This window comes from Coturnix japonica, chromosome 2 (genome assembly GCF_054131305.1).
Source record: "Coturnix japonica strain WE chromosome 2, WE-NBRP24, whole genome shotgun sequence".
In the NCBI taxonomy this organism is placed as follows: Eukaryota; Metazoa; Chordata; class Aves; order Galliformes; family Phasianidae; genus Coturnix; species Coturnix japonica.
Window position 1 is genome coordinate 85,783,235 of NC_140664.1, and position 1,055,924 is coordinate 86,839,158.

The 1,055,924-nt window shown below is 37.8% G+C and overlaps 3 protein-coding genes and 4 long non-coding RNA genes across 31 annotated transcripts; 4 read left to right on the forward strand and 3 right to left on the reverse strand.

Moving 5' to 3' along the window:
- Positions 1-169,773: 169,773 nt before the first annotated feature.
- LOC146762009 (uncharacterized) lies at positions 169,774-179,533 on the forward strand. Its single transcript, XR_014942826.1, has 3 exons — positions 169,774-169,911; positions 170,426-170,468; positions 175,263-179,533. It is a non-coding gene; the product is annotated as an uncharacterized LOC146762009 (long non-coding RNA).
- A 16,804-nt stretch (positions 179,534-196,337) lies between these two features.
- LOC146762010 (uncharacterized) lies at positions 196,338-215,421 on the forward strand. The gene is made up of 2 exons (XR_014943720.1): positions 196,338-196,449; positions 215,215-215,421. It is a non-coding gene; the product is annotated as an uncharacterized LOC146762010 (long non-coding RNA).
- A 71,394-nt stretch (positions 215,422-286,815) lies between these two features.
- On the forward strand, positions 286,816-874,040 carry CTNND2 (catenin delta 2). 25 transcript variants are annotated; one of them, XM_085537861.1, is made up of 24 exons: positions 286,816-287,138; positions 392,513-392,646; positions 511,826-511,938; positions 591,901-591,935; positions 592,471-592,587; positions 614,446-614,618; positions 621,625-622,189; positions 641,800-641,994; positions 661,097-661,415; positions 722,869-723,001; positions 743,550-743,763; positions 758,041-758,224; positions 786,425-786,542; positions 789,937-790,122; positions 799,203-799,376; positions 808,909-809,059; positions 837,695-837,905; positions 840,807-840,891; positions 847,337-847,462; positions 859,989-860,115; positions 863,634-863,765; positions 867,714-867,791; positions 870,666-870,739; positions 872,811-874,040. In XM_085537861.1, the coding sequence occupies exons 2-24, from the start codon at positions 392,518-392,520 to the stop codon at positions 873,069-873,071; spliced, it is 3,900 nt and encodes a 1,299-aa protein (XP_085393987.1). In that variant the 5' UTR covers positions 286,816-287,138; positions 392,513-392,517; the 3' UTR covers positions 873,072-874,040. The 25 variants fall into 25 exon arrangements, with proteins under 25 accessions (XP_085393987.1, XP_085393998.1, XP_085393985.1 ...); XM_085537859.1 differs by lacking the exon at positions 286,816-287,138 and adding an exon at positions 287,733-287,896; XM_015854424.3 differs by lacking the exon at positions 286,816-287,138 and adding an exon at positions 287,733-287,896 and having other exon boundaries at positions 661,163-661,415.
- On the reverse strand, positions 615,937-622,214 carry LOC146762011 (uncharacterized). The gene is made up of 3 exons (XR_014942828.1): positions 622,081-622,214; positions 620,467-620,650; positions 615,937-617,936 (listed from the first exon to the last, which is right to left on the reverse strand). It is a non-coding gene; the product is annotated as an uncharacterized LOC146762011 (long non-coding RNA).
- Positions 619,648-620,138, reverse strand: LOC146762012 (uncharacterized). Its single transcript, XR_014942829.1, has 2 exons — positions 620,016-620,138; positions 619,648-619,683 (listed from the first exon to the last, which is right to left on the reverse strand). It is a non-coding gene; the product is annotated as an uncharacterized LOC146762012 (long non-coding RNA).
- A 75,377-nt stretch (positions 874,041-949,417) lies between the features above and the next one.
- On the forward strand, positions 949,418-987,962 carry DAP (death associated protein). The gene is made up of 4 exons (XM_015854433.3): positions 949,418-949,527; positions 955,656-955,752; positions 984,724-984,766; positions 985,697-987,962. The coding sequence occupies exons 1-4, from the start codon at positions 949,473-949,475 to the stop codon at positions 985,814-985,816; spliced, it is 315 nt and encodes a 104-aa protein (XP_015709919.1). The 5' UTR covers positions 949,418-949,472; the 3' UTR covers positions 985,817-987,962.
- A 10,607-nt stretch (positions 987,963-998,569) lies between these two features.
- Positions 998,570-1,031,321, reverse strand: ANKRD33B (ankyrin repeat domain 33B). The gene is made up of 4 exons (XM_015854451.2): positions 1,030,715-1,031,321; positions 1,009,412-1,009,541; positions 1,004,669-1,004,809; positions 998,570-1,000,370 (listed from the first exon to the last, which is right to left on the reverse strand). Exons 1-4 carry the CDS (start codon positions 1,031,141-1,031,143, stop codon positions 999,520-999,522), a joined length of 1,551 nt encoding a protein of 516 aa, XP_015709937.2. The 5' UTR covers positions 1,031,144-1,031,321; the 3' UTR covers positions 998,570-999,519.
- Positions 1,031,322-1,055,924: the final 24,603 nt, after the last annotated feature.

Below are 1,055,924 nucleotides of genomic sequence, written 5' to 3' on the forward strand. Positions count from 1 at the left end.
TTATTTGAGTGGCACAACCCCAAATATTTTTTTCAGAATAGTACAACTTTCAACAGCATGCATTCAGAATAATTTAAAAGTATTTTATCTTGAGGTAGCCTTAGAAACATCATCTTTAAAAACGTAGTTTATGTCCATATAACTATTGACATTTACAGTAGAAAATATAGAAATTATGAAATTATGCTCCCCTCCACTCTCACCCAACATCTTTTTTCAGCCTTGCTCAGTACTGATAGCAATCAAAATCTCATCAAGACAGTAAAAGATCACAGGTAAGCAGGAGGAAGTCAATTGAGCATGCACCTAAGCTATGACTATGAGCATATTAATGACAGCATTTTCCAAATGTATCTTTAATACTGACAGGAAAGGGGCATCAACCACCTCCCTAGGAAGCCTCTTCAGGTGTCCAGGCACCTTTACACTTGATACATTTTTTCCTAATTTCTAGTCTGATCCTCCTCTGGCGCAGCTTTGCTCTATTGCTGGTTACGAGGGAGAGCACATCAGTACCCACCTTTCCATTGCACCTCCTCAGGAAGTTGTAGAGAGAGATGAGATTGCCTCTTAGCCTCTTTTTTTTTTTTTTTTCCCTGAACTAGACACTACAACCATTCTCAGCTTCTACTCACAAGACATGCCCTCCAATCCCATTGTGCACTTTGTTGCTTTCTCTGGATGCTTTCAAGTACATTAATATACCTATATTTAATTTTGGAATCGAGTACTGAAAACAGTATTCAATGTGAGGCCACACCATGATGAAATACAGGAAAAGAATCACCAACTGGCTATGGCTTTCTTCTGTCAAGAAGCTGTGTTTCTTTTTTCACACAGAGATGACAAGAGTTTTCATGTTCTGCCCCACAACAAACAAATTTATTTTCTCCTTCCCCCTTTGATAAAATTTATCAACAGAAAGTTGTTTATTTGGAAGAAATCACAGAAACTCAGAATGAAAGATGATGGAATTAAACTCTAAAGATTATCTCACCCAGCCCACCCTCCTTATTCAAAGTGGCACTAACTACAAGAGATTGCTTAGGGCATTGCCCAGCTGGATTTTAAATATCTCCAGGGACAGAGAATCCTTAGACTCCTGATAAGCCAATTTCATTCCCTAACTATCTATACAGTAGGAGAAATAATGTTTTTTAAAATATCAGAAAAAAATTCTAGTAATACAGTATATAGCGATGTAATTCTCAGCTTCAAAGTTTGAAAAATCATGTTGTCTGAAAGAGCACATTTTAGAAATAGGGAAATCAGACATCCCACACAAATAAATATTCTGCTATTAAAATCAGAAATAGAATGAAGAATATACATCTTAAATTAAATATTAGTGTAATTCAATTTTAAGTGAAATGCAAAATCTTCATTAACTTTCTTTTTTGCTCTGTTTATTACATAATTTTTATCCTTTTTTAGTTCTCTGGAAAACAATTATAAAAACAATTTCAAGAATAACAGAATTTAAATTGAATTATTTGATTTTGATTTTAAATTTGCCATATTCATGATACATTTTTCTATTTGAAAATATTTAATAGGATTCAAGATGTATGCTAGTAAATTTTTCTAGATAAGATCCCTCTAGGTTTTGTCTAAAAGTGATCGTAGCCAGTGCAAATGTAAGGTTTCATATACATTTTAAGATTACTATCACTTGAATACACATCTGTCACAAAAGGATTAAATAGGAATTTATTTGAAAAGTAGTCCTGCTGGTATTGTTTTTTGTTATCTGCTTTTAGATAGCTTAACAAATAGTTCAATCTTATGGGAAATCTTATTATTTAGCATTTTTATCTATTACCCGTCTATCTATCTACCTAGTTATTTATTTTTTATAGGTGTTATTGTCTATATTTGTTCTAAAATAATTGGAAAATTTGAAAGATTATTTTTTGTGTCTTTGAGTTGCCCCATGAGAAAGCTGGACCTAGTACATTTTTTTACATTGTAGAAAGGAGTGGAGCTTTTTGTAAATGACATGTGAGAAATTCATCTCAGAAATTTTAAATTGATGATGATGTGTGATTGGATTTGTTTCTTTGTTTGTTTAATCAAAAGCCTCCTGGAAATCTGTTCTTATCCAGGAGAGAGAGCTGGAGTGAATAAAGTGATGTGCAACCTCAGTGGTAACAGAAGAATTAAAGTTACTACCTGTCCTCTTTTGATATCACTGCATTTAACCAAAAATCAGGTGAGCTGCAGATCACTTAGGTGGCATTGCTTATTGATATTTATTTTAACTACAGAAATACAAGTTCACAATGTCTATCTCCCTGAAATTCCTTAAAAATAATAAATTGATATATCAAAGACTTAGCATTTATCCACTATGTTAAAACCCAAAATTTCCAAATAAGATAGTCTCAAAGAATTAGTTTTAAGTAGATTGAATTATATTGGTGGGTATAGTTGTTTTTATTTTATTTTATTTTATTCTTTTATATGTATATATAATGTTGTAATATTTACTATATCAATCCATTCCATGTTAATACATGCTACGTAACTCAACATTGCAATTTGGAGAGGGAATATAAATATTTAATAAGGAAAACATCTCAATCGTAATGAATGTATTTTAAACGTTTGAGTATTTAAAGTAGTGAAAAATATTAGGATTATATGAACTGCCTCTGACTTCCTGAAGATAAATTGCCGCTCTGACTTCTGGATAGACTTGAATTCCCACACAGACTCTAGTTTAGAAGACATAGCGTTGATAGCAGTCATCACTATATTTCCAAATCTACTTTCTGAAACAAAAAAACTTTCCACTGTTACCTTTTAGATTATTCAGAATAACTGTCCAAATTTTCATGTTGCTATTGTTTTCTTTAATTTTTGTTTAGCTTTCTTTAGTTTGTTTGTTTGTTTAACTATGTTTATTTTCAGGGTCAATTGAAATACTTATTTTCCTATGTCCATTGACAGAAATAGGTTGCTCTTTTATGTTACTTAAGCAAAATGTGAACAAAAAACGCCGTGAATTTGACAAAGAAGGCAGATTTGAAAAATACATATGTAGATATATATTTTTTTTCCCCAGCATTTATAAACTGTACTAAAACACTTTTCACAGGCCAAGCCAGTGCAGATCACAATGAGCTGCAGCACTGTAATGAATGGTTTTTCTATTTTTGGCACTTCCCTTATTGAGTGGTTTTGCTCAGGAGGCAAATCCATTAGGTACTGAAGTAAAAATGTTTTCTTGTGATACTGTCATGGAGTCTCTATGGAGACAGTCAGCAGCAGCTTTGTCTTCTTCATGCATTTGGGAAGGCTGAGAGAAAAAAGAATGTGCTGCACATGAATTAAACAGTCTCTAGTTGCATATGCAGAAGTATGAACTGTTAGGCTTTTTTTATTATATCTTGTCATAAAACAAAACATTTAATGTGTTTGAATCAACTACTAAAAAATTCTGTAGCTAATATACTGAAAAGTCAGACCAGAAAAATGCCTCTTTATTTTTCTTAGTGTTAATAAAAATAAATTGAATATAATACTAGAATGAAAATAAACCCCAAAAGTTTACATGGACAATAAAGATAAATGGCAAACATGGTGTTAAATTAATAATACTTTGTACATAGGAATGATTTTAAAAGGGAGATTGTCTTTTTTGGGGATCTCTATGTATTTCTCTGTTTGCTTCTAAAAACTTGACCTTACTTTTAATATATATGCTTGTAGAAATAAATTAAAACCTGCAGTCTCATCATACCTGTATACTTTTAAGGCATATTTTAGGTATCAGCTTTTCAGGTGTGAGAACCAAAACCATCTTTGCTCTACAAATGAAATAGTCTGAGACAATCAGAGTTCTTTCTTTTTCTTTTTCTTTTCCTTTTCTTTTTCTTTTTCTTTTTCTTTTTCTTTTTCTTTTTCTTTTTCTTTTTCTTTTTCTTTTTCTTTTTCTTTTTCTTTCTCTTTTTCTTTTTCTTTTTCTTTTTCTTTTTCTTTTTCTTTTTCCTTTTCTTTTTTTTTTCTTTTTTCTTTCTTTCTTTTTTTTTTTTTTTTAACAAAAATACCTCCTTTAAGTTAATCGTATTAATTTAGGAATGCAGAGGTTACCTTCCTTCAAATCTATTCACTTCACCAACAGCAGTAAATATGTAACACTTGCCTTTGTGCCCATATTGTTAGGCAATAGACCTCGTGCCTTCTCAGGTTATAAATTCAGCATTCACAGTCAAAAAACACATCAAATTAATATTCGCCATGTAAGACATGTAATGTACACAAGCTCTGTAGAATGAGATACCAATGGAAGAGGACAGAATATTGCGTCAATGTTGTCTATGTGTGCCATGCCCTATTCCTTTACAACGAAACACAATTAAGGCTTTGGTAATCATGTGTCACAATACTAAGCTTTCATCTATATTTATACATACACACACATGCAGGGGCACACATTGTGTGTTCAGACTAAAAGACTTCATTAAATTTGGTTCTCTCACGCACTTCTAGCTGTACTTGACAATGCTACTATTATTGATGATGTATTTGTAAAAATGAAGAAGTAATATAACAGAAGCATGGGGAAACAATATACCCAGCAGAAAACAAGAAAGGACAAATTGAACTCTGGGATCTGTTGGGGTCGTCAATCTGACTCTACCTATCTAAACCGTTCAGGCTTTGTTCCAATGCTGTATTAATGTTCCTTGTTATGAGAGTGACTTCTGTTAGCTTATAAGGCTAACTCAACATCCCATTAAAAAAAAAAAAAAAAGAAAAAAAAAGTTTCTGTACTGGTTGCGTGATTTTTAATACATTATAACTTGTTTCATTCATTCTGCTATGTTTAAAAGCTTGGAATACAGTTCTGTGATTTCAGACATTAATACCTGTAAATAAAAAAGAATGATGCTAAGAAAAGAAAGAAAATAAGTTACACTCTAGGAGCTGGATACTGTAAGTTTAGAAGCTAAATATCTCGGAGCATGGACACTGTTATGAATCTGGAAAACAGTGATACTGAACATGAAAAATGAAAGAATAACTCAGTAGAAAGAAAGAAAAACAACATACACACACACACACACACACAAAAAAAAAAAAAAAAAAAAAAAAAAGGCCCCAGAATATACAGCCTTCAGTCACAGTCCTAGCTATTATAGAAGTTATTCCCTGTTGAGAAGAAAGCATGGTATAAATAACGAGGGAACAGAAAATGAATAAAACATGTAGCATTTTCTGTATTGGGAAAAAGGAAGAGAGGGATGACTACAGGAAAAAATGTTTTGATTTTCACAATGCCTCAGCTGGTGGGAGCTAAATGCATAAAACTAAATAAAGAAGCAGTGAGAACTTACTGAGAAAACTAAGCAAGCAAGCCCATATTTGCCATTTCCCACTGCATATACAAGAAAATCTGGTGCCAGCATAAACATTTGGGCTGCTATGAACAATAGACTTTCACATTCCTGGGGACTATGGAAATTATTGTATAAATCAGTCTTCATCTGTGCTTCAAGGAAACTCAATTGACTCTGGATTACTTAAATGCTACCTGGAGCAGATGACTCATTTGCTAACATTACTGCGATGGAATACTATGGAAATTCCTGTCAAAACAGATTAATACAAGATTAGTCTTGTATTAATGTAGATGCTAATCTGGTCTTTCATCCTGGTGTTGTTTTTTTTTTTTTGTTGGTGGTAGTGGTTTCTGTTTGTTTGTTTGTTGTTTTGTTTTATTTTTCCTCCATTTTTCAATATCTTTACTATATTTGTTAGAGGTAATCAGTTTTAAGAACTTTAAGTAGCTTAAATCTGTTCTATTAAAGTAGGGAGAAAGGCTGATAGATGGTAGGAGCCTGGATTACAAGCAGAGACAAATTCTGAAACACTAGATTCACAGAATCATAGAATCACCAAGGTTGGAAAAGACCTACAAGATCATCCAGTCCAACCATCTACCCATCACCAATAGCTCTCACTAAACCAAGTCCCTCAACGCAACATCCAAATGTTCCTTGAACAACTCCAGAGTCGATGACTCCACACCCTCCCTGGGCAGCCAATTCCACTGCCTGACCATTATTTCAGGGAAGTAGTTTTTCCTATTGTGTAGCCTAAATCTCCCCTGGCACAGCTTGAAGCCATTCCCTCTAATCCTATCACCAGTTACTCAAGAAAACAGGCCAGCTTTCAGCTCACTACATTCTCCCTTCAGGTAGTTATGGAGAGCAATAAGATTGACACTGGGCCTCCTCTTCTCCAGACTGAAAAATCTCATCTCCTTCAGTCGTTCTTCATAAGGCCTGTGTTCCAGACCCCTCACCAGCTTTGTTGCCCTTTTTTGAACATGCTCCAGGGCATCAATGTCTTTCTTGCAGTGAGGGGCCCAAAACTACACAGTACTTGAGGTGTGGCCCCACCAGAGCTGAGTACAGGGGACAGTCACTTCCCTGTTTCTTCTAGCAACACTGTTATGCAACCCAGGATGCCATTGGCTTTCATAGCCACCTGGGCACACTGCTGGCTCAACTTCAGCCAAACATCAATCAACACCCCCAGGTCTATTCCCTCTACACAGTCTTCCATACACTTTGCTCTGAGCTTGTAGCATTGCCTGGGGTGGTTTTGGCCAAAGTGCAGGACATGTGACATTTGATTTTGTAGAACCTCATCCCATTGGCTTCAGCCCAGCTATCCAGCCTGTGCAGATCTTTCTGTAGGGCCTCACTACCTCCAGGCAGATTGACACTTCCAGCCAAGTTGGTGTCATCTGCAAACTTACTGAGTGTGCACACAATCCCCTCATCCAGGTCATCAATAAAGATATTGAAGAGGACAGGCCCTAGCACCAAGCCCCAGGGACGCCACTTGTGACTGGTTGCCAGTTGGATTTAGCTCCATTCAGCACCATTCTCTGGGCCTGGCCCTTCAGCCAGTTCCTTACTCAGACAAGAGTGTGCCTGTCCAAGCCATGGGCTGCCAGCTTCTGCAGGAGAAGTTTGGGAGACAATGTCAAAGGCTTTGCTGATGTCTAGGTACACTACATCAGCAGCCTTTCCCTTGTCCAACAGACAAGTCACACGATCGTAGAAGGAGATTAGTTTGGTCAAGCAGGACCTGCCCTTCGCGAACCTATGCTGGTTAGACCTGATCCTCCAATTGCCCCGTACATGCCGCATGATCTCCCTCAAGACAGTCTTAATAGATTGAACTATCATCTCTGAGATTATTAGAGGTCAAACTGTGGCACATTCACCCATTTTGTTTATTCTGCTTTGTGAGTGGTCTCATTACAATAATCTTCATGCAACTCACCAACTGCTATGACTAAGTCAGTGAATAAGCAGTCTACCCTTGGGGGAATCAGTGACATAAACTAGTTCTATCCATGGAATGTGAACATTTACATTAACAAAACCAATTACGTTGGTGTAATATTCACTTATGATAAATACTTGTTATTTTAATAAGGCAATAAAACTAATTAACTGGACTTGCCCATCTTATTTAATGATTTGCCCGATCTCTAGACCCTTTGTCTTCCGGACCCAGATCAATGTTAGGAAACATCTCAATTTTTTTCCAAGCCCAGGTGACATGCATCTAACACAGATCAAACCAGGAAACATGGCATTCGTTCACAAATCATAGTACAGAAAAAATGTTGCTGTGATAATGAGTTCTTCTGTTATTGTTTTTTCCCTTGTGGTTTAAAAATAGAAAGATTGATATTCTAACTTTATAAGACATCTTTGTACATAAAAATACATTCTACTACCTAGAAAATCTGAATGATAATACTAAATTTTCACTTTTTTTTTTTTTCTAAAAAAATTAAACCTCATTTTTGCGCATGTTTTCTTTAACCAATAGAAAAAGAGATGCCTGACTTTATTCTCATGTGACTACATGTTCTTTTTCTACAAATATCCATGATGTAACCTCCTTTACAACATTTTGGTAGGTTCAGAAGATGTTTTGCCTATGAACAGCTGAACAGCTGTCACAAAAAATAAACATAATCCTCTAAGTGCAGCATTTTTGTGTTATCAGATCAATGTAAACATTCATTCAGCATTTATTTATTTTTTTTTTTTTAATAACATGGCATATGTCCAGTAAGTTTCAGAACCCAAGTATGCACTCCAGAATATATACCAGGTTGTAATGGAAATTTGTCTCTTTCTGGTATACTTTCTGCTCCATGTGGCTCACATAAAGTACCACAGTGTCTCCCTTTCAAAATCACAGGCAATATGATGAAGATTCTATAATGTGAAGTAAGATTTTCCAATTGTTTGACTGGACACATCATAGGCTTTGTTGTTACCCGTTATTTGCTTCAATGCACCTTCAACTAAGTTGTAGTAAGATGCAGTGGAATATTTTTTCATAACTTCATAAGTGGTGTTCACGCTTACTGGTATTTATAACAAACAAAGCTGAAATCAAAATTCTCATTCACTTCTTTATACATAAAAATCATCTCATTGTTATAGTAAGAACTGTCTTTATGTATGTCCAGTTGGTAGTTTTCTAGTCTCACTGAAGTTTAAAATGCCCTGTTATTTGTAACTTAACGAGATGCTTCAGTGCTATCACACTTTACAGCCTGTTTATCACAACCATAAAAAATACTTAGAAACAGGATGTCAACATATATTTTCTAGTAATTAATTGAGACCAGACAAGACATTTATTAGTCAGTTTCAGACACTGATACCCAAATTCTTTCTTCTATATCTAACAGTACAGGTAAATTTCCTCTCTTCAGTAGACAGAAGTATAAATTCACTTCTTTTTTCATGTATTTGCTGATACATAGCAAAGGAAGGATCCAAAAATTTCTAGTAAAAAGGTATATAGTTAACTATATTAGATTAAACCATGAAACCTAAATGTTTAGAGTCAAGCTCTTCGTTGATATTGAAAACAGGCTACTCTTTTAGCTTCAGCTTGCATGGGCTGCAGTTCTAGGGTGTGCATACTTGTCCATATTTCACCGTACTTTAATGCTTTCCAAGAACACCCAAGAAAGAGTATTTTCCAAAGTCTTGCTGTTGCTGCTCAAGTTACTTTATTTTCTGCGGTGTCTCCCAGTATGCCATCTTATGGTCTCAGAATGACTGGTTTAGAGAAACTCTGAAAGGTTTGCCTTTCAGGTCCTGGAGTTATTTTTCTCCTTCTTGCAAACCAAATTTTCTGTTAGCAGAATTCTCTCTCAGCAGGAAACTGTCAGCTCAAGTGTTTTTTGCTGCTGTGTTCTCTTACTGATATATTGCCATCGAACTTCATGATTCTCACTCTTTGGATATCTTGGCCTTTCAATGCCACTATACAGCAAATTGCCTTATGATAAATCTTTTTTCTTTATTCCTTTTCCCCTTTTTCACAGAAACTATAATATTACAGACATATAGAGTGACAGAAGCTTTGCAAGAGCTTCCTGTTCTTCACTCATTTTTACTGCAAAGAATTTGGAAGATTTTTTGTTGATTCTGTGTTTCACACACAATTTCTGTCTCTCACTTCATCATCAAACATATGGACTTGCATATTTCTCACAACTCTTTTAAAGAAAGAGAACTTCCTTCTAAAGTCTTGAATTAAAGAAATAAAATGTAAGCATTAGGAAGGATTTCAGTAGGCAGAAAATGAAAAACAAGTAACCAGATTGTAAGCTGTTATAGATATTGAATTACTGAAATGCCAAAGAGCTTTAAAATATGCTCTTGTCCAGTGTAATCTTGCCCTTTATACCTGGCTAAGTGACAACATATGAAGAAAAATCTTAGTCCTTTGTTCCACACAGCCAGGTCCTGCAGGGACTGAAATGTCATTTCAGTGGATATTCACGTGACAGAGAAGTGTCAGTATCAGGATTTCAGGTCCCAAGAAGAGTAATCAGTGTTTGTTACATCTATTTAAGACCCTGTTCCCTGCTGTAGCTGATCCCGAGTCTTGGGAATGCGCTGTTCCTGTCTGACTGCTAAAAACCTTGATTCTTTTTGCCACCTGTAGATTTTTCTACAGTGAGTTTGCCATCTCTAGACTTTCTGTAATGACAAAACGCAGTAGTCACTGGAAATGGAATCATCTGCTAAAGAGCTGATGTAGATATACCTTGCAGTTTAGTTGAAATAAAGTATTTCTAGAAAGTTTGCACTTTTTCCTTTTTGCAAGGAAGATGATTCAGCATGGAACACAGCTTCCCAGTATTCTGTTTGAAACAGCAGTTGTTGCTCCAAAACTGAACACTTTGTCAGCCAAATTTCCGTTCTGTTCCTAGTGATTCTGCATCTAGAAACTCCATCACTTATTCTCACAGAAAATCATGAAGTGTCACTATGAAAGTAAGTTATTTTTTACGTAATTTAGCAATCTTATCTGCAAAAGCTAGTTAAGATGTTCTTTGAACTTTCATCAGACAAGATTACTCAAAGAGACACAATTCTGATGAAATTCAAATTATTCAGATCTTAAGTAAACTTTGAGTAGAAACACTTAATAAGTGTTCTGATGAGCAGGTAGCAGAGGCTCCAAATACTGCCTTAGATCAAAAAGAGCATGAATCTGAACTAGAAAATCTTTTATTTCAGGTGAAGAGCTTAGTTCACTGAAGTATTACCTCATATTGAAAATAACAGCATTTTATTTTTACTACTCCTTTAGCATTGTGTCATACTTTATCAGCTTATGCATAAGCACATTACTCAACCCCCTGGAGTAGTAGTTTTCTCACTTCTGTTTACCTAATTAAGATTATTCTATTTTTTCTCTAACAAATAGAAAATCATGGAATACAGAGTTAGTGGATAAGAGAATAGCAACTGATATCATCTACCTAGACTTGTGCAAGGTATTTGATACTCTGCTGCATTATATCCTGGTAACCAAAGAGGAGAAAAATGGATCTGTTGGATAGACCACTTGCTGAATAAGGAATTGGCTGGATGCTTGCACCCAGAGTGTGGAGGTCAACAGTTCAATGTCTAAGTGTAAAACAGTGATGAGTGGCATTCCTCAGAGATTGGTGCTGGGACCAGTGCTATTTAACAACTTTGCAGGCAGCATGGACAGTGAGATCCAGTGTGTCCTCAGCAAGTTCACAGACGACACCAAGCTGAGTGCTGCAGTTGACTCGCTAGAGGGAAAGGATGTCATTCAGAGGGATCTGGACAGGCTTGAGAGGTGGTCCTGTGTCAACCTTGTGAAGTTCAAAAAGGCTAAGTGCATAATCCTGCACCTGCGTCAAGGCAAATCCAAGTACAAAAACAGGCTGGGCAGAGAATGGCTTGAGAGGAGTCCTGAGGAGAAAGATCTGGGAATGCTAGTTGATGAAAGACTCAAAATAAGCCAGCAATGTGCATTTGCATCCCAGAAGGCCAACAGTATTCTGGCTTAGATCAAGAGAATCATAACCAGAGAGGGCTGAGGGAGATTTTTCTGCCCCTTTACTCTGCTCTCATGAGACCACCACCTGTAGAACTGAGTCCAGTTGTGGGGTCCCCAGCACAAGAAGGACATCAGGCTGTTGGAGTGGGTCCAGAGGTGGGCCACAAAAATTATCAGAGGGCTGGAACACCTCCTCTGTGGGTACAGGCTAAGGAAGCTGGGGTTTCAAGGCCTGGAGAAGGCTCCAGCGTGTCCTGATAGCAGACTTTCAGTATTTTAACAGTGAAATACAGGAAAGAAAGGGTGCAATTCCTGAGCACGTTGTGTGGTGACAGAACAAGGCTAAATGGCTACAAGATCAAAGAGTGTAGGTTTAGGTTAGATTTAAGGAAAATATTTTTTTTTCTGTGATAACATAAAGTTATTAGAACATGAGGCTATTGATTCACTGACTCAAGTTTTCCTGTACTGACAAAGTATTATGTTTACAATTCTAGCTAGTGCAACTTGGATGTTATTAAAATGTTGAACATAATTCTAAAATATTTTCTACCTGTTATCACCATTTTATGCTGAAAACTAGTGTATTAACAACATTTAATATAATTTTATGCTGAAAACTAGTGTATTAACAACATTTAAAAAATTTTTGTCACGTTTTTTCATCTGGATAATTGCTAAATAATTTATTTGTCTTAAGAAGGCATTAGATTCAAGGCTATTCACTCTTTAGATGGAGCATCAGAAAATTTAATGTCTGTAATTTAGCAAATGAATTATTCTTTTGAGAACACTGTACCATATACTCTTATCCTTCTGAAACAGAAGTATAGCATTTGCAAAAGACCTTTGTAGAGAATTTTATACTTTCTCAGCTCTCTCCCATTTTTGCTTACACAAATCCACATTTCAAATACTCCAGAAAACCCTATTTGGCAACTTTCTTATTGAATAATTCTCAAGCATCAACTTCTCCAGAGAAGTGTCACCTGTCATCCCTGAGAACTGCTTTATTTCTAAACATATGGCACTGTCAAAACCACTTCTGTTAGCACCAAAGTCTGCCAAAACAGATAATATGGAGTGCTAGTGCCATTTCCTCAAGCATTTCCAACTATGTAGCTCATCATAGGCCTTTCTGTTTGTTTTTCTGAATCCTGTCAAAGTACATATACATGAGAATGCAGGTTTACCTTTGAGCTCACAAATTAATGAACAGTTCAATGCAAAGTAACATGAGTTTCATGTATTTGTTTAAAGACTCTTTTCTTTACCTGGAAGATCTCAATTTTTACAAATTTCCAACAGCAATGCTGACAACAAATTTGAGATCTTAGTGTTTGAACTTCAAGTTGAACATTCCTGTATTTGGTATGAAGAAGGTATATGGACATGGGAAGGACCTGATTCCAAAATCTATATAAGAAATCTAAATTATTTCTCTTGTTTTTTATCAGAGATCTTTAACAGAAAACAGAAACTTAAGTGCTGTTCAAACTATCATTTGAGACTACAGTAATTTTTTATTTCTTCTTACCCTTCTTCTTCCAAAGTAACAAAGAAGATCTTTTAGATCAGAATAACTATGAAATGTTGTAAGATACATGGATTGTATACATTACAGAAATGAAAATTTACATTATTTATTTATTTATTTATTTATTTTTCTGCAAAGAGGGATTTGTGGGACAATAAATAAACTGTGCTTATTAGTATTTTATAAATAAGACACTAATTGCAGATATACCTCTCAAATTCTGTTTTCTTTATCTGATGGATAAAAATTCTTTTTTACCAGTAACAGAGCAAAATAGCATTCTGCAACCACAAGAAGGTTATACTTCAAGAAACAACAACAAAAATGATTAAAAGTACAGCTCTTCAATACTGACCAAATGAGTATGCTTTTAGCCACCTACATATGCAAACAGTAGAAAACTTATCTAGTTTATTTCATCTCCTCTGGATTCACAGTTTTTCAAATAAGATGTGAGCTGCTTCTTTGGAAAAGTTGGCTTTCTCTTTCCTTGTAAGGTTAACATTAGACATCAAGTTATATCCTGGCAAGAAGTCATCATGTGAAACTGCAATGTATGGGAGAGGTGAAGACAGTACTCAACAGGGGAAATTTAGTAATCAGTGACAAATCAAATGTATGACAATGATCTGTTGGCATAAATTTATTTTCTGCCAGTTAATCTCTGTTTTCATCTTAGATGAACTTAACAGACCTTTAACAGTTAAGAAATGAAATAATAATAATAATAATAATAATAATAATAATAATAATAATAATAATAATAATAAAGCATAAATTATGTTTATAGTGAAATATGTAGGCTACAGTTCAGATACGTAATGACAGCTTTGAAATACGCATTCAGTTGGATACCCATCTGTCTTCTGTGCCTTAAGATAGGTTAAGAAAATTTATGAACAAAGTTTTAGTGAAAACCACATAAGTGTGTATAAAATATTCATAGAAATCAAAGTTTGAGATTAACATTAAAATGCAAGTAAGCACAATGATTGTAGGAAAGATTTACAATAGGAAATGAGAAACTTTTCATACACTGACATAGAATGTAACCATGTAAAATGGATCAGGACTGTGTGTACTGTTGACTTGGATAACAAGACAGAAGTTACAAATTTATACAGTGCATTTAATTTGATTCCTAACATTAAAATTCTTATTCCATATAATTGAGGTCATGCAAGTAGAGGTGACCTCTAGATGTGCTAGGCAGAAGGTCATGGAATTCATAACCAGCTCTTGATGCTCATCAAATATTAAAGTTTATGCTGACATGATATAAATGCAGATCATTTATTTTAACATTTATGAAAAATCCATTCTGTGAAGTGTTAATTACAAAAACACTGTTCTGAAATTAAATTATAGCTCTAGTGTTACCTATGATAAAAACTTTTAAAATTTAAATTCTATTATAAACTCTTTTATATATGCATTCAGTTTTGTTAAGTAAGTGGTCTCAAATCTGCTCTTCTCTTACAATGGGAAGGAGTTTGCTTCCCCAACTCTTGCGTAGAGGTTCAAAGACTTGAGAGGCATGGGAATCCTGATTTGCAGTGAAGACAGAGTCAAAGAACTTACTAAGTATCTCAGTCTTCATGTCCACTATTGCCGATTCTTCATTCTTATTCATCACGGGAGGTACATATCTTTGCTCCATCCTACAATTATGAAGACCAAAATTAATACTTGTAGTCCTAATTTTGCCCTCTTGCAGCAGACCACACATCCAATATGAGAAAGTATATTACTGATTTTTTTCCACGATGATTCTTCTTTCACAAAAACAATGCCATGGACTGCTAGTCAATGATTTTTGATATAGATGTGATGTCTGCATTCCTTACTGCCTATAAAATCATAAAATAGGTAATATAGCTTGAAACTCTTACACCACAACAATACTAATGTCCTACTAATGTTTGTAGGTTTTTGAAAATAGAATGTGCTTGAAAGTAGAATGGACTTACTTATTCTACTAGAGGAAACCTTTCCTGTTTTCCTAGTGTCGGGAAAGCTGAATGTGACTGTTCTCATGCCTTACAAGACTGTGCTCAGATAAAATTGAACTCTGTAAAAGTCGGTTTTTTTTTTGTTTGTTTTCCAAAGTAAGGTTTAACTGTAACTCATCAGTGGAAAGCAGTGAGCAAATGGGAAGCAGAAAGGCAAAGATGATTTGTCTCAGTAGAAACTGACTGATATGGCATACATCTTCTAGTTACTGAAATGTTATGTGCTTATACTTGTGCATTTCTACACCATTCTGTCAACTTTGCCACAAGAAATGAAAATAAGATATAATCCACATTGTTTAGTTCCACTAAACAATGGACAGTTTAGGCTGTCATATTTAGCCTCATGCTGAAGCATGATGAGGACACATAAGAAATACATTTTGATTCATAAAATGTTGAAGAAGAAAGCTATTTTTCAAAGTACTATGTACCACTAATTGGAAATCCTCAGGGCAGATATAGCAAACCAAACAAAGCAAAACGAAAGCAAAAACAAAGCAAAACAAAACAGGACTAAATAAATAAATAAATAAATAAAAAGCCACTCCAAAAATAAGAGGATCTTCTATCCCCAGTACATATGTATTATTAGTCTTAATATATTTTAAAGTAATTAACATTTATTTGCTGCAAAGCTGCTTCATTCAAGGCTATAGTCTTCAGGCTTGGAATATTGTATATTGTGACATCTATAATACTGGTAATTAATAAAATGTTAAGACATCCACATGTAGAGGTCACCAAAGGTGTTGTGCACAACTTCTGAACTTTTATTTCATTATTTATAAGGTAGCAAAAATGTCAATTTTTTTTTTTTACCTTTTATATTAAATAAGAATGAAAATTTTGCCAGCATTTTCTATTTGGCTTTCAGTTTGGATGTTGAGAAATGCTGTTGGAAATTATTATTTTTTACAACTTCCATTTTGGTTATTTTATTTTCAGTGTATTTTTTATGGAGTAGCAATACTGCCATTAATAAACTAAAGCTTGCTTTGTTTCCTCCATGAATTGTGTTATGCGCAGTGTTAGTTACCTTCCATCCCATGTTATCAATGAAGTACTAAAGCAAAAATCATAGGTGGAAACAGTCATACTGAAAATTGTGGTGAAAAAAAGTTCTTTGTCATTTGGAGTGATGTGATGGTACTAATCAAAATAGTACAGGGACTGCTTTATAGCTAATGATACAACCTTAATGTCTTGAGAGCAGGCCTGATGAGAAAATGGCTTGAGATCAGACCTGAAGAGAAGGATTTGGGGATGCTGGTTGATGAAAGACTCAAAATGAGCCAGCAGCGTGTCCTTGCAGCCCAGAAGGCCAACTGTATGCTGGGTTGTTTTAAGAGAAGTGTAGTCAGCAGGTTGAGGGAGGTGATTCTGCCCCTCTGCTCTGCTCTCATGACACCCCACTTGGAGTACTGTAGTAGATCCAGTTCAGGGATCCCGAACACAAGGACATCAAGCTGTTGGAAGGCCACAAAGATGATTAGATGGATGGAACATCTTCAGGGAGACATTATAGCTGCATTCCAGCACCTGAAGCAGGCCTACAGGAAAGCTGGAGACGGACTTTGTTTTTTACTTGTTTATTTGTTTCAGTTTTCATTGATTCTTCATGAAATTGTGCTCTTTTCTCACAAGTATTTAATCTAACATGCCTTCATCTTATTAATTAACTGTTGTTAGAGAAAACATTAATTTATTGGGGTCTACCATGGGCACTGTTGAGGATGGCGATTTCACTGAATATTGTTCTACATAAGTACAACTTTTTTTGTAAAAAACTCTCAGAGAGCTATTTTAAAATATAGCTACTGTGAAAAAAAATTACTTAAAAGTGTTTTGAATTGTGCTAATTTGAGGAGCAACCAGGGGTTCTTTATGAAAGTTACTATAGGACTGTATTGTCTGATTGCTGTTACTCAGCTAGACTTCTCAGTATCCTTTGCAAGTCCCATTGAAGAATGAAATTATGATTGCTTTAATGCTAATTTCATGCTTTTTCTTCTTTTTTTAGTAATAGTCAGGCATTTCACCTTAGAGATCTTAGTAGAGATATCAAGCTGCTATGTTTATTTACATAATGAAAGCAGGTAAATTGTGCACTTTTATCACCAATGAAATATATCTGTAGAAGTGCCAAAACAGATTTTATTTAAAATCAAGGACCAAAAAAACTATACTTTGTATCAAAACCTGTAACTTTTATATATGGTTTTAGTTTAAAACTGTCTGTAATAGTTTACATATTACATGAAGCGGCTTTATAAGATAAAAATTCTCCCTTTAACTGTTTTAAAAGGAAAACCTATCTGCTTAATGTGTCCGTCTACTGTTTACAGTATCACAGGTTTTTTGTTTATGTGTAATTTAGATGTATGCCCATCCACTTCCAGAGTACAATAAGCCAAAAAAAAACAAACATACAAAAAAGAAACAAAACAATAAACAAAAAACAAATAAACAAACAAAAAAGCGCAAGAATCACATAGCTTCACTTTGAAAGATGTACTTCTTGCAGTCTATTGATAGCCATGTGATTTATTTTTTCTAATCTTCCAGAAATTATACTGAAATGCAATGATAAAGAACTGTCACTGTTTAAGTAAATATATGCACATGTATATGGAGATACCTGTAGGTTGCTCTGAAAATAATGCCTCCCACTTATTTCCGTGGGAACAACAAGAGGTGAAAGAGAAAGGAACTGTACAATGTCTCATTTTGAAGGATTTTTTGAAGATTTGAGGTAAAATCTGAGACTGCAGACTTCACAGGAAAGTGTTAACTGTCTTAATAACGATTAAGTATAGGAGTTATATTTAAAAGCAATAAAAAAAAGCACTGATATATTTGATTAGGTTACTGAAAAGGGTCTTTTCCAGCTGAGTTCAAAACGTTTTAAATCCTTGAAATATACTTTAACCATGCATATTACCCTTACAGCAATATTCATTCCTAAGTTTTGAAAAACAAATGTATTGGTTTCCCAGAAAGAGAAGCTCTTTTGCCTTTCAAGTGGTATCTAGCTGGGATATATTACTTACTATCCATCTGTGTAATGTTACTTCTTACAGCATGATATCACAGGCATATTTCAGCAAATCATATCCAAGTAATTAGAAGTTTATAGCTAAAAGCTGAAGCTAATAGAATACAAAGTACCTATCTACTACATGAAGATGCTAACATGTGCAGAATGTTAAACTCTTGAAATGCGCCATCTTTTGATTTTACCAATTTCCCAGTAATAGTACAAATATAACCACCATATTAAAATATTAGATGCTACAGCAAAACTAGTAGCAGGAAAGTCATTGGATAGCCATTGGCAAAGGCATTGCACTGTCCCAGGTGCAGAACTCTGCATTTACCCTTGTTGAACTTCATGCCATTGCTAATTAATCAGTGATCCAATCAATCTAGACCCCTCTGCAAGGCTTCCCAACTCTCCAGGAAGTCAACAGTATCTCCCAGCTTAATGTCATCAGCAAACTGCCATTGTCCTATTGTGACAGTTCATCACCTAGCATAGCCTAGGTGAGCCTGTTTACCTTACAATTAATCCAGAAGGATTCTGGGAGGGACAGTATCAAGAGCCTTAACAAATCTAGAAAGATTACATCCTTCCCTCATCCACTAAATGGGCCATCTTCACATTGAAAGAAATTAAAATACTAACACAGGACTTCCCCCTGAACTTATGTTGACTATGCCTCTATGCCAGGTAATACATTATACAATTATACAGCTTTACTGTATAATGCCTTTCACTTTCACCCAAGTGTGTTGCTATTTAGGAGTCCTGATTCATTCTACAAAATGATCGAAAATACTTTGGCAACAAAATTATTGTTCATAAGATTTAGTTTAAAAGACATAACACAGAGATTTTAATCTTATTTACAGCTGTGTCCCTCTCCTACATCGGAAAAGAGTTTATTTCACCCAAGCTGTGACTTTGAAATCCAGAAAACAACATATTCATAGAATTGCGGGGATGACTAATGAAGGAGACAGCAGCTGGGCTTATTCAATTAGTACTGGCATGTTTCAGTCCTTCCTTCATAATTTTTTTCCATCAGAATTCCACTGCTTTATCTGTTTTCAAAATATCACTATTGTGAAATATTTGTAAGTTCTTAAATGTCTTGACCTTAGTGGAAGACTTGCTCCTGCTCTTCATGACACAAATGGAATTTAAGTTATACTTCCTTGTGAACAGAAGTATGCAATTGTCTCACTCCAATTTGTAGGAGGGAGGCAAGGTTCTTTGATATGTGTATATACCCGGCGTGAGATTAAGAAGCAATGGTTCAAATGTTGGTCCAACCAGTTTATTAAAGTCCTGGCCATTTTTAGGGAGATGGGGAAGGGAAGGTAGGTGATAGGAAAGGTAGGAAATATAAGCAAGGAGTCTGTGGGAAGCAAGAGGGAGATAGTCACCACCATGGATCCAGCGAGGTTTGTAGTTCAGTCATTGATCTTCATTAGTGGTGGGTCGTCAGGCATTGTTGTTTCACTGATGATGACAGTGATCATGATGATGAGTTCGACGACTAATTTCCAATTGTAACAACAACTTATTTATAAGTCCAAAGTGGTCGAGTCAGCGCTCCTTGGAGTAGAAAATTCTGGCTTTGGGATCTCCGCAGAAACTTCTTTGTTCCAGTCTTCCGGGCCTTGCCAGCAGATAAGAGGGAGCAGGGATGCCCATCTGCATCCTGTTTTTCACAGGACATGATGGCAGTATTCCCTAATTTTCTCATACCAAGCTGGAGCTATTTAGTCCCAGGCCAGGTCTTCCGCCCGTAAACATTCCTGAGCACTCTCTTCCGGAAGCAAACAGCTATGAAGGAAGGTGCTATCAGATGCCTACAGGATGATGCTGATTGTCACACAGTAGAACCCATCACTTGCCTCCTCCATAAATCAGTGAGAGTCTTATCACTAGAAAACACCTCAGGAAGCAAGCTTTGAGCCAGAAAACAAAGAACGGTTGTCACAGCAATTTGTGCATGTGTGTTCTATTCAGTACATACATGCCTTCTTTTCCTCTGAGTGTCATGTAGAACAGCGTTCACTTGCAAATAGAGAATTATGTCTTTTTTCTGCTGTTAATAATTGTATATTAACATAAATCTATCACAAAATAACACTGCGAACTATTATTTGCTTTCAAATCTTGCTTCTCTCCCCCTCCTCCCCCTTCAAAATCTCATTTATTTTATTCTTACAGATGATATGTATTAGAGCTGTCTGACTACTTCCCTTCTTCCTTTAAAATCAGAATCAGTAGGAGTGGAAGAATGAAGACCTTTATTATCTAGATTTCCCTCCATAGCCTTCTGTCTGATTACAGGTAATAGGAGTAAACATCCACTTAATTGCTAAGTACACTGCAACTAAAGCTGTTAAGTAACTATAGTTATCCACACATCCAGACAAGGGAAATAGGGGACCCCAAAATTACTAAAACAGTGGCAATGATCTGAGCAGAAGCAAACTCATTTTACTAAATATAGTATTGGAATGCAAGATAACACACTATAATGCAATTTAATTAGATTTGAAGCTAGTAAATCAAATATAATGAGAGTTTCTGAAAGCTGCAAGCCTTACAGTAATACTGAAGTGATACGTGCAGTCGGGATGGGCAGCAGCCAGGAGAGGCGAAGGAGAAGAATGAAGAAATGAGCTCAATCAGGAGTTTTATCTCCTCTTTGACTGCAAAGACCCCTGGGGAATGTATTTCTTCTTTTCCAGACAGGTACCCAGAACTGGAGCATTAACACTTTAACTCCTAGTGCACTACATGATGTTATGATGTGGAATACCAGTAACCAAAATTCATAAAACCATGACACCCTTTTGCAAACAAGAGATTGTCTAAACACAACAAAAGATTAAGTGTTGGGAAAGGGAAGAATGAGGACAACTTTGAGATGGTATTATAGTAATGAACAGTCAGTTTAAAGTATAAGGTAATTAACAAAGTGAAACACTGTGGCAATATTGTCCACAAAGATTATGTACAATCCAATTCCAGATGAAGTGTTTTTGAGGCAATGGATAACCATGAAGATAGAGTTGCACATATGTGCACATATCCCATTCCAGTCTGTGATGGGGCAGATCTTAGAAACCCTTACAGAAACACTGCACTGGTAGAAACCGAAACATTGCAGAGATGTCTGAAGATCTGTTTAGTAAGCACTTTATTTCTATTAAAGTGAAGTCTCATGTTTGAGGTGAACTATGAGCCTTTCCCCTTCAGCAATTACTCTGTAAGTTTTGATTAGCATTTCTAATCAAAATGCTATTCTACTGAAATCTGAACAGATGTTTTATCTTCTGTATCTACATGTGGCATATGTCAGATGATGATTTAAGAAGTTAAATGAAAATAAGAGGCAAAGAGTGGGAGTCAATACTAGAAAGTTTTAGCTTTTATTTTTTTAAAAAGAGTGGTAGATGTGTACTGGTATAAGCTCTTGTGAATAATTAAAAACCACTTTTTCCAATGAAGTTTTTTCCTGTAAATCCATTCTCTCTATATAATGTATTAACTCTTCATATATGCAACTTTCTTTTTAAATAATAGGAAAATAATTATTGATGGATGCTACTAAAAAAGGAATTAACTTTGTTGACTTGTAGCTCCCTCTCTCTATCAGAGAAGTAATCACTGAACTGATGTTCAGAATTTAGAAATATTGGAGACCTATTGCCTTAGACAGTAATTGTACCTGCTAACAGTAAAGATGGCTATTCACACAATAGTCAGAGAAAGTGGTAGAAAGGAGATGTGTCAGTTCTTAGCCATGGGAGGAAGTAGAAGCTCCAGTCATTATTTATATATATATATATATATATATATATATATATATAAAATATAACTTATATACATACATACATACATACATACATATATATATATATATATGCATATGCATAAAACAATCAGTTCATGGAGAATTATTCTTTATAGACATGTATTGTGAAGAAAATTTCTGATTGAGATTCCGGAGATGGAAAAAGCAAAAATAAAAACAAAAAAACACTTAGGTGGTAGTAGCAGATCTTAGTGATGTTATCTTCCATCTGTCCTGTAGCCAGTGTGGCTTCTCAGTACAACCTGTAGGTGACACTGCTTAGACACAGGAAACACTTCAAATATACAGAGGGTCTGTCAAGCAACAAGCAGTCTAAACATTGCCTGCCTAGTTTATGTGGGAGAGATCACAACAGTCTGTGTATTTTAATGTGAATAATCTCACTCAGTGAACAATGTACAGCCTCAATCTTGGATTACAAAGTGATGAAAGACTGCAGAATCATGCTCTGCTCCTGCAAACTTAAAAAGCATTAAAGCAGGCTAGGGTTATGTCAAGAGACCCAGGGAGTTCTCTTTGAAGACAGGCAGTTTGTTTACATGTGGACACCTTGCTTTTCCATCTGCAGTGTGCTAACTCCAGGTGGCTGATTCTTAGCAGCTTTACTCCTTGTTCATATCATGGGAAACAAGAACACAGGAGCTCAGTACTGAGCCTTACTCAATGTTCTGTACCACATACAAGATATGCAAAATTTCTGTACTGGTTAAGTTTTATTAGATCAGGTTTGCTTTCTGTAACATCTTGGAAATAATGTCTTACAAAATGAAAGATAATCAGCATGCAGCCATCTTGATGCACTGGCTGAACATTAATAATTCAGTTGTCATGACAACAACAACATATTTAAAATATGAATTTAACTGCAAAATGTGCAAAGCAAATACCTTTCAAAAGTAAAAAAGCAGCTGACAAAATTATCAGTAAGAAAACTTATTAGAAGTCTTTAATTAAATCCCTTACACTTGCTACCACACATATTTCTGCAAGTCCCCAGTAGCATGCTATAAAATACACACGAGCTTGAAAAGCTCCAGATACCACCCAAACCCAAGAAATTCTGTATTACTATCAGTGTAATGAAAGTGAGAGAACATCTGGTAAGTGGCCTTCAGTTTACCTCTGAAATATTGCAGTAATATTGAAAAGAAGATTTGTTAACATTGAATTATTTAACACTTATATTCTGTAATATGGTAGAAGTGTAAATGAAATGAGAAATGTAGATTCTCCCTATCACAATAAATGTCTTAACCATAAACCGTCACAAAACTGCCACTCAGTATTATTTTCAAGGACCTGAAATTTTCAGTTAAAGATCTGTATGGCCAAGACAAATGTGCTTTTTGATTCTTAACTAGTAATCATAGGAGTTTCCAACCAAAATCTTTTATAAGTGATTATGAAATATAATTTTCTTTCCCTGGAGAAATACGAGCTCCTTAAATTAATGTAATGAGATGTAGTGCATCCAACATAACTATCTGTCTAAGTGCTTAGATTAACATTCTATAGGTGTCAGGACCCAGTTATTGAATCCTGGATTCATTTACTTTAGTTGCATAAAAATATTTTTCCAATAAACCATTGCAGACAGCAGACTTAGTTTTGTTTTGATAAAGGATACACTTTTAGTAATATTCATTCTTCACTGAAACTTGACCTTTTTACCTTAAGAATCTAAAAACAGAAAGATAGAATAAAAGGGCTTGAAGGATTTTTTTTTTTAATTTTTTTAATTTTTTTTAATTTTTTTTTTTTTTTAATAATAAGTACATAACAAAATAAAAATCTTAAAGGAAACATTTACAGCATAGTAGAATAAACTTCAGGGAATCACTGTATTCTGTATCTTCTATGAATCAAAGCACTCAGTTTAAAAACTTTATATTTCTTAAAAATAAAGTACGAGATAACAATATTCATTTGTTTCCATTGCAGGAATATCACATGATGTAATAAATGGTAGATCTTATTAAATCTGAGACGGTAACAGCTGGATACTGTAATCAATCTTCAAGACATGTTAAGTAAAATAAGTAGTATATTGGTCTGACTAACAAGAAGGATAAGTAATTACTTCAAATATTTACCTGCAAAAATGTTCAAACTGTGACTGTACATATATTTTGATGTAAATCTGTTAGACTAAGCTTGTGGAACCTAGCTAGAAAGCAAAGAATACTGAACACAATAGTTTATCAGGTGAGGCAGTATCCTCAAACATATTTAGAGCTGTGCAGAAGGTTGGTCTCCAGGTGGTGCTGCCACATGTAGAGGTTGGTCCAAACACCTGGAAATGAGCATCTCAGACAGCTGCAGAGAGTGTCTTCCTCCAGTATGTCTGTGGTGTTGGTCATGGCTGGACAAAAGACCTTGTCTAATGTATATGAGTTCTGTACAACACGTACATGTGTGCGCATGCACACATGTTAAAGTACTATTCACCCAGTATATCCATCCTGTTCAGTAAATAATTCTTGTATGTTATGGAGAGGTATTGTTCTCTTCTTTACACTACCTCATCCTAAATTCTACCATGACATAAAGTTATTTAAGTACTTATTTAAGCCATCATACATCAGAAAATCATGGATGCTTGCTATGATCTGTTAGAATGTGATGTGGCGTTCACATTAGTAAAAGAAACAGATTAATGATATACATAATTGCATATAGCTTTGGCAAAAATCCAGGATGGAGGTTGCTTTTCTTTTTTTCAGACTTCTTTCAGAATTTTTAGACTTTAAAGATAAAGATCTCTTTAGTGTACATGTATTTTTAGCCAAACTCTATTTTTTTATTTTTATTTTTTGCAGTTTATGCTTGAAAACTTCAGTTATCAAAAACAAAAATAACACATAACAGATTTTTCTTGTGTCATATGAATCCCCTTATGTCATGATCAATCTGTTTTCTCTACAGATATCTGACAGGTTTCATAGCAGTATTGCATGTATTGACTTAAAATGTTTTCAAGGCAGATGTAGAAAGAAGAGAAAACAGTTGCTTTACAATGTGGTAATTGTTAGTCTCATGAGCTTTATTGGATTGTCTAAATCCATAAACTATAGCTTCTACTATCATTGCCACTAATAACATTATGAACCCAAACCTTTTTATCTTTCTTTCTGTTTGCTAAATTGCTCCTTAAAGGCTGATTCTTTTAATAATATAGCCTAAGTATTAGGCCAAAGGAAATCAACAGTAACAAAGTATTTCATCTATACAGAACGGGGGTAATAGAGATGAAAGAAAATAATGGTACAGAAATATTCTAATTCTGTGTAATATTTTCAGTGCCAACAGGAAAGTAGGGTTGTAGGCTGAAATAAAATGGCACAGTCCAAAATTAGATAAGTATCTCTAAATTAAAATTACATGAGGACAAGCAGTAGAGAAAAACATTAAATATGACCTATAGAGGCCTTGCAATATCAGTGAGAATAAAACAGCATAGTCAGAACAGGATTTCTACCCCTGCTCATGTGTTTCTAGCTGTGTCTTGCCACAATCTTTGAACAAGTAGAAACAGATAAAGGTAATATGCTGGGACAAAAGAAAAAAAAAAGGAAAAAAAAAAAAAAGTCCTAAATATTATCTTAAATATTATCTTAATTATACTATTATCTTGATTATTAATTATTATCTTATTATATCATCTTACTATATTACCTTAAAATGATTGGAATAATCAACTATGTTTAATTTTATTTTCTGTTGTAGTTGCTTCATGGATGTAGGGTGAGTTGTTATGTTTTACATGTTCTAGATGCCTAATCCAAACCAGTTTGCCTTCCATCTGAATGGTCACAGTGTCTTCACTACATGATGAAGATACTCTTCTGGCTTAGAAAGTCTTAACAGGTTAGTTAAAAATCTTCTACAAAGAGAAAGTAGCCCAGATCTAAAATTAAAATAATTTTCTTGCTTTTATTTTATTTTATTTTATTTTATTTTATTTTATTTTATTTTATTTTATTTTATTTTATTTTATTTTATTTTATTTTATTTTATTTTATTTTATTTTATTTTTATTTTTATTTTATTTTTATTTTTATTTTATCTGAATATTTTAGGTAGTCAGCTTGAACAGAACTCTGATTTGTCAAAAATATGTAAGCTAATCAGTGAGTATGTATTCTTTGTGTGATAGGTCACTAGGTGACTTCACTAAAGGGATGATTTGTACCAAAGTCAGAGTTCAGAACTGCAACAGCTGGCCTGAAAGTAATGCCTCCTGTTTCATTATGTTAGCCCACTATGCCAGAGGCAGATGTTGGTGGTATAGCAGTAGATTTTGAACCTTCCTACCAATATTCCATTCCATTTTGTTGTTGTGTGACTGATGGTAGCAGAGAGGTACTCTGACAGAATGGTGACTGGCACAAAAGTGTGTATGAAGCAAAGATGTGTCACTGAATTCCTCCATGCAGAAAAATGGCACCCTTTGACATCCATTGACGCATGCTGAACATTTATAGACACCAAACAGTAGATGTGAGCACACTGAGGTGGTAGGTGATTCATTTCAGCAGTGGTGACAGCAAACTGAAAAACAAAATCACATTTTGGATGATCATGCAGATTTATGAGTGCAACACGCAGGCTCTTGCTCATTGCTGGTGCAAGTGCAGCTAATGGTAGTTACTATATTGAAAACATTATGTTTATAGCTGAGAATTTGTTCTGTCAAATAGGGTTCTTACACTCTTTGTATCTGCTGTATTTCCATGGAAATAGATAGAAGGAGTGACATGCATACAAGAGATGAGAACTATATGACCTGGAATGACTTCTGCCTTGCTTTCTATTTATAGGTATTCCTACACTGCATTTTTCTTTCTCTCATCAAAGCTTTGATTACTCTTTTGAGCACCTCATTCTCAGTGTGGGTTAAATGTTATATCCAATGGTTTCAAGAACAGGTTTTAAAACTGAATGAACTCAAAATATCTGTAAGAGGCCATGCTTTTTACATTACTGTCTCAAAGTTTGCTGAAATGGACAAGTTCAGGCAAGTCCTGGCCAAGGTTCCAGGACTGCCTTTGTCTGAAATACACAGGAACCAAGGTTCGAGAAATCCCTTTCTTTAGGAGATGGACAAGTCTGGGAGCTACGAAAGGGAGATAAGATACTGATCAATGGCCCTTGAGTGGTCTTTTTGTGTTGGCCTATCTCAAGGAAGATGGCCATCCCTGAGGACTAATGGCCCTTAAGTGGTCTTTCATGTTGGCTCATCTCAAGGAAGATTGACATCTCTGAGGAAATCACAAGACTCTGACCCGAGCCGTCCCGAAATCTCTGGAAGGCTGGAAAGAAGGATAAAAAGGGCACGGACAAACCACGGTTTTGTGGGCATCTAGGTATCTGACCTCAGATTCCTCCACCGTTGTCCTACTGCTGCCTATTATCTCTTCTGGGATTGCTGCCCGAGACTCTGCTCCAAGGGACCTCGCTGCCCGAGACTCCACTTCCTGAGACCTCGCTACTCTGACCATCTTCTCTGCGTTTCATCGATCTGCGGCCTGCTACTTCGCTGCTGCTCTCCCTTACGCTTATTTTGCCCCGGACCAACGTTAACAACGTGCTACGGGACGCTGCTGCATCCAGGAGGTGGCTATTCCCCGCTTTAACGTAATTCTTGCTCTTTTCTACCTTTTTCTATCGCCTACTTTCCCTTCCCCATCACCCTAATTTTGGCATTCGTCGCTCTCCCTTCCCCATCCCCTCAGTTGTCTATCATTTCTAATAAACTGGTTGGATCAACATTTGAATGTTCTTCTTCTTAATCTCACGCCGGGCATAACATATCAAAAGAACCTTTGCCTCACTCCTAAATTGGAGCGAGACAATATCCATTAGCTTGATGATTAAGTAACTTTAAAGCAAGAAGTGGTCTATCTCAAATTGCTTTCTCAAATCAGGAAGAATATGGATTCTGAGTTGTCTTTTCTAATACCTGATAAATGTCCAATTTGTCAGAAAATTCAAAATGAATGACAGAATCAGTTTTCATCCTGTTTCAGAAAGCAGTTAAGGCTCTTTGTGAATCTGTTTTTTTGTGTGTGTGTGTAAATTCTTGTATTGATAGTTTTAATAGAGATCTGAAATTTACTGAGTGAAAGAAGAGTGATTATAGGTTTTGTGTTTATCCAAATAATAAACTTGTAAATAAGTATAAAACTAATTTACTAGACATAAGCATGCCCGATTTATTTTCTCTATTGAAAATGGATTTATTGCTTTTCTTTCTTTCTATTTTTTTTTTCCCCCAATAATTAGACTTGAGCTAATAATGATTCCTGTATTAAACTAAGGATTGAACTAACAATAACGTCTTGTCTATATATAAGATCATTTTCATTTTTACACTTTACAGGATTTTGAGAGTTACATCAGGTTTTTATATAACTTATTTTTTCTATTTCTATCCAGGAAAAAAAAATCTTAATATAAGGAATGTAGTGGAAATGTAGATAAGAGATGTTTTTATTCTTGTAAATTATTCCCAAAGCAGAAACTGCTTTTACTGGTGAAAGCAAACAGATTATTATCTTATTTGTTGCTGGTGCTTTTTACATTTTGTTTTGGTTTTAGAACTTCAGAACATTAGATTTTTAGAAGCATTAATTCTTGGTAGCATAAAATGTATCTCAGAAGTTAATTTAAAAGGCTACAGGCAAGAATTATGACCTCTTTTGTCTTGCCCGGCAAGATGCCTAGGGTGTTCCCAAAGCAATAGCATTTCTATTTTCATTGATCCTCTTTCACATCCTATTGAAGATTAAATGTGATTAGTGAATCTCAGGGGAATTACACAAATGAAGATCTACTTTATTCACCCTGATATTTTCTTACAAACATTTGTGCAACTGAGTGGTGACTGAGTCTAGCTGCATCAAAGCTATACTGAAGAAACTGAATTTCTGGAAAACAGAGTTGCATAGACTGGAATAAGTGGTAATTTTTTATTTGAAGAACATGGACCAAATGTGAACTATTTACCTAGGAACTTAGAAGGTTCCAGGTGAACAAAAAATATTTTCAATAAACATAATTAATCCAATGACTGGTATCAAGGCAAAAAGCAAAACATTAAACTGCTTTTGAGATATTTATTTTATGCAAAATATTAGTCTTGAAACACCTTTGTCATTCTTTCATTGTGAGAATACCCATGAAAATACACTAAAATCAGTTGGAGCCATACTGCTTTTAAGCATATGATCCAATTCCTCTGATGTCATGTCAGTGCTGTGGAGTGGCATAATAACGTATTTATTTCAGTAAACATAATCCCTAAGTATTTATATATGAGTATTTAAGAAAGTGGATTTAATGCATTCATACTCTCTCACTCACATAGAAGCATATATCTAAGATCACTTATGTACAAAATGAATGGCTTGCCACTGTCAAGTCTACATTAGTTCACTGCAGCTCTTTGCTGGAGATGACAATTGTCAGAACAGTTCTTTTGAACTCTTTAGAAGTGACAAGTTTTGATTGAGAATGTGACTGATTCCTGTTTCCATAAATCTTTGGTCAATTTATTAAATGTTAGATGTCTTTTTCTTATTTTGTGGATTTATGGTTGAAATATGTTTCCATATTCTCTGCTACTGATAAATGAATAGAAAAAAAGAAGGGTGCATTCTGTATGTGGCAACATAGTTGCCACCTTAGGATGAGAATTGAGGTGGGAACCCATCTGTGCTGTGTTCTTAAGAGTATAAATCTTTTTATCTGGACTTAAGCAACACAACCTTTGGTGCTACCCTTAAGAACAAAGCCTGGATGCCATTGTTTCTCAATTCTGGCCACCCTTTAAAACTTTTTTAAGCTGTTCCTTCCTTTCATTTACTGTGCATCCTACGAAGCTCACTCTTTCTAAGTATTATAAATCTGTGCAGCATGACTATGCAAGTATTTTGACTATCTGAGGATTTGTGATAGTAATATTTCAGAGAAAAATGGAATTTTGTTTCTACAGTTTTTATTAGACAGTATCTATTAGCCCATCTTAAGAGTTCATCAAATTTTGAATAATGAACAATAGGAAGAACACTGTTTAAAGTGATCATTTTTGTTAAGATCAAAAGTGTTCTCCAGCTTCAGGCTGCAGATAGAGCTTCTTTGAATTTTTTTCCATGCTTTCACAGCTCTGTGCCAATTAATCAGATTATTACTGTAAGGAAGGTGGTATAATGAGATTCCTTTCAAACAAAGTATGATGTCTTAAAAAAGAAACACAGCACACCTTGTGGTGGTGAAGTTCCATCTGTATCTTATATTTTTCTAAATCTTCTGCTGTTAGATTATTGTTTAAGGTAACATAACACAGGTTGTAGATAATACTGTGTAATGTAAGCATTTCAATTACTTATTCAGATTATGTTTTTCACGTATTCTATGTATCTCACACTGGTGAAATCATTATTACTATCTTTAGGATCAGGAAAATATGCTCTTACACTTTAATCTGGCAAAAGATGCTTTCTTAAAAGTTGATCGTTTACGCTCTATTTTCTTGGTTGTTCACAGGAGGCAAGTCATAGCAAGCCATGGGCCATCTCTTAAAAGGAAGTTTTATTTTTACTTTCTTCTTTATATTTATATGTGAGTGTATTGCAGTTCTTGACATTTCAACACAATCTAGCAATGACAGCAACATTTATCTTACAGAAAAACAGTGTAATTTCTGTAATGCCACATGTTGCTACTTCATATGTATGCATTCATAGGAAAATTTTAAGTATAACAACAGAGATCAGTGTTGCTGTGCTGATCCTCGAGTTGACAATTACAATTCACTATTCAAATAGTACCAAAATCTAAGTCATAATTACTGACAGATTTTTGAAAAAGATGTGGGTTGTTTTGATATGTGGTTTTGGCTGGTTTTTGCAAGGAAGTTTGTTTTACATAATGCCTGCTGAGTACCTTTCTTATTACCAAAAAGCAATTTGATTAGATTTTCTTCATAGTCAAATAACGTATCTGAAACATGAAAAGAGGAAGAAACTTGCTACATGAAGAGAGAGGCTTAGTTTTTCATTTAGACCATGTTTGTAGGCCTGGAGTAAGGTCTTGCAATGAATTTAGCCAATTTAACTATTTTGTTTGAAAAATCTCTGAGTAATTTTAGGTACAGAATCTTCTTAGAAACCACTTCTACCCAAAAACAACATACCAAGCCATTGGAAAACATCTTCAGACAGCAACATATGTGTGGACATCAGTATTCAAACATGTATGTTATGACTACAGGAAAATATAAGAAATGAAACAAAATAGGATATTATACCAGGTTTTTGAAGTACAATGGCCAAAACTCATCATTATAAACTAGACTTAATAGATTATAGTAGAATAGATGATAAAAGGAAAATTCATAATTAATAAATTATTTGTTGTGTTTGAACTGAATCATAGACAACCTACAGGGCAAATTTTCTTAAGGTTTTACAACAAATGGAACATGGCAGAAGTCTTTCTGAATGTAAATTTAGAGCAGAAATATACTTCAATAAACCATGCTCTCATAGGCCTTGAGGAGTCTTTCAAAACACTTTGTTTCAAACACCTGGATGTGGCTATCACTGCTGCATTCTATTTGTGGAAATTTAGAACACAAGTATTGTCATTAGGATCCTGCTGCTATTAAAAGTGTTTCTTTGCGGAGCAAGAAACAGATGCGCTGCTGGCTTACAAACAGATTCTCCTTGCTCACAAAGTTTCCCGGCTTGATATAAAAAACATTCTACAGTTTAGATCTGATATATGATGTTGAAAATTGGACATGTTTGGCTGAAGTCAGAAAAAATGATTGAGATCATGGCTAAAAGCATTGCAGTATGGAGAAAGTCCCTTGCAAGCAAAAGTGTACAGCTCCAGCAGCTACTAATTAAGCAGAGAGTTAGAATGGCTTAGAATGGACTACAGTAAAGACTTTGGGCAGACAGTTAATGGATATAACTTGGCAGAAAGTGACTTGGCAAGGAGCTAGGAGTTATAGCACTGTACTTTAAAGCCAGTACTGCAGAACCAATTTTTCAGGGGACTTTGCTCCGAGGGGAACATGAGAACTATTAGACTGCTTTGCCTTCTGAAAACTGAATTACTTGACAGTAAATTCATTAAGCTGTTCTGGGCCAGGGAAGAATCCACAGTAAATCAAGGGCTTACTAGACTTGTGATTACCACATCAGAGAGAATTAAGATGAAGAACTATGTACACTTCCTTGGAATTCTTTAGCTATAAATGACCAGAGGGTTTAAGTAAGGTGCACTCAGCGCAGGAACTTGCTGAGGGAGGGAAATATGAATAGACTTACAGTAGTGCCTGCATGACCTCCCAGTTCCCATCTCATCCTCCACATTTTATTCTCACATGCAATTGTGCTTTATATGCTCTTCTTCCATTCCCTTAAAATTATCTAGTCTTTCTGCTTCCTAAAAACAAAACCAACAACACATACACACACACACACACAAAACAAACAAACAAAAAAAAACAAAAAACACCAAAAACAAATAAACAAAACAAACAAAAACAAACAAACAAAAGCACCTTTTCCACTTTTTTGAAGAGTAGATGACCAACCTGAGGGAACTTTCTACTATTCTGCATCTGTAAATGGAAGAGCAGATGTGACTGGACCATTTTTGCATTATCTGCTAAAAATTGTAGCAAGAAAAACAAAACACAATTTTCTTTTCTTTCCTTCTTCTTCATCTTTTTTATTTCCAATCTTTTTTCTTTTGTTTGTTTGTTTGTTTGTTTGTTGTATAGTGTGTAACTATGTATACATAGTAAGAATCAGAAAGATCTTAACCTAACACCAATAAGCTAAATGGCAGCATTACCTAATTGGGATTAAATCTAGAAATCTCTTTTCAAAATATCACCCAGAATGCTATAGGTGTATTCTAGGTTACAAGCACACAGTATTTTAATCTTCCTTGAGCTGATTGTAGCTATATTAGCTATATATAATATAGGTAATATTGAACTAAGATTCTAGGATTTGGCATACACAGAACAAACTATTCATCTGAAGCTTCTTTTTCACCAGATACCTAATTCAATCTTAACATACTGCAAAGAAAGCATATAGTCTTTATTTGCTTAGCCAGTTAAATCTTACTTGAAATTTGTCCTATCTAAAATGCTTGAGTTATGAACGCAAGAAAAATAGTGTAAATACACAATTAATTTAAAAGATTTCAAGTGATTTATACCAAAGATACATCGAGTTCTACCACAGAAATGCTGCTAAACAGCAGCTTTGAAAGTCAGATGAGAACTGTTTTATTTACGTGCTCATCCTAAAACCATGATGCTTTATTTTCTACCTTCACTGCTATTTATAGCAGTTTCTAAGATTCCTTCAAATAGCTGAGTAACACTTTACAAATATAAGTTTAAGTATTTTAATAATTTAGTCATTCATTACTACTAAATAAAATTCTCTGTCCAGACAATTTCTGTGACACAGAACTAACCTTGTTAACTATTTTTTTCTACAGTTTGTAATTATGTATTGTAATTATGATTGTTCAAAATACTATCTCATCTTTTAAAAGGCTATACTGGAATGACCTAAGTTTTATATATATTTTATATATATTTTATATACACACACACACACACACACACACACACATACATAATATATGTATATAATTATATACATATAATATATATATATATTATATATATGTCCCTATCAACCAGATCATCTTTGTATATCTTAAGTCTACTCTTACAGACTTAAAATGTGTGATTTATTCCTATTTCATAAAGTTTCAGCGTAGTTTCATAACCTTCTGAGAAGGGTGTACTAATATGACACTCCTGGATATTTACCAAGAGTATGATATCACAAGTATTTCCCTAAGACTTGTGAGGATCTTTTGATTGAGATGATAATAACTGAAATTTGTTGCCATGCAAAGAACATTTTTTTAGCTTCCACAGAAAACCAGTGACGTAAATCATTTCTTGCTTGATTAAATCAAACATTTGCAAAGGATTATTTTTGGAATGGATAAAACATGTTGGTTTGTTATTCGTCTTGCAAGACAAGAATATGAAAAGAATAAGATTAAGAATATATTAAGAGTTGCATAATTTTACACTTCTTTCAGGTTTCTTATTTTTAATTTTTATATGTGATTATTTTCTCATGTCTTATTGTACCACACTTCATAGCAATGATAGGTAGAAAGCATGGAAAATGATTCTGTGTTTTCTGATGCTGAACTGGTGATACATAGAGCTCCAGCACCCTGGTTTTCACTTTTTGTTCTTTTTATAACAGTGAGAATTACTTCAGTAATAACCATTCCACAAGAATACTATTCTATGCTTACTTCCCCAAAGAGTTTGAAATATTGAATTAATGTTATTAACATTGCTCAAATCTGACATAATTTCCAAGCCCCTTGTGTCAGTTAATCTTCATCTTTATAGAGAGACAAAGAAATGCCAATGGATATTAATGACATAGTAGGGAAGAGAGAAGTTAGGAAAAAAGAAATCAAATAACATTTGGGGAGGTTTTTTTTAATTGATTTTTTTTTTTTTTCATTTTTTGTAAGGAAAATCAAATCTGATGAATTTGAATCTGATGAATGAAGACCAGCTGGCAGGATTTAAAAGAATAGCAAATACACAAAAGTCATAAGTTCTGTAATAGCTAAAAAATGAGAAGTCCATGTGACAGTCCCCCTCTGCCTTCATGAGGCCTCATCTGGAATACTGTACCTTCAGTACAAGAAAGATGTGGAGCTTTTGGAGCTAGTTTAGAAGAGGGTCACGTAGATGGTCAGAGAACTGGTGCACCTCTCCAAGGAAGACAGGACGAGGGAACATGCATGGCTACTTCAGCCAGGAGAAAAGAAAGCTCCGAAGAGACCTTATTGCAAACTCTTAGTACTCAGGGAACACTTATAAAGAATGTAAGAAGGGACTTTTTGCTAGGACATGTAGTGATAGCACACAAGTTAACCAACAGTTGTAAACTGAGAGGGCTGATGCAGATTAAATAGAGGGAAGATTTTCTTTATTGTGAAAATGGTAATTGACTAGAGTGTGTTGCTCTGAGAAGTTTTGGATACCCCATCCCTGGAAATCTTCAAGACCAGACTGCATGTGGCTTTGAGCAACCTAGTCTGGTGAAAGATGTATCTACCCATGATAGAGAGGTTGGAGCTAGGTGATCTCTAAGGTCCCTTCCAGCCCAAATCACAGTATAACTTTATAGTTCCATGATTCTATGTATTATTTCTAATGGTGGTATTTTATGAAATTTTATACTTATAGGTGAGTATTATGAAACACTATATCAACAGGCTTCTAAAACATTTAAATAAATATTACAAATGTGAACTGTAAGAGCACACTACTGCTGTAAACGTTTGCAAATTTGGTCAAGTCTGCAACTAAGTGTGAACAAAGAAAAAGACAGAGCCTCACTGGTTTCTCGATGCATTTGGATCACCAGAACAGCTACTGACATTTCAAATGAGAATTTAAAAAAAGAACAGAGCATGACCTCATTAACTATCCTGTGGCTATGTGCAAATGGAGAACCTGAAAAAAAAATGCAACAATTTAAATTTGTATAGGGTTGCTCTAAGAACTCAAGCTTAAACCAACTTCCATAATCTCATGAGTTAGCCTTCTTTGGGATTTATTCTAATTGCTTTTTATCAATACATTTTTCTTTCATCTCATTATTACTGTTATAATTCACAAAGGGTATCATTCTCATTAATGAGAATTAGTAAGACCTTATTGAGATCAGATGCCCTTTTCCCTTTTTGCCCTTTTGCTCAAGGGCAGCTATTACAGATCCTTCTGATATCCTGGTCAGGAGTTAACACAATTTATTTCATGGTGAATTATTCTTCAGTGCCAGAATTCCAGTGTCTCATGGGGCATCCAGTCACAATCCTATTCACAGTATTACCAAAAGCATTTAACAGTACTGTTTTATTCTTATCTTTCTCCTGAAGTTTGAAGCTGGAAGCAGCACCACAGCCTTTGTATGACATAGGAGGGATATCCCTGCACTCTGTGCTAAGGTCAACAAAATACAATCCTGAAGGATGTAAGTAACTAAAAGTGGATTTTGATTTTATGCTTACAATTTCTATTAAAACCAATAGATGCTATTTATGCATTACCAAGAGAAATATTTGAAATGTAGCTTAGTATGTAACATCTACATCTTTCAAATTGCAAGAAAGAAAATTCTGCCATTTTCATCCTAGCTAGACTTCACACATAATATAATAATGTGCATTACTATATACTTTACATATATGCGTATACATATGTGTAGTCCTTCTAGTGAATCTTCTGGTTACATGGTACCAGTCCACAATAACCTTCCAAAGATTTGAGTGCACTTGGGTTTTCTGCTATGTGCATGAACACATGCAAACTACATACAAGCCCAGAAAATTCATTCCACCCAAACTTTAATGTCACTCTTTAACACAGTTTGGGATATTTGCTTCACTTTTCTTGCATACTGACGCTAACAGTGTCACATTAATTAAGAACATTTTTAGTAAATGTACTCTGAAGATCTCTTTCATATACTTTTATCTTCCTATCATATTTTAGTTTGTCATTACACTATAGGATCATAGAATCACAAGGTTATAAAGAACCTACAAGATCATCTAGTCCAACTATCCTCCCATTACCATTGCTACCACAAGCCACTAAACCATATCTAGTAGCTCCTCATCCAGACACCTCTTGAACACTGCCAGTGGCAGTGACTCCACCACCTCCCTGGGCAGCCATTCCACTGCCAGACCACTCTCTGAGAGAAAAAGATTTTCCTTATGTCTATCCTAAACCTCCTCTGGTACAACTTGTGGCCATTTCCTTGGGTCCTGTTTGTTTCCTGAGAGAAGAGGCCATTACTCAATATAACATTATCTCAAACAAAGTTAGTTATCATTTTCTGCATTTTCAGGCACAGTTTTTTCTTCCATGAATCACTGAGTTCCATCTGTCACTGAGTTGTCAATAAATCACATATTGCTATTTTGATTGAAAATGACTTTCTGGTAAGACTTCATTTATAATATGCATTTATAATACACGTGCAGTTTTCATTAAATTAGACTGTCCTCACTGATGAGAGATCAGGTATGCATTACTAATCTATGCATGGCGGTCACCAAAAGACTAAAACATGGAAATCTGTGTTGAGGCTTTCAGGATTCCCATACAATTGGCTTTCTAATTATCAAAATTTTGTAAAAATAAGTTAAATAAATAGAACGCTAGGTGGAATTACTTTTATTCATGGTATGGAATATTCTGTACAATTATTAATGTCACATGAGAAATGTATTACAGCAAACACTTTCTTATCTGAAATATGGAATTCTTCGGAAAAAGTGAAGTAACCAGTTTTACTGTAAAAAATTTTACCTACCACACTAGGTCTAAATGCAGTGGGAGGCATATGGTTTCCAAGATGAACTGGAAAGATTATAACAATCACTGCTTGGGGAATCTTAATGTGTAAATTGCATGTTTAACTCTTTAAGGAACTTTTAGATTTAAAGGATTTCAAATAATTATCATACTCCTGAAGTTTTGTATTTCTTTTTTATTGTGATGGTGAAACTATACTTATGAAGTCTCACACTAGCTTTAATCTTTTAATACAGAAGGCACACAAGGAATGAAGGCATGATATAGAGAAATCATCTGTAGGCTCTGAAACAGTTTCTTGGTTTTTCTAATTGCACCTTATCTCCCTCTGCATCACACTTAGTTAAAATAGGTAGATAGAAAAAGATCAAAAAGGTAATACAGATGAGACACTGCTCCCTTAGAGGTTCAAGGATTTTTTAGTCCTTGAAAAGCAAGGAGAAGGAGTAAACAGTGCAGTCATGGCAAAAGAATATTTTATTAGATATTAATGAGATATTTTGAGTTACACTGAAAGATAAAGAAAGAAGGCTTTGTAGGTGTGTCATGTGTGAGGATGTAAACTTTTAAATATCACAGCTGTCCTGCTCATCTTTTCTCTTTTCAAGGAGAATTAAAAAGTCATTATCAGCCAAAAACTAAATGTTATTCTTTAATATCTCTAAATTTACAGGATTTTGTTTTTGTTGCAATATTATTTAAAATAATAATAATAATAAAATCTGTTATAAATTGACTGCCCTGGAGACATCACTTCACAACAAACATCTGAGAAGTCTAGACAGTCCTATGCAATTCCTATTGCTCTCTTCCAAACTCTCACCTAATGTCATAAAATACTCTCCTTTCTCTTCCAAAAAGAGTGTCCCCCAAAGCTGTTTGCTTTCTCCACTCCTAAAAATTATTTTCTCCTGTTTCATTAATTGAATGCTGATGAACTTGACATACGCCTTTGCAACTTACATCAGACTTCTGGTATCCAAGGATCATTCTCTAAATGCTATTACTCTGAGACATTAATTTTTTAGGAGGAAACTCAAATGATATTCCCACTGAAGTTATGTAAAACACAAGTGCAAGGTGAACTATAGGGGAACTACAGGCCAGTGAGCCTCACATTTGTGCCTCGGGATATCATGGATGAGTTCTTCTTTTAATCTCTGTTAAAGCAAGACCAGAATGTGATTCAAGACAGCCAGCAGCCAACATGGCTTCACCAAAAGCAAATCATGCCTAACCAATCTGGTGGCATTCTGCAATCAACTGACTGTGTGGTCAAAATGGGAGCAATTGATGTTGCTTACCTGGACCTCTGCAAAGCATTTTATATGTTCTCACGTTCTTATCTCAACATTGGAGAAATATGGATTTCAAGAGTTAACTATTTAGTGGAATTAGTATTGTTCAGATAGTTGTGGTAAATGGCTTAACTTCCAAGTCTCCAGAGGTCCTTCAAGTGTTCTTTAATAACTTTATCAACAACATAGGCAGTGGGATTGAGTGCACCCTCAGCAAGTCTGCACACTCTATGTAGCTGAGTGGTGTAATTGATATGACATAAGGAAGAAACATCACCCAAAAGGATCTGGAGAAGTTTGAAAAATTGGCCCAGGTGAACCTAATGAGGTTCAACAAGGCCAAGTTAAGGGTGTTGCTCTTATGTCAGTGTTATCCCAGACATGTGTAAGGAGCGGGAGAAGAAGTCATTGTGAGTAGCCTTGTGGAGAAGGACTGTGTGGATGTGTGCCAGCAGTGTGAGCTTGCGGACCAGAAGGTCAACTGTATTCTAGGCTGCATCAAAAGATGGGTGACAGTACAGAGGGATGTGAGTGTCCCTCTCTGCTTTGCCCTTGTGAAACCCCATCTGGAGTACTAAGCACAAGCCTGGGGTCCCTGGTATGAGAAAGATGTGAAGCTGTTGGAGCACGTCCAGAGGAGGGACACAAAGATGATCAGAGGGCTGGAGCACCTCTCTGATGAAGGAAGGTTGAGTGAACTGAGCTTATTCAGCCTGGAGGAGAGAAAGCTCTGAAGAGACCTCATTGTGGCCTTTCAGTTCTTACAAGGATGTTATAAATAGGGGAGAGATTGACTTTTTATATTGGCAGATACTGATAGAACAAGGGGGAAATACTTTTAACTTAAAGAGGGGAGATTTAAGTTAGATCTTAGGAGGAAATTCTTCACTCAGAGGGTGGTGAGGTACAGGAACAGGCTGCCCAGGGAAGGCATGAATGCCCCATCCCTGGAGGCATTCAACATCAGGTTGGATGGGGCCCTGGGCAGTCTGATCTAGTAGGTGGCAGTCCTGCCGACAGCAGAAAGTTGAAGCTGGATGAGCTTTAAGTTCCCTTCCAACATAATTCATCCCGTGATTCCATCATTCTAATAGTGTTTCTCAGCACATTATGTGTAGTAGCATTGAGCAAGTCAGGTTCTGTAGATCCCACCCTGTCAGCACAGTTGCCTTTTTTCCTGTAAGTTATTGAGTTGCCTAATAACACTCTGCCTGTAACTTGGAATGATCAAATATGTTGCTTTTAGGTTGGATCTGCCCTTTAATACTCATATCCAAACATTTGAATTATAGTCTTTGGTTTGGTTTGTGTTTTGTTTTGTTTTGTTTCAAGAGGGGAATATTACAACCTAGCCTGAATATTTCTTTTTTTTAACGACAATTTTATTTTATTTTATTTTTAGCATTACAGAATTCACTATCATTTCATGCCTGAAAATCCGTTTCCTTTAACTGAAATATTAATACATATGGGTTAATTTCTTGTTCTAGTATAAAGAAAAATAATTTATTTTGTTGTTACTTATTAGAGAAAATTCAGTCAGCTCTATCATGTGAAGTTACAAGTAGCAACGTATTATGCAGTGAAACATCCAGGGTTATGTCAGTTTTGAAATGTTTAAATTAAACAACTTCTTGTACGCTCTCTATACTATGAGACAAAATAAATCTTCAACATTCATAACAAGAAGTTATTCACTGGACACAGGACACTGAAATCTCTTTTCCTATCAGATAGAGGCTTTAAAAGTAGTGCATGAAGTGCAATAATGTAGTAAAATTACCTACTATATCTTCTGATCCAATACAGAGTTAGTAAGCATCAAATTAAGATAACAGACAGAAAGGTTAAATGTAAGACTTTTCTAAAATAATGTTAAAACTGTAGAATTGTGTCAGTGGGATGTTAGAGGTACTAAAGTAAGTGAGGAAAAGGAATATATCAAGCAGTACTGAATATAAAAACACTAGTTTTGCTACCTTCATGATAACAGAGTGCAGTGGGAGCTTTGCATTACTTCCCACATCTCTGTTTTGGACTGCCTGACAACAACAGAATCTGCAATTGCAGTGACATTGAAAGTGCTATTAATGATGTGCAACAAGACTTTTAAAATATTCTTAACCTTATAGGAATTGCTCTGCAATAGCCTCGAGTGTCATTTGCTTAAACTACTTCAGTTGTGTATCAGACGCAGCTAGGTCACAATGACAAAGCATCTAGGTTAACATGTTCCTCGCTATGAAGTTTAATTCAAACATTTTTAGCATAGTCATGGAAAATGAGGCTACAGAGGAGCTTCTTTGACTTTGTCAGTGGAAAGAAGGAGAAATCAGCATCATTTTCAGTATTTCCAATGAGAAGAGACACAATTTCAGTTCTCAGGATATGCTAACAAGCATCTGTCAGGCTTTGAGAATACCAGTTGTCACAGAGCAGCAAGGCATATGGTTCATAAGACAGTGTGTTGATGTGCTGAGAAGAGCTCTCTCTTGGGCACAGGAAGAAATGTCTCCCACCCTTACTTGGTGCTGCTGTTGATTGCAGTCATGGCTGAGAAGAAAGGGAACTGGCAGATAACCTCTGCTCAGCTGCTTTTTCTGAAGCTCACTGCAGTACTTTGGGACAATGTATAGATGGTGACGAATGTAATAATCTTACAAGAAAGGCAAAGAAGAAATGCTCTGGTATACTATATTGTGTACATTTTAGTGATCAAACCCATACAAGTTTCATTTGATAACAATTTCATGATTGTATGAAAAAGGTTTATGAGCTTCAAACAGTATAATAGGCAGTAGAAAGCAATACAATCAAAATAATTTTTCTGAAAAAAAAATCAAACTTTGTAGTTATGCCACCACTTAGTCTGTTGTTTTAGCAAAGCTTAGATGGCAATATGGATGTCTAACTTCCTTCTAAGTGAGTATTAGGGTAATTTATTCTAAATCTCTGATCCAAGCAGATTGCATTTTTACAGAAGCAAGTATTCCTGTGTTTGTTAATTTGTTAATCTTTGTGTAGCAGTATCTTCTGTATTGACACTGAAATGTAAAGTCAGCTGCAGCAGAGTTTTGGTTTTCTACCCACAGGATTTGTCTGGGCATGCTAAGAACTGATAAGATAAAATCTGATCTTCAGGTCTTCTTGGTTTTCTAATCTAGAAGTTTCTAACCCTAGATTTTTAAAGGTGAAGAATGTCGAATATTTACAATTAACCATACTAACAGCAAGACAGATTCTACAAGAAACCACAAATAGGCAAAACCACAACTTATGAATATAAACGTACCTCTCTTTACTGGCACTCCCTCAGTGAAAGCGTGTAAATTAACAGTAAGATTTGTTCTATTGCTAGTTTTAGACATCAAATACAGTCACTGTTGACTAAGCATGATACTGGTGTACATACCTACTCTAAAACAGGAAAGAAAATGCAAAATAACCTTTGGGTTTCTCCTTTCAAGAAATTAGTGATCATAATTATTTTTTTTATAACTTTATCTCAAACAACTTTGATTATTCACCTACAGGAGACTTTATAGTTTTCTGCCTACCTGATAAGCATAAAAATATGTTACTTATACATTTTATTGGGTAAGTGAATGAGAAAATAGAACTGATCACCTTTTAAATACTTATATATCAACCCTACTTATTTTAGATCTATAAAAGCAACATCTGATCTGTCCAGTACAATACTTCATAAAGTAAAGGGAACAAAGAATTCTTTATTACTCAGAGCTGTGAAAAATAAAAATATAAAAGAAAATAAATTTAGAAGATTGCAAACTATATGGAATTTTTTGCTCCAGAGATAAATCTGCTTTTTTTAGCTTGCCTGGAGAAACATTTCCATACAAAGGACTTATCTATGCATTTGCATTTTCACTTCTCTTCCTTACATGTATCAGCTTGGCACAAGAAGATTCCAAATATGTGACTAATAGATAGAGAATGATTTAAATACCCGAGTACTCTGTTTTTGTTATAGGGTTCTGCACGGTGTCTGCAGCAGAAGGAAAGATAGGTTAGTAGAGATTTATCAAATTCCTTTGAACAGATTGTTCTAGGAGTCAGTTATTCTTTATTCAGTTTCAGTTATTGGCTTCTGGTTTCGTACTGGTAATACTCTGTAAACTCTATGGTTTTGGATCTCCACTTCTGGTTGCCTTCTGATGTCTTGCAGCAGGTTCTGCCCACATTCCATAGTCATCTGTCTGAATCATCATTTCAAGTAATAAATTGATCAGAAGACACTGCCTATGTAATGTGCATTAAGAATGTTTTATTTAAAAAAAAAATCATATATTTGTTGAGGATGTTATAATCATTAAACTTATTAGCTACAATTTCAGTATTAATTCACTCTAACTAACAAACCTGTTAGTGATTTGAGTTTGACTTAACTTATTAATATTACTAAATGCTTTTAATATATTCTCTTTCTTAATGAGTTCCTTTCTTCTTACATAGACATGAATACTTCCAAGTCTCCAGTTAATCCATCTCCTCAAGACTCCTATTTTCTCTCTCTTTGGACTCCTCTTTCTCTTTGGAATAAGAAAAGAACAGCATAGTGTTTTCCGTGATCTTGCTCTCTTGGAATATTAGTCAGTGGCATTTTTGTTCTCAGAGAAATAGCTTAACTGAATTTACAATAAAAAGCAAATGCTGAGCTTACTTCAGAATTTAAAATCACATTGTTGACAGACTGCTCCTAGGGGGTCAATGGATTTTTCTCCAGCAATATTTTGTACACAGTAATATATATAATGTATATATGTAATATATATGTAATATATATGTAATATATGTAATAATATGAATGATCTCTTCAATATTCTAGCAGTACACAGTTTATAGCCAGCGGTGCCCTCTTAATTTCTGGCCTTCATGGTGGAATTGACTGTAAAATAGTTGTTTAGTTGCTTTATACATATACACCAAGTCAAAAAGTCATGTTTGCTGTGCTGAAGCAAGACTTTATTTCTGTTATGTTTAGCCTGACCATGCCTCACATGAAAGTCTTCCAACACTCTGAAGGCAGCTGGAGATTAGTAGCCGCCTGCAGAGTGTATAAATACTGAACTGAAAAAAAAAGAAAAAAAAGAGGAAAAAAACCCAACACATTAATAATCTAATATTAAATGTCATGGAAAACAGTGTTATTTGCATTCTTTACAGTTTTACAGCATTAAATAACTTTTGCTTTTCCATAGTGAAAACAGAAGTTCAGTCATTTCTGCAAACTGATTTAGTGTGAATCCTTTCAGTGTATTTTCTGTTTCTCTGTACTTTGGGTTTGCCAAACGTGAGTTTAAAATGCTTTCTCAGTGAGACTTACATCTCTTTGACAGAATGGATTTGCTTTATGAGCACTGTTAACAATATTTGGCTGCCCTTTTTTCACAGTTTGGTTGATTTCTAGAGCTGCTGATGCAGAGATGCTACTGTTGTCAGATGAAATATACAGGCGTATTACCTTGTCTGACAGAAACAGTAAGCATCAAGAATTTTATGAAAAGAAACATCAGTATTCAGCATTTAAAGTTTCCCAACACTACTAATTATATTATCTCCTTAACACCAGCTTCTAATAATAGATATTAATGTAATGTGTACCACTGTTCATCTTCTTTAAAGAGAATTCATCTGACAGACTGCACAGCTCTTTTATCTCAGCCATTGCATTGAACTGACTCAGAGCTGACTGACTATTCCAAATGAATCAATGGCAATAATCCAGCTTGTTTCAACTGAAGGAAGGTTAGAAACTCACTGGCAGAAAAATGCCCTTTTTTATAAGGTTCCAAATGTCCTTTCTTCTTTGCCCTGATGAAGCTGCATCTTATAACTTGGTCCAGTTCTGGGTTCTTCAGTTCAAGAAAGACAGGGAACTGCTGGAGAGAGCCCAGCAGAAGGCTAAAAAAGTGATGAGGGGCCTGGAGTATTTCCTACATGAGGAAAAGCTGAGAAACCTGGGATTTTTCAGCCTAGAGAAGAGGAGGCTGAGATGGGATCTTATCAATGCTTATAAATATCTTAAGTGAAGGAATCGAGTGGATGGGGTCAGGCTCTTTTCTGTGGTGCCAAGAGACTAAACAAGAGGCAATAGACACAAACTGAAAAGAGGAAGCTGAACATGAGGAAAAACTTCTTTATTTTCAATGGAGACAGAGTACTGGAAAAGGCTGCCCAGAGAGGTTGTGAAGTCTCCTCTCAAGATATTCAAAACCCACCTGGATGCTTTTTGGTGCAACCAACTCTAGGGAACTTGATTTAGCAGGGAGTTGGACTAGGTGATCTTCAGAGGAGCCTTCCAACCCCCATGATTCTGTCAAAAAAATAAATAAATAAATAAATAAATAAATAATAATAATAATAATAAAGTAAATAGCTATGCCTGTGTATAGCTAGAAACAACTGAACGTTTAAGAGGAGAATAGACTGGATATATCAAGGATGGGAGTTAGAATAGAATCTTATCTAACTCAAGCACGGCATGACAAGATGTTATGATCTGATCTGAACAGGTGGGACAGAGAAGAAAAAATGGAAATGAAATTTTGTGATCTTGCTAAAAAGAATATTGCAAACAGAATAAAAGCAGCACAAAAATTACTGGATAACAAAACCATGAAAGCCCGAGTAAGCAATGAGTGAGTAAATCATTTACAGTGTTTGAAAATACATCAGTGATCAAAGGGAGAGGAGAGCAAAGAGAACATCTTCAGGTATAGTCAGATTCATATTATTAGTGAACTCCAACAAATATGTATAGATAAATTTGAGAGATGAAAACAACAGACTATTTTACCTGATGTCAAGCACAATGAGAATGAAAAATGTGAACTGAGAGTTTGGATGGTGACTATTAAGCATAAACAAACTAGAAATGTATTCAGTTAGCAGACAGTGTTTGGAAAGCTCTTAAACTTTGAAATTCTGCACTGACTATTTTATTCATTATATACAAATCTTGTTAGACAATTGTCTCATGGTAACTTTAAACAGCTTAGCAAATATTAGTTTTTATGTTCTAATTCATTACAGTTCAAAAACTACACAATACTGTTATGTACAAACATACAAAATGCAAAAGTTGCAGTATGAATGTTTTTAATTCTTACAAAACCGCTCCCCAACATATCAAGAAAATTATCATCTTTTAGCATAACAATCAACTTACAGCTCTGCTGCCCTTAGTTCCCCATATTTACATCATTTCATAACAACGGAGAATTCACATCCTGTGGTATATCATGTGAATTTTCTTTACAAGTGTCTGAATCCTTCTTTGGTTTTGGCTGAAAGCTTGTTTTCTGAGGCATTTCTTGTGATAAGATTCTGACTTATCTAGGAGATTAGAGGTGGTGTAGCCATGTGGCAGTTGGTATCACTGTGTGGACAATTTTACATTTGAAAGCATTTCCTTGTGGCTGTTTGCCTTTGGATAAAAGTGTTCAGAATTGTTCATTGGCAGAAGATCTGACCTGAGACCAAATAACTCCAGCTTACTATGGGAGATTCGGGGATGATACCATTGTAAGTTGTGAAGGCAAGATACAAGCCAGTGTCTCCCCGCTCCCTCTTTATCTGCTGGCAAGGCCCAGAAGATGGGAACAAAAGGAGTTCCTGCTGAGATCCAAAAGCAAGAATCTGTCACTCCAAAAGGAGCTGACTCAACCACTTTTTGATTTATAAGTAAGTTTGAACTGCAGTTGGAAAAAAAGTTGCTCTCTGTTATCAACTGAACAACAACTCCTGACAACCCATCACTACTGAAGATGAACATCTGCACTACAAACAATGCTGGAACCATGGTGGTGACTATCTCTCTTGCTTTCTACAAGGACTCCTTGCTTTTATCACCTTTCTCTTTTCTATTGCTCACCTTCCCTTTCCAAACTCCCTGATTGATTAGGATTTGAAATAAACTGGTTTTGCCTACACTTGTTCAGTATCTTAAACAATGACTTGGATGAAGGATTAGAGTCCACCCTCAGCAAGTTTGCTGACATTACAAAGACAGGAGGAGAGCCTATCCAGACTTGGACAGACTAGAGAGCTGGGTGGAGAGGAACTTGATGGAGTTCAACAAGGGCAAGCAGAGAGCCCTACACCTGGAGATGTCTAACTGCATGCATCAGTACAGAGTAGGTGCTGACTTACTGCAAAGAAACTACAGGGAAGAACCCGAGTGTCCTGATGGACTACAGGTTCACAGAGCCAACAGTGTGTAATGCTATGCTAAGAAGGCCATTGGTATACTGGGGTGCATAAAGCATGGCCAGCAGGTCGAGGGAAGTTATCCTCTCCTTCTATTAAAAAAGACAGGGAACCTTGAGAGAGTCCAGTGGAGGGCAACAAAGATGATTAGAGGCTTGGAGCATCTTTTTTATGAGGAAAGGCTAAGACACCTGAGACTTTTCAGTTTTTCTGCTCAACTTACTCTCAAGATCTTGCTATGGCTGAGAGGTTGGACAAGAAGATCTGCTGAGTTCCCTTCCAACTCCTACAGTTCTACCATTTTATGATTCTGTGACTTTTTGCCATGTCCTCTCTGCCACATCTTCACCCTAGGTTAACAGAAAATTTCAAATGTAGGAGGGAGGAGCAACTACCTAGACAATAAATCGGGGGTATATCAAAGACTATCTAATTGCAAAGAAGTTACTGTAATTTGAATGAGATTGCCTGTTTTGAAAAGCCTAGTCATCTTCAGTATGATCTATTTCAAAGCAAAGAGCTCTGATGTTTCTTACTCTGAACTAGCAGTTTAAAATCTGTGATTGAATGACATGTATTTACAGCCTGTGACTGAATAGTAATAATATCCTTGCCAAGCCATGGTCAGTACAGCATCCATTAAACTGCACAACTGCAGCTAAAATCTGTGTCTAGGACACAGTATGCTCACAAGTTCAACATTACAGCAGACTTTTGTTGCCTAATGGATAAGCTACGTCAAATGACTGGGAAGCTCTAAGCCAAATTCTCATTTGAGAAATGCCTTAATCTAAAATGCAATAAAAATTGTCACTTACTCCTCTGCTGCCTGTTCTTGGAAACTGGTCATATCAAGGTTAAATTACATAGCTAAGTAGCAACGTTATTAATAGTGACTAACAGGCACTCACCATAATTATCATACCACTTGTGGTCCTGCAGTATCTGATTACAGCAGTACAGTATTCTTTCATAGCATTAAAATTCAGATTACACTGTATATAAATCCATGTCAAATGCATCTGTAGTGTCTGGTATATAGGGACTCTCTTTCATTTACTGTAGAAGCTGTGTATAAATTTATAGTTGAAACTATGATGAACTTTTGCTGAAAAGTTGTTGTTCAGTATTTGTGTGTAGCTAGAATTTAGAACTCTGTCTCTGATGGAAATGGCCCATAGGTTTTTTGTGAGTGTTTGAATGTCCTAAAGAGACTATATAATTGCTGCCAGTTCTTGGTAACGAATGATCAGTGTTGTGTGCTTTGTTATATACAACCTATTGATGGTTCTTTCCCTAGATCTGTAACGGGAGTCTTTCACAGAAGTGACTTTTTCTGTTTTGTCTTTGTTATATTGGTATGAATTGTCAGGAAGTCCTGAGATCATAACTCTGAGAAAAACTATTTAATTAAGAAGTCACAGCCCTCAGCATTTTTGTGTGTTACCTACGTGCAGTGGAAGAGATTTAAAACCACCCAGATTTTATGAACAACTTTAATTTTAAGTCCATTTTGGCTTTTTAAGGGATTTTACTTAATGGTATACGTAGTGTTAATTGTAAAGCATAATCAGATAGACTTCTTCTGTTGCATAATAATGATGTGGGAATGTTTATTGTAAAAATCTCATGGATAACTAACTGGTTTTTAGGGTTTTTTTACAGTTTGGGACTATGCTTACCAAATACAATATTTCGTTTCTTGTATGCATTATTAAAATTCTGAATTATAAAGGAGATTAATAACTTTTTATTCCTGAAGCTTGAATGTATAAAGTTAGTTATGTGCCACACTCAAATATTGGCTGTTGTATTAGGTGTGCACGAACACTCGGGATGTAACGCGATAGGCCCTCCCCTGCTTGGTTATGCATATGTAGAAGGAGTTATGCATATGTAGAAGGGGTGTAGACGAAGTAGATAGCGGCTTATTTAAACCGCTAACATGCATAATAAAATGCCATTTAGCTATTCACCATACTTGTGTGAACGTGTAGTTAAGTGGACCCCGGCTGGACCAGGTCGGATTCGCGGAGGCTTAACGCTTGAATCCTGACATGAAACGAACCACAGGTAACAATTGGCATCACATGAAATTATGAGAAAGCAATCAAGCTTCTGATTCTGATCCTGCTCTTCAGTTTCTAGTGTAAGTCAGTGTTTCAAAAAACTTTTACTCATTTAAGTAATTGTGTGTGTCTTGCTTACCACCAAAATTTTTCAAAGAAAATGCGCATGCTTATACATACATCTGATTCAGGTAGAGTGCTCTATTAAGAAAAAAAAATCATGATACCTGGAATTTGTTTTGACAGCACCATATGCTTTTACCCATCCCCTAACTTCGGAATATTTTAGTTTGCCATGTTACTATGAGTTCACTGTATACCTAAAAAAAAATATTTTTTCATTTGTTAGTGATATTTCAAATTTCTTCTCATTTAGTTTATTTAATAGTATTTAATAATTTAATTTGTAGTTTATTTAATCATTTCAAGAAACAAAATGATGATGTATAGTGTTCTTATTCAGTCTTATCACAATTTCTGTTATGCTTTTCCCAACCCATATGGAAGTGTTAAGAGACTGCTTTGCTTCACTGTACAGCTTAACAGGAGTCAACTAAGTACAGTGCTAAAAAAAATTTAAATGTCTTTCTGTAGTTGGCAGCTGTTCTTGTTTTGCAGAGGGTGATTTGGTCCAACAGATGGACATTTATGTTATCTCGCACTTGTGCTTTTTGATGTTCTGATCTATTACAGTAACTCACTGGAAATGCTGAAGTTAAACAAGCATATCACTGTAGTAACAGTGATGAATTCAGTATTTATTGTAGCTGTGCAGTGCAGTCCAAACAACTTCAGAGATTATAAACCATGTTCTTAGAATTTAGGAATTTATTTAAAAATTTTTCCTGTGAGCCTTAACATTTTTAATTTAACTGATTGGCTGGGTGTGCTGATGTTTTGGAGAGGTCACAAAATAATTTGGAATGTTGCCACAGCAATGGTAATGAGTAGACAAAATAGGTAGACAAAACACCCAGGTGTTTGAGAGAGAATGAACTATGTTACTTTTCCTACCTGTAGTCAGCTTTTAATTCTACAAAGAACAAACTTCCTACAAATAGTGAGAGACAGAGTTAATCTTGCACAAAATACTTAGTGCCAGGCTGAATCTGTACTCAGTGGCTTGCGTTTACATCTGTACAGCAAGCTAAAATTACAGTCTCTATATAGTACTATGCTGCTGCTGTAACTCAAATTTTCTTGGTAAAGTCAAGTCAGTACAGATTGCTTCAGTACGTCAAGCAGCATCACTGATGATCTGATAAAACTACTCAAATTTTAACTATGGTGAGTGCAATTCATGATATTAATTTTTAACTTAGTATTAGAAATAGAATTACCTGTGACGGGCTTATTATGGACTTAGTATATATGTCTTCCTTTTTGTGAAGAAGGAAGCACATATGGAAACATAGCTTACAAATCTGAAGAGAAGAAATACAAACTTCCCTTTAGTATCAGACATTCACATACAAAAATTACTTTTGGTTCTTCTTCTTTGTCCACCAATAAATATCCTTCATTTTCTACAGGAACTGGAAGGAAAAGATTAATATTAACATTTAATTCTTACATTCTTAATTACATTTAATTCTTTTTCACTTTCTGTTTTTATGCTCTGCCCTTCTATTCCTTTTTGCTTCATATAAGAGAGTAATTGTTTCTGTCTGGACGTGGAATATGAGATATTTTGCAGTTTCTTACATGGCTCTTATTAGGACCTGTTAGTAGAACTATTCTAATTCAAAAGCCTCATAATATATGGTGTTGATCTGGAGCTCTGCTTCCACTCATGACAGGTTTACATTTTATTTTTCTAACCATCTTGTTGTTCTTCCTAGTAATCCTTTGGATTTCACCTGGCTTTCTTTTTAAAACAAAGGCTTATGCAATTATGTTTTGTCTGTCTGCGTGCATGTGGCGTAATAAAAGACTGCTGACTCACAGCTAGCAGTTTTCTCTTTTTAGTGAACACAAAGTTATCATCTCACAAAACTCCAGATGTGTTAGTGCAAATCCCCTGGCACTGCCAGCGTCTTTCGTGTCACATAATAGTTTTCTTGGGTAACATTTTGTGAATTTGCCATACATCCCTTGCCTATGTAAATAAGAGCAATTAATGTTCTTTACACCTTAAATAGGAAATTAAGCAATCTTTCATTGTCCTCCACAAGAAAAATACTGTTACTCTATTTTCAACCTTATAAATAGCAGCAATTGTAGAATTTACTGTTGACTACTTTTTGTTTTGTTATGTTTTGTTTTGTTTTGCTTTATTTGCAGAAGAAATAGGAAGAAGAAGCCACTCTTTGATGGTGAATAGTTTTCAGTCTGCTTGCTGAATTGTTTTGTTGATTCACCATTTAATAAAAATCCTAAGTCCTACATGACATATACTTATTCTATCCACCTCATATCACATTTTCTATCAGTGTCTTAGGAATGATATGAATGATATATAAACATACAGTTTGAAAACATTTTCTGCTGATGAAGGAAAGAGTCAGTTCAGGACCTGTGGTAACTACATTTTTTCCCTCTGAACTTGCATTTCAAGCAATTTTCCTTTGTCTTTAGCATGAGGTCAGACTTATCTGACATCATTTCTGCTTTTTTACTTGCAGTAGACACAGAACTCCTAAGACATCAGTAAAAGTTCATTTTCTAAACTGAAGTAGGATTACCAAGCTGCTAACAATTACGCTACTTGCAGTCATCTTAACCACCACTGATGGCTATCACTTAAGAAGGGATGCAAGAAATAAAGGCTGCATTGGAGTCAGGTAGAATACACCATCATATCAGGTATGACACATTTTTCTGTACAAAAATATTTGTGAGGAAAAGGAAACAAATTCATACTATTCTCACTGGCTTTAGATTTTATTAGAGTCTTATCTACAATATATATTAAAATATATATATATAAGTACTCATACTTGCTTGCCACTAACTGTGGACAATTTATAAACGGATGAAAAAATCAACTTTGAAAATATTAGCATCATGGAGTAAATTTGAATAGATATGCTTGCATCTGATTTATGAATATTCCTAATCTATGAGTATTTCAACTGTACTACAGTAATGTGAATGTCACAGTGGGACTTCCACTGAAAGCAGCTTACAACACCCAGAAGAACTTCTCAACAATCTTTCTTTTTTCCTTCAGTGAAAAGTATTTGTATATGTAATGCCATAAATGAATCTTACTATTTCAGGATAACTATACAACCTATGCTAATGATAAGAAAATAATCCCTGAAGTTGATAGAAAAGGATCATTATCTAGAAAACTGTAACAAGTAAAAGAGCCTTCAGACTATTTTTGATGCTTTAGATCAGTCTATATTTTTTAATATGTTTTTATATTTAAAGAAGATAAAAGTGAGGAATTGTTACAATATTTTATGCAAAAGATTTCTTATTCTTTAGGAAGCTATCTTAAAAAACAAACTTAGTAATCTTGACATGTGATATCTACATCTATATATAAAATGCATTCAAAATTCAGTAAACACACTGAATGCACAAGATAAGAGTTGAAACTTTCAGTAGAAATGGGAATTATACACGGTATTGAGCATAATAAATCAAAAATATGGAAATTGTCCAGGGTAACAGTAAAATAATTCTCAAAAATGCTGAATGCAAGTAAGCTATATTGTTATGGTTTTTGCTGGGATAGAGTTAAATTTATTCATAGAAGCTTGTCTGATTCTCTGTTTTATATTTTTGGTGAAAACAGCAGTGATAAGAAATCAAGGTTTGTAGCTGTGTCAGAACAGTAACTACATGGACCCAAGGATTTTTCACCTCAAACACTGCCCTGCCAGCAAGGAGACTCAGGGAATACAAGAAGCTGGGAGTGGACACAGCCAAGACAGCTGATCTAAAGAGATATCCCATATCATATAATGTCATGCCCAGCAATAAAAACTGGGGTAAAAAACAATAACGGCGGAATACTTAGCACTCTAAATGTGTCTTCCCAAGAAATCACTACACATGATGATTCTTGCTTTCTTGAAAGTAAAGTAGTTGAACATTTCCCTGCTAATGGGAAGTAGCTAACAGACTACAATGTTTGCTTTTGTGTGAGCCTTTTCTTCCATTTAGTCCATTGTCTTTATCTCATCCAAAGAGTTCTCACACTTTCACCTTTCTGTGCTCTTCCCCTTCCTATCTGGGAGAGTTGGCTGTGTGATGCTAATCCACCTGCCGAGTTTAAACAAGAAAAATATAACACAGAGATAGCGGTATTGCATTGCAATCCAGAATAATAAATAAATAAATAAATATTGTGAATTCTTAAGGGTGATGCTATTCATTTCCCATTAGTGTTGAAAATGACAATGCATCTTGATTTCCAAGTACCAGATGCAAGTCACAGCAGCAGAATTTTCAATAATGTGGTAGAAAAGGAAAGCTCCCTTTTGTTTTTTAACTACTTTTTCTTCTTGAAAGAAAAGTCTTTCAAGACTTTCTATTCATAGCTGATAGAAGACAGAGAAAGTATAAGAAAGTATAAGAAATCTATGAAATCTGAAAATATGCCAAGCTGACTATTCTGTGGACTAAAGGCCTCAGAAGTCTAGAGGTGATGAAACAGCACAAACATACAGTAATCTGTCCTTAGGATTTTCCAGGCTGCAAACATTAAAGACTTGATGATTGCATGCATCAAAAATTATGCATTTGCTTTCACTTTCACTTATATAAGTAGTTCTCAGTTTTACAGTGCAGTCTTTTCACATAAATTTATCTCATTAATTATTGTATTAAAAACACCTTGCAGCAAAGTATTCCTTGGCTTAGTTACAATGTGCTTGGGAACCTATCTCAGTCTGTTTGTTTTGAATGTCACTTTCTGTCTTTAACTGATGTTGCCACTACCTGTACTGGAGAAAAGTGAATATGTTTCCTAATTATCTTTCCCATGCTGCTCAGGCATGTACAGCTCTCTCTCTTCTCCTTTCTGTCATTAAAACAAAACAAACAAACAAACAAGTAGAAAGAAAAAGAAACGAAGAGAACAGAAACCCTATATACAAAATAAGTGTTTGATATGGAAGTCATTTCAAGCATTTGGTTATCCTTGACAGTCTTTTCTGTGCATTTTTGATATCTGTATGTGTCTTTTTGTCATAACTGTGTTGAGGGATATGATTTAGCTGGGAAGTATTGGTAATGGTTGGACTAGATGATCTTCTAGGTCTTTTCCAACCTTGATAATTCTGTAATTCTGTGATAACTAAATATTTCAGTCCAGTTTTGGTCATGCCTATAATTCTATAACAAATCTATCTATAGAAGAGTCCTGTCTTGTTCTTGTACAAATTTCAATAAAATTGCTTTCAGATTTTAAGTTATATTTTTTTCTACTTACTGAGACTTTCTATAGGACTCCTAACCTAATAATCTGAAGGCAGCCTTACCTTTTGTATCGATGCATTATTTACAATTTAATAGTGCTGTAGTTTGTACACTGTAACAGATGGTGTGGCCTTTCTTGCCTAAAAGTTAACATTTGTTTAGGTCTGTTTTCAACAGTTTTATTACATTATTTCTGCAAGGCAGTGATCATTTTAGAATTTTTCCTTTAAAGCTAGAAGGGAAATCATTTTAAGCAGGAACACTTTCTATTGCATTCTCTTCATTTCAGCTGTTATGTCTCCTCCAAATCCTTTCTTTCTGCATTTTTCTTTTTCTTTTTCTTTTTCTTTTTCTTTTTCTTTTTCTTTTTCTTTTTCTTTTTCTTTTTCTTTTTCTTTTTCTTTTTCTTTTTCTTTTTCTTTTTCTTTTTCTTTTTCTTTTTCTTTTTCTTTTTCTTTTTCTTTTTCTTTTTCTTTTTCTTCTTCTTTTTCTTTTTCTTTTTCTTTTTCTTTTCCTTTTTTTTCCTCCCTGATTTTTACAGAAGTGGGACCTGCTCCCAAAGTCCCAGTCTATAGTCTTGCACATGTCCCATACCATTTGCTAGATTAGAAGTTTCAGATCTAGGCAGAAAACTTCAAACCTTTCCTGATGAATATAATGCAGTACAGGCTGATTCTGCTTGCTCTGTTATATAAAATCAGCCTCCTATTGGCTACTGCTTCAGATCACATGGGGTCGACTTGTTCCACTTGCAACAGATCAAGTGAATATTTTGAGCTCTTGTGGCACTGTTCCATTGGCAGCTTATTGATTCTTCCTTAGGGAAAATGATCTGCTATAGAATTGCTGGAGGATATTTTAGTCCTGTTACACTGCAGTATCTTTAGTTTCAACAATGCAGTAATACTTGACATTGACAAAAATTATATTATTTTTATCCTGTTTGAGTACCCTGAATATTTTTTCCCATTTTCTGATTTTATATAAAGATATCAGTTAAGAACCTGCTTGCTTAAAAACTTGGAAGACTTTTTGTTTGCTTGGCATGTACCTTTACACCAGTGTTGAACACTACCAAAAAATGCATCAGAAAAAAAACACATTGATATGATTCTGTTGAGTAACTACTATGTTTCTGCTTCAGGAGTGTACTGAGATATCTATATTTATGATTAACATATCAGCAATGATTAATGTAGGTTAAGTTGTTGTAAATTTATAGCATCCACCATGTAAATTCCTGTCGTCCTAGGATAGTAACTACTCAGAAGACAGGGCTTTGAGAAATAGTTTTGTGGTTACTGAGTATAAATAGTACAACTGTTATGTAAATTATTTCCCTTAGCAAATAAATGTTTAGAGATTTCCATAATTGAAACAGATCTGTAGTTATGGATCAGCAACTGACCAGGACGCTGTCAAAGTAACTAGATGAGATTAATATGCTGTAGTATAACCTGGAAGAAATTTGAGACTGTGCACCTCACCACTTTCTCTTACAATTTTGTAGTCAAAACTACTGATAAAATTTTTTGAGGAGAGACAGAGGAAAAAAAGGAAAACTCTTTTTGCTGTTGATTCAGAACATATCTTAGCTGTACTGTTTGATGTAACTAGCCTTTTTGATGGGCTTTGGACACTCAGTTGACCTTTCTCTCCTAATACCTCCCAGCATTCATGTACTTTAGAAATGATGACTTTCTGCTTGCTTTACCTATACTTGTTCTTATGAACACACTGTTTATTATAGTTCTCACTGTAATGTCAAATTGAAAGGCAAACATTCAGTGTGTTATTGCCATCTCCTTTCAATATATTAAAGGCTTAAACCATGAACTCTGTTTATGTTTAAGGCTCCTATGCATATAAAGTGTACTTGGATATTATTCTTTGTCAAGCTAATACCAGCCAGAAGGCAGAAAATAAGGTCACTTCAGGTAAGAATAGTATAGTGATCTTTCTTTATTGTTTTGTGTGGCCTCAGTAAGGGCACTGAGTGAAAGAAACAAAGCTGGGCAGTGGTGGATATAGCATGAAACAGGAAAAGTATTGTAGATCATGAATATAGCAATAATGTTTTTGTCTAGAAATGGAAATTCAATTCTCAGCCTACAGTTAATGAGACCATTAAAGTGTTCTCCATAGTTCTGAACACTTAGAGGCTGTTGTGCTGAATTCTAACTGATTTGTATCATTATGTTCTGTAAACGATGGAAATTAGCATAAATCACCTGAAATGTGCCATTTGAAATGCAGTGCACAATAATGGTGAGGATATTGTCTTTCCACTTTGCGAAGTATTAGTGTATAATTGCCTTTTTATCCCTTGTGCTTATATTCCATGTATGGAAATGTTGAATGTTGCCAACAAGAAGTATAAATTTGAAAAGTTTGTTTTTCATTATATTCATTCTGGTAATGAGGTATAAATTGTGTTGGGCAACAAAAATGATGCAGGTTAAAAAGGCACAGAGTGTATCAGTAGAAACCATTGCTCATATAATTACATATCACGTACAAAATGAGTGTAGGATTTTAACAGAAAGATGTCTTTGTAAGAAGTAAAGTTTGTGATGAAAAGGAATCAACCTCAACATTCTTTTCACAGGTTTTCAGTATAAGGCAGGAATTCCTAAGCTGGTACACAGGACTTTGTGCGCAGCTACTTGATTCTGAAGAATATCTTTGAGATAATTTGAAAAGTCTTTGGGGAGTGGAAAAATATCCACATATAGTACACCAAGGTCCACTTGCTTGTTTGCTTTAACCAGGTCAACAGTGAAAACAGTTTAGATTATTTTCACATATAATTAGGCAATTTTAGTAGATGAAATGAAAACTGAAGTGAGTTGAATGTCCTGAAGAACAGTGATAATGTTGTTATTGTTGCTTCATATAGTATTGATTTAGCTTTGACTAGTGCTGGATAAAGCACCAGTGAATCTTTTTGAATACTCCTCTGAAGTGTTAGGTTCATTTTCTTTAATCAACATGCAAAGATCCCCTTAAAAATATTCCATTGATCATGAAGACCTTTATTCTAAGATTCTTTCCCTTACTCTCCTAACCATCTCTTCTATTTTCTCAAAATCTGTTACAAGATATTGAAACTAATTTGTGAAATTTGTTAACACTGTAAAAAAAATTTACCTTATTAATACTACTGAAGAACCAATCCACAATTTCCTTAATTTCTCTTTACTTTCTTGAATTTTTGCTATAGTATAAAATTCTTTAATATAAATATAATTTACTTTAATATAAATTATGATTTACTTTAATATAAATATGATTCAAGTATTTGTGGCTTTAATTGTCTAAAGCTGCAATTCTCATTTAGTAAAAGATAACAACATTTTTCATGCACCGCTCCATATTAAAAAAGAGACACAAATTTATCTACAGAACATTTATGAAAAGTTTAGTCTCCTAATATCCATTTGTAAGCCACAATACAACTAAAAGTCTGTTTGTGATATCATTTATGCTGTTACTAACAGCGAGGAGATGTGTTCTTGTTCCTTGTAGGCTTAATTACATATATAGCAATTTTTCCTATTGTGGGTAGCACTTTTTAAGACAGGAGATGAATATTCTTGAATGCAGAATCAGAAATACACAGAAACATAAGCCCTCATGCCCTACTGCTAAAACTCCAGCTAGGAAGACAATGATTTGTTCTTTGATATATCAGAATGATAATACCCAATGTTCTGGAATCTCTCTTGTCCTCATCCGTGCTCTTGTAGGCTAGCAAATTTCAATATGCACTTCAGTGTTTGCATGTCCTGTTTGAGAATTAATGCACAAGCATGAGTACATATTAGATTCCATCCCTATTTCTTCACGATTCCAAATTAAACAGAAACTTAACTAAATGTGTGTGTAGTTTACCTATTTTGAAAAAACAGTTCACATGACATTTGAGCCAGCCCAGTCATGGATGCCTATCTAAGGAAATAAATAATATGCAGACATGTATATATATATGTATATATATATATATATATACAATTATGTCTGATATAAGGAAAAAGTGAGGATGGTGAGGCACTGAAACAACTTGCCCAGAGGTGGTGGAAACCCTGTCCCTGGAGATATTCAAGGTCAGGCTGGATGGGGCTCTTAGCACCCTGATCTAGGTGTAGATGTTTTTGTTCATTGCAAGAGAGTTAGACTAGATGACCTTTAATTGTCTCTTCCAACTCTAAGGATTTTATTATTCTATGATTCTATGATAGTAGCTAATGGTATCAGGAGTTACATATTAACTGAAAAGAGATTGTCAGCTGTGAACTACAATGGATGTCATTCCTGATTTGTTTTCTACTCTGTGCAAACAGAACTTGGTACATAATTAATCTGCAAGCAGAATTACCTTGAATTCACTTTCTACTTACCATTTCCTATTACTCACCTGTCCCCAGGTTTGAATTAAATAATAGGTCAAAATGAGTAATGTCCAATTCAACAATTCAGTAAAACAAACATACTTTATAGCTTTATCTGACTCTTCTTTTAAGGACTCAAGTGGATTTTTTTTTTTAATTTTTTATTTTTTGCCTTCTTTTTTAGAAGTGATTTTGAATATCATTACTAAAACATGGAGCTTGTAATGTGTACCTGAAAGCACTAATCAGTGCCTTTGAAACTTCTACTGAATGCCACTGAATGTTGCAAGAGGTCAGGTCTTCAATTTCTCCTGGCTCTTTATAAGATCTCGTCATCTTTATAGTATTCAAAAAGTGGTTTTACATAGCATGCTTTTAATATTCTATGAGACAGAGTTATAAAACTTTGCAATACAGCATTCACACAGCCGACCTCAGAATTAAGGATCTACTTCTATAAAGAGTTCTCATCTCACTACCATTAATATTCATGGAAGATATGGAGCATTTATGTTTCTCTAAATGTACTTGTACCTTCACATTATTATGTTTCAGAAGGACAGTGTTACAGTTCTTGCATGTTTTGAGTCTGTTACCAAGAGGATATTAATATAAAATTATTCTTATCTCTTCTGCAGTTTCAATAGCATTGTCAAACTGTCACCTCTCCCTCTTCCTTTCCGTCTCCTTTGTTAGTAAGGAGAGTAAAAGTTAAACTAAAAATGTATATTTTCCTCTTGTAAGGGAAATTTCATAATTGTATTTGCTTTTACTTTGAGCATATGGTGTATTTTCTTCTTATAATCTCTGCTTGTCTGCCAAAATATTAGTTGGGTTGGCTGAGCTCTGCTCTGATAACCCTGTCATGGTTTTAAAATGGAAGCCAAAAGCATGTGAACCATTTTTCCTTAAACCTTAAGCATACTAAAAAATAATTAAAAAAAAAGAAGTCAGATACATAAGTACTTTTTTACACTGGCAATATTAAAGTTAACCCATAAAATAACTCATTAGTACCTGAAATATCATAAATTTGAAAGGTCAGTTGTCTGATTAAGAATGTTTTTGTTCATTTTACTGCCATACAAAACAAATCCAACAAAAGCATTTGCTGTGGATCTATGACACATACAATTTCAGTTAGAAATGAAAGGTCAAACACTTTAGATCAATTGTGTCCAACCTGCAGCCCCCGGCCTGCATTTGGCCCCAGAAAATCACAACATTTTAACATTATTATGTGTTTTTTAGTGATAATTTTCTTGAGTTGATTGTGTATATCTGAAGAGTGGACTGTGTATGTGACAAGGGAACATTGCCTATTTATGTTACACATCACATGCTCTTGTGTCTCTTGGCAAGTGCAATGCTATAAAATGCAGTGATTGTTGATAATATTTAAACCCACCTCCATTTGTATGACTTTTAAGATATGCATTTTTTGCTGTTAAGCAGACATGCAAGTCTTCTCATTTAATTATTAAATTTGGAATTGTGTTATTTTGTAAAATAATTTAATATTTAATAATTTAATAAGTTAACAAGTTCAAAGCAGAAGAAATATCCAGCTGACAAATTTTGTAATTTCCAATATTCTGATACACTGGCTAAACATAGTCCAGTAAACAGCAAAAAACACACAGCCATGATTTCTTTTTTGATAAAACAATTTGAGAATAGGTTTCAAGGTTGTTGAAAAAAATATTCAATTATTCAGATATACATGTGACTTAATTTTTAGTTGAAATAAATATATCACCTATGATTTTTCACATGTAGTGTATAGAGTTGCAATCAGATATTCAGCTTAAAGAAAAAAATCTGATCATGTCTTTTTATCAGACTTTTGTAAGACCTTTCTTACCAGAGAAAAGTATCCTTTGCTTCACAGTCACACCTTTTTCATGTAATTGCATTTTGGAAGTTTCCAAGGATGAAGCAAAAGATTTATTTTAGATCAAAAGTCTCTGATGAGGAGCTTGAAAATTCACTAAGAATTGCAACCACTTCCATTGAATCAGACTGATGAAAAAACAAGATCAAATATCCCCGTATACATCAGAATAAATCTTGCATTCCTCATCTGTCATGCACATCATATCTATTACCTTGTATGTGTTTCCATCCCAGTGGTTTTACTTTTTACTCTTTTTAATTTTTTAATTAAATATATATGTGTATTTAAAAATAATAATAATAATAATAATAAAATGTTACTTATACACACCAATCCAATTACATATTTTATATGCAGCCCAGGACTATACCTCTTAACTTGATGCTGCTCAAGCAAGCCAAAATTTTGGTCACCCATCATACATCGATGCTGACGGGCTTTTTCCTGAGGGCCTTACTAATGTCAGCATCTTATCAACATGAAGCACTGTTTCCAATAAGTTTTACAAACTACTAGCCTGGTGACTGTGGTCAGGTTCTTTGGAAGCTGGTTAGTGTCACCAATCCTGTCTGATGATCACTTTTGTTTCCCCAAAGACAAAATGTCTTGACCTCATTAAAGCAATGAAAGAGAAACATGTCTTTTTAAGAAACAAAGTGGTAAGATAAACAGGAAGATTGTAGTTAATAATAGGACATGCAGCTTCTGTTGATCTTTATGCCATTGAAAAAGACTGGTTTCTCATGGCGTCTTTTCAAGCAGTGATCTGTTTTGTGAATAGGATGCTCCTTTGCACAGTGTAGGTCCACTTTTCATCCACTACAAAGAATTTGGCAAAAGAATAAAGAGTTTCAGAAAGAAAATGGCAGACCTTCATCAATTGCATAGGCATGTTTCAGAATGCAGCTATGCCTTAGATGAGATTATACTGCCCTACGTCTGTGAGAAAAGTAGTTTTCTTGATACACTGTCACCTTGTTGTTTTGGTTGGTTGGCTGGTGGTTTCTTTGTTTGTTTGTAACAGGAGTGCTTTTGAGCCATTGGAGAATTTTTCAGTGTTTCATTTGTTACAAGAATTCAACAAACATTTTAAAGAGAAATGAAATAAGCTAATTTGGTTAATCACGTCTATATTTTTGCTACAAATGAATACTGCATGGTTCTATCTCTCTGTGCTCAGATTCATAGAATCATATAAGATATTGGGCTGGAAGGGATCTTAAAGATCACCTGTTTCCTTCTCCCTACCATGTGCAGAGTATTTCCCCACCAGCACAGGCTGCCCAGGGAGACATCCAATCTGGTCTCGAATGCCTCCAGGGATGGGGCATCCACAGCTTCTATGGGTAATCTGTTCCAATGTCTCACCACCCTCTGAGTAAAAAAATTCCTCCTAATATCATATCTAAATCTGCCCTCTTTTAGCTTAAAGCTGTTACTGCTTGCCCTGTTACTACACGATCCTGTAGAAAGTCCACTTCAACTTTATTATAGCCCTCATTTAGATACTGGAAGGCTGCAATCCAGTCTCTGTGGAGACTTCACCAGATTGAACAACTCCAGCTTTCATTCTCTCTTCGTAACAGAGGTTCTCCAACCTTTGAATATACTCATGGCCTCCACTGTACTCGCTCCAACATATCCATGCCTTTTTTATGTTGGAGGGACGCTGGAGGTGAATCCAGTACTCTGGTTGTTCTTAAAAGGGTGGAGAAGAAAAGGAGAACCACCTCCCTCAAACTTCTGGTCATGCCAAATTCAGATACATTATGTTCTTTTATTTTAAACATTATTCACAGATTCTGTGCTTTACTAAGTCTGCTCTGTAGTTTCATATTTCTTGCTTAGCTATATTCTTTTACAAACATATGTTTAGAAAGCAAAGTCAAAATAACAACAGTAACGCAGAAAGAAAAATTCCACTGAAACATAGATTAACTTGTCAAGAATATTTATTAATTTATGTTCCATAAGCATAAGTTATTTTACTATGTAAATTGAGAAATAACTTATATTCTTATATATACCTTTGTTCTGTTTTCCACTTTCAGTGCTTTCAATTAAAAAACAATGTGATAAACAGGCACTGTTGCTTAGCAACTCTAAATATTTTGTTTTTTAAAAACTGCTTATGGTTTGAAACATTATGTAAACTCAGTGAGTATTATATGAGAAGTTACTGGAAAATAATTAGCTTTTTCCTTCTTGTACTTTTTTCTCAGGTATATTTTCATGGGTTAATTTACCTATTATTTTTCTAGAAAGTGTTTTTCTATAGTGCATACACATGTAAAGATTTTGATAAACAAATGGTTTATTATCCCACATATTAAGCCTTTTTTTTTTTTTTTTCTTTTCCAATAATTAACATTTAAGTAAAATTTGTTTTCCTTCATATGTACACAGCAGTCTTAAATCAGTAGATGTTTTCAGGGTGATTCAAGTTTATATCCTTTTTTCTATCTCATTTAGTGATACTCAGCAATGTAACGTCTGTTCTATGTAGTTACACTTTAAAGTTTTTAATATTTTTGTATCCAGAATGCTGTTGCTAGTGACTGGGTGACTGGTAAGGATATATAACAAGTAGGGATGTGTGAGTTTTTTGTTGTAGGTTTTTTTTTGTTTGTTTTTGTTTTTTTAGTAGTAGTAGTAGTAGTAGTAGTAGTAGTAGTAGTATCTTTCTTAATTAGAAGTGCCTGTTTTGAAATTGCTTCTTGCAAGAGAAAACTATACTCAGTTGAGTGTATATTTTCAAGAATTAGAAGCTTGTTTACTTAGAGTCATGCATATTTGGTAAAACTTTAAATTTCACCACGCATAATGCTTATTTTTAAATCTTTCATGAAAACAAATTTAGCTGGCAAAACACAAATCAGCAGAAGTGTACTCTTTCTCCTCACTAATAAATCGTCCTTAGAGCTAATGAAGTTATTTTGCAATCCATTTTAAAGGGAGAAGGGGCATTCTGCACTGTGATGAATTTACAAGAAATCATTGTGTTAGAACTGAAACTTTCAGTAGAAGAAATCTATGGAATACTAATATATTGTGATGAAAAAGTTTTCCTGCAAATTAAAAAGAAGGAAAGAAGAAATGAAATGCCTATTTAGATCTCATGTTAAAAAAAGATGTTGCCATATTATGGCACTGTATAACAATACATAACTTTAGTTATATCCCAATTACTATGTTTTGATTGCTTATAAATAAACCTATATATCTCAAATAGCAGGAAGTTGCAAACTATTTCTTCCAGTTATTATCAAGGGCCTTGAAAGACAATTCAGATAGATAAACTAAAAGATAATTTAGATAAATTAAATAGGCTTCTCTTTGCTGGATTTCTCTTAGAAAGAAATTAGACTATCAGTTAACCAGCTGGTAGCAGAGCAAGGTTTAGTACATGATTTTTGCTCAGCATTAATTAACCAATATATCATGGCACAAATCAGCCCAGAAATCCATATTCCTCAGTTTAGAATCACTAATATTTTCCTTAAATTTTATTTATCTTTCTATCCATTTATTAGTGAAGAGGAAGATACCTGTATGAATGTGATTTGATGATTTTAATCGTTATGCTTTAGCTTTCTTTTCCTTCTGATTTTAAAGTCTATAATAACTGGTAAATAAATAGATATACTAGAAGCAGAAATGTTGTTTTTTTAAATCAGAAACTTCAGAGCCACTTCTCATCGATCAAAGGTTTTATTGGGCATAAGACCCAATAAAAAACATTTGGTTTAATTTCAGTTTATTCCATGTAAGTATCAAGAATATGCAAATTTCAAATCACAGGTGTTATTTTTTGTTTTGTTTTGTTTTGTTTTGTTTTCTGAGTTGACTAACAGCTAGATTCAATCAAATATCAATAATTTAATAAAACCTTAATATCAGAGGTAACAGTTGGAATTATTGTTTCAAGAGCTTATGACAAATTATACAATCTTTCATGGAAAGAGTAGTTGATATCATAGAATCATAGAATCATTTGAGTTGGAAGGGACCTTTAGAAGTAATTTAATCCAAGTCCCCTGCAATGAACAAGGACACCTACAGCTAGATTAGTGTGCTCAGAATCCCATCCAGATTGGCCTGGGATGTCTTCAGGAACAGGACTTCTACCACATCTGTGCAACTTGGAGCTTTCTCTTCTTCAGGCTGAAGTGCTCTCCCTGCTCTCTTTCTGTCCTTATAGGAGATCTCCTCCATCTCTTGGATGGCGTGGCCAGCAGTATGCAGGAGGTGATTGTCCCACTCTCTACTCTTGAGGCTCCATCTGGAATACTGCGTTCTGCTTCTCAACTTCACACAACCTGAACTGGCCATTAGTTGGATCTTTGCACACATTTTTCACTAATTGGATGCATACTGCTTAGCTCAGATGTACTTTCTAGAACATCTTGTCTTCTGTCTTGAATTAAAAACAGTAGACAAAGAAATATTTCTGGGAAGGCTATTATTTTCGCAACACAAGCAAACATGAACTAGTATGCAGCTTACTTTATATAATCATTAAAATGTTTTTTACTCCAAGATTTTCTTAAAAATATAGCACTTTTTAATTTGTTATTTTTCTCTTTCTGTTGTTTTAAATGTACAACTAGTGAGAACTGTTTTCAGAGAAATTTGTTTGACAATCAGAGCTTGAATAATTTTTTAAAAAGAGATTTTTAAAAAGAGTTTAAAATATGTGCTTTTCTCATTGTTTTGAGTCTTTTTCTCCTCCCAGTTATCTGAAAGCTTATTTACCTCTTTCCATAAATGTATCGGTATCTTTTTTCTTCTTCTTCTTCTTCTTTTTTTTTTTTTTAGTTTAGTTTCCAGAGATGATAGCTTAATGCTGCAAAAAGAGACAAATTGTAAGAGAAGAAAAAAAGGTTTAGGGACTATCTGAAACAGATAGCTCCCAGAAAGGTAGCAGATACCAAAGCTGAATGATCATTTTTACTCACTAAGGTTGATCAGATGTTCGATAGATATTCACAGCCATATTGGAAAGGACTCAGTACTTACCTTGAGGCTGAAATCTCAAAATACTGTTGAATAATAAAAGACATAAATGCACTTGTCCCTTTTCATTGCAGGGGAGTTGGACTAGATGACCTTCAAAGTTCTCTTTCAGCTCTAAGGGTTCTATGACTCTATGATTCATGTAGGGATTTCTGGTGAATACAACAATTAACAGAAATAAGCGAACCTTTCTACACTAACAATTTGTGAAAGAGGAATTTCTGATAATGATTTAAGAAAGCTCTTGCTTTAAAACCAAACATATTTGTTTCTTTGAATGATTAAGTATTTTTAAAAATACTTATTAATACATATTCCCCCACAGCCATATTTTCTGCAAGCCTCCAAAGAAGCTTACCCTATAGTAAATAAGTTGTTCTCCATATTTCTATATATAGAACAATTTTCCAGCTAAAAAAGGTCTCCGAGAGTTAAAAAAAATATATGTAACTATTTCTTAATATATCAGTCTTTATTTTATCTTCCTTCCTCTAATTCTGCCCTTCTTTCTGCATATAGCTGTGTTCATGGATGTTTTTTTCATTCCCTCTCCTGCTTCTTTCATAATGTCACCAAAGTATCTATGAAACACACTGCATGTTGCATTCTTTTGAATTCTCCAAAGATAAAGCTGCAACTGCATTGCTTTCATTTTATATTTCATTTTCTCAAATGGTACTCCAACATAAGCAGTATTGATTGTCATAGCAGATAAGTTGAGTGTAAATATAATTTTTTAGTATATATTTATAAACTATATATATTTACATAATAAGTTTAGTATATAACATGTCCTTCAGACTCTGTTTTCATTGGGTCCTGCAGAAACATAAAGTTATTTCTTTCTGTTCATTTTATATTAGATCATAATTCAGATCAATCCAAACTCTACTCATACATCATATGTTTTATGAAGCAGTGACCTCTCTGAGTTTAGATCCATTTTATTGCAGCTGATGGGATAGCTGTTTACTCTGAACAATAAGGAAGTATAATGATGAAGTCTGTATGGAAAAATGAAATGTCTACTGGGAATTAGATGACATTCAGTATAAATGCATCTGAGAAGCTCTTGTGTCTGCTCCCAGGAGGCTGAAATCATCTCATTTGGATTCCTGGAGGTGCCAGACAAAATTATTTTTTTCTTAAGAGAATAATACCCATTAATGTGAAATTATTCAATATTGGACTTTACATACCCTCAGTAATAAATGCCAGAGTAATTCTCCCTGCAGGCTAACACATTATGTAAGTATTTCTAAATTGTTTCAAAGTGTGTGTGTGTATTTGTGGGACTTTGTAGGACTCGATGTGGTACATATAGAACAGAACCTACAATAAATTACAGGCTAACCATTTTTAAAGGCTGTTAGCTGTCATCTTTCCATAGGTTTTACTTACTGAAATATATGATCTAATGATAGAATCTTTAAGGTTGGAAAACACCTGTCACCACCATGTCCACTATCTCACATCCCTCAGTGCCACATCTATAAGTTTCTTGAACACTTCCAGAAATGGTGATTCCCTCAGCTCCCTAGCAGCTTGTTCCAATACTTCACCACTATTTCTGGGAATCAGTTTCATCTCATATCCAACACAAAGCTCCCTTGGTGTAATTTGAGGTTTAGAAGCACTTCAGTAATGTAACAGTCATAGTTCTTACCATGTGCTGGTCTTAGCCTCAAGATGATGATGATGATGATGATGATGATTGTTATTATTATTATTATTATTATTATTATTATTATTATTATTATTATTATTATTATTATTATTATTTATTATTATTATTATTATATTTGTCTGCCTTATCCACACAAACATAAGTACTGCTCTCTGTCTAGAATTTTCTAGAGTGAATCCAAATTCCTTTTGAGATCACATTCTTCTGTGTTTGGCAGACATTGTGTGGGCATTGTGTGTGTGAGAAGTTGTCAGTTTTCTAGAACTTGCATCTTTTGCCTCTAAAGTCTGATTCTTTCTCAGTTAAGCTTTCTATCTGAAGAGATGACCTGGGTGCAAAAGGATAAATTGCTACCTTGTAGTGAGGAAAGGAACACAGACGTATGCCACAGGGATTACTGACTTTTTCAGTCTGATGTCTTGCTCCCCAAAGAAAGGACTGTGATCTGAATCCGATTCCATTTCACGATGTTCTTGAAAATCTCTCAGCAAGGGGGATTATTTGCTTTGAGGGGAACCTTTCTTAATCTAATCATGAGTGAACCTTGTAAATACAGATACACTTCTCTCAAGTGCTGAAATGTTCTCTGAAGACTACAAGAGGACTGTATTGTACATACAGGTATGCTACCTTTTCAGTAAAAAAATTTCCTCAGTAAAAGAATTTCTGCTGGTTTTTTTTTTGTTTGTTTGTTTGTTTGTTTGTTTGTTTTCTTCCTGTCAGGAGCCCTTTTTCCATTTCTTCTTTCAGAGTAAAGATAGAGGTTTTTTTTATGTTGATTTTGTGTCTGGATGTGTTAGCTACTGTCATATATCAGTTCATAAGCTATAATTTTTTTCTTGCTTAGCTGAAGCATGCTATGCATTCTCAAATTGATTACAGATTGCTACTGTACTTAATACATTCATTCATACTAATCATTGATACTAATCATTCATACTAATCATGTGCCCTGGTGGCGCAAGTGGTAGGAATGCCGCGTTGCAACACTGGAATCCTCCCTGTGGCGCAATTGGTAGAAGTGCCGCTCTGCTACACAGAGGCTTGAATCCCGGGGGGTTGGACTCGATGATCTCTAAGGTCCCTTCCAACCTGCATGAGACTATGATACTATGATGATTTCAAGATATATTGGGATCATGGTCTGTTATTTGTTTATATCCACTGTGACTTGCTAATTATATTTTCTCTTAAACTATCTCTTTTGACTATCTACAAATCCAGTTAGGCTTGTGGGAACTGCAACTAGTACCTTTTAATTTTACATCACTGACAACATTATTTGCATTATTTGCATTTGTTCACCTCTGTGTCAATAAGTTGGACCTGAAGATGGTAAAGATGGATCACTTCAGATTCAACTGTGAGATTTTAATATTATAACTCATAGCTTGTTAAATTTGCAAGCATGAATTATTGTAAGAGATAAATGAATTACTGGGACATAAGGGTCCTGTCAAAGAATGAAAATGAGTTTGAACAAAAGATTAGACAGTTTTAAAGTAAGCAGTATTTGCAGCAGCAGCTATTTATCTTGTTTTGGTAGGGAGTTAACCTTGCAGTTATCTTGCTTTGCAGACAGTTGAGCTTGCTTGCAGGCAGGTGATCCACTTGAGCTCTGCATCATGTCGATGTGGCATGCAAATGGAAAACACTCTGCAGACTGGAGAGAATAAAAGCAGGAGGATGGTTTTAGTGGGTTTGAGAGGAAAAGTGCACTTTGAAGCAGGAGATGCCCTGCTGACACTACCTATTGAATTCACCATCGGCATGTTTCTTCTCCTTCTCAGTGTTTCTCAAGGGCTGGTAAGTAATATTGCACTTGCTTAAGGGAGCTTCTGTTTTATCTTACTAGTGTTCATATTCACTTGCTTAGGTAGTTTCTGCTTGCTATAGTTGTCTAAAATGATACCTGTGTGTGTGTCAAATAAAGCATATAGCAACTCTCCACGTTGCCGTAGATTCTTGCTTCTGCTCCTGAGACATCCTGTCTCTTGGATCCAAACCTGCTCTCAAACAATGGGTCAAAGGTGGTCCCCATGCATGGAAAAGGTTTTTTTCCCTGCTGTCTCAACACTCCAAGCTTCAGCTACTATCATCCATTGGATAAGTTTGGTGCTAGCTTGTTCAAAGCAGTCAGCAGGGTCATGATATTGTAGCATCTCACTCACCCTGAAGAGGGAGGACAGGTTGACGGGCAGCAATTCAAGACATCAGGCTTATCCAAGCTTCCTTATCAGTGTCAATTCCCAATAAATAAAGAAGAACAGAATTCAGTCTGCAGAATATACTTTCCTCCAATGGATGCAAGCCACCAATAAGTTTTGCAGTAAATCATATAATCATATAAATCATATAAATGTTAACTTAAACATGTAATTAAAATGTACTGAAAAAAAATTCAGAAGGCAACAACTGTCAGACTAAGCCTATTATGGTTAGCTCTTATTTATTTGCTTTCTAGGAAGCCTGTCTCATAACCAGGGAAAGTAGTTATTGTCAACAACAGAAAACTTCTAACAAGGTGAATACATTAAAGCAACAATCCAGCTACTGCTTCCCAGCAAAATAAAGGCATCTATACTCATGTCAAATCATTTAGTGAAGCTTTTGTAGTAAGTAGTACTTAAAAGACGACAGACAAATCTCAGATCTTACACTACTGTGAAATTTTCTGTGAAAGGAAAAAAAAAAAAAAAAAAAGCTTAGAAAATGTTTGTTTTACATGAAAATTATCTAAGAAAATAACCTTTGAATATTTTCTTTTTCTGATAAAGTATGCTCTATTAGAATGAAGTACAATAATCAAAATACACACACACACAAAAAGTAGTGGTTTTTTTTTTACCTACGTGTAATTTTGTCCTTGAAAAAGAAAAATGTATAAACAACTGTTCTGCTTTGAACTACCAGAGCGCAGACTCTAAATGTCAAAACAACTATCAAACCCTTACAGTCCAAAGCTGGAAATACTTTCTTGAAACATTGTCTTCCTCCACAAAGTCACTTTGCCCACAAAAACAATTATTTTATCCACAGCTAGACCCTAATTCAAGAATTAGGAAATTTTCCTGATTGTGTCTATGCTGTGTCTTATAATAATGACTGGAAGGTCCAATAGAGACCAAACTGAAATTCTTGTAAATGCAATAAAATAATAGTCATGAATCAAATCAAGATAACAGCTATTATTCTCAGTTTACTAGCTGAGAGGTGGTGGGGGACAAATGAAGTTTCTCTTGACTGTAAGTGATCATATCATGTTACTGCTTTGCTTCCAGTACAAAATCAAACAGATCACTAATAAAATATGACATAGGTAGACTCGTTTGTGTTTGTAAATAAAAAGTGTAGGATTATACTTGCCGCTGCTTAGAGATGGTACTGAATAATGGAAGGTATAACCACTCAATCTCAATGCAAAGTAGTCCTTCTGTTACTAATTTTTATTTGTTGTTAACGTTAATAGAAAAAAACTCTGCTTTACTGCAGGATGAGCATAGCTGCAACCAAGAGCTTGGTCTTGAGGTACACCTGGACAAGAAAATTAAGCCAGGAAGATAAACAAGTTACCAAGAAATCGTAGGAGGTTTTACTGGGACCACAGTAGAGCTAATATTGATAGATAAATCCCAGAGTTGAATCCTACAACAGCTGAACAAACATCACCCACAAGACATGAAGGGGTGCCCTTAAAGAAAGAAATTCATTATATTTTGTTTTCCTCTGTGCAGTATCAACATCCTAAGTGTGAATATGTGTCAGGCTTGTACAGTCACTTTACAGAAAGATGAAACTAATTATTTCACTTTTTTTACTCTTTGGAGAGATAAAAAGATAGCCTGACATGACAAATAAAAACTGTTAACATTCTTATTTTGAAAAATAAAATAAAATAATAATAATAATGCTATATATAAATATATTCTTCATTCCATCATTGCTTACGGCTTAAATGAGATTAGAGGAAAATCTTCCAGAAAATACACTTACTCAGACTGGTGGCATAAATTCTTTCCTTTTTGACTTCCTATAGCCTAAATACTACAGTCTTCCTTTAAAATTTCTTGTCATAAAAACTAAACTGAGTGCATTCCTAGATGTTTTTTTGTTCTGTTTTGTATTATTAGTAATACTTTTTTTTTTTTTTTTTTTTTTTTAACTTATTCAGAGTTGTTTTGTTCTGATAGAGGTGCTCAGCTACTCACAATTAAAACAGTCAGGTCCCATTTCTACTGGAGTACCATTAGTCTTTTTCAGGTCCAGTTTCAACCATAGGCTTGTTTTCCTGTTAAAAATAATGTTGAGGAACCTTTTTGATGTATTCTTTAAATTGTAGCAGACAGCAGATTGTGATTCACCTGTTGGCATTTCATATTCCTGATACACGGTCCTACTTACAGCTCACTTTATAAATTCTAAAAAGCACATCATCCTGTTAATACCTGAAAACTGCATTTTTAATTTAAGCAGTTGAAAAGAAATGTAAATTCTTTCAACTCTTTATAATCTGGAATCTATGCATGAAGTTCTTTCCTCAGCTACTCAAGGTCGTCATTTTGGCAAAGCTGAATATTCTTAACTAATCTTCAGTGTATCTTGTACCCCATCACCAACCGTCTTAGGTATCCTTTGACACTAATATTAAGCAACTATTAGCAGAACATCTGTTACTAATTTAAAATTACACACAACTCATACATTTTACCACAGTAAATTGGTTGCAACTAACAGAAATTAAGATAAGTTTTTGAAATAAATTAAGACTTTGAGCCCTACCCCAGGGAAAGAACTTTAAAGATTTTGATATAGTTCTCATGAGAAAACACTTTCTAAAACCAGTCAGATTTCAAAATTCTAAGAATATCTAATATTGAAGGTAGGGTCTCACCTGACTGCACATATCAACAAATACTAAGGTCCTGCAAGTCATGGCAGTTCTTTCTGGAGCTCTTATGGAAGAAAATACAATGCTACATAATAAAAACAGTGAATACATGTTCTTCATAATTAGCAAGGAGAACAGAATTCTATCCTACACACTGAGAAATGCACATAAAAATATTTTCTTGGCTTATAGAAAACAAACAAAAAATCAGTTCATTTGAATTAGAATGCCAAATTACAACAAAAGGTAGCTAAATAGGAAGGAGGGATTTGTTTTCTGTCCACCCTTCCCAGAAGAGATCAGCTTTATTTTGTGTTTTATTTAAATTGAGGAGAAAGGAAGCTGGGAGCTTACCTTTATCTTGAGCAGCAGCAGGAGGTTTTGGAATATGCACAAAATTATTGAGAATTATGAAAATTATATTAAAATATATAATGTACTTTGAAAGGAAAATGATTTCTCATCCTTTGAACAAAGCCAGAATTGTCTGTTCATAATAAATGCATATGTGCATACCCCACTTTTACATATTGAATCAATCTCTCATTATTTTTCTTAAATAGTGAGTGGCAACATATTATATTTATACACATAATGTATCTCAACAGCTGAAGATTTAATTGTGTTCTGTTCCTTTTCTTTTGCAATTCTCAAGCCAATCACTGTGAAAAATTCTGTAGAGATTTCTTTCCTTAGAATTTGCTATTTATACAGCTTATTCACTGAATGACTCCAACTTATAATAAACTCGTCTAACCTACATGGCAAAAGATGGTTCATTTAAATTTTGAACTATATGAAGATGTTATCCTTTAAACAACTAAATGTTCCAAGTCACATCCAAAATACAATATAATGAAGTAGATATGAATTGATCCCACACATCATTTCTCCAGTATCATTTCAGATACATGTAAGAAGACAGACATAAACACAGTTTCTGTTGTGTTATGTAACTAGTCTTAGGATTGTTTTACATTCATATCCAATAACCTTATTTCTGGAGTAGTCTTCCAACTTAGTTGCTTTTTAAAAATTATCTCTGGTATGTTATGTACTAAAAGTACTTCCTTGTTTTATAGGAACATTTCCTCTTTGATTTGCTACACAGAAACTATTTGTCTGGTGAAAAAGTATTCTTTAGGTTAGAAAGAGTCTGTTCGTTATTGTTTCTCTTCCAATTTAATCTTCTCTGAAAGCTTTTTAAAGATATAGTACTTTCTCAGTTGCAGCCCTTAACTTAATCTGAAAAACTGTTGTAACTGCTTTGGAGCTGACACTTTCTGAAAAAGGAGTCTTTTCAGTCAAAATTTTAGCAAAATTTGGACTGTTGTAACTGTATTATGCATAGTTAACACAAACACTGTGTGAAGTTGCTGTCAAGTCTTCCAGTGCCGTGATAAATGACATTTAGTATCTGCAAGTATCGGTGCCTCATTTCCTTCTGATTTCTCATAAAGATGTCAAAGGTTTTACATGCATTTTTTCAGGACTTATGTTGAAGTGTAATAAACATAATAACCACCTAAAACTTTTATCAGTGTTATGGTTGTATTGTAGCTGAATGGCTGGCAGCTAATTACCACGCAGCCTCTTGCTCGCTCACACACATTGGGATGGGGGAAGGAATTTGAAAAGTAGAACTGAGGAAACTCATGCGCTGACAAAAAGATAGTTTGTAGGTAAAGCACAAACTGCGTGCACAAGTCGAGAAAAAATTAGAAATTCATTCACTACTTCCCAACAACTGTTTTGACCTCTTTCAGGAAAGTAGGGTTCACAATGTTTTTTAGGAAAACAAATGTTATCACTCTGAACGTCCCCCCTTTCTCCTCCTTACCCCATTTTTCTTCCATCAAATTTAATGGGATATCTATAGGTTCGTCAGGGTCGCTCAAAGTCCACTGTCCTGGCTGTGTGCCCTCACAACTTCTTACGTTCCCTGGAAGGGCAGTGTAAAAAGTTAGAAAGACCTTAATGATATGCAAGCATAACTGTGTTCATAACACAGTTCTGATCACAGATTCAAAACCATATGATACACTGTGAAGAAAATTAACCAGCCAGACCCAATACAATCTTTTTTTGTGTGTTTAGAAAATGGAAGCAAAGCTGTCAGAGAAGTTAGCTCATGCCTTGCTCAAGAGGTACACACTCATAGAATCATAGAATCACAAAGTTGGTAAGGACCTACAAAGACTTACAAGATCATCTAGTCCAATTGTCCTCCCACACTGTTGCACAAAGCATTTTAAGAGAGGTTCAAATGCACAAGAATTTATTTGTAGGGTCTGTAGGAGAGAGCAAACAATCTGCTGTAATGACAAAAATTACTTTGGAGCCTAAAAAGAGATAAATAAGTGAGAAAAGAGAGACTGCTGACTTAGTCTACATTTTTCAAGAGATCCATGACAAAATAAATTACTTTTTCCAAGATCAGGGGGGTTTTTTTGTTTGTTTGTTTTTAAATAATTTTGCTTTTCCATACTTTTGTTTTCTTAAAATCCCAGTTGATTGCAGCCCTGAGGAGAAGGTCAAAGGACTTGGGTGTGTTGGTTGATGAGAAATTTGGCATGAATTGTCAGTGTACACTTGTACCCAGAAAACCAACTGTATCCTGGGTTGTATCAAAATATGCATGGCCAGGAAGTTGAGGGAGATAATTTTCACAGAATCACAGAATCACAGAATATTTTCCCCTTCTGCTTCTTCTTGTGAGACTTCAACTGGAGTACTGCATTTAGCTTTGGGGTCTTCAACATGAGAAGGTTGTGGACCTCTTGAAGTGAATCCAGAAGAGGCTTCAAAGATGATCAGAGGACTGGAACACCTCTCCCATGAAGACAATAAGAGAGCTGGGGTTGTTATATCAGGTGATACTTCTAATACTTAATTAACATTACTTTGTGTACTACATAGTGCTGAAGATTTGGAAAGGCTTTATAGGCTAGAAATTACACAGTCTGACTGTTGTAATCACTGGTTATCATCTTTAGATGGGTACAAGGAGTCGGTGACATAGCTTAGATTTAATGTCCTATTACTGTTAATTAGGTTCACTTCACTTGCATCAGTTTCTTTGGCATTCTTGTCCTATAACTTGTCATGTCCTTGATAGATGTAGGTGTCAAGAGATAAAATATAGTAATTGCCAGATATAATCATGCTTTCATCAGGCAAAAAAAAAAAATATTTTATAGCTCATTCTTTGCTTCCTCTGCTCTGCACCTTGGTTTACAAAAATGATAAAATATTGATAATATCTGTTAAGGTATAGCATGTAGTATATCAGCTCAGTAACTCCTCAACAATCAAATAATGCTTATCTAGGACCATAAAGACAGAGGTTTTATTTTCCTCTACAAATCTGTGATCTCTCAACCAATTATCTCAGGCTGAAGATCAGCCAGGCAGTATGAGAAACAGCATGAGACAATAGCTCAGTGCTAAAGAGAAGCCTAAACATCTCCCAAAAAAACAACAGGGTTCATCTTTGCAAGGCAGGGGGTCAGTATCATCAGTAACGGATGAATGGTTACCTACTGTGGGATAACCAGGATTTCAAAAGTATCCAAAGCTTTTCTGCTGTTCTGAGAGCTCACCACTGTTTAACAGCTGTCACAAGAATGCTGAAGACCACAGGGAATGCATCACATTTCCTGCTTCTGAGATAATAATGTATGCATCTATCATTCTATATATAGATAAACACATTCATTTGTGGTGTTTTTTTTCATGTCATTAATAGCAGTAATAAGAAAGGGAAAAAAAGAGACATAGCTCCAATTAGTACTATTTCTAAGAAAGGAGGAGATGCACAAGTTTGATGAATTAAAGACAATGAAAACTGCAACAAAGTCAAATTTAGAAAAGATTCTTAGAATATTGTCTATTGTTTAAAAAAAAAAACAAAACCAAGCTGTATGGAAACTGCTGAATCACATCCTAAACCTCTGATTAACCACCTGAGGAGACCAATAAGTCAGCCCTGAGATCACAGGTGAAGGCAATTCTCTTGTGCTACCAGAAGGGGTGGAGTCCATTTCCACCTCTCCAAGACCCCATTTAAGAGCTGACTATAACTAGGGAAGGATCACTTTTTGGAGACTGCTCCTTGTGGAGGCTTTCAGTGAGACCAGTATGAGGTTTATCTCCATTCATTCTTCTCTAAAACAACTTTTTTTTTAGTCTATGTCTTCTGATTATTTACTAGTTATAACATAGGTGTATTTATTGATTACACATGAACATAAAAGTGTGAAGGGTATTCGTGTTGTATAGGAAATTTTTTGGAAATTTTAGTGTTTGTTGTTTGTTTGGGTTTTTTTTTTTCCCTATTGTTTAGGCTCTTTCAGATGTGGGATACTTTGGCTGCTTCCTCTACATACAGTGCATTCATAATTGTTTTTTCTGGTTTTTTTGTTTTTTTTTTTTTTGGCTTTTTCCTGTGTTAATTGTTGGGGTGGGGAGGGGTTATGTTTAAGAAGACACTAAAGAGACCTGACCCTAAAATAGAAATCCAAGAAATACCATGAGTGACTGGTCACCAGTCTGATGTAAAGCCATTTATTACAAACCCTTAAGTCTTACCCATCATCCAGTTCTTCACTAATCATATTATATCTCCTTAGCTGCATGTTGGACATCTTTTGAAGAAGGATACTGTAGGAGAAAATAAAAAAGCTTGGCTGAAGTTCAAGATATTACATCAACTGCCTTCTTTGTTAATAGAGTGGACATCCTTGGAAGGGAGTAATAGAAATGATGCATGTCCCATATGTGGTTGAATTGCCATCCCTGGATGTGTTTAAGAGCTGTTTGGATGTGGTGCTCAGGGATATGATTTAGCAGAGGGTTGTTAGAGTTAGGGTACTATGGTTTAGGTTGTGGTTGGACTTCATGATCTTCAAGGTCTTTTCCAACCTGAGTGATTCTATGATTCCTTGGAGATCAGAATACAGCATCTTTAAACTTTGTTTTTCCACTGCAAGTTTCAAGGCATCAATTTGTGTCAATTCTATCTTTTTTTTTTTTTTTTCTTCCAGCGAAAAGCAAATCAAAACTTTCAGCTATGTTTCAAAGTTCTAATATCAGTTTAATTATTAGTGACTTACAGAGTAGTTAGCAGTATCACATCTCTAAATTTTGAAATAGTAGTGAAAGTCGTTCAAAGATTAATATACTTGATTTTACTGTAAAACTATATGAGTTATTGCAGAGGATGGGTAATAAGTAGCAGTTGACTAAAGCTGCTGGAGGAATAGTCCAATTGGTTCCAAATTTACCTTCTAATAGAAGATACTGTTATGATGTGTCGTGTGTGAAAGAAAGCAATGCAAAAGTAGACTACTTTTTCCTCAATATATTTTACTTCAGGCATCTCCTGACTACTTTAGACAATCAAAACAAGGGATAGAACCTGAAGGTAATAGAAACTCTTGCCACTCACTAAGCTTTGAATGTATTTCTGAACCATGGAGTAGTTTTGTAAAGGGAATTTTGCTTATGACAGTGTCTGAAGATGTGTCACCACCTACAAGCTCTTGGAGGGATAAGGATTTCTAAGGACTTTCGTTAAAATGCTAAGAGTCATATAAGCCTGCCTTCAGCAGCAAGCAGATTTTAAAATTTAGACTGAAGTGTACTTGTTGCTTCATTGTTTAGAAGGACAGAAGTTCTTTTGGCTTTATAACTGGAGTGACAAAACAACTGTAGATGAGACTGTTTATATCCAACGCAATAAAACAATCTATATTCTTTAAGAATCACAAGGGCCTGATCCTGAGGCATAGTTCAAGCAAATTAGTAACATTAAAGATGTTTAATCTGTTAATTTTGAGTTCAAACAGAACGTCATTACTCTTTTCCTTTTTTTTTTTTTTTTTTTTTTTTTTCCCATGTTTAAAGTTAAAACAACTGAAGAAAAAAAAACTATTACATAAAATATTCAGGACAGCAGCATATGTCTCAAGAGATAAGACTTTTGCTGTTAGTTTAATTAAGATATGAAAAAGTCAGCTTCAAGTGCTATTTACAGGTTCTTGACATATTCACTAATGAATCATGGGAGGTTGTAAAGGTTATTCTGCCTATTACAAAAGAAGTGCACAATAGTTGTTTTTTAACAAACATCTTTTCAAAGTTTTATTCCCTTTGTGATAGATCAGTGTGACTAAAACAAAAAACAAAGATTCTTCTTTATACTGTTTCATCTGTCTCCTTATTTGAGGTAGCACATAGTGGTACATTGTTGCACTTATTTCTTTATTAGTGGTTAAGTATAATATTAGCACAGTTTTTACCACTCCAGAACACTTAATTTATTTTTAGGAATATAAGAAATATTTGGTGCAGTGCCAGTACACCAGACATTGAAGGGCTCCCAAAATTCAATACATTATTTGCTCTAGTATAATCAACCTTTTTTCTTTCTGTTATGCTTATTTACTAACAAAATTAGGATTTTTTTACTTTTTTTTTTTTTTTTTTTCGCTCAGGAACAGACTCAAACATACTTTGTTCATAATTTGTTGCATTAGACACTAACTCAGCTAAAACAAAAAAACAATTCTTCCAAATGAGTGGTTTTATGATTGACAGAAATGATACTGCATCCTACCACTGATATAAGAGGTGCTAGACAATGGATAAAAGCATCTGCATTAGAATCATGTTGGAATTGAGATTAGAGCCTTCAGTGTGTCTTAGAATATCTTGCTCATCTTCTGTCTCCTATAGAACTGATATTTGCTTTCTTCAGCTGTGCCTTGCTAAAGGTGACAGATTTTCAGATAGTGTTTATAGTTCCACTTTTTATTTAGAGTGCTGCTTAAATTGAATAGTCTACATTGGAGAGCTATTGATTTGTCCTTATGAGAAAGAACACAAGTGCACCAGGTCAAAGATTCGTCATATTTCTGTTTGAAGCATCTTTTTGTTTCTCTGTCCCCACTACTTTCGTAAAGGGGAGAGAATAGATAATTATACAATAAATCATGTTTTAATGTTTCATTATTCATCATAAAAATTAAATATTTTTTCTCTTTATATGAACAAAAATTAGAAATTAGGGTTTAATAAGAAAAAAAGACTGATCATACTGTATCTAGAATGTAGAAATAGGAATGCAAGCTACATGCACTTGATAAAGCCAAAAAGCTAACATTCAAAACCTACTTTCAAGAGTGACTGTGATCAGCAAATTAGGTACAGTTTCTGGTAACATGTGGCTGGGGAAGGGCTGTTTCTCTTCCTGCTGAGGCCCTTAGATACATTTCTATGTCTGCTTCAGTATCACTGCAATTTGTGTATGGAATCAGATTTATCAGTCAACAGCAGCCTGCAAGGGTACAGAAAAGGAATTGATGAAAATCATATTTATGCCAGCAGCAGTTGTTTTCCTTCTGGCAAGAGATTTTCTGAGGACCTAAAACAGGCATTTTTAGCCATGTCATGTAAGCTGGGTTTAGTTTTGGAGCTGTAGAAACTGTATACCCAGTGTATCCAGGAGGAAAATCTGATCATCTAGGAGTTAAAGAAATGAATCTTATTTTCTTGTCATTAAACAACACTCTGTATTGGTAGAAAGTAGCAGTTATTCTCTGCCTTGGAGATAATTAGCACAATCGTTACTTAGTAAAAGTAGATTTTTATAGTAGAAGTTACCTCAAATGTAGTTAATCTGTGTGAAGAAAAAACTGCCAAAAACCCAAAGTTTGCCAGCTGTCTTGTTTCCTTAAGATATGAACGGGCCCAGATATTCAGTAGAATGAGAGCTATTGAGTTTATTGTTCAAAAAGTGTGTTTTTAATTTAATGTAGCATGAATACATTTTCCACAAGAATTTGTCATTATGTTTAAGGCAGATCACCAAAATAACGTCCTTTATCAAAGGATGTCCTAACAAAGAAACACTGAGGTAACACCAAGTATTTATTTGGGCATGTAATGCTGGGTAATGTCAATAATCTTAGAGGAATAGAGGTGAATGTTTTTAATTTGAAATGTTGCTACAGAAAAACCTTGCTGCTTTCGAAGTCATATTTTCTTGCAGATTTCTTTTATTATCAACTACAATGTTTTATGCTCGTAGAAGTTGGGTGTATTTGGATTTTGAATGGGTATCAAATCTTTTATTCTAGAATGCTGAAAACTGTATAAAACTTGTTTAGAAGTTGTATGTTGTATTCTTTAATAACAGAGAATAATTCTATTACATATACTTCTTTAATTCAGAAGTGTACATTTAGTAAGAAATAGGCAGCTAGGCACTGCCTCACTGCTGTCTTCCTCTTCTCAAAAGGGCAGCAGTAGAAAATATGATTAAAATAAATAAAAACACAGGAAGGAGCCATTAACTAAAGAAAAATAAAGGCCAAAGAAAAAAATAATACTCTCTACTTTCCAAGAACAAGTTATGTTCAGGTACTCCTTGGCAAGTAAGGAATCAGTACATACAATGGTTTCTCAGGAAGCTTGGTATCTTTCTAAATAAGAGTCCCCACGTCAGCCAACCTTTATTGCAGAGAGAAATCACACAGTATGGGATATAACTACAGTCAGTTTAGGACATCTGTCTTGGCTCTGTCCGTTTAAATGTTTTTATGAAGAGATTCTCTCCTATTCTGTTGTGAGTACAGTGAATTTAACAGCAAATAATTTGAACAGAGGTAGTTCACTCAAAATCCATTGAGCTTTTGTACAGTTGACAGGTAAACAGAGGTTGAAACTGATGTGTTGTATGAAAGATTATCGTGATAGAAAGATAATCAATTATAAATGGGAAATGCTCACCAATGTTGAAGGCTTGCTGTAAACTCCACGCAGGAGTGATCTCCAGAGAAAGAGATCCTGCCTTAATGGTAGTCAGCCCTTAAATGAGATCTGAGAGAGATGGAGCCAAGCTCCACCCCTTCTGGTAGCACACCCTCACCTGTGCTGCTGCAGCTGACTCACTGCTTGCCTCAGGTGTTTAATCAGAGGTTCAGGCTGTGATCAACAGTTTCCCATACAGCTTTGTGTGAGGAACTCATAGGGAAGTTAGAGCTCTTCTGCAGTTTTACCTTACCTTTTATCTGTACATACTGTGTACAACAGGATCCACGTTACAGTCTAAAAACGTTTTACAACAGTACTCAGAAAAATTACTTGGGAAAGTATTCCTGAAACCATTCCAATGGCTCTCGTCTTTCCAGGTGAGCTACAGATGTAGAAACAAAACTGTTTATTAAAAACAATATATTATTTAAAATAGCATAGACTTTACAGCTTATAATGAAAAAAAAAAAAAAAAAATCCTATAACTTGTAACTGAAAAACACTTTTCCTTTATTTCTTCATAAAATTTTCTTAATGTCTAATATGCTACAGAAGAACTGCTATAAATTCCAGCAGTAAGAGACAATTACTCTTATAGTAATTGAGAACCATTTATACCTTGGATATAATATGTAGCCTTAGCTTCCTTTTATACTTGTGCTTTTCCATCAAAGCTCTTCATTAAATTCATATCTTTTTATATATAAATATATATATATGCATTAGTACATTTGATTTCCACTCTTAATAGAGCAGTAGTCAGATCTGACAGTAAGCTAGTGAAGAGGTAGTAAGGGAAAGGTTACAGCATTTCTTAATATGAGGATAATGTGCTAAATACATGGTAAGGATTTTGTACCATATACCTTCTACTCTATTCATGAAGGCTGAGCCTCTTTCAGAACCAGTGAATGACGATGGGTTGCATAAGTGACACACTGAAAGCCACTGCTAGTTAACTTGCCTTAAGACACCTTATGTCTTGACATGTGCTATGGTGTTTACTTCTGCTGTATTCATTTGTTCTAAGAGCTTACCCTCCCTTGGGGTAATTTCTCTATTCTTATGGTAGTGGAAAACGGACAAGTAATGAAAAAAAGTATGTAAGCTGCCTAAAACTCTCAGTTAAATTCTCTTTAATTCTAAACTTTGTTTTTGTCAATACCAAAAGTTGTGATATAATGCACAACACAAATGCAGACTAATGCATGAAGATAAAAATTATGAAATGGGATTCTAGAATGTGAACTTTACAGCAGTTACATATTCCAGATAGAAATCCCTATGAAACATTGTATGTTATCCCTGCTGCTAGTAGTTTTTACAATGCAAGTGAAAGGATAACAGATTGCTCTTTAAAGGTGGCAGCACAGTGATTGAAATGAGCAATGTTCCTACATATATAAAGCCACAAGAGCCTTTCTTCTGTCTTTAGTGGTATATAAATCAATCAACCTGGTAGAGACAAATCCAGATATTTATTTTATTTTTTGCATGGTTAGGAGCATTTTTGTGGAAAAAAAAAAATCCTGTAAATATAAATTATATCAGGTTGACTACCATCTTAGCTCAGCCACTACAAATATTGCTTTCTTACCTGTTCTGAAATACTTAATTAAATACAAACTAGCCCCTTCCTAAATAAAAAAAACTAATACTTATTCAAGAATGTGAAATTGAAAAACAACTCAGTATATTAACCCTTAGATTAATGTCTAGAGACTCTACCACTGGGGAAGGAATTCAGAAAATTAACTGTTATTTTTTTTTCCTAGAAGAATAAGATTTAGTGGTCCCCAAACATTCTGAAACATTTCCTCATTTCCAAACATGGCCTGATGTAGTGAAATAGCTGCTAACAGAGACCAATTAGTAGACTATGATAATAAATGGAATCTATACATACATAGGCTCATTTTCCTCTCTCAGAAGCTATATTTGCAAAATGATATTCTCAAAAGTTAAAAATGTGTTTTATTGAAAGTGTTCTCCTGATCATTTTGGGTTTTTGTTGTTGTTTGTTTGGGTTCTTTTTGATGTTGTTTTTGTTTTTGTTTTTCTATTTAATTGCATGGAAAGAAAATACTTTTTTATTTCTGGTGGCAGAATGAGTTTTAATGGTCCAGTCTCCACATGAGCTGTCTCTGAAGGTTTTAATTCCAGGAAGAATCATTCAGTTTTGATGGGCATGTTGATAGCAGTGAGACAGAAACCATTTCATTGATTTATCAATGTAGGTTAGCAACCTGTCATTTTAAAAGATAAATTTTAGAAATGTAACCAGATAACTAGGTCCCACAAAGGACACAGCAAGACATGCCCAGTGAAACCTATTAAAAAATATCTGCCAGTACAAGAAGCTTCGCAATCATAAAGCCATTTTAATGAAAGGAGAAGAAAGAGGAGGAAATTTTAGAGGTGGAATCTGATGAATAAGACACTTTTCAGTATTAAAAAGAAAAGTGGTTATCTTAGATTAATTTCAGAGGGAAGTGATTATGAGGATTTTTAATAGCTTGCATTGGAGATCCTTCCTCTTTTTCAGACATAAAAATTTAAGATAAGTTTTGGGCAGCTTTGCTTGCGAACTGATACATCCACAGATTCTTGTTTATTTGTTTGTCTGTCATTTCTTGGAGCCCAATTGCAATGATAATGCAAAATTGTTTGATTTCTATTTAGACAGGTGCAATCCTGATGTATTCTTTCACAACATGTTCTTTCTTAACTGCTAGGTGCATGAGATTATCTTCTTTACTATTGTGTTAACTGATAAAAGAGTACCAGTAATAATAAAATGACATTCACGTTTCTACCTCAACCAATGATTCCTTTTTCATTGGATCATACACTTGGAGTCTTTCACGTATTTTCTTTAAGCATCAGCTTTAACACTTATCATTTACTTATAAGGTGCTATAAGAGAGCAGAAGGTCAAAGAGAAGAATACACAAAGATGAAAACTAGAAAAACAAGTTGTAAGGGTTAAGGAGAACCTTATCAGTGAATATGAGTTTCCCCTATAAAGCACAGATGATTTGTTTCCTAAATGCTTCATCCACTTACTTCTGTACCTTTGCTTTGACCCAAGCTTTCCTTTCTTTTTCCTATTGACTTCATTTAATCTTCTCATTTATCCATTAATCATTTGGCCATACCAATGTGCACTTCTGTCAGAAATATAAAATATTTCCTGTGTTTGCTATGATTCTTAGTCTTGTTGACAGCTGCAAAATAAAACCTCTTAAACTTTATATAGGTTGAAGAGTATAATGATGTTTCAACAACAGTGTGATCAAAAGTTTGAGCTTTGTCAGTTCAGATTGTAACTCAATGTTTCTCATTTTCCCATGAAAAGGTAAACAAGCAAAGCAAGCAAGACTGGGTATCTTCAACTGTTCATATCTCTTTCTTACAGCAAGAAAATGGCATGCACAGATTCATGAAGAATTGAAAGCATCATCTCTGTTTCACTTTCTATTAACGGCTCAATTGTATCTTGAAAAATGGGGACGAGAAACACAGCAGCAAAGTTCTTTAAGGAATAAGGCTTATTCTTCGTTTATGACAGGTCAGAGCATGGTGAGGCTGCAATTTCACCTTTGCTTCCTCTGCCTCTTCAGTATCCTAGAACAGATAGATGAATACACCATTCCAGTTACTTGGCAAACTAGATTAAATGTTCAAAAGGATTTAAGAAGTCACATATTTGATGCACAAAGAATAGTGTTTTTTTTTTTAAATATTATTATTGCAGTGAATATTGCACTCCTGAATGTATGCAGGATTCAGCTCTGAAAAAATTATGGTCTCTGAAAATTAGATGTTAGAAATCAGTGTATGATAATGGGTGCATGATAGATAAAACTCTGAATCAGTGAATTCAAGCATTCACAGAAATGTCAATGGTCATGAATTTGGCCAGAGTTAACTACCATGTTCCCCAGACAACTTCCTAACATTTTTTTGATAGTTAAAACATCACAGGACAAAAATAACAGAATCATTCATATCGGAAGATGTCATATAGAAATGCTATTTATTATAATTTAATCCAAGATAAATTTTTAAATGGTTTATTAGTTTGTTAATAACACAATTATCAGAGCTATACAAGCTGATGCATATAATTATAAGAACAAATAAAGCATATCACCAGACATTCAACAAACTTCATGAACCCATTCATATTTCTGATAACCTTCCTATAGCTGTTCCCAAAGAAATTTCATCACACAGCCATACAGTGTTGCATACACAGCATGCGTAGCTTGCAAGTGACAAGTGCTCTCAGAGCACAGGTTCCCTTGCTTGCACACATCTGCTATGAGTTCTCTCATTTCATGGGTGAGTGTAAAATCTCATGTGCACTCCTCAGCATTTCGTCTTGCAGTTTCTGAGTGGAAGCCCTGTCCTTTAACACACAGACAGTAAACAGTTTGCTGTACACCTGGGAAACGTTCCTGTTTGCTGCTTTATATGGTAACATGATAATTTAGTGTCCTCATTCTCCCACTGTCCTCCAGCAGTGTCATTATAGTAGGCGTGACAACTTCACACTTTCCTCCATTGTGTTAAAAAGCCACCAGAGAGCAGCAGATATCTGAGCCACAACCAATAAAGGATATGGTTCTTATGTAAGCTAAAAAAAAAAAAAAAAAAAAAAAAAAAAGTACTAAAAGTCAGCTAACTTGAACATAAACAGCAAAAGGAAGAACAACAAGACCTTCAGGAGATGGAGGGTTCCAAAGCACACTGGCAGAAACAGTAGGCTGCATGCTGGAGTACTGGAAGCTCAGCAGGGACTGCAACATGGAAATGAGTTGCTTCTTAAGAAGCAGAAGATGAGATGACAGTGGAGAATCATAGAACCACTTGGTTTGGAAGGAACCATGAAGACTGTCTAGTTGCAACCCCCCTACTACAGGCAAGGTTGCCAGTCACTAGATCAGACTGCCCAGGGCCCCATCCAGCCTGGCCTCTAACACTTCTAGGATATGGAACATCTATATCTTCTCTGGGCGATCTGTTCCCCTGCCTCACCGCCTTCTGAGGAAAAACTTCCTCCTAGCATCTGATTTAAATCTCCTCTCTCAGTCTGAAACCACTCCCCTTGTCTTCTAATTGTTAGATCATGTAAAAAGACCACCTCTCTCCCATTTATAAGCTCCTGTTAAATAATGGTAGGCTATAATGAGGTCTCCTTGGGGCCGTCTTTCCTCCAGACTGAACAAGCTCAGCTCTCTTTGAATTTTCTTCACAGAAGTGGTAATTCCAGCCCTCTGATCAAGAAGGACGTGGAGCATGCTCCAGCAGCTCCACGTCCTTCCTGTTATGAGGGCACCAGGATTGAACACAGTACTCCAGATGGGACCTCACTCAATAGATCTTACATGTTGGCTAGAAGAAACAGTGATTCACTTGTTTGCAGGAGTAATTAAGGTGTGTAACATTTCACAGCTGTTTTACAGATATGATAAACCAAAACTGAACTCCCATTTTGCTGTGTGAAATAACATAAATATTATTGGAATAAATCAATGTTGATACAGCTGCAAGTAGGGAACAATCTACATACATGAAGTGATAAAAAGAAGAGCACAGTGCATTGTTTAACTAATGAGAAAGAGAAAGTAAGTAAAATAAAGAAGTCATTGCTTAAATATAGTTAAATTATCCAGCTGTAATGAGAATGAGTGATATGAAGACAGGAAGAAAGCATAACTAAAGAAGAAAGGTAAAATTCTCTTAATACACTAATAATGCACAAGAAAAGAAAGCTGCAGGACACAATTCTAGTGTGGCTTTCACAGCCCTTGCTAGGACAAACGTGGAACAGGACCAAAAGAGCAAGTTTTGCAGCAGCAAACAGATAACGTATCAGTTTCTAGCATTTGCCAGCTTCCTAATTAAACAGATAACATTCTAGTTGTAATAAATACTAGCTGCATTATTTTTCCAACAACACCAAAATATTGTTTATTGATGTTCATTGCATCAACAAATTACAGTTTAGAATGAGAAGAAGAGGAAGAAATACTAGTTTCTGCCTACAAAATGAAGCTTCTGACAGGGAAAGGATGGTTTGAATCTCAGAAATTTTATCAAATACGAGTCAAAGAGGTGGTGAATTCAGTCATGGGATCACACCTTAACAAAACACGCGTGTCTTTCACTGTTTAGCAATATAAAAATGATTTACCAGAAGCCACAAATAGGAATAGTCTACAAGCAGTAGCTTGCTACCTGAGTTCACAAAAGAATACTATTATTCCAATATAAGCATCTAAGGAAAAATGCAGTAGACTTTAATTGTTGGTTTACCTACCCGCTTGTTGTATTCTACAGATAGAATATTCTAACAAGAATAACAACAACAAGCCAAAATGCTGAAATGCTGAGCTTCTAGTTCCGCTGCTGCTTTACTATGTGTTCTAAAATAGTCTCTCCTTATTCTTATAGAAAGCACCCAACAAAAACAGCACAACATGGAAAACCTAACTTCCTCCTTCTACATAACCCACATACCACACACACACACACACAAGACTTTACTCAGAAAAACACATTGAAACCTGGTTCAACAGCTGAGGCTAATTTCTCACCTATTCCATAAATAGTGGGCTGGCAAACAACCATTTCAACGATCTTATCCTTTTAGAGGTAAAAGTGCAGTCTTAGGGGTTCTAGTTTATGGGAAGTTTGTTTTCTTCTTGCTGGTTCGCCTTCTTTTGATGTAGCCTTGCATGCTGTTTCTCTGGGTTGCAACCACACACTGCTCTCTCATGTCCAGCTTTTGCTCCGTCAATAGTCTATACCTAGACTATTTTAAGTACTGTCAGAAACTAACAGCAGGGAATGTAAATTAGAGTTTTGTTTGTTTGTTTGTTTTCAAGCACTGGCAACTTCATACAAGTCCAGTGATCAAAAATTCCTGAGTGCAAGGAGTTTTTATTCTTTCTTTTTGGAAAAGCAAGAGAAAGAACAAGACATAAATCATCCACTCGTATTTTCTCTAGAGGTGTTTGGAGTGGCATTCCAGCAATCAGAGGTGATGAGCAGTGGATTTTCCACTTAGCAGAAATAGACAAAGTTTGGTATTTTACCTCTTTTTGAACTGGGAAGTAGAAGTGCATTTACATTTTTCAGTTTGTGAATTTTTAGGCAGCTCTAGTCCATGCTTCTGAACTTAAAGACTAGGGGGGTAATGGATTCCTAGAAAGGCTTAGTGAGGGAAATCACCTTTGACTGAAGAGCTCATTTCTCTGTGGCCAAGTTTCCAGTCAAAAGGACTAGTGGTTCCTTCCATGAGGGATGTGCTGCTATGCATTGTGTGGATGATAAGAAGTGCTGACTGAGACAACTTTTCTCAGAGATGTGACAGAGAAGATGAGCTGTAAGAAATGACACCATGAAGCAGTTTGCCCTAAGTGTTGCAAAGGTGGCCTTACAGCAAAAATGAGAATCTTTAATGCAGGAGCAGAAGACAAAAACTCTAGTTATTCCTTTTATTCCTCTCAAAACCAAATAGTGTAACTTTAGCACTAATGTGGGTTGTATAGCAATTCTTCCTGGAAGAAACAGAATCTAGAAGGCTTCTATTTGGCCTGAATCTCATTAGCTGCCCCTATGACTCTTAAGTAACATTCCTGACTATTGATCTTGAGGCTTTGTTGTTTTACTGTTATTATTTCATGTACTAATTAATATGGATGATATTTGAAGAGCTGAGTAAAAATAATAATAATAAAAGGGGGGTGGGGGTGGAAAGGGGATTTGCAGTAACCCTGTCTGCTAGTTAGTGAGGATTACAGCTGCACAGAAGCTATGACTATATTAATAACAAATTTGCTAGTGCCTTTGTCTGTGTGGAGGGAATATTCTACATTAATTTATTGTTTGTTATTTTATCTTAGTGAAAACACAGTGAGAATGAGATGTTAATAAGGCAAAGACAGAGCCAAATGTTGAAGTAATGTAGTTATTTCCAAAGAGGATCTGTTCATGCCTGCTGTCTCCCTCTTAAGACTTCCAACCAAGTCACAAAATCCTTTACATCATCCTTCTGTAGCCTACAATCTTTTCCATTAAGTTCTTTGTTACAGACAGATAAGACCAACCTTTTAGATATTGTTTGTGTAGTGACATCCCTGTAACAATAACTTGTGCTTTATCTGAGATGGTGAGTTTAACTGAATTTAGATAATGAAATGTATGAACTATTTCTGGGAATAAACTCACCTTCCTTCCTTCCTTAAAGGATAAGTAGTGAAGCTAATTCCCATTAAATGAAAAAAGAAGGTGCTGAAAACAAATGTAGGTTTTATGCTTTCCTCCACATTATGATTATTGATATCAGTGTGCAGATGATAAATAAGAGCAGGCAATGCACGTCTCAGTCCAGTGAGCCTTGTCATCAGAGGTCAGATAGAAGCCTGCAGCTGGGAAGGGTCAAGCTGGTGAATGAGAAGGGAAAGCTTGCTGAGACCATAATCCCTTCACTCATGTCAAAACAGATTTGATCTATTGTTCAGCCTGTGGAACCCCTATTACCTTTAAAAGCCATTCCTTTGAAAGCATTCAGAAGCCTGTGGATGGGAAACTTTAAATGAGCACTGTTTAAAGGAATTCACCTGTGTCAGTTCAAGGAGAGAACAGTCTGTGCCCTACACTTACGAACATAAAAGAGGGGCTTGGTGAAATTTACTTGTTTATGAGTTTTGGTGTTACAATCATGGGTTGTTTTGATTGATATTTCTAATTGTTATATTTGAACATATTAATAAATGATAATTACTTGGATTAACCTTGGAATGAGAGGTAAAGTTCCTTCAGTTATTGATGGAAGCAGTACTTCTAAATGAGATACAGGCTTCCAAGCATAACCATAATGCACAGCTGAAAAGCTTTGCTAAGTAGGACAAGAAACCCAGAAGAAAATTAGAATCCATTGCAGGACAAGTAAAGCCCACATAAAGAATTAGTATAAGTCAAAAGATTGGAAATTATCACTGTAGGCTGGAGAAAGCTCAAAAGCCACATGTAAGTAAGGAGTCTAGTACAGGAAATAGCTTCAAGGGCTGGCTGTATCTGAACTCATGACTTCCTGGAAGCTACATATTAACTCTTCAGGAAGAGAAAAAGGAGAGCAGAGGACAAAGGGATTTTAGAGCCCAAACAATGTTCTGTAGATTGAAGGTCAGTCAGTAAAGTCTAAGAGAGTTTTTTATGCTCTCTGAAAGAACTGTCATGTTGAGATAATATTAACTTTTAGTTAATTATTGGGAAGTACACGAGCATGGTCATAGTGCACATAGTGAAAGTAAAAAGATCCAAGCCCTAATTCTTAGATTGTAGAAACAAGCTTCTAGATGGAAGAAGAACTAAGGAAAAGAAGCTCTATTTCTTTAAATGGGAATGATCTTGGGAGGCATAGTCTCAAATCTGTCAATAGAGAAAGACAAAAACACAGTGTAAGGGCAAGTTATTGGTTTTGTTCTTAACTGCAATTGATTAATCACTGTTTTCAGTTTGCTTATGGGAAAATAAATAAATAAATAGGTTGAGATTTTGACTGTTATACTGCCTGGTTGACAAGAAATTTCTTTACTATCTACTTCTTTTACACTCTCTTCCTTTACGCTCCTTTTACCAACAACAACCACAGACAAAGAGAAAATAATGCAAGCTAAAAAACTGAAAAGCTAAGAGAAGGATCCACCATATCCTTCAGGGAACAAAATCACAGGAAGAGACTAAACTTGAAGATAGAAGTCAAATTGTAGTAAAAATATTAACCAAAAATAATCAGGCTTCAGTCATGCCAAAGCCCCCTGTGTTATTATAACAAACTGTTCTACATCTACTGTGTGTGCCCACCAGAGAAATTAAGGCATTTGAAGAGGTAATTCTTTGCAAGTTTTTTCTACCTGAAGCAAGTCTTCTTCCGAATAGACTGAGAAATTATTTTCTTCCTTTTTTTGTGTGTTTTGTTTTGTTTTGTTACAGCAGCCTTCTTTGTCACCCTGTGTTTTAAGCCAGTTGTTGCCTCATACTTTACATTCAATATGATTAATAACAAATAAAAGAAAAAGTGGCATTTTTTCTGCCCTCAAGTTACAACATTAAATTAATAAAAAATTTATTACGCAAGCTTTTTTTGTTGTTGTTGTTTGGAAAATCAACCACTGACAAGTAAAGAAACTGATAACCAAGTAGTGGACTTTAATAAAAGGAAAGATAATATATATTCTAGAAAACATGGTGGTTTAACTCTTTCCTCATTAAAGAATCTCAGCACCGTGTTAGGTTGTAGAACATTTATGGGCCTATACTGTAATTCATTCCCTTGAATTTAATAGGTGCATGAAAGAAGGAGATTGAACATTTATACCAAAAGCACAATATGCAGCAAAGTGGTAGTACTAGTGTTTTGTTGGTAATTGCCCCAGTTTCAGCCAAGACAGTGTTAACACTGATGTTTGGCTGTTGCTGAGTTGTGGGAGAGCACCCAAGGCTGGACTGGGCTGCTTGGCAGGGAAAAGGTACCACCACAATGGCACAGACAGCAGACTGACCCCATGTTAGATATGGGGTTATTCCATTCCATATGATATCATGCAGACAGCTATAAAGCACTGGGTACAGTTTCACTGCTCTAGTCTCTGTTCTAAGACATTTGCTATGGTACTTTTGTTAAAGGTGGTGAATTAACACATGGCTATAGAACTCCAACACTATATTTTCTATCAGTTTATTTTATTGTAGACAACTCTAAAACCCATTTGCTATGATAAGATGCCTCACAGAGGAATATTTGGCAAATGAACACTATCCAGACTTGAGCCGTTTAACTATACACTACTTTCTTCTGTACCTCATGCTGATGACTGTCATCTATTAGATAAAAATAGGGAAAACTGAGAGTGCTTTTTTATTTATCTGACAAAAATATATTTCTCTGATTGCATCACTTTAATTCTAGAAACATATTATTTTTCAGCCAAAAAGAATGACAGCATCCTTTTCCTAGTTTCATTCATCACTCTGAAGCTTTTTCATGGCCTTGTCATCTGTCTTGTGAAAGACAACTATATGTCTAATAGGAGTACAGAAGTGCAGCTTTATTGTTCAATTAACTCCCACAAGAGTAAGAAAGACTTAAATGTGATCTTTTAAGCACGTTCATTTTGAGTATGGAGTGAAGTGAAAGGGTGGTTTCTCTGTTAAGATTTTGAAACCTCTGAAGGTTTGTATTAGTAAGTATATGTCATTTTTCAGCACAGAAACAGAAGAATCACATCAGTTCAGATACTGCAAGACAGGATCCATGAGTATTTGGTACTCTCAGTTCTGTCACAAGAGTGGAGACCAGAAAAGCCTGTAGGAAAAATAATAATAATAAAAATAAGACTCCAGCACTGTAAAAGGAAACAGGGATTTATGCTGCACTCTCTGAAGCTAGCTGATGTCTGCTGGTAATAAGTCTGGAATTTGTAATTAGGGAAACAAAAAAGTATACCTGAACTACTCAATTTCTAGCTCTCTATTTTAGTGTTACTAGTAGTATTTTTTAGTGTATAGAAGGTCTGAAATGAACTTGGAAGAAAACTCATTAAACTCAACCTATATGATGGGGGTTTGGAAAAAGTCAAGCTACAGCTTGGAAGATTTTCTGGCATTTAAAGCAAAATAAGTGCACTCAAAGTTCATATGAGTTGGCTGCAGTAGGAGCATGATGATTGCAAAAGGAAATAAAGATAATCAACAATCCAAAAACATTTCTGTACTTGTTTCTGTTTCAGCTCATCAACACTACAATGCTTTCAGAGAATGCTGTCAATATAATAAAAGACTTTAGTGATGCATGTTGTAGTCATCTGTTTTGTCATTCGAGGACATTTTTGACCTCTTGCTGAAGCTGAAGAATGAATTTCTTAAACATGTTTAAGTCATGTAAATATTCAAACTGACATCCAAAGATAGCTGTCTTTCCAGTTCTCTATGACATCTGCCTTAATCATCCCGTAAATATACATATACATATCTGTCCTCTTGTCACAATAGCTGTGACTTCATCCTGGAGTTAGATGGGACTTTGCTCCTAACACTCAGGAGGAAACATACCAAAGTCTTCATTTTGATCCAGAGTGCATTTCTATTGTTAAGTTTAGCATGTATTCTTATCATTTGCCCTTGTCATTCACAAACCACCTAAGCCATAAAAATTAGACAAATATTTAACATAAAGGGAAACCTTTATTTCCTACTGTATGGGGGTTAAGATTGGAATGCAGGCATCGGAGCCCATTCCTGGACTGAGGCCACAACTGACATGCACTTACTTATTTCAAATGTGATTGATGCTTTTGCAAGATGGCATGATCTTGAAGCAAGAACAAGGAAACAAGCTTAGAAGAAGTAATGGGGAAACAAAGCAGGAAAGAAAAGTAGTTATTTTGAATCACTTTAAAGTATGCTACAGTGAAGGTTTTAAGCAAATTTTGAAGGTGTTAATAGAAAACAATGACCAAATCACAGCTTCAACATGATAGAAATGGTTTGAACAAGGCACTCAGTGAATGAGTCATTTCCCAGTCTTCTGTGGCCAGCTGGACACTTACAATGGCTAGAAAAAATTTCAGTCCTTGTCTTCTTTTATTTAGCTTTTCACTGTCTCTGCCCATTAAATGATCTATATAAACATCAATATAAAATAGAGATGCATGAACCATATTTATAGTATTCCAAAATAAGGTGGAACTATGAGGGTCACTTAAATATTTTATCAGTATTAGACACTGAAGCAGAAATCTAGAAAAGGATTCTCTTGACTATCATGAAAATTTTTAGTGGAGTCAAGAAATTAGGCATACATAAGACATATACACTAAAAAATAAGAGAAGTGTCTTTACCTAGTGATCTGCCTGGTTAGACAGACAATGACATGCTTTGTATAAGATAGCAGTACTATCACCACGCATCCAGAAATCATGTCAGTTGTCTCAAACATCAAGTCATAACATGAAAAATATTAAAAATATTCCTTTTTTTCAGAATAATAATGATGGGTTCAAAATCATTCTTGTTTTGAGTCTTCAAAATTCATATTTGAGCTACCCTTCCATGACTCTGAAATTTGCCTTGTTTTTATTTCACAGTAATTCACAACACACAGTGAATTATGTTACTGTCTGAATTTTGCAACATTACTTCTGGAGTATCATAGTGATAACTAATAGACTGTTAAAATGATCCTTCCAATTCAAATGACCATAATAGTTTCCATGGACAAAAGAAATTGACAAGAAAAACATTTTTGCAATGACCCAAGTAAATTTCCAGTGGCTACATAAGCAAAACACTGTGAATATTAATTATATTATTAATAATAAATAATAATTCTTGATAAGAATTAGTAATGTGACCAGCAATGTGCCATTGTTAGTAGTGCCATTTTAAAACACTAGTTTTAAAAGCCAAAATTGGTGACCATTATTTGGTCACCAAACAATGCTGAACTGACAGGTTCTGGTGGAGATGGAGAAAAATATTTAAAAGATCTTTTCTTTTATAGCATTTTTCTTGCACCTATTTAAGGTTGCTTTCTTTGCTAGTTCCCTTTTATTGCTTTCACTTTTAACATTTTGACTTAAGACAAGAAAGTGAATTATAAGCTCAGTTGGCTAAAATCACTGTAGTCATTACATCAGATACATTTAACAGCGGGGAACAAATAGTATTTCATTATAATTAGAATTTGTCAATATTACAAATACAAACAGTGCAGAATTTGATTGAAGTGCTGCTGTGTCTTGACCTCCTTGCAAGGTGACTCTAATTTTCAGTGTACACTGTTGGCTTTCTGTTATCTTTTTTGCTTTATAACTTTCTTCAGTCCATTAATGATAATGAGATCCAATTCTTTCATTTTATTTTGGTGAGGAGGTTGGAGGTGAACACCATGGAGAGATACTGAATTATTGTTACATGACAAAAAGAATCAAGAACATAGTACAGTAAGTTTCCTATGAGGCATCTGATTTTAATCTATGTGGATATCTGGAGCCAAATAAAAGTCTAATTTGATATTAATTTCTTTATTGTCAATGTTTCTTATCTTGTTTAATCTACATTCCAGTGCTTGCACTCAACTGTTTCTCTCCTACATCTCAGCAGTAGTTTTAGTAATGTCATTTACCAGATACGTTTATATATTTTGGGTTTGTTTTTCACTCTCTATAGATGCTTCATTTTCACGTAAAATTTTGCTTTAATTGCTTTTGAAAATGACAGAACAACAGATTTTGCAGGAACAGGAAACTGTTTCATGTCTTAAACAACAGAAAAATATTATATGCCATCTGCACACAAATAAATACATAAATAAATATAGACTATTTAAAACATTGAAAGTGGTGTTTTGGTTTTTTTTCCCAAATCATTTCAAAGCAGGGCCAGTTTCTACCCATTGTGGCTATGCATATTCCTGAAGTTGTAAAGTATTTAAAGTAAACCATTATGTCTGGATAGCTTAATAATTTTGGTGCCTGTGTTCACAAACCTTGATATTATGTTCTAGTGCATAAATTTATAGTTACAGCACCACAAAAGAAAGTTAAAGAAGGAAGAAGGCTGAAAGAATTTCCTACTTTCTAAACCCAGCCCACTTACAAATTGTGAGAATTATATGGAACATCCTATTCAGTTTATTTTGAGAATTCAACATTTGAAGTGAAGGGAATGGAAGCATACATGAGACAAATTCTAGAGAAATTTTGGGAAGAACTGAGTAATTAGAAAATATCATCAGCATTAAAGCTATTGAGGAAAAAATATCGGAAAAGTATTGTCAAAAGCTTTTAAGCTTTTGAAGAAAATGCCTCAAAATGTGTAATTAAATTACAACTAGTTTGATCACAAACACACACAAATATTTATTATTAAGATTATCCTAAAACTAAAATTTTATCTGTGTGAAATTAAGTTCGTGAGTGATCATTTCATTTCATACTTTTTTAAGAAACAGAAGGCAGATCCATTTCCTACACATAAAATCAGCATTTAACATGTATCTGTGTTTGCATCTTCCTATGTGGACATATAAATGAATGTAAGGCCACTTACATTGTGAAGAGCGAGAAGGGCAAATCAGTTCACTCTCAAATTTTCACTTGGGATGAAAGTAGTCCGCAATCTACTCTTTCTGGATCTTTCAAACTGGCTTTCACACATTTATAACTAGTGGAGAAATCTGTTTTTCAAAATATCAAGGGAGAAGAGTAATGCTGGGATGAGTTATGAAACTGAACATATGTATGGCGAAAAAATATACTTTTTATAATTAGTTGAATCTTATAAAACAAGAATAATATATTGGATTTCTTCTTTACTAACAGCTAAATAAAAAATGGAAGGAAATATGAGTAATGGAAGGAAAAATGAGGAAGTTATGCATGGCTTATATGCAGAAATAAGGAAGTAATTGTTTTACATGCACTCAGTATGTACTACACCCTGATAATTTGTTACAGTAAAGTGAAGGTGAAAAGGATGTTATTTTATAAAGTATGCATTTCAGAAGCATGGACAGTTTTAGAACTATATAATAAGCATAAGCATCAGGTGAAGAGGTTGTAATTTTCTCTCTCTCTCTCTTTTTTTTTTTTTTTTTTGGCTAAATATTTAGCTACACTCACACACACAAACACACCAACCCACTCACCAAAAATAAAATAAAATAAAATAAAATAAAATAATAAAGTAAAATAAAATAAATTGTAATGCAAGCCTATTATTCTACTGAGAACTCCATCCATACAATAAAAAGAGACTTGAAGCTGCTTTTGCGATACCTGGAAACTCAATTGACTTCTGTGTATGAAATCCTGGCCTCAATGAGTGAGGTCAAACTGCTGTTGAGTTCAGGGTTTCTTTTGCAGTGTCCAACTTCTGCATCTGCTTGCTGGAGATAAAATTAATTCTCTACATCAAAGGATGGTAAGAGGCTTAATTCGTTAATTGTTCTAAATTGCTTTGAGGTCTTCAAATGAATGCAGTAGAGCTGTTATTAATTTATTCAATTTGTGAAAGCCAATAGTAACTGTTCACATCAGGTATAGCACACTGTTGCAAAAAATGATGTTCCTAATTATCTATTAAATACATAGGTTTTTTCCCCTCTGAGATTTAGCTGCCTTTGCTCAAGGCCGTACCTAGTCTGATGCAACTGTGTAAACCATGGTGGGAACACTGCAAGAAGATCTCAGAGTGAAAGGACCATGAAAAATATTTTTGGCAACTTGCTCCTCTACATGAGGGCATACTTAGCTTTGTCTTTGCCAGAGCTATGTAACAGCTCTGCCTGTGGTCAAACATATCTTACTGGTTCTGACCTGTGTACCAGACTTTCCAGTTTGAACTTGGACCTGCCCTGTGGCTATAGGCTAAACTTGTGATCATGACTGTAAGATGAACTGATCATTTCATATGTCTCATGAGACTATGTCTGCACATCCTGTTTTGCTGTCACTCAGTTCCTGGCTTGCTTTCCCTTCTAGAACAACTAGATCCTGCTAATTCCTAACTTTACCTTCAGAAGGGTTCTAGCATATACATAGACTGCTCATCCTTACCTCTGAAAATAATCATAATATGATAAAATAATACCCTATTTGGTATGTCAGATAAAATAATCACACATTCATCTTGTAATCCACGTAAACGGGTGATACTTTTCTTTCTCATAATAACAAACTATATGATTTTGTGTATGTAAATTTCACTGGAACAACTGAAGACAAAGACATTAAAGTTTTTCATCAAAGATTTATCATATAGTAGCTCATGTTTGTGCTTCTCTGGGTGTACCACAGTCAAAGAAGGGATGTCTTGAAGCTTTTTCTATTGGCAATACCAACAGGATAATGTTAATGTGTTACTTATTTGTTTCACCAGTGATAGGAATCTCACTAAATCAAAACCACGTTTACAGATTATACTAATGAAATTGAATTTCTATCTGTTCTTTGAAGAGATAAATAAATTATGAACTACAGCCAGTATGTGTGCTTCCCACCTCTTAACGTGAACACTGCTAACCATGACATACCTTGATCAATTTGTTATTCCTCATGTATTTTTTTCTAGCAAGATTATACTATGGTTTGGTTCTCTTTACAAATATTAAGGTGGTTTTTTTTTTCTATCACAATCCTCATTAGTCAAACTGTATGAGGAACATTGCCATTCAAAGGTTGAGTCTTTATATTGTCCTCTTATTCCAGCTCTGCCCTGAAGACACAGAAGCAGATGTCAGCATCTGTAAGCTTCCTGTACAAAGTGGCAGAGAATCTTCTTAGTATGCTGATTAACTTGCTACAAAGGCGTAGTGTCTTAATGGCATAATTTAAAGGTCTCCATATGAATGCAAAGCACCTGAAATTTGTAGCTCATTTGATAAATGATCATAAGCACAAGAAATTATAGGTGATTAAATGCTTCAAGATGTTCTTCTTTAACTGAGAAATTACAGTACAATGATTATTTTAACAGAAAGTATGAGTAAATTCTATTTTTTTATTTGCCTTTAATTGTCGAATAGTTTTACAGGTTTTGACAGTAATCTCTGTGGGTGACAGTTGCCAGACTGTCAACATACACAGGAATTTACAGCTCACATATTTGTGCTTTAATACCACATGTATAATGAATTCAGAGGATGTATCTACCAGTTTTTATCCTTCTGACCACGCCAACCATTAGCCTTCTAGGCACTGAGCACGAGCTGAAGTTTCAAACATTTCTACCTTGTTTTTTGCTTTTTCTCCCAGACTTCCTAGAAAATGACACTTTGAAGAAGCAGTCCTTGTGTTTTCTTATACATCTGTCAGCAGCTAGATGTATGTGACCAGAACTCTCTTTCTTGAGGCATGCAAGCAAGAAACATTTATTTCTTGCTTTTATGCCAAAACATTATTTATTTATTTATCTTAGTAAGTTTTTTATTTTACAGTCTGGAACTTGTTTTAAACATATATATATATGTGTGTGTGTGTGTGTGTGTGTTTTTATTATATATATGTGTGTGTATATATGCACCAGTTTTCTGAATATTACAATAAATTGTGAAGAGTTGGGAATGTTTTGGAGATAATCCTTTTTTATTATCAGCTGAAGTAGCTGCGATTCCTGAAATGCTGACATGGAGCAACCTTTTGCAGCCACTCTGACTGGCAAAGATAAGCTGATAAAGTGATTATTTTGCTGCTTCAAATGCATATATCCAAGTCATGCTCTAACACCAGTCCTCGGTGCCAACTTCAAGGGCTGCCCTCTGCTACTCTGTTGGTCAGGCTTGTTAACTTTCCACACTGAAACAGTCATCTTATGACTGACACAGTGTAGACAGTTCCAATACTATTACAACTCTGCTTTTTCCACTAATTTTGGGGTAGAAGGAAAGGGTGTTTAAGTCAGTTGAATAGTAAGTTAATTAGTTAGTACTTTGTACAATTTGTAAAACTCTAATTTTAATGCCACATATTCATCTTTTTTGTTGATGATTTCACTGATGACATTTCACATGGAGCCTATGGGTGGATGATAAGGGTTTTTCTGAGTTGAACAAATAATGAGGAAGTATTCTGGCAAAAAATAAAAATAAAAAAAATAAAAATAAAAATCAACTACTTCATAATTCATTAGGAAAGACAGAAAAAAAAACGTAACTGTCAGCTTCATGTGCTTGCAACATACTTCTGAAAGTTCACAGATTATTGTTTCTCATTCAGAAATTTGAAAATGGAAGTACAGAGGGCACCCTTCCCACTCCTTAGTTATCGGTAATATAATTCAGTGGAATTATTTAAATGGCACATCATGTAGGAAAAAGAGTTGTTCCAATTAAGTAATTGTCAGTGTCATGAAGTTATATCCACAGACAATTGTTTTCATTAGATGAACTTCCAGAATAATACATGATAGAATTATCCAAAGTATTCAAATGTTCTGTAATAAAGCTGAGTATATGAAAGATTTATTATAAATAGGTCTGTGGGAGAACTGTAAGCTCCACAGAGGAATGAATGCACCATGATAGATAAATTCTCATCATTATGTTTCTCAGTCCATGTAAGAATAAGGTCAAATTCTTTTAATCTGCATAGCAGTAAACTTCATTTTTATAACTAACATACAAAGGCTTAGCAAAGAAACTGTATTATGCTAATAAAGAGGACTGATACTTTTATAAAAGAATTATGTTGTTACATTAGTTTATAGCACAGCTATAAGTAAAATACTGTTACCACATTTACTCTCATGGGTGGGGTGATTTCCCAAAATGCATTATTATTATTATGCTGAAGTCAGAGCTGAATGCTATTGCAGCAAATGCTTCTTAGCAATTGGTTGTCTTTCTGTGCATTTAGGGAGAGAATTTAACCCCCTCTCCTAGGCTTTGTGGTTTCCCACTTGGGAATCTGCAGTAGGTCTCAGCCTAGGAGAATATCTGTAATATTCTGTGAAAGGATAAGCTTATGTAATAGGTTTAATATAAAATAAATGTGAGCCTAGTGCTCATTTCAATCATTGAACTGAAAGATCTTTTCTTGGAAAGTATAACCATTAAAAGCTACAAGTAAACATTGGACTGCATTAAATCACACAAATGTATATATGAAAATGATAACCAATCGTGAAGAGACATATGGCTATGCATTAAATCGAGAAATAAAAGCTACATAAGTAAAACAAATATTTTTCAAGGCATATGCTCTTCTTTTTGTCCGGTACTTTCATAAATACACCTTGTACAACATTGACAGGATGTATATTCCCTGTGCTTTGGAAATAGGTCACTTTATTGGAAATGAAAAGCATAAGTTTTACAAATACTTTAGAATTGCATATGGTTGAAGTCTGCCACAGTACATTTCTATAACAGGCTGTATTTTTGATGTGTAGTGGAAATTTTATTATCAATTGAGTGATAAACACACAAAATCTAATATAACAGCCTACAGCTCTGAAGTAAAATGAAAGACATAGCTGGTCCATACTGTTAAGGAAGAAAGGAATAAAATCCTGAAGACTTACAGTGCCATAGTTTTTTTGTTTGTTTGTTTGTTTTTGGTTTTGTTTTGTTTTAACTAATAAATTTGCAATATGTTTTTATAAATAACTTTCATGTCATTATAAGAATGTCCACAGAGAATATAACATATCCCTATTTAGAGTCTCTAAACTGCTGTCCAGTGACTGTACTGTGAAAATGCTCCAGATTTTTGCAAAATTCACATATCTTATTAAATTATTTTATTGTCAATTATAGTACTAAAACAATCTTTAATCCATTTTTATCTCATTGTAAATTCTGCTTCTAAATGTTTATCTAGTATTGCACACATCTGATTTAATTGACTTAATTGACTTCATTGAACATTCTGAGGAATATCTAGAATTTCATATATACTTGAAAATCTGTAGCATAAACAGTTCAATTAATTATTATTTTGTCTAATTTTGAATCTACTAGAATTACTAGTAGATTCATTACTAGAATATGTAAAAACTTTTTTAGCTTTTCTTCCCTGAAATATGATTTTAACATTCTTGTTGTGGAACGCTGCAGATCATAAAGGTGTCCTGCCTGACATGAGTACCATTAGTGAAAGTGCCAAGAACAACATTCTGACTTTAGATTTCCTTTTTAAGGTTTGGAACTTCATGAAAGCATTCTTTCAGCACCTGTCCACAAACACATGATTCAGTGAAATACACACAAGCAATGGCTATTATTTTCTGTGCTGGTAGCAGCTTGAAATGGGAATCTTCCTCAGGCAGAGAAGATAGTTCTCTATTCTGACAATAATTTTACCTAAACAGTGGAAGGACCAAGCTAACAGAAACAGTGGCTACATTTCCATCTGCCTGCAGCACTGTAAGCACAGTGGATATTAAATGTGTACTTTTCCAAGAGATCCATATTTACCCAATGAGAAAGTACTCTATTAGAATGGAACTTTTATAAATAAATATATAAATAAATAACTATATATATATATATATTTATACTTTTTTTTTTTCTTTTTCTGTCTTCTAGAACATACTGGGATATATTTCTGTCTTCTAGAACATATTTCACTGGTAAAATATCTCTCCCAGTCAAAAGGTGTATTTGCCTTTTAAAGGAACAACGGAGAAGATTATCTGTAATTTTCTTTGTTTAGTTACCGAAGAAAGTGAGGATTTAACAAGCACAGAGAGAGTCACAGAAGAGGAGTTGTTATTCTGCAGATACGTCAGACTAGTACTTAAGTTGGCAGCAGCTCAGATGAAGTACATTCAGGTATACTGAGAGGATGTGTGTGGTTTGCATGCTATAGCATGATAACATGGGCCTATCTTAAAAAAAAGATTCTGACAGCAAGAAAAGGAATAAAAGAATACAGCTTGGAAGTGCTAAAACTGGAATACATTGAGATTATTCAATGATAGCTCTCTTGATATGTAAGATGAACTTAATTCCTGCCCATTTATTGCTTCTTACCAATGAAGCATCAAGTTCATATATTTAATTAGAAAAATATTTAATAGAGGACAAGGAAAGAACAGCAGTGAAGTTCAAGTAACAGAAATCACAGCACCTTAGCTACAGTTTGTGAAATAAAATTTTTATGTCCCCATTTCTGGAAAGGAAAAGTCTGAAGTGTATTAAGACTTGTAATTATAAATTCTTGTTTCAGCAACAATGGAGCAGACCAGTGAGGTCACTGGATCTGTACGTAGAATTTCATTCACTTCATGAGTTCAATCAAATTTAGGTTATATGTTTCTTTTCCAGTGGGGATTTGACAGTTTGGTAGTGCAACCTATCAGATGATATTGATCTCTTTCCCTAAGATTCAAGAGATTCTCCCATCATTGATAACATCATTGACTGAGTGCAGAATCATCCCTCTTCACCCTTATATCATCACTTTAATGTAGCAGTGCTCTGCTTCAATGAGTCTCTTCAGCGTAAGCATCTGAAAAGAAAGTGGCTACTGATATGGGAAGATGATCTGTAGGAAAGGAAGGGATCACTGTGGAACAGATGACTTGATAGATCTGCCTGTTGTAGAGGAATTGCATTGGCAATATCTTTTTTTGACAAGGAGAGTTGAAATTTAGAAAGACTAATAGAATGATTGTTAGGAAGAAGGCAAAATAAAACTCTGCAGTAGACTTGAAGATGAAAAAATACAGAAAAGCAGAAATATAGTAATGCTTTTGGTAACCACAATGAAGACCTCCAAGCTATAGAAGAGGAAAAGACAGAAGAAATCATGATGGGGAAAAATGGTCTTTTGGAAGAAGAGGCAAGGAGAATATTGCTGTGATCTCAGGTGTGATACTTGTTCTCCATGCTTCCTCTCAATTGTGAGCTGCTGGAAGACTGGATTGGAGGGAACATCCTGAAGGAAAGGAAGGGAAAAAGTTGGTTTTGTTCACTGAGAAAAAACATATAAAGTGTTTGAAGTGTGAAGGAAGGAATGAAGACAAGGATCTACCCTGCAGAAACAGCTAATAGCCTACTAGCCCTCAGAGATAAGAGAAACAGAAAATTAATAATGACCAAGCTGAAACATGGTGAGTTTACTAAAACATGGAGAATGATTTCAGTTGGATGTTAGGGGGAAGTTCTTCACTAGGAGAGTGGTTAGGCCCTGGAACAGGCTGCCCAGGGAGGTCATGGATGCCCCGTCCTTGGAGGTGTTCAAGACCAGGTTTGACTGTGCCCTGGTCTAGTAAATGTGTATGTTTGGTAGCCCTGCTAGGCAGGGGGGTTGGAACTACATGATCCTTGAGGTCCCTTCCAACCTGGGTCATCCTGTGATTATGTGATTCTGTGATACTGTGACTAAGATAACTAAAGCCACACCTGGAAGCAAAGACATGATGGGCAGGGTAAGCTACAAACTCTTCCATTCTTCCATACTGAACTCAGCTTTCTCTACATAAAAAGTTATTTCACCTTCTGTAGTAAAAGCTGACTTTTCCAAGTGTAACCTTTCAAGTCTTCAGTGGGCTTACTATAAGATATCTGCCTCAAAATTATGTGACTCAGTTCAGTATGTTCATGAAGCACTCTAAGTTTATGTCAATAAAGGCCAAATTTCTGTGGCACTTGGGAAAATGTAGTGGAACAGAAAAAGTATGGTATTTTGAAGAATCATTATCTCATCTGAAGAATCTACTTTAGAACATAGTGTCAGTGTACAGTGATTTTAATTATGCCTCAGTTGGACTATTCTGGATTTACATTATTTTAACCCAAGCTCATCTTGTTATTATCCTTAATTCACATGAACACAGATTCCCTACATTTGGATCAATCACATATAGTTGCCTAACACAAAGCTATTAATTTTGAACATAGGTGTCACTGGAAGTAATGCCTCCTATTTATTTTCATGGAAATTACAACAGGTACAAAGAACACAATAACACTATTTGATAGACAAAATTCTCAGCTACAAATAAGTATCCACTGGCAATGAGCAAGAGTCTGTATGTATGCTTGTATACATCTGCATCAGTGAGATGATTTACTATTGCTGTTACCACCGCTGAAACTCACCACTTACTACCTCACTATGCTCACATCCACTGTTAGGTTTCCATAAATGTTCAGCGAGCATCAGCGAATGTCAGTGGGTGCCATTTGTTTTTCAGAATGGAGGAATTCAATGGACAGTCATTATGAATTTTCTCTTCCTGCTATCTCTGAGCACTCCATCCTCGCTTCTGTGTCAGACACCATTTGCCAGACTGACCCTCTGCTGCCATCTGTCACACAGCAACAAAATTTAACAGAATATTCACGAAAAGTTCAACCTCTAATGCCAAAGCACGAACATCCACCTCTGATGTCATGGGCCAACATCATAAAATAGGAAGCATTACTTTTAAAGCAGCCCTTGTACACTGGGAATTGATCCCCTGTGTCATTTGCCCACATTATCCATTACTGATATAGCAGCAGATAGCTATATATCACAGTACCGTCTCAGCTTATTGCATCTCCTTGGTCTCAGGGCTGTTGTAACACTTCAAATAATTCTGTATGTGGAGCTTTGCTTTTAAAAAATGATGGTTATTACAACTCACAAACATTTATCCTAACATGTTTCCTCTGTTCTCATATTTGTTATAAGTAATGCAGCACAGAGTAAAATAATGTTTTTCTAACTATGGATTTATGAGCAAAAATCTTTACAGTATTAATGGAAAAGATGTGCATAAATTCCCTTGTGCACTGATGGCATTATATTTCCTAGAATGAATGTGCACTGCATGTTGTTTGGTGATCTGCTTGGCTAGAATCCTCCCAGCCATTTTGTCAATCCTCTGAAACCCAAGCTATTAAGGTACCATCACATGCATAGGGAGACATTTCTGGAAAACTTTCTCATGGTTACTGTTGCTAGGTAAATCACTCCCTTGACACTCATGTATTTAGATATGCTTCTCACTTTCTTTGTCTCAGAACTGAAACAGTGACATGACTTTGGGGCAGGGGTAAGGAGAGATGCAAGCAAGCCAAAGCAACTGCTAACCTGCAGGAATAAAAGAAATACTGTTAAGATTTATAGACAAATACACTGGGGAGACTAGGAAACAAGAAAGATAAAATAGTATTTGAAAAATTCTTGGATGGGAAATGAGAGAAGAAAACCTCTTTTTTATAAAGAGAATAATAGATTGAGCTGATTAATTTCAACAGTCTTCCAGAAATTCTTGACAGAGCTCTGGAATTAAACAGGCTTTCAGTAGCAAGTTGATTGTAACACTGAATTTCTCTACAGGAGTAAAATCCACCCTTTATGAATATTTGATGTACCTTTAACCATACTGATGATATTTTTAATGGAAAAATTACCATTCCCTGAAAGCAAGACTTATCTCACAATTTTTATGCATGTCCCTTAGTCTACCCACTTCAGAAAGTATATAGGAACACTGTGTGCCTCTTAATAACGTGACTGTTATGTAAAGAGCATGAAAAAATTTTCTGAAACTAATACATAGGTAAAGTTCTAGACCAACTGATAATTTAAATAAGCTTTTAATGAATATACTACAAGGCAGTTCATGTGATGTACACTTTCTTTCAAAGTCTTTCTGATTTTTTATCTGAACCATTCACTCAGCTTCTTCTCCTCCTGTAATCAAGAATATTAATTTCAGAAGCAAGATGTTGAGAATGTTGAGAAATTTGGGATGTTTTATTTTTTATTTGTTCAGAATTAGATTTGCAGAGTAAAAGGAAAAAAAAAAAAGAGTTATTATTAAATATGATTCTGTATGTCGCTGATTTCTTGCTTATTAAGCATTCGATTTCTCTTTGGTTAATATTCCATTTATCAATGTTTAAATTTTACTTGCAGCCATAATTGTGTGACTAGTAGAATATAACTGAGTGATTTCGTAATGCACACTTACACACATGCATACCCAGCCGTACGAATTAAAAATACTAATTAAAAGTAAGGACTACAATTTAGTATTTTTCTTCATGATCACTTATTTCTGAAGAATTAAAGCGCAGTTGTCTTTTTTCTGATTTCTTGGTGCGTAAATTCCATGTCATTAAATTCGTCAAGTTTTCGATACTGTTACTTGGATGTCTACTTTTACTCTGTGAAGTTTAGCTTCTCTGAAAGAAATAAGATGTCAATTTGGAGAAATAATTTTTCTTGCCTTTCAAATTAAAGATAATATAATATTTGCAATAGAACTCTCTTAATTTAGGGTTTTTATACACTACCAATAGAAAAGCTTAATTTAAACTTCAAGGAAATAAATGCAACTGAAAAAAGCCCATTAGTTTCAAAGTAATATGAAAAGTGCTACATACTAATTTATATGATACATAAAATATTTATTGAGGTTTAAAAATGGATAGAAGGAGAATATTCTCTAGAATTAACCCATCAGCATTTCCTGCAACACATAGTATCATATTACGAATAAGAAGGTTTTTGAATACATATTTTCCTTAAAATGCCACCCAAAGCCTGAAAATCTTTCTAGGATCACCCACAAACTAATCAGTAAAATCATGTGATCTCTTTCCTCTCCTCATCTGCTATCTTACCACTTTCTAAACCCTTTGTCTATATAATACTGATTTATAATCCTTTTAGTATTTGAATGGAGCTAGAAACAAGACTGTGATGATTTTATAAGTGTCTAGAGAGGAAACACCACTGGAAAGCTTCCATGGATGAGGGAAGGTAGGGCTTACAGCTGAGCAGCAGTATCTAGAAATAGACTACTGGGATATAGCTAACAGGGTGAAGTCAGTGATCATTCACCACGAGCACCAGAGCAACCTCAGCTATTAGTATGTCTAAGGCCTTCAGGAGTCAGTTATAAGCTCTACTATTCATACTGCTTGGATGTACACTTCTAATGAACAAGTAAAGCATGTAAGGTCCAGATATATTCTTCACTGACCAATGTCAATTGTAACTTAAGGTGATTTGAGAACACTGTATTACTCAAGGGTGTGACAAGAGTAAACCAATAAATGCTATCACTTGTTCCAACAAGGAAGAGTTTTGGCAAACATGATTCACAGAGATGTCTTCAGAATCTGAAAAAGTATGTTTTACTATTTTAACAGAAGTTTTAAAACCTTGAAAATAGTCCTCAATTTAGAAGAATGGATCTCAGAGTTTTTCATTTATTTGCTGAATAATTCCAGTTACTCTCAATTGCAGCAGGATGGAGAAAGAGATACAGTTGTATCATACAAGTTGTCCGCTTAGTATTTGTGGCTACTCAACAGACCTCATTAGGAGCACAAGAATTATATTTACTCTGCAGCAAGCACAATTCAGTTTACGAAATAGGATGTAGAATAGGAAACAGAATAGAACAGAAAATATAACCGTGTCTGCAAAGACTATGAATTCTCCATTATTCAAGACCACTGGGAAGAGGTTAGATAACAGTGGATAACAGTTAAATAACAGTAATTTTGTAGGCACATTTGATTCTGCCTTAGGGTAAGTAAATGAGCTACAGTAAATCATTTACACTGTGATTCAACAAGGAGTCATCTCTCAAGAGACAACAGACCAGAAACAAAACAAAAAGCTATAACTGGGTTAATTTGAATGACATATGCCAAGTAACAGAAGGTTATAGTACCTGACATTTAAAAGGTGTTGTAGTACTAATCCTTCTTAATGATTTTGAATTCATATAGCACCTTTCGTGTTGGTTTCACTGGACATTCTCGTAAGTTTGACCCGTGGCTATCCTGGGGCAGGGATAGCAGAAGTAACCACACACAAATGAAACTGTGATGCTCAACATGTTCTTCTTTTAAATTGCAACTTTAGAATCTTCCAACATGGAATGAGATAAAGAAATTCTACTTGTATAATGATGGTTGGAATGAAGGAAATGATTTACTATTTGATATTGCTGTAGGAATCATCATCACTAGTTTTTAGCAGCTATGCTCAGGCATTAAAAAAAAAATAAATGTATTTTTCTTTATACTAAACCATATGTAATTTAAGATAAAATCAGAAAACATAAAGTAACAAAGACATTCATGAATGCTCTAAAAATGAGCAATCTTGAGACACCAGCTGTGTACCTCTGTGGAATGCTTTTGTAGCAAAACTGAGACTTAAGAAGAGATTTCACTATGGATGAAAAAAAAAAAAAAAAAAAAGTTGCCACAGACCTCAGAACAGAATGTCAGCAAAAGCAAAGGTAATTCTTAAAAAAATAAATAAATAAATAAAATAAAAATAAAAAATTATCAGATTGGTAGCAGTGACTAAGAGTAGCTGAAACAGAAGAAAGAGAAAATATCCCAGTAGCGTGCTGTGAAAGACAGAACTGGTTTTCTTTTGTTGTCTTAAAGCTTGCTTTCGTGAGGCCTTTCTGATGATAAGACTCTGGCAGGTGACTGCTAACTATCCAGGAGGGTGAATGGTGGGTGTTATTGTACCATCCCTGCTTAGGACTGCAAAGATAAGCAGGAACAAGACAAGAAGTCTTTTCCAGGGGTGCTGGAAGGAGCAGACCACTGCAGAAGGCGATAAATCTTGTGTCTGGCAACAGAGACCACCAACCCTTGCTGGCTTATCTGCGGGACAGGAATGTCAGAAAAGTTAGTTTTAAATCATTTTTACAAAGAAGTGTTTTTTAAGAAGAAAGAACAACCCCACTGAAATGGGGGATAAAAGGCTCTCGCTAAACTGCGGACTTTGGAGACAAACTCCCAAAGACACCTCTGATGGAGAATTCCCTGAGGGGAAAACCTTTTCGGAAGGACCCCCGAGACCGGCTTGCTGCGGAGCTCCCTGGCTGTCTCCCATCCCCTGCGGTGATCAGACGAGTTCCTGAGATCAACAGACCTACTGTGTACCTCGCTGGACCCACGGTGGTGACTATATCTCTTTCGCTTTCTGCAAAGACTCCTTGCTTATATTTCCTACTTTTCCTATCACCTACCTTCCCTTCCCCATCTCCCTAAAAACGGCTAGGACTTTAATAAACTGGTTGGACCAACATTTGAACCGTTGCTTCTTAATCTCACGCTGGATATATACACATATCAAAGAACCTTGCCTCCCTCCTACAAATTGGAGCGAGACACGTGCACAAGAAATAATGGACAGAATATGCTGTGGAAAAATGCAGCAAGTCTGTTGGACACATTTAACATTACCAGTCCTTGTTATTTCTGCTTGAATAGGATAATTTTCATTTTATATAAAAGAGAATTTCCTAAGACTGGAAAAGGAAGATAGATATACAGAAAATACAAACAACAAAATCAAAATTTTGAATTTTAAATACATGTTAAGGAAAGTAATAGATAATATTGAATATATCATTCATGTAGTACATGATTTTGCTGCAATATATTCATTGATTTTTTACTTGATTTTTTCCTATAGGTTATTCATGGGATTATTTCGTTCAAATCTGTTACTATATGAAATCTGCTCTGTATATTTTTTTCTCTCCTTAGAGCTTTCAATTTGTTAACCTTGAGAAATTTCTTTCTGCTTTTTCAGTTTCAGTCTTAATTGAATTCTAGGCAAACATGAAACATGTCTACAGGAAAAAATAATTGTTCTTACCTTATCAAATATCTCCACCAATAGTCATGTGGAAGAAGAAACAAATATTCATGCAATACTTTATTTTCCCAACTTTGAAAAATTCTTCAAATTCTTTTATCCCTTCATCTTCATATTTGCCCAGTAAATACTGAAAAGTTATGTAGTTGCCTAGTGAAAGGGATCACTGTTTTAGGGTTTTGGGTTGTTTGTTTGTTTGTTGTTGTTGTGGATTTTAAGTGGTTTTGATTGGTTGGTTTCTTTGTTTTGTTTTGATTTTCAGGGGGAAAGAATAAATTACTGGGCAGTGTATTAAAATAAGCTTCTTTCATAGTTTTCTTTCAGATCATTCTGAAGTCAACTAATTGTTACCCTCACTTCTGTAGGATAAGCTATTATTGCAGCCTCAAAGAAACAAAGAGAAAAATGGATGCAATTACATTTTGTGTGTGTGTGTGTGTGTGTGTCCCTTTTTGTTCTTAAGTGCATAAGCAGCTATTCCAGTTCTCTTCTAAAGGCTTGCTTTTGTAGAACTGCATCTTGTTTAGGTTGAATGAAAGACCCGGGTTGACCTCTGTTGATTTTGTCATGAGACTGTGTGCATGAAGTAGAATCCAACATTTTTCTAATAGGGGCCTTTAGTGCTCTGTCTAAAATGGAATAGCAGAGATAATTGGAAAATCGGATTTGGGATTATGAATCTGTTTGTATAATCTTGGTTCCTAAAAAGGAATGAAAGTAGAACTTTTAGAAGGCATTTCAGAGGATTATTGTTGCACCTTTTCATCCAGGCTTCTGAGATGTTTACAAAGATGTCTCTGGCTATTTCTTCTTCTTCTTTAAATACAGAAGTTGTGTTGTTGTTTCATTTTTTATATTTTTTTAATTTAACCACAAAGATTACCTGCAAATTTTATCTATATATATAACCTTCATTAAAGTATGTGTATTTTAATTCATATTAATTAATATCCAGATATATGCACTTATGACCTAGATAAATTCCCAAACAGTATGTGGCTGTTCTTTTCTTGTAAATTCAACTAATTTCTTAAGATGTCTTTATTATTGTTATTGTTAGTCACCAGTCTTTTACATTTCTATCTCAGTATGCTTCCTATAAAAACTTCCTGCGTGCACTTGGAAATCTTGTAAACTTTTTAGTGTCGTGTGGTGCTCTATGTTAAAAACTGCCAATGAATGCTTGTCTACTGAATATTTAACAGGAATAATCATGGGAAAATGCTAGCTTTTCACTAATTGTTTTGGGTTTCAACTCTTTTTCTTGCTATGTATAATATGTATATTCCAGGTGACTCCTGAGATAGCTGAGCATTTTCCTGAAGAAGAATATTAAAAAAGCATATGACATGTCACATGACTATAATGAATGTCTTTATATTTATCAGATATTGCTTTTTTAAATGCCAAGTTCAAGTCAACTGGATATACTTCAATGATTATTAAAAATTGCAAAACTGTGAAAGCATTTTATTATTGTACATCCCCATCCTCTGATCGCTACTGTCTCGGATTAAAGACATGGGAATTTTGAGTGACCAAGTGTTTAGGGTTATGTAAACAAAATATTGAAAAGAGAAGAGTTTGTTCAGTGACACAAACACTTCAGTGAAAACTCTGCTATTGAGTTTTCTCTCAGCTGACTGTCAGACTTTTTTAAGTGTACATGAATTTGCAAAGACCAAAGACAGTTTATGATGTATGGACTCTCACGCATGAGTATGACCATGGTCAACTCAAAATGTTTCCTTCAGCAATGATCTGGTCTTCTCTGGGGATGGAGAAGCTAAGCCACTACCTCATCCCTATTGGGTAAGCAAGGAGGAAGACCTACATATGTTTCCGAGAGCCTATAATTTTAAGGTAAATTTTGTTAATTGCAAACTAAATCTAAGTAAACTTTCTGATGTATTTTTGCCTTATTGACTACTGACAGCTAATCTCAGTACAAACATTGCAGACCCAACCAGGAGAATCTGAATTAGTGCAAATGAATATTTACATAGAAAAACCTAGAACCAGGCTTGGCTTTAGAAGTTTCTAAAAAGCTGGCAATGTAATTCTTCACCAATGTCTTTTTTCAGCAATCCACCAAAATTGTCACCCTCATTTTACTGTGTATCTGAGGTTTTGATAAGAGGCAAGAGAGCAAAATTAATGCCCGACGTGAAGGTGATGCTTAGGTGTGGAAAACTGTTAGCAAATGCAGATAAAGATGTTGCTGTTCACTCTAGCCTTTTTCCATCCTGCAGCACAGATGATTTGCAGTTTGTAAAAGTCCTTTCTAGAAAGAAACTGAAACTGTAGTAGGCTACTTGATTACTCCCATCAAAATAACAGGGCAATTCATATTCTTTTCACAGGAAAAAACAAACAAACAAACAAAAACCTGCACAGTCCAAATGCCGGCATAAATTAAGTGCTTCTACTGTACACATCATTGTTACAGTTGAGAAGAATCTGATTCTAGAACATGGCTAAAGTTCGGTTAGTTTTAGCATTACTTAGCATTTAAAACAGAACAGTTTGACCACTCTCGTAAAGGCACAGCACTGCTGCTGAGTTAGTTATTGCTGTCTCATAAATTTTCTCTAAACTTCCATACATATATTCTCTACAATGGTCTTGTTACTGCCACAGTATAATTTTTTATTTAAGTTGAAGTATATTTTAAAAATTACGCTATTACATCTCATGCTACTGACAACACTTATTTTCCTCCCATTCTCTTGAATGCCTACCTTAATGTATGCCATGAGCAAACACAGACTGCTGTATCCAGATCTCAGGTATATTGAGCAGTTATGTGAACAGTCTGCAGGGTAGGAACTAATGATATTTTCCACTTTGAATTCAAATGCTTCAGTCAAGTGTTTTTGGACACTCTTCATTAGTGTGATCTATTAATGTGTTAACTAGATTATGATATTCTGTGATTTTCAAGATCATTTTGAATCACTTTTTTAGCAAGTGGGAAGTAAACAAAACTTTTGTATTAAACACTGACATATGCACTGCAAATCCCTCTCCGAAATAAAAGATTAAATATTCTCCCTAGATTGATAGAAATTCTCTCTGTTTAACTTTAATTTCTCATGAGGCTGTCTTAAGACTCCTAGCGATTAAGAAAATTAGCCAAAAAAAAAAGTCCTAAGAAATGTGTTTAGGAATTTTCTACTCTTTCATCTTTTTTCTACACTCCTTTTTTTTTTTTTTTTTTTTTTTTTTTTTTTTTTCCCTTTTTTTAATTATTTCTTTAAATGACTGACTTAATTTCAAATATTCAAACTATGAGATGCTTTACACCTGAATTTTATGCTTTAAAGATACTTCAGAGGAATCTGTGGAAGTGCTTTTGCCATTAGGATTGAATTACTGCCTGATAAGAAACCTTTTCTCTAATGGAAATCTCACTTGAGGTTTTCTTAATTTCATATGAAAAAAAAACTGGGACAAAGCTAACATATAATATTATCCTCCTGCAATACTGTGTGCTTTCATTGTAACATTTTGATGATTATCTGGACTTTTCCATGACTTTTTGCAGTGATCAATTTCATTTTAAAAATAAATACATAATTAAATACATTCACCACTGTGTTTTGGTTTTGGTTTTTTTGGTGTTTTTTTGGGGGGGGATTTTTTTCCAGATTTTTCTCAATTTGTTATTAATTTGCAAGTTGTTTTCAAAATAGTGCCAACTTTTATACTCAGATGTATTTATTGAAGTGTTGTGACTCTGATTACAAGGTAATTACTTCAATAGATCCATCAATAAGTGATACTATATCTGTAAAACTAGGTAGGTAACTAATCATACTAACACCCATTAGCCAGATAAGAAGATCTGAATTAACTTGGAAGACTTTCTGGACCCTCAAGAATATCCTCAAAGGCTATGAGGATGTCCCAGTACACAGTAAGATCGATACCAAGTTTAAGAATCACTAATATTTTTCTTGCTTTTTTGTTTGTGTTTGTTTGTTTTGGTTACAGCATTATTAGCTCTGTTTCCATACTGTCAGAAGTGCTTCAAGTTTTCTGTATTAACTTTTCTGTCACATAGACTCCAGTAGCATACCTGATGTCATCCTAGCAATTCTTCCTAACTACCAGTAACAAAGATATAATACGTCAAAAAAAATTAAAAGTGGGGGGGAAAAAAAAATATATATATATATATATATATATAAATATATTTTTTTTTAACCATCAGTGTTTCATGAAGCCTTTAACTTAGTTTTCGAAACTTCATGTTTGGTACACCTTTTCCGCTATATTAAAATTAAACAACCATTTATTGAACATATCAATAAATGAAAATGAAAGAATAAAAATACAGCTTTCAAGTTTAGAAAGCAAACAAATTTTGAGTTATTTCATATTACTCAAAATTAATTTTAGATCATTTCTAGAAACACTATATATTTACCAAATGCAGAGTCAGCATGCTAGTTCTATTTCTTTTTAATTGTCTTAGAAATACTAAGCCTTAGCACACCAAGCTGTCATTGGGAATGGTTGTTGCCACACTTGTCTCTAACCGTATTAATCCTTCTCTGACTAAGTTAATTTATGAAACCGACTTATTAATTTATTTGATGAATAATTAAAAATGCATGCATCAGCAAGACATACTCAATGTGAACTGTTTTCTATGTAATTGTGGATTTCTAACATATTGTATGAAATAAAGGCATATAGTAATTCCGGATTTATGTTGAACTGAGCAACTAAGGTATGTTAATTCTTTCTTTTTTTGGAGCTTTTTTTAAAAAATACACATCTTTTTAGCTTTAAAGAATGACCTTTAAAGAATGACCTTAGAAATAATCCCTTTGAGATCAATAATATGGAAGGGAAGATAAGAAGAAGAGAATTAATAAAATACACAGACATTGGTTATACTAAAATTAATTACATTAGTTAAATGTGTTTGCCATTTCTAACTGTTCCAAGGCATTTTTTTTAACACCTTTAGAGGTGTTTTGATCCAAAATGTGAATAAATGCATGAATATTTTCTGTCTTTCACAATGGATGTTATTTTCAGAGTTTTGTTCAGGGTATTTAAACATCCTAGCTTCAGTATTTTTAGTTTCCAGTACAGCTCATGAACATACAAATGAGAATTCCTACAATATCAGGTTAGGCTATTACATCTTTTCAAAGCTTTAATTATTTATTTCTCTAAATTTCTCAAAATCTCCAAAATATATAGGGATTCCCACTAATAAACCAGGCCCTAACAGACTACTTTAACTTGGTCACATTAGTTCAATAATGGTGTGTGGCAAGTCGTTTATTTGCTTGTTTATTTGTTTGGATTTTTCTTGTTTTTATGTTAATTTTTGATTTTGCTTTGAGCAAATCTTCCTCTGTAATTGACAATAGCAGTGGAAGTTGTCACAGATGGAGTGGGTGTAGAAGCAATATTTGTAGAAATAGTTTTACTTGACCTTATTTCATTTGTGGATGGTTGCTGAAATAGTGCCAGGCTTGCTTCAAAAGTAATGCTTCCTGTTTTATGACGCTGTCTCATGACATCAGAAGTGTTGGTGGTACAGCAGTAGAGGTTGAACCTTCTCACCCATATTCAGTTACATTTTGTTGGTGTGTGACAGATGGCAGTAGTGAGGCAGTCTGACAGAGTGGCATCCGACATGGAAATGCAGATGAAGCAAGTTGGGCTACTGAATTGCTCCATGAAGAAAAATCACATCCATTGACATTTGTCAACACTTACTGAATACTTATGGAGTTGATGTGAGCACAGTTGTGGCCATGGGTGGTGTGTTACAGCAGTGGCAACAGTGATGTGAGAGACAAGCCATGTTCTGGATGTCTATGCACAGCAGTCACGCCACAAAATGAAGAGCATCTTGATCAGCTCATCTAAGTGACAGATTGCATTGAGGAAACTGTGTATGGAGCTGAATATTGGCTTCCATGATATGGAAATGATGATGGCAATGTTGGACTATCACAACACTTGTGCCAGATGGGTCCCACAGATGCTCACACAGGAACCAAATGAATCCTGTATACAATCTTATCAGAACCTATTAAAGCATTAGGAGACTGAAGGGCAAGAGTTTCCTGGATCATATAATTACTGACAAGCTGTTTTGTCACTTCTGGAGCCAGAGTCAAAATGGCAGTCCACAGTGTGGAAATATGTGAATTCCTACTGAGTAAAAGTTCAAGATGCAGCCCTCTGTGGATCATGTGATGTGTACTATCATTTGGGATAGAAAAGGGTGATCCTTCCAGATTTCCTGGAACTGTCAGGCAGCTCTGACCACTACTAAACTGAAGGCTCAAACTTCTAGAGTCAGGCCAGAGGAGAAGACAAACTTTCTCTTGCAACATAAAAATGCCGGGCTTCATTCCAGTTTGAAAACTGAGGGGCACATTACCAGTCTTGGCTAACTGTCCTACCACATCCATTGTATAGACCAGATCTGGCATGTTCTGACTTAAACACACTATCTGGGGCCTGAGGTCCTTTCTCTATGCAGCTCTGCTTTGAGTACATAAAAAAATGTATGCGTACTGCACTGCATAAATATACTTGAAATGTCATTAGAAAATTCCTGTAGGTGATGCTATGCATCTATACAACTGCATACACTCATGCCTTGCCTTGATGGCACCAAACACATTTATTGCTGCCAAGCATTTCATACACTGGACTGTGCTCCTTCTTACACTCAGTTCCATGGTAACTCACCTAAGCATTCCCTGTGATGTCAGGTGACAGTTCTGAAGAAGCCACCAGCTCTAGTCTAAACAATGTAAACATTTCTGAATCTGTTTTAAACAACATATAGTGTTTATCACACAGTAATGGATTTTTAAGCTATGGCAGGGGAGGGTCAGGTTGGATGTCAGGTAAAAGTTCTTCACCAGAGTGGCTGAACACTGAAACAGGCTCCCTGGGGAAGTGGACTCTGTCTCGAGTTGTCAGAGCTGAAGGAGTGTTCAGATATTTCTCTTGGACATATGGTCTGATTTTTTGGGTGGTCCTGTGTAGACCTAGGAGTTAGACTTGATAATCTCTGTGGGTCCCTTCCAATTCAGGATACTCCATGATTCTACAATTTCTCAATGTTTACAATTTTATGAAGCTTCTTGTAAGTCAGAATGATTTATTCAGCTCTATCATAGGTGAATGTCAAGCTATTTTTGTATACTTTTATTTCTCTGTATTCAAATGGGACACTGACTTATTTGTTGTCATCTAAAAATTTCACCTTGATACTGTGTGTCTTGTTTCAGATGGCCCACTTGACAACCGAAGTGGAATTTCCTTCTAGTAAGTTGTCTTGCTCCAATTTATAGGAGAGAGGCAAGGTTCTTTGATATATGTATACCCAGCATGAGATTAAGAAACAACAATTCAAATGTTGATCTGACCAGTTTATTACAAATCTTAATCGGGGAGATGGGGAAGGGGAGGACAGACACTATTATGATGTAGGGTGATGGGGAAGGGAAGGCAGGAGATAGTAAATATAGGAAATGGAAGCAAGGAGTCTTTGTAGGAAGCAAGAGAGAGATAGTCACCACCATGGATCCAGCGAGGTTTGTAGTCCAGTCAGTGATCTCCATTAGTGGTGGGTTGTCAGGCATTGTTGTTCCATTGAGGATGACAGTGACCACGGTGACCATTTCCAGTGGCAATACAAACTTATAAATAAGTCCAAAGTGGTTGAGTCAGCTCTCTTTGGAGTGACAGCTCGAATCTAAAGTAGTTGAGTCAGTTCTCTTTGGAGTGGAAACTTCTGGCTCTGGGATCTCAGAAGAAAATCCTTTGCTCCCATCTTCCAGGCCTTGCCAGCAGATAAGAGAGAGCAGGGACACCTATCTGCATCTTGTTTTTCACAGGACATGATGTTATCATTCCCCAGTTTTCCCATACCAAGCTGGAGCTATTTAGTCCCAGGCCAGATCTTCTGCCAGTATTCCTGAGCACTCTCTTCCAGAGGCAAACAGCTCTGGAGGAAGGTGCTTTCAAATGCCCACAAAGTGATATTGATTGTCACATGGTAGCACCCATCACTTGCCACCTCCATAAATCAATGAGAGTCTTATCACAAAAAATACCTCAGGAAGCAATTTTTGAGCCAGAAAACAAAGAAGGGCTCTCAAATAAGTTTGCACCTTTGTGTTTCTTGATCTAACTACTAACCATCCAGTTAGCAGTTGTTCTTATACAGAACTACATGATGTTGCTTTCAGCTGTATTATGTCCTGTGTCAGATCTTCAGTTCCAGTAGTCTCACTTTATCACTTCAACTTGTGTCATTTCTGTCTCCATTTTTCTCCCCCAGCAGCACTGAAAATAAGGTCCACGTGTTCTTTGCTATCGTCACATTACAGATTACAGTTCTGCCTCAAGCTGGTTTATTTGTTGATGCCAGCACTTAACATTTAACACATAAGGCTATAAAAGAGGTTGAAGTCAATCACTGCTATTTGCAGCATTTAGTGCTTGAATGATTTATCTAATCCATCAGGAACAGTGTCTGCTCTTTTCTGTATTTTTAATTCCAGTATAAATAGAATTTCAGTTACCATAACAAGAAACTTAGTATTTATTCTATGCTCAGGAGCCAATGACAATGAAATCCCAAGTAATACTGTCAGGATTGCCCTGCCACAGAGTTAAAATCACCTTAATATTATTTATTACTGGGCATTTTTCTGTCTGAGAACATACTTTGTTCCCTAGGCAACTGTTAACATTTAAATGATGCATCATTTCTCTGTCTCACTTAATCACTGTATACACAATTAATATTCCTTGATTTACAGAGTTTTGATGTTGTACATGATTTTATGTTCTAGAGGAAATTTAAAGGACAGCATTGTTTCTACTTCAACCCTAATAAAATATTAGTCTGTTTCAGTCTGAAGCAAAGGGCATGAATACAACATAGTTAAATCAGATTTGACTGCCTGTGATATTCAGATGTTCCTGAATGATTCTGGCAGAGAACTAACTTAAGTAATTGTCTCACTCCAATTTATAGGAGAGAGAGGAGGTTCTTTGGCATACGTATACCTGGTGTAAGATTAAGAAACAATGGTTCAAATGTTGGTCCAACAAGTTTATTACAAATCTTAATCAGGGAGATGGGGAAGGGGAGGATGGACGATTTAGGGTGATGGGGTAGGGAAGGCAGGCGATAGAAAAGATAGAAAGAGGCAAGAATTTCATAAAGTGGGGATAGTCACCACCAGGATCCAGCAGTGGTCCTGTTGCATGATGTTCTGATGGTCTGAAGCAAAAGTGCAGGGGGGAGAGCAGCAGCAGCGTGGCTGGCCTTGGGCAGCAAGTGGGTAGCGGCAAGAAGCCACAGGGTAAGTCCTAGAGGGAGGCAGCGGGACTCAAGTAGCAGGCCCAAGGATGTCTGTCAGCAAGCAGGACTTCCATAGTGAGAGATCTGACTGCAGAAACATTCTTGTTCATCTTCAGCATGCAGGCACCACGTGGTGAAGAATCCAATGTCAGAAAACCTAACTTCATGGCTGATGATCCCTCCTTTATCCTCCTTTTTTCCTGCCTATGTGACATTCCTGAGTGCTTGGCTGAGAGTCATGCTCAGCACCCCCTGAGATGGCCATCTTCCTCGAGGTAAACCCACACAAAAGACTGCTTCCTGGCCATTAAACCTCAGCTTATCCCTCTCTCTCATTGCCCCTGGCCTTGTCCATCTGTGTTCCTCAAAGGATTTTTCAACCCTTGACCAAGACTTGCTTGGACTTGTTCATCTGTGTCCTTCAGCAAGCTTTGAGTCAATGGTATAAAATAAATATCTCTTACAGTAATAATAACTTTTCTTTTTTTTTTTTTTTAAGTGGTTAGTATCTATTCAGAAAAGTGCAGATGCCTGCACTTCAGCATGAGATTTCCTGTTACCTGATTTATTTTCTAACTTGTAGGACAACTTATGTTCCTTTATTGTATTCAATACACAGGTTGCCAATCTTCTGGTACAATCTTCCAGAATTTATTTTATTGTAAATTGCTCCTAACATGATTTAGCAGAGAACTATAAAGTTACCTCTGTTCTATCCCGTATTAAATAATTTTCTCATGATCTAGATAATGATGCACATGTATTAAAACAAAACAAAAGAAAAAATCTAAAATTCACTCTTTCTAACATGCATCATGGATTACCTTTTGCTATTATGTTAAGAGCTACTTCTTTGACATCAGGATATGCAATGCAACAAACTTGCCCTAGTAGTGTTAGACATAGTGTGGCATCTTTTCTGTTTCAATCCTATAATTGTTTTAAGTATTCAAATGTATATTACATTAGATGAATTGAATTTCAACTGTTGTAATCTTTTTATTAGCAGTTACAAGACACTGTTACTAATGACAAAGAATAGCATACACGTTAATTTTTCATATTTACTATTATAAAATGAAATTGTTATTTAGAAAGGAATATGTTGCCCAGAGCACAGATGCTTAGTGCTTTTGTTTAACTACCCATCTGCTCTTTGGCAATGAAGATATAAGCCATGCACAGGGCATTCTTAAAAGTGTGCTCTAAACAGAGTGCACTGAGAATTTTCTATGCAACTTGCTAAAGACTGAACTGGAAATCACATGGTCATTTTCCCTCACTAAAATGAAACTGTTCTCTCACATGAGGAAAGAAGTATTTTTGAAACTCAGACATGTTTGACTATGTGTCACTCTCTTTGAAAATTAGATTCAAAGGAAAGAAGACCCACCACATATTTTATTTCTACTATCATAAAATAAAAGTGCCATATTTCCCCCATACTCTTTCTAATTTTGGTGACCCCAATGAAATCTTACTGAAAACTGCATAAGCATGAATTGTCTTAGTGACTATTTTATTTTCCAGTAGCAATCTGTGTGATTGTAATGTCACTTGGGGTTCTGGATTGTTAGTCAGAGTAAAACAGTGTCAAAGAAAAAAAACATAGCTTAATTGTAAGAACAAAATTTTAGTCTTAGGTGAAAAGTACTGACTAACTTATTAAGTGAAAACAGGAAGAATGGTTTCCATTTAAACAATGAATTTTTAGGGTGAAGGAAAAACAGATTTCCAGAGTGTAAAAAATTGCCATGAAAAACAGAATGGAAATTCACTAGAACAAATAATTTTATCAAGAATATACAGAAAAGATCAAAGGCAGTAAATAGCTATGGAAAAGTGAATAAACATTAAAAGTGAGTTGTAACAGTAGGAGAAGAAGCTATAGGAGAAATGAAGTACAAATTGTGCAGATTACCATCAAATAAATGCTATTTTGGTATAAGGCTGAAGAGAAATCCCAAAAGCATTGGTTAGATGTCATAGCACTGAAGTTGTCGTGGTTTTATGATTTTTAGTTATTGTTATTCCACATCATAACATCATATGGTGCACTAGGAGTTAAACTGCTAATGCTCCAGCTCTGGGCACCTGTCTGAAAAAAGAACTACATACCCCATGGGGCTTTGCAGTCAAAGAGGAGATATAACCCCTGGTAAAGTCACCAGACATCCCTTTTCTCCTTCGGCTCTCCCCCTGCTGCTCATCCCAACCACATGCATTGCCTAAGCATTACTGTAAGGCCAACAGCTTTCTGATACTCTCTAATTATATTTGATTTATTAGCTTCAATTTTAATTATATTACATAATAGTGTACTATCTTGCATTCTGATACCATATTTAGTAAATCTGTTTGTTCTTGTTTCTCCTCAGATCATTGCTGCTGTTTTTAATTATTTTGGGGTCCCCTGTTTTCCCTTTTCTGGAGGCAAGTATTTTGCGAAATCTCTCCACCCCACTACTCACAGAATTGGGCCAAACCAGCCCCTTAACCATAGATAGAGGTGCAGAAACTCAGCTGCATAGACCAGGAGTATTATCTGAAGCCTGAATGACATGACATCCGGTGTTGACATATGTCAGTTATCTGTAAAAAAAGCAGCCAAGACATGCCAAGGAACAATGCCCTTTGTACAAGAAAAAAGGTTGAGTACTATCATCACTTCACTAGCTAGCTTCAAACAGTTGCATCTGACTTTTGCACAATTTAGCTATGTATTTATAGAAAATCTAGCACACTGAAGTACAGAAAAGTTATCTGAATTACATGAATTATTGACACTGGTCATTTTTTCCAATCTTCCAGCTATGAAAGAGGGTTTTATTATCTGTTCTGCACTGGATTAGAAATTTACCTGTATTCAAGAACATGAGAATATCTTCAGTGTGAATTTTGTTTCTGCTTTTATCTTATTACTTTGGGGTCCTGTTCTGGTTTGATTTTTCTAAAGCTTTTCAGTCATAGATGTTTAAGGGTAGTTAGGTGCTTAATTACTGTGGAAGATCTGTGAAATACTATTGTAATGGATATTAAATACAGCCTTTTTCAGTTCAGGATTTTTCAATGCAGTTTTCTCTGGAGGGAGGTGAGCAGTCTAGGTTAGGCTGGCTGACATATTGAAACTCAGCACATCAAAGAATGAAACTGCTAACTGAGGATGCAGAAATTCTTCTCTCTCTTATGACACTCTGGATCAAAAGAAATCTTATCAGCTTTTCTGCTCTTGCTTTCAGAAATGCAGCTGTAAAAGTTTAACTTGCCTTTGTTATTTAATGTCTATGCAAGATTTGTGATCATACAAGCATTGTATATTTTGAGAAAACAAAAGAACATTTTGGTTTCATATTCTGTTTCTTATGCTTGAAAATGGTGAATAGTCCCTTACTGACATCTGTCTTTGATTATCACTCATCCCAATGTGCAACCTGTTGGAATTGTGCATTAACAGTACAGCATGTACAGTAAGATGTCACTGGGGTTTTCACACATAATAAGCTTTTTAACATATCTGTCTGATTTGAGATACAAATCTGAAAAGATATTAATGACCTTGCTTCTAACCTAGAATAAAGTGAGACGTTCATTTATTGAAAATGGGTGCAGCTTCTTTGACTGTTTGACACTAGTCTGATTAACACAGAAAAAGAGCCTGGCTCAGTGAGAGTGAATGCATTTCCTGCTCCATTTTAGGAGTTTGTCCTTGTTTCATCACTAAACTTCTATTTGGATTACATGGAAAGGAACTACATAAATATTGTTCACACGACTTGGAGGTTTGTTTACCTTGGCTTTTAGATTCTCTTCTTTCCCTGGGGTGAATTGTAACTCCCATTGAATTTTAACTTCCATTAAAGTCTTTTTAAAGAAGGGCAGTATATTTTTCAGAATTTAGTTTGCAAATAAATGAGAGACTTGCTTTCTGTCAAAGGATTAAAACCTTAGCTAATTCTGAATAGATGCATTCTGTGTTAGATGGTATTATATAACCATATACCAAAAAGACTTTGATAGTCTTTTGCTGTTGTTGTTTAACCCAGCAGCCTGCTCAGTACCAAACAGCTGTTCTCTTACTCTTCCCTCCCAAAGGGGAAACAGAATCAGGGGAAAAAAAAAAAAAAAAAAAAAAGTAGGACTTGTGGGTTGAGATAAAAATAATAATAATAGTAATAATAATAATAATTTAAAAATTACTAGGACAGAAAAAAAAAAAGAAAAAAGAAATAATAATATTTTCTGTATACATGCACCACCCTTCAGGCACTGCTCCCCATGGCTCTTCACAGGCTTCAGCTCTGGCCAGGGTGGTGAGACCTTGGAACAGGTTGCCCAGTGAGGCTGTGGATGATCCCAGCTTGGAAGTAATCAAAGCCAGGTTGGATGGGGCTTTGAGCAGCTTGGTTTAGAGGGAGGTGTCTCTGCCTATAGCATGCGGGTTGGAACAAAATGATCTTAAATATCTCTTCCAACCCCAAGCATTCTCTGATTCTATGATTCTATTTTGTTATAGTAAGAACATTACTGTGCATTGTTATCATGAAAAGAGCTGGAACTTTTTCCTGTGAAGGATTCATTTCCAAAGCCTCCTACAATTCAGCTAAATACATGCAACAGTTAGCACTGAACTGTATCAATGGTGACATAGCCAATAGTTAAGTGTTACTCTGAGAATGGTCCAGAGACAAGTTGTTCTCTTCCACTGCTTGGGAGTGAGTTGCATTTAAGAGGGATTTAAATATATTTTCATACTATTGGAGTTTTGTACTTTGTGGGAGAAGAAGAGAGATGATTAGCAGTTTGTTTAAAATGACAGAGATTTAATATCTAGAGAAGGATGTGAGGAAAGACAGAAACATTTGTGAAGGTGATGCAACAGCTATGTCGGCTTGTATATTGGCAATTAAAGTGCCATTTTCTATTTTTTTTATTTTTTTTTTTAAATCTGTGTCAAGACAAAGAAAGAAGAAAATAGTATGGCCTAAAATATATCAAGAATGCCTGTTAAATCTAAAATGTGATAGAATGATCCAGGAGCTCCACAACAGTATTGATCTCCAGCCTGAAAATTTTCTGACTAAGTGAAAGAACAGGAATTCTATGAAGAAAAGGAAGTCAGTCTTTTCTTGGTGGAAGGTTCTCTCTTTACCACACCTCTGCTCCACAAATACTTTAATTCCTCCAACATTTGTCAAATGAAAAGTGAACTTACTCTTCTGAAATTGTGATATTCTACTGGAAATATTGTTGTCAGTCCTGTCCTGCTTCTCTTTCACACATGAACACCATGATGACATGACACACTGGGCAAAGCCATTTGCAAACTAGGCACACTATCATTAACTACTAAACAGTCAGAATTTTGCTCTGTAAAGTAAAATGCTAATGAAGTTCTTTCAGTATTGATTAGAGTCTCTGTAAGTTCTTGGAAGAATCCAAGGAATCAAGACCAGTGTTTGGTTGAAAATAGCACTTGTACTGTCCATTTTGTCTCTCAAAAGGGAAGGTTAGCAAGGTGTGACCCTAGTTATCTGGTACTGATGGTCTTCAGAAGTTTTTAGCCCAGCAGAGTCACAGATAGCGCTTTGGTGGTATGCAGCAAGTGATGCACCAGGCAGTCTCTACTGGGCAGCAATGAGGCCAGCTTCTTCCAAGGGGTTGGAAGCCAAGTGCAGTAATACAGCTGTCAGGACAGGATTCAGTCCTATGGCACCCAGGAGAGGCAACTAGGGCAGATCCGGAGATGGTAGGTTAAACCAAGAGGTCAGATTTTCATGCAAGTCCAAGGTGGTGAGGCATGCTCCTAGGTCAAATCAGGAAAATGAGTGAGCACTGGGCCCAGTGAGCATCATCTGGGTCAGACATGGATGAGTTCTATATTGTCCATGTCAGACTGCTGATCAGGACCTTGGGGATGGGGGTAGGCCATGATCAAAATTGTTCCTAGGGAGTATTAGCTGAACTAATGTAATCAGAGTTATACATTTGTGTGTAGGGATGAATGCATAAATCTATGTGAATCTTCCTCTGCTGGAACACTAAGTCTTGCCTTACTTAGTTCTGCATTGCAAAGTGTAATGCTAAGAGAGATTTATCATGGAAGTAAATGAAATAGCAACATAGTAGCAATTTCATTGTTTGTTTCTTCTCTATTTCTGTCTAGAAACCCCCCAGTATTGTAGAAGGTAGTTTTAATGAAAGAGAACATGAATTATGGGACTAGGACTAGAGCCCTCCAGATTCTCACTCAGCTGTCACATGATGAAGTCCTTTTATTCTCAGTAATTAAGGATTTGGTAATGTAATTAACAGATGAAATTCTACTTCCTGTAGGCTGCAGGTGGAGACCAGGTTAATCTGGATCACAAAGGGTGCTTCAAGGCTGTCGATTCAAGAACTCACTTTAATTTTTTAAAATATTGTCATGCTAAGTAATCAGAAAGAGTAAGAAGACTCTGTTACATCTCCAGAATGTCTGGCAATTTATGTTTATAGGTCATAGGATATGATTTGTCATGCTTACTGGATGTCAAAACAGATTCTAGTGGGAATACTGATTTTATGTTAGAGCATTTGTTTTGGAAAATGGAAAGGGAAGAGGTCACTTCTTTGATTTTATTTATTTGCAGCCACCCAGACAGACTAATCAAACTTGGGTCTGCTCTGTGGTAACTTTTACTGCTGTCTCCTTACAACATGACTCTGATTTAGCCTGCTTTACATGGGTCTCAGTAGATTCTTATCTTTTAAGAAAAGTCTGTAAAAAATTATATTTGAACATAGCAACAAGAACAAACAACTAACAAATCCAAACAAATAATAATTAAAAATGAAAACAAAAACACCAAAAGGCTAACCAGAATGATCAGGAACAGGAATAATTCTGTGCTCTTACAAGCCAGTTCCTCCAGGCTTGTTCTTAGTTGAGAAAATGTGTCTGTGATCTGGCTATGTCTTCTGCTCACTTCTCTCAGCACTCTCTTCTGTTCGAGACACACAGCTTGCTGAACACTCATACTTGGCACAAACCACCCAGCACTCAAGGAAGTATTTTTGGTCTTTTGTCTGAATGTTCCCAATTGCAAGAGAAGGCACCATCTCCCAAGGCAATCTGCACATTTCTCAGCCATTTATTCATCACTTTGCTAGTTCTCCTTTAACTAAGTGCTAGGAAGGCACAGTTCATATGCTTTTAATGGATTGGTAAGCCACATATTCTGAATACTCCTTAATTTTGTACTGTAGGTTAGAAACCTTCCTATTACCCTGACACTAGTTTTCATGTTAACATTGTATTAAAATACCATTTTCATTAAAATTATACTAGAAATACTAAACTGTATTTCCCAAGCTAGAAAGTAAGAAAGTTATGGCCAATGCCTTTGTTAGCACTCAGGCAAACTGATTTTTTCTCAACCTTCTGCATTCATGTTTGTTAACACCATTTTATTACTATAATGTAGTGTTTTGGAATGTTATGTATTTGAGATCAAATTTTGTAACCAAAGCAGATGATTATTCCATATACTGACTACATCTGTGTATAGCATGTAACTGTTCTTACATAATTATATATGAACACAGTGTGACTTCTAGTGAAACACTCCTTCAGAAATAGATCATTTTCACTGCACATAAAACAATTCACTGTTCTGGAAAAGGATAGATATTTCTATGTCTGTTCTGCATAGGGTTCTATTGAACACATGCCTCTTAAGACAGGAAAAGTCACAGAAGGTGGCCTAACAACCCATGTACATACTTTTTTTGTACAAATAAATCAAAGTGCATTTCAATGAACTTTTGTTTAAACAGACAGATGAGGGAATAGTAACGTAAAAATCAGCAGGGAAGCCATTAATACACAGGCAATGTTAAAAATTGATTCAGTTTTCTCTTTGATACTTCATCAAACACAGGACTCTGGAGTCAACAGCTAAACACTCACTACTGTTAAAATACAGTTATTTCTTCTGATTCTATATCAGCTTTTGAAAGAACTGATAGGCCTTTGTCTAGTGAAATGTAACCATCTTACAGGTGTTGATTATTAAGCTTTCTTACATTCTTACCTTGCAACAAAATTGAAGGTAGCTTGCACATGCAGATGTGAATGTGGACACTTCATTAGGTACACTAATGGTCCCATTTGCCAAGTAGAGTTTGGTACAATTGTAATATGCTTCCAATTGAATATGGGATAAATTAGCCATGAACCCATATGAAACACAGAGTGGGTTCAAACACAATTCATCTTATATACAGAACTAATTTCTACTTCCTCATCATTTGCTTTGCTCTCTTTAAAATGCAAACATCTAGAATTAAAAGCTATGGTTCCTAGCTGTTTCTTATTGCACACAAACTTTGCATTTTTCCTTTATTTGATTTACCTCAGCTTTCAGGCTGTCTTTAACTAGACCTGTGAGCAAGAACTACTGAGATCATCAAGGCCACAGTTGTTGATCCATTTAATTAGCACTTTGGCTGGAAGTTCCTTCTGCAGAGGGCTAGGGAGGAAGGGATTCACTTTGATATGGACCTACCCAGGAACCGAAGCCCACCAGGGAAACTGAAGTCAGATGTACAGTTCTGAATTTGTCTTTTGAAATTTTGATCACCCTTGTAGCAATCTCTGCAGCTTTCTCTTCACAAGGCAATTTCTTCTTGTGGCATCATCTTACTTGTACAGAACCTGAAAAGCCCCTTGTTATGCCAAACTAAAAGCCTTGATGTGGCTGTTGTATTTCTCTTGCCTGACACTTCCATATGGAAATTCCCATTTAGAAATATTTTTAGTATATTTTTCAAACAAGCACACACTTTCAGATCAGTGAGCATGATTCTTTTTAATTTGCATGGGAATTGCATTCAGATATACCTGTCAGAATCTCATTTTATTGGCCACTGTACAGACATACCATAAGAGACAATCTGTCCTGGCCTGTGTGTGTGTAAAATGTGAAAACACGGCATGGGCCGGCAAGAAGGAGGTATCAGTAAAAGCAAGTAAATTACCATACCATTTCTGAAGTCTCAGCTTACTTCGCTTCAGTGTTGTCAGTCTGCAGCACACTGTGTATCTACTACACTGAGAAGTTCATAAGTACGGCTATAAACTTTGCCTATTCTTAACTGGAATACACAGAAGGCTTTCCAGCCCTTTTCAGAAGGATTAAAGTTCAGTTTTAGCATAAGAACAAAAAGGAAAATAAGAAGTGTAGCTTCTGCAGGTTCATATTTTTCTGCTTGTTTTGAAACAAAATAGTTAAGAATTCTATTTTACATTAGAATCGGACTTGGCTCTTTAAAGTGTTTAAACAGTTCTAAATTAATCTAAAAAATAAAAGCATCCATACTCCCAGGGAAGCCCTGTCAGAGGCAACAGATGCTAGATTTACACATATTCTTAAAAAAGAATGTCTGCTTCCAAAAACCACTTCTAAGATCTCCTCTTATGACCAAACTATGCTATTTCCCCCTCACAGGAGCTCCTTAGAAGTTTTTATTCTTTCAAGTATTTTTTCAAGTAGAGTTTCTAGCTCTTCTACTCACAGAGATTAAAAATGCATTGTACTGATAACAGGTCTTCAGATTAAGTGTTTAGTCAAACTTGATCACTTAGTCTCTTTTGTGGGTAGTAACAATGATGAATGTTTGTAGTCTGTCAAGCTGCCAATGAAATTCATCCTTTTCACATGAAACAAAGAAAAAGAAAAAGGAAAAGAAAAAGAAAAAATAACGCTATCACCCCTCTGAGTAAATCCTTTACAGAGGTTTTGAATGAAATTTTTAGATTGAAAATTTTCCTTTTAAGTGTTTTGATGCCTTAGACCTATCCTGTCTAAAATATCCTCACAAAATATTTAGTGAGCAATGTTATAAAGGAGAAATTCAGCTGGAAATAGTGCAATGTCAGCTACTTTTGTTGTTGTTGTTGTTGTTGTTGTTGTTGTTGTTAAAACTCTTTTCCACTTAGAGATACTCATGTTATTTGTTCAATCAGATGAAACACTGGTACACTAGTGTGTTTACTAGTGCAGAGGAAACATCAGTATATATATTCCTCAGCACTGGAAAAAACACCTCTGCAATGGCATGAAATTTACAGTATGCTGACCAACAAACATCTCACTGAAGAAGAATCATCTTTGAGAAACAGTCTCAAGAATTTGTCTTTAAGGCACAGTTGTAACACATTTAATGCATAAAATTATCTTTGTAAGTATATTAAATCACATTGTACTGGATTCAAATCTCTATTGTCAACAAAGAATAACTCAGATTACTCCTAAGGCTAACCAGCCCAGATTAGTGATGAAGCCGTGCTTTCCATGGTGAAAAGTCTGGAAAAAAAAAAAAAAATAGATTTCTCTGTTTTTTGGCTTTTTTTCCTTTTCACACTGAATTCAGTTCTACATATATGCATTGAAATAGCTGTTATTTCCTCCCCCAAAATCATTACATAAAACTGAGTGCTTGAGGTCTTCTTGAACTTCTAGGAAGTTCCATTTGATAGCTGTCAATCTAATATTACGGTTAAAGACATGTTGTCAAAATCCAGCAGGATTCAATAAACATTGTTTGTAATGATTAGGAGCATCATACTTCAACTTAAAATTTAAGATCAGTTTGGGCCAAATATCAAGAACATGAAATGAGCTAATATAATAAATAAATAAGGCTCATCTTTTAAATTCTAGAAAAGCCCTCTGAAAATTTTAGGAGCTTTCTTATTGCTTCAGTGATCCAAACATTTTTACCTTTGCTAATGGAGGAGCAGGCCATTCCCCTGCAGCCCACACAGCCACTGAGAAGGATGAGGCTGATGGAGACACAGCCTATGGGTGTTGCCACAGGACCGGCCTGGTTCAGAGCTGCAGCCCATGGGGAGCAACCCATGGTAGGCAGGAGGCCTGAGGAAGCTGCCACATGGGGAACGATGGGGAGAAGTGCCTGAAAGTGAACACAGGTTTATGGAATGACTGCAGCCCCCATTGCCCGAGGACAGGAGGAGTGGAGAAAGTGATTTTAGTTTGCTTTTAGTTCTCACTGCTATACACTGTTATTCATTGGTAATCTTCCCCAAGCCAAGCCTATTTCACCTGTGACATTCTCAGGTGAGTGGTCTTAGTTACCATTCCCTTTTTCCATCTCTCTTTCACTTCCTGTTGAGGGCAGAATTAAGAGTAGCTGTGTGGGGCCCTGGTAGCCACCCAAGCCATAGAGTCGCATAATGATTTGTGTTGGAAAGGACCTTTAAAATCACCTAGTTTGAACCCCCCTGCTATAGGCAGGGACACCTCCCTCTAGACCAGGTTGCTCAAAATCCCATCCCGCCTGGCCTTGAGTGCTTACATGAATGGGGCATCCATAACATCACTGGGCAACCAGTTCCAGTGTCTCACCACCCTCACAGAAAAGAAAAAATTCTTCTTAGTAATTAGTCTAAGTCTACCTGCTTCTCATTTCTCAGTTCCTACATGGACTTACAAGAAGTCCCACTCCAGCACTCTTGTAGGCCCCTTTAGGCCTCCTTCAGGTACTGGAGGCTACTAGTAAGATCCATCCAGAGCCTTCTCCAGGCTGAAGAGTCCACGCCCTTTCAGCGTGTTCACATAGGGAGGTGCTTCAGCCCTCTGGTCATCTTCATGGCCCTCCTCTGGACTTGTTCCAACAAATCAATGTCCTAGTGTTGGGAGCCCCAGAACTGGATGCAGTACTCCAGGTGGTGTCTCATGAGAGCAGAGTAGAGAGGCAGAATCACCTCCCTCAATCTGCTGGCCATGCTTCTCCTCACATAACCCAGGATATGGTTGGCCTTCTGAGCTGCAAGCACACATTGCTGGCTCATGTTGAACCTTTCATCAACTGACACTTCCAAATCCTTCTCCTCAGAGCTGCTCTCAAGCCATTCTCCACCCAACATATATCTGTGCTTGGACTTCAACCCAGGTGAAGGACCTTGCACATGTCCCTGTTGAACTTCATGAGGTAGGCATGGTCCCATTTCTCAAGCCTGTTCATGTTCATCTGATTTTTTTAATCACTGTATTATTTTATGGAAAAAATGATCAACTAATTATGTTTTCTCTGCATGATATTATGGCCTGCCTATTTGAAATCCACTCCCTCTGTAATGCCAGCTCTGCTTTCCTCTTGAAGCTTAAGTCACAGAATCACCAAGGCTGGAAAAGACCTACAAGATCATCCAGTCCAACCGTCCACCCATCACCAATAGTTCTCACTAAACCATGTCCCTCAATGCAATGTCCAAAAATTCCTTGAACACCTCCAGGGTCAGTGTCTCCACCACCTGAGTGCCTGTTGTAAGACATGTACATTTTTTCTTTATTATTATAACTGATACATTCTGAAATTTGTGTGTTCCCATAATGACTAAATAGTATTTTAGTCATTTATATAAATACACCAGTGTGTTTTTAATCATCTTATGTTTTGTTCTATATTTACTTGCATTTTATTATTTTTTGCCATGACTTAACTACACACATCATAGGTTTTGTATTATAGGATAAGGTGTATAACTATTCTGATAATTAAAATAATGCTTACCCTAATTCAAGGAAATCTGTTTAGTGTCTGAAATAATAGAACTTCATCCTCCAAGGGAATATCTGAGTCTGAAGGCTATTCTTGCAGTTTGCATGTTAAGGTATAATTTTTTTTTATTATTATTTCATGGACTTGTGCTGTTTTTCTTTGTGACTCTCTTTTCATCAAAAATGTATCATTACTTTAATATGATTTTTCTGACCATACAAGAATGTGACATTAAACAGCAATGGTAAATGAAAAGTTTATCAAAAGCAATTTGTAGTAAAGTTTATATGGGAAATGAACTAGGAAATAGTAATCCCCTTGCACTTGATTTCTAGGCTCATTCACGTATTTTAGACTTACAGCAGAGCAGATTCTAGTACTCTGGTGAATTTGCTTCTGCGGTCATTCGTAAAGCTTTGTTTCTTGCATATCTTGGAGGTCAAAGAACTCATTTTTTTAGGAAGGTGTGAAATCATTGGAAGTCATTGAAAAGACTCAGTTCAATGAAGCTAAGAGCACTGAGCTCATCATTTGGACTGTAGTTGAGCTGTCATGCTAGCTGTCCCTCACAGTCTCATTAGCAGTATCTTTACTCCCCACATGCCTTCTTTTCTTGTTCTCTCTACACATAATGTATATCTCCTTCTGTAAAAGTGTAACATATTTTTTTCTTCCCTTTAGTAATGCTGTAGGCATTTCCAGTATTAATCAAATAAGTAAATAGTATTATCCTGGAGCAAAATCATAAAAGGGCTTACTCTTCCTTCAGCTATCTTGGATAGTTTGCTTTACAGATCGTCTTATTTCATGCTTTAGAGAAATGTCAAAGAAAACTGAATACACTCAACATAAATGCAATCCATGTGGAAAATTGTAAGATAACAATAAGACTGGTTTATTCACTTCAAATATCTGTACATACATTTTGTAGTTTTTCTTTTTTTTTTTCCTTTGCTTTTTCATTTGTTTGACACTGTGGATAGTTCAGTGTATATATTCAAACACATTTCTTCTTTCCAGAAATTGTTTGGTATCTCTTTGCCCTTGTAGCTTATCCCCCCTTGATTGCAGTGATGTAACTAAACATGGTCTGTTGCCATAGCAATGATCAGCCGTGTATAGCGTGAGCTGCTATGATTACAGGTCTGCGTTGCTAGACTGTTTTTTCCAGTCAGTTCACTGAGAGATCTTTTGTTTCATAGTATACTCCAAGTTGTGTTATTAACATGCTTAACCAATTTTCTGTCTATAAAAGTGCCTGCCACTGTAGAAAATACATTTTACAAGGGTTTTTGATTTACCCCTTATTCACATACAAACATACTAGTCTAGCCAGCATTTGTACCTTGGTGAAGCTTTGACTTATATATGTGGAGAAGAGCACAGAGAAGGCTGTATTTTTGACATGAGGCAGCCTTTAAACCAATTCCTTTTCCTAGATCTAGGTGCAAACAGACCCAAGCTGGAAGAATGGGGTAAGTTGTGAGGAGTGATTAAATGAGAGAGGAGAGTGCTTGTTGGAGGGCTTTCCCTTATAAACAACATAACCAAATTATTTTTTCCTTGTTTTCTCTTTACTTTTTCATTTTAAATACAAAGTTTATGATGCAAATTGCAACACGCATCCAGATTCTGAAAAGACAGAATTTACTGAGGACATCTCTGTCTGTGGAACAACTGTGATTCTGCTGCTAGTTCCACAGCAGTAGCTCAGCCTTTCTTGAACGATGTGTAGTAGTCATTTTTTTTCAGATTGTTTAGTTACAGTCTGCTGTTGTACATCTCACTCCAATAAGTAGCTCTGAGTTCTCATGAACAATTTATTAATATGAAATCAGCTCAACTAGCATTTATCTGCAGTTTTGCATTGGCTTAGCAAATTATTTTTCTGCTTGCCAAGTATTTACACAAATCTCCCTCTCCAAACTTTATGAATATGCTATTATATACATACTCTCTTTTGGGAAGTTGGGTGAAAAATAATTATACATTCTATGTCCTCCATTAAGCACAGAATTAAACTTCCCTGCCCATACACAGTACCCCACAAATGCGCCAGAAAACTACTGAAGAAAACCTGCATGGGTGAGAAACAAAACAGATGAGAGGAAGTATTCAGCTGTTTGATCTTTTGTACCGCGGTTTTTGGATAGCACTGGAATAACCCCAAACTATGCTTCATCGTGGTTTTTTTCCTTGATTTAGATACACCGTCTCGGGCACTTGATATATTATATCAGAGTGCTATGAGAGCAACTTAAAATATTTGAAAAAAAAGAAAAAATATGTTTAATGCTCCATAAAAACTTCTTACTTCAAATGTAAATTGAAGAAAATATTTTAAATTGGTATTTTACATTTGCTTCATAATTGACATTTTACATTTGCTTCATTGTTGACATTTTACATTCGCTTCATAATCAACATTTTACATTCAAAATGGGAGTACAAGAGAAAGAAACCTTTTAAAAAAGTCTTTTGTCTTTTTAAAAAAGAAAATCAGACAGACAGCTCCTCTTCATTTTTCTTCACCATTCAAAACACCTACAGGAAGTGGTCATTGGTATGTGATCAAGTCTGTCAATTACTGGATCATTTGTACACTGTTTTTAAAGGTCAGTGACAAAAGCAGGGATTAATTGCTTCTGTGCCAGAGTAAAAGATACTCTTTCCTTAACAGTGAACTTTCTTGACCTCTCTGAGAAAACAGTTTATTTTGAGATTAAAGAACACTTAAAGTAGATAATGAAATATGTAATTATAAATTACTTCTGATTTCACCACTCATTCTCACTCCCTTCCTTGGTTTCTGTTACTCAAGGGTATACAGTGGAACAACTCCTGGAAGTAAATGAAGTAAATTCATTTAGAAATAAATTTCTTGTATGCAAAGGACATGAACTTCTCAAGCACTGATTTCATTTTCTTTGGTAATGAAGGTGAACTGTGTTGTTTCCTTCCACTAATGTTCATGGGCAAGTGCAAATGCTGTCTTCTACTGGACTGCAGCCAAAGGTTACTCTAATTTGTTTCCATATTCTCAGTCATTTCTTTCTTAGTAGTAGCAATCAAGAACATCCTTCTATATCCTTTACTAAAGTATACTCTTTCTTCTGAATATCTGTTCTTCCTGAGTGTCAGCATTGCATATATTGTGTACTTGTATTTAAGGAGAGAGCAAGAGTACATGCACATAAATGTTAGTTGTGAATTCATTTGGGATTCTGTCATAAAATGGTAACTAATCAAATATCAAATAATTTATGCCCTAGTTTATTCATTAATTATACAGTAGAGTGAAATCATAGAAGCATTAATTATTACTTTCCTGTATAAATGTTTGTAATTTAATTCATGAAGTGAAGCTACACTAAAATCCAGACACTGATGTAAATTAGCTTTTTTTTTTTTTTTTTTTCAATGAATATGCTTTATTTTGGTTTGTGTTTCTGATTGCAATTTCCAGCACATGCATTGTGGAAGAATAATAGTTAGTAAATGTGTCATAGACTTTTGCAGTCCTCATCAGTTAAGAAACACTTGCAACTAATGAGCTTGCCAGCCAGCAATATTTAACTAACGAAGAAGTGAATTGCTAAAAATATACTTACAATATACTTATTAAGAGCAGACTTACCTTAAAGATTTCAATCAATGTTATGTACCATCCTGCTTGTCTGACACAATTTTGATGAAGTTGCATACCCAAGATAAATGTCCATGAATCCTGTAAGTGCCTCATCTGGGCAATGTTCCTTTCAACGGAGCCTGGCATTCTGCTTCTTTGTGTTGTCACCCCTTGTACAACCTGTCTACATTGCTTTCTCTTGCCACTGAAGAATCAAAATACTCCTACCCAACAGCTGCATTTCAATTGAACTAGCAGCAAGTGGTAGTTTCCAACCACTTAATAAAGAATCTGCTTTTCATGGAGGTTTTCATGTACATATAATTATGCAAGATCTCACAAGAGTGCAAAGACATTAAGGCTATGATCTTTTTCTTCATTCTCTTTATTTCATTTCAGTCAACTGATTATCCACTAGGTAATGAGCATGTAGGAAATGTTCCACGTATGTTGTAGTTATGATTATCTGTTGTGCGTTAGCATAGATTATTAGCATAATTACTACAAACAAAGCTAAACACATTTTTTGTATATTTAAATCAGCATTTCATCAAAAACGATAAATGAGCTAAGGTATATCTTCAGTTGGAATGGCACCTGCCTCAGTTATAACTGGGGCAAGGCAGCTTTGCTGTTTAGATTCTGATTAAGAAAGGACATTTATCAATATTGGTATCGAGAACTCATTAGAAAAATACCACAATGCTTAGTCCCTAAATTCTTCTTAAGATCTGATGAACTATATCATAGAAAAATTAAAGTTTCTAAGTGCCATTACTGTATCAACTAGTTGCTCTTGGGAGGTGGAGATGCTATGCTGATAGTCTAAAAGATTTTTCTTTCAGTGTTAGAACTAGCTGAATCCACAGGAGAGAAAGACTTGAAATGTATCATCAGTTCGTCTAATAATGATGCTTTATCTCTTTCAAAGGAGGAAAAAATGTTTAATTCAAATGACTGTCTAAATGAAAGATACTATTATACGGAACTCTTGGGATTTCCTCAGAGACAAGTATGCTATAACTGGGTGCCTCAGGTGATGTTAACTTTTTTACTAAAGTATTGAAATTTTCTCCCGAAGAACAAGGAGTACCTTTTCAGCACATTTGTATATTTTACTGCTTTTTGATATTTAATATGTCAAGCTCATCTTTGTAATGAATATTTTTTTCCTTGTTCTTTTTTGGGGTTCTTTTTCATGTTTTCTTTAACTTCTTTTTCCCCCTATTTACAAAGTCTGTCTTTCTCTCATGTAACTCAGGAAACTGACATCTGTTAATAAACGTTTCTGATCTAGGTTAAATTGACAGAGGTAGAATAAATGGAAACACATATAAATTTCTACTTTCAGATATTTTGACATCTAATTTTATTTCACAGAACTTCATCAGATAGATCTCAACAATCACAAAACTGAAGAAATATGGCAAATAAGACATGCACAGTCACAGTTGTCATACAACATAGGTAAACTTGATTGCCAAATAAAGATCTTCCATGTACACTTTCACTTCAAGGTCCCTTTCAGTTTATCATTATTGTTATTTGTTACATTAGTCACATTATTTCCAGTGAGTCTATCAAATTCATGGTACCATGAATTTTTAAACTGTAGAATGCATATTCTTATTTCTAAGATTTTATCTGGATATTCCACCACCATCTATTAAGCAGTCTTATATTCTAAAGCAAACAGAATTTAGCATTTAAGTTAGAAAGTCAACAGTTTTCTTGCATTTTTTGATAAAGCAGGCAATCAGCTCTAGTGAGTAAAGCAGAAATGTGAACCTAAGTAACTATGGTATTGCAGTCAGCTGGAATCTGCATGCATTTTTTCATTCTCATCATTATCAAGGAAATAATCAATTAAAATTCACATTCGAAATTTCTTGCTGGAAAGATTTCATAGGAATAATTCATATGTGCTGGTATGAAACATCTCTCTAATAAAAATAATGATTTTTTTAATTAAAGAAACTTTTAAATATTATATTTTGAGTTAATCACACATGAAAATGTTTTTTTGGGCAGGCTTGGAACACACCATCTTAAATTGATTTTACTTTTTTATCTCGACTTTTTCAACAGGGAAGTTATGAGCATTCAGATGTATTCTTTAGTCAGATCCTCATGTTTTACAAATATATGATTCTGGTGGTGAGGGACAGGCATTGGTACTGGGTTCTTGAAAGCCATCCCAGGATAGAAAGAATCTATTTAAACAATTACATGGCAATTCTGTAAATGGAGTGTTTTGTTTCAATACTGAAAATGTTGAAATGTTTAATTTATGTGGAAAAGATCTTTTTGCATGTCCTTTTAGAGCCACACTCTTAAATACATATTAAAAATTGAACCTCCCTGGTTATAGTCAGAACGAGAATTTCCAACCTCATTCCCAGACCAGCTAGGTATATCTGTGACATAAAGTGCATCAGGATTTATATTTTTTCTTGTCCTAACAGTAGAGGATATCAGGGAAGGCAAATTTTCTATTATCTAAATCAAATTTATATTGGCTGTTATCTTTTTTCAGCTTTTCACTCTTGTCAATGAATATCACTTATAATGAAAATTGACAATATATGGCAGAACCAAATCTATTAAAGCACTGACAACACAAAACAACAGCTGATTCAGCCTTATGAAGCTTGAACAAATAGAACAAAGCTGTGTAAGACATATATCAGATAAGGCCAAGAAATGTTTCAAGGGAAAACTTTTCATATCATAAAATGTGCCAGTTTCCACTAGCTTCATTTTCGGGATTGATTACAACTTTAAAGATAATTGTAAATGACTTGAAAAGGTGAGTTCTAATGAAACAGAGTTATAATGACTTAGCAAATGAAAAGTAGTAGGTGATAATTCAACAAAGGTAAACAAATAAATCTCTGAGCTGTAAAGGTGTCCAGGCATTTACATTCTAGCACTCTATAAACTGAATGCTGAAATAACAATACATGCTCTTAAAAAAAAAGAAAAGAAGGAATAAACAGTACCACAAATTGAGTTTCAGGAGGGAAAAAAGCAAAATTTTACTATGTTCAGGGATTTATTATCCAATTTTTAATGCATATGCTATATGGAGAGACATATGTGCTGTCGGATTTGTATGATTTCTACCATGTTACTATGTTACCTTTATTTGGACTTACTCTTGAGAAGAAGAGTTCTTATAAATGCAAACTTTCTTGCAGATTTTCTTTTCAAAGTTTGTTCATGTGAACAGAAGGCATATTTCATTACACAATAACAATGGAGATAATGTGCAATTTTTCTAAGTGTTAGATACTTTCAGTAATGTTCTGTCCTCAAGGAGTTGCCTACAGAAGCTAAGATAAAATATACGTGATAGTATACCACATCAAAAATCAACAAATTCAGAAATATATTTATTTGGTTTTTTTTGTTTTTTTTTATTATTTTTTTTGTGTGTGTTTTGTTTGTTTGTTTAAGTGTGGGATTAAAACTAGTCTCATTATCTACCTTATACCAATACCGTGTTTATCTCTTGATTCAGAGGGATTTTCTTCTTTTCAGTGCTTTGTGTAGTAGACTGTGCACCTCACAGCAAAGGGCTTATTGCTGAATTGTTCTGGCTTTACATATTATTTCTTGACTTTTTCTCAGGGTCATCCAGAGGTTCTATATATGAATTTGGTGCTTAGCCATCAAAATTTACTCCAACGCGCAGTAAAACATTCAATCATCTTCCCCTGTTAATATGTGCCAAAGTTTCACATCATATTTCTTTCAGCAGCAAAATTCCACATTCTCATAATCTTCTCCAGCCAGTTCCATGGCATTGTTTCTGATTTTTCCTGGCATCTGGTGGTTGAGACTGAATGCAGTAGATGTGTCCTTTTGAAAACAGAGTAGAACTGGAGAAGATTTGGACCCTTTTGCAAGGATTATCTTCAAGTTTTGGTGTAACATGGGTAGCTGTTCTCTCATACAATCTTTATGTTTGTCATGCTTTAATAATTTTGTAATTTTGCTATCGGTATTCCACATCATAACATCATATAAAGCATGAATAACTTTACTGAATCTGCAACTTACAGAAGAAGACTACTTCTCCCAGAGAACATCACGGTCAGAGATGGGTCACGGGACCTGGACACTATATTATCTCTCTGGCAGGCAGGACTGGCATCTTTCGAGTTCTGGCATTCAGGGGAGTGTGTGGGAGCCTTCACCGTTTCGCCTAGAGTTTACAGTAGGCCTCTCGGTTTTGGGACTCATTCTCTCTCCTATTTTGCTTGATTCGTTAGCTTAATTTCAATTATATTATATTATATTGTGTTATCCTGTATTTTGATATAGTATTTAGTAAATAAGTGTGCCTCCTTAGATCATTGCCTCTGTTTTCTTTTCCTAATTAACTTTTCCTTTCGGCCCAGGGCCCCTGCGGGGCCCATGGCCCCCCCGTCATGGACGCAGGTAGATTTTTGTTTAAACCATGACAATGTTGTGATTTTAAAATGTGGGGGCCTTTTGTGAATGAGATCAGGAGGCACTTTTTGGACTAAGTCTAACTGATAGCATGGCCAGAAAGGATTTTGTTCATTGCCTTAGCAAGCAGTCTGTGTTGTCTAACAGTGTTTACTAAAACTGTCTTCAGCTTTAACTTCTTATTCCTAGAGCTGAGTCTTTTTCATATTCATTGAACAATAAGGAGAGAACCACCTGATATTATTTTTTCTTTCGTGCTTTTTCTGTTGCCTAAATGAATCTGCAGCCTTATTTAGCAAGTAAAAGAAATGTCTGATATTGGTGAAGAGCTTAATTTGTAACTCCCTTGTGTCTAATTAGGTTGTAAATTTTGAGCTACTGCTGCAGTTCTTAACTGTGTGTTAAGGTGATAAGTAACTTGTATGCAGGTGGCATTATAATGTATTCCCATGAACTAGACTTCTACATAATTTTTCTCACTGTAGTTGAGAGTGGATTTGATAATCCAGTAATTTCATTCAATTTCTAAAGCTCTATGAACATAACTGAGGTTTGTAGTAGAAGTCCTGTGAGGAACAGTGGACAGAACCTTTCAGTTACACTAGTGGTTGATTTGGAGTTGAAATGCAGGGAATCATTTTTGCTGACTGTTGTGCATTTGCTTAGCGTTTACCCAGATTTATGTTGTACAGTACTACCAAACTGAAAGGAAATATTTGGAAGTAGTGTTCAGGATGTCTGCTAAGTATGGAGGTAATAGAAGGAGATGAGGAAAGGAAAAGGTTCACATTGCTTTAATTAGGACTGTGTATGTGTTCTGAAAAAGTGTGAGTAGAATAAATGTGTGATACATTATGTTACTTTATGTATTATGTCTTGCATTTATATTGGAACATATATATTTGTATTTACCTAGCTTTTCACCAATAAAGAGATTATATGAGAACATCAGAGCATAGAGGAACATTAAAAATGGAAGGCAGCTGTGCAGTGTGATCTATCAATATAATATTGCAGTGATAAATATAAACTCATTGACTCAGGATTATAAACTGTTCCTACTTATTTCAGCATAAGGGCTATGCACTTATTTAATCATTTATACTTCTGCTGGCTGCTTTGAAAAATAGAAAATTACAACCATAGCATCTACCTACTCCTCAATGTTAACTTTATAGTTGCCCAACAGCTGCAATAAAGCTGGAAAATTTGACTGTGAGGTAGAGGAATGGGAACCATATGTGAAAGAGTATGTTACAGGGAAAGTGTTGAATGGTGATGCATGGGCAGTATGACTGGACAAGCAGACAGGAGCAGCTTACATGTACTGTATGTGGAGAGAAGAGACATGAATTTGGCCTATGTTTATTTAAGTAGTAAGTCTGCAAGTGGAAATGTGTCATTAAGAAATAACATGAGGAACATCATTATGCAGCTGAACAGAACAGACTGTTCTAAGACTTCTGTTTCCTGATTTTCAGTACTATCTTTTGCTACCTCATACACATCCAAAAATCTGTAGAAAAGGAATGTGTCATTTGTTTCTGCTATAGTAGCAGTGAAAATAACATGCTTAGGAAGTCAAAGGAGCAATGAGAGTGAAGGATTTAATTTACCTTGGTACAGATGGGAGAAATGTGGCATTGAAGCATGATGCTAAGGTTGTTTTAGGTACCAATCATGACTATTTGATCTATACCAGCATAAGAGACTCACTCCACAATCTTAAAAGAACCATTTTGCAATAGTGACTGCAAGATGCTTGTATTCAACCTCCCTCAGGGGACAATAAAAATGTATTTACTATTGCTGTCCACAGTTTTCAAAAGGGGAACTATAAGAAAGTGAGAAAATCCAAAAAAGTTTTAAAAAGTATTTGAAAGCAGATTAGAAAATATATTGAAGGCATAGAGCAAAAGCATATCACCTGTCAGTAAAGACTTGAGAAATTATGGTAAGTAGTAGTAGCTAAAAAAATGGTGCAAAGGAAACTAATAAGTTAAGAAAGCATCTTGCAAAAACTGAAATTTGTGTCCAAGAAAATGTCATAAACTGCAGCAGGCAAAGTGTAAAGGCACAGTAATATGGATCAGCAGATAACAAAAAGCATCTGAAGAGAAACTTGGAATGGTGCAAAAACTCATACAACATTTTTTTTTTTTTCATGGAGAAGAGAAACAAGAAATTTTCCAGATAACCTGCAGACATTATAGAAGAGCAGAAGTACGGAAAGAATATTATAAGTAGATAAAACTTATAGCATTTTGTCATTTTGTAGTTTGTCTGGTTGGTTGGTTGCCTAATTTTGTTGTTTAGGTCTGTTGGGGATTTTTTGTGTGTGTTTTGTTGTTGTTGTTGCTTTGATGTGGGTTTTTGTTTGTTTGTTTGTTTGTTTTCTTTACATCCATGTTAACTACTGACAGAATTAATTACAGAGAAGAGTACAGATCATGAAGACTATATGAGCAGTAACGAATCATCAGGAGCATTTGGCTTCTGTCCCAGAATTCTAAGGAATTTGAGTGATAAACAGTCAAACAACAAACTGTGGTGTGTAGAACACTGACCCACTGTCAGAGGACTAGAAAGTGGTTACAACAATGCTCCAGGGGAACTATGGGTGAATAAATACTAGAATTAAAAGACATATGGCTAAATACAGGATGTCACAAAACTATTGGCATTCTTTGCAAGACTTTCAAGCATCTAGGTAAAGGAGATCTGACTACCATTTGAATTTGCAAAGTGTTTTCACTAATACTTCCCCCAAGGTTTTTAAGAATCTAAGTAATCAGGAAAAGTAAAAGTAAAGTAAAGGTTAATTGTAAAATAAATAAAAAAATAAGTGGGAAGCAGATGACAGGAGAAAATGAATAGCAGTTCTTGCAATGGAAGGCAGTTCAGAGAAGAATTTTCATAGAAATCTATGCTGGGTCCTTTGATGTTCAGCAAATGCACTTTAATCCTGAAAAAGGGATGTGAGTATAAAAATGACAGAAGTTGCTGATTCTGTTAAACTATTTGGAGTAGTAAAGATAATGTCCAAAGTGGGAAAAAATTGAGAAAGTGAATGACTAGAAGCAGAACTGACAGCTGAAAAGCAATTTATACGTATGTAATGCTGTATGATAGCCCGTTAAGTGTGATAAAACTCAGCTGTTGATACAACAGAACAATTTTCCATATAGAGATCTCTTAGTGTGAGTACATTTCATTTCTTAAACTTCAATTTCAACCAAGCTCTTTCATGGGCTGTTTGACTCAACATTCAGTTAAGCACACTTTGTTGTACACTGAAGAATGTTGAACAATTGCCATTCATGCTAAGTTGTCTGATTTTCATTACTTTTTAACATTCTTTTGATGGATATCAATACTGTAAATAAATCCGTTCTCATGCTCCAGTTTGTTCATGGTATAATTACAGTGTTAAACCCAATTGGCTATCAAAATGTGTCAGTTCATCTGAGGAGCAAATACACTGAATATTTCTGCCTTCTGTATTTTTTTGTCTTCACAGCCATATACAGTTAGCATACAGGCATACACTAACACTGACAGTTGTATATTTCAGTTTAGTGTTGTGATAACAGCAGTGGAATTTAAGTTACAAATAAGATTTAAAGAAAAGATGGAGTTTCATCCTGAGAATGAGATTAATAAAAGATATCAGGAAAAATATAAATTTGTTTTAGGAAACAAATTGGAGTAAATGAAAAAGGGAAGTGTGCAATGAACTGCAGGTCAAATGATTAAAAACAGAAAAAGCAAGGAACACAGAAGATGGCCTAAAACCCAGACACCTGATCACTGAAAAGAGGCAAGGGAGATGTTGAGTTAGATCAAAAACTTGTTGCATAGCCCACTGAAGATATATGAGTTTATATTGTTCAGCACTGTTGGCTACTCACATGCAACTCGAAATAGTTCCCAGTGTTATTTCAGATTCCTCTGTCACCAGTGTTCCTGTATTACCCATTGTGTTTGTTTGGCATTTAAATAAAACCGAATTTTTTCTCCTGATATTATAATATTATTAACAACAATTTTCCTCTAAAATCTGTGGAAACAAGGTTTGTTGTTTGGGATAGGGAGAAGAATGTTTTTTCACAGTGAACTTTAAGAAGAAGCATTGGTTTTTCAGCCTGTAGTTCTTTTTATCTTTTTTCATGTAGTTTACATTTAAATGACTTTTTCATCTTTCAGTTTTATTACAAGGATTCATTTAGCATATTATTCTTCTTTCACAGTCAGTGGAATTTTAATTGATTTTGATAGATAAGCATGTTTTTGAAATGTTACAATAGATCAATATTCTTTTTAACATTGTTATTATAATTAAAAATGTATATTTGATACTTACTTATTTATGTGCTTCCAAAGGATACACTCACCTTTTATTCTTACATTTCACTAATAATATTATTGATAAATAGAAAAATTCCCTTAGTTTTTCAGTATGTATGTTCTCAACTATCTAAAGTAATTTGCTATGTTTCTGATAACTGTACTTTATTGAGAGATGATGTATCCTATGTAATGGTTCAAAACAGACTCTGAATTGGTTACATAAAATTTGTTCTGTGCTTCATAAATGTTTTTCTTTAAACCACATTTGAATTTCATATATGGAGAATCATCATGTTAAATCTATTGGAGAACATAAAACTGTTAAACAGAAAAGTCTATTTTTATGACAAAAAGCTAGAATCTGATACATAATGAAGAAAAGATGTCTGTGAGAAATGTACTCTGTTTGTGCGTATACATAGAAACAGAGTGGGAATGAACTTATTTCAATGTCATTTTAATATAATTGTTCCTTCCAGTGAAATCATATTCCTCAATTAATGAGACGCATCTGTGAAAAAGGCAAATCCAATCCTAGGACGCTCCAGGCAAAACATTTCCAAAAGAAGTAGGGATATATCTATGATATTCTATAAGGGCCAAGTCAGAACACATCTGTAGAACTAGAAAGTTCTAATCCACCGTATCCTACCAGGATTCTGATAGAAAAGCATAGCTTGTTTCCATGTGTAAAATAAATGTTGAGAAGAGGTATGATTACTCTCTAAATTTAACATAAGGGAAGCTCTTAGAAAACAAAACTGTTAAAACTAATTCTCATTTTTGGTAAAAGCACAAATGTGAATAGACTGGCTGTAACTACATTTAGCTCAGATTTTACAAGGTCCCTCACCAAATAAAGGAATTATGAAAAAAAAAAATAATATATATATATGTATATATATATATACACACATATATATACACACACACACACACACACATATATATATATATATATATATACACATCTGATTAGAGGAAAGGAGGAAAAGATGTATTTTAAGAGGGCATTATATCAGTATTATCATTTAATCATAGAATTGTTTGAATTGGAAGGGACCCTTGGTGATCACCTAGTACAACTCTCATGCAATGAACAGGGACACCTACAGATAGATCAGGTGCTCAGAGCGCAGTCCAGCTTGATGTTGAACGTCTCCAGGGATTGGGCTTCCCCCACATCTCTGGGCAACCTGTTCCAGTGTTTCACTACCCATCTCATAAAAAAATTCTTTTTTTATATCAAATCTAAAAAAAAAAAAAAAAAAGAAGAAAAAAAAAAGAAAAAAAAAAGAAAAAAAAAAATCTCCTTTTTTATTTTTAACTCATTTTCCCATGTCGTGTCACAACAGAACCTGCTAAAGAGTCTGTCCCCTTCTTTCTTACTGCCCTCCAACGTTATATGATGAAGGGATGTAGCTGGGTATTTGTGATAGCAGGTTCTGAGTGAGTTGTCTAACTGCTAAATAAGGTACCACTGGGGCATAATATGGGGAAAAAAAAATGCCTGTCAGCTGTAAAATTTAAGTAATTCATTTTGAGCTACACTGATGTTGAATGATTCTCTTTTACTTACATGTAATTCACTTCATGCTGGTTTTGATTCTGAAGGAGCTTAAGAAAGCCTTTCACATTCTTTCATTTCTACTTCTTTTCCTGTGTATTGATGTTCAACACCAGCTATTGATGTTCAACATCACTGCGCTGTGATAAACATTATTCTTTGAACATTTTCTAGCTTTATTTTGTAAGACATTTTAGTTCACCAGAGCTGGATGCTGAAGATTTTTATTCCATTCTACCTATATGCTAAATTAAAGGGAAGAATATAACATTTTAGAACAGGTATGGAATTTTTTAAGGGACACACAGATTAAAATTTTTGAAGAAATTTACAATGCTCAGTCTAAATTTCAAATTAATTGCACATTAAAATCCAGAAGGTACATAGGTTTCTCTGAAAGTAATGTCTCCTCTTTCTTTTCCATCAAAACTACAATGGGTACAAAGAGTACAACAACATTATTTGATAGAGCAAATTCTCAGCTAGAAAAAAACTATTTTTCAACACAGTCACCACCATTAGCTATGCATTTTCACCAGTGTTGAACAAGAGCCTGCATGATGCACTCATCTGCACCAGTGGAGGTGACCCACTGCTGTCACCACCACTGAAACAAACCACCCTCTGCTTCACTGTACTCACACTCAATGTTTGATCCCCATTTATGTTTAGCAAAGTCCATGTCAATGGGGGCCATTTTTCCCTTATGAGGGAATTTAATGATACACCTTTATATCATCTACATTTACAAGTCAGCTGCTGTTTTGTCAGACTGTCTCTCAGCTGCCGTCTGTCAATAGAATTTAAGTGAGTATTGTTGGGAAGTTTTAATATCTTCTGCCATACAATCATCAGCCGCCCCTGAAAACTGAGCCGACATGATAAAATAGGAGGCATTATTTTTGGAGCAGGCCTTGCTCAGATCACCAAGCAAGAACCAGGAGACAGATTACTAAACAAACTAAGGCATTTCCAATATTGTCAGGTATGTGTCGTTTTATACTATAGGCAGGATTATTTTTTTATAGTGTAATTTTGCACCGAGTAGTTGTTTTTAAATTCTATGTACTGAAAGACAAGCACAAGATTTGGCACATGCATGCAAAGTTTCTTCTATCGACTATAGTTTTCCATTACATAATATTTTTTTAGTAAATTGACAATGATCCTTATGTAACAAATACTGTTAAGACTTTGATTTTGAATAATTGCCAGGACACTGTGTTCATTGACTAATATAAACTATTTCTGGAAGAGATGCACCACAGAATTCATTCAGTATTGAATATCTCAGTCTGCACTGTGTTGATCTTTAGAATTGTTACAAGAATTGTATTAATGAATACACCATGAGTAAAGTTTGAGTTCATTATAGTAGTCTTCCACATGTACATCTCCAGACAGAAACAAGTAGGTTGAGGTCAACTTTCTGTTGTCTTTTTATTCAGGATGTTGCAAAATAACAGGGAGAGGGTGCTTCCAGAGTCTAAACATACTGTTGATGTAGATATCAGATGTGGAAGCATTATTTGGCAGATATATTTTTCAGCTCTTCCATAGTGCTCAGTGTCTGAGTTCAGTCAAGTGTCTTAGGAATGCTTTGTTACGATCTTGTTTTTGAAAAATATTTGAGGCATGTTCTAAAACCTCAGCAGAGGAAAAGCAGAGAACTGGCTGAAATACAATACCATTAATATTTTCTGAGAATTGCAAAGGCACAGGCAAGGTAGAAGCCCATTTAAAGTTCCCTTAGCAAAAGAACACAATATAAATTCTTCCGAGAAATTGGATTTTGTCTGGTACCAGTCGCTCAGTTCTGATTAGAAAGCAGACAGTGAACTTCTGCCACTCAACAGAAATCTATTCCTCACAGCACTGCTGCCTACTATTATATTTTTCCCATACATTCTGAATGCCATTAAATTATATTTTAATTCAGAATGTTAGATATAAAATATTAAAGACTGAACCTCTAAGCATTTATTGTCCTTCCACAGTGCTGTGTCTTTCGACAGTATTGGCTAAATCTGTAGACTGGGTCCACAGGATTACTCCAGTATCTGCAGGCTTATTCCAGGTAGTTTATCTGTCAAAACTGAATGATTTTTGTCTGACCTACTGAAACACTTCCAATTCATGTCTATAAGACACCATCATTTAAAACTAAATCTTCTACTTCATATACAGCATAGACATTATAATACCTGTGTAAATAGTACTGAAATGCACTCAAAACACAGATGAAAAATACTGTATTTATTTTTAAGTTTTATACCTTCTAATAAAAAACGAACAAACAAAAAAAAAATACAAAAAAACAGGTAAGCAGAAATCAGGTGCCTGTTTCTCGTAGATCACAACTGAGTTTTAAGTATGCAATTAGAACTTATATCATTATAGCAATTATCAAGCATACTATCTGTAAACATAATAATACAGATATATTCATACTTGTGTTTCTATATCTGCATTTAAAATGTTGCTATTTTCAGGCAAAAATTGAAAACAACCCCCCAGAATGTAACTACTGTCTGGAGACACTCATCAATGAAAATGATGACTGTGGCTGGTAAAGCAGAGTCGTTTTCAGAGCATCAGCACGTTCTAAAATAGTGCAGCCTTTCATAAAAACACCAATGAATAATTGTGAACTGTTTTAGAGGAGGGCAAAAGCTTTACCAGTGAATTAAATAAAAAATTGTTTTCTTTCTTTGTCAAATATTTAGCAGCAGAAAAGTTTTGAATGGTTCATCAAAAATTTTTGAGCATTTGTTTACAGGAATGTAAAAATGGAAACAGTCTTCAACTCAAGGAATACATTTGTAGACTTAGGCATAAATTACACCACACCAGAGTCACTGCTCTGTTATCCCTGTGTTCATCCTCCACGTTAAGGTGCTTGCAAGCTTAGTTTCCTACCTGATATTTCATCTGATATTTCTCCAGTTCACATCTTGCTAATCAGTGCTGACAACTTTGCTTCATTTTCCCACATCAATCTTCCACAGATTACACTTTTATCTTTTTCAATGCATTTCTCTTTCACAGATTCCTTATCCTACTGATAACTGTTCTTTTTCTCCTAAGCACAGTATCTTGTTAATTTCTTTTCCCAGACTATCTTACTTTGTCTCCTTTATTTATGTTCTTAAACCAAAATAAATAAATTAAGGTTAAAGTTTTAAAATAAAATAAAATAAAATAAAATAAAATAAATAAAAATGTGTGTCTAAAAGCATAATTTATAAGCTGTATTTGTTCTCCAGACAGCTTAAAGAGCAATATAGATCTGTGCACACCCCAGTGAAATAATTTCATTTTTTCCTGTTAATCTATTTTCAATATTCTCAGTAGTGGTAATGTCCAAAAATAAGACAACATTTTTACATATGTACAGCATCAGCAGATAAAAGAAGAGCAACTGACGTCATCTCTACGGACTTGTGCAAAACAGTTGACAGTGTCCCATACAACATCCTGGTTATCAAACTGGAGAAAAATGATTTGATGGATGGGCCACTTGCTGTATAAGGAATTGGCTAGATGATCACACTAAGAGGGTTGTGGTCAGTGGGTCACTGTCCAAGTGGAGACTGGTTATGAGTGGTGTTCCTCAGGGATCAGTACTGCTATTTAACATCTTTGTACAGAACATGGAGAGTGGAATTGAGTGCAGGCTCAACAAGTTCACAGATAACACCAAGCTGAGCAGTGCAAGTGACACATTATAGAAAAGGTACGCTATCCAGATGAACCTGGACAGGTTTAGGAGGTTGGCCATGCCTACTTCATGAAGTTCAACAAGGCCAGGTGCAAGGTCCTGCACCTAGGTCAGAGAAATTCCAAACACAAAAACAGGCTGGGCAGAGAATGTCTTGAGAGCAGCTCTGAGGAGAAGGATTTGGGAGTGTCAGCTGATGAAAGACTCAATGGCAACATATGCTTGCAGCCCAGAAGGCCAACTATATCCTGGGTTACATCAGGAGAAGCGTGGCCAGCAGGTTGAGGGAGGTGATTCTGCCCCTTTGCTCTGCTATCATGAGACATCGCCTGGAGTAGCACATCAAGTTCTGGGGCCCCCAACACAAGTAGGACATTGATCTGTTGGAACAAGTCCAGAGGAGGGCCATAAAGATGATCAGAGGGCTGAAACACCTCCCCTAAGTGAACACGCTGAGAGAGCTGGGGAAGAGAAAGCTCTAGGGGACCCTTGTAGTAGCCTTCCAGTACCTGAAAAAGTCCTTCAGGGATACTGGAGAGGGACTTTTTATAAGGCCATGTAGGAACAGAGAACAGGAAATGGTTTAAAATTAAAAGAGGGTAGACTTCGATTAATTACTAAGAAGAAATGTGAGGGGGGTGAGACACTGGAACAGGTTGCCCAATGAGGTTGCAGATGCCCCCTCCCTGGAGGCATTCAAGGTATGGCTGGATGGGTCTTTGAGCAACCTGGTCTAGGGGTGAGTGTCCCTGCCTACAGCAGGAGGGTTGCAACCAGGTGATCTTAAAAGCCCCTTCCAACCCAAACCGTTCTACAATTCTGTGATTCTGTTATATATATATAATGGATATCTTTGGTGAGTTCTATTATTCAAGTGGTTACTTTAAATCAGATGAATTAAAATACTTGTTAGCCTCATGTAGAAAAACTGTAAAGAGAAATTGATTACAAATATGGAAAAAAATAAAAATAAAAATAAAAATATCTGGTAAAAGCTTTTAAAAAATGTATGATTAAAAATCACTTGAATCTTAATATTTTCAAAACTTTCATTCCATCCTCCTCACTGATAAAACAGCACAAATTTTCTATAATGTTATTTCTTTAGCCAGTTCTTTTAATCCTGACCTTTTCTTAAGAAAGATTTAAAGAATTTTATTGTTCACATACAAATGTAAGAGGATATGAGTCTAAAAGGTATCAAGAAGTTGTTTAATCCAGTTGTTTACATCACTGCTTCCAAGGAAGGTGTAAAAATTTCACGGCAGATTACTTCGCAATGACATTTCGTAGGGGGGAAAAAAAAAAAAAAAGAGAGAGAGAGAGAGAGAGGGAGAAAGAAAGAAAGAAAGAAAGAAAGAAAGAAAGAAAGAAAGAAAGAAAGAAAGAAAGAAAGAAAGAAAGAAAGAAAGAAAGAAAGAAAGAAAGAAAGAAAGAAAGAAAGAAAGAAAGAAAGAAAGAAAGAAAGAAAGAAAGAAAAGCACTTAGAGAATTGCTACCTTTTCTTCACTGAAGTCGTAAGCAAAATAGTGCTGAAAAATTTTGCATAGTTTTTTGCACTGAGATATACTACACAGATTGTTTCCCTACAAAATGCCAACTGATATTAAACACTTTTTTAATGTCATCCCGTGTCTCTGTTGACAAATGATCCCTAATGTGTGAACTTTTAGAAAACTGGACTTCTCCTTTAAGCTACATGTAAATGTCACTTCCCTCCTCTCAGCATGCTGGACAGATGTAGTGTAATGTGTAAATGAGATCTGGGCCTAAAAAAAAAAAAAAAAAAAAAAAAAAAAAAAGACAAAAAAAAATCTGTACCTATAGGATTCTTAAAAACTGAATACGTGGCAAATACCTTGATGACAAGCAGCACAGAAGGAGGTCTGTGAAACAAAATTTCAGCTAACACCTGAAAATTTTATAAAGGCAGTCTAAATTTGAAAGGCAAATGAGATGCAAGAAAGTATTTCTTTAATAAATATTTCTACATATTTTTTTGGAAATTATCTTCAAGCAAGTTAAATACCTACTAAAAATTTTCTTAATAGAGGATCCAAAATATCTTCTGTGACCCTATCTTAGAGATAAAAAATAACACATACAATAGTCAAAGGAAAATTTCTGTTCACTTTAAGGGAATCAGAACTATGATTTTTGCACCTGTTAATTACGGTTCATTGCGATATATTACAGATTTAGAACAAATCTCTATTTGCTACTTCTCAGACGAGAGATTTTTTCCTGATAATTAGAATTTTCTCTGAATGTGCCTGAAATTTGAATTTCTCTGAAATTTGCTTTTGAGATATAAGTTTATATTGAGATATTAGAATATATGAAGCACAATAGGTCTTTAAGAATGCAGATATCTTCAGTTTATTCAATATTAATATGCTTTTTCTGATACAAATTCCTCAGGACTATTCAGCCTGAAAACTGTACCCTCTGTTCTCACCATAACAGTTATGAACTGTTCTTCCTGTCACCTGCAAGTCAGTTACTTTATCTCCATGAGATTGCATTGTTCTTCAGTCTAAGTGTAAATGAAATTATGCTACATTGAAAATAAGACCCTATTATGATACTACACTTTTTCCATTTCTTTACTATAAAATCTAGGAAAATCATTTCTTGGCTATAATTTAATGCAACTATTTTATACAGTTTTCCAGTGCTTCCTTCATAGTAATCTTGCTATGTGAGAACAGCAGTACATCATGTTATTTACTGAAAACATTGAGCTAGCTGGTCAATTAGAGAAAAATGCCATTGATCTTTCAGTTTTTAAGAAACCGTTTTATTCAAGCCCAAATCTATAACACTCAAAATGCTACTAAGCCTTCCAGAATGTGCAGGAAGAAAAAACAGCAATAACAAAAAAATTTACAATTACAAGCAAATTCAATTTTCTCTAAGATTTTTTTTTTAAATTTATTTATTTTGGTAGGCATATTTTTTGAAATAGTTTTCTCTGAATATTCCCAAGATAAGCAAAGCTGTCCCTTTAAAACTGGTTTGATCATAAGGTTGATTCCTTTGACTTTTACACGTTTGGTTGGTTGGTTGGTTGCTTTTTTTTTTTACATTGCTTCCAGTATAAACTTAGCTATACACACTGCATGCTATATAAACAAAATCTGCTGCCCCCTTTGGGACCTGGATATTCCATTCTATACGGTCATGAAGACTTCTTGTGACCAAGACAAGCAATGGGCTGTACTTAAAAAATTGTGACTGATCTCTCAGATACATTATCACAGTCCATTTAAAGATCTCAAGCCAGATTCAGGTACTCTAAATTTGCTATTCCACTGATACACAAACTGAACTGTCAGAAGATTGACAGAGAAATTTGTGGTGACAGATGTGCTTCTGTAGTGCTTATTTATGATCAACACTACAATACCCAACTGCTTTAATTTTAGAGCGTAACTGTATTTGTCTTCATAAAGTGAAAAGGTGTAGAAAGGACTGTGACAAAAGCAGCAAAATGACATCTATTTGTAATAAAACCAAAGGCTTGAGGTTCACCATTCTAAAAGGAAATCAGTCTAGAGAGAATTTAAAGAGTGAGGTGAACATATGTCCACGAGATGCATTTACCATGAGAAGTATTTTGGTCTGTCAGTTTCTTTTTTTTTTTTTTTTGGATGCAAACCCTGTTTAGCTCTTTCTGGTGTAAAAAGTTACTGTTGTTTCTGCTGCTTCCACTACTGAGATGTATTATCACCGTCTAAGATTTGTTTCTGGAATTGCCTCAGGCTCTGTGATGAGTCCAACTTATTTTTTCCACTGTGTGGAAATTTTGTCACTCTGTAGGAAATGGCCTTCCCATAAATGGATAAGGATACAGCAAGAAGTCATGAACATTTCACTTTATGTAACTCTAGCTGGTACTACTAACAGTGGCACTCTGTTTCCACTCTCCCAAAGGATGGAGTCAAGTGCAAGTCAATAATGCTGGAGACAGCGCTTGTGCTCTGATGAGTGGCATGTCCCCTTGCTTTATCACTGAACTTGTGCTGTAATTACTTCACTGGGCCATAACATAGAGAATCCTGCAGGACTTGATACATTGATACACTGTACTGAAAAAGATTTCATTCTCCATGTACAAAATGTGCATGGAAGCTGCTGCAGCTTTATCTGTGGGAGTGAGCTCTGCTAAGCACAGCCTGTCTCCACTCACATCTGCCCATGGTTAGCAGTGCCAGACATCAAGCTCTATGAGGTCCTCTCAATCACTGTACTTGCTAAACTGTCCAACCACAGAAGTGAAAAAAAACAAACACAAAAACAAAAAACAAAGATCAGTGTGCTTTACTTCCTGCTTGTCCTTTCTTGTTTATAAAGTGTCAGACCATAAGTTGCTTCTTTCCCCCTACATCTAATCTTCTGGCCTAGAACATGTCTCATTTCAAACTAGTTTAGCCTTTTAAAAACATTTTACAGGGTCCCATTGTTTCCTAAACTTGGCTCACAATCTCAGGATGCACATTATACAGAGGCTAGGAGCCTAGAATAAATCATGAATTCCTATATTAACAACAAGAATCACTATCAATACTAATTTTCATTTAAAATTTCCTTTCACTTAATAAGCTGAGCTTGATGGAATATACATCAGTTATAGATTCTACTTATTTAGTAATGTTCTAAGGCACTGAAATGGGAAACTGTAGATGCCCTTTCCCTGAGAGTGCTCAGGGCCAGGTTCAAGGCATTTGAAGCAGGTTGGATGGGGCCCTGTGCGACCCTACACATGTCAAGCAGGGTGGAATTAGATGACGTTTAAGGTCCCTTCCAACCTGAGCCTTTCTATGATTGTTTTATCTGGAACCTGATAGAAAATTTAATGTGTAGTCAGACAATACTGCAGAATACTAATAAAATTTAAAAAATACCCAGATTTGACAACTTTTGGTACCTTTCACCTAACAATTGCTTGTGATCAAACTTTTTTTCTGAAAATTTCAGTACTTTCTAACTTCAAATGAGATAGAGTTAATAGGAAATCTTCAAATAAAATTTTCAATTCTAGTTAAAAATAAAAAACACTTGCAGGTGCTCATTTTTCATGATTTTTGTATTTTATTCTCCAAGTATACAGATGAATATAACTGTAACATCCTGGTTCATTATGGCTGACATTAGGGAACTGAAATGTAAAAAAAAGTCATTTGCACAATGGGCTTGTTTTCTAGTTGGTAAAGTAGGTAAGCTAACTACTTATACCATCACGTCACATTACATTGCTACGGCACCCGGGATTAAATGAGCAGCAACCTCTTCCAAATGCAGGTATCCAAAGGGCATTTTAACTTTCCCACTGAATTTCTGAGGGTGATTAACTCAGGTGAGTGACTAGTGGAATGCAATTTCAATAATCTTAGAGATTCCATGAGTGTATGTACTGCATAGTGTCATGTTTGTTTTTTACTTACAAAAGCACTTGAAACTGGATGAATTTTGATGAACAGTTCAGAAGCTTACTTTTATCATTCATGTCATCATACTGTCCTAAGGGTAACGTATGCAGTTTTTTTAATGTGCTACTAATACTGACACTATTTCTTCCCACGTAATTCAACAGTTTCTCTAAAGCACTTGAAATATCTTTAAACACATTTCATATACGTGTTTTGTTATGCTTGTTTCTGCCTGTAATTGGCTAGATACAGATGAATATATTTTGTTAACAAAAATATCTCTAGTGCTAGAAATGTATAGGATTTATTATGGAAAATAAAATCAAATCTGTGAGCTATTACCTAGACCAGAAAGAAGGAAACATATTTTAGAGTAAGAATGTTGAGTTTGTAGATGGCACTACTGGTCTGATACATAGAAAAGCCCCTGAAATCAATTATCTACTGTAAAACATCACTATGTTTCTTTATGCTTCTTTTTTTCCTTAGATAATTGGGTTTAAAGACATATTATCTGATCAGATATTTTTCAGATACCTAGATAGTTCCATGTAGTATTCTTCATGTAGTATTCTCCAGTTAATTTGACAGCTTGTTTTTAGAAATCTTCTTGTAAATAGCTCTTTAAGATTATTGAAATGTACTATTTGATTAGAAGCTTGAAAACCGTGGATACTCGCCGTGAGCCGAGTTACCATAAAGGTAGATCTTCATAGCATGATTCACCAAAGTATGAGATATTCTTATGGAGTTCAAATTATTCTACTGTAAATTTGAAATATTTCAAATTCAGGTTCCTATATTTCATATTATTTTTGCATTCATCATTCTTGCTAACTGTTTCCTCCAATTTTTTAAAAGCCCATCAATTTTTATAGTTACTGCGTTCTTCCATAAAGGTTATTAATATGGTAATTTTGCTATGGAGTCCAAAGGGTGTAACGAGGAACCTTAAAAGGGCTTTGGGAATTGACAGTGGGAATGGAAATTTTTTCTTTGCTAAAATAGTAATGTAAAATATGTGCAGCATAGTCAGGGAAATGTTTTGACCAAGAACTGTCCCAGATGTAAAATGTTCAGGAATTTGTGGAAAGTCTCATTTTCTTCAAAACAATTCTGTTTGAGCAAAGAACAAACATTATGTTTGTGATTAAATCCCTGGGATTAGAGAGGAAGGCAAAAAAAGAAGAAACACATTTTTTGAGTCCTTCACTGAATGGCACTCACTTAAACCAAGGCATGCAGCATAGCATTACTTGCAATAACATGATAAAGTAACAAGCCTATTAAGTAACTCAGAATATACTTCTATTACTATTTATTCATCCAAATGTGGAGCTTCTGCTGTATAAAGAGATTCTACAGTATGAACGGATTCTACTTGCAATTCTTTGATTCTACCTATAAAAGATATGTCACAATCTTCCAGGGTTTTCTTGGGATTTATAAACAGCCCTTAGGTTTTCTTTGAAGGAGGATTTCTGGAGTCTGTAGAGCTGATATTCAGAGAATGTCAGAGAGCAGGGTTATACTGACAGAGACAGCCTTGTAAGGAGGAGAATTGTTAAATCAAATCCTTTTCCTGCATACATTACAGTTCTGTGGCTGAGTATTTGAATGCATTTACTTCAGGTGGTTTTACTCAGTTAATACCAGTAGAGTATTTAATTCACATCTATTCATGTTTACATGTGCTTAAGTTCTGTATTTTAATTCTATTAATTGATTTTCATCGTTTGATGCTTAGACTTCTTCAGAGTTAAAGAAGAAGAGGAGAGAAGAGGAGAGGAGAGGAGAGGAGAGGAGAGGAGAGGAGAGGAGAGGAGAGGAGAGGAGAGGAGAGGAGAGGAGAGGAGAGGAGAGGAGAGGAGAGGAGAGGAGAGGAGAGGAGAGGAGAGGAGAGGAGAGGAGAGGAGAGGAGAGGAGAGGAGAGGAGAGGAGAGGAGAGGAGAGGAGAGGAGAGGAGAGGAGAGTAAAGAGAAGAGAAGAGAAGAGAAGAGAAGAGAAGAGAAGAGAAGAGAAGAGAAGAGAAGAGAAGAGAAGAGAAGAGAAGAGAAGAGAAGAGAAGAGAAGAGAAGAGAAGAGAAGAGAAGAGAAGAGAAGAGAAGAGAAGAGAAGAGAAGAGAAATTAGCAAAAAAAAAAGTTAATAAAAAGGTGTTTCACAAAAAAAAAAAAAATGCTTTACATTGCATATTTGAGCACTTTTTTCTAAGAAATAATTTGTGCTGGCTAGGAGCAAAGGTGGCTTCCCACAGGGATAATGATAGTGAGGATTTAGAAATAAATGGCTCAATTAAACTATTCATAAATTGTTGATAAACGATCTGGGTAACAACATAATAAAAGTTGCAGTGAAAAACAAAAATCTTGAAGTCCAGACTCAAACTGACTCTGAACAACTCCATCAGGATCTTATGAAAGGAACAACTAGATTAAGGAAACAACAGATGAAATTACGTATCAGCATATGTAAAATAAAACACAAGAACACGTGCAACTCCACATACAGATCATTATGATTCTAGATAGTTACTACTGCTTACAAAGAACTTAATAGCTCTAAATATCACCTCAGCTACTTACAAGTTGTTCAATATTATTACAGATAGCAAACAAGATAATAATAGCATACCACTGCACAAATTCACTGTTACCACATCATACAGTATGCAGTTCTCAATTGCTTTGCTCTCCACTGCATCTAACTACGAAACATATAATAAGGTCAGAAGTATAGAATACTTTCCACGGAAGAGAAGAAACTCATTTTAATGCTTGTATGTAAACAGTAGGAAACTGAGGGATGTCATAAAATCATGAACAGTACAAAGAATTATTAACTTTCTTCTCTGATGTTCTTTAACCTGCCAAATACCAGATTAAGTCATACCAGAAGGACAGCTGAGTTATACTCATATCCTTTTCTGAAATTCAGTAAAAAAGTGGATGTGTTGCTTGGATTTTTGGTGTAAGAATTACTTTACGTATATGCCAGATATATCAGATTATCAAAGATCAATTGTATTAAGTTGACTGCATCGTTTTTGTGGTGATTCTCAGTGCAAGAAACAAGTGGCCTTGTATATGACTGGGCTCCATATGGGCTAACTGACTCTGAAGCTCTCCACTGTGCACACTATATATTCCAATGAGGATGTCTGGCAGCAGCACATTTTTTCTCAGAGCTCAGTGATACACAGATTAAGGAGTGATGAAGCAAGACAGTAAAGCTTTGCTCTGCTATTCTTCCCTTGGAAAGAAAGAAGTATTTCCAGTCATATTTTGCAAATTGAGACAGTACTCTTCAACTGCTGTTTCCACTCTGTTCTCCGCTGTCGGAGCCCTCTATCTGGAGATAGAGTCCTGTCTCACTTTACTGAAATAATGATTATTCAGCAAATAATATCTTAAAAGTACAGCAACTACAAGCAGCTTCTAAATTTTCCTGACTTATATGCATATTGTCAACCCAGTACAGAATACCTTTTCTAACATTCATGTAAGTTCAGAACAAATTATACATACATTTTTATGAAACAATCTGATGAGTTCAGATTATTTAATAATTAATCTGTATGCAAAATAATTTCATAATAAATAAGCAGTCCTTCCTTATTTATTAAAAGGAGACAGTACTTGATCTGCTTTACCAGAGCAATACTGTAAGCAGTTACAGCTACTGTAACTGTAGCAATGTCAGCAGTTGCATCCTGACTGACCAAATGAGTGATAAATTTGAGTCACTTTTGTAAACAAACCTATAGATTGTTCAGTTATTGTGTGAGAAAAATGCAAATATTTGAATGACTGATTGTTTCAAATCATAGTTTCACCAGCATATCTTAATTGTGGACTGCTGTCTCAATGAGAATCTTTATCTAAAATATACAAAACTATGACTACAAACATCTCTGTGTTCAAGAAACATGGCAGTTGCCATATCACGTATAAATTTTTAAGTGAGAGAAGGATAAGGATAGGGCTTTATCTTGGAGAATGGCAGAAACATTGAAAGACCTTTCTGCCTGAAGATAGATCACTGGTGGAAGAGAATGAGGTCATGGAATACTTTAGAAAACTCAGCATATGTAAACCCATATGCCCTGATGTGATGCTACAAGAGCTAAGGGAGCTGCCTGTTGACACTGAGAGACCACTCTTGGTATTCTTTGAATGACTATGGCTACTGGGGGAAGTGTCTAGGGACTGGAGGAAAGCAAGTGTTCCTGTTGTCTTCAATAAGAGTATGCAGGAGGGTGCAAGGAAGTATAGGCCAGTCAGCCTCACCTCAGTCCCTGAGATGGTGATTGAAAAATTAATTCCAGAAAAAATTTCCAAACACAAGAAGGAGTTATCAGCAACTTATCAGGAGTAATTAGCATGTATTCAGCAATGCTTAACCAACTTGATGAGTGATGAAATGACTGACTTATCAGATGAGCGGTGGTTCTTATCTACCTAGACAGTTGTCTCCCATAAGATCCTAATAGAGAAGCTGATGAAGTAAGGGCTGAATGAGCAGATAGTGAAATGGAGTGAAAAGAGTCTGAATGGCCAGCTACAGCAGGTGATAATCAATGGTATGAAGTCTATCTGGAGGACACTGATTAGTGTTGTATCCCAGGGGACAATACAGATTCAGATCCTGTTCAATATTTTAAAATCTTTGAACTGGTATTGAAAAATTCCATCTAGCTTAATTTGCAGCTCTATATATAATTCCTCCAAATACTCCAGTTTAGGGCAAGCCCTAAAAAGCTTGATTGACTTAAAAAGTTGTATCTTGTCTTATAAAATAAAAATCTATATTGGTAATTGCAGTGCTCTGTTATCCTATCTGACAGATTTTAAAATTCTCTAGAGGCAGTTATGAGGTTCAACTAATGAAAATATGCTGTTGAGCAAAAGAGATACATTAGCTATAGCCATCAGAATGGATGGAATAAAGTTTATTTCTTTATTGCTTTATATTCTAATATATATATATAATAATATTTAAATGACATTCATGGAAATAATGCCTTTAATGTGTACATTATCAGAAGATTTCAACTCCACAGAGATAATTATTACAAGTTATGGGGTAAACTTCATCTTACTTTGAGTAAACGATTCTTAGAATAAACATCTGTTCATGCAATTATAAGTAAATGAGGTAAATGCTCAATACAGACCTTTTCATCCTTTTTCCCTGCTCAGATTTCAGACATCATAGCAATTAGCAGTTAGGATCTTCCTTGCGCTATTCCATTACTAACAGTAATATTCTGGATATACTAAAGAGAAATTGTGATTTCAAAATCAATTGAAAAATCAGCTTTACTTGACGACAAACTTTTTTGAAATTACCACATGACTTATGCTGTTTTAATGATACAAGACTATTTTATCCTATCAATTATAGCCCTGACAATTCCAGTAGTGTTCCAGTGGATGATAAAGATTAAAATTTTAAAGCTGCTTTACCTTTTCAGCGCTTGTCAATGAGCCACAGGGAACTGTTTTGTGTTTCTAAACCATTCCCAATCTATCGTGTCCTTAATTCTCAGAGACTCCTTACTTCCATTCTGGCTATGTCTCCAGACCCATGGAAACTCAGAGATGTAGAGATATCCCGTTGATACAAAGGATAGCAGAAGGAGGATTGGACATAATCAGTAGGATTTTATTCTGTAATATAGCAGTGATTAACAGAAAATATTAATTTCACAATGCAGTGTTAAAATTAGTAATAAATATTTTGTGAATACTCTCTTGGAAACACATTCTATCTTCCCATTCTACCCTCACAGTTTCTAAATGTCATGGTTTTGTTAACCATGGTTTTGTTAATCAAGTTAATGATGACAGCCACTGCAGTCACATGAAAGTCTCTCCATGTTGTTGTACAGTTGTGCAGTTATGTCTCTGCACCAGAAGCTAGAATGGAAAGTGGATATCCTGGAAACCTTATCTTACTGTGGCTGCAATGTCTTCTGAGAACATTTTGTCCATCACTTCTTATCTTATTGCTTCTGTTCTTGCTCCATGAACCATAACAGCTTCCTTTGAGAGAACACGTCTGGATATGAATATTTAGCTTCAATTATAACTCGAGGTCAAATGCTTACTGGTCTATGGAAATACTAACAAGGTGGGCAGCTGGTACTCCATACACAATACCGGATGGGTTGTGTGGCCTGTGGCTAAGATGAATCTCTGCATATTGAAATGGAAATTTTACACCTGTGAAATTAATTTTGGCTATTGCATTGCTCTCTGTAGCTTGAGGGAAAGGTGTGAAATGTCATTCTGACATGTCACTCCCTTTGGCACCGTTTTGCACTCCATCTGGCCTATTTCAGTTGTAGCACCACAAGATCTGCAAGATGACTGTGATGGTAAGAGTGTGGGGTTTGTGCATATATGGGTATATTTTAATATTTTTATATATTTATAGTTTGTGCATATATTGGGTAGAGATTTCTTCTAAGGGCCAATTTTTAGTTTATCCTTTCCAGAAGTAGTAATTGTTTGTTTGTTTGTTTGTTTGTGTGTTTTCTCTGAGTAAAAAAAATTTATACCTTAGGTATCTACAAAAAGTATGGCCAAATAGCCAGGAAAGGAAGGCATGAAAATTCAACACTCTGTCCCTGGAATATGACCCCTTATTCACTTTATTGTGTTAGACTCCATGTTGTAATTCTAGCCCAGAGTGCAGACTGTCTTCATATGTTTCAAAATAACCAGTGAATTGTGAACTATATGTCTTACAACGATTTTTTTTCAAATAAGATTGAGTCAGCTCATTACAGTACGAGTACTTCAGAAAATCTTCCTGGCCACTGGTTGTTTTCTGTGACCTTCGTTCAACCAGATTTCATCTTCTTGAAACAACACTATTCTGTGAATCTGTCAGAAGTTACTCAACCATGTACCTCCATGTGTTCCTACTGGGAAATTCTCCAGACAGCAACTCTTCTTCCAGCACAATCAGACCAGAAACTCAATTTATTCCAATCCCCAGGTTATCCTTCTGTGCTGCTAAGATTGGGATTAAACATCTTCTTTTTCTTGAGTAGCAGCTGAAAGAAGTATTAAAATGCACTCCAGGACCAAATGCTGAAATGGTTGTTTCCCAGCATTTGAGACCTGAGTTTTTATAGCTGTTTGAAGCTTTAAGATTGCTAGATTGCAACAAATGTTGTAAGAAGACATTACAGGAATTGAGGAGCCAAGGAAGATGGGAAGTTGCAGGCTGTTTGAATATAATCTCTGGAGAGTGATGTGTAAATCAGTGTATCCTCTTATAAATTATTTTTACTTTTTAGTGTGGTAAGAATGTGGGATTTTGTACAATTTTCCTTCCCTAACATGTGATGCGTACAATGTGAGTCATCAAATAATAAATACTCTAAGTAACTTAGGTGCCATTCCTCAGTACATTTTCAAGTGGGCAAGTAAAAATTGGGAAAAGCTAATCCAAATAACTATCATTGTAAAATCACACAAGAGATACAGGAGAATCAAAGAACTGAAACAAAATTATCATCAGTAAAACAGAGTATACTCCAGAGAAGATGGTTTTAATAAGCGAAGTTACATTTTTCAGCTACAGAAGCACAGAAATTTTAAATAGAACTATTGGGATTTCTCAGAATAAATAAATAAATAAATAAATAAATAAATAAAGGTGTTATTATTGCAGTAAAACTTGAAATTAAGCTGAAACTGATACCAAATGAGATAGTCCTACAGTTTACAATAAATTGTTCATTTCCCATACTATTCCTTTGTGTTAAAACATTACTGGGATTTCTATAAAATAGTAAAATAAGGAGACGTGATTGGTTAAATAGATCATCTAAACAAATACAGAGCAGCATTTACTAAGCTTTACACTAAAGAATTTACACATAGTTCCTGCTATTTGGTTGTCTATTTCAGAGAATGATTCATATTGCAGTCTGTGGAGACAGTATGGTGCTAGCCTTTCTTCTAGAAAAGAAATATCATTACAACTTGTCAGCGATAAAAGTAATAGGACAACACTATAGAGACAGTGATACATGGCCTGTGATGATTTTGACTAGATGATCTATGAGGTGACCAGAGACGGGTCCCAATGGAATGTCATGAAGGTATGTCGGGGCCGGGTCAAGTTGGGTGTTAGGAAAGAGGTTTTTCCCTGAAAGGCGCTAGAATAGGGATATTATCACAGTAGCAAGCCTGACTGAATTCGAGAAGCATTTGGACAACACTTCCAGACATGTAGTAACTTTTTAGGTTGTACTGTGTGAAGTCAAAAGTTGAACTCAATAGTTCTTGTGCATTCTTTCCATGTTAAGATATTTTATGATTCTATGATATGTGGTCTCCATGAGATCAAACATACAGCAAGTGTCTAGTGAGGTGATGCAAAACAATGCTCCTTGAAAAAGTTGAGAGTAGAGCATGTTTTGGGGCCTTCTACAACACATGACAGTAGCCAACTACTACAGAAAAAATAAAGAAATTAATCAAAGTAATCACATTTTTTTAAGTCAAAGTATTTCAAAATTGTTCAGAACATCAAAATATTGTAGTTGTTTTCAAATCTTGTTAAATGATGCAGAATACAGAGATGCACTGGAAATGCTACTACTGGCAAGAAGCTCTGGCAGTGACTTCAAGCAGATTTGGCACTACCTGTTTTGACAATGCTCAGCCTTCTGCATGCTTAATGTTTCCATGAACGTGTGAGAACACTTTCTAAGGAGTCACAGCTCCCTTGACTCAGTCATACTCCCTGAGCATTCCTATCTGAACTGTTTCATATCCATACAGCAGAAAGCAGCTTTATTCCAGATAAGAGCACAGAAAACATCTGAAATTCTGGAAAGGGGGCTCTTTCAGTCTGGTACAGATGCTATCCCAGCTGTCAAAAGAAAACAATGACAAACAATGTGGAATTTCAAAGACTTTTGATGCTCATCCAGAAATTGTGGCATCTGGGTTATCAGTAAGACACAGTAACAGAATTACTTTTTATGGTATTCCACTATACTTGATGTATGGTCTCACATATTTTTAATGAGACAAACTCAGTACTTTGCCTGTAGCAAATATCTGGTTTGAAGTTTCCGTAAAATACTTCATCTGACAATGGTTGGAAGTGGCTGTCTTATCTCATAATACCTGCAGTTAACACTAAAAGGATTGTAATTTCCAATTTTAGTGATGCTGTTTAGGGATATTCTAGGCGAAGGACAACTCTAAACTCCAGAAAACTTGTCTAACAGTAAAATTATGGTGAAAATAGAAGTACCTTAGCACTTAAGGGTTAAAGATTGAAACAAAATCCTCTAAGGTCTGTACTTCCATACCACAGAATAGGATAAAACTGATAGCGATACTAGGAAACCTTGTACATACACCTGTGTTAAAGCAAAAGAAAATTATCTTACACAGTTGTTTCTTTAGTTATAATTATTTCCTAATTTGAAGAAGGGAAGCAAATTTTCTTAAGTACCAGAAATGCATGATTTTACTCATGCCTTTTTAGACTTCATTCAAGCTAGCTTCTCCAGAATGAATGTAACTTTGTCTGAAGAACAACCACAAGACTTTCTACTGATTGAAGAATTTTCCTTAAAAATTTTCAAAGCTCTGCAATCCAATAAAGCCATTTGCATCATTACATGCGTAATCTGGACAGTCTTAAATTTTCTCATTTCAGCACTTGATATAGTAGACAGCATTATGCACTACTATGCATTTTTCAAACTAACTTGGCTGTAAGAAGCAGGGTCCATTGTAAGTGAATATCCAGTTCTGTCTGGGAACAACCTCACACATTCCACCACCCAAACAAATATATAAAGCATTATTTGAGAGTATTTACTGTTATGGTGAAGTTGCTTATCTTGCCTTTCTGTATAACTGAATCTTTATGTTTCATATTTACTGCAGTGACTAGTTATAAGAAGACTTTCAAGAGGGAAGAAGTATTAATTATGCTTTCAAAACACAAAAGTCAGTTTGAATGAAATATTTTTCTGTAGTAGCTCCCAGATATTAAAAGACGAGTTTGAATCTGTATGACCTTAAAAACATTCATTTTGTAGATTTTGAAAATATTTAGATCTCAGATAGTGGTGGCTATGATACAGAATAACCTGGTGATTTAAATTATGTAAAGTTTATAGATAGGAGTGTTACTTTTAAGTAGAGTAATCAGAAAAAAATTGCAAATATATGTATATTGGGGAAAAAAAAAATAAATCATTGCAAGTCTTTTATCCTCTGCAGCTCTATCTTTTTTTACAGTTGAATGCAAACAGATTTGCTGAGCAAAGTAGTACTTGTTCTTAGCTCACCTGATGCTAATGATAAAAACAGACATATATTGTTATGTTAACAGACACACCAGTGTTTTTCAGACATGATTGTAATTTTAATGAAGGGGAAGGAGTAGGAAAGTGGAATTACTGGGCAAGTGAGAGTTATGAAGAACTATTGGAAAAACTACAGGGACACATGAAGTTCATAAGATACAAAAAATCTTTAAAAATAAAGTAAAATGGGGCACCAATGTTTTCCTCAGTGTTGTTCAGAGATGATGCCTAACTAAATTCAGGCTTATTTCTGGAGACACTGTCTTTCCCAAGTTCATCTTTTTCACTACTTAATTCAGTTCACCTTTGAATTATGGAACTCGTAAACAAACTATCAAGTAAAGATGAGTACACATAGCATTGTGAATTTATTGATTCCAAAATACATAAGAAATACAAGGTCATGTTGTAAAATATTGAAGTTAGTTTTTTTAGAGAATTGAAGTATTTATAAAGTCCTGCTGAAGATTACTCGATGTATCAGATTAATTCAGATCAACCGAACTGCAAACCAAATGTAAAAAAAGTTCAAAAATGTTGAAACAACAAATTTAACATTAATTTGTCATGTTTCTAATCAATCTGTACCATCTCTTTCTGTGCTAAACGTAATAAAAAATATGATTTTGTATTTTATTATTATGTCAAATACAGTGGTCCAAAATCAAACAATAGAAAGAAAAAGAATATTGTCAATTTACTCTGTTCGTTTACACTATTAAAAAGAAGTAGGAAAAAAAAAAAGTCATTCAGATTTGCCAATGTGGAATGTATTTTTCCACTTGTATTTTTTACATCATTACTTCAGGACTACTGTTTAGATATTTCTTTTATAAGAAATTATGCATGCTTAGCTAAATAAAGAATAGCTGGAAAAAAAACAAAAAAACTATTTTAGCTGATCGAGTGAAACATAATAATGAGGAACGTACTTTATTTTTTTTCTTTTTAATGTCTCCATGTCTAATTTTTTGTGGTGAAGAGAATTGAAAGGATTTCTGAAACCAAAAGTATTATCAGAATATAAATACAAGACTTTCTTAAAGAAAGAATTTTATGCTACCAGAGCACTTATTTACTGAAAGTACTTAAAATGTGAACAGCTTCTCTGAAATATTATAAGTGTATGCTGAGATAAAAAATTGGAATAATTTGAATTACAAATTTTATTATATATTAATTTTATGTGCTGGTATACTAAATATACATGTATGGCTTGATTAATAAACTTACATTTAGCTAATGTTAACTTAAATTTTCAATATACAAGTTTCAAATACAAATTATGTCGTTATAATGGCTTAGAAAACAATAGTACTGAACAGCCTACTTTAGTTTTGGAAATATATTTAGAGAACACTCACAATACTGACATGAATATTTTAATTATGAACCACATTTAAATTTTCTCATACTTTTGTGTGATAGTTGTAAGATTAGAATGAATGTTCTACTATATTGAGTGAATTCCTCTAGCTTTGTTTTGAGAAACTGCAGGAAAGGAACACATATCCTGATTATGTCATCCATGACTTTTGTGACTGCAAGAACACTGAATGGAATCAATTCTGTGCTTTTATTTCTCAGAAAAAGTTTAAGCAAGCTTTCTTTGTAATTTTTAAGCTAGTTTATGTGCATTACCAAGAGAACAGATATTATTTCACAGCAGACAAAATATTATTCTCAGAAATGTATGAAAAAATTCTTGTCCTTTCTGCCGTGTGTTCAGGAGAAGGGTTGATTCAAGCCATCCAGCCAGAACTACCTCCAAAATGAAACCAATTTTTTTATGCATAGATAAAATAAAATTACTTTGCAACTTTGTCATTAAAACTTCTAGACTGTAGTGGAAGGAAGGGTAACACATGAGGAAGAAAGAGGAAAGACTGAGAGTGACACTGTGTTAATCTCTTCTCAGATTGCTGCAAAATGTCAGGCAGTTTTGCCTTGAGACTTAATATCTCAGCTTCTGAACAGATTCACATCTCCATGACATCTACAAGTTGGATCTTTAAAATATATGCTATAACCAATAATAATTCCTTGCCACATTTTTTAAAAGGGCCATTCATTTATTTTAAATAAATAAACCATATATCTTCTACTTCTCTCCCAGTAAAACAACTCAGGAAAAGAAAAAAAGAAAAAAGCTATTAGCTGTAGCTAGAGAGAAAGTGAAAAAGGCTGAGTCACTGAAGTCACTGAATTGTCACTGAAGGTTACAGTTCAGGTTGCTCAATCATTCTATGTGTTCTTTATGAACTGATTTGGCAGTGAAATGAAAGCAAATGGGATAAATGTCCTTTTAGGAATGTGTTAACATTTAAAAATTCCGTCATGATCAGTGAATTTTGACATTTTGAAAACTTAAGACTTAGTTTTCCAAGTTATTCAGAATAGTTACAAATTTAACTATCTACTACATTTTATCATAAATGCATATATTAAATTAAATAATCCTTCAGAGGTTTCGCAAAGTATTCCAGATCAACAACAACAACAACCAAAAAACAAAAAAAAAAAACAATGAAATAACCATTTTCTAAATTCTTTCTAATAAGAACAAATCCACATTTTTTAAAAAATATGCCACACATATCATAATAAAATTTTTATTTCCTCTTTTCACTGAACATTTTCTCTATTATTTAATTACAGTGCTCTGTGTAACAAGTTCAGCTGTGTCAATAATTCTCTTATTATCATTCAGAAAAGCAAAATATTCTGACCACGACATATATTTCTTAAAAGATCTATGTAAAATACAGCTACTAGTTGTGGAGAAATTCATAGTAATCTAAATTCACTAATGATTTTATAAACACACTGTAAGAAATTTAATTTTAGGAAGAATATTTTGTGACTTAATTCCAAGCTAAAATGCAAAACTCCTCTGATAACAGAGAAGTAAACACTCTCTTCCAGGAAATATTGATTATGTGTGACACTTTGTAGCACTTATATAAATATGCATGGAGACAAACAGAAAAACGGAATATCTTTAAAACCACCTTTTTCTATTACTATTTTTTTTAAGCCCCAGCAAGTGCCAGTGAACTCTGAATAAGGAGGATACTAGGTTATTTTTTAACTAAAGGGCTTAAATATATTGTAATAGCATACTGGAAGGCTTAGTTTGAACACCTGTAATAGAGAGCTGGAAAGGTTCCTTTGTTGGGTTTCTCCTTAAGAGTCTGTGCATACAATTTAGAAAATGTTCAGTTGAACTGAAGATGCTGTGTTAGTTTCTTCTCTTACAAAATGACATTGGAATTACACTTTTTACCAGTTTTTGTTCATAGTTTCCAAAAACACTGGGAAGCACATCAAAAGGATTTTCACAACGTAACTTGTCCTACATGTAAGTCCCTTGCTTTGGTCTTATGTAAATAATGAAAAGTTCAGTTCCCTGTGGTAGTTATATATTTTTTTTATATTAGGTGTTGTGTTTATTTCAGTAAGACTGCAAAAAGTGATAGGGAGAAATAGTTTTGTTTCACTTCAGTTGTGAAAAGATATCTCTGCAGTGATAAATGCACTGCAGAAAGTAAAGCTAGTCTTTGCACCAGATTTGCAAGCACTGCACAAAAATTTGTTGTCCTGTTCTATCACTTTTCTCTCTAGGAAAAATTATTTTCTGCCACTGATATGTCCTAAAAGAGGATCACAGGCTCCTAAGTTTTCTCTACATAACTCAAATCTTGGTCCTGTATTTTACTTCACAGTACTGACAGTAAGACACAGAATGTCTGAAAAAAATATCCTGAATTTTTGCTAAGTCTTAGATTTTTAACACTGTTATTCATTATAAGACTTGTACAGGTTCCCTGAGCTCTGCGGAAGGAAGTTCACATACCTACAGCTAATGAGGATGATCTCACTGTGGGCTATAGCTTTCTTCCCATTTTTCATATTTTACAATGCTCTAAGGGTGTAAGATGACCATTTCTAGGCCCTGGAAAAAATACTACCATCTTTTCTTTCTGTAACTAGTCACTTTGAGCATAAAATTATTTCTAAATAATGTTTCATTGCTAGAGCTCTCCAGAATAACCTAAGCTGTACAACATTGACAAATACTTGGAAAGAGGAAGCTCTGCTACTTATTAACCTTTCTCAGTTCAGCTTTCTCTTAATGTTTAAAGATTTCTTCTCTCATGCCAGCCATTTTCCATAGTACACAATGCCAATTTGTTGTGAAGCTGGACACAAGTGCTGGGAGATTATTCTAGTTCTTATCTCTGCTGGCTTAGGTTTTGTTGGTAACATAGTAGAAAGTGAAATTCCTGGATTTTTTTCAGTGTACCACTTTCTTTCAAAGAGGTAAGCATCGTTTTGTAATAATTACATGTATGTTTGTACCTTTGAGTTTTTGATCACTATCCAAAATACTATATTCTTTGAATTATTTCTGCAACTGTTACATTTCTACAGGTATCCAGATGGTCTGTACCGCCCGTTTGCTTCTCACTGCCACACAAACAAAAAGATTTTATTGCCACATGGAGGTCTTCTGATATTTACATTTAGTAATTCCCTTGGTTCTAAAGATCTCTCACAGTATGTGATTGGCTGTATGAGTGTTGAAAGATTAACTGTGAAAAACTTACATCTCAGGTTTAATTATCAAAGATACAGAAAGCACAGATACGAATACCTTTGTACATGTATCAGTGGAAGTAAAATACCACTTCTGTTGTCTTAGTTTTTATGCAGAAATGTTAAGGATTTAAATTGGATGTTATGGATATGGTTTGAGCAGGGAGGGAGGGATTCTGCTGCTTTATTTATTTATTTAGCTTTATTTATTTGTTTGTTTTTGTTTTGCCTTAACTAGGAAAGCTCTTCATCTCCAAATGGTTGAGAATATTTTTGTGCAGGTGAAATTCCCATTCATTCAAAATCTATGAGAATCTCCATATTTGGGAATCCTATGGATGGCTCTCTTTGTTTATATATTTCTTGAAATAGCTTGGAAGCCTCTGCTTTTCTGGAAAAGTTAATGTACATTTTCCATGAAATAAAATCCTGATTTCTCTTGCCATCCCAGCATGGGCTCTCTAATGAAGTGGGTTACTTGTCAAGCCCCATCTGGCTTCATGCATTAGTATAAAACATATTTATCTGAAATATTCATTTCAGGAAGCATTTTACTTGAATCTAATAGGAATTCTTTTGACCAAATATCCTTTAATAGACAAAAGTTAAGGATATTTTTCTTCCAAATCTCATTCTAGTAGTATTAGCCCACTAATCATTTTGATCTTTTAGTAATTCCATGTTAGCCTGTGCAAGCTTGCACCCTGCCAAACGATATATTTTTTTTAATTTAATAAATGATAATAATTTAATTAATAAAATAATTAGTGTATTCTTTCTCTGTGTTTTATACCTATATAAAGAAAGAGTCAAATACACTGAAAAAATGCAAGCCAGCTGTGTAATGACCGACTACACTGAGAGCCATACATAATGGATTTCAAATCTAAATTCGTATTATTTTATTGCAGTATAATAGAAATATTTATTTCCTTCAGATTAATATATCTGCGGTTTGATTTATTATTAATTCCTTCTATCTGTCCTGGAGCACAGGCAGGCAAACCAAGAAAAAGACCAATTCTAAAATGAGCAAGACATCTGAAAACTTTGGCAGACCACAGATTCTCTCTTTCCACCTGAACAATGCAACAAAAAGCAAAGGGAAGTGAATAAACATCTGCTGTCTCATTCTACAGGCAGCAATGGGTAAATGTCCAAGCTAGTTTCTAACTACTGAGAACAAAATATTTCTATTTCTAACTAATTTTAACTTAAAATTGTGGCGACAAAAATTTCTATCCTGGCTAATTCTCCACTATGATGCAGGCACACTCTTTAATCCATCATAAGAGGAAATGGGCTGGGTAGGAAATAAATTGTTGATGCATTTTGTTCACATTCGCTTGGTTTACTTTGCTATGCAGGGCTGGTTATTAAAATTACGTCCTCAGAGCCCCTCATTATTTCTCAGTGTAGAACTTCTGTTAAAGTAAAATAGATAAAATCCAACTTTGGGTTACCAATAAGTGTATATAATCTGCTGTTCTGCAATGACTTGTTTTTCAGTTGGTTTGTGTGCCATGGTCTGGGGAGCTGTGAGAAATCTACACTTGAATAACTGGGTAATATTTATGAAATTGATTTCCTTCCTGATTATCTCTGACTAACCACAAATAGATATCAAGCAAACTTTGATTTACTTCTCAGCAACTACTGAGACCTTGTTTAAGGTAAACTTCATGATTTAACAACTCAGAATATGTAATGAGGAAATACAGCTGGACCCAGAAATAACCAACTGCATTTCTTCCTTTCTGGTAGAAAAAACTCTATTTTGAAAAGTATGAAAGTAATGTTCCTATGGAGTGACAGTTAAGAAATAAATAGCTGAAGTAGGTCCAAGCAACTTTTGACAGGTAAATACAAATGATTCCCATTTTATACATTTTTAGTGCCTTAAGTACTTGGCAAGATGCTTATAAACTATAGCAGGCAACATTCCAGCTGCAAAATAAGAACTTGAAAGAGGCTTGTTTAATTTGTCTTTCAAAATAGTACTGTGTAATTATATTTTCTCTGTTGATTAAAGAAAGATGTAAACTACTTCATTACTAGAGGCTTTAATAATGTACATGCTGAGCCTGGTGGAAACTTAATACATCCTTCCATACTGATAGTGATACAATCACAAAGCAGATGGGAAATGGCATCTTCATTTTCAGGAATCATACCGTAACTAATGTCAGATGAGTCTGCTCCAAAGCTAAGCAGTTTTCTCATGGCCAGATCACTGGGTGAAAGAGGCTGAGTCACCTCTGCTGACAGTCAGAAAAAAGGAGTTCTCAATTTGTACATGCTTTCTCTTGCAAAAGATTATAACTAATTCAAAACAAATAAAGATATAAGATTTTAGCCAATGCAGAAGCCTGTGATACCAATAAATCTAATTGAAATAATCAGGGTACAATTAACATAAGCTATACTATAATCATTAAACAATTCAACTATTAAATACTACACTTCATAGCCTTATGTAATTACAACTCTATGATGACACAGGCACAATTTTTTTAAGTATGTGAATAACGATAACCAAAGAGGCAAAGTTATGTTTATTTGCATACAAAAGGCATCCAGATAATTAAAGTTTACACACAGAGCAAGACATAATCACATAGGACTGAAAATGGTCAAGATGTCTATTCAAATACACAAAACGGGTGGCTGGAAAAACAAAATGATATTCAGTATGGGAGTGCAGGAGGAATTTCCCAGTGCCCTTGGTGGGAGAAAATATTAGCATAAAAATATCAGGAGAATACAGAGAACTGAAGGAGCTGAAGGCAAGCAAGACTGCTTAATTCGTCTTCCCTTGCGATGCACTGTTAAATATGGTCACTGGAACCTACGATACTTAGAATCACATAGGACTGAATTTTCCAGTGCTAACCCTGTGGCATCTGCTCCATGGTGTAGTTACGCTTACAGTTAATTTAGAATACAGCTGCTAAAGTCAAACCTTTTTGCATGTGTATTGATGATAATTAATAATAAAGACTGACTGTTAGCAAGTGAAAATGATTAGGTAAGTATTTTAGTGTACAGTCAAGATCTAGCCTGATTTGCTGTTCTTTAAAAGTCATATGACAGCAATAGCAATTCAATAATGCATACATATATATATATTCATGGTATACGTACATGTATGTAATACATATGAACAAATACGTTCAGTAGCAACAACATCTTGTACCATGAAAGATAATTTATACACAAGCTACAGAACTATTTGGTATTATTTGGTACAAACAGAGCAGTAGTCACAAGGGACTTCCACATTCTTGATAGAGATGCAACACCTGATTTTTAAATCCTACTGTGGAATTTAAACACAACTGTATTACAGCTCATAGCCTGGAAAATGTAAATGAACAGATTTTTTTTCTCAAGGAGCACACAGAGAAGGCCTGATTGCCTTTGCCTATTCTTCATAACATTTTTTGAATGTTCCTTTCTGTACCACCCAGGATTCAAACGAGATATTTCATGTATCTCAGGAGCATTCCTTTAATTTACTTTCATTTTTATCCAGTAATTACTTAATGCAAATTGCAAAAGCAAGTTGCTTCATTATTAAATTACAGACAGAGACTCTTCTGATCATTCTTGTTCCTTCTGACACTATTAATCTTGAAAGTGTATTTCACAGAGCTTCCTCAGCAGTTGTGGAGGTACCATTCTGAAGCAGCTCAAAGGAACAACAGGAAATTTTTGGGGGAAATGTGAGCTCAAACCAGCTCAGCCTTATGTGAGCATAAGCCTGTGGCAAATGCAGTAGCCACTGTAAAATTTTCTACCAAAAGTTTTAAAGGGACTGTTCTAATCACATGTACTGTGACATCTGTATGTGAGTGTGCATCAAATCTTCTATGTTTCTGTTCTTGGTCCAGGGCCTCACTGGTTCTCCACTTCCCTTCATATGTGCTAAAGACAGGAAATTATGTTGCAACCCATCATATGCAGGCAATGTGTAGAATGAGAAAAACCAACACAGTAAACTTCTAAGTCAAGCAGAACTTCCATGTGATTTTGCATATGATATCTACACCAGGCACTAGTTTTGGGTTTCTTTAACTCCAAGGCATTTTTTTTTCAATTGCTTTCACTAAAGAGAAAGAGGCATGTGTGGTTTTGCCACAGAGTAAGCAATGATTTACACATACACATGCTTTATCAATCCTTGATCATGCAAATAGTTACACATGAGCCTACATGCTATTTATGTCAGTAAAATTTTTGGAAGTTAGACAAGAATAGAATCAGCTTGAAGTGAATGATATTATTTATAGAGTCAAAACCATCTGTTTGCGTTTATTTGTTTATTTACTTAGCATGTGACAGGAAAAAGCATAAACATGTTAAAATAGCTCTTTATTCAGAGAGTCATAAAACTGAACTTTGTCCTACACAGATGTCACAGTTTAAATGAAAAATCTACCTGTGTCCGTGACAGGGGGTCATGGGTCCTGCAGGGGCCCTAGGCCAAAAGGGAAAAGTTAATTAGGAAAAGAAAACAGCGGCAACAATCTAAGGAGGCACACTTATTTACTAAATACTAAATCGAAATACAGGATAACACAATATAATATAATTGAAATTAAGCCAACGAATCAAGCAAAATAGGAGAAAGAATGAGTCCCGAAACTGAGAGGCCTTCTGTTAACTCTAGGCGAAATGGTGAAGGCTCCCACACACTCCCCTGAATGCCAGAACTCATTCTTTATCTGGTTGAAGAGCTCTAGGTTTTCTGTATATGCTCTACTACCAAAGATATTTAGAGCTTCAGCTGAGATGTGCACATATCTCTATATCTTCTTGATGTGCTAAAGAAGGAGTTGGCCAGATAAATTTTAGCAGGTTATAAGTAGGAAATCAAATCTTTAGTGTTCTGTTAGGAATTTGTTGGAAAACTGCAGTGGATAATTAACACACTAATAAAAAAGTCTTCATGATCACTAGTAAGCACAGACTTGATTCAGAGCCATCTCAGCATTCCTTGGCAAGAGCTGGATATTATTATGACAGCAATTTCCTGTTGGTCTGTCATTTTCCCTGTATTTTCTTTGCACCAGGTTCACAACAAATAAGTGGGAGAGGAGTAACCACTGTGTGGATGAACTCTGATGCTAAGGAGGAAGAGATACACCAGTTCAACACTGCACAACTTATGGTGAAGAATTTGAGATGATGACTGCTCACTGTGTCTTACGCTCTCACTGTTTGAGGAAGGTGGTCACAATGTTAGTACCCACAAGGTCATTCCATGAGTGAGCATATAACCAAAGAAAATGCTAGTTGGAAATTTTCTCATTTCACAGTTTTAGGGATATCATTCTTAATAATAATGAGGCTTCACTCTATTAATTTGGATTATCTATTAGTAGTACTATAACTACTGTAATGATAAATAACTCTTTGATATGTTTTGATTACACTATCAAGATTTTAATTAGGTTTGCAATGAATCTTTGGCTTAATATATTTGGATTGTTCCCTCCTGGTTGTAACAGGATTTTTAGCACAGTGAAAATATTTCTGACCCTGCTACTGGCTATTGAATACCATACCCAAGAAAGCTAATGCTGAATATAATCAGAATTTTATGAACTAACCAACAGAAGAAGTTCAGGTAGGATGTGGAATCCTCAGTACAGGAGAGAAATAGGTCTATAGGAGTGCATCCAGAGGAGCACCACAGAAATAATCATTTCTGTAACATTTCTCCAACAAGGATAGGCTGTGAGCACTTAGGCTCTTCCACCTGGAGAAGAGAAGGTTTCAATAGCAACCTTTCAGTATCTAATGGGGTGCTACAGGTCTGTGGAGTTAGGACAAGGGGAATGTTTTCAAAATAAAACAGGAGAGATTTATGTTGTATATAAGGAAAAAGTCTATAACAGTGAGGGTGGTGAGGCACTGGGACAAGATGCCCAGAGATCTGATGGAAGCCCTGTCCCTGGAGACTTTCAAGGTCAGGCTGGATGGGGCTCTGAGCACCCTGATCTAGCTGTAGGTGTCCCTGTTCATTGACAGGGTATTGGACTAGATAATCTTTAAAGATCTCTTCCAATTCAAATAATTCTTTGATCCTATGATTGATATAATTAAAAAATATAAATTCACAGTTGGATTCTTTGAGCTATTGGATTGGGTCATTTCACTAAGAGGAGTGGTAAGATTCAGTGAATGGGCAGAAGGGAGAAAATAAGAAGTAGAGATCTGTTGACTTGAGAGTGCTATGGTGAAACTCTCAAGTGTATGAGAACTTGCCTCATAATCTCCACCATCTGCCATCCTAAAATACCATCTTTGAAAAGGAGGCTGACTTCTGAGTACAAAACTTCATGAATGGTAACTTGATCAGGACAGTTCTCCTAATGTTGCATCTCAGCACTAGTGACCATGCAGCCTCAAGAAGAATATATGGCTTATTCCATGACAGTGATCTTTTATTGAGGTTTAAGTATACTTTCTTCAGTTATCTATAAACCCAGAAGAGTCAGTTTGAACACATAGCTCAAATACAAATTGAAAAAAAGTACAGGAAATGAAGAGAAAGTATCAGAAATCTTGCTTTACAACCAAAAAACTTGGTTAATCATCATCACAGAGAACTGGTGAAAAAAGCCAATAGAACTGGAACAGTAGTAAAATAGAAATAGTTTATTCAGGAAGCATGAACAGAAAAAATAAAAAAAAATTAAAAAAAAAAAAAAGGAAGCCAATATTACACTGTAGATCAAGAACACTTTGAAGTTACTCTCTGAAGCTGAGCAAGAGGTGAGAGGAAAATTTGTTGCATTTCTCTGGGTGAAGATAAAAGGAGAAAGAACAAAAGAAATGTCCTTATCAGACAGAAGCTGTAGATGAATTTTTTTGATCACACAACAGCAGCAACCAAAGGATGACAGCAAGAAGAGTCTAAGTATCTAATTATTTATTGGAAAAGAGTATGTAGGGCACAGTCCTACAAAATGTATGGAGACTGACGACTTTGGGTAGGGTAAATCCATGAGATACCGTTGTGCAGAGTATGTTAAAATTCATTCTGGAGTACCTGAAAAAATTATCAAGAACTTATCTGAACCATTTCCAATTATATTTGGAGAAATACTTAAGGTATAAATTTTCAAGAACTTTACCCTCCAAAAAGAAACTTAATTGATGGGGAAAATAAAAAGAGTAGCTGATGAAACACAAATGTATTGCTTTAACTTCCTTTCTCAAATTGAATGAACAACTTATAAGCAACAGAATAACAACAGCAGGAAAGAACTTATTTGGTTTTTAGTCACTGTATTTGCTAATAACAACATAACTATCCTAGTAAATAAAAATAAAGCAGTACAAGCGATATATTTTAACCTTGCTAAGCTTTCTGTTGCTGTCCCATTAGGAAGATTGGTAAGCTTTCTTGGTAATGCTTCCCATTAGGAAGATCAGGTTTATACTATAATCATAAGCCAAATTCCTAACTCATCAAATAGATAGTAATGATACTAATTATAAATAATTGATTGAAAATATATTTCAGGTGAACACTTTCAGGGACCTTCCTTGGGCCAAGTTGTCTTAGCATAGCTTCCAGGGGGTTCTGTCCCATGGTTTTCCCCAGCAATTAGGTGAGGCTCATGGGTCAGTATTTCTCTGGGTCATCTTTTCTACTCTTCTTAAAAGTGTATGAGATACTGCCATTTTTCCAGCCACCGGGGAATTCACCTGACCACCATGACTTTTCAAATATCATCAAGGGAAGCATGGTGACTACGTCAAGCAATTCCCTCAAGAGTCTGGGATGCATCAAGTCAGGACCCATAGACTAATGGATATTTAGGTTCCTCAGGCAGTTGTGAATTTGATCTTCACTTAAAGTGGGAGGAGTATCACTCCTCTAGTTTACACCTTTTGAACCATCTCCTCAAGGGTTATGTGTAGAGCAGTTAACAGTGAAAACAGGCAAAAACTGATGAATACATCAGCCTTCTCTTTACTTAGCTAAGGATTCAAGTTACTGGTTAACCATGAATATTGTCGTGACCTCTCCTACACACATGCTTTTTTTCTTTTACTACAGTGTGTGATCTGCCCTGAAGAGAGAATAGTAATATAGTTTGTCTTCTGCGTCTTTGGGAGGAGACAATGAACATAACAAGCACAATTTCCCACAGTTGCAACAACTGTTACAGGGCATTTTCTCACCGAGAGATACTTCACTGTCAAAGAGAATTGTCAGTTTGGTTTAACAGTAGAGCTGGGTAATTGCAGATTTAATTGAGTTTTTCACTGTTAATGAGAACACAGCACCACAGTTTCCAGAGGAACTTTGTTATAAAATAGACCACAGTATCATGTTAGAACCTTTAAGTCTCAACTGCAATAGGTGGTCTCTGGACAGGCAAAGGGGAAGAACACTAGATCGCTGACATAGTATGCTTTATTGATACTTGTTAGCTCATATGACCTGCTGATTGGCACAGACCTGTGATTCCTGGTCTTGAAATCAAGGGTAAAAGCCCTAAATTCAGACATTTCCTTTTCCTGTTTTTCTTCCTCAATTTGTTACATAGCTATTCTCCCTGGATTATTAGATGTTTGTGAACTGTTTCCACTAATAAGAAACTACATTTTTTCACAGAATTTAAACTGATTACTCCTCCTATTTGGAAATTATTACTCTTCCTGTATATGAAAATAGCATGGGTTTTACTGTTGTTGTTTGTTTGTGTTTTTTGTTTGTTTGTTTGTTTGTGGTGATTTCTTCTGTGAGGAAGTAGGAGATTCACATGGTGTTAATCACTACCTCTTAGATTTTTTTTCTCTATGAATTAGATATCTCTCACAATTTACCACAGGTTCTATCTGAGGTGAAGAAACTGACTTGATACTAATCCAGATCTGACAATATCAGGGCATTAAACCTTTTTATCTTTTTCCCTAGTTTTACTAAACATAAGTGATTTTTGTTTTTCTGTATAGGCTCAATCTCCACTCTCACTGTAATAAATTTCTAACATGTCTTTTGAGAGCCTGATAGTGAAACTCTCGTGCAAAAATTGCACTTACATGAAATGAGAAAGCAACATAGACAATGTTTTTGTCAGAATAGAAATAGGTCACTGGGATTTTTCTCATAATTCTTGGACTGGGTGATTAGATTATAATTTGTGTCCAATTGTATATACTATGAATTTAGCAGATAGGGTCTACAAAGCAGAGCAAAGCTTGCTAAATAAGATCAATGCTTTTACCTAACATGAACAAAAATTTTTAAGTAAAAAGCACAAGCAAAACTGTAATAAAAGAATGTTATAGACAATAACCGAGAAGTAAGTTACAGTCTGCACAGGTCTCTTTTTTTTTTTTTTTTTTTTTTTTTCTTCAAAATAAACATCTGATTTAGAAAGCAGTTTGTGGTTTAGTCTTCCTTTGTCAGGAAAAGGTTAGTGCCTGATTACGGGTATTAGGTATCAAACAGGGATTACTTCCTACTGCTAAGGAGATGAGTGTTCTGAAAACCCCAGGGGCTCTTTGGGTCAATAGCTAGAAATCTCTGCACAAAGAGTAACTGCATCAGATGCCATGCTAAGGTACCTTATACTCGAGCACATCTTCCTTCACCAGTCAAGGTGATAAAAGTATAACCCATTGGGGCAAAAATTGCTGCAGGTGCCTTGAGTGATTTCTCCATTAATATCTTTTGCAAAGAATGCTCATTAAGAGAGAGAGAGAGAGAGAGAGAGAGAGAGAAAGAAGAAAGGTGTTTTTTGTTTTCTTTATTTGTTAAAGAAGAATCATAGAATCACAGAATCAATCATTAAGTCTGGAAAAGACCTCTAAGATCATCTAGATCAACTGTCAGCTCACCACCACCATGCCCACTAGCCCATGTCCCTCCCTGCACCATCTACACATTTATTGAACACTTCCCTGGGCAGCCTATTCAGTGCTTCACTGCTCTGAGTTTTTCCTAATATCTAACATGAACCTCCCCTGGTATAACTTGAGTCCATTCCCTTCCATTCTGTCACTGTTACCTGGGAGAAGAAGCTGACCTCCACCTCCCTACAACCTCCTTTCAACCTCCTTTCAGATTATTTTCCACATTCAAGGATATTTATAAAGAGGAATGAGAGTTTGCACAGGAAGTGTGTAAAATATTTATTTTGTTTTACATAAGACAGAGACATATTATTTCAGCATTCTTTCAGATTTCTCCTTTCAGCCTGCATGAAAACTCTGTGTTGTGCTGTAGTCAGATCATCATAGAGTAATTTGTATTATAGTCAGTTCTGGGGACATTTTAGTATGCAGGAGCATTCAGTTTGTAACACTGATAAGATAGGTTAAGAGATATTTTAAGATTGTTCATCAGGATAAAGAAATATTGCCAAACACGGGGTTTCTTTAGAATCTCTTAGTAGCATGCTGCGTATTTTCCCTGATTTACTATCCCCAAATCAGCAACTGTATAGATTCTTTCTGCATTTTATTATGAAGAAGATGGATTATTTTCATTTCCCTTTTTCAAAGTTGGTTTTCTTTATTCTCAATAGAATCAGCATGTTATTTCTTCTGAATAGATAGATATTTTATTTTCCTACATGAGGTCTAATGTCATGTCAAACATCTGTTTCAAACTGCAACCTCTGAAGTTAATTTTTGTTTCCAGAGAATCTTGTTAAGCTTCCTTTTAAACTGGAGAGTGAGTTGCAATGGCAATCACTTCTATTCTTTGTTGTTATTCTCTCAGTCTCCTAAATCACTGTGTCTATCACATTGTTATGGCTGGGATTAAAATATTTCTCTGTACAGGAGCCAAGCTGATGATAATTGCAATCATAACCGTAAACTTCATAAGCTTAAACCTCTAAAATTGTTAGAAATTTAACCTACTTATACAAAGAGCATTCCTTGCCATTTTCTACTGATTGTTTAGTTACAAATAACTACTTTATTTGAGGAGGAGAATTGCTCTGGGTATTATTGCTCTTTTCTACTGGAAAAAGCAGAATGAGAGTCTGGGAAGGAGGAAAAGCTGAACCATGCTTGAGGGATGTCATTAGCAGTGTCTTGCACACTCTCTTGTTATGGGCTACAGAACTTACCTGAACATCTCGCTTGGGGAATGAGAATAAGCTTCACACTAACTGAAAAAAAAACAGATCAGTGAAGTCATGCACAAATCATGGAAGACCTGTATGAGGCTTGCATACAACAAGCTCTATAAATCCATTCTCCTTGGTTAAAGGGAATTTCTCCTGAAGTGCTCTTAATCAGATAGTGAAGTCACTTCCAAACCTCAAAAGCTGCATGTATCGTCACACTTGTTTCTCAGTCTATACTCCTCACTTATGGAAGTATAGGATTGATTGAACTAAAGAGAAAGTTATAAGAACTTAGGATACCAGTCCTCCTGGGAGGAAACAATGGATAAAATGAAAAATAAGGAAACACGAGGATTTGTGGGCAATCTGATCTAGAACTTGGTCTCGTGGCTGGCAACCCTGCCTGGGGAAGGGGATTGGAACTTAATGATCCTTGAGGTCCTTTCCAACCCAAGCCATTCTATTATTGCATGATTTCTATGATCAGCCACCAAGTGACAAATAATTCTATTATGGATAGATATACATATTGTTATCATCACTCCTTTGTTTCCATTTTTCTCCTCTATCTTAGTGTACTGTTTTTACCTCTACCCACATATTATGCTTCCATTTTTTTTCCTTCATGCCACTTGGGGAGGAGGAGTGAGTGTCTGTGTGGTGCTGAGCTGCTGCTGGCTTGAAATGCAGCTGTAACCAAAGTTGCCTACTGATGCTATACACTGATAATCCATAGAGTATGTACAGATTTTTTAATATCTGGCTGGGTTTGCTGGTTATGAATTACAGTACAAATCTATATTTGAGAGTCTGGAAACTATTTCAAGGGTCTTTGCATCTCAGTGTTTTGAGACAGATTTGAGAAGGTATTGTGTTCAGGCAGATAAAGTCAATATCACCAAATTTTGAAAATATACTTATGGTTTCATAGAAATGAGGAAATAACAGAGAAAACGTTCTCCTAAATTCCCTAACTATCTAGTGATCTTTAAATGAGCCTCTGAATGATGACTTGTCTGGAATTTGTTTTGCGATTTTGCACAGAAAGATAGGCAAAAACAAAATAGTTATTTTTGTTTTTCATTAATGTATTGCAGACATCTCAGGAAGTCAACACTGAGTTATTAACAGATAAAGGCAGAGTGTTTAGCTTCATACAATTTTACTGTGGCAGTTCTTTTACTTTTTTGTCAAGTACTCTTAACGGAGTTTAAATTCTGTTCATTAAATAATCATATAGGAAACAGTCTATTCCTTTTTTTTTTTTTTTTTTTTGACAGCATATTAATGAGCAACTATCAGAAATATAACAATATTTCCATCGATTATGGCAACATGTAAAATATAATTTTCATTTAAGCCTTTGTTGTTCTTAAAAAAAAGATAGGTTAATACATTGTCCCACCAGAAGGTTGCATTCTAGCTGCAGGTAATTCCTCAATTATAATATAGTTTATTATTTTATTATCAGTTATTCATGATCTTGATTGATTTTTATGGTTTCCGATGCAACAGAGGAAAAAAAAAGAAAACAGTTGTAAGAAGCTGCACTGTATCTGGCTTGGTGACCCATGTTAGCATTCTGACAAGCAGTGGAAAAACTTCTTCCACATAAATGGTAGTAAGTCTTACTGTGGCAATTCTTACATATTCATAAAAATACCTCAGTTCACCCTTATATGATGATTACACAATCATATCATAGTGACATAGTGACAATCATATCATAGTGTGACACATAGTCACAAGAACTCACACTTCAGGCTCATGAACTGCTGACTCAGTGCCCCATAAAATGATTATTTACTTCACTATGGAGTGAACTCTTCTGTACTTCACCCTGTCTGAAATGAAAAAAATCTCTGAACAGTAAATTAATGAGTATGTATGACGTTGTCTTTGAGAATAAACCTATTCTTGAAATAAATTTTTTCTATAGTGATTGTGGAAAGTTTTTGTGCACAAACTGTGCAGTTTTTAAGGATAAAGAATGTCTAGATCCGTATTCTGATTTAAGATGAGGTGACTCATCTTCAGTATGCTTACATCCACTTCCAGACACTTAATAAAATTAGGCTATCTTCAACAGTACACTGAGTGGATAATTTTATCACTCCATTCCATGAACTCTTGGATTTATTCATTGTTGGGATTCACTGTATGTTAAACGGAAGGCAAGAAGTCATGACATTTAGCCATCAAATCCTTAATCTGAAGTAAAGCTACAGTTAGCAGCCTAATCATAATAATTATGGAGTAGCATATCTTTGAACTCCTCAAGATTTACTGTGACAGGCACCATTTCATCATATAATGAGTTCCTATAAAAGGAGCATCATGAAAATGGGAAGCAGTACTTCACAGTGTGAAGTGTTCTATGTTCTTTTCAATACAATGACAGTTTTTAAAAATCCTAGTACCTTACACACATGCACATGGAGACTATATCAGATTTTTCTACTATTCTAGATTAGTGCCTTAGACCTAAACTAGACCTATTCTAGATTAGACCTTCAAATGTCCCTTCCAACTCAATCTGTTCTGTGACTCTATGATTAAGTATACGATTTTCTGGGTGGAGATAGGCTGAGTTTTAAATTGGAGAAAAGTCAAAAACTAAATTCCATTCTGAGCACAGCTTATAGCAGTCTGAAAATCACAACAGTTGAAAATGTTTGTGTTTTAGTATAACCTAGCTACTAGCTCACACTTCACGTAATATGTGTAAGTTAGAATCCCTTTTGAAGTTCTGCCTTCATTATGTTCTTTGGAATATTTAGGAAATAAATAATTTAATAATGTAAAACAGTTTTATCACTACTAAGGATTCAGTACATCAAAACATGGACATGTACAAGAATAAGTCATCAAATTATCTCAACACAGAATACAACCATAAGAATGTGATTTTTACCTGTACAGTTCTTTATTTCTTTTCTAAAAAGCACGGGGCAGAGTCATAAACCCAGCTATCAGAAAGGGCTGATGAAAAGTTGGGATGTAGAAAAGGTGGTAAGTTCAAACATTAAATAGTCTTGATGTTTTCTTCATATATTTAAACAACTTCACCTATCATAGCTTAACTATTGGGATATTTACAGAGCTTTTCCTGATTTTCTAAAATTTACACTTCCATGTTCTGTATTTAGATCTGATATTTTTCTTTTAAGTTACTAGCATATTACTCCAACTTCTGACTTCAGCTCTCTGTGGCCAAAACAAGAAAAACTCTATGGTATCTTAGTATTCCACACATTCAAGGGTGCTACTGTCCCCTCCATTGTTCACAGCATAAAACCAATAAGCACAAAATCCACAAATAGGAAAACAGGGATGAAAACCTACCTGCACCTTGCATTGCATTTTATTAGTATTTTAAAAAGCACTCTAATATCAGAAATTAAATTCAACACGGCTTGTTTTCTTTAACAGAATTTCTTAAATAATGAAGTTTCAATGGCTGGTGAGTCTATGTTTCCACTAGCCTGAAACTTACATACTTAGTTAAAACTGAACAAATCAGGAGATCTCCTGAAGTGTATTTTTTTATATTATTATTTTTTTTTTCATATCTAGCACATTAACTTCACAAATTGACAACTATAAGAAAGCTATCACAAAACGGTGTTTAGCTATTGATAAAAAGCACATGATATATTTGAAAAGACAGATGAATCATCATGAATAACATCAGTATGGGTCAGTAATTCTGTTCTGTGCTGGCCTTTGAAAACATAAAGCAGTGAGTACTGGCAAGGCAAGCTTTGTACTCACCTTTGCAGGACTTAGTGCATTGTCTGCCCCTACAAATACAAGGCAGGTATACGAAAAAATCTAATTTTTTTAAACTTGAAACCTGATTAGTTGTGACAGGAAAGATATAATGCTGCACATAATAATGGAAATTCAGGCTTACAAGCTCCAATCTCACAAAATATTTCTGATTTTGTGAGCCAGCATACTAGCTGTATCTCCTTGTTCTTGCAACAGTCAGGATTTCTTGCAGCCATTAAGTGTTTTGCAAAGCAAAACCAAGAGCAAAACAAGTATGGAGTATAGATCTTTCTCCATTTCTGTGAATTCTACATGAGATCTACCAAAGGCTCTTAATGGCAGATTATCACTGGCTGCTGAAAGCAAGCTGTGAGAATATTGGAAGAAATATTACTTTTCAGTTTTGCTGTCTCAAGATTTCTCATCAGGTGCATTAAACCACAAGATTTAACTACTTCTACAAACAAAATGAGCTTCCAGTTAGGATTAATGCAGAGGAGAGCTAATAAGCTAATTCAATAGTGAGAACCTCCCACCTCTTTCTTTCCAAGGTCTCAGCTTTGGTCCCAAACAAAGAGAAGCAAGACCAGGCCTTAGAGGTGCTGACTGGTCAGGTCTTTTGTGCTGTCTCAGGCTTCTAAACCAGTCCTTCCTCCAGGCTGATTGCTGTCTGCCAGCCTGCTGTGCAAGCAGTGGTAAGGTGCCCCAACAGAGCCTGCATGCTCTGCTTGTCTTTCAGCACCCAAAATTGCCAGTAGCCTGGGAGCCACGGGGATCCAAGCAGATGGACCTGTTGGGCAGGGGGACAGATGCTCAGTAGCCGTGAGGGAAACCTTGTTATTTGGACAAGGGCCAGGGCAAGGTATCACAGAGAGACCTGCTGTGTGTATTCAGTTTTATTCCAGAAAAATCATTGGTATGGCTTTACCTGTCAAAATAAATAAATAAATAAATAAATAAAAATGTCCTTCAGATTGTCCCTTAAAAAAAAGACTTACAACTTTAGACATGAAACACTACTTCATAATAAGTATAAGACATATAAGTCAGCAGGCAGGATGAGAAACAGCATATTGTTAACCATTTATAAGCATCCGATACAATGTTTAAATTTCACATTCCTGCCTCAGAGCATCTAGATGTCTCTTAGTCTATTTGTCAAATGCATATCTTAAACTCTCTCCTTGAAGCATTTGAGGTTGAGAACATTCTCTATAAAAGAAATCAACAGAAGGAGGTAGAATGGTTTTTATAAATGATTGGTGTGAAAGTTAGGTGCCAGGACAGCTGCTGGGAGTTTCAGTAATGATGCTACGTGGAAGATGGTTATCCTTCCTAGTGTTCACCAGGGTTATGGATTGAGCCCACCTGGCAGTTGAACATCCACCCAGCTACCTGCTCACTCCCAACAGGACAGGGAGAGAAAGCTCATGAGGGAGACTGCTCACCAACTGCTACTGCAGACTCACTTTGAAGAAAATTGACTTATTGCTAAATAAATGAAATATCTAATTGCTTAATTTGGGTAGTGGGAAACAAAAAGACAAACATTAGAGCAATGTCTTTCAAGATCTGAGCTTCATAGTCTAAGAGAAAAGAAAATTAACAAATGAATTTGAAAAAATAGCAGGAATTCCCTTACTGGTCATTTTCATTTATGGCAGCGACACTGTAGCATCTGGGGAGTATGTCAGTACTGAAAGACAATGCTGAGGAAACATCACCAAGGATGTTCACAAACCATAACCACTTAAAGCTCCAGAACCCAAGTAGGCAACTTAACATTTAAAGTTGCAGAGTGTAAGCCAAACTGTTTTGGGGCTGCAAAAAAAACTTCCTTTCTGTTATGTTACCACAAACCAGAAGCCCCAACCTGCAAGCATACAGGGAACCATTTAGCTTCCCTTTCAACATTCACAGTGGCTCTGTGAATTCAAAAAGACTTTTCACCCAAATTATATCTGTGTCAGGGACATACATACAATAAAAACAGGATTTGGGTTTTCCTACCTATTGAATCAGAGTAGTCTTTATCTGAATTCCTTTTATCAGTAGCTATATCATTCTGCAGCTCCAATAGCACATTATTCTTGTCAGAGATAGACACTAGGAAGAAGATAAACTTAGACTGTTTTTCTGTTGTGCTGGCAATTTCCAGGCTCTGCTTAGGTGTCCCAAAAAATCCTATAGTACTTAGGGAAGGCACTGAAGGCCAAACAACATTCTTGGTCCTTCTTTATTTCACAATAAATCTTTTTCTGCGAAATGCTAATTGAGACTCTAAGGGATCTGTTTTATATACCTGTTACAAAACATCAGAGGGGCATTAGAGATGTCTGCCACACTCCCATTCTATAACTCTTTATAGGAACAGGAAGGCTAAAGTGTATATTAGCACTGTACTGAGTATCTCTTCATAATGTTGCATGCATGCTTAAGCAGAGTTAATTTTTATCCACACTTTTTTCCATTTAAAGCAGTCTATAAATTTTTCATTGCCTCTGGGCAGTTCTGTGGAGAGGCTTGCAAGCAGATGGATGTAAACAGCTAAATAAGTTGTGGGTCTCACTGAACCAAACAGTTGCAAAATATGTCTCTATAGTTTTTAATCCTCTATCCTTAAACTGTCACCTATGACAGTTTCTGGGTCTTTATGCACTGATCATTACGAGTGAATTCTGCGTGAAGTCACAAATATTTTACAGTTTATTTTTTAAAAAAACTTTGAATTATTTTAAAGGTAAATTGCTTGTTTTGTGTTCCAAAATTTGTACTGAACACTTAATTTTAGCTTAACTGGTTTGAGATATACATATATATGCTTCAGTATTGTGAAATGACTGTCTTTAAGGATCCTAAATGAAATGAATAACCTTCATGCTTAGTTTGTATGAATCAATATATTTTTATGGACTGTAATTTTCCGTTGACAGAGGATCTAGTGAAAACATTTATTTCACAAAGCAATACTTGTGAGGGATTAAAATACACAGATTTGCCCATACACATCAGCTTCTGAAAAAGGGAGCTACTTTCCCTCTGAGACTAGTTAGATGCATTTAGTTTATCTCTCTTTCAGATACCCTGCTTAAATTCTCTAATAACTAAATTCAACACATAACTAAGGCATGTATATTTAATTGGCACAACATGAACCCTAGGATAAGCTGACATAAATTCTGTTCTTAGGCATAACAAAAGGAGAGTCGGGGGTCACGTGGAAATCCTATTGTGTATACTACCTGCTCTTAAATATCAATCTTTTCCTTGGTCCAGCTTTTCTATTTGGAGATACCTCTCTATAGTTGGTAAATGACAAAAGTATTGTTTTGGAAGTGACATCTCCTTTACCTCACAAATGAAAATGTTTTATAAGAGGTTCGTAGCAACCAACACCTCTTTCTGACTAGGAAATTTCAGGAAGTTGATCATTGGCTGAAGGAATATTGATGGGATTCCATATTTGTAATATTTCTTTTTAAAGCAGGTTCTTGCCAACATTGCTGTTTTCCAATTAGAACTATCATGTCTTCTACTTCTCTCTTAGTTTTCCTGCATCAATTCCATTTCCTTTCCTTGCTTTTTCACTTTATGGCCTAACATCCTGCTGCTGAGCACTGCATTGTCCAAAGATTTATTTTACAAGCTGCAACACAAAAGATTATTGGAGAGGTGTAAATGTATAGTGTTTTTTTCTTTTTTTCCAGCAAATAGATGAGGACTGGAATGCTTATATTGATCATATGTAGAGCCCGAGTTTATAAAAACTCAACTGCACAACAGGACTGAATAAAATCAAACCAATTCTTGCTTCATCTTCAACACCACTCTTTACAGGATCACTTTTTTCCTGAATTTTTTGCACTGTCTTTCTCCTAAATATATGACCTTGTATGCAGTTTCTTCTCAAAATTCTTCTTAGCCTTATTCTTTATTTCTTGTGTTCTGCCCTATGCCATTTCCACTTCTGTCTAAATAATTTTCTTCCAAATTCAAAATTGAATCAGCTTGTTTTCTCATCTCATTCCAGACAATGAAATAATATTTCTTACTCACAAGTAGATACAGCCAAATAAATGAAAAGCTTTTGTTCTAGAGAATTTTATTTTCTAATGTTTCACTAGTAGTGATACCACTGGGTGGATCGCATGGATTCTTATTAATGTTTTGCCTACAGAGGGCAGTTTTAGCCCTCCCCTTTTTATGTAATAAAACCAAACAAGTGTATAACTATTTTTTTTTCCTTAGTGCAGTATAATTTATTTTTTTTTTTAAATTATTACTTGAGAATAATGTTTTGTGACTTTGTTTTGTTTTTAATGATTCATACACTTACATTGTTGATTGATTACTAGCCTTGGGAGCCTATGGTACTTCTGTGAAAAATATTTTGGATTTCTAACAGGACTGTTCTTCCCACAACTTTCCATATTTCTTTTTCTCAACTCATTCCGCCATAAAATACCGAATTTCATATAAATGTTAAAATTGGTTGCTAGACAACCTGTAGGAATCAATTCTAAAAATTTGCAAGTGGCTCTTTAGGGGGTTCCTAGACATAAAAAGGTTGTTCAGTTAGAAGATGAGGAAAGTAGCTTTGCATTATTTATGTCTGGTATTTTGTTACAACAGCTTCAATTGATGTACTAGTATTTAGTTTGGACCAGGCCCAGGTGAACTGACTTGTAAGACCACTCAGTACAACAAAAAGCTAATGCAATACAGTGTATATACAGAAAGATTTACTGTAATAGGAAAGTCTTTCTTTAGAAAGAAGTCCCTTGTGCCAACACAGTTACTAAAATTGCACATTTGAAACGCAGTTATATTGAAAAATACTACAAATTCTAAGAGTAAAAAGGAAAGAAATAATAGCATGGTTACTTACCAGTGTTATAGTGTATCAATACTGTGAATTACTACCACTGCTATGATTAAACAGCTCCATAATTTAGTAAAGCACGTAAGAAAAAATTTGCATGTCCTCAGGAATTTGAAAAAAAAAAAAATAATAAAAAAATGGAACTATCTAGAGGAAGCATTTAATTGAAATTTGAATACAAGGACTAGAATATCAGTTAAGGATTTATAAGGAGTTAATGCTCTGTTAGACAACACAAAATAATCAGGTAAATACTGTTGAGATCTGATTTGCCAGGCCCTCAAGCCTTAAAATTAAAGACATCGTTGATACTATAACATAGTCTATAACATAGCAAAACAGACTGCAATAGCAAAACTTAGCTACAACAGAGCAGTTAATATTTATTGGATAAAGTGTCTTTTAATCTACTGTTGCTTAGGTGTCCTGCGTCTACACTACTTATAGGGACCCCACCTGGCGAGAGGGTCATAGAATCATAGAACTGTATAATCAGCAAGATTGGAAAAAGCCTTCAAGATCATCTAGTCCAATCATCCACCTGCCACCAATATTTCCCTACTAAACCACATCCTTCAGTACAACATTTCCTGAACACCTCCAGGGGCAGTGACTTAACCACCTGTGCCCTGGGCAGCCCACTCCAGAATCTAACCAATCTTTTTTCTAATGTCCAACCTGAACAATCCCTGGTGCAACTTGAGGCCATACCCACTCATTCTATCAGAGGACGTTTTTCGTGGTAGGAGAATTTGCTTGCTTTTGAACGTAGTCAAACACTTCCTAACCTTCATAGCTGTGGCTGAAGTGCACAAGTTCAGAAATAAACAATAATAACAACCACAATAAAAAAAAAAGAACAACCTTAGTGATGTTTGTGAACTCATGTCAGACTAGCTTGTATAAAGGAGACTGAACCCTTGATTTGATGTGTTTGTTTGTGATATTGTTTTCTTAATGACTACATAAAGTACAGAACACTACTACATACAAAACTCATTCTCTTGTAAATTTGAGAGAATCAAACTAACCATGACACCTTTCCTTAGCACCCGTACTTGCTATAGTCCCAGGCTAGTCAGATGCAAACAATTTATACTTTTCAATCCAGGACTGCCCATTTTAGATATTTAAATTCCTCTTTTCTTTCCTGCTTGTCTGGCTAGATCTTTCTGTTTCAGTGGTTCCTTCTGGAGGGGTTAAGATTTGGACAATTAAACTTTAAAAGACTTTTCAATTGCATGATGTCTCCAAAAGGATGTGCTCTTACTGGCTCCCAACATTTTCCTTTAGAGAAGTATCATCTAGTTCAGCATCTTTCTTTTGAGGTTGCTGCTGATTGTATATCTGGCTTATACTGGTGTATCATTTATAACACTTAAACGGCAGTTTTATTACTCTATGATATACATTGGGTATTGATGATTCAGATTCAGGAAGATTAAAAAATTTATTCAGGTTTCTTTTAAGCTGTAACATCTCATTCTGTATTTAAATTATTTACCGGTTAAGAGAATTTCTGTATTGAAGTAGGCCATCCACCTCCTTTTAAAAGTTTCATTTCCCTAGCTTTTTTTGGTTAACTTTCTGAATTGCTCAGTTTATAAAGGAAATAATCCCTTCAAATTTATGAGAAAAACAGCATTTCTTGTATGAGTCATTTTTAAACTAGCATTTGTTTCTCTTCTGTATGTGGGATGGGAAGTTTTTTAGGCAATAAATATAAAAATGAGCTTAACCCAAAAAATTCTGTTGCCAAATGCTTATTCAGTGTTATTTCTGTACTGTGTTAATAAATTAAAATTGATAAAAAGAAGTACTGCATGCTACTGAGGATACCTAAAAGATTTAAAAATGACTCTGAGTTCAGCCACAGTAATGATGTGAGTGAGGTATTACACACTTAACATGAAAAAAATACATTGTGTTTTACTACATATTTGAACCAGATCCAAATAAATTGTTTTGTTTTGTTTTGTTTTGTTTTGTTTTGTTTTTTGTTTTGTTTTGTTTTCCCCTAAGTAATATGATTTATTTCAACATGTAATATGGAAATGATACCTAATTTTCACTTTATCATGTGGTTGGTTTTTTTTTTCATTTTTTTCTAGCAGCATTGCTGTGAACAATGTTATCATAAATTGAGCCACACACATAAGCTAATCTGAGCTTCAAAACAAACTTAAAATTAAACTTTGATTGCTATGTGAGTTTATTCCCAGTTTGAACTCTAATACAAAGAGTCCTATAAAGTTAAGTGAATATACAAGGGAGTTTTCACAGAATAATACCTGATGGTCTCTGTGACAAGATCAGCAATGCAAATAAATAATTGAACTATTGTAGCATACACTGTAGGCAATGGTTTCCCTGGGATAATTAATATTCAAACAGAAGCAAAAACAAATGCAAAACCAAGCAAGTGTATATGACGTAATTAAGATAGACTTTGCAATTGTTTTTGTCTTAGTGTTGATACTCCACTCTGTGGAACTGGGGAAACAGGTGGACAACAGGTTGGCCATAAGACAGCAGTGTGCCCTGGTGGCCAAGAAGGTCAATGGGATTCCGAGGTGCATTAAAAGGACCGTAGCAAGCAGGTCAAGGCTGGTGATCCTCCACCTCTACTCTGCTCAGGGCAAGCCTCAACTGGAGTACTGTTTTCAGTTCTGGGCTCCCTGGTACAAGAAACACAAGGATCTCCTAGAAAGAGTCCAGTAGAGGGCCAAAAAGATGATAAAGGGCCTGGAGCACCTCTCTTATGAGAAAAGGCTGAGCAACCTGGGTTTGCTTAGCCTTGGGAAAGAAGACTGGGAGATGATCTTACTAATGTTTATAAATATCATAACTGTGGGAGTCAAAGACACGTGGCCAACCTCTTTTCAGCAGTCTGTGGAGACAGGACAAGGGGAAACAGCCATAAACTGGATCACAGGAAGTTCCACACCATTATGCAATGGAGATTCTGCACAGTGAGGGTGATGGAGCACAGAAATAGACTGCCCTTCTCGTTCTGTGGAAATATTCAAGACCCACCTGGATATCTAAATGTGCAGCCTGCTGTAGGGAGCCTTCTTTACAGAGAGATTCAATGACCTCAGGAGGTTCCTTCCAATCCCTACAATTCTGTGATTCTGTGATATAAAGAAAAAGCTTAAGTAAAATGCAAGACTGCTAGGTAACAAGCCTGTCAACTACAGTAGCTTTCCAGAAGACCCCCAGCTCTCTAGTTTTTTACTGTTTGTTTGCTTGTTTTTTATTACTGTTTTTTGTTGTTGTTGTTGTTTTGTTTTTGTTTTTGTTTCCCCTTCCTTTAATAATATTGGATGAGATAAACCAGAATTAACAGCTGAGGAATCCATAGCTAATTCACCAACGTGTGGAATCATGCAAAGGAATTTAGCCAAGATGTTGTCTGATAAGGATTTGGGTTTTTTTTTTAATAATCTGATTAGAATTTTATTAATAGGCTTAGTTTGGAATCATTTTATTTTATGTCTCACCTAATGACTTCTTAGAAGAGTTTATACTAAAAATGAAATTGAAGAATAAAAGATTTATTATTGTAGATGCATCCCACAGCCCAATCCACTGTACAGATCATTATTTTAAGCAGCAGGACCAGTGATGGATCTGCACTGTGTTTTGTTTTGTTTTCTTTTCTTTTCTTTTCTTTTTTGTATGCTTGTTTTCTGTAATAAATAGATCAAATCAGTGCTACTGTACAAAATTATAGGAACTGCACAATAGACTTTCAACAGTGTAGGATTTGGTGTGTGAAGAATATCACTAGAGAATATTAGCAGAGGATGAGTCTCTCTTATGTTAGGAAAGAATTTAAGCATCCAAAATTGTTAATATACAAGTTCAAAGTTTTTATTTGTTTCAAAACCCTGTTGAATTGTTGTTAATCACAGAAAAAACTTTCATAGGTGTGTATCTGGATTTATCATTTATGTGTTCATTTGATTTGACAGTTCAGAAACTTTTTCATATGGTAGACTGCGTCATTAATGAACTTTACTGCATGTGTAATAAAACACCTGAGGCACATGTGGCTGAACAGTTCAGGATCTATATCATATTTAAGTATGAATGAATGACAAAGAGCAAAAGGATAAATACATGAAAGAAAAGTAGTTCCTCATGCAGAAAACAGTGTCTAAGTGAGTAAGACTTGGATTAATGATTTCTTTGTGTCTGATCTCAGAAGAAAAGACCTTGGATTACCTGCACAATGGCAAAGCTTTCATATGATTGCTGGAAAATAGCTCCAGAACACGAGAATCAGCGGAGCTGTATACTTAAAGTATATGTAGGAAAAAAGGTGTGTAGGCTTACATTCTCACTTAGAGAAAATAATTGAATCTTAGCAATATGCACCCACAAGAATGGCATAAGTAATATTTGATGGTATTAGAAATCAGTGAGACCTCTTTCATTCTTTGAACAAAATGATATGTGTGAGTCAACCGTAATGGTGCTCTAATCTCGTTTCTGATATTAGGTACTCCTGGAAGCTGCAGAATCCCAGCTGTTATTCCCCATCTGTATTTATATCAGTAATCTAAAGAGATCTAAGGAAAAAGCCTGAAGAATGATATAAAGTAACTTTTACCACTGAATTTCTAGATCATTCCCTGGCACAGTTTTGGCCCGTACCAGCTAGTACTAATCCAGTCCATGCACAGCGTAAGGGATGGTGTTGATCAAGAACTTTTCCCAGTAGACATTTAGCGTACCAAGGGAGTCTAGCAAGGTGGACCTATCACTGGCCATAAGACTGACTCTTGTCTGTTTTAAGCTCATTGTGTGAAATCTAAGCCTTAAAGTAAGCAGCTGACTGTTTCTTCTAGTCAATAATTGCATACCTAAATTTTTGGTGCTGCGTATACAGAGCTGCTTACTTACTGACAGAATTCATTGGCTACCAGTTATGTTATTCTATGATGCCTGAGACATGATACTCTCCATGAGCTAGAGGATGTTTCCTTAGCTTCTGAATAAGCTGCACAAGTGGAATCATTAAACTTCTTTCTCAGTAAATTTGTATGTCTATCAGTCAGTTCTTAAAATGATTCATATAGGTAGAATAAAAGCTAGGGATTTAATTTTCAAAAATTAGAACATCTTTTGATGAGAGGGAAAAGAAAAGGGAATGGAAGGAAGAAGGAAAGGGAAATGGCCATCTCTATATATACAAGGTGGCAAATGGAGGGCAAGCTGAATGCTTCTTTATTGCAATAATGAAAAGTTTATGCCTCTATAGTAAGTCTGCTTAATGTTTTGCTGCTAGCTCAGCAATATCAGTGAAATCAGATGAGGTCTTTCTATTCTCTTGGTTTTTGTGGTTGAATACATGCACATTATTTCCAACCACAATTCTCTGGCTACACCACGGACTTAGCTTATTAGATGCAAAGAGACTGATACCTGATGCGGAACACAGATGTGGGTGTGGGAGCTCTATTTTTTGTTATCTGTGTATCTCATTTCTTTAGGTATCTGTTTGCCTTCTTGAGAAAATGAGGTAAATTTAGCTTTCTGCTCTCTAGTTACATCTGTTTCTCTTTCATTCATTTGAGAGTAGAGCATTAAAGTACTGAATGGATTCATCATTTTATTTTTATGTAGAAGTATGAACACATACTACTACTGTATGTCCTGAATGCACTGTTCAATGAAATCTTCAAGTGCTGCATTTTTTATGTGACATGTAATTTTGTAAGATAAGAAGTAGTGTAAAGTGTTCCGAAGGTCTGCTTGCTTTCAAAGAGAATTGCAAATATTCCCAAGACCTTCCAGAACTGTGATTTATTACATTATCATGTTTACTAGGCAGTGTATATTTGAATTTATTAACAGAATTCCGAGGCAATGCAAATTCTTGCCTGTGACAGAAGGACTGTAAATACAGTGTTAGTGTTCTGTGACATGATGTAATGACAGCTTTCACTTCAGTGGATGTAAGTTTGTGTAAACATAATGTGACATCCTTACTTTGATGTCGGAGATTTTCCATTTGATAATCTCTCCAGTTTCCCTTGATGCTAGACAAACAGAATATTCTGATTTCTTAGGAAAGCAATAGGAAGTTACTGTTTCAGCTTGCTCTTTAAACACCTTACTTCTGTGCTGCTGACACCTATGGAAAACAAGCCAAAAATCAAAGTGGAGAACATAAAAAGCATCCAAAGAGTGTCCAGAGTAACCAACAAAAAACTGGCAATACTACTCCAAAAGTGACGGGAATGGAAGCTAATTTGGGTAGAGATTAATGGAATGTGAAATGGCTAGTCAGAAAAAGGGTCTAGCTGAGCTGAAAATGGCTGAGGAAATACAGGCTCTATACTGTTCTCAGTGCACTTTCCCTTTCTTCAGTACAAATCTTCAGAAGCAGAATGTTAAAAAGACAGCAGGAAAAACAGATTGCCTCAGGAATACCGTGGCCTAATTCTGGGTTACAAGGAAGAATTCACTGTGTTATTTCTGTTTGTGGTAAGTCACTTTCCAGGTGAATAGATTTCACTCCTAGTTCCTCTGGCATGTTTTCTTAAGCATTCCAGAAAAGTACAGTAGTATCTGTAAGTGAACCTTCTTGCAAAACTCTAAATTTTGCCTCTTTTAAGGTATTAATCAGTTAATTCATTTTTGGGAGAAGTAAGTGCTTGATACTTTAATGAGTATATATTTTGGGCCTCAGGAAGCCTTTCAAAAGATTGCTAAAAAAAAAGATGGAAATTACTTCTCATGCCAATTGGTTGCTAATAAGACATAACCTTTATTTATTTTTAGTCTTAACAACTTTTTCCTCTAACCTATGCTGTTGTTTTACCCAAGCAAAGGACATAAAATGATACTAAACTGTGAAATAATGCTGTCCCTGGGGACTTGGATGGGCCAAAGGCAAGAGGAAAGTTATACGGCAAATCTGGAAGGTCCATTGGCTCAAAGCACTCCCCAAGAAGACAAGATGGAAGGAGGCAGCTGTCAGTGGTGCTGCCTCTGAGCTGGCCTTGAGCCCTGGCTGCCAGACCCACAGGCAAGAGGATGTGCTCAGGGCCTTAACACTTATCACAATGCTACATAACATTATGGAAAAAGCTACAGGAGATGTGTCCAGATTCTCACTGCATTAAACAACATCATACTCCTACTGTTGCTGATAGTGCTGCCTCTCCTTTGGAAAAAGTGAACAACTTATTTTTGGTCATGGTTTTACAATCACTGGTATTCCACATAATCACATCATGTAGTGTACTGGGAATTAAAGTGTTAATGCCCCAGTTCTATACATCAAAGAGAAGAAACTACGTTCCCCAGAAGACTGTTCACTGTGCTGATATCATTCCTGCACAGAGGGGAACACATATAAGGTGGTGGCAGGTCGTCTGACACTCTCACTTTCCTTTGGCTTTTCTCTTCAACGCTCTTCTTCATCTCTCCTTGCTGCTGCTCATCTGGACTGCGCGCACTACTTCAGTATTACTGTAAGGCCTACAGCTTCAGATACTCTCTCATTGTATCTGATCTATTAGCTTCAAGTCTAATTATCTTGCATTCTGATACCATACTTAGTAAATTAGTTTGTTTCTCCTCAGATCATTGCCGCTGTTTTTTTTTTAAATTATTTTGGTGTCCCGTGTTTCCCTTCTCCAGAGGCATGGATTTTGTGAAATCCCTTTTCCCCACTAGTCACGGAACCAGGCCAAACCAGACTGTAAACCATCGACATTCTTGCTTTCAGGTTATGGCAAATTATTTTTCTTCTACTTATTTTTCACCCTTTTATTTTCAAAATCTGTTAACTTTCTCAAAATCTGTGTGTTTATTTAACTGCTTCTTTTTGTTTGCTACTCTTTGCAATGAACTTCTGAATTTGTATACGCAGCTTGTGTAATAGGCTAATGAGTGGCTTTTATTTCCTTGGAATATTTTCAGATGTTATTTTCTGCAAGCTTTAATGCTGAGATTAAGTGTTCCACAAAAATTTTCCAGGCTGAAAATCACTAGGTATCTAGGCTTGATATAATATTTTCACAGTCTCTATGGTCCTGATTCTGTTTAAAGGAGTGATTTTGAATGACAGAGGGTGAAGAAAGAATGCATGTTTTCCAGTTCTGTTGTAAAAGTCCTCTTACATCTGTCTGTGGTATTCTTTTCCATAATGGACTGTTTTCTTCACAGATCTTTTAACAAAATGTATATCTGTTTTCTGCCAAAGGAAATATAAAGTCATTACAACATGAAGAATGAGATTCTCCCACGTCACCATTAATATCACAGACTGAGTTGCAGCAATTATAAAAATTATGAAGTTCTATAACAAGCATAGGGATAATGAACCTCAAAATAAATTATGAGTTGTGATTCTGGTAACAGCAGTTTCATAATAAAACTGAGTTGTCCCCATGTGTCTTTGGCTGGTCTTGGTAACAAGACTGGTTCTTCAGAGGCTTGGAATGGCATTATTGTAAACAGGATACTCAACTGGGTCTAAATTAATTTATCTTTCAACATGAATTAGAGCTTTATTTGGTAACACAATGGCACCTAAAAGATCTACTAATACACTACTACGTTACAGAAATTCAGACACAATTAGAAAGATACCATATTTGCTCTATATGGAAATGTGTAAAAAGAAATGGGATAAATGTGCTATTTGTTGCATTTAGGCTTGTGTTACAATTATGCCATACTAAAGATGTGGCCTTCTATATCTTGTCTGTAACCAATGTGTTAAGGTAGCCATCAGTGGTTAATAGTGTGTATAATTAACTACTGAAAAGCGAATTTCTATTTCTATGCTATACCTTTTTTTTTTTTCCCTTATTTTTTGGTTGTTTTTTTTTTTTTTTTTTTTTTTTTTGCTTTGTCCTCTCTTTGTTGAATGTAAAAAGAAACAAAATGTTCTTTTTGTTGAACCCGTTAATCTTCTCTTGGACTGGACCACTTCCCTTAAGGCCAACACAGCTTTTTTACAGAAATTACAGACAAGCTTCTAAACCCAGTCTTTGGCTTTTATTTTAGCTTTTTCTTTTATCATTTAAAAACATTTCAATGAATTTAATTTCATATATATAGCTCTAGTGTCTTATTTCTTATTTACTTTTTTTTTTTTTTTACATCAATTTGCCAATCCCTTGGCTGAGAAATTGGTTTATTTATAAAGCTTCACTCCATCCCTACTTACAGATGAAAAGAGGCAGAGTTACTTACAAAGAACACCCACATCACAAGTGTCTTTGAAGACAGCTTAGAAAGAAGAGGAGGAGAAGGTGTGAGAGGGGATATAAATGTGCGTGTAGTTGTATAATTAAGAAGTCATAGGAGATTAGAAACTGATTAGGAAAAGCAAGGGAAAATACAGAGCAGTACAATTTGGATGAAACACAACGTCTATCCTCTCCTCTCCTCATTGGTATTCAATATAGGGAGGCCCAGTTAAAAGACTATCATCTCCCTGATGAGCTGTTAACAGTAGCCAATATTACCAATGAATAGATAATAACTTCCCTGTAACACTGGGTGTGATTTAAAATTTAGTATGTTAGATCATATGTGCAAATGTGTATATATGCAATACCATATATTATGATGTGCACTTGAAGCATACATGTGCATATATGTAATGAAGTAGACAAGGATGAAGTATAATTAGAAACATTATTTTGAATGCCTGGTATCATAGCTGCTGAGGACAGTACCTGTCTGAAAAACTTTTCTGACTGAAACTTTGCACACATTCTGCCTCTCGTACACCATGATCTTCTTGCTGAAATAGAAATGACCAACTTTAAATGCTGAAAGAGAAGGCAAACAACGTGCAATTATTCTTTTTCCTGAAGCACCATACGTTTTTTGCAGTGTTGGCTTAGAGATCTTCATTTTTCTAAGCTGATTTCTCCATCATACTCAAAGATGCATGCCAGCTAAAATAGAATTGAAATCATCCTTTCCCTTAATATTCAAGGTTGTTATATAAACATTATATACTCATTCTTCCTGAGCCAGCTGAAGTTTCTAGAAGACTTTTTAGGTTGATAATTACTGTTAAACTTTTAAAATGTGATTTCTTTTGAACACACAGTGGATTGGGAGCAGGAAAAGAGTGAATATACTACTCTTAACAAGCTTCCATGCCACATGTGCTATACATTAATTCTTTTCTAAGCACCAGTATAAATATTTATGAATTAAGAATAAATAAATAAATAAATAAATATAAAAAACAGAAATTGCACATTTCTTGCAGTCTATACTATGTGCTAGGGAAGTCTTTATCTTACTAAATTCTTTTCCTTTAGCCTGTTAACCACTAGCCTACTTCCCTTGAGGATCTTCCATAGCTTCTTAGAGAAACTTAGGAATCAGTGATGCAGACAAGAAAATCTCATGGAGAGATACATATGAGCCAATAATGTAAGAGAAGATATGACTATGTGGCCTTGTAAGAAGAAAAGGTAGAATTACATCCTGCCTCCTTTTGTCAAGCATTAACACCACAGGAATCTGGTTATAATTGAAAGAGCTTTAATATATCTGTGCACTTGTAGATAAAAAGGTAATGAACAACTCTTCTTTGGTGGGGAAGATTTGTAGCACCCATGTAGGCCGTAATTGCTGGAGGGAGGGTTTCACACTTCCATTGGAATAACAAAAGCTTTCCATTGGAATAACAAAAGCTGCCCACTACTTGCATGGAAAGCTCAGTGACTTAGACACAGCCCTGACTTCAAAGATAGAGACAAAATAACAAAAGACTCTTTGTCAATTAATACATATTTAAAAAATTTAGGCAGGATTTTCAAATTCAGTTTATCCTTTCATTCATTTTGAACTGGTACAGGTCTGTTATTTGCATAGCAGTGAATCGTATAATCGTGCAGGTAAAAGTATACAAGTGTGTGGGCCCGAGAAACGTATTAAAGGGATTTGGATAATAGATTTGAGGCTTTCAGAGACACGAACAGATTGTCATCCTGATTTCTCAGCTACTCTGTAACATACTAAGCAGAAGTAAGATTCCTTTGTTTTTGAGTTCATAAATGAAGTGAGTTCTAACTGTCTATAAATCCAAAATTACTTGCACAAAAGTTTTTGAGGAATAACGCTCTGGGGAACCATTAAAAAGGATCCTGGAATGTCACAGAAAAATCAAACATCACGATAGAGCATGCTGCAGTTTCTATTTTTCAGAAGAAAATACTTCCAACTGAATTTCCAGCATCAGTTCCTGACACATCCTGCACACTCTCTTAGATCTTTGGTTCAGTGAGTTTCCTCCAGTGCAGTCAGGCTGGGAAGGCTCAAGCTTGCATGATTATCATTATGTGGTTAAGTCAACTGAAGCAAGTAAAAGTTCGTGAAATTTCTGTATTGTTTAACAAGGCCTTAATTTCATGAAAGAGAACGATGGTCATGATTTGCAGGCAAAATTGGAAAGACGGAGAAAGAAGAAGAAGAAGACTGGATATAGGCTTAATTGTAATTGTCTAGCTTTGAAGACCTCACAAATTATCTACTTGTTCTGAACTTCAAGTGCTAATAAAGGATTTACAAATCTACTTATTTTAATTTAGGATTTATTGGGATGCTTTATAAATGAATCATAGGAATTACATATAGACGGTAGGATTTATGAGCCTAGAGGAGGGTTATAAATATGATGTAGGATTAGTTAAGTCTATTATATAGTACGTAAATATATTTCCAGATTTCTAAAGCTATTACATGTGTCAGCCAGATCATACATTTAAATTAATGATGCCTAAATCAAAACTGGGTAAAACACCATTTTTTAAGCTAGAGGCAATATAAGAAAAGTTGTTACTAAATTAAAAAAAAAAAAAAAAGAAAAAAAAAAAAAAGAATTATAAGAAACACAATTTGCAGAATGTAGACAATATGGAGTGCATTTTACAGGTAGAAATGTATGAGAGAAAGAAGAGGCTTTACCGAAATAGGGGCTTCCCAGAACTGTTTCCAACTTTCCAAACCCTGTCCAGACAGAGCAAAGCAGAAGTCTAAAACAGGTTTAAAAACTATTTAGTCTCCACACACATAAAGGTGAGAGAAAATGGAGAGAAGGGAACTGAATAATGAAAGCCAGGGAAGCACCCATACATTGTTTTGAATAAGAATAGTCAATTCTGGTGACATTGCAGTGTTTAAAAATAAAAGGCAAATAATATTGCTACTCTGAAAACAAGCCTGCCTTCCCCAACAGCTTTGGTTGGGATCTCTCCCTTTGTCTTACCTTCTCCTTCAATCTTAGAGCAAGGGAATATGGTCTTGGTGAGCAGTGGGTGCTGAGCCACTTAAGCCTGAAGAACTGATTTCAAAACAAATGGGTGAAATAACCTGTAATGATAGTGTGAACAATTTAAGATTTTTAGTAGCACAGCTATCTAGAACAAAAACCTTACATTAATACAAAAGTGGAGCCCTATGGTAACCTGCAATCATTCTGTATAAGGTACCACAACATAGCAGTTTCACTCAGACTTAAAATTCAAAAGAACAACTGGCAGCATTATCAGAACAATCTGAGTAATTCTCTTCTCACCATGAAAGTATCTGAAATCTTTCTTGGCTGGCACTCAGATTGCATTTGCCAACTTGCAGCAAGTTGCTCAGATTTTCTCTGTGTTTGTAAACACCCTGCAGAATTTATTTTTATTTCACTACAAAATATATTTTTATTCCATTTCTAAATAGCTGCAATGTACATGAAGGGAACAGAAGTCAAAGCAAAACTGAGGCAAAAAGATATTTAAAGGAGGAGGAAAGCAGATGAGAAGAAAGACCTTTCTCTTGTGGATAGATATCAGAAGACTGTAATTAAATGAAATGTATTTTCTATTTAGGCTCCTGCAGGAAAAAATAAGTAATCAAAATTTCTGCACAAAAAAAATTAGTCAAGTGCTCTACTCCATTCTTATTTCATTAATAATTCAGAAAAGAAATCTCAGGAGGAAGTGAAAATTTCTTTTATTTTAGTGATAACTATTGCACCGTTTCTAATATTTATAAATTGCTGTGTAGTTGTCTAAACAGACTGAGGTCACTATTTCACTCCTGTGTCCAAAACAGGACATGTTTTTAATATTCTTTGTTTCCTGCCAAATACTTACCTGCTGAAGTGCTAGCTTTGCCTCAAGAAGTTCTTCACTCACACTCAACCTTTACTGATTTATTCCCAGACGAGATGTTACTGTGTGCCAATCTTGTTTTAAACTTTTTTTCCTTGACTCTTGGGAGGTGGACTATTTGGCTAGACAGGGGACTGGGTCTGACCAGGGATAGCTATTCACATCTATTTTTTAAGATTCTTACTGTTGGCTGTTTGTTTACATTAGCCCTGACAAGTATTTTTCAACACTATAACACAGTGTGAATAACAATGCGTAAAATTAATGGCTAGATAGATTGACAGGTTTACCTCAGTGAGCTTCTATCTTTGAGGCTGAGTTACTCCTTCCTTGCATAAAGGGAACATCTGAATGAATTCGATCCCTTTGTAAATCAATTCAGTGGTCATAGAGTAAATGGAGGAACGGCTACTTCTTTAACTGGCAAGTTTAAAGAGTGAATGAAAGGTGAGACTTGATCTTGAGATTCCATAATGAATTTTCAGAGTAAAAGATAATGAAAAATGTCATTTCTTACTAACAAAAAAGTTCTAACTCTAGGTAATTGAAACCAAGAGCTTAAGAAGTCAATCTTGTAATTAGATTTCACGTGTAAAAAAAAAAAAAAAAAAAAAGAGTAAAGCATAAGCAAACAAACAAACAGACAAACAAAATTCTTGAAACTGAAAGACAAATAAAGATAACTTTTAAGCATAAACTAGGATTGAAAGGTAGAGCTGTGATTCCTGATGGTTGGTTACCTTCCCTCACTTTCCCACAGAGCTCTCCATGTAGTACAGCCATTTTTGAGAAGTATGTCACCACATCCCAATTGACTGGAATGTTAAATCCTGCTTCATATTGCAGGATATGCAGCCTGCAGTTTCAATATTTTCCTATAGCTGAAAATACTTTACATTCTTTCCATACATCCAGATGTAAAGTACATGAAACATGTAAAGTATAATGGAACAGATTGCCCAAGGAGGTTGTGGGTGCCCCATCCCTGGCCAGGCTGGATGTGTCTCTGGGCAGTCTGGCCTGGTGGTTGGCAACCCTGCACATCACAGGGGGGTTGAAATTAGATGATCTTTGAGGTCCTTTTCAACCAAGGCCATTCTGTGATTCTATGAATGTTGTTGGGTAACAACTCTCATCCCACAGTAAGTAGATCAAAACCCTAACTGCATTACAATCCACACAGCCTGTTGTTGATCTGTTGGACAAGCCTGCTTCTACTCAAAGCCTTTCCTCCTCAGTGACACAACTGGGAAGACCTCACCAATACCTATTTTTCACTTGCAAATCCAGAAGCGAAACAAGAACCAGAAGTCATAGATCACCAACTTTCTTCATCTTGGCAGTCTGCCTTCACAGCTTGTTTGAACATGGCCTTTGGATACCAATCCTATCTTGCCTTGTATGGCTCGGGCTTTTATCTCTGCCAATTTTCTACCCAGTCAATATCTCCTCTCCATCCTCCTTGATGGATTTCTGGGTCACAAGTCTCATGGGGAGCATGGTGATTGTTCAGTCTGGAGAAGAGAGCAGTCAAGGGAGACCTTATCACTCTACAACTCCCTGAAGTGAGGTTGTTGTGGGGTGGAGATTATCCTCTTCTCCAATGAAAATAGCAATGGGACTAGAGGGAATGGCCTCAAGTTGTACCAGGGGAAATTCAGGTTGGACATCAGGAAAAACTTCCTCTCCAAGAGTGGTGAGGCGTCAGAATGGGCTTCACAGGGAGGTGGTGGAGTCACTGCCCCTGGAGACATTCAATAAATGTTTAGATGTTGTGCTAAGGGTCATGGTGATATTGGTGGTAGGTGGAAGGTTAGACTGAGTGATCTTGAAGATTTTTTTCCATTTTTGGTGGTTATCTATTCTATGATGATGGCAGCTTATTCACTTTCACCTCTTCATTCACTGGATGACTCATTGACGCAGAACTCCTATGTCTCCTACAAGGGAGATTGCCAGCGTCAGGGAAAATTCTCTGAAATTCCCTGCAGCCCCCTTTGAGATCTATTGGGAGTGAGGCACCCAAGCACAAAGGTAAATCTAGGTAACCCGTGACAGGTACCTAAAAACTTTGTCACATATTGCAATAAGCATTACTGCTAATTTCATTAATTTAGCAGGTTTTCATTTGCTGTGAATAGACAGCTTAAAAATTCTTCATAATCCAAACTAGAACTGGCTAATTTGAATAGTCATTTAATTCTTATGCTCAGCGTTACTTCTGCCAACATTAACACTGAAAAGAGACTAAAGAATCTGAGGTTCCAGACCTTAATTACTCACAAATGTATTTGTATTGATTTATTGTGAGCTATCATCATAAGTCTTACACTGTTTGTGAACTTCTACCTTTTAACACGACATTTACAAAACAAACACTTATCTGGAAGTCAAGAAGGCATGTTTACATTACTGTTGCAACCTGACAAAGCATACTTTATATCCTCTTAACTGATAAACTGGACCAGTGATAGACCTTGGAAATAAAGCATGAAAGGGAAAAGACAGTTATTTGAAGTAATGTGAAACACGAAATGTAGGAATGAAAACCTAAAGAGAATGAAATATAGTGTATGAACATGTGTCAAACTTGCACAGCTTTGTGTTTGGATTAGCTATTCAATTTTTTCTAAGTAGGTACTTCAAAGATTGTAGAAATCTCTTTCTTACATGTCTTGTTTCTTGCTTCCTGAAAACGACAGTTCTTTCACCTGAACAATAGAGAAAAGCAGTCCAGCAGAACACTGGTAGTGAAACAATAAACCATAGGACATGAAGTGAAAATAAGAGGGTAAGATAAAAGATCTATGGAGAGGACAGCCATGTAACAGACGCCAATCAATCTTTCTCTTAACAATTCCTAATTCTTTCCCAATTGCACAGCTTTCTCAGAAAACTTACTGACTTGTTCGTACAATTAACATTTTTATGTCTAATAAAAATTCTACTTTCTCCTACAATTAAAAATTGATATTATTTTCTGTATTTTCTTTACAGTGAAATTGCAACACATTTTATGTCTTTCTTCTTTGTGGCAATATACATACATATTCAAAAAACATCACTGTGCAGAACTGGAGGAGAAAACAGAAAGAACTTCATGAAAATTAAAATTTTAGCTTTTATTTCCTTTGTTATTTTTAAAACAGTAAAACAAAGAACCTTATTCCATAGTATTTCTTCTGCAAGTCATTTTTGAAAATTTTGAGTTGAGAAACATTTTTCACTATGTTAACTTTATTTGCTTAATAGTTTCATAGAATCATAGAATCATTTATATCAGAACAGACCTCTCAGATCATCAGATTCAACCCTAAGCCTAGCACTGCCTTATCTACCGCTACACTGTGATTCTAAGCAACCCAACTGCACCCAGGGATGATGACTCACTACTTCCCTAGCAGCCTTTTCCAATGCTTCACAACCCTTTTAGTGAAGAATTTTTTCCTGTTATTAAACCTATACCTCCTGTAGTGCAATCTGAGCCCATTTTCTCTAATTGCTTGCTACCTGAGAGAAGAAAGTATATCCCCACCTCATTGCAATCTCCTTTCAGATAGTTGTAGAGAGAGATAAGGGCTCCTCCCTCAAGCTTCCTCTTTTCCAGACTAAATCATCAGCTGCTCCCTGTAAGGCTTGCGTTCCTGACCTTTCATCAGCTTCACTGACCTTCTTTGGAAACGTTCCAGCACCTCTATGTGTTTCTTGCATACGGGCCCAAAACCAAATTACAGAATTTTAAGTGTGGCCTCACCAGAGCCAAATACAGGAGGTAATCACTTTCCTAATCCTGCCGGCCACACTGTTTCTGTTACAAAGTTGTATGCCATTGCCTTCTTGGCCACTTGGTCCAATTCTCCCAGTTCCTTTTCCACCATGCAGATTTCCAGCCATTCTTTCCCCAGCCTATAACACTGCACTGGGGTTTTGTGACCCAAGTGCAGGACCCAGCATCTGGTCTTGCTGAACCTCAAACAGTTGCCTTGGCCCATCAATCCAGACTATTCAGATCACCATCTAGAGCCTTGGAGCAGATCAACACTATCAACTAAATGTGAGTTGTCTGCATATTTACTGAGGGTGCACTCAATCCCCTTGCCTTGATAGCTGATGAAAGCATTAAGGCGAACAATGCTGAGCCATCACTTGTGTCTAGTTCTTGAACTGGATTTTATTTCATTCACCACAACTATTTGGGCCCAGCCTCTCCACCAGTTCAGTTAGCCTTTTTTTCCTTCTTTAATAAAAAAGGTAGGCTATTTTGTTGTTTGTTTTTTATAGTGGTCTTTATCCTCAAAATTTTCTGTTGACTTTTCCCCTAAGTATTTACATTTTCATTAAGCTAAATTAATTACAAGTATCTTTAGAAACAGGCTGGTGGCTCAATATTTTATTTAATTTCTGGCCTCCTGCATTACAAATTATTGTTGAACATGATGGTACCCTTCCACTTACTTGCTCTTTTCACACATTTACTTCAAGTTCTTTTATGAACAATATGATGGATACTTTTGTTTTGAAAATTCATTTGAATTTGAATGAAACTCAAGGACTATCTGGAATATAGATCCTATGATTAGGATTTACATTATAGAATAAGAAAGCAGACTTAATTTAAGATCAGCAACAATAAATCATTGAAAAATGTCATTAATTAGCAACATACATTTGGCAGCCTGCTGTAGAAATTTGTCCATCAGGAACTAAGTTTCATAGTTTATTAAAGATCTGAAACCACAAATTCACTTTAAGTACTGGGTTTACAGTGTTTTTTCACCATTTTTCCCTCCCTCATTTCTCAACATTGCAAAGACTATAAACTACTCATCTCTCTCCTTCCTTTTAGAAATTGATACCTTATCAGCTCTCAGAAATGGGTTTCTGAGAAATAGAAGTCGCCTCCCAAGTTTCCTTTCCACTTCATTGGTACCAGCTGCCTTATCTCTCAGAAATAGTCTGACTGATACATACCTAACTAAATTTCAGTCACGTCTTCCAAATTTCCCTCTAGTTTTAGAGGTTGTTTCCTCTGTTCACTGACCTGAGGAAGGATTAGTGTGCCTGAAACTTTTTCTTTTGTGTACCTGAAACTTTGCTTGAGTTTCCCTAGGAGTGGCAGTGGATGTAATAAAAGAAGTGTTATTGCCACTTGCAAACTTTGTCTAGCTAGCATCCTTAGATTGTTATTGCTGTAGAAACACTACAATTATATGCAGGTTATCAGTTTAAATTTGTTCAGGTGGAAGAAAACTGGACTATCTTATTTCTACTTCTTTAGCACAAATATCACACATAGGATTACAGAAATTTCTTCTTGAGATCATTCTGGAAAAAATTTGAAAAAATTAATCTTTTTTATCTTCCCTTTATTTTTATACTGTTTTAGTGCTGTCATTAGGATTATGTTGTTATTTTACTTATTAAATCCATTCATTTAACAATTAATGTACAAAAATGGTTCCTAATATGCCCCTCCAATTAGAAGTTTATTTGCTATCACACTTTAATAGTATGCCATGACAAGAAATGTCAAAAAGACTAGAATTTGACACTGCCAAAGGTATATGCCACTTTCTATCTGGTAGTATGTGGTGATACTACTACCATCATCATTGCTATGATGTGCTTTGAGTTATGACCACAACTCAAAGCTTCCAAACTCCATTTTCTAGAAAAGCACTGAGTCACAGGTATGGATTATTAGCCATACCTTACACTGTAGTTCTCATATTTTCCACAAGATTAAGAAGAGAGTGGGAATATCTCTTACTCCCTTACATGACTTGAAGGTAAGGGATGGGGCTATTAATCTCTATATTCATTGATATTAATATTAATATATTATTCATATCAATTATATAAATATGTGTAGTATCAAATTACATTACTATAGTATATTAAAATTTATTTCTATTAATATTTATTTATTTATAAATTATTGTGCAATTATAAAATGCTTAATGTTGTTTTCACATATATTTTCCAATTAGCTATTCTTTTTAGGAATACACATTTTCTCTACATAAGTTACTTAGAACTTCATTTATATTTTAAAACTTTTGTAAGAAAGAGTAAAAATATTTTTACTGGAAAAAATATCAGCTATATACAATTCAATACTACATATATTTTCCCAAGTCAAATATAGTGGCTGCACATAGTAACACTGTCTGTCAGCTTTTGGAGCATAATCAGCTTCTTCTTGAGGTAAAAGAGGGATAGCATTAAAAAAAACCATAATTCTTCCTATATGTAAGATCTTTTTTCTAACGAGGAAGTGGGCATGAAGAGCATTTTTTTTTTTTTAATACACAGGTTTGTTGCATTTTTTTTATTTTATTCTGAGGCCAAGTATAACATCATAGAACCACAGAGTAGTTTGAGTTGGAAGGGACCTTTAAAAGCCATCTAATCTAGCCCCTCTGCAATGAATAGGGACAAATACAGAGAGATCAGGTTGCTCAGAGCCCTGCTGAGCCTGACTTTGAATGTTTCCAGGAGCAGGGCATCCGCCACCTCTCTGGGCATCCTGTTCCTGTGCCTGACCACCCTTACCAGAATAAACTTCTTGATAACCAACCTAAGTCTTCACTTTTTTTAGTTTGTAACCATTTCCACCTATCCTATTACTTCAGACCCTGCTTGAGAGTTGTCCCCTTTTTCTTACAGCCCCATTTAGATACTGAATGGCTGAATATGAATCCATATTGCCAAGCAATAGCTTCTCGCATGTTGAAGATTCACAGTTGAAGCAAATTTTCAAAAAGATCAGTAAAAATTTAAAAAAAAAAATTAAACAAAGTCATTTTTTGTAGTACTTAGCACCCATTAAGGCTGTCAGGTCAGATTTTTCACAATAATTTAAGCACATGACATATTAAACTGTTTGCCAGCTTGACCATTCATTTGAACAGCTATGTAGGATCTCAACTGTTTAAAAATTTGTTCCTTCAGCTTTGTAAGTTCTTTCTCTTGGGGTTGAGTACTAAAGATAGGCCTGACCTTGAATTTTACTGCAGTTTAGCAGAATTTTTCTGAATCAAAGGAACTCAACTCCAGCACTTTAGAGTTAACATCAGATTTTCATTCCATTCTCAGAGGCAGGACTAATCTTGTTCAGTTCCCCTGTCTCCTGAGCCATCAAGAGAGACTAATTTTAGCTGACATTGGATTCCTATTCATTTCTGACATTCTAGGAGAGTGTTAAGACATTATTGACTATGAAAAATTACTTGTCTGCACAGCATGCTGTGTACTGCAGCACTAACTACATACAAGTAATTTTGAGCAGTGACAATGATGACCTGAAATGTACAAGACCTCGGAATTATTGATGTCATATACAGAATATCATTTTATAAATGTGGTTCATCTTGTTACTCAATTTGTCAAATCTTTGCACAGAATTAAGAGTAGAATGTTTGTCATATTACCTATATCTCCACTGATATTTCTCAAATGACTTCACAAGCATAAAACGTTACAGGCAATGCTGACAAGTTTTAAATACCTGGCTAACTTGCCAATGTTCACATTAAATTCACTGAAACAGATATTACTTTGTCTTCCATACTTAAACAAGGTATTTACAAATCAAAAATCATAACTATGCCCCCATTTAAAAACATGATACAAAAGTTATCAGAAATGCGTAATTAGAATTCAACAATTCTAATTCAATTCTGTTTGATTACTATGTGTTTTCCTTGCATTTCTACTTGTTTGAGGATTTGTGGAAGGTGAGAAGCCTTGAAATATTAAAATGATTATGATCACAAACTTTCAACAACCTAACAGGGTATAAGATAAAAACTACTTGAAGCTCTTTATAGCCTGAGGGTTATGTTGATTCCTTTCTGCACTCATTTCTATATTATTAAATAATATTAAAAACCTATTATTGGCAGAGCTCTGGTAACTGCTTACATGTCTATTTATTCAACTCTGCAACTGTTTATGTTAGAATTATGGACTTGGTTTTCTATTCAGACAGTTTTCTTGCTAGCTGAGTCTTGAAGCTATTTTAGTTTGAATTATATTAGAGACTCGCATACAAAAGGATTCTTTGTTCTCTGCCTATCCAACCAAATAGAGAGGGCTTCAGAGGCACCCATAGCTCCAGGGCCCAGTAAATTAGGTCTTGACTAGAAAAATAAAAGGAATAAAAGTTGTTGTATGGAAGAGAGTGGATTCAATTTGCTGTGTTTCACTAAGAGCAAAGTAATAATGTTCTAAGCTGAAAGTGTTTTAATTTGCATACTTTTTTGGAAGCACATATTCTTAAATAAAGAATGTACACTAAGATTAAGAAAAAAGTCTGTTTTGTAGAGCATTTTTCTATGACAGAAAGGAGACAAGGAAGCCAGACTAGAAATATCCATGAAATGTACATTATCCTGGTGACTACCCATTTTTGTATCAGTCATGAAAGATGTTAAAGAGGGTGGCTCTAGAGAAACTAGATTTCACAAAGCCCTTAGCATTATTGATATTTGCTTACAGCTGTACAACAGTACAGTCAGAGAAGAGTATTTATTTCCATGGGCTGTTTCAGGATAGAATGGTTTTCCTCTGATCTTTCTCTGATTCTACTCTTTTTCAGAAGGCTGAAAATTAATTTTCAGTGAGCACATCTGTTAAATAAATCACCGAAAAATAACCTTAGATGGTCTGTGCCATGAAAACTCGGATATCATTAAAACGTCACTTTTTGACTATTCTTTTTCTACTGATCATATTATGAATTTTTTAATTATTACTTTTTTACAGAACAGAAAGCATTTTGTTTATTTCCTGTGGATGTCTTGTTAAGTACATCTTTTTCCCTCCTATTTATGTTTATGCAGCTGATAAATTAGATTCATGAACAATTTTTACAGTATTATTTACATGAAACATTGTTATCCTGTTTTAATACAAGCTGTATACAGTGGTTTGTGACCAATTAAGTGGATCAACCCTTAATATTACAGATAGACGTAGGATGTTATTTTAATCATGACCATGTATGGCTGTTTTCAAATTCTTCTATGCTATTTTTGAGACATCTCATTCAGAGTGGCATTTTTTCACTTGTTCAGAGTGAATTTGCAAGTAGGAAATTGTTCTTTAATTCCAGTTAATAATGCTTCAGTTTCTACTTTCTTCCATTCACTCTTCTGGGGGGTAAGAATCCTTTTATTTTTTTGTTATATTTCATAGATCATTACAAAGGTATCTTGCTTAGATCATTATGAAATTCTGTAAAAGTTCAGAACTTTGCATCTGATTTTATATATTAAAAAAAAAAAAATGCAGGCAGAATTATGTTTTGCTGGAAATATTAAAAAATTAAGAGTATACAGAAAATATATCAAATACTCTTTTAGGTTCATCTGCATTTTCTTCATGCATCTTTAAACCAGTGTAACTTATTTAAAATTTTATATACCTGTTGAATTCATTAATGTAGCAAGCTAAAAGCTTATACTTTAATGCTTCATGCAGTGTTCCTTCAAACCAGTAGGCAATTGTTTCTAATTTAAGAATCTATGTCAGAAGCTATCAGAATTATAGATAGCTTTTCATTAGAACAATGAGCTATTCCTTTCTTTTTCTACAATGACAAAGACCAGTGCTTTTTTCTAAAAATCTTAATGCCTTTTTTCTTCACTGTTCACATTTAGTATTTACGACCAAAAACTTCAAACAATCAGCAGTGAAAAGATAACAGAAACAATAACAAAACAGAGAAAAAATGTTAATAATTTGGATAAATCAAACATTGTCAGATTACAGGTTTTTAAGATTCCATCAAATAAATATTTCTGTTGTTTAACTTCAGAAATAACTGGAATGCAGATCTGATCTCAGATGTGGGTGTCTACAACACAGTACCAATATTTCAAACAGGGGAATTTAAAGTGCACATCTTAGACTACTGAGTTTGTATCTTGTAAGATACCAGCACTAATTAAATGGTTATGATATACATACGTAAAAATGTGTGTAAGAAACACAAAGAATGAATGTACTGAGGTTCAACTCCCTTCATTGCCAGAATAATTGTTCTACTGGATGGTAGGAATGACAACTATGATACTTCATTTAAACAACTTTTTGATTGGACTAAATATGGAAATATACTCTAGAAGAGTCTAATATGAAATATATGAGTTGTCAGTCACAAAAATTGCAAAGGAAGTCTCAAACATTCATTGTAGGTGTTTGGGCCATAGATATACACACCTACCTAATGATACCTGTCCATTTTAATCAAGTCCCTTTGAACGAAAAACATGAAACTTAATACAGTGTTTCAAAAATTTAGTATAGTTTTATGAAGAAAAATAACTTAGCTTCCCACCATTTTTCACTTTGGACAAGTCTTCTGAGATACACAGAAAGATGTCTCAAATTTAGTGCAAGAATTTTATTTTAAGCATATGAGTGGATAATGGCTTCTCTGCAAAACCCTAAACAGACAGTTTCAAAGTAAATTCAGTCTACTAAGAAACAGAAAACATCTTTCAGTGGTAAGCCAAGATGAAGTGTGGAAGCATCACAGATCTTTTGTGCTCATTCTTAAGGTACCTCTGGAGTAATGAACTTTATATTACTTTCTTAACACTATGAAAGCCCATACTGATGTGTTATAGTAAATTGTCAGTGTTGCAGTAAATAATATCTTAGAAATGAATTGATGATCTAGAAGCTGCTTATGACTATGACATTCTGCAGTTCCAGAAGTCACAACAAGAACTTGAAGTACATAGCAATCCAACTATATACATTGACTGTGGCAAGTTCATTTCTTTAATGCTTCTCTACCAATTTAATGAAGGCCAATACTGTGATCCCTTACTTCTTAGTATGCTTCTCCAGAATGTCAATGATTTGAAAGAAAAGAATTTAGAAAGAATATACTGTAGCATTTTCACATTCCTTCTGTATGTGGTGAAAGTCTGATCAAGCAAACAAACAAAAAATACTTGACAAGGCAATATTTGGGTTGTCTATGTTCTAAGTATGATCATCAAAATTTGTCCAATTCTATTACTGCTTCATATCATCAGACAGAAAAAAATGTCCTACCAAAGTATAATTTCCCAGTTTTTCTTTTCTCTTTTACATCTTTATCTATCTTATGTTTACATTTTGTGTGCATACACATTTAATTGAAAGTAAATAAAGATAACAAAAAAACAAAACAAAACAAAAAAACTGAAAATAAAAAATATATCAAACATACCCTTGTTGCCTTTTCAAAATGCATGGTCTTGCCTCATTTTTAAGAAAATAAAAATATTCAGAATATTTATATATATATATATATATATATATATTCTTTATAGTTTTTAAGAATACGTTTTACTAGGTTTGACTGTTACCAGATATTATTTTGCTTCTTTCCTTGTTTAAAACTTATTTCTCAAGAAAACAAAGTAATCTATGTAGAACTATCTAATCTATATTTCTACAGTCCTCCCCTAAGTATAGCAACAGAATTTCTTAAAACATAAAAGATCTAATGTACTTGAAAAGTGAACCTCAACAGATGAACTTTTGAATCTAAATATTTGTACTGTAGGCAATGTCTTGTGCTAGGAGCTGTAAGTTAACCCTTGGTACAGGAATGCCTCACAGTCCAATTTCTGAACCTTGTGAACATTCATCACTCCTTGCTTGAATTGCCATTTTGTACTATCAGAATAATTACATGGAAATAATCTTTTATTAAGCCTTCTGACATTTATTATTCTCAGAGCATCGTGCTCAAGCTGTGACTCTCTTTGTCACGGCAATGATGTATCTATTATGATTTACAGAGCACATACACTTATGAACATAATGTTTGGTGCCTTTTTATGTTATCATCTTTAAGTATCTGGAAAACTTTGATTAAACAAGATAGGTAAGTTTGACATGCTTGTCAGTGCCCAATGTATAACAGATATATATCTATATCAGATGTAATGAGCTAGACCTTTAGATTAATAACAAAGTTTTTTTAATCTAACTCTTCAGATGTTCTCTTCAGCAAACCTAGCTACTGTGACTGAGTGGATTGGCATCAGAACTATAATACTGAGAGGATAAGCGGAATTCTTCTGATTTTCTCTTTCAGATACTTCATTTGGAGACTTGGATGTATTTTATGAACGTGCAAAACTGAAGCCTCCAATTTTTTCTTCCTAAAGACAGTTACAACAGCTGCTATATCTACATTTTAATTGTTACATATCATGATTTGTGCAATATTTTCATATTTTATGTAAAAAATATTTCTATTCTACAGTATTTCTGTCCTTATTAAATGAGTTATTTAAAAATATTTGAAATTAAATATTTGAAGTTATATGAGTGCTGCTCAGAAAATGATCTCTCCTAGTTTATTATACTGGCCCACAACTTCAGAGTCCTCAAGTAAGAAACTCAGGAAGCAGGTAATGTACAATCTGTCCTGTGCTTAAGTACATATTTTCAAGATAAATAAAATCAATGCTGAAAACAATTTCAGGATACTTAAATGAGAAAAGTGGAAGCTGAACAATTTTCCCATGAAATATGTTCAATTGATAATTCTTCAGAATAATTAAAACACATAATTAAAGTCAGATAAGGCAGGATAGTTTTTAAGATGCCCAGAAAAGCATCTAGTTGAAGGACCATTAAATAATAGACAGAATAGAATACCATTACAAATTAATATATAATGACCCTGTTCCTTATGGTTAACATCTACTGTCTACATATTGCATAAATATTATGAAACAACACTGCTTTTGAGTGTTAAAAAGTTACTAGTCCTGCCAGAAGATTCCTATCAGAAATTATCTGGTATGTATAAACATTTGGAAAGATTTTTCATTATTTCGACAAACATAATTGAAATAAGCAAGTTTTGTTTCATTTCTAATACATTCATTTAACAATTAACAACAAGTTGACAATTTCTGCATTGAAATTGTATGACATAAAGTAAAGCAGCTGCTTTGGAAAACTGTACTGATATGTGCACACAGTGAAACTTCATAAAAATCATATATAAAAGAACATATTTTACAGAACCACAGACTGGTTGAGGATGGCAGGAGCCTCTGCAGACCCTCTTCAGGCTGCCCAGGACCATGTCCACAACTTTCAAAAATCTCCAGTGAGGAGACTCCATAAACTTTCTGGCAATCTGAAGCAGTGCTTCATCATCCTCACAGTAAATATGTTTTTCCTGGCATTTGGAAGGGATTTCTTGTGTTCAAGTTTGTGCCCAATGTCTCCTGCCCTGATACAGTGCACCACCAAAGAGAGTAGCTCCTTTCTGTTTCCTCCCTCCCTTTGAGTATTGATGTACATGTGTGAAATGTCCCCCAAGACTTCTCTTAATCAGACCAAGCAGTCCCAGGTGCCCCAGCCTCTTCTCACAGGAGTGAGAGTGCCAGTCAGTTCATCATACTTGCGACAGTCCATTGGACATTCTCCATTATGTCTATGTCTTCCTTTTATAAGAGGACTCACAAGTGGACACAGTACTCCAGGTGCAGCTTCATAAGTGTTGAATAGAGTAATAGTAACTACTTAAGTAATTAGTAATTATTTATTGATAAAACTATACACTTTCAAGTGCTCTTTTTATGATGCTATCATTTACTATTCTTTACTGCATTCCTGGCATACTGCATCAAATTTGAACTGTTCATTAAGTGTAATGTCAACATAATTATTATTTTCAATACAAAATGTCTAAGATAAGTACAAAGAAAATCAAATCCATCTATATATATATTTAGCTCACATCCAAGTTGTATATGCCTTTCAGAAGTACTAAGTAATTGCTGAGTTTCTTTTGAAAATCCAAATATATTTTCACATAACTCTTGCAGTGTTTAAAGCTTCCATGCTAGAAGCTCAAAAACATTTACCTTCATTAAGACACCCTTACTGAGGACTGGGTAATCTAATGCCTTTTGGCAAGAAGTCGAACATAATAATTTTTAAGAAAAAGTAAGACTTAAAGGAAACAGTAAAAAGATCATGCTATAAGTTTAAAAGAAAATGAATTGCAAGTTAAAAATCCTCACACAATTTTACTTCTGCTCCTTAGGGCACATACTGTCATTTCCACAGCATTGTTATATCTTTGTGCAGTCATCTACATGGATACAAAAGTGATGGAAAAGCTCATCATCCTGATGAGGTTATATTTTTTACTGCTGTGTTGACCAAGTTATTTTTATCTTCCTCTGCATCATCATGTGTCATCTGTTTCCCAGGCTCATCAAAGCATATTCACCTAAAAAAGTTATCTGCCATCCTACCGACGTGAGGATTACTGATACACTTGATTGTTCCTGCCCTCCTCCTCTTCTTGTGATCTTTTACACTAAAGATCTTAATTTCTAAGGCACTGAAGTGCTCTGTGACACAGTGCATGTCAGTGTGGCTTTTTCTAGATGATATATTTATTAAATGGCTCACTAAAATCACAGCTGAATGGATCTCATGGGTCAAAAGGTCTTTTTGAGCTGTACAGTCCTAAAAGTAAATGTGATTACATAAGGTGGGAAGTAGTAAAAGATATTTAATTACTAAATCACAGAGGTTATTATTCATGAGGCAGTGATGCATCATGAATAAGGCAAAGGCGCACACTGCTTTTATCCTCTCTTTCAAGTAAGCAAGGACATCTGCATCATTCCTCTGTAGGCTGTTTATGCCATCAGTAGGAATTGATCTTGTGAGTGGAGTACAAATTAGATTTTTGCTTTTTGGAGCAAGACTGGGATCTAAAATATATTGCCTTACTTGTTGTTGAAACAGGTATTTACATTTTTCTTAAGCATTTTATTTCTTAGAATGATATTTTATGTGTATTAAAAGTACAGTGTTCTGCCGGTTGTTTTTCATTTAGACTATTCCCACTTTGCTGGGGTTTCAGGCTAATAACTGCCTAGGACTTGGCTTGGAGTTATGATAGTTGAATTGGACATGGAAGACTACAGAACCTGAGAAACTCCTGGATGTAGCAGAGTGGATGTATGAGAAGTCAACAAAAGCTACAAAAGTGCCACAAAGGAAGGCTTTTATGGGTGATTCAGGTGTAAATATGTAAGAAACAGCCAAATTTCATGGATGGTGACTACAGGGGACCTTTGGGGAGTTGAATCTTGCATAGACCTAAGAAATCTAGAAAACCATGTAAGCAATACCATATACAACTGAAATCACCTGAATAGCACTATCATAAATAAAAATTAAGGCAAGGGTGTACCAAAACCAGGACTAATAGGGGAAAACTAATTGGGGGCAGGCTGGTTATTTGGTAAGGTGATTAATGGAGGAAAAAAAAAGAAGAAAAAAAAAAGCAGGAGGGTGGGCGAGCAGAGAGAAGAAAAAGTGAACAGAAAGCAGCAGAGGTCCTGATTGGAGCTATCTACATAGACCAGCCAGACTGTCTTGGTGCTTGATAACCACAGCAGAGAAGGATGGCAAAGCAGAATTGTTGTTCTCAGTGTTCTTAACTTGCACGTACCCTTAGGTGTACACAAGCGGTCCAACTGCCCTTACACGCTAGCAGAGGGATCTCTGGGATGGACAGACCAAGCCTCCTAGGACATTTTGCCAGTACTCCCTTTGGGCTGCATGAGACGAGTGCCTCACTCTAAGCTTCCCTGCACACTACCAGTCTGGCTGTAAGAGACATGTAGTTAAAAGCCTGGAACAAGATATAGGGGAGAGGTTTTATACTATGGCCTTCAAGCTTCCCTTCAGATGGGAACACTTTTGAAGGTAAGAAGATATTCACACTGAATATCTTCACAGTTCCTAGTAAGCCAGAATAGGAGGACAGAAAATTGACATGAAATTATGTATCAAAACCAGTTTTCTACATGCTTTTTGGTACTTTGCAGTTGAAGTACAATGAATAATTTTCTAGCTTCACAAAGAAGTTTCAAAAGCCCTCGACAGCATCAATGAGTTTCAGACTGTTTGGGCTGGGATAGTATGATACGAAAGTATTGTTGCAGTCTAGTTCTACCTTTATGCTCTTTCCAGTCCTACTCCACAGGACACTGCTCAGAAAGTCTACTGAGTCAGACTGTCATTTGGCCTGTTTCTGTAGAGGCAGTAGCAAATGCAAGGGAAGCCAGGCCTTCAGATTCACATGAAGCACTGGTATATTTTAGAGTAGTCTATGCATTGAGCAGATTCAGGGATTTGGAGATTAGCTCTTTTATTTCTTATTCCTTGCAGACTTCTCATTTTCTGCCTAATGATATATTGCAGAGAAAGCGTCATGAAGCATTTCTCCCTTGAAATCTGCTAAGGAATTATCCAAATGTCAAGCTGGTCTGGGTCACTACAGAAGATGTATGATAACAAACCAGAAAAATGACTTAACTTTGAGGGAAAAACTGTGTTAAAATTACTTAACCAAAAATTTGAAGATGAAGTTAAATAAGAACTAGTCTTATGGAAATGTGTTGAAAATACCAGCTTACGCATTTTGAAAATAATTAATGGCTTATTCCAGTAAACTACACCTGAGGCAAACACTTAGAAAAAAATTGCTCTCACTTGTCCACTAATGAAAGCCAATATCAAGGTAAATTAGATTTGTAAAACAGATTTGTGTGTGTGTTTTTCCAGTGTAATGACCAAATTCAGCTGTACTGCTTTTAATCTGACTGCTCTGAAACCCCTGCAGGTAACACAGTTAGATGTAAGCAGGACTGATATAGGTGGTGTCTTACCTTAGGTCAGTGGAGCGTGTCTGTCCTTCTCCAGGGCCAGATGTCAAAACAGAAAAACATTTTATGAACCAGTGAAGGTAAAACACAATAAACTGTTCACATATTAGCAGTATCAGGGACAGAGACATGAAATGATTTCTGAAGTGAGGAATATTTTTATGTAGAGATAATACCCTGCTTTTTAATGCTAACACCAAGTACCATTTCTGCAGTGTCCTTTATGGTTGCTTGAGTATGAAATGAATATATTCAGTTTTCAGCAGTCTCATTCAGGCTATGATGATCTGGATAACACACTACTGATTAATTAAGTTTAGAAATAAGGTATAATTCTCTGAGAAATTATTTACTTTCTGCCCACACAAACTAACTATAACTATAACTTCTGCATGTTTTCTTATAAAGATAGCTGTGCTTCAGATAAATGATATTCATGCATGCTCTGTATGGGTTTTTCATTTCCCTCCCCATATACTAAAATAGAGTTTAAATAATGCTGGATCTGTCTTCACAGAATACATCTGGCAGAACATGTGCATAAGTACATGTCATACACCTAGTACGAAGACAATTCTGTCAAATAAAAGTTGATGTCTTTGCTGCATGTTTTAGAGAAAAGGATTTCAATGATTCCATTAATACATGGAAACATTTCTTTTCAACTATTCTTTCACATTTAATTTTTCACCCATACACATTTACTTAAAATGTATGCAGTATATTTTAATAGGGTTTCTTTGGAAAAACAGGAAGTAATAGAACACACTGAAAACACCTGTACCACCTCAGCCATATACAGGAAGTGAAACTTTTACAAATGCTGATCTAACTGCATGACCAAGGGATATGGATATTTATGTATTTTCAGTATTCCTGCCTGAATTGGGAAGCAATCATTCTTAGTAGTAATTAGTCTGCTCCAGCACTTCCTCACATTTCTTCTTTAAAGCAACAATACCTTTTTGCTTGTTTGTTTGCTTAATAATGGGAGAAAAGATCATAAGAAAGTAAAATGCAAATTCCATCTCCTTCCTTTGCAAATACTTTCTTTACTTGGAACACAGGTACCAAATACCCACTTATCAGTCCTTGGAGACAGATAAAAAAGTCATTGATATTTATCATTTCTTGACTGGTTTTATTTCACTGCTTGTTAAGTAAAAGATTGTCTTTTACCTTTTTTTCTCCAGTCTGTTTTTAAGAAAATATTTATGTCATCTTTTCCAAGGACAAATTTATGTCATACACTCTTCAAGGGCTACAGCACCATCACTTCTATTTATGCTGGTTACTAAACAGAAATACATGTAAATTTACTTTTTTTTTTTTTTTTTTCAAGTGTTAGTTGGTTGCCTCAGTGAGTAAATTGAAAAATATCATTTTACCTTCCTCTTCTATGTCCATTCCTATTTATGTTGTCTTGTTTATCTATCTCTCAAATTGAGAAAATTCTGCAAGGCAATGCCAATTAATAAGGATTGTTATTATTATTATTATTATTATTGTTGTTGTTGTTGTTGTTGTTGTTATTGTTATTATTATTATATTCTTTCTTAAGGAGGATTCCTACAAGGAAACATAAAATATCAAGATTTACAGGAAGGCTAAAGAAGCTAATAATTTGCCATTCATTAAACTGAGTATAAAATAGTGTTTGGCTCCTCACTGGGGATTGTTTGCAGTTCAAAATGTAGAATATCAAGATTTTGTTGTTGTTGTTAAACATTTATTTTATACTTTCCTAGTAAGTAAATGGCTTCCAGAAAGTAGTCTTCCCTTGGGTTTAGTTTCTAATGAGGATGATTTAGAATTATCTAAAGCAACTACATACTCCTCTGGAGTCAGGAAATTAGCCCAAATGAACCTTTTCTTAAAGTTTCCTATCAGAATACTAAGGCAGGTCTTAGGACATCTAGGGAGATCTCTGTATCAAGTGGAATAATGAGTCAGAAAACAAGTTACTTTAAGGGGAAAAAAAAAAAACCAAAAAATAATTTGATGCCTCAACTCTTTCACATATAAAGCTATGTAGCAATTAGCATTCCAATTCTTTTCCACTATTGTCAACAGATTTTTCAAACCTATTGTCAGTAGGTTTTAAAATGCATGAGACAACTAGAAAAAAAACATTTTTTCAGCATGTACAAAATGAATTAACTTTTCAATTTTTTTTATAATTCATCTTTTCCAAACCATTTAATTATTTTGTCATCTCTTTGGAATTCTCCATTTATTGATGCAAAGATTTTGATGAGATATGTCATTCTGTACGTTTCTACAGCTTTCTCCTTCCTTTTGGATACAACACATGAATTCAGAGCAAATACGAAACCTCATCTCCTGAATGGTGACATTAACTAACATCTCAAAACTTAGAACACTTAAAGATCCCTTGTTTTGACATCAAAACTAACTGAGGAAGGAGAGGGCAGATGGATGAGCAGTAATTCTTTGAAATTGTTCTTTTATAAAAACCTTCCATTTTTCAAAAGAATTCAAGAAAGTTCATATATTTTTCTATCACTGTAGAAAATACAAAGAAAAATATAAGAAAATTTAATACTAACTGACTGTAATTCACAAGCTTTTATCTTGACTGCCCACAGGCATTTTTAAGGAAAAGGTTCCAGATAGTGCCAGAAAGTGCCAGATGCTTTAAAGAAATGTTTAAGTTTAAAACAAATAAAATTTTCTATAGAGAAGAGTACAACATTGATAATAAAAAATCTTCATTAGGTATATATTTCTTTATTTTTTATAAAAGTGGATACATGCAGAAATATATATTTAGAAATCATGGAGAAGAGGAACTTCAACAACATGGGAACAGATGTTTCAATTGACACAGAAAGATGGGGAACAATACACAAAACTGTCAATGTCATTTCTCTTGGCTGTATTTCTTTTAAAAGAGACCACAAATACAGTTCCCTAAATATTTTAACTAAGACAAGTTGAAAAGGACAACTAACAGAAAGGCTTGCACCCTAAAATTATATTAAGTCCCTGTGGTTTTAACAGATTTCTCCAGTCTAAGCCACTTGTATGCACAACTGAGGTAGAAAGCTAACAAAAACTGTGTATTAAAAATCTATATATTGATATTTATACTGTACATTAATACTGTTACTTAACATTATGGCTGATTATTCTCACATAGGATTCCAGTGGGATCTTGTTTTACTTCACATTCAAATATAGCAATTACGCTCTTACACTATTTCCCTGCTTTCTTTTAGTTGCCAAACTGAACAGTATTTGTATACCACGTTACAGTGTTCTGATCACTATGGTTACCAGGGCAACTTAGCTCAAGTTTTATCAATATGAACTCAAATAATTGAATTGAGCTCACAACACATTCTTATACTTCAAAGCAAGTAACGGGGCATTCCAGTACAGGACCTCAGGGTACACCCACTACACAGAAGTAAAGGCTACTGAGGCAGTGGCTGTGAATCTCAGTACATGCTGTCAGTAAAGTACTGTGATACTTTCTTTTGTGCACTGCACTTCACTGCAGGATGAATACAGTGCTTCTGAAGCCTGGCAACTGCTGTAGGGGCCCAGCTGTGGAGTTATCTGTTGTTCCATCCTTGCTCTTAAATGCAAGGTTGATTTAATGTAATTTTTGTGTGATCTAATTTACATAATTAGCTCTAATTATCTAATAACTAGGTGCATAAATTCAGTGTAGAAGAGAGAAAAGTATGGCTAAATATTTATAATATTTTCTATCTTTGGGAAGGTATGAATGAGTTTTCAAGGTAAAAGTAGAAGAATTCAGTGCAGTTAATTAATGAGTTAGAACTAAATGTATGCAGGTAAGAATCGTATCTCTAACAAATAAAAATGCTTTGGTCCTGCAATGGTAGAATATACAATAGAATATTTAGAATAGCATAGCTTAGCATAGCATAGCATAGCATAGAACAGAACAGAATAGAATAGAATACAAGGGGGAATGGTTTTAAACTGAGACGGGAGATTTAGTTTAGATATTAGGAGGAAGTTTTTCACACAGAGGGTGGTGGCACACTTGAACAGATTGCCCAAGGAGGTTGTGGATGCCCCATCCCTGGAGGCATTCAAGGCCAGGCTGGATGGGCTCTGGGCAGCCTTGTCTGGTAGTTGGTGACCCTGCACACAGCAGAGCGGTTGAAACTAGATGATCACTGTGGTCCTTCTCAGACCAGGACATTCTATGATTCTATGATTCTATGATTTTATGATTCTATGATTCTACGATTCTATGACTATGTTGTAAAGACTCTTGGAAACGCTGAAGACAAGAGATTGTGAAGTATTTGCCATGGGAAGATAATGTTTCCAGGTATGAAGAGACACGTACTTCAAGGCTTGGGTTACACTGGTTGTTCATACCCCTGAGTGCACACCCCTGTTTGGGAGCACCAATTCCAGAGAAAGAACTGTGTACCAGTTACATGGATCAGTTTCCCTACAGTGATAAGTTCTGGTCCTCTGAATTAAAATGGAACAACTTTATATGAGTCAGTAAATGTGATTCACTAGAAGCAGAGAAATTGCTTACATTCTTTTTCTGAAAATTGTCTCCTTTCTTTAATGAAGAATAAAAAATGTATAATACTTTGCAACAAAACAATGAATACTACAGAGAAGAAAAGGCAGAAAAGAGTCAATTCCTTTGTCATTTCTTTTCAAAAAGACTGTGTTTAATTTAGCACTACTGCATGTGATTCAGTGAAATAACTCCTTGTCACAAAATGCACTGGGATGAAGTTTTTAATAGAAATAGGAAGGGAATTTGGTGTTTTCATGCTTGGTGTGTATTTTTGTAGTAAAATTCTATGTATAGTTAAAAAGCTGAAATGTCTTCAGCACCAAAGATACTTTAATCATGCATTAATTTCTCCAGACTCTTTATTTTTCTGCATAATTTCACAAAAACAGTTTTACTATATTATGGTTGGTTGTAGAGTTAATTAATAATGGTTGACAACCACTCCTCTGATTTGTTAACATCTTTCTGATAATGCGAAATCATATAATTCCCTCCAACAATGGAATTGCACATTAATTTTTTCTACAACAACCACATGAAACAAATCTGTTCTAGTATTAATTTTTTATACTGTCCCAAATTCTGGAAGTATTTTTAACAAACCAGTATAATTTTTATTTCTAATCAAATCTGTCAGAAATGAGAATGAATTATTCACATTTTTAGAGGAATAAATGAATAACACTAAATTATGGTTTTGAAATAAATTTAAGAAGAGAAGTTCTGAAAAGAAATAAGCAAAGAAAATTCCATGAGATGTAATTGTTGAAAATACATATATACATATCTCACAGGAAAAACAATTAAACAAACAAAAAATCTTTAATTGCTGATTTGCCAATTTATTCAAATGTATGGAAGATGCAGATATAAAGATCATGCTAGAACCATGAAGCACAGCTGTGTCTAGGATAGTACCTTCTGGAAGTTTTCTTTTTCTTTTTGACAAATATCTGAGCAGCTATGGTCTAACCTTGTCCTTTAATATAAATTCAACCCCATGTACTGAAATTCAATTTCTATGAAATACAGATAATAATATGTAGCTGTTGCATAAAGATGCTGTGAGAAATAATTAGTGCATAAAAAGCTAATTGCAAAAATCAATACTTTTTTTTAAGAAATAATTTTAAATGAAAGAAAATACTGCTGAAAACTCATCAATAGGAACTGATGACACGGGAAAACAAAAGGAAGTCTAGGAAGTCTGCATTAGATTCTAGATCGAACACAGAGGAAGTAGGCTTCTTTGTGACCACCAAAAGCAGTACAATTAAGCCTTTTGATTTGTTTTGCTTTGTGTTTTGGGGGAGAGGACAAAGAGAAAATTTTTGTATATAAGTGTCAAATTGTTCTTCGTTCTGTATATTCTTTGGTTTGCATAAATACAATGTCACTCAAACAGAAAACGTAACCCTCGTGTTCAAAATGTGATCTTTCACTTAAGGGAACACTAATTAACACCTTCAACCTCTATACAATATTTTCATGAACTTTGTTGGGGCTTGGTAGCTTTGAGTCCTTGGCTAAACTTTCAGTTCTAGTCAAAGCACAAGAAGGTTTGAACCAAAGGGACCTTGAAGATCTTCTAGCACTGCTGTGGTGCTGGTGGTGGTGGGGAAAGGTTCTTTCTGCTAGACCAGGTTGCTCGATGTCTCATCTATTAAAATCTGACATCAAATTTGATGTTAAGGATCCTGACTGAGTGACTGACAGACAGATAACTGAACATGGACAGTTTTATGATGGCATAAAATCTTTCTTTTTAGGAAAGCAGGATAAAAATAAACTCACATTATTATAACACCCAGCAGACTTTCAGTATTACTCATTAGACAGCTGCCATAATTACAGTACTATACTCCTAAGGCTACTTGAAGGTATAATAATGGTTACCTGTCTACCTGTAAAACTTCTGTATGTCACTCATATCTAATAGCTGTTTAACAATTGTTATTATTGAATATGTGCTGTGAAATGACAGTAACTGGAGGAAAACAAGAGGCAAGACAAAGCAAGAACCTCAACATTCATTTAGGGCTATCTTCCATAAGATCTATTGGTACACAACTCTAGTTTATTCAGCTGGGAATATGACAAGCCCTTATAAGCTGTGTAGGTAAAGTTCAATCCAAAAGAATTGAACCTCTGCAGGAAAGCTGTCATAAGACAAGTCACTTGAAATTATTTCATGATATGGTCTTTTGAGAATCAAGTAGCTACTTGATTCTGAAGTACATGAGGAAAGCTGAGGCCTTTTTGTTATTCAATAGAATACAAAAAGTCATTAAAATAAACTACACTCCTCAAATGAATATTTATTCATATTCTGAAGTGGCTTACTTCAATGACTACAATTTTTAAAATTCATCTTTGCTGCATTCCAATTGCTATTTTCAGTAAACAGATTGGCACTTATCTAGAGGCAGAAGAACATTTACCTGTAAAAATAACCCATTCCGGTGATATTATGAAACCTATAATGTATGCAGCATTCAACAAGGGCAAATCACCTTTCCAGAAAATGCCAAACACTTAGCTTGATTCAATTATTTACTGTGTGAAAAGAAAGGTCTTTGACAACTCACACAAATGTGGGTTTGTCTAGTATTTTTGTCAAGGAACAGAAACCCCTGCTGGAAGTTCCAAACTAAACTGAGGTGATACATCGCTGTCATGAACATTACAGTTTGGGTTCCCTCAGACCAACTACAGAGATTATGTTAATGCAGCTTAGCCCTGAACTAATTTTTGATTAAATATTGAATAATGACAATTGAGTTTTCTCTCCGTTGTATCAAGTAGTGTGTCCATAAGCTGCAGAAGCACCAGGTCTTGTTCATTTCATTTATCAAGGTACTCTTACTGACATCAGTAGAAGGTGTTCAAGCCTGAGGTTGCTTTCTTTAGTCTTTTTATTGTCAGGAATGGCAAAGATGAGCTGGGAAGACTGTAGTGAAGAGAAATAAAAATATACATATATTTAGATAGGATTATTTCATTAATCAAGTTGTCAATTTAGCTAAAATAGTGCTGACCATTTGTACTTCATAATTTTATAGTGGATTATTTTTCATTCATTAGCATTGCAATTATACCCCAGAATAATGTAGGATTCAATGTCTGTATCATTTCTCTCATGTAACAGTCAGCAGGATGGAATATTAAGCAGTGTTATTTTACATCAGGGAAGAAGCCCTGTTGTACCATAACAAACCTCTCTGGGCAAAATCTACAAATGATGTAATACAGATCAGCTGACCTGACAGACAGGGTACAGACTCTTTAGCAGGTTCTGCTGTAGTACGACAAGAGGAAATGGTTTCAAACTGAAAGAGAGGAGATTTAGACTGGCCACCATATGATAAGGGAGGTGAGGCACTTGGTAGCCCAGAGAGGAGGTGGATGCCCCATCCCAGGAGACATTTAAGGTCAGGTTGTACGGGGCTCTGAACAACTTGATCTAGCTGTAGGCAATTCTTGTTCATTGAAGGGGAGCTGGGCTATGTGGCCTTTAAGGGTTCCTTCCAACCCAGGTGATTCCATGGCATCTGAAGCCAGCCATTGATATGTCATTACACTGGCTTGCCCAGTTATAGAGGCATTTTATGTATTCCTATTTCTTATAATAACTTAGTTCAGTTTCTAAACAGATCTTCTGTTGAGTGCAAAAACAAGATCCCAGACTCAAGAAATTTCATGACAACTTGTTTATTCTTTAAAAAACATATAAAATAATAATAATAATAATCTCCTGTGTGTATTTGTCATTTGCTCCCATGGCATCTTAACTTTCTGTTTCTCTTAAAAGATCTTGGAGGTGAGATTTTCTTTTTGATGAAGGGATGTTGGGAGCTTATAATTCTTATATCTTAAACCATCCCATGCTGAAAATATATACCCTTTGCATCACATGCCAGAAAGAAGACAATAAAACTGCCACAGCAGAATATACTGCAAGGTAAGTAACTGTTTTCTAGTTCTTTAAGACAACTTGTAAAAAGAAAATGGGCAGTTTTTTAAAAACACAGTTGAAAGACTTGATGTATTTATTTTATTTTGAAACCTTGTAGAATTTTTTATATCTGAGAGTACTGACCTATTGATCTGCTTTCCATCTGGTGACACCATTTACACTCGTACAGAGCACAATCAATGATATAGAAAAGCCATATTTTTTCCATATTACAGTGATACTTTAAGTGACAGTATAGTCAAGGGAGAAGACTTCAGTAATGATAAACATTTTAAACAAAAAATGTAATTTAGGGTTTTATTACTTTGCCAAATTGATTTTTACCAGGAATATCTGCTATATTTTACCATCAAAGGAGTTGCCATATCTGCAAATACTTTTCATTTTTTCAACTATTTTCAGTTGGATAAGCAAATAAGCTTATTTGCATTTAGTATGCTGTTCTGAATTACACTCCAGTATTTCCTATCCTAAGGTTCTGGCAACTTTCTTCCCCATGCCCTCTGGCTTTTTGATTTTAAACAAAGTGTTTTTCAAACACTTGAAAAATTCCCTGTTCTTTATCTAGTCTAAACAGTGTAGGCGATCATGTCTCACATAAAAGAATTTTCTAGAGGTTGTTTTAGTCCCAAATGTGTGTAAAGAATGGGGAAAAATAGGAAGGCATTTGTTTCTGATATTCCAGGAATGAGAGGAAGCATTCTGAGAAAGTTAGGGTAAGATGCTGGTCTTGGTCAACTTCTGCTCAGTGGAATATGAAAATAAACCCCAATATCTCCGCCAGTCTGAAGTGGAAGAAAAATCCCTCCTAATTGCAAAACCAGCAATTGACATTCCTCAGAGTATGTGTGTGGGGTAAAGCTTACCTGGAAAGATTGCTCAGATACATGAGATCTGGAATACATTTATATATGTATGTGTGTGTATATATATATATATAACTAGATTTATCTAGTATATATGTTGAAAAATCATAAAAGATAGATAAACTTCCATATTAATGTTTGCAGCTTCACACTCCTGCAACCTATTTGGGAACAGGTGAACACACACTGCAACAGAAATCCAGATAAAGACATGCTAATTGGTTTTCTTATGGAAAAGTTAAAAAACAAAACAAAACAAAACAAAAAACTGTTTCAGGCTACATGACTAGCAGCTTGACAAATCTAATTCAGAATGCAATAAATAAGGAAAACAGAGGTTCCCTAGGGAGGAGCTGTGGGGGGAAAGGAGAACTCAGGACACAGATACGTGAAAATACGAGACAGACTGTATAAGATGGAGATGCGACATGTTATTGACAAGGCAACAAGTTAGAATGGTGTCATGTTCCCCCAGACTGGTGCTGGTCGTGGCTAGACTGGGTAGCTTTGATCATTCTTTAATAAGAAGTCTGAGAGAGTTGTAGAGTAGAGATCTTGAAACAGAACTTATTACCTACCTACTAAAGCTTACTAATTGAAATTAATTAAAATTATGCCGCATCACTAAATGATACTGAATGTCATCTTAACACTGGTACTGTCTTTTCTGGGGTTCCCTGGCTCTGTAGATGGCCAAGATCTTTTGCTTCAGAGGAAGAGAGGAGGAAAACTAAAATTATTTTTAAAATATTTCCTATATCCACAGTGAATTTTTATTTTCACATAAACTTCCATCAAAATCTTGTGCGTTGTTCTCCTACAAAGTAGCTGTCCTTGTTATCAAATACCAAGAAATAATAACGAGCATTGAAAAGCCTGTAGAGATGACATGAAATATCAAATCTGCTTTATTCTTGTAATTATAAAGCAGTGAATACATATACTGTTAACCATTTGTTGGTAGAGTTTACAGCTCTCTGCTGGAGCATGGTGGATATATGAAACTCCAGAGAGGCTGTGTCTGCCAGTGCAGTCACCCATCTCAACTTCATTTTCTCCATTTAGGAGTAAGATCTGGGTCATGGAGCAAGTGGTGAAATAAGAAAAGAATACAATGCCAACTCAGGTACAAACTGTGTAACATAAAAGACAGAAAGAAGGAAAAAAGAAATCTAATAGGAAATCTGATGTTGTTCTAACAGTCACCCTTAGAGAGCTGTAAATTTTCTGTAAACTTCACAGAGAGAAGAACTGAAAGATTATTCATCTGAAACAAGCGAATGAATAAAAAACACAGCTGGAAGAATAAAAAAGAAGAGCATTCACTGTGCAACACCAATAAATTTATTAATGCTTGAAAAGGATTATAGCAGATGTTGTCAATACCATATTTGCACCTCACAAAGAAAATTAAGGGAGGTAGGGCTGCTGGAAGCTTTGCAGGCTCCTAAATTAGGAAAGAAAACTAGTTTTGTTCTAATGGAAGCCCAAGGCTTAAGACACTGCAGTAGTAAAACTACACAAAACCTGGACGCTACTTATTCCAAGGGTTTTGTTTAAATAACATTATTCTAGTCCTATTGCTACTGAAGAAGTTGAACTGACGTGTAATAGCAAAGAAAAGCAACAACGCTATTTTTTGCCCGAACAAAAGGAATTCTAAGAAATAAACAAAAACATTCAAAAGATAGTGGAAAAACTGTGATTTATCAAATATTTAAAATGTTTTAAATAAATGCACAATGCCTATCCATACACAGATCTACAAATGCTGTCTTGTGCATTAATTAATTGTTCAATAAGACACATTTTCACTGTTATGCATATGAATTTCAAAATATGTTTTAGGACTAACAAAATGAATGTAACTTCTTTGGGATTATAGTAAGTACTAACATGCAGGTCTGAACGATATTTTCCTAAAAAGATGAGTAGAAGAGTCTTCTAGCATTTGTATGTTAATCTCGCAGTCTGGAAAAAAACAACATGTAAGGGTTCTTGGAATACTTTGAAAATACCTGAAGAAGTCAGGCTGGACACTTGAAAAACAGAGTTATTTAAGTAAGAAAAAAGTAACAGGAAAATAATTTTAATTAAGAAAACTTGAAATGGTTATATAATAGTGTTTAATAGTCATGACTCACATTTTGGAAACATTCAAGTATATGTACTATGAAAGCAGAAAGATGTGAATTACAGAATCACAGAATGGTAGGCAGGGACCTCTGGATCCATCTGGTCCAACACTCTCAGCTCCAACATGGGCACCTTATGCATGTTGTCCAGGATGATGTTAAGACAACTTCTGAAGATCTCCAAGAAGGAGACTCTACAGTCTCTTTGAGCAACTTGTGCCAGTGCTGTCACCTGCACAGTACAGATGTACTTCCTGATGTTCAAAGGGAATCTATCTTTCAATTCATGTCCACTGCCTCTTGTCCTGTCATTAGGCACCACCAAAAAAAGCCTGAATCCAAACCATCTGCATTCTCTGCTCAGGTGTTTATACACACTGATTAGATCTTCAACAGGTTGAACAATCTGAGCTCTCAGACTCTTTTCAGAGGAGAGGTGCTCCTGTCACTTGTTCTTCTTGATGGCCCCCCTCTCTACTCTTTCTATTAGGTCCGCTATGCAAGTCACGAATTCAAAGATAAACTGGGAAGTGTTCTGCCACTGTAATCAATGTTTAGATCCTGGTGAATGTTAATAGAATATTGGATTTGAAGTAAGCCATGCTGCTCATTATAGAATCAAAGAATCATCGTTATGATTGGAAAAGCCCTCTATAGTTATGTAGTCCATCTGTGTCTGACCTTGGAGCTTCCCTGGGCCACACTGGGACTGAGGAGGAACTATAATAATTATAGAGCTAGCAATTTTTTTAAATTATTATTTTTATTTTTAATTTTTTTAAGTGCAGAAAAAGCATAAAACTAATAGGATATTTGCCCTCATTCTTTGAAACTAATGTATCAGTCTGGTTTGATGGAAGTGGTTGCAATTGCTAGCTAATTCTCAAGGTGTTCATTGGAGATTTTATATATAATTCCACTCCTTCTGTACTTTATCCCTTGAAAACTGTTGTTCACAAATGTATGTACTGCCAAAAGTGATTATGTTAATCAGACATGATAATAGATCTTATAAAAGTCTGGTACAGAGATGTGATCAGCTTTTCCTTTGAATTCAGTGTCTAACTAACTGCAGCTCTGTACACTGTTTGAAAATTCACAGGTGACTTGAATGACAATGAATGAAAATGAAGTCACCAATATTCCAAAATATTGATGATTTTTTCATAAATCTTAAAACTTATTGAAGATTCTGAAAAAGGCGGCGGCTCAGCAGAGATGGAGAAATGTCAAGTGGTGGTCTGGGTGAATATCATATCTGTGTCTAGATTAAATATCTAGACACCATGACTGAGGTTTGTCACAAACCAGTATGCTAAAATTTGTTCTGATGATATCATTAGGAGTCACCATGTCATGAATAAACATAAGACAAATTACAAAATCCTGAAGCTACCAAATCAAAAGGTCTGCTGATGATTGATTTTAAGGAAAGAAATCACATACATTAGAAAAGTTGTTAAAAAAAGGTTAAAGAGATTAATCATTCCCAGTAGGGAGTATTTAAACTATCATATGGCATCTCCAAGTATGCAGACTGTTAGGAAGGATTTGACAGAGTTCAATTGCCTTTTGTTAGAAAGGGAGATTCATTAAAAACCTTAAGCTGTGTTGAAATGTGAAAAATAGAGGAATGATAATCACTAATAGACCAGTTATATATAAAAACACAAAATGGCACGGCCAAAGAAAGAGTTGGAGAAACAAGGTACAGATATTAAAATAAACCAATTAATAAATCTATTTTCAAACATGAGAAATAAGCCTTCTGGGGTGACTGTAGCAAAAGGAAATGAATCAAGGCATGAAAAGAGCACAAGAGAAAAAGAGATAGAAAAGCTGTAAGTAAAATGAATAGTAGAATAAAATCTACAAGACTGATTGGTGATAACATTTTGGCTCCAGGGAAACTTGTAGATGAAACAGGTAAATCACAAACCTCTCCCTCAGACATAGTGTGAAGACAGAGGATTGATGCATGCCTAACATGGTACCAATTATTTTGGAGGGCTGTAGGGGAATCCTAGGGCTGACCAGTATCTCAACATCTGCAGCAAGTTAACTAGTTAAAACTGTCTGAAACATAGAATTTATGTACACCTAAAAGAGATGAAGACGACTGTAGAAAAGGGGACTAAAATGGGTAAAGACATTTCTGATTTAGAGTAAACAAGTTACGGAAATTGCTAGTTTGCAGGGTAGAGGAAGATTACTGGAAGAATCTCTCATCTCTCACGGGCTTGCACTTGACTTTGTGATTTTAACTTGATCATCAGCAATCTTGAAAAGAAGCTGAGCAGTGAGGTGAAAATACGTAAATACCTAGCAATATTACCAAGTCATTTGAGACAATGTATATGAGAAATGCCTTTTTAAAATGCAAAAGTACTTCATATTAATTACTGACAGGTGACAAAACGGTGGATGAATATACAGAAAGCATAAATCTATTATCTTTATGCTTTAATTCACTTTTTGATAAAGTATGGAACTTGAATACAAAATTAACATCATCAATCAGTTTCAGGAAAAAAAAAAAAAAAAAAAAAAGAAAGAAAAAGAAAGAAAAAAAAAAGAATAAAAAAACCAGAACCCTTACAAGCTCTCCAAATTACAGCTTCACTTCAGAATAAGTATCTGCCAATTGCACCTCTGCATCTACGGATATGCTTCCCTTGCAGGAGGTTTTCAGGTTTGGACCAAACAGACTAGATTGAAACATGATTTCTCTTCTATTAAATCAAATCTATCTATGTAAATTTCTAGCTATGATATTTTCTAGTTATACATGTGAATAATCCATCTGGATCTGCACCAGAAGTGGTATCAGCACAGAATCCAAGCTGCTGTCAGTCTCTCAGGCTCAGCTCCATCAAAAATAGGCATCACTGACTGAAAAAGAAAAAGGCGTGGGAGCAAAGTCTTAGAGGAAATCTTCAGACGAGAATGGGTGCCTCTTTTGTGATTTGTGATGCATCCTGGCCTCTGCAATGCCAGTGAGGGGAGCAGCTTCCTGATCTCAGCTCTCCCTAGCCCACCATGCAGCCTGGGGCTATGGATGTGACATTAGACTGTACCTGGCCCATCTGTGGGCGCAGCTTAAATGATGCAGACTACGTGACCCTCTGTCTCCATCAGCTTTGCTATGTCTGTCCACTGTGGAGGGCAAGGAAGAAACTGAACTGCCCCTACGCAGGGCGATGATCAGATACTTGGTGAGGTCAGCAGATGATTACTTGGAGTGTGCTGTCCCAGACATGCAGAACATATGGATAGCAGGCAGAGGATGACCATGGGGATCATCCTGCCACACTTTCAGAAAAAAGACACAAGACCTGACCTCCTTCATTCTGCACCCTCTGCCACACATCTCAAGGAGCAATAATCCTTTCCATCCTGTGTTGCTTAGCACAGGCTGCATGGAATGTAATGAAAGGGCAGTATAAAAAAAAGCAAGCTGTCAAATCAAATATATTGTCTCTATTTCAAAGAGGGAAAAAAAATATCATGTTTTTTCTTCTCATAATTTGCTTTGCTTTTGTTTGCTCCACACTCAAAACAATCCCTCCAATTTTAATGCCTATTTTCTAATAATAGGAATTATGAAATGCAACTATATCACTCTATCCCTTGAATTAGGAATAGAAAAAAAAAGGGGGGGAAGGGGGGAGAGCCCAGGGGGGAGGGGAAGAGAAAAAAGCTGGCCTATCTAGATATTAAAACTTCATATGGATTTCCCCCTCCTACTTTTCAGATGGCTCTGAGATCTCTCCCCAACCATGTTACCCTTAGAAGTTGACAGAAACAATCATTCAAACCATCCATCTATCCATCCATCCATCCATCCATCCATCCATCCATCCATCCATCCATCCACCCATTCATTCATTATTAATCCCTAATTTTCCAGCTTCCCTTTGACAATTGTTTCATTTCAATTTATGATACTCCCTGGTAAAACAAAACCAAATGTCTGGTGTAGAACAGAATACCTTAGGGAATTTTCCAAAATAATATTTATTATGTAAGATTTAGAATCATAGAATCATAGCATTGCTTGAGCCAGAACAGACCTCAAGGATCATCAAGATCCAAAGCCATTACCACAGGCAGCGCTATCAACCTGCAGATCTGGTACAAGACCAAACCCATTTTACTGGGTTACTTTTATTAAAAGGGTATAGGTAATATTCTTTACTAATTATTATAAACTTTACATACTCATTCTTAACAGTATGTAAAAAGAATGAGTAATGATATAGGATGTGTCAGTTGGCTGGACAGCTGCAGACAGACAGTTACAGTCAATAGTCCCATGTCCAGGTGGAGGCTGGTGATAATTGCTGTCCCTCAGGGGTCTGTCTTGGAATGGATGCTCTTCATTATCTTTTTCCATGACATAAACACTACACTCTGAGTGAGTTTGCAAATGACACCAAGCTGGGTGGTGCAGTTAATACTACAGAAGGAAGGGATGCTATTAGAAGAGCTGCTATCCAAAAGGACGTGAATAAGCTTAAAAAATGGGTCCACGTAAACCTTATGAGGTTCTACAAGGCCAAATGCAAGATACTGCGCTTGGGTTAGGACAGTCCCAGATGTATTACAGACTGGGAAGAGAAGTCATTGAGAGAAGCCCTACAGATAAGGATTTAAGGGTCCTGGTGGACAAAAAGCTGGACATGATCCAGGAGTGTGCTCTTGCAGTCTAGAAAGCCAACCATATCCTGGGATACATGTGCCCTTTGGAAGCCACTTATGGAATACTGTGTCCAGGCCTAGGACTCTCAGGATAAGAAAAAAGTGGTGCTGTTGGAGTGGGTCTAGAGAAGGGCCACCAGAGTAGTCAGAGGGATGAAGCACTTCTCTGAAGAAAGGCTGAGGGAGCTGCACTTATTCTGCCTGGAGAAGAGAAGGCTCTGGGGAACAATGATTGCAGTCTTCCAGTAATTAAAGGGAACTTATAAAAAAGGAGACAGATTATAATGACACTTTCTATCTATTATTATAGTGATAGTGATTATGATACAGATAGAATAAGGGAATTTTTTTTAAACTAAAGAAGGGAGACTTAAATTAAACGTTATGAGGAATTTTTTGACTCAGAGAGTGGACAGTCACCAAAACAGGTTGCACAGACGAGCTGTGCATGTCCCATCCTTGGAGGAATTCAAGGTTAGGGGATCAAGGGTAGCCTGATCTGGTGCACGACAAACTTATTCACTGAAGAGGAGGTGGAACTAGATGGTCTTAAAGATTCCTTCCAATCCAAGCCATATTTAGATTCTATGAAATTATAGATCCTTCATCTTTTTCTTCTAAATCCCATAGTTTTGTTTGTTAATTTTCAGTTTTACTTTTTCTATGAAAGTGCTCATATACTGCTACCCTCCTGCCTGTATCTGAATTGGAGTTTTTGGGTATTTTTGTATTCAGAAGGCAAGTCAAGAAGACAGATAAAGATATTGACAGAAAACCACCTTCAGAAGGCTTTCATTTCCCCTGGGTGTAACTTTCCTACTGTGCACATTCAACATTAAAGTTCTTTAACACATCATACATCTGTGTCTCAATAAAGAGCCTAACTCTTTCAGACAGGTTCCCAGGTGAGTTCAGATTGTGGCATCGTAGCATTATGCATGGCTTAAACTATCACAGATTTACCTCTCTGTGTATAATCTGCAGTATTCCTGGGATATATATTGCCTCACAGTAATTGGTGCCTAGGCAAGTAGTAAACCAGTGCAAGACACAACCACTCCTAACTCTAGTATCAGCAAATCTATCAGTGACTTAATAAGCATGTACTTCTGATGACCATCAAACTCTTTCTATTCTGATAGGCTGTCATTTTGGCATGGGCCATTCATGAAAACTGCTGAGCATTGTGGGATGGGAACATCTGTCTCATAGCTAGCTGAGAGTTCCACTGTAGGTTGGTGAGGGTGGAGTCCTTTGATCAACAGGAAAATTACATGTAAGACAGCATAAATTCTGACACCCACTGGAGAGCCTATGCTGGAGAACCTCCCCTATGAGAACAGGCTGAGGGAGCTGGGACTCTTCGGCCTGGAGAAGAGAAGGCTCCAGGGAGCCTTAAGAGTGTCAAAGAAGTGTGTTGCTACATGTACTACTACTACATGTACATGGAAAATGAGCCTAGGTTTCTGTGCTTTGCTACTTGAGATCAGAGATATACTGAGCTGGCTGCCATTGATAGTCACCTAGCCAAGCTGCTTTTCCTTCCTGAGCTACACAGCCATGGGTTTTCCTCAGTGCTGGGCAGAAAATGTGCAGGGATTATTAATGCTGCTTAGAGACTCTCCTTGCACACTGCGAGGTTTTAGTCTGAGATGTGCTGTACAAAGCTCATCTTTCTAATTCAGTCTCTTGTAATTCCTGCAGGTTAGCAAAAGCCTGACACAGCTGCAAGTACTCATTTCTGTAGTTTTGCAGAGATTGAAACAGAAATAGAGTTGCCATTTCTTCCCTTCCCCATTCCCCTGCCAAGTTCCACCAGCTTTAGCTTTAATTTGCCAAGAAAAGGAATAAGTTAATTTTCTGTTTGTGAAATACAGCTAAATACAGAACTGGCAAAACAACATGGAAAGATGTACTTTTTCTTTCATAAAACAATGATCACACCATTTTGAACATTCTTTTGATGCAGCATCTAAAGATGAGAAGACCAGAAGAAAAGGATGAAAAGATGCTCATTATAGCATCTGCCAGTTCATGAGAATACTGCACGTGAAAGGATGATGTGTGTTGGAATGTTGGAAGGTTTGGAGGGAAGCTGAATGGCTGCTAATTTTCAGAAGTATGTCTCCCAAGCAGCATTATGATATGAATTGTTTACTTAAAGAGGAAAATTCATAAACATTGCAGCCTGAAGAGTGTTTGTAGGATATAACAAACAAACAAAATTATTATTCTATGTCAAGTAAAATGCTGCTACCTGGTTACAGAAATTAGGTATGTTCTCTCCAGAAAGGTGTATTTGAGTTCTGAATACATTATGGAACAATTTTTTAGATCATGAGCAACCTGGTCTATGGGGAGGTGTCCCTGTCTATAGCAGGGGACTGAAACTGGATAATCTTATAGGTACTTTCCAACTGAATCTATTCTATTCTATTCTACTCTGGAAAGCTGCCTGTTGGAAAGGGACCTTGGTGTGCTGATGGACAGTCAGCTGAATATGAGCCAGCAGTGTGCCCAGGTGGCCAAGGCCAATGGCATCCTGGCTTGTATCAGGAATGGTGTGGTGAGCAGGACTAGGGAAGTCATCCTGCCCATCTACTCGTCATTGGTGAGGCCTCACCTTGAGTACTGTGTTCAGTTTTGGGCATCTCAGTACAAAAAGGACATGGAGGTACTGGAGCAGGTCCAGAGAAGGGCAACGAGGCTTGTGAAGGGCTTGGAAAATCAGCCCTATGAGAAGAGACTGAGGGAGCTCAGGCTGTTTAGTTTGGGGAAAAGGAGGCTGAGGGGAGATCTCATTACTCTCTTCCAGTATCTAAAAGGTGCTTACAGTGAGAGAGGGGCAGGTCTCTTCTCACTGGTGACAACTGACAGGACAAGGGGAAACGGCCTCAAGTTGTGCCAGGGCAAGTTTAGGTTGGACGTTAGGAAACACTTTATAGAAAGAGTAGTTAAACACTGAAATAGGCTCCCCAGGGAGGTGGTTGAGTCACCATCCCTGGATGTGTTTAAGAGCTGTTTGGATGTGATGCTCAGAGATATGATTTAGCAGAGGGTTGTTAGAGTTAGGGTACTATGGTTAGGCTGCAGTTGGACTCAATGATCTTTTCCAACCTGAGTAATTCTATGATTCTATAATTCTATGATTCTCTGATATTAGATATTGAAACAACAGTATAAGTAGAGAAAAGAGCATGGCTGGCAGTGTTATGGCAAGCTAACAAGCTCTTATGGACTTGATGTAGAGTTGATTGGATCACATTTCAAAAGTAACACTTGAAAATGATGTTAATTTTCAGCTTCCATTTGCTATTCACTTGGGTTGTGATCTAAAAAGTTTCCACAGTATGTCTTTGAATGATTTTATATGCTGTTATAACTAAATATTCTACGATATAGTTCTAAGATGGACTGATTTTCCATATCCTTGTCTAATTCTTATTTCTGTTTCCTGTTTAGAAACTTAACTCTTTGATTCAGAACATTTATTTAAATAAGTTAAAAAAAACCCAAACTTTTCCAGGGTAAGTTGTGATAGACACTTAAAATCAGTATTTGGAGACAATCCCTGGAAAATAATCGTTTGTTAAATATTTGTAAGGAATGATCATAGTGTGATGTAAGAAGGGTTCAATTATTATAAAAAACAATGCTTTGAAAGAACATTCAAAAAATGGGGAGAAGGCAGTTATCTCTTCCTGCCTTTACTACAGGAATATGAAACAAACCTTTGAAAAGTGATGTCTTTTCTCGAGACTGACAAGAAAATTCAGTCTCACAGACCTCATGGCTAATTTTTAAGTTACAGACTCTTCTTCATTGCATAACACTTCTCCCAAAAACCAATGGCCTTGATCTTCATAAAAATTATAATACATTATTCCTATTCATGTATTTTATGCTTAATGTATTAAAAGGGTATAATTAGTGCCTCTCATTAGACTAATTCCATATGATTATAAATCTGAAATTAATTCTGCTATTTTACTCAGTTTGGAAAAAAGCAAAATAATTGTGACTCTGCACATTACTGTTCAGCCTGTTACTATTGTTCTTTTTAGATATTACCCCTATTTGTTCTGGATGTGGATATAAGGTGGAGAAAAAATTCATTTGTGGAGAAAAACAGAGATGAATATACTGTGCAGTGATGGTGCTAATACCAAGAACAAACGGTCCTTCTGCTCGGGAATCTGTGATGCCATTATATTCTAAAAAAGTCTTAATGTGAGGAAAAGTATGTTGGAACAAGGCTCTCTGCTATGTCACATGGGCTTAGCTGCTTGACTTCTGACCTCTTCTATTTGAGATAGAAGATATCCTCATATAAAACTGAAACCCCAGAATGTGAATCTAGGGCTGTGAATCCCAAAGTTGAGTTTTAAAGTGAATCAAGAATTAGATGAAGTGTGATGGAATGCCAAACTTTGTGAAAACCTGGCAAATGAAGTTGTTGAAGTTGAAATTAGTTTTTTAGAGTACCACATTTGCTTTACAGTGAAAGGCCATGCATTATTTGTTTCATCTTAAAATGTGTATGTACAATCATAAAAAGTCTACTCAGTCTGTTATTCTTGTTTTTTTGTTTTTGTTTTTGTTTTTGTTTTTTCTACCAGAAGCAAAAACAACCCTGCATTTCCAACAGAGAGGATAAAAAGCAATTTCCCATCCAATGCATTTAAAGGCATGGGAATAAAAAAGAATAAAAAATACACCTGGTTACTCTGAAGTAATCAGACCAAAAAGAAATCATAGACAAAGGATCATAGAAGCTCTAATCTTCTGCAAAAAGAAAAAAGAAAGAAAAAAAAAAAAATAACCCCCCAAAAATATAACAACAGTAGCAAACACATAAAAGAATATCAGCTTCTAGAAACTAGAAACAACAAAAAATTTAGCATTTTCTTCTCATAACTTCTCAAATATAAGGATTACAGGACTCCTGGTTTATCAATAAATTATATATCAGCTTAGATTTTTTTTTTTATCTACTCCTTCCCAATTATTGTGGTTTATTTTTTATAATGTAAAAATGCATTTGCCATTTTTTTCCCATTATTTCTGCATTCTCTGTGCCTTTGCCTTATTTACACATTAAGGATCTACCTAAGTGGAAACACTGTTCATAGTTCTGCACTGATTTTACTAGGGCATCTTTCCTTCTGCCCCTACTTATCTGTTGTCTTTGTGTTTTATTGTTTTGTAAGTAGAATGTGTTTTGTCACATTCATGAATTGCAGATCAGTTTCTTATGAACTGGCAGGACTGATAGCAGTAGTTTTTCTTCTCAGCAGTCTATAATTCTACTTCTTTCTTATTGTTTGTCATTTATGTTTCTGCCTTATCTGTTTCTTTCTCCTGATAGCTAGGAAAGCTGCCTGGAATACTAGTTGGCAATTATATTCTGCAGATGATTTCTGTAAATTGGTATACTTTTCAAACACTTAAAAGCAAATTTATTTTACCTGAGTGGAGATCAACTTAAGAAAAGGAAGAAGAAAAGTATGCATCATCTACATAGCTGAATATACACACTCCAGGTTAGACAGCACAAATGCCATTTATACATACCAGCTAACATTCATTGGCTTTATTCCTGAGAAGTGTATTTTAACACTCATATTCTTTCAAAGAATATTTTTTCTAGCCAATCTATGTATGTTTTAAATCTGGTTGTTGCCTGCATTTTTGATACACATTTAGTAATCTTATTTTTCCTCTCTTTTAGTCTCAACATGATGATGTATGACAAGTAGGATTTTAAGCTTAAATTAGTCTGATAAATTTGAGAAAGGTTAGACAAAAGTGAGCGATTCAGAAAATCTCATTATTTATAATGCTGCTCTGTGTTTTATCCTAATAAAAGTTATTGTGTAACAAACTAGTACAATCATCACTTTATAAATCCCTGAAATGTAGCCACAGAAAAGGGAATACAATTAGGAGAAATAACTATAATCAACTGAAAACACTATAGTCAATTGAAATTATAGTGGTATTTCCAATAATCAACGTAACCAATACATATGTTGGATACTTTTGTATCTTTGGAAGGTAAAATAAAGAAGAATTCTGCTTTAAGTCCATTCAAAAGCTGGAAACCCATTGTAAGAGATGATTATTCTTTTATGCCATTGCCTCAAAGCTTGCTGATGGACAAGTCCAAGAAAGACTTGGGCAAGGGTTGAGAAATTCTTTGAGGGACACATGCTGTTGCTGCTCTCCCCCCCTGCACTTTTGTCTTGGACCATCAGATTTTCATGCAACAGGACCACTGCTGGATCCTGGTAGTGACTATCCCCACTTTACACAATTCTTGCCACTTTCTATCTTTTCTATCACCTGCCTTCCCTTCCCCATGAACCCAAATCGTTCATCCTCCCCTTCCCCATATCCCTGATTAAGATTTGTAGTAAACTGATCGGAACAAGATTTGAACCATTGTTTCTTAATTTCATGCCGGGTATACATATATCAAAGAACTTCCTCTCCCTCCTACAAATTGTAGCAAGACACTCATTAACACAGACCATTAAAGATCTACATTCTGTACTGTCTATATCTTTTGTCTTTAAAAATTGTTAGAACTTTTTATTGGATTTCCAAATGTTGACTTCGGAAGATTTCACAACAGTTTCAAGCTGTGAATGTCTCATTCTTTCATAACAAGATGTAGAAATGAGTTTCTTACCAAATCTAAATTAATTTCAAGTTCTTAAATATTGCAACATAGGAAGATAGTTGAGTTGTTTCCAAATAACTGTTATCTTGCCACATTGTCCAGATGTTTAATACTGTATCTAGTATATCTAGTATAAATTTTGATGCCTTAATACATATTCACAGATATTCTTTGTAATCATAACTTCAGGAAATTGATAACTACAAATTAATTATCTACTTTAAAGAATTATAGGCCAGTCAGCCTCACCTCTGTCTCAGGGAAGGTGATGGAACAGCTTGTGCTGGATGCCATCTCCAGACAACTGGGAGAAAAGGAGGTTACCAGGAGTACCCAGCATGGGTTCACCAAGGGGAGGTCGTGCTCAACCACCCTGGTGAACCCAGGCCTGGAGAAGAGAAGGCTCCAGGGAGACCTTGTAGTGGGCTTCCAGTACTTAAAAGGGCCCTGCAAGATAGCTGAGGAGGAACTTTTTATAAAGGCATGCAGTGGAAAGACAATAGGAAATGGTTTTAAACTGGAAGAGGGTAGATTTAGACTAGATATTTGGATTACATTCTTTTCTCTGATGGTGGTGATACACTGGAACAGGTTACCCAGTGAGTCTGTGGATACCTCCACCATGGAAGCATTCAAGGTGAATGGGGCTGTGAGCAACATGATAGAAAAGGAGGTGTTCCTGCCTATGAAAGTGAAGGTAGGACTAGGTGATCATAAAGATCCCTTCCAACCCCAAACATTCTATCATTCTTTCATCCTGTGATTCTATGAGTGTAAGAAAATACTGATTCATCAAAAAATATATTTATGCAATATTACAGAATCACAGAATTGTAGGGGTTGGAAGGGACCTCTAGAGATCATCGAGTCCAACCCCCCTGCCAAAGCAGGCTCCCTACACCACGTTGCACAGGTAGGCATCCAGGCAGGTCTTGAATATCTCCAGAGAAGGAGACTCCACCACCTCCCTGGGCAGCCTGTTCCAGTGCTCCATCACCCTCACTGTAAAGAAGTTCTTCCGCACATTCGTGCGGAACTTCCTATACTGTACTTTCATCTCATTACCCCTAGTCCTATCCCCACGCACTACTGAAAAGAGATCAGCCTCGCCACTATGGCTCCCACACCTCAGGTATTTATAAACCTGGATCAAGTCCCCTCTCAGCCTTCTTTTCTCAAGGCTAAACAGACCCAGTTCCCTAAGTCTCTCCTCATAGGGGAGATGCTCCAGGCCCTTCACCATCTTAGTGGCCCTCCGCTGGACTCTTTCCAAGAGATCTCTGTCTTTCTTGTACTGGGGAGCCCAGAACTGGACACAGTATTCCAGATGAGGCCTCACCAGGGCAGAGTAGAGGGGGAGGATCACCTCCCTCAACCTGCAGGACACACTCTTTTTAATACACCCCAGAATGCCATTGGCCTTTTTGGCTAAAAGGGCACACTGCTGGCTCGTGGTCAATCTGTCGTCCACCAGGACTCCCAGGTCCCTCTCAGCAGAGCTTCTCTCCAGCAGGTCTTCCCCCAGCCTGTACCAGTGCATGCAATTATTTCTTCCTAGGTGCAAGACTCTACACTTGCTTTTGTTAAACCTCATCCGGTTTCTTACTGCCCAGCTCTCCAGCCTGTCCAGGTCTCTCTGAATGGCAGCACAGCCTTCAGCGTGTCAGCCATTCAGCTTGCTGAGGGCGGTCACTATCCCCTCATCAAGGTCGTTGATGAAGATGTTGAACAAGACCGGACCCAGTACAGACCCCTGGGGGATGCCGCTAGTTACAGGCCTCCAGCCAGACACCACACCACCAACGACAACCCTCTGCACTCTGCTAGTCAGCCAATTCTCGACCCACTTCACTGTCCACTCATCTATCCCATACTTCCTCAGCTTTGTTATAAGGATGTCATGGGGGACAGTATCAAAAGCCTTACTGAAATAAAGATAGACTACATCTACTGCCCTCCCCCTGTCCACCCAGCTAGTGACATCTTCATAAAAGGCCACCAGGGTGGTTGAGCACGACCTCCCCTTGGTGAACCCATGCTGGGTACTCCTGGTAACCTCCTTTTCTCCCAGTTGTCTGGAGATGGCATCCAGCACAAGCTGTTCCATCACCTTCCCTGAGACAGAGGTGAGGCTGACTGGCCTATAATTCTTTAAAGTAGATAATTAATTTGTAGTTATCAATTTCCTGAAGTTATGATTACAAAGAATATCTGTGAATATGTATTAAGGCATCAAAATTTATACTAGATATACTAGATACAGTATTAAACATCTGGACAATGTGGCAAGATAACAGTTATTTGGAAACAACTCAACTATCTTCCTATGTTGCAATATTTAAGAACTTGAAATTAATTTAGATTTGGTAAGAAACTCATTTCTACATCTTGTTATGAAAGAATGAGACATTCACAGCTTGAAACTGTTGTGAAATCTTCCGAAGTCAACATTTGGAAATCCAATAAAAAGTTCTAACAATTTTTAAAGACAAAAGATATAGACAGTACAGAATGTAGATCTTTAATGGTCTGTGTTAATGAGTGTCTTGCTACAATTTGTAGGAGGGAGAGGAAGTTCTTTGATATATGTATACCCGGCATGAAATTAAGAAACAATGGTTCAAATCTTGTTCCGATCAGTTTACTACAAATCTTAATCAGGGATATGGGGAAGGGGAGGATGAACGATTTGGGTTCATGGGGAAGGGAAGGCAGGTGATAGAAAAGATAGAAAGTGGCAAGAATTGTGTAAAGTGGGGATAGTCACTACCAGGATCCAGCAGTGGTCCTGTTGCATGAAAATCTGATGGTCCAAGACAAAAGTGCAGGGGGGGAGAGCAGCAACAGCATGTGTCCCTCAAAGAATTTCTCAACCCTTGCCCAAGTCTTTCTTGGACTTGTCCATCAGCAAGCTTTGAGGCAATGGCATAAAAGAATAATCATCTCTTACAATGGGTTTCCAGCTTTTGAATGGACTTAAAGCAGAATTCTTCTTTATTTTACCTTCCAAAGATACAAAAGTATCCAACATATGTATTGGTTACGTTGATTATTGGAAATACCACTATAATTTCAATTGACTATAGTGTTTTCAGTTGATTATAGTTATTTCTCCTAATTGTATTCCCTTTTCTGTGGCTACATTTCAGGGATTTATAAAGTGATGATTGTACTAGTTTGTTACACAATAACTTTTATTAGGATAAAACACAGAGCAGCATTATAAATAATGAGATTTTCTGAATCGCTCACTTTTGTCTAACCTTTCTCAAATTTATCAGACTAATTTAAGCTTAAAATCCTACTTGTCATACATCATCATGTTGAGACTAAAAGAGAGGAAAAATAAGATTACTAAATGTGTATCAAAAATGCAGGCAACAACCAGATTTAAAACATACATAGATTGGCTAGAAAAAATATTCTTTGAAAGAATATGAGTGTTAAAATACACTTCTCAGGAATAAAGCCAATGAATGTTAGCTGGTATGTATAAATGGCATTTGTGCTGTCTAACCTGGAGTGTGTATATTCAGCTATGTAGATGATGCATACTTTTCTTCTTCCTTTTCTTAAGTTGATCTCCACTCAGGTAAAATAAATTTGCTTTTAAGTGTTTGAAAAGTATACCAATTTACAGAAATCATCTGCAGAATATAATTGCCAACTAGTATTCCAGGCAGCTTTCCTAGCTATCAGGAGAAAGAAACAGATAAGGCAGAAACATAAATGACAAACAATAAGAAAGAAGTAGAATTATAGACTGCTGAGAAGAAAAACTACTGCTATCAGTCCTGCCAGTTCATAAGAAACTGATCTGCAATTCATGAATGTGACAAAACACATTCTACTTACAAAACAATAAAACACAAAGACAACAGATAAGTAGGGGCAGAAGGAAAGATGCCCTAGTAAAATCAGTGCAGAACTATGAACAGTGTTTCCACTTAGGTAGATCCTTAATGTGTAAATAAGGCAAAGGCACAGAGAATGCAGAAATAATGGGAAAAAAATGGCAAATGCATTTTTACATTATAAAAAATAAACCACAATAATTGGGAAGGAGTAGATAAAAAAAAAAATCTAAGCTGATATATAATTTATTGATAAACCAGGAGTCCTGTAATCCTTATATTTGAGAAGTTATGAGAAGAAAATGCTAAATTTTTTGTTGTTTCTAGTTTCTAGAAGCTGATATTCTTTTATGTGTTTGCTACTGTTGTTATATTTTTGGGGGGTTATTTTTTTTTTTTTCTTTCTTTTTTCTTTTTGCAGAAGATTAGAGCTTCTATGATCCTTTGTCTATGATTTCTTTTTGGTCTGATTACTTCAGAGTAACCAGGTGTATTTTTTATTCTTTTTTATTCCCATGCCTTTAAATGCATTGGATGGGAAATTGCTTTTTATCCTCTCTGTTGGAAATGCAGGGTTGTTTTTGCTTCTGGTAGAAAAAACAAAAACAAAAACAAAAACAAAAAAACAAGAATAACAGACTGAGTAGACTTTTTATGATTGTACATACACATTTTAAGATGAAACAAATAATGCATGGCCTTTCACTGTAAAGCAAATGTGGTACTCTAAAAAACTAATTTCAACTTCAACAACTTCATTTGCCAGGTTTTCACAAAGTTTGGCATTCCATCACACTTCATCTAATTCTTGATTCACTTTAAAACTCAACTTTGGGATTCACAGCCCTAGATTCACATTCTGGGGTTTCAGTTTTATATGAGGATATCTTCTATCTCAAATAGAAGAGGTCAGAAGTCAAGCAGCTAAGCCCATGTGACATAGCAGAGAGCCTTGTTCCAACATACTTTTCCTCACATTAAGACTTTTTTAGAATATAATGGCATCACAGATTCCCGAGCAGAAGGACCGTTTGTTCTTGGTATTAGCACCATCACTGCACAGTATATTCATCTCTGTTTTTCTCCACAAATGAATTTTTTCTCCACCTTATATCCACATCCAGAACAAATAGGGGTAATATCTAAAAAGAACAATAGTAACAGGCTGAACAGTAATGTGCAGAGTCACAATTATTTTGCTTTTTTCCAAACTGAGTAAAATAGCAGAATTAATTTCAGATTTATAATCATATGGAATTAGTCTAATGAGAGGCACTAATTATACCCTTTTAATACATTAAGCATAAAATACATGAATAGGAATAATGTATTATAATTTTTATGAAGATCAAGGCCATTGGTTTTTGGGAGAAGTGTTATGCAATGAAGAAGAGTCTGTAACTTAAAAATTAGCCATGAGGTCTGTGAGACTGAATTTTCTTGTCAGTCTCGAGAAAAGACATCACTTTTCAAAGGTTTGTTTCATATTCCTGTAGTAAAGGCAGGAAGAGATAACTGCCTTCTCCCCATTTTTTGAATGTTCTTTCAAAGCATTGTTTTTTATAATAATTGAACCCTTCTTACATCACACTATGATCATTCCTTACAAATATTTAACAAACGATTATTTTCCAGGGATTGTCTCCAAATACTGATTTTAAGTGTCTATCACAACTTACCCTGGAAAAGTTTGGGTTTTTTTTAACTTATTTAAATAAATGTTCTGAATCAAAGAGTTAAGTTTCTAAACAGGAAACAGAAATAAGAATTAGACAAGGATATGGAAAATCAGTCCATCTTAGAACTATATCGTAGAATATTTAGTTATAACAGCATATAAAATCATTCAAAGACATACTGTGGAAACTTTTTAGATCACAACCCAAGTGAATAGCAAATGGAAGCTGAAAATTAACATCATTTTCAAGTGTTACTTTTGAAATGTGATCCAATCAACTCTACATCAAGTCCATAAGAGCTTGTTAGCTTGCCATAACACTGCCAGCCATGCTCTTTTCTCTACTTATACTGTTGTTTCAATATCTAATATCAGAGAATCATAGAATTATAGAATCATAGAATTACTCAGGTTGGAAAAGATCATTGAGTCCAACTGCAGCCTAACCATAGTACCCTAACTCTAACAACCCTCTGCTAAATCATATCTCTGAGCATCACATCCAAACAGCTCTTAAACACATCCAGGGATGGTGACTCAACCACCTCCCTGGGGAGCCTATTTCAGTGTTTAACTACTCTTTCTATAAAGTGTTTCCTAACGTCCAACCTAAACTTGCCCTGGCACAACTTGAGGCCGTTTCCCCTTGTCCTGTCAGTTGTCACCAGTGAGAAGAGACCTGCCCCTCTCTCACTGTAAGCACCTTTTAGATACTGGAAGAGAGTAATGAGATCTCCCCTCAGCCTCCTTTTCCCCAAACTAAACAGCCTGAGCTCCCTCAGTCTCTTCTCATAGGGCTGATTTTCCAAGCCCTTCACAAGCCTCGTTGCCCTTCTCTGGACCTGCTCCAGTACCTCCATGTCCTTTTTGTACTGAGATGCCCAAAACTGAACACAGTACTCAAGGTGAGGCCTCACCAATGACGAGTAGATGGGCAGGATGACTTCCCTAGTCCTGCTCACCACACCATTCCTGATACAAGCCAGGATGCCATTGGCCTTGGCCACCTGGGCACACTGCTGGCTCATATTCAGCTGACTGTCCATCAGCACACCAAGGTCCCTTTCCAACAGGCAGCTTTCCAGAGTAGAATAGAATAGAATAGATTCAGTTGGAAAGTACCTATAAGATTATCCAGTTTCAGTCCCCTGCTATAGACAGGGACACCTCCCCATAGACCAGGTTGCTCATGATCTAAAAAATTGTTCCATAATGTATTCAGAACTCAAATACACCTTTCTGGAGAGAACATACCTAATTTCTGTAACCAGGTAGCAGCATTTTACTTGACATAGAATAATAATTTTGTTTGTTTGTTATATCCTACAAACACTCTTCAGGCTGCAATGTTTATGAATTTTCCTCTTTAAGTAAACAATTCATATCATAATGCTGCTTGGGAGACATACTTCTGAAAATTAGCAGCCATTCAGCTTCCCTCCAAACCTTCCAACATTCCAACACACATCATCCTTTCACGTGCAGTATTCTCATGAACTGGCAGATGCTATAATGAGCATCTTTTCATCCTTTTCTTCTGGTCTTCTCATCTTTAGATGCTGCATCAAAAGAATGTTCAAAATGGTGTGATCATTGTTTTATGAAAGAAAAAGTACATCTTTCCATGTTGTTTTGCCAGTTCTGTATTTAGCTGTATTTCACAAACAGAAAATTAACTTATTCCTTTTCTTGGCAAATTAAAGCTAAAGCTGGTGGAACTTGGCAGGGGAATGGGGAAGGGAAGAAATGGCAACTCTATTTCTGTTTCAATCTCTGCAAAACTACAGAAATGAGTACTTGCAGCTGTGTCAGGCTTTTGCTAACCTGCAGGAATTACAAGAGACTGAATTAGAAAGATGAGCTTTGTACAGCACATCTCAGACTAAAACCTCGCAGTGTGCAAGGAGAGTCTCTAAGCAGCATTAATAATCCCTGCACATTTTCTGCCCAGCACTGAGGAAAACCCATGGCTGTGTAGCTCAGGAAGGAAAAGCAGCTTGGCTAGGTGACTATCAATGGCAGCCAGCTCAGTATATCTCTGATCTCAAGTAGCAAAGCACAGAAACCTAGGCTCATTTTCCATGTACATGTAGTAGTAGTACATGTAGCAACACACTTCTTTGACACTCTTAAGAGTGAGGCATGTGCCTGAGAGCATGGTTGAACTGATGCTTCTGGATTCATTCAAAGCCAAATAAGTAAATGTAAAATGTTGCATTAGCATTAATAAGCTTCAGAGACTATAATCCTATGATCTGTAGAGCATGAGCCTGATTTCACAGTAAATCGCTTCATTGCAGTTATAGAGTATAACTAATGTAATAAGATTAGAAGCCCCCTCTCATGGATGTTTCTTATTTCACAATATAAATGGATATGTATTACTTATAGATTTGTTCTACCTGTTTCTTTCCATCAACTTTTAATTCCATCATATGTGTATTCCTCTTCTCAGATAATGCTTTTAGATGGAAAAAAAAAAAAACTGTGACAGTTTTTTTGAGTCAGTACTTCCAAGAAAAAAATTGAAGAGACAGACATTTTTATTACTACTGCAAAGCAAACACAGTGATTAAACTGTAACATTCTGAATGAAGAAATTACAAAATGCCAGAAAGCAAGTGCTGACATGAAAAATTCTGCTGAATTATTTCATTGATCAGTGTCTTAGAAGCCAAATTTGGCAGTATCTATAAAATAAAGAGGCAGGGAGATTTGTAAAAATATACCTTCCTTTCTAAAAATGAAGAGATGATAGGGAGAAAGCAAAGCAGTTTTTTTCAAGTATGAAAATCTCATTAAGAAATGAAAGCTGGCAGCAAAAGAAAACCGTGGCTAGGTTGCTCATCTCATTCCATGTTGTGTTTTTAGTTAGACTAGAGGACTGGCTTGCTGTGAACAGCATGCCTAGAAGATCTTTGTGACATACACTGCATCAAGAGAGATTTACCCAGCAGAGGGAGAAATTTGTCCCACACTGCATAGTGTGGAAGAGGCTCAAGGGACAGCTCTCCATATGAGACAGATGAATTTTTTTAATTCTGTAAATCCTAAAGAATTCTTATATGAATGCTGAAACAGGAATGTTAGAAAGTACCCTAGAAAACTGAGAGCGGACAAGTTGAAGATTTCCCACTCCAGCTTATCTGCAGATACAACACTTGTAGATTATTTTGCACTAGCTGAGTATTGCAGAGGTATCCCACTGGAACAGTAAATCTAGCCCAGTATATTTCATTACAGAAGGAACTGCTGAGCCTGACATTTACATGACCTGTAAAGGATATTGGTCCTTCTTATTTCACAGTAGACTAACCATATTGGATGTCACCTCAGGGTGAAGTGCGTATACTTGCACATATATACAGTTTTGTGAAGGAACTGAAGTACTCATAGGTACGGCATGTAAGAGAAACCCTCTCATCAAAATCCCGATTCTTGACCTAAGTAAAATTAACACTGAATAAATCCACATTTTGTTTGACAAAGTATTGTGGGATGTAACAAATCATCAGGCAACTAAGTGCTTAAAGACTGCAAACATTCTATGCTTAAACATACTGTGCCCAGAAGTGTCTTAGAAATTGGAAACACAGGAACAAGCACAGGGCCTGTTTTTTTTTTCCTAATCAGCTAAATAGGATACCCTGTGTTAAAATGGCACAGAAACCTACATTCAGGTGCCTAAATAACTATTTTTTTATGATAAAATAGTAGGGAAAGAAATGAATTCAAGAAATCTAAATGCTGTCTGTGAGCACCAACACTGATCACATGCCAACTGATTATTTTGTACCTTTTAAAAGGAAGTGGTTCCTGCTCATTCTATTTATCACAGGGTGTGCATGCATCAAGGTGATGACTAGGATTCTGGCTTCCAAGATTCAACAAGAAATCTTTCATGGAGGGGACAGAAATTAGTTTGTGTGTGCTAACTTTGTCTAAGAGGGCAGTCTGTATTTAAACAGGTTAGCCACTGCTGTCACATCAGACTGGTGACAACCTGCATAAGATAACAGATTCTTTCTAAACTACTTGCAGGTTATTTATGACTGGTCATGCACAGAGATCAACCACAGCTTTCTCCTTTCTTTTTTTTTCCTCATCCTAGTCAATGATGGGTTCTTTTAAAACATAATTTTTCACCAATTTTGTCTGTGTTGCTCATTTTTCTCATTCTTCCTTCTACTTTCATTGTGCAGCAGGAATCCTTTTTCCTCTATGGAAATGCAAGAACAGAAGAATAAGTTGTTTAATTATTTAAATGTGCCCAATCTGTATGCACTCTAGGGACTAGTAGTGTGATGAGACAAGAGGTGACAGACACAGCAGGAAAGCAGTAGTCATAAGTTTCAGCATGCAGTGGCTTTTGCATTTATTGTGTGGGTATATTAGGGAAGGACTAGGAATGAATAGACAGAACAGAAGGCTTCAGATTTCTAGGTTCGGTGGCAAGGCTGGTATTTTTTTATTATGTAGATATTTTATCTTATGGATCTGATGAATGAGCACCCACAGGAACATATTTGTGATTTACAGCAATTGTAGCTGAAGGGTAGCAGAAATTATGCCAAGAATATATATATATGTATATATATATGGAGTCATAGAATCATAGATTCACCAAGGTTGGAAAAGACATCCAAGATCATTCAGTCCAACCATTCACCTATCACCAATATTTCCTACTAAACTATAATCCTTATTACAACATCTAAACGTTTTTTGAACACCTCCAGGGACAGTGATTCCACCACCTCCCTGGACAGTCCATTCCAGCGCCTCACCACTCTCTCTTGAAGAAGTTTTTCCTAATGTTCAATCTGAATCTCCCCCAGCACAACTTGAGGTCATTCTCCCTTGTCCTTTCACTAGTTATCTTGGAGGTCAATCCCCACCTCACCACAACCTCTCTTCAGGTAGTTGTAGAGAGAGATAAGGTCTCCCCTGAGCATCCTCTTCTTCAGAATAAACAATTCCAGTTCCTGCTCCTCATAAGACTTCTGCTTCAGATCCCTCACCAGCTTCATTACCCTTCTCTGAACGTGCTCCAGGACCTCAATGTCTTTTTTGTAGTGAGGGGCTCAAAACTGAACCTGTGTTCACCAGTGCTGTATACAGAGGGATGATCACTTCCTGCTCCTATTGGCTACACTGTTGCTAATACATGCCAGGATGCCATTGGCCTTCTTGTGCACCTGGGCACACTGCTGGCTCATCTTCAGACAAGCGCTGACACAATCTTCCACCCATTTTGTCCCAAGCTTATGGTTTTGGGGACCAAAGAGTAGGACCCAGCACTTGGTCTTGTTGAACTTCCATCCCATTGGCCTCAGCTCAGCTATCCAGCCTGTCCATATTCTTCTGTAGAGACAGGGTTATCAACACTTCCACCCAACTTAGCTCCATCTGGAAACTTACTGAGGGTGTAGTCAATGCCCTCATCCAGGTCATCAATAAAGATATTGAAGAGGACAGGCCCCAGTGTCAGGCTCTGCTACCTTTCCTGGCACCAAGTTCATGCTGACAGTCCTGTAGTTCTCTGGATCCTCTTTACATTCCTACTTGTAGATGGGAGTCAATATAGGAAGTCTCCAATCCTCTGGGAACTCTCCATTTGACCAGGAATGCTGATAGATGGTAGAAAGTAGCTTGGCTATCACCTCCACCAACTCCCTCAGCACCCTCTGGTGGATCTCATCTGGCCCAATGAACTTATGACAGTCTAGGTTGAATAGCAGGTCTCTAAACATTTCCACCTGAGTCAGGGTAAGTATATTTTTCTCCCCATCTGAGACTTCCAGGTCAGGGGAAGTACCCCAGTGATAATCAGTATGACTTTTAAAGACAGATGTAAAGAAGGCATTGAAAACCTCAGCCTTTTCCTTATCTTCAGTGGTCCCATTCCCAGCAAATCATCCAGAATATGATGGATATAATATTCGTAACATTATCAGTGAATATGAAGCTAGACACAAATAGAATAAAATTATTAATAGAGATGAGCATAGGCCTTGTTTTCCTCATGTGCATTGTATGAAGGTTGAGTATACAAAAACTTCTTTTTTTAATAACTGAAAATTCCAGTTGACAATTTAAGAAACTGAAAAACAAAACCCACAGTTCCTCATATTCCCAGTAAATTGAATGATTTACATTCTATCTAGCTCATCTCTTTTCTTTCTTTCTTTCTTTTTTTTTTTTTTTTTTCTGTCTGGCATAGACTTCCTTTAACAATAAAACAAATTTTATTTCAAGTTTTACATCAGATCAGCATTGTGTAAGATTATTTTAAGTCCCTGTTTTCCCTGTATGCTTTCTCTGTCCATTAGGTTTCACATACATTTTTCAGAACACAACATTTTTTAGTATATATATATAATGTATTCCTGTTGCATCTTTGTTTAGTCATGCACTTATTTATGAGTTATATAAATTCTAGTGATACATTTTTGTCAGTCTATCTGTCCATTAGAGGTAAAATCCTTCTTGTTAAGGAAGTATAAGGAAGTACATATAATTTCTTCTCCTATTTTGCAGTTCTGCTAAAATGTTTTTCAGTTTGCTGAATAATTAACTTTTACCCCTCCTTAGGTATAGTATGAAGCACTCAAGGACCTACAATATTAATGTGATATAGAATGTGCAACCTAAAGGAGAAAGGCATTAAAGTCCAGCCTCTCTCATTTTGAAAGTGTCAGTTCGAAAATTTCACTGATGTTAATACTGCTAGCTTTTTTAATTTGAAGAGTGGCAAAATAATGAAGTGTTCCTTCTCAGTGCTTTCAGATGTTTGCTGTGAGCACTAGATTCATGCTGTCTGAAAGCTGATGAATGCTGAAAGCTTGTGAGGGAAGAGCAAAATATGTTGGGATTACAGAGGACACCATGGAACAAAGCGGGGGTTACGTAAGCCAGTGGATTTATATGAGAATAAACAGCAGGTACAGATAGAATAGGAAAGCGGTAGAAGGGAAATTTTACGTGTGAAGCAATGGCAAAGGAGAAACGAATACAGGGAGAAAGAAACTTGAGTACAGTGTTAGGACAGATAGTTTAGATAGATAAATGACTGCATACTGAGCAGAATCACCTTAGCATAGTTCTCAATAGCTAAAATTATGTAGCTCTAGGCACTGCAAAACCAGGAATTTCTAAATATTTGAGACTGAGTTTTAATAAACATATAAACTCTCAACTAAGTTAAAATAAAAAATAAAAAAAAAAGGAGATCAAAATAAGGAAATAAAAATGCAATTTTTAATGATTTTAAAGCTTATTTTAGCTTAATATCAATAGTTGTTATGACAGATCTATTTCAAGCTCTTGTATCTTGCTATACTGTTCAATGATAGTCCTAAATAAATAGTGTTGACAAATTTTATACTTCTTCAACCCAAGACAGAACAAAGAATCAGAAAATCTGCATATCAGCATACTGGCATATTGGAAACATACCAATACAGAAACCTGTATTATGCAATTGATCTTGCCACCAATACAGTACGTGGGAGCATTTTGTGAGACATGGAAGTCTTCAGAAAATTAGATTAAAAGGATCCACTGGGATCTCAATGGAATGATTTTCCTCTCTAGAGAAGTAGGGTGGAGACACAGTAAGATTCTGAAGGCTATCAGATGAACCAAGAAGTGATACTGTCAAGATTTGAAAGTTTGACAACACAGAAGAAATCATACACTCATTTGTCTTGAGATATGGCCTAACCCAGATACAGATAATGGCATGGACAGAAAAACAAGCTTGAGACTAGAACACTGGATGAGAAAAATTAGTTATGCCTAGTCTCCATATGTGAGCGTTGATGGGAACAACATTCCAGTTTATAAGGATACAGCAAAACAAAAATGTCAACACCTTAGACTTGCAGAAGAAAGAATACATAAACAAAATGTTTTTTAGCTGGAGGCACTAATATGACTTTTTTTGAAATCTCACTCAGAAAAGACACAAGTCCAGGCAGTGAAATGAAAGAAAAAACTCCCATGCAAGATATGAAAGAGAATGTTACAGGAATAATAAGAGAGCAGTGGCACAAACCATAATTAAAATATAGGACATAGCTGTTCTGAAAAGGCATGAATGAAAGTAGAAGCAAAGGGGCATTTTAGTTTAATTGATGATTGTAAAGAATTTATGGCTTGAACAAAACAAGTCTTTTTGATTAAATAAAGTGTTGGAAACGTCCCAGAAGTTAAGGTATGAGATACCATAAAGAGGATAAAGTCTTGAAATGAATAGAATTATTTATAAGGTTATAAGACAAGTAATTAACAGTGAAAATTGAGGTATTATAGGCAATTTTAATACCTTAGTGCTAGACCTAGAAAAATGACCATGTTCATTGTTAAGATAAAAAACACCAAATCCTTTACAAAATAGCAAGGTTATAATAATAATTAAAAAATAATTCTAGTTTTATTTTTAGTGAGAGAAAATAATGCAAAAGCAATAGGAACCTTCACCTTAGTAAGATGGGGGTTTGATATAGTTAAAGTTTATAAAATTTTGAAAACTTTGAAAATGTTGAAAACTTTCAGAAATACTTGAAATTTTCTAACAGGGTTCCTGAGAATTTTGAGTTCAAGAATTTGAGCTTGAGGATGATGCAGAATCCCATTGTGTCCCAATTACTTACATCATTTTCTGCTTGCATCTCATGAAAATTACAAAAACATACAAAAACTGATGGGGCTACAGAAACCCTTTGATGATTAAACAGTCTTACAGAGATGAAAAGTAAGGACAGGGCATGGAAACAAGGAAAAATGGGATATACTAGAACTATATCTTGACAGTTCAAAAATGGAGGAAAGACTCACAATCTATTCTGGACTGATATATTTTTTCACCTCAACTCACAAAGTTAAGAAAATGGGTAAAAACTGTTCTGTAGAGTGGTGTGAAATTAAGAATAAAAATCATTAAGTAAGCTGAATATTAAAAGATGATTCAATAAAGTAATACAAGTGATTATAGCATGATGGAAACAAGTATATCTAGCATGGAAAATTATCTAAACTGTTAAGGATAGTAAAACAGGAAGCTGCAAGAACAGACATGTGATAATACAGGTATAAATATCTAAATACTACAGAATAGAAGAAAGAATGTTAAATCTCACTGCTTCTTTTCAAGGGACTTTACATTTACTTTAGTTGTTGTTACTGAAATTTTCCAGTGACTTAGCAATTTTTTTTCTCTGGTGTTATATTCTGTATTAGAGAAGTGATCCACATTGAACAATAAAAGTATTTCATATTCATATGATATCATAAAACTGTAGTACTAGAAATCTTCAGGGTATGAGACAAATAACTTTTCTTACAAGATACTGAAAATCCAATTAGAATAAATATTTCTAATAATTCCCCATTGTTACCAAAGAAAAGTGTATAACGTCACTAGTTCTTTTGCAGTTACAAAACAAAGCTGCGCAACTTCTGCAGTGTGACTTACAAACAACAACAAATCCATAATCTAAAATTCACGTTCAGCTAAGATAAAGAAGGCAACCACTTTTAATTTCACTTCTTAAGAGAGATACTCCTCTCCTTTTAATCAATCTAATAAACCACTGCCTGTCTGCAGATCAGATTTTTGCTTCCGTACAAAGGCTTGCCAAACCTGTATATGATATTCCTGATGAGGTCCTGACAATGCCTCAAAGAGCAATTCTGGTAATGGTCTATGTCCGTCAGAAAACTCTGTTCCTCTGCTTTGTCATTAGAATATCTTGTACATCTCTTATGCTGGCAGTTCAATAACCTCCAGATGACCATACTCAACTCAGACTTCCCCTCCTACATTTCCATTTGGATAACAAAGCAGACTGTAGCAGTTGCTTCAGCCTCCCTCAGGGCCTGACTTTTCATTGTTTAATATCATTCTGTTTCTGCTGCTCCCTGATTTCGTGACAAAACTCTCCAGCTTCCTGTTTTCCACAGTTAAATGAACACATGCCTACTCCTGGTAGCCAGTGCTGCATCTGTTAAGTCGGATTGGTTCCTATGATGTTGTTCAGAAACAATCCCTCTCCTTTCTCACTCTTTTTACAGTTTTTTAACAACTCCACAATTTGTTGACAATGTATAATCCTCACCTTGTTTTATAACTGTACAGGAGTAATGTATTAAATTTTTAACTTAAATCTAGATCAACGACATCCTCTGGATTAGACTTACTTAACACATTGATCTTATAGTCTATCTATCTTTACTAAAAACCTGTTGATGATTGGGAGAATTGTGTTTGCCTCTTTGTGCATAGTCACTATTCAAGTTTGCCTCTAAGACAATAGCCAGTGTTGAAGTGAATTATCATGGAAATTTTTGGTGAATAATTTGCTACATATTTTTGGAAAATAATAAATCATAGAATCATCTTTAAGTTTATCAAGTCCAACCACAACCTTACCATAGTACCCTAACAACCCTCCACTAAATCTTGTCCCCAAGTCCCACATCCAAATGGATTTTGAATGTATTCAGGGATGGTGATTCAACCACCTCCCTGGGGAGCCTATTCCAGCGCTTAACAACCTTTTCAGTAAATGTTTCCTAATATTCAACCTAAACTTACCCTGGTGCAACTTGAGGCCATTTCCCCTCATCCTGTCACCTGTCACCAGTGAGAAGAGACCAACCCTGTTCTTGCTCTAAGCACCTAAAGGTGTTTATCAGTTTGAGCAACAAGTTCTGAATTAGATAGATAGTTCTACCACAAGAAGGCAGACAGGCAGGCAGGCAGAAAGACAGGCAGACAGGCAAAGCAAGACAGAGATGAGTCTTTCTCTGAGTCATTTTACCCTCCATTGTTCAGTACATTCAGTGTGTTTTGCCCCTTTATTTTGAAAAGCCTTCACACTATACACACTATACTCATAGAATTATTACATCTTAATCGTTGCAGGGAATCTTGGTTCCCTGCTATTATTTGTCTTTGAAAATCTTCCTCTGTTCAACATCAGCTAAGCTAGATGTGTTCCAGCTTAGACTGAGAGATCAGAAACCAAGTAAGAGCATTAAAATTTACAGTCCTCATTTAACATGCGTTAAAGTTGGCAATGCAGATAGCAACAGGAAACTTGAAACAGGGAGATAGCTAACCATGTGATTTCCAAGTGGATAGATTGTTGTATGCAGCATACTGCAGATGCAGCTCTGATAGATGTATATGTGTTAGCGGAAAATGTGTAGCAGATATGATGAAAAGAGTTAAATGCCTTCTAAACAGTAATCTACTTTGAGGTAGGTTAAGTATTTTGCATAGCTAGAAGTGGTGATCAGGGAAGGACACAATAGTAGCCATCTCCTATCACTTTTTGTCTAGACCAGACCTAGCTGTTAATTTTTTTAATCCATGACATATTTAAAGAGAATCAATTTTGGATGGAGAAAATAAAGAGATACAAAAAAATTGAACATGAACTAACAGAGATTTGATTTTCCCCTGCTCACTGAGGTACCCATGCTGTATGACAATCATGTTTGTTGGTTTTTTTTTACAACTGTTACATTAGTGTATTTTTAGACACGTGCATTTGTACCCCATGGAACATTCATGCCAAAAACAAAAACAAAAACAAAAACAAAAACAAAAAACCACACACACACAAAAAAGGAATGCCTCCATGATACAAGGAAACAACTTTCTAAAGTCATCTTTTCTTCAGACCATTAACTTTTCCAAAACACACTGCAGGAAGATGCTTTAAGTAGTGTAAATGTCTAACATTTGAGTTTATTATGAGTGCATCTGAAATGAAAACTTGCACCCTGGGCTGGATCCCATCTGGAATGGACCCTGTCTGGAGAGAGACAGAGTCATGGCTGCCATCACAGAGCATTCGGCAAAGCAGTTCTTCATATCCCTGTTCCGTGGTTCTGCTTCAGATGCCTTGGCTGTTGTTATATCTTAGCAGTTCTTGCGCAATTACTCAGGCCCATCTCCCGGTTGACCTTGTTTCTAAAGACTACAAGTTGCCTTTAACTCTCAGAAGTGTGGGACAGATCTTCCTGATTCACTGTCTTAGTGAAATCCCAAAAGAACAGAACATTTAATCAACTCTCCGTTTTAATCTCTGAAAGATTCAGGTAGCTCTAGCATGAACAAGATTCCCTTTCTGAAATAAAAGAAATAAAAGTAAGCATTAAGTCATTGTGATGTAACCTTAGGCACAAGCATTCTGTTCCCAGTGAATACACATACACTAAACAGAGAACCCACTGAATTCCAAAACTGAAAGCAATTATTCTTGTGCTGAAGGTGAACCTACTGGTTGCACCAAAGCTTCATAATAATTACTGCTTTGTACAACAAGACTATTATGACCATTACATGTTTAAAAATGAATTTCTTGAAAAGATACATTTTATACACTAAAATCAATGGTAGAATCCATAAACTACTGTGCCTCACTGAAGTGAAAGAGGAGGTTTCGGAAAACTACCAAGAATTATTTTCAATCATTTACTCAGTGACATTATGACTTATAAGACATGCTATGGTCTTTAAATATAGCAATAAACCAAAACTGTAAAGCTACAAGGTGTGATTTATTTTTTCATTCATTTCTCTCCATCCTGGTCTTTTCAATTCTAAAATATGAGGTTACTTCAACCAAAAGGTGCTCTGGGGCCAGAAAGGCTGGAAAAAGCTGTGAGATTCAGCATTCCATGGCTATGAATAATCTGAATTCCCTCGGTCTATGGAAGCAGAAATCAGTAAAAATCTACATGTCTTCCTAACCCTGAAATCTATGGAAGCATAGGAGTACAATAGCTTTTCAATTTACATGTGGTAAATAATATGAGGTCCTTTCCTGAATTATAAAATTTTTATTTTGGACAAGGCCCATTTAAGTTTTTTACTCATAAGTGATTTGTCAGCATAAAGCTATCAGCACGTGCATAATTTCACTACTGTTGGCATTTTCAAATCCTTCATGATTTGTAACATAAAACTTGGAAGACATTCCAGAGAATCATCATTCAGAATGTTTTGCTTTTTACTGTCAATTTGATTCAAAATCAAAATTCAGCTTATTTTTACCAGTACCTTTTACTTAGTATTCTGTTTCCTACATTCTTACTTGTTATTTCTGACTGTACATTGTACTTAATAAGAGTTTTAAGCTGCGCTATAATTTATTCTTTTAGTTCTTAATATTTTTATATTTACAAGCAGTAGGTACCTTATAACTGAATAAAGTAGGGAGGGCTCAGAATTGGTATGAATTTGGCACAAAATGCACCATAGATTGTTGTGATTGTGAGAGAAAAAGAGATGACATTAAAATTATATACTGTTAACTAATCATGGCTAGCTGCTGCTGAGTACCTAGCTGTGCTTCACAGTATGCAAAAATCATAGAATCATAGAATGGCCTGGGTTGAAAAGGACCACAATGATCATCCAGTTTCAACCCCCCCACTATGTGCAGGGTCGCCAACCACCAGACCAGGCTGTCCAGAGCCACATCCAGTCTGGCCTTGAATGCCTCTGGGGATGGGGCATCTGCAACCTCCTTGGGCAACCTGTTCCAGTGTGTTACCACCCTCTGAGAGAAAACCTTCCTCATAATATCCAAACTAAACTTCCCTTGCTTTAGTTTAAAACCATTTCCCCTTGTCTTGTCACTGTCCACCCTTGTAAACAGCCATTCCTCCTCCTCTTTACATGTTCTATTCAAGTATTGGAAAGCCACAACAAGGTCTCCCTGGAGCCTTCTGTAAGCTAAACAAGCCCAGTTCCTTCAACCTTTACTCAAAGGACAGGTGCTCCATCTCTCCGATCTTTACTTTCGAAGATCCATAAAAATGTTTGCTGAGTCATTACGTTTTCAGAATCTTTATATATATGGGCAATTTTTTTTTCACTAAATGTATGAATTCCTTTAAAGTTACAAACAAGCAGTTAAATAAACAAAAAAAAAAAAAAAAAAGCAAAACAAAACAAAACAAAAAAAGAATTTGTAAGTAGTATCCCTGAGAGCCATGTAATATGAATATTTTAAGGGATATAGAAAATTGGAGTACCACCTGTTGGTGAAACATAGAAGTAACTTGTTTTCCTGCTGAATGGTAGATGCTATGTTGAAAAGCTGAAGTCAATCATGATTTCTGATAATTATCCAGAAAACACACATAATGTGAATCTGTCTTAGAAGAAATATCAGTTATTTTTGATTTAGCTGTTTCAGGTTGATAATATTTAGCATGGATTTGGCAAGCCACATTTTAAAGATTTTTGTAAAACTTATCTAATTTTTTTAATAAATATTTTGGATTATGCTTTTTGGAATTATTTATGCTATTCTTTGTTTTGGATAAATGTGTTAAATTAAACCCTAACATGCAACACAGTGAAAAACAGAAGCAATAGAAGGTAAAAAGATTTAATCCAGCACAGAGACCATTCTAATTTTATCAACTGTGGCTTTGTAAACTACATTATTGCAAGCCAGATTTAATCTTAAAGATACATCTGTGGATGTTGTACAGAGATGTTATTCAAGAAACAGAAAGATAGCCTTTACCCTAAAAAAAAAAAAAATGTGCATCATTGCTAGTTACCTAAATCAGAAAAGGATGGATTTGTAAATAAAATAAAATAAAATAAAATAAAATAAAATAAAATAAAATAAAATAAAATAAAATAAAATAATGACATGTTGGCACATATGTAAAAGTATAATTCAATTTTTTTTAATACATACCTTCTCAGTTCTTACCTAGACATTTTTAACTTGTCTTAATGTTATCTTTCAGTTTTCCAAAACTGCTAACCAGTTTTTGCTCTAGAAAAGTGGAGAGGGAAACGAAAGTCTCTCACAAAGAAATCAAGTGTATGCCCTTAAGTCTCTATTTAGTTACACTACTAAATCATATTCTGTTAGTCACTATTCACAGAAATATCTACTCTTTCTCTGAACAGTCTCTATTTCTTATGATACAAATTTAGTTTTCTTGAAAGTGGATAATTGCAATATATGTAGCATATGTAGTACTCAAGACAATTTTCTAGGGTCTAGCATTAATTCTTCTTACTCTCCTGCAAATTCTTCTGATATGTTTAATTGCATTTTCTTTCACTTTGTAACATCACACTGATAACTTAACCCATCTTTATGAACTCACATTTTTCTGCTCCACTGTCATTTCATTCTCATAAATCTTTCATTTTTAGAAGAATATTCTTTTATCAATCCTTACTAGCAAGAACTTCTTATTCTTGTATTTTAGATGAATTTCTATTTGCCTCCTTAGCCTTAATTACTTTTTTCTTTGCCGATGCATTCTAAGTTTTTGCTCACTACAAGGGTCAAAGTAATTTATCTGCAGCTGTCCAGATAATTTCCTCCTGAAAAGTCATTACTTGATGAACTATTTTCCATGCACACAACACTGAACTTTTAGTCAAAATAATCACCTCTAGATTTATTTGTGATTTCCTATACTTTTGTAGTCAGCAATATAAAAAATGGAGGCAATCCATCCCATCAGATAGTCCACTTACTAGTCTGCTAAGGAGATACCGATCACCTTGATTTTTCCCGTCATTTTAAGTGTGTTGGTTTATTCTTCCACGACGTTATTATCAGAGCTCTCATAATTCTTTTTTCTTAGAATCCTGTCTTAACTGCCTAGTCATTCAGACACATGTGGAGCCCTCTCCTATTTTTCTTATGGTTGTTTACAAAATCAAAATATGCTGTGCTTTTTTTCCTTACAGAACTTTTGATACACAGATATTTCTGTCTGACCTCCCTAAATTTCTTTACGTGCCTCAAATCAGTGATTTTGGTCTAGACAATGTTAGTTAGGAACTACTTGTTTATCCTTCGTATTAATTTGAGCCTTCTCAAGGTGTTTAATTGTGTATCTACTATTTACTTCTGGAAAAGCTTTATTTGTTCTCAGTATTTCATAATTTAATGGTATATCTCTCAGGTACCCCAAACAGAAATGACTGCACTATTCTGACTAGCATTTTTTCTGTCACGTATATGGAGGAAATTAAAAATACAGTAAATACACAAATACAAATACCTATAGTATTTATAATACAAAGAAGTATAGAAAAAAATTATTGGAATGTGCAGAATATTTCTAATACTGCATCAGTAGTGCTGATATTTTAATCTTTACCCAAAATTATTTTGACTAATATGTCTCTTTTTAATGTCTCCCTCAGTCATACTTCACTTCAGTGGGAACATTTATCCTTGATAATAACAATTAATACATTTTTCTTTGTTCCTGTCAGATTTTCTTTTTTCTTATTTCTACATGTTTTATTTTCTGTCTGGCAGGCAGTTCATTTTCCATTCTCCAGTTCTGCTCTCGCTTCAGGACTGTCAATTCATTAACAGCAGTCCCCACTAGGAAAACAGAGTTGTGATGTCTGTGAGCCTGCTATATATTTCCCAAGTATTCTGATTTCAGTTTTCTCTTTACTATCATTCACTTTATTTATTTTCATTTTTTTTACATTCTTGCCCCTGGCTGCCTCCATTTCTTCCTGCTAGAAAAAGCTTCTTTCTCCTTATCATATCATTTTCTACCTGCCTTTATTCTCAGCTCTCTACTACAACAAAACTTGTTCCTCAGGGAACTGATAGACTTGTACCTCGTAACCGTGGGGTTTGCCAGGAAAGAACCATGAGTTAATGATTTGGGTCTTCACTCAGCAGTGCAGAGGGAAACATGGGAAGTTTCATCCAGTGCGAAGTTACAACTGGACAGAGTCCTAAAAGCCTCCATGTTTCTGCTTAGCTTCAATAAGTACAACTTGGAATTAGCCCTCTTATTTAACTAACAATTCTGGGCCTAAATATGCAAGCCACTGTCAAGCCAGACTCCTGCTGAGTTCTTAAACTGACTTTTCTCCAACTTTTGCCTTTCTAGACTTCACGATGGGGCACTAGAGTTAAAAAAAGAAAGAAAGCTCTGACAACTCTGTTCCCCCTCTTTTTTTATTCCACACAACCCATTAAAAGCATTATTAAACAACCTGTTTGTAATCTGGCATCCTTACAGTATCAACATCAACTAAACAAAGTTCTTTTTCAAAGAGGAATGAAGCCATTATATGCTAACTTCTAATAAATTTATATTGTCAGGCATTACTTCAGAGTTTCCCTGAAGTCCTATTTCTAACTCAAGAGCTTAATCATTAACAAACATAAAGTTGAGATTCATGAGATATAATATTGTTTTATATTTATCCGATACCGTTAAGATAACCAACTACCTTCACTTTTTATGAGAAGCATCTTTTAGTTCAGATTTGACCCTTATTTGCCCCATGTAGTATTTCAGTCTCCTGTGTAATGTTATAATTTCCTGACTAAGCTTCCCAGAGTTTGGGCCCTTTAGCAACTGCGGAAATGACAAGGGAAACTCTAAGATTACTTAGAAATGTCAAGCCCAGAGATGTAGTGGAAAGCGCTTTCTTTTTTTTTTTTTTTTCCTTTAAAAAGAAAAACCAAAAAACTTTGTTAACTGTCATATTGAATCAGCTTTACACTGAGAAAATAACAGATCTATTTATGACAACTGTAATAACTGAGGCTGATGAGGTCTTATCCCAGTTGTAAGCTCAAGTTCTGCAAATTCAATGAAAGTTCATAGAATGTTCCCTATCTCCTAATAAAACGTACTGATAGGAGAAAGTTCACAAGACAGAGGCAAGAGAGAGAAAGTACCCAAAAGAATATTATACCAGACTGTGGACACCATAAAAAGACGGGCATGAAATAACTTCTGGTAATCAGCAAAGCAGAAATGAATGAACCAACTGGTGTACTGGAAACATAGTCCATTCAGTACCTGCCCTTAGCCACTTCCTTTCTTATGGTTTTTAAAAAGATACGCTGAGGCAAAGGACAGTAATGTTTTTTTCACCTTTCTATGGACATTATTGGATTAGCTAATTATAAAGCCAGGAAAGACCCCCTCATTATTAACGTGTCTTCCTTCTCTCTTATCGTCCCAGGATCCAGAGGAAAGACTTCTGATAAAAACTACTGTGACTGAGCTACAGACTTGGGTGCTAAAATGTACTCCAAAAAGTCACATTTCTCCTAACATTTTGATTTCATTATATTTCCATACTTTTTTTTTTTCACTTAGAAAATAGTGAAATGTCTGCCAAAATCTGAAAAGAAAAGGAATACCTTATTTCTGCATGACGCATGTACATATGACAACATATTAGATTTTAATTAATGACTTATTACGTTAAAAAAAAGATCTTGGTGGTTCTTTGACCATCATTTTCTCTTTTGAAATCAGATTTTACTCTTTTAGTGTTTTGTTGATAGTGTATTTTTAAGCTAACTATTTATTATATTAACCCATATTTCCTAGTTTCTGTGAAATGCTAAGTGGAGGTATCTCTACTTAAAACCATTTTAACATTACCATTACAAAAAATAATTGCATACAACATTAAAATGGAACAGTCAATATATGAATCTTGGTAATTCACTAGGCTCATTTGTCCTTTAATTCTAAAAGGTAGATTTACAGGAGCACATATATAACAGCTCCAGATCTGCTAAATCATTCCATTGAACTTCATGGGCTATGACAGAGATTTGGTTGAGAAATAGGACATCAGGCCACTTCACAGTGAAAAAGGTCAGTGTTCATACCACAGCAGCTGTCATCTGATTCACTTCTGCCAATTTCTGGAAAAGTTTTTTCTCTAGTTTTCCTTGCTAGAATACAGCTGTGGCTGGCTAATGAAAGCTGCTCAGAATAAACACTGTGTCACTGAACCACAGACACTAGGCTTCCCCTGTGGCAACTGATGGAGAATGTAACTGAAATATATTATCGTAAGTAACCCTGAAACAAGGTAAATTGAAAGATGGGAGATTTATGGAGTGGTATACACTGTGTATCTACATTTGTATGAGTAGTACAAAATACTGTGACTCTTTCCAATCATGTCTGAATAGTAGTTTCTATAGATTAAAGGAACTTTCAGCACAAAAGTTTACTGTGGTCTACGAAAAATGCCTCTTCCTGTAATATTTAGCAGAATTCTAGCACAAATAGCATAAAGTGAAATTTTTCTGAAACTAAATGATTATTTTAACACTTAGGTAATTTCTCCCTGAATTATTTAAAAAACTGTTCCTGATACAGGCTTCCCACTGCCTGTTAAATATATGATTCAGGTTATCTCACCTTGCTTTTACATTATCGTGGACTTCTGAGGACCATGTTTTTACACTTGTCCTTTACACAGTCTTATGTCATTTAACCATTTATTCATATATTTTCATCTTAGATAAAATTCATTGTGGAGCATATGATTCAACTTAAGTATTTGATTGTTTTCACAGGTACCTTTTAAGAGTATTGAGTCAGATGCATCACAGAGTATATGTCATGTTGTTCAGGTTTTTTCAAATATCACCCAGTGCAATATTCATATCAGTTTATATTAATATACTGATTTTATTACATATATTTTGTTTATTGACTGTACCATGTGTCTCCTCCTTAGAGGAAACTATTTAAAGTCTGCATTAATCAGAATCTAAGTAGGTAAACATATCTGATTTATGACAGCTTGTTTTGCTGTTGGATGGAGAGCAGTCAGCCAGTAGTTTAATCGTCATTCATCACAGTGAAACAGCATTGATATTTATTCATTATTGGACCTTAAACAAGCTGGATGCACAATATTTCCTTACCAGCTAACACTATGATATATTTAGTTGCTAGTATATTTTGTATTTTGAAACTTATGAGGCAATTCAGTATCATATTCCTGAAAGCATGTATTGTCGTAAAATGCAAGTAATAACTCACCATGAATCTTCCATTTCTTAGTGTTTTTCCATCATCATTAAAGTTGCCTAACTAAAAAGTCCAATTTTTTTCATCCCCTAATTTTCAAACTGTATGACATTTCTTAACAGCAAGAAACAAGCTGTAAGATGCCAACTCCTTATTCAGTGTTTTATGTTAGATCTAAGTTTATTATTTTTAAACTACTGTTCTTCTGTACCCGATACTTGCAAGTTATGATGGAGTTTAAATAATTAATGTAAACTAAAAATATGTGATATGTATTCCTTCTCTGCACTCACATGCCTTCTGTTTATCATCATTATTATCACCCCTATATAAATTCTTTAACTAGATTTTGGTTCCTAACAATGCATAGCCAATCTGAATTAATTTTTCATTATATTCTGAAATAAAATCTGTGCAAAGTAATCTCCAGTGAGCACTGAGGTTTACATAAATGTAAGACAAGGTGATATTTCAGTTCAAATTAAACATCATATTGATTTTCCACAAGAATTCTGGTCTTTTATTTAGGACTGCATTCTCATAATAGTGCTATAGGAATGCACTCATTCGTGGATGGGGATCTCCAGACTTTTAACATTTTGTCTGAAATGAATGTTATAATGGACCATTCAGAAAAAATAAATAAATAAATAAATAAATAAAAAGAAAAGATAAAGTATCAAACAACTGATTAAACAGAATGGATTCATGCAGTGTTTATAACCTTCAGAAAGAGAGTGCTAAGCTCATCTTAGCCTGGAAAACATAGAGGTAGCTGACAGAAACTATTCACCTAGAAAAACTGTACTGTGACAGCTACTGGTTTCACTCATTGCTTTAGTTTAAAAATAAGAAAGAAAAGTTTTGCAGTTAAGAAGAGGGGGGCTCCCTTGTTGCAGGCAAGGTTTCTCTACCAAAGGTAGAATTTGTACATAAAAAAAGTCTTCCTGTTTTCCCTACTTTCAAGAAGTTTGAAGTATTGTTGTTCCCATAAGAACAGAAACTGTCTTTTGTTTACACCTGCAATACACGGATATCTGCACGTGTGCACACATATGCACACACATCTGTTTATGTTTATCAGTCTGTGACAATTTCATATAAAGCAATACTCATATAACTAGTACTTAGACTATTCTTACATTCTAAACACTTTTGGGACTGGTAGTAAAAATGAGATCATCTGAGAAGCACTGAAATTAGAGATTGCAAGAAAATAAGAGGAAAGCAGATCTACACTTTGTTTAAAGAAGGCTAAGGAAAACATCTAGAATTGCCTTGTGTAATCTACTGGGGAAGGCCTGGAAGGAAGAATATAGGTACAGTACTGCTAAGGGTCATAGAAAATGAGACCTACAGAGACGAGAGGGAAAGAAATAATAATGAGTATTGGGAAGATAAAGCCCTCTAGTGAGCCCTATATTAAAGCATGATTGTGAAAGTGTCAAGGATGACAGAATGAGTGTCCCCCTGATGAGCTGTTACCTGCATTTACTCTCACTGAAGAGCCTGCAAAACAATGGAAAGGTTTTCTTTACCTCTTTTCATTAGTCAGGAATATCCATGCGGGTGATGCAGAAAAGCAATAGAGAGACAAAAGTACATAAGTGGTTTGGTTGCCTTTTGAAGAGATGATCTTTCTGCTATCAGAATTCCTTGTGGCTAAATACAGGTGCTAGAAGACATAAATCAAAAAGAAAATACTACAGTTTGATCATGCCTAGTTTATGCACAGAAAAGGGATGTTAGTTTCAATACCAAAATCCAGTCCAATAGTTTAGCATGTTTTCTCATCCTTGCATCTTATCTTCCCCCTAATAGGAGCCTACACTTTTTAATATCATAACCAAAATTGTGAAGAGAAGGAATGAAAATCACAATTTGAATAACATTTTTATCTGGTCTGTGAGAGCAAGTGGCTCCACCTTTTATTTCTTCTAACCATAAGTTTACTGTAAGAATTTTTTTTCTCGAGAGATATGGGAAAAATTATGTAAAATTAAAGTAAATTTAATGTAACGCAGTTTCTAAGATAGGACGGCTATTACCCACTTTTTTTTTTTTTTTTTTTTTTTTTTTTTTTCCTTCCCATCATTAAAGAATAAAAGTAGAAGAACATGGAAATTCAGTTTGACCTAGTAGGATATATGGAAGAAATCTGTATCTTGTGAACAAAAGAATTCTTAGAAGACTGATATATAAAAATAGAGACAAACTACTACACAAAAGAAAGAGTTGAAATACAAATGAAGGTTTTTGAATGGTTAGGCGGCACTGATTTCTTGAACTGCTGTTCACTCTTCTCTAGTTGAGGAGCAATCAGCCACACAAACCAAATCTGAACCAAGAGGCCCTTTTGGACTGTGCTAAAAGCACATAATGCTGCAGGCTCCTACAACGAGTTTTGATCCACAAAACCTCGTCACACTTATGGCTAGAGTTCTTACTGTAAATAAGCATTTTAAAAATCAGATAAAGATCACATAGATGTAGATATATTCAGTTAGGAAGGAACCTTTCAAGGCCACCTAGTCCCAACCTCATTCTCATACCAAGGTTAACATTCAGTATAGCTCACACTGCTCTGGGCTTTGTCCAACCAGGTCTTGGAAGCCTCCTTAGAACTAATTTTAGAGCTCTGTGAAATGAACACTAATAGAAGAAGTGATGTGAGAACTATTTGGATATTTCATTCTGAAATGGTTAAGAAAAGGTTACCTCAGAGCTATTTTAATAAGATTGTTCATTCCAGGGGATACTGTTGTAGCAGAACTGCAATGATACTTTTGCAACCTAGGACATTTAAATAGGCTGTCAGTCCTACTCTCTGTTTTTATGAACCTGTGTTGAAGACAATGGATTTGGCAAGGAGAAATAATATTCCGTTAGATATGATTTCTAGAGTTTTTAGCAGGGCTGGCTTATGAATTACATAAATACTCATAGCTTCTATTTTAGGAAAACATGCTTCCTACACTGACATGAACCTACAGTCTGTTGTGAAGTATTTTCTTAAGCTGCTTTCTTGGTTCAAATTTAGGCTACAGTTTTAGGGAAACAATTCTTAATTAAGGAAATTAACAAAAATTAAATTGCTTGATCTTCCTTCATAAAGAGCAGACAGATGCTTGTTTTAGTACTATTTAACTTTGATGCTCTTAAGAAGAACATTTATTCTGCAGATAGTTACTTTCTGGGAGTTACATTATCTGTTGTTAAAATACATTTCCTCTTGCTAAAAACTGTCATAAAAATCTATTTTAAAAATATTGTAAGAAAGCTTTCTTTGTGACACATATGTCAACACCTATAAGAGTAGAACTTAATGATTTAGGAGATTTTTCTTCTCTGTGGGAGATGAGATTACTTCACAAAGAAGAAAAATTTAACCAAGGCTAAATTGTTGTTTATAACATCATGTGAACCACTTCAGGTTACTGCTTTTTCATCTTGCCAAATACAAGATTAATGCTATTTTAAGCAAATGGAAAAAATAATGACATATATAAAGAAGAACTAATTTAAGAAAAGGGTAGAATTATTTTAAGAATTTCAGTTTCACATAGTGATTCTTGACGTGTGCTTAATTGTAGTGCCATTTCCTCATGTATCAAAATATATTGTTTTAATATTTTTTGCCTATGTGAGCTTAAATCTATTTCCTCTACATTAAACTCATTGAGAACACGAAACTGTAGCCTAAATCTTGTGCTTCCACAGAGCAATAAATGATGTGTGGAAAACAACCTAGGGTTAGAACTGAGGAAAATCTGATCATTTTCAACCTCTACATTTATATTGCCAGTTCTCTGTACATTCAATCTGGTAAATCTTGATTTTAGTTTTGAACTGGGGGACAATATAATCAGGAAATGTGGTTGCTAAATCAGGGATTTAAATACTAAGACAAAAAATAAGAATTTAGGAAATTCAATTTTCATAACTGTTGTTTTTAAACCTATGTTAAAGACGGCTACAAGTGTGAAGAGAGAATTTCTGTGCTATAGATGCTGAGATGGGCATTAACAAATTACGTCAAGAAAAGCTGCACTGATGTTTTATTCTTGTAGCAGTAAAAGGCAATGCTATTTTCACCACAAATGGAGCCTTGTAACTGGATATTCTATTCAAGAGCTCCTCAAACTTTTTTCCTGCTGCATCTCAGTATATGTAATCACACTTTCCACAGTTTTCTATGACCCTGAAGTCAACTTCTTGCAGCAACTCATCCTCAAATTCAGAAGTGCTCCAGAATATTTTCAGAATGTTTCCCAAAAACACAAAAGTGACACCCACGACCCCAGAAAAACACTGTTCTCTGCTCTGGTCATAGGACTAAGTGACTCATAAATTGATATTTTCTGGTCTACACACACACACGCACACACACACACAAAAAAAAAAAAAAAAAAAACCAAAAAAAAAAAAACAGGAAGACTAGATGATTTAGAATAAATGCTGAAATATTTCAAGATTTTATCTCCTAAGAAAGCAGAGGAAGAAGTGTGAAGATCAAACAGATGGAGATTGTCAAAAGCCTTTATTAATGTTTGATTTTATGTAGCACACTATATGAGGCATTGATACATTCAATCTTTTTACTGCTTCAGATATATACTAAATAGAATTTGTGTTGTCTGGAATAGTTGATAAACACAAAACACCTTTTGCAATCGCAAAACAAAACAAAACAAAAAAACAAACAACAACAACAAAAGTAATAAGAGTTATTACACATGAAGAAGATTTACAGTGGTGCCACAAGGCATACTAAAACAAATGAGAAAACAAATGAACATTAAAGGCCAGAAGATGATGACTTTATTGTTCTTCAAGGTCTGCCCTCACCATATGGTGCACCTAACAATTTATGATTGTTTCTACCTTTCCCAGTTTTTTATTGTCCTTTTTGTGTTGCACACATAATTGTTAGGAAAATTAACTACTGCCACATTCTGATAAAATGAGTTGCAAATATAAAATGAGAATCATTTCAGCATTTTTCCCTTTTAAAATACAACTAGCTTCATTTTTATCTAGATTTTAAGATCCTTATTTGTCTTCTAGAATCTTCAAAAACTTGTCCAAAACAGTTGTGTAACTGCATCTTACAACAGACAAGTGTCTGTTCCAGGGCATTCAGAAGCAAATACTGCCACGGCTTTGACAGTCAGGTAGGCAAGAGGAGATAGAACCTTTTCAGCAGAAATGACAGCAGCTGTTGTACAGGACACATACATTTCACTGTTTGACTATGTCCAGAGCACATATGGCCCATATTTTCTATCCCAGCACCTTTGCTGCCAATTCCTGGCTCATTTACCTTCTTCCAGTTGTAGTCATGTCCAGCCTTAGGAGCATCCACATGGCATGGTGGTCCAGGACTTTGAGGTATAGGAGACATCACTGTGTTCTTTAGGGTGCTAGACACTCCCTTGTCATTTTGGCAAGTTCTGTGTACTCCTTTTGAGCCCTGTTGGTCACAATTCTTCCTGCTTTTGTCTCTGGCTATAGCTATTCTCTACCAGTAGATGAGCCTGGGCAGCCCTGGCTCATCTACTGGTAGAGAATAGGAGAGGGTGTACTTTCCAGGAATTTGGAAGGTGGCATGTTTAGAAAATTTTCATCTGCTTAATGGAGGCACATTTCTGGAAATGCCACCTTCCTTCTCCTTTATTCAGATATGGGTTTCCAGACCTTTATCTCATCGTTCAAATAATGGGAGAACCTCATCACCAGTAGGACAGAAAAAGTTCCTGAAGTGCACAAATATCTGCTAAGCTGATGAACAATTTTTACCCTTCTCACAGCTCACCCTTTTCCTCCTTCCTGTGAAAACAAGGGGGATTCTCTTAGTTTTAACAGAGCAGAAAGAAGATTGACAGATAATGTGGCCAAAATGAAGAGCCTGGAGCACTACTTCAGCTAAATTTCCTGAAGGCAAACCGGTTACTAGCTAGTCGTTAGTTTTCCCTGCAGTCTTTGAAAGTATGACTAAAAGGCAATAGACATTAAACCTCGGCCATTTTACTCTTAGTTAACACCTCTGGAAGCTATGTAGAGCTAAGCTCTACATGTTTGAAACAGATATTCAGGCTCGAGTAATATAAGGGTTTTTATGTTCCTTTCAGCATAAAGAAAACTTTGTGAAGAAAATTCTATGGTCCAGTGGGGGTGCAGTTTTGTACAATGGCTTGTTCTCCTGAAATGGTAGGGAAGTTCTCCTCACAAGTACTTCTGAGTCAGGCATATCAGAGGCAGATCCAATAGGACAAAAATGATATAACAGATGTTGAGACTAAAGATACAGTGAAAAACTGTTGGCTCTAAGCAAATGGTATAGTGTTACTGAAAGTGAAGTTCAGGACGAGGAGGTGTGATGAGCTCTGACAAATACACAGAAAAGAAGCCTTATTTCTCAGATAAAATGTGGCAATACTTCATAGCCTGAGACATGTAGTATATTCCTTCCTTGATCATTCTTTGCACGTGTGATGACAAGAACTTGAGATCTTTTATTTTTCTTGTATACCATTTGCTAGATCTATTTTTGATGGAGAGAAATTTGCAACATTAATAGAGAAGATTATTAATTACCAAGAAACAAGATAGTGTACCTTGCCAAATGTCACTCACTATATAAAACCTGAGAGTATTTATGCTTTCAGCACCTGAGGACCCACCGTTTTTCAGCAAAAATGAATTCTGCACAGTTAATTATAATATTTTTTACAGGCCACAGTGACAGCTTCTAATAACAGCTGATCAGCTGTAGATGCATCAGTTGCCAGACTGAGTCAGCTTTCGAGCCATGATGAGCTGATGACTCCTTCTTGTTTGCTCTGTGTGTGGAAGAAATCAAAACAAAAACAGTCAGAAACACAAACTGAATTGTCAGCATTGTTCATAGCTGTAAATTCCTGTTCATGTAGTGATTCTTCATAATCTAGGTCTTGTTAAATGATAGCTAGTATGACTGACTAGTATTAGCACTGTTTGTAAAACAGAATTAATGATCTAGTTGTAGGGTTATAAAACAGACTTTCTGAAAACAACTGAGTGGAAAAAAAAGGCAATCTATCTCCTAAAAAACCCAAACATTTATTATATCAAAATATTTAATTGATAAATCCGAACAATTCTACTGAATCTGCGCACTAATTCAATGAGATGTATGGCTGATTTAAGAAAAATCCAGATAAGTCTGTATTTTATTTTGAGTATATTTTTTCTTCCACATCTACTTTGTTTAGCATTATCTTTTCCAAAATAATTTCAGGACTTTTAAGGCAGGACTGCATTTTCACAATCATACAGTGCAGTGAAGAGGAAGGATAAAAAGCAATTGATTTAACTAATGAATTCTTCAGTTACTCCAAACAAAAGAAGAATCCAGGAAGTGGAATCTGAATCACAGTGCTGAGTACAGAATAACATAGGAAAGCATGTGGAAACAAATGACCAAAGCATAAACCTCCTGAAAACAGAAAGACATATCACAGTAATAAATGCTTAGCATGCTAGCAGAATAGAAAATAATAGTAGCTCGTTATCCAGTAGGGAATAAAATTACCATCAGCTAGGAAAACCCAATATTTCTTATCTTTTTGAATCTTGCCTCCCACAGATTCCCCATCCATCACCATTTGGCTTTCACAATTGATCAGTTCACAAAAGTAGAATAAGATTTCAGCCTTGAACAAAGAGAAAACAGGTATGCATGCATTCAGGTAAGATAATTGCTTTGATATCAGTTGACTCCAATAAGTTTCATTCCAAATGGTTTATGGAACTGAAATAAACACTGTCTCTAGCACTTATTTTTGAAAATTCATATAGGAAAGAAGGAAATGGAAATGGTAACCCTGGAAATGGTAAAAGTCAAAAGCTGGAGGATTTAATGTGGATTTTTCATTTTTTTTCTTCATTGTTAAGCCTGAATAACCTTGATGCAAATAAATAAACCATTTGTGAGTAGAAAAGTTACTGAAAGATTACAATATGGATACCAGTTTACGTGGATTTGTAAAAAATTACGTGTCAAATTAATATAATTATATTCGTAGCAGGGTGGCAAGATTCAGGGGTAGAATTGAAGCACAGAAACAGTTAAGACGTACTTCATATCAAGACAATAATGTTAAGTATTAATGATGTCTCACATGATACTCTGGTAAACAGGTTAGGGAGATATGATCTACATGCGATTAATTACAAGAAAATCCAGATAAAACCTGCTACAGTGTGGGTGTAAATCTTGTTGGAAAACCATAATCAGGGGTAGCTATCAACAAATTACTGCCCACAGCAGAAGAGGTCTGATTGGAATTCATTTTTACTTAAACCTTGTCATTAATGAATTTGATACTGAAATAAAAAGCAACCTTACTAAAAGCTCAAATGATGGAAAGCCAGACGAAGCTGAAAGTGTGTTGAAACATAACATTAGAATTCAAAATGACTTTGATAAATTACAAAAATAACCTGACAAAACAAGAATGTTAGCAGTGAAAAATGCAGTGTGCAGTTGTGCAAGTAAAAGGTGAAAAGAAACCTGTTAGAAATTAGTCCTGTGGGAAGAGGTAAAGAATGTGAGTATGTAAAGGCTACTCTCAGAGGATTGTTTTTGAAAGACAGAGCACTTCTAAGCCATCTATGTAGCCCTACTGTGCACCTATTATCTAGTACTGTCCTACATATTCCAGGAAAGGATGGGAAAATACAGTACCAACTGAATGTGTACACTGAATAGCTAGGGCAATTAACTTAGCCAAGTTAAGTTCTAATTTTGAGTATTTACTTGAATCTAGATACACAGGGAAAAGTGTGAGTCCTACTCTACAGAAAATTGACCCCAGAAGATGCTAGAATATTTATTGGGAAAAGAATAATTGTAAGGATCTTGAAAATTTGTGAGGGAAGGAAGGAAGGAAGGAAGGAAGGAAGGAAGGAAGGAAGGAAGGAAGGAAGGAAGGAAGGAAGGAAGGAAGGAAGGAAGGAAGGAAGGAAGGAAGGAAGGAAGGAAGGAAGGAAGGAAGGAAGGAAGGAAGGAAGGAAGGAAGGAAGGAAGGAAGGAAGGAAGGAAGGAAGGAAGGAAGGAAGGAAGGAAGGAAGGAAGGAAGGAAGGAAGGAAGGAAGGAAGGAAGGAAGGAAGGAAGGAAGGAAGGAAGGAAGGAAGGAAGGAAGGAAGGAAGGAAGGAAGGAAGGAAGGAAGGAAGGAAGGAAGGAAGGAAGGAAGGAAGGAAGGAAGGAAGGAAGGAAGGAAGGAAGGAAGGAAGGAAGGAAGGAAGGAAGGAAGGAAGGAAGGAAGGAAGGAAGGAAGGAAGGAAGGAAGGAAGGAAGGAAGGAAGGAAGGAAGGAAGGAAGGAAGGAAGGAAGGAAGGAAGGAAGGAAGGAAGGAAGGAAGGAAGGAAGGAAGGAAGGAAGGAAGGAAGGAAGGAAGGAAGGAAGGAAGGAAGGAAGGAAGGAAGGAAGGAAGGAAGGAAGGAAGGAAGGAAGGAAGGAAGGAAGGGAGGAAGGAAGGAAGGAAGGAAGGAAGGAAGGGAGGAAGGAAGGGAGGAAGGAAGGAAGGGAGGAAGGAAGGAAGGAAGGAAGGAAGGAAGGAAGGAAGGAAGGAAAGGAGAGAGATGGAGAGAGATGGAGAGAGATGGAGAGAGATGGAGAGAGATGGAGAGAGATGGAGAGAGATGGAGAGATGGAGAGGAAAAAATTAAAAGATCTTTATTGAGTTTGGAGGGGAGTCATCTTAATACATAAACTCTAAAGAATTTACAATGAATAAAATCATCAAAAATTTCTTGGAAAATATGCTCTTTTGTATTGCACAATGAAAGGTGTGGTACCAGTCCTTTCTGCAGGAATTTTTCAGTTTTATAGGTTGTACAAGTCTAAGCCAATGAATTCTGAAGCTATTTATGATTCATCCATGCATTTTCCTACATATAGGAAAGCTTCTGCTTTTCTCATATAATCCTTGGAAAAGAAAAAATGACTGTAAATCCCACCTCCCTACTCTTTTGCTACAATAAGCTCTAGATCTAAGAAGTCCTCCAATTCAACAGTTCATTCAGAAATGTGATTGCTTCAAAGTGAGGGAACAGCTTTGGTTTGAGTCTCACAAAGATGGAAAGGGGAAGAGTAAGCTGTCTCTGGGGAGGGCTCAGGTCTATGGAATATCTGGACAGATAATGAACTGGCTTTCTAGAACAGACCTCTGTTGTTACCAAAGCTGTTTTTTAATTTTATTATCAGTGTATTTCTTCTGCCCGTAAAGTACCTGCAAAAATCAGTCTATTTCTGTAGTTGCATTCTTCTATCTGCAAAAGGCTATGTTTCTTAGAAGCTGAATGACGCTTTCCTCTGAATCTTTTTAATAAATATGCTTAAGTAACAGGCCTTGTCTTCTTATTTTAGATCCATTTTCTTAGGCAGGTGAGCTTTACCAGATCAAAGAATATAAATAAATACTGTAAGGATATGTAGAAAAAGTAAAAACTATGTGAATTGTAAAGGATATGTACATACTTGTAATGTAAGGACACTTCATAAATACATTTGGTAATAGCCACCCTGCATGAAAATAAAAGGAAGAGACGGGAAAAGTAAAAAACAAAACAAAACAAACAAACAAAAACAAAAACAAACAAAGAAAACAAAACTCACCAAGATTCACAGACACTAAGATATAACAGAGACAATAACAAGGATTAGATATTTCAGACTGCTTGTTAATGAAACACAACTGAATGAGTCACTCGAAGTCTTGGAAAGGTTAAACTAGCTTTTCCTAATTGATAACAAGAGCTGGGGTGAGAATTAAGAGTATTACAGACCTTACAAGAACAAGAAAACTTAGTCTGAGGGTCTACAAGGTGTTAATTACAGTGTGTTTAATCAACCCATGGAAGGGGCCAAAATTCTTGTCCACCTGAGCACTGCACCTGATTACTGCAGTCTATGCAGTATTCTTGGCCCTGCTACCTTTTCTGTGTGACTTTGCTCTCTCTGTGGAGGTAAGCAGAGGTGACTCACCAGTAAGCTTCAAGCTATACTAGGCAGCAAGTTGGAGGAGATCAGAATCAGGAAAAAATCAAATTTGGACATGGAGATGTGTTAAGCAGTGAATGAACTGGAGGATGACTCCTCTCATCTAGGGAACCTTGAATGCAGAAGCAACTACCGGTGAATAATAATGGTTTGCTAATAACTACTAGCAAACTGATCATCTGGAGAAGGAGAGCAGGGTGTTCAGCTGTGTTGCTCATTTCTACGCAAATGCTGTGGGTGCTTATGCAGGTGCAAATAAAGACACTGCACACTACATGGCCAGACATGTGTCCTATGTACCTCTACTGGGAATGCACACTAAACCTCACAACTGAATGATCTTAACAGGAGCAGATAATAGACTGGAATAGGAGAAATCTCTTCAGTCTTAAACTCCAGTGGGTTTGCCAAACCTCTGTACATACTCAGGAATTCTTCAAGTAATAGCTATGTTATAACTTCTGTTCAAGAATGATGAGGAGGAGGGGAAGAGAAAACAGTATTGTAGTCCCAGATGTATACTCTTCTTTCATTCTCACCTTGTAATTATATCTAGTTCCCATTAAGCCACTGAATATTAGGTATAGACAATGGATTGAATGATTGTCATGGGAAAAAAGAGAGACAAATCCAAATGTATTGCTTACTAAGCAGGCATAGTTTCCTACACCTGCTTAAGAAAAATAGGAATTTGGTAATGGACAGAGAAATATAACAGGGTCCCTAAGAGTAAATGTGAAAGCCACTGTAGTCTGTTAGGATGAAGGAGAATGTCTTACAGTCAGTAGGGTACTGTAAATGGAATTTGACCTAAAAGTAGCAACAGATCTGTACAGAGGTCAGTAGCACAGACAAGAAGAGTTTGAAGGATGGCTGTAATAGACAATAAGAGTGAAAAGAAATCAGATGATGATAGATCTGCAGAGACAAGAAGTTAAGAGCAAAGGAAGCACCTGTGATACAGTAAGTAAAAGAGCCTTCTCAGTTAGCCCTGGAAGGCAAATAAAGCTCCACTCATCTGAAAGTGTAGGCAGTACTGTTATAGTAACGGTCATGACTATGTCATTTTGGCCATTCTCCACAATAAAATACAGCAGTTTACATTATATGGTTGGCAGCCTTTTATTCCTGTAACATTCTTTGTGAGTCACTTACAAGAAAGAAAGCAGGGAACACCGGACAAACCAGTGGGAGAAGCCTGCCAAAAAGGCAACCATACTCTGTGCATCTACATTTCACTGTATGTACTATGTTGGGATGGCTCTTTGTTCTTGGCCACTCGAGTACACTGGCTACATTAAGAGATGTTTTTGTATTCTGCATACTTACATGGTTTCCCTTCTCCAGAGATCTCCATTTTATAATTGAAAACGTAGAAAACAGGCATACAGAAGTTATAATGAACTCTGTGAAGATCCATAACAGAGCATCTTGACCTTCAATCATCTGTTACAATGACTGCATCATACATGTATATATATATATATATGCAGTGCAACATACTGATAGTTCACTATTCCTACTACTACACATATCTTGAGATTGTTATTTGATATGTTAGAATTACAGGTCAGATTTCTTATAGCAGAATAAAACAATATTGTACCAAAAGAACAAATCACTAAACTGATGAAATAAGTATTTTTCTTCACTATAATGCAGTGGCCATTATTTCTGCATATAAACTCTAAGTGCAAGGTAAAATTTACACATTCTTCAGAATAACACTTGCCATTTTAAATACTTATAAGCATAAGCTGCATTGTTTAAAGAGACATTTTTTTTTCTTTTAAACTCAGTGTATGAAAACAAAAATCGCAGCTTTCCAAAACCTTATTTTAGATGACACCGCAAAGACAAGACAAAAAGATGAGATACATTACATTACAATCCTGTGACTTCTAGAGACCCACATCTACAAAGCAAAGATGTGGCAACCTAAACTTCAAATTCATTGCAATACATGAAGATCAGAGTTTATGCTGTGTCACAAAACTGCTAGAACCAGTATTAAACTGGCAACCATCATGTCAGTTGCTCACTGGAATAAAGAACAGAATAAAGAATCTGAAGCCTGATAGTTGCTTACTAACATTTATTCTGCAAAAGATGTTCAAACAACCAAAAGCACTGCACTATTCTCTGCTGCTTTATAACAGCTGAAAAATCTGCCAAGCATCACAAAGTAACATAAACATCACCAAAGGTCACTGAATCTAATATGATTTTCTGAACTGATGTCCTAGGCTGGGGAAAAAAAAAGAAAAAAAAAAAGTAAATTGCCATCTGAATTCTTCATGTGGCAAAGGTAACTTACTTAAGGGATACGATTGACATGGGAAATGTCAGAGATTTTTTGAACTTCAATTGAAAGGTTTAACCAGTTTAAAGTTCTTCTTACTGTTGAGTTTATCAGAGCTGTCACAGAATACTTTAAACTTGTCTCTAAACGGACTGATTCTGGTACTAACTGTGCTACTTTGAACATCTACAGCTGTTTTGTGGCATGCAGCCACAGAAGCTGTGGGAAATCCAAAATCCAGCCCCTAACACCAGCTAAATAGATCACATTTAATGCAGATAAATTTTTAATAAGATCTTGATTAAAAATAATAATAGTAAAAATCTTAATATTTGGAGTTGGCAACATCTTATTATTTCCTTCTTAGTACTATGTATTACATAATATTACTTTTTCTTTTTTTTTTTTTTCCTTCTTGCATGAAGGGTAAAAGCATCCTAAATTCAGTTATCTTTCCTTTTTTAATCAAAGCAGGTGGTACTGATGAAATACATATATCTATTTTCCATTAAGTTAAAAATAACACAATGTGGCCAGGTTTGCAGTAGTACAGAGATTTAAATAACAGGATTAGACCAAAATAAGCAGATACTTTTTCTGCTGAAAAAGCACAGGATAATAAACTCATATTTCTCTTTGTGTTACCCTGAAACTGAAAGAGCAGAAGCAGAACAGAAAGTTAGAAAAACATTCAGTCCTCATGTGTCCCACATATTTTCCCAATATAGTTTTCAGCACTAACTTTAGATATCTTTGATAAAGGTAAAACACTGGACAATTTATATTTGTTTGAATGTTTCAATCAAGTTTTTATTATTTCCATTTTTAGAAGATTATTGTAAAAAACTATTTTTCCAGGCAGAAAACCATGATGTTGAAAACTTGTAAGTATAATTCACTGTTTTACTTATCCTCCTTATAAGAAAGGAATCCCTTACTCATCCATCTCACTCTTGGTGAATGGTCTTTTAAACAGTAGCAAACAATTTTCCTTCCTTGTTAAAATTATTATTCTAAAAAATTCAGTTCATTGAAGTGAAATTGGGACTGAAGACTCTACAGAATGCTGACAAACATGACTCTCCAATACAAATTACATACAGGGCTACAGATACACAGTTACAGGAGAATCTCTAACAAGAAGAGTAAGACTGGGCAATCAGCAATAACCAGTTAATCTGATGCACTCTAACATTTGTCTTAGACAAATTCTGGGGACTGACTGAAGGAGTTATCGGGTCAGAGTGGGATACAATCATGCATGTGTTTCACAGCTATGAGGTAAAAAAGTGCACAGCTAAGAATGAGAGGAAATGGTGGAGTTTTGGTTCTTGATCCGCTTGGCTGAAATGTCTTTTCTTCCAACAAGAAACACTGACATTACTCACAGGTATAGTGCAAAGAAGCGGAAACTGGAGCTCATTTTTCTGAAATCTGTTAATATTACAGAACTCTATTTCATACTGCATCTATATCATCAACAAAATCCACAGTTGCTGCCAGGCCTCAGTGCATAAAGAGCATACTAGAGGACCTTGGATCTCTGTTGCAATTGGTGCACTCTATAATAGATTCCAGCTGTGATATCAGCCTTCCACAAGTGGGGCAACCACTTTGAAAGCACCAAGAGCGTAAAAAAGAAACTCCAATATATATGTGTAAGGAATATTGTAAAGAGCCTTCCTGTATACTAAATACTAATGTGCACATCATGTAAGAATACTAATGTGCATGATACATAAAAATTTATGTGAAACAGAGAAAATTTTGCAAGAAGTACTTGCTAACCTTCAGTGGTTCCACATTTCACAAAGGCTGCTAGTGTGATTACTAAATGAAACTGAGAGTGTGAGTCTGGATAGGCATCAGGTGAGATGGCAATCTCCTGTGCACTAGAAAGACAGATCAACTGTCTCTGAGAACAGAAAGCCATAGTGAATGGAAAAAAACAAAAGCATGTGACTTTTGGAGAATGTTACTCATAGTGTTAATAGGCCAATTTAGCTTCAGCTTTCCTGTTACTGACTGAATATGACAGAGAATAGTTTAAAAAAATACACTACATAAATTACAAGATATGCCAAGTCATTCTCTTCTTTTTCAGGGTAAGCAGTACCTCAACTTTCACTGAGGTCTAAATAGATGTTGAATCTCCTGGTTCTTTAAACTCTGACAGCCATTCACACCATAGAAAAATATGAGCTAAAACACATGTAATTGGATTAAATAAAAGGATAGTCCATGTAATGACATTTCACTAACTATTATTCAAATAATCCCTACCTGAATCTGTGGCAATATTTCTACTTGGTCTTTTGCCGGACTGCCTGTACAGCTGGGATGGACAAACTCAACACAAAGTATAAACAAGTACAGTAGAAAGGGAAAAAAAGAATCCAAAAAGCACAATGCCATTTTCTAAATGTTACACCTTAATCCTAAATGCTTTTTCAGCTTTAAGTGCACGAAGGAATACATTCTGAGAATAGCTTGGCATTTCAATTGACACTAATAGGGACAAACTTGTTTTGAACTATTAAAACTAGACTGTGATTTTCAGCTGAGTTGACGCCTTAGTGCTCATAAAACTGGTTCACAAGCAGATGGATTGAAATTAAATGGGATTAGGGTGCAGAAATTGTTTCTGAACATTCATGACTTTGTATAAACTGTGTACAATACATTAATTTCTAACAGCAAAGTTTATTTTTACCATGTTGGGAAGAAGAATTTTATTACACTGATTTTTGTTTGAACTTCTGGCCTTCCATCCTCTGCACAAGACACCAGAAAGCTTTAAAATTATATTTCAATTAAAAACAAAAAGAAAACAACCCAAATCTCATTTAATTCAGATGTGTGCAATTAATGGGAATAATTATTCATATTCTCTCTCTCTTCTTCTTAGAGCTACATGAAATTCCTACAGTCCCATTAACCAGGAAGTCTTAGATAAAGTTCTGTTATGAAATAATTGTTATTGAACAAGACTGCTGTTTATTTGTGACTGATGTGCTCGATTGAGTTTTTGACCTTTTTGTATCATTGTACATGAAAATCTGATATGCTGAAAATGTCAAAATGCTTAGGAGACAAATGGAAACTATTAGGTAATATTCATTTAATTTTAGATTAAATACAAACAAAAACAACAAGCCAACAAAAAACCTTCAGTCTATCTGTTTCATAGAGATTTTGTTTACACTCATAAATTTGATCATCCATGAACAAAGTTAGGAAGAAAATCCCAATCAGGGAACTGAGAGTTGTCTTCAGTACATACAATCCAACTTTCCCAGTGCAAATATACATTCATTTACAAAATCTGCAGGTACTACAAATTCAATTGTATCTTCCTTCTTCCAGCCAAGCTTAGCACTTAAACAGTAATGCTCATAACCAGACAGAGTCAAAGCCAGCTGTGTCTCAGAATTCAGAATACCATATACTTCTTTAAAAGACTGCTGCTAAAAAACCAATATTTTCATGGGATCACAAGCTTATGCAAATGCAATCATGCAAAACTTCTCGTGCTATTTTCTCTTTGTCTTAGAGAACACCATTCTCATTCTAGGATTTACATGTGCTTTACCGTTAAGTATGCACTTGCGTACATAATACATCATAACAACTTAGGAAAAAAATAACAGTAAATTAAAATATTATAATCCAATGTTGACCTAACTTATTAAGATAATATCATAGTCAAATGGGAGAGAAGAAATTTGAATCAGCTGTTTCAATATGCTCCTGCTTGGTTTTCATTAAGGCACCATACTGTGTGTCTCAAGAAATACACTCTTCCTATTGAAAACATTTATTTCTATGGATGTTGTCTATTTCTTTTTAATAATTCCACCTTTGAATGATTCTTAGAAAGTGATAAAACAGCAAAACAGTAACCTGTTTAGAGTATTATCCCAAATAAGAAATATTAGTTATGCTTAGCTGATTTTTCAGTTAATTAAAAAAGGAAAAAAAAATGTTCTACTGATTCCAGGATTGCTAAAGGTTGCCTGCAACAAGAATCTGTTTCTTAGACCTGGTTTGAATTCAGTTACATTCTTAGTATGCATAGCTCCCATTGACATCATCATGACAAAGAAGGGTTCTGCCTCCAGCAACCCCTAACAAAGGATTTCAGTAATCTTCAGATGAAATACACATTTAAACACTATCTGAAAGCAAGTAAATCCAGTGTTTTCCATTCTGCCCAGAAACACAAAAAAGAAACGCGCAAACCTTGTTCTGAGAAGGATTCATCCAAGTGTGAATGTTTTCATGTTGAGACACACAGATACCATTAGTGCTGGTGTCCATGTTACCCATGTTTTAGACGGATTGTCTAATTATAGGATAATGGAGATTTCCCTGTTCTCCTTAGTTAGATTTTTAGTTAACCTCAAGAAAAATAAAAACAAACAAAATTGCTGCCAACTAACAACAGTAATTCACAACCCCTGCATATAAATTTAAACAATTCATAGTTGTTACCGCTCAGACAGAAAACTATCTGGAAAAAACGTAGTACTGGATTTAAATCTACTCATGCTATGACTGCTTTTTTTAACCTAGGAATTTCACTTGCCCTTATCTTCAGCAAATAGAAACTTAAGGCCTCAAGGACATCTGAAGATATTACAGTTAAGTATAATGGACAAAGACTTTTTACAGCTTCTCTGTTTGAAAATCCTGGCCTTGATACAGTCATCATTTCCATATCTTTTTTTCCCCCCTTCTAATTAGAAAGGGAACATAGAAGTCGATGAAGTTAACCAAGGATTATGCTGGATACACCACTCCCCAGACACAGCTTAAATGAGCCTGGCATCACAGGCAGCCTACGGCTGAGAGGGCTGCAGGGACAGAGAAGGGAGCAGCCCACACCTGCCTGGGCTTCTGTCTCATCAGAAAGACGCTGAGTCATCGGGAAGGGGCACACAGGAGCTACGACAGGAGGAGCTACGACAGAAGGAGCTACTCTTCCAGGAGCTGCCCTTACTCCTTTGTACTTTCTCGTCTCCTTTTCTCTTCCTCTGCATTACAGAACAGGAGGAGAAAGGCACTCCTGGAGGGCCGGGTCGGCCCCCTGCTCCCACTGCTGCTTCTTCCTCATCCTTCAGGCCCCTCCACGGGCTGCAGGGCAGGGCAGGCACCTGCCGGAGGTTGCCGAGCATCCCCTGCTTAGCGGGGACCCGCTGAGCGAAAGGTGGCAGCAGCGAGTTGCTCTCAAACCTGGAGGCGGCGGTCCCTCTCACCGAATCAGCTCAGTCCGGTGACGGACATCCCTCCCGAATTCCCTGCTAGTCCATCACTCGCTCGCACTAACTCCACCGCGCTGCCCTGGGGGGCGGAGCAGCCCGTCTCAGCCCCCGCCCGAGCTCAGCCGCGCGGCTCCGGGCCCCGAGCGCAGGTGGTACCGCGCGGCGTGCGATGCCCCGACCGCCCCCGGAGCGTGGGTTGAGCGGAGTGCGCTTGAGATCGGAACCCGCTGTTCCACTGGGGCACGGCGCCGTAACGGCGCTTCAGCGGAGCGGTGGAATGGGAACTTTCGGGCGCGCGATGTCATTGCGTCGCACGCAAGTTTCTCGGTAAAGGGTTAAGCGCATACATAAGTAAATACGACTTCCATATTCCTCGCGCTCTTCGCTCGCGAAAAGACTTCTGCAAACACGGTAGGTTTCCCACCAAGGATGCAGAGAGAAAGCTACGGGATAACGAGCGTGGGCGTCACCCAGATCCCATGTCTTCGCTGCTTTCCCCGGCGAGGAGAGCTGCCGTGCGGGGATCCCCGCGTCCCCTCCCGCAGCTCCGCTCTCTCCCCGCTTCGAGGCCTCCGCGCGGCCCCGCCCGGCTCGGGCTGCTGCGGCGCCTCATCGGGCGCGGGGCCGCCCGCCCTTCTCCGTTCTCCCTCCTCCTCCTCCCCCAGCCAGCGCCGGCTGCTCGGCCGCGGCGGGCGCGCTCCTGCTGGGGAGGGGACGGGAGGGAGGGGCGGAGGCAGGGCGGGAGGCAGGCGGGCGGCGAGAGAGGCAGGCAGCGCGGCGGCGGCAGATGCTGCGGCGGCGGCCGCGTCTCCTCCGGCCACATCCCGAGCCCGCCTGGCGCGCAGCGCTACGGCGCGGCCGCGCAGCCCGGCTCCAGCCGCAGCCCCAGGCCCTCGGGGCGGTGGGTGCCGAGCGCGCCTCGCCCCGGCTGCCGGCCGTCCTGAGCGCTCCGGAGCGCACACGCACGGGCGCGCCCGGGGGGGGGGGACGACGAAGATGCTGCAGCTGGTGCTGGGCAAGGTCAGGACCTTGCGGTGAAGCCCGGGGCTGGCGCACCCCCCCCCCCCCTACCCCCCCGCCCCCTTTTCATCCTTGCCCACCGAAGTGAGGATTTGCCGCTGGGGTTTGGTGGATGCTCGGGAGGAAGCAGGCTGGAGCGGCGCTGATCGGTGAGTACGGCGGGCATCGTCATGGTGCCAGGTCCCCCGCCTCCCTCCCTCCCTTCCTCTCTCCCTTCGGCTTCTCGGTGCGGGCTCCTGCGTTGCTCCCCTCGGTGAGGCGGCCGGGAGCCACGTTTGTGCCTGCAGACGGGAGGTAACAAAGTGCCTCGTTCCTTCCTCCCGCCTCTCCTCCCCCCGTCTCTTTTTTCCTCCCTTTTTTCATACGCCGCCTATGTAGGGCACAGCGGCGGCTCCGTGCCGCCCGCCGCCCCGCGCCGATGCTCTCGTTACAGCGGTGAAGTCATGGGCCGGGGCGAGGAGGAGGAAGGCGCTCGGGCCCTGGGCTGCTCTGCGTGTCTGCACGGCTCTGAGGGGGTGTCCTTCCTTTGAAGTCCCCCCCGCAAAACGTTGAGCTTGGGGAGGGGGTGGGGAAGGGGCTGCGGAGCGCTCGCTGATCTATTTTTAATGGCTGAAAGGAAAGATGCTCTTCTTCCCTGTACCCTTTCCTTACTCTATTGCTGGTGTGTAATGTGCTCGCATCGATCGGGCAGCGCGGAGCCGCGGCTGGGTGAGGGCACGCGGAGGAGGTACAGCAGCACGAGTGGTGCTTGTAGTACACTAACCCATCTGGTCAGAGAGATCAGAGAGGAAAAAGAAAACCCCGAACTGAAATCATTTGGGGAACCATGTTAAATTTCCCCTGTAGGGACCGAAGGCACGGAAATGTGGAAGCTGAGAATATTTTGTTGTGCTCAGATGTTTTCTTTTTCACAGTTTAAGTGTTTGTGTGTGCTTTGTTCTGAGTCAGGGTGTCATGATTAACCTCCCATGTTACAGGAAAATAGCCTAAACTTAGATAAAAATACGAAGAAAGCAATAGGCCTCCATTAAACAGCCAGCTGTTAACTTTATTGGCTGTTGCAGAATATATCCGTGCACCTAAAACCACGTTTGCCTCTTTTATTGGTAATAACACGATGAAATAAAAACTTCATGTTGCGGGCTTTTTTTGTGGTCTGCACATAAAGTGGAAATCCTGAACCGTAGTTGGTAGTCAACTGTTCTGTGGGCTGTGCCACACTCACAGCTGCACCTCTGGGGAGTGAGGGCATACCCAGAGCCGTGCAGGGCTTACGTAAGTCTGGTATGGGCTTCTGCTCAATCAAGAGGAGGGAAATGATGTGTGTCAGCCTGTATCTCAGGATGTACTCCTCCTGTCTTGAGCTCGGGAAGTTACCCGGCTGGGCTGGGCTAATGTTGTCCAGGCATCTTGGCTAGCTGGTCAATGCAGAAGTGACGTGATGTTAGGGAGTCAGTGCAGGTCTGTAGGGAGGGCTTCTGTGTGCCCTAAGGTGGTCCTTAGGCCCACACAGTTTTGGAGACCCTGTCAGTTGGTTGGCACTGTGGGCATAGGGAGAAACCCCAAACCCAACCACCGGGGAAGAGTGCAGTAATTAAGCAGAACTTGTGCATTTTGTGGTGATCAAACATCCCTGTAAGACCAGTTCTGTGTGAAGCTGCCCCTCTCATTTGGAAATACCTTTCCCTTTAGGGAGCTGTGATGAAATATCATCAGTCTGCGTGCTGCAAAGCTGCACAGAACTTGCAATAGATCATTCTTATTAGTAAGAAGTTGATTAATGGCTTGAGGATATGTTGGATGAGATTCTATTGGGAGCTTCAGTACAGAAATGGGAGATTGCATCTTGGTCGCGGTGCTCAGAGACGGTTTTTGCAGCTTGTTATATAAGAGAGGCTTTGAAAAAAGAGGAGCGGGCTGTGCTGTGTGTACATACCAAAGGAAATACCTCCTAAAGCTTCTGGTAGGAAGCAAAGTGTTTTATTTCTGGATTCCAGTTGCGTGAGGGTTTGTGGGTTGTGAGAAGGATGCTGTGGGGAGGAAGCTCCAGCTACTGTGCTGAGTTCTGCTTGTCAGGTCTCTTAGCTGATGCCAAGCAGTGATAAATGGCTCATCAATGGCTCTAGCTTCTGATTTTCACTCTTTTTTTTTTTTTCTTTTTTTTTTTTTTTAAATAATGCTCCTAAAATTATTTCATCCTCACATAATGAACTCTGACAGACAGCTGCACAAAATAGAAATAGTATCAACTAAAAAAAAAAGTGTTTGCATAATTCTTGTTTGCATAATTTACCTTTGCTGATGGATGGTATCAATTTAATGACTGTGATCTGTTGTAATGTGTTTGTGTCTCGAAACGTGTAACACCAACTTACACTACAAAGGAAGGGATGGAGCAGCTTATTTTAAGGGTTTAAAGAAATCTGTTTTTAAGTAGGGCTGTGGATCGGCATGTAAATTGAGCAGATAACAAAATCAGCAGAACTCATGACTGTTAAATTTTGCACTAAATTTCAGATACATTTTCTATTTCATGGTTCAGCGTGATACGATTTTTAGAGCCTATCACTTGTGGCAGTTCTTGCATATCTTTGTTAGAATGCCAGACGTACATTTCAAGTATTCCTAGAAGCAACTTGTGTTCACGATTGCCAGTAAGATAAGGAAAACACATCATTAAGGCACTCTTTACTTAAATAAGAACCCATGGTCTTGATTCTTATTGATTGCACTTGTAAGTCATGAAGTTTGATATTTCCAGTTACAGCTTTATCTGTCAAAAATGAAATGGATTGTTTTTCTCCTTTTGAAGGTCTCAGTATGATCTTATTGCAGGATGAATTTTGGGTGATTATTTAACTGCACAGTGTTAAATTTAGTAGTATGCTTACATACAACAGAAGTAATACATTGCAATGGAGGCGGGATTTTTACATATATAATGCTTTTTTTTTTTTTTTTTAAATGAAAGAGTGACTCTTGAATAAGACTAAAATGTCTTTGCTTTTGAATAAGAGATTGATTTTTGACTTGCAAAGTCAGTACATCTACAGAAGCATTATTTTTTTCTGATTTTAAGGGGGAAACGTAGGACAGCTATGCAATATTGGAGATAAGAAAATAGGTTGCTCAGAGAGGTGGTGGATGTACTGTCCATAGAGGCATTCAAGGTCAGGTTGGACTGGCCTCTGATCAGTCTGATCTAGCTGTAGGTATCCATGTTCACTGCAGGAGAGTTGGACCACATGACCTTTAAGGATTCCTTCCAACTCTGCTCATGAACTGCAGAATCAATGCATTTGGTTTATAGTTGTTCTGTAGTTAGGGTACTTGGAAAGAAGTCTGGATGGAGTGGGACGGGCTGAAGTGTTTTCTTCTGTTCCATTGGGATGTGCTAATGTTGTTTCATGAATGGGCTATAAAAGCAGATTGTCTGACCAGATTCCCTAGCAGTATTCTGGTCATTATAAATGTAAATGAAATATGTTATCTGTTATATAGACACTGATAGCTATGCTAATAGGTTTTTTTTGTTTGCTTGTTTTTTGTTTTTGTTTTTTCCCCTCATATGAGATGCTTGTTTATTGTAAAACTAAGAAACAGGGAAACATCTCATTATCTCTGACAGCAAGCATTTAATGTTTAAGTTGTTCTTGGCATGCTAACTTCTGATGCATCCTACTGGCTCTTAATCTCCCTGTTCTGATTTCAAAAACTCAGTTAAAGGAATAAGCAGTTACTTCAGGAGACATGAAATATGGAGGAATATGTTTTATCTTGATCAAAAGGGCACTCTCTGTTTTGTTGAGGTGGGGGAAAAAAAAAAAAAAAAAAAAAGACCGCTAATGAAATTGTATTTCTCAAACCTACACAAAAACTGCAAACATTAAAAAAAACCTATGTATATAATGTCAATCTTTGGTGTTATACTTGATTGTTTTATTGCTTTAGCCATTCTAGCTCTATAATGTAACCACGTATTTCCACCTGTTTACATTCATTTTGAGAAGGCGGAAATATGCAGAGTTCACATTGAGTGCTAACATAAGTCAAGAGCATCTAAGAGCCAAGGGAGCTTTACATCAAAGGTTCTTTGGGGGAAGATTTTGGTTGTTTTTTGTTGTTGTTTTGTTCCATATCCCTTTTTTCTGTTCTTGCCAAGTTCATAGTTGATTTAATCACTCAAAATGTACACAGTCCAACTTTTGTGTCCCAGTGGCGCAAGTGGTAGAAGTGCCGCTCTGCTACACAGGAGGCTCAAATCCTGCGGGGTTGGACTCGATGATCTCTAAGGTCCCTTCCAACCCACACGAGACTATGATACTATGATACTTTTGATCAAGAAAACTTCTTTTGAAGCAGATCATAAAACTTAAATTTGATACCAAGCAGACAGTATTAGCATAAGAGAGTCACAGAATGGCCTGAGTTGAAAAGGACCACAATGATCATCCAGTTTCAACTCCCTGCCCAGAGCCACATCCAGCCTGGCCTTGAATTCCTCCAGGGATGGGGCATCCACAACCTCCTTGGGCAACTGGTTCCAGTGCATCACCACCCTCTGTGTGAGAAACTCTCTCCTAATATCCAATCTAAACCTCCCTTGCTTCAGTTTAAAACCATTTCTCCTTGTCCTATCACTGTCCACCCTCATAAACAGCCATTCCCTTTCCTGTTTATATGTTCCCTTCAAGTATTGGAAGGCTGCAATGAGTTCTCCCCAGAGCCTTCTCTTCTCTAAGCTAAACAAACCCAGTTTCCTCAACCTTTCTTCATAAATACCTTTCTTGATATATATTCCCCTTTCAGCCACAGGTATGTTTTTCTTTCCTAACACAGTAAATTATTGTTCAATTAAGCAATACCAAAATATACCTTTAAGGCTGAATTTTTCAACAGAGCCAAATGAAATTAGGCATGTAGCATAAATAAGAATTTTTTTATGAGCTTCTTAATTGTTTTAAACACACTGGATTAGACTTGACCTAAGATAAATTAGTATGTAAAAGTTAACTTATTTTAAATTACTAAAGTGTTTGGGGAAATAATTAGAAGTAAGTTTCAATGAGGTGTCTTCTGGTATTCTTGTCTTAATGTTATACCTCTCTGGGTAGTAAGCAGGTTTTGTTATTCTTGAACGTGCAGGTTCTACTCTTTTGCAGAAATTAAGGTTTTGTCCCAGTCCAGCTAGCATGCTTAAAAATAATCCTTCTCCCTGCCAAAGGTTTGACTGTTACCTTACTTGTTTGGTATGTGGAAAGGCAGAAACCTTTTTGTGCTCATTTTTTGTCATGGGTAATTGTATAATGTTGTATAATGTTGAATATGAAGGTGTCTGAAGACTAGACTGACCCAGAAGTCTGGGTCAGAGAGTGGTTATCTATGGAAACAATGGCTTGAATGTCTTCAGCAATGTAAAGGAGTCAAGGTTAGAGAATCCCAGGCAGAGGAAGCCTGCTTGGATAAGCCATGTTGTTGTCGTCATGTTTGCAAGTGTTTTCAGAAGCATTGAGCTCTTTAAATAAGCTAAGATCTGAAAGCATTTTTGAAATAATCTGTCTCATGTTTCTTATGAGAGCTCAACTCCACTACAGCTTTTGAGTATGTCCGATGGCAGCATCTCACTGTGGGATGGTTTGGAGCCTTTGACAGGGAGACTGTGTGATCTGGAAGCTGAACTCTCACAGAACATTTTCTTGGTTTTTGGGTTTTGGGCTTGGGTTCCAAAACACTGTTAATGCTTGAATGGGTCTTCCAGATAGATCATCTGGTGAGTTCTTACAGATCAAAGTCTGTAACCATTTTGACAAATTGACAAGAATGATGAATCATTTTGTTAAGCTGAGTATTTCTAATGAAGTACTTGTGTCCAGGGTAACTGGACTTTCAATTCTGTCTAACCTTGTCTGACCAGTTGTGCTTACAAATACAGTGAATGAGTGAAGAAGCTTTGGGTATTAAAAAACAAAAACAAAACAACAACCCTATCTTGTGCATTCATGAAGCAAATTGACAGTAATTGAAGAATCCTGTTATTCTTGATATTCTTACTGCTAATAATATTTTTGAAGCTTGAGTTATAAGAATCATGTAGCTTTGTATGTGGATTTCCACCATGGTGCTGAAGTCAGTCATCTAGTGTTGCATGGAAAAACTTAGAAATGTGAAAGCACGCCTTATCTTTGAAAGAGTCTTTAATATGGAAGGCCGAATGCATTCTCAGAATGATTACTATGAAGAGAATAATTGAAGATACTGGCATTTAGTTTCTTTATTTCTTGTTAAACCAAGTTTATGGTATTTAAGCCCAAGAGAAAGAAGGTTGAGTAACAAGACTGAAAGCCCTGCACAGGAATCACTCTATTAATTCTCACATACCTCTCTGCAGTGTTTCTGATTTCTTTTTTAGATGGTAAAGTTTGGTTCACTCTGGATAAAACAGGATATGTGATCTGGCACAGACCTCATTAATGACTGACTAGTACGTGTGCTTTAATTTTACCATTGGCATATAGAATCCTGTAATGAAATGTATATTAGATACATAACAATATTTCTTCTTTTTCACCTGTATGATAGTCTGCTGAAGATTTTTATAGGATCAGAAGTAGGTATTTTTGGTTACAAGTTTTTCTAAGAAGGTTGGCAGCTTCTTGTGCCTATTTGCCACTTCTGGCTTCTGTTGTCTTTACCAAGAACAAGTACAGTATCTGCACAAAGCCTCAAGGGTCTCAGTGGTCTCTGTCTTTAATCTCTTCAAAGAAGGATGGGTAAGTTGGATTTAATTAGAAATGTGCATGTCTAATGAAGGAGTAAGTTTAGAACTGAAGATTTATAAAAAATCTGACATTAGAAACAGTCATGGTACAAAGGAATCTTACATAAGAATATCAGGATTGAATGGAAGCCATCATGCATTTGAAAAGCTCAGTGCGCTATTCTACAAAAGAATTTTTTAATACGCTCAGGTAGATAAGTATTTAAAATGTGCCATTACATTTTGTGCATTAAAATCAAATACTGAGGCATGCATTCCTGGTCAAATTAGGGAAGTTTGTTAGCCTCTGTGTGCTTCCACTGGGATACTACACACTAAATTCTCAGTGCTGACTGTCATAATGAGCTATCAAAGGATGGATAATACTCCTCATTTCAAAAGGAAATAAACACTTCCTTATATTGTGTCACCTCATATAACCTAGCAGCAGTCGTGTTCAGTGGATGAAATGTGGAACTATGATATAAAACAACTTTGGCATCTCTTTGCTTCTCTGATGTGGAGTTTTGAGCAACTATTCTAAATGCTCCCTCTCTGTAAATACTTTTTAATTAGAAGTAGACATCTAATCAGCTTCATAATTGTTACTTTTCTGTCTGTCTAGGAGATACAGTGCATGTGTTAGTTTCTCTGCTTTTTTTTTTTTTTTTTTTTTTTTAATTATTATTCCTCCTTTATTTGAAGATGCATGATTTTTTGGTAGTGAAGAATAATTATTTCTTTTAGCTTGTATATATTAGGATGGAAAAATCTAAACTGAGCAGAGAAAACACCTTGCTTTCAGTGTTAAAAACCAAATTCTATATTCATGTTTTATGCCTTTGCTTTACTTCAGAATGGCCAACGCTTTGCATGGTTAGATTAGGGAATTTATTTTGATTTCCAGGGAAAGAATTCATTTTTATTATGTATTTTACATACATAAATACGTGTGTGTGTATGTATATGTGTGTGCAGCATTAGGGTTTGAGGGATATAGTACATCTGATGCTTAATTCCATCTAAATGCCAGATAATCCTGACCTGCATTGAGAACTTTGCGTTATCTCAGATTTTTAAGACCTAGCATCTCTGACCTCCTGATTATGCTGGTGTCATTGGAAAGAGTAGTAGGCAATGTCACTTCACACAGAACTTGATCTTCCCATTAGTGTGTGTATGCCTACCTGTATTTTTGTAGGTGCTGTTTGCTGTGTTGTGTCAGGGTGCAGACACCTGAAGGCAGGCTCTGGTTTGTCTCAGCAGAAGGGCACTACAAGCAGAGCCTTGTCTAAGCTAGCCTGCAAGGAGAAGGACTTTTCTTTACAGTGCTGCTCTAGAGTCTTCATGGCTGATGGATTGCTCTTTGAAGCTCCCTCAGCATGGTCTCTATTCTGCAAAAAAAACATCCCGTGAGGAGCTGCTTGGCTTTTGATTAGTGGTGATGACAATATTTCAGGTCTCCAAATGACAGATTGTTGGTGATCTATTGACAGAGCAGACTGGGAGCGGTGATGTTTGTCAAGGAGCCAAAGACTCTCGGCACTATAAATTGCTTTTGCATTTTTCACTGTGTCACAAAAAAAGGTGGAAGAGAGGCTGAAAGTCAGGATAGCTGTACTGTCAGCAAAATAAAAGGATGCTGATTCAATCCTTCAATAGGAAGTTGAGACAATCTGATTTCTAATGAATGTTTTCAGATATACATTTTCAGGAGTACTTTATTTGAAAAATTACACAAGTTGTAACAGGATACCTTGCACAGATTCAACCAATAAACCAGTCTGAGCATGCTTCTGAAATGCTTCCATGTATGCTATTTGAATCAGTGGTAGTTTGTTTAGCTAACTTTCTCTACAAAGAGTTCCTGTAAATAGCAGTGTTCCCCAGGGGTTCTTGTTCAACATCTTCATCAGCAACCTGGATGAAGTTACTGGAACAGGTCATCCAGGGAAGTTGTGGAGTCTCCTTCTCTGGAGATACTCAAGACTCTTCTAGATACCTACCTGTGTGACTTATTGTAGGATATTTTCTGTAGCAGGGGGTTGGACTTGATGATCTCTAGAGGTTCCTTCCAACCTCTGCAATTCTGTGATCCTTTCACACCCATAACAGTTAAGTACTGGATGCGTAAGGCTTGTTTAGCTCACACTGTTGTGTGCTTGTCAATAAGTGATATTACTTCCTAAGAAGTTGTTAAGACCTTTAGAATATGCAATTAAATTTATGAAAATGTGTTCTTTGAGGGAATTAAGCAATTATTTCCCCCCCACAAAATACAGTAAAATACCAGGAGGTCCTGACTGTGAAGGGTTTAATATTCTTATAATGTTTAAATATCCATTTTTTTTTTTCTTAAATAAATCTTTATTTAAACATGGTCCTTTAGTTTCTTTTTTTCAGTTTAATTACTAGAGTAATTGGCAGGTGGCCAAAAAAAAAAAAAAAAAAAAAGGTTGTTTTGTTGCATGGTTTTATTTAAGTGTGTAATTTGTATTGCTGTCTGAATTAGTCATATTTTTTACTTAACAAATGAGAATGGGTGGCTAGTATGAAAAAACTGAATTGCCTAGAAGGAATTATACAAATGAGAAAATTGAAGCTGTCCCTAAAACTGAAGTCAGGGAGAATGGGAAGGAATAGTGATTCCTCTTGAGATTACAAAGTAAGAGCATGTATCATTGTCAACTGTTGGTCCTCTCTGAAATGCATTAGTCCTACACTGTGGACTGTAAGGATCCAGGTGACTCCCTACTGTAGGCTCTTATGTTGCTCCTTTGGAGAAGCTTGTGTTGATTCTTTCCCTATGCACGTTCAAGGAGATTATATTCTTCTGGGTTCCATTCTTTCAAAGTTTGCTACCTAACCAGCAAATCTGTTCCATGCACTGGTAAACTTGTTGCACAGGTTAGAATGCTGTCACTTGGCAAATAAGTTGCATTGGGGTTGACAGTGAAAATAGGATTAATGAGTTTGTTTCACGTTTCAATTATGTGATTTATTATTCTAATCTGGGATAAGCTGTTGGACTTCAGGTTCAACTTTCTTCTGTTCATCTGAAAATAAGAGCACAAGCTTTGAATACTGAGAGTATGTTTGAATACTGAACACATGCTGCTGAATACATATTAATATGGGCTATTGCTTTTTTGAATAAAGCTTTTTTAAAAAAAAAAAAAAAGAGAGAGAGAGAATTTTAATCTATAGATTTCCATCTTCTCACTAGGAAGTATGGTAGCCATCTGAATCAGGCTAGTAAGACTTTTTGTCTATATAGAACATTAATTTTGCTATGATGTTTTTAAAAACATCTATGCTTCTCTGGTGGTTAGTTTAAATTTGGTTGGTTTTCTGACCCTTTTCACAGCTCGTTGTGTGAAATTCACAGAGCAAGATCAAAATCATAACAATATTTAGGCTGGATCTGTCTTTCTAGAAATCAGAGAAATCTGTGTCATGTAACAAACTAAAATAAATAACTAAATCTTTTTTCTCCTGAATCAGAACGTTTCCTGAAATGAATATTTTAGGAATCTTCATGAACATTATCAGCTTGCACTCAAGTTGAGCAAGTAGAATGAAAAGGTTATAAGTAAGCTTTTATTAAGAGTCTGTAGCTGTTTTTATTATCTGAGTGAGAACTGCAGATGTTTGTGAGGTTCTTGTCAGAGAATTAAGGTAGCTTTTGGTTTTTATATGAGTGAAGTTGTTTAGTTTTTTTTTGTTTGTTTGTCTGTTTGTTTTTCTCAGCAAAACTACTAGTTTTCCCACGGTGTAACAACTAAATAAGGCTAGAATGTTAACAGTTTTGACACAACTAAGTTAATTGGATGGACTAAGAGATAGGCAAAAGAAGAAAATCATATTTCATGATCTAGATCAAGGTGATGGGATATATGTAAAGGTAAAAATATGTACATTGAATTTTAGTATAGGCTTTCAGAGACTGCTCCAATTCAGAAGGGAAATCAACCTCAACAGTAATGGGTGGTTGCTAAAGCATTTCAGGCTGCCTGTGCAATACATCAAGACTCTTACCTGTTGAAATAGCATGAGTTGAGACTTTATTTTTTGTTTTGGATCAGTGAAAGGAGGCAATATCAGCACGATAAATCCTCTACTACCTCAATGGAATTTGACAATAGTGAGAATAATTTTAGTATTCTATTCTGTTCCCTTCAGTGTGCAATTTACAGTAGTTTATGTGGAAGGTTAGGGACTTGTGATTTATTTCTCAATACCGGGTTCTAGATATAAAGTATATTTCTGAATCATAGCTATATATCTGCATTTCACAAGAACCATCAGTGAAAGGAAAACCAGCACAAAGCTCTTTCTTCTGTGCAGATGAATCCCTTTATAGAAATTCTTCAAAAAACTGTGGCTTAAAAAACGCTCCTGAAGTTTTAATCTTTGCTTTTTGTCATAAATGTGTGGAGGAGAAAAACAAAAAGAGACTTGTAATTTAAGGTCTGACTATTTCTGTGTCCAAAACTTTTGAAGTTCAAATATTTTTCTGGTTTTATTTTTCTAAGAATATTTAGTAAAACTTAAATAAGACATTCAGAAATTACCCAAAGCATAAGAAACATATAAAGAAGTACGGCCTTTCTCAACTTCTTAGTTGTGTAGTTCTTTTTGTTTCAGACTTCCTCTTTTGTAAAGATTTTTTTTTTTTTTTTTAATGGTTGCCTTAAAACAGTCATTAAAGGCTTACATAGAGTATTATGGAAGATCTTGTTGCCTTTGTATTTTAAATATTTGGGACCTCGTTCTTTCACTTGTTCACAAATATGTGTTAAAAATGTGTTATAAATTAATAGTTCCTCATACTGTTTAATGGAAGTAAGGTTTATAGCTAAAATGCAACAGATGTTGCTAAGGGCCTTAGGCACCTTCCTTTAGATGTAGGCTAGCTTGTGGTAGAAACCCAAGAAAATTCCTTCAGACAATGTGTTTGTAGCCTGTTTAAAACGTTCTTTTTCCTTAACTATTCTGATGTGGAACCAAAGTTTTCAAAGTTTGAGTTGAATTGTATTTACCCATCACTACTAACTTTGCATTGAAACTGGACTGAGATAAGGATAGGTTACAAAAGGAGCTTAGAGCTAGTTGTGAATATCCCAGCATTTCACACCTTGAGCTACTGCGTGAAGTCAACACCTCTGAATTAATCCCAGACCTTTTATAATCCATAACAAACACAAGAAGCCCAATCAGAAATAAGATTCAGTGGTATCTTTGTACCCAAACATGTGACCAACTCCTTTCCAGCATGCTTGAAAAGTCATGCGCTGTAGATTCATTGATAGTTCCATATATAAAGACCCATATGCAAGAATAGATGAAGTAACAAACTGCATTGCTAATTTGTCACTCATCTAAACAATCAAACATAGCTGTGGCGTTTTATTTTGTATTACATCAATGTTTTGACAACTGAATTTAGAACACAGCCCTGCTGAACTGGTGCTGTCCAAAACATCTCACAGATGGTCCTGTGTTTAAGAGTTCAAAAACCTAGCTAATACAACTGCTGAATTGAAAACATGCATAGACGGGTTGAAAACAGGTCAGGTACAAGCATGAAAACAGGATCGTGGTTTCATATGTACTGTGCTTCCTAAAACATGCAGCTCTTTTAGTGTTGTTCAGGCAGTTTTTTCTTGTTATGCTGCTATCAGTGCACGGAGAGCATGAAACTTTTGCTTGACTTAATATGGACTTGGTAAACTTATTAATTCAATGGAAAAAAAATTAATTGTGGCTTTGGAGCTGATGGTGCTTTGGTTTTAAAAAAAATACCAAACAACAATAAAAGCAAATGAAGCAATAAAAAGAATAACAACTCAAAAGATTTTGCTTAGCAAAACATTTGTATTTTCAGTGACTATTTAACAGCTCTAATCTATTGATATACTTATGGTCAGCCTTGAAAGTATGGCCTCTTCTGAGTTTTAGAACATTTGAACTTTAATAATTCTAAATACCACTATTCTAATTGTATGCATCTAGGATGATTGCTCCTTATGCTCTTATAGCGTATATAATGTTTTATACATTTCTATTTTGTATATTGTTTTAAGGATATATATTTTTTTCTCTTACCCATTATTCCTCCAAATTGACAGATTACAGTCTGCAAAGTATGAGGTTAATGAACTGCATACATGACAAAAGAGTAAATAGAATTTGAATGACAATATTTCCTAAAGGCTTAATCTGAAAAGAAATTTCATTTCAAAAAATGACAGTTTCTAGGAGATAAATTGGCTTACTGGTAGGATATTGTAGAATATATTATCCCCTTAATTCAGGGTAGAGATATTAATTATTTTATATTCTCAGAAGGTAGATGGACTTCAATTATTTTTTTTATTCCTTTTTGCTTTATTTTTTTCTTCCAGAAAAGTGTTCCATAGCTCGGTACCCTTCCTTGACATCACTCAATCTCTTGTTCTCATAAGCTCTGCTCCAGGATTCATTACTTATATTTTTAGTTATTAACTAACTTGTTTTTGATTCTGCCTTTTGCTGTTGGATGTAGGCTGTTCTTAGTGACTGAGAACCCGAGTTCACTTGTCATGCCTGTAGCAGCATGAAATTCTTTGGCTTTGCATTAATGCTCTGGGACTATAAAGCTATCTCTGGAGGACTCCAGTAGGACTTCAACACAGTCCATACTGGAGAAAAGGAAACAGTGCAAGAATGTACCTGATCAAATGCTAATAAACAGTTGGTTTGTGTTTCAGAATTAGCTTATAGACAACAGTATATTTCTCCACTGCATGGAGGAGTCAGTATTTATGGATTTCATCACTGTATCTGACCATCACCTTCATTTAATTTTCTACTTTTCTACTAGTTGTAGGAGATTAAAGTCTCTAACAATTATCTTTGAAAGATCATGGCAGTCAGGGGGGGTTCCTGAAGACTTGGAAGGAAACAAACATCACTCATTCAAGAAAAGCCAGAAGGAAGATCTGGAGAGCTACAGCCCAGGCAGCCTCACGTCAGTTTCTGGGAAGGTGATGAAGCACATCTTCCTATAAATCATTTCCAAACATGTGAAGGACAAAGAAGGTGATTGGAAGTAATCAGCATTGGTTTGTGAAACAGATAACATGCTTGACCAAACTGATAGCCTTCTACAGTCAGAAGTCTGGTGGATGGAAGGAGAGCATTGACTGTTATTTATCTCAGCTTTAGTAGGGCTTTTGACAGTACCACATATCATCATGTTAGACAAGCTCTTGAAGTGTGTTAGATAAATGGATCGTAACATGGACTGAAAACTGGTTGGGCTCAGAGTTACAATCAGCAGTGTGAATTCTAGCAGGAGGCCAGCTGCTAATGATGTGCCTCAGTGTTGATATTGGATCCTGTATTGCTTAAAATAGTTGTTAGTGATCTGGGTTATCAGACATAGAGACTCTGTCATCAAGTTTGCAGAAGATACAAAACTGGGAGGAGTGATTTATATACCAGAGGACTGTGCTGCCATTCTGAGAGATGTTGACAGGGTGGAGAAATGGGCTGACAGGAACCTCATGAAGTTTAAGCAAAGGCAAAATGTCAAGCTCTGCACCTGGGTAGGAGTAACACCTCGTACCACTACATGCTGGGTGCCAGATGGCTGGGAAAAACAGCTTTGGTGAAGAAGAGCAATAGCCTCTTGGACTTTATTAGGGAAGCTGTCACCGGGACATGGAGGGAGGTGCTTCTACCACTTAAGTTTGATAAGGCCACTTGTGGAGAGCTGTGCCCAATTCTACTGGGTATATATAAATAACTTGTAACTGTTCTTTGATTTCTGACAAAACAAAAAAGAGATTTTATTGAGCTAGAACATCTGCTTAACTGTTACTTAATTTCTAATGACAAACAAAGCTCTAGACTGAGCAGGAGCCATTTGGGACAAGGGAAAAGGGTAAGGGCCTGGCATGCTCTTGATGACACTTGATTTCAGTGTAGCAGGTAACCCATTTCTCTGCAAACTTGAGTTTGTGTGTGGTGCTCGGATTCCACCCTAAATGTGTTCATCATCTCAAGGAGGTGATTTGTTTACTGTGGTTTGTCCTGCGTGGAGGAGAAATTTCTTTGCAGGCAGATGACAAATTAATGTTCTGATGCTACCTGAGAATTTGGATATAACAATTTGTAAAGGAACTCAGAGTTTTGCACAGTTTCTAGGGGGGCTCATATGCCTGTGATAGGGATGTCTGTGCAGTATCATTCAGCCTTAAGACCAGCTTTTCTACATTCATTAATTAGTTTCCTGAAATTCAAAATTCACAATAGCTAGAGCTGGATCCCTGAAAGAGGCATCATCAAGATATTTCAAGAGTCTCATTGTGGTTTTCTCTGAAGAAGATACCGTATGATTTTGTTAGTGATTGGTCTTCATTTGGTTTCACCAGTCACCAATAGGGCAGGCTGATGTCTTAGATTACTCTGACAGTGAAACTGGAAAAGTATATTGCATGCTCTCTTTTTTTTTTTTCTGTTGCTTTTGGGATACCCTTGGCACTCTAACCCGAGTTGTTTTGTTTTGCTTTTCTAACAAAAGCAAGAAGAGAGATTTGCAGCAAAGCATCTGTAGTCTCTGAGTTCCAAAGCTTTGGATTAATGGCCTGCAGTTTCAAACCATTCTAAAAATAAACACTTCACAGTTGGAATTTACATTTTTATGGTATCATTGATGACAGGAAATGCCTCTTAATATTGAGATTGTTAAATGCATTTTCCTTTTTTTCATTCATAATGAGGTATCTTAAATGAGCTATTGTTTTCTGCTTTGTTTTGAGGAAATTGCTCCAAATTGCATAACTGCTTGGAAGACCCTGTATTTTAGGGGATATAGGATGATTATAACAGAAAGTTAATGCTTAATGTTTGAGCTCATTTGTCCTGGACCTAGAGGGCATGATCCAACAAGATCCAAACAGATAATTTGTTGTTACATATTACTGAAAGTTGTATTCTAGCTCCAACTTAATCAAAAAGTCAGGAGGCATTTGGTGGGAAAAAAAAGGACTTTCATATTTGGTATGGATAGGTTTTGGGTTCTATTGTGTGGTGGAAACCAGGTTCCCTGATTTCCAGAAGGGAACTATTATTATTGATGTATTGTTTCTAATTGTTGATCCTATCTATAGACCCAGCAGTCTTGGGCCAATTGAATGGGACAGGCAGTTTGGTCACAGAGTGAATACAGTTGTACCTGTGATGGTTTGGATTTGCAGTCTGAAATGAACCTTTTCGTATAAGTCTGCATTGGTTTCATGTTGTAATTCTGCATCTTAAGTTCTCTCAAGTTGTACAGAAAGTTAGTTGTTTCTTCTGAACTGTTCCTCTGTGGGAGCAAAACCTCTAGAGGGTGCCAAGAAGCTGCTTTTGGGTTAAGGAAAGTGTTAGGTTTTCTCTCATTGGTGTCAAAAGTGCACAGGTGCATGTTAAGGTTCAGTTCCTGATAGGTCTTGCTGTTCTCAGTAATTCAGATGCCTTAAAAATTGACTTCTTCAATTTTGCTTCTGAAGTGTTTCTACTCAGCGATAAGTTAACTGTGAGTGTGTGTGTCTCTTTTTCTTTTGATACTAGGCACTATCTGTATGACTGATGGGTCTGGTTTTGGATTTTTTAAAATATTTAATCTTTATTCATAGCTTCTCCAAACTGGGAAAATGCACAGTGTTTCTAAAGTCACACAGAGAATACATTAAGATAAATACAGTTTCTTTTACCAAGGCTTCGTGTGACAGCTGAGGGTAGTTGACTAGAAGTTACCAATTCCTTTTAATCTTGCACAAGACTGGGCCATTTGTTGCCAAGTTAGTATAAAGCCTCAGGTAGATTTAACACACTAGACTATTAAGCAGTGTCACTGCCAGTCATCTGCAGGTAGTGGTGAAGAGGGCACCATCAAAAGCATATCTTTATAGAGGACTGCAAGGTTCATCCTGCACCTTGTCAGGGGCTGAAATTTGCATTTTTCATGCTTCTCTTAGATGTGTATCAAAAACATCTAGATATGTTCGCATATTCATAGTTTGAAATACTCCTAGGAATCCTACTCAACTGCAGCTTTTTGCACAGCTTCACCAGGCTTGATGTGGTTGTAAGCAGTAATGATGTGCATGTAAAAGTAAGATGGTGTACAGGAAATGTTAGATCATGGTCTAAACCAATGATTGAGCACCTGGTGAAGAGGTGTGACCAGCCCTGAGATTACAGGCACAAACAATTCACCTAGACTTATTTAAGGGTTGGCCGCTGAAGGATGTTGAAATGCTGGAGTGGGTCCAAAGAAGGGCAACAAGGCTTGTGAAGTGCTTGTAGAATATGCTCTATGAGGAGACTGAAGGATCTGGGACTGTTTAGTATGGGGAAAAGGAGGCTGAGGAGAGCCCTTACTGCTCTCTTCAAATACCTGAAAGGTGATTGCAGTGAGAGTAGGGTTTGTCTCTTCACTGGTAACAGGGGAAACGGCCTGAAGTTGTGCCAGGGTAAGTTTAGGTTGGATATCAGGAAAAACATCTTTACAGAAAGAGTTGTTAAGCACTGGAATAGGCTCCCCAGGGAGGTGGTTGAGTCACCATCCCTGGATGTGTTTAAAATCTGTTTTGATGTGATGCTCAGGGACATGATTTAGCAGAGGGTTGTTAGAGTTAGGGTACTATGGCTAGGTTACAGTTGGACTTGATGATCTTGAAGATATTTTCCAACCTGAGTGATGCTGTGATTCAGTGAATTTGGAGATTGCTTCCTTTGGGAGTTTCTGGTGAGCTCTGATCCTTGGAAAGGGGATTCCTTCTTTGTTGTTAGACTGTGACTGGTACTTTTCTTGAGTGACCTAGAAACTGGTCAAAGGAAATAATATCTGCTGCCTACCCTTCTAGATAGTGTATAAAGATGTAATCGTCGTCACATTAAAAACTGGGGAAAGAAGATTCTTATGGGTTCTGTAGGTATTTGGAAGCTTCTGCTGTGAGATCTAGTTGTTTCCTATATGACTCCCTGCCCTGTGTCAAGCTATAGGGAATCTTTGTATTCTCATCAACATAACCAAATCCTGTTCATATTTACTCTCAAAATTTGTTGACATCAGTTGGACTATTTACATGAGTAGAACCCACTGGGATTTGTCTTGAACTGTGTAATCTCCTAATGAATTTGTTCATTTATATGTATTAACAGAGCATTTATAGTGGTTCACAATCCAAATTCTTGTTTAGTCTACAGAAATTGTATTGCATGTAAAGCAATTACATGACTCCTTAAAGAGGACTTGAAGAACACACCAAAACTAACTGCCTGAGGAAAAAAAAAAAAAAAAAGAAAGAAAAAAAGAAAAAAAAGAACAAAAAACCTCATACAAAGAAAGGGGGGAAAAAAAGTCAATATAATGCTTGTTAATAATGCACATTTTGAATAGAATGCTGGGGAAACATTGTGAAAATAGTGAGAGAGGGATAGGTAGATAAATAATTGCCCCTGTTAAGTGCACAGACTTCTTAGTGTGGCAAGACTAATGGATACAGCATTAAACAAAATCAGCAGGGTTTACCAAAACATTAAGGTAGTGTTACGTGTGCTGCTGGTCTTAAGAATGATGAGATTTGATATACATTTGTCTTTCTAGGGAAGAAAAAAAAGGAATGTATGAGTTAGGGGGGGGAGAGGGGTTGGGGGTGGAGCTGAAGATGAATCTGTCCTATTGGATATGCATTGGAGTAAAATTAGTTGAATGGTCTAAAACAACCAGATTTGAGGATCCTTACCCTTTAGTGCAATTAGCTGAGACACTGCAATTGGAGTGAAAAGGGCCTTAAAGCTTTGAGTGACTGATGATCTAGGAAACACCTGGGGAAGATGAAGCTTAAGCATTAAGTGACTTCTGATGGAGCGCTTCTTGATTCTGTAGCAAATAAATCAGTGAGATATGGAAGTGGTGACTAAGAATAAACAGACTGATTTTGGAAATAGGTTTAGACTTTTCATACTAATTGTAGTTCATCATAGAAATAAAATTCTCAAATGACAGCATTTTTAATACATTTACTTGAGGACTATGTATATTTATATATTTAGTCAGATTGGTAAACGATTCTGTCATGGATATACAATTCAGCTGTGTATGATGGCTTTGTATTTATGAATTCTTTGTTTTACTGATGCACTTTTGAAGTTACTGTTTTGCTCTCAGTTGCTTACTAGTGTTCTGCATATTTTCTTCTATTCTAATCTACTAAGTGCGGCTTTTTTAGTAAGTATTTTGGTACTAGGTAATACCCTAATATCCAAATACAATAAAATGATGCTTTCTGCTTAGTTGCTTAATAATAATATAAACAAGGTCTAGGCTCTTTCACGCACCAATAAGGAGTAGGCTTGGCTAACTATACAGGGCACAGGTTATGAACAACCATATTGTGAGATGATATGGGGTTTTGCAATTTAAAAGTAAGCACTTCTTCTGCAACTACAACAGATTATCTAACTGGTACTTCTGATGCTTAATTAGGGAGTGCTAGTTAAACTTGACTAATTTTGAGCATCCTAAGCATGTTATAAAAGCTAGAGGGCTTTTCATTATCTTAAAGGATATGGGGGAGGGGGTGAGAGGTAATGGATTGATATTTCTAGTTCTTCTTTAAATACACTAAGAAATACAGATCACTTTATACAGTTGCAGTGAAAGCTATAAACCACTTGTAGAAAGTCCAGCTGTCAGGGGCTAGTGAGCTTTTGGTTTTGTAACAACCTGGTGAGACTGGATGTTAGACTTTCATTACTGGGTTTTAAGGCTTCACCTTTTCAAACCTTGATGTGTCTTTCATAATATACAGCTATTTTTATTATTATTATTATTTCCTCAGTTTAGATAAATATATTTATGGAGATTGATATCAATTTTAAAACATAGACAGAGATCTATTAGTCTCAGCAGGCTTGAACAGTGGGCCCATGTGATCTTAATGAGGTTTAACCAGGACACCTGGAAGGTGTTGCACTTGTGTCAAAGCAACCACAGAAATGAGGACAGGCTGTGAGAAGAACTCCTTGAGAGCAGCGGTCCTGTGGGAAAGGACTTGGGAGTTCTGATGGATGAAATACTGGACATGAGCTCGTAGTGCTCTTGCAGCCTAGAAGGCCAGCAGTATCCCGGGCTCCATCACAAGCTGGGTAGCAGCAGGGAGAGGAAGGCTGATTGTCCCCCTCTACTCTGCCCTTCTGAGGCCCCATCTCAAGTATTGCTTGTATTGGGAATGGTGTGGTGAGCAGGACTAGGGAAGTCATCCTGCCCCTGTACTTGGCATTGGTGAGGCCTCACCTAGTGTACTATGTTCAGTTTTGGGCACCTCAGTACAGGAAGGACATTGTGGTGCTGTAGCAGGTCCAAAGAAGGGCAACGAGGCTTGTGAAGGGCTTGGAGAACATGCTCTACAAAGAGCAACTGAGTGAACTGGGGCTGTCTAGTCTGGGGAAGAGAAGGCTGAGGGGAGACCTTATTGCTCTCTTCCAGTATCTAAAAGGTGCTTACAGCAAGAGTGGGGTTGGTCTCTTCTCACTGGTGACAGAACGAGGGGAAACGGCCTGAAGTTGTGCTGGGGGGGTTTAGGCTGGATGTCAGGAAACACTTCTTTACAGAAAGGGCTGTTAAGCACTGGAATAGGCTCCCCAGGGAGGTGGTTGAGTCACCATCCCTGGATGTATTTAAAATCTGTTTCGATGTGGTGCTCAGGGATGTGATGTAGCAGAGGGTTGTTAGTTAGGGTAGTATGGTTAGGTTGCAGTTGGACTTGATGGTCTTAAGGTCTTTTCCAACCTGAGTGATCTGAGCGATTCTATGATTATACACCAAATACTTTTTCTTTTTTTTTTTTTCTTTTTTTTTTTTTTCAGTAGAATTCAGAAGAGACCGTGACTGTGGTCTCCTCTGGTGAAGAGTGAAAGAGTGAAGTCTCAAAGTCCTGGAGCAATTTGCACAGCCTTCTGAAGGGCTCAGTACTGGCAGACCTACGAGTTGAGATGACAGGCTCTTGTTCTCTGTGCCTCTTGCACTGGTCTTTGAGTAAAGAGTCAACATTTCTCTCTTTGGTTGTGACTAAGTTGTGAAGTTTTTAAACAGTGTAGAGTTCTTGAGCCAGTTTGTGCTGTGCCAGGGAAGATATGGGATTTTTGCTGCTATTGGGCTGTGTGGTCTGGCAGAGCTGCATCCTCTGAAATGTGCAAGGACCGGCTTTGCACTACAGTTTGGGTCTAGAACTGTCATTCTGGAGGGGAAGCTGCTGTGTTGAAGATAAGGATTTCAGAAAGGGGAACTGAAGATGCTTTCCTGATTTATACAAATCATGCTTGAAAGAGCAATTGCAATGTCAGGTGAAATAAATAGCATTATATAAGGGGTCTTGAAACATCCCCAAGCTGAAGTAATCAGGACAAGATTCAGTCCAGTTTGCTGACAGTTTGCCTTCTGCATCATTCCTTATGGTAAATCTACTAAAATTAATGGGTGGGTGGTGGATGTAGTGGTTAAAAGCTTTAATACATCTAGTGAAATAATGCTCCAAACAATTATAACAAATAAAATATGCGTCTTTCAGAAATACACTCATACTTCAAAGACAATATGAAATGTTAGAATTTCTGTTTTCACTTACAGTGTTCTCTTCTGTGCGTGGACAGCCATTGACTTAAGGCATAAGCTTGATGGACAGAATCAGATCCACTAGCAGTAGAGTTCTTTTTCACTTAGCAAAAAAAAATACTGCCATCCAGATGTTACAAGCATGTTCACTGTCATTGTTTTGAACTTGGTTTTGATGTGGATAATTAAGAGATTCATCGCTTACTTAGCAAATAGGGTAGAGTAAATGTTTGTGTTTTTATTCTGTATGGCCAGATGTCACGTTACCACGCTGCATTATTTTTCTTTGAGATTAATTGTGCTTTGTCTGTCTCCCAGATGTATGCTGAACACCTGCCACTTTAATATCTGTCTAGGTCACGGTGAAAGGGAGTCTCTTCATTATGTGTATATATGCTGTGTGAACACCTCCTTTAAATGCCTGTTTTCCAGCTTGTGCTGCTTCTGTTTCGGAGACTAGAGGATACACACTGATCTCTGGAAGTGCAGGAGAAGCCTTCAGCTCGTCTTCTTCTCTCCTGGCAGTGTGAGGACTTTGTTTTCAAGCCAAATTTTATGGTGAATGTGAGAGCAGAGCTTTTTTCTGGTTGGCCAAAACTTCTGTGCTGGTGTAGACATCGTAATTGAGAGTAACAGCTCTGTCTTTCACCTGCTAGTCCTGTCAGAAGAACAGAGAGGTGCAAGGTTCCTTTGCTATTCCTTTACCTTCTGCACAATGTGTCTGGCATCCACTCAGCTCGTGAATAACGGCACCGCTATACTCTTTGCAGGCCCTTGCCAACAGCAGAGCTGCAAATGGAGTATGGTTCCTGCTAGGTGCCATAGCCTCCCCACTGGGCTCCCGGTGGCAGGGCTGAGCGATAACAACATGCTCCTTGTGTTTTCCCTCTGCCACTATTTAACAAGCCTGTGTGTAAGGGGAGAGATTAATGCAGCTTTCTGTCTGCTGACTTGGGATAGCATTACAGCACTTGGCATTAGGAAGCTTAGGTTTTCTTTTATATGATGTGGTGGGATTTAGTATTTTTAGAAATAATTTGGCACAGAAAAGCTGTCAGGCCTCTTAACTTGTTTTAGGAGACACTATCCCTTAGTAATTAGGAAAGTAAAATATAAATTTAAGAACCTTTGTGTGGTGCACTGTGATTAGTGTGTTTTGCCTAACTCTACCAGGAGAATGCCTGCTTGTATTGGTAGCATTGACAACAAGCCCTGCTTGGATAGGGATTTAGTCAGGATAAAGCTAGACCTATAAGTCAGCCTCATTTCCTTAACCTAAACATTCCTATGAATGGTTTTTGGTTTTGTGTTTTAAAGTAGTGAGGATGTACATGTTCTTACTGGTCCATAGGAAAAGAAAACTGATTGCTGCCTTCCTCAATTGTGACACTGAGAAAGGATGCAGACTTTTTGTCCCTCCTTGTAGGAAATCCAGCTGCTGTTTCTGAGACCCAGCTCTGTGCTCTTCTGCACAGGGTGACCTGTGCTGCTGAATTAGCTCCTGCTAAGGTTTCCAGATGTGTTGTGGCCATGTCTTCATCTTCTGTCCCTCTTGCAGCGTATTCCCCTCCTCAGTTGGAGAAAGGGTATGAAAGGAAGAAGTCTCTGCATGATTATTATTTTAGGATGTGGTCTGTTTTAGTAGCACTGCAGAAGATATATATATATATATATACACACACACACACACACACACACACATATATATATAAAATTTGTATATTATATTATTATTTATATATGATATAAAATGTTATATATTTTATATATATATACATATGTATATTAAATGAACCAGGACCCATTAAAACCAGTTTATCTCAAGTATGTGAGTATGTGAACTATAGATATCCAAGTCCTGAAACAAGGAAAGTCCTATGAAGAGGATTTTATTTCCCACTGCAGCCTGTGTTTTACTGTTTTAGTGCGGTTCTAACACTTCACTATTCTTGCTCCTGTTTTGAGGACTTGGTCAGTGTGCTCTCTTGTCATTAAAGCAGTAAATTATCCACTTGAGTATGAAGTTATGGAAAAAAATGCATGAATCTTCCTATTCTGCATCACTGCAGAAAGGTGGGAACTAATTTCTGATGATGTTAAGATCTGCTGAGCTGTGACACTCCTGTACTAGTTCTGTTTCAGTACTGTATCTGTAAGTCCAAAGCCCAGGTTACCTGCCCTTGCAATAAGATGAGTATTTCACTGCAGTAGATGGAGAGAAAGAGATCTGCTTATCTCTCTCCATAAAGTACTTTGAAAGTGGAAATGTAGCGTAAGAGTGAGGTTTTTTATTTTTTTTTAGCTGATGAAACTGGCATTTGTGTTTGCAATGGTGATATTATTAGGCTTGTTAATTAGTTTAAATACGGGATTGAGACTACTTCTGGTACCTACAAGTAGATAGAGACTTCAGTTGCCAAAAATCAGTTGTCATTGCAGCTGCTTCCAATTTATGAGGATATGGAGTGTATTTTTCCCGTCTCATATGAGAGTATCTGTGATACAGGAACAACACTTGCAGATAAATGCCAACTATTTTTCATTTGCATCCAGTTCAGACGCTATTCAGAAGTCAGTTAAAATTAGTCAAAATTAATTTGTAAATGTTAAATTAAAATGTATCCTTTCATTTAATGTCATATTTATATTGAAGTTTGAGGAAGAAAATGAAGTTACACGTTACTACAGAACTTAAATAAAGTACTGAAGCTAACTTTCGGAAAATAATTTAAAAAAAAAAAACCATCTGCTTGCTTTTAATTAGGAGAGTATGATTTCTCAGGTGTCTGTGTGACAGAGCCAGGCTATTTTGGTGTGCACAGAGTAAACTTGCAGTGTTCAAATGTCAGTATAAATTTTCAAGTGTGTGCTTAAGTTCACTCATTCGCAAACTTCAACCTTTCATAAATTGACATGATCTTTAACAGATACTAACGTATATTTCGTCAGGCTTGCATATTACAGGTGCTGAAAATGAGCTAAAATTTATTTTTAGGGGCAAGCTTTTGAGATGCAGGGTTTATTAATGTTAAATAAAACATTGTTTCAATAAAAACAGCATTACACTTTCATGATTACAAGTTTTAATGTGGGGGGAAAGAATAAATATTCTGGAACTTTTCTCTGTGCTTCTATTTTGAACATGAGATTTCACTGACATCTAGACTTTTTTCCCACTCTAAAAATTGTGTTAGTGTTCTGACAAATAATTTTTGCCCAGCATAACAGTGCTGCAAATAACTTCTTATAGTACTTTGGGAACTTCTTGAGAAGGTGAAGAAAAGGCCTGTAAGGATGAATATTCATCAAAGTAGCAAGCCTATTACATGGTCCATCAATGCAGTTAGGAGTCTTAGCTGAAGTCAGCAAGCAAAGGCTGGCTCTGCATTTTTGTGTTTTGTTGGGCATTTTGCTGATGTGTGGAGCTTGGATTTCTGCTGTAGGTGTGAAATATGCCCTTTTCTTATATTCAGCAGAAAGTCTACGGCTTACACAAATCACAACTCGCTAATATTTTGAAGTCTTACATCAAGCACAGGATCTGTGCTGGGCTACTGTTTGAGGTGTTCTCTATACAAGGTGTCCTTATAGCTAAATGTATATATGTATATATATTGTCCTATTGATTAACACAGATATTGCATGCAAACTGTATTTGTTGTATCTTTACCACATTGCCAACAAAATAGCACTTGTTTCAGCATAAGAGAATAGGCCTTTTGTCTTCCTTGCTCATTGAACCCCATTAGTTTGTACTTTCTCACATCAGGATGGGATAAAGTGAGCTTTTATCTGAGCTGGTTATGTAATCTATGAATCATGCAGGTTTTACAAGTACCATGTCTGCTGTGACTGACTTTCCCCTTGCATCTTCTGTTCTCCCACAAATATTGCAGAAGTGTAAAATAGAAGAATCTTGCCTAGTGGAAATACCTGGTGGTGAAAGCTGTTTCTGCATGTAGTTCGAACATGCAAAATGTAAATCAGACCTGTTATTATGCTGCTGTCTGTGATAAACCTAAATGCCATTGACTCACTGTTTCTGCATGTAGAATGAAAGCAGGATGGAAAACATTTGGAGTTGAAGGAATGTGACTGTGCTGCCATGCAGTTCTGAGTTAACTAGACCTTTTCTTAGCAGATCCCAGAGAATGCTGCAGGACTTTGACATTAAGAAGGCACCGAGTTTTGCTAGGATAAAAGACATTTACTTTGTTTAAAAATGTAAGGGAAGGGAGTGAGAATCATAGACTCATAGAATGGCTTCATTTAGAAGGCACCTTAAAGATCGCCTAGTTTCAGTCCCTCTGCCATGGGCAGACACACATTACCTGGGTTGTCAAACCCCATCCAGCATGGCCTCCTCAACTTCTCTTGACAAACTGTTCCAGTGCCTCTCCACATCCATATTTTGAATTTTATTTCAAATAACTAATCAAAATTTACCTTATTTTAGTTTAAACAAAGGTTTAAACAAGGAGGGGAGAGGGAGGGTATAAGATTGTTTCTTTTTATCTAGCATGGATGGTGAACAACTTCACATAAAATGTGATGAAAATTTTCAAGACGGTTAAGCTCGATTTAAAAATAACAACAAAAAAACCCAAACCTACATTTGTTGCTGTTTATGCATTGTAGTATTTAAGTCAAAGTTTGTAGGATAATTAATTCAGGGTGTTGTATTCAATCTTTTTTGACTGATTTTTGTGTGACTCCTTCTCCCGTTTGAGCTATGATCAAAAGTAGCTGAGATAACAAAAATGAATAAACTTCAGTTCTAAAGTGCAGGTAGTTTATTTCTCTGAATCCATACTAATACAAGTGTATGCATTTCTTTAGTTTGAATAGGTTTGCCACATATTTTGAACTGATTTATGACCAGACCTGCATCTGTTTATGGAAAAATCATGAGCTTGCTTATCCTATCTCAAGACTATATGCAATTCTTAAAGACAGGAAAAAAAATAAAGTTTTCTACTTTCCTTAATAAACAATGGTATTTCTTGAGCATGCTGGGTTTTACTTCGTAATGTTATTCATACTGTCACTGTGCCTAGGGCTCCACTAAAACTAATGCATAAATGCATCAGCTAGCTGCACAAGAAACCAGTTCACCTGGAAGGCTGATTCTGAATTATATCAAGGAATGCCTGGAGAATAACCAAGCTAACTAAAATACCTACATGGTAAGGTGTTGTAAATTTGCAGATGGTATTAAAACAATATAAAGCTGCTTCTTCCTCTGTCTTGAATTTGGCTCTTTACTCTCCTAATGTGTGGTGGGAAGTAAAAGCAATGGAACAGGAAGGATGTGAGGAGTGAGTGGAGGGCTGTGGAAATGCATCCTCTGCTCTCTTGTGCCCACCTGATTTCTACCCAGAATGAAATGATGGACAACAAAATTTTGGTAAATTCTCTCAGTCCTTTATTGCTACATAGGCTGATTAACTTATTTCAGTGAGGCATAAGTAATTGGTGATAAACATGTATAGAAAATCAGGTTTGGAGGGCAAAAAGATTACCAAGCGCTAAAAACCTGTAAGTATGAGAAAATGATGCCTCAGACAGGATTAAAACAGAACCCTTACACTTTCAGATGTCTGCTAAGTTCAAAAGGATTTGGGGGGCGGGGGGGGGAGAGGGGGAAGGCGGGGGCTGGAGAGGAGGGGAAACAGAGGTGTGTAAATGGCTATTTGTTGCGTGCTCACCCAGAATGTTTTTTTTTGTTTTGTTTTTGTTCGTTTGTTTGTTTGTTTTTGTTTTTTCAAAAGATGCCCTTCCATAGTCCTGCCCAAACCATGGATTTGAAGAAACAGGAGTAAATTAATTTAGTCAGTACATTCTAATTGCTCCTATTGTGTATGTAGATGACTGCAAAAGCAGTCTTAAAGTTGATCTTATTGCAATCATATGGGTTTGGAAGCACCAGAAGGAATATGTTGCAGGAAAAAGGCCCCAGGGACAAATGAATCCAAGCACAGATTTTTGGAGATGGGGGTGAAGGATGGTGATCAAGGACTGGAATGTCCTTGGGGTGGAAAGGCTGTCACAGGCTGTCACAGGTAGCTCCTGAAGGCGGCAGGAAGCATACACAGAGCATCTTATGACTTCCAGAGATGAGGAGTCAACTTAGCCTACAAAATTTGCATCAGTGTTGCTGTAGTCATGTAGCAGCATCTCCTACAGACTGTCACTAATTGCTGCCTCCTCATAGCACTAAAGGTTAGGAGAATCTGTAGGATGGGCGTTTGTGGCGTATAACATGCGTTTTCCACCAATGCTCCATCTGTGAGCAGTTAAGTACTGAAAAAAACGTTTTGAAAACAAACAAAGGAATCACTATCAACCACTCTCCTGGTTTTAGCTGGGGCAGAGTTGATTTTTTTCACAGTATCTGTTATGATGCTACATTTGGGCTTTAGAAGAAAAACCATTGTTGATGACATAGCAGTGTATTATCTGTTGCTGAACTGTGTTGTACAGACCCAAGGATGTTTCAGTTTCTTAGCTTCTCCTATTGCCCTGCCAGCAGGGGGTTGGAGGTGCACAAGTAGCTTTGTGAATTCCTTGTTTTAAAAATATGTATACACACATATACATATAATTATAATTTGATATTTCTCTTCTTTGTTGGGTATTGGGTAGGTGGTGCCTGCGTGCACCAGGGGTGGAGTCAGGGAGGTCACGAGTGTCCGACAGGGGTGGTCACCTGTACCGCTATATAGGGTTTGTTGCGAGGCATTAAATGCACAGCTAATGGTGATAATTGTGTTGCAAAATAGTGTTCTGTAGCTGAGAATTTGCTCCATCAAATAGCGTTATTGTATCTATTGTAGTTTCCATGGAAATAAATTGGAGGCATTACTTTCATGGTGTCTTATGTAGCAATGTCTGTCTGCCCTATGAGCCTAAGCTTTGTTTTTTCTAGTTTTCATTATTTGTTCTTTCAGGTGTTCTATTTACTTGCTAAAATGTAGGATCGCATTTTAAATTCTTTTAAGAGAAAGCTTGCTGCAAGATGGATGGGAACTAATACACCAGGATAATTATTTATTAGTCTGAAAAGATTCTGAAAGTAGGTATGTGCTCCTGCATGGGGAGGATTCCCTTTCTAGAGTTAGATTAACTACAAGTAAATTAAGTGAATGGCTAGTGAGCTGTGACAAAGCCTAATGAGGTCATGTTTTTCTCTCTTTCTCTCCTCTCTCTCTCTCTCCTTTCTTTCTTTCTTTCTTTCTTTCTTTCTTTCTTTCTTTCTTTCTTTCTTTCTTTCTTTCTTTCTTTCTTTCTTTCTTTCTTTCTTTCTTTCTTTCTTTCTTTCTTTCTTTCTTTCTTTCTTTCTTTCTTTCTCTCTCTCTCTTTCTCTCTTTCTCTCTCTCTCTTTCTCTCTTTCTCTCTTTCTCTCTTTCTCTCTTTCTCTCTTTCTCTCTTTCTCTCCTCTCTCTCTCTCTCTCTCTTTCTCTCTTTCTCTCTTAAAAAAAAAAAACAAAAACACAAAACTTTGAATTAGTGAAAGCTTTTCTAGCAGTCTGGCCAATCTACTTGTGGCATTCAAGGATGACAATGAATTGTTAATCTGTTTCTGTGCTGTAAACGCTGAAATAACTATACAAATAAATTTAAGAAATGAATTTGATACTAAAGATAAAAGCTAAGAAACTAGTACAAATTGGTATGGTGTTGCTTTGTCAACATTTTACCCATTGAAGTGCTTTTCCTTATTCTGGTTGTCTAGTGGTGTAGCATCTAAACCCAGATGCATCAAAATGTTGATAGTCATAAAATGACTTTGGATTTTTGGAGAATACCTCTACAAAAACAAGAATATAATTCTTGGGCTTGCTTTGCTTGGAGAACACCACCTTTGGCTTTCTTAATTGGAGCAGGTTTGTATGACACATTCTACTTAATTTTTTGATATTTGGAGTATACAAGCCCTTTGTGCTTGTAAAAAATTATATGTTTATGAACATATATAGATATAATGTTATCTTACTCTTCATTCTTCCATGAATTGTTGTTTTTGTTTTGGATGCTCTAGTGAACTATTGGTGGTTTGAGTAGCAGCCATATGTTCCATAGACTTTGCCTTTGTTTCTGTTTTCTGCATCGGAAGCTCATATTCTTCTGCTGAGTTTGGATACAGCAGGTGACTGTGGGGGTTGAATTGGTCCTGTAGTTTATGTAGAAATCTTTAGTTGTTCATTGTCTTTTTTCTATCTTTTTTGTAGACTACCTATTTTGTTAATCAGTATTATCAAGGTCAGAATATCTGAAGTACCTGCAGAGGTGGAAGGCTGTAATAGAGACTGTTGCTATGTTGCCATCTGAATGACTCCATTTGTTTTTTAATTCTGTGTTGCACAACATTGAGCTCTGTTGGGGCTCTTCTAATGCTACAAATGTTGAGAGCTTTAATAATCTCTCAAGCCTTTTTGCACATAATCTTTTTTTTCTCTAATGCTGGAAATCTGGCAAATTTTAGGTCATTTCATTTTAAAACAATCTAAATGTTTGTAAATTGCCTGAATCACAGTTGGTATTTAGGAAAAAAAACACCACAACAATCATCTTTTCCATTTACTGTCTAAAATAAACAACAAATGCTAAGAATTCTTTTTTTTCTAATTCTTCCAGTTGTCTGTTTTGAAATAATTACTGAAATGTAATTTATCAGGATCTTAACTTTACAGAATTCACATATTTGAAATAGTGTGATACCCATGCCTTTCAAAGCAAATATGTGTTTAAGAATGTTACATGCTGTGTGAAGCAATCTAGTTTTCATGCTATTCAATGTTACTATCTTATTTCATGCAAACTAGTTAATTATGGAGCTATGACTCAATCAAGCTGTGAATTGATTTTTAAGGGGGGATATAGTGTTCCAGTACTGAGAAGCTGAACATACAATATAGGATGCAGGTAATGTTTGTGTCTAGTGCTAAAGAAACTCAGGAGTCTTATCAGACATGTATCAGATGTAGTATTTCCTATTATACTAAGGTCCTGTGTAGTGTTTGAGATTTCTTCTCATGAACTCTTGTGCTGCTTGCTTAGGGGGCAGGACATCAAGGTTTTTATATGCTATGTTATAATTTGAAAATACGTGACCATAAAAGATCACTTTTGATCTTCCAAATACAATAACAGCTTCAACACAAAATCTTCTCTTTCAAATTTAGTAAAGACAGCAAAGGGTTATATTCCAATCTATTAATAAGAAATCTCATCTTAAATGCATGAGGGTTATACTTCATCTGGTTGTTTTTCTTGGTTTCTTTATATGTTTTTAATCTCCTATGCAGATGTGATATCTACGCAGAACTTGCTTTGTAATTCTGTATTATTTCCCTCCATTCAAGTTTCTGTAGCAGCTGTGTGGCAACCATATCAAAGAAAAATCATTAAATCTATGACTGTGTTTTCCAGTCTCCCTACTGACAAGTTATGAGCAGAATAGATCCTGTTTACACCTCCACTAAAGTTTGTGATTTGTTGGGTTGTCCATTGGAGGGGGTCCATTATAAATGGATAGATGTCATTTTTTGGGACGTAGCTCTGAAAGGAAGGCCACGTGTCTCTCTGTGCTATTGAATTGAAGGACTGGGGGTATTCATACCGGGAGTGAATTCTCAGTTGTTAGTTACTGTTCATTATTGGCAGTCTCAAGAAGTAAGCTGCATTTAAAATTTCCATTCCTGTGATAAAATTATCTTCTTGCAGTATTTTTATACAATTTTGCTATTAAATTATTTATTTATTTATTTATTTTCTCAATATTTGAAGAGTAAATTACCAAGTGATGTGCTGTAACAATCTTTAGTTAATGGCAGACATTGCTGTACAGTTTCTTAAGTAAATATTTTTTACATACTGATGACATGATGGCAAATGTTTTATGTGAAAATCTTTAGTTGCTTTCCCCCCCCCCCCCATTTAGTACAAGTGTTTACATCAAAATCTCATCTTATGATTTAAAAATTAGCCTGATGGTAAAAATAGAAATAACTTCAGAGGATACAGAAGGAAAACAGAATGTGGAAAGTGTATACGCAGAAGATGAATTAACCAAGTGATTGCTATAAACTATTTATACTGTATTTCTCAGCATTTTTGTATTATATTTCTCAGAACTTTCAGGTATGTGGAAGAAAGCCCTTATTTATCTGTGGGTGCTTAGCTAATGTATTTGATAGAAATAAAGCTTTTCACTTTTGTTTTCATTGTCTGCCTGTACAGAATTCTTGTATGTTCTCTTTCATTGCTTTATTTCATCTTCCTGCTAAACGGTGGACTGTGTTAGCATTTGAGCCTTTGTGTTTGGGAAAATAGCTGTTTTGTTTTTCTAAATAGTAGAGAGACAGTCAACCAGTGTAGTTTAGCAGTTTCTTGTGTCTGTGTTTCACTGCTGCATTTATTTCTGAAGGGTTAAAGACAGCTTGGGCCAATTTATTGTCCCTGCTGCTGCATATGCATGAATGAGATTCTTTCTCCTTTTGACCAGAATCCTCTTAATGTCAATATATTGATTCTTTATTGGAGAAACAGATTTTGTTTGGCTTTTGCTCTGAAGTACAAACAGGAAGATTCTTGCTTTCCTCCTCCTCCCTCCCAACCTTCCCAGTGTAGATATTTTACACCTTCAGTTTGAAGGAAGAGCCTGCATTCCTTCTGATGTGTAAGAGCAGACAGAATAGTAAATAGAAAAACTGTGCAAAATTACAATCTTGGAGCAAAGTGTGTATTCTCGTGTGTCCTTTCCAGGACTGAGAGCCAAGTCTCTTTCCAAAGAGATGATCTCCTGGAGAGATCCATGTCTGTGCAGCTTTAGTCAAAGGTGTCTTTTCAACATTTTGATGGTTTGCCAGTTTGTTAAATGCAAGTGCATGTGGTTCTAAGGAAAATTAATGAGAATTGGGTACACAGGATTTAAAAGTTTAAAAGTTCCACCATCCCTTCTATATATATATACATATATATATATATATGATATAGTACACTTTCACAAATTGGAAGATGTTTGCCACATGTGATAAAGGCTTTTGCTGGAGTTGCAGATTTGTTTGTTGAGCATATGTTAGGAAGTCTGAAATACTGTTGGCTGTACAGCTAGCATAAACTGTGCTCTCTTCCTTCAGAAGCAATGTACGTGACTTGACCAACAGTCCTGTGGCTGGTGCTGGTTTGTTCAAGCTGGTAAGGTAATGATGATCCCGTGGTGGCAGCTGAGATTTTTTAGCTGTATTCTTCAGTTGAATCTGGCAGCTGTAACATGAGGAATGAGCATAAGGGTGTCCAGGTTTGTGGGATGAGATTATCAGTGCTGCCTTTTCTCCTTTGCAACTTGTTTTTCCTTGCTTTCTTTTCTTAAGAGTCTTTGAGACTAGCTGTAAATGGTAATTTGTGTACAGAAAGATCCTGCTGACTACAACTGCTTTGTATTTCTGCTGAGACCTTGCTGTAGTTTATGGTCAGCGTTTTTACTATAGTGAAATTAATGTTTTATTGCTACTTAATGTACAGAAAGTAAATTCTGTGGCAGAGGTGCTAGTTGCTTGCCACTTTAAAAAAAAATATTTTTTTCTTCAGCTCATTCTGTTATTCCCTGTAAAGAATGGTACTTGTTCTCTGCTCCTCTGAATTGTGAAGCTCTCCATCCTGAGCCATATTTCCTTCACACTTGTTTTGCAGAAAACGTTTTAGGTTGCCTGGCATGTTCCCCAGACCAATTAACATTAAAATCTGTCAAAAAACAGTTCAAGCAAAAGAACTTAGCCTCTAACATGTCAGACTACAGTGAGCAATTGTGTTTTTTGACCAAGTTTAAGACAAGCATCTCTACTGTTTAAATTATTATTCTATTTAGCTGAGATTTTCTTCTTCCACACTGTTTACTGTCTGTCTGGCAAATGTATTCCCTAAACAGGCAATGCTCAAGTACAATCTCTATTCCAAACATTTTAGAGCCTATAATCTCCCCAATCAAATACCTGTCATAGCCAAAATCAAATTTCTACGGTCTCATATTCTTCAGCTGTGTGAACAGGAGAGAATTGCTCTTCCATTGCTGTAGGAAAAACAAGAATGTTTGTTCATGGTAAGACAGAGGTGTTTATGCCTGTGATTTCTCCACCTGCCTGTCGTCAACATGTTCAGTTATACCTCACTGGTCCAAGCATGCTTATAGAAACTGAGCGGAGAAAGTAACTTACTTATTTCTCATCTGAATTTGAATTTTGTTAAGTCATATGAATGAAAATTTCCTCGTACTTTCATTCATCTTTGTAATAGCAACTCATTCTGAAGTAGTACCTAAAGAATCTAATCAAGGACAGTTTTACAAACATGTAAGAAACAGTGCAGACTCTCTAAGGAGTTCTGCGAAACTTCTCTTTGGGGGGGGGTAAGAGATGAGTAAACTGTTTTAAAATTAAGTTGGCCTTTTAGCCTACTGAATCATGCAGTGTACCCTGGCAGTATTGAGAGCCAAACAGCATCCTGGGTTATTACTACATTAATGGAAGTATTTAATTCCCCTTTTTCTTAGTTAGACCACACCTAAAAGAGCATCATGTCCAGCTTTGGATACCCCTGCTCCCTTTATCCAGTGTAAGAGACATCATTGGATGGAATATTTTAATTCAGGACCACCAAAATAGTTGAAGGCTGAAGCATGTCTTCTCTGAGGAGGAGCTAAGGGGAAGGGAGCTTGTTCTGACTAGGGAAGTTTTCAGTGGTGGGCAGAAGAACCTAATGGCAGTCTTCCAATATCTATGAGGTTTCAATCAAGAATCATGGCCAAGACTGTTTAATGAAGTGTTTGGCTGGAAGATGAGAACCAGCACCCATAAATCAAAGGAAGCGAGATTTATGTACATAAATCAAGAGGCTCTGACTTAAGGGAAATAGAATAATTAGGCACTGGAGGAGGTTGCCTAGAAAGTCTGTGGAACTTCTGTCCATGAAGGTTTTCAAGTCCTGCCTGGCCAAGCCCTGAGCAACCTGCTATGAGTTCAGTACTGGCAATGCTATCGGAAGAAGGTGGGAGCAGGTGGCCTCTAAAGTGTATGGCTACATGAAGTATGCTATGATTCTGTGAACTGAGGAAGATCCAGAGAAGCAGGAAGCGAGCTGAATGTTTCCTAAAGGAGTTTGTGGTTTTACAGATCACTAGCTTCCTTGTAGGTGATCAAGAAAAAGAGATGAAATAGTTTTGAGGCCATTTCTGAGAATCATCTGCCCAATAAATTGTGCAAAGTTCCAAAATTATTGTAGTGGTGGAAAAATGCATAGTGAATGGAAATAATTTTTAGAGTCTGGGACAGCTTCTCTTTGAGGGGTGGTTGGGAAGAACACAGCCTAGAGAAAGCATAACTATTATATCTTCCATTTTCAGCCAAGTCATTGAATGATGCAACCAAGGAACACAGTGAAATAGTAAGAAAATGGTTTTTACCTTCAAAGAGTTAGTTAGGTGAAACTGCTTGCTGCAGTTCTAAATAATTTAAAAAAAAAAAAAAAAAAAAAAAAAAAAAGTTAATGATTGCAGTAAAAATAATCCTTCTGTTAATAAATGGTTTGGAAAGGATAATGGAAAAAAACATCCACTGAGAGCTGTTAAATATAGTGACTTTACTGGGATCCACTGGGATTTGGGAACTTTATTAGAGTGCACTTGTTTTTGGCCACCACTAGAGACAGAAGATGGAACTCTGACTATCGATACTGACATATTCTTGTTCAAGGATCAGCCCTTTATATAAATGTGAGTTGCATCTACTAAGGATTTGTCACCCTTGCAAACCTTGAAATTATATACTGTCAGTCTGACAGCCAATCAATGATCAATTGTTGATTGAGTCACACTGATGGTCTAAGATCCTGGTGTGTGATCGTGGAGACATAAAATAAAAATATCTTTTTACTGGAAGAAGGTGCAGAGAATTTCCCCCTTGCTGGTGGTTTTGTTGACTTTCAGTGGTAGTTCATTCCCTCTGGCAAAAAGTTTTTTCATCTTGACTACCAAACTTGTATCCTGCTGTGAGTTTACCTTTCTTTGGTAAAGAAAAACAGCCCTTTTAATATTGTCAATGGACATGCCATACATGTAGAGCTATTTAGTTCAGTGACATTATTATGATATTTTTACATACTAAGATTGGAAAGAAACTTGTTTTCAGACTGCAAACAAAATTGCTTAGACTACTTTATCCTTTGGACAACTCAAGCATGAGTGAGTATCTGAGTACAAAGTATTTAGTGTTTAATTCAAAAATATTCGAAATCCAGTCTACATCTGAAGTCCAAATTCCCTTCAAATAATCTTGTCAAGAAATTAAGCTCCTTAGATTAGCAAAGCTTTGTCTTGTGTGATTGGTAGCAGTTTGTAATAGCCTGTAGAATATATCCAGTACATAATCAAGGGCATGTAATTTAATGTCATGTGCTTTGAATGCAGGAGCTGTGCCTATAGGGCATCAGGATATTGTAACAAATTTATTTGCTGTATGTTTTTTCAGTGTGTGTGTGATTTCTAATTATCACAACATGTTTCAAAAACTACAGATAGAGAACTGCTGTAACAGCTTCTTCATATTTGAATAAATTACTGTTAATAATAAATATGTGATGCCTGCCAGAGACGTAGAACTCCATTAATAATCTTCCAGAGTTTTCATGCACTTCTTTCCAATCCTGATTCAGTATGTATCAAACCTGATCTGTGGGTATGGCATCCAGCTGAGTTCTCTTGAAAACATGGGTTGAATGAAGAGGACAATGAAATGGATATATAGACCTGAGTTCATCTGCCAGAAGCATTTTTACAGACTGTATTTCATAAAAAAGCTTTTTAAGTATAGATAGGCTGCTTTAGTATATACTTCTGTCAGGATTTAACATGATTGCCATCTTACCTTCAGTTTAAAAACAAATGTTAGTAATCACCATATTATGCCCATGGCTACAAGATGGTTGTCTCCCTCTTTGTCATTTGCATTGGCTGTATATGAAGCCAGAAATGTATGCATACGTGTCTGATGTTAAAATGAAAACTTTTCTTTATTTGTTCATAGTCTTTGTTCACTTAAATACTCAGAGACCATGTTAGAAGAGGCTTAGAAGTCTCAACAAGATTTATATCCCTGTAAAACATACACACTGAAGTTTTAAATTATCATCAACGCAATTGTTAGTACAGTCTTTGCATGGCCTTCCGAAAAATGATGTTAAACTATATTTTAAGCTAGACAGTGTAATCTTGCAGGAAACACAGTATGACTATGGGCACTTGCAATCCAAAGATGTGATGCAATTAAGCAAATATACTCCTTGGCTCAACTGTTTTTAGTCTTAAATACTTAATTATTCATGTAAAAGCAAAACAAAACTAAAAACTCAAAAAACAACCAAACAAGAAATAAACAACAACAACAAAACCCACAAAACTAGTCAGTCATGAAGGATTATGTCCATTAATGTATCACAGATTTGTAAAAATGAAGTTTAAGTTTTATATACAGCTAAATGAATTTGTCCCATTCTTTCACTTTATGCTTTCTACTTGAAAACACTTGCAGTGAAATAAGAGAGTGAAAATTATAAAGTGCACCATATCAGCTTTTACAAAAAGGGGATAAATTCGTATAAACACAGTTTACCAAAGCTGAAACACTGGAGGTTTATGTTCAGTGCTGACTAATCAACTAGAAAACATACTTTTGATTTCTAATTTTAGTGTTCTTTTTGCAACTGTGTATGTATAGAAAATGTGTTGATGACTTAGGTAATTTTTTTTCTATCTCCACACTGAAGATCTCCATACCCCATTACCATATATGATGTTTCACTCTGATTTTTTGTTTTTACCAGCTTCTACGCAATTTATTCTTAGTCTATTCTTAATCTATTCTTAGTGGTTCATAATGTCAATATAATGACAAGTGGTTTAACTCTACAATCATTATTTTCCTTGTGTGTTCAATTGTTTTGATCAACATAAAAGCAGAAATATGAATTGAATTAAATTCCCTGAAATAGAGTAATAGGAATTTTGTAGGAATACTTTGAAACCATTTGGAGAAATAATATATCCTTTTCTTTATCTTTCATATACAAAGACTCTTTCTACTTAAAAGTCACAGGCTTGTTTTAAAATATTTTTGGAGATAATGAAATATTCTTACTAGTGCAGTTGATGAGATGTCAGATGACGATGTGCTTAGTGACTTATTTCTATGAGCTGTTCATGCTCAATAGAAAAGCAGCTGGAGAACTCTTGTGTTACTGGTAAGCTATCCGGTTGAGTTTGACAATATGAATCATGTGAATATATCTGCTACTAAAATACATTTGACACAATTTATAAATTATCATCAAAATGGCATCATGGGTTCGCTGTCAGTGTTTACTAGGTTATGTTAAAGCAACCCTAGTTGATGAGTGCTGCTCTGGAGTACAAGAGAAAGAATATAGAAGCTTGTGGAAGATGTTTGTCAGTGTAATCATTCTGTATGTGTTGACTGTCAAAAACGTGGCAGGTGTTGGTGATTTAGTGAAAATCAAATGCCAGAAGAAATAATTCACTTTGAAAGCTTATGAGCTTTTTTTCTTCTAATTATTTCTGCAAATGTATCTATGATGAAAGATAAACAGTAGATACAGGGACATTCATTAAACACCTTTTTGGGCATTTAGAAATTAGTTGCTAGAGGACTCTGTGGAAATCTAGTTTTGAACAAAAACAGTTGATATTGGTAAGCTATTTGGAAGCCCATAAGTAGTATTGCTTGCTTATAATAGCATGGGATATATTGGCCACAGGAGATGAGGACCTTGTCTGCTACTTGCATGCTTCTGCCAGGACTTCAGCTGCTTAATAGATATGTGTAATGCTGTTTTGGAAGAAGAACAAAAGAGTTGAAAGTGGGTGGATCTTGAAAATTCTTTTGTTACCTCTTCAATAGGGCATGTACAACCAGCTGCTGATTAAAAAAATAAAGAGAAAAAAAAAAAAAAGTTGCTTAAAAAATATTAAAGAAAATCACAGCTAATTGTGATAGTGTTTCATCCTGTATCTTTCTGACACTTCAAGTCTGCACACAACAGTATTCATGGTTGACCTCATGTGAATGTTGCTGTCAGACCAGGGCTTCCATTTACTCTTCAGCATTCTCCTTGATGTCAAATTTGACTGTGAAAACAATGACTTACAGAGCCTGTTGCAGAAATGTGGTTCAGGGACTACTTGCAAAACTGCATTATTCTTAACTCATCCCAACAGTGGAAGTGGTAATTTATCTCAATTTTCTGCAACTCTTGTCTTGAACTTGCTGGATGGTTTTCTTTTGCAGTAAGAGGCATACTGACGAACTGGTACTCAATAGTGGCATCAGAGTAGCTCTCCAGCTATACCTCCCGGAGAATATATATGATGTTGTACTTCTCAATTACCCTCACTTTCAGTATAGTTTGTATACAGTGAGTTTCCTTCTTCCTATCTTTGTTTCTCTTGGTGTGTTGTTTTTGTATTTCCTGGTGTTTCTTTATTTCATACTTCGTTAAACTAAAATATCAGTTTTACTAACTGAGACATTTGAAGAAAAATGTTTGGAGTTACTGGCATGAGAAAGACCTGTAGGAACAGACCTTTTAAGTAGAAATTAATTTGAATTAATTAGTAGAATTAAGTTGAAATGAATATTTTAAATATAATTGGCTTTGCGCTATCATCTAGTTGGCCTTAATATGTATCAGACAAAATTCTTGGTCTTTTTTCAGGGGTCAGCATTTACTGCTATTCTTTAGTTGTTCCTATTACCTGGATAATTATCATCAGGTATTTTCTTGTATGTGTACTTTGCTTCTGTGTGGCTTGTACCTTATTCAGAAAGCATTATTTCTGTACAACCAGCTACTGCATGTGTATGACTAAAACTGGTATGTGGCTTTGTGTGTTTTCATCCATTTGACAGATACAGGGTGACAGACATGGTGATATAGTAAGCAGAGAGAAGACATAGTTAGCAAAACAGTCACACCTTTCAGCAGAGTCCTAGTTTCAGAAATCCTTCAGTAATTACTGGTTTTGAGCTGATTCAAACTTTTCAGAGCCCAAGAAAAGCTGCACAATGACTAGGGGACTTATCCTTTTGTTCTTTTAAAGCCAAAGCTGAGCCATTTGTTCTGGTAATATCAGTTTGTATAATAGTTAAAAGAAGTGTTTTCTCTACCTGGAAAAGAGTATTTTTCTGTGAAAGAATAGAAGAGCTCAGATTTCATAGCTGGGAAGTGAATATAAAATTAACAGTTCCTTGTTGGCGCTATAATAGAGATGAAATAGTAAAACAAAGTATTTCCTCTGCAAAATGTGGCTGTGCAGAAAATGCAGAGGTGTAGGACTGGCATGTTGAGCATTTATGAGTGATTTCCACTTGGTAGTCCACTTGGTGAACAAGAGGGATGTTGCTAGTAAGGAGGCATACTAGAAAAAAATAAAACAGCAATCTATTACCAAATATCTTACTCTAATACAGTTGCATTTCCTAAAACTAATTGCCTAGAGTTGATTAGCTTTTTGAGAAAATGCTAATGCACATAATGGCTCTGCATCATTTTACTAGTGGAGAAACTTAGGGAAAAATGTCCTTGGAATAACCTTTTCTTTGTTCCTTGGTTCTGGGTGTTGTTATTTAGAAGAAACGTACAAGCAGAGACTACCTCTTTTGAGGACCATTGCAGTAGTATTTGGCACATTTCTTCTGTACTTGAGATGGCCATAGGAGTCAGCACATCCCTGTGGAATCAAGTAGGGAGCTAAACAGGTTATCACTGGCCTCCACTTCCAAGAACTGATGAAATAAAAGGATAACTATTTGAAAAAGCTCTCCTCAAAGGGATGGAAAGAGAGGTAGTATATGGTGACAATAATGTAAAGATGATAGTAAATATTCAAAAGGCTATTTATAGGAAAAACTCATCCATATGGAAACCTTCAGTCTGCTGGGAAACACTGAGGCAGTCTGATGCTGCCTTAGTGGTAGTCAGCCCTTAAATGAGGTCTAGAGGAGGTGGAGTCAAGCTCCACCCCTTCCAGGAGCACAGCTAAATTACTCCCACAGCTGACCCTACACTCTCCTCAGCTGATTAATTGGAGGCTCAGGCTGTGATTACCAATTTCCCATACAGGTGGGGAGAAAGAGGAACAAAAGGGAAGACGAGGAGAGGGAAATCACTGGATTTTTTCAGTATGTTCTCAAATCCAAGAGCAAGTATGTGCTTCTAGTTTGCTTGCTGATTGCAAACTCCATCTGTAAATACATTGAAAGCCTGTGCTCCAAACTTAAACTTTCCAGAATTATCCTACATGATTGAGGATAATTTTCTTAAGTGTTAGCTTTATATGCAGAAACATAAAAGCCAACAAAACAACATGTTGGCTTGTTGTTAGAAGTAAGCAGATTGTACTGCCTGCATCTGTTTTGAAGACAGATGTGTAACACTGAAAATGTTCAGCTTCATGGCTAAGTTCATGTTAGATGTAAAGTAATCTCTAAATGTTTATCTGTCTGTACTTTCTTTGTAGGGAAAAACTAAGGGCTATCTTGTGGGTGAAGGTTGCTCTGAAAGCAATGCCTCGTACTTTGTGATGTTGGCCCACTATGTCAGAGGCAGATGTTGGTGGTGTGACACTAGAGGTTGAGCCTTCCCACCAATATTCCATTTCATTTCGTTGTTGTGTAACAAATAGCAGCAGAGGGATAGTCTGACAGAATAGCATCTGACACAGAAGAGTGTGTGAAGCAATGGTATTATCATTGAATTCCTCCATGTGGAAAAAAAAAAGGCACCTATTGCCATTAGTGAACATTTGCTGAATGTTTATGGAGACCAAACCTGGATGTAAGCACAGTGAGAGGTGCATGGTGAAATACTCTGAAACAGTGGGTCACCTGATGGTGCAGATTTTTATCAGTGCAGCAAGTTCATCCCTGGCAAAAATGCACAGCTGATGGTGGTGACTGTGTAGCAAAACAGTGCTTTGTAGAGGAAAATTTGTTCTATCAGTGATATTGTGCTCTTTGTATTGGTTGTAGTTTCCATGGTAATAAATAGGAGGCATTACTTTCAGAGCAAACAATGTACAAAAGCAGAGCATTTATATGTTTAAGTTATGTGTAAGTTGAGTTTACTTTTGATAATAAGGTAATCCTCGTTACAGAGATTTTTAAAAACAAAACAAAGCAAAAAACACCCAAAACAAACCACCATTTTATTATTTCTATTTAATTACTACTATGGTAAGGAAGGGAAAAAATACCCCCCACCCCCACCACCCCCCCAAAAAAAAACAACCCAGCACTCTAAGCAGGATCTGTTAATGTGGAGGTTCATTGTTCAGAACAGTCAGGGATTCCTCAAGTTTGGTCCCTGAGTGTCAGCCCACGGCAGTTTCCAGCTGCCTGCAGTATGAGCAGGGTGAAGCTGTGTGCTGCAGACCTCACCATCTTTTCAGCTTGTTTTAAGTGGATAAAATCCTCCAGATGATTTTCAAGGTCAAGGTTTTTCCTTTTATCCTATTTTGTGGGATGAATGCATTTATTTACTTTAAGGACTTCCTTCCTTTAATTAAATTGTTCTGTGTAGCATCCCTGAGTTAATTTGAAAGTATAAATGCTTGCGTTGTTGCAGCTGGGAATAAAAAGTAGACAGAAATAGGAGTGAGGAGGGAGGAAGAAACTGTGTTGAAGTTAACAAGTTTTTAAGGCCACGAGAATATTTAGAGTAGCTCAGTTAGAAGAGATATTCCAAGTTTTCATCCTTTCCTTACAGGCCATTCCTTTAGTGCTGTTAGGTTTGGTCTCCCTCCTTTGGATGCTCTTTGGGACCTTAACAACCCTTCTATATCAAGGGAGACCAGAATGGCATGCAGTATTCAAGATGAGGCTGCACTAATGCTAAATATAATCGAATTCCTCTGACTGACTGGCTATGCTGTGTTTCATGCAGTCATCATTTTTAAATACTCCTTCATTAAATAACAGGTTTTTTGTGAATGGTTGTTGCCAGAAGTGAAAATACAAAGGATCTTTGGGTGAATCCCTGAGCTTTCCTCTGAGAGTTCCGGCAGCAAGGCCAGGAGACAACTGTTGTCAATATTTGTGTCACTCCTTTCAACACATTTACCAATAATGATGTCAACAGAGAGAGCTATCACTGCTAATTTCTCCCATCACTTCAAAAGATGAGAGCAGCATAAGGGAAGAGTTGATGTGGAGCTTGTCTCCTGTAGCCATTCCTGCAGCACTGTGAGCTGCTCAGTCTATGCCATAGTGATGGATTTATATTAAAGGATGATAGTTTCTATTCAAGATTTCATTTTAAAAGAGAAGGAAGTGCTTGCTGATTTAACTTTAACTGTGTCCAAGGAAAAGGCTATTTGCTACTCTTCAGGCAACAATGTATTTAGAAATAAATCCTAGCAGTTTGGATTTCAGTTAGTTTCACAATGTGCAATACTATATAATTATCTTCATACTGTTTCCTTGCTATCTCACACAGCCCTGTTAATTGGTTACAACACTAAATCAAGATAGAGCTTGTAAATTAAGTGGTGAGAAACTACAGGTTTTGGTCACAGTTGTACAACACTAAGAAAAAAAAAGGGGAAAAAAACGGTTTCAAAATTTTCTTTGATGTTTATAATAGACAGTACTTTTGTCTTTCCTTTAAAGTAGGATACAAGTGTGTATGGGAGACTGGTAATCACAGCCTGAACCTCTGATTAATCAGCTGAGGCAAGTGTTGGGTCAGCTGTGGGAGCACAGGTGAGAGTAATGTAGCTGTGCTCCCTGAAGGGGTGGAGCTTGACTCCACCTCCTCTGAGACCTCATTTAAGGGCTGACCCTCACTGAGGCAGCATCACTTGGAGACTGCTCTTCAGTGAAGGCCGCCCCAGCTTCCTCAGCAAAGGCATCACCACTGGTGAGTTTCTCTCTTGCTTATAACCTCTGTATATTTGCTACCGTCTGTATGTTTACCACCAATACAAAGTGATTCTGTGGTTTGGTTGGCTGAGTTGAGGTCTCCTTGTTCTGTATAACTTTGTTTTATTATATCAAGTGAGGTCAATTTCCAGGAGATTATGGGTGGAAAGTATTAAATGGGAATGTGACTTGTCATAGTAAAGACGATCTTTTCCTGATAATCACCTACACCTGGGGAAAGTGCTGGGGGTTAGAGGGTGGATGAAGTGAGAAGAATTGTGATAAAATACTTGACCCTTAACAAGACTCTAGTTGTATCTTGTTGCCTTTATTTCCTCTGTTTTGCTTTTTCTAGTGGAGAGGCTGGGTTGGGTTTGATCAGTGCTTCTGTAGGTCTTTGGGTTCTGAGGAGTGCGTCCTCCAGCTCTCTGATGCCTCCGTTCTTCCTGGCAGTTGTTTTCATTGCTTGAATTTGATATAAGGATCTTTGGGAATGAGAACAACTTTGAAAGTGCTTCAGAATTTGTCACTTCTTCCATAAGCGTATGCTGTCCATATTTTATGCATATACAAATGACTGTATTGAGCAAATGAAATTTCAGGTGGTTGGCTCTTTGGTGTTGGTGTCAATCACAGAATCACAGAATTGTTGGGGTTGGAACGGACTGCTAGAGATCATCGAGTCCAACGCCCAGTGATGTGATTTGGCTGCAGGTTGTTTATAGGTTAACATGTAGTTGTTTAATGAATTTGGAAGAACTCGCTGTTCTCAGAGCAGGCCTTCTGTCACAGTGAGTGAAAAGGGGTGGATACATCTCCTGTTACAACAGGAACAGAAAACGTGTAGGGGAGTCTATTCTTTGATGTACTACAGCATACCAAAATTCAGACTACTTCCAAAATTCCATGCCAAGGCACTGCTACATCTTTGGGGCTCTGCTTGATGTTATGTGAAATACTCCCCTTAACAAATGCTAATTCTTGATTTTTTGCTTCTTGCTGTCTATAGATTTGGGGAAAAAAGAAATATTAAAAAAAAAAATAAAATAAATCAAACTTGTCATTTGGAGGTGTAAAGGGAATATTTTCCTTGATGACAGCGTTGTAAATTGTCTGTGATTGTTCATGTTTTCCAGAACAGCCCTCTAGCTTCACAATCCATCAGAAAATATACTTAAGTATTTTTGAAATTTCTCTGTTCTGTTTTATTTGATGGACTGCTGTTTGGCAGATAAAGACTAGAATTTTAACATTTGCTATGTTTTTTTCTGTTTGTAGATGAGATGAAGTAATGTCAGTGCATGCGCATGCACAGGCTGAATGAGTTGAAGTAAAATTAGCTCATTTCGCTGGTATTGTTTGGTAGTGGATATGCACACTCTATGAAATAACATTTTTATTACTTAAACAGTTAAGAATGAAAGACAGTTATTAAGTTAATGCACAGAAGGATCAGTTTGTTCACATAAACTCAAATCTGTGATAGAAAAGTAAAAAATGGTTTCTACAGGCAAGAGATCTGATAGAGATTAAAGATCACTTATTTGGCAGGCTGTACTGATTTCTTATGGTACAGGAGGGAATTACTCTTCTAATCTAACATACAGTTTACTTGATCTTTTAATTTTGTAGTTCTGTAAAGGAGACTCCAAAGAATGCCAGATAAAGCGTGCTACATAAAAATGCTGACATAAAGATGATTCCTGAAAGTTATTTTTCAATATGTTCTTAGTTTTTGTAGCTCATCTCAGTGCTCATGCATTCAAAATTATAGAAAACTGTTTAGAAGTTAAAATGTTTGTCCACGGTAGGCAAATGTACACATTTTCAGTACAGTGAATGCATAAAAGCATCTCTACTGTTTGTATATGTTGCATCCCTATGTTACATTTGGCATCAATGCAGCATGCTTACATCCTCTACCCAGTGGAGTTTAGTTGGGCAGCACTTTGTGATCAGCGTTGATGCTAGCTCAGGATGAATAAATGCTTTGTAGTGGTCTTTTTGGTTTTGTTATATTTTGTTGTGTTTTACCTGGCTGGCACATGGGAGACTGATTTACTGTGCCAGTTACTCTGCCAATTGGAAGGGATAGCATGATAAGGACCCTTTGAAGGGTTTCTCAGTATGGAAAGAAGCCTCCTAATCATCAGAAGTGGAAGATGTTGCAATACATATGCCCTCTGCTTCTGTTACTCTTGCCCAGTAACAGCAGCATAGCCACACAGAGCTGCAGGCAGCCCATGCAACTGCCCAGCTCTAGGGCAGATGGGAAATGAATGGCTGGAGTGCAGCTCAGGAGGAAGGGAGCTGGGAGTGCTGGTGACAGCAGCTCAGCGTGAGCCAGCAGCACGTCCTGGTAGCCAAGTGGGCAAACCACATTTTAGGATGTATCAAATGTATTCTTCTCCTAGACTTAGCATTGCTTTTATCATGCTTACTCATGCAGCCTCTAGGTGTTCTGAGGTTGATGTCGGCTGTCCTCAAGGGCAGTAATGTGGAAAAGTGATGGACTTCTTAGGTCTTCTCTGGGCATGCCCTGGAATTATATGTGTGAGGGAGCAGTGTAGGCTCTGTTGGGGGCTGTTTTAAGTGTTCTTTTCAGATGCTATGTTTCTAAATGGCTCACCATTCTGTTTCTTCATACCATGTAACTGCAACAGGATTTGTTGCATTTGGACCTTTATCACATACAATTAAAGCAAATCTTTGCAGAGTCAGCATTAAGATGTAGAAAAGTAAGCTGTTACTGAGCTGGAGAAAGTAGGTCACTGCAGTCAGTGTTTAGCTATAGGAAACAATCTTCCTTCCCTTTCCTGACCCTTACTGATATTTGTGGTTATGGCTAAAGAAGACCTGTGACCATCTGCAATGTTCCCTAGCCAGCCCTGAGGTACTGGGCAGCAGCTATGGAGGAAAGGAGACCAGTGGCACCCTGCAAGCCAGCTTGCTGGCTAGGGAGAGGCTGCTTAAGGGCAAATGCAAAGAAAATGAGTCTTCAAATAGGGGATGGATAGTCTGCCAGAATATGTCATCGAGCATTCCACATCATGGCTTATGGGAACTCTTTGTTAGCCTGGAACACTCAGTGGCATTTCAAAGTCACTTCTTTGCTTTACAGTGATGAATGGACAAGGCCAATTTGGGCACACAAAAGAAAATCAAAGTTCGAAGCACACACTGGTTTTGGTGTTAAAATCTTTGATTGCATTCTAAACCTTTACCTTTGAAATGCCATTGATTTTCATTAAAAGCCTTGTAATGTACTTCAGAACTGTGCTTGCTCTCTCTCTTTTTCCCCATCCCCCCCTCTCAAAGAAATTTGTTGTTAAGGAATTATTTCTTGTTTTGGATTCTTTCCAGTCTTATAAATTGGGACTTAATCAGAGATGCAGAACAGAAATAGATTTTATAGTGAGTAACAACTCGATAAGATCTTTATCTTGAATATGACCTGAACTGCAGCTCTGTACAAATGTGGTAGAGGAAAATCTTACAGGTTTCTTAATGTTTTGACTTGCTATTGATAAATGTTTCTTCTTTGAGAGATATAAGTAAATTTATCCAAAATTTCTGAAAAGGAGTGTAACCAAGCTTGGATCTAAGCTTATTTCCCTAAGTAAACATAGATTAGAGTAAGAGGATAATCAAGCATTAACAGTTGTATTTTTTTCCTTCAAAATGTCTGTTAATGTATCCTCATGTAGCAAGTTTGATTCAGGAGATTGGAGCTTTTACTCATTGTTAGAATTATCTGTTACAATAAATTTTTTTACCTCATGAGGAAAGCCTGGTAAAGGTGTGTTTTTTGTTGTTTTTTTTTTCCCCTCATTTCTCTAGTTAGGGCAGAAGTCTGCCTGTTTGAACCATGAAAATGAGATAGTGCAGTGCCCTCACTCAAATATTTATTTAAAAATAAATTAAAAAAAATAAAGTAAAAAAATTACTTTAAGTAGACTGTGATGGGTTTTGGTTGTTTTTGTTCAATATCAGTAGTCATCTTTGCTTGATAACCCGTATTCAAGTTCTCTTGAAGAAGCCTGACAAAGCCCCTATATCTGCTATTCTATCTCTTTTCAGATTTTGTTTGGAAAGGGTCCAGTTGAAAACAGCTTCCCCCTCTCCATTTTAGCAGGTCTGTGAAAATGAGAGATTGAGAGTGGTATGTTGCTTTGTAGTTGCCTAATACAGTGATATGTCTTTGGCTGATGAACATAAGCACTGCTCAATATTGTATAATCACTAAGCCTTGTGTAATGAGGCAGCTGTGCTGCTGTTGCTTCTGTACATCTCTCCCGCCTGCAGAACTGTTCTGTTTCACTGTTTTAAAGGAACTGACCAGATCCCTCCTCTTAGGGACAAGGGTTACCTCTGCTGTCAGCCTAGGGCGCATTCTGGTGGCTTTTGAATTCAAACACAGTATTCAGACTGGACTGCAGGTTCTGGGTTTAGGGCCAATGAAGCATTGTTGCTGCTTTTAGTCTATTTGGGCAGCCTGTACCAATCTTCTTGGAAAGTAAGCTCAGTTCTGAGGTAGACATATAGTGGACATGACATTAATTAAGGAAATGTATCATTTTATTGATAATGAACATCTCTTTTGTCATTGTGTCACTTAATGAGCACAGCAGTAGCATGGCTTTCAGTGGAAGTTTTAATCTGTGAGCTAAGATATGTATCAGGACATCACAGTCAGTGTGTGTTGACACAGTCAGAAAGAGAAGTAGATCATTTAGGCCTGAGCAGACGGTAGCTGGAACAGTAGCTAACTGTACCAGTCAGCAGCAAGAACTCCTGAGGCTTGTTTGGATGGTGCTGTTCACGGCGTGTGCTGCAGCACCTATGGAGCTGTTAGTCATGAGTAACCTGTGCAAAATTTAGTGCCAGCTCTGGCCCTGTCTTCCACATGCTAACCATGTGCTACCACATGGATTTTGGCTTGCTTCTGATCTTTATTTGGGCTTGACAATAGGTTTGGCAACCCATATCTATCTTTTCCTATGCAGTTGTATAGTTATTATAGTGCAAAAGGTTCAAATATGTCATGGTGGGAATTTAGTTCTGTAAGGTGGAATGATACAAAGATGGTAACAGATATTCAAAAGGTTATTTATGAGGAAAAACTTACTGATGCAGATACCTTTGCTGGGAACTGCTGAGGCAATCTCCACCAGAGGGAAATCTCCAAGAGATTCTACCTTAGTAGTGGTCAGCCCTTAAATGAGGTCTAGAGGCGGAGGAGTCAAGCTCCACCCGTTCCAGGAGCACGGCTAAATTACTCTCACCTGTGCTCCCACAGCTGACCCAACACTTGCCTCAGCTGATTAATCAGACGTTCAGGCTGTGATTACCAATTTCCCAAACAAGTTCATATGACATATATCTCTCCTACCTATTTTCTGCCATACATACACACCTCAAACAACCAACAACCAAAAAGAAACCAGCTAGACATTTTTTTTTTTTCTCCTTCTGAAGTAACAAGCATGATTAATATGCTGAATCTAATTAGCTCCCATCCTAGATTGCTTTATCATTCTGACTTGGAACTACTGTTCTTTGAAAGAGTATAGAAGCTTTACTTTAATTAGTTCACCATTTAACCACAAATTAGCCAGTAAATTTGTAAATGAATAACTTTATATTTCAAATTACACTTATCGAAAGAGTATTTACATTACTTCAAGCAAGTGGAATAATTACCTAAGTTAACTAGCACTCAACACTTATTCAGTTTAGATAAATCTTTACATTTAAAAAAACAAAAGGCAGAATGACAAAATCTTATGTGTTCTTTAAATCCTTAAAGTCTCTTAGTCATATGTGAAATCTTCAAACTTAAGCTCATTTCCATCCACAGTGAATAAAAAAACAAACAAAAAAAAAACAAAACACAAACAGCTTTATGTAGCAAGTGAGTATAATCATCACTTTTTTCTCATCTAAGAAATTACTCTAACTTCTCCAAGGGATGTGTCCTTCTAGTCCATTTTCTCTCATCCAACCATTGTCTGGCTCTTGAACATTAAGAAAAATAACTTGCTATCTCTGGAACTGGATTATTTTTGTGTGTGCATGACAGGAATAGCTGTAGAACAGGTTTTTACAACCAATCATTTTTCCTAGGGGAAAAAAAAATCATTCAAAAAGGGTTAGAAATTATATTTTAACCTTTATTTTCAGAGAATAAAATCTTGCTAGTATAATAGTTAGTAATGAGAGTTGTCAGAGGGTTGGTGCTTAAACAGTTCAATTAAAGCAAAAAGTACTCAAATGATGTGCTGATTGAGAGAGTTAATGAACATTTGTAAATGTGTTGGAAAATTATTTTCCAGTCATAACCTCACAATTGGTTCTATTAAAATATCTCTTTAGATGCTTTAAGAAATGAAGTCTTTCCCTATTTCGCATATCAGAATTCAGAACCCTTGTTCTGGGAGGAAGAAAAGGGAAGGTGGGGATATATACTACTAATATGAAAGATATTCTATGTTTGTTTATTTAGATACAGAAGAAACTATTATATATTCTTGCAATGAGATAAGCTCAAAACAAAATGTTTTAATAAATCCTTGCAGCAAAACATTTTGTGAGAAAGCCTATCAGTGTTCAGCAGACACATTGGAAGGTAACACTTAGCCCTAGGCACAGTATTCCCTTCAGTGGGAGGTCATCTAAAGTATATGTTTTTATCAACCTTCCTTAAGACTTCTTAGCTCTTAGGTGGATCATTTTGCATGTTTATATCACAAGGGTTGGCACAGTGGTTTTTCTGAACTGGCTTTTACAAAGAAACACTGAACAAAGTGCAAATAATTGTGTCTTTAATAGGAGATGATTCTTTCAAGAATAGAGTTTCTAAGAGGCTCAGGTGTAAATAGTGACACCTTTTTCTAAGACTTTGGATTCAAAAAGACTTCTAAAGATATGCCTAAAATATAGAAGCTTTGATGTGATGGTAGCAGTGGAGCAGGGTTGGTAAATCTGCTGTGGAATGAAATTGAATTTCATATTCCTGTGTGGAAGTAATTACGTTGGCAAACTGGCAACTCTGCCTGCATAACTGCTTCTACCATGGAAGGATCTAGTTGTTTCAGATCTGTCAGCTAGTGGAGATAACTGGAGGCAAATGACATTAGCATAAACACACTCTGATTTGGCTGAGAAATGTATATCCCGGTAGAGAAATAGGATTAGGTTTGGGGCATGTAATACAGTGTATACCCTTTGGTACTCTGATGTATATCTGGCAAGATTTTTAGCTGAGGTTAGTGAGGAAGATGATGTCAGAATGCTGACCAATTCACGCGTGATTTCACTGAGACCTCACTTGAGCAAGCATTGATTATCCAAAAGGAAAGAAGTTACATTTTCCCTTTTCCAATTTGACCACCAGTCTGTTCCATAGCAGCTGTACAGGTAGCAGACTCAGTGCAATCAAATATCAAATGTTTTTGTACTATCAGCGCTGAATTGGAAACCACCCTTGGGGAGTTACTTAAGACAGTGCATTTGAGATGAGGAAAAACAATTCTCTTCTACTCTTCCACAGTTCTCCTGTGGGAGTACTGTTACCTGTAGGAAATTTATTACAGAGATTAAGGAAACTTATGTGTGGAATTTAATGATGAAATCACTAGTTTGAAGTGTTGATTATCTGAACTTATAAATTCCTTTGTGCTGACATTGCCTTTTAATGTGAAAAGATGTATAACATTTGACAGGAGGGTTACTTAATCCTAAACTGGCTCTCTAAAGAGCTGTTGAAATCCTGAATAACCACAGTATAGAAAACCATGAATTCTTTAGTGGGAAAAGATGCTAGAGAAACAAAACAGGTAGCTTAAAAATGACAAGTTAAGTTTGAGACTGATAGTCTGAATCTGGAAGCAGCTGAGAAGCTGCCTGCACGTGGTGGTGAATCCTGGTTGCACATTGTGTGCCCTGTAGTTACTTGTTCAAACTGAGGTTGAACATGGAAAGCTGGCTGCCATTTGCCCTGAACATGAGTGCTTCCAAGGCTGAGAGTGCCTGCGGGGTGGTGACATGAGAGAAGGGCACTGTTGTTTCTGTTACCCATCTGTATTGCATTTTGGTTTTGGCTTGGATCAGTTTTGTGCATCCTTGCAGCTGTTGCAGCTAATGCCAGTAGTGGCGGTTCCTTGATAATTGTACAGCTGCAGAGCTGCTGGAGTGTGGCAAGCCCATGTCCCCTGATGGTAGGAGGGCTTAGGATAGAGACTGTTTTTTTTGGATCTTTGCTTTGTTTTGTGTGCGAAGAACTGCATGTGACTAGACATGTAACTAGAAAGCAAATAAGCTTCCGGAAGGATGTGTAAAAGTCTATAGAATTTGGCATGTGTAGTTCAGTAGAACTGGAATTCTAAATTTTTCTTGGAACGTGTCGAGTTACACATTGCTATGGAAGTTAATGCTGCCTTATCTGTGCTGTTTAGTCTATAAACAGCATAGCCCCACTGAAACTAGTATAGATTTGCTATGAAGAAGCAGTGTAAGTCTGGGATAGACATCCTGGATTCAGCATTTTGATGAAACCCAGCTCTTGGGGACCAGCCTGTAAGCAGCACTGTTTTGTGCGTTCACTCATTCTCATTTCTGCCCGGAAGGCTCAAGATATCAGACTCGAGCCTCAAGTAACTTCTTAATCTTAAAAAGAGAACACCTTCTTGAAAATTGTATAATTTAGTGGCAGGATAGCTATCACAGCCCATCTGGTTATCAGTGCTGACTCTACTGAAGAGCTCGGCATACCTTGATACAGAAAACATGATGCCTACATGAGGTCTGAGTCACTGCAGCTCCAGCAGCAGGTTTTGAAAACTTACCTTCAGGATGCTGTTTTCTAGAATATATGCACAACACAGCTTGTTCCTTTTCACTGTCTTATCTTGCAACATCAGGTTTTTTCATGCTTTCTTTTTTTTATTTTATTTATTTTTTTCTGGGGTATCTGATGTAATCAGAGCTCACAACTGAATGGACAACAGCAGCTTAATAAGATAAGGATGGTTGTAAAGGGAAATGGGAAACAGAATAGTGATGGTAAGGAGTTGAGTTTGCTGGAAATGTATCAGGCTTGTCTTTTTGAGTCGACTCTCCTCTTTTTGAAGGTTCTGGAGGAATGTAGGAACAGATAAAAGTCGGTGGTACAAAGCTCAGTTTTCCTGATCCTCTTGAACCCAGACTGAGTCACCCCGAACAGTGCACTGAAATGTAGTCTTTCAGAGTTTTTAATTTTCTGTATAATAATTGTGGTCTTTGACATAATCCTGCTAGATTAATCTGTATATTTCTGCATAGCACTATGTAGGACTGAGCTTTCACACAAGGCTTGTTGATTATATGTAAGCATGAGAATTTGACTACTCATATCAGCTTAAAATATCTGAGATTTGCATCAACCAAAAAAAACCTCAACATGCGCTGTAAACACACACTAAGATGTTATTTTATTCCACTGAGCTGAACTTAAACATTTAAATGCTTTCAAACTATATAGTTTGGACAAGAATTTGAAAAAGCTCTTCATTAACTTTCCTTGCTTGTGAGCCAGTGCTTCTAGCTAATAAATCACAGAGAAGAACACACTGTGGTATTTCTATGAAGATATGAGGATTAGATGTTGCCAATTGTGCTGCAGTTTACAACTTATTTTGGCTCAAATACTGTGTGTAGTTCTTATTTCTCAATATGTATTATGAAACTTTTCATCTTCTTTTATGAGTTAAATACAGATGAATAAGTGTTGCCTAGCTGAAGATGTTATAAATTATTGAAATTGTTCTGATTTGGCTAAGGAACATATCCTCCTTTCAGTTTCCCTGAATCAGAGAGGTTGAGTGAGAGGTTCCTGGCAATTTCTTCAGGTGTTCTCTTTGCAGTCAAGTAGCTTTTTATCTCTTGGTGCGACATTTAGTAGATAAAAGCATTTGCAAATGAAAGCTTTTGTAAACAAAGTAGGTAGCAGAGGTGGGAAGGGACAAGTGCTGAACTGGAAATAGCTCTTTATTTTCTGTAATAGGGTAGATATCAAGTTTTCTGTTGATTACAGACATCTAAAAGGATCAGGTGTTTACTGCATAAATAATATGCTGAACAATGAATGGCTTTTACAAGTACATACGATGGAAAAGGCAGATAGTGATTTGACAACAAATTAAGTAGTTACAGCAATAAGAATGAAACAGCTAATGCTAAATGGCAATCCATCTTTATTTGGATGCATACCATCTGTCACCAACTTGCTTGGAAAATCACAGTAAAGTGGCATCATCTTAAGCAAGCAGGTGCTCTTGAAGTCCTTTTCTTGCTTATAGTGAAATGCTAATTGCATAAAGGAATACTTAGTAAGAGTGTCCCAAAACAGTTAAATATTAAATGCTTCATTCCCATTTTAAATTAAGTCTTTTAAAAATGATCAAAATTAGTCTTTTTAAAATAGTATAATTTTACCAAGACCATATTTGGTATTGCATTTGTACAAAACTGCTTGAAACAGTGGTGGAAGGGAATAGTAAGTCCGTTGTGCTTATCTCAAATCAGGAGAAATCTAATTGCACTGTATCCTACTCTGCCAGCAAAAGTAGTTTGACTAAATTGAAGAGGGTCATAAAAAGTGAGGGATGTGACAGACTGATGAGTAGGTTGAATATATTTATCCTGTAGTATAAGGAGGCTTTGGCATGAAGACCATCATCAATCTATAAAGTAAATGAGATAGCTTGAGAAAAATGTGAGTTGAATAAGGCATAATTTTGTCATAAGAAGTAATTTATGAAGAGATCTCATTTTGTTTCCCACCAAATCATTGTGTTGGTATTGGGTTGAATAAATGACTTTCATATCATGTTGCCAAAGATAGTTGTTGTAACCATTAACTACAAAAATATCACTCTTCTGCCCTCATAGTTTCTTTTCAGTGTGTGGAAATTTATCTGTTGAGAAAGATTTCTCTGCGTGACTATGAGCAGGTAGGAAAGATTGTTCACAACCAGACGTGTTAGCATTTTTTTTCTTCGCTGCTTTCTGTATCATGAGGATATTCCAGAGTTTCTAAAGGAGACCAACCTCCTCATTATTGAAGATAGTAGCTGTATACAACTGCAGAGCAGGATTTTAATAGTCTTGTGTTTCTGTGGAATATGCTTTGCCTCAGGTAAAAAAAAAAAAAAAAAAAAGGGGAACTCGAAACCATCATATTAGTTCTTCATATGCTGACTAAGGATATAGCATCAGTTTCTGCTAGCTTTTGTGGGAGACATAGCTCTATTCATAGTAGCCACTCAAACTTTTATCTAAATTGGCTCTATCAGTTTAATGCAATAAGCTAATTCTAGTAGATTGCATTTAACGTAGTGTCACCTGAAAGTGTCTATATTGCTAAATTTAAACATAAGTAAAATGACTTACATAGCCCAAGAGCAGCCCCAGTGTTTTTCTTTTTCTGCTCTGCTTAGCAATTAAAGAACAAATCTCTCAAGATTAGCCAGGTGCAATATGGTGCTACTCCCTTCTCTGTGTAGCATCAGGTGTTGGCCATTGCTGGAGGCAACCTGCCAGGTTTCAGAACAGCAGTATGATCTGCTGTGACAAATCCTGTAAATTCTTTTGGGGTGGTATGAAACTGCTCTTCTTTGAACACTGATGCATTCTTTACAGATAGTGTTTAGTGGCATGTCTGTTTTTCTACATTCTGGTTCATAGTGATTGCATTTTCCACCCTTTGATTGAGAAAATTTCTTCTACATTTACGTTAGCATACATGTAAGTATGAAAGCAGCTAGAAGGATATAATTAGTGTAGAGGAAAACAACACACGGAGAAACAGATGCCTAGTGCAAGCCTAACAAGTTTGTATGTGTATGGGCAGCTTGTTTATTTGGTGAAAATTAAGTAGAACTGGCTGAAGTATGGCAGTAGCCAAGAAGTTAAACATGTCCTTAACTTGAATTCTATCCTCAGATCTCTGTCCTCTTTAACTCTATTCTCAGGAGGTTCCTTCCAGACAACAGGAAGCATTTCTGTCCTTTGAGGGTTATGAAGCATAGACAGTTTGTCCAAAGAGGTGGTGAAATCTTATTCTTGGAGATCTCCAAAAGCTTAGTGGACATGAGCCTCAGAGTTAACAGCCCCAGGTATCCCTGTTTGAGTAGATGTTGGACTGTATGGCCCTCCCACCCTCTGCCATTCTGTAATTCTTTGTCCATGTTAATAATACTCTTGAACACCTGAAAGTTAACCTAAACAATGTTTGTTTTTGTTTGCTTTTGTTTTACTGTTCATTTTCAGGTAACTGACAGAATTAGTGGCATGAGAATTTTGTTACTAATTTCCAGAAACTTTATAATCTTAGAGCTCTACTGTGGTAATAAAAACAATAATATTATCACATCGTACTACCAGAAGAGAATTGTGGTTTATTGCAGCATTGCTATGATGAAACAAAAATTCAATTTCCTTTAAGAAATGGAGAGACCAGAGAAAAGAGAACAGGAGCAAAGAAGACAAAGTGTTTCAATATCACTCAAATTGGAAATGAATAATGAAAGTGTAAGAGGAGTATGTTACAGTGCAGAGTTCTAAAGAAGGAAAAAACAAAACAAAACAAAACAAAAAAAACCCAAAACCAAACAACAAAAAAGAAGAGGAATCGAGACTTAAGTTTATGAGGGGTGACTCTGGAAACCTTTTATTATGAATGCTTTTAGGACAGTGCTTTGATATTTCAGAACTCTGTTTCTTTCAAAGAAAATGTTGAAGGTATTGTGGAAGATGATGGAGATAGAAATAAAGAATAAAATAATGTCACGTGAATTCAAGGAACTTGAAAATATAAAGGTGGCCTGGAGGATAAGATGACAGGAATGAATCTATTTAAGAGATAAAACTTTCCAGACTTTTCAGTGAAGAAGATTCAAATTCTAAGTGTAGGTTGCTGATACAGCCATCTTGTATAATTTTCCTCCTTTTTTATTCCTTCTTCTGTTGCACTTGGAACGTTTTAGTTTCAAAACTTTATTCCCCACCCCCACTGCTGACTAAGTTGCAGTAAAATGAATGCTAAGTCTGACACTGATTTCTTCAGGCAAAATGTTGTGTTCCATATCTTGAGTCGATGCCTCTATCGTTTGCTGGCAGTAGTGGGTGGAACTCATGCTCACTCTAGTTTTGTAGCCAGGATGATATTCTCAAACCCAAACAAAAATGTACGTGGATTTTTTTTCCTAATTTCTCTTATATTTTGCCCCCACCCTGCAGTTGAAACCAATTGTGTATTTGACTATTTAAGCAGAAGAATTTTAGGTTAGAAAAATTGTTAATTCTTATTTTTTATGGGAAGGCATGTATGAGTGTTATTTATTTTAGGCTGTATCTGCCATTTCACTGGGTCAGTGCCACTTTTTTTCTCTTCTCTCTTTTTTTTTTTTTTACAGATGCCATATTCTGAATGTAAAAAGAAAAACAAAGGTGTGTCATTACCAGTGAAAGGTTAATAAAGAATGCGTTATGCATTAGAACAACATCTGGACCTCTATTATACTTACCTTAAGACAGAACAATATGAAAGCCTCATACTTGTAATTAGTTTGCATTTACAGGAAAAAAAAAAAATAAAATAGAGAATGAGTGATGTCAGGGGTTCATCCAGTGAATATTCTTGTCTGAGTTAAAGGCTGTGTAAGAGAGGCCAGGCAGGCCATATGGATGTGTGAATGTCAGCACAACCCTCCTAGAATGAGCTCCTTGGAGAAGTGCATGAGATGTTTGAGATTCAAAAACCATTCAGCATGCTACAAAATACACTAGCAACATTCCAACTGACCTGCATTGTAGTTTCTGTCATATGCTATGGTCTGATGGAATGAGAGAAATTAAGCATTCATGGGGTTGATCTAGAACTTTTCCACTTATTGATTAAAGCTATGGAATACAAAAGGCTACAAGCACAAATATCTTTATCTGAGTATGATATTTTTTGAATACTCAGATTGACCATGATTCAGTGGGTTTAAGACTAATATGATATGTACTTCAGATAATTCCTTAGGATGTTTCCTGACAGCTTGAAGAGGGCTTGACTTAAAATTCATACCAAAAGAAAGAAACGTCCCCAAGAAATATGTACAAATTTCAGCAAAGAAACGTTTTTTTTTTTTTAACTAATTAGAAATCTATACATTTTAGGTTTTACTAGCTTTTTTTTTGTTGTTTGTTAGTTTTTTGTTTTCCTTCTAGTCTCTGGGGTGAGCATTTTTGTTCATTATTGTATTTGGTTAACTTGAATCCAGCTAAGCAGAGTAAATGGCTATAATTCGTCAGAATATGAATCGGAGTACTGTTTGAAAACACGTTTTAAATCAGTAAATTATCTGAAACATCTGCCCTGCTTCAGGAATCTCTACTTAAAAAGACCCAGTGCTGGTTGCACAGATTTCCATCTGTTTTATGATAAAGTAGAATGCCTTTTCATAATCTACTTTCTCTGGTGCACAAATTATATTAATGTATACTTGAGTGGGTAAATATCCCCCAAATACTTGTTCTCAGGGTAATGCATTGTTCTTTTCAGGTGGGAGTGAATACCTAAGTGAAAAATGATGTCTTTAAACATAGAATTGCTTTATTTATTTATTTAATCCCCTGGTTACTTGAGCATATCAAAGATGTTCAAGACCCCATACTATTGGCTATTGCAGCTTGTTCTCCACAATATTACCTGTATAATATTTTGTTCTTTTAACCTGTGTGTGTGTGCAAGTGTCAGATTTAAAATCAATATGTCTGTATTTTCTATTTAAGACTACGGATGACTACTGGGTTAGTTTACTATGGAAAAGTTAACCAGCAGCTATTGAATGGAATATTACAAACAGGGGAAGTTAGAGGATGAGGAAAATGGTGTTCATGTTCCTATACCCCTGCAGTCATCTAGAGAAAAAAAACATCTGCTGAACTCGAAACAAAGAGGAATTAAGATACATCTGGAGAAGGAAGTTGATAGGTTTCTAGGCTGTGGGTTGACCTCATTGCAGCCTTTCAGTACCTGAAGGGTACCTATAATCAGGAGGGGAGTAAACTCTTTGAAAGGGCCGATAATAGTAGGACAAGGGGTAATGGTTTTAAGTTGAAAGAGGGAAGATTTAGGTTAGGTGTTATGGGGAAGTCTTTACTAGGAGAGTGGTGAGGTCCTGGAACAGGCTGCCCAGGGAGGTTGTGGATGCCCCATCCCTGGAGGTGTTCAAGGCCAGGTTGGATGGGGCCCTGGGCAACCTGATCTAGTATACGTGGAAGTCTGGTGGCCCTGCTAGGGAGGGGGGTTGGAGCTTCATGATCCTTGAGGTCCATTCCAACCCGGGCCATTCTGTGATTCTGTGAAATTCAGAGATCTTCCTGTCCAGGAAACCAAAGGAGGAGGAAGGGCTTAGAAAATCAATGAACTCTCTCTTCACTCGATACACACTGTGTTTTCTTTCCAAAATTTTCAAATTCTGTTTTTCTTATGTGCAGTGTTCATAGCTTACTTTTATTAGCTGCACACTCTGAGCATTTCTCTTGTAAACAGGGAGCATCTGGAACCCAGGCTATAGAATATATTAAGAGTTATGTAAAATTATTACTGAATTTCCTCTGTCAAGGATGCCAATATAAATGAATAACACAAATGGTTTTCATTATTTTAAATGCCTAATGCTTGTGAAGAATTTCCAGAGTGCCTTTTCTTTCCCTTTACTTTTTTCCTGTTGTTTGTCATTCTCTCAGTCACTGTCCTCTTATTTTTATTGCAGATTGAAATTCTGTGATAGGTCCAGTCAAGTAGGATATAAAGACAGTTACAGGATGGTAGAAGGATGCCTTGATCTTCCTCTGTCCACTGCTGAGGGCACTAGGAGCTTTCTGTCAGTAGGAGTTGTTGCACAGACTTGTGCTTTCATTAATCTCCTTTATATTGTAGGTAATAAAGCTGTCTCATTTGCAAGAGAGGGAGGAAAAGAAATTATATATATATATATTTATTAATTTAAAACAGATTTTGTATTTTTGAATAGATGAAACTACCACAGAAATTCTTTGTTATTAATGAATAAACAAACTGTGCCGTAGATATCTTGACATCTAGTCTGAGTCTTTGCTCAGGCTTCCCTTTTGTTGTTCGTTCTTAGTTAATGTTTATACTCTTTAAGGACCTTGATATTTTCACCACAGTATATACCTGCCAGAGGCTTTTCAGAATATTTTACCATCTGGAATATAGAGATCAATCAGGTAGGCTGAGATACTTTAGTAGCTCTGTGTTTTACTTGGCTGAAGGTAAGGAGAAGCCCTGTCTATTTGTTTAAAAATGTCTGGTGGGATCTCTGATGTGCTGTCCTTTGCAAGTAGAAGAAAATAACTTCTTAAAATTGCAACGTGAGTAAACCTTGATCAGATGGCAAAACATTAGGTGTTTGTGAGTTTTCTATTGACTATTAAAAAGAAATAAAATACCACTGCTCTAAAAATGTAAATTTATGTTTGTTTTTCAATTTTTCTAAAAGCTGAATTTGTTCACATCGTATCACACATTGCAGAAGCCTTGGCTAGAGTTCCCTGACAGTTGCAGGAAAAGATTTTCATGTTTCTCACAAAACAAGAGAATGATTTTCTTAGGGCACAAGGGGGAGATTGCCTTTTGGTTGGTTGAATACTGAGGTGTGTGTTTGTTTAGAAGTACTGTAACATTTTAAACATTTCAGTTGGGCAGAATCTTGGAATACAGATACTCAAGGAATCTGAATGAGCAAAATCTGTTTGGAGCTTACTGTCTGCTCCTGTTAGCAACTGCTGGATGGGTATTCTTCTGGAGACTGACACAAAGGTAGCTGCATTCATCTTCTTTGTAGCAATTCCTTGTGGATTGTGAATGCAGCCTTGGTATATGAAGGTGAGAAGTTGCTACTTAGCTTTTTTTCCTTTACGTTTGTTTCTGAAAGTATTACACACTCATTCTGTGAAGTCCCAGAAAGCAAATTAAGGTGTAGATGGAGAAACACACTTGCCTCTGGACAGTGAAACTTCTTGTTTTTGAAAGGCCAGAGAGGGACCAAGTACATGGGAGCAACCAGTATCTTTGGAATGGGAAAACCTTAGGTTCAGATTTCAGCAAGTATGTACAGGGAAACCTAGAAAACAATTTAATTTTATTTTTCCTAGATCAGTAGATTGACTCACTGGAAGAAGCAATAGATTACCTATTTATAAACTGTTAAATATGGAATAAAGGGCAACAGTTTCTTTTAACCACCTACTTAGCTTTAAGTGATGAATAACTGAACACGAACTTAAAATATCTCCCAAGGAATGGATTAGTAGGACTTGTCACTAAATTCTCTCCTTTCTATACTCCCACATCTTCAATTTGATTATATACATGTAACTGATTTCTATGTTTTCAGGTTATTTTCTTGTTGTTCCATGTTTGTCTTATAACTAACTGTAACTGCAACTAATAAATATGAGCTTTTTTTTTTTTTTTTTTTTAAATCCAATGACTGCTTTTTCCGACTGTGAAGTTGTATGAAGAAGGTATATCTCCACATGTATGGAGGAACAGGGGAGGCATGATGGCAGATGGCAAACCCTAATAACCTCAGGAAAAATAGCCCTTTTCCTGGCCTTTCTGTGGGCTGTGTCAGGAGCGACATTACACTGTGGCCTGCAGCTGATGCTCATCACCATGAGTTAATGTAAACAGCTTTCTGGAGCACCCTTTGGAGTGTGTGTGGAAGGATTCAGTGCCTGAGGGTACAGGTACATTATAAGTTTCAGGGGAAGAGTGTTTCAGGATGGCACTAACCTGTGAGTAGTTTCAGTGGCTTGGTAGCCACTAAATGAGCTTCTGAGACCCCAATGAAGGGACCAGAGGGTCCGGAGTCAGTAGGGTTTAGGGAGGTGAGAGGAGTGTCTCTTTGTGAAACTACTGGAAAAAGGAGGATACAGAGGCCTTTCACTGAGCAGACAGTGTCTCAGGCCAATTACTGGAAGTATGCGCACTGTGTGCTTCCTGCTAGAGTACCTTCATCCTGATTAGCTGGGGAGGGGAACAGGGTGAGGTGACTGTTGATGAACGTGCTGCTAGTTGCGGTTCTTACACTGACGGCCAAGTGATGTAGTCTTGCTACAGTCTGTACCTGTCAGCGTGGCTTTTTCATGACCATGTGAATTTGATACAAGTTTGCCTGGTAGCCATTTAGTCTTTATCTTTAGGATACCTTTCTTTACTGATGCTGATTTTTCACTGTTGTGTAGTAACTATGGGTAAGGACCTGGTGGACAGCCAACAACATGCCCTGGTGACCAAGACGACCAGTGGTATTCTGAACTGCATTAGGAAGAGTATTGCTAGCAGGTCAAGGGAGAAGATCCATTACCTCCCCTGTGTCCTGGTGAGAGTCCAATGTTAGACTCCAGTTCAAGAGACATGGAAACACTGGAGAGAGGACAGCAGTGAGATGCAAAGACAATTAGAAGCCTGGAGTGTCTCTCTTATGGGGACCAATCTTTCTGGTTTTCTCTATGGCATCTGGTCCCATCCCTTGCTTTTATCCTCCACACGCTGTATTGAATATTACTTTTTAAATTCCATTTTCATTCTGCTTGTGTTCCATTGCTTAATCTGAAAGTATAATAGCTACAATGAACCATCTAGGTGTTGGGAATAATTTCAGATCCAATTATTGGGAATTGCATTCAAAATATCTTCCTTTGTGATGGACTTTGTGATGGTTCAATGACTATTTCAGGAATGTTTTATTACAATTTAATATTTTAAGTTTTCATTTTTTTTTTCTTTCCACTTTTAAAATTTATCTATCTGGAGTATGTTGAGCTTATTTTATGATTATATGAGATGATGGGGCAGTTGTTGTGTTCTGATGATGCAAAGATCTGTTATAAACATACTGATGAAAAATCAAGCATCTTTTTTGCTTTGCTGTACTCTTCCTGTTCCAAGGTACTGAGGTCTTTAGCTCATTTAGTCACTCAAAATATGTGGCTTTTGCTCCCAGTCCTGTACTTCAGAAGTGCAGTGAAGAAATCTGTAGAAAAAAGAAAATTTGCATTCATATGAAAACTGGCTCAGGCAAAATTTCTGTCAAGCATAAGAACACTAAAAATGCAAAAGTATTAGAAACATTTGTTTCTTGCCCATTACAAAGAACATTAGAATCAAAGTTGCTAGTTCTCACATTGAAGATATTGAAGACAGTAAAGCTGACAGTAATTGAAATCATAATTGTATTAAATGGCAAATATTTTCATTTTTAATATATTTTTTAAAAAAACATTCATTTGAAAAAAGTAATTCATTTCTTTTGCATTGAATGCAGTGTCAGTTTAATTTTCAGCACATTACCTCGGGCAATGGTTTGACATTTTCTTGAAAACAATCTGATTAGTTCTCATAATTATGCTAAGAAATGCCACTTACTATGGAAAATACCTTTTTAAGCAGTAAACCTCAGAAGGGGAAAAAAAAATCTCTTCACAGATTGTTTTGTGCTTTTCTGTGGCAAAAGCAACAGTTAGCTCTAATTGTGGATTGAGCTTGTTTTTATATGATTATGGAGTCAATTTAGAATCTTAACAGAAAAATTATATGGATTGAAACAAGTCTGTTTTGCTATTTTTGTGAAGGTGACCTTAAAGAATGAGCTTAAAGACTTTCAACTATTATGATACATAACACAGAGTTCCCTGCATAGTGTCTTCCATAAAGTGGTGAACACTCAGATATGGGTTTTAAATGAGAGGACAAATATAATATTGCATGATATTTTTAAGGGGACTTGATAACATGAGTATCTGCCTGTGTTGTTGTTCAGAACTATGAAGTTTTCAGTGATCTTACTGGGTTTTAATGGATGTTAAACACTGTTAAATTACAGTATTTGAGCTAGTGTGGCAAATCAAAAGGTAAATTTCTCAGAACTTAAAACCAAATGTTAATTGTCATATTTAATATAGTACAAACTTCAGTTTCTGCCAAAAGCAATATTTTCACAAATTAATCAGGTTTTATGTTGGCGTAGTGTAGATCAGCAGAATGCACTGTCTGAAGGATGGCAATCTTCAGTGCTGTAGCGGTTTTAATTATTTAACAGTTGAGAATATTTTACTGCCTTTATTTTTAAAATAAAGACTGTACGTATTTTAAGAACTTATTATTGTTTATAAGACGTATATATATTTCCCTCTGTATTTTTATTTTTTTTTTAACTAAAAAAAAAGTTAGCATGTCTTGGGCCTTGCCAGATGACTGCAGTGGAATGGGTTACTGTCTACTTTAACACAGCTCACTTTCTAATTAGATGATGTTTTCATGCTGACAAAGTTGATGCATCTTGTTGCTTTCATCGGTCTGTATTTTCTTGAAGGTCTTTTTGCTTTCGTTGTAAACAAAAATCTATTTTCAGGAGACTACTGTCTGTATGTTAAAAAGAAAATAGAAAACCAGTTGTTTTCTTTCTCCAGGTTGGGCAAAGTATCACTTGCACTTCCAATTAAAGAAAAAAATCTTCATGTGGGAGAAAAATTCATTTTAGAAGACAGAAGATGGTTTTGATTGGTATACACAATGCAATTAGTGCAGAACCTGGTTGTTGTTAGGAATGAGGAGACCACCTTGAAAATTATTTGAATGACGTCACAGTATTCTTGCTGCTAACATTGATCTCAATATGCCCTATGTTAGGGCATTTATAAGTAGTTAGATGTGCAAATTGATGTCAAAAATCCATTCTGATTATTAGTCATCCAAAATGTCCTTAGTTAAAAATACTGATATATTTTTAACATTCAGAGACCATGACAGAAGCCAGTACATTGTTTCTTCTTTTTTTTTTTTTTTTCCTTCTGTATTTCCCAGGTTTAGAGGTAAGGAAGGTGAGAGGAGAAGAAAGAATTATTCACCTGAGGTACATTAAGAAGGGCAGTGATAGGAGCCAGATCTGTTTAGTCCCCATCATATGCTCTTCCTTATTCTTAATCAAATAGCATTTCCAGCAATGTTAGTTTTAATTAAATGCCACCAGTTCTATCTCTAAGCTTCATTAAGGTACCATTAAGAAACTAGGGAGATGAGAATAGGATGTTAGAGTTCCTTCAGCAGGACATGAAATTCTGGTCATGAACCATAATTTCATTTCATGTTTTATATTATCTAATTGTTAAAATCACTGTTTTCTGCTGAACTCTTCTGAAATACAAAAATGTTCAGCTTGTTTCAGAGGTGCTCCTCAAACTCCAAAAAAAAAAAAAAAAAAGTCAAAACCTTGAAATATTCTCAAGGCTTGAAAACAAGAAAACAATTTTATTTGCTTGGGAAATAATTGTTTAAATACAGTACTTGACACCTTTTTAAATGGATGTTGTGACCTAAGTGTAGCTAGATGGATACTAGCATTAGGGTGAATTAGAAAAGAAATATTCAGATGCTTTCTTTTAATAATAAAATACCATTATTATAATACTAGTGTACTTAGCAGATTTGACTTTAAGTGATACTGTACTTTATGGGTTTTCTTCTTAATTTGTTTCTTGCTCAAACATAATGGGGAATAGGACTAGTTCAGAGAATGGTGCACCTCTTGGGAGTGCCTCTTTTATAGACAAAGAGGAAAGCACAGTTATAGAATCACAGAATAGTTTGGGTTGGAAAGGAACTCAAAGCCCACTCAGTCCCAACCCTGTGCTGTGGGCAGGGCTGCTACATACCAGCTCAACTGCCCAGGGCCTCATCCAACATGGCCTTGAGTTCCTGCAGGGATGGGGCACCACAGCTTCTATGGGCAACCCATCTGATGCTGCAAAGCTGTTTAAGACCAGGCAGCTGGAAAACTAGATTTTTCCTTGAAGTTATTCTGCAGCATCATGTGGAAGCATTTTAAAGTAATCTTTTTAATTTTGCAGCATATTAAAATTTGCAGCATTTGCATGTGTTGGGATGACTAATTGATGTCCACTACATCTTCATAACACTCGCAGGAGTAGGAGCTGTGCTGCAGCATTGCAACATTTTTTCTTATTAAAGTAATGATAATGGAAAGCTACAAGTGCTTGGAGGTAATGGCAGGGTGGGCATTAAGCAGAAATCCCAAGTTCCCTGCAGTCTCTGTGAAGTTTATGAAGGAACTAAAGCTAAAGCTTTCTCCTTAATTTCTTTTGAAGTTACTTTTCCAGCTGACTTAATCCTCTGCCTGGCAGAGGACAGAGGCTGTGCCCTGGAAGTGGATTGGCTTGTTTTTCCTTTGGTTTGTTTTTCTCCAGAGACCAAGCACAGCCAGTGCTGTCTTTGTTAGGCAGTTTTACTGATACACTTCATCCCTGGCCAGTTTATTCCCTGTTCCCAGAGGGGATAAAACAGCTTTCATCTGCTGCTCCTCACTACTTGCCCCCTCTGCAGAGCCTCTTGTTTGGAGGCATTTATCTTATGTCTTTGGTAATCTGGGGTATGAACACTTGTCATCTTTTTTTTTTTTTTTTCCATCAAGTCTACACTGATCTGGGGAGGAAGAGAAAGTTATCAGCTCAAATCCAAGCAGGCTGTGGTAAGCCCTGTGTGTTTCCAGTTACTCTTGGTGTGTGCTTAAATCCAAATCAAAGCCCTTTTTGCTTCAGCACTGTGCTTTAGGATGAGTTGAGCCACCTTTTCTTCCCCTTCACTAACCTTCAATGTCTGCTTGCTTTGTTTCCAAGTTAGCTTTATCTGAGAGGCATTGTACCCTTCTATATTTCATCATTCATTTCTAAGAGGTGATGTGTGCTTGTTATATATCTACTAAAACCTAACAAAGTGATATGAAATAGAATAAAACAATTTCAGCCCTCCCTAAAAGTGACACAAACAAAACATGTTCTGAGTGATAAGCTTCAGCCCAGTATTGTGAGAAGAGGTGAGTATGGAACAGCAGCTGCACTGTGGCTCCTCGATGGAGGCACAGGTCTCTGATCTTCCTGTCAGAAAATGCAAAAATTACAAGTGTGTGTTTAAAAAAGGCATAAGTGGTTTTAGAGTCTTCCAATATTTTTTAGATTTTTAATGTGTTTAGTTTCAGTTTCTCTGTATGAAGCAACTCACATTAGCAGGGTCGCACCAGTAGCATATGTGAAGCTGTTAATACAGATAAAGGTTGAGCTGTTAGGTGTCTATGTGATTCTTCTTGAGCTTGTGCCTTTAGGAAGAAGTGTCAGCAGCTTCACTGCTCTCTAGGTAGAAATGCAAAGTCCTGTCTGCAGGTAGAAAACTGGGCTGTGGTATGACTAGGGAATGAGACTGAAGCATGCAGTGACCCAGTATATTGATAGTAGGAAAGTTCCATTCTTTCAAGAGCTGAGGATGCCAGATCTTTGTCTTGGGAAGTTTTTCCCAGTCAGCATGCATTCATCCAGATGGGTTAAATATCCAGCTCAAAAAGCATGACACAGGAGAAAGATGTAGGGAGATATGGGTCTTAAATATAATTCACTACAATTTTTTGCCGCTGGAAAGCCATTTATTTTCCATTACTCTGCAGAGAAAAGTACACTTGGAGCATTCTCCCCATCTTCTTGTGCCAGTAGCAAGGAACTGATGCCTCAGTGCCTTTCTGAAAACTTAAACAGGTGTTTCTTTTGAGACCAGTCTCTAAGGTGTTCATGGTCTCTTGATCCTGACAGCAGATGCAGATGAAAAGTAAACCTGCAAGCACATTGATTGAAGGGGAGAGGCAGCCTCCAGTTACCATCCCCTCCCATCTGTTTTCCTTAGGACCCACTTTTGCTGGAGAATTCATGTGTGATGCTGTAGCTTCAAAAGAGTGAACTGCAGGCTGTCAAGATGTAGGTAAGAAATAGGAAGTCAATACTTCAATTTCCCGACCTGCTATCATTTTTAACTCGCTGTCCCTCAGAGCAGGTGGCTCTCTGAACCTGAAGTGTGGCAAATCCCTGCTAGTCCTCTCCTGCCATCTCTTCCTTGCTGTGATAAAGTGGAATTCAGAGAGCTTTGTGCACACTAGAATATACATAGTTGAATTTTTTCACTGCAGCCATAAGCACCATGCAACAAAGGACTTCCATTCAAAATGTAATGAGGGTTAAATATATGTATATACACATATACATACAAATATATATATACATGCATGTAATATATAGGATGTTTCACATGTGTATATGTATTTACACTTATTTAAAGTTAAAACCTTCTTGCATGGTGAATACATACATTTGTCTGTCCTCAGTTTTCTATTTTTTCTCTGAATGATCATATATTTGCACTCATTAATATATCCAGGAATAAGCTATGCTATGTAACTGAAATAATGAAAAAGAAGAACTCATGTCTCATTACACTGTCCCATATTCTAACATATGAAAATAATGTTCCCATCACTTCCTTCTTGCACATTAGGTTTAATTTAGGTGCTGTTTATGGGGGTGAATAGTGATGGGACAAGGGGAGAATGGTTTTAAACTGAGACAGGGGAGGTTTGTATTAGATATTATGAGGAAGATTTCCACTCAGAGGGTGGTGATGCACTGGAACAGGTTGCCCAAGGAGGTTGTGGATGCCCCATCCCTGGTGGCATTCAAGACCAGGCTGGATGTGGCTCTGGGCAGCCGTGATTCTATGATTCTAGGGTTTTCTGCTATTAGAAATTCAAAGGTAAGAGTGATAGCTTTGCCCTTAACACTGAGGTCCTGACCTGCAAACCTGTACTATAGTTAAGTTTTGTGTTATTTTGTCTGCTTTTGCTTTCTCCTGTAGTTATTTGCAGCCCAAGTCACTTAAGAAAAATGATGTAAAACAGTTCTTTAAGCATTGGTCTGTGTAATAAGTATGGACAGTTATTCTTCATCTGTGAGTTTGGTTTTCATTTCTGATGGGAAGCTCTGTAAAAGATAAACAACTTATGAGAAATTTTTCTTAATGCTTGCGCAGTGAGCAAAGGCTTTTTATCAAATGTCTTCCACTGAGACAATGCCTTTTAAAATAAAAACTAGTAGTTGATGTTAATATTTAAATATAAAAATCAAAATTAGTCCATGACCTCATTAGAAAAGTATTAAAAATTATAATACAGGCTCTGATTCAACTGACTGATTATACTTCCCTCATTCATGCTCAAAGTTTGTATGGCTTTAGTTGGTGTTTCTCATCTGAGTCCTCTTCACTTTTAGCTGAACAGCACAAAACCATTCATGTTATTTATTTCATATCTTATGCCTACCTGTGTTATTTAAAACAAACAAACAAAAATCCCACACAACCCCCTCACTTTTCCTGCTTCACCATTATGGTTAACTGAAAATAAGTAAGTTGTAAATAAAGGAATCAGAATCCCCACTTCAGAAAATCATAGACAGGTAAAGAAACTAATATAGAAGCATTTTATCAATATGATGTTTGTTACTAAAACTGGATTGAAAGCTGCTATCTTGGGATCTACACAAGAGAGAAATGAAATGGTGTGCTGCAAGTATAGAAATATGTACTTTATTTTATATTTCTATATAATTAAATATAAAAAGGGATGCTGATTTTGCTCTAGTACTTCTATGTAATAAACTGCGCAAACGAACAGGCTGGTGAATGGAAGTATCTTAATCGTCTAAATGGATGTAATTTATGGTAAAATACAGTTACTGTAATTATTTATAGGCATGTATCTAAATTCTTTCTGTGTTAATATTTGCTTGGAAAAAAAAAATACCTTAAGGTTTCTCAGGTCTGACATATAAATATACCGATCATTTCAGGTTCTATATAAAATTGCTTGGCCTTTTTGTCACGTAGTTTCCATTTAATTCAGTGGAAGCTGTGTAGCTAAAATCACACTGAATTCATCAAAAATCTAGGGCATGCTTAAGGGGCACTTCATCTGAGTAAAGAAATCATTGCTTTGACTGTGGCTATGTTAAGTGAGAGATGGAAGTGAATAGCTTTTATTTTACTGCTCATTTGAAAGCTGGAGGGTAAAATGTCCTTTGTCTACCGGCCAAGCTCTTCCCCTCCCCTGCCCAAACTTCCTAAAAATGCTCATTTGAAATCTAGCAGCAGCTATCTTTGATTTCTTTCAGTAGCTTTCCAGCTTTCCAGCATTACATTTTTGTAATGAATTTGATCTTTTTTTAAAGTGAGATAAGTAAAACTAACGCGTTTTGAAACAAGCCTCAAAGAAAAAGTCACTTAATGATAATTTGGTACTTAATTCAGAGTGTGATCACTCAGATGTATGCTTGAGTTGCTTAGTCATTTTCTGTTAATATATGAAGCTGGTAGGTTTCTTCAAATGATTCTAACAGTCGTGGCTTTCTGTCTGTGCTACAGTCACGTCTTACCACAGATGTAGTCTAAGTGTTGTAAGTTGAAAAATGATAATTGCAGCTTACAGGATATTTGTGATCTATGCACTGGTAAACGTGATATCTCAATGTGAGGTAATTAAATGAGGAAAATAAAATTATGAATTCTACTGGTACCTTCAATCAATAACAGTACCCTTGGTGCGTTAATTAGCCTCACACTTCCTTAAAGACCAGAATAAGGAACAGAAAATAACTGGTGTTTTCATAGGAAAGCATTAAACAACACAAGCTTTTCTCAGGAGAGCTAAAAATGTGGTTTTGCATTTATCCTATTCTTCTTAACAATTAATTGGAAATTTTTTGAGCTCCTGACAACACCATGGATGTTATGTAGGCATTTGTTAAAAAACATCTTGAGAGATTGCTTCTTATGGAGGGGAAAAAGCAAAACAAAACATCATCTGCTATCTTTTTCTTCAAAAGATGTGTTGTAATAAAGAACCTACATACTCAGAAATTCTGCTGAAGTACATAAATAACTAAACGTGAAATCTCAGTAAGTCCTTCAACTCCTATTAACTGTAATTGAAAATGCTTCTCGAACAGTGAATTTGATGCTGTTCTAGTATCATCGTTTATATTTTGCCTGATAAAGTCAATTGTACTCCCAGGAAGTTTGTGGCACTTGTGCTTACTAACTTTTGTATTTGCAATAGCAACTGGCAAGAAACAGTTTTCCAATACTGAAAAATGGCTAGTTAAGATTAATTTAATCTCTGTTACTGTTTTTACTAAACTGGTATATTGTTAGGGGATGTGAAACTAAAAGTCATTGATGATGATAACAAAAAAATAGTTTGCTAAATTAATGTAATTTGAGAATTAGATATTCTGGAAAAGAAATATTGAACCTCATGACATAAATGTTGATTCAGTAAGTTCTTATTTTGTAAGTGTGGAAAGTGCTTATTTTTGTAGTAGCATTAATGTTTAAATGGTCGTTACTTGGGAGCGTTCATTTCTCTACTCTCCTCTGTGACTAAAGTTGTGCATCCCATTTGTAGCTCTGTACAGCACAACTTTCCATTCACAAGACATACATGATGAAGGACCTTGGATTTGTATGTATTCTCAGAGTCATGCTTAAAGTGCAGTGCAAATGTAGCAAAATAAACCTATCATAACAGCATGCATCTTCCTTTTACAATGGCATCCAACCATGCCAGCAGGAAAAGACAAGGGTGGTGGGTGATGAACAGTTGGTCAGAGATCTGACTGAAAGTTGGATGCTTGTGGTTTCCATGTTTCTGTAACTATTTTGCAGTTGATATGCATTACAAAGTGCTGTTTGAAATAATAGTTGTACAAAACTGACTGTCTCGGTTGGAAAAAAAAAAAAAAATTGGATTAACTATAGTAATATCATCATCTGCCAAATGTGCGTAAAAGGGAGAAAAATCTGTCTTCAGAAGGTGATTTGCATATTTTTAATGTTCTGTCCACCTTAAATATGTGACATTTTGAGGCAAAGATTGTCTTCCTAGCAAACCAACTTTATTTTCTACCAGTTCACTCACTTATTTTCAGAGATCTCCTTCATGCAGAGTTTCAAGGAGAAAACAGTGTTAAAAGTTTTCTTAGCCATTTTTTGTGAATGATTTGTGTGCAGAGTATTTTATAGGACTTCAGTTTACAGCATCATTGATCAGTTTCAAAAGGATTGTGATTGAGAAGGTAGATATTTGATTTCCCTGAGCATAGCATTTGTTGGATGATGTTACTGTGTGGAATGAAGTACCCAGAACTTGGCTTTTGTCTCCTTTAAATAAAAAATAAGTAAAAACTAACTTATTATCTCATTTAGCTGGTTCCCTCTCTACTGTTTTTTCTTCCCCCCAAAATATGCACTTCAGTGATTATTGATTTAGTAACTATAAATATATATCCATTTTCTTTGGAAGCATTATTTAAAAAAAAATTATTTGCTGTAACTTACTATGCTTCTAAGCCTTCTCAATTTATGAAGAAAACTATTAGTAGAACATTGTTTGGAGGACAGTTCTTAATAACTAATATATTATGAAGTAAGTATTGGAACTGTTTAGAAAATGACAATTGCCATGTTGCTTATGTATACTTTTCAGTAGTATAAATTTGAGATGTTAATGCTTTCTATGAAAAAAGAAAATCCGTGTTGCCCATAGCTTTAAAGATAGGGAGATGAATGGCATTTGTATAGCTGCAGGATTTCATAGCCTGTAGTCGAGGGAAATCCATTGAAGAGAAGTCTTGTAATTTGTTCTGATTATAGCCAAGTCTTGTTCTTGAATTCATTTCTGCCAGCAGCTAATACCCGAGATACATATCATTTGCCAAGAATTTCTGCAACCTTTTGCCTGTTGAAAACACAGTGCTTGGAGCCAGCCAAACACTTTGTGTCAGGGTTGAAGGATCAGTGCTTAGCATCCCAGCACTGGTGCTGCACAGAGTTCTTCACAATGCTGTCAGCTGTCCAGCACTGACTGCATCACACAGAACGTGTACTACCAGGTGTCACAGGGCAAAGGCACAGAATGAAACACCTGTTATGTTTATCCTCTCAAACATATGTTTTCGTAGATAGGCTGATATGTTCCTTACTATGAAGTCCCAAGCCAGAACATCAGAAGCCACATTGCAGTGACTCGTGTGTGTATTTGTTTTTTAAAAAAATTTCTCCACAATGATCAAATATCATGCAGTCTTTTTACATTTTATTTTTATTTATTTATTTAAATACATATAGATCTGGGCTGAACAAATTCGTATTCCTGTCAGCATTTTACCATCCTAAATAATGAACAGCAGATGTCTGTTGCATGTCCTTATCAATCATGAAACGCTGTGAAGTCCAGGGTCCTTGAGTAGTACTCACCAAGGATATAGCAATTTGCTTTTTCATTTGCTTTCTTTCCCAAAATATGGAGGGCAGGATTGGTTTTAGCAAGCAGAGGAAAACACATGAAGTATAAAAGCAGTACCTGGAAGCTTTCAAAAACAGTAAATTAGTGCTTTGATATATCCTAAGCTTTCATTACGTTGGTGCAATGCTTTTTACAGTAAATTTAGCTGCATTTAATCATTATTCAAAAAGCTGCGTAAAACATTTCTGCACATAACATTTTAGACATGAATATAATGTATGGTTATGGGCTTGGACTACTCTTTAAATACCTTCCATAGTAACAAAGCTGGTTTTATATTCAGAAGTGGTAGCAAGCAGCTTTGCACAGTTGTCTTGAGATAGTGATTCTGTTTCCTCATTTGTCATAGAAATGTTATCTTGTTAAGTAGCACCTGAGTTATTTATTAAGCAGATGTTGTTTATAGTAAAAAGCAACATATCTGGCATTCCTGTAGATAAGGAGCTTGTGGATTGTTTACGATAAGTAAAATCTATACACCTTGGCATTAAGACTAAAAATAAATAAAATTCAGATATCATTATCACTGCTGGGCTCTTTCAGTAAACAGGACATGTTTGCATAAGCTGACTGAACTTCATCTTTTGTTCAGCTTAGATTGGATAGTGAATTATATTTTTGCTTATGTGCTTGCCCTACTGTTCTCATGATAGAACTTGGAAACTGCCCTTTATTTGCAATGGGTGATTATGTACAGAGCTGCTCCTTGAGGTCAATGTCTAGTGTATAACCTGGTATTATTGTGACTGTGCTGGCTGGGCTGGCATGTTTTGCGCCCCTGACTACAGGAAGGATATTAAGTTGCTTGAGTGTGTTCGGAGAAGAGCAATGAACCTGGTGGCAGGACTGGAAAACAAGAGTTGTGAGGAACATATGTGGGAACTGGGGCTGCAGCAAGGAGGGGCTGGTCTCTTTTCTTAGGTGCCAGCCATTGCTTTTGTAAGTGCTTACAAACTATTTCAAGGATACATTAACAAAATGCTTCAATATGCATCTGTAGGCAGTATTATTTTTAAAGCCTGTGTTAAAATGTACCAATTTTTTTTTTTTTTAATACGTCATTAAGTAGTGCAAATAAACTCAAAACGGTAAGAAATTGAACTGATCTTATGTGTAATAATTTCACACCATACTCAATTCCATAGGTGCTGGTCTTTATTTTGAATCTGATTTCTTTATCCCTTAGGCTTTTTCTTTATTTTAAAAAAGATGAGTTGCATTTCAAGTATTCTTGCTTTGGAGACTTGGTTTTGGAATTTGTGGAATCCTTAAATATGTTCTATAGAGGTTTTGGAAACAATAAAGGAAAAAAAAATTGCTATGCAATACAAATTACGTGTGATTTCCTTCTAAATTAAATGCATAAATCTGGAAATATCCCATGAGAATGGGAAATTAATTTGTTTATCTCTTAAACAGGAACAGCATTTTTTGCTTAGTCTCAATGCCTAAAAGCAAACAAAACATCATCAGTTCTTTAGCAAAAATTGCTCTTCTGTACCAAATATACCGAATCCTCTTTTGAAAGAAGTAGCACAAAACCAATCAAATGGTGGTTATGTGGTATTAGAGCTTGGGAAAAAAAAAATAAAAATCCTACCTGATTGTAGGAAGGCATCTTGAATAGCAAATGTTTTTGATGAGGAGGAAGTCTTGTTGGAGTCAGAAATTTGAACTTTGAGCACGAGTAAAAGTGAGACCCCTCACTCAGTCTTTGGAATTGAGGTACGAACTTCTGTAATGCTTGTTTTAAAAGGATCTCTGTTTAAATGTTTTTCTATGGGAAATTTTGTTTTTAGAGAGATCCTGATCTTCAGTGAGACTTTGTTTTTACCCATTGCCTTTATCTAAAGGTGATCAATAAGTTTGTTACTGAGTTTACTTCCAAGAGCACCAGGCAAAACTGCATATTCAGTGAGAACTTTTGGTTTTGGTAAGATGTAAGCATCCATTGAGAATGATCAACTGGCATCCTGTACCCTATACTTCAGCTGTATGTTTAGTGTTACAAATTTTTACATATTTATGTATGTATGGTGTATATCTGAAACATTCAAGTCTTGTGTGGGGAGAGCTACTTGTTTCCAGATTGGGAAAAGAATGATAGTTTTCCTAAGGGTTTTTTTAAAATAAAATAAAATTGTTTATTTCAATTAACTATTTTGAAAAGGATTGGCAAAATTACTGTTCTTTTGCATGTGTTGCAGCTCTGAATGCCTTCCTTTTTCTGCCATATAGACTGAAAAGACCTAGCGGAGTATATTTTCGAGAATAATTTCATTGTGAAATGCCAGCTGGTGAAGTACTGCTAACATTCCTTTTCTTCATCTTCATTTGTTTCACCCTCCTCTAAGGCATCTCAGAAAGAAAACCATTCATACTCCGGTATTTCTCATGGGTGACAGATTGCTTTTTCTCATATGATTCTCTCTTTTATTTTTGTCTCTGTCAGCTGAGAATAGTCTGAGATGGTCAGTCCTTTGAGGCAACATCCATAACTGGTGGCTTGTTGTTTTGTTTTTTTATTTTATTCCCTTTTAGCTTTTATTTTGTTGTCTTTTCCATCATTCCTCTCTCCAAATGTTTAGCTGCAGGTGGTCTCAGCAGGTGGCTGAATCTGAATTGTTATCCTGGGCTTGCGATGAGCACTCTGCAGTTCATTGTCAATAGTTTAAATCTTCCTATGTCTAGTAGTTATCTCATAATTAATAAATTACTTCTGTGTTGCCATTTCCTTTAACGTGTGGTAGAGAGAATGAGGTATGAAGTGCTGTTTGTGTCATCATCCTTGTGTGTTTCATAGGATGGGGTCAAGACATGTTATCCTGTAGAATTTTAGTGAATAAACAGATCCCGTTTTAGAATATCTCTGATGCAAAATGCTGCATCTTTAATGTGAGAGATCGACTTCCTAGAAAGGCAAATAAACAGTACATGTATATATATATGTTCTTTTTGACTTAGCAAATCAAAGGCTTATATATGAGGACATCGGATTAGGAAACGATGATGTTCAGTTCTCAATTGTTCATGGGCTGGTTCGGCCCGGTTCTATGACTAGTGGAGCAGAGGGATTTCACTAAATCCGCGCCTCCGGAAAAGGGAAACCCCAAAATAATTAAAAACAGTGGCAACTATCTGAGGAAAAACAAACTAATTTACTAAATATGGTATCAGAATGCAAGATAACACACTATAATACAATATAGTTAGATTTGAAGCTAATAAATCAAATATAATGAGAGAGTATCTGAAAGCTGTAGGTCTTAGAGTAATACTGAAGTGATGCACACAGTTGAGACGGGCAGCACCCAGCAGAGGTGAAGAAGAGTGCAGGGAAAAAGAGCCCAATCAGGTGACCTTGCAAGGAGTTATATCTCCTCTCTGACTGCAAAGCCCCCTGGGGAATGTAGTTCCGGACAGGTACCTGGAACTGGAGCTTTTATACTTTAACTACATAATGTTATGATGTGGAATACCAGTAACCAAAAATCATAAAACCATGACATCAGTTGATGCTTTTTCTGTACTACGCTGTGACTACACTGCTTAGTATGACATTTGTTTTGCTCTTGGTTTGAGATATTTTTGCTAGTCCTAAAAGACAGCATTCTGGATTCAGCTTACTCTGAAGATGATTTACTTTACGGGATTACTGGAAAGATGAAATGATGAGAGGTGGCAGAGGGCCATCAGGAGCAATTGTAAAATGTGTACAGTGATGATCTCACTGGTCTTCTGCGTAGATGCTAAGAAGAGCAAGAGTAATTGTACCCCTTGTCTTAACTGCAATGCAGGAGGAGGAATGAGAGAGATTGTTTGCAAATAATGGACTGTTTAAATTTCCACTTTAAATAAAAATTTACTATAAGGAGCAAGGGCTGTGTTGCTTGTCTGCTACCTGAAGGTCCAGCCTAGGTCCAACCTAGAAACTGTTCCAAGTTGAGAGGCAAGTTTGGGGTTTTGATTTTTGTTTTATTATTTCATCTTAAGTGACACTAGGATAGGGGGACAAGGCTGCAGGTATGCTCTTCTCTTGGAGGACTCTCAGAGCCAAAGGTTTGAGAGCTAATGTCAGAACCAATTAGCTTCTCAAACTTACTCTGCCCTTGAGTGTTTGTGTGTATATATGCACATAAGCTCATCAACTCTACCAAGTTTAATTTCTTCTAAAAAAAAAAACAAAAAGCCAACCAAACTTGCAGATACAAAACCTATGATTCCATATACTTTTTACACATTTTTTATTTTGAAGGATCTTCTATATGAAAATAATAATAATAATAAAAAAAAGTCTTTCCAAGTGATGGATTGGAGTAATATCAGTGTGATAGCTTTATAAAAAGCAAAACAGAACAAGCTAATCACTTGAAGTAAGTACATATTTATAAAGAACTGTATAGCTAATTTAACTTCTGCATTTATACTATTAACAAAAAGGACTTTCAAGATAAACCAGATACATAACAGAGAATTGTATATATTTATTTGTAAAAAGATATTTTAACAATGACTTTCTTCTAATTTGGTTATGATATTAACTGCAATAGCTGTTGCCAAGGTCAAAGTGAAATCTGAATTATTTTTGCATTTGGAGAAGTTTAAAAGGGTAATGAAAATATTACAGTCCGGGTTGTAATAAAATCTCTTTCCCTTAGCAAGCCATTCTTGTGATACCTCTGCATCTAACTATATGTAACCATGGAGTTCAGTAGTCAAGGAATGTTAGCAGATGAAATAATGAAAGAAATTAATAAAGAGCCAAATGTAGGTTGAGCATCAAGTCAAGCCAATTGAGCATTGTAGATGTGGTGGTTCTATGCTTCATGCTAGGGTTACCCTGTAGCAGCAGTTGTACAGCTGAGAGCCTTTGCTTCTGGTCAAAAGACTGTAGGTACAAAGTCGGATTGAGATTTTATTTTACCCCCAAGCGGTTGTTACCAGTAAGTGCTGCAATTTTCCTAATACTTTATTTCCAAATTTTATCAAACTCTGTGGGAGTACTTAGAAAGGGGAGTGTCTTTTTTCTTGTTAAACTGACTGGATTGGTTCATATACTGTACATTTACATGCAGGTTTTTCGTTTGTTTGTTTTTTGTTTTTTTAAGAAAAGTATTCATGTGCATGTACTCTTCCATATACACTTCTCATTCAGAGTTCATCCCTAAACAGCTTTTGCCTGAGCTTTGATTCTGTTCTTCTTTCACGCATAGTGGTGAATACCTGGGGATCCTTTATTGAGCTGCTGACTTGTACCTGCACCCACAGTCACAGAGCACTACTTGCTATCTTCCCAGTTAAAGCAGACATGTACATTAAGATTGTTACTGACTCATCTACATGGAATTAGTGCCAAAAATACCTTGTGTTGCTAGCTTTACCTCCATCTACTCAGCTTATTTTGGTGATAGGTGTATTTTTCCTTCTCCTCTGTCAGGTGATTTATTCACCTGTGTTACTTAAAGCAGATAAACTAGGCAAATGTTTAACTGGAGGTAAACAGTTGCTGTATCTGTTGACATTTGAATGTTACTTATATGAGTCATTTTTTGTCCATACAGTCATGAGCATGACTGTATTTTAGCAGCATGTGAACTTATTTTCTTGGAGGAAGTTTGGCTATGTCTTTTATTTATTTGAGTTCTGTGCAAGATCTTAGGACATACTTTCATTTGCAGAAGAGATGCATCATGATAATTCACGTTCAAGTTTGGAGTTCATTTGCCAAATTTGGATTCAATAGATAGTTCCATATTTCCTTTTGGTTTATTTTTCCTGTCCCCCCACCCCCACTCCCCCTTCACCCCCCCAGTTTTAAGTTGATATGTATTCAGTTTGGGGCATTCAGTGACCTCTTCCATACAGTGGTATTCAAGAACATTTCTGATTTGTGCTTCATAGTGCAGACTTTAGATTGGTTTTTATTTTTGTTTTTTTTTTTTTCTAGTATAGTTATAATTTCTAACAACTACATTTCCACGTACTCAGGGATGTGGCAGAAAAGCTATGCTGAAGTTTATTCTGCAAGTGAATGTTAAAATAACAGTGCCCACTGTGAGCACTGTTTCACATCAATTTAAGAAAATTATTACTATATCTGCCTAAAATGCATCACAGTCTCAAGTTTGGCGGTGATCCTCACCATGACCTTGTAGATGTTAACAGCTTAACCAGCATCCCAGTAATTTTCTTGCCTTGAACGTACTTCAGCTTGTCAGGTGCCTTGCTTCATTGTGCTTTGAGTTATAGCACTAGAAAACCTTTATTGTAAATACATATTAAATCAGTAGTCCAAGGCACTTGAGAAATAGAGGTTGGCAGATGTCTGCTCTACTGCAAAGAACATGACTCCACAGCTGCAAACAGAAATGAAAAAGAAATAGAAGATGTACCCCTCAGTAGAGGTTAGGGATTTATTATTTTAATTTGTGCAAGAATTAAATTGCAATTGTATGGATACTTCAATAATGTAGCTCGAATTACTTAGGCAGTCACTTAAATTCAGCATTATTGAGAAAGCAATTCATTATATAGCATTACTGTGTGCTGACGGTTATTTGTATCCTTTACCTGTACTTTCATAAGATTTTTATCCTCTAGTAAAGCATATATCGGCTGTTATCCACTGAGTGCAGGGTTTCTAATCTCACAGAATAAAACCATAGACAGTTTCATAAAAGCTGAAATACAAATTTATTCAAACTAGCTTAGTAAAGCAAATTTGGGGGTTTTGCTAGAAACAGAACATCTTGTACATCTGTGAACCAAATTATGTGTCTGATTATTTGAGAATTTCCATAGAAATAAGAAATTATGCAGAAATCAAAGCATAATGTTCACTGAAGTTTGGACAGGGACAGTAAAGAGGCTTGGAGTTGCACAGAGTGGGAAATAAAAGTGAAATCACTGACTTATTCTACTGCTTTTGAGATTATGTTCAAAGATCATTTCCTTTTTTTTTTTTTCCCTTCTTTTTTTAATTCCATTTGCTTATGCTTCTGAAAAGGAGCTTTGCCTGAGGTGTTGCCATTTGAATATTAACTTTTGGGACAGTGTAGTTGAAACTACTTTAGTAAAAATCCAAGTAGACATCTCCATTGTGGAAAAGCTAAAGGGAAGTTTGAGTGAAAGCCTTTGAAGAACTTCTTTGTTCTCTGGGTTGAGTTTGAAATGTCTGGGACATCTGAAAAAATGCTAATTAAAACAAATCAAATTAATCTCCTGTGTTAAGGACATCTTTATTCTCTGAATGTTTATGTAATTGTAGTTGAGGGGGAAAATTTATCAGATTTACAAAACAGAAAAGCTGACAGCCAAGACTGTGGAAATCATAACAGGGAATTGTGGAACCAACTAGGTAATAACGTACTTCTTCATGATGCAGATTATCTGTTGATAGTGGTGCAGCTAAATCATGACAAGGCAGAAATATGGTAGCAGTCAAAAAGTTCAGGTTTGTAAAAGACATAACATGGAATAAGAAATAAGCAAGGATCAAAAGGTACACATGGAGAATGTGAAAAAGGTGTGAGGAAGGTGAAACAATCAACCAAGACACAAAACAAAACAGTTCTAAAGGAAGCAAAAAAAGCCAAACTCTGAGAAATACATCTCCCAGCCAGGGTTCTTTACTGGTGATTTACCTACAGGGTATCTTGGAAAATGGAATTCTGTGCAAATTATGTGACTCTTCTATATCCCCTGTGTGTGGAGAAAGAGGATGGATAAAAATTTTCTTTATGTCAGTCTTAATGATGGGAAGAAAGGAAAATAAACAAGGCAAAAATGTAATTCTTTTAGATATCTGAAATCGTATTATGATACAGTGTATTTGACCAGTTCTGCCCTATGACTGTATCTACTAAGTGTTGCAAGAGATTAAATTAAAGCACTAGACTCCATATATGTTAACTATTTTCATAGAGAACATATGTTAACTATTTTCATTGAGTTTTTATAAATGACTGCATGAAAACTAGTGTGCTGTTAATAAAGGTAAAGGAGGTACTCGCTGAATAGGGAGTAGCAGTTGTTGGTGTCTATCTAACATACCACATTCCCAAACATTTCCTTGAAAAAAAAAAACCAAAACCTAATACTTTGAAATCAAATTAAATCCCAGAGCTCTTATGAAAATGGTTCTTGTTTACTGCTGGAGGGACAAAGACAAATCCCTCTTCTTCAGTGGTTTTCTCTGACATTAATGCATAGATCTTTTGCAATGAAGGGACCTAAGCCAGTGTGCCAAGGTCATTTCTGTGGCTTCCTGTTCCTTTTCTGGTCTGAGTCTCTTGGTCAACAATCTTAAGGATGGTTTTTGGGTTCTCATTTCCTCACAGGATCCTGCCTCTACTCTATTTTAAATGGGAAAGCACCTTGAGGGCCTGTATCTGCCAGCTCTGGTGGAAATCTTCCACTGTTTATTTCTCTAATGAGTCCTGCTGGCTGCCTGGTCTGACTATTCACTTTCAAAATGACTGGCAGCTGTCATTAGTAATTTCATTATTTCTCTGGCATCTGACAATCTGTTGACTGCGCTAAGTGCAAGTAACTTCACAGAGGTAATAAGTACTGTATTACTTTAGTAAATGGTTTTATTTGGCAAATGATATCCAAGTAGACTTGACAAGTTTCCCAGGTGCATTGCTTTACAGTTCTCTGATTTCTGGACTGATTGCGAACTTGCTTTAGGTTCCTGAAGTACAGTTTCAACATAAAGAAGAATACGGGTTTCTGTCCAATATTTTGTTTTTGTCTTATATGTAGAAGAAATTCAATATAACTGTTGACTTCTTAGAACACATTAGTTATTCTCCTGCTCCTTGCTAATTGATGTTTTACATTACCGATTTCAAGAGAGCTATGTGTTGTTTTCCATGATCTCTAATGGCACTGATTTCCTGACACGTTTCCCTTGCATCTCGTTGCTGTTCCTTATGGGGGAGATTAACCATATGCTTAGGGCTGTGAACACCAACATTTTCCAGATCATTATTGAATATAATGCACAATTTAAAATCAGTGCATAAGTATGAGCTTTGAAGTTCATATGTTATTTGTACAAATCACAACTGTGAATGTAACAGAGTCTGTCCTTAACTGGACTGGAAAAATTTCAGCTACATAGAAGCACTTGTTGCCTGATAAAGGGTATTTTAAACAATGCAGATGAGGGGTTTCTAAGCGTTAATTCACCACAACGGAGAATTCAGCCCAGCACCTAACTAAATGTGCATAATCATAAATTTTACACCAAAATCTGATGATTGATTTTGGGCTCAGAATTAGAGAATATACTCTAACATCAGCATTTTGGTTTTTTTCTCCCAGTTTTTATTTGTATTTACCCACAGAGCTGATCTCAAGGTTTGTAGTCGTTAAGCATAAGGAAGCTCTTCCAAGCATATAATAAGCATGGAAGAATAATGCTTTTTGTCTTTCTCTTAATGAAGACACAGAAACGCACAATTTTAAATAGTGGTATTATGTTGTAAATCATATCTGATTATGAAAAGATATTATGTCTCCTTAAATGTATTGCAGAGAATTTATGTAGACTTTTGTAAAACAGCTTCACAATAGGACTTAATGCGTAACAGATGGATAAATGCAGTTATCTTTGGTATATGACTTCTACTGTACTGTTTTCATGCTCCAAACTACTTTTGAGTGGTCAGTTTAGAAGGCTGAGTTAATACAGTACCAGTTCCATAGCTGTGTAAATCATCCCAGTATCACCTCTCTTCCATAGATGACTGTTTCTTATTTTGAGATGCTTGAAATGTGGGCAGGAGAAGGATTTCATAGGAAATGCAATTATTCAAAGCTCCGAAAATAAAACAGTTTTTTATTTTCAGTCTGGTAGTCTGGATCTAGCTGACCGTCATTTATCAGTTGGCAGATCAGTGATGAATGTGCGCGCAGTGCAGGTAATGGAGCAGGCAGCAGATTTTGCACCACTGTTGATCCTCATGTACCTCTCTTACTGCCTTATTCAAGGGATCTAAGGTTCAGTATATATACAGATCTGTTTTCTTGCTAAGTGAAAAAAGCTGCTTCCTTCATACTGAATTTGTTGAACAGCTCAATTCATATTCAGCAGCTCAAACAGAGCTTAATAATGTGTGATTGTTCCAGCTTGCATGTTTGTCTAATGTGATAGACTAATGGTATTTTGCCTTGTAATTCCTGAACACCAGTCCTTCTTCAGAAGGCAACTTTGATTCACTCAGCATATGCTCCAGCCATGCTCTGTTGCTCCTTGACAATGTTTTGCAGACCACTTGTGAAATCCTTGGGGCACGGGGTATTTGGGAATCCTTTTAACTTCCATTTGTGCCCTTGCAACACTTAGCATTTGTTGGCAGATTATGAATCAACTCCTGTATGTTGGTTATGTTGCATACATGAATGGGAAAGGAAAAGAAATAATTAACAAAATGGTATAATGAAAAATTTAAGTGGTTGCTTTTAAATTATAGAACCTTAGTAGCATAATCTAGGAAATCAAGCACAATGCTGAAACAGTATTTGTCCAAGTATTCTTGAATTTAGAGATGTTCTGCTTTTGTTTAAGCAAAGTGATTTGTATTAAAAGTAATTTTAAATTAGTAATGTAGAAAACTGTAGATCTGTGAGTAATATTTCCAAAATGATGTTCAAATTTTCTGTCAGACCCTTTAAGAAAGGAGGGACACCAGTGTGTCAATTTGTCTTTAAAGAAATATTTGTCCTCTTGCTTATGGTAGATGAGGGTTTCATTGGTATAGTTCGGAAGATGTCAAACATGCTAGAGTGTCTTTCCCTTTCCCTTTCCCTTTCATGTGGCTTAATTTTAGTGCTCTTCATGAAGTCATATGGTTTTTGTCCATTTGGTTTTGAGCCTATGCATCTTTCTGAAGTTTGCTTAAAACTTGCATAAGCTTAAAACCACTAATGGGCTGTAATAATCCTTTTGAATGCACAAAGTCATTCCATATCTCCTCAGCATGCTGTCGAAGTAAGTGTTTTGTTTCCATAGCAAACTCTGGGGTAATAAATTTTATCTGAATTTGGTTTGTGCTGTGAAAACAAAACAACAACAACAACAACAAAACATTTTCTGTGAAAAATGTGGATGTGTTCCTCTTACTAAGCTCTTCATATGGAATTTTTCCAATTTCACTTTTTTCTAGGAATGGAAGTCTCAATTCAGTTACCTTGACATAAAAGCCTAATGCCTTCTGAGACACTCTGAATATCTGGCATTGCACATATGGTACAGAACCTACAACAGACTCACTCCTCCTAGAATTTCCATCTAGAGTTCAGATGAGATTAATCAAAGACAGCACACACCTATAATAAGCCTTAGTTTGGTTATTTTTCAATTAACCAATTACACTGGCTGAGAAGCTGACATCAAAGATGACCCTTAGAATGAGCATCCATTTAGTCCTGTCATTTTGCTAAAAATGGCCAAAGACAAATGGTCAGAACATAACAAGTGTGTGTTATGCATCTCTTTAGCGTAGTCTCAGAGACTTTTTAAGAACTGTGGTTCTATATTTGTTTAGAAGTCTCAGTGTTGGTTTTTTTGGTTTTTTGGTTGGTTGTTTTTTTTTTTTTGTATGCAGCCATGTATACCTTTAGCAACTTGCAAGTTCATTTCACAAGGACTCCAACAGCTCAGTGATGGATAAATAACCACTTCCTTTTGTTTGCTTGGAACTTATCACTTGCTCACTTCATTTGCTCTCCCTATTTATTCTTATTCCCTACTCACCCTGACTGTGCTACCCAGGATTTTATAAAGCTTTTTTCACTATTCCCCTCAGCCCTGTCTTTTCTGGACCAAAGAGTTCTGGCATGCTTCATTGTTCCCTAAACAGAGGCCATTTCATGCCTTTGGTTGTTTTTTATTGCCTTTTTCTGCCCTTCCAGATCTGCTATATCCTTTTAATGAAAGGAAACCAGAACTGTCTCAGTATTCAAGAGTAAACTATAGCTATCTTATTGCTCAGTTGTTTAGTCTTGTAAGCTCCTCCACATTTCTCCTTACTTGACCATTTTCTATAATACTTTCAATTTAGTACATTAGCAAATGTCATCGTCTCCTGTGAACCAGAAGAAGCGAGTAGTATGAATACACTAAACAGCGCAGATCACAACATGGCTTTCTCTGGGAATTTGTCAGTGTTTTCTTTCTCCATATGAAGAGCTTACTCTTTGGGGTTTTTGTTTTGTTTTTGTTTGTATGTTTGTTTTGGTTTGGTTTTTGTTTGTTTTGTTTTATAAGGTTTTTTTTACATAATTAGTTACTTATGGAAGGAACTTCCATCCTATGTGATACCTCTTTAGGTTACCCAAAAACTCTTGATGAAGGGCTTTAGAAAAGCTTTGATGCAGTCTGCTGCAGCATCCCTGTATCTAAGTTGGCACACTAAATATCCTAGGTGAGTGGCTCACTAGATGGATGAAAACTAGTTGGGTTATCAATCCAGGCATGAGTGGTTTACCTTGAAGGAAATGTCCTGTGCCCTTTTCTTGTTTAGTTCTTCATTAAACTATATCAGTCAGTGATGAAAGGCATTCTCATCAAGTCTGTGGCTGACAACAAATTGGGAGGTACAGTTGTAGCACCCAGAGACTGGTCTGCCATTGAGAAGTGCCTACACAGACTAGAGGAAGGAGTTAACTGTGCACTCCTAAAGCTTGCAAAGATAAATAACGTAGTTTTGGATTGGACTAATTTGGGCCATCACTACATCTTGGGCACTCGCTAACTTGAGGAGAATGTCTGCTGAAGTGGATATACAGTTTCAGGCAGATGGCAACCTGACTGTGAGCCAGCAGCATGTCTTGGCAGCAAATAAGGCCAATGGCAACTTGGGCTTCATCACAAGGAGGTTTTCCAGTAAACAGAGGGAAATGTTTATTCAGTTCTACTCAGCACTCATGAGACTCCATCTTATAGTATTGTGCTCAGGTTTTGGGGCACTCCAATTCAGGAGAGGGCCAACAGGCTGGTGTGAACTGGGAAATCTTGCATTGTGAGTAAAGAATGAGAAAATGAGGCATGTTCATCCTGGAGAAGAGGTAACTTTGGGGGACCTAACAGCAGCGTCTTCATACCTATGAGGTGGTTACCAAGAAGACTGAAGCAGTTTTGGTTTTTCTTGAGATGATGTTTGACCCTTTTTGAAGGGGATGTTTTGGCATTCTTAGGGGAGAACAAAATGTTCACAGTGAAAGTAGTTAACCACAGCAAGAAAATGCCTGGACATTGATCATTCTGTAGTGCTGATTTTCTGATAATTCCATATTTATTCATATCCAACTCCTTAGCTGAAAACTAAAGAAAGTTTAAAAAAAAAAATAAAATTAGTTCTGTTTTGTAGAATAGATTTGTTTGTATTGTCTATCAGTATTCATTTGACCGAGTTCTTATATTTTAATGCAGACATGACTAAATGGCAGTTAAAATAATATCATTTTTGTAAGCACTCCATATTAGGAATGAATTTTCATAATGTGCACTGGAAGAGTATTATATTATCTCCTTTTCAAAAGGTAAATAATAGTCAACTTTGTCATAAATACAGTGTACACTGTTAAATTATTTTAGTACTGAATTTACGTGCATATTTATGTATGTTGAAAATGTATGGAAAAAAGAACCCAAACTCCCATGCTACTTAATTCTGTGTATGAAATAGAAAATGTGTAAGAAAATCTTTGGTGTTTACATGACAGGACAATTGCTAGCACCGGGTATATATACTTATCTTTCCAGAAGTTTTGAATAACCTTCTGATTAGATAACATTTTCCTGATGAGCTTATTTGTTGGTAAATTTATTCTATGTCTCAGATGCAATGCATCTTATCTAATTTTAGCTACCTGAAAATGTAGTCATTGAGCTTAAAATAGTTGTCTAAGCACTCACTACAGGTAATAGAGATGATTCCTTCTCCCCTAAACATGAATCATCCTGTCTGCCTTAGAGGTTTCTCTTGGGATAAAATTAATCACTGCAGAAGCACGCATTTTTTCCTATGAACTAGGAAGAGAATATGGGCAGCAAACTTTTACACAAAGACTAGTTTTATATGATTATCTTGCTGATTTCAACATCCAGACTAATTCTTGTTTGCTGATGGTGTTTTTTTTTTACCCTCTTCCTCCGGAGATATCACAGAAGTTATTTCCCTTCTTACTTAATACTGGAGTCCATTGGCAACCTCAGAGTTGCCAACAAAAGACAGTGAGACAGAACTTCATCTTGGGCAACAGGATTTTTCCAGTATAGTAAGAGCACACTGGAAATGCACATACTTCCATTAAGCTTGCTTCAATCTTTTGTTAACTAATATATAGTAAAATATATTGGTTTATTCAATGCAATGTCTGTATCTGTATGGGACAAAAATATATTTAACTAAATATCAGTGAAACACTCCATGGAAACTGTAGAAACAATGTGTGCAAGGTAATTCTCTGAACATGTTCTGGATTTGCCCTTTCTTTTCCTGCTTCTTTTGCTTACAATCGTAACCCAACAGATTGATCCTGCACACATGCTTCTTTTCTTCTCCCTTTGTAATATGCGAGTCCTCTTCAGGACAGGTCAGACATGTGATCATATATACACTACAGATTAAATCAGATGAAGTGGGAAGTGTTATTACTTAAAAAAAAAAAAATAATTGAAAGAAAATACTGTAGTCTAGGAAGCAGAATTAAGCTCACTTTGTAAGAGAAAGCCTCGTCAATTAACAGATGCCTATAGAAGCTCAACTTGAACTGGTGGGCTAAAGGTGACAGAAACAATGTCTAGCTGTCCAAGATTGTTTGATGCTTAACAATGGAAATAACACGGTATTACCTCAATATATGGACTGTATTTGATGATTTAAGGTACAGGAGAAGAAAGGAAATAGCCATCTGTGTTACTAAGATTTATCTTTGTCAGATGTAAATTCAGTAAATAATAAGTGAAGCAAATTCTTTATCGTTAAGTGGCCATAAAGGTTATTAAGTCTGGACTGTTGCAGCATTATGTTTTTGTAAACTATTACAGGGACCTCAAAGCCAATAATATCCTCTATTTCTATCTGGCTTTGCTGCAGGTTAGCGAATTTGTAGCTGAATTTCTTTATCCTTTGCATACTTAAAGTAACAAGCCATAGATCCTATCAGAATGTCAGGAAATTTCTGAATGATGCTTTTGAGTTAAGCATTTTGTAGTCAGAAAATAATCACTTATCTTGAATTCTATTTGCTTTTTTGAATGTGTTGAATTCTGTAGTGAGATCTGAATTTCTGCAGTCCAACTAAATATCTTATCATTGTGCATTATGATGCTTTTATGATATTTCTCTCTTGAAAGAAACCTAAGAGGCTAAATTGATAATCATTTTCCTTTTACTTATGTTCTACTTTATGCTTGCTATAACTACTTATTGCAGTTCTCAGTATGTATGCAGTGGCAATGCATGTTTTATGTATGGGTATGTATAATTTTATAAGTTTGTATATTATGTGCATGCATGTAAAAAGCCTACCACACGTAGAACTGAGGAGTGAAAAAATACTGTAGTAAATTGAGATGACAGGAATTCAGTAAGGCAAGATAAGATTATGTAGCATGGAAATAAGCATAGGAAGGTTTTTGATATCGTAGGTATTTACCAATTTTAGCGCCCTGTCTGCCAGCCTTCCTTTCCATTTCAGTGTATGAAGTCTGCGTCCATGCAATTTCCATTCTGTTTTCCATCACTGTTCTCATTTGTACATCTCAAAGATTTCTGATTCACAGTGACTACATTATCAATCTTAATCAAGTGCTGAGAGATGATACATGTTCATGGTAAACTGATAAACTACACAGGAAACAGTCTTGTAGGATACACCATCCTTTTTTTAATGCACCCTGCTTTCAGAGTATAGGGACTGGACACTTGCATTGCTTTTTTGCAAGGTTCTATTTGAAAATATGTTTCAGACTGCATGTAATGTGGGCTGACAGCTTCCTCTGCAAGTCTTTCTCTAGGAGAAGCAGCAGCAGGGTCTAGAGGACAGAGCATGAGGCCAGAATTCATTTTTGGTGTTTCTTCCCAAGCAGTGTTGCTGGCTTTCCAAATCCTTTCCTATATCTTGAATAGATCACTTTATTTCTCTATAGACTCTTTCCCTTTAATTATTTGTTTTATCCATCTAGGCTTTAATCTTTCCAGGGCTGCTGAACAATGTCTTTTCTTAGTTTTTGTGGTCCTCAGAGCAGTGGATCCAATTGCAGTTGAAGGCTTAAGATGCTCCTATGATATAAATAATACTTTTGTAGCTATACCTCGTACAATGTAAGTTCTTCCACAATTTCCACTTCTTTTGTAATGCAAACAGAAGAAGACACTTTCCAAAAATACAGTTCTTGGAAATCCTGTTTTAAGACTAGTAGGCGCTTAATTACGACACAGCTGCTTAGATGGAATGTTTTGGCCCAGTTAGCTTGTTAAAAGAGTAAGTGGCTCAGAATAGGATCTTAAACTGAGAAATGCTAAGCACTACTAGCTCTGCCTGTAATTAAAAGAGAAAGCTAGCAGCTTTAGGTTTGTGAAATAAATGGATTCCATCAGAGCTGTTCAAAAGCTGCTCTCAGTAGGCTTGACTCCTTGCAGTGGCTGACAGAGTTCCTAGAAAACATTGGGACTGCACTTTTCCCCTTCTCCCTGCACAGTCGGTCATGTTCAAAAGGCAGCCTGCACCTTCTTGCTGGAAGAGTGGGAGGGATGGCATCTGCCTTTCCAGCTTCCGCACAGATTGTCAGCCTCATCTCTAGTGCCTTTTGCTGCACCTCTAGTATGTGCCTGAACACAACACTTAAGGAAGTTTGTAAAAACTTTTGAGGTACAGACACTAGATTATTTGCAGTGATGTGTAATTTCACAAGAGGAGTTTGTAAATAAAATCATGTTAGATTCTGTAGATAGGAGACAATTGGAGCACTCTAAATCTATTCACATATCGTTCTTGTATTTGGCTAAAGCTGGTTAATATAGGCAGCCAAAACAGATGCTGGAGAACATGTGTAACTTAAAGCGATAGTGTGTGACTTTGCATGTGTGGTGAAATGTATCTACTTAGGATGAGTGTCGCTTCTGTTCCAGCCACTTGTCATTGCAAAGGAGCTCAGTGGCATCTTAAATCAACCTTGCAGTGGAAATGGAGGACAGCAGTTGTTATACTGCTCTAATTTAAGCTGTGTTGTGTTTAATAGCAGCCAGCAAGTCATTTTCCAGGATCTTCAGGATTTACTAGTTACAGTAATTTGACATTAGTTCAGTTGAAAACATGGACAATCGCTTTGGTTATAATCTGAAAAGAAGGAAGATTTAAATATATATATATATATGTATATATATGTGTGTGTGTGTGTGTGTATATATATATATATATATATTAAAGGAAGCATTAGCAGGGTTACAATAAATGGGAGGAGTAGATGCTAGAAAATAAGTATAGAATTACATATATCGATAATCTTTCCCATTACCATTAGTAAGTTTGATGTAGTAAAATAGAGCTGCACGGTGATTATTAAAATTCTAGAGCAGATCAGTTACAGGCAATTTTCATTTCTGTGCAGCCAGTTTAGTTGATTTAAATCCAGCTCACTGAGGGGGTAGCCAGCTTGCTTCTTATGCTTAGTTGCTGCTACCACTTCATTATTGTTTCTTATATTTTAATGTACTATTTTGTCACAAGGCTACTGTTTAAGAATCAGATTCTGTACAGATGTGTTCTTGGTAAGTCTTGTAAAGCAAACAGGCACCTAAGAGGAGATAGTAATGATACAATATTGTAAAAGCAGGCTATAGTTGTAGGGTTTTTGATGAAATTATTGCAAGTTCACTTGCCTTAGTATGTTTATAGGTACAGTTAAAAACAAAACAAAACAAAAAAAAATCAATCATAATTAAAGGCCAACATAATGGTGCTAAACTAGTTCAGTTTTTGATCCTTGAGTCTAGTGTCTCCTTTCAAGGAAAACTTGTGGATTTTCAGGCAACACTGACAATGAAGTAAGTGACGTTCAGATAGTACTGTGGCACCATTCCTTTACATGGGTTGCTGTGGCTCTTAAGATCACCTGAGTAGTCTGTTGATACTGAGGCAGAGATCAATTGGTGACATTCAGCTTGTGACTTTTTAAGCAAAATGGCTATGGATAAGCAAGGCATATTCACAAATAGGGTTCACACTATCAGCCTCACGCTTAAGACTGTATGTCTGTTTGAGTGTTGCTGTCAACATTTGGGATGTTTTATGTTGTATTGCACTCTTTGGTCTTGTATACATCTTGCAGTCTTTCTAAATTTTAGCATATTCATAAGATTTTACTTTATACATCCCAGATCAATGAACTTGTTAAATTAACAGAGCTTTGAAGTTCCTTATCTGGGAGGATCAAGGCACAAGGATGAGAAATTCCAAGCTGCTAGTGAAGGTAGACAGAAATTTAGTAAATGACACTTAGAAAAGTTTGCTCTGAGGAAATTATGCAAGGCTTTAGATTTGTCAGTATTTTTCTCCAATTGATTTTTGCTATCATTTAGCATATCCATTTTGATATACCGAAAACAGGAATAGGAAAGACATAATAAGTCTTGCAAGTGATGCATTCCTAGCTGATGTATTTTAAGAATGTACTCAACATGCAGTATTTAAAGATAGCAGTGTAAGTTGATACTGTTTTAGTGTGAGAGACTGAAGATTGAAACTATTAAGACAGTCTTGAATGTACATATTTTTATCTTTCCATCAATTAGCTATATCCTGGATATCGCTTTGGCTGGAAAGAAACCAAAATAGAAGATCTGTATTGTATAGGAACACAGGGCTTGTTTGATTCACTATGGGAAGGGATAGGTAATTTCAGATTGACTGACTGCAATAGAAACATGGACAACTTCCTTCTCTAAATCACAAGATGCAACTTGCAAGTAGACATATAACCCCTTTATGTAATTTATTGTAAATTGCTCAGTGAATTCCACAATATCTGGCTGCAGATTTACAACAAACTGAATTTGGAGGAGTTGTCATCACACGCTCACAATTATTGTTATTGTTGATTGAAATGTATTCAAGTTGAATTTAAACTTTCAAGCTTGTTTTGTGTATATAAAATATAGTTTGTAAAAATGCAAGGATTTCTGCCTCTCCTTTATGATAGGCATGTTGATGTAGTTGATGTATCATTTATTTCCTTTTTTACTTATGCAGATATACAGATTTCCTGGTCACGAACAATATTTTCATCTGTATGCAATTTAGATGGGTAAAAAAAAGTCTCTGCACTCTGTAGAAAGAGAATAGAAGCATTTTCTTTTCACAGGAGTTTTGGCATCACTGGTACAGTAATACCTCCTACACTATAAAATTATAAGAGAGCAAATAAATTGGTTAAAGTACTCTAACATTTGAAATTCACACAAAGGAAGGCTATTGACTTTTGTAGAAGAACTAGGCTGATCCTCACAAACCTGTCATCTGATCAGTGGTGTGGGGTGAGGGTTTTTTTGGTTGCAAAAAGGTAAATTTTTCATGTTTATTTGCCCAAGTTCTTATTTTTACACCATTATTTTCTCTCTGTCTCTCTGCCTTTGTCTCTTTCTCTCTCTCTCTCTCTGTTTTTCTCTGTCTGTCTCTCTCTGTCCATCTCTGTCTCTCTCTGTCTCCCTCTCTTCCATTCTCTCTCTCTCTCTTTCTTTCTTTCCTTTTCCTTTTTTTTTTTTTTTCCTGTAAACTTTACAATTCAGCCAGATGTTTCCCTTATCTTGTCACTATTTTAAGTGTCATAGCTTTATGAGCAGGTATTCACACAGTGAGAACAGTTACGTTGGTATTATTTCCATCTAGGTCCTAAAACATAGTTGTGTATATGCCTTGTTCCAATTTATAGGAGACAGAAGAGTTTCTTTGATATGTGTATACCTGGCATGAGATTAAGGAACAACAGTTCAAACCTTGGTCTGACCAGTTTATTACAAATCTAAATCAAGGAGAACTGGAAGGGGAGGACGGACGATTTAGGATGATGGGGAAGGGAAGGTAGGCGATAGAAAAGATGGAAACAGGCAAGAATTGCATGGAGTGGGGATAGTCACCACCAGGATCCAGCAGTGGTCCTGTTACAAGATGTTCCAGTGGTCTGAGGAAAAAGCAAAGCGGGGATGAGCAGCAGCAGCGTGGACAGTCTTGGGCAGCAAGAGGGTAGCAGGAAGAGGCAGCAGGGTAAGTTCAGGAGCCAGTCAACAGGATTCAGGTAGCAGGTCCAGGTGAGTCTGTCAGCAAGCAGAACTTCTGTAGTGAGAGGTCTGATGGCAGACACCATACTTCGTCAGCATGCAGGTCTCAGGTCGGGAGGAATCTGTTGTCAGAAAACTCTCTTTTTCACATTGTGAGGAATCTGATGTCAGAAAACCTAGCTTCATGGGTGCTAATCTCTCTTTTATTCTCGTTTTTTCCTGCCTACCTGACATCCCTTGGTGCACCCCCAGAGATGAGAATAGATGTAAAAATAAAACAAACAGAATATAAAAAGTTAAGAAATAACAAAAGAAAATAAAAAATGAAAACTTGTTAATATCTGGTGCAAGAAGCTTGACAGTGAGTGTGTAGGGGTTAATAGGACAGTTAGAGGTTGCTTCCATCTAAGACCAAGTGACAGTGTGAAGGCTTAGTAGATTGGATAAGAAAACATTTTTATCACAGATCTGTGCAATTTTAAGAATGACGACTTCCCTCCTCTATGAGAAGCCATACTGATTCCTGATACAACTTCTTGTCTCTGTGAATGGGGCAGAGAGTGTAGTCCTGGAGAGAAATCAGAAGGGTCAGCATGCTTCCAGCTGTTCTGTGTGCAATCAGGATGTGGAATCATGGGGTCCCCTGGTGTGCTGAAGTGCTCTCAGGCTCTTTTGGTGTTGCCCAGATGAGATGGTCCCAAATTCTAATGCAACACGATGGGATTCTCTCCTCTGTTTTTATGATACTCTGTCTACCCATAAAATGAAGTGTCCTTTGTTGTAGGATCAAGCAGAGAAAACATGATTGATGATTAGTCTTTTCAAATTCTGATTTGCTGCTGTTGCTCACAGTCTGCTTGTTCCAGATGCTTCTTGATGTATTTGCACTTTCTGGTAACGTGCATGTTATTTGTGTGGGTTGGCTATCTGTTTTCTTTAGCACACAAAACCTGTTTTGTTCCTTGGGCCAGGTGGTTGACTATATTTCATCTGTTTCTGCCTCAGCAAAGAGTTAATATTCACAGGCATATGCTAACAGCTATTTTATCTAGGCATAACTCATGTTAGCTGCTACTGAGAGTGAAGAAAAGCAACTTTTTTTATTATTTATTTATTTATTAAATCTTGGCTAGTGTGTCTTCTTATGCTGAAACTGTTCTTTGTGGAGATTTCTTGGGCTCTCAAAATCTGTAAAGAGGCAATGAAGCAAATAAATTAATAAATAATGAATATATATATATATATATATAGACAAATTGCCAGGAAAAGGTGATATTCACTTGAGAGCTCTAAGGTAACTCAGGAATTAAGTACCTGAATAGCTAAGGATGTTGCTTCGTGTAACCTCTTGAACTATGAGTGCTAGAGGACTGGAAAATACCTTGTAATTCTGCCAGATTTGTAAGGGCTGTTGGGGATATTTGTGAGCTAGAGACCAGAAGTATTTGCTAGGCGGTTCATTTGTAACTATGTAAAATATTATAAAAATTAAATAGTGTTTTGTGAAGCTTGGCTCATATAAAAGAGAAGTAATTCATAATTTTGTTAGAATTCAGGAAGGAGCCTGTGTGTTTCTGGTTGATATTTGCTGAGTTTTCCTAAAGATTTTAATAATTTCAGTTTCTTAGAGCTTTTAAAGACAGTTGTCATGGGATATGAGGGAAGCTCTTGCATGTTGAAAAAGCTACCTAAAATAATAATAAGAAGAAACAGGTAACATCACTAACTGGTTTAGTGATGTTTACAGTAGAGGTAGCTCATCAAAGTGATATCTTGCAGTGGGCATGTGTTGTTCAATACATCCTTAAATGACTTGGAAAGGAAATGAATAGTCAAATGACATAGTTTTGTGAAAATGCTAAGCTGTTCAAGATAGGAAAATACAGACTGTGTGAAAATCTGCAGAAGGATCAGCAAAGTTGAGCACTTGGACAAAAATCCATGGGGATTAATGTAAAACAATGCACTTACACAGAAGAAGTGTGTGTGTGGGGGGGGTGGAGGGAGTAGAAGGTGGGGGTGGGAGAATTACAATGTCCCAGCTTCACATGTGAAAATGAGCTCAAAGTCCATCATTTTATTATATTCTGTTCCTTAAAAGCAAGGAGGTGAGGAACAAATTGGAAGTCTTGGAGAGGATGGATGAAGTTAGGGTCAAACCCAGTATGTGACCTGATGTGAGCTTTGCTTCTTTCTGTGGGGACTGGTCTTCATTCATAAACCCATCTGAAATGGAGAGAGGAAATGAGCAGCCATGGTTCCCATTAAGAGTGCAGCTCAAGACTCTGCCAGACTTCTCTGCCAGTATCGTTCCAGACAGAATATGGAAAAGAGGGGAGAAGCAAAGGAGTCACCCTAACTGCAGGCATACACTTCAGGAAAATGCTAATTATTGTGCTTATCTCAGGCAACATGAGATAGATCCAGCCATTTAGAAGAGAAGGCTTCCTGACCCCAACAGATTGTTCCTACAGCATGCAGTGAACGAGGAGACTTCATGCCCTTCCACCAGCTCTCTATTTAAGAGATACGACTGTGAAAGGAGTCTCAGAGGGATAGATTCCACAGTGCAGTCTTCGAGTTGTTGTTTTGAGTTACTGTCCATGGAGGTGTTCAGAAAATGTTCAGATGTTGGACTGGGGGGACATGGTTTAGTGAGCAAATATTGGTGATAGGTGGATGAATGATCAGTGGACTGAATGATCTTGGAGGTCTTTTTCAGCCTTATGATTCTAGAGATGCACTTCACACAGAGTTGTATGGGTACTGGAAGTATTTATTCTGCACTTCAGCTCTTATAAAAGAGTGAGACACGAGGTAAAGAGGATCTGTGCAATTTAGTATGATATATATAAGTAAGCTCCTTAACTGTAGGAATTAGCGAGGAAGTAGATTAGTCCTGAGATTACACCAATAACAGAACTGTCTATCCTACTTCAGGTTCAGAGCTATGGGAGACATTAAGAGTACTCAGTATGAATCAGCTAGCAATTTAAATTTAAGTAGGAGTAATAAACAGTCTATTTTGGCACAAAACCTTAGTGAATACAGACCTGGAGGGCTGTGCTTTTGTCTTGTTATTTCTGTTTCTGAACATGTGTCCTCGGATGTGGCTGTCATCAACCCCATCTCTTGAACTAGAAAATACATTTTTTTTTCTATTTTTTTTTCTCTTTACTATTGCTGATGTTGAAGGGAATTACTTACTAATGGTTTATGGTGGATTGATCCCAGAGAGCAGATAAGCCCCTGCTCAGTCATCTGCTCAACAGCACCCCCAGTGGAATGAAGAATCGTAGAATCACAAGGTTGGAAAGGACCTACAAGATAATCTAGTCCAACTGTCCTCCCATTACCATTGCTACCACAAGCCACTAAACCCTATCTTGTAGCTCCTCATCCAGACACCTCTTGAACACCACCAGGGACAGTGACTCCACCACCTCCCTGGGTAGCCATTCCACTGCCTGACCACTCTGTGAGAGAAAAAGTTTTTTCTTTATGTCTAATCTAAACCTTATCTGGTACAATTTGCAGCCATTTTCTTGGGTCCTGTTTGTTGCCTGGGAGAAGAGGCTGAACTCCTCCTCATCACAGCCTCCTTTCAGGAAGCTGTAGAGTGCTATGAGGTCTCCCCTGAGCCTCCTCTTGTTCCAGACTACACAATCCCAGCTCCCTCAGCTGCTCCTCAGAAGACTTGTGTTTCAAACTCCTCACCAGAAAATCAGATAGGCAAAAGTGAGAACACAAACTGGTAGATAAAGTCAGTTTAATAAATAAAAGAAAACCAAGTAATGTGAAAGCAGTCACTCATCACCAGCCATCCCCCAAGTAACAACAACTTTGGAGAAATTCTCCCAGTTGTATTGCTGAATATAATGTGAATATGATGGTAAGGAATTTCCCTTTGATTGTTTCGTAGCAGCTGTCCCAGATGTGTCCCCTCCCAGCCTATTTACTCACCCTTAGCCTACTTGTGAGAAACAAGGGAGGTCTTGACACTGTTCAGCAGTAGTTCAACCCACTGTTCAGGTAACAAATCTAAAGCATAGCACTTCTATGGGAATAACTATGAAAAAAATTAACTCCATCCCAACCAGACTTAGTACATGGTGTCACCTCTGGTCAGTCAATGAAAATTGAATGAGAAGAAGTACAAAGTTCCATAATTTTTTAGTATCGCCTTCTCTCATGACATGCAGATAAAAAAAAAAATTTAGGAATTTACTGTAGTAGGAGTGCTTTTGAGTTTTAATTGTGCATTTTGTTCTGACTGCCTGAGGGTATTGGCATTGTCACTGAAATAGGAGCTCTCATTCTCTCAGTAACACAGTATTCATTTTCTGGGTTCCACAAATAGAACAGTTTTGCTGGATTTGTGAATAGACTTTTCAGCAAAACTGAAATCAATTATTGTAAATTCTCATGCTGAGATCTGTAAAATATTGGCAGGAGTATGAATTTTTATGTTGGTTCCTCTTTGTGATCGCGTTGCTGACTTCAGCTGTGAAATATTTTCATAAATTTTTTAGGAGGTTGCACAGTTCTCAAATGATGTATGCTAACTGGTACGGGAAAATTCTTAGGGATTTAGTAGGTGGTTTCAGTGCCAATGATGTTGGAACGTGTTCCAAGCCAGCATGTTTTATCTCTCCTAATTATTCACTTAATTGCAATAATATGTCAATAGAGAAGGGGGTAGGGAGCATTTAACTGGAGAGTAGTCTGTCTTCCTGGGTTTGATTATTTGAATATTTATAGAGCCTGTGTTGATGCTGACTCAAGTGAAAGAGAAAAAAAAAGAGTGACATACATCGGGCATCTATTCTTTGCCTGTTTTTTCGGAAGCCCTTTGGGCCAAATGCTGAAGCTTTTCTCTCATGCACTCCTGAGCTATACTGCTATAATCACTGGAAATTTTGGGAGAGTTTTTGTTTGATTTTTAAGAAGGAAGGCAGGATAGTGACTTGAAATACATGAAATTCAAATTGTTACAGAACCAAAACTACTTGTTTCTCTGTCTCACATCTGAAGGATTTAGTTTTGTTACAGATGTGATTAAAGAGTAAGTATTTGAGCTATAATGCTGAAAAGTTTATTGCCGTGTTAGTAGATATGTACGTTGCTGCCTAGAGCCAGTGCTGTCTCAGTCATCAATCACATCTACATTTTGATTTTACCAAAAGGGTGCAAATAGTTCATCTTTCTCCTGATAATTCCCTGAATGCCTGAATCCTCAAGCAGTGAAAATGTCTTGGTTAGTCTCTAACAGCAATATGTATGTGATAAGAAGACTAAGCAAAGTCTCAAATAGTTGAATTGACTTAAGTAGTGTAAGTGGAATCATTTGTGGAAATAATTACTTTGGCTATTTTATTTCTATATATGTGTTATATATATATTATAGGAATATTTGAAATGCATGTTATTAAATGGTGGTCATGCTGCAGTCTGTAACAGGATATTGTTGTTAGAGGAAGCAGAAATTATTTCTAGATGCATAACTGAATATTGAATTTTTAAAAATTGATTGGTTCTTGTCCAGGGCTACTTCTATGTCATTTTATGGTTCTCCAGATTAGATCTTTGAGCCAGATTTGATTTCTGTGCAGTAAGACAGCATAACCTACACTTCTATAATGAATATTCTCGCTGATTAATGATTCGTTGTATGGCAAAAACCCTCTGGGGAGTACATATTCTTTACTGCAATACCTTTTAATTAAAGAAACTTATTTGGATTTTCTGATTCCACTGATATGATGCCAGAATAGTGAGTGGTGAGCAGGACTAGGGAAGTAATTCTGCCCCTGTACTCTGTGTTGGTGAGGCCTCACCTCAAGTACTGTGTTCAGTTTTGGGTACCTCTGTACAGAAAGGACATTGAGATACTGGAGCAGATCTAAAGAAGGGCAACAAGGCTTCTGAAGGGCTTGGAGAATATGGCCTATGAGGAGCAAATGAAGGAACTGGGACTGTTTAGTCTGAGGAAAAGGAGGCTGAGGGGAGACCTCATTGCTCTCTTCCAGTGTCTAAAAGATGCTAACGAGAGTGGGGTTGGTTTCTTCTCACTGGTGACAGAACGAGGGGAAATGGCCTCAGGTTGTACCATGGTAAATTTAGGTTGGATATCAGGAAAAACTTCTTTACAGAAAGGGTTGTTAAGCACTGGAATAGGCTTCCCAGAGAGATAGTTTAGTCACATTTCCTGGATGTGTTTAAAATCTGTTTGGATGTGGTGCTCAGGGACATGATTTAGCAGAAGGTTGTTAGAGTTAGGTTGGTATGATTAGGTTGTGGTTGGACTTGATGGTCTTGAAGGTCTTTTCCAACCTGAGTTATTCTATGATTCTGTGATCGATTTTCAGACATTGTGGAGCTATTTTAACACTTCTGTACATTCTACTCAGGAAGGGATAATGCAACAGTAGACAATGCAAGCAACATTTACAAAGTGACCTTTAAAGGAATGTCAATCTAATATTTTAAAAAATCTACCTCTTTAAACTGGATTTCTTCTTATCTTAACATAGATTACAAAAGAACCTATTAAAGCAGTGCAATTAAAGTTGGAAAAGGAAGTAGCTGCTTGGTTTATAGAAGAAAGTGCAGCTTTTTTGGTTCTAGGGCTTTTTGTGCATAAATATGCTGAATGAGGCACAGCGTTTCTGTTGTGGAGGGGAGGAGAATAAGTTCATTGAAAGGTGATGCGGTCACAGCAGCTGGCAAAGAGTGACAGTGTCATCAGTGAATTCTGCCACCAGAATGCTTTTGCCAGTAATGTCTTCATGGCTACACCCTTGTAGGTCCATCTCCATTATGATTAAAGTCTATATATAAGTGCAGAGGCAAAATTAAATTTTCATGTGAAACCATAGCATCTCATATTGCTGTTTCCACAGATATGGATAAGTAGCGTAATATACTTCTTTGTTTTACCTTGGGACTGATATGTAGTATAAAATGTTAGCTCTTCCCAAGGTCTTCCTGAGCTGCCTAACCACGCCTTGTGGTGGGGCATGGTGGAGCCGGCTGCATCTGGCATGGGGCAGTGCTGGCCTCACCTCACACACAGAGGGGAGAGGACAATTTATTTTGTATCTATAGCCTTCTTTTTTTTTTCTTTTTCCCCAAAAGTGAGTTGAATTTTTCAGATACTCTTAGAAAGACAACTGAGGGAGAAGAAAAAAAATAATCAAACTCCACATAGAATTTTGCCAGTGATATTAAGTACAGTAATGCATGAATTATTTATGTCCAACTTCCAGTATGTTCCCAAAAGGCTGGTACTATTTTTCCTGTTCATCTATGAATGATCATCTAAGATTTAAATTTGGTTCTCTCAGGAACATGTATATGCTCTGACTTACAGAATCTCATTTGTTTGACGCTGGTGTGAAATAGCAGGAAATTGTGGGAATCAAATACAAAAGATTGTGTTGTAGTTATTCAGCCACGGTGTGCTCTTGTACATTTCTTAATTTTTATTTTTCTTCTACTTGCTATAATTTTCTATTTGAATTTAGGGCTAAGCTCCCTTGCATTAAAGGCTTATAATCATCAAGTGTAATTTGTGAGGAAAGATGAAAATAATTGGGGTAGCTTTTTTTTAAAGAAGAGAGCCCAAGCAGAGCAATGATGTCATCATGTGTGCTAAGCGATGAAGTAATCTGATTTCTGTGTGTGTTTTAGATGGAACAGGGCATGCTGTGGTTGTACTGGGAAAAGCACGTTAACCAGTAAAGCAAACTCTCTGACAGTAAGGCAGGTAGAACCCCAAAACAGGCAGAGGAGCCATGGGAGGCTTCAGAGAGGGAAGGTGTAAGAAGTTGATTATTCATTTTAAATGCTCTAAGTGACTTAGAAAAAAAATAAAAGTCTGCAGCATTGAGAAGTTTTGTAGTGAGCTGGGGGAACATACAGACCTTTTTCAGCCCCATCTTCTGTAATTCTTAAGTACCAGCAGTTTAAAGCCCCATAGACTTGAGAGTGCCTGATCTCTTATACTGAAGACCAGGCTGAATTAAAATGTATTCCTAATCTGATCAAATGGACTAGTTCAAATGCTGGCTGCTCCGTTAGTGCTGAGCAATGCTATTCCTGATTCATGCATGATTCTTTTTGAACATAACTGCCTTCAGTACAGTAACTTATCTGTCATATTGAAAACTCAGTTCTGTCTTTCTATATGATTTTTCTCATATGAATTTGCATAATGCAGAAACATTAAAGCACATAACATTAAAAGCTTAGCTGGCTAAAGTCACGCTGAGATTCAGTGTCATGTTATTAAATGCAATTTGCTACAATCTTGTACCCTCAAATAATTGTAATAATAAACTGAACTAATGAGATAGAAATTGTATTTTGTTCAGAAGAAATATTTTAATAGGTGCATAACACATTACTTCTAAAGGCAGAATGCCTTTTGTTTTACCCATCACTTTGAGCTATATATTAAATGACAAAAAACAAACTACAACAAAAAAACAAAAATCATCGGAACATGAGTTGACTGTAGAATATTCGCACTGCTCAGTCCAGATATTGAGACTGTTTTATTGGGGCAAATTACTAGTATTTCAACAGTTGGTTGTGTTATCAGATTTGTCTTCTATTTAAACTGATTTTCGCAAAATTTCAAATACTGCTGTAGCAATATACCTTGCCTTTTTATTGAAAAAAAGTGTTGACAAAAAGTGTCTGAAAATTAAAATGTAATAAGTTTAATGCAGTTCCAAAACAACTTTGGGATAGCAAGAGGCAGTGTGTCATACTGATATTACTCATTCTGAGCATAGAGAACTTGGTGCTGTCGTATCAGTAGTGCCTCTTATGATCACAGAGGCTTTCCAATTAATCCTTACAGTCCCTCACAAATACAGTTTATGTGTTTTGGAGGGTTTGTGCTGAAGTAAGTATTTTGTATAGCAGGTGCATGTTTTCCAGTAACTCATAGAAGCTTATTTTCTTCCATCATCCTGAAAACCTAGCAGCAATAGGAAACTACCATACCTTCGTCGCCTCATTTGGATTTGCTCTCAGAGAGTCTCACAGGCAGAAGAACAGCCTTGAGTTCAGGAACTGTGCTTAATTCCTGAATAATATTTCCAATTAACATAAATGTAAAATTATTAATTCTAGTAATGAGAAATGAAGAAAACAAACAATTGAACATAAGGAAAAGACGTATCACCTCCCATCCAACTAAATGAATACAAGGAAAAGGCACATCTCTGCCCATACTGATGCCCCATCTTCTTCATCCATGTTATACTCTTTCCCTTTGGTGAGGTGATGGGTGAGCTTTTCCCACACAGGTCATCCTGTGTTCCTCCTCTCCCTCTCCTCAAAAAACTCTGCCAATATATCCAGTATGGAGAGGTGCAGTACAGAACAAGCGTATCTCTGGCTGCAGCCAGAGGACTTCAGGTGGTGTTTGCTTCCTCCCAGCCAGGCTCAGTCATGAATGATGTGCTGTGATAAGGAGTTGGGGGCAGAGCAGGCAACTTCTCTTAGTTTGTCAGATGAAGAGGGAAACTAGGCATCAAATGGCAGTTTGAGCTGGGAGTGGGACTAAGGTCTGCCTGACTTCTGGTTCTCGTGCAGTTTGCTGGGGTTTTCTCACTTCTGGTTAATGTATGTGAAAAGGCCAGATTTGCAGAGTTGTCTTTTGGGGTTATGCAGGGTGGTGGGGCATTAGGATGAGAGGGAACCAACTCTTTGAAAGGTGTCATGGTTTTGTAATTTTGTAATTTTGCTATCAGTATTCCACATCATAACATCATGTAAAGCATGGATAATTTTATCAAATGTGCAGTTCACAGAAGAAGACTATATATCCCAGAGAACATCACAGTCAGGGATCAGGACACTATATAATCTTGCTCCTAGGCTGGAGTTCTCTCTCTTGGACTTCTTGGAGAGTGGAAAGCATTCCAGCCGTGTCGCCTAGAGTTCACAGTAGGCCTCTTGGTTTTCGGGGACTCTCTCTGCTTTGTTCAATTTATTATCCTCAATCATATCGTATTATATTGTGTTATCTTGTATTCTGATATAATATTTAGTAAAATAGGTTTTCCTCCTTAGATTGCTGCTGCTGTTTTTTTTCCCATTCCCCTTTTCCCTTCCTTTCTGGGCCGGGGCGGGGCCCTATGGCGTGGCTCCCCCCTGTCACGGGCATAGGTAAATCTAGGTAACCCGTGACAAAAGGATAGATAATAGCAGGACAATGGGAAATGGTTTTAAGTTGGAAGAAGGAAGGTTTAGGTTGGATGTCAGGGAGAAGTTCTTTGCTGTGTGATTGGAACAGGCTGCCCAGAGAGGTTGTGGATGCCCCATCTCTGGAGGTGTTCAAGGCTAGGTTGGATGGGGCCCTGGGCAGACTGGTTTAGTATTATATGTAGAGGTTGGTGGCCCTGCCTGCGGTGAGGGAGTTGGAGCCTCATGATCCTTGAGGTCCCTTCCAACCCAAGCCGTTCTATGATTCTGATATGATTCTATGTTCTTTTTGTACAAGTGTTTTCTTCGGTACTTTACAAGCCAGTAATGTTTTTGTTTTGTTTTTTAACACATACTAACTTCAAATAGTTAAGCATCTAGAGCAAGAACGTTACCAGAGCAAAGATCAAGTTTTATCACTTCTGTTTATTTCCTTTAAAAAAAAGGAAGTCATATGAAAATACATAGCTGCTTAATTAATAATAATTATTAGCAATGTTTTATGATAGTAATCTTGTGCTTCAACATGTCAACTAATCTAGTCTGAGATGCAGGGAAATTTCACTTCAGCAAATAACTGACCCTTTTTTTTTTTTTTTTAATAATCTGCTTTTTCATGTTTTTACCATATGTAAGAAAGCTAATCTCCTGAGCTTCAGGAAGCTTTTGGACAAGACTCCCCATCTTGACTGAATGCGTGTTTCTGGGCAGTACTGAAGCTTAGATCCAAACTTTTATAGAATATAATCTCCCTTCTCTTAGAGCTCTGCTTTCCCTTTCAGGGTGATATGCTGATTCTTACTCTGTGACTTGAATTTTGTATGTTGCTGTTAGCCAAGTCCCCATTTCTTCTCTTCAGACTTTACATTTCTTTTCATTAAAATAAATAAATAACATCTGTTTTCATAAAAACCTGGGTTATGTAAAGCAGGATGGAGCCAAGGCATAAGTTTTTGTCCACTGATGTGAATGGTGATTGCTGTGGCATTTAAGTGGAGGTATTACAATATAGCTTAGCCTTCAGGAAAAAAAAACGTATTGTCCTTTTCAAACAAGTAATACTAGTAATTCCTGCACGTACTATGAGTGTTCTTTTGGATCAGAAAATGGCTTAACAACTGGTGTGTTGTGTTTTTTGTTTGTTCAAGAATACTCTGATAAAATATCTTTAAGATTACCCTGTAGGTTGGAATAAAGGCATAGTCACAGAATCACAGTCACCTAGACTTAAAATACAGTAGATACTAAATAGTCATTTGAATTAGGAAGCCAGCACTGGAAGCATTACACTTCTCTTGTATTGTTAGCTGGTTTACTGTTTGCAAAGCACTTCGTAATTCATTACTTTCATGATACTGTAATTTAGTGTTGGATGCTGCCACTGAAATACTGTATGAAAATCACAGCTGTAAATGATTTGAATCTTCTTCAAATGTACTGTGGTGAATATTTTAGAGTAAGGCTGGGAGATATATTTTGCTTTGAAATTAATTTTAAAAATTATTCTTAGTCTGAAATCTTTTTTTTTTGTTTTTCCATAAACTGCAGAAGCTATGCCTGTTCCAGACCAGCCCTCGTCTTCTGATAAGACAAGCTCCCTCAGTCCTGTGCTGAACACATCCAATGGGGATGGCTCTGAAACTGAGACAACGTCTGCCATTCTAGCATCAGTTAAAGAACAGGTATGCAAGCACTGTGTCTGCATGTTAGAAGAGAATAGTATGATTTGATGATTTTACCAAGGTTTTGTAGGCAGTACCCAAATAATTTCATTAGCAGCAAGTTGCAAGTAGCATAAAATATTTGTTTCTGTCAGTATGCTTCCATGTACTGTCCTAGAATAGCTTCAGTGTAATTGAAGTGTTGATTTTCTCCTGCACATTTAGTCTTTATTGTGGACAACAGATTTGAAAGCTGTCTCATTTTCTTGTTGGAGGTTTTCATGTGGGGTTCTATCATGGTGTTTAAGAACTAATAACAAATAGTAGCTTTGAGGAAAGTTTGTTATTTTCAAAATTTTGTTTAATAGACTTAAAGAATACCAACACTTTAAAGTTTATCATATGCTTGTTTTTATTCTTACTGAATGCACAACATGGCATGAGATTATTGTAGAGCAAAATTGGGCAGAGATAGAAGCTTTTGGCTTTGGAGTGTTAAAACCAGAAGTATTTGAACTCCTAGAAGGAAAAAGACCTTTTGAGTGATACTCTGCATGATTCTAAAAAGACAGTTTTGGATGTTTTTATGTCGATAAAAACTGGGTGATTGTCTTGGGTTTTCCTTAATGCCTCTTTGTACCTCAAGAGATGGTTTGTGTTCTGGTTTATAAAAACACTTAGTCTCCACTGCTACCTCATTTCTTTCAGCTGTAGCAACAGGTATCATAGATGGTTGCTTTTGTTCAGCTTTCTCCTTCCTGTAAGCAATCTTGGTTGTTCCTCCCATTATAAAGTAGTGATCTTACTAGCATAAGATGTTTAGTGCTTCTTTAGTGAAATTGACATGAATTTGGTTAATGATATCTAATACCATTGCAATAATAGCTGCTGAATCATTAGGCATTTATTAAAAAACAAACAAACAAACAAACAGATCTTGTGCTGATTCTTTTATTTTTTATATGTATCAGTTTTCTCCTTTGGGTATTAGAGGTTATTCATATTTTTGCTTTTTGTAAAGATGGATGCAAGAAAGAAATGGAGTTGTGTTTTAGGATTTATGGCACAATGTTGTATTAGATTTACCCACAGATTAAGTGTTTGTTTACATGTTTTCTTCCAGGACAGTAGTGTTGCCTTTGCTTGTATCATTGCTTTGACTTCAGACTGGTGCTTCAGAGTGTGTTACTTTATTACTTGCATGAAAAGTATCTGTCTTATCTATAAGCTTTCTGATGTTGAAAAAATGGACAGGGGGGTCATGTTGGTAGAAGATCCATGTACTTATCTGTTGGAATGTGAAACACGGTACTGAGTAGTGAGAAGTTACTTTTCTGATGCTGAGTTTTGTGGTTATTCTTCTGGAACGTGCTTAGTCATGGAATTTGAAACTGCACAAAGATAAATAAATAAATACAGAATAACAACCCCAGTCAGAGAGTAGTAAAGGGACTTGGCACTGAAACTACGAGCCAAAAAGGATTTTAAATGGAAGCCCAGAAGGAAACCTGGAGTTTTGGGGAATTGTCTATGTTTGCACCGTTGTGTGACTGCATAAGAGTAAAGTGGGATTTACGATACTGAGTTCTGTAATGAGTATTATTTTTTTGTCTTTGAAGAGGACAGGATATATGGAAGAGGGCACAGAGAAGTTACAGGTGTGATGCTTGTTTGATTTAATTTTTACGCGAAACATAAATGATTTATTGGAAAAACCTGAAGCTTTGCATTTGAAGATCTATGTGCTGTCCCTTACTTTGAGGAACAGATTTATGGGATCTAAAAACAATTTTGCCTTAAATGTGAAGTGGCATTCATACTGTTGTGAATGGATCGGAACATTGAGCTACATGCTTTTCAAGGTGACAAAATAGAAGTGGAAGCCTATATTTTCTTTCTGAGGAGTTACATTTATTTTAAGGTATCCTGAACTACTTGCTTTAATATATCAGACATTTTGTTTGTGTTTAACACCTTCTCAGGCATGCTGAATAATCCTCATTTTTCAGATGTTTTATTCTCATTTCTAACTTCTTCAAGGTCATAGGCACTGCTGGAGGTGAGGTAAGACTCACACACCGCATTTTTAAGAAATCTTGGGATGTCAGAAAGTGAACTTTAGCTTTGATATTTTCAAGCTATCCTCATCAGGATAGCTATCCTCATCAGGGTTATCAACTTCTCTAGAGTGAAAGCTGCTTTTTCTTTTGTTTTGATGATTGTCGTCTGCTTTTGTACCTGTAAACATTGGGAACATTTTTCAACAAACAGAAATAACGATTTTCCTATTGCATCTATCATGTTTCTTCTGCAAAAAGTGCTGTATGTTTTTGGTTGAGGATTCTCATCTGTGCAAGAGACTTTTGATCCTACTCAGTGTTAAAAGGTTCCTGGGAAGAGAGCCGTTCATAATGCTGTTTTGAAGGTAGAAATAGCTGCTGGAAAGCCTTTTGAGTAAATACATGGTAAAGCTGATGCTTTTACTAGAAATCTATAGACACGTGGTTCACAGTAGTTCCAGTTCTTGGCATGCAGAAACAACTCTCCTGGAAGCTGAAGATGGATGTAGTGACAGTGATGTAGTAAAGGGTGTTTTGGCAAGGTTGTTTTTTTTAGTGAAAATGCTTGGAGGACATGAGATAAAGTAATTTCATAAGAGCGAGATTGCTCTTGAGGCACTGACAATTATGTTTAATGCAGAAATAGTATCATACATTTCTGTTAGATTTTGTGACTCATGTTTAGTTTTTTTTCACCATCTGAGCTGTTGCCTATTCCACAGAGCAGCTCTTCTATCATAAAGCTTATGCAAAGAAGTTGTGTAACATTTAGTATTTCTTCTGAATTGCTTTGAAATCTGCCTATTTCAAATCAAATTATTATTTTTTCAGGTGCTTGTCTTCCCTTTAAAAACAAAACAAAACAAAAGCCCTTAGTCTCTTACACTGCTGGAACATTTCTCGCACTGTTTAAAGAAATGGTTGATTAATATGTTCTTTAAGTCACAATGATGAAAACAGAAGTGTGTGGCTTTGCGATGGTTGCTGATAATTCTGTTAAAACAAGGATAAAAGAGTGGTCTCTGTTGTTAAATCTGTTCCAGCTTTGTAGGGCTAACATATATTTCTGCTAAAGAAAGATACTTTTAAATATTAACAGTATTATCATTTTCAAACTTACTGTTTTTTACAGAAATTCGAGCTAAAACTAGTCTAAAAGCGTGCATAAGACAAAGTCATTATTACTTTGTAATGTATGTCATTCTTAAATGAGGGTAATATACATGCATGCTTTATGGGAACTTATTTGTTAGGTATTCATACTTCCTGGAGATGAATGTACATATGTTAGGCACATTTCATACATGTAAGTAAAACTACAGATGAAAATTACTCTAAAAGATGGAAGGTTTCATTTCTTTTCTTTACTCTGCCAGATTGTTTTTTCTACATCTATATATCATCCTTGAGATTTCAGAAAAGAAATCATAAATTTAAGTGAATGCTTCAATCCAGACTACTTTTCTAATATTATAAAGACAGGAGAGGCCTAGGAAATCATTTTTTTCACTGCATTTCATACAGTTGTCCAAGTACTTATCTGTGAATCTGTTCACAGAATGAGATTTACAGCTATTTTTCCAATTAAACTGAAAGCTATATTGCATGATATTTACCAAAATAAATAAAATCTCATTGTTTCTTTGTGGGAATCATTAATTACTGTAATAACCTGAAGTGTTCTGTAGATTTTTCTAAATAGGTTCAATTAGTTTACATTCATATTTTGCTTATCCTCACACATCAGGCACCATCTTTGCTTTTGCATATTTTGGCAGTTCTGTTTTAGACCCAGTTTAATTATATTCAATTTATATATTTTTTCCACCATCTCTCAGCAGTGTACCAATATATTCACTACCTTACTTATAGAGTTATCTTTTTTTCTAATGAGGTTTTAAAGTATTTCTTCCTTGTATCATATTTCTGTTCATTAATATATTTATTTTAGATATTAATATACTGCAACAGGAACTTGGCTGCATTATATATGTTGAATACCACAAATGTGTATATATTGGATAGTATTATTGCAAGGGTGCAGAATGGACCAACATAAAATATAAGGCGGTGTGAGTAGAGCTATTGCTTCTCAGATGCTTTCTCAAGCTCATGGGATTGTTTCTAAGGTGCATGGTTCCCAATACTGGAGTTTTGAGAGAGATCACAGTGGCTGCTGAGGAAGAAAATCATAAATGTACTTTATGCTCTGCTCTACAGGATTCTTGAGTTCTTAATTTAATCTGGATCTCTTTTCATAGAGCTGATTACATTAAAATTAACCCTCCCAAAAGACTAGAAGGCAGTTTTGTGACAAGGAAGGTTGACTGGTGAGTGTTTTGTTTTCCTTTTTGAGGAATTGCATTGTATCGATTTGTCAAGATGTTTTCAAGGGTTGGTCTCTTAACAAAGCCACTGTAAAAATATACTTCAAACCATGGGTCAGCTTCTTTTAGTAGTTTTTAGAATGATTCAGAAAGTTGAACATGATGACCCTGCTTAAATACATAGAGCTTGAAAAGTGGGAGAGGAGTTAGGTATGCCTTCCCCACTTCCTTATCTAAAAGTTGTAAATGTTGTGTTTCTATATATTTCATTGTCCTCCAACTTGGTTATCTTGCCTGTTTTCAGTATTCCTCTCCTGCTTGAGAGGAGCTTGAATTGCTTGAATTAAGGAGGATCAATCGACAGCTATGTTTATTTGCATAACAAAAGAGTTTCTGAGGCCCATGGCTTTTTCAAAACAGCCTACCTATTCTAGGGAGAAAATAAAGTGCTGTTAAAAGACTAAACTGAATGGTTTGGTTAGTAATTGCTTTTATTTCTTTTCTTCTTTTTATTTATTTATTTATTTTGTTTTGTTTTATTTGAGATTGAAAGAGAAGCAGTAAAAGCATCCTCTGGATTCCACAGTGACCCCTCTTTGACTTGTCTTGCGAGTACTTTTCAGGCAGCTTGCTTTAGTAACTAGAGTTTTGAAAAGGATTTTTGAAGGCAATTAAATTTTCATCATTGTTTTAGCGATTCTTTGTTCCTTTTTGTCATTGTGAAAACTTGAGTAATTCTATTGTGCTTTTCCATCTGTTTCTGTGTTTTCTACTCTTGGACGCATTTGCTGCTAAATGGAGCTATGGAATTGTATCTTTTCTGTGGACAATTTAAATCCTTTGTACTCCACGAAAAAAAAAAAAATCCAAAAAAACCCCCTTAATGTGTGGTTGAATACCAGGAATGGTATTTGATAAAATGTTACAATTCTGTTTATCCCCACCTGGTGTAAGCCAGAACTCAACAAATGCTAAGCAAAGACTGAACTTTGTAATGAATTAACTCAGAGTTAAGATGCAACACTACACAAATAAGCTTATCTATGAGGTGTATGGGAACTGTTGAATCACAGTCTGAGCCACTGATTGAGCACATGAGGAAGGGTCTCTGGTTGGATATCTCTCCCTTGTGGAGTCTTTCTTACAAGCCTACCTTTGGAGATGGGTGAGCACCTTTCCCTTTGTAGTACCATCTCATCTGTGCCAATCTTTCTAATTATAACAGTTATATTTAAATGGTTTAGAATAAAAAAATAAACTAACCTAACATTATTTGATATATACTTACCTGTTTCCTCTTTGTGGTGGAAATGAAGTGTGTCTTTGAAATTTCTGGTGACAGAAACTTATTCTATAGATGTCTTTGATCAGAACCACTCTGTTTTGGAGGGATAAAAGGCTAACAGGAGACTTAGAACTTAACTATGTATTTGCAATTATCTTTAAAATTCCAGGAAAAAAATACTGCTTAATTCATAAATTCTCTTGCTATAGATAAAATTGCAGTTTTGGTCAAAGATTACTCCCTTTGTTTTGGAGAGAGGTTTTATATGTATAACATATATATTTATATGTATCATGTGTGAGAGCATAGCTGTAGTTTTTTTGCATGGGTTTATTGCTACCCTTTTTGCAGACACTTTACTCTTCTATGCAAACAGCATGTCCATATTCTGTGGCTTGAGGGAGTCAGTTTATTTATTTATTTATTTTTAATGGTTAGGTAAGATAAGACTTTAGCTACATTCATTTGGAAACCTCTCTTCTAGGATATCCTTCTGTCATTGCTGTTGAAACCTTGTCACGAGCAGTACTCTCCAGCCATGTTCTTCTGGATGCTCTATATGTAGAGGGATTAATATACAATATGGGACTTTATCAAATTGAAGTTACTTATGGGGGATTTTGGTTTAGCACAGTGACACAGCAATGCACTCAAATTGCTATTTAATTGGAATCTATACTTAACAAAGTATAGCAACTGCAATACAGATCACATATAAATATGAATCCTGTTATCCAAAATCTGCTTACCGCTATGACTCTGAGCATCCCCTGGTCCAAAAAGGAATATGTGGGTTGAAGCTCGCTGAAACCCATCGCTCTCTTTAGAGTACTTTGTATTTGTTTGGTTTGAAACCTGATGTTAGTCTTACCAACATACACAGCCTCCCAGTATATATAGTATACTGGTATAGCTCAGTTGCTACAGCAATGGGGTCTCCAATTCCACACCGGTGGTTTAACTCTTATCCCTTTGTGCCTACGCTGAACTACTTCTTCGCTTCTGTGGGTCACTGCTGTTGTATCAGGCCTGCACTTCATCATTTCAGTGACATTAAATGCCTCACTCTACACAGAATGACTGTTTGATACTGCCATCCATACAAACCATGGTCATAACAAATTACTATAGGTACCTGTTCAATTACAAAAATTGCTGCTACAGCAAAATGAAGTAATAATAAAGCTGCAGTCAGGTCAAGGAAAGTTTAGGTGGAGAAAGCCTGACAAGGATTAGTCCTGAGGACTTGCAAGCTTGGTACAAAGCTGAGCTATTAAGTGGTTCATTATTTGGTTCACATAAAGCTGTCTGAAAAGCTCTGCAATGGGGAACTCCTTCCTCTGAGTCCAACAGGATGAGCTGTTGTACAGGCCTGGCAGACAAGGCTTCCAGCAGACAGGAAAGCTCAGCTCCACTGGCTTGTCATATGTTTGTGATGTTGCATTGCTACTTCATCAGCCACTAACTGTAGTTAGAAGTTGAGCTGGCAGTCACTCTCTGAGGGAATAGCTGGGATCTACAGAAAAGCATAGAACAATGTGCTGAATGTCTATTGCTATTACATGGGTGAAAGATACTGTTGATTACAATAAAAGAATCACAGTATAGAAACAAATATAATAGGTTACAGAAGCTATACTATCTTGACTAGTAGCACACCTGAAACTAGTTTTTAGTCCTGGTCTGCATTTCTGTAAGGGATGGGTAGTTATGCAGTCAGTTGAAATGCCTTTCTGGTATAACATGTCTATCTAAAACTGAGTTACCTTTGCATTCCTGTTCACATTGAGATGAGTTTGGCTTCATTTTCAACAGCTGTGATCAATCATTTCATTATTCTCTCTTGAGCCCTAGGGCCATGTATATTCACTTATCTCTTCAGTCCACTCTTTCTTTGTGGATGTGGATCTGTGGGGAATGGGAGGGGAATTCTTGGATCAGACACAACCTTTTGTGCACTTATCTTATGTATGATAGTACGAATTTTTCTGATGTGCCAGAACCTAGCTTTTTGAGTAATAATATCTCATGACTGCAACTTTTTAAAATGAAAAATGGCTACTGTTTATCTACTTGACAGCATACGAAGAAGTATTTCTATTTCCATTAGTATTCTCTCAATTTCTTCAGTCTGGATGGTCACATAGCAAATAGCTGCTTGCTGTCTGTTTCCTTGGTTATTCCAAAACATGAGACCTGCTGCTTAATTTCATCTGTGTTTGTTCATTTTCCATGCCTGTCTCTCCTTGAGAGCTCGCAAAACATTTCTTTGCATTTATTCAGGCATTCCCTATAACTAGTACCTGTCTGCATTGAGCCTTCCTTCCTCAGCAGTGTAGCACCCTCCAGAATAATTGTTTACTTTCGAATGGCATTTTACTGGTTAATGAGGTATTCTAACCTGGCAGTGTTATTGCTTGGTCACAATTATCTATCCATCCTGAAAGGAACACTGCAATTACATGCCTGGCTGTGTAATTAAGTTTTAATTCAAACAGTTTGTATACCATCACAAGAACCTTTATCAAGGATTTCTCTCAGTTTTTATTCACACTGATAAATGTTTTTCAATGAAATCTTTCTGTAGGGGAAAAGAGTACAATGAAAAAAAAATCCTGACATTATCTGTTCACTTCAATGTATTTCATAGTCTTCAGAATGTATATGGGTGGATTTAAGAGCTGTACTCTATGCTGTTCTGAAACAAAGTATCCCATTTTCACCATCTGTCTCATTCCATCATAGCAATACATCTTGGTACAAACCTGTTTGTGTTTTCACTATATATTTACTGAAATACATATGATTTCAGGTTTTTCAACTGGTAGCCATGGAAAGAGTACTATTTTCCTCTTTCAAAGTAGTTGAGGGTTTATTTATTTTTTGATACTGTCTTTCCTGTGTATAGTTATGCCCATCTTTGTTCACTTCATTGTCAGTGTAGAGCATTATTTGAAGCTTTTGTTGGCAGAGCACTTCATGGTAACTGCATCTCATGCTATAAATAGGCATCATTCTTTATACTCAGTCAGCAAATATTCTTGAAAATCCTCAAGTTTATACTTAACTTGTTAAACTGGAAGCCTTACCTCATCTTTTTGTCAACCAGTAGCATAACAATTTTTAATGAACTGAAATCTTCAAAGCTTTGACATTCTAGAGCTGAATAATTCCAAACTAATATGGGAACATCATAGTTTTGTTTGCAGGGTCAAAATGGACCCTTCAAACTATTAAAACTTCTGTATTTATTTCATGGAGCACTGCTTTTGTATGAGAGCCTACTCCAACACAGCTTGTGCCATTCTGTTTGTTTCAAGTCACAGAAAATTGAGGATACTGTTCTTTTTTCCATGTGCTTTTAGTAGCATGTGCTGTCAAGACAGATGTTTCATTCATTTGGATGGTTTGTTGCTTGCTTATAGCAGACTGTGGCAAGATCCAACTAAGCACCATTGTGTGCATTACAGCCACAATTTAAGGCAACCTTCTGGTACAGTTGAACCTATCATTGGTTTGCATTTTCTTTATTACTACAACTGTAGAAAGGGACTTTAGTGCAAATCTGGTTTCAGCAAGTGAATGAACACCTCTCTGAGGGCTTGGACCTCTATGCTTCCTGCTGCGCATATAAAGTAAGAACATCATATTCTTGCTTTCTCATTCACCTGTGAGTTCTGAAATCCCATTAAATAATGTTTAAATTCTTAGGATGAAATTAATAATGTGGGTTCATCCAGTGCCCTTTCTGTGTGAAGAATAAATGCATTGCAGAATCCAGGTATAACGCTAGGTCAGTTCTTCTTCCTCTAAAAGAAGTACTGGATGTACCACAGTGATGCATATTGGGTTTGAAAAGCATCATAAAAGGTGTATGTAGCTCTGACTTTTCCACACTGATGTCTATAAAGATTTCTAAGCTCCCCACAGTTTATTTGCAGCACTGACATCCTCTTTAGAGGTTTCTCATGCTGAGACTGAATGATGGACTGTAGAAAGCAGACAGTTGCCCATTATAAATTTGATAGCCACACAGTGAGGTTTGACACAGTGCCTGTTTGCTGACACCAAGTTTGGCACTGCTACTTGTGCTGTACTTCTGTGTGAAAGATTCATTCTCAGGCATATGATTTCATTGATAGCATGTGCCACAGCAATGCCTGCTTAAATGCAGAAGAGCTAAGCTAAGTTAATGACTCAAATCAATACACTTCTAGAAAGCGAACTGCTGTTTCAGTGAATCTGTAAGAATACATATAAATAAAGAAGTACTTCATGGCAGAGTGGGATGCATATAGCATGCAGTTGTATTCCTTTACATGGCATGAAAATGTATCCAGTAGTTAAGATTTTGATGGAATGTTTGAGGGAGAATTTTCATTGTCATCTTTTCTGAAGGTCGTTACAAGTCATGAGTTCCTGAATGTACTGGCAATAAATGGAGATCTGTCTGATTGTCTTCTGTTCAGTCTGAACAGAAACCAATGTGTTCTTTCCCCTTTTCAACCATAATAGGACACACGTGGAGCTCATTATTGTGACTGTTTCTGACTTCTGATTTTCTTCTGTTGACTGCTATGTCTTCTCCCTCTCAGTTCATCTGTGGTCATGCAAAGAATTACTTTGATTTCTTTCTGTAAATGTGAGTGATACATAAGTAATGTCCCTTGAGAATTTTTATTGCATTCTTGTTAACAAGGTAGGCCCTTAGTCTGTAGTTACAATGCAAGATTTATTATTTTTTTTATAGGTGTTATACTTTAAGGCCAACTGTTAAAGGATGTACAGGCTTTTATATAGGTTATAATTTCTAACCTTACATGCATGCTGATCTAGAAGCTGAGTACATGTCTACTGTAATGTGCTTTGTAAGTTGACTTTATTTTGTTCTTTATTTCTTGGGAAACTACACTAATAAAATCAGGAAGACCAAAGCCTATTCTGAGCTAAATTTCTGGGCATTAAGTGAAACTTGCAATAGATGAGTAGCAGAAGGGAGATGTGTGTCTATAGATGAATGCTGGAAGGAATGTGATAACGGAAAGTACAGAAAGGCAGAAATTTCACCTTTTTTAGCTGTTTGCAGACAAGGGACAATAACATGGAGGAGTTCAGGGCCTCTTTAGACAATGTAGTTGTGTTTAGCTTCTTCAGACCCTGTGCCAAGATTATGAAGAGGTTTTTCTAATGATAGGATTGCAAAGCAGCAGTAACATGGCAACTGAGTAAAGTCCTGAGATCCAGGAGAAGGCTACTACTATACCAATCATTAAGATAAGGAGAAGTATCTAGGGAGAGATCTATAGGCCGTGTCAGGTCAATCTCTTTCCCCGGAAAGATCATGACACACATCTATTTCACAATTGTTTCCGGAAATAGGACTGACAAGAGGGTAAATATAGAGTCAACACAGATTTAAGTGCAGTTAATGTATTGCTTGTAGGATAAAGGACTGACAGTGTGAGCGAGGGGGGAAATAAGTGATATGATGTGACTGGAACTTTATTAGGGCTCCTGTTAGCTTCTCCCACTTTATTGTCAATAGTCAGCTGAGGAAGCACAGGCTAGGTATTAAATAGGCTGAAAATTGGCTAGATTACTGGACTGAAAGGATAGTCATCAGTAGCATGACTCATTAGCAAACTAATAAATGGAATTCTTAAAGGTTTGATTCTTGTACTTGTGCCATTTAATTTATTAGTGACTTGGATGACAGAACTGAGCAGAATACACTCAGCAAATTTGTGAATAATGGCTGGACAGCTGAAGTAGATCTTCAAGTCTTAAAGCATATTGATACCTTGAGAATCCTGAGGACTCAGTCACAGGAATTTAATGTATTTAAAAGTGAGATGACTGAAATTCTGCATCTGAGGTTGAATGATCCCATGCATCAACCTAGAATGGGAAGTATCAGGCTGAGTGACAGCCCTGATGAAAAACACCTTGGGTCATTATGAATATCAATCTGAATTTGAGCCAGTGGTGTGCTTCCACTGCAGAAAAGACACACTGCTTAGTGGACTACATTAGAAGAAGCGATAAACATGACTTATGGACTAAAAGAAGCCATTACCACCACTGCTTGCAGCTGATGAAGCTGCTTCTGGACAGCTATGTCTTGTTATTGGTAATCAGCAACATAAAAGGGATGCTGAGAATCTGGAAATAGTCCATTGGGGGATATCAAAATGGTCAGAAACCACATGACGTGTCAGGAGATTTTTAGGGAACCGTCGTTTTTTAGGAAGCTAAGCTAACAAAGATAGGCTGAAGGATGATCTTACGTTAGCTCACAAAAACTTGAAAGGGAATGGCACTAAGCTGTTCTCAGTAGCAGCATACAGTTTAGCCAGCAGCAGCAGCTGTAGATGGCAGCTTGGGCAGTTCAGACTAGAACAGAAGAAATTTAATGTGCAGGATATCATAGTAATGGAACAGATCATGTAGAGAGGCTCTGAGCTTTATATAATTTTTCAGCCTCAATCTGGTGTTGGAAATGATTAAATTTTTAGGAGTAGATGAGAGTAGGTGACTTTTTATGTTTTGTGATGATGAATTCAATAATAATGCAGATTTTTTTTTCTCTCAGAATTTAATTTATATCAACGTACCTAGACAGGGAAGGTGCATTTCGCTTTAGGATGGTGTGGCTTAATTATTCCACCAATGTGATTACTTCATTTTTAACACTTAAGAAACAGAATTAAAGACTGGGGAAGACTGATTATTGAAGATAATTTTATAAATGTTTAATATTTCTGTTAAGTGGCAAGACATGAAATAATAAATCCAGCAATGGGATGGGTAGATGAGGGAGAAAACTGGTGAATGCAGAATGGGATATTGGAAGATTTTGGTAAAATCTACTTTTTTTTCCTTTTCCTAGCCGTATCCTCCATCTTTACATGAAGTTTTCACTTTTTAAGAAGGTTTTAGAGTCAAAGCTATTACTTCTCAAGCTCAACGATACCTAAATGCTTACCGGAGAGCAAGATGGTGAAAAAACAAGGAAACATGTTTTCCTGAAGTTAATAATATGAAAGAGTAATTGTAGCCTCACATTTAAATTTAACATCCTTCTTTGCGAAACTTTATATAACTGATCTATTCTCTTCACAGTCTCTTTGTTCTGTGGTTTTTGTTGTGGTTATTTTTTTTTTCCCCCAAGTTGGGAATAGTAACTTTTTCTTAAATTTCAGGCAAGTTGCATGTATATGTACATGAGGAGAACAGATTAGGTCCCTTAGGGAGACAGAATGCCTTTTTCAGTCTTTTGCTTGTGTAAGGTGAATAGCTGGCAAACAATGGAATGAGTGCGAAACTGTGTTGTATACTCGGTGGTGAAAATTACTATATTGCAGCAGTTGACCCATCCCATCACAGGATTCAGAACTAGTTCTGCATCTACCGATGTGACTTGCACCTCATGTTGCATAAAATGAAGCAAGGCAAGTAAGAAATGACTTCAGTAAGAAAATTAATCATGATATGGTCTGTGTATAGCATATAAGCAATTAGACAGGAAATCAGGGCAAGTTATTCTTAACAGATGAAAGTGAGTGACCACTCTAGCTGCTGCAATAAGCTGGCTTGCTGACCAGCTTGTTCTCAATGACACAGAGAGCAGTCATACAATTCCTGAATGCACAGTCAGGTCTTCAAGAGACTATTCTTTGGGTTAATCCTGAGCTTTCCTGAAGTATTTCCAGGTATTTGTTCCGCTATTTCTAATGTTGCAGAAGAAATACAGTGTGTTAGTTGCAGTAATGTATGTTAGGATATTGTACAATGATTGTTATCTCTATCTTGCTTAAGTGGTTGCTATGAAAATAAAGATTGTTCACTTGGAGACAATTTTTCTTCACTTAGGGCCTATTTAGAAGAAACTCCAGTGTCAAAATGCTGGATTAGTATTTTATGCGACACAAACAAGACTGTGACCTGTTTATTATCTGACTGTTGATGCAGTAGCCATAGGCCAATACCAGATCCCTACCTCTCCTTCCTTATGGGCTAAATCCCAAGAAGTACATGGTCCTTTAAAGAAAATCCATACTTGAGCTGCTTTGAGTTCTTATCATATATTTTACTGAGATGCTATTCAGCAACACTGTTCTAGTTTTCTGGGTTTAGTGAATTTCATGTTAAGTGCTGTTTTACACCTTCTTGGCTTTCTGCGGATGTGTCAGCCTGGAGAAGAGAAAGTGGGATCTTAAAGAAGCTTTCCAGTACCTGAAGGGAGCCTAGATGGAATGCTGAGGAGGGAGGTTTTATAAGGGCAGGTAGTGACAGGAAATGAGGAAATTGCTTTAAACTGGAAGTGGGTAGATTTAGACTAGATATCAGGAAGAAATGCTTTACTCTGGGGGTGATGAGACCCTGAAACAAGTTGCCCGGTGAGGTTGTGGATACCCCCTCCCTGGAAGCATTCAAGGTCAGGCTGGATGGGGCTTTGAGCAACCTGTTCTGGAGGGAGCTGTCCCCTGCCTGCAGGTGGCTAGAACTAGATGATCATAAAGGGTCTTTCCAACTCAAACCATTCTGTGATTTTATGTATTTAAGCAGTGCCCAGAAAGGGAGTACAATAACAAGGTTGCAGCTTACGTTGTCTAATAAACTATATATCATTTTTTTTTCCAAAAAAACTCAGCAGTTACTTTCCCAATTTCCTTCTGTTGCATCACTGTCAATAAAACTGAAGCGCACTTTTTCCTGTTTTTTCTAATGATTGCAAAGCTATATTGACTTAGTTTTCCAGTAAGGTTTCTGGGTTACTACATGAGCAGGTATGCTTTCTTCCTTAGACACTGTCTAGATTTGGCTTAAAGGTAGCATCTGACAGTGTGAGTTTGGTTGGGCTTTTTTATTATATTTGTTCCCAGTAGGTTGTACTGTTCTGAATGCATTCTAAGGTAATTGAATAAAGGCTTGTTAAACAGGGAGTTTCTTTTCCTCAAGGTTGGATTTTTTTCTTGTAAAGCTTGTTGGTTGATATGAACTGGTCACTTGTGCACTTCTCAAATTTTAGTCTCAAAGAAAACATAGTTCTGCAGAACAAAGATTGCCATCCACTTGCCATATCTGTTTTAATTTTGTTTCTTAAGTGAGATTTACTTTATTGAATTTTGTGGATAGGACATGTGTTGTGTAAAGAGATTGCCTTTCTCTGTTAGGATTGTTTTTGCTCAGAACAGTAATATCATTGCCTATTGCTGGTACCTCTGGATCCTGTCATGCAATGCCCAGATTAGAATAACTTGATTTTCAGTGTGCTTTAATAGTCATTTATCAGAATCTCTGAAGATGTTCTAAGCAGAACTTCATTATCTGCGTGCACTGGCTAATGGGACAACACACATAACATAGGTTTATGGCCCTCAGAGCCTTGGCAGGTGGTTAGTGTCTGGGAAGGCAGTGTTCTGCTTGTGTCAGTAAGCCGAGTGAGGCTTCATGCCATCAGTTGGATTCACCATATTTTTGAGACTTTAGGATCAAAACATAAAGAAACCAAAGAAATGCACTGCTTCTAGATCCCGTCAGGTATGTAATCCCAGCTCGGTGCTGTACACGAATTAATAAATGCCAAAGGATTTTCTTGTCCACTCATCCTTTCAAAGTTCCTTATTTGCAAGAATTTGTCTTGTTGTGTTTCTGTCTCCTGGGATTCTTTTCTCCAAAACATGCCTTTTCTCCATACTCCCAAGTCTGGCCTGTAAAAGGTACTAAATATTTCCAGTGACAGTGATGTCTGGAGAGGAAATGGAGGGGAAAAATACTGAAAATCAACAATAGTACAGAAGGAGATCATAAAGTATGTTAGTTGTGTGGGTTATGGAAAATAAGAAATGATCTTACCTTTTCTTCAGTAGGAAAGAGTTGGACTGAGCTCTCTGTCATAACTGCACTACACCTGCATATCTGCTCCTTGCCACAGAGCTAATGGAGGGCAGACAGACTGATGGACCTATTAAGTGAATGAACAACTGTTTTCATTTGACTAGCTAGAAGCTGAAATTTCAAACCATTTTTGTATAAGTGGAAAAGAGGTCTGATCCATGAACATAGCTACACCCGCATGAATATTGTATGAATGACTTCATTAGTTGTAATATGGGTTATTTGCAAGTCAGAGGCTTAGAGATTTAAGTTGAATCCTGGTCTTAACTTGAAAGATTCATTTTTGAAGATTTATAATTAACTTTATCAGCATTTGATTCTACAAGTGAATCCTTACATGCAAGTATGAAAGCAATTTTAACATAAATTTCCAAATGTAAATGATGTAATATCCAAATCCTGTGACTTTTTTGTATCTTTTTTACACAATTTTATAAATAACACATTTCTAAAAATTTGTAATGATAATTCCTCTGACACGTACTGTATGTAGTATGTTTTGTTAGGTTTCAGAGAACTCTGTTTAATTTTCTGTGTTTTGTACTTCAGGTAGATTTCAGTGTTAAGATTCCTGTACATTTGTTAGGCTTGTAAGGAGTATGGAATTAATTCCTTCTGTATTTTAAAAGACCGTAGGTTTGCAAAGTGTGGAAAGGCTGATCTGCAGTTTGACAAAACCTAAAGAGAGGAAAAATTAAATCAATGACTCAACAATGTTTTGAAAATGAGCAGTCTTTACTTGTCTTTTGCTGAAGAAATAATTTAGGTTTTGTTTCTACACAATGACTAGAGAGAACTATCTGAAAGAAAATGATTAGTTAAGCATCCTGAGTAATAATTTTAAAATGTTAATATGCTATAAATTTATTCTACTTCTGAGAGTTATTAAAATACATTTGTATCAACAAAGTTATTTTCTGTCTGCTTGAAAATCGGTGAAACATGTATGCAAAGCCAATATTAATTATCTATAGCAAGAAAATATGTCAGTGTGGTATTCTAAAGCAGATCAAATGATACGAGTGCTAAACTTCTATGATTACATAATCACTATGCAGAAATAAATCTAGACCACATCAGCAACTCAGTTCTAATACGATAAGTGTAATATATATATGTACATACATATATTACTGATAAAATATACATATTGTATACATACAATACTGATACAAAGGTTATTATGCATGTTTATTTAGCAAAAAAGATGAAATTATTTTTAAGGATCTTACTCATTAAATGTATTTTGAAGTTTGATGCATTTAGTGAAAGCTTCAAGGTTATTTTAGCTGTGGTAGCATAGTAATGTTGCAAGAGAGAGAACCAAATCACTTTTATTCTCATGCATCTGCTCTCTGATCTGTATGTTCTGAGTGTTTGCATTCTGTCTTCACTATCTCCTTTACAAGCTCATTGAATTTTATTGGTTATCACTGCAAGCCAAACAAAATAAAAGGAGTTGCACAGCTGTGTTAGTATGAGTCTGAACTGCATCATCCTTACTTGCAGTAATATGCGCAGTGGGGGAAAAAAAGGGATAGATTATAGGTCTCAGGAACTTTGCCAGAGCTGATAAACAAGTGATTTCCTCAATACTGAACTTTTTTTTTCAACTGGGAATCTTAAAAACTGGAAGAAAAAGAAAAAGAAACAAAAAAACCGCTGAGCCCTCAACTCAGAAAACCAGCATACAAAAATAATAACAGCAACAAAAAAACCCAGAACAGCAAAGATGGTATTTTTTTCCACACCGATAATGAGCATTCTTTGTCTCCTAAAGTCACTGAGAAGGGCAGATAATCATTGTCAAAAAATGGAGCAGTATACAGAAAGCTTATTGATATTTCAGATACCTGGCTGAACAGAAGTGTATCTTAATGCATTTACATTGCCCCTCTGTAATTATGACAGAAATAGCTGTGGCTGACAATTGATACTGGATATCAAAATAACACCATTCATTTTTGTGTATATAGCAACATATAATTTAAGGTCAAGAACAAGTCCTCTTGTGCTCTGTTGCTAAAGAATTCCAGAGCGCTGCAGCAGGTGTGATGACTGGGGTGAAGGGACATCGTCTATCCATCAAGGTTACACCTGTTGAATTACTGCTTCTAGTCATGATTAGTGTAGGCAACTACTAAAATTTGTGTTTACATTTCCTCTTAAAAAAACAATCACATCCATTTAAGATACTTCTCTGTGTTTGTTTAGTAAATAATTTTTCTGTGTTTTCTGCTCATAGATTGCACAAAACCGCACCTCAAAATTTCAAGCTAGTTTGCTCTGGGATTTTTAACAGGCTAATTTAAGCAGTGGCATTGATCAAGTAGTATTTGAATACTAGTGGCAGTGATATGTCATCTGAGAATAGAATGACTTTTAAGATCTCAAAAGATGGCTATTCTTACACGTGTCTTATTTTCAGCTCAGATGAAACTGTTTTCTTTAAAGTGTCTGGTATGATGTTATGTTCTGGCTCTAGGAGAAAAACAATGCTGATAATGCCCCAATCTTTATAGTTGCTGCTGAGCAGTGTTGTACAGAGAGAAGGGCATTTGCAGTGAAGGGCCTAAGGTCCTGGGAAGGGACAGGATTAGGACAGCTGACTTAAACTGGCCAAAGGGATGTTCGTAACCATATGACATCGTGTAGAAGGAGTTTTGAGGGAGTGGTAGTACTGAGATGCAAACCAGTCTTATTACACCAGGGCAGTCACAAAAGCAGAGTGCAGGTGAGGCTTCAGGCATTGCAAATAGCTTAAGGAGACGCAACAGACAAAGACATTAAGGAAAGTCAAGGAACTGGTTACTTGCCTTTAAATACAGTTGCCTACCTTTCTATAGCCTGGAATCATAGTATCATAGTGTCATGAGGGTTGGAAGGGACCTTAGAGATCATCGAGTCCAACCCCCGGGATTCGAGCCTCTGTGTAGCAGAGCAGCACTTCTATCACTTCCGCCACAGGGGATTCGAACCCGGGCCTCTGGTGTTGCAAAGCGGTGTTCCTACCACTGCTAGTTTGTGTAGAGTAAAAAGAAACATTTCATTCTTGTACTGTATAGCCATTATAAATCAAAGGTAATGCAAGGCTGTTTAGAACAGCTACAAGTGATGAGCTGTTCAGAATAATAAGTAATATTTTGCCTCTGTTCTAAAAGAAAAAGTTTTATAAACATAAACTTTACCCATTAGTAAAAGATTGTGAAGTCTTTAAAGTTAGTAATGAAAAGTTTCATGCCTGGCCAATATTAAGCAATACTTAGTTTTAAAAGAATTTTCATTCTCAGCTATTGCTTTTCATGTAATGCAAAAGTATTACTATTCTCTTCCTTGATTATGACTGCATAACATACAAAAAAGTACACTGATATTGCTCTGGTTATAATTCCACCAACAGCCCTCTTCCCTTGTCTAACATACACTAAAACAAATGCACTTGTTTTAATCTGAGAAAATAATTTTAGGGGTGTACGCAGTGAAGTGCATTAGCAAGCAAAAGATTTGAAATTAGTCCCTCTGGCATACTTGTTTCAGCACTGTTTCTTCATGTTTTTAACAAAGCAGAACTCAAGATGTTTTTTTAAGAGCACCTTTTGAATTTTCACATTAGAATTCCCAGAAGGCTACAAAGGATCAAATCCAGCAAATTCAATTATGAGGCTCTTTGTAAAGAAAAGAATTACTAACAGTGTATTATCTGGTCTTTAATACTCAAGGTAATTAAATTGGTATTTCTTTCTGTAGTGTTTTCAAATTTGAGCAGCTGTTTGTTTACTTCTTTTCCTCTCAGTTAATGTTTTTTGACAGTTTTTGAAACTAGAGGAGAACACTGAGGAAACTGTATCTGCCATATAAATCTTTTCAGTAATTTGTCATGAATTATTTTGTTCTTGTGTGTATTTATGGCTCGTCTGCCTAGTTTTGGCTTCAGTGAAACAAGCAAGTGTTGTAATAAACAAGAGACACTTCAAAATAACATCTAAATATTTTATCTTTGCTCTTAGTAAAACATGAGAATTCAAATTATATTTTTTCCTGATTTGATTGTCATTTTTGTATGTTCTCGCTTGATATGCCTGTTTATCCTCCAAGAAAACCTGCCAACAGTTTTAAAAACACTTTCCTCCCACCTGTCAAATTTTAATACAGTGAAAGCTTTCAGTTGCTAGAATCAATCTTTGTTTGTTTTTGTTGGATTAAGAAATTATTTCACTGTGGGATAAAGATGTTTTATTCACTTTCTTGGAAAGTAAGATAAATGTATTTCTTGCCCATATGGATATATAATTAAAAAATAAAAGAAAAAAGTAGAGATAATATGATTGTCTCAACAGGAAAAGCCATTTCTGCGCTTCGATTTCATTTTAATTTGGTGTTTTACTCTTTGTTTAAAGTCTTTAAGTATATTATTGAAGATATCAGGATGAGAGTTAATGGCCTCAAGCTGCACCAGGAGGGGTTCAGGTTGGATATTAGGAACAATTTCTTCTCAGAAGGAGTTGAAGTGCATTGGAACAGGCTGCCCAGAGAAGTAGTGGAGTTGGCATTGCTGAAGGTATTCAAGAAATGTGTGGATAGATGTGGCCCTGTGTAACACAGTTTAGTGGGTATGGTGGTGATGGCTTGATAGCTGAATGAGATCATCTTAGTGGTCTTTTCCAACCTTAATGATTCTGTGTTGGATTCCTGTGTGACTTCCTAATACAGTTGTCAGGTTCGTTACCTAAACCATTCCTCCCTCTGTTGCTAATATTGTATGATAATAAATGGATTAAAACTGGGAGCAGCTCATACTTCCCTGCCTCTTCCAAGCCATTCAGGAAAAGGGAGCAAGACAGCATACAGATGCTGCTGACTTGATGTTACATGAACTGTTGTACTCAGCTCTGGTGAGTCCATACTTCAAGTACTGAATTCAGTTTTGGGCTCTCACTACAATAAAGACATTGAGGCCCTGGAGGGTGTCCAGAGAAGGGCAACGAAGCTGGTGAGGGGTCTGGAGCACAAGTCATGGGGAGCAGCTGAGGGAACTGGGATTGTTTAGTTCAGAGAAGAGGAGGCTCAGGGGAGATCTTACAGCTACATGAAAGGAGGTTGTGCCAAGGTGGGTGTAGGCCTCTTTTTCCATGTGACTAGTAACGGGACCTCAGGTTGTGCCAGGCAAGATTCAGGTTGCATGTTAAGAAAATTTCTTCTCTGAAAGAGCAGTCAGGTGCTCGAATGAGCTGTCCAGGGTGGTAGTGCAGTCACCATCCCTGGAGGTATTCAATAAATGTTTACATGTTGTTCTAAGGGACATGGGCTAGTGGGGGAATATTGGCGGTAGGTGAACTCAAGGATTCACATTTTCAAGCTTCTTCATAAGCATACGACAGGGGTATGTCTTTTTTGATGGGAAATGAGATTTTCTTGGAACTATGAGAGAGCAAAAAGGCAAAGCTTTCAGGGAATGTAATAGAAAATGACCTGATGACAGAAGGATCTCACTGTATTCTTTATAAAGAATTCTGATTTACAGAGGAAAACATTCTTCAGAGTTCATTATAGAATCTTAAACTAGGAAATAACTAAAATTTTTAACTAAAAAAAAGATTGTAATTTTAAGTTCAAATATTAAGATTTCTAAAATAACTTCCTTTTTATGATTTGTATACCAAATAAGCAGATGCTTCTTATCCAGTCTATTAATGTGTGTCTGAATTCACTAAAATGATCTCTTGAAGATGAGAGTATTATGTAGGTATAAATAAACCACTTTGTAGTTCACGTATAAGCTGCAATACAGATAGGTTGTACAAATGTAAATACAGCTAGAAATTTTTACTTCTCTAGATTACACCCAAAGGATAAAAATACCATTTTTTTCAGTTAACACTGAGTAATGAATGATGAAATATCACTAAATCTCTGTCAGCAGTGATGCTCATTTTTCATCTTTGTAAAATAATTTCTAACTGAAATAATTAAGCTCTGTACAAGAAATAACTCCTAGTTTAGATTCAAATAAAAAAAGACCTTATCTCAGTTAGTGAATGAAACATTTCTATGAATACTACATGTTTGGTTTTCTGTTGTTTGTTTGTTGTTTTCATTGATGCAGTGGTGCATACATGATAAATGGTTTTGGGTTTTAGGGAACACAATAATGAACCATTATTGCTTTCACTTGTGGTATTATGAAGTCTATTAATTTTAGTAGTATTCATTGTTTTAGGCTGTTATATGTATTCTTTTTTTCCTTTTCCTTCAAGCTTAATATTTCTCGACTAAATTAATGTTTGGAAGAGTAAATTTACTGTCTAATATCCAAGAGCGATGAGCCATATTGAAACTAGCCATATTAAGCATCTAACAATCACGGAAAGTCAGAAATCCATACTTGAATGCTTGGGGGTCTTTTTTATTAGTGATAGTAACTTCTGGGAGAACTGCCCTCCAAATCACTCTAAAAGTGATTCACAGAGATTCTTTACAAGATTCAGGGCTTTACTTTAAGAATAAAGACAGTCTCTGCCCAACTCTCAATTGTTGTTTCCACTCAGTCATTTTGTTTCCTTTTCTTGAGTAGATTAAGAAGTTGTTTCTGAGTTTGGTATTGCACAGTGTATGAGGTTTCAGAAAATTTTAAGTTGGTATTTTCGTCACAAATTCTGTTTAAATTTATAATCTACAAATTTGTACTTTACATTCTGTCCTCTCCTTTTTTCTCTGAGTTATAATTGTGAGAGCAGTCTTTTAAAAGTCCCTGTTAGAAATAAATTAAACCATCACTCAATAGCAAACATTCGATGCTCTTACTAGAAAATCAGGTATAGAGTGTAATTTGCAATTAAACTAATATTTAACTTGCTGTCAGAGCTAAATTTAAATAACAACCTTATTAGAAATGGTGACAGGCCAGCACAGGTAATGTATTTAATGTACTTTTCTAAGTCCCGCTGTGCTTGTGTGAAAAGCTCAGAAGCTGAATGCAATGTCATGAGCAGCAGAATTTTATTAGGGCAGAAAATAAAAGTAGAATGACAACTGTTCAGTTAATGATAGAAAATAATTAGAGTTGAAAATGAGTACCAGTAGCTTTTGCCAAGACCACCATCAGTTTTGTTTTCTGGGGAAATAATAGATGCCAGTCTGTCCAAAGTTTAGCATGCCAAAGAATGGGAAGTTCTTTGAGTGTCACTTAAAGGAAAAAGCTTGAGTTCTTTTTTACAATGAAAGTCAGCTTAAAAGTAATTTGTGTTCACAGAATCACAGAATTATAGGGGATGGAAGAGACCTCTAGAGACCATCAACCATCAACTCCAACCCCCCTGCCAAAGTAGGCTACACAGATGCTGCTGAATGATGTTTTATCCCAGAGACTCAGGCACCTGGAAGGTCCTTTGTAGTAGCAAGTACAGAGTGATACCTTCTGCGATAAGGACTGTCCAGGTGCTTCAAATACTAACTGTAACATAGTGCTAGTAAATGAGAAGAATCTGACACCAGAAATATGTGCAGGACTAATACATTCCTCTAAAACAACTACCTAAATAACTTAGTGTAACTCAAATGCATCATTAAGTTGCAGTGCAAGCTGTGCTGGCCCCCATACTGAGGCTTAAGGACTTCCTTTGCCTTAAGAAACATTACAAAAACAACAGAAAATTTTGTAGATGTGGGAAACAGATTCATGAAAACAAAGACAGAAAATGTAACCCTTCCTAATGTAAAAATGTCTTAGGTTTCTGAATCATTATTCCTACGGCCTCCCTACCTCATCCCCTGATAAGCCTGAAATTGTGAGGCGCTCTCTATTAAGCTCTTTCTGAGAATTAGGAGAATGCAGCCAGTTGCTTAAGACTTTATCTTAGGTTCCTTAAGTGCTAGAAACTGTTTAGCAAAAGAATTAGTTGTGTAAGGATGAAAGCCTGTCTTTTTTTTTTTTTTTTTTTTTTTTTTTTTTTTTGCTACGTAGCAGTTCTGATGACAGGATAATGACTAGGTTGAAAATTAATTCTAGCTAATATCTATAGACATCTCATAGTTAGAAGTGATTATAGAGAGCAGTTTCATAATTAAGTTTGTGTGTTTAATGTGAGTTGTATTACAGTAAAGCTACTTGCCTTAGACATGCGTGTTGATATTTGATGATTCAGTTTACAGTTTCAGAGTCCCCATCCACAGCCAATTCTGTAGGTAACTGAAGCTCAGAGGATGTGAACTACTCACCATCATCTCATTCTTAATTAATACTTTGTTTCTGTGTGCACTAACCCCTGATGAGTCAACAGTAAAAGTTCACAACATATATGCAATGCATTTTTCCACTTAATTGATTCCTGTCTGAAACTCCTACTCATAGTAAAATTAAACAAGCTGGATCTTCACTGTATGATCTACTTACAGTAAGGTTAGGCTTTGCATTTTTTCAGATGCTACCAGTCATGCTATTAAAATTCTTTCAGAATGACCGTATTAACTAAATGTGTCTGTCTCCTTCAAATATAAAAACTAAATCAGCGTCCTCAGGAGCTGTAGTTGTTCTTCCACAGGTCGTGGAACGAGGAAGAGAAATTATAACCTCTGACAGTAAAGACCTATACCTTTTAACCCCTGTGTGTTTTTGTTCTGTTTAGATAGCCCTCTTTAATAAAGGTATTTTGGAAGACTGTTTTCTGTAATGTAGTCTACTTCACTGCTGAAATGCACCACACACATCCACTGTTTGGTCTCCATGAACATTTACCAAGTGTCAACAAATGTCAGAGGGTGCCATTTTTTCCACATGGAGGAATTCAGTGACACACTTGGCTCCATATGCACTTCCATGTCAGACACTGTCAGACTGTCCCTCTGCTGCCATCTGTCACACAACAAAAGGTAATGGCAGGAAGGTTCACCCTTTACTGCCATACCACCACCTTGTGGTGCCTCTGATGCTGTGGACTAGGGTAATAAGGTAGGAGGCATTACTTTTAGAGAAGCCCTTGTAAAAGATAAAATATTATTAATATATAAATAACAAAATGTTTTAATTTTTTTTCTTAAAACAAGCGAGTTATTTGACCTTGATTTTTTTGTAACTAATGCATCAGGATGGTTCTATGGCAGTGGGTGTTCTCAAGATGTTCCTCAGAGGCTTCTGATTTTGTTTTTTCTGTATTCCATCCTTGGCAGTTGTTTATAAACATGCATGCTGCCAAAAAAAACAATGATGTAACTCAGGAATTGTGGAAGTCGGATAAAAAGACACAATGGGATTTTTGAGTTGAATATTCTGCTTTTAACTATTCCATTTGAAAATCTGTAGGTCATGTATTTATATCAACTGAAAATGGTGTCACCAATATAAACCAATGTTTTGTGGTTGGTTTTTTTTTTTTCCAATTTTGAAACTTGTTCTTCAGTTCCTTTATCAGAATGGAAAACACAGCTTCATATTGTGCTCTGATTAGAGCCCATGTGTTTAGCTAGGGTGTTAAAAAGCATACAGTTGTTCAGCATCACTTGAATCAGCACTGTGCAGCTCTGCTCTCCCTGTGCCCTGGTTTCAATCACAGGACAAGATTAATTGAGCACCAACAGTTTGGTAGTCGCGGAGTGATGGGTGTATGTTTGGGGCCACTTGGTTGGGAAGAGCTGGCACCTGTATAGTACAGAGCAGTGGGCAGACTGCATGCAACCCATGGGCCACAAGTTGGCCGTGGCTGCTTTATATGATACTATTAATGGAGAACTCATGGAACGGAACACAGACTGCTAAACTGCCTGTTTATACTCAATCCTTCTTCCACGTTGGAGGGGCTGAGATATCAGGCAGAGCCTCGGGGCTGCTAAGATAACTCACCCCTCTCCCTCTGCATGCTTCCTGCTCTAGGGGTAAGTAAAGGCCTCTCTCCCAGTGTTGCATAGGCATTGCTGTCTTCTCACATTGGTTCTCTGCCAGAGAAGAGAAGGAATGAGTTGATCCCATATCACCCCTGGACTTAAGGCTGAACCAACTCATCTTCCACTCTGACCCCATTTGCAGCTTTACCATGAAGCTGAGGGTAGTGCTCACAGGCAGCAAAGGGCCAGCCTTGATAGGGCAGCTCCTGGGCAGGCACAGCCCTTGTGGCCTCATGTCTTGAGATGTGGCAAAAGTGCACGAACCTGACTGAAATGTGGATCCCCATGGTAAGCATGTCTGAGCAAAATCACTCCTTGTTTCTGCACTGGAAACAGAGATGCCAGTGCTCAGGGTCTGTCACTGCAGCACTAATACATGCAGCAGGAGCGTGAGTGGGGCCTGGTGCTGCTAAAGTGCTGCCATACTGCAGGGAGAAGGGAGGGCTCCTACCCGGACACAGCCCTGCTGGAACCAGGTGTGTGTGCACTGTCGCAACAACTGGGTGCCCTCTTTATTTTTTTGTAGCTTGCCTTAAAATATTTTAATAATAATAAGTTTGGTTTCTACTATGCATTAACTATACTATGTGCCTTATATTCATCCCAAGACAATTCTTCACTCAGCGCAGCAAGGCTAAAAGTTGTACAACCTGTGTTTGTTCCTGTGGAAGGAATACAGCTGTAAATCTCACCTGTGTGTCTAGCTGTTTGTGCTGTGTTGTTAGGAAGCAGAGGAAGATTTATGTGTCAGCAGTAAACAGACACAAAGCTCAGTGCTTAGACAGTTTTTGCAAGATTGTGGCAGGCAGTGCCAATAAGGAAATGCCACATTGAAATGCAGTTTTCATTACATAGCTCATAGATTTTTAAATGCTTGTAACTTCCTCAAGTGGTTTTTAGAGGGCTGAAATTATACCAGGCTCAAGTTTCAACTTGAGGACATTAATTTTTAATTAATTTATCTATTTTTTAATTTAAATAATCTTTTTAAAAAAATAAAATACAGGAGAGATTTATTTATTTTAGCTGCAGCACTAAAAACATAAAGCATTTGTTTAAAATTTCCCTGTTTCATAGACTGTTTAGACCCTTGAACAGTAATCATCACATAAAACCGATCCAATAACTCTGGGCTTTTCCTTGTAAAACACTGTATTTTATGAGATATTAACTCAGTAACCATTACATTGATTTGTATGTAAAAGAAAGATCTCTGAAATGCTTTTTTGCAAAGCAGGCAAACTGAAAATACCAGTATAAAATTGAAGGGTTGTGATTCCATTAAGTTTGACCCATCTCATTCATAAGTAGTTTGCTGTAAAGGAAGTTATACTCAGGCACTTAGACTTGCAATGAATATGGACTAAATTTACTCATAAATACTGTGTTATTTATGTTTTCTAGAAATGCAGGCTAGAAAAGCAAAGGTTGTATTTATTGATAAAGTGATATTCATTTAATATTTTCAAAATGGTTTCCTCTAGATTGCTGAAAGTTTGTTATGTAAAACTTTCTCATCATAACTATTATATCTTATCTCATCTTATATACTAAATCTTTTTTTCTGAAAGAAAAACGTTATTTTGTTACCTGAAAAAATGAAAGCTTTTTTTTTTTTGCTTTTTTTTTTTTTTTTCTTTTTCTTTCTTTCCTTAGGGATCATTAGCAGTGTGATAAAAGTTAAATGAGGTCCTGATGTTGTATGCTGGATAAGTATAAACACTGTGTTAGACAGCATAATGTATACATTGCATGCATTATTCAGGGTGAAAACACTGCTGAGTGTAGGAGATAATTTTCTTTACGTAAAGCAAGCTGGTTGGTTCAATCATTAATTCAGTGAAGAGCTGTAATGAAAATGGTTGAAAGCAGTCTTTGGAGAAAGGGAATATTTCTGCTTCTCAGATGGGTAACTTCAACATCAGATTTCTAAATACTTGAGTTCCATTGAACTTGGTTTGCAAAGACCATGGATTGCACTGGCCAAATTTAAATATAGATTAGCCACATATCTTGTCATTAGCATAAGATGTAATAGAAGTATTTATTTTTGTTGGCCTTGATCGCCTAGTGCAGATATCAGCCTGGAGCTGTTGAGTTAATCAAGGAGAACACAATCACCAAGGGCTTGTTTGCTCTGCTGTAACTGAAGCTAGAATGTTTCAGCCTAATGATATAAATGGGATGGGTGAATTAAGTCAGTCTTGGTTTCAGTCTTAAGAGCTTAGAGAGCTGTAGGGAAAAGTAATTGTAAGATATAACTCTTAAGTTTAAGCTGATTAACTACCCTACTCTGTTCCCTACTCTGGTAACACTTGTTAATGAAAACTGAGACGGAGAAGACATCAGGTGCCTCAACACATACCCCTTGTTTGCTTTCATTAAATCAGCTGTGCCATTCACCTGTGGTCCCACATTTCCCTTATTCTACTCTCTGCTGGTAATATAGTCTTAGAAAGTCTTTTTGTTGTATGCAGTTTTGTTTGCAAGTTTAATCTTCGGTCGAGTTTTGACTTTTCTCAAGACCATCCCTATGTGCTGAAGCAATATTTTCAAACTTTGTAGATTTTCTCTGCTCCCATCTCCTGACAGTGGAGGGAATTTAATTCCACAAATATTTAGCCTTAGCTATGTGAAAGCTGGCAAGATGGATGTAAGTTGTAAACAGCAGCTACTTGTGTTTTTTCTATGTTCAACGAAGTCTTGCAGGTGGGCTTACTTTCACCAATTTCTGCATAACAGGTATGATGTGAAAAATCAATATTAAATGCTTCAATACAATGAGGTGTGCACGTTGTCAAATGTTTGCTTTCTGTCATCATTTACCCCGAGCATCATTGGAGTGACTGGAATTTGGCCAAGTTTGTTTGTAGATGGAGTACAACAATATTTGACTGGTGCTCCAGGTGACAACAAAATTATTCAGAATCATGATTCTTTTGGAAACTTACTGCTAGTAACTGTCTTGGAGAAACACAGTATTCTGGGTGATTTTGCTGTGTTTTGTTTTGTTGGGAAAGTTGTTTGTCTTTATTCTGCTCTCAGAATTGCTGCTAAGAGTTCCTATACATATGTTTTTTTGTATTGATAGACAGAAATGTTGAAGTATTTAGGGCAAAATCATTTTTTTCAATCTTTCTTCAATTAAAAAGCTCATAGTCCAGAATGCTTTAAGTATTGAGAATGTGACATAGAAGTATTTTACAAGGAAGGTTATATTAGCAACGTGGAAAACCTCTGTAGAAAGTGCTGAAGGGTTGTTTTACTCTTCAGAACTGCCGCTCAGGTGTTTTTATACAGTACAATAATGGTGTCATTATACATCAATATGTAACATTGCAGTAACTCTTTTCTTAAATAAATCACTGTTATTTCTATTCTAGATATTTAAAATGTTGAATCCATGACGTTCAAGTAATTTTTTTTTGATAGTATAATTATAATCCACATGATGATGAATTATTTTAAATAATGTCTCATTTAAATAATGAGCCAATATGTTGTTTATTTTTTATGAAATATGCATGACAATAAGTGATTTTGAGTATTCTAGAATTCATAGTTCTATGACAGATCTGTAGTAATGTGGTAATTTAGAAGAGTTATTCTGTGAATCCAACAGGATCCATTACATATGGTAAGATATATCTATGCCTCATACAGATACATGAAGTTTCAGCTATTTCTGCCTTTTCTAAAATTAAGCCAGCCATATTGTGATGTGAAAATGCACAGTTAGGGCACCCATGTAACCTTAACAGCCCTCTCACCAACACCCACACAACTGTAAGTGCATTATCACAGCTCCTTTTCAAATGCACAGCTCCATTTCACTGAAATTTTCACTGCAGAATGTATTTCGACACAGGAATAATTCTATTTTAGCACGGCAGAGCTTATGTCTGACTTAGAAGTTGGATATTACATAACTGTAAACCTTTCAGTAAGTTTCTGTCATCCACAGATCATAAAAGGTATCCTGCTTTATGCTTTTAAGGACAGGCTTTGAAACCTGACTGCTGTTCTTAATCTACAGCCAGCAGGAGTAGGTCTTTGGGAACACATTTATGGGCTGCTGGATGGCAAAGTGCACACACAGTCTGTATGCTCGGTCAAGCTGAGCTCACAGAATGTTAGTTAAAAACTTAGCTTAAAATATTAAATACATATTTGTGCAGAAATTACCCTGTATGTTTTCTAGAAGTTTTGGTGCCACATTCTTCCCCAGAAAGAAGTGTGATGGGGTGATGCTTTCAACCCATCCACTGTTTGGGGCAGGTGACCAGAGTACTGCAGAAATAGGATAGATGTCATAAACTAAAAGCTTGAGTATTTGTCCAACTGTGCCTATCGAATGCTAGGCAGATGTTATCCAAGTTAAAGAAAGACCTGAGGCATGACTGTGTCGTCCTTAATTGTTCCATAATGCCAAGTGTCACTGAAGGTACTCCTGAGCACCCAAGTAGATGTGTAATGATATGTCTTATCAATTAAGACTAGTAGCCTAACCTATTGATCACTGTAGGTAAGGGATATTAAGTGAAACTCATTTTTTTTGTGTGTGTAGAGATTAATTGGGAAATTGGACTCAAAAGCAAGTGTGTAGATCTGACCTTGGCATAGATACTCACTTAGGATTTACTTGTATTTGTGTTATAGCTGAAGTGCATATGTCAATATTTTTGAAGCACGTGTATCAATTTTACGTCTACCATAGAATATCTTAAACTCAGCTGATAATTGATTCATCTGAACTCTGTCATACTGTGCAGAAACTAGACCAGTTCATTCACTGCTGTCAAGCTGTCTTCTGTTAGAAAGACAGCGGAAACTGTTTCTATTTTTGAAGCCCAAAAAGATGCCAGGTTTATTTTCCTGGTGGATTTTGAAGTTTATTCATATTGATTGATAATCATTAGATTGTGAAAACGCAGAATGAAGGTCTAACCTGACAACATTGCTTGTTAAATTGCTGGAGGTACATGAGAACATAATTATATCTGTCAGATTTTTAGTATATTTTATGGAATTAACTACTCACGTCCCACCCATCCCTGTGCACTGGGATTATCCATATAAAATTCTGTCCTGTCCTGCTCAAGATGGATAACCAATTTTGCTGCAGGAAAGATTACTCTTCAGTGGCATTATTATTCAGAATATGATACCCAGTCCTTATATTGCTGATTAAGTACAAAAATACATGGGAAAATATTATTGTAAAAACACATTTACATGACAGGTTATGGCAATATATGAAGTATAACGTTGGCCTGTAAATTTGGCTTGTCTCCCTTAAACACCCACATTCGTATTTCAGATTTGGTTTTACATGTTTCTGCTAAAACTTGTTGTTTGGTCTACATATACGTGAAGGTTGGACAAGGAGTTATTTGCTTTTAGTTTGTAAGTTTTCTTCATATGCTTCTGCCAAAGCAAAATATGTTACCCATAATAGAGATAGCTTGAATATTCTGAGTAGTATAACTACATGAATGAAAGCAAAATGAAACATTCATATGTGACTGAAAATGTTGCTTTTTGTGAACTGAAGGGAAACATAGGATTTTCAAACTTGATTTTTTAAGGTCTTTGTATTGAAATTTACATAATGTAGATGGTGTTGATTTTGGTTATTGATCTCTATGGTAGTACTGAAGTTACTGGGAGGTGCAGGTGCAAGCCATACACTTGGTGAATGAGAAAGGAACTGTAAGTCCAAATTAAGGTCTGAAGCTTTAAAAATCGTAGAAGAAAATACTGATCCTTTTTATAAGTTGTGCTGGTTGCATACCTGCAGGCATATTGGGATAAAACATACTCTTCAAATCACCTACTGACCTCTGTTCCTTTCCGGTTCACTAGCCATATGAATGACCCTTGTCATATATATCCATATATATATATATCCTAGCTCCCATTACAGTTTTTGACTCCCTGCCCTGTAGCTGAGTCTATTTGTAAAGGAAATCAACTAATACTAAAAATAGTTAAAGAGGCTACAACTATGCATAATATATTACATTTTGTATTTTATGTGTAGAAACATGGTAAAAAATAAGCAAAATGTGCTTTATGCAAAAACACCAAACAAAAGAAAATCATTCTAACAATGATAACAAAAACCCAACAAATATGCAGGTGTATTTTTGGGGGCAGTAATTATATAGAAATTCCACTTTGTTGTATCAGAATATCTCTAAAGCAACATACTGTGAATCACACCAGAAATAAGCTACAGAAAACCAGCAAACATCTTTGATGGTATTCATAGAAGAGTTAAATATCTTGTTAGAAAGATAAAACACAAAATTTTACGTAGAAGGTATTCTGGTTCATATCTTGAACCAGGCATCTAAATCCATCAACAAAAAATCCCAATTGATTGTTTGGATTAAAATGAGATTAAAGAGTAAACACTACCTCTGTAGCACTGATTGTAGGGAAACAAGGTAAGGGGGAAGGAAAAGAGTTGTTATCCTATGTAGTTTTTCCTTGATGGCTTAATTAATCATTTCATCTGGAAAAATAATAATCACTCTTGTACCTTTGTAATTCTTAAAAATCTTGTGTTTAAAGTCTGAAACATCAATCCTTTAGGATGCTGAGCGGAAGAATGCTAATTCCCTTCCTTTGTTTGCAAGTGACAAATTTCTTTCATATAAAGAGCTTCAAACTTGAAGTTCTTTGGTGTAAGCAATAGATATAATGTGTGTAAATATGATATATCCAATGGTGGTGATGCTAGATATTTTTAAAGGAGATAATTTCAAGAGAAACATTTCTTTGTATTAAAGAGCTAAAATAATGTAATATTATCAGTCTTCCAGAACTGTATATATACATCTTAGTTACAGTTAAAACTCTCAGTTGTTTCATGTTTTGTTGTTGTTGTTTAACACAAGAGGACATGTATTTATTTCATTTCTGGAGTCCATTAATGTACATATATTATTTGTTTATTTTCATTAGCCTTGTAATCCCATTGCTTTATTAATACATTTGCTTAAGACACTACAGTTTATATTATGTTGTGTTATAACCTCAAAGTGTCTAGCCGTGTAAAGTTTGTTATCACCAAACATTTACATTATATTTTCCTGCCTAGGAAAAGCATTATTTGAAAATTATTTGTTTATGTCTAATTAAAAATTACTATCAGTTCCCTGTAGTTCAGAAAAAGTGTTCTTAATTTAATTATCTCAACAGTAGAGAATTAAATTAGCTGATCTCTAGGGTGAGTTTAAAGGAGATTGGTAAAGTATTTTGATTTGCAAACTTGAAGAGTATTAAAACTATCATGCTTTGGATCACAGCGACTTTTAAGTTTAAAATAAGCAACAATTGAAGAGCTTAAATTCATCTGTCAGTCTGTCTTTTAGGACATGGGCCTAAAAGCACATGAGCAACTGATTATTATTTTCATATCCTCACTGAAAGCTGTACCTTCTTCTCACATGAATTTTGATCTGTTTACAGCAAAGTGGTTGCAGCAACCATTTTCTCTCCCTGCAAAGTTTCAGCTGCTGTCTGTTTAATAAATTGGGAATACTTAACGTTGTCTACAATCAACTGCAATTGCAATTGTTCCTGAGCAAGGGATATGAAAGAGGCTTTTGATCTGTCTTGTAGATCTGCACCTCAGATTAGTTTCCTTACCAGTTTTCTAATGATTCAGAATGTCTGCCAGGAAGCTTTCATATGTATGGTTTTGAAGCCAGACTGAAAAATTAATTTGCATTGCTTAGTTCACATACATTAGCCACATTTTCTCAATATCCTAGGTTTGAAAAGACTTGACTCTTTTAACTTTGGGAATTTGCAGAGCATTGACTTTTTTAATTCTCCCGGTTTAAGCTAATTAAAATAGAACTTTATTTCAACTCACTGTCTTCTTAGCACTTCTTTCTTTTTTCCTGTGATGATGTAATCATGATGAATATTATTTTCCTGAGAGGCTTTTTAACTTAAGGAAACATGCCAGAGACTTCAGCTTTTTTGGCTTCCTAAGCAGATTCAGAAAATATCTCAGTGCTTTCAGCAGATTTTTGCCTCTTCCTTTATGTTAATAACTTTTGTTGATTAGGATTCTGATGGGTTTGTGCTTTATGATAAAATAACATAATTTGCTGAACTTTAATTGCACTTTCAGCCACAGAAGAAAATAATAAACGTTTCCCAAATGATCACAAGCAGTCTTGGACCCAAGAATATGCAATTACATGTGGGAGAAAGACAGAGATTTCCCACCCAGGCTGAGGTGACTTTGCCCTTTATTAGGAGAAGGTTGGTGTAGCAGATATTCCTGCATCATGTGGCGGTGTCCTAAGTTTGTGCAGCCATCCTCCCTAACAAAATGAGGCTGCAGCCTTCCACATGGGTTGCTGACACAGAAAATTGGTGTTCTATTTTGTCCCTTTTTTCTATCATATTGAATGTCATGCAACAGAGCCCAGTAGCTGCCTGTAGCTTAGCTCTGCTCTCCTGCTACTTGGTGTTTACAGAGTACAGTTACATGTCTGAAGTTGGAAGAGGCCAATCTTTACTGCTCAAGCTCCATCTGTTACCAAATATTTTAGCAATTAATCCTGCTAACAGTTTTTCTTTCTACTTTTGGAGTATCTGAGTATCCTAAGAGATTGCGTGAAATGTTAAGTTCTGTTGGATGATATTAAAAGTCTTCTGGGGCAAAAGCATTATATTCACTACTTCCTGAAACCTCCTTAGTACAGGTTGTCCCTCCTCTTGTACCAGCAAAGAGTACTGCATGCTAAAAGCAACAACTCTTTCAGCATATGTATTGGGCTGAGTGAATTATTGCACTGACTGGCATTTCAGAATGTCTCACATTTACTTCTTCTCTGATTCAATTCAAATTGAGTATCCAGAGCAGTTAATCATGAAAGGGCTCAAAGTTAGGGCAGAATGTAACAAGATTACATTGGTTACTTACCAGCCAAAATCAATAAAAGAAAATGTAATTATCACAAACTCTGTCCTTGTCAAATCAGTTGTGAAGTAAAAAGGCCAGTTTCCTGAGGCACAGCATAATAAATACAATAAACTTTAAAACTTGTTGCAAGAAGGAAATTCTGTTGTCTTCACATTTGAATAATTAATGTGAAGTGCATCTGTGTCCATTATGTGCTGCTTACAGTAATGAACCAATGTAAGCTACATGTTAATTCTGAGTCAAGATGTATGCACGATTACACCTTTACGATACTTATATTCTCACCTGATGATACTAAAGTCATTTAGAAAGATGAATTAAAATAAATAAATAAATAAATAAATAAAATGAAATACCCACAGTATAAAACAGCACCAAACTCTGTTTTAGAGAGAGAAGAAATGAAGAAATTAAACAAAAAAATAAATTGGTGGTTTTCTCTATTGTTTTTGCGCTTGGTAATATTTCCCACTTTGCCAGCTCTCCATGCCTCACTTAGAATTGATTTTAATGAGATTTCTTCACAATCTCTTTTTCTGTTACAACTTCAATAGAAATTCATTTTCACTGATTTGCTTTTTCCCACCAGTAATCTCTCCTGTATTGGACCAAGCTGGAAGGAATCTGGCAAGCTTCAAACACATGTTCAGAGGAAGCAACCTTGTATTGTTGTACATAACTGAACATGCTGCAGTCTTTCTATTACGTAGTCCATATTAATGGCATTGTACTGAAGTGTTATGGAACAGACTGTTACATTTATAATGGACAGGTAAATGACAATGCAAATATAAGAGCCAACCACTATTAACAAAATGTGGAGTTAATAAAGCAGCAAATACGGATATTGAGAAATTCAACCTGTCTGTGTGCCCTACTTATTCTATTACAGATACAGATTTCGTATAATGCTAGGACTGGAGCCTGGAAAAGTGTGGAAAATAAAACAACACACAACCAACCTTGAGAAGTCTGTTAAATTTGTTCAATTTCAATTAGAATATTTAGTGTGAAGAAAAAGCAAATGAACTTTTTAGGAGACTTTTTTTTTTTTTTTTTTTTTCCTCTTTTTTGAAAGATGTTCTGTAATTTTATCAATCAAATGATCAAAATCAGATCATTTGAAATTTGAAATCAGATCTTTTTGAAATTTGGTAAGAGAGACCACAGCATTATTTTACCAGAAATGTGAAGAACTACAGTTTTAATATGGTTTTTCCATGCCTGCTGTAGTTAGAATTTGCCTAGATTTCTTGAAAACCATACATCTTCTATTTTTCTTGGAGCTATTTCCAATCTTGCTCATCTTTATTGTGTAGCTTTCTTGTTTTTCACTTTTTTTGTAGCCTTTGCTTCCCTTCTGGTATTTTTCAGGCATCAACCAATTTAGATCTTGGGGGTGCTCGGTAGAATGTTTGGTCCAATCTGTGTTTACAGGTCTTTGTTTCCCTCCATCCTTCATCTGTTTGACTTCTGGTGGGATCAGTTAATGCTCCTTGAACTTTGGCTTCCCTGCTTCATAGTTAACACCTCTCTCATACATGTTTTGAGTACCTTAAACTCAGCATATCTTCCTGAATTTTCCATCATCAAACTTACTGGATATGAGGAAGAACTTTTTTGCTTTAAAGTTTGTGAGGTACTGGCATAGGTTGCCCAGAAATGGAGACATTTAAGGTCAGGCTGGATGAGGCTCTGAGCAACCCGATCAAGCTGTAGGTGCTCCTGTTCATTGCAGGACTAGATGAGCTTTAAGGGCCCTCTGCAACTCAAAAGATTCTATGAATCTGTGATTCTATGGTTGTTAAATATTATCCTGAATTTTCCTGAGCACCAGCTGACAAAGTTGTTGAAGATGTTTTGATTCCTGCTCCTATGTTAGGTTCACATCATTTGCCACAAATAATATCTTAGGTATTAATCATCTTCCTAAACACTTAAATAGCATTTAATATGTAGTTGCCTCTTGCAAGTTAAGTGCTTCAGATTAAATGGATGTTGAAATCAACTTGTCACTTCACTTATCTACTACAGTGGGAATCATAAATAGGGACATTGTGAGAAGTTACCGAAGGGTTTTAGGTGCGAAGAGTATTGCAAAAGCCAGGCACAGAAGCAAGGTGAGAACGAGGTGTTAACATATGCAGGAGCTGAATACAATTGCAAATGATTAAGTAGACTGATAGAACAAGGTAACAAAAGTGCTTCAAAAGAGAAAATCATAGCTTTTCAGATCACCTCTAAGAAAGATGTCAAATCAAAGTGGGAAGTAAAAATATCTCTGGATCACAGATTTATTAAAATCTACTGAAATTTTGTAGTTTTTAAAATTTTAATTTTTTGTGCTTTCCAGATAGCTTAAATTTCAGCTTTAGAAGAAAAAGCCTTGGAAAAAAAATACTCACAAACAAACAAACTAACAAACAAAAACCTAATTCCAAATCCCATGTAGATAATCATGAAGTGCCTTGGATCTGGTATAATTTATTAAGACTTTCAGAAATTCTGTATGAAAATGGCTGTCAGTTCTTTGTGACTTCTTAGCAGGGCTTCTAGAAGCCACTGCCAATTGATTTTCATAGTAAAAAAATAAATAAATGACACGAATTAAGAATTGGTGGTTTGTATATTCACAGTGCCAGATTAAAACCAATAAATGTTGGGCTGTATCCTATGCGGCTGCTTCAGGGTCTTTTTGTGTAAATGTGTTATCAGTCCTTAGGGGATTCTGCAAAAATGATGGGAAGACATTTTTCCCCTACCAAGTGTTTTTCCCTACCAGGAATAAGGATGTGGGTGTTTTTGTTTGTTTGCTTGTTTGTTTTTAAGAATAAAAAACAAATTCAACTGCCTGCAACTTCGTTACGCATCCAAGTAACATGAGAGAAGTGCTTTAATTTTCTTAGGATGCAAATTTCTCTCACACTAGTGAAAGAGAAACTTGAAGTCTCAAAAATGTGTTCAATACCAATTCTAGAAGTGCCAATTGTTTTATACAGCAACTTTAGATCAGTGCTAATAGTTTAGCCAACTTATGTATGTATACAGCAGCCCTTGCTTCCAGTTTGCTATACTGTGACCCCCTAGTGGCTGATCTGAACTGCTTGTAAGTATGGTTTTAAGGAAAGCATGCTACAAAGGCTTGAAACAGAAAAAGTACGAGTTTGTCCCCGAATTCTGCAACAGCTTTGGGCAGACAATGTCATGCTCAGTCCTGTTGATGGGTTTGCTTGATCAAACAGGAATTATGGCCCTAGGAAAGGCTGGAATGATAAAGTAAAACTTACTGAAGGAGGAGTCTGCTGCCATGTATGAAGGTAAAGCTGTTATGCAAAGTGCAGTAAGGTATGTTTTGATTGTTTTGAGCCTCTATCAAAAATAGAAGCCATTAGTCTCTTACTCACTTCCCAGGTTGTATTCTACATATAATACTTCTCCAAAGTATTGCAGATGTGTTACACTTCTGTGTCTCCTTGTTTTAACAGTGTACATTATTGTTATGGGAAGACATTCCAGTGTTCTTCCTTTTTTTTTTTTTTTTTAAATTGTTTTTTTTTTTTTTTTCCCCTTAAAGCTGCTATCTTGCCAAGAAATGCACTGTTCTAGTACTTTTGGTTTGCTGGTTTAAGCTTGACAACTGATACAGATATCAGGACAGTGAGCATCTTTGAGAATTTAAGTGGTTGTCTGCTCTATTAAATTTCCCTTGCAAGGACATCTCTGAAATTCTGTGCACCACAGGGAAAATTCAATATCACCTCATTACATTTGCATAGTAGTGTGGTTGTGTAGATACATTTTCTGGGAAGCCATACTTTGCCTCAAAAAGATTGGTTTAGATTATTTTATAAACTTTCCTGTAGCATCATAAGGAGCAGCTATGCAGACACCCAGCAAGCTTTCTTAAATGTTTTGTTTTGTAATGCGTACATCATTTCCACTACATAGCGTGTAGATAATTCAAATGATGCATTAAGATGCAAGATGATTCACCAGCAGTGAGCTACAGATGGTCTATTACTGAATTACAAAGTAACAGTGGGAAGGCAGGGACAATAATTATGGTATTTACCTGCACAGGGGCCAGCAAGCTGTTCTTCAAAGCTAGTTGTGTGTGAGGGTGGCTTGATTGTTTTTGCAAACTGAACATTATTTTTTTGTTGTTCCCTTATGGGGGTAATCAAGAGGCAACTAAGAAAAAGCAGCCCTTTTCAGGATGGATTAGCATAGACTATGAGTTCAGCAAGATGGCATAATTTCTACTTCTATACCAAGGATTCCAAACAAAGGAATTATATAAATAGTGTGGTCAAAATGAACAACATGCACGAAAGACCTTAGCAATGTGTACAGAGTCTCAGCATAAGATGTTAGCAATTTAATACAGAAAACAGGTGTGAAATATGCTTTGCTATGATCTTGCTCAATATTTAAATGACCAAATATATTTTTGCCATTTCTTCTTTAAAAAATGTAATTTTTATACTCTTAGACTGCTTTTATATTTCCAATCCAACTTCAGTTTTGATAAGCATTTCACAAACACATTTGTCATAAGAAAGATGGAATGCGGATGCAGAAATGTGTAAGTACAAAAGTACAATTATTTGTACTTGATTTTTGATTGGGTAGGAAAAAAGGTATTTTAGACAAAATGTAAACATATAAGTGATTAACCAAGAAGATAGTCTATCATACAATTTTAAATGTGTTTTGATGACTTCTACTGCTACTTTTAATCCTCTTTACCTCAAAGTTGGGTAGAAATGAATTACACCAACTTGTTCTCTTTCCAGCACTCTGACTATTTGAAAAATGTCTGTGGGAGAACAAATTCCTCAAGGTGCTTTTCAGGACAATGTTCTGTGGTAGAAAACAGTAGAAAGCCTGATTGCTCACTTTTTCTTATTTATTGCTTTTGCACTTCTGTTTAAATTCCCTCAAGTTTGCTTAAGTGACAAAATTATGTAGTTCTCTTCACTGTTTAGAGGTGCACCCAAATCTTTTCTTTTTAAATAATTCATTGCACTTTGAAACTCTTTTTGTAATTAACAACTGACAGTCCAGCACTCCCCATATCCTTTCTATTCTTCGTTAGAAATACCAGTCAATCACACATTTGATTTCATAGTTTTAGGATGGATTTCACATTAAGCACATGCCCCAAACTCCACTCTGTGCATTATTTGTTTAGCCAAGTAGATGCTTATAGAATGTGCTATTGTATTTTATTTCATTAGAACCACAGTAACTAATAGCTGCACTGAATTAAAGCATTTATTTTCATTTATTATCTCAAAAATCACAACTTAAGGCATGAAGATGATCAATTGGACTGTATATTAGCTGAAGCTAATGACTTTAAATGGAAGAAGCTAATTTAAAATGGTGGTAAATGACTAATGTAAAATATAACACATTTTCCTCACTTTCTTTTTTTTTTTTTTCCTAGTTGAAATGTTCCCCCCAAGCTACTGCAGATGGTTACAGTCTTTTTTCAAACTTTTTTTGTCTTGAATTTCCACAGCACTAGGCTTGATTATTTCTGTTGAATTGCTTTAGGGAACCCAACATCAACACTCATTTGCAGTATCCAAGTACGATGATGCAGTATGATGTCTTGTTATCAAAAGAAGTTCATTATTTTTTCTTTAACCCTTTATATAGGAATTCTATAGCTAGATCTATTATCAGTAAAGCCAGTAGCTCGTTATAGTAAGAGGGAAACTACTGTTGACAGGGGATTAATAGTATAAGCTTTCACGGTGTATTTAGTATGTCTTTTTCTGTATTGAGATAATGCCATACAGTATTGTTTTTATTGTTCATTTCAAGGCTAATACATTCTGTCATTTCACATTGTTAGTTTGGTTTGTTTTATAGCATAATTAGACTGAGTTAGAGGAAACCTGTGAGGTCATCTAGTTCATCCTTTGAGTCCAAAGGCAAAAGTAACCGTACAATTAAATTATTATTGCCATTAATTACAACTACTTTAGATCCCGAACTTGCCCTGCCTCAAATATTTGATTAGCTGAGCAAAATATATACATTTCTTAAATAAGCAATGAGTTTGTGTCAATTCAAGATGAAATCTTCTGGAACAGTTTTTGTCTCATGTGAGGTTTTTAATATCAGAAATGATGTAAAAAGAGAAAGGGAGAAATATTAGTATTGTTGGTGAAAAGATGAGGAAAGAGCTGTTCTTTTTTCTTTTTGGCTGTGTTCTTATGTAATCACACTTTAAATGTTGTGTGAGAGTGCAAATGGAAACCCTACAAACAATGTAGGGCACTATTCTTGATATTGTAACTCAGGGAAGGGCTTGGGCATAACTGCATTCCCTCCCCTTCTTTTCTTTCTTCCATTAACCACATTTTGTTTCAGACATTCAGTCAGTGATATGAGGTCTCATCCTAGACTGTATTTCAGCTGTCTGTAGGCACATCAGTAGCAGCACACTGTCATATCACAGACTCCAGAACTATCATCTGTTCCTTCTGTGCTGAATTCTTGGTGCTTGCAATATCTAGTAACAAAGAAAATTCCAACTTGATTTTTTTTCCATGAAGAATAATACCTGATATTTTTAATATAAGTCTAAAAACAACGAGATCATTTTTATCCAAAACTTTATCGTTTTTGATAACATATTTATATCACCTACCGAGATTATACTTTGTATTTATACAGTATCCCTTCTGATACAGTTCTTTCTAGTTGCCATTTGGTGTATGCAGATTACTGATCAGTTTGCAGGTGAGGTTAAAATTGGCATTTCTCTTATAAATAGCAGTGAGTGGTGTATGGCATGATTTTTTCCATATTTCTCCTAGGGGAGAGAGGACAACTTAATAAGAACTAATCTAAAAGTAGAGCCAATAAATCTGCCTGCTGAAAAGATCCTTTTCAGCAGAAACATCTTTTCCTCCTCCTCTTCCCAGTAAGAGTTTCCGTCTTACTTACTGACTCTTTTCAGCTCTCAGGAGATATTACCACTCCTTCCTATGAGTGACTGTGCTTCTTTCACCTTACCATGGTTCATCACCATGCTAAGGATCCTGCCCTTGTGTGCTTATTATTGTGTAGAGACTGAAGAGAGCTGTTCATAGGATGACCATGCCATTCCCAACTCATGATGATCCACTGACCTGCTTTGACCTGTTCCTTTTGTATCCGCCATGACCTGCTTTGACCTGTTCCTTTTGTATCCTCCACTTATCTCACACAGTATCCAAGGATAAACATGTAAGGATGCCATGTAGGAATAATGCTTCAACAGACATGGATAATATAGACTTTCCACATTCTCCCACATAGCAGACTTGAGTGTTTCCAAAGCACTTGCAGAGCTCACGGATATGCTCTGAACAATCTGGAGGGTTCAGTGATATAATACCATCTTTAGCCATTTTTTTAATAAATTGAAATCTGCCTTTGTAAACTCAAAATATGATAATTGTCCCTGATTTTCAAGAAACCTGGATTAATGTTTTTGGTTTGACATGGCATTCCCCTCATACTAGACTGCAGTTGGCAGCTAGCTGATGCTGACCCGAGCTAAGCTACTGCTCAAGAACTTGCAATCCTCAGAGAGTGTAAGTTTCATAAGTAGCATAATTTTGTTGGGGCATCAAGACACACTTCTTATTATCCAAGAGTGGGAAGAGATATTGAAATATGACAGAAAAGAGTTAATGGAAAAAGGTATAACAAATTACAGTAGTGAAAAAAGAAAGTTAGCAAGGGGAGATTGCAGTAGAAGGAATGATTTCAGACCATGGATGTGTCTAAGTGAAGAAAGAGCAGCAGAGTTGAAGAAGGAATTAAGGACTTGATGTGATTTGCAGATAGGAAGACACAGAATTGGTTACACAATATACTGGAAGCAGCCTCCTGGTGTTCATAATGGTTTAGTAACCTGCTAGTGGTGCTAGCATTGTATGTGATGGTGGCAGCAGTATGCCAATTTTGACTTAATGATTCCCACTGAAGTTGTAAACCACTCTTGCAGTAATGCAGCCTTCCAAAATGTAACAAGCAAGAAAATGCAATGAAGCAAATCGGACTTTGTTTGAGACTGTAGTAAGTCCAAATTTAATTGGTAGTGCCTGTTCAAAAAATAGAATTGAGTTGAATGGAGAAATTACCTCTTGTAAGCTAAAAAAGAACAACCCACCCTATAACCAAACACAAAACTCTTTCTGTTTAGTTAAGTTTTGTATATAGAAATACTTTGGTTGAATATCTATTTAAGTGTTTGACTTCCAACACCCTTGCATTGCTTTATTTCCTTTGCTCTTACATTGACTGTATTGTTTCCAGCAAACTAAGCTGTTTAATGGGTTTACACAGCTTTGAATTGCATTTGAATCACAAGTTTAGATCACAGTATGCATGACTAAAAATCTACATTTACATAAATTTGGGTTTTTTTGTTTGTTTGTTTACAGTTGCTGTACAAACATGAAATATTTATTTTCAGGCTTAAAAGGCTACTTCATTTATTTTGACATCTTTGTTCTGAGATTTGAGCTTCTCCATTTGTTTAATAAGTTGTGCATAAGCTAGTCATCAAGAGAGAAAAAGAGTGTTTTAAACTGAGAGTTCAAACTTGCTGCACCATAACTGGCTCTTGCATTTTGTAATCTTCACTTTTGATGTAACCGGATAATTTATTTAATATTACAGTGCAACTAATGATGCTCTAAATTAAAGACTGAAAAAAAAATAATTGAATTAAGTCTACATTCTAGCCTTCGTAACTTTACTATTCTCAGTCAATGTAATTTGTTTGGCTTTTTTTTTTTTTTTTTTTTTTTTTTTTTTGTACTGATTAATTACTTGTTTGCAAAGGGTTTTCAGATAAGTACTAAATAAGTGCTTAATATTAACATTAAAAGTATATTTATTTGTAATTCACATAATTGACCTCTGCTTTACTACAGTGACAACTAATTAAATCCTTCCTCAGCCTTTATTGATTTTCTTTCATCCCACACTGTTTTCCAACTTTTTTTTTCATCTCTAATCCCTTCAGTTGATATGAATATAGATTAAGTTGCTCATCTTTTAGCTTGCTTGTTCTTTTCTCAGACCAAGCACAAAATTGGAAAATTTTACATGGTTTCAACTGTAAAAGTTGAGAACAATTAAATTTTTCCAGGACTGCACAGCTTAGACAATAGTGATGTTAATCAGTTGAAGTGAAATACATTGGAATTGCAGTATTTATTACTATGTGTGGTAAGAGTGCACAAACTGTCTCAAACTATTTTGTTCTCTTAAGTAGTAAAAGTGAAATGAGATAATACTGACAACTTCTATTCATTACACAGGGAATAGCTGGTCCATTCAATATTGATATGATTTGATATTTTGAAGAAGTATTTTTACCTCTTCCATATTATTTGTTTGTTCGTTTTCAATGCAGTATTCATTAAAATTTCAGAATTTCATTTCTTTCATTACTTTTTATTTTAATGCAATTTCATAGGGTTCATTTTGTAGAGTTTTACAAGTGCTTTGGCATTCATTACAGTATTTCTAAAATCTGTTCCTTCAGATTCATTTCATATATTTGTGTTTCAGACTACTTGGTGTTGTCCGGAATCTATTCAGCATTTGGTATTTATGACTCTGTGTACTACTTGTCAAGGTAATTAACTTGCAGCTGTATTGGCTTGACTCTTAATGGCAGATTCTGCTTCAAAGAGGGATGTGTTTTCTATCAGCTATGTTTATTGAAATGAAGAGTCCCAATTATGCCATTCTTTTTCCAGTACTTATTCTTCTGAATAATTCAGAACAGTAAAAACAAGCTTACCTACATGATGGGATAAATAAGAATTTCATGGGAGACTGCACAAAAAGAATGGCCTCCTCTGCATGTGGCTAAGATCAAAAATGTGAAGCCTATCAATATGAGGGAGACAACCATAAGAAATGCAAAGATTTGAATAATCAGTGAGTATGTTATGTTTATGTTTCTGTTGTTCATGGTCCTCTTCCAGAGTTGTAAGTCAGTAAATTTCTATTAAGAAATCCCTACTCTGCAGCAATAGACTTGTAAAATGAAGGAGTATGCTTGGCAGTCTCGCTGTAGGTGTGAAGAAGTATGTTTTTGACCTCAGATGGATGATTCAGAGATCTTTTTTGAATCTGATCTGTTTTAATAGAGGTTAATAAATTGATCAGAATAAATTACTGGATTAGTAATTATTGTATTAAATTGGGATAAAAAGTAACTGAGCAGGAATGAGAGGTGTTTTTTTCTAAACAGCTGTTTTCACAGCAGTGAAAACAATTATAAGGCACGTTATCCAGAAGAAAACATTTACAATAAAAGGGAAGCAATTACTTTTCAAGATAACTGGGAAGTAACGTGGTTTGACAATTAATGGATAGGAAAGATCAGTAAATAGAAAAATACAGTACAAATACAGCTTAAAAGGCATGTATTTCTGTGTATATGCATATATATAAGCAAATTGATGACAATGTCAAGTTATGAATATATTAATATTTATATATAACTACAGTTGGAATCTGAGAGATTTAGGAAACTTGGGAGGTAAGAATAGGTAAGTAAAAGCAATAAAAAAGTGTTATTTAAAGTGTAAGAGAAGTTATGTGATGTTTGCAGTCAGAAAGTTACTTAAAATAAGAAGATTTTTAGTATTGTTAGTACACAGCTCAAATAGGAGAAAGAATAACTGCTATTTAATCAGGAATTTTAGAAGCATTTAGAACAAGACTGTACATCTTATTGTTAATGTCAAAATTAATTGATAAAAGGGACAGCATTAGTAGAACAGCTTTTTCTCATTTACTTGATAATTACAGGTGCTTTTAGAAAGCTGCTGGCAAACATTCATCAATTATTTATTGACAAATTAACCTGTATTATACTGGAAGCCATGGAAGAAAAGTTGTATGTCTTATATAAAAATACATATGATAAAAATATATTTTTGTATATTGTATATGATTTCAGAACATAATTAAATATTGTCAACCACATTGTAAAAAATGGTGGGGATGCAAGAGTTACTCTTGTGACTTGGAAGTCAAGCAAATTTCAGTTGGAGGCATGATGTTATTTGAGCAGCCTTTGTTTTTAGTATGACTTCTGCAGAAATATATTAACTAGTTCTTGTTTGTCAGTAGCATAAGAAATTTGACGATAAATTTAGGAGTATGTGGAGAATAATAGTGACCAAAGGTAGAGAAAACTTTTTCAGTGATGAGAGATTCAGGAAATTATCTATTTAGCTTGGCAAGGGAATGGCTGAATAGAGAAATACCTAACAAATAAAAAGATTTGTGGTAAGAAGGTTCATCTTTAGTTGACTAGAAGTGGAAGCTGTAAAAGTTAAAACTGAATTAATGAATGGTGAATGGTAAAGTTCATAGTTATTAAGTTAATGGAATTAAGTTTGTAAGTTAAATTGGTTTAAAAAGTGAAAAAAGTTTAGGAAAACAATTGTAAACTGTCACACATATACCATCAAGATTACTATGTATTTTAAAATGAAGGTGTTCAGTTCAGAGAAACCTTAGAGCTTCTTTTATATTGAAAACCAAACTGGGCATAGTTACTTATTACGTTTTCTCCAGTGCAGCAAATATGAGAAGTAATATAAATCAAAACTCAAATGTCACTACTAAAAATCATTTTTAGTACAAAATAATACAAAAGGATTACATTTAGTGATGTACAGCAGTGCAGTTTATACTTGATATAAGTAGTATTACATTAAGCTAGGGAAAAGATCCAATGAGCTTTATGTCCAGTCTTCAAAAATAGTCACAAGTATGAGTCTAAGAAAAAAATTAAAGGAGATAAGTATCTGCTGACACTCCACAGAATGCATTTCATTTTACTTCCTAAATGAGAAATGGTGCTTTTCTTTCCCTCTGCCCTTAAGGCCATGTATGTTTTTATCACATAGTGTTGCATACACAGCTTTGGTGTGTCTTATCAGAAGAAACACCATCTTTTGTTGAAATGTCTGCTTCTCTTCATCTGATGATTGCTAAAAAAAATTGTTGGAATAAATTCCTTATTTACTCTTCAGTCATATTTTAAAATGTCTGTTTTTCTGTCCTACTTGCTTGCTCGTCGAAAAGTTAAATTTCTAGGAATTCTGTTACTCATCTGGTGATCTCTCATCATTTACAATAGAAGGGAATCAGATCTCAATAGCAGTCATGATGACCGTTGAGATTCCTGGGCAGTTGTTAGTGGGCAAAAACTTGGCTGTCCACTTTAAGATATTTTCTGGAAAATTCTTATGAGCATCAGAAATACATCATGACCTACAGACTTTTCTTACAGAGTGAGAACCTTCCTTTTATGCAGAAAGTGGACTCTTGGGATCATAGCAATATGTCACAACTGAAAGCCCGTAATCATAGAAAACAGTTTTTGATGCATCCCATTCTGACAGCAGATAATTTTGAAAAGAAATATCTCGTATGATTTCATTTTCAAAGTATATTTAAATCTTAATTATATCCTTTGTCAGCACAGTGAACTACTGAAAGCACTGTAACAATGGATGACCAAAGGAATGTAACTAAAAGCCAATACAGGCAAAAGTTATTTGAATGTTAGCAGAAAAAAAAAAAAAAAGGATGTTGAAATTATAGGTTCTGTTCTCTGTCATTTAACATCTTTTTCAACATACATGGTTGTATCAGAGAAGTGTTCTGTAACTCATCTTTTCCTGACTGGGACAACTTGTAAGGTTTCTTATCATAGCAATACCTTCAGATTAGAAAGGAAATAAGCTCTTAAGACAGTGGTTTTCTGATGATTGAGACTAGACTTCTAAATTGTCTCAAGAAGATTAGATATAAAAATAAAGGAGTATGTGTGGAAATTCCCTGAAAAGCACAAAATATGCACTGAGAAATATTGAAACTTTCATGTGTATTTCTGGAAAGTCGTGTGTGAGTCCACTTGCCCTTCAATTTTTATATTTTTCTTTACAAATTCTGTGTGTAGTTCAGAAAAAATCAGGAGTGAAGAATGCAATTGAAGAAGGGTTTTGGTCATCTTGAAACTTTGTTAGCAGGAACACAGGAGTGACGTTCTCCTTGTATTCCAGGAGAAAGTTTTCTGCTAGGGCAGGTAATAAATATGAAGACAAGTTCATGTGCGCAAAGATTTATTAGCAGGGTTCTGTAGCTGGTGGTTTATGCTGATGGTAAAGATGAAAATTATTTCAGGGGAAATATGGAAAAAAGAAAAGTGGCCAGATGGAGAAAATAGTATTCAGGGAATCCCAGACAGATCCTTCCCTTTGTGTTCTCTCTAGGGTAACAGGTACTGCACACTGCTGGGCCATTATGCTCTCTGAGTGCATGTATTGCTTCCCTAAATATAAACTAAGGGCTGCAATGAAGGGCTAGAAAAACAAGAAAAAGGAGTGACAAGCTGCAGTTGTTTCCCTTGAGAATTGCCCTAACAATGCTGTTGGAGTTTGCAGATAGAAGGCCATCAGAATAACTGAGGGAAAAAGGAAATACTTCAGTGGAGACTTTGGAAAACACTCCCCTGGGCCTTGGGTGAAGGGGGACAGGGCTACAGATAAAATACAAAAAGCAAGCCACCACAAGCACTGTGCAAAAATGTCCCTTTGACTTCATCATGAGCAGACATGTCCAATGTATCTGCAACTGACCATGGTTTTCCCACTCTGAAGCCTGTGCTTTCCATTTTACAGTCACTTGATGCACTTGATACTTCTCATTGAGCACTGAGCAGCATTGCTTATGTTAGTTGCATTAGTATTTAGTCATGTTCATTGTGCTGTCTCATGGCTTAAGCTTAGTAAGTTCTGTTTCTTTTTAATTTGGCCATGTCTGTTTTTATATCCTCATTCCCTGTAACATCCTCCTTTGGCTCCCATCTAAAAAGTTGTCCTTGCAAAAAATGGAGTGCATTGCTAATCTAGTTTTTAGACCATGTCTTGACTGGCTTTGATTTTGTCCAGAACCTCACTGTAAAATCTTCCTTGTTCATTTCTTCTTTTAGAAAAATGAAAATGAAATATGTCTTCATGAAGTCAACTCTTTTGATAGATATAAAGTTAACATAGAAAACGAGTTTCAAAAGTAGGGACTTAATTTCATTCTGATCTGAAGAAAAACACACCCATCTTAAAAAAGAATAAAAAGAATCCTTTGTATACTACGATCGATATTTATGCATAAAGGTGTTTCAAAGATGTAGAATGCATAAGAGAGAACATTAAAAAAGTCAATTTAAATAATTCTTTAGAACTTCAAATAAACATGGGTTTGATTTTAGATTTTATAAGCTGGATGGATGATCCTGGCTGAGAGAAGTGAAAATTTTATCTTTTTATTCCACAGCAAATTGCAGAGAAACAGTTAGCCTGATGTGTGAAGGGGTTCTCTTTTGTTTTGTCAGTGTGTGGATGTCCATTACAACAACATTTTGTTTTTTACATGCATAATTCACAAACCACTTCAGGGATTCCACCAAATCCAAATGTGTCTGTAAAACAAGACAAATTAGGAAACAAACATACAAATGCTGTTTGCTTTTGAGCCAGTGAGAATATTAGGAAGCTTACATTTCAAACGGGATAAATCACAAGAGGACCAATAAGTCTTCTTGAGAATGATATTTTAACTCTGACTTTTGCTAAAAATTGTCTGAACTTCAGGGTTCTTTTGTCCAATAAAAAAGATACTTCAGAAAGAAAACAAATTAAGGATGTGTTTGTTTGTTTGTTTGTTTTTCCTTTATGAAAACATTTGCTATCTTTTTACTAGCTTAACTCTCATATGATTAGCAACAAAATAATGTTTAATGGAATCTGGATAAAATTTTTCTGTGGCTGTTAACATATTTGTTGTCTATCTTTGATTTTATTTATTTATTTATTTTTCTAAGGAATTTAGGTATTTAGAATTAATTAAAGAAATAGCGAGGAAGGAGTTCCAACTGCATTTAACATAGGAAGGAAAGTTGTATTTTGTTGTTGTTTTATTGAAATCAGAGTACAGGTTGTTCTTTTAATCCTACTCTGACAGAGATCTGTTTTTGTTTCTTTTTCCCCACAAATTTAATGGGATCAAATGTTTATTTCCAATATTTCAGCCCAGAAAGATCTAAGATAATTATTTGAAGAAAACACTATGCTGATGATAACAAACCTATATTATCGTACAAATCGGTAAAGCAGTATTTAGTGTTTTAGACTTTGTCACAGGAAAAAAAAACAAAAACAAAAACAAACAAACAAAACAAAAACAAAAACAAACAGACAAAAAAGAAAAAAAACAAAAAAAAACAAAAAAAAACCCCAAGCAGATGCTGTGACATTATAGGTGCATTCCAAATAGGGAGATAAAAAAAACTCTCTCACACATAAAACATTATTCCTGAAAGCATCCTGCTTCGTTACAGTCAAGCTCATTGTGCAAAGTAGATTCTTTTGATTTAGGCATTTAAATTTAATTGGAAAACAATGTAAGTTTTCCATTCCTAAAGGTTAGATATTGTTATGATGTTTATGTAGTTCTTATTTTATGCTATAAAATATAAGCATAGTAATCAACAAATGTAACTAAAACTGCTATAAAATCAGACTTCAACCCATTATGTATTTGCGTTATATGATGACTTGCTAATTTAAAATAGTCCATTATACCTGTTCAGTAAAAATGTCGTTCAAGTGGAATAATCAGGAATATATGTCAGGAAGCAAATACAGAAAAAAAAAAAAGAACAGTGTTTCTGAGCACACTGAAGAATTGGCACAAAATTTGTGGCAGCAAAATACAGAATAAGGACAAAGACAAGCAAGCTTTGTTCATTCTGTTCGTACAAATGGTCTCAGAAGCACAACAGCTTAGCAGGAGCCTCTCAGTACACACAGCAGGATCCAGCTGGTACCAAGAATGCACAGCCCCAGAAGCCATGTGAGGGCAATGCCAGCCCCTTCCACTTCACCCTGAGATGTCCTGAGGGAACCCAAGGCAGAACACTGAGTTACAGCATCTTGCAGTGCAGAACATGGGAGGACAGCCTCTGGAGCAGAATGGCACAGCCAGAAATAGTGGGTTTGGGTTTTAAATAGATGGGAATAGAATATTAAGAAACAGGAGTGTGCAAAGGAAATGATGCAATAAAAACCATGAAAGTAGAGATCTAGGAGAAAAACATGGGAGGGGAGAATAAACAAGCATTAGTGTTTGGTCTGAGCCTTAGCTCTAGTGATGTCAGTGAATGATCTGTACTGGCTCTGTTCTGACTCTGAAAGAGTATGAAGAGAGATGAGGGAAACTGGGTAATAGGAAATGAGCACTGGAAGGTAAAGAGATACTTGAAAGAGCTGAATAATCCATACTTGAAAGTTGTACTGAAAACCTAGGATATATGAAAGAGGAACAGAAATAACTTTGGCTTAGTAGAGGTAAGAACACACTGTGAGCATTAAAATGCAGAGAAATAAGGAAAGATGTTGATCACTACTACTTAGTATTAATGTTATAGAAATAAGTATAAAGAAAGAAATAGAGAATAAGTAACTGACATCAGCAACCATGAGATACAGAGTTTCTAATTGGAAATAGAAAATGAGGAAAAGAAAAGCTAGTTACCAAATAAAGAGGTCTAAATGTGTAGCTTTGAGTCTGAGTGTGATGTAAGGTGGCCTCACATTTATAGGATAAAAATTGCCTGTGCAGAGAATGCACCAGAGGACATGGATATCTACTGAGAACATGGGCCAACTTCCTGCATGAAAGTACACAGTGCTAGCAAAAGACGTGAGAAACAAATACAGAAACTCTTCATATGATCAAGAGACTTGGGGGGCAGTAGAGTGAGAGCAGATATTGCCTCAATTAAATATACATGTAGACCACAATGTATCTAATGTTGCAAAAAAAAAAAAAAATCTTGATTTTATCTTGATCATATGAAGATTAAAGAAGGGGACACTGTCATAGATAATTGTTTGAAGGGAGGGAAAAATTAAGTAACAAAGCCTCCATTTTGTGAAAAGCTATTGGAAATCCATTTTAAATTAAGATGTTGTAGACTAGCATTTACTTAGTAAAACTGTTTGATAAAGGATATCCATTGTGAATTCAGGCAGAAGAGGTCATACTGAACTAATCTGTTTGAGTTCTTTGAAGATATTAATGGTAGGATAGATAAGGAAAATTTAGAGAATGTCACATCTGTACATTTCAAAAAGGATATGACAGGCCTTCACAGCAGAGATAAATGCCTACGGAAAGAACTCTGGAGTAGGAGGTAAATGAAGATGCTGGTTGAAAATTATATTAAAGCAAGAAATGAGAACTTTGAATTGCAGAGCTGAATGACATTCCCCTGATTATTCTGTTTTATGAAAGTTGGACAATAGAACCAAATACGATATTATTAATCTTTAAAAAGGTCGAAGAAAGATAATTAAAGTGATTCAGTTTTTAAATCAGTTGCTCAAAAGTTTAATCACTACAATTAAGATTTGTCAGGAGCTTAAATGTGTTCTTACTTGGATATAAATCTGTTGTTATATGATCACACAACAACTTTCCAGAGCATTTAGCTTATTTAACATATGAAGTGTTTATTATTCACATGGCTAGTGGTTTGCTTTACCTTCAGGTCAGCCTTGAGTGTTACTGATCAAGACCACTCAAATTCTGAGTAGAAACAGGTTTTTTAATTTCCTCACTAGGGCACTTTTCAGTAGAATATGCTGTAATACACTGAATGAGCATGTGCTTAGATTTTCAGTGATGGGAAACTGAAGTACTGAAAAATGACAGTCAAAAGTGTCTACCTATTTTGCATTATCAATCTGAGGTGCCTAGAGCAACCTTTGTTGTTCTTACAAAGTATTTTGTATCTTCAAAGCTCAACTTTTGTTTACGTGGGCCACTCTAAAAGTGATGCCTCCTATTTTATGACGTTTGCCCACAACATTAGAGGTAGATGATGCTGGAATGGCAGTAGATGTTGAATCATTCCACTAATATCCCATTACATTTCATTGCCCTGTGACAGATGGCAGTAGAGGGGCAATTAGAGTCTGACATGGCAGTGCAGATGAAGCAAAAGTGTGCAACTGAATTCTTCCATGCATAAAAAAATAGAATCCATTGAAATTCATCAACCCTTGCTCAACATCTGTGGAGACCAAACAGTGAATATGAGTACAGTGAGATGGTGGGTGATCTGTTTCAGCAGTGGAGATGGCAGTGTGGGAGACAAGCCATGTTCTGGATGGCTGTGTACAGCTGTCACACCATGAAAATAAGAGTGTCTCAACGAGGTCATTCACTCAAATCATCAGATTACAACCAGAGAACTGTGAGCAGAGCTTCAGTGCATTGGAAACAGTGATGACAATGTTGGAATATTGCAAGGTTTGTACCAGGTGAGTCCCATGAATGCTCCTACAGGAATAGATAGAACACCATATTCAAGTTTGTCAGGATCTATTAAACCAATACAAGGCTGAAGGTGAAGCCAGAATCAAAATGGCAGTGTGTGGAGTAGCAACGTGTGAAGTCCCCATGGAAGAAAAAGTTTGAGATGCAGGCTTCAGCAAGTGATGTGACTGTCTTTTGTGATAGGAAAGGGGTGATCCTTAAGGATTTCCTGATACCTGGAGAAACCATCTACTCTGCTCATTACATCACAACACTGACTAAACTGAAGGCTCAGACTTACAGACCAGAGAAAAAAACAACCTTCCTCTTGCAGCACAATAATGCAAGGCCCCATAACAGTTTGAAGATAGTGGACTGCATTTAACAAGACTGTCCTACCACACTCAGTATATAGCCCAGATTTGGTGTCTTCTGACTTCCATCTGCTGGGCTGATGAAAGATGGACTGCATGGATGGTTTCCTAGCAGAGATACCATCATAAAAGCTGTGAAACAGAGAGTCACCTCTGCTGCTGCAGAATTTTACAGATATGGCATCCAGACTCTTGTTCATCACTGACAAAAATGCATGGTTAATGGTGTGATGTTATTGACTTTTAAAAAATTATTATTATTATTTTGTTAAGCTGAGAATGTGCTTAATTGAATAGTGTTACTATGTTCTTCATGTATGTTGTAATTTTCATGGAAAAAAAATAGAGATATTATACCTTCTATGTATATTATATAGTACCTACGTACTATAAGATAAAGGAAGGTGAAGAACATGCAGTGTACGATGACTTCAGGTTTATTTAAATTTACTTTGATTTACATAGCACAGTGTTTGACTGCCTCAAGTATGTAAGTGTTCTGTGTGTTCATTCACTAAGACTAAACCAAAAGAGTGTAGATTCTAGTTTCCTCAGCAAAGTAAGAAAATAATCTCACTGATTACTGATTATATATCAAGAATGTGCCAAACATATGCTTTGAAATAGACAGATTTTCCTTGCTAAAACCAAAACTATTATAATTCATTAAACTTGTCTTTTGGTTAAAAGTCCTAATTTTGAATGACATGCTTTTTATCTTAACAATAGTGTGCTATGTGTCTTTCCTGTATAGATGGCATAATTTCCCCAAAGTAAATGTGAAAGTACATTTCTCATGGGATGAGAGAGCTGGAACTGTGCAATCCATTGTAGAGGCTTCTCTTACTGCAGCTAAGGAGGCAACTGATGGTTAATGTAATTTTATTTATAGATCAATACTAAGGACATAGTTACTTCTTAAGTATTTCCTGGCAGTTGGATAAAATACTGATGTTCAGGAGCGTACAGAGCCTTCCAAGATCTAGATGGCATTATCTGATTAGCGTACACTGTCTTACTGCAATGCCTTTCCCCAGAGCCTCTGTTTCCCTTAACTGAATTCCATCTTTTTTCCTTAGAAGCTGCTGCTAGCTGAGCTGTACTTGTAACTATTCCCCATCCAGGCTGTTTTTAACTGACCTAACGTTTGATTGCTATCCAGCTTTTTTTCCTACCTTTCTTCCCTGCTGAGTTAAGTTCTAGGCCTGTTTCACTTTGATGGTCCAGGTACAATTCTGAAGTCCATTTACAACATCTGACTGCCTCAAGATCTCCCAGGAATAATTTACAATTATGATTATGATTAAAAGAAGTCAGCAAACTTACATACTTCACTACGCTTTCAAAGAATTTTTTCCAATGCATATAGAAAGGACATTAGGATTTATGACATTTTGGACTATTCCCACTAGAATCCAAACCAAGTAAAGACAATGTTTTGCTGGGCTAGAGGACTGTTATCTTTTAGATCCAGATTTAGTGCACAAGCCAGACAAGATGTCTCACATAGATTCTGTGGGCTGCAGAATGAGACTTTCCTCTTTGCACAGCTCTGTGTCTTGCTGTCACTAGTTCATTCCGTTACTTCTATTACTGCTATTTTCTATTAGTAGCAGAGACTATACAAGACATGGTACAGAGATGATGTATTAAGTGACTAATTGTATGGCATGGGGAGCAGAGTTTAGTTATATCTCGATGTTCTCTTCTTCACTTTGATGGGCACACGTATGTAAGGGAATACAAGAGATTTTGTTTGGAAGATTGGCTGAAGGGAAGCCTACTCAAGGCAAGAAAGCAGAGTACGGAACAGCAGCAGTACTCATCTGTTTTCCCTGACAGAATGGTGAATAATCACTGTGGAAATATCACACTAATTTCTCTTCAGATCAGTGTAGTCTACTTGAATAAGAAAAGCATTCAATTGAAGAAGACAGAGAACTGAGTACTTTAGAGGGTTTTTTGAGATAATTTTGGTACATACACAAAAGAAGCCCATAAGGAGATGTGTGAAAAAAATTCTCTTATGTCTAAGATCTCTATTTATTCATTCAGATATCTAGATAAAAACTACTGATTATTTTTCTTCATGCAAAAATCCCCCATTAAAGTAGTATTAACTATTGTAGTAGTAGCATCTACTGATGCTAAAACTGGCAAGGAGGAGCATTTCCCATCAATTTCTCCTACCAGAATTTTTTGAAATTCTTTTTTGAATCGGATAACTATGATGCAGAATTTGTATCTAATACTATTGTTTTGAAGGGGGGATTGTGACGGTGATCAAAGCAGTGGCACAGGCTGCCCAGAGAGGCTGCGGAGTCTCCTCCTTGGAGATCTCCAAAAGCTGCCAAGACATGGGCCTGGACATCCAGCTCTGAGTGTCCCTGCTGGAGAACAAGTCTCCTTGGATGGCAGCATCTAGAGGAAAGGGATTCTCATTCATACTTGAAATTCAATCTGGCAATCTAGAACTCTGATTTTAATTGAAGTGCTCTGGCTTTCATTAAATACAAACTGTTTATTACAATGCCATTTATTATGTCAGTACAGGATGAGCAGAAGATAAAAACATAAATTGAACTGAGTATTTTGGGAATTTTTTTACTTGCTTAGGAGCTTGATTCCATCAGATTGCTACTTCTGCTGGTTTTAAGAATACAAATAAATTTGTAAATAAATAATAATGAAGCTTCAAGTATAATGACACAGATGCCTTCCTTTTAACTAACATTTACTTTATATTTTCTGTTCAAAAATTTTTGCCTTATCCCTTTTAAATAATTTTTCTATCTTAGCAGCGAGTTCTATTTTGGGAGGGATTCTATAAAAACAGGCGAAAAACCAAACAGAAATACAGGCACAGATTCTTGTTGTTGTGAGGACGCATTAGGAATTTTTAAGACTTGAAGATGCTGTAGTTACTGAATATGTGAAATCTGATGTGTTTATTTTTGGGGGCTGTCTCAAATAAAAAATAAGACTGTTCAGTTATTCTTCACTGGACATATGGCCAGGTACTTAAAGTATTTGCTAAGGCTGAATAAATCAGTTAAGCATCATGAAAGCTCCCTCGTTGGACTTCTCATACTGTATTTCAAGTTTAGCTTCCAAATGACATTTGATTTTCCAGCTGCTTCTGTTATGTGACCACGATTCTGTCACATCTCATCCTTTTTGTTATGCCACTGACTTTTAAGGTACACATGTGAAACACAGTGCAATGAGTTGTAGTTGCATGCATGTTAGTGGAGAACAGTGATCAACAGTGGTTCTGTCAGTCTTCTGAAGTCCCTAGCATTACTCGCTCTAAATGTATATAGATATATAGATATGTATAGAATGTGTGTGTGTGTGTATATATGTATAGATAATGATATAATGTTTTTCTTTAATACACTCTTTCCTGTTGTTTATTACTTGGCTAAAGGTAGTGCTTAAACAGGATGAAGAGACTCTTATTTCACTCACAAAAGTCCTGTTTTAGCAGTATTTGACACCAGACTCAGTTCTTGAGAACCACCTGTGGATTTATTTGATTCTGTTTTCTTTTTTCTCATCCTTGCTAACCATCCTGACTTATAAGAGCAAACTCCTTCTTCATGAAAAGGTGGGAGTGTATGATAGAGAATTTTGTGCTGTGGTCGCTGATTAGACCATTCTATACTTGCCAATTTTTCCTTAACTTAATAAAATGGATCTTGAAGTTCACATCTGTATTTAAATACCTTTTCCTTTGCCATCTTGCAATCTGCACTTATGTTAGTCAAGGGAACTGAAATTCCTGATGTTATGATCATTCTGAATTATTACTGCATTAAAATACCAGAGAAAATTGCTATGATGGGAGTACTTGTTATTTGTTTGAAAACCTGGAATCTAATATGAATTAGATTTCCAAGTGTATTAAGTGTCTGAGAGTGCAGAAAATGTTAAGCTGATAAAATTTAACCTTGGTAATCTTTAAATCTTTTCATTCTCTTCGTGTATGATTGTATTTATTGGAACATCAGTCTTCAAAATGTTCATCTCAAAGGTTTAAAGTGGCAGCCATGCTTGGGTCACCAGAGAGACTTTGAGACATTGAGAGATCATCTTGAGGGCTTTGACAGTTTGTATGTGACTTTAAAATATTGAGTTCTTTGCAGTCACATGAGCAAAAGTAGTATTTATGTTAACTTGTATTACAGCGTTTAGATTCAGTGAATGAAAATTTTCAGTCACATCACCATTTTGATGAGTCAGGCTTTGCTAAATTATTTTTCTTCAGTCAGAAGACAGGGCTGTTAAATAGGTTCGTCTGCAGTAATCATCCTGCTTGAGTCACTGCAAGTCTATTTATTTCAGTAATTAACTATTGAGCAGAATATAGGGTTAGGTTTGTGGGATTTGGGAAGAAGAGAAGAGGCCCAAGGAGAAAGCTTGGACTTTATTTACAGTTCTCAAATCTTTTCATACAGATGTTATTTAATTTACTGCTTTGCACTGCATCTAGATCTTAAGATCAATCTTATCTGTGCTGAAAAATATGTTAAAAAAAAAAACCAAAAACCAAAAACCAAAAACACCAACCATCAGATTTCACTTATTTGTCATTTTTCTTTAGTAAAGGAAGGAAGATATCTTTGCCAAATTCAGACTGCACCTCTGTGCAATGACTCATGTGAAATGAATGTCACATCCGATATTCATTCGGTTTTGTACTTCACAATTTATTCGGGTTGTTAAAGTTTTGGAATTCATTGCTAGTCCTCTGGTTCTTCATATTATCACAGGACAAAAAGAATGACCTCTATGGGTGATTTCATTTTATTGTTGTTTTCTACATGGGTTGATGATGGCAGCCCATGGGGCTGAGACACTAAAGCTTAAACAGTAAAGCTCTCTTAAAGGATGAAGCAGTAAAAAGAGGGGAGATTGGTAGGTTGTTGTTTTTTCTTTTTTCGTTTTTTCTTTTATAAATAAGGAAAATGGTTACACTTGATGAGTTTTAGCAATGAAACTGATGAGCTGGAAATCTTCAGTCGAGTGAGAGAGCCGTCTTCTCCAGTCAATTTTTGGAGGCTCCTTGATGGAATATGTCTATTTAAATAGGAACTCAGAGAGCAGTAGGAAGATTTTATTGATATGACATTTTTGTGTTATAAAAGAAACCATTCCTGAGGTTGAAAAGAGTATTTGCCTCTAGGGAGCCTTTGGAAAATAAGGTTTCTCCCTTTTTTTTCCCCTTTTTTTTATATTTTTTTTTTATTATTTTTTTTATATATTTTTTTTTTAATAGAGAACATCTTTACAAATACCGGAAAGTGATTCTTTTCAGCATTTCCAATTTTGATTTTACGAAATGATTAGCTCAGTGACTGCCTGAAGCACAAAATCAAATTATTTCTCCGTATTTCAGGAAAGTGTAATGGCAATATTTATTTCAAAATACATTTTTAGGAAAAAAAGTTGATTGGATGTTACTCCTTTCCCTGCAAAAGAAGGGCTATAAAACTAACATTAGAATGAAGAGCTACAGCTGTTTAAAAAAAAGAAAGAAGAAATAAAAAAGGTGATTACTAGACAGCACTCAATTGGTTGAAGCATCACTTTGTGATACACTCATTTATGAGAAATGCTGACCAGATCTAAAAATCAACAGAATAAAAACCCACATTAATTTGTCAGTAACACAGTGTTCTCTTTTTTTGTTGATAGAAAAAAAAAACATGATGTTATACTTCCCCACCTCATGAATTAGCTGACACAGTCTTCATTTGTGTAGGGCCCATAATTCCATATCTTTGGAGAAAGGAAGGGAAGTAGACCTCCAGATTAAGTAGGAGGCAGAAAAATGAGCGTGGCTTCAGGGAGCAGATATTAAACAGAGTGGACATTAGTGCACAATTCAAATGTGCAAAAAGTCCTTCAGAAGTTAGCAAAAATGGTGTTACAAGCTTGCATCCACATGGTGATCAGCTGAATAAAAACTGTGGTGTGAATGCGTATAAAACCCCTTAACAAAATGTATTTGTCAACAGTCAGTTTAACTGAAGGAAATGCTCGTGCTTGTAACCGCACTCATCTCCATAGAAGAGACCTTGTGCAGCTTCTGCAATAGGTTACTTGTGTTCAGTCCTTGCAGTGCTCATCGCTGCCCACTGTTATTTTAAGACTGAAGAGAAATACACTCAACAAATTAATATCTGTGTAATCTTTTTTTCAAAGCTTTCACTTTTTATTGGCAGTGTGCTTCACAAGGACACTACTAGTGTTTAAATAAGGATTTCTTTTTTTTTTTTTTTTTTTTTTCAGCTTACTTCTGTTACTGCTTACTTCTGCTTGTACAGATATTTAAATCACTGAGTTCTATTTACATGGGAAAATGTTGCTAAATACTGAAATGACTGGAATCAGTGTTGTTTTTTTCTGTAGTTGGGAAGAAAACGTTTGCTTTATCAGGAAAAAAAGCTTTATCAGGAAAAACTTCTCTACAGTTTGTTCCTAAGCACTGGAGTAGGCTCTTCAGAGAGGTGGTTGAGTCACCATCCCTGGGTGTGTTTAAAATCCATTTGGATGTGGTGCTCAGGAACGTGACTTAGCAGAGGGCTGTTAGAGTTAGGGTACTATGGTTAGGTTGTGGTTGGACTTGCTGATCTTTACAATCTTTTCCAACCTGAGCAATTCTATGATTTCACAATTCCGTTGCGTAAAGTTCTTCTTGTGATCAAGGCCAGAATTCTAAAAGTTGCTCAAAATTTACCTAACTGCTTGCCTTGTCAAAAGGTGTGTGTGATGGGAATCAATTTAATGTGTTTTATTTTGGGAATGGTGATCTATTTTTGTCAGATTTTTTCAAATCTATGTGGTTTATTGGTAGAAAGGGAGAAATGTACCATCAAGCCTGAGAGTTCCCCTGCTGTGCTTAATATAGGAGCAGTTCTCGCTCTACAGGGGCACTTCATTTTCTGCTAGCTAATGTCCACATGGTGTTTTTTTTTATCATTTAGCACAGAAGATATTTTAAAAACCTTCTTCAGACCCCCATTAACAACTGCAGTAAATCTTTTGAGCTCGTACTAGAAGTAAAACATTTACTTAAGTGCTTCCTTGAATGTGAGCCTTACATGCTGGCCCTGAAAATAGGGATTCTAATTTTACACCTGCAGAAGATAGAGTTGTAGATGGAGGCTGCAATGATGTTTAAAAATAAGTGAATTATATTAAAAATAAATCACTTCTTTTACTGAGGTAAGTAGCAAAAACAGGGCTGCTTTGGCCTAATCACTGCTGTACTGAGTAATTTCACATGAAGAGTCACTAAAACAGTCTTGGATTCTCCTGTAGCATTTCTGTACCCGCTCTCAGGTGAAGAACAGCCTCATTGCCTCTGCTGTGAGTCATTAACTCTCATTCACAAAGAATTTTGTTCTAAGCAGTAGGAATTAAGTTAAAACATTATCTAATAGTATTTGTTTTCCTGGGGAGCATTTCTTAATTGGAGAAACTTGTAAACTTGGAAAAGAGAATTTCTTCCTTAAAGGCCTTGTTAACACTTTCAATGTTAGAATAATTTTAAGTAAGTCTCATGTTTTTTTTCTGGCATCGAGCCAGAGACTTGGCCAGTCCTTACCTGTAATAGTATTCTCTGATGGTTACATTTGAATTTCATAAAATAAACAATCAAATGAATAAAAATAAATTAAAAATAAATAAATAAATCAGAGATTTTACTCTCTGTTCATTCCCTTAAAAGGTTTTGTGTGTAAGATGGGAATAGCCTTTCCTTCCTGGTAAGAGAAAACTGTCCCATTGCAAGGAAACTGGAACTATTGAGTTGTAAACTCCCTTCATATCTTCATTTCATAAGTCTTTCCCAAATCCCAAACTTTTCCCAAAGTTATTTCACTCATTACTTGCATTTATAACATATGCATATTTTCAAACCCAAATCTACTGATTTTTCTCTTACATGGGATCTCAAATTGCAGGAGCATGACCGTAATTAACTTCTGTATGGTTAAAATTAGTCAGTGGTGTTTTCAGTAACATCTTTTCTGATTTGATTTGAAAAAAGTAATTATTTCATAAAAGGAATTTCAGAAGCCTTTGAAACCTTCCGTGTGTGTTGATTTCCCAGTATGTGTGATCCCACTTTTCACAGAATCATAGAACAGCCTGGGTTGAAAAGGACCACAATGATCATCCAATTTCAACCCCCTACTATGTGCAGGGTCACCAACCACCAGACCAGGCAGCCCAGAGCCACATCCAGCCTGGCCTTGAATGCCTCCAGGGATGGGGCATCCACAGCCTCCTTGGGCAACCTGTTCCAGTGTGTCACCACCCTCTGAGTGAAAAACTTCCTCCTAATTGACTGAGTTAAAATGTCATGCTTGAAACATTTTCTGATCTGCTGTGAAGCAGTTTCTCTGTTCCTAACTGGCCACACTATTGCCTTAAGTCCCTTTAGAATTCTGATAGTGATGGCAGACAATATTCTTCATCTTTTAGTCACTAAGGTGCCAACTCAGAACACAATTAGAAACATTAGTTTATGTTATTACATTTCAATCCCAATGAAACTAATTTAAACTGTGTTTAAATGCTTTTCTGCAGTGAAGACTGCCAAAATAAAGGCAGACCATCTTGAGTGTTCACAAAGATGAACACTCTCTGATCTGAAAAAGCAATGCAAAAAGAATTCCAGTTCTTCCAATCTCTTGAGTTCTGCTATAAGGTTCAGCAATACAGACCTGAATGCAAAAGTATAGCTGCTGCTGAGCAGTGTTATACACAGACAAGGGCATTCACAGTGAAGGGTCCAAAGAGCTGGGAAGGAACAGAATTAAGATAGCTGACTTACTTAAATTGGCCAAAGGGATATCCCATACCATTATGACACCATGCAGAAGGAGTTTTGAAAGGAGTGGGAGTTCATATCACTCTTCCGTTGCTTAGGAGCTTGTTGGGCATTGGTTGGGGTGGTGAGCAAATGCTTGTTCATCACTTGTTGTATTCATATATATAATCAAATCTATTTTATTTTTCCTTTTCTCTGTTTTAGTAAGTAGTTTTATCTCAACCCAATAGTTCTAATTTGTTTGGAGTGGTTTATTTTTATTCTCTCTCCCACACTCCTCTGGGAAGCAGTGGGGGGTGAGTGAACAACTCCATGGTGCTGAGGCACCTGTAGGGTTAAAACACAGCACAAAATGTTCAGCGTTTATTTCCCTATCAGTCTAGAACATAGAAACTGGTTTTGTGGCTGGCAGTTTGGGATTTGTTCTGATAAATGTGTACCACATCTCCTCACATCTTCACAAGCTGATAGAGCTGGGGCTCTTCCTTCGAGATCAGAACACAGTCCCTCAGCATCTAAAAGGAGGTTGTAAAAAAGAAGGGGACAGACTCTAAAGCAGGGTCTGATGTGATAGGACAAGGGAAAATGGTTTCAAACTGGAAGAGAGAATATTTAGATCAGATATCTGATCTATATACAGATATCTATATCATATACAGATATAAGGAAGAAGCTTTTTATAGTAAGGGTGGAGAAGCACTGGCACAGGATGCCCAGAGAAGTGGTGGAAGCCCTGTCCTTGGAGATAGTAAAGATCAGGCTGGATGGGTCTCTGAGCACTTAAACTAACTGTAGGCATCTCAGTTCATTTCAGGGGAGCTGGACCAGATGACCTTTTGTGCTCCCTTCCAACTAAAACCATTCTGTGATTCTGTGTTTGTACAAAGGAAAACTGATCCTTTTCTTAATACAAGAAAGGGTCTGAGTATTGCCAGTTTAAACAAGTATTTCCCTGCTGTAATAATGTTTCTCTACAGTCTATTATTTAAAGCTACTTTCTGGATTTTTAAATGGCAGTACAGATACAATAACTAAGTAACTAGCCTCAGCTATGGAGAACAAAATCTATATAGGGGGATCCTATTAGATTTTCAGTTTTGGAGGAATTTCTGTGCTTCAGCTTTAAAACCAACCAGAGATCTCATTTATATACATGTGTAGATGTATACTACTGTTTGTTTTGTTTCTTTTGGTGGTAACCGTGGAATAACATACAAGCTAATACATTGTAAAGGAACTGAAGAATCAACATTTTCTGAGTTATTGAGATATTGTTACATAATGCAAAAATATCAAAAGTAGTACTTTTTCACCTAATACTTGAGTAAGCATTTCTATGATGTAATGGCTTTAATATCCTAAACCTTAACCTAACATTGAATCAGAAGCCTTACCAGATGCAGAGAATGTTGCCTGTTTCTGAAGGAAAAAAATCACAGGATTATGAGACCCATAGGGGTTGGAAGGGATCTCTGGAGATCACCTGGTCAAATTCCCTGCTAAAGCATTTCCTGGAGTGGGTTCCACAGGGGAATGTCCATATGAGTTCTGCATATTTCCAGAGAGTGAAAGTCTACAACCTCTCTGGGAATTAAGTAGAATGAATTAGATCAAAAAGAAGCATTTTGCCAATGCTGGAATTCAGATAAGATCCTTCCCTTTCTTCCTCTGCTTTGCAGGTAGTGCTAAAAGAATAGTAATTGTTTACAGTGATGCTGTCTTTTTGCCCTAATAATTTACAGTCTATGTATGTTGGCTTCCAATCAGAAGCCATGAGTCTAGAAGCTTCTCACTTCAGTAAGCACAGGGAAGCCATCTCCTGAGGGGCTGGTATGATTTCTTTTAACAGCAGGGGTTAATTTGAGCTAATATATTTAATGCAATTTAAGACTATCTGATCCGGTTGTAATATATCACAAGTAGAACTTCTTTGTTTTCCAGTCATTTGCATCTCTCCACCTGAGTGCTTCAAATGTAATGGATGAATATTAATGAAAACTTTTAATGAATTTAGATCATGGTATGTGTTTGATCATTAGATTACATCTTTGAAAAAACTTCAGTTAAAACAACCAGAAAGAATTCTGTGCTGAATGGAGATCCTGAATTTATGTATAACAGGTTCATTTCAAACGGTCCTTTGCTAGAGGACCGTTGGGTTTCACAAACCAAGTATTATTATGCAGTAGAAATACGCTTTTGTAAAGGATTTACTGAGAAGTGTCAACAAAGTTCCTTCCTGCTTAAATTAGTTTTATTGCAGTTGTTAATGTTCAGCTGCAATTGCTTTTGAACAAAAAAAAGTAACTGTCATGAATTTTTAACTGCATTAAAAAGGTAGCTGAAAATTTATATGGTAAATTAAATCTGTCTCCTCACAAAAGAAAATGAAAATGCTGCTTTTCTGCCTGCGCTTACCATGTTTATTTGCTGCGTCTTATACCTTATTCCCAATTAAAGCTCCAGCAGTGACTTAGACTACAAGGAATGCAATTACCTTTATAAATGAAGATGATAGAGTGTTTGTTCTCAAAAAGACATGAGTAATCCTTCCATTGGTTTAGAAAGCTGAATGTACAGGTGTCATTTCATCCTGGCACAACAGCTTGCTTTAGAAGAACAACAACAAACAAATGTTTCTGTTCATTATTTCAAAGGACTGGCTTAAGCTACAGATACTTTCATAATTCTCACTCCTTATTCCTGGGTTAAATACATAGGAAAGTAATAAGTTCACAACTATTTAGAATGAATTTCCTAGTTTTTGCATGAACAGAGCGGCAAGTTCATTAGTCTTTCTGAATAAGATAAGTCCTTTCAATTACTGTTGCAATTAAAGTTTCATGAAATCAGCAGGACTTTTTTGGATACTTTTCAGTGCGGGCATTTTCTTGCAATAGGAAATAATGCCTGTACTTGAAACATTAAAAGAAACCAAGTAATCCCACAACAGGATACATTCTAGTAGTACTGTCCATGTTTCTCTTTTTTGTTTTGACAAAGTGTGCTCAACTTAAGTATGTATTAAGGAGGTTATTTTCACTGTCCTTCATTGATTCACCTGTTGATTTAAGTTTTCATATTACAGAGAGAAGGATCCAAAGCAAAGCACACATTCTTCCAACTGTATGGTATTTTTTATTCCTTTTTTCCCTATCAAGCAGAAGAGACAGATTAAATGAGAATGTCTATCTCCTACTCCAATCCCATTTTTCTATTTATTCACTATGACAAAGAAGAAATAACAAATTTCCTTGAGCTTCACAAACTATCACGTCTTTCCTTTAGTGACAGGATTGTCTTGCCTGAATTCACTTAGCCAAACTCCTACTGGAACAAATTCTAAATCAAATAAGTAAACAAGTAAATAAAGCTAATTTATTGTTAAGAGAAACTGTGTCTGAGCTGCAAAGATTACGGAGTTCTGCAAAAAAATGCCATGAACATGCAACATAAGAAATCCAGGCATGATTCCTAAATAGATACAGATGTGTTGCACTGGCTAGGAAACATAATTCTCTTAACTTGCTAGGAAAAATGCTGGAGGAAGAGAAAGAGTTGTAGTTTGCCAGGTGCCTTGAAACCTTACAGTACAACAGGCACACATCTAAAATATACTGCTGGACTCTGACGGGACTCGAGCTGCACCATCTGCATAGTATGTCCCTGCACACTTGACCATCCCTAGGAATATGACAACAGCATAAATGAGTGGACAAGCATCTATAGCCACTTGGGTCAATCCTGCTTGGCTTACAAGCAGTCACGTGCTACATACCAGCCTGCTCTGATGTGAGCTCTGAGTGACAGTACAAGCTGCACAAGCAAGGCAGGCAAGGCAGGATAAATGAGCATACTGACAGCAAAGCCAGCAACTTCATGGAGTCTCAAATACCTGAACCTTAAGAGGATCTAAAACCATTTTACTAGAACTCCCATAATTGTCTTTATGAACTTAACTTTTTAGGAGACTTTAAATTTCCAGGTAGCTTAATTCCTAGCATGTAAGTACAGGATAAAATGTATGTAAATATATGTTTAGGTTTCAGTAATAGCTATTTCTTTAGCATGAGATTTCAAGAAGTTTTCTTCATTGGTAGTGGAGCTTTAGTCTTCCTGTGCCATTCTGCCTTGATCCCTTTTGCAACCCCTCTTCTCCATCCTGTTCTGTCTGCCTTTTGTCCCTTTAGATGTTTGAAAGGGCTAAATGACCGTCTCCATAAACTGTGCAGCAATACAAACACTTAAGAAGTGTATTAAAGTATATCAAAGATAGTCATCTGCCAGAGTCTTCTTTGTGTTGGAGCCTCCTGTATGGCAGCTGCAGTCCCCATCTTGAGCAGCTGTTGTTCATTCTACTGAGAATGGATGTTGACAAAGCATCCATTGAAGAGCTGCTCATGCAGAAACATACCCTATATTCCTATGCATCTGGCCAAGAAAAAGCCCAGTCCAGTGCTCGTGCCATTTCATCTCTTAGCTCTGGATTCTGTGCATCCCATTAGGCAGGCTTCCTAGGCAATCCACTAGGTTTCTCCTCAGAAAATATTCCCCACCAGAGGTTCCATTTAAGCTGCTGTACCTTATTGAGACCTTGGCTTAAGAGTCACAGTGCTGTGGGAGCAGTCTTTATTTTTCTGCCAGCCATTCTCATCAAATTAAAAGTACTAATAAAACTGCTTTTTCCCATCTCTGATCTTCTATTTCATGAGATTCAAATGCTTGTTTTGGCTAACAGCCCAAAAGCAGACAGTGTAGTAGCAGAAGCTGAATTCTCCACCTTCTTTCCCGTCCTGTAGTCCAATAAATATGATTTTGTCATTACCAGAAGGCTACAGGTTTGGTCCTGGCCTGACAGCACAGGATGTCTGGTGGTAGCCATAGCCTGGTAGGCAGGGACTGTTGCCTTCTGCTGCTGGCTTCATTCTAGAGGCCTGGGCCAAGGGTTGGCACCTTTCACGGTCCCTGAAGAACAGCATGCAAGGCACTGACACAGGCCTGGCACATGGGGAGGAAGCAAGCTGGGGTAGCAAAACACAGGGAAACAGCCCCAAAGGCACCCCAGCACTGAAGAGGAATAAACACCACACTGCTCTCTGGATACGGAGAACTCATTCTGGCTCTCCACACATTTTGAAGACTGAAGCTATCATTCTTAGGACTCAGAGAAACATTGAAGGGTGAGAAAAGCAGAAGTTTTTCCTTTAGACTTTTCAATTGTTAAAACATTAAATGGACTAGCAGTGTTTGGAATGTGATGTTCCCCACTATTGCAGGTACAGCTCCAGCAGCTGGGAACATAGCTGGTGGCATCCAACTGAGGTAGAGCAGGGCTGACACTGAAACTGACTCCTAATGTGACCTTGTTTCACACACTGCAGCTGGAGGGAGATGAACTTCCAGCATGGGCCATGTTCTCAGTAGCACTGAACCAAATTCTACAGCCTAGCTTTCAAATGTGACATTTTTGCCATTACACTTTACAGAGATATTTGTATGCCATCCTTCCTGCAGCTGTTTGTTTTCTTTCCTGAAGATACTGTTTCAAGTGACCTGTATCCTATCTTGGTCAGGGTGACATGACATATCAGCTATTCAGGAGGAAACTGTGCTTCATTAACTTAGCATCTTTTTTGATCATGAACTTCATTTATTATTTTAGTAATTATTTCCCAAGAGCTACTTCACTGTTGTGTGGAATCTGTTCTGAATTAATCTGCTGAAATAAGGCTGTTCTAATTGCTTTAACATTTCCACAATCTATGCAGTGGTTCCACTTTGAAAGTTCATTCAAATTTATAATTATTACCACTTTAATAAATATTCTCTATTTTGCGCACTTACGGTGAGGGAATGCCACTCGAACTGATAAAAGCGTTAACACTCGTAGCATGTTTGAACTCTAAGCATCTATATCTGGGTGAAAACAATTGTTTGTCAGAACATTTTAGCACAGAGTAATCTATTTGGATGCAAAATGTTGTCCTTCAGATGTATGGGATAATAGCATAGTTTTCATATTTTTGTATGTAATATTGTGGTAATTTTTTTTTAAGTAACTGCGATTCCTGTATGTGTTACTGTTCTCACTGACAAAGCTTTGACTTAAATGGACCTACCTCCTTTCTGCAATAGGGACTCTTCTAAGGAAAGTCTCTGCTACTTTATTGTTCTGGTGCATCCTTCCAATTCCTGTGTAAGCTGATGAGGGCTCCACTGTGGTAGAATAGTCAGAGGACAGAATAGTTAATTCCAGCATTTCAGTATTTATTATTATCATTATTATTTTGCTTGCTAGATTTGTTGCTGTACACATTAACTGGATTTTGTTGTTAAGTTGACCTTCTCTCTTCAGTCACGCAGTTCTCTTGCCTAAAAGTCAGTCTTGTAGCCTAGTTTTATAAACGGATTTTATTCATCCTACAATATGCCACTTTTGTGAAGGAAAATATGAACCGGCCTTTTTCATAATGTTAATAGGGAATTTGTCCTATGTAAGGCCTTGCCAAGATACAGGTAAATTTATTGTATGCTTCAGTAGCAAATGTTTCATCCACAAAGGAGGAATAAGAAGTAAACCTTAATGCTGACAAACAGCCTGACCACATAACACAAGAATATGATAACCTGCTGTGACATTGAACACAAAGTTTTATGCAAAATTAGTTTATTTTAATATGAAATACAATCATTCTGTTTACACTTACAGACAATTCTACTCAGCTTTCTACTTTTATCCACATAACACTGGATGCCTTGAATTCCACCCGCTAAGGTACAAACAAATACACAATTCCTCCTTATCAGGAGAAGAATAAGAGAAATTGCATTTGCTTTCCTTCCTACCATTCCCTAGCAACAGGGTCTTCAAGTCATATTTGGTCCATCCAAAAGCAAGTGAAGTATTTCATTGTTGTCCAAGGCTAACTTGGCATCATTCTTATATTTGCTTGCTTAATTGGTTTGCTAACAGTTTCAGCAGATGACATTACTTCCCTGTTTCCTGATGAGTCAAACGTTTGCAAAAGGTTTATATTATTTGAGAGAAAAAGACTCTTTTATCTGTTAGGTGTACCTGGTTATGTATTTTCTCAATTTTTACTTTAAAAGGCATAGACTAGCAATATTCAGTGGTGTTTTTGGCTGTATCTTCATTATTCAATACAAATTTCTCACTACATTTTTAGCATGCATAGTGTTGACTTGTTAAAGTGAAAGCTGTATGAATCAAAACCCAGATAATCTCTAACACATTATTATATACAGCATTCACATAAGAGTTAATGCCCGTTCCATTAACCTGGTTTACTGTGAGAAAAAAATAATGCATTTTGTACTGTTTTCTTCCTCCCAAAGGTGGAACAAAGATAAATAACAACATTTTTTTTGGTAAGAAATCTTACCAGAAAAGAGGTCTCAAAGGAAAGCTGGCTTGCTGTACACCGTTCTTAAGAAATCTTGGTTGGAATAGGGAGCAGCTGTACTTACAGGTTGTTCACCTTGCACATATTAGGTGGGTGTGCAGGCATTGGACAATTCCTGTAGTGGATATGTGGAAGGGGTGAGATATGTGGCTATGTGAGAGGGGTGCTGTAGGGCAAAAGTACTTTGTTTTATAAAGCATGTTAAAGGTTTGTAGTTTAATTTGTTCTAAACAATCGCTTTCACAGTCTCCTGTTATCACAAGGGTAAAATATTTCATGTATAAAATCCCAAATAGTGGTTAAATATTTTCTAATCATTTAGTTCATAGGCAGCATGCATCATTTTCTGGTGTAATCAATTTACATCATAAATCATTGCTCAGCAGTCACAAATATAAAGGGAGGCACTAATAACAAAACAGTAAATATCTGTTACAGGAGAGGTGACTTCAGCTTCTAGAGAAATGTTGCTGCCTGATATAAGTGCATACAGGAATGCCTCTTCATGCTTCATTCACTCTGAATGTCTATACTTTAACCTCTGACTTTGTATACCGATACTTGCTGAAGTTATTACAAGACAATGGACGGGACACGTACAATGTCTTAGCTAAACTTTAATAAGATAGTAATTCTTTCTGTACTCCCAAATTCACTCAAATCTTCCGTCACTGACTGAAGAAAAATGTAATATCTTGGAAGTACCTTCTACAGATGATTAGTAGGCACTCTGGAGGAAACAAGCAACAACTTAAGCCACAGACATGTCTTAATAAAGATAAACTCCAACAAGCGCTGACTGCATTTTGTCTTCTCAGATGAGAGCTTATTTTTCTGAATATTCATCATCACAGGCCAGACAGAATTTCTCAGTAGTGCATCACTGATACTACTGTAATCTACAATTACAATGCCAAGCTTAAATGCTGAAGTAATCAAGAGTAAAAAGGACCCAGAGGTCTTGGTGGATGGTAAAGTTAACATGATCCAGCAGTGTGCCCTCACAACGTGGATGTCCAACCTCTTGGCTTGCCTGGACCACGTTCAGTAAAAAGGAATTATCTTGGACCACATAAATGCAACTTGCTCTGAAAGTACTGCCTCCTTTTTATTTCTGTGGAAACTACAACAGATACAAAGAACACAATAGCACTGTTCGATAGAACAATTTTTCAGCTATTTTTCAGCAGAGTCACCACCATTAGTTCTTCATCAGCTATTAACGAAAGTTTGCATGCTCTGCTCATGAAAATCTGTGCTAATGGAGGTGACCCACAGTCACCACTGCTCAAACACACCACCCACCGCATCCTTATAAACACATCCATTGTTTGGTCTCCATAAACATTCAGCAAGCATCGATGAATATCAGTGGGTGCCACTTTTTCCCTGTGAAGGAATTCAATGACACACCTTTACTCCATCTACACTTCCATGTCAGACATCACTTTGTCCATCCTTGACCACTGTTCACACTTGTGCATACTGCCGAAGAGCAGTGATGTGAATAAGGCATGGTTGTGAAGCAAAAGATATTTTTCTCTGTTAAGAGAGGGATTATGAAATTCTGGTAGAAAGACATGATCGGATTTTTAAGTTGAATGTCTTCTTGCAACTTCTACACGTTACATTTGAAAACTTACAGTATTTATATCATCTGAAAATGTTGAGAACACTGTGTTTAGCCTGTGTATCAAAATCCATAAACTTATTTGCCATCGCTTGAGTCAGCACTGCACTGCACTACCCTCCCCATGCCCTGGTTTTGGTTGACACATTGTTAATAATGCACTGATGGTTTAGTTGTTGATGAATGATGGGCACATGCCCGTGGCCACTCTGTGGGGAAGAGCCACTGGGTACAGTGCCAGGCCACATGTATCCCATGGGCCATGGCCTGCAACATTTCTGCCTCACAACAAAGAAGGCTGATGGTGTCCTGAGCTGCATTAGGAGTGCTGCCAGCAGGTGAAGGGAAATGGTCCTATCCCAATATAAAGTACTGGTGAGGCTATACCTGGTGTGCTGGGTCCAGGTCTTGGTGCCTCTAGTAGAAGAGGGACCTGAGCATACTGGAGAGTTCAGGGAAAGTGCATGAAGATAGTGAAGGGCATGGAGCTAGGGGACTGTGAGGAGATTGTGGGGGAGCTGGGCCCATTCAGCCTGGAGATGGTTCAAGGGGTAGAATAGCAATGTCTGTAAATATCTGAAGGTAGGGTGCAAAGAGGGCAGAACCAGGCTCTTCTCAGTGGTGCCCCATGACAGGACAAGATGCATTGGGCACAACCTCTTTTTTATGGTCAGCAGAATTTAGGTGATCTATATTCCAAGCACATAAGCAAAACAGGAAAGCATACCATAAGTCATGATCTGTCATGAATTCCCAGCAGGAAGAGAAGGTTGACTGATGAATCTATTTGAAGTCAGCCCTTTTGTTGGCTCACCAGTTCTGACAGCATCCTTTTGCCAGAGTTAAGAGTGATTTTCTTGTTAGAAGGGGAATGACTATGAGACCTCAAGAGGTGTTTTTTCCAGGTAGTGTACTGTCTCAAGACATCTTTTCTAGTCAACGGGCAGAGCGGTGTAATCAAAAGATTATGCAGTAACAGTGGGACTGTTGATGCATGTGCATTGCCACTACCTACTATGTTGTTTTGATAAATGAGCAAGCAGGACAGGCCTACAGGGACAGCATGCACATCTAGCAGGATGCCCAGGTCTGGTGTTGCAGACTGAGGACTGAGCTTCTGAGATCGCACTCCCTCTACTACATGCTTCTTTTTGCAAGTGTGGCTGTAGCTTCTCTTCCCCCAGTGGTAAAATGGAGTATATTCTTCCCACCATGTTATAGGGATTAATTAGTAGATACTTAGAAAAAGTTTCACACAAGAGTTTATAGTATAGTTAAATGTAAGACCTGAGAGAACACCATCTATTTGTGTATTGTCGGTGTTTTATTTTAATCTGAGCAATCTCATTGAAGTCAGAGAGCCAAATTCCTTCTCTGATCTAGAAGTGAAATCCTTTGGAAGTGAAAAGCCTCTGCAGCTTGCGCTTGAAAATTTGATTTAAAGTCTATCTGACCATAATTTCTGAACCGTGGCAGGATGAATTAAATCAAAGTAAGGCAGCTGAATATGTGACTTCATTTTCTGTTCTGAGCACTCAGCAGCTCTCACTGAAGTCAAGAGAAAATGTGCAAAGTTTTCTTTTTCTTTCTTTTTTAATCAGGTCACTTAAACAGCTGCTTCAAGTGTGGGTTTAAGGAGGTAACTTTGGTTATCTTGGCTTCTCAGAATATAGGAAAGTCATAATGTGCCTTCTCTAAAGACTTCATCCATAAGTGAATTCTTGTGAGCAGGACTTAATATCAAATGAATAGAGTCTGCAACTACAGGAGGTGTTTTAAAGGCAGGTTGTAGCACCAAGCAGTTAAAATGCTACAGGTAGAATTTGAAGTTCGTTGAAGTCAGTGGAAGAACTTGTATCTCTTTATTAAGTTCTTTATTTTAGCCAGAGCTGTCAATGGCAGAATGGTTTAAAATTAAAGGTGGGGTGATTTATGTTAGATTTTAGGTGAATTTTTTTTACTCAGAGGGTGGTGAGGTGCTGGCACAGCTGCCCAGAGAAGTTGTGGTGCCCCATCCCTGGAGGTGCTCAAGGCCAGGTTGTATGGGGCCCTGGGCAGCTGAGCTGCTGGGGGCAGCCCTGCCCATGGCATGGGGCTGGGGCTGGATGGGCTCTGAGGTCCCTTCCCACCCTAATTGGTTTATAATTCTATGATGTGCAAATCTGTATTGAATAATTTTGAAGTATCTAAGAATGTTAAAATACTTTTTAGTCATTGAAATATGCCTATGAAATGTTAGATTTATAAATAAAGCATAGATGAAAGCAGACTTGACTGAAATGATTACACTGCTTTAGTATGTAGGGTTTGACTGTGGTATCTATGCAGAGTTTGTGCAAATAACAAGAACCCCAAGGGTGGGACCTCACTGCCAGAAGAGGTGTTTTGTCTTAAACATTCATCAGCAGAAATCCCATGAATGCATGAGTTGCCTGTACAGTGCTCAAGGCTATTGTGACTGCAGAAGTAATGCACACAGAGGTGCACATACTGTGGGGATCACACAAAGTGCTGTGCTGCTTTTCCACCCCTTGCAGAGGCAGCCCACAGAGGAGAGCCCGGTGTTTCTTACTGCCAGGCCCCTCCATTAACCTCCAGATTGTTTCATGGCAGCTGTGCTGAAATGTATTCCATACACCAACTGTCAGCCTAATGTAACTTGAAATGGGCTGCTGTAATAAACCATTATCAAAGCACTTGAGGAGAATACGAGCCTTGACCTTATCTGGGTAATTATCTAATAGAGTGCACAGAGTGATCCCGTTAATTGGTGTTGTCATCATCCTTTGCAGCCATGCTAGGACGTGCTGGCCTGGGCAGTTACCCATTCCTAGGTTTGCCTTTTATATCAATGTTTCTCTTACTCTTTTGCAGCTTTTACTATAGATATGAATCCCATATAATTATTACATGCATTTTTGGAGAGATAATTCAAGAAAATTCTGATCTATGGGTTATTAAAATCATTTGATAACGTGATTCCATTCAGCTCTTGGTCATCACTGATCCTATAGGCCATGTTGTGTCAGAAGTCTCTGAACACTATAAGAAGCTTAGGTGGTAGTCAGCAGACTGTCAAAATGCAGGTCCACTTGGCCAAGAGAAGTTTTTTACCCTTTCATGACCCATTTTCAGCAGTGCGAAGCACGAAGCTCAGCTATTCTGGGACACAAATGTGCACATTTTGCTTACTGCACAAAAGCAAATATTTTTGGCAAAGCATAGATTACCAGGGTTCAGCAATACATCTGTCAAAACTTGTTTTCTCTGGTTTGGTGAACAGAGGAAAAGGCACAAACAATTTCTCATTCAGTTATATGATTTTAAAGCTTTGAGCTAATTTTATTTAATGCAAAGAAGGCATTTCATGAGGATCTATATGTGCAGATTGAGAGAACATTGGTTTTTACGTCATTCTTCTGTTACGACTCTGCTGCTTTCCCCTTGCAAATTCACCTAGTGGAAAATATACATGAAGTAGCAAAATATATTCACAGCCCTACTCAGATCTTTTGGACCATGAAAAAAATCTGCCAGTGTTCATGCCTTGGTTGTATTAATATACTTTACTGTAATATAGAATCACAGAATCATAGGATGGCCTGGGTTGAAAAGGACCACAGTGATCATCTAGTTTCAACCCCCCTGCTATGTGCAGGGTCACCAACCACCAGACCAGGCAGCCCAGAGCCACATCCAGCCTGGCCTTGAATGTCTTCAGGGATGGGGCATCCACAACCTCCTTGGGCAAACTGTTCCAGTGCGGCACCACCCACTGTGTGAATAACTTCCTCTAACCTAAACCTCCTCTGTCATTATTCAAAATCAGTCCTCCTTGTCCTATCTCTATCAACTCATGTAAACAGTATTTTCCACTCCTGTTTATATGTTCCGTTCAAGTACTAGAAGAATGTACATAGAATGAAACAGAAACTTAATCACATATAAAGTTTAGTGCCTCTGAAGGAAGTATCTCATAATCTATATTGCCTTCCTGTTTCTTGTCCATACTGGATTCTGCATTGTCAGCTTCTGGAGAGCGAAATCCGTGTTCTTTATATATGCATTTTTCTGTCAGTACACTGGGCAACATTTTACAATTGTGCTGCTCAAATAATGCTATTTCATTTCTTCACCTTACTGAGGAGCCTGTTCTATCCTGTACTCCTGGATTTTCCTACGCAACTCAAAATCAGATGCCCGAAGAAAACGTCCCATTAAAGACGTTCATTCTTTTTTTTTTCATCTTCTCAGGGCAATTCAGCAATTCTTTCTTAACCAATGTTCTTGTATTATAAAAACATTACAGCTGCTCCTTTAGACTGGCAAGTGTATGTCAAATGAAGTTGCTTTTGGTTGGTTACTATATTTTCCTAATGAATAATTTACCCAACGAGATTAATACCCTGAAATATTAGCTGTTTTCCACATGTACCAAGGGAGAGAGGGGTTTCAGCTGTGGATAGCAGCTCATATTTCAGTCTGGAAGAACAGAAACCTAATGCACTGCTAATTTTTAAGTACATTTGTTGATAACCAAGGCCTTTTTTTTTTTTTTTTTTTTTTCCCCATGTGCACATAAGTGAAAATACAATACAAAGACTGTCACTCTCTTGGCAAAGTACAACTTCAAAACAAAGCCAACCAAACCCTCGTGCCAAAGCTGTAAAGATAAGCTAACTGTGTATGAGATCACTGATACAGGTCAATTCAGCTACTCCCCATAGTTGCTGTGACAGTTATTGAAATAGCTGGAGGCAGAGTGGTTACTTGTACACTATACTGTATTTAGAGTTTTAAAAGCTGTGGCAATGAAAGCAAGACCATTTGGAGCACTTAACATGATATTGTTGGTGCAGAGGTTAAATTTCATCCTGAGAAAAGAGATAATGATTCTCATGGATTTTGGCACTGAGATGCTATGGATAATGCAGTACTAGAAGTTTACATGATTTTCTTCTAGTTACTGCTGTTTTTTACGCTTAATTTATGAGTTTCTGAGATCTCCACCAGTCCCTTCTTAATGGAGTAGTCAACGATATACCTAAAAAGTGGTTAGGACCTGGGATACTGCTGTAGCAGAGGTCGGTAAGCTGTGTACAAATGTAATCCTATGCTTACAGGTGATATTTAGTAGATAAACAAGGATGAACGCTGCAATGCTGAAGACTGATCAGAGCCCAATCTAGGCAAAAACAGAACCTGTCCTGAACGAGCAGAACAATTTCCCAAATGTGCAGGTAAAACCTGAGGTGGTCGTGCCTTGTTTGGTGGGGAAGGAGTTGGATACAGGCAGAGAGGAAAGAAAGAGATAGCAGTAAAAGAGGGGAAAAAAGCACAGGGTGATGGTAGATGATGTGTGGATATAAAGAAGGAAGAGGGAGTTGGGGCAAGTCTGGTCAGGCACTTAACCATTTGGTTTGTTTTTTTCATGCAATTTTCCCAGGAGGAAAAGAAGGAGGGGAGTTACAAGAACTGTAGTTATTGGTACTAGATCTGCATTTTTGTCTAATGGGAAATACTCATTTTTATTTTTTTTAACATAGCCCTTACACACAGGAATAGATTCATTTGAGGAACAAGCTCTGTGCTATGGCACGGAACGTTATTTCAGAAGTATTAAATGATAGAAGCCATTAGAACAGGGGTATTCTCAGAGAGTGAGAAATATAACATTCTCTTGTGTGGAGAATGTGTACTGCAGCTTAGAAACAGATACATAAACCCCTTAAATTAGTGAAGATTTTTTGTTCTTCACCTCACATCCCATCCCTGGGCAGGCAAATGTTGCTCTGCTACAGATTTATATCTCCTTGTCACGTAGTCCAGTAGGGCTGAAATGTTGCTTGGGTGTATTGTAAATAAAAAGCAAGACCTTTTGGTTCATGCTCGTAGTTAAAGGTGAGAAAAGGGTACGTTTTGTGATGACTGATTAAGTTTGGAGTTGCACTATGCTTGCAACTTAGAAGCAGTTGCCAGTAGTCAAGACGGATTATGGAGTGTATCTTCTATTAATATTATTTTAAAAGACCACATTTTTGACTGCAACTTTTTATGACTATTTTATCTGAGAATTGCCTTAAGTTTTGCTGAAGTGAGGAAAAATATTTATATGTGCTGTCACGCAACTCAAGCAGCCAAACAGATTTGGGTTGCAGCTTTTCTGAGGTCTGTATTTCATTATCAGAGCTCTAGCCCTAGAATAACAGCTGTACTGGTGGGGCCTGAAGTTTTGTCAGGGCGTAAGGCTGATTCTGTAGTGCACAGAGTGCACCAAAAGTAAATCACATGTAGTTTGTCTTTTGTGCCAAGCATTATTAATGCTGCCTGAATCTTGGAGATGTTATGATCTTTATGAACATACCGTTGCAATATAAAAGCAAGTTAACTTGACATTGACTTGACTTTCAGAGAACTCATTTCTAGCAGCAAGTAGGTAAGATTTTAAAACACACTTGAAGGATGTTGTTATTCTGTGCTAATTCTCATTAGAGGATTAAACTATAAGCCTTATGCAGAGTTATTTTTTATAAAGTTATTTTTATTGAGTTTCTTTGAATTGGACAAAAGAAAAAAAAATAAAAAAAAAAATTGGAGGAACTCAAACTACGAGATAGCACCATTATTCAGAATCTTCCAACCAGGAAATTATTTGTCTACTTTAAATGTAAAAAAACACTAAGGACTCAGAGAGCATGCTGGGCAAACTTTATTCAATTAATTTTGGGGAGGCCTCTCTAATGAGAAATTCATATGAAACACACTTTGACCTTTTGGGTCGTTGTTTTTCGTAACGTGGAAATGTCGAGTTCAAGTTTGAAGAGGTGAAGTGTTATACTTTCTTTGTTCTTTTTCTTCTTCATCTATACAAAATGCACTGCTGATGCTGGTATATTCCGTAAGAAGGTAAAAATGTGACTTTCTGGAACAGGAAAATGAAGGAGCTAATGAAGAATAATGCAGCAAAAGCACCATGATTAAGAGATGACTGCTACTTCTTGAAAAAAAGTGTCGTTTTTTTCATATGTATCCATACATATCCAAATATAACCAGATATTGCACGGTGGTTTTCTTTACACTGTATTGTGTTGTGTAAGATGTTTTTATCTTACTTTTAATACCACTGTGGTGAAAATCACCAACATGCTGCATCCCATGTCTAGTCACACTGGTCAGTGGGAGTCATAAAAGACTTAGTTTCCTTACTGAAAAGGAAGTGTGAACTGACTAGCCACAGATGGCCGAGGAACAGAGGAGTTCAGGAAAGAAAACTGCAGTGACTGAGTGAAAAGAATGTAACTGTGCTTTTACTTTCCTTACTGGCAGGAGGCAAGACAAAGAATAGTACTACAACTTCATAAGCAAATGGTGTATTGGGGAAAAGTCTGGGAAGGAAACTGATTTGCCAAGTAAGGGAAACAACTCCAAATTCTTTAGTGCAGATTGGAGTTATTTTGTGCATATATTCTGAGAAGAAGAATCTGAATTGGTTTATCCTAATAACAGATGGCAATCCCAGCCAAATATCCTGTGGAGGGAGCAATGATCAACTCTTATAAAACAGCTGGTGTAAGTACAGGTATGGGGCTGGTCAGTGAAATACTTGTGAGCTTGTTTAAAGTTGATACAAAATGATAATAGATATTATAAATAATAACTGCCTATTGAGTGCCACATAGTTATTTTTCATTTAAAGTATATTTCTTCTCAGTCATAGCGTTTCTTTTCTATTCAAGATTTACATACTGTTAACAGGTCATATAAATCTATTAAATTAAAAGATATTGTGTACAACAATTTGTTTTAATTACAAAATATCACATCTTCCACTTAACTGTGGCTTTAATGAATGGGTATTTAATTAAGAGCTTTAAATCAGGTAATCAGTTTGCAGCACCAGGCGACAAGCAATCGGTTTATAACATGCAGTTGAACAATCAAAAGAAGCAATAGGTAAACCTTTTCCTGTTATTGTTTATTGGCTAATTAAATAATCTGGGCTCCAGGGTACGTATAAAGCAGGGAATAGATTTAAGCAGGAAGGATGCCAGAGGAGGGAACTCAGTAGTGCTGACTAAGCCACGAAACTGTTGTCGGAGGCTTGTCACACAACACTCAGAGTGTATGGTGAACCATCCTTAGCTAATTGTGAAAAGAAAATGTCATACCGTTGCCTATCTTTGGCAAATACATTGCAATTCTAATTATGAAGAATTAAAGATATTTTCCTTGGCTATAATATTAAAGATCATGCAGTTAAGATTTGCTTTCTGAGGTAATATCCCAATGTATTTTTCTGATTTGCTTTCTGTTTCTAGGCCTATTACATTCTCACTGTTTCCTAGTCAGATGAAACTGATCACACATTTCCCATGAGAAAGCTACTGCTCACGTGAATGCCTATTGCTATCTTGTGATTAGAGTGACACACACCTTCTGTTTTAGGAGGAGGAAAAACAACTTTTCTATTTGCTTAGTCCTTCTATCCAGTTGTATTTATTGGTATTTATCTATCTTCACATGAATTTGGATTTTGATGTAACAGACTTGAAGAACAAGTGCATTTTGTGGGCATAAGATTTCCGGCATAAAATCATATAAATCATATTATCCATCTCAAAACCGGTAGCTGCTCTACTGAGTCATTTCAGAGAGAAAGTCAATCTAAAAATATGAAGTGATGCAAAATCCATTACAATTCTGGGAAGTTACTGTTATGTTTTATTTCCTTTATGATTAAAAGCTTACTTCTTCTTTCTCTGTTTATTTTGTTTTTCCTTCTGCTAAGCCAAGGTGAACTGTCTGCTAACTGAACTGTCTTGCGTAGATGGTATTTATACAACATAGATAAAATACTTCTTAATGTTTCTTCCAAGAAATAATTGCAGTGGGATGTTTCTTTAAGGTCACAACTCAGTGGAAACATTTGGGAAATGCCTTTAGTTTGTAAAAGGCATTCAAGTTTAGATAAGCAACTAAACCAGACATAATCTTAAATTGTATACGGGGGCCCCATCCAGTCCCAGTATCAACCAATGAAGAACGCTGTTCATCACTGGTCTTCATATGGGTGTTGGGTTGTTGACTGCAAGTCTTTGAGTGCAACCATCCAGCCAATTCATTATCCAGCAAGTGCTCGATTCATCAAATCCGTAGATCTCCAATTTTGAGACAATAATTTCTTAACCTTCCTTATCATATAATATCATAGTTACCATGATGATGGTACAAGATGTCTGTGAGATTTATTACATTATAAATAAGAGCAATAATGTTAGTAAGTGCAATAACGTTGCATATATGAGACCTCTTTTACTGTGCCTCTATCTCCTTAGCTTACTTATAAAACATTGCTTAGAATCTGGGAACTGGATTTTGGATTTAGGATTTGCCTAAAAAGCATTTAGCTTAACTTTTTCTTTTCTAGCCTAATGATTTGCTGACAATTCTGAAGAACTCAACAGCAAGTGTTGAATGCAGGCTCTCAGTCTCTGTTTGTGGCTATAAAAGATGCAGGGAAACAGCACTGTCCTGGATGCTCTTCCTTCCCTCCAGCTGCATCCTGGTTTTCCTGCTATGACAACAAAACCTTTGAGAAAGGAGTCCTGAGTTACATGAGGAATGGCACTGGCTCTATAATGATACTTTCTGGCTTTTTTAGTCAGTGCAATGAAATGTTCTAAGACAGCATCAGCCTTTGAGACTGTATGCCCCTTGGTGTCTGTGCAGTAGTGATAAATCATTCCTTTTATGCTGTCATTCTTTTTGTTTAGATTGGCTCAGAAGCCTCGGTGATAAAGCATGTGTTGCCAACTGGAAGCATCAGCATCATTAACAATGTTATGTTACTTTTCCATCTTCAGCTATGAGGTTAATAACCAAACAAAACCTATCATTCTAAACTGCACAGAGAAGTCTGTCTCAGTGTTATTCACAATGGGAAGTCAAAGTAACTTGAAATTATGGTTGATGTAAAGAAAATTCAGGCTGAGAGTATTCCAGGTTTTCCTGTAATGCCCCCATGCAATGTGGAGAATAACAGGACAGGCAAAAGAACATGTGAAACAAAAAGAACAAATATTTACAAGGTAACCAGAAAAAATGTTCCATATTAATGATTACATTTTATCTTCAAATGTGGTCATGTGAAAGATTATGTCTGTACATAAAGGAATGGATGAAAAGACTCTGGAAGCCTTGACAAATTTTGAAGAACCCTATGTGAAACCTCTCTAAGAATGAGACAATCTACTTGGCCTGAAATTACAAGTGTATTCTGAACGTAGTTTTTTAGCTATCCTTCCTCTAACAAATGTGACTGAAGCTGTACCATGGTGAATGTTAGTATTACTTACTCATGTGTAGCACAGTGCAAAATAAACAGTGCAACAGGCATGTAGTAGGGAAATTATGTGCCTCTTTCATTTTTATATATTTTTAAGAGATAAGGTTGCTAATAATGTTTTCAGTATACAGTAAGCTTGATAAGGAAGCCCCAGTTCGGCATTGGAATTAGCACTTCATTCTTGTGAAAAAGCTTTTATGCTGTGGAAATCAGGAGAAGTGACAAGCTGTGAAGATAATTCACAAGAAAATTCCTCAGATCTCAGTCTTTATTCATAACTTGAATGAAAACAATGTGCAAAATATTTAGGGCAGTGAATGGTCCTTTGCCAGGGCCCTTGCATCTGGAGATGACTTTGTTAGGTGAACAGTTCTGAGTCTGTAGACTGATTATCAGAGGCTCTGAAGAGCCTTTAAAATCAATAAGAGAGCAAAGTAGATATATAAATATTAAACTTACTTTGTGCGTGGCAAATTTCTGATGTGACACATCTACTGTAGTTTTTCCAAGCTCTTTATTCTGGCAGCACTGATCCCATAAACATAGATAAGCTATACTTTACTTTCCGTATGTGTTCAACAAAAAATGTTATTATCTAATGTGAAAAGTCTGGACTTTATGAACTTATTTCCCATTTCTAAACTGTTGATTTGTTTTCCAGAAAAGAACTGGTATATTTCATTTGTAACCACATTAGTAATGGTCAAACATTTTATCTAAATCTGTTTTTGTGTGCACATCATAAAATCATAATAATGTCAAGTTTTACATAGAGCTCCTTACTCACACTTAATTTCTAAGCATGGCCAACCTTTTGAGCTTAATTGTGGTTAGTTGATCAAATGAAACATCTATTCACATTAAGAAAAATATGACTTGTCCCACATATGGCACATAGGATTTTTGCTTTCTAATGGATATTTGACTCATGTAAATCAAAATGTCTTTGCTGTAGAAGAAATTCCCTATCACTCCAGCGATATGGAAGCAGATAACAAGATATGTGGATTATAAACAAGAATTCTTTGTATCTTCTATGCTGTAGCCACTTTTGCTTAATCAGGCATTCAGTAACATACCAGTTTTTTGTTGTTGTTGTTGTTGTTGTTGTTGTTTCTTTGTTTTCTGCTAAATCCTGCATTGAAAATTTACGTGGCATTTTTAAGCGCAATTGAATTCATTAGCGTTGTGAATTAGTTGTCACATAACATCTGACATGACAGGACAGAAAGCCTAGGAAATTCCTCTTTCTGAATGACTTTGATTCAGTCATGAATGTTCTTCTCCATGACACTGCACAATCTTTTGCGTCAGGCTCCTGAAACATTTCAAAGCCAGTGATGGACCCCCAAAAAGGGAATTGTTTGTGAACTGGTGATCAGCTTAAAAAATAGTTTTGACATCTGAGACACCATTTGTAAGTCTTAGTTCTGTTTAGTGAACAGCTTGCCCACAAGGCAAGGCAATAAGCCATCCTCCCAGAGCTTTCGGTTGGCTTTTCCTGCAGTAGCGCTAATAGCCAATATCCCACAGGCTGTGAGAGCTGGTGAAAGAGCCTCTCTGGGCTCTATGCTCTTCTTACCAGCTGCTTTCCATTATGTTCCCACAGGCTAAGTAATTCGCTTTAGGCTTATGAAAAAGTGTGAATTAATCTCCAGACTGACTTTATTCCAGTACTTACTGCTGTACAGCTGGCAAAAGACATTTCTTCTAGCTGAACTGTCATTGTCTTCATTAGCATGAAGGAGCAGGAACATGATTATCAATTATGATTATTACTTATTTACATCTGCTTGAAAATTGAGATTCTTGAGAAGGTTATTTGTTTTGCTCTTCATGAGAAAAAAAAATTATTTAAAAAAACAGATAACGTTATGATAATTATTTTGCCGTTTTAATACGGTCTCTAAGAATATGCTATTTTATATGTTATATATTATTTGCTGGCAAGCTGTACAACCTACAGCTACAGGCTGTACAGCATATTGTACATTCTAAGCTGGATTATTTTTTTAGTTGTGCTTTGCATGAAAACGTCATTTTAAGTGTGGGAAAGCTAATTTAAACTGGTGCAATACTTTCTGCTCATATATTTACTCCTGGGATGTCTATGACAGCTGTGGATGCTTACTAATATTGTATAAACACCTGTTTTCAGAACTTCCAACAAGTGCAAAAATAACTTTGAGTCACAGAATCATCAAGGATGGGAAAGACCACTAAGATCATCAGTGTGCTCCACACAGGAGTAATCTCCAGAGAAAGAAATCCTGCCTTAGTGGTAATAAGCTGTTAAATAAGATCTGGGAGAGATGGAACCAAGCTCCACCCCTTCTGGTAGCACAGCTGAATTACCTTCATCTGTGCTCTCACAGCTGACTCATAGCTTGCCTCTGGTGGTTAATCAGAGGTTCAGGCTGTGATCAACAGTTTCCCATACACTGCCCATGCATGCAGAACCTTTCTCAGTATTCTTTTGGGCAGTTATTGCTTTTCTTGGTGAAACAAGCCCTGTCCTCCGATCTAACTGCAGTTGAACTATCAACTATTTTGTTGAGAGAAATTGTCTTACACTAGAAAAGTGCGCAAGGCAGCTTTCTTTATAGTATTTAGGTTCTCTTGACCGTTTTGTGAACATATTCAAAAACTGACCCCTCTTCTCTGAAGGCAAAGGAACAGACACCGTGCCCTGATTGTGGCTGTTTACAATGTGATGTTTCAAGAGGATGAGTTAGGGAAGATTCCAGTCATTCTTTTTGCAAATTTTACAGCCTGCAAAGGTTCTTGTTGAGAGGCTTCACTTTCCTTCTCTTGCAAGACATTCTGGGAAATGTGCTGCTGCCCTTCCTCGCCCACACCCAGCAGATATTTTTAATGTAGATCAGTTTGAGCCCTTGCATGGGTCAGCAAAATGTTTCCTTGCATCTTCTGTTTTATAAAGATAACGTAGCATCAAATACTAAAGTAAGTCTCTAGACTGAGTAGTCTTGTTAGTTATCATTAGTTGGTTGCCACCAGTATTTTCCACACAGCGGAAAATCAGCATGAATTTCTGTAGCTGTAAATATCTCACACAGATGCAGCTATTCTGAAAGCTTGGGCACAGATTTTCAGTTTTACGCACATAAATAAGGTGTAAAGGCTAACAGACACCTTAGCATGGGTCGAGTCACAAGCAGAAGCTCTTGCAGAATGTGCTGCCAAAAACAGAAAGGAGGCGATGGATTTACATCCCTGCATGGGAAGAGATGATGTGACTGAAATCTCTTGAAATCTGTGAAGAGGGAGAAGGAAAAATAGTGGGGCAGCACTCTGCATAGGAAAAGTGTTATCAACTAGGTCAAAGTCACTAAGGGCTGGCAGGGTAGGTAGAGATGGGGTGAAGGATATTTTTATAGAGTGATGCATATTGTCATATTCCTTCCAGGCACAGAAGAGGTGTAGCGGGGCAGCTGCACTGCCCCTGAGGTAGTGACTAGCACTGGGGCCCGAGACTGTGCCAGGCTCATAGGCAGGGGAGCAGGGGTCAGGCACTGGTGTCTGCAGGCATTTCTTAGGGAACAAGCAAGGCTTAAAGGGAATCTTGGGTGGTTTTTGAGGTGATGATTGTCTTGTGCTGATTTCTGAAGCATGAAGAGGCAGATAGGAAGCAAGCCAGATTTAAAAACAAAAACAAAAACAAACAAACAAACAAACAAAAGTATAACTCTTACTGCTATTCATGCTTCTAAAGTATGAACAACCAGCAACATAGGCTCCAAACAGCATAAACAGAAAGGGCTGTAGGTGTTGTTTCTCAACAAAGTACTTTGGGGTTTGTATGAAGGACAGAGAAAGAATGCAACAGCAGAGAGGAGTGTGCTGGGATTTCCGTTGTGTTCCTTGAAGTAACTGGGCTTAGCCTAAAGTTAGAGAGTTGAGACACACATGGAAGAGGGGAAAAGGTAATGAGAGTGTGGAGAGAGTAAAACGATGGAGCTGCAGAGTGAGGCTGGGTGGTGTGGGAAGGATGTTATCTAAATATAGCACCTGTAAGTTATTAGAGTGAATGCACGATTGACTGAAGAATGTTTGCCACTTAATTAGTCTGCTAGTCACTGGCCTAATTGCTTTCTCTTGGGCATGCATAACAATTTTTCTTTTCTTTTTCTGCAAATAATTTTTTTAAAAAGTTCTGAAAGTAGAATTTGAGGCCTTGTGAGCATAGTTCCGTATCTTCCTGTTCCCCAAAGTCATTACATCCTTTATAAAACTTATGAAACAGGTGTACTATGTGGTGTTTTTTTTTATCATCAAAAGTTTCAACTAAAATGCCAATAGTCAAGCAGTCACGGTTCTTCCATTTCCCCCCCAAATTCTCAGAAACAGATTTATTTTGTACCTGGTATGATTGCTTATGCGGATTAATGAGTCTATCACTCCCAGTGAAACAATGGGTGAGGTCATTAATAAATACATCTCTCTCTTTCCTATTGGTATTGATGGCTCAAGTACCTTTTGGAACCTCAGATTCACTCCCTGCTTTTTACCTATTCTCATTTTCTCCCTTCACCTCTATGACTTCCTATGATCAGGTTAACTTATTTTCATTTGTAGCAATCATTCATCTCTTCATTCAGAGAGCTTCCACAACCAATGTAGAAATCCATTAAATCTTTATAACAGGTTAATCTCAACCAGTAATTACTCATGAATCGTGATGGAAGCACACATTTTCTTGAGCCCATTGCCAAGTCAGAAGCCTGAGATTTAAAAAAAAAAAAAAAAAAAAAAAAAAAAGGAAGTATTTAATCTATTTTGTAAAGTTTGTTAATGACAAATTCTGTCTGACAGATTAGAAAATTAGGTTCACTGCGTTGGGGTGCATTCAGTTTTAAAAAGTGATTAACTGTATGCCCAGCTGCCAAAGAGATTTTGCATGAAAAAAGAAAACTTGTTAACACTGTGTCTAAGCCCTATGATTTCATAATGTACTTTTAAAATATACATGGAAAAAAAAATAAATCAGCAGTATATGACCATTTTCCAAGACTGAACTACTGAAACTATCAAAATAGAAGATTCAAAGAGCTTTATTATTATTATTATTCCCTCATTCCCTCCTCTTATTTTTTTCCCACTATCTTTGACTTTAAAAATACTTTTATTTTCCCTCTAGAATTTTAGTTGCACCTGCAACTGAACATAGAATTTGTCCTTCCTGAAAAGCTCCTCCTTGCTTTTACCTTCCCATCAAACCACCCTACATCCTGGAAGACTCTCTTTCAGAGCAGCAGTAGTTTCTGATGCAGGTAGGCCAGAGCTTAGGATGATTTAGAATTCCCGTGCTTGCTAAGTAATTACAGCTATTTTACGTCAATTTGCTTAATATATAATTTCTGCAACTGCTTAAGTGTCTGAGTAAAGGTCAGATTGATTCCTTGGCTTCTACCTGCTGAACTGCTGCTGCTCCATGTACTGCTATCACTACATCTTCACTTCTAATTTATTTGTTGAATTCAAAAATTGATAAAGCATTTTCTAATTAAAAACATGTTTGTCAATAGTGTCCATTCCCACCATGGATTTCCTCTGCATTTTTGATTAGTAGCTCATGACCTGTATTGTATATACTGCAGGTTTACTTGAAAACCACAATATTAGCCCTCCGTACCAAAAAACATGTTTGTCCTCATCTCTTACATTGCACTGTGTTGTATGGCAAAAGGTTTACATTCATTTTCAAGATCTTTTTGGAAAAAAAAAAATAGGCTGATGCTACCAGACAAGTTGAACAGTTTTATATTCAGAAAGAAGAGGAAAATAACCTGTTGTGAGCAGCAAGTCTTTATTCTTGGGCAGAGATGAATTCCTAGATAAAAGGATATATTTCTTCTTTGCCTTGTGACACAAAGTAAGACTTAAAAAGCCTTCTCGTTGTTTAGAGCGACTGCGAGACTAAAGAAGTGGCACTGTGTAAGACTGTTATGACATGTGAAGCTACAGCATGTTTGTTCTGCCGACTCAAAGTGCCCATTTGGATCTTGAGCTCATTTTAGTTTGATAGAAAACCCATCACAATGTTTGACTATTACAGAGCTTCAGCATCACAGGTGTTGAACTACACCTGATGTTTGCATACATCATACAATATTTAGCAAGTGGAATCTGGCTACAGATAGAACTTTGTGCTTTTGTGTTGTAGTGGTAAATTACTTCTGTCACTGATTACCTCACCCAGCAGTGCAGTACACAACTGTAATAATACATTTTCACATTCCATTTGTTTGTTCCAATATTGATTGTTGTTTTCAATGTGCCTTTTATTTTTTTCCCCTAGGACTTACTTTATTATTAAATAAAGTAATTTTGAGATTTCCTTTGCTTGTAGAATAACCTTCAACTGAAAAATTCCTGTATGTATGAGTTAAATATCAGACATCACCTGACCTTCCAAGATCACTCATTAATTAAGACTTTCTTGTTTGTTTGTTTTTCCATAGTTCCCTGTTGTGACTGTGACAAGTAGGTTGTTGAAAGGGAGATAGCTTTTGAATGCACTTGCGACACAAGCAGTGGCCTTCTTTCCATTGCATACTGTTGTGCAAAATGCTAGTTTCCTGGGACAGCACTATAACAGTGGGAGTTTCCACTGCTCATGTTTAAGATTGTTCCTCATATGTTACCCCTGCACCCCATCTTTGTCACTTGTTCAGCATAATACTGCTTGTCAGGGGAAAGAAGTCTTTTCTTGCCTATGAAGTGATGTTTCTTTTTCCATTTTCCTAACATTTTGAGTTAGCGGTATGCATCAGAAAGGTGTGAAATCAGACCTTGAAGTCTGAATCGGCATGGACAATTAGATTTCGGTTGATAAGGAAACCTTTTTTAGCAGCTTTCTGATGTGGAAGTGAAGTGAGCTGGTCTTATTTCAGTGTATTGTGTTCACTGCTGCTGAGCATCCGGTGACTTTTTCTGATGCAGAGAACGGGCTTCATGTCTGGAGACTTAACCAGCAGCATGCTTGATGCCCACCATTTTTCTTCTGAAGGCATTTCAATAGGAAATACTGTTAACAGATCGCAAACTACAAACTAGTTCCATTTGTGCTTATAGGGGCACATCACAATTCCATCAATGTTAATTAATTGTAGAAGTAGAATATTTGGGGATGGTGGTGGCGAGAATGATGATTTCTCCGACTTCTCTGATTTTTAAGTTATACTATCACCCTGAGAGATCGCACAGATTTGATTGCTGTGAAGGATATGCAAGCTTTCAAAGCAGTACACATGAAATACTGCAAGTGAAACTGCGTAAAGAGGAATCTGTTAAGGAATTCCCCTTGAACTTTTAAAATTGAAAACATTATTTAGAATTTGCAGCAATCACCAATTAGTTGAGGGCTTGGGAACAGCAAGAAGTGTGGGCTCTCCATAGTAACTCTGCTTATCTTCAATCTGTTACCACTGGAATCACAGTGACTTTTATTTCTTGTTTCCAGAAAGTCATGGATATGCCCAACCCTTCACAAAGTGTTTTGTTTTCCACTGTCTGACTTCAAAGTGGCTCCTGTTCTGCAAAGTTATTGTTGGGTGTGGAGGAATGTTGAGAAATACTTATAAGCTTATACAAGAGAATTTCTAGGCAGATCTTTTAACGAAGTTTGTCAGAAGGTATTTGAGTGCATTGACATCTTTTTTTTTCTAAGATTACTGAAGTGATCGCTCTCATGGACAGTGAAACAGATTAAGACTTAAAGACAGCTTGGTCTGTAGAATCTTTCTAGAATTCAGCTGTTTGTTAATGTTGCAGTACATAAAGAGTGGAAGCTGGTGGACAGAAATTCTGTATATTACTGTCTATTCAGACTCTGAAAAAAGCTTTCTTCTTTATTAGAGAAGAAAAAGATTCCCCATGTATGTTTGAGCTCAGTATGCAATGCAAGATGTGTTGTAGCGGTCTGCAGTCACTGTACACCGTGTGACAGAAAATCCTCCTTTGTTTGTGGCAACCCCAAATCGAAACAGAAATGTGAATAAAATAGAACAAGAAAATGTGACGTAGGCCTGGACCTTAGAAAACATCTGAGGTTTTGCAGTAATTGCATTGTAACTTCAGTGTCACAAAATAGAAGATGGTAGTAGTGAAAGAGGAAGAATCCAGCATCAAGCAGAAGAACAGCTAGATTTATGCTAGGAAAGATTTAATAGACAGAACAAAACTAAACTAAACTGAAAAAACACATTATGGAAACCAGTAAAATAATAACTCAGTAAATATTTATGTGATTGTGAGAGTGGTAATCTGCTTTGTACAGCAGTTTATTCCATGTGTGCATCCTCTTGGCTTACTAGACACATTAAGGTGAGCACAACCTAACCTAACCTTTACCTCTGGCCTTAGTATTGCTCTCTTGAAATATTTTCAGATTTATATCATCTGAAAAAAAAAAAAAAAAGAAAAAGATTTGAATATTGAAGTTTTTCATTCAGATTATGAAGAACATGGCTAGGGGCTATACTCCAGATGTTTGGAGACGTTTGAAATGATTCCTGAAGAAGCAATGTGAAAAGGACAGGCCGTGTGCATTTCCATGGATTTAAAATGAGGTGAATGTTAGTATAATGGCTCGGAGATAACCATTCATGTGCTGCTTAAGTGCTACAAAAATCCTGCACATATATCTGAACTCTGCTCTCAATATACCAACTTGAGGGCAGTAAGCATTATTAGAATGCCTAAAATACATTATAGAATTTCCTGCTACTTCTCCCTGTCTAAACTTTCAAAGTTTGCACATATTCAAAATACAAATAAATAGAGCATCAACAGAAGACATGGATATCAATTTTAAGTGTATAGGAAATGCTGTGATACAGAAATGCATATATTCTAACATAAAGGGTATGTAGGTTTGAAATGAAGACTTTTCTTCCATTTCCAGCAGGTTTATATGAGATAGGATCTCCTTACATAAAGATTATTTAACAACTCTGTCATGATTCTGTCGTCGTCCATTTTCATCAGTGACCTCCACAAGAGTGAAACCTCTTTGTATTTAATAGTTAGGATGAATTCCTCTATTAAATGTACTGCTAGATTGCATTATTTGCGCCCTGCTGCATTAGATGCAATGACTATCTAGTGCCTGTTTCATTATTTTTTCAGCAGAGCATTTCTGAGATGGTGGCGCGTATTAGCTCCATTGAAATGAAGCAGGACGGCCATCCACAGTGTTTCAATGAAACAGGACGTGCTCAGACTCCTGCATAATTAATCACCCCTTGGAGACGTTATTTCATGTGGAGTAGATTTTCCTCTATTAAATTGCCATTTATTTGTGACCTTTAATTTATCATAAACAATCTTCTCTCTACATCCCAGGCAGCAAAGGAGAACAACGGTAAATTGTTCCATTGTTCTCCTTAAGTGACACTTACAGCTTGGCGGCATTACAAAGGAGCGAGTGTGTCTGCAAGTCAGGAGCTGAAAGGCATTTTTCATCCATTGCCCCCGGCAACATTTTACCTCCTTGAAGTTTTAAGAATACGGTTAATTGTTGGGATTTCTCCATCCAAAAGTCTTCAGGAGGAAAGCTAACCGCGTCCTTTCCTCTTGGCAACATCTGCAAGCCTGTTAATGCTTCAACACCTGGAGGCGCTCAAGGCCAGGTTGGATGGGACCCTGGGCAGCCTGACCCGGTGGGCGGCAGCCCTGCCCACGGCACGGGGCTGGGGCTGGCTGGACTTTGAGGTGCCTTCCAAGCCAAACCGTTCTGTGATGCTATGCCTGCCTGCCCTCTGAGCCTGTGGAGACTCTTTCTTCCTTCAAACCCTGAAATGTTCCCCTTAGTACATACCCCGTGTCCACTAAGATCGAGCACAACTGAGCCCAGCCTCACTGTGATGTTTAGAGAGCAGACTGCTGAAATGTGCACAGAAATCTTATGGCTCCAACCGCTCCCACATGGCTGGCTGGTACAGGACAGCAGGTGCCTGGCTGCTGCGATTCAGAGAAAAGAATGGATCCCTCCCAGCAATAAAAAAAGGGCTTTTTTCCTTACAATCTGAACGGAATATACAGTAATTTTAAGAAAAGGCTGAAATTCAGGCCTATAGCCCAGCTTTTCGCTCTCTGAGCTCAACGTTCGCGGCACAACTGTGGGGACGAAGGGCGGGCAGCGGCGCTGGGCGGGGCGTGTGGGGACGGTGGGAGGAGCTTGGGCTGATGAATTGTTGGTTCCAAGGCACGGCGGGGGTACGCGCGCCGTTGCCATGGCGGCCTTTGTGCCTGGCTGCGCCGGTAGCTGGGCCCGGCACGCGGAGCGGCTGAGGGCGGGGGGAGGCGGGGGCGGGCCGCGCTCGGCTCTGGCTTTCGCCTATTCTCAGCTCCCGGCATGGCCGGCAGCGAGCCCCGTCGGGTTTCCGCTGCCTATTTAAGTTTCACCCCTCCGGTGTCCGCAAGTGGAAGCGGTGTGCTGTAGGGTGGACGCAGCGCGGGCTGCCCTCAGGTAAAGCTGGGGGCGGGCGGCTCTCGGAAGGGCTTTGGTGGGCGGCTGCTGCGGCGCATCGGGCGCTCGGAGTGAGTGCTGCGCTTCGGGATGGGGAGATGCTGGGCGACCTGATGCTGTTGGTCGCTCGGTTCTTTCCTCGTGTTGGGGTTTGCTCGTTTCTTTGCTGGTTGGTTGTTTTAAGTAGTTTTTGGTTGGAAAAGAATATCAATCGCTCCTCCCCGCGAAACAAAACCGAACCAGCGATCCCTCCCCGCTAAAAAAGAAACGGAGCAAATCTCTGAGATAGTTGTTAAAGTCCATCAGAAGTGAGAAAGTCAACGTTGCTCTGCAAGGATTCGTTCATGCCCTTACCCGGGGTGGTTGTGGCTAGGAACCTCACTTGTTTCAGTCCATCTACGGCAAAGCTTGGAGAAAATCTTTAAAAATCAGAAATCCATTGAAGTAAAATAGCCTCTTTCTTGCCCCCAGATGTTCCTTTATTGTAGCAGACTTAGAGCTTGAAGACCTGTTGCTGTGCTCTCCTACCCTAGAAAATCTTCCCAGTGAATGCCTGTAGTCAGCCGTGGTGATTGATGTCTTCTTTGTCAGATTGTAATACTGAATAAGTGAGAGCGGGATTTGCATTTCCTATAATTCCCTGTAACCTCGGAGCCTTCAGTAAGCTTTTCAGGTCGATTTAAGTGTAGGTGGCTCAGCTAATTTGAAATTCATTACGGAAGATTAGTGAAAATAATGCATGGTGCTACTGAAGTCCCAGGGAAAGGTATCTGACCGTCCCAGGAATTAAGCAAGTGAATTCTGTGTGCAAATTAGTTATGTGATAAAAGTCCAAACTGCCTTTACAGACAGATCGGTATTTATGGTAACAGTGCGTTTTCTTGCTTGATCTTTCGGCTCAATTCAAGTGAAATATCTAAAATTCTTAAGGGGCAGAAACAAACAGAAACCCCACTGTCTTGTACCTACTGCTAATGGAGTGTATAAAGCAGGCTGATATTTAGTATTACTACTGACTTGGTATGCTGCAGGATGTGTTATTGGGGATTAACCCTATTGATTGGGGGTGCACTTGTCAGTTTACAGAGGTAAGCAGTACCTTTCAAAGTTCCATGCTGAATCAGGCATATGACTCTGAGGGATTTCTGTTTTGTTTTCACCATAATAGATAGTTGTTATTAAATTTGCAAACTATTTTTTTTTGTTTGTTTTTATATCAGACTATTTTATTGTACAGCCTTTTGATAAGGAGAGGTTTGCATTTAGTCTTTCCCCATCACAGAATCACACAGAATTGTAGGGGTTGGAAGGGACCTCTAGAGATCGAGTCCAACCCCCCTGCCAAAGCAGGCTCCCTACACCACGTCACACAGGTAGGCGTCCAGGCGGGTCTTGAATATCTCCAGAGAAGGAGACTCCACCACCTCCCTGGGCAGCCTGTTCCAGTGCTCCGTCACCCTCACCGTAAAGAAGTTCTTCTGCACATTTGTGTGGAACTTCCTACGCTGAAGTTTCATCCCACTACCCTTAGTCCTGTTCCCAAATCCTTCCCTCTGTCTTTCTTAGTGTATTCCAGAGTGTTCAGCATTATTAAATCACCGTTAGATGTTCAGCCTCTTAACATAGCAATAGAAATGTTTTTATCACTGATCCAAGTTAACCCAACTTATCTTATTGACTAGTTTGTGCCATTGGGTTAATAATTTTTAATGTGATTACTGAGCTTTTTTTGCAATCCTTTTGAGTCGGTTGTAGTGTCTCAAAGCGTTCTTGTTACTGTGGAATATTTCAGTCGCTTTCTAATTCTTATATTATTACTGGTTTTGGAAGTTAATAATGAGAGACCTCCCATCTTCCTCTGTAGTGGAAGGTGTGAAGATGCTGGTTGAGTCGGCATTGTAGGCAAGATGTTGATGTGAGCCAGAACCAGTTACTGAGGGACTTGGCAAAAACAAGTACCTGGAGTTGTTTCGGGACTTGATTTCAGTCTTATTCTCTAAAGCCCCCCATGTCAAGTGTAGAAACCCAAATTCGGTGACATCCCTAATAGAGTGTGTGCTCTGTAGAGCCTAGTGCAACTGATAAATATTTCAAGAAGCTGAAAGTTAGTGATACATTTTAAATGCACTGCTAGGCTGAGATACTTCACAGTCCTTTGCATACACATTTACATTATTCATTTGTGCTGTGCAGGTAGATAATGGGCCAAATTTATCTTTGGTATTACTCCACTGATTTCTGAGTAGCTGAGCTAATTCAACCATACGCGTACATCTTGATTTTATTTTACTTTATTTTTTGAAGTTCGAGGCAAAGTTGGAATTACTTCAGTGATTTTATTGTAGAGGTAGAAGTTGTTTATGTAGAAACTAATGATGTAGCAGAAGCTTAGGCATTCTTTCATTAAAATAATCATAAGCAGAAGGTATCATTTTTTTTTTCTTCTGCCAGAAAACCCCAACATGTTCAGTGTTCCAGTTGCTGCTCTAGTCGTTTAGTTGCTGAACCCTGAGGGAACTAACAGAGGTGGGATAAAACCACTCCGGTGGCGCAGTGGTAGGAATGCCGCTTTGCAACACCAGAGGCCCGGGTTCGAATCCCCCTGTGGCGCAAGTGGTAGAAATGCCGCTCTGCTACACAGGAGGCTCGGATCCCGGGGGTTGGACTCGATGATCTTCTAAGGTCCCTTCCAACCCGCACAAGACTGTGATACTGTGATACTGTCTGCCAGTGGGAAAAATTCATTCTAGTAACCAACTAAATTAGAAGATCTCAACACTCTTGTATCATTGATACTTACTTACAGCAGCAACTTTGTCTCTGTTTTAAGTAGCTTTCCCCACAGTGGGTCTGTAGGTAATACTAGTGTGCTGCATTCGTGTGTGTGTTGAAGTGTACAAGCTGAACGTATAAATCTGCTATACAAAGTTGGTTATTGTTTTGTTGGAGTGTTCTTGCTTTTTGTCTTTTTTTTTTTTTTTTTCTTCAGCAGTGATTAATGTTGCAGGCAATAACTGGGGTCAACTTAATGGGAAATTTAAAACATTTCTTTCTGAGATCCAAAGCGGTCCTTTCAGACAGCTGCTAGCAGAGGGTATCATGCCGATACAAGTAGCTTCTGTCAGAGGTCTCGGCCCAGAGGTGGGAAGCTCTCAGAATGGTGATTCCATTAATTGGCCTTTGAGAAAAGCTAATCTGATGCTTAAGGCAGACACCTTGTCTTCCTAGCCTTGAACATATGCCCTCTGTAGAGGCACGGCTGTGAATCTATCTCAGTCTATCTTGACTGCAACAAGATTGTGAAGATTTTTGAGGATCTGGAAGAAAGAGCAATTAGAAACCCATCTAGATGTCAGCTGAGGTAAACCTCTCCTTGCATGACCTACATCTCACCCCTTCTAATTACAGTGTGGGGATTGCTTCTCAGAGGTCCTTGACTTTACAGCAGTGGAGTGGGGCAAGTCAAAACTCGGAAGCACATAGAAAAAAAGACCTAAAAAATTAGAGTATTACCTGAGAATTATCAGTGTTGTGTATAATTTGTGTTTAGACAAAAGCTCGAAGTTTTATTTTTAGTGGGTTGGAATATTTTGAAGCTTGAATAACTTCCACAGTGTTAGAAGTTGTTGGAGAAGCTGGGCTTTGGAATGCTTCTCCCTGCTGTGCTATCACAGTCTTGTGCAGGTTGGAAGGGACCTTAGAGATCATCGAGTCCAACCCCCGGGATTCGAGCCTCCTGTGTAGCAGAGCGGCACTTCTACCACTTGCACCACAGGGGGGATTCAAACCCGGGCCTTCTGCCACTGTGCCACCGGAGCTATGAAAGGCTATAGGATATTTTTGGGCCTGGAATAATCCACTCATGGGCAGTTTTTGTTGAAGCTATAGGCATTGGAATAGATATTGTTTCATTTGGTGAGTTGTCGCACTGAGTCATTTGGTGGTCAACCATCACTTGGGAAGATGTCACTTGTTTTTTCTTCAAGTGGCCTTTAGTCTTCCTGATAGTGATAAATATTATATATATATTTTTTTCTTTAAAGGGGGACTTGCATTGCCTGAACAGGATTCAGTGAGCTTGTATATACAGTGTGTTAAGATGCACTGTTAGAATAATACAGGTTTGTACTGCTTCTAACCATTCTCTTAGGGTCTCACAAGTGAAGTCTAATGACATTTGTGCCTGTAGTGGTAGCAACTGGTTCGTTTGGAAACTGAGGGCAGACGCCTTTGCTTTCTAGTACATAGAGACTCTCATTCTGGCACATTATTTCAGCTTAAATACATACCTACTGGTTCCTTGTTAGATTTGCACAAGCCATTGCTGAGGGATGCTGCTGGCTATATACATGCTGTGCAGCATAGTGAGAGAGGTAGGCTGCTGCAGCACAGCACAGCAAGCTCCATAGGAAATGACAGCATCCCTATGGCAGCTGTAGTAGGTGCTTATTTCTCATTTGTGAGGCTACTGTGTCTTGTTGTGTTAGTTTCCATGTGGGAGTTCTGAGATCCCGCGTGGTCCAGTTAGCCTCTGCCACTTGATCCCCTCTCTCCTTTGTTTTCCAGTGAGTTTATTGGTAACTTTTCAATTGTAATAGGTGGTTCTATTTTTATTTCTTACCTGGGCTGTTCCACTACTGAGTTTGCTTTTCAGTGTATACAACTTCTTCAGCCTTTCTTAGGTGTCAGAGCTTATCAACGTGCCAAAGGGACATGCCAAAATCTAACATAAATTCTCTTGTCTAGGTATAAACACTCATCCATCAGCAATAATATCACTGATGCAATTTGACTAACAGTAGATAATAACACAAACTAAATAGATGACATTCTATATTGTTTTTACTTTTTGTTTACTGTTGTTTTAATAACTCATCTTTAGATGGGTCTGTGTTTTACCACAGAGCCCAGTCTAGCTCGTACCTCCTAATGTGTTTCTCTTGGACTTCTGAAGCTGTTTGTTGTCATGTGCTGAACTCTAGGCTATGAATCTGTAACTTAAAAAACCTTGAATTCTTTTCATGCAAGAATTGTTCAGAAGATAAATGATTTAAAGTAAGAAGATCTGCTGGAAGGGATCTTTCTTTAAAGAAATAAGGTTTTTTTCTCTCTCCTTCGGGGATGTGGTGTTATGCATCAGCACTGGTCTAGTTTCAGAACAGATGTCCCTTGTCTGCACAGCTGATTCTTTCAACTGGCTTTGGATGTGCTAAAAATTCAATAGCCAAACTTGAGATTGAGAACCAAGCATACAAATGGCTCAGTGTGAGTTTTCTGTGTGCTGCTGCTTGCGCTATGCTCCTTTTCTCCTGCTTGCTCTGCCCAGCGACGTAGTTATTTTTCATTATCTGTCTTTCCCTGACATTGAAAGCCATTATTTGTGCACAGCCAAATACTCCTCGGGTATGACTCTTTTTAAATAATTTCCTACCTAACTGATGTTCAGACTTATTCCCTGGGTCCTTCAAAACATCTGCTGTCAGTTTTAGACCCTGCCATTAGCCTGGGAGGGAGCCCTCAGTTCTCATGTGAAATTCAGTGCCATTAAGACAGCCTCTGGCTGCTGAGTCAAATAATAGACTTTTGGTAATTTGTCTCCAGTATTTCCTTTGTCCTACCTAACCAAGGACATGCAACAAAGGCCAGAACAAGTTCTCAAATTGTTTAAAACGAGGTACTGAGATTTCCTGAAATTAGTAGAACTTAACGGACATAGGGAGGGCAGCTTGGTTGTTGGTGTTGGGAGGCACAATGGTGCCACAGTATCACAGTCTCGTGTGGGTTGTAAGGGACCTTAGAGATCATCGAGTCCAACCCCCCGGGATTTGAGCCTCCTGTGTAGCAGAGCGGCACTTCTACCACTTGCGCCTCAGGGGGGATTCGAACCCGGGCCTCTGGTGTTGCAAGCGACATTCCTACCATGCCCTTCTAGTTGTGGAAGAGGCTTAGCTGAGCGTCAGAAGTCAGATTTTCTTGGGCTTTTTCTGAACTGAGGCTTCGCAAGTGCATTGAGTCACTGCAGACACAGTAAATGAAATTGTGTATTGACATATCTTGTGGAGGAGGAAACATCACCAGCTTTATCTGCATAAATTGTTTGAAGTTGTTCATCCAGAATGATGCGATTAGAACAAGAGAAAAAAATGTGTCTTGTATATAAACTGTGAATGCCTGGGACTTCACTAAATAAGCACTAAAACACATTGGCTGTCTCTACAGCATCCTGCTCAAGCTTATTTCCTTCTAAGCAGTGGTGAGGTTTGAGGTACCAGTGGAAAGGCACACGCTCAACATCTCTAATGACTGACATATATTTGATTAATTTTTTACAGAGCCCAGATTCTTGAAAAGCCAATCACAATAAATAACATGTAGTGATACGATTAGATTAATATTTCTTCTTCTGTATATTAATTGAAAAAACATAGACAGTGGAGTAGTTTTCTTTTGTTATACTTCTGCACGTGCGAGTTTTATACTGTATGGATGCCTTATTGAGTAGCGCCCATTAACCAGATTTCCTTCTTTTGCCTTAGCTCACTTTAAGGCTGTAAGCTGTAGTGCAGAAATGCTAGTAATTTTCATCAGCAATAATGGAACTTCTGTAAGAGATATAGTGCGTTCACAATCAAAACATGAAATATAGCAAAACTGTAGTTCCAGAGGTGGGGAATTATCTTCATCAATGACATAATGGATTGTATAGATTTTTTTCATTCATTTTTTTGTCACGGAGCTTTAGCTCTGGCTGGTTCTTGCATTCAATTGTAGAGAAGATCACAAAATCACAGAATTGTAGGGGTTGGAAGGGACCTCTAGAGTTCATTGAGTCCAACCCCCCTGCCAAAGCAGGCTCCCTACACCATGTCACACAGGTACGCGTCCAGGAGGGTCTTGAATATCTCCAGAGAAGGAGTCTCCACCACCTCCCTGGGCAAGATCAGAATCCACTTCCAGTATCTCATTACCACAGGTAGCCGTGTACACTGATGGGCTGACAGTCTGTGTTTTGTTGTGTTTTATTTCTTTAAAACCAATAGAAATTTTGTTTCCTAGGTGGATTAAGTACTGTGTTGGCTGTTCAGCCATGGTTTTGCTATTGGGTACTTTGTGTGATTTTTATTATTATTATTTTTTTCTTATAAACCCTTAAACGCTAAACAGCTTTAAGCGTAACCATAAGGGGGATTTTCAAGTGCCACTGTCTCTTAGGCAGGTGCCTGCAGTTATTTGAAAGCATGTACACATTTACATACAGCACAGAACTACATCAACATTAACAATATCAAAATTATCTCTTCATTTAAACAGAGATTTTATCTAGAATGTGCATCTGAAACTGTGTTCCTCTCACAAATTGCCTTTGAAGAATGACATTTTCACACAGTTTCTAATGGTTGTGTTCACGGTAGTTTTTTACTTTGACAACACACTATTCTCAGTGCTCAACAGTAATTTAAAATCACTTTAATACTGAATTATCGTTATGAACCCCTGTAGTATATTCTAAATCAGTTGTTTCAAATATCGCAGGAGAAATGACGTGCATTGCCACGAAGCTCTGGTTCACTTAGGGCCTGCTCTAAATCAGATGTGCATTCCTTTGTTCTGACGAGCCAAATGCTTCCTTCCAGGTAGCTGGGTAGGATGTGAATGAATTTGCTTTGTAGTTGCAACTTCGGGCTGGAGACCTAAAGATAAATTGTGACTTTAGTCATGACTTTAAGGTAAGGGAGAGAATGAGAGGAAGGAGGAAACAACTTCAGCAGGCTCATGTACTACTGAATGAGGGGCAGTTTCACAGGATAGAATGTTTACTGTTTGAATTAGGAGCAAAATTCCATGTGCCTTTTACTCTTAAGGTTTCATAGTCTCATGCAGATTGGAAGGGACCTTAGAGATAATTGAGTCCAATCCCCGGGATTCGAGCCTCCTGTGTAGCAGAGCGGCACTTCTACCACTTGTGCCACAGGGGGATTTGAACCCAGGCCTCTGGTGTTGCAATGCGGCATTCCTACCACTGCACCACCAGGGCACAACAGGTATTGTTACTGCGCGTAGACAAGTAAGTTATCAAACAGCCACCTGTTTTTAGTTGACATTCAGCACCAAGGTGATCAGCTGCAAGCCTGCTCATTTGCAGAGCACAGCAGTGGTGAGCTTTGGTACAACTCAAGACCATGCCAGGTGCTGCCTGGATGCTCAAGAGGTTTTGAGTCAGTAAAAGTACATTAAGGATACCAGGAGGGCGTACTGAAGAGGGTACTGTATGTATGGGTTTATTTACGTTTAGCTTTGTTTGAGTAGTTGAGTATATTCGGTTCATGTTTAGTCTCAAATTCACAACACTGAGAAGAAAGCAGTCACTTCAAATACTTCAATATAATAATTCAGTAATTCAAATACTTCAAATATTTAATCCAGCAATGGGTTACTGGGTTGCTAGAAATAAATCCAGTCTTTTGAATACTCAAAATGTGTTTAGAACAGCAACAATGATTGTTACTGCTGTTTTCTGTTCTTACTTTTAGTTCTTCCATATCAGCACTATAATACCTCCAAACGGAAATGAGCTGGGATAAATGTAGAGGCGAGGTGTCCAGACACCGCTATCTGGAAATAACCTCCTTTCGTTAATAAGTGGTGCAGCAGGGATGGCTGTGGCGTGCATGCAAGATAAGGCAGCCAAACAAACTGCCTGGTTGGATGGAGCTTCTGGATAGACTCTGCGTGTCTGTTTGGGCCAATTCTGAGCGACTTTACTGTTCAACCTTTTGTCCTGCCTTGACCTCTTGTCCCTGATTTGAAGTTTGTATGACAGGAAACAGTCTAATTTTTAATTAATACTGGCTGTTTGGGGGTGGGAGAAGGTGCAATGGTAGCAGTGCCGCTTGCAGCACCAGAGGCCCGGGTTCGAATCCCCTCTGTGGCGCAAGTGGTAGAAGTGCCGCTCTGCTACACAGGAGGCTCGAATCCCGGGGGTTGGACTCGATGATCTCTAAGGTCCCTTCCAACCCGCACGAGACTGTGATACTGTGAAAGCAGAAATGCTGTTTATAATATCAGTGGAGCATTTATTCAGACAAAAGTGTATTTCTCAAGCTTGTGCACAACCTGTTTGTGCAAATTTCTTTTAAACATTTATTTTTAATGTTCATTGAACACTTAAAACAATGGATAGTCTTTTAGTGAGGTGAAATGAATTGTAGAATTGAGCCAATAGGCTTTGCATTTCTTATTGTTTTTGTGAATGACAGAGTAGTTATAAAATGGAATAATGCTTTTTTATTAATAAAATGAATGCATCTCAGAAGGGAGCTTTGAGGAAATACATCTGTACTCCATCAGGAGAGGGGTGGTCAGCAGGGATAGGGAGGTGATTGTCCCTCTCTACTCTGCTCTTGTGAGGCCCCATCTGGAGTACTGTGTCCAGGTGTGGAGCCCTCAGTACAAAAAAGACATGGAGATTTTGGAAAGGGTCCAGAGGAGGGCCACGAAGATGATCAGGGGGCTGGAGCACCTCCCCTATGAGGACAGGCTGAGGGAGTTGGGTTTGTTCAGCCTGGAGAAGAGAAGGTTGCGGGGTGACCTCATTGCAGCCTTTCAATACCTGAAGGGAACTTGCATCCAGGAGGGGAGTAAACTCTTCGAAAGGGCTGATAATAGCAGGACTACGGGGAATAGTTTTAAGTTAAAAGAGGGAAGATTTAGGTTGGATGTTAGGGGGAAGTTCTTTACTAAGAGAGTGGTTAGGCCCTGGAACAGGCTGCCCAAGGAGGTCGTGGATGCCCCGTCCTTGGAGGTGTTCAAGACCAGGTTGGACAGGGCTCTGGGCAACCTGATCTAGTAAAGGTGTATGTTTGGTGGCCCTGCCAGGCAGGGGGGTTGGAACTACATGATCCTTGAGGTCCCTTCCAACCCGGGTCATTCTGTGATTCTGTGATTCTGTGTGTGTGAAGGGAGTGAAACTGCTTTTGCATCCATTGTGACCTTTTGGCCTTCTTTCCAATGGGAGCTCAGCTATTGCCAATTGTCAGCTCTGCCCTTACTGTTTCTGGATACAACATTCTGTCACAACATTTTTTTATATATATATTATGGAATCATTAGATACTTTTGCTGTCACCTCATGCTGGTCCCAGTTGAAGTTTTGAAGCATATGCCTGCAGGGAACAATATAACATGTAACTGTGAAAAGCAATAATGCTTTTTCTATCTTTTTTTCTTTCAGTCGAATGTGGATTTTTTACAAAATGATCAGTTTGACCCAGTTTACCAAAACATCTGCTGAGTTCATGAACAGCTTGTTGGCCAGTTCTGCCCTCTTCGGCAGGTGTAATTTCAGCTGATGGAAATTGCGATACATGGTTTCAGGGGATGTGTAGATAATGTGCCCGGATGACAGATGTATCAACAAAGTGTAGGGGGGAAAAATGGGCAGATGTTTGGTTTATTCTGTCTACATGGATACATGGACTTAAATTCACTCTATTGGAGTTTATCTGCTATCATGTTGTGCTTCACTCTGTTACACAGAAGGATTTTATAGTAGGCTGCTAATCTTATAAAGCAGTCTACCTGTTACAGCAGCCATAGTGCGCAGCCATGTCTTACTTGCTGATATATTTATTTTGATTTAGTTGGATTCCATGTTTTGTTCTTTCTTTCCAAAACCTTAAGCATTTGGTGCGCCTGCAGTGGGATGACTTTCTTTGTGGTTTTGGCATCTAGGATGTTATTCTTGCAGTGAAAAGAGAGAATAGGATACTTTGTATTTTCACTGTCAGATAGAAGGTAAATTACACACTTTTCACACCTCACCCTTTAAAAACATAACAACAGCATGTAGGTTTTTTAACTGACTTCTTCTTACTTTTGTGTGTAGTGTAATACTGTGTGTGTATCAGGAATACAGTCCATTCTGAATTGGAAAAGGAAAATAAATTGACCTAATCTGATCAATAGAATATGAGAATACTTCACAGAATCACAGAATGACCCGGGTTGGAAGGGACCTCAAGGATCATGTAGTTCCACCCCCCCCTGCCTGGCAGGGCCACCAAACATACACCTTTACTAGATCAGGTTGCCCAGGGCCCCGTCCAACCTTGTCTTGAACACCTCCAAGGACGGGGCATCCACCGCCTCCCTGGGCAGCCTGTTCCAGGACCTAACCACTCTCCTAGTGAAGAACTTCCCCCTAACATCCAACCTAAATCTTCTCTCTTTCAACTTAAAACCATTTCCCCATGTCCTGCTATTGTCAAGAATTACTTCAAGAATTATTAAAAATAATCACAAAGCTATTAGTAATTGTTCTTTGGGTCCATTTACACATATATCAGTTTGGTGGTGAATGTAGCTATCATCTGATCGAAAGGTCCTGTTGCTGTTGTGCAACACAAACAGATTATTCCATGCCTTCTGTGTGCTCCAGGCCTTTCTCTCTCCATTCCCACTACCAGGACTGTTAACATTCTGAGTCACTGTGGCTTGCAAATTTAAATTCAATTCTTTGTGAGATTAATTCCAAAATGTATCAAACTCTGATTTCTGAAACTGATGTGAATGCTTAAATAAAACAGATTCTATCTGTTGTTCATTTAATGCAGCATGAAATTAACATCTGAATCAAACAGCAAAAAATTTAGTAAACAAGTTGCAATATCTTTTGGGAGACTTCATTATTCTATATAGGCAGTAATATTTCCGACACGTACATTTTTTTCTTCTTTCTGAGCTATCCAGAACACTTTCCCTGTTCTTCAACAAAGCATTTAGTGTTCAAGTTTGTAATTAGATCGTTTGCATGTGGTAGTTGTCATTAAAAAGTTAGCATCTGTGGTTAGAGATGAGACTGGTAGCAAATGTGCCCAGAGTAGCAGTGTGCATAAAACTGCCTGTAAGCTCAATACACACAGAAGGCTTCCCTGGGTTAAGAGAGATACTCTGTGAGCTCAGTGGCTAAAATCCTATTAAACAAGCAAAAACAACAAGGTATCTAGTTCAACAGCCTCCAAGAGGTTAGGCTCCCCCTCTCTGGCTCTGATAATAGTTAGGTTGCAAAACTCTGCAATGAGATCGGGGTTAGTCTGTAATTCCTCTTGGCTTCAGACGCTGCCTTAAGCTTCTGGTAGTAGTCGCTCTGAAAGAGCTTTGTGCTACTTTCCTCTGCTAAGCACAAACTGGAAGAAGAGGTAGAAACCGATCTGCCTGTTCATGGGGTTATGAAGCTGCTTAAAGGAAAGGGAGCTGATTTCTAAGGGACTCATCTTTAAAATCCTTCCCACTAAGTAGTGTTATGACTTGGGGGGGAGGGAGGTTGCTCTCTGGAGTGGGGATAAGAAAAAAAGTAAGGCACTTTATATTCCATGTTGCTGTCAAAGACAATACAAAACATTGTTGCAAAGCTCACTTGCCATTTATTTATTTATTTATTTATTTATTTATTTATTTATTTATTTATTCATTCTTCTTGTAATATGAATGCATTCAAAGGAGGGGATGCTGATGCTGTATAGCTTTCTCTCTTTCTGACTTCGTTCTGCAATGGACATGAGCCAGAGAAATGTCTCCCTCAGTCAATGCAGCCTCTTGTTTGAGGAAATAGAGTGGAGTGAGTACAGTCACTGCATCCCATTAAATTCTTTCTTTCATTCTCATGCCAGTGACTTTGCTTTGGGAAATTATATAGACTTCACTAACCATGTAACACAAAAAAATCAGTCTTTGCCACAGTCTTTACTGAATAGAAATCAAGCTCTAGAAAAGAGAAGGCAGTATAATAAATAAATAACCACCAACACTTAAATTTGGCTTAATTCCTGACTTCAGTACACTGAGTATTTAGCCTTCTTTTTTAGCCAAAAACTAAATTGCTTTATAAATTCCTAGCACTTGCTAAGTAATCAGCCTGATTTCACATTTTCCTTCTTAAGTGGTTATATAATCTGAAATATGCAAGTAAAGGACAACAGGATAGGCTCAGCAAATTAAGTAGCCCTTCTTTTGTTCTTACAGTTTAGCATGGCAAATGTTGCTTGTATTTATTTATTCTGGGCTGCAGAGGCTCCTCTCAGAAGGGTCTGAACTGAAGAAAAATTTGATTCAACAAAGAGACTTTGCAGTGCTTTGTTCCGTGCAGCTTCTTGAGTAGGGAAACCTAGTGTTTTCCATAGGACAAGGTGTTACTGAAATCAGGACAGTGTCCATGAACAAAGAAGAATGAACCCTGCAAGATATGATAGTCCACCTGTGATCAATTCAGAATATAAAAATGTATCCTGAAAATCAATGCCTGAAGGGAGAATGCCAGGGAGGTGGAGCTCAGCTCTTGTCAGTGCCTGAAGCCTGGGCAAGAGGTGATGTGTACAGATTGGAATGCAGAAGATTCTCTTTTAACATCAAGGAAACACTTCTTTGCTGTGTAGGTGACTACTACAGATTTCCAGACAGGTAGTTGAGTCTGTCCTCCTTGGAGACCTTCAAGTGCTGTTCTGATGTGCTCCTGAGCACATTGCCATGGGTGCCACTGCCAGGGCAGAGGGGTTGAACCCAATGTCCTTCAGAGATCCCTGCCAGCCTTGGTTGTTCTGAGATCCTGTGAAGATGCCTGTCCTGCAATGATTAGGACCTGGTGTGGTGCTTGGATGCTGTGTTGTGGTTTGTGAGCGGGTGGTTTGATTGACATTTCCAACTTGCTGGAGTAATCTTGTGTATTTGATAGGTTGGGCAAGCATAGATTGCAATTCCGAATTCACATTATTTTAGACTAGCCACGATCATTCAGAAATGTCAGATTTCATCTGTCTTGGAGATGTTCAGCTGTGCAAATCATACAGCTTTGACAAAGTAATCCCAATGCCTATGCAATCTTGAGATGCAGAAAAGCCCTGTTAAGACTTACTTATGTACCATGGTGTTTGTGAAGTGAAAGTGAGTTCCTCTCGTGTAGCCTCAGGAAATGGCAGGGGCACATCTCTGCTTTCTCATAGCCAGGGAGTGATCAGAACTGCAAGGTAGCATGCCACATGCCTGTGTAGGGACTGGGAGGGGAGGAGAGATGATAGCTTGCTGGCTGTGCCATATCAGCCCTGGCCATTGTGTGGTGTGTGTTGAAGCACAGCAGTTCTCTAGAGAGCTGCTGGGGGCAGGGTGCTTTGCCTGGCCATCCTGCCTGACCAGTTAGGCAATTTTCCTTCTGCTGACATGGAGACAGTGCCTGTGGTCACAGAAGAGGGGATGTGTGTTGGATCCAGGCACTGCCATGTGCAGAGAGGAGAGAGCAGGCATTGAGTTGTGTCCCCGGTTCCCACTTTGGTCAGAGGGCAGATTTAAGGTGGGGGGATGGAAGGGTAAGAAATGTGACTCAGAAACCATTGCTGGAAATCAGTTCTAACACTTCCCTCCCTTCCTTTCTGCTATTAAATTAGCTTGAAATGCCAAATTCAAAATACAGTATGTTTTGGCTCATTTTTATTTTCCTTGCCTTTCTTAAGCAACTATGTTATCAAAATCCAATCCCTTTTAAAAGAGAAGCACAAATTCCTACCCGTTAGCTTTGTATTCAGAGCCTGGGGGCTCTAATGATGCACCATATATATACCAGGTCTTACATAGAACTGCCAGGGTTAATGACTTTACTAGACAAAGGTTCTTGTGTTCATCATCCAGGAGCAGATACAGTTGTGATTGTTTTATTTTGCTGTAGTAATGGCTTAAATTTCAGATGACTAATGCCAATTAAATGTCCTGTTTACAGTTATAGAATAAGTTGATTCATTATTTCTACTCATTTTTTTTCCCATTTCAATGAAAAATACCTATGATACTTATGGCTCTCTTATTTTATAATTGTACTGTGCATTAACTCTGGTTGCTCTAAGGAACATTCCTGTAGAGATTCTTACAACACTCTCATCTACTGACGTTTTGCTGGCAGCTCACTGGTACTTGAACCAATTCCTGTTGGTGTGAGTGGCATCATTATTGTAGTGATACTTGATATTGCTGAGGTGCAGCAAATGCTTGTGTATGTTTGATTACCCAGAACCATAACTGCAAATCCAATCCAGTATGTCTAATTTTTCTGTTGTGTTCAGGGTTTTCCATAGGATAAATACTGCAAGTTGTGTGTTTATGTGCTTAAAGACTCCAGTACAAAATTGTTTTGTGTTCTGTTGTACAACAGCCCAGATTCCAATCTTCATGTTTTGTGGATAAAGATCAGTTTTTATATTAAAATGATTGTGATTTCTGGTTTCTGAACTGCGGCAATAAATTGTGATTCAATAATGAGAACAGCCTTTATTGGTCAGACAAGTTGTCTCAGCCAATGACCATGTGCAAGTGCTGAAGAAAGAGTAAGAGCAGGGCAAGAATATGATACTACCACCCAATGCTTAAAACTTGCCTATTTTCTGACTTCAGTAATCCTTTAAGGCCATTCTGTGCTTACTAAACATCAAAATAATTTGTTAGGCGAAGAACCACCATCTTTCACCTGTTTTCAAGTCTGCCTTTTGTTTCCTATATGCCCTACTACCTGGTTCTGAATATCTAGTGCATATGTCATAGAGTTTTTTGGCCTCTACCATGTGTTCTCATCAAGCTGTCTCCAGACTGAAGAATCCAAACATTATTGTTCCCCGCGGATAATCTTTTTTGTCCCATTGACCATCGTTGTAGCTCTTTTCTCTATTTTTTCAGTTCTGCCACATCTTTCTGACATGAGAAGTGCTTGGCATATTTTCAAGATTCTAGCACACTTGTTCAGTGGCACAAGACTGCTGTAGGAAGGCTGGTGGTCTGAGGAGCTGGTGTGATGCAACTGTAGTTGTGCATGGGGCTCTTCCTCAGATGATGATGTTTTCAAACCAGCCAGAGCTCCTGAGATGCAGCCATTTGGTACATGGCAGCAATGATGGCCTACTATAAGGAGGTAGGCTCTCAGATTGTCTTCTCGTCAGTTTTTCCAGGGAGGAGGACAGGCAGAATTAGGCTTGTTGTTCAGGTCAGCACTTAGCTGTGTGGCTGTTTTCCAGGATCAAGAGATATCACAAAGACTATGAGCTACCAAGCAGAGAAGGGATTCAATTATCAAAAAGGTGCATGGACATCTTTTCTGTTAGTCTGGCTGACAACAAGTTGGACTTTAAGCTAAAGAAATAGAGACAAGCAAGGCTAGAGGAGACAAGGCGAAAGCATGTGGGGTGCAGTGACAAGGAAGGCTCCCACACTCCCCTCAGAGATGAGCCGTAAAGAGGACATTATCAGAAGTGCCTGTGCACCAACCCTCACGCTGTGGAGAACACCACAGAAGAGGTGGAGTTCTGTGTGCAGTCACAGTGTTACAGTGTCATTGAAATTACAGATTCTCAGGGGGAAAGTTTGCACCTAGAGTCCTGGTTTTTCCCTACAGCTGGGTTTTGAAATACAAGAACAGCCTAGCTAACCACTTTAGAAGGAAAAGGAACAGGCATAGAAAGAAGCTGTCTGGAAAAACAGCAAGCTACTGAAAAAGCTCCAATGGGAAAAGAACAACTAGAGTGGTGCAAAAGAAGGCAGACTCCAAAAAAGGGGTATATAGAAACTTTGCTTTGGTGTGTAGAGATGCGGTGAGGAAGGCAAAAGCTCAGCTGGAGCTCAAACTGACCAGAGACAACAAGTGTAGCACACAAAGTTCTGCAGGTATGTTAGAAGGCAGCAGAAGCACAGAAAAGATATAGGCCTGTTGTTGAATAGGGTCCGCAATTCAGTTAAAATAATACAGAAAAAAAAAAGTTTAGTTACTTGGCCTTCTTTACCTGGAATTTTGGGCCCCAAAACATGGTCGAGAGGAAATGTCAAAGCAAATGGCAGACCACAGATAGTAGAGAAGGGTCAAGTTAGGAACCTTCTGTACAAACTGGACAAGTACAACTTTGTGGGATATGAGCCTGTAACCAGCCTTACTGTCATGCATAGTTGTGTATCACTGGCAAATATGGTAACCCTGTTGTTCACTCCGTTTCAAATCATTTATAAATGTACTGGTGGACACCTTTAGTTGCAAGAATGTACCATTTATTCCTAGTCTTTATCCCCTTCTTAAGAACTTCACCATACAGAAACCATCTGGAATCACAGTTCATGTTATCACAGTGTCTACTAATTCTGTTCCACGCAATAGACGCTTCTAATTTGCCTAATACAAATTGGATCTCCCTGGAAACTGCTGTTGCAATCAAAGTCTTCAGTTCTCATGTACTGCCTCCATTTTGAGATATACAATTGTTCAGTTCCTTTAGTAACTTCTGAGTGAATACCATCTGATCTTCCCGTTTGTTATAGTATGTCAACTTGTTTCACAAATATTTTGAAGTCACTTGGATTTCAGATACTCTCACAAGAGCCTCTCAGTGAGTTCTTACCATGGGAATTTCCCTTGAAATAGCAGAAACCATTCCGAAGGAATCACTTAGTTTCTGTTCAATGAACCCTTTTGTATCCTGATCATCCAATGACCCTACAGAGTCTCCAGGCAGCTTTTTGCTCCTGGTGCATTTGAAGAAAGAACTGCTGTTAGTTCTGATGCCTTTATCGCTTAATACAAAATTGTAGCTTCTTGTTTACTGTATTGTTAACTTAATCTGTCAATATTTATGGTCTCTTATGATTATTTGAGCTTTTGGAAGGAGTTTTTTTGGTTTCTAAAGACTTCTTTGCCTTCCTGTTGCACTGTACTTCTTTCTTTGTTGTGTCTTCAGTGTTTCTTAACACCTGAATAAGCCTTTTGGACTATAAAAATTAGAGAAGTAGTTGAAGACTTCCAGAAGTATTGATTTTTGTATTCTCCTCACCTTTCTAACCTTCCAATGCGTATTTTCTCTTATCATACATGTCATTTTTATTCAGTGAGATTGTTCATTTAATTTGATTTTAAGCTCTTTCCCTGTCTTGATCTGTACCACAAATGTTATCTTGAGTGCTGCGTTCCTTACCTGTTTGTTTTCAGACAGGGAATTTTTAGACTGTAATTTCATAATGAAATCCTTTTTTTACTTTATTTGAAAGATTAACTTATTCTTACCACAGTAAGATCATAATGATACTCCTTAAAACTAACATTTTCATTACTAATTGTTCTTCTCTTTCATTAAGAACAATATGAATCTGTTGGGAATTACCTTAATGCATAGTATTCTACAGGGTGACTAGAAAAGGAATGAATGGTCTAATTATTTTACTAGCTTTCATGTTTTTAAGTTCTATTTAGTAGAAATAATGAAAGAGGAAAAATTCAAAAGCATGTTTTGGACTATCAAATTTAACTTCTATTGCTACAGAATCTTCTGTGAGAGAAAATGGGATAATTCTGTGCCGACCTTGAGTTCACTTGTTAGCCAAAGCTGTTTGGAAGGCTGTTTTGTGTTGCTTTTTTAAATACTTTGGAAAAATATGCAAGTTATTTGACTAATCGATATATTGTCTGCTACGACACCAGAGTTTTTTTTGTTTGTTTGTTTTCAAAGCATTCCTGCCTTCTTGCTGAATTTCCTTATGGTTTAACAGTAATAGGTAATAATAGGTAATAGTCTGGTGCGGGTTGGAAGAGACCTTAGCGATCATCGAGTCCAACCCCCGGGATTTGAGCCTCTGTGCTGCAGAGCGGCACTTCTACCACTTGCGCCACAGGGGGGATTCGAACACCCGTGCCCTGGTGTTGCAACGCAGAATTCCTACCACTGCGCCAACAGGTAAATAAATACATTCCAAATAAATACAGTAATCCTGTTTACTGTATTTATTTGGAAGCCCAGCCAAGTAGCAAACTGAATTCTGCAGGTATGCAGCAAATCTAACTTCTGTGTTTTTAGCTATGGGGGAAGAAAAGCAAAATCCTGTAGCCATTACGTTGGGTGCAGTAGTTTGCTCTAATAAATGAACAGCCCATCTGACTTTGTTATATAACTTCTGAATCTCTGACTAATATTAATGAGTTGCTTTTTAATGGCCATGTTCAGATCTACTATTCTGATTAATTAAGATTCAATGATAATTGCAAGTTATGTAGTATGTTCTTGGATGTACTACACCGCCAGTCTATGTATTGGTTGAGAAATCAGGCCAGGGACAGCAAGAGAGACTGTTCACCTGAATAATTTCTGCATTACAAGCACAAGAAGAGGAAGGGACAAGGTGTCTCTAATTTATTCGAGCTTTGTGGACATGAGTAAAGACAGTGATGTGTAACGCTGACTCTCCATCTGCATGCAATGCCTAGAATATAATCTGTGGCTTCAGAGCTCTGGGATAACTAATAAAAGGTGTATAAATAGAGAACTGGAAAGCCCCATGATAAGATGCTGGAGCGTTCTTTGAATGACTGAATACATGAGCAGAAAGACTGTATGCAAAGTGTTATGTGCTTTTTAGCCACATATGTTGGTGTGTGTACTGACACCTTTGTAGCTCTTGCCAGCATGTCAGACCACAGATTGGAGAAGAAAGGAAAAGCGGGAAACTGGATGTTTTGTCAAGAGTCAAAAAGGACTCTCATAGTGTCTCAATATCTTCAGCACTTTGGGAATTTTCACTTGATGAACCCACACCGTTTCACTTCAGTTCATAGATGTGAAAAGATATACATAGAATCACAGAATGGTCTGTGTTGAAAAGGACCACAATGATCATGTTGTTTCAGCCCCCCTGCAATGTGCAGGGTCACCAACCACCAGACCAGGCTGCCCAGAGCCACATATACAAATAATCTTTACATCATAATAAAGCATCTTCCAGCTGTATCTGGATGGTGTTTCACTTTTTAGAACAAAAATACCTGACAGCTATGTATCAGAAGATAAAGGTGAACAGCAGCATTCCACAGCTCATTATGATAACAGTTCTGTTTTTATGTTTTTTTTCCCCCATCTTTGATTTAGGAAATCTTTGATAACTGAGGAGTAAATCAGGATTACAAACTGGGGCCAATTTAAGTGTCAAGAGCTGTTGCTTAATTCCAGCCCTATTTCTCTCACTCTCTTTGGGTAATATCTGTTGTCTCAGAGGTTTCATTTTGAGACTACCTTGAGCTTTACAATTAATAATAATAAGCCCTAAATCAAGTCAAAGCAAGTGAGTTAAGAAGTCAGTTTATCTTACATCTCCCTTATGTTGCTGCTCTGAAAAGAAGTAAATGTGTGAGAATAGAAAACTCTTAGGAGTTCTAATTCTGTTCTCACCCTCACGGACTTAGACTCGCATTCATCAGTGTAGGGACTGAAGTAGTTTGCATTGGAGGAATGGGAATACCACGGCAATCATGGTGGGTGATAAATTGAGTGTGTGTTGGCAAGGGATGCAAAAACTAGAGAGAAGAAAAAGGAGTAAACTGAATATAAAACAGGAAGAAAAACATGGGATTAAGAAGTACAGGACAATTTGTAATAGAAAAAAAGAAAAAATAAAGGTAAAGATAAAGAAAATAACTTTAGTTACTATTCTTAGGAAGAAATAATGCAATTTTGCTAGGAACAGAAGTCTGGGCAATTGGGCAGTATTGCCTTCAGAGGCCAAGGAGCTGTAGCACAGGACTGTGCGTCTGGAAAGCTGCAATACACATTGGAATGCAATTGTAATCTCATTTCTATCAAGATCCTAAAAATAGAAAGCAAAATAAGGTCTTATTTCTATGGAAGTTTTCTGAAGGCATGAAAGTGACTTCTTTTTCCTTTAAGATTACTCCAAAGAAGCAGCAGTGTATTTTTAATGCCATAATCAAATCTATCTTGACTCCATAAATAACCCACGCGAATAATAGACCTTGGCTGGGAATTGCCATGTTAGTATCTTGTGAAGAAGCCTGTGATTGCTAATGTCATCTAGTATCTGGGAAGAAAATTCTCAATTCCCTGACTCCTGTGTGGTGTAGAAAGCAGTATTCCTTTATTTCTCATGATACGTACCAGGTGACTTGACAAATGAAGCACATGCTCTTACAGTTCACATTCTACCTTTAAAGAGTTAAGACATATGTATGCAGTACGTTCTTTTCCAAGAACTCATTAATTTATGCTCATGTCCCTCTGTGCATGCCTGGTTGCTGTGTCTTCGTTGGCTGTATGACCACTCATTTTTATCCCTGTTTTTCCATCATCGGCTTCATCACAGAGATTTCTGGTTGACCCCTTCCCCCCAATCCCAAAAATGGGAAAAGGGAAAGGGGTAGGGAGATGGGAGCTGGGCTCAAGGAAACAAACAGGGCAGTGGCAGTGATCTAAGGAGGAAAACTTATGTTACTATTTACAATATTGGAATGCAAGATAACACAATATAATACAATCTAATTGAAATTGAGGCTAATAAATCAAGTAAAATGAGAGAGAGGGAGAGGTTTTTGAAGACTGAGAAGCCTACTTGGAAATAGAAAGCTCCACAGCTTGGAAGCACACCCACACCAGCTGCCAAGCAGTGAAAGTGAGAGCCAGCATCACTTCTGTGATGTATTTCCCTCTCACCATGAGGTCCTCTGAGATGTGCAGTTGTCCTTCTCTGAGCTCCGCATGATGTTATGATGTGGAATACCAACAGCAAAAATTACAAAACCATGACATCTTCTGAACCTTTGCTTCAAATTCTTGTGTTTGTTGTTCTGGTCATCCAAAATCAGAGTGCGTACTTGAGATGCAGCTTCAGGAGTACCGAATAGAGGGGAATAATTAATTCTGTCTTGCTGAAAGTTCTTTTGGCATTGCAACTAAGTACGTTGTTGGCCATCATCACAAAAAGAATGCCCTGCGGATTCCCAACCTCCTGTCTGCCACACTCAGGTTCTTTTTGTGGAGATGCTTCATTTTCCTTTGTGGAACTTCATGACATTCAGGACTTGCAATTTTTCTTTCTGGAACTGCATGACATTCCTGCTGACCTGTTCCTACAACTTGTCAAGGCTTATCTGAATGCCATTCCTGCCCTCCAGCATATGAATTGTTTCCTCCAAATTGATGACTCCTGCAAACTAGAAGTTTCAAACAATTAGAGTCAACTATAAGCAAGCCTTTTTTTTTTTTTTTAAATTTTTTTTTCCCTCCATTAAGATCCTGCAACAACATCCCCACCGCTGAATTTGCTACCACTATGTTCTTCTATTTATTGCTCTGTTCTGAGCAGTTTCCCACAGCCTGATTTTATTAAATGAAGGAGAAGAATGAAATGTTTCAATGAAGAAGAGTAACAACAGTACATGAAAGATAGAGAAGCTAGAATGATTGAATGGTGCATTCTAAAACCCAATTGTGAAGCTTCTGAACAGCATTCGGTGTCAGATAGGGGGCATTTCTAGTGATGTTTTCACCATGCTTGAAAGCAACAACACATTCTGTTTTCCCTCTAGATACAAGGTAGGCTGTCAGGTCTGGTTTGTGTCTGATGTGGTTTCAGGTTTTCTACCAATTTAAACTTCTCAAGATTTTGCTATTTTCACAGGAAACAGGTGCCTCATGTAAAGCTGCTTGTGTGTTTTTGGTACACTAGGTTGAAAAGAGTTGTTAAAACACCATGCTAAGTAATGGCATACTTAAAAGTTTATAGATACACAGCATACGGAATTATGCACAGTACCATGGGAATTGCATAGCAGTATGTAGAGACTGCTTGTGACACTGAGGTACAGTTTCTGTTCTTTAATAAGCTTAAGAAGAAGATGGAGCCAGTGTTTTGCATTTCTATAGCCTGTGCGCTTTATGAAATTCTGTGATTTCTAAGTTATTCCTATAAAATACATCAGTTCACAAGACTGCTTCTTTGGTTGTTGAGCTATAGTCAGGCTTACTGTTCTCGTCTCACTGAAGATTCCCAACCCTTACTGCTGTTATTTGTATATGACGACTCAAACGATCATCAGTGCACCATTTTGTTTTGTATAGTATATTTACAGTTAAAGGCTAAACACTTTTTTTTTTTCTTTTAACATTACAACCTTAAGATGCACAGGAATTCAACAAATTCATAAGGATATTCAGCCTAAATTTAGATCTAATTTAAATTATTTTTCAGCTGCTTGTAACTGTCTCTACTGATCTTGCGTCCCTTGCGCAGCATCAGTACACAGCTCTCTGTAAAAGGACTGAAAAATTACTTTGAGGTGGTGAGGGGGTAAAGTAAAATGAGGTCAGCCCTAAGTATCAGCCAGATTTCTTTTGACTTGTTTTCCTACTCTCAGCATTCAAATGAGTTGACACAGACCACTGAGCAAATACAAAACAGAAGGTAACCAAAACCCCACCTCTTGGTGTGCTCTGAGCTCAGAGTTCACAACCTCTGAAGGCCGTGAAGATGTCTGTCAGGCCTACTCAGTGTTCTGCACCACTGTGAGATACAAGACTTGCCTCAAGCGCTTAATGCTTCTGTGGCTGCAGAAGGTAGATAGAATGTAAGTCCCAAAATGAAAAGGCTGTCTAGTTACCCTCTGTGGTGTGATGAGTATTTTTTCCTCCTAAGTATGTTGATAGGTAATAAGGCTTCTAAACAAAAATTGCTTCAGACTCTGTCAGGTACTGTTTTGATCGTGTCAGAACAATTTGATAAAGTTGTGTTGAAACTCCTCCCTTTCCAAGCTGCTCTTTTGACTGATTTCTCTGGATTACTCTTGTCATGATGTCTAATCTTTCCGCTGGCATTACACTCCCACACTGTTTTGTTGCTATGTCCTGCGGACAGTCAGAGTGGTCACTTAAGCGCCTTTGCCTGTGCACTTACTTTGGCATCATCACCCTTTTTAAAGCAGGCCATGAAGCTGGATTTGGCAAAGCAATGCTTAAGGTAATTATGAAGCTGCAGAGTAGTTTCTGCAGTTCTCCTGGAGATGAAGATTTGTGTAAGTAGTGGTTAGAAACAAGCTTTTAATTTTGATGTTCAGATTAGCTTGATTCAGATAAATAATAGAAGATTGTGATGATAACACAAGATGGCATGATCTGGGGAAAATGACTGTAAACAGAACAAATATTACAAATGATAGAATAAGGTTCAGTGAATATTTGTGTAGAATGTAAGCAAATACTATTTCTCATTTCTGTCTTCTTGCACTGTGACAGCTGCTTGAAATCTAAACATATGGAATTATTCAATGTTAGTCACTCTGCCTCCCAAACAGAAAGGAGGAAGCTTATTATTTTTATTATTATTATCTGGCAGGCATTCTTAATATAGTGGAATAGCAAACTCGTCCTACTCTTACTTGAATCTTTTTCTTCTTTCTTTCCAAGGCAACCCTGTAGAACTTCACCTTGGACATCACATGAGGGAAAATCTTACTTTTATGTTTTATGTTAAACTGAATGTCAAGGATAATTATAGGAAAATGGTTGTGTGAATGCCCCCTCATGCACCCTTAGCACCCCATCTTCCATCTCCTTCCTTCTCTTGGTAACTTCTATCACCTGATAGAAGACAATGAATGAAGTGAGAAATGGCAGCTAAGAAATTGCAAGCTAGTGATGAACTTAGTATTCAAACCACTAGGTAGTGTCTTGAATGGAGGTAGGAACTCAAGATTATTTTTTTCCTTTAGTGATCCAGAACGTCTTTGCTTTCTGCTTGAGAAGGGACAGGGAACACAACTGTTTGTTTCCATTTATCTCTTAGGACAGGGTGCAAATAATGTGGACATGGACAGAGATCAGAAAACGTGAATTTTTGCATCTCAATCAAAGAAACATTTTCACAACAATAAACTAATCACCTATAGAGAAAGGCCACATGCTATGAAATTAGAGAAAGAAGGAACACAGAAAAGAAAGAAGAAAGTAAGGAAGAAATATAGATAGTCAAGAAAAGAAAAGTAGATTTTGAAGACCAAAATCAGGATTAAAGGACCAAAACATGCATGTCCTACCTCACCTGGGACAGGAGACAAAACTGAATTGCTGAAAACTTATTCCAAGCTTCAATGTCTGTATGTGTGTCCCCTTTATGACTGAGTAAAGTAATTTCAAAAGACAGTGGTATAGCTGTTAACCATGACACCATGACACTATTTGATAGAGAAAATTCTCAGCCACAAAATAATATTGTTCAACATTATCCACCATTAAATATGCATTTTCAGTGGTGATGAACAAGAGCCTGTATACCGCTGTCATAAAAATCTACACCTGTGGAGGTGACTCTCTGTTTCACAAATGCTGTGTTGGCATTATTGCTAGGAAGATGTTGCCTAAGTAGTGCATCTTTCATCAGCCCAAACAGATGAAAGCCAGATGATACCAAATCTGGACTAAATGGTGAATTTGCTAGTATTGTCCAGACAAGATAGGGAATGTGCTCTGTGGTCTTTAAAGCTGATATGAGGCCTGGTGTTATTGCAGTGCAGGATAAAGGTACTCTTCTTCCCTAAGATGACTAGGGAGGAGTCATCACAGACATCAGAGTTGATGATTTGTCCAGGTTACAAGAAAAACAGAAGGATCACCCCTTTCCTATCACAAAAGAGATAGGACGTCACTTTACCTGCTCAGTGCTGCGTCTTAAATGTTTTCTTTGATGGGGAGTTCACTCTGCAACTCTGTGGACTGCCATTCTGACAATGGCTTATATTAGTGACAACATTTCTCTTCACCAGTAATGATGCAGTCCAGAAAATTTTCATCTTCGTCCACATATTGGTTCAGCAGATCATGACAGACTTGAAGATGGCGTTCTTTCTGTTCCTGTGTGAGCGTACATGGGATCCATTGGGGGCAAAGTTCATGATATTCCAACATTACCACATTAACAAATGCACTGGAGCTGATATTCAATTCTGTACAGAGTTCCCTTATAGTAATCCACCAATTTGTGCAGATATGCTGATTGAGAAATTTTGTGGTGTGACAAGTGTGTCTGTCCATCCAGAACATGGCCTGTCTTTCATGTCACTGCTGCCACTGCTGAAACACACCACCCACCCCGCATACTGCTCATGCACTGTTTGATCTCCATAAACGTTCAGCAAACATTGATGAATGTCATTGGTTGCAATTTTTTCTGCATGGAGAAATTCAATAATATCTTTGCTCCATCCACACTTCCATGTCAGACACCATTCTGTCAGACTGCCCCTCTGCTGCTGTCAGTTTCATGGCAACAAAGTGTAATGGGATACTGGCAAGAAGGTACAGCCTCTACTGTTGTACTATTAACATCCACCTCTGACATTGTGGCCAACATAATAAAATTGGAGGCATTACTTTCAGAGCAGCTCTGGTATATCTCCTTTAGCCCTCAGTGTAAAGGAGGGAGGCAAGGGAACAGTTTCCACCTACCCATGAATGTGAATTTATTTAATGATGACCAGAATGAAAATACAGCATGTTTAGCAAACTAAAAAGAAATAAGAATGTAAAATATTATTAAACAAACAAACAAACAAACAAACAAAAAAACACAGCAACATAATTCCACATAAATATTTCTATCTTGTGTTTGATGAAAATAATAATAAAAGATGTAGAAAATACAGTTTTTCAGGGAGCTGTGAGGATTAAACTTGGCTTGTTTTTTGTTTCTTTGTGTGTGTGTGTGTGTGTGTGTTGTATTCTGGTGTGTTTTTTGTTTTTAATTTGTTTGCTTTTAAAATTTAATTTTAGTAAATAGTCTCTTGTGTATAGAAATGAAAATTCGTTTTTGGGCTCTTTAGATAAATCTTGCCTGGTGGGGCTGGTTTGACTTCCTTGACAGAATGAAAGAAAATGTATTCAATTTGTGGCTTTTATCCAAAACTGCTTGAGTTTCCCTTCTGCACGTCATTAAGTGCTGAAATTTAATCATGTTCAATCCATAACAATATACCTTCAATTTCATTTATTTCAATAGTCTGTACTATGATGGCTGTTATTTTTATCCTCAGTAGAAAAGCTTTGCTCACCACATGACCATCTGCAGAACTTTATATCTCTTTAGTAACGCAAATTGTTGCTTTTGACACAGCATAGTAAGATCACCTTGCTATAAAAATACCTTTATGCCAAGAGCTCTACGTGAACTGTGAATGGTTTTGACGTGGGCCTGAATTGTTTAATGTGTTTGGAAATTTCATTCCCGATAAGCTGACTGATTCTACAGCACATATCAATGGAGTGAATGAAAGAATGAGTAGGTGTTGCCGCTTTGATTTGGATTGTGAGCACAATAAAAAAGGGTTTTCCCATAGGGTAGTGGTGTAAAGTTTTTTCACACAATTATTTTATGTACTGAAATTCTTGAGAGAAGTCAAAATGAATGGTTTCATGTATTTTTTCAGGAACTACAGTTTGAGAGACTGACTCGAGAGCTTGAGGCTGAACGTCAAATTGTAGCAAGCCAACTGGAGCGATGTAAACTTGGATCAGAAACTGGAAGCATGAGCAGCATTAGGTAATGCATGAATTGCTAATTTCTTTGTTGGGTATTGAAAAGAAATAGTAGTGATTGTGGTGTGAAAAAACTATACAGCAAGGATGATGAGCTTTTAGTAGAGTTCGAAACTTCAATTTTTAATATTTTATTTTAAAGGAAAGTTCAAGAGCAGAATAAATCTTATGTAATTGTTATCTACCTTGTCCAGTAACAAGGTAGTAGTGGCGTTTGGAATTTGTTGACTCGCTGCTTGCTGTAGTCTGAGTGGATTAAGAGAAAAACACCTGTTTCCATTACAAATAAGACTACCATTTCCACCAAAGCTTCTCAGCTTTAGATTTGCAGAAATGACGTGATAAGGGAATGAACTTATTTTATGAAAACTTTGTCAAGGTATTAAAAGCTTTTGGGATTCTTTCAGCTGCTTATACAGTTTAAGTAAAGCTGCTGAGCTGACTTAAAAATGCACTGATAAAATATGAATCATCATCTTTTTTAAACATTGACTCTCTTAAAATTGATTAATCTGTCCATTGTTTAGATGATGGAAGTATTATCTAGTGAACTGTAGCAGAAGGAAGCTGATCTGTTGGTCAGTTTGGTGCAACTAAAGATTTGGTGGTCTTGGGCTACTTCTCAGTCATGCTTTTCTCTCAGGTGAACTTAAAGGTGACAGTGTTTTAGTTTCAAGGACTGAGAGAAATGCTGTGTGGACATATCTTCTCTTTGTGTCAGTGGAAATACTAAGTGTGATGTATTTGAATACATAAGATGAAGAATGATAGACCAAGTTTAGTATGAAGCTTTATGTTATATAAGTAGAAAAGCCTGTAGAAATATACCTGTCACTACTGGAATAAACTCCTCTTCAGTTGAAGTAGCTCAGCCTGTACTTCAATTAAATAAATGGTTGTTTTCTGTGGTACGTAGGAAACCCATCATTCTGCAGAATGCTTCAAATACAAATTCAGAAAGGCTTCCTGAATCATGTCTGAATAACGCTGTTTACCTTATGAGCCCTATGATTGTTCCACACGGTGTTATGGAGACTGGGAGATTTCTTGTTTGGGAGAAAATGTGTTCTTTTGCATTTTGGTTACTGTTGTTTGGTTGGTTTTGTGAACATCTTTCCTGTCAGCAAACTGAGACTTTTTAACCATCAGTGGTTTGAATTGTGAGACAGTTTGTCTTCCCCAAAATAACCATATAAAGAAACGTTGTTCATTTAAATGTTACATCATTTTAATGTTGAATTTTTGCAATTGAGTTGGAAGCTTCTGAAGCATTCATTAGGAGGCCACTAGTAGATTCCCAGTTAGTCCTGTAATTTCTGCACTCATAGTGATTATCTATGCAGTTAATAGGTTGGGCTTTTTTGGTTTTTTGTTTGTCTGTTTGTTTGTTTTTACAATAACAATCAGAATTAATTGCTTTTCTTTAGTACTAAAATAAATTGATCCAAGTTATTGGGATTGGCAAAATAAAAAAAAAAAAATGAATTCCTTAGAGATTAAAGATTTAGATCCAGCAGGGATTAATTCTGTTCTGTGACTTTTTGTAATAAATATGTAAGTTCACATTAGCATTTAAGGTTTATTTGCTTGCCTAATTAAGCCAATGTATTTCAGGCTAAGAAATCCAAGTTATGAGAACAGTTTCAGAAATGTAGATTAAGTTCTAAACAAGGAGATGAAGAGTTTTCAGAATGTGAAATTGCACAGGAGAAACCATAGATATTTAAGGCTAAAACAATTGTATTTTCTTCTCATCTCAGTGTATAGAAATTAAAAATCCTCACAAAATTCTTACCAAAAGTATTATTAATTGTCCTCATCTCTGTATCTGAACATGGTGGCAAAAACTGAACGAACAGTCACAAAATACTATGGACTGTTCTTACTATTGGCACTGCTTGCCACGTAGTACTTTCAAGTGTACTGATAGGATCACAACTATAGATAACAGCAGTGCTGTTTCTGACTTATAACTGCACCTCCAGTGAGCAAACAGAAATTCTAAGCAAAATATCAAGAGTGACGCTATTATTTCTAAAATTATACAAGTTCAACATTACTGAGGGAGAAAGTAACAAAAATCTTCCTGTTTTGAATCCATTCCTTGAAACTGTTTTTCATTATTACCTCTGAATAAATGTAATAATTTTACTGCTCTGAATATGGGTTGGTTTTAAGAAGATCCCCTGAACTTAAAGCAGTTTATTTGGTTTTGATTAACAATTTTTTTTTAACTAAACTAAGAATGAGAGGATGCTTTTGTTTCAAGCTTTCTTTTTAGTTAAATTAAAATCTGAAATTATATCTCATTTTACTAAATCTCTGTAGGTAAGAAATTTTTAAATACTGTCATTTTTTAGTGTGAATTCTTGCCTCTAAGTCTTCAGTAGAACTGACCACACGCCTTCAGCGATGTCACCATTATCTAATAGGATCTAGTTTTATTCAGATGCCTTTCATTATCAAGCAGTAATCAGACTGGACTGCTTGTAATCAGCATATTTTAATACTGGAAAGTTAGATTATTATAGTATATTTTTTAAATCAATTCAAAATTCACTCCTAATATCTAAAAGGAACTTTTCATGTTAACATCTGTTCCACCTGTTACTACACAAGGAATTAAAACTCACACACATGAAGCAGCTTTCTATATTTGCTATCATGCTAAACCGGCTTACAGTGGTGTTTAACTACCATGTCTTGATGTAGCATCTTGAAACAACTGTATATGTGCCTAATAAAAAAGCACAGTGTACTTCATAGGGGAGATATCCAGAAAATTGTCCTCAGCTTTACTTCCTTGGGATATTAATTTTATGAAGACTTCTTAGTTGTCTTGTGACTTTGAAACCACATTTTTAAGAATGTGCTGAAAGACCATTAGTTCTGTCTACCTTTTTTTGTTTTATTTTTGTTTTCCACTTTTCTGGCACATTTTGCACTTGGTCCACAAGGAGCTGTGTATCCCACTGTACTATGAAGCTTTGAGGCAGCTCAATTTTCAGTCACTGATAGCTTAGTATATAGACTGTTTCTTGTCACGGAAATCAGGATCCAGAGATTAATTATAGGCAAATCTGTATACCTCAGTGCAACTGCTAACAAATGTGCAGCCTAGATCCACTGTCATGAATATGTCAGATTGGAAGTGGATCTAGTTAACCGGGACAAAATGTAATGTCAATAGTTTCTAGGATATGAAGTGGTTTAGTGAATTAAAAATGATATTACAGTTCTTCTGAAGATTCTCAGCAAGTACTAGATTCTTGAAGTGCTAAATTTCATGGTATTAGTCATATATCTTTATAGGGAAATATGCACAAGTATAACATAAATATAAGCAATGGAAAAAGTTACTAACTAAAATAATGTTTGAGATATGTCTTCTCAAATACTAAGGTGAAAACATTCCCACTTTTTCCTTTCTCTACCTTTATTCTTACTGATGTCTTCAAAACTTACCACAGTAAAGTAGAAGTGGCAGTTAAACTACTAGGGTAGTTTAATTAGGTTTAGGGTAGTTTGGTTAGGTTGCAGTTAGACTTGATGATCTTTAAGGTCTTTTTTGTCCTGAGCTATTCTATGATTATATGACTCTATGAAAGAAAACAGTACTTGTGTGGAGCTCATTAGCAAATATGTATGGAGCAGGTGATTATAAAAACCTTTGGAAAATGGGATCCAGTAATGTTCAAGTTTCTTATGACAAACCTGTTTGTCCAAGAAAAGTAAAATACATACTACCACAATATTAGAGGTCTTTGTCTGCTTCTGTCTCTGAAGCACTATTTACCCAAAACAGTGTTTCAGGCTATACTGCTAGACTCTAGCAATCTACTTACATACCGCAGAAATCGTTGTTGACTTCCTAGGTGCTGGGTTGCTTGCTGGATGATGATAAAGTCTGGAACTCGGCATTTCTGAAAGTCAGAGTACTGATTTACATTTCTGCTGAGGCCCAGTATTTAGGAAACCAGCTTAAAAATTAATAATTATATATTTTAATTTAAAAAAAAAAAAAAAGAGGGAAAATGTTGTTATAAGGTACTCAAAGCTCAAAAGCTGTACAGATTCCTGGTATTTCCATTAATCTAATACTTGCAGGGACTCTCTGCTGATTCTCCATAGCAAGGCATGTTGAGAAAGCAGATTAGTCCTACTGACACCCTACAGGGAACTAACTGGTTTCACAGTTTTCTAGCAAACAGGCTTCTGTTGCTGAAAGGCAAATTTCCAGCAAATGTCCAAGCAATCAAGTCTAGTGTGATTTTCTTTCTTATAGTTCATCCCTATCTTTTACAATAGCATCATTTCTTTTCCTGCTAGGGTTATCACCTCTATGAGAGCAGTAACACAGTAACGTTCAGCATTGCTCAAGTTTTAAAACGGGCATGTTTATATAAAATTAAAGTATCATATTAAAAAAAAATAAAAAATCATCCACATTACTGCGGAGAAGCAGCTTTTTTATTCTCCGTTGCTCTAGGAAAAGGTCTTTCCAGCTAAAAGCCTTATTTGTGGCTGCCAGTTGTCACTTTGATTCCCTCACAGTTAGCTCAAGTATTTCATTATTCCTTCTGTCTCATTAATACCACTATTAGAAATATGTAATATTAGAACATATATAGAATAAAAATATAATAGAACATATATAGAATAATAGAATATATATAAACATATATATATATATATATATGACGACGCAATAAAACAGAATAAAAACTGTGTATCACCATTTAGTGATCCAATGAAAACTCTACTCAGGTGGATATTCTCTAAATCATTGCATTGTTGGTGTGATTCTAAGATGTCTGAAAGTTCTTTCCAGTTGTCATATTCACACTTAGGTGTCTGGCTGCAATTCTGCACTTGAATATTGCACTGATTTGAAATTAATTGGGAAATATTCATCTTAGGTTATATATCTTCGTTAGTGTAAAATTCAGTTACGTATTGCAGAGATAGGTTCTGTGTAATTTTGGCAAACAATTTCTAACAAGTTCTAAGAAATGATGAGTGGGATGGAGCAGGACGAGGAAAAGAAAACAACTGTCAGTGACTAGAAAAGACTGGGACATGAAGATAAGGCAGAGGCATCAAGGAGTCATATTGTGCCCTTCGTGAGGGTTGCCGAAATGAAGACAAACATTGAAAATATCCATTTAAAGTGGATACTGGAGTTGAGAAATATAGTTCTTATTGTAGAAAATACAGGTCTCACTGGTTTCATTTGCTATTCCAATAGGTCATCACATCTGCATGTATGTTCCTGAGATACTATCAGATTATTAAGATTCCTGCTTATCTGGAAGGCTGTAAAAAGAAATGAGAAACAGCAAATACCTGACAATGATAAAAACTAATCTTTACAATGGAATTAAGCAGCAGAAGTTGATACAATTCCATTGGATTTCCTTCAGCTAGTTTTATAAGCAGATGGATATTTCTTTTGATTATGCACATCTTTCAGCTTATGAAACTCCATTGATACTGTACACCACAGCATCCCCCCACACAACATAGCTTATCCCCAGAGCAATTTAGAAATGAAGTGGTCATGAAACAAAAGTTATTTAATAATGCATTTTTACAAGGAGTGAGCCAAAATGCAGTCTGATGAAGGCTTCCCAGAACTGTTGACAAACCAGTTTTTCTGTTCTACAAATGAAAACAAAGTGACAAAATATTGTCCATATGCTTGAGGAAACAAATTCAATTCTGTGCTTTCTCAGAGATGTATTGCAGTCGGGCGCTATTTCTTCTCTCTTCGCCAGTCATGCATTCTTTCTCTCACCGTCTGAACTTGAGGAATATTGAATATCCTCCTCACTTTTGATGCCTTTTTTCCTTTTCCATTACCTTATTCCACCTAGCCTTCATACCTAAATACTGCAATTTGACAGAGTTCTCAGCACTTCCTTGCTTTGGTATGTTCTGAGTACCTTGCACCAGCGCAGCTATAAGAGCAGTTACTGTTACTTCCTGCCAAAACTCATCCAGGCTCGTTTACCTGTTTTTTAGCAAACGACTTGAGTTACTTTTGCATGAAGCTGGGTTTCCCTGGGTTCTTAGGTTTAAGAATAATGATTTTCAATGCAATCTTAGAATAAATTGAAGATTTTCAATGAAAATGCATTGATGAATGTTACGACTTCTCATCAGGCATAGCTTTCAGAAATATAGTAATTTTTGCTTTCATATCAAATGTGGATCCTGTGTCTTGCTGTGATCTGTTTTTAATTAAAAATAATAATAATAAAAACAACAACTGTATTTAGCGGTAACATTTGATGCTGGAAATTTAAGATTTATCTATTAATTCTGAAAAGCTTTGGGTTTTTTGGGGGAATGAGTCTTTTTTCTCTCACTTCAGAAATCTGCAATGCTATTACTAATAATAATTAGGTGATGTTTCCTTGCCAATAATTGATAATGTGCACAGGAGTATATAGAATATCAGAAGTTCATAGGAAGTATTAATACATTTTGTTGAATTCCAGGAGTGGCATGAATAGATGCATTTCTGTTTCTGCAGGCATCTCACAATTTGATAGCAACATACTTTGAATGGTTAATATTATGAGATCTTGGGGCATGTTGCCATTTCAGCAGTTAAGTGAAGATTTTATAGATTTTTAGTGTGTTAGAGGGGCTTTTAAATCCCTTGGGTTTTCAGTTCGTAGTGCATGTCTCAGTTACTGCTAATTGAGAATAAATATTGTGCCTCCTTCTGGCTTTTCCCTACCCCTTATATTTTTACTTCATGCCTCCGTGATGCTCATTTGTAAAAATAAAAAAAGAAAAAAGAAAAAGAAGAAGTTTAATTAAGAAAAATAAAGCCTTTTGCACTGCAGTTCTCTACTTCCTCACTCTCTGTAGAGCAATATCTCCCTACTCTCCAGATGTAGAGAAAGAAGATAAAGCACACCCTTTTTTGTTTTTCTTTGTGTTATCTTGGAAGAAGTAGTTCATAATTAAATTGATGTGTTTTGTTTCACAAAGGTGCTTCTGCTGGCTGTGAGGAAGACAGATTCAGGGACAAGGAGGGTAATGCCATTAGAGGAGCAGCCTCTTCATTCCTGCCAGCTGAAGTTATATAAATACGTTGTTATCATTGCGTTTTGTTTCCTTTTTCCTCTTCTCCCTCCTTAGGAGGAAAGTGAACAAAGGGCTGTATGGCGTAACCTGCTGGGTTAGACCACAACAGTCCTTTTGACACCCAACGTGAGACTCAAAGGGTTGAGATAATGACAGATCTGACTATAGCGTGTTAAAACAAAATTGTTTTAGACCTTTTGACCAGGTTTACAGATTCAGTGAGTAGCAAGTGCACATTTATCTTGACAGTATGTGTAGTATTTCACTTGGATCATATCTACTGTGTCTTTGCACTCCAAAGCCAAATTGTTGCCTGTGCTGGTATACCTTCCCTTGTGGTGTATGTGGTTGGACTAGCATAATGCAGTTAATTATTCCTTTTTATTTTTATTTTATCAGTATGAGATTTGTTCATTCTAAAAACCAGTTTTCAAATAATGTTTTAATCTAAGCCCACTTCGTCTTGAAACAACAACAGCATTTAAACAACACTGATTTGGAACTATTAGTATATATTGAGTCACCTTTAGTCAAAATGTTAGGCTAGTATGTGTTGAAAATAATAAACTTATTAACTTATAGGACTGGTCCAATTATAATCAGTGCTTTGGAGCTCAGTTATCCTATTTTTCACTTCCAATTCCAGAATCATAGAATCACTGAGATTGGAAAAGACTTCCAAGACCATTCAGTCCAATTGCCACCAATATTCCCACTCAACCATGCCCCTCAGTACATCAAAATGTTTCTTGAATATCTCCAGGGATGATGACTCCACCATCTCCCTGGGCAGCCCATTCCAGCACCTGGCCACTCTTTCAGAGGAGAAATTTTTCCAGATATCCAGCCTGAACCTCCCCGGGCACAACTTGAGACCATTCCCTCTAGTCCTATCTCTAGCCACCTGGGAGAATAGGCCAGATCCCACCTGGCCACAACCTCTTTTCATGTAGTTCTAGAAATCGATAAGATCACCTTTAAGCCTCCTCTTCTCCAGGCTGAGAAATCCCAGCTCCCTCAGCTGTTCCTCGTAAGACTTGTGCTCCAGACACCTTGACAGCTTCATTGCCCTTCTCTGAGCATTCTCCAGGGCCTTAATATATTTCTTATACTGAGGGGCCCAAAACTGGACACAGTACTCATACTTCAACCCACTGGCCTCAGCCCAGCTATCCAGCCTGCTCAAATCATTCTATAGTGCCTTCCTACCCTCAGGCAGATTGACATTTGCTCCCAATTTGTTGTCATCTGCAAATTTACTGAGGATGCACTCAATGCTCTCATTCACATCATCAATAAAGACAGTGAAGAGGACAGGTCCCGGTACAAACCCCTGGGGGACACCACTCGTGACAAGTTGCCAGCTGGATCTGTTATTTAGCCAGTTCTTTATCCAGCAAAGATTGTGTATGTCCAAGCTGTGGGCTGACAGCTTTCCTGGGCGACTACTGTGGGATTGTAGTATTGAAGGCTTTGCTGAAGCCTGGGTAGACTATGTCAACAGTACCATTCACCAGTTGACCATAGAAGGAGATCAGGTTGGTCAAGCAGAATCTGTTTTTCTTTAACCCATGCTGGCTCGGCCTGGTCCCTTAAGTCATCCTGCATATGCTGCGTGATCTTGCTCAAGATGATCCTTTCCTGACATCAAAGTCAGGCTAACAGGCCTGTAGTTTTCCAGATCCTCTATATAACCCTTTTTGTAGATGGGACTCACAGTGGCAAGCCTCCGATTCTCTGGGACATCTCTGGTTGACCAGGAGCACTCTGTCAGCTCCCTCAGCACCCTTGAGTAGATTCCATCCAGCCTCATGGACTTATGGAAGTCCAGGATTTACAGAAAGCTCTGGCAGCTCTTTGGAAATTCACAGCCAAATAATTTATCAATGAAATGTAGTACATATAAATTGATAAATGTAGTCATTGGGGATCAGTAATCACCACAAGTTGCTGATCAGAATAGAAGACCCTATTAATAAATTGTAGTAATTGCCGCCTCCACTTTCTGTGGTGTTCTGCTAAATATATCATCAGAATATGCCTTCCTGGGAATATGTAAATGTCAGGATATGTGACTTCAGATATGGAAAGCTTTTACAAAAACCTTTCTGATTTTCCCTTTCCAGTCAGTATTAATCCTGTAGATGAACTGAGCAAAAGAGATATAGATTATCCATATATGAAAGCATTTATAAATCTGCTCTCCAAAACGATAGCATATGGAGTAAATTAAGGAAGTCAGTCTAAAAGAGCTTCTTTAACAGCATTTATATGTCCCAGATTTTTATTTTTTTTTCTGGTTTAAAAAATACACTGCAGTTGGAAAAGAAAAGAGTGGTGCTTTTGTTATTGGATATTCTACCCTCGTCCATCTTTTTCTCCCGTCCTTTCCTCTAGACTTCTTTCCCTAGAGTATTTTCAATTAGTGCTGTAATTAAGAAGACAACAGTATTTTCATTTGTAGTTAAAAACTTGCAAGGCATTCACCTTGAGTCCTTAATTTTCGCTCTACTCAGAAGTTTAAGAAATAACAAAGACTTGTGTACTGCCGTTACAACCACTGTAAGAAACTACTATAATTGAGCTGGTATCTTTCATCAAAGAAAATATTAGAAACATTTCCTGGGCATTGCTTGATGTAAAATGAATGCTAACAGAGCAGGTTGGTCGTGGGATTGGCACTGGTGATGCTGATAGTAACTGAAATGGCCTTGGGCAGAGCAGGACCTTCCTGCCCCAGTGTTTCACAAGCCGATCATGTTGATCCTGGCAAAACAAATTTCCAGCAGGCATCCATGTGCTTTACTTCTGAGCTGCCAATTTGTTCACACCGTCGATTATGTTCAATAAGAAATGAGAAGTTACTGTAATTAATCTGTTCTTAGGCTTTTGAGGTATGAAACATGGCTTGTTATTGTAAACACTGTTCTCTGATTTTCTTGTAATCTAATATTTGCTGCTGCTTCCATGTAGTTCTTAACATTTTGGTTCTAATTTTGTATATCGTATTTTTAGCTGTTCTGCTGCTTCTCCCTTTTTATTGATATTGGAAAAGTGTTGGTCTTTTGATGAGCAATGAGCTATTCCTTGTGGTTGAAGGGGAACAATTTATCTTGCCAGGGTGATGTCATATTCTTGAGTTTCAAAACCTAAGGTCTGAAGAATGTGTCCAAAATGGTAGAGATTTTCTTTCTCTGTTGAGCATCTCTGTTTCTCAGGTGATCTCAGGTGAATAGGTCTGGGACCTTCCAGTCTACTGTCTTCAGTTAAATTAGAATCTCTTCATCATCTTCTCTCAGGCTTTTGAAGGCCTCTTTCTCTTTACTTTTGTAGCGTTAATCGTTCTCTGTCCTGAAGCTTTGTCATCATTTTGTGATGTATTCTGCTAATATCTTCTGTTCAGTAGTGATTCCCAGCTTAAAACCTGGGGCTCCAAGTCTAGAGGTAGGAAAGAGTGGGAAAGATCATAAAACTTTCATAGATGCTCGCACTGTGAGTGAATAAAGTAATTTCTTGCAAGTTTGTCAGAAATATTGCATGCTATATTTATTGATTATAGCTATAAATAGAAGATTATATGCAAAAGCGTACACTTAATTCACCTGGTATTTCAACTGTTTCAGTGAAATATGTTGACCTTCCATTAGTCTTCTAGGAATAGCTCAGTATGAAAGCATTGCACCAAAGTTACTAAAGTTTATGAAGTAATCTATTCAAAAAATTAAATCATTAAATCCATTTCAATTGATGTTTAATTTTGCCGCAGCCAAATCTCGAGGAATACTGTGCAATATGACTAGTGAGCAGGCAGGAAAAAATGTAATGGAAGATACAAATCCTGCTGCTCTTCTCTAATTTGATGACCTCTCATTAATTTCAAAGTTATTGCTAGGGTAAAGAACTTAGAAAATGACCTTCGGTTTTGCCTATTTAAATTGCTAGTGGAGCTGTCACATCATTCTTATGGGAAAGAACTATGGATGTAAAAATAAAGATATTAAATGCATGGTTGAAAGTACATTCAATGTATTTGCTTCTATATTGATTTTCAAAAGCTTGGCAATATCTGCTTTAACTCACTGTGCAATGGTTAGAGGTTAATCTGAGAAAAAAAAAACACACCAAAAACTTGCAGCATTGATTTGATGCTGGACTTTCTCATACGATGGAATTGCAGAAGAATGCAAAGGCTTTGGAAGGGCCAATATAATCACAACTTAATTTAAAGGATTTGTCAGTATTAGATTACGTGTTTGCTTTTGTGGAACCTCAGCCTTTTGAATATCTGTAAAAAGAATGGTTTTAAGTGTTTCAAGGCAAAAATTCAAGCTGAGTTTCTAGAAGTATCCAGACTATTCTTGTGTCACAAAGGTGAAGTTTTAATTGCTTTTCAATATGCATTTTTACAGAGGTAAATACTGATGTTATACTTCCTCATTGAATTGTGCTTTTTCCTTTTTAAGAGACTGGACAGAAGTTGATTTCCTTCTTTCATTTCTTTTGTTGCGTGATTCCACATGGAAAGGAAGGGGGAAAATAAATAAATAAAAGAACACATTTATATTTGCATGGAGGAAGGGAAGATTTCAGGGTCTGAATGAAGCATTCAGTTCTTCCAAAGCATCCATTCTCTCCTGTGGCATCAACGCTCTGCCAAGATTGTCACACTGTGATACCTTCTTTATTTTTAAGCTGGAGACTTTGTAAGGCTGGGATTTTTTCAGTCTGTGGGTCTGCAGTATGGTAACGTGAAGCCTGATGGGAAAGCTTCATCAGCAGCTCCTGCTTGGAAAATCTTTGGCTTATACTTTTCAAGCATAAAACTTGTGGTGAAAGAGATGGGAGGGGTAGAGTAAATGAAATGTGGAGAAGTTCCTTTACTTATTTGATAGGACGCTGTGTACTGTCAGTGTGACATTGCTTGTCTCTTCCTCTGTTATTTTGATGGTCTTATGGTAGCACCAAGGAGCAAAACTATTCAAATACATGACGACAAACAGGCTTTTATGGGAAATGTACCATCTAAAATGGCATTTGTTACTTTTTGAACTCAGGTCAGAATGCCTTCAAATGCCAATTTTGATGGCATTGGGTTTTCTGAAATAAAGATGATGTTCAATAAGGAAATAAATGGGAAATCAAGATGAAAATCAATTCACTGCATTATTAGAAGTTCCAGCAGCGTTTGTTCGTAAGTGTTAAAATGGTGCTTATAATCCTGACAGTAATAAAATTTCTCTGAACTAATAAAAATTGTGCTACATTTGATGAACATTTCATAGTTTTGTTTTATTTTGCATTTAAGGAACTATTAAGATATGTTTATTCATAGAATTGTTGTATGATTTATTGTATAATGACTAGAAACAAAGAAGCAAAACAACAGTGACAGTTACAGTCCTGTAACAAGGTACCAGTCCTTGTTCCCATACAGATAGACTACCTGTGTACTCAGATTAAAGTGGCTGTATGGAAAGAATTCTTTTCAGTGGTGGCTGCTGACAGTAAAAACGTGGTTTTGAAGGACATTTTTTAGCAAGCACAAACAAATAAGTGTAATTTTATCAGCTGAGATGACCAAGACTTTTTTTTAATATTTACTATTGAAATGGTCTCTGAAGTCACTGTACAGGAAAATGTATTCTAGTGCTTTAACCACAGAAAATGTAGACTGCCTCCCTGCTAGGGGCATTGCTAATTTTTACAAAGTATTGTGAGCCAATGACAATATATTTGTCTCTGAGGTTTGTGTGAGATGGCTGCACTTGCAGATTGACTGTGAGTGTGACATGGAAATAGAACTTGTTTTTGAGTTTTCTTGTGTTGCTCTGTAAATGTAGAGGCAGGCTGTCTTTGAAATGAGTGTGGTAATATACACTGCTACACACTGGTATCTTTAATGTCATCTCAGGAAACTGAGGCCCTGGAACTTGTTCAAAGCTGGTGAGGGGTCTGGAGCACAGGCCATTTGAGGAGAGGCTGAAGGAGCTGGGAATGTTCAGCCTGGAGAAGAGGAGACTCAGGGGAGACCTTATTGCTCTCTATAACTACCTGAAGGGAGGTTGTAGTGACATGGGGGTCGGCCTCCTCTCTCGTGTCATTAGTGATAGGACTAGAGGGAATGGTTTCAAGCTGTGGCAGGGGAGATTCAGGCTGGACATTAGGAAATATTAGTTCTCAGAAAGGGTGAGCAGGCACTGGAATGGACTGCCCAGGGAGGTGATGGTGTCACTGACTCTGGGGGTGTTCAAGGAACAACTGGATGTTGTGTTGAGGGACATGGTTTAGTGGGAGCTATTGGTAATAGGTGAACGGTTGGAATGGATGATCTTTAGGTGCAGCCTTATGATGGGATTTCACGTTATTCTTTGCCACAGAGAGGAGAAAAAAACTTTCATTCTCACACCATTTTCTGAGTGCTCCCTCTGCACCCTTTTCTGAGTTTGACTTGTCGATGTAAATCTCCCTTGCTTGGAGGGAAAGCTAACTCATGAAAAACTGAGTTTTCCCTCAGATCAGCAAGCTAATCAGAGTCACTGTAGAATTGCACAGTTGCTAAATCTAACACAAGGGAAGAAGCAGAAAAGCAAGAGGAAAGCAGGTCCATTCCCTCTTGCCTCCTCCTGCTGTTAGATTGAATTAAGTATAATGTGGAACTACACCCTGAAGGAGAAGCATGTAGGTTTATTCAGGGATTGTGGCTGGTGCTGCTGGTTGAGAATCTGTACAGCTGAGGTTTTGCTGTTTAAAAATGGAGTGGAATTCCTCAAATGATTTTGTTTATGGTAGGGCTTTTTTTTTAAGAGAGATCAGTCTGTAGAAGTTAATAAATGTTTCCAGGTGTCTTGTGTAGATCTTTTCCGACAAATGCAGAAATGCTGGATATATATTTGGCTGTCCTTGCTGTCTTTGTAGGCCTTCTCAGAAGAATGGCAGGATTTCAGAATGTAATAGCAAACTGTTATATATCACCATGACATTCATAGTCAGATACAGTAGCAAATGCACCACAAAACTTATTCTGCTAGTATTGTTTTCTCTACCAATATATTTAGGATCAGTTTTAATATGAGGCCAATTCCCTTACTATTTTTGACTGTCTCTACTTATATAATGATAAAATTAAAAATAGTGTTTTGTGATTTTCATAGAATCATAGAATCAACGAAGTTGGAAAACACCTCCAAGTTAATTTAGGCCAATCATCCACCTATCACCAGTATGTCCCCCCTAAACTATGTCCCTAGTACAGCATCCAAGCATTTCTTGAACACCTCCAGAGACGATGACTCCACCACCCCCTTGGCCACCTGGGCACAATGCTGGCTCATGTTTAGCCAAGCATCAACCAATACCCCCAGGTTCATTTCTTCCATACAGTCTTCCAGCCTCTCTGCCCCAAGTCCTGTAGCATTGCCTGGGGTTGTTGTGGCCAAAGAGTAGAACCTGGAAATGGGTCTTGTATTTCATCCTATTGGCCTCAGCCCAGCTATTCAACTTATTTAGATCCTTCTGTAGGATCTTCCTACCCCCAGGCCAATTGACGCTTGCTCTCAATTTGGTGTCATCTGCAAACTAACTAAGGGTGCATTCAATGCCCTCATCCAGGTCATCAATAAAGATATTGAAGAGGACAGGCCCAAGCACCAACCCCCAGGGAACATAACTCATGGCCAGCTGCCAGTTGTATTTAATTCCATTCACCACCACACTCCAATTGCAGCCCTCCATCCAGTTCCTTACACAACAAAAACTGTATCTGTCCAAGCCATGGGCTGCCAGCTTCTCCAGGAGAATACTGCTGAAGTCTAGGTAGACTACATTGACAGGCTTCTTCCTATGCCTTAGAAAACATCCATTCTGTTTTCTTTCCATTCCATTTCTCTTTTTCTGAAGGAAAAAAAAAAAAAAAAAAAAAGTCATACTGTATTATTGCACTGTTCAATCTGTGACTGAATCTGAGTCATATGGTAGAACTACTGTCATGTCACTGTAAAAAGAACCCTGAAAAACAGGAAAGTATTCTATCCCCTAAATATAGATTTTGCTAGAAATAAGGTTATCTAATGAGAGCATGTTAGCTTTGGAAATTCTCTGTGCTGGTATACAAGCAGAATAAAGTAGAAGGTCTAAAATCAAGTCTTGCCTTTGTATTAGTGTACAGTAAGTTGTTTCTTTCTGCTTGTACATGAGCAGCTTTCAGAGATTTTATCTGGTTTGAATAAACTCTGTACAGCCTCTTTAGTCTCTCTATGGTTGCTTCTCTCCTCTACCCCTCTGCTTTCTACTTTGTACAGTTCTCCCTGACTGCCTCCCCTTACTGTTCTCTCTGTATAGTGCAGAAGCCAAGAAAGAAGAGATAGCTAAATGCATGCATTTCTAGTGAAAATAGCAGATAACATTTAGGCATTATTTTCAATGGCACAAAGCATTCAGAAATGAAGCAGATACCAAGTGAGATCCTTTGACCTTATTTATGTCCTGCAATCATTGATAGCTTGTAGCTAGGACAGTCCAGGTTTAGCACTAGGTTTTTGTCAAATGAGTGTAAATGTGTCTATGGTTAGCTTGTACTTGTAATAAACTTAGTGTTTGTTATATCCATGACATTAACCACGCTTTAGGAAAGTGAAATTGCTGATAAACATATCCAGGTTCTGAAACCTTGGCTGATCTGATATTTCCATGGTTACTGTTCATGAAACTGAAATGATTTTTCCCTGAGGGAAAATACCCATGCGAATATGCCCAGCAAGGTTGTGACAGGTTATATCAAAGTATATTAGTTTGTGTGATGGAGCTTTACACAGGAATTACCAAGGCAGTACTTCTGAAGCGTGCTTGAGACTTGTACTGGAACAGGCTTTTAAGTCATCGTATCTTTTGATTTCAAAAGAAAGAAAGAAAGAAAAATCCCTTCTATGATTATCATTTACATAGTATTTGCATGTATTGCACTTTATCACCAGCAGAATTTTGCTGACTTAAAGAAGGACCCAAGAACAATCCAAGAAGAAATCAACGCAAGACACATCTCTATTTTTATTTCTATTGTGAGAAGTGGACAGCAGAATCCAGCTGCTCTCACTGACTGAGAAAGGATCCCTCACCACTTCTTTCCTGTTTCCAGTGTTGGGATGATGAAAAACGTCAGTGGGTCTCTGAACCTTTAGAGATGTCTTCTTTTTACCTGCCTCTCTCTGTATGTATACATGTATGTATATCAGTGACAGAGAAGGTTTTTTGTCCCAACACTGCTCTCTATTTCAGTCAAACTTACTATATACCTTTGTGCAGCTTGCTTCAGAGTATTTTTCTCGCTCATTAACATTAGTTCCAAAATGTGAACAATTAATACTGAGCTAAATAGCATGTTTTCTTACTTTAGTCAGCATATAATTATACATGTTCCTTCAGCGTATTATAAACCATTATCATCATTAACACTGTCTTTAGGTAGTCAATTCCAGTGCTTGGAACCTGCTTCCCTCAAGTTTTTTTCTTCTGCGCTTTGGCTGCCCCTTGGTAGAAAACTGCAGTTATGAGACTGTATGGTTTCTTACTTTCATAGTAGAGAGCATCACGACTGATTGTGTATATATTAAGGCAATGCAAATAACTGCTGCAGATACCAAATTATTTTGATTGAAGCCATGAATGAAAACAATTACTCTGTCAGTAATTCTAGGTATATTCCAGAATATGCACTGATAGCAGAACCGAACAAAATACCTACTTAAATTTTGCCGAGGCTGTTGCTTTAGTTACAAAAAATACGGACATTCAAACCCTGACAGCTCCTATTTCTCATCATCTTGTAGCTCAGAACCGCAGCAAAATAGCATGATGTGTCAGAGGTTTGACAGCAGTACTTAGATACCATATGCATCACTGAAGACGTGAGTGTTATGTAAAAGGAGTGAGCCTGGTGGGAAGTGACGATATTTCTGTGATGTATTGAGTTCTCTTCGTATATTTGTTACAGGGAAGACGACAGGGTCATGGCCATTCCCTCTGTTGCAGGAGCCAGCTCAGACGGGAAGTTTCTTAGATGTTTTTGACTGCGCGTTATCTTGGAAATCCTTTCATGAAGGAATAAATATAAAGACCCTAAAGCCCAGCCATCATCTGGCACTTGTGAGGGTTTCTCATTCAAGTGTCCTGTTCTTGATTGATTGTCATGAATTCTACATTTTCAAATACCTCCAGGCTTTATCCTGTCTCTCATCAGAAATCTCTTTCAAAGAAGAGTTTCCAAGTGCAGAACAGCTTTACATGAAATTGTGCTCATAATGGTGCTAGCTGTACAGTGCATTGTCTTTTGTGTGCATGTGTGTACTTTCTGTTCTTTTTCTGATGACAAACGCACTAAAACCTGATCTGCGGTAGTGAGGAACAAAGTCTTAGACTACTTGGAGAGTCCTAAAGGGTAAGGAAAGTAAAGAACAGTTATGCAGAGATGCACTTTTCCAATAGAAGGAAGAGGAAGCCTAGATAGAGATCTGCAACATGTGTCCTGGTCTTTTATTATAATAGACAGTGTAAATCAGTTTCAGTGTAGTACTCAAAGTAATGACAGCCTTCTTTGTTCTTGAAGGCAGATAAAAATTGCTGTGAAGGTTCCAAATCCTCCATTCTATGTATTTTCTTGTTGCACAACATTTGTTCCTGATACATATCCATTTTCTTTCTCTGCCATCACTTTTAATTTTCACTTTAAAGTTGAAAAAAGCAAAATGAATGTTTTCAACTAGGGACTGCAACACAGTTGAAGTTTATATCCTTAGATGGGAGGAGGTATGGGTTACTTTTACTTCCATTAACAAGAGCAAGTACTGTTACAAAACCTGTTTTAAATATGAGCAAATACCATCCTCTAAAAACATATAGAAATTGATGAATTCCATGTTCCTAAGTTCTTTCCATCTTACCTGAGCCTCTGTACTAATAGCTATGGCATCTCCAAAAGGGCAAGAGAACTGTCTCTCTTTGCACATCCTTGCTCAATATAGAGACAGGCTATGCAGCTGCTTTTACCCCTTTCTCTGCCTCTCAGAAGATTTTGTTCTGTATGGAAATCACACACTTCCAGACCTCTCCTACTGACTTTGACTGATTCTCCTTGGGTTTTATGGCTACTTTTTTTGAGAAGAAGGGAACTAGGAACTGAACAGCGCCAAACTAGAAACAAAGAGGAGGCAGAGAAAAGGATTAATTAATCCTTTTAATTAATTAAATGTTTAACTGGGGGGAGCTCCAGAAGTACATTAGCAAGGTGAGAAGGACAAGTTAAGAGCAGGAGAGGATACAATGGAGCTGGCTGGACAAACAGCGGAAGCTAGTGGTGTACTGTAACAACAGAACTTCATTGGGTGGAGTGGTTGTGGTGGAGGTTTCTTCCTCTTAAACCTTGGGCTGCCCATGGATCTATTTCCTTATGCTTTGATACCCCAGCTCAGCTCCTCCTCCCCACATGTCAGGCTCAGCCTGGGAGCTGTAGGCTGATAGTTCACATGTGCTTTTGTTACATTTTGAATATACCTGAGGTAAGTCAGTTGAATTTGGTATTCAGTCCATGATAATGGCCCCCTGTTGCTTCCTGAGTGCTTTGCAGGAGTTGAAGAATTTATCATCAAAAATAATAGATGAGGATAAAGCTAGAACAGGTACTCATAGGGAGATAAGCTGGTCTTGTGTCGAGACCAGAGTACAGGCATTTCACTTGCACCGTACCATGTGACAGCCAAAAGTAATATAACTTTGTTTCATATCGATACAATAAATCAAGTACTTATCTTAGATACACCTTGATTATCTTTTAGAAAAGATTAATTCCTCAGTCCAGCTATCAACTTAACTTGCTAGCAAACTAGGCTTAGATTCTGGACAAGCATGCAGAGGAATCTAAGTGTCAGTGAAGGGAGACTTATTTTCTTTTAAAGACGAAAGGTCACTGCTTCCTTTTTTGGGAAGAAGTCTTAGTGTATACAGAGCTTTCTTTTGATGACTTGATTAATTGATTAATCCCATCCAAAGGGGACTACATGATCTCCAGAGGTTCCCTCCAACCACTCTGCTTTTGTGTACCTGACACACACTGGCTCTTCCCCCATTCAGGCCATTTTGCTCTGGGTATGGAAAGTACAGCCAAGCTAATTCAGCTCTGAACCCGCAAACAAAGTGTTCCTGTTGAGCTGTAATTGAAATGCCTACATCAGGGGGAAGGAGCCAAAGAAGGTAAATGGGAGAGAGAAAGTTTAAATTATAACCTAGAATCTATTGTTTCTGTGTTTGGAGACGCTCCCTTTTGCTGACCTGCTGCCCAAGCACTTGAATTGTTTGCATTTTGGTGCCGAGGGGCCACCTTCCCTGAGAAACTGCTGTGTCTTTGTTTTCAGCCAGCTGAGCTGTTTCTTCCCTGACCACAGAAACACCATTCCCAGTAAGGACTGGCTTCTTTGTGCTGTATTTTGACCATACCTGCTTCTTTTATACAGTGGCAGTAGAGGAGCTACAAACCATTCCATGAAGGCACTGCTAGAAGCAGTCCCCCATATCAGCTTAGCAGCTGCCTCCAGGGCTCTACACCTGGATCTCATTTGTGTATATAAGCAGAAGAGGATAAAAGTTGTATCTAATGGACTCAAATAATGTTGTGTAGGAAAGTATGAAGAATAATTACTTGCTGCATGTTTTTGCAGATTTCACCCTCCTCCCTTTGTCAAGCCATGATCCTAAGCACTTTTGCTTTCCTACTATCACTGTGGGAATGCGAGTTTTGATGCCTGTGCCAAGATTTGATAAATGTTGTATGTTAAGCTGTGAACTAACAGAAGAATATATTCTTCTATCTTGTAGAAGGCAACTTTGAAGTCAGCAACTCGCAAAGACTTCAAAAAACTCAGAATTGTCAAATTGTTCACTTGTCAAATGCCAGTGTCAGGATATGGGTTATGTAATCTAAAGTAAATGTTAGATCACGCAAGGCACTGAGCGTTCTCAGTTGATGCTGAAGACCAGGCTGCTTCTAGATGATTCTTTATCTGACAAAACTGTTTCTGTACTAGAAATTTTAAGTACTGAGCTTTTCAACTGAATGGAACAGGATTTTGAAGGCTCTCTTCATTTCTGTGCAATGTATTACAGAACATCATTTGTTGTCGTGTCAAAAATTGTGTATTTTCTCATTAATGTTAACTTACTCTCAGATTAGAAAAAGCCCCGTATAGTTTTCTTGTGTATGTGACTTTGGTTTTGGTGTCATTCAGATAGTGATACTGTAACTCACTGTTTACATTCAATTGCTGGTCAACTGACCCAATAATAAAATGTGAACCCCCAAAGACTTCATTTGCATCGGGGGTAATGGATGCATTGGCATTCTGTTCCTGTCATTCAGGATCATCCCACACCACAAACAGTTGCAGGGAGCTAAGGTTCTTTTTTGCTCAGTGTCAAGCTGAAGGAGTATAAATTCTGCTTTTGAAATGACTGTTCAAGAGGTTTTACTTTGCTGCTATGCCAGCATCTTTTACAAAGGCTACAGTGTTTCAGTACAGAATAGTATTTCTTACCACTTAACAGGATGCTCTTGGATTCTCTTTCCAACTCAGCAGGGCTCTCACATGGTGCCAGTGCTTTATTCCTCTCGTATCCGGCCTGTACTCCCAGTTCCAGGATTACTGTCAGGGCCCCATTGGGGATGATTGTTCCCCAAGGGAGGGGGAGCTTGAGACCAAGGGTTCTAACAGGGCTGGCAGAGCAGGGGATTTGCTGGCTGGGACCCAACCGTACAGAGCCCAACTGGGCTGGTATGGAGGTGGAGACAAGGTCTGGTAAAGAGTTCAGACCAGTTCAGTTCACTAAAGAGGCTGGACAAATCTGTGGTGATGAGGCACGTCTGAGGTGAAACTAGGAACACAAGTCATATTATGGTCAGGATAGGTACAGAGAGTCATAGCCAACGATCCCCAGGCAAGATGATAGAGTTGAGACAGATCCCAGGTCAAACTGGAAAGTCAGTCATAGTTTGCATCTGTGCCAGTGGAGTACTTGGCCAGGCATAGTGCAGCTGCACAGTGACTCAGATGAGTGCCCAGCACTCTGCTTAACATCCTTTCCTGCATAAAGGGCAGTGGAACCACTGAGTCTTTTTCAAGCTTTCCTTAGGAAAGCTCTTCCTGACTGACTGAGACATCTTGACGAGATAGAGGTGTGTTTTAGGCCTTGGGAGTCACAGGATAGTCTAATCTCTGTGTCATATAAAATGATGACCAGCAAGTATGTTCTTTGTACTGACTGTAAGTACATTCAGGACGCAACTCCAAAGGCTATCTACTGGGTTATCTTCTGCAGCTTGTTAAAAGGGTGAAAACTATTAAAAGTTCTTTAAAAACAGCATAGGGCAAGCATATTTGTGCTTGCTCATGTTGTTTTTCCTTGGATCTGTGATATTTTATGTCTGCTCTGAAAACCTTGGAGGCAGACCATACTTGGCAACTAGTGACAATACAGACTGCTTCAGAAATGAAACTGTTTCAGGTGCTGCCATTTTCTTTAAGTACTCTTTCAAGTGCTGGTAGGAAAAGTAGCTTGCTCCTGATACGCAGCAAATCTAAGGGAAAGATTCTTAAAATCTTTGGGCCCCTGGGTGTGCTTTTATGAACAAAGGAGTTTATGTTCTTCTATGAGGAAAACACTGACCGTAGACCACCCACCTCTTCTGCCACATGGAAGGGAGTATGGTAAGGAGCGGTGGAAAGCAAGCAAAGTGATCTCTGTGTTTTTACCTTGGTTAATCAGTTCCCTGACTCAAGTGGAGGTCGTCTAAACCCATAAAAGTTTGAGTTAGGGCAGAGATCTCTACCCTCTCCATATTTACATTCTACATACATCCAAAAGGTTTCTGTAAACCATTAACAGTAACTCAAATATTCAGTTTACCTTATTCAGGGCAGGTGCTGATCGTAAGATTAGTGTCATCATCCATTCATGTGGTTTAAAACAAAATCTTACAGGGGAAAAAAAAGTGCCCTACAGCTGTTCAGTTTAACAATGGCTTCTCTGCACTGTTGAGATGCTTCTCTTCTTTTTGGCAACCACTAAGGAAGTGGTCAGTTTATAAAACCACAAACAAAGGCTGGGCTCTAGAAACCTGCTTTTAATATATTTGAGCCTTGGGGAACTTGTTCCAAGGTGGCCATCTCAAACTCTCAGACCAGTTGAGATATTGACATGGCTCTATTTTTGTTCTAAAAGAATGACTTAATTTTCTAAAGTGATGCTTATATGGTTAATCCATCTCATTCACTACCTAAAGTGTTCATATCTGAAAATGAAGGAAGATGAACACCTTTCTTCTCCCTTCCATCTCTATCCTCCATGCCTTTACCTGCTGACATGTTTAGTTCTCGAGACTTATCCAAGAGCTGAAAATCAAAATCCATTGAATCTAGCCTGTAAACTCAATGCGAATAACCATCAGTATTTTGTTCCTGTGATCTTTCCTTGTTAAAGGAGGCTAACTAAGGCTGTGACAAAATATTAGTGTACGCTTTTCTGTACAGACTATTTCATTTTGTAAGACAACCCTCCATGTCCAACACCAGAGTACTAAATATTGCACAGCAGCAAAAACTGCACAAATTTTTTTTCAAGCAATTGTTTTGTGAGCCTTCAGAATAGCAGGAGTTGGCTCTGGTGGCACTGCTATACGCAAACTGCACCTCCATGGCAGTCATTTGCATTGGGCAGCACTGGGAAGGGATTTCAGTTTCTATCAATAGGAATCACTGGGTTGTTTTACTCTGCTGCAGTGGGCAGAGCTGCCCTAGTGGGCTTACACTGACCTAACCAAAGATGATGGGGATCCTTCAACTTGCAGACTTTCCAAGATGGAACTGTGTTTTTTCTGGCTGAGTGTGACTTGCCTGCAGGACTGAACAGAATAGATATTTGGAGTCATGTTTGTGTAGACCTCATTAATCAAATTGATGCAGTGTTTTATGCAGGGTCTGTGTAAAGCTTGCTGTGTATAATGCAGATGTAATCCAAAGAGTCTGCAGGGAACTGCTAGAGTGTTTTTCTGCTTCAAAGTTTCTTTGGTGTTCGACTCAACTAAATGCACCTGTTGTTTTTAAGGCTTGTTTATGTTTGTACTTGCTCCACAATTAATTACTATAGTGACAGATTTGCAGTTATTCTGACAATGTCTTTGGACAAGATCGAACTTCTTTGATCAGTGGGAATCCTGAGAACTGTTACGATCCATTTACTGTAGCTGCAGCACTTGGGGATACTCCAGTACACAAAAAGATAGCAAGAAGTTGCAAAAAGTACTGTCTAGCAGTGACACAGCACAAAGCAGCACAGTAAAAAGACCTTTAAATCAAAACTGCTTATATGTATGCAGAACTAAAGTGAGTGTCTCATAGTTTGTGTTTATTTCTTAATTCTTACTAGATTAATGACACACTGGAAAGGTGCAAGTAGGAAACATTGTAGGTTATTTCATGGTAATAAAAATAATTTCAAGATATTTTATTATTTATTTTGATACCTAGGTATCAAAGTAAGCAGCACAGCTTACCTTGATCTTACTTTGATACCTAGGTTAATAGATTCTTGTTAGAAATAAAAGATAGATTTCTTTTTTCCAAAGGCAAAATGGGACATGGAGTAACTCTTTGACTGTAGCTGTGGAATTGTTTCCTAGGTACTTCTGAATGATTCATGAATTGCATGTCAAGTTAAAACGTTTTCACTGCCTGTTTCTTCTTTCTTTCTTTCTTTCTTTATTTTTTTTCAAACTGTTCTACTTCAGTACATTTGGGAAGTTGTATTTTGAAATGACGAGTGTATTCAAGCAATGCTGCCAAATTCCAGGAATGCTACAGTTAACACAGGACATTGAATTGACTTGAATTTGTTCAGCTTTGTGAAAGCAATGTTTTAGCGGTTAAAGTGTTGTTAAGGGATATGTAGCCTGAATTCTTTAGTGAAAAATTCTGCAAAATCAGGAAAACTGTTAGGATACCCAAATGACTCATAGAAGTAGTAGTTTGCTGTCAAGAATGATGGATATGCAGGGTAAGTCTTTTTGACAGGTCCTATTTCAGAACCGACACCACCCCAGCACTCCATCTTCTGTTTTATCACAACCTACCACCCCATCTTTGCTTTTTTAGGTTCCTGAAGGAGAAAGCACTAAGCCAAAAATGGGGCAGTTGGTTTGAAAACCGTGCACCGGGATTTAATCTCAGTGTTCCTGAAGTTTTCTTGCCATTAGGAGATGCATGTTGTAGGAGGCTGTGGCAAGATGTTGAGTGAGATGAATAGACCTAGTCTTCTTGTAGCCCCTCAAAAGAAGACCAGAAAGTCGTTTAGGTGCAGAATAAGGGGAAAAAAATAACTTTGAAATACAGAAAACTCCCAAATGGCTAGGAAAAAAAGCAGAATAGAAGTGAAAGTGTTTCCTACTGTGTCCTGGTACAGTGAATGAGCCTGTCGGGGTTTGCTTTATGCCAGCCCTGTGGCTCTGACTTGTCTGCAGCTCTGAGCATGTGTTCCCCTGAGCATGCTGCCTTTCCCTTCCATCCATCCTGGTGGCCTGGCTGCACAGCCATCCCTCTGGCTCCTCCTCTTTCCCCCCTGCCATGTGTCCTGCCGTGACCACCTGCCCCACCAGCTGATCCTTGAGAGCCAGCTTCTGGCAACAGGCCCAAGCATTCTACTGGGGTGGCACGACCTCAGGCCCTCAGCTCATTGAGGGAGCTCGGCATGCCCCTGTGGGCTTCAGCCTCACAAAGGTGTCTGGTGGCAGCTTCCCCCAGTGGCCTCTGAATTACTTGGCGTGGAGCTGCTTGGTGCTTTCCAGCAAACTGCTAAATCACGGTTCAGTCTGAGGCAAAACAAAGCTGCCCTTGACTTCAGGAATAACAAGTGACAGCCTTAATTATTCTTGGATTTAAAGGCCTACTGTTAGCACTAGACAATCAAAAAGGAGAGCACTTTAATACTACTACTTGGTATGGGTTTGTTGGTTACTGGCGCTCTATAAAGATTCTGTTGGCTTGAGAAGGCTACTCTCATTTTGGGGTAGTTTCACTTTGCTTCTCTGGAGACGGTGATCAGGAAGGGAATTTGTTCATTCCAAGCAGAGCGGAGGAGTAAGGGAGAGCTGCAACATTTTTTCACTAAAAAGTTACCACTGAGATTACATATCAATTTTTTTGTGCTTTTTCACAGGTTGCATTTGTCAAATATCTGTTCCTAAACATTCAGCAGAAATACTTAAAACTGCATATCCATCCAGTTCAGCTGAGGTTGCTTTTTCTGGATAATTAACAGTTTGCCTGTGAGCGGTGATGGTTGTATCCCCATTTTGTTTATATATTTTCAGACAGTTAACTCTTCAGTGTTTCTTTACTTGAGGAGTTCTTGAATAAACATAGAAAATTTGCTAGCAAAATTGATATTCTAATCAATTTTTAAAAATCAAAATAAGCCCGCTAATTCTAGGGTTTTTTCTGTATCTAGGTTCTTGCCAATACTCTCCCTCCCCAAATGTTTGAAAAGCAGAACTTCTTATGTTTTTGAATTCTGATGCAGAATACTATTCAAATGTGATTGAATATTAAAAGAAATGAAGTATTAGTAAACCGTTGAAGGAAAAAAAGTGTATTTACCACATATACTTTTAAGTATCTGTTTTTAAAATAGGATTCCCTTTATGTTTTTTGTTTGTTTGCTTTTTGGTTTTTTTTTCTTTCTTTCTTTCTTTCTGTTATCACTCACAGTCCATAGGTCTTAATTCTATGTTGGTCACTCCAAAAGTAATGCCTCCCACTTATTTCCAGTGAAAGTACAGCAGACACAAAGAGCCCAATAACACTATTTAATTCCCACCTACAGAACACATTTTTGGAACATAGTTGCCACCATTAGCTCTGCATTTTCACCAGTAATGAACAAGAGCCTGCATGCAATGCTTGTTAAAATCTGCACCAGCAAGGAGACCCACTGTTTCACAGTTGCTATGATAACGTTGTTGCTGAAATGTACCACAGATTGTATCACCTGTGCTCATATCAACTGTTTGGTTTCCACCAACATCAGCAGGCATTGATGAATGTCAGTGGGTGCCATTTTTTTTCTGCATGGAGGAATTCAGTCACGTGTCTTTGATTCATATGTACTCCCATGTCAGACACCATCTTGTCAGACTGCCCCTCTGCTGTCATGAGTCATAGAATCATAGAATCAGAATATCTCATAGCTCCTCATCCAGATGCCTCTTGAACACTGCCAGGAACAGTGACTTCTCCTCCTCCCGGGGCAGCCATTCCAGTGCCTGACCACTCTCTGAGAGAAAAAGTTTTTCCTTATGTCTAATCTAAACCTCCTCTGACACAACTTGAAGCCATTTTCTCTAGTCCTGTTTGTTGCCTGGGTGAAGAGGCCAAGCCCCTCCTCATCACAACCTTCCTTCAGGAGGCTGTAGAGTGCAATGAGGTCTCCACTGAGCCTCATCTTCTCCAGACTAAACAATCCTAGCTCCCTCAGCCACTCCTCATAAGACTTGTGCTCCAGACCCCTCACCAGCTTTGTTGTTCTTCTCTGGACACGTTGTTCCATGGCAACAAAACATAATGGAATATTGATAGAAAAATTCAACCTCTACTGCCATCCCATCAACATCTGCCTCTGATGTATTGGACCAACATTACAAAACAGGAGGCGTTACTTTTAGAACATGCCTTGTATGTTCTGAACAATAAATCTGTTTAGCTACTTACAGTGGCTCTCTTTTGGTTTGAGATTTAAAGAAAACACAAATTTCTATTTCTGCCAACTCTTAAAACTATATATTGTGATTTCTGTCAGTGATATTTAAACTATAGAATTTCCAGAGCTATGTGTGTTGCCGTCACATACCTAAATAAATAAATAAATAAATAAGAAGAGTGGCATGGGCCTTATTTTTCATAAAGAGATGGGTCAAATGAATTCTGTAAGTGCAGAATGATGTACAAAGAAATTAAAACAAAAGCAAATAGAAAATTGTAGAGGAGTCTGCCTAAAAAATTATCTTTGAAACCAGAATTGTTTTCCTTTGCTGAAATCAGACATTCTGTTTATAAAATCTGAAACAGAAGAGTAGATTATAAGAGTAAGACTCAGTGTCTGCTTTTCACATTCACTGTACAGTGTCTTGCTAAAGATAAGATAATGTCAGTATGTTAAAAAAAACAACAACAACAAAACAAAACAAAAAAACACCAAACATGGAAGAGAAAGTATTTAGTTATTCTTACTGAGTTGGGGAGAATTCCCATACAGCTACATAGTTGAAACCAATCAGGAAGTGATGTGCTGAGTAAGGGTTTTGGTTTTGCTTTTGTTTTGTTGTTGCTGCTCTTTCGTTTTGTTTTCATTGGTTATTTCACATACTGTAAGAAACAGTTTTCCAGTGCAAACAATTGACTCTATGCTCTACCTAGATCACTTAAAGAGCAGCTAGATAGAAACTTAAGATGCCAGATTATTGTCAACAGACATCAATTGTATTTTAAAAAATTCAGTTAAAATTTTGTGATTTCTGAAACTAGACAAAGAGAAAATGGGATACAAATATACAGAAGAAATTAGCCTTTCCCCATTGTACTTACTGGTTACAAAGCCTTTGGTGTTTGAACTTTTTATCTTTAACCCATTTCTCCCCCTTATTCTGCTCTATTAACAAAGCAGGTCTTTTTCAAATACAGGCCAACCTGGCTTCTAAAGATTACAGCATGCTCTGGGAGAGATTAAAGTCCATTGGTAAATATTTATTGATTCAAAAGTTTTTACCTTATTCATGAAATTTGGAAAGGTGCAACAAACTTGTTTTATGCTGTTTTTCTTAGAACAAAATATTATCCCAGACAATATGTTGATTGTTAACACTGTGTTAGACTGGAGACTCCCTTAAGGTTCAGAGATGTTATAGTCCAGAATGGAAATAAAAGCAAATGGTAATTCTTAGCACCACATAAAGGAAGGAAGATGTTTTACCATTAAATTATAGAGTTAAGTAATTTGTATTTTTGTTATTGTTTGTTTGTTTGTTTGTTTGTTTTTGTTTTGTTTTTTTTTCTTGCAACAATTTTTACCTTTGCCTTCTTTACATTCCCTTTATATTTTGATTGAAAAGAATGTTGTGTATTTGGGAAACTGGACACCTGATAACACTATTCCTTACAGAATACACACATTAGAAGCTTTGCACTGCAGTGATAAAGTCTGCAGCTAGCAATATTGTCACAGAGTGACCATATGATACCCATGGTGCCTGAGGTCTAGTCTCTATTGCATGTGTCAAAGCAGGGTCAAAGCTATTCATAAACACAATCTGCGTACTGTAGGTACGAAGCTCTTGGGAAACGTTAGATTCTTTTGAGTAACCATCTACTCTAAATATGCTTTAATAAAATCAGTGAGAATCATCAGCTTCCCTGGAGCTCTGAACTGTCTTGTAGAGGCAAAAGCATCAGTGCTTACAGATGTCTTGAAAAAAGAAGGAGCTGCCTATTAAAAGTAACCAGAGTGCAAGAATTGTGGCACCCCACAATAATTCAGAAAGTGTGACTTAGTGTTTTAATCCTAGTGCTGTACTACTCTTCCATGTCAGCAAAAGTTAAGGGAGGTTGTCCTGCATAATATTTGCAACATTTCACCCTACAAAGACTGAAGATTTTCTTGAAGTCATATTTGCTTGTGTTTGACCTACCACAGATGACCATCATATATGTTGATGCATCTTGATCTCCACAGCAGGATCAGACAGACATATGCAGAAAACACTGAAATTTTAGATAAAGAGATGAACATGAAAAATTATAAGGAAAAGAAATAAAAATTGCTCAGCTGTTGAAGAATTTTAATCAAAAATTACTTCTCATTTATTTATTTATTCCATTTTCTGTCTAAGTAAATATCCGGTATTTTGCCTGCAGTAACTGTTGTCAGTTTGGATGCTAGAAAGTAAATTTGATTGAAAGGCAGGTTGACTGATGACAAGGGATGCAATTATGCATGTTGTAGAAATTACATATTACTTGTAGGAGTTGAATGGCTTCAGAGAATGAAAGATGTTTATTAAAATGCCTAATTCAAAAGAACAAATGTTGGAAGAGTAGCTTATTTCTGTATTTCAGGTTTGAACAAATCACAGAATCACGGAACTGTAGAGGTTGGAAGAGACCACTGTAGATCATTTGAGTCCAACCACCCTGCTAGAGTAGGTTCCCTATAGGAGGTTGCATGGGTATGCATCCAGGCGGGTCTTGAATATCTCCAAAGAAAGAGACTCCACAACCTCTCTGGGCATCCTGTTCCACTACTCCACCACTTAGACAGTAAAGTTCTTCCTTTCATTAGTATGCAACCTCCTCTGTTCTGGTATCTGCCCATTGCCCCTTGTTCTATTGCTGAACATTATTATAATATTTATTGATGTTTCCTCCAATTATTTGCCAAACAGTGGCAAAGAAAAGCTGAGAATGGCTACACTGTAACAGGATAAAAATAGAAAACAGAGCTTCTTGTGAGTATTGGTTTCTTTCATCATAGTACTGATGTGGTACAGTGAGTATGGTCAACTTCCAAAGTCCCACCACATGAGATGTGGTGCTTCCTCAAAGTACAAAGAAGGAAAGAAAAGTAGGAAAGAATATGTGTGGAGAATGCCTTTGGTTTTGGCAAACTTTTTGTTCTGTAAAGAATAACTGTGTTCATTTTACTTATGCAGCCAATGATTGACAAGAACTAAAATGCAACAAAAGGATGTTCATTTGAGCCCTTCTTCAGTAGTTTAGGAAAAGAACAGCGTGGCTCCAATTCAAGCTGCTAATAGCACTTGTTTTAAGCTAAGCATATCTTCAAATGCCATTTCTGCGTCAGAATTTTCCTGGTTTAACCCAGCAATTACAATCAAACAAAATAAACTTTGAAATTCTTTCAATCATTACTCTTCAGGCTACTGCTGATAAGCCAAAATCATGGTCCTCAGCCCGCATGCCTCCAGGGGAAAAGCCAATTTATTTGCAAGTACTGACTTCCCGAACTGTCACAGGCTTAAGGATGAGGATTTCTTAATCAATTTTTTGAGATAATAAACCTTTTTTCTGACTGTGGGCTCTCAGGAGAGGGGCAATGTGAAGTGTGAGTGTGAACTGAAATAGGAGCAATGGGCTTATATTGACGAGAAAATGAAAACCATACATATCTGAGAAAATTAGCTGTAATAACCTTCAGGAAGGATTGTTTGACTTCAGTTTGTCATTATTCTCAGTACACAGATGTTCCACTGCAATGAGCAATATTTAGTTTTTGTGATGATATTTACTGTACAATCCCATTCTGTGTTTTTGCTGCCTCGTAAATGTCATTAATGGTTGACATTACAAAACCGAGTCATGTTTCAGCAGGCACTCTGCTTGTCAAGGTGACAAATCAGTCACTGAAAATTACATGGAAATCTGTGGATTTCAGTGAAGTTATGGTTGTGTTCACTGACAGCAGTGAATTTGGGACACTATCCAAAACACTGAAATATTGACATTAAATGCATCGATGGCAACTGGGTCTATAGTCTTCAAGTAAATCCATCTGACAGGGACTTATCTTGACCTCCTAAGAAACCCTATTCTGGATGAGTTAATCAAAACTTCATCACTGATGTGAGTGTGCTCAGCATAAAACTTCAGACAGGCAGGAATTTATTTGAAGAGCACACCTTGCAGCACAGCACAGATGTTCTTCCTTTTGAGGATCTGAAGGACAGCCTACCAGTAACATACAAAATTGGTTGTCAAGTGTGGGCTCACATCCTATCTCAGGACTGTGAAAAGCACATAAGGAAAGTGATTGAAGCTGTTTATTGCCATGTTACTTCATTACTTTTTCCCCTCCTTTGTTTTGCCAGTACTTCAGTACAAATTCTGCTTTTCTTCTAGAAGACCTAAGTGACTGAAATAAATGAAAAGTAGATGTCTATTTTATATCTCAGTGGAGAATCTGAAATACTGAAGTATTTTTTCAGGGAATAGAAGAATACAGAGTGACAGGAAAAGTGGCAAAAAAAAAATCTAGCAATTTTAAATTCTTAGAAACTTAAATTGATGTTTGTCTGAGAATCTTCTTCCACACATCTAATATTGGATGTGCTGAAATGAAGGAAGCTGAAACCAGCTTAATCAAGACTACTGTTAAGAACTACTTGGAAAACTTCATTTACTGGCTTTTTGGTGGTTCCAAAATGTGTGCAATTCCTTTCTCCATATGAGATTTTATATTTCAGACGGCATATATTTACTGAAATTTGTTCCCTGTTTCCTAATAAAATTCTAGTTTGTGCACAGCTGCTGTGCTGCAGGGCACACAAAAAAAGCAGAATGCACACTGGTTGATTTATTCTACCTATTAAAGTCAGAATTGTAGACCACTCTAAAAATGTGATTTAATAGCAGTTGTTACTTCCCCAAATGTCAAATTTTATCTTGCTCTATCAGTGTGCTTTGTTACCACCCATGTACAATACTTGCATTTGAATGCAAAAGTATGTGATACTTCAGTCTTACAGCTGACTATCCAAAATTGGTTTAAAAAATATAAATGATCCAGGGCAGATTGTTTCACCCCCTTCAAACTCAGAAATACTTCTTCATTGAGGTCAAAGTGAGGAACCTGAATTTGTTCAAAAATCTTCTTCGGCAAAGAGAACAATACTGCTGAAACCTGCTAGTTACCAAAATGATGGAGACAGAGGCTTTCCTGTCTAGAGCCATGTATAACATTTGTTGCATCCCAAGCTAGATAATCCCATATGAATAATTACGCCTATATTGTCCTATAGACACAAGACACTGACAGCAAACACTGAGACTTATCTGGTTGCATTTTTGAAATATTACAAATGTTGTACAGAAATGCTTTTCCCCAGACAAGATGTTATTGTAGCAGTCGCTCAGATTAAGTTTACATGATCTTTCATATGTCGTGAATAGTGTACCTTGCAGATAAAAACTTCTGATATTCACAGTAATGTGCACTGTGCTATGGACACTGTCTGTCAGTTCTATTTAACATCAGTCTGGAGGGATGCTAGCAACAGAAAAAAAAAAAAAAAGAAAAAAAAACCGAAAAAAAAACCAGGTTATGTTAATAAATTAAACAAAAATTAAGCACAGTGCTGATAGAGAGCAATGAACAGAGAGAGTGAGCAGGACAAATGTCTGCGGGTTGGGGAGCTCAGTATGGGATGAAGAAAAATGCTGGAAGCATCTGAGTTTGCTTCACTGATTTCAAAAGTTGGAATGAACTTTGCAGTTTAACTTTGGTTTCACAGCTCCAAGTCTATACATAAGCATGAGCCTGGGTGAATACCTGTGTTTTTTCTTCTTTTGAGACATGGGGTGACCTGGATGAAACATTTTGCATTACAGCAGTGAGATATCTGTCTAATAATTGCTGGCAAGTTGTGCAAGTATATAGAGACTTAGTTTAGTATTTTGTTAGGGACATTTCTAAGAGAGCACTGAGCTTTTCTGAGTCTGAACCTTACTAAAACACATGTGCATACAAATTGTGTACACATCTGCTGCTGTGTTTTGTTCCTAAGTGAAACGGAAATATTGAGGAAACATGAAAAATATGGGGAATAAGAAAATTTGGTGTCCGGTAGGAAACAGAGATGTAAAAATATATTTTAAAAATCTGGTTTATATGAATAAGAACTGATTTTGGAGATACAAAATGCATTAAGTGAAGAAAATGTAAATGAATGTAGAACTTAACTTTCTAATTACAATTTTCTAAGAAATCAGTATGTTGTTAGCAAACACTAAAGTGTGTTTTTATCCACCGTTGGAGGACACACTTTAAGTTGTTTCAAAATTGCTTACCCTAAGAGGATATTACCAAGTTTTCTGTTTATCTACCGGTTTGTGTAATGACACTTTCTTGGTGCTTTAAGTGTTCATTAACAGGACTAGGAAATATTGAGACAGGTTTTATTCTGTAATAACGCTTTCTGATTTATGCCTGTATTTTCAAAGACATCTTGGCAAAGTTTCTGCAGTTTCACAGGTTACACCCAGCTGTTAGTTTCCATTGTAGTGTACTCTCTTAGAGTATATTCTTTCAACAGTGAATTACTTCCACTTTTTATCTTTGGTATAAAAGCAATGCATGAGTGTAAGTGACAATTACATGTGACTTGTCAGTATAACTGACATTCAGTCTGACTGTATAATGGAATTGAAAATAAGTTGACCGTGTGGAAGGCTCTTCTTTTGATTATTTCCATGCAAACTTCTCCAGGAATCTTCTGTTGAACTTCTGAAATAGCTGTTGTAAAATGCACGTACTACAAGGTGCCGGAGCTCATTTAAATATAAATCTTTCATTGAAGATGTGTGTTGTTTATGTCAGCATGGAATTTAGATAAATGCCTTTCTCCACTGTGCCTTAACAAATCCATCAGGAGGCATGCTGCCTTGTTAATCAAATTGAGATATACTTTAGCTGGGATGGATAACATTCTGTAGTCACACAGCTTAAGAAGTTGTCATCTTCAGAGTGAGTGATTGTTATTTAATTCAGAGTACACACAACTATGAACACAGACTTAAGAAGTCATATAAACTAAGTATACATTCTTGAAAATATCTGAGAATGAAATGTTTAATTACCATACAACACTATGAAAAATCCCTTGTGTTTGCTAAATCTTCTTCACATCAGTTTAGCTTCTCAAGATTTGTGCCACACTATTAAAGCACATTTGTAGTATGAAAGTAGTATTCTAATGTTTATTTACACATGAGAAATTGAAGGCAAACATTCAGTGTATAATTCATTTATAATATTTTAGTCTTCTTTTCATGCATGTTTTTATACAGGATATCCTATGTTCATTGTTTTATATCTCTTTTGAAAAATGATTCTTGGACAAATAATGTGTATATGTAAAAACTAAACAAAGGTAGATAACCATATAAAAGTTTGCCCAATCTAACCTATTGCTATCATTAATAATTAGGAAATTTAGCAAACAAATGCTCATTGCTGCAGCTTTCTGGGTACCTTATACAGCTGAAGGCAGAAGAAGGAAGAAAAGAAAGGTTGAAGGAAATTAATTTCCACATTGTGAATATCTATTGACAAAACTCTTCAGTGATCTCTGATACTGACAGGATGTCAGATGGAAAGCAAATAAATCTTCTAGTCCTATGACCCAAGAGGTTACAGCATATACTAAAAAACTCTATCAAAGGATTAATATAACTTCTAGTACTGAATAATTACTCATCTATATCAATCGGTGCCATACAATGACTTGATCTTTACTGAAGAAATACATCCCCAAATTATCTGTAGTAAGCCTAGAGAAAGCTAATGTTGGCAGCTATAATTTGCATTTGTCAATGTAGCATCTGCAAAGAAGTCAAGACATTGAACCCTTGTTAAAAATGCAAATGCATCTTATCTTTTCCAAACACTTGATAGTGGATGAGCTGTGATAAGACTGGCTCTGTGCTACATAGTGCATAAATCTGCAAGCTGTGTCAATGTGAGATGGCTGTTGTAGGGTCATTTAGGCTGATGCGAGCGGTAATGCAATTCCCCAAACCTGGACCTCTATTAAGCTGTGTGCTCTCTCATCAGAACTGTCTACGTCTTTCGTGTATTGATAAACATAATTTCATTCACTGAAATTGTTTCTGAGCTGGGTGTTATCCCAAGGTCAACTGGTGTTGAATAAACAACAGATGCACCCCACATGATCCCGAATGATTAAACAGTAAAGGGTGCAGTTACTGCTCATGAATTTCATAGGAGAAATGGTTTATTAGAAATTGAGACGGAAGTGTTTTTTAAGGAAAATTGCTTCTTTGTAGTTCTACTATAGACAACTATTTATACGACCATTTAGAGTTTAATAAACTGCTGAGTATTTATGTGATTATGATACTTCCTAAGTACAGTCAAGATGTCATACCTCCTGGCACAGTGTAGGATGATATAAATGAGGGTCTCTTATGAGATCTTCTCTACATAAGTTAGTTCCTAATAGTGCTACAAATACAGCTTTAGTTGCACCTCAGAAAGAGTATCAGTCTGGAAATTCTTTTAATCCCTTTTTGTTAATGATTATTTCAGGCTTTTATTTCTCCACTGGTTTCATGGTCAGGCTGTTGACAGATCTCGCTTGCTGTATAGACATAATTCAACTACTTTTAGACTAATTATGTAAATCTGTTATTTGCTATATTTTATTTGTTTAATTACATAATGTTTTAGGTCTCATCTTTTACCTAGTATTGCCTTGGCAGAACAATCTTTTTTAAAGAAATGATAGCTCTAGACTCTGCAGAGAAATCCTCAACTTCCGCTTGAACTGAGCTTGAGTTTCTTGAAGGGAGTACATGTTTCCCCATTATATTTGTGCTGTGCTGCTGTGTACCTGAAACAAGAGGCCACCTCATTTTCTAGTTCCAGCTGTGGACAACTGTTCTGGTGTTTCCTTGACTACCAATCTACCAATCCACATTTAATGATGTGGGTCTACATTGAACTTACTGAAAGTTTAGTTCATAGGTGAACACAGGTTTTAAGCAGCAGGCTGTGGTTGTGTCAAAATCCTTACAATAAGACTCTTCAACCTTTGTGATTGTGACTCGTCCTTTTAATTTTCCTCTTTACTTCTGGTAAATTAAAGTATCACTTCCACGTGGTGCTTTGATGTCTTCCTGGATAGTCAGAGGGTTCTGTCAGAAGTATTCAAGGCAGCCTTTTCAACTGAGAAATAGTTACTTTCCCAGGGCATAGCAATGAGTTAAGACAAACCATGCTATTTAAAGCTACTATCACTTGTGTTTTAATTAATGTGTCTTTCTGCTCTTCGGGAACGTGTAACAGGGAGGGAAAAGCAGCCCTTCAGCTGTTCTCACTCTGATGGAGGAATCTTCCATTGTGATTCCAGAGGATCTATTCAGCTGGATGTAGTTGTTGCATAGATAGTCATGGACAGGATTTTAAAGTTCTTTAAAGAAGATCCAGCTCAAAGAAAGGTTGACATGATGGCTCAAATCAGTGTAGGGTCTCAGTTGTGTTTGCACATCCCTGTCAGTTCTTATTCCACCTAGGACTAAAGTCTTTGATATGCATACAGGCAGAGCCCTAATATCCAGCCACACCACAATTACAATTCCTCATTGTTCCTTCATTCCTTCCTTCATTGTTATACTGTGAGCTCTGTTAATCTGGCCATACATACATTTTCCTGAAAATGCACATCCTATATTAGCACTGTAGGGAATGAGGTTAAGACAGCTGTAGAACAAAACATTAAAAACACATATACACACTAAAATCGTTGCTTCATCTGTGAGTAGAGCTTATTTTTTTCATTTCTAGAGGTTGAAGGCACTAGTTGCAGTAAAATGAACCTTATCCCCATTCCCTAAAATGTTTTCAGTTCTCTCCTTTGAGGTTTTCTTTTTTGGATTCCAGTTAACAGTCTTGCCTTGCTCAGATCTTTTTTCAGATGGGGCCCCAGGAGAAAATCTGTCATGGGGCCATTCTCAAAGAGGACTGATACCTCGCTGTTAGGAAGGGTGCTTTTATCCTTATCACAGCTATGGATAACATAAGCTCTTAAGCTTAAAGCTCATCTTTAAAGGTGGCCAGCCTGGGGAAACTTGTCTGCAAAAAGTTCCTAACTGTGGAACATACCTCCCAGGTATTCTAGGAAATTGAATTGATCTCAAATAGCAGATAGATTAAAATAAGTAAGTTGACAATGGAAATTAAAGAAAATTTCAATTCTATTTCTAACAGATTCTTTCATCTTGGAATTTCTAGGAGCACATCTTAATTTTCATCTTCATTATAGTTGAATGCTTCACTTGTAAGAAATGCCAAAAGAGGGAATAGATGAATAATACTAAATATATAATTGTCTTTGTTAGGTGGTAAGAAAGAAAGTGACTGAATTTTTGTGGATTTTCCTTTCAGTATATGTCTCCACAGCAACTGATTTCTTTTTAAGGATGCTCATGTGGTTAAGGGTTTGGAAAAATGGATACTGCCTGGTGTCATTTTGTTCATGACATTGGAGGCTGCATAGGCTGCAAACCCTGCATGTGGACGTAGGGTTTACTGAATAGCCAAAAGTGTTGAATTCTGGAAGGCATGCTGGGTTTCTAAAGTAAGAGGTGTTGTGAATTTAAGGTGAGAAATACACTGCACTCTCTGTCCTCACTAGCTAAACCATTACTTCTGGTCATTTCATGGATGTTAAAAATAGCACTGTCTTTAAACCTGCATTTAAACCTGTGTCTGTTTACATCTTTATTCTCCTAGCCCTCACTTTTCACTCCCCCACCTCCCATTTCTTTCCACCTTACCCCCCCACCCCCAATCCCAACCCCCCCAAAAAAAACAAAGCAAAACACCAAACAAAAAGATATTAGGAAGAGCATTCCCTCTAGAGTTTATATAGGACAAAACCATTATGAATTGATCTTTAAACATCGTGCAAAGCATCCTTAGCTTAACTAAAAGATGAGAGAACCATAAGTGTAAATCAGCAAAGAACAGTCAAATCGCACCTGTTGTGACTAATATTTTGGCTTAAAAAAAATAAAAAATAACCACCCTTTAGTATTCTTCTGGTCATCAGTTAAAAACTCAACTGGTATTTCAGTGTTCCAGTTACACGAATAAAGTGATGATGTAGTTTCTGAAAATGTCTGTGGAATCTTGGTCTGCTTCCCTTTTTCTGAAGAAAAATAGGAAATTATATAAGATAAGGTATGATACCAATGAAAATCCCCAACAGGAAAACATTATAGCAAAAAACAGAGTCAGTTCCAGATCTGGAGGTTGGTGGCCCTGCCTGTGACAGTGGGGTTGGAACTTGGTGATCCTTGGGGTCCCTTCCGACCCAAGCCATTCTATGATTTTATGATCTGTTCCCAAATTGTTGCCTGGATCGACCTAGGATGGTACAGGAAAAGTGACAGTATTAGTTGACAGGTGAATCTTATATTACCTTTTGGCACAGCAGCCAACCTCCACAAGTGAAGCTTTGAGAAACTGAGAAGTTCTAGGGCATATTTCAGTATCACCTTCATTGTTTTTCAGGGAAGGAGACCCCGTTATCTGAAGTGAACCACTAGAGCATTATATACGCTCTAGTGTAGTGTAGTAACATACCTGTTCACATTTCTGGACTGGTGACATAGGAATGCTTTCCTTACTTGTGTTTCAGTTACAAGAAAAATGTCTTTTCTGAGAATTGTTGTTGTGTAGGTGCTATGTATCAGTCATCTATGGGTGATGGACAGCTGGGCAAATGCTACAGTACTTAGCATATTTTGTAAAGAAAGCAACAAATCTGTAAGGCAGTGGTTCAATGTTATGACCATCAGTCACAATACTGACAATACATACCTGCGCTGATGAGAGTAAAGGTTATTTAGTTCCAACGTGTTGTTGGCTCCATCAGAAAAACTAAGATGACTACATATTGTAGCCTAGTCAGCGCTAGCCAAAAGCATCCATAGAAGCTGGTGCTATTATTAAAAAAAACATGGACTGTATACTGGTGGGGTATGAGTAGTATATAAAGCACCATAGTAATTACCATTCTTGGTATAACAGTGTCAGAGAAGTGATTAATTTATGACCTAAATGTTACTGAAACTAATAAAAATAGTGTGCTGGGAAGCTGCGGGAGTAGCAGTCATACAGAAGTAATGCTTTTAAAGCTTTCCAATATTTCAGGGGCTGCATGTTGTTATCTACTCTTAGTAAAGGATTCTTAATTTTGGTTCTGTGACACCAATGTTTTATTAAATTCAAGTTATCTTTCTGCCTACTTTATACCTGGTGACTTCCTTAGTACAAGGCACCTTTTGGGTGCCACTTGTTAATATGAAATTGGTAATCACAGCCTGAACCTCTAATTAATCAGCTGAGGTAAGTGCCGGGTCAGCTGTGGGAGCACAGGTGAGAGTAATTTAGTTGTGCACCCAGAAGGGGTGGATCTTGACTTCACCTCTCCTAGACTTCATTTAAGGGCTGACCACCACTAAGGCAGCATCTCTTGGAGACTGCTTCTGGGTGGAGATTGCTTGGTGTTTCTTAGAAGACCGAAGGCTTCCATACATGTGAGTTTTTCCTGTAAATAACCTTTTGGATATTTACTATCATCTTTAAGTTTTTGTTACCATACAAGCACTTATTCAGGTGTCAAATTATGCTTGAATTATATAGTAAAATACTGCAAAAAGCATGTGGTGTCTTTTAAAGTCTTATGGTTTCATTTTCACTTGTTCTGATTATTTATCTTCCCAACGTTATTCCTTTGGGTAGAGAAGCTGATTATGAAGTGTTCTTAATTGTCATTTGGAAGTAAAATGTGTATGTAGCATAATAATTTATCTTTCACAGTTTATCTGTTTCTTTTAATGCTCTCTGACATGTTTCTGACTAGGCAAAATAATCTAATCCAGGATCACATATCATTATTACTGTTATTGAACTTTTGGTTCAATAATATTTGAACAGTAGAATGCAGTATCGCACTGAATAGTTTCCAAGATATGCCATACTTGACCAGTTCTGAAGACTTTAGGTGTGTCAGCAATTTAGATATTTTTTTATGTGATTTTTTTCCTTTCTCCTTGTTTATCTCAGTAGCAAGACTCAAGACACGGGCTAATCATTTTTTGAAGTCACCTACAATACCTAGAAAAAAATGCTGTTCTTATTCTTACCTCTGACAGAGGGATATGCAACCTAAATTTAACCCCTTAGTTTAGAAGCATCCACAAAGTGATGATTTGCTACTAAGGCACACATTCCTGGTGCCAGGCAAAGAGTTGCACTCAGCTTTTCCTAATTATCCGCTTTCCTGGAGTGGGTCAGCTATTGAAACAAATTGCTGAACTAGCTGTAGGTGTTCTAATTAAATAAACTGATTATTTTGAAAGGTAAACAGTGGCTAAAACAGATTTTGGGAGACATCTAACTCTCCTTTAAAACTTCAGAAATTCCATTGACTGGGTAAAACCATGAACATATACCTGCGCATCTATATTTGAGGCGGGCCCTGCACCTGACTATCTTGTTCTCAGATTCATAGCAACCAAATGGGACTCCATATTCTAGTTTTTACTGCTGAAAATATTGAAGAATGGCTGTTGATTTTGTGGCAATTTCTGAAGTTTTAAATAGTTAAGCAAACTTTGGGCCTCAAGATCCTTTATTTCGGACTTCTCAAGTCAAAATCTCAACTGAGTCAATAGGCTTAACTCTGCAGCCTTAAGTATGAGATTCTTCATGAGAAGGCAGTCTATGCTTTTATCCATAGCTATAAAAAAAAAAAAAACACCTGACATTTTGAATGAAAAAAGACTAATGACTGACTATGTGCACCAACTGCATTGCTTGAATGTGTCAATATTCAGTTATAATACATGATTTCCCAATATTGAGATCAAGAGTTTTAATCAATTGAGTTTGGACTGTGTATCAAAGTACTTGGTTCTTTTTTTCTGCACCATTCAGTGCCAAGAGCATTTCTTCTCTACTCATGTGGTACACAACATTAGTTACTAGATGACTTTTGCTACTATAGCCAGAATATTTCAATTTGATCAGTGTCAGATTTTAAATTCTGTTCGGTTCAGTGTGATTTCTTCCTTCTGTTTCGCTTCTCTTTCTTCTCTTCCTGTACTACATACAAAGGGTACCAGTGTGCTGCTCTGCATCACATATATCCAAACCTTAAGGCAGCTCGAGAGTCATTCATTATCCACACATAAAGCAGTAGTAAGCCGTGATAGATTTGTATTGTTATCTTGGATTTTAATTGCAAAAATTGGATGTCATACTGCATCAGAAAATTGCTATTCTGATCCTTCTTCCATCCCACACCTGCACCCTAGTTTATAAAGGACCGTGCTGCCAAATACCTGCTGTAAAAAAACACACACACAAACATAGATGTGGCTATTCAATGGAAAGAATAAGTTTCATTATTACCTTTCCACCCTGTACTCCATTTAATTACATGTGACAATTGTCCTTTATGTCCTGCAGTTTCTTCTATTTTGCATGCAGATTAAGTCCTTCATCTGAAACCGAGTAACCCCATGTGACAGGGCAGGCTGGGGCTGCCTGGATAGAATGTAGCTCCAAGGAACTGCTGGACAGCAAGTGGAATGTGAGCCAGCAGTGGGGGAATGAAAGGCAATGGTCAAATATTGCAACGTGGTCAATACCATTTAGATACTAGGAATTTTATTTTCACTACAGAAGTGATCAGATTTGGGAAGAGGTGCTTGGTTTGTGTGTGGAATCTGTGTCTCTGGAGATCAGGAATCATTACACAAGCACAGCTGTGAGCAACCTGATCTAATTGGACATTCTTTGGGTGGGGGGCTGGGCTAAAAGACATGAAAGGTTCAGTTCCAGCCCTTTCTATTTCTAGTTTCATGATTGACAACTTTTGAATCTTGTCAGAAGGGTTAGAAACAACATCTGTGCAGTACTAAGCAAATTGATTTTTGCAACAGTTTAATGGGGTATTGTATTGTTTATACATCCTAGCATATAAACATAAATATATATATATATATATGAAACACTTGTATATTCTCTTGAGTAAAAAAAGCCTGATTACTAAGAAAATAAGACATTTTCCCTGCAGAACTCATATGTGCTTGTGGGCTTAGTATTTAGCATCCTAAATGGTCTCTGAGATAGTTCCCTTCTGTTTACTCCAAATATATTCTTTTTCAAGAAGTAGAGTTACCCCAAAGGCAGGAAGAAAGAGAGGAGAAGAAACCACCACCGTCTTTTTTTAAATGTTTACCATACAGCCAGCAGAGAAGCACAAGCTTCATCTGCAAGGGTAGACCCATTTACTGAAACTGTAGAATTTCTTTCTTATTCTGTAGCTCGGGTATTTGTTGTTTTCATTGTTTATATATATATGTATATATATATATATGTTTTTAAGAACATATATATATGTTCTTAAAATATGTAACAAGCATAGTACATGTTTATTATGCACAAATGCAACCAAGAGATGGCAGCACTGCTTTTAATATTCTGTGTTCACTATCTGTACTAAGTGATACATCTGTCAATAACATTATTGAACCTTTCCCTTCATACATGCTATGCACTTCCATTCTTGGGTGTATAGCTTCTTAATGGAAGACCTATTAAAATTAGCAGCGTGCTACTGATGGAAATTCTTTTACCACTGCTGATTTACAAAATGCTGTTTCATCCCTGCGACAGAGAAAACTCATACACAGGAACTCCAGTGAACATTTAAAGTCTACATGGCTACTTTGATGCATGAGACAGAGCAATCTCATATCACAATTTGCTGTGCTTCCCTACAATTAATTCACTACTTCATTTTTACTCTAGAGAACCTTTTTTTTTTTTTTCACCAAGTAAGATTTTATAGAATACAGGACACTGAACTGTCTCTGTCCAGTATTTTCTTTGTGGGTGAATTCAAATATCATATTCTACTTCTCAGAAGTGAAAAGCAATCACTTCAGTTTAACACAAAAGTTAAGCTGGCAAGTGAACGTAGCTGCTGGAGAAATACTGATGTCCTCAAGAGATTGTTGGTGTTAACAGTATTCATCCACAAGCTGTATAGAATCACTCTTCCTGAAGCAGTAATGGGAATGCCATATCACTGTGTACACACAAATACTCCAAATTTTTTAGTTAGCAAATGTTCTGATACAGTATTTTTAAGCAATTATTATTATTATCATTATCAAGTAGCAGGCATTTGGAAAAGATTCTAGTAAATATTAGGTAATTTCAACCATAAAGGGAGTATTTGAGTATTAAATAAAACAGATCATAAAATATTCTGAGTTAGAAGAGTCCTATGTGGATCATTGTGTCCAACTCTTTGCTCCATAAAGAATCACCAAAAAAGCAAAGCATATGTCTGGTAGTGTGAAATTTTATATTCTACATGTAAGTGTGAACATCTTTTATTTCACATTTTAAAAAGTTAGTAACAAACACATAGCTGCAATTTCAGAATTTAGCATTAGAGTTCTGGCCCGCTTGAAAAGAAGGTCATTTTGTTTGACTGTCCTAGAACTGACTTCTGTGTGCAGTAACTGACTCTCAGATCAACTCTATCTGTCGTTTTGCAAGAAAAGTAAACAAGTACACAGCTTGACCTTTTTGTTTTGGAGGTCATGGTTGATTTTTATAGTAGCTTCACTCTTGCCAGGATTAACTGCATAAAACTAATTCTGACTGACATTGTGAGAACTACATATCTGTGCATAGCTAACCAGTCAGAAAAAGATGTGAATAGTTCATGAGCATGAGCTTTTTTTCTTGGCCTTCCTTGGCATTATACTATGCCTAATCTCTGTGAAGAAAACGATACTGCTATGAGAAAATAGATCCTTTTCTGGGATTACTCCCATTTCAGTACTTACCTAGTCATACAGCAATGCTGCTAAGTGTAATAAATTATCATTATTTTAAAATGGGTTTTCACTAACAGAAAATATGTAATCCAAATGATCAGTCATATTCAGAACCAAGACTGAAAATGTAGCAAAAACTCTGCTTACTCAACCCACACTGAGACGTGTCAGTGCTAAAGAAGGGTCATTGTGGTGTGTGAGGAGAGTCTAATGGAGCAGAGTCACAGAGATTACAATAGGAAGGCCAACTGAACAAGTCTTGTTTCTTACTTGGCGTCCACATTAGTTGAATGCTTTTCAACTAACAAAAAGCAACATTGCAGAAAACTGCCATGTTTTGCTTTAGTTTTCTCTTAACATTTCCTTCCTGTTTTTTGAGGGGCAGGTTGCTGGTCATTTATGAAGTAAGAGCCTCAGAAAAGTTTTAACCTCTTGAAGGACTTCAAAGTCTAACAGGCTTTCACTGATGAAGACTACTGGGGGAGCACTGAAAATACAGAGAAGTGTTTACTTGAATTATGGTTAACAGGCTTGTCTACAGACTTGGCTAGAGACATTAATCCTATCTTTGCATTTGAAATGTATTCAGACTAAATAGGAACAAGAGCGTTGTGACAGTACTACTGGATTTTAAATTCACCATGAAGCCTAAAAGCATTTCAGAGTTTCACTGACTTGAAAGTGGCATCTCTGTTTCTCCATAACCTTCAGAGTTCAAAGGTTCCACCGTGAGTGATACAGATCTTGGTATATACCAAAGCAGAGAAAATGATGACAGTTACGGCCTCAGTCATTATTTTAAGACATTGTGTATTTGTAATATGCTTATCCACCGTTGTTAACTAAGCAGAAAATGAAGCCACTTTAAATAAATAAGGATGTATTTAATCAACTTAATTGGCAAATGACTTGAAACAAAGACCTAGAAGCAAAGAATTGATGAAATATAGATCGGTGAAAGGTGCAGCAAAATTGTTTGTGTTCACTGGTGGAAAAATAAACAGTGAAACAAAATCCTGAATAATTTCTAATGGGACTTGAGGTATATCCAACAAACCGATAAATTCCTAAGCAGAAGAGGCATGCAGTCATGCAGTAAAGGAATTTAAATAGCATTTCAAAAAGTATTCCAAGTGTAACAGTAAAAGGCAATTTTAAATCAGGTTTGGATTAATAAAAAGGCATTCTTTTAACAGAAATTCTGCAAACTTAATTGCAAATGTAGGAGAAGGAAGTTTATCCAAGCTTTCACTCAAAATGTATGTAAACCTGCAGAATTATATTTCAGCAAAGCTGCTATCTTTTGCATTTTGCTCTAATATGTGATGGTGGTGTGTCAAACCCAGCATATGAAAGCAATTAGTTAAAATGAGATTTGAAGTGAAAACTCTCAGGCCTTAAAAAACAAGTTATATTATTTTTCGTAAATACTCAGAAGTGTTTGCAAATAAATTTAAAATATCAGTAAAATTAGAAAGAGACCACTTTATTTTCTTATGCAAAAATTGAGTACAGTAAATATATATATATATATATATATATAGTGGCAGTCTAACGATCTTACAGACAACAGCTGACAACATACTATAGAGAACCTCTTTCTTCCAAAGAAAGAAGCAGTAGGAGGCATTAAGTGTTGTTTCAGATGGCAAGATCTTTAATGAAATACCTGGAACTGAATAGAATAGATCTCAGTTTCGTGACTGAAAACCTAGAACAAGTTGGGTCACTAGTGATTGCTGCTACTTTGATTGAGCAACCTGCTTTGGCAGGGGGTTGGACTCAGTGATCTCTGGAAGTCCCTTCCAACCCCTATGATGCTGTGATTCTGTGAAGACCTGCCTCTGTAATGCTATTAACTCCTGGGAGTGTTTTATCTGACCACTGAGAATTTCTGGCACAGGACATCTATGTGCAGGAGACTTAAGGAGAGTTATGAAACCCCTCATCAACATCCCACTGTGTGAACTTCTCGAGTAGGATGACATGGAATTTTTGATGTCGAGTGCTCACAGCTCACTAGCAGGCTGCAAAAGGTAGTCAAATAGTAGAATGTAGGCTAAGGTAAAATAACTGAAAGCACTGACTACTGATAACTGTAAGTTTTATTTCATACACGCTTGAATATAGTTATTGAATATACAGTGCATGTTATAGTGTGGGAGACAACAAAGGAGCCTTTAAATGGACTAAAAGCAACTAATGCAGGAGGGCTAAACACTTCAGTGTTTAGTGTCCTTGGCATTAAGAAAAAATTCAAAGCCTTTGGCTTGCAGATAGCCCTTCCAAATTTGTACAGTTTTGATGAAATAGAAATCAAGGTGTATTTCACAACTGAAAGACATGACCAAGTCCACTTTTTTTTTGAATTCAGAATGAAGGCCTATCTTCCTAAGAAGTATGTTTTCATCAAAGCAAACATAATAGGTCTTCAGCAAAATCAGTAATGAAAACCTTTAGTGTACAAGTAAAATAAATTGGATTCTAAATGAATGACCCTTTCTCAATGGTCTGAATCATAGGATGACGTATATGCACAAGAAAAACTGCTCTATCAAATAGTAGGCCACAACAGATCTTTGCTGTTTGGTTTCCATCTTAGAAAGCATATTTACCCAGATTACGTGGACTGCATACAAAAAGTAGTTTCACAGCAGGGAGCAAAAAGCCTCCTTCAGGCTTTTCCATGTCAGTAACAATAACCTCAGGGCCGCTGTTGTCTAAGTGGCTACATTTATAATTTGTTATTTAGATTCTCTGGCTTTCTGTAGCTTGCTTAGCAGGTGACCTCAGATTTAAATTCTCTGGAGCAGAGACCATACATTTCTATGTGCATGAACAGTGGGGATTTGATCTTGGCTGGAGCTGCAGGGTATGACTGCGATGTAAATGTCAAATATAATAGAGTAAGCTCAGGCAATTTCTCTCAGAAATAAAACTTGCTGCTTTCAAATGTCACTAGGCTAAAGAAACTTAAGCATAAACAAATACTCAGATTAGTGGAAAATACATTTATTCAAAATGTAATGTAAGTATGAATTACTTAATTGTATGGCATATTAAAATGTTATTAATCCAGTTACACTGTATTCTTCAGCCTAGTAGGAGTATGCCACTTCAGAGAAAAAAAATACTGATGAATGTGTATGAAATTACCATGCTCGACTTTTGTCTCTTAAGCAATTTTTGACCAAGCATATTTTGAAACATAATATTTAAATATATAAATACATGTTAGATCAACTATACTGCACATTCTTTTTAGAGACATCAAGTTCTCAAATGTCTTCTGAACTGTCAACGCAATTTCCAATTCATTCTCTTACTGTGAGATGAGGAAAAAAAATCATGTCATCTTTATGAGGAACAGTAAAAAGTTGGAAGGATTTCATTAGTTCATTGAACTCTTTATAGCTACTTAAACAGAATCTGTAGTAGTTATGGTACAATATAGCTGAAAACACAACTCTTAATAGTCCAGTCTCAGTGAATGAATTGGAAGAACTCTATACGTAGGATCTTGTTCACTTTTCTTCCTAGTAGCTTTTTACTCCCAAGTATACCTTTCATTTTTAGGCAGTTTAATTTGTTGCTGTAGTTGGAAGAAGTTGCCATTCTCTCTTTGCAGCTCTAGGGATTGTTTACAGAATGGAGAATTTAAATGTGAATTATATTGGGGCTTTGAAAAGAAAATATGTATGATATAAAGAAGATAAGTACTTGATTTGACACAAGTGAATAGTTTTTGTTTTCTGGAATTATTTTACAGTCACTCTTCTCAGACGGTGTCCCTTAAATGATTATTGCTTGAATTTAATAGGAAATAATTACATAAAAACTAGGTTGTGTGAATTCTGAATCACAGATACAAGATCCATTTATCTCAGTTAAATAGCTGCCACGATTAAAGGGAAAGAACTGAGAGAAAAATATGGCAAATCACAAGGTGTTATGGAATACAATCAGAAAGAAAAAACTGCTATGGTTTTATCTTTTGATAGAGTACTGTGTATTTTGAAATGTTCTGTCATTGACTTCAACTAAAGAATGTACAGGGCACTGGTCCTAAACAGTTACACACTGGATTCAGAGGCGAACAATTTACGTCATGGAAATTGTATTTATGGCACTGTTCTATGTCAGGCTTTTCATAATCTTAAAATGGACAGACACTTTTTGCATTCACCAATAGCAGTACTTTCTAAGTACTGTTGTTATTCAGGAGGACTGTAATCTCTGATCTATGCAGTAGGCGATCTGTATCATAAGGCAGGACTTGTTTGATGTATCCCCCATCACATTTGCTCCATAAACCTTTGTCTTGGGTTGGAAGGGACCTTAAGGATCATAGTTCCGATGCCCCTTCCATTTGGCAGGATTGCTGCCCACCAGATCAGTCTGCCCAAGTTCCCATGGCACTGGAATATCCACAGCCTCTCTGGGCAGACTGTTCCAGTGCCTTACCACCTTCTTTGTCAATAATAATAACATCTTAGCCTATTTTTTCCCTCTTTTAGTTAAAAGCCATTCCCCCTTGTTCTGTTGTACTATCAACTTATGTAAGAAGTTGATCTCCCTTCTGCTTAAAAGCTCCCTTCAGGTAATGGGAGGCCTCAGTGTGGTCCCTCTGGAGTCTTCTCCAAGCCAAGTAAGGCCACCTCCCTCAAACTTTCTTCATGGGAGAAGTGCTTTAGTACTTTGACCATCTTAGTCACCCTCCTCTAGATCTACTCCTGCAGCTGCACATCTTTTTTTGTTTTCGGGGCTTCTTTCCCTGATGGCCATCATCTTTTGATGCAGCCCAGGATACTGTTGACCTTCCAGGCAGCAAGAGCACGCTTCTGGTTCACATCCAGCTTTTTATCCACAGGAACACCCAAGTCCATCTCCAGGGCTACTCTCAGTGAGTTCATCTCCCTGTCTGTACACTTGTCTGTAATTATAACACCAAGTATAACTCCTTGCACTTGGTCTTGTTGAACCTCATTAGGTTTGCATGGCTCCACTTTTTGAGCCTGTTCAGGTCTATCTGGATGGTTTCCCTTCCTTCTGTTGCATCAAGATCATCACTCACTTGATGTCATCAGCAAACTTGATAGGTTACATGCGATTCTGCTGTCAAAGTTAACAGGATGAAGCATATGTACTCCAAGTTAGTTGTAGTAAGAAGCAGTCAGAACTAACTGAGAACAGGATTTGTTTCAACAACTTTGAATTAAGACTGTGTGGTATGCAGAGTAATGTATCTACTCTGATCCAGGTGTCAAATCCTAAAGAGAAAGATAATTGAATGTTAACATCTTTTTTGTTATGTTTTTGCTATGGAATGTGGCTTAGAGAGTCTTGATAGGAATGAAAAACATGCAGGTACACATACATGCATATTCCTAAGATGAAAAAGTCTAAGCCAAAGATGTTCGTATGGCCATCACATATAATTCATATCTTTACTGTAAGAAGAAAAAAAAAAGAAAAAAAAAAAAGAAAAGAAAAAGAAAAGGTAGACCACTATGTAAGAGATACATCCACCACCATCTAATCTTGGAAAAATACAGTATTATTTTTGACCCTGAAACTTGTAAGCTCTATTTTCTCCTCACCTGTCTTTCAAATTGACAAAGCAGCTGCCAGGGGTTCTCCCCTATTGCATTTATCTTCATTCTCACTGAAGCATGCAGGAAATGCTGACCTACATAGAGTTATGTTGGTTCAAGAAGTTATGTCTGTGTTTTGTTGTAGTAGGAAGGTTGTGAGAGGAGTTTGGAATAGAGATGCAACCCAAAGCAGAAATGAGGAGTTGCAAAGCAGTAAGTGATAGGGTACAGATCTATTTGCAGCGCAGTATGTCCCTATAAAAATACAAGTTAAGTCTATGCAGACTGAAGATGGACATTGAAGTGCAACCATCCATCTGGGGAATTAACTCATCAAAGATCTGAGGTCTTAGCAGGATCTGAAGACCACTGAACGTTTTTCCAAACTTGTGAACGTTGCAGCCTGTAATCACACTTGCCCTCTGCAAGCTTCCTCAGACTGTCTTGCCTGAGTGGCCTCACTGGTGAATGTATTAGTGTGATGGTGCAAAGCATAATGTTGTCTTTCTTGCTGTTCAGTTTCCATTGTGTTCTGGAAATAGGACAGAAAAGTAAAACAGAACATACAAATGAAATTGTGTTACTTAGCTTTTGCTGCTTCTAGAATCTCAAAAGGAACTTTTTTTTCCCTTTCTCATATTATTTTAGGTGGACCAGTTCTCTTTTGCTATGATTTCCACTTGTTAATTTGAAACAATTAAATGGGGAAGGGATGGAGGAGAAATGCTCAGGGAGACATTTCTGATCTGTTCTGTTGATCTGTTCACTATGGAAATAAAGAGGGCTACTATCAAATGAGGTTGGATAATCCATAAGCCAATTTACTTTTACTACAGAAACTTCATTGCCCGAAGGACTGTGTCCTTAACAGAGGACAGTGAATGCATATCTTCTGTCTGATCACATGTATGAATGCTGTCTGAAGGAGTAATTAGTGCCAGAATTAACAGATTGGTTAAAATAAAATAAATAATTTCAGAGCTAGAAATTATTGTAAAATTAAGATTGAGAAAGGAGAAGCAGCGGACTTAGGGGAAAGGGGGAAATGCATAGAAATGGTTTAAAATTATTGACAGAGTTTCAAAAAGTGAAATATTAACTAGAATTCAGAATACCAGTATCACTGGCTCTATAATAGGAATATCAGGATATCCTGCATGTTTCAATATCTGTAGTTTATTTTACACTGAAAAGAGGTATCATCTCCTTCAAACAGTGAAAGAAACATTTCAAAGCAAATCTTCGGAGTGGGTCAGAACATGTGGGAAACCCTACTGATGATAATAGTTGCCGGTACAAAAAATATAGTGTCAATTTTGCTGAAATAATTATTAAATTCAATCAATTTTCTACCAGTAAAGTTGCTTTAATACTGGTATGATTACTGGTCTCTTCTTCAGAGTATCATATTCCAGTATCTTAAGAGTTATGAGGGCTATGTGTTAAATGAGTGCGAATAGACTTTCTCTTGATGCGGCAAGTTAATTACCATAGATGAAGAAATCATATGCCTATATTACATTATCACAACTTACAATAATTTTAATCATGATCAGTGATGTATCAATCAATGATGATCAGTAATTGTAATTGTAATCACAGTTAGTGATGTACTTAGCTCCCAAAATAAGATGTTACTGTGTCAGAAAATTACAGACAAGTATTCTTATTTCAGTAAACAAGTGGAATGCATTTACCCCCCTCTAGCTTACCTCAAGATTAATGCATTTCTTTCTCAAGCTGCTGTAGTTCTGGTATTTGAATGGTTTCCAGAAAGTAAATTCTTGGCTTTATTCTTTGGCTTTTCTGTAGCTAAATGTGATGGAGTCCTAAACCTTGATTTGCTAACCAGCATTAGTACCTCTTCTAAATCAGTTAACAGGGAAACTCATGTTCCTAGCCTCCATTTACTTTAGATGGTTTTCTGTTCAGTCTGAAAGGCTCACAAAAGATTTGAGAGCTTTCCTTGAATTATTTGCCTTAGAATTTTACTATTTAATTTCTATTCTAATGGCTGAAATGTCAAATAATGTGAAGACCATCTAAGATCACTGTTATACTCTGTTCTGTTCTGAGAACTCTGACAGTAAAGTCATTCAATCAGCAGTTAAAGTAGTTTTGAAATCTTAACACTAACTTCCTGTGAGTGCTGCCAGAAATGTAGAAGAAGAGGTGTTTGTGATGGTGGTGGTGTTAGATGTACCCAATGGGAGGAGTTTGTATGCTGTCTTTAATGGCTTTTGTTACAAATTACCTCTCCTCTCACTGTGTGCCTTGCTTGAAATCAGAAGCACAGTCATTGTGTTATGCTCTGAAGGGTTTGCAGGCAGAGGTTTGTTGTTGGGAAGGTTGATCTGATGGTCTTCAGGGTGACCATTTATGTCTTTTTTCTATCCTAATGACTAGAAACAATATTCACACACTTTGGGTGTGATTTTTTAGGCTTTCTTAAGTTCTTCTGCTTTCCACTGTCACTTATGTGGTACACATTACTTACTACATCGTACCAGTAAGACATTATGATAAATCATTCTCTTCAGACACCCAGTACTCCTCTGGCTGAGCAGGATTGGCAGGACTTTTAAATAGCAGAATATACTAATCATTTGAGCAAGACCTTAAAAGGGTTGTGGAACCTAAGTGCTTTTTTCTTCCTCCCTCTGTAATTATGAACGTGTTTCAAATTGGTGTCACCTGGTCTGAAGCTTAAACATGGTCTGAATTTTGCTGATTGCAAGCTAGCCCCTGTAGCCTCATGTTTCATACATGCATTTTCAGCAGTTATTCTCCAGGCCATGTTTCTTGCAGCTTTTTTTGCATTCTCAGCTTGCGTTCTTTTCCTTACTATTATTTCCCAGGCTGCAACTCATGTTAATACCATGATGGAAATGTCAGGCTAATTATCTGTGAGAATAGGTAATCATTTGGGAAAGAAGAGAGGAAAACAGCTACACAACAACAAAAGACCTTATTGCTGAAAGGCTTGCCAGCTCTTCTTTGCCGAAGTCAATGGAATTCTGTCATGTTTTGTCGTGTGTGTTGAAGCGTGTCAGTAAAATGTACAAGGGAAAATGTTTAGGATTCCTTGCTTTCCCTCCTAAAAGCAGTGGTATGTCTGAAATTGAGACAGGAATATCAATTCCAGAAAGAATGAAACTGAGAGTGAACATTGAGTGTTCCTGTTCCTTGAATTATTAATGCAGTGTCCCTTGCATTAATAGAAAAGGCCATGGCATAGCGAAGACTAAAAAATCCGTGTTGCTGAACATTCAATGCATTGGAGACTGCTTTGCTTCTCTAATAAAAGTATTGTGGAGCCTTAAGGTGCAGCTGTCACCCGTTTAAGGGAAATTCTTTGAATAAGTCAAGAAACAAGAGATTTAGATCTGCTGTGGATGAATGCCATCCCATTGCAGCCAGAAGAGATGCTCCATCACGTCAAATTTTCTGCTTCTTCATACAAGGAACAGCAGCTGACGACTGAAAAAACACTTGAAGTAGATGGGGAGAAGAGTGTCTTTCCAGGAAAGTGAAGGTATAAGAATGCTAGGTCACTGTCCTGTTAGAAGGGACAAGAACAAAAGATTTATTGGCAATAAATATCAGTCAAACATTCTATTTTGGTTAGTATTAGGGGGAAATACTAGAAACTATTATTTCTTCTCTAAGCCCTTCTTGTTTTTATAGTGGTAAACTGTGAATTTATTCAGTGAGGTGAATCGAGTTGGCTCTATTGGAATATTAATGCAAGTCATGTTCAGTAGGCTTGTAGAACTAGATATACAGCTATAACTAAAAAATAGAAACAATTGAAAGAAAAGTGCTTGTTCCTCAATGTGCTATGGTAGTTAATTTTAATATCGCCCAGAATATTTTATTTTTCATTTATTGTGTAGAAAGGTACATTTTTCTGGTGTTGAAAATGGTGGAAAAACTACTATCTTCCATATACAGTAACATACTGGAACATCCTCCTTACGTCAGTGTTCTTTGTATGTCTGAGACACAGGATGGCCCACTTTAAATGTAAAACAAGGTGATACTTACAACTATGTTGGTCTTAATCCACAAAGGATTTGATACAGAACCTTGCTATTGTCTGGAGTTAGTTAAAAACAGTCCTGAAAAAACAGATGGACAATTTTTCTCATTTCTGAAACAAACATGGCCATTGCCAAGCCACTAGAAATTTATATATATTTTGACTTCTCTGTTGCTTTTGCAGCCTTTCAGAAGAACGACTTAGTCTCAGTATGAGTTCATTGTAATCCTTCCTAGATGAGCACTTGTTTGTAATCTTAACCTTCCTACCTGTTGATCTGAAGCACGTGTAGCAACTTTCAATTTTTATAACAAATGCAGAAATGACAGAAGTGCTAGTAATTGCTTTGATATTTTATCCCTTGTGACTGGGATAATATCCATGAAGCATCCTTTTGGCAGAAATAATGTAACTAAGCATCAGGCAAATGTATGCTACAAAGCGCTAAACAGGAATGGCATCAAATGTTGATTGTATGCATTCGAGCATCTGTAATCACAAATGCATTCAACAAAAGATTTGACAATTTGGTGCATTTTTAATTCCACTTTTCAAGTGCAAGACCTTTGGATATTTGTGTTCTGAAGGCTAAAATCACAGTGCATCATATGTACCAATTTATGCTTTTGAAAAAATTTTGTTCATCTACCAGTAGTGAAAAAATTCCTTAGTTTTTTGTTTGTTTGTTTGTTTGTTTCTGAATGGCAAAGCTTCTGAAGTTCTAAGTATAAGTAACACTGCTGCCGTGGTAGAAAATGAAGTAAAAATGATTCAGCATCTATCTGCAAAGGGATTTTATATTGAAAAGGAATGTGTTATCACAGAATGGCCTGGGTTGGAAGGGACCTCAAGGATCATGAATCTCCAACCCCCCTGCCACAGGCAGGGCCACCAACCTCCACATGTAATACTAGACCAGGCTGCCCAGGACCCCATCCAATCTGGCCTTGAAACATCTCCAGGGATAAGGCATCCACAGCCTCTCTGGGCAGCCCGTTCCAGCTCCTCACCACTCTCATAGTAAAGAATGTCCCCCTGACATCCAACCTAAACCTTCCCTCCTTCAACTTAAAACCATTTCCCCTTGTTCTGCTATTATCTACCCTTTCAAAGTGTTGGATCCCCTCCTGTTTATAGGCTCCCTTTAGGTACGTGTATGAGAACTGTTGAATCACAACCTGAACCACTGATTGATCACCTGATGCAGGCATTGAGTCAGTCCTGGGAGCACAGGTGAAGGTAATTCAGCTGTGTGATTGGAAAGGGCAGAGCCTGGCTACACCTCTCCTAGATCCCATTTCAGGGCTGACTGCCACTGGGGGATGATCTTTTTCTGGATGTTGCTTTTTTTGGAGTTTTTCTGCAAGCTAAAACATGATGTGTTTTCATTTGTTTTCAGTGATCCCCTTCCACTGTGATAATCTTTCTCGTTATACAATCTGTAAAATACCGGTCTACAATACCACTGTATATTTGTTGATTGTGTAGTACTGAAAGGTTGCAGTTAGGTCATACTGCAGCCCTCTTTTCTCCAGGCTGAACAAGCTCATCTCCCTCAGCTTGTCTTCATAGGAGTGGTGCTCCAGCCCTCTGATCATCTTTGTGACCCTGCTCTGGGTCCTCTTCAACAGCTCCCTGTCTTTCTCATCTTGGGGGCTCCATAGCTGGATGCAATAATCCAGCTAGAGCCTCACAAGGACAGAGTAGAGAGGGACAATCACCTCCCTGTCCTTGCTGGCCACCCCTCTTCTGATGGAGCCCAGGATGCCATTTGCTTTCCGAGATGCAAGAGCACACTGCTGGCTCATGTTCAGTTTTTCATTCACAAGGTCCAAGATGTTCATAATAATATCAAAACACTGAAAATAATCAAGGCAAATGCATTGACTCTGCCTGAAGTTTCATGTAATGTAATTGGATGACCATTGCTTCTCTCATATGTAAGTACTGCCATCACACGGTCTGAAAGCAATAAGAAATGATGCAAGAAGTGCTGTCATGATGAAAGAGCACACAGATTTCAGACCTGTTCTTCCTGTATATGTAGCAGTCATGACAGTAGGAGCAAAGCAAAAGAAGGGTGGGCTCTTTCTCCATTTTTGCTTTTAGAAATACTTCTAAGGGATGATCTCTTTATTTTGTTCTCTCTAGCTGTCATGGACTTGCCTGTCTTCTTTCCTGTGTTGAAAAAAAATCTGCACGTATCTCTTTTGATGACTGCTAGACAAGGGTCACATCCTACGACTTTGATAAATTCTTTGAGAATTAGTGGAATTTTAGCACAGTCAAAGTGTAGATTTGGTTTTTATATTTAAAAAAAAAAAAAAACAAACTAGAAGTATATTAAGACAGATTATTTGTAATCCTCAACGGCCAATCCTTAACTAAGTCCAAGTTTACTTGAGTTGTTATACAACTTTAGAAGGATTTGCTGCTTTTAGTGAGTTTACATTTGTTTGTAATGTGCTTTTGTTGATACCTTTAGTGTTGTTTGTGTGAGAGTCTATATCTTGTCTCTAGCATTTATGGTTTAGACAGACAGATGCATGGAACAGTGGAGAATGTAGAAGTCTCTCAGACATCTGCAAAATGTCTTTAGATATGTCTGGAGATTTTCTTGAGTGTACTGAGCCCTGAAAAGTGCAGGTTACTATGGACACGACTTGTCTATTATTTACTGTGGCTGGAAGCTAACCCACCTGAGGTTAAGAGTTTCTCAGTGTTAGCTGAAGGAGTCAACATACTGAAAGGAGAATGAACTAAATTCACAGCATGTAGGCATGCAGATGTGTGCATATTGCCACATTTCAGATCCTTCACTGTGAGCTTCAGTTCTGTATACTTGTGCTCACTGGCTTGTGTACTTACCTGTATATTAAAAACTGTATCACATACCTTCCACCCAACTCCACAGTGACATCACTAAAGGCTTTTGATGCTCTAAGTAGAGAACATCTAAGAACCAGATTCAGTCTGCTCAGAAAATCTGCTAATGACCATTCATATGAATTATTTTTGCTGAGATTTATTTTTTTGTACTTCCTTTTGTGGCTGTTTTGCTGTACACAGAACTGAAGATTCATCTGAGTGGAAAGAGGTCAAAGGACATTATTCTGAGACAGCTGGAGAAGTACCTATATTCCCATCTGTGCTTCCAGGATTGTTTCTGTATTAGTTTCATGGACTGAGACATCAACATTAAAAATGTAAACCTTCTTTTTTTCAGGCTTAAAGAAACAACTTACTGTTTTCTAAAAGTGACATTTTATTTTGATAAACAAATGTAAAAATACATATGGAATTTTTTTATTATTATTATTATTATTTTAATCAATGCTTTGATCTAGAAGAAAGAAGATAGTGGTTTATTTTCTGTAGTCCAGGCTGCATTCAAGGAAAGGGTGTTTTCTCAGTCCAAGATGATGATTCATACAGAATTTGAAGTAGCCTTACTCTGAAAAAATATTCATATTTCTAAATAGTTGTTAGGATTTTAATGTGGTTGAAAGTAACAGACTTCTTGTTCAGAACCTTTGTTTTTCTGAAATCATTGGACACTGAGCTGTGGGTGTGGTCTTCCACCTCTCAAATGTCAGATTTGAGCAGTTCAGCTTTCAGGATATTGTTTTCAGTACCACTGTTTCCCTTGGGGGTGGGGGGAGGGCAGGGGTGGCAATTATATCATAGACAAACTCATCTTTTAATGAAGACCAGGGCTGCATAGAGATGTGTCCATTACCCACAAGTGTTCCTTGCTTTATTTTGCTTGCAGAAATAAATTAATCAAGACATTATTCTAGTTGCTTAAGAGAGCAATTATAAAGTGAGCATAAGGCTTATGAGGAGGACATTTAATTGCCTTTGCCCATCTATACAGTGTTTTCTAAGAAGAGGAGAAAACAGAAAGCTAGAAGCTATAAGTTACTCTTGGAGGAAGGACATCACAGAAGAGAATGCTTATGTGACAGCAGATAATTCTCCAAAACAAAAATCAAAGCCATTAAAATATTAAGCAATAGTGCTGAAGACAGATATAATAAGATTAATTATTCCGAACAAGTAATATTTTAAAGGTTTTACAAGCTGCCTGTAGTTTTTACACAGTTAGCAGTTCTAGTTCAGTGCCTTCAGTCTAGTGGTTGCATGGGGTTAGCCTGATCCAACAGAAGACAATCACACATTCCAAATAAAAGACTAAATGCCTTGAAGTAGATCACTTGGAGATAAACAGTATTAAAATGGAAGCACATCTGCCAAGTATCAGCTGTCAAAGCCCTGCAGCTTTCTGAAGCCAGCCAAGTATTAGAATAATCCATTGTAGTGCACTTCATCTTTAAGTCTTTGTAATCATCCAGCCAATTCCATGAACTACGTGGAAGAGCATGCATATGTGTTTGTGATTATAATAATACTTTAAGTGAAATCTGAAATAAAGAACAGATATTTAATCTTCGGCTTTAAGTTTTAGCACCTTATTTCATCATTATTTCCTGATTTCCCATTATTTCATAATTTCCCATGACAGCTAAAAACATTTATTCATTCTTTATCTAGCTGGGAATTAAGAAAACTTGATAGAAATAGACTAAACCTCTTACGCAAGTACAAAAAAGACATAAATTATTCCAACATATTCATTGTTGTCCTTTTGTCCTTTAAAAATGTTTGCATAAGACTTCTTCTGGAGGGATGGAACAAGCCGTTTGCTATGATACAAAGTCTAATTTTCAGTTACTCTAGTTGTCAGCTCAGGTACACTTTGCAATTGTGTGGCAGCTGCAGAAGTTAGATGACTCAGTGACTTCCTTTTACTGTGGTCACTGAATAAAGTGGAAGCATTCTGTAGTGGCTGCAGAAATGGCTGAAATGACACTTGGACATAATGCTACGCAATGTAATCATCTTTGCATAAACTAAGGAAAGGCTATGTTCTAGGCTGTTGGATTTTAAAGCAGAGAAGAACTCTAGTGTTATCAAGTAAGTGCAGAAGAGAAACTGAAAAATAGCTCAGCCTATTGGAATGTTACAGACAATGATGTCCAAAAATCTATTTAGTAAATATCAGATACAATAGACTTGTATCTGTTTTGCTTCATAATCATGAGAGCGTGAGTAGACTGTGTTTTCCCTGATATGCCAGTATGTACTGAGTGTAGCATTTACATTTTTGTGGAGATAAATAACCCTTTAAATGCTTGGGTCTAAACTTTCCCATCTCTTAAGCTCTCGGTAGCTTGTAGCTGTACTGGTTATCTGTTTTTATGAATATTTATGCCAGATTTTCAGAACAACAGTTTGCTATTGTAATGCTTTCCTTTTGTACTTTCTGTGCTAGAAGAAAACTCCAGTGCCTTGACTTGGAGAAACTGCTTTACGTATATTGTAATCAGACAACCTCTCAATCTCCTTGATTAACTGATCAAACTAAGCATTTTAATCAGACAGGTCATACAGAGGCATTTTCATCAGTTTAATTTGTATTATTCTTCACTTTTTTTTTTTCTCCAGCCCTTTCAAATAACCCCTTTTGAGTTTGATCTCTGCAAGCAATATTTAAATATCAAGAATATTTCACAAAGCCTTCCATCAAAACAGAATTTCTTCCAGTGTTTCTTATTCTCCTTTTGCACATAAGGTTTTTATATTGTCTCCTGCAACAGCATATTGCTCTTGCCTACCTGGATGTTTCACCATGATCCCTAAAGCCTTCTCTCACTGTTTTTCCAGGATACATTCCCCATTCTCTAGGAAAGGAGAGAATTACTTAAAATAATAATAGTAATGAATTACTCATCTTTTGGCTGTTATAAAACATGTTCTTACATAGGAAAGTAATTACAAGCAATCTTTCTAATTGTTCCCCTCATACCTAACAATTCAACCAATTCCACTCATCAACAGGCTTTATAAGGTGATTGTAACGTTTTGTTCCAGCTCATCAATGAAGATGTGTTCATTAGCTGTTCAGAATCACAGAATGACTCCAGTTGGAAGGGACTATAAGGATCATGAATCTCCAACCCCCTGCCTGACAGGGCCACCAAACTTCCACGTTTACTAGATCAGGTTTCCCAGGGCCCCATCCAACCTGGCCTTGAACACCTCGAAAGACGGGGCATCCAGAACCTCCCTGGGCAGCCTGTTCCAGCACCTCACCACTCTTATCAAGTAAACTGCTCCCATTTGTCACTAAAGATGTCAATCACTTATGGACATGCATTTTGGTTCTACCCAATTTTCTACCTGAAATAAATATAAATAAATAAATAAATAAATAAATAAATAAATAAATAAATAAATAAATAAAGTGGTATTATGGAAACTGTATCAATTGTTACTTTTTAAAAAATCAAACATTGTATCTCTGAAGACAATCAAATTAGTTTGGTAATGCCTTTTCTCAGGTAGGTCTTTTTGACTGACATTTGGGATCAGCTCTAGCTAGGTCAATGCAAACAGAAAATATCTTAATGGACCCATCAGTAGCCTCAGCTACCAGAACAAAAACAAAGTGGGCTGATGAAGCAATTGTAAAATCCTTTCAACTATATTTGAACTACCTACTCCATCGGAGGAGAGCACAGACATGCCAGATGCCTGTTTGCTCTCCTGGCCCTAGTATGTGACTCCACAATATAATTTCATCCTTAGAAGTTTTTAATCACACATGATTTACTTCAGAACTTATGCCTAGAGTAAATACACTGCCTTATTAGACTTTTCAGTTTATGAGACGTGGTCTCATAACTGGAGTATAAGTGATGTGGACAAAGTGGCCTATGTGGTCTAAAAAGTGCTCTGATGAGGCAGGGAGAAACTTGAAGCCAGTCCGTTGGAGAAATCTGGTGCCAGTCTCTTGCTCTTCATTTTATCTTTCAACTACATGTGGATGAAGAAGGAGCTGGGATAAAATTTTTGTTGAAGTTGTATTCTGTAGAACATTATGTGCTAAGTAAACTTGCAGTCATTATGTATATAATTGTTACATGTTTTACTGGGATAAAAAGTTTAAATATAAGGTACTAATTAGAATGTAAAGTTTAAATTTAATCAATAATATTTTCTAAGTGTAAATCATATGAGAGATTAACCTTGAGCTGTTATGAAACTCATTGAATCAGCAGGTATTGGCAATCAGAATTGGAGGTCAAGGGTAAATAAACCTGTGTTTGAATTACTGTAACTGCCCTTCGCATGCTACAGCTTCTTAAGATTTTGCATTGTCTATCTGTGGTAAATAATTTACCACCCTTTTTAAAAGATCCTGGAATACATTAACCTGTTGATTGAAAAACTGGCTTCCTGTATTAAATTTTCCTGTTGCCACTGAAAAATCTAATCTTCTCTTTTTCATTATTCAAGCTGTTAAACAGCTTGGACAGTTTAGATCATGTAATATATTAGATCCTTGCATCTCAAAGTGGAGTGCAGTGTTGAGATAGCTTTTCTGTTGAGACAAGGCTGTTCCTGTAGCTTGTAGTGTGCCGGCAGGAGTGCACGATGTTCATAATGTTGATGACCATATCCAGTCATGAAGGCCAGCTTTCCTGTTTTTTAACTACCAGTCCAAAAAAATATTCCCCTTTACATTTCCTGTAAAAATTCCTTCAAATTATGTATGTTTATTCTCAACCTGATTATGAGGTTTGTATTTTTTGTCAACAATCTCCTTGACCTCCTTAGAGTGATTGTGCTATTAAAAAAAAAAAAAAAAAAAAAAAAAATCCTCAGATAAAATTAAGTAAAATAAAATAAGGAAGTGTTATATTTAGCAATACTTAGTATCTGTAAATGTCTGCTGAAAAGCTTTTTTTTTTCCCCTTTTCATTTTCCTTTTCATTTTCCTTTTCCTTTTCGTTTTCCTTTTCCTCTTCCTTTTCCTCTTCCTTTTCCTTTTCTTTTCCTTTTCTTTTCTTCTTCTTTTCCTTTTCTTTTCCTCTTCTTTTCCTTTTCCTTTTCCTTTCCTTTTATATTTACTCTGGAACTAATTATTTCAATTTTGCTGGTTTTCTTTTTTCTTGTAATATTTCTAACATCTATATTGGGCCTTTCTCAAGGTTTCCATAGAATCTGTAACATGAAATCGTTAACATGGGAAAAAATTCAAGTTTAGTTCCACCTTTTCCTACAGGAATTGATGAATACATATCATATTAATGCTCAGGGATTGCCAACATCATTGCTGAACATTTATGAACAGCTACGTGTACGGTGTCATTGTAACGTGGCAGTCTTTCGCAACTGAGATTTGCATCTTCAATAGCTTTATCCTGACTCCAGAGAGATACCTTTCTCCCAGCAGTACTGAAGGTACCACTAAAGTGTCACCCTTTGTTATTTGATAAGCTGCAAAGCGGGAAATTTCCATATACATTATTTGCTCTAATTGACTGATTTTCTTAAAACAGCACAGACATACAGAAATAACAGAAGTTTTTTGAGTTCATAAGGAGGATATCAAGTGTATGCTAAAATGCTCTTCAGTATTTGGGTGCTACATCATAGGCTTGCTAATTTCAAGACTGTATTCTAGGATGTCATGCAAGAGGTAGATAAGGTCTCCCAGCCTGCCTTGTGCTGAGCTAAGACTAACAAACGAGATGTGGGTTTTTGTTTTTCTTTTGTTATTATTACTTTTGTCTGTGGACAAATTGAGCTAAAACTCAATTCTAACCCACAGACCATCCAGCTGAGAAGTCCACCTTTCCAGTTTGGATTCCAATTTAGACAATAAAATGAGATCCTTAACTTATCACCTGCCTTTGCCCTGCTGAGCACACTTTAAGAACACTGCTATAAAAAATCAGATAGTTATAGGGAAGGAGCAATCATGGTAGGTATTCACTCAGTTCTGAGATTTAGAACCTAATAATGGAATAATTTGATAGTGTTAAAAAATAAGTTTGTCTCATGGCTGTAAATGTTTCATCTTCTATATGGGTGTAACTCAGATGAAAGTTCACAATCTAGTAGCAGCTACTGTTGGGATGAGGTGGGGCTTCTGCCACTACATTTCACGAAAGCAAAGATTTCTAGTCGTGCAAGTGTCAAATCATGGCTATTTTAACTTGTGCCAGTGTTTGCAAAAAAAAAATCTAGAGTGCTTGTTTTCTGTGCATATCTCAATATCTCATTTGAACAAACAAAGAGCATCATTTTTTTTCTTCTTTACTTTTGTAAGGGAAACTGTTGATCACAGCCTGAACCTCTGATTAACCACCTGAGGCAAGTGACGAGTCAGCTGTGGGAGCACAGGTGAAGGTAATTCAGTTGTGCTACCAGAAGGAGTGGAGCCAAGCTCCTAGATCCCATTTAATGGCTGACCACCACTAAGGTAGCATCTCTTTTTGGAGATTGTTCCTTTGTAGAGTTTTTGTGGTGAGCCTCAACATTGGTGAGCATCCATCTCAACTGAAAGCCTCAGTATGGTGAGTGTTTTCTCAGACACCCTCTGGCTAATTTACTCTATAATTACAACTATATTCTTGTATTATTCCAACTATACAACTTTTCGGAGTAAGAAGTAGAGACTATCTGTCTATTAATATTTTTCACAAGTTCCACTTATAATAGTTCTGTGGTATCACAGAACTGCATATGAATGGGGGGGAACTACAAAGATTTCTAATTTTCAGGATGTTTTCTTGGTTTGGAATCTCAGCCCCTTTCTTGAGCTAGTCAAGAGATGATGGGACAGTTACCCTTTGGGCATCTCAGACTTGAAAGAGCTTGAGTTCCAGTATCATTTTTCTTCTTCTTTTTTAAGCTTTTACCTGATTTTGATGTTGGTTTTGCTTTTGGGTGTTGTTTTTGTTTTGTGTTTTGTTTGTTTGGTTGCTTTTTGCAAATGTCTCACTTTCTATATTACAAAGACGTGTCTGTGTTGTCATCCAAAGATTTCACTAATTCAGATAAGAATGGCTTAACAATAGATTAATAAAATAGTTATGTAATAATATACATTTATGATGAAAGGAATAGCTATTATTAAAATAGCTATTAATGGTAATTATTTTCTTTTAGAACAAGATATACCACTATATCTCTAGTAAAATCAGTGTTGTATTTCAGAAAAGCATTTAAGGATAACTAGAGTGATTTTTTTTTTTAATTTTTTTTTTTTTTTCTTGTGTGAAACCAGAATACTACATCAAGATGAAGCCATATGCTGAAAATCAGTCAGAGTGCTGAGCTTCTGCTGATGTCATCCCTGTGTGCTTGTGGCAGCTGCAGTGCTCAACTGAGTTTTTATCTGAGGCTTTCACTCCATAGTTAGTGCACATGTTGGCAGGGACAAACAGTTCTTCAGCTTCAGCCAGGGGGAAATGTGACAGGTGAGACTCACAGAACTAGAAGACCATTCACACAGGTAGCAGGGAGCCTTGCTGAGAGGCAGCTGAGGAGGATCCAAGAACTGGAACAGGGCCAGGAATTAGTTTAGTTATGACACCAGGACCCTTCATCTCCACTTCAACTTTACTTTTAGTGCCTTCAGTGGAGAGCTGCAGTGTCAAAATTTGTATGAAGTACAAGATAGGTATTCTAGATATTTTTCAGTTTTTGCGCCTATGATATTGCTAAAATAAAATAAAATTAGCCTGACGTTAGCTCAGCTTTCCTACAGTAGCTGCAGTGATAAATGAAAAGGGTAAAGATTCATATTCTTTTTGGTGCTGTACATAGCTGAGAGTGTTGAAGCTGATGATCCTGTGTTTATTTGCTTTTGAGTTACACTTAGCATATGTATGATGCTCGTGAGCTTTTGCTTCTTGAGGATAATTAGTCCCAGCTCTCTTAGCCTTCTCCCATATGACAGGCTCCACCTTTGTGGTCATTCACTCAACTCACTATGCTATGTCCATGTCTTTTGTCCAGCACCGAACTCAGTACTCCAAAAGTGTCTCATCTATGCTGAGTAGAGAGGAGGGACCACTTCTTCATTTCATTGGTAGTGTTTTTCACAAGGCAGCTTGGCATGCTATTAGCTTTCTATACCGCAAGGAATGTTCTCCTATTTCTCATCCAATAGGACCCTCTGGTCCTTCTCTGCAGAGTTGCTTGACAGGTACTTAAATTCCAGCCTATGTCAGTGTTCTTGTTGAGATACAGGACATGTCATTCTCCTTACTGAGCATCACGAGGTATCAGTGAGACTGTTTCTTCAGTCTGTTGAAGTCTGAATGGTGGCACAATGGTTTGGTCTTTTAGCTACTCCTCAGAGTCTTACATTATCTGTGAACCTGCTGAAACTGCACTCTGTCCTGTTTCTACATAATTGAATTATGATAGTCAAAATGTTCACCTCCAGACTGACATTAAACTATGTATTATTTTCATCCAAGCACCTTTCAATTAATTAATAAATATAGAGACAGCTGAAGAGCAGAGCACTTCTTAGTTTCCTGTAATTAGACAAGGGGATCCAGAGCCTCAATTTGAATCTAAAGGATGTTGGATTTTGAAAGTTAAGAAAGAATAGTTATGGCTATGTGTATTAATGCAGGATTTTCAGGTGGAGGGCCTCATTGTAGCTTCATTCTGAGCACCAAATTTATTAGTTTGGAGTCTTCCTTGCTAATGAAGAATTAACTTCTTTTTTTTCTTTTTTCTTTTTTCTTTTTTTTTTTTTTTGTTTTTAGTATATGTGCCTTCTACTTTGCATACGTAGCTTCTCTTAAATTTCCTTGTATCTGTATTTGATTCTTAAGTGTATCCTATATATGTCTATTTGCAGTAGTTCATAATTCCTGGCTTCATATTTGATGGACAACAGAAGCCTATTAACACAGTGCATGCAGTGGGAATATGATCAGCAAGGCATGCTGTTCCTTGCTAGGCTATTTCCTCAAGAAGTTGAGAGACATTCCAGCTGTTGAGGAAGGTGATATTATCTGTTGTTGTAGTGAGAGGCATTTTACTCACAATCAGTTTGTCTCTGAATTGGGAAGGAGATGAATTCAAGTGGGTTGGCAAAAATATCGTGCCTTGCAGGTTGAATACAGAATATCAGATATCCATGAAAGTTGAGATGGAGGTAATCAAACATTGGAAAGGCAATCTTAGAGAAGCCTGATGTGTCTTCCTTCTTTCTAGATGTCACATCTGATTACCCTGCTCTTACATGTGGAGGATTGATAGCCTTATATTGTAGTTATGCTCATTTCCCATCCTGAATGTGGCCTCATCTCCAGCATGGACACTGGACCTACCTTTTAGATAGTCTATCTCAAACTCTGCCTCTAGCCTTGTCTTTGGTCTCTGTCCCTATTTCCTGCCATTCCTGGTTGGTCTGCCTGGATGGCCCCTGGCCTGGCTCAGACCTGCCATACTGGGCTCTGTCAGCAGTATGCTGCCCAGCTCATGCACCTCAGTGCTGTTGTTGCAGGCATGACCTCACAGTGCAGCATGATCTTGCAGTTCTGTCACAGCTCCCAGCTGTGAGCTGTGCCTGACTGTCACCACAGAGAAGGTGTGACATGGCTGCTGGTAGGGAACAGGAACCTCTGTGTTTTCCATTGTTAGATCCTCATATTCCTTGGAATCGCACTGCTTTGAAAGCATTAGACTAGTTCTGGTGGATCTTGTCCTTTGATTCAAATTTGCTCTATGTACAGTAGGCATGTGTATAAGCCTGAATTGGTCACATACTTCCACGTGTATCTATGAAAGTCTGTCAGCAAGGCCATGAGGTAAAGCCATGTCATAATTAATTCCTTTTTCTACAGTTGGAAGAGTAGCATGGTCAGGATGGTACTTTACAGGTGTTATATTTGGAAAGATTATCGTGATGAAAAAGGAACAGTTAAGGAAGAAATGTGGAAGAGAACTCCACAAAGGAGGGATCTCCAGAAAGAGATCCTTCCCCAGCAGCAGTCAGCCCTGAAATGGGGTCTAGGAGAGATCAAACCAGTCTTTACCTCTTCTGGTTACACAGTTGAATTGCTTTCACCTGCACTCCTAGGGCTGACTCAGCGCTTGCCTCAGGCAATCAATCAGTAGTTCAGGCTGTGACTCAACAGTTCCCATTCACTTCTGATATGTAGTGACTCTTTTCCCATGTAGGAAAAACAGTAGTTAGATGACAGGTAACAGCATACACTGAAAAACAAAACAAAAAAACCCTTTACTTTTAAAATATGTTTGCATGAGGTATGATTTTGCTTTTGTTCTCATACTGTAACTTAAAATGCAGACCCATCTAATGTATGCTGCACTGAAGCAGTATGGAATCCAAAAGTAAAAACAGAAGGATCTTTGTCGGAGCCAGTTGAGATGCAAAAGGGTAATTGTGTATACAGAGACAAAGTAGTGTGAAAATCAGGGCATGTAATCCACATGATGTTAGGGTATAACTTTTTTTTCAGACTCATTTTCAAGTGGATGCCACTTTAGTAAAAATAATAGGACAGGTGCTATGAATTCATGTTTGTAAGAAGGTAAGCTTGAGCTTGGTGGGAAAAATGAAGACTACAGAGTAAGTGTGGAGCCAGCTGACCTCAAGAAGTTGAATTTTCCACACACAACAAGTCAAATGCCTTGTAGGAGTTGAATAGACTGACAAGGAATGATTTGTATTTCTTTTTCTCCAAAGTGTTAGGTTATTCTTTGCTCTAATATAAACTTGAGGGTTGAAGGAAAAAGGGGAAGAAGGCTATCTGTTGTCAGACAGCATCACAGCTCAGATAATACCCTGTTTGTTCTTGACAGGTTGTTCTGCAGCAATGAGAAAGGTTGCCCTCTATGTCACGTGCATACCTTGTGTCAGGACTTTCGATAGAGAATTTCAGTGGATGCAGGTTTATTGTTGAGTTTCAGTTGTTTTTCAGGTGATGGCACACATCTTATTGCCCTCTGCTCAAGAGGAAATTGAAGTAGTTATTTTCTTTCAAATATTTTGCTGAAAATGTAGAAGAAACTGAGAAAACGGTATCATGGGATTTTTCTTTTGTTCTGGCAATTCAAAATCATAGTTTCACAGTAAAGAATTAAAAATTAGAGGTTGAATTTCCCTTCTCTTTTTCCTATTTGAAGTGCTGCCCACAGATTAAATGCAGGCTAAATAATAATAAATGCAGCCAGGTGGCTTACGCATAATTGTCCTAGTTAGCGGAACAGAAGTGGCAGTGACTCCAAAAACACTGTACAAGACACAGTGCAAGACAGCTCTTCTTTTCAGATTGCATTGTGTTGGGTCAGAGTCTACAGAACTGAAATTTATGTAATGAGTGTAAGTAATGATGTACTCAAAACATACTTACTCCATATAAATAGCCCACTGGGTCCATCTGTTCCAACCCTTTCTTCAGCAGGGGCACTCAGTGCCACTGCCAGATGACCCTACTGTGAGCAGGGTGTTGAGAGAGGTGGTTGGGAGTAGAAGTCCATCTCTGCTTTCAGCGCTGACTTTCTTTGCATTAATGTTGTAAGACTGTTATTTCTCAAAAGGTCTACAACAAGGGTAGTTTGTTCTCTTAATAGTTTCCACCTATTAGCTGTAGCATTTCTGAACTTGGAGAAATGAATTTGGTCAAGGCCAGAAAGGATTTGTTTTGATTCATACTTGGGGGAAATCATTTTTCTCTCTTAGCTTTATTTTGCCTATAGAAGCAGATTTCACTTTTTGACTGGACTGTTTTCTAGACGCACTGACTGGACAAGTAGAAAAATGCAAACTAATTGATTTTACGAGTAACTCTTAACCCTATATTGAGATATTTAAAAGGAAAGAACTTATATAGTTAGCAAAATGGTGAGTTAACTCAGTAGACAAACTCTTGAAGTTTTATTTAGAGTAATTAGAGAAAAGAAAAATAAAAGCAAAGCTGGAAACTTTTGCTTTGTGTGTGCATGTTTCGGATGATGGAACATGTGGATGGGTGTAGATTTTACTTAGTGATATGCACTGTATGAAACTGAACTGGACTCCATGTCTGCCAGCTCTGGAGAGGAAAGAATTTTGATTAATTGTCAATCATAAAGAGGGACTTGCATAAGTGACCAACAGATTACTTTACCTAAAATTTAGGAATCCCTTCACAAAAACAAAAGGCTTTTAAAAATTGAGCATGGTTCTGTATCTCTCAATGTGGTGCTCAGCTAGTTACTCAGGATCTGTTTCATTTCCCTTGTCTGATTATTCAGCAGTTAGTTAGAAAATTAGTGCTTTCATTTAATCTAATACAGTTTTACATTTTGCTGCATAATTATATGATTTCTCTAGAAAATTCTAGGTGGTCCCTTGAGCAGAAAGAAGATCAGTGCCCCATCTTAAGTGCTACCATGTTTTAATTTCATATGCTTTGAGGATGCCAATGGATATAATTATCAAACAGGCCTTCACTGCAATTAAATTCTGCTATTAAGGAGTACTGAGTTATGACCACAGTGCTATCAGAGGTGATAGAATAACACGTCTTAAATTTCTACAGGTGATTAAAGGATATAGCAAACACTCTTGATTTTTTTATTTTTTTTTCAACAATGTGAGAACCTGTAATATTTGTTAGGTCACCTGTCTGGTGCACTGGGGCTAGATTTGCATCAGGAAAGTCTGTGGCAATTAGATAACAAACAGCTTTCACTGTTCCAATTTGCACAAATTGAAGAAAAAAAGGAGAAAAAAAAAAGTAAAATTAAACTCTAGTGCACTGTGAATTTCACACTTCCAGATTTTTGTGCAGAGAAAGATTGTCTATTTGACAGTTTAAAGAAACAAAAATATGGAAATACAGGGGAAGGTTTTTCTTTTCCATGGAAGATTGCCCAAAGCAGAAGAAGCAAGAGAGCTGAAGGACAAGGTTTAAGAACAAAATCAGCTGCTTGGTTACAGTTGCAAACAAGGATTTTTGTATTATGGTTATAGGGAGGCCAGATGAAATCCAGAAGTGACTGGCAGAATTTCTGAGATCAACTGGGCACTTGCATCTTGATTTGATCTAATTTTCAGTCTCACTGTTGTTACAGCTGTAGCTCTTCACGGTGTACTTATCTGGCAGATATTAAACTAAAACTCAGGGCACACAAGAGCAGGAAATCACATCTTCAAAATTCTCTTGGAACTTTTACTCAGATTAGAAATGAGTAGATTCTGTACATATGCCATGGTTAAAAGATTGAATACTGAGCCACGCAGTGAGACTTCATGTTCCAGATGTATAATATTTTTCAGTAGAAAGGTGATTTCATTCTTTTGTTAACAAATTAATTGCGAAGGATTGCTTTTGTTGCCAAATGACTATTTAACATTTTATACTGTAATATTCTGCTAGGAATAAAGACAACACACAGTGATTTTGTTCTCCATATCATTGGCACATTGTCTGAAAGTTTTTTGTTTTTGTTTTTTTTTTTCAAGTTGCTATTAGGTCATCCTTTTACTGTTTAAGATTATTCTTTTAAAGGCATACATACTCTTAAAAATATATGATGCATTTCTTTAGTCATTTGTAGGCAATGAATTAATGAGTCTTAGGAAACTGATTAATTTTTTTTCCCCCTCTGAGTATTAGTGGGGAAAAAAATCTCAAATTAAAGACTGTATTTTTATAGGGCTAAATTCCAGATCTGTGTGGAGGTTGCATTTATTTTTTGTCAGTTTGCATTAATGTAATTTTAGTCATTTTCAGTAATGAATGTGTGATTAAAGGTTATCCATATAGCTGAATTGCTGTTATTACCATGTGCCATTTTGGTTACTTGGTTAATTTGTCAGCTCTGTATACCAACAGACAGTTTAGAAATAAGATTTTTTCACTCCCATATTTGAAATAATAAATCAATAGCAATTGTTCAAGAGTTGATTCTCCCATCTGATCAGCCAGATTACTTTTACATCCATCCAACAACTTAGTTTGAAAAGTAGTTCTCTGCTGCCTTTATATTCATCCACTGAAAAGTAAATTTAAGGGTCGTCATTTCTTGTATATGTGATTCTTGGTGCTGCCTGCTACTCCAGTGACCGAATTTCTCCATTTCTTTGTGTTTCTGAATGTCTGAGAAAATGAAATAGGCATCTGCATGTGTGCTATATCACGTAACTATCATCAAGCTTCATCAGAATAATTAAAAGGCTGAACTGGAGGGACCATCTTATTATCTAGTCTGGCTCCCTTAAGTTTAAACTAGCATCAGCTCTTTCTAACACATTTATCAAAGAACATTATAAGAACAGGTGAGGTTTGACCCCCTCACCACAAACGGGATGTTTACTTACATTATATTTTAGTACATTTTCTAAATTTCCAGCTAAAATTTCAATAAACCTCTTTGTTCTTGTAGCACACAAAATTACAGAATGGCCTGGGTTGGAAGGGACCTCAAGAATGATGAATCTCCAGCCCTCCTCTGCTACATGCAGTGCTACCAACATTCACATTTAGTAACAGGCCAGGCTACCAAGGGCTTCATCCAACCTATATTTTGGCACAAAGGTTGTTAGATCCTGGGCCAAGCAGCAGATAGCAGGCCTAAGTTGTGGGAAGAGGAAGAGCAAAATAATCAGCTAAGCAAAAAGTTCTGTGTTTTCTTCAGTAGGAGAGGGAATGGAGAGAGTTGTTTTAGTGGAAAGAGAAAGCAAAGGAGCCCAAGAGGGGTCAGTTTCTTGGAAGGAGCTGAGTGAAGCTAATGTGAAGAGGCTATAAGGGAAGGGAATTGGGAAGTGGTGTGATGTGTGATTTCAAGCAGTGTCAGACCATTTGTGTGTTGGGAGGTTTCAGCATGGAGCGTGCTTTCTTCAAGGTACAGCCTGTCTGGCTTCTGTCTGCATTATTTCCCAGAGGATGTGCTGAACTCAGAATGAGTCATTCCCCAAAAAAAACAGAGAAAACCACTTTCTTACTAGCTACTGAGGACAATACTGAACAAATAGCATGGTTGAAATAGCACTAAGTCACACTTAAAATAATTTACTTAAAGTGATGGTCAGTCTGAGTCTCTTGGCTGAATCTGCATTTTAAGTTTTAAGCCTTGAGCAGAAGTATCTCTGTCTGAGGTGAGATAAAGAACTTCATGTTGCTGATGCATGTTTGTTATGTGCTGTAGTACATACTTTCCCAGGAAGAAATATTGCAATATTCTAATGCACAGAAATGATTTCCTAAAAGGAATTTTAATTACACCACACTCTTGTTTCTTAAGAAGTTAATTCCCTGCTACCGAAGTCCAAATCCATAGAGTTTCGGGGAGGGGGGGGCGAATTGTTGGTTATTTTTTAATTAACAAGGAACTATTAGAGATTGTCTGAAGGAAGACTATGAAGGTGGTGATGGGCCTAGAGGACAAGATGTATGAGGGGTGGCTGAGGTCCCAGGGTTTGCTCAGAGCTGAGGGGAGGCCTCATGGAGGCTGCAGCCTCCTCACAGGGAGCCTCTGCTGAGCTCTGCTCTGTGTGACAGCAACAGGGCCTGAGGGAATGGCATGGAGCTGTCATGGGAGAGGAAGGGTGAAGGTTCTTCACCAGAGGGTGGTCATGCATTCATACAGACTTCCCAGGGCAGAGGACACAGCCCCAAGTGCTGGAATTCAAGGGACATTTGAACAATGCTCTCAGTCATATAGTTTGATTTTTGAGAGGTCCTGTGTGGAGCAAGGAGTTGGACTTTTTAATCCTTATGGGTCTCTTACAACTCAGGCCACTCCAAAAATAATGCCTCCTATTTATTTCCATGGAAATAAAGTTGAAAAGAGTGCAATAACTCTACTTGATAGCACAAATTCTCAGTTACAAAACACTGTTTTTCAACATTATCAACACCATTAGCTATGCATTTTCATCAAACATGAACAAGAGCCTGCATGCCATGCTACTAAAAATGTGTGCAAGAAGTGAACCACTATTTCACAGCTGCAGTGATAGGGATATTGCTAGGAAAATGTTTCCCATGCAGTCCATCTTTCATCAGCCCAAGCAGATGGAAGACAGAAAGCACCAAATCTGGATCCATAAAGATCATCCCTTCCCTCTTCCATTACCTTTTCCTATTCCCTTTACCTTTCCTTTTCTCTTTCCTTTCCCAAAAGAAAATACACATCACTTTATCTGCTGAGGGCTGCATCTTGAACTTTTTCTTTGATGGCGAATTCATATTGTCACTTCGTGCACTGCCATTTTGATTTTGGTTCATAGTGGTGACACTGTATCTCATAACCAATAATGAAGAAATCCAGGAAACGGTCAACAGTGTTCTTTCTGTTCCTATGTGAGCATTTGTGTGGCCCATCTGGCACAAATTTTATGATACTATAATGTTACCACTATCGTTCCCAAAGTACTGAAGCTGCTATTAAGCTCTTCATGGTGTTCTCTGGCTGTAGTCTGCCGATTTGTGCTGATGAGCTGATAGAGATACTTGTCATTTTGTGGAGTGACGGCTGTGCATGGCCCTCTTGAACATGGCTTATCTTTCATATCATTGCCACCACTGCTGGAATGCACCATCCACTGCCTCACTGTGCTGACATTAACTGTTTGGTATCCACAAATGTTCACCAAGTATCACTGAATAATATCAATGGTTTCAATTTTTTCTGCATGGAGGAATTCAGTGACACACCTTTGCTATATTCTGACTTCTGTGTTAGATGCCATTCTGTCAGACTGCCCCTCTCCTGCCATCTGTCACATGGCAACAAAATGAAATGGAATACTGGCAGAAAGGTTCAACATCTACTGCCGTAACACCAACATCATAAAATAGAAGGTGTTACTTTCAGGGAAGCTCCTGGGTGATTGTATGAATCTATTATTTAGATGCTTGATTTGATGAGATCCATCACTGTAGCTGAGCAAAAACAATTGTACAGTGCTATCCAAACTGACACTCTCTGAAAGCACAATAAAATTTTCACTGTGTTCCTGTTCGGGTACTGCAGTTTGAAAATGAACTCCTTACCTAAATACAAATAGCTAATGAATCAAACAGGAAGAACTACACTATTTTATTATCAGAAATTCTCCTATTTGTGAACCACCATCATTTTTCTTAATTATTTAATGAATTAAGGGAAATGACACAATGAATTAATTTATTTGATTTTAGCTTCTCTAAGTAAGAGCATGAGAATGGTTTTATTGATTCAGAATTAGGGTTACCTAAGTCTGTACCCTGTCTGCCCCAGGAGATATAAATGGTCATCTGTGGAAGAATAGAAATAGGAGCTATGTAATTCTAGATTCTCCAATATTATTATTGCTTCCAAGTTTAAAATGAAGCACAGCAAGGATTCCAATGTATTGTCCTTCAGATTCTTCTCCATGATATATTTCAGAGAGTTTTCACACAGGAAACTAATGGCAAAACTGAAACTAAAGAAAACTGGATGCTTCTGGCAAGCTAAGTAGCAAGTGTTTTGTTTCCAAGTGGCAAAGTTCAATCAAAACTTAAGTAAATGTTTTCATAGACTCATAAAAAGGCTTGGGTTGGAAGGGACCTCAGGGATCATCAAGCTCGAACCCCTGTGCTGAATGCCGGGCCACCAACCTCCATGTCTAATACTCAACCAGTTAGAATTGATCCTCTTGTTGACTACTTCAGGAGTGAGGATACAAACTGTCAGGAAATGGACTATGTTATGCTCTTTCCATTAAATAGCAGCCTTGCTGCCTGCTTTGTGAATACGTTAGCAGTACTCTAGGCAGAGAGGAAAACTGCTGCAGGTGCATGCTCTGTGGTTACATTGTGCTCATACTACTGCAGCATGTTGAGCATTAAATCTCAAGTAAAAAGAAATAGAATATCTATTATTAAGCACAATCAGTGCATGAAAAGTGGATATAAACAGTCTGGAACATTTAAATAAAGCCACTTTTAAAGGGAAGTGTATCTATCTGCACACTGCCGCATCAGTTTTGAGATCTTAAGGAAATTTTGTGCGTAATTCCCTGTATCTTTGGAAATAAATACTAAACACTCATTATAGAGCTTCAAATTTCCTCTATTTATTTTTCTGAAACCTGGGGAATTGTAAAGTTATGTCTGGAAAAAAAAAAAAAAAGAAAAAGCAATTCCCTTTCTTCATAGGTACTTGTAGCAAGGCCTTTCTAGTACAGGTGGGAATTAACCAACAGTTTTCACAGAATCAGAACTGTAGGAGTTGGAAGAAACCGCAAAAGATCCTCAAGTCCAACCCCCTGCTAAGGCAGGTTCACTACACTAAGTCACACAGGTGGGTGTCCAGATGGGTCTTCAATACAGAAGGAGACTATGCTAGTTTTCTGGCACTGTTATCTGTGAGGAACTCTGTAACAGTTGTAAGAGTTTCTTTGAAATTCAAACGGTACAAAAGGTCAGTGATCAATAAAGTATTGTGGGATTTGAGGAGTGGGGCTTTTTCTTTATTACTTCTTTTTTTCTTTTTCTTCCTATTATTTATTTATTTATTTTACACTTTTGAGGATTGTTGTAAAGTAGTAAATTAGATTTCTTGGACCATCAAGAGGATTTGTTGATGTGATAGCTGACTTGATACCATAGCTGACTAATAGAGTGTGGTTTAGGAGAGGTGAGAGCATCACATCTATAGAGGAGATTACTGCAGTAAGAAATTCTGACGTAATTCTAAATTGAGCAACCAAGAAATAGTATGGAACTGGATGGCAATTAGGATATTTTTCTGCAGTAATTGATAGGAATTATATCAGATTTATTCATAGCCCTGCTTTTTTGTCTCAGTCAGTTGATACCAAAGGTTAGTTTATTTACAACATATTAAACAAATATAGTGATTATTTAAGACCTGTTCCTCCTTTGCTTGATCCAGAATATGAGAGCTTTTCAACCTCCTTATTTTTTGTGAAAAATCTGAGTCTTTTCTGTTCCACCTTCCTCAAAAGAGAACTTCCAGAATACTAATTTAAAAATCAGTGAGACAGTATCTGCCTGTAATTATATACAGCTATGTTTGTGAGGCTCCATTGCAAAAGTAATTGAAAAGATTGTAGCTGATTCAGCTCCTCGTAAAAGTCCTTTTATAGCTGTTGTATAGTAGGGTTAGATATAATTTCATGAATTGCTTTAGAAAACAATAGGAAGAACCATCTTATGTAGCAGATAGTTGCAGCACTTCCTCAAAAAACTGAATGACAACTGGAAACTTAATGACTTTTCCACACAAATTGGCGCACAAACACTTGTTGGGTAATCAAAGGAATACAACAGTGTGGGTTTGCCCTTAAAGTGTGTATGCAGGCTCTGCAATAAATTGAGAGATGTGCTAGAAAGAGTGACTTAAAGTCCTGTATTTCTTCCCAGCAAGAAATAAAGGTCTTTGCTGCAGTGCTCTTGTAAAGGTCAATAAGGCATGTGACTTGAATAACATAGCCGTGTGCCCTGATGTTCATTTGCACCAACATATTTGTGTGCAGGGGTCAAAGAAAGTGAACTTTAACATCCTGCCTCTGGTCACTGTTTCAGGACCCAATCCTGATGCAGACCCCGCTCCTACTCCCAGAGATCTCTGCCTTACCACCACCCTGTCCCTCTGTTCTCCATCCTTATGGAGTACCTGCATTGAAAGACAATCCTTGGGTATTAGTCCAGACTCTATGACTGTCTAAGGATATCTTGGGAGATTTTCTTCCGCCAAAGTGTTCCCCACCTCTGGGTTACCTGCAATGAAGGTTGCTTTTATGTAAATATGTCTCATGAGCTTGTTTTCACTTGCAAGCCACCAAAACTGCTTTGGACTCCTGTAAATTGTAGGGTGAGGAGTTGGATGGCCGTGCATTTCTCAACTTGCTTTGAAACTTCTGTTGGTGCCAGCTGCTCTGGGGCAGCTTGGCGGCCTCTAAGGAGCCAGTCTCCTTGGATCTCTACCAGTCCACTTGATGAGGATACCCACTCTATCTTTGCTTGAGATACATGAAAAAACAATTGAGTTTACCAAAGGCCCCATTTGTCATGTGCTCCTGGGCACACTGTAGCTCGGATAGTGATTTTTCTGTCCATGCCTAAAAACAAACTTTTGGGAACAGTCAGGCATCTTTGGGTGACTGCAGAAACTTGGCATAGTTACTACTCCATATAAGCCTGAGCTTTTCACACTGCGGAGACAGGTGGAGCTCCCAGAGTGCTCCGTTCATGTAATGCTGCCTCAAACAGGCATTCTGAGTGCATCTTCTTTTTGTCTTCTTAGCTTGAGTGAAGACATCTGAACGTTTGAGTTCATCTGGAGTCAAGATAACAACTCAGTGGACATTCACTTTGTTCATACCTACCTATGGAGATAAAAGAACTTTTACTGGAATATTTCCTTGCATACATAGATATTAAGCGTAAAATTTTGAGCAAAGTGTAGCACATACTTAGAGAAGATATGTTCAGCAGTTTCAAGATGAATATGAAGAACATTCATTTATTTTCATGAAGAAATATCATTTTTTTGACATTGTCATTGTTTCTTTGGCATTATCTCCTTATTTTTACATTATTTTGCTTCCCAGGTATCTTCTTCAATAATTTCTATTTCTAAAGACAACATAAATATATTTACATCAAAATTCTATACAGCTGCATGGTGACACAGGATTTTTTGTATAACACTAATAGAATGAAGCAGAATTGCCATCTTAATTGTATTGGAACATTTGAAATATATATAGGATTAAATGACTACCAGTGATGAGAGGAATACGACAAAGAAATCTTATTTGTTTTATGGTTTTGGGTTAAGGGAGCTAATAATTATATCTCCCTGATTTAATATTAAATTAGTATTTTATGTTCCTATTTTCTTATACTATAGTAATGTAATGCTGGTTAAAAGTCTCCGTTTTTGAGCTCAGAAAAGATTGGTTCAGAACTTCTCAAAAAAAGTGTTTTAATTTTATTGACTTCTCAGTCAAAGTTAGTAGGGTTTGCATACTTTTATAATGAGGCACAGGAATAATGATCTTATCTGTAGGAAAACTACAAAGCATAAAACTCTATTTTGCTCAATGTGCTGAAAAATTAATTAAGGCGAGAATACCTTTTATATTTATTTTGCTGGGCTTTTTTTAAGCATTTGATGTCAGTATACTGTCAGTTGCACTGATCTCTTTCAAAGCTGGAGAACACTTAAAAGAGAAACGCGGTGAAGGGATTTTACTCAGTGATGCAGATTTGATACACCTGTGTGACAGTCTATTGACTCTGTGCAAGACATCCTTGGTTGTTTCAGCCAGGAATCCTTTCCATCCATGAGCAGGAAACACTTGTTTTTAAAAAAGAGGAGGAATAAAAACCAAAACAAACCAAATCAAAATATGTTGGGATATCTAAATGTTAACACTTTTAATATGCTGGATCAGAAGTTAACATTAGGATGAAGATTTTGTTGGCGAGTCTGTTTTCTTCACTATAGAAGTTACAGCCCATATTAAAAGAACATTGCTGTGCCTTTAAAAGATTGACTAAAAACAGAAAAACCAAACTATAGTTATATAGTATATATATATAGTAATATATAGTATATATTCAGATGAATACACTCAGTGATCACTACTGATCAGACACTACTCCCTTCATGTATCAGTACCATGGTGATAACAAGGATCTACACTTTATGTGAATTTACTGCTTGAAAAGGGAATTCCTGAAGATGATAGCTCGCTCTTTGCGTGTAGACTTGGATTTTCTTTTCTTACTGGCATGGATGAGATGACACTCAGTGTTGCTGCCAGCAAGATTTAGGAATTTATTTTGCCAGTGAGAAAGCCATCCAAGGTATTGAATTTTGTGGTGTCACTTGTGGTAGTATCTATCACTTACATAGAAAACTCATTACTGGAGGTGGGTCTGTATAGCAGGGAAATATAAGCTGCTTCTTATGGATGACCCTAATTCCAGAAAGGAAGAATACTTTCAGGTTGCTCACTTGGCTTTGAAACATCTGCTGCTTCCAACTGAACCTTCAGTTTGGAAAGTCAGGCAAAAGGAACTGCAAAAACAGCCACTGTCCCTTGTCACCACCAAATGGGGTCACGGCTATGTTTGAAAAGGCAATTTCAATTAAAGTCATCTCTTCAGTTCAGTACTTTGCTATAATTATTTGCCAGAAGACTCTGGCTGTGTTTATCTTCAATATTATTAGCTTCAATGCACTCGAATGCAAACGTTTTAGCTGAGTGCCTGATGGAAGGACTAGCTTCTTAGTCTATGAAACCCCACACCATCATCATCAACATAAACCACAGGTGGATGATATTTGGAAATTGATGATGATCTGTAGATTTGAATTTGTCGGATTAACACTTGTGATGCCAGCTGGAAACTAAAACATGCTTTTAGTACTATTTATATGTAAACTAGACAATTATCCTTTAAGGAAAAAAAAAAAAAAAAACTACCAAATTTGATCAATGATTAACTTAGGTTATTTTCAGCCAAAAAGAAACATTTCATTTTACTTACATTATTCTTGTCCACAGAACATAAATGCAAGGAGCTCTATTCACATATTCATAAGTGGTTGAGCATCTACTAGGAAAGGACGAAACTATTTGCGATTTAAAACCCATGTGTTTCTAGGAAGAGCATTTATTCTTGACACAAGACAAATGTTTTTTTGCTTTGGACCCTTTTATTTTTGTTGTTGTTCCTGTTGATTTTTTATTTTACCAATAAATGCAAAGATGTCCAGAAAAAAAAGGTTTTAATCATGACTATAATAATCAATTGACTGTTATTAAAAGTATTCTGAGTGATTTCAAACCTCTTTGTTTTCTTGGCTTGTAAGAAAGATCTGTAGTGAAGGACAGGCACATCATGCCTTTGAGCAAAGAGTACTTGTTGCCTAACTGAACATATCCTTCATTTTATCTACTAAAGGGAAAAAACAAAACAAAACATACAGTCATAACCTGTACACTAGTGTGCATCCTCAGTATTATAAATTAAGACCATCCATTGCTTAAATGCTTGTATATGAAAGCACAGATGCTTCTAAGTTTACTTTCTCAGACATGCCAATTGAAATAATGTAGCTGCATGTCTGGATAATGAAAGTGTACACAATGATCAGTAGAACCATGATGTAAATTCATTAAAAAAAAAAAAAAGTGGGTAACTGAGGTAATGAAATAAATATCATCTCCAAAAGTTGCACAATGTTGACAGTTTAGCTTTGTGTCAGGTAGAATGATACAAAGATGGTAACACATATTCAAAAGGTTATTTATAAGGACAAACTCACTAATACGGATGCCTTTGCTAGGAAATGCTGAGGCAATCTTCACCAGAGAGCAATCTCCAAGAGAGATGCTGCCTTAGTGGTGGTCAGCCCTTAAATGAGGCCTAGAGGAGGTGGAGTCAAGCTCCACCCCTTCTGGGAGCACAGCTACATTACTCTCACCTGTGCTCCCACAGCTGACCTGACACTTGTCTCAGCTGATTAATCAGAAGTTCAGGCTGTGATTACCAATTTCCCATCCAATTAGCAACATTGCTTTCTACATAGCAACTAAAAGAGTGGCTTCTGCATGTATGTTTTAAATTATTTAGTTAAGAAATAAAGTTGCTTCTTCCCTGCTGAATGAATCCTGAAAAAAAAAAAAAAAAAGAAAAGAAAAAAAAAAGTAAAATAATGTTTCGTAAACTCTGCTATTTATTCTTAGGTCAGCTTCTTCTGAATATATTTAGATCTGCAGATTGGTGGCACAGTACTGAATCATTTCATAAAAAGTTAACGCTTTTTCTTTTTCTTTGCAGTTCAACGGAAGAGCAGTTTCACTGGCAAACACAAGGTAATAAACTTATCATTAGAGAACAGCATTATAGTAGTACTCTATTCATATGTAGTAGATATATAGTAGTACTTTCTATATATGTAGTACGTTTCTCTCCCATAAAGAATACACTTCCTACATAAGGTAGAAGGGAGAAAAACGTGCGTTTATGTACTTGGGTGTTTTCTACTGTTTGAAAACCTTGCTGAAATAATAGCAGAACTTAGCAAAAGTGGTTAGGGCTGGCAAATGGAGCATCTATGTAGAATAAAGCAAAGTTTTGAGAGAAGGTACTGGTCTTCTTAAGTTAGGTTCATTAGGTTCTTCTTGAGATAAGACCTGTGCTTTCTTAATTTGTTTTTATTAATCCAAGGCCAAACTTTAAAGGGCAGCATAACTCTCCTGGATCAATGTGCCCAGCCTGCTCTGAACATGCCATTTTGATATGTTTTCCATTCCTTCATCAGCTGTAACTGATGTATGTACATAATAGCACGTAGCTAGTTTTATCTTTTGCTTTTCTTATACTTTTTTTGTATTAATGTTATTACAGATGGTCAAAAGGATATAGAAGATGAGCTCACTACAGGTCTGGAGCTGGTGGATTCCTGTATTAGATCACTGCAAGAATCAGGGATACTTGATCCACAGGACTATTCAGCCAGTGAAAGTAAGTTGCCAAAAATGTGCTTTTCAGAACCCACAGTTATTTGTAATACTTCATGCTTTAAAACTGAATACGTTTATTAGAGTGTTTTTCTCATTATTTTCTCGAATAAGCAGGAGACAGTGTAGCTGGGAGCAGGAAAATTGCCTCCCTGCATTTCCAATTTGATTTTTGATTTTCTTTGTAATTGAGAGAATTTCACTGGCAGTGTGTGGGCAAAAGCCCCATGCAATGTATTTTAAGAAATACATTTAGAAATTGCAGTACTGCCGTGCTGTATTACAAGGTCATGACAAAAGACTTCGGCAGCATCACTACAAAAGCGTCTTTAAAGCAGCGCTGTTTCAGTGTGCAAAAGCAGTAAATGAAATGTGAGGCGGTGTGATGTCACTTTTTAGCTAGTAGATGATAGTCTCTAGAACCAAGATTGTCAAAGGGAGAAATGGGCCATAGTCATTGAACTATCTAAGGATGATGCACAGAATGTCAGCAGCAGCAAGAAAGCTGAGGCCTTTTCTCAGACATTGCTTCACTTGTCATTTGGTGGCTATTCTTGTTTGCAGAAATGTGCTTTGAGTGGATAGATCCTCTGCTAGGAGCAGGAGTTAGAGAAGTGAATCAAGGCTGCAGTGAGTAAGGAACAGGGACATGCCGCCCAGTGTATTTGTAGAGCAGATATCTACAAATGCATGTGCTCCAGAGTCACATACACTGAGACAAAGCTTTCCAATGGGCTGACAGGTCTGATATGAGATGTAACAATGGGCACTGAAGATGCAAATTAGTTCCCTATTTTCCTTTGCTTTTCCTCAGTCTCCTATATGATACACTGTTCCTGTCTGACACAAAGTATACGCGCTTTCCCATCACTCCTACTGCTGCTCCTGACGTTACCTTGGCTTTTCAGTTTTCTTTAGTATTCTTCTGTATGTTCTGCTCCCTGCTCCCTTGGGCCATTTTGGTCTTTTTCAGTCCCTTGCTTCTTAGTACCCTTTGACTGAGTCACATCTTTCAGGGTGGCTGCCCAAATTCAGCTTCCATAAAACAAAAGGAATGATTCCCTTTCCTGTGGAAAGTCTAATGGAATGTGACAGCCTCCTTCTGCAAAGCAATGGTGAGTTGTCACCTGAAATGTCATCATCATTTCAAGTGAAAGCAAATCACTGCAAGGCTGAATGCAGAATTTTAATTTCTCAGAACATTTTTCTTTATTTTAAAAGAAGATTTGCAATCAAATTCAAAGTCGACAGTCCTGGGACAGTAGGTAGTTTTTCACTTTTCAAGTACACAAGATTTCTGGGCCAACAATATCACTAACAGTTTTTGGTAAGATGCTCTTTGACCTGAGAAGAATTTTCTGTTGGGAAAGCATGATGCAACAGTTTGAGCCCTTATAAGTTACCCTTAGTTTTTCACCTCTCACTCTTGTATTCATTATGGAGTGAGGAGATACAGACTGAATGACTGATCACAATTGTCTTCATACTGTGATCAGGTAGAAAAATGAATGTTCATGGACTGCAATAGGGAAGGTTGAAAGCAAGAAGCCCCCATGGCCAGGCATTGCAGAAACTGAATGAACATATGAAAACTAAGAAAAGTGCTTGTTAGGGAAGGATGAGGATAGTAGGTGGAAAGAGGTCTGGGGAGGTGAAGGTAACTGATATTCAAACAAATTTCTGAGGAGTGTCACAGAAAGATAGGAATCAAATAGGAATGTAATGAAACTAGATTGCTGTTTGCTATTTATGGATGTTAATTAAGAATCAGATATATATGCCAAGGCCAACAGTTGCAGTTAATCGATCATAAATGCAGTCAGGATGTCATATGCTGGATTTTTCTTTTTGTTTGGGAGTTTGTTTTCAATTTAGAATAAAATTTAACAGATACATCAGTTAAAATGCTATTCTGTTTGCAAAGATAAAAGCACCATTATCAAGGCTGTCTGTGCAAAATATATTTTTTTTTCTCGTGACTGTACTATATAGCAGTTATTATCACGTCTTGTTTTGTACATTTTCTGTCAGTGCTTCATTTACCCTAAAGCTAAGGTTCAGATTGTACAGTAACAGGTTGGCTGTGAGCCAGCAGTGTGCTTTTGTGGCCAAGAAGGCCAGTGGTATCCTGGGATGCATTAAAAAGAGTGTGCTAGCAGGTCAAGGGAAGTCTTCCCCTTTACTCTGCTCTGGTGAGGCCACATTTAAACTATTGTGTCCAGTTTGGGGCTCACCAGTTCAAAAAGTACATGGATCCAGGAATCCAGTGGAGGACCACAATGATGATAAGGGGCCTCTAGCATCTCCTGTATAAGGAATAGCTGGGTAGCTTGGGTCTCTTCAGCCTGAGGAAGAGTAGACTGAGAAGAGATCTAATAAATGTTTATAAATACCTGAAGGGAGCTGGGAGGCAATTGGATGAGGTCAGGCTCTCCTCAGTGGTGCAACAGGACAAGGAGCAATGGCCTAAGACTTGAACATAGGAAGTTCTATACCAAAATATGGAAGAATTTCCTTATGACAGAGGTGGCAGAGCACTGGAACAGGTTGCCCAGAGAGGTTGTGGAGTCTCCTTCTATGGAGATATTTAAGACCTGTCTAGATGCCTACCTATATGACCAGTTCTAGGGTACCTGCTGTAGCAAGGGGTTGAACTCGATGATCTCTTGAGTCCCTTCCAACCCCTGCGATTCTATGATTCTGTGATTTAATCTTGAGCACTACTAACTTCTTTATACAATGAGAGCATAGATACTGAGTGAAAACAAAAAATATGTATTTAATAGTTTAACTTCTCACTTTAAAGTTAAATTTTATCTGTCCTTTGCATCCTAAAGTTCTGATGTGATGGTTATGAAATCACTCAAGTTACCTTTTTCCAGTACATAATTTTATATGTTAGTGGTTCCTTCACAGGTGTGTTGAGAACAAACACATCTAGTTGAACTGTGGTAGCAGTGTCTCAAATATACAAAAAGTTATACAAAGAGAAATCTAGGACTTACTCTGAAATACTGCACAATATTTGCATTTCATAGATAATTTTCATCATAATTCATTCAGTTTCTACATAGGAAGTGAGATAAATGTCTCACTTCATAAAAAGCATTTTTTGTGATGCATTGGAACTGAATATTGAGTGTCACAAGTAATCCAAGGAAGTTTGCTTTTTACCTTTGTGTTGGACCATTTTCAAGGAATGCCCAAGGTGGCAAGATGAAGAATGAGGCAACAATGCAACCATGAATAGGTTTGCATTGTGTACACTGTCCATAAGACAAGGAGAAAGAGGAAGAGTTCTCCTTCAGCATAGGAAGTTCCGCACAAATGTGCGCAAGAACTTCTTTATGGTGAGGGTGATGGAGCACTGGAACAGGCTGCCCAGGGGGGTTGTGGAGTCTCCTTCTCTGGAGATATTCAAGACCCGCCTGGACACCTACCTGTGTGACATGGTGTAGGGAGCCTGCTTTGGCAGGGGGGTTGGACTCGATGATCTCTGGAGGTCTCTTCCAACCTCATTGCAGCCTTTCAATACCTGAAGGGAACTTACTCCCAGGAGGGGAGTAAACTCTTCGAAAAGGCTGATAATAGCAGGACTAGGGGAAATGGTTTTAAGTTAAAAGAGGGAAGATTTAGGTTGGACGTTAGGGGGAAGTTCTTCACTAGGAGATTGGTGAGGCCCTGGAACAGGCTGCCCAGGGAGGTTGTGGATGCCCCGTCCTTGGAGGTGTTCAAGACCAGGTTGGACGGGGCCCTGGGCAACCTGATCTAGTAAATGTGTATGTTTGGTGGCCCTGCCAGGCAGGGGGGTTGGAACTACATGATCCTTGAGGTCCCTTCCAACCCGGGTGATTCTGTGATTCTGTGAACCCCTACGATTCTGTAATTCTGTGAGTTATAATTCAGAAAAATCATCATTGCATGCCATCTTTTAGCTTTTGGGATCTTGAATTTACAGTTTGACTTCATTTTACTTCTGCATTTTGAATGCATAACTGTATTTTATGTCACTAGGCTAATTCCGAGGAGAACATTTCTAGCCTGCTGTGTCAGTTCTAGCCTAGTTGAGCTAGTTGAAATAGTGAAATGAAAGCTTGCTCAGGGATGTGACCACAGGTTCTTTTTTTGAACCACGTGCACACAGTGTAACAAGTTAATCTGTTGGTAGCTTTACCTTTGAAGAGGATTAGTATTTCTGTAGTCAGAATCCTTATGATTCATTTTTATGCACTCTGGCTTTCTCAGAGCTATTTTAAAAAGTGGTCATGTAGCAGGCACAGGCAGCTGTTATAATACCTCAAATCCCAAATATCACCTTGTGTGCTATTTCTTTACCAGTAAATAGAAGTCATGGACATAAGTTAACAACATATACCACACAAGCGTGGCTTAGGCTGGAGGTGTTTCATATTGCTAAGAGTAGTGCTCACTTTACTGAGTGTGAGTGAGATAATAGACAAACACATAGGTAGTGCTGTATAAAGCCCTTTATTAGGGGGCAAGGCAAGCAGAGCCATCCATGATTTTTAAGTAATTATTGTCAAAGATGAGCAGATTGATAACTGCTGTTTTATCACATAAGTTTTCTGTGGTTGCCCAGGCCTGGGACAAGGCTGTATGCATTTCAGAGGTGCTCCTGTGCTGTGACCCATCTCTTTCTTCTGTCTCAACTCAGTATAAACTGGCTTCCCAGAAAAATGTATTTCTATTTTGTGTTTCACATTGGATATTAGGAAAAATGTTGTCAAAAGAGTGGTGGGGCATTGGAACATGCTGCCCAGGGAGGCAGTGGAATCAGAGCCATTCATGTAAGATGTAGATGTGGCAATGACAGACTTGGTTTAGTGGACATGGTGAAGATGGGCTAACAGTTGGACTAGATGATCTCAGTGAACGTTTGCAACCTTAATGATTCTATGACTCTAGGACTTCTAGGACAGAGCTAATAGTTTCAGATAAACATAAGACCACAGGAGTAATGAGTGGTGACTGTTGCTCAATTTGTGGTGCAACTGATTGATTCAATCAGAAAAGAAACATGAAAAAAGCATTTTTCAGAGAGCTAAGTAAGTATTGTGGAGACTGTTCATTAATAGTTAAGATTAGAAAGCTTGGAAAAACGGGAGGTGAAAGAAAGAAAAGACACAAAAGGAGGAAAAGCTCAGGGAGAGAAGGCAAGTAAAAAGAAATATACAATTGTGGATGAAGAAGGGTGATTGCTGGGGAGAGCTTTTCATTAAGGCTGATAAGGTCACAGTCTGGCCTGCAGGTAGGTGGGGAATGTGCTGATGAGCTGTTTGAAGCACCAATGCATCCATCCTCTGTGACACAGAGCCTGGAGGCCTGTGAGCGATCATTAAAGTCCAAGCTGCCTTTTCCTGCCACTGTTTGTAAGTTTGCATTTTAAAGATGGGTGGTATGAATAAGTGAGATCAGCATGGAATGAGAGGAAATTTTGATCCTGTACTTTTTTCACTTTTGCTCCCTTTTACCATTGCCCCTATGGTTCATTCACATGCCACGCCATGGACTGCCATGACACTAGCATCAAAATCAATTCTGAAAGAATTCACTGGGGCAGATGGAGTCCTTACAGACCTGTACAGGTTGCAGAAGTGAGGAGAGGCAATGGTTACTCGCTCTTGTTGTGACATTAGCAGAATGAGGGCTAGACAGACTGCTGAGATAACTGAGAAAATCCATTGGCACTTTCTTCCTAATATGAACCACAGGCTCAAATGTCTCCTAATCCAAAAGTCTCTAACTTTAATTTAAGGTATCTATACTTAAATCTGTCATGCTATTTCCTTTGCTTCAGTCTCCACAAAATGAACCTTAGACTGGTCTTAAAAGGATTATGGAACAGATTTATGGAGCTTTTGGTGTTTAAGTTTCTCACCGAAATGGAATCGTCTCACCAGTTATTTTTCTCTTGCTTAATCACTTCATGTGGAAACCCTCTTTCTTTGCTCTCTAAATAGCTACCACAGACAGCAGCTATAGCTGTTGTTGACATGGATCACTAAAAAACTCCCCTATCACTGTGACACGGCTGCAATTCTCAGACATTTTTAAAACACTGCATTCTAATCTTCAATTTTAAACTCAGCATTTTGTACTGAAACTTCTGCTTTCCCCACCTGATGCTGCCAGGACTGCGGGCAGTCTTTTTCACATTGTCTGAATATTCACATCTGTGACTCTGTTGTCCCCTGTTCAAGATCAATTAGAGAATACAGAATGCTGATAAGGCAGTAAATGCAATGCAGATTAAATAACAATCTTCTTGGATTTTACCCTTTCAGTGCGAGCTTTGCTAAGGCTACATATTAACAAAATTGCAGACAGTTTGGGACATCCCAGTCCTTCTGGAGAAGAAAAAACATGGCTCAGTGCAGAGTACTCAGTCCTGTGATGTATTAACTCTTTTAGTCACTTAAAACTGTTTGCCCCAGATGCAACACAGATAGATAGCAGTACCATTTAAAAGTCTGGTTTTTTTTCTTTTCCTCTAAAGAGTGACTGATGTTAGATGAACAATTTTTATCTCAGGAAATTATACATACTGTTGTATTAGACAGATGTGTTTTTCACTTATCTAAGCTGCCTAATTCTGAGGCTAAAAAGATGGGCTATTCTCTTATTTTATTGTCTTAATTCAATTTTGTTTCAGCGATTTTTTACAATAACAGAGATCCTCCTTACTCAGTGTGAAAGCAGATGTCCCACTCTGAAAGAGCACTCCTTCTCCAACCTTTATGATTTTCATCCTTTATCAGCTGCTTTATTCATTGATATTGAAAATGGATTGAAACAAAAAGGCTCCATTTACACAATGAATGTGTAAAAAGATATGTGTTTATGTGTTTTCAATCCCATTGCTCTTCTTTGTGAAATTGCCACCTGTCAGATGGCTGACATGCTGAATGAGTTGAAATTTGGCATCGGTGGACCTCACAGTTTGTCAATAGATGAAGTTATTTCCATTTCATTATCTACTCTGAGTGCCAGGGTGATCCAGCTGAGTCATTCTTTGTGCACACAAAGGAGGTGTTCTCATGGGATCTCCTGATAAACACACAAACTCAAAAAATCATGTGCTCTTCAAGTATGTTTCAGAGACAAAAATTACCTCAGCAGCGCAGATGCCCCTCTTTAATTTTAGAAACTGAGTCTTTGGAATAGCGATGGCGTAAGTGCGTTAAAAGGGTCACTTCACCTTTCCCCCTACTTATCTTTCCTGTTGCATTAATGCAAACCTGATTGTTGTCTGACTTAACAGTTTTTAGCTATGGATAAGTCACACCGAGTATGTGTCTAAGGAAGTATCTGGCAGAATTTTATCATATTCAGAGTAAATATTTATGGGTGGATTTTTGGCTGCCTCTTGTTGTTCCATCCATCTCTTTTAATGCAATCCTTCTCAATTTGTTAGCTCAAAACTCTGGGGTTTCTAAGTCATCTTTGCCCAGTTTCTAATAAGGTACATCCTCTGAACAGTGAGTAGCAGCCAGAAACATCTTCTGTTTAAGTGCAGTCTCTCTGTTCTTTGTTGCATGTTCTCACACAGAACTTTGTGCACTGACTTTCCAAACATGTTATCACTGGTATCAGCATGGTAAGATTCAGGTAAAACAAGCATATATTTTTTGCTAGCATATTGCATCATGTAAAATTCATGCTTGTCTTCTCACTTCAAAAGCATAAGTGACTGTTTTTTCTTTGCTGTTGTTTTGTTTTTGTTTTTTTTTAATCTTTCCTCTTTGATCAGTTCTCTTGTACAAGCAGGAAAAGGCCACTGCAAAGAGTCAGTTTTAGGAGTGGAGCCACACACCTTCCCAGCAGCAATCTTGATGGTATTTGGCATCTGTTTCACCAGCTGTGCCCTGCAGTGGCATTCTGACTGTGGGATGTTATGGACTGTAACTCAAGTCCAGCTGATCTTGCCCTGCTTAGATGCTGTTCCCATCTTCAAACTCTCATGACCATTTACTCACAGGAGGCCTGGGGAATTCCACAGGCGTCAGCAACACTCTGCGAAGCAGCCTCTGCTTTCTCTGGTTCCTCAGGAGTAGCAAAGGGGTTGCTGTGGACACCCTCCTATGCATGACACTGAATACCTCTTCTGCAGTTATTTTAAAGACCAGTCGGGCATCTAAAGGGATTTATAGGCTTCTCAGGGAGAAAGTGCTTGCAGCCACCAGTAGATCTGTTCAAAACATGACAGTCCAGTATGGTCATGTCCTGTTGGATCCAAATTGCTCACTTCATTTTAATCTCCCTCTTGGCCTTTCTGATATTTTCATCCTTTGCTATCCCATTGTTTCCTAAAATACATGTTCCTGTCTCGCCAAACTCTTACATCTATTAATTACTTACCTTCTTGCTTCCATTCTGTCTTTTATTTTCCAATTCTTTTATCTTTTCTGTTTTCACACGTCATGAAATAAAACCTCCGTACCTTGTTTCCCAAACATACACTTATTCGTCCTCAGAGAGAAAAAAAAAAAAACCACAGCATTTTCAGTATAAAAGTGACCTTGTAATCCTCACTTCTTACATGTTTATCTGACTTCAGGCTAATCCACATTGCTTGCTGATGTGTCACGTTGACCGTGCGAAAGTAACAGAACAACAGCATTGTATGTAAGCCATTTGTAATTTGCCTCCATTTCTGTACAGCAGCCTATAGGCTGATTTTTGTTTCAGTGCATTGTCACCTAAATCATGTTTCTTAGGGTTCCCTTATCTCAAGTTATGCCTACACAATGAAATGGACTTTTATATATCACTTCCATACTGATATCACCATATTACTATATATGTCTGAGATTATTTCTCCTGAGATGAGTTTTGACTTTGAAGCATGGTGTCATTTTATGCTTTGTGACTTAAAATCCTTGCCTGAAGAAAACAACTTCTTAAAATCTCACTTTATTACTGCATTGCAAAATGTGAAAGTTGAATTAACACAGTAGTAATAAGAGCTGGTAAAATATATATGGATAGAGGGGGGAAATGGGAAGGGGAGAGCAAAGAGATCAGAAAAGCAAGAACAATTAGTAACAGCTTCAAAGATGGAAAGGAGGTAATGATCAGCCTGTAATGATTAGCCTGTGGCAAACACAAATCCTGCACAAATAACCAGGTGTTCCCTCATCCACTGCAGGAAGCAGTTAGTGAAACTCATTAGAAAGTGACATTGACTTATGGTAGCATCTGTAGAAACAGAACAAAGAAAGACTTTTGGCATCTGAACCTGCAGTGTGAAAGAACATCAGTAAATATTTTGTCTGTAGTACAGGCTAAGAAACAAGTGCACCCACATCCTCTTGACAGACTGATAAACCACTCACTCTGCTCATGCCGTAGTGGTATGCCAGCACCCGTGCTCTCAGCACAGTTAGATGCCAAGAACTGCACAGCTCAGTGATCCTCTGATGCCAGCTCATGAGCATGAAACCAGTCTATAGGTGCAGCCGTGCAAGAGGTAATTGGTTTGTTGGCCTGTGCGAGATGTGAGGGGAGCAGCAACGCCTTGGCAGGTATGGTTTGGGGCTTAATTTCTTTTGTGCCACGTGGAGTTTACAGAGGTCTCAGCAAAGTCAAATTTATGTGACTTGTATAATATACAGGAGTTTTTCCATTCTTTTTCTTTTCTTTTTCTTTTTTTTTCTTTTTTTTTTTTTTTTTTTTTTCCCATTCTGGCTTTAGAAATAGACAAATGCATTTTATGAGTACAATGTGAAAGGAAGGCGGTGCTTGTCTATGGACAATGAAGGAGAAAAGAAGCAAAATAACAAAAGCATCAGCAGAATCCTGGCTGTGTGAGGAGTTTAATGGAACTCTTTGTAAAGAACAACATGGAAAATGCTGGAGATATTACATACTTAAATATGAGTGTTTGGTGGTATTTTTTTTTACAACCTCCATCCAAATGTGCAGACAAGTTCTCATAGTACACCTTTTGTTTTATGAAAGGGATGTTTCTGGGAGATGAAAAAAGATTTTCATAAAATGTTGACCTTGTTGACTTACTACTTAGTAAACTTGCTTGTGAGGCAGTGCTAAATACCCTCTGAATCGGTTTACCTCAGAGGCCAAATAGCCATTTTCATCTGTGGACATAAAAGATTCAAGATTTAAGCCTGTCAAAGGTCAGGGGGGAAGAAAAAAAGTGCACTACTATTTTGCATGAGAAAAGGAAACCTCTTCTGTGCTATTAGTTAAGTTCATAGAACAAAGTGATAAATCTAATGATAAGTTTTGGATTATACCAACTATCTGTGAATAGTCATGGATCCTTTATTGCCAGAAGCTGCCATCTTCATTTGGTTTTGGTCTGGAGCCTTGGAGATTTGTCTTTTATTTTTTATTATCATTATTTCTGATTGATAATGCATTCAACTTTGTGTGGTTCATGTTTGTGTGGTGTCTGTAACCATCTGATTTTATTTCCTAGAAATGAAAAGGAAGCACTTTAGTTCAATACTGTCGATAACAGCCTTTAGCTGTGGTGAGCACATAGGGTGATTAGGAACACTTGAAACAGAGAGTTTATCTTTCAAGGTATAAAATTCTTCAAAAAATTATGATTTTACCATGCAAAAGATACTCTTAATTACCTGGTTGTCGCTGTTGTTTTTCTTTCTCTCTTGAGGAATGGCTGAGGCCCCTTGGTTTGCTCAGCGCAGAACAGAGCTGAAGGGAGACCTGATGGTGACTGAGGCTCCTCATAGGGAGCGGAGGAAAGCACTGAGCTCTGCTCTGTGTGACAGTGACAGGGCCCGAGGGAATGACATCGAGCTGTGCCAGGGGAGGGGAAAGGTGGGAATTAGGGACAGGTTTTTCAATAGGGGCAAGTGAACACAGGAGAGGCTGCCCAGGACAGTGGGCACAGCCCCATGTGCTGGAGTTCAAGGAGTACTTGGATAATGCTTTTAGACATGGGGTTTGGATTTTGGGGGGTTCTGTGTAGAGCCAGGAGTTGGACTCAGTGGGTTCCTTCCAACTCGAGATATTTTGCAATTCTAAACCCACTCAGAAGCTGAGCTCAGGTATTGTTCTACTGTTGTTCCATATTCTGATCTTTCAGTAGGCAGAAAAGTTCTGTTACATTGAATATTGTGTGACTTTTACCACTCCTGCATACCACATGTAGAGTTTCACAGAAGTAACGTCATCTGCAAATCAGGTCATTCGTAAAAAGAAGAGATTTACATTCTTAGAGTAGTTCACATCGTGTCTAACCCCGGCTACTAACAAGTTTTTTTGGCAGAGGCTTCTCATGAAGGTGTAACATGTGCCAGCAGAAATTGTACTGCCAAAAGAGCTCCAGTTCAACCTTACACATCCATAGATAGAAGGCTAGCGGGAATTATTTGTTCTATTTGTGTCCTCTGCAGTACAGAAATGCAATTTAGCTACTATCCTTGCTGCCCATCTTGCTCCTGTTCGCTTTCCATCTACTGCTCCTGTAACACCCATCATCCTAATGGTCAATGATAAATTATGTTTTCCAGATCGTATCTGAATTCAATATGTGCAGAGTTTAGCAAGCAATTTCATAAAATGTGATTAATCTTCTACAAAAGAAGTTGCTTAATCCTGAGGTCATTTAAAAATTTCCAGTTGTAGGTTATCCTTGTTTTTAATCAAAATTTCAGACAGCTTTTTCTGTAAATATCAAAAGCATAGGCAGCTTCTGTATTGTGAGCTTAAAAATGTTTAAACATATTATTGCTTATTGCTTATCATTAGAGGTCTTGATCTCCACTAATTTCTTTCACTGAAAATGGAGCTCCAGATTTTTTCTTGTTATTAAGTACTACCAAGATTGCTTAAGACAGGAGATTTGTCAGTCTGGCATTTCATAAAAATATATGGAGTAACGCCCTATCTGGTAAGATAGAGAAAGCAAAACACTACACTACCTGAGTAAATAACATTGTACTTACCCTATAACTTCTTAAGGGCTTCTTAAGACATTGCTATGTTACCTTGTTCTGTGAGTCTGATGTAATTTCTTATTTGCAAAATAAGAAACGTTTAATTTCCCAGAAACGTTTAACTGAATCCATGGGAAATTCTGTTCTATTCATAATTTATGACTTACAGATTTTTTTGCCATCCATGAAGAAATTCTTCCCCTTCATATAATTCCTTACCCAGCTCAGCTACTTTTACTTTTCTTTTTATCTCTCCCAGGTGTACAGTTAAGTGAATTGTAACTACTGGGCAAGTATGTATTTGGAGATTGCAAAGGTTTGAAACATGATTCTACCAAACACTATTTGGAGCTCACATTTTCCATTTTGCGCTCCTGGCTTAATCAAGTACAGATTCTTCTTATCTGGACAGATGTCATTGGTATTATGCAGTACTTGGAAACCTGGTGGGGTCAGGCATTCAGGAATTGCAAAAAGAGCATTAAAATAAATAAATAAATAAAAATCAGTAATCAAAACCAAACTCATTATCGTTGGAATGCAAGAGCACACAGAAGTGTCAGTGGGTATTGCAGCTTACAGTAGCGCACTGGAATCCTGATAGTCAGTGCTAGTGCTCAGTATCCAGCAGCCTTAGTTGCAGAGCCACTCACGAGTCATCAACAGGAATTTCTAAATGGCTTTTTCACTTCAAGTCTTAAGAGTTTTCTACTACTTCTTAAGGATGTTTGTGGTGCTTTGTTGTCCCTTGCAGTAGTGATTTATTATTTCAGATCCTAATCAAGGTCTTCTGTCTTCTCCTTACAATAATGACTGTATTTTTATCTTGTAGAAGAAGGATGTGATAACCATCATGCAATGAAAACATTTTCTATTCCCAGTTCACCTACTCTTGAAATAAAGTGTTCTTCGTCTTTTATTCAAGCAGTAATTAGGTCAGAAAGAGAGTTAGAAGGGATATCCTTGTATTGTTCCTTTACATAATGGTATCAGCCTAGTTTTTTACATCTTATCTTCAGATACGTATCTTTCACAGGTGTCTTGAATGAAAATGAACATATGCTAGATTTCTGAACACTTTCCACTGAAGCCTATTTTCCAGTGATTACAAATAGGTTCTGTAACAACACTACAGCCCTTTTCTGTATCTGTAGGTAGTACATAGCCCTCTTGGTGTTGGCAGAGCATGGTACTGCATGTAAATTACTTTCCATTTCTGTAAAACAAGTTTATTTTTTGTGCACTTGTTTAAGAGTTGCTGCCGTTCATCTGAAGAAATGTTTGTTTCATAATAAGAAATCTACTTTAGTATCCAAAGCTTTATCACTTATTGCTTCATTTGGAGTGTGTATATGCTTCTCCACCTACACTTTTTTCAGCTTTATACATTACTAGGCCATAGAATAGCTGTGTAACGTTGTAGCTTTGGCATTCTTTATTGTAGCACAGAGCTACCTACATATTTAATATTGAATATCCCCTAGGATATAGATCTTGAAATACTTTGCAAGTACAGATATTTGTTCGAAGGCAAAGTGGGGAGCATGTCTTCTGTTACTGTTATGTTACAGCTACATATTATCTTCCATGTGAGATCTGACTAACACCTGGCTTGAAAGACCTTTTCCTACAGGATGTTTGTCCAGTCACAGCTAACTGGATTTGTTATCACCAATTTATATGTATTTTTTTCATCATTTTTTCTCATCATATTTTATGTATACTAAACCACTGATTCAAGCACATATAGATGGCTGAGCTGTATATCTCCTTTGAATTTTACATTTTCCCATGGCCCAATCTCTCATTTTTCTGCCTCTCATTAAGAAAATGTCCTCTTTTCATGACAACCACAAAGGTCTCCCATCTTGTTCCCTGGGCTTTTCCCCACAACTGGCTGCTGCCACAGCTGCTTCCATCTGCAGTTCCACAGAGACTAGAAATGGGGAAAAGAAGAGATAAGGCTGTGCTTAAGTAGCAAATTGGCTGCTCCTCACAATCCCCTCAGGCTTGCAGTCCTTAGGAGCCCTTTGCAGGGCCTCCCTCACCTTCCCTCCACTCAATTCCTCAGCTTTCCAGAAGTGTCCTAAATAATCTCAGCAACAGATTTTCTTAAAGGAATATTTCAGATTATGTCAATAGGCCATACTGCGAGGGAGGGTTTGAAAACAAACAGGTGTTTGCCCATCTGATTTCAAGGGAAAATGTATTCCTGATTATGAGAGCGGGACTTGTAAAATGGGAGATGCCAATAAGATGATATAGAATTTGTCATCCTCTCTAGGCTACTATCAAATACACCAAATACACTGCAAGGAAACACCCTTGCAGGTCACCATCAAGAGCTATCCCAGTTTTTGTTATCCTTTCAGTCCAGTTCTAGCATTCGTCCTGCTTCCCAGCTACAGTTGAGCACTCAGAAACTGAATGCCCAGTCTAAAGGAACTTGACCCTATCTTTTATTTTTTTAAAATCTTTTAAAATCATACATCTCTTTACAAAACTGCGCAACAAATACAAGCAACTTTAGAAGTGGTTGGCAACTACTTTGGATGAATATACCCTCTTAAACACACAAGAAAAGTAGGTTGTAGGGTACAAATCAATTTTTCACACAAAACCTTAATGACCTAAGAAGAAGAAGGAAGAGTAAACAATGACATCTTGGTATTTGAAATCCTTAATTAGGACTACAGGAACACTTAAGAGGTGATTCCTCCAGCTTGAATGTGAGGTACCTCGACCTATTAACTTTGTAAATGAATGTTTAAAGGACATTAAAAGAGTTTTGCTAGTGCTTTCTTTCAACTGTTACCCAAATGAGCAAAGTGGGTTGAAGAATGTGTGAAGTGATTAATTACACTAATTAAAAACACTTTATTTACACTTACTCTATAATTTATCATTACTACTTCTGTCAGTTGATCGAAGGTGAGGGAAGTGTTGTTTATAATTGGAATGTGAGCTAATTAAATGTTCGTTTTAGCATGTTTTGGTCTATTTCCTTTGTCAATTAGGACTAGCATTGCAGTAGATGATTGACCAAGTGGAAATGTATAACACAATAATTGTGCTCCATTTTAGCACTTAATTGGAGAGGAAATGTGCCCCGGTAATCCAAGTGACTTTAGATCTTAAGGGCAGAAAGAATTCTGCTCTTTTCACTTGCATGGTATTTCACTGGAAACTTCATATGGAAAACTAAGTAACAAGCATGTAATTTTCGCAGGGAGGCTGGCTAGGTGTGTATGATGTCTGCAGTTTATAGTGTAATTATTTTATCCAGTTCAGAAGTAATTATTGCATAGATTTAGAATACTGAATTAATCATGCCTTTATCTTGTAATAATACAGTACTTTATGTAACTTGTCATTATATGGTAATTATTTTATAATTTAACGACTAGCAGATAATGTATTATTGAATACTTGCTACGCGATAGCTTCTGCTCTGCGATGTGAAATTCTAGTCCTCTTTCATAATTCAGCCTTTTCATTAACTGAAAATTGACCATACGATTGCTATATCACATGGACTAAGAATATATCTTGAATTGTCATGAGCTGCAAAGCTACAATTTATAAATATTCTATGTAATATAATTAATGAGATACTACTGTCTACCTGTTAGGAAACAAGTAACTTTTCAGGTGATTGATGGGCAGACAGTAGGGATCAGCTGTCAATAGTATCTCCACAGGGAACATTCTCTTTGGCTTCTTTTAGTGACTTCCACCTTCACAGTAATCCCACATTTACCTGGCTATTTAGTTTTGTAAACAAGCAATAGAAGATTGATCAAAGATAGAAGACTGAAAAAATATGATGCTCACTGAGTTAGGAATCCCCAGATTCCCACTACCTGAACTTGCTGTCTTGTAGGTTAAAATATTTCAGCAGCAATACTGACTGTACTTGATTTGTACCACACTTATCACACATCCTCACTGAGGATGTAGAATATTACAAACAGCAAGACTAAATAGGATGTGCTTCTTCTCCCCACCTCCACTCAATGTAAAGGTACTGGACTGGTCTCTCAGAACTTCACATGTTTCCTCAGCACTTACGAAGCTACTTCACTTCTGTTAAGCTCCTTGGACCACACGTTCCTAGTGGATTTCTTACATGAAACACTCTTCTGCTTATGACCACTATAGGAAAAGACTTGGTTAAGCACTGCCACTGTGTATTTATTTGCCAGACAGGGTCTTACTTTTGAAAGAAAGGAAGACAATGGGTCATGACTCACCAGCTCTGATTGTCAACCAAGTTGCCTAGCTATTAGATTCCTGATTGCTGTGATGCCTTATTTTTTTGTCATTCCTCTCTGGTGATTCATTAGGCATTAAGGACTGGCCACTAAAATCAAAATTCAGTACTGTGATTAATTTTGGTCTTTCTTGCCTTTTTTTTTTTATTATTTTTATTTATTTATTTATTTATTTATTTTGAATATTTTTCCATTCCTTTGCTTTCCCTACAGCATTTTGGATACAGCATCTATTCATTACCAGCATTATATTTTTTTATTTTCTTTTTTACATTGGTTTTATACGCTGAATTCAGTTGGTACATTTCTCCCTTCCTGAAGGGAGGTTGTAGTGAGCTGGTCAGCCTCTTCTCTCATGTCACTAATGATAGGACCAGAAGGGAATGGTTTCAAGCTGTGGCAGGGGAGATTCAGGCTGGACATTAGGAAATATTACTTCTCAGAAAGGGTGGTCAGGCATTGGAATGGACTGCCCAGGAAGGTGGTGGAGTCACCGACCCTGGGGGTGTTCAAGGAATGACTGGATGTTGTGTTTATGGACATGGTTTAGTGGAAGCTATTAGTAATAGGTGAACGGTTGGACCGAATGATCTTTTAGGTCTTTTCCAACCTTGGTGATTCTATGATTCTATGATTTCCTCCATAAGTGTGCTTCAGTTTCATACAGCTTAATGCATCTTCATACACCTTAAAATATATTCCAAACTGATTTGACTCCTACTGAAATAGCCAGGCGTATTCCAGTGGATTTGACTATGAATACTGAGTATAGGCTTTAGCCCTTGAGGATTTCTGAGCATACAAAAAAGGACATTCCAAAACTTTCTTCAATGTGTAAGTGGGATTGGTCTGATGAAATGTAGGTAAAAAGTCAGTTGCACAAGTGAAACTAACTTTTGTGCTGAGCAACAGAATATAATTTAAAATAAACCATACTTTTTCTTTTTTTTTTTTTTTCCAAACAATACAAAGGTTCTTTCATCTTGTTTTGAGTAGACTGAAAAGCATTGTTTGAAAAAGAGAAAATGTAAAGTATGACCTAAATAGAGAACTATTGTAAGCTAATTTTGTTGGTGCATTTTTCTTGTTACGCTACCACCCCCTTTCTTTCCTTGGACCTTAATAGTCTGTAATCTCTTATCACATCTTAGACATAAAGTAGAATTAAAAGTTTCTGTGTATTTTTTCTATCACTATTTCTCTTCTGCCTTAGAAAGCACTGTTAGAGTGCAGACAGTATTGTAGGTACTTAGAAGTTCCTTAGTATTCCGAGTATTCTGCTGCTCTGAAATAGCTATATGAAGTATCGCTTTATGCAAGCACTAACTGTACAACAATAACTTAAAATAGTAATAATAATAATAATTCAAAAATGATATTTTGTTGTTTTGTTTGTTAGTTTGTTTGAACTTGCCTGGCTTGTTTTGTTTTGTTCTCCAAAGGAAGAGGAGGTGGTCTCAATAAAGCAGAAAAAACAGGCAAAAGATTAAAATAATGCACTTAAAATACAAGGACAAATGTTTTCATAATTACTTTCCTTTTTTCCCATTTTTGACATAGCCATGGATGAGCATAATTGAGATTCTTTGCAAGACTTTGATTTCCTGTAACCAACTGTTACTGCAGTGTCCCTGAATTAATTATAATCTTATCATATAAGGCCACTCATTTTCTTGGCTTGCTTTTTAAATAGCTACACTGCAACTTGTTGCAGCCTTGCACATTTTGTTATTAACCAGAAAGAACAATGTCTGGAGATGAAATCCTGCCATGCAACACCTTACCCCAACAGGCACAGTGCACAGTAACATCCTTGCCTGTGCCTGGGGAGGCTCCCACATGAGCCTCTGCCTCACATTCCTGCAAGCTCCTGGACCCCCACCCCCTTGCCAACAGATCAGAGCTGCACACATCTTCTGCAATGGAGTCTGTGCTTCAGCAGCTTATATTTACAGCCATATACACCATATTTATTGCCATAAGTCAGCTTGTTTACAGTAATGCTGTATTCTGCTTGTTTTCTCAAATACAGTATGGCAGGAAGGTGGCAACAGGCTTTGTGCTGCTATCCTTAGTGGTGGGACTCAGTGGTAGGTCGGAATCCTGCTGTGGATTTGTTCCCTCTCCCTGTTTAGCACCAATTTAATTTTACAGGTAAAAGCACATCCTCCGAACCTCTTAAACTACTAGGTTTTTAATGGAGAAAAAGTACCAACCTGTAACACAACAGCCAGTAAGATGGGTCAGTAATACAATGAAAAGAGCTTCAGAAGAAGCCTCCCCACTTCCCTCACTCTCCAAATGGATGACTCTTCTAACTCTGCCATCCCTTCCAGGGCCTGGGCCTCCAGACTGAGAAGGAAAATCCTATTTGTCTTCTCTGATTCCTGGCAAAGCCCTCTGCCTTCCATCCCCTCTGAAGTTTCAGTGTGGGTTGTACCCAGTTGTACACATGTCCATCATCCTCCTCTGTCTTTTTTTCTTGTCTAGTTTTCTTTGTGCTGCTGATTTAGAGTACCTGACTGAAAGTAGAGAATTTTCAGCTGTTTGAACTCTTCTGAAAACAAATGAAAAATATCTGCATACACAGCTTTTTCAATGAATACAGCAGAGTTGAAACAGTTGATGAGTAGAAAGAGCATTTTGCTGTGGAGAGCCATTGATAAGCCTGTGTACGGCTGTACACAAACAAACCATTTTCTTCTCTTCTGTGTGAGCTGCAGGCTCTTCAGGGGGTTCCTTTGTGCCTTCAGACTGAAATTCGAAGAATCCTGATGGGAGAGGTGATCTATCTTTTCCCTATCAGACAAGACAGGCTTGTAGTCACTAAATCCTGAAAAAGGAACTTGTGTTTTTTGAAGACCACTCTGATCTCAAATGTACCTTGCTGTCTGCATGCTTGTTTTAAGCTTAGTTATTTGCAGGTGAGCAGCCACAATTCTCATTTTGATTGAGAAATGAGGAGGGTTTATTTTAAAGGTAAATATCTATCTGTCTGTCTCTCTCAAATCAATTTTAATTACTCAAATGTGTGTAAATTATTAGCTCATTTCTACTTGTTAGGGTACAAAATAAAAAGGATTATCCAGTATTTGGTGAGTTCACAACCTTGTGCTTCAAACTTTTTTGCTTTTTTCTTCCCCATTTGAATACATTTCTTAAATTCCAGTGAAGCATTTAACCTAAGTGGTGCAGGGAACCCATGTATGCAGTGCTAGCTATGTACATCCCCCGATGAGCAATAGTAATATGAAAGGAACACTTTAAAGCCAGATGCAATGAAAATTTAAACATATTGAGTTCATAGCATGTGATAGTTTAATCATTATTTAAGCTTTAGAAATGTCATAGCATAATTACTTTAAGAATGAGTTCAAACACTTTCATGTGCAAAAATTTCTTTCTCACTTCAACTTTTTTTACCTCCTGAGAAATTTACGCTCTTATGAATTTTCTGCACTTAATCACATCATTTGATCACAGGCAAACTTTCAGTGAAAACTCAAAATCTGAAAGATGAGCATATAGTCTAAAATATGTATTTTTAAACTAAGCCTGTATTCTCTTTATGATCTTTAAATAAATCTATGAAAATGTTTCTTTTATTAAAGAACAAGATCAGCAACAAAGCCTGTTAAACGGAGAATGTCTAGCACAACTTATTTGCAGAGTCACAGAATAGAAAGCTACCATATATTCGATTTATAAGCACCCACGTGGGATTAATTCAACTGCCCTAAGTATGTGATATATTTTTAATAACACCTCAACATATACAGAGCTGTCTCCTTCTGCACTTGTAAGAAAAGGACAAGGACCAGAATTTACTTTCTTAATTTCTCCTATACGTGGAATATTCTGATTAATTAGATCGAGTTGGCAATTATTAATCTGTGTTGTTATATAAAATAGTGGCATAATCACTGTCTGCGCTCCAGCGTGAACACTTCCACTATTACACAGCATACTGCCATTTTATTTTATTTATAATATGTGCCATTCAGGTTGGATTTTGAAAAATGTCAGTTATAATGAGTCTGCCATTTCTGAGGAACGAGATGGGGAAAAAATATTTTCCATGTAAATTTTGGAGAGGAGGAGAGTTGTTTGCACATTTTTAAAATGGAAATCTTCGTGGAGCAGCTGTACATCCTCTTAGCAAAGACTTACAGGATGTAAAATTTGGCATTTGTATTAGAGAGGTATTGGGAATTATTTACCATAAAATTCACTGAAAATTGACCATTGTAATTGTCTTTAAAACTGAACTTTTCATGTGTTCCGTCGGAGTTAAATCAACATTATCATTTCCCATCCCTTAAGCTTTGTGCCACCTGCTGTGCACTCATGAGCGTGCTTTTGCTAACCAGAACCTGAATGTCTCATCCCTACAGAGCTGCTGGATACGTATGGATTGTAGTTGTTTGGACCAACCCACGCTGCCCTTTATTGTGTGCAGAGCCCAAGGCCTAACCCTTGTCATGTCTCTTCTTTTACTTCCCTTGGTGGACTCAGACACCATGGCATGCAGCTGGTTCTTGGAAAACTAGGAGACACTGATTAGAGATGGCAAAGAGTGTGGGGCCTTTGTGTGTGGGGCCAAGAGGAACTCACCACCAGCGATGGGAGGGCCTGTCTCAACCATGCTAACAGGGCTGGGCAATGGTACATACTCTCACAGCCAAAATCAGGGAGTCTGCTATGTCAGTGTGATGCTATGTCAGTGCTAACAAACCTAAATGAACAGGTTGCACTGGCACAGATCACCCAGAGATGTGTTGAATACCCCATTCCTAGATACAGTCAAGGTCTGGCTGGATGGGGCCATGAGAACCTGATCCAGTTGTAGGTGCCCCTGTTCATTGCAGGGGAGTTGGACTAGGTGACTCTTAGTGGTCCCTTCCAAATGATTCTGTGATTCTACGATTCTACAAATATGGGAACATCTTAGTTTTGCAGAACAACTAGAGGAAAATTAGTGTCACTATCCATTTTCCTGACGCTTGCAAGCACCTTTTGGTTTGGCAGCCCTTATCGGAGCTTGTTGCCTGTGCTCTGCTCTCCTACTGCGTGCTTCCATGAGGGGAAAGATAAGGTAGGCTGACAAAACAGGCATCAGAAATTCACCAAGATCAGGGTGAGCCCGACATGATGAGAGGATCTATTAATATTTTAACAGCTGTCATCCATCTCCAGAGACACCAAAGTACTGCATCCCTGTGTGCATGCTACAGTCAATAGATGCAACGTGCTGGGGCATGGGAAAGGACAAATTGGTATTTCTCATACTGACTAACAAGGTGTAACTAAGTGAAATAAACATGCCTTATGCAGTGATAAAAATAAATAAATAAAAATTGCTAAGTATTCTGAGCAGAAAAACGACTTCTTTGTCAAATAGTATGATTGGCTTAGGATTTCTTTACCAGATGGTTTGTTTTTCTAGATTAAAAGAAAGAAGGAGGAGTTGTGGCCTGTGGCTTGAACAGTGTAAAAGTGATGACTGAGTGATAAAGAGACACTGTAATTTCCCTGACTTTTGTTACTCAAAAGCCAAAATGTGGCATGCCACTGATAATGTCAAATGCGACCAGGTGTATGCTCTTTCCCTGAGACTCACTGACTGCTCCAACCTTGCAGGGCCCAGCCTCCTCTCACAGAGTGCTCTGCAGCTCAACACCAAGCCCGAGGGCTCCTTCCAGTACTCAGCCAGCTACCACAGCAACCAGACCCTTGCCCTGGGCGAGACGGCAGCTGCCCCACTCCCAGCCCGCAGCACTCAACCCAGAGGTGCCATCCAGAGCTACAGCCAGGTAGGTGCCCCTTGATGCCTTGCACTATCCCAAAACTACACCCAAAATCGTTCAGGGGAACACTTAGGAAAAAGAACTACTTGCCTTCCAATGCTTGCCTTTTTGTTTTGCTTGAGGCATCCTGCAGGAGGTTGAATTACCACTGTCATTTTCACATATCTAAAGTGGCTTGACTTCCAGGGTAATAAAACAATCCTGATGAGAAAGGAGATTTACATGCTGGTTTTACTTGCTTGCTTGTATATTTGGTTGTCTAACGTTTAGTTGTTCAGGTATGAAATTCTGTGCTGCTGAAGAGTCCCAGATAAGGTCTAGGACCTTGCCATGTTGGTATAAGATTATTACAGAAAGCACTTTCATGTCAGAGAACAAAAACAAAGCCAGGCTTATGCTAGATGCAAAATCTGCTTGGGACACTATGTAGAGCGTGGTGCTGTCATTCAAACCCATGTGTAAGAATCAGTTTTTGCTTTTTTTTCTCTGAATTTTAAGATGAACAACTTATCAAAGAGCCACATATACATTTCAAGCTTTTTTAAAATTTGTTTCAGATATTTATGAAAAGTCTGAGTGATTCCCTCCATTTCTGGCACATAACCCTCTCTCACCTTCTGTGCTTTTCAGCGTGACATTAAAGCCTCTTACTGGGAAGTTAAGCTTTAGGTCAGACCAAAATTTCTCAAAGTATCCATGCTTCTGTACATAAACAAAGTCAGACTGCATGTTGTCAGCACAGGTAATTTTCTATTTTTGGAACTTATCTGCTATGGGAAAGCAGACCATTTCAGTGTGACACTAGGACATTTTATAATTCAAGATTCAGTGGAAGTGAGCTGCATTTGAATTTCAAAGCCTTAAATTGCTATGAGATTTCAAGTATTATATAGCCATCACACAGCCTGTGGGATACCAAGAGACATACAATATTCCATTCACCCAATTTGCTCAGAAAAGCCTTCTTTCCTCTAAGACTGAAAAATTAAATAAAGCACAGTTAAATTTCATTTCAAATTGGGTATGTACTTCTATCAAGGGTTTAAAATGTGCTTGTATAGTAGCCTGGCCTCGGGGTTTTTCTGTGTTTACCAGAGACCTCCTTCCTTTATGCTGTTAGGGATTGGAACCAGCAAAGGAGAGCAAGACTCCATCAGGACTTCCCTCCAGCTGGAAGGAAGGGTGGCAGCTGTAGTATTCAGTAGCCTGGACAGATGTCATTAGGAGTCGTGCTTTGTGAAAAGCTTCACACCTGGGGTTAGCCTGGAAGAGTGGGATGCATTCTGCAAGGAAGCTAGAAAACTAAGTAAAATGATATAAAAGGAACAGGTTGTAAGATCAATGGAAATAAAGTGAAAAAGAAGAGCAGAGAGTGGAAGGAAAAAGAATCTAAATAACAAAAATCAAAACTAATGAAAGGAGGAAGGAAAAGAAAGTGTAAATGTACAGTTGCTCAGGGTTTCAAATTAGTGATATTCTTAATATAGATTTCCTCAGCATGATAGAAAAGGATGAATTTATGAAGTGAGAAAAAATCAGTGATCAAGATTTCTGTCATCTAAATTACACTGAAGCGCTATTGCTTAGTTCTGAAAAATGCATTAATCATTGAATTCATATGGGACCGGTTACCTTCAGTAAAGTAACTAATATGTTACTAAAGTAACCTTTCCTATTTTATTTTCCTCAGCTTGAGAGAGCAGAAGGTAGGATTTCTTTGTGTATTTCTCCAGATTTTCTGGTAGATGTTCCAGCAGATAAATAACTCATGGAAAATACTAATAATAGTGTGCATCAGTATCTTTCAAAAGTTGCTTGGCAGCTTCACTTAAAATTAAAACACATCTTCAAAATGTTAGCAACCATATGAACTATGAATTAACATCATTATAAAAACAACAAAATAGTTTTAAAGAGTTATGCAAGAAGACAAAGATTCAGTTAAAAAATTCTGAATGTGACTACTGCTGATCCCACAACTAAGGGGAAAAAAAGTCAATCCTTGGAATTGGTTTGCTATCCCAATTATAATTAAAATAAGCCTCAGGAGTCATCATTGTTCAGATAGTGATAATTTCCTTTGTTCTTTCCTTGCAAGGAATATAGCTATCTCTGAACATGAATGATAGCCCAAATGTGTGGGAAAATATGTAAATAGTCCCAAGGCCAGCTGTGACAGCAGGAACAATTTCTGAAAATGCAATTGTATAAAAAAACAGGAACTAATTAGTCTTGGGATTTCCTGTATAGAGCTGCACAGTACAATATAACATTTTTGTCAGTTTGGAGGAGTATGTCATGGATCGTAGAGTTTTTCTACTGTTTTGAATACTTTAGAATGCCAAACTATCTTTTAAATGCTACAAGAATAGAATTTCTTAGCAACTGCTCCTCAAACAGGAAATTATTCTGTTTTCCATCTGAAAACAGGTTCTCAAACTTGGAGTCCATATCCCGATACACCCTATATTGATCAATTAATGGTGTTTGCAAAGAGTCTGTAATGGGTTTTGTGACAAAAAGTAGATTTTGCAGATGAGTGAGTGAGCACTCTTTGGACAGTATGTAGTTTGTGAACAAATAATTGGGCTTATTGTCATCTTGAGAACAGTCAACTTACCTTGTAGATACTACAGGAATATCAAACACATCCTGGCGTGCTAATACTGGTTTTCAGCTTGGGTTCCAAAAGTGACCATGAGAAGTAAAGGAAGCAGATGAAATCTTAGGACAGATTACTCTTACTACAAACATTTACAGAGAACAATTTGGTCCTACAATAGTTAATGACTGCGTCAAGCAGTGCTGCTTTAAAACCAGAGCTTGACCATCTCTGGACAGTCTGAATGATCTCACCAATTATGTTTCTTGATGTAAAGACTGTGATGGTATTAGCCAAGTTCATCTGCATGAAATTCATCCCTATCTAAAACCCTTGTGATTAGGACCAGGTTGGAGTATGCTTTGCAAGAAGAGATGACCTTGAATCGCTCGTGACCTTTGTGATTAAACTGAGAGAAAAATAAAACTGGCCACAGTTAAAGGATTCACAGGTACAGTCAGCATCTGTTATCATAGAAGCACATCTGAACATAGATGGTATCTTCCTGGTTAGGTCAGGAACTTATAAATGACAGCAAAGCAGTCCTGCGGAAGAAAGATCCACCCATGGGTACTGCCCAAGGACCGAAGTCTCTGTCAAGAAGACTGGGGAATGTTAAGCATTTTCCATGTCTTCGGCCCTTTGCAGAAGAGTGCTGATGGAAGTTTTGGACCAGAGGAGAGTGATACCTTCAGTGAAGCCATATGGGGGGGTTCTTTGAGCTGACACAAAAAAAAAAAAAAAAAAAAAAGAAAAAGGAATCTCAATAAACTGAGAAGATTTGCAGTCACTGAAAAAGTACAGAGCATCATGTGGATTATAAAAGAGAGCTGGACACTTAAGATACCACCGGCATCTCTCAAAAACTCCAATAAGGACAGTCAAGTTTACTGACATTCAAGAAGCTGTGGTGTTTCAGCAGCCTGGAGGAATGCCTTCCGCACAATCCAAGCACCCAGTTGGAAAGTCCTTCCTAGAATCAGCACAGAGATCTCCTCATAGGCAACAGCATTCTGTGATGGTGTCCATTATCACCATCTTATTTTTCTGAACTTACCCATGCCTCAAAGAGATGTGCCGGGGATTGAGATTGTAAGAGCTAAGCAATCCCAGAGAGCCAAACAGTCTGAAAACTGTTTTATTTATCCCTAAGCCTGCGAGTACTAAAAACGCTTCTGAATACAAGTGCCTCCAAAGGTGAAATGGCCATTTAAACTTACCCAAAGGTAACACAATGTTTCAGTTTCTTCTGTTGTCAGTCAGGGAAGTGCAGAGGACACTGAGCACAAACTGTTGTTTCTTAAGGATAACTGGTACCATGACACAAATCTTTGAGCACATTCCTGGAAATTTTATTTCATTCCCAAGAAATGACTCTGAAGCCTTTTGAGTTATATCTGAGACTCGGCCAGCTGCATTGACAGACATTCTGTTCCTTAGCACCTATCAAGTATAGATGTACACAATCTACCACGTTTTAGATTTGCATTTTTACATGCTTAAGGAAAAAAAATAACATGAAGGGGTTTTAGATGATTACAGAGAACACATCTGCTGCATCTGCTAATATATCCACACTGGTCATTTGATTCTCTGAGACTTCGTGTTCAGTTTTTGCTGGTCTTACACGCTTTTCTTCCCGCTGGGAGCAGCCTCCAAGAAACAACATGCTGACTTTCTAGCCATCAGCAGCTGACCCCAAAGTGTTGCTTAAGCTGTCTAACCATCGAGGAATTTGTAGCTCCTTATCCATGAATAATTTCCAGCAGGATAAATAATTCAGTTATTCATCCCTCTCGGTTCCACTTTATAACAAGGACACACATGAAACCCATACATTGAATCTAAAGAAGCAAAACGGGATCCTTTTCTTTGGGATACCAGAAAAATGATATCTATCTCTAGGACTCAGAAGAGATATCTGCAGGGCTGTAAGAAGGAAGTCCTTGATTTTTCTTTTTCATGTCTATGAAATAGACTGATGCACAAAGATAGAGCAACTGAAAGCAAATTTGCTCTCAGTGTATTAGTTTAAACATAGTTTCATTATCAGGTTGACAGCAATAGTGGATAGATGGAAAAATAATGGAAAAAATACCGTTGTGTTTCATTCTTCCGGCTGAAGCACAGTGTTGGATCGCGGGAAGAACAATGTCAAATCTGTATTGTTGTCTTAAGCTACAAGCTGGGAGACACCTAAATCTAAAGTGCATTTTGCCTCTGAAAACACAACCGGAGAATGCCAATGTATTCGATCCTTTGGAAAAAATAAGAACCTCGCAATGAATGTAAGACAGGTCTGAGATGAGTCACATCTCCAAAATTACTGCACGCTAACGTTTCCTTGCAATCTGTTCATCCAAAGTTCTCTCCTTCACACGGAGCAAATGCTTGGCTTTCCGCAAGGCGCTACGCACTGGGTTCTTAATTAAGCATTTAATTCTTGTGTCCGCCACTACATCTTTTTCCCTGTAACAGACAATCATAGAGTGGGATTTCTGGTTTTTGAATTAGTGCTTACAGAATGCCTCCGGCTTTATAGAGATTTATTAGGAATATGGGATAATATCGGTTTACTTGAAATTAATTACTTTAAATCCTTGACACGTCAAGCAGTGTACAAGTAGATTAGAAAAAGAAATAATGCATGCATGTTGACAAGGATTGCCTAAAATCCATGAAATACGCTGGGAACACCCTGCTAACAGCCTGCAATATTGTATTTTGGAGCTATTTGGAATATTAGAAAATAACTTATTATGTTAGTCCATTTTAACCATTCAAAAAGTAAAATCTATTACCAAGCAGCAGTGGATAACGTCGTTGGTTCAAACAGCCATTCATCATGTGCAAGCCTTGCTTTGTACATGTTGTCTTAAAACTTGGCAGCCTGGTTTTGTTTTATAGATGTTACCATACAGTTTAAGCCTTGAAAATGAAAAACGTGTTCTTGTCAAATACGTTACTGGTTAGCCCTTCTTTTCTCTTTCAAGACGGTAAGTAGCTCAGAGTGAAGGCAGATCTTAAAAGTTATTTGATGTTCCCAGCGTTTGTGTTCCTCGCTTTTGTCACAAGTCCTTCAGATGAGCAACTTGGAGCCGTTGGTCATTTGTAACAACCTCGAGACATGTATTTGTGCTGCGGTGCTTTTATCTCCCAGCCTCAGCAGTGAGCAGACTGCTTCCATTGGCCGTCCCCATGCCCGCTCAGGACTTGCACTGCATGAAGGGCACGGTTTTCATCAGATTTTACCTGTAAGGTTACAGATGCATCCTGCATGTTGGAAGCCTCCTGAAGCCTCGTAGTTTGGCTGCCTTGCAGTGCCTCAGTGCTTTGAGTGTTGGTGGCTTCCCTGCCACCAACACAGGGGGAGCTCCTCTGCAGCCTCTTGGCAAGCCCTACAACCTGTATTCTTCCCCCAAGAACTTTGGGGTTCCTAAAATTAAAGACAAAAAGAAAAAGAAAGAAGTGAAGTACAGAACCATTTCTAGCAGGTGTACAATGGAAGGAGCACGTTTCTGGCAATCTGAGCCTCATACATGCATTGTTCTGACTGTCTTCTTTTTTGTCTTGTCCTCAGTTCCTCACCAAAATCCTCGGTTGGGTATCCTAGTGAAAATAAATCGAGTTTCCTTGCTGGAATGCGGTGATTTTGTTTTACTTGGTTGCTTTTGTTTGTTGTTATGGTTTGTTGGGTTTTTTTACCCCCTGTAGGACGGGACTAAAAAAAATCCCACGTTTCTATTTGAATGTGAAGCAGCACCGCTGTTGGCATTCACTGCAACTCCGAGCTGAGTCACAGAATGCACTATTTGCATTTTAAAGGCAGTTCTGGCTCGACGAGCCTCGCCGAGAGGTGCTCGTTGGGGCGAGGCTGTGGCCAGTCTGCCTCGAACTGCAGCTCACGGGATTTGCAGCACTTTGTAAGGTTTCATGTAAATCCTCTGCATCATCAGGAATAAGAAACAAGTTTAAAAAAGAAATAAATTAAACAAACAAGCAAACGTGAAACACGAGCGTGCCCGTCGGCAGAACCGAGCTGCCTCTCGCTGCGGGGCGCGGTGGTTTGGACGTTAGCGGAGTTAAGAGCAGCAGATCGGCTCCAGCTACCCGGGATGGGGCCGCCCCTCCCGCCCCTCTGTGCTCTCGCAGGGCCGGGTGGGCCGTGGGAGGCGGCTCTCCGCCCGTCAGTCGCAGCGTAGAAGTTCGAGGCCGGGGTCGTCGATGTAAAACTCCGGGCGGACGCGCTCCCGAGCCCCCCCTGCGGTCCGCGGTCCCGGCGCCTCCGGCCGAGCGGATCGCGGCTCTCGGCCCCGGGCCGCGCGCGGTGGGGGGGAACCGAGCGAGCCGCAGCCGCCTCTCCTCGTCCCCGCGCGGCCCCGCTGACGCCTCTGCCTTTCCTTCCCGCAGCAGGGCCCGGGGAGCCGCGGCGCCCAGCCGGGCGGCCCGGAGCCGCCGCCGCCCGCCGCCCCGCAACCGCGGGAGCCCTTCGCGCCCAGCCATGGCAGCGCCTTCCACCTGCCCGAGCCCCAGCACGCCGCCGCGCTCTACTACGCCAGCTCCACGCTGCCGGCGCAGCGGGTGAGCTCCCCGCTGCCCATGCAGCCCGGCGGCTCCCCCACCAAGCTGCCGCGGGCCGGCTCCGCCGCCGAGGGCGCCGCCTACGCCGGCGCGCAGCGCCTCTCCTCCCCGAAGCAGTCCCCCAGCCGCCTGGCCAAGTCCTACAGCACCAGCTCGCCCATCAACATCGTCGTCTCCTCGGCGGGACTGTCGCCGTCCCCCATCCGAGTGACCTCCCCGCCCACCGTCCAGTCTAACATTTCCTCCTCTCCTATCCACCAGTTAAGCTCCACCATCGGCACTTACGCCACTCTGTCGCCCACCAAGCGGCTGGTTCACGCTGCCGAGCAGTACAGCAAGCACTCCCAGGAGCTGTACGCCACCGCCACCCTGCAGAGGCCCGGCTCCCTCGCAGGTAAGTGGGGCGGGGGGGCCGGGGCCGGGCGGAGCGGGGCGGAAGGGGGGGCGGGGGTGGATGGTTGAGGGTTGAGGACAGGGTGTCTGGCTGCCCGCAGCCCCATCTTCGAGCGCGTTGAGTCTCCCGGCGCGGGGGAAGGAGCGGCTCGGGGCGCTGGGTGAGCCGTGGCCGCGGCTCCGGGAGGGACGTGCCGCTGCCGGAGCCCCGCCGCTGCCTGGAGCCGCCCGCAGAGCGCTGCCCCGGGTGTGGGCATCGGGAGAGTTCGGGAGTGCTCGGCAGAAACTTCTACGTAGAGGGGAACTGTGCTGAGGCATCAGCAGCACTCGTTGGGCTCCGTGTGCGCCTTCGGGAGCTCGACCACATGTAATTCCGCGGTAACCACGGACTTCGCGCAGACCCCAGAAGCGAGACTCTGACTCGCTGTTCCCTGAGCCATCTCTGCCGCTCCGAGCATCCTTCGGTGGTGGATTTTATTTTTTTAATTATTTTTTTTTGGGTTCTCAAAATTTCCAGTTTCATTGCTATAGTAACAGCTGCTATGCTCATATGTTCTCCCGTGTGACATAAATAGATGTGGAGATAAATAGGATACATTAAGGAGCTGGGCTTGTGTTTAGCAGGCAGGTACTTAAGTTTTGTACCAGACTTAAAACCTCTTCCCTATGCCACCCTTCCCCCTCCGCACCCCCCACCTCCAGCGGCTGTTAGCGTGGGACACAATCGCACGATGAGGTGCCAACAAATACAGGTTAAAGGAACGGGTAATAAAACATAGCTTTGATTTATCTCCATTGTAAGAACTGTTGGTTTTGTTTGTTTGTTTTTTTGCCCCCCCAACTTAAAAGCTGAAGGAGGACTGGAAAACTTCTTTTTCTTTTTCTTTTTTTAAATATGTAACATTATTTTTCAAGTTCAGAATGTGTGAGAAGGCAGCTTCACTGAGTGATGCCAAAGCAGAGGTCTCCGCACAGTTTGATCACTCCTGTTGTCAGGTATTCATTATGCCCTACTCAAAGAACTTCTCGAAGTGTTTTATGTAGCTGTTACGTTTGTGGAACTTCTTGCCAGGCCACGAGCATTAAATACCCCCTTTGCAGGGCAACTTGATGTAGAATTCCATCAGACTTTGTATTTGAGGGAGTTTTGCAACTTCCTGCTATAGCAAGAGTTGTTTGAGTCTAGATAGGTGTGGAGAAAGCTGTCACTGTAAACAGAGCAGAGGAGAATACAATGTGAGATTTATACACCTGTGGGTATGCACTGCCAGTATTCCCCTGTTTTTTCTTACCTTTGTTCTTGGAGAGAAGTATTTGGTTATGGAGGTTTCTAACAGGTTCAGTCCCTATTTCCCTTCATTTACATTTAGCAGTCGGCTTTGTGTTGTACTGGGTCTTCCTTTTTAGAATGCATTGCTTTTATAGCTTTGCAACATTAACCCTGTGATAACTACTTGGAATTGCTCTACAGGGCTTTAAGGGCCGCCATAATGTGTCTGAAGTGCCTGAATACTACAAAAGCTGTAGAAGCTGTTTATCCCACTCTAGACATAAGCCACAACATGGACTTGGGCTGGTTTGGCAAATTGTAGCCATACATGTGCTTATAATGGGGCTTGTAAATGTGTATAAAAGTTACATTGCTTTTAAATGAAAGCTCTTTGTAGACTTGTGTGGCGTCTTGCATTGTGTAGGTGCTTCCTTCCATGCTTCTCTTCAGGACCTATTGAGGGGAGTGATGTGTAACTGATGGAAGGAATGGATGAAAGGAAAGCCTATGGGCAGATGGATTCAGAAGATTGGGGATGTATTAACATGGGGAATGGAACATTGATTGATCAACTGAACTTAGCAGTACGTTTGCAGAACAACACGAACTTTGCCCAGTGTGGTGCCCATTAGAACACATGCCATGAGTTTGAGTTGCCCTGCGTTGTAGGGATTTGCTTTTAACTTAGGCAAAAGTCTCGGTGTCCAATTTCCTAATAAATGGAAAATCCTATGAGTAAGTGTGAAGTGATAAACATACAGAAATGGTATCGCTGCCTTAAACAAACAAACAGTGGAGGCAACAGAGTGATAGCAAATACTGTGTTGGTTGGTTTTTGGTTTGGTTGTTTTTTTCCCCCACAGTGATGATATGCCTCTCGAGTAATCCTTGGAAGGATCTTGGTCACATGGCCCATTCTTTTGCAATAGTTCCTACTTGTGTACTGGCTTCCATTATTTTCCATTAACATTCTGTAGCATGTTCATTGAGGCCTCCCCGCCATTCAGGGAGTTACACATCTGCTAACAGTGTTCAGTGCTTGACTAATCTTCTAGACTTCTGCTGGATGCTCTGAAGTCAATGGGCTACTTAGAGGCTTAATATTAATGTATGCTTTAGAGTTAGACAGGATCAGATGTTAGGGATACGACTGAGGCAGAATTTGTTACTGTATTGTCTCTGTGTTTCTATAGGTGTTTTTACTTAGAGCAGGCTTTGTATTTGAACTGTTTGTTGCAGTTTTCCAATCATTGCATTAGAAACCAATGAGAGCAAACAATCCTATGTCGAAAAGTTGGTGCCCCACTAATGGGATTTGTGCTGCTTGTTCATTGCACCCAAAGATAGTTTTTCTTTCAGAGAGGAGGAGGAGTGGGGTGTAGTTGCCACATTGCACTGATTAATGGTTTGCCTACAGTGATTAATGTGAAGTTTGATTGGTAGGGATGTGTCATTGCAGGGGTGATATTACTCAAAGTACTCTTTTTTTTTTATAACCAGGGAGAAAAAATATTTATAGCAATTACTGGGAATACAAATAATGCATTTGTTTTGTTGTTTGGCTTTTTTGCTTGATGTTAGGAATTAGTGCGGGAGCTGTCTGGTTCATGAGTAGTTCTGTGTCTCAGGGAGCCGCAAAGAACAGTATTGGTGCCAAGGTGAGCTGATTAACAGAGAAGACCTTCAGCAGTGATTACTGTTTCTTAAAATCATGGTGGAAAATGTTCAACGTAGACATAAATTGCCCCAAACTGAAACTATGTAAGATTTGATTGAAGAGATGGCATCATGTGTAATAATTTCCTACCAACTAAGTTATATAAAAAAAATTGAGATTATAAGAAGGTAGTTTTTAGACTACATCTTGAATTTAAAACAAGACATACAAAAGCGAGCAGTAACTCAGTCTTAACCAAGTAACGTCAGAAACATCCTCAGAAATGCATTTCAGTCCATTTGCACTTAAACCATTACAGCTGCTGGGTGCACACGTTTGTGTGTACCCTGCCCTGTAGTTCTTGTGACTGTACCATTGCTGGGCTTATTCTTGGTCTGGCTACTTTGTTGCTAGGAACTGCAATTGCAGCTCTGGCGGTAGCTGTCTGATCTGTGCTGCTCCTACATTTAACTCAGACAGCAGTTCAGGAGTGTTGTGCATTCTGGAGGCTCAGTCTGTAAATCACAGAGTCACAGTCTCATAGGGGTTGGAAGGGACATCTGGAGACCATCTAGTCCGTTCCCTTGTTAAAGCAGGTTCCCTACAGAAATGCAGAATGCCCAGGAAACTTCCTGTATTGCAGTTTTTGCCTGTTACCCCTTCACCTGTTGCTTCAAAGAGCCTGTCCCCACCCACTCAACTCCTGCACTTCAGATATTTATGAACAGCAAGGAGATCTCAGTCTTCTCCAGGCTGAACAGATCCACATCTCTCAGCCTTACCTTGTATGGAGGATGCTGTAAACTGCTAATCATCTTTGTAATACCTTCCCCCTTTGCTGTACCACATGTGGGCTGAGCTGCTGTGTGCTGCTTGGTGCCAGTTGGCCAGCCTTGCCTGGACTTAAGGGCTGCACAGAGCAGAAGGTAACAGAAACATGGGGATGCTTTTTCTGAGTATTGCACAGCAACCCACTCTGTACATTCCTCTGGAGCATCTCCTGCTGCCAAGAATCAGATGCACAATCCAAGAGGTTTGCTTAAGACCATGGAAAAAGGGGGCAGTGAAAGAGTGCTGCTGAGGCTGTTTGTGCCTCAGGTTATGTGATAGGGAGCAGCCCTGGTATTGCAGAGCCTCGCTGCCTGTTCATCCCTCCTAGGGAAGACTAGGGGCACCTGTGGCAATGGAAGATGGTTCTAGACATTGCTTTATTACAAACAGCTCTTAAAAGCTAGAAGGAAACACTGAGAATCATAGAATGGTTTGGGTTGGAAGGGACATTTAAGATCATCTAGTTCCAAACCTTGTGCTGTAGGCAGGAGCATCCCCCTGGATCAGATTACTCAAAGCCCCATCCAGCCTGGCCTTGAGTGTTTCCAGGGAAGGAATATCCACAGTCTCACTGGGCAATCTGTTTCAGGGTTTCACCACCCTCAGAGTAAAGAATTTATTCCAAATATCTAATCTAAATCTACCCTCTTCCAGTTTAAAGCCATTTCTACTCATCCTGTTGCTACCTGTCCTTATAAAAAGTCCCTCCCCAGCTTCCCTTTAGGCCTCCTTCAGATATTGGAAGGCTACTATAAGGTCCTCACGCAGCCTTCTCTGGGCTGAAGTGCCCCAGCTCTCTCAGCCTGTCCTCATAGGAGAGGTGCTCCAGCCCTCTGGTGTTTGAAGGCTGCCTCATACTCTCTCAGCCCACCAGAAAGGATAGGTTTAAGAAGTTTGTGTTGATGTGAATCACTTTGTGTAATATTAGGTGGTGAGAAGCTCACACAGCCATTCTTTGTGTCATTATGACGTGTAACATTGAAACAAGAGCTGGAATGTGCCATGGACACTTTTGATACCACTTAATAAAAAACCTTCAATGCTCCTTCTCCTGTTTGTAATCAGAACCTTCTTTCTGGTCTCTGTAAAATAAAAAAGTCAAGTCATTTGTCCTTTCTGAGGTAGAACTGTGTGCGTGTGAGCTATTAATATTACAATATTGTGATACCACTGACAGAAAAATGTGGCACGAGTTAATGTAGAAATAGGTTTTTTAGTCTTTGTAGAGCAAAGAGCAGTAAGTTTATCAGGGTCTTAGCTGATATATTCTGCTCCTTCATCTGTCTTGTCTTGCTCCTTTCACACTTTGCTGGGAACCTTCCTTTGCCCTCTTTCTTTCTGTGTGCTTTTCATTGCATGTAATATGTTGAACCTGGTTCTCTTTATGGCAGGACTGCTGTTTGTTGGTGAGCACTGACAAGTTCTAGCATTTTTGGGTTGTAGTCATGTAGGCACAGAACAGATCAGTGTGTGTGACAGCGTATGGGATAACTGATACTACCACTGGCATGGATTTAGTCTTCCTTTCAATTGCATGAAAATACCACATCATCTGTATGCCATTAAACCGTTGCCATCTTATTGGAAAAAAAAAGATCTATCTTAGTGTTACAAATGCTCCCAAAATCACACTGCTGCACATTTGTGCTAGAGCGGCCATAGTACTGCTTGTGAGCCAACCCGCATCCACCCTCTTCTTTCATGCCTCTGCATAAGGAAGAAATAGCTCTTTTAGCAGAGTTAGTATTAGAATCAGTGTTAGAGCTCAGCCAAGTTACCATCAGCCTCTTCAAGGAGTTTAAACTTCAAGCAAGCAAAAATTTTACTTTTTGACTGCCAATGTTCACATACCTATGCAAGCCTTCATGGCATGCGTCATCATTCAGATTTTGAACAAAGCATTGCAGATAGTGAAAGTGCAAGCCAAACCTTAACCCCAGTGTTAAGCCCAAGGAGATCTGCACCACCCAGAATTAGAAGTTGCTACTGCTGTTAAATCATCCTTTTGAGATGTAGGGCTGAGCCAATTAAGCAGTCTTCTTTGGACAAGTAAGGATGGAAAATCTTTGGATTTTCTGCTATTAACTTCTTAACAACGGGACTTGGGCTATCAATTCCATTGATGATAATGAAAGGGACAGTGGTGTTTCCCTTAACTGTATTTCTTTTATTTTTACAGAGTCCCGTGTTTCTTTTATAGAGAGAACAAAATTGCTTCATTAATTTTAATCAAAATAGTCTTATATTGATTTTTTTCTAGGTTCTGTTTGTTTTTATTAGCAGGAAAATTCCTGTATCTGCCTCTCAGAGTCTTTATACATGAGAACATTGTTAATGCCCTTTTGTTCTTAGACTCCCTCCTTCTACTCTTGATTGTTTTGAGACTCTTTTTATTGGTCAAGAAAATAAGACAAAATGATATTTTGAGGTATCTAGTAGTGTTTTAGACACAGGTTTTCTTCTAATTGTAACCCAGAGGATAGAGCTGGATTCGCAGCTGATACAAATACACATCTCACTGTTCACTTCGCTTTTCCTTGCCACTAGTTCTGCTTCCACCTATTCCTTCAGTGATAATTAAGTTATCAGTTGTTTCAGTTAGAGCACTTACCAGGATGCTTAAGTTCTCCTTGGAAAAGACATCTGAAAAGGGGGAGTCTTCAGCAATAAAGCAGGAGGCGTAAGCTAGATGTCTTTTAAATATCTTCTTACTGCCACGCATGGTTTTTGCTTCTGCATCTTTCAGATCTATCTTGGAATTTAGGAGAGGGGTAATTGACAGAACCAAGTAAGGAGGCTGTCTTGGAGCTAATACGCTTGAGCTTTGGCTTCCTGTGTGAGTAAACACTGCAGATGTGTCTAAATTTGCACCTGGTCAAAACCTTTCCCTTGGCTTCCTTTTCTTTATATGGTAAATAACGTAACTGTTCTTCGACTTTCAAAGGGTAATTATTTTAAGGTAACAAGCTCTTGGGCAAAGAAAACCAGTTTACAGCATTGTTGAAAATAGATCAAACTGGCACAAAATCACAGTAGTTTGGCTGAATGTGGGAAACCATGTGTCAGTGGCTGTTTTTGGATTTTTAGGTGAATGCAATATCAAAGATGCTTCAGATTAGTGCTGCCAAGGCCTTTGCTGTTGCCTTTAACCATACAATGTGGCATGCAGTTTCTGGCCTCTGGTCTTGAACTTAAAAAGTAAAACCTAGAATGCTGGATTCAAGGGCTGCTCATAAGCATGGAAACCACCTGAAGAAATGTCTTAAGTATCAGAGAAGAATTTCAACAGTCTGTGTTTGTATATCTCCTGGAAAGAAATAGAGGAGCTTGGCAAAAAGCTAACAGAGAAGTCAGTGTCCATAGTCCAGATCTGCTTCATCAAAGGATCTGGAATTCTCTCACCTTTTTTGTTTGGTTGATGGTTTGTTTTTTTGCTACTGAAATTCCACAGAATATATTAAGTTGAAGAACGGTGCTTTGGAAACCTGACTTCTTGGAACTCCTGTTTAGCAATATGGAAAGACTTTAGCTAGAATTGACACTCTTAAATCATAAAGCCTATTGGTCTGAATGATCTAGGAGGTCTTTTCCAACCTTGGTGATTCTTTGATTCTGTGATCGGTATTATTTTTTTTTAGGCTTGGAGATTACATGAAGCATTTTGAGTATTGTGGACTGTGATAGGTCCCAACTGTTGGCTCTTGAAGGCATGCTGATAGGGCCATCTTACCTGTGCCAGTCCTACTACTGCTTTGTTCCTCAGGCCTGAATGATGCCCTGGTATATCTGGTTGTGCCTGCAGCTGGCAGGTCTGTGACTCTGGGCCCTCCCACATTTCCTTGGCCTTGGCTTGTCTGCTTGATGTAGAAAGGAATGTTGTTACATAGGGTGGGGAAAATTAGGCAAGGAGAAGTCCAATTTCTGTTGCTTAGGTTTTGTGGCATCAGTGGAACTGCTTGTGCTGTGTGATATAAATTGGATTTTGTTTACCTTGCTTGTGCACTGGATCAAGGGTGCAGAAGTGCGAGCTGTAGCTTCCTCATGGTTTGAAATCCCATTGCAACACATTATGCAGTAGACTGGAAATGTTTGTTGTGAAAGCCTCAGTAAATTGGAGCAGAAATCCTTAGTCCCTTGTGCTCTCTGTATGCTCAAGGGGAAGGAGAAGACACTTTCATTTGTATTTTGATGGGAATCATAATTTCTTGTTGTGGCACACGTGTTGTCTACAGCAGACCAAGTAGTTGTGATCTGGGAAGTCAGTACAGAACCAGTGAGCAAAGTAACCGCTCTTCTGGTGGGCTATCAAACAGCTTTTGGCCCTGCTGTGCATGCAGCAGCTTTCAAAGAAGTGCAGGTGCTTCTGATCAGAAGTGAAGTGGTTAATTATGGTAGGAAGAGTGCAAGTTGTGGAAATAAGGAAGGTTCCCTTTATTTAAAGCTAAAGCGTGGGTGGGAAAGTGTCTGTACGCCCATGCTGAGATGCAAAGTGTTCACAGGACTTGTCAGTGGTGGCTGACAGAAACTACATTGGGCCATATTCTCCTTGTGAGCAGCTGTGGAGATGAGACTAATTTTTCTGTAGTACTGGGATTGAACTTGATTGCCTAGGAGTAGACCCAGAGCAGACAGGACAGGTTTTGTCTTTAGTAAAAATGGTATTACATGGGGCAGAATGGGTTATTCTAATGATAATGAATTCACGGAACTGTTTATTATCATAAGTGGGTAGAATCAAGAGTCAGAATTTAATATTCTGAAATCAAGAGGACCAAGTGATGACTAATGTTACAATTACAAGGCATGGCATATGAAACTGCCAGTTGGGTGACATAGATTTTAGAAACAAGTGCATCAAGTAGTAACTTGCAGTGTGTAAGTGAAGGATAGAGAAGTGCCATATTAGTTTTAATACAAGAAGCTATGAATCTAAGGCAACTCTTATTTTATCTGAGGAAATTTGTGAACATACTTTATCGTATTTCTCTCTATTACATAGTGTGTGTTTGTATCTTGCCTTATGGCCTCTTTGCCTCCTTCTCCTACCCAGCTGTGAGCCCACTTCTTTTATCAGGTGGCCAGCTGTGCTGCTCTTGAGCAGTAAAACCTTTTGATTTTAGAACTAGGGCTAGCCACTGGCTTAAACTATGCTGCCTGGGGGGAAGTCAAGATGGGGAATGAGCTCTGACTCTGTGATGCTAGGGCAGGTTTCTAGTGTCAAGAAAGTACAAGGAACCCACTCCATAGGGTCCTTCCCCCACCTTCTCAGCATCCTGCAGTTCAGCAGGGATACAGATTTAAGTTGGCTCACCAAAAGGTGCCAGAGTCTCTTCAAAGGCTTTGTTCTGAAGGCTCAGGAATGTGATTTGCAGAGAAGGGTAAATTGGATTCCTTGGAAGGGGAGAAAGCTGGGGGCTAACAGCAGGGCTTGGTGACATTATGACAAAAGCTGATGGAGAGAATAATACAGCACTGAAGAGTAAATGGTTAATGGAGTAATTTGCAACATGAGCTCTACAAAGCCAGATTGTGCTAGAATGACTTACTGATCTTTTCTTACATTATATCTGATGTCTTTCTGTTTCCTATCAGAAGTGTGAGTATGCATTTTCTGTAGTGCCACATGGGAAATAGTTAAGCTAGAGAAGATGGATGTTCTTGCAAGAATGGAGCTGGATGAGGACCTGGTCAAAGGAGAATTCTCAGTCTGTCTTTTTGAAGATAAAATTAGTGGAGAGGAAGGATGTGACTAATAACGTTCCACAAGAGGAACTCTTTTGGCCACTTGAAAAATATTTTTTCAATATATTATCTTGGCTCAAGACCCAGGAGTACACCGAGGAAACTTCTGGATACTGTGATATGAGGAAGCATTTTCTGAACAGAGAAAGATAAATCCTCCTAAAGAATTGCCCAGTTTTGAAGAAGAATTGAGCTAATAGCATGATTAATAGCTGGTTACAAATTAGGGATCTTCGGCTGAAAAGAAGAGTGAGGAGAGACCTGAGTGACCCACTTAACTACATATCTTAGGAGTCATATCTTTGGATCAGGCACATATCTTAGGAATACAATCAAGTGTTTCTTGGCCTCATCTTGTAACAGCAAAGCTGTGTTAGGCATGGTTAGGATTTTAGACAGGGAGCTGTACGCAACTGTACCCTCTGCGCTCAGGAGAGACTCTTTCCAGACCTCTTCTAAACTAGTTTGTCTGAGTTTTCAAGGCATTAAGAAGCTTGTTGCACAAAGATCTGATGTCATGTTTCCCTCTTTCCATAAGAGAGGCTGCTTATACAGCTGCAATTTCTAAATGGAGGCTACTAGGGAATCCTGACAAGAGTTACTAATTTGGTGAAGGATTTCCCAGCTTTTTTTCAAAGGCAAGATCAAGTGTCAGATAGCGTTTGGGGAGGTAGCATCTAATCTGGAGGGAGTGGAGGCAAAAAAGTAACACGTAAGTGGCATGTTTTCACACAGGAGGCTTTGCTTTTAGGTCTCTCAGTAACCAACTGTGATGTGTTTGGTTTGTAGTCAGGATCCTTGTGCTATCTAACGCTCTTCAATTTTCCCTTGAAAAGCTGAAACCAGTAACTATGTTAGAGTGGCTCTCAAGCCATGATTGTACTCTCCTGGTTTCTGAACAAGCACATCAAAATTGTGCATTTCTTTCAGTCTGAAGTTGGAGTTCTTGTCTACTTCACGTCATTCTTTGTTGCACCTTGAGCTGCATTATGACAAGAATCTGAAGCTAATGCTGAACATAACAGCCTACTTCAAAGCGATTTCATTTGTGTCCTGTCCTGCTTAGGATTCTGTCCTGAGCATCTGGGAATTCAAGAATTACTATCTTAGTCCAGAGTCTCTTTTTTCTCTGAAGTGTGTCAGGATTGTGATGCACATCACTACTTTTCCCTGTCTGCAGTTGGATTCAGGCTGCTTTGGTAAAATCAGTCCAAACTTGATGCGAATGCCTTCAGCCAGTCATGTGATCTTGGCAGTATTGGTTTCACAGATGAGGTAACCATTTGGCATGCAAATGACTTTAGTTTGCATTTAATAATCAGGAACTAATTATGGGATGGTTCAAAATCCCTAAAGTGTTTGTCGCCTTTGGACTGCAGTGCATCTTGTCGTTCTGGTTGACACTGCTGTTAAAGTCCTCCTTGAAGCTGCAGTGCTCTAACAGGTGTTGCAAACTTGTTCAATACTATCATGTTAACCTCCCTGTATTTCTTAACTTAGGCTGCCCTTCTTTTCCTGGTGACTTTCTGTCACCATTTTTCCCTTTCAGCATTTGTCATGGCCATTTCTTTTTATGAGGGCTGATTCTAAAGTAACACCTTCTATTTTGTGATTTTGACCCGTGACATCAGAGGTAGATGCTGGTGGTATGACAGTAGGGATTGAACCTCCTCACCAGTATGCCATTCCATTTTGTTACTGTGCAATGGATGGCAGCAGAGGGGTAATCTGACAAAATGGCGTCTGATGTGGGAGTGCGGATGAAACAAAAGTGTGTCAGTGAATTCCCCCATGCAGAAAAAATGGCACCCACTGACATTCTTCAATGCTTGGTGAACATTTATGGAGACCAGACAGCTGATGTGAGCACAGTGAGGCAGTGAGTGGTGCATTTCAGCAGTGGCAACAGTGGGTCACCTACATTGGTACATATTTTTATGAGCACAACACGCAAGCTCTTGTTCATCGCTTGCAAAACTGCTTAGCTAAGGGTGATGGCTCCATTGAAAAATACTATTTTGTAGCTGAAAATTTATCAAGTAACATTATTGTGTACTTTGTATCTGTTGTGTTTCCATGGAAATAAATAGGGAGTGTTACTTCTGAAGCAACCTATGTAGCTTACACTAATTGAGTGACAAGACTGGTGGGTTGGTCGTTCTATGCTTTTAGGGATAATCGGAATCTGTGAGATTAATAGCACTGTATAGTCTGTATATAGTCTATATACACACTATATAGTCTGTATAGTCTGCTCTGCTGGCTTTTTTTGTGTTTGGGTTTTTTGTTTGTTTTTTTTTTTTTTTAAAATAAGCTTCTTTAAAAAAAAAAAAAAAAAGAAAAAGAAAAGAAAAACTGTAACTATCAATTTCTTTTTTTGTTTGATGCAGAAGGATTTATGTAGGCTGTGGTTGGACTTGATGATCTTCAAGGTCTTTTCCAACCTGGGTGATTCTATGACTCTATGCAAGAATTTTTTTCTGACTTCCTGAAAGTTTGATACTAAAAGCTTACTATTCTTGCTGCCACATTAATAAACATAATGGAATAAAAGAGAACTTTATTTGATAGGAACTGTGCAATAATTACTCCAGTATAACCTTTGCTCAAGTCCTTAAGCCCTTCCTGGTCTCAGTGGCAGCAGTATTGCATTTCTTTGTCTCTGCATTCGGCATTTCTTTTATTCAGAGCAGACCTGTTAGAACTGTGGTAAATTATAATGATTTTAATAATAGGAGATTACTATTAAGTGTTCTAGCAGAGGTCTCAATGCACGTGTAATGGGAGCAACCTAAAAACAGCTTGAATAATTCTATAACAATCTATTGAACAAAAAGCTGTAATTGTAAAAGTGGATGATCAGTGGTCTGCATGTTTTACAGACATAACTAAAGAATTTAGTGAGATTTTATTGAAATTGATATATTTAGAGAAACCTACATTGTTTTACTCATATTTTTAATGCAATGAGTCTCAAGCGGGTGATGAAAACTTGATGAGAATGCCATGTGCTACAGAATATCCAAGGGACACTCCTGTTCTTGAATGAGGTTGAAAAAAAGACAAAGATAATAGACCGGTTTCCCCTGGAGCATCACAAACCTGCACCTGGGGTCTCTGTGAATTAACAAATGCTTACTGAGGAGGAGAAAGCTGCTGGGAGAAGGAAGTGCTTAATATTCTATCAGAGGTGACTCGACACAAAAGAACAATGCTATCTGATGCTTTCTTCCATTCTCCTGCTGAAATGCAAGTTTGAATACAAACTGTTAGCAGATAAAATCTCCTAAAGTTAATATTGTTCACACATCTAATAATGCACAATCTCATTCTAAAAGGAATTACAGGAGATAAGTTGCAAATGTAATTCTTTCTGTGTGCAAACACCAAATGTGGTGTGTTGGATTTTGGCTGTGTATCAGTCTGAAGTGTCACATTTGCCACAGAAGTATGTGCAATATTCAACAGAAAATCAACCTTTTTAAAGGTGAACACGTGGTCAAGCTTCATTGGAACAGTTTCTTTGCATTTTCACTGTTAGTAGGAAAAGTACCTGCTCTAACTGAGAGCAGGCAGGAGTGCCCATATGGTTAGATCAGAAATCCCCGTTGACCTGCAAAGGCCAAAGGCCAGTGCAGGACTGTTGTAGTTGGATAGACTTTGATGCTTCTTTACCCCCAGCGAGTTTTGTTTTCTGTTGGTACACTTTCTGGGAACTGTTTTCACTTTGAGAATCAGACTTCTGCAAAGCAGAGACATTAATTCATGTGTTTTTCTCTGCCAGTTTGAGTCTGGTTTGGTTTAAGTGCTAGATGTCTGTTCTAGTTGGCTCCCTGCTACACACCCAGCTCTGCTGGGGAAACTCACTCACTGAGGGCTGGCTGAGCTGTTGCTTGGTTCAGGGGAAGGGCTGTGAGCTACTGGGTTTTTCAGAGGCTGTGCTTTTCCATGACATTAAATACAGCCAGTAAATGGAGTTTTCGTGGGCTCCCATCAATAGGGTAATGCCCAGTTTGCCTTGGTGAAGGCAGTGATGCCCTTTTAGCGAATCACTGTGGCTGCTGGAAGTGGTCTCCGGCAAAGGTCAATGGATGAGGAGACACACAGCCTGCACTGCTGCTGCTGGGCTGTACCACCATCCCCCCTTGTGTCGCCAGGAGCCCCAGAGAGAAGGGCAGGCCTGGCAATGGGGATTGCAGGCTCACTGATCTTCTCTTGGCTTGCAGTGCCTGACAAAGATGCAGTAGAGGTTGAACCTGTCGTGGGTCACACCCAATGTGATCACTCAATTGGTAGTTTATATATATGATTTTTATCTTTCACTTTGCCCTGTTGAAGGCAAGGTGTTGCTGTGTAGTAGTGGTTTGTTTGGGGGAGTTGTAGTTTTTTGTTCTTTCTTCAGTGACAGTTCCCTAGATCAGAAATGAAATGGGAATTATCTCCCTGAACTTGTCTGTCACATTTAATCTGCTGTTTCTTCCTGGCTATCTTTGCCTCTTATCTCTTTGCTCCCAGTCACACTACTCTTTTTCCACTAACAATTTATTTTTGATAAAATGTTTTAAGCAGGTGAATGCTTTGCAGCAGAATGAGGACAGCTGCAGGAAGAAAGAATGCTTGTGAGGAAACAAAAATGCTTGGTTCAAGTTATTTTCTTTTTTCCTAGATTTGTACCACCGTAGAATTAAAAGAGTTGATAGCCGTAACTTATCAGCAAAAACACATTGCATGACTGAAAAGTAAACATGGAAAATCAAAGAAAATACTTCTCTTTGTTTCTCCTTTAAATGCACTTGGGAATGTAATTAATTTCAACATTTTGTTTAAAAAACTAGTTTAAATAGGACAAGATTTATCTTAAAAACTCTTAGATAGACATTAAACATTGTTGCACTTAAAACAATCATTTATTTATTTATTTATTTCGCTTTCTTCCTTTATTTTTAGCAGTGATGTGAGAAGTGCTAACCTGCGGTCAGAGGTGGGTTTGCAGTGTCCCTTAAGCAGCCCAAGACAATCTCTTTTCAGGAGACTTTCCTAAGACCCGTAATCTGGTTAGCAGACAAATTGTGTCTGGGAATTTCCAGGGTGTGAACTACACTCCTGAATGTGAAACTGTTAATAGGTTTGTCAGTGCCATGATAACTCACAAGAAATAGCCCAGACTGGTCATTGTATTGCACTTCAATCTTTTAAATAGAAAGCCTGAAGAAAAGCTGTCTAAGATACTACCAAGTGAAGCAAAGATGTTCTTGCAGTGTTGAGGACTTTTAGGAGAGGTGATCACAAAACAGCTAATAAGGACTGCAGATGAAAAAGGAACATGTCATTATTTCTGGACATCCAGTGTTAGATGTGAGTCGAAAGGCATCCCATGTGATAAATCAATCATTTACCTTCTTTATTTATATGAAGAGTCCTGAGTTATGAACATAGAAGCATATGAAGAATGGGAAAAAGAGTATAAAGATAAAAACTAGTTTAGTTCTGAAATTCCTTTCCTTAATCTTTAGTTCAAGATTTGAATAAAAACCAAACAAGAGGAACAAGAAAAAAACCTTGATACCTAAATCAGTATATTTAGAGTGTGTGTATATAAAATCTAAACAGATGAGAAAACTTGAAGAAAAAGCTCACCTCGAACAGATGAGAAAACTTGAAGAAAAAGCTCACCTCGAATTAAAAGGAATCCACTTCAGAGTCTATTTTGGTTTGTTAGGGCAGATCGTTGGTGTGCTGGGGGCGCAAACTGATGCACTTGAGGTATGCATTAGCTGGTCCTGCCATATGGCCTGTCACGTCTTACTGGTTAATGTAACCATCTGTCACCTCTTGACAATTTACATTCACTTTCAGCACTTGGGTTAGAAACATTTTCTTTGGTATTTTGCTTTTCATCAGGTTGTGCTGCCATAAACCTGTTTTCTGAGTTTATTTCTCGATGTAGAATCAGTAGCATTTGTTGTAGATCATCCTGTTCTTTTCTGATGGTATAAGGAGAAGATGCATGCTATCAAACAAGCACTTTGGAGAGGTTTTTGCATACATTTCTGGCAGAAAAGGTCAGTATTTTACCCAAATTCTTGTTGCAGATGCTTGATTTCTTTCTCTTCCTCTTCCATCAGTACTCTCTAATTTTGCACCTGGCTTCACATTAGTTTCTTTACAAGTAAACTAAGTTTAGTGGCTATAAAATATCTCCTTGCGTATGAATTCAGATCAGAAATCCTGCTGTTTATATTCTCTTTCCCCCAAGTTGCATTTTTGTAATGAAGCTATACTTCACTTCTTTCTATCCTCTGAAAAGCATGCAAAAAAAAAATGCTGTGCTTCTCTTATAGTTTCTGTGCCTGCAGTCTCATTGCTGTCTTATTACAGCGTTACCATCGTGTGGGTGGCTCCTTGTGTTTTTTGACTTGTAGTCTAAGAAAAACTCATCACAAATTACATGAGCGATGTTGTCATTACGTTTGAAATGAAAAATCTATACAGGCAGTTGTGGGTGGTCAATCCTCTTTGTTAGGAAATCAAATCTCCTGTGTGCACTACACTGTAGTGTGTTCCAAGTCCAAGCCTGATACTTGGAGCTGATGTAGCCAGCGATAAAATGTGTTAAAATGAGTGCAGATGTAATCAAGTTAGGTTAACTGGTGTAAACACATTACTGGTAATTGTTTCTTATTGTAATATAATGGACATTGAGTTTTACTCTCAACTTGAATCTCATTACTGATATTCCTCTTTCATGGACATAAGGAATCTGCTATAACAGTGCCATTGGCGACTGTTTTGTGATGGAAGATTTTAAAATGAAAGGCTGAATAGTTTATCCAGTCAAATCTGGACTGTTTTCTTCATGCTGTGGTTGCCACTTGGGTATTTCATAATTCTAATGAGCTCTGAAGTCCTGGTGAGGAGAGCAGCCCTATATGCTCTTGCACTTAATGCTGCTCAGAGTACCATGAATTCATAGGGCTCCATAGGGCTTGAGCAAGGCAGGGTGACTCTTAAAGGCTGTCACAAAGGGCACAAACAAAAGCCATTCTAAGGCATATATAAATGCCTGTGTATCCATTAACTTGAATAGCTTTAATGACTCTAGCTCACTAAAATGAAAAATGCTGCCAGTGTAGCACTTTACTATGTTGATGTAAACTGTTGGATTACCAGTGTCATTTAAATGTTTCTACTGTATTTATTTCCATGACAGCTCACATAAGATCTGAAAAAGGAATTGGGGATCCTTTTGTATATTTCTCTCATATTACATTTGTCTGTTTACAGTATTTTTCTTCTACTGGAAAATGAGACTTTATTCAAAATAAAGGGCCCCAAAAGCACTTTCCTAGGACTCAGCCATTTTTCCATGCCACTGAATAATGTGGAAATCTTTATCGAGTAGGGTTTTCTTAAAAGTAAAGAATAGAGATTCCCTTTAGTCTCCAGTAGGTAGGATTGCACTCCTCTTGGTTCCTCCTACCCCCTTTAGATGCAGGAAGAAAGCAGTGCTTCTAGGAGTGTAGTATCTTCATGCAGTGAAAGTTTTGAAAAACACCTGGCTGGTTTTAGATTTTCTGTTGCTGGAATCAGATGCACCTGACTGGGGACTCACGTTATTCCTCTCCTGGAGCTTGACCATTATCTGTTTTTGTGAGCTCCACAAAGATGCAAAAGAATAGGCATTCCATTTTCAGTCAGTCTTATTTTAGACACTTCAGAAAGCAGAGAAGACTCCTCTGTATGCTTTGTTCTTACAGTCAATTGTTTTCTGTTTTAAAAACAAATGTACTTCATTTGGATTTTTTCATCCTGTCCTGTTTGCTTTCTTTCTGTTTTCTCTTGCAGCTCTTCTAGAGACATTTAGTCCATACTTTCTGTTGTGATGCACCTCCAGCACTGCAATCAAATAATTCCTCAACCTTTTTTTAAACTAAAGATTACACCATTTGACTACTTAGGAATTAACTGTAGTTTCTTCAGCCCTCAAACAAGTCATTTATTACATCCTGGTAGTATATTGATCGATGCTTTTCCATTCTGACCTTGTTGCTTCTCAGGACCTCTGCAAGCTTTAGACTGGATTAATGCATGTTGTTTGATGCAAACACTGCAGATCAGCTGACAGCATCAAGCTGTAAAGAATGTAGCCATTTGCTGCTAACCTAGAAGTGCAGGCAGGAGTTGTGCTATCCCTGTCCTTTTCTCAGTGGCATCAATTTTCCTGAGTTCACAGCCTTGGGTTTTGATCAATTATTCTAACCATCTTTCCAGTGTCTTTCATAATAACAGCACAAAATGATAGAGAAGGTTTGAGTGTATAGATGAGATGGGATGTGTTTGTCTGAAAGTCATTATGCAGCCTTTCATTTTCTTCAGTATAAAAACCTACAAGTCTACAAACCTACAGTTTTTAAAACCGTATTTGGTACTTGCATATTTAGAAGCTGTGGTGTCCATCCCTGGAGGTGCTCAATGCCAGGTTACACGGGGCCCTGGGCAGCTGAGCTGGTGGCTGGCAGCCCTGCCTTCAGCATGGAGTTGGAGTTGGGTGGGCTTTGAGGTTTCTTCCAACCCAGTCCTTTCTTACGATTCTTGGAAGCCAGCCTAGAGAGCATTTGAAAATGTGGATCATGAAGAACTTATCCTTTTAAAAGCAATATCAACTTCCTGGATAATTGCAGTAGTTCTAGGTAAAATGTCTTTGAGATTTATCTCTTTTTTCCAATAAAGGGAACAAGAGAGATCTTGCAGTACTGTGTTAATGGCAATCCAGTCTGAAAAATGTTTAAAGGGAAAACTATGCAAATAGGATTTCTACTTAAAACATGCATGTGTGTTGAAAACTTTTAAAGAAAACCTGAATGTGGCACAAGCTGATTAAAAAGAAGGAAATAGAAGATTTTTTATTTTTTTTTTTAATTTTATTTTATTTTTCCTCCAGACAATTTAAATAAGATTTTAGTAGTTTTGTGTGTCTTTTTTCATTTCTATCCTGTACTGGTACTGCATATAACTTCATATATTTGTTTTGCATTTTATTACTATTTAGTGTATCTGCAACAAAACTTCTGTGAAGACATTAAATGTGGTAGAGGATTCCAGCAGGCATGGCTACACAGCTTGTATGGGCAGCCCAGGCTGAGCTAGTAGAATCTCACATCCAGATTTTAATCTCACATGAGTATCAGCAAGGGATGTGGTACTTAAATCTCTGATTGCTTTTCTACACATTTAAATAGCGCGTTATCTCATTGTGGTGTAAGACTCTGCTTTGTCAAGTGTTGCTTTGCATAGTTGTCTATTTCTTGCCTTTCAAATGTTTGACATTTTTATGCTTTCCTCATGACTGTCCTTGGGAATTTTGCAAATAGACTGCAGGACTGAAGTACCAAAGCTCATAATGTGATGAAGCAAGTCAAGTGATAAGAGTAATAATCACAGCTAGAAATGTATACAAGTCTCTTTTTCAATGTCATAGTAGAATTTTTATTATTTTTTTTGTACTATTAAAATATTATAATGCAATTCCAGTTGATCTTGTTAATAGAGTGGGGGAAAGAAGTGTTGCATCCTTGCAATATTTTTTCCAGATGGCATGTTTAATTTATTCATCTTCAGAGGATTTAAGTTGTAGAAAGTCATAGCAATAGGTTTTTTTAATGATTGAGGACAAAATGTTGATAAGGCTCAACTGTTCTGGTGTACATCCAGTGAAGCAGCAAAAAGATCAGCCTTCATACGACTACATCTGTTCATCAGCTTCAACTTATTTCTTGATCTTAAGATACGGGCATAACGTGAAGCCAGTTCTCACTCTGATTCTTGCCCTTCTCCCCCTTCCTGATTGTTCTGTGGATGTATGGGGGCTTTAGGACCTTCCTGGATCTCAGAGCCTTTGAAGGGTTATTTCTTTCCAAGAAAACAGGCTTTGCAGTAGATGTGGGCAGTTGGATGATGGCTGAAGTGAGCTGCTGATGCATACTGTTTTGTATGTTGGAAGCTTCTTTTGTTGTTTTTGGTCTGCAACTTTCTAGTAAACTTCTTGAAATTAGTTTGTGTTTGTTGTTTGTTTTCCCTCTGTCTTAACTGTCTCTTATAAATCTATTTGCAGCTGGGTCTCGGGCATCTTACAGCAGCCAGCACAGCCACCTTGGCTCCGAGTTAAGGGCACTACAGTCTCCAGAACATCATATAGATCCTATTTACGAAGACAGAGTTTATCAGAAGCCCCCTATGAGGAGTCTCAGCCAGAGTCAGGGGGACCCTCTGCAACCAGCACACACAGGCACATATCGCACTAGTACAGGTAGGTGATTATAACTTGCATGACTGTCTTTTTTGAGCTCTGTCGTACTCTTCAGTACTAATTCTTCCCTTTCTGATGAGCTAAACAACGTGCATTGTGGGCATGTCAGTAAAACAAAATACCCGCGTAAATGCAGCTATCAACAGAACCCTAAAAGCATGCACAAACTATAGAAATGCTTAGTGTTCTGTACGGTAGGTTAAGCTAATTTGGAGAGAGGGCTTACTAATAAGGAGAGTTCTTCTGTTAATCTTGTGTATTGTCTTGAAGAAAAACAAATCTCTGGAGTAATGGCTTGGTTGGTTGGTTGTTGTTTTTTTTGCTTGCAAAGTTATTTTGTGTTTTGCAAAGGGACTGCAAAGTTCCTTTCTCAGGAAGCGAAAGGATTGCTCATATGACTTTGAAATGATTCATATGTACATGTCCTTCCTCTCTCCTGCACAGGTAAGCTTATGCATAGTTAACCAGACACAAAATTAAACTAAGGCACAGACAGAAGCTGTTAGCATCCCTGTTTTATCCATATAATAATTACCCATGAAGTACATTGGTGTACGAGTCATCCACACAATGTCCCCTCAACCAAGTGCAGTTGTATGTTGAAACACACAGATCACAAATCAACAGGGATATTTATGGTATTGAATGCTCGAAATAATTAGCGTTTATAGATGCTACAGCCAAAATAGCCTAAAGCAGATGTAGGAAAAGCTTGCCTCAGGAATTGCAAGTATTTCTAGTGTTTTGATCGATGCAGCAAGAACAAGTAGGGAAGATTCTGTCCATTCTCATGAGCCTGATTTCATTAAGAAAAAAAAAAAAAAAAAAAAGGGGGTTTTAAGCACAATGGTTTACATTTTTAAAAACTTATTTTCTTTTTCAAGTCTTCCAAGGGCAAAGTTGGCAGTTCTTGCATGTCTGAGATTTCTGCTTTATGAAAGTTTTGGGTGCTCAGAGTAAGAGAAAATACTTCAAGAAATAAATCACAGAATTCTTCAGTTAAATAACTAAAGCTATGCATTTATTTAAAGTACCTTAAGCAGTTACTAAGCTGAATTACTTCTATGCTTTGTGAAGAATATTTCCTTCCCATGAATGAAACTACAGTAGCTCTTTTTATGTAGACATATTTGTGTGTGTGCATATATATATATATATGTATGCATGTATACATATATATATATATATATATACACACACACACATATGTATGTATATATATGAAGAAAGATTGCTGTTCTTTGTGTGACTGGGACTAACACATATGTCTAAGTCACTGGGTAGTGGTGGTAGCAAGTAAAGCAATTGTTTACATATAGCTTTAATCCTTGCGTTCCACGTGCAACCTCCTATTTTGTATGCACTGCACTTTCCCAATCATGCACTGAAGAAGATTTCTTGTTTTGCTTGCAAAATGTCCTCTGGCTTTCTGTGCAGAATGAGCAGGTTTTCTTGTGACTGTTATCTTCACAAACACCTCTGTAAATAAGGAAACCCTGTGAATCTAGATCTCAGTTATGGTGAATGAAACTGGAACAAAGAATATTAGTGGGTAACACATAAAGACAGCTTTTCTCAAGGGAAGAGCTACATAAAGACACTGGTTTGGATAGCAGAAGTGAACCCTGTGAAGGTCAATTCTGTTTTGCTGTGTTTGGGACTCAGGCTTCAGCATTACTCCAGATTTATCTTGAAGAACTGCCACATCAGTCCAGCTCTGTGTTTTGTTTACCTCCCTCTCTTTTGTCCACCCCCTTCCCCCCAATAATGCTATCATTAGCTAAAACAAGGCTGGAGGCATGCCAGGCCATCCACTGCACTGCTCAGTATGGACAGATGCAATCAGCCTTTTGCACAACCAGCATGAAGAGCAGTCAGTGTTCAGAGGGAATCTTGAGCTTGGACATACCAGCTCTCAGGCTCCTTCTGCCTCTGTCACAAATGTGCATACTTCTGTTGATGGAGGTTATATATATTTTCTCAAATTAGCAGAATAAAGTGGTAGGAATTCAACTTAAGTTTAGCACAGGTAAATTTTCAGTTCTTCGTTGCTTGTTTTGTATTTCAGACTGGATAGGAATTTGCTTTCACTATTGTTGTAGAAAAGGAGGGGTGTAGGTTTGTGTACTCTCTGAAGATATATGCAGGTTGTTCAAATCCTGTATCTTTTGTGTGCATGAATCATGTTGGCGGAGGGGTTTAGAACTTAGTACTTTTTTATGTAGACTATAGTTCACATTCTTTTATGAATTACAACAGTATCTTTAATCTCAAAGATTGCACATGTTTTTCTTTCACACTGAATGGAAAAAAGAGAAGGTAAATGTTGTTGAAGGGCTTTGGATCAAGTCTGATTTCCTTTTTTTTTTTGAATTTTCTTTCTCTACAGCTGACATTTCACATTAGAAACAAAAGTTATGCAAATTATGCTTGGAAGCCATTTGCTTCTATGACTTTTCTTTTGAAAAGAGAGAACTCCTCCTGAATTTGAAGCTTCCACATTTCTGACTCAGAATGGAAATGTTTTTTCTTTCCTTTTTTAAAATGGGCATCACCTCTCTCTCTTTTCTGAGCTCTGAAGCATCCATTGCATTCAGGAATGTTTACACAACTGAGGATAAAGCCCACTCAGTTTCTCATTGCCTAAGTGAATCAACATGCTGTGGACAGAGTTCTAAGATTTCTCTGTGGTGTAAATAACACAAAGTAAATTTAGTTCACTTGCTGTATTTTATTTAACTTGTATTTTTAATTTCATGTTTCACTAATGAATGAAATGCATGACTATAGTTATGCACGAAGGGCTGCGTATTGCAGAAGGTACAAAGTAATAAGCGCTTGTAGAACATCTTCCTTCTGAGCATAAAATCAGATAGGGGCAGGACGAATTGTTCATCACTTTGAAGTTCAAGTTATGATTGGGTGTGTTCCCATCATGCTGTCTTGGCTAAAAATAGTCTTTCAAACTTGACAGCAGTGGCTGCATAGGCTTCCTTGGCCTGTAGTTTTACTTAGCAGTCCCTTTTGGTCTTTAAAATGTTGTGCTGTCTCCTGTAAAAATTATCAGCTTAAACTTTTGAATTGAATTTCTCAATAAATATCAAAATTTACTTACTGAATGGGAGCTTATTTGTAAACTAAATATCACCAATTAGAATTGCTTTCCAAGCAGTTGCACCATGTATTTTCCTTACAAAGCTAAAGGCATTGCTTTATTCATTTAAAACATGAAGTAGTGTCAATGGAGATAAGCTTATTTGATGGGATGCTTACATGAGTGCTGCTGGAATTTGAAGAGTGCTGTTACTTAAGGGAGGGGAATGATTTCCTTACAGCCAGCACAGGCTGCAGAATAATTATTCTCTTGCACATTTGCTTAGTTTGTGGAATTAGAGGTTAGGGGTAATGTTTTAGTCTTATTTAAGTCAATTATTGGCATTTTATTTGTGCTAAACATGAATCAAGTCCAAATTTGTAAAATCTGACTGTTTTGTAAGCCTGGAATTTCTGTATTTTTTTTTAAGAGAAGGCAATGTGTCTCAAGTACCAGACTATTGATTTTGACTTGCAGTACAGAGACCATGGCCATGACACCAGTAGTGCTTTGAGATCAGTTGCCATCATCGTTTGGAAGCTGACAACACTGTGTCTGGAAATGCGTAATGGCATTTGTCCCTTTCATCAAGGGACCAGCAAAAACAAGCTCTCTTCCATATAAGGATGTGATTTCTGAGTGAAATTATTAAAAGCTTTGATAGAACAACATTCCCAGGGAATATGTTTGCCTTGGACTCTCCCCAAGCTGGGCCTGGAACTTCATCAGCTGAAAAATGTGCTGCTCTATAAAAGCAAGGCAGTTGCAGGTAAACTGTGGATGTGTAGAGCTCAGAATTTGCCAAGCATTCATGCTGCAAAGAGCATTTCTTGGTTTTCAAGGTGAGTATCATTGTCCTCAGCCTCACTCAAGTGACAAGGAGGAGTCAGCAATCACACTGGAAAAGTGAACCTGTCCTCTCAGCTCTATGAAGAATATGCATCTCCCTTGTACTAGGGCAGCCTGGGCCTCACTGGAGAAAGCTGAAGTGTTGCCTTAGTGCATAGGTCAATAATTGTTTCTGCCCCTGAAGGTCACCATGAGGAATGCTTGGTGGCGCAGCTCAGTTGTGGGAAGTCCAGCAGCTTTCTAGGGTTATGCAGGCAGTTGACACTAGTTGTGAGTGCTGGGTGCTCAAACCCAGCATTTGGAGCACTCTTCTGTTATTTTCAGAGGTTGAGGAAAGATCTTGGGAGAAGGGGTTGGAGTCTGTGGTTGAACAGGTTTTGCATTCCTGAAGTTAAAAGAGGATCCTGGAATGAATGTTCTATTGCGAACAAGGTCAGATGGTGGAATGATAAGCAGTCAAACTTTGCATTGGCTTTGTATGGTGACTTAGCATAGGAGGCAAAGTGTTTATTAACCATGGTTTCTGGGCTGGAGGGTGTGTGTGAAGCAAGGATTCTCCTGCATTTCTTCTCTCTGCTGCTTTTGAAACTGCCTGACATCCCTGTGTGCAGCAGCTCGGCTGCTTGCAGCCTCCCCTGTGTCCTCCTCTCCTTCAGATCAGGTCTCTCTAAGCATGCTCACACCAGCACTCTGTGGCTCCATCAGCACAACACTTCTGAAGCTCTTTTATTAAAGGCTGTGCTGGTGTGATCTGTTCAGGCTCCTGGGTGCTATGGTAGGGAACGCTGTTCAAAGAGAAAAGGTCTGTGAAATATGTGATGGCAAGTACAGAACAGAAATGTGCCTCTTTGTTAGCTAGATTTGAGTGAGGAGGGAGGCCACCACCAAGAGCATGCAGCAGTGTTGCCATGGTGAATCCAAGGGGAGGCTCTTTGGAGGGAAGATCTTTCTGCAGTAGACCTGTCCTATGCCTGCCAGGAGGATGTCACGCTTCAGCAGCAGCAACCAGGCAGGAATGTCCTCGCTGCAAGCACTTTCGGTGATTGGTGTTTGCTTTTGGTATTCAGTGAAGGGCACAGGGGGGCAAATATGGCACAAAGCCATTTGTTTCCAGGCGCAGAGCCTGTTGCTCCTGGCATCTGCTCTGACACTTACCAGCAGCATGGAAAATCCTGGATTTCATTCGGTTGTGATGTAGTACGGGAAAAGCTGTGGGAAGTGAGAAGTACTATTGAGCTTCTGGACGAATGCTGTCTTACTCTTTCCTGCCTTCCTTCCCATTCCTGCCTGCTGCTTCCTTGACTGAACAGCGGGAGCTGTGACTTACGTCAGGCACTGTTCTTGGTTGTTTAGAAAGTGATCTTTCTTCAAGTGTGTCTTTCTTTGGTGGTGTAGAACCAGTATTTGCCCTGGAGTAATCTTCTGTGGTAACCTAGAGTACTTTATGAACAAAATGGGTTTCAGGTATATGCTGGGGGTCAGACGCACTAATAGGTGGGAAGCAAGAGGGTTCATGCTGGTGTATGCTGCTTCACACTTGCTGCTCTTGGCCTTGGCATCTGCTGTCCTGGAAATCAAGGAGGAGCTGGAGGAAGATTTACAAGCCAAGTTGGCGTTCCTTCTCATGTCAGTGAGGTAGTGGCTTTCTTGCAACATACAGTGAGGATCAAGTGTCTATTCAGAGCCCAAAGAAAAGGCAGGAGAGGAAGATGCAAAATCCCCTTCTGCTGCCCCAGATAGGAACAGGGCTTACAAAATTCTTTCCACTGTCTATATATTTATTTAGTTATTTATTTATTTTAAACTTTTATTTGTTTTGTGGCAACACTTGTTTTGTTGCTTGTGAAGCATTCAGATGGCTGATAGTCTCTTTTTTTTCTTTGTTTGACTGGCACAAGCAAAGCATTGCCATACAATTCCAGCTATTTGATGTCTGATCGCTGCCCAAGTACATGGCTTTCACTTACCTCCTGCTTTCTGTAACAGACCCGTGCCCCATTTTTCTTTGGTCCTTGGCATTTCCCTTTTTGTATGAGAAGCTCCTGCACTCTCAAGCCATTTGAAGTTCTGTCTTGTTGGTAAGCAGAAGTCTGACACTATAGAGTTGGTGCTGGTGAGCTGTGCTTAGCTGGCAGCTCACTGTTGCTGTCCTGCTGTTCCCTTTGTTGCCAGCACAGCACCTTGCCTTGCTCCCGGACCAGTTGCTGCTCTGCGAGCAGGAGGTCTGTCTTAGTAACATGGCAGCTGGCATCCTGTGGGAGCCATAAATGCTCAAAACATGCATGTCAGTTTTCTTCCAATTTCAGTTTTCACAGCAAGGTCAAGGAAGAATGTTGCATGGAGAGCTTGATGCTGTGAGCATCTTGCTGTATGTTTATTTGTTGTTTTTGTAAATGCTGGTCCAGCTTAGCCTTCCTTTAATTCCCAAGTTTTTGCCATGTCTCTTAGCTCTTTTATCCTTTATAGGAGACGACAATAAATGCATCACTTGATCCCACATACGTTATCTTCACAGGACTGTGAATATTTGTCTTCATGTGCAGTAAAGAATTGGGTGTGTTTGGTATTTGTAGAGATTGTCATTATTTCAAGGTGAAGGTTTTTATTTTAATATTGCAAAGCAATTTTCTAGTATTTGGAAAATTGTCCTTATGAAGAAAGCTGATATCTGAATCAATGAAACAGTGTTTTTTCTCATCTTCTACGAATAATTAAGCCTACCTTATAGTAACATTGGGGCATCACAAATTGGTAGCTATTCTTTTATTTTCGAAGATGAATTTGGTCTTTAATCACTTTAACTATAACCTTCTGAGGTTTTGTCATGGGTTTTTCAATTGCTTATGATGTAGCCTTTAATGTTAATACAATATCCAAAACATTTGCTTTGAGAGGTGTCTTTTCAATAGCCATTTACAATAGCTTGTAGCAAGCAGCTCCTTGGAAAGTTGTTATTTTAGACCTTCAAAATTGCTGAAATTGTATGTTATCTAAATGTGATGGGGGGGAAAAAAAAAATAAAAAAAAAAATCTGAGAAATCAGCACCGAATTCTCTTGTTGAAATAGAAAGGATGTAGTGGAAATCCAGTTTTATTGTCACAATGAATCTCATGTAGTGGGCTTAGTTCACAGGAAGTATTTCTACAATTGCAAGGCTAACAGATGTAGCATTGACTCTGGAGATCAAACCTAGAACTTCAGCCTCCCACGTCACCAGTGACAGGTTTCACAGAGCAGTTGATAATGCAATTATCCTATTGCTATTTAATTCTTTCTCAGTCTGTGTTAGTGTTGCCTCTTGTCATGGAATTGGAATAAAGTTAGGCAGAAGTATGCAATGTAATTCCATGGTCTTTGGACTCTGTGTAAAATGAATTTCAAGGTATTTAATAGGAAAATATTCTTTTTCTCTTACTTGCAGGTAGGTGTCTTCAGACTCTTACAGTGAGCATTGCTGAGTACATTAGTATAGTTTTACTTTGCTTTCAGAATAATACTTGACTACTAATGGGAAGCTGCCTGTTGCATGCTATTTCCCATACTATAAATAGTTCATCTGGAAGCAATGAGGGAACTTCAGTTTCAGAAATACCTTTTTTCTTATTTGGGAGTCAAAGTCCTCACTTTTCAGCTAAAAAGGAAAAGTGACAGGAAAAAAAGAAACAGCTCTTATTGGCCCCATTGTCACTAAACGCTTTGCATGTCAAACTGCTTCTTTATTCTTTTCAGTCCTAAAGTACCATGCTTAAGTTATAAATAGCGAACATCGCATCCTCCTGCCTAGGTTGTGTTCTTTTTTTTTTTTCCCTGGCTGGGAGCCAGGTTGGCTTGGTTTGGTTTGTCTTCTGTTTTGTCACAAGTTGATGTGATATGCGCTGGCATAGTGCGATGCCACAGCTGCAGATTGAGAACCATGCTGGTAAATCACACAGCATGAAGTTCGGGGTATAGGACATAATGTTTTCAGGGAGATTAAAAAGAAAAATTATTCTTACCGCTGCATTTGTATTAGTTTGGTAATGTTGTGTTAATAGACCTGTATTCCTAACTGACATCCACTTGATAACATTGGTTCGGGAGAGAGAATTACAGGAGGCAAGCAGGGAACAAATCTTCACTACAAAGTAAATTGAGCACAAAATACTATGGTGATCTGCATAATGAGTAACAAATCACCTCAAAGCAAAGGAAAGCCATAATCTCATTTCATTTGACAGATCCTGAGTGTTTAGTAAAGCATTATCTGTGTTTATATTCTTGAATATTTGTTTTTGTGCTGATAGTCTGCCAGGTAGGCTATGTGGCATCCTGTCTGAGAAGGATACGGTACTTTTTTTTCCACTGGAATTTACAACTTGGAGGAAGGTTTATCAAATACATTGCTTTTAATTTCAGTGTTATCCTGTGCTCCTGTAAAGTAAGAGGAATAGGAGAGGAAGTGATAGAAGATGAAAATTGTGCAAATTCACTTTTGTGATCTGTTAGCAGCATCTTCCTTGCAGTGGAGAATCTTTACTCCAAATAAGATATTTATAGCTGTAAGTTATGCAGCCTGTGGTTAAGGTCTTTTGAGGAATCGTACCCGTCTGAAGACAGCCCAGATTTTACCATTGCTCAAAATAGAAACTAGTTAACATTGTCAGCACTCACAGCCTTCTTCCTCTGTCTCATAAACAGATCTCCAGAGATTTGTAGTGTGTCATGTATTTTCTCTTTTTTTTTTTTCTCTTTTTTTTTCCCAACAGCAGAATGATTTAAAACGTCTGAACACATCTCAGATGTCCCTTAATTTTTAGTACCTGTTAAAGTTAAATCATGAATATAAAACTTTGGCCAGACCTTTGAATCTCAGGGCAAGTACGTATCTTTTATATCTCACCTGCCACTACTGAGAAAATACAGTGGCTAATCTGTCAAAAGCTGTCTGCATTTATCATCTGTTTACACTGTAGATGTAGTCTGAGGCACGTTAAGGCCTGATCACACTAAATTTCGGTGATAGAAGACTGTATTCTCTTTTATTTACTTGAGTGGAGTTTTTGGTTTTTTTTTTGAAATACAAAATTGTCCTTTATGAAATAAAAAGGTATTCAAACACTTCTCATAAATCTCATAAATCTTTGCTGAACAAAGATGCTATGCCCAAGGTAACTATCAAATAAAGTCTTCAAGAAGACTAATGCTTTCGTTAAAGATTTATTCTTTCTGCAGCATTGTGTTTAAAGGCACTCTTTCAAACAATCATCAGCTCACTATTAATTTAATTAAAGCTATGTTTGCATATAAATATATGTATTAATAAGACTGCCTACTTCTCAGTGGTTTGCATGCAGGCATGGAGTTTCTGCAAGTAGAGCAAGATGCTAGTTTTTCCTCTTAATGTGTCCAGCAACTTTCAAGCTTTCAGTTGCAGAACTTACTGTGCATTTCATGTGTAATAACTGCATGGACTAACTCTGTAATACAGCTATAGTTAATTTACTAGTAACTGTATTCCAGAGCAGCAGATATTAACTACAATAGCTGAAACTTGGTAGTGTAACCTAAAGTATGATGATCTTTTTAGACTTTGGGATTATAGCTTATTAAACAGGAAGAAGTCAAAGTCTAAAGGAAAATTTCCTTGTACTGGAAACTTTTTATCTTTTATCTCATTTTTATTCACTTAATTTTTTATTTTTGTCATAATTATTTTGATTTTGGCTGTCTTCTGTTTTATGTTGGCTGGCTGGAAAGTAAACATTTAACAAGGGGATTTCAAGAGAAGGTTAATTTTGAGCAGAAATTTAGTTGCTGTTGGCTTGTCTGTACTTAGTAGTATTGGGTGTGTATTTTTTACTTTTGATCAGGTTTTATAATGATTATCATCATTATATCCCTTGTGCACAAGGTGAAAGAAATTCTGTTGTATACAGGTCATTCTGAAAGTAATGCCTTTCATTTATTTCCATGGAAACCACAACAGATGCAAAGACCAAGATGACTCCAATCCAGAGAGTGAATTATCAGTTACCAAATACTGTTTTTCAAAGTAGTCACCTCCATTGGCAGTGCGTTTTTGCCAGCCATGAACAGGAGCCTGCCGGCTGTGCTAGTTTAAACAAACAAAAAAGGAAAGAAAATAAAACTGCTCCAGAAGAAGTGACCCACTGTTTCACAGCTGCTATGATGGCGTTGTTGGTAGGAAAATGTTGTCCATACAATTTATCTTTCATTGACCAAGCAGATCCAAGTCAGAAGATGCCAAATCTGGACCATACAGTGGGTATGGCAGGACAGTCACAGAATCACAGAATGACCCGGGTTGGAAGGGACCTCCAGGATCGTGTAGTTCCAAGCCCCCTACCTAGCAGGGCAATAAAACATACATATTTACTAGATCAGGTTGCCCGGGGCCCTGTCCAATCTGGTCTTGAACACCTCCAAGGACGGGGCATCCACAACCCCAGTCCAGCCAAGAATGGCAGTCTTCAAACTGGTATGGGCCCTGGTGCTCAAGGGAATGCATATCCTCTTCTCTAGGCTCACCCTGGAAATTCAGAGCTTCTGCTTTGATCTATGCATCGCACTGCTGAGTTGATTATTTGTACAGCTTCCAGGAAATCTAGAAGGGGGTTGCTTTTCCTGTCCCCAAATAAAGTGCACATCACTTTACCTGCTGAGGACTACAGCCTTGACATTTTCTTCCCTGGGAATTTGCATGTTGCCACTCTATATGTTGCTGTTTTGACTCCAGCTTATAATGGTTGCACTTTGTCTTGTCACCAATAATGAAGTGATCCAGGAAACTGTTACCTTCAGCCTTGTATTGGTTCAGTTGGTCCTGGCAGATTTGCATATGGTGTTCTTTCTGTTCCTGCGTGTGCAGTTGTGTGACCCATTGTGTGCAAACTTTGTGATATTTTAATATTGCCACCATTGTTTCCAAAGCATTTGAAACCAATTTTCAGCTCTGTGCACAGTTTCCTGGTCATAATCCACTGACTCAACAATGAGCTGTTTGAAATACTCATCATTTTGTGATGTGATAGTTGTGCGCGGCTGTCTAGAATGTGGCTATGTGGCTTTTTTTCCTGTCTGTCACCACTATTGAAAGCGCACCACCTATTGCTTCACTGTGCTCACATCCACTACTTGGTCTGCAAATGTTCAGCAAATGTCATTTGTTCTCACATGTGGGAGAATTCAGTGTCACATATTTGCTTCATACACAGTCCTATGTCATGCTCCATTATGTCAGACTGCTCCTCTGCTGTTATCTGTCATGGGGTGACAGCATGTAAGGAGTATTAGTGGGAAGGTTCAACCTCTACTGCCATACTACCAACATCTTCCTCTGACATTGTGGGCCAACACAGTAAAATACGAGGCATTACTTTTGGAGCAGCTCACATAGTACAAAAGTGCTGTATGTGCTTTCTGTTGTGCAATCGCTCTTGGTTGAATTCAGACTCTCCTGATGAATTTCAATATCTCAGGGTTCTGAAAGGTCAGTTGCTTTCAAGGGCATTGGCAGTTGGTACTTTCTCCGTTTAAATGCCCTTGTAACAGATGAATTAAGCTGCATGTTCTCCCTGGACTCAGTGATGCAATTCAGAGGCAAGAGGCAGTCTGAAGAAAGATCTTGGCAGAATACCTTTAGCAGCTGAAGTCTGCATCTGATTATCATGTGTGGACACACCTTATTTAATTTTTTTCAAAGAAGAGCATGTTGAAACATGCTAAAAACTGTAAGTCTGAGAATTCAAGCCTTGAAAGTTAGTGGATCTGTTGTTTGTAGGCTGTTGTTTGTTCCATTAAAAACTTGAAAGTCATGGCTTCTGCCCCGTTTGGTTGCAAAGAAAGAAGTCACTTCTCTCTTGAGGCAGAGAGCTGAGAATCTGAAGTAATTTGAAGTATGTAGTTGCTTGGAGATTCTGAGTATGTGCATAAAATCTTGGTGTCCCTTCAGAAAATATGCAGATTTCAAAATGCTTTAAGATAACAAGCTTTTGACATACTGACTGTATTATCATGATGGGAGACCTGCAACTTTTAAATCTGATGATGAAAGACAATTGGAGGAAAGCATATAAAGTTTGCAAGGTCTGTGCATGCTGTGGGTATAGATGTAAGGTTGAGTGCAGCAGTGAAGCCACCAACAGACCCTGGCTTAGAAAAATTACTGCTTTGACTTCACTGAAGTCACTTGAAATCATGCTAGAAGTAAATGCTGTTTTAGAACATCTCAGGTGCCATGTATGTTAAGCTGAAATGCAGATCACTGTGATGATAATTTTGTTAGTTTTGAAGTTCACTGAATTGCTTGTCTGCCTGTTTCTTCATTAAAATTTGTCAGGGAGCACATAGCTTTGTAAATGTCATTATTCCTAAGCTATGTGTTTGTTGTTATTATGGACCGATGGAAATAGGTGACCTCAGATTGTCAGCTAATTGCACACGCTAACCCATAAATAAAATGATTACTAGTAAAGGAATGCCACGTCTAAATTGGTAACTAAGAAAATTATTCAATTATTCCATGTGCTAGGAGTAAGGCATTAAGTGTGCATCTTCCTCTGGTGGAACTGTTTGTCGAAAAGAAGCATTAACAAAAAAGAAAAGCACAAAAGAAAAACAAAAGACAGACAATGTGAAAATGTACAAGCTGTTGTGGGGTAATATAGGCAAATAGATCTTTCAGAGTGACCAGATAGCACTCTGCAACCAGATAAGTTGTTCTGACATTTGATTGGAATATGTGCTTGTAACAGCATTTAGACACACTAATTACAAGTAGGTGTGGTAGCCAAGTGTAGCCAGAAGCTGAGAAAACTGTAGCATGTTTATGGGTGGAAAAGAGACCTTTTTCTGTACTGTTCTATTTCCCCTTTGCTTGCATTTTGCATGTGCTACGTGTTATGTTCCCCTCGTAGGAGGTGGCTAATACAGCAGAGTGTAGCTGTTTGCCATGCTCTGGCTATTGAAAGAAGCAAGTTGAGTGTGTGGGAACTGACTGGAGGGAAGGAGGTCGCAACTCTCTTGACATACGCAGAATGCAAACATCTGGAGAAGGTTGGGGCCCAGCAGAAGGAGCATAACTAGAAACAGCTGAGAGAGGGAGAGGACATGGAAGCAATAAAGAGGCTTCTCCAGTTAGTTATGTGGAGTTCTGGAAGCTCTAAAAAGTGGATGTGCTGAGAAAAAAGACTTTGTGGATAGAGAAGACACTGTCTTATGAGGATGCAAGGGGAAGACCTGCTTACAAATTCTTTTTTATCATTTTTTCTGTCTGAGAATAAACTTAGGAAATTGAATAAAATGGAATTTGGAAACTGGAGTTTTGATTGTAAGATCAACAACTGAAGAGAGCAACATGTTGAAGCGAGGGAGAACACAGTGGAAAACAAAATGAGAAGAAAATTGGAATAAATTTGACTGTCCTTCCTGATAATAAGAAATTTCATAGTGAAGTGTCCAAACAACAGAGGATTTCCTTGGTGTTAAACCTAAATTGAAGCTCTGTATCCTGCAGTTCTTCAGGGCATTTTTGGTCTTCTCTCACGTTGAAAATTTGAAACTTTGCTTTTGTGTTTCTCATAGAGGCTATGCTGATGTCTTGCTTTTGTAAAAATTTTAACAATCTTAGAGAGTTCGATGCTAATATCTATAATACTATAGTATTTTTTCCTCTTCCTTTTTCCTCCAACCATAAATCTCTCTTAAATCCTAAGTTTTTAATATGGAAAAGTATTTATTTGTTTGCAACCACTAAGCAAATCAATATTGTATGAATTGGCAATGATCTTGAACAGCGTTAAGCTTGACTGCTTCAGCTTGCTAGTTGGGATTGCTGTTTTGCCACTGGTTTGCTTGGACTTGTATACTCAGTTAATGTTTAGTGACAGAAACCATTTCTGTCCTTCAGATCAGTCAAATACAGCTCTCTAATTTATAGAAAATGCACTGTGTTGTTCTTACAGTGTATTGCATGGGAAAAGTACTTTGTAAATCTTTTGGTACATTTGCCACTAAGAAAAAAGAAACTCATTTTTATCATTTATAAACTAACGATGAGATAACAAACATGCTTTGAACTGTAGGGATATTTTACTGAGGTCTGTTTTACCAAGGAATCAGCTGCAGGTTCAAGTTAGTGCAAAAAAAGTAAGAAGTAAAGCATTCAAAATCTGTATGAAGGGCACTAGGTGAGGATGGATGAATGCAGGAGCTGAATGTCTTACTATAGCACAGAAGAATATATTGCAAGGTGTTTTTAAGAATTCAAGCAATGGCATCAACCAAGTAATTTTTAGCAAGCATGTAACAGGAGAACAAGTTCCATAAATGAGTTTATCCATTTTGAAGTTCTGATCTTGTATGCGTTAACTGAACAGAATTCCTTCTGAGCTTTGGGAAGTTTGAACTTAGCAGCACTAATGTGAATTAGATCTCCTAAAGATATTTAGGCGTGGTGCAATAGTATCCATGTCTAGATCAATGCAGTCTTGATTTTGGATTTTTTTGTTTTTGTTTTTACTACAGATGTTGTAAGTTTGAAAAGAAGATGGGTAATCTGAAAGTGAATTTCTGAGTTGAGTATTTCATTATGTACCTCTGAGTGCATTTAGAGATGCACCTCCCTCTAGACAAGGTTGCTCAAAGCCCCATCCAGCCTGGCCTTGAACACCTCCAGAGAGAGGGGTCATCCACAACCTAACTGTGCAACCTGTTATTGTCACACCATCCTCACAGCAAATGAGTCTAAATCATTCATCTTCCAGATCCTTGGGAACCTGTGGATTAATCTTGTCAGGTCCCAAGGATTTGTGCACTTTCAAATTCTTCAGATGTTCTCAAACCTGATCTTCACTTACAGTAGGCAGATCTTCCTTCTCCCAGTTCTTATGTTTACTTTTTGCAGCTTGTGCAGTGCTGCTGGAGCCCTTGCTAGTGAGGACTTGGGCAAAACATTCATTGAGCACCTCAGCCTCCTCCATATCCCTCACGAACAGATCTCCAGTTTCCTTCCAGAGAGGGCTCATATCTTCTCTGGCCTTCCTTTTATCATTGATTGTAGCAGAAATGCCAAGTCACAGCTTGAAACAGCGGCTGAGCACCTAGTGGGTAGGCAGTGCCAGCCCAGGGGAGCTCAGCTGTATGCAGTGCACCTGAGTGACCAGAAGAGGTGGAGCCAGGATCCACTGCTTCCTGGACCTCATTTTAGGGTTGGTAGTGGAAGTAAGAGTATCTCTGTAGATCCTTGCCTACCTGAGGTATTCTGAAGCTTTGTTTCTGTGCATATAACTGTTGTATTTGAACAAGTCTTCTCTTGCTGTAGCTTAGGACCTTGCTAATTCTGCTGTTGTTGCTGTCCTTTCCATTGTGTTACACTGATATATCTGTAGAGTTTCTTCTTGTTCCCCTTCAAGTATCTGGCTAGATGTAGTTTTGTTTCAGTTATGGCTTTCCTAACCTAATCCTTGGCTGCTTAGGCAATTCTTTGTAGTCCTCCCGGATAACCTGTTCCTGATTCCACTCCCTACAGACTTAATTTTTGTGCCCAGTTAAGTCCAGGAGCTACTTATTGAACCATGGAAGCCTTTTTGGTTTTTTGTTTGCCTTCCTCTTTTTTGGGGTATACTGCTTCTGGGCTTGGAGGAGATGGCCATTGAATGCTTTTATTATTTCATAATCTCATAGTCACACACACACCTGCAACTGTTCTTGATGTTTGCCTTGCTCAGTGCTTTTGTGTACAAGCATTTGAGTTGGGCTTCCACTGATGCTGATTTACCAATTAGAGTTATCCTGCACCTTAGGTGCCATCTTCCTGGCCTGTGATCCAGCTTGAGGCACAAGGCATCCATTACTAACATCCTCAAAGTGAGATGAGTTGAGGATACCCTTCCACAGCAGCTCTAGTTTAAAGCCCTCCTAACTAAGTTGGAAAGCTTACTGCCAAAGAGGGTCTGCCCCTTCTCTGACCCCATCTACTCTGAGAAGGCCAAATTTCTCAAAGCTTGTTCTGTGGTAGCTGAAGTCCTCTATTTGACATCAACCACTGAGTTTACATTGAAGTTTTGAGAAAACATGGACTGCAGTCACTGCTTAAGCAAAACTTTTACGTGTAATGATGTAGGACAGAGAAGTAAACAAGAAGAAATAAGGTTTTGAGACATACTGTTTCTTTATTTTGGAACGACTGAAAATTTCTCGTTCAAGATAAAGAGAAATTCAATTTTGTGAAGATATTCACAAAATTAGGCTCATCTCTTCAGTCTGGTCAAGAATTCTTGTTCAGAGGTACAGAAGGGAAGGACAGGCCCAGGTAGGCTTGGGGCAACATTGTAGTATTTGGCCACGTTCCTGTTTTGAAGCTGGCCTGAGGGCTAGCATGTTTCTACTGCAGCACATCTGCTGCTACAGCTCCCCTCCTTCTCTTCTTCTATTGTTGGATCAAAGCCCAGATCCTTATCCAGGTAGCATAACAGGAGGCTACCTGTGTATCATGGTAGCATCATTAACGCTGTGTCTGACTTTGATTTGCGAGAAGTCAAATGTAAAAGTTGGAGGAACAGGTGAGCGTATTTGTTTTAAAAGCACCATAAAAGGTTGCTTTATCATCTTTAGGTGTGCCTGGTACATGAACGCTTTTTGGTCTGCTCAGCGTGCCCTGTGATTTAATGTTGCCTGGTGAAGCAAATGGATTTCTAATCTTTATTGTTTGATAGGCATAATAACTATGACTTTGCTACTTAAAGAGCTAAATTGAAGGGATTTCTCTTTTAGCACTACATTTAATAGATTTATAGTCAGTCGATAAATGTAGCTGCTAAAAGACTTGAACTTGAGCAGCTGTGACGGCTTGGTGGAAGATGGCTTGGCTTCAGTTTCACTTGAAACTGTGTAAAAATGTCTACTTTAGTTTAACCACTCTACAGTCCATGGTAGTGACTCTACTCCAGTTAAACATAGAAGTTACTCTAAAGTGAGTGGGCCTTTTTTGTGTGTTTTTGCTCTTTGTATTTGGTTTGTTGAACTGTGTATTTTCTTTTTACACTTAATTGACCTAACAGTGGGCAAACAAGCTGAGGAATGGATGTTTAGCTAAGTCATAGACTTACTCCCTTTTCCTATTGTAACTCTGGTAGCTCTGTGCTCATTGTGATAAAATTCAAAAGGAAATAGGAGTCTTTTAGGAAGCTAATTTGAGAAATAAATCGGTTACTCAAAAAGCACATAGGTGTTAGAGTGACAGTTTCAGTTCATGTAAGTACTTATTCTGAGAACAAGGCAAACTGGAAAATTGAAAGAAAAGTTTTCAGAGTTTAAAAACAAGCATGTTTTCCATTGTACCACCTTGAGAAGGAAATACATTTCTTTGCACAATATAATCCATTGTGCATTACAATGTAGCTGTTATTTTCAGCATTATTGGCATTGTAGGGTGTCATTGCATTGTCAGTGTACGACCCCATTTTTTCTTTCTCTCTCTCTTAAAAATATTTCCAGAATGTTCTCTAACTTGCTTTTTTACTCTTTTTCTCATAAGGCACCAAATGTTGGATTTGAGTTATGTGTGTTTTGTGTTAGAGGGTGATGTTTTTATTGTGTCTTCATAACACTGAATTAAGCATGGTTTGTGCATGAAATGTTTCAGTATGCTAATATTGTTCTTGCATTTTAACTGATGTAGATTTGCAGAAAGGTCTGTATGTGTCTTATTACTCATTTCATGGGGAATTATTTGCTAACAATTAGGAATAGTACTTGTTAGATGTTGCTGAAAATTTACATCAAGATAATTCCACTTTTCTGTGCTTGTAACAACGTTGTACGATAGTACTTGTTATTTTAGTGTGATATGCTTCACAATCAGGAAAAAATGAAAATAAGGCAGAATTTGATACAAATTTGAACTGTTCATAAGTTGTAAATTTTGACAAACACAATCTCAGTAATTGTATTTTAATCTCAATGTATTTCTTGCTGGCACTTCAAGATAAAATGCTTTAAGTCTCTTTTATGGATCTATAACATACAAAAAATGTTTACTATCATGAAGTGTCAATGTACATACTAATAAAAAAAAAGAAGGACTGGGAAGTATTTTATGAATATCTGTAATGTATATATGCAGTTTTGCCTGCAATTTTGCCTACAATTTTGTGTATGAATTTGGCTCTGCTAAAAATAGTCCTGAACCCAGGCCCATTCCTGTTTGCAAACATGTCCCAGCATTCTTGGGCCGGTGGGGAAAGGGAGCCATGAAGAATTCACTTGCCGTTCTAAGCAGTCGAAGCTGGCTTTTAATCTGTGTTTGTTTTCAGGCCAAAGATAATGTGGATGTTGCTTCTCTAGCCCTTACAGTGCAAAGCCAATTGCCTTTATATAGACTTTGTTTCAAAAGTATTGCATGTTTAATAAGGATCTCAAAGCTGACCATATTCCTATTACACTGTGGCATAACAGAAAAATAATGGGCTATGAGGGAGATTAATAAGGCTTTTGAGTTGAAAAAGCATTAAATCAGTTTAACTCTGTAAGTAAGCCGCTCAGACCTGATAATACAATAATCTTTAACTTGGTGTACAACCCCTATTGGTGTGCATTAAGATATCTGTTGGCCTCTTTGTACCTGGCTTTTCTTCAAACTCTGGTAGCGGTATCTTATATATGGTGAAATACAGAGGGGGGGAAATAAAGGGGTTACTGAAGTTTACACGGTACTAGTAGCTTGTGTCTGGTTTTACCTGTTGCACAGACACCAGGGATATCAATTCCAGCTGGCTGTGGCTATTTCCTCTACAAGGATGTACATCACAGCTTGTCAAATCAGGCTCAGGAGGCCATTCCTTCTGCTCACCTCTTGAAAGGCTGCAAAAACCATTTGATGGTGTTTGTAAATGCTAGTTTGATGAGTTTGATGCTTTTAATGCGCTTTTTTTTGTCCCAGGTTAGTGCAAGTAAAACCCCAAGTGAAAAGCATTGCTACAGTCTGTTTAGCCGAAGTAAAAGACCCCCTAGTGTAGAAGTGGCATGACATTTATAAATTCATATGATGATTACTTGCTTCAGTGGTTTTGAAAATGACGATGTTCTTTGTTTGTTTTGTTTTTTTCTCATTCTTTTTGAACCCCTGTTTTATATGTGTGTGTTTTGTTTCCTCTGCCTAGACCTGGTTAACCATTTCTGTGAACAGGTCCTCAATTTTTTACTTTGTCCCTACTTTCCTGTCGTAGCCCCATCTTCCCCTGGTGTCGACTCCGTACCCTTACAGCGCACAGGCAGTCAACACGGCACACAGAACGCAACCGCGACCTTCCAGAGGGCCAGCTATGCTGCAGGCCCAGCCTCCAATTACGCAGACCCCTACCGACAGCTGCAGTATTGTCCTTCTGTTGAATCACCATACAGCAAATCTGGGCCAGCCATCCCACCTGAGGGGACCTTGGCTAGGTCACCTTCCATTGATAGCATTCAGAAAGATCCCAGGTGGGTGAAACCTTAATTGTCTACTATTTCTTGCTCATGCAGAGGTTTGAAATTGCAGTTTGCTTTGTGTATTTCTGCTGTTGAATATCACCAACAAAACCCCACGACCCGAAACCTGATGGTAAGTATAAAACTTTTTGTGTAACACTTTTATTCTGATGCTTTACCTTCTTAAAAAGGAAATGGTAGATGTAGTATTGGATATGTATGTTTAGCCTGCTTTCAGTAATACATAGTACCACCCCTCCAAGTCTTCTGGAAAGTAATTGTCTCTGAAAATCGAAGTGGTGGTTTAACTTCTGACTCTCACTGTTGTGAACTGGACTTTCAAGGTACTGCTCGGGCAGGAGTTGTTAAAGTTGTTGGGTTTTCTATGGTTAATATTCACAGAAGGATGTTCCGGTATCAGGCAGTGAGACTAGGTGATGTGAAACAGCCTATGGTCAGCTTTGTTCTTCGCCCTGTGTCTTATGCAAGCTTCTAATACCAGTACGTGGCAGCAGAATGTATGTGTTACAGCTTGCTACAAAAGATTTTTACGGTGCATGCTCTTTCAGTACATATTACAACTTAGTCATGCCCAACAGCAATACTACTGTGATATGGTCATGCGGTTAGGGAAGACACAAGAGGTAAATTGTATGGCCATCCGTATGCCCAGTGGACATAGAAGCGGGTTAGGGAGTTTTCTGGCATATGCTTTGACTTCCATAACAGTAGTTGAAATGCTGACTGCAGTCATTGATGCACTTTGTAATTTTCATTAGTTTTCTGATGGAAAAGAGAACAGATATTTTTGGTAACAGAAGTTAAAACCCATCACAAATGTTAATTTATACCATTTTTTTCCCCATGGCAAATGGCATGAACTACTTATTTGTTATGTATAAATACATGAGTGAACCCAAAAATTTGCACCCCTTCAAATTGCTGGAAATGTTTAAGTAAAAATTTGTAAAGAATTTTCTTGAAGCGTTAAAAACCCAATATCCACAATCTGATATCTCTGCTTGTTTAGCATGAGGGAAGTTCTCTCTAACAGGTACCCAATAGCAGCTACATTTTATGACACATCAGAAAAATTTTGGTAACCGGAGGGGACCAGTCTTTTTAATAAAAACTCGGTGTTTTGATATGTTTGTATTCCAGAATATAAAAGCTAGCAGAAGTAAAAAGAAAGGTTTCCTTTTGTAAATGTCTCATTTCAAACTTAAAGGAAAATGGCTTCAGGACCACGCAGAAAAAATGACTGTAATCCATGTGAAATGTTCTTAGGAAGTGCATGATGATACTGAAGGCACTCTTGGTGACATACAGGAACTACATATTTGTGTCTACAGGTGCTAGATATTATGTCTTTGTAAAATAAAAGGTCATCTCAGCATTGCTCTGCAATCACTTTGAAACTGATGCTCAGTTACCATCTATGAAATGAGCTTGTAAAAGATTTTCTCTTGCAGACTTCTCATTTGGCTATTTTTTCATTCTCATACTGTGAATAGTTGTGCATTCATGAGTATTGATTTCTGTAGGTAAAGTAGCAGCGTATAGACATCCAGTTTAAATTGAACTTCATAAGCTCTTAGAGACAGTCATTAAGTGCTGTTTTGCTATGATCACTACTAAATGGACTCGGATTTTTCACCACGTCTCTAAAAGAGGTTTGCGTTATATAAATCGTGGTCCTTGGATCAAATGAATAAGATGGTGTGGTGTCTATTACTTAGTGATTCTGCCCTTCTTGGCACAGAGTACTTCTTACAAAGCAGATTCAGGAGTGCTACTGATTATGTTGGGCCTTAGTCTGCAGCAGCTATATTCTGTCTTGGCAGACTGGTTCAAGAGACTACTTGTGGACCATAACTATTGCTGATCATTCAGATACTGGAAAGACTTCGAAAAATTGGAAGGTGCTTTGAGAAAAGAAACAAAAGTGATTAGAGAATGGCTGATTTATATGAACAGAATATGAAACTTCGTATAAATCACAGGTTTGGAATGGAGAGAACAGAAGATTTTGCAGGTGCTTGAAGAATTGTTAAGGAAAGACAGAATTTATATAGTATAGCATATGGGAGATAAATGGAGTGGCTATAATTAGGAAAACTTGAACATTTTTTCAAATATATAAAGTTTGCAATAATGTCAAGTTTCATTGTATTCCTCAAAGGATTATTATTGATATCATGCATAGCAAGAAGAAAGAATCTTGTTACCCAGTAAAATGGACTTGAGCAGCTGATAAACCTTGAGCTTCTTTACAGAGCTATTTGCTGCTTTTGTAATTTGCTTGCTTGTTTTTCTTTTTAAAAATGACTTACATGAGCGGTTGCAGAGAGTGGCAGGCATCATTTTCATACACAGTCAACTTTTCCACCAGAAGTCCAAACAAAGGTTTACTGGAAGAGCAGACTGCGAGACAAAAGCAAATTAATTGCAAGCTTTTGAATAGTGTTTGCTATATGTCAGTCAGTTCAAGATGGAAAATAGATGCCCAGAAGAGAATGTACTTATCCTAATAAGCTATTAGAGTTTCTAAAACTGAATGTTATTTTCTGGACTCTTCAGTTTAGATGGGATTTCCATCTGATGTCCAGGAAAAATGGTTGCCAGGCACAGCAGAAATAGGCAACTTTTTCCATTGTTTTCAGTGTGTAGTTTGGATTGCAAACGCTGTGGTTTTACATATATATTCTGAGCTGACACTTTGCAAATTAAATTTTAACTCAGCATCTGTTCTCCATCATTCAGCTGTCATAAAACACAGTTTAATATTCATTATCTTAAAGTTTAGCAACTATTTCTAAAAAGCATCAGAATATTTATCATGTCTGTGGTAATATGTATTTTTTAACTTACTCATACTGCTGGCTGGTATGGACTGAAGTAATGATAATGGTGAAAACTCCATGCGTATATTCTAACAGAGAATCTGATGCTTTGTCTTAATTAGAAAGGAAAAGAGCACTTTTCTTAAGTCAATAAAACTTAAGTTACGGAAAAAAACAGGTTGAATATCAGGCAGTTTATTTACAGGTTGATTATTTTGTTTGCTTGATGTTAGAAGAAGAATAGATGTATGAAGTAGAACTGATCTGAACTGCTTCATGCCATAATTGAAAAAATGATCTAGTAAATGTGTATGTTTGGTGGCCATGCTAGGCAGGGGGGTTGGAACTACATGATTCTTGAGGTCCCTTCCAACCCGGGTCATTCTGTGATTCTGTGATAATTTCTTATATGAAAATATGGTATAGAGAAAGGGCAAAAATAATAGTATTTGTTTTCTGAGTATTGTCTTGATTTTATTTCTTGATTCGTGAACAAGAGAAGTTGTGGGTATTTTACGTATTGGAAATACATGCTTGTGATATTTTCAGCCCTGCTTTCACTTAAGAAAGATTCACCTGTCCTTTAGCATCAAAGAATTCTTTAAGGTTTGCCCATCTGTAAAACTTACTCTCACCTGTTTCGGTTTTTTTCCTTTGGAAAAGGTGGAAAGAAACTTGAGACACAAGAATTTGTGAAAACACTGAATTCAGTCTATCAAAATGGATTTTAGAGTTCAGATATCCCTTTTCCTGTTTCATGGAGTTACACCAATCTTAGACTTAAAATTTTTTGTTACAGGATCCCCTTCCCCAGGGTACGTATTTCAGACCCCTCTGAACTGTTTCTTAAAAAGAAACTGGATGATTTGGTGAATGCAGCTGTAAGAGGTTCATCCTTTATCGTAGTGCAGACTGCAACAACATCACAAGCAATGAAATCATGTTGCAAATAAAAAAGAAATGAAGGTTTCTAAATCCAGCTGTCTCACAGCATCTTTTACCTTTAGAGCTGCCTCTGTATAGTTCAGCATAGTGATGGAGCTTTCCAGGTGTTGTATGCCTGAGCTCTAATACCTGAAAAAGTTTCTGCTTCATTCTATGCATTTGTAGTCAACATTGCTTGTTTGTTTTGGGGGGGGGATTTAAATGTGCTTTGTTTTCAAAATGCAAGCCTGAAAGCTTTCTTTTCTGGCAAAGAAATCATAGAAATAGAATAAGTTTTAGTTAACTTCTGTGTTCCAGTAAAACTGCTTATGGGATCAGTACACACAGTTTGGAACATACTGTGTTAAAGGGTGAATGTTTCTACAGGAGTCTTTACCGTGTATTTTATTTTGCTTTGTTCCAAGGATTGTCTCAGCACTAAAATAGTGTTAGTCTGCTGTAAACTGAATAGCAGCTGGGCACTAGAACAGCGTAACAAGGTGGGAAAATAAATATAAACCTGAATGTGTAGGAGATTGGGCATGTTTGTGAGAATGTGTCTGGTAGGTTCCTCAGGAGAGGATGTCACCTGCAGAAAGGAACTTCAGCTGAGGGGGAAGGCCTTCCTATGACTGCAGAGCAGCTGGTGACAACGATGTGCTGCCTTGCCCTGTTCAGAGCTGAGATGTGGGCTGGGGTTCTCAGAATCAAACAGGCAGCTGGAGGTGCTGGTTGGACTCTGTCCTTCCTGCTGGAATGTGGCTTGTAGCAATTAGTTACCCAGACAAGGATAGGTCTGCCATATTCCAGGTTAAAACCTTTACCACTAAATTATCACATGCTATGTCTCTGATACAGAATGATTTGTGTTATATAAATGTATTTTGGGAAAGCCGTGCGTATGTGATGGGGGTGGGGAAAGGCTCAAGCACCAGAGTATAATACTGCAACCCAAGACGTGGAGGAATGAAGTTCATATTCATAATCTGAATGAGACAGAACAGGGATTGCAGATTCACTTCCCTGCTTCTGTGTGGCACACTGTGATAGACAGATCTCTTCACCCACAAGCTTTTGAAGGTCTATCTTACTCCTATTTGGTATCAGGGTTAATGTGGGGGGAGAAATTCTCCAAAGATGTTGGTAGTGAGGAGGCTGTGGGAAGCATATTTCTACTGGATGTAAGCGCGTGTATGTTTGGCAGTGCAGACACTTGTGCTTTTAGCTCATGAAGCACTATCATCCACTTGTTCTTGTCTATGACTAGTACAGATTATTGACCACAGAACACCATTCTGTTGCCATCCTGCTGTTAAAGACGTTTATCTTATCGTTAACAGATCTGCTGTAATGTAATCACAGAACATCACAATTTAGGTATCACAGTAACATAGAGGTGGCTGGTCCATGTAGTTTGAGTAATGAGTCTGTCCTGAAGTTCTTACAGTTCCTAAGCCACCAACAGAGAAATATAGGCTATATGTAGCCATTGTATTTGGTAGGCTATTTATGTGGTACACAGGGTATAATTTTGAGTTAGAGATAATATATTTTTTTCTTGATTTGGTTTGAAAGTGTAGCTCTTATCAATATTCTATGTGGTGTAGGGAGCTTGCTTTGGCAGGGGGGTTGGACTCGATGATCTCTAGAGGTCCCTTCCAACCCCTACAATTCTGTGATTCTGTGATTCTGCCTCAAACAGAAGGTAATTTGGTTTCCTTTTTAATGGAGGAAGAGAATTAAAAGGCTCTGTATGTACTTGTAAGTGATACAGGACATTCACAAGGAGGTGGCAGGAGATTCACATCATGTTAAGTCCACAGCTGAGTAAATGGAAGAACAGAAGAAAGACCAAGGTCTCCTCCTTCTTAAACAATTTTTCCCCCCATTGCAATAATGCAGATCTGACACTTGAAGAACAGCAACAAAGTCCTTTCCACTGTTTCTTTTCCAGTCTTTTGTGTCTTTTAATGCCTTGATTCATTGAAGGAAAAAGCAGGTGGGCAGCGAGCCTCCTTCTCATACTGTCCATAGCTCATTTCTGTTTCTTGAATGACACAGCTGAGCTTCTAATGGTGAATATATATCCCAGTGCAATTTCTGACTTTGTTTGCCATGCATTTTGCTCAGTATCCTCAGTGGCTCATTTGCAAACTTTGACAGATGCAAAATCTATGTGGTTCCTTTCTACGATGGCAGGCAAGAACAGCTAGAAAATGTTGTATGTCTTCCAATTGGACATTAGAAACATAGGAAAGAATCATACTTTCAGGCTTTCTTAGGCTCATGTAAGCTGTTACTATCTCCTGGCAGGATAAACTGGGTAAGTTTCTCAGTAGTAGGTCTTGGACATCTCATCAGCCAAATGGATAATAGTGATCTTCCTCTTTATAGAGGAGTTCAGAGCAAGTTAAATTTGTAAGGTGCTTTGAAGTTCAAAGGATAACCTTGATTCCGTGGCAGATGTGATGGAAGAGAGAGAAATACATCAGGTGGAGAAGATGAATGGGAAAGCTTTCAGGAAGCTTGCTAAAATCAGGACATGTAAGCTGAAATTGTCTCAAAATAAAATAATAATAAAAAGTCATCCTTGACACTGCCACACAAGTTTCTGTGCAGAGGTTGAGGCTGGACATTATTGTAATTTTGTAGAGCTATTAAATAAGCAAGAAACAAAAGCCAATTTGTTGTCAGTTTATACAGGTGACAAACAAATACATTTTGTACACAACAAGGCATTGAGAGTAAAAGGTTTCTGCAACAGAATACAACCAAAAGTTTGCTGAAATCATGTTTCAAGTGTAGAGGTTTGCTAAAAACGATGAGGAAAACATCTCTGTGTAGACTATTTCAGATGAGAGAAGGCCAATCCCTGCCAGTTCACTCAAGAGCAGAGCTTAGTGTGAAGTCTGCCTCTTAGCCTTTCCTTCCTAGTGTGCTGCCATTCTGTTGATGAACCCCGCTATCTTCATGGAGATCTTCCTTCCCCACTGAACAGATCCAGTACACAGATGTATCATGATTTGTAGCATTTAGCTAGTGGTTTCCTAGGAACCAAGAGCCACCACCAATCCCAATAGAAATCCTACAGCCATTGTTGCCAGGGGAACTCCCAGTCTCTGGGCTTACTGTAGAATATTTTTTTACACTATTTTTAAGCCACTGCTGTCAGTTTGCTGTTTAGCTTCCCTCTCATTGCTGTAGTTTAGAGGGGATCATATTTATCTTTACCATGCAACAAAGTGGAGGAGACTGGAGATCATAAGACCTGGGGGAAAAAAAAAAAAAAAAAAAAAAGTTTACTTAGCTGAAAGAAGAATGGAATGAGATGTCTTGATTTTGTGAACACACCAAAGGTAAAAATTTGGAGGAAGGAAGAACTTGTGGTAGAAAGAGGCACTTTGCAAACTGCAGAAGAAGTTTCTTAAAAGAAGAAAGGAAAACTAAAGAAAAGTGAATGTGTTTGTGTTAGTTCATGTGAGAGGGGTGAATGCCAACATCACAGGTGTAACAGAGGTTCCCCTACCTTCCCATTAGTCAAGATGGCCATATTCTAGCAACTCTTGTAGAAAAACAGTGCTGATCAGTACACCTTTGTTTTAACTTTCTATGCTAGAATAAGAAGTTTTCATTCTTTTTGATTCCCTCTGAGTCTTGGAGTGATCCAGAAACTAAGTCACCTGTAGCTGTTTTTTATGTAATTCCATTGTCCTTCAAAACATCCGGTCTCCATAACTTCTCTCAGAGCACTGCCATCTAACTCAGTGCTGGCATTTCCAAAGTACTGGCCGTGTCCATACAGAAACACCAGTACAGTCTGTAGCTGGGAAGTCTGTACTCCTCCAGAAATCAACCAGTTTATTTCTACAGTTTTGTTGTGTAGGATTGTCCTGCTCTTAATTTGTCAATGCTGGAAGTGCAGAGTATCACGACCTTTGTGTATCTTAAATCACCTAAGTCAGATCAATGACAAATCTGGCTTTTGTTTTATTTTTTATCATGTCTCAAATCAGGATGTTGGTCTGTAGGCTGATTTCTCTGGCCTAAGACCTGAGCTGGTGTGTAAGATATTAGGTGTGATGTTTGGAACCAGCAAAGCAATTGTAATGATAGAAAATGGACACAATACTTTTCTTTAGCCATGAGGCAGCTGTGGCCCTAGGTGAGCCTGTGGGCCAGCTTGTACACTCCATGAGCTGGGGACCTGCCTGTGGTGCTGGCTGGGTGTGGAAATGGCTGACTGGAGGCTTGCTGCTCCTATGTACTTCACGTGCAACATGGCTTATGGCTGTGAGTGGTGGCAGAGTGAGCCTGTGTCACTTGTTGGCTGTGGAAGCTGGAGCTGCCACATTGCAGGGAAGTCCAGGGGGATCCACAGTAGTGAAACCTAGAAGGTGCCTGCCAGGACAGTGCAAAGGGTAGGCCTGGGCCACCCCAGATCACATAGGGAAATATAAGAGAGGTCTCCACGTGAGCAGGAGGTCTCAGGGTTTGCACAGGATGTGTGAACGTGGTCAGCAATTAGCCCCTTGTCTGTCATTAGTCTATCCTGCATGGGGAGTGAAACATAAGGTAGATGTGAACTGTCATGTACAGTCCTTGCTGGGTCACCAGGAGCTGGCCAAACACCACCTAGGTTCAATGTAACCACATAAAAGTGGTGTAATGGATGATTATTTCCTTGTGAGAGGGAAAAATACTCATTTGGACTAATTGGAGCAACCTACAGGTTTTGTTTTTCTTTGGAGTTGTTAGTTTCCTGCTGGATCAATTGTGTGATTGCTGTATCCCTTCTGAGTCAATACCTTCAGCTGAATGTTTCTGAAAGTAGAGTGCCCATTTAGCTAGCTGTTTGCTAGTTAACCTGAGAGTCAGGATATCTAGGCCTACTCAGATATTTTGTTGTAAATGAACTTTACAGTAGCTGAAAACATACAATGTTAAAACTGTTTTTGTCAGTTTTTCTTGGCATCAAATGATTCTTGAATAAAAGCTGCTGCTTGTTCTGTGACATGATCCCATAACTATGTAGGTATTCATATTATTATACTTTAGATTATGGTCTTGGATGGTCATAAAATTGATGCTTTTTTTTTTTAATTTTCCTTGCAGGAAGTTGGCCTTTGTCAGGGGCTTCCCTTTGTGGGTCTATTTGAGTTTTATGTATAGTTCTTTCATTTCTTCCAACAGCTTGTAATAGGAACTTGATGAGAAAAGACTCTAAATCAGTGTAGTTTTGAAATCTCGTATGAAACTCTGTGTACAGATTGGTGCGAAAAGGATTCCTCAGTTATTAGGTAGATTTTTCACATGCAAGTGAGAAAAGGAGCATGATACCTCCTTCTGCCTTTGTATGTTGTCGCACAGTTTGCCACAGGTGACCAAACTGTAAAACCTCCACCTATGCAAATCTGGTCATGTACTTAGAAATTCTTCTAAATGCATAAAATCTTCTCTGCAGAGCAACAACATCTCTGTCATATGCTTAGTCTTCTCTTTGGAATGTTTTTGGTTTTTTTTTTCTGTTTGTCAGCAGCTATGTTTGTTATAATGAAATTTTATCCTAAACTGTGAAGTTTTTATCTGCAGTTGCTAAGGGGTAACAGATTCTGTGAGCCACTGCATTTCCTATGGCACATCTCCAGGGCCTCCTCCCTGCACTGAGCACTGCTGCACATAGGCTCCTTCTGAAGGATGTCAGATCATCTGTGAGTTATTTTATGTGAGTGCGGTTCTTGGGCCTGCTAACAGAAAATGTGGTGGTTTGGTTATGCTGCATAGAAGAAAGAGGGCTGCCTTTACACGGGGGGACATCCAAAGTGAAATGTCCTTGCGTGATCAGCAGGAAGGCCTACACTCATTATGCGTGTTATGAAGACAAATCAGAACAGTGATGACACTAAAGTAATTAAAAGCATAGAGCACATTTACACAGAATTCCAACAGCCAGAGGGAGGACAGGCTTGAGACGAGAGCAGGAACTGCATTCAGGTTTGCCAGTGTGTAACAGTGTAGGAGCTTCAGTGCTAGTAATGGTTGCATGCATGTGACAGAGCTTCATGTGACAATTCAAAAGCTGATTTCTCAAAATGCATGCTGTTCAGATTTTCCCTTCTAATTACTGGCACTTGCTGATTCAGTTTTCAGGCCAACTAGGTGGAAGTGCTTTCTTTTAGGGCTCTGTTTATCATCCCCTATATGCCTGTAATCATATTTGTTGTGCATGTGGGTACACTGAAACTGAGCCGAATAGCTTCTAATCCCCTCCAGGTTAATTACTAGGCCAGGCTTGTATCATAAAAATACAGCTAACATCTTCACAGAATATATTGAGGTGGGAATATGGAAGCTTGATTCCTGTCCTGTTTCATATTCCATGACATAAAGATCAGTCTGTTACTGGGTGTGTATCTTCTTTCCATCATTTCTTAAAAGAAACATTTAGGTTAGATTTTGCTTTTATGTCATGGTAAACATGGCTTAGTTTCTCCTATTTTTAGCAGAGAGTTTTTAGTGTTTTTCTTAACACTAAGAATATAGTAGGATTCATCAGTTAATGAAATGGTTTTCAAGAATCTGTTATGAGGAAGGGAGAAGGGAAGAACTACTTTTACTTTTTTCTTTAGAAAATTAATTAGGGGGAAAATATCAGGGAAGAAATCTAGATATCAAACTTTCTAAAATGTTTGTGATAGATGGTCTATATTACCTCTATGCATTTGAAAATGGAATGGATGGCAGAGGAATGATGGAGCTTGTAGGTGACAGCTGACATATTCAAAATAGTGGAGGTAGCCTTTCACTCTTCTGCTGACAGTTTCACTATAGCCCAAAGGATAATGAAGCACATGAAAGTTTCCAGAATCATTTTAAAATAAACTATTTATGAGCATGCTTCTCTATCATTTTAAACTCCTTTGGAAAAAATGGAGTTGTGTGTATGTAGTGTTGATTTATTTCCTTGGTATCACAGGCTTCATGGGAAAGCTCAGCTCACAGTGCTCCTAGTTCTACAGAACAGCAGTATGCCAGTGATATGAGCTAAATCTTGCAGCCTTTTCACAGAGGAAATTCCATTTACTTTGGAATGCAATTTTGAATGGAGTAAATGCAGCAATGTAGAGGAATCCTGAAGTGGAACTTCAGCAGTGAGTCTTGACTAGCAGCGCCAGATGCAAATTATGATTTTTAGAGCCTTGTTATCTTTAGTTTTCTTAGGAAAACTAGATCTCTCATGACATAGTTTTCATCTTGAATAAATACAATTGGATTTCGGAAAAATCACAGACAGTAGCTTGAGGTTCTACATGTGCACTCGGTATCACCAGCAACTAGAGCTTTACCAGTATATTTTTCTCCACTTCTTTGAAAGTTTTGATATGTAGTGGAAGGGAAGTGTTACAAAGAGACCACTGTCAAATTCACAAAATATGTGCAATGAGAAATACACAGCAAACTTTCTGATGTATTTCCTGTAAAATGTCCTTGTATGTCTGTTAAATAGAGACAGATTAATCTCTCAGTCTATTAACAACAGCTAGAAGCTGCTGTGGGCTTTTTTACTACATTTGGATGGGTAATAATGCACTATTCAAAAAAAGAAAATAGTTTCTTGGATAACAATTGTGCATGAGAACTATCGCTGAAAATAGTTTGAGATGTCATTGCAACAAGAAATATTTTCTGCTGCCAACATTTCTTTAGAATATGGATTTCATTTAAATCTGGATGTCATGTATCCAGCCTTAAAATTGTAATTAAACCAGTGAAGAAATATGTTTTCCATTTTTTCTGTTAAAGCTGAAGTTTGAACTTGTTTCTAAGTGGTAAAAAAGAAAAACAAATAAACTTCTAATGTAGCAAGCAGTTGTTTCGGGTTGGGGTAACCCCACTAACCCCACTTGGTTTAGGTTAGTAACTTCAGAAAAATAGCAATATTCTTTTGAAATAAATGCCAGAAATGGCATGAAAGCTAATCAGAATGAGTGTATTGGGGGATTGATTTTTGTTGGGTTTTTGTTGTTGTTGCTTTGGGAGTTTTTTGTTTCTACTTGAATGAGTTTTCTAGGAAGCCAAAGACTTACAGAGTTTAGAGAGTTTAGTCCAGACTTTAGAGAAGGGAAGAGATGTCTGCTTTCAGCTGAGTGTTGTAAAATAAGCCAAAGAAGGGTCTTTGACTTAATTTCTTTTAACTTGGGGAAAAGAAAAAAAATTTGGAAAGAACACTTCCTTCCCTATTCTCTCTGAACCCATGTAACATTTAGGCTTTGTAATGCTGAATTCTCATAGAACCATAATGGAACCATAATGAAACGGAGACCTCTGAAGACTAATGTATTCCTCTCAGTACTTGCATGTGGTAGTGATAATGATGTAACCCCTGTGAGAACATGCAGCTTAGATTGAAGGGTTTGGAAAGTGCTGGGTGAATTACTGGATTGCTGGCCTGTACTCCTTGCTTAAGACATGAGGACAAAGGTAAATACATGGATGTGTGTTGTGATTTTGGTGTGTCTTGTTAGTATTTAATTGGTCCAGTGGTTTCATTTTGCTGTGTGAGTTATGATTATGTAAAAATGCATGTCCTTGCCTCAAAAAGTTTATGTTCAGTTTGAAATGAAATGCAGAAAGATAGGAAGGGCATGAGAAAGTAGAAAGGAAAGCAGGGTTAAAAGTAAAAGCAGTTAAATCATTTAATTATGTTCACAGACTTACCTCTGAATCGGTCAGGTGTATTTATTCTGCTTAAGAAATAATTGCTGGTATCCCCAGGCTGCTTTCAACAGAGTGAGCATTTCGCTGCTTTTCTGGTAAGCAGATCTCAGTAGAAAATACAGGGATTAAGAAAGGGGATAGTTTCTTTTGGAATAGGTCAGCTGTGAAAGTCTGTAGGAAGGATGCCATGTGAATATCGTAAAAATGTTTGCAGAATACATGGAGAAATGAGTGCTCAAGGCTGATATTAGAAAGGGATTTCAAAGAGTGCAGCAAAGGGCAGAACTGTAAAGGGCCTTGGACATCTACAAAAACTCAGTGGAAAATGTAACCAACTATATTTAGCAATCTCATGCTGTCATCTTGTAAAACTAAAAACTATTATGAAAGTCTTGCTTCTAGAATATATATATTTTTTAAAGTGGATCATTCAAATAGGGTAAGAGTTTGAGTCTTCAGTCTTCAGTCTTTTTCAACATAATATAAATATAAGGTGTAAATACATATACACCAAAAATATATATATAGTACAAATATATAATATATATTTATATATACATATAAATATATAATTATAATTAAATATAATATATGATATCATACACATATTGATTCCATAATCCCAGTTTGCATGCAACGGTGTCTGTGTAGGTGGGATGCAGAAGGTGCCCAAGAGCAATGTGCAGTATCAGCTCATCATATGTGATGAGGCATGTCAGGTTGCTCTGCTGTTTTAAGAAACTATATGATAGGTATGGTACAAGTTCGGCTGGCTTCTCATTTCACTGTCTGCTGCTGGAATTCATTGTATGGATATTGATAAGCACTTGGTCTGATATAGACACCAGGATTTGGTTGTTACTCACATCCCAACCTCAGGTAGAGAGCTTTTGGTCTTGTCCTTGAGCGTTCTTTGTATTTGACATTCAGAGTACCTTTTCTGTCTGCTTTGAAATGATGGGTTCAGGAGCTGCACATTTTACATACCCAAATTCTATTGCAGCTGTTAGCTTTATTGCTGCCAGTAGAATTCCCTTACTTATGAAGTGTAAACTGCAGTGTCATTTCAATTCAGTTATATATGTTTATAAATCACAGACAGACACTTCAGTAAAAGGACGTGTTCATTTTCAGTGTTTTAGTAACAGGTAAGTTATGGAGAATTTCATGTTTGTGGTAAGTTTTTTTTTAATGTTTCCAAGTACAGAGAAAGTATGAATGCTTGCTTTAAAACAAAAGCAACAACAACAACAAAAAAAATCATCCATGTATTTAAAAAATAATTTAAAAACTTGACAACTCTGGTAGCGCTTTGTTGAGTTGTGTAGTTTAACACTCTAATTTGGACACAGCATATGCTTACATAGATCTGGGTCAGTGAATGTAAGGGAAAAACCCTCCCTGATGTGTGCTGCACCTGACTACTTCTGCATGTGTATTATATAAAGAATCCAAATAGCATTAAGGATAGTATAATACTGCAGTGACAAAGGCTGTTCTGACTTGTTTTTTGTCAGTTGACAATGCTTAAGAAAGCCTGGCATCTCACTGAGGGCATGAGATTTGGAAGCTCTACTTGAATTAAAATGGTTTGCCATCTTTGTTTTGTGGTAGAGTTTATGGTTAAAAAGAAAAAAGAAAACAGCTTTCCAGATAATAAGAGGCAAGGAAATAAATAGGTTTTGGATTAGTTATAGTTGATTGCTTGCTGGGAGATGTTCCTCTTCTCCAAAGATCTACAAATGAAACCTGACCTTGCCCAAATTTTAGAGAGGAAACATCGTCTCAGTTAGGATTCTGTTCTCTCTGTCTGTGAGCAGATTGTTGCTTGGGAGGAAAAAATAAATAAATAAATAAATAAAACCAAAACAAAGCAATTTGACATACAGGACAACAGAGTTGTTATTCTTCAAGTGAGATTTAATTGTTCACTGATCAGGTACTTCTTCATTTTGAATGTGTTGTTATGTTTGAATTGAGCACACCTATTCATTTTTTAAAGACCATTATTCCTGATTATGGTTTTACTTTCAGCTTTTAGTGCTCGAATTCCCTTTGCTGAGGAGTACTGGAATAATTTAAAACAATTGCATGCTACATTACATAAGAAGATGCTTCCTTCTTTGGGGCCAGAAGCAGGCTCTCATCTTGCTTGATGGTGAATTACATTTTACAGTCTTAGAGAAGAAGACTCTCCATGAAAGCCTGAGAAATGAGGGGAAGTTATAAAAGCCAATTTTTTGGCTTTACTCAGGAGCACTGGGGAATCTCACCCTGCAATAATACAAACCTACTAAGAGCCGAGTGAAGAATCCCACTTGTGTGCACCTCATCTGCCAGTCAAAGAATTGAGTCTCCCAAGTCCTTAAAATAGATAGTTTCCTCCTGTCATGTTCAATTGACGCTTCAGCTAGATGTAGTTGAGCGATCTCTAACAAGTAACTAAAAATATGTAGGAGAGCGACAGATATAAAACTGGTATGAATTAAAATGGTCAGAGGATTGACACTGAAGTGTTTCTTCTAAATTCGTCAAAAGGAAAAGTAGAAAAACACTCAAGATCTGCAGTGAAGTAGATTTGCATGTGAACCCCTGCAAGCAGTATTCCTAGTGGTAAATTTGCTTCCTGCTGTTTTAATCCTGAGAAGTATTTCTAGCTCTTAAGCTCCTTAAAATTGAGGTATGACCTACAAGATGCTGACAGTTTTTTGTTATTTTGTTTTGTCTTAAAGCATTTGATTGAACTGTGGCATGAATGTGTCCCAGCCAAATAAAAGTTCCTTGGTGTGGAAATTGGTGTCTACCTTTGTTTTTCCCCTTTCTTAATACTTCTAGAGCCTCTAGTGATGTGTTGCATGCCAGAACATACAGTTCCTTCTTCAGTCACATTTTTCAGCTCTAAACTTTCTCTGTGCTTGGATGGGGGATTCTTCCCCATTTCTTCATATCTGAAGCTTATTTTCCCTCTCAAAACAAGATGCAAGTCTAGTTTCCTTGGGTTAACTACAAACCTCTGTTGTGGAAGAGAATAAATTTAGAGCAGAATTCCATGACAGCTGTACAGATTTCTGTGAGTGGCTGGGAGGGTTAAGCAGGACTCTTATTTGCTTACATGTATGTACAATGTGAAATTGTTTTCACGTTGATTTTCTTGATCTTCAGGCTACCTGTGGGGGCCTACCAGGCAATGCGTTTTTTGTCTTCCTCTCACCATTTACTTCACAAATGTTAGGGGAAGCTAATGAATATTTTTGAATATGTTCAGCATTCGAGATGACCTGAAAGCAGTATCTTAATGTTCCAGTTACTTGCTTTAAGTGATACCAAACTCACTGTCTCATTAACCTCGAAAGTCCTAGGAAAGGGGCTTTGTTCAACTGCATTTCTCTTTGTGGTATGAAAAGTTGTACTTTTCTAGCAATTGATTTATTATAATTATTTGTTTGTTTATTTATTTATTTTGTTTAATAGAATTTGAGCCAAGAGTGTATCTCTGGACTTAATTATAACTATTTATGGTACCAAATGCTGAGAGGAGTTGAGTTCTCTGTGCTATTCACGTAGGAGGGCTTTCTTTACCAGCTGATTTACACTACAGTTTTGAATTTGCTTTTTGTTTTGAAGACAGTTTATGTACTTCCACAAAGCAGTAATGTATGGGAAATTGGTAATCACAGTCTGAACCTCTGATTAATCAGCTGAGGCATGTGTCAGCTGTGGGAGCACAGGTGAGGGTAATTCAGCTGTACTCCTGGAAGGAGTAGAGTCTGACTCCACCTCCTCTAGACCTCATTTAAGGACCGACCACCACTGAAGCAGGTCTCTTTGAAATTGCTCCTTGGTGGACATTGCTTCAGTGTTTCCAGCAGACTGAAGGCCTCTATTGAGTGAGCCTTTCCTTTAAATAACCTTTTGGATCACTGCCTCTCTTGTACCATCTCTTCACATTATTGTCACTATACATCACCGTACAAGTAGCTACTAATTTAATGAGATTTTATTTACTGTTTGCCAAAGTTTTGTTTTTAGTGTATTGAATTGTAATAAGAAGAAGGGGGCAAAGACGCAAAATAATGACTGTTTCTGCTATCTGAGTAGAAAGAGTGAAGCACTAGCAAACCATTTCTAATATGTCTTTGAATGAAAAATTAATCCCTGCTTGTAGTCTCCTACTTCTTTCAATACCAAGCCAGTCATAATGCGTTGCCAGCAGGAGCAGAGAAGTGATTGTTCCCCTGTACTCAGCACTGGTAAGGCCGCACCTCAAGTACTGTGTCCAGTTTTGGGCCCCTCACTGCAAGAAAGACATTGAAGCCCTGGAATGTGTTCAGAGGAGGGCAACAAAGCTGGTGAGGGGTCTGGAGTACAGGCCATATGAGGAGAGGCTGAAGGAGCTGGGAATGTTCAGCCTGGAGAAGAGGAGGCTCAGGGGAGACCTTATTGCTCTCTATAACTTCCTGAAGGGAGGTTGAAGTGAGCTGGGGGTCAGCCTCTTCTCTCGTGTCATTAGTGATAGGACCAGAGGGAATGGTTTCAAGTTGCGGCAGGGGAGGTTCAAGCTGGACATTAGGAAATATTACTTCTCAGAAAGGGTGGTCAGGCACTGGAATAGACTGCCCAGGGAGGTGGTGGAGTCACCAACCATGGGGGTGTTCAAGGAAAGACTGGATGTTGTGTTGAGGGACATGGTTTAGTGGGAGATGTTGGTAGTAGGTGGACGGTTGACTGGATGATCTTTTAGGTCTTTTCCAGCCTTGGTGATTCTATAATAATGAAGTCAAGTCTTTCTCAGTCCCATAAATATTTGGGATAGCAAAGCTAGGAATAAGATGCATAATTTAGATTAGACTTTCTTTTTGGTTTATACCACAAAAAGATGCTGAGGTGGATATTTTTGGTAGTTAAGTCCATAACAGAGTAATGTCCAGATGTGGAGTCTTCAGTACAGGAGGCATAGACCTGTTGGAGCACATCCAGAGGAGGGCCACAAAAATGATCCAGGGGATGGAACACCTCTTCTATGAGGACAGGCTGAGAGAGGAAACTATGGAAAAGAAAGGAACAGACTCTTTAGCTGGGCCTGTGGTGATAGACCAAGGGGGAATGGTTTGAAATTTAACAAGGGGAGATTTAGGTGGATATAACAAAAACATCTTTCACAGTGAGGGTGGGGAGACACTAGAACTGGTTGCCCAGAGATGTGATGGATGACCCATCCCTGGAGACATTCAAAATTGGGCTGGATCAGGCTCTGAGAACCCTGATCTATCTGTGGATGTCCCTGTTCATTGCAGGGGAGCTGAACTAGGCGACCTTTAAAGGTCCCTTCCAATTCTAAGGGTTCTGTGATTCAGTGATTCTCATAGAATCATTTACTTAAATACATTGGTATGAAACAGTTTAAATAAATGAAGTTAGTTTGCCCACTTTTTTTTTTTTTTTTGTGGGGGGGGGGGAAGTTTTGACTGTATAAATGCCTGAGCACTTCACCAGTCTTCCAAGAAGAGATCTCTATTTTACTGAAGATTTCTACACCCTTGCAAAAATAATTGGAAAGGAGTGAAAATGCCTCCTTGTAAGAGATCGGGAGGGGGGGGTGGGGGGGAAGCTCTTTTTTTTTTTTTTTTTTTTTTAGAAAGGTTATTGTATAATGTGTAAGAATGAAAAGGAAATTCAGGAAGCACTTCCACAAGGGTATAAACCTCTTAAGAGGCTGAATCCCTAAACGTTTACCTTTTATGTTTGAGCACTTGATTGTAACTACTGTAACAGAAGGTGTACTATCTGATTCACAATAAGTGCTGCAACATTTACTGGTCCACAGATATAAAACAGAATGGAAATTGCTTTCTACTTCTCTTAGCTCCTAGTGTTGAAGATGATGATGCCACTTTTCACTACAGGTAAACTTAACGGCGGTACTGCTGCTGTTGTGCAAGCAGCATGAATAATGCAACTTGAATCTGAGCCAGGCATTTAGGGTTTTGATGGCAATGTGCAGAACCAAAATTGTTCTGCAAAGCACTCTGAGGAGTTAGTCCATCACTTTCTATATCTGTGGGTAGGTGAGGAAGCTATAGCTGAAACTTAAATATACTCTTGAGATTACTGAATTCTCAGATGAAAATTACAGTATTCTGTTTTAAAAAAAGCTGTTTGTTTCATATGAGAGAAAGATGGTGAAAGGAGTTGCAGAGAAGTAAAACGTTGGAAAAGGTGGGAGAAAATGTCTTGTAGCGCCCTTCATCCTTTATTATTGCTGTTTGGTGCAGAAGACAGCCTGTGTCATACCATAGAACAGTTGGTATACTGCTATGCAACCCCAGCATCTGTGAATCTTAACAGTTTCTGCTTAGGTATTTTCTTGTTTAAATTTTACTGTGAAACTAACCTCTCCTTTTCTGACTGCTATAAACCCTAATGCCTTTTATACAGATTGCAATTCTATTTTCAGGACTTCAAGATAGATTGGATTTTGACACAGTCACTTTCATGATTGGTTGTTCCACAGCCAGTCTTGAAAATCTGTGATCTACATTGTTTTTGTTGTCACTGATTGCTTCTGGCATAGTGATATCTACCTGTTCCCCTTAAGCCCCTTATCTGTTAATTGGAAAATTCCTCTGAAATTTCAAGAGTTAGCTTTAAAATTAAGTCTTTGTTACAGGTAGGAATTCATATTACCTTATGTTTCTAACTAGCATACCTAACTAATAGAGGAAAAATTCAGGATTAACTCTTCTTATAACAGTTTTGGGAAGTGGGTGTGGGATCAACCTAACTGTGTATTGCTTGGGATTTGTTTTCATTGATTTAAAGTGCTGTCTTACAAGTATTTGGTGCTGGTGGTTTCGGTTGGTTGATTTTACATTTATATATTCTTGTGTTGGTAGGAATATTTGTATACAGGATGGGAATATTGAAAAGTAGGCACCAGGATGCTTACACATGCTTGTCATGTATTATAGTATGCTGGGTTTTTTTCTGAGACCCGTATCTGCATATATTGAAAAAGATGGGATAGACTTTTGATCAAGAAAAGTGTTGGCTTTTTTATTTTTATAATTGGCTTTGTATTCTTACAATCCTGTGGGATACTAGTGTGCATCTTGAACAGCTGTTTATTGGTGGCCATCAGGGTTTTTAGAAGATAAAACAATGTATTTTTTTCTTTTCCAAGCACTGTGATATTCAGTAGTATAGTAGAAGAAACATGTTAAAATAAACTCCTTAGGGGGCTTCCCTGTCATTTGTGCCATTTGCACCTGTGTGCTTTAGTACTTTTTATGTCCTTCTTAGAGGCTTTGCTTGTATAAAATGGAAAATGTCTTGTGTTAGTCTTGAATGTTTCTTTCCTTACATAACTTAAAGTCGTTTATTGATTCCAAAATGTTAATTATTGTCATAATACTGTGCATAATGCAGAAAGAAGTGAAGCTTCCAGCTTTTTTAACAGCGAGCTTAGCAAGCTTGATAGCTAAGTGGCCTCTTGTCTATTCATTACAAACCTTTATTAGAAAAAGCTTTTAAAGGTTACTTTAGTTCTTTTTAATCACCATTCTTCAGATAATTGTTCTTCTAATTTGCCTGTCTTGATTACGTCACTGTTAAGTAGCAGCGTAACTGGTCTAAAAGATCCTGGCTGCAGAAAGTGTTGTATTTTAATGACAAGAAATAGACAAAGTGCTAGGGAATGATGGATTATTCTGCTAAAATCAAGGAGAGAGTTCAGTCCCTGTACAAGGAAGTGAAACTGTGTGTAAGTCAGTGCCACCTGTTAGGTTTGCATCAGGTTTAACCCTGGCAGGCAACTCAGCCAGTTGCTCACTCTCCCCAGGTGGGATCAGAAAGAGAATCAGAAAGGTACAGGTATGAGAATTTGTGGATTGAGGTAAATGCAGTTTACCTGTAAAACAGGAGCCATTTGCACAGGCAAAGCACGACAAAGAATCCATTCACTGATTCCCATCAGCAGGCCTTCTTGGAAGCGGAGATCATCACATCTAACAGTCTCTTGGGAAGACAAAATGCCATCACTCCAAGCACTTCCCCGTTCCCCTCCTTCCTCCCCCCCCTCCCCCCCCCACAAAAAAAAATAAAAAATAAGGGATATCCCTTTGGTCATTTGGAGACAACTCTCCTGGTTTTGTCCCCTCCGTGCTCCTTGTGAACCTCCAGCCTTCTCACTGACAGGACTGTATATGGCTCTGTGTAAAGTAATGCTCAGCGATAACTAAAACATCAAGGTGCTATCACCACTGTTTTCATAAAAAACCCAAAGCACCGCATTAAACAAGCCTCTGTGAAGAAAAATTATCTCTGTTCCAGCCAAAACTACGACAGAATTCAAAGTTGTCCTGACCCAAGGTCTGTGAAAATAGCATGGTATGGTTGTACCTCAGTAATTTCAGTTGAAATACAGGCTTCCTAAATTGCCTGTTTGCCTCTTAGCTTTGGCTGACATAATGATGAGCTCCAAATCTGAATCTGGGTGGATAAGGTGCCACTACAGTTCTTGACTTTTTTTTAATATAGGTTGTTCCTCCTCAATGAGGAATAACAAGTGTGGATGTGCACAAATACTGTTCATGAGCAGGTTCAGTAGAGGCTCTGTATGTAACTAGTCCATAATAGCTGATGAGAAACATTTTGAACATATCTTAAGGTCTCGGAGTTAAACCTAAGGTGCTATCTGGAAGATTGATATAAGGAATCTGTAGTTATCCTCTTCTGGTGTGCTGTTTGAAAGCTAAAATGTTTTATTAGTCTGGTCTTCCCAGTTCAATAAGTCTAGTGAAGATCTAGAATGAGTCCGTTGGAAGGCCACAAAGATGAGGAGCATGGAGCATCTCCCATGCAAGGAAAGACAGGGAGACTTGGGACTGTTCAGCCTGGGGAAGACTGAAAGGGGATCTCATCACTGTTTATAAATATCTAAAGTATGGGAGTCAAGTGGATGGGAGCAGTCAATTTTCAGTGATGTGGAGTGGTAGAATAAGGGGCAACAGGTGCAAGCTGGAGAACAGGAAATTCCATACAGACATGTGAAATAAATTCTTTACTGTGAGGGTGACAGAGCACTGGAACAGACTGCCCAGAGAGACTGTAGACTCTCCTTCTCTAGAGATACTCAAGACCTACTTTGGATGCTTTCCTGTTCAGCCTACTGTAGAGAAAGTACTTTAACAGAAAAGGGTTAGACTCAATGATCTCCAGGGGTCTCTTCCAATCCCTGTCATTCTGTGATTACAATTACAAAGTCTTTTCACTTAAGTGCTAAAATCTTATAGTCTTGGCTGTGTTAGGAGATTAAAAACTAGATGAATTTGTGCATTCCTATGCTTAAAGTTCTAGCTATAATTTGTAGGTCACCAGAGGATTTTATTTATTTATTTAATTATCTAGGAGTAGGAGATAAGATTTCTTATAAAATGAATTTCCTACTAAACAGTATTCTAATATTAACTGTCCTTTAAGGAGAGACAAGTAAGCTGAGAGAAGACTAGAATGGTGGTTGTTTTTGTTACAATCTGGTAGTGCTTCTTTGAAGACAAAGTGCAAAGTTAGTATGGGAAGAAAATGAAAAACACTGGCTCTAGTTTACAACCTAATCTTTGGGAAAGAGCAGCCTAGTCCTATAAACCAGCTCAGAGCTAGTAGGGCTGTTTTTACATGCTGTTGTGTAACACTGCTGATGACTTGCTTCCTAGTAATTGGCTCTAAGAGGTGGAGTTTTGTCGGGCTCCATAAGAATAAAAAAGAACAGTGGAAAAAATAAAGGATGAGGGAAAATGACCTGAATGGACAGATACAACTGGTACGTCTCTTTTGAGATAGCACATGAGAATTAACTGATGCCATCCATCACATGCTTTTTGTTACAGTCTGTTTGAGTTGTATGCTGGAAACCGGCATAAGAAGGTCTAGTGAATTTATCTATTCATTGAGAAATTCCAGGCAGACTCTTCAGTCTGCCTGATATTGAGGCAGTGCTCATCTGTTAATAAATTATCCCCTCCTTTCTATGTTAGTTTTAACTTGTTTCCTCTCTAGTACTATACTTATAAAATCTGCGTTCAGCACATCCTTGATCAATATTTGTCACCATCTTTGGATTACTTTTACTTGCATTGTAGAAAAGAATGCCTTCCTATGAGACCTATTGATAACTGTTTATTTTTCAGATATTGAAAGAAAATAGTTCAGCATGCAAGACCTTGTTTGCCTCAGTCCTGTGATACACTGAGACTTCCTGTTAAAGGACAGCCTCTCTTTCCTGCTTGACCAGTGGCAATAAAGAAAGCTAATGGAGGTGCTCTGTGAGGATTCACAGTTTGACGAAGAGTCATTTTTCTGTAATCACTCTTCGGCTTGTATTCCTTTATTCTGCTCTGGGAAGATGATGTAGAGGCTTCGTAATTATTTCTCTGCCATATAAATCACCCAGGATAGCTGCTATAGTGTGAGTCAGTGTCTTTCAGCTTAGAGCTTAGGAAAGCATAGTCATCAGCAACAAAAACTTTTTTCAGACCAGAGTCAAAACAGCTTTCTACATACTCATCACAGTTTCTTAGCAGAGAAGACCTCTAGCCAGAATCCATATGTAGGCACTGATAAAGTGGCAAAGAATATATCTTCCTGAAAATTTGTCTCTAAAGAGCCTTCAGGAAGAAATATTACTCTAATTATTCTTCTCAAGGAATATTAGTCTAATTCTATAACCCTGACCATTTCTTATAGCTGAAATTGTTTTCCTTCTCTCTTCTCACAAGCACATATCTGTGAAAAACTGAAGTTAGACTTTTCACAAGACCAATGTGTAGAGTCTTTCAAAGAGAAGTTTTGACCGTATAGAAGCCTGTAAGGATTTGAAACAAGTGAATGTCTGTATAGTAGTGTTATGTACATAGCTAGTCTTTGTAGCCTTTCCATGCTTACAGACATGGGGCTGTTGAGGTAAAGGTAAATAAAGAGCAAGCAATTCTGAAAAAATCGTAAGCTTGTATGGAGGACACTTTTCTTGACGTATTAAGCCTACTTACGTTAAATACAGGGATTTTCTGATATGTATCACTGTGCTTGAGGTGCATATTCTGTGCCTATTTTTGAAACTTACTTGGGATATCTGCGCTTCAAACCTCTGCTGAGGAGAGGAGAATCTTTTCTTACAATTCCCTTCCTGAGTCTTGTCTTTTCCCAAGCTTACCATAACTTACATAATTCTTTGGAAGTTTTGGTGTCCACTTCAAACCACTGTTGAAGAGGAGGTAGCAGAAGAAAAAGATAGATGTTAGGAAGCGTGCTGTTCACTAGCTAAGATGTTGTGTTTCTACATTAACTTTGAAAGTACCGACTTATGAGAAGATAAAGAAGGTGAGACCCAGCCATGTGGTCATAAAACTGAATTGCCTTATGCATTGGCAAACAATTGTGGAGGTAAAATGTCAGGTGAAAAGCAGTAGACGGTTACTGTTACCAGTGTTCATTGTGGATGTAATTAGGTAAAAAATACACTTTTTAAAATGTCTTGCAGACTTTTTTTTTTTTTGGATTGGCAGTAGTTAAAATTACTGCCAGGGAAGAGCAGATTCCAAGGCTTTCAATTTATGAATGCTGATGCTATTAAAATCTGCTGCTATTTAAAATCTGAAGGATGTCAATGTTGAGAACATTTTTAATTCAAGATACTGCTAATCAAACTTCATTTTAAAAGTGCCCCAATAAATATTCTGCTAGCTTCCCGTATTATTTTCCATTATAGATCTTTTATGCATCCTCTTTTATTTGATAAAGGTTGACTTTATAAGGTTTCAAATGCATATGCTGCATGGCTTCTCTTTATCATAGGGTATGAGGGCAACTGAAATTGTGTTGCGAGAACAACTGGTGTGAAATATCAGTACACAAAGGAGCACTGTTAAGGTGGGTACATGTCCATGTAGTACATGGCAGCTGTGTTCATTCTCCTTTCTTTAATACCACTGTTAAACATGCAAGAGAAGTATTTTTTCCCCTCCTCTGAAATCGCTGTTGACTTCAACTTGTGATTTTTTATTGGCATCTGTACACTTGTAGCATTCTGAAAGAGAAAGCAAACTGATTTCAGAATGACATCTGTGTTAGATCAAAGATCTGTTGAGCCCAGTATCCTTTCTGTGACAGAGAACAATAATAAGATGCCTGGGGAAAAGAGCAATCCTCTTATTCTGCCGAATGTTTTTGCAGTCCCTTCGAAGTGTCATAAGCTCGGAACCTAGCAGCTTTACACTTCATACTCTTTTATGGAATTGTTATTCCTGAGTTTATCTAATTACCCTTTGAAAGGACATGATCTTCATTATCCACCAGGGCAAGTTTTCCACCTACATGCACAGTGTTTCCTTGGGAACTTCCTTGTGGTTGATCTTTGTTTTTGTATGGGAAGCAGCTATAAATGGTAGATCCATACTCCCCTTCTCCATGCCACTCATGTTTGTGTAGATCCTTATCACACAGCCTACAACTCATTTCTATTCCAGATTGAAGCATTCCCCAAGTGTACAGTAGTGTCTACTCTGGCTGATGTCTCATGCATTTTTAGATCTCTCTGCCAGAGGTTACTGAGGTTTATTTCTTTGCTTCTGTGAGAGGGAAATAAGAACTATGAATTTAAGATGTGCACCATAGTTATATATGTAAGGTAAAGATAATGTCTTCTTTGTCTTATTTTTGTCATAATTTGCATCCATGTTGATTTATCAGATGTTTCAGAGCACTGAGCTGATATTTTGTTAAACTGCTAAAATCCAAGGGTTTGCATTTTTTGAAAAATGAAGTGCTCCATCGCTTTTCCACAAAATTCTAGTTTCTCATGTAGTTGCATCTGTTCATAAATTCAGTTTATGATAAAGCATTTTGGGTAGGAAGGGATCCTAATGGCCATCCTGCTGTGGGCGGGACTGTCACCCACCAGCTCAGGCTGCCCAGGGCCTTGTCTAACCTAGCCTTGACAGCCTCTCTGGGCAACCTGTTCCAGTGCTTTACCCGCCCTCCGAGTAAAAAAATTTCCTCTAGCATCTAATCTTCCTTCTTTTAAACAAATGCCCCTTGTCCTTTCACTGTTTGCCTGTATTAAAAGTCTGTCTTGCTTTTGCTGAGAAGCTCCCTTCAAGTACTGGGAAGCTGCAAGAGAAATCTCCTTAGAAGTCTCCCCAGAGCCTTATCTTCTCCAGGCTGAACAAGCACAGCTCCATAAGCCTTTCTCTGTAGGAGATGTGCTCCAGCCCTCTGACAATCTTTGTGGTCCTCCTAATGGACCTGTTTGAACAGCTCCACGTCTCCTACATAGTTTCTGACTCATTCAACTGCTTCATTCAAATGTGTTGTCCTTGAAGGGAGACACAACTGTAGTGATTCTGAGGATGGACTGCTTCTGCAAAGGTGTTTAATCTCTATATGTGTTATGATTTCTGGTTGATTTGAAATTTTAGTCTAGACCTTTTTGCACAAGTGAATGCTAACACGGAAATTACATTCCCTATCCAGATTAGTAAGGCCTAGCACTGTCATGCAGAAAGGGGCAGTCTGACAAAATGGCGTCTGGCATGGGAGTGTGGTTGAAGCAAAGGTGTTCAACTGAATTCCTCCATGTGGACAAAACTGACTTTCACTGATGTTTGCTGAATGTATTTGGAGTCCAAACAGTGGATGTGAGCACAGTGAGGCGGTGGGTGGTGCATTACAGTACTGGCAATATCATCAGTGGGTCACCACTGCTGATGCAGTGTTTTATGACCACAGCGTGCAGGCTCTCATTCATTGCTGCTGAAAATGTATAGCTAATGGTGGTGCCTGTGTTGAAAAATACAGTTTTGTACCTGAGAATGTGCTTATCTTATAGTGTTCTTGTGCTATTTGTATCTTTTGTAGTTTCAGTGGAAATAAATAGGAAACACTACTTTCAGAGGTACTTTGAAGGTAACAAAAGAATGATATTTTTTTTTTCTCTGCAAGATACTAATTAGCTTAGATTTTCTGTGGCAAATAAGGAAACAGTGAAAATACTGAGCGCTTTAGTTGTTTGTCAGTTATGACAAACTAACATAACTGACTTTAAAATGCCAGGAGATAGTAAACCAAGATACCTAAATGAGAAGGCAGTGCCATTCAGCTCTTCTGCTATCTCTACCCTGTCACAGGAGAGGAATGTCTTCAGCCACAGTTACAAAGGGGATCTGGGATACCAGTCAAAACTCACTCAGGTACTGCTGTGCAATGAGACTGTACTGAAGCAAGTCATCAGAGAAGCACAGTCTTACCACTACCACAAATTTTACTTGAGCTGCTACTTTGACTAGTCCTTCTTTAATTCATGCAGTAGCTAGGAGGAACCTTCTGGAAGAAGAGAGGGAACAAGGAGAAACTCCACTTTATAAGTGAAGGTGTCAGACTAGAATTAGGGCTTTTAAGAACAGGGCAGTTAAGGGGGCTATGTACTATAAATTGTGGAGGTGTGACAGAATCTCAAAACTGATATACTAAGGAGCAGTTTTGATATCTGTAAAATTTGTTTACAGTTACCATGCTAACCATCTGTTCTCTTCTCTTGTGAATTGAGGTTGATATTTTGTAATAAGGGAAAGATTTTATAAAGTATGGCTTATATATTTGCGTATGCATACATTTATAGAGCACATCTTATGAGATTTAGACCTGATTGGTGCTATTTGGGGATGCTACTGTAGTAACCATGATACAGTAGAAATGCAGTTAATACTGTGTTTACAAAGAATTTTGTTAGTTGTTAATGAAAAATAAGTTACCTCTTTTCCCTGTCTGTCTGTGTGTGTACAGGCAATGGTGTACTTTTTGGTGAAATAGCTTCTGATGCATCTTTTTAAAGGAGCTTGTCTGTAATGGTTTGGAGGTAGAGGAGAAATTCTGTCATAGGGGATCGTAATGTCTCTTGACAGGAATTGCCAGCAGTGTATGGACTTCTAGGAAATACGGCTCTGTGCTCTAGTACTTGAGCTGATGCATATTCATAGTATGCATATTCACTGCTGCTCTATGTACACTTGCTGGTAAGAGTATGGAGACTACAGTTTTTAAAATCACGTTTGCTTTCCTAGGTAGTAGACTTGTGTTAGGAAGCTAGAGATATGTGATTCCAGGTATGATACTGCAATATGCTTCTTCAGAATAATGGACAAGAAAACGTGTGAAGTTTGACTAGGTGTGGATTCTGAGCTGCCCTCTGATCCCCTAGGTCATATATGAAAGGTCCATGATAGCTTTTAACCTGTATCTTAGTGAATTTCACCATGCAGACTTTCCACTCTGTCACAAGGACAAAGGATGACCATAAAGGATGAAGAATGTGATGTCATTTTTCAGAATGAAAGGTTCATTCCATTCTGTACAGCATTAACATGAGCCAAAAACCATAAAGCCTTCATTCAGACCACCAGATAAAGGGTAACTGAGATTTAATGCATTGTTATGTATGGCTTTGTTTCCCTGTAGTATTTATTGATGCTTGTCAGTCTTGTATCTACCCTTCAGCAGTCTGAGTGCCCATTCTAAGTGTAAACCTAATGGTTTGTGGCACTTATTTTACAATTTTGTACTCACATAAGACTAATTACATCTTCTAATTTCATTTTTGCAAAGTATTAGGAGTTCAGGGTTACTCCTGCTAAGGGACGTGCTCAGTCTGTCTGGACTCATCGCTCAGTTTTCCTTGAATTCAAGGAACACCTGTGGGAGACGTAATGCTGACTCTGAGACTACATGGTCCCTTCTAAACAAAATAACAAGAAAAACATTTCTGCCAACATTAATAACTAGTCCTGTAGTGTTCAGTCTTGTAGAAACTAACCCAGTAGTTTTTGTCATCCAGCATAAATGACTTGTGTGTTTGATGCAAGACAAGTCCCAGCAGCTGCGATCAGCACTTCAAAGATACAACAAACCTTTCTGCAGCAGCAGCTAGAAGTGTATTACCTTCCTCTAGGATTGCAATGTATGTTTCCCTGCATAAAAGCCTTTTAATTCTATTTATAATTTCTTGACTACTGTGCAAGCATAGTCTGAAGGTAGGCTCAGATCACAGCAAGTTTAAAAAGCTGATGTGTACTGTGGATGTGTAGTGTTCATGCCTGGTAAAGAGCTCATGGCATTGGCATCTTTTCATGGATGTTCTGCTTTACTATTTCTAGTTATTGCCTCTGAAACACTTGTAGTTTTAAAGAATTAAAGGAACAAAGTATTGAGTTTTTGTTTGTTTTTTTTGTTTGTTTTGTTTTTTGTGGGTTTTTATTTTTTTTGTTTTGAAGTACACTTTTGGCAAATAAATATGTAGGGCTCAAAGTTTGTTGTTTTTTTTTAGGAAGCAAACTAGGCAAGACCTGTTAGAGAGATATTACAAGGTATGTAGTATTATAGCTAGGTAGCACCTACAGATCTGTGTGTCAGATTGAAGCATTTCATCATTTACATCCTATTCCATTACCATAGTAGTTTATGGTGAAGTGGGTCATGATCACACGGTTATGACAGTAAGAATGTGTGCATGATCTAGGAAAACCTTGCTGGATTCTTGCTTTCAACACAGTTCCTTATACAACATGGGCAGAAGCTAAAGAGAAGTGTCAGGATTAACTTAGCATACTATTATAGTACTTCAAGTTTTCAAAGCAATTCCATGCATTTTATTAACGTAAAACACATAACCAACATCTCTGTTTCTTTTAAGGGAATGAATAGTCAGATAGTAAACATGCTAAAATTGCTTTTGTGATATTCCATTTTTAAAAAGCTGTCTAAGGGTGAACACTGCAAAATATAAATAACTTGAGCACTATGAGTGGTTGCAGTTGCAGAGCACTTTTGAGTTGCTTTTTAGTGGTTTTGTTATGTAGAATAATTGAGTTGTTCAAAAAAGAAAAAAAGGAAAGGAAAGTATGCAGATTGTTCTGCCTTGCCTATGGCTTAATTATAAAAACAAAATCAAATAAAATTGTTGCCTTTTCAGTCATCATCAGATGATACAATAAACATCCCTGTGAAGTTGAAGCATTCGAGATTTGGAAGTATTTCATCTTACTTTCTCTTTTGGAATAGCCTTTTAAATTAAAAATTGACTCCTTAAGTAAGAAGAGATTTGCTTCTTCAAAGACTGATTAGTGAAGATTTCGGAATGAGTGCACAGATTTCTCTGATATTAAAGGTACGTGAAGGCATTTGATTAGTTTTAATTCTGTACCAGTGGTGGCCCAAAAACTGTAAGCATGAAAGTGATGTGGTTAGGCAGGCTATCTACGTTAAGGAAATCTTTCATTCTTTCAAAGAGGAGAGAAGGAAAGAAAGAAAAAGGATTTCAAGTGGTGTTACCTGTTCTATTAAATAGAAAATTGGCATGATTCCTACCATGTTTACCTCTAGGGGATGAAAGCATGAGTTTGTTGCTTGCATGTTGCTGTGGATTTTTTTTACAATTGTAGAAGGAGAGAAGAAATCAACATTTTATATTACATGGAGTAAACATTAAATTCTTGAATCATTAAAATTGAAATAATGTACTCACCAGTGTTGTAATGACTCTGCAGTATATGTGCACTAACACCATTTTTTCGGTAATGTAATGTTAATTCTCACTAACTGGAAACATTTTATATAGGCCAAAATTGAAGGTGCTTATCCCAGTGGTGGCATTTGCTGTCTGTTTGATTGGCTTGCTTTTAATAATTTACCAGATTTCTTGAAAAGAGCTCCAAGTTAGAATATGAAAACCTTTCCACATGGAAGAAACTTCTAACTATCCTCTCAATGACGGGTCAACTCTGAATTAGACTAGGCTGCTTAGGGCTCTGTCTAGGTTTTCCCTGAAAACCTCCAAAGACAGTGATTCCAAAGGCTCCCTAGGCAGCCTGTTCCAATGTGTTCCAATGTTTACATCTCCTTGTACTGCACTGAAAAATTGAAGGTTATTTCAGTGGTACTCTACAAGCCTGAGAAAAATGAGACAAATATGGCCTTTCTGAAAGAAATCAGAGGAGATGTGTAAGTCTGTGAGTCTGTGTAGCATTTGATGCTGTCATTAATTCACAGTAGCTGAAATTAAAACTTGATCCCATGGTGTAAAAAAAGACAATATGCAAACTTGCTAAATAATAATAAAAAATCATACATGACAGTGTAGAGAAATAACAAATTGTCTGGTGATGGGACCTTGACGATGGGAATAGTCCTATTCTGTCTTCTTCTTTATTAAACTGGTAAGAGCACAATTGTATGCTGACTTTAATTTTCTACATTAAACAATCAGGATAAAGAACAAAGATTTGACACTCTTATTTAACACTATTATTATTTTTTTAAAGAAAAAAAAAAAGAAAAAATAGAAGGGAAAATCAGTATTTGACTTGGAAAGTATAAACTAATATGATGAGAGGGGAATGAGCCAGATTTATTTATGTAAAGATAAGAAACATTCATGTAGGAAATAGTGGTACCAAAAAATACCATTGGAACTCCTTGCTGGCTGCAGAATGGGAACACAGAGAGCTGAACTGCAGAGCTGTCAGCTCACTAAGGAACAGAGAAGTTAACAGAACTTCCCTGCAATATTGCTGCTTCTTGGAAGAGGAGGAAACAAGCCAAGCAGGGATTTAAGGAAGGCTACCAGACTCCATGACAGTTATGAAGAGACACAGACTCCTTGCTTCTTAGTATTTATAATGTTAGTAATTTCTTCCCCTATACTCAAAAATTCAAACTTCAAGGGCCATGTTCAAATGTCACAGAGGAAAAAAAGAAGAAAAAGCATATGGGAGAATCTGTTACTGCTGGAAGGATGCTTTGGAAAGTTATGATCATGGTTAATGAAGTACTCTGAACTCTAAAGTAGAACAGTGACTACAGGTAGCCATTAAATTTAGCTATTTTGCAATGTGAAAATGACATCTGAACATTGTGGGGGGGAAAAAAAATGTGAGCAGCAGTGAACAGCAAAACCAAAAGATAAGTCACACAGCAATTTGTCAGCACAAAGCTAGATAGTGGTACAACCAGATAACTTCAGCAGTCCAGAAGGGCTTGATCTGATCCTCTCAGAGCACTGAGTACTTGCCTGCCTACACTGCTGTGACTGAACATGGGAAATAAGCAGAGACCAGAATTTCCTATATGCCTTCTGTCTGAATAGGGTTGGATTTCAGCAGCTGGTATCTTTGGGTGTAATGTGTACCTCTGCTTTGCTGCTTCCATATTGTATAGAACAGTTTGAGTATAGAATAGTTTGAGTTTTCTCTTTAAAAAATAAATAAATAAATAAATAAAAATTAAAAAAGAAAATGACTATGAGCTAATATGTAATTTTACAACCTAAACAACGATCTACTTTGCTCACCTATACTTTCATCCTTTCATTTTAATGTTTACCCTCCACAGATGTCAGAAGTTGGAGTATAATCAGTGGTATCTCTGGTACATTTGGGATTAAAGTTGACATTTGCTTGATATGTGATAGTACACATTCTAAACTTTATTCCTTATAATATCTTAAATTGTAGTTTTGTAGTGTATCTATTGAATGAGTGTTTCTTAGTGCTTAGCAACTAGTGTTAATGTCTAGTAAGTAGGGAATCATTAAATATTAAATCAGTAATAATAAATACAGTTCAGCAAAGGAATATATAATGAGACTGTTGATACCGAACTGTTCTTTAAATGAATCCTACAGGGAAGTTAAGTAGCTCTTGCATGCTGTGCTGTTGTTAGAATTTTGTCTTAAGAATTTTTTTTAAAGAAAGTGATTGCACGTTAAGCTGGACAGCTGTTTACATAGCACATAGATTCATTTTTGACATTTACCTCCTGGATCTTGTTCTAGGGACACTAGCAAAGTATGGTCATGCACTTAAGAAATAATTCACAATGCATACAATTGCATATTCATAAGCTTAGTTATATAGGCAAACACCTGTAGATAACAGATGTTGTCATAAATTTCTGATGTGATTTCGTTTCCACTATATGTGAACTTTGTAGTGCTTGAAACCATGAAGCTGTTTTTTGAGGAACTGCTGTGTGAGATCTTAAACCATCTTGCTGTGTATTCAAATGAAATATACATGACTCAAAGAAACACTAGAACTTTAGTAAATAAATGAAAACGATTTATCATTTAGTATCAAAGTAGGGAAATAATTATCAAAACGGCAAACTTGTGCATTTTCTAATGAGGGTAATCCTCTTTATTTTAAAATACGATCCAAATAATACTGATATTTCTCTTACAGTTTTTGAAGTTAGATTTTCAGTCTTTTTCTCCAGTCAGATTAAGACATTTACCCCAGTGATATTTTTCAGTTTTGCTCATATCTTTGCTTTCTCTCTTATCTTTTTGGTTGTCTCTCATAATGCAGTGAAGCCTCAATCCAAAACTGCTCTGTCACTCTGAAAATGTTAAAACATCCAGTAGATGTTTGACTGTTAGGATGAAAAATCTCTAGCAGTCCAGCCAACATCAGTGACCCAGTGTACTCTTCTTTATTGTTCTCAGTGAATTATTGCGTTTTGGTATTTTCCCTGGAGTAATCAAGAGTCTCTTCTCCACAGCTACAGTGGTTGCGCATCAGATCCCACCAGTCTGATTCAACAGGAATGATGTAATGAGAGTTCATGTGTTAACCATCTAAGTTAGGATTGCTTTTCAGATTTCTATATGTTGTGAGCTCTTTAAGGTTTAAAAAAAAAACCAAAAAACAAAAACAACAACAACAAAAACTTAATATGCAGTAAATAGAAGGCCTTGAAAGTAAAGTTTAGATTTTGTTATTTTACATACTTTAGTTTATTTCCACATACTTCACTTTTTTAAAAAGGCAAAATACAGAAGAAATGATGTGACATTATCAAACAGGTCAAAATCATTTAAATCAGAGACTGATTCCTATAACGTGTGCAAGTTTAGTGATAAGGGTTGCAGATGTTACCTGGGGTTAATTCAACTGGGATTTTGTGTCTCAAAATATTGATTGGCTTGATTTTCTCCCACTTCAGTTTAAGTGAGGCTGGTGTACATCGGCTTAATAGAGGTAAAGTTGAAGCCCCAAAATCCATAACTGATTGCCCTGTCATGAAAGTTTAATGGATTTTCAGTAATAGTTTGGATCCTTTATTAATACGAGTTATAAGAAGATCACTTACCAGGATTCATGTATATTCTGAGTGTATTTTGGAAGCGTATGTTTGTTTCACAAAGTATGTGGATATGATTTCAATAATAAGTGTTTATTAGACGGTAGACAAGGTGGCTACAATACTGTGATTGTTAGTAGTCGTGGCCTGATGGTCAGTAGACATTCACATCAGCCTGCCCTTTCCGAAATTATATTCACTGAATAGTGTATGTCAGTAATCTCATTAATTACAATAAGCTCAGCTAAAGATCTTAAGAAATGTTTCAGCCTGTTTTTTTTTAAAAACAGTCTCAGATTCACTGTACATCTTTACAAAACAAGGATTAGAAAATGGTGATTTGTTCAGCAAGTGTCCTTAATGTGTTTCTCACTTTAATGTGTAGCACTTGCTTTCTCCTCCTACCTAGTTGTGTTTCCTTTTCTTCAGATGGTATCATTTTTTACAAGGGTGTACCAGATGCATCTTCAGATACAGCCTTTCCAAGAATAATACTGGGAATGCAACAGGTGATTTTACCTTTACTGTTTGAGTCAGCTGCTGATTCAGAGCTCAGAATGATTGGAAGGGAGTTCCGGCAGAGGGAGAGAAAATCCAATGCCCTGACTGAGGCTTTTTAGTTATTAATAGTCTCTGGGTTTACTTGCTTCTTTTGTTACAGTGAAGCCCAAAGTCTTTTCTAATTTTACACTGAAATAATTAATGATGTGCACTTTATGAGCATTTGGAAGCCGTTATTAGGCAATGGCTAAGTTCTCATTCACAGAATCACAGAACAGCCCAGGCTGGAAGGGACTTCAAGCATCATGAATCTCCAACCCCACTGCCTCAGGCAGGGCCACCAACCTCCGAATGTAATACTAGACCAGGCTGCCCAGAACCCCATCCAGCCTGGCCTTGAATACCTCCAGGGACAGGGCATCCACAACCTCTCTGGACAGCCTGTGCCAGCACCTCACCACTTTCACTGCAAAGAACTTCCCCTGATATCCAGCTTAAGTCTTCCTTCCAACTTAAAACCATTTACCTTTGTCCTGCTGTTATCTGCTCTTTCAAAGAGTCACGTTCAGCTGCGACTTCATTCTTAAAGCATACCATGTTATGCACCTCAGTAAGTTAATATTTATAGTGAATTGAACCAATAAATGCAAAAAGTTCCCAGACCTCTCCCATAGGTTTCTACTGACTGCGCGCTGCAGAACAATTGAAATGCTACCTCCCTGTTGTTCTTCATATCCGTGCAAATGATTCTTCTGTTACTGAGTCATCTTATGGACTTGATGCACTCTGTGCTGTAGGCACCTTCCGAGTTCCCCTCTGCTACACTGCTGCTGGGACAGATTTTACTGTTTTATCTGTCTTTAGATACAGTCAAAGCAGCCCGTAGCCCATCAATCAAGCCTTCAAAAGAAGGTAGATTTAGATTACATTGGGAAGAAGTTCTTTGTGATGAACTCTGTGGTGTGACTTAAGTGAGTCATATCACAGCCTGAGATTGTGTTGCTGGCCTTGCCTGTATCACATGCATTGATCCACAGTCGTCCCATCTATGAGGATATTCTTGGAGTTGGCAGGTGGTTCCTTTTTTCTTTTGGACATCTCCAAATTTGCTCCCCAGAGATTTCCTATGATCTGCCCTCAGCTCTGAAGTCAAAATTATTTAATAAGTTACCAAAAACATTGGTTGGTCACAGACATGTATCTGTCTGGTATTTCTTGCTTGTGTATGGACCCTTTGTGACTTTAGGAAGCTTTGCCCTTGGCTTCACCCCACTGAATAGCTTCAACCCCCTAGGACCACTGGGGCAAAAGTTCATTGTCCTCAACACAGACAAGCAAAAAGTTCACTCTCACCCTTTTGTACAATGAAACTTTTGGTTTAAGGAGATTTCTGTGAGTTAATTCCACAACTGGCTTGAAGCATCCTAAACTGCTAGGATATATATAAAATAGCTGTTGTTTCTTCAGGGGTTCACAGCTATTTCACAGACACTCTTCCTGATCTTTCACCCCCATATTTTGTTTTCCAGCACTGCGAGTACATATTTCTGTTTGGTTCCAGTATAATAGCATAGCAGAACACTATTCATTTTTGTGTGTGTGTGCTCTGAATACATGGCTTGTGTTGTCAAAGATATTTAGTCAGAGTGAGTTTTGCATAAGAATGGGGCAGCTACTAAACACTGAAATATTCAGCAGTCTTCCAACAGAACAGACTTGATGTATAGATATGTAAATGGCAAGTATTTATCTAATATATAAGAATTAAAGCATTCTTTCACTTACTAAGCCCTATTCTTTCTGATTTATTCATTTGTACCCTGGGTGTTTTCCTAAAAACATTATTTCAGACTTTATAAATAAACTTCCAGCAATCATAAATCTTCTGTGAGCACTGTTTCAGTATGATCGTCGTGATGTGTGTTTGTACTAAAGGAAACTAAATACAGATCTATAATTCTGGCATTTCTTAGCATCTGAATACTTTGTCTCATAACTTAAATATTTTAATAGTGTTCTGGGAGTTTAATATATTTTATTTGAAATCCATTAAGATTTAGTTTTCCATTTCATAATCTTCCTTGTGAAATGTGACGCAGTTCTTTTTTAGTTTGAGGTTGTCATCTATTCTGAAAGCTGATGTAAGGACATGATTATTAAAGCTGGTGTTTAGGTTCTTGATTCTTATGGGTGTTTTTTTTAACTAATCTTTGTGTCTGACCATTGTAAATTAGATGTCCTTATTAACAAAAAGAGAGAATGAGGAAGCATAGCAGTGAAAGTCTTTTAGCCATATGTCCAGTGGAGGACAAAGAAATACAGAAGAACTCAAAGATTATAATTACAATATTTCCACTTACATACAAATTGATATCACATAGAAATAGAATGCAGAAAGTAATGATGAAAAGTAATAATGGATGGCAAATCGGATATTTTAGAGACAAGGTGTTTGAGTGGCAGAAGCTTGCAAGGCTTCTTTCTCTGGTTAAGTGCAAAAAGAGTATTATGTTGAAGTCAAACATGCAAGGTAGCATACAAGAAAGTGAGTCTTCAGAATTAGTCCAGAGATGGACAGGTACACTCTGTGCATTAAATCTAACACAGGAAAGCAAAAACTAATGGAAGTTTTCTGTGTGGATTCATATTGGCAATAATTTTGTTATTTGTTTGGGTATCCGGAGTGTAAAAGTTTTCCAATTCATCTGAGAAACATTTGGCAAAAGAAAGTAAATAATTATGCTTACCTAAATCTAATGTGTACTCTTTAATGAAGAAGCAAATTGCAAAGTCTGAAAACAATGGAGAAGCAGATAACATAACCCTTTGTTGCTTCTAAAAAAGAGTCCGTGAATTTTCTCATTGAACTAAGATGAATATTAAAATTTGTAATTGGAAATGCTTTTACAGCTTCACTTCTTGCAAAGCAATTTGTGATGATTTTCAAATGAAAAGACCAAAGCAGGAAAAATAAAGCCAAAGTTTAATATATTAGAAGTGAGCTCTCAGGGAACAGCAATAAGCAACACATTCAAAGGAAATTATGCTCCCAGAGGACTTCATGCTCAGTACTGACATTGTAGCACCTCTGAAAATCAGATAATTCTTTTTGTTTAATATGTTGTTCCAGAAACTTCTCCTTTAGTTTACTCTTTTTTCATTAATGAGAAACAATGAGCTTCTTACTAAGACAGTAAGGATTGCCAAAGCATGTATACTAGACGTGATCTGGATCTGTATAGTTTAAGAGACAGAAGAACTTGGAACATTTGGAGTGTCTCAGTCCAACTTGCAAATGTTTTCCTTTCCCCTCTAATATTCACAATTTTTCTGTGCATGAGGTAAGTCAGTTATGAAGTTTTAAATTTTAAAAATCGGTCCTGTCCAACCATTGGCTTAACCTCGAATTTCATTTCCAAATTTGGATTTATAAAATTTGAGAAATCTTATTTTGAGAGCCTATGTTAAATTTGATCTCTTTTTTTTACCTGAATGCTTTCAGAGCTATAAGAGAAAACAGTGTTCTCACATTCTGAGCTCAGTTCCCTAATCCCAACTCATTATCCAGTAAGCACTGAATTTCTAGAGTTAAGAGCAGTGCAGCATTCAAACATCATTAATCACAAAATGAATCTGTCTAGGAAGTAGATGTGAGACTGATTCATATGTCAAAGTGGTTTGTCATTTGTGGAGAAGACAAAACCTGATCAGAATTGAGAATTTTTATTTTTAAGATTTAAAATTCATAATAAATTTGGGATCACGACATAAATCAAGTTCCTAACTTTATTAAATGCCTTCTCTTTTCTAAAAGCAAGCAGCTTTTAGATATTAAAAAAACATATGAGGTACAATTAGTCTGAAGTGTTTATATCCTGTTGTCCATAATAAAGAATGAACATTTCCAAGATAATCTTTAAAAGTCATTTGGTTTACATATTTTATTGCGTTGAAGAATGAGAGGGAGCCTTGGTCTGCAAGATTTCTGTGTTTCACGTTCTCATGTGCTTGGATTTTACAAAGAAAATTTCAAGCTTTCCTTTGCTGCACTTCTTAAGAGGTGACCTACCATTCAGTCATGTCACTGACAACCACCGAGCTCTGAAATTGGAAGCTATTAACTTTGTTGCTGCCATAACCCATGCTGCAAGCAGTCTGATTTCTGCAGTTCTTAATATCATAATCATATGTGATGCATCTCAGACCATACGTATATCTCCTGAACTAGGAAAATATCACTTGTGATCTGTCACCAGTAAAAATTACAATGTCTCTGGAATTTGACATCCTGAAATCAATATGGGCAAAGCTTAGAAACGACAAGAGCTTATGTGGCATAGAGGAGAACATAATAGACCAATTTGTTACAAATGTGCTCAGTATCCCATTGCTCGTTTAGGCTTAGCCAACAGTCAGTTCAATCTGTGAATCATGCTGTTTGTTACTCTAGAAGAACACATCTTTCTTCCTGAATTTCTTTGCCAGCTGTGCAATTTCCATCAGAACACCTGAAGAGGAGACAAAAGTTTTCATTTTTCCTTCCTCTGCTTTTTGTTTGTTTGTTTTTTAACGTATCACATATGTAACATTCACAGCAAAATGTATGGAACAAATGCTGAATTAGGAATAACAAATTTCCAGCACTCTGTAGTGTTCATCCAAGCGTAGTGGGACCATTCAGAAACAAAGTAGTCCAACTGGAGGTTGTAGTGTTGTGACTTTTTCCTCCTCTAGCCCCTAAGAACTGGTTAATCTTAGATTCATAGAAGGATTGGGCTTAGGAGAGACCTTAAGGATAGTCTGGTTCAACCTGTGCTGTGTTTGGGGACATCTTTCACTAAATTCAGTTATCCAAAGCTTCACCCAGTCTCTGAGTTTGAATGCTTTTGTGAATGAGACATTTACAGTGCTATGGCTATTTTTTAGAAGTTCTTCAAAGCAGGTGTAAGCAACTTGTATCTATATTCTACTTGTATCAAACTGATGGAAGTAGCAATCAAGAACAGAGCTGAGCTGATTTATTAATGTAGAAAGGGAAAAGGAAAAGAAAGAAAAGATCCCACACCAAAATCAGATTAAATCCATTTGGGTAAATATAGTATATGTAGAAAAAAATCTACATTCACATATACAGAAATGGATTCTGAACTGATATGAGGCATGAACAAGGGTCTCCTGGAGGTGACAGATCATTCCATTAAAGTGAGTTTTGGGGTGGCAGTGACAACAATGAAAAGGTGGTGGTGTTTGAAAAGAGTTACTGAGATGAAGCATTAGCCTGACCCAGAATGTTTTTTCCCTACTTGCTAATATAGTACCTAGTGTGACATTTTTAACTTTGATTTTCTTAACAAGTTGCTTAGCCTTTCAGATAGTAAGCCCTGAATTTTCTCCTGGACTTGACAGTATCAGCTGCTGCCTGTTGTAGGTCTGTTTCTCTTTGTCAAACCTTCCAGTATCCAACCAGAAACTTGTGAAGGGTGTGTAGAAACAACAATCTTCACACTGAAAATGTTGACAGCAATTTCCTTATTCTGAGTATTATACATCTGATGGACTGATTCTTATGCTCTGCATTCTTTTTAGATTCAAAAGATAAGAGTCTTGTATCAGGAGAATCTGAAAGTGCCTGTTCTTCCTCTACTGCTCAGATCAAAATTATAGGCCTTTGTGGTGCAGTAAAAGTTCTTAGTTGATATGTAATGCTTCATAAAGTCTCCTTAAAACCTAATTTGCTAATAAACATTATTTTATTTCTAGAGAACCTAGGATTAAGATGCTTTTTCACTCTTTTTTTCTGTTAAACTTAATAGTACAGGTTTACTACATGTTGTCCTTCCTGTGGAAGTGTTAGTCCATGTGTCATCTTAGCTTTCACTTTGCATTTCCTAAATGACACTAACAAGTGTTCCCTGAGTATTCTTTCATTCACTATCAAGTTCTATTTTCTGTAACGTTCCAGCATTTCTAGTCTGACTCAGAGCATCCAATTGGTAAACAACTACAGTGGCACAGCGGTGTTTGATACTTAAAACTGAATGAAAAGACTGAAGATTTTAGAGAAATATAATCATCTCAATAAAATGTACATTTGTACAATGAAAACACTAGCAAAGGAAAAGGGGGAAAAGAAAAAAAAAAAAAAAAAAAAAAAAAGCTAGAAAATCTGAATACTCATTCATACTGTTTGTGGTAGAGATAAATTTTAATGCCTTCACACTCCAGAGCAGCAAAAAAATCCATTAGCACGCAGATTCTCACAGTCATTGACTGTGTGGGAAGATACAGATGGTTTTTTTTTCTTCATTGCAACAATATCACTAACAGCAGGAGCCGAAACATACTATGTCATGTCAGCCTGAAACAAATTAGGATTTAAGGATCTAATAAAGTTGAGATTGCTCAGTAGTGCAGTTTGCTAACAGAATGTCATTGTACACAAATGGTATGTGTTCAGAGCTGGGTAGCTATGGCAGTTAAGATGTGTATTTCCCTGGTGAGCTAAATGCCAGCAACAACCCCACTGCAGGTTTCAGTCTGTTGTGCTGATTCCAATTTTTCCTTGGTTGTGAAGGAGCTGTATGACCAAATAACTGAACTTAAGTTCCAATAAGAAATATTTTTCTTGGTAGCCCATCCAAAATTAAGACATTCAGGTATATGCAGGTTCCTATGCCACTGTTTTTAATTTCATTTGAAGTTTGTGATCACAGTCACGTGTGTACAGTTTGAAAAAAAAAAATAATAATAATACATGTTAACAGTATATGCCATTCCTCTTTTTATTACTGAAATAAACCCTCATATATGCATGCCATATCAATGGCAAAGTTATATATACTGTATACTACTATGTAATACATACTGCAGAAGCATGGGTAAAATTGGCTGTCTTCAGATCATTTAATTGCTGTGTGAAGTGGGACATGCAGCTATTTGTTCTGGCTTATAAACTGCATTTTAGGATGCTTGTACACGAACACAGCCCTTCTGTGTATTGGTAGTTTGACCTCATTCCCATTACAGAGATGTTTTTTTTAACTGCTTTGTTTAAAAACATAATGACTGTTGTATGTATTAGATGCTTGTTTTTCATTTAATACAGAGAGCTATCTATTCACAAATTAGCTTCATAATAGGAAGAACATTAGGATGCATCATAGATGAACTAAACCTAATGTTTTTACAGCGACCTTTACAGTAAAACATAAAAGATAAGTTGAATAGGTCTTAGAAAAAAAATAGATCATTAGGATCCTGTAGAATGGTGCAAAAAGACAGCTTTTGGCTTTGTTCTTGTTTTGCTTAATGGCCAGTTTACAGGTTTATGCTAGTTTAAACTAATTGATTGTAAAGCTGCTGATGCTGTATTTGTTTTCCTATTTCTGTGCTGTTCTAGACATCATTTCGGCATCATTATCTTCCCATATACTGGTATTTCCACAGTTTAGCACTATTAATTGCCTGTTTCGCTGTGCATGGGAAGTAAAAAAGGAAAGAATAAAGTGTCTGAAACTTGTAAGGTTTTCTGTAAATGTCCATAAGATCAGTACACAGGCTGTTTAAAGGTGAAAAAATCTCTCTTCTATCTTTACTTCCTTTGCTCAAAAGAAAGCAGCAACAAAACTGTTATGTGTATTCCATTTAAAGAAACAAGAATAGGGAGTTACAGAGATAGACACAAATCCTAGTGATTAACAAAAGGAAACGACCTGCTGCACATGTTTTCCAGGCTGCCAGCAGTTTTCAGTACACCCTAAATATATTTTCTGGCACCATTTTTTGTGTCTTAGGGAGACACTGGTACTGCCTTGGTATTTCCTGAAGGTGCTGTTCAGAAACCTGTCTCAGACTTGCAGTATTCTGGAGCTGGTGGTTCCCTGTCTCATAGGTTCTCATGAAGTTAAAACCTGGTAATTCCCTACCTTATGAGTTTCAAAGGTCAGTATCCTACCAGTGCGAACAGACAGTCACATAAAGTTTTGTTTTGTTTTGGCAGAGGGATACTAGCTATTTCTTTTGTTTGTTTGTTTTCTTTTTCATTAGATACCTGGTCAGTTTGCTCTAAATATGCCTTAAACCAAGTCTTTACGGAAATCACAACGTTATTTAATCTTTCTAGGTAGTCCTTTGACTGGGAAATGAATTGTGCATCTCACTGAGAACTATAAGGTTTGTTAGGCTGCATCTGTCTCTTCTATGGTGGAAAATCTATTTCATTATCTCATTCAAGTTTCAGCAGTAGTCAGCATTAAAAAATCACAATGTGGTACATTTCAGAACATCAAATAAGAATACTTGTAGTTATTGCATCGTACTGTGTCTCCATTACAGCTGGAGGAGGGTTTTAATATTCATGGATTTTTAATATCTGGGATTTCATTACAAACATTAAAAACTGCTCCATTTTTTAAAAAGGGTGTTGAAAAACTGCAGATGTTTGAGTAAAGAGAAAGATACGAGATTCCGTAACTGCGGCCTTACACAGTGGTGGATGCCATAGCAGTTCTATTTTATTTTTAAGAGCAGTTTCATTTCCAAGCGAGTGTAGGAGTCCAGTTCCTACTCAGACTCTTTCTTTCTATTTTTCACAATCCTGCTGCTTTCCCTAAGTGGGCTTCCTTCCTCCCTGACACTGCTTACCAACATCTGAAATAGCTGTCCTTGGTGTACCAGAGAATAAAAAAAAGCAGATATTAATTAATCAGACCCATCAGATCAGAAGTGTTACAGGGTCCTTAAAGAAGGCGCTACAATGCCAGTTACTTTCCTTATGACAGCTGGCCAGTCAATGAGTAGCAAGACAAACATCTTCCTTCTCCATCTGCATCTAGATCAATAGTAAAGACACTTCTTCTCACTGTATTGCCTATTGAATGGAATCAACATCAGACTTTTCAGTTTGACTTTGCAGTCCACTCCACTCCATATAAGGACAAAGCACGTGTATTTCAGTGATGAGGAAAACTGCTTTACATCTTCCTGGAGTTAGTAAACTGTAAATGTAATCTGAGAGCAGAGAAGTGAACGCATCGTAGAAGCTGCACACTCACCTTTGGCTGTGATTTCAGCACTTTGGGTCTTCAAGAATAGCTTATAACCTGTTGTTTTTTTTAGTGTGGTTAAGCTGTTAGGAAGCACCATTTTTATGAGTAGTTCTCTTGTTTTCTAATGACAAGATTAAAACTGTGTGGGTAAATGAGCTCTTCTCACTTGTACGAAGTGAGACAGGCTGATAGTCCTTGAGCTGTATAACCAGATACTTCACATTGCAGACATGATCTTGGTCTTTTCCATTACGTGTTTTACTGCAGTCACCACATCTCTTAAGTGCTGGAACAGTCCTGGTCTGATCACAGTCAGGGTAGGCAGGGGTAGGTTTCCTTCCAGAAGAATGTTTGCCTCTAGGTCAGGTTTCTGCCTGATATCTCTTTGTCTGAGAGACTGACGTGTCATGAACTTGTCATAGGCAGTCATGTAGCTGAGTGCTATGTCCTCAGTGTTCAGGTTGGGCTCTGGACTGTTGAGATTATGCTAAATCATTGCAGTTAACTGTGCTATAGCACTTTAATTTAGCACCTCTGTATTGGGAACTGCCTGCAATTACTCCCGTCATACCCCACGATCATGGGAATTGAGCTTCCCGGTGATGAAATAGGCAGTGGGTATGTTTTGACTGTGTAGGGCTCATAACTTTACCTTACAGCAGGTTTTTTCAAGCAGTTCTTTAGAACCTTTACTCTGAGATGTGTGAAAGGCAATATAATGGCAGGCATGTGGTATGTTAGTAGGGCATTTAAAAATAGGTAAATATGCTGCTCATGGGTACTCATACTGTGCACGTGTGAGTACAGGTTAAGGGATGACCTGCTGAAGGGGAGCTCTGCAGAGAAGGACCTCAGTGTTCTGGTAGAACATGTTTGGCCGTGAACCAGCATTTTGCCCTGGTGGCCAAGAAGACCAGTGGGATCCTGGGGTGCATTTAAAAGAGTGTGGCCAGCAGGGTAAGGGAGGTGATCCTCCCCTCCCACTCTACTCTGTCCTGGTGAGGCCACCTTTAGAAAGCTGTGTTCAGTTCTGAGCTCCCCAGTTCAAAAAAGACAGAGATCTCCTAGAAGGAATCCAGTAGAGGGCTACACAGGTGATAAAGGACCTGGAGCATCTTCTGTATGTGGAAAAGGTTGAAAGCTGGGAATGTTCGGTCTGGAGAAAAGAAGGCTGAGAGGGGATTGCATCACTATTTTTAAATATCTGAAGTACAGGAGACAAGTGGATGGGGTCTGGCTCTTTTTGATAGTGAGCAACAAGAGAACAAAAGAAAATGGGCAGGAACTAGAAAAGGGGAAGTTCCATACAAACATAAGGAAGAAATTCTTCACTGTGAGAGTGACAGAACACTGGAACAGGTTGCCCAGAGAGGTTGTGGAGTCTTCTCTGGAGTTATTCGAGATCCTTCTGGACCTACTGTAGGGAACCTGCTTTAGTAGGTGTTTGAACTCAGTGATCTCCAGAGATCCCTTCCAACGCCTACAATTCTGTGATCCTGTGCATTTTGCTATCAACCAAAGATAGTCTTGAGGCAGACACAGCAGGAAGTTTAATGTGGTAATAAATGCATTCTTAAATGTTACCTTAGAGAACTGTTAATGCAATGAGAACATAAAAAATGGCTTGATTTGTTCAGCTGCCTGTTTTTTATTTTTATTTTATTTCCAACACTCAAAAGTCTTCTCCAAGATAACAGAAAAATACCTGTAGTGTTTCCGATTCTAAGGACATTTTCATCGTACTGTCCTTACCAAGCAGTCCCCAGAGAATCTGATGCAGTACTGTGTATTGTTGTGGATATCCTTTATAAAAATACATACACTCAAAAAAAAATCAGCATCAAGCTCTTAAATATACATTGCAGTTAAAAAGTATGTAGCAATACATTTCAGTTTTAAAACTGCTTGATCGTTTGATTTTGCTATCACTTATAAAGGAATAAACATGCCTTGTAAGTATGTGGCTTCAATATTAAAATTAGAAGGTATAAAAAATTAATCTGATGTTGAGCAGTCACGTTCATAAATAGAATTTTGACAGTTAAAGATCATACCCTATTTTGCTTAGAAAGAAATCAACTGCTAGACAAGGCAAGCAGCATTCTCTAGAAATGTGTTTTACCTCCTTGTAGTTCAAGGTGAAAATAACTTTAATGGTGGTGGTAGGATTTGTATTTTGATGTATTTCAATTGGTAAACAATTGAGATGGTGATGATAAAGGCCGATAAATGATGGTGTATCTGGTGAGTGGTAGCAGATAAATACTCAGCTATACCGTTTGCACATCTCAGGCTCATTCAGGATCTAAGATAAAGCTTCATTGGAGTGCACATAAAGTAGAAACTTTCAGTAAGATAAGTATTTCACATTAAAAACCAGGAGCAATTCTAACATGCTCAAACAGTCATTAAACTTCCCCAGGCATTCAGCTGTGAGAGACATTCACATATTTTATTGACAACTTGGTAAAAGAACAGGTAAAATGCTGACTTAAGATGTCATTTGATTAAGTCCTATCCTCAGCGAGTACTGGTGATAGACCTCCCTTGTGGCTGCATACACTAGGAATGTTTTTAATAAGATGAAGAAATGCTTGTTTTGTGTTGTTTTTTAAAAGCCTTTCTCTCCCACTCTTCATACGAATTGTGAGGAAGTTCTCCAGTTGGTGCCAGCTCTCACTATAGGGATATGAGGAATCAGTTTTAATGAAATCCATTTTTTTAGGGCAAAAGGAAATCACCCTGCAACTTAAATGAAAAACAGAACCTCTTTAGACATTTGAAACAAATTGATTTTTACTAAACTACTCATTTTCTTCTAGCACAGAGCTTGTTTAATGAATGGTAGTCAATTATCTGCCTACTAATGGCATTTTATGTCTTGGATTTTCACCTTGTTTAAAATCATCCAAGCTTCAGTGCCTGCTCTGCACCCTACAGCAGGACTGTGTCGTAATGTTTTTCTTGGGAGCTCAGTGGTTTTTACAGAAAGCTCTCAAGGCCTTTCAGAAGGACCTTTTTATAGGTAGCAGAACAGATGTATAGAGAGATGAAATGACATGGAAAAGATAACAATACAGTTATGCCTCCTGTTTCCTTGTCTCTTGCTGTGCTTACTCTGCATGATCTCTGCCTGACCTACAGGGTTTTTTCTTAGTTTAATTCATTGTGAGTATATTGCTTTGCTTTTATCTCATGTCTTCAAGCCATAACTCTTTATCTTATGACTCAAAGCTGCAGGATCGAAGGGTGAAACTGAATTTCTTTCTTCTGATCTCAGGGCTCTGATGCTCTGGAAAGAGAAAGCAAAGAAAAATTGACAGAGCTAAATAACTGTCAAAGAGAAAATACAGGACAAACAGGAGACCACAATTTTAAAAGTGGCGAGTAATTATAGGTGAAGCAATTTGAGGTGCGTGATTTGACAGAGGTGACTTAACCCACAGCCAGGCCTCTTTAGCATGGCAGCCACAACTGTTAGGACAGCTTCAGTTTTTTTGTACTTTAGAAACATCTTGAACTGGATGTGTATGTATCGTCTGAAGGCAGCAGTTGATGCTTCATTTCTATGTCAAAATAAAAGTGGTGTTAGAGACTCATTTAAACTCAAATTCTAATGAAGCAAGCTTTACATGGTTGTGTTTGTAAGAAAGCAGAGTGCTGAAACAGGTATTACTGATGTGTTTTTCTTCAAGAACTGATTTCTTAGTTTATGTTGCTCTAAATTTACATTGAGTTTTGAGAACATCTCCCATGTTACATTTCAGCAGCAGGACTCAATGACTGATTAGTATGCAGATATCGTTTTGGTCCTGGTTCTGCTTAGTAGCAGTAACCTCAAAATATAAAGTTAATTAGAATGAGGGGAGTTATTAAAAGGGCCTATGTGATTTAAAAGCTGAAGCCTACATTTTCAGGAAAGTCTTAGGCATTTTGGAAATCTAGTCAAATTTAAATCCTCTGTGAGGATTTTGCCTTTAAATCACCTTAGTGATTTTGAAAATCACTGCCAGTGCCTTTCATTGTCTCACACAATCAGTGATAATCCTCCACAGGTGAAACTGTCTTTATACTATTTGTAACTATTCTATTAGAAAAGTGCAAGGACACCAGCACTAACAGCACGTATTTAGTCAAAATCCTTCACAAAGCCCCAGAGCACCTCAGGTAACAGCTCATTTTTAACCTCCAGTATTTAGAAACAGATGAAGACAGCGGCAAGTACTTTTTACATGCTGGTTAACTGTGAGGAGGTGTTTTGTATGTGTTACAATAGAGGCTACATTTCATAGCCCAAGAGCATAAATCTGATGTACGCTGACATCCAGCATGCCACAGACATCAGCAGGAAGAGAACAAGGTGATTCAGAGGGTCGCTAGACCTTTCTTCCAGGAGGCCTTGTTTGCATCAAGCACTGAAATACTTAGATACCATTGCCTGCATACTGCTCATTGGCCTGTTGAAAATTAGTTTGGTATTTTCAGCCCAAGCACCAGGGAATGAAGTGCCCCTAAGAGGCCCAGGTGCTACCAGCTGGCAGTCTGATTATTAAATCCCCACCAGCAAATGAAGGACTGAATGAGCCTGCTGACTGATGTGTCCTCACTTACAGTGGCTCTGTTCAGTGGGAGCTGACTGGCTGCTATTAAATTGAAGTAAGAGACAGTGCTTGTTTTCTTTCATAGAGCCACTCATGGAAGCAGTATCAAGGAAGCTCACACATGGAATGGGATACTAAGTAATTTGCTGGCTGCCCTCAGCGAAGGGGATAGGACGAGGGCAGGGCTGACAAAGCGGGCAGGACGTGTGCCACTTCTAGCAAGGACACTGCAAGTCCTTAAGTGCTTTGCTTATCTTCTCTGAAAGCTGCTTCAGATGCTTGTTAGAGTGCAGATAGTATTTAATTTGTCTTCTGTTTTACATGTGCTATCTTGTACGATATAATAGGTGTTTAATGCAGCTATGTCTGTCTCCCTTCTTCTAGCTGTCTAGAATATCCTTGGTATTTAAGATCAACCCTTATGTCAGCTCCTTTAATAAAGAATGTGCTGTAGAAATTATGCTAATTAAGCTGGAGTGTAATTATGGGCTAGAAAGATTATTTCACAGTCAGAATTGAATTGTTGTAGATAAATGTGCATTAACTTAATAGTATGCAGCTAATTAGTTTTGCTATTTACTCTTAGAAGTTAAAAAAAAAAAAAAAGAAAAGATGTAATCAGTTACACAAAAGCTTCAGAAATAAGTATATTCCAGAGCCAGTGGAAAACATACATGTCACATCTTTTTCGTTATTATGCTGGAATTTTTCTCAGTTTTCCTATTCTGAAATTACACTGGACACAAGTAACCAATTAACACACTTAACTTTATTTCTTTTTAAAATATATAATGTACAAGTAAAATGTGTTGTTTCCAGTTCAATCTGAAAATGATTATGACGTTGTGATCTCTCATGCTCTCCACAAAAGGTAAAAAATTTTAGATCTCATTGTGTAGCAAGCAAAGATTGAGAGCTGGAATCTTAATTTACTGGGCATCTCTAACATTAGTTTGTATGTACCTCAGCAAGCTGAAATTTGCGCTTGATATGCTTTGCAGTGAGATTAAGCACTTAAATACTAGAGAGACAAATACACTAAATACCACCTTTAATATTGCAGTTGCACTGCTGTAGTAAAGTTCTGAAAAGCAAAGATGCTCAACTGTTGTATTTTTTGAGTTCTATCTCTCTGGACCCTGTGTGAAGGCTGAAAACTTCACAGTTATGAAACAACTAAGTTTGTGTATTCCAAAAATCCGCATATTTGCTGTTATCTCAGATGTCCATGAGTGTGAAAAGAAGGCTGCAGGACATTCTCCTTAATGTAAATTAGTATCAGCTCCTGAGAACATCTGATACAGTCATTTCTTTTGTGCATGTAAATTCGAATATAGAAATTCTTTAAATTCCACTTGTGAGCATATTTCTTACATGGACTCCTGAGTCAGAAAGACTCCACTAATGTGGCATAGCGAATTAAAGCTGTGGTTAAAATCACAAGTGGCACAGTCACAGGCTGGATAATGGTGTGCTCTGTATCTAGTAGAACTTTGTATCTAGTATGTTCTGCAGTGGTTTACAGTGTGATCAGCTTTCTTTATGCTCAGGCAAAATGGTTATGAAACAGAAAAAAAAAAATCATTTTAGTAGCTTATATGGTGATTTCTCCACCAATAAATAATATCAGTCGCAATATCCTCTATAATAGATCAGTTCCATGGCTTTTCCACTCTTGAGTTTTAATGAAACTGGGTATCAGTTTCACTGTTATCAACTTACATCAGGAGTACAAGGTCTCTGCTGAATTTGTATTTGCCATTTGATGAAAACTTTTGCATTGATATGGACCTAAAAGAACTCAGACTTTTGCCTCTCCCAGTGTCTTACTGTGCAGTCTACACAGATGAAAGTTTGTGAACATTGCTGTTTCTAAATTTGATATTTAAATTTGCATTTTGCTGCTGTTTTTCCAGATCATACACTTTTGTCCTAAGATGGACAAAATTAAGCTTCAGTAAGAAGCATTTTGTCATCAGTTTTTTTTTTTCTTCTTCTTCTTTCTTTTTTTTACCCTGTCTGATTGCTTATGTTTTAATTTAATGTACTGAACCATTCTTATTCAACCTAATCAATATCCTCCTTTGTTTTTCCGCTTTCTCAATTTGTACTTCTTTTTCCATTTCTTCCTCCCCTCTTACCACCTGTCAAGATATGTTCTCATCTCAGATGCTTTACATCGTGGAAGGGAAGGGAAACAGAAAGGGAGAGGAGAAGGGAGAAGGAAGGGAAAGAGGAAGCCTGTACTTCTAGCAGTTGGTGTAATAGATGATGTGGTTTCACACACCAGCTACATTCTTTGGTCAATTATGGGCAAGGGCAATTGAACTTAGTGTACCACATGAAAAATCCCACCCAGAATATGCCTCATGGAAATAAGTACCGTGCAACTAACATGGTCTCATCATTTTTTGTAGGTAGTTGCACTTTCACACACTGAGGAAAGACTTTTGATAGACTGACACATGTATTTTCCCTTAACAAATTCTCCTTCAGGGATCTTTTCAAGATATTGATTCTAATTTATAAATGACAGATCCTTGGCAGTATTTCTCCCATTTGCTGATAAGGGTGATTGCCCTGATTCAGTAGTGTGATTATTTTGTGCAGTGGGTTTATTAGCGTTCCACAGCTCAGCTAGAAACATCTCTGCAGAGCACCCTGCAGTCTTGTTCCTTCTATAAAGGGTGGAAGTCATCTCCCAGTTGCAACATGGTAAGGTAGCAACTGAAAGAGGAGCTGGCAAAAGTTGTTATTCTGAGTTGCATTTTACTGAAGTAAAACTAACGAATGCACGCATGAACTGCGTCTTCTAGGCTTACTTAAAATACACAGGCTCCTCGTGCAATGAACTCAATATCATTAATGTAAAATCACTTTTCTCTGATTCAGTCTTTGCGCAGTTTTTTTAGATAAGGTTGGTTTGGGCCTGGTTTTGTTACCAACACAAAAATTCAGGGTAGTAGGAATCCCTGGTCTTCTAGAGTGTTGGTAATCCTGTTAGCCTTGTTTGTCCACCAATTAGCTCGTCATTCTGCTAGAAGTGTACTATTGTGAAGTGTCCCTGGGTTATGCTGGGACCGACCAAAAATGTTGTCATGCTATATTGTACCCACCTAGAAATTATCCTTTCTCCTTCTACTTTCCCCTGCAAGTGCAATCTTGTTTTCTGATCTGGTAATCTTAAAAAGGAGAAACACGTGCATTGGACACGATGGGGACAGCTTGTTAGAAAGGGGGAAAAGAATGCCCCTTCTGAATAGGCATGTGTGGCAGTTCCTATTTCGTGTATAAACCTGAGCTGTTGTAGAGTCAGGGAAGTCTGAGATTGATTAAAGTCAAGTTTTTCTTATGTGAAACCATCTTTAGCTTGAACTGTGTATCATACAGGCCACATAGAAGGAAGCTTGCAATCAGAAATTAGCTTTTATGTCAGAGAAGGTGTCTTCTTGTCCTGTGCTCCCTCAGAGCACTGTCTAGATGCTTTGCAGTTCTGTGGCTGAGAAACTTTTGCAGTCAGCTCACAGTGAGACAGCATATTCAGTTCAGAGAGCTGAAAAGATGCTGAGGGTTTCACAGTTGCTCTTCTTATTTCTTCCACTTTTATAGGTTTTTTTTCTTCTCAGAGAGCTTTGTAAGTGCCATCACTGCTTACCCATGTGTGACATGGAGGTGATGATATCTTCCTACTGCATTAGAAGTCCCAAGAATTTTGACAGTGTTTTATGTGTAAAATAGATGAAAGACATATGACAGGAAAAATAGCGTTTGAGTGGTGGTACTCACTAATCATTGGGTATTTTTCCTTTCATCCAACTGCTTTACGTTTGAACAGTTTTTTAACAGTTTGACTCTTCTGTTATTGATCCCATGAACTCTAGAACTTGACTGCATTATCACCTTGTGTTGATGGTTTTATGTTGAGAGATTTATCTAGCTAGTCAGTATTAGACTTTTCCTTTTGTGCTTAATGAGAGCTGCAATAAAGCAGCAAAAAAAAAAAAAAAAAAAAAAAAAATCATTAGACTGTATTTCCCTCTGACAGGAAGATCAAATTCAAATGCATTTGCTGTGTTGCACACCTTTCAAATTTAATGAACAAAAATAGTTCCTTCGGAAATATTGCTCAGGAGTATAGTTGTGCAAAACCAGTGAGAATAGTTTTGTTTTGTTTTCTGAATCATTTATTATAAATGAATGTAGCTTTTCCTCTTGGCTTTCCTCACTCTTGGAGTGTTTGAGGGCAAATCAATTTGGGACTTAACAGTTTGTATGATATTTTGAATTACCTTAAGATTTTATTATTTTATATTCATTAAGTATCAAAATAATGGCTATTTTGAAGAGTTCGCTGTGCTCAGACAGACAGGGAGTGCGGCACAGTGTTGGATAGATAAGAGAGATGCTTGAGCTTGCACGCGCAGAGATCATGTGGGAGATAGTGCTGCTGTGCGGTAACCAAGTAAATTAATAAAGCACTCAAGAAAGGAGAAAACAGAAGAGTTTAGGATTAATACTTTCTAAGACTTCAGGTGGACACGCTTTCCCTGCACCCACAGTACAAATCATTTCTGAAGCCTGTGTCAAACTGTTCATGTACTGTTGGCATTTCCTTCCTGGTATCTGCATGGATATGAAGTACCTGGTTTCTGGCTTTTGTATTCCCCACTTTCTTGTGTCAAGCTGCAGCCTAGATGGCTGGCAGCCTTCCTACGCATCATGTTTGCAGAAAGGTGGAAAACATCCAATTTGCTTGTTTCTTGCTTTCCCTAAGCCTTACAGAAATGTGACTTTCTGTCACACTGAGTGGAAAAGCTTGGAGAGGAGCTGCTGGAGCCAAAAATCTTAATTGGGCAAAGGGGACAGAGGACCCAAGTGCTGTCGTGTCAGTTGTTGTGAGACTCATTGTGCTTAGTAACTCAAAACTACGAGTGAAGAGGGGTTGAGTTCCCTGGAACCTTGCAGGAACTTGTCATGGTTTAATGCAGCAGGTGGCTGAGCACCACACAGTTACTCACTCAATCTCCCACTGTTCTCTGCCAGTTCCTTGGGCTCTTCACTGCAAATGCCCTTGGCTCTGTACAGCACTGCTTAGCAGCAACTGCAAACATTGGTGTGTTATCAACATAGCTTTTATCCTAGAAACAAAACACAGCATCATACCAGAAACTCTGAAGAATATAATTCCATCCCAGCTAAAACTAAAACAGAACTGTTGGAGTGGTTATTTCAAGCAAAAAGTAGATTCTATGAGATTGTGAGGGAGTGCTGTGTGTGCAGGTTTCCTGTCCTGCAGACAGGCATGATTTGGTGCTGATGGAACAATGGGGAGCTGCCACTGTCCTGTATATAGTTACGGTGGTGAAGTGCCCTCATCTGTGAGGGTAACTGAGCAGATGTCATCCTCCTTGCATTTCCGTAGGAAAAAAAGGTGTTCGGAAAACACATATTTTCCTTTAAATCAGATAGAAGCAGGATGCCAAAAGCTTTTTTTCCTCTGTCACTGAAATAAAGGTTTAAGAAACTCTGAATGAAAACACTAGTTCCAGAAGAGGAGACAATTTTGATTTATAAGATCTCAAAGGACACAGAGAATCTATCACACCTCTGAGAAAGGCACCAAATCTGATGACTTTATCTTGCAAAGCAAGTCCACAGCAGAGTAAAGCCTTGACACCTTTCAGCCTGCCTGCTGTTTCCATCTCCTGCCTGCATTCCCACATCTGGAACCACTGCACACAGTTTCAGTCTTGTGAGATCCTCTCCGTGAAGTGTGGGCTGCACAGAGACGAGTACATGTAAGCAGACCTCTCAGGGAAGGGTTAACATGATGATGCAGTGCATTAAGGCACTGTGATGCCCTTATTTAGTAGGAGGGTCAGGAAAATGTTATTCATTGCAGGAAGAAGAGAGATAAATTGAACATCCTGATAGCTTACTTAATTTACATTTTATTCTGCATTGTAGAAGCGAGCCCTATATTTACAAATACCTGCAGAGGAAGAGGTGAAAAAAGATTTTCAAAACTGTTTCAGTTCAACAGCCCCAAAAGCACAATGCAGCTCCTTCTAAAAATAAAATAAACAAACAAAAGAAAAACAATAAAGAAACAAACAAACAAAAAATACAAATGGCAAAATCAAAGATGTCCTAAAGCACCAAAGTCCCTAATTTTTCTCTGCTGTCCACTCCACAGTCTAGAGGAGAGAGAACATTTTATCTCCTGCAGTGGAGTATGGCTACCTCAGAGTGCAGCCAACTTTCTTCCTGAAAGCTCCCTCACTGGGACTGAGGGAGTTAAATAAGATCGGTACCATCAATAGCGTGAAAGATTATTTCATAAAGTTTCACAAATGTATTTCAATTAAAAAGACATTTGTAAATGAAGTCAGGGTGACCCTGAACAGCTAAGACTCATGCCTCTGAGTGTTGTGATGCTGTATTTGAGGCAGTACCACAGAGTAATGAATAGTACCATGTGGGTCAGTGTCATTGTATAATCTTTATTCAACTACAGCATCTTATGGTCTTTTGTGATGACAGTATTCAGCTCCAGACCACTTTGTTCTTATCCTACCTCCTCATAAGCTCACATCTTATGATTTTTAATTTTAAATCACAGGTAGTAGTGTAAAAGCAGAAGAAGGGTGGATGCCTTACCAAGTGTATATAAAGCATACTAAGGCAGAACTGCTTTTAGCAATGTGTAGTAGGAAATGCTTGCCATGGAACAAATCAGATTTACCCCTTTGCCGTATAGGAGACCTGATGTTTAGAAGTCAGTCCTGACACCTCAGGTCTGTACGTCTGTTAACAACCTGGAACAGGCCGAGCATCTCTGTCACTGCTCTGCAGGAGTTCTGTCTGCCACAGCACGTCTTTTTCAACACCTCATCTGCAGACACAGATAGGTTGTGACACCAGTCTAAAAATCACATTTGCCAGGAAGCTGGGTGAGCATTGCTACTTGATTCTTTTAGGTTTGGCCACGTGGAAGCCTTAAGACAAGGAAAATGCCAACACCTCATAGCAGTAACTGGAAGATTCTTTCTGCAGGTTTTCAACAGGATCACCAAATGGCTGTGCAGCTGTTGCGCGTTCAGCTGTGCTAAATTTGAAAGCTAGAGAAGAGATGAACTACATGCCTAAATAAAAATAAAGCATCTGAGGATGTGCAGTCAAACGTTGACTGCTCATGCATTTTACTCTTAATATTTAAGGGGCACGTTGCCAGAATGCAAAATGTTTATTTCAGTTGATCCAGTTAAGTGGCAAGGTGTGGCTAACACAACGTATAGAAACAGGTTGCAGTATGCGTGAGTATGTAGACCATGCCTATTAGTCAAATGAAAATTGGTAGCTGTTTAGCTATATGGATGTTTCCGTTTCTTTCCTGTTCATGTGCTGGCAAACTCTAAGATCAGCTTTTCCTAAATATAAAGTGGGATTCTGCAGTGAAATGCTTCCTCCTCTTTCTGATTCAGTTTGTATGTTTCTTGCCGGCTTAGGGTTGTTTTTTGGCCTGCAAATTTACAGTTGTGCACATGCTAAAAATAAATAAGCAACCCAGCAATTAAGAGGTTATTGCAGTCATTTTTCAGTGCTGCAAAGCCATTTGGCAAGCACACTGCTCTAACAATAGCAACTCTCCCAAAAGTGTTAAGAACTCTGTTAGTGGAAGAAACAAATGGTGAAATATTGTGAGATTCAGAAACTGTGGGGCTGATGAAATGTGAAAGCTTACTCAGATTGTATGATACAGAATGCTTTTGCTTCTATCACATGAAGCACTGCAGTTATTCTTCCATACCCTCGGCAGGTTGCTGTAGCAGAATCATGGTGCTCGTATTGATGTACAGAAGGCAAACTACAATTTCTGTTTTGTTCTCTTGACTGTGCTACACAGGCAGACTTGATGTACACAGGATGCAGGTTTTAGGAAGGGATAAACAGTAACTTAAATGTTTGGGGGTTTTGTGGAACTTAGATTTTTATTCACAGAAGACAGGTTGTGGTGCCTTCTCTCTGTCTTACTTCTGGCGCTTATACATTTAGTCTAGATTATGTCATTTTCTTCAGTTCTGACTTTTCCAATAGTCCTTGTTTGTTTTTTCTTTTTGAAGGGCCAGATCAGCAGTACAGTTAGCTCTCTGCTGATATGTGTTCATTGCTGCCTTAAGGGATCCCTTAAGTTGCATTCTGTGGATGTATGTTGTTCATATCAGCATGGGGCTGTAGATGATCAGTGGCTTGTTGTTGTGCACTCCTTTAGCCAAATTGGACTAGAAGTCAGAGAAGGCAATGTGGGTTTTGTGCATTTTCTAAAGGGAGCTGAATGGACATTGATATCTTTGTATTCCTTAAACTGTGTTCTAAATCTCATCCAATTCCCATGTTCCATTTTCAGAAATACAGTAGCTCTGTCGCCTCTTAAATTGTAGCAGGTCATTCAGATCAGGCTTGCAACATGCAGTAATAAACAACTATGTGTACCATAGCTGTGCTTGGACATGGAGAAATATGCTTGAAAAGGGGAAAATATTATAAGTAAAGTTTTCAGAGTACCATTCCTGATAAATGAAGTATAGAATATCCACTTTGTTTTAGAATTAGAAAAGTTCAGTTAAAAGGGACCTACAAAGACCATCTAGTACAACTGCCTGAGCACTTCAGGGATAACCAAAAGTTAAAGCACATTAATGAGAGCATTACTGAAATGCCCCTTGAAGCAAGTATCATAGAATCCAGCAGTCTGACCAACGGCTCAAGAACAGCAGAAAGAAAACGAGGGAACAAGCTGTTAGATAACTTCTTCATATCTGTATCACATTCCTTCTTGGTGCATTATCTTTAAATGCTTCTTTTCTATCAGTTAAGTTCAACATCCTGTCTGTACTCTTTTTAAGTGTACTGAGATAAAATCCTTATAGAGAAATTCCTGTAGCATTGGTGTATTCCTTTCAAAGTAGTTTTAATCAAAGTACATTTCTTGAATAGGAGAGGTAGTTCTTTCTTTGATCCTCTTTTGACTCTTGTTGAGTTCTCTTTGTGTTTGATACTATAAGATTCATGTAATTTGTTTTCTCCTAGTAAAACCAAAAACACATTCTCACAGCTCTTCTTTCAGAGATGAGGCAAAAGAGATTTTCAGGCTTTGTTCAAATTGTATGGAAAAAAAGAAAAGAAAAAGAAAAATACCATAGGTGTATATCTCTGTAGCGCAGCAAAAATCTTGTAGGCTAGGATTAGCAATGCTGCTTCATATGTTTCATACATGGTTGCCACTCCTTTACGAGTCTGTAAGCCTATATGCATGTGCTTATTAAGGCAGGCAGGTACATAAAGATATGTCTGGTGTAAACATACGATTTCATAATGAATATCTTTACAAATTGTGCATTCTTTGTCTTTCGTAAGTGCTTGGTGGTAGTTAAGTCATTGTCAAACATATGGTTCTTCATAGCAGGCATCTTCACATCACTGCCTTTGGGGAATGATGCTGAGACTGGAATAGCTCTGGATGTCTGTGCTTGCATATGCCAACTGCTTGATCAGATGTGAATATTCTGCTCCGATAATGTAAATTAGAAATAAGAATCCAAGCTTTCATCAAATTTACTGTGGCCAATGGATAAATAGTTTATGATGCCATCCCACCTGCTTCTCAAATTTCTTTATAAGGGTTCCGATTGGTATCCCTGTGTTTTCAAACCTTGTGGGTTTTTTTTTAAAATCATTGCATACGTAGGTGTAACAGGGTTTTGGTGTTGTGTTTCTCTGTGTAAGCAGAATTTGTGGTAAAAGAACAAAAAAAATCTTTCAAAGTTCCAGCAAATAGTCAGATGCTGTACATACCCTGTACTCGGAATCACCTTTATGTGAAACCACAGACAGTACAGTCAACTGTGTTACTAATAGTCTCGTAAGTCTGCATTTCCTTTTTTCTTTCTGACATGTACATGTGCTATGATGGCAGGAGCAGGGATTGGTTACAACTCAATACTTGGTGTCCTCATGTTGAACTGGATTTCTTACTACTGCTGTTTATACCGCTCTGTTTCAGAATCTATATATCTCATGTCCAACTCCCAGTTGATTCTCTTCAGGAAACCCTGGACAAAATGTGCCCTATTAAGATATTTTAAATGTAATTTACTCAGGTTTCCCTTTTGGTCCACCCTTTGACAATAGTCAACTGCAGTACATGGATCATTTGCGTTAGTCACCACTTCCAGCTAAGCATTCAAGATGAGATCAGTCTTACATTTCTGGAGCACAGTTTCTGTCAAAGAAACAAGATGTAAAGAACACTGGCAAGCTTCCATCAGTTCCCTCAAATGATGATAACTTCCTAGAAATAACAAACTTCTATGGTCTCTTGAACTGTCTGAAGTGCACTGTAGATGCTTTCTAGCCAGAGCTGTCAAGCTATAACACAGCTGTAATTTTCTTGTGGAAAACCCATTCCACCACCAGAAGCCTTTAGCTGTCCATAGCTGCATACAGGTTACATTCCCAGGGCAACACAGGCAGTAACAGAAGTTCTTCAGTGTGTATGCTAGCTTAGACCTCAAGTCCAGCTCACTTTAAGTAGCCCTCCTAACTTTTCATAGTTAAGCACAATTTAGAAATATATTTATTTTTCAAAGTAAATTTTGTTGTTAGAGCTGCAGATTGGCGTTTCTAAAAACTTTCCTTCTCTATCTCACTTTTTTTCCCACTCAGAATATTAAAAAGAAAACAATTGAAAAATAAACTCCCAGAATTTACTCTTCCTTGCCCTGAAGGCTGCTATAATACTGCAATTATTCAAGCACCCTTAACTGCTGACAGAAATTTTTGTTTGTTTTAAATAGCTACCACCGTTCATTTAGAAACTACTTAAAATATCATAATCTTAAGAGACCATCTGCCTGAAATGACAATGCATACTGGAGCTAAATTTTTTGACTTCTTTTCTGCTTTGTTCCTTCTCTTCCCTATATCTGATAATACAGTTGTGTTCTGTGTTAAAAGTTTCTTTTCTGAATTAATTTTCTACTTAAGTCCATTGTGCACAAAACATTCAGACAAATGTTTCTTTATCATCAGATTGTCTGCTGGGAGACCAGAGGGAAAAAGTAGGCACAGGATTGTTTTCATATGTGCATACATACCACATAAAATCTGCAGGTTCACTAGATGAGTTGACTAAGCCTTTGATTAAGGGACCTTTTCCTTTTGACCTTCGTTCCCTCTTCTGTCCTGGATTCCGGGACAAGTCAACAAAGAATCTGTGCTTGTGGTGTGTTATTGTACACAATATGTTTGTGCATATTTGGTTGAGTAATACACCTGTTCAGAAGGAAAAGCATTCTTTTTGGATAGTATTTGTTGTTAGAAGTTCCAACGCTTTGAAGTAGTTACTTAGCTTAAATCAACAGCTTTTGAGTATTCCCACTCCTTGTCTTACAAACTCTTTTTGTCTAGTAGAATCATATCATGGAATCATAGAATAGCCTGGGTTGAAAAGGACCTCAAAGATCATCTAGTTTCAGCACCCCTGCTATGTGCAGGGTCACCAACCACCAGACCAGGCTGCCCAGAGCCACATGCAGCCTGGCCTTGAATGCCTCCAGGGATGGGGCATCCACAACCTCCTTGGGCAACCTGTTCCAGTACGTCACTACCCTCTGCATGAAAAACTTTCTCCTATAATACCAACACCCACTCTTAAGATCTAGGAATCTAAACAAGAATATGTTAAAAGATGAGCTGGAATAATGAATTTCTCATCAGGGTGGTTATGTTTTTTTCATGTCTTGTTTTTATGTAAAAATAATTTCTGAATGATGTCTTTGGTTGAGAGCCATATATATAGACTGACATGGTTGAAAAACTTGTTATTGTGTTACTGCCTAGGTATCATCCTAACTGTGAAATGTAAGCATAAGAGGAAGCCAACACATCAAGTAACATTGGTTCTGTCACTCACCTCTGTCAATCTATGATTTGTTTATGGAGTTGTTCTATCTGTTCTTAAACAGAAATAAGTGTGTAACTGGAGAATCACTTAACCTGCAAATAGAGTCATGTTAAGCTAGCATATGCAGACAATGTGGTATTTGCTATGCCTGGTTGCATCATCTTTGGCTGCAAGTTCAGATCTCATATATAAGTTAGATATTCACTAGTGCCAGTCAGAGCTCTGCAGGCAATGGAGGGGAGCAGTCCCCCTCTACATAGCTCTTGTGAGGCCACACCTCGGGTATTGTATTCTGTTTTGGGATCCTTACTACAAGAAAGACATAGAGGCACTGCAGCGTATCCAGAGATGAGCAATGAAGATGGTGAGGGGTCTGGAGCACAAGTCTTATGAGGAACTGCCAAGGAAGGTGGGATTGTTTAGTCTAGAGAAGAGGAGGCTCAGGGGAGACCTTATCACTCTCTCTGACTGTGTATATGGTAATAGAGGTTGTGGCCAGGTGGAGATTGGCCTCTTCTCCTACTTAACTAGCATTAAGGCCAAGAGGGAATAGCCTCATGTTCTGCCAGGAGAGATTCAAGTTGAATATTAGGAAAAATTTCTTCTCCAAAAGAGTGATCAGGAGCTGGAGCAGGCTGCCCAGGGAGGTGTCTGAGTCACCGTTCCTGGAGGTGTTCAAGAAACATTTAGATGTTGTACTGAGGGACATGGTTTAGTGAGGAAATATTGGCAGTAGGTGGATGGTTGGAATGAATGATCTTGGAGGTCTTTTCTATCCTTTCTGATTTAATGATTCTATGGTTCTAAGGCACATATAAGTTCAGCTGTCTTATGCAGAGAGGATGCATTAATTTTGTGACACAAAGGCAAAAGCCATTTTCATGACTGTGTTTACCCATAGACATAGAGGGGGAAAATGACCTGAAGTGACACATTAATTTTGAGTTCTGGAAAACACAGAATACCTGCTGGGGCTTGTTCACCACACTTGGAATTGTTTCATTTACTGCTAATGATGTGTCATGCTTCATAGCATTAAAAGATAGTGCATATGCTGAATTGTTGTTATTTGCCTATCATCTGCTTTAGACTGAGTATTACCAATGAAGATATAAAAGTAAACAGATGCATAACTGTGTATTGTGTATGGTATAATTGTAATATATGTAAACTTGTGTAATTGTATGAATTATACAATGTATCATATACATATTTGCCATTAAGCCTGAAGTATATCTGAAAACAATAAACAAAAGACAAAATAGGTAATCACTAATTATACCAGATAGCAATTTTTATAAAATACAGATGGCAGTAAAAGACTTTCTGACAAAATTTCTTAGCAAACCATTCAGAGTTATGATTCTAGTACACTATATCTGAATTTTATTGGAACCTGCATAATGGTATGGATCTTTCTGTTCTTATATGACATTGCATTTAAGGAACTTCAGCATGTAGAGACAAATTCTATGAAGTTATTTAGTCTGATGATTTAACTTTTTTCATACTACTACTATTTATAGCAGAAAATCCTTTCGTATATGTTTAAATGTGGACTTTAAAAATAATGGAAAGTAAAACTTAGATATGCATTTTGTCTCAGTTGGCCAAAGAGTTGCTACATGTATCCATCCTCTAATAGACGAATTGTTGAGTCTTTCTTTTTTTTTTTTTTTCTCACAGAGAGTTTGGATGGCGAGATCCAGAGCTTCCAGAAGTTATACAGATGTTACAGCATCAGTTTCCATCAGTACAGTCCAATGCTGCAGCCTACTTACAGCACCTCTGTTTTGGAGACAATAAAATAAAAGCAGAGGTAACATTTATAATTACCTAATTTTCAGCTGTGATGCTGCCTGCAATTTATCACCGAAATTATTTATATGTGTTTTTAAAAAGAGCTACAAGAGAAATCATGTTCACATGTCTGGACCAATTTCAGTCAAACTTTTGCTTAATATATTTGTTACTGATATAGAAAGGAAGATTGCAGAGAATACTGTTGTCACTCCTTTGGATGACTATTTTGTTTGTTTGTTTGCTTGTTTTGAGTATTTTAATTGATTCTGTACCATTAGATACTGTATCAGTAAGTGTTTGTGGTATAGTCTTGATCCCACTGAAGCACTGCCGTAGGATTTTCAGGGAGAAAAGTTTAGACTCTAAATACAGACACAAAAGATGAAAATTAAATAAAATTATTCTAAATCAAAGCTCACTTTAATGTATAATTATGGGTTAAGGGATTAGCTTGAACTTTGATAGTTGATCTATGACCTTGAAATTTAATGCAGATTGTACCTCAAATGCAGCTCAGAAAGGAGCACAGACTTTGTTTAGTACCTGCAGTTGATCTGTTCTTCTTGCTAGCTTGTTCTCCCTATGGTCAATGGGACCAGTTGAGCTTTTGGCACAAGATAAAACAGAAGGAAGGCAACACTGAGGAATCTCACAAGCATGTAGTAGTCAATTAAAATTGAATGTGTGAAGCTGTTACCAGCTCCAGCTGGCTCCCTGGCCCTCTCAGAGATACTGCTAATCAGGGATATGTGATGTGCACATCTATCTGTGCCTGTACTGGCATCCCTTAGCCTAGCATGCAAAGGTAAACTGAGATCAAGATCTGCTATTGCTTGTTTATCTGAGCTGTGAAGGGATGCTAGCTTGCTTGCCTTCATTACCATCTCTCACAGCACACCCTAGCAGCTTTCCCTTGAGGGATTTTTCACATTGAGAAAATGCCCAAGTGAGTAGCTAAGCTTGCAGACTGTTGACATTGCCAGAACTGCAGTGGAGAGATGCACTGGGTGCATTCCCCAAACAGAATGATAAGAAATGTCGAAAAGAGATTTCTGTTATGGGTATTGCTCAAAGTTTCAGCTTCACACTCTCTTCATAGTCTTTTCTCTCATCATGACTTCACTAATTAATGTTTCAGTAAAGTAATTGATTAGTCTGTGAGAAAAGTGGTTAAATATTCAGAACAGTTTATTCCTTGTGTAGTCTGTGCTTGCTTCTGTTACCAGAGAATGAGAGCCACTAGGTAGTTTCATACTTGGGGGAAGGACATGGTTTTATTTTTGTTGCTAACTATTCAAGAAAAATATCCTTTAGAAGACTGATTGTTGTTGATGTATTGTATACCATTAGGACATCAGCCTTTCTAAACATCAGGCTCATGAGCTGGGAGGGCAAGGTTATGGCAGCATCAAACAGTTTAGCATAAGGCAGCCCTCTGTGCTTCTCTGAAAAAGGACAGCAGATAAAATGAGGATTTTCCTCCTTTGTTCTTTTTTGCTGCTTTGTTCCTTACACCATAGTAGGCGCACTGTCTTTGGAAAAGAAGCCACAATATTTTTTCAGCATTTCTCCTGAGAACATGCATTCAAACTTCTGTTAGTATAGATTTCTATAAGACAAAAAATAAGGTGTATGGTCGACTCTTCTAATGCTTTGTGAAGCTTCTAAACAGAAGCTTAGAATGCTAGGAAACTGTTTCATCTGTCTGTCTATTTACCTGTAGTTTTTAAGCATAAATACTTTTGTGTTTAGGCCATGATTCAGCCAAGTACTTGAACATTTTGTGTGTGTGTTTCTTGGGATCGGGAGCTACCCAAAAGGGTCAGCTGTGTGCTCAGGATCTGCTTAGGTACTCCAGGAATTTTTTGAGGAGCTTTTTGCATCAGGAGATCAAAATTCAGTCAATAAGGGACTGTTATGTCAGATCTCAATTTCCAAATTTACTAGATTCATACTACTTTCCTTCAGTCAGAAGAATTTGAATGGTGCTGCTAAACATCACTGGGATAAACCATGGGCTGCCTGTTAAGGATATGTCTTAATTACATGCTGAAGGAAGATGTAAGAAATAGAAGCCGTTATCAAAATATGCCCTCCTGCAAGATGTTTATGTTGCAGTTGGGTGCTGTCGCCAGTTCTCCCCTGTCTGAAGCTGCCCACATTTCATACCTGATTCCTTCTACAAGAAAGGCAGCATTCTTGTTACACTGCCCAGTATCAAAGGGAAACGTGCCATGGGGATATAACGGGGATGCACAAGTGAAAAATTCCAATTCTTTTGAAATAGAGAAAACTGTGCTCTTTTACTAAATACCAGCATAGCAAATAGCTGAGACTAAAGAAGGAAAACTGCCTTGATGGCCTTTCAAACTTTGGAGAAAGGCCAAACACAGGAATGCGTGCATTAAGAAAACTACCGGTGTTTCGTACTCCTGACAAGCACCAAGGGAAAGCAAATTGTCTGAATCCAGTAGTTAAGTGTTAATGTGTAACATGCCCTTGAACATCGCCACATGCACACACAGAATGGATAATGTTATGCAACAATTTAGGTCATTCTAATGGTCACATGGAATTTGAAATGTAATTTGGCTGCTAAAGTTTCAACTCTGGAAGTTAACTCAGGAAGAAGACAGTGTTATATAGTTATCTCTAATGAGTATCAAGTTGCCATACCGTAATGAATGGCTATTGTATCCTGGATTTCTGGAAATAACCAGTTTGAAATAAATTCACTATTTTTAAGCATGATTTATGCTACATTGTCTACAGAAACATGATTAACGATTTTCACTGGAACTCAAACATTCTTTTGTTCCTTCAGTTTTGGTTTTAAATAGTGGTAGACTTGTCCAACTCTTAGGAGACTTTACTGAGATTTCTTAATGAATTGATCCCCATGAGCATGGTGGGACTGAGTCCTTTATATTCTCTTTGAGGAGAATAGCATCAATTAAATCAGACTCATAGAAAAGGAAAACAGTAACTATGACTATGTGCATTTCTGAGATTCCTAGCACCAATTAGGATTTTCTCTTCTAAAATATTTTATTTTCCATTGCTGAAGCATGGAAAACTACCCCTTGCTTCTTCTCTGCCCTTGATAATAAAAGGATGTGGAAATATGTCAACTATCAAAAATAAATTCTGTAAAAAAACTCCTTAAGTATGGCTAGGGAAAACAGAGCGCTTTTATGCCTAATTTTGATTGTGTTCTGTTAGGTGTTCTTTCTAAACCATGTGTGTTCTTAGACTTTCTTCTGAACTTCATCATGTCAATCTAATTGTACTTTTATTGCTGCATAAATGTTAAAGCTTTGTTCATTCTTTTATGCAGCAGCTCTCAGAGCCATAAGATCTTCATATGCCCTTCTCTGTCTTAAAGAATGTTCAAAGTTGGCATCTGCTTAGGTGAAGATACTCCAGTCTGGTTACAAAGGTGTCTGAAGTCAATTACTTCTACCCAAAAGAACTTCCAGAGAGAATTAGATGTTTCTGGTGGAATTTTCATTTTATCTTTGAATATTCTAATACTATATAAACATAATAAGTAAGTGGTGGCACTTGGTAAAGAAGTTGTTGTTATTGCTTGAAGGTGTTGCTGCTCAATTCTGCTCAAAACACTTCAGTGCCAGTCCTTATTTAAAAGCACAATTGCAACTGATGGTCTTACCTGAATTTTATCCTCAAGTGCTGCTTCTGAACCTGCTGAAGTATTGCTGTCTGGAAGGTGGTCCCTGCAACTGTTGTCCATAGCACTTCAAGTGTTCTCATTGTATGCCGAGTGCTTGCTGCCTAAGTGGTGCAACAATCATTGAAGAACTTTGATTACTTGTGTTACTGTCCAATAGCTTGATTTTTCTTCTCTGGTTGACCAGCCACTATTCTTAGTTGTGTGAAAGGAGACATAGGAAGGCAGAAAGCTAAAGATTGTGAATACTGTGAGGCGGCTCATTGTGTATCATAATTATGTGGACACGATTTTGAAATTCAGAATTTCAGAATACTGTAGAGTTTTATTACATAAATTAGGCTTTCATTGATACCAGTAAAGAAATGCAACTAGAAGACAAAAGGAAAGGAGGAAAGTGGTTTTGATCAGATATTTGAAGGCAGATGCAGGGCTGGTTGGGCAAGAATACAGGAAGGGTCTTTCTCATGGCATTTTCTCTTTAGGAGAGGCCTTTTATACCAACAATAGTGAGATTGTGAGCAGAGCCAGGGTAGCTAGCCCTGGATGCCAAAATGGAACAAACATGGGATATAGGAAGAGAGAAGCATTTTAAAACAGTCAGCAGAGAACATTTCTTTAAAAGAGCACAGTCTATTAAACACAGGATTCATTCTTCTACTGCAATTTTTCTTCCTGTAATGACAGCTTACTCCTTTGTATGAGGTCACCATATAAAAGGATTGATTTGTGCAGTTTCACACTCCAGCACCATTTTGCTCTCATGGAAAGTGGCAACCTGCCATCAGCTGCAAAGGTGTAACAGGTCACTCGGGGGTTTTAGCACCAGTGACTCCTTTCTGCAAGCTAGGAAATTAATTTCGGCCATCAAAGTCACAGCACTTCTAAGTTCTTTATCTAAGGAAAAATGTGCAAAGATGCCACATAAAAAACAGTAACTGCTGAACTGTCCTGCCTGAAGCTTTCCCTTGAATCCTTAATAAATCTTGCTGTGCTGGACAATTTCCTCTTTATCATGTATATTCGCTTCACACCATATTAGAAGTAGTAATCTAGCTGTTACTGCATGGAGTTTGAAAACTGTGTGACTTCATGTTGAAAGTGTTCATTTTCCCTTTTGTTCAAAACCATGATTCATGTTCATTTTGTCATTAGTCCGAAAAATGTTTCTACATCTTCTGTGAGTTCTTCAGAATATGCCCAGATCCTTTTCAACCAGGCACCACTGTTCTTTCATGTCATTTAGTTTGCATAAACTTGTAAATTCTCATTATTTTCATGATAATGTTGTTGTCGATTGTTGTTGTGAGGGCTTGATAAATGTATATATTTTCTTCTCGTTCTCTACATGATAGCCCATTTGATCGAAACACAAGATGGACATAGACAGTACAAGAAAAACTTAGTATCTTCCAGGATATATTTTCCTCTCTCCTATATGTCTGCATAGTTACCTAATTGCAGTGTTGTAATACCTTCAGTATCACCCATAGTACCACTAGATCCACCACTGTCGAGGATTCCTATGTGTCTTTCTCTAGGAGGGCTTTGTCCCACGCAATAATGCGTGTACCCATCCCAGTGTCCATATCCCAGTTATGGTGGGATGGACAAATGGTCCACGTGGTGTGACTTTTAAACTTGCTAGCTAACATTGACAGAATTCTTCATTGCATATGGCATTTGAAGGATTTAGAAGAGGTGTCTGAGGTACTTTTAATGTCCTTAAATAATATCTTCAGTTTATCTCTATATTCTCCTGCAAAATTTCCTTCTGTTAAGAAGTCCCAGGGGAAAAATAGTATGGTTTTCTTCATGTGCAATTTGTTTTTGCCTTCCAATAATCCTCCTCTCCCTTTTTTCCCCTGAGATCTCTACAATTAAAGGCTGAAATTTGGCTTGTCTGGTGATGATATTGTCAGGTTTCCATTAGAGATGCTATGTAAGCTCCTTTAATCTTTAGATTAAAATCTTAAGATTTGTCTTCCTTGGTTTGCATTTTTTGAATAGATTTTTTTCATCGACATATTCCACCTCTGGCACCTTTTCATTCAAAGCTACGATTTTACGCTCAGAGACAGTGAGGTGCCATGCCCACAAGCAACCATCAGCAGCACCACGGAATCTCCTCCTCAGAGATTTGAGAAGCTTTTAAATATCCCTTTATAAGTATTTCTTCGCTATATTCAAGATTTTTATTCTTTGATATTGCCTTTTCAGTACTTATTTATCTTTTTAACTTTATTTTTGCAAGGAATACTTTGGCACATGAAGGCTGTTTCAACTAACAGGAGCAATAGTGCTTACTTATAGTGCTACGGTATTTACACAGCATATTGCATATATATCTTACGTTGACAGTAACTGCAAAGAGTAAAATAAATGACCTGCCATTATTAAATGAATTTTGGTCAGCCAGGGGAATTATAACAAAAACAAAAACAACAAAAAAAAACTATAATGAGAAGTTCATTTGATCAGTTTGACTATCTATTATTTTATCTTTCAGAAGCACACCAATGCCTCAGTTCTAGTCTATCCTTTTGTGATGTGCTGCCACACAAAAAAAGAAATGGTCCTTCTTAGCCAGAGATGGAAGACAAGGATAGGACAAGACAATAACACTTCATAAGTGATGAGCAGATGAAGTAATGCATGTATACCAGAGTATATCTGAAATAATTTGGTTTACAGTGTATGTATATAACTAAGGTTCAAGACTAAGGTCCATTTTAGCCCTGTATTACCATGAGCAGTTCTGTAAAATGAGGATGATAATTTTATTCTGCTTTATTTTTTTATTATTATTCCCAAGATGGTTTGTTGGCAGCAAACCATAAAGATGAACACCTCTGCAGTTTCAGGTTTAAAACTTCTGTGAAGGTTTTCCCACTTAATCTTTCATTCTGGGTACTTTTGTGAATTACTCCATAGGTATCAAAATGTCAAATCCTTCCCTTTGGCACAGACTCCTGTGAAAGTAGAGCTGTACCCTGGCTGAGCAGTGGCATGAGGGAGGCTTCTCCTGCACCCTTGTCACAAGGCTCTGGAGGTGTTTCTCTTATGGGGCTGCTTCAGGCACTGGAAAGTTGCCCAAAGGAGACAGCTCCTTTCCATTTTATTTATTCCAGCAGTCAGTGGCTGAAGATGTATTTCGCTGTCAAGGAAAGCAGGTCTAAATGGCCTGTTGCCCCAGAGAATAACAATGATTTCTGTATTTTACACCCGTCTCTACTGATGCGTGTACAAGAGAATACAGTTTATAGCATTTTAGTGACTGCAGTGCTTGTTTGAGGTGTCTACCATCTGATATGTATTCTTGTTATTATTATCTCCCAGTCTGAAGTGCAGTGCTGAGTTCACCTGAGTTACTAAACAGTGTTTATCAGAATACGTCAGTCTGTTCTTCTTGCTTGTAAATTTGCTCTATTTTGCTTGTAAATTCCAGAAACGCGGTTAACTCTGAAGCAGCAGGCCTGTTCACTTCTCGCTTTTAAAAAAGCATGAGCCCACCTTCTATGAGGAAATAGGATCTTAAGTGGATCATCTTCTTTTCACAAGCCTTTCCGAATGCATTTCTGAATGCATTTCTCTGTTCCATTTTAGCAGTTAATTTATGCACTACCACTTTATAATATTCATCTCTTCTGACAGTAGAGTGCGTGTATTTGTTTTGTGCACTGTCTTTACATGCAATTAGACCAAACATTAATGAATGTCACTTAGTGCTGCACTGTGTGTCCTCAATCTGTACTTTCTGTATCACAGAAGGAGCAATGCTTTACACTTCAGGGTCCCTCTGTGGTCTTTTAACCATGATTTTGTTGTCAGGAGACTCCCTCTGAATGATGATAACAATTCCCTGTGTACCTGCCCTATTTTACTTGGTATGATTGGGAAGATATTACAGGTGTTAAATAAACAAGTTAATGGCAAACCCTGCTGTAGTAACATCTGGTTAAAACAGGAAACGGAAGAGCTGGGATGTAGACTAAATACTGCCCTGTAAAAATTTTATCAGAGCAGTGAGTTCTGACTTTATTCTCCTCTGTACTGATAAGAACCTTCATTAATGCTTTGGCTTTGTTGCATTCACATTTTGAAAGTATTCCTTGTGCAAATCAAATAGCCTCAACTGGGAATGAAGCATCAATCCTGTGCAGTGACATGGTTTCCGAAGTAAATAAGCAGGCATGTATTATTTCATACATGGAACAGAAAATCTAGTTCTAGTTGTTTTTTTCTGACTTAATGCTAGATAGGCAAAATTTAGGCATTTTGCACACTGCCTTCCTGTTGTTTTCAGTCATTTTGTACGATTACATCATTCTCTCTCATGTCACAAAGAGGCGGAATCAAATGAATTGACAGAGTGACTGAAGACATTACTGTTTTGCAAAATGATGGGCTTAATATTGAGAATGTCTCTGTATTTTTACCTCTCACACCTCATTACTCTGCTCTCCTGTTCCTCCTCATATGCATCATTATTCCCTCTACAGAGAACACCAGATGGACAAAGCATTGCCTACTTTTCCCAGAGATTCCTCTTTAAGATATATTTTCCTATGATGCTCTTAAGTATCCAACAACTACTATTTAGAGCCAAAGCAAGCCACAGTCATTTTATGAATTAGCAACAATTTCATGTGAATAATGGCTGTTTGTTGTTGTCTGGAGTGTTCTGCTCTGCTGTTGATGCTTACAGCTGGCAGTTACCAGGAGTGTGAGCATCTTTGTGATGCTGCTCTAGCCTTTTTTTCTGCTGGCATTTAGAGGCCTGGCACCAGTCTTCTTGGGGGCAGAAGGGAGTGAGGTCCTGAGTGAAACCTGCCTAGGACTCCAGTTTGTCTGGGGTGTGTAACATTAACTTTGGCATTGTCTGCCCAGCAGGAGCCAAGCCTAGCTAAAGGTTTCTGTCTTTTTTAGCTCTGCACAGCCAGAGTTTGCCTCTGAATAAGCAACAGTACATAAGAGAATTTTAGGCAATAAATTCAATTATCCAGAAAATTTAAATGTGAACATCTGGTGATAATGCTTTTCATGCCATTAGGACAAGAGGGAGAAAAAAAAATAAATAAATAAAAAATCAGTATTGTGTCCATAAGATGAATGCCTTCATGCTACTTCCTATGGAGTGCAGCAGGTGCAGGAAGAACATTGCACTGTTTCATGAATTTCTATCTACTGGCCTGGGAAAAACGTCCTGGTCGCATTAAAACATTTGTACAAGCTGCACCTTTTGTATTTGGAAATACTAGGCAGTAGGAAAGGAAAGGTTGAAAGAAAGTGTCTTTTGGCATAAGTATTACATGCTCCCACAATTTGAATGGGCGCTGAATATTTCTGCAGCTTTTCAAAGCAGTAGGATGTCCTAGCGTATAGTCTGATTTCTTTCTATACATAGCCCTTCTGGAAATTGCTTCTATGATTTATGAGGCCAGTGTATGAATGGAGGAGATTACTTTCCTATTGTAGAGCATATTTTTTTATTACTGTTCTCATCATCCATCATGCCAAGGTAAGACTATATATAGAAATAAAATAATGGAGATCAATATCAATATATGTAATTTGATGCTTTCTCAAGATACCTGTAGTAAAAGGGTTGGCAGCAAAACAATTTCAATAATGTGAATGGTAGTCCTGATAGAAAAGCTACACTAAATGAAACATCTAATGTAGAGGCCATCAGATGATCATCAAAATGTATTTAGAGTTACAGAGCTGGCTGTTACCTAGCTACCTAGCTAGTGGGTAGCTGCAGCAGAAAACATAGTTTTGTAGAGTCACAAGGACACCAAAGGCTCTAAAGCTAAAATGTTTACTTACCTACCTGGCCACTGCATAAAAACCGTTGAAGGCACTGGAACCAGTGATTCCTTCAGGCAGTCCAGATGTAAACTTAGAGCAGTGATACTGGGGTAAGGCCTGCTTTTATAGATTTACGTTGGTATAACTCAGAGAAGGGTTTGACTTGTGCCGTATAATAAATAAAAGCAAACCAAAAGAACTGTAAATAAGACATAAACATTATCCATTTTGGAAGCCTGAAGCACTGCTGTACATTTTGTACTGATTGTGGACCAGATTCTTCTTCTCTCCTCATCTCATAAAAGTACCTCTTGACTGATAAAAGGCTGACATTTTTACTATTGGTGTTATCTTGTACAGACCTTGGTTCAGGCAGATAAGGAAATGCGTTAGATCTGTGAGCTGTGGTTTGAAAAATTATTTGGAGCTTAATAACTTCCCTAGTTTCACAAAGAAATGCAGTTTGTTCCTGCATACTCAACTGTATAAAAATTAATTGTAGTACCAACTCTAAAGATCATTTAATATATAAAAAGAAATAATTCACACATAACAATAAATGACAAAACAGGTCCAAATCAGGCCCTTAAGTCTGAGCTATTGCTGCCCCTGTAGCTGTTGAAGAACAGGTGGGAAATGCCGCCTGTCTGTGTCACAAGCACTGATAGGTCTGGGTACATCCCTGGATGTATCACTGGTATGTGCTTAGCCAAGCAAGGCCCTAAAGAAAGGGATGTAATATGTGTGCCACATTAAAAGTATTATAGTTTTGGAGTTGGTTTTTGCTTTGAAGCTACTTCTTTGCTGTTCTTCTATCCAAGACTCCAGAAGCAACTGAGAAATTGCTACAACTCACAAACTTCTTTCCAAAGCCATCACAGCAAAGACATGGAGATAGGTCCTTCTATAAGTGAAAGAAATGCCCAGCACTGTGTGTACAGGGTGTTAGAAGAAAGCTGTGGTCAGAGAAGGAAAAAAGAACCTGACAAAGACAAAAGAAAAAAACAGTATAAGTGTGTATGTGTGCATGTATGTGTGTATATATAGTACTGCATATTGAACCGTGGGTGTTACAAAATCCATAATACATGAGGCAGACATATGTGCTTGTGTTGACTTTTCTTCTGCTTACGATACTAACATTAATTGGGAAATGGAAGAAAGAGTGTGTAGTGCAGCTTTTCTTTGCGTCCTTATACAAATAAGTCAATTTTACTTGTCCAAGTTCCTACACATCAGGAGTACATACCAAGGAGACATGTTGTGAGAATAAGTTAATTAGCTCAGGACAGTTGCTGCCTCCCACTTTATCTGACAGAAAATTTTCATGTGACTGAGAGACTCTTTGGAGGAGTGTGTATCATTTAAAAGAAGATAATGCTTCTTGTTTAGGTTGCAATAAAGGAAGTCTTGGGAGCAGAAGCCATCAGGTAGCAGTATGGTACCTGATTGAATAAATCGTAAATACATTTTTAATCCTAGAAGAAATGGTTTGTTGTTTGTTCTGTGAAGCAAACTGTCTGGGATAGCTGCAGCATGAATCAAAGTGTCTTTTTGAATTTCCAGTTGAATTTGAAATGTCAGATAACATTGTTTGGGCTTAAATCATACACATGCACACAAAGGAATTATCTGTGGTCTTATCTGTGACCACTGTTCTTCGATCATATTTGTGTTTACGTTGAATAGATCTCACTAGTAATATGCTTAACTGAACACAGTTAATTGCCACGTCCTATTTTTTAGAATGTCTGAACTACTGACGTACTGCTTTTGTCTAAAGAGCTTACGCTTTTATGTAAAGAAAAGTGTGAATTATCTTGTTTATCTTCACTAGGAATTTGATCGTAAGAATAATAGGATATTTTTAAGTGTGGCTTATATGAAGATATTTTCTACCCGAGAATAAATGTAATCATTCATACTCAAAAAGATTCTTAATTCCTTTCTAATACTAGAGAGTAAATGATCCAAACCCTTGTCATTAATCCTCATTTTTTCACTTAACTTCAGACAGTGCTAGATCACTGCTTGAGTAATGCCTATGACTTATGCATCCTAAATTGATACTGCTTTTGTATTATCTGTGGAATGCACACTGATGAACCTTCTTTAATACTGTGCCTTTCTTGGCTGTTTTAAAAAGGAGAGTCCACAAATATAAAGCAATTAATTACAGTACCTTCTGGAGGCATTCAGTTGTACATATCATTTCTAATATGCGTGTGTTTGAATCACACCCCCAGTGACTCAAAAGCTGAGAAACTTGTTTAATGCAAGTCACTATGGATCTGTTTCTTTTAGGAGATGCTGTTTTTGAGAGGAGACGTGAAAATCATATTTCTTATACCTTTGCATTCAGATAAGCACGTTAGGCCAGATCTGTGCCTGCAGTTTGGAGAGTTATTTGAATGATCCCATTAATGCTTGATGTTTAGTTTTAGAATAGGATGCTTGTGTAGGCGTACAAATTATTTGGTTTTATGAATAGCAGGGTAAACTACATTACTATACTTAACTTGTGCCTAGCCATAGATTTTTCTTAGTTGTGAAAATTAAATCTTGCTAAAACCATGATTTATAATAGGCACAGCTTTCCTACTGAGGGTGAAAAACAAACTGCATCACAGCACAGAATACATTAAGGCTTACTGACTGAGCAGCATGTTTATTCATACCATCTCAGGGCAATTTTAGAACAAGATTTTGAGTCTCCTTCTGTTGGAACATGTTTTTCAGTCTTTGTTAACCCCACACATGGATTGCAGAATTTGCAATCCCTGAAGGGACACAGGGATAAACAAATGTATGCTTCGTAACAGAAATACCAGGGCTGGTATGGCAGTAGAGGTTGAACCTTCCCGCTAATATTCCATTCCATTTTATTGCCGTGTGACAGATGGCAGCAGAGGGACAGTCTGACAGAATGGCATCTGGCATGGGAGTGCAGTTGGAGCAAAGGTGTGTCACTGAATTCCTCCATGTAGAAAAAAAAAATGACATCCATTGATGCTTGCTGAACATTCATGGAGACCATTAATGGGTGTGAGCACAGTGCCACGGTGGGTGGTGCATTTCAGCAGTGATGACAGCAGCAGTGGGTCACCTCCACGGGTGCAGATTTTTACTAGTGCGGCATGCAGGCTCTTGTTCATAGCTGGCGAAAGTGCACAGCTAATAGTGGTTGATGTATTGAAAAACTGTGTTTTGTAGCTGATAATTCACTCTATTAAATGGGGTTCTTGTGCTCTTTGTTGTAGTTTCCATAGAAGTAAATAGTAGGCATTACATTCAGAGTAACCAGTGTGGAGTATCCACTCCCAGGTGGAAAGCTTAGTGTTGACCCTGCTTTTGAGTCCTCATGTATCACATAACCATTCCTCCAAATAAGTGCAAGTTTTCTTCAGGCACAGAAAAGAAATACCCTTCCTTTTCAAGGTGCTGCAATTTAGAATGTGGAGAACAATTCTTATTTGACTTAAAGCAGAACCGTCTATGTTCTAGTGGTTCAATGTATTTAAATTATGCCCATTCGATCGTAGCTTTATGTCACCTCGGTATTTGATCAAACAAGTCCTTAATGGCAGTTCTGCAAAACTGTTCTTAAATGGGACCAAGATCCAAACCCTGATTTAGGTTCCTTAAACAAATTAGACTTCTGAGCTAATGCAGCAATTTGCATAACATTCCACTTTATTTTAGGATGAAATTGCTCAGCACTTCTTAAAACTTGTAGCAAATTACTTTGCTAATGAGACTAAATTGTTCTATGATGTTACAGGTAAATTGGTCTGTAATAAATCTCATATGTGTTTGCAATGTAAGGATTTTGTATTGTCTGCCTGCTGCTTCATAGGCTTTTTAGAAGAAATAGTGGAGAGAAATTAAAGTTTAAACTGGTATTTTCTCATAAGAGAATTATTGTCCTAAATACCATTCCTTTATCTTGCTTTGGAAATTTTTATTTCATTCAAACCCATTAATTTTTACAAATCACCCTTCTGAGGAGTCCTGGCACTAATTAGCAATGAGGCTGCCTGCCTTCCAACACCACACATTTAAGTGTTTTTTTGTATATGAAAGTTGTTCTAATAGTATAAAAAGGGCAAAGAAACATAATGGAAATAGCTATTGGAGTGGGAAAATCTAGGTCTGTAATATTTTTGTGGGTTGGTCAAGCTGCTGTGCAAGGATTGGCTTCTTAGACTGGTCTGAAAGGAAGCACCAATTTCCTAAACTGCTTGTAGCTGAGGAATGTCCCAAGGACTGTGCTGCCAGTCATTGCTTAAAAATGCTCATGGCATTTGATTCTGCATTCTTGCATCCATGGAACAGAATTGCTGGCAATCCATTTGTGTGTGAAATCATAAGTAGTTATTTTTCTATCTAGAAAGCCACTTCCAGCATCTATGTACATTTAAACAAATTATTACTTCAAGAACCAGTCTTAAATTAACTTCATTTTTAATTTGGGATCTATTGTATATGTACCATTGCTTGTGCTAACAGTCAATTGTATGTTAATTGTTGCATGCACACAGTCGCATTGCAAATAATTTTGCATATTTAAACAGTTACATTTTGATATATTGAAATATGCTTTCTTAATAGTGGAAATGTCACTGAGTAAGCAGCAGATGATGCATTGTGTTATGTCAGTTAAGTGGATGATTGATATCTGTGATGTATATAAAAAGGCATGTTAGATTTCTTCCACCTCCCTTGGATGAAGAGTTAATCAGATTGTTAAGAAAAATGCTGAAATTTAGCCATGAATTCATCTTTGCATTATGACTGTGAAGCTGTTAATGGCCGAACACTTAAGATCTTGTTGGGAAAAAGAGATTGTAATATATTACAAACACACTTTATTGCTCTGTTAGTCTATAATTTTTGTCACTTATTCTTAATCCACCCCTCTTTCCATTATATATTGCTTTGTGAGGCATGGCAGACAGAATTCAGTACAGTTCCAGTTATATTTACTGGTAAACGTGAACAGTATCTCAGATACCCACTCGCTGAGTATAAACAGAAAAGAAAAGGTGTTTTGATTTCTACCATGGCAATATTTTTAGGCTGTGTTGGAATGCTTCTTTTTCTAACAGTTTTTTGGCTAAACTGGTTAAAATCTGAAGTTTTTGTTTCTTTGTTGTTTTGTTTTGTTTTACTGTTGACAAGAATAGAACAGTTTTTATTTCAGCATTCATTGGAGTTCAAAGCTATAGTAATACTGAAAACATCTAACACCTATTTTCTTTGGATTTGCTTCTGCTGTTGTAGCGCCATAATCAACAGCCAGATTCAAGGCCTGGTGTTCTGTTGCCTTGATATGAGGAAAGATGACTCACCTATAAAAGCATGCATTCTGCTCAAGCTGACAGTCTTGATTATCTTCACTTTTAGGGAAGACCTTCCCTTTCCCTGGGGAAGCAAGCCAGTAGAGCTTTCACATTCAATTGTTAGACTTTAAATAGAGAGCCTGGAGGAGCAGCATGGATTCTGTGCCGAATCAGTGACAGGTAGCATGTTTTGTCAATTAAGGTCACGGACTATAATACTGTTACAGCTTACACCTGACAATAATTCATTTTCAAGCTATGTTATGATTTGTACAAGATTTGGCATGTATTTATCACAATAATAATAATAATAATAATAATAATAATAATAATAATAATAATAATAATAATAATAATAATAACAATAATAATAATAACAACTAGGAAATTAAGAAGGCTGCAAATATCCTACAATACTTTTCCTTTCCCATAGATGTTCATAAATTGTCCTGCTGTCAGTTATAGCCATTTAGGAAATATTCTTTGACCCAGAGTAGACTCAAAAAGAATAAAGGCAATATTTAACCAGCGTAAAGAAGAGCAGGAAGAGGATGCTGTGAGCTGTAGATGCGGTCATCTTTCCCAAAGGGAACCAACACTCTCAGGAGGACATCTCTGGATATTTTTTGAATGTAGCTCTTTGTTTCATCCACTAACTCTAGTATATCCTTTAGGACTACTTGAATGCAATACCTGACTGGGGAATTGGTATTAGTGGTGTTTGGAGTTATCAGGACTGAATCCGCCTGCTGCTTGTAAATGGAGCAGGACAAGTTATGGCATTGCATAAGATGGACACCTCTCCATTAAATTAGGTTAAGGAGCCAACTGAAGATTTTTCTTGTTTATGTCTTTCAGTGAATGTGATATAAGGCTGAAAATGTAATCTTATGTATCAAATTTGGAAAGCAATCTGTCAAGTAACTTATAGGCTAAAATCATGCAGTCATCAAGGGAATCTGTATTGATTCAGCCATATCATCAATGTATCACTGACTTGTTTTTACTAGTGCATATGCTTCAGGCTGGTCACATGTATCTTCTGGTAGATTAAATAACTAACAGTCCACTATCATGGAAAATTTGTTGTGGTAAAGAACACTCTGAACTGTTAGTGGCTTCTTGACCTCTGAAGCAACATCCACTGATTAACAGTCAGGCTTGAAACTTATAAATTACATTTCTCAAAAACTCTTTACTTGAGACATCCAGGTTTTCCTACTTATGAACATAGGTAACTTCACTACTTTAGCAAAGGTCTGAACACATTGAATCATACAATCATAGGATCCTTAGAGTTGGAAGGGACTTCCAAAGGCCATCTAGTCCAACTCCCCTACAATGAACAGGGACACCAGAGCTAGATCAGGTTGCTCAGGGCCTGATCAAGCCTTACCTTGAAAGTATTCAGGGGTGGGGTATCTACCACATCTCAAGGCCAAATTCAACTTGCATCTGCATAGTGTGGATACAAATATGCTCTCAGATGTGTTGGTAAAACAAACTCTGTGTGAGGCCAGAGAAGACAACTGGTGTATCATGCTGACATTAATAAGACAGATCTGCATGTGAATCAGAAAGTCTGGCATCTTTTCTTCTTCTGTGGGTCTGAGTGCTGGCACAGTGTGACTTGACCTGACCTGATCAAGTGCTTCTGATCAGCAAACATTAACATTAATTTTATGGTAGCTCCATTCTTTCCAATTTTGTTTTGATCAGTGTGGATTTACAATGAGTGGTCATTAGGAAAGCAGAATCAATTCAGACTCATGGATGATGAGATTTCTGGTCTCTGCTGGGAGCTGTCATACACTCTGTCATGCCATGAACAAAGAATGCAACCCGTTATATTTATTAACAACTATCTACCATCATCTTCTGAAGTAATACAGAAAATATTCGTAAGGAGAAAAAAGGGAACTGCATTCAGAAACTAGGTATGCTTGAATTAGAAGAGGCATTTCAGAAATACTGTAACAGAGATTCACCCAACGTTTTTATTGCTTCTTGTCTGATCTTGACAGGGTGAAAAGGGGACAATATATTCAAGGGAGAATGATCTTTATGATATGTATGGCTGAACTCAGTTGTGCTGCAGAACATGAGAGAGTAATTCTTTTGACTTCACTACTGACTGCTTTGAAGTTAAGCTGTGTGAGAACAGTTCTGTATTCTCTGATAACTTGGTAGTATGCTGATTATTTGGTCACAGCAGGCAAGCAGGCACTGTTGTATTCTGTTTTATTTTTCTTATAGATGCAGCACAGCAGTAGCTACTAACGTGTCAATAGGTACTACATTAGGAATGATTCTCTCCACAGAAACATGGGAGAGAGACACAAAAATCTACCCAAAGTCCTTTAGGGGAATGGGATTTGATGTCCCACTGATGTAATTGCTGCTTGTCCACCCATTTGAGTGTTCTTGGCAAAGACATTTGGCAGTAGCTCTGTTGAGCTCATTTGAGCCATGGCAACTTCCCTCCACTTGGAATTTGCCACAAGAAACTCAGTAGGTCAGAATTCTTCTCCAGACTGCAGCTGTAACTCTGTAAAAAAATTGAAATAATTTCATTTTCTTTGCCTCAGTTTCCACAAATGTGAATAGGTTCGGTTAGCAGTCATTGCCATCTCACAGTTTGTGAGACATAGTTCAACCTGCTGAAGAATACAGCATTAATTAGCTACTTAATAGGTGATGGAAATACAAAGGCATGGTGGGACTTCTAGGGAGCAATCAGCTATTGGAAAAGCAAAAAAAAAAAGCAACGCAGTAGCCCAGGTAGAGAAAAGCATTGGTAACTGAGGTCCCAGTTCTGAAGAATTAGCTGCATTGCTGTATATGTGACAAAAGCTACATTGCCAAGGATGAGAATCTGGAAATTCAAAAGAAGCTGGCAAAATAATACTTATCTTTCCAATGTATTAATAGGTTCTTTCTTCAGTAGAATTTAAGAAAATTTGTCAGTTAGGTAAAGTGTTACGTAACATCGGTTCCATTTTTGTTGTACTGTTTGTATTTTTAAATGATGGAGATGCTTGTTAGATGAATATTTAATATCCTTGCTTTCAAGACAGTATCTTTGAATGACTTTAGTCCGCTTACAACTTTATATTCCTAGGTGCTGAACATTACTGAGCTGTGAGTTGCCACAACTGAAAAGAGACAGTACAGCTCAAAAAATACCTCCTAACTGACAGGAGCAGACATTTTCACCTAGAAAGGAGCAGAGGATGGGAAAACGTGTCAAATGACAGCACCCACAGCAGTAACTCTGAAGGAGCCTGAGATGTCACTCAACTGGTCACTAGGAGATGAAAAATGAGGAGCATTGTATAGTTGTGGTCTGGAGAGTGGATGAAACGTAGCAAGCACCTTGGGAGCAGGGCAAGGCCAGGCTCTGGTGTGTGGGGAAAACTGTATAGGCACAGCTTGCCTTGGAGCACTGGCAGAGCCCTTTTCTGCTTTGGATGCTTTGTAGCACACAAAAGGATTTTTATTGCATTGTTCATTTTTTTTTATTTTTTTTTTCTCATTCCTCTCATCATTCATATTTTTTATTTTTGCCATTGAAGCAATTAAAACATTCAGCATATTGTGTTTTAAATATATAAAGCACAAAGGTCAGCAAGCATGTTTGTATTCTGTCATTCCTGATATTACTCATGATACCAGAACAACCTGTGTATTTTTTAACTGCATTCTGTTTCCCATCAGATCTTGTATCATTTCTGTGATAGAAGTGTGAAGCTCCATGGTTGATTCACCTTTTGCAGAACTGAAGCATAAATTTTTGTTTCTAGTATCTTGAAATGTCATCTATTTTGGCATGTAGGTGACTTTTCATGCGGTATACTTGATTTTGATTATCTGGTAAAGGAGGGGAAGCAAATGTATTTCAGACCACAGATTAAATGGTGCTAGATTTTAAAACAAGCAAACACTCCACTCCTCCCACCATTACCACCTCCTAACTCCTCCCAGATAAACCTGGTTAATTATTCCTGGCTTAGAACATAACAAACAATGCAATTGCAAATCATCCTGTTCACATTGGTGAAGTTTTCATCTGCGGCACATTTTCTCTTTGATATCTTTTTCTGGTTTCTGAACTGGAGGACGTCAGCATTTCTCTGAGCAATAGAAGCACAGGCAGATCAGATCTGCACTTCCATGTGGTGCAGGCCACTGTAGCCTTCCAAGTGACCGGCACACTGCTCGGAAGGTTGGACTTGATAAGTACTTCTTAACGGAATGCAGTTTAGTTCATCTTTGAACAGTAGCTGTTACTTTGGTAGCTAGCCCAAAGCCATATTGTAAATATAATCATTATCATTATAATGATTTAATACAGTAACATCTCTGTGTATGTGCTTATTAGCTATGAAATTGCTCCATTACCAGGTCTTTCTATTACTTGTTACAGAAGTAATATACATCACTTAAACTTAAATATTTTGAAGTTAGTATATGTAGCATGAATTCTTAACACATGTGAATGTGGCTTGTTTAGCCTTTTTCTTCTCTCACACCTCACTTCCACAGACAGCCTCAAGAACACTTGCACAAGGAAGAACAACAGCACAAAGTTGTCATCATAAACTTTGATTCTGAAAATCTTCCCCTTTCCTGCAGTTTTGAAAGTACCCTATAGCCACCTCCTTTCTAATGTCTCAGTCACAATATTTCTAGAGGTGGTAAAATGGCCAGTTAAGTTTCTGGCTTGCTTTGAGCTTTCACCAGCAATGCAATTAGGGAGAAAGCTTTTGACAGAGATGGTTGTATAGCTTACTTGACATTAAAACAATGTACTCCTTGCATATTAGTTATGTATCAGTCTTGTGTTTCATAATTAGTCTCAAGTCTGTTTACTGTTTTTTAGAGCAAGTAATGCCAGAGTACCCGCAAGCTGGATTTGTTGCAAAATATGTTGAAATAAGCTGTTCTTGATATTCTTGACATACTTGAGTGTTTAACTCAATTACTTTTGTTTCTCTTGATGATAGAATGATAGTTTATATAAGATAGTATGTTCAAACCTTGCTATGTAGGCCAGCTTAGGAATGACTAAGACTTTTTATCTTAAATCACCTCATGGTCCCCCTCTCTAAATTAATAGAACAGAATTCCCTTGATTTTTCTATCATACCTTTCTTTATATTTCTGCAGACTTCCTCCTCTTTGCCTTTTAACTTCACTTGCAATACTTTTTGTTCCCAATTTTGATGTTAAAATACTGTCACAGGTGCTGTAGTAGCTTCTCACATTCTGCATTAAATGCAAAAGTAACTTTATTCAGTAAAGTTTTTGCTGTCTTTTTTTTTTTCTTTTTTTTTTCATGCACAGTAATCTCATGCTCTTTTCCTACAGTGCTTATGATCTCTATCTTACGATGCATTATGACCCGCACGTTTCTCCAGTGCAGGAGAAACCCTTGTCAAGCCAAACTTGCAGAACCTTGAGAAATCTTGCAGAGGCAGCACTTCTGGCTAATGTTTGGCTGCTTTTACAGAAGTTTTGTCACTGTATGGTCATGTTGCCACAAAAAATAGTAATACGAGAATTCAAACAGGTGTAACGTAGCAGCTTTGTGAGGCTGCCAGCATACCTTTACTGGAGAGTACCTTGCATAAGCCAGAGCTTAATTAAACTAGGTAACACATATGCTACCAGTTTTTATTTCCTAATGTGATGGTTATCATTTTGGCCTGTTTCAGATAAGAAGACAAGGCGGAATACAATTACTGGTGGACCTATTGGACCATCGGATGACAGAAGTCCACCGTAGTGCCTGTGGAGCTTTGAGAAATTTGGTGTATGGGAAAGCAAATGACGACAACAAAATAGCTCTGAAAAACTGTGGTGGTATTCCAGCATTAGTACGGTTACTCCGCAAGACTACAGATTTGGAAATCAGAGAACTTGTCACAGGTTTGAATCTTTCCCTTATATTTTGTGGAAGTTCTATGTAGACAAACACAGTTCCATGATGTGTGTCAGTACCTCTATCATTAACTTTGTTCTTAATTTTTATTACTGTCTTCCTCACAGTAACAAAATACTTTCAAGCCTTCTGGATGTATGAAGTATATAACAAGCTTTGTTTTATATTATGCTGTCTATGTACTGGAGTGGGCATGGCTTTCTGATAGACTTCCTGCTTATTTTGTTCTTGCTTAGCCACTAATGCCCTTACAGGAGATGTACTCCATGCACAGCTGTGATTTTTGGGGGCAGAATGCTACCATCAGCTGTACTCTGCTCCACATCATGTCTCATGCACGGCTGTGGATGTAGAAGCCAGCATTTACTGAATGCTCTTAGAAGCTGTTACTCGCTTCCTGTGTATCTTGTACAGTGAAAATAATGTGGGGGTTTTTTTTGTTGTTGTTGTTTAATTTTCTTATAGCTTTGATAGGAAAATGGAAAAACATGCTGGAGAGATGGATTGTATTCTTTTCTGAAGCTTTTTGTTCCAAAATTTGATAGCATTACATGTGATGTATGTTAGATAAAGGGGAAGAAGGTAGTGGTGAAGTCTATTTCTTTTCTTGATAAAGTCCATCCTTTCTAAGACTGTCCAGGGTTTTTCTCTAATGAAATTTAAGTTTATTTTTTCAAAAATGCTCTTAAACAGTACCAGTCAGAAACATTTGGAGATTCCTTTCTCATAAGCCACCCTAATTAAAATGCAAAACAAAAGATAGATGGCTTTCTTTGATTTTTTTCATGTAGTGATTCCATTCTATTTGATTGCTAACATCAATGTGGTAATTAGTTTAATGCTACAAGTTACAAAATCTTATGATCTTTTCATTATCTTATTTTACAGTGCCTGAATTTTCATTATGATTTTCCTTCTGTAATAAGTGGGAAAAGTTCTCATCTTTGTCATAGTATTGTCAAAGTACACACTATCATCCGTGCTTCTGCAGAAATTACTTAACCTGGTGGGTCAGGCCCACATTGATAAGATTGCCATCCATTGGTTGACTCCAGATTCCTTTCTTGAGGGTATCTAAACAAGCTCCACTGTGTTTATTAAATGGAGAGTGCAGTGTTTGATTTTGTTTCTTAGTTACATCACCTATCACCTCACACTTGTTAGGAAGGATTAATAATGCCGAGATGCTGGGATACACATGCTCTGATGTAGTCTTCTGCAGAGTGACAGAATTACTGGCAGATCTAATAAAGTGTAACCACTACTTCAGATTCAACATACTTAGTAGAATCTTGTTATACTGTCTCTGCCCCAGCTCCAGGGAATATTCTGCTTTTTTGTTCTGAGTAATAAGTGGCAAATACTTAATGAACATCAGTGGTACACTTCAGTGGTTTGTTTCAGTGGCAGCTTCCATGCTGTAAACTATACATTATGCTATAGGTCATTTAAAGAGAGATAACAGGCTACAGTTTACATTCCTTCCATTGCACAATATGTTAGTGAATTTTCCTGAATTCCAACTCACTGAACTGATGAATTCCTGAATGCCTTTAAATTGCTACTTCCAAGCAGTTTAGGTACTATCAGTGTTAAGAACCAACCTGAATACAGATAGATGCAGCTAAGGGAGATGGTTGGTAGTAGGAATGCTGGACTCTGTGAAAGGAGTGCATGATGAGATGACTTCAAGGAATGGAATCAAACCTGCTAGCTCACGAGGGCCCACTTGTGTGTTTTGTGGAGTTTCTTTTTTGTTTGTGTTGTTTTACTTCTCAATAGACAATACATCCCAGCAGGCTGTTGCTTGTGCTGGCTGGCTTTGTGCCTTTTGGAATGCAGATTGCTAGCACTGGCTTTGAAAATGAAATTTTGATGGTGATAGCTTTGTAAAACTCCTTTCCAAAGCAGTGTTCATAGCTGCACCTCTCATCTCATGCCTCTTTAAAAACGAGTTGGAATTTGTGCATCTTCATCAGTTCTTTTTTGATGAGCCTGGTAGTGTGACTGCTACCCCAGTTAAACTCCTCACCTCTGTTCTTACTGGGAAAGTAAGGGTGAGTCTGCAGCAACCGCCTCAGGAATAAGAAATATTTAACTTGGTAGTGGGCAGAAAAGAAAAGCAAAATTTCTCCCACTTCCTGTCAGCTTTCTTGAGTTGAGGTGGCAGGAGGATAATTATTTCAGTAGTGCCACCATAGCCTGAAGGAAGTACAGAGAAAATAATAGCAAATGTGTGTTTTAGTAGTAAACATAATACCTTGAGCCTTTCAAGCCCATGTTCATTCTGCATCCTGTCTACATAAAAGCTGGTTTTGTTTGTTAGTTCCAGAGAGAATGCAAAGTTCCTGCCTTAAGGATTCATGTGAACTCACTCTGTCACCACAGCCTCTGAATATTCCTCACACATTTGTCCTCAGTATGCTCCTCTTGGGTGGAGAAGTGTCATTATCTCAGCTTTACAGATGGGGAACTGAGCCTATCAAGTCTAAATGACCTGTCCAGAAATCCAGCAAGATGAAGGTGTGAATCATTTTGAGTAGGCACTTAGCTGTGAGGAAAAAAATATGGGCAGAAAATGTTTTTAGCAGCTCAATTTATCTAAATAGTAGTGAAGCATTCACTGCCTGCTTCAAGTACCGTGAAGCACATGCCCGCCAAGGTGACAGTTATGATATTAGTTCTTCCATCCAATATGCACATTTTCTTCCTTGTTGTTCCTTCTCTCTGAGGAGCTTAGACTTTCAGTTTCCAGCTATCTCAAGACTGGTTTTGGAAGGCTACTTAAGACCTGCACACCAGCTTTCTATCATAGTAGCTCCTTCCTTTTCAACATTGCCTTTAGTACAATGAATATTTTCTTCCTTTTTCTTCAGCTCCTAGGCTGAATCTGTGAGAAAAGTGTGGTGCCTAGCTGCTATAAAATTAAGTAGCATTAATGCCCATTAAATATTTCTGGAAATATTGAAAGGTTTCTCTTCTACAGTTACTGTTTCTTGCTGGAAAATTAACTGAGGTAGAGAGCCCTGAAGAGTAGGATTTGGGGATGTTGGTTGGTAAAAGACTCAATATGAGCCAGAAGTGTGCACTTGCAGGCCAACCGTATCCTGGGTTGCATCAAGACGAGCACGACCAGCAGGTCAGGTGTGGTGATTCTCTGCGCCTTTACTGTGCTCTTGTGAGACCCCACCTAGAATACTGTGACCAGCTTGGGAGCCCCCAACACAAGGAGGACATGGAATTCTTAGAGTGGGTCCAGAGGAGGGCCACGAAGATGATCAGAGGGCTGGAGCATCTGCCCTATGAGACCAGGCTGAGAGACCTGGGGCTCTTCAGAAAAGCTGGAAAGGGACTTCTTGTAAGGGCATATAGCAACAGGACATGGGAAAATTGCTTTAAACTGGAAGAGGTAGACTTAGATTAGATATTTGGACGAAATTCTTTACTGTGAGGGTGGTAAGACCCTGGAACAGGTTGCCCAGTGAGGCTGTGGATGCCCCCTCCCTGGAAGCATTCAAGGCCAGGCTGGATAGGTCTGTGAGCTACCTGGTCAAGAGGGATGTGCACCTGCCTATAGCAGGGGCCTGGAACGAAGGGATCTTAAAGGACCCTTCCAACCCAAACCATTCTGTGATTCTTTGATTCTGTGTAAATGTTATGTAGATTTGAAACATTCTGATAGAAATAAGACTGCATTGTAGCCTGTGACAATTTCCAGGGACCTGAGAAGAATCTGAATTATACCACCTTGTTTCCTGTAGATCTGTAAATGAAAAGAGTTCCATGTAATCTGAATACACCACAACTAATTTGATTATTTTTTCAGCCCTGTGTTACTATTTTCCACAATAGCTCCTGTTAATGGAAGCCTTTTATTTTAGAATAATTAAATGCTAACACTTTTCTAACAAATACACATAAAAGAGAACGTAGTGCATAATTACAACAGATTCTGCCAATGGTGGAAAAATGTTTTCACTTGTTATTAATGAAAATGTGTAGCTGATCGTGACTCAGCTTTCCTGAGTTACAGTTAATTATGAACCCTTCCACAAATTTCTATTTTAGCATCCTTTTTATTTAATTTATTATTGGGGGAAAAAAATAATAATAATAACAAAAGCATAGAAAGGTAAGATGTGCTAGCAAAATCAATCCTGTTGATTCGTTTTGGATAAGGTGGGATAAAGCGGCAGTTGATAGATTCAAGCTACCATTCTATGACTGTACTGTTTTTCAAGCTGTATATACTATATTTAATTGAAAGATCAAAGTAGATGAGACACTTTTAGAAAGCACATGGTGATAAAGAAATAAAGCTTTAAATAATTACAGGGAAATTATTTTTTACTATTTTGAAAACTTGCCTGATGCTTATTTTGGTTGACATCAAGATGTCAAAGATCGAACTACTGTCTACTGAAAACATATGAATTATAAAGATAATGGTTTTAACCCTCAACATTTAAAAAGCATGAACTGTATAATGCTACACATATATACTGTATAGAGAGATGTATGTAGTCTCAGTATATTTCATTCACATTTATATTGAATCAAAAAAACATTCTATATTTTTCATTGACTTAATGGATTGTGGTTTCTATTACATATCTATGTTGTCTATACTTTCAGCTGTGGCCTAGTTACAATTTTAAGCTTGATTTCTCTTTAGTTATGCTTCATCTTACGCAATATTATTACGTCACTGTTTTTGTGGCATTTTTACAATTTACCAGGTATTTATTACAGTATATTTTATAAACTTACTGGTAGTCCGGTAGTGTTGCTGAAAGCACCTCTATGTTGTCCTGCTTATATATGTGAGTTCATATCACTTATAAGTAGGTACATAAATCATTGGCATGTTGGTCAGGAAGTTCCAAAGGGTCCCTCTGACTCTCATGTATCTTTGCTAATTAGTGCAATAGCAAGTTAATGAGCCTGCAATGATGTGTAAAGCAAGTGTAAGGGAGTAGTCTATTTAAACGAACCTTTTGGCTGAATTCGATGGAAGACAGATTGGGATTTTTTTCTGTTTAGATAATCCTGGACCATTCGTTAGATAATTTAGCTTTCTGGTACAATGGCAGTTCATCTACTGGGGGTTCCCAGAGTCAAAATAGCATGACAGTAGTCGTTTTTGGGTTTTTTTTGTGAAGTTGTTAATTGGATCTTCAGTTTCATATATTGTAAATAACATTTACAAGATAATATTGGGGCGGGAGGAATTATTTTATACAAGGATTTTAAAGCAATTTATCAATTCAATAACTCTCTGAAAAAGTGCCCTTGACATTAGCTCAGTTACTGGAGTGTGTAAACACAGATGTGACTTTTTATTGTGATGTAAACATAACTTTTAGAGGTAGAAACTATTTGGAGCCCTGTTGCTATTTATCTTGATCTGAAGATGATTAAAGGGTGTTTCATCCCATTCTCAGGAGACATTCCCACAGACATAGGTAAAGAAGAATTAGTAATGTTATTATTTTGTTTCTCATTTATATAGTTCTAAAAATCTCTATTATATCCTTTTTTCAGATTTATATTAGATATTTTGGTCCAACATTGTGTATTAAATGACCCAGTTATTGATGTTATTCAAAATCTATTATGAAACATCATAAAGATGAGGAAGCTTGGCCAGCGAAAGAGCAAAATAATTTTCACTTTTTGATGTTTAATGTAAAAGGATAGGTAGGAAGATATATGTATGAAGACTTCAGCATTACTGTAACTGAAAATTAGATTATAAAGGCATGGTTTAGGTTCAAATACATATGGTATAAAAAAATCTTTTCAAACTGACAATTGGAAAAGCCATGGATGTGCTTAACTTACTATGATTGTGTAACCATGGTAATAGCATTGCTACAAGGTCAACATAAATTTGGTTCACTGTAGGCTTAGGTAAATAAGACTGCCAGCTATCATTTGGGGCACATAATTTTAGTTAAAGAAAGTGGAAGAAAGGGATCAGTGAAGAAAGTATACAAATACCTTTCAAGATGCAGCTCTGTGAATTAGCAGCTTCTCTACCACCAGTAACCAATCTCTTTCTCCTGTCAGTCAAAGAAATTAGAATGTTTACATGGAGAAGTAGATAACTACTAGATTAAAGCACAGCTTTCAGAAGTGCCTGTTTTGATTTGGGCAATAAAAGGCATTAATTCATTTCATGTTTAGTTTTTTTCCTCTGCAGATATGCAAATTCCTGTTGAAACAAGTGCTTAGAGGAACTCAAGCTCAGAAATACATGGCTCACTAACTTTGTTTACCTTACAGCCAACACCTGGAAAGATTGAGGAGGAGAAAAAATAAAACAGAAAGAAAGCTTTTAAAGTTTTCTTAGGGATACTTTTTAATTTTTTTTCCTATTAGTTTTATAATAAGATTAACAAATTTCAACCCTGTTTGCTTAGTCACTTAAATTTGCTCATATATTTAAATACCATTTTCTTCAGAAGGGCTGCTTGAACGATACTGTCTCTTTCCTACTGTTTTATTAAATGGATGAAACTGTAGGTACAGTTTCCTAGCAAAATTGATTTTAAAAGTTGATTAAGTCTTCGGTGCAAATACATTTTTTATTTGGTGTTTTAAATGGTAGCTGTTTTCAACATTAATAAAATGATGTGTTGAAAATTTGTATCCTCTTACATTGGATCAAAGCCAATGGCTGAGTAAAGTAATTACACGCTACAGTTTTACCAGTATTTCTTCTCTAAAAGCACAAAAATCTATTCTATTTGACATAGTTACTGAACAGCTTGCTCTGTCTCATTTCTTGTAGACAAGGTATTCTTCAGCCTCCTTCTTCCTTGTGTTTTGGGTTTCATATAAAATGCCAAATCCTGCAGGTCTTGGATTTCTGTAAGAACATGCATTTCACCCCATAGCTGAAACTGCATATTTTAGTTCTTGGTTCTTACCCTCTTGAAATCATATTAAGGGAAGAAAGGAAAACCAAAGGTTTCTTTTGTAAGGAAAGTAATTGCTACAACTATCCTGTTATGTATGCACCAAATAATTATGCTAAGTTAAGCAAAAGTAAAACAAATAAAGGATTAGGCACATTGTTTTCAGAAGTAGTTGTTAAAGTAAACCAAGTTAAAGGTTCCAGCTTTAAACAACCATGGAAAGGTTAGTACAAGCCCTCTGGGCTATTGTTAGCAATGGCAACAGGATGGCTAGTAGGCTACAGGGCTACTCTCTTTTGCCACACTAGTAAGAAATTCCTTTCAGCTTTTACAGAGTCTTCAAAAACTGCTATTGCATCAGCATAAGAAAATACTTGCAATATCTTCTTGTATTTTTCCAAAGCCCTGTACTTCCATTTCACAATTGGTAGATGTTCTTTACCACCACACAAGTAGCTGTACAGCCTGATAATATTCACATTTTAGATTTTTTCATTGTCTTCAGAAAACATTGTGAGCGTTTCTAGAAACACAGGAGTGAATTGCAGACAAATTCAAGGGAGGAATGAGTTGGCATTTTATAACATCTTCATTTGAACCTCTCATGCCACCATTTACTGTGCCATGAATCCTGCTGGTCCGGACGAGCCGTTGTTCTGCTAACTGGGGAAGGAAAGGGCAGCGCTGCTCATACTGTAAGTTGCTGCAATGCCTATTTCCACCCTGTAGGCTACAACACTGCCAATCAATCAATTGCAATGTCATTCAAAACACGTTCTGTTTGTAGTTCATCTGTAATGGCAAAGCTAAAAGTAATTTGCTACCGAGAAAATAAGGCAAGAGTTCAAAACAGATGCTGTCTAAAATCTTCTGCTCCCCTTTCTTAGCAACTGGCTGAAGCATTGATGTGGTGCATCAGTTGTTATATTAGGTGTGTTATTGTGGGCAGGAGCAACTTACGAATAGTGCTGTGGCTCAAAGCCTTCCTCGAGTTGACAGTGTCAGTTCCTCAAGATGAATAAACAAAATCATGTCTCATTGGCATCCTGAGGCATCAGCTGGCAGCAGTGCAATGTCCACAACAGATGAGTCTCTCTCTCCTTGACCATGGGGTCTGCTTGGGGCTCCTTCCACAGCTCCCAGAGCAAAGCCAGCGCTGGGAAGAAGCAGGACCTTGCCTGGCAGGCAATGGCTGTGATAACCTGCTGCCGCCAAGGCAGGGCCAGGCCCATCCTGCCACTCTGCACCACCAGCTCCCTGCACCATTTATTCACTTGTCCTAAACTTACTTCAGTCTGTCCTATCCCAAGTCCTTCTGTGAGTACCTATGAACCAAATCAGAAGTCAACTAGAAAAAAATTGCCTTTAGCTTGTACAATCAGGAAGATACAAATTCTTCTAAGAAATTCATTCAGGTTATCTTGATTCATGTGGCAACCAGGGAGATAGAATTCATAATTCACTTGCTAATATACTAAATGAAGGGTTTTTGTATTTCTTTTCTTTTTTTTTTTCTTTTTTTTCTTTTTTTTTTTTTTTTTTTTTTTTCCAGTTTGGTCAAATTTAAGTTTAAGAAGAAATATCAGGACAATCTGGACTGATAAATAGAGGACATCTGTTGCAGCATATGGCTTGATGTAACAGCTGCATTGAACTTTGTTCAGCAAGTAGTAATCCTTTGGAAAAAAATCAGCTTGGCATATAATTTTGATGCCCCTGCCTGAACACTGAAGTTTAAAATACTTGCAGTTCAAAACCTCCCTGTAGTATGGAGTGCTTGCAATGGAAATGTTACTGTGATTGCAACACAGCAGAATTTTTCCTCTATTAGATACATTTTTAATTTGTGATGAAACTTCTTTCTTTTTTCTTTGTTTGTTTGTTTGTTTTTTTACTGGGGCCAAACCAACTTTATTTTTTATTTTAGGTCAACTTCCATCCAATAATTGTATTTTTCAGTTCTGTCTTTTATATTAAAATTGATAATTTTAAGATATGGCTAGGTTGTGAGGTTTCGAGGTTGAGTTAAGTGTTCACTGAGCCTTCCGTTTTGTACATAGTTGTAACTTTATAGGTAACCCTGACTTCCTAACTGGTTCTTCGGAGAAAGGTCCTTGGTAGAGGACTAGAGCTTTAAGTTGATGGTTGGTGAACTTTAAGTGTAACATTTTTTTTATCTCAGTCTTAGTGCCTTTACAACACATACGTCTTACTTTTGGGTACTCTAGAACATTCCACAGTAAAATACGCATGTGAACATTGAAGAAAAAAAAGCCAACAACCCTCCCATCCATATGAGTATCATTGTTAGATTTTCTTGTGTTCTAGCAAGATATTTAAGTGAGAATGGTATTCTTGTTATGTGTTACAATGAAATTGTATTTGAAGTTTGTTTATTTTTGCTGTGTTTTTCTCACTGACAAGTAATTGCTTTTGATTTGATTTCTGTATTTTATGGCAGTAATTTGAAACCAGTTTAATTAGTCAGGAAAGAAAGAAAAGCTGCAACCACTGGTCTTCACAGTAACTAAATGTGGCACATCCAGTAATTCCTCTGCTATCTAACATTAAAGCTGATACCTTTATAACTTTCTTGTGTGACAGTTCTCTTCCACAATTAGATGTTATTGTAGAGCATATGACAGAGAGAAAGCAGCAATGCTAGGTCAAAATTCAATTCTGTGATAAGCATATGGACTTCTTCAGTTAATGCAGTAGCTTTTGGACAGAATTTGTTCAGCAGACTATGTGCAAGCACTATTAAAATCAATCCTCTGTTTTAATAAGATCCTATATTTATTTTGGATCATTAAGAAAGATAGTTTTTCAGTGGAAATGCGTATATTATTCTGTAATCAAAGTCAATCTGCATTTGTTTGCAGTGAAAAAGAAAACAACTACTTCTGTCACAGCTTTTGCTTTGTAATGCTGTAAATGGCTGCAGAAGGAAAATAACTGAATTGCCTGAAGCTTCACTTACTGTTCCATGAGCTTGTAACTGCTTATTGCTTTCATTGAAACCCATTCTTTCTTAATTTACATTCTTCGTGGGCTATCATATATACAGTTAGACAGAAAACCACCTTTGTATATGTACATAAGTGAATTACATGAAGGTCCACGTAAGGTATTCACTCACTAGCCAGATAAAAGGTTTTCAAGAAAATGAAGCTGCCTCCTCTGTTACTCCAGTTTTGATTTTGTTTTTTTTTTTTTTAAGTGTACACGTAAGGAGCTTTCTTATATGTTTTGAATTCTTCAAGAGCTCGAGTTCAAATCAGACTTTTTTTTAACCTAATTTACTAGTTAAAACGTGCTGCAGCACTTGATGTTTGACATCTTTTATGCACATCAGTTACATTTTTCCTTCAGTTTTAGGGTGGATGCTGTGATTCTTAAACACCAGTTGCATTTAATGTGATGTGCATTTTTCAGTAGGATAAATGATTTAATCTCTGCCTCTGCTCTGAACTCAGCAGAACTGACATAATGTATGTGGAGCCCACACCCTGCTTCCACAGAACTGATCCAGTTCTGCATAGTAGCATTACAGTTACACAGGTCTCTTGAGCAACAGAGTTGCAGTAAGGGCCAGCAAGTGACTAGTACTTGAGAGCTTTGGAGTAGAAGATACTTTTCCTAAGGGCTGCAGCAAAAGATCCCTTGTGTTAGGCTTTTCAGTAGGGTATTTAGCTCTCAGATTTCAATCTGATTTGTGATGTACATGAGGGTGCTCCCAGTAGTAGTACCAGCACACCATCATCTTATAAACAAACAGCCCGCCAGAGCTGTGTTTGCTCTTAGTGGGAGATGGGATCTTAGCTCTACCAAATCATGCACTACATCAGACCACGACTAAACTGTGAAATTAATATGGAAAAGAGAAACCTGAGTGAGTTTCAAGACTTATTTTGTTGTTGGTGGTGGTTTTTTTAACAAAGAATATTCAATAAGCAAAGACTTAAGTATAAGGCTGCCTTCAACATACCAAATTGAGAAGAATCAAAGGTATTTTGTCTCCCAGTAATATTTTTTTTACTTACAATCTTTTTAATTTCATTCTTTATTTGGTGATGTACTTGTTCTGCAGCACAATCAGAAATAACATATGTAGTGGCACTGTGGCAGGGATAATACCTCTGGGAAACACTGACTTTTTCAGTTTCTTCATTTCCACTTATAGTCTAAGTTGTTGTAAGAGGCTTTTTATATATATGAAAGTAACAGTTTAAGATGGCACTAAATCATACACTGAATAACTGTCTAGACATTCCTGATTTTATACATGGTCTCTGGTTTTTGCACATGATGCCATATCTTTTGCAGTAGCTTAAATTTATTTGCTTTATGCAAAATAATAATAATAATAATAATAATAATAATAATAATAATAATAATAATAATAATAATAATGCTGTTTCTAAGCTGAAGTCCTGATTGATCTGTTCTGTTTGCTTAGCAGAAGTACCATCCCACTAGTCTGAATGGTGTTTTTAAGAGTTGATCTTCAGCTTTGACTTCAATCCAAACTTCAGCTAAAAGAAATATAAATCAGAGCTTTTCCTTGTTTTCTGTTCTTTTTGATACCTCTTCTGGTGCCAACATATTTAAATTGCTTTAACTAAAATCTGCATGTAGTTGTCCTTATGAACTATATCTGTACAGTTGAAAGTTCCCAGGCTGACATATATGTTCGTGTATGTATTTATGTGTTACTAGCATACATCTCTGTAAAGGAAAGCAATAATGAAAAATGGCAATAGGAATCCATAATCTATTTTCTTGTTGAATCAGTATTATACTAACACGTAAGTCCCTTATTAAGGCATGATTAAAACAAATAAAAACAAAACAGAACAAAACAAAAAAAAGCCACAAAGTTTGGTGTTATTCCATTAGAGAAAAGAGAAAAATGAAACTGGCATAGTGGTTACTGATGACAGTGATTGGGTTTTACACCTTTTAGCTACTGTAAGATGGCTTTGAAAATGTTGGTTACAAACTTCTTCAAAGTTCATAATCAGTTCGATAATTTGATTGTTGTCTGCTGTGAAAGACCCTCTTAGAAAAGACTTTTTATCTCTAGTGCATGAAATAACATCGCTGAACGTACTCAATTCATGTACTATGCTAAGCAATTCCAGAAGATATAACTTGGTACAGCAATGTCACCATAGCAAGCGTTCCAGTAGGCTCCTTGAGGAGTCATTCATCTGATGCCTGCAGGACTGGTAATTGGTATTGAGACCCCAAATCCATCTTCCACTGTGAACCACCTGAATGCTTTCAGTACAACTTACTCATTTTTAATTTCAAAATGAAACTACAAGATACTGTTTCTTTGGTCTGCAATTTGTTTTATGTAAGGATGAAAGCTTCAAACTGCAGAGAGACATGGTCTGTCTGGTGTGACTACTTTCTACCTTCTGTGTAGCATTTGACAAATGAAAGCATTTTGGAAATAAACAGGGAGACAGAATGCCTTCTTTCAGTGCATTGCAACCTTAAAAGCAAGGAAAAGAGAAGATATGCTGAACATGAATGATTAAGAGATGTTCTGAACTGATCTGGCCAGTTCCTTATTTTCCTCTTTCCTCCCAGGAGTCAGCCTACAGATGATAAACTATTGAGTTAAATGGCTGAGTTGGATTAACAACTTTCTTCCAATCCATATTCAGCAGTATAGGTCCCATTATTCATGATTAATCACTGATATGCCGAGTCCAGTCTCTTTCCCTCCTAGGAGCAGATGATGGCACGCAAATGATTTAGGAGGCAGTTGAGACACCTCGGCTGCTATTCCAGACTTGCTTATTGTGCTCTGAAACCCAATTCATTTGGGGCTTTAAGAGCAAGGTGGCAAATTATCTCCATGATCAACTTAGTGGGAGTTGATCTTAAAAGGAAACATAGTGCACACAGCGTTTAAAACCATGTTCAGACGTATGTCATGGGTCAAAAATGATGGTGTTTTTTATTTCTTGCATCTTGAAAAGTCTAGGGAATGGATTATCTTCTTTGACACACATAATTCTAATTCCAGATCCTCCTCAGCAAAAGTAATGGGTAACAAAATCCCAGCACACTTTCGTAACTGTAAATTCATAATTAACACAGGGTACAGGGAAACACTTAAAACGCCAACCTCAGCAAGTAGCAGAGTCTACCAACTGTGAAAATAAAACATAGCTTGTCATAATGAAATTGTTTTATTCATTAATGTGGTTGGTAGTATTCGAAGACTTAAAATTAGATTAAAGGCATTGTTATGGGGTGGGAGATGGGAGATTAATTTACTGCTTTAAACTGTATGAGGTGAAGGAACTTAAAGGCAGTGTCAGGCTTAGCAGGCAGTGCTGTTTCATTAAACTCTACCATGACTCATAATTGTTGTAGAAGAACACAGAATAGCAGAATCTACTCTGGTGAGACCTTCATTATGATACTGTGAAAGTTTTATCTCTGGTTAGCAAAACTGGACCTTACTTCCTGGCTCTTGGGTGAATGAGTAGGGTTTTATTTCGAGCTGCCCAGTTCCTGTGGCAGTTATTGAGCAAAAGCTCTTGTGTGCGATGTCGAATGTAATTTATGTTGAGAAACGGGGCTTAAAGATGATGTTTCTTTAAGTTTCCTTCCTTTAAGTAGGAACCTACCAAATAACAAATATTACATATATACACATTCTTAAGAATTTTGCTAGAAAGGACTTGTTTGCTGCTTCTGGGTTTTCGGATCACGGAATAGTGAAGTATCATGTATCATAATATCATCAGTATAACTGCATTTCTATATAAGTCTATAAAAATGAAGTTGTATAAGTGAAACAGTCTTCCCACAGAGGTAATTAAATATAAAGGGAAAGCAAAAAATGTAGGTCACTTCCTGTTATAACTCCCCTTCAAAACACAGAATGCTAAAGAAAACCTGGAGCAAGTAGTGTGCTTCCTGTTTGTATTTATAAATGTTGGAGCCCAAGTCTGTAAGGTCTTTAGCAGTTTCCACCCACCATCACTTACTTAGCTTTTTGATATTGCAACATCTTGTTCATATTTGCAGCTTCTGCTGTACAGTGATTATAATATTTTTTGTTGGTTGGTGTTTCAAAACTTGAACGCAGTTAATGGCAAAACTGATTTTTTCCCCTCAAGGTTAGGTGTGGAGCCAGACTATTGTTACCACAGCAGAGAAAGTAGGAATGATCTAAGACTTAGCTCTGAGAAATTTCCAATGGTGCTGTGACCATCTGTGTATTCAGTGCTTTATTCCCACTGGGGAGGTGTTTGGTTGTCATTCAGCTCCATTTACTACTCTTTGTTTATTTATTTGTTTGTTTGTTTGTAGGAGTTCTCTGGAATCTATCTTCCTGTGATGCACTGAAAATGCCAATCATCCAGGATGCCCTCGCAGTGTTGACCAATGCAGTGATCATCCCACACTCTGGATGGGAAAACTCTCCGCTCCAGGATGATCATAAAATACAGCTTCATTCATCACAGGTGCTGCGCAATGCCACTGGGTGCCTAAGGTGAGTACAGCCAAATATTTGCTTTTTCTCAGTCATCTTGCTTTGGTTTGAATTGCTATTTCTTGTTCTTAGGTGTCCGTAAAGTAAATAATTTCTTTGTCAACCAAGAATATGGCTTTCAGTGCTGTAAACTTTAAGTCAGAAATTAATTAGAAAACAAGCTTCAGGCCATTCAAAAACAATCCCTAGAATTCTGCCACTTTTCTTAATGGCTTTGACCACTCTTCTCATCAAAGCTTGTATACTGAAGATGTTTTTTTCCTTCTAGATTTCTCCCCGTTACCCAGTTGCCTAAGTGAAATCAGTATGTTCTCAATATTATACCCAATGTAGCTAATGCCAAAAGCAGTGAAGTTGCTTACAAAAAGTAACATGCCTTGAAGGTTCCCAGTGCCATTGGTAAGGTTATAATAAATATATCAAATAGATTTTCTCTGCTCTGTGGAGATGAAGACCACAGTGGAATTAGAGACCAATCAGTTAAAAATTGTGCAACTCGCATACCTAAGCAGATAATTAAATAGATGTTACACGTACCAAATGTGAATGTGCAGTAGCAAGTTGCACTCATATATACAAGTGCAACATGATAAAACTGTTCTTAAACATCACCATAGGTGTGAAAATGAAAATAAGATGAATAAGAAGAGTTTCAGTTCCGACAAACCCTTACAAAAGGACTGAATTGTAGCAGTCTCTGAACTCCAATCCATATCAGTGTGTTGGTGTATTTTAACTTATTAGGCAAGTTCTTCAAGTGATGAGTTTGTTTTTCTGTTTTTATACTGGAGTTTCTGTAATCTATCTCAGATGCTTGTTATGAGGATTAATTAGGTAGAAGTTTTAGGTATTTCACAGGAAAATTGTTAGGTGAATAGTATTTATTGATGATACAGCATATGTTCTGTGTTTCATCAATAAATAGAAATCCACTGGATAGGGAGGTAAATCAAAAACCATTATTTGATTATCTTTCTAGGAGTCAAATAAAATTTCACTTTTATTACTAGTGTATAACAAGCACCTTTTTCATCTTGTGTTTTCATCAAATGAACTATCTTTGTCTCAGAAGTGAAATATGGAAAGTTTAGGGGTAAAATAATAATTATATTTTATCTTTATATGCAATTGGTAAACACTTAAATATAGAAGGTAATAATTTATTGTAAATGTACTTGTATTGAACTTAAATATAAGTACATATATGTGTATATTGGCTACACTAGGTTATGTGTTTGGAGCTAGATAATTATATCTGAGTTTTACTGATCTGGAAGTATTATGAAAAGAGTTTGGTAGTGTAATTCCGTTGCATTACATTCAGATCCCTAGAAAAATATTGGCAGAATTGCATAGGTTATTCCATAAGGACTTACACCATTTGTTACTTCTCACACATGTTTAGCCACAGTTAAATAGCTGCCTTTGAAAAGATGTCTATTATAAATTGGGCTTTTGCAGGTTCCCTTTCTCTCAACATGCATATTCAGTGTTGGTTTGCCTACACCACAGATATCTTCCTGGTAACTTTCTCCAGCTGCTTTTCCCATCCCTAACCCTGTAGACCTCAGCTGTTCCCACCTTTTAGTAGATGGATTCTTGTCACATTGGTCTTGAAATCTTTCTTTCTTTCTTTTTCTGAGTATGTGCACACCCATTTGCAAACTGATGTGAGCTTACTGTAGCCTGCATTCTGAGTCAGCCTGAGGACTTTTGGCCACATGAGAATGGTACGTTGTCTGAAACAGTACACACTGCTTTGCAGCAAGGCTTACTGCCAAGTGCTTGATAGTACTGTCATAGCAGAATGGCTTCTGAACGGCTCTTGCAAAATAAGCTCATATCTGCCTGCAAAAGATTGTGCATATTATACCTCTTGAATCCTTTCCAGATAGCTGCAATAATTCAAATGCTTGTCCTAAGCTGGTTTGTCTTCTTACCTTGTAACCCTAGGCCCTTGAACCATGGGAAGGTATTTTTAGTAACTTTCTAATCTCAGACCCTTCTTATCTCCCAGGTGCATCATTCTCTCCTCTGTATCTAATTTAGGTGTTTATTTGTCCTTTGTCCATCTTTAGATAACTTCATCCCACTTAGTCCTCGTGGTTGGTCTTTAGCAAAGCCAGAACATTTGGAGAGGGCTGAATTTATTTTGCTTCATTAGCAGAAATTTTCTTGCTCCAGAAAACCTCTCCCTCTGATGAAAACGTAAAATCTGAGATTGTAGAAGGAACAAAAGTATTAGCTGACCTTTAAGGAGCTGAATGGTTGTTTTTGTGTGGGTAGTTTTTTGTTTCTTTTGTTTTTGTATTCATATAAAATAATGGGGTTGAAGAAAACAGTGAATGACAGAAAGAAAAGATTAGAAAGCTGAGTGTTTTACTGCAGCTGATGAGAGCAGTGCACCTCTGTGCTGCTAGTATGCTAACTAACATTCCTTAAATACCTGCCACCCCCAATAAGCTGGAAACAGCTTTCACACTTTCCCCTTATGACTAGATACAAGCTTCAGATTTCCATTTCAAGATCTCACAGTTTGGGGATATATTATAAAGCAAGAAGATAAAATGTACTGGCAAAGACATTGCAGTGCTTATCTAGTAAACTCAATTTCTATCTTCCATGGGAGAATTAGTTCTCAGACTCCTTTATGGCTGTCCTCTACTGCTTTCTTTTCCCCCTTCTTTTTGAGCTGGTTTGCAAGGGAACGTTGATTCATAGCAGCTGCACCCAGATTTTCAGTGGTAGTGCTCAGTAGCATAGGAAAGTGATCTTCAAGCTATTTGACAAATGTTTCCAAATTAGTAACGTTGACAGATTTTAGAGACATCAGGCAGCATTACATAAGGTTTAATGCTACCAGATATGCTAGGAGGCTTTTTTTTTTCTTCATTTATTTCTTTCAAATCTTCATTGCCATATTTTTTCTGATGCATCCATTGTTAAAGCTTTCAGGGATATCTGTGAAGTTCTATAGTATAATCCTTCCTATACGGAATGCCCATAAATAGTTTGCATTGGCTGTTATATAGAAATAGTCAGATCTTTTATACATGCATTTTGTGATTAGTTTCCTTTCTCCTGTCTTCCTGTTTCTTAGTTTCTTGATGAGATTTTTCTTTATCTTTTTCCATTACATAGTTGCTTATTAACTATGATTTCAGTACTTTTACCTTACTCATTACAATTCCTAAGGAAGTTCTTAACACGTTTTTTTAAAATGCCAAGTGGGACAACTATTGCAGCTTCAGTCAAACAGTAATCCAGCTGAAATCTGCATGACATCATAGGGAAGACAGCAGCAAAATCAGATGTTCTTTTCCTGTTTATTTTCTTCTTTCTTGAAAGAGGTTATTTACAAGCTACACGGTTGTGCACGTTTATGCTTTAAAAAGAAAACAGTACGCTATTGTGCTAGTGAATTTCATGTAAATTAAACATGTGAAATTGTTTAGATAATTCAGATCTTTAAGTACTGTTTTTTATCTGGCAATTATAAATTGCTTCATATATTCATAATCCAGAAACTGCCAGGCCTCAATGTGACATATTGTAGTAATCATCCAATTTACTTGCCGCTCCACTGAGGCATCAGTACATTACTTCAGTAAGCTCTGTGAATGTTTGGCTTCTTTTTTCTTTTCAGGATCAGCTGTGACTGATTTATTTGCACTTGTGAAATCCTGTTTGTTTAGCACCTTCTGATTCATGTAGAAAGTCTTGTGAAAGCGGAATTTTGAATCCCATTTGTTTATAGGAGGGCTTATAGTGTCCCTACTCTGAAATTTAATAATCAACAGGAGGCATTTTGCACAACGTTCTTTTGACCTGAACTGTCAAGCTTATGTATTACAAACCTAGATCTCTGTGCAAAGACCATCCAAAAAAATCTCTGGCAGTATCTTTTCAGAAGTCTTTTTCCTGATGTCCAATGTGGAATCTGGAAAGATTCTGGGTTTTTTTTCCATGAATTTGACATGAGTTTAAGGAAATAGAATGTCACCTAAAGGCTTCAAGGAAGTATTGCTTTAAAGTTCTGATTCTATATTTTAAGATTTAAGATCATAAAATGCTGCCCTTTTCTTTCTTCCATGTTCTGTTTAATTTAATTTTTCATCAGATGAAAATCATTGATATATTAAAATATAGATCTTCCTTTAAATATTGGATTTGAAACTGTATAGGAGAGGACAACTTGAGTACTTTTTCTTTGTAAAGCTCCATCCCCTTCACATTTTACTGTTTCATACTTTCATACTCGTCAGATCACAAAATACCAAGAATTATTTCTGTCAAATGAAGACACACACAGCAAGTGCTCAGAATAGAAAAGCAAAGGTGCAAAGTGCTTTTAGAACATAGGTTGAATGCAACAGACCCAGTAGTACTTTCTGAATAGATCAACTTTTGGAAAGAACAAATTACCTTTTCACAACAATTTGTTTTAACTGTGAAGCCTGAAAGCAAATGTTTTTAACTACTTTGAAGGTGAATGATCTGTTTCACAAACATTTGCAGCAATGCATTTATCCCTCAGACGTATTTCTCCTCCAGCTCTCTTCTAAGCATCCAAAGACTGTTGGTTCATATTCTTAGGAACTTCTATAATCTCTTTTGAAAATGCCATTCTGCTGCATACTGACAAAAGAAAGTGTGGGAGCAGCATAAAATAGATAGTATTATTTGCCATATGTTTAGTTTCTAAAAAAAAAACAAAACTATATATGTGTTTGCACTGAAACTTGATTTGATGTACATATGAAACTTCTTAGGATACTAAATTGGTACATATATACGCATGTATATACATTTATGTAAATATCTAAGAGGTCTAATTGATAAAGCTAGTTTTTTTAATTTTTCTCCTGTGAACAGGAGGCAGAGTTTTTTCATCGTTATATGCTGTTATAAATAAAGAGATGTTGAACTTAGCAACCCATCTTAGCTTCTCCCTTGCATTGTCTAGAGCTCACTCTCAAACCTTGCAGTCTTGGAATCAGATAATAGAAAGTCTGTGTTCCATTGAGAGGCTTGTTAAAGTCTAGGGTTAGGCTGTAATAGTCAAAACTCTACTTAACTGAGCATTTTCATTAACTGCATGTTCAAGGGAGGGCCTCTTACCATAGGCAGTTCTGGAGAAGAGACATAGAAGAGTGACACACACTTGGAAGCATACAGAGACAGCATTACACATTTTTAGAGAGGGAACTGTGCAAATCCACAATCTCAAATTATCCTCCATTTAGATTTTGAAGTCCTCTCTTGGCCTTGAGAAAAATATAAGCTTGCCTTTATAATACAAAGCTAGTGTAATTAACTTTCAAGCATCATCCGATCAGCAGTTCTTATGCTAATTAACTGCATTCTACTCATATGTACTGTAGCATAACATGTATTTTATATCGTGTACATGACTGCATGCCATGTGTTAAGCCTTAGTGGACCACTGTTACAGTGTTGAAAATAGTAAGAAAGTTCCTAAACTCTGGAGCTGTATTGGTGCATCTGTTGTTAAGCAAACATGCATTCTCTTGACATTCCTCCTTGGCTTGGGAGTTTCTCCAGGACCTGGACTTGGAAGTAGCTGCAGACAAAAGTCTTGCCAAGAAGTCAAAGAAAAGCTTTGCAGTCTCTAATGTCTGCTTCAATACAATTCAATTCCTCTTCACTAAAACCAAAATTCTTATTAAACTTGATTAATTTATGCTCCTGGGTCCCAGGAATTTGCTGTGATAACAAGCTGAAGAACTTGTTATCAAATGACCAAATTTATAATGTTCATACAAGGTCATACTGTATTAACTATAGCACTGGTAGTCAAATGGCACTCAAGTTCAGTACTTTCTCAGTGTTTCTGATTAATGTTTTGCTTTGTTGTTATATGTTCCACATAGCTCCGAAAATTCATTCTTCACTCAAGTTTTATCAAAATCTCAACCAGAAATTTTGTTTTTAGATGGCTGTTAAGGAATACCTTTTGAATTCTGCTGTGATCTAAAAAGTAGCACATAATACTTTCCGTGACTATTTTTACTCTCCTATGCTTAGAAAACATGTAACAGCCTTTGGCAGGATGCCTTCTTTCTCCATCACTTTATCTGGTGGGACAAATGGAATTATGCTGTCTTCCAATGCAAGACAACCAAAAAGTAATAATGAACGCCCATCTTCTAAACATTGTTAGATACCTGGGCAAACAATAAAACTCATGTTACTCTGAATGGGACTTCATGTTTGGATGCAAATTAAAAATATTGGACCTTTTTATCAAAGTTTTATAATTCAGGACCTGAACTAAGTCTAGTTCCTATTCTTCAACTAAGATATATTATTCTCTTGAATATGTGTTAGTTTTAGGGGAAAAAAGAAACAGTTATACGATGGACCATTTCCATGTTTCTGTGACAGGAGTATATACTTCCTGTAATTTACTAATAACAATTTCTGAAAATTCTACATGCACATCTCAAATTAATATATCTCAGCACCTTCACTTTCATCTTATGATATTCTGAAGTTCAGCAATGATAACAAAACTATCAGATCCTGCTCCAATGGTTTATGGTTTCCCCAGCCTTTGATTAAGACCACAGTGAATATCTCAAGTGTGTTTTGAATGACTGACTGTTCTTCCAGCTTTTGGTGGTATTTATTCACTTCAGGTTGAATGCCTGATGTTCACTAATGCCTAATGTGAAAATTGCATCTGCTCACATTTGCATGGTTTAGGTGGTGTTAATGTACATTCCATTCTGTCACAGTTTTACCCAGAGTGGATGTGAATGTTCTAAAGAAAGTGAAACTGTTTGTTTTGTGAAAGGATTTAGATTACATGGTGATTTGGGTTTTTTTCCATTTTGGAACAGTTTTCATTTGTGTAGGTGCAAGTGTTAAGCTTGGCAGTTAGGTTTTCAGGAACCCATAATAAAGTATGATCTGACTCTGGGTGGTCTGCTTACTGGATATGAACAGACTCCAAGTCCCACTGACTGTTAGGGGCCTTCTCGATATCAAGATGCAAAGCTGAATGGCACGGTGGTTCAGCCCTTTTCTTTTTGCAAAGAATCTCCAAGGCAGTGTGGAATTGCATGTTGTGTAGAACACGGCAGAATGTGGTCACTACATGGGAAGATGAACGGAGTTGTGCCTCATCTGTTTTGGCTCATTGGCCAGAAACACTTTCTCTTAGAATGGATCACAACACAGCAGGAGGGCTGCAGGTGTCAGCTGGAGCCACCATCTACCTCTGCTGTTGCTTTGCTGACTACTGAGAATTGTGGACATTCCTTTTTTGGAAAGTTACTCTGTAAAACTGATTTAGTCTGGCTCTGCAGAAAATTCTATTTATCTCAGCATGACAGAAAAACTGATTGTGACAATTCTCTAGCACCACTTGAGATCATGGTGACCGATGTTTCATTTACCCAAGGAAAATGAGAAACACAGGCATCCAGAGTTTGTACGCCCACTCAGTTCCACTATAAACACTTTAATATATTCTGTAACTCTAAAGAGGGTTGAAGTTTTTTAGCCCTAATTACTTGATTTCTATATTAACTATCTTTTCTCCTCTTGAAACTGTTTGCTGTACAGGAGATGTGTAGAAAACATAAGGCTCTGCATAGTGGATGAAAGGCAGGGCGTACCTGTGCAGCTTTCCCTCATTATTGTGTGATAGACTGCTTCAAATCTGAAGAAAGTTCCCATAGGAATGAGAAGATCATCTGATCTCATTGGTTGGTCTGAGGGTTTTCAGTAGAGATATCTGTTTGAAGTGTGCTGATCTTTCTTCATCCTTCTGGATAAGCGAGCCAACATCAGAGTAAACATTTTATCGTGCTGGTTCAGAATGTATTGAGCATGTGAACTGTCATACTTCAAGCACCAGAGTAATTAATGCCAGCAGCTCAAGTTGAGCCAGTGCTCAAGTCTTCTGCTGCAAGAAGGCTTTGATAGCATTCCAAATTTCTGCAACTTGGTGAGCTACTGAGAGCTCATGAGAAATACTCCACAGTAATACCCTTAGTAGTAATACCCTTAGTACTTAAGCTCTAAGACTTGCATTCCCCACTAGCCAGACCTGTGAATTTCATTGCTGTATGTGTTTTGGAAATGTTTTCTCACAAAACCTCCTGATGAAGTAAGTAAAAAGTAAATAAAAATACAGCTTTTTGGAGTGCGATGAAGTAGACTATAGACTGCCAAGCATGCTTAGCATACGCTTATGATGAGCTCAAGATTGAAAAGCAGCAGATCATTTCTGGAGGTCGTTTTTTTGTGAAACTGCCTGCTGAGCATTGAGCTTGTATTCTTATTGTCACTATACATCTTCATGGCAGAGTTTTAGCACTTTATAAGATTTTTCAATGAGCAGAGAGGACAGTCTAATAAGAACATTTTGACAAAGTCCATTACTTGAAATCAAATGGATTTCCCATTTTTGGAGATAATTAGCAAAGTTAATTTGGAATAAATTGAGACTTTAATGTAGATGGTAATATAAAGCATGCGATGCCTGTCACTAACTCAGTTTCATGAACTGTATCAAGTTTGAATGTTTCCCTGGACATGCTGAAGAGAAGCTCTTGTGCCTGTGGAGTAAAAGAGTTTGTAGAGCAAGATGTAAGGCAGGGCTAATTCCAGCCATAGCACTGTGGTAAACACCCAGCCTTGCAAACACTGCTTGCCTTTGAAAAAGTCTTAGTCCTACAGCAGCAACAGAACGGGATAAAAGTTTTATCCTGTCTTCTGTCTCTAAAGTTCGTGAGAAAATTCTGTCTAATATGACAGACAAAGACTTCTCTCTTTTTTAAAGAGTTAAAGATATTAGAGTTTTGGGAGTTTAAGGATATTTCCAATTGCATTCCCTAAGATAGTTTCATTTTATACTTTCAAGTCATCTAACTGTTGAGAAAATTTTCTTTTGAAAGAACGCGAGGTTTCTTTTTTCTTAAGTAATAATGGCTCTGTAATTTGACTGCATCTCTATGTACTATATAAAAATATTCAGCATCTACTGGATAGTATTTTAAGCAAGAATTACACACTACCTACAGAGGATTAGTGTGACAAAATAGTTCTGAAATATTCATCCTAGGGTAGCTTTTTTACTTTCACAGCTCATTTCTTTTTGTCAGGTGCTCATTTATTATAGTTAGTTGGTTACAGCTTCAGCATTTTCATTTGAAGGACAGAAGCGTTGTGAAATACTTCCTCCTCTTCCCCTGCTGTCAGTCATCTATCTTTATATCTGATCTACTATGCACAGAAGTGCTATAATTGAAAAGCATTGCCCAAAACAGAGCCACGAAAGGCTACATTGTGAATACTGGGCACACACAAGTATATGATCTTTTTCAGAATCCATTAACAAAGTAAAAATACATAATAAATTGGAAAATAAAATTATTTACATCAAAATAAAATCATAAAATCATTTACATCATTGACTTCCTTGGGTTGGTTTTATACAATTAATTTGTATTGGACTTAGTAGTCAGAGGGTCAGTAAGTTTGATTAATTTTGATTGATAGTTACTGTCTCTGGTTGCCAGACCCTGTACTAAGAAGGAGTGCCTTGTACTCAGTATAAATATGAGAAAATGTTCAGCGTTGCATGTATTTTGGGTAGTTACTCATATTATGAGTGCTCATAGCCTGTGTGCATTCCAGACTGCTTGAGTCAGTGGGTAGACCCAAGTCTGTCTGGCCCTGTACAAGGCTTGAGACCTCAGGAACAGTTAAATTTTCTAACCCCCAAAAAAACAAGAGAGATCTCATATATAGTTAACAAACTAAATATGAATTCAGAGGTGGAGGTGAGACATTCTCTTTATAGCTGCTGTGATGAAGAGGGCACAGCAAAGGTTAATGATTCTGTTCTGTATTCACCTATATTAGGACCAAGTGAAAACTAACATTTATGAGTTTGTATGGATGTTTACTATGCATAAGAGAATGATCAGATCCTGGGACAAATTTAAGAAGGAAAACACAGCTTTATTGAATTCACATTAAGAGTAATGACATTACTAAGGTAATATATTTTATGCTAGACATCACCTAGCACAAAAATAATGTTAGGCACAATCACAGAATCGCAGAACTGTAGGGGCTGGAAGGGACCTCTAGAGATCACTGAATCTAACCCTCTACAAAAGTAGTTAGTTGGACAGGTAGGAGTCCAGATGGGTTTTGAATATGTCCACAGAAGGAGATTTCACAGCCTCTCTGGGCAGCCTGTTCCTCTGCTCTGTCATGCTCACCATAAAGAAGTTTTTCCACTTCTTTGTGTGGAACTTCCTATGTTACAGTTTTTGGCCATTGTTCCTTGTCCTGTCACTACTTACCACTAAAATGAGTCTGACCTTGTCCAGTGCCTCCCACACTTTAGATATTGATAAACATTGATCAGATCCCCTCTGAGTCTTCTCCAGACCGAACAGTCCTAGGTCTCTCAGCCTTTTGTAATATGGGAGATGCTCCAGGCCCTTTATCTTTGTGGCCCTCACAGAATCACAGAATCACAGAATTACCCGGGTTGGAAGGGACCTCAAGGATCATGTAGCTCCAACCCCCCTGCCTGGCAGGGCCACCAAACAGCCCTCCTCTTAATATATGCTGTACTTATTGATAATACCATCCTTGGACTGAATAGCAGCAGTTGTTAGCATTTATTTAAGAGAGTGGAAAGAGGAGCAGAAACTTTTTTACTCTAGAGTTGTGACTTTGCCTATCCTGAAACACATGCAAAGCATTAGCTGATTTATTATCCTTCATAATTCTCCGCCATTCTGTTTAGAATATATAAGGCACGCTGTATTGCTTCTGTCACGGTTACAGTTTACTTGACCTTATTGCAGACATACAGTATAATTACTAAATGGGTGGTAATTGATGTAAACAAATGTTAGTTTTTCATAGCAAGAGCCTTATCGTTATGGTTTATTGCTACTGGATGGGTTACAGAACTAGCCATTTTTCAAAGTTTTGGGTAGATTGTTATTCTAGATGATGTTTATACTTGAAACTCACAGTATTTAGTGCTTAAAAAGTAAAAGGATTGTAATCCTTTGAGAAGGTTATTACTTTCTCTTCTCTAAGTCTGTGAGAACTTTAATTCATCTTGCTTCAGCAAAATTAATGTATCAGAATATTTTCCAGTTAGTACACAGAGTTTGGGAGATGTTTGCTGCAAACCAGATCTGGTAATATCAGATGTACTAGGTAAAAACAAATATTTAAGAATTTATTTAATACTTTGATAACTGTAATGTTTCGCCTTCCTTTATGCAAAATCTTAGAAGTACCTGCTACAAACTAAAAGTAATTAACTTCCATTTCTCCTTTAAATCTAAGCTAACTAAAGGCTCCTCCCATGCTTGTATCAAGGAATGTGTTACGAGGGTAACAGTAAAAGTACAGACCAGTTTTCATCTTGTACTACAAATTATTATTATTATTATTAACAATAAGGAGATTTATTATGTGTACAATTACATTTGAATAGCTGGAGTTAACCTTGGTGTAGACATGCAGTGTTTTTTGGAATGTGACTCTTGGCAGGTATCTAAGCTAATTCATTCCTTTCCTGCTTAATCATTCGTTTCACACTTACTCCTCTCCATTGGAGGTCTGTCTGTATTCTGTTTATGTTGTGAAGCTCATATGTACAGTTAAATATACATAGTTTTTCTATAGCATCAATAATAAGTATTTGTTCATGCTCAAAAGCTGCAGAAATAAAGAGTGGTTTCCAGCAAGTGCTAGTTGATACTTCTTCTGCTGTTTTAAGAGTTTGCATGTAGTGATGTCAGTGGCCTCAGCACAATTCCTGCTGCTCTTACTAAAAGCAGTGCTACTGTTATCAGTCCTTGGTACATCAGCAGTGATAAGAAATTACATTGGCAGTGCAACTGGAAGGTTAGCTTGCAGTACTGGATGAGTGGAGCTGCAGCAACTATTGTGCATCAGCTTGTTAAGTTAGCAGTTCAGACTGTTGTGTTCACTAGAATCCTCCTGTTGGCCAGAGTTATACATTTAGATTACAGTTCTCAACTGTGATAGCATACTTACCTTTTTAACTTAGGTTGTTAATTGTATCTACGTAATGCTTTGATCTTTTTTTTCTGACAGCATCACCAATATATCCACAGCAATCACAAACTGAACAGATTTTGACCTGGTTATGTTTGACCAAAAAGTGTGGCCTGTTTTCCTGGAGGCTTTTTTGTATTTCTATAGGGGAAATTGTTATAGCCCTTAGTGCTATTAGCATGAAAATATTCCTCAACCACATATGATGGATGGGCCTGGGACTAGGAATGCTGAATGGAAGGGTATGTTGGGAGGCACTGTAAACTGGTTGCCTGGAATCAAGCAGGAAGGCACAACTCCATCTGAGAACAGGAGATGGAGGAGAAGTCTTTGACTGGTAGTAACTTTATGGAATCTGAATGAAGGTTTGTCTGAGAGAGGAGAATGGACTAGGATGAGCATCCTGAGGAGCACATACTAGGACTCAAGTCTGTGTTGTCAGGAGAACTGGGGCAAATCCTAGCACAGGCTATAGAAATGTGTCAAAGGAGATCAAGAGGCAGTAGGAAAGAGTCTGATGATGGATTGTAAGAATCTAGATGCTGCCATTGCTCACTATCAGTAATCTTCCAAGAGGCCACAGTCTGTATTAGTCATTATGTGATGCTATATCTGGGTCAAGCATGACTGTTTTGGGTGTCAGCTCCTGTTATGAATGTCTGGCACTTCTTCAGACCAGATCTTTATACCCACAAGGCAGAACCCTCTGTGGAGCTGCTTCATAGGAGAAAAGTGCTCACTGAATTAAAAAACAAGACAAAACCTCAGCGGGAACTTGAACACTAACCTCTTTGTCATACAGAGAGACTGGAAATTCTGTCAGGAAGCTTTGTAACAAGCTGCATCTAAGAAGTCTGCTCCCACAGCCATGCTTAGAGGGACACTAATATGTTGCTGGCACTTGAGGATGCAGGGAGAACCTCTGGTACCCAACAAAGCCTGTATCATTGTCTGATTCTGATCACGATGCGGGGAGGAAGAGAGGTTGAACCTTGGCTGAGCACCACCAGTTCTGGTGCCCCGTGTGTCAGGGGAGGATGTTAGCCCTCAGCAGTGCAACATCCACAGGATGAAGAGGAAAATGCAGGACTGATCTGACTGTCCAGTGTGTGCATGCATAAAGGTATAAGAACAGCTGATTTAAAAAATGACATTGTTAGAACTTTGAGTTTATGGGGGAGTTGAGATTCAGAAGATTCTCAAGTTTAGCTCATATGCTTTATACTAACAGAGGCTGGTAAAATTCAGGCTACTCCAGTTAAATATGCAGGTCCTAAGGCATTCAGAATACTAAACCTTTAACAGAAGCTGTTCTCCATCTGTAAACAGAATCCTCAAAACCAAAATAACACATTTGAGAGGGTCAGCTGCCTACTAAGCTGTGTCAGGGAGCAGTAGGAGTGGGGCTGCTCCTTGGAGGTAGGCAGACTATGAGCTGAGGGAGCAGCATCCTCACAAAAGGCACCCTGAGCCATGCAGCAGCACCATGAGGAAACAAATCAGCTCCAAAGTTGAAGTAGGCAAAGCAGATGAGAATCCAGAATCAGGGCTGGAGATCAACACTGTTTCCCACTGAGGGCCAGGTCTGGGCTGAGGTGGCATCCTTGTCTTTAGGCATGGTCAAAGGTGTGTGAGTATGCATAAAAGCTGAGGTAAATTAAATAATATAGAAGTGTTTGGTTTTGCTCTGTACTCAGCATTGGTGAGGCCACACCTCGGGTACTGCATTCAGTTTTGGGCCTCTCACTATAAGAAATTGATAATTGAGGCCCTCTAATGTGTCCAGAGAAGGACAATAAATGTAGAATACTGGTTGTAACTATTAATTCCACCTTTTTGGATGGCTGTTCTTTCATCACCAGCAGACAGGTAGTTTATTGTTTACGATCACACAGGCCTTCTGTGTACCTCCTGATCTGGACACAGAGATAATTCAAGCACAGGGAACTGGAACATTGTGATGCTTGATACATGCAGCTATCGACTTGATGGAGTGTTGCTATATCACAGCCACCTGCTCTGGAAGGAAAACAAAAGAGGGAAAAAAAGAAGAGAAAAAAAAATGCACCAGTATCTGGGATTAGTATGTTTATTTCAAAAAGCTTTGGCAATGTAAATCAGATAAGCTCTGAGCTTGATAAAGTTGCATTAAATAGTTTGTTCTCTCTTGTATCTAACGTAGGAAATTCTACTGTAATTCTGGGAATTGTGTTTGCTCTATACCGGAGGATGCTGTGTTGTTGAGTAACTGACAATTAAACGAGAATGTTAAAATAATAATTACAAAATCAGAATGAGTGTTTATTCATAAAAGAACAGTCACCTCTATAAACTGTAATTAACATTTTGCTAATTTGGTCTCTGACTGGCAACAGAAAGCATGGAAGTGATTAAACTCTTCCCAGACATAACACAGCCACAATCATAGCATTATAGCAGAGGTGAGATTTGTGCATGGGCTGTGTTGTAAAAGCAAAGCACACAGGAGCAAGTCCGAAGGTGCTAAGTGTCTGTCACTCAGTGTCTGTCAACAACTAAAGAATAACCACAGCTACGGAAATCCCTTGTTGTAGGAATGATTGTGGAAAGATTTAGGCTGAATATTGCCACAGTAACTCTTTATTTGAAAGGACTCTCAACTTTGTTTGCTTGTTCAGTTCGCATAATTATCCCCTTCCTCGACACCAAAAATTCTTGTTTCATCAGATTTTAGAAGATAAGCACACCATGCTCCTTGGTCCAAAGAGTGCACAGTAATGCCCCTGTGTCAGGTGACACGTGATGGAAATAGGAGACATATAAGTGATCACAAGGAAAAGAACATTATTCTGCAGAAGCCTTTTCCTCTGTAAGACTGCACAGAGCTCTGGCAAAGTCCATTGTTTTGTTCTTTTAATATTTTCATCCTTACCTTTGGCTCCATGTAGGTGTTTTGGTTCAATTTTTACATAGGAAGTATCGGGACACAGCAGATATGGTAGCATACTAAACGAATATATGCTAAACAAATACATTTGCAGAAGGGAGAATAGAATGTATGAAGGCAAGCATAATACATTTCATGGTAAAATGAAAGATGAAGTGGATAAATAGAGCCTGCTATCTGTGCAAGAGTTTCTTGCATGAGCATCTTGAGGCACTGAAGGCAAGTTTGAAGTTGCTGTTTAGTTTAACAGGGAGCAGTGAATAGATTCAAAGTGTGTGTGATACAATTAAAAGGGAAAAATTAAAACTCTGCTACCATTCCCCTCCCGAGTGATTTCTGCCTTACAACAAAGTTGGGCACAGAGCAGCGTACAGTTTTGTTAACAGGTTACAGGTTCATTTTGGCAGAAAAACTGAGTTGTCAGACATCATCCCTAGGGTATAAGGCAAAAGAATAGAGAGCAATGACAACACTGCTAGTAGTAAAGAATGTTTGTACGTTGTTTTATATGGCATGGGTTAGATGGGGTAAGTAGGGTTGTGGTAGAGTGATTCCCTTCTTTTTTTACAGGTTATTTCGAGCAGCAATGATGCACAGTGACTCATTAGGCTGAAGGGCACGCTAGAGGGTCAGTTCTTTCATCATCTCTCAGTATGCACATAAAGCCGTTTGGAGATATGATGAAGTGACATAATCTGAGGTAGGATACACACTCCGGCAATTTCAGGTTAACTGTCATGAAAACAGGACATGAACATATATTTATTTCTTATGCTGAAGGCTAATTTAGCCCAAGTATAAGAATTATGATTTACTGTGCATCACATTTTATTTTTTTACAATCAGGCAATTTATTTTAATGATTTTTTTACAAATATTTAGAATAAAAAATCATAACACGGTGAGATGTTCTTAGCAGAAAGCAGCATAGATACCTTGATGTTTCTAATGGAGTTAAAATATAAGAATAAATTGAGGGGAGAAATTGCTCTGGAAATAATAAAATGCAATTTCACATGAGAAGTGTCATAAAAAATGAATTATATGACTAGAAAGAAATAATACGAGCAAGCAATAGATGCATTTTAAGGTGCCTAACTGAATATTACGAAGGAAATACTGGTAATACAGAGCAAGTGGATTATAATAGTGAGATAAAAGGTAGAATTAACAACTAGTAACTAGTCTTGATTTATATAAAATTATAAGAATGTGCAATTAGATAGAGCAGAAAGATCCCTGTCAGGTTTGGAGAAACACTCAGGCAATTCAGTGAGAGCATCACACACAGATGGAAAATACTTAACTTCTACCTTTCTATGCCTTGCTGTAACCTAATTTGATTCATTCCAATATTCTAATATTCTATTGAGTGTTCTGCTTGGTGACTTCTTCTTATCTTCTGTATTATATTTTCTAAGTAGCTGATCTGGAAGAGATGAACCTAATAATCTGATGAACAGTCTGGTGTTGTAATTAATTGTACTTATCTGATTAGTCAACAACCAAAGCTGATTTACCATCCTTTCTTCTCAAGGCTTTGCACTGATAATGTTTTTTTTCAAGACTGTAAGGAAGATACAGGAAGGCACTTGAAACTCAGATGTGACAGTGAGATTGCTTTGTAGGTTAGGGTAAGTCATCGTACTTGAGCAATCATGATCCTATTTGTTTGTTCCTGTAGGCTGATAGGATTACTTATGGCAAGTCATGCTTTCTTCTGAACTTAATCTTCATTCACAGGATTTTCTAATGGGTAACTCCATTTAATACAACTATTCGCATTGTTTACAATCTGATCTTGGTTTTTACCTTTTTCACTTGATTCTAAAGCCAAAGCAAAATAGCAGTATTACTTTCCAATATTTTGGTTTATGAGAAGTGTATCAATAATATTATTGATATTGATATGGCTTGATATGGCTTTTAAATGTTATAAAATCAAAGGCTTGTGCATACAGACATACTGAGCTTAAATGCTTGTGGTGGTTTGAGAGAGGAACTGTATTACCTGATCTAAAACTGTCTGTTTTGATTTAGTGATAATAATGTCAATTTAAAATTCAGCATAGCATATTGAAAAGTGAGCATTAGAACAAAAAGAATGGTAGCATATATCATTTTTGCTCCTAGCTGGTTATTCACTGGATGCCCAGATTGCCTGTTTTGTCTGGGAGGCTGACTGACTCTTCAGTGTTTGATTTGTACATGTGAAAAAAAAGGAGACCCATATAATACCAGTAAGACAGAGATCTATAATTTCATAGTTTAAATACTATGGGTTCTTTTATTGCACACAATTAAGAGAGGATGTATGAATGACAGCTGAAGTTCACTGGAATCCAAGACACGCAGGTGACTGAGAAAGTTTAAATACATATAGTAGTCTTCAACTCGCTTTCAATTGTTTGCTTCTATGGGGTGATACAGCTTTGTCCTTTCAGAGACCTCTTAAGTGCATTCTGAGACCATATTCTAAGTGTTTGATGAAAATGGATCAAGTAATGACTTCAGATAGTACAAACTCTCAGGACTTCATGAGTTCTAAATTTCTTGACAAGGATGGAAAGATGAACAAACTAATTCTTTAAGAAATATATTTAACAAGTGAACTTGCAAGAGATACAACCCAAAATCTTTTATTGTGTGTTTGGTTGTTTTTTAAATTCTGATTCCAAAGAAACATTTCTTGTGAATTAATTTTCTCAAGGTTTTTATTGGTAAGATTTATTAAGCAAACCTCTCTACTGAGAAATGTGTCATGCTTACTTTTATGTGATCGTGGTTCTTTCATAGTAGTCCAGAGACAAACGTATTCTGTAGCTAGGACGTGCTAGCATGCCAGCATTGAACAATTCAGGGTAAAAACTGGCAGCAGGTCAGGAATGCATTTTGATCCCATGTTAGCTTCTGAAGTCGTACTTTGATCATAAAACAGTCACTGCCAATATTTCTGCCAGTGCAGAGGAGAGGCTCACGTGTATCCCTGAAAATCATGAACTACTCTGGGATTAAGCCAAGGGGAAAAACTGTCAAACCCAAGAGTTTTTGTTTTCATTTATTAGCCACTATTTGTTCTAAATTGAAGACAATGTCAAATACATCAGAGAATGAGGAGGAATTTCACATGCTGTATGGAGCTGGTTACATTCCTTTTCTTAAGTTGAAAGGTAGGAAAGAACATCCTTTTTCCCAGCAGTTGTAAATGTTAAAGTTTTGATGGAAGGAGGACATTTTTTTTTTCCTGTACAGATATTAAAGCTTTACAATTATATCAAAGAAATATTATGTAAAGGATTTTAAGAAGTGATGTCAGAAATGCTGATAAACACAGTGAGAATAATATTTTTAAACCAGCAAATTACTGTCTTTTGCAGAAAGAAGTGTATTTTCACTGTTTATTATGAACTCCAAAGCAATTTGCCTGTTTCTTTCCAGTAGCTGTTATAAATGCAGTCGTGATGCCAAGATTTTCCTGATAATGCAGCCAATGAAAAATAAAAGAGGAAATATTTTTTCTTGTCATGGAATTATTTTTGCTAGTGCAACTCATGGAAGATAGATTTTCTCACAGGACTCAATATGATAAATACAGTCTTCATCTTTAAGTGGAGGAGAAGAGTAGACATAGAAATGATGACAAAATAACCTGGATTTTAATACTTTAGCAATTGCTTGAATAAAGATTGTAGAGGAAGGCAATTAAGAACATCAAGAATAGGCTAATTTGTAGGCATTTAAAGAAAATAATCTGATAAATAATGGGTAGAATGAGGTTAATTGAAAACCATTTATGTCTGATCACTGGTTTTGTTCTGAATAAGATACCAGACTGCTTTGCAACAGTGAAGCGTATGACACAATACTTTTGAGTTTCACAGTGACTGGAGTGGATGGACAAAAGGAGATTACACCCATAGTACTTCAAAGTTTGCTCCAACAGCCATTTAGGCATTTGTCTGGAGGCTGGCATGGGGAACAGTGCTTTCATTAACAGTAGTAATGTGTTCTGTTGCTTTTGGGTCCATGCAAAAGTTCTAGCAAGACACTGTAAAGAACAGAAGTGCCTGACCTAATTCTGAAGCAGTTCATGTGCAAGGAACAGTGCAGCTGTAGTACCATTTGTGATCAGCTGTGTGGAGAAGTGCTCTTCTGTGCCTTGTAGGTATATAGGTTAGGAAAGGTATGGGTCTCAGACCATCTGCTCTGAGCACTGATTTCGAAGCCATTCCTGAAATACTGTACACTTTCCCTTTCTTCTGCTGTTGGATAGCTGTTGAGACTACATTCTCTCTAGGAAACTAAATGACTCCTTGGTGTTTTGTTTGTACAAAAAAGCTACAGACCCAAGGCAGTTCTCAGTTAAATCCAGGATTCTGGATTCTGCCATTTCAGGTTCGCTTACCCTATTTGTTTCTTTGCTCTCCAAAGAAGAGTTTTAATAACTCTTACTGGAATTATTTTCCGTGAACTTCACTGTCTTTGAGCCCAAATACACTTTTGGTCAGCTACTGCTTGTTTTTGTGAAGGATGTCCCCATGTTTTAAACCTACTGTGTCTTTGGGTCCATGCAAAAGTGTGATCAAGACACTGCGTTAAGACAGAAATGCCTTCCACCCGATGACACCCAGTTTTCCAACTGAAGTAAAAAAAGTTGATTTCTGTTTGCCTTTTCTGTGACCATATTAAATTCATAAATTTATGTTGTATTCTACTCCACCTGTTATCTGTCACTGTTACAAACCAATGGCTTCTGAATTATTAAAGTTTTCCTTGTGTGGAAGTATGTAGCCTTTCTATGAATCTTTTTGAGTGCTGCTGTATTATTTTTAGATGAGAGAATCAGAGTTGCCCACTGTAATAGGGATGATGCATACTGTAGTTCAGTACTGTTCGCTGCTATAGTTTATGTAGCTTGCCATATATGCCTTACAGCCCAGTTTGCTCGTTTGGCTGCTGCTGAGTGTTTTGCCAGCTTTCCATGGATCTCTGTTATAATCCCATGGTTTTTGTAGTCAGCAATGCATCCAACATGCTGTAAGGAAAATAAGAAAGTAAATTTCTTAAAGATATCACTTTACATTTATCTGCATTAAATTCTACAGCACTTCCCTGTTATCAATTGTCTTACTAGTCTGAATAATAACTTATTATCAATGACAAATGACAATTTGTCATTTCATTGTTCGGTCCCTGTTCCTGGTAGCTTATGAATAAATCACTCCACTGTCACCAGTGACCACCCTCCATTGTGAGAACTGACCATTCATTTCCTATCTTTTAATGATTATCTATTAATTATCTATTAACTATCCCATAGTTGCTTAGTTTCACTGAAGTCCTTTTGTTAGAAATCTGATCAAAAGTCTTGTGAAAAGTGAAATAAATGCTACCAATCAATCTGGGTGGGATTGTGAATCAGCCCCCTTGACTCCTCCAAGTATATCTTATTTATTTGTGTGTCCTTATGGTCTGTATTTTATTATAGTTTGCTGTACTTTACATCATTTTTCTAAATGTTGTATTTGCATCCTTCCAGTCCTGAGATATCAAGACGGTTTAAAGTGAGAAGCTGTACGGCACGGTTATGGCATGGTCTGGTGGCAGTGAACAGTTCAGGTGCTGTCATTAGGGGCTGTAATGATGGCCTCCTAAGATTTTCAGAGTGCAACATACACTTACACAGTTTATGTCTGAGCAAAAGTAAAGGCTGAATTACACCTGGTTCCTTCTTCCTTTAATTTATACAACTTCCACTGGATAAGGCAGATGTTGTAAATTGTTGGGACTGACCAGTTTGTTGTCCTTCCTCATACAAAGAAGAAACTTTACTGGCAATAGAAGTCCCCTTTTCTTCATTTCTGGATTGGCTACAGTGGCCTTTATTCATTTCCAGTCTCAGATCTGAGTGTGAGTGAGTGGCAGTGAGTGCTTAGCTGCCAGCCGGGGTCGCACCCATCTCACCACGCTTCTGTGCAAAAGGGCTGCAACTGCAACAAAGGGCTGCAATTGCTCCACTGTTGTTCAAAACCTCTTATTAAGTTCTAGGAAAGAGTCATGTTTGAAATGTTATAGTTTGAAATGGAGAAAAATGTTTTTGTATTGGTGTCTTTACACTGTTCCAATTATGACCTTCAGAGTCTGCACCACAGCAGCTTCTTCCCAAGGGCAATAAGTGACGCTATATTTCAGATCTTGCCAACCCAGTGAACACAGTGGTCAAGCTGAATTTCACCTCCTGCAGGTAGCACATTAACAGTGGTGAATGGACAAACAGCTAAGTGCTAATAAGTGCAATGAATCTTATGCAACCAGATGCACGTCAAAGAAATGAAAAATCAGAAATTTGCTGCAATTGGGTTTTTTTTATTCTGTAATTTAAAATATTTGCTGGATATGATTCTGTCTGCAGTATTTAAATAGAAGTTGCACTTCAGATAAGACAAAACATGAGTTGAGGTGTTAGAACCATGTTTTATTTCTTTAAGATGTGGTTCTTTGTGCCGTGAATCCTTATAGAATCCTTACAGAAAAATGTTGTAATTTCTTATTTGTTTTTAAAGAGTTCTTTAAAGGTAGCAGTGTGAATTCTTTTCCTGCCAGTTATCTCTTCAAAAACATACCAAAATGGCAAAAACTGATGCTAGAAGTCAGATGCTTCACAGATCACGCTCAGTGATCATAGAAGAGCACTACATTTAGCCTAAGGATCGGACAGGAAGGCAGAAGTACAGTAATGAAAGGAACCTGTTGAGTGCTTGACTTGGCAGGCTAATTGCTCTGGTGTTTTGAAAAGGAAAGGTATGGCTGAATAATCAAAGCTAAATCACATTGTCATCGCATTTGATAGAAAGGTTAATAACCAAGACTGTATCCACATTAAACTGTCACATGTTTACCTAATTGCGAAGTATGCTTTTAAAGTGAAACTAATACCTAAGAGATAAAGATCTGGGGCCAAATTCTTTGTTGATATAAATTCTTTCTTGCTTCATTAATTGCAGTTGAGTGATGCTAATTAGTAGTAGAGAATTTGCCTCAAGACCTGTGTTATTGTTACCTACAGGCAGGACTGATAAATAAATAATAGTCTGTAAACTAATTTATAAATGAAGAATCATTTATATCATTGGTATGGCTATCATTGGTACGAAAGGCATTTAAGAAGAAGAAATTTTCATGGAGGTAGTGTTCCATGTCATAGTTAAGTTTAGCACAGTAGTACAATGTCCTGTTCTTTTTAAAGGATGCTGCATTGGACTGTCATTCAAATCAGACAGAGTTGCATGGAGGATCTGCAGCAGCCACTGAAAAATCTATTCTCATTTACTGTTACTTCCAAACAAGAAGCTGTAGTCACTAAAAGCCTAGCAATTAGAAACTTGGAATAACGAAAACGATCCATCGTGTTCTTATTCTTTTAATTTATTAACTTATTTAAATTTGTATGATGTCTGAGAAACAGCTGTTCTCATCACCTAGGCTGGTTTTCATCAGTAAGTGACAACTTTAAAAGATCATAATGTACAAATAATGACTTTAAAAAGGTAGAATTTGTCTGGACTCTAGGAGTTACAGTAGTGAAGCTCCTTTCAGTCTGTTTAATACATGTGTGAAGGATACGCTGCATGCTTACAGGTATAGCGGTGTGACTCAGGGTCTACTCCATTATAAAAAATAATTGAAAATTTGTGGTTTTCAGTGGACTGCTTGAGTTTGTGAGCACACTTTCCTGATAATGTGCACAGTATTGATTGCTTCTTTTTGCTCACAGTGTTACAGTATTAGACTCTTGAAGCAAAGAGCCCTAGTGCTTACAGAAACAGCCAGAAGTAAGCAGAAAAAAATAGTACCTCTTATGAAGTTGTATGCTACATTGCAGACCTACTTAAAGAATCATAACTACTTGTTGCAGCCTACACTAGAACAGATGATGCCAGCTGCCACCAAGACAAGGCTTTGCCACCGAAGGAAAATGCTTTACCAATCAGGCCAAAATAAGATCAGGCAGCTTATAAAAGCAGCATGGAGATAAGGACAGAATGAAAGTTGTTTTTTGTTGGTGTTGTTGTTGTTTGTTTTTTTCTAAGTTGTAGTGTGGATTTGGAGAGAGTTTTTTCCTTTTGGTTTTAAATGAATACTTTGCACATTCCAAGAAACTAGGTTTCAGGACTAGATTGGTTTTGGTGTAGATAAGATTTGTCATGGAGGCTGGTTCTCTTCTGTGAATCATGTAAATGCTTATCTAGTTCTTAGACTGTCATCAGTCTTCAGCCCTGTCAACTTTGAATTGCCCTTGGTAAAGGGCTGTATCTTTTTAACTTTCAATTCTCTAGAAGACATTGAGAGAAGACTTCTTATAGATGGAAAGTGCAGACATGAAGAACAAGGGAGAATTGTTTCAAACTTAGGTGAGATTTGGGTTAGATATTAGGAGGAAGTTTTTCACACTGTGATGGCACACTGGAACAGGTTTCCCAAGGAAGCTGTGGATGCCCCCTCCCTGGAGGCATTAAAACCAGGCTGGATGTGGCTCTGAGCAGCCTGGTCTGGTGACTGGTGACCCTGCATGTAGCAGGAGGGTTGAAACTAGATGATCATTGAGGTCTTCTTCAGTGCAGTCTGTACTACGGGCTGCTTTGCCAGCAGGTCAGGAAAGGTGATTATGTCCCTACTCACTGATGAGACCATATGTGAAGTGCTGGATCCAGGCCTGGCCTCATTAATACTCAGACAGGGATATACTGGAATAAGTCCAGAAAAGAGTGATAAAGATGATTAAGGTGCTGGAGCATTTCTCCTTAGAGGAGTGGATGAGAGAGATGGGACTGTTCAGAGCAGAGATGTCACAGGGTGAACCTTATCCATGTGTATAAATACCTAATGGAAGTATATAAAACAGACAACCAGAATCATCTTGATGTTAATGAGTAACAGGAGAAAAGGCCATGAGCAAATCCTGAAACGCACAAAATTTCACTTAAACCTAAGATAAACTCAGTGATTCTGTGATTCTGATGTTCAGAGTGCTTATGTTCAATTTCAAGTAAAGGAACCAGTCTCTTACTTGACAATTTATGGCATGGTGCTTTAGATATATTTGCTGGAGCACAAAAGTTTGCTTTGCTCTTCTGCTACTTGTCTTCTCTCATGTCCTGCACACTGGAATAGCAGTAGGCAGGAGCAAAGCCTGACATGTAGTTGCATTTCCTCTCACCTATTTGGTTTTACTGGAATCTGTGTTTGTGACATTTCTGATCAGCAGCCTGGACACTGTTTCAGGCATGGCATACTGCATCACTGATAGTTGTTTTCATGGTATGAGGGCTCATTTCAATTAGCTGTCTCATCCCAAAGCAAAAGAAGAACTTGCATTCTGTCCTATGGCTGGATATATCAAGGCAGCTTGTATCTCTTAACTGCAGATAGGTGTTTTTTTCTGTGCTTATCCAACAGGCTCCTAACATCAGTGACCCTATCACATTCTGGTGTGCCTTAAGTACCCAACGATACAGCTTGCCAAATGATTTGTTAGGACTGTTCTTTTCAAGCCAAGTCTATAAGTGAAATTTACATAAAGAAGTCCTTTTAGGATGGGCTTTAGATGCCTTCACATCACACAGTCTAAAAAACGTGGTGGCCAACAGCACATAGTAGGTTGTATGACAGTCTGAGACACTAGAGAAATCCCTGGGTAATGTAACATAAGTCCCACATCACCTGCATTTGGTGGAAAGCAGCGATCAATAGGAAGTGCTATCCAAGTTTAAACAATTAATGAGCAGGAAGTTAAGAACGTTTCACCAGTTTACTGCATCTGAGTCGCCATTTTGTGCTTCAAAAGAACTATTTTCAGCATCTATCAACTTCTTTTGTTGGCACTTCCAATTCCCCAGGTCACCCTACTCAGCCTTTCTCTCATTCTGTTGTCCCTCGGATCTCTGAGACAGGTGACACACAGTGTGTTATCAGGGCAAATTTCAGTACTTAGAGGCAATTAAGGCAGTCCTGGTTTCTAGCTTCCTCATCTCAGGGCAGGTCCTTATGCAGTGTTCATGCAGAGCACCTTATAGGGATAGTTCCATCCAGTCCTGACACCCTTGAGGCCCACTGCACGATGGCTCTCAGGACTAAAGCGCTTTTTGGAGTGCAGCAGCATTCATAATAACAGGATGTTATGCAGTCAGTGCATGTTTATAGATGAATAGGTTAGATGTTCAATATGTAGATGGGTCAGGGCTGGCTGAAAAGTCTCTTCTGGGTACGATACTGATGACAAAAGTGTGCATGTAGGGAGAGAGTTATTTTGCATGTTCGAATATGGGGCATGTTCGAATAGTAGCTGAATGAGTATGTGCTTAATAGCAAGATCTGCCTGCTGCCTCACTCAAAATGATTATTGGGCATTTTTTTCCACTCAGTTGCAACTTCATTATACATTATTCTCCTGAGGGATATTCCCTTGCTAGCTATCTTCAGTGAATCATAAACTTGGTTCCCACAACATTAATGACACTTTTTGAGTTCTTGGTTCATATAAACTTTTATTACTTTCTGGGAAGCTCTGCATTTTTTGTGGCTATTATGTCAAGTAGAAAGATGGAAAGATTGAAGCTGTGACAATTACTCTTCTAACTCAAAACTTTTTGAAATGAAACTATACTTTTTATTCATAACAAAAGTAACTTCTGAGTTCTGACTAGTTTAGAATATTGACCTTTCTGTGTCCTTTCTTATGTCACATCAGACCATAGCAAGGAAATTACAAAAAGTGCTTTGTCTTTATATCAAGGGGATGTGAGGAGGACTAGTCTCAATTTCATCTTTGCTAAGTACACATAATTTGTTCTCAAATTTATTCTGCAACCAGCAGAACTGTTGCAGGTACAGAAAAGGTCTGACTTCTTACCGTGATCCAAGGATGCTCAAGGAAGACAAATGACTCTGTAGATGCTGTCTTTGAGATTTGTAGAGCTGTCACTGGGTGTAATGTCAAAGATTGTAATGTCCCATATCCACAGAGGATATCTCTCAGCACATTGGCTTTCCAGATGATCTTTTCATAGATCTCCATCTCCCTTCCCTGGATAAGTCAGGTGTACGTTGTATCTCTGGATAACATGGTTTCACTTTGAAAACTGTTTGGAGATTGACACTGGAAAATTTTTTTCTTACTTAGTGAGACATCTTACCAGGGGTAGATAATACTGTTGCTGTAGTTGAAGGTTTGCACAGTGACCTGTATATTTACAAATGACAAATCATGCGTTACTCCCTGTCACGCTGCGAACTGCAGCTTGTTTGAGTTAATGACTAGAAATAAGAAAATTAAGATGGCAGAGTGCTGTCCTTGTCAGCTTGAGTAACCTGAGACTTGCTTCTCTTCTGCAGAATTTCATAGTCTGAACATGGTTGTGTAGAGCCCTTCTATGAAAGGTCTCAGTAATGACTTACTTGGTGCAGGTTTAGTGGTAAAATAACTAAAGCCCACCACAACTCAAGGGTCTAGGATCACCTTTCCATCAAATCAAAGAGGGATCCAATGGAAATCTTCTTCCATTTGTTGCTCTCTGAATGATAGAAGTGGGCACCCTTAACTGGAGAAAGACTTCTCATCCGCTGCTCCTACAGCAGCAGGGAAAGAGAAGAAGCGTTTTATTTAAAGAGAAGAAAAACTACACAAAATTTGAAACAACACAAAGTTAGCAATGCCTTAATAGGAGGCATTTCTGATGTGCAGCGTTGGGAGAACTGAGGAGTCTCTAGGAGGATGGAAAGCATGTATTTGTGCGCTAGGAAGATAAAGGTGTTTGTTCTTGTTACAGTTTCTGGGCTTTATGTTTGCCATTAGACTGACTGCATGCATGAAGAGAACAGTGCTGAATTAATTGGGGCAGCTTGCATGTGAGAGCAGGGCTAAATAGGGCAGTGTGGGAATGCAATTATAGCTAGAAAACGGTGTATGTATTTGATCCATAAAAATCTTTGGTGCTTTGTTGGAATGGAAACGCTTCTTTTAGATGCTGAGGAGGCAGAACAGGGAGAACTATACAGACTAAGAATTGAAAGGAGACCTTAAGTTCTCTCACCTTCCTCCTAAAAGTCATTCTCTTCTCCCAAGATTCTCATCTTCTTTCTGTCTTCAATACCAAGACAATTTAAGATGGTACAAGAGGATGAACATGCCTTGCCCTCTTCCCGGATGAAATGCCCAGTGTCCTCTCTTCCATTTCCAGATGTTCATACTAGGCAATTAGAGCTGGTGTGAACACTTCTCTGTTCTTCCTTTGTGTAAACTTTAGAAGTGAGGAGAGAGGAGCTACAGATGAGCACCTCAGCAGGTGGATGTCTGCCCCCAAATTGGAGGAGATTGCCAACTCATCTATTTCCAAATCAGAACTGCTGCTCAATACAGTTTTTCTCACTTTTTCTTCATGCTAACAAGCACAGGTTCTATTTATATATACACATTCATACATATTTGTATTTTTATATCAGTATTTTGAATTTTATGACACGTTATTCGTTAGATTTTTAGGTGTATTTTTATGAAGATGTTCAGAAAGCCCTCTGGCCCTGTGTGAAATAACTTTCAAATAATGACATAAAGAGAAGACTGCAGCATCAGTGCTCTCTCCAAAAGAGAGAAAAGGAAGCACTCAAGTAAAATGAGAAGCAAGGTGTTTTGTGTTAGTCTTTGAAATTTTTTCTTGTATGCTAAGAGCCCTACCCACTGGACTTTTCAGATCCCAAGAGATGTCTTTGGCAAAACTTCTAGACTTTTCAGGGCTTGATTTATGTGTACTAATGCACATTTAAAAACACTTTTTCACAAGTGTAAAAGCCGTTCTTTAAGAGAGAGAGGAAAAAAAATGAAAAACAACAAAAATTATCAGCTCTTCTCTAAATTTTAGTGAGTTGTGAGTCTCAATTCAGGTAGGCTCATGCTGCTTGGCCTCTCAGCCTGTTCTTGTGGAGGATCTGATGCCTTCCATTTGCTCCCCTCTGTGTTACATTTCCAGAGCTCATTCACAGCTGTCTTCATTATTCACAGCTCTGAAGTGATGAAAGGAGAAAAAAAGCAAATGTTGTAGCTTGATGTTAATTGTGAGAATGTTTTAGGAGGGGCAGTGGGCATGGAAGCTGTGCAGGTGGTGACCTTTGCTGTTGCCTTACAGGAATGTCAGCTCTGCTGGAGAGGAGGCCCGCAGAAGGATGAGGGAGTGTGATGGCCTGACGGATGCATTGCTGTACGTGATCCAGTCTGCTCTGGGGAGCAGTGAAATTGATAGTAAGGTTTGTCATCTTTGTCTTTTCAGGAGCAAGAAATCCAGATATTTGGCGTACCTCAAGGCTATAAAGTAGGAGTTTATATAAAATGTGTCCCAAGGGATGCCTTAGCAAATAGTAGTTTCAAGCATCGTTTTCTTTTTTGTCTCTTGAGCTGTACATTTCTGTGTGCTAAATATTGGGTTTGTGTCTAGCTATGTAATGTGTACAGGTAAGCATGCATTCTTCTCGCTTTGATTGCTATCAGAGAAAATACAATAACTACTTTAAGAACAGCAAATATGTCATACTCCATGTAAACTTTCTTACACTACTCTGCCAGGTTCACCTTCAAATTGATTTTTGCTACCCAGTATGAGACAGAACTAATAACAGCATGGTAGACTTACAAGGCAAACGAAGAAAAAAAAAAAAACAAGTGGGCAATTAGTAAGCAGTTTCACAGTGCTACCAGTGTGACATCTTCTTTGAGAAGGATCAATGAATGCTTTCAGTAACTTTTAAGGTGTATTTTTATGTCAGCATTACTCTTCTGAAAGTACTAGGATATGGACAGGACTCTTCAAAGTTGGACGGCACTGTGTTTAATTAAAAGGAATTCAAGGACTTACAAGCTGAGGAGTTGTTGTACATCAAATACATTTAAGCATTCCACAAAAAAAAAACCCAAAAAAACAAAAAAAACAACCAGTCTCAATTACCTTCTGCATCAGTGTATTATGTTAAAGCACTTCCAACAATCTTGGCCAGTTTGCCATGCCTTAAAAAGAGAAGCGACATTTTAAAGTCTTCTGGCTGTGCATTTCTGAATGATCAGAGTTTTCCATGGACCTCTGATAACTTGCAAGTTCAAAATCTCCAGAATTTTCTGTTCATTAACTAAACCAAACAGATGAAAATTGCTGATGCTTTCATGGGAGGGAGGAAGAAATGATGAAGGGTTTGAAGCATGTGGTGCGGATGTAGTGGGCACTGCAATTCAGATGTCTAGGATCACCTTTCCATTAATAAGCATAATGACCAAAAGAGGCCAACACTGAAGGCACTCACCATGCTTGCATCAGGGTCCAGAACAAATCCAGCAGCCACCAGCTGCCTCCCACCCCTTCATCTCACTTCCTGCAGACCAGCTCGGAAACACAGGGGTGCTTTTAGCTTCATTAGCTTTGGAAAAGCTGAATCAGGAATTGTGTCAAAACCTGCCTGATTCAGCTTGGCTGCAAGGATGGAGAAGACAGGGAACTTCAGTGGAGGAGACGAGGAGGTAGATTAAGGTGGTGGAAGTAAATTGCTGACTTTCTCACAGCTTCGCTGATGCTCCTTCTTCATAGATGACTGAGCTGATTTCAAGGTTGTTATACTATTAAAAGGGTTAAATAAGTAGCACAGTAAGCTCTCTGTTTTGCCTCTTATCACTAATATAAAATATTCCATTTATGCTCTCATTTGTAGCTGTTACGACTTTGTAAAATCTGTAGGCTGCGATACAGAGGAAAAAATGAGGACATGAGAGAAGAATTATTCTCCCTGCCTGATTAGTTTTAACGTCCCGTCTAGCAGGATTTTAACTATGACATAAAGCACTTGTGCAGCTAAATGCAAAACTCCATATTGTTGCCAGAGGTCTTGCATCCTTTTCCCAAAGTTGAAAGTGATTTTAATTAAACCCAATATTTGAATAACTGCCTCTAAATCACTTTTTAATCTAGTGGCTATTCATGATGAAATGTAAGAAATATCTGTAGGAAAGAGAAACACAAGGTCCCTTGGAAGTTCAGAGCTACAAATCAGAAAGAATAAAACCTACTTTCTTTTCTTGTATGAGTTCATCCAAATGGCAAAGGTGTCAGTTGCATTTGAGGCATTATCAGTTTCTACTGCAAGGTAACACTGTCCTTGTGGTAGACTCAGTTAAAACTGTTTTCTTTACAGAATGAGAATTTAAAGTGTGAAAATTAATACTCATAAGAAGGGACAATAAAATGTCAAACTTTAATCAACACAAAGCTGCAACTTAAGCAAGTTGCAGTTGTACAGAAGTAACTATTAGCAAGAGTCAATAAGATTCAAATGCGGAATACTAAAGAAATGTTAAAGGTAGTAAACTTAGAAAAATACTGTGGTCACTAAAAGGTCATAGCATTCAGGGAGGAAAGATAATCTAGAAATTTTTGCATTTTTCTATGTATATTTTTCTGTATATGTTTGTGTGTTTGGCTGGAGATTTCAAATCAGTGCAAGTTTAATTTGAAGTTTCGTCTCCTTTAAAAAAAAAAAAAAAAAAGATCCTGTCTAGATGAGTCTGTTTAATACCCTCTCTAGAACCTTGCTGTCTCAAAAGCTGTGCCAAATATTACAAGGCATAAGCTCATACAATACATGGAAGTAAATGCAGCTCCATCTGCTTGCCTGGCTGGTGAATATGGCAGAGTAGGATAGAGCTGAAACCTCGTACTCACTCTCTTCTGGGTTAGTGGAGCAACAGAGCTGGAATGTAGTTACTATTGCTTCTGTATCTATAGAGCACTAGGAACAGTTGAAATAGATACAGTCAGATAATGACTTTTTCTTAACCATGCTCTCTACCTTCATAAAATTAAATGCTGATTCATCTTGTAATGGATAGCAAAACCAAATTGAACCAACAAAATGAACAGGATTTAAACAAGTCTAAAACTGAACTTCTTTTAGACTTGCAGAAATTATGCTGAATTACCAATGCCATCTTTTTCTTCCCCTGGGTCTGTTTCAGAATTCCCAGCAGCATCTTTTACAGAAGGCCCAATCTATTTAGGGGACAAATAGAAGAAAGGAAAAAGCTGTCCACAAATTATTTGCAGCCTGACTAAAAGCAGTAAAAACATCAAGTCCACTGAAATTCATAGTCTTGCTCTTTAGCCTACAGAAACATAATCAGTTTATGCTACAAATATTTCAGAAACAGAACTTGGAACCCATTTGTTCTGACAATTATCACCGATATGATTGCAGAAATAAGTGTTTCTTTTGGTTTAAAGCCAACAAACATACAAAACCATTGCCATTTTCATTTTTTGTTTCACATAAGGCTCCTGTATGAAGTTCAGGATGACAATAAAAATCTCATGGAAAAATATTGCTGAGACTGTTTTTTGTTTGTTGTTTTTTTTCCATAAAAAGTGTGTGAGTGTGTGAGACCCTGCCAGATTTTCTAAATCTCTTAAGCAGTGGTTACCAAGGAGGTACTCAGAAACAAGCGGATAAGAATTGTACTGGGAAAATGTATCTGGAAAGATCAATTATGTTTCATCTGCTTTGTATACAGAATGAGCAAGGGAAGTATTTTAACTTCTGTTTTTCTTTTATTTGTTTTGTTATTGTTTTTTTTGTTTGTTTGTTTTTGTTTTGTCACACTTTTCAGACCGTTGAAAACTGTGTGTGCATTTTGAGGAACCTCTCATACAGGCTAGCTGCAGAAACATCTCAGGGACAGCAGATGGGAACAGATGAACTTGATGGATTACTCTGTGGTGATGCCAATGGAAAAGATGCAGAGAGTTCAGGATGCTGGGGGAAGAAGAAGAAGAAAAAGAAATCACAGGATCAGGTAATGAAAGATACTTGCAGCTGCATTGCAAGAAGTTGGAGTGTCCATCGCGAAAATTAATTATTGTATCATGAAGAGTAATTAATGCACATTAAGCACATGGGGCATGATGTGTATAACTGTTGCCTACTGAGACCCATCACTAAACCATTTCCCCTAGTACCATATCCACATATCTCTTGAACTAGGGATGGGGACTGTTTCCTGGACTGTTTCCTGGACAGCCTGTTCCAGTGCTTGACCAATTTATATATGTGTATTTGTTTCAGGATTAGTTTCATACTCTGCTTCTGCATTTTAAGAGAAAACTGTCTAGAACCAAATTAAGCTATGTGAGTGAATATGCAGAAAACACATATGTTTTCATGTAATTAGCGCTGTTTCCAAAGATTGGAAATTACAGTCGTAATTTTGCGTAAGTTATCTGACTGGCTTTCATTTTAGATGCATGTAGCAGAAATGCTAAGTCACAGCTTAACTCAGTGATTGAGCACCTGGTGGGAAGGCAGAGCCAACCTGGGGGAGCTCAGCTGCATGCAATGAACCTGAGTGACTGGAAAGGGTGGAGTCAGAATCCACTCCTTACCAGACCTCATTTATGGGCTGGCAGTGAAAGCAAGGGTTTCCTGCTGGAGACCCCTGCCTGCTTGAGGTCTTCTGAAGGTTAGTTACTTCTTTCCTTTGTTTTTGTGCTCGCAGCTGTTGCATTTAAGCAAGTCCTCACTTCCTGAAGCCTAGGGTCTTGATGAAGTCTAGGATCTTGCTATTCTGCTGTTGTTGCTATCCTTTCCATCACGTTACTGTGCATTTAAGTTAATATTGTGTTTATTTTATTATTTTCTTATTCTGATTAAAAAACCTAAGAATGCTAGTAATGATATTATAGACCATGTTGTATCAGTAAATATCCTAGGTAGTGTTGAGAATGGCAACTGACTTAGGATTTTCTTCTAGCTGTGACAGCTACAGGTGTTTCTTTTAATAGATTTGGTCCTTTCCGTTACCACCTATTTCTCTTTCAGATTGCTCAAAGACAATGCTCATTTGAATAAGCAATTAGGCAGACAAGGTATTTGAGTAAATGATTTAAACCGCTAGGGGAAATACTTGGTTCATAAAGGCGGCATCTATTAATATGGGAAAGTTAGAGGAATATGAGCTAAGATTCATGCTTATGGTTAGTAAGCTCTTGTGACTGGTAAGGCTTTTAATTTCACCAGCTCTTCTTGTTAAACTCTGCAGTCATCAGATATCTTGTATTTATTATGACCTCTTGTTGGGGTTCTAGTGTTAAACGACAGTGAGGTTAGCAAGTGGTAAAGCAAGTTATCATAGAATTGTAGGAGGTAAAAGGGACCTCCAGAGATGGATTCTACTCCTTCCAACACCCCCTTCTCCCAAAGCAGGGCCCTTACAGCAGGCTGCATAGGTAGGTGTCCAGGTGGATCTTGCGTATCTCCATAGAAGGAGATTCCATGGCCTCCCTGGGCAGCCTGTTCCAGTGCTTCATCACTCTCACCATTCTTTTGCATGTTAGTATGAAACTTCCTATGCACTATTTTATGGGCATTTCACCTTGTCCTTTGTTTATCTCATAAAGTAGTCATTGCCCCCATTCCTACATTAACAGTTCTCGCGCTGTGCTTGTGGTTATCAAAAAATCCAAAACAAAAATAGCATGTCTGGATATGAATGGGTCCTTCTGTCTTTCCTTCTTGATGCTCTGTTTTGGAGGATTTTCTCTCTTCCTCTTTCTCATCTATTTTAAATCTTCCCTGTTCCTTTTGTAATTTTTGGATCTTGGGCTACTTTTGTTTCATCATTCCTATTAGACTTCATTCTATTCTAAAGATTCCTTAGAACTCATCTTCCTTCTCCTCTAGGCCTTTTGATTGTTTTCCTTTACAATAGACAGGTTTCTGTCTTCTTGTGGTTACACTTTGCATGTTTCTTTGATCATTTGTTATCATATGCCACATGGGAAAAGCATCTCTAGATCTGCTCATGTTTGTCAAATTTAAGGGTTTAATATATTAAAATAATAGTAATAATAAAACTCTGCAAGTCTTCTCAGTTTTACGTTCACTAGGCTTTCCTGCAATGAGGAAATTAATTTATCCTTTCCAAACCTAACTTTGAGCTGCCCAGTACTCCTTTACCTAAGTAACATTACAATCATATTTCTAATATTTTTTTCTTTCATTTCTTTTTCATCTGAACAGACTTTCAGGACCTGGATACGTTCATTACTACTGAACACTAAGATTAAATGGAAATCTGGAGGGTTTTTGTTTTGTTTTTTTTCCCCCTTGCAAGAACCTCTTACAACTGGATTGTTTTGTGTTCCTCAGCATAGGCAGAATTCACCTAATCCAAATCAAGCTTATTTATGCTTTCTGCAGCTTCCAGGAGAATGTTTTTTAGGTGTCTTTTGATTATATGTTGTCACCCAGCACACTGACTGATGCACTGTGCTTTACACATATACATGTTCCTTTGCAGTAATCTCTCACTTTTTCTGCAAGACTTAATTTTTTTCCAGATAATGCCTTTCATAATCTCTTTTCAATTGCAGTGCTTAAGCTGTTACCTGCTACTCATTCTATCCATCAGAACAGATTTCCTTCTCTTCTTGGGATGCTATATTTAGAATGCTCATTTAAGTACCTCAGCAGGGAAGCTTTTATCCTCTTAAATATGTCATAATATAGTTCTGAAGAGCATTCTGCTAATGGACATTGTTTTACCTGTATATACCTGTATAAGCAATGCATACGTGTGGAGTCTTCATAGAGATATGGTAATTTAAAATATCTGCAACTCTTAAAGCACTACACGTGGCACTGAGGTTGAAATCCTTGGAAAGAAATCTTAGCAAAAGACAGATATAAAAATAATTACTTAATCAGATGCTTCTAGGTTGAGCATCAGGTCAATTTTAGTAGGTTGTATAGGCTAGGAGTGCATGTTTTGTTGCCTGAGAAGTAGAAAATATAGTAAATAGAAGTATTTTTTCTTTTAAGCTCCATACCAATGGTATTTACAGATATAAAGAGTTCAGTGTTTAAAAACCAGGATTTTTTTGTGTGTGTGCTTCCTTTTGTGTTCTTCAGACTTTAGCCTGTCACGTTAGAGGAAGTGATGCCGATGCTTCTTGAGCACATGCAGAAATTGCATCATAGAATCATAGAATGGCTTGTGTTGGAAGGGACCCCAAGGATCATAGAGTTCCAACCCCCTGCCACAGGCATGTTTGCCAGCCACTAGATCAAGTACTCAATTGGATTGCCCAGGGCCCCACTATCTTGGCTATAAACACCTAAAGGGATGGCCCTAAGCATTGTGATGCTGCAGTACAGGGAAGTCATTTCAGTTCTGCAGCCTGCTACATTTTATGTCCCCAGAGAACATGTGCTGATGGTATAACTATCTTTCTTTTCTGGCAGCACCATGGAGTTAGTGTATAATGAAACTGTCTCTCTTACGAAGATGAAGTTTACTTTACAACGTGGGGAAAAATGTTCAGGTTTTAATGGATGTAGTTGTGGGATCTTCCTGTAATGGTATAGTTCTTTAGTTAATTTCTCAAGGGTATATTTTCACAAATTCCCTCTGAAGTGACCAATGTAGGCTTACATAAGGTCATCTTTAATATTTTTAAATTGAAGTATACAAATTATCTAAGAAGTTCTAGTAGCAGAATTACTAAAATAGGGCAATAATATCAAATTTGTGTGGCATGCAGTCGAAGTCCTAGTTTAAGAAAAATGAATCCTATGCTCACCATAAAACAGGGGAAAACCTCCTTTAATGAGGTTACTTCTAGCTTGTAAAGAAAGTAAGTTAATCTTGTTGTTTCATAGTATAGGAGGCAATTACCGCTATTTGTTATATCACTCTGAATTCTCCCTGTGGTCAGCTGTTAACTGAGTTCTCACCACATGAAGCTCCCCAGCTGCAGGGGGCTGCCTCCCAGACCTGAGCATAGTTGTCACATTGGTGTCTCTGCCTCATGTCCTGCCACGTTCCAGACAGATCTGAATTTCTCTACCTCTGGAAGCTTTGTTACTGCTTTTAGTATTCTCACTGTTGCCAACAGGTTTGTTCTTTAAGCTGTGTGAGGAACGTGAATTATGACAGAAAGCAGTTAAGAAAATTGTGTATGTGATCCAATTTCAGCAAAAGAGCCAGGGAGTTGTCATCCTTATTTCTTGTTTTGCAGTCCATTATGTACACATTTGCCACTGTTTCATTTCTTTTCCTTTCCTCAGAAAGAGGAAACAGGTTTACCTCTTGGCTTCGCGCACTTCTCAAATTCTTCATCTGTGAGCACTCTTGTCAGCCCAGAATCTAGCCCCAGAGCTGACTTTTGATTGTAAGTGGCACTTGTGAAATGAGCCTGCCCTTCTCTTTCACCTTCTGTCAGGAGCCTTAAGATATAACAGCAACACTTCAAGTTATATAGCATTATGAATTGACTGGCACACATCTTTAGTATGCTAGCTAAATGGGCTGTAAATCCTTCTATAGCAGTGAAGTTGCCATTTAACTTTCTATTGTGAGGTATCTTTGCTGATTGAAGAAGCCAGGTGAAATTTCAGGTTTAAGATGATAATATTTCAAAAAAGAATAAAGAATAAATCTGAAGTAGTGCCTTTTCATATGGTGAGTCTACTGTTCTGCCAAGCATGTTTCAATACTAGACTGGTATATACCAGATTATAAAGCACAAAAAAAGAAAATAGGCAGCAATTCCTGGTTTTCACTAATAATTTAAGCCAATTTGGGGGATGAAAACCTGTACTGCTGGTGTATCGTGCTTGAGAAATGTATTATTTTCACTTGTTATTTGTCTTTAGTGAGGTGTTTGTGCTAGGTGCTGTTTAGCAAGAAATCTACTGTCTTGAGCAGTTCCTTGTGGCACTTCTGTTTCTAAATTCATCTTTGCATATACATAAACCATGGGGATCACTCAGTGTCATGCATGACCAAGATGTTTTTAAAGTCAAAACTACAGGGCTGTTAAATATGACTTTGGGTTTGTCAATTTATGGACTATAGTGCAGAGCCCATTAGTTTCAGCTACCTATGGAGACCAGCAAAGTAGTTAGATGCCAAGGACTATAACTGCATCAACTGAGTTGAACCCTTTCCTGGTATTCAGTACAATTTCACTACAAATATGGATTTACTTTTAATAAAATGAGAGAATGTGATCATCTGTTCTGGGGCATTGGGGAACACCTCAGTAAGTGATTTTATATATTTTTTTCTTCTCTTCACTCAAAGTTCCTTAGTAATATGTGAGCTTTGGAAACTTATTAGAGTACTTTTACTTTCCAGACTCTGTTGTTCTTAAAGATCTTCATATTCAGCTTTTTATTCTTTTTTTTTACTTTCACCCTTTCTTTGCACCATTTTCGGGAAGTGAGTGATTTGTATCTCACCCACATAACAAACAGTTCATCGGCTTCAGCCACTGTATATGTGGGCAGTTTCAGCTGAAGCAGGGAAGCCTGCAAGGAATACTTGTTTATGACTTGCTTCCTCCTTAGAATAAGTTAGGAAGAGTAATTGTGTACAGTCATTCTCTTTTTCAGAGGTTCATACCACAACCACAGCCTGTTTCAAATAGACCGTATTGATCATTCCTGATGGTCTGCAGCAACACAGTAACTGTTCCAGTAATTCACTGGGTACGGTCATTTAGCACACTGCCTTGGCTCATTAATACTGAGCAAGGTGAGCTACAAAGCAACTTCTGCTATGTCTTAGCCATCGTTTTAGAAAATGTATTGTAATACCATTTGGAGGAAGTTGCCTTGTTTTGGTTCAGGCATTTGATATTTATATTTATGGAATACAGAACAAATGGCTGAGGATCAAGAAAGGCTTTGCAGTTTCTGGCCTGTATTAGCCCTCCGTGCCCTGCAGCAATTGTGCTGTAGGGCGGCAGGCACTAGTCTCTTTGGCAAGGAAGAAGGCAGAAGCAATAAAGCCTTTCTTTGAGAATTTAGCTGAGATAACCCATGCAGGAGGAAAGAGCAAGGCATAGAGGTAGGAAGTGTGTGGGAATCATAGTTGTTTGTGCCTTCTGTGTTCCATGAAGGACCATGCTACAGGAGCACCTTTTTGCAGGACCTTGAAGCTGCCACCGGCCCAGAAGGTTTGCCATGCATGGCTTGCAGTTCAGCCACCCTTGTGCATGCCATGCAGCTGCTCTGAGCACACACTTCTACTCTGAAGAGCAGTAGAGGAGGCTTATGCAGCATCACTGTTTACCGTTTCCTTGCTGCACATGTGGTACCAAACTTTTCATCCCTCACCATGACTCTGAGGCACTGTGGTGTTGAAAGAAAGGTCTCCCACAGGCAGGAGACAACTCCCTTGGTTGGTGATAAATTAAGATAATCATGTACTAAAAGACAGCAGCAAGAATGGCAGGCAAAGGCGATAATTTGTCACCTGTTTTTAGAAGTGTTTTGTCATTACTGGGCAGAGTGGCAAAGCCACATTAAATATTAATTTCTGTGCAATTATGATTCCTTGTGCTTTAAGTGTACCAGTACAGCTCTACTTATATCAGCTGATTTTATCTAAGTTTTTTGCAGTTGATGGGATTATGCAACTGTGAATATTTGAGTTTTTAAAAAAGTTATATTCCCTTGTGCACACAAAACATATTGTGTAGATATATTATGTATAACATATATCAATATACTTGATACACAAGTATATTGTTCCTGAAATAGCATCATAAATGCACTTTGCAAACATTGTGCAGTTGTATAATGCATCCATGACACATGCAAATGGGAATTGGGGTTGGGGTGAAGATCTGAACTGTAAACTGAACATCACAAGTCAATCATAAGGGGACTTATTAAGGTAGAAGGCCCAAATGTGGTGTGAAGTTGGATTTGACCTGTAAGGCAGGTTTTTTCACTTGTTTTCCAAAAAAATTATGACAGTGCAAATGAATAAAATCCATGAGTTAAAATAAGAAGCAGGTTTTAATGTATTTTTTTATGAGCAGGTGAAAGGACACTTCTGGCATAATGGTGATTTTATATGGAGAAGAAGAATTGAGTCACGTACAGTGAAATCAACCTATTGGTTTAAAGGCAGAAATATATTAAAAATAAATTCAAAGCCTTGTAACAACATCTTCTAAAGGAATTTTTTTCTTTAAAGGGCATTTTTCCTCTTGTTTTTGTGATGTCGTTGTGCCACTTCTCTTAAACGGTGGTAATGTCTCTCTACTGCAATAAGTTTTTTATCTGAGCAACTTTCTCATATTAAACAGTTATAGAATCATAGAATGGCCTGAGTTGAAAAGGACCACAATGAACATATAGTTTCAACCCCCCTGCTATGTGCAGGGTCTCCAACCACCAGACCAGGCTGCCCAGAGCCACATCCAGCCTGGCCTTGAATGCCTCCAGGATGGGGCATTCACAGCCTCCTTGGGCAACCTGTTCCAGTGCATCACCAAGCCGTCAGTAGAAATCCTCCTACTAATCTCCAACCAAGATCTCTCCTGTCTCAGTTTAAAACCATTCCCCCTTGTCCTATCACTGTCTGCCTTCATAAACAGCCATTTCCCTTTCTGTTTATGTGCCCCTTCAAGAATGGAAGGCCATGATGAGATGGTCCCACTACCTTTCCATTTTGGAGTCTGTTCCGCTTCAGTGTAGGAAAAAAAAAAAAATACAAAAAAAAAAAAAAAAAAAAAAAACCAACAAAAAAAACAGTACTTCTGATTCTCAGTGGTAATAATCTATCAAAACCTGGATGCAGATGACTAAGATACTGTTGCTGGTATTGGATAAGGCTTCGCTGTCCTTTAGGTTGTGCACAGACTTCTAAAATTACCCTCAAAAACATAGTTATGTCCTGAAAATGAAAGAATCTGTGTCTTTCCCAGTGTAAGCATTGTTTTTGCTTTGAGTCACAACTGATTAAATCATCCAGGAAAATTAACAGTTTCATATCTAAACAAGGAGTTAGTTTGCCCTGTCTTATCTTTGCATGTCTAGTAGATATCTAATGTTACATTACGTATTATCTGTGTAATCGCAGTAAGTTCTAACTCAAGGTATTTAAAAGTCTGTCATGTGCTGTATCATGAAATCTGTGCATCTCAGAGGTTTTGAGATTGTGCTGAAGATTCAAGGATTGGTTTTAGCAAGGGTATTAAGGCTGAGATTTTTCTAAATCCCTTTATCTGCACAAAGTAGGGCAAAGCAAAATGCGCATTTACTACATATGTGGATAAGAATCACATATTTAAAATATCATTAAAAATGTATTACAGAAATTAATTTTGTTTTTTCAAAAGTGAGAATGGCTCTTGAATTTTCCTCTTTTAATATGTTTCACGCCTATGTGGAAGTTTTGTGTATTTCAGGAGAAAAATAAATCACTGTTCTCCTGGAATAAAGTTTGTTATCAATAAGCATGGCTTTTTATGTAATATCAGCTGTCCAGGCTTTATTGCTGTCTATTTTGGTATCGCTCTAGAATTATTTTCATGGCATAGCTATGTGGTTGGTGGGAAAAGTCAGGTATGTCAGAAGTGGTTCTACCAAACGGATCAGAATCTGAACCTAAAAGTGAGTGGCTGCCTGGAAGTTGCCTGCACTGTGAGGTTAAAAGTTGTATGGCTGGGATGATGTGCACCACAGTCGTGCTTCAGTACTTGTTGAGGGATTGAATGCTTATGTCATTGAATGATTTAGGTTCCCATAGGGGTGCTTCATGGTGATTTATGAAAAGAAAAATTGCAAAGAACTGATCAGATCTCTTCCTTTGCAAGTTCTAGTTTTAACTCTGAATGAATGTTTTTATTCAGTGTGTTTCTGTTCCTAACCAAAGGAATACATGCAGTTGAAGGTTTTTGTTTTGTCATCTAGCCATTATGTAGGAAATTTGGTGAAATTTGGTTCCTCTGTAAAGAATCAGGTGGTATGCTAAAGTGAAGAGCACCTGCTTACCTACACGGTGTTACGGCTTCAGCTAAGACAATTCTCAGTATTTCACCGATCCTTGCTGACAATCTGTTTTGTATTTTCCAACAGTGGGATGGAGTAGGACCTCTCCCAGACTGTGCAGAACCACCCAAAGGAATCCAGATGCTGTGGCACCCTTCAATAGTCAAACCCTACCTCACACTTCTTTCTGAGTGCTCAAATCCAGACACGCTGGAGGGGGCAGCAGGGGCACTGCAGAACTTGGCTGCTGGGAGTTGGAAGGTAAGAATATTGACCTGGTGTGCCTGTCTTTTCCATTGAGAACTCCTTATAGATGACATCAAAATGGTACTGCAAGTATGTCTAAACCCTTCTTCTAGTGGAGTACCTCTCTATTTTTACAGAACTATCTGTATTAAGATTTCCAATAGTATTGTAAGTCTTCTAAATTGGTAATCATGAAAAAAGTTGTCGTACAGCAGTGAAAATCACATTGCTCAAATATTAAAAACTTATGTTGAAAACTAATATTCAAATGACAATAAGCAGCATCTTGATGAATCTGTGGGGATGCAGCCATGGAAATAATATAGTCCAAATATCTTCAGTGACATTAAAATTAAATCATTTTGTGTTGTCACTGCAGAAACTGGCTTATATTTTGTCTCAGGGAAACTAGACAAGGGTGTAACAAAGTATAAACGAAGTAATACCAACACAAGTAATCTCGCCATCTTTTAAAACAGAAAAGTAAGAAATGAATAAAATATATCACTGATGATTAAATGTGTACAATGAGCAGGGAACTGCTCATTCAATATGCTGTATCCCGGATTCAATATGCCAATCCCAGATTGGAACTGCAGTCAAAAGATCAAGTTTTCCATTTCCAGTTATTTACAGCATATTGAGGAGAAAAAAAAAGTAAAATAATTTATTAGATTTTGAGAATATTCCCGGGGTCTGTTTTACTTTTGTAGAATTTCTTCATTCCTTTTCTGGCAGTGAACTGATCTGATTGGGTGAAGATGCTGACTACCTAGTCCTGTTGAGCAGAAGTAATATATTGATTTTACCTGCTGTGGGAATGGGTGACTTTTTTTTCCATAAAATTTTATTGAATGTTAAGTTAGCACATTCAGCAGGTTCTAAGAGATGTGATTTTTGGTGGTGGTCCACCAAACTTTTTTGTAAGTTTGTCTATTTCTTTCAGTGACATAATGGAGTGGGCAAAAAAGTCTCTGTGCAGTGATTTTTGTCCTGTGAAGTGCTAAGGAAACTTTGCCTGAAAATCAGTGTGGTTATTATTCTTGTATCATAGACCACATCAGATGATTTCATAACCCTGGCATAGAAACACAATAAATGTATTTTATCCATCTGGGGATGGGTGTATCCTCGGTCCAAATGAGAGAGGAATGTATGTGTATTTGCCAGGACTTACGGGAGTGCAAAAATCCAAGCACTGCACTCTCCCATTTCTAATAAATCTGTATCTGTCATCCCGTAGTTGGCAGATATATGCAGTGGACTAGAGGCGAAAAAAAAGCTCCACAGAGCTCTTTGGCAAGTGACATGTTAGAAAAACTGATTTGAACTTTAATACCGTCCATGCTGATACCATGGGAAAAGCTTGGTTATTCTCTTGTTGCTCTATTTTTCTAAAGATTTGCCAATTCCATTACAAGTGATGTGCAGACATAAAATGAATATCCTTAATTTCACACGTCATGCCAGCCATTTTTGTGAGGGGTGTAATCCTCTTTGGGGATTACATAAGCATTGATGTTTCCACCTTTTGACCTCTCTTTTCCACTGCTACAATCTTCTGGGTATAAAATGACTGAAGTAAAAGATAGCAGGCTCTTAAAATAAGAAGTTATTCCTAAGGGAGATTTTCATTTTTTTGAGTTCTTGCAAGAAATTGTAATTGTATAATGAATAGGAAATTATTTTGTTTTAATCATTCAAGAAGTACTTTATCATAAAGCAAAAAGAGGAGAAGAGCAAGCCTTGTTAAAATAGGTAATGCTTCAGTTAATAACAGCAATTCCAATGGTATTTTTTCTTTTTCTAAGCAGCATTATTATAATGCTAGAAGAATACTAGAGTATATGAAGTAGCTGGTACACCAGGCATGCTTAAATACTTCCAAAGATAGTTTCATCTGTAAAAATATATATATAATGTGTGTGTGTATGTATAATGGAAAATATATATATAATTAATATATATGTATTATATATTGTGTAATATAGATGAGCATGTTTCATATACATGTATGACTTTTCTGGCTGTTCTGCTCTTTCGGTTCCTCTGGTAAAAACTTAACAAAATCTTCAGTAACAAAGAGGTAACACTTCAAACACAGGCAATGCTTAACTAATGCGATTATGAGGGAAAGTGGGAAGATAAAGAGAGGCCTAGAATAATTTAAAAAATAGAATAAAATTGCCTGAGAAATTTCAGCCACTGGAATTAACAGACGATGTGTCTAATTCCGCTGGACTACTACTGAAAATTTCAAATGCAAAAGGAAAGCAGCATAGATTTAAGGATTAATATTGATTTTTTTTAATTCTTTTGCATGTGTTTTGGTTCTGAACAGTAGATTGACAGTATGCAGAAAGAGGGATTCATTTCAGAATAGATCCTGTGAGTATGAAAGTTCCTTCATCTCACTATAGATCATAATATTGGTGGATTTCTATTGAGGGGACTTGTCACTTTCCAGAACATTCTCTCACATGGATTCAAATTCACGTTATTTTCCCTATACCCTAAACTTTCTGCAGGCAGAAGGAACAACACACACACACACACACACAAAAAAAGAAAGCCATTAGTTTTAGTTTTGCTTTCTTTAATTTCTAGTTAGATGTATTTTTTTCCAAAAATAGATTAATTATACTTCCTATTAAGTATAACTTAAAACAGATGTTATGTACATCAGGCTGCTTATGAAAAGGAAATAAAAACTGAAGCAAGTGTTTCTCATCAAACTTTATTGTAGTTTTTCGTGAGTAAATCAGGTTTGAGGCATGCCTTTGGATGCAGTGAAGACTCTGCTTACCTCCATTTTGATTGGGAGCTCTGCTAGCTTGTCAAGTTTGTGGAGAATGCTTAAATAGGAATAGGAGCATTACTGACTGTCTGCTCTGTCAAGAAGGCACTTGTCTGCTCATTAAGAATTCTTTTCAACCTCGTATTATTACTTTAATACCTTGGATATCAGAAATTATGAGGTACAACATTGCAAGAGCTGTCTTGTAAAAGAAATCTCTGTAGTTATTTTATATATATATAAAATATATTATATATATATATATAATATAGCCTGGTATCAGTTCTTTTCCTGGGATGGTGGGAATAGATGTGGCAGGTTCTCTCTAGTTTTTACCTTGGTCAATAGGATATCGACACATTAAATCTAATAAACATTTTAAAAGTTTAAGTAGTTTAATACTTAACCTTGGCTTCTTGACATTGTCCTTCCTGAACAAAGTTTCCCTCACTGAAAGAAGGGAGATATTGAGATATCTGTGTATTTCTGTGTTTATCTGTATGTATCTGACAGCTAAATTTAGGCTGTTGTCAATTTATCTGCCAGACACATTTCTTTTGCAGTGAACTTGTCTTCTACGATGTTATCTTCTCTGCATGCAGTTAAAAACAACATTGTCACCAGGAACATAATGTCCTTAGTTTTGCCAAACTCTTTAAAAAAAACAAAAACAGAAAACAAAAAACTCCTTCAGTCATTCATATGACTGTTTTGTTTTAAAATGCCACCACAATTTATATAGGTAATGCCTATCTTTAAAAAAAAAAAACAACAAAAAAAAAAAACTAGGAAACAAGGTCTATACTGTATATGTTGGTAGCATAAGGTCCTACATTAGAATAGGTAACACACCTACTCTGAGCCTTGGTCGGTCCCTGCCATGTGTTTGGCCTTCATTCTCAGTTGCTTTTCAGAGTTTTCAAACTTCCTGTGTTGGCATTAGTGGCAGGTGGTAGATGCTATACACCTGAATGTCTGTTAGTCTCTTGCACTCAGTAAAACCAGGAACAAGGGATGCTCTGTGTAAATCTTGCAAGACCGTAAGGCCAGAGATTTCCTCATCTAGTTCCTTCTACCTCCTTTCCTTTCCGGGCCCTGTTTTGCCATACACAGCAGGGAACAGCAATGTTTTTTGGGCAGACGATGGAATGTACCTGCCTTTGATCATCGGCAGGTACAATACCCATGTGAATAGGGATCCTGGGTCAATGGTCTGATCCCTTGAGACTGCTAGATGAGATATCAGTCTTCGTTGCTTAGGCAGGCAACTACATTTATTTTCTTAATTCCGTCCTGAAGATATCTGAAGTCTCATGGGAGCAAGAGCTCTAATAAGTTATTAGATAGAGGAACTTCAGCCATAAATGGGACTGATGCAGTCAGAAGGTCACTACAGCTACTTCAAAGAGTAAAAAGGAGTTTGGAGCACCTTGCCTTCCAAACTCTTGTGGATAGTGAATAATTATTGTCTAAAGTAGCAGACATTTAGGTTATCAATCTTTTCTTATCACGCCAAGCCATATTGTGAGTTCCCTGCCAGGCTTTTCTGATGACTCTAGTTATTTGCATGTTATTCCTGTAGAGTTTTGTCAGGCTATTTGAGGAGGATGTTTTCTAAATTCCAATGAAAAAACTTCAGTTTCGTTTCTTCAAAATATTTCTATTAAGATTTCTTTTATGGTAGAGAGGAAAATACCACTCCTTGTAATTCATTAGCAAATCCACAGAGGCATCCTTTTGGAAGAATCAGTGTGCTAATCTAACAGGCATTCTTAACCTAGATGGAACCTCACACACATATGAGGCTGCAGCAGTTAGCACAGAGAAACATGTTAGCTCTGCAGAGAGGAGGGTGGTATTCAAAGGTCTAGATGATACTGAGGAAACCTTCTAAAAACAGTTGTATCACAGACATCATGTGCTGATCAGCATGGGGATAAGTCAGGTGAGTAGGAGCACACTACAGTAATATGAGTACAGTAAATTACTGTACTACATGAGATGCACCACTTTTGTTTCAAAGCCTTTCTTTTATAATGATAGGCTTGGACAGTTTTTCCAGTGCTTAAGAAAAGTTGTTATAATGGCTCTCAGATCATTTGAATACAAATTACACACTCATACTGCACAATCAAGGATGACAAGGTGCAAGGGCAGTTTCTTCTGAATGCTTAAGTTATCTTCTGTTCGCAGCATTTTAATATTTATTTTGTTTATTTTCAAGTCTTTATCTACCTTATATTTCCTTTCTCTTAGAGCTTGCCTAAGGTCATGGAGCAAGAGGAAATTAACAGGTTAATTACTGTCTAGTAAACTTTGCATCTCTCTGATCTTCCTGGTTCTATTGGTAGTTTAGCTTGCTCTGTCATGCTTGCTGCCCTGAATTGGCTTTCTTGTTTTAGTTTCTATCTCCACTTTACATTTGGTGTCTCTGTAGAGTCATAGCATCATAGTGCTGAATTGCATCAGTATAATGCAAATTCTAGTTGAAGCTGAAGTATTATGATTAAAATATTCTAGAGATATTTGGGTAACACTGATTTCTATGGTAGGGAGGTGAATGCATGTAAAATATAAAGTCTATTCAATTGCTAGTATTCCTTGGGTGGTTTTCTGTTTGTTTTGTTAATTTTTCATTCTGTGGTGGACATTTTTTCCCTTCTAGTTTGTTCTCCTGCATTGGTGATCCATTGGAGAATATAGAAAACGCATATAAATATGCGTTGCTTAAAGGACTTAATTTGTTAAATACTTGCATTGTTTTCTTAAAAAGATAAGTTAGTTTCATCCAGATGAATTACTCTTTTGTTGAGTTTCAGCCTAATGTACTTAATCTCTACAGACATGTGGCTCTGGAAGGGGTCTTCTATACTAACAGTGGAAAATATTAGAAAAATAAATAATTTACCAGATTACTGTATTTTCTTCTCAATTTCCATGGCAAAACTACTAATAGAAGTGGACATAGAGATGCACTAGATGTCTTCAAAGTGCTGTGTAGTAGTTATGTCCTCTGAATTCAATTATCTGCAAAGACTATTCATGCATGGATTGTGGCTCCCGTGTTTGTCTCTGATAATTTAGCTGCAATCTGATGCAACAATAATGATCTTTGCTTGTTTGTTTTCTTATTCAGTTTGAAATGCACATTCTTCCCATAGGAGTCATTTCTCTGCACAGATTGAACCGTTACTTGACCATTGTCACTGCCACTGATTTGTGGAGCAACAAGATGATTAAGTATATTGGCAGAGGGCCTCATTCACCAACAGGCAACAAACACTTTGTCTCTTTTCTTATGATTTTTCATCTCTTTCTTTTCTACTTCACTGAGCTCATATTAGCAATTGACCTGCAAAGTAAAAATGCAGGAATGTTTCTTGATGGCTTTAGGCAAACGAAAGAATGATGAGTATATGCAAGAGTGAATCAATTTTTCCATTCTCTGAGAGAATAAAATAGCAATTTTGAGGCATCTCAATTTGAGTGTTCCTGAAATACATAGAGCACAGCATAATTGCTTGCAGAGACTTGTCCTAATTGGCAGTTTTAGGAAAGAGACACAGACAGTTCTTAGCACTTGCAGAATGGAAAGTTCTCCAGAGATTGTTGAAACAATTAATAGGCATTTCTGTCTTTCTGCCTAAGGTGCTTGACTTGAAACACAGCTGAAATGGTAGCGATGCACAATGAGGAGCCTCTGAACCTTTCCAAAGCTGATGACATTCTCACCACTCTTTTCCAGTTTCAGGAGGGAGCTGGGGGGAGTGCAGGGGGAGAGGAGTGGTTTTGTGCATACTTTTCCCTCTCTCACCCATTGTTTTATTTATGTGTGCATATGACCATCTGAAAAACATTATATCTGGATCTCTCCCCATATGAGAACTCTGAAGCTGTATTATTGACTGTTATCAAAGTAATTAGTATATTACAGATACTGAAGACTTGCATGTCATTTATTCAGAAGGGGGGGAGGGAGGTTCTTTTTTTCATGGTTGAGTTATTTGACTTTTTCTCCTATCTTGTCTTTTGTTCTCTCCAGAGTTTAAAAAAAAAACATATTTCTTAATGCATTTTGTAACTCAGCTTGCTTCTTTTAGCCTTTTGCAATATATGACAAAAATGCTACGACCGAGAAATCTGCTGTAATACTGGGTTTTGAAAAGCTTGCACTTTGTTTTTCTTTGACAGCTAAAATGAAAAATTCAAAGGAAAACTGTTCTTGGAGATTTTATTATGAAGGGTTTATTATACAGTGAATAATCAATAAAATCATTTTAGATACTGTCTGGTATGGAGTAAATAAAAAAAAAAAATCCACCCACAAACAAACCACTCCTACTGATTCCCTGTATAATCCATATTGAAAGCTCTACACCTGGGATGTATTTCTACTATGGGCCGCAGCATCTCTCTGCTGGCTTGAGCTCCTCAACCCAATAGGCTCACTGCATTATCAAAACAGTCTCACTGTGAACTTGAACTTGCATGCTGGAAGTCCCATGTAATCACAGTAGATACAGTGGTTGTCTTCCATGGGAGAGGCACAGAAAATACAGGAATGGGAGGTTTTGAGTACTTTGGGTGCGCTCAGCTGCAGGTTACAGTGCACTTAACAGAGAGGTGTATGTGTGATTATTAAAAAAAGCTCAAAAGATTACTTCAGGGTTTTCAAAATGCCTTCTATATTTAATATCCCATTAAAATCAAGTTATAGGAAAGATTTTTTTTTTTTCCCCAGCAGGTATTTTCAATTAAAATTGTCAATCTCTATGAATTAGTTGTGTTGTATCCAGTGTTCCCATGTGCTGGCTCTGCAGAAGAAGCATAGGGTACAGTCAGCCAAGAATCCTGCTACTGTTTATCTTTCACCTTAGTGCTATTCTTTGCTTGCTGCAGTAAATGATGGCACATTTACATTTCAGACATGTTACATTATTGTGCTTAGTGATGCTGAGCCCCACAACCCATGTACCTGACTAAAAAGCTTATTGCACCCATTATCACTTTTGTCTACAGTGAAGTTCAGCCAGCTTGTTTTTGCTATGCGTCTTTACTGCAGAGGAGAAATGATAAAATAATACTCTGAATGCTGGTTTCTCTTCTTTTTTCCCCGATTTCCTGAGTCATACAACCTAAAATGAATTTGTACTCCAAATGCTGCAAGATTGCAGCCCTTGCCTGCTTGTTTCAATTGGTGTTATCATAAAATGTTTTCTGACCTAGTGCTGTTAAGGGCACCTGTCTATAATAGTATGAACAGGTGCTTGCTTTCTGAAGTGAGCACCTCAGCTGCTCTAAGTAGAGGCCGTATGCACAATGGCAGTAAGTGTGCTTTCCTTTTTCCAATGATTTATGCCATGGAGTTTGTTTTTGTTCTTAGTTTCTGGAGGATCTTTATTGTGATCTGACTGTTCTTTAAGATGTGGTATAACTGTTAAGAAAGTTTTGTCAAAAGACTAAGGAACCATGATCTGAAAAAGTGAAGGCTTACCATCTTAGCTTTTGAAATATTTGAAGTATTTCAAAGCCTGATGTTCTGGGGTTCTGGAACTTTGCCTTCACCCCCCTAGTATGAGGGCACAATAAGGATTCATGTCATAGCACCAAAGGGAGACAAGCTCAGCTTCAGTGAACTCCTTCTAAGTATCAGTACAAGGAGCAAGAATTTGGTCTTCTTGAAAATTCAAGAGGAATGTTCAAGGTATTGGAAGGAGCGTATGCCTAGTAGGTGGTTCATTTCAAAGCAGGTTGTATTAAATTGATCTGCACATCCTGCAGGTGTTCAAACATCTCAGATTTTGCAATAGCCATTGGCTTTAAAAACCACAATTTTTTTTTTTTGTTTGCCTTTTTCCAACTTATAGAGCTAACAGAACAAGAAGAGGATGCTACAGTTAACTTTTCATAGATGTAGATGCTTGGAAATCCAAGTTGTATGGCCACGAATGGAGCTCCTGGTCAGGACACACAGTGTGTAGATCCTGTCCATGAAGAGTTTTACTGACAGTATAGCTTTTGGAGCTCTTAAGACAAATTTCTTAGAAATAAGAACTCTGCTCGTCATTTCTTCTGTTAAACAAAAAAAGGATATTCATGAAAGAACATGCTGCTTCACTTTACTTGCTAGTATTGTCCAGGTGCCAAGTAGGAAATACCTACAGGCTTCTCTGCTACAATTAGTAGAGAAGCAGTATGTGCATTGCACAGACCCTCTCCTGCCTGAATCAGCTGGTATGTGAATTACTAACTCCTCCTTGGGACTGCTGCAGGTGCCAAAATCAGGTGTATAATAGTCCATTTTTTCTTTCTGAGTTAGCATTCTCAAGAGAAATTTTGAAAGTATTTGTTTCTATATTTGATCTTGCAAATATAACAAAGAAATTCTCAGACTTCTTAAACGTATTTTGTAGCGTATACTTTATAATATAATTGTTGTGGTTTTAGTGGAGAACATGATAAAATGTATAGCAAATGTTGATGTAAAGCAAGTGACCTGAAGACTTCGTCTGTAAAATGTAACCAGGTGTTCTAGGATTCAAGTCAATTCATCAATTAATTTCCCTGCCACCATAAAAAATTAGTGCTGATTTCCAAATCAAGTGGTTGCTTAGCATCGTAAATGCAATTATTTCCTCTCTTCTGAGTTTACATGCTTCTGTTACTCCTTGCTCTGTAACCTCAGGTGCCTTGCTCTTCTTAGTGGATTTTTTCACTTTCTTCACTGTGTTCTCTCATGTGTCTTTACAGTGGTCAGTGTATATCCGTGCTGCTGTCCGCAAAGAAAAAGGACTGCCAATCCTGGTAGAACTGCTTCGAATAGACAATGACCGGGTGGTATGTGCAGTTGCTACAGCTTTACGAAACATGGCCTTAGATGTCAGAAATAAGGAGTTAATAGGTATGTTCTTTCCCAACTCCGTCTATTTTCTATTTTGTTTTTTTCTTCTAGCTTGCAGCAGAATAAGCACAATGAAAGGAATTATTCTCACATTTCTAACATAATTTCTTTAGTTCTTTCTCTAATGCTTTATATTCACATTTTATGTGACGGCTTAATGCTATATTGCAAGGAAGTGTTAAATTAATTAAACATCATGCAGCATTTTATGATTTGACATACTGTAATCTCCAGAAGAAAAGTGATGGCTTTGTTCTAATTTAGCAATTCATTCATAGGCTGGCAGTAGCACTTGCACTTTCCAGATCAAGGATATAACAGAGCAGTCACCTCTCATTCTCAGATTCTCTATTGAAAGTGATATTGGAGATTATGTAGTGTCAAATCATAGACCTAAAAGATGGTGTCGGGAATTTACTGAACGTATGAGTAGTTCCAGCGGGGGAGCTTGGAGATAATTAATTTTCAAATATGTGCAGATAAGGAAGAAAACAGTGTTACATAAATTATTGCTCTTTCTGAATTCTGATGGTATGGTAACTTTTTAGGTTTTCCATTGTATTTTTTGTTTTAAGGCAGTTTTTTAAATTTGTTTTGCTTTTTTTTTTTTTTTTTTTTAGCTTTATTTCATTTAAAGAAAAAAAATCTGTGAATCATTGAAACTGAAACCATGTTATATATATAAAAATATTTGCTTTCTTGGTGTTCAATTAGTCTAACAATCACAACAAACATTACTTCTTCTTCCTCTGTACCTTAAGTGCACGTTGTTCTTCATTTGTGCTAGCTAGTTAAATTATCATAACTGGATGCTGTAATGCTTTGCCTTTAATTATAGAATTCCACGGATAGATACTTTGATCATAATACTTTATTATTTGCATTCTGTGCTTCATTAGAGCAGTGCTCTGTAGCTTGTTAAAGCAAGGCAATCACTCCCCTCACTTCTTGTACAAAATAGTGAGAACTTCACTGACAAAATGTTGTAAAGCAAACAGAGGTAGAGAGTGGTAAGTAACGTAAACCTGCTGGTGTTCAGCAGGAACTGAACTCTAGTTGTTTGGCATACAAGACCAACCTAATCTTTCAGATTTTCTTCATGTTATTGTTGGCAAAATTGACATGAAATTCGTGTTTGCTATATTATGTTCAGTCTTCAGGAAGTTGCTTCAGGATACTGCACGTGTTCTTTTCCTCATTGTTTTCTAGGAATTTTCAAGTAGAAATTGCTGCTGAAGCAAGTGTATCAGGCCATCTAATCCAGATCAATAACTGATTCTTTTCATTTTATCTCATTATCCAACCTACACTTTCAATCTTCAGCATGTCATAGTCTCTACCATGCAGCATCTTAGTCCTTTCAATTAAAAGTTTTATTTCCTTGTCAGCTATGCAAATTTTATCAGGAATGTAAAGCTAAGCATGTAAAAACAGAGCTGTCTTTTAATGTGATGTGCTATATAAAATGCTCATCAAATTATGGATGAGATTGTATAGCCTCCAAATTTTAATGTTTTATGTAATTATCAGAGAACGTGTGATATAAACAAAGACAAGCTTTGAAAAGGTGCTGTTGATTTTGATTTATTTATCTGTCAGCTGGTAATGAGTAGTGTTGCTTAAATTATTTGTGGGACAATTCTGAGAAGTCGCAATTTATAACTCCAAAGCAAAGTACAGACATGCCAATGTGATAGGGAAGGTTTGGCCATAATTCCTGAACCACTCCAGCTGTGATCTTTATATGTTCATTTCTTTGTCTCTCGTCACTGAACTTTGAAGAAACAGTAATAATGGTTGTTATTTCTCTTGTGAGTTTTTTTATAGCTAGTAGGTCACATCATAGATCTCATTTTCATAAATTATGAACATCTGCAGTTGTGAAGGATTCCAACTTGTTATAGAGTTTATTTTTGTGAATATTAAAATTCAGCGTGTTCTGAGAGATCTTCTAAGAGGACTCAAAAGGGGCTTGTTGATGTTCATTACATGAGTGTCTTTCTAAGTGCAGTCAGCATCCTGTTTAAATTGCCTCTTTGAAGTTTCAGTTTGTCTTATGTGTGACAAGCTCTGCCACACAGATTGACCTTTCCCCTTCAGATAACTTTTCTTAATGGTGAATTGTCCATCTTTATACATAGTAAGGATTGCATAAGTAGAACTGCATATTTTTAAATGCATCTTGGAGGTTCATTTTACAGCTTCTTTTTCAGCAATGCTGTTCTCCCATTCCCAGCTGACTAATTTTTACTGAAATATGCTGCAGAATTAGAGGTTTCTTTGCTGCTGTTACCAAGCAGCCCATGAATCAGTGTTGTGGCACCTGGCAAATATAGCAGAAAGCTTGCTGAAATCCAGATTCACCTGTACCAAACAAAAAAGCAAATGAAAAGACCTTCATTTTGAAATGACCAGAAATTTATTTCTAGATGTTGTCAAATTCACCAGTCTATTTTGGTTTTGTCACAGATCTATCAAGTGTATTTACATTGATAAAGTTTGGTGCCAGGCCTCCCTTAAGGTTTTTCTGAGCCATCACCATATAACACTTTCTTCAGCAAGTTCTTCCTGGGTTTCATTTAGGGTATGCTTCTTGTCCTTAATGTGACCTTCACTGTGCTATGTGTGGTCAAGTTGGCAGCTGAAGTGGTGGGCAAATTCATCTTCCTTCTCACCGAAATTAAAACCCACTGAGACAAAGACAGAGTAAACTTGGCCTGTTTCGTATTGATACTTGGTAATCCAGCACTTGATTCCCTGTTCTTGGACCTACTGCCCAACTGCCTTCCTGGTTGCACTCAAGACATATTTGTTTTCTATGTGCTTTTCAGGACCTTTTATCTTTACAGAATAGTACCCTCTGTCTGTCATTTCCCAGAAGAACACCCATGGGAAGATTTATTGACATTCTCTCTCCTGGTGGCGCCACAGCTGAGGGATGTAGACAGCTGATATTGTTTGTTGAGCACTGTCAGTACAAATTGTTGTGCTTCAGGTCTTTCTGTCAGTTTGCTCTTATCCTGATAGTGGTTTCTAATATTATTCTGAGCCATTTTTGGCTGGGAAAAACACTGCAGCACTATTTCAAGAGCATCACTCACACATTTTCTGTGGCCACTTGGGATGTATTTCTGTGGTTAAACAAAATATGCTTTTGGAGATGGGAGGTGTTTTGAGTGCTCATCCTTGAAAAAATAGGTGGACAGTTGCACTAATAGTTTTCACTGACCTATTGATACGTGTATAAGATGCATCCTGATATAATTCTTTGCTTACAATATGTGGAGAATCCATGTGTCTGTTCAGGTCTCTAGGTTCAAAGCAGAGGGAACAAATTAAAGCGCTGTGATACTTAAGGCATCTTTTTTGTGGATACTGCAGCAAAAGCACAATTTAAATAAGTGAACTTAAAGGTAAAATTTCAGGTTTGTACAAGGTTTTGAATTGAACCCTGAAACAGGGGCTGTAAAGGGGGGAGTATTTTTGGATAACTATTCCTGCTTTAAGGTGTCAGTAATGAAACGTACTCAATTCACTACTCATCTGTTGGTAACATAGTTTTCCATAGCATATCCATTAAATTATTGCTTAGCTTGTGTTATAGCCTGCTTAATCATGCTAGGTGTCTAAATATTAGACTCCCTTATAGCTGACAGAAAGAGAATCACCCCAAAAGTGATTTATCTAACATGATAAGTGGATCTCACCCTGTATTACTGCCCAGCCACTGTTGAGAGAGAGAGAACAAGTTAGTTTATGTACAAATTGACACTGAATGTATGTCTTAGCATCTCATGGAGAACATATATGTATTTGAGTGTTTGAAGTAGCTGGTGTTTCAGAGTTTTATTGCTAAACATGAGAGAGTTTGATTGGAATATCTGTCAGGTGTTTGCAACTCTAATGAACTGTTAGACTCACTGAGGAATTCAAGTTAGAAGGAAACTCAGGAGGTCATCTTGCACGGCTTAGTACACAAAGCAGGGTCAGATTCGTTATTTCAAACTGTGATATTGATTCACATTTGGAAAGATTTTACTTTCAGCAAGTAGGTAGGAAACATGTCAAGAACAACTGTTTGCATTCAAACAGCAGCATGTTCTGGAGCATAAATAGTGACATGGGTTTCTCCTAGCTTAAAACATGGGCATGTTTTAATATCATAACTTTGTTTCAGTATCTCTAATCCAAGTGCAGATAGTATTTATTTTTTTTAACTACAAGAACAAAAGCCATAAATTATTAGTAATAGTAATGCGTGTTATTGGGGAACACGGTGATGGATTGGGAGATGATTAAATCAAGTATGCAATTTTCATCCCACTTAGAGCATCTGAACACTGATTTCTCTCCTTTTTAAATGTGAGTATTTCTGAATTTGTCACAAATAGATCTGCAAGGATCTGGGAGGCACTGCCTTATTGAGTTTTTAATCATCTTATAATGCTGTTTAGTTACTGAATTGTTTAACTGACAGAAATTCACAATGCGTAAAATGCCAGAAGGCATTAATCTCAAATTATAGGCATTTGTTCAGAAGAATCTGAAGAAAGAATATATACTGCAATTTGTTCAATTTGTATCAATTTTATTGCACTTCAATTTCTGTGTTTAGTAGGTGAGTTGTGCAAAACATAGATTAAACAAATACCTGAATTAGAAGAGGATGTCAACAAGAAGTTGATTTAGGAAATGGCATATATGGCCATGTATTAATAGCTTGTTCTCCCTACTTTATATTAGTGAGGAGAAAAGATAGTTGGTAAATAAAGTTGGTAGATATGTGCAAAGTCCAGACTCCCTAGTTTCTAATGTTGAATATATAATTTGGCTGAGAATTTTCACTGGTAGAAGTTTAAATGCAGAATATTTTTCAATTACAGTATAAAAAGTTTTGTTTCAAAGCTATTTTGATTTTTCAGGTACCTGCAGCCACTTTTGCATTACCTTTTGCTCTGGTTTATCTCAGCTGTATTTCTGGCAATAGGATCTGTTAGCTACAGAGGTTAGGAAAGGCTTCTTTCCTCATTCATTTCTAATTTTCAAGTAAGGAGATCTAGGGAGAAAAATAGGCTTACTAACCAAATTCTCAATTTTAAGATCAAATTCAAGATCAAGTCTTTAAAGCTCAGTCAATATGAACTTTGAGGGATGTCTCTCTACCATGAACCATCTAACAATTTGGCAGGTAGTCAGGTAGGCTTCTGGTGTAAATAAGAAAATTGACCTGCTTCAGTATTCACCCTCGTGACCTTTGCCACCTATGGTCTTGGATCTCAGGATGGATCTAGTCCTGTGATGAAAACCTGGGTAGGTAACTAGAGACTTGGTGGCTATCTTTTGGGAGACTGAAGATTAGCAAGTAGAATCTTGGGAAGTTGTTTAGTTAAGCTGTATTTCTGCCCTTCAATTAGCTTACTGTTGACAGTCAAAGCATCCGAAATAACTGAACACAGTCTCAAGTCTAATGATGCAGAGGACACCACTTCCAAAGATGGAGTATTGTAAAGCTGTAGTTAAATAAATGCACCATGTTTCTTCTTTGTGTAATGAGATCAAGGTGTTTCACAATACTATGACCCAGCTACAGGCTAGCTTTTCCTTAAAGTAGAATGAACTGTAAGAAAACACCTAGAAAATGCCTAATTTATATTTTAAATGCCAAAGTCTCAGGTGAGACATCTGCAATGCTACAACATGACAGTTTATCTAGATGATAGTGACAAATTCAATTAAGATGTATTATGGGCTTTGAAAGTCTTTATTCACATTCAGTTGTAAAATCTTAGAGATGGCCCAGAAAAGATGCCCTGACCTGTACATTACATTTTGAGATGATAAACAATTTGTTTCTGTTCTTCTGCACAAAGTATAAAGCAATTAAATATACAGCATATGCATCTCACTCAGAAGACTGACATTTCAAACAATTCAATATTAATTTTCATCCCTGTTTTGCAATGCTGACGCTGAGAAGTGCAACTAATCCTTTGGAAATTTAGAGTTCTGATCTGAAAAGTGCATATAATTCAGCTTGATATTGCATAAAACACATAGCTGTAGATATGCAAATGTCGCAAACTGCTGAAGTACTTTTAAAAGTACTTTTAAATCCCTGAGGAGTTGTCATAAATCTGCATAGCAGTTTCAGACTCTCAACTTTTGTAACAGTCATACATTAACAGATAAGTGTACCAAAACGGGTATCTGCAGACTGCTTTGTATCGGCTTTGAATCATGAAACGTATTTTTGTTTTGTGCAGCATGTAAAAATAACCTTTTCTCCTGAAATATTTGTCAATTTAAGGCATTTTCAAATAATAGAAATTACACATATTATTATTATTATTGTTGTTGTTATTATTATTATTATTATTATTATTATTATTTTACTAAAAGCATATTTCCTTTGAAGAATCCAGAACTCCAGCATTTCCCATGATATGTCAGTGAAGGAGAGTAGAACATGGCAAGTGAATTTTCATTTGATAGAGGAAACAAATCCTTCTTGTATGTGGAGACTTTAGGAATGGGACCAGGGCACTGTGGTTTTAAAGGAGTGAATCCAGATGCCCTTCATAAAGGTGACACTGGGAGAAAACTCAAATGTAGGGGCTTAAAAGATTTACATGCACCTGCACAGGAGGGCTAGGCTGACATTACGTAGGCTAACACTGGAGTCAAATACCTGTGCATATGCAACAACGTTTGTTATCATCCATTAGCTAAATATTTGGACCATAAAATCTCTTTCCTAGGGTAAAAATAGGGCTGTGATAAAAGAATCAGTAGTTTTTCAAAGAATGCCTGATTAGGGAGCAGTACTTATATCTGGATTCTTACAGCTGGCATTATATATCCAAATTTCAATGTAATTAAACTCAATTTTTCTTTTCCCCTTTCTGATTGTTAGGAGGGTACACAGCACTGCCAGTCATTAATGGTTGCTCCAGTCTATGAGTAAGGTGACTGAATTTCTCTGGTTGTTTGCATGTATACTGTCCCAAAATATGGAAAGCCCTTGTGTTAGCTCTGTCTGAGACAGCTGTACAGAGGCAGCTCATACTAGTTGGTTTCTTTAGATGGCATCTCCATATGCCCGTGTTTTACATGCACAGTAATTGTTCTTTATGGAGTACTTTGATATAGGATTTGTCTCCTTGTAAAAACCAAGGTATGCACCAGTTGTTTGTATCAGTCATGTTTCTCAGTGTTAAAGACTCTGGTCTTTAGTGTTACTCTTTAATGTTACCATTAAAACTTCTGAGTATCCTTTTGATTACAGAGAGCAGAAAAATAACTTATAGAGGTAGCCTTTGCAAGTGAGTTCTTGCATTCCATTACAAATACCACACACCTCTGGATGTGTGTTGTCCTGAATAGCTGGAAGCACTATAAGCTTTCTGCTTATTTGGGGGAGTTCTTCTGTTGTGAATAGGCCTTATACTGAGTCAACTGGTACCTGCACAAGCAACTTAAAAATCCAAACTTGTTTCATGCTTTTAACTGCTGGGATGGAACAGCAGCAGTTTTGTAATGCTTAGCAACTAAAGACTAAAAGGTTAACGAATTCTAATAATCTGATGTAAGTGAAGAAATAATTCATTTGCTGAGGGTCCTTGTCAATTCTATAACATAAGACTGTGTTTCAGATACTTAATATTTCAACGGCTTAATTAAAAATAAAGAAATTTAGTTTTTTTCCCATAGAAAGCCCAGATAACCCTTAGAATCAGCTTCAAAGTCTCACTGATCTCTCCATGGCATCTTTATGAAATATCTGAAATCTGGTATTGCTTATGTTGTCCTGTATAATTATGTTTTTTGTTTTCCTTTTGCTTTCTCTTGTGGCTGCAGCATGCAAGAGGTTCTGCAGACATGAAAAAGATGCACTACTTCCTAGAGTTAGCAAGTTTTTTATGTATGTAAAGTTCAATACTTAATAATAATAGATCAGACTAAAGAAATTCTTCTAAGAAGGCATTTGTTTGCATTCCTGTTTAAAGCCATGCTTTTTATGTAGAAATGTAATGTGTGTAGTTGAAACTGAAAGATCAGGATAAGACAGAAGAATACAGCACTCTGTTAAAGTTTAACATTGGTGGCTTCTTTTTTTTTTTGTTAGAGAAACCAAATAATTGAATATTTTAGATATATTCCCTCCAATATTGTAGATTGAAGGCTTTGAACCAACTTAGCACAGAACTATCTGCAAAGAGACCATTTTGAGTATTTTCAGTGGAATGCCAAGTTCTGCTCTGTAGAGAGAAATGGAAACTAAATCTACTTTGCTGTTTTTTGTTGTTTTTTTATAAACCCTAATGAATATGTAAGGAAGCCATCACCAGTGAAATTCAAAATTAGTTGTCTTTAAAGGCAGCCTTACCTTACCTATGAAATAAGTGCTAAAAGTCTGGATAAATATGTTCAGAAATTTGTGTAAGCAAATTCTGCGCTCAGTTATATTTTATGAAATTAAGGAAAGCGTTGTAAAGTACCATCATTATATTGGAGGTTTACAATTCTTTCATCCAATGTAAGTCTGACTCCATCTTCTCTGTACTATCCTATTAAGTATTTCCAGACAATAATAAAATATCTCCTTAACGTTAAATTCCAGCAAATGCGGTTCTTGCATGCCATGTGTTGCAGCCCCTGGCTGTCTTTGTGGTGTTCTGCTGTATTTGCTTCAGTGTTACAGTGTTTTTCCTCATGAGGGAGACCAAAACTGAGTGTGTAAGCATAATCTAGATAGAGAAATCATAGCTGTAGCTAGATTCCACCTGATAGAAACTGGCATGTGGTCAGTCTTTGCTGCCAAGGCATATAGCGGACTCATGTTCAATGTGCCCATTGGCAGCCCTAGCTTCTGGGTTTCTTTTGAAAATCTGTTTTTTAACTTGCTGTTCTTCAGCCAGTACGGTTCTATGTGATTATTTCAGTCCAAGTACAAGGCTTTACATTTGGCTTTGTTGAGATTCCTGTGCAGTAGTTCATCTGCGTAGCAGCCCTTGCCTTCAGTGTTTAGACTATTCTAGTATATTGTCTGGTCCTCCAAATATGTTGTCCACAGTCGTTCTGAGAATGCTTTCTATTCTATCAATCTGGTTGTTAACGAGGGTGTTAAACAGTATTTCTGCCCGTATCAGCAACTGTGGATCACTAGCAATAACCACCTGCCAATTCAGTTTTGCATTTCTAGTCATTTCTAGTCATTACCTCTTGATGCCAGTAGTTAAACCAGTTTTCCACCCACAATATCATCCACTTACCTGGATAAAGTCTCACCACCTTGTCTGTAAGGAATAGTGGGTAGGTTGACATGTTAGTTACAGTATATGAGGACCAGTGTCAGATTGTCTTATTCCTATTGTGCAGTCAAGACAATAAAAGGATCAGATATTAAATGCACATAGACACAGGACATGGGACTACATTAATAGTTCACAGCGTTGCGGTTTTAGTGAAGGGCAGTACTTTCTAGTTTTCAAAGGGAAATACATCTTTAATTTTGGAACTGGTTATTTTAAAATCAATAGAAATAAATGTAGTCTCCCTAGTGTTCAATAGTGATGGCTGTTATTAAATTATTCTTAGTAATCACATGTAGACTCTGACTTGATCTCATATGTAATTAAGTTCTGCAGCAACAATATGAATTTTAAATTGTTGCAGATAGGTGCAAAAATTGGTGATTATAAAGCAGTGTGATCACACTTACGTCCAAAGGCATTTTCTTTCTCTTCTTTATTTTAATTTTCTTCAACTTCAGCACTGTATATCATCTGCAAAATTATTGCCATATTAAATTGACACAGAATATATTTAACTTGTTATTTATATTCTGTATGTATTTGTTTATATGTGTATTTCTATGTGTTCATATGTACATTTATCTACACCAAAGAGGAAGGGACAGTGCGCTGGGGGTACACGTGCATATAGAAAGGTATTCTGTTCATTTTAAAAACGTATTATGGCGCGTAATTGCAACAACAATAAAGTCTTGTAACTGTCAGCTTAATCTTCTCATAGAAACTAAAAGGAATCATCATTCATAAGAAACAGGTTTCAAGGCACAGTAAGAAAGCAGCATTATTAACGAGGACTGAGTAGGCCTGAATGGTGCTATTTATCATAAGAATGTGAAGGTCTACTGTAAATCAGTGAGTTAAGTATGAGAGCAGGGAAAGTGAAAGTACAGCTTGTTGTTACTGTGTTAATAACATCTGCACGGATTTTAAGTGCTCAGTGGTGAATTAAGAACTCAGTGTCTATTTTCAGTCATGATGTAGGCTCTGAGCAGTCTGCCTTAAAGGGACCCCTGGGCAGTTTTGAAAAAATGGAGTTGGGTGCCATGTAAGTCATTTTATTCCTTTGAAAATGTCTTCTATTTAATAGAAATAAATTCATACTAAACTGTTATATGAAATAATTCATTTTTAATAATGGAATTAGTTTTCATTCTAAAATTACAGATTCTCAGTTGATTTGAGTTGTCATGTTCTGGAAATTACAGTTCTCTTATTTGAGACATGGCTATTCTCCCTGAGGCAGTCCATGGCGGAAGAGACCCTGCAGCTAGGCCCCCTTCAACCTCTTACTAACACATCATGTCTATACTTAAGTTACTCATGTGAATCAGAACTACCTGACTCATTGATCAGAATGAGCTGAGCGAGCCAAAAAATTACTTTTATACACAGACTCTTCTGAAACAGAACAAAGTCAAAAAATTCACATAAGCAGGTGACAGGAGAGGTGGAAAACTCTTGTCTTGGCCCAGTACTGCTTGGGAGGCTCAAAATAGGGTCATAATCTGATACTTTTTCACACTTGCATGCTGGATGTCTGCCCACACCCTGCAGGTTGCTTTATTTTGTTAGAATTTAAACACTGTGAATCCTACCAAAAATAACTGCACTGTTGTAAACCATTATGTTACTGGAAAAATAATGCTTCGGTAATTCCTTCATGTTTTTATGAAAACAGATAAGCAGCATTCCTTAGCCAGACAAAAAGAGACTGCTTTGGAATACAAAGATATCAGATAAGTTGGCAAGACTGTATGTATATTTTCCGTACGTAGGTACTAAATTTTCAGGAGTTAAAGGTGTTATCCTGTGTTGTACAGCACTGTATTGCAATGTCTAAATCAAGCTCCAGAAAAAAGGGCATGTCTCCTCCCTTGTGAGCCACTAACATTCTGAGATAGGGAGTACGGCGTCAGCAGAGCCTTTGATAGAAGGGTTATAAGGATGGATTTTCATGCATTATCCAATGCAGTTAAATCCATTCTTCTGCTTTGGGATTGAGTAAATATGTGCCTTATACTGAAAAGCTCAGCCTCTTTGTAGGAAGACTGAAATTCATCTCATTCAGTTGGAGCCCTATTTAAGCATCTTTCATTCTCAGGGACTTTTCTGATAAGCTGCCCTGAGCTTACAGAAACTTCAAAGCTGAGGCAAAGTTATGAAAAAGAGAAAGAAAAAAGAACTACACCTTTAGTTAAAGCTTCACACAAGGAAAAAATTTATCAAGTATCAGAGATTAGCTTAGTTGTAACCCTTTCTGCATTGTTACAAAAATTAAATGTTGGCTCTTTATTCACTCTTATTTATTCTAAAATGTACTTTAAAACATAAAACATCAATAGCTATTACCCTGACAGTATTAATAAGACTGCAATTAGAAGCCTTGTGGCTAGAGATTTGTTCAAGAGTTGCCACTGAAGTAAACAAACTAAGATAATTAAATGGTTTTGAAGGTAAACATTAGAAAATCACATCTGTTAATTGGGGGAATTAATTTGTTCTGTGTTTGTTCAGCTATTTCTGAGCAGGAGAACCATTAAGTCTTAGATTGCTTCTTGAGATGGTCATTGGCCAGTTACCTTTGTTTCCCTGAGTACAAATGAATAATCGCATGCCTCTGTCATTGTCAGGGACAGTTAGTGTACAGAAAGTATTTAGAGAGCATCAGCTAAAAGGCATCCTAAAATGCAAGTCATTACTACAGATTGACAGAGTACTTGCAGACAGAGCTGTATTAATCTGTAAACTATGATGACAGCAACGTGGAGTGTTCCTTAGTATCAGTCTGGGACACAACCTAGATTAGACTGTAGAGAGAGCCCAGGGGAAAGCATCCAAAGGGAGCTGTTTGCACACAAATTGTGCTGCCAAGGGCAATGTTTTAACTATTGGCCTTTCCAAGCATGCATAATTCTTTCAAGATAGGTGAGTCACAGCAGACACTCACTACATCTGGCAAGGGTGGTACATGACATAGAAGCCAGGATAGCCCAGTCACGTGAAGGCCACAAGCAAGAGGAAAAGAACATTCCTGTTATAATGAAGAGTAGTGGAAGGAGGTAAGAAGTATGTTCTTATGCTTCTCCTGATCCTGAAGGAGCAGACTACACTGGTTGGATGTCAGGAAAAGGTTCTTCATTAACGGGTGGTTGCACACTGGAACAGGCTTCCCAGGGCAGTGGTCACAGCTCTGAGCTTGTTTAAGAAGCATATGGGCAACATTCTCAGACATGGGGTCTGATTTTTGGATGGCTCTGTGTGAAGCTAGGTGTTGGACTCAGTGATCTTTATGGGTCCCTTCCAACTTGGAATATCCTGTGATAACAGAGGGTGTGGAAAGAAGGATAGGGGTCAAATGAACTGCAGGGTCTGAAGATGGATAACTGAGATTCAAAGACCCAGATGGGCTGACTCAACATTGCTGAACTGAATCTGCCATGTCTCTCATCTCTCTCTCTTTTCTTGTTGGACTTCCTGTTTTCCTGTCTTCCAAGTGCCTGTAAGTTTTTTATTCCTTTTCAAAGATCACATTATATAATTTTCCAACTAATGTATTGCGCTCATTCACTTGGCTTCCAAATAACTGCTCTATTTTCTCCTTGAACACTCCCTGCTTGCCCTCACCAGCTAATGTCTTCATGGCAATCCCCATGTTTTGCTCCTTATTTCTGCTCTAACCCAAATTCTTCTTTCTCCTTTGATCTCGTAGCCGTGTGTTATTTCATGTCTTTTTTTACTGCTTCTCTTTCTGCTCGTCTGCACCCTTTAAGCAGACCCATGTCTGCTTACTTTAGATTCTTCTCAGGACTCCATCTACTGGAGATGAGACTATTTTGTCTAGGACGTATATTTCAAGGCCAGAAAGGGAAGCTTGCAAGTGTAAATTCAGAAACAACAAAAAAGTACAGCTGAACCATTTATTTTAAATCTTTTTATGCATGATTTTCTTTGTTCACATTTTGAAAGTAGGCCATATGAAGACCCCACCCTAAGCACACCATGGGGCCATGAATTTGGGAACTCTATTTTTTTGTCTTCTCTTGATGATCTGCAGCCTCCAATGGAATCCTTCTCTTCCATATTCTGTCACTGTGTCATTCATTCATGCAGAGTAAGTAAAAATGATGCAACTTGAAGTACCTTGTTTGCAGTTTGAAGAGGTGTAGTTAGGGTAGCTGAATATACTACTAAAGCTAAGATACCAGCTGTTAATTTAGTCTTTTCCTAGCCATTCACCTTGCTCTCCTTTGTACTTAATCATCTTTTTTCATGTCTTACTAGAATTCACATTCATACTAGCTCTGGTGCTCCTCCATAGGTTATGCATATGGGAAAATGTTATGTGTGTGTGCTGACAACAGTAGCTGTTAGTGTACTCTTGTATAGCTGTCTTTTTTTTTTCACAGCAACTCATCTTGAAACTCGTCTGTCTTGTGATCTTCTTAGACTTCTTGATCCTTTCCTGCAGAATTATTAGAGAATAGGTTATTCTTTGTTCTGTATTACTGCAGATAATTATCTCCTACCTGTGTATAATGTTCTATATTGACTTTAATGAAATCAGTCTTTCTGAATTAAAATACATGAATTCTAAATTTGTCCTCAAACATTTTTCCAACCCGTCTTTATCTCTTTCACCATCCATCCATATTATCGACTGTGGTGTTGGATAGGTATTGACCTGGGTTAGAGATTGTCTGCAGAGCTTATTTCATGTGTTTTTGACAGAATTAATTTGATATATGATTCTTTTTCAACAGCTGTTAACTATCTTGAGTAGCAGAATCCAAACATTTTTCATCCCATTTGCAGCAATTACTGCTTTTAGCTGTCTTATGAGAACATCATGTGAAATTGCTCATGTAGGCTTTATTGATGTTAATACAAGCAAATCCACAAGCTGTCCTCTGTGAGGCCTTCTGCTATGGGATATTGCCTCTTACCACACACACCTAGTGTGTGAATATACTGTATTTTACTGCTGCTTTTACATTTTTAAATGTGCAAACAACAGTGGTTTATTTAAAAAAAAAAAAAAATGTATATTAAAAGGAAGAAGAAACTCTTGAAACATCATTATATGAATCCTCATAGAATCACCAAGGTCAGAAAAGACCTTCAAGATCATCCAGTCTAACCACCCGCCTTCCATCAATATGTCCCCTCTAAACCATGTCCCTTAGTACAACATCTGAATGCTTCCTGAATGCCTCCAGGGACAGTGACTCCACCATTTCTCTGGGCAACCTGTTCCAGTTCCTCATCGCTCTTTCAGAGAAAAAAGTTATCCTAACATCCAGCCTGTTTCTCCCTTGGTGCAACTTGAGGGTTGAGCAGGACTATACAATCTCAAAGTGTCCTTTCCAACCTCGATTATTTTGTTTCTAGGCATAATTGTGAATAGTAATATAAGCCCTTGTTTCATGTGTTTGAGTATCTATACCAAATACTTTCGTTAATTACAAGAAGAGCATTATTTGACTCCATCTCTAAAAGAAAATTCCAGGACAAAGAAAACTTGAACATAAATGACAGATTTATCTACTTCATTTTGTTTTCAGAAGTGGATTTCATATCTCAGAAGTGGGCCAGGTTCCAAGATAATCTCAGGCATGTTTACTTTTAATATTTGAAATAAATATGTACTGAGGATGTATTTCAAATATTTTCAAAGATAGGAATATGTGCATCAGTAAATCTGGAAGCAAAAAAATACCCAATGTAATTGGTAAGAATGTGTTTTATATTGATGATTTTAGAAGGTAATCTTTTTTAGCACAGTTTTACTGCTATGAATTTCATACAGCATTTCTGCAAATATTTTTTTTTTTGCTGATTATGTTTGATAAGGAACTCATATTTAAAGGAATGTACAGCTGCATGGTATTTCTTTTACTCTCTTTCACTAAAATGCTGATGGTATTATTGCCATAGGTATGGACGTATGTTATGTCAATTATAACTTTCTTTTTTCATAAAGCTTTCATTTTTCCGAGTAGAACTTTTTAGAACAGTAAGGCTGTGATATTTATGAGCCACTGTTTTTAATGATACCACTTAAATAATGGTATTTAAATACGGTACAAAGGGAAGACCAATGGTATTTGCTAGAACATTGCATCAGATCTGTCACTGTCCCTCAGCTAATATAATTCACAGCCACGATTTTTTATTGGGTGTTTCTGATAAGTCAAATAAACTGAAAACCAGCTGGTGCCACAGGAACACCATGGCTAGTGGGAGAAAATGCTTCAGTTTTCATCAAGACTGATGTTTTCTTGAGACACTGATAGATGAAGCCTTACCTCACTGCTTCTGCTCAGCTTTGAGAGCAAGATCATGTCAAAAAAGAGTATGATTTACTTTTTGACAATTACAAATATGTCTTTTGGTAATTGATTTTTCTCCTGTTTCCAAATTACTCATTATTGTATTTTTGTCACAGGTTTGGATTTAAGCTTTGTGTTACTAAGACCGAGGAATAGAACTTGGGATTAGAGTACAGGCAGGGTTAGGAGTCAGCCTTGAGGTTAATGACTAGATTTACAGTAAGGGCTTAGTAAGTATGATTATACAATCACTTTCATGAATACATTACCATTCCTTCAATTGCCAAGAGAAGCCTATAGAAATCCATGAACCAGTCATGATTGCCAGCAATAAAAAAGGCTAGCAGCCTCCTGGGCTGCATTAGGAGCAGTGTTACCAGAAGTCTGAGGGAACTGATCTCTACCCTCTACTCAGTGCTGCTGATGCCACACCTGGAGTGCTGGGTCCAGGTCTAGGCTCCCCAATGCAAGGGAGACGTTGGCATATTGGAGAAAGTCCAGCTAAGAGCCACAAAGATAAGTAAGGGCCTGGAACCTCTCTCCTGAGGAGAGAGGAAAGGCTGAGAACTGGGACTGAAGAAGAGGAGGCTGAGAGGGATCTGATCAATATACATCTGATAGGAGAGTGTTATGTGGGCAAAGACTCTTTATTGTGATTCCCAGTGACAGCACAAATGGTCATAAGTACAGCTCGAAATACAGGAAATTCCATCTGAATATGAGAAAATACCAACTTAACTGTGCTGAGGAGTCTCAATCTGGGTAGAGAATTTAGACTAGACAGTCTTCGCAGAGCCTGTCAACCTTTAAATGTGATTCTGTGGTTAGAACAGAAATTATTTGCATGGAGTTCATGCAAATGTTTCATTTTTCTACCAGAAGTATCCAAGTCCACCATCAAGTATGGCTGAGCTAAGCACCTAGTTCATGCGTGGCTGTGCCTCTGTTTTATAGAATCACAAGGTTGGAAAGGACCTACAAGATAATCTAGTCCAACCATCCTCCCATTACCGTAGCTACAGCAAACCACTAAACCATATCTCATTGACTTATCCCTTTGGGGAACAAGAGCAGGGATGAGCTGTTTTGTTTTTTGGGTTTTGTTGGTGTTGTTTTTCAACATAAGAAGCTTAGTTGTTCAGTAAAGAGGTGAATGATGCACTTAGTTTATGACTGCTCTTGAATTTTGTTTGATATACAGGTTATGAATTTAACTAACTCCTCTTATGAGAAAGGTTCCACGATCTCTTAGATCTTAAAGTGTTATGTTTTAAACATTATTTATATTTCATAAGTCAGAATTATTCTAGCAAATAATCAGAGTGCTAATTTTAATTAGAAGAAAATGCATATGATTAGCATGAGTATATGCAAAGTCATATATTTGTGTGCAAAATTTTTGAAGGTGACACTACTGGAGTGTTGCTCTCACAGAGGGAACATTTATATTATGCAGTTTTAATTAATCATTTGCAGTGGAGCAGTCCATCAAGAAATAGTTTACCTTCATGAATGTTGCCCTATGAATCTCCTGTGGTTATGAGGCCTGCACTGTATCTCACCTCTCACCTGTTCTATTTGACATTTATTTTTCTGCTGCATTTTTGTGTTTTTTCTTATTGTGTAGACTTTTCTGTCTCCTCAAGGATGAACTCCCATCCTTTCCATGCAGTGCAGAGTTTAGTTTACATTCAGCCATTTGTCACTGAAATGGTGAGACTGCTGAGTACAGGTAAAACTTCCATTCTGGTTGCCCTCTGGTCTTTCAGATCCTGAGTATTTTAGGATAAGGCACGTGAAGCCAGGAACCCATCTGTTCTCTGGCACATTCTTCTTTTCTCCAGCTTTGGAAAGAGGAGTCAACTACTACTGGCAGACTTGCCCAGCTGTCTCCCTTTCTTTGAAATAGCAGAGATTAGCCGCAGTTGGGGATAAAATAATTCAAGGCATCTAAGTGATTGTAGACTTTACCTTCAGCAGATCACCATACAACTTAATCTCCAAGAACGCTCAGATCTAAGCTATGGCCTCTCTGGCTCTTGCCCTGGGGGCAGTTGTATCCTCTTGGAGGTAAGAAAAGGGAATTCAGTGAGGGCCAAGTGAATGTGTGTTATTCAAAGGAAAGCAAGCAGGTGTAACTCAGTTTGGAAGAGCAATAACTTAATGATGCTAGATATTGAAATGTGTCCTTGGCATTGTTATTTTGCCACCATACATAGATTAATTATCATAACTGTTCCCTGTAGAATTTTCACTGTGATTACTTAAGAAATGTATGAATATAACAGTAATTGAGGAATGTATTGAGACTGCAGTATGACCTGGTGTGTTTTGGTATTTGTTAGAACAATTGTGTACAAAGTACACTATCTGTTTATAAAACAATATGTTTACTAAGCTAATACATATTATCAGTGCATTTTATTTAATTTTTAATAACAATGTATATTGAGATTTCATTTTGCTTTTATTTCTTTTAATATTTTCATATACATCTCTTAATGATAGAATTTTAATACATGTCATTGTGATATTGTCGTAACTTCACATGAAGGCATGGAAAAGTACTCTGTCTTTCAGATGATATGATGAGACAGATGAATTCATGAGTTCCAGGTAACATTCTAGAACAAGTGAAGAAGAAAAAAATAATAGCAAATGAATAGCTGTTGCTACCATGGAGTCATTTGAAGCAGAATATAGTCTCTAGGTAGAATTCATCTTGGTTACATCAGTCACTTGTTAGAGTCTTTTTCTGTTTTGAATACTGAATTAGAAAAGAAAAGCTACTTTTTTATAAATCCAATTTAATAACTTCTGACATTGGTAGACAGGTTCGTTAATTTCAGTTGGGAGTTGTATCAGGACATAGATCTTGAAGTCTAAACTTATTTTTCCAAAAATAGATAACATTCTTATTTCTTCGTTATGACATAACTTAAACTCCCTTGAAACAGACTATTAACAAAATATTATCCTATCTCACAAAATAATACAGATAAAACTGAAATTCCACTCAACACTCACATGGCACTTTTCCTCTTCAAAGCACTTTAGAAAGGCTGATTAAACATAACATTAATTAAACGGCTACTTTTTTTCTGAGTTCAACCTTCCAAAAGCTGTATTCTGAGCAGGGAGCAGGGAAGAGGATAGCAAGGGGCTAAAACCAGCTCAAGTAATCAGAAAACTTAGCCTGCAGGAATTAACTGAGAAATCACTTCCATTTGCAGATCTTTTGTTTGTTGTGCAGTGGAAAGATGAAAAGATGACAGTGCAGTCTAAACAGGAGAAAGAAATCTGTTGGCGTGTTAAAGAGCTAATTAATTATTTATGCTTGTGTGACTTAGGTCAAAGGGTTGGCAAACAACGCCTTTCTTCGCCTTTTCCAGCTTGCATGCCTGATGAGAAGTATGAATAAAAGGAATTTTAGAAGGTTGTGTGCTTGTCCATATGGACTTCATTTATTTTGGATATGAAACCCAAACATATGAGATGGAATTCCTTGGATTGTTCTTGGGGATGATGAGGTCTGGTTATGTCACTTCTGTTCTCAGCCAACTTGTAAAGCTAAGACTGTAAAGAAGATGGCCAAAACTACTGTTGAAATCCATGTGTGTGTGTGTGTGCGTGCAAACAACAGCAAAAAAACAGCAATATCTATGGGTTTGTCACAGTTTACCTTAGGAAGCAGCATTTATTTTGTTACTGAAGGTGACAGAAGATCCTTGGTCAAAATTTTTCTCTTCTAGTGGACCCAGTAGTTTGATGTACTAGGCCAGCATGTAATCACGTAGGTCAAGCTAAACTGAATGGAACTGACTCATTTTTGTAGTCCTTATATGAATGAGACAGTCAAAAAATTGCCCTGCAAATCTTCCCAAATTTGCCTTCTGAAACCAGGGTGCAAGTCAGAGAATGTACCATGAGCTGGGCTGCCTCAGTACGTTGGTTTGTTTGCTGACTGAGTGACCTCTCTAGCACAAGAGAGTGGAGATAGACTGCTTTGCTGTTACACGGATTAATATTCAAAATAGAAACCATTCATTATACTAGGTGAGAGATAAAGTTAAGGAATAGAAATTCTCTTTGGACAAGGGTCTCATAAATCCATTTTTGTTACAGTTTTCTCTGTTCCGCTCCAAAATCTACTCCCACAAAGGCAACGTAGCTTTTCCAGAAATCCATTTTTTTGTGACAGTCTGTACTGAACCAGAAGGATGGTATTTGGGTGCTGTTAAATGGGGTAAAAGAGGTACAATTACATTTGTAATGGGTGCTCTCTGGTTTTGGCATTAGCTCTGATGGAGTCAGCTGAAGTGCCACTGCATGCGCAGAGTTGAAACAAATCTAGCCTTTAAAGAGTGTATTGGATCAGGGATACTGTATGAATTAGCAGTTGGTTTTTGGCTTGGTAAAGAGCACTGGAAATTTTTTAATCTCCAGATTCCGATGAAAGACCCACAAATCTGCAGTCTTACTGTGTAGGCGAAATGAAGAATATGAAGGTCTTCCATTGATAGAAGAGTAAAATCGATGTTAGGAGCAACAGTATATTAAAGGATAGCTGTCAAACGTGGATTTGTGATGTACAAGAGGGACAACACAGTAGTACAAGGGCAATAGCCTTTAAACACACCATTATTTTCAAGTCTAAAGTCTATGCTTGTAAAGCTACCTGAAGTTTTCTTTAGTTTGGAGCATCAAAGAGCAGGAGCCTGGAGAGGATCTTGGGCATGAAAGGGCATGAAAAAAAGCAGGATCTAACTGAGCATCAGCCTGGAGGTAGTTAAGCCAATCTGAGGAGAGAATGGGAAAGCCTGACGGATGGAGGATGCAGATATACATTGAAGTATCAGATGTGCAAGAGAGAGCAAAGGAACAGGAAAGCTTAGTGGTTCAGAACCAAGTGCTGAGGGAGTAAAGTTCAAGTAAGAAAAACACCAGTCATAATAGAGAGAAGAGGCAGCACTGAGAAGGTGAGCTGAACACAAGAGGAACGGTAAGCTAGAGGGAAATACATGAAATCAAAAAGCTAGGTTTCTGGAAGCAGAGAAGCTGAAGGAGAAAAGCAGCCAGATAAAATGCTGCTGCATGAAAGTAAATCTATCACAGATCATGGATCTGAGAAAGCAATTTGTTGAAAAGCTGTAGTTGCGTTTTCACCCTGTTGTGATTTCCCATGGTATGTTCAGGATGAAATTACGATAACGCTTCTCTTTTGTTGTTTTCCATTGCTACTGGCTTCTATATGTATTGCTCTTCCATCCTTGTTAAATTTGTACCCTTTGTCATTCCTAGTTCACAAGCCATTCCTTTTCTTGGAAAACTTAGAACACGCATTTCTAATCTCTTTAAAAAGATAAAATCTTCTATACTGGGTTACTCTTTTAGATATTTAATTATTCTACAAGCAAGTCTCAGTTGATGTTGCCAACAAAGATATTGGTGGTTCACTTACTTTCATCACTCTATGAGAGTTTGAAGGTTTCTTGCCTGAAACTATCAAAGTTTAATGTTCTACTCCCTGTAGGGCTTTATATGCTGTACTACCTATGGCTGAATGTATTCTTGATGAAAAGATACTAAAAAAAGAAAACCAATGAATAGTACGTCGCATACAATGCATCAGGGAGAGTATTGTTCCTCTTTGTTGTGGGTCATACTGAATACCAATCCTATATCTTGAAGTCTTGCTGCCTGTTATCAAAACTGGTGGAAAAGTGAAAAGCGCATATTGTGCTTCTGAGGAGAAGAGAGGATCTGAGAACTCCATCTGATATTTTGTTCTATCTCAGCAGTTGTGAGCAAAGTGCACCTGGATTCTTAGTGGCACAGGAGCATGTGTGTATAGCATTTTTGTTTTCTGTCTTCTCCAAAATAATTTATTTTCACAGAGTTTTCTAAGAAAGCTTAGATAAATGTTCAAGGAGGTAAAATTCAGCATTGTTCTCTGGCTCAAAACACTCATTATCCCAAGTTAATTAGCAGGCCAGACTGAATGTGAAGCAGCTAAAGCAGCAGCTGTGTCCCACTGATCACTCAGAGTAGTCTTAAGTGTCTGATTATCACTCATTCCCTTAGAAATGATGGAACAGAGATAATGTTTTTAATAGAATAAAATATAAAATAATAATTGCAATACTATAGTCAGTTTGCATTAAGTGGACAAATGTCTTTCTATGCATTTGCTCTGAAGTGCCTGAGATTACAAATGTTTTCACGCATTCCTGACATAAGATGGAAGGACATTAGGAGCAAGATTCAGGCACCTAAAGATAAGTGTTAAACATTAAGGTCCATAGTATAAGGTATCCTACCTGGTCACCAGCCAGCCTTCCAGAAGGTACTGATTCTTTCAGTAGCACTTCTAACTCTGTGCAGACATCTCAGGAATCTAGGGACATCTGAAATCACATTAGCCCCTTCTATGTGGACTCGTGGTTTGCCTTCAACTTGATGGGAAATGATTTTAACTTTCATGCCTAAATTCAAAATCCTCAGTTCTCTGACACTTGTTAGAAGTGATGGTGCCTGTACTTTCTACATTAATGATGTTCAGTCCTGCAGCTCAGAACTTTTTCCATTCATCTAATGCTTCATGCCCAGTGGTTGGAGGAACAAGAAATTATTGTATTGTGATGACAGACGTCACAGATGATCACCTAGTACTGGTCAGGCCACGTAAGTTGGTCAGTGGATGCTACCTTGGAGTTGCATAAATCTTCTTTGTCAGAAACATAGTTCTGTTAGACTACAAGTCATCAGACGATGGGAAGAGAGCTGCTGTATGCAAACTGTTCTGTTAAATAGTTCTTTCCTGTGCAGTGTATACGGCAGTTAGTGAGAGGGGTAGATAGCCAAGTTATAGGTTAATGGCTGCTCCAGAAAGCCATGCTGCAGTAATCAGTCACATCATTCATTCATTTTGCAGTAGCTAATGATGTTTATTTCTTTTTGCACTGTCCTCTATCTTCTGAACCAGGGGTCCTCCCTTATAAGCCTTTTTTGCCCTATCAGGTGAATTGTTTCTTCTTTTTGAAGTACCTACACCTTTCCTAATGCCTCCCTAATCTGAGCAGCACCCATATACTTATGCATACAGATCTCTCCCAGCTTCAGTATTGCAGTCTGTCTTGCTTTCAAAAATGTAATTTTATCTCCTTCAGTCTGCTACCTTTGCTGGTGGCCATACAGCTCTGCCATTGCCCTTCATGTTCTAGGATTTGCTTCCACTTCTGACCACAAAAGAGCTGTATGCTTTTGGCCCTACGGCCTACTCTGCCAGCATTTTTTACCTCTTAACCTAGTTTGCCTTTAGAGGTTTTGGTTGTTTTTTCCCCTAGATGTTTCACGGGCAGTAGAAGATTTACCTATGAAGAATGACAAACCTTTGTCCTCTTAAATCATATGCTATTCATTAATGCTCTAGTGCCTGTGGAACTTTCTTCTCTAGGCAGTCTGAGTCCAGAGTTTGCTACATATTGTAATAAGCATAACCATTCTTTGTGGGCTGTCTATGCCTGCTTGGTTTGCTGCATCTCCTTCTTCCACCTCACTCTATTACTGATTTTCAGTGTTCAAGACAGGGTGATGCACTGGATCAGATTGCCCAAGGAGCAATCTGATCTGCCCAAGGAGCAATTGTGGATGCCCCATTCCTGGAGGCATTCAGGGCCAGGCTGGATGTGGCACTGGGCATCCTGGTCTGGTGGTTGGCAATCCTGCACATAGATAGCAGTGGGGTTGAAACTACATTATCATTGTGGTCCTTTTCAACCCAGGCCATTCTATGATTCTGTTCTATGACTTGAATGCAGGGGGGCTTTTAGGCACTACACTAATGTTGGATGTCACTAGCAATTACATCTTAAAACAACAGTCACTGACAATAGAAGATCTGTACACAAATCAGCTATTTCTCAAATACTGTGGAGGTGTTTCTGCCTCTGCTGTCATGTGATGGATATGTTCCAATTTATTAGACTGTCAGCAAAATACATGGACTCATTATCAAAATTTGTTCCATATGAATTAAATAGACAGTTTAGGCACATACATTAAATATTAGTGGAAAGTAATAATAAAAGGTCTCCCAGTAGTCTTTCCATAAAATCTGTGAAATACTGAGGTCGAATGGTCTTAAAAACACACCAATGATGAAAATGCACAAAAGCATATATATCTGGATGCATGAATAACCAAGAGCACAAAATTTACATCTATCGTAACATACCAGTACCAGTGGTTCTGGGATAAGGTATCTGTAGCATTCCAGTATAATGTGTTATTTTGCTAACTTTTATTATCTAGCTACAAAATGTGAATTTGTGAGCAGCTCTGAAGGAGGAAAAAATCATGATGTATTACTTACATTAGAGCAGGCTCTACCTCTAGGACAAGTATCTTAGTTTGAATTAATATCTGTTTGAGGTTTCTCATGTTTCCAATATATTAATTTTCCTACTCTTGTTCTCTCAAACTAGGAACCGTGCCACAACTGTATCAAAACTGTGCCAATGTGTCAAAGTCATTTTTCAGAGATGAGTGAAAATGGAAATGAAGTCCTTGGGGTTACATCAGCAGTGAATTTATCTCAGGGTAGCATTAGGGGAATGTTTCCAGAAGTGGAACCTTTTCTGCAATAATCTTGCTCTTGTTAAATCTACCAGAAGAATAGTTAGCTTTACTGATTTGCTGTGGAAACAAAATCTTTCTTAGGACAGCACTCAGTCTGACCCTATGAAGAGCAGAAAATCTTCCAAATTAAGGAATAGGAACACATACAAAGGTGCTAATGAGACCTTATAATGCAACGGAAAGTTGTTACATTTGTATTGCTGATGCGTTTAGTAAGCAGACTTTGTCATGTTATATATCAGTGCATGCAGCTAGGAATCCTGCTCTTCATATCAAACATCGATGGAAGTTTTATCTTATGAAAATAACTTAAAAGTATGTAGGGTCACATAAAGTACTGTTCCAAACACAAATGAGGCAATTTCTTTCCTGTGACAATGCCCCCAAATTATGAATATTTAGTATCTTCCTTCCTTTGTAAATCAAATTGAACGAGTGTGTGGTGTTCTTTTCCCTTTGTCAAGCTGGTGGTTGTGTTTAATCATATTATGTAAATCTTCTACAATAGTATCAAATCACTTTTGAGTCTTATGATGTGTAATGTTGCTCAAATTAAAATGGATTCATTTGTAGGTCAAAGTAGTTCTCTATGAACCCTGACAAAAATTAACTATGTCATTTATTTTTACTACTGTTCTCTCACACACATCCTCCCCTCTTCCAAGGACCCTCACGAGTTCTCAACTCAGGGAGGCTTCTTGAGCTGCAAGTTGAAAACCCCAGCCCTCCTACTGGTAGAGCTATACAGAACTTTGCTGATATTACATGGCTGCTGCCCATTACACATTCAAAAGTCAGGTTTCTGAAGATATTCTTAGTGTCAGAAAGTGAATTCTGAATCCAAAAAGCCTGGAGATGTAATATGCAGTAATCCAAAACTCAAGGCTATTGGTTGTTTCCAGCTGTGTTTAGCTGATTGATCTGCAGCTTTGCTTTCATTGGCTGTGCTCAACCTTCACTCTAAACTAGCACAGGGTTTCTTGCATCGGTAATGCTAGAACCCATGACTCTTTTCTACCTCAGGCCTCTTGTAAAGAAGCAGAAACATAACTGAAATAAGAGAAGGTAAATGAATAACTAAAAACTTGTGGATACTGGTAATGCAGCAAGTTGCTGTGCAGTGTTTTCTACAATATATGGTAAAGACCTTAACTTTTATCTTGCACAGGGACTTAACCATTTGGACTAGATATTAGGAAGAAATTCTTTATTGTGATGGTGGTGAGACACTGGAATGGGTTGCCCAGTGAGGCTGGCTGTGGATGCCCCCTCCCTGGAAGCACTCAAGGCCGGGTAGGATGAGGCTTTGAGAACCTGGTCTAGAGGGAGGTGTTGCTGCCCATAGGAGGGGGTTGGAACTACATGATCTTAGTGGTCGCTTCTATCCCAGACCATGCTGTGATGTAACTCTGAATTAAAGCAAAGTTACTGCTTTTTCAATCTAGGTTCAGATGTTTTGAATTAAATTAATTACACTTTTTTATTGCTAAGGCATTCTTTTTCATTATGCATGTATTCAAAGAAATAACAAAATGTTCAAAATACTAAAATCACACAAAATATGTTATCAGTTACGCTTCTCGATAGATTTTAGTATTACGTAAACAGTATCTTAGATTTACCCTGCAGCCAGCCGCTTCCCTCATCTTCTAGCTCTTTGGTTCCCATTTTCTGGTGATTGTATGGAATGACAGTTGGAGCAGGGATTCCTGCTTATGCAGCAGGCTGTTTTACCTGGCCATGTGAACAGCTCTCTTGGAGGTGAAAACACTGCAGCTGCCAGGAATAAGGGATGTGCTAAAAGATATAACCATTGGCTGCTAATGGAAGCATTGTGCTGTTCTGACAGAGGACTGAGACTGTGCATAAGGTGGGGTACTACAGGAGAAAGGAGGATTGATTTGTTCTGCATGTGCCTGCAGAGCAAAGCAGAGAGTCTCACTGATCCTACTGTGCTTTCCCCTGGTGAGTTGTGGATGCTGTGTTCAGCAGAGTAACAACCACAGAGAAATGTGCTTTGGGTTTGTTTGGATAGTTTGGGGGTGGGGCTTTTTTTTACACACAAACTAGATTTGGTATGTGCTGTGGACTGGTATAATCACTGAAAGTGGTGAACTATTAATGAGTTCATGTTACATACAGCAAACAGGTGCAGACATAAATAGTATTTCTGCTTATTCTTGAGCAGTGTTTCATATGTTCTTAGGGCAAAAAAAAAAAAAAAAAAGTAATAGAGTTTGCTTGGGCAAACCATTGTTGAAAGTGGTATTGACACCTGTCCTACATCTGGTGTTAACATGGTATTTCTCGAAAGCTAATAATGCAAACGACTGATTCAATACTAGATGCAAAGATACTAAAATGTTTGAAGGTAGGATTTGTACCTGAATGGCACATCAGTAAGATTCAGATCCTACTGTAAAAATTGTGTTGGTAACATGATTTTATAATCAGTAATACTTTTGTGTGATAAAAATTGAGTAATCTCTAAGATCTCACCACAGAATCAACTTGATAGCCTATAAGTTTAACATTAGAGTACAAAGCTTGAATCTCTGTTATAAGCATTCTGTTCCAACTGTCTGTATTTCTACCACAGCAGGCAGACTTGTGAAAAATGAAAATAATGTAGTATTTAATGATAAATGATATGATTTTCCTCTTCCCTTGGCTTTTAAATATGGGCATCATACACAATGGAACTTACAACTTCAGAATTAAGATCTTTAATAAGTTCTCATGCGCTAATTTATCAGAACTTTTTAACATTCTCCAAAAAAACTGATTAAATTATCATATTATATACAATATTCATACCTGATTATTTAGTTCATAAAACATGATGTAGATTCAATTACTAATTACATTTATTTTTTTCCTACTTTTCCTGTCCTTTTCATTCTGAATGATGTGCTCTCATGATGATTGCTGAATGCAAATTCCTAGCACAGCTGCATTGAAGATGACTCAGAGTTGTTACACTGACCTCAGCTACCACCTTATCAGGCCTCAGTCCTCTCTGTTCTTGTCTTCCAAACAATAAAAGATAAAGCTGCCATTTTCCCTTATCAGCAACACTGTAGAACTGTATGCAGCACCTCACATATCTCTGCTGGAAGGTTCTAAGGACAGTGCTAACCCCGCCCCATATTCAAACTATGGCATACATATATATGTGTGTGTGTGTGTATTCTGCAAACCTACTCGTGTCATTTTCACAAGCACTATATGACTTTAAGGAATGATTTTGAGAAAATATTTGTTTAGAAAAGCATTGCAGTAATCAGCAGTATTTCTTTTTTGTGTCTTCAGTTCAACATGGCAGGACATGACAATTGTAAAAATCACAGAAAGGCCTGGGTTGAAAAGGACCACAATGATTATGTAGTTTCAAACCCCCGCTATATGCAGGGGCACCAACCACCAGACCAGGCTGCCCAGAGCCACATCCAGCCTGGCCTTGAATGCCTCCAGGGATGGGGCATCCACAGCCTCCTTGGGCAACCTGTTCCAGTGTGTCACCACCTCTGTGTGAAAAAATTCCTCCTAATATCTAACCTAAACCTCCCCTGCCTCAGTTTAAAACCATTCCCCCTTGTCCTTGCACTATCCACACACATTATGTGTTGCTCGTTTTGTTTTATATTTTAAGTTCTGGAAGTTAGGGCTATGTGAAAAAGCTCTTTACAGAATGTCAGGAATATATGTCAGAAAGTCTTCCTTTCTTGTCAGTACCTTGCATACAACTGAAGATGTATGGAAAACTGCAGTGTCATCTGTGCACTGTGGTCAGTTCATTGTAGAACTGAATAATTAGTAACACCAGGAACACCAATAAACACAGTGAAGTTGCTGCATGTTGTACCAAATTAACCTTATGCAGTGAAACTGGTGCTTCAGAGAATGCTTCTCAAAAATGGCAGTTTCCTTGGCTTTTCATTTAATGTAATGATTTTAACAACTGAAGCACATTTTATTTATAATTCCTTTTATGGGTTATGAGTTGTGCAGTGGGAGATGAACTCTGTAAGTGATCATGTTCATACTGGCTTTATACATATACTGAGCCTTTATTATCATTCTTTCATTCTCATAAGGACATGATGTAGCCCATATCTGAAGTCTCCAACTCATGCAATATGGAAATATTAACAGAGGCCTTATGTGTGAAATGCTTGACCATGCAATTGTATAAATGTGGCTTGCTCCAAAATAGTATCAGTAGCCAATGAGATTACATGCAACGATGAAAATGGTGCTAATACGCTCTTGCATGTTTTCCCTGTACTTCTTCTCCGTCACCCTTTTTGACTGTATCTTCTGAATTCTCCCTTCGTTTTCTTCCAACAAAGGCAAATATGCCATGAGGGATCTGGTCCACCGACTGCCAGGCGCTAACAACAGCAACAGCTCAGCGAGCAAGGCCATGTCTGATGACACCGTTACTGCCATTTGCTGCACGCTGCATGAAGTCATCACTAAAAACATGGAGAATGCCAAGGCCTTACGAGACGCAGGCGGCATTGAGAAACTGGTTGGCATATCTAAGAGTAAAGGAGACAAGTATGTTTTGCAAATCCTTTTGCACCTTTTTTAATATCTCCAGTAGTTCTAACTAGTTCTTAATGTGTTTGCCTCCTCTGTGCAATCGTGAGTTGAATACTTTGGTTTCATCACAAATCATGTGCCCAGTGTGAAAGGTGACAAGAAACAAAGATAGTAGCGAAAGCCGCTGCTGTAGCCTGTTTTTGAGTTACTATCAGTAGACTTGTGCATTGTAAGAAAGAGTAATTGTCTGATACCTCAAAGCAGTTCCAGAAGATCCTAGTAAACATTAGAGACCAGAGTGTTGGGCTGCACTGTACAGGGATCCCATGAAAGGATGGGATGCTGATACAGTTCTCTTACTGCTCCTCCTTCTTTGGTTGTATAGTTGCTGTCCCTCTTCACCACACCCACCCTTTTCCCAGCCGCCAGCTTGCTGGTAAGGTAGACTGTAGAAGAAAAATGGATCCATGGATATTGTGAGCACCGCGCTTCTGAGAGAGCATTAGCCTACAGGCTACCTGTGAGGCTCTAAAACAAAAAAATTCTGCACACAACTGTAACATTTTCTGAGCAGCCACAGTTTCATCTTGTCCATTTTCCTATGTGTGTGCTTTTCAGGAAGAGTTCACTCTTCATCCTTCTTTTGCCTGACTCGGCGTGATTCTTGTATTTGTCAGTCCACGGAAGTATAATGTAATGGGACCGGGGTAGCTGGAAAACAAAAAGCCTTCACTATAGTATAGAAAACTTTCAGCACCTGCTGGAAGCAGTCGTCACACAGCCTATTGCAGCATCAGAGCTCTAGTGGAGCACCTATGAAGCCAGGCCAGAAGAAAGAGGAAAGATTTATGCAGCCTACATTTGGTTTGAGAACACCTCTGATCAGAGCATTACCAATATAACTTAATCATATTTCTTTTCCACAGTTGCCACTCTTTTGTTTCATACCAAATTCATTATTGAAACATTCTCACGCACTGGCTGTAAAGGGCAAAAAGTAGTAGTATAACAGATGTGGAAGCTCCCATGCTCCACTAGTTCATTTATGTTTGCATTATTTATTATTATTAAATCTTTTTTATTTTTTATGTATTTTTCCTAGATCAAGTGTGCAGATTGCAAACAGGTTCATATCCATCTCTCATAAATTGAGTGTGTCTCTCCTCAAAATAATGCATTTGTGTACCTATTCATTATCTGGCAGAGACCATTAATACCCGTTGAGTCTGGAATTTTCAGAGTATCACAAGCAGTCTTAAGAGGATCTAAGGGTGTAGTTCTTTAAGTATTTAGACCAGGTACTGCTGCCTTCCAAAATAGTGATATTTGTCCTCATCCAAAGTACTGTGAGCTGCAGTCAGATGTTCTTATTGTTACAGAATACAAAGCTATAGAACAAGAAAACCTATCAATTCAGTGATACTAATGCTCATCTTAAGTTTCATTTTTCAACTTCAAGAAATGTTAGTATTTTTCACCATTGCTTTAGTTTGCTTTCTTGCTGTTTAAAAAATCAGAATGGCTAGTTGTTGGACTGATAGGAAGTTCTTGCATTCTCATGCAGTAAAAAACTTCAATATGAATTTGTCTTTTATGTGATGAAGCATCTGTTTCTGCAAGTGCAGGATGCTGGCCTGGTCACTAGCCAGTACGGCTGGGAGTATAAGAGCAACTATTCTCGATATTGCTTATCAAATTCTTATTTATTCATCAGTTACCCACCTATTACTGTACTCTTGATGAGAAATGGGGAAAAAAAGAAAAAAAAATAAATCAGAAGGAAAATAATGCATAAGATAATAGACTCAGTTATGCTATGAACATCATTATACCAGCTTTACTCTCAGCCTCCCAGTGGCCTTTCTCTGAGGTCACAGCACACCACAGAACATCTAAGAAGACTTGCTGCCCAAACCAATAAATTATGCTGCTGGTTTTCTGGTTTTCTTTTTGGTTTTGCAGACCTTTGCCTTTTCTGAGTAAAACATGAATCTCTTCAATAGCTGCCCCAAACCCCGTCATTCTTCATTTCGGACTTTGGCCTTTGCAAGGTTTTCTAGTACTCTACTGCTTTATACAAAGTATTGGTGCAGTATTGGAGCTTAAGTACATAAATTATGACCCCTAAATGATCTGGGTTTTCCTCACAGTCCTTTTGTTTTCAACTCTATTTGGCTGAGCTAAATGCTCTTAGGGTTCTTCTGTTGTTTTAGGTGGATTTTTTATTTTTTTTTTTAATGTTTTGTTTTGTTTTTGAACATTACATATCCCAAGAGGTATATATGAATACCTGAATGAAACAGTAGTTTAGAGCCTCTTTCAAAACCTGCTTGAAGAGAAAGTTCATGTGAAGTTATGTGTGATTTTTAACATAACATTAATAGCAGTCATCATAAATAGTATGTTGTACGTAAGATGAAAATCCTAGTTGGATCCTGGCTGCTGCAGAGGAGCATTTAATGCCATTTGACATGACTTGAAGTATGGCCATTTATAGAGAAAGAAATTCTGGCTCTAAAATGTCCTGGATGCCAAAAGTTTTAGCCAGGACATTCTCTTAGATGTACGAAATGCCAGTCAGTTCATCAACAGTGTTCCTATTGCTGCCTCTCCCATTCCTTTTGCTGTGCTCTCAACATGAATCCTCATTCTCACTACGGTGAGAAATACACATTTTGCTCCTCACTGAATAGTTGGTACTGTAGAAATAAAGTATTGTGCTTGCTTATAAAAACATTGTTCTCTGAGATGCCAACAAAAGACCTTATTGTACATTGATAACATAACTTCAGTTGTGGGTTTAAGTTCATAGTAATGCACTTGAAAATTTGGATGAATGGAGGTGAATGGCATCTGGCATTTTCTTTCTCACTTTTTTTTTCTCTCTCTCTTTCTTTCAATATATGTGTGTAACAGGCATTCGCCAAAAGTGGTGAAAGCAGCATCTCAGGTCCTCAATAGTATGTGGCAGTACAGAGACCTGAGAAGTCTCTACAAGAAGGTAAGGCTTGAGTTTTTTTCCAGATTTGTCATCTTTCATGTGGCTACCAGAACTTGGGTGCTGAGAGACTTTATAGGCCAAAACTGAAAATTCATCTGGAGTTTAAAATTTCTCAGACTTGGAGCTGTAGATTTTGTTTTCCCATTTTTACTTTTAATATAGGAATACCTCATTTGGGGGGAAAAAAAAAAAAAAAAAAAAAAAAGGAGGGGGGGTTGGAGGGGGGAATAAAAAGAAGCATGTCAATGAAAATGGGTTATGAATTTGATTTTCTAAAGAAATCACACAGTAAGTGCTCAATCTGACAGCCCTGGAGAGTGAAGTCCTCTATACACAGAACAAATATATGCAAGCTCTCCTATTGTTTCTTTCTTTCTTACACCTCATACTATCCAGAGGAGGTTACCAGGTTTTCAGCCCTTCAGCTCCCAAATTTCCTCATGAGATTGCCAACAAGAGTATCTGAAGATGTGGCCCATAGAGACCAGTTACTTGTGAAGCTGAGCTGAAACTTGATAGCTTTGCTTCCAGTCAGCTGGCAGACAGTAGCATCAAATACTTGGTTTTTAGACAGTCTGTAGAGAGCACCATGCGATTCCCATAGGCCTGCTAACCTCTTAGAAATGAATTGCAGTGTGGGTAATGTGATCCTGTGAAAGAAATTTCCTATAGTTTTTAAAAATAAGTGTCTACTTAGTAAATGACAACGTATCCAAGTACTTAGTGTGGAATATTTCCAAACTGAATCACACCATGGTTATACACTATAACTACACTGCTTGTGTAATTATTGTTCTGCCAGCTTAGTTCTCAAGGGTCTGCTTACCATGTGGAATTTCATAGTTTATATAGTTGCTATTTGTGGTCTCAGCAAGGAGGGCTAAGACTTCATCTGGCAGAAAAGTTCAGGTCTCGGTTAAGGCTGGGATGTAAAAGAAGGAAAGTTCAGTGTTGTAGTACATGCTGTGTGTTTTGCAGTAGGAGTGAACTTAGTTATGTGGAATTTATGCACTAAGTCTCAAACTCTCTGAAGCTGATCTTCCGCTTGAAATGCTGTTCTTCTGCGTGCCTCAGCTCTGCCTTGTGTCTCTGAGGAGCAAGGAAGACAATTATTGAGTTTATCCCACTGTTCACTTCCATTAGTTTCAATCACCCTTTGGAATCCTGTGGGTACAGTAGGTAAAGGCACTTTGAGTAATGTCTGTTACTCAGTTGTCCCATTATGAGGTGGAAGCAAACAGGAGCTAAAGTAGACTTTTCTTGAGGCAAGGCAGGAGCTGGCTTGAGGTCTGCATAGCCTAAATTCCAGGCATGTGGGTGGCTGCGCTGTAGAGGCTAAACTTTATTACACCATGATCTGTTCGAGGTTCATACCATGACTAGCTCATTTTCAGCCTTCTAGCTTTATATATATGCTGTGATGGATAAGTGGTTCCTGAGGTTGCTCCATGCACAAGGTAATCTGTATGCTGTGTGGCTTTTGAATATATTGCTGCCTAAAGGACATTCTGTTGGCTGCCAGTGTGAATGTGCCCAGTAATGTACTTAAATACTAGGCATGCTTGGATACTAAGCACCTTGCATGCTTAGAAGAATATTTTCTGAGGCCACAAATGCATGCTTGTGGTATGGAAAATAGGGCAGGCTATACTTCGAGGTAGCTTCCAGGATATTCTTAGCAGAGTTTGACTGTCTGCATTCTCAGGAAAAGGTTTAAAAATCACAGTATTGGCTAATTCCTACACACTTTACTAAATCTTAAAATGAAGTTGAATCTCTGCTTCAAGGGCTGCTCTGAAAGTAGTGCCTCCTATTTAAGTATGCTGGCCCTCGTTGTAAGAAACGGATATTGATCGTATGGCAACAGGTAGTATGGTACAGGATGAACCTTCTCACCAATATCCCATTCCATGGTGTTGCCACGTGACAGATGGCAGCAGAGGGGCAATCTGACAAGATGGCATCTGACATGGAAGTGCATATGAAGCAATGGTGTTTCATTGAATTCCTCCATGCAGAAAAAATTGTACCCACTGACATTCATCAGTGCTCGCTGAACGTTGATGGAGTCTAAACAGTGGATGTGAGCACAGTGAGGGGTGAGTGGTTCATTTCAGCAGAGGTGATAGCAATGTGAAAGACAAGCCATGTTCCAGGCAAGCAATCCACAGCCAACACAGCACAAAATGAGGAGCATTTTTATCTGCTCATCAGTGCAAATCTGTAGACTGTGACCAGGGAACTCTGTATAGAGCTGAATATCAGCTTCAGTGTGTTGGAAATGATTGCGGCATTGCTGGAATATGACAGATTTGGTGCCAGGTGGATCCACAGATTGCTCACAGAAGAAACCCTGTATGCAAGTTTGGCAGAGCCGCTTGAACCAATATGAGGCTAAAGGTGACTGTTTCTCAGATCACATTATTCATGGTGATAACATATGATGTCACCACTATGGCAGTGCATGGAATAACAACATGTGAATTCCCCATTGATGAAAACGTTTGAGACACAACTCTCAGCAGGTAAAGTGATGTGCATTCTCTTTTGCGATAGGAAAGGGGTGATTCTTCTGGATTTCCCAGAACCCACACAAAACCATCAACTCTGACTTACATCACAGTGCTGGCTAAGCTGAAGGCTGCAAATTTCAGAGTCAGGCCAGAGAAGAGGACAGCTTTTCTCATGAAACACAATAGCGTCAGACCCCATACCAGTGTGAAAAACATGAAGCACATCACCACTCTTGTCTGGACCTTCCTGTCACTGTTTAGTCCAGATCTGGTGCTTTCTGTCTTCCATCTGTTTGAGCCAGTGAAAGATGGATCGCATTTTCTTAGCAACAACACCATTATAGCAGCTGTGAAACTGTGGGTCACCTCCACTTGCACAAATTTTTACAAGCGTGGCATGCATGCTCTTGTTCATCACTGCTGAAAATATGTGGCTAATGATATATGCTATGATGGAAAATAGCATTTTTCAGCAGAGAATTTGCTCTTTCAAATTATTGTGCTCTTTCTGTCAGCTGTAGTTTCTATAGAAATAAATAGAAGGCATTACTTTCAAAGTAACCTATGTCTATATATTTTCATATGTCATTATATATGCTGCCAAGCATCATATCAGTGCAATTTCTTGTACTCCAAATGTTTGGACAGTTTACTTAAAATAGGGCACTAACCTTAACAAAGTCACAGTATTTATTAACCTTGTCTATAACAGGCTGATCATTGTGCTGGATACCTGTATTTCAGGACTGTTGAAAAAATAATGTTTTTATAATTGGAAAGATGCAACTGTTTGCATTATTTTAATAGTCAGGTAGTTATGCAATAAAATTGCCCAATATAATGTTTGTCAAATTATGCTAGTAAAATGGAGTGACTGTACAGCTGACAATATAATACGATCAGCGCTTTACAGTATCCTGCAGCTTCACAGCTTTTTTGAAGGGCAGGTAAATCCCATTGCATAACCATTTGCAATTTCATTCTAAGTATCTGTACAATTATTTTCAAAGAATTGGTGGCATATAGAGACACAGTTTGATATTGTCAAACACGCAAATTATAAGTATCACATATTCAGGGAAAATCAACGGCACCTACCTTACTGTTGGAGAAACAGTGTAAACAAACAATTTGAATTGTGGTATGTTTTATAGCTATGTGTTTACAGTAGAGTAAATGAGGAGAAGTAGAAAGAATGGAAGTATTATCCTTTGTAGTAATGGGGAAAAAGACAATACTTGTTTACTGCTAATCCAGTAGGTAGTCAATAGATTTAGCCCAATTATATTACTATGTCTATAAAAACATGAAAACCTCATGCACTCTTCTAAGTTATCTCAACATTACAGGAATCATTTCATAGTTGGCAGAAGATCAGCTGCACTGACAGAAAGTTCATCCAGAGGTGGGGACTGGTGAGGCAAGTCACTTAATGATTTGCCAAACCTGTGAAGAAAGCCAAGAAGTACACAGGCACCAGTTTTCTTATTGTGGCACTCCCTAATACATTCCTGACTATAATGTGCAGAGAATTGCAGGAGTCAGAATCTTGTTTCCCCACTGCTGCCATGAGCAGAATTGACGTAGATAGGGTAAGCAGTTCAAGCCCCATCCCATCATGGGTGAGCATGCCCTTTAGCTTCAACCAGGGCAACATTAAAATGCTTGTATAGTTAAACCTAAATTAAGCAGCCTCTAAGGAGGCTTTAAGAGCTCAGTATTGCTTACAAAATTGCCAAAAGAGACAGATTTCGGGGTGCCAACTTCAGCTATGCTGTTTAAAGGAATAGTCAGATTTCATTGTGCCACTCAGTGTCTGACCAACGTTGCCCATTTCTCTGGATCAGTGAAGGCCAAATACTGCTGCAGCAACCTCAGTGACTCAGAAAACCTTATTGACCAATTCAAACAATATGCCTTGTCTCAAGGTATTCATGTATTTGTCTGAGAGTGCAAAGAGTATTCTCTTTCAAGACAACAAAAATTTAAAGTCCTATCTAGTTTTTTGTTTTGTTTTGTTTTTATCCTGAAAAATGAAGAAAAAAAAAAAGAAAGAAAGAAAAAGGTGAATCATATCTGATAAACCAACTGAAGTTAGGGATATAAGTATTTCTTGGAAAAGAGTTGAACACTGTGCTGTGTTTAATCAGAAAGGCAGTACAAGTAAGACATTTCCATAATAGGTCACTTATTTTATCTCCTTTTGTCCTCAATGCTGCCTTCCTTAACACTTAACATCTGATTTTTGAAAGTTGTTAATGGTTACATAGTCCATGGACAGAGGTGTACCAGTGGTTCAGTGGTTATGTTAAATGAGTAAGGGAGCTGTCTAGCTTGTACTTGTGCTTGGGATTTGTGGTCCGTCCTTCTTCTTGAACTATTTGGGCAACCTGTACCATCATAACGAGAGGACTAAGTGTAACTTACAGTCTCCAGAGAAAGGTCCTGCTCTATTTGTAGTTTGGGAACCCAAGAAAAATCAAAGGAACAACTGCAGTGATTCTTCCAAAGGAATTTGTTTCCAAGAGAGGAACACGGGACCCCACACCAGACTCTAGTGTGTTAGCTGCTTTAAGATATGAAGGCACCTGGGGAAACCCAGATGTGAATATGACTGTAGGAAAGCAGATTTTTATTAGCTGCAGATGGTAGTCTATATATCTATCTCGATATTCAAGAAATAACCAACTGTTCTCAAACACTTGTTAAATTACATGAGGAAATTTGAGCAAAAGGGTTGTGCGAAAGGGAAACTAAATGAGCTTAAAGTGAAAGAAAACTTATTAGCCTAAAACAAGCTACAGTTAGCTTAAATGCTTGCAACATGAAAGAGCTGAAGGGACTGTCAGGGATAATGTTTTCTATTAATTGTTTTGCTTTGCCTAACCACTTAGGCTGCAACAAAATGTCTCTTATTACATTTACAGTTACTCTGTCTTCCAGGATATAAGTAGAGGTCACAGCGAATTTGTAGGAATTATTTTTCTTTTCCAGTTATTATCATCATAGGTTTCTGTTCTTCATGGAATAATAGAAATATTTGTCCTATTCACCGACTGTTTGAAAAAAAAAAACGCAACCAATTACTTCAGACTAGGGAGACTGATAAAGGAGATTGTCCTTCAGTGTGTACCATGCCATTTACAGTAGGAAGAGTATTGTGAGAGGCATTTAATGAAGTCAGAGTAGTCACTCTGAAGATGGCTTTGTGTGTTCGTCAGCTGTAAAAGATATTTAAAATTGCCTGAAGCCTTACAAGCTGTTAAGTGGGTCTGGATCTGGGAGAGGACACTCTTTTCATGTGGCTTTTGGAATAATATACTGATGAATCTATGAGAAAGTCCCTTATCGCTAAATGTTCCATGAAAATTGCCAGCAATAGACTTCAAAGCCCTAGTCAAGGTGTTTTAAAAATCTAAAGTCTTTCTTCAGTAAAATATACCTATTCACTCTTTAAAGCTATTAATTGCATCATGTTAGCATGTAGACTTGGAACACATCTTTTGAATTTTCTTCTGTTAACATTATCACCAGTCAAACATCCTCTTAAAAGATGCTGTTTTTAGGTTAAATTTATCTGATGTAAAGGTCTGTGCAGAACTTAAACTCTATATCAAGATCTAAATTCCATATTGAAGTTTATCAAAAAGGTGGCTTAGTTTGAAGGGCTGCACATGTGCTCAAATTGATAATGCACTGATCTTTCAGCGGGACTAAATGTATTACTATGTAATGGTGGAGGTTTTTTCTAGATGTATATGTCGCCCTTTCAAATAAAAGGTGGATTAGTGTAAGGTACCCTCTCCACTCACTGTAGTATAAACTGAATTGTCTTTACAGAGAAGGCATTGTCTAGAGCCCATTTTTATATTTACTTTGAAAATGCAATACCTGATTAATAAATGATTGACTGATTGATTGATTTATGGCAGTGGGCGGCCCCAAGCTTCAGTGTGGCTGAGGACAGAGGATTTTCACCAACCCACCACTCTGGGTCATGGCACGCTCAGCATACTCTCTCCCAGAGCCAAGAAACCAGAATCTATTCCCCATCCCAGGTATTCTGGCTGTCAGCTGACCAGTGTTGAATTGTTATGTTTAATGCATACTGAGATTTGTACCCAGAAGAGTTCTACAGTAGATGTTTGAATCAAAAGTAGGAAAATCTTACTAGAGAATATATTTTAAAATAATGCATTTTATTATAGTAAACTATATAGTTTCTAGTTTGAAAGCTTCTCACTTCACTTAAGGAGCAGTCCCATTCATTTCCTCAGTGTAAGAGCTTTGCTCTTTCAGGGCAGCATATACCAGAAAGGGACAAGTGAGGTCCATTCAGATCCCTTTCAGCCTTCCTACCATTTCTGTAACTCATTTTTTTTATTGTCAGATCCTTTCAAACAGAATGGCAGATATTGGTAACCACTGTGTTGCAGTAGCAAATTAAATTTATTAAGCACTTTGTTTTCTTTTCTGTGGCATCTTTAGGAGAAAAGCAATAGCATGGCATTTTAGTATGAGGATCCGAGGGGAACAAGAACATCACAGGAAAACCAGTGATGCTTTTCACTGTCCAGTAGTCAGTGAAATTCTCAGTATTACGATTTCCAAAATCTCTGTTAATAAAGAGCAAAGGAGATTTCCTTCAACCATCAGTTCAATTAATGAGAATTAGCACAACTGTATATTTTTTATTAAAGGCACTATTTAATTTAGGTACTAAAATTCCTTTTCCTTAACAAAGTATAGTCTATTCTTTTTCTTCCAGTATGTTTTAACGATAAACAGTGTGACTGTGTGGCATTACTGCAAGAACTAAATAATATCATCTGTCTACCTGTGACATTCAAATAAATCCATGTAGAAACCTTCACATATATGTATTACTTATGATAAAATATGTGGAGAAAATAGAGTTCCACGTGTTCTTGCTGGTAACACGGAACACAGGAGTTAAGCTATTTCTTTCAGACTGCTTTTTCTATACTAAATTTGCCTGGAAGAGGAAGATGTCAGAGGAGATCTCATTTTAATACCTCAGCCATAAATATCTTTCAAGGTTAGGGTAAATCCTTTTAATCTCTGTGTAACAGGAATATGATTTTTTGAATTGTGAAGTATTTCATCATGATGTGTGACGTTCCCTTATTTTGTTCAACAGGAATTAAACAAATTCCTAAATTGATATTAAATGAAGGAAATTTGGAAATTTTATGTGGGCTTAACCTATCCAAGCCTTTTAAAAGCATAATCTGAGTAATACTGCAAGTTACAAGTTCTATAAACAATACAGCAAAAGAAATTATAGTCTTCAAATACATGCTTTCCATTTTTTCTTTATCAGTTTTTCGTGCCTAAGAAGACATTACTCACTCTTAAATAGGCATTTTAACTGGAACTTTTTTCATAATCCACTTAAATAATCATGAAATTGTCATTGGTTTCAGTACCAGAGAAAAACTGGCATTACTTTTTTTTGTAATTTGTATTATTTTTTGTAATTTGTATTATTAATAACTCTACATTTGATGCCATATATTAGTTTCTAATGTTTATGTAAGGTAGGTTTACTTTCCCCAACACATAAGCAAGTATGAAGTATTTTTTAATTAAAGTGAAGACACATTGTAGGTTCCACAGACAATAACAAGTGTTAGCTGCAGGCCAAAGAATTGTCTGTTAATCTTTTCTCAACCCTTATTAGAGACAAAAGACACATCAATGAGGAGTGTTGTGTTAGAATTCTGTTTTTCTTAACTTTGTCTGATTTTTTACAGCCCAGTTAGTCACCATCACCTCATAGTATAAACTTACTGTTTCACTTACAACTTGTTTTGTTGCCAGCTTCCTGCTTAAGTAATATGCTGTTTGTCTATACAACAGAAATGTGGCTATTTCAGGCAAAATCACTGACTCAGAAGAGGAAATTCTGCAGATAAATTGAGCTTATACGTACAAAACCAGTTATTCAGTCATTTCAGTTGCTTCAGTATTTATGATTCTTTGTAATAAGAATTTTATTTTTTTCTACTGTGTTTTAAATTTTAGCCATAAGATACAGTTTAGACTGAATTGAAGATTCCATACTGATGATAGTACTTTCATTAAAACTATCCTGTGTAGCTGAAGCCAGACCTTGCACATCCCTACACTATTTTGATGAATGCTCTTTCACTGAATAATATCTAAAAAAATGTGATAACTAAGCTCAATTAAAGCCAAACTAATCATCCCACACTACTTGAAAGTACACGTATACCTGTGTAGTAACATATCTGCATCTGTGCTGGTAAATATCTGTACATGCATTTACCTATATTCATTACCTATGAATATTGTGTGTATGTGAAACAAACTCACAACCCAGCATAGACCTAGGAGATGCTGCTGCCTTTGAACATGATGTCTGAACAAAGAGAGACTTGGATTTGCTAAAGGAATAAACCTTCATGGTGTGAGCTTAGAAAGTACCCACAGCTGTGATAACTGTGGCTTTTCCCCTGAGGGCCTTAAAGATGCAATGCTTTCCTTTGACATTCAGCTACGTAAAGAGCAGTATTTCAACAAGCAAACTCAGAACTGATTCTTCTAAATTATCAGGTGGAGTTTTGCAGAAGGTGACACCATTCTTATCCAAAACCTGCATGTCTGAAGGGGTGCTGATGACAGTTTGCCCAAATTCTTCTCTGAGATGACTAATACACATCTGATGCCAAAGTATCTTCAGCATTAGCAGTAAGCTTTTGTGTTTCATTTGAAAACCCCATTCCATTTTTAGGTGACCAAGTGTAGATTTAGTTGACAGAAATTTAACCTCAGAGCTGCATTAAGTCTGCCTTTAAATTGCTCCACCTTTTTGAACTTCTCTGAAGTAAAGGAAATTTAAAATGCAGCCCAGGCATCAGTATCTTTAACTTAGAGCCTTCCTTCTGAAGGGAATTATATCTTACTGAAGTTTCTGAAATGTCCTTAGGGTAGAGTCTGAAGGGGTATACAGAAGTGGAAGGTCACATCTACAGAATTTTTCCTCTCAAAGCACAGTCCTTCAGAATAAGCCTGTGTTCTAGTTCTTGAATACAGTATATAACCCAAAAAATTATCTGCATGTCTTTTTTAACTGAGAACATTGCTACTCCTCTTAAGTAATATATGAAAATTTTAAAATATGTACGTAAATAGCATCAGTTGCTGGCAGGCAAAGTGTAACTTAATTAAGATTCACAGGAAAAAAATCCCTTAGACTTTTAGATAGAAACATTGTCTTGTAATGATATATGCTAGGATAAACCGTTTTCATCTCATCTCCCTAACACTGCTAATGGACTACCAAAGCAGCCTAAATATGTCCGCTGCTTGAGACTCCGAGAAAGAAACCTTGTATTTTGAAAAGTCTCTTGCAGTACATGTGCTTTATTCTGAATTGTTTTACTTCATCTTGATAGAAGAGCTCTAGCTCTTCTAAGAGTACTGTAGGAGAAATGAAAAGGGTCATTGACAGTTTCTTAATTGGTTTTATTACTTCTATTTTTACAGAGTACTTAGAGAGAAAGCTGTGGTTCCCCCAGAGTGAGAGTTATAGGATTTGGTGCTGTAGTGTATTTCTTTTTGGGTTAACAATACTAAAATTCTCATTTACTCAACTAAAAACTCCTAGTGGTATTTCAGTAAAAAATAATATGCACTTCTCTTTCTTAATGCCTGTGCATGCTGATTAACTGTATGTTCAAGGATGAATGCCCCTAAAACTCATGAAGCTTAGTAACAGCCGCTCAGATCTCTAATTTAAGTGTATTTTGCAAGAGCCTCTGAGTGAAAATCAGAGACAGCAGGGCATTATCTAGGGATTTTTCAGCAGAGACGCTGATTCCTTGTTTGTCAGAAAGTTGCATATTTGAATGAAGCGATCCACTGTATTTAGCTACTGTGTTGCTCTTTAGGAGGCACGGAATCCTGTTGCTACTTGGTCACAGTCATTGTCCCTGAGCTTACCATTTTCATCAGAAACAACTGTGCAAGTTTGATTCTGATCATGATTGTATAGTGATTTAGCAGGTATAGCAGAAGAGCTGTATTTCTTTGATTTATGATTTGATACATAAGTAAGAGTGAGGGTCATTGATTGGTTTCTAGTCTTCATAAAGACAGTGGGTTTACGAAGTTATCCCTGTGCATAAAATAGTAATTGTCCCTGAAATTTTGACCCTGGCAAGAGCCAAAGATTGCATTTCTAGGGCACGGACATGTTAAGAGAGATTGAATTGCATTACAGGGATAAAAATGAAAATACAAGTCAAAAATTATGGTAAATGCTTTCTGAGACACGAGTTTTCTCTATGCTTACAAGATGGAAGTAAAAATAGTTCTTTGAGATTTTTATCGTTTAAATTGTAATTTACATACTTTATGCAGGGGAAATGGGAAGAGAACAGAAGTCATAGCTGAAGGGGCAGATACTGCCATCATTTCCTGTAAGATAGATTCAAATAATTTCATTTCTGGATGAGAGGCAAAGTGATACTTTGAAAAATGAATTTATTTCTTTTTATTGCTGTGTTTTGAAAGCTTTATTATTTGGCTGCATATAACCTCAGTAAAATGAATGATGAACTCTGCTGTATCTGAAGACTTGTCCTTCATGCTTTGCCTCACGTACAGTTGCCTTTTCTTACAGCTGTTTTATTCATCAGATTAGGTGTTGTCATCTTCCCAAGTCACCCAACAAGAAATCAATAATTAATTATGGATAGGCAAAATGATGCCTCAGTGATTTCCTGAAACCTCCTGGAGTTGCACTGTAACAAAACAACCAGGGAGAGTTATCTGGCTGTTTTTCACTCAGATAGATTTGGCAAATAATTAACATATCTCTCCCTTATCATGTGTTTGTCCATCGCTAAAATCTAGGGATGAAATCTAAAATTGCAGCAGGAGATTCTTGATCAGAAGCTAATTGTGCTGCAAAGTAAAAGCATTGGAAGAAAACCTGGCAAAGCAAGGCCATCTGAGGTGTTTTGAATGAGAAAAATGGGTAGTGCTCTCAGACTAGAGTACCTCAGGCGTTGAGATGACAAGTACGAACCAGGGAGAAAAAAAAACATGAGAGATAAGGTTGGTGTTGAAGGCTGAAGATCTGAGAGTAATGTCTTGGCTTGCAGGGCTGCTGAGGTGTGGGCTGGGGGGTATGTGTCTCACGTAGCAAAGAATGAGTCTGACTGCTGATTCTGAGAATGGCATTTTAAAAATGCCCCGCAGAAAACTTAATAATCCTCATTCAGTGCCAGGCAGTTCTGCTATTGTAAATGACTGTCTGACTGGGAGCCCTTTTTTAGCCTCACGCTGCCCTGAATAGATGTTCCTCTTACAGCTTCATAAGAAATGTCTGTGTCTGTGATGCAGGCTGTTATAAGTAAGATGTGTTTATGCATTTAAATTCAGAGCAAAAAGGAGAGAAACTCCAAGGTCAAGCCTCCTGCACATGATAAGAAAGGTGTCTGACCTGGTGCACGGCCCAAGGGCAGTCATGTAGACCTGGTGCGAGAGTCCCACTGTGGGTAGGCTCCGAGGGAGAGGGCTGAGAGTTGCCAGAAGTAGCCACGCTCATGAGGGGCTTGTGCTTTTAGTTCTTGAAGCATCACCCTTGCTTTTTGCCTTTGCTTGAGGGATTGCACAGTGCTCTCTGTGACGTTCCTGTCCTCACACTTCAGTTACACCAGGGCAAGGGCAAACAGAGCAGCCTTCACCCCAGGTTCATGCTGCTTTAGGTGTCCTCAACATAACCTGTAATCAGTGAATACATAGCATCGTCATCAGAAGGCATGGAAAGCAGCCAGCATTTAATCACTTCCACCTTTCTACAGCCACAAAGTTTAAGTGCTGTACTGTGAGCACCTCCTTCAATTTATCTGAATGATTATAATATTTTCAAATCACCTGAACTTGCAGAATTCCTCTGCTTTAAGTAACTTTCTGGCTTTCATAAGCTGTGGAAACAAGACTATAAACATGAATACTAAAAACTTCATTTCCTGGTATCTGTTGATTTTGAGGCCCTGGCTCATAACTGTTTGGGAGAGGGGTGGAAACAGGAGAGTTAGGGTCAGCATTCTTGTGTCCTTTGAATTCGGTGAAATTACACCAGATTTCCACCTGCAGTCTTAATTCAAAGTATTTAACCTATCAGCAAGGAAGTGTGTAAGCTGGGACAGTGCCAGGATCTGCCAGGCACCATCTCAACAACATATCCTGAATTCCCACCTTGGAAGTAGAAGATAAATCCCGTTCAAGAGCTCAGCTAGACACATGTGTGGATCACCCCAGTCTTGCTATAATTTCAGATTTCTCACTGCAATCAAGTCACGTACATAACTTTCATATGTCAGGGTACATAGATAATTTGATCCAGTTCTAATTTCTGTTGTATCTTATTAACATCGTGACAATACGTTCTGATGAAGGATTGCCCAGACCTGTGTGAGTCTGATGAGTCTTGACTTAGTTCACTTCAGATTTGTCTTTTACTGTAGATGGTGTCATACAGGTGCGCACCAGTCAGAAAGTTTCATTTAACCTGACAGCAGGGCCTGAGATTGTGAAAGAGATAACACCAGCAACTCCTTCAGCAATTTCTGGCTGAGTTTCAAACCGAGTGCATCCTGTGTTATGTACTTTCTTAGAGGCATTCTACCTTTTTGCTATATCATCTACTTGTGCTGGGTCTAGTTATCAGTTCCTGCCCGTGGTTACCTATAAAAACTTTTATTTATGCGGCTTATTACCATAAGCAGTTGCTATTACAGTTAATATACCGGAACCAGTAAAATGCTGGCTGGCAGGTAAGGGAAGTAGGAAGACAAAACAAGTATGATCCTGTATGATTTAAATCATTTGGCAACATGTCTGTTAAATCAAGTCATGAACAGGATCAGGTTTGAGGCAAGAAATAACATACCGGGGGAATCTGCAAACTGAGCAGGAGGAGGGACACTTGTGCAGTTTCCTGGGTTTTAGCCAATTTGTTATCAGATTGATTGTATCATTTTTGTTTCTTCCCCTCAGAGGGTTTTTTCTGGTTCTGAAGATAAACTCTTTCTTCCTGCTAAGGATGTTAGTAGCCAGGAGACAGAACAGAAAACACTCTTCAGCATAGACAGATAATCCTGTCTATAACTCCACCGTTTTGGCTTCTCCTTTTTCACCTCTTCAGCCCATAGGTTCTTCAGGCTTTGGTTCTCCATTGTGTCAGCATGTTGTCACTTCCAATCATGGCTTAATTTCATTCTATCGTCATAGTGTTATTGTACAACAAACCAGACAGGTAGTGTCTGTGACACTGCCCACCTCAGGAAGTCAGGGATTCCTCTACTGCAGAGTTATGGAAATTGGAACACGCAAGAAAACTGCTCTCTATTTTCCCCTATATTTTTAACACTGAAAAAAATAATGTGGAAAACGCAAACTATATTTTGACACAGTAAGCATAGTCACCCTGACTAATTATTTCATTCAGGCTTGAATAAAGCTGTGTGTTCAAAATGACTTATAACTGGGCAGGAAGGCAAAGGACTTGTTCACTCTTTAAGCCCAGTTAAAGTTGATCAGTGAGAGTACAGTGTCATACTTGTATTCTGCAATGGTAAGCCTCCAGCCCAAATCTAGTCCCTGCAGATTTCCAGCAAGTACATGCTCAGAAATACATCTCTGCTTATCAAGGTCTGACACATACCCTTTAACATCCGACTTAATGCACATATTCATTATAGTCTGAATTTAGAAAAAAGCCCAACAGAAGCTACCTTGGAAGAGGTGATAAGGACATGCAGTGATATTTGTGTACTTTGGTTGTTCTGTGCCTTCTTGTAGTGTGCAGTTGCTACTTATTAATTAATTACTGCCAGTTAACAAACACATCCATTCTTGTAACAGAACTACAGTGACAAAAGTACTCTTCAGTTTGTCAGATCCTTTTGACTTACCCTTCCTCTCTTAGATCAGGTTTGTGGCTGATAAATTGGTTTCTGAAATGCAGTCTCACACACTGCTATTGAGTGAGCTTTCTTCTCTACAGGACACTTACATACTGTACCTTTAAGTACCCAAATCAATTTAATTAAATTTCATTACAATCACTAGAGCTGAAACAAACTAATGAAAGCAGCCATCACGTCAGGTGCTATTTATCTCAGCATCAAATTGAAAATACTCCCTTAAGGCTCTTAAAAATTAGTTTCAATATTTAACACTAATAGCTTTTGGAATTGTTTATGGGGATAGTTGTAATGAATTTGTTACAAACAGTTTACCTTACCAAGGGAAGGACCTTGTTTCTTGCAGCGGAGAAGAGCTAAATACATATGACTTAAAAGTATTCAGTTTTGGAATATTTGACATCTGTGAGCTGGCCATAATGTGCTGCAAAAACACCCTGAAGTTTTTCGTACTGCACTGTGTCTTGTTTAGTCATAAGCACTGCCAAGTCACAATGGTATTTATGTTAGAGTTTACTGTTGACCTAACTCAGATTATTGAGCTAATCAGGCTTGCAGACTTTAAAGCGTGCAGCATATTTGTTTTGAAGATCTTATAACAGCCAGTACTCTCAGCAGTGAAAAAAACTAAGATTTTTAGGGAGAAGAGAGGCAGACATGCTACAGAGAAAAACGCTATTGCTAGCGTCCCAGCTGTAGCTGGATTTCATTCTCTTGTTGGTGAGCTACTATGCAATGCTGTTGATAAGGAAGAAATAGTGGCAGAGTATAGACTGATATTCTTCCAGACAAGCCTGAAGCCACACACAGTTCCTCTGTAAGTCCATGTGAATTTCATGCACCTTCCCAAAAATAAAAGGTAACTAAGCTGCTTAATACATATTAAGTTTGCACTGTAAATTTGTATCAGCTTATGCTGGTTCTTCCTACAGTCACTTTCTTACTGGTTTGTAGCAACTCATATTGCTCTTGTTTCTTATGTGGACATGGTATAAAAATTCCAAGCTTGTATTCATTCAGAAATGTATTCAGCAATGGATAATGATTCATATTCAAATGGATAATTTGAAATAAGAATTATCTTTAAAGGATGGAACACTGAAACAGGGGCTTTGTGCACAACCTTTTTAAAGGGACTGGCCCTCCTGTTAAGAGTGTTTTATGAACTTCTTAATATTTCCCTTTGCAGACAGTGGTAGAAACCCACTGAAGCAGCTCAGGCTATTGCATAGCCTCCATCACACTCCACAGGCTCAGTCTCTTGATCATCCCAATGAAAGGATGCTGTGGGCGTGCTGTGCCTCACTGGTCACAGACTTATTTGCAGGAAGCAAGAATGCAAAAGGACACTGTGCACTGCTATATGTGCTTCCAGATTCATGGAGCTCAAAGTACTTCTGAGTTGCACTGTGTAAGCATGACTGATGGCTCTTTATTTTGCAGGTGGACAGAGATAGCCTGTTCCTTCTTCTTTTATCAGATCTAGGGTCGATTCTCTTGCTATCTTCTGCTTCAGCAGAGGAGTCTGCTTAAAAGAAATAATAGTCAGAAAACTATAACACAGCGAATTATTGAGGTCACCTTTCTTACAAGAACTTAAGACCTCAGAGAATGAAAAAGGGAAACATTTTTCCACAGCAGGATAAGCGTGTGCGCTTCTCAAGTTTGCTTCTTCATCCTTATAGTAAAAATGTATCATGTAAGTTATTGTTAACGGAAGATGTGAAAATGACACAAGTATTTTTCTTACAGTTTTAGTGTTTGGATAAGATTATTGGACTCAAGCTATTCATTATAGTTTTTAACAGTTGATTTTAAAAAATCTACATGTAAATATTGAAAATATTCTAATAATTTCCAATGCTGTTCAGTAATAAGAATGTAGAACTTTACAGATGTTTTTATTAGTATTCTCGTTGATTCTCCTTCTTGGTTGGAGAACCTGGCCTGTGCAGATGTGGCCTCTTGGAATTGAAAGATTAGATATGGAAATTTGAGTCTTAAGAGAATAGTATTAAAGACTGTTTTTCTAAAAAAGTCTATATTTGTATGTATATATATATATGTATGTTATTTTTTATTAATTAACTTTTCCTTCCTCATTTTATTATGTGACTGCTGTGAAATATATGATGCAGTTCAGGGAGATGTCATTAAAATGACTGACTGCAGTGGACAAACTCTTACTACCTATTTTAAGGAAAATAATAACCACACTACAAAAGCCATGGCTTACATTTCCCTCTTCCTTTTCTTTTCAACTTATGACTAAGAAACATGCATGTTTATACAAGGTCTGCTCTAAAAGTTATGCCTCCTATTTTATTATTTTGGCCTACAAAATCAGAGGTGGATATTGGTGGTATGGCAGTAGACACTGAAGCTTCCCAACAATATTCCATACCATTTTTGCTGCCATATGACAGATGGTAGCAGAGGGGCACTCTGGCAGAATAGCATCTGACATGGAAGTGCATCTGAAGCAGAGGTGTGGAAATGAATTGTGAAAATGGCACCAACTGATATCATAGATGCTTCCTGAACATTTATGGAGACCAGCCACCAGATGTGAGCACAGCAAGGTGCCGTGTTTCATCAGTAGTGACAGCATTATGAATAACAAGCCACGTTCTGGATGGCCATGCACAGCTATCACAGCACTAAATGGAAAAAGGTCTTGATCAGCTCATCAGCACAAGCCAGGAAACCTGGTATGGAGCTGAATATCAGCTTCAGTACATTGTGAATGATGGTGGCAGTATTGGTGTATTACACATTTTGTACCAGATGGGTCACATGAATGTGAGCACAGGAAGAACACCTTATTCAATTTTGACCTATTGAAGCTGTGTGAGGCCGAAAGGGACAGTTTCCTGGACTGCATCATTACTGGTGGTGAGACATGGTACCACCACTATGAGCTGGAGTCAGAACAGCTGTACGTGGAGTAGTGGTGTGAGTTCCCCATGGAGGAAACTGTTCAAGACATAGCCCTTAGTGGGTAAAGTGATGCATGCTGTCTTTTGCACTAGGAAAGGAATGATCCTTCTGGATTTCCTGGAATCTAGACAACCATCAACTCTTAAAGCTACACTGCAACACTAACTAAACTGAAGGCTGAAACTTACAGAGCCAGCCCAGAGAAGGAAACAGCCATTCCCTTACAAGACCATAACACCAAGCCCTATATCAGTTTGGAGGCAGTAGAGTACATTGCTTCTCTTGGCTGGACTGTGTTATCACACCTACCATATAGTCCAGATTTGGTGCCTACTGACTTCCATCTGTTTGAGATTATGAAGGATGTTATGATACCATCATAGCAGCTTTGAAACAGTGGGTCATGTCCATAGGTGCAGATTTTTACGAGTGCGGCATGCAGGCTCTTGTTCATCATTGACATAAATGCAGAGCTAATGGTAGTGACTGCTGAAAAAGTGTTTTGTAGATGAGAACTTGCTCTGTTTAACAGTGTTATTGTGCTGTTCGTATATGCTGTAGTTTCCATGGAAACAAACAGGAGGCATTACTTTTGGAGTGACCTACATAGAAATGTGTAGGAGTACAGATGTTCAGAACCTGTAGCTATGTGTCAAGTCTCTCTGTCCTATCAGAGCATTTCCCTCTGCAACAAATGTGAATGCCTTCCTTCCTTCTGCTGCTATTAAAAGAGACATGTTGCACACTGTTGCAAAGTTCTGTTTCTTGAAAGTGGAAAAGGTGTATTTGAGCCTTTTCCTGCTGCAACTCAGAGAGCTGTGTGCCTGTAATAGGTCCACAGGCAAAGAGAGGCCTTGGGCCAAAGATGAGGTGGGAGGAGTGGGCCTCAGAGCTGGGGGTCAGGTGCAGCGCAGGGAAATGTCCTTCTCTGTGCTCAGGCAGAGTTAGTTCTCTTCAAGCAAGGGCAGAATTCCTGCTGATTATGGGGGTGGGTGGGGTTGTAATATAGTGTTTGCCTATATACAGCATTTCAGTGCAAAGCTGTGTTTAGCACCATGCCAGTTGCTTGACTTGATATCCAACAAGCGTAGGGTGTTTGTAAAAGCCCTTCAGCCCAGTACCAGACAGGATTGACTTCTGTTATAGATTTAGGTTTAAAACTAAGTAGTGATAAAGGTGATTACTGCCTGAAAATATTTTAAGGCATCTGAAATATTGTAGTTTAAGAGTAGTAGTAAAAGTCCATTTATTCCATCATGATATTTTCAAGCTATAAAGCTAATTGTTTAGGAGCATTATTGTCTGTTACAATAATACAGTAATAAACTGTGAAGGAATTAACTTCTTATTTCTGAAGTAGCTGTTTCTAACATCTCTATTGCTTTGTTTCTTTATTTAAAAACATGCATCACCATTACCACAGTACTTTACAGAAATCACTGCATTTTAAAACTGTTCTTTTTGTGTGTCAGTACAGTCAATACATTGAATCCTGCACCACTGAGAGTATTTGTCACCCAACCACTGGAAAAAAAGAGAGTAACCTACTTGTGTATAAGTAGTAAAAAAATGTAGAATATGTAGGAAAATTCTCTGTACTTAATGATAAAGAATAGCAAGGAAAAACACCTGATTGCTGTGGTAATGTTTGATGTTGCAGGACGGATGGTCACAGTATCACTTTGTAGCCTCATCTTCAACGATAGAAAGAGATCGGCAAAGACCGTACTCTTCATCACGCACGCCCTCCATCTCTCCCGTGCGCATGTCTCCTAACAACCGCTCAGGTAAGAGCAGGCAATTACAAAAGTAAATGCTGAAATAATCAATTACTGTCATTTTCTTCCTTTGAGCAATGTCCAATCTGTTATTAACAATAATGGGAGGGCTCAAGATACAGCCTCTGCTCATATCTGAACTATCCGTTGAAAACAGGAATGACTTTTTTGCAGGACACTTCATAAAGTATTACATCAGAGAGACTGCTTAACTTTTTTGTTATGAATTGCTGTACAGTGTTTCTCTGATTTAGATTAGATGACTAGATCTCAAGAACAATTACATCTAATGTTAGCACAAGGAAATTCTGCTACTTCTTGCTAGTCATGAAATCTCTCATGTTGTGGCAGAAGTTGAAAGATCCACATTATTTCTGTCAGCTTTTATTCTATGTGTATGTGTGTATATGTACATAAATGTGCATATGTTTGCATATACAAGTTGCAAGTTTAAAGAAAGTTTGGCTACAGGTCATCGTGTAATATTGATGGCACATTTAGAACAGCTGTCATTAATTCTGTATGATCTCTGCAATGAGTTAATGTAAGTGACACTGAGGTGTTAATTTATTTTTCTACTCAGTAATCTAGGCTTTTTTTCATCAGGTTATTCTAAGGTAAAATGTATCCTGTCTAGGTAAAACAGGCTCAGTAACGGTATTTCAAGCAAAACAGTTAAAACACTGAAACTTTCAGTGTGAGTTTTACTACTTGTTCAATCAAATCCTGCCATTACATAGGTATACCAGTAGTTTAAAATTTTCCAAGCTGGTTATTGCCATCAGCATCATACAGTAGTTGTATTTCTAAGAAAATAGTTCTGTTAATTATCTATAAGCTGTACCTTAGTCCTGCCAAGAAACCACTGAGGAAGTTTAAAAATGTGGCCATAAGTACACTCCAGTGAGAGTTTCTGTTCTTACTATTCCACCTAAATTTCTTCCATGACATGGTTGTAGGGCTTTGTGGAAAGAAAGAGACAGCAAACAAAATCAACACTGATCTGTGAGCCTATTTCACGCATTATTTTTATAAGGCAAGCCAGGGCAAGCTTGCAAACAGTCCAGAAGATGTTGCATGTGGTAGGTATAAAGCAGACTGAAAACCATTCTCAAATAGAGGATGTTACTTTCATTTTTTCTCAAAATGGAAGAATACTTTCCTTGGACGTCTGCCTCGGGTCCAGTACATTTCAGTGGTTTTAATAGTGATCTTCTAATACACAGACGATACCTGTTAACTTTGCAGGTGGCATAAATCTAGAAGAGACTCACCTTATGTGGGGAGCACTGTTAGAATTCATCCTTGTCCTGAGAAATTGGAGCTATTGTCTGAAAAGATCTTATCCTTTACGAATAAATTATAAGGGGAAATCTGTCTAGATGAAAATGCTTTAGGAACAACTTTGGGATTTTTGTCAGTTGCAAATGTGAATCAGGAGATGGAGAGATCAGAGTATGAAGACATACTGAGTGGACTTCAATTGTTTAACTCGGAGATGAGTGAGAAGAGATGTGCACCAAGTCTTCAGACATGTAAGAGGCAGCTGCAAATGCTGTGAACTTTCTCTACTTTCATAGAAGACAAATTAAAATAATGAGCAGCAAGGAGTCAGGCTAGACATCAGGGAACATTTCCTAATGGCAAAGAAACAAAGCATGGTAATAGACTGCTTGGAGCAATTACCTGTTTTTTGTCATCAGAGATCTTTAGTGTCAGACAAAAATGTGTCAAGAATTATTTTGGTATAGTGTCTTCTACCTTGGGGTAAAAAGTTGAAGTAGATGAACTTATAATGTCCCATTCATCCCTAGGACTTGTTCGTGCAATGCTTTTAACAAGCTTGAAGAGTTATGTCTTTTTGTGTGTACCTTAAAAATAATAAAAGAAAAACTTGATATTACTTCTTAGTCTAATGTAAAGTAATGAATGTATGTCTGCTTCCAATAAGAACTCTGGCGGAGGGCAGTTCCAGATTTTAACACTTTCCAAAAAGCCATTGTTTTAACATGCAAGGAGAGGTACAGTTTCCACAGGGAACAGAGAGAGATGTTGATGTTCTTTTCCTCATTAATCAGCTTTATTCAAAACATCAGATTGTGACAAGTATTGCTAGAGTATGGGAAACAAAATGCATGCATTTGTTAGTTACCTTTTCAAGGTTTGCATCTTGTTTTGTCCCCTGCTTAAGTCAGGCTCCCATTAGCCAATTTGGTAATATAATGTCATGTCATGTTTCTTCGTAGTTAATACTTTTATCGCCTTTAGAATTACATCACTATTGACAGGCGACTTAAAAGCAATCCCCAGTTCTGATGGCTTCATAAGAAAGCCATCTGTCCCACGTCTGCTCTGTAATTTCAGAGAAAAGACATTGTTATTGCTCCGGAGATTATTTGATCATATTGAATGTCTGGGTGACAGCCAGGAAGCAAGTGGAAACAAGCACCAAAAGTTCAGTTATTTTTTTGCCACTATGCTTTTACTAGGCTCTGGGATGTTCTGCTACTAACTTCATATTACTTTCCCTCTCCTCCCCTCCCCAACAGGGGATGTGCATTCTGTCTACCAAGATCTTAGTCAAAAGATCATCAAAATTAGTTTATTTGACATCTGCTATTTTTCTCCCTGCTTTTCTCTTTTTCCTTTCATAGCATCATGAGCTGTGAGCCTTTGTGATCAACACCATTCATCACCTTCACATTCTTCAGTAGAATCACATACAAGCCCAGTTCTCTTAGTCATCTTTCACTTCCCCACTTCTAGCCAGAGCAAGTTTCATTCAGACTCTTACTGGCTGCTGAAGCTCAATCAGTCATGAAACAGCCCTACAAGCCAGCTACTCCTATAACATTGCCTCCCAGCCTCCTTCTTTCTCAGCCTCTAAACACTTGCAGAGTTTCACAGCATGTGATGAAAGAAATTTTGTTTTAATGCCAACTGTTTGTGCTTAGACAGTTAACGGCAGAGAAATTCTTTGAGTTACTTTTAGGTGTTAGGTACTCTTTCTTGTATGTATTCTAAGAAAAAAACAGCTTTATTTTCTTCAAGGCTTGTTTATTTTCAACACAGAAGGGAGGAAACCACTTTATCTCACTGTATAAGAATTTTACTACTCAGTTGAAAGTTAAGGGTCTTTTAAACAGAAAAGAATTGACCATTATAAGGGAAAAAAGAGAGAAGTAGCTAGACTGGGAAGTTTTGACACATTAAAGAAAATGAAAAGCTATGGGAAATTTGTTCATTATTATTATTATTTCTGTTGTTGTGGTTTTTCATAATGATCATCTTAAATGTTGAGTGTGAGTGAAAAGAGAAAATGATGTTTGGAATTGATGGTCCTGTTAATGTATTTGTCCTAAATTTGAAATAACAGCACTTCTTTCATAATGTTATAGTGTTTCTTCAAACAGCTAAACAGTGGTCTACTAGCAAACATATACTTTACTATAATGTTTACTCTAGAGTTAAACTATACACTCAGTGATAATGTGGTGAGAAAAAATAAATGCATTTTTATGATCTAGCAAGTGCCCCAGCCTCACCTCGGGAAATGATCAGCCTAAAAGAAAGGAAAACAGACTATGAATCAACTGGAACAAACGCCACTTACCATGGAAGTAAGGGAGAACACACTTCTAGGAAAGACACCATGACAGGTGAGATTATGCTTACATAGCACATGTAAAAATCAGCTGTGATACATTGCTGATTTTATAGGCTTGGCTGAAGAGTTGATTTGCTCTGGTTTATGCCAAAGTTTACCAGCTTTGAGGAATAAAACTGGAAAATGCTTGATCTTAGTGAATTCAGTGCTTTGTGAAAATGATTTACGAAGACCATGATTCTTCTTAACACAAGAGTCACTAGAAGCATTTGTACATTTCTTTTTAATTTTGTTCTCTTTTCAGAAGGATGTGGGTAAATTCACCTTGTATTAACAGGTGCTGTTTCTGTGAGCATGGCTATGGCTGAATATGTGTGGTGGTCACTGATGCCTTTCTTTTGCAGGGAACGACTCTGTGGGACAAGTTAGTTGTTTTTATATGTCAGTAATACCTAGGAAATTCCCTAGCACTTTGGAAAGTCTATCCTTGTTACTTTCTCAATTAGGCTGATTTAAAATGCAACAATTTTCTTGGCATATGTATGGTCATCTTTTGCAGGTTTCATTGAAGGTCCTTCTTCCTTAATGAGCTCATTAACCTGTTAGCATTTCAGTAATTAAGAAACACTGACTACTTTGGCTAGTAGTGCGCCTCTTCTTTAGTTCTCTGCAAAATATGTGTCGATTGCTATCACCATTTCACAGGCTTATATAACCTCTGTTGCATATTATATTTATACCGTGCTGAGAGCATCATAGTGTCCTCTGCACCAAATCCTACCCTGTAAAAAATTTACATTGAGGAGTCATTCTGCACTTTTTTAACGCCTCTAGCTTTTTTCCATTCCCTCTGCGAAGGTCTTGCTCAGAGAATGCCAGAATGGGTTGATTTGAGTTGTTAAGCTCACAGGGACAGCAGAAGCACACTGATTAGATTTCAAACCATCCATGCTAGTGTCTACTTTCAGGACATGGCACTACTCACACAGCATCTATTCTGCTATACACCATTGTGTGATCACAACGTAGTTTTTGAACTTGGGTGAAAATGTGATGCAGAATTAGGAAGAAAGTGGAAGTCTGAAGAAGAAGAATGACAGTGAAGAGCATGTGGAAACCACAGAACTGAATGTCCTGAATCACCTCAGCAGGATACTAATGAAACTAAAGAAAATTCAATCAAGGTACTGTATTTATAGTATCTATAACACTTCGGGTGTTTCATAGTCAGATGAGAGAACTCTCTAGAACACTTTGGTGGCCATTAATTATGTGATTATAAAGGACAGGACTTCATTTTTTTCTAGCACTTCAATGAAGGAGGAATCTGAATAATAACTGCAAAAACGTTAGTATTTCACCCTACCTGTGTCTGCAAATTTAGACAAGCAGATTATATTTGAAAAGTCACAAAAACAAATTTCCATGTGGAAAATCTTCCTTGCACTGTTTGTGTGCTTCCTTGTAGTTCATTACTTATTTCTTCATGTCTCTCTCCCCACTTCATAAAAATGACTTTTTTCCCATCTTATTTTTCTGTTTACTGTAGTGCCCTTGCTATTTCTCTGCAGTTTTAGGAATATGGGGTTTGTGCTTTCCCAGCAAGCTCTGCTCCACTGTGATTTTCGCATCCTGTTTTCATATCTGTTTGCATATTTTGGATGTTCTTACTGATCTGTTGGGGTGGCCGTTAATAAGACCACTCGAGACTCTCAGCATCACGCTCAGCTATTGCTAATTTTTCTAACTGTTGAGCTCGGTGAGAAAACTCAAAAGTAGTCAAACTGATAAGCTGTATAATGTTTCAAAATCTTGTATAGCCATTGTATGAGTGAATATGGAATTAACAAATCATTTTCTTTGTCTTTCAGATCACCAAATCTGCCCATTTGGTGAGAGCTCAAATTAAGTGTCATTTTAAGAACAGAAGAAAATGACAGAAGGAGTTGTACTGTCAACGTTTGATGTGAAATTTTGTAACATATCTGTAGCTGATTAAATAATAAAGATTTCATTAACAAACAATATGAAACTTATGAATTTAATTGTGAGACATTTTGGCCTTACTTGTGTGGTATGCAAGTTTGCATAGCAAATTCATTCCAATTCCTGTAGTTAATTTTGTGCGTCAAATAATACATAGCAGTTAATACCTCCACAGAGTCTATGGAACTTAGAAAAATGTTTTTTCAAGTTCCACCTGGCATATACATATACTGAACTGCTCTTGTACTTTGTGCCAAGCTGATATATTTCATTGCTTTCTTTGACTTATAGATTTACAGAGAGTGGAGAGCCACAGCAGTAGTCCCAATTTATCCACACCTGTCTCCATGCTCTTCTTCAAAGCTCTTCTCAGTTTATAGTTCAGAAATTTTATGACCTCTTGGCTAAGACTGAAATGAAGGTTTTTTGATGGATTTTTGAGGTAGAAATGCTGGCTTCCTGCCATTGTGGAGAGCTGTCAGGAAACCTCTGGGAAAAAAAATGGAGAATCTATGAAGTAAACAATTTGGCTGAAAATGATGACTTATATTGATTTCACAAGGACAGCTAAAAAATAGGGGAACAATATCAAAGTTTCCATTGCCTTCCTCACTTCACAAGTTTATGATGCTGTGTATATTTACAGTCCATCTTCTCTTTTCTGTAGAAAATAATAACCAATGATAAAATTTTATCACCTAAGGTATATTTTTAAGACAAAAACTATTCTTTTCATTTTTCTTTTTTTAAAGGAGCTATAAATGAATGTGGTAACGTTATTTATGCCTTGGTATTTTCCTTCAGAACAGAGAAGATAAGCCTACTGTATACTATGGGACTTTGTTAGTAACCTTACTGAACCAGTATGTGCATCACAATCTGCACCCTGTATCTTCACTTCCACCAGCAGAAATACCTTCTGGTTAATTTATTCTTTTGCTTGTCAGTAATCTTATAATCTGTACTGCACTTATTTGAACTGACTTGCACATTCTGAACACAACCCTCAACTGTTAAAAAAGCTGGAGTTACTCTGGTGACTTGAACTTATTATTATTTTAAGAAACCACAATAAAACTGCAATCTTTTGACATGCCCTTTCACCGTAAGTGAAGGTGGCAATGGTAATGACAGGCAGTGATCTCTGTTAAATGATATTTGTGAGGCACAGAAGCATTTTCCTTCACTGTCTTGAATTAAATCTTAAGAGTCCTGTTGATCATAGTAGGAAGAGCAGGTTAAGCAATACCAGCTGTGGATGACTGCCTGCCCAATTGTTCTTTCCTTTCTTGTTTCTGTCTGTTTGTGAGTGCAAAAGGTTAGCACCTTATTATTTCAAAGTGCCTGTAAATGTGTTCTGAATGGGTACGCTCAGGAACTGGAAATTGAATGTTAAGCCAGGAATCAAGGGACTGGGATAAGTGGGGAGGGCTTCAATCAATGATAACTTTGTCACATAAACCACTGAGTGACATAATTCTCAGAGCTGCTGTAAGGCTTTGGAGAAGGTGGCTCAGAGAAACTTGTATTTTTTTTGAAATCAATATCACCTTGAAAACTGGGGAAAATAATAAAGTATGGTATTTTTCTCTAATGTTCTTTACACAACACAACCTCAAACTACTGCAGGCATATCATTGTATTCACTTCAGAACTGTCGCTATTTTGCCCACTAAAAAGTACCTTCTCATTACTATATTGTGCTGTTGTTTAGGTACTGCATAAAATACAGACACATATACTCATCAATTCTGAAATCACTTTATCTGCCATGACAATTCACACTTCTCTGTAAGGAAACGTGTTTGATGGAAAACCTCTGTCTCCTGCTCTTTGTACCTCCTTCCTTTGCCATGTTTTAAAAAGGGAATTATTTCATTAACTCTCTTTCGCTGTAATCATTTTACTGTGATGACACATGTAACATCAGATACTAGCCACCCAAATATTTTTCCTTTCATCTGGCTCATCCTCTCCCTTCTTTCTTTTATATTCACCCTCTGCTTTTGGACAGCAAGAGTCAGCTGCTCACTGAAGCATGGCACAGCGGGAATGGAGTTCCCAGGAATGCCGCCTGCGTGTTCCGAAGCAGGTACTGGAGCGGGGCTGCATGCATTACTGGCAGCTACATTGCTTGGCTTACATTTCCTCCTGAAACAGCGTTATCTCATCCTATCAGCTAGACTAAGCCAAGCTTTCTTGTTTGTGAACTCTTGGCATTCATTTCAAAGCATCTGATGTCTCATTGTACTCCTTTTTATCACATTTAGAATACCACAATTTGCTTGCATTTTGAACTTATGAATTTGTATTCATTTGACTGCAGTGAAATCAGCAATGCAGACTTTGCAGCTATTTCCATTACGCGGAGATTATCCATTTCTTCCATCGTGGAATCTGTGATCTGGGAGACTGCAAGTCTTCAGTCTGGCCTATGACATACAATAAATTTCACAGTACTGTGGTTGAGAGCTACACATCAACTCTGAACTGTTTCTGTTTATTAATAATTATGGCTAGTAGGGGCACACAGGTTCCTTGTGCTCTTTTATTTGCCTATAAAAAGATGGAAAGGCCTTGGCCCTCCTAAAAGTCTCTCTGGTTGCCTATGGGAACACTCTGTGAATTAGCATGTGTCCAGTCTGCTGTTCTTCTTCAGATTCTCCATAAAACTCTCGGATTTGCATCTTATACTGCTCTTTATTCTTAACAAATGACTATGAATAGTATTGTACTTTCAGTCATTCCTATCTGAAAACTTGCATGTATGGATCTTCAGTCTTGCTTATCTTGTGATTCATATTTGTTTGAGGAAAAAAAGAAAAAAAAGAGGTTGCAAGAAGTTCTTCCCCATTTATGAAAGTCCAGCACATCATCACTTCCATATTGTTCAAGCAAGCTTCTTCTAGCACACTGTGGGGCAAGCAGAGAAGTCAGAAAACCAGCATAATAAAAGATGGTACCACTAAATTTTCTGGCACTACTGAGTGCCACAGTGGCATGAGAAGCACCTTACACAATAAAGCTCTTGCATGCTCCTTGACTCCTTCAACACCAGACTGTCATCAGGGGTGAGAGCTTGAAACACTAAGCAGAAGATGCAGCTGGAATTCATAAAAAATACTGAAATAACAACAGTCAAGCCTTACACATCAATCAAGTTTGATAAAACAACTTGAACAGGGAGAACCTCTGTGGACTGATACTTCTATACTAACATCTATGAACTATCCAAGGAGTCATATTTCCATCTGCACACAGGCAGAGCTGGGAACATTTGCCACCAAAAAAAAGTCAACCACTATCCTTTACCAGAGCTTATATTCTTAGTTTCAAATAAAGGACCCCAGTGCACTACTTGGAGACCCCTGGATCTTTGCTCCATTTCGTACATGAGACTATGCGCTGTCTTAGTAACTGCATCCAGTACATCAAGAACTAAGAGTTTCTTCACCTCTACTAGCTAACAGTGAAAAAAATGGGGGGAGCGGGGCTGATTTTTTTCCAGGTAAAAACCCCACCGTATAGGTCCAGTCTTCATCCCATTTCAGGATCATCCTGGAGATCTTTAAGAGCGCCACCTGTGATCATTAAAGTAACAACATGGAATAGTGCACCAACCTCTGTCAAAAACTCAGCATGGTGCCTGTAGCAGATGTGGAGATCAGAATGGGCACTTCACAATCAGCTTTGACTAAAGACCATGACATTCCTTCCTTTCTCCTGACTGGGGAAGAATGGCAGAAGCAGTTTGCTGTTCTGGGATCCATGCTAGCAGATTGCCAAAGGAAGAAAAAAAAAAATGGTTACTTCTTCAGTAACTGTGATTCTTCTTGGTGATGTGACCAGCATGGATCCCACTGCCAGCTTTCATCTCTGTCCTTCAGTACTGCCCTCCAAGTTTTGAGTTGTAAAGGTACTCCTCCTTTGAGTTGTAAAGGTACCATCTCAGGTTTTATACAGTTGCACAGAGACATGAGAGAAGCTAAATGGGCAGCTTGTTTCAGTTCCACTGATGCTCTGATTCACTGCTACTCAAGTTTTAAGTTATCAAGTCATTGGTTCTAGTATCTGAAAAGTCAATAACACATATCCAGCAAGTACAGTGTGCGCCACAACTACATGACATCCTTACATCAGATTATTTCAGATATGAGAAGTGCCTACATTTCTCGTTCTGTCAGCAAGCTGAACTTTAGCTAGATACTCAGATCAAGGTGATCATGGAAAGTTAAAGCCTTGCAGAGAAATCCTTGGTTATTAATGTGTTTCTTTAGGCAGGTACTCAGTAATCTTTGCAAAACAGTACAGTGTCATCCTAGTCTTCAGAATCATTTCTAATTTCAAACTTGTAGCTCGGTTTTGTCCATGCATTTTGGCAGTAAGGTATTTGAAAAGAAAATTACTGCAGTTCATGGACTCAAGACTGTCTTGGCCAGACATGTTTGGTAAAACTGCTTATTTTTTACATTACTCATCAGTTGTGTTTAATCAACTTTCCCATGAATAATTTCACAATATAACAGAAGCACTGTTGAATAAGTAATCCAGGATTTGGTGTAACATTCAACTGAACTGAAATGAGTTAAATGTTTCTTAATCCCAATATTTACATCTGTTACCTGTTTAATATATGTGTTATACAAAACCCCACATATAACCTGGAATATATTACTGAATGCTGACTGTATATGAAAATATTTTGTTGATTTATGTGTGATTGGTATGAAAATGATATAATACCTGTTACCATTAATGTGTTTACCATGTATGTGTATGTACCTCAAAGCAAAGATTAATACTGTTTGTGGGAGAGGAAGAAAATAGAATACTGCTGATGCTTTTGAAGTTTTTTGTATAAGGGAAATGAGCACTATATGAGTATTAAATGAAGCCTTAAGAATTTATTTTGAGGCCAAAGATGCACATCTGGTAAAACTTTTTCCTTCTGTTTCTATCTCCCCAGCTCAGAACACTGGAATCTCAACTTTGTACAGAAATTCTTATGGTGCACCTGCTGAAGATATCAAACACAACCAGGTAAGTAAGGAGTCTAATATACTGTTGTTCTAGCTGGCAAGACACCAGTGTAACCTTTTATATGGAAACTATGAAAAATATTACAAAGATTAAAAAATATAAGTTAGACTAAATGAGTCATATGCTTGACCAGATGCTGGCAGTTCCACTGGTTTAAGGCAAGTTATATTCTTCATGCTAATGCATAATTTCAGCCCAAGTTTCAAAAATGTCCAACAGGTTATGACAACAGATGCACAAGAATCATTTAAAGGATGTAGGCCCTTCACTCATAATGAAATCAAGAGTGACCTGAGACCTGCATGACTTTAAAGTTCTGGATATGGGATGCACACTGCAAAGGCCAAGCTGACACAATGGACACTTCTGCTTGGTCAGATACCTGGTGATGTCCTGTGCCAGTAAACTTGGTGAAGTGCATTCACATCCAATGGCTTAAGTGTATCCACCATAAAACTGAAAGCTACTTCTGGCACTGTGTGGCTTACAGGCTAAGGCATTTTGTCAGCAACTTATGCAATGAACAAGTGTGGCATCAAGGTACCCTTGTATCTCTTACAGGCAGATATGCATTCTCTGTATGTGTGTGTAGCGTCATTGTTTCGCACAACTGTATCTTATACTTAACTATCACAGTTGCTTAATATTTTCACAGCTTCCCTCTGTAATGTGCATTATTCTTCAAACAGAGATAGGATTCCAAAAACACTTAAGGAAAGCACTTTACGTAGAAACATAGAATTGCTCTGGTTGCAAAAGACCTTAAAGATTATCATAAGTAATGTTTCTATTTATAAGGGACCCCAAAATACTAATTTGTTTTTTTTTCTATTCAAAAATATGACCGGTATGTCTTTCGGGATTATGAATAGGTTGCTTAGTATGTAATATGTCTTGTGTGTCCAAATTGAGACACCTGTGTCTGAACATGTGGAACTAGACAAAAGCGGTGCTAGAAATAGGAAATAAAGTTGTTGTGCTCCCTTTTGCCATTTTGATGTTGTGACCAGTGCTGTAACATCACTGGTTGGGCTGTTAAAGGCAGTGAATGCTGACTGCCTTCTACAAGTTATTCTTAGAGTCCCATACAGACATTTTGAAAGAATACCCATCAGTTTGGGACACAGCAATGCAGTTGAAGGAAAGTTGCAAAGTCATGCAGAGTCTGCAGGTTTTGCAAAAAGTCTTCTGATACTCACATTGGCTCACTGAAAAAGACAGCATTTGAGGACTGAAAGACCATGTCATTTTGCATCACAAAGCCTGCCTAATCTTCGTGGATATGGCAGAGTGAAAGACAGTGTTCCACCAAGATACTTGGCAAATGATTATATTTTTCAGATTTCAAGTCCCAAATATCAAACCTGTCTGAAAAAAAAAATGTAATGGCAAACTTCCTTAGGTTAGGGGTCCACCTGAGACTTTTTTCTGTATATCGTAAATATTTCAAGCTCAAGGCAACTTACTGGAATGTAACAACTCAAAAGTGTCAGCATGAAGCGTCAAGGCAGCGGTAAGAAATTGGTTCAACTTAACAGTAGCAGAAGAATACATTTCAGGGCACTTAGTTTGAAATGCTCTTATGACAGTGCCCTGAAGACTATACTTGGTTCTTAACAGTGTCACCCAGTCTCGTCTGTGGCAAAGGAAGCTGTGAAATGTTAAGTGTCTTTAGAGTGTGTACACTGTCCATTCCGATTCTTCCACACTGAATTTTTACCACCAGTATTTGCACTGTATAGCTGCAAAGTAGTCAGAAAGCTGTACACAGCTGATATTTACTAAAAGTTACTGTGAGCGGCACTGCTCAGAACCAGATTTTAATTACTTTTCAAATAAACCAGCATCTGTTAGCAGCAGTAAAATGAAATAATAAATGAAAGTGTAAAGAATATAATGACAAGGCAGAACTGTGGAATTAATTCACTACTAAGTGCTACTTCGGGCATTGGTTAAGGTAATGACCAAGTTTCCATTTCCAGCATGGTAAACATAGAATAAGATTCACTCTGTCTTCCCTCCTGTCCACAGAAAAGTGTATCTAAGAGGCGCGGATATTGCTGTCTTTCAGGTTTCAACACAGCCAGTTCCACAGGAGCCCAGCAGAAAAGATTACGAACCATATCAGCCGTTTCAGAATTCAACCAGAAACTATGATGAGTCCTTCTTTGAGGACCAAGTGCATCATCGTCCACCTGCAAGTGAATACAACATGCACCTGGGACTAAAGTCAACTGGCAACTATGTCGACTTCTATTCAGCTGCTCGTCCCTATAGTGAACTTAACTATGAAACAAGCCACTATCCAGCCTCTCCCGACTCCTGGGTTTGAGACTTGGGCAGATACAAAAGCTCCAGGAACTGTGCATGTGCATGCATACCACAAGACATTTTTTTCCTGCAAATTTAGTTTGTTAAAGCCTGTTCCATAGGAAGGCCCAGATAACCAGTGTGGAAAAAAATTAAGAGATTTTTTTAGAAGGCTAAAAGAAATGAAAGCTAAACCTGGGAGTAATTAGAAAGAAATATATATGCTATATATATATTTTACAGCGTAGGACAACTTTAGTGTTGGCCAGTAGAGTCCTAAGTCTGTTGCTGTGTATTGAACGTGGCTGAAAGAAGGAGGGAGAATATGGCAGTGGATGTGGGTCAAGAGTTAAGCACAAGTAACTGAGCAGCGTACATACTTTATGGGGAACAGCTTCTCACACTTTGTTTAATATCCTCATTCATTGTGACTCTAGGCTTCAAGTTGCATTTGGGGTTTCCTCTGTACAGCAAGATGTTTCTTGCCTTTTGTTAATGCATTGTTGTAAAGTATTTGATGTACATTACAGATAAAAAAGGAAAAAACCAAGTGCATTGTGTATATTACACCAATGCCGCAGTGTTTCTTCATCTATGGTTCTAAATATTGCTTCAATTTCAATTTTTGAAAGATGTATGAATTTCCAGTTTTTTGTTTTTCTTTTCCCCAGTGCGTTTTAACAAAAAAAAAAAAAAAAAAAAAGGAAAACAAAAAAAAGAAAAAAAAAGAAAAAAAAAAACAAACAAAAAGGAATATTTAGCAGTATTGTTTGTTCTGATATGTGAATTTGTTTGTGGCAACTAAAAAAAAAAAGGCATTCAGCAGTTTCTGACAATTAACATTCATCATTCCACACTCCTTGTCAACAAAGTGCTTTTTCACTGCCTAAAATTTTAGATGTAGATATTTGAAATAGATTTTTTTCATTTATACCAGTTTTCTTTATGATGATACAGTGTTAAAAGAAAATAAATTACAATTGATCTGTCATCCATATTTGCTAAGAATGTCTATTTCCAAGAATCTACCATACAAATATACATTCTTACTCATGTGTGTCCACGTATGCATAGTACTGTATGTGTGTGTATGTGTTTGAGTGTGTGTGTTTGTGTGGTATAAGACCTATTTTCATCCACTGTTTTCCTTGTTCCAGCTTCAGCTTTTGTTTGATTTTCAGTTCTTTTAAACAGTGGAAACTCCAGTATGTGCTTTCTCTTGCTCACTTTATTAACCATAGATAGCAGTTCAAAATTATTAAGCCACATACTCACAAAGGAATGGGTTGTAGGATATTTTTCATTGAATCCTTCACCCTCAGGTGCCATTTCCTTTAAAATAGCATCTCTTGATCTTCTCTCGAGGAAAGAAACGTCATTACTTTCCAGCCACCAACCAGCAAGTGCTCAAGGAAGAGAGAGTTTGATCTTGCCATCTCCTTGGGGGGAATGGAAAACCAAGACCCAGCAGGCTAAGGCCTGGAGTCTCCAAGCTCTTCAGGCTACAGAAGGGTCCAACTCCTGAACCATTAGGACAATCATTTACTTTAACCCATACCAAAAAGAAAACCCACCACCCAAAACACATTCCTCAAATATGAAAGATACTGACCATTTATGTGCATTTAAAACAAAACCATTAAAAAAATTTTAAAAAAAGAAAGGAACAGAGAATTTTGTTTCAAAAAATAAAAGCAAAAACAAAATAGGAAAGGAAAGGAAACTAGGCTGGGAGTCCAGAATAAAAACAAGAATCTAGCATTTCTTTCATTCAGCCAAGAGCTTGACATACAGTTTCCACGGAATGAGACCCAACACAAAAAGAGTAGTTGTAAATTGCTTAAATTACAGTTAAGGAATTTGTTTTCGGTTACAAACATTTCTGTGGTTAGTCAGTGTATTTAATAGTCTCACCGTCACCTGGCACACTTTGCTGTGTGCAGGGGGAAAAAGTCTTTCACAAACCATTGCCTGCTCCATAGGATGCAGACCAGAGTCATTGGCGAGGGCGGATGTTGTGACGTAGAATTGGTTTTCCGATAATCTAGGACTAGAGTTGAATCTTTTTTGGCAGCTTTTCCCGGTGTACGATATGTAACCTTATCTGCTCTTTGTAGTAAACGGGGAAAAAAAAAAATCGCATGCAAAAAAAATTTTTAAAACATTTAAAAAAGGGTGGGTGGGAGGGGCACAGTGGGCCAGATGTATAGTGAGGTAGATGAAAATATTCTTCATAGTTTTGGACACAGGTTGTTTATATTTTATTTATTACATTGATTTTAATAAGATAAGTGACATTTGCAGTGCTCTTTTGAACAAAGCACATTTTCCGTATAAAAGCTTTTTTTTAATAAAGAATGTCACTCTCAACTTGAAGTCGTTCTTGCCTGTCTGATAACCACCAGATCCATGCAGGCCTCCAGCCGCAGGACTGCAAACAGGCCAAAGGGACCCGTGGTTTATAGCTGAAGTTCTTTAGACAGAAAGTTATTGCAAGTTGGATTTATTTCCATTCTTCAAACTACTTAAATGCCCACAATGCCCCCTTGCAGCTCCTCTCAAAAAATTAACTTCAGTCAAATGTTGACCATTGCTCCAGTGAAACATTTTGGACCGATGAAGTGGCATAAAATACCTTTTGTCTATAGTTTGTGTTGCTTTGTTTCCGTTCTTCTGTAGTGGCAAGTGCTCCGACTACTGTTGTTCAATCTTGCTGTACTGCATTTTGAGAAGGTGTGGAATTACCCGGCTTCTCTTCCAGGTTTGGAAATCCAACACTGCTGCCATACTGAGCAGGATATATCATGATGCATTCTCTTTAGTACTGAGGAAAGTATCATTACCTATTGCTGTTCCCTTCATTCTTGTACCAGATAAAACACAGAAATAGAGAAGAAACCAAACTGTTCCAAAAAATGTATAAAATGCAATTGATGTACTGTCAAATGTCAGACTATTTTTTTTTAACAAGCTTCGTATTAGAATCTTGATCAGCTGTGTAGACCTATATAAATCTCACTGTTTTATTAAATGCTGTTTTTGGTCTGGAAGGAATGGTTAACCTATCTCAAGATTAACAAATTTGCACTAACATGAGCAATATTGATTTGAAAAAAATAATATGAATTCAATATTTAAATGATAAACTATGATTTTAAAGGTATATTAACACTGAAAGTACATTTTGACAAATAACATATTTAAGCCCAAAATATAAGTGGTTATGTCAAATAACACAAAAAGAACTATAACGATATAGAGTGAGAAAAAAAAAATGTGTTTCACTGTACATGTTGCTAACATGTACAAAGACAAACTCATATTGACATATTTTCTATTAATAAATCCTACTGTATTGTGGAGAATTGCTGGTCATAGTGCAATATGTTTACAATCTAAAGTTGCCTCCATACGTTGATTCCCAGCTTCATACGTCCCAACAATTCCTTTGCAAGTCACTTACTTTAAAAATTTATTGAATATTAATCATCTGCCAACATCATTCGCCTCTGCTTCCCCCAAATCTGGGTCAAGCAAGCAAGCAAGCAAAGGGGTAAGGCATTTTTGAGAACAGTGTCAACACCCTATTCACCCCCAGTTGAGGCTTGAGCCATGGCACTTAAGGACACTGGATGGGAGCATTGTAAAAAATACAGGTTGGCCCCAGTGCTACATAGCCTATGGTCAAGAAACTCAGAAAAGTACATTAAGTCATTTATGCACTGCCAGGGATCCTGGCATGCCATACATGCAGCAGCTCAGAGATGAGTGTTTCCTGGGGCTAGCCTGCCTCAGACTGCAAAAGTGTCTCACAAGGGAGGCTTACAACCAAAATTAGGATGGCCAACTTGACACTGCATAGGCCAAGAGCTGCAAGAGAGGCTTTTTCAGCTCCTCTGCCCATGTTACTCACCCTCTCCTGATGACAGAAAGAGTTCTCAGCTGGATGTTACTGCTGGTAGCATAAGGACTGGGGAGAGGAGATGGTGGTGGTAATGGCAGCTGGGGAGGAAAAAACAAGGGGAATAAGCATACAGAAACACAGTTTGTACATGCAGATGTGCACACCCATAATGACAATTGAATGGGGCCGTAGAGTGTGTCATGCACTGAACTCATCAGATGTAGCTAATAACCTGAGCAGTCAATAGCAGCAATGTGCTGGATACAAGGTTTTCTGCTAGAAAAGAGAAATGTAATGAGAGGTTACCTCTAGGCACTTCTAGCTAAAGAGTTCTAAGCAAGAAACCGAGAAGAGCATGCTGGGCACAAGGGCAGTACCACAAGCTGCTAGGATAGGAGGGGAATTACTCTTGGTCAAAGATGACGTGTCAAAAAAGAAACTAGAGACCTTAAACAGAGGAAACTGCAAGCCCCACCACCACCATCCTTTGTTACCATATTCAATGGCAATGCTATCTCCCCAACAGGTACAGGGATGGTGTGCACACAGGCACAACCCCATCAAGACCACGGCTTTAAAAAGCCCTTTACTGGGCAATAGCTTGTATAGTTGTGCCTGATGCCAAACTGGTGGAGAAGCTGTTCCCACTTGCAACTCAAAGCCCTGTGTTTTCCTGAGGCAGGTGGGATTAACAGATTCTAAAAGGCTGTCCTATGTCCCATGTCCTATGTCCTTCTTTTTCCAGAGGACTCTTACAGTTCTTAAGCAGTGGCCACTTTATTCTCAGAGTGGGATATATGAGTTTCTGACTTGCACGAGTCTAAATGGATTGAAGTCTGCAGCTGCTACTGACTTACAGGAGGCACTGTTGGGAAAAAAAACCAGGATATGAGCAGTGGCTGTCCCATCTGTTGACACACCTGTGTCATGAACACCTCCAGGATTAAGTCTCCTGAGGCCCAGGCCAAAGAGTCCATCCAGCACAAACACTTCAAGCTATTTCTTCTCCCCAGTTCTCCCCTGGGTTTTGCACTATCTTGACAGGACCACAACATTCAGACCTGCACACGACCCTCTACGTGTCCCGTGCGTGAGGATGGTGCTGGCCAGGCAAGACCCTCTTGCAAGACACTGAGACTACGCGTTACTCTTAAAACTGGTTCACTTTCAAGCTTAGTTTTGTACTTTGAATTCAATTTTAATAGCAGCTTCCTTCCTCTGTATGCATTGGTTTCCCAGAAGACAGCACCTGCTAACCTCTTGTAAAGACGAAGCCTTTAGCTCAGAGCTCAGTTTAAAGCCTATAGAAGTCCCTGTAAGACTTTCAGCAACTTTCAGCCATGTGTCAGGCCCAAAGTGAAAACAGTCAAAGACTGTGGGTGCAGCCCTCAAAGGATGAAAGCACCGAGGCCATCCCAACCACCACAATGAAGGCTGCAGTGCATGAGGAGCTAAAAAAAGAAAAAAGTTATTTTCTGGGACGTGTCAAGAGAGATTGGCATGGATAAAAAGTACTCACAATGACTGATAGGTGCAGTTAATTTGAGCAGCCTGATGGGCAGTTTCAGACATTGAAATACCTTTCTTTTTCAGGTAGGAAATAACAGAAACCTGCTGCTAAGTCTAAGAAAGCAAAATAGCAGCCACATGCTGATGCACTGGTTTTCACAAAGTCAGTTGAAGTATTCATACACATAAGGCTTTTCATTTACACATAGACCAGTGGTTATGAAGGTAGATTTTCCAAGAATTTAGTCACTGTACATGAGTGTTATATATGGGCAGAAAATGTTAGTAACTAAACACACCAAGGCTGAAGAATAAATGTGTGACAGAACTCAGGCTGCTGCACGCAGGTGCAATTGATGATTACTCTGTGCTGGTGAGGCCTGCATCCAAATGGGGATTCCTCAGTACAGAAGAGACACAGACAGAGTGTCAAAAGGAAGGCCACAAAAATGATCCAAGGGATGGAACACCCTCTTATGAGGAAAGGCTGAGAGAGATGGGGCTATTCAGCCTGGAGAAGAGAAGGCTGCGAGGTGCCTTGATAGAAACCTTTCAGTATCTAAAGGGGAACTACAGGAAAGAAGGGGACATACTCTATAGCAGGGTCTGTGGTGACAGGAAGAAGAGAAATGGCTTCAAACTAAAAGAGGGTGGATTTAGAATGGATGTAAGGAAGAAGTTTTTTACAGTGAGTGTGGTGAGGCACAGGAACAGGCTGCCCAGAGAGGTGATGTGTGCTCTGTCCTTGGAGACACTAAAGGTCAGGCTGGATGGGGTTCTGAGCAACCTGATGGAGCTATAGGTGTCTCCATTCATTGCAGGGAGTTGGATTAGATGGCCTTTAAGTGTCCCTTCCAACTCACACAGTTCTATGATTCTGTGATTCTTTAACCTCTCCTTGACATCAAAGATTTTATATTCTTTTTTCCCTCAGAGGAAAAAAATAAAATAAAATAAAATAAAATAAAAAGAATGAAAGAAACCTTTTCCTTTAAGCTCCCTGACTTTTTATTGGGGTGATGGAAAGAGAAAATTTGAATTATATACAATATTTGAAAGATGTTTCCTGTTGCTTTCATTTCTGTCTGATGTGCCTGAGCATGAAGAGAAAACCTTGAGTAAAAGGGCATGTTATGTTTATATATATACAATTGAAAAAGACAGAGACAAATTGTGACGCCTCCCTAAAATATGATTTATATATGTAGGTTAAGATAAAGATCTGATTTAAGACCATGATTTAATTATGAATAATGTAATATGGTATACTATGAAATTTCATATCTAGTGGGGTAGATAGATATCCCAGATGAAGTTAATGGTGTGCATATGTAGTTAACACAAATTTAAAGTTAAAACAGTATGGAATAAAAGGAAGATTTTTGAGCTTCTTCCTAAAGTGACATAATGATCGCTATCACTTGTCTCAGAACTGCTACACCAGAGTTTAATCTGCTGTATAAACTTTGACTTTAAAAATAAAAGCAGTTTTATAAACCAGAACAGCTTCAACCACAGCTGAACTTCACCTGCTGAACTAAGGGTTATAAAAACTGGGAAATAAACTGCACAGTGTTTTACTGTGTTTCCAATAGCCCATCCAGAAACCATAAATTGTCTCAAAAAGACTGGGATTCTTCACTCCCAGGCATTCACTCTTTGCATTGCTGCTAGCATTCACTGCCCACCACAAGGCCATCCACCAAAGAACCACCTGAGTACCACAGCACAGCAAGCAGTATTTTTATCAGCTCTTAGCAAGCAGAGATGTGTCTGGGAAGTTAAAAGGGAAGAAAGCATCTCAGCATGCTGACAGCAAAACAAGCTTAGGTAGGGCAGTGGGGAAATGGGGCAGAGCCCCTCAGGCAGCACACTAGCAATGCTGTCCTGTGGAGCATCCATCAACACAGCAATCTGATATAAACTCACTCTAGAACTTGGACTGGGGGCATATAAACCTGTTTAGATATATCTTAGCTGTTGTTTTATTGGTGGATGGTTTCCCATATGGTTTCATAAGTGATTTTGGCCAAAAAGCAATATGTTTCAGGGTTTTATGTTTTTTTCTCTTTTTTTTTCTTTTTTAAGAGCAGGAACAGGTTGGGGCAATTTCAGCTTAGATGAGTTACTGGAAACATCAGATAATTCAGTCACTATTAACAAAGATGTACCAGGTGATACTCGCTCTTCTGTGCCATATGGATGGATCCAGTGGCCGAGGCAGAAAAGCAGTCCTACTTGCATAATTAATCCAGAGGGGAAAAAGAGCTACAACGACTTGACAGGAGGTTGTAGAGAGGTGGGAGTCAGACTCTTCTCCCAGGTTACAGTGATAGGATGAGAAGGAATGGCCTCAAGAGGTTGTGGTCAGATATTAGGAAAAATTTCTTCTCAGAAAGAGGTGAGGTATTGAAACAGCCTGCTTGGGGAGACTGTGGAATCAGTCACCTCCCTGCAGGTGTTCAAAAAGCATAGATATGTGGCACTGAAGGACATGGTTTAATGGGCATGGTGGTGATAGATGGACAACTGGACTAGATGACCTTAGAGGTATTTTCCAACCTTCGTGATTCAGAGATTCTGTGTTCTGTGAAATGGAGGTATACTCAGTGAACATGGAGTGGAGAGAAAGACAAACAGAATGACCAATGGACAGACCTATACAGCTTGTATTAGTAATGTCATTGTGTTTGCAAGGCACTTCTGCCAGACAACAACAACAACAACAGCAAACAGACTGCAAACCTGAAGAGAGCTTGTAACCAAAGAAGCAGGGATGGCCTGGGGCAAGAAATTGCTCTACTGCAATTGAAAGAGGCTTGCAAAGTGTAGGTTCTGAAGGCATTTGCAGTGCCACAAGCTGCCCTCATCCTGGCAAGGCATGCAGCAGAGCAGGGATGCAGCCTACAGAGGAGTCCAAGGAGCAAGAGGGGAAGGACAGATTGAGGTTGGAAAGGCAGTCAGCCTGTAATTGCATTAGGGAAAATCATGCTTTTTTATTAATAGTAACATTTAAGCCTTCTAACAATAACAGACTGTATTAAGCCTCAGGTCTTGCCTGGATTTGTCTGGTCTTTAACATATTTTAGCAGCATTTGCAAAAATCATCCCAGAAACTTCTGATGCAGCAAGTATGCTGTTCATCTTTCTGCAGCCGTCTTAGTATTTATGTGTCTCAGCCGGGCTTTTGCTGAGTCGTGCACAACTGCTTCATGTCGACAGTCAGCATGAGTAAAAATCTCCATCCAGACATGGGAGGGATAAAGTATAACCAATTAAGTAGCTGTATATTGAGGTACTGGCTGAGGAAAGGAGCACCTGGGCCGCATCTGAGGCCAACCTGGTAAGCGTTGCCGAGAGTGGATATGCTCACAAGCCACTGAACCAGCAGGGAAGGGACCTGGTTAATAGCAGACATCGTAAGGGGGATTGCTTTTCTCCCACTAAATGGATACCAACAGAGGAGGTTCTGCAAACAAGGAACTCCAGTCTGACATTTCCCAGGACTGGCAAGCTTAGAGAAGGAAAATTTTCATAGCTTTGAATGTGTGACTGTTCTTCACGTGTATAAGAACTGCTAAAAGTACATCAGTGATCAAGAGGTATTGACAAGCAATTGTTGTGTAGCATTGCCAGGGCCAAGACCTTCAAAGCATCTGTGCCTATTCTAAAATGAAAATACATCAGAAGTTGAGTTGTTTATCACTAGCATACCTGCAATGGTGAGTTTTTAGGTAAAGACCTCAAAGGTTATTTTAATAAGATTTTGCTCCAGTCAGATCTCAGATGTCAGAATCACTGAGGCCCTCAGCTTTGGTTTAGGCTTACCCAGATGAAAATGAAAAATTCCTTGAGGACACCTGTTAATTCAGGATCAGACTTAATAAAATTAGAAGCTTCCAGGGAAGGAAAATGCCACGTGGCACTCTTTCATGCTGGAAAGTGACAGGAAAAGACTCTGTTCAGGGGAACAGAAGCCCTGTTTAAGGTTGGGGGTTCTCAAGTGACAAAGTATTGTTCTTCAGTGGGGGGTGGTTTTGCTATATTCAACACTGCTTGTTGACTTCCATTTCCTAAAAGCAGAATAAGAGGATCCCTTGACATCTGGCTGAAGGTGACACAAATTAGGACAGATACTTTAAAATAAATAAAGATTCAGTGTAGACTCACACAAGAAAATACTATTTTTCTTCTTTGTACTCTCCATGCTGCTGTCGTTGTCCCCTAAAATGCTATTTCTATGCATTTGGAGTTGGTTGGTTTTTTGTTTAGTTGGTTGGTTGGTTGGGGTTTATTTTTGCATTATTTACTAATTTCCTTTATGATGATAGAGCCAAATAGCAAAATACATATTCTATTGATTTTTCTGGAAAAATACTAATTCTCTGCAATTTCTACTAGTTCACTAAAGACATTTACAACTTACAGCAATATGAAATAGCACATAACTAGCTTTCTGTTGCTTTCCAAAAACATCAGGTATGACATGTGGTCAATTCATAAGATGAATCAAAAGATTCTGGAGCTCTGAGTTTTGTAAAACTGTCATAACTATCTTCATCAAAGTAAAAACGATGTCCTAAAACTGATTTTTACAGCCTAGAGCCCTTCACTTTGGATAAAACTTGGTTCCGGAATTCATTTTGTCCTCCAATCAAGTAATGTCGGCAAACATTTTGTTGCTGGGAACATCTCTTGTTGTGGACTTCCCCAATGTGATGTAGGCTGGATGAGTACATCCTGAATTAGGACAAATTTTAAATTGAGCTTTTGCAATAGATATGTGGGTGTGTTTTTTTTTTTAAAGCACGTGGACAGGATCTGGTCTAGGAGTGTTTTTATAAATCTCAGTAAGCCAATATTGCTTTTCATTCCTTGAGGGAATTCAGTCTTACTAGAAAGTCTTCCTTGCCTCAGCAACCATTTCAGCATATGAAGCATCATCCCATGTCAGTCTTCGCTGCTTTCACTCCACGATAACACATGTGGCAGCATATCTGATGCCAATTGTATTTGCTGATACACTTAGTAGAAAAGATAGACTTTATTTTCCAGATGGATTCTTACAATGTTTGTGTAAGGAGGGGCTGTTGTATCACATTGACTAGAGTTTCTGCATTTTGTCCTTTAAAAGAATAATAGCTGAAGCTGCATCCTTTATCAGAATTGCTGTTCAGATACTACATATTGTTCCTCCCACTAATTTAGCTCCCATTTTTTGTAAATATTCTATGCAAGAACAATTTCTTTTTCGTAAGGTAATGATCTTCCTATTAATTTGTTCTAAAGGATTACAAAGCTTTTTCATCATGTTTAGAAACAGAACTATAACCTTGAGTTTTTCATAAAAGCCATTCCTTCATTCAAGGGCATGCTTTCTAAATTCAACTTTTCTTCTCAGATTTGTACATTAAAGAATTGTTTCTTCCCACAGAAAAACAGTGTGAGCATAGTCCATAGCTTTTGACCCCAACTGAAAGTTAGACAAACGTTAGAGAAAATAACTATGGAGACTGAAATAATATATAACTGACTTCAGAGCTAACAAAGCAGTAAATAGTCACAGGGTTAACTGCTTGAAGACTGTGTTGTGTTTTAGAGGGTTTTTTTTTTCCAACACATGTCTCTAAAACAAAAATGTCATGAGAATATCAAACACCAGAAATATCTGCAGAGCTGATCTGGGAGTACCAGTGGGTACCTTCCAACTCAGGATATTCTTTTCTTCCCTTCCCTTTCCTCCCACTCCACTCTACTCCAATCCGCTCTATTATGTGAAAGATTTAACACGCTACCTAACATGGCCATTATGATGTAGTCATAAACTTGAGCATAGAAGGTGTTGAAACAAAGCCTTTTGACTTCCATAAAAGGTGAAGTGGGAGAACCAAAGACATGCTCTAGTATCAGTCTACACATACACTTTACACACATGCAGGTTACTCTTCGTATAAAAAAATGAGGAAAACCGAACATGTCCAATATAGGTTATTTGTCCTTGTTTCAGGAGATGCCTAACTCATTTTCCATGTGTTTTGTATTCCCAAATGCTTCAGCACTATTTTGATAATGACAGACATTTTGTAGAAGAGGCAAAAATCAAGTAAACTCTTCTCTTTTTTGCAGTTTTCCTTGGATGCAGTTACTGACATCTGGAGGTTTCTTTACCATGTCTGTCAACCATCACGCCAACCATCTCCTGCAAAGTTAGTTCCTGATAAATCCTGTCTGGATGTGAAGTCGGTAGTCTCTCCTACAGTTGTCTTCACAGTCATGTTAGAAGTGTCCTATTAATACTGTGTTGAGATGCTTATATGCCACACTAGCAAATCTCAGCTTTATTTTTTTTCACCTAGTAAGACTTAGACTGGAGTCTGCAGGGATTATACCCCTATTTCTTCCTTACGTCCTCCACAGCGCAAACAACCATTTGATCAACTAAATAGACCGACTTCTGAATGTCATCAACTGAATTTCCAGAAACTGAAGCATAATGATTTCCCATAGTGAAACTATCCAAGACTCTTGATAGAATACAGTCACACCACAGACCTGTGGTACAATAAAAAAGCAATTGGAAAGAAATATTAGAACTGCTTCCTCTAAGATCTTGTCCTCTGCTCTCCTTTGAGAAGAATACATTTCACCACCTATCAAGGCTTCAGTCTTGCAATCACTCTAACTCATGCCTATGTAAGAAAGTGCCGTCATTAGTAAGGTTTAGCTAAGACAGCATCACAAGATTTTGCATGTTCTGTGTCCTTCATATTTAGTCATTTTTGAGCAACATTTTTAGGCAGAGGCAGCATATACAAGGTCCTCCAAACCAGGTTGGTCATTCTCATTCCATGTACATTTGCCTTTTCTACTACAAAAACCAGTAGCTGCCTCTTTTCTCTAAATTTCAGAGAAAATACATACAGCAAGCTTTCCATTAACTCCATTCTCTCCTACTATGAAACTGTTTAACATTTCAGTCTCTCCAGATGCTTTCATAAATCTGTGCCAAGGCTTCATATTCTGCAGCACCATTTCACTTGTATAATTTGTGCTGAACTCAATACTTCTCCACATTTAAATATATGCTCTGCAAAGCTTTTATAACACTTGTTTACCACTTTCTGTGACTTACAAAAGCAGTCAAACATGCATTCCATAACAAATCACTTCACCAAGTGTATCAGCACTTCATCAAGCTACTTTCCTCACTTTCAGCTCCCTATCTGCCTTTATGGCTAGCTCCTTATAAATACAACCAATCTTATCCCGTTTGTATTTACACGATTTATCTCCTCCTTTGCATTCTCTTCATATGGAACTCTTGCAAGATAACTGTTCCAAGCACTGCTAATTAATTCAGCATTCATTTCCAACTTATCTTATTTACTTAAAACGTAAGCAAGTTTGTTTGTATCCCTTGTTATTTGTTCTCGTGTCTGGTTGAGCGTGCAGGTGATTTTTTGTATCGCTTGAGTTCTCCCCTCCCTGGAGAGCTATAAAACTCAGAGCTAACTCCACTTCTAGCTGACACCATTTCTTTGGCTTCTTTTTTTGATGTCATATTTTCACTGTTCAAGCAATTGAACTGTCTTTCCAACCTAATAGATTATTTTACCAAAGTCTTCCATAAACGAGGCAACTTTACTATAAAATTCATCTCTCATATTGGTTCTAGGTTCTTTTTGCACTGTTTCCAAAAAACTTAATGTAATTCCCAGGATATCCCATCTGCCTTAATCATATTAAACACAACCCAGATGTTGTTAAAATCAGCTGGAAAATGGACATTACACATATGCACTAGGATATGTTCTTGCCCATTCAGTGAGTTTGTCTGATTTTTCCAAAGTGGCTTAGAAATAGAATTACACACCAAACCTTATTAATTCCCTTTGGAATTACAAATGCTCAGATGAGAGGCTTTATCTTCTGTGAAGCCATCCAAACCATCAGTCTCTACCTTCTGAACATTGTAGATAGCAATGCTTCCTTTGCTTCAGACATCCTGAAGAAAGAAGAAACATGCTGCTGTATGGATGAAAAATCAAGGCACTGCAAAGCATGAAAGTAAGTTTAATAATTGTTAAAAAAAAAAGAAAAAAATATTTTTAAAAAAATTGTAAAATGCTCAGTGCTTCAAAATTTCAAATGTTCATGATCAGGTGGTGTTTTTTTTCAGAAGATCTCACTTGCAAAAATGGGTTCTTTTTGACAGAATTCATCTTTTTTTCATGGAGTATGTCTTCAACCAAACTGCTGATGGATGCATGGTATATCTTTTAGAGCTGAAGAATCCAGATACCATATCCACATTTCCCATGTTTTTGCTACTCAGGCATCTCCTACTGTGCAACCCTTGTTCTGTCTGGCTACTGAGCACAAAATTCAAGAAGAAAGCAGAAAAAAAGGCTCTCCAAAGACAAGAGGAAGAATTAATCAGCTTTGAAATGTCTCAGGGTTGCAGTGAAAAATAATTTCAGTGGGGCAGCAGAAAGCATGTATGCAACAGTCACTTGCAGCCAAGAAGTGAGAAATGGGCTAACCTCTAACCAGGACATCTAATGCTCTGTCATATCACTTGAGTGTTAATTGAATTCTGTGACAAGGTTACCTTAATTAGTTGGCAGATGATAGAAAGAAACTTGACAGGTAAGCATAACCTGACAGGTCTTGAATCACTGCTGTCCCCTCTGCCTTTTCATTTTGAGGTGAAATTCAGGCTAAAATATGCATTGCTGTGAGGATAAAAGTTGGCATGGAAGTTCCAGCACCAGGTGTTAATTTCACTTTTAGGAAATTCTAGAGGCATACTTAGAATATTTTAGCAATAGCAAGAATAGAAGTGCATGAGAACTTAATTTTTAAATGACTAAAATCAAGGTTGGCATTTTCCAGTTTTAATCAGCAAACAGAAACTGAGTCTTCCCAGTTTGAGAACACTTTTCCATAAGAAGACATGCAGATCTGACATAATATGAAAATGAAACAGCTTTCAGGGTCAGTGAGGAGGAAATGAAACAAGATGTGTTTTTAAAAAGAACAAAAAAAGCTTGCCTATATCTGAGAAACCAGAATTGTGGATACTTCACCTGAGACAACCTCTGATCATCTGGGCCTGATCCTACAGGCATTTCTGCACGTTAAGTACCACACGTTATATGAAGAGACCCACAGCTCAGCGGGATCATTCTTAGACATGAAGGTGCAAGGGGCTGTGAACTATTTCTAGGACCAGAGCCTTAACTTCTGACTCTGTATTTAAGTTGCAAAATATGCCTCTGTATGCTGAGGTTGAGTATGTACCAGTTTCCTTTCCTCCATCACTTCCAGGTAAATCAATGGAGTTTCCCGTCAAAACAGCATTATTATTATTTTTTGCTCCAAAGGTGATAGTATTAACTCTCCAGAACCCAAATAATAGACACAATATTTAGCCTCAAAGATTTCTGTATGACTTCCCTGTTTCATAACTGTAGTGGAAATGCTAAGTCACAGCTTGAAACAGTGATTGAGCCCCTGGTGTAAAGTCAGAGACAACCCAAGGGAGCTCAGCTGTATGCAATACACCTGACTGACCAGAAAGGGTGGAGCCAGGATCCACCCCTTCCCAGACCTCATTTAAGGGTTAGCAGCAGAGGTGAGGGCCTCTTGCTGGAGATCCTTGTGTGTTTGAGGTCTTCTGAAGGTAAGCAGTTTTTACCCTTTGTTTCAGTGCTCAAGACTGTTGTATTTGAGCAAGTCCTCACTTGCTGCAGCCCTGGGCCTTGTGAATCTGCTGTTATTGCTGTGCTTTCCATTGTCTTTTAATAATGTTGTTCTAACCAGTAGGGACCATGAGTAGAAAATGAAAGAGCTGTGGAAACCTGGTCTGGACATAACTCAGCTAGGTATATGTCAGCATGGTAGCATCTTCGTTTGTTTCTTGTATGTTATTTTTATTATGATGTTAGATGCAGTTCAGAAATGCAACTTTTTCCTTTGATTTTTATAGTTTTCAGGTGTACCAAGTAGTGCTTTCTCTGACATCTGAAGTGTGTTATAGAGGTAACAAGTAACATCCTCTTGCTGCAAGTAGTTCTTATCTGAAGTCTTGAACTTAGCTGCAGACTGAGATTTTTCCGTATTAAACCTACTGAAAGATTTTGTGTCAAACTATTCACTATTTGAGTGTTAATCAGCTTAAGACATTCATATTTTCTGTACGTTAAATAACATTTTACTTAGCTCTAGGCAGAGCTCTCTGTCAGAGATCAGTAACTCAGTCAAAAAATTATTTGATATGGTAGGAAGCATATTTTCCCACAAAATATACTATTATAATACTCAAGCACTACATTGTAGATTAGAGTCCATTGTCAGGTTTTTTCCTTCTTTTTCTTGGAAAGAAGCTTACAGTGTGTACTACTAAGACTTCCTTTTTAAGGGAGATGTTCCCCTTCTGGATCTAGCAATTGTCTCTAGTTTCAGATTGGCAGAAGTCCACCTGACAGAGCCTTCACTTCTTGTTTTGATCACTAGGGAGAGATGTTGTACCTACACACTGCTCTGCAGATGATATGGTTTTCAGAGGTCTGATAGTGGTCTTAGTGTTATGAGGGATGATCTCCACAAGACAAAAGAACCTTCTGTTATGGAAACCCTTGCAGAGAATTTACAGATCCAGGAAACAAGGTCATGTATGCTTGCTGCTTTTGTGTGGTAGGATTTGAAACAATCTCTTTTGTCATAGAGATTGTTCCTTGCTTAATAGGAAAGTAGGAGGCTGTAGCTTCAGATTATCAACTTAAAATCACAAGACAAGCTTCGCTATTGTGTTATGACTTCTCTGTTTGCTTGGGAGGTATGAAAGAAAGACATAAAGGTAGCAGAAAATGTATTACACATAAATGTGCTTTTTATTACTTCCTTTGTTTAAGAATATAAAATGAAGTACAAAAATGTAGTAAGTGGATGGGAGGCAATAGAAAATGGTTACTTTTCTGATATCTATTTTGATTTGGAAATCCATTTACGTTTTCTAATCAGGAAATTGGACAATTAAAATCATCAGCATAGCACATAATCAACGCATTATCCTTATGATGCTGTATTACATCTGTTTTGCAGATAACTTGTGTAATAAATCTAGTCTATGAATGAACTGAGATCAATTGCTCAAACTTCAGCAGTTATACAAAGCTGTGTCTGGATTCGGTGCTGTAGCACTGAGGAGACAAGTTGAAGATGATGGTTTCATGGGGCTTCATCAAAAACAAAACGCCGGGTGCGCTAACACAAACACTTCTTGGAATGTCTGGACAAAAAGACAGCTGATTCACAGTGCTCTAGTGCTCCTGGTGGGCTTCAGATCAAGGCTTTATTTAAAAATTACAGCTGTTTGATGAATTAGTTGCGTATATGATTGTTACTGAATCAGTACAGAAAAACATCATTGATAATTTGAATGAATATTCATATGGCACAAATAAGCAGTGAATACTCATGGCAAGCTGACAGAAATTACATGCAAGAAATATGCTGAAATTGGTTTTGGAACAAATTCAAAATTCATAGCCCATTGGCAAATAATTCACTAACAGAAAAAGAGCTACAATTGTCATAAAATTACTTGCAGAAAAATATTTGACTACTCTACTGTTGGACAGAGCTATTTTATTTAGCCGTAAGGTCTCTATGTCTTTCATGTCTGAACTAAATTCCTATCTGAAATGCACAGGCTTTAGAAAATGTGCTGATAAATTTTCTTTGGCTCCCACCATTTGCACTCTTATCAAGACAAGTGACTGAGTCTGGTTTAGAGACTCTTATTTATATCCTCAGATATCATTAGTGGAAATTAAAACATAGTAATTTTTAATTCACATTTCAGTACTGAATCCAAATTAATGCTTCTGCAGGTGGTTGTGGTGGAAGTTAAGCAGGCAGCCATCCCTACTCTGGCCTGACTTTTTCACACCTTTGGCTTGAAGGATACTTCATTCCCTATAGCACATTAGCACCTGGTATTCCTCTGCCAAGGGCTCTAACTCATTCACTACTTCTTTACCTTTCCCTTCAGCTGGCTTTTATTGCAAACGTATCCACTTTTATTTGTGTATGTATTCTGCTTTAAATTGCATATGCAGACAGCTGCATTGGCAGATGCCTGACTTGCCTGGAATCATTACCTTTCTGAAACTCTGCTTTCCATAGGAGGAAGCTGAATGCACTGTTTGGGAAGATTTTAAAAAATCTGCTTTTATTAATTTTTTGTTTTTAAATTTATTACTTACTTTAATGTTTCATAGACCCATAGAATGATAGAAGCACAGAACGGTTTGGAAGGGACCTCAAAGCCCTTCCAGCCCCGCTAACCCCGTGTCTTGGGCAGGGCTGCCACCGACCAGTTTAAGCTGCCCAGGGCCCCATCCAACCTGGCCTTGAGCCCCTCCAGGGAGGGGGCACATCTTGTATCAGACATCACCAGGAAGAGCGGAGGAGGTAATTTCTTCTTTTGTTTTTTTTTTTTTTCCTCTCTAAACCAGAGACAAATTTGAACCCATGAAAACTGGAAATGATGCAAATGGTGACAGTGTGCTTTATTGTGTAAACTGAGCGGTTCCTGCTTGTCACCATCTGCCTGGACTTCCTATTTGAAATGTCACAGTGCTCCTTAAATAAGGGATTGTACTGTATGCTTATCTGTAAAAAAAGTTCAGGGATAATTTCTTGAGTATCTACAGCCATCACATTGTCAAAACCTGTTTCTTTTATCGAGACAATAATCTTGCAAATGAAAGCAATAGGCTGAAACATTAAACTCTATTATAATGACTTCTCAGAAGATTTCCACAAACTCAGCAAAGCTCCAGCTAATTACCACATTCTTATAAAGTGAAGATGAGGACCCTGTGAGGTGGCTGGGAGAAGATCTCTTTAGAAAGGCAATATGGAAGGAAGAAAGGAAGGAAGGAGTTGAAAACCAGCCATACAGCCAACATTTTGAGCTTAATTAGTACAGGAAACTTCTCTAAAGAAAAAGAGAAAACAAAGAAGCAAACAAAAGCCCAGCTAAAAGACCTTGAAAACTAATTGGGCGAATATTTACAGCACTCCTGGTAGTTGAAATCTTACAGGTACTTGAAGAAACAGCACCACTCGACTGTGTGTTTCCTGACTTCCACAGAATGTAGGCCCTCCTGCAGTTCTCTTTCTTTGCTGACCCTTTCTGGGTTGCAGCCCCAGTACCTTTGTACTTTCTCTATGCACAGCTCTAAGCAATGCAGTTTGCACTGTAACAAACCTGGGTTTAAAAAGCTGCTTGGGGAATTCACTGCAGGAAAAGGTCCAGGAAAATCGTCTTCACATTTGTATACCATCTGGAGTCCTATCATGTGCAGTGTGGAGCATAGGGTGGTAAATGCTGAAGGGCCTGTGTCCCATTAGGCTCCAATTTACATGTCCTTGCTCCGTGGCTGTCTTTGGGCAGCACTGCTTCTAAGAACACACATAGAGTCTCCCCACTTTTGGCCATTTTCAGCTCACCCTCTGTACCCTTACCCTGTGCTCTTGCTGAGTGGTAATTGAGGGTTATTTCCTTGAACTTGATCACTTTTAGAGCCCTGCATTCAGACCAGGAGTGTCCCCAAAACCCAGTGACCAATTGCAACTGGCTCCTGACAGAGCCTTCTTCCTTTTCACTCAGGAGCAAATCCAACTGTAGGAGATAAGAATAAAACAACTGTCCTCCCATTAAATCCAAGTCCTTCCAATTTGCATATCCTTGAGACTGATGTCTAATCTGTGCAGCAGCCTCTTGGGAGCTGCAAAGCCACTGCTCTGGCATCAGTGGGTTGTGGGCTTTAAATGTCATAACTGGGCCTCTACTGCCAACATCTGCTGGGGAGCCTCAGGTGCTGATCAGGGTAGGAGAACAGTCTTATAACACTAAATGTTTAAAATTTAGCAAGTTCTGTAGCACAACAGAAGAGACTTTCTGATGCTCTCTCAGTTTTTCCAACTGCTCAGATTTTGCAGAGGCAGGCCTAGTTTGTGGAGGCTACAGGGAAAACAATTACCGGCCTCCCAAAAATGTCAGCAGCAATTAAAGTCTCTCTAAATCAGAGTTCCAACAAAACATTTCTTACAGCTGTAACTTCACATGGAAGTAATATGGTAGGTGAGTTTTCAGTCATTTCCTTTTAATTTAGAGATTCAGCACTCGGAATAGCTCTTGGCAACATTACGGTGCAGTAACTTCTGAAGCCCTACATCAGTGTCTCTCACAGCACAACATCCATGTTTAATAAGGGGGTCATGGAAAGGAAGAAAACCAGAACATGTCTAACTCTTCAAGGCTTTATTAAACCAGAAAGTCAAAGCTTTTAAAAAAAAAAAAAATCTTTCATGCTGTGGCTAGAAGAGCTGCCTTAGACCTTAATTTATCTTGTTAAAAACAAGAGCAGATGCAATCTAGAATTAGAGAGAAAACAGCATTAACTCTGTAAAACTTCCAGTAATTTGGCTGCTGAGAATGTGGGTTATCTGAAAAAAGAAGTGTTGATACAACAACATGCGTGTTGCCTCAAAAAGAGGTTTCATTCATATTTTGTAATGATAAAATGTTTTCCAGTTGATAGATTTAGGACTTTCCTTATGCTACTGGACATGTCTCTGAAAGCACAGGTCCTCAAGTTACTCTAATATAAAAGCAGAAATATACTAATAGAATAAAACCCAGCAATGCTGGCAGACCTGACCATTGGAGAGGTAGAGAGATACAGAGACGAGAAAATTTGTTTACCAAAATTTGTGCACTGAGGAAAACTGAACACAGCAACTCTTCCTGAACTCATAATTGCCTCAGCTAAGGAAGTGGGAGTAAATACATTTTCATTTATGGAAGTTCCTTTCCACCATCTGCCCTTTAAAGTTTTTGCCTTTGTAGAAAGTGACAGCAATGCACTGTGAATTAATTCTCTTATTCTACATGGGCAAGAGAATAACTGTGTCAGAAAACAAACAAACCAATTCAAGTCATACTGTGAATAACAGATAATGCACAGAAAGAATCTCTTCCTGTCTCCAGGGATTAACTGACAAATACTTCTCCTGATGTTATCCTCACTGGTGAGTAGGCTCACGTCTGGGCTGGGTGACCTACTTACCACATTCATAATGATTTCCATGAATTTGGAATACATTAAACGATTTCTATTTTTGTTTACAGTTGGTTGATTATAGAATAAATGAAGTGCCCACTTGTTTACAATTTATACACTGTTTTAATGAGGTTTCCCCATTACCCTTTACTACATTATTTATTAAGAAAGCAGGAAATGTCTAGAGGTTTCAGAATTAGGGTCCACTCCTCAGAGAGAGCATGACTGCCACTTTCTGTAGTGGGCAGCCTGCGTGTACCTCCCAGTAGGGTTCCTAATGATGCCCAGTGTTTTGTTGGCTTTTCTGGCTGCTGTTACACATACAGTCAATGGTTTTAGAGAACTTACAGCAACGGCTCCAAAACCATATCAAAGGTGTCTGAACTTTTGCTGAGTGGCTTTTTTTAATCTCCATAAAACTCTATAATTTTTATTATATATATTTATCTTGTAAACAATATGTTTCTGTTCTGTGTATTCACGTAAATATGACAACATTTGCACACAAAATATATATTCATAAGATGTATTTAGTAAAAAGTAAATATACATTCAAATTTTTCCTTGAGATATCAGTCTTGCAACAGGTTGTACGTAAGAAAGATTTTCTATCTACTTCAAGAGAAGAAGATTTGAGGAGGGCAGCTCAACAATATACACAGGTGGAGATACAATTTTAGTCAGTGGAATCAGCTTCATGGTCCACACAAATACAGTCGAGAAAATATTTGGCTTTACACCCTTGCTGGCTCTCTGAGGTACATTTCCTTCCAGTACTCAAAAAGCATCCAGAGTATCACGTAACTTCTACACTTAGTTGTCTCATAGAACTTAGTGAAGAATATCTTATCTCTACTAGTCTTTCCACGTGATGGAGGGGTCTCCAAGTAGAGGCAATACCAAGAGCCTTTCTCTCAGCAGTTGTCAAAATAAATAAATGAATAAACAAATAATAATCATAATAAAATAATAATAAATAAATAAATAAAAGCCTTCTAAACTGAGCTGCCAGTTGGACTTTTCTTTATGTCTGGGGCTGCTCTCTGATGAGCAGTTGGTCTTCCTTCCCCACTTTGCCTGAGGCATCTATAAACATCTATTGCATAAAGGGAGTCAAATCACATGAACCTCACTGAAGACTGGCCTTAAGTCCAATATAATACAGGATCAAAAGTTACTTTCATCAATGTTTTAAATGCAGAAAGCATGAATTTTAAAAGATTTTTTCTGTGGAAGAAGCAAAGCAAGATCTGTATTTCTGAGCTGAGCGTAGACCTTACAGTGCCAACCAACCATGTGCACAAACCAGCACTCTCAGTTGCTACATGAATGCATGTAACTGCAACTCCGAACCACTTTCAAGGCAGTCACTTGCCTAGACCTAAATTTGGTGCTGAGAAGAAAAACAACAAAAAACAAGTCAAATGGCTTCAGAAGGCAGAGTTCCAGGTGGGACATGTCTCAAGGCACAAAATACATCCTTTGCTCTCAGGCACTTTTCTTCAACAGACTTAGACACATGGAGTAACAGATTGGTGGCCAGGGAAGCTGGTTAAGTTAGTCTGTAAGTTTCCTCTTAATACTAATGATTCTTCTACAGTGATGACTAACATATTTGCAATTGAAAAGGTACATTTTCAGGTCTACTTATAGGTGAAGTGTCACTCCAGACAGTTTGTTATCAGGGAATGTTTCTGTTGATAAGCTAATGTTATTATTGTTAAGCATGTTGCCAGGTGATGTTCAGTGCATTCTCTCTTTAGCGTTTTCTGTGTTTGCAGGCTTACTCATTAGAAAGATGCCACATTTCTGTGCTCCTGAGAAAAACAGATAGATAAAATTCAGAGAACTGTTTTCAGCACTGCAAGTCTTACTTAGTGACTGTGTTGAAGGAAAGTTATAAAGAGAATCAAAGTTGAGAACAAGATTTAGAAATGTATATTCTGGGACAGAAAGATGTGGTTAATATGGCTCTCAAATGTGTCTTATTTTGCTTGTTATAGTTTGAGTTATGCCTACAGTCTTGTTCATGGTAAATTTTAGAACAATTCAGTAAATGTCCAGCTGTTAAGAGCATCAAATGTACAGTTAAACCCGATGAGTAACATAAAACTGTTTCTAAATAGCCTCTGTTTTGCAAGAAAATATTCTTGTTTTATCATTAATGTAGAACAGAAAGGAATTGGCCACCGGCAGTCATTAATAAAAACAAAACAAACAAACAAACAAAAAAACCAGTTCCATCTCCCAGGATTCTTTATATACTTTTTTTTTTTTTTTTTTTTTTTTTCCTCTGGAATATTGTCTTCTATACCTGTTTGGTATAGAAGCATGATTATCTTGTATAGAAATTAACATTCAAAGCTGTAAGCATGTACTGTTCTATAGCTCCCATGGCCAAACAAACAACATGGCTCACGAGAAAGGAAAATGAGACATGGTTTTAAAAGATGGTGTAATGTATTGCCTCATGTTTGAAGGGAACTGACTTTTTACATGGTGTAATAGTAATGGGACTAAGGGAAATGCTTTAAACTAAAAAATGAGAAATTTAGGTTTGACGTCCAGAGGAGATTTTTCACACAGAGGGCAGTGAGGCCCTGGTGTGGCTGCCTATAGAAGCTGTGGTGCCCCATCCCTGGAGGTGCCCAAGGCCAGGTTGGATGAGGCCCTGGGCAGCTGAGCTGGTGGGTGGCAGCCCTGCCTACAGCAGGGAGTTGGGGCTAGATGGGCTTTGAGGTCCCTTCCAACCCAAACTGTTCTGTGACAGTGACTCTACTTGCATCTGGAATCAGACCTACTCCATATCACACAGTTAGTTAGTTATTTCTCTAAATCTATAGGTTATTCTTATGTTCAGCTGGGAGAGCCCTGTGACTTTGCAGAAGTGGACCTCCCTCTGTCTCCCACTGCTACATTAGTGAGGCTCCTACATGCTGCAGAAGCAGGCAATAGCTGCGGATAGCTGCAAGCTCTTGACTCTAATATCATGCTGGGCTGATGAACATCAGACGGTGCTTGGATGTTTTCTGATTTCAGAGATTTACTAGGAGCTATACATAAGTAGCATGTGGAAAGAGTAGACTTGAAAGGAGTGAGAGGAAGAGTCAATAAACTATTTCTGTGTACTTGTGTAATTCGGCATATGCTTGCTGCCATGTAAGAGGGACAAAGGCTGAGCACAAGTACTACAGTAGGTGGAATCCGAATAGTTTAGTGGGTTTATAAGGCCAATTTGTAATTTTCTTTCAACTCAAATCATAAGTACTGATTCTCTAGAATTCAAGTATCTGGACTCTCACTGAAAAATTAAAAGCTGTCTTTCAGAATGGGACATTGGAAAGCAGAGACCAGTGTGTGGTCACAGTTTTATCCCAACATGCTGATTGAAGTTGCCTTGAGGTGCATTTGTGGATGCGTTTGGAAACAATCTAAGTCTTCAAAATAATGATCAGAAGAATGAAATAAAAATATTCCTGAAGATCACCCAGAGATAGGGCAATCTTTGCTATTGGGCTGATGCCACTTATATGTATGAAGTATCCTTCCACATCCTTCATGGATCTCTTGAGAAGCAGTAAGCAGGAGCACTTACCTCTGAACACCCCAGGAGCTCTTACTTCTCTAGACCTGATGTTCTGCATACAGCCTTCGAGCTGCTGGCAGAGAGTGATTTAAACTATGGGGCAGGAAAAAGTGCCTACAGTCAGAATTTCTCCATGGATCCATAACGTGAAGAGAATGTGGTTGGCAAGATATCTGGCAGCAAAAGGAATGTATGTTTTCTTTAATGGTTAGTGACTATCTGTATGAGCTGCTGTTGGAATAATGTATTTCAAATTTGAAACTACCTGATTAAGTTATGAATAGGCCCCATGTGCCATACTACTTAGTTATCTTCATATACGATTCTTAAAAATGAAGCAGTGAGGCTTGTTAAGATTATGCTGCACTTTAAGTAGTTTGCCCTTTGGTAGACATTACAGAAAATAATATGCAGAGTCCACAGAGACTATGTATTACACAGTGCATGAGACAAAGTAAAGGAGAAAACAACAAGGAGAAATGTAGAGATCTGATCTGAAAATTACAGGAATTAGATAAATAAGTGGGGTATATGCTGAAAAAGAGTAAACACCTTCATAAAATTACAGTCTCAGTGGTTTTTTGTAAGCCTTTGTGGCTCTAACCTATATATATTCTGTGATGGGTAGGGTAAGCTTTATCCAGGAATATTAGTGACATGGAAGGAAAATATCTTTTGGTGGTATTAACGGCATCAGGCTGTGAGGGTGAGGATGTCCTTTCCAAACACCCTGGCATCAGAGCAGCAGAGCAGAGCTGTAAGACCACAGTGACCTTTCACATTACCTAAAGTAGTTTTGAGAGAGCCCCTCTGGAGTATTTGACAGGATTCAGGTTCGCATGCTCAAGTGCCAGAAGGGAAACATATTAAGAGTTTTTTCCTTTCCTGCTGAGGATCCTGGAGAAGGCTTTGTGAAAAATGGCTAAACATGGATTGTTAGATTGTTCTCTGTGTGAAAATTCTGGCCTTGCTTTCAATCACAAAGCACTTGTTCCTTTCTTGGATATTTGTTGCAGTCAAATCTTTCTACATCTCAGTTCTCAACGCCATTGCAAGCTGTGGTGAATGAATAAACTATAAAAGTTTTCTGAGATAATCTTCAGTTCTGCTTGGCAGCATTACACAATGAAGTTCCTCAAAGTGCTTAAAGGAAATTTTCCCCCTTTGATATTTTTCCTTTTCCATTTGAAGACTTCTGTTGATGCAGACAACGATCAGGTAAAACCAACTGGTAGAAAATGGTAAGATAGTTTGCAATGGACTAAAGGATTTACCCCATATATGTGAGGCAGCTGCGTGCTCACTGTCTTGATGGCCCAACCTGGCTTCCAGTAGGAATCCCAGCTTGACTAACAGGTTACTCTTGTCTGCATAAAAGATGGACTTGAATATCTTTCCATGCAGTTAGTATCAGAATGCGCTCCCATTCAGGCCTGTGAGTGAAAGTGTGAGATGGAGCATCAGGTGGCCTACTGCAAAGAACTGACTGCAGTCTGAAAAGGACAAGTGGGAATATGTGTAGGAACATACTCTGTGGGAGCATGCTGCAGTTCTGGAGAAAGGTGATTTGGCTGCTTGGAGATCAGATACAAATATGAAATTATTCATATTGCATATTCACATTCACATATTGCACTGTGTCCTGTGCAATGTGTTGAGAGTATAGTCATTCATGAATGAGGAATTCCGAACTTTAATTAAAGGGATTAATTAGAGAAACTTCAGGATAAAAAAACTTCAGTCACTCAGTGCCACTGGATTGAAAACAGCAAAAAGTTTTCTGCTCAAAATAGAGGGGCAACAGTGAACCCCCTGAACTGTCTGTATTGGTTAGTAGGGTCCCTTTGGAAGCGACAGGATACCATCTGCTTTCTGAGATAGTAAGAGTGCTGGGATAGTATGCTTCAGAAACAACATCTTCATGCACCAGTCTGGCCACACAATGCCATCACATGAAATTGAACTTCTGCATTTCTCCCAGTGCACTGGGACTTCTTTGACTTTCTCAGGACCTAGCAGAAGTACATTCTTTTTTTGCACTAAAATCATTGAAACGTTCAAAGATAGTATGACAAAGATGAGGGAATATCCTGAAATTATCAAGGCAAATTTTCCTCTTTGCATTCAAGCTGCACTTATCATCATATTGAGGCTGTAACTGAAAATGTGGCTAGGAATTTTCATTGTAATCCAAAGGCAGTTATGGTTATTTCCCATATAACGCTATGAGTTTTGCAGGAGGTTATCCTGCAAGAAAGATCTCTGCACTGTATAGATTCTTATGGTTTTTATATCTCCATCTTCATATTGATATTGTGGGTTGTTACACCCTGCCCTGAAAGGAACAGGATCCAGCCCACATGGTTCTGTAAGTCCAGTGTACTTACATACACGGAGGAAAAAATATGGCAGGGAGGGGAGGAAGGACAAGTTAAGTTTAGTAGCACAGCTGTGCTAGCTTGAAACTCACTAGCTTCTCCTTTCTTTAGAAAGTGGAACTATCAGTAGCACCCTGCTGTCAATACTGGACAATAATGAAAAGCGAAAATGTAGAGCTAGAACACTGTAGCAAAAAAAGTGCTCCTGCTGTTCACATTAGCAAGCAGAGCATGTAGCTGAACTCCTTTCCTTGCCAAAGACTAGGCAATAAATGAAATTTCAAGGGTCTGATGAGCAAAAATTCCAAGGTCACTCAGCCTGAGTAGGATAAATGATAATATGCTTCTCTATAAACAGCAATTCAGTGACCTGTTGTTGCAACTATGGGTGAGTTATCAGTGATGTATTTTCAAGTATTCTCCATTAAGAATATTATCCACCATGTGGAATTTCAGCCTGTAGTAAGTTTAGCTTTTATTATTGTTATTTTTATTGGACAAATGACTTCTGGATTATCCTGTTTACTTTCCCATGAAAGGAGCTTCCATGATCATCCTTAAACCATGGGTCTCACTTACAGGAAGATAAAGGACAGTTGCCATGAATAGTGTGTATATTTAAAGATATCCACTGCTGGTACAGTCCCTGGTCATGACCCATCACCTCACCCCATGGAGCTCAATAAAAATAAGAAGAGAATACTCAAGGTGACTGCAGAATCAGAAGTACAGGCCTTCCTCTTACACTGATTTCAAATCTTGCATCTCAGAAGCTACAATGAAATCAGTGTGATGTTTTTACAGTACAACCAAGAAGAAACTGATACATTTGGTGATTTGTTCTTTATTAGCCTGAAAATATTGAAGTATGGCATATTCTCAATTGTGTTCTCAGTGTTACTGTATAAGCATGAACTTGCATTGTTTAATATTAATTTGCTGCTAAACAAAGCCTCTTCTGACTTCAGAGTGAATCATGAATTGCAAATTAATCAAATTTGGAGCTGTTTGTTTGGTCTTTAAAATGATTTAATCAAACATACCTCAATTAGAGAGTGATTTATTAACAAAGGTAAAATAACAGTTAACACTGAAAGAGTCGTTCTCCAGCACAAAGCAGATTGTTCAGATCAATTGACTTACGAAGGCAGCGAGCAGTCTACAAAAAAGCAGACTTTTAACACCATACTCTTCATACTCGAGATTCAATATGTTCCATATAACATATCCCCACAAAAAACATGTTCCAAAAAATCATTAACAGGCATTTCTTATAATTTTGACTTGTGAAAATTAAATGTCTGAATTCAATAGATCATTTAGTGTTGCCACTGGTGAAGAAGAAAGATAAACAATAAGAAATTTTGAGTTTCCCAACAAGAGTTGTCATCTTCTTCTAAAATGTGTGCTTTGAATGTGTACTGCAATTAGTATGGGAAAGGTGGAAATAATGAAGGAATGTTTTAACTTGTGTGTCTGTGTTGGAATGTTTCACACTGCTATATAAAAACCTTAATGTTTTAGCAAGCATAACAATTAGAGTCAGTGGGGACTCACTGTAACTTCTTTTCACACTGTAAAGTTTCATTTCTGTATTATATAATTTGGGGTTTGCATTTACCGTTATTCAGCTGAGAGATATCAACTCTGTTTGGGTTTTTTTTATATCAAAACAGGAACAGTTTGACAAGTCAATCAGGCAAAGATTTGACTAGAATCTGTAGTGGATTTTCTCTTGATATAAGATGATATTCACATAGGGAATCCTCACTGTCTCAGCTCTCCCATATCCCCTACGCACTGCTACTGGGCTATCCTCACTCTCCCTGAATGTGAGTAGTTTTTGACCACAGCTTCCAGCAAATTGCCATCCCTCAAGGGACTTCCTGAAGCAGAGTTGGTGCTTTTAGATTTATGTGCTGTGAATGGTGTGTTTCTGCTATGATTTTGTCCAGCCATATTTTACACACATACAGGTCACCTTCCTTGCAAGACTGGGTATACATCACTTCATAGATTCATTGAGACGCAGAATCATTAACGTTGGAAAAGACCTGTACAATCACCTTGCCCAACCATCAACCCATCACCACCAACATTACTCACCAAACCATGTCCCCCTTGGTGCCACACATTTCTGGAACACCTCCAGAGACAGTGACTCAACAACCTCCCTGGGCAGCCTGTTCTACTGCCTGATCACTCTTTCTGAGAATAATTTTTCCCTAATGTCCAACCTCAAACTCCTATGGCAGAACTTGAGGCATTTCCCTCTTGTCCTATTGCTGTTACCTGGGAGAAGAGGCTGACCTCCACGTGGTCAAAACCTCCTTTCAGGAAGTGGTAGAGAGGGATAAGGTTTTCCCCTGAGCCTCCTCCAGATTAAACAATCCCAATTCCCTCAGCTGCTCCCGATAAGACTTCTACTCCAGACCCCTCACCAGCTATGTTGCCCTTCTTTGAACATGCTCCAGGGCCTCAATGTCTTTCTTGTACTGAGGGGCCCAAAACGACACAGTACCTGAGGCACAGCCTCACCAGATCTGAATACAGGGGAATGGTCACCTCCCTTCTTGCTCCTGCTGGCAGCACTATCTCTGATAGGGCATTCCTATTCAAGCTGGTGAAGCTTGCTCCCAGTGTAGTGTCATCTGCAGGCTTACGGAGGGCACACTCAGTCTCCTCATCCAGGTCATCAATGAAATTTGCTACCTAGCAACAGTCAGTACTGTGGGCTTTGGGGCACGTGTCTCTGTTTTACATTACAGAAGAATGGAAATTGCCCTAATCTCATTAAGCTTTGCAAAAACTCTCTGTAATTGCAAAGAGATGTGAAAACACATAACTGTGCAAATGATTGCAGTATCCATACCAACACATTCCTAATGTCTCAAAAGCTTTATCTGTGCTTCTCTCCAGCTGTGTGGGATGGGTGATTTTGCTTTTGTAATATACCTACTCCTGGCAGCTGAAGTGCACTCACTTAATCTCCTTGTAGGCAGTGTGTTACCTCAATATGCAGAAACACAGAGGTGAGTTTTGAACAGATTCTGGAATTCCTAAAGGAGGAAACAATATGTGACTAGTCCGGCCTTGGCGTTCACCCTTGGTTTACAGAAACCACAGAACAGCACAACAGAAGTCTGTCAGCTCTGCTAACACCAAGAAATGAACCTGCTTAGGACCCACTAGGGACACTTTCCTGTGTTTGTGCACTGCCAGCCATAGCTTTAAATTCACAGGTTTGTTTCAGGCTATTGTTTTTCCCCCCTTATAAATGAGTGAGGCATGACTGCTGTTAGAATATCCAAACCTGAATTATAGTTTCAGTAATTTGCCACTGAATTGTTCCTCTGCCCTAAGCAAAGCGTGTAAATTCTCAAAGGCAGTGAACGGAATAAAATCGACACCAAAACTTGTCTGCAGTTCTTTATGAGATGATTTGTGGGAGCTTCTGTGTCTGTGTAGGAAGCAGCAGGGGCAGAGAATTGGGACATTTCATCAAAAGCGTTACAAAAGTGTCAGCTTTTCCAGGGAGGCTGAAGAATAAGACTCTCTGAAAACTCCACTATATATATATATATACACATACATATGTATATATAATTATTAAGTATTATTATTTTTATTTTAAGAAGCACCACAGAGTTTTTATGGTTATTGAAACATAGCTATGTTGCGGTAGTACTGAGCAAGACCTGAGGAGAACAGCATTTATCTAGTAGTTCAGCCTTCCCCATTCTAAGCAATCTTCAGTAAATCTTGGCATAGCATCTCCTCATCTCAGTTTTCCACTTTAAACAGACTCCCTTTGTTCTGCTCTTTGACTGCCTTAGGCTGCCCGTTCATTAAGGCAATGACTCAATTTGAGGATGGGTAGCAAGGGACACAGTATCATGAAAGTTGTCTAGGGATTCCTGAGTGTTGTTTTGGCAGTGCTGTATGTTAACATTGCACAGAAAAACCAGCAGTGGTTAACCTACCTTATTCAATGCAACAATCATCCTGTATTAACTTTTCTACTTGGGAAAGGCAGAAAATTTATTGCATGCAGCTTTATTCCCTTATTTTTGATGTTGTGTGCCAAAAGTGCCTGAAGTAGAAGGCAAAATGGAAAAATGAATTGTTGGAATAATTCTAATGAGAAACATGTAATACGGTTCTTCTGGGAGATGAGTATTGAGCTTGTAGCCCACGCATATATACAATCTAGAATAGATTTGTGACTGCTGAGAGTACAAAAGCTACAGACAAACTGGTGAGCAGATCTAAGGATCATAGTCATACTGGTGGAAGGGCTCTCTAAAGGTTAAGCAATCCAATGGGGCACCCAAAGCAAAAGCATCACCAATCCAACGTCAGCTGAGCCAAGGCTTTGCCAGGCTAGTTCCTGAAAATGTGTATAATCTTCCATGTTCCCAGTTAATCAGTTCCTGTGCAATCTGCTTAGTGAGGATTTTTTTTTTCCTGGAGTCCAGACTGAACCTCCCACACCATAGCTGGTGTTGTTGCTTATTGCTGTGTCACCTGCCACTACCTATCTTTTTGTCTTTGCTGGAAGTAGCTATGAGCAAATGATACCTGGTATCTTATTTTCCTCTCCTCCAGAGTATACTAGACCAACTCTCTAACTGTAGGCCCCTGACCATCCTGACCATCTGCTGGCTCTGTCCTGCTTCTCAGCAACCTTCTTGAACAGGACGAGCCCAAACCTGCATGCAGTACTCCAGAAGAGGCCCCACCACAGATGGCCACAATTCTCCTAATGCAGCTTCCTAATAATGGATGTCATTTGCCTTCTTTTTGATAGGTGCTCACTGTTAGCTCCTACCCAGCTTCTTATCCACCACGATCCCCAGCTCATTCCCAGCAGGGTTGTGATGCATGCATGCAGTTCCCAGCCTGTTTTCATGCATGGGGCTGTTCAGCCAAAGTAGCACAGCTCTGCATTTCACCTCACTGAGCTTTGGGAGGCTTCTGTTGACACTGTTCAAGAACCTCTAGAGATCTCTTTGAATCAAAGCTCTGCTGTTCAGAGTCAGGACTTATTCCCCTCGCCTCAATTTAGTATTGCCCAGAAAATTCATGAGGGTGGAAACTAATGGTAAAACATCTTCAGAAGTTCTGATAGCGATTGTTCAAATTCTGCCAGTGAGAAGCTGTTAGTACCACAGATTTATCTGACTCTCCTCAACTAATGAAAAGACCTCCCACTAAAACACTTATGAAAACAACCCTTGACACTTTTTATGAGTTTGTGATGGGACATCTCACAGAAAAACAAAGGTATATATAGTTACTTTTATATGAGAGTCACATCATATAGAACTACAAGTTTTTGAGCACAAATCAAGCACCTTCACACCACTGTCTCCTGTAATAACTGAAACTTCAGTTTGCAGTTTAATGCTTTTTGGCAGAATAGAAACAGTGCAACAATTGCTATTTGCATATTAAGTGCAACAAGCACAGCTCTGCCCAGCACAGCAGTACAACTATGCTGTATATTATACAGGATTCACCAGCTACACAATATGTATCAGAATACCTATTTGCATGCAGGCAACCAACCACATAATATAGGTTAAAAAGTGATAGGCTCCAAAAGTATGATAGGATAGTGGATTTAAATATGTACAGAAATGGCTGTGTCAATCCAATATTGATTTAGTGTTCTGGAGCCATCCTGATACACCTGAGCAATACAGCCTCTTCCAGTCATAGCTGGCTGCTCTATTCATGCTGAGTACAAGTTCATCTACTAAGAGAACATCACTTTATGCTGGACTTCTTAGTAAACCTCAGCACCATATCTGTGATATTTTCACATTTTCTGCTTTACATTTTTTTTTTTTTTTTTCATTTTATTTTGGCAGGGCATCTGCAGTAATTAGCAGTACACTGCATCTGTAAAACTGTTTTGCTTGTGTGTTTTAGATTTGCTGTCTTGCAACTCCATATGTGATACCATTATAAATTTTCAAAGGTTGCCCTCTGAGCTGCTTACTCTAAGATGCTCTCATAGCAAACGTTTTCTCCATTTGCAGTCAGGCCCACAGTGGTTAGCCTCCTGGAAAAGACTACCTTCTGTTCTTTTCTTATCTGATCTTTGCGGTGGCTCAAGGTTTGCAATTAGGTAAGCCTTTTGGTTTCGACCTTTAATGCCATGGGGGCAGTGTGATGATTTTTGTGCCTAAAGAGGAGCAAGTAGTGTACAAGCTCGTTTACTGCTCCGAGGTATGAAATGAAGCAATGCATGCTTTCATGCTTCAGAAAGCTCTTTGCCATTAATAACAAGTGCATTATGTCAAACATTCCGGTCCAAACAGTCGAGGGAACTGCAGGGATGGTGAAGCTAGAGTTAAGTCTTGAGTAGCTTGTTTTTTTCCAGTCATTAAGCACGATTCTCTATGTCCAGGAGAAGTAGAAAATAGAGATTTCTCACTAAGGACTGCCGAATCTGTATAAAATAAACACAAACCATCAGTAAGGCAAACAGGAAAAAAGGTAACATTTGATTATCTTTCTAGTCATGAAGATACTGTTGAATCCAGTATGTATTCTGATCTCTTTCGAACCTCTCCAATTTCTGATATGAAAGAAATACCCTTGGACATCAAAGGAACACTTCCCAGTGTTCTCGTCTTTTTGAAGATTCCTACTGAATAAGCGGAGAAAGGCTGAGAGATGAGATTTCATAATACCTGCATGAGGAATTCTGACTGAAGTTGTGCATTATTACTATCAGGGAAAAGGAAGAGGAAAGAACCTGTTAAATGAAGTCAAGGTGTTGGAGGGGGGTAAATTTGTGTTGTAAGTCTTTTGAATTTTGTTTGCTACTGCATAAATTTATCTGCTGTTCAAAACAAGAATATAATTTCCTCTGCTTTCAGTGAAATCCAGAAATGATGGCAACACGCTGTCTGCTGCTGGTTTGCTTCAATGGCATCTTCTAACAGAAACTCCCTTGGAGGAAAGCTATCTTTCATCTCTGAGGGGGGGGAGGGGAAGAAATAAACTCATTAGCACATTTTCTTTGTACTCTAGGAATGCTCCTCTGTGTCAGTGCAAGGTGTGGGAAGACACACTGCATGACTGCTGGGAACTCACAATTGTCCAGTTCCATTTTTCCTTTCCTTGTAATTAGGAAATAGTCTTAAAAGTGAGGATACAATGGGCCGAAAAGGACAAAATGACAGAACATGAGTTTGTATTCAGCCTCTGAGAGCCTTGTTACATAGAAGACTTGGATACTATTTACTTGCTGTTTTCTACAGCAAGTAAAGTTTTTCTACTCTGGCTGCAATTAAGTGAGTTATTGGCTAGGGAGAAAATTATTGGAGCTCATTATGACAACACTGTTCATCACATTAAACAGTATTGCTGAAGGGGAGGAACAATATACTTCCAGGACAATTCACCTGTGTAAGAATTACCCAATAAATGAACAACAGACACGTGGCTAAAAACATTAGTGGAAAACATACTTTTAAGAAAATTCTTGATTTTCTTTTGCAACTGTCTCTAAATGCCTCGAATGTTAAAGTCTTTGGCAGTCAAAAAAAATGCAAAACTACATTTTATGCCACAGGAAGAAAATAGCTCATTTTTCACAGGAAGAAAATAGCTCATTTTTCACTCTTGCATGTTGTTTTATGGTTCTCCCCTTTGTCATTTTGCCACTGCCAAATGGTACTGCACAAATTGATCCTTATGGCTGGTGATTCCTCCCTAGTCGCACAGAAAAAGTGGGAGCAATGTGGCCACCTATCCAAACAAAGCAACCATCTGCACTACTTGTACTTCATTTCCTCATGTATAAACAATTATACTCTGCAAATTTATAACAATGAACATGTATTTATATCACTGTAGCAGTATAAGATACCGATATGTTACTGCCAGATTATTTGGTTGTCATGCCATGCCTGAATTGAGAACAGGCTGTGCAGATGGCAGAGGCAGTCAAGCATCCAACCACACTGTTTCCTATAGCACCCTTGATTCCTGTGTTGCAGCTCTGGGGAAGTTCGTGGTGAGTAAAGAAGGAGCCTGAAGAAAGAAATGGAAGAGATGAGCCACTAGAACTGTGCCATAAAGAAATTTGCTTTATTCTCCAACCTCCTGCTGCAGAGTTCCTTCATTATTAAACTTATCAGAATAATTAGCTCCTTGGTACCCAAAAGGATGCACAGAAAGAGATGGGTTTGCAGAAGTGTTGAACTTTTAGAACAGAGACCGAGAAATACTGAGGCCATGCAATGAACTGCTGTGAGAAAATAAAGAAGAAAAGGATGAAATTCCTTGCCCATAGATTTCTCAGGCACTCCTGAATGCATATGAATGTAAACAGAGAACTTTGTGGAAATGTACAGAAAGCATGTGGTCTGGAAATCTCTAGGGAGAAAACAGATCTTTCTGACCACCTTTCTGTCTATGCTCCAAGCCTCTCCAAGGATCTAGTTAGGATGGAGTCTTCTGTGCTAGGTCCTTTGTTTTCTCATCCCCATCCTCACCTTATGGGTACACATTCACTGTTCCTCACCATCCTAATTTATCCCCCATTGCTTCCTCTTACCTATTGCCTTCACCTTTCCTTTCATCTTTCTTCTGCAGTGTAATTTACACTGCTTTCCACACCTTCCCTCTCTCCATAACACGACTCGTATAATTTCCTCCATTTTTTTTTCATCCCTTGGTATCAGGGGAGCAACATCAAATTCAGTAATTGTCAAGAAAGTTCTGGTAATTCCCCAAGTCCCCACTATGTACAGGTCCCTTGCTGAGATAAATCAACCTGATTTGTCTTAAATTCTCTTTTATCCTGTGGGAAAAAATAGTATGTCTGATACCCAGATGTCTAACCCGAATCTTTCCTCCTGAGTTTAAATCTGTTACTTTATACTGTGTCTATTACAGACATAGAGAAGAGTGTATTCACTTGCTCTCTGCAGCAACATCTTTACACATCTGAAGACTGTCATTACACTTCTCCTTAACATTTTCTTCTCTAGTTAAGTAGCTTGCCCCACAGAGGCATGATGGTGTCATGAAGACTCATAAAGAAGTACTTCTATTTCTGTTGGCTCCCATCTTGAGTTGTACTTGTGCTAAAAAGTTTTGTCTTTTAGTTTATGGTACAACACAACTTCAGCTTTTAACTACCTTTCTGATGTCCTGACCTCGAGATAAAGTCTGATAGTGCCATCTTAGTACTCCAGGTAAAATCAAGTTTCACTGTCTTGAACGTGAAACCTCAGCTCCTAATTTTTCATCCTTTAACACCAACCTGTTCTTGCTAAGCAAACTGGACAACACCCTCATTCCCAATGTTCCATGCCTGACTTTTTGCAATTCATAACATCACTGTTGGTGAATATGAAATCCTGTGAGTTTGGCTTAGGAAGCTCTATAAGGCTCCCAGCCTTGAGCAAGCTGAGGTTTCCTCTGGATAACTCTGATAACAGGAGGATGCACATCTGGGGCTGGTGGTATGCATTACAGGTGATGTAACTTTTCAATTTCCTTTGAGCTTGTGTCACACAATCTAAACTACTTCACAGAGAAGCAGGAAATCTGTATAGCTGATATTTTATTTATGAATTAGATACCTTTCAAAATTACCTCTATCTTTAGGCTCCAGCTGTAACATTCATAAGCAAAGCTGGCTCAAGGCATAGGAAACATAAGCGAAATCAAATTTCACCCAAGGATGACAGACTAATACCAATTTCTTGTCATCAGAAGAGTCATGTAGAGCCAGGTTTGTTGCTCATAGGGCTGCCTGGCAGCAGGAATGAAGAGGTGACAACTGTGACTGCCAGAAGCCGGGGCCCCATCTCACAAACAGAGAACCTCATACCTCTGGAACTGCATTTTTTTTATTTATTTTTTTTTTTGGTCCATTTTGGTCCAGCAGGTTCATTTTTGGACTGGTCATAGATAAAATTGGCAGCCTTCTTCCTCCCCTCCCATTCCATGACCTCTTTGTTTCCCCAAGGCTTTAACTAGAAGGCAGATGTCTACTTTGCCTAGGCCCAGTCTTTACTTGTGATGTATTTTACAGCATCTCCATGAAGTAAATATTTATGTGGAAAGGTAAAATTTCAGGGAGCTCTGTGAGTATGTTAAAGAAATATGAACAAAATGTCAGTACCTTAGCAAAGCATACCATATCTATCTGATAGTAATTTGTGTGGCTGTTCAAACCTTCCCTTCAGTGGCAGCTTAACAAAGCTTCAGTCCTGTAAAGAAATAAAAAAGCCAGGAGGATCCTGTGCTATGTAAAATATCCCTGGATACTGAAGTAGCTTCTAAAATCACAAGGCAGTTATTCAGTTATTATCAGGTAGATGCTATTGCTTCAGACGGCAATTTTAAATAGGAATGGCCATTTTTAAACCTTTGGAAACTGCAACAAATATACTAAGAAACTTCACATCAAATTATTACTTTCTAAGCTTTACAGCGAAGAAGACCTGTTCATTGATATCCTTGAATACATTACTTTTGGGGTTCATAGCATCTGAGGCCATCTGCTGCTATGGCTTTACAGCTGTGATGATTACCACATTATAGAGGCCTTAGAGTTTCATAAGGGAGGACTGAATTCTCCCAAGAAGAAACATGGACAACGTCCCTCAAAACAGAAAGCCCAACAAGTCACTACATTCTCTCTCAGGGATTTTCTGCAGGAGAAAATTTCGTGTGTTGGCCAGAAGCTGCTTCAATTGCATATCTGATCTCTGGCACTGTGTCAGAAACAAGGCAGCTAAGAGGGCAGGAGATACTTGCATGCTGGTTGCAGATTAGCTTGAAACAAGATTTCCCTAAGTTATGGGTGCTAGAGAGTTTACAATCATGACTTCTGTGTATACTGCAAGATGTCGATTGTCCTACACATCCTCCCTGGTATTAACTAAGCTATGGAAAATAATCTTTTTTGGCAACAGCAGCCTTCACTGACTGTAAAAACTGTAAACGCTAGGGGCTACTCCAGCCAAATAGTGTATTTTACCCCTCAGAGCACAGGCAGACATAGTCAAGTCTCAGTGGCTTGTTTCATCTCAAACAATGGAAGAAAGTCAGCCCTGGTGCTTTTGAGCTAGTCATTATCTCCAGTGCTGAACTATTCAAACACAAGAATTCTTAACAAGAAAGAAAAAAATGGCCCTGTAAGATAATACCTTCTTCCAGCTTATACAATTTATCAGCTTTGCCCTTTAATAATCTGGATGCTTGAGAATGACTCAAGAAACACATAATATCTGAATTATTCTTCTAACATAAAGATGTCTTCACCTTCAGCCTTGCGGCACGTACAATATATTAAACACCTAAACTAACGTTGTCTTTCAAGATAATATAATTTACCTATTAACAGATTATCAAATATCTAACTGGATTTTCTTAACAAAAAAGGCTTAAACCAAAACCCATTTAGAATCTGAAGACAAAGTAACTTGGCAATTACTCTGTTGTTCCTTCTCTGGTGAGACATGTTTTACATTAAATGTGGGCATTACCAGGTGTAGCAGAAATGCTAAATCAGGGCTTGAACCAGTGATTGAGCCCCTGGGGAGAAGGCAGGGTCAAGCCAGGGGATCTCAGCTGCATGCTGAACCAGGATCCACCCCTTCCCAGACCTCATTTAGGGGCTGGCAGTAGAGGTAAGGGTCTCTTGCTGTGTACCTGAGGCCTTCTGAAAGTTAAGTGGCTTTTTTCCTTTGTTTCTGTGCTTACAGCTATTGCATTTGAGCAAGTCTTCACTTGCTGTAGCCTAGGTCTTTGTTACTCTGCTATGCTTACCATCATGTTACGCTAGGGCAATGCCTACCTAGTATAAGGATTTGGTTATGTCACGTGTGTAATTAGCCTTTATGAACCACATCAATTGCTGTTACTTTTACTTTGTTTTCAGGTCTAACCTGAGAGTACTGTGCCTAGTAAATAAGGAAACAATTGAAGCTTTAAACTTGTTGGATGTTTCAGTATCTTTGTTTAATGTACTGACACAATGAGGTCATTTTCACTGCATTTCACAAACTGTGGTTTATATTAATAATTACTACTTAACTAAAAATATGCCATCATACTAGCTCCACCAAACCACTAAGGAACAGGCAGGAAGGCATTACCAATCATTAAGTGTACAAAGAAAAGAGGATTTCACAACTGTTTGTTCCTGCCACACAGTTTACATCCCTTCTTTCTTAGCCTGGGCTAATTCAGAAATCTGTTTCATGAGTGGATTCTTCAGTACAAATAGAAGCATTTGTGAATTCCTTATAATCACACACACAGAGGAGAAGGGTAGAGTAGAAGGGGTATAACAACTACAAAAAAGAGAATAATTATTTTCTGGTCCTTGCAACACTAATACACGGGACACCATCAGCATGTTGGTCTTTGCAAATCAAGGGAGATCACACTACGTTATTGATAACCTAAGCTTGTCATGAGATAGAAGCAGACTGACTTCCCAGATACAAAGACCAAGTCATGCAGTGATGACTCAGAGCTGCATACAAACAAACACAGAAGGTGAGGGGGATTCTCAGGGAGCTGTCACTTGACAAAATAATTTCCATGTAAACCTTCCGCTGCTAAGATGGCCAATGGTTTGCAGGTCAGTCACAGGAAGACCTATTCATCAGTGAATGTCCATCACTGTCTAGATGTTTATACTCTGCTCACTTTCACAGCAAGGACTGGCATAGTTTGAAATCCCTTACCTATGTTGCAAATAGACATAACATTAAAAAAAAGAACTTGCTGCTTTTTAGAGCCGTGAATTTGTTGTTATATTTGGATATGATTGGTTCTGAACACTGTATATGGTGACGATGCAAACATTAGAATAGTTCTCAAATTCACCAAGTTGTCTTGAGTGGTATAAACTGAATTGATTCTACAAATAGAATCACAAAATTCTAGAATTGCCAAGGTTGGAGAAGACTTCCAAGATCACCTCGTGCAGTGCTCGATCTGTCACCAGTATTTCATCACTAAACCATGTCACTTAGTATAACATCTAAGCACTTACTAAACACATTTATTTTTTTAATGTACTTATTTATAATCTTTATTCCTTTCTCTCTATATATACGGTGGTCCTTAGGTTGAAAGCTCTACACAAACGAGATCAGTTCTGTTCTATCAGTTCATCAGATTACTTCAATTAAACAACTCTATTGCTGCTGTTTTTTGGACAATTAGCTTTGTTCTAGTTGAGAGTTGGATATCTAAATTGTATTACTCCAGACAGTTGAATTACCAGGGATGTCTGAGAATCCTGCCTGAAATTTTTCTTGCAGTACGTCTATAACAGGGACTTCCAACCTTAAGAATTTGGGGTATTTATATAAGATTTGTGAAATCCAGCTGGGACATCTTTTCCGAAAGAGTGGCTTAGACTTTCAAGCTGTTCCTCAGCCTTCAAAGCTGCTGTTTCACAGTTCCTTCCTTTTAAAACTTCCTATGCCTAATAGCTACCAGTTCTCTGGACTGTATCATTCTGCTGTGCTTCTCTTCTGTACTGCTATATTATCCTCTGATTTGAACACTGAAATACAAGTTTTACTGAGACTTGCATGCCTGAAGTTCAGTCTTCAAACAAGGAGCTTGATTTTTCAAAGGTAAGGGGCACTTACAGCTTTCAGTGGAGTTTCTCAGGAATTACTTCACCACCATTCTCTTAGAAGCATGTGGTGGCATGCACACTGAATGCCAACTATAGTGTGATGGAGTGGGGAAAAAAAGCAAAACATCCCAAATGTTGGTGAGGTATTGGCAGCAAAATAATCTTCCCTACTTAAAAATAAAGCACTTCTAGATTTCAGCTTTTTGTCTAAACAAATTGCTTGAGTTGAAAGTACTTGATAGTACATACATTAAAATAATAATAATAATTAAAAAAAAAAAGAAAGAAAGGAATAATGTAAAATTAACCTGGTTCAAAGGCTGCAGTTGACTTATCTGAAAAACAACAAAATTTTGGCAAACAAAGGCTAAATTTCTGAGGGACAGGCCAAGTTTTAAACAAGTTAACTCGAGCCTCAGCTAATCTCAGGCTGATGCTCAGGCAAATCTTGGCTGATAGAGAAATTCTTTTTATGATATAAACACAGCAAGGGTTCTCTTTCTTTCTGCAGATGAAAAAGACATTGCCTTTCATTTCTTTGGAGAGACTTCACTCCCGCTGAACCAAAGCAGCTACCTAGACTGGGTTGGGAAAGACCTTTGAGTATAGGGTCTCTCTTTACATGAGGAAAAGTTAAAAACCCTGACATGATCTGCTTAATGAAATGCTTATCAATTTTTTTGCGAGGTGAAATAAGCTTCTGGATAATCAGAACAGCCAGAGAGAAAGCGTTGGGAGTCAGGAAATAGTTCTTCAAATGTGTCAGATGAATGGGAGATGGAATATAAAACAACATATACATCTTCTTTGTGTTGCTGTCTAACAATTTGCCAACCCCAGCTCCTGCTTGGTTTGTAAGGCTCCTACTCTCCTCCTTTTTGGCAGAACTGAGTGAAATTGGCCATGAGTACATCAACCAGATCTACAACATCTTTCCCTTCTGGGTAGGATTTATCTGGCTATGTTCAAGACTGCTTCTGACATGGTGCACTGTTCTACTGTGAAAAAGGCTGTGTTATGAGAAGCCTTATAGCTTTAAAGCTCAGGGCCTTGCCCTTGTTTTTTGCCTAAGCTAAGTGGTAATGATATGCCTGTGTCCAGCTGCATATTGTGCTGACCCTGATCTTACCTTGCTGTTGGGACCTTCTGGCTGGATCTTAGATATGCTCCATCATCTCAGACTCTTTTGGTGACTATTGCCACATGAATCTGTTTACTGCTCTGCTGCTCTTGTTTCAGCACATGGATCTTTCCCCTTTGGCTCTGAGGATGCTGCCCTTGGTCCTCTGCTTATCTTCCCTTATGGAGCAGCCGCCTCTTGCTGCTTTAGGGTCATGGTATAGTGGGCATTTTTGCCAATCCCAGCTGTTGTAACAGAAAGAATGCAAAGTTATGGCAACAAAAATTCTAAATTATCCTCACCTTTTCCTAGAAACCATCATAGAGATAAACCCAACTCTAATCCAGAGAACAGTCTGTGTAATGGTGCAGGCCGTGAAGAACACACGCAGAAGTTTTGCATTTCTCAGGTATGATCAAATTGCTTCTTTCTACACTACTTTTCCCTGCAGCTTGGCTATTGGTCAGTTGTTTTTTTTTGTTTGTTTTTAGCCCTAAAAATGGAGAGAAAATAATCTATTCATTAACTATATCTTTGCAGAATAGCGCCAATCCTTGACTGCAGTCTAGACAGGAGGTAGTAGCTGGAAAGATGTTACATCAGACCTGTTGTTTGGGCTCTTGGCTCAAAATGTTGGGATGAACAACTGGTTCATGGGTTTAATCACAAAAATAAAATACAAGAGGTAGCCCATGCTATGTTAGGAAGAAAAATAAATCCACACATTTTTTGAATAATCTGTGCTCCTTTGTATTCTGTCTTTGCTCTGGCAACAGTCTCAAAGTTAATCACCTATTTATATTCCAGTTTTTCACACATCATTTCAACAATATTGTTAGTAGCTTTACCTTTGATGCTCTTTTTAGCTGCTTACCATTTCTGAAAGCCATTTTCTGGGTATTTGGAGAGCTAGATGCAAATTACAATGCTATAGGGAGACTATAAAAGAAAGAAAGAGTGGTCAAGGAAGGTAGTGCTACAATTTCTTGAAGGGGATTTTTCACTGGGTTTTGAGTTAGGTCAGACTAAATGTTTCATTCCCTTTTTCCTTGACTGAAGCCAACATCTTGATGATTAGATGCCTCAAGGAATTGTTCTGCACTGAGGGGGAGGAAAAAAAAGGCATGGTTATTTGATGCAAAGGAAAAAAAAAAAAGTAAGAAGTGTTCTGTTGGCTGAGACTCATTAATTGATCTACTTTTCAGTTTTTTATAACTTTGCAGTGTGTTTTAGGAAGATGGGACATGGGAAAGATAAGCATCAAGGCACAGATAGTGGCGCTGTGTTCAGTGACTGCATTTTAGGTGAATGAGTTTGTTGTAACAGAACAATAAAAAGTTCATAATGAGATCAGAGCACCTTGGCCTCCAGTCATATGAACAACAATGCATTAAAAATATATATACTACACATATAGAATATGTCTGTATGTACTGAAAGTGTAAGGCAGATTGCAAAATAGAGTAAATATGTGCTTTGGCCTCAACTGAAGTTTCACTTCCACTGCAAGACTTCCAGCTCAATTTATGTAGGTAAGAGCCTCCAAAAAAGCCTTATATGATCTTGACCATCAGCATCCAGATATTTTTAAATGAGGATATGTTCCCTGTCATCTGAAGACCTTCCAGTAGAGCATGAAGAAATTTGGCTAACATCTGTCACAACTTTTTATTCTCATACTTCTAAATCTTGCACATGGGTGTCATGGAATAATCAGTGAGGCAGAACACAGAATTTCTTTTCAGGTTTAGACTCTCTATGTAATCCATGGAGATGGGGGGAGGGGAACATATCCTAAGGGATCCATGAAAGCCAGCTGGCTGGCTCAGCTAGGCAGCTAGCTTACCTAATTAAAAAAAAGAAAAGTGGAGATGTCTGTCTTACATTTTGCTGTCTTCAGAGACTGAGTGCTTTATCCTAATACAGAGGAGGGTGCCTGGCTCCCTTCGGGCTTCTGCATCTCTCTCAGGGTTGTGTGCCAAAAGTGATGTCTTGCAGAATGAAGAGAGCAGAAGGAGATTATATGGGAGTTCAGTTACAGAAATGAGAGATTCCTTTTCAGCTTTCTCCTGATACAATTCTTACAAAGCATATTTTGACCACTGGGCTCCAGAACTTACAACAGCCCTACCAAGGAGAAATGTGTTGTATAGCACTGGAGATGAAAGTTGTTTAAAGGGTGTATTTTCCTACAGCAACTGTTTCCCAACTGCTTGTTGGGAAGAAGCTGGAGCATTTGTGCATGTGATGGTGCAATATTTTGGAAATAAGCAGGCTGTATAGCACTCTGGTCTGAAAGACCATCATCTTTTAGGAGTAAATTCTATTTCTCCTTTTACACTAGCTCCTCTTCTTGTTAACTACAAAAGAAAGAAGGAACATACCTCTAGCTTATTGATTTAGACATCTGGGCAGTCCACTATCAACATTTCAATAGGAAAGCAGTCCAAATTGAGTCTTTGAGTCCTGGTTGAGTGCTCCAGTGAACACCTTTCCTACTCGTTTGATATTTTAAATAGTTCCTCTTTCTTGCTGTTAAATCCTGCACATTGATGTTCTTAGATAACTTTCATACTCCTATCTCTAATGAGGCTCTTTTAAAAGTTTTCTTTATGATAACCTCTCTTATTCATATAATTCTAAAAGATCTTTCCAGCATCTCTTCCAGTTTGAATTCAGTTTCCTTTAACATGCATAAGGCAAAGTGAGACATTATCAACACAAGTTTCCTCTATTGCTGGAAGCTTTCTGAGATTTATTTGTTTTATGATAGAGAGCCAGGATCTTGTTTATATATATACGTCCAAGTTGGAGTACATCAGCATGCAGCATTTATTGAATTGGATGTCTTTTAGCTTGGGGATCTCCGGTGTCATCTGTTTTACTTTGGAGTGGGTAAAGCTGCAGCATGGTTGTGATTTGCCTCAAGTATCTGTCAAGACCCTGCAAAATAAAAATATGAATTATTTAGTGGAAAGCCAAGTGTTTGTAGCAACTTTTGGAAAAACTCACAGCAGAAATATCCCTTTCATTAGTAACTTTTTATTTCTGCTAGTTTTAACATTTCCCAGAGGTTATGTCTGGTATTTTTCAATTAAATTGAAATTAAAAGCCAGCCATCTTGCTCTGCACAGATGTTTTCAGTTATCACATACTTCCATTTTTGTTCTGCCTAATTTCATCATGTCTCCATTGATTTTTACACTTGTTCTTGGCTCTTACCTTAGCTTGGTCCAGTCCTTCAAACACTCCTCCATATGCTTGATACTAATGCCTTGCCAAAGTAAAAAAGATAAATCCCAATGTGGCTGAAGCATTAGGCTGTAAAGTATTTTTCTTAGGATACAGGAGGTAAATGTGATTCATAAGGCTTCCCACAAGGTAGACCCCCATTCTAACGTGAGTGCCTGCATACGATTGTAAAATAAATAATTTGATAAATAGCCTTTGAAGAAGAAAGAATTCTTGTCCATTTTTTTTAAAGTGAGAAATTATTTTCTTGGTTATATAGCAGAGTCCTTGGTGCAGGTGGCTGGTTCTTGCCATGTCAAAGTCAGAGAAGGAAATTTCACTTGTTATGGACTTGCTCTAAAAAAAGTCATACTCAGATGCACTGGAAATGAGTAATGGATTGTGGGCATTAAAGTTTATATAAACAAACAACAAAAAAAACCACCAAGAAAACAGTTTGTAATTAAATATAAAGAAAAATGCATAGCTACCTGCAAATAGTTAAGTTAAATACGTGTTTATCATTTAGGATTGTAGGGAAGATTCCATAGAGATGCATCAAACATCACCTTAACCTTGCACCCTTCAGTGCAAAACTAACCTGATGGGATATGTTCATTGCTATTGCCAATTGTCAACAACTACAGCAATTGGAACAGGAGTAGTAGTAGTAATTGTAGTATTCCTATACAATTGTCATTGTACAAATTTTGCATATTAGCTGTAAGGAACAATATAAAGACCTTTTGAAATTGTATTCTAATTTGTCTATATCGTTTACAGTCCAGGAAATGATCTTGACAGAGCAAGGAATTTTACTGTTAGGGAAATCTACTGTTGAACTGCTCTCGGCACCAGTAAATGTAGGGTACAATTTCAATCACCAAGGTAGTTCTCTGCCCCCCTTTTCTTCCCATGCTGTGAGCTGACATGGAGAGATATGTGTGCTGTTTTTTGTTTTGATTTTTAAAAAAAGGAGCTTTAAAAACTGGTAAGATCTCCTAAACGTATATTAGAGGCTAGCTCTTGCATTTAAAATGAGAGCCCATTTATACTAGGTGGAAAGGGTACTGCAGTTAAATAAGGTTTCTGAAGTATTTCAGCTGTCTATAAATAAGCACTCTGTGGCCTGGTTAGTACTCTGCAGTGTCTTGTATGCAGTCTCTTGCTGTGACACATCTATGTAAAGTAATGGCAGAAAAATGATCATTCTGAAAATAAATTTCTTTCATCCTAACTTTTATTTCCCCTTATTTGAGCATAAAACTTCACTGGAGGTTGTCGGATGTGGTTATTGATCTGGATCCAACAGCATAACTCTAGCCAAACAATCCAGGAATAACTAAAGAGTGTAGACTTTCCTTTTTCTCACTTTTAATTTAAATTTGATTTGGAAGAAAGTTAGTATAGTGATAACTGAATACTGAGAGTAGAGCGCGTTATCAAAGCAGAATCAGCCTTTTAATGGCTCAGAAGCCTGGAAGCCCTCCTAGAGCAGCAGTATACACATGGCCATAGACCTCTACACACCCAGGGGTTTTGACAGACTGTGTTAATCAAGTAGAGAGAAAAAGACAAAAGACACTAAAATTGGTGTGTTACCAATACTGAATGAAGTCTGGCAGAAGCATCTTTCAGCATAATCTGGGGACCTGCCCTGCACACTGAAGGAGTCTGACCTCCTTTCTCTTTCTTCTCTGATTTTTGTCAGTTCTTGCACAATCAAAATTGTGTCTTGTGAAAGTTTTATCAATGAAATTGTGTACCTTGGTTCAGTGGCAGGCTGTAGTCTTGTTCTGATATATGGTCCTCTGTTGTACAGAAAATATTTCTGCAAGCTTAGTGTAATGGAGAAAGATTCATCTTTTTCAAAAGCACTGTGAAAGTCCTGGAGGGTTATTTATTACCTAATGTTTTTACTGTGTCTAATGCAAAATCCAGAGCTTTTATTCCATTGATTTCAATGAGAATTTGTTTAAGTAAAATATGTGATGAAGCTTAAGTAAAGATATTGTATGAATCCCACATTTCTAACCCAAGGCAGAGCATGCTCAAAGCTTTGTGTAAATACAGGTGTGCTTGAATTTTTCTTACTGAAAAGGAAGTAAAAATTTATTTTGTAGTAATTCTAAGGCAACTAAATCATTTTTCTATAAATTACATTTTTGGAATGATTAGAACAGACTTAGGAATGACGGGTGGTGATTTGTGGAATACCTTTAAACTAGGATGGAAGAACAGAAAGATTGAGTGCAAATTTTGGAAGTCTGCTTCACCCTTCACATGCCCTTCTCTCAGATAAACAGCCCTAAATGGAAGAAGGAGCCTTACACTAGAAAATAAGAACATCTGTACAAGATTGAACCACAAATCCAACCGTCTGTTTCTTAATTGTGTCAATGACCAAAACCAGGAAAAACTGATGAAAACCTAGAAGAGAGGAAATTGTAGAATCATAGAATGGCTTGGGTTGGAAGGGACCTCAAGGATCATGAAGCTCCAACCCCCCCAGTCACAGGCAGGGCCACCAATCTCCCCATGTAATACTAGACCATGCTACCCAGGGCCCCATCCAACCTGCCCTTGAACACCTCCAGGGATGGGGCATCCACAGCCTCTCTGGGCAGCCTGCATCAGCACCTCACCACTTTCATAGTAAAGAACTTCCCCCAACATCCAACCTAAACCTTCCCTCTTTCAACTTAGAACCATTTCCTCTTGTCCCGCTGTTATCTACCCTTTCAAAGAGTTGACTCCCCTCCTGTTTATAGGTTCCATTTAGGTACTGCAATGCTGCAATGAGGTCACCTGGCAGCTTTCTTTTCTACAGGCCACTTCCAAGTTCTCAAGCCCAGTTCCCTTAGCCTGTCTTGTTGGGGAGGTGCTCCAGCCCTCTGCTCATCTTTGTGGTCCTCCTCTGGACCTTCTCCAGCAGCTCCCTGTCTTTCCTGTATTGGGGGCCTCAGACCTGGATGCAGTACTCCAGATGGGGCCTCATAAGGGCAGAGTAGAGAGGGACGGTCACCTCCATGTCTCTGCTGGCCACCCCTCTTCTGATATATTTATGAACAGCCTTTGTGTTCAGCTGTGCCAGTGGCCAGGGCAGGATCACCATGGCTGTGGTCATTGCTGTCTGCACACTCTGGCACTTCAGGGGCATCCCTGAGATGAGGAAAGAACAGAGCAAGCATACTGCAGCCTAGTAAGTAAAGGTTTTGCTGCAACCAGCCAAAAGCTAGAGACACAACAGGGAGCTGATGGCCTTGGTGGCAGCTGGACATGTCTGGTGGTGGTCAAAGATTGGTGGGCAGAGGGACCTGCTGCCTTCTGGTGTTGGCTTTGCTTTAGAAGCAGACCCTAATTTTAACCTTGTAACTAATTTTTCTTACATTTCCTGTATAATTTTTACAAATAGACTGCTAAAACATTAACTGGGCTACCAAAAATGTCTTAGTTTCATATATATATATATATATAAAACAAGATTTTGAGTATGACGTTATATTTCCCCACTCTCTCAACACTCCACAGTTTATGATTCAGAAACCATCTGAGCCAGATGTGGCATCTTGATTAGCTAATAGCTTTCAATTAATTAATTTTCTTCCCCTGAGAATTGCCTAGTTAACCCTTAACTCACACAAGCAGGTGCAGCCTCTGATGGAACGTCTTTGGGCAAGTTAGGTGCAGAATGCATGAGGAATTGCCTCCATGTGCTCATCATGAACTCGCCACCAGCTTACCTCATCTGATGCCCTTCTAGGACAGCAGTCATTCGTCTTTGTCTGCCACCAGCTGACCACCTTCCTCTGTCCTCCAGGGGCTCTTGATAATACACAGTTTCTCCCAGTTGTCCTCTTTTAGGGCCTTGCTGCTTTCTCCCTTCTGGCAGGGCCCTCCTAACTTCCCTTTCCACCCTTCCCTGTAAGATGCATGAGGATTTGCTCTGCAGATTTCTGTGCTTCTTGCAGCTGATCTACCATTTAGAGGTTGCCTTGTAGAGATGGCTGACCCAGCCAGGGTACAGACACCTGCTGTTATTTTTAGTCAGAAGCTGCAGGCTTGAGATGTTACGGAAAATGACCTTCCCTGGAAAAACAGCATTTGCAGTGAAGTGAGAATAATCCCTAATTCCAGGGAACCTGTGCTGAGGACAGAAGGTGTTTGACTACATGAAATATCATATGTAGAAAATCATAAACTCTGTTAAAAGTTTGCCATTTTTCCAGGATGAAGTTCTCGATTTATTCAGTAAATTGGAGGGCATTTTGAGAAGTTTCATAAGCAGAGAAGGAGCGAACCATTCCACGCATGCCTTGCCAAAGCTGTATTCTAAAAATCAGCCCCAGCAAATAGGTGATGTGGTCTCTTAGGAAAAGCCGGGGCTTAAATTCTATGTCTCTGAGCCAGTGCGTGAACCGTAGAGGTGCGTGAGCAAAAGAGAGTGGAAGTCGTGGATGGCAGCCACTGCTGCAGTTTGAGCAGAGCCAGCCATTAAATGCACTTAGGCAGCGCCTGCTGACAGAGGCCCTCTGGCAAAATAGATGGAGAAGTACCTGCCTAATGGGCGCTAACAGGGCTTATGCATGAGCAGGCTTTGAGAGGCTCTGACCTGTCAAGACTGAAACATTTCCAACTTTTGCTCACAACTAGAAGTGCATGTGTAATGCAAACTGGGGGGGAAACGACTAATCATGTATTCCTTAAAGAAGTGAAGAACTAAAAATTACTTTTTAAGGATATGGAGATTTAAGGAAGGGCATTCTGCCGTTTAGATTTAGCGGTAGCATTAGGAAATAAAATCGTTTCATTCAATTTTCAGTCACATTTGTAGCCATTAGTTCCCTTGGAAACTTGTCAAAGCTTTAGAGCACAACCACCAAGGCAAACAAACAAACAAAAAAGGCACCAGGAAAGGAATACTTTAAAAACAATTTGCAATTGACCTTTAAATACTATCTTCATCATGAAATCAGCAATGTGGGAGACGTCTCAGAACAAAATCTTTTATGTGTTACTAATATTATGTAGTATTGTTTGTATTTTACTTGATGTACCTAAGTAGATGCATATTTACACACATACATCACATACCTGCATTATATTGGATATTTCTTTTACCGGCGTTAGGTTTCAAGAAAATCCTATTTGGATTAAATTAGGACATAAACATTAGAAACATGGGCACTTGTGTCTCTTTCTCCAAATTTAATTATTACCTTTTTTAAGGGGCAAGATGGAATTGTCCCCTAGGTGTTTAGTACTACACAATGGAATAGGTGAATTACAGATTTTGTCTGGGTTTTTTTGCTGCCCTCTTTTAGTGCACTAAACACTGGCCGCTGCCTGAGGCAGAATTTCAGACTTGAACTAAAATGCTCATATATTACATATAATCTTAAATTTTTTGGTTCCTGTGCAGCAAAATCACAGTAATAAGAGAGTGAATAAATTGCTTAAACCAAGGTTTACTATACTTACATAAATGAGAGCTCCATGCATGGAGGAAAGATTGGCTATCAAGTACATAACCCAGGTTTTACACAATGCATATATAACATATATTTAGTTCTGTAAGTACAAATTATAATTTTTTTTTTCTCCTTCAGCAAGCAAATAAGAGGGTAAATATTTTGCAGGTATTTATTGCTAATTAAAACTATTTTTTACATCATTGTAAGGACTAGTGTAACATTACAATGGAAAACCATCATCATAAGCTGCTATTTTATTACTCCAAGGAGTTTCAGTACTGTAAAGAAATCTATTTTGTTGTTGAATTTGTTCTGCTGCAGCTGCTTTAATATGGATACTTTCTTTAGAACTTTTCCTTTCCTACCTGTCTTTCTTTAGTGGATGTTAACAGAAAAATACACATGACTTTTCTAAGTGCATTTTTGCAGAATACTAAGAAAGGTTTGGTACATAGTACTTTAAGATAGTAATCTAAGTGGCCTGGTAGAACCTTTATTCCACCTTGAGTTCAAAATGCACCCAGTCTAAGAGGAAAAATGGGCTGATAACATTCTTTCTTAAATACAAAACAGCGCTTGCATTTTATAACATCTTTTACTTTTATTTACTTTATCTTTCTAATAGGCACAGTGATAGCTTTCTAACCTCTTTACGTGTGGGTTAGATATATCTAAATACATGCTACAAGGGATACGCACTGGGCAACGCTGCAATGAACATAGGTTGTTCAACACTGCTGATAAATGTGGCAAAGAATGTTTTATGATTCATGTTACAAAAACATCTAGTAAAACATAATAAAAGTAAGGACAATAAAAGCATAGGCAAATGATGATACCAATTTAATGGCGTTCATTCTTTTTATTAGGAGTAATCCCACAGATGCCTGAGGAAACACATTTGCCTACATGAAAACAAAGCCATTCTAGAAACTGCTCTGATATCCATCATTAAAGTACTTTATGTGAGCAGTTTATCTTACTGTATTATTAAACCATTCATTAATGTGGTAGATAAAAACCTCGTTGCACTGAGAACCCGCTGTGGCATTACAGAAATCATAAAATCATGGAATCATTTACACTGGAAAAGACCTTTAAGACCATCAAGTCCAACCATCCACCTCACTACAATGCCCACCACTAAATCGTGTCTCTAAGCACCACATCATTTCTTAAATACCTCCAGGAATGGTGACTCCACCACTTGTATGGGCAGCCTGTCCCAATCCTGATCTTACCTCCTCTGGCACAATGTGAGGCTGTTTCCTCCAGTCCTATTGCATGTCACCTGAGAAAAGTGACTAACTCCCACCTCACTGCAACCTCTTTTCTGGTAGTTTTGGAGAGCAATAGGGTCTCACCTCAGCCTCCTTTTCTCCAGTGTACCCTGCATGGAAATGATGCAAATATATCATGATAGGGAAACAGTAACACAGTGTAAAGTAATCTCAACTTGTGGAATATTTCTATTCTACACACCAAAGTCAGCATCCTCTTTAAAAAAATATATCTTTTTGGACTAAAATTGAATCTTGGCTGTGCAGTTTATGAAATGTTTGCTAAAACATGACAGAAAACAAAGATGAAAAACTCTGTATCGAATTCACTGCACTGACATGTCATTTTAAGTTCCCGATGCAGTTCATAAATGTGCCTAGACAGCTTGAACTGTATCTCCAGCACTCAGCAAATAGCAAATGACTGTACTTAAAACACCTGAAAATGCACCAGCTTAGATATAGAGTTCAGTGAGCAATGTATTTAGGCATGAAGGAGGCCATCACTAGCCTTTTATTTCTCCACTATAATACAGGAAAAACTACATTTTCAAAGCTAGGCTCTATAGGTAATTTCTCATACTACTATTGCAGTGTTTAATCACCACACAGCTTTCATCATCCCTTGCAGCGTGCCTGGAAAATAGAAAAACGTACTTTGGACTCTGTGATAAACCAGATCACAGAATCAGAGCATCATTGAGACTGGAAGGGGTTTCTCAACATTGTCTAGTCCAAATCCTCTGCTCAGAGTAGGGTCAGCTAGCATAGGTTGTTGAGGGTCATGTCCAAGTCAGATTTTGAATAAAACAATAAATTCTAACTATTCCATAAAGACACAGTTTTCAATCTTTTCATTGAAAGGTGATGTATGTTCTAATGCTGTCGTATTGTATCATCCAAACTATAATAATCTTAAAATATTAAAAATCCACAGTCTTATTTAAGCAGATTTTTATCTGAACTACTAGTCTCAGGAACCTTAGAGGAACATCTCACATTTTCCATTGAAAACACTGAAAATAATATCCATACATCACAGGAATCAGATTTATTACCATATAAGGGACAGTTCTTGCAATAATCAACAGAGGATTGTTGGGTTTATCACCAGGCAGACTCCAAACAGTAAGTTAAAGTGTATGTGTGATACTACATAGAATGGTATAAAACAAAACACAGTCTCATATCACTTCATTTGCATACTGATGCTGACTTTACCAATTACGATTATATTCACTTTTCTCACTGTTTACAAAATTTGGAACATGCATAGAGTTAAAAACCTCTTGTCTCTGTGGCAGAATTTTGCTTCTAGCAATGCTGTTAATACATTTAATATCCTTACTTCAGTATTTTATGTTTAACTCACAGCCCTTTCTGGTTGAAAAAAAATCTTAAGGTAGACTTCAAAGATCTTGAAAGTCCACATCTGAAATGGGCAGAGATAATATAACATACATTTGTTATTGTGATCCGCATACTCTGATATAGTCGTGTAATATAATCTGTTGACATCAGACAGACTGCTGTCCAGTATAAATTAAGATGGTTTTAGGCCCAGCCTAAGAAAAGACAACCGCATGCAGTGAGACCTCTTTTTTGGGAGTCTGATAGAGGTTCCATCTCATCCTGTTGTCACGTAACTTACAGTGTGACACAGAGAGTCAGGGCCACCTGGGACTTCTGCATACCTTATTAGGCTAAGTGTTATCCATGGAAAACTTTGTTAAATTCTATGGCAATCTCATATGAGAGGAAGCAGGGCAACTATAGCTACGTGTAATATCTTTTGCTATCCTTATCAACAGTCATATCAAAGGAACCAGGAAAATTTCAACATGGTATCGTAGTCGGTTTACAAGATTACAGTTAACTATAGTTGACAGAGCTAAGATAGTCTATAAATGAAGGATAATATTGCAGTCAAACTGCATTACCGTTTTCATGGTTAAACTACTCAAAGTCCTTGTTTGGCCTTCATTACTCTTTTATTTAAATCCTAAAAATAAAATTGTTACATTATTCATCCCCACAGTCCTGAGTAGAGGATTATTTTCTGTGCTGATGAACTGAAGCATAGAAAGGCCAGAAATCAATTTAAGCATCTAATTCTAAATGCTTAAAAACCTCTAAAGTTTTGCTCTTGTTTGTGGACTGATTCTTTTTTAGGAATGCTCACACACTTGAATAAGATCCAGAAATATATTCAAGCACTCAGTGGCTGTCTTTTTCTATTCTTACTGCCTTACAGTTAGCATGCTCTCAAGCATGGGTTTGCCCCATGCCCACCAGCAGTCTCTGAGACAGGTGAACCAGAGACAGCAAAGGCCCAACTAAATCAAACCCATCTGTCCTTCTGTACTGCAGGCAACCATGCAATCTCAAAAATTTTTATATGCTGTCATGCCATATCCTAATGTATGCAACCTTCTATTTTGCTTAATTTCATTGCTGAAAACAAGACATACAGTAATGACAGGCTCTATTAAAGCTCCTTCCTTGTTTCAGACCCAGAAACATATCGACGTCCTGGAGCCACAGAAGCACCCCATGGAGGATCAAGTTGCTATGTAGCAGGTGCACTTGGCTCTACAGAGTTCAGTGCACAGAATACTCCTTTGTCTTGTTTAGGCTATTGGGAGAAATGTCGTCATTGTGCCTGAGTAGTAGATATTCCTCTCTGAATACAATATGGATCCTTAGGTTATGTGTTCTTTGGCCAGTATAACTAAGAGAGATAGTCCAGAAGGAGTGGTCTCTCCTGTTCCCTTCCATTGCAATAACTAACTGTTCAAAGTCGAGAATATTCTCCTAGAAAACCACGGCCCTATATTTGAATCTTCCTCGAGCACAGGAGGAAGAGGGATGTTTGATTTCCATTTCCTAGTAAGAGCTCCCATTCAGTCACATGACTGAGTACCTCAATCTAAAAAGCTCTGACATCTGGCATTATGATACAAACCTAATTCTCTTCAGAGAATTATTCTTCAGTGACTTGCTTAAGGCCACCTCAGATACCATACTCAGAGACCAGACTCCTTCGTGCATATGCCATCCACCTAGCTGCTATTCTTTCTTATCAAACTTGTACTCAACTTCTATTCTGCTCTAATTTCCTTCATTAATTTCCAATAAAGTACAAAGAGCGTGTCTCATCAAAATTGCATGAATATTGCTTTCACGACCTCCTCCTAAAGCCTGTCATCCTTGAAATTCTTTTTTTAATCAGTGAAAGACATACTATTTGTATCACCTAGAGATTAGTGCCAATCTAAGTAGTGCCACTTGAAGCTTCTGCTCTATTCACTACATATAAGATCCAAATATCAGGGCGTATATATAACATGAAATGTCCTCACAGCAAAAAGAACCCAACAACTTTGTCAAGATCTGAGGACAAAGATGAAGTATTTAGTGCAGGCTGGAATCAGGTACACTCATTACTGTAAGGAACTTTCTGAAATAAAATGTATGAACTAACCAACTACTTTGCTTGATAATAACTACTTAGCAAAGTAATTCAAGAGCAATAGGCCCATTTAAATTTTCACAATTTAAGTTAATTGGATACTTAATTAAGTACTGTAAGACTCAAGCTAAGTTAAAAATGCAGATGGTCAATGCTTCCTCTGAAGACAGAGGAGTCCCTGAAGTACTATAAATGTTACTTACTGAGGGGTGATTAAGCAAGACAAGGAAATATTGAGGTAAAGAAACTCTAAATCATGAGTGGTCAAGATTTTGGCTTGCATGGGCCACATAGACTAAAGAGAAACTGTCTTAGGCCACATTTAAAATACGTAATATAGTTAACATATATAAGTAAGAAAACTTGCTTTTTGTCTTGAATGTTTTTTGAAATTGATGCATCAAACCGGTTTGATGAAAGTGGCTGCAATTCCTCATGAGCTCTCAAGGTGTTTGACAGATATTTTTGATCTTATTTTGCTCTTCCTGTGATTCATCCTAGAAAAGAGTGGTTCTCAAATGTACGTACAGCCAAAAGCAATTACATGAACAAGGCATGACTGGGAAGTGAGGGAGAAATTTCTCTGGTAAAAGAAGTCTTATAAAAGACCCACCAACTTCCATGACTTTGCCACCCACCCCAGTGGCACTGCAGCACATGCTCCATCCCCTCCACCACAGCCACTTGAGCAGACAGCAGCGGAGTCAGAGGCGAGGGTAAAGCTGGGCAGCCTCGTGCTGCAGGGGTGGGCAGCACTGTTCAGGGAGAGATGCAGCATCCTCAACCCCATGCTGCCCTCCCTGCACCAGAAGCTCTCTGCCATCCCTGGGATCCACTGGTGGCAGGTCCAGTCAGCAGGGAGCCTCTTCCTTTGCTGTGTCAGTTGGGGACAGTCAAGGATGTCACGCTCCAGTGCATAGAGCCCAGCATGGGAATCATCAGTGCAATGCTTATCAACTGGCTCATCCATGCCACCGTCAGCCACTGTGACTGGAAGGCCCGGAGGCTGTGGTGCCTCAAGGATGTCTAGGGGCAGGAGGACCCTCACACCCAGCTCCATGACCTCCAGCAGCTTCATGGCTCTGAACATGGAGGAGCTCCTCAGTGCATCCAGCGGGCTCCTTCATGGGAGCCCTGGAGAGTGGGAGAAGCCCATGAGGAGCCAGGGCAGGAGGCAGCGGGCCTAGCGCCCAGGGCTACAGCCACAGCCACTCCACTCCTGGCCAGGGTGGGAAGTGCTGCTCTGGGAAGCCCTGGAACCCCAAGAAATGGAGGTCTGGCAGCACCCAGGGTGCTCCACAGCCCTGCATGAAGCCACCCCCCTGGCACCGCTAGAAGGGCTTATACTCATTTGTCATAATATTTAAACAACAACAACCAAATACATACATATATATATATATATACATATATATGAAAAGGACTATTCCACAAAGTCTCCTTCTTACCCAAAACAGAGTTGGTGCTGCCATGTGCGTACTGGTGTTCCCGGGAAGTACTTAAAAGATGTGTAGATGTGGCACTTCAGGACGTGGTTTAGTGGTAGACTTGGAAGTGCATGGTTAACAGTTGGTGACCTTAGAGGTCTTTTCCAACCCAAATGATTACATGATTCAGAAATATCTGACTCTATCGCGTGCACTGGCAGAAAGCGATGACATGAATAAGGCATGATTCTGAAGTGAGGGCTATTTTTTTCTGGTAAGCAGAGGTATTACAGAAGTCTGGTAAAGAGACATGATCAGACTTTTCTTTGAGTTGAATACCTGCTTGCAACTTTACATTTCATTTGAAAATTCGCAGATAATTTATGTCAACAGAAATACGTGAAGTATATGAAAATGTCTAAAACAAGAAAATAGAATCAGAAATATCTCTAAAAACTGATTATTTTTTCAGCTGTCATGAAATCTATTCTCATTTTTTGGTATCAAGATGGAAAACAGGGCTGCATGGTTTTTTTTGCTGTTCATAGAACTGTGTTTCACCAATATATCAAATTGCACACAATTATTTGCTGTCATTTGAGTCAGCACTGCACTGCACCTCATGCCCTGATTTCAGCTCAGACAAAGCCAATATCACAGCCATGTGTGGTTGTTGCTGAGCAGTAGTTGTGTGCTGGCAGCCAGGCCAAGCTGTTACACACAACAGAGCTGCCTCCATGATTCATGGGGCAGAGGGTAGCAGCAGGACAGGCTGAACCAGGTCACATGTGGCCTGTGAGCTGGACATGCCTGACCCAAGCAAATGAAGTGTCTAAAGAATGATGAGAAAGGTTGCAAATTATTGTTTATCGTAAAGACTGATTTTTTATTAAGTATCAGGAACTGATGAAGCTATGAATCAGGGGCATGAATCTTGGCTTGACCACAAGCTACCACTTATCATGTCTGCCACAAGCCATTCTCAACACAGCATCACATCCAAACAAACATTCACACTCAGGCAATAGTACATTGTTAGATGTGACCTTCAACTCCCAAGATAAAAGATTTCTACCACGTCAAGCCTCTACCCAGACATTTTAGTCATACAGTGAATCCTGCTGCTCTGGATACTCTTCCCAACTCTCCCAATAAAAAACTTCTGAAAAAAAAAATTGTGGTACCCATGGGTATCAATGAGTGAAATATCCAAAAACTTGAAGAGAAGTTTGGCTTGATCTGAATGTACATGCACCACTCTGTGAAAGGAACATCACAGAATCCACAGTTAAACATTGTGAGGGAAAAGACAGACTGCGCACCACAGCTCTTGTCATCCAGGTTATACTAGTAAGGCAGCAAGGGAAACTAATTCCACTCACAGGGAGAACAGGAGAGCAGAGATGGACAGAAAGCACAGAAAGGCGGCCATTGCCAATCATTTTCAAAGAGGCTTTGAGCCAGCTAACTAACCTGCGAGCTTCCTCATTCAAACCTGGCCACCAGTACAGGTGCTGCAGCCTTCCCTGAGGGGAACTGGCAATCCCAGTCCAGTGAGCAGCAGGTGACACTGAGCTGTGCATGGATGGGACAAAGAAAAAGGTAAATTAAGCCAGGCAAAAGAGGACAGCCAGCTGTTAAACTGGACACTGCTGACCAACACAATAGCACATTGTTCCAGGGCTGCAGAGACACAATAAAATGTACAGTCAACTACACTTAAAAAAGTGAAAAATGGTGAGATTCACATAAAAGTACAAATTCTCATGGCAAAGATTTTAGAAAAAGTGATAAAAGACTGGGTAGGATTACAGTGTTAACTTCAGCAACACCACTGTACCATGTTTCTGTTCTGCTTTCTTCGACCAAGCATCTTCCATCCAGCCATACTACTAGAAAGCTCTCACCCATCTAGATGAGCAGCCCCTTCAGTGATGCTGTGAGGCAGTCAGCCTGCTTCAGCTATCTCTCATCAGCCTGTTGGAGGCTCTGATGGGTAATTGCTTTTCAGGTTCTTTCCATGTAAAGCTTCCCACAAAAATCCTTGTGCACCTCTGGTGCACTTACGGATTTTCTCTGACTTACAATGGAAGAGCTGCATTTAAATTTATTTAAATATTTAGCATCTGTCTTTCACAGAATGAATAGTAATGTTCCCCAAGCTTACTTAGCGATGTACCTGTAGGAGTACATTTAGACTCTCCCCTGTTGCTGTCAGTTAAACCCGAGAAAAGTGGATTATTGGTAGCAAGCATGGGACCTTTTCCTTCTGACTTGCGAACATCAAACATAATTCTTTGGCACACACTGCTCTACCTGACCCCTTCCTTCTCCTAAATGATATTGAAACTATTACCACTGGCTCTGTCTCCCCTTCCCTATTGTTCCTTTCTTTCTGAGCTCTTTAGTTTTCCTGACACTTCAATTTTCTGAGCTTCTGCTGTATAATTTTAATCCTCCCTGTGGTTCTTGTCTTCTAGAATTTTCTTCAAAGGTCCTAAGGTCCTTTCTTACAGGCTCTTCCTGCTGTAATAGAAAGAATTCCCCAGGCTTATCTAATTAATTTGAGTTGCATACGTTTGTAGCAATGTAGACAAAATGAATGAAAATTTGCGTTAAATTACTAGAGCTCAGGGATCTTCTGACTCTTTATTAGAGAAACTGACAGTCTGAAGAAATATCGAATGCCTCAGTGTTGCTGACCGCACAATACTGTCTTAATCTTCAGACTTAACATCTATCCACACTGTTTTCTTTTGCTTTTCCATTCTGCTTTTATCCAGAAGTACTGAAGCATTTTGCAAATATTTGCTAGTTTTACATCCATATGTTTCTGATATATGAGTAAATGCAGACATGTTTACAGTAAAGCAGTAACAGATTCACACCAACAATCACAGTTACTCTGTCCAGAAGAACACACCACCAAGCACAACTTACTGTTTCGCTAATGAGGGGAACGTGTATCCTCCTTTAGCTGCAGGTGATGACATGCCCACCATTTGGCCCAAGGGCTGGCCAATGCCTCTGACTGATAAATATAAACCATGGGACACGATGAGCACAAACTGGCAAAGAAATCTCAAAAATCTCCCTGGCGTGCATCAGGTACCTCCTGCTACTCTGAGAACAAAGTAGGACTCATGTTGTTTATGTGGCCAGAGACAGAGTTTCTTTGCTTTATGCTTCCCCTGTGACCAGAACAAGATTTGCTAGGGCCCTGTGCAGTTTTCCAGGAATCATGCAGTGAAATCAGTGCAGTCTGAAGTAACAGATCTGACTCCCAGTTTCCACTAGATGTATTTTCAGTGTATGAAACCCAGATGCAAAAGGCTGGTCTGGGCTTTTATTTTTCTATTTTTTTTCTCTTATTCTGGAATGTATTCTGATCTCTGAGGATCTGTTAACTTGGATATTAGCTGTTTCCCCAGCTGTTTGTGCTTAGGAAAAGCTTGTAAAATACAGATTGTGTCTTCTAAGGCATATGAGTAAAAATGTGAAATTCCACAGTAGTGAAAAAAATACAAAATATTTGTTGAGCCAATGAAGCCCTGCAAGTCATTGTAGTAGGTTTTCACAAAACTAAGGTCTGCTTCAAGCAAGGAAGTCTTACGATATTTAATTTAGTGGCAGACTAAGAAAACCTACCCAACTGTCTCCCTCTTTCACTATTCTACTTCTCATTTTGTCAGGGAAAAAAATAAAAAATAAATATAATAATAATAATAATAATAATAATAATAATAATAATAAAATAGGTAAAAAGAATTAAAAGAGCTGCTAAAACAGGAAATAATATTTTAGATGTATGATTCTCTGAGCTCTCCCCAGCATCAGCATCTTAGGCAATGGCTCATCACATAACATTTGCTTTATTTTCTCTTTAACAGTAGGATATTTCCAAATTTGTGCATTCCATCTGTATCCATTTTCACAATGACTGAACAAATGCAATTAGTCTGCAGTCAGCCATGTAATGGTCTCCTACTACTACCACTATGTATTTTTAGTCCATGGATTCTCTTATTTCTCAGCTATGCCTCTTTCTTTTCCTAGCTTACATTTATTATCTGAGCTGCTTCACTGACATTCTCTGTCACGGAAAGAATCACATATGCTTCATTCTTTCATATTTCTCTCATGATTACCACCATCAGTACATACAGAGTGTTGAAAAATCAGAATATTTTCCAGGAAATTACTGCAAGATTTGCCCTTTGTTTCTTCTCAAGCTCTGAACTTTTTGTTATTTCCTAGTCTACCTACCCAGGCTGCCTTCCATTGATTATTTTATTTACAAAGATGTATGACTTCTGGAGAACATAAGCCTGAAGATCACCTTATTGACCAAGAAGTTGCATTTCCTTTTCCCACAACAGATTATCAATGACTTTTTCACCTCACAGCAGGAAGTAACATGGATTTTTCTAAACCCAGATAGCATTTCTCTTACATGCTGAGCGGAGAAGGAAGGAGCATAACTCTATGCATGCTCTTCTTTGCCCATGAGATGGCAACTTAGCAGCCTTTCTTGTTGCTTCAATACATGAAAAAACAACGCCTGCATCTTTCTTCATCTTTCCATGTTAAACATGTTCTCTGAATTGGTCATTTGGTTTCTTCATTAAGCTTACTGTCATATATTTCCGTTTATCAATGATCTTGGCTTTCTTTAATGCTGCCTTCTGCCTTTCAGTCTGCCTTCTATTACTGATTCCTAGAATCATAGAATGGTTTGGGTTGGAAGGAACCTTTAGTATCAGCCAGTTCCAACTCCTCTGCTATAGACTGGGGCACCTCCCACTAGACCAGGTTGCTCGAAGCCCCATCCAGCCTGGCCTTGAGTGCTTCCAGGGAGGGGGCATCCACAATTTGTTGTCTGTTTTCATGCTGTGTATGTGGAATATTCTGTTTATTTGTTTTCCAGAAAGCAGTTAATTCTTGTTTATTTTCTGAGGTACTTCTGTGAAAAGTGATGATTCCTTAGTTGCAGCCTCTTCACTGTGAAGTACTTTGTTGTTCTTGAATCAGATTTGTCTCTACTGTGGACGGCACATGTATTTATAGTCTTCTTTACAACAGAAAAACATCCTGATTTAATTTAAGCCAAGTTTTAAACCAATTTCACTCAACTAATTCCAACTCTTATTTTGAGTTTCCTACTTGGCATTTAGAAAATAAGCTGAATTAAACGAAAAAAAAAAAAAAAAAAAAAAAGAAAATTTAAAAAAGAGATCTCAGCTGAATGCCTGGGCTATTTATTTAAAACCGCATACCTAAACAGATCAGTGTAACTTTCTTACATAGAAAAGTCTTTGAAACATAACCATTAAGATAAAATATATATGCACTGTCCACTAGAGCATTTTTTCTTCTATGCTTTCAGTTCCATCTTTTCCACACTTCTGTCTCTGATTGCTAGTTCAGTTCTTTCCGAAACAGAAACATGCATAAAATTCACTGCAGCTTCTGGGGACTTTCCTAATCTTCAGAAATGTTCTTGTGCAAACCAGTGGCTGTTTCCCTTTTTAACCTGTGTTGTTTTTTTTCCACACTTTATCTGTGGATTGCACTGGCTCTGTTGCATTTTTGAACATTTAGTTTATAGTACCTATCTTAAAAAATATAACCAACTTCCAATTGGTAAAAATGATAGGAATATCTTCCAAATATATATAGAGAGAGACGTATATACTTAAATGTCCATATATATACATTCCTATCTTTTAGTTGAGAAAGAACCATTAAAAGAAATATACTAACAGTGAAGAGAAAATGAAATGGATTTCTACCTCTGGGTTTGCCTGAGTTATACTCAGAGGCAGGATATACTGTAGAAGTTGAAGAAATACAGCAAGCCTGAATCTTTCATTACATAGGTAATGAAAGACAGAGAATGGCCAAGCATAGCAGCAGTGATTTTATCTCTTAAGTCCAAAATCTTTAGCTTGGAAATACTTTCTTTGCTTCCTTTTGAACAGGCTCAGAAATCTTTTCTGCCTTCATCTCTCTTTTTTTCCTCAGGAAAAAAAAAAAAAAAGAAAGAAAGAAATTATTCTGGCTTCTCAGTCAGCCTATTTTCAATAAGTATTTCAGGTTGCACCCTCAACTCAGGTTCAGATGTATGTAGCACTTACTCACACACTATTGGATGTTACAGTTGTTGGCTTTTTGTTTTTTTTCCCCTTATGCATAGACATATTTACTATTACATCTCTTTCCCTTTGATATCAGATTAGTGAGGCTACATTAATTATTCATTCTTCCAGGCGACAAATGCTCTGTGTTCAATAGCTGACTGGCCTGGTTCTTTAAGCTCAATAGAGATGTTAGTTTTAGCTATTTCAGGGAGGACAAAGGAGAAAAAATACCTCTGCAAGAGTTCAAATATTTATAACAGATCGTCTTTCTACTGCTTCTCATAGTGCTGCATGCCTTTCATTTTATGAATGTCGACATTTAAAAAATCCTTTTATTCAGTGTTAGGCAATATTCTTACACTCAAATTGGCAGAATTCTTAGGTTAAGCAGTCTCACCCCTATTCTTCTGCTTCCCTCACTTGCACCAGAAAATTCTTCTTCCACTTGTACCTCTATTGTACAGGCTCCGGGAAGCAAAAATGCATTGGGATTTGGGCACTGCAAGAATATTCCAGAAAACTGGTTCCAAAAATAGCTGCACCTATGGAATTAAGTCATTAGTTATTTACCACAAAAGCATCCTTAAATCAAGCCAACAAGCAGTAAAGGGAATGAAAAATGTTGGTCTGTGAAATTTTAAATAGGTGGTTGCAGAATTTTGTGAAGTCAAGCAAAAAGGAAATGGAAGACGCATGCGGATCTCTCGTCATTATTTACGTTGCCTTTAAAATTTCTTCTTACACATTACAATGCAGCTGAGAGACTGTTAAAAATTCAGACCCTCTTGGCTGAGGATCCAGACTTCAAATGGAAGAGGATTCTCACTCAGGGAAGAATGTTACCCTTTATATTAAGTTCCATTAGAAGACAAAGAATGCATTCAAAATCGCATTTCTATTGCTACAAAATTTTTAACCTTAACCTGTTATGTTAAAAGTGATGCTTCACATTGGGTTTTCCTTTGACTATTAATCATTCTCGCCTTTTTGAAAACCTTGGTTTTTATTTGGCAAAACATAGTCAACCCTTTGGTTTCATTGTTAGCCAGCTGTTATCAGCTAACTGGTATAACTCTCTTCCTACCTGATAAAAACCAAAATACTTCTGAAAATCACTGTTAAGTATCTCTTTCATCAGAAGCTTTTATTTCCCATTAGGTTTCAGCCATAATTTATACAAGCATAACAATTGACTATGCCACATCTGGCTATCAGATGCAATTACAGACAGGCAACTGAGCTCTAGATGGGATATATGAATAGTTGCTCCAGCTGACTACTACATTTGTAGCATGGCATTTGATTCATTTTTGGTCCATGATCTAGCTAATTGGATTTAATGTGGGGTACAGATTCTCACCCATCATTTCTCAAGCATCACAGTAGCACCCCAGGGGCATTGATACAGAGATGCTCTGCAGACACAGGCTCCATTTGCTGCAGTTCCAGCATTTGACAAGGAGATGTTCAGAGTAAAGCCCCATTTAACTGAAAGGACAGCAGAGATGCCCAGACTGGACAAAGGGGTGTGGGTAGCAGGCCATGAGAGAACACTTCAACAGAACACCAAGCAAGCAGAAGCACTCAAGGACTACAGAGATTTTTTTTTGTTTGGGATGTTTCATTTTGTTTTTTTCCCTACTGGCTTGGGAGTCATGAGGCATGAGAAGGTCCCATGAAACTGAAAAACATCTAGATTTTTTACATATAAAAGTCATTAGCTGAGGAAAGATTGATTCTACAGGACTGTCTTCCAGGGTTGTTTCTGAAGGATGAGTAGAAGATTATGTGAGCAGATGGCTGGCAAAATGGCAGGTATTCGACTGATGTATGGAACTGAGCTGAGTAAAGCAATGGCACATTTTATTGTGAACAATCTGTTGGTGGAGGGATTTCCATCATGTTCATAGCTAGAAGGACTGGCTGATCTTCAGGAAAGACAACATTTGGAACAGGAACATATAGAGCTATTTTCATTTCTGCATTGGGAGAAGATAGCAACAAAGCAGAGAAAGGACAGACCAGAGCTAACAGGAATCATTACAAGAGGAAAGCAAGATAGTCTTCTGAAGGATGGGCTTTTAACCTGTGTTTGAGTTTAGATAAGAATTAACTGCTGACAAGAGGACAGAATAGTGAAGTGTGACTTGTGGCTGTTGATAATGACAGCAAAAGGGACAAATCAGCAGGTTTCAGACAATAACTCTGTATTGACAAGTAGTGAGGAGAGGTATAAAGGGAAGCTTCTTTATGCCATTCTGTTTTGATGTACAACACTGTCTTTTTGACAGCTTAGAAACATTTGTGCTGCCATGTGAAAAGTGGGTTTGGAAGCTACAGCTACATCTGTGCCAAGGATAAGGACAAGAAGACCAATAAGGAGCAGATGAAAAGGGCAAGGGAAGAGCACTAATCCTTGGACAGAAAGAGAAGGCTGTGTAGGGAGCCAAAACTTTCCCAGTTAATCTGCTCAGTTTAAGGATGACCATATGAGACAATATTTCTAGCAGAGTTGTCCTTGAGCGGGAATCAGGAATTCTGCAACAGCCAAGAATTTAAAATCAGTGAAGAAATGGCCTATCAAGAAATAATAAATGAGGTGGCTGCAAGGAGGATTATGAGACCCTTTACTCCTCTAGGACAGGTATTGACAAAAGGATGTGATGAATTCAGAATGGTCCATTCAAACCGCCTCTCCTATCCTTGCAGAGTCCATAAATGATGGTAGTGACCCTCGATTAGTTCTTTGACATACATTTTCTTTGACCTAACAGCATCAGTCATTCTTTCCCATAGCCTTGTAACACAGTTTGCAAACTGTGACACAAAATTGGTATTTCAGCTACTACCAGTTCACCATCACAGCTTCAATTATCTGGGATTCAAGATCTAGAGACAGTATTTCTTCAAGAAGGCAATGTCAATAGGCTGCTCTGTGGTCAGTGCAGTTTCTCACAATTCATCAAGAAGTGGTATAAGCAGTGAAATGGAAAGTGGAATGCCTCTGGTAGCTTGCTGACCAGGGGACGTGGCTGGAAAGGGAGAAAAGGACAGACAACAGTCCACAACTATATGGTGGCAGATTATGGTATCAGGGAGGCAAGGAGTCCCTATGGTCATGTAAGAAGATAAAGGATTTCTATGAGGAAGCTGCCATGAGTAGGTAAACACGGCAGAGACCTATACAGGAACAACTCCTCCCCAAAGAGGAGAGGATGAAAATCTGAAAGATAAGAGAGTGGAGAAGGTTCCAGTGTTCCTGGGAAATACTTAGATCTTGCATAGTGGTAGCAATTGCGCAGTAGCACTGTGCACTAAACACTGCAAAACTTGATGTCCATATATGAAAGAGATGCATCTGTTAATGAGCAACGTGATTCGCCACAGTACATTAACTTGGAGAGAGTTTGTTGTGCAGTGCTGATTGCATTACATCTTATTCCAAATGAGGAAATTGCAGGCCTGGGTAAATGAATCTGAGACAATTAATTTCAATTTCAAGACAACAGGTTGTTTTAGGAAACTATCTCCTCAGACAGCCAATTGCTCAGGGCGATGACTTTTTGCTATGGATCCCAAGTATATTCAAGGGATGTCAGATCTGTTTGCTACCAGAGATGCTGAGGGCCTATAAAAGCACATTCTAATGAGTTTTTGAGGTTCTCAGGGAAGGTAAATCTGGAGAAAAATGTCCTCTGCAATGCTTATAGGCAGCACAATATGGGTTTCCTCACTGAATAGAACCTGGCATCATCCACTAAAGAAGTCAGTTGGTAGCTGCTGCTCTGAATACTGTTAGTTGATGGATTTCATGTATACAGTAGGAGTCCCACCTTGGGCTGAGACTTAGATGGTCAAATTTAGGTTACTTGGAAACAACTGGAGAATACATACCCCTAGTTATGGACGTTTATAGAGTGTCACTGATTAAGCTGCACAGACTTTTCCTTTCACAAATGACTATTAGATGCAGTATGTGATGCACACTGAAATGTGTCTTATTATTATTTTGCCTTTTTGAGAAGAAACTGAAGTGATCCTGATACGACATTACAACTGGTCTATCCATACCTGCTATAAATGTAGCAAACATATCTACAAGTCCTAGTTTCATAATATATAAAAATGTGTTGACACACAGACGGATGACAGATGTCATCACACGATGTGTCAGACTCTGCAGAATTTTTTAATCAACTTACTGTTAGATTAAACAGAGACTTTATGGAGAAGTTCCTTTCATTGAAAGGACAATCCCAAATAGTTCTCTTTCTTCTTTTCCTGAGTTCTTATTGCTGGTCAGAACATCATGGGACATCTTTTTACTCTGTTCAAGCCAAATGCCCTGGCTGTGTCCCCTTACAACCACTTGCCCACCCCCAGCCTACTTGCTATAGGGAGTAGAGTGAAAAAAAGAGAAAGCTTTCATGCTGTGCAAGCATTTCTCAGCAACAGCCAAAATATTGGTGTGTTAACAACAGTATTTTGGTCACAAATCCAAAACACAGCACCATAGGAAGAGAATTAACTCCATCCCTGCTAGGCCCAAGACAAGCACGAAACAGTAAAATCCTGTTTATATTTTGATTAATGCTCCACAGAAGAGAACTGCTGAACATGAAACGAGATGTCTGTGGTCAGTATAAAAATTGTAATAATAGCAACAAAAATATATTATGTAGTCAGAGCAACAGGGAAAAAAAAAAAAAAAAAAAGTATTAATAAAGAAAATGAATCTTTGTGCAAAGAAAAAATAAAATATAAATGCATACATTAAACATTTCATCCTTCCCTTCCACCATTGTTCAAACACTGCAGTTTCCTGTGGAGAGGTTGTAAGACTTTGCAGCCCTAAAGAACTGTGATACTTTGCATTCTTTTCATGTAAGAAGAAAAAGAACTAGAAAGATAACAGGAGAAAGAATGTGTTAGTCTCATACCCTTGAGCTGTGATGAAATACCAGTCTACTTAAATTTAATTATGTTCAGGTTATAACAAAGTATTCAGCAGAAAACATCAATAAGAATGTTGACATACTCAGTCTCCTTTTAATAAGAATGAAGTACAATTATGGATGGAAATCTAGCATCTAGGATTTAACTGAAAAGGGAGATTTTGCTGTTTATCAATTTGTTCCCTCTGTAAGGTTAACTAGTGTTTCTAAAGGAAAATTATTGTCTTGTTTAACAACTAAGTTATGTGTTAAGATCTGTTCAAGGATTAAAAAAAAAACACAACAGTACATTTCTCTGGAGAAACACACTAGGACTAAATATATACTCCAATATATAATCTGTTGTTGTCTATTAGTTAATGTTCTCTGGAAGGAATGGAGATAAATATTGTGTGGAGTAAGACACAAACTTTGCAACTGATAAATTTGCTGCAGAGTTAACAGAAATCTTAGGTCAACTACCAGGAATCTGAAATTAAGGCTCTTCCAGGAGAAGGAGAAAAGGGCTATCTCTCGGATTAATAGAGTAGACCTAGATAAAGCCAATGGCAGGTCTTGTCGGAAGCCAAATATCAGTTTCTCTAATACCCCTTAGGAGTGGCTGTTTGTGCCTAAGCTCCAGTAGGGTCAGGCACTAAAAATCAGCATTTATTGGCCTATGATGAGTTGGTGTTAATGGCACCTCTAACAGTCACAACAGAGTTTAGAAGAACCCTACCATCTTAAATGATTATCTCCTACAAGCAAAGCCCAACAGTCCATAGTTGGGTACACACAAAACTCCCTCTGACACCAAGAACAACTGATATGAAAGAATGGAAGGAACCTGAAGTTATCAAAATAAATGAAGTTTGGTGATATTTATTGTGGATTTGGCATGTGATACTAGACATGTCGTATGGACATTAAGCAACTGTCACTTCTTTGGTGAGTACTTACTTCAAGGCTTTCAATCAAGATTATCAGATTTAACATAACCACAGAAAAAAAACAAATCTGATGTTAACTTTATAGAAATCAAATGTAGGAAAACAACAACAACAACAAAACACCAACTCCGGTGAACTTTGAAAAAGTAAGAATTTAAATTAGTTTTACCTTTTTTGCAAATTTACATTTGAATCAACATGAATTCTTTCCTTTATTGAAATTGTATTGCTTCCTCAGGTTGAAGATTCCAACTCCATTGCAATAATAGAGGGACAACTCAAATGAAAACAGAAGAACAGATAAATGTTCAGACCCAGCATTGAGTAAAAGCCCAGTTCTCTTGAGTCTCATTTGGGAACCATTCCAGTAGTTCACAATCCCCATTTCCACTGGTAGTGGTGCTTTCATGTGAGTCAGGAAATCAAGAGGCTGTGTGCACTCATTCTTGTCTTCCACAGAGCTTGAGCAGCAAGGCCCTCTAACTGGGCGGTACTAATGTAACCATTACCTATAATGACAACATATTGCAATTTCTTTAATAGGTCCAAGACTAATGAGGCTTAATGGAGGGAGAACTGTGCCCCCTGGATTCCATTTTCATCTCTGCTACTACTCTGAAGTTTGGCTTTGGCTACTTATTTTAACCTCCTTATACTTGCTTTTATCCATTGTAAGGTGAGGGATAATGAAAATGATCGTCTTCTTGCAGAAGATCTTTGGATTAAAAGACTCCAGAGGAAAGCTTTTACTTTCTCTGTTGTATTGAACATCTTTCTTCCTCTCGCTCTCCTCCTTCCTACCCTTCCTTTTTTTCATAGAATCAAGGTATAATAGAATCATAGAATCACAGAATCACAAGATCATCTAGTCCAACTATCCTCCCATTACCTTTGCTACCACAGCTACTAAACCATACCTCATAGCTCATCATCCAGACCTCTTGAACACTGCCAAGGACAGCAACTCCACGACCTCTCCTGGGCAGCCATTCCAGTGCCTGACCACTCTCTGAGAGAAAAAAATTTTCCTTATGTCTAATCTAAATCTCCTCTGGTACAATTTGCTGCCATTTTCTTGGGTCCTGTTCGTTGCCTGGGAGAAGTGGCCCAGCCCTTCCTCATCACAGCCTCCCTTCAGGAAGCTGTAGAGTGCAATGAGGTCTCCCCTGATCCTCCTCTTCAGACTAAACAATCTCAGCTCCCTGAGCCGCTCCTCATAAGACTTGTGCTCCAGACACCTCACCAGTTTCGGTGCCCTTCTCTGGACACGCTCCAGGGCCTCAATGTCTTTCTTGTGATGAGGAGCCTGAAACTGAACACAGTACTTGAGATGTGGCCTTACCAGTGCTGAGTACAGTGGCTCCTGCTGGCCACACTATTTCTAACACAGGCCAGGATACCATTGGTCTTCTTGGCCACCTTGGGCACACTATCGGCTCATGTTCAGCCAAGCACTGACCAACACCCCCAGGTCCATTTTCTCTTCACCATCATCCAGCCACTCAGCCCCAAGCCTATAGCGCTGCATGGGGTTATTGTGGCCAAAGTGCAGGCACTTGGCTTTGTTGAACCTCATCCCATTAACATCAGTTCAGTGGTCCACTTATCTAGATCCCTCTGAAGGGCCTCCCTACCCTCAGGCAGATCAGCATTACCTCCCAGCTTGGTGTCATCTGCAAACTTACTGAGGGTACACTCAATCCCCTCATCTATGTCATCAATAAAGATATTAAACAAGATGGTCCACAGTACCAACCCCTGGGGAACACTACTTGTAACAGGTCACCAGCTAGACTTAACTCCATTAACGACTACCCACTGGGCACGGCCCTCTAGCCAGTTCCTTACCCAAAGAAGGGTATACCTGTCCAGGACACGGCCAGCCAGTTACCCCAGGGCAGCCAGTTCCCCCAGGAGAATACTGTGAGAGACCGTGTCAAAGGCTTTGCTGAAGTCTAGGTACACTACATCAACTGCCTTTCCCTTATCTACCAGTCTGGTCACCCAGTTGTAGAAGGAGATTTCCTTGCCTTCTTTGCCTTGCCTTCCCTTTCTTCCCCTTCCCCTTTCTTCTTTTTCCACTTCCTCTCTTTCCCCTTTCTTTCCCCTTTCCTATCCCTACCTTTTCCCTTCTTTCTGTCTTTTTTCATTTCTTCCCTCTCTTTTTCTTGTTCCCTCTCCTCCCTTTTTCCCTTTGTCCCTCTCCCTCCTTCTACCATTCCCTACGCTGAATCTGTAAATTGCTGTATCAATCTTAAACATCACAACTCTTTTTGTAATATTATCACTGTTAGTGTCCTATGGTAGAACTGAATTGCACTGAATTGGAGAAAGAATGAACAGTGCAATTTTATAGCACAACATATGTGGAAACCTCCAGAGCTTTATTCGCTTTATTTTGCTTTATTTTCCCTTCAGTATTTATTGGTAGAGAGGTTTATACAGATTTCAGTGAACAGCACTATCTTTTAGCTTAATGTGAGGCTGTATTATGATAGTGGTTTCCATTTGGGTTTAAATTAAAGGCACAATTCTCCCACGAGGTCAAAACAAATTTCTACTTCAGTAAAAAACAACCTGAAACTGCTCTTGAAAGAAAAGAAGTGCAGTATACATTATGTCACTCTTGCATGCACTGTGTCAAAGACTTAATAGAATGATAAAATAAAATGAAAAAAACAGTGAGGAGAAGCAAATGTAAAAAGTAGCAATTACATCTAAGATATGGTTGTAGAAACCTTTCGCTTTCCTGGGTCACACTAAATAAAGAAGAGGAATTGTCTTGGGCCATTCTGTCAGACTGCTCCTCTGCTGCCTTCTGTCACACAGCAGCAAAATGTAACAGAATACTGGCAGAGGGGTTCCACCTCTACTGCCATACCACCAACAGCTGCCTCTGATGTCATGGGCAACATCATGAAATAGGAGACAGCCCTCATAAAATATATATAATACTGCCAATGTATATACATAACAAAACATTTTAATTTTTGTATTTTATTAAAACATAAGAAAAGAGATCAACAAAAACATAAAAATAGTGGGATGTGTGACCTTATTCTTTGAAACTAACACACCAGACTTGTTCTGTGGCAGCGGTTGCAATTTTTAGCGAGCTCTCAAGGTGTTCGTCAGAGATTTTTGACGAATTTTTTCTGTACTTCATTGTTGAAAAGAGTTGCTCACAAACGTGCAAAAGGAGTAACATGAATAAAGATGTTTGATGAGAAGAGTTGCTGCCATGATAAAGCAGGGCAGGGCTGGCTGCAGTGCAAGCTGTGCCAGGCTGCATGCAGCACATGGGTTGTTTGTTGTGAATGAATCATTCCAAGATAATTGCTTACCGAAAAATAGAATGCTGATGTGAAAAATGCATCCAGAACAACTTCTTCACTTGCTAGAAACCTGAATTTGACTGACATCTCAGCAGTAATCCATCACACAGAGAAATGGCTTTTTGTGCTGATTTCATGTTTGATAACAGCATGGAAGTCTGAACATTATGACAATATAACAAAAGAGTGACTACATTAGGCTGCACTGTTCCTTTATGAAAACATTATTCCACATTTCCGATGAGATAGACTGCTGTACGAATTTTAGCAAAAGCATTTCCAAGAAAATCTAATAAAAAAGTAAGATAAAAGAGAGTTTGAGTTTTTCAATTACATTATGATTCAGTTTAGTAACTTATACCACTTACAAATTTCTATGTTTGCCCCGGTGGGGACCTATTCTAACTCTAAAGAAATATATAGGTTTCCTTGGAAAACTGAGTTAGTAAATCCAGCAAGCAAATAAGTGTGTTCTTCCTGTCACAGTAATAGTGTAGCTGGAGAAACAACATGGAATTAATCATCTAATCAAGGTATGGAGAAGACAGTGAACAGTGGCATCCCAAATGACTTTGATCATTAAGTCAACACAGGAAAAGTCTGTGTGGGAAAAGTGGAAAAGCATGAGTATTTCATTGCTCCAAATTTGTTATCTTGTTTTCTTACATTAACTGTTTTATCATGTCTGTACATGTTTTTGAATGGTAGTTCACAAAATTTCTGCAGATTTCCTGGGAAGCCATAGTCTTAAAAACCTTACCCTTTTCTTAATGCAAAGTAACAGTGGGCAGACCAAATATAACCATTATTGGGCTTTTAATAAGGGTTTTATGTATTTCCCTTGAAGTAGGAAAGTGAGGAACAGTCCCATGTTGTGGCATATCAGATTGCAAACCCTTTGTTTTAATGAACAGCTACTGACATAAACAAGTGAAAATCTACAAACTCAAAGGCAAAAATTCCCCTTGTGGGTTCTTTTTTTTTTTTTTTTTTTTTTTTTTTTGCAATTTATCAGAAACTATCATGATACCCTGAAAATGTCATAGACGATTAAAACTACATGGAGGAATAATATTTTGATTAACAAATATTTTGATTAACAAATGAGAATAAACAGTCAAGTTTCTCAGCGGATTTTAATCTTAAATATATATATATATATATATCAAAATCTTACAACATCAACATTAAATAGCTTTCAAAACAACTGCTTTCAGATGAAACTATTTTGGATGTACATCAAATTCAGCTAGTTATTTTCACTGACCTTATGCAGGAATTGGGCAAAAGCCTATTCAACAAAGAGTCTTGCCCATCCTATAAGTGAAAGCAATTTATCATGCTCCCCAAGGTTTACAACATATGGGTGCATATGTGTGCTGGAGATGATGGTAGAGGTTCAGAAGATTGTAGCAAAGTATTTAGCTGCCTTTCAATCACTAAGTGACTCTAGATTGCAATGTTGTAATTTCCCATTGACCCAAACCCAGTAAAGGCTCTTCTACATGTTTTAACATTTTCAGAAAGAACACGAATCTTTGCTGCAGGCCCAAGTGAAAGCACAACAATTTGTAGCCATCTGCTAAGAACTGTGGACTAATTTGAAAACAGACATAAATGGTGTTCTAATCACAGTTCAACAGACTGCCTATTTTTAAAATAGACTGCTGAACATACGTTGGGCTATAGAGCACACAAATAAGAACCTACTGTTATTGTCAGAAGTCTTGTGAAGGGCCAAGCACAACCGAAAATAGCATCTGTAAGCATGCCTTAGCACGCTCTCGTATCCAGTCTCTTCTGTGTTGTTTTTGTTTCAAACTTAGCATTTAAAATCTGTAAAGGGCTTCTTCCTGTTTTTCAATTATTTTTTAAAATGTGGGATGGAACATGGAAAGCTGTGGTGTTGCCTCTATGATTACCAGAAGAGAAGTAGCTTATTTCTGCTTGCTATTTTAGCTAAAATTAGTAGTAGCTGGAAAGTGCTCTTTCTTGGCTGCTCTGGATATCACTGCAGATGCTTGAGATTTCTTTTAGGAACTCCTTATCGATGAATTGGTATTCTATGGAACCTTTCACCAAAATGCTTTTGTCGTAAAATAAATGCTGGTCTTCAGAACAGATCTTATATATTCTGAAGAGTCTGATTTATTTACTTCTCCCTCGCAGCGCCTCTGCACTTCACTTCAGCGCCATGTCCTGTGATGCTCTCATTAACTGGTTTTCCAGTTGAGACTTGTCTTTGTTCCAGTTTCTAAGATCAGGATGTCAGCATCAGGTGTGGCTGACTTGATGAGAGAAGCTGCGCACATTTTGTAAATGCTTTGCCTGTTCTCTGCAGTTGCCCATAGATGCCAAACTCTATGCATTCTGGTAGAAATAGCAAGGCTGTTGGAAATGACAAAGAGACTGCTCCTATCTTTTTAACGCCTACTACTGACCTCCATATATGCATGTTGGCATAATCAAGGATATTGTTGCTAATTGTATGGGAAACTGGTAACCACAGCCTGAACCTCTGATTAATCAGCTGAGGCAAGTGTCGGGTCAGCTGTGGGAGCACAGGTGAGGGTAATTCAGCTGTGCTCCCAGAAGGGGTTGAGCTTGACTCCACCTCTTCTAGACTTTATTTAAGGGCTGACCATCATTAAGGCATTTCTTTGAGACTGCTCCTCTGTGGAGATTGCCTCAGTGGTTTCTAGCCAGACTGAAGACTTCTGTACTGGTGAGTTTTTTCTATAGATAGCCTTTTGGATATTTATTACCATCTTTGTGTTATTTTTACCTTAACCTAATAATAGGGTAGCATCTCTAGCAGAAGGAATACCCACTGCCTTAGATTTGATAAGAAATCAATTCTTCTGCCAGGATCCCATCCAGCTTGGCCTTGAACACCTCTAGGGACAGGGCATCCACAACCTCTCTGGGCAGCCTATGCCAGCACCTCACCGCTCTCTTAGTGAAAAATCTCCCCAGCATCAAATCTAAATCTCCTTTCTTTTAGTTTCAAATCATTTTCCCTTGTCATATCAGTACCTACATGTATTACTGATTTTCAGAGGGGGGAAAAAAATACAACAAAAACCATATTACTTTGAAATGTTTTTTGTTGTTTTTTGTTTTTCCTTTTTCTTTTTGATGTCATAAAGCATGGTATCTTGAATTCCTATTCTATAATAGCTGGTTTATATTAAACCTGCAAAAGCAAAGATTCATACTGACTGCTGTAAGCGGCAGAGGGAATTCCAAGCCAAGCATACCTGGAAAAAACAAGAAAAAACAAAATGCAATCTTTTCATTCAAATCAATGGAAAAGTAGACAAGGAAACCTTCTAATTTAAGCTCAATTTAGGAGGTAATTCTACTCCAGAAAAAAATAAAATCTGAATAGACTTTGACAGAGGCTGGAAGGTGAACTGGAGTAACTCCTATTAGTCTACACAAAAGATGGCAGAACAGAAATAGTAATCTGAGGCTTCAGTGCTGTACATGTAAGAAAATAAAATTACCCAACAGCAAAATGAAACAACTTATTTACAGCACTTTGACAACATTTATTCATTCAGACTGTTAAGGATGCTGTGTTGTGATTGTATTTTGATCTGTTTCCAAAAAAACCTATGCCATTACCTGTTACTTATACTTGGCAGTGGTGATATCTGTTGGAAAGACTGACTGCAAATAAGTAGAGTATGCTACGCCACGTAGCTACATTAATTTCCCTGTAGCATAACTGAGATAGAATGATGCTACAGCACTCCTGGGAGGTTCAACTGCAACCATCATAAGCTTGGTTTCTGGGGACTCACATTCAGCACTATGGGCTTGCAAGTGGCTGGCAAGCTGCACAGAGGAAAAGGATCTGAGGGGGTTAGTTGACGGCCATCTGAATGTGAGTCAGCAGTGTGCCAAGAAGGCCAATGGCATCTGGGTTTGTATCATAAATGGTTTGGTCAGCAGGACCAGAGAGGTGATCGGCTCACTAAGTACTGGTGAGGCTGCACTTTGAGCCCTGTATGCAGTTTTGGGGTCCTCACTACAAGAAAGACATTGAGTGTGTGCAGAGGAGGGAAATGAAGATGGTGAAGGATCTGAAGCACAAGTCTTATGAGGAGCGGCTGAGGGAGTTGGGATTGTTCAGTCTGGAGGGAGGGTAGGGGGAACCCCTGATCACTCCCTACAACTGCCTGAAGGGAGGGTGCAGCCATGTGGAAGTTGGCCTTTTTTCCCAGGCAACCAGTGTCAGGACAAGAGGAAGTGTTTTTCGTTGCACAAGAGGACATTGAGGTTGGATATTATGGAAAAAATGTCAGAGAAAGCAGTGAAGCAGTAGTACAGGCTGCCCAGGCAGGTGGTGGAGTCACTCCCCCTGCAGGTGCTCAAGAAATGTGTAGATGTGGCACTGAGGGACATGGTTAGTGGTGTGTTGATGGTTCGTCTAGATGACCTTAGTAGTCTTTTCCAACCTTAACAATTCTTGTTGAAACAAACCAGCACTTAGCGTTTGCGCTTTGCTGGCAATGCAGTTGGCTATTACAACTTTTAAAAGCAACCTGTTGCTGGCACCAGTTGCATCAAACGCTTTCATATTGCTTAGGGGAGGAAAGGAAAAAAACACAACGGGCCGACTTCAGCACGGTGGTGGTTTGGCAACACGCTCCACTCTGAGGAGCGGAACTTAAGGCCCAGGTGCACCCGGCGCTGCGGCGGAAGGTCTGGGCCCGGCGCCAGCCCCGCTCCGGACCGCGCCCCGCGGCGAGAGCAGACAGGGCGGACCCGCGGCCGCCCCACCCTCTCTGGGCGCGTCCTGGCGGCGGCCACGTTGACAGGGCGGGCGGCAGGCGGTGCTGGTGGTGGGAGCAGGGTGTGGGTGCGCTCGTGCGGGCGCTGTCAGGGTAAACATGTCTTCGCCTCCCAAAGAGAAAGCCGAGACCCGGGCCGGACACCCTCCTGCTGGTACTGCCGCTGGGTCCCGTCTCTCCGCTCTTTTTCTTACAGCCTTCGGGGCGGGCCTCGGGGAGGGCCGGGGCGGCGGCGGTGGAAGAACGGGGAGGCCCTGAGGGGGCCAGGCGGCCTCTCCGCGGCGGGGGTGGGAGGGAGGGAAGCGGCTGCTGGGCTCGCCGCGAAGGGCTCCGGCGCCACGTAGCCGCGTAGCGAAGTCCGCAGGCAGGAGGTTCAAGGCTGCTTCTGTTTGCGCTCCGTGTTTGCCTGTTGAGAAGGTCGCTAGCTCGCCCGCCTCTATCCCTTGCTGTGCCCTAGGACGTGGAAGCGTGCGTGGGCCTTGCCCAGCTCTTAGCCAGCAGCTTGCCATCCCTCCCCGAGCTGTTTGCTGGCTTTCTGGCAGCATTCCTTCCTCAATGACAGAGGCTGTGCTCCCCTTGTGCCCCCCTCTTATTCATTCTTTCCCCAGAAGCTCTCTGCTTGTACATACTTTTAGACCTGGTTGGTCCTGCTTTTGACACTTCTGGGTTCTGACCTGGGTGTTCATCTGTGAGCGTGTGTTGTCCTTGAAAGGTGAGGAAGCAGCCATAGAGGTGTCCTGCCTGTGCGCAGGAGGGGGGAACAAGCAGCCTGAACTAATTGCAGCACACCCTGCCATCTGCAAGGCCCTACATGCCAAGTGGAAACACAAACCAGCAGCTCATAGCGCTCCTTACATCCTTTTTTTTGTGTGCGCACAGTGGTTCTGGTGCTGCATGAGGTTGAGGTGATTGAAGCCGTGCATTGGTGAGCTTTAGTTCTAGAGATGAGTAGGTAATGAAGGAGGACAAGCAGGGTGCTCACTGATTGAAGCTGTTCTGGCAGCTTCCACACTGCTGAGCAGAGCAGTGGTGGGGGACAGGCTGAACTGAGTCATGGTTTTGGTGTTGCATACATCTGTCACCAACCATGAACAGGAGCTCCTGCTTGCAGCGGGGGGCCCATCGCTGATAGTGTTATTCCTTCACACACTGCTCATTTTTCTTCATGATTACAATATTATTAAAATGGGAGTTTCAGTCCCTGCTCCACAGGCTTTTTTTTTTGTCTTCCAACATTTCCTAGTGGGATGGTTTTTCAAGTGTTTCAGTCAAAAATGCTGAAATTCATCAGAATTCACAGAATCATAGAAAGGCATGGTTTGGAAGAAACCTTAAAACTCCTGCCCAGCCTCCTGCCAGGGGCACAGTTTGCATCCACCAGATCAGGCTGCCTGGGGTCCCATCCATGGGGGCCTTGAATGCCTCCATGTCTATTTAGATCTAGTGGTGAGAGCTCATTCAGGCTATGGGAGTTGTAGCTCCTGAAATTCACTCACCTTGAGGTGATATAAGTGAGTGTCTGCTTCAGCGTAAAAGTAATACTGAGATGTTAGATTGGTGCAGCAAGACACACCTAACCCAGCAGAAAGGGGAGGAAGGAAGACTGGTAGACGTTTCCAGCTAACTACCTTGTAGTTATATATATATATGTAAAATTGTTGCTTATTTGAAGGGTTTTTGTCAAAGCCTGTGTTCTGAATCAAGCAGTTTGCTATTTAAAAATCTCCATAGGCCAGCTTGAAAATGAACAATGCACAGTGTAAAACTGTAATTGGAATACAGTGGGTTCTCCTTGCTCTCAGAGCGTTTTAGTATTTCTCCCTTTGTATGATGCACATCCACATGCGAGCTGAACAACTTGCTCAGCTGTTTACTTTTTAAGATCTTCAGCAGCCCTGAGGGTGTCCTGTGAGAGTGCACCAATTCAGCTTTGGAAGGGGATTGCCAAGTTTGTCTATGAGATGAGGGAAACGGATGTTATGCAGAATATTCAAGTCATTGCAGGAAGAGGATGGCTCTGAACTGATTGTCAGAAGAGAGTGCCTCTGATGTGTCATCCTTTGAACACTTCAAAAATCCACAGTGATTATGCTGACTAATGGCAGTTTATATTTACTGTAGAGGCTGAAGCTAGGTTTTAATCCTCTATCCCAAGCTGTTTTAGATCCTTGAATAAAAATGTAATGCCCTATGGCTGTTTGCACAGAGGTTTTAATAAGTCAGGAATTCTTGAAAAAATAAAAAATAAAAATGAAAGAATAACTTGTAGAACTTGTAGATGGCTTAAATAGTGTTCCTAAATAAATAGGCCAGTTCTTAGCAATGTAAAGCTGTAAGTAGGAACATTTCATTGACTAACAGCGTGAAAGCTGTGGACTTGCTGCCTGTGGTTGTATCTGTAATTAGGGATGTATCTGTAATTAGGGATGTCTTAACCCCACTGAGTATGAATCACATGCATAAAAGTTAGAGAAGATTTGGATCATGAAATTGAAGCTGAATTGACAAACTGATTATATTTTGTGTGCACTGTGAGCCCTCGCTGACCGTGTGCAGTCTGCTGGCTTCCTCTCTCCATTGATCTTTTCCCATTGGTAAAACAAAAAAGACAAGAAAAACACATGAAAAAAAAAAGGAAGGATAATGAAATAGAAAACCTTAAGACCTCAGGTTGGTAACAGGGTACGTGAAGTGGCTTTGAACTCCTTTCTGAAACTTAATAAAGCTTAAGTTGAGGCCCTCATATATATCTGTCAGTAAGATCAATGCGTCTGTAATACAATGCTTTGTAGGTTTGTATGGCTTGCAGCAGCTGAAAAGGGCTGTGTAATTATGCTTTTAGGTGTTCATTTCTTCCAGTGGCTACTGTGGATGAGTAAAGCAAGGTGTTTGTGGTAATAGTTTATTTATGAAGCTTTACAATAGGTTCATGAAAATAGTGATGTGCTTTAGTTCTGCATTAGAGCAAATAGCTCTAAGCCAGGATTTCTAGGAAATGAAGGTATGTAATAACTCTTACTTCCATTGTTTTGTCAGATGCTAATGTATGTTCCCTTAAGCATGCAGGAGGGCTTGTTTAAGGTTTCTCTTGGTCTTGGATTTTCATACATCTTAGGATAACAGCTTCCATAATAGTGACGTGGTTCATGAGTAATAAATTATTGATACTTAGCACTACACTCAAGGTGAACAGGCAGGTGCTGAAGATCTTGTTTAAGCTGTTGATTTCCAGAGGCTCTGAATGGGGTTATTTCACAGGAACCAGAAAGTGTGTCCAGAGAGGACTGCCCTAGGCCACGAGCATGCACGTTGCCCATCTGAATCAGCTGTGTTCAGAGCAGTCAATCCATTGCAGTGTTTCTGCTCATGCCCGGTGCTTTCGGGCCTGGTGTGATTTATTTTGGAAGTCTAGGAGCATTGCAGTGGGAGGAAAGGGTAAATAAGATTGCTCACTGATTCCAAGTCACCTTGAATATGAAGCAGGTTGCTTAGTGCATTTCTTATGTACCCATAAGAAGAACACAGGCCTCATTCATAGGATAAACAAGGCAGTCCTGTCTGCAGCTCTGAGCACACCAACTGAAAACTAAAAACAACTAGCTCTTATCCATTAACTGGTCAAACAGAGCTCTCTGCTGCCGTTCCCAGAGTTTGCTTGGAGGTGAGCCCCTCTTCATTTCATGCTGTGGAAAATGGTGGTACCACATCAGCTCCATAGCAGCCATTCCCTGGTCCCCTGCCCTCACAGGAACTCCGTGCCAGCAGCACTGCAGCCTGAGGTCTGCAGAATTACCTGTCTCAGTGCAGAAACTGTTTAGTTCCTGATCTCAGGGCAATTGCTGGCACCTTCCCGTTTATGCATGTATTCCTGGCAATGCTCTGGAAGGTGGTTTTCCAGTTATTTAAGTCCCTTTTTCCACTCTATGAAGAATCTGATGCATTGTGGTGTGAAGACGTTACTTCTCAAGTCTTTTGAAACTAGTTTAGGTACAACTGTGTTGTATCATGGTTGGCATAGATGTAGCTCAGCTGTATATGCAGGAGGCTGGGGTCAGTATTTCACTTTTGCTCTCAGAAATTCAAATGATATCTACATGCAGAAGGATCTGAATGTATTGGCTGGATATCCTTCCTGGTGTCAGATAAAGAGAAAACAAGTGGCTGCCAGCCTGATTATGTATAATGGAAGAGGAGAGGTGTTTTAAACCAGCTAAATCCTTGGGTATTGTTTCACCTGGTTCTCTATTAGATGGTGAAAAGCCACAGTGTGGGAACATGAGGCTGTTGTCCAGAAATGCTGCTTGTGACTTGGCAGGTGGATGACAGCATCCTCCGCAAAAAAGTATTTGACATTTGAAGAGGGTCTGATTATGCACTGAGACTGGGTTTAAAAGTTCCTGTTAGAAAATAATGAAGGTAAAGCAAAATGAGTGCTGCAAGTAAGGATTTGGGGCTTTCAGAAATGCCTTGGTGTCAGCAATTTAGCTGATGGGTCTTGCTCTTATTCTTGCTTGTAGACGTTGATTAAATTAAATCAAGACGTTAGAGCAAAACAGTGCTTGGTAAGACTCAGAGTATTTACTTTTATTCATAAACTTGAGTTTGTATCTAGAAAAAAAAGGATTTTTATTTCTGTTCTGTCTCTAACACCACATGTATTTGTTACCTGATCTTTCTGTCATTCCCTGTCCCAGGTGAAACATGTCTCACACATTTAAATACTTTAGTTTTGTGCTGGAGACAACACAAAAGTGGTGAATATGCTGCGTATTTTGTTATTGCACTGTAAGTGGACATAGTTTTGAAGGTTTGTAGGAGGTATTTTGTTCTTTATTTTTCTGTTGGTTGCTTGTTTTAATGTCATCTATCAAATCAATATTATGTCTTTCAAATATTTATGTGAAACTTAAAAATCTTTAACAAATCCAGGGACCTAATGTGTACTTTTCCTTGAAAGTGGTTACTCTCTCTGCCTACCCCGATGTAGGCTGTAAAAGTTACATGCATGTGTGTGCCTCATTGCTGCTCTGAGGAACTAAGTTAAGAGTTAAGTACTTGCCCTGTTTCTAGTCTTCAGAGATTCACACTGAATCACTGAGCCTTAATCTCTGTAGGTGATTCAGTACCTGAAGGGGGCCCACAGGAAAGCTGAGGATGGACTTTTTCTAAGGGCAGGTAGCAACAGGATGAGGGGAGATGGCTTTAAACTGGAAGAGGTAGATTTACACTAGGTGTTTGGAATAAATTCTTTACTGTGAAGGTGGTGAGACACTGGAACAGGTTGCCCATTGAGGCTGTGGATACCTCCTTCCTGGAAGCACTCAAGGCCAGGCTGGATAGGGATTTGAGCAACCTGGTCCAGAGGGAGGTGTCCCTGCCTATAACAGAGGGTTGGAACTAAGGGATCTTAAAGGTCCCTTGCAACCCAAATGATGATGTCCCATGTTCGATTGTAAGCATGCAGAGCAATTGCTGAAGATGGGAGAAACTTACATGATTAAAACCGAAGGTACCTCAGAAGTGCAGAGCCTGTTGATCTCCATAGTTGCTGCAGTATTACAGCCTGGATTTAGGTCTTATTTCATATTTCACATAAATAGGGAAGATATGAATGTAAGTGGATTTGCTTTCACCTCTCAATTTGTATTTCAAAGCGATGCATTTTGTGATTACGTCATTTCTAAAAGTGAAACATGGTAAAGATTTGAAATGTGGTAATTATGTTCTTGCAAAGTAATAAAAAGCTCTGTTCTTAATACAAATGGAATCCTCCTAGAACTTGCTTTTACCATGCTGTTTTTGATATTTGTTTGTATAAATATTACTCGTGTAATAGTTGAATTGTGTTTCTGGCTTGAATTGACAAATAAGGTTTTTCTGCCCATCGTGTTTTATGAGAGTATTTGAAGTTCGTAGCCGTTTGGATACTATTGCGCAAGCTGTTGTCTCAGTCTCTTCTGAGTACTACAAGTTAATAGAGGTGGGGGGAGAGTTAAAACCAACTTGAATATTTTAAAATAGTGTTGGAAGCAGGTGACAAAATGAGCTGCTGCTTCTCAGGGTGAGCAAAGCTGGCACGATGTGAATGAGAATGGCAGATACAGACCTGAAGTAGATGCTTCTCAGGTCTGCCTCTGTTAGACCATTTGGGCCCCTTTCTCAAACAGTAGTTCTTATAGGTTACTCTGCAGAATGCTGTGTGTGGAGAGGTCATCTGTAAAGCATTTGTTATTCACTTGTGCTGGTTTGAGTGAGGTTTTGTCTTTCTCATTTCTGTTCCAGTTAAAGCAGGTGGGATGCGGATTGTACAGAAACACCCACACAGTTCTGATACCAAAGAAGAAAAAGATAAGGATGATCAAGACTGGGAAACCAGCAGGTGAGTGTTTTGGTTTTCTGAATAAGCTGCAGCTCATTTCCATTGCCTTGAACGTTATCAGCAGTTTGTTTTCATTGTAGATAGCATAGCAATGGTACAGTTGTTTTTGTATTTTAAAGTTGATTTTAAGCAAGTGAGTTATGTGCTCTGTGAAGAGAATTGGAAATTCTGGAGATTTTTCCATACTGAGCCTCCATTAAGTGAGCAGGTAAGAGAAGGTTAGAGGGAAATAAAACACAGCAGTTTAAGTAAGAGATCGTCTTTCCTAAAAGTCTCTGAACATCATTTCAGGCTGTGCAGAAACAGAAGCTAGGCACATTTGGACACAAGCATTAGGTTGTGAGTTTCCATATGAGATTGTCTTGCTGTGTGCTCTTGGAGTCCTTTTACTGTTCAGTTTGTACTTCCTTCTCTGTAAAGCATTTGGCAATATGGTGTCAAGACAAGTAAAAATGAAGTTAGTAACATGAGCCGCTTTAGGTGGGCATTCTGCTGTTTTCATGGTAGAGGACACCAAGACAGACAGCTGTTATGTGATAGATCTGCTTAAAAATGCTAAGTAACTGCTTGTAGAAATGAAAGCAGGAGAGTTTTGATGAACTAGGCTGTATGTTCAGAACATTCATACAAATGCTTCCTACTTTTTTTGCTGCTTTCCTTCACTTGCTCTTTTTTTTCTATAGCCAACATTGAATTTACTAGAATTTTTATGTACTAGCTGTAACTGCGTTGCTTTGTTGTTGCAATTTGCTCATAGCAAAAAAAATATAAAAATCAGAGCACTACTCTTGTGCTGTAGTGAGACTGACTTACGTAATGTTTATGTAAGATCTAAAACAATGGTAAGAAAAAATAACTTTCGCATAGTTGTTCTTGAGCATGTTTTTTAATACAAAGATGTCTGATTAAAGGTGACTACTGAGGGAAAACAGTTCCAGGTCACACTTTGCATTGGAAAGTAGTAGACTGAAAGAAGAGAATGATTTTAATTGATGCTTTTAAATGAAAGGTTGGAAAACTAAAGTTTCTGGTATTTCTTTGTTAACCAAATTATTCACCCTGTTCTTTTTAATGGAACGTAAGTTGGAACAGAGTCTGCAGAAGAGTTTTGTCCTGAGGAAGAAATCACATTTTATGGCTAATTTAAACTTTGCTTGGGTTTACGTGCTTTTATTTATCCTGTGTTTTATACCTGCTGTTTATTTAATGTCCTTGGCATGCCAACATCACAGTAAAGGTAACTCAGTAGGGTCCAAATGAGAAGGCTTTTATTACTTGTTCACAGATCTAGACCTCTGGTACAGTTCAGTTACCTGCTTTATTTTTTTCTTTATACAGGATTCAGTCAAACAGTGCAAGGGAAAGTTTAAGTTTTACCTTGGTATTTGTGGCTATGTCTGCTTTAGCAAGTACCGTGGCATGAGAGGAGCAATCTGTAGAAGGAAACATTGCTGAAGACTTGATGTTGACACTGTGTGCGTGTTCTGGAGAATGGTTTGTTTGGTACTGTGGACTGTATGACCAGTGAAAGCTAGCAAGTGATAGGTGTGTCCTTGGAGTACGTATTCCAGTTTAGTTTCGTCTGTGAAGAGTCCAGGTTGGGCACCCATAGATAATCCACAATGCAAAGAAAAGCGTGAGCAATATAATGATTAGCAGGTTGGGAGGGCAGGTCATCTTCTAAACTTCTTTAAGATGCTAACATGAATTACGTTAATATTGTAAAGCAGATCCAGGATCAATTTTTACTCCTAAAGGAGAGTAGAAATTTTGATGCCTTCTGTAGCTACTTTATTAACTGGGATTTAGTTAGCTGTTGCACCTCATAAAATCCATTGCCTTAGCAACTTGTTCAGTTTATTGTCAGAATATGCACTTGGAGCTTGCTCTTTGCTTTGCTTTTGTTTTAGACCATCTGTTATCCATTTTTCAGGCTCTTCTGCATAGTTATTCTTGAGCATGTTTTTTAATACAAATAAGTGTTGCTCTGAATTTCTTTTAAGTCTTCCTGTGAAGGAAAGTGGCAGGATCAATATAAGGAGCATACCTAGCTGGAAGCCAGCATGGATTAAAAAAATCTAAGCTTCCTAGCAGAACTGGGCAACCTTTCTCTATGAGGGTAAAGAGTTTAATGTGCCTGTTTTAGATTTCTGCAGGAATACATCTGCAGCTGATGGCTGTACATGCTGCAGATGTGAGCAAGAGATTATTTAGTTGTGGACAGGTTCCACAGGTTATAGTACATAAAGCTGTTTGTCAGAGTTAAATTAACGTGCCTTGCAGCATGATAGCTGCTTTCCTTCTGGAGGGTGCAGTCTCTGTGCCTCTGTGTGTGGTGGTCCATGGTGACCTTCCAAAACATTTGGATTTCTAATGTCAATGGAGAGAGGTTTATCAGCTGTGGTAGATGAAGCCACTAGCATTCTGTTGTGGTTTCTCTAGCATCAGTGTAGTTTTTGTCAAGAGACATAAAATTGTCTCTTCACTGAACAGATGTTTTTAACTTTCTACTGTTAAATTTTCAGTCTTTGCCATTTTAAGACAGCCGTTTTAAGGCAGTATTGTTGATATGATGCAATCCCTACTCCCTATTGCATTCAGTCACACACATTCAAAAAGTAAACAGACCTTGAAGCAGTTCTTAGCAGATGTTACCAGCAGCTCACAATGATTTAAGAGAAAATAATAAAACAAAGAATAATAGTGTGTACATTCAAGGGGAGGCTACAGTGATCTGTTATGTTAGTCTCATTGTAGGTCTAGTTGAGGACAGATGAGTGGAACTAGCAGTAAATCATAGCAGAGGATTTCAAGTTCTCCTAGAATTTTCTGTGAACTTCTAAGAATGTGTCCTTTCCAAGACTGCACATCAGCAAGGGAGTCTGAATAGTTGTTTAATAAAAGAACATTGAGCTGGGGTTTGTAGAAGCATTTGTGGCTTTGGTGAAGCTAAGTTTCTGTAGTGTGCTTGAAGGATAAGGCATTAGGTTAGTATTTCTAGAGCTAGTGTAAGTGAAGCTGATATAGGTAACCAGAGTAGTTAAGGGTACAGTGACAAAGGTCATATCTGACTCATTTTCATATTTTAACAAACAATAAGCTGCCAAGGCTTTCAGGGCTAAAGATTATTCTCTTTTGCTTTATTTCTGATGCCAGGCAGGATAATAACAATGGTTTAATTACTGAATATAAATGCAGCAGAGTTTGAAGTCTGTATGTTTTAGTTAAGTCACGCTTTTTTTTTTCTTTGACAAGTGCAGTGGAAATCTACATGGTGGCTGTATACTTTCATTCAGAAATAAATTGGTTTTTCATTTCCCTCCATTAACATTCTTGCAACTAACAATAAATAAGCTGTAGGCAATATTTCTGTTTTCATTTGTCACTTGAGTCTTCTGTCACTGAATTTTTTTGCATGTAATAGCCTGCTTTACGCAGACTTAAGGTAGAATTTAAAATGTACAAAGTAATTATACACCTAAGCCGTTAGCACAAGTGTATCTGCTTCTTAACATCCCAAGCATAGAGATGCTTGACATTATTTTTGTTACTTGTGTTTCACCCTGTTCTGATTATTTAGCTGGTGCAGGAACTGTAGAGTTGAGGCCTCACCCTTCAACTTTAGAGTAGATGCCATACATCATAACCAAGAACTGAAAATGACATCATCTGACATTCAGTTCACTCTGCACACAAGGCTTGTAGGAGGTAATAAATGTGATGGATGAAGATATTTCAGTCCAATTTGTTCTAATATTGTCTGTTTTAGGGATAATACTTGCTTGATAGAAGAAAATTCTAAAATTTTCTAAACAAGGAAATTCTAAACAAGGAGTAAGAAAAAATAATGATTTATGGATTGTTCAACTTAGAAACCAAACCCCATGGTTTGGGGTTCAGCATGTTCATGTTTAACATGTGTAGTTCTGCAATATGAATCTGAAAGAGCTCCTCTGTTCCTGTATCTGTAAAGCAAAAATGATGGAAAAGTGAGCATTGACTCAGTAGAGTGAATATTCAAAGTTTAAAAAAATGGGTGGGGACAGTTAAAATGCTGTATCATCTGCTTTAGTATTTGGAGAGGAAGTACTCAACTCTGGATACATCAAGGACTGATCCAGACTTTTCTGTGGACCATGCTAACTGGTTGTATTAAAAGGTCCCTTGGGCTATTGTATCAGTATAGGCAGCTTTGCAGGAGTAAATTGATAATATGTACAGCTATCGGTCATCAACATCCATATCTATCTATCTTCTTTTCTTTTTGGTCTTTTTTTGACAATTCACATTTCTTTTACTGATTTTTGTTTTTCCCCATGATCTTTTTGGGGCCTTATTCTGTTACTTCTGTCAGCTGAGGTGGTTTGATGCAAAGGTTATGTCCAAAGAGAGTGTTGTTTTGGTTGACCATGTGGATACTGGAACTTGATTAACTGTATGGATATAGTAGATGTGACTGCCGAGGGTTTTTTTTCATGCCTTTGGTCTTCGAGCTGTGATTATTTGGGTATGGAATTTTGGAGACTTTTGGCATTAGAGGATGAAATGTCAGAGGAAAATGAACTGGAAAAAGCACCCTGGCTGTGAACACCATGCTTGCGGTTTCTGGGAAAAATGGAAGCTGCAGCTAAAGTTGGGTGTTATTCTCCTTTCATACTTGAGTTTGATGCGACTCAAACTTTTCCTTTACTTGGTTAAATGTTTCGAAGGCTAAAAGAAAATATTGCTATTAAAAATACTGTAAAGAAAATTACACTTCTGTTATATTCTTAAAGAGAGTACAGAACATCTTACCCCAGTAAGGGAAATAGGCTTCTACTCTCCAGAACATCTTTTCTTCTTCTGAAGGATTCTGCTTGTAGATTTTTTTTCCTTCTCATCCTTTTAGTGTTTATTATTTTGGACTTAAATTCACAGTTAGGAGGACAGCTTCTTAAGTGTTACATTCTTTTCCTTTATGTAAGTGGTATTTTCCTTAACACATTTTCCCACCTTGTTCTTCATCTTCCTGTCTTAATCTTTTGCATAGAGCTTTTATGATTAACAGATGCTCAAGCCTAATAAAGTTAAGCTACGCATAAATTAATTGCATAAACAAAAGCAGTGTTAGCAATTTTCAAACAACTGTTTCAAGAGAATAACTTTTCCTGATGACCAGTCATGCAGAGAAGTAACAAGATAACACTATGACCTGTGTTGAACCTTATCAAATGCATATATTGTTACAGATTTAACTGTAACTACCTGTCAGCAGTTTAAGGGCTGGTTTGGCTGGGATCCTTGACAAGTGGGATGTGGGGACCCACACCTCTGGAAAAGAAAGAGCAGAAAAGGGTAGGAGATGGGTCTAAAAACAGGGCAGCAATCTGAGGAGAGACAAGCTAATTTATTAAATTAGATATTGGAATGCAAGATAACACACTATAGTACAATATAATGCAGTACAGTTGGAATTGAAGCTAATGAATCAAACATAATGAGAGAGTGTCCAAAAACCGAAAGCATTACTCTAATGCTGAAGGTGAGATGTCTAGCCAGGATGAGCAGAAGGGCAAGAAAGAGGGACATCTCATTATATGCAAAGAGTTTTATCTTTCCCTCTGAGTGGAAAATGAAAACAGAACAACTCAAAGTCCTCTGGAGTATGTAGTGTATAATTCTCCTCGTCTGAGAGCCAGGTACCTGGAACTATCGACAATCCACGGTGCTAACTCTTTAACTCCCAGTGCGCTACATGATGTTTTGATGTGAAATACTAATAACAAAAAACCATAAAACCATGACACTACTGAAAATAGAGTATGTAATACTGATTTTTAAATGTAGAACTTCTGTAAAGCAAGAAAAGTGTTTGTGAATATCTCTGTTTAAGTGAAAACATGTGTACATGAATGGAAAGGAAGAGAAGGTAAGAAAAGATTATTAATGGTGCATTCTCATACGGGAAGATGCTTCCAGTATTTCTTGATGCTTGAAAGAGTAAGTTGATAAGTCCATCATAGTGCTTGTTATTTTGTTGTATGGTTAGCTCTTTTTGTATTCCAAGCATGTGTATAAAGAACTAAGAAAAGATCTGATATTCCACCCCTCAAAGTGAATAGTAGATATACTATTCGTCTCAGTGGAACCTTGTTCAGTCTCAAACATATGTTGTCTTATGAAACTAACTGGAATGCTGAGTTGATTTGTCAGCCAAGCTGGTGTAAGAAGAAGATTGTAGAAGAATGAGTCTGTGTGATGTATTCATATGTATTCTGTGTGGTGAAGAAAGTGAGAGAGCTTAGTCATATGTGAGAGTAAAATGAATGTGAAAGGAAGTAGTGTCTTGAGTGACGGAGTTCATGTAGCATGACATTCCATGTCTGTGCAAAATTTTAAATCTAAGGTAATAGCATCAGCAGCTATTTTGCATTTTACTTTTCTCTTGGTATCATAATATAATGCGTGAGATGAGGTATGCTAGCTTGAAGGTAGAAAATAGTGCTGAGAGTATTATGTGGGTGTAATAATGCACAAAAATCTCCAAATCCAAACAGTGTAATGAAATGATTTTCATTATGCCAGCTAAGTTCAAATTGTTACGTAAGTCTTCAGCAACTCTGGGATCCCTTCTAAAGCTAAGTGTCTGAGTTTCTATTAGAAAAAGCTGCCAAAAGACCAGATGCTACTCATTTATTTAGAATCAAAAAAACCTATGTTTGAAGTGAAGCCACCGTGAGTTAAAATGAGTAGGAGGTGTGTGAGATTGACACCATGTGTGCCAAGAGGGGATCTAGTTTGTTCAAGTAGCACCTTCTTCTCCCTTGTTATTTTTTTTTTTCTTTTCAGCCTCAACTGTGTTAGAGACTAAAACGGCTTAGTATTTGAATAACCTTTAGAGTTACCTTTTTAACTGTCCTTAGGACAAACAGGACGGAATTTCATGCAGCTGCTCCCACATCCTGGTAGTAGAGGCCAGAGACACATGAGAAAGAATTAAAGACAACCTTAAACGCTTGTTACATTATTATCAGAGTTTTATTTAGTCTGCTGTAGCAGTTGGGAGAGCTGTTCCGTTGCAGCAGATTACTTGCTTAGAAAGCGTTCACTGCAGTAGATTTGCTGCCTTCTGATTTATTGTAGCGTTTCAATGATTGCAGCTTGGTTGGAGGCATCCTGTTAAATAAGCTGCAATTAGCAAAAAAAAAAAAACCCAAAAAACAGACAACTTCAGCAAGTCATGCAAATCTCAATTCTGACGGGTTTGACTTTCTTTGGGACTAATTCGTTGGAATATGAATAACACTGTATATGTATAGGACTAGGGCTGCTAATGCATTTGAGTAGGAGCTGCTTTTCTTTCTGTAGCATAAGACAAAATTCCAAGGTTTACATGCTGGGAGTTTTCTTTAACGTGAAACAGGATAGAATTTTTTTTTCCTTTCTTTTTGCTTCCTGGAGATCAATGTTGGCGTAGCAATATTTGGGTTAGCACCTTAAATCTCCTGCTGCTTATTTAGATTTGCTTCCATTACCTTTAATCTGCAGCATAAATTTTATACAGTCACCTGCATAAGTACAAACCGAGCTTTTGTGGCAGATGAGAGTGAAAACAGTCATTGAAGCAAAGAGGAGACTTGATTTACACATTTTTATTTCCTCTTTTTTTTTCTTTTTTTGAGATATGAGTTGCACTGTTCGTTGATGATTCATGATCTGCCAAATCCAACTTGGCTGAAAAGAGCAAAAAAAAAAATAAAAAAAAATCCAACAAAACACTATGTTTAAGCTTTCAAAAATATGTAAAAGGAAGGAAATGTAAGAGTGGCTGGAGGTAAAAAAGATACCTCAGGTCTGGCAGGGATTTTGTACAGATCTTTGTCTTTTTTTATCCCAGCTGAAGACTGAGGGAAAACAACCTGGTAAATATAGATTAAAAACATAGGTATCACATGTTAGTCTAACTGGTCAGTCTATAGATTATTGGGAATAAAAGGATGTTTTTGATTTAGAAGCTTTATTTACTTCTGTTTATCCTTCATGTACTTTGACTTCATTAATGTAAATTATTGGAATAGATAAATACCAGTGTATACAAAGAAACCTGGAAAATCTTTATGCACAGAACAGCTGTGATTCAGTGTCTTCTACTTAACGTTAATGACTTTTCCTACTCAGTAGTGAGCTTCTCTTGCCCCCTTACAGCACTCTTGGTGTGATAATTCTTATTTAGGATGCAAGCCTGTGGTCTGTCTGCTGCTAAGCATTAGGTTGGGGGTTAGGAAAAGGTTCTTCACCAGTAGGTGATTGGGGAAAGAAGTACTTGAAAGCACTCAAAAATTGATAGGTCAAGGTGCAGCAAGGTGATCGCACTTGGTACGTAAGATCAGACCATGCACTTTTGTGTTCCCTGCAGTCTTAGTTGCTCTATAATACTATGAAATAAGTGATAAAAGTAAATTAGGTAGAGGGGAGGTGTGATGCTGTTATTTTTCTTTTGTAACACAAGACTGGAATATCCAGTGAAAATACAAGGTAATAAAAGGAGGTATTGAACATGTGGCCTTTCTTAGATGAGCTGGTGGCTCTCTGAACAAACTGATTCGTGTGTGGAGAGAACTTTTTATGATCATATATCACAGCAGTGTGAAAATCTAATAAGGGCTCCTTTAATTGCACTGTAGTCACTGTATTGCCTCACACACTGAAACACTTCTGAGAGGCTGGCAGTCTGGCTGCTGTCTGAAATATTCATGTGGCTCTTGGCTGTCTTTGCTAGATTTCTGTCTCTGGCATGATAGTAGGGAGAGAAAGAAAGGTGGAGTTAGAAACTATGCTGTGAACAGAGTAAGACAACTGGTAAAATGCTTAAATTCTGTTCTGTAGCAATAGCTCTGATTCTGTTACAAGCTTCACCTTGGAGCCCTGGTCATAAGCTAACACAATTCAGTGCTAGCTAACAGATAAAATGAATCAAATGTAGGCTGCAGCCAGAATGTGAATTAACCTCTTTCTCTTCCACCAGTAAGGAGGAAGTTGTTACCCGATGTTATTGGAATAGAGTTTGAGCCCAGTGTTTACTCTCTAGACCAAACAGGGGAGCTGTTTCTAAGTCTTCTAGAGGATCATCAAGTTCCAGACCCCCTGCCACAGGCAAGGATGCTGGCCATTTGATCAAGTACTAAATGATAGTACAGATCATAATACTATCACTCCAAGTCTGCCTTACAACTTTCCTGAGAAAAGCTTCGAGTCTTGTGACAGGACAAAGCTGACTTTCTTTCCTTCTCTCATGTTCCTGTTGATGTGAATTCTTTTTCTCTGAGCCTGATGGTAAGCTAGAAACTGCAATAGCCATGTGAATTTATGGTCTCATAACAGTAAACAAAAGCTGTGTATATGCTTAGTTCTCTGAGCAGTCTCTGAAAAACAGTTGTCATGAGATACTGTTGGATTGTTCCCACTTGTCTGTAGTCATTGAAGTATTACTTGCAATTGTTCTTTTGCCTCAAGGGCTGTTTTATGTTTTAGTTACAGGTACATGCAGTGACTCCTGTTCTGTGTAATTTATTAATGTGTTCCATGAAGGACTAAGCCTCATATTAAGCACAGTAAGCCATCTTCAACTAGGCCTGGTAAAATGAGAGCCCAAGAAGGCAACCAGAATGCTGTTATGCTTTTAGGGTAGGCTGAGATACAGAGGTCCTAGTTTCACATTATTCTCTTCCTCTCTATATCTGGCTTTAAACTTAGGACTGTTGCTCCTCAGTGCAGGGTTATCACTGTGGAGGTACAGATGTCTCTCCTTCGATGCTGTGTGCTCCATAAGGGACCATGGGCAAGTTGAATCCAGTGCAGAGCTTTACAACTTACATAGGAAATAAACTTCTGTATCTTCATTATGCCAGTGTTCTGTGCGGATCTCTTTTTCCTTTCTTATTTAGATATGTGTAGACTTCTGTCCTTGAGTTTCCTGTTTCTGGTAGCTAAAGAGACACTGTCCTCACTGTGTTACTTTGCTTATTGTTCCTTCCTGTTGGAGCTGCTTTGTAGACCTCACTTGCAAAAGATTTAAGGGCATAGACAGGTGAAGAGTCTGAGGATAAAGAGTGAAGTATAGAGGATACTGTGTTTATATTAAGTGTCAGTTCCTCAGAGTATGCTGTCATCCTCATTTAGCAGATGAATGTAAGGGAGGTTCAGTATTCCATGTGTTCTTACACCTTACTAGATGCTACATTAGTGAATGATAGAAATACTTAAGTCCAGATTTTGTGTTTTCTTTAGGAAGGGAGATCTTCATTCTGTGTACTGCTGGAGTGTAAGTTAAAGGTTTGTGGTATTCACAGTAAGAATGACAGGAAGAGCAGAATCACCTAGCAGGAAGAGGCTATGGCAAAAACCATGTGCTGGATGAAGGAGGTGTTTTAGTTAACACATGTTCTTTCATCAAGAAACTGCCTGTCAGGTTTAATTTGAAATGAAACTAATTGTTAGTCTGACAGCTTGATGTTCTGGGAAATGCAATAAGTATATTGGTACCAAATTATTTGCAGCTCTATTATCTAACCATTGTTGGACTTAATGAGAAAAGAAGAGCTAAAACCCGCATGTTTTTAGGAACTAGTTGTTATAAATTACGATTATGTAGGAGTAGTGTACAATTTTGTGCTCTTTTAATCAATCACTTTAAAAACTATTTCATAATCTTTACTAACAAACACAGGTGTATTAAAAATATTGCTAGTTCTAGTGACTTGTTATATTTATTCTTACATTTTTGGTCCTGTTGATATTTTCTTTCCGTCTCCGGTGTATCTGGGGCAGAGAACAATCTGAATTCCCTAAACTATCAATATTTAGAACTAAAGCATTAATTTGCATTTTTGGTCATAAGAGATTTCATTAAAATCGCTTGAACTTTAAAGAACTAATTGCGGTTGGATTTAAAAGGACAGTAAGGTCATTTTCTCTGATCAAAGCAAAGGCTGCAAAGAACTGTTTGGCAACTGACACAGATAAAATTGGAACCAATTGTCTGAATGATCAAAGTTCTGTTGTTACCATTTCACACTAGTCCAGTTCAGCAGTACCTTTCAGGCAGTTGCTGTAGAATACACTTAGTTCTGCTCAAAAAGAAAAGAAGCTTGCCAAACACTGCTATGAAACTAGCTTTGTAATTAGAAATACAATGCTTTCTCAGAAAGGTAAGACTTCAGACACTAATCTGAATTAAGCGCTGTCTTTGTAGACAGCTGCTTTTACTTTTGCCACCACTTTCTCGTCTTTGCTTTGTTCCAGCAGTATGGATTTTCTGAAGAAGTGTTATACTCTTACCAATGCTTGCCTTGTGATAGTGGGCAAAACTGTACAACAGTACCAGTAAAATTTCTAGCAAAACTTAACTTTAAAGTTGGCATATTTAGTGTAGGCATTTCTTTCTTCCTGAATAATTATTTTTTCCTCTTCACAATCTGCTAGCAGTTTTGGAGTGGTACTAGTTATTGGCAGCAGAGAAACGTGCCATTTCCTGAAGTTCCATTTTGATTCTTCAGCAAGAATTAAATCAGCAGAAGAATCCTGGCTGCAGAAATATGCAGGGACTAGCGTCTCCAAGCAGTAACTTATCAGTACTGATTAATAAGGAGAAGAATTAAAGATCCTGAGGGAATGAGCATCTTTCTAGGACAGAAGTGAGATTCAGGGCACATGGAAGGAGATTGTAATTGTCTGAAAAGATAATGGGAAGGCGGAGCTGTGCAGTATAAGAGATCTGAACAGCACTAGGTAAGATGGAGAACTGAGTGAGAGGCCTGCTGAGATTTATATGGAGCTAGGTAGAAAGAAGGAAAGGAAGGATTTAAAAGCAGAGTGGCAGAATTTAAACCTGAAGAACTGAAAGGAGCAGAGAAAGGCATGTTTGCTTCTGATTGTGCTGTTGATTTGTGGCCAGGAATAAGATACAAAATATTAGCAGTGCCCTTATTGCATGAATTGCTGACCAGAGCAAAGGATGACGGCTCATTGCTACTGTCACTTTCCCTTCTGGTAAATTTAAGAATATTCAAGTGCTCATCGTTGTGATGGCTGGGGTTGGTATTGTTGTGATCAAATCTGTGTTTCCAGTTTTCTTTATACTCGGAAAAAACTTGGATAAAATTAATTCCATACAAATGTACCATCTAATTACCTATGTGCAGCCTTTCAACCCTGTGGAAGTGATCTTCAGAAGAACAACAAAAAAAGCCGTCTTCCTTTTATTTATCCTGCTACCAGAGGGATTTTCAAGCAGCAATATTACTAGGTGAAACTAAGCTTAATAAAAATAAATCTTTGAACTTCATCAGGCTTTGGTTTACCAATTCTCTTCTAAAAGTAGTAAGAGATATTGAATACCTGTCTCTTTTTCAGGTTATTGTTGCAGGGAAGTGTTATTTACATTTTGGAGATGATTCCAGGTATGTGCTGGAAGCAAAGGCAGCAGTGAAACTTCAGAAAGCTCTCAACTGTGGATTGCCTAGCTGAATAGGAACAGATGAAGACAAAGAGCTGTTGATGAGATGAATTGCAGGGAGGTGATCACAGTATACTTTAATTACCTATTAGCAGTATTGTTAAAGGTTTGTTGTTGATCACTGGAAGCAAATTGTGTGGTTTAGAGTATTGCATTTCTATGTTTCTCATGAACTACAGCTTATTATAAGCACAGTCCAGGGTCTGCATCATGTAGTAATTCAGGTCCAGAAGGTCCTCAAGATCACTAGACTAGCCTCAGAGCAGGGTCAGCTTTATATCTGCTTCAGTCTTGAAAACCTCCTAAGATGGAGACCACAGAATTGTCTGTCCTCAGGGTAAGAAAGTATCTCCTCGTGGTCAGTGTGAACTGCCCTTGTTTCAGTTTATGCTTATTTTCTCTTATCCTGTGACCACATACCATTGTTTAGAGCCTGACTTCATCTTAGATGTCAGAAGACGGCCTCCTTTGTAGGTAATGGCCCAGTGCCTTCTTTCTTGCAGTCTGAACAAAGCCAGTTAGCCTGTGCCTTTTCTCATAGACTGAGTGGTCTGGCACTCCATTCATCTAAGCAGTTCCACTAAGTTCACTCCACTGTATTGATATCCTGTATTGAAGGCACAGAACTGGATGCCATATTCCAGATGTAGTCCAATGAGCAGATGGAGACAATTTTCCTCATAATCTTCACATCCTTCTGTAGGGATCTCTACACAGTCATGTTCGGTTTACTGTTCATCAGCACTCTGGGAGAAAAATATAGGATATTGGCTGTAAAACTTTGATCTCTTCTTCATTAAGTACAACCCACGTTTCATACTTGGTGCTCTGTTTTAGGTTTCTCTCTAATTTAGCTTCAACTGTTGTTTCCTTTCTTTTACAGTTCCCATTCTGTCTTTTCATTTGTTTGTTGGTTTGTCTTCATCAGTTCCTGCTTGACCTGTCAAGTTCATATTTGCTGCACTTAGATCTCTTGGGATTTGTCTCTGTAAGGGCATATAGTAGAGACATCACAGAGAAGTAATGATAATAAAGCATGGCTGGTATATTATGTTGTTTTGGGAGGATATTGCAGTCTGCTGAAAATGCAGGAAGTTCCATTTAGCCCATGAAGTTTTGAGGACTTTTGTACAGGGTGAACTGTATTTGCCGTGTCTTAGTGCATGCCTAGTAGATACCTGCTTTGAAAGCATTTGTGCTTGCATAATTTACAAGCAGAGATGAAGTATCTCATTAGTCCCTCACTTAATAATGATGGAAATTTAGGTGAGTTTTTGAGCTCCTGGCCTGTTTTAGGACTGAGATATTCAGACCTGTCATACACCTGAAAATTCCTGTAGGTCTTGCCTTGTCTGTCTGCTTTGTCCATCATGGGACAAATGTTATCTGCTATCACCTTCAGGACCCCATATGTGTTTTTGCCCTCTCAGAACACCAAAGGAAAAATTGTTGACAAAGGAGCATCGGCTGAGACTCTCTTCTAAGCAAGGCTACATCTTTTTTTCTTTCTTTTTTTTCCTTAAATAATCATCTCCTGTGAGAAGGATTCTACCTACAAGGGGGTAGGTAGCCTTTTTGCTGTGTAGGAAGTCAAGTCCTGGTGGGAACTGTCTCAGTTCTTCTGTCAGTCATGCATGAATATTTCAAGAAGCATCAGGATGAATTTTTTAAAAGTTAAGAGGTAATATGCTTTGACTTCTCTACAGCTAGAGGTGTTCCAGTGAATAATTTCATGTGAATCCCACTATGTGACTGTTGTGCACTTCTTCAAGGTCCTTAGCTTTTTGTCTTTTGCTTTCCATTACTTGATGAATTCCAAGACCCATCTGTTTGCAGAAAACAATCCTCAGCTGAATCTGTGCTGATAGCGAAGTACTTGGAAAAGAGCAGAGGTAGTTTATTATGTGTGAGTTGTTTTGTTTTGTTGTAATTAAATTTGGAGTATAGTTAACACAGAGCATAGAAGATTATCATCCTTCTGTTGCAACTAAACAGTTGGGTAGCTTAGAGAACATTGCCTGCAATGGTTAAGGGATTCATTCTCACTGACAAAGACATCATCTTGGATGACATTCTCAAAGAGAAAGTTGGGAGTACTGTGTGACCTTATTGTGCTGAATGACAGTGTGAAAATAGGTGGCCAGGGAGTCTTGATTTTTGTACGTGAAGACTGAACCAAGTGGAATGAGGCTGGTCCCTAAAAACTACTTGGATTCTTCTGAGTCGATAACTTATCTTTTAGTATTGATACACAGCCTAGTGCTGAGAAGTGAGAGAATAATCGATCTCTTAATGCTGACCTGTGTGTGTAGTAGTATTGTCAACCTCTCCTCTGCATCCCAGTAGGGAGCAGTTTATGCTATTAAAACATTACTGGTCAGAGGGACTGTGATTTACAGGTTTCATTGCTGTCACTTAAGATTGTGTAATGCCTTCCAATGACAGTTGCGTAGATGAGTGTTCCATCCAGCTGTTAACATGATCAAAATGATTCTTGATTGAAATGACTAGTAACTGTAGGTTGAATGAAAAATACCATAGTTGAGTTTGTTCTGCAGTCCTGTCATTTGACCTTCTTAGGGTCTGCAGACTTACCTCAAGACTGCTTCATTTGACTGTTGTGGTGTTTTTTGTTGTCGTTTTATTTTTTAAATTCCTTCTTGGTTTAACTTCTCAATTTTTGCTATGCTCTTTTCCCAGTGGGACACGATATCCTTCGCAAGTACATATTGGCAGGGTGGTCAGTCCCAGGCTGAACCTTACCTGCTGATCAGGCTAGTTTTGGTCAGTCTATGAAGCTTAATGGCATGGGCTGGACTGAAACACAGGCAGTTCTGTCTAAGCATTGGGAGGTATTACTTTGCTGTATGGGTGACATAGCAGTGGCGCAGGCTTCCTAGGAGCAGCTTATGAAGTCTCTTCCTTCGTTGATCTTCAAAAGCTGCCTGGTTACAGTCCTGCACAAGTGGCTCTTAGTTCTCTGCTTGAGCAGGGGCTTGGACTAGGTGGCCTTTAGAGGTCCCTTCCAACATCAGTCTTTTTGTAATTACAGAATTACAACTCTGTAATTTAGTTTTTATTCTATCAGCATTGTTTGTCTCAGATTTGGTGCTTCTTATAATTCTCAAAAATCGTTGAAGACAGTTTTACTTTATGAACTGTGTAAATAGTATGTATGCTTGTATCATTTTAAAGGGATAATATAATCCAAGACAGCAGTTTTAAAGCAATTCAAAGTGTAGTGAACTTCAGTAAGAGTGATCTGAGAAGAAGCACTTTTTCCCTCTACGTTGCTGTCTGGGAGGAGACATCTAAGCAGCAAACTGTAGAGTCAGGATGGCCCTGCAGGGTTGTGTAGCCTTTTCAGGGTGAAACCTTGGGTCCACGTTCCCAGAATGTCACTAATTAGGCTGCTGGGACCATTGGAAGCCACTTCTTTATTAGCTTCACTACCATGCTGGTCCAAATTCCCTGATGTAATTTCTGATCAACAGAAGTGCCAATGTAAATGAGTGTGTTGAAAATAATTTTTATGCAGTTACATGCTCCTAAAAGCTAGAAAAACCTAGTGATCTTCCAAATAAAGCTGCACATTGCCATGGGCATTTGAACCTCCAGAGACGTTCTGCCCTGAGCACTGAACCAGTGCAACTCTGTAGTGGTGCATCCGTTTTCTGTAACTTGTTGTCTATTGACATGGCTGGCAGAGCCTCAGCTAACAGTGAGGCAAGGCACAAGGGAAGATGGGACAAGGGATCAGGTCACGTGAACACTAGTGTACGAGTTGGCCTCTGCTTTCCTTGTCCATTCTGTGCTTAAAACTTGGGCTTTCAAGTCCGTATTTTGCACAGTGTTGCATTTCCTTATCACAGCCAAATTATTCATAGAAAAATAATGTTTAGCTGCAGCAAAACAGCTTACATGGAGTAGAAACAAAACCAAGGTCAAGTACGTGGCTGTGTACAACCAGCTCTTTTGCTTTGACTTCTTTAATCTGTGTGTTCTTCACATCTTCTTTTCGTGTTCTCCTCAAGGATTATATTGGGTGTTGCACATTTTGTTGTGTTTCTTTGATGATGGTTATTCAGGCTAAGTTGCATGTTCTACTGAAAATTCAGAAGTGGTTTCTTGGGGGCAAGTACCCTACTTGAGACCCTTCACAGTTTTCACAAGATAGTGTTTGTATTTAAATTCAGTAAAATTGTGAATACCTAATCCATTTGGAAATTATGGCGAGTTGTATTAATGTAGAAACCCAGATTTCAAGTCCAAGTTTAGAAACAGCTTTTGAAACTGCTGCAATGTGTGTACAGTGACTGAGATACTGAATAGGTAGATATTCCCTAGATTTTCCAGGATGTGTAAATAATGCCAATTTACAGCATTATATTGCTATGTTAGTCATCATGAAGCAAAGTCTTCCAGTAGTTCTAAACATGCATGTTGGCTAAAAGATTAGAAATAGTCACACCCGTCAGCCTGGTGCAAGTTCTTAATTGATCTGTTCCTCAAGATTACCATACCTAAAAGAAATGGTAGTAACAGGTGGTCAAATTGGTTGATATGCCAAGTGTTACTGAGATAGTATTAAGTGAAATCAATATGAGAGTCTTTGAGCATTGATTGGCTGCTGAGAAGGTTATCAGAGCTGCTTGCTCTCATGTGCCTTTGCAGAGGGATCTGAACTTGTGCCCAGGTGTATTTTCCAAATGACTGAGGCTAAAGGTGGGTTGAACTTCCTGCTTTCGTGTTTCTGGCAGAAATAGCATCAAATATGTATTTGTTCCCTTGTATGCTGGCATATGCTGTGCTGGATTTTAATGTGCCGTGTGTACCTGGCTCTGAGGCGGTGGATGACTTCCCTTCTCCTGTTACTTGCTAATAGTCAGGGATGTTGGAATGAATTTCCTTTTTGATTTAGTCCTTTGTTATGCTTGTAAGAGATCTCTGCTACCTATCTGGAGCTAAAGCAGTTAAATTATTACCTGTAGGATGCTAGTCCTCACTTATGACATTTAGAATTTCCAGTCTCCTGTTGCAGAACACACCAGTCCTCTTATTTTGCTTCAGTGATCCTGTTGCAATCAGTTGTGCTGTGCAATAGCAGCCTTTTGACTGTCTTCCCAGTTGTTTCCTAACAGAGGCACATGTGAAGTCTGCAGGTTTCAGCTGTTGTAACGAGAGCTGCTTTCTTTGAATGTTTCTTCCTGCCTTGTCATTTATGCTGTAACAGACGTCTCTCCTTCCACCCCTTCCTAAGAAATGCTTTTTTGATACTTTTTCAGCAGTACTGCCATAACAGAGAACTTTTCCACCCCTCCCTCCACTTTTTTTTCCCCCTTTTCTCCCTTTCCCTCATTTTGCATCTCTCTTCTTGCCTCTGCAGTTCCCTATTCAATACTAATACCCACTACTTGATAAATAAATAATATTAACTATCTGGTCATTAGGAAGAAAGGGCTCAGCTCTTTTTATTTCCACCCACAGACAGTGAGCACTTTTCTGAGCTGTGGATTGTACTTGTGTCCCCTCAGTGTTGCACTGTTCAATGCTGTTCTTTGCAGCTGAGGAAAGGAAGAAAAAAAAAAGTGATAAAAAACTTTCTTTTCTTCCTTAGAGCTCTTGAACGGTTTTCTACTTCTTTTGATATGTGACAGTACTGAATGAGAATCACTGCTGTAAGATTTGTGGATATTTCTTTCTTTGCAACAGGGAGTATCTAGACAAGATCCCTCTGATAGGCAAAAACAAAATTAAGCTTCAGTTTGCAGCTGGCCATTATGTAGCAGCAATAGCACTGCTGTCATCTGGGTGCCTAGGGTATGTCTCAATGGATTCCTTCTCTATGAAGATCTTAAATAGATACGACAGGAGCCCAATACCCTCATGTCAATTTTAATGTCATAGCAGTAAGAATTCAGAGCAAGTATGCACAAGAGAGGTCTGTCGTCTCTTTAGAATGTGCGGGTTAATAACAGGAACGCCACTTTGATTAATACAAAGTTTTGCCATAAATACAGGGGTTGAATATTAGAAAATGATGTCGTCTTTTGATAAATTAAGGTTCTTCTCTTTACACCTGATCTTTTTGCCTTTTTTTTTTTTTTTGTGGTGGTAAAGTCAAAATGAATATGTGGGTATTCAACATGAAGTGTGCAAACTTGTTTGCGGGTTGAAAGCAAACAGTTTATAAAATGTAATCTCAGGAAAGAATGCAAAGGGATTATAAGTGAATACAAAGTCAAGCTGTAAGGCTATCAGCTATTATTGTGGCAGTTTTTCTTCGTTCTTATTTGGGTTCTTAAACATAGCTATCAACCTATAGGAATCCACTTTGTTGGTGTTTTTTGTTTGGTTATCTTTTGTTATTGTTCTTTATGTCTTTAAGATTTACATGTATTGTAAATTACCAAGCCAGAATTTTAGGTGTTAATGGGGTGTGAAACCTTCCTCAGATGCATGTATTTCCCTTCATTTAATTTCTGCTGTCTGTGTCTCTTACTGTTTGCATTCTTGCATAGTCTGCCACCTGAATACTTCCTTGGTGTTCTTTGACATAGCCATTTCAGGCCAGTGTATGTATAATTTTGTCCCCAAGTTTTTGATTAAGAAGAAGAAAGCTAAGATCCAGAATAGTCCAGTTCTTCTAAAGTATTTTAAGACTTCTCTTTTCCAAGATTTTCAGCTATTTCTATAATGATCTGCATTCAGAAGAGTTCAGCTGAATCAGGCAGTGCCTCGTCTTACACTTCAGCCTGCAGCAAAATTTGATTGTTAGAAATTCCAAATTCCTATATTTTTCTGTTTACATGTGAAGTGATTGTGCTGTAAGTCAGAGGTGTTGTTTATTTCTTTTTTTTTTTTCAGTAAAGTGCCAGGCTTAGAGCAATGCTGTTTAAAGTCATCACTCTTCTGAAGATAAACAGTATTTGATAATTTACTTGCTTTTGTTCACAGTTAATGTGTTACCATTAAAAAAAACAAGCCAAATATACTGGTTTGGGAGGTAGCCCTTGGATCTAGGCTATCAGAGGTAGCTGGAATTGAAGGAAATGGAGAGGACCTTCTACCAAAATGTACCATTAAAAATTTCCCGTCATTCCTTCTTCTGCAGATGTTGAGCTCCCTCGAAGCGCTTGCATTCGTAATGAAAACTAAATAGAGATGTTTGATGTGGAATTCTTAAAATAGAGCCAGCATTACTGCGTGGTTGTTTAGCTGTACATTGCAATAGCCTGATGAGTCTCAGTGATGAGAAGGGCACAAGAAAATGTAACAGAACCAAGAAATAAAGTGGAAGTGTCTCATGTAGAAAATACTCCTTCAAAATGTGGGAATTGAAAAGAAGAAGCTGTCAGTCATGATACATTATGAAAAGTCCTGCACTGTAGTATTTACAAATGGGCACACATGATTGCCTGGATGGTAGAAGGTGCTCTGATAATCTTACTCTGATAATGTCTGGATGGTAGAAGGTGCCCTTACTCTGATAATCACTATTTCTGCTTTTTAATTATTTGAAAATCTCATTCTGCTGTCATACATTTCCATTAATTTTCACAGTGATGTCCTGGGACTCCGTTGCTCTGCTGACCTGTACAGAGTAAAAATGACATTGTGAATCAGGAGAGATCTCTGCCTTTGGTTATTGATGGATTTCTATAAAAGCTACCTCCTGTCTCATTAGCAAGTGAAACTCTGAAATGTCCTATGTCCAATTAGATGCAGTATGATAGAAGTGACCCTTGGAAGTGTACAGAAACGTCAAGGGATCTTCTGGAAAACTTTTTTTTTTGCTAATTTAGTCTATATTGGTACTTAGGTAGGTGCAATTTATTTTTAAAATAAGTTGTACTTTCTACTTAGGTCAATTTTCCCTGATTTCAAAGGTGAGAAAGCTAATAACTTACTCAGTCAACTCCCATTATTATATTGTCACTTTTTAGACTGTGCAGACAGTAACCAGAGGTACTCTACCACTAGGCTGATGTTTTGGATTAGCTTTGTTCTTGCTGTGGATACCCTTTAGCTTCAATTGCAGAAACAGAACTGCAGACAGTGCTCTGGCCAGAACTGTGCCACCAGGTAGTGGATAAGGAAGAAGTCGTCATTTTTACAGTGTATGTATTTCTCTTGTCCTCAGTGAGAAAAACTGTTCGAGCAGCATAGTATGAAGTACCAACGTTATTGCTGTTGTTCATTAAGTGTAAATTCAGCTGAGACTGTAGATGCTTGTTTTGTTTCCTCAAACTGATGTATTTGTTCTGTAGAAATCAGACTGAAGAAGCAGAGCTATGTATGCAGCACAAACAGAAGATGATGGGATCTATGTTGTAATAGCTGTTTAATAATGTATGTAGAAACCAATGGAGCTAAGTGGTTATATGCCATCTTGTAGGTTCTGGAATACTTATCTGAGGAATTGAACTGCTTTGACTATTTTAATTGAATCAATTAAATGCCATTCAAACATGTGGAGCACCAGGGCTTGACAGACCTGACAGACTAAAGTAGAAAATGAGCACTTTTTTTTTTTGTTAGATTAGCAGAAAAATCACTAGTGGTGTATTGACACTCAGGAGGTTTTAGTTGCCTTATGATTTGTGCATACGGATTTAAATGAATGAGTACTATTACAGAACTATATTCAGATTAAACAGCACGTTGATCTGTTACCCGTTTGCACTATCACAGATGTTATTATCACTTAAAAAGCTGAAACATCTATTTCGCACTGAGTGGAAGTTTACTATCTAAGAACTACTCTTGAAATCCTCAGACTGTAATGCTTTAAATCCCATTGCTATTGATTTCTTTGGGGTCATTTCCCATGTCTTTCTTCAGTATGAAGTTCCAGTCCTGTCAACATCAGTAGAACGTTTGCAGTTTATTTTAGTAATATCAGATGTTGACCTTCTGGATTAAACCCTTAAGATAAACACAGAAGGAAGAAACAATCTGTTCTGTGTTCAGGTGACTGGATGTTTCCAGATGAAAAATGAAGATTCTGCTTTACCAACTACTGCAGCTCAGAGCAGGCGTAGTAATGGTAGTAGAGCAGCAAGGCGATTGCTTCCTGGCAGGTCAGTGGAGGTTGCTTGATCTGAAGAGATTCAATTTCTCATAGTTCACTTAGAGATATGCTCTTGTCTGAATCCTTTCTAGAGAACTTTGTTGCCTGTCTTTTGTCCTACTAAAACCCTCGCTGTGCAATGTGAATAGGGTGTTGGCTTGGTTTTGTTTGTTTTACTGTTAGAAGTATGCTATTATGATGAGAACATGTTCGAATTCAGACTTCTGATTTTCCTTTATGAGCTCTAAATGCAAAATCAGGTACTTAAAGAATGGTTCCTTTGCTTCCTATGGCTGAATTAAGAAGAATTTCAGATTCCAAGTTTTGCTAGTTTCTTTTTCCCATGACAAGATGTATTCCTCTAGAAATTCCACTTGCCTCTGGAGGGCAAAGAGAATTGTGTAAATAGCTTTGGAAGGATTTGAAGTGTGATCCTGGCCAACACAACCAGCTCTCAGTCTTCAGCATGGAATCTGATACTATAAGAGTGTATTTGTAATTTTCTGATATGCCCTTGGTTGTACTAAGAGCTGGACAGAAAATTTGTCAGGGTCTGTTTTGCTGCAGGGGGAGTAACGAAATGGCTGATTTTCATCTGCGTTTGCTTTGGAGAACTTCACACAACAGTGGGGTGCTACTGCAGAATGGAAACTATAGAAAGTGAGGTGTAAAGCAGGATTACGGCAGCTTCTTGTAGTAGTGCCATGGATGTGGGAGAGGATGTATTTCTACAAATGGAGACACATACATGTATCTGTCATGTAGTTTGGATTAGTAAGAAATGGCATTGCAATTGTTGAAAGCAATGGGAAAGTGAAACATCGGTGTCTACTGAACTGGTTAATGGCCAGTGAAGGCAAGTCAGGTATGGATTCCAGTAGCAGTAGCTGGAACACTCTAAGGCACCACTGTGTGTCTGAGACAAACACAAATTCAGCAGAGATTTTAGCCTTCTTGTTATCTTCTAATCTCCACATCTCCTTCATTGCACTGACATCACGTATTCTTAGTACAGGGTCACAGAGTTTCTGTTTCTAATTCCACTCCATCTTCCATGTGCTGGGAGGAGGAGGAGAAGCTGCAGCAGTGCCACAGCTGAATAATGTGTCCCATAAGCTGAGGCTATGCAATGCAGGTCCATAGTCATCATATTACCAGTGTTGGAAGCATGTCGTGGGAACATACACTAAATATACTTCAGCATTTGGCTAGTGTAGAAGACTTGTACAGTTTGTCATTGATGTTCACTAAGTGCTATGTCGTTACTGGGCTGACAGGTTTTGAACCCTAATGAATGAACCAGCAGATGGGGAATTATGGTCTATTTTCAAATCCTCTGAGTCTGTAGGAAAGCTGAAATGCTTAAATCTTCATTCTGTGGTCAGAAGAAGGCAAGAAAGAGAAACGTACCCTCTGTACAGCCTGTGCAATAATGCAGATTAGAGATGGGAGATAGCTTTCTTAAATAATTTTCTTTTGTGGCTAATGCATGCACTAAAAACAAAGACGAATGAGATGCTGGTGGGATTAATCAGGCCGTGTGCTGTAGTGAGTTGACAGTGGATGTAGGAACAATGAAAGTCAATCGGTCTCTATTAAATGTAATGAATAGTGATTTGCTATCTCATTAAAAGATCAGGACACCCAATTTGCTTGTGTATGAATGGCGAAACAAGTAATCATTAAAATGCCCTCATAGGGTATTAAGAGCTACCTTAAAACTTGCTTTCATTTGCCTGTATGGGAAAAACAGCCATTTAGCGCAGTGAAAAAGCCATCTCATGGAGTACATTGGAACAGCGACTAATACACGGAGAGGGGGAAGTTATTTTCCAAAAGTAGTGTCTGTATGTGGGTGTGTACATATTATAAATGTATATTCCTCACTTCATTGAGAGGAATAAGCGTTGCTTCTGCTTGTTCTGGTATTTGCCACAGCACCTGGATTTTTTTGAGGTTCTGTCCTTAGCATACATAGGCAGTAAGCAGAGGTTCAACAGTGCCATCCTGTGGGTGATCTTAAGGGTTTGGAAGTTACGGCAGATAAATAAATGACCTCAGCAGGATAAATTATCATAGAATATCAGATACTGCATGTCCCAATGCAATCAACTAGCATATTTCCCTCTGGTAGTCAGTCAGGCTAATTATTACTTTTCTGTCCAGAAAATTAATAACCTAAATGCATAATAACCAATTGGAAAGTATCTCAGGCAATCTGATGAGCAGTGTGCTTGTTAGTCTTTCTCTGTTGCTGAGAATTGTGTTTTTAATCATCTCGGTGTGTTTTTAATCATCTCAGACTTCATTTTCGCGGACAATGCTGAAATTAAAGGCAACCATGTAAATTCAGATAAGCACCGATAAGCTATGAAGAAGTATCTGAACATTTTTTAAAGGGAATTTAACTGAAACTAAGAACAGTTATCTTTAATGTTTGTAACATGTGAATTCCCAGGTAACCTTGAAGATTAGGTCTGGTGGTTTGAGCAGCTCACTAGAATGTTTTCAGCTCCAGAAAGAGAAGGGAAGGACGGGATTATCACAATCTCGTGCAGGTTGGAAGGGACCTTAGAGATCATCGAGTCCAACCCCTGGGATTCGAGCCTCTGTGTAGCAGAGCGGCACTTCTACCACTTGTGCTACAGGGGGGATTCGAACCCAGGCCTCCGGTGTTGCAAGCGGCACTTCTACCACTGCGCCACCGTAGATTTATTACTTCTTGTTGGTTGAAGAAGATCAGAATATTTGGAGAAATTTCTGTTCATAGTGTCTGCTTTGGTGGGACAAGGTATGGAAAAGCACTGTTTGGCTCTGATGAGGGAAGGGTTGGGGTGGATCATGCTATTTCATGTTTTTCACTTCACATGCCTAAGCAACATGTTAATTAGAGCATATGGTATGTTTACTTGGATTTATTTACCTATTTTGACCCAGTAAAGTTGTCTCAGCCCAGCAGAAGACTTGTATCTGTATAGTTCTATCCTTTTAAAAGCAGGCTAGCCTGTTCAAGTATTGGGATTCTTGTGTCTGTGCTTGTACTCTGGTTTATAGTTCTCAGATAAATTGTGGATGAATCAGATATATGAGGAACATAATTTCTTTTGCTATTTAATTGAAGGCAGGAAGGAAAATGAATTACAGAAGTTTAACCTCTGCACAGAAGAGGTTTCTTTGCAGACCTTGTCATTTTGAAGTTGACTTCAGCCACAGAACATGAGCATTTGTTGTAGCTACATGTTTCTACCTTGATGTGAATGTGTGCAAGTCCACATAAATGCCTAATTCTGATTTTGAATCTCCCTAAATTCTTGATCTTACTGTTGCCTTATCTTCAGGAGGTTCTGTGTTTCATTCTGTGATGTTTTAAAGATGTCTACTTCTACAGTAGTTAAATGTTTGTCTTCTGTTTTCTTTAAGTGGCTTTTTATACATATGTTACAAAAAAAAGGAAATAGAAACAATATTCACCACCCTTCCATACACTGCATGGCAATATTTCTTAACTCTGTCCTCACATAGGAGGCTCTCCATGCTCTCCCATCTTTTTTTCCACCTTTATTTCTCCTCTGATTTTCCTGGACTGTATTCAGTATTTTAAACAAGATATATAGTGAGTTACTATTTTTGTGGTTGCTTTTTCCTGTTCTTCATTTGTCTTATCAGGTTGGTTTGATTTTTCTGATCACCAGTGGACACTGAGCACTGAGTTTGTACCCCATCTGGTTGCACCAAGAGCCTGTTCCCTTCCATGAGCTTTTATAGTTCATGTGGAAGACTGGGACATATACACGTAGTTCTTCCCAGGTAATCAACTCTAAGTATAGGTTCATATCTAAATCACAAGTTGAGTGATGCTCACAGTCCTTCATTCGGATCAGAACTTCTACTCAACCAGCGGAAGGTGGACTCAGCTTCAGATCCATCTCATCAAGTAACACTGGGGTGGGCAACCTGGGTGCTGCAAACAGGAGAAGGGATGTGGGAGTGTGCTGTGTTCTTTCCTACGCTTTAGATCACTATTAAAAAGCTGAGAATGTAAAAAGCTGAGAACTAAAAAGCTGTGCAATCTGTATGTATATGTAGCATATTACATATGTGCTATATACCTATGTTTATAACACTAATTAAGGGCTATAAAAAATAATAAAGCAGTTTTCCAAGTTATTAAGTTTCTATTTTTAAATGGGATTGGATAAATAATCACAGTCTATGTATATTTTCTGTGGGCTGTATTTGTTGTAATTCTAATGCCATTGTGCCTGATTTTACAATATTTGTCAGACTTGGCTCAACAAATCCCTCTAAGGTGAAGATGTAAGATTCTAGTATTATTAATGCTTCATTTAATCTAGTTAATGATCTTTTCAAGTCTTCCATCTTCTTTTCATGATTTACTTGTAATGTCAAACAAAGGTCGTATTTAAGCTTAATATGAAATAATAAAAATCTTTATTTGAATGCAGTCAAGATAAATGAATCTAGTTGAGATTGTGATGTTAAACAGGTGCAGTTCTTAACACATGTAAAATCTTGGTAAGTTCTATAAATGCTGGAAACTTGACAGATGTGTTCCTTTCCTCTTTGTGTTTCAATAAAACAAGTAAGTGTTGACTCTGAAAGTAAGTTGTCTTGGCAAGTCTGCTGTTGTATTCCTTGTACAATATCAGCTGTGGCTATTATTAAACTATAAATGAATGTGTGCATTAAATATGTTAAAAACATACATTTGTAAACAAACACATTTTTTTGTCCCAAAGTAATGTTTTCTTGTTTTCTTGCGTACTGATGCCTAGATAAAGGAATGCTGCGTCTTCAAAACAACATCTGTCAAACCGATTTTCATCAGATTAAGTAGATCCTCAGAGCAACTGCTGCAGCTTATGAAATAATAGAAATGTAGGTTGTGCTTTATTTAAAACACCAACAGAATTAGAAGTACTTGATAATGTTTTACAAATGTAGCAATAATAGCCTGTGCATATTGTCTGCTTTTATATCTATTTTTGGTAGGCAGTTTGGAATGATAGTGAGTGATGCTGAAATTCCACAACTGCAATAGATGTCCTGTAGTGTGATTATGAAATTACGGTCCTGGCAGCTAATCTGTGTCTGACAAAGACAATGATTGGAGACTCTGACAGTAGGGACTGAATTTACTGCAAAGACGTTCATCTGTAAAATGAAATTGAAGCTTGAATCAATGACTGATTATCCAAGCCATTCTTTGATCAGTTGGATTCCTCATTAGTATAGATGTGTGATTAGGAATGCTGTGGCCTGATTCTGGTTCTGTGGATCATCCAAGATAATCAATAATACTAAAATTTTAAAGATTTTTCTGAGACGCTGTAATCTAATGGAAATAAGAAAATGCCAGTGGCCTTAGCATAGAACATAAATAGAGATAACACTCAATCATTGATGTTTCTGGCTAGCCTGCTGTCTTCTTACCTGCTAAGGGATAATTAACATATGAAAATGAATGTAATGCTCAGAGGCATTATGGTGGATCTAATCACTGTCTTACAAGACAGCCCAGGAATCAGCTGTTGTGTAGAGTTAAATACGACAGAGTTCTAGTTAAATTCTTTGTGTCTGAGGAAAATAGTTTTTATCAGGAAAATGGTATTACTGATTTTTGTCTTCTTTATAGAGATAGGCCAACTACATCTGTGATACCTGAGATGTAGAACTCTGGCAGGCTTTTATTTGTACTTACTCTGAAAATGATCCCTAAAGGGCATTTAGCCTATTTCCTTAGACAAAACAAAATATAAGTTAGTGAAAAATAAGTGCAGAAGCACACCAGGTATTCCAACTCTATCCAACTTATTGCATACCCAGGGAACTTAGCATTTGTAAGCTGTGGTCCTTTGATTTTTAACAGCTTCACATTTCTAAACAGGAGACCAGAGTTCCTGAGAAGACTTAAAGTTTGCAGTGGGAAAAGCTCCTTGAAACACCCATTATGCTGCAGCCGTTACGCTTTTGGGTTTTATTTTTGGTCCATAGCATGGAACATTTAATTTGTACAGAACTTAGAGCAGATAATACAGTGTAGTGGGAGACAGACAAGCTGTAACACATTCAGCATACACGAGTGTTGGTTTTGTTTCTTTTTTTAGGAAATGTTGATTTGAATTTGATGCAGCACGCAGCCATAGCGAGTACTCAAACATTATTGTAGGAACATAGGAAAAATCCATCTGATTCAAATGTTTCACTATCCAGTATTGTTAATAATGTGATGCCAAACAAATAACTATTTCTCTGAGTGTGATTAAAGCCAGATCCCATGTATAATTGAAGAACAACTTGCTACTTGTTTTTTCTCCATTTCTTGTTTGTTTCCTATATAACATCGTGTTGGATTATGAATGGAACCAGCAGCCGCTGCAGTGCATCTGTATTTTCTCAGAATTGTTTCTTTCAGTTTGTTACTCATCTTAGTGTGTTTCTCATCCAGACTGTAGTGCACTAATTGGCTCAGCAAAATCAGGATAAAATGAAAGCGTTTTGCTATTGATCTTTGCTTGTTATTAGTTTATACCAGCAGAAAATGAGATGAAAGAAGTGTTAATAGAGCTATCAAAATACTTCTTCTCATTACAGGAAATACTACTCAGACTCTTAAATGGAAGTATTTTAAAGCAAAAATTCTTTTTCTGTTTTCCCTTTTTCTAATCCTGTCTTGCTAACTTTCTAAAAACTTCAATGGTTATTAAGTAGGGTGTTCAGAGACCTATAGGGCAGGTAATCTAATCCCATGTATTGACTAAGCTTCAGAGTCAAATTCTACTGTCGAGTCTGGTTCTGTTGATGCAGATGGAAATCTGAAAAGAAAAAGTGGGACAGGCTTTGTGGTGGTGGTGTTGTAACATTTGTTTTATTACATACATTGTTTTCCTTCTGTGTAATAGAGTGGATAAATATCTGCTTGAAAGCGTGTGATTTAAAGTATTGGGTTTTGTTTTTTTGCAAGTCTTGGAATCTTATTTTCTGTGGCAGCAGTAGGTTTACTCCAACTATGGTTTTCATTGTTTCTTACAGTACAAATATACTAAGTCTAAAGTACACTGCTGGCAGCTTATATATAAAATGTGAGGATTAATAAGCCAATGCAAACAAACCAAGACTCTTAAGATGAAGAAGAGAACCAGCCTTTTACTTCTGTCAATTAACAAGAAGCTATAGCAGCCCATACCTGCAGGTTTATGTCACTATTCTCAGGTGCAGAAAGTAGTAGTAAAACAAAAGTCATTTGAAGAGGAAATATACCTTGTTTATTTGAACCATTAATTTCAAGAACACCTTGTATTTTTTTTTCCATTGTTCATGTGATGCACTCCTCATTTTTACCTTATGAATATTTTGTACAATTAATCCCTCTTATTTTTTTCAGCCCACCTAAACCGACAGTGTTCATCTCCGGTGTCATAGCAAGGGTAAGATTACCATTAAATTTCTTTTAACCGTAGAAATATGATTGTCACTTTTTGGAATAATCACTGATCAGAGTGAAATTAATCTATTTCATTCCCCTTTCTCTTTTAAGAGAAAAGTCCTTGTTTTATGTATTTGTTTATGTCCCTTTGAGCATTCTTCTTGGCTTCTGTGTGCGTGTTAAATTAAAATTATTTATTGCAAAGGGCTTCTATCGCTTTTCTTTGAATTTTAGCACTTAAAGCTTATTTGATCATCTTTTCATATCTAAGCTAGATATTACAGCATTGATTTTCTTTGAAAGCACTTGCATTTAAGTCTGCTGCTATAGCTTGATCTGTGAACAGCACTTCTGCCAGTGATGGTATGTGTTTGAAGGCATTGAGCTGCTGTGTGTGCCCTGGGGCATGTGCAACAACAAGCAAGACCTGGAAATCCATAAGCTAAATCACTAATGTTAACTATTAATTTTCTGATCAGTAGTTCCTTCCATGTGCATTGTGATGGGGCTTTAGACAGGATGGTTATCACTGGGGTGCATAGTTTGGGCTATTTGTAAAATAGTTCCTCTATTTTATGGCATTATGAAAACATATCATGTAGATCCAACCATACAGAGCTGGTGGCAGTGACTTAACACAAGGGGCTATTCAGTGGTGAAGATAAAATGCTTGTTTTTTTTCCCCTCAAGTCACTCTAAGATACTGCATTTGTAGGTGCTGTGTATAATTGGAAGAAGTTAGATTTATGCAAATGAAATGTTGAAGTTGCCTGCTAGAAGGGCAAGATAGTATCTGAACGGCAGGACTTCAGAGGAGTATGCAGCACTGTTTTTCATATTCTCTTCACATTTCAAAAACCTTATATCCACTTGAACCGGGACATATGCTTTTAATATTTCTTAAATTTTTCCCGATGTGTTTTTCAAACAGGGTGATAAGGACTTCCCTCCAGCAGCTGCTCAGGTGGCTCATCAGAAACCACATCCTTCAGTGGAAAAGCTTCCTCACCCTCAACATGTCAAACAGCACATCCACCAACCTCGCAAGTGAGCTCGCCGCCAAAATCTCAGCCTAACTGCCGTCAGTGAATATGTTTTTGAGAGAAGATGTTGACTCTTCATGGTTCACGCTATCAAATCAGTAATATTTGGCCTCTAAAATCTTATCCTGTTCTGTTCCTCTAATTCCCAAGGGTTACTAAGAACAAAGACATTATGGAGTTGATATGCCAAAGGGAAAGTTTTCCTTTTTCTATTAAGTATTTGCTGATCAAGGGTGGTTTTTTGATAAGACTGTCTGATTAACAAGATGAAAATTACGATTAGTGAGCTTAAAACTTGTGCTTTTAGTTCTGGCATTGCAATAGCAGATAGTAAATGTAGTTGTTTTATGCTAAACCTGTAGAGGTCATCCCCTTTGTACCGGTACTTCTGTTATTCGGAGGGACTTTGTTGTGTTGAGGCAGAAATTAGTGATCGTCTTGAATACACAGTCTTGCAGCCTTCAGTATCCTGAGATGTTATGTTAGATCTCAAGTGGGCAGAAATCCAGCTGAATCTTTTTTACACCCCTTTGCGCTCCCAGTCTTGATGAAGTTCTTCTGTGCAAGGTCTGTGTGGGTGTGAAGAAGGGGTCAAGAGTTATGAGAGTTATAATGCTCTGACCTCACAGGCCTGTTTTTAATTGTGAGGTGATGATTTCTCAAGTCCAGCAACAAGTTGAAAGAATTCAGGACCTTCAAGAGCTGAGTTTAAACTGGAGCAAAATCTGTTTTCTTTCTTAAATAACGCTATTACTGCGTTTAACTTCATGAGCCAAGCTCTGTAATGCATCTTTTTTTTTTTTTTTTAAAGTTATTGTTAATGAGGGCAATAAAAGCTACTTTTCAGACAGAGCAACTGGATTAGTTTAGGCTACATAGTTAAGTATGTCAGTTACACAGTTTGAAATAAAAAAGCACAAGCTGTAGCCAATTTCTGTTTCATCTCTATAAAACACAGGGAAGTCATTTTTTAAACATTCCATCTACATTTTAAACATGCAGGTCTGTTTTTAACTGACTAGTACAGGTTTTAATGCCCCGTAAGTTTGTAAAACTTTCTAACAGGCTCAAAAAAGCGAGTACAGGAGCAAAACCCTGTGAAATATGGACCATTTTGCAAGTGGAATAACTCACGTCACACGAGTGAAAGGGACCTGGTATGGCCATCTATTCGTAGGCTTGAAATGCAAAGGGTGTATTACAAAAGACAGGCATGGATGTATTTATTCTGCGCCAAGAAAGGGGACCTATGATTTGTGTACGAAGCCTTTATTTTCACAGTTGAATTAGATAACTGTACTTGCCTTAAGGAGCGAGTGTTGTTTATAAGATTTAATCTGCATTAGAATATGCATATTTTTTTAAAAAATATGCTTTCTGTTCCTGATGTCGGTACTTCTGAGGCCTTGTTCTTAGCCGCTCATGAGTGTACAAGTGATTCACACATGAGTAATTTATCCTAGAGGGTAGGATTGTTGAACCTCATGGAACATATTTATCAGCTAAATCACCAGCAGATTCAGGACAGAGAGACTATCATCTCATTGATGGTGCAGCCAGTAGTTGTCAGTGTGCTGCATCAGTGTGTCGGCAAGTGGTTATGGCCACTTGATGCTGGTAGCTGCTGGTTTAAGAACGGTGGCATTCAGCTCTCCTGTTTTTATGTCTACATCTGAAGTAGCGTGTAGATTCTAACTGTAGTCAAACCAGTCAGTAGAGCGTGTTTCAAGACAAACTGAATTGCTCTTGACCCCGTTCATTGACTGTAGTGGAAAACTAGAAGTACTTCAGAATAGCTGCACACCATTTGTGGGCTTGGACAGCTCTACTCTGTGTGTTTCTGCCTAATGCAAGCAACACGTTTCCAGCTTTTGAGTTAGAAACAGTCACTCTTGGTTGTTAATGCAGTAGATATAGCATATATAGACAGTATCAAATTTGTCTTTGATTCCTTAGGGGGGTTTGTAAATTTTTACAATGAAGTAAGATTCTCCAGATATCTTTAGTCACTTTTAGAGTGCAGGATTTGCTGTAAGATTAGAAAACGTCTCTGTATGGAAGCATATTATATACGGTTGCAAGGTATCCATGTTTATGCATAGCTGTCCTTACCACTGCATTATCTTGCTGAAAATAAAGAATCATAATCAGTCATCTGGATTGTCTGCTGATGATTATTAATACTTTTAAATATATCACAGTCATATATAAGCACGCCCTATGTTCAGATGCTACATGAAATTATTGCCAAAGAATTGTCCTGAAATTTTCAGTGTGGCAATAACACGACAATAAAACCTGAGGTTGTATATTGGTCTGATTTTTCTGTAAGTACGAAACAAGCCAGGAGGGTAGGCTTGGTGGGGGTTTTTATTACAGGACACCACGCTTTATAGCTAGTGAAAATTATGAGGAAGTTTTATGACACTGGAATGAAATTTTTGGGGTTCTGTCAATTGGAAGGTGAGTTGCTTTGAAATTGGAGAGCCCCACTTGGTCCAGGTGAAAGTACAGAATCCAAGTCTGTACAGTAAGGGAAATGGGATCTTACATCTTCTGTTGGTTTTTTTTCAGAAAAGAAATTGTTATAACTAGAAGAGTTGATGAACGTCTCATAGCACAGCAGGTAGCATTGCATAGTGCAGATGATTCACAGAAGACTTGAAATAAATGACCACAGAGTTTTTGGAAGCGCTCTGATTCTTTTGGCATTCCATGTTTAGCATATGTGTAATATGTATGTATTAAACAAATGCGATGCCTCAGTAAATACAACGGATTAGTTGCCCTGCAAATATTGTTCTGCTTCTTCCTTAGTCTCAGCAGTCATGCAGTGATACACTACATTATTCAAAAGCAGTTCTGTTTCATTAAAATTTTGAGAGACTACATGAATGTGATGTCTGGCACTCTGCCGATTGAGTTGTCCATAAGTATTTCAAGCCCTGCTTTCTGCCGTGTAATGCTGTAATGGTATAATGTGATGGAAAGCACAGCAATAATAGCAGTGACACAATTCTAAGCTACAGCGAACAAGAACAAGCCCAAATGGAGCAGCCGTGAATGCAGAAATGAAAGAAGAAAAACTGCTCACCTTTGGAAGGCCTCAGGTAGGCAGGGATCTCCAACAAGAGGCCCTCACCTCCACTGCCAACTCTTAAATGAGGTCTGGGAGAAGGGGTGGATCCTGGCTGCACCCTTTCTGATCACCCAGGGTGCACTGCATGTAACTCCCCTGGGTTAGCCCTGCCTTTCCACCAGGTGCTCAATCACTGCTTCAAGCCACGACTTTGCATTTCTGCTGCGTGCAGTTATTTGCAATTCATTCATTTACTTCTGATTTCAACAGTATGACTGGATGGCCAGAAACAGAACTCTTGTGCTTGTATTTGTGGTAGTATGATCACCGTACACTGCTGGCTCTTAGTGAAAATATTCACAGCAATCTGTTTCATACGAAGGTGAAGGGGATGGTTTGGATGTAGTTTTAGAAGGATGCATTCAGAATATTCAGTAACTTCACAGAGGAGGAAGGTTGCATGTATTGTCAACAACTTCTTGTGTTCTCTTCAAATTTCAGTATATAAACTTAAAATGAGATATAAGTTTAAGCCAATGCCCTTTAGGATTAAGATATGTCAATAGTATTTCTCATAATGCGGGGTATAGTTACTGTTGCAGGTCAGATGCTCCAGTTAAGGAAGGAAGAATTTCAGTTTGAGTTAAAGTTCTTTACACACGAATCTCCTCCCTCATAATAGAAAGACACTGAAATGTTTATGCACGAAGGGGTCACAGCTCACATTGTTCTATCAGTAAAAGAGGAATCCACGTTGTGTTACCTGGAGGAGGGTAGAAGAAAAGAATGAGAAGAAAAGAAAGTGAGTCAAGTTTACAGTGGTAAACCATCATCAAACCTCCTCAACAGAGCAGATAAAAAAATACACCACATTGTCATTACAGTCCTGGTAAGTGTGGGTGTGTTTGTGTTACATATAATTATTAAGGGTGCTTAGCTTGATGTCCTAATGAATTCCTTTTTTTTTGCCTCTCAGAATTTCTTTGTGACACCTGTGGCACACACAAGATCTGCTTTGGGAAGATGGAAGTTTGTCATTTGCTTGTTGCCGTGTTCTTGGGTCTCCTTCAAGAAGGTGTGTTTGTTGGTTTTCCTCATCCCACATCTGCAGAACAGTATTCACAGAATGTCTTTTTCTTTGAGTCTTTTTTTATAGAATCTTAACACACGCTTTCACACAGGAAACCTCCAGGGAGAGACGGGATGCATTATATTTTACAAAGCACTCCGCGAATGAAGGCTGAGTTTTGTCCTTTCTCTTTCAGGCTGCTGATCTCAGGTGACAACAGGAATCCCAATTGCTGAGAACATTCTGCTTGGAGCTGGCAGGCATGCATGGATGCTGGCATTTCTTCTTGAAAACGTGCTCCCAACCCGGCCAGGATGGGACGATTCTCAAATGCAGACGGTAAGCCCATTGCGAGCGTACATCTCACAAGTGACCTTGAAAGGACTCTGCACTGTAATCTCTGCTGCCCAGCTTGTGGTGGAGTTACTTGTAGAAGATTCTGGCGGCCTGCGTCCTATAGGCCCTTCCTCAGCTTTAAGAAAGAAAAGCATTTGTCATCCGCAGCGGTTTTAAGGATAGTGAAGATTGTTCAGCTGTTAATGAGCTGGGAGCTTTCTCTAGTCAGCATTAAGGACACATGTGTTACCTTGGTTACGTTCTCAACTTGTGCCCAAAGCTGATTCAGTAAGGTGGGTTTTGTCTTTCAGTCTGCCTGACACATGCACATAGCTTGTTGTGAAAGTGGGTAAAAGAACATCGATACATTTTTGGTTCAGGCTGTCTCAGGTGTCAGCAGGTGCCTGCTGCTGTGTTCAGAAGGACAGCACGGTCACTTTCTTACAGAGGAACGCTTACTTTGGAAAGCACAGCAACTGAGCTGGCTTCAGGTCTAGCAGTGGGTTTGGAGGTGTTCTATGAAACAGCCCTTAGAAGATCGTTAGAGAAAGGAAACTGAGCTATCACCTTTCAGAACCAGGTACCGACCATTGCCTGTGAGAGCTCAAGGCACTCAGTTTTCACTGCTTTAATTTCAGAGTGCACGGTTCATTGATTTGTTAATCTACGCGGCCTTGAATCTTTTTGCTTGGGAGAACTTTGGATGAAGAAAATCTATGAACGTGAAACAAATAAATGCTGTCTGCTGCAAAAGCCAGCACTGGGTGCATTTATGTATCAGCTGTGGAACTGAGAACTTACTTTAGTTGAAAGGAGATCTAGTTAATATTCTAGTATGTGTGTGTACCTACAATGAAAGACAGTAGTCAGTTTTAGAAGTGAAGATCTCATGTTTAATTCATCTGAGGGGCGTGAAGCAATGTGAGATCAAATTTCTTGGTGCACATAGCTTGGATGAACACCTTTAACATCCTTTATGCAGGTATGTTTTCACTGCTTTAAATGTGAGTTGCTAATTAAAAAAAACTACATCAGCAGCTGATTCCTTACCTAATTCCTATTCTTTGGATAAAATATAAGGAAGATCCAGTGCAACAATTCTTTTCTAGGGCCTGATTTATCACCCAGAACAGAATAAACATGAGCCTACTTCTGATGTGACAACTGTGACAGCTGGAGGTGTCGGGTATGGAAGGCTGAAACCTTAAACGAGCCTTTCAATTCAGCTTATTATGAGGACATTTGTTAAGCACACAGCCTTGCTTTTCACTGTGCCAAATAGCTCCTAAAACGTACATGCTTGGAAACTTATGCTTTGTAGTACAAGAGCTCTACTTCACATACTAATAGCTGGTTTGCTGTTAGCCAATTGTTTCCAAGATAAATATTTATGTCAAGTACAGAGCGTGATCTGACTGTTCATCGTGACTCTCAATATTCCTCTCTCCTGAATTTACACATTTAGTTGTTTATGGAATGCAGCCCTTTCCTGGCTGCCGTTCTGTACCGTGTGTGCTGTTCTCTGGTGGTCAGCACTTTGTGACAGGTGTGACTTTGTTCCAGGGGAGAGGAGTGAAAGGCACAATGCTCTGCCAGCCTTTGGAGCTGTAGGCATTAGAGCAGCATCTGAAATGCATGCAGTTGTAGCTACAATTTAATAGAACTTGCCTGTGAAAACAGATGTGGAAATGCCTTTAAATAGCTACATGCCCTGACAACATCCCAGCATTTGCTGCCTAACTCAGTAGGTGTTTTCTCAAAGGAAAAATGTCTATATAATTAACGCTAGCAGAAATACTTTGCAAGCCATCCTAGGAAAGGTGTGAGCAGCTTCTGAGTGACTGTGCAGGCATAGACCTTCAGAAGTGTGGGTGCAGCTTGGTGGGAAAGAAGTGCAGCTTCCCCTCCTTTCCAACATGGTGTGCTTTGTGATGCTGTCTTGCAGTTGTGAACAGTGCCCCCAGCACCTTGAGATAAGAGTTTGTGGGCTGCCTGAAACGCCATTTCTGAGAGAAAAAAGAGAGACTCTTCATGCATCTCTGTGGAGTTGCTGACTCTGAAGGCCAAAGCATCGTTAAAGCTGAACCTGAAGGGAGGGTGAGAAATATCAAAATGAAATCTCCAGCTCCTGTACTGGCTGCAACGTTTATATTTTCATTTAATTAAATAACTTTAAATAAACCAGATGAGAAGATGCTGTGTTTCCTCTGGCTTGTGACAGGGCTGGGCCCATCTGGCTGGGCTGCCCCTGCGGCAAAGCTCACTGCCTTCTGCCACATCCTCACCAGTGACTTTCCTACACTGCACATGAAGTTTGCTCAGCCCCATCCAAGCACCGCCTGCCTCAGCTGTGCTTATGAAAAGCCTCACAGGAGCTGAGGCAAAATGGTGCTTGAATATCGCATGGCTCTTAAAAAGTGGGTCTTACCCAGCCTAGAAGAAGTGAAATATCAGCTCTTGTCCTAAAGTGGGTTTTGATGAGTGTTCAGAGCACCCTGTGCTTGTTTTGCAAGCCTTATTGCTGGATAGTTGGATTAGTTTTGATACCTGTGGCAAGATAGTCCTGCCTACTGCAGTGGAGGGTTTGTCCTTAAGGCTGTGAGAACAGGCAGTGCTGCTTGCTTCTGCTTTGCGTTTGGCCTGGAAATGTGAAAGCTGTTGGGGTGGGTGCAAATCCACAATTGCATGAGAGCAGTCAGAGTTCATGTCCATAAACTAACGTGTTTTTCAAATAACTCTGGTGGGTAGTAATCACTGTTAAATTAGGATTTGGCTTCATCTCACGTGCTGCTGCAGCTGGATAGCTGCCTTCGTCTTTCCCCTCTTGTCTCTATGCATTCTGTCATTCTTCCCCTGATTCGCTTAAATCCCTTCTAAGTGTCATCTCTGATGTGTCTTCCTGGCTGGCACACGGCTTTCAGCAGAGTCTAGCTAATGGGAAATGGCAACGCAGGGATTTAACGGCATTTGGACCGCGATGACCTGCCTTTGGCTTTCATGACTTCATAAATCTGGTCGATGGCCCACTAGAATCCCCAAAAGCTGGAGCTGTTCAGAATGGTGGGGAGTGATGGTGGTATATGAGGCAGAAGATCTTTAGCCTCGCGTTTCTAAGCAAAGTTTTCAGCATCTCATTTATCTGCGAAAGAAAGTGGTGGGAACAGGATGAAGACACAATCAGCTCACTGAAATTCTGAGGAAAGCACCTGTATTTTTTTTTTTCCTCATTAGTTTGAGAAGATGAAACTTCAATGTCTGTACATTATTTATGTAATTCCGCTCTTTTGGTTTTCAGCAGTTGTCCAGGCTTGGTCACCTCTCAGCCACGAGCAGCAGATGGCCGTCATTCAGAGTGTGTCAGGCCTCACCATCATTTGGCATCTGTGGAATACCAGTAGGATCGCCCCAGGCTCCACTGCTGCCTGAGCTGTTTCCACCATCTGCAAAGGACTCTGCATCTTTCTGAAGCAAATAGATGTACGTGCTCTGATGGCTTGATTGAATCATATCACCATATCATAGAATGGCCTGGGTTGAAAAGGACCACGATGATCATCTGGTTTCAGCCCCCCTGCTATGTGCAGGGTCACCAACCACCAGACCAGGCTGCCCAGAGTCACATTCAGCCTGGCACTGAATGCATCCATGGATGGGCATCCACAACCTCCTTGGGCAACCTGTTCCAGTGCATCACCACCCCTGTGTGAAAAACTTCTTTCTAATATCTAACCTAAACCTCCCCTGTCTCTGTTTAAAACCATTCCCCCTTGTCCTATCACTGTCCATCCTTGTAAAGAGCCATTCCCCTTCCTGTTTATTTGCTCCCTTCAAGTACTGGAAGGCTGCAATGAGGTCTCCCTGGAGCATTCCCTTCTGACATAGTTTCCAAGCTTAATTTCTATGGGTTTTCCTACCCATCTTTTTCCCTCGTTACCTGGTAAACATGAGTTGCCCTTATGAAATATCTGGGGATTTAGGAATACATTCCTATGTGATGAGGAAACTGAGGCACAGAGATGACATGAAGCTTTGAAGTTTCTGCACATACCTGGACAGTGATGTTGGCTTCAGCCTGTTTGCTTCCTAGTGCTTCTCTCAGCCTTGCCCCTGTGCCGATGGTTTCCCTTGTTCACACCCAGCCTCCTGTTCTCCTTGTATCCCCAGCTGCCTGGTATGCAGTCCTCAGCTCCTCACTGCTGCCTCATTGTGTTAGATTTCCAGTTTAACTAGTTCTTGCCCTAAGGGAAAGCCCCTCAACCCTTTAGAAGGTGGATGACCAACACGGCATCCTTTCTGTGTCCTGGTGTGATGGGTTTTGTAAGGAAAAAGTCAGAGCTCTCCCACTGCATTCACAGGTTTTCTTCACTATTTCCTTCTTTTAGAGGTACCTGAGATTTGTTTTTAGTGTCTATAAATACCCACTGCTGTACCTTTAAAGATGGATGTCTCTGAGTAAGTTCCAAGCTCAATGGCTGAGGGTGGCTTGTCTGCAGGTCACATTTAAATTCCACACTGTGTTTTGTATGAGGAGGCCTCGGGAAGACCTGCAAACAGGGAATTACTATAATCCAGCTTGGATGTCACAAAAGCGTAAATTAATATTTCATCATCTGGCTTCGAATGTTGTCAGACTCACTTTGTTGCTGAGCTGGGGCTGTGATCCTCAAAAGACAGCCCTGAATTAAAGATGAAACCCATGTCTTACTTGATGGAAAAAGAGGACTGTTTGGAAACAGCTCTTTACCCAGCGCTGCGTGTGCTTAAAGTTATCCAAACCCAAACAATAATGCAGTGCTGTAACACGGTGCCAGAGTCTGTGCAAGGAGCAACTGCAAGCCATGGAGATGAAAGGGAGACTGGGAATTAGCCAGAGGTAAGAGGCTGCTGCTGGAGCTGCTGCTGGCTTTGCAGTGTGGGTAGAAACTCACCAACAGTGCATTGTGAATGAGTGTGGACCTTGTGTGTGTTTAGACATTGTGTTAAGGGACATGGTTTAGAGAGAACTATTGGTGGTAGGTGGGTGGTTGCACTGGATGATCTTGTAGAACTTTTCCATCCTTAGTGATTCCATGATTCTATGAGTTTATGATTCTATGACCTCACTCTCATGCTAGAAAAAATGGAAGCTTCGGTGAGAACAGAATGGATGTGGCAGGGCTTGAGAGAGAGCCCCAACAGGAGGGAAGGGAATGAGTCCTCTGGTCCCATGGATGGGCATCAATCCCCACTAGAAAATGTCAGTTTAGTTAAACATCTCAGCCCTCCAGCCAGAAACTCTAAATTCAGAATGAGTAATTTCTATTCATTAGTAATTAATTAATTAATACTTTAATCTTTTCAAAAGTTCTCAAAAGCGGATTTTCAAGAGAAAACAAAGTACCCTTAATCTGGCACAATCAGTCTGTTCAGTTCTGTCGCTCAGCAAAAGTGAGTTGTTTTATTTCGCTTGTAATGATACATTCGGCGAGACTGAGATTATATCATCTTATATTTCCATGTAAGACTGTGGAAACTGGGCAAATCCTGAGCGACAACTATTTCACTGCCCTTTCCTTGGGAAGCAGCCAAGCTGGCAGTAAAGCATGTCTATTTTCAATACAACTGCATTTGTATATGCTCTTGAAATGCTGGAACAGGGCTTTTTTAATGGGGCAATTACTTAACTGAATCATATATTGATTTCTGTCACATTAACATTGCCACACAATGATGTAGAACATCCCAATGCCACCAGCTCCCGCAGGAAGCTGGCTGCAACACAATGGCAACAAGCGCTAGGAAACATCAGCTCCCTCTGCCAGATGCAGTTGGAATGTAAATATTTTATCACCTTGAATACAGATACTCAGAAAACACCTTTGATGGTTAACATTGCCCTCGGCAGATCTTAGTTACTATGGCACTGATTGTAAAAATGCCATATGTGTGCCCGTCTCCCTGCTAGACAGATAAGCTGGTGGCAGTTCCTGTGCCCATCTCTCATCTGCATTTACAAGTGCTCCTAGTTGCATTGGAGTGTTGTGAGATATTGGTAAGGCAGTGGTTATTGGTAAGGCAGTGGCACAGGCTGCCCAGGGAGGCAGCAGAGTCAGCAGCAACCCTGGAGGTGTTCAAGAAATGTGTGGATGTGGCCTTGAGGGACGTGGCTGGCGGGCATGGTGGGAATGGGCCGATGGTCTTTTCCAACACTAATGATTCCATGATTCTATGAGATAAACTCACTCAGGATGGAGCCTCCTCACAAGGGCTTTGCTCATCTGCCTCATAACGGCTTTGTTGGTTGGTTGGGAATAAAGGCTTTGTAAAGCAGCAAATGCCATTTGTGCTGGAAGCTGCTGGAACCACCCAAATCCATTTCCCCAGCCTCTTCTGCTTTTCCTCAGAGTGGAGCATAACAGGAGCATTTGGCCTGCTCAATAGTCACGGTTCTGTAGCCGTGAAAGAATGGTGAGAGCATTGTGAATTTAAATGTGCAAAGAGAATGCCAGATTTAAACCTGACTAGGCAAAATTAATATGCACAATAACTTTAATTACCCGATGAAGTACAATTTTTCACAGAACGCCCTGTCTTTTTCCATGCAAGAGCTCCGTGGTGGTGTTCAGTGAGGAGGCAGCTGGTCTGGTTTCTCTTTGTAGCCTCTGTTTTATAGCCTGAATGAAAGGCTATTAGAGAACGATTACTTACTGCTGGCTTTCATACAGCGGTCATCGTTAGCATATCTGAGTACCCTACATCATCACTGGGAGGTGAGAGGCCCCTCATATGTGTATATTTTATAGATGTGTAAATGTATATAAGTGCTGAATAATCTACTATGTGTGTTAATGATGTATGGCTGTGTTTCCTACAGTTAGTTTTATGGGCATGGTTATTTTAATACCATGCATAATTAATATCATTACACAGGCAGGGAATTAAGTTGTTCACTGATTAGGGGCATTCAGTTTGCCATACTTGGGATGTCCTTATTCAGAATACGTAATATTATAAAGCATGGCTTCATCTAAACATTGATTAAATTATTGATTAAAATGAACCTTGTTTGGTTTTTTTCTTTCAATTCAAGTCTTCTGCAATTCTTTGTCCAAAGCCACTGATGAAGAAAAAGGCTCAAAAAACTCCTTGGCCGACCAGAGAAAGCTTTCATGGCTGCTTCTAAGTCTTGTCTGCACAACAGTCAGAAGAAGCTGGGTCAAAAAGCCAATCTTGTTTTACATCAGAGGCACAACATGGACATCACCGTGTTTTCTTCCCCCCCATTGCCTCCATTAGCCTACATCAACTCTCCTCACTGCCCAGAGATTATCCATCTCTGCTCATCGTTATCTCTAATAACATCAGCTTAGCACTTTTCATTAGTGGCTGGGAATTCAGAGGTTTAATTGTATGATTTACTGTACTGAGAGGCAGTGCAGAACTGTCAGTCCAGTCCTGCTTGCCTCGAGAAGACTGCTGGCTGTTCATCAGCCATATCTCCGCTGAATATGCTCTCTTGGTGAGCAATTAATTAAGTAATGAAGAGCCTCTTCAAATGACCCAAACGGCTGCAGTGGTTTGTAATTACGCAACTGATGATTTAAAAGGAAGAAAAATGTAAGGGTAATTCCCATTTCTCACAAATTGGTTTGCCCTGCTGGCCTTCCCTAACAGCTCTGCAGCTGCTGGCGCTTGTTGGGCCCACAACAGTGATCTGGAACACGGGCTGGGGAGATGGGCCCTGACCTCTCACTATCCAACAGACAGCCCATGCGTCTCTCTGTGGGCTCTGAGGGGACACAGGTGCCTTATCAGGGCAGCACCTCTGGCTTTCACCCAGTGGAACACCATCTGCAGCTGCCTAGCCTGTGCCAAAGCCTCTGGCCAACCAAACAGTTTAGATCTAATTTTGGGATAGGATAGCTCTGAAAGTTTTCATATAGCAAGGATAGTATGGTCTCTATATATCCAGTGAGTTTTAGGGTTAGAGACCAGACATCTGACATGTCAGTCTTCAACTGTGGAGCAGCATGGCCCTCTCGTGATTTCACTTCAGTACTAGCAAATGTTTTCTTCTGCTTTAGAGACAGAGTGAAGTCCCACACTCTCCAGGTACCCAGATACATGATGTCAAATCTTGCTGTTTCCAAACATCAGTGGCTGACACTGCATCTCCAACCAGGTTTTCATACCTTGTGGCTGCACTTGGTATCTGGGAAAATTGCTTCTGTTTCTGTAGTGTGCATAGTTGTCTGTCTTGGTTGCAACCTGGAAAAGTTGTAGAGCAGACACTGATAGTAAACTGGTGCTTATTTCTTTATTTATTAGCAGGAATTTAAATATCAAGGGAAAAAGACAAATCTAAACCCACCTGAGGTTCACCATCTCCCTTATTTCACAGTTAAATGCCAAGACAAAAAAAATCCCTGAGACTAAAGAGGAGACAACAGATAGCGGATATGGGGAAACGCAATGGGGGAGGCAAATGTTAGAGGTGACTGTGTCATACAAAAATCAGTTCAACTTCTCTGTTGCTCCAAAGAAACCAGTCACTGTCCCTGATTTGTATCCGTAGATGATGTTCCTCAGCTACAAAAATATTTCATATGCAGCCCTCTTTATATTCAACAGAACAAAAACATTAAGAAACATATCCACACAGACCACATAGAGCTGTACAGTTCAATATCTACCTTGCACTAATCTTTGATTACTAGAGTTAATATGCCATAAAGTGCTTCATACATTAAAAAAAAAATAGTAGACTTAGATTTTTCACTGCCCACTGAGACTGTGATGCATTTTAAACATTTCATTATTTCTATAAAACCTTGTAATACGCCTACCTATACAAGGAGGGGAAAGAATATCTAGTGTCAAAAGTACAACTCCTTAATTGTGTCCATTACAAAACGAACAAACAAAATATGATCCTTTCACACAGATTGTTTTTCAGGCAGTTTTGCAGCCGTTCACCTGGAACTGGAAATTAAAAAATAACCCAAAGCCTTGAACTTCCTATCAACAGCAAACAGGTGAACTTTTTTGTCTTCCACCCAAAAATAACTTCACCTCCTATAATCAGACACACTGTGGTATAGCCCTTGCCATGTTTCTGCACCATAAAGGCTGCTCTACAGTATTCCAGCTCCGTCAACAGCAGGCATGCATGACGGCACACAGTCTGTTATCTTGCTCAGATAACAAAAAAAAATGGCTCTAAAACCTTCCAAGTAATTGCCAGTAAATCAGGTTCTGCTTCTGGCAGGAGACACCTGCCTCTGTCTTTGAGCCTCAGCTATTCTTTTCCTCTCCTGTTCCTCCGCCTTCTTCCGCTCCTCTTTCAGCTCTTTGTATCTCCACTTGGGAATCTGCAAGTAGGGGTCATCTTTAGCGCTGCTCCTCCTTCTTGCCTTTTCTGGCTGGAAGGTGGGTGGAGGAGCTTTGCTGACACGGACTTTGGGGATGACAAATCCTGGCCTCACGCTACTTCTTCTAAGCAGGTGGAGCGGCAAGAGGCTTGTTTTCCTGGTGGCTACGGTGCTCACTTGAGACACTGCAAGGCTGACGGGCTGCAGACTGGCTCGACGGTCCTTCTTTTTGGGGATTACTGTGATTTTGGAGTTCTGAAATAATTTCTCGTAGCTGCTAACGTGGTCTTTGTCCTGAGATCGGATCTCCTCAGCCCTCTGCTTCCTAAGGATTTCTTGCACAGCCAGTCTGCGTTTTCCCACAGAAGGGGGGCTTCCTGGACACACAGTCCTACACGACAGAGCAATGAAAGGACTGCCTAAGCTTGTTGTCACCTTCACCATATGATCAAGGACCCCATCCTCTTCTGGGCCATGGAAAGCCCGGAATGAGACAACTGACCTAACACACTCAGAAATCCTCTGCAAACAGGTTTTTGGTTCTGCAGCCTTGGCAAGGAGTTCCTTCATCTTTGGCCATTCCGGTTTATATTGCTCACAAAGCTGTTCTGGGCATGGTCTATCCATCAGCCTTTGCATGATGAAAGCAGATTCTGACCTTCCTGTATAACAAGCCCATTCCCATGAAGTCAGTCCACGGCTTGGGTCTGTTGTGTGAACATTTGCCCCTCAAAGAAAAGAAAAAACATTGTTAGCCAGTGAAATTATTTGCATTTCTGAGCACTTTAATATTCACTTTTGATGTACATGTATCACTACTCCTGTAGATAATTTCTGAGTTCCTTGAAAAGCACTTCAAAGAGCCAAGCATGGAGCCCAAACTGGAAGGAGACAAAGAAGAGGAAGGTTTGATCAAAACAGAGTTCATTCAGCTGTGGGCTGAAGAAAGGCTTGTGAGAGCTCAAGGGCAAAGGGTTTGAAGCTGTTTATAACAACAGAAGCTACAGACAGACCAGTGAGAGGAGGCTGGAAGAAAGACACATCCTGCTACACTAGCCTGCTTCTGAAACCCTGCCCAGACTCCTTACCCCTGACTCTCTTGTTCTAGACTGTTGTCTTGTCCCCTTCTGAATACTCGCCTGTGTCTGTGCTCCTTCCCACTAAAGCTGACTGGAAACATGGCAGACTATGTGGAAGTTGTTTGCTTTTCACATAACAGACAAAGATTTACTAAGGGAAGAGTAGGAGCTAAGGGAATCGTGTCTAAATTTACCTTTGCTTGGAGGCTGCATTCAAGTTCAGACACTCAGTTCTGGTTGTTGCCTGAGCTGTGCTGCAGCTGTGCCCGGCCACATGCCCTGCTGACCCTGCCCTGCAGGTCTGATGTGCTGGTTTCACCTCAGACCTCCCCCCATCTCTGTGGTCTTGCCTCATCGCCATGGACTTTGCTGGCAGTCATTGGCTGACTGCAGTTATCATCACCCGACCTGCTCCACTCCTTCAAGAAGTGCCTTTACAGATGAGACCAGTGCCTCCGTGTGCCTTGCTGCAGCCCTTGGCTCACTCACCTTTGAGGTGAAGCCATCCCTCACTGCTCCTGACAGATATGTACCCAGGTATTCGGGAAACTTTATCTCAGGAAAGGATACTGCATAGTATAGAAATCCTGATCTTTCAGTGGAAATTGATGTTGACTTTGTAACTTGTAACACAAAATCTCTTGTAAGGCGTGATTTACTATTGTGGTATTGATTTTCTGTACAAATCCAGAGGCATTTCTAAAAAAAGCCTGTCACTTAACAGAATGTCACACCTGTATGACTATTCATGTCCCTTTTTAAGTATTAACTAGACACAGAATAACAGAATCCCAAGGGTTGGAAGGGACCTCAAGAGACCATCAAGTCCAACCACCCTGCTAAAGCAGGTCACACAGGTCCAGATGGGTTTTGAGTATCTCCACAGGAGGACTCTACAACCTCTCTGGGCAACCTCTTCCAATGCTCCGTCACTCTTGGTTGTAAAGAAGTTCTCTTGCATGTTTATGTGGAACTTCCTATGTTCAAATTTTAGGCCATTACTCCTTGTCCTATCACTCTGCACCAGAAGAGCCTCATCCATTTGCCTCCCACCTCCCTTTAGATCTATATAAATATCTATCAGATCCCCTCTCAGTCTTCTTTTCACCAGGCTGAACAAATCCAGGTTACTCAGCCTTTCCTCATGGGGGAGATGCTCCAGACCCTTTATCATCACTGTGGCCCTCCACTGGACTCCTTCTAGGAGATCCTTGTCTTTTTTGAACTGTGGGGCCCAGTATTTCACTCAGTATTCTAAATGTGGCCTCAGCAGGGCAGAGTAGTGGGGAAAGATCACCTCCCTCTGGCCATGTTCTTCATCTCTGAGGTGGAACCTCAGACTGTCCAAGAGATCCTAGAGGGTTTCCTGACAGGGAACCATGCTCCTTTTGCTTGGCCTTGCCTTGCTGAAGGGCCCTGAGAGAGAGAAATTCAAGGAGATCAGCTCTGTGACAATACTCAGACTTAATTTGAGGCCATCTGACAAGGGGAGAGTGGGGCACGGCCTTGTCAGCACAGAGTCACAGAGACTCTTGTGTGTAACTGCAGAAGATCCAAAGACACAAGACTTTGTGTCTGGGAGCTCTTAGCTCAGAAATATTGCTCAGACCCATAAACTCCCAACATGAGAATTAGTTTAGGAATAAGAATCAGACCAAAAAAAAAAGTAAGCAAAAACCACAGGAGAGATTTCCCAGGAGGGAGCTGATGAAGGTGGCTGAGGGCAACAGAAGGAGCAGGTGAGGGCAGCAGGTGCACGGCCAACACATTGGCACTGGGGGAATCTGAGTTTAAAAGGGGAACTCAGTGAGGCAGGCATTTATTAACCAGCTGTTTCACACACAGTAATTAAAGCCCGGTCTCTACAACCACTGCCACCCCAGTGACTTTACTGAAGCAGCACTGAGTTTACACTGGAGATCTCAGCAGGGCTTGAGTGGTGAGTAATGATGCGTTTCTGTGTTCCTGCCCAGGCTCACTGGCTGCTGGCACCATTTGGTCCTCACTGTGCAGCCGCCCATGACAAACTGCCCATGAGTGGCTCAGCTCCTCTCTTTTTCAATTTGCATTCCCAAATCACAAACCCATACCTTCCAAAGCATCACTTAGAAAGAGGAGACAGTGCAAACAAGTGTCTCAGAGCACCTTCGTCTTGCAGTGATTGACCTTGGCCACTCTCCAGGAACTCAAGTTTCAGAAAGAGCATCCATTTAAAAAACCCCAGCTCCAACCATCTATCATGCTCTGCTGATGCCCCTTTCCCGTCCAGCAGCCAAATCCTACTTAGGCAGCTAGGAACGTGAGCTTCCCTTTACTGATCTCCTGCACTGCCATAGGAAATTGCCAGAAAACAGAGATCTCACCCAAGCCACTAAATCCCTCCCTCCATTTCACCAGGCTGTACAGTGCTGAACAATAACTGGATGTTGAAACAGCCCATTTTCAGCTGAAAATGTGCAGACCTGCAAAGTGATCACTAAAACATGTAAACTGCAGTTTAGAAGCCTGTAGTATATCTGAACTCAGTGATTCTTATGGGATATTCTATAGTTAATCCTACAAGCCTTTAGCCAACACATGTTCTCTGCTACCCTCACTAACTCTCATGCACAAACAGCCCAACATAACTTTCTGTATGTAAACATGATAGGATGCTAACAAAGTCATTTTCTGGTTGGTGAAAGGTCTGTTCTTCCCACTGATCTGTTTGCTTACAGAATATGAAGAAAAGTAGGTGACCATTCAGATGCCAGAGGCAGCAACGGTATGTTAAACTTGATATCTATACTGAGTTACCTGCAATGATGGAAGGCTGTAAAACTGCTTGTCATGGCCAAAACAGGCTGAACAAGTTTCCATAAGATCCCCAGTGATAATAATAGAAAGCCATGACACTGTCATGTCAGTTTGATAAGTTTTAAGGGGTGAGGATTGAAGTTTCATTTTAAGTGATTATTTCTAACAGCCACTGGAAAATTCTGAACGAGCATCTGCACGAAATAGACATTAGTTCAGAAGGTGCACCTGTGTCTGGCAATACACCAGCTCTAAGTGTTGTTTTATAACTTTGTTTCATAAAAATTTAACTCCAGAATGAATGATCTGACTCCAAAACCTTGATTCCAGTGTAACGGGCATGGAGAACCTTGCAGAAAATAATGCCAGCTGCCATATCATTCAAGCATTTCTGTGTCACATCAACATCAAGAAACTGGATATTATAAAAATGGATGAAAGTAATGTCACTGTGTTTGATAAACGCCTTCTATTTAGAACGGTCAAATATAAGTTCTGCTTACTATGAGAGTGGTTAAGGTGCTGGAACAGGCTTCCCAGAGAGGTTGTGGATGCCCCATCCCTGGAGCTGTTCAAGGGCAGGTTGGATGGGGCCCTGGGCAGCCTGGTCTAGTATTACATGTAGAGGTTGGCAGCCCTGCCTGTGGCGGGAGGGGTTGGAGCTTCATGACCCTTGAAGTCCTTTCCAACTCAAGCTATTCTATGATTCTAAGACTATGAAATTATGAAGGATTAAACTTCTGTGGCAGCAAACCAACAGAAATGAACTACCTATTCAACATCTTAGCCTACAATTAAATAGACTTGTGGGATTTGGGGTCTAATCAACAATGATATTCACATATTATCATTTCTATAAAAACTCATTTGTGTCCAATGCCTGCAACTGTAAAAAAAAAATAAAATACGCTAACATACACATATATTAATTCTTTAATTGTTAACTAATAACATATGTATCAATTACTCAACACAGTAAAGCATACAACACTATGGCTAGAAGGTGCTATATGGCCCTCACAAGAGTCAGCCTTGCTTCTGTAGAGGATGCTGCCCCAATGTCTCTCACCACCCCTTGCTGCTGCTTATGTGTAGTGGTCTAATATTTGCAGTGAGATGATGAAGAAGAAACAGCAAAGCACTTTGCATACCTGCCATCATCAAGGCTTTCACGCATTCCGTTCGTCCCTGCATCGCAGATTTCATCAGTGCTGTAAATCCAAACACATTCCTCTTCTCAATGTCAAGCCCAGGGAAATAGTTCAACAAATAGTTCGTAATGGTTATGTGCCCTTAAAAAGAAAAGAAGAAGGAGATAAAATCCATCCCAGAATTAAGAGCCAGCCTCGAGGTCAAACCAAAAATTGCCCCTGCAGGTTTGATTACAGCAAAAATACGGACAATGAATGAGATGTGTTCTCAAATAACTCTTCTGCTCACTGCAGTCATTAGCTTCAGCATTAGGTGGCACTGTCCTGTGGCAGAATGTGGGCTAGTCCTAGAAAGCTGGACTCCTACTGCCTCTCTGGGTGCACCCAGTGAGGCTTTTTTCCTCTCTGAAAATGATTCTACAAGGTACAGGAATAATTAAAGATCAGAGAATGATCACTCTGAGGCTGAAGGTGCCTCAGTTTCTTGAACCAGGGGGTGTTACTGCCTGTCCCCTGGGGGAACTCCTAGCCATAATTCAGCTTTTTCACCCCTCTGACAAATTTGTGCTTTACAGTCACAGTGCTCCATTAAGAAGTAATTACATGTGGTAATTCTAGCCAATACTACAAGCAAACCATGCCAGCCATGGTACTAGAAATATTTTGTACTGACTCCCATATTCTTACTTTACCATCTGACTCTGCAAAGCCACTTGTCCATTTTTCAGCAGCAGGGAAATGGAGCTGCACTTCACTTTAGGTAGCAAAACAAATGTCCTGAGTTCTGTCTCTAAAAGCAACCTGTTACCATTCACGTGCCTCACAAATGTGGACAAGTGGTGTCAGCAGGGGTGTGCTGAGTAGCTGGAGCTATCTCTGGCTGGCTGGTGGGAAGACTAATTAAAACATCAAGCCTTTATAATTGGACCGTCAGAACAAGACAAATATCCAGCGCCATTATGACTCATTCAAAAAACTTTACCCTTTTTTTGCCACTCGTTTTATAACGCTTTGATGCTCTATGAAATAATGCAGTCTGCCAGGCAGCTGCGACAATCACAGTTTTAATTACCAGGCGCTGTAAAAATATTCTCATTTCTCTCCGCGGTCCAGCTGAATATTCTGTGATGCACATCACTCAAATTCATCCCGAAATGTTACTGAAGCAGATTATAATTCATACAAGACCCTTTTTAAAGCTTATGGTGTCACATCTGGTGCAGATTTCATCAGATGTTGCTTTGCACCAACGCAGTCCTGGACTCACTTTGGAAAGCAAACTAAGAAAAGCCTTGGTATGGAATTTAGGATGTTTTCCAGGTGTTACTCTTCATCTCCTAGAATCTGCTGGACTCTGCTACCTTGCCACATAACTGGATCCCCTGCTGAAACCTGAGCAGGTGGAGATATAGCACAGATCAGCTCAACAGCGCCAGAGTCAGGGAAGGTGCTTGCGGTACTTTGGATGGGCTGATGGAATTGAAACTTAAAGATACAGCAAACTGCAGTAAGCTGAACACAGCAAAAGTGAGCCATGTTTGAGGCAGGATTGAGTGACCCAGTCCCGCTTACTCAGCACAGAGGCTTCAGCTTCACTGACTTTATGGCACAACACCAAATCCTGACAGGGTATCAGTTACTACCAGGAGAAGCTTCACGCCCAAGTTGCTTTACAGGACATGCTCTGTTTCATCAACGTACAGTGTGCTTCATGATTGGTTTGTAAAAGCTGAAATAATGCTTTTTGACAGAGAAATCAAAGATAGGAACCAAAACAATGAAAAATAATAAAATGGACTTTTTTTTCAGCACTTACACATTACTATTTTTCCCTTTGCCAGGACCATAGCCACAGAAAGAGATGTTTTTCTGTGAATCAGAGGGAAACCTAAGAGACAACCCAAGGGACTTTTGCTCTGGCAAAACTCTCTGGGGTACTACAGATGGCAGCAAACAGTGCGGGCGGAATAAAAACAAAACCCAAAATCCAGCACCTTCATTGCACAGGGATTCCTGAAAAAATCACTCCAGCTTCAGTTTGCAGAAGGTTCTGCCCTCTGAGGTTTGTTTCAAACTTCAAGTTCAAACAGACATCAAATTCAAAGCAAAACTCAGATCTGCCAAGTTTGTCTTCAGACCGTGTCATAAGCTTTTGATTTAAAGCCACAATGTTTGCTTCAGTTCTCCTGCATCTGTAGGAACTAGTAGCGCATATCTAAGTCATAAATCAGGTGAGTGAGTCTTTCATGATTTAAAGCCTGCTATGGAAGCAGCTTGAAGCTCTGCAATAAACGAGCCTAGCATCAGGCAGGGCAGCAACATGGGATCCGAATCAGGCTGCTGCTCTGCTGTCTGTAAGCCAGCTTTACCTGCTGGAGGACTGGTGTGCTGAGGGCACAGATCGTTGCCCTGTGAGACACATTTAGTGAACAGCACAGATGTCTGTAACAGCTTAGTTCACTTTGCTGCCACAGAGAGAATGTATATAATGGTTACAATAATACATAATAATCTATTTAACGCAGGCAGAAGGATACTCAGTAAGTAAGTAAGTAAGGAGGATGTTCTGTCATACAGCGTCACCTCTTGGACATGACTTGTGCTTCCAGATAGCCTGCATTTGACATATGGGCATTGAATTCTTTCTGGCAGACAAGTAAAACTGAAGATGAACAGTCGTTATGACCCAGGTGTCTGAGGTAGCTGCATTCTCATGTCTCTATAAAAGCAAAGAAATCGGCTACTTCGTGATTTGTGTTTCAAGAGCCTGCCCCAAACTGGACCCTGTAATATATAACATCCATACATATACTTCAAAAGGGAACAGCTACAGCTCTAAAGCCCTGCACATGCCAATTACCGTACGTTGCCACTGATATAACTATGTCCTCATCAACAGTGTAATCTTTCCACGCTCTTTCCTTCTTTGTAACCATTTTCCTCCCTTCCTTTCTCTTTGCTGCTTGTTCTTTCATTCCCTCATTTACATCAGTCTTCCTTTTTTCCCCCCGAACTTCCCCTGTTCTGCCCATGAATGACTTTATTTCTCCTTTAACAGCATCACTGCCAGTTTCTGGGCCTCACCCCCTGCTGGCCACTACCAATTTTCAGCTTTGGAAGAGAAAGGCCTCTTGAGAAGGATGCTATGTCTGTAAGAAATGATGAGAGAGCAAGGAAACAGACACATTTTCAAACCTGAAATTTACATATGACATTAAATTCTTTGTCTGTGGTTGTTTTCTATTGATCTTCTCAGACTATTTTCTTTAGGTCAGCCCATGCAGATAAGCTTTGGTTTAAGATGGGTTCTATGAAAGATGTGAATCTAAAGTCATTAAAATCAGAGGGATAAAAGGAACCGAATTCAGTGCTCTTCTGAGACCTTAGCTGGTCTGTAAAATAATTCTATTTAATTTTAGATGCTGACTACACTGAAACAACACGTTTAGGCAGCCATGACACTTATTAAGCACATACAGATGTTTATGGGATCATAACAAGCCCTGGATACCACCCTGCATTTAGCTGAAATAATGTGGGTTTGCTACTAGACTTTCTATAGGAAATACTGTTTGGCTTTATATATACATACATATACAAATAAATGTCAGAGAGCTGCTTGAATAATTTGTTTTGCAGAAATAACACTCAGTAAAATTGAATCAACCTACCACTGAAGGTGAGATAGCACAGGCTTTTCTTTCAGTTCTTTGTAACATACTGCTTAGTGCTGCTACTTAAAGTTCATCAGTAATTAAGCAGCATCTATCACACTGTAGCTGCTCTGGTTGCAGTGTTAACCACATGGTAATCTGTATTAGTACTACAGCAGCGTCTCATGATGATGAATTAAACAACCGGTGTCAGTGTCAGAGCTCAGGATTATCATAGGCAGGGGAAAACTTCCCAGTTGTTAGGGGTTTGTGTACACTTCTGCTGACTGCAGTCATTTCCAGAGGCACTGGGGATCAATAACTAGTGCTGGCAGATAGAGTCAAGTCAATGTCAGCCCTCCAGATTAATTCTGAGCTCATTAGTGTGAGTTATAACAATCACAAAGGAGTTGCTGTTAATGTTAAACCTTCTACTGTCCAAATTTGTGTTAGGGCAGATAAATAAAAGAAGATGAGAGCTTTGGAGACTTCTCCACTTTCAAAAGCTGCCACGCTCACAACTTTGCTATGAATGTAATTGTGGTTGCAATTCCTTCTTTCAAGGGCTCTCAAGCAGAGTTCAATTCCAGGTGCAACACAGGGCAAAGTTTGGTTACTCACTAGAAATGTTTTTTAGATGTACACTGAAATTTCTGAATGATGGTACATTTTCCTACAGTCAACAGTCATTACAAACCCACTGAGGAAGGTGCAATAAGCATGAGAGAGCTTTGAGCAGCAATATGGCACATTATGGTACAGCAGTGGTGACTGGGTTTTCATCAGAGCAAACATGGGAAATGAGTTTAAAGGAACCAAATCATGCAGGACTGCACATTCTGGGCACACTTTAAGTATTTAATAGCATCTGGTGGGGATGTATATCTTATTCACTGTTAGTCTATAGGATAACTATTGCTTTAGACTGATTAGTTAAAAGAATAATAACAAGCTTATTTGGGAGCAGGCTTGGCCAGGAGAGTCTCATGCAGCCTGATTTCTTGTAAGGCTTTGAAAAGAATCCTAAAAATAGCAGTGACAGCATGGATCCCTCCTAAAACCCCATACAAGAGGCAGAGAAGGTCCTTACCTGCCTGCGCAGCTGTGATCAGGGCTGTGTTCCCTTCATTGTCCTGCCAGTTCACATCAAGATGAGGGCATTGCGATAAGGCTATGACAATATCCACATATCCTTGGTAACAGGCAACGATGAGACCATTCTGTAAGCAAAATAGAAAGAGTTAGGCTTACCAGACTCAGGAAAGTCCACCAAGGAAGCACATTCACATGCTTTTCATTTATTGGCATGGGTTTTTTTTTAAGACTGAAGAACTGAGCAGGTATCAGCATAACTAGTGATTAGCTCCAGGCACAACATTCAGATCCAAAACACACAGCTTTCTGTCTCTGCCCTTTAGCAAATAATGCTTGTCATACCTCACAAATACCTCTGGCAGTAGGCTTTATATTGTGCTACTTGGAAAGTAACTGTTTTTAACAGTCTTACACTTACGCAGCTATATACTCTGTATCCAAATGAGAATAAATCAGATTTTACTGAACAATAAAAGGAACCAGGCAGGTAGGATGAATTGTACCTAACCTGAATATTAATTCTGCAAAAAACCAAGCTTGTTCTCCGCAGGGTTAGCACTAGGGAGAACTGTGCTCTTGCTGCCTGTTGCTATCTTTTAATGTTTGATCTTTGCCATTAGAACCTAACATTTTTGATAAATATAATCGCTGTCAGAGTTCCCGTTCAATGTGCTTCATGATGGCTGGAAGCCATACAGTTTATAGGAGGAAGCCAAGCCAGGAAGTGAACCTCAAAACTTGGCTTGGCATTGAGACGGCCCATCACTCAATGGCAACAAACAGGGACCTTCTCTAAAATGCATCAAAGTACACTTGTCATTAATTACATGGAACTGCAGTGCTTAACTCTGACTACTCGCTTGACCACAGTGATTAAACCCATTATCCCTAGTCGTCAGGATGTCTCAGCAGTCCTATGTCCATGTGTGCGGAGCTGACAGGTGCCAAGTGAAGTCACCTGCAGACACACCAAAGCTTCCTGCAGCCCCATATGGCCAGAACCACTGCCCTGAGATCAGCATCAGTTTCTGGCTACTGAAAGGATATGGGGAGAGATGCACATCTCAGCCTTTCTGGTGTCCCTGCGTGCCCAGATGCACTGCCTGCTCACCACCACAAATAGCAGCAGGAAATAGGGTCTGGATATGGAAAGAAATATAAGAGGGGGAAAAAAAGCAACACTAAAGCCCTTCAAAGTAGAAAAGACAGCATGGCCCAACCTGACTCCTCTATCCCTTTTCTAAGCCACTCTTGCCTCTACACTCTTTTATTTCTCTTCCCTATAGACAAATATGAGGCAAAGCCATTCAACAAATGACCACAGCTGTGGTTTCTGATTTATTGTCATTATAACCAGGTATAAATATTTCAGTGTCCTGGCTCACTCTTATTCTGGATAGCTCCTTTGGCTTAGGCAGCAACCAGCTTCATTAAGACATGGAGGCAATGCCAGCTCTTTGGGACGCTCACAGTTTATCTACAATACTTTTGAATAACATAATTAGATAAGATTACTACTCTGATTTATTTTATTCTCTGCTCACCACTGTCCTCAGTATGAAACAAAACCCAACACTCCTCTATAAATAGCCTCTCATTTCCCCTGTGAAAAACCTGTAATACTTCAAAGCATTTTATTGAAACTGAGAATTCTGTTTAAAGATACATAGATACACATGGTTATGACCTCAGATAATGATCATTAAAAAAATACGTTCTCTTCCGATGGATTATTCAGATACACTCAAATTACTACAGTATGTAGGGCCCATTTCCCTATGTTCAATACACACCAGTGTTGGCCAGCACACACACCCAACCCACCACAATACGAGTTAGTAGTCAGAAATTTTTCATTTCTTGTAGCAACTATCCACAGCCATTATATGTTTTGAGCTCTTCCTAAAATCTCAAACTAATAATTATAAAACAAATACAATATTTCTTTCAGTAAAGTGTTTCTTGGAGCAATTGGTACAGCAGAAGCCTGTTTCAAAGCAGTTCTCAGCATAATACAGCTGTGCATCTTATGTTTCCCAGAAGATAAAAAACAAAGCTTTACATATAAATTTATCTAGAAAATCCTGAATCTGAACAACCTGATTATCCTCACACAAGACATGACATTTTAATCTCATTTCTACAGTTAACAAATGTACAGTTAGAAGAGTGGAATGGTTAGGATGGTATTTTGCAGGCTTACAGTTAGATTTCTGTGGTGAAAAGAGACAATCTAAAATAAATGAGATGCCCACCTGTGTCTTAGGCTCGCATTAGAAAACTCCAAAGGGAAGAATCCCCAGAAGGAAATCCTTCCCCAGTGGCAGTCATTCCCAAAATAGGGTTTAGGAGAGGTGCAGCCAGGCTCCACCCCTTCCAGTCACACAGCTGAATTGCCTCCACCTCTGCTCCCAGGGCTGACCCAGTGCTTGCCTCAGGTGATCAATCAGTGGTTCAGGCCATGACTCAGCAGTTCCCATTCACTCATTACAATTCTACCAAGGTTATCAGTCATTCTGCTTCTCATACAAATGATTTTAGGGCATTTGTGAAGTGGTCAGAGTATGCAGAAAATAATAACTTTTTAAAAAAATTATAAATTCTCAGACATATTCCTTCCTCTAAGCCTTCAGCCTTTCTTCATCTACGTTTTCCTTCCCTTCCCTTTCACATATCCCCAACCACCACTTATTTGAAATGATATATTAACAACTCAAACTGTTCTCAAAGGCAGAACCAGAATAATCAGTGACCAGAAAGAACAGCCCTTGGTGCATCCCACCATGCAAGCGCAACGTTCCTGATTCTCAAGGGCTGGTTTGCTGGCTGACACCTGTCCTCTCCTGCTTGGGAGCCAGGGTTGCTGCCAGTCATCTACCAAGACTGAGGCACAACAGACAAAAAATCTGCTTTGATCCTCAGTGCAGAAGAAGAGCTGAGGAAACCATAAACACAAAATGGCAGTGATGCTTCTGGACTATAAGAAAAATGATTTCTTCACTCTTGGATTTTTGGGCTGTTGGCTTCCCTGAGTAGCGCAAGAGATCCTTTTCATTTTTTCAAATATCACATACAGTTTCTATGTGACAGACAAGAAATCACATCATCTATCATTTCTACATTAAAATTTACTGCAGACTGTGTCACGTAAGAGGAGAGATATCGAAACTGAGCTCAGTAACAGGTTTTGGTTGTTTGGTTTTTTTTTTTCAACTAGAAGCCATGATATTGCCAGGTGTTGAGGAAATATTTAGCATTTCACAGAGCTGCCCCACAGTTTTTCTGCACGGTATGACATTTCTTATGTTTATGTAACTAACATTTTGGAAAGAACCTTTGTTTTCACTTCACTTTGACAAGGCAAAATTAGCAGTGTTTTATTTAGATTATCTTGCAAAGCAGTCAGTCCCAATTTTCCATGTATTATAAGTAAAATATCCTTGGCTGATAGTCAAATGGACAATTTCAGGCGTGGGACTACCTGAAGTTAACCACAAGTTGCTGCATCTCCCTCAAGTTCTGTTTAAGAACTCCAAGAGATTTACACTGCTCTTCTTTAACTGGGGTGATAATATTTATTAAAAATTCCCATAGAGGCATTACCTTGAAACATGCATGTTTGTAATATAATAAAATAGCTGGAGATAACTCATCATTCATTTTAAACTGAAATGTCTTCATGTGCCTTTGATTCCATTTAAGACTTGAATAATGATGCCACTACAAAAACAGACTCTGTCTTGCTCAGGTCTGTCAGCTAAGGACACAACAACAAGTCTGATTAAGTGAGACAATGGATGTCTCAGGAGACAATTTTGTAACTCAGATATTATAACAGAAATACAGATGTCATGCTATTTGTAAACTAGATCATTACGGATAATAGAGATCAGAAAAACACCAGAGGATCAATAAGCAACTCAAGCTGAACAGCAGAGCAAATCACATACAGCACACAATTAGTTTAGCTTTTAAAAAAAATCTCTTCAGGCAACTTATTTTCTACCAAGATGCTGAGAATAAAAAGAGATTATTATAGCTTTTTGCTTATTATCCCAGAATAAAAAAGTTTCCAGCAGAAGGCTGAACTAATATTAACCACTTTGTTTTCTAAGGTTGGGGATAAAGAACTGTCCGGTTTGTTTTGTGAGCAGTCTGTATAGTATTAGTGACAATTAGCGACAATTCTGCAAGGTTGGCTTAACAGATTAAACCAGCCTGTAATTGAATTAAATGATAATGATTCATTACAATCCAGCATCATAAGCAGAGAGAGGTATGAAAATTATGTCCAAGTTAAAAGCATATTGCACAAGCAATATTACAAGTAATAGAAACAGAAGAAAAATAACAATATAGAGTAACAGGAAGTTTTAAACTGTTCCTCGTTGGTTTACTAAAATAAAAAATAATGCAGCAGCTTCATATTTTGTGTTATAAAGAACACAAAAATGCATCTCTTTTTAATTACACAGAGCTAAAAAATCAGAGTAAGTACTGCAAAAGAGATCCCCTAATGTTATCTGAAGGAAAAGCAGATCTCCGTTACTCTGCCACTCTATGGCACTTAGGTTAATGATGAAGCTCCTCATTTGCATCCCAGTAAAAGAGAGTAAAATTTAGCACTGAACCTCCCTACCGGCTATGTACTAATTTGTGTACAATGCATAACATCTTCCAGTCCATATAAAGCAATCTGAGAAACTTTTGTAAGTGGCTTGAGCTTATATTGTAATTGGTTTAGTTGATGAGATCAGCGGTGACTGAGATGAGGTAATTATTTGGGTCATCAGTCCCATGAGAAGTGGTGGTTATGTGCCTCCGAAATCCATCAGGCGCGTAAGCTTTAACGTTATCTGTACAAAATAATTCAGGCTGACCTTTGAGAGAAAGAGCTGTAACAGCTTAGCCATGTGCAAATTTGTGTCGGGAAGCTGAAAAAAAACAAGTCAGGAATTTAAATGAATTTTATTCAACCACTGTTAGGTCAAAACCCAGCACCTGGCCTGGGGAAATGCTGATTTTGCAGGGGAAAGCATCAAGACAGGTGCAGAAAGGTGTTCTGTTGCAGAGGGATGCAGCAGCGTGCAATTCTCAATGATCTGCACAGGAGCACAGCGCCTAAAGCAAAACCTGGCAACAAAAGCAAGCCTGAATGGCGCTACGCTTTCCAGTGGCTGAACATTAAAGGTACAAAAATGCCACCTTTGCTTCTCACCATTACAAACTGATTTGTGTTACAGGGTGAACCCCAGTCTTCAGACATGCAAATGAAGAGCCACAGTTTCCCCCTCCATTTTGTGGGATATGCTCAACTCACGCATTTCATAATCCCCCCTCTATCAGTCAGGCTGCACGTCTTTAAGTAAAGGTATAGCTTAGCAGATGTATCATCTCTGCAAAAGCCCTTACTTAATCTAGTCTAATCTAAATCTTGGTAATCACCTCCAAAAATAGTCTCAGGAAAGTTCATTTTTGAATGAGCTCGCAAAAGCTTGCCTTACACAACAAATAAAACCACTGCCACTTGTGTAATGAACCAAGTAATGAGAACGGGCACTAACATCAGAGTGACTTCTCTTTACCAGCATGCACAGCCTGCATTGGTTTCAGTGTTACTAGTGGTACCAGCAGCTGACAGAAGCCCTTGGAAGCTGTTGCTCAGGGCTGTCAGGGAAACAAAAAGGAGAAAACAAACACACAGAGTGGTCAGAGATGTTCCAGTAGGAAGGATGCATATGCAGATACAGTGATCATCTCTCTCTATTCAGCTCTGGTGAGGACACACCTTGAGCACTGTGTGCAGTTTTGGGTCCCTCACTACAAGAAAGACATTGAGGCCCTGGAGCGTGTCCGGAGAAGGGCAATGAAACTGGTGATCTGGAGCATAAGTCTAATGAGGAACGGCTGAGGGAACTGTGATTTCTCAGTTTGAAGAAAAGGAAGCTCAGGGGAGACCCTAATGGCTATCTACAGCTGAAAGGAGGTTGTGGAGAGGTGGAGAGCAGCCTCTTCTCGCAAGTAACCAGTGACAGGACAAGAAGTAATGGCCTTATGTAGTGCCAAGGGAGGTTCAGGTTGGAAATTAAGAAACATTTCTTCTCAGAAAGAGTTCTGGAATAGACTGCCCAGGGAGGCGGTGGAGTCACTGTCCCTGCAGGTTTTCAAGAAACACAGAGATGTGGCACTGAGGGACATGGGTTAGTGGGCACCGTGGAGATAGGTTGGCATTCGGACTAGATGATCTTAGAGGTCTTTTCTAATCTTAACAATTCTGTGATTGCGCCAAACCTGAATATCCCATCTTATCACGATTAAGCCTTCCACCCCTGAGAAGTTTGATGAGAAGAGAATGAGACTGCTACACAGAAAGTAGCAGTCCTCTATCCTTATCACTCCTGCAGAAAGTTCTCCTGGTTTTCCTATGAGGCAACCTGATGCTCAAGAGCACTTCCTGCAGCTTATCTTCTAAAGGAAACTCCTTTACCTGTGTTACCTTCTGCATGCATTGCCCCCAGATCACATTGGACGCAAAGGGCTGGGGGACTGAATTAGGAATTTAATGTCATTCTGTTAAAATATACACATGCTTATAAATACATAGATGTAACTAATTTATTTGATCAGTATGTTAGCAGGTATACACATTCACACTAAAGACCAACTTTATAAAAAAAATATATTATTTTACAGCGACAGCTGGTGAGACTATATTAGGAATGTACTGATCAGCCTTAAGTTCCAACAGGTGGGAGAAATGCCATTGCTAGTGACAGCAGGCTTGTGCAACAAAACCAATAAACAGCATGAAGAAATGTGTGTGGAAAGGGAGGAAGCTGGGATCACTCCTTCACAGAACAGAAGAGAGAACATAATCATAGAAGTTACATTTGAGATATAATACACAGTTAAGCCCACGGTGTATGTGACACCACAGGTCACAGCAGAAGGTAAAAAAGGGTACAATTTTAGGAAAGGAGTATGCAAAGAAGCCATAATGAAATGGTTTCTAATACAAATAACACGTACTTAAAATGAACTGACAGTTCATCCAGTAGAGGTACCATAGGCCACTGTACTTCCATTAGCCATACACAAAGAGGAAGTTATCTCTGGATACAGTAACATGGAAAACAGAGCAGGATTTTAATGCTGAGGAAAGTTTCTGCATTATGGCTTAGGGAGGCCTGTCCGTAAAGGACAGAAAATGCTGTGGGAAGAAAGTAACATTTGGATGTTGTGTTGAGGAATATGATTTAGCTGGGAAGTATTGGTAATGGTTGGACTAGATGATCTTCTAGGTCTTTTCCAACCTTGATAATTCAATGATTCTGTAAAGTAACAGTATTTTTCAGGTTACATTTCAGATTTTCCATTTATTTAGACCATCGTGTCAGGTACAACTACTAAGCAGTGATGATCTCTGACAAATAATGCAGCCTTACTAATCCTAGCTTCACTGTTTGTATAGCACATACTAATCAGTGTTAATACTGTCAAATGTTAACGCAAAGTTTTGATAGTGTTGACAGTAATAAAACATGATACACGGCAGCCAAATTTATACAATCCTCCTCGCTATGACTGTTTCTCAGTATGCATGCAACATATGGGTCACTCTTCTCAGGCTTCATAGAGGGAAGACATCTGCGAAACAGAAGCAAGAGGTCTGACTTCAGAAAATAGTATAAATGGTAAACTTCATTTGAATGAGGGAATGCTGATACAGGATCTTCTGAACCTTCCACAGACCCCATGTCAGCAACTCAGGGCATATCATCACTAGCAATCCAACCCACCAGCTGCAGGAGGCAGCACAGCAGCCTCCCACTGACACCAGTATCCTGCTCCAGTAAAGGTGAGCTCATCTCAATCTCAAATTACATGTCATACCACTGGCTTGCCACACAACATTTATCAAGGTTTCCAAGGGCTGTAAACAACTCTGTCAACAAGGATAATGTATTTCTCGATACTGAAGTGGAGTGCAACATTATTAGGCATTGCTACGAACAAGCATTTCCAACAGACAATGGATTTAAGACAGTGTGGAGGGAACACTTCCTCAGGAGCACAAGGCTGCAAGCTCAGGCTGCTCCTGCCAGCACCAAACAGAGCCACAGAGAGCCAGGGAAGAACAGGATGAAAACTTTTCCTTGCAGAGTCCCTATACTCAACAAAAAGAGCAACTGTGTGCCCTTACCAGGATGCTAAAGGTGGAGGAGTGCCTGCACAATACACACAAAAGTATCACTCCTTCACCTTGTGATCTTAAGAAGCTGCAAGAGCAATAAGATCAGTTTCTTAATCCACTGTTTGACATTACTTAATAACATCAATGGATAAGTAACACACTCATATCTTCATTCCTGTTCACTGTACCTCATTGTTCCTTTTTTTCTATGGCACTTCTAAATAGTAACCCTCCTTATTGATTTTAGATCTTCTAATAATAAGCCATATTGATCTTGGAGCTGACTGAATGGACCAGGAAACTGCAGTAAACATTTCCCCCCACAGTGAGAACAAATAGAAGGGAGAAGGTCAGCTGCCCTTCTACCATAGGACAAGGGGCAGAACAAGGTTAGTATTTAATCCTGTATGCACATGGAACTCTGGATTCACCTCATACACTTCACTATAGATGAGTTACCATATAGCAACAACCAACATCCTCTTTTCAGTCAAGAGGATGACATGGTAACAACAATCAGTAGGAGCCATTCACAAAACACAGAAGGTACTTACTGTTATTCTGGAGGAAATAAATGTGTATTGAAGTATTAATGGCAGAGATGAAACAGGCTTTCCAGGTGCAGCAGGTTTTAGGTTGTTTTTTTCACTACCGTCAACCAAAGAACCCACTGCTATGAAAATAATGTTTGTCCCATTCGCTTGCCTCTTCAGATTATCATCAGTTAGTGCAAGTGACAATGTTCTTCTGATATTCAACCATTCAGGTCCTTGAAAGCCCTTATCATTATGCATTCAACAGTGAAAGAGCTTCCTTTATCTAGGATGTGCACCTAATTTCACCAATACTGGATTTCATATCATTTATGCCCCATCCTGCTTTCTCCCAAGAAAGCAAGATGAATATGTATCTATGCATATATAAAAAATTCTCTGAGCAATAGAAGCATCCATTTGATGAGAAATGTCTGTTTTTCACATAGGGACATAAAGTGGATTTTGGATGTATGGATGAGTTTCAGGTCCTGTGATACTAAAGGTTTGCAATCCTGTAATCCTACAGCTCTATGTAACAAATAAAGCTCTATGTAGCTCTATGTGGGATACTACAGCTAATCATGCAGGAGGCCAACAACTGGATTTTTATTGATATAAAATTTATCCAATAAAACTCACAGCTTTGGATTTAAGCTTGTGAAATTTGGAGGAACGTACCACAATTCTCACATTTCTAAGAACTCTTTCACTCCTTCCCACCACTGGTATTTACACTGCTATTTACCAGTGCTCCACAAACGGCACTGAGAGCTGGCTCTCCACGAGGACAGAGGCTTGAACTCAGCCTCAGGAAAGCCATACTATTTGAATACTGGAGATCTTCCATTCTTGCTGAGAACTTCTGAACCAAGTATGCAATTTTCAAGCAATGTACAAATTGCAAATTTGCAATTTGCAAATACTAAAGAGAATAAACTTCATGCCCGGGTCTTTCCTCTTTTGTAACTGTTAGAAACATTTATTATCCTATTTCTTTACTGATCTTATTAATCTTACAACAGTACCATGACAAGGTATTCAAAGTTTGCTGAACACCACAGCAATTACAGGTCTAACATTTTCATGTAACCGCACGTTTAGCTGCAGCCATCTTGAAAGAAGAAGAGATTAGCAAATAGCTCTGTAAATCCTTTAGCTCTGTGTGTCACTTCCCAGAATGTTTTCTTTTTCTGTTACAGGAGGACACTTCCCATCAGCTCAGCACTGTGTTAGGTCACAGAAGCTGTCAGGGCTGATCTGCTGAATCCAAGCAAAAAGGTTGGCAAGCTTGGGGAACTGGACATGTTTTTCTGCTAAAGATATAATGAAGATCTACCAACAGCAACAGGGATTCCTAAATGGTGAAAGAAGACTTTTGGTAGGAACTGACTTAGTTGCTTGGAGACAAGCCCACTGAGCCAGCACAGAGATGGCCTGTCAACACAATTTTCTTCATTTTTGTGGTTCCCAATTCCACAGCACCGCACTTAGCTAAGAAATGGAAACAAAGAAACAGATTGCCTTGAAGAAGCATTATAAAGGTGATTCCATGAAAATTTGGGCAATTTGTTTCTAATTCGTAAAGATGAAAACCATGATAAAGAAACTCACCAAGAAGTGCAGGAAGGTTAGCATTAAAGAGGAATAAAGAGTATAAAAAGGAGTATTTATGCATCTAAAAGGGAGGCAGCGTGTGTTGGTGTAACTAAATATTCTATTATGAACTTGGCATTTAGTTATTAGTGATGTATGACATCTTAAATGAAAAATTTCAGCCATGTAGCTTAATTATATATGTCACCTTAAACAACAACAAAAAAAAAGACATTTCTACTCTACTAACAAGAATCATTTTTATAAATTTAGACCTTGTTCCTATAGCAATTACTCAACCCTTCACACTTGAGGACAAAGAAAATTGTTCTGCGGGAGTCTGAGGCAAAACTAGATCAAGTGAATTTGACTGATGCTTACATAGGCCACAACAAAGGTATTACACAGTGAACACTTCGTTATATAGCTTTCTGGAACGTGGTGTCTTGTCGTGGTGCCATATCTTAGCACATGGAGTATAAACCATCCTCCTTCAGCAGCAGACCACTCTAACCAGTGGCCCTTGGAGGTGTCCAGCCTTTCTGTGCTACCCATGGAGCTGAGCTGGGGTGCAACAGCAACACCCTTCGCTGCCACCACCTCTATACATATGTTGTTTCTTCAGCTATAATCTCTGAAAGGGGAGGGGGTCAGGTTGGATATCAAGAACAGGCTCTTCACCAGAGGGTGGTCAGGCCCTGGAACAGGCCCCAAGATGACAGAACTCCAGAAGCATCTGACTGTCCTCTCAGACACGGAGTCTAAATTTTGGGTGGTGCTGTGTGTAGCCAGGAGTTGGACCTGAGGATCCTCAAAGGTCCTTCCCAACTTGGGAAATTCTGTGATTCTACAAAAGCAAATGCATTGCAGTCTGTATTTTCTGTTTTGCTTTCTGTCTCAAAGAGATGTGAAGTGATGCGCTTACTATGTAGCCTTCAAAGCCTCTGGATGCTTCATTTAAGAGAAAATACAGAACTCCGTGAGTCTTGTGCCCAGCATTACCAAATGACACCTCAAGTCCTTTTCCTTGCCTTAGGATGGACATGCAGGTCTGTTGAAGTGGTATCAAGCCACACAGTGAGACTGATTCATACAGGAGCAATAACAGAACGAAATGGGTGCCATAATGATTTCAAAGAAAACACTGTTTTCAGGTTATGATCCTTTCTATTTTTGAGTTGGAGTTGTTGCATTTATTTTCTGTAAAAAGTTGTGTGCTAACTCGTAAAACTCAAATTGATATTAGAAAGCACACTGAGGAAATATTGGTCTTGTTTCTGCCAGACGCCTATTTGCAATTTCCTTCTCTTTTTGAAACTTGTGAACGAGGAAAATAGATTTTACAACCAGAATTGAAAATTATTGATTTAGTAGCATCTTGCCTTCTGTATATCTTCATTGATTCACATTAAATTGCTTGTGGTATGAGGAACTTCATCAGCGTGGCGCTTTCTGCATCTCAAGTCTCTGGTCTAAACATTTGCGTAAGATCAAAATTGTCAGTAGGCTTATGGAGATTTAAAATATTTTCAATTTATAATAATAATTCATAACAATCCAGTAATAATTTATAACAATTCAATAATTTATAATCAAATTTTCAAGTCATTTCTACTTTCCCTATCAAGGGTAGTAGAATTTTCATCACACTTCAGAAATGATCTGATATGGAGACAGGCTGAGAAGCTGTTTTATTTAAAATTCAGCCAGCTGATTTAGGTTTGTGCAGCAAATGTGCACCGCAGTAAAACAAAAGGAAGGCTTGTTCAGATCTCCCTTCACTTGCACAAATGAGAAGGGCAACATTTTAAAGAAATATTAGAATCATAGAATTGCTCAGTTTGGAAAAGACCTCAAAGATCATCAAACGAAATGGAAAACAAAAAATATGATCAAGCTTGGTCACATTTCACCTGCAATTCATCAGGCAAAACATCTTTCTCATGACTTTTACAATTACTAACCAAATTTTGCAGCTTCTTATTGCAGACCTCGTTTAAGTTCAAGTACTACAATTCCAAAGAAAGGTAGCAGTATTTTTTGCTTTTGATAGCTTTAGGGACAGCAGACAGTGATAGATCTGATGTACAAAAAGTACTATGGAGCAGCATCACCTTACTAGAAACCTCCAGGCGTTTTTTTGTTTCTCATTTGAATTCACATTCCTGGAGGAAGATCTGTTCATGGTTTGCATGTCATCCATGAAATGATTACCCTGTGGTATCTGCTTGATTTTTAAAATTCAAAAGCAACTTTCCAGAGTCTCCAGGCAACTATACTTCTTGTAACAGGTGTGACTTGGTGAGGCAGCTCTGGTCTGTCACATCAAATTATCTCACTTTTGCAGCAAGTTTTCCACACTTGTGTCATGGATTCAGTGCCCTCCATGGGAACTTGTATCTAGATAGGTATTATAAATCCACCAAGACATCTGTGTTCAGCAACCTGCATACAAGCTGTTTTAATTCAGGTAAGGCACTAGCAAGGTGATGATCTACTAGTACTGTGTTAAGGCTCCTACTTCACAATTATGTTCAGGAATATATGAACATGTTACACTCCCATGAGGAAGAATTTCCAGGCTGGGAAATGCCCATTGCCTGTAAAGCAGCAGGAGAAAACAGCAGTTCCCAAAGCAGCAAAATGAAGCAAAGCAAAAATAGCATCAGCATCCTTCCCACAGAGGAAAGGCAAAGGGCAAGGAAAAGTCAGTTCTCCACTCAGTCAGCAGCCAGAGGATGGTGGCTTGGCGAGCTATAACAAGATACCTAGTCTTTCTAAATAAATGCCAGACTTCTGCTTTTTGTGAATGTACTGAATATATTCTGTTATTTGCCACCATCCCACTTCCAAAAGTCCAAAACAGTGGCTTATGTACCAGTTTGGCCATGTAGTAACAACACAGACATGACTTCCCACCAGGCACTCATCTGGGACAGCAGTGGTGACTGACAGGGCCTCAGTGTTAGCTTACCCTTCCCACAGGCTGCTCTGAAGAAAGAACCTCGTATACAAAGAGCCAAAAGACAAAAACAAATAAATTAATACCACACAAAAATGTGAGACACGTGTGAGAGAGTTTTAACATATCACTAGATGGGCTAAGTATTATAGGGTTGGGCTCCAAACATTATACATCCAAAAAGCGTGAAGCAACAAAAGCCCGATCGTGCGTCATTTCCATTTCGAATCAGCTTGCTTTCAAATTACTCCCTCTGGAATTTAACAGACATGATAGGAAATAATAGAACTGAAAAAGAAAAAAAACTAAAGGGAACTATTTCCACACTGTGGGTTTTTCCCACAGTGGATATGATTTGAATTGCTAATTCTCTGCCAGATGTGCAACTACAAGCTCTGTGACAACTATGGTACTTAATTATTTCTTAATGTAACTTACTGGGCATGCTAAACATGTGTATCTAGCAAAGGTTGGAGGGCTTTATTAATGGAAGAACCCTCAGAGAGGGTAAATCCACACCTACGTGACATAACATCTTAAATAATTCAACAGCATAACTTTCTGAGAGTAACTTTATTTATAAAAACATTAAAGGTGAAATTCTATCTTCAGTTAAAGCCATTGGGAGTTCCTCATGGCTGTCACACAGTCCATGGATTTTATTCTCTATTTAAAAACACTACCAGAAGTTTTTAGTGTATTTTGTGCAACTTTACCTCAGTGACAAAAGTTAAGCCTAATTCCTCAGTGCCAGAACAGACAGTTCAGGAAGAACACATGAAAAAAAGAATGAGCAATTCGTTGCAAAACTAAGAAAGTGGATTTAGTAGAAGCACTTGTGGTCAGACCCAGCCCACTTGAGCTCCAGTGTCAAAGATACTTGCTATGCACAAACAGCATGGGATGGTCCAGTGTGACCCTCCACATTCAAAGGTTAGGTAACAGGAGGAAGTTTTTCACTCAGAGGGTGGTGACACACTGGAACAGGTTGCCCAAGGAGGCTGTGGATGCCCCATCCCTGGAGGCATTCAAGGCCAGGCTGGATGTGGCTCTGGGCAGCCTGGTCTGGTGGCTGGTGACCCTGCACATAGTAGGGGGTTGAAACTCAATGATCATTGTGGTCCTTTTCAACCCAGGCCGTTCTATGATGCTATGATTCAAATGTACCTGATCAAAAAATCTGCTCTGATTACTTGCATTCTTTGTTCAACATTTATTGGTATTCATTTTTCATAGTTCATGCTATTTTCAAGCACACACACAAGGCCATATGACTAAAATTAATACAAGTGCTTCCTGTAGCACAAAAGCCTTTTTGAGATGTACTCTGAAACCAAGACCAACAGGCATGAATGGACTCAAAGTTGGCTTCAGATCGGGCATGAGGCCTGAAAAGTGATGTCTATACAGGATAGTATCCTATCTCAAGGAATGCTCCTTCCTTAAGCATTTGAAACACCCTTATGATCAGACATTTGGGTTATCTTTGATTGAACAAGAAGTACTACTGGAATCTTAAAAAATTTCTGATCTGAGTCAGACATCGTAGACCTTGAGGAGAGGAAACCAGGAGAACAACAGTGCTTGGAGATGAATCACTTCCAGCAGTACGTGTGCTAGTAACAGCAAAAATGCTGGGATCAAAACAATAAAGGGATTGCCCACAACAGTCACGTGTTCTTTGGATCTGTCGGCGCTCACTCAAAATGACTGAATACCTCAAACATGAATGCCCTCACGCCACCACAAAACAGCAAAGAACTCCAGCTTCATTTAATTTTGGACCTATCTTATCCTCTTTTAAAAACAAAAACCTGTTAATGGAAATACATAAGCCATCAAATCCTCTGAGGATTCTCAGTCCAAAGTTGGGCTCCTTTTAAAGCACCTTTGTACTTTGTACTAATACTCTGTACAAAGTAACTTTCCATGGAGTTGAACAATTAGAACTGAAATGCTTAAATTGCAGTGAGGTAAAGCAGAATCAGGAAGAAATAATGAAAAACGACTTATTTCCTCTTACAAGAAGATATATGACTGCTGGGATTGATAGCAAAAAGGAAAAATAACCTTCCTTTTCATGTCCCAAAGTTTTAAAAGCCTGTAATAGGCTTCAGTTAAAAACCTAACTCTTCTGCATGGGAGTCTTTATTTTCAACATAAGCAAGGAGAGAAATATCACTGTCTTTTTTCCATCTCTTTAACTACAGAGCTTAAAACTGAATTTCTAAAGACAATTGTTCTTCGTGGATTTTTCTGAGCTCCTTTTTTCCTTTGTCTCTTTCTTTCCTCCTGTTCTTTCAGACTGGTTTTTGCAGCTTCAGTATCAAAAGGAACTTCTGTTTGAAGTTGTGTAGAAAGCTACAATGCCTACACATTACTTCCGAATGATCCTTTTATCAAACTACAAGAACTCTAAACTTATCTAAATCTCGATTTTGAGAGAATTTTATACCTCAACAAGACTTGAGGAAAAGGAATATAGGAACATTTAAGTGAGAAAATTAGTGCTGGTGCTCCTTTTTGAGCAATTCCTTTACAGTCCTCTGCCAGCAATATGAGCTTGCATTTCACAATGAGATGAAGGAATTAGCAGTGCCACATTGTGCACAGGAAAACAAACCTGAAAGACTCCACTGGAAAAATGCAGTAAGGCGTACCGAGGTTACATTTCTTTTCTGTGTTACAGATGTGTTCTACTAAAGACAACTGATATGACCTAACTGGAACTGAATAATTAATGGCATTATACATAATAATTGATGGTATTTTACATCTGTCATTATAATCGGTGACAATGTCTCAGGAATCACTCTTGTTAGAATACCACTTGTCGTGGTTTTATGATTTTTGGTTGTTGATATTCCACATCATGGATGTAGATGCTTGAAGCAGTTGCATTTTATTACATTTAGGGGTTAACCTGTACTCCACTGGGTAACCAGGATCATCACTGAGCTCTGCAAGTCCAAATAGGTGACTTCAGATGCTGATGTGAAACACTGATTAAATTGTAACAAAAGATTTTTATGGCCTTTATTTCTGGGCTACAGACAGGCTGAAAACCTCTCTCCTGTTCAGTATACTTTGCAAGAAGCAGTCTGTCAAAATTCTTATAAGAAACTGTTCTTCGCTTGAAATTAGATTAAACTTGTACAACTTTCTCAGGTTGATGAGGTCTCCAAATCTGCATCTATTATTTTCAGAAAGAGCTACATCTGTTAGATACTGCAGCTTTTGACACTAAGTACAAATTATGTCTTACTGCCTGCCTACTTCTTGGAGGATGCAGCATGTCTCATTATGCATTTCCAGTGGTCTGATAAAGATTTGCATTCCCATTTACTTCTAAGTACCCTCATAATCCATATTAACCATTGCCTTTACTCCATTGAATCGTGTTCCATGCTAATATTTCTTTTACAGATCAGTCGTGTCAAAGGATTTGTTTCTGTTCTAGACATAGGAAGGCATTCCTCATCTCTCTTTGGATGAATGCAGACAATGACATGCACTCATATCCCTGCATGTACTCTTCTGACAATGCCTCCATGTACCTATCTGTATCACAGAACTGTATCATAGATTCATAGAATGGCTTGAGTTGGAAAGGTCCCCAGAAATCATCAAGTTCCAACCCCTCTGCCACAGGCAGGACCACCAACCTCCACATTTAATAATAGACCAGGCTGCCCAGGGCCCGTCCAACCTGGCCTTGAACACCTCCAGGGATGGGGCATCCACAGCCTCTATGGGCAGCTTGTTCCAGCACCTTACCTCTCTCTCTGTAAGGAACTTCCCCTTGACATCCAAAGGTTTAGACCTTTGCTCCATGAGCTTAAAACCCTTCCCTCTTGTCCTATCACAATCTATCTACCCTCCAACTATTTCACCAAATTCCCCCATAGACAATTACCGTCACATTCTCCATAGTCTATCTTCTCCTTTCTGATGGCTTCCCTTGAGTTGTAATCCGATTTGAGCAGCATCTGTATTTTGCCAACTATTATTACTTGCTTTTGTTTTTTTGCTCACTCACTTCCTTTTTAAATATATACTTGTAAATATATCCAGGAATTGTTTTTTTGTGGGCATTTAGGGATTTTTTTTGTACTATTCTGATGGATTTAAATTAGATTACTTTTGCCTTCAGGGTCTTTTTAAAACTAATTCCACCCTAAAAAATTCCCTTTTACGGTTTAGCGTCATGACATTAAAACAATTGCACACATGAGAATACCTTGTATGAGAGAACACTAGGGAACTGAAACAGCCTATGAATATAAGAAAACATTTCCCACCAGTGTATCTGATGACATTTGTCAAGTCCTTTTTCTGACAGGAGATGACTTATGCTGCGTGCCACCACAACCAAAAAGTAGTATGTGGCAAGATCTTTATCTACCTTTATCTTTACCTTTATCTTATCTCCCACTGCAAAATACTACAGACTCTGCTTTTCCTTTTTGCAGGTGAACATCATGCAGATCAAACAAAAACAGCAAGAACAACCCCACTACACAGGCTCTGACACTTCTTGTGATAGGTGATTTCTGCAGAAGTCTTACCAAACCCAGTATTTCCTTACCCAGGAAATGGGAACCACTGGCTCTGTGTCCTCCTCAGTCAGTCACAATTTTAGGAGTATATCCCTTTAGCAAAGGCAAATTCGGGTGCCATCTCCACAGAGTGCTCACTGTGCATACCTGTGAAGGGTGACAGTAACTAACCTGGCAGAGTCCGAGCACAGCAGAGACCCTTGATACATCCTCTGGAGAAACTCACTGCTGTATGCCAAGCAAAGAAGGAGAAAGTGGAAATCTTCCTCTATTTCACCCAACAGAACATCTCCACTGTATAAGGGTATACTTACACAATAATCTGTTTAATTCCAAGTATTTTTCTAGCCGTGGTTACAGAGTATGCATGAAACTGTGTGAAAGCCCCACTGAATAGCAGTTCAAAAAATGAAAAGCCAAAGAAGACTACAACAGAATGTTTTGGTACATGTATCAACCCTAAAATATAGGCCTTCAGCATCCTTAGTAAAGCAGACTACACACTAACTTTGGTAGTTAACACAAAACCATTCTGAGTATCAGCTACAGTGAGTATTTCAAACCTGTCGTGTGGATATTCTTTGCCTTCTTTTCACCCCTTTCTCTCATTCCTCATTGCCTGGCATGGCAAATTTTGTTATGTGGTTAGCTAACACCAAAATGTAAAACTCTGTTTTTCTGAGTATACATAATCCTGATCTTCAGACAGCATTTAATATTATGTTCAACTTAAATAACTACAATTCTGGAAATGCAGCTGGCAAGGAAGAAAGAAAGGCAGTCCCCCCTATCACATGGTGAAAAGCAATGTCTGGCTGGCACTTTGGTCCCAGTCAGGTCAGGAATTTTGACTGAAGCCAAGCTTTTATCTTCTATGTATTTGCAGAACGCTCTTTACTGCCAGAGCAAGGCAGGTAAATACAGTAAATACTGCCAGTATGAGGCAGGGAAATACTTTAAGCTAAGAGAAGCAATCCTGCTTGATCTGCAATTGCTTTATTATATGTTGTCATAGTCATTTTCCAAATACTTTGTGATCAGATCTGCCAAGAAGAGGAAACAAGCAGCATCAAGCTGGCCTTTCTGGACTCCATACTCAGCCAGCAGAGCAGCAGAGGATGCAGGGACGAACCTTTTTGGGAACCTGCATGTACACATCATGGCACATAAACTGCTGTTTCCTTTACGACAACGAAGATGAGACATGGGGAGGCATTAGTCCTGAGGCTGCATGTGGTGACTAATAATGTTGTGAAGGATGGTGCGTTTAATGTTTACTGCAGCAAGGTGGATTTAATGGAAGCCTGTGCCTGACAGGTGGTTCCTGCGTGGGAGATCCTGCAACACATGAACACAGCACGGGAAAAGTCACCTCCTGCAGAAATCCTGTGGAAAGTCACAGTGGAGACCTGGAAAATAGTCTTAAAGGAGAGAATCGATGTCTTTCTGTGAAAGGGATCAAGAAAAATATGTGAAGTTTCCTCTGGACTTTGGCATCTTTGGAAATAATTTCTTCCAAATCCTAAATCTGCACACAAAATAGATCGCTTTAGGGCTGAGGTCATAATATAAAAGCAAAACAATGCCAAAACTCCAGCTGTTCACTCCTAAATTCACGTTAAGGATTTAACCATTAGGAAGTTTATTTCTCGTGTTATATTTGGAAACTGGAGATAATTCCTTTGAGAATCACGATATGATCTTGTCTTTCTGCTTGTCTAATGTATTGCACTTTTAAAAAGAGTATTGTTTTGGAAAATAGATTAAACTGTGGAAATGCAGGTGCATAGTACATACATAGAAGTTAGCAGATCAGAGCAGTGAACACAGTTAGTTTATCGCACAGCCCTTCCTTCACCACTACACTGTGGTGGTGGCGATCCTTCTCTCTCCAGCCTAACAGAAAAGAAAGAAAATTGGAGAAGCGACAAAAGTTCACCTTATCTGTTCAGTGTACAGAAAAAGAAGCATCTAACTTTCCAATAAACACATGCAAGACAGCGCTGTAAGCAAATAGCACCGTGGACTTTGAAAGCTATAAGTACAATTTGAGGAATTTAAAATAACCTTATAAGAGGAAAATGTGACTCAAATTGTTTACTGGCAGTACAAATAGGTTTAGCTTATGTGCCATTTGCAGTGATTTTATAGAGCAGGCAAATTCAAGAGCTGCTAAAATTCCACAGGGACAAGAGGGAGATGAAGGAAATTTCCCTTTTGTCAGGTAAAGTTTTCAGAAACGTGGTTATTCTATTACAAAATAATGTGAATTTGCTGATTCTCTGAACAACGGTGTCTCAGGAAGAATAAAAAACAGATGTGAATAGATGCACAAGTGATTTTCTTGGGCACTTTACTTATAGCCAATGGAGCATGTCTTGTGGTTTAGCCAGGCTGAGGGACGGTGAAGGAAGAACAGTCAGCTGTGCTCACAGTCCTGAGCCCCAGTCTGAAGGAGGAGGAGGCTGCTTTTCTGTGACAGCCTCCTGCCCAGAAAGGGAAGCTTTTGTGCCACCCGCCCTATGGCCAAGCACTTTGGGAGCACTGAACCTGTAACCCTTGATGGAGGCCATGAAATGTTGCTATATGCCAGGGCCTGAGCTCAGGCCTACCTTCAAACTCAGACAGGTGCACCAGCACACCCTGCCAGGCCTGCTCCAGTGCGTCCCTGCAGCTTGTGTAACCAGCCAACACGAGTTGGCTTTGGCAGAAGGTTGATTTAAAACATTTCTAGGCTCTACAGCTCACTCCTACCCCCATGGCGTTGCTGGCTGCCTCTTCAGCCGCGTTCATACAACTTGTTGCATTCATCTCTTTCATAGAAATCCCCTGCGAATCAGGTCACTGAAATATACGTATTACAATAATCTTTTGCTGTCATATATGTCACATGTGGCAGAAGCCCTGTCCCTGGAGATACTCAAGGTCAGGCTGGGGGGGCTCTGAGCACTTGATTGAGCTGTAGGTGCCCCTGTTTGTTGCAGGGGATTTGGGCTATTTATTGGGATATTTTAGTCCCTTTGCAACTCAAACCACTCAGTCAAAAGCCAAATCACAAACATCAGACTGACACACAATCCAAAAACAGGCCACCAGCAACGAAACAAATGCAATGAAAACTCAGAACAGTCTGATTTCAGCACAGGACTATCTGCAACGCAAGCTCTGCCTGGCAGCGTAGGGGCTGAGAGCAAGCTGAAAGTTTTTAGAGAGCAAAATGCAGAAAGACAGAAAGAAAGACGGGGGACAAACTTTGAGCGGTTGTTCACGTCGTCAAGGTGTGGGACACGAAGTGCCGTAGGACGGTGGCACTGCCTGAAGCGAGCCCTAAGTAACACCCGCATCTCCGCCCTGAGAAGCCTCGTCCCGTGCCGCCTCGTCCCAGCGCCTCTGGAGCCGAAGCCCACGGCGTTCCCCCTGCGTTCCCCCGTCCCGGCCCCGCCGTGCCGCTCACCCTGCGGTTGCGGTCGGTCTCCCGCACCTCCTCCTCCTCGGGGCCCTGCCGGATGAGCGCCCGCAGCACCACGGCGTTGTTGGTGCAGCACGCTCGGAAGAGGCTCAGCGCCTCGGGGCTGTCGCGGTCCTCCTGCTCCAGGGACCAGCTGTCCTCCGTCTCGTCCTCCAGCCCCCCCGGCGGGTAGAAAGAGTCGTCCGAGGCGATGCTGCAGGTGTCGGGCAGCTCGGAGAAGTCCTCATACTCCTCGTAGTCCTCCTCCTCCTCCTCCTCCTCCTCCTGCTCCTCATCGTTGTGCCCCTCGGCGGCAGCCCCCTCCGCCCCCTGTTCGGAGCCGCTCTCCGCCTCGGGCAGCTCCTTGCCGGCGCCCGGCGCGGGGCAGACCCTCTCCCCGGCCAACTGCTCCCCGGCCCCCGACAGCAGCACCATGCCGCCTGCCGCCGCCTCTCCCTAGGCGTCCCGGCGGCAGAGCGGGGACACCCCGCCGCCTGCCCCCCGGCCGCCCCCGGGCCGGGACATGCCGCTGCCGGCGCCCCGCTCGTTGGCCCGGCGAGGAGAGGCCGGTGTGGGATGCGGGCAGGGCGGCGGGCAAACTCCTGGCCCGTAAGCCGATCAGCATCCCCGGGAGCAGATTGGGGCTCGGGCTTAGCGTGCTGACATCAGGGCACATCTGACAATGCGATTTGCTCGGGCGGAGCGGCACACAGCCGGGCTGCCGGCACGGAGCGGGGGAACCTCCGCGTGTGGGAGGTGCAGTGGGCACGGGGACCGAGAGAGGGGCAACTGCAGCTTGTTAGAGATGTGCCAGGCACGTATTTCTAATGGAAGGCATCAAAACATTAGACTGGGAGGAGTGACGCGTGCACAAACTGAGTTTCTGTGTTGCCACAGTTGTTCTGTAACTCTTTTCCAAATGCTATGGATTAGCACAGGGGTCCAGGGAGGGAAGTCCTACCAGTCAACACAGTGGGATACTCCATTTCTTCACTCAGCACTTGCGAGGCCACACACACCTGTAATACTGTACATTATTCCAGGCCCCTCACAACAAGAGAGACCCTGAGACTCTGGAGTGTGTCCAGAGAAGGGCAGTGAACCTGCTTAGAGGGATCTGGAGCACAAGGAGAGGCTGAGAGAGCTGCGATTGTTTAGTCTGAGCATTCAGTCTGGAGGAGGAGACCTCATCACTCTCTAAAGCTCCCTGAAGGGAGGTTGTAGTCAGGTGGGGATCAGTCTTTTCTCCCAGGTAACAAGTGATGAGGGGGAATGGCTTTAAGTTGCAGCAGTTCAGGTGGGATTTGAGGAGAAATTTCTTCTTCAAAAGAGTGGTGAGATGCTGGAACAGGCTGCCCAGGGAGGTGGTGGAATCAGTGTTCCTGCAGGCTCTCGAGATGTAGGTGTCACACTGAGGGATGTGGGTGGGTGGGTGGCCGTGGTGATGTTGGATTGACAATTGGACTGGATGGTCTTAGTGGTCTTTTCCAGCCTTCTATGATTCTGTAATTGTTTCAGCAGCATTTTGAGGTGAACCTCATGTATGTGAGAGGCTTCAGGAGTTGTCTGGGGTCCATGTCTGCACAGAAGGAAATGAGCATTCTGCAATGAGTTGAGGCAGAATGGGAGACATTCTTTAAATCAAAAGAAAATATGGATTTAAAGTCGTGCAGAAGCGTGAGTAACAGGGTCTGAGTAATGGATGCTCACTGCCTCGCAAGAGTACACCATACAAACCAGACCTCAGCGCTGCCACCATGCCAGGGGGCTTTTGCCAATGCCAGGCCTAGCAGGGGGGGAGTTCAGTGTCTAGCAGACGGATATCTGTAATCAGAATTAGCAACAGATAGCGCCCTGATTGGCTGCCTCTGCAAAGAGGCTAACCCGGGAAGAAATGGGATTAAGCTGCTCCCTCACCTCCAGGCATCCTGGGGATCGTTGCTTCATGTTCAAAGCAATGCTTGCACTGATGCTGCCCATATCCAGTCAAGTCTTCATGTAAAGAAAGGCTCCCTGGCACTGTCACTCCTATCTGTCTGCTTCCAGATCGCATGCTTTAGACTTGGTGTAAATTTCAGCACGACAGCACTTATATTTCAGGACTCCATGCAGATAACTGTTTTCTGTTTCCCACTCAGCTGGTGTGGCCGCCTGTCCAGCCAATACACCACTGTCTGTCTCTTAGAGCACCACTTGTATTTTGGAAGAACTTCAGTTTTCCTTAAGACCTCCATACTGACAGGGTACATTTGCACTGCTGTCAGGCAGAACTTACCTCAATAGCTCAGTGCCCAGAAAGGCTCCCGCCTGTGATAACTCAGAGCAGCAGGAAAAGTAGAAGAGTGTTGGTCCTACCAGCACAATGCTGATCTGCTTGAGTACAGCCACACAGGCAAACCAGATTATGCTCAGTTTCTAAATGCCTTCAATGACGTGGCAAACAGGGTTTCTTGTCGTTTGTGCTTCGGTGTGCAATTGAAGAGAGAACAATGTGAAGAAAGGCTATAGAATAAGTCTGCAAAATGCTTTCAATTGAACAGAAAGAAACTGTTTCCATGGCTTCTGTAAGAGGACAGCCTCAAACCTTCTTTCTAGAACAGATACCAGTTAATGTCACTGGAGTTAAGTGTTGGTGTTTAGGAATTTTGCAGTAAAAACCAAGAAATCAAGATTGCCATCTTAAAGCAAATAGCCTGGTATTAGAACTATTTATCACCATCTCATCAAAATCTATTACTGGAAATGGACCAGCTTGGAAGGGACCTCAAGGATCATGAAGCTTCAACCCCCCCTGCCTGGCAGGGCCACCAGACTTCCACATTCACTAGATCAGGTTGCCCAGAGCCCCATCCAACCTGGCCTTGAACACCTCCAAGGACGGGGCATCCACAACCTCCCTGGGCAGCCTGTTCCAGGACCTCACCATTCTCCTAGTAAAGAACATTCCCCTAACATCCAACCTCAGTCTTCCTTCTTTCAACTTAAAAGCATTTCCCCTTGTACTGCTAATTTCCCCTTGTATTGCCAAAGAGGGAGAATGTTTTTGTACTCACCTGACTGGGAGAAGAGCATGGGAAAGAGCATTTACAATCATAAACCTGGCAGCATTTGCTAAGCCACCTACTCCACTTACAAAATCTACCCCATTTAGGAGTGGTTTTGGAGCCTCAGTTTTCCTAAGCTCTAGCTAATATTTGATGTGAAATCCTGCTTGATCTGAGAAGTAATGTCTGCTACAGGTGGAAATTACATGATGTTTCCTAGAAACCAAAGGCTTGGGCTCAGTGGTGACTGTGGAGGTGGAGAATAAGAAATATTAGCAATCATCTTGCTAAACATTAGTGTTTTCTCAGTTGCTGTTCGTCTGGGGAGCCACAGTTCAAAAAGGACATAAAACTATTAAAGACTGTCCAAAAGAGGGCTACAAAGGGTGTGGGGGGCAATACGTACGAGGAGCAGCTGAGGTCCCTGGGTTTGCTCAGTGCAGAGCAGAGGAGCTGAGGGGAGGCCTGATGGCAGCTGCAGCTCCTCCACAGGGATTGGAGGGCAGCGCTGAGCTCTGCTCTGTGTGACAGCGACAGGGCCTGAGGGAACAGCATGGAGCTGTGCCAGGGGAGGGGAAGAGTGGGAATTGGGAAAAGGTTCTTCACCAGAGGGCAGTGGGCATGGAACAGGCTGCCCAGGGCAGTGGGCACAGCACCAGGCTGCCAGAGTTCAAGGTGTGTTTGGACAACACTCTCAGTCATATGGTCTGATTTTTGAGTGGTCCTGTGTGGATCCTGAAGTAATACTCAGTCCTTGAGGGTCCCTTCCAATTCGGAATATTCCATTTAGCTATGATTTGTATCAAATGATATCTCTGATATCTCTGTGCGGGTAATGTAATGGAGGGATATAAGCATCAACATCCAAAGCTCCACCAAAGGAAGCGTACTGAAGTCTTTTTGGACAATTTCCTCAGAACTGTGAAAAACTACTGTTGCAGCATGCTCCTGGTAAGGCACCCAATGTCTTATGTGCTGTTTTGATATTTTTGGAGGTGCTGTATAAAAGGCAGCAAAGGAGCAAGCAAAGTGAAAGGGGAAGTGAGATGGATGGATGGAGTTCCCCATGGCTGCTCTTTCCATATTTACCGTAGACTGTGTTAATGATGGAGGTCCTTGAGGCTTCCAATAATTCCCTGGTGTGGAACTTTTGTGTTAGCATTTCCCCTTGGTTTCTGTCTGAGGGAATTCCTTAGGAGAAAACTGATGAAAATTCCTTGCTAGTGTTCATATGTTGTTTCACTGAAATACCGAGGAAAACAGAAGTTTGCATAAAATCTCTAAGCAGGGCTCTGCCTTGTCTGAAGAGTTCAAAAATCCCCACTTCATTTTGTATTAGATTCTTTCAGTTGGCATATTCTTTCTTAAAATACTACACACACAGAGATAATGATATTGCAGTATTCTTTGTTTGAAATGCCAGTTTGTGTCATTTTTGGTGGATGAAGGCTTAGGAACACAGAGAGTGGGAGAACAAAATATTTCTCCAATTATAAGTTTAATTTTCTTTTCCTGGATTTTAGTGTCTTTTGATAACAATACTTTGCTAGAAGTGAATGAGTTATAGAAATGAGTAGGGAAATATCCCCCAGATGTTTTCACTTTCTAAATTATAAATACTGAATCATCTGATTTTTTCAACTGTACTAGCGTGCATGAGAAGGTATTTGCAAACTGTTTTGCTTAAAGTGTAGCAGAAGGTTCCTCACTTACCTGTGAAAAGATGTCACTCAAGTGGGTATCTAAAAGAAAAAAGCAATGTAATCCTTACATTAAAATCTTCCCTTTCTCTCTCACAAAATTCTTTCTACACTCAAAGAGTAAGGTACTGGAGCAGGTCCAGAGAAGGGCAGCAAGGCTCGTGAAGGGCTTGGAGAATCAGCCCTAAGAGGAAAGGATGAGGAAGCTGGGGCTGTTTAGTCTGGGGAAAAGGAGGCTGAGGGGAGACCTTATCGCCCTCTTCCAGTACCTGAAAGGTTCTTACAGTGAGAGTGGGGCAGGTCTTTTCTCACTGGTGATAAGTGACAGGATGAGGGGAAATGGCCTCAAGTTGCTCCAGGGCAAGTTCAGGTTGGGTATTAGGAAGAACTTCTTTACAGAAAGGGTAGTTAGGTACTGGAATAGGCTCCCCAGGGAGGTGGTTGAATCGCCATCCCTGGTTGTGTTTAAGAGCCGTTTGGATGTGGTACTTAGGGATATGATTTAGCAGAGGGTTGTTAGAGTTAGGGTACTGGTTAGGCTGCAGTTGGACTTGATGATCTTCCAGGTCTTTTCCAACCTGGATGATTCTATGATTCTATGATTCACATTTTCTTCTTTCCTTTGACTTTATTGTCAGATGAGACAACCAATAAGAGGTTTTGTTAATACTGGTATGAATAAGCCTGATGATGCTGTTCCATATGGACAAAACGTGTGGCACAACTACTCTTGCACTTCTGAAATTTAAGATCCATTCACTTCTGCAGATTTTCCATATATCTGTGGGTGCTTTTCAGCCCTAAGTTTTGACACTGGGATGTTCAGGATGTAGCATCACAGTTTGGAAGAGGTTCAGGTGGTATTTTACATCAAGCCATGAGTACCAAGTGCTAGCCAAGTACCACAGATATGTGCCAGTCTACCCCTGCTGTAGTCCTGCATCAGTAAACTGTAAGGAAGTCAGTCCTGAATTCATTCTAATTCATTATTTTCTGTCAAACCCTGGAGAAAGCCTTAATATGTGACCCATTTTCTATTTCTGAAATACGATGATTTTAATCCTCTTTCTATTTCAGTTTTGTCTAATGCAGACTAGGAATTGGTCCCTGCTATCTAATGAAATCCACTAGTGGAAAAACATTGTCATAAAAACAGAAACAGAAAGAGTTTTTCAAAGACATTAAAGACAAAGTCTAAAAGTTTTGCTGCCAAATGCATCATTTCAAATGTGTTTGTCCCATGAACACCCCTGTCAGAATATGGAGAGCTTTAGAACTTGCACCATGACATGCTTCAGCACAGAAACCGAGTTCCTGTTGTAAAGGTGAATATCATTCTCATTTTATAGGTGCTGAAATTGAATTAGAGAGTATTTAGGTGCAGCAGAGTAATGCATAATGTGACTTTAAGCATACAAATGTCTTATTTTGGCACTACTCAAATGCGTTAAACAAGTTATGGTTTAAATGACTTGTCCAAAACCATAAAGCCAGGAAGATGGGGGAGAGGATCTGGCTCCTTACTGAGATTAAGGAAAGTATCCTAAATACAAATAGTGCAGAAATGTGGTGTTCTTCAAGGAGATTTATTTTTCATGGAAACATTTAAGTTGCCACGTTGCCAGGTTAAAATAAAGAGACTCTTGTCTCATCCAAGTTTCCTTGTTTCTTGGTCCTTTTGCAATGCAATTTCCACAAATTGCAAACATCATGGGACTTGTCCCAAAAGATGCTCAAGCAAAAACTGAATGTTATACATGTAGCATCCCCCCTCACAAACCATACCTCCCATCTGATCATCATTTATGCAGTTCAAAATGTCTTACTCTGTTGTACCTCCTTCCTCAGCACCTTTTGGCAAGAAAATGACTTTCCTTTTATTTTCTTTGGAAGAAATCATAGAATGGCCTGGGTTGAAAAGGACCACAATGATCGTTGAGTTTCAACCCCCCTGCTATGTGCAGGGTCACCAACCAGCAGACCAGGCTGCCCAGAGCCACATCCAGCCTGACCTTGAATGCCTCCAGGGATGGGGCATCCACAGCCTCCTTGGGCAACCTGTTCCAGCGCATCACCACCCTCTGTGTGAAAAACTTCCTCCTGATATCTAACCTGAACCTCTTTGTGCTAAACTGCATGTTTTGATTGATTTACTCTCTGTTGCCCTGTACAGCTGTCTTCTGTACGGGTATAGTCTATGCAGATGAGGAGTTGTCACTGTTCAGAAACATATTATGGATCTTATTTGCCCTCTATTGAGCTAGTTGACAATACCAAACTGAGAGAACAATGTCTTCTTTCTGCGTTGTTCTCATAAAACATATTTTCTTTACAGATCCAAAAAAGTCTGCTACTGATTCAGTAAAGGATATATGAGAATCATGTGGTTCTATTTTCTCCTGATGCATTCTGTGAATCTAGTGTGACTTCCTTTTTACTGCTTATTGAATATCCAGCAACAAGAACATCTTTAGCTTTCTCTGTAAGAAGGCAGCACTGAGGGATGAAATTTTCACAGTCAAACTACTTCATAAACAGCAATTAATAATCAGAAGACACTCATAGGTAAATATTGTTATCTCTGCTTTTCAGTTGGTGAAACTGAAATAAAGAGGCCAAGGTCAACGTCTTCTAATTTAAAATCTATGGTTGTACTTCAACAACTAAATGAGTAAAATGAACTGCAAATTTTTAAAACCTATGAAGTCAAAAGGACTACACGTTCTTGGGAATCCTGAAAATCCGAACACTTATTTATATGCCAGACATGGTGTAACCAAGTTAAACATTCTTGTTTTAATGACTGGGGCAATGTTAGGTCATGGTCAAAGACATTCTGAGTCTCTCCAGTTTTTGGAGTTTGGCAGTAGATATTCCCATTTAAATTACTTCCTTTATTCATTTTAACTTATGTAATATCAAGATAGAATCATAGAATCATTTGAATTTGAAGGACTTTTGAAGGTCATCTGGCTTAACTCCCCTGCAATGAACAGAGATACCTACAGCTACATCAGGGTGCTCTGAGCCCCATCCAATCTGGTCTTTAATGTCTCCAAGGACGGGGCTTCCACTGCATCTTGGTTCTACTGCTTCACTGACCTAGCTGTAAAAAAAAAAACAACACTTTTTTTAATATCCAATCTAGATCTCCTCTCTTTTAGTTTGAAACCATTTCCCCTTGTCCTGTCACAACAGACCCTGCTAAAGAGACTGTCACCTTCTTTCTTACGGCCCCAATTCAGATAGTGAAAGACCCAGGATTCAGTTGGCATTCTGGGCTGTGAGGGCACATTGCTGGCTCATATCCAGCTTCCCATCCACCAGTAACCCCAGTCCTTTTCAGCAAGGCTGTACTTCATCCTTAATTCCACAGCTTGTATTGATAGCAGGGGTTGCCACAACTCAGGCGCAAGACATTGCACTTGGCTGTCTTGAACCTCACTATGTTCACCTGGGCCCATTGCTTGAGCCTGTCTAGGTCTCTTTGAATGGCATCCATCCCTCAGGTGGGGTGTGTCAACTGCACCACACAACTTGGTGTCTTAAACAAACTTGCTGAGGGTGCACTTGATCCCACTGCCAATGTCATTGATGGAAATGTTAAATAGCGTTGACCCAGCACTGACCCCTGAGGGTTCCCCCTACAGGCCTTCCCCCTGATCCTTACCCACAGACACTCAACTTTATTCAACATCAAAACAGTCTTTAATATAAAGGGCCACACCACCACCCTTCCTTCGACTTGTTAATAAAGTAGCATTCAAAATGCATGTCAAGAATGCATGTAGGACTCTTAAAGATGTGGGGTTTTTTTAACTGTGAAACTCAAATGTTTTGAACTCACTGACCCTTTTAGCCCTCTCTCACACATTAAGGCATGGGGAAAAAAAACAGATTTTCTAATTTTCAGCAGACATGACAGAAAAATGTTAGTATAGAAGGCACAGTTTTGCTGCCTAACTTAGTAATCAGCGGTGGAAATGACTTAAGAAATGTCTTAGCTCTTCATTTACATGTGCTCCATCATTCCTGTGCCGTGCTTTTCTATCTCCCTAGAGGAGAGGTCACATCAGCTCTCTCCTTTCTCCCTGCTGCCCAGAGGTGGCATGTCCTGCCTGCAGAAATGGAGTGTCCTGGGCACACTCTGCCCCACCGGTGGGCAGGCAAAACCTGGAGACGGTATTTAGGCATTCCTGGAAAGGTACAGGTTTTGTCTTAACTGTGCATACTGTTAGTTATATTACTCACATGAGTTTCATTACACCAGTAAGTGCATTAGCATTACAAGAAGTATAATGAAGCATAATCGGCACAGGGGCTCAGTGTGAACTAATTGATCTGCAAAAAATGCCATTTCAGAATGCAGACAGGAAACATAAATCTTGACATTTCCTAGAAATTTCCAGGAGGGATTTTATTAACAAAATAATAAGGGAGAATTTAGAACTTGCTCACAAGCTGATTAGGGTTTTTTTGGTTGTTGATTCGTTTATAAAAACAGTATCTTGTTTATCACACAGCAACGTGGTTTACCAACAGGGGCTTCTATATTGAGCTGTGTTTGATTGCAAACACTGCTGAAGATGTTGTTTTGGGAACAATGGGTTACAACATAATTAAGAAAGGAAAGACTGTTGCTTTTGTTGCAGAGGCAAAAATCTAATCACATTACTCAGAAACACAATCCCACTGTAACAAACCTATCAGTACCATTACAAGATTCTGCACTGTGATATGCTGCACTGTATACTTTGAAGTTAAACCACGAAAAACAAGTTTTTAACAGGTTACTGTGGGATTTTGAGGCACTTATCTGATCAGCTGAGGGGGACAGGTTGCCAATTAAAAACAGTGTAATGGCCTTTAATTAAAAAAAAACGACAAAAGCAAAACCTCTGCCTCCTGCTGTATCTGTCTTTGCTTCTTGATTAAATTAAAAATTCATTATTCAATTATTTAATAATAATAATAATAATAATAATAATAATAATAATAATAATAAAACATGAAAGCAACAACAACGGAGATCTAATGTTTTATTTTACAAATTTGCCTTCTACTTACCCATATTGAACCTGTCTGGAATTGCGCTGCTAGGATTTAGGGTTCATTCTAGTGGCACATGCCACGCTCTTCACTCAGCTTTTATTTGCCTCTGAGTAAGAAATCCCTTGGCAGCTAAGAAAAATGCATTAGTAACACTCTAAAACACTACAGAATTGCTAGAGATGCAGATCTGAGTGCTGTGAGAGACAGGTTCAACTTACTCCTAATTTCCCCACTTTAATGTTTCGGAGTGAGTCATTTTGCACTGTGTATGCCAAGGCAGCAGCCCAAGCATTGCAGTGGGTGAAGTTCTTCCCTTTGCCTCCCCTGTCATTGAGCTTCCCACCTTTGTGCCACAGTTGGGCTCCCACCTTCTAGCTGTGGAGGAAGAGTGGGTGGCATAGGGTGGGTGAATAGAGCCTCCCCCAGTCCAGCACCGTGGTTTCAGCTGGGGAATACCAGTCAGGGACTGCTCAGCAGGGGAATACCTGACCTGTGAGCAGAAATCTGAGAGAAAATGAACTATTTTAACCTTTTTTCAAAGATAATGTGATTATTTATGCTGCTAAGTACAGGATCTTCAATAGGTTGCAAGTGGCAACCTTACTCTGATACATACACTACAAAACAATGTACAAATTGGGAGTAGCCCTCAAATATGTGGTCTTTGTGCTCATTCTGCTGCAATCTGGGCTTCCACCCTCTGAATACTTGCTGATGAGAGGCGTGATTACATATGTTAGTTATTAACTAGCAAAAACTGCATAACTTAAAATTCAGTTGGTAGGATTCAGTGATTTGGAAGTATACCTTGCTGAGCCAAGTTCTTGGCTCCTTCTTTGTGACCTTTGTTCCTGCACTTCAAACTTTTCATGTGATGCCCAAGGACAACACAAAGTGATTTCATGTGACCAACCTTCTGTTCATGGGGAGTAAGGTTTATTAACTAAAGTTCTGTGCTGGACCTTTGAAGATAAATCAGTGAAACTCCTGATTGACATCAAGGATTCCATCACTAAGATTTTGCCTCGTTGTCCTTCTGTGATTAAGGCAGCGTAACATTTTCCCATTGCAAGGAACCCTTAAAACTTCAGCAAGCAATACTCCAGCAATGCTCAAGCAAAAATCCTTCCTTTTTACGTTTTATGTTTAATTATCATAGATACACTGACCAAGTCCATGTCCTTAGCACCTCCAGCAGTGTACTGTACATCAATGCACTTTATGACCGCTGTTTATTCTTAAAACTCCTTTGAAAAAGCTTTTTCTGTGTGTGACAAATTTTGTTTCACGGTGAACTGTTCTCTTCTTAAATCATCTTTGCTTTGCTTCTACCATTCCTTTCTTTCTCCTTTTTATAATTATTATCATTTTAACCAGGAGATATAAAAGATAAGGAGAGATGAGAACTCAAATCCCCTACACTGCCATGACCTTGGGGCTGGCAGGGTATGCTCCAGGCCCTTATCCCTCCAAGTAGGCCCTGCTGGGCCTTGCCCTGCTGCTGTTACACAAGCCTTGGGCAGACGCCTGTGGATTAGTGTGCAGGGATGCTGGGTTTGTGTAACAACACCCAGCAGCTCTCATTGGAAGGTATCCAAGCAGAAGGAGTCTGATACAGCCATCCTTAACATGCCCATGTTTCTCCTGGCTGTGAGGAAAGGGCCTTTCTCCTAGTTAAAGCAGTGGAATGCTGCCAGCACAAAGGTTCACAACGGTTCAGCATGCCTGAGTGAATGAGACTGCTTAGTACTTAAGGCCTGTGTAGTAACCTGAAACAAGCTTGAGTTACCTTCCTCAGCAAGCTTGCCACCATCAAATTGATTGCCATCAAATACCTGGCTGCCTGACCTCTTCTATTTCACACTGCAGAGATGCTGTGCCTGTAACTTCCTTTGTTAAAGACCCTCCATAGCATGACTTTGCCTTTAGTGGCCTGCAGTTTGTGTAGGTGCACGCAGCTGTGCAGGCCAGAGGGTCAGTGACGTTAACAGCCTGTTAGAAAATGAACTTTCTGCAAAGAAAAAAAGATTGTCATAAGTTTTGGTTAGGGGAACATATGCATGTCACAATGGAGAGGCTTCAGCCTCACCCTGCCACCCTCACCCTGCTGGCTGCAGGCTGTAACGCACACCTCATGTCTACACACCTAGGGCCCGCTTCCCACCAGGCCTCTGCTTTCATTAAATAGCAATGCTTTCCTTTTATAAGTCATCCCCAGCTTTGTCTTTCTGCCTGTAAGCTCTTTAGACCAGCATCTCTGTCATATATGCGCTGTCCGGACCCCAGTGTTACTCCAGAAAGTGCTGCACCTTCACTGCCAAACACGAATAATGCGGCATTATTATCGTTTCCTTGATCAGCATTTCCCCATAGAGCAGAATGTGGAGAGAAAAACACGTTTAGGAAGAGGAGCATATCTCCTAGGAATGATCATTTATTTGACCTTAATCTGTCACTGGCAGAGCTTCCAGGCTGCACTGTATTAGCAGACGGATAATCGGCTCCAGCTGAAATTACTTGCACAGTTAAGTAGTTTATTTTCTCATTTTCCTACAGCAAGAATCTCCAAGAACAGGGCTGGTGTGTCAACACCTACCTGGATTTCTGCATAAATGCAGTGGGCCTGTGTGGGTATGGAGCTGAGTGAGGTGTTAGCTGCTAATTTCTGCCACTCTGTGCAAGAAACAGAAGCGGGAACCAAGTCCTGTGTGCGGGGGGAAGTCTGCTCTGCCTTCTGGAGCCCCTTCCAGACTATGTGGGGAGGGAGGATTTTCACAGCCCTCCCTGGATTTCAGACCATATTCTGGCCTGATAGGATCAGATTTGCTTGTCTTTTTGTTAGCATGCCTGCACCCCTGAACAACTCAAATACTGTTAGAGCAGAATAAAGTGCTGTGCAGTTCCTGTATTCCCAAAGTAGTGTCTCACTTGAATACAAAGAGGCAAAGGGATATTTACTATAAATTAAAGCAACGTCAGTCAGTTCTGCATAAGATCAGTGGCACACCCAGGAGCTGCATAAGGAAAGAACTCACTTATTCAAGAGTTACACACAGAAATTTGTGGAATAACAGCACAGATGCTCAGTAGTGTAGTTACAGAACTATCATGGGTTTGGTTTGGTGGAAAATTGTCACTAGAAGCTGACTTCTCTCCTTGACACGTAAACCTGACATAACTGTTACCGATGACATGGGGTAATTTTAATGAAACATAATTGAAAGAAATTGGAAGGCAGGTTGAGTTTGAAACTCCCATCTCAATTATATTAATTCTGCTTTTATTAACTGCAGACAAAAGAAATTCATTTAGCCGTGCTTTAGTCCTAGCAGAATCATGGGTAAATGACATTCAAAGGGAATTGAAAAGGGAAAGATGTCCCTCTGCTGATAGTTTTAGGAGCTGAATTAAGGGCAGTATGGTCAGATATCCAGGAGTCTGTTTAGAGGCAAGTAAAGAAATCTGACAAGAATTGAGTCAGTTGAGAATTGAGCCAGTTCCTGAAAGGTTCTTACAGTGAGAGCAGGGCAGGTCTCTTCTCACTAGTGACAAGTGACAGGACGAGGGGAAATGGCCTCAAGTTGCACCAGGGCAAGTTTAGGTTGGATATTAGGAAACACTTCTTTACAGAAAGGGTAGTTGGGTACTGGAATAGGCTCCCCAGGGAGGTGGTTGAGTCACCATCCCTGGTTGTGTTTAAGAGCCGTCTGGATGTGGTGCTTAGGGATATGATTTAGCAGAGGGTTTTTAGAGTTAGGGTACTGGTTAGGCTGTGGTTGGACTTGATGATCTTCAAGGTCTTTTCCAACCTGGGTAGTTCTATGATTCTATGGATGTAAAGTAGAAGGGAGTCAGAAAGAAGAACTACAGACTTCTAGTTCAGATTGTTTAGAGATCGCTGTTGGCCTGCAGTGTTTGGGATTTATCTAAAGGCAGGGTGATACAGTGTGTGCACATGAACTGCAAGTGAATGCAGAAAGGTTGGCGTAACCAGATATCCCCCATAGAGGTAACAAGGAATTAGTAAAATAAATAACATTTTCATTTTCTAGCAACATAGCAGTGCAAAGTCCATTATTCCAGTGTAAGTAATTACATTTTTAGTTCAGTGTCTGAATCAAGTAAAAAGTCGTCATCTTTTATTGCTGCTTTTTTAGGTTAAAAAGTGGGAATGACAAAAATACTTGCAAAAACCATATGAAACTGCATGTTTGCTGGACTTAAAATTCATAGGCAGCATTCTCCCTAGATCTGAAGAGTCCCTGGACTTTGCATAAATCAGCAAGCGGTGGCATTTTCCTAATGTCACTAATGACATTTTGGTCAACAGGGCTTCAGCTGACTTGGTTCGCTGCAGAACTGTGCGTGGCGTGTCCTGAAGGGAATTACTGCATCTCTGTGTTCGTTTGCATTATTCTGCTGCTGCCATGCCCAACAAGTGCAATTAACTGTCCAGTAAAACAAGATCTTTCATTACCATCTTGTCTAATGCTTAATCAAGGAATAATTCTCTGGGATATTTGTTACATGTGGTGTAAATAAATCGTTTTCTTCTCAGTGTAGTGAATAAAGTTACTGTTGTCAAATGGCAAATAATGTAAGACACGGTTTACCCGGAGGCACTGTTTTGTGGGGATAAATCAGAGAAACTGGACATTGATCTGATGCAATGCTGTAGAGGTTATTATATGACAAACATAAGAAGATATTATTCCAAGCTCGCACAGATTTATATCAGCTGAGGGGCCAGGAAAGGTTGCAAAAATCTCTTACCAGGAGGAAGAAGAACACACCAAATGTTTGGTAATAGCTGTGCTGCTGTTATTCAAGTGTCAGTGATGGATCAGGCCAGTGTTGATGTAACTTGTCTGAACTTACCAATGTCAAGCTACACAGGAGGGAGGCCTGGTCACACTGCTGTCCACCCTCTGCATTCCAGGGTTACACACTATGTGGTGTCTTTCTGCATCCCATACCTCTAGGGTGCTGCCATCTCATTGCTGTACTGTGCTAGGGCAAGGCTGCATTAGTGTGGGTGGAGTCACCAACCATGGGAGTGTTCAAGGAACGTTTGGATGTTGTAGTGAGGGATATGATTTAACTGGGAAGTATTGGTGATGGTTGGACTGGATGATCTAGGTCTTTTCCAACCTTGATAATTCTGTGATTCTGTGATCTGAGAACAATTAAATTATGAATTAAATTGTACTACAATAATATTCAGAGATGAAAATGCCAGAATTTTGCTTCAGAACGGGAATCTGTTTGTCAAGCCTTGTAACTGGGTATTGTAGGTTGTGAAGATCATGGCTTGGGCGTTCATAGTATCATAGTATTATAGTCTCATGTGGGTTGGAAGGGACCTTAGAGATCATCGAGTCCAACCCTTAGGATTCAAGTCTCCTGTGTAGCAGAGCGGCACTTCTACCACTTGCGCCACAGGGGGGATTCGTACCCGGTTCAGTTGCAGGAGGAAGGTGTCCAGGTTGCCCGATAACAGACCTCTTCCATGTTGGTTTGTTGTATGTTTAAGTAGGTAAGCATAGCAAAAATCAAATAAATTCTGATGTGTATAAACAGCTGAGTGAGGTTTTTTAGGCTGATTTTGAGAAAGTAATTAAGAATTCAGTATTAACGTTGACATCACAGCTTCCCATGATAAACGAGAGCTTAATGTCAATTGCAATGAAGAAGCAGAAAGTGTTGTTTGTCAAACACTTGTCAACTCACCTTGAAATACTCTACAGATGTATATAAAAAAAAGCCACATCCCCAGCTATGGTCCTGCCTTTCTTGCCAGAACGCTTGGAACTTGAATGGAAATTACTTTTATAACAGAAGAACATGCCATGGGAGAAGTCTTTCCCAAGTAATTACCTTCTTTCACAGTAATGCTTTCATGAGAAATAATCTGATGAAATTGTTTTGGTCAGGAGCCTATTTTTAATTAAATACCCTAAGGACAGCTCTGCGAGATTAAAACATTTAGCTCACTTGCTTTTAATGGTTGTCAGTAAGCTCTGAATGATTCATGTTCTTGAAGTAGCCGAAGCTGTGCATACATCCTAACTCATGGCGGCCTGAATCTGAAACACCTACACCTGCTTGTCCTGCCCCTGAGCTCCCCTGTTGGCTTTCAGTGTTTAGCGCTTTCAGATGGAGCAAAGACGGATGAAGAGCAGTTTAGTCTTACTTTGCCTTGTTGGAACTCCCTGGAACTTGATATTTTCAATACTTCTGAAGCCAAAGAAGTCTTCTGTGTCCCAAACATAATGAGAGTTCAAGCACACTCTCTGAAGTGCTTGTTCTGGCTATTAGCAGTTGACATAATAATGGAGAGGCCAACTAACAACTGAGGCTGCTGATGTCTCAGATAGAAAAAGGGCCTAAAAATGTGTGTATGCATATGCATTACATAGACACAGATGTAATTCCTTTTACATGTATTTATATATGAAGGTTACTCACACAGGCTGAATGCACACTTGAGATTTAAGACACACGGAGCACACTGAGGTCTCTAGGAATGAGCGTCGGGGAATTTTTATAAGATATTCTTTCCATTACTGCTACGGGGACTCTGAAGGCAAGAACAGAAATGTATGAAATCACACTGTGGGATTTTACATTTGGATTTCATTTCAGATTTTTGGCCACATCAGAAACATAAATTTGCCGAGTGCTCCTCACCTTGAAACAAAACTCTAATGTGAATACTCTCATTACAGATGGAAGTGTCTGAGCCCATTAGTTGTACAGGGAGGAGAGCATCTAAAAGCAGTCCTTAGAGCCTTTGGATGATTATGGCTCTGGCTGTTAGGCTCACACAGAGGTGTAACCTCCTGCATGATGTACCACATTCAGACAAACAGCTTCCAACACACAGCCAACTTGGCAGCCTCGCTGGCTTGGCCACTTGATGGGCTCCATCTTACAGTGTTATACATGAATTTTAAGGAGCTGTGCAGCTGACAGGGAGGTTTCCATGCTGTGTGGCTGACTTAACTCACTGGCTGCATGCACTGGTACTAAACACAGGGGTATCTGTATTGCTGGTGGTGCAGCGAATTTACTTCAGTTTGGGGCTGACACATGGGCTCAGCATCAGCAAATGGAGACAAGCCAGGAATATGTACTTCATTTAGAAGCAACGTTGTTACAGCATTTATTTGGTTCAAATTTAATCTCATAACATCTTGTTCCAAAGCATTTCAAAAGAGTAAACTAACAGTCCATGTGTCTTACCTCACACTGACAACCTCTGTAGCTTACAAGTGCTGAAGAAATAATTCTCATAGTGCGTAGGAGTAAAGTAAGCGTTGAGTTTCTTTGGGGAAAGTAAAGGAACCAACAGCACAATGAGCTCCCCCAGGTCACGCAGCACATTTACGTTCCACTTAGAAATACAGATCAGACCTTTCCACCAGTTGCAAATCCCCTTTTCCAGAAAGCTCCATGAAAAAGAATCATCTCTGGATTAGGAGCCCAGAAATTCTGTATTGTATGGAATCACAGTGTGTGGGGCAGAAAAGAACAAACTGTGACGCTAATAAGCAATCAGCGAATCTCCGTCTCTCCTGATCTTTGATATATTAAAACAATTGAGATGAAGTTTCTGATTAAATGGAGTATTCCAGCGAGGTACTTAATAATCAAGCCATTTGTCTTTTACAAAGCCGGAACAAACGCCCTGATCATTCACAGTTAGCATGCCTTTATTTCAAATGAAAAAAGACATTCAAACATGTGTCCGTCTTAAAACCCTCACGAGGAGCTTATTTTGTTATTCAGGTATGCCATTTCTTTACAGATAACAGATATTTGGAGTGATCGGAATGAGCCCTACACATTATTTATTCCAGCCAGCGTGTGCTGGAAGCAGTCAGCGCCAGCAGGACGGCCATCAGTGCGGCTGTGCCGGGCTGAGCACACAGCCATGTTGCTAATGACCGATTGTCACAGCAGTCAGCGCTCTGCTGGAGCTGCTAATTTTTCCCCTGCTTCTTTCATGGGACTCTGGTTGTCTGTTAGGCGTAATACTGCCGTGCTAAAGTGTGCTTAACAGAGTGTAATTGCCACTTAAAGCATTTTTTTCCCTCTCCATAATTTTTACTATGTGCATAGCAGTAGAATACAGAGCATAGGCTTAGAAAATATGTTTGCGTCCAGCTTAGGAATTAACTGCTCCTGGAGGTCTTGGCACTGGCCCATTTCAGACCACAGGTTTCCTCTGAAAGGGAGAGGCAGTGCCTTGACCCATCACAGAATCACAGAATCACAGAATTATCAAGGTTGGAAAAGACCTAGAAGATCATCTAGTCCAACCATTACTAATACTTCCCAGCTAAATCATATTCCTCAACACAACATCCAAATGTTTCTTGAACATTCCCATGGTCGGTGATTCCACCACCTCCCTGGGCAGTGCATTCCAATGCCTGACCACCCTTTCCAAGAAGTAATACTTCCTAATATCCAGCCTGAATCTCCCCTGGCGCAGCTTAAAACCATTCCCTCTCGTTCTATCACCGATTACATGAGAGAAGAGGCCAACCCCTATCTCACTACAACCTCCCTTCAGGAAGTTATAGAGAGCAATAAGGTCTCCCCTGAGCGCCCCATCTTCACTCGCTGTGGGACAGCAGCAGCAGCTCATAGAGCAGGGCTCTTCCCCGTGGGACTTCTGCCCTAAATATGGGTCGTTTCCCAGCAAAATCTTATGATGGGAGTCTGTTGATGCTGACCAAGGAAGGCTTATGAAAGCGATGTCTGTGAAGGTCAAAGATGTGGCTTGATGATTTCCAAGCATTTTAAAATGAAAGCAGGTGCTGGAGGGTTGGGATGGGGCAGAGCTAAGCACGTGGCATGCAGAGCTGCAGGCTCAGGCACTCGCTGAAAGAAGGTTTCTGGTAAACACAACTATTTTCTTGAGTTATTTTGGAAAGTCAGGATGGATGCAGCCCCACATTATCTGTATGGGAGTCTTTGCATCTGTTTCCGCATCGCGTGACTGCACAATCATATCAGCCATGCTAAAAGGTGCCGCTTTCATCCTGCAGCCATCCTGCATGCTAGTCTTGGCCATGTGCCCTAACAGCAGGGGCTGCTGTTGTAGTGCAAGGGGGAAGGTGTGCAGCCACCCCAGCCTCTATCCCCCCATTCTGCAGAGAGGAGCTTGCTTCAGCCTGTGGGGACCACGCAGCATCCTCACAGCACAGGGAGCACCAGGACAGCCAAGCTAAGTGGGTTAAGGAGGTGAATCAGATAGCTGGTTAAATAATTAACCTCCTCCTAAGAAAGTGGCGTTTAATGAGAGAAGGAAGGATGCCTGGGTTTTGTCTTTTTACAGGCATTTAGCATCCCCTATTCATGCCACCGGGTAGGTTAGCAGAGGGAAACTTTTTAGTGCCTTCTGCCATCCAGCTGCTTTCTGGAGAAGCAAACTGTTGTTAATACTGTGACATGATCATCTGTGCTAATGAGTAGACATGGTAGGCTATCATTATGCTAGGCACAGGGCTATTTGTATGCACTGTATATAACCCCAGCTAAAAGGGGTCTCCATCCTAAAACATCTGAAGTCCCAGGCTCCAGCCCTGCAATTTTCAGTACATGAATGCTCTTCCTGATGTGTGTGCCACGCCAGTGCAGTCAGTCACAGCAGAGCAATCATTCACAGCACTGCAGCCTTCCTGGAAGTGAAGGGGAAATCATCTGCGAGAACCCAGTGCTCACGTGTGGGATTTAGCTAATACGTTTGATCTTCCCCTGGAATCAAGGCAGCTTTTGCTTGAGAAATGGCAATCCCAATAACTCACTGTGAATACTGTGGCGGTGAACCTCTGTTGGTCCTAGAGGGTCTCCTGGGCATTCTGTGCCCTTCCCAAACATTGGAGGCAGTTACACGCAGCCAGCAGCAGCTCTCCAACCACAGAAAAGGAACAATTGCTGTCATTGCTGCCCTTCAGCTGGATGGACAGAAGCCCCTAACTCAGCAATCCCACTGCTGGAACAATCATTGTCATTCACAAATAATTACCGTAACTTGGTTGTGCCATCTTTACCAGGGGAGAAGTGTCTAGAAAAAGTCAGGTATTTTGTTCATTCCCAGCACGTTGTGCAAAGGAAAGCACATGAATTTACACTCTTTTATACCTACAGGTACATGGCACAGGAAGGGGAATTTCTAAGTGCCACTTTGGCCACAACTCCCCAGATTGTCACCATGGTTTGACAGCAGTCAAACAAGGTCTCACTTGGGGAAATGAGAGGAGTCCCAGTGAGGGGCTAAAGCCCTGCTGCAGCAGCAGGTTATTTATGGTGCGGAGTCCTGTTCCCTTGCTTTGCTGCCTGCAAAACGATCGCACAGCCAAGTCCCATATGCACCATAAGCATTTTATTATGTATTTTGGGATACAGAGCACATGTTGAAGAAACTCATCCGCTTTCCCAGCAGCACAGTCAAACTGTGGGAGATCAGAACCATCGCTATTTATTGCCATTGCTGCAGTGAAGATAGCCCCCAGGGACCCCCATGTCCTGAACTCTGAAGTTCACTCTGACTTCTTTTCTCAGACATCTCAATGAGTGTGCTTGGATGGACTTCCTCTTTCTTCCTCCTTCAGAATGCTTGACTGGAGTAATTGGCATTGCCACTCTACCAAGGAGCTGATGAATTCATCAGCCCAAAACCAAAAAGAAAATGAGTGGTGTGGGTTTATCCAATTAGTTCTGTTCATAGCTTAAGACATAAGAAGAAATGGAAGTGTGAGGAGGGAACAAAGTCTTCATTTGCAATAGATTTTTCTTTCATGTATCACATATTGAGGTGTGGGGGGGTATCGCTGCTGTAAAGTGGTGTGAGATGCAGCAATACATCTCAAATTCTTTGCTGCATTTCTTTTAGCATTGGGTATCATACAACTCCTTCAGAAATGAAGAGCTGCCAGCTAACCAAAATTGGGGCTGTGCTTTGAGGAAAGCAATTCCCCTGCAAGTGTGGGTGAGGCCTGTTGGGGATGGCAGCTCTTCCTCCCTGTCCATCTGCCAGCTGCCTCAGCCCACGGTCTGCTCTATTTCCAGCTGGGAAATAATGAGCTGCAGAACAAGACAGCAAAACAGTCAAATATATTTAGGAATAGCAAAACTATTAAGACTGCCTTTTAGAAGAAGTCATCGTGTTGGCTGTCACAGCTTAATGAGAGAACGCTTTGCATCAGTCTTTGTGCTGCTTACAGGTATCTACACGTATTTATATCACTGGAGCAGGCTGCCCAGGGAGGTGGTGGAGTCTCCTTCTCTGGAGATATTCAAGACCCACCTGGACGCCTACCTGTGTGACGTGGTGTGGGGAGCCTGCTTTGGCAGGGGGGTTGGACTCCTTGATCTCTAGAGGTACCTTCCAACCCCTACAATTCTGTGATTCTGTGATATACATATATAAATACATGTGTGAGAATGTTTCCCCACACCAGCCCTTGACACCACTACAGGTACAGGATATCTCAGAGTGCTGCTCACACTGAGCAATATCACACTTTCCCCTCTGCCCACCTATCTCTGTGCCCCCAGCTCAGCCAGGTGAGCACAATGGCACCAGGCCTTGCCAACTCTCATTTTTACATCAAAATATTTCCTTTTCAGTGGGAGACAGCTGGAGAGCTGCTCAGTGCGTGGCTCTCACAGCAGCGTAGCACAATAAACAGCGCTGAATCTGACTCGTCTGTGACAGTGCTAAGAATATTTATTGATTGTGCTGGTAAAGATAAAGTAGAAGAAGAACTGAGAACACAAAAACCCAGCAGCACGCTGACTTTAAGGGCAGTTGGGGTGTTCTGTTCCCAGCTGCAAGGGGAGGTACAGTCTGTGCACCTGGGGTGATGCCTGGCAGGGTTGGGCTGAGCTCATGACCTGGCTCTGCTGCTCCACCACATCGCTGCCTTCAGCGAGCCCTTCTGCCTTCCTGGCTCACTTCTCTGTTTGTCAAGTAAGATTAATTGCAATCAGATTTCCCTTCCTGCTAGCAAGATCACTTCCTGAAGGGAGATCACTTCCTGAAGGGAGGTTGTAGTGAGCTGGGGGTTGGCCTCTTCTCTCGTGTAATCGGTGATAGAACTAGAGGGAATGGTTTTAAGTTGCGCCAGGGGAGATTCAGGCTGGACATTAGGAAGTATTACTTCTCAGAAAGGGTAGTCAGGCATTGGAATGCACTGCACAGGGAGGTGGTGGAGTCACCAACCATGGGAGTGTTTCAAGAAACGTTTGGATGTTGTGTTGATGAATATGATTTAACTGGGAAGTATTGGTAATGGTTGGACTAGATGATCTTCTAGGTCTTTTCCAACCTTGATAATTCTGTGATTCTGTGATTAGAAGGCACGTCTGCGAGGGACTTGGGTATCATGCTGTTAAGAAATTGGTTAGTTGGTTTTTTGGATGTCTCTTTAGCAACACGAAGTTGGGCAGAAACTTCTCCAGTCTGAGCACAGTCAGCCAGGATCTCTCATTTGGTAATCTGTGCCTTTTCTCTCTCTCTTTATATAGTTTATATATATATATATATAGTTTATATAGTCAATTTATATATAGCTATTTATATATATAGTTTATATAGTCCTGCACAGTGTTCATTTACTTCACAGCAGTCTGTCAAAAGTTTGTTCAGTCTATGACCCCCTGCATTCTCCAGTACTCCTCTACTTCCCAGCTATTTGGTCCCAATTTGTATTCATGACATTGATTACTCCTAAACGAGTTTAGCGCTTTGAACTTGTCTTTACAGATTTTCATCCTAATGTTTTGCAGTCTGTTTCTCCAAGATTCACACGTAAATCCTGCCGCTGGCAGCCTTGGAGGAGGAAGGTACAGCAGCAATGTGCAGAATATGGGCACATTAGCCTTACAACGCAAGTGGTAGAAGTGCCGCTCTGCTACACAGGAGGCTCGAATCCCGAGGGTTGGACTCGATGATCTCTAAGGTCCCTTCCAACCTGCACCAGACTGTGATACTGTGATACAGCTGTAGGAAATGCATGAGTTTGCGTGCTCTGCTCAATCAGGGCCTTTATCCGTCTACTAAGATGTGTGAATGCAGAAACACAAGTAAGATCAATTGCAGCCAGGTTTTCCTACCTCCCGGTAAGACTGGCAAGATGAAATCACACATGTATTGCATTCACACCTGTACCGGACTGACAAGAGAAAGAGAAGCATCTGGTGAAAGCTCATTATTGGCACTTGAACAGCAATACACACTTTTAATAAAGTCACTCATGGTAAATACACAGAATAAGGAGACTGCACTTTTTACAGTCTTCCTTTCAGTACAAACACTGTATTGTTTGCAGGCAGATCTGTGTATTTGATGATGACTCTGGTATTTAGCAGGGGCTATTTTGGCCTGTTTGCTGGGAGCCACTCACAGCTTAGACTGGTTGAGCTCCTTTCAGAGAGCTTCCCTCAGTTCTTGGACCATCTGTTACCCACCTCCTTTCTTTTCCCCTTCTCCTTGATTGGTTTCACACAGGCCCTTTCGTTCATTTTAAATTAGGACTGTTTGGGGAAAATTGTCCTGCAATCTTCGGTTGCCTTCTCCCTCCAGTAATTACATGGAAAGTACCCAGTGATAAAGAGTGCTGTTGAATTTAGCAGGCTGAGAGAGAAAAGGTTGCTGTGGGGATTTTCTCTGAAGGCAAGCCTATAAAACCTGCAGAACATGGGGATGACTACCAGCCTTTATGGCCATCCTAGGTGACCTACAGTGTTTTTAAATTAAACAGAACAGCTAGTAATATTGAGACTCGCTTTCTTCACTCACACTATTGACCTTTTACATATAAATGTGAATGCATTCATACACGCATACACACATATATAAATAGACACACCTACCACTGACCTTTTAAATATGCACATAAAAGATATGTACATAAGTAAACAGGCACTTTATACATGTACATAATATGAAAAACAGCTGCTTTATTTCCTTGGGGGTTTTCTCCCTCATTTAGAAACCTCCAGCTTCCAAGTCATGCATGTCACGAGTGGGCTTGAGAAGGCGTGAGCTCTTCTACCACGGCCTGCAAGGCAGGGGAACGTGAAGAGGAAAAGCCATAGATAAGGCAGGGGACATTTTGTCTGAGGAAAGGGAGCATCGCGGTGAGGGGGCTTGCGGTTCGTTTTGTGCAGCTCCACCTGGTGTCAGGACTCACAACGAGCACGGCTCCCTGCCACAGCGAGCCGCAGAGCTGCCCTCCCTAAGCTTCATCGCCTCGGCTGGGCCTGATTGGGCACGGGTCGTGCTGCCCAGCACAGCAAAGGGACCTGTGCCCATGTCCAGAGGGCTGGAGAGCCAGTGTACTGTGTCACTCTGGAACTGACATAAAGCTGCTGCGTGCAGCTGGCTGTTTCTAGGAGAGGACGCACTGACATTGACTGTCACACTAAGTATCTCTTCTGGAGCTCCCTGACTGCATCTCCGCACGCACAAGAGATAAGAATATCGCCTCCTGCAGCGGGAGGGGTCCATGCCAGGTGTGGGGATGGAGGCCGGGCTGCAGGAGCAGCTCCACCTCCCCCAGAGGCAGCCACAGGCATGTACAGAGAGAGGCTTTCCAGCCACTGGCCCTGCTTATCCTGTCTGTAATAACTGCCAGATCCATTAATACCCTGTTGGCAGCACCAGGAATAGAGCAGAGTAATACCGGTGTCTGGCAGCCCTATGGGAGGTTTGGCAACTTGCAGCCATTCCCACAGGAGATGCTGCCCGCCTGCCTAGACAGCAGCGTCCTGCAGACATGAGGGGCTGCAGGAACAAGTGAGGTTCTTTCTGTTAAGTCTTCAGCTCAAATAAGATGATTGCGAGGCAACTTATGACTGTGGACCCAGGATTACTTACTGACACGCTCGTGCTTTGCTAACAGCTTCCACTGATGTGAATGGAGATGTTCTCTTAGGATAGATCTTATTAGTGCTTCTGTATCACGCTTGCTTTGGTGGGTGACAGATAGAGACAGAACGAGACACTTGGCTGCACAGAGCATTGACAGACACAAAGAGCAGCACATGTGGGGTTCTGCCAGAATGTCAGGGAAGAGGAATAAACAACTGCTGAAAGCAAACAGCCTCATTCCTCATGCGCACTTGCAGAAGCTGCATCAGCGCAACAGGAGAGCATGGCTGCTCTCCCTTTTTGCTGTGGCCAGGTGTATGGGAACTGATGAGTCAGGGCCTGAACTGACTGAACTGACTGACCACCTGAGGCAAGCACCGGGTCAGCCCTCAGTGCACGCAGCAGTCTTGAACCTGAGCCTTTGTGAGAGCCACAGCCTTGCTGATGGTTATTTGGAAGGCCCTCAGCTCCTCTCCTGTGCTCACTGTCTCCTTCTTCAGCCCTCACATGCTCAGGAAGCCCGCCATAGT

Coding starts and splice junctions, on each gene's coding strand:
- ANKRD33B (XM_015854451.2), bottom strand. CDS start 1,031,143: ATGGTGCTGCTGTCGGGGGCCGGGGAGCAGTTGGCCGGGGAGAGGGTC. Junction 1,009,542..1,030,714: donor AGACCGACCGCAACCGCAGG/GTGAGCGGCACG, acceptor TTTTGCTTACAG/AATGGTCTCATCGTTGCCTG. Junction 1,004,810..1,009,411: donor GATCACAGCTGCGCAGGCAG/GTAAGGACCTTC, acceptor TTTCTTTTTAAG/GGCACATAACCATTACGAAC.
- CTNND2 (XM_085537859.1), top strand. CDS start 287,860: ATGCTCGGGAGGAAGCAGGCTGGAGCGGCGCTGATCG. Junction 786,543..789,936: donor GCAGTGAAATTGATAGTAAG/GTTTGTCATCTT, acceptor CACACTTTTCAG/ACCGTTGAAAACTGTGTGTG. Junction 860,116..863,633: donor GTCTCCTAACAACCGCTCAG/GTAAGAGCAGGC, acceptor TTTATGATCTAG/CAAGTGCCCCAGCCTCACCT.
- DAP (XM_015854433.3), top strand. CDS start 949,473: ATGTCTTCGCCTCCCAAAGAGAAAGCCGAGACCCGGGCCGGACACCCT. Junction 955,753..984,723: donor CAAGACTGGGAAACCAGCAG/GTGAGTGTTTTG, acceptor TATTTTTTTCAG/CCCACCTAAACCGACAGTGT. Junction 984,767..985,696: donor TCTCCGGTGTCATAGCAAGG/GTAAGATTACCA, acceptor TTTTTCAAACAG/GGTGATAAGGACTTCCCTCC.